Below are 1,095,000 nucleotides of genomic sequence, written 5' to 3' on the forward strand. Positions count from 1 at the left end.
TTGCAGTGTAGAAGTGCTTTGGACAAATGGGCAAAAAGACTCACTTACAACATATTTTCCAACCTTTTTATAGTCACAATAAGAAAAAAACAAAAAAAAACTCCAGACAAGGCATTTTAGGTTTAGGGTTTAAAGGGTTAAAGTTCACACACAAAAAACCCCTCGGTCTTTTGAGGTTATTTGTTATAAACCAAACATGTTCCACAGGTTGCACATATCAGATCATGTACTCAGGTCTGCTCATGAAACACTTGTGCATTTAATTAGACTTTTTCCTACTTTTAATGTAGTCCAGTGAGTGAGTGAGTGAGTTCCTTGTGGAATAAAACAGTGCATGACCGGATCACACCGGCTCCTTTGCCTCCATCCCCACTAGGAAACATGATGTTATGTGATGGGATCACGCGGGAGTCAGAAAATCCTGGTAGTCATGCGCTAATCCGGTATTTAAGGCGGATGGTTCACTGGTTTGGGGGGAAAAAAGAGAGAGGGGCGCATGGGAGGGGGAGTTTAGGACCCACTCAGTTGTCAGAGAAAGTCATTACTAGTATGTATGTGTTCTCCGTGGGTGTTTGAGTCCATAGTGGAAGCTGGGGTGTTTATTTCCACGCACAGCAGTTGAACTCATCCGTGCGTAATAGTTGCCACCGGCCGGACAACCATGCGGCGGTGCGTCCTGGTTCTGCTGGGGGCCGTGGTGGTGAGCGCGCAGTTCCCACGGGAGTGCGTGACTCCAGAGGGGCTCCGGAGTGGACAGTGCTGTCCTTCACCCTCCGGACTCGACAATGACGCGTGCGGCTCCAGCTCAGGCCGCGGACAGTGCGTGTTTCTGTCCGTGGACGCGCGCCCGCACGGACCCCAGTACCCGCACGACGGACGGGATGACCGGGAGAGGTGGCCCATCCGGTACTTCAACCGAACCTGTCAGTGCAACGGGAACTTCAGCGGGTACAACTGTGGACGATGCAGACACGGGTGGACTGGAGCCAACTGTGACCAGCGGGTTTCTGTGGGTAAGTGTGGACTGAGTGGGGTTTTGCGCATGAAAATACAATATAGAAGGTCAGGAGAAGCAATTTAACCCTGAAAGCATCTGATGATAAAGAATAGTACGGTGGCCCAGAGGGGCAACAGCCCCACAAAGTATCCACTAGACCCAAAAAGTATCCACTGTAAGAAAAAAGAGAGGACAGCCCCACAAAGTATCCACTATAAGAAAAAAAAGAGAACAGCCCCAAAAAGTATCCACTATAAGAAAAAAAAAAGAGAACAGACCCAAAAAGTATCCACTGTAAGAAAAAAGAGAGGACAGCCCCACAAAGTATCCACTATAAGAAAAAAAAGAGAACAGCCCCAAAAAGTATCCACTATAAGAAAAAAAAAAGAGAACAGACCCAAAAAGTATCCACTGTAAGAAAAAAGAGAGGACAGCCCCACAAAGTATCCACTATAAGAAAAAAAAGAGGACAGCCCCAAAAAGTATCCACTATAAGAAAAAAAAAGAGAACAGACCCAAAAAGTATCCACTGTAAGAAAAAAGAGAGGACAGCCCCACAAAGTATCCACTATAAGAAAAAAAAGAGAACAGCCCCAAAAAGTATCCACTATAAGAAAAAAAAAGAGAACAGACCCAAAAAGTATCCACTATAAGAAAAAAAAAGAGAACAGACCCAAAAAGTATCCACTATAAGAAAAAAGAGAGGACAGCCCCACAAAGTATCCACTATAAGAAAAAAAAGAGAACAGCCCCAAAAAGTATCCACTATAAGAAAAAAAAAAGAGAACAGACCCAAAAAGTATCCACTATAAGAAAAAAGAGAGGACAGCCCCACAAAGTATCCACTATAAGAAAAAAAAGAACAGCCCCCAAAAAGTATCCACTATAAGAAAAAAAAGAGAACAGCCCCAAAAATTATCCACTATAAGAAAAAAAGAGAACAGCCCCCAAAAAGTATCCACTATAAGAAAAAAAAGAGAACAGCCCCAAAAAGTATCCACTATAAGAAAAAAAAAAGAGAACAGACCCAAAAAGTATCCACTGTAAGAAAAAAGAGAGGACAGCCCCAAAAAGTATCCACTATAAGAAAAAAAGAGAACAGCCCAAAAAGTATCCACTATAAGAAAAAAAGAGAACAGCCCCAAAAAGTATCCACTATAAGAAAAAAGAGAACAGCCCCAAAAAGTATCCACTATAAGAAAAAAAGAGAACAGCCCCAAAAAGTATCCACTATAAGAAAAAAAAGACAACAGTCCCCAAAAAGTATCCACTATAAGAAAAAAAAGACAAGAGCCCAAAAAAGTATCCACTAGCCCAAAAAATGATCCACTATAAGAAAAAAAAGAGAACAGCCCAAAAAAGTATCCACTAGCCCATAAAATGATCCACTATAAGAAAAAAAAGAGAACAGCCCAAAAAGTACCCACTATAAGAAAAAAAGAGAACAGCCCCAAAAAGTATCCACTATAAGAAAAAAAGAGAACAGCCCCAAAAAGTATCCACTATAAGAAAAAAAGAGAACAGCCCCAAAAAGTATCCACTATAAGAAAAAAAAGAGAACAGCCCAAAAAATGATCCACGATAAGAATACAAAGAGAACAGTCCCCCAAAATGTTCTACTATAAGAAAAAAAGAAAACAGCCAAACATTTCCACAATAAGAAAAAAACAGAACAGCCCAAAAAATGTTCTACTATAAGAAAAAAAGAGAACAGCCCAAAAAATGTTCTACTATAAGAAAAAAAGAGAACAGCCCCCCAAAATTTTCTACTATAAGAAAAAAAGAGAACAGCCCAAAAAATGATCCACTTTAAGAAAAAAAGAGAACAGCCCAAAAAATGTTCTACTATAAGAAAAAAAGAGAACAGCCCCCCAAAATTTTCTACAATAAGAAAAAGAGAACAGCCCAAAAAATGATCCACGATAAGAATACAAAGAGAACAGTCCCCCAAAATGTTCTACTATAAGAAAAAAAGAGAACAGCCCAAAAAATGTTCTACTATAAAGAAAAAAAGAGAACAGCCCCCCAAAATTTTCTACAATAAGAAAAAAAGAGAACAGCCCAAAAAATGATCCACTATAAGAAAAAAAGAGAACAGCCTCCAAAAAATTTCCACAATAAGAAAAAGAGAACAGCCCCAAAAATTATCCACTATAAGAAAAAAAGAGAACAGCCCAAAACATTTTCCACTATAAGAAAAAAAGAGAACAACCCAAAAAATTAGCCACTAGCCCAAAAAATTATCTTAAAATTTTTCAGCCTATGCTTTAATTTTTGTGGTCACCTTAATTTTAAAGCAAGAGACCTTTCGGGTAAACAGTGCCCCCTTAATTGAAAAGGTTGATGATGTTTTTTTTTTCTTATACTGGAAACTTTTTTGGGCTGTTCTCTTTTTTTCTTATATTAGATGATTTTTTTGTGTTGTTCTCTCTCTTTTTTTTTTTAAAGTGAATAATTTTTGGGCTGATGGATAATTTTTGGGGCTGTTCTCTTTTTTGTCTTATATTAGATAATTTTTTGGGCTGTTCTCTTCTATTTCTTGTAGTGGATAATTTTTTGGGCTTTTCTCTTTTTTTTCTTATATTAGATAATTTTTTGGGCTGTTCTCTTCTATTTCTTGTAGTGGATAATTTTTTGGGCTGTTCTCATCTATTTCTTGTAGTGGATACGTTTTTGAGCTGTTGCACCTCAGGGCCACTGCAGAATACAGTTAAAAAGTTTAAGTAAAATGCACTTTCTCAGCTTTTCACTGGAATTTAATGCATCTGATGTGGAAGCACCATCATCCTCTGCAACTTTGACTCAACAATAAAACAATCAAAAAAGTCACATTTTTCTTTTTTTTTTCAATTTTGATATAATTACCCTTTAATTTACTCTGATTTGTTCTGACCATCTACATAATCAGTAAATTAAATATAGAAAAGTTCCTGATGTTCACTGAAAAATGCTAAATTCAGAGGATAATATGATAATAAATGCTAAACAAACATAGTTTTTCCATATATTTTCATAGTTTTTCAGCATTAATGTTCATTTATTGTGTAATAAGAGATGATTCCAGCACTTACTTGGATTTAAAGCCATAGCTGATGTAAAAAAGCTACATGATTAGAAAATACTCATTATTAGTTTTGACATGTATTGAATGTTTGTGTTTCCATCTATGTAAAAATGACACATTTATCCTCTTAGAGCAGTTATGTTGTTATAATAAGTATATTTTCATATCTATGTATGTGATAGGGTATGCTAGTTATTTCACATATGTCACATGACTTGTATCATTGTATTTCCAGATGATATCTATCTGCTACATATATACCAAGTGGTGCCAGGCACAACAAAACCCCGCCCCTCACATGTATTTCGCTCATTACAAGTAAATGGGAAGATTTTCAAAATTCATAAAAACTTTTACCAAAATGTAACCACATCTATTCTGCATTACTGGCAATCTATAAACCTAATTTGGTATGAATTCAACGAATAGTTTTTCTGCTGCAGACACATGAAATTTTGGCCATTATAAGTAAATGGGGAAAAAAAAAAGATTTAAAAAAATTCATAAAAATTTTAAAGTTTGACCTACTTTTCCCAAAATGTAATGACATCTATTCTGGGTCACTGGTAATCTAAAATCCCAATTTGGTATGAATTCAACCCATAGTTTTGCTGCTACACACATTTGGAATTTCGCCCATTACAAGTCAATGGGAAAAAAAAAAAAAAAAATCATAAAAACATTTAACTTTGACCTACTGTTCCCAAAATGTAACCAGATCTATTCTGGGTCACTGGCAATCTATAAACCCAATTTGCTTTGAATTCAACTAACGGTTTTGCTGCTACATAAATTTGAAATTTCACCTTTTATAAGTAAATGGGAAAAAAAGATTTTTAAAAAATTCATAAAAAATTTGAACTTTGACCTGCTGTTCCCAAAATGTAATCAGATCTATTCTGGGTCACTGGCAATCTATACACCCAATATGGTATAAATTCAACCAATAGTTTAGCTGCTACAGACATTTGAAATTTGGCCCATTATAAGTAAATGGGGAAAAAACTGGTTTAAAAATTCCTAAAAAAAATTTAACTTTGACCTTCTGCTCCTAAAATGTAATGACATCTATTCTGGGTCACTGGCAATCTAAAATCCCAATATGGTATGAATTTAACCAATAGTTTTGCTGCTACAGACGTTTGAAATTTCACCCATTATAAGTCAATGGGGAAAATAAAAAAAAATACAAAAATTCATTAGAAATTTTAACTTTGACATACTGTTCCCAAAATGTAACCAGATATATTATGGGTCACTGGCAATCTGTAAACCCAATCTGGTATGAATTCAACCAGTACTGTGGCTGCTACAGACATGTGAAATTTTGGACATTAGAAGTAAATGGGAGAAAAGAAAAGATTTAAAAAATTCATAAAAATTTTTTTAATTTGGACCTACTGTTCCCACAATGTAATCAGATCTATTTTGGGTCACTTGCAATGGATAAACCCAATTTGGTATAAATTCAACCAATAGTTTTGCTGCTACAGACATTTGAAATTTTGCCCATTATAAGTCAATGGGGAAAAAAAAAAGAATTCATAAAAAATTTGAACTTTGACCTCCTGTTCCCAAAATGTAATGACATCTGGGTCACTGGCAATCTAAAAACCCAATTTGGTATGAATTCAACTAATAGCTTTGCTGCTACAGATGTTTGAAATTTCATCCATTATAAGTGAATGGGGAAAATAAAATAAAAAAAAAAAAAAAATCCTAAAAAATTTGAACTTTGACCTCCTGTTCCCAAAATGTAACGACATCTTTTCTGGGTCACTGGTAATCTAAAATCCCAATATGGTATGAATTTAACCAATAGTTTCGCTGCTACAGATGTTTGAAATTTCACCCATTATAAGTCAATGGGGAAAATAAAAAAAAATACAAAAATTCATAAAAAATTTTAACTTTGACATACTGTTCCCAAAATGTAACCAGATATATTATGGGTCACTGGCAATCTGTAAACCCAATCTGGTATGAATTCAACCAGTACTGTGGCTGCTACAGACATGTGAAATTTTGGACATTAGAAGTAAATGGGAGAGAAGAAAAGATTTAAAAAATTCATAAAATTTTTTTTAACTTGGACCTACTGTTCCCAAAATGTAATCAGATCTATTTTGGGTCACTGGCAATGGATAAACCCAATTTGGTATAAATTCAACCAATAGTTTTGCTGTGAAAGTGTTAAAAAAACAAAAACAAAGAAACAAACTGAACCATAACACAGTACCCCTTGCCTCCTCTTCGGGGGTCGGGGTACTAAAAGTAACAGTATAATAATAAGTAACACCACTTACATATGACATGTTACCACTAATAAAGTCTCAAACCTCTTGCTAAGGCAGTCATTAAAACCTGATCCCCAATTAACCCCTAATGACGCTTTAATCCACTTTCCCCTTCTAATCCCTCAGTGAGAAGAAACGTGATGCAGCTCAGCGCCGATGAGAAGCGTGCATTCGTCAACGCATTGGACCAGGCTAAACGTACGGTGCATCCTGACCTGGTGATCGCCACGCGGCGCTACCAGGAGATCCTGGGGCCCGACGGGAACACGGTGCAGTTCGAGAACATCACCATCTACAACTACTTCGTCTGGACGCACTATTACTCAGTCAGTAAGACGTTTCTGGGCGTGGGTCAGGCCAGTTTCGGAGGGGTGGACTTCTCACATGAGGGGCCCGGGTTCCTGACCTGGCACCGGTACCATTTACTGCAGCTGGAGAGGGACATGCAGGTGAGATGAGGTTCTTGAACCATCACAGATCACCTGTTTGTCTTATGGAGAGGAAAAAAAAAAACAGATATTAAACAATTTCATGTCTTAATGAGCTAATAAGCGAGCAGAAGTTGATTTGGAGGGTGTTTTATGGAGCAAATGGATCCGTTCTGGAGGATATGTGAACAGTCAACACCACTGTGCACATTATGTTTAACACTCGGGTATCCGGGTGCACGTTTTAGGCACACTTTGCACTTCATGTTAAAAAATTTCATATTATTTTTCACAATTTAAATAAGGTTAGAATTCAAAAGTTGTTACTTTTTTTGCTTAAAACACAGGTGTCAAACATGCGGCCCAGGGGCCAAATCCGGCCCGCCAAAGGGTCCAATCTGGCCCCTGGGATGAATTTGTGAAATGCAAAAATTACACTCAAGATAATAACAGTCAATTGTTTTACTTTAGGGCCCATATAAAGCCCTACTTTAGACGAAAGTGGGTCAGATCAGTAAAATATAAAAACATACAAATAATGACAATTCCAATTTTTTCCTCTGTTTTAGTGTAAAAAAAGTGAAATTACATGAAAACGTATAAATTTACAAACTAGTCTTTCACAAAACATATGAAAAACTAGAAATGTGTTAAGAGAAGTTAGTGTAATTTAACTAACATTCCGCCAGTTACTAAAATATTTTGTAAATTTGCAGATCCATTGTGATCTGTAAGTTGTAATGCACATTTACAAATGATAAACAGAGGCAGAACAGAGTTAAAATTGCACTTATTTTTCTTAATAAATTTCAGTTTTTTCAGGGTTGTTCATGTTATACACATGTTTAAAAGGACAGTTTATAGATGTAAATGTTTCCATAATGTCATTTTACTTTTTTCACTATAAACCACATTAAAATGTTTGGAGTTGGTATTATTTATATATTATTATGTTATTAACCCTCCGGTATCCGGGTGCGCCTTTTAGGCACACTTTGCACTTCATCTTAAAAAATGTCATATTATTTTTCACAATTTAAATAAGGTTAGAATTCAAAAGTTGTTCATTTTTGCATGATCTTTAAAATTCTGGCCACCAATTAAAATTTGCACATTGTAAACAAAAGAAAATTACCAGACTAGCATCTGTCTGCCAAGTGTGCCTAAAACGCACTATTTCTTCCATTTGATATGTATGATTAGGGCTGACCTGGATTTACAAATATAAAATCAAATTAGAGCAGAAAAATAAATCAATATATAATATTTAATAGTTTGATTTATAGGTGTGCATTTTACGCACACTTGGTGACAGATGCTAGTATTTTTGTACATTTGACCTAGCACCAAAAATAATCATGCAAATAAATCAATGTTGGAGTTAATCATTGACATATGCCAGGATGAAAAAATCAAATAATATGTGATCAAATTTTTATGTAGTATATTGAAAAAAAAAATATATATTTTTTTTACATCCAAAAAAATGGTTTGTTTACATTACAAACACGGCATTTAAAGGGCTAAAAAATGTGACAATTATTGAGTATTGGGTATTTTTATTTACGGCTCAAGTTGATGAAATAGAAAAAAGTGTAAAAGAATTAAAAACAAACTTGATAAACATTTTTTTTGACATTATTCCAAAAGTGTACGAAAAAGGCACACTTGGTGCTTAGTAAGGGCCTTGGTGGACGGGATACCGGAGGGTTAAGTGTGAAAGTAGTTCAACAATCTGACTCTAAATCAGTGGTTCTTAACCTTGTTGGAGGTACTGAACCCCACCAGTTTCATATGCACATTCACCAAACCCTTCTTTAGTAAAAAATAAAATATGATTTTTTTCAAATTCAACACACAGGCATATGTTTTACTGGTGCACAAAATGAACCGTGCATTAACATCACTGTGTTCAAAGACCAAAAACCAATACAGTGCATGAACTTACAACAAATTACATACCTTTTCACAAAGAAATGACCTTTTTTAATACTACCACACTGAAATGGTTTTAATTTGTAACCTTATGTGATCCAATAATGAACTTATTGTATTTATGCTATTTATCATTTTTAACATTTTAACACACACCCATCACCTAATTTCCATCAGGCTACAATAATAATGAATATTTACTGCAAATCAGTGTGACATCTGCTGTTGTCGAGTGTGTGTCTTGACCTCCGCCGAACCCCAGAGACTGACTCACCGAACCCCTAGGGTTCGATCGAACCCAGGTTAAGAACCACTGCACTAAATTCACCAGCAGATGTAAAAGCTGGAGGGTTTTCTATTAGGTACTTTACAAATTACAGTCAATAATGCAAATAGACTTAGACTTAATTCGTCCCAGATGGGAGGTTTGTTTCCACGTGACTGCACATGGAATTGTCACACAAACACACACATTAGTTGCTTTTCCATTGGACATCTGCGCAAAACTTTACCGATATTTACTAAGAAGCATTCATTAACCCATAAAGACCCAGAGCTAATTTCGTGGCAGTTCCCAAATCCATTTTTCTCTCTATGTAACCTCTCTTTAGTGTAGGGGTGTCAAACTCATGTTAGTTCAGGGGCCACATTAAGCCAAATTTGATCTGCAGTGGGCCGGACCAGTGAAATAATAACATAATAATATATAAATAATGTCAGCTCCAAATTTTCTTCTATGTTTTAGAGTGAAAAAAGTAAAATTATGTGATGAAAATGTTTACATCCACCAACAACTATCCTTTAAAACAATGTGAATAACATGAACAAACTGAAGTTTCTTAAGAAAATGAAGTGCAAATTTAACAATATTATGTCTCAGTTTCTTTATTTACACATGTAAATTACAACTTACAGATCACAGTTAATGAACAAATCCACAAAACATTTAATACAGGGGAAGAATATTGGTAAACTTGTACTTCAGACATTTCAAATTTTTCATATTTGTTCAGGTTATTTGTGTTTTGTTTTTTTTTGTGAAACGATAGTTTGTTTTAGTGTAAATACAGTAAAATGACATGAAAATGTTTATGTTTACAAAGACAAAAATTCGGAGTTGTGAGTATTTATAGGTTATGATGGTATTTTACTGATTCGACCCACTTGAGATTAAATTGGTCGGTATGTGGTACCTGAACTAAAATGATTCATATCTTCAGTGTAATTTTTTGCATTTCACAAATTCATCCCCCGGGCCAGACTGGACCCTTTGGTGGGCCGGATTTGGCCCCCGGACCGCATGTTTGACACCTCTGCTTTAGTGGTTTATCACCATTTATCATAATGTTATCCTCTCCATTTTGCATTTTTTCAGTGAAAATCAGGCATTTTCTTATATTTATTCACTGATCATGTACTTTAATCGTTATGCTGTGATAACATTTGAAGGTTATTATAACAAAAATAGAGAAAACTTGAGAAAAAAGTGACTTTTTCAGTTAAATCTATCATTAACTGAACATAAACCAAGTGTTTCCATTCACTGTCAGTAGTCGCTTTTCCATTGGACATCTGCGCAAAACTTTACCGAAATTTACTAAATGTTGAAAAAACATACGTGCGTAATGTTGGTTTTTCCATTAAATCACAAATACGATGATTTGTTTATTTATTATCGCGAGATGACATGAGAAGTCATCCCATAAACATGGCGACAAACATAAATATGGTGTGGATTTACAGATATATTCATTATTATTATATATTATCATTATTATTATCATTATTATTATTATTATTATTATTATTATAGATTGAGGAGTTAAATCTTGTACTAAATTAAAAAATGACTGGGTTTCCTGGTGTGTCCGCACATACCACGACATGTTTCTTCTTCTTCTTTGCTTGTTGTAACAGATTCAGATTCAGATTTATTATTTGTCATTCAAAAAAAACACCCCAGATGCTGTTAAAGAACGAAATAGCAAAATGCACAGCACGAAATAAAAACACAGAAAAAGAATCCTAAAAACACCGACTAAAAACAACCCATACATAAGATAAAATATTAAAAACTGCACTAAAATAAATAAATAGTTATTAAAGATAAAAAAAAAGAAATATTGCACAATGGAGGGGTCACTATTACACCTATTATTGCACATTCCATTATTTTACTTCACCCCCTCAACTTTTGTTTAGCGGTCTTATTGCTGTTGGAACGTACGTCAACATCCGTTTTTTTAATTCACATGACTCTAGTTGCGAAAAAAGGTCTTTCCATTGCAGTTTTGCGTGATATACCATTTGCGCTTCGCTTGAAAAACCACCTCTCGCCAGCGCAAAAACTTAGACTTTTGGCAAAATTGTCGTTTTTCCATTTGGTAAATTTTTATGCGCAACTTATATTTGCGCAATTTGAGGGTCAATGGAAAAGCGACTATTGACATGAAATAGAAAAAAAACATACTGAAAAGGTAGACATATCACAAATACACTTAGTTAATAATAAGTCATATTTTATTATCAGCATGTGTTCTGGCCCTGCTTGTACACATATTCAGTAGCTATTAAAGAACCTACTTTCATGTGTTGCAAATGTATTTATGCAGCGATATTTGTTTAATCAGATTGTGTTAAAATGCGAGTCAGTTTACAGATTTATTCAACCATCACTGAATAAAGTTGAGGATTTTTCTTCCGTTGCTTCAGGCGGTAAAACACATTTTTGGCTTGTGGCTGCTGGAAAAACAGTAAAATAAAGACAAATTGCTTCCCTTTCGAATTCCAGTTCACAAAGACTAAAGCAATGCACACACCTTATAAATGAATACAATACAATACAATGAACTATGATGCAAATTAGTGACATCAGACATAATCGTCATGAGAGTAATTGAACAAATCCACCCAACAAACAAAACAAAAATGAACCAAAAATCAGTAGAATGTCATGAAGTTAATAAAACTGTTGCAGAAACAGGGCGTTGAACATCAGGGATCATAACCAGGTAATATATGTATATTTACAAAGAGTATTAAACAGCACCTCATTAGAAAAACTGTGGAAGATTGAGGGGAATTCACGTCTACAAGGGGTTAAGGAGTTAAATTTATCACTGAAAGCTGATTTAGATGAGCTCATAGACAGACAGACAGACTTTATTGAGCCCAAACTGGGAAATTGTAGTAATGTAATAGAACTGAATAGGCTTACAGGTGATCTCTGCCAGTGACACGATAAGATCCAGACATACAGTATATAAAAAAAGTATAAAATAGTGTGCAATCGAAATATATATGCAAATTAGAGAGAAAGGGTAACATTTTAAAGATATAAAAAGTAATATGAAAATGTGCAAATGTAGTAGTAGTGGTAGTAGCGTAAACAGTGTAAACAAAACACACATGTAACAGTTTTTGAATGTGGTGACATAGGCAAATGTGTCCCAAATCCGATTTTTTTTTGCCCATAGGTGACTTGTATCCGATGTGTTAAAGACAGTTTGAACAGCACAAATCCGATTTTTTCAAATCCGACAGAGGCCACTTTCATTTGTGGTCCTGAATCGGATATGTATCCAATATTTTACAATGTGACTTCAGTTTGTTTGTTTGTTTTTTTCTCTTTTTTGCAATTTTTATTTTTTTCATATTTATTTATTTATTTGTATTTGAATGTTTTTGTTATTTTTAGAAAAATGTTCTAATTTATTTTTTATTTTTATGTTTTTATTTTAGTCATTTTATTTATTTGTCATTTTTAATTTTTTGATTAAGTTTTTTTTTTTTTTTTTTTTAAATAGTATACGACTTCAGTTTAAACGGCTAGGTTGCATTTATCCAACCTTTACGTCATTGAAATGCAAAAAATGTCACAATTTTGCGTAACAGGAGAAGAAGTGGCGGGAAAAACATACTTCTGTAAACACAGTGCGTACAAACGTGGTCATGTATTAGTCAGGACCTCTTTTGTGCATGCGGGCCACTTCAGGGTTGCATTCAGTTCATACTCAAAACTGATAGAAGTCGCATTTAATGTGTAACATGAATGAGCACACAAAAAAAATCGGATTTCACCAAAAAATCCAAATTGTGCATTAAGACCTGCTGTCTGAACATAGCCATATTCTATAGGTACCTGTTCATTCAGTTCCCTTAGATCTTTATACGCTGCAGAAACTAGCGGTCACTACCTGAATGTGTCGTTTTTTTGCCCAACCAGGACATGCTGCAGGACCCGACTTTCGCCCTCCCCTACTGGAACTTCGCCATCGGTGGCAACACATGTGACATTTGTACCGACGACCTGATGGGAGCCAGGAGCACCTTCGACGCCAGCGCCCTGAGCACCAACTCCATCTTTTCCCAGTGGAGAGTCGTCTGCGAGAGCGTAGAAGACTACGACACTCTGGGAACCATCTGCAACAGTACGACCACTGTTCTGTGTTTATTCGGTGCAGGGTAATCGCTGGTGTGTCTTATCTGGTGGTCGTTAACCCATAAAGACCCAAATATACACCAGTGACCAAACGCATCTACTGATCTGAAATGTTTAATAACCTTAGAGCCATTTATCCTATCAATCCATGTAAATAATTGGCTTAAAATACTGTTTTTCATCTTCTCATGGTCATCAGATATGACCTATTTGGACGTTCAGAGGCTCCGTAGTGAATGTGGAAACACTGTCATCTTCTACAACATTGATTCACCAATAAAACCCATGGAGTTTGATCACTAGTTGCTTTTCCATTGACCCTCAAATTGCATAAATATAAGTTGCACATAAAAATTTACCTAACGGAAAAACGACAATTTCACCAAAAGTCTCATTTTTCGATTAAAAGTCTTGGCGCTGGCAAGAGGTGTTTTTTTGGCCATAGCACAAATGGTTTATCACGCAAAACTGCAGTGGAAAGACCTTTTTTCGCAACTAGAGTCACTTGAATTAAAAAAGCGGATGTTGACGTAAGTTACAACAAGCGAAGAAGAAGAAGAAGAAACATGTCGCGGTATGTGTGGACACACCAGGAAACCCAATCATTTTTTAATATAGTACGAGACAGAGGGGTAATATATAATAATAATGAATATATCTGGAAATCAACACCATATTTACGTTCGTCACCATGTTTATGGAATGACTTCTCGTGTCATCTCGCACTAGTAAATAAACAAATCATCGCATTTATGATTTAATGGAAAAACCGACATTACGCACTTGTGTTTTTTCGATATTTAGTAAATATCGGCCGGATGAAGCAGAAGATAATGGATGGATGGATAGTAAATATCGGTAAAGTTTGCGCAGATGTCCAATGGAAAAGTGACTAGTGACAGTGAATGGAAACATTTGGTTTGTGTTCAGTTAATGATAGATTTAGACGTATATTTTACTTATTTTAAATTAGCCTTAGTTTTAGTCGATTTTAATGTATTCATTTATTTATTAGTTATTTATTTTATTGATTTGGCAAATACAGGTCCTCGGAAACCAGTTTTGTTCTCGTCTTTGTGATGGAATGACAAATAAACTCCTTTGAATCCTTTGAATTTAACTGAAAAAGTCACTTTCCTCAAGTTTTCTTTGTTTTTGTTATAATAACCTTCAAATGTTATCGCAGCATGATTGAAGTACATGATCAGTAAATAAATACCAGAAAATACCTGATTTTCACTGAAAAAATGCAAAATGGAGAGGATAATATTATGACAAATGGTGATGAATCACTGAAGAAAGGTTACATAGAGAGAAAAATGGATTTGGGAACTGCCATAAAAGTAGCTCTGGGTCTTTATGGGTTAATTAATGCTTCTTCGGCGGTTGTTTTTTTTTTTTTTTTTTTTTAGGTACTGAGACCTCTCCCATCAGAAGGAACCCAGCAGGAAACGTGAACAGGCCGATGGTCCAGCGTCTCCCAGAGCCCCAGGACGTGGCAGACTGTCTGCAGGTCAACACTTTCGACACCCCCCCCTATTATTCCACCTCCTCCGAAAGCTTCAGAAACACGATTGAAGGTGAGTGTGTGTTTGGGGTCAAATGTGTGCTGAAGATTTAGCTCTCCGCTGCACACAAACACATTTTTCTTACACCTTTTTGTGTTTTTTTTTTTTTTGGCAGGTTACAGCGCCCCCCAGGGCAACTATGACCCTGTGGTGAGGAGCCTCCATAACCTGGCCCATCTGTTCCTGAACGGGACAGGAGGACAGACCCACCTCTCACCCAACGACCCCATCTTTGTCCTATTACACACCTTCACAGACGCCATCTTTGACGAATGGTTGAGGAGGCACAGTCCAGGTCTTTGAACATCCACGTGTTCTTATTGATTTTACACATTATTTCTAGACATGTTCGCATAATAAACTCATGTAGGATGATAAGTGAACCCTTCCACCAAATTCCCAGCATTGGAATCAAATCATGCAGCCATACTGAGTTCACGCATTCTGTAAAGTGGTCGAAAAATTCAGTGCAACTTCGTTTTAATTCAGTTTTTTTTCTCATCATGATACTGATAAGTTAAATCAGACATCTTTAATATTAGCATAAGCAAATTTTTTTAGTCTCGAGTTTTGTGAAGTTCAATAACACAAAGAAATCAGCAACTATTTTAAATGTAAAACCAGATCTGAGGTTATGTTATCTTCTTCTCTGCAATGGAGTAGAGTTGTAGCACCCCCTATAGGTATGGAGGTTGTTTGGTCATTTAGTTTTGCTGCTACAGACATTCGAAATTTGGCCCATTTTAAGTAAATGGGGAAAAAAACTGGTTTAAAAATTCATCAAAAATTTGAACTTTGACCTACTTTTCCCAAAAAGTAATGACATCTATTCTGGGTCACTGGCAATCTATAAACCCAATTTGGGATGAATTCAACCAATAATTTTGCTGCTACAGACATTTGAAATTTTGCCCATAATAAGTAAATGGGAGAAGAAAAAATAATTTAAAAATTCATAAAAAAATTTGAACTTCGACATACTTTTCCCGACATGTAATGACATCTATTCTGGGTCACTGGCAATGCATAGACCAAATTTCGGAGGAATTTAACCAATGATTTTGCTGCTACAGACATTTGAAGTTTCACTCTTTAAAAGTAAATGGGAAAAAAAAATGTTTTTAAAAATTCATCAAAAATTTGAACTTTGACCTACTTTCCCCAAAATGTAATCAGATCTATTCTGGGTCACTGGCAATCTACAAACCCAACTTGGGATGAATTCAACCAATAATTTTGCTGTGGCATTTGCATTTTCGCCCATTATAAGTAATTAAGGGAAAAAATGTTTTTAAAAATTCATCAAAAATTTGAACTTTGACCTACTTTTCCCAAAAAGTAATGACATCTATTCTGGGTCACTGGCAATCTATAAACCCAATTTGGGATGAATTCAACCAATAATTTTGCTGCTACAGACATTTGAAATTTTGCCCATAATAAGTAAATGGGGGAAGAAAAAATAATTTAAAAATTCATAAAAAAAATTTGAACTTCGACATACTTTTCCCGACATGTAATGACATCTATTCTGGGTCACTGGCAATGCATAGACCAAATTTCGGAGGAATTTAACCAATGATTTTGCTGCTACAGACATTTGAAGTTTCACTCTTTAAAAGTAAATGGGAAAAAAAAATGTTTTTAAAAATTCATCAAAAATTTGAACTTTGACCTACTTTCCCCAAAATGTAATCAGATCTATTCTGGGTCACTGGCAATCTATAAACCCAACTTGGGATGAATTCAACCAATAATTTTGCTGTGGCATTTGCATTTTCGCCCATTATAAGTAATTAAGGGAAAAAATGTTTTTAAAAATTCATCAAAAATTTGAACTTTGACCTACTTTTCCCAAATAGTAATGACATCTATTCTGGGTCACTGGCAATCTATAAACCCAATTTGGGATGAATTCAACCAATAATTTTGCTGCTACAGTCATTTGAAATTTTGCCCATAATAAGTAAATGGGGGAAGAAAAAATAATTTAAAAATTCATAAAAAAAATTTGAACTTCGACATACTTTTCCCGACATGTAATGACATCTATTCTGGGTCACTGGCAATGCATAGACCAAATTTCGGAGGAATTTGCCCAATGATTTTGCTGCTACAGACATTTGAAGTTTCACTCTTTAAAAGTAAATGGGAAAAAAAAATGTTTTTAAAAATTCATCAAAAATTTGAACTTTGACCTACTTTCCCCAAAATGTAATCAGATCTATTCTGGGTCACTGGCAATCTATAAACCCAACTTGGGATGAATTCAACCAATAATTTTGCTGTGGCATTTGCATTTTCGCCCATTATAAGTAATTAAGGGAAAAAATGTTTTTAAAAATTCATCAAAAATTTGAACTTTGACCTACTTTTCCCAAAAAGTAATGACATCTATTCTGGGTCACTGGCAATCTATAAACCCAATTTAGGATGAATTCAACCAATAATTTTGCCGCTACAGACATTTGCATTTTTGCCCATTATAAGTAATTGGGGGAATAAAAATGTTTTTAAAAATTCATCAAAAATTTTATCTTTGACCTACTTTTCCCAAAAAGTAATGACATCTATTCTGGGTCACTGGCAATCTATAAACCCAGTTTGGGATGAATTCAACCAACAGTTTTGCTGCTAGAGTGTAAACAAACAAACAAACTGAACCAAAAACAATACCCCTTGCCTCCCCTTCAGGGGGCAGGGTAATAAAAAAAGAACAAAAACCAAACAGGAAAGTCATTGTAGTCCTGTGAGATGCTGAGATTTTTAAAGAAAAACTATTAGATTTTTAAGTCTTTTAAGTTTTTTTGTTAATACATGAATATATGTCCAGATTCTGCTGTTTATCCTGAAGAGAACGCCCCCATTGGTCACAACCGAGGCTACAACATGGTGCCCTTCTGGCCCCCGGTGACCAACGCTGAGATGTTTGTGACCGCCCCCGACAACCTGGGATACACTTATGAAGCCGAATGGCCAGGTAGGCGCTCTGGATCACCTCTAGTGCTGCTGGATATTCTTCCTAAGTTTTCCTCTGACAAGGCTAATCAATCACACGCTCGTGCCTTTCTAGGTCAGGCCTTCACTCTGACTGAAATCATCACCATGGCGATCGTGGCTGCCCTTGTGGTGGTCGCAGTCATTTTTGCAGCCACGACATGCGCCGTGCGAGCCAGGTCTTACAAGATGGAGGGTCTTCAGCCGCTGCTCGGGGATCAGTACCAGAGATACGACGACGGCAAAAGCCAATCTGTGGTTTAAGACCACAGCTTCTTCTAACGTCATCCACGCAGTTTGGTCACATTTGTCCCTTCCCAGATAGCAACTATTTTGGCAGCATTATTGCATACATTTGACATTTTTGGCTTTCTTTTGGCATTATGAAAACCTTTAGGCTTAACTGTGGTATAATTAACCCTTTCATGCACACTGGTCACTACAGTGGACGGCTGTTCAAAAGTGTTCTCTTGTATATTTATGGATTTTGTTGTTTTAGTTCCATATCAGCCAACACAGTGGATGCTTATGCTTCATCCCATACACTGCAATTCATACCATTACTGTAACTTTGCTGGTCTAGATAAACCTGATCTGCAGTCAGATGTTTGAGGGTAAAAAAAACTGCTAATTGTTATTAGACTGTAATTAACAGGTTTTTTTTTTTTTTTTTTTTTTTTTTTTTTGCATATTATCTCCATGCAGGTATGTTAAAATGTGAGAAAACATCAGATTAGCAGCATTAAAAATGTTTTTATTTCATAGTTTTCACACAGTATATCAGTAAATACATATTTCTTTGGTTCTAAAACTAAATGCATGGTGTCCAGCTGAGTGGACATTTTTGTAACTCCATAAAAATAGGCTAACAAAAATCAATAGAATTATTATTTTTATGCCTAAAGAGGGACAAAAACACTCAGGAAAAAAATCATGATTAAGGTTCTCATAAGTCATGCATGAAAGGGTTAAGGTTATCCATAATAGATATGGAGGCACCAGCAATATATGGCAGAGTTCTGGCATATGTGTGGTTAACCAAAAGACTGGGCAAACAGAGGGATCAAGTATAAGGATGGTATGGCATGTTTATGGCAAACCAGAAGATTGACTAAAGAGTGGCAACATCTTATTCCATATATGGATGTGTTTTGGTTGTTTTTTGGCATATTTCTGTAAAGCCAAAACACTGCGCAAAGAGCAGGAATTTCTACCCAAAAGAAAACCCCACTTCATTTTAAAAGCATGATCAGCACAAATTTGGGGTGAATTTTGGCCTCCTTTTGGGTCAGTTTTGGCTACTTTTTGGCAGCATTATGGGGATTTGGGGCTTTTCTGGGACAATTATGGCTATATTTTGGAAGTACGCAATTAGTTTTAGGTAAATTTTGGCTTCCTTCTGGTTTGATTTTGGCTTGCCTATTTAGGGCCCATTCATCCGCCAAGAACTTTGCCAAATGGCATGCCAGTTTTGGGCCAGATTTAACCTTCCTCTCGTGTTAGGGACGGCACCGACCCATTTGAGGTTTTAAATGCATAAAAGAACCACATCAAATTTGTGTATTGCATTAAGGCTTTTTGACTTTGTCAGTAACCTCTATTTCAACAAAATAATACAAAAACATTTTTTTCCACTAAATTATGAAATGCTCTGGTTGAAATTATGACCTTTGTGTTGTTAGGGTTGGTTTCCAACCAGTTATAAAAATAAGATTATAAAGCAATATTTAGAACCAAAACTGAAATCATCAGCCGACACACTGACAGCCAGCTCCTCTCCCAATCAGGTGAGCTTTAGGGCACAGATGTCAAACATGCAGCCCGGGGGCCAAATCCGGCCCGCCAAAGGGTTCAATCTGGCCCTTGGGATGAATTTGTGAAATGCAGAATTTACACTGAAGATATTAACAATCAAGCATGTCAATTCAATCTAAAGTGGGTCAGACCAGTAAAATACTACCATAATAACCTATAAATCACAGGTGTAAAACATGCGGCCCGGGGGCCAAAACCGGCCCGCCAAAGGGTCTAATCCGGCCCGTGAGATGAATTTGTGAAATGCAAAAATTACGCTCAAGATATTAACAGTCAGTTGTTTTACTTTAGGGCCCATACTTAAAGCCCTATTTTAGTCTCAAGTGGGTCAGATCAGTAAAATACGACCACGAAAACCTACAAATAATGACAATTCCAAATTTTTCCTCTGTTTCAGTGTCTAAAAAAAAGTGAAATTACATGAAAATATGTAAATTTACAAACTAGCCTTTCACAAAAAATATGAAAAATTAGAAATGTGTGAAGACACAGGTGTCAAACATGTGGATCGGGGGCCAGAACTGACCCGCTAAAGGGTCCAATCCGGCCTGTGAGATGAATTTGTGAAATGCAGAAATTACGTTCAAGATATTAACAGTCAGTTGTTTTACTTTAGGGCCCATACTTCAAGCCCTATTTTAGTCTCAAGTGGGTCAGATCAGTAAAATACGACCATAAAAACCTACAAATAATGACAATTCCAAATTTTTCCTCTGTTTTAGTGTTAAAAAAAAGTGAATTAAACATGAAAATATGTAAATTTACAAGCTAGCCTTTCACAAAAAAATATGAAAAACTAGAAATGTATTAAGACACAGGTGTCAAACATGCGGCCCGGGGGCCAAAACCGGCCCGCCAAAGGGTCCAGTCCGGCCCGTGGGATGAATTTGCAAAGAGCAAGTTAGAGCATCAAACTCAAAAATAATATCATAATAACCTATAAATCATGACAACACCAATTTTTTTCTCTATGATTTAGTGCAAAAAACATTATATTATGAAAATGTTTCCATTAACAAACTATCCTTTAACAATAGCATGTGAATAAGTTGAACAAAATGAAGAAATGAAGAAAATTAAGTGAAATTTTAACAATTTTCTGCCTGTTACTAAATGTTTTTTGTGCATATGTATAAATGAAAAGTCGAGGCATAATATTGATAAAATTGCACTTATATTTCTTAACAAATTCCGTTTTTTTCAGGTTATGCGCATCCTTTTTGTTTGGATAGTTTGTAAATGTAAGTATTGGCATAACTGAACGTTAATTTTTGCACGAAAACAGTTTGGAGTTGTCATTATTTATTGGTTATTATGCTATTATTTTACTGGTCCGGCCCACTGCAGATTAAATTGGACTGAATGTGGCCCCCGGAAGAAAATGAGTTTGACACCCCTGCTATAAATAAAGAAAACCACAAATTTCTCTCTTTGTTTTACTGTAAAAAAGGTCAAATTACACAAATATTTACATTTACAGACTAACCTTCTACAAAAAAATGTGAACCTGAAATTTTTTAAGAGAATTACATTGAGTTTTACCAACAATCTGCCTTTTACTAAATGTTTTGTGTATTTGTTGATCCACTGTGGTCTGTAAGCTGTGATGTACATGTATAAATGATAAACTATGGCGTGATGTTCTTAAAATCGCGCTTATTTTTCTTAAGAATTTTCAGGTTGTTCGTATTTGTTCGTGATATGTTCGAGTACAGTTCATAGATGTAAACATTTGACTTTTTTCACTCAAAAATATAAGAAAAAACATTAGAGTTGATATTAATTATAAGTTCTTATCCTATTATTTGGATTATTTTACTGGTCCGGCCCACTTTAGATCATATTTGTCTGTATGTGGCCCCTGAACTAAAATGAGTTTGACACCCCTGCTTTAGGGGATTCTCATTTTGCCTTGTTATCCAGTTTACCTGCACAAAAACAAAACAAGCAAAGACGGGCATGTCCACATATATGAGGTCAATTCAGTATTGAGTTGGTAACATGCAGAGTGCACATTGAGGGGTATGCTGACAAAAAACAGGCCCGGAGGCTCGCACCAAAAATATTAAAACCAATATTTTCATGGATAAGGAAGCCTAACAAAGTAAACAGGAGATGAGAAACAAATTGGACACTAGATAAGAGTTTTTAGTGTATTTTACAGGTGATTTAAAACATGGGTCAAAACCGACCTGTTAACATAAGAGATGGTAACAGAAAGCTAACACAAGAGGAAGGTTAAGCCGTAGTAATTTTGCTATCTGGGTTGTTTCTCAAAGCTGCGAGATGATAGGTGGAGTTATTGCTGCATTCATGTCCCACTGTCAGAGCTTTTATCTAACAGACCAGTTTACTTGACATGTTCCCTGTAGATCCCAAACCACTCACTCATCTTTGCCATTTCCAGATTATGAGGAAAAGTTTGAGTGTTTGACCACCAGATGGTGCTGTAATCAGATCCTGACCAGGCCTTGAACAGAGTAATATCCAGGGAATGCCTTCTGTAGCAAAGTATGTAGGGTTTTCCTTTATTCACACTCATGAACACAGTCTAATTTAAGGATAACCAATATTTGGCTGATATTTGGTGAAGAGATACACAGCAGTGACTATAAAATGCACTGTGTGTGTCTGGGAGCCATAACGCCCACATGGGGGTGCTATATTTCAACTTCTGAAGCTGTGGAGCTCATTTAAAACAGACGTATAGCCTCCTGAGTGTTTTGTTTGGCCTGTTTTTCCACTGTCCTAATAATGTATTTAGGTGAATGAAATGTATAGTAGATCAATTAAGACACCTAAGTGAACTGTATATTCTCACGTTGCAGCTTTTTTACATGTTTCTATCTGTTTCTTTCCATCGTTCTGCTTCTTCTCTTCAGTCTCTTCACTCTTCTGTTTTTACATTTATATATTTGCAGTAACATTTTTGATCTGGGTGCACGCCAAATATTTTGTTTGATTAAATGTTATGCTTATATACAGAGGTTTTTGTTGATTTTTATGCACGGATTAAATGTGATTAAATACACTTTTTTTTTTTAATAATAATAATAATGAATTTTATTGCAGACACAAGTACATATAACACAAGCCTACAACAGACAGGATAAACTGAATAACAAGGAGATACAGAATTAATAATAACAATAGTAATAATTTCACCCATAAAAACCCAGTGTGACATTTGTTGCAGTTTCCTCTATATTCAACCATCCTTTTTTTTTTTTTTTTTTTTTTTAATATTTTTATTGACGTGTATGCAAGAAAATGAAAGGTACATGCCAACACCATGGCACACTGATGTCAACATTAACCAGGTTTGTAAACACCATTACTTTCAGATTTACATATTTTTTTAGGAACAACTAATGAAACCAGACAAACAATATAATGAAAAGAATACTAAGACATAGTCTGAATAAAATAATTAAACTGGTGACATAAACATAAGAAAATAAATACGTAAGTAATAAATAAATTTTTTTTAAAAAAGGGAGGGGGAAGGGAATTACATTGTCTCAAAAAAATCCATAAACGGTTGCCATTTATTGTAAAATTTGTTCAAGTTTCCTCGTTTTGAATATCTAATTTTATATTCAACCATCCTTAAGTGGTTTATCACCACTTATTATAATATCATCTTCTGTATTTTGTGTTTTTTTTCTGTGAAAATCAGGTATTTTCCAACATTTAATGTACTAAACATGTAGATGTTCATAAAAGCTCAGAATAAAGTTGAGGATTATTATATCACAAATAAAGAAAACTGAATAAAAAGTTCCTTTTTTAACAAAATCTATCACTAATTGAAAATAAATCAAGTTTTTCCATCCACTGTCATTGATCCAACTCCATGGGTTTTACTGGTGAATCAGTATTGTAGAAGATGACAGTGTTTCCATGGTAACTACGGAGCCTCTGAACGTCCAAATGGGTCATATCTGATGACCATGAAAAGATGATAAACTGTATTTTACACCAATTATTTACATGTATTGATATTAATAGTGGATCGACAGGTAAAACAGTTTAGATCAGTAGATGGTGGATGTTTGGGTCTTTATGGGTTAATAAAGAAAAACATAATCTGTATCCTGTGTATTTTTCACACCAGATGACACTACTTTTTTGTGTTTATTTACTAATTCTATGCCTGTATTATTGATATATTGTTTATGATTATCCATTTGGAATATGCTCAGTTCTCTTAATGCACAGGTGTCAAACATGTGGCCCGGGGGCCAAATCTGGCCCGCCAAAGGGTCCAGTCTGCCCCCTGGGATGAATTTGTGAAATGCAAAAATTATACTGTAGATATTAATCATTATAGTTCAGGTTCCACAAACAGACCAATTTAATCTCCAGTGGGTCAGATCAGTAAAATACTATCATAATAACCTATAAATACTCACAACTCCACATTTTTCCCTTTGTACATATAAACATTTTCAGGCCATTTTACTGTATTTACACTAAAACAAACTAACATTTCACAAAAACACGAATAACCTGAACAAATATGAACATTTTGAAATGTCTGAAGTGTAATTTTAACAATATTCTGCCTGTTATTAAATGTTTTGTGTATTTGTAGATCCACTGTGATCTGTACGTTGTAATGTAAATGTCACAATGATAAAATGACATAATATTGTTAAAATTACACTTAGTTTTCTTAAGAACTTTCAGTTTGTTCATGTTATTCACATTGTTTTAAAGGATAGTTGGTAAATGTAATTGTTTTCATTATATAATTTTACTTTTTTTGCTTAAAAACACAGGTGTCAAACATGCGGCCCAGGGGCCAAATCCGGCCCGCCAAAGGGTCCAATCTGGCCCCTGGGATGAATTTGTGAAATGTAAAAAATTACGCTCAAGATAATAACAGTCAATTGTTTTACTTTAGGGCCCATATAAAGCCCTACTTTAGTCTAAAGTGGGTCAGATCAGTAAAACACTACCATAAAAACCTACAAATAATGACAATTCCAAATTTTTCCTCTGTTTTAGTGTAAAAAAGTGAAATTACATGAAAATGTATAAATTTACAAACTAGCCTTTCACAACAAATATGAAAAACTAGAAATGTGTGAAGAGAAGTTAGTGTAATTTTACTAATATTTTGCCAGTTACTAAAATATTTTGTAAATTTGCAGATCCATTGTGATCTGTAAGTTGTAATGCACATTTACAAATGATAAACAGGCAGAATAGAGTTAAAATTGCACTTATTTTTCTTAATAAATTTCAGTTTTTTCAGGGTTGTTCATGTTATTCACATTTTTAAAAGGACAGTTTATAGATGTAAATGTTTCCATAATGTAATTTTACTTTTTTCACTATAAACCACATTAAAATGTTTGGAGTTGGTATTATTTATATATTATTATGTTATTAACCCTCCGGTATCTGGGTGCGCCTTTTAGGCACACTTTGCATTTCGTTTTAAAAAACCTTATATTATTTTTCGCAATTTAAATAAGGTTAGAATTCAAAAGTTGTTCATTTTTTCATGATCTTTAAAATTCTGGCCACCAACTAAAATGTGCACATTGTAAACAAAAGAAAATTACCAGACTAGCATCTGTCTGCCAAGTGTGCCTAAAACGCACTATTTCTTCCATTTGATATGTATGATTAGGGCTGACCTGGATTTACAAAAATAAAATCAAATTAGAACAGAAAAATAAATCAATATATAACATTTAATAGTTTGATTTATAGGTGTGCATTTTACGCACACTTGATGACAGATGCTAGTATTTTTGAACATTTGACTGGGCGCCAAAAATAATACTGCAAATTAACCAGTGTTGCTGTTAATCATTGACATATGCCAGGATGCAAAAATCAAATAATATATGATCCACTTTTTATGTAGTATATTGAAAAAAAAAATTATTTTTTTGTTTTTTGCATGCAAAAAAATGGTTTGTTTACATTACAAACACAGCATTTAAAGGGTTAAAAAATGTGACAATTATTGAGTGTTTGGTATTTTTATTTACGGCTCAAGTTGATGAAATAATAAAAAAAAAAAATAATAAAAAAAGAGAAAAAGAATTAAAAACAAACTGTATGAATTTTTTTTTGGACATTATTCCACAAGTGTGCCAAAAGGGCACCCTTGGTGCTTAGTAAGGGCCTTGCTGGACAGGATACCGGAGGGTTAATTCACTGGTTTGACCCACTGCAAATCATAGTGGGAGGATGTGGCCCCTGAACGAAAATGAATTTGACACCCCTGCTCTAAAACATAGAGGAAAGTTTGGAGTTGCTATCTATCTATCTATCTATCTATCTATCTATCTATCTATCTATCTATCTATCTATCTATCTATCTATCTATCTATCTATCTATCTATCTATCCATCCATCCATCCATCCATCCATCCATCCATCCATCCATCCATCCATCCATTATTTCACTGGTCCGGCCCACTGCAGATCAAATTTGGTTTCATGTGGCCCCTGAACTAAAATGAGTTTGACACCCCTGCTCTAAAACATAGAGGAAAGTTTGGAGTTGTCATTTATTTATTTATTTGTTTGTTTGTTTGTTTGTTATTATTATTATTATTTCACTGGTCCGGCCCATTGCAGATCAAATTTGGCTTAACGTGGCCCCTGAACTAAAATGAGTTTGACACCCCTGCTCTAAAACATAGAGGAAAGTTTGGAGTTGTCATGTATATATGTATGTATGTATGTATGTATTTATTTATTTATTATTATTATTATTTTTTTTTTCACTGGTCCGGCCCACTGCAGATCAAATTTGGCTTAATGAACTAAACTGAACTAAAATGAGTTTGACACCCTTGGTGTAAAACATAGAGGAAAGTTTGGAGTTGTCATGTCTGTCTGTCTGTATGTATGTGTTTATTTATTTATTTTATTTATTAATTATTATTTCAGTGGTCTGGCCCACTGTAGATCACATTTGGCTTCATGTGGCCCCTGAACTAAAATGCCTTTGACACCCTTGTCCTGATGTGTATCCCTTTTAAAGTGTATAATACTAGTGTGCAGGAAAACACAAAAACAAAAATCCTTCTCCCAGTGGTGCGTCCTCACCTGTCCGGTGTCTGGTTTCAGAGGACGCTCCCTAGTGGGAGGGTCCACGGGGAGCACGTTGCGTTATAACTGTCTCACTACTGGTGGGACGCTCCAGTGGGAGGTGTGCGCACCGCGACAAAGTAGACCCACGGCGGAGTAGTTGTAGTTGAACACTTTGTCCTATGAGCCAACTGAATGAAACTACAAGCACAACCGATTTTCTACACCTTTTCCAACTGCATTTCCTCGGACTGAGACCAACCGTTTGCGCGCACAACCTTTTACGCATCTCCCCTTGACGCATGACCGGGAGCGTTTTCCTTCTAATTTCCTTTTTGCGCTCGTTCCAAATCCTAGAACCATGGACGAGGACAACAACGTCTTACCCGATTTGAAGGATTTAGAAACAAAGTTGGGTCGCAAAGTTCCGGATAGTCTCATTCGCTCACTTGTTGGAGGAAAACATCACGACAAACATGACAAGTCTGAGAAGAAGCCCCATTTGGTCAACTGCTCCTTTTGTGGCAACTCCACAGACTTGAAAAGACTGGAGAGCAAAATGCTATTTTTAAAACAAGAAATGGTGAGTAATCCTCTTCTTCTTGTATGCTCTAATTATCTTTGTGAACGTTAGGGAAAGACTCATAAATGAAACCATATGGCAGCTGAAGAATTGCTGTTGTCGCCTATTTGACGCACTCAGTCATTTTGTGTTTTCATAATAACTAGGCGTTGCTTCATTACTTTATTTTTCTGCAGCTCCTCTATTTAATAAACCCTTCTTTAATCCACTGCCAAACCGTCCCTGGTACACAGGAAATGCCTATTCCCTGATGGAAAACAGGTCTACGCATCAACATGTGGTTGTTAAATGCATCAGAATAAGCTGTGGTGTTTGCTCAGTGTCAGGAGGTGACACCACTTCACACCTGCGCACTTCAGACTTTTACGCACGAGTATTCTTCACTGCTTCTCTATTGTCATTGAAATAACTCCACTGGTGTCTGTGGAATGACTCTCACATGGCTCCTTTAAACACTTTCTATACCTGTTGGAGCTTTTGAGGCAGTGTTTGACCCAGAATCACCACAAAACCCCTTCCGTTCCAGAAGGTCAGCAGAGGTATTAGGATGCATGAACAGATGGTCAGGTTGACCGAGTTTCTGCAACTGTAGGAAGGTGGCACACAACACCAGAGGGTGGATGTGTGACTGGATGAATAATGGGTCAATAATGTAAAGGGCTTTTGGTGTCTTCAAAAGCCTATAGAAATCCAATTCATTATTATTATTATTATTATTATTATTATTATTAGTTATTATCATCATCATTATTATTACCTCCACCAAGGAGGTTATGTTTTTGCCAGGGTTTGTTTGTTTGTTTGATTGTTTGTCTGTCTGTTAGTGTGCAACATAACTCAAAAAGTTATGGACAGATTTTGATGAAATTTTCAGGGTTTGTTGGAAATGGGATAAACAAGAAATTACTAAATTTTGGTGGTGATCGGGGGTGGGGGGGCCCACGGGGGGGCCCATTTCCAACAAACCCTGAAAATTTCATCAAAATCTGTCCATAACTTTTTGAGTTACGTTGCACACTAACGGACAGACAAACAGACAGACAGACAAACAAACAAACAAACAAACAAACCCTGGCAAAAACATAACCTCCTTGACGTGGGGGGGCCCACGGGGGGGGGCACTGATCAGCCTTGGCGGAGGTCTGCGCTCTCCGAGTGCTTCTAGTTATTATTATTATTATTATTATTATTATTATTATTATTACCTCAAAAAGTTATGGACAGATTTTGATGAAATTTTCAGGGTTTGTTGGAAATGGGATAAGGAAGAAATGATTAAATTTTGGTGGTGATCGGGGGTGGGGGGGCCCACGGGGGGGCGCAGACCAGAAAATTTCATCAAAATCTGTCCATAACTTTTTGAGTTATGTTGCACACTAACGGACAGACAAACAGACAAACAAACAAACCCTGGCAAAAACATAACCTCCTTGGCGTGGGGGGGCCCACAGGGGGGGCCACTGATCAGCCTTGGCAGAGGTCTGCGCTCTCCGAGTGCTTCTAGTTATTATTATTATCATTGTTGTTATTGTTATTATTATTATTATTATTATTATTATTATTATTATTATTAACAGAACAAACAGTGGTTTTGGTATTTGTAGTTTTATATTCATATGTAAACTTGTGTCTGCTGCATATTATCTTTGTAAAAGCTTTTACAAAGATAAAAGGATTCTGTTTGGTTTCTGTAAATTGGCTTAGAGCACAGGTGTCAAACATGCGGCCCGGGGGCCAAAACCGGCTCACCAAAGGTTCCAATCCAGCCCACAGGATGAATTTGCAAAGTGCAAGTTCGGGCATCGAACTCAAAAATAATATCATAATAACCTATAAATAATGACAACACCATTTTTTTTGTCTTTGATTTAGTGCGAAAAAACATTAAATTATGAAAATATTTACATTAAGAAACTACCCTTTAACAATATAATGTGAATAACCTGAACAAATATGAACCTGAAATGTCTCAAGAAAATTAAGCGCAATTTTAACTATTTTCTGCCTGTTACTAAATGTTTTGTGCCTTTGTAGATCTCATATATAATACACATGTATAAATGATAAGTCGAGGCATAATATTGATAAAATTGCACTTATAGTTCTTAACAAATTTCATTTTTTTCAGGTTATTCACATCCTTTTTGTCTGGATAGTTTGTAAATGTAAAAATTGGCATAACTGAATGTTTTTTTTTGCACTCAAACCATTTGGAGTTGTCATTATTTATTGGCTATCATACTATTATTTTACAGGTCCGGCTCACTTCAGGTTAAATTGGACTGAATGTGGCCCCGAAGAAAATGAGTTTGACACCCCTGGCTTAGAGTCTGGTTTTGACCAACTCTATATATAAAGTGTCATGAGATAAATTTTTTGTTGTGATCTGGCGCTATATAAATAAAATCTGATTGATTGAGTGATTTGATTGGTTTTCCCCTGTAAGTTGCTTTGGAAAAAAAGCGTCTGCCAAATGCATAAACATAAAAGCACCAAGATGGTTGATTCTAATCGAGCTTTTCTCACATTTTAGAGCAGGGTCGCCTGAAATTTCTAGTAATTGATAAAAAAGATGGTGCACAGGTTTGGTAGGTGCTGTGTGCCCTCCATAAAAGCCATCTAAACCAGGGGTGTCAAACTCATTTTAGTTCAGGGGTCCACATTCAGCTAAATTTGATCTGAAGTGGGCCGGACCAGTAAAATAATAACCGAATAATATATAAATAATAGGGATGTCCGATATTGGTTTTTTTGCCAAAAACCGATATGCCGATATTGTCCAACGCTTAATTTCCGATTCCGATATCTACCGATACCGCTGCCGATATATGTGGGATATTAACCCTTTCATGCATGAATTATGAGAACCTTAGTCAAGATTTTTTTTTCTGGAGTATTTTTATTCCTCTTAAGGCATGAAAAAACAAAGCGATTGAAATTTTTTATGAACCTATTTTTCCTGGAATTACAAAAAGGTCCACTCAGCTGGACACCAAGCGTTTGATTTTTGATGCAAAGATCATCAGAAAGTGATACACTATGTGAAAACTATGAAATAAAAAAGTTTTCATTCAACTTATCTGATATTTTCTCACATTTTAACACATACTAATACTAGTTATTACTAACTTCATGGAGATAATATGCAAAAAAAAAAAAAAAAAAACTTAAGAAAAGTTATCAATTGATTTAAAACATGTTACTGCAGATCAGGTTTATCCAGAACAGCAAAGTTACAGTAATGGTATGAATTACAGTGAATGGGATGGTGCATAAGTGTCCACTGTGGTGGCTAATATGCAACTAAAACAACAAAACCCATGAATATGCAAAAGGACAGTTGTAGAATAGATGTCCACTGTAGTGACCACTATGCATGAAAGGGTTAAACTAATTTTAGGTAACATCACATATCTCCTGTCATGGAATTAACACATCATGCCTAATTTTATTGTGATGCCCCATTGGATGCATTCTCAAATGCAACAAGGCTTTCAAAATGTAAACGCTGTCTGTGCAAAGAATACATACTTCAACTTAAGTTGTAGAAAAAATGCCATATTTATTTATTTTCTCTCCCTCCCTCCATGAGTCTATTACAGTGTGGCAACTCTACTGTACAATTTTAATAAACTGCACATTTCTTTCAGCTACAAACAATGCTTCATTTACGCGTCAATAAATGCCGGCGAAATCAAGGCATTATTTTATCGGTTTTAATGATAGGCAAACAAACCGATAACGAAATTCACCGATATTACATTTTTACGCCAATATCGGGCCGATAATATCAGTGGGCCAATATTATAGGACATCCCTAATAAATAATGTCAACTCCAAACTTTTCTCTATGTTTTAGAGCGAAAAAAGTAAATTTACAATATGAAAAGGTTTACATCTACAAACTATCTTTTCAAAAGATGTGAATAACATGAACAAACTGAAAAAATAAGTGTAATTTTAACAATAGTTTGCTTCAGTTTATCATTTACACATGTACATTATAACTTACAGATCACAGTGGATCTACTAATACACAAAACATTTAATAACAGGCAGAATATTGTTAAAATTGTTCTTATGTCTCTTAAGACATTTCAGGTTATTCACATTTTTTATTTTTTGCAAAATTATACTTTGTTTTAGTGTAAATACATGAAGATATTTACATTTACAAAGAGAAACATTTGGAGTTGTCATTATTTTTATTTATATGTTATTATGATAGTATTTGACTGGTCTGGCCCACTTGAGATTGAATTGGTCTGAATGTGGAACGTGAACTAAAAGGATCGTTAACATCTTCAGTATAATTTTTGCATTTCACAAATTCATCCCAAGGGCCAAACTGGACCCTTTGGTAGGCCGGATTTGGCCCCCGAGCCACATGTTTGACACCTGTGATCTAAACGATCTCCACCAGGCTGGTTTTTAGTATTTTATGTGTCAACAATACTAATTTTGTGAACAAGAAACATTGGATGAAGGAAAGCCAAGCCTGTGACCATCAGTAGATCGTCCTCACTGTGTTGTTCTGTATGTTTTTATGATATTTTGCGTTTTTGTCAACTGTATTTCCTGTCACCTGCCTAGGGACTACAGATGGAAATTAGCACTGCTGCGACAATCTGGCATAATTACAGCTGCAATTGTTGTAGATATTCATGAATATACACTGTTGCTAATAAATAAATAAATAAACTTACTAATAAAAATTATATGTTGAGTTGAGAGACAATCCCAATCCATAAAAGACATGACAAACTGAGCCTGACACTGAAGCACTGTGGTTCTGTTTATCTGTCAAATGTTCATTGTGGTCGGTTTCAGATGCTGCAGCTCTTTCATAATTCATAGTTTGAGTTCTTGTTTGTTCAGTATTAATTGTCAGCCTTGTAAATCCAAGCTGGACTGACTGTACATATCCTGACCAAGGAAAATCAAATTCTCACTTCGTGCGGTAATCTACACCTGGCTTTTCTGCCTCCGTCCATAATAATATACATTATATAGCCTAAATGTCATCTAAAATGTATTAGCAATCTATTATGGGATCAAAAACAAATTAATTTTAGCAAAAAATTCTGGAGTCAGAAGGAAATTTGTGATGTCAAAATGGGGTCACGAGCCAAAAAAGGTTGGGAACCACTAATTTAGAGCCATATAATATGAAAAACACATCCATCCTGGGAACTAGTTTGGATTATTAGCCTGTTATTGTCAGGTTTAGTCATCTCTGTTGGGGTTATTTCAGGCTTGTCTGTTTTTGCGGATGCCTTCACAGCTTAATCACTAATCCAATCAGACTGCTATGTTTTGGTCTGGACTAGTCTGTTGCACACACACTTGAAAGTATTGCATTATTTTGTTATTGATCTATTCCAGAGGCTATCCAGTGATGCAGAAACAGAACAGCTCATGCACCGACCCATTCGTCTGCAAAACAAAGCATGTCATGATACGTTCCAGCTCAGAAAATGACGCGCTAATTTTGTTTCCTAAATTCATTTTGTGATACCGACCCGCTGGTGCCGTCTCAGTAACACGAGGTAGCTGTTTGGACTAATACGCCTCCGTGACTGCATGTGCTCTGCGTCCATGTGTGCATAAAGCAGGCGGTGATACTGGCAAAACAAACACACCGGCAGCAGTGTGTGAGCTAAATGAGGCCTGGCTGCAAATCCACTCCGAAGCACAGACTGTTTGGTCGAGCCAGCTGTCTGGAACACTGTGTCATCCCCGTCCACCTTCATCAGTCTGTCATGCATTCTGACAAGCTGATCGCAGCTGTCCGCGTCCCATTTTCACCCACTTTCTTGATGCGGGGGAATCCCTCTTGAATGACCCCACATCCACAGTCAATAGCACGGTTGTTGAAGGGAGTTCAATCAATGGCTGCACTGTGTATTATTGCAGACGTATCATTCAAAATCCTGGATGCAAACTGTTTCCTGACTGCACTGCTGCAAGAATAATACAACTTCCTGTTCCAGTGCCCCATACTGTAATTAAGTCCACAAGAAAGCCTTATAGTCAGCACAGAATGACCCATAGTCTTCTGGGCTAGAGTAAAAAAAAAGTGCTGACAGTTGTCGAGGAATAAGCTCTGTAAAGTATCTGATACTTGGAATCATGTCGTATTATCTTCATCCAGTTCTAGAAATATAATATGCAGTATTTGTAGGATAATCCAAAAATGACTGTGCATATGTTATATATTCTACTTTGATTATATGAGTTCTGTATATGGGTGCTTCTATGAAACTGGGTTTATTTTGGTATCTCGCACTTTCCAGCTTTTTAGACCAAATAATAAAAGAGAAATTTACACATATTTACCCCCAAGATGTACCTAATGATGACCTGAGATAAATAAAAAAAAAAAATTCTACTCTAGCTCTGAGCCATCCCAAAATGAATGAATTTTTAATAAAATATTGGAGCCAAAAATAGGACATGAAAAGCTACCCAAGTGTCAGTGCATTAGATCTGGAAAACATGACTGTAAATGGTCTTATATACCGCTATAAATAAAGACACTGTGTTAAATTGGTCGATCCTACTGGTTTTTCCAATCCAGACATGTGGGTTTTTCATGAATAGGCAGTCTCATTCAAGGTTTTGCATGTAACCCATCGTGTCCACACGCGTTACATGCAGAACCAGCCCATTTAAACACAAATAAATTGCAAGTGATTTTGCAACAGCGGTCATTTTTGTGCAACACTCTGCCTTGCATAATTAGTTTGATTCCTAAAACGTACCTGTGAGTGAATAAAAAGATATTTTTGTGTCCTTCTTTTTTTTTTTTTTTTACCGTGTTACATGCGGATTCTTATTAAAAAAAAAAAAAAAACAATATAAAAATGTGTTTAATCTGAAAAATAGTTTCTCTTTTATATCGGCAAATATTTATTTTTAAAATACACCCAAAATGCTTCCAAAGTTGCTTCATACCATTAGTATACATCTGGTTTGAGTTTATAGCCCCTCTGTCCTGTTTTTAGGGACCGTTTTCTGTTTTCCTGTTCAGTTAGAAGCTTATTTCATTGACTGTTAAAGGAAAAACATGAATTATTATGGATTAGTGGGTGTAAATCATATAGGAACAAACTCACACTTAGTAACACAGCTGTATTTTGGCCACAGTACGTACTTTATATTTATATTTATACTATTCATTTGCCATTTTACAACACAGTGCTCCAGAAAAGAGCAAAATGTTGATATATTTCAGAATTAATCCGATTTACCATAATGTATAACCATTAGGGACTAAACTAGCATAGCATCCACCATTTGTTAAGTCATCCCAGCTATTTGTTTGTTTTTAACTTTACATTTACATTATAAAATTATATTTACATACAGTGACTTCTTCATTTCATCTGTAGTGATGGTGAAAACAACAACTCCCATGATTCCACACTGCTTCACAATATCATCATGCTTTACAGATCAGAAGTCCCCTCCTGTCCAGTTGTGCCCCATGTGTCTATTTTATAGAAAAAAAATAAAAAGAATCTATCAGTAAATGGCAAAAGACAAGTTGTTTTTTGCTTTGCTTTATAAAAAAAAAAAAAAAAAAATCCTGTTTGTATTATGCATCATTTACGCAAATGTGTGTCAGTTTACATGTCTAGAAAGTCAGAGATGGATGTAAATCTAACCCTAATCTTAATACCTGAAGGTCTTTACAGCTTCACCTTAATCAGACATGTATATTTTCAATTGTTTCGATACTTTTTCACCTTAATCTTAAAGTTTCAGCTGAAATATACCAATGTAGCCACCATTTTGGAATTGGTATTGTGTATAATAAATGCAGTCCATTGAGTTGTTTAACACAAAACCACATTATTTTTTTACTGGGTATCCCACAAACAGTGACTTTACTGGGTCATAAAGTTATTTTTTATATTGACAGAGATCATGGGTGTAAATGGTGACACAATGGTGATTCAAATGTCATGAAAAATGGTCTCTTTCCATTAACTGCTGTCCATATTTTTCTGGTGTTATGTCCAATGTGGCGCAGTGGAAGGGGCGGGACATGGGCTTTTTATTGTTTTAATTTATGGCGATATTAATTGCGTATTGTCTTTTTATTAAAGGGGTCATATTTTGCTAAACCCACTTTTATTAGTCTTTGGTTCATTTATTTGTGTATTTGTTGATTGTAATAGTTCATAAAGTTTGAATTTGAACCCTCCAGGTGCTGCAAAGCTATCTTTATATTCATTTTGGCAAAAATCGAATGGATTTCTACAACCTGTTTTAATTCCTGCTTAATTTGTTTCGTCTTTAACTAGTTATGTCTCGACATTTGCACATGTAAGGTCAAGACTTCTGATGAACATTTCCTCGAGTACGTAGCAGTGGTTGTAGTAAAAACTGAAAATATGTCCAAACTTTGAGCCGATTACCTAAATGATACCTAAATGCAGCAAAGCCCACAACCTGGAGGGGATGGGGCCTGAAGTGGCTCATTTGCATTTAAAGGGCCAGCGCTCAAAACCACCTTTCTGGTGTCATTACTCAGAAATAGTGTTGAAGATGGACCTGTGGAGTTGAATTAATGAAGAATTCAGACCCAAGCAGAGCATTTACAGTTTAAGTAGACCACAGGGAAATGTTTTAAAATGCATAATTCCATTTAAAAAAAAGCAGAATATCACTCCTTTAACCCTCTGGTATCCGGGTGCGCCTTTTATGCACACTTTGCACTTCGTTTTAAAAAACTTCATATTATTTTTCACAATTTAAATAAGGTTAGAATTCAAAAGTTGTTCATTTTTGCATGATCTTTAAAATTCTGGCCACCAACTAAAATGTGCACATTGTAAACAAAAGAAAATTTCCAGACTAGCATCTGTCTCCCAAGTGTGCCTAAAACGCACTATTTCTTCTATTTGATATGTATGATTAGGGCTGAGCTTGATTTACAAAACAAAATCAAATTAGAGCAAAAAAATAAATCAATATATAATATTTAATAGTTTGATTTATAAGTGTGCATTTTACACACACTTGGTGACAGATGCTAGTATTTTTGAACATTTGACCTAGCGCCAAAAATAATAATACAAATTAACCAATGCTGGAGTTAATCATTGACATATGCCAGGATGAAAAAATTAAATAATATGTGATCCACTTTTTATGTAGTATATTGAAAAAAAAAAAAACAACATATTTTTTTTGTTTTTTGCATCCAAAAAATGGTTTGTTTACATTACAAACACAGGTTAAAAAATGTGACAATTATTGAGTATTTGGTATTTTTATTTATGGCTCAAGTTGATGAAATAGAAAAAAAAAGTGTAAAAGAATTAAAAACAAACTGTTTGATTTTTTTTTTTTTTTTGACATTATTCATTATTAGTGTGCGAAAAAGGCACACTTGGTGCTTAGTAAGGGCCTTGCTGGATGGGATACCAGAGGGTTAAAGATTGTTTTCAGGTCAAGAGCTAGCTCTGAATGCTAGCACTAGCTTACTCCAATCAGTTGTTCTTTCCTCATCCATTCAGACACAGAAGATGCTTCTGCTTTTGTTCTCTGCTTCCTTTCATTCTACATATGACTGGCAGCTGCATTCACTGCTGGAGTCCTATGATCTAACCTGTATGCTTTTTTTTTTTTTAACTCCCAGGCACATCTGCGAGCCATTGATGTGAAGCTGATGCAGCAGCTCATGTCAATCAATGAAGGCATTGAGTCCATCCGCTGGATGATAGAGGACAAAGGAGGCGTTGCGAGCCAAGAGGGCAGTCTGTCAGGCAGCCTGTACAGCCTGTCCGACAGCCAGGACGGTAACTCACTGAGAGGCAGCTTCAACAGCTTGAATGACGGTAACAGCGACGGGCTGGACGGTCTGTCTGTGGGCAGTTACCTGGACACGCTAGCGGAGGACATCCCCGATGACCCGTCGCCCACGGACCTCGACTGTTTTGTGGATAAAACTGTAATCGACAGCGACAGATTTAGCAAATCCCCGCTGAAACTCAGGGTGGAATCAGACGAGTACTACTGCTTTGGATAATGTCAATGAGCCCAAAAAAACGGTGGTTACAGAGACTACTGAGATTAGTGAAGAAAGATTTCAAATGTCACGTTTTCACCACATGCTTTACATTTTCCACTTTTTTTTTTTTTTTTTTCCAGTTACAGTCCAGTGGCTGATGAGACCCATGAAACGGCATGGGTTTGCATTTGACCTTGAAACTGCAATGTTGTGGATTTTATGGCTTTAATACACGTCACTGAACCAACACTTAATGTTCCACTCAACCAAAGTGAAAACTAATAATCCTATGTCTTAAATTTTTGTCCTGCAGGTTAATTCAGCTATAAAAGGCTTGTTATACATAAGTTCTGTATTTATTATGAAGTCTTTAGCCGCTTAAATACCTCAGCAACTTTTTTTTTTTTTTTTTTTTCCACAGCCTTGAGTTATTGAAGGGGGTGAATGAAAAGCTCCTGCTGAGGTGCAGAGCAGCTTTTCCTTCTTTATCTGTGGAAAATTCAGCTTGGACTTTGTATCAGGTCAACCACAATCAGCTGATCTAAGTAAAAGAGTAGATTAGGGTTTAGAAGCCATTTGGAAAATTGGACTTTTTCATGCTGAGTGATTGAAGAGGTTTTAAAGTGGTTTGTGTAAGTGTTATAACAAGTGCAATTTGCTTCCATGCCAAATTTTCAGCACCACCTACTGCTAAATGTTATCCTTTTATAATGATTTTTTATCTAGATACTTTGACTGATGGACGTTCGTGAGCTCGGCCCCACTCACGAACGGTAGAATTTCATAGTCTTACAAACAAGAGATTAGTTGCACATTGAAAGTACAGACGCTTGACTAAAACGAAAGCAGTTTGATTGTCTAATACAGGGGTGTCAAACTCATTTTAGTTCAGGGGCCATATTCAGCTAAATTTGATCTGCAGTGGGCCGGACCAGAAAAATAATAACAGAATAACCTATAAATAATGACAACTCCAAATTTTTGTCTTTGTTTTAGTGTAAAAAAAAAACCCCATTAAATTATGAAAATACTTACTTGTATAAACTATCCAAAAAAAAAAAAAACTGAAAAAAATGAAATTTAAATTAAAAAACGTAAGAAAATTTAGTGCAATTTTAACAATATTATTCCTCAGCTTATCATTTCTACATGTGCATTATGGATCAGATCTACAAAGACACTAAACACTGAGGAAAAGGCAGAAAAACTGTTAAAATTGTGCTTAATTTTCTTTAGACATTTCAGGTTCATATTTTTTCAGGTTATTCACATTTTAGTGTTACAGAATAGTTTTTAAATATAAATATTTTCATAATTTAATGTTATTTTTTGCACTAAAACAAAGAAATTTTTTTTTGTCAATTTTAGAATATGGATATTTTAGATTTATTTAGAATATGGAATTTTCTAGAATATTATTCTAGAAAATGGCTTCATTGAAGATTTTTTTGGTTAATTGAAGATTTTTTTTGGCTTAATTCAAGATTTCTTTTTTTACTTAATTGAAGATTTTTTTGACTTCATTCAAGATTTTTTGCTAAATTTGAGAATTTTTTTTTGCTTAATTCAAGATTTTTTTTTGCTTATTTGAAGATATTTTTTGGCTTAATTCAAGATTTATTTATGTACCTGAAGATTTTTTTTGGGCTTAATTCAAGCAAATTTTTTTTTGCTTAATTCAATTCAAGACTGGAATTTTTGCACTTGGCAAAAACATCCCAGGGGCCGAACTGGACCCTTTGGCGGGCCGCATTTGGCCCCTGGGCCGCATGTTTGACACCCCTGATATAATAGATAATATTGGCCTGAGGCAAAAACCCGTTAATAGCAGATGGGAGATTTGTCGATGGCGGGCGTATGTGAAACATATGTCTGCTTCGTGGGCACATTGAAAAGCTAATTCTGTTTTCACAAAGCTTTAATGAGCGCTATACATTGATGTGTGTAAATGTGTTGTTTTAGCTTTATTCTTAATTCAGTTTGTATGATATTTGTATTTTTCAATGCCTGCTTTTGTAAAAAACAAAAAAACTGTTTGATTGCTGGTAATTTTGTTGTGGAAATGAAATAATATATGTTGATCATTTTGTCGCTCGAATTGTGTCTTTTATGCCGTCTCAAATTTTTAGTTAATTTTAGAATTGGAAAAAGTGTTGCCAACGTCTTCAGTGAAGTTTAATGAGATGGAAAGCGTCCATGATAGTCTTTTCCATTTCTGACAAATTGAAGTAAAGTAAAGAATAATGTCTTCATAATGAAGTAGGACTTTGTGGTTCCCAGTTAAATGTGGCATAGGCAGTTGCTGTTACGTTCTCTGCATGCCACATTTCTTTGAGAAAACACAAAAGCAGGAGGATTTAGCAAATCAACACGTTATCTGGCCATATGGGGTTTTATTTGGCTTATCTTAGTTTTAACACTGATGAGGATTTATGGCACCAAGTATCTGTCATTAACTTCATTTGTAAATAACACCAGTTAACCCATAAAGACCCAAACAACCTCCACCAACCAAAACCATCTACTTATCAAATACTTATCATATACTTATCAACTAATTCTATCAATCCATGTAAATAACTGGTGAAAATACAGTTTGTCATCTTTTCATGGTCATCAGATATGACCCATTTGGACGTTCAGAGGCTCTGTAGTTACCGTGGAAACAACTACAACATCGATTCACCAGTAAAACCCATGGAGTTTGATCAATGACAGCTGGTGGACATACTGGGTTTATGTTCAGTTAAAGGGCTCATATTTTGCTAAACCCACTTTTATTAGTCTTTGGTTCATTTATTTGTGTATTTGGACCCTAATAGTTCAATAAGTTTGAATTTGAACCCTGCAGGTGCTGCAAAGCTATCTTTATATTCATTTTGGCAAAAATCGAGTGGATTTCTACAACCTGTTTTAATTCCTTTTTAACCCTTTCATGCACAGTGGTCACTACAGTGGACAGCTATTCTCCAGCTGTTCTCTTGTATATTCATGGATTTTGTTGTTTTAGTTCCATATCAGCCGACACATTGGGCGCTCATGCATTATCCCATACACTGCAATTGATACCATTACTGTAACTTTGCTATTCTTGATAAAATTGATCTGCAGTAACATGTTTGAGTGTAAAGTTGCTTATTATTTTTATTAGACTGTAATTAACAACAAAAAGTTTTTGTTTGTTTTTTGTTTTTTTTCACATTATCTCCATGAAGTGGGTAATGACCGGTATAAGGGTATGTTAAAATGTGACAAAACATCAGATTAGCAGCATGAAAAATGTTTGTATTTCATAGTTTTCACACAGCATATTAGTAAATACATGTTTCTTTGCTTCAAAAATTGAACGCATGGTGTCCAGCTGAGTGGACTTTTTTGCAACTCCATGAAAAATAGATCCATAAAAGAAAATTTCAAACGCATTGGTTTTTTTTTGTTTTTTTTAATCCAATCCAATCCAACTTTATTTGGAAAGCACAGTGGATTAAAGTACTGTAGAGAAAAATAAATAAAAACCAAAATAACAGAGTAAAATACAAGAATAGATTAAAAGACATAGAACAACTGTAAATCAAATAAAATAAAATAAACTAGATAAAAATACAGAAGAATAGATAAAACCTACATAAAAGAATAAAACACAAGAATAGATTAAAAACATAAAAAAAGCAGTCAAATTAATGCCAAATTTAAGAGGAACAAAAACACTCAGTATAAAAAAAATCTTGATTAAGGTTCTCATAATTCATGCATGAAAGGGTTCATTTGTTACATTTTATAACTAGTTACATCACGACATTTGCACATATATAGCAGCAGTGGTTGTAGTCCGCACTGAAAATATGTCCAAACTTCGAGCCAATTAACTAAAATGTTCAGTTGTTGGTTGTATTAATGAACACAAGTCACTGAATGGGACAGAGAAGCACGATCAACAACCTGGGGGGGTGTGGCGTGAAGTGGTTCATTTGCATTTAAAGGGCCAGCGCTCAAAACCACCTTTCTGGTGTCATTACTCAGAAATAGGGTTGAAGATGGACCTGTGGAGTTGAATTAATGAAGAATTCAGACCCAAGTATAGCATTTACAGTTTATGTAGACCACAGGGAAATGTTTTAAAATGCATAATTCTATTTAAAAAAGCAGAATATCACTCCTTTGATGACTTATTTTGGTGAAAAAGTCACTTTTTCTTCAGTTTTCTCTGTTTCTGATATAGTAACCCTCAACTTTCATCTGAGCTTTAACAAACATCTACATGATCAGTGAATTAAATCTAGGTAAATACAGGATGTACACTGAAAAAACGTAAAAGACAGAGAATAATATTATCATAAACAGGGTGGTCCAATAATTTGAGAAAAAAATAAATTCAATGAAAGAAGTCTAGGCACCTTCCCAAATTGTTCCAAATGTCACTTTATTTTGTTTTGCAAGTTTTAGGTTGATATATTCAGTGAATGGCAGTGCTCAAGATAGGTCAACCTCACAATGTATTTTCGATATTGTCATATTTTGATTTAAAAAAAATCACAATTTTAGAGAACTTCTTTTCTCTCAGATGATTAACTAAGAGCGTCAATCTGACTCAAACTACATTAAATAACCATTTGCTAAGTTGTATTATCCAAAACAAAAAAGGAAACAATTAAAATGACAGGCATGTCGGATGGATTTGCTCTCCTTCAAATGGTGGTGGAAACGCTGCAATACTTGCTTTACAGTTGGTAATTGTTTGTATCTTGTAATAGTCTCTCTGTCAGCATAGCCAATCAAATAAATTTCATTAGTTTGTTGTGTGGATGCCATAGTGAATGATCTAAAGACAAGAACTGTGGAGAAGATGAGGTAGGATGGTGAGAGGAAAGATGACATCTTGAGCACTGCCTTCTTTTCACCCTATCACTTAGAAATTTTGCATAGATACACATTTCGCTGAAACAAACAAATTGAGAAGGTGCCTTGGTTACTACAATGAAGTTGGATTTTCTGAACCACACTAATAATAAATGGTCATAAATCACTTCAGAAAGGTTAAATAGAGAGAAATTCAATTGGGAACTGCCTCAAAAGTCACACTGGGTCTTTATGGATTAAAAAATAGTAGTGGAAGTGAAATGCCAAAGCGTTCAGAATAGTCTGTTGTAGGGCTGTGCAATTAATCGAAATTCAATTACGATTTTGATTATTATACGCAACGATTACAAAAATTATGTAATCAAGAAAAAACAATTATTAATTTTGAGTTGTTTAATTCACGCGCACGCAAGCTACCATGAGCTGCCCTGCCCCGCCCCCCTCGAAGCTACCGCTGCCTGCTAGCCGGCAGGTCCACCCCAAGAGGAAAGTTGTACCTAGCGGTCTGGAAAAATGGCAAGAGAATCACAGCAGAAGTGCTTGGTAAACAAAAAAGGCAAGTCAAATTCAATTGTATGGAATCACTTTGGGTTTGATGAAGAAGACGAAGAGCAAAAACACATCATGTGCAAAAAGTGTTTCGTAGTTGTGTCCGCACCGACCGCTAACACAACAAACCTTTTTAACCATCTAAAGTTTAACCACCGCCACCTTTATCATAATCTTATGAAAAACTAAAACACAAAAACAACTTCGTCCACAATGCAATCTTCAGTTTCCGAATCTCTTTACACTGCAACTCCCATAATAACCTAACCCGAACCCGTATAACCCTAACGTGCGTATTCTGTAGATGGCTGATGTATACAGAAGGCCTGAACTGAAACCTCACGGCACGCCACTGAATTTACTATGTTTCATACTACATTGAACATACTTGAATTTATAATTTGCACTTTACGTGAGTTTTTTTTTATTGCTACAGTTCTATGGCAAGTCTATAGCAGTTTAATTCCAGTGCACTATTTGTTTACAAAAGGAAACATACTTGAATTTACAGTACACTTATTTGCATTCAAAGATTTTTTTTGTTTCGTACAAAAGTGAACATACTTTGTTTTAGTGGTTAAAAGCTTTATTTATGTTTAAGGAGTATATTTACATTGTTTTGCAAGAAAAAAATAAACAACTTTAAGGTTAACAAATAATCGTTTTTAATAATCGTGATTTCAATTATTGCTAAAATAATTGTGATTATTTTTTTTTCTATAATCGAGCAGCCCTAGTCTGTTGTTATTTTAATGTTTATACATCTCACTGGCTTCTTATCTTTCATGTGATAATTGAAGTTCCAGACGGAGTATACAGGGAAAGTCAATTACAGGAAAGATGAGAAGCGTGGCCTCTTTGGTTTGCAAATGAAATGTCCAGCCATGGGGCACAGGACTTCAGACCATCATACACACCCAGTCCATGACTCTGGAAAGGCTGCCATTTCACATTAGCCTTAAATATTTCACTTTGTTTATCGAGCCGTCTCTCCTTAGCTTGTCTTATTATGTCAAACTAGACCCGATGTGATCACGGAAGAAGAATTTTCTGGTTTGTCTGGTTGTTTGAGCCTTTTATTTAATCAACTGAAATGCACAAAGTAAGATGATCGGACACAAATGACACTCTTTGAATTACATTAGTTCTAGACAGATATAATCACTTTATCCAGCCGCGTTAAGCATGCTCCAAACTTTGTCTCACTCAAAGTGCAAAGCAGCTTTATTTGGTTTATGCTGCTTTTCCTTATCTGTACCTCCCAGAGGCTTTAGCCAGCTTAAGCTCTCTGTCAAGCTGAACCAGACTGAGGCCACTAAAGCAAAGAGGAGGAAATGTCAGCGTGACCGTTGTGTCAGCAATTCAATTAAAACACAACAAAAACTTCACTGAGATTCGCCCAAAAAATTCATGTTGGAACAAATGTAACCGTGTCACGACTGACTGATGATCCCCGGAGGGATATTGTTGAGACTGGAGCTGGTCGCCTTGAAGTAATTGGACATAGAGAACAGGTTGTGCAAGTTTATGTTGTAATGAGTCAAAATTCCTCAGAGTTACATGGTACACTACGCATGAACAGAAGTTGCCTTTTGGGCCTTTCTCTTGCCTAATAAGTGTTCTAGGGCTGCAACTAATGACTATTTTGAGTCATCAACTACTGTAACAACCTGTCAAGTGTTTAGATTATGAACTACATACAAAAAAAAAAACTAAACCTCTTATTTATGTTTATTGCTGCATTAAAATACATCTTTCCTTTAATAAGAACACTTGGAATACAACAATTAAACTGCATCACAATGAATGATAAAGAAATATTCAATATTCAACAAATATTGCCCCCCCTCAACAAAATAAACAAAAGTGCGTTTTGTGCATAACAATTACAGTCTCAAATAAAGACTGCTAAACAACTAAAGAGCCACAAGTTGCAATCAGCAATATATGTATTGGCTAAAATTTGCTTAGAGGTCTTATTTATGTCTTTGTGCATAAGGAACTTTGTGTTGGTAAATGTAAGTAATGCAAATTTACAGGATTTCAGTTCTGTTGCAACATGTTGATGGTCATATGAACTATGTTTTCAGCTCAAAAATGTCGTATTTCATCACAATTAATGCTATATTTTCATGTCACAAATGGCCAAGTTATATTTGAACTGAATTTACCTGAAAAATAAATATTCTATTCTTTTAGATTCCCCAATTTTTCTTTCAAGATTCTATCCTACATATCACGTTTTATTTTTACAGGTTGCAATATGGAGTATGGTGCTGATCCATCCTGCTTATATTACGCCAATACATACATGAAGAATGTCACACGTCACATTTTAAATCAAGTTTTCTAATAATAAGCATTTTTATAAAGAAATAACAATTCTATATTGTTATTTACTCTTTAGTCTGATGATAAACTATACAATAAATAATTCTGATCCTAGTTTTTGCACAGGGATCATTTGTGGAAACGGTGACATGGCTGCCGAGCATCAGTATGATGGGATCTGTAACAACCATGTCACATCCGTCCACTGCCACATTTTGTGTTTTTGTGTCAGCTGTTATTGTTTTAGATCCACAACACTAACATTTATGAATAAGAGGAGAATTAGCAATAATAAGTATATAAGTTTATTACTAATAAAGTACTGGTACTGACCAGATCATCATGGGTAATGTCACGTCTGTCCACCAGCAAAAGTTTTCACATACACGTCCTATTCAAAATCCAATATTTCTGAAAATATAGCTTCCACTGTGAAATATCAGTAGTCTGTGCACAAATGGATTAGCATTATTTCAACACAGTTCTATGCATTTCTTACAACTTTTTTTTTGACAAAAATGGCCACTCATTTGACCCTCTAAGTAAATTTTAGCCAATATATAAATAAACATTTTTCCTTAACCCATAAAGACCCAAACAGCCACTCCTGACAAAAACCATCTACTGATCTAAACTGTTTAATATCTGTTGATCCACAAATCCTATCAATCCATGTAAATAATTGGTGTAAAATACAGTTTGTCATCTTTTCATGGTCATCAGATATGACCCATTTGGACGTTCAGAGGCTCTGTAGTGAACATGGAAACACCGTCATCTTCTACAACATTGATTCACACTGATGTCTATAGCATAATACAATGTACATCACTGTGATAAAAAGTGAAAAAAAAAAAAATCATGAGCATATGTATTCCTGTAGATATGTATTTTACCCCAGCGATAAGGAAAACTTTGAAAATGACTCTGAGAAGCGTCTGAGAAGTGCTTGAATTTGACCTTGAAAAATGTGTATAAGTAGAGAACAGGTTCTGCAAGTTTATGATGTAATCAATCTAAATTCCTGGGCGTTACATGGTAGACTGCACTTGAACAGAAGTTGCCTTTTGGGCCTTTGTCTTGCCTTTTAAGTGTACATTTCTACATGAAAGAGGGAGTCAGTTGACAGAGTCTTTGTGGTGAAGACAAGTGCTGTCTTTCTCATCCGAACAACTGGTCGGAGCTAATTTTGCGGTAGCTGCGAGCTTAAATATTTTCCCTCTTTCCATGTATATTATTACAATTATGCAATTGTTCCCTTTGAGACTGAGAGAGAAAGGCAGTATCAGTATACATCGGAGTCATCAAAGTTTGTCAGAAGTCTTTGTCAGCAGTTACAGTCACCCTGTTCTTAGGGTGAATGACACCCAGGCTTTGTGGAAAGTAAACAAAGGGAGACTCTGCTGCAACCCTCTGAGTTTGGGAACAGGGTGCAAAACAATGATTTATTCATTCTTTTAGTTAGTCCTCAGTTACTTCACTTGAGCACAAATAATTACACTCCTTTACAGTTTGAGACAGCAGCTTCCAGCGGGGATCCATTAACAAATTAGCCGAAGGGAAACAAGATGAAGGGAAACCAATACCGTCTGGTATCTGGGAAACTGTCACCGTGCGAGTAAATGAGGATACAGGATATGGGTGCGTGGAGTAGGTTTGCTGGGGTTGATCAAAAGAGCCAGACACAGCAGAGCCCTCATCCATGAAGGCACTGAGTAAACACACACTGTTGTTGGTTCCTTCTTTCCTTGTTTAATTAGGGTTCGTCTCTCTTCCATCAACTTTACACAGACTACACCGGCGCGCTAGTCTTATACAAAACCTGACAGAGAATGGTTTGCGACGGTCTCGACTCTGTGCCGTGCAGTCTTGGTAATATTTGTGATGGATGTAGCACATTAGATCCACTGTGTCAGCCTTATTACATTTCCAGACATGCTGAGCTCCATGTCGGGAGATTTATGAAGCTGTGGAAAACTTAATAAGGCCAGTCCCATAGCATGAATATCTTGTTTCGTCTAGGAAAAATGCTTAATGAATGTCAAGGTTAACCGCAATCCTAATGCTGTGTGCTGTTTGAGATTCTCTACACTGGCGATGCGATGATAGTGTTCAGCTTCAGTCCTGTATCTTATAGTGATTGGATTATGACACAAGGAGACATCCTCTTTATAGATCAGGATATTATTCCTTTTCGGGACTTAAATAAATGAGTGCATCCGCACCAAGGTTATTATTGTTAACGAAAACTAACGAAATGACAAAAACTTGGATTGTAAAAACATTTTTAACTGAAATAAATAAAAACTATAATTAACCCTGTCATGCACGAATTATCAGAACCTTAATCAAAAATTTTTCCTGAGTGTTTTTATTCCTTATTATTTTATTTTTATTTTTATTCATGACAAAAACTATGCGATTGAAAAAACATTCTTCTGAAAAATAAATAAAAATTTAAAAAAAAATAAAATAAAAATAATTAAAAAAAATAAAAAATATATCAAAAAAAAATACTGAAAGAAATTTTTTTCTTATGAACCTATTTTTCATTAAGTTGCAAAAATATCCACTCAGCTGGACACCACACGTTTAATTTTTGATGCACAGAAACATGAATTTAGTGATAAATTGTATGAAAACTATGGGGAGGGCTTATGATTCTGGGGGTTTATGCTCAGGAGAGATCTAAATAATGTTGCCAGTTCATGTCAGAAAAGATATGTAGTGTCTTAAAACTCTAATAAAGATATGTGTATAAAAAAAAAAAAAAAAAAAAAAAGAACAACAAAATCCATGAATATACAAGAGAACAGCTGTAGAATAGCTGTCCACTGTAGTAACCAGTATGCATGAAAGGGTTAAAAGAAAAAAACGACAACTAACGGAAACTGTATTGTGCGTTTACAAAACTAACTAAAACGTATAAAAACTAGAAGCACTCGGAGAGCGCAGACCCCGCCAAGGCTGATCAGTGCCCCCCCCCCCCCCCGTGGGCCCCCCCACCCCCGATCACCACCAAATCATTTCTTCCTTATCCCATTTCCAACAAACCCTGAAAATTTCATCCAAATCTGTCCATAACTTTTTGAGTTATGTTGCACACTAACGGACAGACAAACAAACAAACAAACAAACAAACAGACAGACAAAAAAACAAACCCTGGCAAAAACATAACCTCCTTGGCGGAGGTAATTATAGACAAAATTCCCTTCATTTTCGTCTTTGTCAATGTCAGATTGATATGAAATCAATTTATTTCCCCCAAGCAATTTTAGCTAGTGGCACCATATGATATTTAACGGTCCGTCATTTCTCGTTTAGAGTCATCTTCTGGTCCCCACTTTACCTGGAAACATGGAGACTAAAGTTGGGAGAAAGCAGCAGAATCCTGTATGGGGTTTATTTGAATTTGACAGAGAAGAAAATAAGATATAAAAAAAAACTACACAAAACTAAGCATTTAGAAAATAAAAACTAATAAAAACTAGCAAACCTGCTCTAAAAACTAAAACTAACTGAATTAGAGAAAAAAAAAGTCAAAACTAAATAAAACTAAACTATAATATAAAATCCAAAACTATTAGAACCTTGGTCCACACAGCTGTAAAAACCCTTGTAAAACTTTACTGATCTTGGGAACCAATGTAACCGGCAGAAAGGATGTGACTCTACTTAGACATCAGTGCAAATATTAGTTTCCTCTGTGGAGATTTGGAGAATCGGCCTTTGGAAGAAAACAGTGCATATAAAAACGTGAGAAACCCAAATACAGCGAGTGGGCAGCCTGAGAACGAATTACCCTCCAGACAAGTCAGACTACATTCCATTCATAGTTCATGGAGTTATTTTCAATCACCATAAACACAGGGAGAACGTAATCATTTATCAGATGTAGCCTGGGCCAAAACCATTACAAATCACCCCTTGAGACTTAATTTAGGACCATTAAATGACTTCAAAGAATGGAATACATTACAAATTGTTATGTCATTAGTATTTTTGTACTGGCTAGATAAGCATTTGTCATAATCTAGATATTCTCATGCCCTTTCCTCATCTCAAAATATCATGATAGTTTAGTGCTAAACCCTTTAGCAGGTGCTAGCACCAGTAATTTACTTGATACATTTTAACTTGGAGTCAAATTTATAGACATTTTCATTAAATGTTATTGTAAGTGCTGTTTTTCTAACTCTATAAACCTACTTGTTTATGTTCTAGTACAATTTTCTCACTTCACACTGCCATGACAGTTAGCTCTTGCTCTAGCCTTGATGCTAAAATAGCTACTTTTACTTTTGGTTAAATTGTTTAAATACACCATTCCAGCTATAAGACATTGTCACTATTATTTATTCTGGTTCTATAACCTATTTGTTTATATTCTAGTACCATTTAAATTTTTCTTACTTCAAATTAATGTGACAGTCTACCAGCTAGCTCAGTGTTAGATATATAGCTAAAACAGCTAATCAGCTAGGCTAATTTTTTTTTTTACTGGCTAGATAAGCATTTGTTATAATCTAGATATTCTCATGCCCTTTCCTTATCTCAAAATATCATGATAGTTTAGTGTTAAACCCTTTAGCGGGTGCTAGCACCAGCTATATTGCTAAAATAGGTAATTTACTTGATACATTTTGAAGTCAAATTTGTAGACATTTTGTTCAAATGTTATGGTAAGTGCTGTTTTTCTGGCTCTATAAACCTACTTGTTTATGTTCTAGTACCATTTTCTCACTTCACATTACCATGACAGTTAGCTCTCGCTCTAGCCTTGATGCTAAAATAGCTACTTTTACTTTTGGTTAAACTGTTTAAATACACCATTCCAGCTATTAGACATTGTCATTACATTGTCACTATTATTTATTCTGGTTCTATAACCGGTTTATATTCTAGTACCATTTTAATGTTTCTTACTTTAAATTAATGTGACAATCTACCAGGTAGCTCTAGGTTAGATATATAGCTAACATAGCTAATCAGCTAGGCTAATTTTTGACATTTGGTCAAATTTCTAAATCTGAACATTGTAGTATTAGACATCATCATTAATACTATTGTTTCTGGTTCTATAAACCTATTATTTACTGATGTTTTAATACAGTTTTCTTGCCCTAAATTTATTTGATCGTTTTTGAACCAGCTATCTAGCAGGTGGTTTTAGCTACATTGCTAATATAGCTAACTCACTCGGCTAAGTTTTTACTTTTGGTAAGACATTTGAATAAGAATGAAACAGACTATTATTATCATTACTTGTTGCTGTTTGTTGTTTAGCTCATTATAGTTTATTTATAAAGCGTTAAATGCGCTTGGACAGATAGTAATTAATTTGTCATAGTTTCATGTCTAGAATTACTATGCTAACTTTGTTTTAGCTCAAGGTTAGCCTGATTCACACACAACATAGCCAAACTTTGTAAAATGTACAAATCGTAGTTAGAAACTTGTAAAGCTATATTTATATCACACAAACACAATCTAATATGACACAATGACATGTTGTAAAATCTACATTTTATTTTCAATATTTACAGATAAAAAATATTACAGATATTTACAGAAAAAAAAATGGTGGGAAAAGACCTTCATCATGCAATAACTGTCAAATAAAGTGACTCATGTCATTATAAATGTACTCAAAATGTTCTATTGAAAACTAAACCTGTGAATCCAGTTCTACTCTGTGACCACTGCTAATGTCAACACAGCGCTTCCTATCTATTATGATGTATTTCTATGAGGTTCTCTGCTAACCCTTTGTCCAAGGTTCTAAGAGTTGCCCAACTAGTCACCATTAGTCACATGTTCGGTCCACTTCCTGGTGCCAGAGGTTCAGACATCCCATAGTTTTACCATTTTAATTATGTCTCAAATTATTCAGAGTGAGAGCGCTACATTTGTAATAATTAATCAGATTGTTTTAGTATCATGCTAAGACTATCTTTCAACAAAAAAACAGATGTTCTGAATGTGGTTTGAAGTCCATAAGACACAAATCAGATCCATATACCTGTTTTTTCCATATCCGTCAGTACCATCAGTCACTTCTCGATTTCTTTCTCTTTTTATCTTCAGTATTTATTAGGTCATTCTGTGACATCCCCACCGTTTTTGATGTATTTATGGATGGTGTACTTCTATTCCTGACCGGACCACTCGCACAGACAGTGAACCAGCTGAGATTAAACAGTAGTCTACATCAGCCAGGAACCCCCACCAGTTCCAGAGGAGAGAACAAAACAAACCTCTATCCTATTTGATCCCTCGTTTTTTTCACTCCCTTTTTCCCCGTGTCTCCGGGTCAGGAAGCCTATCCGTGCCTATATTAGGAATCAAAGCGTCTTCTACAGAAGCCACTGACCCTGACTGGACGATTGAAGCTTTGATTCTGCCTCCAGCCAATGTATGAATCATGAGATGGATAAAGATATCATGGTTGTATTGGAAGTTCGCTCAAACTGTGGTCATTCATCTATCTGTTATACTTAACTTCGAATACTCCAATTGAGGTTGGAAGATTGGATTTATGTGAAAAAATAGTAGATGTGGATTTCATCAATGTTGAAACCTTTTACTCAGTTCTTGTTCTAGTTATTGTTACCAGTATAATTTTTACTTTGGTTGTTATTGTTAGTTACCTCCACCCAGGACATTATGTTTTTATCTGGGTTTGTCTGTTTATTTGTTTGTCTGTTAGCAAGATAACTAAAAAAATAATGGACCAATTTTGATGAAATTTTCAGGAAATGGTGATACTGGCACAAGGAACCAATGATTAAATATTGGTGGTGATGGGGGGGGGGGGTTGTTTGTTTGTTTGTTTGTCTGTTAGCAAGATAACAAAAAAAATTATGGACCAATTTTGATGAAATTTTCAGGAAATATTGATACTGGCACAAGGAACAAATGATTAAATATTGGTGGTGATCAGGGGATGGGGGGGATTTTTTGTTTGTCTGTTAGCAAGATAACTAAAAAAATATGGACCAACTTTGATGAAATTTTCAGGAAATGTTGACACTGGCACAAGGAACAGATGATTAAATATTGGTGTGTGGGGGGGGGGGGGTCGTTTGTCTGTTAGCAAGATAATAAAAAAAAAAAAGGACCAATGTTGATGAAATTTTCAGGAAATATTGATACCGGCACAAGGAACAAATGATTAAATATTGGTGGTGATCAGGGGACGGGGGGGGGCGGGGATTTTTGTTTTGTCTGTCTGTAAACAAGATAACTCAAAAAGGTATGGACAAATTTTGATGAAATTTTCAGGTAATATTGATACTGGCACAAGGAATAAATGATTAAATTTTGATGGTGATCAGGGGGGTGGTCACTGATCTGCCTTGGCGGTGGTCTGCGCTCTCCGAGTGTTTTTCTAGTATTGTTGATATTTTCTTGTGAGGGTCTTCACCACCTTCTTCCTTTTTCTCCCCCTTCACTCTTTCCTTCTCTTCACCTCCCCCCGTTCCTTCATGTCAGGTCCAGCATCGAAATGTGGTTCAACCAAACTCCAAATAAAGACAGAAGAACATCAAGGGCAGCCTCATATACTTTATGAAGTTTCCCTCGGCAAAGCAAATTTGTTCAGCCCCGAAAGGCAGCCAGACCACCATCCTGCTGTTATGACGCTGGACAAGACGAGTTAAGATGAAGAAAAAAAAAAAAAAAAAAAAAAAAAGATTTCATCAATGTTGAAACCTCCCAGCAACAGGCCAAATGGAGCCAAATGGAGCCAAAAGGTCAAAAAGCTTTGTGTTTCCTGGCAACACGATGACTCTGTCACATTAAGGGAACAGAGCTGAGGCTGCCATTTGGTTTGCAAACACGCGGCCTGACCAAAATGTTTCCCTGCGGACAATCGCTTTTGTGACTCCCTGGACGCTCATTCAGGTCAAACGGGGGCAGCTTGGGGTCAACGAGAAAGCAACACAATCGACTGACCCATAGAGGTCAAGAACAGTCAATCTGATGACTTTGTAGTGAAGCTGTTTCGAGAAAGTGACATTTTATCTTTTTTTTTGTACGCTGCTTCAAGGTGTTTTATTATCTTTTCTATTGCACATGTTCATTTATTTACACATGTGCTGGCTTTGCCTCAGTTCCAAATAGTAGATAATGTTCCAACTCCGCATATTTTTTCCTCCTTTTTCTGCCAAAACTCATTCAGTAATTCAGTTACTGTAGCCTCAAGCACAGGTTGTATTTTCTGCTTGCACAAATTTACTCTTCGCATATTATCTGAGACGTCTAACAGCTTTCTTATCAATGTGAAATTCCATTTTCCCCGACCGTTCTGTCCACACTCCCTCATAAACTGTCATCCTTTAGGGGAATGAGATGTGATCCTCTTGGGAAAATGTGTCCACTCCCCCATCACTGTCCCGCAAAGAAAGAAAAAAAGAAAGAAAGAAAGACAGACCCTCCCATGGGCCCCTCTGGCACAGTAGTCCACACTGCTGACACATGCATACAACATATTAGTGAGAGTAAACTAAAATCCAAGGATATTCCATTTTTATGTTGATTTTTAGAATTGCTGTAGCTGTTTCTGAACCAAACGTCACTTTTGTTTGATAGACTGATTACTGTTGCAGTTGCTTTTATTTTACAATTTAACACAGTAGTTGCTTTTCCATTGGACATCTGCGCAAAACTTTACTGATATTTAATAAATGTCAATAAATGTCAAAAAACAGAAGAACGTAATGTCGGTTTTTCCGTTAAATTACAAATGCGATGATTTGTTTATTTATTATCGCGAGATGACACAAGAAGTCATTCCATAACCATGACGATGAATTTAAATATGGCGTTTATTTACAAATATATTCATTATTATTATATATTACCCCTTTATCTCGTACTAAATTAAAAAATGATTGGGTTTCCTGGTGTATCCACACATGCCGTGACATGTTTCTTCTTCTTCTTCTTCGCTTGTTATAACGTACGTCAACATCCGTTTTTTTAATTCACCTGACTCTAGTTGCGAAAAAAGGTCTTTCCATTGCAGTTTTGCATGATATACCATTTGCGCTACGCCCGAAAAACCACCTCTTGCCAGCGCAAAAACTTTTAATCAAAAAATGAGACTTTTGGCGAAATTGTTGTTTTTCCATTAGGTAAATTTTTATGCGCAAGTTATATTTGCGCAATTTGAGGGTCAATGGAAAAGCGACTACTCTTGTCTCTCCTTTGACTCAAGGATTTTCGGTTCAGTTCTGATGTCAACCCACTATAAAATCCTCTTCTTCTGTCAGGTGGATTTAACTGATAAAAAAAAACAGCCTTCGAGGTGATCGGAGTTCAAATCTCAAAAGTCGCCACTCAGATCCCCTTTGCATCTTAAAACTAGTGTGAGAAGACCCCGAAGATTTCATTCAAGTGCCTCGGTTTAAGAGGAAAAGATTCAATATCTGGGGAGGGATTAGGATGCAAAACCGGCAACGTTTCCTTGGCACCCTCTTAAAGCCCCTTCGTTCACATCCACAGCTTCAGTGAAAACACAATGATTTCTACTCGTGTGGGGGTTGGATGGTCTCCGCTAATTTTAGAAGGTTTGAGTTACTGTCAGGTCTAATCTGCCTGAAGGTCTGCACGCAACGGAAAAGCAGAGGCTGAGTTAGTCTGTAATTTTGGACTTCTGAGGTTTAGTTTAGTTTAATTTAGTTAATATAAGTTAGTGGAAGTGTCATTTGGTGCTTTGAAGTATAATGAAATTCCTGTTACAGACGCATCATACTGTACATTACAAACAGCTTTTTACACACAGTCACTGTTTGCTTTAAGTTCAGTTAAAGATTAAACCAATGCAAGTACAGCCTGCAAATATTAACACCGACATGTTACAAAGCATTATGAATGATTATTATACAGCCTTGAGTGTGCATTCTACTTATGTTCATACACTCAGGTCCATATGTATTATGATTTTGCCTCTGTACATCAGTGTTTGTTAGAATTCCTATATGGTCAGTACAATATTTTTTGACTTGATTACTTCATTTCAGATCCAGTCATGACTGTCCAAATACTTATGGACCTGACTGTACATTCTTACTTATTATAGACATGGGCTTCATAGAAAACAATACTGAATGGTGTCTTTGTGGCTGCAGTTTACTTAAAACTAATAAGTGGGGAAAAAAAGCATGTGTATTCTGTGTGATGTAACCGTATTCTTAACAGTGATCCAAAACTCATAAGTTATTTATAGGCACTGATAAATAACTTAAAACACTACGAAGACTGCTTATGTAATCTGAATGGCATATCCTCCTGAGACCCAGCAATGCACTTTTCAAGAGTTTCATAGCTTTACTTAAAAAAAAAAACAAAAACAAAGTTCTGTCCACTGCAAAGGACATTCCATAAAAAAAATAAAATTAAAATAGAAACTGTATCTGAAAAAGTGTAGTATTATGGTTTTTCCAATCAACACAATTATTTAATGTAAAAAAAAAAAAGCCAAAACATTTACTTTCCTGGAGGATATAATATTGTTAATAATCATTTTATACATTATAGGGCAGTGTTTTTTAATTTTGGGGTTGGGAGCCCATATGGGGTCATCTGGAATTTCTAGTAACTGATAAAAATAAAAACTTAGTAATAAAAAAATATATGGTGAGTTGAGAGAGACAATCCCAATACAGAAAAGACATGACAAACTGTGAGTCTGAAACTGAAGCACTGTGGTTCTGTTTATCTTTCAAATGTTCATTGTGGTCAGTTTCAGATGCTGCAGCTCTTTCATAATTCATAGTTTGAGTTCTTGTTTGTTCAGTATTGTCAGCCTTGTAAATCCAAGCTGGACTGACTGTACATATCCTGACCAAGGAAAATCAAATTCTCACTTTGTGCAGTAATCTACACCTGGATTTTCTGCCTCCGTCCATAATAAAATACATTATATAGACTAAATGTCATCTAAAATTAATGTTTATTTGCAACATAGTATGGCAAACTATTACATGGTCAAAAACAAATTAATTTTAGCACAAAAAAAAATGTCTACGTTTTGAATATTTGGGGTCACCAAAAATGTTGTTTATTAAAATGGGGTCACAGGCCAAAAAAGTTTGTGGACCACTGTTATAGGGGCCTTGGCTGTAATACTGATGTTTGACACTGTATGTATACTGAACAACAAAAGAAACCCAAGTATGTTTCAGTATTGGTTTATATGGGAGTTTTATTATGAATATTGGTTTCATATGAGATATTTGTATTCAGCTGTGAAATTTACAGTGGGTCTCTCTTGCTGTCCTTGTAGCACTGAGTTGACGGTCATGGAGATGGGCCAAGCGAATATGGCGATCCTGATTACGGGTGGTCACATGTGGTCTTCCAGATCTTGGTCTGTCCCCAGTGGTCCCTGTGTCACGGAATCGTGTCCTCAGCCTACTGATGGTGGACTCGTGCACTCGCAGACGTCTGGCAACATTGCGAGCCGTTAAACCAGCATCAAGCATACCGATGGCGCGTTCTCTCAGATTATCGTTAAGGCGAGGCATCGTGGTAATGCAGTAACTTTTGAATCTTACCATTTCTTTTTATAGCCCCCGGATAAACAAAGGGAATTGCCACTCCCATCTGTTGCTCCCACTACCATATCACTCAAAACGTACCGCACCTCCGATACTTTGTACACGTGCTCAACACCACTCGTGGTCGTGTTTGCCTGCAAACACACGCTCCAATGGTTACAACTCACTTATTGTAATGTGTATCTCAGTTGACAACTCAACAGGACAGCTGAACTCTGGCCTAAATTAACGACCAAAACTTGCGTTTCTTTTGTTGTTCAGTATATTATTAAAATCTAATACTTTCAACCTTCGTCATCACCAGATTTTGAGGCGCACTGAACACACACTTCCTATTTTTCTCTGGTCGCTGTGCCGTTCCTCCCTCACAAACATTTAACCCAGACGTTCAACAGTTGGAAACCCACACCGCTGAAATAACACCACGCTTTTGTCTCGACTTGTCTCTGATTACTCCAGCGTTCAGCCTCCCAGCCCCCACATACATACCCTGTGGGGATAGCCACCTGTCTCGGCTGACTCTTGGGATGCCTCGGCAGGCTAACAGACAGCTCTTTGTGCTGGGGGGGGTGGGTTTTGGGGGTAGGGGGTGGGTGGGTAAAGCCTCTTAGCAGGCCGTTACTGATAGGACTCTGGAGACTTCTGCTGCTGTCAGAGCACTGTACTGTAGTGACGTGGTTCCATGTGCGCTGTCTTTTTTCATCAATCGACAACCTCTGTTAACCTTTACGATCAATAATGCCGTTCAGGCTGCAGTCGAAGTGACATCAGCCTTTACAGCGCACGCTATATCTATTACCTTCAGTCTGTTCTGGCTGATGGGTGACCTTACAGTGTTGGGTCTGTTCACAGTTTGCATTAATGATTGCCTCTGTGTAGAACCAACCGTGTGCTCAGCTTATCTGCTTATGTAGATGGATGGCTAGACTTCCACCCCTACCTTCAACCACTCCTGAAACCATGTAGGTGAGGATGTTCCGCTTTGCTAACACTCTAATGAAGATAAATGATCACTGAAGAGATAGGTATATTTCTCTGTTGCTGACTTTTAGCAACACTTCCTTGAACCTTTACCTATACGCTGAAAAGATTCCAAATGTAATTTATGAGTGCAACCTTGCAGTATTATACTTATACTTAATCCTCTCTTATTCTACTAAGGAGACAAATTGACCACATTAATCCATAAAGACCCAAACAGCCACTGGTGACCACATTCATCTACTGATGTAACTGTTTAATACCTGTTGATCCACTAATCCTACCAATACATGTAAATAAATGGTGTAAAATACAGTTTGTCGTCTTTTCCTGTCCAAATGTGCCACTATAACTCAGTGGTGGCTGCTCGTCTTTCAGACAGGGGAAGCTCATTGTTGGCTTACATCAAAAAAAAAAAAAAATTGTCAAGTTATTTAAACATAAATTCGGCCCTCCGTTTCTTTTTAAGAAAATGGTCAGTGACCTTATCGTACCAACTAAACAAGACAACGTTGAAATTATGTTAAATTGAAACAAGGAAGTACAATGACTATGTTTTATTTACAGTGCAAGAAATGAACAAGTAATTTCGTAGTGGTTTCTCTCTCGATTTCACAGCAGAATCTGCGACGGTATTACACTGAACTCTGTCAAGTGAAGGAGTAGCTCTCAAAACAGCTGTCAATCAAATGGGATTCAGCCTTTCGACTGATCCTCCAATCAGCACGTGGAATCAGGCGTCCAGCCCGGCCGAGCTCCGCCCATAGCTCCATTCACCCCCAGAGACACCGAGCGTCTGGGTGCGGGATGACATCGTGGCATTTATCCAATTACCGTCCAGTTTTGAGGCAATGAAAAAAACTGTTCAATAAAGTCCCATTGAAGTGTCGAGCGTCTACGGGCAAATGCACTGACCATAGATCGTATGAGAAAACAGCGCAACGGGAATGTATAAGAAGTGAACAACATCGAGTCCGTTAATTTGTGATAAAGCTGATTCTGAACGAAGTCGTCTTTGAGATGAACGTGTTCTAACAGATTTGTAGTCAATGAAATGTCAACACAACCGTACATATTTGACCATTTAATTTTCGTAATTTTAGGGGAAGTCGGGCTTCCCTTGCAGTCTTTGAGAAATCACCTCTGCTACGACTGAGCTAAAACATAAAATATAATACAATAAAAATAATAGGCAATTCAGAAAAATTATGAAACCATACAAATAATAATCACAGTCATTAAAATCCAAAATAAATGAATCATCTAAAACATGAGCAACTCAAGCAAAATCCAAATTGAAAATACCCTTAGGATAAATTTATGAGTTTAAAGCTTTTTGCAGTTTGTTGCATGTTGTAACTAATCTGATTTTCCAATCAGCTGGCATCTACAACACCATACTATAATTTTACCATATTTAATAAGACTCCACATTAAGGCCTTGTCTATACAAAGAAGGTTTTAGTCGTATCTACAAATGTTTTGTATCGGATAGACCTTTCGACGTTTTCAGTTACTGAAACCGCAACTTTTTGAAACCGGGTCCCAGAGTGGATACATTTGAAAAAGCCTGTTTCATGTCTTTGTCTGTACGACCAAACTGCAACTTTTCTGAAACAATTATGTCATAGCCCCACCTCTCTAACCTTTCACCCCAGAAACAAGACGCCACTTCACAACAACAACATCAGCGGACTACAGAGTAGTGTTCGTGCTACAATGGCTATTGAGCAAAATCTTCAGCTACTCTTTCATTACGATGAGCTAACAATATCCACTACATTCTCTTGGATCTACTGTGGAAAGTTGTTCTTCTTCTGTAGTCTATGGTTCATATACAGTGTTCAAGCTTTATGCACATGCTCCACGTCTTCTTCTCTGTTTTCTGCAAGAGTAATGCAACGCCACATACAGGCCTAGCATTTGTACTACATCATTTTCAGGCGTTTTCAGTGGTTTCATACGAACGCAGATATTTCCCAAAACAATACTATGTTTTTGAAAACGACAAAGAAAAAGATCAGATAGGAAAAGATGTGGTATCGTGTGGACGTGGCCTAAAAGACAATAGTGTAGAGATATTTTGGGGAAAGAAAACCAGTAAGAGCTACTAGCGCTTCATTTTCTAAAGTGTTTAAATTCATGGGAAATCTTTGGATGTTGACAAGCGATGCGGCATAGCAGGGATTCCACTCCAGCCCACTTCTGAAAACAGTGGGAGGATAGATGCAGGGCTTCAAGGCTGTTCAAAAGACTTTGTTTTCTGTCATTTAATCTTCAGATGATAACACTTTGTAGAGCTATCAGGGTTTGGAGACTGTGAAGATAAGTTTACAGACACAAAGTAGAACGCACTTGTAGGGTTGTTGAATGTTACTGTGAATACATTTTATGGAGATTACCATGTGAGAACAAACAAGAAGTTTATTTAACTACAAGCATTTGCTGAAATTTGTAAAAAAAAAAAAAAAAAAAAGTTGCACTTGAGAGCTAAATAAAAGGCGTGTTCTGAATGTTGATAGAGTTGGAGTTACATTCACTAGTAGACTTGTCCCTGGGCATGTTTGGATGTCGGTGTCATGGATCCTGTTCACATGGCTCAGCACACTCTGTTCTATCAGATCAAGCTTTCAGAACATGTATACATGCTCAAAGGAGGCTTGTCAAGTCATGTGAGGCAGTCATACGAATGATGTAATGTGCAAATATGGCCTGAAGTCGTGACTGTTGGCAGTTCATTCACCATATCTGTCAACAAACACAAATGTGCTGACCTTATTACTTTCACTCACAAAGTAAAGCCAAGTCAATAACTCGAACTGTCTCTGAAGCCATTAAATAAATTGACTTATCGATGTTGCCCAACAGCCAAACCGAATCAGATTTTATTGTCGTAAATGATGATGAACTGTGACACCTCTGTCTTCAGATTGTCCGGTAGGAAATCAAGTACATCAACACGGAGGCACGTAAGGATTGCATAATTAGTTTGCATGGTTGCAAATGACAGGTTCACACAAGTCAGACTGAAGGGTTTTATTTGAATACCCAACAGCTTCGGCGTGATGAATGCCCCGCAGGTTACTGACAATCGTGTGCTCTATTTTTCAACTTCTGACACTTTTCTCAGGAATTCGGCGACTGAATCCGTTCCCAATCAAATAGCTCTAGGTGCTTGTGAAGTAACTGAAGCGCCATTATTGTAAATTAAAAATGTTCAATCTTGTCTCGGAGCATTCAAAGACAGAGACAAAAAAAACCAAACAAAAAAAAAACATTACACACCTAGTGGAATCTATTTAATTTTGTGGCACATGTCAGAAATTCCATTTGGTGCCATTTCGTTCCCACTTGTTGTTGTTCTTGTGAAACATACCTGCATAACAAACCAGACACAACCATGCATTCTTATCTTTGCCCCACATGCAACACTGTAGCTCAGTGGTATTTCTGTCTTTATTACAATTGTGACAGTTGAACAAATGTCTCTGATAGCCATCAATGGAATCCTGTCTGAGAGGCTGTAACTAGAATGTCTGTAGTATTTCCAACAGTTGGCAGCAGAGCAGACAGAAGCTCATGCAGGAAAAATCTTTTTTTTTTTTTTTTTTTTACCTCTATTTATTCAAGTTTTATGACAACTTTACAAACAGTAAACAAACAAACAAAAAAATAGTCAGTAAATATTTCAATTACAATGATGCTACAAGACTGGTTTATGTAATATATGCTTGTGCAACATCACTAGCACACTGAGGTAGTACATAATGTTTGCACAACAGCTCATATCGTATAGTAAAATAAAACACAGAAGTGCGTGAATCAAAAATGTTATTTCTTTACAATCAAAGTAAAAAGGAAGACAAGCAGAGAATGCAAAACAAAAAGTGATAAATATCCATCATGCTATGTATTTAAGTCCAAATTATACTGCACTCCCAAAAGTTCCAGTAGCTTCCTCCATTTCTGCAGGAAAATATGAGTCCTTTTATTAATATAGTGTTTAGGGATAGGGATTTCCACAAAGGAATGGAAGGGGGTTCTTCTCCAACCCATTTGACCTTTATGGAAAAATCCCATTTTTAATATTCTAGATATGACATAGAATAGAATAGAATAAAATAGAATAGAATAGAATAGAACAGACCTTTATTGTCATTGTGTAGTGAAATTAGGAGTGCAACTTCAGCCAGTGCAGCAATATTAACAAAACACCAGTGCTACAAAGATAAGAAAAGAGCGAAAACAAGTAACATAAGAATAGAGCTTAGTAGAATAAAAAATAAAACTGGATAAAATAGGAATCGAAACGATTTACAGTATTAACAGTATTAATAGTATGTTTTAAAGGGGTCATATTTTGCTAAACCCACTTTTATTAGTCTTTGATACATTTATTTTCGTATTTGGACCCTAATAGTTCATAAAGTTAGAATTTGAACCCTCCAGGTGTTGCAAAGCTATCTTTATATTCATTCCAGCAAAAATTTAGTGGATTTCTACAACCTGCTTTAATTCCTGCTCAATTTTCTTACGTATATAACTAGTTACGTCACGACATTTGTACATATAAGGTCAAGACTTCCAACGAACATTTCTCCAAGTACGACATAATTGTTTATCAGCGGTTGTAGTCCATACTGAAAATATGTCCTCACTTCGAGATGATTACCTAAAATGTTCAGTTGTTAGTTGAACGGGACAGAGCAACACAGTCAACAACCTGGAGGGGGTGGGGCGTGCAGTGGCTCATTTGCATTTAAAGGGCCAGCATTCAAAACAACCTTTCTGGTGTCATTACTCAGAAATAGGGTTGAAAATCGACCTGTGGAGTTGAATTAATGAAGAATTCAGACCCAAGCAGAGCATTTACAGTTTATGTGGACCACAGGGAAATGTTTTAAAAGGCATAATTCCATTTAAAAAAGCCAAATATCACTCCTTTAATTCACATGCCAGAGTATATTTTATTCTCTGTCACATGCTGGAAATTCCACTCATTGCTGTTCCTTCCCCTCCTTGTGTTGTTTTCGTGAACCTTCCCCCTTAGGTGCATTTGCATAATGAACCAGACATACCCATGCGTTCTTATCTTTACCCTACATGCAACATTGTCACTCAGTGGTATTTCTTTCTTTATTACAATTGAGACAGGTGAAGAAACGTCTCTGATAGTCATCAATGGAATCCAATCTAAGAGGTTGTGTCTCCAACAGCCGGCAGCCGAGCAGAGAAAGCCTTGTTTTTTACTGATTTTACGATGACTAGAGGACACGGTTCCACCTGTTTTAAAGCTTGGAATCCACTCATTTAGTAAAAGCGAGTCCGCCAGCAGAGCTACATGGCATCTGAGATTATCTGGAACAGCAAACGTTTTACCAGCAGCATTACTAAAGCAGACGTAAACCAAGGGGGAGACGTTCACCTGGTGAGGGACATGTAAAACATGTTTTAAAACACTGCTGAGGCTTGCGTTCAGCCTGTTGTGGTCTCGTTTAGAGGCAAGAAGGAGTCCTCACCGCCTCACCCTGCAGGGCATCCTCATAAATCAAGCAGCTCAGCCAGAGTGCAGCACATTTACGCTACGTCAAATAAGCACGGTGCTATGCAAAGACCAGAATACAACTTAATTTATTGGTGCTGCTGGACACCGTATATGTCTGCTACCAAAGAGAGCCAATGCTAAATCTAGTAGACTCAGGTAATTGTTATATCCTGCGGTGCGTTTAGGGTCTCCTTTGGCTGTGGGAACCGGTCTGCTGCAGATTCTTTCTTGCTTTTTATGAGTCTGTCTGAGAAGTTTGCAAGAACGCCCTCCAAGTCCCAAAGTTCCGCCTCAATGGTATTGTTTGGCAGCGACAAAATGATCACCAGAGCGCCGCTCAACAGATATAAATATACCTTCCAAACTTTAGGTGATGAGTCATTAAGTAACACCATAGAAGCTGTCTTTTATGACCCTATTAAGGCCTTTGTTAAAGTATGAGAGTGATTAGAGGTTGAAGTTAGAATATAATTACTTGATCCACATACCTTGGAGAATGTTTAATGACAAAGAAAGTGAGAACCGTCATCTAACATTTAACCCATAAACACCCAGTGCTACTTTTGTGGTACTTTCAAAATGATTTTTCTCTCGATTTAACCATTCTTAAAGGTAGGGTAGGAGATGTTTTCCTGGAGCATTTGTTACTATATTGCTTAAAATCCCCTTCACAGCCCGATTGCAACCAACTAATTAAATGCTCTAACACAAAAATAAAAAATTTGAGTCACCTGTGGAATGGACAGGACTGTAAAAACACCATCCAATCCATAGAAATTATTGAATAGTGATATGTCAATCAAACTCAACTGCCATTTGTCCCTCCCCCCACTGCACATACCAGTCTTCGTTAGGGATGGGAATCGATAAGAATTTAACGATTCCGATTCCATTATCGATTTTGCTTTTCGATCCGATTCCTTATCGATTCTCTTTTTCTTTTTTTTCCTTTTTTTTTTTGGGTGGGGGGGGTGTGCGTACAGTGAAAGTGAAACTAAAGACGCTTTACTAATTCCTCTATTGCCGCATTTCTAATACGTGGAACCGGTTCGGCTCGTCTCCCGTTGTTGTGCACCTCATTTCCTTTCCCCTCCTTTCATATTTGAATTACGACGTTTGTTGCCCGCACCAGAACCGGAACTGGGCCCGGATGACGTCATGGTGTTCACTCTGCCGCTAGATTCACAAGCGTCACTAAGTAGCAAATCAAATGAATCCCATGCTGTGGACAAATGTTTGAACATATTGGAGGGATTCCATCCTTGTTACAAGTGTTACAAGTGGACCTGGTGTCGTCTTTTTGGACCGTTTCTGCCTCAACGTCATGTTGGCTACGTTCTGACCAATACAATGCAGTGTACGCGCGACGTCATCACGCATGCGCAACGAAGGCGGAATCGATAGGCAGAATCATTAAGAAGGCAGGCAAACGATTCCAAGGAATCGAGTTACTGGGATCCAGTTCTCAAAAAGAACCGGTTCTCGATTCCCATCCCTAGTCTTCGTGCACGAATTGTGTGTTCTCAGAGGCTTGGAGCCAGAGCCAGAGCTTGGCTATATTAGCTAAATTAGGATATAAAGTTCACTGGCAAGCTGTTTTGTCACTAACATAAATCACTAGGGAATGTAACGTTAGCCAGATAGGTATGAACTGGGGCTGTTCTACCGACAAACATAATAGTGAAATGCACAGATTACAGTGTTCAAAGTTAACTTTGGTGGGCTGCTAGCCTGACATCAGCTGTTCTTACTAGCCTGAGATTACTTACAACACGTATCAAAATAACAAATGAAAAGTCCAACTTCTAACCTATTATAATGATGAACAGGCACAGACCGGGGGGGGGGGGGGGTGAGGACAAGCACTGTACATTCCGGTACTCTGGAGGTGTGGCTTCGGGGGAAGTCTGAAGAAAGGGGTTTGGACTTTTGAACTGTGTATTTACAATACGTAGCTTGCTTGAACCATTTTTCCAGGATCTCCTACCCTACCTTTAAGTAATTTATCACCATTTATTGTAATATTATCCTCTATACTTTATGGGTTTTTTAGTGTAAATCATGAGTTTTCCAATATTCACTTTACTGATCATGTAGATGTTCATAAAAACTCATATTAAAGTTGAGTGTTATTGTACCAAAAACAGGAAAAACAGAAGAAAAAGTGACTTTTTCAGCAAATATATCAATAAGTGAACATAAACCCAGTGTGTCCATCCACTGTCATTGATCCAACTCCATGGGTTTTACTGGTGAATCAATTTTGTAGAAGATGACTGTGTTTCCATGGTAACTACAGAGCCTCTGAAGGTCCAAATGGGTCATATCTGATGACCATGAAAAGACAAAAGCCTGGATTTTACACCAATTATGTCCCTGTTTTAATAGGATTAGTAGTTCAACAGTTATTAAACATTATAGATGAGTAGGTGGTTTTGGTCACCAGTGGCTGTTTGGGTCTTTATGGGTTAAGTAAGTAATTAGTTATTTAAGCAGCACCTTCCAAACTTGGATTACAAAGTGCTTTACAAAAGGAACAATAATATAAGGAAGGGAAAAAATATTATTACAGAAGGAGGCAAAGCACAGTAGAAACAGAACGTAATAAGCCCAGAACAGGCTTGACAGCTCAACATTTTTCATTTTTGCACCGTACTTTAAAAGTCAATGCAATTGTAACCCAGTCTTGAATAGGGGATAATGACGAGGTTGTAATTCTTGGCTCTTAAAGTGTCATCTGCACACATGATGGCATGAATCAAAAGTTGAAGTCCAAGCCTGAGCGAGTACCACTTTCAGCAAAGGTTATTTATCTGACACCTGTTTGGATGAGGCCATACAGATTTTCTGATTGAAGATGGAAAACAGGCTCCGATCGCAGCAAAGGCCGGAGGCTCGTACACGCTTTTATGACTGGTTCAATTTTCCATCCTCCTTAAAAATCAATAGGGTGACTTTATTTTTAAAGCAGTGGTGTAGAGAGATGACAGTCAATAACACAGGCCATTAACGAACACAAAGTAGAACAAACGCATTGGTTTTTTTTTTAGGTGTTTGGTATGATTCAATCGAGGGGCAGCAGCATGGAAACTGAAGTGAGGGCAGAGGTGTGTTACCAATAATGGCCGGTAGATACTGGCACCAAAACAACCCAGGCTGCATTTTACACTGATGCAAAAAATGGCAACTTTTTACAGCCGTCATTATGGTCCCATTCACTTTATTTGGTGTGCTGATGGTTCTTTTGTAAATTATTGCTACATTAATTTGATTTTAGCTCTAACAGAAGGTTTTGATTTGATTATTATTATTATTATTATTATTATTACTATTACCTCCACCAGGAGGTATTGTGATCACTTTGCTTTGTGTGTTTACGTGTTTGCATGCATGCGTGTTTGTTTGTTAGCAAGATAATTCAAAAAGTTATGGATGGATTTTCATGAAATTTTCAGGTAATGTTGATACTGGCACAAGGAAGAAATGATTACATTTTGGTGGTGATCGGGGTGGGTGGGTGGGTGGGGGGGCAGATCTGTCTTGGTGGAGGTCTGCGCTCTCCAAGTGCTTTTCTTGTTGTTATTTTTATTATTATTATTATTATTATTATTATTACTTCTGCCAGGAGGTATTATGATCACTTTGTGTGTTTGTTTGTTTGTTTGCAAGATAACTCAAAAAGTTATGGATGGATTTTCATGAAATTTTCAGGAAACGTTGATACTGGCACAAGGAACAAATGATTACATTTTGGTGGTGATCGGGGGGAGCAGATCTGTCTTGGTGGAGGTCTGCACTCTCCGAGTGCTTTTCTTGTATTATTATTATTATTTACATACTTATATTACTTGTGTATCGTTGTTATGACTACTATTACTATTGTCACTTTATAACTTTATTATAACTTTTATTCTGTGATTAAACTATTATGTATTTATTGTGCATACTATAGTATTAGATGATAACATAGTAAGCGACATTGCATTGCATTTTTTCCCACTACTGTTTTTTCATTGCTTTTTTATTACTTTTTCATTGTGGTATTTCATGTGTATACATCCGGTGTTGTGCTGCTTTGGAACCGCAATTTCCTGAGGGTTCTGCTCAAAGGATCAATAAAGTTCAATCTAATCTAATGTAATCTAATCTAATTTAAATAACTACTAAAGTTGGACATTCAGAGCTTCTGTTTATTGAATAAGACATTTTTACCAGCTGTAACTGTAGTTCAAAAGTTACAAGACTATCACATATTTTATAAAGTTTACCTTAACATAATTTAAATACCTGTCAAATTAGCGTTACATGGCTACATTAGCTAGTGTTAGCTATTATATATCAGTTGTTTAGGTCTGCTAGCTTACTGTGATTACACAGTGGTGGAAAATCTCAAATATTATCATGAAATAATAATGATAATAATCTTTTTGTGTTTCAAAAGGTGTGGCTGCATCAGACAGACACAAACCAATGCATTTTTTTGGTTTATTGCTAACAAGAAAAATGTACAAAACTACATTACAGACAGTCTGTGTAGGTTCTCATGTGCACAGGTCATCATTCTTCTTGGTAGTTCTTCTCGGTTCAACTGGACTGGTTTAGCTCTTTTGAAAATATTTTGTCTCTCATCAAAGAAATTTCTCCAGTTCTGAAGTCGGAACTGACCTGAACTGAAGAAGTCTCTTGGATGAGAGATAAAACGTTTTCAAAAGAGCTAAACCAGTCCAGCTGAACCAAGAAGAACTACCAAGAAAACTACATTAGACAGTTTCAACATGTCATATCATGGATGTTTTTCATTATCTGCATTTTAATATTGGCTGGTCAGTGTCTGAGTGTAAAAAAACAAAACAAAACAAAAAAAAGACATCACTAATGTTTGCATCACTCCTGTAAATGGTGTCACAGTAGTGCTGCAAACGTTAACTTCATTAATCCAGTCGGGAAAATTCAACTGACATAAAACACAGTTCAAAATAAATTACAGTAAAATTAAAAGTTTTCAATTCACTGTTTAGCTACAAGAAAAACATCGGCAGTAAATCAGGATCATAAAGTTAAATACACAGAAATGGATGATGAACTGATGTGTTTTCAGATCCTTTCATTCCTCTGTTTCTAATTATCTTTTTAATTATGGTCTGTCATGGCACATTTCAGCACATCCTTTTTTAATGCTTTGGTCACTTCTAACCCCAATTTATCATCAGAACCCAATAAATTGGTTTTAGCTCCCTTGGTTAAGATCTGCAGAAACTGCCAAGTTAAAGAACGTGGCCATATGACTTGACAGTTTTCCATATGGGAGAGCCCGCTGTGAACACACCTCAGCGTCTATGAGTCTGTGAGCGTGGACACTGGATTGGGCCGTGGCTTCATAATGGTTATCCATCAACCGGTATGTGGCGTCACTGTGGCTACCTGGTTGTAAAAGCATGTTTCTATGTTCATTTAATGATATATTTTGCTGGGAAGACTCACTTTCTCTGTTTTGATATTATAACTTTTGAATTTGCTCTATGAATATCTACATGATCAGTAGATTAGATATAGGAAAATAGCTGATTTTCGCTGAAAAAATGGAAAATGCAAAGGATAATGTTCTGATAAATGATAATAAATCACTGAGGAAAGGTTAAATGTGGAGAAAAAGTGATTGTGAAAATGCTTCTTGTCTCTGTCAAATCCTTCTGATATTAACCCAGTTCAATGAAACCTTCACATTTCCACCTCTCTGTCCTTGTTTGCCTTTTGAAATTAAAAAAATAAAGGAAGGTCCGCACAACCAGTGAGCTCCCAAACCATTTAATAGTGACGTTTCGGGCCGAGGCCCTTCATCAGACTGAGGACAGAAACTTTCACAGGTGTTTTATATGTGGCGTCTAATCACAACACGTGACCAGCGTTATACGTCATAACAGAAAAAATACTAAAACTTTTCAAACATATGATCAATTGTAAATGATCAAGAGTCACACATTTCAAAGTATCCACAAATACAAAATACACAGGTGTTTTATATGCAGTGTCTGACCAAAATAGCACGTGACATGCAATATACGTCATCTTAGAAGATCAGAAAATAACTTGTAAAGCCTAATCATACGTACAATCAATCATAAATCATAAAGTGTTACAAATGTCTACAAATATACATGATTTTTAATGATCAAATTGCTTTGCACTCATATTTGTAAACAGATATTAATCAAATTTCTACAGGTCCATGTAGTTATACTGTCCATCTGAATGTGGTGACAAACACCACAGCATGTGTGCACGGTTCTTATTAACAAAAATACAAGAACAGATTTACAAGAGCAAAAACAAAAGAAAAAAACAAAAGAAGAATTGTTTTTAAGAAGTTTATTTTGGGCAACGTTGAGATACATCCAAATAGAAATCTAAACTGCAGTGTTGGAGTGAGGATATATATTCTACATACACTGGAGTGAAGTGGTCTATGTGAAGATTAATTTTAGGAACGTATGAGAAGTTGTGAAGAGTCTATAAAAATGGTCTAAGATCAAATTCTTCATTGAGGCCTTTGGGGTTAAGTGTATCTAAAGTGTAAATCCAAAAAGCCTCCCGTTGGAGTAACAAGCGGTTGATATCACCCCCTCGGCTGGGCACACTGACTTTTTCTATGCCCAAGTACTTTAACATGCTGACATTGTGTTGTGCTTGTGTGAAATGTATGGCCACTGGGCTTTTTGTGTCTTTATTACGTATGTTTGATCTGTGTTCTGAGATCCTGGTTTTCAAATGCCTACTAGTTTTACCAATGTAGGCTAGTCCACATGGACATTTTAACATGTAAACTAGAAGCACTCGGAGAGCGCAGACCTCCGCCAAGGCTGATCAGTGGCCCCCCCTGTGGCCCCCCCACCCCCGATCACCACCAAAATTTAATCATTTCTTCCTTATCCCATTTCCAACAAACCCTGAAAATTTCATCCAAATCTGTCCATAACTTTTTGAGTTATGTTGCACACTAACGGACAGACAGACAAACAAACAAACAAACAGACAGACAGACAGAAAAACAAACAAACCCTGGCAAAAACATAACCTGCTTGGCGGAGGTAATTAGGTTTCTTGTGTTACAGGTTATTGTTCCTTTGATTTTGTAGGATTTGCCAGACCTAGGATGAGTAAAGGTCTGTGTTTTATGTGTAAAATTACACTGAGTGCAGTGGCCGCATCTATAGTTACCATGTGGTATATTTTGTAAAAAATGTGGCTGAGTCAAGGGAGGTAAATGAGCCCGAACCAGCATGTTACTCAAATTTGGTGGTCTTTTGAATACAACTCGTGGTGGTGCAGAAAAGTCTTTTAGGTTCGGATCTGATTGTATTATGTGCCAGTGTTTGTTGATAATCTGTATAAAGTCACAAAAAAATCACAAACGGACAAATCTGGCGATCTAGGGGGCCAGGGAACGTTACCGAATCTTGAGATCACACGGTTACCGAACAATTCTCGCACAGCCGCCAATGGTTACTATGGTCAAAAAAACGGGAGTTTTTGAAGTGCGTATTGGCAGACATGAGCAAGTGGCAGCACTGCGAGACAGTGACCTTGAGTGGGTAAACACACCCCCATTTTAGTAACCACTGGCGGCTGTGCGAGAATTGTTCGGTAACCGTGTGATCTCAAGATTCGGTAACGTTCCCTGGTCCCCTAGATCGCCAGATTTGTCCGTTTGTGATTTTTTCTTGTGGGGCTATCTCAAGAGTAAAGTGTACACGACTCGACCAAGAACTGTGGATGAGTTAAAACAGAGAATTCAGGATGAAATTCACAGTATCCCAGCTGAGATGTCGCAGAGGTCAATGAAAAATCTCAACAGCAGATTTCAAGAATGCATTCGTACAGGAGGACGCCATCTACAGGAAGTAATTTTTAATAAATGAAAATTCCATCATTGTTTCTTAAATGGCATGGTTTAAGGTTTCAATTACTATGAATAAAATATTTTTCTTCCATCACTCTTGGTTTTATTGTTAAAAAGTTCCTGTTTTTTTGTGTCACCCTGTATAAGAGAACAGCTGTACAATAGCTGTCCACTGTAGTGACCTGCATACATGAAAGGGTTAAATGTGTCTGTATGTGAGCCCTGAACTAAAACGACTCGGACACCTCTGCTGTTAATGCTGCCTCTCTCTTTGTGCTCTGGTTGAAACTCCGTCCTTCCACAAGGTCAAAAGCGTCCCCTCCTCAGGTGCAAACACAAGTGATCCCTCCACCCTCGGCTCTGCAAACATTTCCCCGAGGCTGTGTCACCACATTATTTGACACACAGCTCATAAAGCAATGATTACACACTCGGCTTTATCAGGCCTCCGAAGCGGTGATGTAATTTCAAGCTGTAACCGAAATGCAAATATTCCACGAGAAACACGCAAGGTGTGTGTAGGAAGCCAGCGGTGGCCTGACGCTGAAGTGGCTTCCTGTAGTCGGACTGTGTGAGGCGGGTCATTAAAAACCGTCTGAGCCCCCATGGATGTTTGTGTTGCCAGCATGTAATAACCCATGTTAAGGGTTTGAAGGTTTAATGTCAGTGTTTGGCGCAGGTGTTGTGTCGTCGCTGTAAACACTGCCCTCAGACTGGTCTTTGTGCGAACACACTGAAGGTGAGCAGGAAATCTAATCCTGGATGATGTCATGGTAGCTCTGGTTCACTCCCAGCTTTATTCTGTCGTCGCGAGGAGGAAAACCTCACTGTAAATCATGACGGCGTTCAGTTTGTAAAGTGCGAGTCGGGCATAATTCGGGGTTTGTGGAAAAGAAGCAAAGTATGTGTTTGTTTGTTTGTTTGTGAGAAAAATATGTTTTCCATCTAAATTAAGAAGGATGTATTTTTGTCTGATGCTAAAACACGACGCCACAGCCAGATATGTAAAACTAGAGTAAACAAACACTGGGAAAAATCTAATCTTACCAAGTGTGTTTTTGTCATTTCATAGTCCAAATATTTCATCACACTTAAAATGAGACATAATCACCTAAAGAGTAACTTTTCAGTGAGATATAAGACCTTATTTTGAGACAATAGATCTGGAAAATCTTATTTCAAGAAATCTTAGCAAGATAATTTTCACTTGTTCCATTGGCAGATTTTTTTTTTGTTAATTTAAGATTTTAAATCTTTATTTATTTATTTTTGCTTATTTCAAGATTTTTGGCTTAATTCAAGTTTTTTTTTGTTTTGCTTAATTCAAGATTTTTTGCTTAATTCAAGATTCTTTGGCTTAATTCATGATTTTTTTGTTTATTTCAAGATTTTTTGCTTAATTCAAGATTTTTTTTTTGCTTAACTCAATATTTTTTAGCTTAAATCAAGGTTGTTGTTTTTTTTGGCTTAATTCAAGATTTTTTTTTTCAAGATTTTTTTTTGCATAATTCAGGATTTTTTTTGCTTAATTCAAGATTTTTTTTCTGAATTCAAGATTTTTTTTTGCTTATTTCAAGATTTTTTTCTTGGCTCAATTCAAGATTTTTATTTATTTATTTTTTGCTTAATTTAAAATTTTCTTTTGCTTAATTAACAATTTTTTTTGCTGAATTCAAGATTTTTTTGCTTATTTCAAGATTTTTTTTTGCTTAATTCAAGAATTTTTTCTTGCTTAATTCAAGATTTTCTTTTGCTTAATTAAATTTTTTCTTTTGCTGAATTCAAGATATTTTTTTGCTTATTTCAAGATTTGCTTTGGTTTAATTCAAGATTTTTTTTGCTTGCTTCAACTTTTTTTTTTCTTAATTCAACTTTTTTTGTTTAATTAAAGTTTTTTTTTTTTTTTTGCTTAATTATAGCAAAAAAAAAAAAAAAAAAGAAAAAAAAATCTGCCAATGGAACAAGACCAAATTATTTTGGTAAGTTTTCTTGAAATAAGATTTTCAAGATCTATTATCTAAGAATAAGGTCTTAAACCTCACTGAAAAGTTACTGTTTAGGTGATTACGTCTTATTTTAAGTATGAGATATTTTGACTAGAAATGAGAAAAACACACTTGGTAAGATTTAGATTTTTTCCAGTGAACAGAAACACCACATAAGCAGTACTATAAAAAAAAAACAAAAAAAAACAAAAAAAAAGGCTTTAGTCAGTTCATTCCATCGGTTCTGCTGCTGAAATCTGACTCCTTTGGTTTTGTTTGTGCTTGTCATTAGTCATTACTTCACACTTAATCATCGTTTGATTCTAATCGTACCAAAACAACACAGTCATAATGAGCGGCTTCGCCACATTCCGATTCTTATTAGACTTTAAAGACATGATTTGCGACGCATCGATGGAAGATAGAAATGTTGATGGAGATAAATGGTGTTGACACATTCGTCCCCAGTGGATTGTGTTGTCACCAACCAACACCCAGAATGTCTACAGTTACACCATTGTGTTTACAGGGAGACTGTTAATGCACGGCAGGTCAAACTATGTGTCAAGTGTTGATCTTTCTGACAGCGAAGTAAAGACTTAAGGTGCAGGAAGCTTAAAGGATCGCATCAGAAAGCTTCTGGAAAAAACTCTTCCTTCACGTCTGGTCAAAGGAAGGAATTGTCCTCGTCGTGGTGTTGCGTAGTGCTTCAGTTGTACCCACAGCAGCGGTGGAAACTTCATTATGTTTGTGTTTATGCACGAGTGGCTCATTGTGGATGACCTTGTACGACCTCATTCTGAAGAGGGGGACGCGTCAATTCAGAAGATTTTCCATGACACTGAAGGCTTTAGAGGGCTGTATAAATATTTCAGACCAAAAAAAAGTGTATTTACTTAACAAAATAATGCTTATGTACACTTAAGTGCACACAAATATTTGTTCTATATGTAATCTTTACATCCAGATTTACTCAGGGTGGGCAGTTACTGTACGCTTTCTTCTTCTGAGGTTTTGTTTTGTCTTTATAGTCTTATCTTGTGTCATGTTTTGGGTTTTTTTTGGTCTTTTTTCTGATGTTCTCTGGGAGCAATGTTTTTGGGTTTTTTTTAAATCTTGTTTTGTATTTGTCTTGTTTGTTTTTTCCTGATGTCTTTTTTAAGCTGAAGTTTTTACAACTTTTTTCTTGTTACATCCTTTATGTTGTTTATGTCTTAAATGTTTTTGCTTGTATTTTGTTGCATCTTTTGCTACGTTTTTGTCTAATTTTGCATTTGAGTTCGTTCCTGTTTTGTTTGACGTTTCCGGTCATTTCAGCAAAAAAAATCTGGAAATAAGCAGAAAGTATTGAATTAAGCCAAAAAATCTTGAATTAAGCAAAAAATAAAATAAATAAATAAATAAATAAAAATAAAAAATCTTGAATTAAGCAAAAAATAAAATAAATAAATAAATAAAAATAAAAAATCTTGAATTAAGCAAAAAAATAAAAAATAAAAATAAATATATAAAAATATAAAATCTTGAATTACGCAAAAAAAAACAAATAAATAAAAAAAAAAAAAAAAAAATCTTGAATTAAGCAAAAAAATAAAAAATAAAAATAAATATATAAAAATATAAAATCTTGAATTAAGCAAAAAAACAAATAAATAAATAAAAAATTTAAAAAAATCTGCCAATGGAACAAGAGAAAATTATTTTGGTAAGATTTCTTGAAATAAGATTTTCAAGATCTATTGTCTAAAAATAACTTCTTAAATCTCACTGAAAACTTCGTTATGTTTGTGTTTATGCAAGAGTGGCTCATTGTGGATGACCTTGTACGACCTCATTCTGAAGAGGGGGACGCGTCAATTCAGAAGATTTTCCATGACACTGAAGGCTTTAGAGGGCTGTATAAATATTTCAGACCAAAAAAAAAGTGTATTTACTTAACAAAATAATGCTTATGTAAACTTAAGTGCACACAAATATTTGTTCTATATGTAATCTGTACATCCAGATTTACTCAGGGTGGGCAGTTACTGGACGCTTTCTTCTTCTGAGGTTTTGTTTTGTCTTTATAATCTTATCTTGTGTCATATTTTTATTGTTTTTGTCTTTTTCCCGTTTTGTTTTGTTTTTTCTGATGTTTTCTGGGGCAATGTTTTTTTTTTTAATCTCGTTTGTTTTTTTTGCAGTTTTTTTTTTTTTTTTGCTAAAATTTTTGCAACTTTAGGGAAATGTTTTTTTCTTAAATGATTTTGTTTGTATTTTCTTGCATCTTTTACTACCTTTTTGTCTAGTTTTGCATTTGAGTTCATACCTGTCTTGTTTGATGTTTCCAGTCACTTCTGGGTTTATGGGTTTTTTCGTATCTTTTACAATTTTTTTTCTCATTTAATATTTCATGTATTTGTCTAATTTCTTTTTTTTCTCTTTTTTTATTGCTCCTTTTATGACATATTTGTCTTGTATCTTTTTGTTGGTAATTCATTTATTAGACAGGTGTAGCTGTTTGTTTACCTGCTTTACTAGTTTCAGCTATGTCCTGTAGCCTTCGTCAGAAGAGTCACATGATGTTGCTGTAACGTGTCTTATAGGCTGTCTTGTATCTTTTTCTCCTGTTTGTGTTTTGTATATACAACCTTTATGTGTTACTTCTTACATTTTCATCTTATTTCCCTTTTTTCTGTCATATACTAGGATACTTTTGCAAGCCAAAGAGTATGCAAAAAGTGTATAAGTAGCATCTACCAGTGGTGATTTCTCATAGACTGCAAGGGAAGCCCGGCTTCCCCTAAAATTACTCAAATTAAATGGTTAAATATGTACAGTTGTGTTGACATTTTATTGACTACAAATGTGTTAGAACACGTTCATCTCCAAGATGAGTTCGTTCAGAATCAGCTTTATCACAAATCAACGGACGCAATGTTGTTCACTTGTCATCCATTCCTGTTGCGCTGTTTTCTCATTCGATCTCTGCTCAGTGCATTTGTCTGTAGACTGTGGGCGTCTATGGGCTTCAATGGGACTGAGTGGAACAGTTTTTTTCATTGCCTTAAACTGGACGGTAATTGGATAAATGCCACGATGTTGTCCTGCCCCCGGACGCCAGGCGTCTCTGGGGGTGAATGGAGCTGTGGGCGGAGCTCAGCTGGGCTGGACGCCAGAATCCCATGTGCTGATTGGAGGATCAGTCGAAAGGCTGAATCCTGTTTGACTGACAGCTGTTTTCAGATCTCCTCCTTCACTGACAGTTCAGTTTAATACCGTCGCGCATTCTGCTGTGAAATCAAGAGAGAAACCACTACGAAATTACTCGTTCATTTCTTGCACTGTAAATAAAACCCACTCATTGTACTTCCTTGTTTCAATTTAACATAATTTCAGCGTTTTCTTGTTTCAGTTAGATAATTTAATCATTTATTGTTTGAGTTTAATATCGTTTTGTAGATAGTTAAATCAATCATACTGTCGGCTAGGTCGGAGTGAAAGGAGCTTCTCTAGTTTAAAAAGGCCGAAGACTTACACTCGCAACACAATGGGCCAAGGCCGTCTAAGCAGCCCAGCTCTGCTGGACATTCAGAGGACACTGGTCCAGTCCCTGGAAAAAACGCCTACTTGGTACGATAAGGGCACCGACCATTTTCTTAAAAAGGAACGGAGGGCCGAATTTATGTTTAAATAACTTGACAATTTTTTTTGATGTAAATCGGCAATGAGCTTCCCCTGTCTGAAAGACGAGCAGCTGCCACTGGTATCTAAGTGTATGTTTTATTACACAATGGCCTATAATCTAATAATATAGCATTATTTAGATTAGCGCAGTTGTGGTTGTAGTACAAAGTAGGGGAAAATAGCTTTGTATTTGAGGTTTACTCCTCTGAAACTTAAAGTGAAAATTACTTAATCAGCTCAAATTGGGTCCATTTATGTCCATCAAGAATAGATTAGATTAGATAAAACTTTATTGATCCCTTGGGCTGGTTAATTAAGGAGGTAGCAAGCATACAAATATACTACTAGTACAATGATATTTTCTGCTTTCTACTTTAAGAACTCTTGGATGATATACCTGAACATTACTGAACAGAATGAGCCACTGTGAAACTCTTGCCCCTACAGAGGACAAAAAATGCATTGCTGGGTCTGTATTAATGATCTTCTTTGTCGACTGTTTGTTCAGAGCCGTACAGGGAAGCTTAAGGAAAAACACATCCTGGTTCGAAAATGAAAATACTCACTTTCCTCATACCTTCGGGTGAGAACGTGACCTGATGAAACTCGATGCTTTAATGAAGAAAAATGCACTTGCCTCGTCGTCAGAAACACAATGACATAAATTCCACAGTCATGCAGTTTATTTCAGTTTGTTTCTGCTCCACTTTCATCATTTCAAGACTTTTCAACACATCTGTGTCAGAGGAATATGACCTGTCAACATTTAAAGTCATCTTTTGATGCGTATTTAAAGGAGTGATATTTTGCTTTTTTTTAAAATGGAATTCTGCATTTTAAAACATTTCCCTGTGGTCTACATAAACTGTAAATGCTCTGCTTGGGTCTGAATTCTTCATTAATTCAACTCCACAGGTCCACCTTCAACCCTATTTCTGAGTAATGACACCAGAAAGGTCATTTTGAGCGCTGGCCCTTTAAATGCACATGACCCCGCCCCCTCCAGGTTGTTGACTGTGCTGCTCCGTCCTGTTCAACCAATAACTGAACATTTTAGGTAACTGGCTCAAAGTTTGGACATATTTTCAGTTTTTACTACAATCACTGCTGCTGATAAACGATTATAGCGTACTCGAAGAAATGTTTGTCGGAAGTCTTGACCTTATATGTGCAAATTTTGTGACGTAACTAGTTATAAAACGTAACAAATTAAGCAAGAATTCAAACAGGCTGTAGAAATCCACTCGATTTTTGCCAAAATTAATATAAAAATAGCTGTGCAGCACCCGGAGGGTTCAATTTCAAACTTTTGGAACTATTAGGGTCCAACTCCACAAATAAATGAACCAAAGACTAATAAAAGTGGGTTTAGCAAAATATGACCCCTTTAACTCTTAAATAACTGAACTGCCAATGGCAGCCAAAATCATTCACTGACCTAAACTGTTTAACCCTTTCATGCATGAATTATGAGAACCTTAGTCGAGATTTTTTTCCTGAGTGTTTTTATTCCTCTTTAGGCATGAAAAAACAAGGCAATTGATTTTTTTTTTTTTTTAATAAACCTGTTTTTTATGAAGGTAGATTTGTTTCTTTATTGTTTTAACTAAAAAAAAAAAAAATCAATAAAAAAAAGCGTTAGAATGCAAAAAAAAAAAAAAAAAAGATCCAAAAAGTTGCATTCGAACACTTTTTTCTTTGAAGTAATTTTTTTTTAAAAATTGATTATTATTATTTTTTTAAATGAAAATATTTTTTTTGGGTTAAAGCAATAAAGACACAAATCTACATTAATAATTTTTTGTGGAGTTCAAAAAATGTCCACTCCGCTGGACACCATGTGTTTAATTTTTGGATATCAGAAAGTGATATACAAAATCAAAACATTTTTAATGCAGCTAATCTGATGTTTTCTCACATTTTATCATATGCACAATTTTTATTAGCAATTGATTTAGACTCAAATATGTTCGTGCAGATCAGGTTTATCAAGAACAGCAAAGTTATAGTAATGGTATGAATGTCAGTGTATGGGATGGTGCAAAAGTGTCCACTGTGTTAACTCATATCAAACTAAAACAACAAAACCCATGAATATATTAGAGAACAGATGTGGAATAGCTGTCCACTGTAGTCACCAATATGCATGAAAGGGTTAATACAGGGGTCTCAAACATGTGGCCCGGGGGCCAAAGGTTCCAATGCGGTTCTAATGGGATGAATTTGCAAAGTGTAAAAATTCCACAGTCAAGGATGTCAAACTTATTTCAGTTCAGGTTCCACATACAAACCAATATGATCTACAACAAAATAATAGTATAATAACCTACAAAAAATAATGACTCCATATTTTCTTCTCGGTTTGATGTGAAAAAAATATAACGTTATGTCTGTAAATAATGACAACTTCAAATTTTTGTCTTTGTTTTAGTGCAAAAATAACATTAAATGACGAAAATATTTACATTTACAAACTACACTATAACAATAAAATGTGAATAACCTGAACAAATATGAACAACCTGAAATGTCTCAAGAAAATTAAGCACAATTTTAACCATTTTCTGCCTGTTACTAAGTGTTGAGTGTCTTTGTAGATTCGATCTATAATGTACATGTAGAAATGATAAGCTGAGGCATAATATTGTTAAAACTGCACTTATTTTTCTTAAGAAATTTCAGTTTTTTCAGGTTATTCACATCTTTTTTTTTGTTTGAATAGTTTACAAAAGTGTTTTCATAATTTAATGAGATTTTTTTTGCACAAAAACAAAGACAAAAAATTTGGAGTTGTCATTATTTATACGTTATGATGCTATTATTTTACTAGTCCCACCTGGCCCACTTTAGATCAAATCGGACTGGATGTGGCCCCTGAAAGAAAATGAGTTTGAGGCCCCTGGTTTAATACCTGTTGATTCACTAATCCTATCAATACATGTAAATTATTGGTATAAAATGCAGTTTGTCATCTTTTCATGGTCATCAGATATGACCCATTTGGATGTTCAGAAGCTCCAGAGTTACCATGGAAACACTGTCATCTTCTACAACATTGATTCACCGGTAAAAACGTTCGATAAATGACAGTTAAATTCCTGTGACATTGACAATCCCTTCAATGAAACCTTCAAACCCACACGTTTCCACCTCTTTGTCCCTGTTTGCTTTTTGATATTAAAACGTAACAATAGCACTTCCTGTGAGCAGCCAGATCGGAACGGCGGTGTCCCATCAAGCAAGTTTGTTGAGTCATCAGCCATAACCTTCTGTTTGTTTTACCTTTTTGTTCCTAGAATGACGCGCATATGAGTCACGGTGCTTCTGTTATGTTTGAGCAGGCGGCAACAGGCTTATTTTACCAGCAGCATGTACCGCTACAGGTTCAAGCGTATTAGCTGTGCACGTTAACATTTTTTGTGCACCCAGATGTAAAATTATTCTATGTTTTGTTTTATGAGATCTAGTAAAACGTGATGTTCATGGGAAAATCCCATCATAGACTCCTGATTGACATGTTGATAATTCAGTCCTTTTAAGTGATTTCGCACTGGCGCCATTGTCGTGGAAATGCAACACCATTTGCCCGCATTGAAGCCAAGCGTGACGCGGTGGCAACATCTGATCTCACATCTGAAAGGCTAGTGCAGACAAGCCTTGTGTAAACCAACCAGCGTTTCCTGAACCTGGAAGGAGGCCTGCTAACCTCTCAACCCCACTGGGGCTATTAAACAACAGGTGCTTCGGAAAGTTCAGCTGCTGGGTGCAGGCGTCGCTGTCATGCCATTTAGCTAGCAGCAGCTGAAGGTAACCGCAAGTGTTGACCTTCGTACACAAGTGGCAACGCTATAACAGTCCTCCAAACCACCCAGTGAATCAGAACCTCAGACTAGGAATGGGAATGAATAAGAATTTAATAAGTCTGGTTCCATTATCGATATGGGTGCTTCTATGAAACTGGGTTCAATTTGGAACCAGCTTTTTACAACCAATAACACTGGGTTACAAACAAATGTTTTTTGAAAGTTGTCTAGATTTTTTCAACTGAATTAGGACCATTTTGCACCGCTAAATCCAAAAATGACATCTGTTTTTCTCAATCAGGTCAGGTTTTTTTGCTCATTTGATTTTGAAAAATTTGATCTTCTCACAAAATTGATTACATTTTTGTGACTTTATCAGTTGATTTTTTATATAGTTCTCACCCAAAATAGGTTTTAAGAGAAAAAAAATCCTTTTCTAACAGGATTCCTGTTAGGTACAATGGTGTATTCACCGCAGATGTAGCAGAATACGTCAGGCTTATTTTTGCAAGATCTTCTAGCCGAAGCCATTTCATTCACCTGTAATATTAAAAAAAACCATTCATCATAAATTGGCAAAAGTAAAATCTTCAGAACTCGTTTATTGCAAGAAATATGAAAGAATTTTGTATCATATGATGTGAAAATGCCCATAAATGTAAGCAAAAATGTTAAAAAGCCAATATGTAGCATAGTTCAGAAAGTTGACCTGATTGAGCAAAATTAATGTGATTTTTGGATTCAGCACACCAAAATTATCCTAAATCAGCTCAGAAAGCTTAAACAATAAATTTGTTGTTGACCAGTGTAATAAAAGAGAAATTTAGTCATATTTCCCCCCAGGATGTACCTAATGATGACCTCAGATAAATGCAATAAAATTACACTCTTGCTCTCAGCTATTCCAAAATTAATGAATTTTTAATAAAATATTGGGGCCAAAAATAGGACCAAAATTGGGACATTAAAGCTACCTAGGTGTAGCATTTGATCTGGAAAACATGGCTGTAAACGGTCTTATATACTGCTATAAGTAAAGACACTGTGTTAAATTTGACGATCCTAAGTGGTTTTTCTAATCAAAACATGTGGGTTTTTTATGAATCGCCAGCTTCATTCCAGGTTTCGTGTGTAACCCATCGTGTCCACTTGTGCTCCTCGCAGAACCTGCCCATTTAAACACAGATAAATTGTGAATGATTTTACAACAGCGGTCATTTTTGTGAAACACTCTGCCTTGCATAATTAGTTCGATTCCCAAAATGTACCAGTGAGAGAATAAAAAGATATTTGAAAAAATAGTAGTGCGTAATTTTTGTGTCCTTTTTTCCGTGTTACATGCAGATTTTTGTATAGAAAATAATATCAAAATATGTTTTATCTGAAAAAATGTTTCTCTTTTATCTCAGCTAATATTTTTTTTTTTTCAAATAAACCCAAATTGCATCCAAACTTGCTTCATAACATTAGTCTACTCCTATTTTCAATTTTTCGCCCTATGTCCTTTTTTTCGGGACCAGTTTCACAGAAGCATCCGTATGACTTTGGTGGAATAGGGACTAAACTATAGTACAAGTGGCTTTGTTTGCGTTCACTCCTTAATGTCAAATATGAATGTTTTGCATTTGATTGGAACAAACCTCGTAAAAGGTTCTAAAGATGTAGTTAAAGGAGTGTTCGATCTACGTGCTGCAGCCTCATCACCATCTAAATGCAATTCTAGAACATGGAGATTATTCATAAATAGTGAAAACAGGTTGACAGTGAAACGGTGCTAACATTGAGGAGTTTAATGTTAGCAGATGCAACAGAGGACGCCTTATTGTACGATTTGCTTCCAGAGTCCCCGCCCCCTTTTGCTAATCAGCCAATCAGAGACATTCCGTTGGTGCAGTCTAATTGGATGCTGTGGTTAAATGTTAAATACATGTTGGAGGTATTTCCCTAATAAATGTAAAAGCCCCTAGTGTCATGTTTACTGGTGAAATACAACCATAGTTTAGAGCGCTTCTGAACCAAAATATAGAAATCCAATCCACTTTACTTATATAGCGCATTTAAACAACAAGAACATCTGCAATGTGCTGCACATCGTAAAAACAAAACAATTTGAAGAAATACACGAAAACAATAAATAAGTATATAAAACTACAACAATCCTATAAATAAAACAATAAAATCAAATGTACTAATGACGTTGTAGAACCAATAAGTGGAAGCATTAGCAAACAAACAAACTATTTTAAGTTATTATTTGTTTTTATTATTTTTAATGCCTGTAAGCTTTTGCATTATGTTAATTTATTTGTTTTGCCTTGATATTTGTTCAAAAATGTCAATGTTTTGTATGCATTTATAATTCATATATTTATTCTTTTTTGTTTTCTTTTGTTTTGTATGCATTTATATCTTCAATAAAGATTTAAAAAGGAAAAAAAAAAAAAAAAGCAAACAGACTAATAATGATTCCAAGGAACTGAGCTCTACTGGGAAGCGGTTCTCCCTCAGACCTCCTTAACCAGACCTCAGATGTCCTTCTTGAATAGATGAACGTCCCGGTGTTCCCTGTACCTCAGAAGCGGTCTTCGTACGTTGGCCTCCGTGCTAACCATGTGACAGACTGTGCGGCAGCTGTGCTTGTCAGCGAACAGACAGATGGGATGCCATATTTTATGAAGAGCTCTGTCTCTCTGTATCCGGGTTTTTATTAAGTCTCGAGTGACAACAGAGAGTCTATTCACAGTAAAGCAGCAGCGCTCTTCCGCACGGCCTTATTATCCAATATCTATAAATCTTCAACATGTTCATTTCATTTTGGATTGTATGAAGCTTTGACTGTGATCCAGTTGAGTTTTATTTAACTATGGCCTCCGGCAACTGTAAATTGCTTTTATCTCACAGCTCGTAAATGTATCCTGTATATGACGTATGGCAGATGTGACATATGTTGTAGCATAAGCCATCGGTGAAGAGAACTCAGCTGTACGACAAGCTTCTCCTCCACTTGTCGTCATAAAATACAGTATACTTAAATGTTTTCATGCAAGTCTAATCTGAAGTTTTACGACCAAGTCATGGATTAATTTAGTTGAGTAATTTGAGGTTTTTTTTTTGTGATTTATTGTATTTTTTTTTTTTTTGTGAAAATCAGGTACAGGGTGACACAAAAAAACGGGAACTTTTTAACAATCCAATAAAACCAAGAGTGATGGAAGAAAAATATTTTATTCATAGTAATTGAAACCTTAAACCATGCCATTTAAGAAACAATGATGGAATTTTCATTTTTTAAAAATTACTTCCTGTAGATGGCGTCCTCCTGTACGAATGCATTCTTGAAATCTGCTGTTGAGATTCCTCATTGACCGCTGCGACATCTCAGCTGGGATACTGTGAATTTCATCCGGAATTCTCTGTTTTAACTCATCCAGAGTTCTTGGTCGAGTCGTGTACACTTTACTCTTGAGATAGCCCCACAAGAAAAAATCACAAACGGACAAATCTGGCGATCTAGGGGGCCAGGGAACGTTACCGAATCTTGAGATCACACGTTTAGCGAACAATTCTCGCACAGCTGCCAATGGTTACTAAAATGGGGGTGTGTTTACTTGCTCAAGGTCACTGTCTCGCAGTGCTGCCACTTGCTCATGTCTGCCAATACGCACTTCAAAAATTCCCGTTTTTTTGGGTCACCCTGTATTTTCCTATGTTTAATTCACTGATCTCATGAAATCGCGTTGTATATCACGCCAGTTCTTATGGCATTTGGTGTGCTATACGTACAGATTTTCATCCTTTTGCATGCTATTCAGCACCATTTGATCGCGTGTCAATTTACGGCAAGATCTCCGGTTTACATATCCGCAACCGTTAACGCTAACTGCTAATCGCGTGGTATTTGACGCAGCGCAAACATACACACGGAACGTTTTTAATGCATACAGATAATACGCCAATTAAAAGTGGCGTGTATATTTACGCAGTTCATGATATCATGTTATCAGGTAGATGTTCACAAAAGCTCAGAATAAAATTGAGGGTTATTATATCAGAAACAGAAAAAACTCAAGAAAAAGTGTTTTTTTCGGCAAAGATATCAAATACTGAACATAAAAGCAAATGTCTCCATCCACTGTCATTGATCCAACTCCATGGGTTGTACTGGTGAATCAATGTTGTAGAAGATGACGGTGTTTCCATGCTAACTATGGAGCCTCTACACATCCAAAAAGATGACAAACTGCATTTTACACCAATTATTTATGTATTAACGGGATTAAACATACGGCCCATGGGCCAAATCCAGCTCGCCAAACGTTCCAATCTGCCCCGCACGATAAATTTGTACAAAAAAATGATACTGAAGATATTAATAGTCAAGTATGTCATGGGTGTCATTTTCCAAATTCCGACAATATTGTGTCTGTTACTAAATGTTTTGTAGCTTTGTAGATCCACTGTGATCTACATAAAATCCACATATATAAATGATAAATTGAGCCATAATATTGCACTTATTTTTCTTCATAAATTTCAGGCTTTTTCAGGTTATTCACATTTTTGTTAAAGGATAGTTTGTAAATGTAAAGTTTCATAATTTAACCCATAAAGACCCAGTGCTACCTTTGTGTTAGTTCCCAAATGAATTTACCTCTCCATTTAAACTTTCTTTACGTGATTTATCACAATTCATCATAATATTATACGATGTATTTTGTATTTTTCAGTGAAAATCAGGTATTTTCCTGAATTTAATTTACTGATCATGTAGATGTTCATAAAAGCTCAACATAAAGTTGAGGGCTGTTATATTAGAAACAGAGAAAACTGAAGAAAAAGTGACTTTTCCGGCAAATATATCAAAAACGGAACATCTCCATCCACTGTCATATATCAAACGTCATGGGTTTTCCTGGTGAATCAATGTTGAAGAAGATGACGGTGTTTCCACGGTAACTATGGAGCCTCTGAACGTCCAAATGGGTCATATCTGATGACCATGTAAAGATGATAAACTGCAGTTTACACCAATTATTTACATGTATTAGCACGATTAGTGGTTTGACAGTTATTAAACATTTTAGATAATTAATACCTTAACTCTTCCCTATGTACAAATCATTTTGTATGTTTATTTGTGCTCCTGGACACTGATCAGGACACTCTTGTACTCTATATAAGGTTAAATAAAGGTTAAAAAAAAAACAAATAAATAGAAATTAACAGGAGTATCAGGTAGTCGGACAGTTTGGTTAAATTTTCAGAAAAATGGCAGATTTTGATTAACCCTTTAACCCCTGACATGTCTGTGGGGAGCGTTTTGAATGTATGATTGATTTTAAATATTCATAAAAATTCAACCATTTGGTCAATAGGAAAAATTTCAACCCATGCTGATAAAATAGACCTTATTCTTTCCATAGACATCTGAGCATGCTCAGTGCACCCCCTGCTACCTGTGTAATGGGAGCAGTGAGTGAGACCGCCTTGCTATTGAGGACGTGCAGCTAACGTCACTGGTCATGTGACTGTTGTTTACACCGCCGTATTGGTAGGCACGCTATCTGGATCCAGACAGTCAGAACTGTTGCTTTACATCATGTTTTTCTTTGGACTCGCGTTTGCGTGTTTTGTTATTTGCAAGTATGTCTGCTTGTGATAAAGGCACCATAGATGAGTTTCAATGTTTACTAACAACAGTGATGCACGCGCAACTCGGAGGCAAAAACAGGAGTACCAGCTACCAGCCGGCTCACATCAGCCGCGTACACCTCCAGGCTCTGCCCCGGAACTCGTGAAGGACTCGATATGTTATCTCTAAAACGGTCCATTAACTGTCTTTGTCCCAAAGCCGATTCTATATTCTCTTTCACGGCCACATAATTTGACTTGACCGCGTCGGGATGGCCGTCCCATAGTAGAAAAGCAGACTTGCACAGACGGGTGGGGAGTATTGTCACCAGCTCCAGCTGAACTCACCGGTGTCGCCTGCCGTAGCTCCGACTGCCACTTCCAAACTTATTAAGATATGAACAATTCATGACAATAAATTCGTTTCCAATTCCAAATAAACAATATAACTACGTATTCAAAGCGATCCCTAATGGTATTGTCTTATTTATGAAAAATCATCTTAGTTATCTAACATCACAGACAAATAAACCTTGTTTATTGGTTAATGGCATTAACCCTTTCATGCATGAATTGTGAGAACCTTAGTCAAGATTTTTTTCTTCAGTGTTTTTATTCCTCCTTAGGCATGAAAAAATTAATGCGATTGAGTTTTTTTTTTGTTTTGTGGAGCTACAAAAATATCCATGCATTTAATTTTTGAAGTAAAGAAATGTGTTTAAAACCCAGTATCAGAGAGGGATATGAAAACAATGAAATAAAAACATGTTTAATGCTGCTAATCTGATGTCATCTCACATTTTAACATATTCTAATGCTAGTAATTCCTCACTTCGAGATAATGTGCAAAAAAAAAAAAAACCTTCTTGTCTAACAAATAACAATTGATTTACACTCAAACATGTCACTGCAGATCAGGTTTATCAAGAACAGCAAAGTTACAGTAATGGTATGAATATCAGGATATGAGATGATGTGTAAGTGTCCACTGTGTTGGCTGATATGGAACTAAAACAACTAAACCCATTAATATACAAGGGAACAGCTGGAGAAGAACTGTCCACTGTAGTGACCACTATGCATGAAAGGGTTAATATTTTTAGTTTGAGCTGTAATAACAGACATATACAAAATGCACTGAATGAAAAGAGGAAAATTTCCCCCAGAGGTAAAGCAGTATGGAATTCAACTTTTTCTAAAATTGAGTGGTCAAAAGCATTGACATTACCGTATAAATACTGTATTACAAACAAAATTAGAATTTTACATCTCCAAATTTTACATAACATATATCCCTCCAACGCTATTTTGTGCCGATTTTATGATGCCGAAGAAATATGCAACTTTTGTCAATCTGAAACTGAAACTACTCTACACTTATTCTTTTTATGTGAACATTCTTCTAATTTTTGGTCCAAAATTGAAAATTATATAATATCTAAAAGTAACAATCAAAGAAATATAACATCCCAAAATGTAATTACTTATTTTAAACATGATACTAACAACCTAGAATTTATTGTAAATTTGTTCATATTATTTGGAAAATTTCATATACATAAAAACAAATATACTAAAACACTCCCAAATTTTAAAATCTTCCTATTAGAATTTGGAAATTGTATTAAATCTTTAGAATTCATTTATAATAATATATATATAAAAAAAAAAAAAGCACTAACACCTTGGCTATTTATAAACAATTTTTTAATACTGACTGAACTCTCTGTTGCATTTATTTATTTATATTTGTAGAATTATTATTTTTTATTTCTTTACTTTTTTTTTTTTTTTTTACTATTATTTATATATTATGCTTTGTATTTTTAAATCTATCCATTATTTTCTTAAACTTACATGTTCAAATGCTTTTTTCCCTTTTAACATCTTGTTTGTTTAAAATGTTGTACTGTACACCCAAATGTTGTTAATAAAGTTGAAAAAAAAAAAAAGTGCCTCACCTAGCTGAGGAAACTCTGGCTGCCATCGCCGGCAAAGGGAGCAGGTAGATCCACAATCACTCTCTTTCTCTTCTATGGGGTGATAGTCCAGGGGAAGTCCTCCTGGTAGGTTTAGAGGGGTCTTCAACACCGTAACACATGATGACAGTTAAGCCGCTAAGCGCAACAGGCTAACAGGCTAACTATACTGAGAAGCTAGGCTAACCGCGGTAATAACTCTAAACAGCGGTCGGCAGAACAGAACCACCGCTGCCACCAGTGGAACCGAGCGGTCTTTCTGCTTAACTTATACTTGGTAAAAGCTAAGGAATAAACGGCACACAGGAGGTTAGCAGGTCCATCATTTAGCAGCAGGTTGTACGATCTGAGGAAAGCTTGCCTACCAATATGGCGTCGTAAACAGAAAACCACGTGATCATATGACGTATGTGCAAAACCTCAGTAAGACGGTCCGGGCTTTTTTTTTTTTTTTTTTTTTTTACACTGATTTCCTTCAGTTTTTTGTTTTACTGTTGTTTCCAGTATTGTGATGATTTTTCCTTTTTTTTTTTTTTTAACACTGATTTCCTTCAGTTTTTTGTTTTTACTGTTGTTTCCAGTATTATGGTAATTTTTCCTTTTTTTTTTTTTACACTGATTTCCTTCAGTTTTTTTGTTTTTACTGTTGTTTCCAGTGTTGTGGTGATTTTTCCTTTTTTTTTTTTTTTTACACTGATTTCCGTCAGTTTTTTGTTTTTACTGTTGTTTCCAGTATTATGGTGATTTTTCCTTTTTTTTTTTTTTTTTTACACTGATTTCCGTCAGTTTTTTGTTTTTACTGTTGTTTCCAGTATTATGGTAATTTTTCCTTTTTTTTTTTTTTTTTACACTGATTTCCTTCAGTTTTTTTGTTTTTACTATTGTTTCCAGTGTTGTGGTGATTTTTCCTTTTTTTTTTTACACTGATTTCCGTCAGTTTTTTTTGTTTTTACAGTTATTTCCAGTATTATGGTGAGTTTTCCTTTTTTTTTTACACTGATTTCCGTCAGTTTTTTTTTTTTGTTTTTTTTTGTTTTTGTTTTTACTGTTTTTTCCAGTATTGTGGTGATTTTTCCTTTTTTTTTTTTTTAACACTGATTTCCTTCAGTTTTTTTTTTTTGTTTTGTTTTACTGTTTTTTCCAGTATTATGGTGATTTTTCCTTTTTTTTTTTGTCTTTTTTTTTTTTACTGTGTTTTGACCGTGTAACTGCTTTTTGGATTTCAACCAGGTGCCAAAAAACAGCTGGTCTGATTTAGAGAGAAAAAAAAAAAAAAAGAGTCCCAAAACAAAAACTACGACTAAATGGGCTTTATGCACAGCCTCACTACTTCCTGAACTTAAAGCAGCTCCTTCATTTCCTGTCTTTCATTGCACTGGGTTACAAAAAAATGTTTTTTGCAAGTTGTCTAGGTTTTTTCAACTGAATTAGAACCATTTTGCACCGCTAAATCCAAAAATGACATCTGTTTTTCTCAATCAGGTCAGGTTTTTTTGCTAATTTGATTTTGAAAAATTTCATCTTCTCACTAAATTGATTACATTTTTCAAACATTCAAATGTGGTTTTTCTGAAGTTATATGTAGCAGCATCAACATCAGGATGTAAGAAAATGAAACTAGTAGATATTAGTTAGTGAAAATGAAACAAGTTCTTTATATTTAGTAGATTGATTTCAGTAACGACTACTAAAATAAATGAAAAGTAAGCCTTAGAATATACATAACACTGATTAAATATAGCTGTGATGGTCAAATTTAAATATTTCATTACTAAAGTAAGTATTCGGAGTCTAGCATTAAGAAAAGACAAGGTCCCATGCAAGATTATTAATGTTAACGAAAAGTAACGAAATGATGAAAAATAGAATTGAAAAGACATTTTCGTTAACTAAATTAAATAAAAACTATAACACTGGGTTACAAAAAAACTGTTTTTTGCAAGTTGTCTAGGTTTTTTCAACTGAATTAGGACCATTTTGCACCGCTAAATCCAAAAATGACATCTGTTTTTCTCAATCAGGTCAGGTTTTTTTGCTGATTTAATTTTGAAAAATTTGATCTTCTCACAAAATATAATAATTCATACCAAAATAAGATTGGTAAGCACACTTAATGAAACTTGTGACTTGATTCCTGTTAGGTACTATGGTGTGTTCACCGCAGATGTAGCAGAATACGTCAGGCTTATTTTTGCAAGATCTTCTAGTCGAAGCCGTTTCATTCACCTGTAACATTAAAAAAAACAATCATAAATTGGCAAAAGTAAAATCTTCAGAACTCGTTTATTGCGAGAAATATGAAAGAATTTTGTATCATATGATGTGAAAATGCCCATAAATGTAAGCAAAAAGGTTAAAAAGCCAATATGTAGCATAGTTCAGAAAGTTGCCCTGACTGAGCAAAATGAATGTGATTTTTGGATTCAGCACACCAAAATGATCCTAAATCAGCTCAAAAAACTTAAACAACAAACTTGTTGTTGACCAGTGTTATTGGACACACTGATTAATCCAGGTGTTCTGACCACAGTAGTCACAAGAAGAAGAAGAAGCAGACACACCTGGATTCATCAGTGTGTTCAATAATGAAAGACAGGAAATAAAGGAGCAATTTAAAGTTCAGGAAGTAATACGGCTGTGCATAGAGCCCATTCAATGACTTGTTGTTGTTCAGTGTGTTCCAGTTCAGAGTTCATGTTCAACATCCTACATTCTGAGTGTCTTATTTAGTAAAAACCTGTCAACCTTCTGTTCCTCTCTGTTTTTTTTTCTGTCATTCCAACCCCAGGCCATTTCATTGAAATAATGTCTTAAGGGTTAAATATACTAGTCAACATTTGCTAGGGATCAGTTTTATATTTGCACAATAATTGATGTTGTATAATATGTTGGGTGACTTCATATATTATGTGTGTACTTTGGCTAGTCATGTAAAGAAAAATGGACCAAAAGGTAAAAAAAAAACAAATTTTTATTGCACTTTCTGGCAAAAGGGTGATACACAGGGTTCCTACAGGTATCTGCAAGCTAAATTTAAGACTTTTTAAGACCATTTTAAGACAAAAATTTAATGCCCATTTCATAGCTGTTCCCCTTCACTCATTTCAACCAGGTCAAGGGTGATCTTTTCTCCATCCAACCATTATTAAATTTGCACTTTCCAATGCTTACTTTTCACTTGTGAGCCATCCCTTAAAGTTCCCAAACTCAGCTTTCTTGGGCGATGTGCACGGCTAACGGCTACACGTGTTGGGCTGAACATTCTGTGATTATTTCTCACCGGGGGCTGCAAAGTTAGTGATAACTGGTTCCTAATTTCAATATAAATCGTCGGGTTGGAGCAGGTGGAACTGAGCGAACTAACGTTTCTTCTTTAAAACTTGGACGTTTCCCAGACACATGTTTCCCAACAAGTTGATGGTAACATAACTTAAGACAGACCATATCAAACTGAATACCTTTTAAAGACTTTTTTAAGGTATTAAATGCAGATTTGTAAATTTAAGACTTTTTAAGACCCTGTCGGAACCCTGGATACAACCCTAGAAATTAGAGTTCACAACAATTACTCTTCCAATTTTGTTTTCACTGAAACCACTCAGAATGTTCTGAAACATACGATGTGATGTCAATAATGTGTGTGGCCACCATCCGCAGGCTGTACTCCACTGGGAAAGAAAATTTTCAAGTTTCTAGAATTACACCCCCGAATATAGCAAAGTCATAGTCCTGATCCCTAGCAAATGTTGACTAGTGTATATACAGGAAAAAAGTACATTATAAGTAATCATCTAAAACAGGGGTGTCAAACTCATTTCCTTTCAGGGGCCACATTCAGCCCAATTTGATTTCCAGTGGGCCGGACCAGTAAAATAATAACAGTGAAAAAAGTAAAATAATATTATGATCAGGTTTACGTCTCCAAAGTTTCCTTAAAAATCTGAATAACATGAACAACTTCTTTCACTCCCAAATGATCTTTTTTTTTTTTGATATCTCCAAGCTCGTAATTTTGTTCGTACTTTGATCCCAGGTTTTCCTGCCCTTCCTAATGATTCAGATTTAGATATCTTTTTGGAGCCTCTGTCATCTCTGAAAGGAGCAATTTCTGTCATCCATTCTAAAATTCATAATCTTCGATCAGGCTCCTCTAGTGCCCTTAGAAATATATGGGAGGTAGATTTGGGAGAGACGATTTCAGATGGTATGTGGGACGAGATCCTAAGAAGGGTGCACAGGTCATCAATTTGTGCTAAACATGGGTTCACTCAATGTAGGATTTTGCATCGTGCTCATTACACCAAAGCTCGGCTGGCAAAAATATATAGTACAGTGTCTCCTTTATGGGATAGATGTCAACAGGCTACAGCAGATTATACTCATATGTTCTGGGGTTGCTCATCTTTAAATACATTCTGGTCGGAAATTTTTGATGTTTTGTCAACGGTAACAGGAAAGAAAATTGTTCCTAATGTTTTTACTGTTTTGTTTGGTGTTGTACCTACTCAGTTTAAATTTACCTCTGCTAACAAAAGACATGATTGCATTTACATCTTTATTGGCCAGGAGGCTTATATTGCTAAAGTGGAAATCCTCATCTCCTCCAGCCTTCTCAAAATGGATCAAGGAAGTACTTTATTTTCTCAAACTGGAAAAAATTCGTTTGACATTAGCTGGTGCCTCCAACACTTTTGAAAAGACACAGACTCCTTTTCTGACCTATGTGAATAGTGCAAACTGTCATGTTTCTCTTGACTGAGTATCTTGATGTACTTTTTTTTTTTTCTCTCTTTTTTTCCCTGTAATATTTAAAGTGGAAATTTTGTACTTCTATTTTGTATTTTATTTACTGTTTATTTATTTGTTTATTTTTATTTTTCCTGTGATTTGAGGGGACGTGTGCCAGGGGAGGGGGGGATTTGTTCCGCTTGTTGTTTGTCTGTAATGGACTTATGTATCATAGGTCGGGACTATGTTCTTTTTTTTTATGTAAAAAAAATAACAAAAACCAATAAACAGATGGTTAAAAAAAAAATAATTAAAAAAAACATGAACAACTTCAACTGTTGTAAGAAAAACAAGTGCAATTTAAACATTTTAAAAATATTCTGCCTCGTTTTATCAGTTTATCATTTACACATGTGCAATACAATCGCACAAAACATTTAGTAACAGGCAGAATATTGGTAAAATTGCACTTTTCTAATGACATTTCCGTTTGTTCATATTTGTTCAGGTTATTCACGTTTTTATAAAAGTATAGTTTGGTAATGTAAACATTTTCATATAACTTTGTTTTTTTCACCAAAAAAACAAAGAGAAAATTTGGGGTTGTCATTATTTATAGGTTATTATGATAATATTTTACTGGTCTGACCCACTTGAAATCTAATTGGACTGTACGTGTCTGTATGTGGAACCTGAATTAACCCTTTCATGCATGAATTATGAGAACCTTAGTCAAGATTTTTTTCTTCAGTGTTTAGCCATGAAAAAAACAATGCGATCGAGGTTTTTTTTTTCCTATGGAGTTACAAAAATATCCATGCATTTAATTTCTGAAGTAAAGAAACATGTGTTTAAAAGCCAATATCAGAAAGTGATGTGAAAACAATGAAATAAAAACATTTTTAATGCTGCTAATCTGATGTCTTCTCACATTTTAACATATTCTAATGCTAGTAATTACTCACTTCATGGAGATAATATGCAAAAAAAAAAAAAAAAACTTGTCTAACAAATAACAATTGATTTACACTTAAACATGTTAGTGCAGATCAGCTTTATCAAGAACAGTAAAGTGACAGTAATGATCTGAATTACAGTGTATGGGATGGTGCATAAGTGTCCACTGTGTTGGCTGATATGGAACTAAAACAACAAAACCCATGAATATACAAGAGAACAGCTGGAGAAGAACTGTCCATTGGAGTGGACAGTGCATGAAAGGGTTAAAATGATTTTGACACCACTGATTGTTAATATCTTCAGTGTAATTTTTGCATTTCACAAATTCATCCCGCGGGCCGGATTAGACCCTTTGGCGGGCCGAATTTGGCCCCCGGGCCGCAGGTTTGACACCTGTGATCTAAAACATCCAATCAGCAGATAAATGAGACATTTCACAAAATCTAGATTCAGTCCATGAGGTGAGTGGTTTTCCATGTCAGGGCTTTTCCACAGCAGACTTCTTGGCTTGTAAAAGACAAAGCACAGGTGTTACTGGTGACACTGATGATCCTGCTATAGGGTTTTGTCACCTGAGGAGGTCGTTCCACTGAACCAGATACACCTGGATGGGATGGGGTAATGTTTAATGACTCCAATTACTCCTGTGTGTTTTCTGCTTGAACAAGTTAGAAGGTCTGCTGTGGAAAAAAAAAAAGAGAATAGAACCAGAACCAGCACTTCTTTCCTCCCAGTAAGTCCAGAGTTCATCCATACTGAGTCATCTTTGTATTAGTTCTAGTTAGAAGTGGAAAAAACAAGAGAGAATTAAAGTGGAACACAGTGAAAAGGTTGAATGCAAAGGTCACTTTTATTTAATTCAGTGTGTGAATAAAATAAATACTGTCCATTTGACAGTCCTAGAGCCGCATAGGAACATTCTCCGAAGCTAAAAGCGTGCAACGATTACCTAATGACCTCAGAAACTACACACAGGATGACTTTGTTTTGAAAGCTTTAAGGTCAGCATGAGCTCAGGTCTGTTGTATAATCTGTTCAACACTTGTCCGTTCTAACCTAGAAGGAAAATACTTCAGTTTCCGGTGCACTTTCATGAAGTGAATGTTAAAAAAAAAAAACAAAAAAAAAAAAAAAACAAAGAAAGAAATACTGTGACATATCCAGAGGTGGCAAAAGTACTCACATTCTGTACTTAAGTAGAAGTACAGCTACTTGTGTGGAAAAAATACTCTCGTAAAAGTAGAAGTACTGATTCAACTCCTTTACTTAAGTAAAAGTAAAAAAGTACAACTTCTCAATTGTAATAAAGTACAAAAGTAAAAAGTAAAACTGCATTTTTTGCCATGAATTAAATAATACTTATTGAACCAGACAAAATCATGAAAGCTTTTGTTTTCTAATTCCACAGTGAATGGTAATGAGCAGAGTCCTGCACCGGGTCTGAGAAGAAGAAAAAAATTATAAGAATTTTCACGGGCACGGGTAAAATTTAACAAAATACGGGCGGGTGGTAAAACGAAAGAAGATTCATGGATAAAAATAATTTTTAGGACATTTAACCCTTTCATGCATGAATTAGGAGTGACTTAATCAAGATTTTTTTTTTTCCTGAGTGTTTTTATTCCTCTTTAGGCATGAAAAACAAACAAACAATGTGATTGAATTTTTTTTAGGAACCTATTTTTCATGGAGTCACAAAAATATCCACTCAGCTGGACACTCAGCGTTTAATTTTAGAAGCAAAGAAAGATGTATTTACTGACATACTGTGTGAAAACTATGAAATAAAAACATTTTTAATGCTGCTAATCTGATGTTTTCTCCCATTTTAACATACAGGGGTTGGACAAAATAATGGAAACACCTTAAAAAATCAACAAAATATAATTTAATATGGTGTAGGTTCGCCTTTTGCGGCAATTACAGCCTCAATTCTCCGAGGTATTGATTCATACAACTTGTGAATTGTTTCCAAAGGAATTTTAAGCCATTCTTCAGTTAGAATACCTTCCAACTCTTTTAGAGACGATGGCGGTGGAAATCGACGTCTTACTTGAATCTCTAAAACTGACCATAAATGCTCAATAATGTTGAGGTCTGGGGACTGTGCCGGCCATACGAGATGCTCAACTTCATTAGAATGTTCCTCATGCCATTCTTTAACAATTCTAGCTGTATGGTTTGGGGCATTATCATCCTGAGGTGAAGGTGTTTCCATTATTTTGTCCAACCCCTGTACTATATTACTAGTTATTACTCACTTCATGGAGATAATAGGCAAAAAAACCAACTTTTTGTTTAAAAAAATAAATAAATAAAAAATAAAAAACCCTGTTAATTACAATCTAATAATTAGCATTTTTTACACTCAAACATGAGAGTAGATCAGCTTTATCTAGAACAGCAAAGTTACAGTAATGGTATGAATAACAGTGTATATGGGATGGTGCATAATAGTCCACTGTGTTGGCTGATATGGAACTAAAACAACAAAATCCATGAATATACAAGAGAACACCGTTGAACAGCTGTCTACTGTAGTGACCACTATGCATGAAAGGGTTAATGACAATGATCATGTAATTTGACCGTGGCTGATCCACAGCCTGTTAGTTTTATTTTGAACTGAACTTCATCTGTTTGTATCTGGTTAAAGATATCATTGAGCATACTAGAGACTACGCAGCTTATCATGCGTACAGATAACACGCCGATTAAAAGTGACTTCTATATTCACGCAGTTCATGACATCACGTTGTCATGTAGATGTTCATAAAACCTCAGATTAACCCAAAAAGACCCAGTACTACTTTTGTGATACTCCCCAAATGATTTTTTTCTCTATATTTAACCTATCTGAAGTGATTTATAACCATTAATTGTAATAATATATTCTGTGTTTTGCATTTTTTTTGTGAAAACCTGGTATTTTCCTGTATTGAATTCACTGATCATGCAGATGTTCATGAAAACTCACAGTAAAATTGAGGGTTATTGAATCAAAAACAGAGAAAACTGAAGAAAAAGGTACTTTAAAAGCAAAATCTATCATTTACTGAACATAATTCAAGTGTCTCTATCCACTGTCATTGATCCAACTCCATGGGTTTTACTGGTGAATCAATGTTGTAGAAGATGATGACGTTTCCATGGTAACTACAGAGCCTCTGACCATCCAAATGCGTCATATCTGATGACCATGAAAAGATGACAAACCGTATTTTGCACCAATTATTTACATGTATTGATAGGATTAGTGGATCAATAGGTGTTAAACAGTTTATATCAGTAGATGGTTTGTGTCACCGGTGGCTGTTTGGGTCTTTATGGGTTAAAGTTGAGAGTTATATCAGAAGCAGAGAAAACTGAAGAAAAAGTGGCTTTTTTTGGCAAAGATATCAAAAACTGAATGTAAAAACAAGTGTCTCCATCCACTGTCATTGATCCAGCTCCATGGGTTTTACTGGTGAATCAATGTTGTAGAAGATAATGGTGTTTCTATGGTAACTATGGAGCCTCTGAACATCTAAAAAGATGACAAACTGCATTTTACTCCAATGATTTATGTACTAACAGGAATTGATGAGTCATTTTCCAAATTCCAACAATATTGTGTCTGTTACTAAATGTTTTGTACCTTTGTAGATCCACTGTGATCTACATAAAATCCACATATATAAATGATAAATTGAGGCATAATATTGCACTTTTTTTTTTTTTTTTAAATAAATTTCAGGTTTTTCAGGTTATTCCCATTTTTGTTAAAGGATAGTTTGTAAATGTAAAAACTTTCATAATTTAACCCATAAAGACCCAGTGCTACAGTTCCCAAAGAATTTTTCTCACCATTTACCGTTCTTCACGTGATTTATCGCAATTCATTATAATATTATATGGTGTATTTAGTTTTTTTTTTTCACTGAAAATCAGGTATTTTCTTGTAGTTAATTCACTGATCATGTAGATGTTCATTACAGCTCAGAATAAAGTTGAGGGTTATTACATCAGAAACAGAGAAAACTGAAGAAAAAGTGGCTTTTTCGGCAAATATATAAAAAACGGAACTTAAACATGTCATTGAGCATACTAGAGATTTATTGATGGTGTGTGTTTTAGCCAAAAATAAAGCCCTTAACAGTGAGTTACTGTGAAGACAATGGGTTTAACCACGGGTCGGGTCTCAGTACTCAGCTTTGCAGGTATGAGCGGAAAAGTTTGGAAAAAGGGGACCCGTGCAGGACTCTGGTACTGACCCTGTTCAGGACTCTGGTACTGACCCCGTGCAGGACTCTGGTACTGACCCTGTTCAGAAGTCTGGTACTGACCCTGTGCAGGACTCTGGTACTGACCCTGTTCAGAAGTCTGGTACTGACCCCGTTCAGGAGTCTGGTACTGACCCCGTGCAGGACTCTGGTACTGACCCTGTTCAGAAGTCTGGTACTGACCCTGTGCAGGACTCTGGTACTGACCCTGTGCAGGACTCTGGTACTGACCCTGTTCAGAAGTCTGGTACTGACCCCGTTCAGGACTCTGGTACTGACCCCGTTCAGGACTCTGGTACTGACCCTGTGCAGGACTCTGGTACTGACCCTGTTCAGAAGTCTGGTACTGACCCCGTTCAGGAGTCTGGTACTGACCCCGTTCAGGACTCTGGTACTGACCCCGTTCAGGAGTCTGGTACTGACCCTGTGCAGGAGTCTGGTACTGACCCTGTGCAGGACTCTGGTACTGACCCCGTTCAGGAGTCTGGTACTGACCCCGTTCAGGAGTCTGGTACTGACCCCGTTCAGGACTCTGGTACTGACCCCGTTCAGGAGTCTGGTACTGACCCTGTGCAGGAGTCTGGTACTGACCCTGTGCAGGACTCTGGTACTGACCCCGTTCAGAAGTCTGGTACTGACCCCGTTCAGGAGTCTGGTACTGACCCCGTTCAGGAGTCTGGTACTGACCCCGTGCAGGACTCTGGTACTGGCCCTGTTCAGAAGTCTGGTACTGACCCTGTTCAGGACTCTGGTACTGACCCTGTGCAGGACTCTGGTACTGACCCTGTTCAGAAGTCTGGTACTGGCCCTGTGCAGGACTCTGGTACTGGCCCTGTTCAGAAGTCTGGTACTGACCCTGTTCAGGACTCTGGTACTGACCCTGTTCAGAAGTCTGGTACTGACCCTGTTCAGGACTCTGGTACTGACCCTGGTCACAGCCTGTGCTCCTCTCACTGACGTTCCCTCTGAAGCGACATATTTTCCGAACTGTCACATCCATTTAGTTTGAAAAAGTAACGAGTCTACTCTGAGAATGTAAGGAGTATAAAGTACAGACGTTTATGCTAAAATGTAGGGAGTAAAAGTAAAAAGTTGCCAGAAAAATAAATACTCAAGTAAAGTACAGATACCTAAAAAATCTACTTAAGTACAATACCAAAATACTTGTACTTCATTACTTCCCACCTCTGGACATACCTTCCCCATGGGCTTTAGCAGCACTATATTTCAGTGAGTTGGTGGGACACTACCGTCCTCCTCTAGCTGAGTGTGCAGTCAAAGCACACTTGAAGGGTTTCACATGGTTCCCTTTAAAACAGTGCCAACTCCACTGCATATTTACAGCATCACACCTCTAACCTTCAGCGCTTTCAAACACTCTTTGCCACTTTTGGTAAAACACCAGTGACACCATGTTAAGTTGATTAACACCACTTACAGCAGCATTAGCCTTTCAGGAAAATAAAAGTAGGATGAAAAGCCAGCAGCAGTGCAGTGCAACTCAAAAAAAAAAAAAAAATGCTGTTTCCAGCTAATACAGCCATTTACTAAATCCTGCTGACCTGTTAATTGCCTCACGGGTATTTTTCACGCTGTGGATTTTATAGAGGTGTCCGCTTTAAGTATCCCTCAGACTGCTATAAACCTTAAAAATAAGCCTCGGCTCTGCAGGAGTATTTCAAAAGAGTAGGCTGATCTTTTAAGCAGTTCATTTCAATTAAAAAAAAAAACAGAAAATACTCATGGAAGCAATGTTTGTACGACTATTTACAACAGATTCACCTACTCGATATGCTATCTATACTGCAAAAAAGCTTAAATTCTATTTTAATGGAAGTGTGGGCTTTATTACATGGTTTGATTCTACAGTGTTCAAAGCTACAATGAGCCAAATGTTGCTTCATCTTTATCAGTGTATGTGTGTTCATTCAGTGTGTTCACAGATCAGTTGGGAAATATTCAACAGGTAAAGGAAGAGCTGTGTTGTAAAGTAGCGCGACGTAATACTGTGCATGTTTGTGACTCATTTGCATATCTACATTTCTACGATAGCACAGTGAGCGTGACGGTTCCTTTGGTCCTTTTCAGGATGCCGACGGCCTCTTCGTGAGTGACGCCTTCCAGACTCTGCCCGTTGACCGCCATTATCTGATCCCCTCGCTTCAGACGCCCGTCCTCCGCGGCTGCACCCTGCACGTAAACCATGGTTAGTTTATGACAGTCTCTGTAGATTATGTTAATGTACAGTATGCATGGGTACACACATAGACCTGTGCATGTTTTACTTTACAAAAACAGAACTTACAGGATGAAAATGAGCAGTTGCGGCTTGTTGGAATGTGCATTTTTTTCAGTTTTTCACTTCAGTCAGTGAACTCAGTTTTCGGAAATTTCAAACGGCTGTAATATCGTCAATATTTATCCGATCGTACCAAAATTTAACATGCAACATCTCTGTGCAAGTCCCTCCTCAAATGCCGAATTTTGCAACTCTAGGCTGCGTGGCTTCCAGTTGCTATGGTAACGTATATAGCAGGGGTGTTGAGCCGCATTATGTAATAATGCACAAAAATTACACTTAAGATCTTTACAATCAAGGATGTCGAACTCGTTTTAGTTCGGGTTCTGCATACAGAACAATGTGATCTCAACTAAAATAAAAGCATAATAACCTATAAATAATGAATAATATAATATTACATTTCACCTCTAAATAATGACAACGCCAAATTTTTCTCTTGGTTTTAGTGTAGAAACTTACATTAAATTATGAAAATATTAACATTTACAAACTATCCTGAATGTGAAAAATCTGAAACCTGAAAAGTGAAATTTTAACATTATTCTTCCCATTATTAAATATTTTGCGCCTTTGTTGATCCAATCCGTAATATCCATGTATAAGTGGTAAGTTGAGGTGGAATATTGTTAAAATTGCACTTATTTTTTTCAAGAAATTTCAGTTTTTTTCAGGTTATTGACATCATTTTTATTTTGATAGTTTGTAAATGGACATATTTTCCTAATTTAATTTTGATTGCACTAAAACAAAGAGAAAAATTTGGAGTTGTCATTATTTACAGGTTATTATGCTATTGTTTTACTGGAGATCAATTTGGGCTGAATGTGGCCCCTGAACTAAAATGAGTGCGACACCCCTTGTTGAGCCGCATTATGTAATAAATTCCCATTATGTAATAAAAGTTCAAAATGTAATAAGAATGTCACGTCATCTTGTAATAAAGCCGCATTATTGTAATAAACTGACGCATTTTGTAATGAACTACCTCAATGCATTATGTTGTAAATTTTTCCACATTACGTAGTAAGTTATTACAATTTGAGAAATGTATTACAAAATGCACTTGACACATTTTTATTTTCAGGAAAATGTAATGTGCTAAATTAATCTTTAAACTGTGTGGTTAAAGTTCAGATTACATTACCTGTAGCTCCTGTGACTAATTTCTTCTAAATTGCTCTGAAATTACATTAATTTGGATTGTTATTACATAATGAACCATGTTATTACATTTTTTTTTTTAAATTTTGTAATAAATTTCTCAAATTGTAATAACTTACTAGATAAGGTGAAAAAATTTCCTATATAATGCTTTGACGTAGTTTATTACAAAATGCGTCAGTTTATTACAATAATGCGGCTTTATTACAAGATGACGTGACATTCTTATTACATTTTGAACTTTTATTACATAATGGGAATTTATTACATAATGCGGCTCAACAAGGGGTGTCAAACTCATTTTAGTTCAGGGGCCACATTCAGCCCAAATTGATCTCCAGTGGGCCGGACCAGTAAAACAATAGCATAATAACCTGTAAATAATGACGACTCCAAATTTTTCTCTTTGTTTTAGTGCAATCAAAATGAAATTATGAAAACATGTCCATTTACAAACTATCAAAACGAAAATGATGTGAATAACCTGAAAAAAAATGAAATTTCTTGAAAAAAAAAAAAAAAAAATTCCATCTCAACTTACCACTTATACATGCATGTTACGGATTGGATCAACAAAGGCACAAAATATTTAATAACAGGAAGAATAATGTTAAAATTTCACTTTTCAGGTTTCAGATTTTTCACATTCTGGATAGTTTGTAAATGTTAATATTTTCATAATTTAATGTAAGTTTTTACGCTAAAACGAGAAAAATTTGGCGTCATTATTTAGAGGTTATTATTATGCTTTTATTTTAGTTGAGATCACATTGTTCTGTATGCAGAACCTAAACTAAAACGAGTTCGACATCCTTGATTGTGAATATCTTAAGTGTAATTTTTGCGCTTTACAAATTCATCCCGCGGGCGAGACTGGAACCGTTGGCGGGCGGTTTTGGCATGTTTGACACTCCTGGTATATGGAATTTGTTTGTCGTTACTAACTTCTGTTCTGTTCGTCATAGCGATTTCAATTCACTAATGACTGGAAATTCAATTCTCTATCCATTACTAACCTCATTTGTCATGCACGTACATATAGATTTTGAGTTATTGGCATCTAAAATGACAGGGCTCATGCGCCTAATTTGCATTTTCACAAAACGACTTCTATCTTGAAAACTAAGACAGATATCAACTAACTTTATATTATCAACTTATAGGAAGTCAGATGTGGTCTTTCATTTGGTACCAATCTTGTTGACCTTTAATGAGTTTGAAAGGTCAACCTCAAGGTCATGATTTTCAAAATACCCAATTTTTGACTCCGTAACTCCCTCAATTTTGCAGAAAAGCGACTAGTATCAGGTTATAAAGTGTGAAAATGCAGGCCAAAGTTCTACGCACTACCTATGGCAGTTTCATTCTAATATGCTTTTGTTTGACCTTTGTGGTATTTGAGGGATTCTGGTATTTGTGTATTATGTGTTGTACAGGGTGGGGAAGCAACATTTACAATATTTTGAGGCAGGGATTGAAAGACAGTGTATGACCAATTAGTTTATTGAAAGTCATGAGAATTTATTTGCCACAAGAAAATGTACATAATAGAAAATGTTTTTATTCTATGTGTCCTCCTTCTTTCTCAATAACTGCCTTCACACGCTTCCTGAAACTTGCGCAAGTGTTCCTCAAATATTCGGGTGACAACTTCTCCCATTCTTCTTTAATAGTATCTTTAAGAAAGTGGACATTGCTGTGTGATGTTCTATTGGTAGCATGTTCTAAAACGCCCCAAATAGCAGAATCCAGAGGGTTTAGATCTGGGCTAGAAGGCGGACATAAACATGATTCCCAAAAATTGCTAAAGTTGGATTTGTTGCTGTTGTCAACAAGTGTTTTGGTGTTCTTGTGTAAGATTTGAACTTCAAATCATATTTTACTGCATCTCTAACGGTCTTGTTGTCTACCTCAAGTTCAACTGCCATTGTTCTCATGGATTTGGTTGGATCCTTTAGGATTTTGGATTTGAGAGCTTTAATAAAAGCTTTGGTACGTTTTTTGTTGCTTCCTCCACTTCCAGACTTTCTCGTAACAGTTTTGCTCATAGTCATTCTCTTCTTTCCATTATAAACAGTCTTTATGGACACTCCAACTATTTTTGAAATCTCCTTTGGTGTGACGAGTGCATTCAGCAAATCACACACTCTTTGACGTTTGCTTTCCTGATTACTCATATGGGCAAAAGTTTCTGAAAAGGTATGGATAATAGTGTTAGGTATGATTATGACATCAATATATGTTTGGTTTCAAAACAATTGACGTAGTGCCTGCTGAGAAAAAACAACTAAATGTTCATTGTAAATTTTGCTTCCCCACCCTGTATATTATGAGAATAGTTATAAAGGGTTTAAAAAGTACGAACTGTAAAACTATTAGGCACCTGAAGTACTAATGGCCCTACTTAGTAACTTATTATTAGCATTGGGTAACAGTGGGTAACTATAATGGACTCAATCAGTTGGGCTTTATTTTTAAAAGACCTCAGTATGTTATCCAGAATCATGGAAATGAAAATCCACATCATCCTTCACGTCTGTCTGTATTCCTTGGTGGGATTTGCAGCGGTTTCATATGAAACTGCCTTTTCAGTCAATGTTGATTCACTTCATTATGGGAACAATTAATTTGGAAGTACTGCGGTGACATCTGTTCCATACTTGTGAGACTTGAGTAAAATCACTTCCAGAAGCTCCTCAGCGCTGATTACCGTAAATCTTCGATCAACTGCGCACACCAAACACAAAGGCAGCTCTTTGCAGTGCAGTAAATATGGGTTGTGTTTGTCTGAAGTGTGCGCTGTCATCACATCACATGTTTGACAGCGGCGTCCTTTTGTTCTTCTTCGGTAAATGTGGTTTCATTTAACGCTCTATGAACAGTTTGTAAAAAATGATCTCATCCTTTTTATGGCCATGAAAAATAACAACTTCAGTTTTGATATACATTTAACCCTCCGGTATCCGGGTGTGCTTTTTAGGCACACTTTGCACTTTGTGTTAAAAAACTTGATATTATTTTTCAAAATTTAAATAAGGTTAGAATTCAAAAGTTGTTCATTTTTGCATGATCTTTAAAATTTTGGCCACCTACTAAAATTTGCACATTGTAAACAAAAGGAAATTACCAGACTAGCATCTGTCTGCCAAATGTGCCTAAAACGCACTATTTCTTCTATTACAACCACTGTTTTTGAACTGAAAGCCATTAAGGCATAAATCCTGCTTTTACTGATATCTGGGCTTCATTTGAGAGGTGAGGGTCTAAATTAATTTATTAACATTGTTAATGTTGCTGTTCATCATTGACATATGCCAGGCTGCAAAAATCAAATATGTAATCCAATTTTTATGTAGTATTTTGAAAAAAAAAAAACAACAAAAAAACATATTTTGTGTTTTTTGCATCAAAAATGTAGTGACATCATGATGAAAAGAGATCGTTTAAGGTTTTAAAAAAATCTAAAATGAATGATTATTTGATATGTATGATTAGGGCTGACCTTGATTTACGAAAATAAAATCAAATTACAGCAGAAAAATAAATCAATATATAATATTTAATAGTTTGATTTATAGGTGTGCATTTTACGCACACTTGGTGACAGATGCTAGTATTTTTGAACATTTGACCTAGCGCCAAAAATAATCATGCAAATTAACCAATGTTGCTGTTAATCATTGACATATGCCAGGCTGCAAAAATCAAATAATATTTGATCCACTTTTTACATAGTATATTGAAAAAAATTATTTTGTGCTTTTTGCATCCAAAAAAATGGTTTGTTTACATTACAAACACAGCATTTAAAGGGTTAAAAAATGTGACAATTATTGAGTGTTTGGTATTTTTATTTGCCTCACGATGGTGAAATAGAAAAAAGTGTAAAAGAATTAAAAACAAACTGTATGAAAAATTTTTTGACATTATTCCACAAGTGTGCCAAAAAGGCACACTTGGTGCTTAGTAAGGGCTTAGCTGGACAGGATACCGGAGGGTTAAAGTGAAATCAAATTTTAAAAAACCCAGTTTCTAAAACTAAATTCAATCACTAATACATATATTCTCTACAGGCCAAAATAATGAGAATGACTGACTTTTTATATTTAGATGACATTAGATAGAACTTTAATGATCATTTGGGCAGAGCCAGAAATACCACAAGAAAATAGCAATACAATAACTAAAAAAAAAAAAAAAAAATACAAGTGAATAATTGCAATTGTACTAGTCGAAGCAGTAGCAAAGTAATGCTAATAAAGTAGTAACAATAATAAATAGCTTATGTTATAATTTACACCACATTGTTATACATTTTTTTCTCCACGAAGATGCATTAAATTAGTCTTCTTTTTTATTTCATATCTTTTCTCTTCATTAATTTATTTTGGTAGTGAATATGTTTGTCCAATCACATTTCAGCATCGTGTGTTGCCGGGTAAAAGAAATCTGCCTTGAGGCTACGAATCAAGAGGACAGCCTCTGTGACTTACACTACATGGAAATTAATCTGTTTAATTAATCTCAATGGCATCGGACAGTACTTGAATATATATCCCTGGACTATTTAACCTGTCTGTTACACAGCAAAGATGAAGTGTTCCATAAAACTTGGAACCCCTTTATGTCATATATTGGTCTGGACATTTCAGCCCTTTTCCATAGAGGAATAATGTGAACTCATATTGCTGTCATAGTTTTTTTTTTTTTTGAAATTGAGTTTTCCACCTCCTTCTGATTTGTGCCGGAATGTTCTGTTCTGTTTGTTGTCTCTTTCTTTTCTATAAACAAAAAAAACAATAAATATATTTTGGAAGAGAAAAAAAAGTGTTTAATTAATAATTCAGATTTCTTTTTGGCCAAGTATCTCGAATAACATCAGCATTTTCGCGTCATTTTATTGGACTAGTCAAAGAGCGGACTAGTCAGAAAAAGCTCAGCTACAAACCACATCTGTAGCGACTTGCGTAAAATAAAAAAAACAAAAAAAAAAAAAAAAATGGCTGACGGAGGACAGGAAATGGATTTGGTTGCAGACATATCAAAATATAAGTGGTAGTTTTGATATTTTCTGAACATTTGTATGTTTTTGCCATTTTATTCAGTAGTTATTGATGATTCTTGTTCATTGCGTTTCTTGTTTTAGTAAAGGCGTTCATTCTAGCTACGTGAGATACCGGTCCGATGCATTATTTTGTATATTATAAGGTGGATTAGGTATGAAATTCACAGCCCGACGCTAACATCCACAGTCCCGTGTGACTCACCTTTCCAAAAACAGTTTTCACATAGATGGGCAGGTCTCCATGTGGGCTGCCGTAGCCTCCGACTATACTGAAACCAAGTCCGTCTGGTCCTCGTTCCAGAGTGATCGTTTTATACTGAGGAGGGCTGATGGGTAAACAGAGATGAACATATACTCACATTAAACAGATGAATAAGATGGAGGTGAATATTCTGCAGGGTTCATACACATTTTTTAAGGTCAAATTCAAGCACTTTTAATAGTAAATTTTTTCCAGCACAGCATCTTAAAAAATTCATATCTACAGGAACACATGTACTGTTTATTTTTTTTTTTTCAATTTTTATCACAATGATGTATTTTGTATTGTGCTATAAACATCTAAAATTATATTTCATAACAGCAAAAAGTTTAGAAATTAAAGGAGAACACAAAGTTTTATCCAAAAAGATAAAAATTTACCTGAATTCAACCTGAGAGCTCCCGCTAATTTTCTTTGTTGGCATGAAGTTTAATTTTTACCCCGCCCACCAAAGAGGAGGCAAGGGTAGTGTTTTTGGTTCGGTTTGTTTGATTGTTAACACTCTAGCAGCAAAACTATTGGGTGTATTCAAACCAAATTTGGTTTATAGATTGCTAGTGACCAAGAATGGATCTCATTACATTTTGGGAAAAGTAGGTCAAAGGTCAAATTTTTTATGAATTTTTATAATCTTTTTTTTCCCCCCATTTACTTACAATGAGCAAAATTTCACATGTCTGTAGCGGCAAAACTATTGGTTGAATTCACACCAAATTGGATTTATAGACTGACAGTGACCCAGAATGGATCTCATTACATTTTGGGAAAAGTAGGTCAAAGGTCAAATTTTTTATGAATTTTTATAATCTTTTTTCCCCCCCCATTTACTTACAATGAGCAAAATTTCACGTGTCTGTATCGGCAAAACTATTGGTTGAATTCACACCAAATTGGATTTATAGACTGACAGTGACCCAGAATGGATCTCATTACATTTTGGGAAAAGTAGGTCAAAGGTCAAATTTTTTATGAATTTTTATAATCTTTTTTTTTCCCCCATTTACTTACAATGAGAAAAATTTCACATGTCTGTAGCGGCAAAACTGTTAGTTGAATTCACACCAAATTGGGTTTATAGACTGCCAGTGACCCAGAATGGATCTCATTACATTTTGGGAAAAGCAGGTCAAAGGTCAAATTTTTATGAATTTTTTTAATCTTTTTTTTTTCCCATTTACTTACAATGAGCAAAATTTCACATGTCTGTATCGGCAAAACTGTTAGTTGAATTCACACCAAATTGGGTTTATAGACTGCCAGTGACCCAGAATGGATCTCATTACATTTTGGGAAAATTAGGTCAAAGTTTCAAATTTTTATGAATTTTTATTTTTACTTAACATTGAAATTCAATCATTTTCAACTATTTCAAGCACCCGTACGAGCCCTGATTCTTAAATGTAATGAGTTTATCGTACCCTAAGTCGTCCTGGAAGATGCAGCTTGGTGTGAGGCCCCCAGCAGCCTGGTCCTGAGTGGGGCCCGTCACTGTGGTGTCACCGCCCGCTACCACCTGCAGATATGACCGCACAGTCAAGGTGCAGTAGACGAGATACTCAGGGGCAATAAACACTGATAACATTGTGGCGGTGCAGGATGAGGGATGTTTTATTGCACTTGAAAAGCTCCCACTTCTGAGGTGAAAACCCTGATAAAGAACACAGCGCATGTTCAGCTGGGCTTTATCTGAGGGTCTTGTGTTTATCTAATTGGAACAGCTGTGTGGTGTGATTTGTGACCTGCAGTTGTATGGTGCCCATGGCGTTCTTCAGCAGACTGACAGCCTGCGAGTGGCTCATGCCTTCAGCGGAGGTTCCACAAATACTGACAATCCGGTCCCCGATCTGGAAAAAAGACAGTTCGCAGCTGTCACATCCTGCACGGATGCTGGATTTGAACACTATACAGGGTGTCCCATAAGTCTCCATACATAGGAAAAATAAACGTTTCTTGACATAAACCATTTTTATTTATATAATATGCTCTATATGACTGCCATTTTGTCGGGAACACATTTCAATGCGTGTCCTCCACTGCTGAAGAACTAGAAAGAAGAAATATAAAGAAATACATGTTAGAACCATATGTGTTATGTCTCCTATGTATAGAGACTTATGGGACACTCTGTAGTTTCTCCTGCTGGAAAAAGACAAAAATTCAGGCACTCATTTGGTTGGAAAAGCCTTTATTTCATGAGGGCATGTACATGGTGGGGAAGCAAAATTTACAATATTTTGAGGCAGGGATTGAAAGACAGTGTATGACCAATTAGTTTATTGAAAGTCATGAGAATTTATTTGCCACAAGAAAATTTACATAATAGAAAATGTTTTTATTCTATGTGTCCTTCTTCTTTCTCAATAACTGCCTTCACACGCTTCCTGAAACTTGCGCAAGTGTTCCTCAAATATTCGGGTGACAACTTCTCCCATTCTTCTTTAACTCTTTCGGTGCCAGACAGTTAAGGGGCTAATAAGCCTTAAAAGTGCCACAGAATTTGGCCGTTCTTCAGTATTCCGCGTCGTTTTTATAATTGAAGTCTGAATCGTCATCAGAACTCATTTTCTAGCAGATGGGACTGTTTTGACAGATCACTGTGTTTACGATATTACTACAAAATGGCCATCTAATTTGCATATGATTTCATTCATAAATTCATTCATAAAATTTCCCAAGCAGAAAACGAAACGCGAGCTCTTCCTTGGTCAAAAACCGCTCGGTAACATCCGACCGATTGCTACTTAGATTCAAAACGCACCGGACGCAGCCGATTCATTATTGATCGTAATTTGCAAGAAGATTTGAAAGAACGTCATCGAAATGTGAGAAAGAAATGGGGGTGGATGGTTTGTTTGTACACAAATATGGCGTGTTCTCCAAAGCCGATCTGATCGGCCCGTGGCACTTTAAAGGTTGTATTCGTAAAGCCGATTTAATCGGCCCATGGCACTGAAAGAGTTAATAGTATCTTCCAGACTTTCTGGTAATAGTTTTGCTCATAGTCATTCTCTTCTTTCCATTCTAAACAGTCTTTATGGACACTCCAACTATTTTTGAAATCTCCTTTGGTGTGACGAGTGCATTCAGCAAATCACACACTCTTTGACGTTTGCTTTCCTGATTACTCATATGGGCAAAAGTTTCTGAAAAGGTATGGATAATAGTGTTAGGTATGATTATGACATCAGTATATGTTTGGTTTCAAAACAATTGACGTAGTGCCTGCTGAGAAAAAACAACTAAATGTTCATTGTAAATTTTGCTTCCCCACCCTGTATATCACACACTGAACCTTTTAAAATGACATAAAATTACTTGTATATAACTTTTTTCCAAAATTAACACTCAAACTTTTTCTTTTCTGACCATAAATCTGTGGTTTTAACACAGTTTTCTTCACAAAGTTGGCAGAACTATATGAGATAATAGGATGTAAATGATTAGCTTTGACTATTTGGAAATTTCATCCGCTACGTCATTCTCGCGTTCAGCTGAGTAATTTCATTATGTTATGTTCCGCAAAGATAAAGCAGCGTGAATATACTATTCAGCATTCCGTCGATTCATTTCAATGAGCGCCTCTGTAAAGCTGAGCGCTCTGAATGCAGGAGTGGGAGATTTATTATCCACACTGGCAAAGGCTCTTTTCCTCCTCCAGTGCGTGTCACACAGAGCTGCAATTGTCAGTTTGTCTTTTTAATGACGAAGGTCGCCGCTATAGTCTGTGGGCTCTTGACCTTTGGGAGGATTTGGGACCAAGAGACTGGGTCAAGTGAGTGGGAATGAAATGGCTGTAAATAATTGGGTCATTCCATATCCACTCACTGAGACCTCCCAGTTTTATGGAGAAAAAAAAAAAGCATGAGAAAACGTCTATCAAGTTCATGGGACTACGGTTAAAATAGTTTTGGATTCTTCATTATAGTTTAGTTTTTAGTTTTGACTTTTTTTAATCTAATTCAGTTCGTTTTGATTAGTTTTTAGAGCACGTTTGCTAGTTTTTATTCATTTTCGTTTTTTTCCTAAATGCTCAGTTTGAGTTTTTCCATATGTTTTACGAAATCCCATACAAGACTCGGCTGCTTCCTCCCAACTTTAGTTTCCACGTTGCCAGGTAGAGTGGGGACGAGAAGACGACTCTAAACGACAAATGACGACGACTGACGGACCGTGAAGTGAAAATATAGACCGTCGAGCAAAATAAATCAAATTCATATCAATCCGACATTGACAAAAACAAAGGGAATTTTATCCATAATTTTTACACGTTTTAGTTTTGTAAGCACACAATACAGTTTCAGTTAGTTATCGTTTTTTCTTTTAATTACACTGGTCAACAACAAATTTATTGTTTAAGTTTTTTGAGCTGATTTAGGATCATTTTGGTGTGCTGAATCCAAAAATCACATTAATTTTGCTCAGTCAGGGCAACTTTCTGAACTATGCTACATATTGGCTTTTTAACCTTTTTGCTTACATTTATGGGCATTTTCACATCATATGATACAAAATTCTTTCATATTTCTTGCAATAAACGAGTTCTGAAGATTTTACTTTTGCCAATTTATGATTTTTTTTTTAATATTACAGGTGAATGAAACTGCTTCAACTAGAAGATCTTGCAAAAATAAGCCTGACGTATTCTGCTACATCTGCGGTGAACACACCATAGTACCTAACAGGAATCAAGTCACAAGTTTCATAAAGTGTGCTTACCAATCTTATTTTGGTATTAATTATTATATTTTTTGAGAAGATCAAATTTTTCAAAATTAAATTAGCAAAAAAACCTGACCTGATTGAGAAAAACAGATGTCATTTTTGGATTTAGCGGTGCAAAATGGTCCTAATTCCGTTGAAAAAACCTAGACAACTTGCAAAAAACATTTTTTTGGTAACCCAGTGTTATAGTTTTTATTTAATTTAGTTAACGAAAATGTCTTTTCAGTTCTATTTTTCATCATTTCGTTACTTTTCGTTAACATTAATAATCTTGCATGGGACCTTGTCTTTTCTTAATGCTAGACTCCGAATACTTACTTTAGTAATGAAATATTTAAATTTGACCATCACAGCTATATTTAATCAGTGTTATGTATATTCTAAGGCTTACTTTTCATTTATTTTAGTAGTCGTTACTGAAATCAATCTACTAAATATAAAGAACTTGTTTCATTTTCACTAACTAATATCTACTAGTTTCATTTTCTTACATCCTGATGTTGATGCTGCTACATATAACTTCAGAAAACCCACATTTGAATGTTTTTCAAAGGATTAGTTGAATTTCTGTGAAACAGTTTTATACTAATCTGAGTCTGAGGATACATATACCACTCATTAACCCTTTCATGCATAGTGGTCACTACAGTGGACAGTTACTCTACAGCTTTAATATTGTATATTCATGGGTTTTGTTGTTTTAGTTCCATATCAGCCAACACAGTGGACACTTATGCATCATCTCATAAACTGCAATTCATACCATTATTGTAACTTTGCTGTTCTTGGTTGGTTCTTGAGTGGAAATCAATTGTTAATATTTACTATTTGCATTTTATCTCCATGAAGTGAGTGCTAACTAGTATTAGAATATGTTAAAATGTGAGAAAACATCAGATTAGCTGCATTAAACATGGTTTCATTTCACTGTTTTCATATCACTTTATGATATTGGGTTTTAAATACATGTTTCTTTGCTTCAAGAATAAAATTCATGGTGTAGCTGAGTGGACATTTTTGTAACTCCATGAAAAATCGGTTGATTTAAAAAAAAAAAAAAAAAAAAATTGAATCACATTGTTTTTTTTTTTTTTTTTCATGCCTAAAGAGGAATAAAAACACTCAAGAAAAAAAATCTTGATTAAGGTTCTCATAATTCATGAATGAAAGGGTTAAATACTAATAATAAAATAGCTAATTTACTGGCTGCGATTTGAGATTCAGTGGTTTTATTTGATCGATGTTTGTACTTGTTGAATTTAAGGTTTTCTATCCTGGTTGAGTCTGTTTTTTTCACTGACTTCCAGGAATTTGCCATTTAAAGCTCATAATGGACTTTTAGGACTGTTTAGAGTTTGGAATATTAACCCTTTCATGCACGAATTATGAGAACCTTAATCAAAATTTTTTCCTAAGTGTTTTTATTCCTCTCTAGGCATGAAAATAACAATGCGATTGAAAATTTTCTTCTGACAAATAAATTAAAAAAAAATAAATAAATAAAAATACTAAAAAAAAAAAAAAAATTATGAAAAAAAAAAATTATGAACCTATTTTTCATGAAGTTGCAAAAATGTCCTCTTAGCTGGACACCACATGTTTAATTGCTGATGCACGGAAATGTGTATTTATTGATAAATTGTGTGAAAATTATGGGGAGGGCTTGTGATTCTGGGGGTTTATGCTCAGGAGAGATCTACATAATGTTACCAATTCATGTCAGAAAAGATATGTAGTGTCTTAAAACTTTAATAAAGATATGTGTAAAAGAAAAACAAAAAGAACAACAAAATCTATGAATATACAAGAGAACAGCTGGAGAATAGCTGTCCACTGGAGTGACCAGTATGCATGAAAGGGTTAATACTACATAGAACTACTTTAACACATCCCAATAAAAAGTTTCAAGGAAATTTCTTGGAAAATATGCCGTCAAAATGCAAGTTATTCAAGTGAGTTGGTTTGGAATGCCCCTGTTACAATTCACATTAAATCTCTTGACATCCCACACAAGAATATCTGCTTTGCAAATTTTTGACATTCCCCACGAGCCAAAGGAAGTTAACTGAGAAGGAGATGCTGTGTTTGTACCTTGAGCTTTTGCGTCTGAGCAGCGAGGCCGACGGGATTCATCATGGCGATGAAGATGGGTATGTCGCCCAGAGGACTGCCCACTCCTCCTGCTATGCTGATGCCCAGGGAGTCACTGGGACCTTTGGTGAACTCCACGGTTCTGATGTCCGGGTGCTCTGAAGCTGTCACCAGCCAAATAAGAAGCACATTTAAACATCTCAATAAGCTGTCACAGTCATATTTATAGTGTGGATTTCTATAAAAGGACTGAACCGGGAGATCCTTACACTCCTGACTTTTACTTAGTTTGTCGGTGTCGGAGGGGAGGGGTCCGGGGTCTGAACAGGACTGAGGGCCCACCTTGGAGCTGCCTGGTTCACTCATCTGAAACACATGAACCCACTATTCCTGCTGCTGTTGCTCTTTTTCAGGCCTGAATATCAGTCATTCTTCCACTGAAACTATATGTAAAATATGCATAAACTCACCTGACTGCTCTGAGACAGCCTCCTTTCAGAGTGGAAGGGGCCAGCTTTGAACCTCCCCACTTCCATATTTATAGGCCCCACGCAGCACTGCAACGCAAAGTAGAACATAGTGAACACGCACGGATTCTGAAAACAGTTCCCACGTTGATATGGAGCAGATTTATCGGAACTAATAACACTGGTCAACGACAAATTTCCATTACATAAAGTGCTTTTCACCAGTCTTGAAGTTGTGGTTAATCTGGTTGTAGCCTCCTTCGGAACTGACAAATGGTGGACTTTAACTTTAATATTCTTTTTAATTTCGCCACGTTACTTTCACCGCAAAACACCGGTCGATATTGTGTCACTGCGACATACAAAAGTTAGTCTGACATTTTCCGCTCAACACAATACAAGTAGGGTCGGTGTGTGAGTTTAATTATTTGTTTATAATAGCTTGAATATAATAACTTAGATTCACTTTGGAAATTTGCTGATAACATCTCTGGTTTTCCTCAGTTGGTTTTTCGCGGCTGCATCTTATATTACTCTTATAAAATGTCTGTCATGTCGCTGTCATGTAGTTTGTGATGTTTTCCGGTGGATATTATATATGTCGCGGCATGTTGGACCTGTAACAGTTAGTCACTCAGTTGTCACCCACAGATATTACTTTTCAGTGACAGTGTGAAACCAAACAACACAAGTTGAATGATGAGCTGTTGGCGTGTTACCTGTTTACGAGTCAGGGAGGGAGCATCCTCGGGTTTGTTTACACAACTGAACTTAGCCAATAAAAAAGCATCTACTGTGTGTCCCCTTCACGGCTATTGTTTTGTCACCTGGGCCTCACTTTTAGAGTAGCAGCTTTTATAGAACCTGATATTTTCAATCAATTAATCAATTTATTACAAAATTATTGCAAACATTAAAGATCAACAATTCATGCACAAGATACGTTTTTTAACAGGACACCCCAGAAGCAGTCCTCAGCTTATAAACATGTGATAAGACACACAATTTACATTACACTGGTCAACAACAAATCTATTGTTTAAGTTTTTTGAGCTGATTTAGGATCATTTTGGTGTGCTGAGTCCAAAAATCACATTAATTTTGCTCACTCAGGTCAACTTTCTGAACTATGCTACATATTGGCTTTTTAACATTTTTGCTTACATTTATGGGCATTTTCACATCATATGATACAAAATTCTTTCATATTTCTTGCAATAAACGAGTTCTGAAGATTTTACTTTTGCCAATTTATGATTTTTTTTTTAATATTACAGGTGAATGAAACTGCTTCGACTAGAAGATCTTGCAAAAATAAGCCTGACGTATTCTGCTACATCTGCGGTGAATACACCATTGTACCTAACAGGAATCAAGTCACAAGTTTCATAAAGTGTGCTTACCAATCTTATTTTGGTATGAATTATTATATTTTGTGAGAAGATCAAATTTTTCAAAATCAAATTAGCAAAAAAAACCTGACCTGATTGAGAAAAACAGATGTCATTTTTGGATTTAGCGGTGCAAAATGGTCCGAATTCAGTTGAAAAAACCTAGACAACTTGCAAAAAACATTTTTTTGTAACCCAGTGTTAGCAGAACCAAAAGCAAAATCACATCAAATCTACATTTTGTTTTCTTTTTTCCCCCAATTTGTTCTGGTTGATTTTTTTTTTTTTTTCCCCCAGTTCTCCCAAAATCTAACTAACCAATGCAGGCTCTGCTCAGTAAACGATGCCCTCAGCCAGTCCTTCTTCCTCTCTTTCTTCAACCAAAATACTGTTGAAGTCAAATGAATGGATTGTACCTAACAGGAATCCTGTTAGAAAATAATTTTTTTCTCTTAAAATCTATTTTGGGTGAGAACTATATAAAAAAAATCAACTGATAAAGTCACAAAAATGTAATCAATTTTGTGAGAAGATCAAATTTTCATTCATTCATTTTCTGAACCCGCTTTATCCTCACTAGGGTCACGGGGGTCGCTTGGAGCCTATCCCAGCTACATAGGGGCGAAGGCGGGGTACACCCTGGACAAGTCGCCAGTTCATCGCAGGGCTGACATATAGAGACAAACAATCACTCTCACATTCACACCTATGGGCAATTTAGATTAACCAATTAACCTATCAGTGCATGTCTTTGGATGGTGGGAGGAAGCCGGAGTACCCGGAGAGAACCCACGCAGACACGGGGAGAACATGCAAACATGCAAAGATCAAATTTTTTAAAATCAAATTAGCAAAAAAAACCTGACCTGATTGAGAAAAACAGATGTCATTTTTGGATTTAGCGGTGCAAAATGGTCCTAATTCAGTTGAAAAAACCTAGACAACTTGCAAAAAAACATTTTTTATATAACCCAGTGTAATTTATCGGTAGAATTACCTTTAGCAGCGCAGCCACCGCCTCCTGAGTGGCCGAGCGGACGTCCTCCCCGTTGACCGACAGGATCTGGTCTCCCTGCATCAGTCGGCCATCAGAGTCCACCAATCCTCCTTTCACGATGTCGGACACGAACACTCCAGTGTCATTCCTGGTAGTAACGATGAAAACACTCGTCAGTTTGTATTTTTCATCTACAATATTGACCCATCCGCCAGATATGACCTCATATGTTTTCTATGTTCAGGGTTTCTGCAGATATCAGCAAATCTAAGTTAATGCTTTTTAATGCCCATGTCCAACTGCAAATACAGTTTTATATGTATTTTTATATATACAAATGGTTCACCATCGACAGGCTGTAACCAGGTTTTGGATGCATGGATGAATGGACTACAAAAAGTTAAGGATATTTCTTTTTTTTTTTGTTGTCATTTTTGAAATTTGTAAATAAAACTGTCTGGTCATTAAAAAAATGTTTCAATTCACACACAAAAAAGTAAAAAGCACTGTGCAAGAATCCCAACTGAAAAAACTAGCCCAAAAATTAAAAATATCCTTAACTTTTTGTTTGTAGTATAGATAGATAGATAGATAGATAGATAGATAGATAGATAGATAGATAGATAATATTAATCCCCAAGGTGAAATTCAAAATACAGTCACCGCTCCACAAAAACAATCATACCACATCAACAATAAATAAATAAATACAGAGTGCAAATAGCTAAAAAGTAAGTTAGATTAAAAAGACAACAGAATTAAAAGACAAAGTGTGTATTCTACCTAACACATTAAATAGTTCCTCCTCCAATCACTTCTGCTGAAACTTGCATTTTCCCATTTTTCCCACATTTGCTAATATTCCCTCCACTCTTGAGCCACAGCATGAGCTCGCTCACAGCACATTGCGTACCAAGCATCCGGTATTGTGACTTATTGTAATAAACGATAGCCAGTTGAAGGGTTCCGCCTGTCAATCATCACACAATACTTCTGATCAAAATTATTTAATGTTTATATAATCAAAATAAATTGTTAATAGATGCTTTTTTTTTCATCAAGTGTATTTAATTTTTGGATTCTTCTGGACATCGAATTTAATACCATTTAAGGCCTTCATTTTCACAAAATCTATTTAATATTTAAGCATCTTTGAGTGTCCAAAAAAGCGCTAAACACGTGTGATGTATTATTATTATTATTATTATTATTATTATTATTATTATTAATGACTTTTAATGCTTTTTAATGACCTGCAGAAACCCTGATGTTTCTATAGCGTACTGTGAATATGTTGCAAATGGAACCAGAATCAGAAGTTTTAGATTATTAGGAAAATACTTGGCAACAGCTGCAAAGTAATGGTTTAAAAAAAAAAAAAAAAAAAGTAATTATATGAAAGCCAGTCTCTCACTATACCCAGGTTTTACGATCACCCCATTAACAAAGGACTTGCAGATCACTGGTGATTTAGAAATGAACACTGATGTCTGTGTTTGATGCAGCACATGAACCCAGGATCAGCAAAGTCTGTTTCTGACTTGAACTTAGTGACATTAATCCCCGGTTGTAACGTCAAGGACAGGTTCACCGCTTACAGATAAGTCCTCACTGTAGCTGCTCTTCATGTTATCCACCTCATCATTTTTTGATGTCTCTATGACACCGTATAAATGATGTAAGTTTGCTTTTGCAGCGAATATACATGCCGGATCGCAGAACACTTCTAAAACTTTCATTTCTCATCACCAGTGCAGCCTCCGTAGTCCTTGCCCACGAAGCCAGCTGAATAAATGTGCGAGGGAAACAAAAAATACTGCAGATACAACCCAATTGCAGAGATGTTGACTTATATTATCACACGGCCTCTGGGGTCGGTAATTACAGGTGGAATTTTCACCGAACATATTCCAGACATGGGCAGTATGTGTGATATTAACGTCGCAGACAACCTCTGCACTTGATACAAAATACCTGAGGTTCACAGGTAACACTAGTCCCATGTGAATAGAGCTCATGGGGGTTGGATTTTGATCCTTTACTACACCTGATCTGATCCAGTATCAGTACCTGATGCCAATACTGATGTCACAGATGCATCTGCCAACTTGTGTTCTACAGGGTGAGTCAGAAAAAACGCTCTTTCCATTTAAAGAAATTGTACTGCTAACACGGAAACACTGATTTTTCTTTTGACCATACAGTCATATTGATGTGGTTATTGAGCATGTCTGGTGATGTAGTCATAGATTTATTGCATTGCATAAGAGAGAGAAGGTCCATTGTTTATTGGGCACTGAAATACCTGCCAACACAATGTATGCCACAGTGAACAAACTTGAAATTGACAACAATTACAGGAGTCGGGGCTTTGCTTTCACACTCAGGACATAGGCCTACATGACAGTGCCCAGGGAGTTTTCATCATGGCAAGACCACAGCGATTGCAGGTATTATTTCCTCATCGAGTTGTCTGTTTGGGTCAGGAGAGAGAGTGGCCACCTAGATCCCCGGACTTGACCCCCCTTGATTTTTTCTTGTGGGGGTATCTTAAAAACCGTGTGTATCAGACTGTTCCACAAACTCTTCAGGAACTCCGAAATCGCATCACGGCTGAAATCCAAGCCCTACGGCGAACACGAATGGCGAGAAGAGCTGTGTTAGAGATGCGACAACGAGCACAGATTTGCATCAATCTGAATGGTAGCCAGGTTGAAGGTCGTGCCGGACGACTTCGTTGAGACAAAACATTTTGATGGCGAGTAAACATGCTGTAATGGTTGACAATTTCAATTTCATTCACGGTGGCATAAACTGTGTTGGCAGATATTTCGGTGCACAATAAACAATGGACATTCCCTCTGTTATGCTAAGCCATAAATCAATGATTCAATCGCCAGACATGCTCAATAACCACAGCAATATGACTGTATAATCAAAAGAAAAATAAGCATTTCCATTTCAGTGGTACAATTTCTTTAAATGAAAAGAGCGTTTTTTCTGACTCACCCTGTATAGCCTGATGTTTTTATGGATTGGAAATGTGTACTGATTCAACTTTACTCTTGCAGCCACTTTAATGAAAACATTTAAAATTAAACAGTATTCAGTGTTTTCCTGAGTTCGATGAAAAAACATAAAACTGTCCAAATGTAACATGAGACCATCTATGACTGTGTGACCTGGTAACTGTTGGAACTCCACAAATGTCCTTTGTTACCCCAGGGCAAAGGGTATTGTTTTTGGTTAGGTTTGTTCGTTTGCTGCTTTAATACTCTAGCAGCACAACTATTGATTGAATTCATACCAAATTTGGTTCGTAGATTGCCGGTGATGCAGAATAGATGTCATTACATTTTGAGAAAAATAGGTCGAAGTTTCAATTTGTTATGAATTTTTTAAATCTTTTTTTTTTTCCCCCATTTACTTAACCCTTCATGCATGAATTATGAGAACCTTAGTCGAGATTTTTTCCTCAGTGTTTTTATTCATCTTTAGGCATAAAAAAAAAAACAATGCAATTGATTTTTTTTTTTTTTTTTTATGAACCTGTTTTTCATGGAGTTAGAAAAACATCAGACGAACACCATGCATTTAATTTTTGAAGCAAAGAAACATGTATTTAAAGCCCATCATCAGAAAGTCATATATTGTGTGAAAACTATTCATTCATTCATTCATTCATTCATTCATTGTTTGTTTGTTTATTTCGAACATTTACAGAATACATGCAAATTCTAAATTCCAAAATCATTCATCAACACTCGAAAAGGAGTGGGAAGAAGTACAGGGTGTCCCATAAGTCTCCATACATAGGAGACATAATACATATGGTTCTAACATGTATTTCTTTATATTTCTTCTTTCTAGTTCTTCAGCAGTGGAGGACACGCATTGAAATGTGTTCCCGACAAAATGGCAGTCATATAGAGCATATTATATAAATAAAAATGGTTTATGTCAAGAAACGTTTATTTTTCCTATGTATGGAGACTTATGGGACACCCTGTATAAACTATGAAACAAAAAAATTTTTCAAGCAGCTAATCTGATGTTTTCTCACATTTTAACATACTCTAATACTAGTTTTTACTAACTTCATGGAGATAATATGCAAAAAAAAAAAAAAGACTTTTTGATTAAGAAAACTGCTAATTACAGTCTAATAACAATTAGCAATCGATTCAAAACATGTTACTGCATATCAGGTTTATCAAGAACAGCAAAGTTACAGTAATGGTATGAATTGCAGTGTATGGGATGGTGCATAAGTGTCCGCTGTGTTGGCTGATATGGAACTAAAACAAAAAAAAACCCATGAATATACAAGAGAACAGCTGTAGAATAACTGTCCACTGTAGTAACTAGTATGCATGAAAGGGTTAAAATGGGGGAAATTTCAAATGTTTGTAACAGCAAAAGTATTGGTTGAATTCATACCAAGTTTGGTTTATAGATTACCAGTGACCCAGAATAGATCTCATTTCATTTTGGGAACAGTAGGTCAAAGTTCAGATTTTTAAGAATTTTTAAAATCTTTTTTCTTCTCCCATTTAATTACAATGGGTGAAATTTGACATACCTATAAAAACATCAATTTTCTTTCAATTTACTTCAAACTTGGTACATATGTTTATGTTTATGTTTATGCATTTGGCAGACGCTTTTTTCCAAAGCGACTTACAGGGGAAAACCAATTAAATCACTCAATCAATCAAATTTTATTTATATAACGCCAGATCACAAAAAAGTTATCTCATGACACTTTATATATATAGAGTTGGTCAAAAACCAGACTCTTGTTACTGCTGTCTTAAATTTCATTATATGTGTCTGTGGAGGTGTATGAGAATATATTTGCAGCTGTGTAGGGGGAAAAGAAATTAATTGAACTGTATAATTGAATGTATAATTGTACTGTACTGAAAAAAAAGAGAAAATTTAATAAAAATTAAGTTAAAAAAAAAAAAAAAAACAGACTCTAAGCCAATTTACAGAAACCCAACAGAATCCTCCAGGAGCAAACACTTGTGACTGGTGACAGTGGTGAGGAAAAACTTCCCTTAAACAGGCAGAAATATATATATATATATATATATATATATAGAGGCAATTGATATGCTCACATCAGCACACGCATAGACATGATGACATCAGCTGGATTGATGCCAAAATAAGCTACAATACATGTGAGGGTTGGGGTTTCTTGTGCCTCGTACCAATTTTCTGCAGATATTTTTGGGTCAGAACAGCATGTCAAGTGTGTAAAGCCAAACCTCTAAGTTCTGCAGCGTCATGCAATATGACAAGTTCAATTAAGCAATTGCAAAAGTATCATATTTAATCCAAATTGGGATATTAGAATTCCACTGAAACTTCAAAAAAAAAAAAAAAGAAGGCAGTGATAAAACCTATGCTTCAAACATCTCTTCAGAAACCAGTTGTCAGGGGGAATAGATCAGTATCCGTCTGCACTCTGTGTTTAACATACTTATGTGTGCTCACTCCAAGCAAACGCCTCTGAAAATATAACTTTGTTCAAAATGAATAGATAACTTATCTTGAGCTCTGACCTTCCTGCCAACACACATTTCTCTTGGGGGACGCTCATCCTGGGTGCCAATCTCCACGTGGATAAAAACTCGCACAAGTAGAAGCTGTGATCCAACTCCACTGTCGGTGCCAGAGATACTTGGCTGTCACACCTCCTCACCACTAACTGCTAGCTTGCACTTTCCATTTTTGCAACGGATTTTAGGTTCTGTGTTATGTTACGGTCTTTTCCGTCTTTTTGAGCATTGCAGTTGTTTTTTCCACTTGTGCAGCGAAACCACTGTGACAGAAGTAGACGTTAACGACTACATTAAAACCTGATCTTCCTAGTCCAAACAGTTCAACCTTCAAAACCCAACTCTGGCCTTTTACCCTCTGAGCTGACTCTAATGCATGGATCCATTCCTGTGGTTTATCCCAGGGGTCTCATCACTCAGTTCCCTCCACATGCTTGACACCAATGTATGTGTTTCAACCTGTGTGTGAATCCTCTACAACAATAGAAGCCTGAGCCTGTCAATAATTTTCTGTCCATATGTTTCTTGTAAATCTCCCTCTGTGGCTTCAGTGAAAACATTTGCAGTTGCAGCAGAAAGTGAAGCAATGGTAGCTGCTGATGCCAAGTATCTAATGAAAAGCAATGCTCTTAACTGCTAAAAAGCACGTTTTAATGATGATTTACCTGTGTGCCCGCGATCTGCATTAAAAAAAGGAAAGTGATTCCAGTCAGTACTTTCCACTTAACAGACACTGCTACTTACTCCTACTTTGTTAAACTATGTTGATTTTTGACATTTTTGTGCATTAGGCAGCGTTACTAAAAAATTCATCTCTCTTACCTCCTTCCTACTATGCTCAGGCCCAGACCCTGGCCCGGTTTCTTGTGGAGCTCCACAGAGAAGGAGTCCCACAGGTCCTCCTCCTTGTACTGGGCTTCGTCCCTGTAGACAGTCAGACGGACTCTCTGCGGCGTCTGGCGAAGCACGTTAATGGCTTCGTCGTGGCTGGCGGCTCGCAGGTCAATGCCGTTCACCTTCAGCAAGAAGAAACGAGAGATTTGGATGTGAGTACATCAGGGTTCGCACACGTTTTCCTAGGTCAAATTCAACCACTTTTAGGGGACATTTTCAAAATTTGTCCAGCATAGCACCTTATCGCTGGGATAAAATACATATCAAAAGGAAAACACACAGTGGCGGAAAAAAATTATTAGACCATCAAAAAGTCATCAAAGAAATGCTTTTGTTTGTGTCTGTCTGGTGCAGCCACACCTTTTGAAACACAAAAAAGACTTTTATGCAGTTATTTCATGACAATATTTAAGATTTTCCACTACTGTATAATCACAATAAGCTAGCTGACCTTATAAACATACAGTCACGAAAAAAAATGATTAGACCATCAAAGGTCATCAAAAACAATGGTGATGCAATCCAGTACTAACTCCTGTGTGTATCATGTGACGAAAACAGACAGAAAAGAAAACATGGAATGCCTAAAAGCACTGTTTTTGTCAGTACAATGCCATAGATATTGATGTAAGAACTGAAGTGATTTTGGTTATTATCAAGAAAACCATGGAAAATGGGTCGATATCAGCTCTAAAATTAAATTCTTATGAGCTATTTTTGTTATTATATTTGTCCAAACACTGTATGAGTGAGTAAAAATATATGAGTTACTCAAGGTTTGGAGAAAATACCAAAAAGTGCTACTCCTTAAGGAAAGTGCAAATATTTAGCATGCCAAATTTTTTTTTAATATATGAGAGTACATTATATCCAAAAATGAAACTGATAACATTTTAATGGAGTGAGGTGTTTGTTCGGTGTGATGCACCAGAATAATAATCAAAGATTTTATGAAGATACTGATAAAATTATCAGTCTTTGGCCACATATGTTTCATTACTATATTTAATACACATCTGTCTGGTGTTTTTTATGATAAATAACATTCAAAATCATTATAGTATGTGATTATTATGAAATATAAGATTAGACACAGTCATATATTTTGTTACACATTGCTATTTACATTCTGAATTTCAGCTGTATACGTTCATTTACAACCTCTACTGTTCTTAATTTACACTGTATTCTCATATATTTTCTTATATATCCAGTTGTAATTCAGGTACAGATGAAATAAACACAGTTTTAGAAACTAGAGATTATGTCTTTCATGCTGAGTAATCAAAAATATTGTTTTAGAGAAAAAAGAAATTGACCCTGACTTTTGCTTGGCCAGGCCCTTGTACACAAACTAGAGCAGTGCTTCCCAAACATTTTTGGCTCGTGACCCCATTTTAACATCACACATTTCTGGCAACCCCTGACATTCAAAACAGACACTTGTTTTTTTTGCTAAAATTAATTTGTTTTTTGATCATGTCATAGTTTGCTTTACTATGTTGCAAATAAACAATTTTAGACGACATTTAGGCTATATAATGTATATTATTATGGACGGAAGCAGAAAAGCCAGGTTGAGATTAATGCACAAAGTGAGAATTTTACAAACTAGAGATTTGTCTTTCATGCTGAGTGATCAAAAAAATTGTTTTAGGGAAAAAAGAAATTGACCATGATATTGACTTTCACTTGACCAGGCCCTGTAGATAACGTACGATCACACTAAATCCATGTTAAAATGTGAAAATAAAACGCTGTCGGAGGCCCCGACTGCTGTGATATCTGGTCTTTGGATCATGACATGGAAATGATAGGGTGACGTTAGAACACTTAGATTTAACTAGAGAGAAAGTCTACTTCCCACAGAAATTTGTGAGCGTCAGTGGTCGTTTTTGAGGATCTGCGTCTAGTTTTAGACCACATTAAAGAAAGGGAAATGCCCCATTAGCTTTAGCCGTGGACATGTGAAGCAGCTAATGTAGTGGTGAGTGGGAAAAGCGCTCTTTTCACTTTTCCTCCCTGACCCCTTTTTCTAAACACAGTAGTTTGGCTTGGGGACAGAAACGAATAGCAGAGGGTAATTAAGTCATAAGGGTGTGTATGTGTGTGTGCATGCATGCGTGCCTTTCAATTCAGGTCTACTGACTGAGCTACCATAACTAAACCCCTGCGCTCCGCCCCTGCCCTCCCTCTGCAGGGTCACATGGAGGGCAAATCCAAGTTGAGCACCAATACTTAACCTGTCACTGGTCATAATACTTAGATGATTCACAGTGGCGCTGATTTTTCTCATGCATCTCACCAAATCCCGTCAGTGCACCGTCTTAATGTCAGGCTGTTATCTTCTTCATTTCGAGCATCTCTTACAGTTGAGATATGCATCAATTTATCGCTTTGTTGTGTAGTATCAAATGATTCGATTGTGGGCCGAACTTATAAACCCAAGCTATCGTATTTAACATCCTCAGGCGTCCCCCAGATACCGAAACGCGTTCAGCCTCTTTCTATCTAGGTCAAACGTAATGCTCATTATTCTGCACCGCACCTCTAGGATTTGGTCTCCTGCCCACAGTCTGCCATCTTTCGAGGCGGCCCCTTCCTCATAAACCTCGTGGATAATGATGGCCCCCTGGAGAAACACAAAACAGAGGGTGAATGAAGAGGAGAAGAATGAGAGGAGAAACAGGTGACTGTAAGTAAAGGATAAAAGTTTATTGGCGAGGAAATGAGGTGGGGGAGGTTGAATTATTTTCATTTTCAAGTTGTTTTTTTTGATCATAGGTCATTACTTTCTTTGGGTATTCACTCATAAACCAAAGAACTGGGCAAATTAAGTAGGAACTGCTTATGGTTCTGTCATTTTCACATTAACTGGGATTATTTGCTCCTCTTAGCCTGAATTGTCAGTGTATACATTTGTGACTTCCAGTAGAACCCTGGTCCTGGAGAGCCACTATCCCAGGGGTCACCAATCCTGGTCCTCGTGGGCCGGTATCCTGCTTGTTTTAGATGTATCCCTCTTCCAACACACCTGATTCAAACCATAAGCCTATCATCAAGCTCTGCAGAAGCCTGATAACGACTGTCAGGTGTGCGGGAAGAGGGACATATCTAAAACATGCAGGATACCGGCCCTCGAGGACCAGGATTGGTGACCCCCTGCACTATCCTCTGTTTTAGATGTATCCCTCTTCCAACACACCTGATTCAAATAAGCCTATCATCAAGCTCTGCAGGAGCCTGATAATGACCGCCAGGTGTGCTGGAAGAGGGAAACATCTAAAACATGAAGGATAGTGGCTCTCCAGGACCAGGGTTAAGGACCAGGACAGTAGAGGAAAAGTTAACTTGAGGAAAATGACACTGCAGATAGAGGAAAAAGGATACGAACATGGAAAAATAAAGTACATTGTAGGAAAGTTTAAATTACATGAGGTAAAAACATACACAAAAAATATTAGGCAAAGTAGAACTTGGAGCTAAATGCTAACGTTTCCATGCTAACATGTTAGCTCTAGCGGGTTTCCCATGTTCATTAACTGCTACTGCTAACAAGAAGAGCACTCGGAGAGCGCAGACCTCCGCCAAGACAGATCAGTGAGCCTCCGTGGCCCCCCCACCCCCAATCACCACCAAAATTTAATCATTTCTTCATTGTGCCAGTATCAACATTTCCTGAAAATTTCACGAAAATCCGTCCTTAACTTTTTGAGTTATCCTGCTAACAACCAAACACGCACGCACACTAACGCACAAAGCAAAGCGATCACAGTACCTCCTGGCGGCGGTATTTAGCACTAAACAAGTTATTGCTGAGGATACTTTTCCAGGTATTTAAATGAAACGGCAAAAATTGCTTAAAATTTCAAAACAACTTGAAGCTAAATGTTAGCATCATCATCATGCTAATATGCTACCAGCGACAAAGTTGGCATGCTAACTGTATACCATGTTTATTATTGTTAATTAGTGCTAAACACAAGTGATAGCTTAGGATACTTTTTCAGGTATTTATATGTACATTAATATATAAATAATGACAAATAAATTAGGATCTGCTTATTTCAGTTGATGCTCACATTAATCTATGTCTCCTTCAGGCAAGTATTTAGCTATATTAGTGTATTTTTCATTTTGTTTAGGGGTAGAAATGGCAGCGTAAATAGAGTAAAAAATGACTAAAACTTAAAATAAAATGCCATGTGGGAATGCTTAAACTAAATTGGCAAAGAGACAAACAGGCTAAATGTTAGCATCACCTTGTTACCAGGGAAGTTAGCATGCTAACTGTATACCATGTACATTACTGCTAATTAGCACTAAACACAAGTGATAGCTTAGGATACTTTTTTCAGGTATTTATATGTACAATAATATATAAATAATGACAAATAAATTAGGAGCTGCTTATTTCAGTTGATGTTCACATGAACCTATGTCTCCTTTAGGCAAGTATTCAGCTATATTTGTGTATTTTTCATTTTGTGTAGGGGGTGGAAATGACTAAAACTTAAAATAAAATGCCATGTGGGAATTGCTTAAATTATATTAGCAAAGAGACAAATAGATTAAATGTTAGCATCACCATGCTACCAGTGACAAAGTTAGCATGCTAACTATTTACCATGTTAATTATTGCTAATTAGCACAAGTATTTATCTATATTTGTGTATTTTTAATTTTGTTTAGGGGGTCGAAATGACTGCACAAATAGTGCAAAAATGACTAAAACTTAAAATAAAATGCCACGTAGGAATCCTTAAATTATATTAGCAAAGAGACAAACAGGCTAAATGTTAGCATCACCATGCTACCAGTGACAAAGCTAGCATGTTAAGATGTTCCTTACTGCTTATTAGAATTAGACACAAATTATTGCAGAGGATAAAAATGCCATTAGTTTTACCTGTTTTTAGTCAAACCCAGAAACTACTGTAATAAAAGCATGCATTAGTGTATTTGACCATTTCTTCTTTTAGTATGTTGCACAGCCTAAGTGTCAGGTTAGTATGTGGGTAACTAATACTAGATAAGTGTTACATTTCTGACTTCCAGTGTTTGTCTTGGTGTATTTCAGTGTGAGTGTCATTTGGGGTTCAGAGGTTACATTCCAGAGCGGGATATTGTCTGCTGTGGCTGAGGCCAGACAAAGAGCTGTTCCCCCAAGCCTGACTGAGCAGACAGAATGGATGGGCTGAGGAGGAGGAGGAGGAAGACTCTGACAACATCATTTCCTACATTCCTAAGCTTCCACGGCTATTTCAAACCTATGTTACACCACCACCAAAGAAGCAAAGTGGGTGGCATCGTGAGTGGCAACTTGTAATGTGAAGCAACTGTATTATTAGTCATGCATGACAGTAAATTATTGCAAATTTACAGCATATTTTTAAATGCCATGAAAACAAGGTAGTAATGAAGTCTGGGAGTGTTTTGAAGCTTACTGACAGTAACAGCAGAGTGGCTCTTTGGTGAAGTGATACAGGCTCATTAGCAGATCTGTATTCATTTGTTTTGTTTCCTACCAGGAGGGTGTCGCAGCCCCCCACAATGCTGAGGCCCAGGCCAGTGCGGCCCTTGGAGATGTCGATGGTGGTCTCACAGCCGGGGATGATGGGACAGGTCGCCGGGTCACAGGTCAATGTGGAAGGGGTGGATGAGCGACTCAGACCTCAAAGAAAGAAAGCAAAGAGTGAGGTACAGTTTAATACTATGTAACATCTATTCTACAGTGTTTGAAAGCAGTAAATGGGGTTGTGGGATCAGTGGTGTACTGTGATGGATCAGCCTAGAATTAACCCAAAAAGAGTATTTTTGTCAGAACTTCCAAATGATTTTTTTTTTGGTCTTTTCCAAAGCATTTATCACCATTTATTATAATATAAAAGCTTTAAAAGAGCCAATTCAAAAGTTATTAAATCAAGTCAGAAAAACACAGGAAAAGACTACATTTTTCAACAAAACATATCCTTGACTGAACATTAAAACATGTCTCTGTCTTTTACCAAACTCTATGGGTTGTACTGGTGAATCAATGTAGAAGTTGGTGTTTCCACATTCATTGCGGAGCCTCTGAACATCCAAATCGGTCATATGTGATGACCATGAAAATATGATAAACAGTATTTTACCTCAGTTATTTATATGTATTGATTGGATTAGTGGTTTGTCACTTAATAAGCATTTTAGGTCAGTAGATGGTTTTGGTTGTCAGTGGATGTTTTGGTCTTTTAGGTCTTTGATCAGTGAACAGGTTTGTCTTGTCTTTCTATCTTCTAACATCTAAAACTGCAATGTTATGATTGTAAAGGATAAAAAGCTGCAGAATTTTATAGTCGGATACCAACAAAAAGTCTGATAAAACCCTGTGAGATGAAGAAATCCAGGTAGTGGATTGGAAATCTACCATCATCATGTGACCTTTTGTCCAGATCACCCAGCCCTCATAGATGAAATGTACAAACTAGTGGCATCTTAATGGTTTATATGTGATCACTATAGGGGGAAAATGACTTTTCAGCAAAATATATCATTGACTGAACATAAAAAAGGGTCTCCAACTGCTGTCACTTATCAAATTCCATGAGTTTTATTGGTGAACCAATGTTGTAGAAGATGACGGTGTTTCCATGGTAACTACAGAGCCTCTGAATGTCCAAATGGGTCATATCTGATGGCCATGAAATGATAACAAACTGCATTTTACACCAATTATTGACATGTATTGATAGGATTAGTGGATCAACAGGTATAAAATATTTCAGATCAGCAGATTTTTTTTGGTTGGCAGTGGATGTTTGGATCTTTATGGGTTAAAGCAATAAAGCTGATGGACCTAAGATGACTCACTTGTGACTACTTCCGCCTCTGGTTGACTCAAAGTAGATAAGATGCTGGTAGAAATGCTGGGTAGACTGGTGTGGACTCCGTCTGAGCTACATCTGTCTTGGTTGGTTGACTGCAGAGAGGAGAGGGAAGGGGTCTCTGTTGTAGAGTAGGTTAGCTTCACTGGACCTTTGGTATTTCTCAGAAGAGAACTGACCTAAAAGACATCAGAATTACTAATGAGACTCCAACGTCACATTGAAGCCACAGCTGTTTTCTACGCGGTACTACTGCTCGCAAGTAGTTGCATTTTCACTTTGAAGCCTACATGAGCAAGCGACTACAATAAATATCTTGAAGCATACTTTTTCCACAGAGTATCCCAGGACTGATTCACCATTCACTGCTAACAGTTTGTCACCTGCTTTCATGCAGCCCTCCTGTAAGGAACACATTGAAATCAAATGTATAATACTGCAGAGCTAGAACACTTAATTCTCTACCTAGTGTATATCAATCAATCAATAAATCAATCAAATTTGATTTATATAGCACCAAATCATAACAAAAGTTATCTCATGACTCAGTATGGACTACAACCACTGCTGCTGACAAACAATTATGGTGTATTTGGAGAAATGTTCATTGGAAGTCTTGACCTTATATGTGCAAATGTCGTGATGTGACTAGTTATAAAATGTAACAAATTAAGCAAGAATTAAAACGGGTTATAGAAATCCACTCGATTTTTGCCAAAATGAATGTAAAGATAGCTTTGCAGCACCTGGAGGGTTCAAATTCAAACTTTTTTAACTGTTAGGGTCCAAATACACAAATAAATGTACCAAAGACTAATAAAAGTGGGTTTAGCAAAATATGACCCCTTTAAGCCAATTTACAGAAACCCAATAGAATCCACCAGGAGCAAACACTTGGTGACAGTGGTGAGGGAAAAGTTCCTCATAACAGGCAGAAACCTCAGGCAGACCCCTACTCCTGGAGGATGGATGTCTGCTTTTACCAGTTGGGGTTAAAGGAAGAGAAAGAGAGAGAAGGGGGGAGATAGGGGGAGACACATGGATGCACAGCAGACTGAACTAGAACAGGGTTCCCACAGGTTTCTACAAGTTAAATTTAAGACTTTTTCAGACCTTTTTAAGACGACTTAGAACAGAATTTAATGCCTATTTCAGGGCCATACTGGCAAAAATTTGGGACTCCTAGAATTTAGGAAAATGTATTTATTTACTCCAATGCCTTGATTCCCACTGTTCAGAGTCATTACTCACGCGGGGTGGCAAAGTTAGCGATAACTGGTTCCTAATTTCACTGGGTGGAACTGAGTAGAATGTTAAATGTTACTGTCTTTGCAGATTGGACTTTTAATAGACACTTTTTTTTAAGGTATTAAATGCAGATTTGTAAATCCAAGACTTTTAAGACCCACAGGAACCCTGTAGAACTCTTAAAAACGAGAACAGTTGGTGCTAGTACAATTACCGATAGCTAGAACAAATGTCCATAACTGTTAATTCTATTACTACAAATACAAGTACTAACAGTGGATATACTACTACTGTAACTATTAGTACAAAAAATAGAAACCTTTACCATCTATGTCAAGGTTGTCAAACTCATTTTAGTTCAGGGGCCACATCCAGACTAATATGAACAAATATGAACAACCCGAAAATTCTTGAGAAAAATAAGTGCAATTTTAGCAATATTACACTTTAGTTTATAGTTTACAGGGCGGGGAAGCAAAATTTACAATATTTTGAGGCAGGGATTGAAAGACAGTGTATGACCAATTAGTTTATTGAAAGTCATGAGAATTTATTTGCCACAAGAAAATTTCCGTAATAGAAAATGTTTTTATTCTATGTGACCTCCTTCTTTCTCAATAACTGCTTTCACACGCTTCCTGAAAATTGCGCAAGTGTCCCTCAGATATTCGGGTGACAACTTTTCCCATTCTTCTTTAATAGTATCTTCCAGACTTTCTGGTAATAGTTTTGCTCATAGTCATTCTCTTCTTTCCATTATAAACAATCTTTATGGACACTCCAACTAGTTTTGAAATCTCCTTTGGTGTGACGAGTGCATTCAGCAAATCACACACTCTTTGACGTTTGCTTTCCTGATTACTCATATGGGCAAAAGTTTCTGAAAAGGTATGGATAATAGTGTTAGGTATGATTATGACATCAGTATATGTTTGGTTTCAAAATAATTGACGTAGTGCCTGCTGAGAAAAAACAACTAAATGTTCATTGTAAATTTTGCTTCCCCACCCTGTATGTCAAGGTTGTCAAACTCATTTTAGTTCAGGGGCCACATACAGACTAATATGAACAAAAATGAAGAACCCGAAAATTCTTAAGAAAAATAAGTGCAATTTTAGCAATATTACACTTTAGTTTATCATTTATACATGTGCATCATAACTTACAGATCACAGTGGATCTACAAATACACACAACATGTAGTAACAGGCAGAATATTGGTAAAATTCTACATATTTCTCTTAAGACATTCCAGGTTATTGAAATATTTTGTAAAAGGCCAGTCTGTAAATGTACGTGTTGTGTAATTTTACCTTTTTTACACTAAAACAAAGAGAGAAATTTGTGGTTTTCTTTATTTCTAAGTTATTATGATAGTGTTTTACTGGTCTGACCCATTTTAGATTGAATTGACCTAAAATGATTTTAACATCATTGATTGTTAATATCTTCAGTGTAATTTTTGCATTTCATAAATTCATCCCAGGGGCCGGATTGGACCCTTTGGCGGGCCAGATTTGGCCCCCGGGCCGCATGTTTGACACCTGTGATCTATATAACTATATAATAAACACTATCACAACTATATGGATAAATGAATAATGATGATGGAGGCAGGAGAGAAGAAGGACCACAGCAGCAGGATACCATCTACCTTTCCAGTGTGTCCTTTCACTTCAGATATACTTTCAATCTCCAATCCGCTCTCAGTGTTGCCCTCTACAAAGGTGATGCCAGGTCCGCCGTCATCCTGTTAAAGAATAATAATTAGCTCCGGCTTCACCTCTCGTCCTTTCCATTTCTCATTTGGATGTGTTGAGAGGCCTTCTGGGTTTGTGTGTTTGCTTTAATGAGCAACACAGATGCTGCTGTATTTAAACTGTCATCCCATGTTGCCTCACATACCATATGGATAGTCCCAACTGGGGTTCCTATCCCGGTACTTGAGCTTTAAAGTAAAGGCTGTTCATCAGTTTTTCGTCATCTTTCCGACTAGTTTTGTCTCGCGCTCTATATTTCTCTTTAAAAGTATCAGTTCACCTAAATCACAAAGACCTCTTGCAGCAGCTGAGGAGTTTCAGTTTTATTTGCTGTGGTTTTAAGCTGTAAACCTGTCAGACTACTGCTGCTGCCTCAGTACAATGGCGTGAGCTTCGGTGAACTATTTTCTGGGCTCGGAGAATAGTTAAATAGCTGAGATCTCAAAGCTCTGACAAATATCTGCATGTCTAGGCAGCAGACAAAATAGGGAGTAGAAGTTTGTTTTTTTTTGGTTTTTTTTCTGGATTGGGTAAACTGAGCCTTTACATCCCTCTGGAGCACTTCCTCTTCCTTTCACTCACTGTTTTGTTTGCATCATTCTTTTTTTTTTTTTTTTTTTTTACAATTTCCTGTCTTCTTTCTTTGTCTTGTCAGCTTGTCACACTTGACTGCTCCACTGTCTCCTGTTCTTCCTCCGTCATACCCCATCGACCGTCTCTTCATTATTATGGCCTACAATGGCTCAAAATAACATAATTGTCCTGAGTGCATGCGCAGGAGGGTTCAGTGTGTCTCACCTTTGCGATGTGATGGACATGTTGTAATACATCAGCGTCACCGTTGGCAGTAGTTGGTTCCTGCTGTAAGGAAACAGGCTGCAGTCAGTATGGAGTAAATAACTGGATGTTTTTTTGTGTGGATGCCTGATGGGAGTACAGTAGTGTGTGTCTGCACCGCTGTTTGTGGTTTTTGAGTGTCTGGGGAGTTACACACAAGCATGGGAGCCTGAAAATACCCTGACCACATAAAAGATTTTTAGCGGCAAACTTGCACGACGAGATACAGAATAGAAACCTAATGATATAAGGTTGAATGGTTAGAGGTAGGTGTAATTATGTTGCTATACACAAGTAATGAATAATGTCTTGTTGAGTCATTTGTTTCCAGCCAATCATTTCACTAAAACACAAAACAATAGATTAGCTAAGCGCCTAAGTTTCATTCATATAAAACCAAGTTATGATCAGAAAACGGCAAAGTTAAGACAAAATTTGTAATCATCATGTCATAATGCGACCTTTTATTTTTGCTTCTTCTTTGTCTTGATCAGTGAGTTTTATTGGTAGAGAAATAATCCTTGTACTGTTGGATGTGCTTAGTGTTAGCTTAGCGCCGCAAAATCTGTCTCATTGGTCTGTTGTTTTATGAAATTATTCGTGACATACACTGGTCTCAGACTGCTTTACTTTATATACAGTCGCGGAAAAAAATATTAGACCGCCCTTGTTTTCTTGAATTTCTTGTTCATTTTAATGCCTGGTACAACTAAAGGTACATTTGTTTGGACAAATATAATGATACCAACAAAAATAGCTCATAAGAGTTTAATTTCAGAGCTGATATCTATCCATTTTCCATGTTTTCTTGATAATAACCAAAATCACTTCAGTTCTTACATCAATATCTATGGCATTGTACTGACAAAAACAGTGCTTTTAGGCATTCCATGTTTTCTTTTCTGTCTGTTTTAGTCACATGATACACACAGGAGTTACAGGGTGGGGAAGGAAAATTTACAATATTTTGAGGGAGGGATTGAAAGACAGTGTATGACCAGTTAGTTTATTGAAAGTCATGAGAATTTATTTGCCACAAGAAAATTGACATAATAGAAAATGTTTTTATTCTATGTGTCCTCCTTCTTTCTCAATAACTGCCTTCACACGCTTCCTGAAACTTGCGCAAGTGTTCCTCAAATATTCGGGTGACGACTTCCCCCATTCTTCTTTAATAGTATCTTCCAGACTTTCTGGTAATAGTTTTGCTCATAGTCATTCTCTTCTTTCCATTATAAACAGTCTTTATGGACACTCCAGCTATTTTTGAAATCTCCTTTGGTGTGACGAGTGCATTCAGCAAATCACACACTCTTTGACGTTTGCTTTCCTGATTACTCATATGGGCAAAAGTTTCTGAAAAGGTATGGATAATAGTGTTAGGTATGATTATGACATCAATATATGTTTGGTTTCAAAACAACTGACGTAGTGCCTGCTGAGAAAAAACAACTAAATATTTATTGTAAATTTTGCTTCCCCACCCTGTAGTACTTGATTGTTACCTCTGCCAGCAGGTTTTGTGATCGCTTTGCTTTGTGTGTTTGCGTGTTTGTTTGTTAGCAGGATAACTCAAAAAGTTATGGACTGATTTTTATGAAATTTTCAGGAAATGTTGATACTGGCACAAGGAACAAATGATTAAATTTTGGTAATGATCAGGGGGGCGACAGATCTGTCTTGGTGGAGGTCTGGGCTCTCCGAGTGCTTTTCTTGTATAATATAACCATTGTTTTTGATGACTTTTGATGGTCTAATAATTTTTTCCAGTAATTTGCTGATTTACATGCCTGTTTGGATTGTCTTTTGTTGTCAGACAGTTGATTTTGTTTACATTTTAACTAATGTTATTTGGTTACATGGATGTGTAGCATGTGTCTATTATTACAAGTGTTGCATAGAATTACCATGGCAACGGAATGGACCTGTAGCTGGCCCCAGTACTGGCATAAGAGGCTGCCACAGCTGGAGATTCACTCTCTGCCATTTGCATCATGTTTGTCTGCTGAAGCGCTTGTGCATGCGTGGAGTGTGTGTGTTGTGTGTGTGTGTGTGGCCATCAGAGTTGTTGTACCTCAGCGTGGGGCTCCACCGTGTCTCCCTCGTGTTCTCTCACCGGTCCCACAGCCATCTGGTTCAGCGCCTCGGTGTTCCTGTTCCACAGAGTCATAACTCACGTAAATCATTGCTCTGCTGTCCCAAAGTAAGATTTACGCGCGCTGATCACAGTGTTTATTCAGGGGGTCAGGAAAGGGATGCAAGTTAAGTAGAAGGTTAAGTACGATTCTGACGGAGACGGTTTGGAGACGTTTAAACATGTCTGATGGGAACATGATAAAGGGTTAATCTAGTGTGTTAGAGTCAAATGTCCACCTCAGCTTCAGTAAATAACAAAGATAGTGTTTCATTTTTATGTTTTAAATCCGTGAAGTTGAGTAAATTTAACAAATACATTACTATGAATCTAAGTATCTAAGTATTTAACCTGCTAAGCCCTGGGCCATTTGTTTCCAGTTCATTTCAGTGTAACACAAAATGTAGTAATAGTAGTAGTTGTGATCAGAAAACAGCAATGTAAGACTAAATTTGCAATGATTCCTTCATAATGCACCAATTTATTTAGCAATTCAGTGAGTTTTAGTGTTGGATTAACTCTTTCAATGCCACGGGCCGATCAGATCGGCTTTGGAGAACACGCCATATTTGTGTACAAACAAACCATCCACCCCCATTTCTTTCTCACATTTCGATGACGTTCTTTCAAATCTTCCTGCAAATTACGATCAATAATGAATCGGCTGCGTCCGGTGCGTTTTGAATCTAAGTAGCAATCGGTCGGATGTTACCGAGCGGTTTTTGACCAAGGAAGAGCTCGCGTTTCGTTTTCTGCTTGGGAAATTTTATGAATGAATTTATGAATGAAATCATATGCAAATTAGATGGCCATTTTGTAGTAATATCGTAAACACAGCGATCTGTCAAAACAGTCCCATCTGCTAGAAAATGAGTTCTGATGACGATTCAGACTTCGATTATAAAAACGACGCGAAATACTGAAAAACAGCCAAATTCTGTGGCACTTTTAAGGCTTATTAGCCCCTTAACTGTCTGGCACCGAAAGAGTTAATAATCCTTATACTGTTGGATGTGCTTAGTGTTAGCTTAGCACTGCAAAGTTTGTCTCATTGGTCTGTTTTTGTTTTTTTCTTATATACACACATACACTTGTACATATGTCGGTCAAAACACGGTATTCGAAATCTCTCTGACAGGATATTTTAGAGACAATTTCATTCATTAGTGTTGCTAAATGACCCACATTTTTACTTGTAAATTAACCCTTTCATGCATGAATTATGAGAACCTTAATCACAATTTTTTTCCTGAGCGTTTTTATCCCTCTTTAGGCGTAAAAATAATAATTCTATTGATTTTTGTTAGCCTGTTTTTATGGAGTAACAAAAAATGTCCACTCAGCTGGACACCATGCATTTAGTTTTAGAACCAAAGAGACATGTATTTACTGATATACTGTGTCAAAACTACAAAATAAAAACATTTTTAATGCTGCTAATCTGATGTTTTCTCACATTTTAACATACCTGCATGGAGATAATATGCAAAAAAAACTTGTTGATTACAGTCTAATAACAATTACCAGTTGTTTTACTCTCAAACATCTTACTGCAGATCAGGTTTATCTAGACCAGCAAAGTTACAGTAATGGTATGATTATCAGTGTATGGGATGATGCATAAGTGTCTACTGTGTTGGCTGATATGGAACTAAAACAACCAAATCCATGAATATACAAGAGAACACTTTTGAACAGCTGTCCACTGTAGTGACCAGTGTGCATGAAAGGGTTAATTTTTGCTTTAGTTGGACCATAAGGGATTATCCAAAACAAGGAGCTACTTTATATTGAAATAAATATCGGAACGGCAATCAATTAAAGTTCGCTCTCTGATGGGACATTACAGTGTTTTGACCCATACACACAAATTATAGCAAGTATGTAAACCTGTTGTAAACAAAAACAGAAATTACAAATAAACAATACACATACACACCACAAACTTTTCAGCCATAAACATTTAAGCACAATTCAATGCCCAGTTACAATTACGGGTATTTGAACTCATTAACGCTGTTAGAAGGTTTACACAACTGAATGTTTATTCCTCTTCGTTGTCACTTGCTTAATCAATACTTTTATGGTGTGTTGTTTTGTGACACTATTCATGACATACACTGGTGTCAGACTGTTACCTTGGTTTAGATATTTGCTTATTTGGTTGTGCTCTGTTTTCCATTTTATTGAGCCTTTAGCTGATGAACTTCTGGCTGCATGGATGTACAGGGTGGGGAAGCAAAATTTACAATGAACATTTAATTGTTTTTTCTCAGCAGGCACTACATCAATTATTCTGAAACCAAACATATATTGATGTCATAATCATACCTAACACTATTATCCATACCTTTTCAGAAACTTTTGCCCATATGAGTAATCAGGAAAGCAAACGTCAAAGAGTGTGTGATTTGCTGAATGCACTCGTCACACCAAAGGAGATTTCAAAAATAGTTGGAGTGTCCATAAAGACTGTTTATAATGGAAAGAAGAGAATGACTATGAGCAAAACTATTAAGAGGAAGTCTGGAAGTGGAGGAAGCAACAAAAAACGTGCCAAAGCTTTTATTAAAGCTCTCAAATCCAAAATCCTAAAGGATCCAACCAAATCCATGAGAAAAATGGCAACTGAACTTGAGGTAGACAACAAGACCGTTAGAAATGCAGTAAAATATGATTTGAAGGTAAAATCTTACACAAGAACACCAAAACACTTGTTGACAACAGCAACAAATCCAACTTTAGCAATTTTTGGGAATCATGTTTATGGCCGCCTTCTAGCCCAGATCTAAACCCTCTGGATTCTGCTATTTGGGGCGTTTTAGAACATGCTACCAGTAGAACATCACACAGCAATGTCCACTTTCTGAAAGATACTATTAAAGAAGAATGGGAGAAGTTGTCACCCGAATATTTGAGGAACACTCGCGCAAGTTTCAGGAAGTGTGTGAAGGCAGTTATTGAGAAAGAAGGAGGACACATAGAATAAAAACATTTTCTATTATGTCAATTTTCTTGTGGCAAATAAATTCTCATGACTTTCAATAAACTAATTGGTCATACACTGTCTTTCAATCCCTGCCTCAAAATATTGTAAATTTTGCTTCCCCACCCTGTATAGAATGTATGTATAGCTACAAGTGTCGCACAGTATTGTCATGACAACGCAGATAGACCTGTGGGCAACTGGGTATAAGTGGGTCTACTGGAGTCTGTAACTACAACATCTGAATTACAATAGCTCCCTCTGTTGGATTCTGAAATGCATTACGCTCTTGTACTTTTCTAGGTCAGAGTTCTTTCAGCAAAGACATCTCAAAGTTGCCGTGTGTGCTCTTGTGTATTTTTTTTACCTGATAAAGATGATTTTGACTTTGGATGGAGAGCTCTTTATGATGGAGGATGCGTTCTGGTGACTATGCCCGTAAAGGACCTGCCCATTGATCTGAAAGGACATAAAAGTCGAGTTATTACAGTGCATAATCTAGCATGTAGGTGCTGATTAAATATTCATTCCACTCTGGTTGGATGTTAACTTTTCTTATTGGATAATCAATACTTATACCTCAAGCAGCTCATCCCCAACAACCATGCGTCCGTCCCGACCGGCCGCCCCGCTGGGGTCTATTCCCACCACGAACACACTCATGCGTGAGCGGTCCCTGTTCCCCGCCAGACTGAGACCCAGGCCCGTCTTGCCTTTCTCCAGCTCGATCATGTGCAGAACACCTGGGAGGCTGCCATAGCGCTGGATTATGTTCTCTAAAAGAGGCAGGTGAAGTCATGGCAGACAGATGTAAGCTGACAATACTGCTCAGCCGTGCCAGGTTGTGTCTTAAATCTGGTTCTATCTCCGTTCATGTTACGCTGCTCAAAATAGACTCAGGGGTTTGGAATTTTTTTTTTTTTTTTTTTTTAAAGATGCATGAGCACGAACAGGAAATGGTAAAACTTTCAAAATGTCAAACTGCTGAATTTGTTCAACGTTTACCTTTTCGTCTCTTTGTCTCAGTCTCGTCTCTATTATTATCCTTTCCCTTTCTCACTCCAGCTTTTTGTCTTTCTCTCTGCACCTCTGCTGTCTCTGGTGTGTTAGATAGCTGCTGTTCAGACCAATGGGCTCCTGTTGTTCTGGGCTCCCTGCCACTGTTGAACCATCAGTCCTGTACTAATCTCCACAACTCACCTCCCCAGGCCCAACCTCATCAATCTTATCCCCGCAGGATGGGCACACTCTCCAACACACACACACACACAAACTCAACACAGTCCCAGTTGTGCGTAGGTTGGAAATCTGTCCTTTATGCTGGTTGCCTGAGTTGAATGTGACTGAATGTGACCCGTTCTCCTTGAAGCTGTGAGTGTATCCGACAGTTCGCATTACTCCGCCTGCAGGCTGCTAATAGATTAATTGGGACATTGAGTCCTTCAGGTTTTGCTGAGGTGCAACCACCTAAAGAATGTGAATTACTAGTCTTTTATATTACAGACCTAAGATAGATTCATGGGCAAAGCAGGGCTAATGTGTAACTTGGACAACCTCTAGTGGCAGTTTAGTGATAATGCATGACTCAATTGATTTTTTATTTAACTTTATATGTTGCAAAACCTTGAATTTCTTATGTAAGCACTCACGATAGGTTCATTAAGTCTTAAAATGAGCCTCGGTTAATAAATGACAACCATAAGAGGCCAACATAACCTTTTTACCTCTTTACTGTAGTTAACAAAATGTGATCACGCCCTTACACGGAGAGAAACGAAACTCACTCCAGTTGTATCCAAACTCATCCTCTTCTTCTTCCTCCTCCTCCTCCTCCTCCTTCTCCTCCTCTGCCTCGGTAGGTCTGCCAGGAATCTCTGTCAGTGTGTCTGTATCAGTCTCTCCCACATGGGGCACCACTGGCAGGGGGAGGACAGCGCTGGTGGGAGATGCCTTCGCCGCTTCACGCTTCGCCGGCTGTCACGCCACAGATGGAGTCGGAAAATTGTCATTAGCGGAAGGTAAAGAGAACGATTCTGCATTAAAGTCGGAATCAACTTTGAAGGCGTACAGGGATAGGAGGGCCCTTAAGAGCTGTTGGTGGAATCAACAGAAGCCATTTGCTCAGTTCACATCACCAGCCCCGCTAGATTTTTGCAGAATATGTTAGTTCTAAGACGAGAAATAAATTAATAACATAAAATTTGATGAATGGCTCTACGTGGATGCCAAAGACTCCAACTGATTCGTTTTAATCAGCCCTTTTAAGCCGCAAACTGAAATTATGCTGGAATATTTCAGAGTTAGGTGCATTTACACTTACCTGCTAACCACACATTAATGCTGTTAATTACGGCGTTTTGATACGAAGCAGTCTACAGATTTCATCCCAAGCGAAAGAGCTTTCATCCAACAACGGAATGAATTCTGACTCTGATCATGTTTTAAAGTAAGACACAAATCAGAGGACGTAGAACAGAAAAGAAGACAAAACATACCGATTCCACAAAATGCAAGAGGTCGTCGAGACGGAGGGAGGTGTTATGACACGTATATGTGTATGCATGTGCAGAATATTCCGATAAAAACACTGTATGAGCAGTCTCATACATACCTGTACATGCACACACATAAAAGGAAAGTGAAAAGCACAACACAGAGACCCACAAACCTTAAACGGGGTAGGAGTGAAAGGGTTAGTTGGGGAGAGGCGGAGGAAAAGTCTACTGTGACTGTCACCCTCCTACAGGGAAGAGACAAACGGCAACAACTTTAGAAGACAACACATTTCCGACAGAAAACTAGATCTATTGACATCACTTTGACATATACCGGTGTTACCCTGACAATACATTCATTCAGCAGTACATGGCCTCTAAAAAACCCCCATTGTTTGCAGTGCATCTTGGTTTGAAATATCCTTGCCTTTCAAACATGGTTCCTATTGAGGGAGGTGACCCTTTGAATGTGAAACTACAAATATAAAACGTTAATACAAGCTGTCAGAGGAGGATAATTGAAAAGACCAACCTTGTCCTTGTTGTCCCTTGTTGCAGCTGCAGCTCGCTCCTCGCTGGAGTCTGTTATCGATGACTGTTGTATAAGACAGACACCAAAGTAAATAACTCTACGACGGATCAGATGCTTACAATAAGGAATTTCACATTAATTTATGTCATGTAAGAAGAGGAAAGGCATAATATTTACAACCAGAGTCAGCAGATGATGAAGGATAGTGTATCATAATGGAACATAATGCAGGGATAGTCACCCCAGAAATATTAACAAGTTAAAACAAAGTGTTCTGAATGACTAAAACCACTCTCCTGCACCATATGTTGCCATAAGATGCCATCTGTTTAACACATTCATTTTCAAGCTTAAGAGAGATCTGATTTTCCCTCAATGAAAAACTTTTTGTTTACAAGTTTTGCGAGCTTATATATGGTGAGTCTCAGCCACATCAGACTAAGAACTAAAACAGATGCACTGGCACTGAGTGAAAAAGCCTCTCCAGCACTACATGTCTATCCAAGACTTGACCGTCTCTATCCAATGATTGAGCTTCAAATGTTTTGCCAGAAAGCCTTCCATTGTGAGAAAGTATACTGCACTTTATGGTTGTTCACATAATGGCATTTGTCAAGCTGACTTCAGTGTGAAAGTTGTAGCGATATTTCAGGGATAATTGGGGGGAAAATGGGTCTTCATAGCTGGCAACAGGAGGAAGACAAAATGCACTTGAGAGTAAAAGCTACTACTCTAGATTTAGATTTTTTTTCTTGCAGCGAGGGACACGGGAGTGATATAAATAAAGGCAACATATGCTAACAGAGGTGGGGAAAGTGTAGACTCAGACTGGGGATTCATTTACATTAAAGTGCACACATATACAGGAGCGAAAATAGAACCTAGTTTAGGATAATAAATTCATGTGGCATCCGGCTGCAGAGGTTTACCACAGTGGGGTTGTTATTCCATGCAATTGAGGAAAATCTTAGCTATAACTGCAAATAAGACAAATTCTGCTTTGTTAATCAATTAGTCATGACTTGAAAAGCGGAAAAAATCTGCAAAGTATCATCATTTCAGGGTTCGTACACATTTTTCAAGGTCAAAATCAAGCACTTTTAAGGGTCGCTTTCAAATTTTTCCAGTACAGCACCTTATCACTGGGGTAAAACATATATCTACAGGAATACATATACTCATGATTATTTTTGTCACTTTTTATCACAATGATATACATTGTATTATGCTATAAACATCTAAAAAGATGTTTCATAATCGCAAAAACTTTAAAAAATAAAGGAGAACACAGTTGGGAAGCCACTTGGCATTCCTCAGACACATTTGCACCGAGTCAAAGATTAAGATAAAAATGTACCTGGAGTCGACCTGAGAGCGCCCGCTAATTTTCTTTTTTGACATAGTTTTATTTTTTAAAATGCATCATCTCTCTGTAAGTAGCTTTGGCTTGGCGTCTAACCTGGCAGAGTTAACCCATAAAGACCCAGTGCCACTTTTGTCAGTACCTAAATAAAAGTCTCTAAATTTAACCTTTCTTAGGTGATTTATCAGCATTTATTAAAAATATTGTCCTCTGTCTTTTGCTTTTTATCACTACAAATGAGGTATTTTTCTGTTTTTAATTTACTGATCATAAAAATGTTCATAAAAACAGATTAAAGTTGAGGGTTTTATATCAAAAAAGGTGATTTTTTTTTTTTTCAGTAAAATCTATCATTAATTGAACATAAACCAAGCCTCTCCATCCACTGTTATTGATCCAACTCCACGGTTTTTACTGGTGAATAAATGCTGTAGAAGATGACGGTGTTTCCATGGTAACTACGGAGCCTCTGAACGTCCAAATGGGTCATATCTGATGACCATGAAAAGATGACAAACTGTATTTTACAGCAATTATTTACATGTATTAATGGGTTTAGCGGTTCAGAAGTTATTAAACATTTTAGATCAGTGGATGGTTTTGGTCACCAGTGGCTGTTTCCATCACCAAACAAAACCATCTACTGATGTAAACTGTTTAATAACTTCTGAACCGCTAAACCCATTAATACATGTCAACAATTGCTGTAAAATACAGTTTGTCATCTTTTCATGGTCATCAGATATGACCCATTTGGATGTTCAGAGGCTCCGTAGTGAACGTGAAAACACCGTCATCTTCTACAACATCGACTCACCAGTAAAACCCATGGAGTTGGATCAATGACAGTGGATGGACACACTTGGTTTATGTTCAGTTAATGATAGATCTTACTGAAAAAGTCAATTTTTTCTTCAGTTTTCTCTTTTTTTTTATGTAACCCTCAACTTTACTGTGAGCTTTAATGAACATCTACATGATCAGTGAATTAAAAATAGGAAAATACATCATTTCCACTGAAAAAAACACAAAATACAAAGGATATTATTCTAATAAATGGTGATAAATCACTTAAAGGTTAAATACAGGGTGGGGAAGCAAAATTTACAATGAACATTTAGTTGTTTTTTCTCAGCAGGCACTACGTCAATTGTTTTGAAACTAAACATATATTGATGTCATAATCATACCTAACACTATTATCCATACCTTTTCAGAAACTTTTGCCCATATGAGTAATCAGGAAAGCAAACGTCAAAGAGTGTGTGATTTGCTGAATGCACTCGTCACACCAAAGGAGATTTCAAAAATAGTTGGAGTGTCCATAAAGACTGTTTATAATGGAAAGAAGAGAATGACTATGAGCAAAACTATTACCAGAAAGTCTGGAAGATACTATTAAAGAAGAATGGGAGAAGTTGTCACCCCAATATTTGAGGAACACTTGCGCAAGTTTCAGGAAGCGTGTGAAGGCAGTTATTGAGAAAGAAGGAGGACACATAGAATAAAAACATTTTCTATTATGTCAATTTTCTTGTGGCAAATAAATTCTCATGACTTTCAATAAACTAATTGGTCATACACTGTCTTTCAATCCCTGCCTCAAAATATTGTAAATTTTGCTTCCCCACCCTGTATAGAGAAAAATGAATTTGGGAACTGACATAAAAGTATCACTGGGTGTTTATGGATTTAAATAAATAAATAAATTTTTCAAACACTTTAACAAAAATTAAACCTCTTTTCAAACATTGAAATTCAAGCATTTTCAAGGATTTCAAGCACCTGTACGAACCCTGTCATTGGCTATATTCTGAGATGTCCCAGTGTGGTAAACGTGAACACAAACTTACCTAAAAGTCTTAACTAAGTCTGCACACACATACAAACACACACTTGCAGCCTCTCGTTCACCCCCCCTCCCCCCAAGTCATGCAGTGCAGCACATTGTTAAAACATTTTGCACAAGTCAGAAGAGTACAGGTCAAGTGAAAGGCAACGGCGGGCCGACACAGACAGAGGGTAGCTTTCTAACCTGAGGGAGGGCGGGTGCTAAGTAGGTTTGATTAGTGCAGCAAAGGCGTGACCCACGGTGGCTATTTAGCTGCAGAAAGGGCAGGGGCGGCTTCTAAAAGCAACACACAGCACCAACAAGCTGACAACATGACGAATATTTAATACGACAGCTGAGCCTTTCTGACAAAATTGAATCAGAGGCCATCTGGGAGGAGGAGGAGGAGGGGAACAAAAAAAAAAAAAAAAAAAAAATGAGGAGTGTATGGAGGACAGAAACACCTCCGGTTTTTATTTAAATGAGTAACCATTAAAGAAAGCGGTTTCCTTGAGGACAGCCGTTTCCTCCACAGCCACGAAAAAAAAAAAAATCAGAGCAAAGCCTCTTTCTCTGAAATAGTTTAACAAAATGTTTCAAAGATTCCTCGGGGCTACTTTCAGATTATTCACTGCTTACAAGAGACGGATTTGAAACTTAAAGGAGAGCAGCATGGATATACTATTATTAAACTCTCTGGGTGGCTACCAGTGGCTGCATTAAAAACACTACTGACCTGCCTGTAGCACCAAGACATATCAAAGTGACTGATCAGCCTATTTGTGTGAATTTCATGTAAAATGGAAAGATGCCTTCGCAATTCGTACTATTTCTTTTTATTTATTGCGATTGTGAATGATTTCCTCTTTTGCTTTTCCACTGTGTAGCTGATGATTGGTACCTTTTAGAAAAAAAAAAATCAGTGAAATTTGCAAACCAATAGTTAAACTGACATAGGATATAATTTCGACACCCGCAGCATAGAGGCTTTCTGACAAAAACCGACGTTCCTACTTGTTGACCCATTTGATTAAAAACAACACAGCGGGTTGCGTTATTATAACCATTATTTTAAACTGCGACTGAACGCAGAACGAGATGTCTGAATGTAAAACAACCACTTTTTTTCCCTCCCAGACGGAACCTCCGATTCCAGTTTGTCTTTATTTCAAAGTCAAAAATGCACTTTAAAAGAAGATATAAAGGGAGAAGAGGCGGGAGGGAGATAATGCAGAAAAGATTAAGCGTGATGGATAGCTGATGCAACAGAAATAAGAGACAAAAAGGGAAAGACAGATTACCTGACATGTGGGATGTGGCATGCATGTGAAAGCGGTGAAGTGTTTTTCTACTGCAGACGATGGAGCTGGGCTATATATTGACTCAGGCTGAGAAAGCAGTGTGGAGGAACAGAGATATTTGAAGTAGCTGTTGCTAAAAATGAAGAACTATCAAAGTAGTGGAAACCCATTTTCTCAACTGATAAAGAAAATGGACTACAAATAATGACACAGCCTCTTAAAATAGTGACAAGAAATACTGATATATCTCAAAATAACGATTTTCTTTGTCAAAATAATCAATTATTTCTCAAATAAGCAACTAATGAAGTGTAACTGTAGTTGAAAAAAAAAAGGAATATTTTATAACCCATTTATGTTATTAATGTAAAGAATTCAAATGATTTGTAATGTTTAATGTTGAAAACTGAGGCTAAAGGAACTTAAATCTCTAAGGCCAACACAGTATTTCATTACAGGGTGTCCCATAAGTCTCCATACATAGGAAAAATAAACGTTTCTTGACATAAATCATTTTTATTTATATAATATGCTCTATATGACTGCCATTTTGTCGGGAACACATTTCAATGCGTGTCCTCCACTGCTGAAGAACTATAAAGAAGAAATATAAAGAAATACATGTTAGGACCATATGTATTATGTCTCCTATGTATGGAGACTTATGGGACACCCTGTAGATGTTTGTTTGCTGTTATGCTAACATGCTAAGCTAACTGCACTGTTTGCATACTGGGTCCGATCAAGCGGTAATACGTGGACACATTTGGTGTTCAACAGTCGACGTACATACATATTTGAGTAGGTATTTATCGGCACTTTAACATTATGTGGAACAAAATTTGTGTCAAATGTCAAAATACTGTTCGGTAACACATGGACTTGAAACGGACATCAATATTTTAAGCTTTACGCAAACATTCAAAACATGCGGTTCTTGACAGAAATTGATATCGAATAGGACAAAACTTTTTAGATGTTATGTTCAACTATGCTGAAAATAAATTTTGGAGGAAAATATTGAAAAGTCTCATGAGAATGACAAACAAGCCAGATATAATCACATTGTTTTATTTAATGTATTTAATACTAACAGTGTTATTTACAACCTGTGCTGGTCCATACTGATATAGGTAAATTGCAAATAGAGTTGTTTCTCGGTAACAGTTCACAGATAGTCTTTTAAATGTGACCAGTGTATGAATTCACAAATTTCATTATTCAGAATTTTAATTTCTCAAAGTAATCGACAGTCTTTGACATGTGTTGTAGTTAATTTAATGCAGCCCAGCAGAAGGTTCAGAACTTCTCCTGTACTGTGTAAGTGGTATTTTAAAAAGGATAATAGTTCCATAAAATACAGATCTTTAGCTAAAAAATGAGCCCACTTAATAAATGATGTGCACAAATTAACTTTTTGCTTTGATGTTCACTTTCTTTTGACATGAAGGATTTAAGTGGTTAACATGTTACAGAGCGGTGTCATGATGATGAAAATGCTACAGCATATGAGAAATAACCAATACCAACCAATACCTAAGGCATAAAAAAACTGACCCCAACCTGTGTATGTTTTTGTTGTGGAAAAAAAGAGCTATTATTTAGCATCTCCAAAGACTTATTTTGTATTTTAAATGGTCCGTATTGTGACAAATGAGGTCGTCGCATCTAAAATAAATATCTTCAAACTATCTTAACACTGAAAGTTCCACATCCTGGTTTAATATAGCTGAAATGAGACTTTTGGATTTTCTGTATTTATATTATCACAATCCTGGCAAAACCATCCTGGCACCTTTCGGATGTCTGTATGTGATGGTATCCATGGCGACACATGATAGTTTTTCAGGCTGTGACATAGAACATGTGATTTACAACTGTAATTATTGTAAATCACTGTTAAGATTTGAACATAGAACTCGGGGAAAAATGGCTTCTCATTTCCACAGCGATTGTAAAACATGTCGGGTCATAGTCCTAGTTTTTTGGGCAGGATAGAGCTGCAGGAGGAAGGTGTGTATTTTAATAATGTGGCATTTTTTAGCATGCTTTTAGATGTAAAATACCCTCATTAACTTGTTAAAAAATGGGAACAATATGCCCCCCTGTAAAATAATGAGACACTTCCTCCAAATTATGACTTCATATCTCAAAATAATTACTCATTACCTGAAAATTAGACATTAATTTGCAAGACTGTGTCATTATATTTATATATTTAGCCATTATTTTGGATATTTTTTCATCAGACTGACAAATGGGTTTCCATTGTACATGCATTTTTGGCAATAATTGAGTTTGCTTTTCCTCTATGATGAGCAGTTTAATAAGAAACCAGATTTTTTAGCGGATAACTTGTGGGAATATGTCGTCGGTAACAATGCGTGAAGAGTGAGTGACGATCAGAGATGTGAAACTGGAGCCACGCCAGTAAGAGCCCCAGCTGGAAACTACTTAGTCATGCCTTAAAAAAGCCTGAGGGCACTTTCCGACAACAAACGGTGTTGTTGACGCGGTGATTTTCAATGAGTATCACACTTAGAAGATAAAAATTGCAAATATATTTAATATGCCGTGCAGGGTTTGTTGTTGCTCTCATAAAAGATTTCAAGATGTAAAACAGGGTTTGTGTATTGTACATTTTTAGTTTTGAAAGTGCCCTCATCAGCCTGTGGATAAGCGTTAAACTTTAAACGGAGGAGAACAAAATGTCGAGAGAAGAAACGGAGCTTTAGATGAGATAGAGATACTAGCGATGCTGATTTACCCTGGGTCTGTGGATGATACTCTGGACCAAGAAGGAGACGGGGTTTCCGGCCCTGCGTATGGCCTCGACTGCCTCCTCATGACTAGCATCTCTCAGATCCACTCCATCCACCTGAAAATGACACATATTTTAAAAAAAAACAAAACAACTACAACAAAGACTGCTCCTAGTTTGAACCCTTCAACCCCTGAGACATTGTTCATTGTTCAGTGGTTTTGTTTCACTGCGTGTTTTAGGGTCAAAACAGGGTGGAATAACAGAAAAAGACAAACAGAGGAATGGAAGTTTGACAGATTTCTACTAAATAAGGCACTCAGAATGTACAGCAATAAGAGATTTAGGACGCTGAACATGAACTGTGAACAGGAACACACTGAACAGCAATAAGTATTTGAATTTGGGCCCAGTAGTTTTTGTTTTGGAGCTCTTTCTTTTCTAAATCAAATTTTTTCCAAAGCTTTTTGACACCTGGTTGAACTCCAAAAAGCACTTAAAAAGTCAAAACTCAGTAAAAACACAGTAAAAAAAGAAAAGAATAATAACTAGAAGCACTCGGAGAGCGCAGACCTCCGCCAAGGCTGATCAGTGGCCCCCCCCATGGGCCCCCCCACCCTCGATCACCACCAAAATTTAATCATTTCTTCCTTATCCCATTTCCAACAAACCCTGAAAATTTCATCAAAATCTGTCCATAACTTTTTGAGTTATGTTGCACACTAACGGACAGAAAAACAGACAAACAAACCCTGGCAAAAACATAACCTCCTTGGCGGAGGTAATAAAAAAATAAAAAAATCACTACAACACTGGAAGCAACAGTAAAAACAAAAAATGGATAACAAAAAAAAACGTTTATTTTTATAGTGAGTCAGTTTCACTCGCTGCTTTGTCTTTTGAGTAAATGGTTGAATTTTTATGAATATTTAAAATAAATCCTACATTCAAACGCTCACCACAGACACATCAGGGGTTAAAGTGTTACCATCTACCAACGAATAAGATGTGGATGTATTGATCGTGTGTCTCGGCTCTGTGATCTGAACTGAACCCTTACCTCCACAATCCTGTCTCCGGTTTTCAGGGTCCCGTTTTGTCCAGCAGGACTGTCCTCCAGGATGTGTTTGATAAAAATGCCTCTCATCACCTCTCCATTGCTCAGCCGGCTGCCCATCCCTCGGCCACCGACGATACTAATCCCCAGGGACTTGCCCGGCTCTCTGAAAAGCTCCACTCTGGCAAAGGTACAAATGTCAGCATGTGGGATTTTTACCTTTTTTTTTTGCCCCCACTGCTGAGCTACGACTGTGTCACAGCCCGATTCACAAATTCACATTAGAATTGTACATACAGGAAGTACTCACTTTCTAGGTTGGTTCCAGTTGCTGTATGCAGAACTTTCCTCCCCTTCTCCATCTTCTCGCTCTGGGAGGTTTGGAATATCTCTAAAGAGGAAACGGTGCAGTAACTGTCACTGACTCACATTAACACTCTAGTGAGGAAAAAATGTTTAGTTGGACATAAAAGGGTCAGTTAACATTTGTAATGGGTTGTATGAGCCATTTATCCATAGTCAGTGTATTATTATATGACAATGGCTACTGCCACAGTACTGTGGCACCAAATATGAGTTTGTCTATTACCACAGAGCCAATCAAATGTTAGCATTTGTACTAGAACCAATCATGGATACTGTTAGATGAACTCATTAGCCTCTTGTTGCCACAGTACTGTGCAAGGTTATAATAGTTTTGGATTTTTCATTATAGTTTAGTTTTATTTAGTTCTGACTTGTTTTTTCTCTTTTTCAGCTAGTTTTAATTAGTTTTTAGAGCAGGTTTGCTACTTTTTATTAGTTTTCGTTTTTTTCTATATGCTTATTTTTCGTATTAGTTTTAGTTTTTTCATATCTTTTCTCTTCTTCGCCATCGTATTCACATAAATCCCAGACAGGACTCTGCTGCTTTAGTCTCCATGTTTCCAGGTAGAGTTGGGACCAGAAGACAACTCTAAACCAAGTGACGGACCGTGAAGTGTCGTATGGTGCCAACAGCTAAAATTGCTGGAGTGAAATAAATCGATTTCATATCAATCTGACATTGACAAAAACGAAAACGAAGGGAATTTTATCCATAATTTTTATACGTTTTAGTTAGTTTTATAAGTACACAATACAGTTTCAGTTATCATTTTTTTCTTTTAATTATAGTTTTTATTTATTTCAGTTAACGAAAATGTTTTTTCAATTCTAGTTTTCGTCATTTCGTTAGTTTTTGTTAACGATAATAACCTCGGTACTGTGGTGACATATGGCGTATACTTCAGTGCATTCTTTTGTGCGTTTTGCTGCCACAGTACTGTGGAAACTGATGGAAGAAACGACAAATTAGTGATAGTATATAGGCTAGAATAGGAATTATTGTTTTAAATATTCCATATGTTGTTTTATGGTGTTCTTTGCTCTGTGCAGTCAGTGAGATTGAGGCTGGAGAAAGTGGGCGGAGCTACATGTTAGATACGGCAGTGTGCTGTGTGACTTGTCAGTTCTGTGTCAGTTGTGTATTGAGTGCTGTGGTCCGAATTCTGCACTCTGAACATTGTCCCAGTGGCTGATTTATATCCATGCTGGATTTTACCTACCGGCACCCCTGGCACTGAAACGTGCATTTTCCCATTTTTCCGACATTTGCTAATATTCCCTCTGCTCTTCAGCCACGGCATGAGCACGCTCACAGCACGGTGCATTCCAAGCATGCGGTGTTGTGACTTCATGTAAAAAACAATAGCCAATTAAAGGGTTCCGCCTGTCAATCACACTATACTTCTGATCAAAATTATTAAATATTTATATAGTCAAAATAAATCATGAATAAATGCTTTTTTCCCCCCATCAACTGTATTTAATTTTCTAATGCCTTGGACATCAAATTTAATGCTTTTTAATGGCATTTAAGGCCTTAATTTTCACAAAATCTATTTAATGACTTTTAATACTTTTTAATGACCCGCAGAAACCCTGTTACAACTATGACTATTCTGCAAAAACATTCTGGTTGCATTTTTTTTTTTGTATGAAAAGACAATCAAATTAACTCTTTCGGTGCCAGACAGTTAAGGGGCTAATAAGCCTTAAAAGTGCCACAGATTTTGGCTGTTTTTCAGTATTCCGCGTCGTTTTTATAATATTTGAAGAATCCTGCAGGAAACCGCTCGGTAACATCCGACGATTGCTGATTAGATTCAAAACGCACTGGACGCAGCCGATTCATTATTGATCGTAATTTGCATAATTTATAATAATAACAATAATAATAATAATAATAATCTTTATTTATATAGCACTTTTCATACATTAAAAACTGTAGCACAAAGTGCTTTACATATCAGTTTAAAAATCAGTACTGCCCCCCACCCACACCCACTCACTCACCCGCACACACACACACACACACACACACACACACACACATATACATGCAAACCCACAAGCTCACACATACTTAAGAAGACTGACTGAGCACGGGTAGACCAGAACAAAAATGTACAAGTAAAAGTAAAACATCAGCTTAGGAGGCGCTGTCTCAGGGAGCCATCCGCACCAGGAGGCAGCCGCCGACCCCGGCGACCAGGCACCAGCAACACAGCGCCGCATCCCAACTAGTGGGAGAGGGCCAACTGGGACCCCCACCCACCAGAAAGGAGCGGACCCCAGTGAGAAAAGGCGCCACAGCCCCCGGAGTCCACAGCCGCCCCCCGGCATGGAGGGCTCCCTCTGATGAAACACCGGAGAATAAGAAACATTAAAAAGATATAAAAATATTATTCGGTCGCGTGACCTCAAATTCCCGTCTGATTGGTCTCAAAAGGGGGACACAGAAAGAACGTCATCGAAATGTGAGAAAGAGATGGGGGTGGATGGTTTGTTTGTACACAAATATAGCGTGTTCTCCAAGCCGATCTGATCGGCCCGTGGCACTTTAAAGGTTGTATTCGTAAAGCCGATGTAATCGGCCCATGGCACTGAAAGAGTTAAATAAACTTCATTTTCAACCGAGATTTTAAAAATTGCTGTTTTTGTCAAAGCAGTCCTGTGGCTTTGAACAGCAGCTCAGGGTTTTAGTTCATCATCAAAAATCTAAAGTAAAGCTGTGTTTAAAACACATTACCCTCAGTACAGTACAGTACCGTACATTGCTCCGCTTCCATGCGTGTCTTTCCGTTAGCTCCTCCAAAGTGCTGACTGCAGGTAATAACACACTGACTGTGGATAAGTACCTCATACAGGCTGAGCTGCCCCTGGTTGTGAGTGGGACTGCATTACAAGGCTTATAAAGACGTACTTTGAAGGTGGAGCTGGGACCCGAGCCTCTTCAGAGAAGACATCATCTTTAACTTGCTCTCGGCTGGCTTTGTATTCCTCTAAATATTCTGCTGGGACATATGTAATGCTGAAAAAAGACACACAGATTCAAATGAGTTTCAAACCAATTAATTTGGCATTCACTTTTTTGCCCCAGTGGCATTATATCCCCTTCCGCGATAACTTCTTAAGCAATTTGCCAAATATAGAGAGAAGCTGGCATTCATCTTATGGAACAATATGAAAACATTTAGACTACCATCGTTTTCATGGACTTCCTAAGCTGCTCATTTACAATCAGGGAAAAAATTATTAGACCACCAAAAGTCATCAGAAACAATGGTTATGCAATCGAGTACTAACTCCTGTGTGTATCATGTGACTAAAACAGACAGAAAAGAAAACATGGAATGTCTAAAAGCACTGTTTTTGGCAGTACAGTGCCATAGATACTGATGTAAGAACTGAAGGTCGAGGTCAAGGGCGTCACAGATGGACAGCCCACTACTTTTGGATTCATAACTTTTGAACCAGACAGGTTTAAGACAAATTACACATAATTGCAAAGGTTTAAATGCCATCTTAAACATACTCAAAGGGCAAAATTTTGTTTCAAATATTTTTAAATGAAAAATATCAAAAACTACTGCATCACAGATGGACAAAAAAATTACGTCTATTTTTTGCAAGAATTACAAAGTTGTCAAAAGTGAAGTTCCTATGACATTTTCATCCTAAAATGTATTCAGTGTATACCTTAAACCCTGTATTTTACAACCTAATAATTGGTTAGAGGGAAAAAAAATATTTGATCATAACTAAATAGAAAGAGTTTTGACAAATAGCAGTGTCACAGATGGACAACAAAACTAAATATCAAATTAAACCTGTTTTATTTCAATTATCAGTATTGTATACATTTTTTTTTCCTACAATATGAACAACATACAAATAAGATTAACATTATATTAAAATGTATTTTGCATAGATATATGCACTTATTCATTTTAAACACTGTATGTTTAGAATATGGCATAAATGATATAATAGTCAAATATCAATGTATTTGGAATAAATTTAGTTTATTTATGAGAATTTATAAAATGAACCCAGAATGATGGCAGAAAACTTGTTCATTTTCCAAACATTCACACTCATAAAAATCCTCAAACTTTTTTTCACGAATTTTTTCTCATTTCACAATAAATTTTCCTGAAAATATAAGTAATTACCTACCCAAAAATATACGTTTGGTGTAGATTATTGTAACTAGCGGCATTGTCATAGTATGATAGCGCCCTCCCGTCGTGCAACAACGGCATGGCACCCGTACGCCCTCCCATGCTGCAACATCGGGACATCGATCGGACATGCGTTGGACACAGAACGTCCATTATAGTAGGATTTAATTTAATTTTTTTGATGTCAGAACTGAAGTGATTTTGGTTATTATCAAGAAAACCATGGAAAATGGCCAGATATCAGCTCTTAAATTAAACTCTTATGAGCTATTTTTGTTGTTATCATTATATTTGTCCAAACAAATGTACCTTTAGTTGTACCAGGCATTAAAATGAACAAGAAATTGAAGAAAACAAGGGGTGGTCTAATAAGTTTTTCCGCGACTGTACATTCAGGACCTTGTTTTATTTCCTCTCCATCTACTTCAATAGTTACTCTAATTCCTCAAGGAAATGGATTCGACAGCACAAGATTGAGATCGAAATGAACAGTTGTAGAGATGTATTTACCTTAATCATAATTCTCAGGCTTAATTTCATCAACTGTCAACCGTGCATGTGACACATCCATTGTTAATTAATATTTCACTAATTCGCTTTTCGAACGGGACCGAAAACTAGCTGACGGCTTCCTGACATCCACTCAGAGACCCATTTTCTGAGCAATTCACAGTGAAGCTGATTGTGAAGGGCACATTATCACAAGGGAGTGAGGCTGACAGATCTCCAACAGATGGGTTGATTTGGTTTAGAAGCATGATGGCATGTGGACAGAGAAGAAAATGAATCCCAGTGAAAGAATAGAACAGATGAGTCAGTCCATGAAGAGCATCACAACATGCAGCGAGTGACACAGCACAGCTTAAAAACTGCTGATATTAATATAAAACATGAGTGTGTTATGGTTACGACACAAAACATTCAGAAAATAAGTTCCATGCCAGACACGTTAGTAGAAGAAATTAAGCGAGGTGATGCAGTCAGTTAGGGTTTATCCAGATCGTTTCTCTAACAATGCATGTTAGGATGTTTGCTAATACATTTTTTTTTAGATATGACAGTTAATACTAGAATGTAATATCGCTTCACAGAACAATGTCGATATAAAAAAAAAAAGTGCGTCCTTGTTTAATCTCCGTTGATTTTCAGTTGTTTTTTTTTAACTAGTATCAACAGCACCAAAATTTCGCTGCCAAAGCCCGCTTTTTTTTTTCCCACTCTTGCTCTGGATAAAACTTTTTCTAACAGACTGCAAGAAGCCCAGCAGCAGATGGAGAGAATGAGAGGGAGGAAACCAAGAACCAAGATGGCAGCTCCGTGCCAGATCACCACCAGCGTGGAAGTTAGTCATACTCACACATAAAATGGGCACAGATCGTCCTCAGGTGTACAAGCAGATCTAGAATGTGAAGAGTTGGCTTTTATGCACCGAAGCTAACAAACTGCCCAGTTTAGTTCACAGCAAGCACAACTTTAAAAACACCACATTCAGTTTACTTTAAGGATAATTCCCTCTTCTGCACTGGAGTATTAAATGTGTGTGTTTGATGACACTTGTTGAGTTATAGAATTCTAAAGTTTTTTTTTTTTTTTTGCTTTTAAAAGAATAAAATAGCTCAATTTTCAGTATTTTCCTGTAATGATTTTACCTGTTACAAGTTTTACATCTTTTTTAAAGCTTATACATAACTATTTCGGATACACCTGAGCGTAGACCTTGAGACTCAAAATATTCGGACTCACAAAAGCCCTAGAAGTTCTGCAGTTCTACGATAGGGAGAAGTACAAAATATCTCTGCCTTTTATTTTTCTAATACAATCATAAGACCTTGGGTATAGTATTAAGAATGCTGTTTTTTTTATACTATCATACAAAGAATCTAAAATTCTCAACTTGCTATTTCTTTTCCAGCTCACCTAGGCCTCCTGGTTCATGTCATGTATTTTCTTAAAAAAAAAAAAAAAAAAACTTTAGAAAGTGAAAACTGGTGGAGGGGACTTTAACAAATTACTTTTTTTTTTTTTTTACTGTTTTCAGAAACATCTCTTTACATGGATACATGTTGTAAATTATTATTATAAACTTTCTTAGAGGTTCAATGCAGATGTCAGCTCAAACCTATAAAAACTAATAAAAATACTAAATATTGTGTTTGTAACATTTGTCAGAAACAGCCACTGGTGACCAAAACCATGTACTGATCGAAACTTTTATAACTTCTGAACCCCTAGATTTATTACTACGTTGAAATAATTGGTGTAAAATGTAGTTTGTCATCTTTTCATGGTCATCAGATATGACCCATTTGGATGTTCAAAGGCTTTGTAGTTACCATGGAAACACTGTCATCTTTTACAATGTTGTTTCACTGGTAAAACCCATGGAGTTTGATAAACGACGGTGTTTGGAGACGCTTATTTTATGTTAATTTAATGATAAATTTTACTTTAAAAGTCACTTTTTCTTCAGTTGTGTGTGCGTCATACATCATAACATTCATTCATTCATTTTCTGAACCCGCTTTATCCTCACTAGGGTCACGGGGGTCGCTTGGAGCCTATCCCAGCTACATAGGGGCGAAGGCAGGGTACACCCTGGACAAGTCGCCAGTTCATCGCAGGGCTGCACACATCATACATCATAACAATCAACTTTAATCTGAGCTTTTATGAATATCTACATGATCGGTAAATTAAATGTCAGAAAATATCAGATTTACACTGAAAAATCACAAAATACAGAAGATAATATTAAAATAAATGGTGATAAATCACTTAGGAAAAGTTAAATATAGAGAAAAATTCATTTTGGGTATACCAAAAGTAGCAGTGGGTCTTTATGGGTTAATGTTCAAGTAAAGTTGTTGATCATTAATGTCACAAAATGGCATAACATGGCATAACATCGATCATTTTAAATAAATACAACTTCTAAATGTGTAAAATTTTTCTTACTATTTATATTAAAGGGCTCATATTTTGTTAAACCCACTTTTATTAGTCTTTGGTACATTTATTTGTGTATTTGGACCCTAATAGTTCAAAAAGTTGGAATTTGAACCCTCCAGGTGCTACAAAGCTATCTTTATATTCATTCCGGGAAAAATCGAGTGGATTTATACAACCCGTTTTAATTCCTGCTTAATTTTTTATGTTTTATAACTAGTTACGTCACAACATTTGCACATATAAGGTCAAGACTTTGGACAAACATTTCTCCGAGTATGCCATAAGTGTTTGTCAGCAGCAGCGGTTGTAGTCCATTCTGAAAATATGTCCAAAGTTTGAGCCGATTTCAAATGTTCAGTTGTTGGTCGAACAGGACAGAGCAGCACAGCCAACAACCTGGAGGGGGTGGGGCATGAAGTGGCTGATTTGCATTTAAAGGGCCAGTGCTCAAAATGACCTTTCTAGTGTCATTACTCAGAAATAGGGTTGAAGATGGACCTGTGGAGTTGAATGAATGAAGAATTCAGACCCAAGCAGAGCATTTACAGTTTATGTAGACCACAGGGAAATGTTTTAAAATGCATAATTCCATTTTTTTTAAAAAAAGCAAAATATCACTCCTTTAATACTATTACTTTTTATCCTATAATTAATACTACTCTTGATGTGGTTTGTATAATCTAAACGTGTACTGCAATTTTGTACATCACAGGTTCAATCACTGATAAGATTTACGTAAAGGACGCAGCTATATATCCTCCATCCTCCATCCTCCGCGCTGAGATTAATTTCCAGGTCACAATCAGGGAGTCAAGAAGGTGAAAAATAGGAATAAAAGCCTATAGTTATGAGGAAATTTGACTGCGAAACAACAGGAAACACTCAAAACAATGTGGACTAGTGTTAGAATCTTACAAGGTCCTGTGAACTGACTATTTTTACATAATTTTGAAGAAAAACCATGACATGAACTGGGAATGCTAGAAAGGCTGACATGGAATTAACCTATTTCATATCAAAGCTATCACCCGAAGAAGATGGTATGCAAATATAATGTTGACTGGAACAAAAATCAACAAGTATGAAGATGCAGAGGCGGCAGAATAATCACAACACAATTCTGAAAAAAACACTAAGAATATTAATCATAGAGGAATTTGTAAACACTGATTTTTTTTTTTTTTTTGTCTCGGTGAATTATTACAGTTAGTCCTCACACTGCCACTGGTATCACATGAATGCACTTCCTGTATAATCATCTACTCTATCTGCAGATAAGGAGTCATTTGGCTGGTCTCTGCTGCCTCTTACCCCAGGTCTGGTCCGATGAGGGAGTGTCTCCGGAGCATGGCGCGGGCCTGAGCGTTGGTCAGGTTGGCCGTGGGTTCGCCGTTGATGGCCAAGATCAGATCGCCAACCCCTAGACGTCCATCGCGGCTAATGGATCCACCGTGGATTATGCTGCGGACCAGCATCCCTAAACCGTCCTTCATGGCGCTCACTGTCATCCCTTTAAGGTACATCACACAATGCTGTCAAACCGTAAGTTATCTGGGTCATTCCACCTTAATTCAACGGGTTTAGAAAAAAACATTCCTGCTCGACCATCTTGGATTTGCTTCAAATTTTTACCATGTGAAGTTCAACCGTGAAAACTAGCCCAGCCAAAATTTTAGACCGATATATCAAATGTATCCAAAGAAAAAACATTCTTGAAGGTACCCCCCTCCTTGCCGTTTTTGGCGCATTTCGCGATCGTCTTAAAATGCAGCAAAGTTTAAAATGCAATATCTCAGTAAGTTTTCTAGCTAAATGCATGAAATTTTCAGTAAAGGAAGACTACCACATATAGATTGCATATGTCTATTCTCAAAATCATTTTCTTTATTGGGACTGTGGTATGACCTTGAGAAATCTGGAAAATAAACTTGAAACTTTTACGAACCCCTATATTTATTGACCAATTAAACACAAACCAAATATGATATATTGCAAATAATTACACATCCTTTTACATAAGTATATAGAGTAATCAGATCAGCATTTATTAATGGGTATGATCCTTTTTTGTTAGTTTTGTCATAATAAAATCGCAAAATAACATTTTTCATTCATTTTCACTTTCAAATACCACAGATATGACAAGGAGTACCAACCAAAAGAACTTATTTTCTGAAAGACCATCACATATGCTTTATAAAATGTAAAATTTCATGATGGTTCTAGGACTCCAACCTAGAACCATCGTGAGTCCTAGAACCATCATGAATTTTTTTTTTTTTTCGTGAGTCCTAGAACCATCATGAAATTTGACATTTTGTAAGCATATGTGATGGTCTTTCAGAAAATAAGTTCTTTTGGTTGGTACTCCTTGTCATACCTGTGGTATTTGAAAGTAAAAATGAATGAAAAATGTTATTTTGCGATTTTATTATGACAAAAACAATAACAAAAAAGGATCATACCCATTAATAAATGCTGATCTGATTACTCTATATACTTATGTAAAAGGATGTGTAATTACTTGCAATATACCATATTTGGTTTGTGTTTAATTGGTCAATAAATATAGAGGTTTGTAGAAGTTTCAAGTTTATTTTCCAGATTTCACAAGGTCATACCACAGTCCCAACAAAGACAACATTATTGAGAATAGACATATGCAATCTATATGTGGTAGTCTTCCTTTACTGAAAATTTCATGCATTTAGCTAGAAAACTTACAGAGATATTGCATTTTAAACTTTGCTACATTTTAAGATGATTGCGAAATGCACCAAATTCGGCAAGGAGGGGGGTACCTTCAAGAATGTTTTTTCAATCTGAAATTTTGGCTGAGGTGTTTTTTAGTGTTGAACTTTATATGGTAAAAATTTCAAGCAAATCTAAGATGGTCAAGCAGGAGGCACTTGTTGAATTGAGGTGGAATGACCCATCTGCAAAAACAACTCCAGAAGTAACAACACTGTGCCATATGTTCTGTAATTTCAAACCCTCTTATGTAACAGCACTGGGAGTTACTTATACTGATAAAATGGCATACAGGCACTCTGTTTAGTAGAGAATTTTACATTATGATGAGGTCAAATGAACTGTGAAAAAGACATAACAGGGCAGCGGTTTCCAGAGACGAACAAATGCAATATTACTAAAAAGCAAAAAGAGATACTATTTGCAATGTGGCACTGAGGATTTTAAACGGTGCCCTTATAATGCCTATTTGTTTTAGAAGTTAAAACTTAGTATTCGCAGAGCCAGTAGCAGCCCCTTGGGCAGGTTTTGAAATGCAAATGCCCCGTGCAGCGATGGAATTACCCTTTCAGAGTGGAAAACAGCCAAAAATTCTTTTCTATCATTTCGCTTCAAATCTGGCATTCATAAAACATGACACAGAAGTAAAAGGCCAGCATTCCTTTCAGTCCCGCAAACCCACTAACACTTCTATGAGAACGGAGGTAAAATAAATGAAAGAACAAATAAAAGCACGCGAAGAAATTAACACAAACCCAGGCTGGAATTGCCCTTGACAACTGTGATCGTCCTTTCAAAACTGCTCCCGGAGGTCAGTACTTCCTTGTCTTCATCTTCTGCCGATTCTTTCACGCCAGCCTCTTCGTCCTTGAGGGTGATAATTCAACACAGTTATTCATGAAAGCAAAAGAGAACGTATAAGGCCGAATTCCAAACAAAGCCGCGGTCTCGAGAGAGGGAGGAAGAGAGAGAGAGGGAGGGAGAGAGGCTAGGTGTAACGAATTGGCTGTGGAAATGAATTTAAAACAAATAAGCTTAGAAGTTTGTTTATCTAATATATGAAAAGAGCCTCATGTCTTTGTGGGGAGGAGGTTAGATGTTAGCTTAAGAAATGAGACTCAAAGGAAGATCATGGCTGATTATTTTGTTTTGCTTTTGTGGATGTTAAAAGCACCGGGACATTTTACTGATGTTCAAAGGGTAAGAATACTTATTCACTAGAACCTGCTGCATGTTTATTTAATATTACATCGTATTAGGTTTAGCTTCTATCATTTTACATTTTACATCCCACACAAACTGTATTTACCTTCATCAAAATCTGTATATCTTCAATATCCCCAAAAGGAATGGGGGCCTCTTTGGGAAAATGAAGCGACTCCACAGGTTCCTCCAGAATATCACTTCTGGTTCCCATTTCACCGAACGGGCTGTATGAGTTTGAGCGATTCCCTGGTTCTTCGTTGGTGGAGTGTTGCGCCAGGTACTGACCGGAGCTGCTCAGTATGGTGTTAAACGCCAGAACGTGACCTCTCAAACTTGGAGAAGGGAAAGAGGCCGACTTCTCCAGGCAGAACGGCGTCACGTTATCTGCGAGGCCCGTCGGCGGCGCAAAGCAAGGATGCTCATCCAGTACGTCCAGGCGAGCCGTCAGCTAGGGTAATACAAAGCATAACAGCTGAATGAGCGCTACACTCTGTTAGACAATTACCCAACAGGGGGAATCCATCTTTCCCAGTAGTCTTTCTGCCCTTCTTGTAATGAGCCATAGAAATGCCATCAGTGGCCAATAGAGAACAGCACATATTACCAGTCATCTTTAATGTGCAACGCCCAGAGTGTGGTTTTTATTCTAGCAGTATTTAAGACTTGAATGGACTTGTAAAGGGCTGGTGATGAATTTTCGCAAAACAGAAGACCTTGTATGAATTTAAGGTCGGACTGATATGTAAAATCAGAATCCCTGTCTCGCAGTTATAAGACAAAGACAAAGAATTTTCTGATTCCAGGGGGACATTGTTGTGTGTTACTACTGCTCCGTGCCATTATAATAAAAGTATCAAGAAAGAAATTACACTGGGTTACAAAAAAAAAAAAAAAAATGTTTTTTGCAAGTTGTCTAGGTCATTTCAACTGAATTAGGACCATTTTGCACCGCTAAATCCAAAAATGACATCTGTTTTTCTCAATCGGGTCAGGGTTTTTTTGCTCATTTGATTTTGAAAAATTTGATCTTCTCACAAAATATTATAATTAATACCAAAATAACATTGGTAAGCACACTTTATGAAACTTGTGACTTGATTCCTGTTAGGTACAATGGTGTATTCACCGCAGATGTAGCAGAATACATCAGGCTTATTTTTGCAAGATCTTCTAGCCGAAGCCATTTCATTCACCTGTAATATTAAAAAAAAACATTAATCATAAATTGGCAAAAGTAAAATCTTCAGAACTCGTTTATTGCAAGAAATAGGAAAGAATTTTTTATCATATGATGTGAAAATGCCCAGAAATGTAAGTAAAAATGTTAAAAAGTCAATATGTAGCATAGTTCAGAAAGTCGACCTGATGGAGCAAAATTAATGTGATTTTTGGATTCAGCACACCAAAATGATCCTAAATCAGCTCAAAAAACTTGAACAATAAATTTGTTGTTGACCAGTGTTATCAATACGATGTTGAGCCGCATTATGTAATAAATTCCCATTATGTAATAAAGTTCAAAATGTAATAAGAATGTCACGTCATCTTGTAATAAAGCCGCATTATGTAATAAACTGACGCATTTTGTAATAAACTACGTCAACGCATTATATAGTAAATTTTTTAGATTGTTAAAGACACTTTCCCGAGTATTTTTTTTTTCACCTGCCATAGACACTTTATATTGATTGAAATATATTCAGCAAAATACATTTTAGTTGCAAGTTAGCCACCAAAGATGTGACGGTTTAGCTCTTTTTTTATATCCAGAAATGTTGTTTACATTGTTCTCTTTTGAAACTCTGCACTGCAACTCTTACTTTAATATGTGTGTGTTTTTATTTATTGATTTATTGATTTATTTATATATTTTTTTGATTTTATGTGTTGTTTTCTTACTTGCTGTTTTTAATCACTTTTTACATGTTTCTTTTATAATGTTTTAAATGTGTTTCTTTTTCCCTGTCGTTGTATTTCAATGTCCTATGTGAAGCACCTTGAATTGCCTTGTTGCTGAAATGTGCTATACAAATAAACTTGCCTTGCCTAGAGTTGTGAAAACAGTCATTGACATTAGCCACTTTTACACAGAGATTCTGGAAAAAAGGTGAGATGGTGATCCCGCCTTTTTTTCCACCACTGACCGATCTCCACAGACAAACCAAAGGAGCAACAGAGGTGAGACAGGCTGGACTTTAAAACAGCGGACCTGTGTTCTGGAATCAAATGGGCGGTGACGCAGCGTAGAGTATGACGTACAACTTCCGTGTCGGAAATACCCCGAGCTTAGCGGTGTTGCTAACCTCTCTAGAGTCGGCCCATCTTTCACTGTTCCACAAATATTAGCATGGATAGAGTCCTCCACCCAAAGTGACAATAGCTCACGGATCTCAGCATCTCCCCAGTTCAACATCTTTCTGGTAGTGTTGGTATGTTTGTTTATTGTACATGGCCCACGATCATTTTTACATGCAATACATCATGCAATACGACATAAAAACGTCACACCTTGGTTGCGGAATGAGAGGTGTTCCTTTTACATAGCGTTCCGGAATCATGATTCCACCTTTATCGTGGCTCTGTTACTACCTCCAGAGGCGTTACAAAGCTCTGATAAAGGTAGGACCAAATTATTTTGTTTACGCAGACGTTCCGGAATAAAGGCGAAATATTCCCGCGACAGAAGTGCTGTGTAGAAGGGGTTAATAACTTGCAGACTGACGGTGACCTTTGTGTTTGACTGTCAACAGGTACAGGTATACCAGGAGGCGTCCACGTTGCTCCATAAAACATCATCTTAGCTAATGTCAACAAATCTGCAAAGCTGGTCCACTGGTTACTGTCACTGAGGCGGATCTCAGATTTATAAACAGACTTCAAGCCTCTGCTCTGAGCTCTAAGAGACACTCGTCTGTCTTCAGAAGACGACTGAGCTGTCTGACCTCATTCTAACATGTGAAGTCCTCCAGTATTATCAAAGACCCCAAGTTGTCTTGGCCCAAGTTTGTCCCACTAATAGTGCCCTTTTAATAGTCTCATTTCTTAGGATGGTCATGCAAAGAAGGGTAGCTGTGACCTTTGGGAAAAATGGAAACAAAGAAATACCCCTTAGGAAAACAGTTTGCGTGGCCATTGCTCTTTGTTTATTGTTCTTAAAATGTAATATCTATTTGGGGAGTTGCTGTTCTTAGGCAGCGGGGGCAACAGAAGCAGCCACAGCCACAGTCCTCACAGAACAACAAAGTCACTAATGTTATTACAGGCTTAAAAACATTCCTCATGACATTTTGGCTCTCAACAACAAAAATCAAAACATAATGACTACACAGTGTAGAGTTCACTGTGACAAAGGGCAGTTATTGTTGCACTGTAGCGTTTAATGAAATGGGGGAATAATTTGAAGCTGTGTTTCTATTTCTAGTTTTCGTCTGAGGCCTTACAACAGTGTTGTTGCCTACCTTAGGTGTGGATGAGTGCATGTAGTCCTGGTCCGCGCTGCAGCTGCTACCATGAAGAGCAATCATGGATGCTTGGAAAGTATCGTCCTCTATTCCAGAGAAAGTACGCTCTAAAATCTTTTCATCAGTCAGGTCTGCTTCACTAGTATCAATCTGCAAGAACAGATGCAAACATTATAGAACCAACTAGAAGAAGGATTCTAATTACTTCACGAAAATAAGTCAAACCACACATAGCTACGATGACTATACTACTCATAGGCCTTTAGGTTATTTATTGCTAGCCTCAAAGCATAACTGCCTAAACCATACACTATATGGACAAAAGTATTGGGACACGCTGGATTCAGGTCTTTTCTAACAGGTCTGGGATACAAAACAATAAAGACAAATGTCATAATATAGTTTTAAATTGTGATGAATATCATTGCATTGGTTTGTTTGGTTTAAATTGTTATCTTTGCTTCCATAATGCCTCAGAGATGGTTTTTACTTAATTTCTCTCAACATTGATTTTGACATTTGTCATTATTGTTTTGTATCCCAGAGCCCTGTTCGAAAAGGAACACCTGAATTCAATCCCAATACTTTTGTCCATTTGTGTATGACTTAGGCAATTATGCTCCGAGGCTAATGATATTTTTACCATTTCTTATGCCATAATGTCTCTACTTTTAACTATAACAAACAAACCAGTCATTATAAAAATAATAGATTAGCAGAACCAAAAGCAAAATCACATCAAATCTACATGTTTTCTTTTTTCCCCCAATTTGTTCTGGTTGATTTTTTTTTTTTTTTTTTTCCAGTTCTCCCAAAATCTAACTAACCAATGCAGGCTCTGCTCGGTAAACGATGCCCTCAGCCAGTCCTTCTTCCTCTCCTTCTTCAACCAAAATACTGTTGAAGTCAAATGAATGGATGGTGGATGATGAAGTTATTTCCTGCTCACCATATGGGTGTGGAGAGTGGGAATATCCACATATTCCCTAGGAAAGTGGAGAAATTCTTTCAGTGTCTCCAGCTTTTTGAGTGTTTTGATTTGCTTGTGACCAAATCAAGGACACAGAAATTAGTATGGGGGTGGAAAGTGTTAGAAACTGATTTAAATAACGATGTGAAATAGCGCACTACAAGGAAAACCTCTTCAAGGCTTTAACATGTTTTCTTAATAAAGAGCTCTTGATATCGATTTTGTGTAGCATGCAGCCCAGAAAAATATAGGGAAAGCAAGAAGGCATATTGGAGGATTGCACTTGTCAGACCCAATTTTGAAAGGCGATATAACAAAATACCCCTTAGAAGTACATTCCACGTCCTGCAGGAATGTTGGATAACTCCGCAGAGGGCTTCCTACAGCTCTGTAATCCAGCTAACCTTGGCAGCCCAGAGGTCTCACAGTGTAATCCAACAACAGATTCAATACAAGAGAAACGCTGCACTAAAGCTGAAAGAATTCGAGCAGTTTCGCAGAGAGAAACATCCTGTGCAAAGACTACAGGAGCCTGAAGCAGCGAACGTGCGGTTGGACAGACCTAATGTTTTGACAAGTGCCCCGATGTGTTTAAATGTACAAAAAGGTCTGCGCTCTTTGAAAATTCAATAACATAATCATATGAAACAAAAGGGCATAGAGCATTTCGGGCTGCTCTCTGGCTGTACACGAAAAGCGCGAGGAATGCTAAACCACGCAAGCAACATCCACTCCTTTTCCCCTGCATGAAAAATTCAAGCCCCGTAAGCTGAAACCTCGTGACTGGATACTAAGTCGCATGATTTAAAAGACATTCTGACACGCAAGGCTCACACAGAAGCACTGATAAAGCCACAACACACTCAGCATGTTTTCTAAAGCAGTGAGAAGTAGAAAGTATTTGAGTCGAAGCCAGCACAGGCATGCTTACACTCCCCATTCCACCAAACATCCAATACTATGAATTTACCAGAGTTTGAAGATTAGAAATGCACCCTGAAATATTAACACTATTCTACTACAGCACTACTCAAGCTTGGTTTAATACTGTGACTGTTACTTACAGGTAGTGGTTTGGCGACTCCTATCTGGACCTGGCCAAGCTTGGCCCCCTTCAGGGCCTGGACAGCATCCTCCAGACTGGCGTTCTCCAGGTTAGTGGTGTTAACATACATGAGTCGGTCTCCTGGCAACAGCCTGCCATCCTGCTCAGCCACACCATTAGGAACGAGAGAGCGGATCACAATTACTGTCTTAGCCGAGTCCAGTGGGTCCTGTGATGGGGAGAAACAAAATCAATAACAAGAGTTCAGCAGTTGATATAGTACAGCATTTCTACAGTTCTATGTTAAAGTCTGAAGTCAAAATTTGGTTCGTTGGTTTAGTAGAGTTCTAATGACCACACATATGCATCTATCGGCCTCTGTATTTAGATCCAATCTAGATATACAGGGTGGGGAAGCAAAATTTACAATATTTTGAGGCAGGGATTGAAAGACAGTGTATGACCAATTAGTTTATTGAAAGTCATGAGAATTTATTTGCCACAAAAAAATTGACATAATAGAAAATGTTTTTATTCTATGTGTCCTTCTTTCTCAATAACTGCCTTCACACGCTTCCTGAAACTTGCGCAAGTGTTCCTCAAATATTCGGGTGACAACTTCTCCCATTCTTCTTTAATAGTATCTTCCAGACTTTCTGGTAATAGTTTTGCTCATAGTCATTCTCTTCTTTCCATTATAAACAGTCTTTATGGACACTCCAACTATTTTTGAAATCTCCTTTGGTGTGATGAGTGCATTCAGCAAATCACACACTCTTTGACGTTTGCTTTCCTGATTACTCATATGGGCAAAAGTTTCTGAAAAGGTATGGATAATAGTGTTAGGTATGATTATGACATCAATATATGTTTGGTTTCAAAATAATTGACGTAGTGCCTGCTGAGAAAAAACAATTAAATGTTCATTGTAAATTTTGCTTCCCCACCCTGTACAGTTGCGGAAAAAATTATTAGACCATCAAAAGTCATTAAAAACAATGATAATGCAATCAAGCACTAACTTCTATGTGTATCATGTGACTAAAACAGACAGAAAAGAAAACATGGAATGCCTAAAAGCACTGTTTTTGTCAGTACAATGCCGTAGATATTGATGTAAGAACTGAAGTGATTTTGGTTATTATCAAGAAAACCATGGAAAATGCTCTTAAATTAAACTCCTATGAGCTATTTTTGTTGTTATCATTATATTTGTCCAAACAAATGTACCTTCAGTTGTAACAGGAATTAAAATGAACAAGAAATTGTAGAAAACAAGGGGTGGTCTAATATATATATATTTTTTGCAACTGTTTTTGATGTATAGCAGGAAAAACAAAAAGTTCCAAGCTTCTATAAACCAAAGCGGTAGTATTTAGTTCTTTACATGTCATTAACCCTTTTTGTTCAGACAATATGAGATTTACTGAACAGAAAAACAAAAAACAAGAAAATGGATAAAAATGGACGAATTAATCATAAAATTAACAACCGATTAGTAAAAAACGACTAAAATAATAAACAAAAAGAGCAAAATAACCGACAGATTTAACAAAAAATAATCAAAAACTTGAACCAAAATGAACAAAATAAAAAGAATTTAACACAATAAATTGAATTAAAATAAACCAAATCGAGCAAAAATAATCAGGTTTCATTCAACAGCTTCTATAAACCAAAGTGGTCATATTTAGTTCTTTACATGTCATTAACCCTTTTTGCTCAGACAATATGAGATTTATTGAACAGAAAAAAAAAACAACAAAATGGACAAAAATGGACGAATTACTCATAAAATTAACAATCGTTTAGTAAAAATTAGTGAAAACGACCAAAATAATTAACAAAAAGAGCAAAATAACCGACAGATTTAACAAAAAATAATCAAAAACTTGAACCAAAATGAACAAAATAAAAAGAATTTAACACAATAAATTGAATTAAAATAAACCAAATCAAGCAAAAAATAATCAGGTTTCATTCAACAGCTTCTATAAACCAAAGTGGTCGTATTTAGTGTGACCTCCCTTCGCACTGAACCCTGGGTCTTTAACCTCATTATTAGATTTATTGCATTAATTTCCTGCTGTGTTGTACCAGGTTTCATTCAACACGTCAGATGTTTCTAATCCTTTGTGTTGCTTCTTGTCATGGGGTCAGAGGTTGTAATAAATAGTGACTTTACAGCCCATTCAGTTCAGTTTGTTGAGTGTCTTTTAAGGCTGTGCACATATTTCCTGTTTTTTCTTTTATTTGAAGAACAGACAATGAGAAATAATAAATATGTAACCACATTTCCCAAAGGTGGACTAAGACTTTTGCACAGAACTATACACTCTAAATTCTACATTTCCCTGATATTAAGATAATGCTAAAAACAAAATCATCATTAGGTAGATAGGCAAATATTTTAAAATATGTTTATAGTTATTTAGAACATTTGAATTTATTAAAGATTATAACACTGGGTTACAAAAAAATGTTTTTTGCAAGATGTCTAGGTTTTTTCAACTGAATTAGGACCATTTTGCACCGCTAAATCCAAAAACGACATGTGTTTTTCTCTATCAGGTCAGGTTTTTTTGCTAATTTGATTTTGAAAAATTTGATCGTCTCACAAAATTGATTACATTTTTGTGACTTTATCAGTTGATTTTTTTATATAGTTCTCACCCAAAATAGGTTTTAAGAGAAAAAAAATCATTTTCTAACAGGATTCCTGTTAGGTACAATGGTGTGTTCACCGCAGATGTAGCAGAATACGTCAGACTTATTTTTGCAAGATCTTCTAGTTGAAGCCATTTCATTCACCTGTAATATTTAAAAAAAAACATTAATTATAAATTGGCAAAAGTAAAATCTTCAGAACTCGTTTATTGCGAGAAATAGGAAAGAATTTTGTATCATATGATGTGAAAATGCCCATAAATGTAAGCAAAAATGTTAAAAAGCCAATATGTAGCATAGTTCAGAAAGTTGACCTGATTGAGCAAAATTAATGTGATTTTTGGACTCAGCACACCAAAATGATCCTAAATCAGCTCAAAAAACTTCAACAATAAATTTGTTGTTGACCAGTGTAATGTACATTGTGTCTCTTATCACATGTTTATAGGCTGAGGACTGCTTCCTATTACAAAACATATCTTGTACATGAATTATTGATCTTTAATGTTTGCAATAATTTTGTAATAAATTGATTAATTGATTGAAAATATCAGGTTCTATAAAAGCTGCTACTCTAAAAGTGAGGCCCAGGTGATAAAACAATAGCCGTGAAGGGGACACACAGTAGATGCTTTTTTATTGGCTAAGTTCAGTTGTGTAAACAAACCCGAGGATGCTCCCTCCCTGACTCGTAAACAGGTAACACGCCAACAGCTCATCATTCAACTTGTGTTGTTTGGTTTCACACTGTCACTGAAAAGTAATATCTGTGGGTGACAACTGAGTGACTAACTGTTACAGGTCCAACATGCTGCGACATATATAATATCCACCGGAAAACATCACAAACTACATGACAGCGACATGACAGACATTTTATAAGAGTAATATAAGATGCAGCCGCGAAAAACCAACTGAGGAAAACCAGAGATGTTATCAGCAAATTTCCTAAGTGAATCTAAGTTATTATATTCAAGCTATTATAAACAAATAATTAAACTCACACACCGACCCTACTTGTATTGTGTTGAGCGGAAAATGTCAGACTAACTTTTGTATGTCGCAGTGACACAATATCGACCGGTGTTTTGCGGTGAAAGTAACGTGGCGAAATTAAAAAGAATATTAAAGTTAAAGTCCACCATTTGTCAGTTCCGAAGGAGGCTACAACCAGATTAACCACAACTTCAAGACTGGTGAAAAGCACTTTATGTAATGGAGAAACTGTCCTTTTCATTCAAAGTAAAGCAGGATAAATTTCTGGAAATGTGGTCAAAATGGATTGTATATGTCGCCCCATTGAGGCCAGATTTAATTTAACTGGAAATGACGAGTTATATTTGTGCTGGTTGAATGTAATGGAGTTGAAACTTGTGTGGATTTTGAAATAAGGATAGTGAAAATAAGGGGGAAAATGTGACCTCTTTTTGTTCTAATGTATGTTATTTAACCCTTTCATGCATAGTGGTCACTACAGTAGACAGTTACTCGACAGCTGTTCTCTTGTATATTCGTGGGTTTTGTTGTTTTAGTTCCATATCAACCAACACAGCGGACACTTATGCATCATCTCATAAACTGCAATTCATACCATTATTGTAACTTTGCTGTTCTTGATTGGTTCTTGAGTGGAAATCAATTAATATTTATTTTTTGCATCTTATCTCCATGAAGTGAATAATAACTAGAATTAGAATATGTTAAAATGTGAGAAAACATCAGATTAGCTGCAATAAACATGGTTTCATTTCACTGTTTTCATATCACTGTATGATATTGGGTTTTAAATACATGTTTCTTTGCTTCAAGATTAAAACTCATGGTGTAGCTGAGTAGACATTTTTGTAACTCCATGAAAAACAGGTTGATTTAACTCTTTCAGTGCCACGGGCCGATCAGATCGGCTTTGGAGAACACGCCATATTTGTGTACAAACAAACCATCCACCCCCATTTCTTTCTCACATTTCGATGACGTTCTTTCAAATCTTCTTGCAAATTACGATCAATAATGAATCGGCTGCGTCCGGTGTGTTTTGAATCTAAGTAGCAATCGGTCGGATGTTACCGAGCGGTTTTTGACCAAGGAAGAGCTCGCGTTTCGTTTTCTGCTTGGGAAATTTTATGAATGAATTTATGAATGAAATCATATGCAAATTAGATGGCCATTTTGTAGTAATATTGTAAACACAGCGATCTGTCAAAACAGTCCCATCTGCTAGAAAATGAGTTCTGATGACGATTCAGACTTCAATTATAAAAACGACGCGAAATACTGAAAAACGGCCAAATTCTGTGGCACTTTTAAGGCTTATTAGCCCCTTAACTGTCTGGCACCGAAAGAGTTAAAAAAAAAAAAAAAAAAAATTCAATCACATTGTTTTTTTTCATGCCTTAAGACGAATAAAAACACTCAGGAAAAAAAAAAAATCTTGTTTAAGGTTCTCATAATTCATGCATGAAAGGGTTAAACTATAACAAAAAACAGGAAAAAACAGGGGGAAGACAGACAACTTATATGGAATGTGTTTATGTTAAATTTCATGTTTTACCATTATTGATTTTTCAGACATGAGATACAAATGTGCTAAGTTGTGTTTTTTTTGTTTTACTCTTTTGTAAAGTATTTTCCCAAATGAAAAAACAAAATTATAAAAGAAAAAAAATTAATTAGTAAGGACCCCAAGTTTTTTTTTGCTGGGACTGCTACTTGGAGATGTATTGGAAAAAGAAGACAAATACCTCTTTAAAATTCATATAATTTCTTCCAAAAAGGAACTGATGCCCCCCGTGAGGATGAGTGGCTATAATAGAGGAAATCTACTCCATGGGAAGACTGAATTATTACCTACAGCTCAAGGAGCATATAAACATAACATAACTATAAACAAAACAATGCATAATTACTACTGTCTGTCATTTAAATATTTTGTGTTCAACCAGGGACCCATAGTTTGTGTGTTGTATTGTCTGTTGATAAAACAAATAAAAATAAAGTCTAAAAAAATTTTTAGTCCCCTTATTTTCTCTCTGGTTTTGTTATAAACAGGTAGTTAAAAATTTTAACCCACAAAGACCCAAACAGCCACTGACGAAAACCATCTACCGATCTAAAATGTTTAATACCTGTCGATCCACTAATCCGATCAATACATGTAAATAATTGGAGTAAAATGCAGTTTGTCGTGTTTTCATGGTCATCAGATATGACCCATTTGGACGTTCGGAGGCTCTGTAGTTACCATGGAAACACAGTCATCTTCCACAACATTGGTCCACCAGTAAAACCCATGGAGTTGGCTCAACGACAGTGGACAGAGACACTTGGTTTATGATCAGTTAATGATATATTTTGTTGAAAAAGTCACATTTTCTTCATTTTTCTCTGTTTCTGATATTATGACAGTCAACTTCAATCTGAGCTTTTATGAACACCTGCATGATCAGTGAATGAAATATGGAAAAAATACCTGATTTTCATTGAAAAAAAAAGCAAAATACAGAAGATAATATTACAATAAATGGTGATAAATAACATATAAAAGGCCACAAAAGTAACACTGGGTTAAAAAATAATGGCTAATGAATGACAATTGTGTTTCTTTTTCACTAGCTTGAGCTAACACTAATACATTTGCGACACATACACGGTCAGTATTCCCACCTGGTAGTCCAGAATGCTGAATCCCAGTCCCCCTTCTCCTTTCTCCAGCTCAATATTCTGGATTTCCAGTTCCCACATGGCCAAAGCAGATCCTATTGCCTCCTCTGTCACATTATCCTGTGTCGCCGCTGCTGTGTTCACTTCTGGGTCTTCAGCAACCAGCACATTGCTCAGATCAATTTGTTTCTGCAGAGGAAAAGTCCCAAATTTCTATGTAGTGTATGCCTTTCTCACTTTTACTCACAAGCCATAGGCTGGTACCCTGTAGTCAAGTTTCTGGCTCAGGTTTCTGGCAGCAGATAAAAGGGAAATACCTTTGGGATGGTAGAGCTTTAGTACAGTATCACAGATAAAGCTGAAGAGATGAAACCCCTTTTCCAAAGGGAAGCTGCTTTTGATGTCTCATATCTCTAGAAAATATTGTTGGATACTTCTGCGGTATTAGGAGAAGCGGTCTTAATAAACTTTCAGCCTCCTCGCCTATCGCTAGGTCTTAATCCATCATGGCTGACAATGTTGAAAGCCAATGGAGCGATGGACAGGCAGGCCTGAGCTAATAATGGTTGATGGGTTATAAAGACCGTTTCCATCCAATCATATTCAGTTGCTTATATGCAAGGTGGGGAAATCTTTTACATGATGCATTACTGAATGTCACAGAGATGCATGGCGTTTCCTTCTGTACTTATATACATTATCTGCTGCAATATTCATGAGTTAAAATGCCTCTATGTTTTAGCTTTGACAGTCGATGCTCCAGTGACTTTTACAGATTCCCTCTCGGTCACGCCGCGCTGGCATTATAAATGACATTTTCTGGAGTACGGCAGTGCAAATGCAGTACCTTTAATTTAGATGCAGTGGACAGAGCCTCTGTTTCTGGAATGACAGCGTCCATGTCAGGCTGCAGAAGAGGAGCGGGCCTACAACATGTCATATAAACATAGACTGGCAGCTCCTTCAGGATCCGGACTACTTCCTTGTGGGTCTCGCCGATCAGGGATATACCATTAACCTGCGAGAGAAACGACATAAAAGTAAGCATGATCAAACTTTTACTTCTGGCAAGGAGATGTGTTTTGTTTCAATGGATTGAAGATAAACCTCCATCTGTAACACAGTGGTACAGGGAAATATTTAAGGTCTTTCCTATGGAGCGCCGCAGTGCTACATTAACCCTTTCATGCATACTGGCCATTCCAGTGGACAGCTATTCTCCAGCTGTTCTCTTATATTTTCATGGGTTTTGTTGTTTTAGTTCCATATCAGCCAACACAGTGGACACTTACGCATATGTGACTTTGCTGATCTTGATAAACCTGATCTGCAGTAACATGTTTGAGTGTAAATCAATTGTTATTAGACTGTAATTATCATTTTTTCTTTAACAAAATGCTTTTTTTTTTGTATATTATCTCCATGAAGTGAGTAATTACTAGTATTAGAGTATGTTTAAATATGAGAAAACATCAGATCAGCAGCATTAAAAGTGTTTATATTTCATAGTTTTCTCTGTATATCAGTAAATACATGTTTCTTTGCTTCAAAAATTAAACGCATCATATCCATTTGAGTGGACATTTTTGCAGCTCCAAGAAAAATAGGTTCATAAAAAGCTGTCAATTGCATTTTTTTTTCATGCCTAAGAGGAATAAGAACAGTGGGGGGAAAACATCACGATTAAAGTTCTCATAATTCATGTATGAAAGGGTTAAAGGGCAATGACGACTTGTTTTATAATGTCCGGCATCCCTTCCTGAATTACCTTCCCGACGATACCGCTGACTTGTTGAAGAAAGGGCAGCCGCATTTTGTCTTCACTAATAAGTCATAGAATATTTTTATTCTCTTTATCGCCTCCTTTGTATAGCCCCAATGTAAATTTATATAAGCTATATGTGCAGTTTATGGATGTGAATCGTTGTTTTCTTTTGTGGTTTGGCTGTATCTGTGCTGTGTTGTTCATTGTTTGTTGTTTGTGAAATCAAAATATATTCCAAAAAAAAAAAAAAAAAAAAGTAAGCATGATAAGCAAATGCAATGTGAAAAAGTGTAGTCTTAGACACTATACCTCAAGCAGTTCATCTCCACTGAACAGCTTTCCACAGCGTCCAACCGGTCCCTCCGGTAGGACAGATCGGATGTAATGATGCCCACTATTGGCTTCGAGACTGATGCCCAGCCCACTGCTCTCACTGAACTTCTCCACCTGAGCCACCTGTCAAGAAACCAGGGAATCACAAGGTCAAGTTTATTTATATAGCACATTTAAAACAAAACAAGCTGTCCAACGTGCTGTACAGAGATAGAAGTAAAATACATGATGTAGTAATTAGTAAGAATAAGAATAAACTGTACTAGAACAGATAAAAACAAGTGGTGCCAGGCACAACAAACCCCGCCCCTCGCACGTATTGTATCTTATTTTGGCATTGATCCAGCTGATGTCATCATGTCTAATGCGTGTGCTGATGTCAGCGTATCAATTGCCTCTATATATGTGCCAAGTTTGACGTAAATTGAAACAAAATTGATGGGGTTTTTTTTATAGACATTTGAAATTTTAAATGGGATAAAAAAAATTTAAAAATTCATAAAAAATGTCAACTTTGACCTACGCTTCCCAAAATGTAATCACATCTATTCTGGGTCACTGGCAATCTATAAACCCAATTTGGTATGAATTCAACCAATATGTTTTGCTGCTAGAGTGTTAAAAAAAAAAAAAAAAAAAAACAACGAACCAAAAACAATACCCCTTGCTTCCCCTTCGGGTAATAAATAAGAAAAATAGGGTGGAACATTTAAAACAAAACCAGTAGATGAATAAATAAGTTCCACACATGTATTAAATCACATTAAATCACATCTCATTCATTTGTGTTGGTGAACTGTGTTGGTATCTACTTCTCCAAAACCTGCACAATGACCAGTGGTGTTCCCCAAGAATATATATCAGGGCCACTTTTTTTTTTTTTTTTTTTTTTTTTTTGCGGGGGGGGGGGGGGGGGTTCAGACACACTGTTCTTTTTTTCCTATTTATACACATCAGTAATCACCTTTTACCAGGTTCAATGGCAATCATTTCATAAGAGGTACACACATGTTATTCCAACTTTATGGGTGAAAGTGTAAGTGTGACCCTTCAGTGAGTTGGTTTATCATGATACTTTTAACTTTTCCTAGTTAGATGGAACAGTTTGATTTGATTTATTTATTTCGAACATGCAAAGAAACAAAACAAAACAAAACGAAGCAAATTAAGACAAAAACAAAATAACATTCAAATGAACAGAATCTATCTTCAAGCAAATACAAGTCTGAATATTGCATGGTTGGAAAGGAGTAAGACGTATAAACTTATTTAATCCTACCCCTCAGTACTTTTACACCTTTATCACTAACTTAATACAAAAATCAAACAATACTATTTTCCTAATTTTAACACTGAACCACAACAAATATATAGTGCAGTGTCTGAATTATACACAACATAATGTTCATGGCAGTACAGTTATACAGACTCAACAATTCAACCATTTTCTTCAATAATTACAGCATATTTATCAGTACAACATCATCCATAAACAAACAGGCCTCACTGTCATTAAATACTGTACCTCTCAAGAATCAATTCTTTATATCTTTTTTAAACTGAATTATGTTTGATATTTGTTTTATCTCCATTCATACAGTTCATGCAGTAACACTGTCGTCACTGGTTAACACTGCTGATGCTTGAGTTATTGATTTAACAGCTGATAGTTCAAGTGTTTTAATAAAAACCCAGCATCCTGTTCCCCAAAACATACCACTTTTGTGGACTGTACATAAAAACTAACCACTTTGTCAAATCCTTCATCTGACATTTATTTCTGCAGCGCTTTGTACATGGTGAAGTTTTCATGCTGTTTTCTATCTAATATAATGTTTATTGTTTTTTGTGAATAAATAGTTATTTACTTTGTACTTGTTCACACTTATGTTTTATTGATGCACCAACTTCAGTACCTTACCCAAGTTTATAACTTTTTTTTTTTTTTTTTTGCAATATTCTAAGGTGTTTTCAAATATTTCAGCATTTCCATGATGGTTTTTTAATGCGCAAATTTAAAATGCGAATACAACCACCTGAATGGAATCGCATCTTGTGTTTCCTGATGACACAGGATCAAGGATTCTCTTTTAAAATATATTTTAGATATTAATGTCGGGGCTTCTCAAAACCTTTACCGCTCGAGCATGATGAAAAATTTTAGTCGTAGGATCTAAAGCTCAGGGAGAGAAATGGCTTGCGAAATTAAATTCCCTTGGACTTTCTCAGAGCCAACAAGCAAGAACCCTCGGTGTGGTCTTTGACTCAGATCTGAACTTTAAGGCTCATGTGGGGTTTGTCTCCAAATCTGCCTTTTATCACCTCAGAAATATTTCTCTCCAAGTCACGGAGGAACTGGTGCAGTGCAAGCAGGGTCAACCTCTGTGATGTTCTGCTAACTAGTGGACTAAAAATACAGCATAAATGAGACGCATTTGTTGATTTAACATGTAAAAGCACCATATTTAACTATAAATTAGGGATGTCACGATACCAAAAAGTCAGTAGTTGATACCGATATCACTAAAATCACATGATTCTTGATACCAAAGTTGATACCATGGTAAAAAAAAAACAAAAAAAAAAGAATCAAAAGAACTCATAAACTTAAACAAGAAATACTTTAAGTATTTACATATAAATCAATTTTGCTATTGCCTCTAACTCTGTCATCCGTCTGCACTGTCAGTCACAGTTTACTGCTTTGAATGCACAGATGTGACTGGCTGAGTGGTATCATGTGGGATAACTCTACATGTACAGGGTGGGGAAGCAAAATTTACAATATTTTGAAGCAGCGATTGAAAGACAGTGTATGACCAATTAGTTTATTGAAAGTCATGAGAATTTATTTGCCACAAGAAAATTTCCATAATAGAAAATGTTTTTATTCTATGTGTCCTCCTTCTTTCTCAATAACTGCCTTCACACGCTTCCTGAAACTTGCGCAAGTGTTCCTCAAATATTCGGGTGACAACTTCTCCCATTCTTCTTTAATAGTATCTTTCAGAAAGTCCACATTGCTGTGTGATGTTCTATTGGTAGCATGTTCTAAAACGCCCCAAATAGCAGAATCCAGAGGGTTTAGATCTGGGCTAGAAGGCGGCCATAAACATGATTCCCAAAAATTGCTAAAGTTGGATTTGTTGCTGTTGTCAACAAGTGTTTTGGTGTTCTTGTGTAAGATTTAACTTCAAATCATATTTTACTGCATTTCTAACGGTCTTGTTGTCTACCTCAAGTTCAGTTGCCATTTTTCTCATGGATTTGGTTGGATCCTTTAGGATTTTGGATTTGAGAGCTTTAATAAAAGCTTTGGTACATTTTTTGTTGCTTCCTCCACCTCCAGACTTTCTCGTAATAGTTTTGCTCATAGTCATTCTCTTCTTTACCAAATTGAGTTTATAGATTGACAGTGACCCAGAATAGATGTGATTTTATTTTGGGAAAAGTAGGTCAAAGTCAAAAATTTTTATGAATTTTTAAAATTTTCCCATTTACTTATAATGGGTGAAATATGTGCGAGGGGTGGGGTTTGTTGTGCCTGGTACCACTTATTACAGGTTATACAGGGTGGGGAAGCAAAATTTACAATATTTTGAGGCAGGGATTGAAAGACAGTGTATGACCAATTAGTTTATTGAAAGTCATGAGAATTTATTTGCCACAAGAAAATTGACATAATAGAAAATGTTTTTATTCTATGTGTCCTCCTTCTTTCTCAATAACTGCCTTCACACACTTCCTGAAACTTGCGCAAGTGTTCCTCAAATATTCGGGTGACAACTTCTCCCATTCTTCTTTAATAGTATCTTCCAGACTTTCTGGTAATAGTTTTGCTCATAGTCATTCTCTTCTTTACATTATAAACAGTCTTTATGGACACTCCAACTATTTTTGAAATCTCCTTTGGTGTGATGAGTGCATTCAGCAAATCACACACTCTTTGACGTTTGCTTTCCTGATTACTCATATGGGCAAAAGTTTCTGAAAAGGTATGGATAATAGTGTTAGGTATGATTATGACATCAATATATGTTTGGTTTCAAAACAATTGACGTAGTGCCTGCAGAGAAAAAACAACTAAATGTTCATTGTAAATTTTGCTTCCCCACCCTGTATGCAATTGGTCTGTAAGCGGCGCTGGTTAAAATAAAAGTGCTCCACCACCGGCTGTAGGTCCAGGTCTGTATGGAATGAGTTTCTGGGTCCAGACCAGTGCCAATGTGGAGCCCTGATGATTTATTTATTTATTCGTTTGTTTATTTAGCAGGGACAGCACACATTAATGAACATTTCTGTGGTAGTATTAGCAAAAGAGCTATTTTTCCACTGCTGTCCCTTGGTAAGATGTAAAGTACCAGCATTCATAAAATTAGAAACATTTTAAAAATTAAGGCTGCACCCACACAGTACATATCATTAGTTCACATCTGCAGTATACACTGTTAACCTTTAAGTATTAGTAAAACACTTGGACAGATCTGGGTACCTGTGAAGAAGGTGCTTTGCTAGGTTTGTGGTGTTCCCCCCCCTTCGTTTGAATTCCACGGTGTCAGTGTTTACACAGTGGCTAATTTGTGTCAATAACCACGTTGTAGTCATCTACCTGAAATGCTAAATATTTCAACACATGACTTTTGGTCCTTTTTTGTCCATCAGACAAGGCGGAGCTTCTGCTGCAGCTGTTGCCAGTCTTTCACGAGTTCCTGTACCTGTTGCATGTGTACAATTTTCAATTTCACAAATTCAAACAGTTAGTTTTTCTAAAAGGTTGAGAATTTTCATATTTACCCAAGAATAACTGAGCTATTTCCCATTCTACAGTGACATCATCTAGACCACAGGTGTCAAACATGCGGCCCGGGGGCCAAATCCGGCCCGCCAAAGGGTCCAATCTGGCCCGCAAGATGATTTTACGAAGTGCAAAATGCAAAAATTACCCTGAAAATAGTAACAGTCAAGGGCATCAAACTCAAAAATAACAGCATAATAACCTCGAAATAATGACTCCAAATTTTCTCCTTGGTTTAATGTGAGAAACATAATGATATTTTGCCTCTAAATAATGGCAACACCAATTTTTTTCTCTTTGATTTATTGCAAAGAACATTAAATTCTGATATCCTTTAACAATAAAATGTGAATAACCTGAACAAATATGAACAACCTGGAATGTCTAAAGAAAAACAAGTGCAGTTTGAACGATATTCTGCTTGTTTAGTGTCTTTGTAAATCTGATCTGTAATGTACATGTAGAAATCATAAGTTGAGGCATAATATTGATAAAATTGCACTTCTTTTTCTTCAGAAATTTCAGTTTTTTTCCAGTTATTCACATCTTTTTTGTTTTGGATAGAAATACAGGGTGGGGAAGCAAAATTTACAATGAACATTTAGTTGTTTTTTCTCAGCAGGCACTACGTCAATTGTTTTGAAACCAAACATATATTGATGTCATAATCATACCTAACACTATTATCCATACCTTTTCAGAAACTTTTGCCCATATGAGTAATCAGGAAAGCAAACGTCAAAGAGTGTGTGATTTGCTGAATGCACTCGTCACACCAAAGGAGATTTCAAAAATAGTTGGAGTGTCCATAAAGACTGTTTATAATGTAAAGAAGAGAATGACTATGAGCAAAACTATTACCAGAAAGTCTGGAAGTGGAGGAAGCAACAAAAAACGTACCAAAGCTTTTATTAAAGCTCTCAAATCCAAAATCCTAAAGGATCCAACCAAATCCATGAGAAAAATGGCAACTGAACTTGAGGTAGACAACAAGACCGTTAGAAATGCAGTAAAATATGATTTGAAGTTCAAATCTTACACAAGAACACCAAAACACTTGTTGACAACAGCAACAAATCCAACTTTAGCAATTTTTGGGAATCATGTTTATGGCCGCCTTCTAGCCCAGATCTAAACCCTCTGGATTCTGCTATTCGGGGCGTTTTAGAACATGCTACCAATAGAACATCACACAGCAATGTCCACTTTCTTAAAGATACTATTAAAGAAGAATGGGAGAAGTTGTCACCCGAATATCTGAGGAACACTTGCGCAAGTTTCAGGAAGCGTGTGAAGGCAGTTATTGAGAAAGAAGGAGGACACATAGAATAAAAACATTTTCTATTATGGAAATTTTCTTGTGGCAAATAAATTCTCATGACTTTCAATAAACTAATTGGTCATACACTGTCTTTCAATCCCTGCCTCAAAATATTGTAAATTTTGCTTCCCCACCCTGTAGTTTTATCATTTAATGTTATTTTTTGCTCTAAAAAATCGTAGTTGTCATTATTTATAGGTTATTATGCTGTTATTTTACTGGTCCGGCCCGCTGGAAATCAAATTGGGCTGAATGTGGCCCCTGAAAGAAAATGAGTTTGACACCCCTGATGAAGACGGTTTGTTTTTCTTTTGTTTGTTGTGGAGCTGTTTCTGTTTTTTGGTTCTGTTTATTTATTCTTTTTTTGTTCTGTTGTTGTTGTTGTTAGTATTATTACTGTTATTGTAATTGTTTTGTATTGTGTGCTGTTGTTGATTTTTGTTTTTTGTGTCGTGTTGAGTGTATGTACATCCTGTTTTTTGAGTGAGTTATGGGAAATTGTGGTGCTTTGTTTTTATGTTGTTAATGACCCCAGGAAGAGTAGCTGTTGTGGTGTGCAGCAGCTAATGGGGATCAAGCAAACTAATAAACTTTCGGCGTGTACTGCCCCCATCGATTCCGGAAGAGTAGTAGCCTATTGATGGTACCGATTCTTATGCAGGCATCGTTTTTTCCGTTTCTTAAAAAAATTAGTATTGACAGGTTTTTTTTTCCAATATAGTATCGAATGGTATCGTGAGTATCGGTTCTCATGCCATCCATACCACAGATATCCATTTGCTTACTGCTCATCGGACCAGTTTACAGCTGCGAAACATCATGAAGCAGCACAATCTGAGTATAATCTGACGCTTGAGAAAAGACCAAAAAAACTTACAACAACTTCATTGCTCAGTCCCAGAATCTCCAGCCACTTCTTCATTAGTTCTTCTTCTTCAAACAGTGTAAGCTTCATCCCTTGAAAAACACAATAGAAACACTTGCATCAATATAACAAACGACACAAAAATGAAATGAATGCAAATTTGTGATAAACAATTCACAGTCAGGAACTCGGCATTAATTCATAACTATCTGCTAAGTACTTAGGCGGTGTAGAGGAGCGGACCAGCATCAAACAGACTTTTATCTGGCCCTATTAAAAATGAAAGTGTCGCTCTATCTGTAAACCTAAGCATCTGAGGGTCTCCTGTATATTCTGGTGGACAAATTACATTGGTCGCCAGTGTGGTCCTGACAGCAGTACCCTCTTATCTGTCACATGTGTGCCCGGTATCTCGGCCCAGGCTCCTACCATGATTGTCTTCCGTTAGCTGATCCGTGGCTCCGCCGACATCAGATCCTTCACTCTTTGTCTGCAGCTGCTTTTCATCTGCGGCGACTGCAAACACACAATGAGCGCTAAGATAGACAGAAGCAGGCATCGGCAAAGGCAGCTGACAAACGCACAAAGCCGCCGGGAAAAAGACAGCTTCCCTCGGCCGACAAACAAAAAACTCAAAGCTGCTTCCTTTCAGAGGCAGGTGTCATTATATTTAATTTATATACATATCTCAAGACTTCAGTTCTTAAATTATAGATGAGATAAAAACTGAGGTATTTTCACAGCCTCTTCCTGACCCTGCCAGCGTATCCTAAATGTCTGTTTTCTCCTTTGTGTTGTCTGTTATCCATCTCAAACTCCTGTCTTTACTTTAAATATTGCTCCATACCCTCACTGCAATTTCCTGACAGGGTTCACTGTCTGGCAACCGCCGGCCGGCTGGCTGGGTTTTCGTTTTGGACCTTTCTGTTGGCAACACACATTATGCCAAATCTTATTTGCATAGCGTTTTCAGTTCAATCAATCACTACTGACACGAAATAACCGAGGAATGTTGCTTTTTTATTGTGATCGCCTGGAGGTCCTGTCAGTGCAGATGAAGACGAGAATCTGCAGCTTTAATGGTTTTACAGCCACTTGTAATTCATCGGTATTTAGTTATTCTTCTGTTACATACTCCTCTATATTATGTACTTACTAATCATTAGTTATGCTTATTTTACTTTATGTGTATTTAATTTCGAAGTGGCTATTATTTACTTGTTATGTTAGTTCTCATATATTATTATTAGATATATGACAACGTACTGTAACCCTTTCATGCATAGTGGTCACTACAGTGGACAGCTTTTATACAGCTGTTCTCATGTATATTCATGGGTTTCAACTTATACCATTACTGTAACTGTACTGTTCTTGTTAAACCTGATCTGCACTAACATGTTTGAGTGTAAATCAGTTACTAATTGTTATAAGACTGTAATTAACAGTTTTCTTACACAAAAAGTTGTTGTTTTTTTTTTGCGTATAATCGCCATAAAAACAATAGTAACTAGTATTAGAGTATGATAGAATGTGAGAAAACATCAGATTAGCTGCATTAAAAAATGTTTTATTTCATAGTTTTCACACAGTATATCACTTTCTGATGATGGTTTTAAATACATGTTTGTTTGCTTTAAAAATTAAACACATGGTGTCCGGTTGAGTGGACATTTTTGTAACTCCATGAAAAATCGGTTCATTAAAATTGATTGATTTTTTTCATGCCTAAAGAGGAATAAAAACACTCAGGACAAAAATCTTAACTAAGGCTCTCATAACTCATGCATGAAAGGGTTAATGTAATGGATGCATTCATTTCTGTAATCGTATTTTTTTCAGTACATGATTATGCATTCATCATACGTTGTTATATATTTAGTTGTATTCTCTTCTGTGTTATTCTTTAGTCATTATTTAGTTATTGCGTGTTAATTGTTGTGTAGGTTAATTTGTACTCATTAATTATTCATTATTATTAGGTTATTGTGTTTATAAATGAGTAGTTTAAGGCCATGGATGCCCTAATTTGCATTTCCTTTATTTCAGTTCTTGTATTAGTTACTATTCATTATGTTACTTGTTATTTGTTTTTAATTATTTAATTATATTAGCTCCCAAATCATTCCATGGTTATTATTCTCACGTGCTAGTACTTGTCTAAGTTTTGCTTAATTAGTTCTTATTGTTGTATTTGTTAATCGTACTTAAATGGTACTGAAGACTGAGACATTAATGGCAAAATACAGTATTATTCAGTGACATTTAAGATAAGATATACTTTATTGATCCTCAAGGGGGAAATTCAAGTGTGTACAGCAGCACAACACAGTATGCGCCAAATACAATAGAAACATTAGAAAATATATCAGCTAAAATTTATTTAGGGGGTCAAATGAGTGGCCATTTTTGTCAAAAAAAAAAAAAAAAAGTTGTAAGAAATGCATAGAACTGTGCTGAAATAATGCTAATACATTTGTGCACAGACTACTGATATTATTTGACAGTGGAAGCTATATTTTCAGAAATATTGGATTTTGAATAGCACGTGTATGTGAAAACTTTTGCTGGTGGACGGATGTGACATTACCCATGATGATCTGGTCAGTACCAGTACTTTATTAGTAATAAACTTATATACTTACTATTGCTAATTCTCCTCTTATTCATAAATGTATTGTGGATCTAAAACAATAACAGCTGACACAAAAACACAAAATGTGGCAGTGGACGATGTGACATGGTTGTTACAGATCCCATCATACTGATGCTCGGCAGCCATGTCACCGTTTCCACAAATGATCCCTGTGCAAAAACTAGGATCAGAATTATTTATTGTATAGTTTATCATCATACTAAAGAGTAAATAACATAGAATTGTTATTTCTTTATAAAAATGTTTATTATTAGAAAGCTGTTGATTTAAAAAGTGGCTTAATGTATGTATTGGTGTAACATAAGCAGGATGGATCAGCACCATACTCCATATTGCAACCTGTAAAAATAAAGCATGTGATATGTAGGATAGAATCTTGTAAGAAAAACTGGGGAATCTAAAAGAATAGAATATTGGTTTTTCAGGTAAATTCAGTTCAAATATAACTTGGCCATTTGTGACATGAAAATATAGCATTAATTGTGATGAAATTGGACATTTTTGACCTGAAAACATAGTTCATATGACCATCAACATGTTGCAACAGAAATGAAATCCTGTAAATTTGCAGAACTTGCATTTACCAACACAAAGTTCCTTTGGGGATTCACTTAGATTGATTTCTTATGCACAAAGACAGAAATAAGACCTCTAAGCAAATTTTAGCCGATATATATATATATATATATATATATATATATATATATATATATATATATATATAAAAACAAGTTCATTAAAGTGACAAAAATAATAGCAATAGTAATGATAAAGTAGCAAGTTGTTACTCTGTTATCCCTGTGTGCGACTGAATATGTTGTATGGTTTGCACACTTGAGATGAATTCAACTGTTACTGTATAAAAGAGCAAAAAATAACAAGAGGAGATACAGTTTGTAGTATTATAAGACATCCTGCACTCTACATGCACACTTCTGCAGTCGTTTTGACAGCCTCTGTGGTAATGATATCCAGTCAAATGTTATGCATCAATGCTCATTTATCTGTTGCTAAATGAATTATTTATTACACTGGACTGGACTGTATATCACAACCCATTCTTTAGTTGGAAGGGAGTCGAACTTTATTTTCATGTTTTGAGAAAATAGTTGCGACCCTCTGGCCTTACTGAGCATCTCATCGCAGTTTCCTCTCTTAATAAGAATAACAGTGCATTTACCCTGCAGTTATCATTAACAGGCAAGAACACGGCATTTTAATCAGCAGTTACCAGTTTGAAATGTTAAAGGTGTAAAACCATGAATTTTAAAGCAGCTGTCGATATTAAAGTTGTGATCACAATGTTAATAGAATTTACAACATCTTCATATAACACAAAGGATGCTACATTTATACATTAACTGGCACCATCTTTAACTGGATGTGCCCTCGTGTTCGAATCGCAAACTGATTTAAAATGACGTAACAGCAAGTGTAACTGCAATGAGTGTTCAGACTTATGAATAAATATAAGCATAATTTTCAGTAATATTGTCATCATATTTGGTATGCATTTGGTGCAGGAAGAGATTTTCAAAGAGAAGATCTTGCGTTGGAAAAAAAAATGTTTGGTGGAAAAGCGCACAAGATCAACCAATCAGATGTGGCATCTTTTGACACCTGGTTATAAATAGTTGTATATAGTTTTCTGAGTTGTAAAAGTGGTTCATTGAACATGTTTGTTGCACCATATTGTTTTGTCAATAGTTGTACATAGTTTTACTAAAACAACACCTTAGATATTGCCTACATTTTAATGTAATTCACAGGTGTCAAACATGCGGCCCGGGGGCCAAATCCGGCCCACCAAAGGGTCCAATCCAGCCCACGGGATGAAATTTGTGAAATGCAAAAATTACACTGAAGATATTAACAATCAATGGTGTGAAAATCATTTTAAATCAGGTTCCAGATACAGTCCAATTAGATTTCAAATGGGTCAGACCGGTAAAACAGTATCATAATAACCTATAAATAATGACAACCCCAAATTCTCTCTTTGTTTTTTTAGTGTAGAAAAGTAAAATTACATGAAAATGTTTACATTACCAAACTATACTTTTACAAAAAATGTGAAAAACCTGAACAAATATGAACAAACGGAAATGTCTTAAGAAAAGAAAATGCAATTTTACCAATATTCTGCCTGTTACTAAATGTTTTGTGCGATTGTAACGCACATGTGTAAATGATAAACTGATAAATCAAGGCATAATATTGTTAAAATTGCACTTTTTTTTCTTAAGACAATTCAAGTTGTTCATGTTATTCAGATTTTTACTGGAACTTTGTTGATGTAAACCTGATCATAATATAATTCTACTTTTTTCTCTGTCATTATTTTACTGGTCCGGCCCACTTGAGATGAAATTTAGCTGAAAGTGGCCCCTGAACTAAAATGAGTTTGACACCCCTGATGTAAATGGTCATATATAACTTCATTTGCTAAATTGGTAAGATAAGATATGACTTTACTGATCCCACCATTTGGGAAATTTCACTTTTAACAGCAGCAAAATACAAAAATGAAATGTAAAGACTAAAAGATGAAACATGCTATTTCTATGAATATTTATTTAAACTTAGATTTAAATATTATTTACATACTTAACAATATAGTTGCCCATGGTGTGATATGGGATGGTGACTGCGAACTGTTATATATTCTGATGACTGTGGGAAGGATATTGTAGTTATAATTTGGAAGTTTTCCATTACCATGTTCATTCTAAGTTATGAAAGTGATTTGTGAACAAGTTTTTGGTAAAGAATCTAACTTTTTCCTACATTGTTATGTTTTTTGTGGGATTTTTAGGGTCAGTGGTTTAAAACCCCTTTAGCCCCAATCAGCCCGCCCGCGGGCCGAAAAAATTATATTTATATTCATCTACTATAAAAATATAATAAATCAGGACAATGGATGTTTTTTTCAACTTTTGCTCAAAGTTTAGAACCTAAAGTTAATAAAAGTACATCAAAAGTGTGTTTTAGTGCAAACTTTAATGTTCAAACATGATTTTTAATCTTTGTGGGGTGAAATATACGCTATTAAAAATCTCCGACACGAACAATTAATTTATGCATATCATCGTCAATCCAGCCGAAAAACAACAGGCGAGGATAAAAAAAATTCTAATTTCTCTTTTAGTTTGTTACAGTTTACTCAGGCATAGTAATAGATACCATATTTTAGACAATGGGAATAGATTCTGTGAGGTCTCTAAATGTCCACAGACACCAAGAACATCCATATGAACCTTATCATTAAAAGTATTATAAGTAATTCTTCATTTACTTTGGGTATGTCTTTTTAGGCGTTTTTCCCCTGAAAATATGGTCAGGGTTAAACAGGTTAATAGAGCACGTCAAATATAAAATAAAAAAATTTAAAAAAAAATGACTGTAAAATCACACAGGTGTGGTTGTGCTGAATAAATTATACCAAACAAGTGGTGTCAGGTACAGCAAACCCTGCCCCTTGCCTGCATTGTAACTTATTTTGGCAATCCAGCTGATGTCATCATGTCTGTGTGTGTGCTGATGTCATCATATCAGCTGCCTTTATATATGTGCCAAGTTTGAAGTAAATTGAAACAAAATTACTGTTTTTATAGACATTTCAAAATTTGGCCCATTACAAGTAAATGGGAGAAAAACAAAAAAAAAATTCATTAAAAAATTGAACTTTGACCTACTGTTCCCAAAATGTAATCAGATCTATTGTGGGTCACTGGCAATCTGTAAACCCAATTTGGTATGAATTTAACTAATAGTTTTGCCGCTAGAGTGTTAACAAACAAACAAACAGAACCAAAAACAGTACCCCTTGTCTCCCCTTAGGGGCAGGCAAGAAATAGAAAAGCAAAGAAAGTCCTAACTTTCTTTGAATTACTTCCTTCCTTTTCTTGCAATTAATGGACCCCCTCCCCCCCTTTTTTTTTTTTTTTTTTTTGTGAGTGTGTGTGTGGGTGTGTCTAGCTTTTTGTTTTGTTTGGTTTTTGGTTTTTGGTATTTATATATATGTATATATTCCTTGCATGGAGCCTATCCCAACTGCAGGTTCAGAAAATTAATAAATAAATCAACACATCCGTTTTACAGAATTTTCTTTCTTGACTTTTAATGACTTAAGTATAATTTTAGCACTTTCCAAATTCAAACTGTGGGACAAATTAGAACCTTTGGTTGGGTGGTTTTGGCCCACGGACTGTATGTTTTCCACCCTTGCTATAACGCGTCTATGGGGGTACGTTCTGTGCTGTACGCACCTCACAATGAGTACGCACAGACCATATGACTGTAGAAAGTGAAACTTAAGATGCTTTTCTAATTCCTCTAATTCCCCTACATTTGTGGAGCTCATTTTCCTTTTCCCTACTTACAGAAACTTTAATTTGAGGGGGAAAGATGTTTCTTTAACCCTTTCATGCATACTGGTCACTACAGTGGACAGCTATTCTGCAGCTCTTCTCTTGTACAGTACAGGCCAAAAGTTTGGACACACCTTCTCATTCTTCGCATTTTCTTTATTTTCATGACTATGTACTTTGTAGATTCTCACTGAAGGCATCAAAACTATGAATGAACACATGTGGAATTATGTACTTAACAAAAAAGTGTGAAATAACTGAAAACATATCTTATATTCTAGTTTCTTCAAAGTAGCCACCCTTAGCTCTGATGACTGCCTTGCACACCCTTGGCATTCTCTTGATGAGCATCAAGAGGTAGTCACCTGAAATGGTTTTCACTTCATAGCTGTGCCTTGTCAGGGTTACTTAGTGGAATTTCTTGCCTTATTGATGGGGTTGGGACCATCAGTTGTGTTGTGCAGAAGTCAGGTTGATGCACAGCTGACAGCCCTACTGGACAACTGTTAGAATGCATATTATGGCGAGAACCAATCAGCTAAGTAAAGACAAACGAGTGGCCATCATTACTTTAAGAAATGAAGGTCAGTCAGTCTAGAAAATTTCAAAAACTTTGAATGTGTCCCCAAGTGCAGTCGCAAAAACCATCAAGCGCTCCAACGAAACTGGCTCACATGAGGACCGCCCCAGGAAAGGAAGACCAAGAGTCACCTCTGATGCTGAAGATAAGTTCATCTGAGTCATCAGCCTCAGAAATCGCAAATTAACAGCAGCTCAGATTAGAGACCAGATGAATACCACACAGAGCTCTAGCAGCAGACACATCTCTACAACAACTGTTAAGAGGAGACTGCGTGAATCAGGCCTTCATGGTCAAATAGCTGCTAGGAAACCACTGCTCAGGAGAGGCAACAAACAGAAGAGATTTATTTGGGCCAAGAAACCCAAGGAATGGACATTAGACCAGTGGAAATCTGTGCTTTGGTCTGATGAGTCCAAATTTGAGATCTTTGGATCCAACCGCCGTGTCTTTGTGCGACGCAGAAAAGGTGAACGGATGGATGCTACATGCCTGGTTCCCACCGTGAAGCATGGAGGGGGAGGTGTGATGGTGTGGGGGTGCTTTGCTGGTGACGCTGTTGGGGATTTATTCAAGACTGAAGGCAACCTGAATCAGCATGGCTACCACAGCATCCTGAAGTGACATGCCATTCCATCCGGTTTGCGTTTAGTTAGACCATCATTTATGTTTCAACAGGACAATGACCCCAAACACACCTCCAGGCTGTGTGAGGGATATTTGACCAAGAAGGAGAGTGATGGAGTGCTGCACCAGATGACCTGGCCTCCACAGTCACCGGACCTGAACCCAATCGAGATGGTTTGGGGTGAGCTGGACCGCAGAATGAAGGCAAAAGGGCCAACAAGTGCTAAGCATCTCTGGGAACTTCTTCAAGACTGTTAGGAAACCATTTCAGGTGACTACCTCTGGAAGCTCATCAAGAGAATGCCAAGAGTGTGCAAAGCAGTCATCAGAGCTAAGGGTGGCTACTTTGAAGAAACTAGAATATAAGAGATGTTTTCAGTTATTTCACACTTTTTTGTTACGTACATAATTCCACATGTGTTCATTCATAGTTTTGATGCCTTCAGTGAGAATCTACAAAGTAAATAGTCATGAAAATAAAGAAAATGCAAAGAATGAGAAGGTGTGTCCAAACTTTTGGCCTGTACTGTATATGTGATTTTACTTTTGGTTTTCAGGGTATAAAAAAAGTTATTATTTTTTTTTTTTTTTATTCTTTTTTTCATTGTGGGTTTGGTTCTTGCACACCTTGTTCAAAAAAAAAAAGACAAATGCTAAGTGTGGCTCTGAATTCAGGGGTTTTTTTTTTCTTTTGTTGGACAGTGACTATTATATTTTTCTGTCAGACTTGTATTGCCTGAATTGTTGAGTTTGTCTTTGTTGTGCCATACTTTTCACTAAAAATATAAAAAAAAAAAAAAAAAAAGAAATATAAAAGCAAAATCAAGAATTTTCCAAAATGGCCAAAATACACTCCAAAGAGCTCCCACAACTACAGTGGATTTGTTTCCTCTAACTCATTACATTCCGTTCTCCTTATGACTCCTACCTTGACTGGCCTCCTCTGCCTTCTTCCCCTCCAGCTCCATCTCCAGCTCCCTCATGACGGTGGCGGTGGTGGGGATGGTGGCGGACGGGGACAGGATGGTGGCGCTGGTGTCCACTGCGGGGGGGATCTCCTCAGGCCTGAAGCCCCGGCGGATGAGCTTCAGGTGGACCGTCTGACCCGTGTGTCTGAGGACCTCCACTGCCTGCTGATTGGTGTATCCCTGGATGTTGATGCCGTCCACCTGCAGAGGGCGACCGCCGGTGAGCACACGGATTAAAGGGGTCATATTTTGCTAAACCCACGTTTATTAGTCTTTGGTACATTTATTCGTGTATTTGGACCCTAATAGTACCAGAAATTTGAATTTGAACCCTCCAGGTGCTGCAAAACTATCTTTATATTCATTTGGGCAAAAATCGAGTGGATTTCTACAACCTGTTTTAATGCTGCGTTCCAGGCCTGTTTTTGAGCAAGTAAGACATGACTTCAAACCACAACTCACGACTTTGTAACGTTCCAGGCAAGTCACGCCAAACTGCTGAAGCACAAGGAAATGTGGTAGCTAGATGTAAACAAACCAGCATGGTGGACCGTACGTTATGCTCATTTATAATCATCTCTATTCCAGAGGTAACTGTTCCTTGCTTATTTGAGGGAAACAGAAGAATAAAAACAGCGCATAAGGCAAGAGAAGTTGTTCTACCTTTTACGTTACGTCATATGTATATTTGGATATGTTTTTGGTATAAATTTATTCTTGCACTCAATGGACTGAAAACGAGCTAACGCTAGAGTAGCAGCTGATTACACTGGGTTACAAAAAAATGTTTTTTGCAAGTTGTGTAGGTTTTTTTCAACTGAATTAGGACCATTTTGCACCGCTAAATCCAAAAATGACATCTGTTTTTCTCAATCACGTCAGGTTTTTTTGCTAATTTGATTTTGAAAAATTTGATCTTCTCACAAAACTGATTACATTTTTGTGACTTTATCAGTTGATTTTTTATATAGTTCTCACCCGAAATAGGTTTTAAGAGAAAAAAAATCATTTTCTAACAGGATTCCTGTTAGGTACAATGGTGTATTCACCACAGATGTAGCAGAATACATCAGGCTTATGTTTGCAAGATCTTCTAGTCGAAGCCATTTCATTCACCTGTAATATTAAAAAAAAACATTAATCACGTTGGCAAAAGTAAAATCTTCAGAACTTGTTTATTGCAAGAAATAGGAAAGAATTTTGTATCATATGATGTGAAAATGCCCATAAATATAAGCAAAAATGTTAAAAAGCCAATATGTAGCATAGTTCAGAAAGTTGACCTGATTGAGCAAAATGAATGTGATTTTTGGATTCAGCACACCAAAATGATCCTAAATCAGCTAAAAAAACGTAAACAATAAATTTGTTGTTGACTAGTGTTATGTATAACATTTGCGGATAAATAACATCAGAGTTAGGGGTGTAAGAAAATATCGTTTCTGCAATATATCGCGATATTTCATTTCATGATACTGTATTGATATTAAAAAGTACTGTATTGATATTTTTAGGTATTTATTATTTATTATTATTTAACACTGTGAGTAAATAATGTTCGTTCCTTTGTTGGGATTGCACAAAAATAATGTTCTGATGTTAGTTCCGAACTAATAGAATATGAACATTTGAGCAGGATCTTAAACTCTAATGTCTGTAAAACATCATTTAAGTTTGAACACAGGAACATTTTTTGATATAGTATTAGATTCTGTTGGGATCAAATAAAAACGTGTTCAGTATTTGTGCAGATTTCTAGTGTAATTCAATTCTTCCAGGAAATAATCATTTTAAAGAAAGAAAAAACAAAAAAAATTGCCTTTTTAGCAGTATCATGACATATCGCGATCCTAGTGTTGTGATTTGTTTCATATTGCCAGATTCTTGCCAATACACACCCCTAATCAGAACAATACCTTGTTTTAATAAACAATTTGCATAAACACAGCATCCATGGGGGCCGCCATTGTTGTTTCACAGGCGACATAACATCAGAGCTCAGAAGTGGGAGTACATCGATCTAGTACGAGTTCACAGGTGGGAAGTCACGGGTTTGACTGCCATTCCAGTGCATTTTCACCAGTAGAAGGTTGGAAAAAATACAAGTTACGGGTTGCCTGGAACGCAGCATAATTCCTGCTTAATTTGTTGCGCTTATAACTAGTTACGTCACGACATTTGCACATATAAGGTCAAGACTTCTGAAAAACATTTCTCCGAGTACGACATAATTGTTTGTCAGCAGCAGCGGTTGTAGTCCATACTGAAAATACGTCCAAACTTTGAGCCGATTACACTGGTCTACAATTTTTTTTAGAAATTATCTGCCTCAGAGATTAAATAGGCTAAATGTTATGCATTTTCATAGGATTACTTGGGAAAAAACTAACCGAAGTGCTGGTTTGCTGATGTTTTCCAGGTATATGATAAAGTGTAATAACACATATATACTGGTTTATGTACATTTATATAATAGATTTATAAGTCTTCCTCTAGATCAGGGGTGTCAAACTCATGTTAGTTCAGGTGCCACATTAAGCCAAATTTGATCTGCAGAGGGCCCGACCAGTAAAATAATAACATAATAATATACAAATAATGTCAACTCCAAACTTTCCTCTATGTTTTAGAGCAAAAAAAGTTAAATTATGCCATCAAAATGTTTATATCTGTCAACTATCCTTTAAAATAATGTGAATATCGTGAAGAAACTGAAATTTCTTAAGAAAACTAAGTGCAATTTTAACGATATTATGTCTCTGTTTATCATTTACACATATAAATTACAACTTACAGATCACAGTTTGTCGTAGTAGTTTGTTTTAGTGTAAATACAGTAAAATGACATGAAAATTTTTACATTTACAAAAACAAAAATTTGGTGTTGTGAGTATTTATAGGTTATTATGATAGTATTTTACTGATCCGACCCATTTGAGATTAAATGTGGAACCTGAACTAAAATGATTAATATCTGTGTAATTTTTGCATTTCATAAATTCATACCAGGGGCCGGACTGGACCCTTTAGCGGGCCAGATTTGGCCCCCGGGCCACATGTTTGACACCTGTGCTCTAGATAGAACCAGTAAAGTGAATGTATTGTCATGTGCAGACGGTGTTTTGAAGTAGATCTTGTAGCTCTGAGACTAATATTCCTTTGGAGTCAAACCCATTCTCTCGTTTATTCTCGAATTCCATATTTTGACCCCAGACTGTATCTTGGAAACTTCAGCCAATCAGCATTTAGGACTTGATTTTTCTTTATCAGTGGCTCACATGTGGTAAAATTTCAAGATTTTTATTCTGGAAGCATTTGACTTGTAGACCAGTGTTACCTAAAATGTTCAGTTGTTGTATGTACAGACCTGATCAAAATCTTAAGACCAGTTGAAAAATAGCTAGAATTTACCTTTTGCACATTTGGATCTTAATGAGGTTTTAAGTAGAGCTACAATATACAAAAGCAAGAAGGGGGAGTGAGACAAAAAGCACTTTGAAAAAGTAATTTATTGAAAACAAGTAAACTGAAATAGGCTGTTTATCAGCTGATCAAAAGTTTAACACCGCAGGCTATAAAAGCCAAAATCTGCTCAAAATTCTCATTTTCTGTCGGGCATTCACACGGTCATGCCCACCTGATGGCTAAAGCTAAGAAGCTTTCTCTTCTTGAACGTGGTCGGATCGTCGAGCTGCATAAGCGAGGCCTCTCGCAGCGTGCCATTGCTGCTGAGGTTGGACGCAGTAAGACAGTCATTCTGAATTTTTGGACAGATCCTGAGCATTATGGAACAAAAAAGTCAAGTGGTAGACCCAAAAAAACAACACCTGCGCTGAGCCGGAGGATCCGATTGACTGTCCGTCAAGACACAGGGCGGTCCTCGACCCAAATTAAGGCCCTTACTGGTGCTGACTGCAGCGCAATAACCATCAGACGGCATCTGCAGGAAAAGGGTTTCAAAAACAAAAAACGAATTCAAAGACCTCGTCTCCTACAACGCCACAAAACTGCCCGTTTAGACTTTGCCAGGGAGCATCAAACATGGGACACTGAAAGGTGGAAAAAAGTTTTATTCTCTGATGAGAAAAAATTGAACCTTGACGGTCCAGATGGCTTCCAACGTTACTGGCATGACAAGGAGATCCCACCTGAGATGTTTTCTACCCGGCACAGTGGAGGGGGGTCCATCATGATCTGGGGTGCTTTTTCATTCAGTGGAACACTGGAGCTTCAGGTGGTGCAGGGTCGTCAAACGGCGGCTGGTTACGTGCAGATGTTGCAGCGGGCATCCCTCATGACTGAGGGCCCTTGTCTGTGTGGTAACAGCTGGGTTTAAAAACAGGACAACGCTGCAGTTCACAGTGCTCGCTTGACGAAGGACTTCTTCAGGGAGAATAACATCACTCTTTTGGACCATCCCGCATGTTCCCCTGATTTAAATCCCATAGAGAACATTTGGGGATGGATGGCAAGGGAAGTTTATAAAAATGGCCATCAGTTCCAGACAGTCGATGCCCTTCGTGAAGCCATCTTCACCACTTGGACCAATGTTCCCACCAGCCTCCTGGAAACACTCGCATCAAGCATGCCCGAACGAATTTTTGAAGTGATTAACAAAAACGATGGAGCTACTCATTACTGAGTCCTACTGAGAAAATTTTTTGTTCTGGTTTGGAGAGTTTTTTGTAATTTTTTGAGCGATGGTCTTAAACTTTTGATCAGCTGATAAACAGCTTATTTCAGTTTACTTGTTGTTTTCAATAAATTACTTTTTCAAAGTGCTTTTTGTCTCACTCCCCCTTCTTGCTTTTGTATATTGTAGCTCTAATTAAAACCTCATTAAGATCCAAACGTGCAAAAGGTAAATTCTAGCTATTTTTCAACTGGTCTTAAGATTTTGATCAGGTCTGTATTAATGAACACAAGTGGATGAACCGGACAGAAAGCACAGTGAACAACCTGGAGGGGGTGGGGTCATGTGCATTTAAAGGGCCGGCGCTCAAAACCACCTTTCTGGTGTCATTACTCAGAAATAGGGTTGAAGATGGACCTGTGGAGTTGAACTAATGAAGAATTCAGACTCAAGCATAGCATTTACAGTTTATATAGACCACAGGGAAATGTTTGAAAATGCATAATTCCATTTAAAAAAAAGCAAAATATCACTCCTTTAAACCACGGCGCAAAACAGCTTGTGTTTGCTGGATCGCCATCTGTATTCTACATTTGACAGAAGCAAAACTGGGAACAAAGCGATTACAAACACTAACATATATCTGGCTTGATTTATTTATTTATTTATTTATTTATTTATTTATTTCTAGAACTCGACACAAGTCAAAAGTGCATACGTTTAAATAATTAACAAAACCTATTAAGCGGTACATTTTTAAGTCCCGAAGCCCACCATCACTTACACTTCAACATAAAATTTAATCAACCACACGCAGTTAAATGAGAACAAAACAAGTAAGAAAACACAAGGCAACATTAACTCATGTTTCAATGATGCAAGAAATTACACGCAGTTTAACTTCGTTGTTAATGTCCCGTCGTAATGAAATAAAAACTTAATTACTCACAGTGTTAATTCAACCCCCTTTTATATTCAGTCGCAAGTAAAACACTTCCATGAACTATCTGTTAATAGTGAATAATTCAAAGTTACGCATCTTTTAATTTCCCTCTACTGAATGAATGACTAAATGTGATCATTACAACAGATAATATGAAACACTCGCTGCATATTTTACCTCGTGCCACACAAGACAGAGAAATTGGTAACAGCTACAAAGAGCATAATTGAAGTACTTACAGCGATAATCTGGTCTCCCACATGAATGCGTCCATCTTGATCTACGGCGCTGTCTTTCGTTATGCTCTTAACAAAAATACCCGAGGGCTCTGGGGAGTTGGAACAAGTCAGAAATTAAAGAGTAGAGAAAGAAGACCGGATACATGACATTAAGAAAGAGCAAATAGAAGATTCAGTCTGATGTAGGAAGTCAATGATGAGATAAAAGCCTGATTGAAAGACCTGATAAATCTCAACAATGAAAACCTCCAATAGTGGCCGTCTATTGTATTGTATCTAATGCTACATTATGGGAAAAAGCAATGGGATTTAATGCTTAAAGCTGCACTCATTTATTTCTGCAGGCACCTGCAGTCGTGGAAACAATTATTAGACCACCCCTTGTTTTCTTCAATTTCTTGTTTATTTTAATGCCTGGTACAACTAAAGGTACATTTGTTTGGACAAATATAATGATAAGAACAAAAATAGCTCATAAGAGTTTAATTTCAGAGCTGATATCTATCCATTTTCCATGGTTTTCTTGATTATTTTGTTCTTTTTGTTTATTATTTTGGTCGTTTTTACTAAATTTTACTAGTCGTTTTGTTGATTTTGTGATTAATTTGTCCATTTTTGTCCATTTTGTTGTTTTTTTCTGTTCAATAAATCTCATACTGTCGAACAAAAAGGGTTAAAGACATGTAAAGAACTAAATACTAGTACTTTGGTTTATAGAAGCTTGGCCCTTTTTGTTTTTCCTGCTGTACATCACATACAGTCGCAGAAAAAAGTATTAGACCACCCCTTGTTTTCTTCAATTTCTTGTTTATTTTAATGCCTGGTACAACTAAAGGTACATTTGTTTGGACAAATATAATGATACCAACAAAAATAGCTCAGAAGAGTTTAATTTCAGAGCTGATGTCTAGACATTTTCCATGTTTTCTTGATAATAACCAAAATTACTTCAGTTCTCACATCAGTATCTATGGCATTGTACTGATAAAAACAGTGCTTTTAGGCATTCCGTGTTTTGTTTTCTGTCTGTTTTAGTCACATGATACACACAGGAGTTAGACCCAGGGTTCAGTGCAAAGGGAGGTCACACTAAACACAACCACTTTGGTTTATAGAAGCTGCTGAATGAGACCTGTATATTTTGTTTGATTTTGTTCATTTTAATTAAATTTATTGTGTTAAATTCTTTTTTTTTTGGTTCATTTTGGTTGAAGTTGTTGATTATTTTGTTAAATCTGTCGATTATTGTCTTCTTTTTGTTTATTATTTTGGTCGTTTTTACCAAATTTTACAAGTCGTTTTGTTAATTTTGTGATTAATTTGTCCATTTTTGTCCATTTTGTTGTTTTTCTCTGTTCAATAAATCTCATATTGTCTGAACAAAAAGGGTTAAAGACATGTAAAGTAATAAATACTACCACTTTGGTTCGTAGAAGCTGTTGAATGAGACCTGTATATTTTGTTGGATTTTGTTCATTTTAATTAAATTTATTGTGTTAATTCCTTTTTTTGTTCATTTTGGTTCAAGTTGTTGATTATTTTGTTAAATCTGTCGATTATTTTTCTTCTATTTGTGTATTATTTTGGTCGTTTTTACCAAATTCTACTAGCCATTTTGTTAATTTTGTGATTAATTTGTCCATTTTGTTGTTTTTTTCTGTTCAATAAATCTCATATTGTCTGAACAAAAAGGGTTAAAGACATGTAAAGTAATAAATACTACCACTTTGGTTTATAGAGGCTTGGCCCTTTTTGTTTTTCCTGCTGTACATCACATACAGTCACGGAAAAAATTATTAGACCACCCCTTGTTTTCTTCAATTTCTTGTTCATTTTAATGCCTGGTACAACTAAAGGTTCATTTGTTTGGACAAATATAATGATAACAACAAAAATAGCTCATAAGAGTTTAATTTCAGAGCTGATATCTATCCATTTTCCATGGTTCTCTTGCTAATAACCAAAATCATTTCAGTTCTTAAATCAATAGCTATGGCATGTTTTCTTTTCTGTCTGTTTTCGTCACATGGTACACACAGAAGTTAGTACTTGAATGCATATACAAGTGTTTTTGATGACATTTGATGGTTTAATAATTTTTTTCCGCGACTGTAAATACAACAGTGAACTTTTAAAACCTAGTTTGAACCCTGTTATTATTCCAGTTTTAAGATGTATTCACACTTCTAATTCAGACCCTTGTTTATGCTCAGCTACAGATAAAAATCCTCTCTAGAACTGACGGATGCTCCTGCACAAAATCCACTTCTCTGTCGAGGAGGAGAAACACGCCGACTTTATGAAAAAGCACATATCAAGAGTTGACCTTTTCAAGATGGAGTCTTTAGGAACCAAACGGGGGGGGGGGGGGGCTTTATTCAAATGGTGGAAAAGTATGAAACAGAGTGTGCATGACTGCATTTAAACAGGCGTATTAGTCATATATGAGTTTTTCTTAGCCATGAAAACGGCTGATTCAGATGTCAGGGTAAGGGTAGAAACCAGAATGTTTTGTGCATGTAAACGGAGTCAGTAAATCCACACGCAAACATCAAATATAATGATCAGTGCAGGTTTAAACCACAAACTTAATTCACTGTCATTATTACCTGAATTTTTGTCTCCAACATAGCCCGCGATGGTAATGCCTAGTCCCTGGGTGTTCTTAGTAAGGCTCACATCAAAAGCTTCTGCCTCCTCTTCCTCATAGCCCTGTGACAAGATGAAATAAACATTATGAAAGGTTAACACCAACTGATATTCAACAAACGCTGAGGGATGATTCATACGACAACAGCGGAAAATCAAGTTAAGGCACTTTAGTCATCAGTACGGTCACCGAAACACTATAACGAGCATGCTGAAAAGAGGATACGATGATTCAAAAGTGACTCACTGATTCATTTGTTAAATCAGGCCTGATTATTATTCGCTGTTGTCGGTGCAATTTCTAAGAAGGAGGAAAAAACGAACGGCGTGAACCGTGAGTCACAGATACTTCAACCCTCAGTTTTCTTTACCGGTTTGTAGTCGAAACAGACAAGAAAAGATTTGAGACATCAAAGCTAAAGCTGCGTTTCCCAATTGTAGGATCTGGAAATAAAATGGGTCACGGAATCTTTTTTATGTCACCAAATAGTACATGTATTAACACTATTATCCTTTATATCACAGGTGTCAAACATGCGACCCATGGGCAAGAACCAGCCCACCAAAGGGTCCAATCCAACCCATGGGATGAATTTGTGAAGAGAAAAAAATGACACTGAAGATATTAACAGTCAGTGGTGTCAAAATCATTTTAGTTCAGCTTCCACATACAGACCAATATGATCTGCCAGTAAAATACTATCGTAATAACCTAGAAATAATGAAAACTGCAAATTTTGTCTTTGTTTTAATGTAAAAAAAAAAAAAAAAAAGGAAAATTACATGAAAATATTTACATTTGCAAACTATCCAGTTACAATAAATGTGAATACCCTGAACAAATATGAACAACCTGAAGAGAAATATGTGCAATTTTACCAATATTCTGCCTTCTATTACATTTTTTGTGCATTTGTAGATCCATGATGATCTGTAAGTTGTAATGCACATGTGTAAATGATAAACTGAGGTACAATATCGGTAAAATTGCACAAATTTTTCTTAAGACATTTCAGGTTGTTGATGTTAATCAGATTTTTAAGGAAACTTTTTAAATATAAACATTTTCATAATATAATTTGACTTTTTTTCACTGTTATTTTACCTACTTGTGATCATATTGGGCTCCATTTAGCCCCTTGAACTAAAATTAGTTCGACACCCCTGCTTTAGATGATGTAAGGAGCGACTTAAACTCCACTATAATTACTTAACACCTACTCTTTACATGAAGTAACAAATGATACACTAGTGTATACTGTATACTGTGTGCAGTATTATACTACTAATATGTTCACTTGTAAATAAATGATCTGAAATAGTATTAAAATGCTCTTATTTGTGCTTACAAATGGGTGCTTGTATGAAACTGGTTCCTAAAAACAGGACATGGGGGGCTAAAAATTCCAATTGTTATGAAGCAAGTTTGGAAAAACTTTGGGTCTATTTTAAAAATAAATATTTACTGAGATAAAAGAGAAACTATTTTTCAGATAAAACACATTTTTATATGATTTTTATACAAAAATTTGCATGTAACATGGTAGAAAGGACACAAAAATTATGTGTTCATATTTTTTTGAATGTCTTTTTTTTCTCACACAGGTACATTCTGGGAATCAAACTAATTATGCAAGGCAGAGTGTTTCACAAAAATGACCGCTAATGCAAAATCACTCACGATTTATATATGTTTAAATGGGCAGGTTCCACATGTAACACAAGTGGACACGATGGGTGACACACGAAACCTGGAATGAGATTCATGAAAAACCTGCACGTCTGGATTAGAAAAACCACTAGGATCCTCAAGTTTAACACAGTGTCTTTATTTATAGCGGTATATATGACCATTTCAAACCATGTTTTCCAGATCAAATGCACTGACATATATGTAGCTTTTCCTGTCCTATTTTTGGCCCCAGTATTTTATTAAAAAAATCATTAATTCTGGGATGGCTCAGAGCAAGAGTATAATTTTTTCTTCATTTATCTGAGGTCATCATCAGGTACATCCTGGGGGGAAATATGTCTAAATTTCTCTTTTATTATTGTGTTTACAAAAGCTGGCAAAGTTCCAGATACCAAAATGAACCCAGTTTCATAGAAGCACACATATACCAAAGGGGGAAAACAAAGCACACAAAAAAGAAAAATGAAAAAAGGAAGGTAATTTCACTTGCATACAAATTAGTGAAACAATCCATCTAATCTGACTGGAAGAATATAATAGCATTTTTAAACCTGTAGCAAATTCTACTTTTTCAGTCACGCCAGTTCATGTTAGAGTTCCTGTGGAGAGGAAAAGGCTAATAATTATCATTATGTTGCTCAGTACTCCAAAACTATTGGGGAAAAAACTGTAATGTAGAAATCCATTTACGTTTTAAGACATTGTATTTGAGTTTGACACCTGATACAGTTAAAGTTGTGGAGAATAAGTACATATTTAGTATACAGTCGCGGAAAAAATTATTAGACCATAAAAGTCATAGAAACAATGGTTATGCAATCAAGTACTAACTCGTGTGTGTATCATGTGACTAAAACAGAAAAGAAAAGAAAACATGGAATTCCTAAAAGCACTGTTTTTGTCAGTACAATGCCATAGATATTGATGTAAGAACGGAAGTGATTTTGGTTATTATCAAGAAAACCATGGATCAGTGTGAGTCGGGATATTTTATTTTATTGTGATGAATAAACTAACATTTATTCAAAGACTGGAATGAGAAGAGTGTGAAATGAGCTGGAAACATTGAATATGTATGAGTTAAACTAAACATGTATATTAAAAAAAATACCATTAGTTGTTCACTTTGTTTACTATTTAGCTTTTTTATTTATGGCTTTTAACCTCAAACCTTTGACTTCTTTTACAGTTTTACCTGTTTGTTCATTTGGTTCTTACTTGTATTATTTGCAAGTAATATGGAAGTAACAAAAATACTTATTCCGTTAGTATCATCAATGTATTTTGAGTATATCAAATATCGATATCAATATCAATATCGGTGAATATCGTTATCGGTTTTTTTGCCTATCATTAAAACCGATAAAATAATGCCTTGATTGCACCGGCATTTACCGATGCGTAAATGAAGCATTGTTTGCAGCTGAAAGAAATGTGCAGTTTTCAAAATTGTACAGTAGAGTTGCCACACTGTAATAGACTCATGGAGGGAGGGAGAGAAAATAAATAAATATGGCATTTTTTCTACAACTTAAGCTGAAGTATGTATTTTTTGCACAGACAGTGTTTACATTTTGAAAGCCTTGTTGCATTTGACAATGCATCCAATGGGGCATCACAATAAAATTAGGCATGATATGTTAATTCCATGACAGGAGATATGGGATGTTACCTAAAATTAGTTTAATATCCCACATATATCGGCAGCGGTATCGGTAAATATCGGAATCAGAAATTAAGCGTTGGACAATATCGGCATATCGGTTTTTGGCAAAAAAGCCAATATCGGACATCCCTAATTATTATACATTATGAGGTCTTGTACTTCCAGGTCTTGGCGAGACAATTTTCTGTTGCGTCTGTGTCTGAGTGTATAATTCTTGTCCTATCAAATCCTTTTATACTTTTTATAGTTACCTCCGCCAAGGAGGTTATGTTTTTGCCAGGGTTTGTTTGTTTGTCTGTCTGTTTGTCTGTCTGTCCGTTAGTGTGCAACATAACTCAAAAAGTTATGGACAGATTTGGATGAAATTTTCAGGGTTTGTTGGAAATGGGATAAGGAAGAAAAGATTAAATTTTGGTGGTGATCGGGGGTGGGGGGGCCCACGGGGGGGGGCGCAGACCAGAAAATTTCATCAAAATCTGTCCATAACTTTTTGAGTTATGTTGCACACTAACGGACAGACAAACAAACCCTGGCAAAAACATAACCTCCTTGGCGTGGGGGGGCCCACGGGGGGGGGGGGGGGGCACTGATCAGCCTTGGCGGAGGTCTGCGCTCTCCGAGTGCTTCTAGTTTTTATTGCTTTTATCTTGCTTGGATTTTTCATTAATGAGCTTGTACTATGTCGCCTTTATTCCTGTGTACTTTTTTTTTGTGTGTGAAAAGTGCTGCATGAATACATTTTAATTAGTTACACATTAAAGCATGCTTGCTACTTGGACTCATCTGTAAATACCTGTTGTTCGTTGACAGTGGGGAGTACGACCGGCATGACTGCAGAGACAGAGGGGGTTTCGTCCACCGGGCCTCTAGTTACGACCAGCTTCACACGGTTTCCACACTGCCGGAGGACCTGGGCCACCTGCTCACTGCCCATACCGTACAGGTCAGTGTCTCCGATTCTCAGGATGTGATCCCCACTGCGCAGGCGGCCATCCTGACAGACAAAGGTTTTCAAAGATTACTTTTGTTTGGCTTCAGAAAACAAACCCATACGGATTCTGTCAGTGAGGGTAAAAACGTGTTGGCATGAAAGTTAATAATTATAACTGCAAGAGCGCTCTGTCCAAATGAAAAGACTAAAAATAAATATACACTCCCTCCGAGAAAACAAGTGATTAGTTTCAGTTCTTTAACTTTTTAACTGATACAGTAGAGTGGCTTCTCATGAGGTGAACAACCAGTTTGCAGAAAGTATAAAGATCGGACTGTGTTTCAGTGGAAAAGGGTCATGTGGTCTAATGAGTCCAGACTGACCCTGTTCCAGAGTGATGGAGCAATTACCCATCATGCATAGTGCCTACAGTACAAGCCTGTGGGGGCAGTGTTACAATCTGGGGTTGTCGTGAGGCTAAATATTAGAGCATAGGACTATTTTTAATTTTTTTGGCCAGGTTTATAGTAGGGATGTCCCAATCCAATCTAAAGATCGGTATCGGCTGCTGATCTGGAATTTTTTAGAAGATCTGATCGGATTTAGTCACAAGATCGGGCTGATCTGGGCCCGGTTATCGGGGGGGCAAGAGGGGCCCTTAACCCTTACATGCACAAATTAGGAGAACCTTAATCAAGAATTTTTTCCTGAGTGTTTTTATTCCTCTTTAGGCATGAAAAAACCCAATGCGATTGAAAATTTTCTTATGAAAAATAAATAAAATACATCTACAAAAAAAAAAAGTAAAAAAAAAACAAAACATTTTAACCCTTTCATGCATGAATTATGAGAACCTTAATCATGATTTTTTTCCCCCTGTTTTTATCCCTCTTCAGGCATGAAAAAAAAATGCAATTGACAGCTTTTTATGAACCTATTTTTCATGGAGCCGCAAAAATGTCCACTCAAATGGATACGATGCATTTAATTTTTGAAGCAAAGAAACATGTATTTACTGATATACAGTGAAAACTATGAAATATAAACACTTTTAATGCTGCTAATCTGATGTTTTCTCATATTTAAACATACTCTAATACTAGTAATTACTCACTTCATGGAGATAATATACAAAAAACCCATTTTGTTAAAGAAAAAATGATAATTACAGTCTAATAACAATTGATTTGCACTCAAACATATTACTGCAAATCAGGTTTATCAAGAACAGCAAAGTTACATATGCGTAAGTGTCCACTGTGTTGGCTGATATGGAACTAAAACAACAAAACCCATGAATATATAAGAGAACAGCTGTAGAATAGCTGTCCACTGTAGTGACCACTATTCATGAAAGGGTTAAAAAAAATAGTAATAATAATAATAAAAAAAAAAAAAATTCTTATGAACCTTTTTTTCATGAAGTTGCAAAAATGTCCACTCAGCTGGACACCATGCATTTAATTTTTGAAGCAAAGAAACATGTATTTACTGATAAATTGCGTGAAAACTATAACTATTACGTTAAGGGGAGATCTACACAATGTTACCAATTCATGTCAGAAAACATATGTAATGTGTTAAAACTTTAATAACGATAGGTGCAAAAAAACAAAAACAACAAAATCCATGAACATACAGTACAGGCCAAAAGTTTGGACACACCTTCTCATTCTTTGCATTTTCTTTATTTTCATGACTATTTACTTTGTAGATTCTCACTGAAGGCATCAAAACTATGAATGAACACATGTGGAATTATGTACTTAACAAAAAAGTGTGAAATAACTGAAAACATCTCTTATATTCTAGTTTCTTCAAAGTAGCCACCCTTAGCTCTGATGACTGCTTTGCACACTCTTGCCATTCTCTTGATGAGCATCAAGAGGTAGTCACCTGAAATGGTTTCCTAACAGTCTTGAAGAAGTTCCCAGAGATGCTTAGCACTTGTTGGCCCTTTTGCCTTCACTCTGCGGTCCAGCTCACCCCAAACCATCTCGATTGGGTTCAGGTCCGGTGACTGTGGAGGCCAGGTCATCTGGTGCAGCACTCCATCACTCTCCTTCTTGGTCAGATATCCCTCACACAGCCTGGAGGTGTGTTTGGGGTCATTGTCCTGTTGAAACATAAATGATGGTCCAACTAAACGCAAACCGGATGGAATGGCATGTCACTTCAGGATGCTGTGGTAGCCATGCTGATTCAGGTTGCCTTCAGTCTTGAATAAATCCCCAACAGCATCACCAGCAAAGCACCCCCACACCATCACACCTCCCCCTCCATGCTTCACGGTGGGAACCAGGCATGTAGCATCCATCCGTTCACCTTTTCTGCGTCGCACAAAGACACGGCGGTTGGATCCAAAGATCTCAAATTTGGACTCATCAGACCAAAGCACAGATTTCCACTGGTCTAAGGTCCATTCCTTGGGTTTCTTGGCCCAAATAAATCTCTTCTGTTTGTTGCCTCTCCTTAGCAGTGGTTTCCTAGCAGCTATTTGACCATGAAGGCCTGATTCACGCAGTCTCCTCTTAACAGTTGTTGTAGAGATGTGTCTGCTGCTAGAGCTCTGTGTGGTATTCATCTGGTCTCTAATCTGAGCTGCTGTTAATTTGCGATTTCTGAGGCTGATGACTCAGATGAACTTATCTTCAGCATCAGAGGTGACTCTTGGTCTTCCTTTCCTGGGGCGGTCCTCATGTGAGCCAGTTTCGTTGGAGCGCTTGATGGTTTTTGCGACTGCACTTGGGGACACATTCAAAGTTTTTGAAATTTTCTAGACTGACTGACCTTCATTTCTTAAAGTAATGATGGCCACTCGTTTGTCTTTACTTAGCTGATTGGTTCTCGCCATAATATGTATTCTAACAGTTGTCCAATAGGGCTGTCAGCTGTGCATCAACCTGACTTCTGCACAACACAACTGATGGTCCCAACCCCATCAATAAGGCAAGAAATTCCACTAAGTAACCCTGACAAGGCACAGCTATGAAGTGGAAACCATTTCAGGTGACTACCTCTTGATGCTCATCAAGAGAATGCCAAGGGTGTGCAAGGCAGTCATCAGAGCTAAGGGTGGCTACTTTGAAGAAACTAGAATATAAGAGATGTTTTCAGTTATTTCACACTTTTTTGTTAAGTACATAATTCCACATGTGTTCATTCATAGTTTTGATGCCTTCAGTGAGAAGCTACAAAGTACATAGTCATGAAAATAAAGAAAATGCGAAGAATGAGAAGGTGTGTCCAAACTTTTGGCCTGTACTGTACAAGAGAAGAGCTGCAGAATAGCTGTCCACTGTAGTGACCAGTATGCATGAAAGGGTTAAAGAAACATCTTTCCCCCTCAAATTAAAGTTTCTGTAAGTAGGGAAAAGGAAAATGAGCTCCACAAATGTAGGGGAATTAGAGGAATTAGAAAAGCATCTTAAGTTTGACTTTCTACAGTCATATGGTCTGTGCGTACTCATTGTGAGGTGCGTACAGCACAGAACGCACCCCCATAGACGCGTTATAGCAAGGGTGGAAAACATACAGTCCGTGGGCCAAAACCACCCAGCCAAAGGTTCTAATTTTTCCCACAGTTTGAATTTGGAAAGTGCTAAAATTATACTTAAGTCATTAAAAGTCAAAGGTGTCACAAATGTTTTAGTTCAGGTTCCACATTCAGCCCAATTGCGATCAAGTAAAATAATAGCATGATAACCTATAACGCAGGTGTCAAACATGCGGCCTGGGGGCCAAACCAGGCCCGCCAAAGGGTCCAATTTGGCCCCTGGGATGAATTTATGAAATGCAGAAATTACACTGAAGATATTAACAGTCGAGGATGTTAAAATCATTTTAGGTCAATTCAGTCTAAAGTGGGTCAGACCAGTAAAATACTATCATAAAAACCTATAAATAATGAAAACTACAATTTTTTCTAGTGTAAAAAAAAAAAGTAAAATTACACAAAAATGTTTACATTTACAAACTAGCCTTTTACAAAAAATGTGAATAACCTGAAATTTCTGAATAGCAGTCTTTGGAATTATACCAATATTCTGCCTCTTACTAAATGTTTTGTGTATTTGTAGATCCACTGTGATCTGTAAGTTGTGATGCATATGTATAAATTATAAACTAAGGCAGAATATTAATAAAATTGCACTTTTTTTTTTTTTTAAAGAATTTTCAGGTTGTTCATATTTGTTCGTGATATGTTCAAGTACAGTTCATAGATGTAAACATTTTTATTATGAAATTTGACTTTTTTCACTCAAAAACATAGAAAAATCTTTGGAGTTGACATTATTTATCAGGTTTTATCCTATTATTTATATTATTTAACTGGTCCGGCCCACTTTAAATCAATTAGGCTGAATATGGCCCCTGAACTAAAATGAGTTTGACACCCCTGACCTATAAATAATGACTCCAAATTGAAATCAAAATTTCATAGCAAAAAGTGTCGGTATCAGATCGGTATCGGCAAAACTACTCATTAAAAAAATCAGATCAGAAGCAAAAAGAAAAAAAAAAATCCAGATCGGAGCATCACTAGTTTATAAGTTGCCTGATGCTGTTATGGAAACTGGAGCCATTTTTCCAAGCTTGGATGATTTAGTGCAATAGAATCCCATCCAGGTCAGCTGTCAATCACATCTTTAACCCACTATTTGTCTGAAAATGCTTGTGAGCAGACGATTTCTGCATCATGAGGTCGATTTTCTACGCCTGAAAACACAGCAAGGAGTAGATGAGAAGTCCTCAGACCACTTGAATTACAATATCCTGGAAGGTAATTATAGCATTTTTGCCCAAACACTGCAGCTTTAAATCATATTTCCACCACAATTATAGGCCTAAGCTTTTTAAACAGACACTTCTTCAACAGTCTGGAACAGTCAGGTGGAAGAAATCATCCACATTTCATCATTTGTGTGGCATCAACAAACAATGAGGGATTTGGCCAAAAATCACATTTTTGATGTTTTTAATCACAATTCATAAATTTAATTGCAATCTGTTATCTCAATTTGGATAAAACAGCTGTTCTCTTAGTGTTTGTTTGTTTGTTTTTTAATCTTGTTCTTGCATAATTTTTGAGTATATGGAAATAATGTTCACTCAATGATGCATACTGATTAAAACTGAACTGAAATTAGACTGAAAACAGAGAATTTCTAGCTATTACTACTGGGGTTTATTAGACAATCTAAATATATAGTTAATAAACAGCTGTAATTAGCAGTGAATTGTAATTTAATCAAACAACGACACAATTTAAAGTAAAAATCCCATCCCACTATGCACTTTTCACATTCTGGCGCTTAATCAGACACTTGCCCAGCAGTCTTTTGTTGACACTGAGAATTAAGGCAGGGAATGATAGGATTGGGAAAATATTTGGGGACTGGCAAAAATCTACAGTCTACAGTCTGCCGTTTGCTTGCGTTTTCCATGGCAGTCGTACTTTGTTGACTTCTCGAACGCCTCACTCGGATAAAAATGTCTTGGTTTTATAAGCAGGTCTGCGTCCACCACTCTGATGTCTACATGTTGTATTTTACTGTTATTTATATGTACATCAAATAAGGGAGGGAAGAGACAGGAAGTAATTTGTCTGATCAGTGGAGCTGTACATTTAGCTACGCAGCTCCGTTTGATTGTTGACATAGCGTGGATTCACTTTACTAAACGCCATCTGAATAATCATAAGTTTGGAGACAGTAAGACCACGTGAGCCACAGCAATTGTCAGATAGACCACCTCTAGCATCCAAAACAGTTCCAAAGAGCGTTTACCTGGTCAGCTATTCCTCCTGGAAGGATTGTTTTGACAATAACCCCGGTGGTCTTTCCTCCAACAATCCCAAAGCCCAGGCCGGTGCCGTCATTGACCAGCTCAATGGTCTCCAGATGCTGCCACTGGATGACAAGAAATAACAAACAAAATCATAATCATTGTTTTTTTTTTTGTTTTTTTTTTAACCCTTTCATGCATAGTGGTCACTACAGTGGACAGTTATTCCACAGCTGTTCTGTTGTTTATTCATGGGTTTTGTTGTTTTAGTTCCATATCAGCCAACACAGTAGACTCTTATGCATTATCCCATAAACTGCAATTCATACAATTACTGTAACTTTGCTGTTCTGGATAAACCTGATCTGCAGTAACATGTTTTAGTGTAAATCAATTGCTAATTGTTATTAGCCTGTAATGAACAAACTTTTTTTTTCCTTTTTTTTTTGCATATCCTCCTGAGACCCAGCAATGCATTTTGTCCTCTGTAGGGGACAAAAGTTTGACAGTTTTACTTTAAAAATGCTGTGCATTGCAAAGGATATTCCATTAAAAAAATCAATTAATAAATAAAAATAATTTTAAAAATGTATCTGAAAAAACTGTTGCATTATGCAATTTCCAAACAAGATAATTTTTTTAATGTAAAAAAGCTAAAACTGTCAATTTCCTGGGTCTCAGGAGGATTTTATCTCCATGAAATGAGTAATAACTAATATTAGAGTGTGATAAAATGTGAGAAAACAGTAGCAATTTAGCAATTAGCAGCATTAAAAATGTTTTTATTTCATAGTTTTCACACAGTGAATCACTTTCTGATGATGATTTTTAAATAAATATTTCTTTGCTTCAAAACTTAAATGCATGGTGTCCAGCTAAGTGGACATTTTTGTAACTCCACGAAAAATAGGTTCATAAAAAATTTTTGTAAAAAAATCAATTGCATTATTTTTTTCATGCCTGAAGACGAACAAAAACACTCAAGAAAAAAATATGGTCAAAGGTTCTCATAATTCATGCATGAAAGGGTTAAATAATTTTTGCATCGTTAACACATGGTAGTTTTCATCTTCGGTTTCAAACGGGAACACACACTAGGCCTTTGTCAGCTGTGGTGTCGTATTATTATAATAGAGCTGCGTCTGTGTTTGTATGTGATTAGAATGTCTGCACGCTGTAGACTGTGCACACAGCAAAACAAAATGTCAAAATGTGAGCGTTTCTGCACTGTTGGCACATTTCTTGTTAATAATACCGCGCTGGAGTTGGCAGACAGTGTACTGGCGGCAGAGGGTGTGCGGGATACCACAGGACTGGCCAGTTGAGGTATTGGTCCTCTTGCCACTATGAGCTGCACCCTCTCTGAAGCGCTCTGCAGGATGCCTATTGCCTGCTGGTGGGTGACAGTCTGGTCCAGGGCCTGGCCGTTAATAGCCAAGATCTGGTCGGCTTCTTTGAGCTTGCCATCGCTGCAGGACGAAGAAGCAGAACAGAGAAAGACGCAGCAACTCGGTTATTCAATTAGTTCTGAAGTCTGTCTCCTGGGCAATCTTTAAACGACGGCGTCTTGACTCGTACCAGTGGGCCACGCTTCCTGGCTGAATCTCCTGGATAAAAATGCCGAGCTCTCCGCGGTTCTCGCTCTTCAGGCCCACCACGCTGAACCCGAGACCTCCTGACACCGGCTTCTGTAGCTCCACATGCGTCACGTAGCGCCCCTGTGTCACACACACACACATACTTTCTTTTTTTTTTTTTCCACTTTGCCCCCACGCTGCTACAGCAACGCATCAAAGCTACAGGCAAACTTTAGAAGTCTATTTGAAGTGCCTCAAGAGAAAACATCACCGTGTGCGGTCGGTAGTTCTGTAGTTCTCACTCTTGAGATATTTGTTTAAATTAAGCAAGATCTATTCCAGGTGATCTCAGTAGTACACTTCAGACAGGCAATATTAGCAAGGGTTATTATGTTGATATTTTAACTCCAAAGAGACAGGTTTTCAGGTGATTATACCTGTGCCATGGTGTGAAGAATGTGCTCAAAATCTTCTGATGTCTTGCCATTGACGTGTGCAGCAGCTGAGATATCGGAGTAGGAATGATGGCTGCCATTGGGCTTGACTGCAATGCCGTGATCGCTGAGGTCACTCCCTCGAGACGACGGGACGTTCCCCTAGAGCCGCAATGAAAAAGAATTCATCAGCAAATGAAACAGATGTTCCACCGAGAGATAAAAACAAGTGTCATGTCATAGATGTAATAAGCAATCAGACTACATTCGCACTGGCACTGAACGTCCATGAAATGAGGTGTAATGCCGACTGTTAGGATTCCAGTTTGCAGCGTGTCATAATGGTGCACAGAGCAGCAGTCAGTGGCCTAGATCCAAGCCAAATTTATACGTTTAAACAAAACACAGTATGCCTCATTCCTAAAACCAATGTAAACATTAGATTTTATTCACCCAAAAGCTGAAGTCTGGGTATCTAAAGCCTCTGGGATGCCCAGCAGTGTGTTATCCCACCATGATTAGCTGGATCTATGGCAGCCTAATCCTTCAGGAGATAATGGCTTTTAGCTGATGTTCCAACAATAACTAGGCTCCAAATACAATATTTCTATCTTGGTGGGGGAAAAGCATCACTGGCCATCTGGATGCCTTAATGTGCTCCGGTTTTAATTACTGCAATGACTTTACTTGTGTGGCAGATGAATTACATGAACGTGACAACTACATAAAACAGTTTTTCCGATTTCATTAGCCAAAGGGTGTAATGTTTATGACTGACTGAATTGCATTCAAAAGGACAGACCTAATGCACTGCTATAATTCTATAAACACTCCATACAGCATATGGCATTGCTTAAGCTGTCCTTGTGAACTTGCATTAGGAAGTTGACGGAGTAACTTTCAGAGCTTAGAGAAGCACAGTCTGTGAATTACGCCTGCTTTAAATACATTTTCAGATTAGTCCTCAGACGCCAAACTGCATTGGACAGGACACATTAGTGCTGCACACTGCAAACAAAACCCTACGGGTCGAGCTAAGTTAGCGTAGCATGCTGCTAAGTTGCTGTCCTCATGCATGAGCTTTGTTAGCTGGGGCCCGGCTAAGAGGATTAAAGTTCCAGTTTGGTTCTTGCACATTTAAGAAATTGTTTCTGCCCCACTTCACACAGCCGAAGTGGCCTCTTTCTCATTGGAGAGTAGGCCTCGTCACCATAGCGACACAGGCTGAGCAAGGCCTAACTAGCAGAGCCAGAAGACAGACAGTGTGTCTGTTTATGTGTCTGGCTCTCGTCTCACAACAGAACACAAAACACAGCCTCTCTCCAAATTGGTTGTGCTTAAGGGGGGGGGGGGGGGGGGGGCAGTTGAGTTTGGAAGCTTTATAAAAACACAGCAGAGACTCATATCTGTTGCATTTACTAATATACAGCTCTTTACTGTTATTACAATGTGCAGTAGGTGCCTTTAAAAAACGGAGGAATTCACAATGATTTTTCTTGCTAAAACAAACACGCATGCACCAGCACATGGACTCAGAAGAATGCACGTCTTTGAAATTACCTAAATCGCCAGCACACAAAAAAACGCAGGTCTTTTATAATCTAAATTCCTCAAGGGGTAAAGGGCTCTAGCATCCCTGCCTCCCACGGCATAGCTCACATATTTTCATCTCAATTTCTTAAGCGCTTACGCCGGCCCCTTTCCACAGTGACTTCAGCGCTCCTTCCTTCGACTCAGTGTGCTCTTCTCACAAGGGGGAGAATCAGTCCGAGGAAAGAGTTCCTGACACAGACCAACCATCTCTGCTCATGTAGTGACATTACATCTGGCTGGTGTGAACCCTGACAGCAATTTGGCCATAGCAGTAACACGTCTGGGGATAGGGATTGAAACTGTGGGCGCAAGTGTGTCTTGACACAAGCCAAAAACAGAATCAGTGAGGTCACCCAGAGAACAAGAAAAAAAAAAAAGAAAGAAGAAAAAAAAAACAGGCAATCTTATGACAGAATGTAGAAAATATCCTATTACATTATGGATTAAAGAAATGCCTGATATTAGTCAGTGGGACATTAATACCTCCATTTTTATTACTATTCTGCTTTTTTTTTTTTTATTCCTGGTAGTCTGCAATCTCTAAAAAAGCTGAACTTTAAATGTCTACAAGACTAGAGCAGCACAATTAATCAACTCACAATGTCAGCCTGTGCAATTATATAATCACAAGAGGCTGCAATTAAAAGGTCCAGTGTGCGTCTGGTGGCGAATAGGACTCAGACTTATGTAAAACATTTATGAAAATAAAAAAAATGAACATCGCACTTCTTGATTGATGACCAACACAACAACAAACACAACGAAATCATGAAGCTCAAACTAAAACCTCTCTCCGCTTAACTTTCAGCCTGATTTTCAGTAGTGCTTTAGCATCTTGGGAACTAAATATGGCTTATTTGTACTAAGCACTGTGAAGTAGGGATGCATATTAGCACATATTTGCATATAATGCGTACAACGATACAGAGGTTACAAGTCAATGTATGTGAAAAAGTGTGCGTCAAAGTGTGTGTTAGTTTTGACCATTAAATTAGATTTTCATTATCAGTGCTCTATGGAAATGCACGTTAAACCCTTCTCAAAAAGCCAAATATGGAGTTTTATTTACATGTATCATGCATTCCAAGCGTCACAATGTTGAACCATAGTTATGCTGATACAAGACAATACACCACCATATACATGAAAAATTAACTTTTACACAACAAAAATTGCCACAAATCTCTGAATTGTAAACTATTTATTAAAAGTCAATGGTGTTATTTAGAATCAGTACAGTATTTCAACTTAATATCACAGTACTCGAGTATCTTTATATTCATACAACCCTACAATTCTATTAACTCATAAAGACCCTGTGCTACTTTTGTTTCAGTTCTCAAATGAATTTTCTTTATATTTAACCTTTCTTATGTGATTAATCACCATTTATTGTAATATCCTCTTTATTTAGTGTTTTTTTCCAGTGAAAATCTGGTATTTTCTTATATTTAATTCGCTGATCATGTAGATGTTTACAAAACCTCAGATAAAAGTTGAGGGTTATTATACTAGAAATAGAGAAAATTGAAAAAAAAGTTCAACTAAAATTCAAGCACTTCTCAGACCTTTAAAACACAACACTGAAATTGAAGTATTTTCAAGGATTTCAAGCATCCGTATGAACCCTGAATAAAATAACATAAAATTAATTAATTCTCAACCCATGAAGACCCAGTGCTACTTTTGCGGCAATCACAAAAATGAATATTTCTCTCTATTTAACCTTTAAGTGTTTTATCACCATTTATTATAATATTATCCTCTGCATTTTTAAAGTGAAATTTTGGTATTTTCCTATATTTAATTCATTGATCATGTAGATGTTCGTAAAAGCTCAGATTGAAGTTGAGGGTTACTATATCAGAAATGGAGTAAACTAAAGAAAAAGTGACTTTATCAGCAAAATATATCATTAGCTGAACATAAAACAGGTGTCTCCATCCACTGTTATTGATCAAACTTTATGGGTTTTACTGGTGAATCAATGGTGTCGAAGATGACTGCGTTTCCAGGGTAACTACGGAGCCTCTGAACGTCCAAATGGGTCATATCTGATGACCATGAAAAGATGACAAACTGTATTTTACACCAATTATTTACATGTACTGATAGAATTAGTGGATCAGCAGGTATTAAACAGTTTAGGTCAGTAGATGGTTTTGGTCGACACTGGACATTTGGGTCTTTATGGGTTAATGCTCCTTTGTTTACACTGTATACTAGGGGTGTTAGAAAATATCGGTTTTGCAATATATCGCGTATTTCATATTTCATTTCACAATACTGTATCGATATTGAAAAGTACTGTATCGATATTTTTAGGTATTTATTCAAATGCAGATATGGCGGAGGTTAATTGTTGTTTTTTAGTTTTCTTTGTTTATATCTTATTTATTATTATTTAACACTGTTTTATTAAGTAGTTGTTATTTGAAGAATCCTAAAAGCACTTTTTACTGTCTGAGAGGCAGATTTTAGTTCCTTTGGAAACCAGAAGAATTAGAAAAATGTTGTGATATAGCATTAGATCCTGTTCTGATCAAATAAAAATGTGTTTAGTATTTGTGCAGATTTCTGGTGTCATTCAATTCTTCCAGGAAATCATCATTTAAAAAAAGAAACAAACAAAAAATTGCCTTTTTAACAGTATCATGATATATCATGATATATTGTATCATGATCCTAGTACAGGGTGACCCAAAAAAACGGGAATTTTTGAAGTGCGTATTGGCGGACATGAGCAAGTGGCAGCACTGCGAGAACGTGACCTTGAGCAAGTAAACACACCCCCATTTTAGTAACCATTGATCATCGGACCTTATTTTTCTGAAAATGAACAGGGGATCTCAGTCACTGTCACTGCGAATCGTTACGTGGAGATGTTACAATCCTTCGTTACACCTGAATTGAACAATTTTCCACACGTTCAATAAACCTGGTTTCAACAGGATGGAGCGACATCACACACTGCACGGCAATCGAGAATTGTTCGGTAACCGTGTGATCTCAAGATTCGGTAACGTTCCCTGGCCCCCTAGATCGCCAGATTTGTCCGTTTGTGATTTTTTCTTGCGGGGCTATCTCAAGAGTAAAGTGTACACGACTCGACCAAGAACTGTGGATGAGTTAAAACAGAGAATTCAGGATGAAATTCACAGTATCCCAGCTGAGATGTCGCAGCGGTCAATGAGGAATCTCAACAGCAGATTTCAAGAATGCATTCGTACAGGAGGACGCCATCTACAGGAAGTCATTTTTAAAAAATGAAAATTCCATCATTGTTTCTTAAATGGCATGGTTTAAGGTTTCAGTTACTATGAATAAAATATTTTTCTTCCATCACTCTTGGTTTTATTGGATTGTTAAAAAGTTCCCGTTTTTTTGTGTCACCCTGTATTATGATTTGTATCGTATCGCCAGATTCTTGCCGATATACAGCCCTACTGTACACTATCCACTTTTAACTGCATCAGTATAGAAATCTGAGCCTGCATGAGTCGTCCATAACATTAACCCTTTCATGCATAGTGGTCACCACAGTGGACAGTTATTCTCCAGCTGTTCTCTTGTATATTCATGGGTTTTTGTTGTTTTAGTTCCATATCAGCCAACACAGTGGACACTTACATCTCATATCCTGACATTCATACCATTACTGTAACTTTGGTGTTGTAGATAAACCTGATCTGCACTAACATGTTTGAGTGTAAATCAATTATTTGTAAGACAAAAAGTTTTTTTTTTTTTTTTTTAGCATATTATCTACATGAAGTGAGTAATAACTAGCATTAGATTATGTTAAAATGTGAGAAAACATCAGATTAGCAGGATTAAAATGTTTTTATTTCATTGTTTTTATCTCACTTTCTGATAGTGGGTTTTAAACACGCTTCTTTACTTAAAAAATTAAATGCATGGACATTTTTGTAACTACATGAAAAAAGAAAAAAACTCAAGTGCATTTTTTTTTTTTTTCATGTCTAAGGAGGAATAAAATCTTGACAAAGGTTCTCATAATTCATGCATGAAAGGGTTAAATATCCATATCCAGAAAGACTTGTAAATCTTTTCAGGAGAGATAAAAGTGGTAGCATTGCAGCTGAACATGTGAAATGTTTTTATTAACGTTATCAGTGGTTTTTGGGGTTTACCTGGTCTTTGAGGTGCTGGACAGTCTTCTGCAGGGCCAATATCTGGTGGAAGAGGGGGCTCTGGAGCACTGATTTGAGCAGGCTGAGCTTCTCCTCAGTGGGCACCTCCCCCCGCTCCTTGAGTTTGGCCTGGAGACGCTCCACCGCCTGCAAGGCACGCTGTGTATCTGTAAGCCGTCACATATTTCAGTGACGGTAAGATTGAAGGAGTGGATGCAGGCAGAGCAGAGGAGGAGTGGGAGATAGAGGTGGAGAGGTGATGAGGACAGATGCATATCCACTCAAAGGCAGGAACAGTCAGACATTTATTCATTCCAGTAGCTTATTTTGAATTGAGAACATGCCTTTGCCGTGTTCTATAGTTAATACGCTACATGCTTTGTGTTTTGTTGTGTTTAACAATGATATGTAAATGACACATAAGGGAAGTGTGGAGCGAGCCAGACATTACAACCTGTAGGCTTAGCTAAGGCTGACTGGTGCCCAACAGACCTTACGATATCGAAATCACATAGCTTCAGGTTTTTCACCACAAGTAGAAAAAACTCCATTTTCAACGCACCGTTTGTTTTCGGAATAGCAATGTTTCCTTTTTTTTTTTGCCTTTTTTTTTTTTTTTTTGCCTTTAGGGTCAGTGGTGGGTCGCACAGGAGTGTAGAATGGGTATCAGGAGGAAAAAGATAAAAGAGTCGGGCCCACTCCGACTTGCTTGCTGGACCCTGCATAAGCCCCACAATCGAGCAACTCCAGAGTGGCTTGTTAGTGAGGATGGGCCAGCCCAGCATCATCTGGACAAAAATGAAGCAATTTCCAAAGCTCACCAACTGTGACTAACACCTAATATGGCGTGCACAAGGTCCAAAGCATTTTTTGCACTGACAAGCGTTGTTTGAACAAAGGTTGTAAACAAGCCAATAACATTTGAGCCCAAGCAGATTCTTTTTTTTTTTCCTAGTCGCCACTGCTTCTAGGCAGTTATTTCTATCATTTCCCACCAACTACTACATATATATGTTCGAGTTAGGAGACCGATAACCAGGATTTGGAGCCATATGTTTGCAGTATCATGCCCTGTCCACACTAACATGGATATTTTCTTTCTCTGTCCACACAATCTTCATTTTACCAAATATCTCCGGAGACAGTTTTGCATCGGGGTGTGGACAAACTGGTCCGGTCAGACAAACCATAGTTGTGTGTCGTAGTGTGGATAATACTAGATGTAGCAGACGCAGAGGCTTGAATCTGTCATGAAGCAGCAATAATAAGTGCGGGTTGAGGTTGTGGAAGCGTATCTGTTACATCACAGGTGTCAAACATGCGGCACGGGGGCCAAATCCGGCCCGCCAAAGGGTCCAGTCCGGCCCTTGGGATGAATTTGTGAAATGTAAAAATCACACAATCAACAATCCCTTTAATTCAGGTTCCACATACAGACCAATTCAATCTCAGGTGGGCAGGACCAGTCAAATACTATCATAATAACATATAAATAATGACAACTCCAAATTTTTCTCTTTGTAAATGTAAATATTTTCATGTATTTACACTAAAACAAAGTATAATTTCATAAAAAATGTGAATAACCTCAACAAATATGAACAACCTGAAATGTCTTAAGAGAAGTACGTACAATTTTAACAATATTCTGCCTGTTACTAAATGTTTTGTGTATTTGTAGATCCACTATGATCCGTAGGTTATGATGTACATGTGTAAATGATAAACTGAGACCTAATATTGTTACAATTACAAGTTTGTTCATGTTAATCACGATATTTGAAAGGATAGTTTGTAAATGTAAACCTTTTCATAATGTAAATGTACTTTTTTCACTCAAAAATAGAGAAAAGTTTTGAGTTGACATTATTTCTATATTATTATGTTATTATTTTACTGGTTCGGCCCACTGCAGATCAAATTTAACTGAATGTGGCCCCTGAACTAAAATGAGTTTGACACCCCTGCTTTACATGATGTGGATGTAAAGTAAAATGTATCTGTGCTGCCACTGATCTCCTGCAGGTCATATACTGATTTATCCACCTGGATTTGATGTTTCAGGTGCAGCTTCATTACACAAAGTAATAGAAACAAGTGGTGCCAGGCACAACAAACCCCGCCCCTCGCTCATATTGTAGCTTATTTTGGCATCGATCCAGCTGATGTCATCATGTATATGCGTGTGCTGATGTCAGCATATCAACAGCCTCTACATATGTGCCAAGTTTGAAGTAAATTGAAACCAAATTGATGTTTTATAGACATTTGACATTTTGCCCATTATAAGTAAATGGGAGAAAAAAAGATTTTAAAAAATCATAAGAAATCTGAACTTTGACCTACTTTTCCCAAAATGTAATCACATCTATTCCGGGTCACTGGCAATCTATAAACCCAATTTGGCATGAATTCAACCAATAGTTTTGCTGCTACAGACATTTGAAATTTTGCCAATTATAAGTAAATGGGAAAATTAAGATTACAAAAATTCATTAAACATTTACACTTTGACCTATTTTTCCCAAAATGTAATCACATCTATTCTGTATCAGTGGCAGTCTACAAACCAAATGTGTTATGAATTCAACCAACAGTTTTGCTGCTACAGACATTTTACATTTCACCCATTATAAGAAAATGGGGGAAAAAAAAGATTTTAAAAATTAAATAAAAAATTTGAACTTTGACGTATTTTTCCCAAAATGTAATGACATGTATTCTGGGTCACTGGCAATCTATAAACCCAATTTGGCATGAATTCAACCAATAGTTTTGCTGGTAGAGTGTTAACAAACAAACAAACAAACAAACCAAACCAAAAACAACACCCCTGGCCTCCCCTTCGGGGGGGGCAGGGTAATAAACATATTGCAGTACGACATCACCATTTTCTAATCAAATCTACACTTAGAAATCTCAGATTTTGCCACCCTGAACGTTTACATGTGGACAAGAGGCCAAAATGTAGAGAAAAACACCCATTTTGCAAAACATCCACATGAGTGTGGATGGGGCAAAAGTACCCTTTTGAGTATTAAGCGGTTCAGAAAATGGATGAATGAACCTGATTCACAATTATAGTACTGAACATTTCCCCTTGATCAACAACAACTGTAACTTCAATAATGCAATCACTGTCCTTGAATCGGCACCATCTCGTGTAACAGCCTACCTACTGAGTTTCAGATCAATCTGACTTGAAATAGCTGAGAAAATTGATTTATAACACAATGGGGACTAATGAATGGACCAGAAAAAAGTGTTCCCAGCAGCCTTTCTTATAAAGCTTATAACGCTCTGATAAATAAATGAACAGAACAGCTCCCCTACATTTAAGTAAAACATAGTTAAACTTCATTCTGCGCCTTGATTAGTAGTCCTAATTCATCGGCAACTGATTAAGGTGCAGGAAGCAGCATTGCTCAACGTGACACGGGCAGAGAAGGGCAGTTGCCTCTGAGCCAAAGCAATAAAACAATCCAGATCATCGTAAAAACGCTGGATATTGGATCCAGTAGTCAGCCAGGCTCATAATTAGTTGATTCGCAATGTGTATGTGTTTATTTTAAGAGATTTGCTGGTTTTGGAGGAGATTTAAAAGATGGCATGGTTGAGATTATCAACTTTTCTCTGTTACTTTATGTACAAACTTCCAAAATCGTATTAAATATTAGATGAAAAGTGAATTTGAGCCTCAACCCACTGCACCACGGCGACCCACCAGCTCAACATGCCAGTCTTGAGAGTGACCACAGATTGCGGTTTTAAAGACAGAAGCCAGAAGCACCAATTTGGCTCCTTGCTTGACAGTTGGACAAATAAGAGCTCTACAGGGACAAACAAACAATCAAATATATGGCAATATTATCAGATATGGCAACACTGGCAGCCTGAGAGCCTTGAACCTAATCCAGGGCCTCTTACACTGGTTGGAAAAATAAATAAATAAAAAATTAAAAAAAAAATCACAGCAAGAGCCAAATGTGGGTGCAGAGCCAGTGGAGATGGATATCTGACTGACAAGACAAAACAACTGAGCCAAAAAAAAAAAAAAAAAAAAAGATTGGAAAATGAAAATTAAGAGGAAAGAGGTAAATGTATTATCAGCCCAGTTACCGTGGCAACACCAGGACTTAAATCTGGTCAAGTGTGGAATAAAAGCAGTTTATCGATCCAAACCTATCCATTAGACACCAAGACAATTACTTACCTATTGTTTCAATCATTGTCAGAGTGAATGTGATCTCCTCCCATTAACTAGTCTCCAGCTCTTCCCTTTTTTTTTTTTTTTTTTTTTTTTTCAAGGCCTGCAAAGAAACACAAAAGAATGTGTTATGTCTTTCCGTAAAGGGTCGGAGAGCCGAACAGCGGAAAAAGGAGAAGCTCAGTCCCCTCTGAACCCGGCTTCTTAAACGTTCTTTATTCAAAAGGTCAAGACGGAAGGAAAAATATATTTATTTCCCCTTCCGTCAGGTCCAGATTTATCTCCTGAGAATGTGTTACAATAACATCACAGAGCAACCATTGTGCTGAAGCACTGCAGGCAATTTACTGAGTCCCTGAACCGCTGTGCTTGAACCCCATTTACTAGAGGCTGGTAGCTACTTTATACTTAACAAACACTCCCATTTTTTACATTTACACCTGTTTATTTATTTTTTTCTCCAAAGATTTTTTATTGAATTTTTATAAAGTAACAACCATAAGTGTACAATTAAATGTACTTAATATATTAGAACATAGTTATCTAACCCTACTCCCAACTAGGGGTGTGTATTGATAAGAATCTGGCGATACAATACAAATCACAATACTAGGATCACGATAAAATATATTGCGATATATCACAACACTATTAACAATACAACATTTTTTTTGTTTGTTTTTTGTCTTGTTTGTAGAAGATTATTTCCTGGAAAAGTTTAATTACACCAGAAATATGCACAACTACAAAACAATTTTTTTATAGGATCAGAACAGGAACTAATGCAGTATCACAAAACAATCCTGTGTATAAACCTAAAGTGTAGGATTTGGATAAATAACGTTTTATCATCTGGCTTTACCAGTACAGAAAACACACACAATGAATAAATAAATAAATAAAATTATGTTTTTCAGACATTACAGTTTAAAATCCTGCTCAAATGTTCATATGCTATTGTTAAAAGAAGTAGTTTACATTCCTTCATGCTTGAAAAAACAATTTTAACAAAAGTGTGTTAACAATTTAAACAAAACTACATGCATGACCTGCAATATCACAATACTACTTTTTTAGTATATAAACAACAGACAAAATATCCATGTGAAAACTATAAAAATATCAATACAGCACTTTTTAATATCAGTACACTATTGTGAAATGAAATATCGCGATATATTGCGGAAACAATATTTTCTTACTTTTTACTCCCAACCCTGCTGCACCTCATACTCCAATCAAAATATATAAACTCATACATCCAAAATAAATATATAAATATGTCATATAAACTGGATTTATACACATTTTTCAAGGTCAAATTCAAGCACTTATAAGGGTCATTTTCAAATTTGTCCAGCCCAGCACCTTATCACTGGAGTAAAATACAAATATACAAGAATACATGTACTCATGATTATTTTTTTTTTCACTTTTTATCACTATTATGTACATTGTATTATGCTATAGACATCTAAAATGTGTGTATATATATATATATATATATATATATATATATATATATATATATATATATAAATAACTATGTTTCATAATAGCAAAAAGTTTAGAAATGAAAGGAGAACACTTCAGGAACACTCGCACCGAGACAAAGATTAAGATAAAAATGTGCCTGGAGTCGACCTGAGAGCACACACTAATGTTCTTTTTTGACATAGTTTTATTTTTCAAACTGTATCACCTGTCTGTAAATAGCTGTGGCTTCACATCTAACCTGGCAGAGTTACTATGAAAAATAAAGAAATAAATAAATCACATCATAGAGTTAGAATTATAAGCACTTTCAAGCACTTCAACTAAAATTGAAGCACTTTTCAGATTTTGAAAACACAACATTGAAATTCAAGCATTTTCAAGGATTTCAAGCACCCGTACAAACTCTAAAGGAAATAAAATAAAATTAATTCATTTTTAACCCATGAAGACCCAGTGCTACTTTTGTGGCAATCGTAAAAATGAATATTTCTCTCTATTTAACCTTTCTTAAGTGTTTTATCACCATTTATTATAATATTATCCTCTGCATTTTGCGTTTTCAAAGCGAAAATCTGGTGTTTTCCTATATTTAATTCACTGATCGTGTAGATGTTTGTAAAAGCCCAGATTGAAGTTGAGGGTTACTATATCAGAAATGGAGTAAACTAAAGAAAAAGTGACTTTATCAGCAAAATATATCCTTAACTGAACATAAAACAGGTGTGTCCTTCCACTGTCATTGATCAAACTCTATGGGTTTTACTGGTGAATCAATGTTGTAGAAGATGATGAGGTTTCCATGGTAACTACAGAACCTCTGAATGTCCACATGGGTCATATCTGATGACCATGAAAAGATGACAAACTGTATTTTACACCAATTATTTACATGTATTGATAGGATTAGTGGATCAACAGGTATTAAACGTTTTAGATCAGTAGATGTTTTTGGTTGCCATTGGCTTTATAGGTTAAAAAAATTATCCTTAGTTACAATGATAAGTTGTTTGTGTCCATCTTTTCAATATATGATAAAACAGGCTGCCACATTGTATAGAATTTGGCTGCACTGCCTCTTGTGGCATATCTTATTTTCTCTAAAGCCAGATAGTTCATAAGGTCTTAAAGGAGTGATATTTTGCCTTTCTAAATCGAATTATGCATTTTAAAACTTTTCCCTGTGGTCTACGTAAACTGTAAATGCTCTGCTTGGGTCTGAATTCTTCATTAATTCAACTCCACAGGTCCATCTTCAACCCTATTTCTGAGTAATGACACCAGAAAGGTGGTTTTGAGCTCTGGCCCTTTAAATGCAAATGAACCACTTCATGCCACACCCCCTCCAGGTTGTTGGCTGTGCTGCTCTGTCCCGTTCAACCAAAAACTGAACATTTTAGGTAATCGGCTCAAAGTTTGGACATATTTTCAGTATGGACTACAACCGCTGCTGCTGACAAACAATTATGGCGTATTCTGAGAAATGTTCGCCAGAAGACTTGACCTTATATGGGCAAATATCGTGATGTAACTAGTTACAAAACGTAACAAATTAAGCAGGAATTAAAACGGGTTGTAGAAATCCACTCGATTTTTGCCAGAATGTTGTTTCAGATATTTTTATTGCGAAGCTTTATCATAGTACAAATTTGAGATCCCCTGATTGGTACAATATGCTTCATTTTTAATATCAACACAACAAACAAACGCACATTCAAAAATAGAAAGACAAGAAAACAGCATTGATAGAGTGAGAAAAAACGACGGAAGAAGAAAGAAAAAAAAAAAGCACACACAATTAACATCTCACTCATATTCATTGTCAAAATTAATATAATGATAGCTTTGCATTACCTGGTTCAAATTCAAACTTTTTTGAACTATTAGGGTCCACAAATACATAAATAAATGAACCAAAGACTAATAAAAGTGGGTTTAGCAAAATATGACTGCCTTAAATCCCCGAGGCTGAATGTCGGTGGATTTCTAGCTTTCCACTTAAGTAGAATGATCCGACGAGCTATTAAAGTTGTGAAGTCAATAATGTTCTTAAAATTCTTGTTGAGGTGTTTAATCTGTGGAATCACTCCAGATATCGCAGTGAGTCCATGACATTCTATTTCAAAGATAGATGTCGGAAAAGAATTTAACCCTTTCATGCATGAATTGTGAGAACCTTAGTCAAGATTTTTTTCTTCAGTGTTTTTATTCCTCCTTAGGCATGAAAAGAAACAATGTGATCGAGTTTTTTTTTTTTCTATGGAGTTACAAAAATATCCATGCATTTAATTTTTGAAGAAAAGAAATGTGTTTGAAATCCAGTATCAGAAAGTGATATGAAAACAATGAAATAAAAACATTTTTAATGCTGCTAATCTGATGTTTTCTCACATTTTAACATATTCTAAGGCTAGTAATTACTCACTTCATGGAGATAATATGCAAAAAAAAACCTTCTTGTCTAACAAATAACAATTGATTTACACTAAAACATGTTAGTGCAGATCAGGTTTATCAAGAACAGCAAAGTTACAGTAATGGTCTGAATGTCAGGGTATGAGATGTAAGTGTCCACTGTGTTGGCTGATATGGAACTAAAACAACAAAACCCATGAATATACAAGAGAACAGCTGGAGAAGAACTGTCCACTGTAGTGACCTATGCATGAAAGGGTTACCGTAAATTCCAGACTATAGACCGCACCTGAATATAAGCCACAGACCCTAATTTTAGAAAGAAAATCAATTTTGTACACGTATAAGCCGCGCCAGTTTATAAGCCGTGGGTGTCCACCAGTGGCGATTTCTCATAGGCTGCAAGAAAATTAAATGGTTAAATATGTTCGTTTGTGTTGACATTTCATTGACTACACATGTGTTAAAACACGTTCATCTCACAGACGAGTTGGTTCAGAATCAGCTTTATCACAAATCATCAGACTCGATATTGTTCACTTCTCATACATTCCCGTTGGGCTGTTTCCTCATACGATCTATGGTCAGTACATTTCACCGTTGAAGCCTGGCTTCTATGGGAGTCTATGGGACCGAGTGGAACCTTTTTTTTTTTTTCATTGCGTCAAAACTGGACGGTAATTGGATAAAGGTTTTCTTTGAGTTCAAATGAAATTCTTCCCTGTATGTAAATGGGTATTATATGTGAGCTTGCTGTCATATCTATAGGTTGATTCGTTGTTAATATGATGATTAAAAAACAAAAAACAAAAAACGAGGCGATAAATGGATAGTAATACAAGCACATTTTCTCTTTCTTTTTTTTTTGTCGGTGGACTTATCAGGGTTTCCTTTGGATTCGTGCCGATACGGGATTGACTTGCTTTTGTGTCGGCTGTGGATTCACGGACTTAAAATGACTTGAAAGACACTTGAAAGTGAACAAATTTTTGTTTTTCGTTAAAGTAGGACTTTTAATTTACAGGGTGGGGAAGCAAAATTTACAATGAACATTTAGTTGTTTTTTCTCAGCAGGCACTACGTCAATTGTTTTGAAACCAAACATATATTGATGTCATAATCATACCTAACACTATTATCCATACCTTTTCAGAAACTTTTGCCCATATGAGTAATCAGGAAAGCAAACGTCAAAGAGTGTGTGATTTGCTGAATGCACTCGTCACACCAAAGGAGATTTCAAAAATAGTTGGAGTGTCCATAAAGACTGTTTATAATGGAAAGAAGAGAATGACTATGAGCAAAACTATTACCAGAAAGTCTGGAAGATACTATTAAAGAAGAATGGGAGAAGTTGTCACCCGAATATTTGAGGAACACTTGCGCAAGTTTCAGGAAGCGTGTGAAGGCAGTTATTGAGAAAGGAGGACACATAGAATAAAAACATTTTCTATTATGTCAATTTTCTTGTGGCAAATAAATTCTCATGACTTTCAATAAACTAATTGGTCATACACTGTCTTTCAATCCCTGCCTCAAAATATTGTAAATTTTGCTTCCCCATCCTGTATTTTTAAAACATGAAGATTAAAAACAAGTAATTACGTCTGTTGTAATATCATTTTCATTTAACATTACACACGACGTGTGCATTAATTCTGAGATGCTTTAAATTTATGACAGTCTCTGGAGAGCTTTATTGGGTGTTTTCATTCAGAGTTTTGTTTTGTATATTTGTGAAACAATATTAACATTTGAAGGTTTACTATTTTTCCTTAAAAGTTCCCCTTTTGTGTGTGTTAATATTAACTTTATAAAGGTTAAGTTGTTAATGTTATCCATTCCTGCATACCTGGTAACAATAGACAGATTCTTCCCTGGGGGTGTGGCAGGCAATAAGGGAAAATCGTCGTATAAGCCGCGTCGGAGTATAAGCCGCAGTGTTTAAAGCGTGGGAAAAAAGTAGCGGCTTATAGTTCGGAATTTACGGTAAATATTGGTTGCCAAAAATTGCTCAATCTGGTGCAGAGACAAAACATGTGAAAGCTTATATCTGTCACATAGTTTATTTCATTTCGGGACATATACACTCATGTCTGCAGCTGGCGTTGAATCCGATCATCCGTCTTCATGTAACACAATAGCACAGTCCTGTTTCTTTCAATAACAGCCTCTGATGATCAGTCTTGTTGCACCTGTAATGTAAACTCAGACTGGTCTTTCAATCCTCATACGATATATTTAGACCCACAGAAGTGTCACCGCCTTGATGCAACGCGTCCTTAAAGCTTAAAACATAAAAATGCATGAATCTGTTTACGTCTTTAATGATTATTAACGCGGTGAAGGCTGTCAGCTCCCATCTCTGGACTGTCATATTTAGCTTTAGAAGTGGCTTTGTCAGAGGCATGGCATGACTCAGGGAGACATTACACGACTTAAAGGAGATTGGAAAGATAATTAAAAGCCCTGTATAGGCTCTTAGAATAGCTTCAGTGCAGTAGCAGGAAGAGGACATCATTTGTCTGTTCATATTTATATTTCCTCCTCATGTCTTGCATGTAGGTCACTTTTTAAAGCACTTAACCCAATCATGTGACCACCTGAATTATTATGTGGCATCTACTGTATATATATTTCTTAATTTTTAAGATGGATCTTTTGTTATTATAATGTTTGGGATGGTTATAGAACATTACAGCCATTTCTACCAATATTAAATGTAACGCAGACAAACAAAAGCATAATATCTACTTGTATTTACTTTAATTTTTGCTTTGGGTGTTATGTTATTATGATATCTGGGTTAGTATCTGGTAAGTTTAAAGCACTTAAACCCAATCATGTGACCACCTGAATTATTATGTGGCATCTACTGTATATATATTTCTTAATTTTTAAGATGGATCTTTTGTTATTATAATGTTTGGGATGGTTATAGAACATTACAGCCATTTCTACCAATATTAAATGTAACGCAGACACACAAAAGCATAATATCTACTTGTATTTACTTAAATTTTTGCTTTGGTTGTTATTACGATATCTGGGTTAGTTATAGAACCTTAACAGTATACTGCCTTTTTTAACTTGGTTCTTAAATAATTATAGGGTAGCAATATAAAATGTAATGCAGACATACAAAAGCATATCTACTTGTATTTCTAACTTTATTTTTAACTTAGTTCTTGTGTTGTAACAAGATCATGAATGGTTATAAAGACACACAAGCACAAAATCTACTTATATTTACTGCATTTTTTTTTTTTTTTTTTTTTTTTACTTGCTTCTGATATTATCGCAATGTTTCTTATCTTATCACTCTTTTTTGAATGGTTATGGACCATTAGAAGCATTTCTAGCAATATAAAATGCAACGCAGACACACAAAAGCATATCTACTTATATTTTTAACTTGGTTCTTATGTTATTACAATATCTTGAATCGTTAGCTATAGAACATTAGAGGTATGTTGAACTGTGTCAAATGTAACGCAGACACACAAAGGCACAAAATCTGCTAAAAACTGCTTTTTTTAAGATTGATTCCTATGTTATTACAATATCTGGCACAGTTATAGAACATCAGACCCATGTCTATTTATATTTACTGCATTTCTTTACTTGGGTCTTATATTATTACAGTGTTTTTTAATGGTTATAGAACATTAGGAGTATGTTGAACAGTGTCAAATGTCATAAAGACACAAAAAAGCATAAAACTACTTACATTTACTTCATTTTTTTCCACTTGGTTCTGATATTATCACAATGTTTCTTATCTTATCACTCTTTTTTGAATGGTTATGGAGCATTAGAAGTATGTATAACAATATAAAATGGAATGCAGACACACAAAAGCAAAAAATCTACTTATATTTATTACTTTTTAAATTGGTTCCTATGTTATTACAACATCTGGCATAGTTATAGAACATCAGACCCATGTCTACTTATGTTTACTGCATTTTTTAACTTGATTCTTATATTATTACAATGTTTTTGGATGGTTATAGAACATTGAAGTATGCTGTTCAGTGTCAAATGTAATAAAGACACTACTTATATGTAGGCCTACTACTTTTTTACTAGTTCTTATCTTATTACGGTGTTTAGGATGGTATGGAAAAGCAGACGTTTACTTATTGTTACATATCCACTGCATCCTTAACCCATAAAAACCTAAACAGCAACTGGCAACCAAAACCATCTACTGATCGAAAATATTTAATCCCTGTTGATCCATTAATCCTATCAATACGTGTAAATAATAGGTGTAAAATACAGTTTGTCATCTTTTCACGGTCATCAGATATGACCCATTTGGATGTTCAGAGGCTCCGTAGTTACCATAGAAACACTGTCATCTTCTACAGCACTGAATCACCAGTAAAACCCATGGAATTTAACAAATGACACTGGATGGAGACACTTTTTTTTTATGTTCAGTTATTTACATCTTTGCCAAAATACTCACTTTTTCTGTACTTTTCTCTATTTCTGATATAATTCCCCTCAACTTTAATCTAAGCTTCTATGAACATCCACATGATCAGTAAATTAAACACAGGAAAATACATTATTTTTTAGTGGAAAAAACACAAAATACAGAGGATAATATTATTAAAAAAAAAAAAAAAGGTGAATCTAGAGAAAAGTGTATTTGGGACCTGACACAAAAGTAACACTGGGTCTTTATGGGTTAAAAATGGCTTATTTTTCATGGACACATCGACAATCATTTGTACATGTAGATAAATGTGTGTGTGTGTTAAAGTAAATGTAAATATGTTTGTTTACATATAGAATCTTTATTACTTTTTGTGTTATTGTTCTACAAAAGTAGCATGGCCATGAAAAGCATTGATTTTTTCACGAACTACTCCTCTGTTTTGTATTGCACTGGATAGTCTATATTTATATGACGATATTCATGCAACAAAGATTCACAAGTTACCTTTTAGTTGTTTTTTTTTTTCTCTCTTTCTTTCTGTGAGCAATACTGACACCCTTTTTTCTTAAAAAAAAAAAAAAAAACAAAGAGAGAGAGAGAACAGTGTACTTTGTGTCAATGATGTCCTTTGTAGTGTTGTGAGACTGTTTTAACCCTTTCATGCATTGTGGTCACTACAGTGGACAGTTATTCTACAGCTGTTCTCTTGTATATTCATGGGTTTTGTTGTTTTAGTTCCATCTCAGCCAACACAGTGGACTCTTACGCATCATCTCAAACACTGCAATTCATACAATTATTGTAACTTTGCTGCTCTTGATAAACCTGATCTGCAGTAACATGTCTGACTGTAAATCAATTGCTAATTGTTATTAGACTGTAATTAACAATTTTCTGAAACAAAAAGTTTTTTTTTGTTGTTTTTTTTTGTTTTTTTCTTTTGCATATCCTCCTGAGACCCAGCAATGCATTTTGTCCTCTATAGGGGAAAAAAGTTTAACAGTTTAACTAAAATGCCATCCATTACAAAGGACATTCCATTAAAAAATCAGTAAATAAATAAAAATGATTTTAAAATGTATCTGAAAAAACTGTTGCGTTATGCAGTTTCCAAACACAACAATTTTTTAGTGTAAAAAGCTAAAATTGTCAGTTTCCTGGTTCTCAGGAGGATATTATCTTCATGAAATGAGTAATAACTACAGGGTGTCCCATAAGTCTCCATACATAGGAGACATAATACATTTCATACATATATGATCCTAACATGTTTTTCTTTATATTTCTTTTTTATAGTTCTTCAGCAGTGGAGGACACGCACTGAAATGTGTTCCCGACAAAATGGCAGTCCTATAGAGCATATTATATAAATTAAAATGGTTTATGTCAAGAAACGTTTATTTTTCCTATGTATGGAGACTTATGGGACACCCTGTAGTATTTGAGTAGGATAAAATGTGAGAAAACATCAGAATAGCAGCATTAAAAATGTTTTCATTTCATAGTTTTCACACAGTTTATCACTTTCTGATGATGAGTTTTAAATACATGTGTCTTTGTTTCAAAAATTAAACACATGGTGTCCAGCTAAGTGGACATTTTTGTAACTCCATGAAAAAAAGGTTCATAAAAAAAATTTCAATTGCATTGCTGTTTTCAAGCCTAAAGACCAATTTCACCAATTTTAAATCTCTTACCCATCATTGTCTGCTTTATGATCATGTAAGGATGGTCTTCCTGGTCGGCTCGCAGACTGAGTCATTGGCGTATTTTAATTAATATGTCTATTCTAGGTCTGCTCCCATCCTACCTTCAGACCTACATCAGTCGGAGAACCACAGACGCTTATAATCTGCGTTCTCAGGATCTTTTTTCGTTGTCTGTTCCTAAAGTTAGACCTGAACAGGGGAAAAAGGCCTTCAGGTATATGGCCCCATTCACCTGGAATGAACTACAAAAAGACCTGAAACTGAAGGACCTGGCTTCGTTGGACACTTTTAAGAGGATGTTGTATGACTTAGAGAGGGAGACATCTGGCTGCAGATGTTTTACCTGACGCACTTTTGTCTACATTTCATGAGCACATTTTGCAAAGTTGACTTTGGAAGGTTTGACTTGTCTATGTGCTTTTTGTGTATTCGTTTTATGTATGGAAGTCTGTCTGTAACTATTTAACTCTTTCATGCACGAATTATGAGAACCTTAATCAAAATTTTTTCCTGAGTGTTTTTATTCTTCTTCAGGCATGAAAAAAACAATGCGATTGAAAATTTTCTTCTGAAAAATAAATAAAATAAATAAAAATACAAATAATTTAAAAAATGTAAAAAAAAAAAAACATACAAAAATAATAAAAATTAAAAAAAAAAAAACTTCTTATGGACCTATTTTTCATGAAGTTGCAAAAATGTCCATTCAGCTGGACACCACATGTTTAATTTTTGACGCACAGAAACATGTATTTACTGATAAATTGTGTGAAAACTATGTGGAGGGCTTTGTGATTCTGGGGGTTTATGCTCAGAAGACATCTACATAATGTTACCAATTCATGTCAGAAAAGATATGTAGTGTCTTAAAACTTTAATAAAGATATGTGTGAAAAAAAAACCCAACGAAAACAACAAAATCCATGAATATAGAAGAGAAAAGCTGTAGAATAGCTGTCCACTTTAGTGACCAGTATGCATGAAAGGGTTCATGTACTGCTGTCCGTCTTGGCCAGGACACTCTTGAAAAAGAGATTCTTAATCTCAATGAGGTTTTCCTGGTTAAATAAAGGTAAAATTGTTTTGGTCATGTCCATCTTTGTATAGTTTCTGGTCATCAATTTTCCAATCACTTTCAGCAATACCTGGCAAAACACTGCAGCCTGACCCTTTGATAGGCATCTTCGGTGTAGTTAGTGATGATCTAAACTTGTCCCATCTCCACAAAAATGCAATTGCCTTTGCATCGTTGCATGCCCGTCGTCTGATATTACTGAACTGGAAGGGGAAGAACCCTCCTGCCTATGTTCATTGGATTACAGAGGTGATGTTGGGATCGGACCTGGAAAAAATTAGGTATACACTCTGCGGGTTGGAGGATAAATATGATAAAACTTGGTCACAGTTTATAATTCATATCAAGAACCTGCCTTTTTTCCTGATTTCTTGTTTTTATTTCATGCATTTTTCTTTCTTCCTCACTCTTCTACTGCCATCCTAGTCTTCTCAGTGCCCACAGTCTGACTGCTGGGACTTTTTTTTTTTTTTTTTCCTTATGCAAGAGCTCCAGAATGTTGACGATATGACCGAAATGATCAACATAAATTGGTTTGAGTCTTTTTTTTTTTTTGTTCTGTTTGTCTGTGCGTTTATATGGATGTCACCTAGATGGGGGGGGGGGTCAAGTTGAAGAATTGCATAAGATGTGCTTCAAAGATGTAATTGTAATGGAAAAATGATAAATAAAGTTGTTTAAAAAAAAATAATAAAAATAAAAAAAATAAATAAAAGAGGAATAAAAATACTCAAGAAAAAAATATTGACTAAGGTTCTCATAATTCATGCATGAAAGGGTTAAAAATTGAATTTAAGAAAAAAAAAAAAAAAAAAAAAAAGACGTATTAGTAGATGAATAGACTTCATGTGCCTCTGCAAATAAATGCTAGTGAAGTTATGTTCGACCACAAACAGCCATGATAACAGGTTCTCATCCATAATACTGCCCTAAACGTCTCCTTCTCCTTTATTATTCCACCATCTGTCCATACAGTGTATGTTACGGTGGTGCATTTAGGTTCACTATAGCTCGTTTTGGTTTTGTTTTGAAGACAGTCGCCTCGACACTTGGGACAAATCCGCTTTTCTCAACTCCTCCTCCTCCTCCTACATCTCATCCATGTCGCAAGAAAGCAACAGGCTTCCGACGACGAAGAAGTTTAGTCGAATAAACACTTTTAAGACCGAAAAGGCTACTTTGTGATGCGTTTACGGCACATAGAAAAAGAGGTTTGAAGCTTGAAAAGAAACGCGCAGAACAATTAAAATCCCGTTTTTTTTTAAAGGCTGGTGCTGAAGTAACGCGATAACAGCTCTTTTCCTCTCATTAGCAACATTTTCTCGAACAAAAGCCACTCCTGTCCAAACTGAAACATTTGTCCTCCTCATGTTAGCTGTGAAATGACTCTATGTGGTGTTCAAGTGTCCAGACGGTTACTTACATGTGTGTGGAGGCTGTTCCGGGCTGTTCCAGGCTGCTGTCCTGCTGTTGTCCTGCGGCTAACGGAGCTCTGACCGGGGCTTAAAGATGGGGCGGTGTGTAACTGGATCCTCTATGGACATGTTCAGCGGGAGAGGAGCCGTGCCGTGCTGTGCCGAGCCGGGACTGAAGCGCCGCTTGCTGGTTGACCTGACACCTAGGCCTGGCCTGGTCTGCCCCCCCCTCCCCCTCCCATGGGTCTGAGAATGCGCACACACACACACACACACACACACAGTTAGGTCCAGCCCAGTATGGAAAGTATACACACATTTAGACTGAGTTAGGAGGTAGAAGGCCTATTAGGGCCACATAAGAACAAAACAAAAAAAACCGCTTGTCACCACGAGAAGAAAGTCGTTAATTAATGAGAATAAAGTCGTAGTTTTAAAAAAGTCATTATTTAACGAGAACAAAGTCGCTAATTAATGGGAATAAAGTCGTTAATTAATGAGAATAAAGTCGTTAATGAGAATAAAGTCGTAGTTTTTAAAAAGTCATTATTTAACGAGAATAAAGTCGCTAATTAATGAGAATAAAGTCGTTAATGAGAATAAAGTCGTTAATTAATGAGAATAAAGTCGTAGTTTTAAAAAAGTCATTATTTAACGAGAATAAAGTCCCTAATTAATGAGAATAAAGTCGTTAATTAATGAGAATAAAGTCGTTAATTAATGAGAATGAAGTCGTAGTTTTAAAAAAGTCATTATTTAACGAGAATAAAGTCGCTAATTAATGAGAATATAGTCGTTAATTAATGAGAACAAAGTCGTAGTATTAAAAAAGTCATTATTTAACGAGAATAAAGTCGTTAATGAGAATAAAGTCGTACTTTTTTTAAAAAAAAAGTCATTATTTAACGAGAATAAAGTCGTTAATGAGAATAAAGTCGAAGTTTTAAAAAAGTCATTATTTAACGAGAATAAAGTCGCTAATTAATGAGAATAAAGTCGTTAATTAATGAGAATAAAGTCGTTAATTAATGAGAATGAAGTCGTAGTTTTAAAAAAGTCATTATTTAACGAGATAAAGTCGTAGTTTTAAAAAAGTCATTATTTAACGAGAATAATGTCGTTAATGGGAATAAAGTCGAAGTTTTAAAAAGTCATTAGTTAACGAGAATAAAGTCGCTAATTAATGAGAATAAAGTCATTAATTGATGAGAACAAAGTCGTAGTATTAAAAAAAGTCATTATTTAACGAGAATAAAGTCGTTAATTAATGAGAATAAAGTCGTACTTTTTAAAAAGTCATTTAGCGAGAATAAAGTCGCTAATTAATGAGAATAAAGTCGTAGTTTTAAAAAAGTCATTATTTAACGAGAAAAAAGTCGCTAATTAATGAGAATAAAGTCATTAATTAATGAGAATAAAGTTGTAGTTTTTAAAAAGTCATTATTTAACGAGAATAAAGTCGCTAATTAATGAGAATAAAGTCGTACTTTTCAAAAAAAAAGTCATTATTTAACGAGAATAAAGTTGTAGTTTTAAAAAAGTCATTATTTAACGAGAATAAAGTCGTTAATGAGAATAAAGTCGAAGTTTTAAAAAGTCATTATTTAACGAGAATAAAGTCGCTAATTAATGAGAATAAAGTCATTAATTAATGAGAACAAAGTCGTAGTATTAAAAAAAGTCATTATTTAACGAGAATAAAATCGTTAATGAGAATAAAGTCGTACTTTTTTTTAAAAAGTCATTATTTAACGAGAATAAAGTTGTAGTTTTAAAAAAGTCATTATTTAACGAGAATAAAGTCATTAATGAGAATAAAGTCGAAGTTTTAAAAAGTCATTATTTAACGAGAATAAAGTCGCTAATTAATGAGAATAAAGTCATTAATTAATGAGAACAAAGTCGTAGTATTAAAAAAAGTCATTATTTAACGAGAATAAAGTCGTTAATTAATGAGAATAAAGTCGTACTTTTTTTAAAAAGTCATTATTTAACGAGAATAAAGTTGTAGTTTTAAAAAAGTCATTATTTAACGAGAATAAAGTCATTAATGAGAATAAAGTCGAAGTTTTAAAAAGTCATTATTTAACGAGAATAAAGTCGCTAATTAATGAGAATAAAGTCATTAATTAATGAGAACAAAGTCGTAATATTAAAAAAAGTCATTACTTAACGAGAATAAAGTCGTTAATTAATGAGAATAAAGTCGTACTTTTTAAAAAGTCATTATTTAACGAGAATAAAGTCGCTAATTAATGAGAATAAAGTCGTAGTTTTAAAAAAGTCATTATTTAACGAGAATAAAGTCGTTAATTAATGAGAATAAAGTCGCTAATTAATGAGAATAAAGTCGTTAATTAATGAGAACAAAGTCATAGTGTTAAAAAAAAGTCATTATTTCACGGGAATAAAGTCGTTAATTAATGAGAATAAAGTCGTACTTTTTAAAAAGTCATTATTTGACGAGAATAAAGTCGCTAATTAATGAGAATAAAGTTGTAGTTTTTTTAAAAAGTCATTTAACGAGAATAAAGTCGTAGTTTTAAAAAAGTCATTATTTAACGAGAATAAAGTCGTTAATTAATGAGAATAAAGTCATTATTTAACGAGAATAAAGTTGTTAATTAACGAGAATAAAGTCGAAGTTTTAAAAAAGTCATTATTTAATGAGAACAAAGTCGCTAATTAATGAGAATAAAGTCAGTTTTAAAAAAGTCATTATTTAACGAGAAGAAAGTCGCTAATTAATGAGAATAAAGTCATAGTTTTAAAAAAGTCATTATTTAACAAGAATAAAGTCGTTAATTAATGAGAATAAAGTCGTACTTTTACAAAAGTCATTATTTAACGTGAATAAATTCGCTAATTAATGAGAATAACGGCGTAGTTTTAAAAAAGTCATAATTTAACGAGAATAAAGTCGTAGTTTTTAAAAAGTCATTATTTAACGAGAACAGTCGCTAATTAATGAGAATAAAGTCATTAATTAATGAGAATAAAGTTGTAGTTTTAAAAAAGTCATTTAACGAGGATAAAGTCGCTAATTAATGAGGTTAAAGTCATTAATTAATGAGGTGCAACAGCCCAGAAAATTTTCCATATAAGAAAAAAAAAGAGAACAGCCCAAAAAATGATCCATTCTAAGAAAAAAGAAGAGAACAGCTCCCCTCTCTTTCATTAAACAGTTTTTGAATGTTTTTCAGTAGCAGCTTATTCCATGCTTTGTGTAGTAATCGAGCTGTTTTGTGTTCCACCAAGTCAAAAAATTTTAGTTTTGGATTTTTAAAAAGAAGTCATTCGTGTGAACCCAAAAATCAGCATTATGAATGATTCTGATTGCTCTTTTCTTGCAGAGCAATCAGAATCCAGATGAACTTACAAGATCCAATTGTATGTTCTGAATCTGATAAGAATACTCAGATTTATTGTAATAGAACATACTAGATACAAAAACAATCTAATTCCCCACTAGTCACATGACCATGGAGGCTAGTGTACGTAGGCAGCTGCAAAAGCTAATATATCAGTACACCCACAGAAGGAAAACAGCACATTCCCACACAAATACATGTAAAATCGAATGCGTGTTAGCTTAATGAGTCTATAAGTGCACTAAGCATGATTGTTTTTTTAATACAAGTGGAAAATAAAACGCTCTCGGCCTCAGAAAACCCTTGAAAAAGGACACGTCGTACTGTTAATGCTTGTCGTCTTTGTGTCCTGTTTATACATTTTTCACCCCATTTAAGGCAACAATATGCCGCGCTTATCAAATTAGATATGAGCTGTTGCCCACTGGGATGGACTACGTCACTGTTCGCTTGGGGTTTGCATCTAAGGGTACGAAAATAGCCACAGCACAGTTGTTTTTACCTAATATAATTTTTTTTTTTTGGCTTCCGATCACTTCCTTCCCCTCGGTCGTCGTCCCACCAGACCTTTTCATAGACCGTGGAGGAGTCGGGTCACTGAGAGAGAAGTCGTTTCAACATACAAAAGGATACAAGCTGCTTTCAGGAGCTGATACTGACTAAATCCTTTCACCATTTATATCTTTACCGCTCCCTGTGTCTCTCTTATCCACCCAGTAACTCCCTTCTTACTTCGACAATAAGCCACTTTTATGTGGGAGGTCTGACTCAGCCGAAAGCTGAAAGACACTGGAACGAGAAGGAAGAGAAGAGAAAGCATTTCAGTTCGATTCTAGGTAGTTTCAGAATTTTAGATTTCAGTGCCTGCCACAGTCCTTGTGTGGTAGTCATTGTTGAGACCACTTGTACTGAACACATGAAGCCAAATCTCCGGTGTAACTGGATTCAAACCTTCAGTTTCTTTTCTTTTCTGTGGTTTTATTCTCTCGTTTGCTTACGCTGTGGGTGAGGAATTTCATTTCATGCACCCTTTTCAATCCATTCTTTTAAAAAGGACCTGTATTTTATGCGGGTCTTCTTGCTGTTTAGCTTTGTTTAGCTACTTTCCATCACAGCCTCTAACTTGTACAATGGACCGAAAAAAAAAAAAAGAAAAAAATTTTTTAACCCCTAACGACCCAGAGCTATTTTTGTGGCAGTTCCCAAATGAATTTTTCTCTAGATTGAACTTTTCTTAAGCGGTTTATCACCATTTTTTTATGTTTTCCTTGGCATTTTTCAGTGAAAATCATGCATTTTCCTGTATTTAATTTACTGATAATGTACATGCTCATAAAAGCTCAGATTAAAGTTGAAGGTTATTCTGTCAAAAACAGAGAAAAGTGACTATTTCAGCAAAGATATCAATAACTGAACGAAAACCAAGTGTCTCCATCCACTGTCATTGATCCAGCTCCATGGGTTTTACTTGTGAATCAATGTTATAGAACAGGGGTGTCAAACTCATTTTAGTTCAGGAGCCACATTCGGCTAAATTTGATCTGCAGTGGGCCGAACCAGTAAAATAATAACATAATAATATATAAATAATGTCAACTCCAAATTTTTCTCTATGTTTTAGAGTAAAAAAAAAAGTAAAATTAAACAATGAAAATGTTTACATCTACAAACTATCCTTTCAAACAATGTGAATAACATGAACAAACTGAAACAATAAGTGTAATTTTAACAATGTTATGCTTCAGTTTATCATTTCCACATGTTCATTATAATTTACAGATCACAGCGGGTCTACAAATGCACAAAACATTTAATGTCAGGCAGAATATTGTTAACATTGTACGTACTTCTCTTAAAACATTTCAGGTTATTCACATTTTTTGTGAAATTACACTTTATTTTAGTGTAAATACATGGAAATATTTACATTTACTAAGAGAAAAAAAATTGGAGTTGTGAGAATTTATAGATTACACTGGTCAACAACAAATTTATTGTTTAAGTTTTTTGAGCTGATTTAGGATCATTTTGGTGTGCTGAATCCAAAAATCACATTCATTTTGCTCAATCAGGTCAACTTTCTGAACTATGCTACATTTTGGCTTTTGAACATTTTTGCTTACATTTATGGGCATTTTCACATCATATGATACAAAATTCTTTCCTATTTCTTGCAGTAAACGAGTTCTGAAGATTTTACTTTTGCCAATTTATGATTAATGTTTTTTTTAATATTACAGGTGAATGAAATGGCTTCGACTAGAAGATCTTGTAAAAATAAGCCTGACGTATTCTGCTACATCTGCGGTGAATACACCATTGTACCTAACAGGAATCAAGTCACAAGTTTCATAAAGTGTGCTTACCAATGTTATTTTGGTATTAACCCTTTCATGCATAGTGGTCACTCCAGTGGACAGCTATTCTACAGCTGTTCTCTTGTATATTCATGGGTTTTGTTGTTTTATTTTTATATCAGTCAACACAGTGGACGCTTATACATCATCCCATGAACTGCAATTCATCCCATTACTGTAACTTTGTTGTTCTTGATAAACCTGATCTGCAGTAACATGTTTCAGTGTAAATCAATTGTTATTTGTTAGACAAAAAGGTTTTTTTTTTTTTTTTTTTTTTAATTTTGCATATTACCTCCATGAAGTGAGTAATAACTAACAGTAGAATATGTTAAAATGTGAGAAAATATCAGATTAGTAGGATTAAAATCTTTTCATTTGTTTTTATCTCATTTTCTGATATTGGGTTTTAAACACGTTTCTTTACTTCAAAAATTAAACGCATGGACATTTTTGTAACTTCATTAAAAAAAACTAAATTGCTTTTTTTTTCATGCCTAAGGGGGGATAAAAACAAGAAGAAAGAAAAAAATCTTGACTATGGTTGTCATAATTCGTGCATGAAAGGGTTAATTACTATATTTTGTGAGAAGATCAAATTTTTCAAAATCAAATTAGAAAAAAAAAAAACTGACCTGATTGAGAAAAACAGATGTCATTTTTGGATTTAGCGGTGCAAAATGGTCCTAATTCAGTTGAAAAAACCTAGACAACTTGCAAAAAACATTTTTTTGTAACCCAGTGTTATTATGATAGTATTTTACTGGTTTGACCCACTTGAGATTGAATTGGTCTGAATGTGGAACCTGAACTAAAAGGATTGTTAATATTTTAGTGAAATTTTTGCATTTCACTAATTCATCTGAAGGGCCAGACTGGACCCTTTAGCGGGCCGGACTTGGTCCCTGGGCCGCATGTTTGACACCTGTGTTGTAGACAGGGCCAGATTAACACTTCATCGTACCCAGGGCAACAATATTCAAGGGCCCCATCATCACAACCCCAGGATCCCTATAATTTGGCAAAATACAGAATAAGTTCCAGGAATATATGTGAATATACCCCATACTTCAGTATCTAACTATCATCAAATGCATTTTGATGTACAAATGTGTAAATGCTCGTGGAACTACAAGTGCACCACTATAGCCTCTTGTCAAGGCCACTCACTTGCAAATGATGATATGAAAACAAAACACATTAGCATCAGTATAATCTAAAATTGATCCACTATATTAGAAAGAGAGGGAAGTGTCCTCCATTTTCACAAAAAATGAATAAACTATTTCCAAAGTATCCAGTATTTATTTAAGAACACTTTTTGCGGACAGTTTCATTTATAAGCAAAAGATAACCAGATATTTTCGTTATGCCCGAGCTACCCAGGGCCCTTCAGAGGTCACGGGACCCTGGGCAATTGCCCAGTTGCCCATATGGTTAATCCGGGCTTGGTTGTAGAAGATGACGGTGTTCCCATGTTCACTATGCAGCCTCTGAACGTCCAAATGGTTCATAATCTGATGACCATGAAAAGATGACAAACACCTGTTATTTACATGTATTAATATGTTTAGCAGTTGAGAAGTTATTAAACATTTAACATCAGTAGAGGATTTTGGTCGCCACTGGCTGTTTGGGTCTTTATAGGTTAATGTGATTGAACCAAAAGAACTAAATGTGATTCCCACAGATGACATCAATAGCAAGGAAGTCTGCTGTGATGCATTAGTTTGTATCTGTGCATTTTTGACATTCAGTTTAACCCTTTCATGCATGAATTATGAGAACCTCAATCAAGATTTTTTTTTCCTGAGTGTTTTTATTCCTCTTTAGACATGGAAAAAAAAAAAAAAAAAAAAGTTACAAAAATGTCCACTCAGCTACACCATGAATTTTATTCTTGAAGCAAAGAAACATGTATTTAAAACCCAATATCATACAGTGATATGAAAACAGTGAAATGAAAACATGTTTAATGCAGCTAATCTGATGTTTTCTCACATTTTAACATATTCTAATACTAGTTATTACTCACTTCATGGAGATAAAATGCAAAAAATAAATATCAACAATTGATTTCCACTCAAGAACCAATCAAGAACAGCAAAGTTACAATAATGTTATGAATTGCAGTTTATGAGATGACGCGTAAGTGTCCACTGTGTTGGCTGATATGGAACTAAAACAACAAAACCCATGAATATACAAGAGTAAAGCTGTAGAGTAACTGTCCACTGTAGTGACCACTATGCATGAAAGGGTTAAATATCAATAGTGGAAGCGATTGTTTAATGTCATAATGATTTAGCAATGAAAAAAAAAACTCTGCCATAAAATGACAGCTGCACGAAGACCAGACATTTTACTTGGCTTCACTCAGTTTTGAAATATCATACTTTATTGAATAGCGTCCTGGTGTATAAAGTCATATGGTGTAATAACGACATGCCCTGAAGGAATCACAGATTCAGCGACTGAACCATATTGTGGAAATGAAAGCTGGCAATGTCTGCTGTCTGGATTTATTGCCAATAAATCCATCACTGTTCACACAGTCTGTGAAACTATGGCATCCTAAAAGGTGCAGAAAGACATGCAGAAAGAGTCGGATATTATAATCAAGTACTTGCCATTTGTGCAAGCTTCGTCAGGTCGATCAGCTGTGCGTCGACCGCTTTTAAGCTAATCAGCGGCAATTATGTACCCAAAGCGCTGAAGATAATATCAGCGTTGAAAGCAACATCCTACAAATGAGTAATACAGAAGAAAGACTGAGACGCATAGATGAAAAATGATTCAACCCCGAGTCCATGCAAGTTGGGACACTGTGAAATATAAATAAAAGCAGAAATTGCAAATCTCATAAGCCTATATTTTATTGATACAGTAAACGTATCAAAAGTTTAGAACAAAAAAATGTACTATTTTACGAAAAACGAAGGTAATTTTGGATTTCATGGCAGCAACATGCATCCAAAAGGTTGACAGAGTGTTAACAGAAGACTGTAAAAGTAAGTTATGCTAAAAAGAAACATTTTGCAACTACTTAAGTTAACCCATAAAGAAGCTTCTTTTGTGGCAGTTGCCAAATTGTTCTCTCTATTCAACCTTTCTTAAGCAATTTATCACTATTTATTTTAACCCTTTTGTGCATGAATTATGAGAACGTTCATCAAAATTTTTTTCTTTATTCCTCTTTAGGTATTTAAAAAACAATGAGATTATTATCATCATTTTTTTTTTTAATGAAGCTATTTTTCATGGAGTTGCAAAAATGTGCGTTTAATTTTTAAAGCAACGAAACATGTATTTATTGGTAAAAACTATGAAATAAAAACAGTAAATGCTGCTAATTTGATGTTTTCTCACATTTTAACATACACTACAAACAAAAAGTTGTGGATATTTTAAATTTTTGGGGCTATTTTTTTCAGTTTCGATTTTTGCACAACGCTTTTTACTTTTTTTTGTGTGTGAATTGAATTGAAACACGTTTTTTAATGACCAGACATAGTTTTAATTACAAATGGCAAAAAAAAAAAGCCAAAAAACAAAAAAAAGAAATATCCTTAACTTTTTGTTTGTAGTGAACTCCAATACTAGTCACTTCATGGAGATAATATGCCAAAAAAAAAAACAAACAAAAAAAACTTTTGTTGTTAATTACAGTCTAATAACGATAACAAGAAATTGATTTACACTCATACATGTTAGATTTGGTTTATCAAGAACAGCCAAGTTACAGTAATGTTATCATTTGCAGTGTATTGTGTATTGTGTTGACTGATATGAAACTAAAATAACAAAATCCATGAATATACAAGAGAACAGCTGTAGAATAACTGTCCACTGTAGTGACCACTATGCATGAAAGGGTTAATATTATGCTTTGTATTTTGGATTTTTTTTAAGAGAGTGATATTTAGCTTTTTTTAAATGGAATTATCCATTTTAAAACATTTCCCTGTGGTCTACATAAACTGTAAATGCTCTGCTTGGGTCTGAATTCTTCATTAATTCAACTCCACAGGTCCATCTTCAACCCGATTTCTGAGTAATGACACCAGAAAGGTGGTTTTGAGCGCTGGCCCTTTAAATGCAAATGAACCACTTCATGCCCCACCCCCTCCAGGTTGTTGACTGTGCTGCTATACATTTGGTATCTGGTCTATAAATTATTATTAATAAAATGTGTTCATGGGATTTGCAAATCATTATATTCAAATTTGATTTACATTTTTACAGCATCCCAACTTTTTTGGAGGTTGTACTTCACCAATACCGATACAGACATAGAAGTTATTTTTACAGATAGATGGGTGTCTGTGGGTAACACCCCTTATGCAAAGAAAATATATTTCTCTATATATTGACAGTCAATATATTACTGACTGAAAAATATATTACTGTATAATATAGATTTATATTTAAAATATACTGAATAATATATTGTGTCAATATATTTTGTATTATATTACAATATATTGAAAAATACATAAGGAATTGCCGCTTTCCATATATTGAAACATATATGACAATATCTTTACTTATATATGTAAATATGTCATTATATATTTAGTAATACACTTCATAATGTATGTATGCATATATAAATACATATATTGTCTCGTGTAATATATGTAATTATATATTTATATTTATATATTTAGTAATACACTTCAAAATATATGCATGTATACATGTACATCTTTTTCATCCTATGTTGCCAAAATGACTAAGAAGGCATCTTATTGAGCTTTTTTTTTTTTCAGTTAACACTTTTTTATGTATATCTCGATGCATATTTTCATGAAATATGTTATTATGCATACCAAGTAATGTAAGTGTTGATAAATATCTGCTTTATGTAAACTTTTTGAATTTGAGTTTCAATAGAACTATATGTAAAAATATAGGGCAGTTTTTGTCTTCATTGCTGTATATGTTTTATATGTATCAATATATGATTAAAGCATATATTACAGTATACTGGAAAATATATGCACTACTTTCCCATATATGGAAATGTATTTTTTAATATAATGCATTATATTTTTCAGTATATTGCCATATATTTTTGTTTCATAAGGGACTACACATACTGTTATTTCCCGCTGTTATTTTCATACCATGGCCCAGATTCTGCGGATAACAAAGGGGTTCCGGATGATGTTATCCTGATGCTGGTCGTGTCGGGAGCTTGTATCGGTGTTTTTTCAGGGTCAGAAGTCATTGGCTCATTTAAAACCTGAAAGTTAAGGCTTGTTAGTGGGGCCTGTAAGAGCCAGGGTCATAGCTAATCAATAGATATCTTCCTGTCAGGAATATAAATGTGCAGATGAAATTCATGGCTGCCACTTGGAGATATTCCGAAGACTTAAGGAGGTTATGTTGGTGTTACTTAAATGTGGTGCCAGAGGACGGGTCATCAGAATTGTCAGAATTGACCTCATTTTGCCTCTTGGGAGCGTAATAAAGTGTTGCATCAATAATTATGTGAAAAACAGATCAATTATACAGACTACGACAGCCACAAAGCTGTAATTTTCACTTTTGTAAAGTATGATTAAGCCCTTAAACGGCTGTCTTGTTTAACCCATACAGATCCCGGGCTACTTTTGTGGCATTTCCAAATTGAATTTTTCTCTCTATTTTAACCTTTCTTAAGTAATTTATCACCCTTTATGATTTATTTTAGTTTTTTGTTTTTTTTTTTCAGTTAAAATCAGGTATTCTCCTATATTTAATTCATTGATGTAGATATTCATTAACCCTTTCATGCATACTGGTCACTCCAGTGGACAGCTATTCTACAGCTGTTCTCTTGTATATTCATGGACTTTGTTGTTCTTTTTCTTTTTTTTTTTACACATATCTTTATTAAAGTTTTAAGACACTACATATGTTTTTTCTGGCATGAATTGGTAACATTATGTAACTCTTTCCTGAGCATAAACCCCCAGAATCAAAAGCCCTCCCCATAGTTTTCACACAATTTATCAGTAAATACATGTTTCTGTGCATCAGAAATTAAACATGTGGTGTCCAGCTGGGTGGACATTTTTGCAACTTCACGAAAAATACACTCATTATTATTTTTTTTATTTTATTTGTTTTTTGTTTTTGTTTTTTTATTACTGTTATTTTTATTTTATTTATTTACTTTTTTTTTTTTTTTTTTTCAGAAGAAAATTTTCAATCGCATTGTCTTTTTTCATGCCTAAAGAGGAATAAAAACACTCAGGAAAAAAATTTGATTAAGGTTCTCATAATTCGTGCATGAAAGAGTTAAAGCCCCGAGTAAATTCAAAAGTTATTATATCTAAACAACAAAAACTGAAGAAAAAAGTGAGTTTTTCAGCAAAATCTATCATTAACTGAACATAAAACAGGTGTCTCCATCCACTGTCATTGATCCAACTCCATGGGTTTTACTGGTGAATCAATGTTGTAGAAGATGGTGATGTTTCCACAGAAACTACGAAGCCTCTGAACGCCCAAATGGGTCCTATCTGATGACCATGAAAAGATGACAAACTGCATTTTACACCAATTATTTACATGTATTGATTGGATTAGTGGATCAACAGGTATTAAACATTTTCGATTTGTACATGCTTTTGGTCGATGGCGGTTGTTTTGGTCTTTAATGGGTTAATAAGCATGAGCTGGTTTTATTAAAGGAGTGATATTTTGCTTTTTTAAATGGAATTATGCATTTTAAAACATTTCCCTGTGGTCTACATAAACTGTAAATGCTATGCTTGGGTCGGAATTCTTCATTAATTCAACTCCACAGGTCCATCTTCAACCCTATTTCTGAGTAATGACACCAGAAAGGTTGTTTTGAGCGCTGGCCCTTTAAATGCAAATGAGCCACTTCACGCCCCACCCCCTCCAGGTTGTTGACTGTGCTGCTCTGTCCCGTTCAACCAACAACTGAACATTTTAGGTAATCGGCTCGAAGTTTGGACATATTTTAAAATAATATAAAGAAGAATTATAAAGAATTGATTCTAAATAGGTATAGGGAACATGAAGGATGAAAATAGTATTGTTGCAAAGTTCAGGTGTGGTTTCTTGGAATTAAGAGCGAGTAATTCGAATTTCAGAGATTCTGATATGTGTGACTGGATTAGAGTGGGGGCAGATGTGAAGTCTAAGTGAATTGGGATTGTGGGTGTGAAATTATGGAATGGACCTTATGATGCATTTAAGTTATCCACTCCTTTGGCGAAGTTTAAACAAAAAAAAAGTACTTTAAGTTTAAATTATTCAGAAATATTGAATTGAGATGGTAGATGTGTTTTTGTTGTTGACTTTTTTTTTTTTTTTTTTTTGTTATTATTATGGTGTAAATGCTCGATACTGTACACATTTAAATTGACGTAAGCAGTGTATTAGTTGAAAAAGATAGGCAAAAAAATAAGCTTTTGCTTCTAGCCTATTCCTTTTTTGGTTTTTATGTTTATTACAGTTGATGTACTGAGTACAATGACTGATGTAAAACCAAAAAGAAATTTATTAATTCATATTATTCATTCATATTTTCAGTATGGACTGTAACCGCTGCTGCTGACAAACAGTTATGGTATATTCTGAGAAATGTTCACCAGAAGACTTGACCTTATATGTGCAAATATCGTGATGTAACTAATTATAAAATGTAACAAATTAAGCAGGAATTAAAACGGGTTGTAGAAATCCACCTGATTTTTTCCGGAATGTTGTTTCAGATATTTTTATTGCGAAGCTTTATAATAATAATAATAATAATAATAATAATAACTTTATTTATATAGCACCTTTTAAAACAAAGTTTACAAAGTGCTTTGACAAACAAATAAAGGGCACAACAGCAGGATACAAGATGTAAATAAAAACACTAAAATAGAAGCAACATAATAGGAGAGATGTGTACAACAACGCAGAAACAAGACACTTCAAATAGATTAAATGAATCGGAATAAGGAGTGCAGGGGTAACATGATGCTGTTAAATCAATGCAAAAATAGAGGCGTGAGATAAAACAACATCATGTATGAGAATATAAACCAACAATCAAACAGGATAAGATTCAAATAAAAAAAAAAAAAAAAAAAATTAAAAGGGACAAACATCACACAAAAGCAAGTCTATAAAAGTGTGTTTTAAGAAGTGACTTAAAAGATGCCACTGATTCCGCAAGCCTTATTTCCTCGGGCAGGCCGTTCCAAAGTCGAGGGGCCCTGATGGAAAAGGCCCGGTCACCCTTAGATTTAAGCCTCGACTTTGGAACAGCCAGGAGCCCTCTGCCCGAGGATCTAAGGCTACGTGCTAGCTCGTAGGTAGCTAACATGTCAAATTCATAGTACAAATTTGAGATCCCCTGATTGGTACATTATGCCTCATTTTTCATATCAACACAACAAACAAACGCACATTCAGAAATAAAAAGACAAGAAAACAGCATTGACAGAGTGAGAAAAGAAGACGGAAGAAGCAAAAAAGAAAACAAAACAAAGCAGACGCAATTTAACATCTCATCTGGACTACAACCGCTGCTGCTGATAAACAATTATGTCGTACTCAGAGAAATGTTCGTCGGAAGTCTTGACATTATATGTGCAAATGTCGTCGCCTAACTAGTTGTAAATGTAACAAATTAAGAAGGAATTCAAACAGGTTGTAGAAATCCACTTCATTTTTTGCCAAAATGAATATAAAGATAGCTTTGCAGCACCTGGAGGGTTCAAATTCAAACTTTTGGAACTATTAGGGTCCAAATACACAAATGAATGAACCAAAGACTAATAAAAGTGGGTTTAGCAAAATATGACCCCTTTAACCCTTTCATGCATAGTGGTCACTCCAGTGGACAGTTATTCTGCAGCTGTTCTCTTGTATATTCATGGGTTTTGTTATCTTAGTTCCATATCATATAGACCATATAGATGGTCCAGAATGCAGCAGCGCGTCTGGTCTTCAATCAGCCTAAAAGGGCACATGTCACCCCCTTACTCATTGAGTTACACTGGCTACCCATAGCTGCCCGCATCAAATTCAAATCTTTAATCCTAGCCTACAAAATTCTCCGTGGGTCTGCTCCTGTCTACTTAGGTGCACTAATAAAAGCTTATGTCGCCCCACGACCACTCCGCTCGTCTGGGGAACGTAGTCTGGTGGTCCCCAGACCTTGTACAAGACAATCCAGGCTCTTTTCATGGGTCGTTCCACGTTGGTGGAACGCTCTACCAAGTGCTACAAGAACAGAGTCATCCCTGCCTATCTTCAAGAAGCTCCTGAAGACCCAGCTCTTCCGAGAGCACCTCCTGTCCTAGCACTTTCAAACATTCCATTTTAAATATTCTAATAAGGTTTTTCCCAGGACAACCACAGATTCTTTCACGATTATCTCTGGACCTGCTGCGGTGGTCCGGCCTCTTCCCTGCCCTCATCATCACCACTCACTTATCCTCAACCGCCTCCATGTGTCTCCCCCTACTCCCCCCTTCTCCCCCTCTCCCCCAGTCCCTATCTCTATCGCTCTCTCTTTTTCCCCTTCTCTACTCTCTCTCTTTAACCCCAACTGGTCAAGGCAGACGTCCATCCTCCAGGAGTCTGGGTCTGCTCGAGGTTTCTGTTGTTAAAGGGAAGTTTTTCCTCGCCACTGTCACCAGTCACAAGTGTTTGCTCCAGGAGGATTCTGTTGGGTTTCTGTAGAATTGACTTAGAGTCTGGTTTTGACCAACTCTATATATAAAATGTCAAGAGATAACTTTTTTGTGATCTGGCGCTATATAAATAAAATTTGATTGATTGAGTGATTTAATTGGTTTTCCCCTGTAAGTCGCTTTGGAAAAAAGCGTCTGCCAAATGCGTAAATATAAACATAAACATAAACATATCAGCCAACACAGTAGACACTTATGCGCCATCCCATACACTGACATTCATACCATTACCATAACTTTGCTTCACATGATAAACCCGATCTACAGTGACATGTTTGAGCGTAAATCAATTGCTAATAAAAACTGGGAATATGATAAAATGTGAGAAAACATCAGATTAGCTGCATTAAAAATGTTTTGATTTGATAGTTTTCACACAGTATATCACTTTCTGATATTTGCATTCTTTCCTTCAAAAATTAAACACATTAAATAAACACAAAAAATTATGAAGGTAGATTTGTTTCTTTATTGCTTTAACCAAAAAAATTTTTTTATAAAAAAAAAAAAAAAATCACTTAAATCAAAGAAAAAAAGTGTTCAAATGCAAGTTTTTGGGTCTTTTTTTTTTTTCATTCACTTTTTTTTTTTTTTGTCAAAATTTTTTTTTGTTAAAGCAATAAAGAAACAAATCTACCATCATAAAAAAACAGGTTTATTAAAAAAAATTCAGTTGCATTGTTTTTTTTTACGCCTAAAGAGGAATAAAAACACGGAGGAAAAGAATCGCGAGTACGGTTCTCATAATTCATGCATGAAAGGGTGAAAGTAGCCAGGAGCAGCTTTCATATGCATCTGTTTTTTCACATTTTTGTAAAGAAAATATAAAATGTCGTTGCTTATTGTACTAGTGCGGTTTGTCATTTGACATTAACCCATAAAGACCCAGTGCAACGTTTATGTCACTTCCTAAATTATGTTGTTCTCCACTAACCTTTCTTAAGTGACTTATCACCATATATTATTATATTATCCTCTGCATCCTCTGTTTTTTCCCACAAAAATCTGGTATTTCCCTGTATTTAATTTGATGATAATGTGGATGTTCATAAAAGCTCAGATTAAAGTTGAGGGTTATTATATCAGAAACAGAGAAAACTGATGAAAATGTGTCTTTTTAAGCAAAGATATCAATGACCGAATGCAAAAACAAGTGTCTACAACCACTGCCATTTATCAAACTCTGTGGATTTTCCTGGTGTATCAGTGTTGTAGAAGATGATTTTGCATTTTTAAGTGTAAATCATTTTCCTATATTTAATGTACTGAATATGTAGATGTCCATAAAAGCTCAGATCAAAATTGAGGGTTATTGTTATTATCAAAAACAGACAAAAATGAAGAAAAGGGGACTTTTTCAGTTAAATATATCATTAACTGAACATAAACCAAGTGTGTTCATCCTCTGTCACTGATCCAACTGAATGGGTTTTACTGGTGCATCAATGTTGTAGAAGATGAGGGTGTTTCCACGTTCATTACAGAGCCTCTGAATGTCCAAATGGGTCATATATGATGACAATGAAAAGATGACAAACTGTATTTTACACCAATTAATTACACGTATTGAAGTTATTAACCCATAAAGACCCAGAGCTACTTTCGTGCCAGTTCCCATATCATTTTTTCACTATTTCTACTTTTCTTAATTGATTTATCACCAATTTTTTTCATTATATTATCCACTGTATTTTGCATTTTTTGGTGTAAATCATGTATTTTCCTGTATTTCATTCACAGACTATGTAGATGTTCATGAAAATTCACAGTAAATTCAAAGTTAATTATATCAAAACAAAGAAAAATGGCAAAAAGGGACTTTTTCAGCAAAGATATCACTAACTCAACATGACCCCACTGTGTCCATCCATTGTCAGTGATCCAACTTCATGGGTTTTACTGGTGAATCAATGCTGTAGAAGATGACAGTGTTTCCACGGTAACTACGGAGCCTCTGAACTTCCAGATGGGTCATATCTGATGACCATGAAAAGATGAATAACTGTATTTTACACCAATTATTTACATGTATTGATAGGATTAGTAGATCAACAGTTATTAAACAGTTTAGATCAGTAGATGGTTTTGGTCATCGGTGGCTGTTTGGGTCTTTATGGGTTAAAACAATGCAAACACAACTCATAGACTGTTTTCCCCTTCTAATGCTTTCTCGAATACAACATGTGTGAAACAAATAGAAGTAGCTGGGTTTAATAATGTCATATAAATGTAAATTTGGGTTTTGAACTTTTAAAGTTTGAGAAGGAGGTGGTGTTGTGTGAGAGACTGTGATTAGAGTCAATTGCATTTAATGAGAGGGAGTTGGCAGCTCTGCCGTTGCCTGTTATAGGTCGCTGATTGCCAACCTGGTGTGGCGGCTTATTACCGACAATTTATTGCCTCCATTTTCCTTTCAAGTTCTCGTAATGTTACTCTGTGATGAAATTACAGCCCTGCATCACTTGAAAGAGCTTTGAGAACAGTTAACCTACCCATGTCTCCGCTACCTGACCTCGGTACACCTGACAGTTAAAATGAGTGCCCTAATGGTAACATTCACCGGCGCGGACCGCTCTCGTTTCATTTTGCAGCACTCTGAACGTTCTAATGTGTCAAGGGCTCTTTGAATGCACCTTGATTCACAGCAGGTTCCAGCAGAAATACAGATAATAGCAGCACTTGATTGGCCGCTGTAGTTTTAATGTAATTTCTTGATTTCTTACCCCCGCTTGTATGTGCCTGCGTACCGCGCTGTTTTTCACGTCAATGCGCGCTAATTAGGATCTTCTTTCACCGTATTTGTTTACTGCTTTTTACAGTTTTAATTAAGTCAGACCTTTCTGAAAGTAAGTTTTTGGTTTTTCCCATAAATTAGAAAAAAGAAAATGAAGAAGAGGTAAAAATCAGCAATATGTACAGGGTGGGGAAGCAAAATTTACAATATATGATAACAACAAAAATACCTCATAGTAGTTTAATTTCAGAGCTGATATCTAGTCATTTTCCATGTTTTCTTGATAATAAACAAAATCTCTTCAGTTCTTACATCTATAGCTATGGCATTGTACTGACAAAAACAGTGCTTTTATGCATTCCATGTTTTCTTTTCTGTCCGTTTTAGTCACATGATACACACAGGAGTTAGTACTAGATTGCATAACCATTGTTTTTGATGACTTTTGATGGTCTAATAATTTTTTCCACGACTGTACAGGGTGGGGAAGCAAAATTTACAATGAACATGTAGTTGTTTTTTCTCAGCAGGCACTACGTCAATTGTTTTGAAACCAAACATATATTGATGTCATAATCATACTTAACACTATTATCCATACCTTTTCAGAAACTTTTGCCCATATGAGGAATCAGGAAAGCAAACGTCAAAGAGTGTGTGATTTGCTGAATGCACTCGTCACACCAAAGGAGATTTCAAAAATAGTTGGAGTGTCCATAAAGACTGTTTAGAATGGAAAGAAGAGAATGACTATGAGCAAAACTATTACCAGAAAGTCTGGAAGTGGAAGAAGCAACAAAAAACGTACCAAAGCTTTTATTAAAGCTCTCAAATCCAAAATCCTAAAGGATCCAACCAAATCCATGAGAAAAATGGCAACTGAACTTGAGGTAGACAACAAGACCGTTAGAAATGCAGTAAAATATGATTTGAAGTTCAAATCTTACACAAGAACACCAAAACACTTGTTGACAACAGCAACAAATCCAGCTTTAGCAATTTTTGGGAATCATGTTTATGGCCGCCTTCTAGCCCAGATCTAAACCCTCTGGATTCTGCTATTTGGGGCGTTTTAGAACATGCTACCAATAGAACATCACACAGCAATGTTCACTTTCTTAAAGATACTATTAAAGAAGAATGGGAGAAGTTGTCACCCGAATATTTGAGGAACACTTGCGCAAGTTTCAGGAAGCGTGTGAAGGCAGTTATTGAGAAAGAAGGAGGACACATAGAATAAAAACATTTTCTATTATGTACATTTTCTTGTGGCAAATAAATTCTCATGACTTTCAATAAACTAATTAGTCATACACTGTCTTTCAATCCCTGCCTCAAAATATTGTAAGTTTTGCTTCCCCACCCTGTATATTTTATTTATTTATTTATTTATTTATTTATTTATTTTTCATAAGAAAATATTCAATTGCATTGTTTTTTTCATGCCTAAAGAGGAATAAAAACACTCAGGAAAAAAAAATCTTGATTAAGGTTCTCATAATTCGTGCATGAAAGGGTTAAGCCACCGTCTAATACTGTCTGAACCTGCGCATATCACAAAGAGCCTCTGTTTTCTTTTTTTTTTTTTTTTTTTTTAATCTTATGTGCTTCCGGATAGACACCAAGGACAGATTAGACTCCATATTAATGCAAAGTGGCCGAATTTCCTGCAATATTCATCCATCATATTCCCAAATTCTTTAATCTTTCAACATTTCCATACATGATGAAAGCAGGGTTTAAATTTTAATGTTGATGTGTTCAGAACTGAATCATCCATGAAACAGTAAAATATTTTTCAATTAACTATTAAGATTGTTTTGCTGCATTCGGTTGATTTCAGCTTCTTCTGACAGCGTTTTCACACCCAACGTTAAATGCGACTGTAGCGGATGCCTGTCACGGGGATAAATAATATTATGCCGTTTGTGGAAAAAATGCTTTTAATTGGTGAACAAGTGACTGCCATGTTGTATGTGTAACAGGGTGGAAAAAAAAAAGTGTGTGTTGTCATGATATTTTCCACTCCGATTGTCTGCCGTGTTGACTGCTTTAATGTTTTTAACAAACAAGCATGACACCTCCACATGATAAATTCATGCAACGATGTCCCGAGCCATGAAATGATTTATACATTTGATTTTGACGCTTTTGGAGTGAATGCAAATTGTTCGCTTGTTCACAGACTGCATATTTTCTATTTCCAAGCTTTATTATTGTAGTCTTACAGCGTTCTGTGTTTGTGTGTATGCACTTAGAGCCTTTAAGTGACAAGATGTATTAAATAAAAAGACTCACTACAGTCTATTCCGAGCACTTTTATTACCAAAACCTACAAAAGAAAGTAAAGTGAAATCCATATTAAGACTCAGACTCTATCAATGGTACACAATAGAATGAAATGTAAATACCCAGGTCTTGGTTTTAGCATAAAAGATAAAGAATAAAATCTAAAATAGAATATATACAGTAAGTCGGGTAGAAAAAAACTACCATGATAAAATATGCAAAGAAAAAAAAATCAAATTTTAACTCTTTCATGCGTAGTGGTCCAAAGCTGTTCTCTTGTATATTCACGGGTTTGGTTGTTTTAGTTCCATATTAGCCAACACAGTGGACACTTGTGCATTATCCTATACACTGACACCTAATGGCCCGATGTGGGAAGTGCACTTTTTTAAAACTCATAACCAAGATGGCTGACAGGAAGTCAGAAATGCTTAACATCCAAGGTGTATCTTGTAAATCCCTCTATATCAGGACACCCCTGCAGGTAGAAAAAATATGCAGCATCAAGTAACATCTAAGAATTAACATCACTGGTCAAAATTCCAGATATTTATTTTATATTTTATATCGGAAGAAATTTGCAATTAATCCCATGTCCGCTGAATTGGACACCATGCATCATTGGCTGTATGAAGTGTAAATCAATTGCTAATCATCCAGTTGAGTGGACATTTTTCAAACTCCATGAAAAATAGGTTCATTAAAAAATTTCATGCCTAAAATTAATTCTAACTCTAATTAAACTCTAAAAGCACTTTTAGAGTCGTTTCTTTAGCAATTGTCTCTTAGAGTGTATATACTAACCTTTTTGTCAACCTGGTACTAACCCACTTCTGTGTTGTGTGTTGTATGTAAGCTGCTGAATACTTGAATTTCCCCCCGGGCATCAATAAAGTATTATCTATCTATCTATCTATCTATCTATCTATCTATCTATCTATCTATCTATCTATCTATCTATCTATCTATCTATCTATCTATCTATCTATCTATCTATCTATCTATCTATCTATCTATCTATCTGTGGCGATTTCTCATAGACTGCGAGGCTTATTTTTGCAAGATCTTCTAGTCGAAGCCATTTCATTCACCTGTAATATTAAAAAAAAACATTAATCATAAATTGGCAAAAGTAAAATCTTCAGAACTCGTTTATTGCAAGAAATAGGAAAGAATTTTGCATCATATGATGTGAAAATGCTCATAAACGTAAGCAAAAATGTTAAAAAGCCAATATGTAGCATAGTTCAGAAAGTTGACCTGATTGAGCAAAATGAATGTGATTTTTGGATTCAGCACACCAAAATGATCCTAAATCAGCTCAAAAAACTTAAACAATAAATTTGTTGTTGACCAGTGTAATCAACATGGGCACCATTTTGCCCATCAGTGTCAGAATGTTATGGCTAACACATACAGTCATGGAAAAAAATATTAGACCATCAAACATCATCAAAAACAATGGTTATGCAATCAAGTACTAACGCCTGTGTGTATCATGTGACTAAAACAGACAGAAATGAAAACATGGAATGCCTAAAAGCACTGTTTTTGTCAGTACAATGCCATAGATATTGATGGAAGAACTGAAGTGATTTTGGTTATTATCAAGAAAAACATGGAAAATGGATAGACATCAGCTCTGACATTAAACTCCTATGAGCTATTTTTGTTGTTATTATTATATTTGTCCAAACAAATGTACCTTTAGTTGTACCAGGCATTAAAAGCAACAAGAAATTGAAGAAAATAAGGGGTGGTCTAATAATTTTCTCCGTGACTGTAGCAGTTTTGCAGGAACATAAAATGGCAACAGCTTTTGTGGTGATGGTGTTGCTCAGCGTCTGTCTTGGCAAAACAACGTCTATACGCGTTCAGTTCTCTGTGGTGCCTTCACTTACACGTTGCATGTGGTCGAATGTGCAGAATAACCAACAACGCTGTTCAAATCCAAAGCAATGAGCTGAAAGATGCTCTGAGTCTCTGTAGAGCGGAGCAGGACCTGTATAATTGTGCATTAACCTTTGTCAAGGCCTATAGTCTGTATTTGAACAAACACTGGGTGAATGTTTGCAGCTGATTCGAACACTGTGCTCTCAGAACCAGAGTTACATCTATAAAGTGTTATATTCAGCCTGTGACGACTATTACATGACATTTTATTACATTCGATTTTCATTGGTTAGTTTTCCAAAACCTTGATAATCATCTCTAATCACTTCTGTAAAAAAAAAAAAAAAAAAAAAAGAAAAAGAAGAAGTATTAAATTAAAAAAACAATTAGTCTTCCCATGTTATGACAATATTTCAGTACCTGGATTTGAAAATTAAACTTCCATCACATCTATCAGTTATATTTTACAATTAATTTTCATTTCTATTTGCATATTACTTCACCTTGTTTGCCCATAGTAGATGGTTCATTTTGATTTTCTACCTTAGTTGAACATGAGTAATTGATTTTGTACATTAATTTATGTTCAGTTTTTACTAATAATGATAGCAGAGGCATAAAGTTAACCCTTAAAGACCTAGAGCTATTTTTTATGACGACTTCTTGATTATTTTTCCTCTATATTTAGCCTTTCCTAAGTGATTTATTGCCATTTATTGTAATATTATCCCCTGTATTTTGCATTTTTCTGTGAAAACCACAAATTTTCCTGTATTTAATTGACTGATCTTATTCATTTATTCTTTTATTTGTTTGAAGCAGAAGAAAAAACAAAACTTTTATGTGTACGAGCAACTAATGCAGCTCAAACACATTAATAAAGACAATATAGCAATTGCCATGTACATTAGTAATATCAAAATAAACTCAATACATATTGCTCGAAAAGGAGTGGGAAGACGAAAACTTATTAAATCCCACTCCTACGTCCCACATCCTGGAGATTCAGAGTAAATTCAAAGCTTATTTCAACCAAATGGAGAAAAAGGAAGAGAAAGTGAGTTTTTCAGCAAAAAATAAATAATTAACTGAATTTAAAAACGGGCAACTACAAATAATACACAGGTTTTATCGGTGAATCAATGTTGCACTACAGAGCTTTTGAACATCTAAATGTGTCATATCTGATGACCATGAAAAGTTGAGAAGCTACATTTTGGCTGAATTATTAAGCATGTTGATAGAAGTAGGAGTTCGAACTTTTTATATCATTTTAGATTTCATTTTTTTTTTTTTTTTATTTTAGATCAGTAGATGCTTTTGGTGGCTGTTAAGGTCCTTGAAGGTTGTAAAAGATAATGTTTGTTGCAATTATTTATAGAGTCGCAGAAAAAATTATTCGACCACCCTTGTTTTCGTCAATTTCCTGTTTATTTTAATACCTGATACAACTAAAGGTGCATTTGTTTGGACAAATATAATGATAACAACAAAAATCGCTCATAAGAGTTTAATTTCAGAGCTGATATCTACACATTTTCCATGTTTTCTTGATGATAACCAAAATCACTTCAGTTTTTACATCAATATATATGGCATTGTACTGACAAAAACAGTGCTTTGAGGCATTCCATGTTTTCATTTCTGTCTGTTTTAGTCACATGATACACACAGGAGTTAGTACTTGATTGCATAACCATTGTTTTTGACTTTTGATTGACTGTATGACAAATAATAATACATCTAAACCACCATCAAAACCACCTTACAAGTGTTTAATAAGAGGGAAACTAACTGACCAGTACCTTCAAGGCTTTAGATAAGGTCTGAAAATAATACTAAGGTTAAATATATGCTACTGCAGATTAATTGTAAATGATCAACTACGTGTATTGTAGCCGTAGCAGGATTGAAGTTAGTTGAAGGTTTTACATTCTAGCACAGGATGGAAGTGCAATTTAACCCTTTCATGCATAGTGGTCACTACAGTGGACACTTACAGGGGTTGGACAAAATAATGGAAACACCTTCACCTCAAGATGATAATGCCCCAATCCATACAGCTAGAATTGTTAAAGAATGTCATGAGGAACATTCTAATGAAGCTGAGCATCTCGTATGGCCGGCACAGTCCCCAGACCTCAACATTATTGAGCATTTATGGTCAGTTTTAGAGATTCAAGTAAGACGTCGATTTCCACCGCCATCGTCTCTAAAAGAGTTGGAGGGTATTCTAACTGAAGAATGGCTTAAAATTCCTTTGGAAACAATTCACAAGTTGTATGAATCAATACCTCGGAGAATTGAGGCTTTAATTGCTGCAAAAGGCGGACCTACACCATATTAAATTATATTTTGTTGATTTTTTAATGTGTTTCCATTATTTTATCCAACCCCTGTATTCTCCAGCTGTTCTCTTCTTTGTTCATGGGTTTAGTTCCATGTCCTCCTGAGACCCAGCTATGCATTTTTGTCCTCTGTAGGGGACAAAAGTTTGCCAGTTTTACAAAAAAAAAAAAAAAAAAAAAATGCTGTTCGTTGCAAAGGACATTCCATTAAAAAAATGAATAAATGATTTGAAAAATTTATCTGAAAAAACTGTTGCATCATGCTGTTTCTAATCAAGATGACTATTTAATGTAAAAAAAAGCTAAAAATTTTCACTTTCCTAGGTCTCAGAAGGATATCAGCCAACACAGTGATGCTCATGCATCATCTACACCAGGGGTCTCAAACTCATTTTCCTTCAGGGGCCACAGTCAGTCCGATTTGGTCTGAAGTGGGCCCGGACCAGTAAAATAATAACATAATAACCTATAAATAATGACAACTCCAAATTTTTGTCTTTGTTTTAGTGCAAAAAAATACACCATTAAATTATGAAAATACTTATGTTTATAAACTATGTGAATAACCTGAAAAAACTGAAATTTCTTAAGAAAAATAAGTGCAATTTTAACAATATTAGCCTCAACTTATCATTTCTACAGTTGCACAGGCAGAAAATTGTTAAAATTGTGATGAATTTTCTTTACATATTTCAGGTGGTTCATATTTGTTCAGGTTATTCACATTTAATTGATACAGGATAGTTTGTAAATGTACGTGTTTTCATAACTTAATGTTATTTTTTGCACTAAAAGAAAAAAAAATTAAGTTGTTAATTCAAGATTTTTTGTTTCATTCAAGATTTTTTGCTTAATTTGAGATTTTTTTTGGCTCAATTCAAGATTTTTTTTTACTTAATTGAAGATTTTTTTTTGCTTAATTCAACATTTTTTCATTAAATCAATTCAAGACTGTGGAATCTTTGCACTTGACATCCCACAGGCCGGATTGGAACCTTTGGTGGGCCGCATTTGGCCCCCGGGCCGCATGTTTGAGACCCCTGATCTACACTGATATTCAGACCATTACTTTAACTTTGCTGTTCTGATAAGCCTGATCTGCACTAACTTGTTTGAGTGTAAATCAACAGCTAATTTTCTTAAACAAAAAGTTTGTTTTTTTTGTTTTTTTTATGTATTATCTCCATGAAATGAGTAAAAACTAGTATTAGTAGTAGTAGTAGTAGTAGTAGTAGTAGTAGTAGTTTATTCAGTCCTGACAACACCAAATATTGTACACAGTATTGACATTTCATGAAAAAGAAGGAAAAAAACAACACAGAATCACAAAATCAAGAATAATGTGTTGAATAATGACTGAAAAGGTATAGGCAGAAGCAGACTGCTTATCAAAGCCTATCCTATATTACAACTTTTTAGGCTACCAACCTCCAAAGAAACAATAACAACAGATAATTAATCGCATTTATAAGCTTCAAAAATAGCTTTACAAACCATTTTCTTAAAAACCAAAAAAGAATTACATGTTTTTAAATTTATGTTGGCATCATTCCAAAACTTAACTCCAATAATGGACACACATCTCCTTTTCATACCTTTTTTAGCTTTTTGTACAGTAAATTTGCAAACACCTCTGAGATTATATGGAATGTCCTGAACTGAAAAGAACCTCTGTATTGGGTCAGGGAGCATTTTTGATTTTGCTCTGAACATAATTTGCATTATTTTATAATAAAAGAGATCAAAAAATTTCATCACATAAGAATTTAGAAAAAGTGGCTCCGTGTGTGCATAATAATCAGCCTTATTGATAATATGTATAGCTCATTTTTGCAGTTTTATTATTGAATTTATGGTGGTTTTGAAGGTGGATCCCCACAATTCCACACAGTAAGTTATATAGGGAACAATCAATGAGTAATAGATTAAATGCAAGGCCTTGGAATTCAATACATTTCTAAATTTATACAAGATTACAAGTGATTTTGAGATTTTCCCTTTAATGTATTCAATGTGTTGTTTCCATGTTAGCTTTTGATCAACGACAACTCCAAGGAATTTAGTCTCAGAAACTCTTTCAATATCAACATTACAAATTTTTAATTTAACATTACAATCACTTGCATTTAGATTCCCAAAAACCATAAATTTTGTTTATGGTTTAGAGTATGATAAAATTTTAGAGTATGATAAAAAATTTTCTTTCTTTTTTTTTTTCATGCCTAAAGTAGATTAAAAACACTCTGGACAAAAATCTTGATTAAGGTTCTCATAATTCATGCATGAAAGGGTTAATTATGTCGATGAAGACCAGATGTGGGAGTGGGTTATAAGAGTGGGTTGTTGAAGCTTTTTAGTTGGACAAACTGTTTTATGACCATATTATCCTGCAATTAAAGCTACAGTCGTCCTCAAAATTATTCATACCCCTGCCATTTTTTGTAACTTTTTGTTTTTGTGATGAAATGAATGAGTTTTGTCAAGTTTGTTTGTGACTTATATGTGATACACAAGTGAGGAAATAAGAACAAATGATACTTGGAGAAATACTCTATTTCAGGAGTATTTTATCAGAGGATTTCTAAAAAACGCCATGTTCAAAATTATTCATACCCTAGGTTTATTAAGTCCAAAGTCTTTTCTTAATAGTCAGTAGAGTAGCCTTTTTTCTTGATGATGGTTCCTGTAAGTGTTCATAAGTTCTCTTCTGTCTCCTGTGGGGTTTTGGTCCACTCTTCCTGGACCAAAGCCTCCAGCTAGGTCCGGTTGGATGGTCTCCTACCCATCACTCTGGTCTTTAGCTCCCTCCACAGATCCTCTAAATGATTTAGGTTAGGACTTTGATTTAGGTTAGGACTTTGACTGGGTCATGTCCTTGAACCACTACTGCACTACCTTGGTGGTATGCTTGGGGTCAGTGTCCTGCTGGGACATCCAATCAGGACCAGTCAAAGCTCTGACCTAAATCATATAGAGAATCTGTGGAGGGAGCCAAAGACTAGCGTGATGGGTAGGAGACCATCCAACTGGACCCAGCTAGAGGCTGTGGTCCTGGAAGAGTGGACCAAAACCCCACAGGAGACAGAAGAAACCTGCGGACACTTACAGGAACCATTATCAAGAAAAAAGGCTACTCTATTGACTATTAAGAAAAGACTTGGGACTTAATAAACCAAGGGTACGGATAATTTTGAACATGGCGTTTTTTAGAAATCCTCTAATGAAATACTCCTGAAATAAAGTATTTCTCCAAGTATCATTTGTTCTCATTTCCTCACTTGTGTATCACATATAAGTCACAAACAAACTTGACAAAACTCATTCATTTCATCACAAAAACAAAAAGTTACAAAAAATGGCAGGGGTATGAATAATTTTGAGGACGACTGTATGTCACTGGGATAGTCTGGTGTTTGTAGAACGTGTTAAAACTGTATGTGGGTGTTTTATGTGATCGCATATGGGGCCATGTTGTGGTTAGTCATGCATGTACTCTACCTCCCAAATTTTAGTGGTTAATTTGGATTTGTAGATGTTTCATATTTTTTGCGTAACTGCCCACAGATGGAAATAGGTTGGTAGCTAAATGTACTGCAACAGAGATTTTTTTTTTTCTCTTTGAGATTGTTTTGAAAGTAAACAAAGGATGATCTAAAACTGTCATTTCCAGATTTTAACTTGTGTGGAAATGTTATCAATGTCACAGATGAAATCAAATATCTTGGACATTATCTTACGCGTGACCTCACCGATGACAGAGATGTTTTCAGGCAGTGATGTAAACCGTATGGGCAGGCAAACATGCTCGCCCGTAGGGTCCATATGCGCTCTGCTCATGTAAAAACGGCTCTTTTCAGAACCTTCTACTCTCCTCTGTACACTGCACACTTGTGGTGCACCTACAAAAACAGATCCACGCACTAACTGGTGGCTGCTTATAATAACTCGATGAGGATAATCCAAGACATTATAGTGCCTTTCAGATGTTTGTGGATTGTGGTTTTCGATGCAAGGTTATTATCGTTAATGAAAACTAACGAAATGACCAAAACTAGAATTGTAAAAACATTTTCGTTAACTGAAATAAATAAAAACTATAATTAAAAGAAAAAAAACATAACTAACTGAAACTGTGTTGTGCGTTTACAAAACTAACTGAAATGGATAAAAATTATGGATCAAATTCCCTTCGTTTTCGTCTTTGTCAATGTCGGATTGAAATTGATTTATTTCCATCGAGCAATTTTATCTGCTGTCACCATACGACACCTGACGGTCCGTCATTTGTGGTCACTTGTGGTTTCCAGTCGTCTTCTCGTCCCCACTTTACCTGGAAATATAGAGACTAAAGTTGGGAGAAAGCAGCATAGTCCTGTCTGGGATTTATTTGAATATGATGAAGAAGAGAAAAGATACGACAAAACTAAAAGTAATACTAAAACTAAGCACTTAGAAAAAATTAAAACTACTAAAAACTAGCAAACTTACTCTAAAAACAAATTAAAACTGACTGAATTAGAGAAAAAAAAGTCAAAACTAAATAAAACTAAACTAGAATGAAAAATCCAAAACTATTAGAACCTTGGTTTGATGCTGTGCGGCTGCTATACAGCATTTTATTTATTCATTCATGTGCAGTTACAAAATTATCAAACTCAATTATACAAGCCCTGGTCCGTCACAAGATTAGTTCTGTAAGGTTTACACCTAAAATATGGTCTCACTGGCGATTGAGCCTTTATGTGTACATAACATATGGAGTTATGCTATGGATGCACCAATACTGATACCAGTATCGGGCATCAGGTCCGATACTCAGCATGTGTACTTGTATTCGTACTCCGATACAACCGCACCGATACCACTTACGGCAGCGTGACATTCGTTGTTAAGTGCAGTAGGTACGCAGCGGAGGAGTAATGTCAGCAGTGTGGAGATTGTTCAAAGTAAACGACGATGACAAATGGGATGGGAATCGAGAACCGGTTCTTTTTGAGAACTGGATAATAACAATAATAATAATAATAATAATAATAATAATAATAATACAGGGTGTCCCATAAGTCTCCATACATAGGAGACATAATACATATGGTTCTAACATGTATTTCTTTATATTTCTTCTTTTTAGTTCTTCAGCAGTGGAGGACACGCATTGAAATGTGTTCCCGACAAAATGGCAGTCATATAGAGCATATTATATAAATAAAAATGGTTTATGTCAAGAAACGTTTATTTTTCCTATGTATGGAGACTTATGGGACACCCTGTAATTTTTTTGTAAAGTGCTTTCAATCCAAGTGCTGTACAGATATAAAATCAATCACAATAAAACATAAAAACTAAAAACATTAACACAGTAAAAACAAATCAAGACTTATAACACAGAGTAAACAAGTGGGTCTTGAGCTTTGCTTTAAAAACATCCACAGAGCATGCCTGCCTTATGTCCAGAGGAAGACTGTTCCAAAGTGTTGGCGCACGGAAAGAAAAGGCTCGCTCACCGACAGTCTTTTTCCTGACTTTAGGCACAGTCAGGAGGCCAGATCCTTGTGAGCGAAGGGCACGAGAAGGTGCATACAGTCTAACCAGCTCTGTTAAGTAAGAAGGTGCCGCTCCATTTAAAATTTTATAAGTCAATAAAAGCACCTTAAAATCAGCACGAACCTGACATGGAAGCCAGTGAAGAGAGGCCAACACCGGGGTAATGTGATCATATTTCCCAGCTCCAGTCAGAACCCGAGCTGCAGCATTTTGCACCATCTGCAGGACTCGGAAACTTTTTTTGGGTAATCCTGAGAGAAGAGCGTTACAATAGTCCAAACAAGATGTTATGAGAGCGTGAATGAGGACTTCAGCATCTTTGTCACTAAGGATTGGCCTGATCTTAGCAATCCTTCGAAGATGAAAAAATGATGAAATCCCAGTAGCTCGACTCCTTGGAATCGTTTGCCTGCCTGCTTAACGATTCTGCTTATCGATTCCACCTTCGTTGTGCATGCGCGACAACGTCACACGTACGCTGCATTGTTTTGGTCAGAACGTAGCCAACATGGCGTTGAGGCAGAAACGGTCTAAAAAGACGACACCAGGTCCACTGGAACACTGTCAAAGCTTCCATTTCTTCTAAAGGGTGGAATCCCTCCAATCTGCTCAAACATTTGTCCACAGCATGTGATTCATTTACAGGAATGTCATGTATTTGATATGCTACATAGCAGCACTTGTGAATGTAGCGGCAGAGTAAACGCTGGGCCCAGTTCCGGTTGTGGTGCGGGCAACAAACGTCGTACTCCCTCAAATACAAGTTTCTGAAGGTAGGGGAAAGGAAATGAGGTGCACAACAACGGGAGACGAGCCGAGTCAAACCGGTTCCACATAGTGGACATGCGGCAATAGAAGAATTAGTAAAGGGTCTTTAGTTTCACTTTCACTGCATGCCCCCCTCCCCCGAACTGGGCCCAGCGTCATCTGTTATTACTATTTGTACATACTGTATATGTTATATTTTCTGTGCAGAGATGAAAATATCAAAGACAGTTAATGCAAACACACCTGTTTGTACTATTTTATTCCCTCACCCAATGAGAATCGATAAGAGAATCGATAAGGAATCGGATCGATAAGCAAAATCGATAATGGAATCGGAATCATTAAATTCTTATCGGTTCCCATCCCTAGTGACAAAAGTAACGCTGACTGCAAGTAACGTTAAAGGCACTGACTGATACAGACAGAGAGTTCTGTCTGTCCTCTGCGTACGTATTTGTTTCCATTTTCTAGGTGCTCGTGGATGCGTACCCAGATAGAGAATACCACCAGGAACCGTGGAGGTAGAAGATCTGTTCAAAGAGCGACTGTGTGAGTTAGTGAAAAACAACTGACAGATTTATGACAACTACTCTCATCAATATCAACATCAGTATCCACATTAGTGTTACCTCGTCATCTCCATGTTTATTATTACTATTACTATTATTCTTCTCAAAAAATGCTACTTTTCTCCCTGGTATTTGTCCAGTATGGTTAATTAAGAGCGGCGCCCAATGGTGGATTGATTGAGAAACGCTCATTCCAACACATTAAATGTCGGTAGCAGCACTTTGTTACAGTCAGACTAATGACAACGACAATAAAGCACATTTACAACAGTAACTAAGAACTGTAAAGGTATTATAAAGTACTCATATCGGTGCTCGGTATCGGCAAGTACTCAAATGTAAGTACTTGTACTCTGGGAAAAAGTATTGGTGCATCCCTAATTTATACTATTTCTTTTCTATTTTATTGTGCATGTTTTTTATCTAATCCCATGGACCTAGTTTTTGTGTCATTAATAAAGCTTGAATGATGATGATAAATTACAGTAAACCACCAATTTCCAGAACAAACCTACTGTATGTTCGTGCTACGTTGCATTGGATTGCGTTACAGACCAACTCATTGGAGTATTTTTTCCCTCGGTAGAACGCCTGCGTCTATCTGTCTAAATCGACTGGATGTGAATATAAAATGAGATGTTTTGAAATAAGAAAACCTATTTTTCATGTAGGAAGAGCCTAAGTACTATTGTCAGATGATTATGTATGGTTCCTGCAGACCTACAGTACTGTGCAGTAGCCTTGGTCCACATCTACCTTTGTTATTTTTCCAGGGTTGAAATGAGCATACATATTTATTTTCCATTCTCTTTTCTTCAGATACAGAAATAAAATACAGGAAAAAAAGACACGCAAAAAATGTAACTAAATCAGTTCCGAAGGTTTAAGTCACTATTTAGTTCGAACCCTGACCCAATGACAAGAAGCAGCACAAACATTTAGAAACATCTGACATGTGTTGAATGAAACCTGGTATAAAACATCAGGAAATGAATGCCATAAATGTAAAACTGTCTGAACGAAAAGGGGTTAAAGGCATGTTCATTGCAAAAGAAGGTCACAGTAAGTACTAGGACTTTGGTTTATAGAAGCTGTTTTACCCTGAAACAGTTTTTAATGCTCTTCATACTTCACATGCACTCAGACTGGATTTTAATAGACTGAGAAATACATTTGTGTCGTCATTAGAACTTCATTAAACCAACAAACCTAATGTTGAGTGAAATCTTTTACACAGAAAATAAGCAATGTTTAGAAAACTATAAAACCATCTGACATGCATGTTTTGATTTTGATTTGATTTAGTGATTTATTCTGAACATGCAAAGAAATGTGCCATATGTGTGAACAAGTCAAACATAAATAATACAAAAATCAACAATCAAGACAACCTTAGACAGAAGAACAGCACAATAGTTTAATTTACATGTCCGACAAGGGGTGGGAAGAAGTGCTACTTATTTAGTCCCACCCCTTCTTCATAAAATATTAAGGATGGATGGATGGATGAATAGATAGATAGATAGATAGATAGATAGATAGATAGATAGATAGATAGATAGATAGATAGATAGATAGATAGATAGATAGATAGATAGATAGATAGATAGATAGATAGTAGAGCTGCAACCGATTAATCGACTAGGTGCTTGAAGTCAATGCAAAAAGTCCCGATTCGATTAATCGACTTGATTGATTGAAGGGAGATATTCTATTGTAGTTTTCCTGAATTGAAGCTTCTTTGTGCGTCACAATAAGCGTCTGTGTGAAACACAACAGTGGAACCAATGTTTAACAGCAGAGAAATGAAGGAAACAAAGCTTTAATTCAGGAGAATTTTGGTTGAATGATTTTTTTGGATCACTTTGAGTCAATTAATCGATTGCAGCTCTAATAGATAGATAGATAGATATTTTATTAATCCGAAGGGAAATTCAAGTATTTAGCAGCTTTGCATACAGCACAAGAAGACGAAAAACAGAACAAAAAAGGCAGGTTAGTAACCAGGTTGACATTAAGGTTAGTATATACAGAGTGGGGAAGCAAAATTTACAATATTTTGAGGCAGGGATTGAAAGACAGTGTATGACCAATTAGTTTATTGAAAGTCATGAGAATTTATTTGCCACAAGAAAATGTACATAATAGAAAATGTTTTTATTCTATGTGTCCTCCTTCTTTCTCAATAACTGCCTTCACACACTTCCTGAAACTTGCGCAAGTGTTCCTCAAATATTCGGGTGACAACTTCTCCCATTCTTCTTTAATAGTATCTTTAAGAAAGTGGACATTGCTGTGTGATGTTCTATTGGTAGCATGTTCTAAAACGCCCCAAATAGCAGAATCCAGAGGGTTTAGATCTGGGCTAGAAGGTGGCCATAAACATGATTCCAAAAAATTGCTAAAGTTGGATTTGTTGCTGTTGTCAACAAGTGTTTTGGTGTTCTTGTGTAAGATTTGAACTTCAAATCATATTTTACTGCATTTCTAACGGTCTTGTTGTCTACCTCAAGTTCAGTTGCCATTTTTCTCATGGATTTGGTTGGATCCTTTAGGATTTTGGAGATTTTGAGAGCTTTAATAAAAGCTTTGGTACGTTTTTTGTTGCTTCCTCCACTTCCAGACTTTCTGGTAATAGTTTTGCTCATAGTCATTCTCTTCTTTCCATTATAAACAGTCTTTATGGACACTCCAACTATTTTTGAAATCTCCTTTGGTGTGACGAGTGCATTCAGCAAATCACACACTCTTTGACGTTTGCTTTCCTGATTACTCATATGGGCAAAAGTTTCTGAAAAGGTATGGATAATAGTGTTAGGTATGATTATGACATCAATATATGTTTGGTTTCAAAACAATTGACGTAGTGCCTGCTGAGAAAAAACAACTACATGTTCATTGTAAATTTTGCTTCCCCACCCTGTATAAGCGCATGAATCTGTGGACTCACAGGCGCCATCTATCATGAGGCAGGGGTACTGTTTGCCTCCCCTAGTGACTTTTTCACTGCGGTTTTATGATTAATCTGCAATCTTAAACACGTTACAGAAATACATTCCATACGTTATGCAGATTATGGAAGGATAGAGCATGTAATCAGAGTGTTTGAAAGCATTTTAACTGCGATATACAGAGGGACAGCGACACAATATTTTCATGGGGTACCAGCAGAGTTCATGAGGGGAGGAGACAGTTCTCCGGGAGGCACAGCACAGCGCTGCCTCACGGCCCATCTCCTCCCTGTATTTGAACGGAGCATGCGGAAATTCTGCTATTCTAATTGACAAAAAAAAAAAGTAATAATAACAATATTGGATTTGAATGGAAAATAAGTTATAGGACATACCAGCTGACAACTATCAACATTTATTCTATTTTATAGTCAAGTTTTTTTTCTTTTCAAGATTGACAAGGGAAGCTCTGACTGACTGCACATCACTGATCACGCTACCAATCAAACCGTCAAAACCTCGCAGGACTACAGAGCCTTGGCGGAGGAATACTGTCCAGTTCATGATGCATTCTGCAGCTCTAATGACCCTTTACTGTTTCAGGAAAGTCACATGATCCTCTGTTCCGTATCGATTAGCGTAGCTTTAATAGGTTACCGCATTGACTGTTCTCAAGCTTCAGTTCATTAAATGGATATGACTGTATTTCTGCCCTTTTCTATTTAGGCGCTTCCTGATTCCATTCCCACACTTGTTTCCTCCATGCTCCTGGCGCTCTAAAGGTAATCAGCGCGTCTCGACATTGTAGAATTCACTAATAATAGAAAGTATTTAATGTCTTTGTACAGTCCTAAGATGCTCTGGATAACGTATCAGAGCGGCAGAAACCGTAGTAGCGCCGATTCTTTTGCTTTCCAGTGATCTTATTTCAAAGCCCAAATGTCTGGAAATCCATCCGACCAATGCAAAGCGTGACACAGAAGAAGTAGGACGTGCATTGTTCTTTGTATTTGTGTGAATTTCCGATGATTTGATCCACCTCCTAAGTTGCCTACACCTTTAAATAACATGAAAAAACAGTAGTGGCGCCGTTAAGAGAACTTTTTCAAAATAAACTTTTTAACAAGTGTGCAAATTTTGCATGTTGTGCAAAAAAAAAAAACCTCAAAACTGTTCTGAAACATTGAAATGTGGGTTGAGGAAGTCTCTTTTTAGCACAGAGCTCCAGCCCCCCCCCCCCTCCACCACCACCGCTGCCGCCACCACCTCCTCTTTGTGCTGTCTTTGTATATGTGCCGCTGTGTTGTTTTGCTGCAGCGATTTTTTTTTTTTTTTTTTTTTTTTTTTCCAGCCGCGTGGAGGTTTAAACACAGCAAAGGTCAAACCCAACTCTGAAGGAATACAGATAGACACAGTAAGTTTGTAGTTGTGATTATTAATAGAAACCATATATTTAACTTCGCCCAACAAATCTTAACCCTTTCATGCATGAATTATGAGAACCTTAGTTGAGATGTTTTTCCTGAATGTTTTTAGTCCTGTTTAGACATAAAAAAAAAAAAAAAACATGCAATTGATTTTTTTTTTTTTTTTTGTTATTTTTATCTTTATGAACTGGTTTTTCGTGGAGTTATAAAAACATCCACTCAGCTGGATACCATGAATTAAATTTTTGAAGCTAAGAAACATGTATTTAACCCTTTCATGCACGAATTATGAGAACCTTAATCAAGATTTTTTTCCTCAGTGTTTTTATTCCTCTTTAGGCATGAAAAAAACAATGTGATTGAATTTTTTTTTTTTTTTTTTATGAACCTATTTTTCATGGAGTTACAAAAATCTCCACTCAGCTGGACACCATGCGTTTAATTTTTGAAGCAAAGAAACATGTATTTAAAACTCATCATCAGAAAGTGATATACTGTGTGAAAACTATGGAATCAAAAATTTTTTAATGACGCTAATTGCTAAATTGCTAATTTTTTCTCACCTTTTTATCATACTCTAATATTAGTTATTACTCATTTCATGGAGATAATATCCTCCTGAGACCCAGGAATTTGACAGTTTTAACTTTTTTACATTAAAAGGGAGGGAGTTAATTATGTTCTTAATAAAACCACATTTAAAACAAACAAACAAACAAAAATTCTAAATGCATTTCAACTTTCACCTAATTTGGAGAAATAAAATCAGTCTAAAAAAAAATCTAGATACTTTTTTTCCTAGTTCGTGCGTGAAAGGGTTAATCAAGATTTTTTTTCCTCAATGTTTTTATTCCTCTTTAGACATGAAAAAAACAATGTGATTGAATTTTTTTTTTTTTTTTTATGAACCTATTTTTCATGGAGTTACAAAAATCTCCACTCAGCTGGACACCATGCGTTTAATTTTTGAAGCAAAGAAACATGTATTTAAAACTCATCATCAGAAAGTGATATACTGTGTGAAAACTATGGAATCAAAAATTTTTTTAATGACGCTAATTGCTAAATTGCTAATGTTTTCTCACCTTTTTATCATACTCTAATATTAGTTATTACTCATTTCATGGAGATAATATCCTCCTGAGACCCAGGAATTTGACAGTTTTAACTTTTTTACATTAAAAGGGAGGGAGTTAATTATGTTCTTAATAAAACCACATTTAAAACAAACAAACAAACAAAAATTCTAAATGCATTTCAACTTTCACCTAATTTGGAGACATAAAATCAGTCTAAAAAAAAAATCTAGATACTTTTTTTCCTAGTTCGTGCGTGAAAGGGTTAATCAAGATTTTTTTTCCTCAATGTTTTTATTCCTCTTTAGGCATGAAAAAAACAATGTGATTGAATTTTTTTTTTTTTTTTATGAACCTATTTTTCATGGAGTTACAAAAATCTCCACTCAGCTGGACACCATGCGTTTAATTTTTGAAGCAAAGAAACATGTATTTAAAACTCATCATCAGAAAGTGATATACTGTGTGAAAACTATGGAATCAAAAATTTTTTTAATGACGCTAATTGCTAAATTGCTAATGTTTTCTCACCTTTTTATCATACTCTAATATTAGTTATTACTCATTTCATGGAGATAATATCCTCCTGAGACCCAGGAATTTGACAGTTTTAACTTTTTTACATTAAAAGGGAGGGAGTTAAATATGTTCTTAATAAAACCACATTTAAAACAAACAAACAAACAAAAATTCTAAATGCATTTCAACTTTCGCCTAATTTGGAGAAATAAAATCAGTCTTAAAAAAAAATCTAGATACTTTTTTTCCTAGTTCGTGCATGAAAGGGTTAATCAAGAGTTTTTTCCTCAGTGTTTTTATTCCTCTATAGGCATGAAAAAAACAATGTGATTGAATTTTTTTTTTATGAACCTGTTTTTCATGGAGTTACAAAAATGTCCACTCAGCTGGACACCATGCGTTTAATTTTTGAAGCAAAGAAACATGTATTTAAAACTCATCATCAGAAAGTGATATACTGTGTGAAAACTATGGAATAAAATTTTTTTTAATGACGCTAATTGCTAAATTGCTAATGTTTTCTCACCTTTTTATCATACTCTAATATTAGTTATTACTCATTTCATGGAGATAATATCCTCCTGAGACCCAGGAATTTGACAGTTTTAACTTTTTTACATTAAAAGGGAGGGAGTTAAATATGTTCTTAATAAAACCACATTTAAAACAAACAAACAAACAAAAATTCTAAATGCATTTCAACTTTCACCTAATTTGGAGACATAAAATCAGTCTAAAAAAAAAATCTAGATACTTTTTTTCCTAGTTCGTGCATGAAAGGGTTAATTAAGATTTTTTTCCTCAGTGTTTTTATTCCTCTTTAGGCATGAAAAAGACAATGTGATTTTTTTTTATGAACTTATTTTTCATGGAGTTACAAAAATGTCCACTCAGCTGGACACCATGTGTTTAATTTTTGAAGCACAGAAACATGTATTTACTGTCATACTGTGTGAAAACTATGAAATAAATGTTTTTTTAATGTTGCTAATCTGATGTTTCCTCACATTTTAACATACTATAATAGCAGTTATTACTCACTCAAATAATATGCAAAAAACAACAAAACACAACAACTTAAAAAAACAAACAAACAAACTGTTAATTACAGTCTAATAACAACTAACAATTGATTTACACTCAAATATGTTGCCGTGGATCAGGTTTATCAAGAACAGGAACGTTACAGTAATGGTATGAATTGCAGTGTATTATGGGATGGTGCATAAGTCTCCACTGTGTTGGTTGATATGCAAATAAAACAACAAAATCCATGAATATACAAGAGAACAGCTGTAGAAGAACTGTCCATTGGAGTGACCACTATGCATGAAAGGGTTAAAGCCCATCATAAGAAAGTCATATACTGTGTGAAAACTATTCATTCATTCATTCATTCATTTTTTGTTTATTTCTAGCATTTACAGAATACGTGCAAATTCAAAATTCCAAAATCATTCATCTACACTTGAAAATAAGTGGGAAGAAGAAAAACTATGAAACAAAAAGATTTTTCATGCAGCTAATCGGATGTTTTCTCACATTTTAACATAGCCTAATACTAGTTATTACTAACTTCATGGACATAATATGCAAAAAAAAAAAAAAAAACACTTTTTGATTCACCCTTTCATGCATATTGGTCACTCCAGTGGACAGTTCTTCTCCTGCTGTTCTCTTGTATATTCATGGGTTTTGTTGTTTTAGTTCCATATCAGCCAACACAGTGGATGCTTATGCACCATCCCATACACTGACATTCAGACCATTACTGTAACTTTGCTGTTCTTGATAAACCTGATCTGCAGTAAACATGTCTGAGTGTAAATCAATTGCTAATAAAAATTGGAAATATGATAAAATATGAAAAAAAAAAAAAAAAAAACATCAGATGAGCTGCATTAAAAGTGTTTTGATTTTGTATATCACTTTCTGATATTCAAAAATTAAACACATGGTGGACATTTTTGGAACTCCACAAAAAAATTATGAAGGTAGATTTGTTTCTTTATTGCTTTAACAAAAAAAAAAAAAAAAAAAAAAAATCGTAAAAAACAAACAAAAAAACAACAACAACAACAACAAAAAAACACTTTAATGAAGGAAAAAAAAGTGTTCAAATGCAATTTTCTGGATCTTTTTTTTTTTTTTTTTCATTCAAACACTTTTTTTTGTAATTTTTTTTGTTGTTGTTGTTAAAGCAAAAAAGAAACAAATCTACCTTCATAAAAAATCAGGTTGATTAACCCTTTCATGCACGAATTATGAGAACCTTAATCAAAAAATTTTTTCCTGAGTGTTTTTATTCCTCTTTAGGCATGAATAAAAACAATGTGATTGAAAAATTCCTTCTGAAAAATACATAAAAAAAAAAAAATTAAATAAATGAATAAAATAATAATAATAATAATAATAATAATAATAATAATAATAATAATAATAATAATGATGCAAAAAAAATTCTTATGAACTTATTTTTCATGAAGTTGCAAAAATGTCCACTCAGCTAGACACCACACGTTTAATTTTTGATGCACAGAAACATGTATTTACTGATAAATTGTGTGAAAACTATGGGGAGGGCTTGTGATTCTGGGGGTTTATGCTCAGGAGAGATCTACATAATGTTACCAATTCATGTCAGAAAAGATATGTAAAAAAAAAAAAAAAAAATCCATGAATATACAAGAGAACAGCTGTAGAATAGCCGTCCACTGTAGTGACCACTATGCATGAAAGGGTTAAAAAAAAAAAAAAAAAAAAAAAAAATCAATTGCATTGTTTTTTCATGCCTAAAGAGGAACAAAAACACTCAGGAAAAAAATCTCGACTAACGTTCTCATAACTCGTGCATGAAAGGGTTAAGAAAACTGTTAATTACAGTCTAATAACAATTAGCAATTGATTTAAAGCATGTTACTGCAGATCAGGTTTATTGAGAACAACAAAATTACAGTAACAGCATGAATGTCAGTGGATGGGATGATGCATAAGTGTCCACTGTGTTGGCTGATATGGAACTAAAACAACAAAACCCATGAATATACAAGAGAACAGCTGGAGAATAGCTGTCCACTGTGCATGAAAGGGTTAATGATGCGGTTACTGATGTCTTGAAACGGTGGCACAGATTCTGTAAATTACAGGAAAATATGATGAGTTGTTGGTAATAAGAGTAAAAATACAGGTGTGTGTTTAACCCTCCGGTATCCGGGTGCGCCTTTTAGGCACACTTTGCACTTCGTCTTAAAAAACTTCATATTATTTTTCACAATTTAAATAAGGTTAGAATTCAAAAGTTGCTCATTTTTGCATGATCTTTAAAATTCTGGCCACCAACTAAAATGTGCACATTGTAAACAAAAGAAAATTACCAGACTAGCATCTGTCTGCCAAATGTGCCTAAAACGCACTATTTCTTCCATTTGATATGTATGATTAGGGCTGAGCTTGATTTACAAAAATAAAATCAAATTAGAGCAGAAAAATAAATCAATACATAATATTTAATAGTTTGATTTATAGGTGTGCATTTTTCGCACACTTTTTGACAGATGCTAGTATTTTTGAACATTTGACCTAGCGCCAAAAATAATGATGCAAATTAACCAGTGTTGCTGTTAATCACTGACATATGCCAGGATGCAAAAATCAAATAATATGTGATCCACTTTCTATGTAGTATATTGAAAAAAAAATTTTTTGTGTGTTTTTTGCATCCAAAAAAAATGGTTTGTTTACATTACAAACACGGCATTTAAAGGGTTAAAAAATGTGACAATTATTGAGTATTTGGTATTTTTTATTTACAGCTCAAGTTGGTGAAATAGAAAAAAGGGTAAAAGAATTAAAAACAAACTGTATGAAATTTTTTTTTTGACATATTTCCACAAGTGTGCCAAAAACGCACACTTGGTGCTTAGTAAGGGCCTTGCTGGATGGGATATCGGAGGGTTAAAAATATATAATCCACATGAGAAGACACAGCACCAGTGGAAGGTAGAGCTCTTTTAATACCTTTTCTTGCCTCTTTTTTAACACACATGCACAACTTTTCCATTTGTAGATATGTGTGTGTGTGTGTGTGTGTGTGTGTAACCTCAGTCCTACGCACTCTGACTGCAGACACACACAGACACACTCCTGCTCATCCAACACAAGAGAGCGAGTCATCGATCCAGCTTTTAATTTCACTACATTGAATTATGCGCCCTTTTTTTTTTGGAGTTTGCGTCGAAATCATTATACCCTGATTCATTAGGACGCAAATTAATCTCAAGTGGACGGCAGCCGATATTCCGAAAAGGAGAATTGTTGTCGGCCGTTAAATAATTTAAAACACCTCTATTAGGGCTGACTCCGGTACGTCTTACTCAGCGATCTGATCAGTGATTTACAAGAGGAGCTTTTACCTTGTGCCCGAAACCAGGCGCCCACCCACATTCACGACTCGCTTTCTCACGTGACCCCGGTAGGTTGAAACGCAAAAACCGATCCCACAAACATGACTTTATAAATTGATTTAGATTGATGTAGTTGAAGTTGCGTGCTTAAAAATCCCTTTGTTGGATGTTAATGCTGCAGTGGGTGAGAGAAATGTAGGTGTTGTTGCTGCTGATGTAACGTGGCACGGAGGCGAAGCGTGTCATGCCCACTGACTGTGGGTAGTCGTGTGCTTTCGAGCTCTGAAGTCGAACACAAGCAAGTGTTAGACAAATATTTGGTAAAAGGGTTAATACTGCAAAGCAGGGGCGTCAAACATGCGGCCCGGGGGCCAAATCCGGCCCGCCAAAGGGTCCAATCCGGCCCGTGGAATGAATTTGTGAAATACAAAAATGACACTGAAGATATTAACAATCAAGGATGTTACAATAATTTTAGGTCAGTTAATTCTAAAGTGGATCAGAACAGTAAAATACTATCATAATAAACTATAAATAATGAAAACTGCAAAATTTGTCTGTTTTCGTGTAAAAAATGTAAAATTACACAAAAATGTTCACATTTACAGACTAGTCTTTTACAAAAAAAAAAAAAAAGTGAGTATCTAAAATGTCTTAAAAGAAGTATGTGGAATTTTAATAATTTTCTCCCTGTTATTTAATGTTCGGTGTATTTGTAGATCCACTGTGATCTGTCGGTCGTGATTCACGTGTATAAATGATAAACTGAGGCGTAATATTGTTAACATTGCACTTATTTTACTAAAGAATTTTCAGGTTGTTCATATTTGTTCACGTTACGTTCAAGTATAATTTGTAGATGTAAACATTTTAATTATGGAATTTTAAGTGTATTTTTGCGTGTATTGTACAATTTTTGAGCATAATTAAGTGCATTTTTGCGTGTATTGTAGGATATTTAAGCATATTTAAGTGTATTTTTGCGTGTATTGTACAATTTTTGAGCATAATTAAGTGCATTTTTGCGTGTATTGTAGGATATTTAAGCATATTTAAGTGTATTTTTGCGTGTATTGTAGGATTTTTGAGCATAATTAAGTGTATTTTTGCGTGTATTGTAGGATATTTAAGCATATTTAAGTGCATTTTTGCGTGTATTGTAGGATATTTAAGCATATTTAAGTGTATTTTTGTGTGTATTGTAAGATATTTAAGCATATTTAAGTGTATTTTTGCGTGTATTGTACAATTTTTGAGCATAATTAAGTGCATTTTTGCGTGTATTGTAGGATATTTAAGCATATTTAAGTGTATTTTTGCGTGTATTGTAGGATATTTAAGCATATTTAAGTGTATTTTTGCGTGTATTGTACAATTTTTGAGCATAATTAAGTGCATTTTTGCGTGTATTGTAGGATATTTAAGCATATTTAAGTGTATTTTTGCGTATATTGTACAATTTTTGAGCATAATTAAGTGCATTTTTGCGTGTATTGTAGGATATTTAAGCATATTTAAGTGTATTTTTGCGTGTATTGTAGGATTTTTGAGCATAATTAAGTGTATTTTTGCGTGTATTGTAGGCTATTTAAGCATATTTAAGTGCATTTTTGCTTGTATTGTAGGATATTTAAGCATATTTAAGTGTATTTTTGCTTGTATTGTAGGATATTTAAGCATATTTAAGTGCATTTTTGCTTGTATTGTAGGATATTTAAGCATATTTAAGTGTATTTTTGTGTGTATTGTAGGATATTTAAGCATATTTAAGTGTATTTTTGTGTGTATTGTAGGATTTTTTAGCATAACTAAGTGTATTTTTGCGTGTATTGTAGGATATTTAAGCATATTTAAGTGTATTTTTTATTTTATAGAATTTACTTTTTTCACTCAAAAGTTCTTATCCTATTATTTATATTACTTTACTGGTCCGGCCCACTTTATATCATATTAGGCTGGATGTGGCCCCTGAACCAACATGAGTTTGACACCCCTGCTGCAAAGCAATACTGTGTGATTATGTCACATTCTTCTCTCAAGGACATGAACCGCACTCCCAAACAAACTTATCTGAGTTTCAAGATGCTGAGTTTGATGTTACCTTTATTACTTTTGTGGAATTTTTCTAAATGTTTTACTATGTAGAACAGGGGTGTCAAATTTATTTTCTTTCAGGGGCCACATACAGCTCAATTTGATCTAAAGTGGGCTGGACCAGTAAAATAATAATATAATAACCCACAGGTGTCAAACATGCGGCCCGGGGGCCAAATCCGGCCCGCCAAAGGGTCCAATCTGGCCCGTGGAATGAATTTGTGAAAAACTGCAAAAATGACACTGAAGAGATTAACAATCATTAGGGTCAAAATCATTTTAATTCAGGTTCCACATACAGACACATACAGTCCAATTAGATTTCAAGTTTGTCAGACCAGTAAAATATTATCATAATAACCTATAAATAATGACAACCCCACATTTTCTTTGTTTTTTGGTGTAAAAAAAAAAAAAAGTAAAATTACATGAAAATGTTTACATTACCAAACTATACGCTTACAAAAAATGTGAATAACCTGAAGAAATATGAACAAACGGAAATGCCTTAAGAAAAGTAAATGCAATTTTACCAATATTCTGCCTGTTACTAAATGTTTTGTGCGATTGTAATGCACGTGTGTAAACGATAAACTGATAAACCGAGGCAGAATATTGTTAAAATTGCGCTTGTTTTTCTTAAGACAACTCAAGTTGTTCATGTTATTCAGATTTTTAAGGAAACTTTGTAGACTTAAACCTGATCATAATAGAACTTTACTTTTTTTTTTTTACTGTTGTTATTTTACTGGTCTGGCCCACTGGAGATCATGTAAATTCATGTAAATTGAAACAAAATGAATGTTTTTATAGACATTTGACATTTTGACCATTATGAATAAATGGAAAAAAAGGTTTTCAAAATTCATAAAAAATTTGAACTTTGACCTGCTGTTCCCAAAAATATAATGACATCTATTCTGGGTCACTGGTAATTTATAAACCCAGTCTGGTATGAATTCAACCAATAGTTTTGCTGCTAGAGTGTTAACAAACAAACAAACAAACAAACAAACAAACAAACAAACCAAAAACAATACCCCTTGCCTCCCCTTCAGAGGGTGGGGTAATTATATTTATGTTTATGTTTATGCCTTTGGCAGACGCTTTTTTCCAAAGCGACTTACAGGGGAAAACCAATCAAATCACTCAGTCAATCAGATTTTATTTATATAGCGCCAGATCACAACAAAAAAGTTATCTCATGACACTTTATATACTGAACAACAAAAGAAACGCAAGTTTTGGTCGTTAATTTAGGCCAGAGTTCAGCTGTCCTGTTGAGTTGTCAATTGAGATACACATTACAATAAGTGAGTTGTAACCATTGGAGCGTGTGTTTGCAGGCAAACACGACCACGAGTGGTGTTGAGCACGTGTACAAAGTATCGGAGGTGCGGTACGTTTTGAGTGATATGGTAGTGGGAGCAACAGATGGGAGTGGCAATTCCCTTTGTTTATCCGGGGGCTATAAAAAGAAATGGTAAGATTCAAAAGTTACTGCATTACCACGATGCCTCGCGTTAACGATAATCTGAGAGAACGCGCCATCGGTATGCTTGATGCTGGTTTAACGGCTCGCAACGTTGCCAGACGTCTGCGAGTGCACGAGTCCACCATCAGTAGGCTGAGGGCACGATTCCGTGACACAGGGACCACTGGGGACAGACCAAGATCCGGAAGACCACGTGTGACCACCCGTAATCAGGATCGCCATATTCGCTTGGCCCATCTCCGTGACCGTCAACTCAGTGCTACAAGGACAGCAAGAGAGACCCACTGTAAATTTCACAGCTGGATACAAATATCTCATATGAAACCAATATTCATAATAAAACTCCCATATAAGCCAATACCGAAACATACTTGCGTTTATTTTGTTGTTCAGTATATATAGAGTTGGTCCAAACCAGACTCGAAGCCAATTTACAGAAACCCAACAGAATCCTACAGGAGCAAACACTTGTGACTGGTGACAGTGGTGAGGAAAAACTTCCCTTTAACAACAGAAACCTGGAGCAGACCCAGACTCCTGGAGGATGGACGTCTGCCTGGACCAGTTGGGGTTAAAGAGAGAGAGTAAAGAAAGAGAAAAAGAGAGAGCGATAGAGATAGGGACTGGGGGAGTAGGGGGGAGTAGGGGGAGACACATGGAGGCAGTTGAGGATAAGTGAGTGATGATAATGAAGGCAGGAGAGAGGCAGGACCACCGCAGCAGGTCCAGAGATGATCCTGGGAAAATCTATGATAATCCTGGGAAAAACCTTATTAAACTAGAAAAGCACTCGGAGAGAGCAGACCTCCGCCAAGCGCAAAAATTCCCCACATAATCGGTGATACAAATCCTACATTTATTTTTTAAAATAAAATCTGCCTTCTGGATCAGATCCGGATCAGCCTTTGAAATGTGATAGAGGACCCCATTGTCAATTCCTGAGTTAAATTTCATGAGTTTTGGTCAATAATCAAGCGAGATATTGGGAAACGAAAATTTTGACCCCATTTACCACAATGTTAACGAAAATTTCAAAGTGATCCAGAATCCAGGATTTCTTCCGGATCACCCCCAAAAGTTAATCATTTCTTCCTTATCTCATTTCCAACAAACCCTGAAAATTTCATCAAAATCTGTCCATAACTTTTTGAGTTATGTTGCACACTAACGGACAGACAAACAAACCCTGGCAAAAACATAACCTCCTTGGCGGAGGTAAATATTGAAAATGGAATGTCTGACAGTGCTAGGACAAGATGTGCTCTCGGAAGAGCTGGGTCTACAGGAGCTTCTTGAAGATAGGCAGGGACGCCTCTGTTCTCGTAGTGCTCGGTAGAACGTTCCACCAACGTGGAACGACCCATGAAAAGAGTAATTAATAAAAAATCTAAGAAGTATACATAGAAAATATAATGTAAGAAGAAAAACACCATGTATTTTAGAACAGTAGAACGTGACTTTTAGAACATTAGACCAACATAAGTGCTGATCCAGACCCCTGTCCACATCCACATGATCCCAGTGAACATCATTCCTTACATTAGTACCATTACTTCATGGTACCTCACAAAGCAGATACAGTCTCTGTTCATGCAGAGGTGGACCTTACAGACCCTGGAGACCACATTGGAACTGAGATTGTTGACTCACTGTCCTCACTGGAACTGTTGCTGTCACCGTCTTGTAACGTGAGCAGAAATGACCAAATATAGTCACTTGCCTGCTAAAGAATTAACATTACCAAACCTCAGCCAGAACATAAGTCACTGAAAAATGTCAGTTCTTGAGGGAGGCACTGGCAGACCGATGTATTTTGTCTTTTTAATTTGTCACTTCCTTGATTGGAAACAGTGTAATGGCTCGGTTTCACACTCTGATGACTTTGTGCTGGAATTTTTCAACATATGTGATTTTCAGTGACGGTTTGAAGGTCAGAGCAGATGAGTACGACAGGGAAAAAAAAACAAAAAAAAAACTGGCATATAATGGCGTATCAGTAGTGTATAGACTGCACAGTAACACTCATCTATATGCAGCACATCCTCAGCTGTAGCGTCATATCAGTCGAACAGAGCCAATATCATGTCAGTCAACGCAGAGACACAATAGAGACAAATGAAGACAGGCTGACCCATCACATTATAAGGCTTATGCACGTGTAAAATAAAGCAGAAAGAATCACAACTAAGGCTACGTTCAGACAGCAGGTCTTAATGCACAATTTGGATTTTTTTGGGGAAATCTGTTTTTTTTTTTGTTTTTTTTTGCGCTTGTTCATATTACTCATTAAAGGCAAGCTAAGTTTATTTGTATAGCACATTTCAGCAGCAAGGCAATTCAAGGGGCTTCACGCAGGACATTGAAATACAACGATAAAACACACGTTAAAGTCAGAGTTGCAGTGCAGAGTTTCGAAAGAGAATAAAAAGCTTTTTAGTCAAAGGCAGCAGTGAACAGGTGAGTCTTTAACCTGGACTTAAAAGAACTCAGACTCTCAGCAGACCTGATATTGTCTGGTAGTTTGTTCCAGATATACGGAGCATAGAAACTGAACGCTGATTCTCCATGTTTAGTTCTGACTTTGGGAACACAGAGCAGACGTGCACCAAATGACCTGAGTGGTCTGGATCAGGGGTGTCAAACATGTGACCCGGGGGCTAAAGGTTCCAGTTCGGCCCCTGGGATGTTTTTGCCAAGTGCAAAAATTCCAGTCTTGAATTGAAATAAGCAAAAAAAAAAAAAAAATTCAATTAAGTTAAAAAAAATCTTGAATTAAGCCAAAAAAAATTAAAGAATAAAAAAAATCTTCAATTAAGGAAAACATCTTGAATTAAGCCCCCCCAAAAAATCTTCAATTAAGTAAAAAAAATCTTGAATTAAGACAAAAAATAAAAAAAAAATCTTCAATTAAATAAAAAAAAAAATCTTGAGATAAGCCCCCCCAAAAAATCTTCAATTAAGCCAAAAAAATCTCAAATTTAGCAAAAAATCTTGAATTAAGCCCAAAAAAATCTTCAATTAAGTTAAAAAAAAATCTTGAATTAAGCCACAAAAAAAAAAAAAAAATCTTCAATTAAGGAAAAAAAATCTTGAATTAGGCCCAAAAAAATCTTAAATTAAGTAAAATAAAAATCTTGAATTAAGCCAAAAAAAAAAAAAAAAAATCTTCAATTAAGGAAAAAAAATCTTGAATTAGGCCCAAAAAAATCTTCAATTAAGTTAAAAAAAAAAATCTTGAATTAAGCCAAAAAAAAAAAAAATCTTCAATTAAGTTAAAAAAAAAAAAAATCTTGAATTAAGCCAAAATAAATAAATAAATAAATCTTCAATTAAGGAAAAAATCTTCAATTAAGCCCCAAAAAATCTTCAATTAAGTAAAAAAAATTTTGAATTAAGCCAAAAAAAAATAAAAAATAAAATAAATCTTCAATTAAAAAAAAAAAAAAATCTTGAGATAAGCCAAAAAAAAAAATCTTTAATTAAGCCAAAAAAATCTCAAATTTAGCAAAAAATCTTGAATTAAGCCAAAAAAAAAATAAAAAAAAAATCTTCAATTAAGTAAAAAAAATCTTGAATTAAGCCAAAAAAAAAAAAATCTTGAATTGTCTTTAACAGGTCGGATACAGGTCACATATGGGCAAAAAAATCGGATTCGGGCCACATTTGCCTGCAGTCTGAAGCGTCCCGAGTGAATTTCCTGGTCAAGTTTTTTGCTTAAAAGCATTTTAGATGGTGTTCATTCATCAGCTGCTCATATCTTGTGCACATATAGTTAAAGGTTATTATCGTTAACGAAACTAACGAAATGACAAAACTAGAATTGAAAAAACATCTTCGTTAACTGAAATAAATAAAAACTATAATTAAGAGAAAAAAGATAACTAATTGAAAGTGTTTTGTGTGCTTACAAAACTAACTAAAACGGATAAAAATTACAGATAAAATTCCCTTCGTTTTAATTTTTGTCAATGTTGGATTGATACGAAATCGATTTCTTTCCCTCGAGCAGTTTTAGCTAGCGGCACCATACAACATGTCACAGTCCATCACTTCTCATCACTTGTCGTTTAGAGTCGTCTTCTCGTCCCCACTCTACCTAGAAACATGGAGACTAAAGTTGGGAGAAAACAGAGTCCTGTCTGGGATTTATTTGAACACGACGGTGAAGATAAAAGATACGAGAAAACTAAAATACAAAAACTAAGCATTTAGAAAAAAATGAAAACTAATAAAAACTAGTCAACCTGGTCTAAAAACGAATTAAAACTAATTGAATTAGAGAAAAAAAAAGGCAAAACTAAAAACTAAACTATAATGAAAAATCCAAAACAATTATAACCTTGATACAGTCAGGTCCGTGAGTATTTAAACAGTGACAAATATGTTGTAATTTTGCATTTGTACGACATCACAGCGAATCTGAAATAAAGGAATCAACATGGAATTGAAATGAGGAACTCAGTGGGTTTTAACACAATATTGCGTCATCATTTATAGGAATTACAACCATCTTAAACATAGTCCGTCTTTTTTCAGAGGCTCAAAAGTATTTGGATGAACCAAAATCATTTTAAATACGAGTGAGTTTTTTTTTTTTTTTTTTTCCCACTCAAAGACCTTCTGAAGTCTGGAACCCATGGGCATTGCCAAATTCTGAGTTTCCTCCTGGAGATGCATTGCTAGACTTTTACAACAGTTGCCTTCAGTTGCTGCATGTTTGTGGGTCCAATTACTCTAGAGCACAGGTGTCAAACATGCGGCCCGGGGGCCAAAACCAGCCCGCCAAAGGGTCTAATCCGGCCCCTCAGATGAATTTGTGAAATGCAAAAATTATAATGAAGATGTTAACAATCAAGGATGTGAAAATCATTTTAGGTCAGTTTAATCTGAAGTGGGTCAGACCAGTACAATACAATCATAACAACCTGTAAATAATGAAAAATGCTAATTTTTGTCTTTGTTTTAGTGTAAAAAAAGTAGAATTATACAAAAATGTTTATATTTACAGACTATACTTTTACAAAAAATGTGAATAACCTGAACAAATATGAACAATATGAAATGTCTTAAGAGACGCATGCAGAATTTTACCAATATTCTGCCTGTTACCAAATATTTTGTGTATTTGTAAATCCACTGTGATCTGTAAGTTGTGATGCACATATATAAATGATAAACTAAGGCACAGGTGTCAAACATAAGGCCCGGGGGCCAAATCCGGCCCGCCAAAGGGTTGAAACTGGCCCGTAGGATGAATTACACTGAAGATATTAACAATCAATGGTGTAAAAATCATTTTCATTCAGGTTCCACATACAGATCAATTAATCTCAATTGGGTCAGACCAGTAAAATATTATCATAATAACCTATAAATAATGAAAACTGCAGATTTTATCTTTGTTTTAGTGTAAAAAAAGTAAAATTACATGAAAATGTTTATATTAGCAAACTGGCTTACAAAAAAATGTGAATAACCTGAAATGTCTTAAGTACATGCAATTTTACCAATACTCTGTTATTAAATGTTTTGTGCATTTGTAGTTGTAATGTACATGTGTAAATGATAAACTGATAAACTGAGGCAGAATATTGATAAAATTGCACTTGTTTTAAAACATTTCAGGTTGTTCATGTTATTCAGATTTTTAAGGAAACTTTGTAGATGTAAATGTCGAGGCCCAAAACGGAATCTGGCCCGATTCAGAATCGGGCCGGCCCAGAATGGAATTCTATTCTAGGCCGGCCTAGAATGGAATCCTGCTGCTATAATGTTATTTTTATACCATGTTTAATGCAAATGATCTAAATTATTACAAAAATCAATACATGGAATTTGCAAATATGTGAAAAAAAATGAAACAAACAACATTTTACTTGTAAACTATAATACACTTTATTTACAAATAGAACCTAGTGGTACTCCCCACCAATATATGGTACAGTGAAATCGACTGAAATTAACAATAGTTACTCAAGGTATGTAAGACTGAAAATGTAAAATTATGACAAATTATGGAATTATGGATCATTTGCATTAAACATGGTATAAAAATAATATTATAGCAGCAGGAATCCATTCTAGGCCGGCCTAGAATAGAATTCCATTCTGGGCCAGCCCGACTCTGAATCGGGCCAGATTCCGTTTTGGGCCTCGACATAAACATTATCATAATGTAATTTTACTTTTTTCGATGTTGTTATTTCACTGGTCCGGCCCACTTGAGGTCATATTGGGCTGAATGTGGCCCCTGAACCAAAATGAGTTTGACACCCCTGAACTAAGGCGTAATATTGTTAAAATTGCACTTATTTTTCTTAAGAATTTGCAGGTTCGTACAGGGTGACCCAAAAAAACGGGAATTTTTGAAGTGCGTATTGGCAGACATGAGCAAGTGGCAGCACTGCGAGACAGTGCCCTTGAGCAAGTAAACACACCCCCATTTTAGTAACCATGGATCAGTGGAACGGGCAACAGCGTGCGTTAGCCATAAAATGTTTTATAAAAACGGTGATAGTTTGACAGCTGCGCAGAGGGAGTTCCGACGTTTTTACAACTTAGGACGTCATGGTGCTGTTCCATCAAAACACGCGATAAAATGTTGGATTAATAACTTTGAAGAAACTGGATCTGCCCTAAAGAAGAAACCAACAGGACAACCAAGAGGTGCTCATACTCCTGGCCCCCTAGATCGCCAGATTTGTCCGTTAGTGATCTTTTCTTGTGGGGCTATCTCAATAGTAAAGTGTACACGACTCGACCAAGAACTGTGGATGAGTTAAAACAGAGAATTCAGGATGAAATTCACAGTATCCCAGCTGAGATGTTGCAGCGGTCAATGAGGAATCTCAACAGCAGATTTCAAGAATGCATTTGTACAGGAGGAAGTAATTTTAAAAAAATGAAAATTCCATCATTGTTTCTTAAATGGCATGTTTTAAGGTTTCAATTACTAGGAATACAATATTTTTGGTAACACTTTACTTGAAGGTCTAGTTTATAATGCATTAAGCGCACATTCATAAGACATTATAATGCATTTATAATGCATTTTAAAAGTCATTACAACAGTTTATGATCATGTAAAACAACTTATACCAAGGTTAATAAAGCATTATAAGTGTAGGCATAATGTATTATAAATTCAGCTTTCATAATGTTTTATACATCCATACCAAAGTGACAACAGTGTTTGTAGGAAGAATCTCAAGTCCTGGGTTACAGAACACATTAGCAATTGTATGATATAACACAAGTATGATGATGTATGAGCAGTATCTGCTGGCTCTAAGTAAAGTGTAAGTCAAAAATTATACATCAAAGTGTTCTGAATAACTCTTTATTTTGCAAAAACAAAATATTAAAAGAACAGAGACAGTAAATAGAAGTGTTACATGTTGCTTTATACATAAATAAAAAATAATGTGGCAGCTCTAAATCTTTAATTCAAACACATACTTTTTTTTTTTTTTTAATAAATATGAAATCCCTAAAATTGATGGATATAGGAACCAGTGACAAAACCTAACAAAAGTTCCTCACCTAAAAGTATAAATTCATTCACACTGCTTTGGTATGGATGTATAAAACATTATGAAAGCTGAATTTATAATACATTATGCCTACACTTATAATACTTTATTAACCTTAGTATAAGTTGTTTTACATGATCATAAACTGTTGTAATGACTTTTATAATGCATTATAATGTCTTATGAATGTGCGCTTAATGCATTATAAACTAGACCTTCAAGTAAAGTGTTACCATATTGTTCTTCCATCACTCTTGGTTTTATTGGATTGTTAAAAAGCTCCAGTTTTTTTGTGTCACCCTGTATTTGTTCATGTTATGTTCAAGTACAGTTCATAGATGTAAAAATTTTCATTTGGGAATTTAGCTTTTTTCACTCAAAAACATAGAGAAAACTTTGGTGTTGACATTATTTATAAGCTGTTAACCTATTATTTATATTATTTTACTGCTCCGGCCCACTTCAGATCATATTAGGCTGAATGTGGCCCCTGAACTAAAATGAGTTTGACACCCCTGCTCTAGAGCCTCTGATAATGGATGGATTACTATTAAAATGGTTGTACTTCCTAAATAATCAATGCTTTTTTTTTTTTTTTTTTTTTTTTTTTTAAATCCTTTAAATTAAAGCTTCAAGTCTACACTTCAGTCACATCTTGGTTGCTTCATTTCTCATCTACTGTGTTAGTGTACAGAGGCAAAGTTATAAAATATGTCATTGTTTAAATACTTCAAATACTGGGCTTGATATATAATAAAATATTCCAAGATAATGTGCAGTTATTAGTATTTTTTGATCTGAAGGGTATGAAATTTTCTTGACCCTCAATCAAACCAAACACAAGTCTTGGAAAAATTCTTCAACCCAAATGGCCCAAGTGTTTCCAGGGCTAGTCGGTTCTTCTTGTGAGCCTTTTAAGAACAGATTAATCAATAAAGTCTTATCTTATGAAGTTATAATTTTCCAAACAATGCTGGTGTGTAAATGTCAAATTTGTGGTCGATTTAATAAGATACTGTAGATTATAGTTCTTCAAAATGCATATTCAGAGATGTGTCGTTCCTTGAGCTGACTCATTAGGAGCTAGCGAGACAGTTGAAAAATTAGTGAAGGAGATGTAACATTAACTCCAGTAGCATTAAAGCAAAAGTTAATAAATCAACTTCAGATTTTTTGCTTCACGTCCTTGTTTTCAGTGTGTACAAAGTTCACAGTTGTTCACGTTCAACCGAGGTGTCTAGGTTTCTTCATGTTTTCTTTGCAAGTGTCAGAAAATGTTTTTTTATTTTTTTATTTTTTTTTTTTAACCCTTTCATGCATACTGGTCACTCCAGTGGACAGTTCTTCTGCAGCTGTTCTCTTGTATATTCATGGGTTTTGTTGTTTTAGTTCCATATCAGCCAACACAGTGGACACTTATGCACCATCCCATAATAATACACTGACATTCATACAATTACTGTAACTTTGCTATTTTTGATAAACCTGATCTGCACTAACATGTTTTAGTGTAAATAAATTGCTATTTGTTATTAGACTGTAATCAACAGTTTTCTGGGAAAAAAAAAGGTGTTTTTTTTTTTTTTTTTTTTTTTTTGCATCTCCACCTGAAATCCAGCAAATGCATTTTGTCCTCCGTAAGGGACAAAAGTTTGACAGTTTTACTTTAAAAATGCTGTGCATTGCAAAGGACATACCATTAAAAAAATCAATCAATAAATAAAAATAATTTTAAAAAATGTATCTGAAATAACTGTTGCATTATGCAGTTTCAAATCAAGACAATTTTTTAAATGTAAAAAAGTTAAAACTGTCAAATTCCTGGGTCTCAGGAGGATATTATCTCCATGAAATGAGTTATAACTAATATTAGAGTATGATAAAAAAGGTGAGAAAACATTAGCAATTTAGCAATTAGCGTCATTAAAAATGTTTTTATTCCATAGTTTTCACACAGTATATCACTTTCTGATGATGAGTTTTAAATACATGTTTCTTTGCTTCAAAAATTAAATGCATGGTGTCCAGCTGAGTGGACATTTTTGTAACTGCATGAAAAATAGGTTTATTAAAAAAAAAAAAAAAATTCAGTTGCACTGTTTTTTTCATGCCTAAAGAGAGAAAAAAACACTCAAGAAAAAAATATTGACTAATGTTCTCATAATTCATGCATGAAAGGGTTAAAAAAAAAAAAAAAAAGCCAAAACTTGTCCTTTCCTGGGTCTCAGGGAGTTAAATATGTTCTTAATAAAACCACATTTAAAACAAACAAACAAACAAAAATTCTAAATGCATTTCAACTTTCGCCTAATTTGGAGACATAAAATCAGTCTAAAAAAAAAATCTAGGTACTTTTTTTCCTAATTCGTGCATGAAAGGGTTAATCAAGATTTTTTTCCTCAGTGTTTTTATTCCTCTATAGGCATGAAAAAAACAATGTGATTTTTAAAAAAAAAATTTTATGAACCTATTTTTCATGGAGTTACAAAAATGTCCACTCAACTGGACACCATGTGTTTAATTTTTGAAGCAAAGAAACAGGTATTTAAACCATGAAATAAAGTTGCTAATCTGATGTTTCCTCACATTTTAACATACTATAATAGCAGTTATTACTCACTCAAATAATATGCAAAAAACAACAAAACACAACAACTTCAAAAAAACAAACAAACAAACTGTTAATTACAGTCTAATAAGAACTAGCAATTGATTTACACTCAAATATGTTGCTGTGGATCAGGTTTATCAAGAACAGGAACGTTACAGTAATGGTATGAATTGCAGTGTATTATGGGATGGTGCATAAGTCTCCACTGTGTTGGTTGATATGCAAGTAAAACAACAAAATCCATGAATATACAAGAGAACAGCTGTAGAAGAACTGTCCATTGGAGTGACCACTATGCATGAAAGGGTTAAGGTTCTCATAATTCATGCATGAAAGGGTTAATGTTTTTTTTTAATATTACAGGTGAATGAAATGGCTTCGACGAGAAGATCTTGTAAAAATAAGCCTGACATATTCTGCTACATCTGCGCTGAATACACCATTGTACCTAACAGGAATCAAGTCACAAGTTTCATAAAGTGTGCTTACCAGTCATATTTTGGTATTAAACTTGGTGACCAAGATAAAGTTTGGGCGCAGATTGTGAGAAGATGAAATTTTTCAAAATCAAATTAGCAAAAAAAACCTGACCTGATTGAGAAAAACAGATGTCATTTTTGGATTTAGAGATGCAAAACGGTCCTAATTCAGTTGAAAAAACCTAGACAACTTGCAGAAAACATTTTTTTGTAACCCAGTGTTATCTGTGCATCAACTGCATCCATGTGTCTCCCCCTACTTCCCCTCTTCTCCCCCTCTCCCCCAGTCTCTCTCTATCTCTATCGCTCTCTCTTTCTCTCCTCCTTTACTCTCTCTCTTTAACCCCAACTGGTCAAGGCAGACGTCCATCCTCCAGGAGTCTGGGTCTGCTCCAGGTTTCTGCTGTTAGAGGGAAAATTTTCCTCACCACTGTCACCAGTCACAAGTGTTTGCTCCTGGAGGATTCTGTTGGGTTTCTGTAAATAGGCTCAGAGTCTGGTTTGGACCAACTCGATATGTAAAGCGTCATGAGATAACTTTTGTTATGATTTGGCGCTATACAAATAAAATTTGATTTTGATTTGATTTATTTTGACTATAAAAATGTGAGAAGATATGCTGAGAGTGAGTCCATGTGCCCATTTTTCCAGAGCACATAGAACTTTGAAAATCTAGCAGTCATTTACAATTTGCTGCATGTTATAATTCTGCTAAAACAGCTTCTTCTCCAGCTTCTAGTGCAGGCAGGAGTGAAATTACCGTAATGACCCAATAAAACCTATAAAGTGCAACGTCTCAGGTTTCAGAAACCATTGGGATTTTTCCAAATGCATAAACAGTGAGACAGTTACAGTCATCCAAACTGCATATGTGCAGGGTGTGTCAGCCATGACAAGTCAGGTTTTAACCCTTTCATGCACGAATTATGAGAACATTAGTCAAGATTTTTTTCTTCAGTGTTTAGCCATGAAAAAAACAATGCGATCGAGTTTTTTTTTTTTTCTGTGGAGTTACACAAATATCCATGCATTTAATTTTTGAAGTAAAGAAACGTGTTTAAAACCAAATATCAGAAAGTGATATGAAAACAATGAAATAAAAACATTTTTAATGCTGCTAATCTGATGTCTTCTCACATTTTAACATATTCTAATGCTAGTAATTACTCACTTCATGGAGATAATATGCAAAAAAAACCAAAAAACATCTTGTCTAACAAATAACAATTGATTTACACTCAAACATGTTAGTGCAGATCAGGTTTATCAAGAACAGCAAAGTTACAGTAATGATCTGAATTAGAGTGTATGGGATGGTGCATAAGTGTCCACTGTGTTGGCTGATATGGAACTAAAACAACAAAACCCATGAATATACAAGAGAACAGCTGGAGAAGAACTGTCCACTGGAGTGGACAGTGCATGAAAGGGTTAAAGAGTTACTGACAATCTTGTAGTGTCACCGGAAAGGCCTCAGGTGAACGAATTCCTACCACCTGGTGGAAAATCCGTGTATTGCATGTATCTAATTGTATACATCAGGTTGTTTGAGAAAAAAATATCACACTGATCATGCACAGGGTGGGGAAGCAAAATTTACAATATTTTGAGGCAGGGATTGAAAGACAGTGTATGACCAATTAGTTTATTGAAAGTCATGAGAATTTATTTGCCACAAGAAAATGTACATAATAGAAAATGTTTTTATTCTATGTGTCCTCCTTCTTTCTCAATAACTGCCTTCACACGCTTCCTGAAACTTGCGCAAGTGTTCCTCAAATATTCGGGTGACAACTTCTCCCATTCTTCTTTAATAGTATCTTTAAGAAAGTGGACATTGCTGTGTGATGTTCTATTGGTAGCATGTTCTAAAACGCCCCAAATAGCAGAATCCAGAGGGTTTAGATCTGGGCTAGAAGGCGGCCATAAACATGATTCCCAAAAATTGCTAAAGTTGGATTTGTTGCTGTTGTGAACAAGTGTTTTGGTGTTCTTGTGTAAGATTTGAACTTCAAATCATATTTTACTGCATTTCTAACGGTCTTGTTGTCTACCTCAAGTTCAGTTGCCATTTTTCCCATGGATTCGGTTGGATCCTTTAGGATTTTGGATTTGAGAGCTTTAATAAAAGCTTTGGTACGTTTTTTGTTGCTTCCTCCACTTCCAGACTTTCTCGTAACAGTTTTGCTCATAGTCATTCTCTTGTTTCCATTATAAACAGTCTTTATGGACACTCCAACTATTTTTGAAATCTCCTTTGGTGTGACGAGTGCATTCAGCAAATCACACACTCTTTGACGTTTGCTTTCCTGATTACTCATATGGGCAAAAGTTTCTGAAAAGGTATGGATAATAGTGTTAGGTATGATTATGACATCAATATATGTTTGGTTTCAAAACAATTGACGTAGTGCCTGCTGAGAAAAAACAACTAAATGTTTATTGTAAATTTTGCTTCCCCACCCTGCAGAGGACTTCAAAACTCATGTATCAAATATGATACATTTGGCGTTATAGGGTTAACACACATTTCTCGGTGAAATAAGTTTGACAGAACATTTATAAAGTGACAAATTCACACAAAGAGCTCCATACCTATAGTACATGTACGACATAGAACACAGTGACCCAAAAACAGTCTTTCCTCATCCTCCTATATCATAAACTTAAGTGCTGTACATGCATGTTAACTTATTCTTAGTCCTAACATTGCAAAACACTTACCTTTAGTAAATGAAGCGTACATACACACATTTCCTCACAAACAGCAGAAGAAGAGGGTCTCGTTGTCTAAGCACATTAAGCACTGCTGCATATGTAAGTGTCAGCAGTGTGGAGATGATAATTCCGAGGCTTGCTAGCATGGATAAAGAGGGAAAATAGCTCCTACATTATTGGATTCACTTTGCACAACAACTGTCCCCTTAAGCCTTAATTTTCCTCAACAGCTTTATATTTGGCAGGGCTTTTCTTACAGCAGCATGGTGAGTAGCCGTACAGAGGTTTTTAGTGCCGTGCATCACTTTATGGGGTTCAATTATAACTGTGTCTCAGGTGCTTAACTCTCAGTATTTAGTAAATCCATTGTTGGCAGCTGGAAATTTCACATTCACATGTTGCACCTTGAATTATACCAAACATACGACTCTGCAGAACTCAAATGGACGTGTTTACACAGAAATGCAGAAAAACAGAGCCCATCATTATACAAATGATTTGGCTCTCAATCTCAAACTGTGTTTATTGTGCTTTTTTCCAGAATTTCCCTCTATATTTGTTTATCCATTAACATTTCACAGTGTGTAGCTCGTGGCATGTTTAACTCATAAAGACCCAAGCACCCCCCAGCGACCAAAACCATCTACACTGGAAAAAAATCCAAATCTTTACCAAGTGTATTTTTCTCATTTCTAGTCAAAAGATCTCATCACACTTAAAATAACACATAACCACCTAAAGAGTGAGTTTTCAGCGAGATATAAGAACTTATTTTTAGACTACAGATCTTGAAAATCTTATTTCAAGAAATTTTACCAAGATAATTTTCACTTGTTCCACTGGCAGATTATTTTTGCTTGAATTAAGCAAAAAAAAAAAAAAAAAAAAATCGTAAATTAAGCAAAAGATTTTGAATTAAGCAAAAAATCTTGAATTAAGCAAAAAAAAAAAAAAAAATCTTGAATTAAGCAAAAAATCTTGAATTCAGCAAAAAGAATATAAAATTAAGCAAAAAAAAAAAAAAAAAAGTTTAATCAAACGAAAAAAAATTCTTGAATTACATTTACATTTATGCATTTGGCAGACGCTTTTTTCCAAAGCGACTTACAGGGGAAAAACCAATCATTTTAATCAATCAATCAATCAAATTTTATTTATATACCGCCAAATCATAACAAAAGTTATCTCATGACACTTTACATATCGAATTGGTCAAAACCAGACTCTAAGCCAATTTACAGAAACCCAACAGAATCCTCCAGGAATTAAGCAAAAAATCTTGAATTAAGCAAAAAAAAAAAAAAAGTCTTGAATTTAGCAAAAAAAACTTGAAATAAGCAAAAAAAAATCTACAAATAGGCCAAAAAAAAAAATAAAAATCTTGAATTAAGCAAAAAAAATTTGAATTAAGCAAAACATCTTGAATTCAGCAAAAATAATACTGAATTAAGCAAAAAAAAAAGTTGAATTAAGCAAAAAAAAAAAAAAAAAGTTGAATCAAACGAAAAAAAATTCTTGAATTACATTTACATTTATGCATTTGGCAGACGCTTTTTTCCAAAGCGACTTACAGGGGTAAAACCAATCATTTTAATCAATCAATAAATCAATCAATCAAATTTTATTTATATACCGCCAAATCATAACAAAAGTTATCTCATGACACTTTACATATCGAATTGGTCAAAACCAGACTCTAAGCCAATTTACAGAAACCCAACAGAATCCTCCAGGAATTAAGCAAAAAATCTTGAATTAAGCAAAAAAAAAAAAAAAGTCTTGAATTTAGCAAAAAAAAAACTTGAAATAAGCAAAAAAAAAATCTACAAATAGGCCAAAAAAAAAATAAAAATCTTGAATTAAGCAAAAAAATTTTGAATTAAGCAAAACATCTTGAATTCAGCAAAAATAATACTGAATTAAGCAAAAAAAAAAGTTGAATTAAGCAAAAAAAAAAAAAAAAAAGTTGAATCAAACGAAAAAAAATTCTTGAATTACATTTACATTTATGCATTTGGCAGATGCTTTTTTCCAAAGCGATTTACAGGGGAAAAACCAGTCAAATCAATCAATAAATCAATCAGTCAAATTTTATTTATATACCGCCAAATCATAACAAAAGTTATCTCATGACACTTTACATATCGAATTGGTCAAAACCAGACTCTAAGCCAATTTACAGAAACCCAACAGAATCCTCCAGGAATTAAGCAAAAAATCTTGAATTAAGCAAAAAAAAAAAAAAAGTCTTGAATTTAGCAAAAAAAAAACTTGAAATAAGCAAAAAAAAATCTACAAATAGGCCAAAAAAAAAATAAAAATCTTGAATTAAGCAAAAAAATTTTGAATTAAGCAAAACATCTTGAATTCAGCAAAAATAATACTGAATTAAGCAAAAAAAAAAGTTGAATTAAGCAAAAAAAAAAAAAAAAAGTTGAATCAAACGAAAAAAAATTCTTGAATTACATTTACATTTATGCATTTGGCAGACGCTTTTTTCCAAAGCGACTTACAGGGGAAAAACCAATCAAATCAATCAATAAATCAATCAATCAAATTTTATTCATATAACGCCAAATCATAACAAAATTTATCTCATGACACTTTACATATAGAGTTTGTCAAAACCAGACTCTAAATAAATAAATAAATAAATAAATCTTGAAATAAGCAAAAAAAAAAAAAAAAAAAAATCTACAAATAAGCAAAAAAAAATAAAAAATCTTGAATTAAGCAAAAAAAAAAAAAATTCTTGAATTAAGCAAAAAATGTTGAATTGTGCAAAAAAAAAAAAAATCTGCCAATGGAACAAGTGAAAATTATCTTGCTAAGATTTCTTGAAATAAGATTTTCACGATCTGTTGTCTAAAAATCAGTTCTTACATCTCACTGAAAAGTTCCTCTTTAGATGATTGTCCTATTTTAAGTGTGATGAGATATTTTGACTAGAAATGAGAAAAATACACTTGGTACGATTTGGATTTTTGCAGTGTACTCATCTAAATTCTTTAATACCTGTCAGTCCACTAAACCTATCATTTCATGTAAATAATTGGTGTAAAATACAGTTTGTCATCTTTTCATGGTCATCAGATATGACCCATATGGACATTCAGAGGCTCCGTAGTTACCATGGAAACACCGTCATCTTCTTCAACACTGATTCACCAGTAAAACCCATGGAGTTGGATCAATGACAGTGGATGGACACACTGTTTTTTACATTCAGCTAATGATATATTTACTGAAAAAGTCACTGTTTCTTCAGTTTTCTCGTTTTCTGATATTATGACTCGCAGCTGTAACCTGAGCTTTTATTAACATCTACACGATCAGTGAATTAAATCTAATAAAATACCGGATTTTCGCTGAAAAACCACAAAATACAGAAGATAATATTACAATAAATGGTGATAAATCACTTAAGGAAGGCTAAATGTAGAGAAAAATTAACCCTTTCATGCATAGTGGTCACTCCAGTGGACAGTTATTCTACAGCTGTTCTCTTGTTTATTCATGGATTTTGTTGTTTTAGTTTCATATCAGCCAAAACAATACACAATACACTGACACTGATAACATTACTGTAACTTGGCTGTTCTTGATAAACCAAATCTAACATGTTTGAGTGTAAATCAATTCCTTGTTATCGTTATTAGACTTTAATTAACAACAAAAGTGTTTATTTATTTATTTATTTATTTATTTATTTATCTATTTATTTATTTTGGCATATTATCTCCATGAAGTGACTAGAAAAAGAAAAAGTTAAGGATATTTCTCTTTTTTTTTTTTTTTTTTGTCATTTTTGCCATTTCTAAATAAAACTATGTCTGGTCATTAAAAAAATGTGTTTCAATTCAATTCACACACACACACAAAAAAGTAAAAAGCGTTGCGTAAAAAGTCTCAACTGAAAAAAAAATAGCCCAAAAATTTTAAATATCCATAACTTTTTGTTTGTAGTGTACGTTAAAATGTGAGAAAACATCAAATGAGCAGCATTTAACATTTTTATTTCATAGTTTTCACACAGTGTATCAGTAAATATACGTTTCGTCGCTTTAAAAATTAAACGCGCATTTTTGCAACTCTGTTAAAAATTTGTTTCATGAAAAAAAAAAAAGTGTTTCAATTCAATTCACACACACACACACAAAAAGTAAAAAGCGTTGCATAAAAAATCTCAACTGAAAAAAACAATAGCCCAAAAATTTAAAATATCCATAACTTTTTGTTTGTAGTGTACGTTAAAATGTGAGAAAACATCAAATGAGCAGCATTTAACATTTTTATTTCATAGTTTTCACACAATGTATCAGTAAATATACGTTTCGTCGCTTTAAAAATTAAACGCGCATTTTTGCAACTCTGTTAAAAATTTGTTTCATGAAAAAAAAAAAAAAGTGTTTCAATTCAATTCACACACAAAAAAAGTAAAAAGCGTTGCGTAAAAAATCTCAACTGAAAAAAACAATAGCCCAAAAATTTTAAATATCCATAACTTTTTGTTTGTAGTATATGTTAAAATGTGAGAAAACATCAAATTAGCAGCATTTAACATTTTTATTTCATAGTTTTCACACAGTGTATCAGTAAATATACGTTTCGTCGCTTTAGAAATTAAACGCACATTTTTGCAACTCTTTTAAAAATTTGTTTCATGAAAAAAAATTTTAAAAAAATGTTTCAATTCAATTCACACACACACACACAAAAAAAGTAAAAAGCGTTGCGTAAAAAATCTCAACTGAAAAAAAAATAGCCCAAAAATTTTAAATATCCATAACTTTTTGTTTGTAGTGTACGTTAAAATGTGAGAAAACATCAAATGAGCAGCATTTAACATTTTTATTTCATAGTTTTCACACAGTGTATCAGTAAATATACGTTTCGTTGCTTTAAAAATTAAACACACATTTTTGCAACTCTGTTAAAAATTTGTTTCATGAAAAAAAAAATAAAAAAAAGTGTTTCAATTCAATTCACACACACACACAAAAAAAAGTAAAAAGCGTTGCGTAAAAAGTCTCAACTGAAAAAAAAATAGCCCAAAAATTTTAAATATCCATAACTTTTTGTTTGTAGTGTACGTTAAAATGTGAGAAAACATCAAATGAGCAGCATTTAACATTTTTATTTCATAGTTTTCACACAGTGTATCAGTAAATATACGTTTCGTCACTTTAAAAATTAAACGCGCATTTTTGCAACTCTGTTAAAAATTTGTTTCATGAAAAAAAAAAAGTGTTTCAATTCAATTCACACACACACACACACAAAAAGTAAAAAGCGTTGCATAAAAAATCTCAACTGAAAAAAACAATAGCCCAAAAATTTTAAATATCCATAACTTTTTGTTTGTAGTGTACGTTAAAATGTGAGAAAACATCAAATGAGCAGCATTTAACATTTTTATTTCATAGTTTTCACAGTATATCAGTAAATATACGTTTTGTTGCTTTAAAAATTAAACGCACATTTTTGCAACTCTGTTAAAAATTTGTTTCATGAAAAAAAATTTTTTAAAAAGTGTTTCAATTCAATTCACACACACACACAAAAAGTAAAAAGCGTTGCGTAAAAAATCTCAACTGAAAAAAAAATAGCCCAAAAATTTTAAATATCCATAACTTTTTGTTTGTAGTGTACGTTAAAATGTGAGAAAACATCAAATGAGCAGCATTTAACATTTTTATTTCATAGTTTTCACAGTATATCAGTAAATATACGTTTTGTTGCTTTAAAAATTAAACACACATTTTTGCAACTCTGTTAAAAATTTGTTTCATGAAAAAAAAAAAAAAAAGTGTTTCAATTCAATTCACACACACACAAAAAAAAGTAAAAAGCGTTGCATAAAAAATCTCAACTGAAAAAAATAGCCCAAAAATTTTAAATATCCATAACTTTTTGTTTGTAGTGTACGTTAAAATGTGAGAAAACATCAAATTAGCAGCATTTAACATTTTTATTTCATAGTTTTCACAGTATATCAGTAAATATACGTTTTGTTGCTTTAAAAATTAAACGCACATTTTTGCAACTCTGTTAAAAATTTGTTTCATGAAAAAATTTTTTTAAAAAAGTGTTTCAATTCAATTCACACACACACACAAAAAGTAAAAAGCGTTGCGTAAAAAATCTCAACTGAAAAAAAAAATAGCCCAAAAATTTTAAATATCCATAACTTTTTGTTTGTAGTGTACGTTAAAATGTGAGAAAACATCAAATGAGCAGCATTTAACATTTTTATTTCATAGTTTTCACACAGTGTATCAGTAAATATACGTTTCGTTGCTTTAAAAATTAAATGCACATTTTTGCAACTCTGTTAAAAATTTGTTTCATGAAAAAATTTTTTTAAAAAGTGTTTCAATTCAATTCACACACACAAAAAAGTAAAAAGCGTTGCGTAAAAAGTCTCAACTGAAAAAAAAATAACCCAAAAATTTTAAATATCCATAACTTTTTGTTTGTAGTGTACGTTAAAATGTGAGAAAACATCAAATGAGCAGCATTTAACATTTTTATTTCATAGTTTTCACAGTATATCAGTAAATATACGTTTCGTTGCTTTAAAAATTAAACGCACATTTTTGCAACTCTTTTAAAAATTTGTTTCATGAAAAAAAATTTTTAAAAAATGTTTCAGTTCAATTCACACACACACACACACAAAAAAGTAAAAAGCGTTGCGTAAAAAATCTCAACTGAAAAAAAATAGCCCAAAAATTTTAAATATCCATAACTTCTTGTTTGTAGTGTACGTTAAAATGTGAGAAAACATCAAATGAGCAGCATTTAACATTTTTATTTCATAGTTTTCACACAGTATATCAGTAAATATACGTTTCGTTGCTTTAAAAATTAAACACACATTTTTGCAACTCTGTTAAAAATTTGTTTCATGAAAAAAAAAATAAAAAAAGTGTTTCAATTCAATTCACACACACACACACACAAAAAGTAAAAAGCCTTGCGTAAAAAATCTCAACTGAAAAAAACAATAGCCCAAAAATTTTAAATATCCATAACTTTTTGTTTGTAGTGTACGTTAAAATGTGAGAAAACATCAAATTAGCAGCATTTAACATTTTTATTTTATAGTTTTCACAGTATATCAGTAAATATACGTTTTGTTGCTTTAAAAATTAAACGCACATTTTTGCAACTTTGTTAAAAATTTGTTTCATGAAAAAAATTTTAAAAAAGTGTTTCAATTCAATTCACACACACACACAAAAAAGTAAAAAGCGTTGCGTAAAAAGTCTCAACTGAAAAAAAATAGCCCAAAAATTTTAAATATCCATAACTTTTTGTTTGTAGTGTACGTTAAAATGTGAGAAAACATCAAATGAGCAGCATTTAACATTTTTATTTCATAGTTTTCACACAGTATATCAGTAAATATACATTTTGTTGCTTTAAAAATTAAACGCACATTTTTGCAACTCTGTTAAAAATTTGTTTCATGAAAAAAAAAAAAAAGTGTTTCAATTCAATTCACACACACACACAAAAAAGTAAAAAGCGTTGCGTAAAAAATCTCAACTGAAAAAAAATAGCCCCAAAAATTTTAAATATCCATAACTTTTTGTTTGTAGTGTACGTTAAAATGTGAGAAAACATCAAATGAGCAGCATTTAACATTTTTATTTCATAGTTTTCACACAGTGTATCAGTAAATATACGTTTCGTTGCTTTAAAAATTAAACACACATTTTTGCAACTCTGTTAAAAATTTGTTTCATGAAAAAAAAAAAAAAAAAAATCTCATTGTTTTTTTTTTTAAATGCCTAAAGAAGAATAAATTTAAAAAAATCTTGATTAATGTTCTCATAATTCATGCATGAAAGGGTTAATTTGGGAACTGACACAAAAGTAACACTGGGTACTTATGGATTAAACGGAATGACAGAAATAAAACAAAAAAAGGGCAGAATACATCCAGCTTGTCTTGACTTTCCCCTCGACTTGAAAAGCAAAATCCATTCTGTCAGATGCAGTGTAGTTCCTCATATGCTTCGTTTAAGGATGGCCTTCACAACATTAAGTGCTTTCGCAGACATATACAAGACTGAAGTCTGATTTTGGTGACCTTAAACTTCACCAGACAAATGCAATAATTATTGGTACATGCTGCTAGACAGTGATGATACTGAAATCAATATTTAACAAACAGCACGTACAGTTTTCGCATTAAATCGATAATTTATCCCCGAGTTTATGACACGACTTAATTGGAAATAAGTTTACTGTATGGAAAAAGCCACGGTTTTAACACTGTGAATCAGTTCAGAATCTACTAAGATCTAACGGGAAGCGTTTCCACAGGTCTCACACCATCTGTTTCGTATAAATAAATATATGTAATTGTAATAAATTACCGATGATGGTTGATCACGGCGAGCATGTGTGGGCGCTGAATTTGATTTAGCCGTTTCATGCATGAATTATGAGAACCTTATTTGAGGGTTGTTTTTTTTTTCTTTTTACCTCCGCTAAGGAGGTTATGTTTTTGCCAGGGTTTGTTTGTTTGTTTGTTTGTCTGTCCGTTAGTGTGCAACATAACTCAAAAAGTTATGGACAGATTTGGATGAAATTTTCAGGGTTTGTTGGAAATGGGATAAGGAAGAAATGATTAAATTTTGGTGGTGATCGGGGGTGGGGGGGCCCACGGGAGGGGGGCACAGACCACAAAATTTCATCCAAATCTGTCCATAACTTTTTGAGTTATGTTGCACACTAACGGACAGACAGACAAACAAACAAACAAACCCTGGCAAAAACCGAACCTCCTTGGCGTGGGGGGGCCACTGATCAGCCTTGGCGGAGGTCTGCGCTCTCCGAGTGCTTCTAGTTTAAATTTTTTTCCCACTGTTGATGGAGACGTACCAAATGAATAAACCAAAATTTTCATTTGGGTTATGTAGGATTAGAAGAAGTGGAGGGACAATATAAGATTGTATTCTTCCTATTCCCTTTTGTACATGCAGTACAGTGGACAGACTCAATACATTGAGTTGAATGTGAGTTCTTCTAATAAAACATGTTTGCTTATGAAGGTACAGAAAGTCCTAGTTCATACAACAGTAAAGACAAAAGTTTCAAGATAAAAACAGCTTCTATAAACGGAAGTGGTCATATTTAATGCGACCTTCCTTTGCACTCAACATGTCTTTAATCCTTTAAACCCTAAGCCTAAAATAGTCCACCTGGACTTTTTTTCTTATTTTGACAAACTAAAAGGTCACAAAATATGCTGTGAGTGAGTCTGTTTGCCCATTTTTCCAGAACAGTTTTTTTCCCCCAGATTTTTCAAACTCTAGCAGTTGTTCACAATTTATTGCATGTTATAATACTGGTAAAACGGCTTCTTCTCCAGCTTCTAGTACAGGCGTGAGTGAAATTACCATAATGACCCAATAAAACCTGTATATAATATATATTATATCTATAAGCGCAACGTCTCAGGTTTCAGAAACTGTTAATAAGTTACAGCCATCCAAACTGCATATGCGCAGGGTGTGTCAGCGATGACACGTCAGGTTTTAAGGAGTTAACCCTGTTCATGAAAATAATGACATTCATTTTATATTTTATGCCAGGTTTGATTCAACACATCAACACATGTCAGATGTTTTTAACTGTTTGTGCTGCTTCTTGTCATGGGGTCAGAGTTCACACTAAACAGCAACTTTAACCTTTACAATACATTTAGTTCAGTTTTTCGTGTGTCTGTTAAGGCTGCGTACATATTTCCTGCATTTTCTTGTTTTTGACTGTTTTTATTCCTCCTCAGACATGAAAAAAAAACAAAAAAAACAATGAGATTGAGTTTTGTTTTGTTTTTTTACATAGATGTACAAAAATGTCCACTCAGCTACACCATGAATTTTATTCTTGAAGCAAAGAAACATGTATTTAAAACCCAATATCATACAGTGATATGAAAACAGTGAAATGAAACCATGTTTAATGCAGCTAATCTGCTGTTTTCTTACATTTTAACATATTCTAATACTAGTTATAACTCACTTCATGGAGATAATATGCAAAAAATAACAATTAACAATTGATTTCCACTCAAGAACCAATCAAGAACAGCAAAGTTACAATAATGGTATGAATTGCAGTTCATGAGATGATGCATAAGTGTCCGCTGTGTTGGCTGATATGGAACTAAAACAACTAAACCCATGAATATACAAGATTAAAGCTGTAGAGTAACTGTCCACTGTAGTGACCACTATGCATGAAAGGGTTAGTAAAAATCCTTCACCTAAAATGTTGAACCCAATCTAATTTTGTTATGAAAATGAATGTAATCTTTTCCACATTCCTGGAAGGATAAATCACAGTTTTTGTCTGGCATCAGTAACATTATCTCAAGGACAAGAAATCTCTTCAAAAATTAATAAACGAACCCATGAACCCATGTTCTTGTTGCATCTGCTCTAAAAGAAAGTATAGATGATAGAGATGTTACACTTCCAACATGATATCATGAATTGCGTAAATATACACGCCACTTTTGAAAGGGTCATATTTTGCAAAACCCACTTTTATTAGTCTTTGGTTCATTTATTTGTGTATTTGGACCCTGATAGTTCCATAAGTTTGAATTTGAACCCTCCAGGTGCTGCGAAGCTATCTTTATATTCATTCAGGCAAAAATCGAGTGGATTTCTACAACCTGTTTTAATTTCTGCTTAATTTGTTACGTTTTGCAGGGTGGGGAAGCAAAATTTACAATGAACATTTAGTTGTTTTTTCTCAGCAGGCACTACGTCAGTTGTTTTGAAACCAAACATATACTGATGTCATAATCATACCTAACACTATTATCCATACCTTTTCAGAAACTTTTGCCCATATGAGTAATCAGGAAAGCAAACGTCAAAGAGTGTGTGATTTGCTGAATGCACTCGTCACACCAAAGGAGATTTCAAAAAATAGTTGGAGTGTCCATAAAGACTGTTTATAATGGAAAGAAGAGAATGACTATGAGCAAAACTATTACCAGAAAGTCTGGAAGTGGAGGAAGCAACAAAAAACGTACCAAAGCTTTTATTAAAGCTCTCAAATCCAAAATCCTAAAGGATCCAACCAAATCCATGAGAAAAACGGCAATTGAACTTGAGGTAGACAACAAGACCGTTAGAAATGCAGTAAAATATGATTTGAAGTTCAAATCTTACACAAGAACACCAAAACACTTGTTGACAACAGCAACAAATCCAACTTTAGCAATTTTTGGGAATCATGTTTATGGCCGCCTTCTAGCCCAGATCTAAACCCTCTGGATTCTGCTATTTGGGGTGTTTTAGAACATGATACCAATAGAACATCACACAGCAATGTCCACTTTCTTAAAGATACTATTAAAGAAGAATGGGAGAAGTTGTCACCCGAATATTTGAGGAACACTTGCGCAAGTTTCAGGAAGCGTGTGAAGGCAGTTATTGAGAAAGAAGGAGGACACATAGAATAAAAACATTTTCTATTATGTCAATTTTCTTGTGGCAAATAAATTCTCATGACTTTTAATAAACTAATTGGTCATACACTGTCTTTCAATCCCTGCCTCAAAATATTGTAAATTTTGCTTCCCCACCCTGTATTTACATAAGAAGTAGAATTGCAGGTTATTCTTCACGTTGCCTCCTCACTTATCAAACAGAACCCGCTATACTATATTCTCACCGCTTCCCATCACTTTCATTATTTTCCTTTCTCTGCCGTGAATCTGGAGTTTAAGTCGACTTCATTTTCATGTTTTTCTTCCACTTCTTTTGTGTTTTGCCGGAGAAAGCGCAAAGCTGTTTCTCCTTAATCACGATGAGTTATTTGCGAGAGAGTTAAAAAAAAAAAGAAAAAAAGGAGCTGATCTGAATGCTTTTCTAATCGTGTGGAGACATCTCAGTCTCCAGTGCTGCACCTCTGTTCATGTTCCAGCTAATGTTGAGACTGTTATTTTGGTCGTTCTTGTATATTTCATGTCGTCAAAGTGGCAGCAGTGTATTGCATGGCACTTAAAGGCGTTGCTTTGAAGCTACCTGGTTTTTATGCAAGTGTAATGGCAGCCGGCTTTGGTCAGCGCTCTACCTGGAGAAATCCATTAGCATCGGGGCTGCATGGAAAGCAGTGCCAGGGAGAGATAACGCTGCATCTTTTCAAACGCAGGCACTCGGCTATTTTTCATCGGGCCGTTCAGGAGTTCAAGGTGTTTTTCAGACAGGAGCCAAGTGCAGAACTGTGCTTTACCTGGTCTGTGTTTACATGGACTCATTAGCAGAGCACCGGGTGAGTGATTGGAATATTACTTATTATTGATTGATTCTAATTAGGATTATTACGGTGATTAATTATGTATAGAATAATTTAGGTTCAACGCCGGCTGCCTGGCTTCATCTGTAGATGTAGATGTGCAGCTGCTACAGCATCCAAAGGTCACCAGAACATTAAACTTTAAATGATTCCCTATCATTAGGCGGTTACATCTCACTCATTAGCTGAAATATTAGTTGCGTTTTCAGCCAAAACATAAGTAGAAATTATCGGGATTGTGGAGTAGATGGACAGATAGAAGACACATCAGTAGAAATATTTAAAAAGAAAATAAAAATCGATGAATGTAATATGAAGTCTTATATTTGATGAGTAATCTGAGCTCTTAAAGACCCAGCGCTACTTTTGTGTCAGTTCCAGGTTGATTTTTTCGCTATATTTGACCTTTTTTTAAGTGACTTATAAACAATTCTTACAATATTGGCCTTTGTTTTTTTTGTTGTTGTTGTTGTTTTTTGCATCTTTTCACTGAAAATCAGGTATTTTCTGATATTGAACTGACTAATTATGTAGATCATTTCAGGTCAGGGGCCAAATTCAGCCCAATTTGTTCTCAAGTGGGCCAGACCAGTAAAATAATAGCATAATAACCTATAAATAATGACAACTCCAAATTTGTTTAACCTCTATTTAACCTTTTTTAAGTGATTTATTAACAATTCTTACAATATTGGCCTTTGTTTTTTTTTGTTGTTTTTTTTGCATCTTTTCACTGAAAATCAGGTATTTTCTGATATTGAATTTACTAATTATGTAGATCATTTCAGGTCAGGGGCCAAATTCAGCCCAATTTGATCTCAAGTGGGCCAGACCAGTAAAATAATAGCGTAATAACCTATAAATAATGACAACTCCAAATTTGTTTCTATGTTTTAGTGCAAAAAAAACCCAATTAAATTATGAAAATACTTACTTTTATAAACTATCCAAACAAAAAAGATGTGAATAAGCTGAAAAAAATTACATTTCTTAAGAAAAATAGGTGCAATTTTTACCATATTTTGTCTCAACTTTATCATTTCTACATGTGCGTTATGGATCGGATCTACAAAGACACTAAACACTTAGTAACAGGCAGAAAATAGTTAAAATTGTGCTTAATTTTCTTTCGACATTTCAGGTTGTTCATATTTGTTCAGGTTATTCACATTTTATTGTTACAGGATAGTTTGTAAATGTAAAGATTTTCGTAATTTAATGTTATTTTTTGCTCTAAAACAACGACAAAAATTAGAAGTTGTCATTATTTATAGGCATAATGTTTTTGTTTTTTTTCACATCAAACAGAGAAGAAAATCTGGAGTCATTATTTTTTGTCGATTATTCTGCTGTTATTATTTGATTGTAGATCATATTTTTCTGTATGTGGAACCTGAACTAAAATGAGTTCCACAGCCTTGACTGTGGAATTTTTGCACTTTGCAAATTCATCCCACGGGCCGGACTTGAACCTTTGGCCGGCTGGATTTGGCCCCCGGGCCGCATGTTTGACACCTGTGATGTAGATGTTCTTAAATGCTCAGATTTAAGTTGAGGGTTATTAGGTTTAGGTTTAGGTTTAGGTTTAGGTTAGTTTATTTCAGACACAGACATAATACAAAACATGAAACAAAAATAATAATAATAATAATAATAATAATAATAATAATAATAATAATAATAATAATAATAATAATAAATAATACACAAATTAAAAAAATCAAACAATAGAAAAATAATAATAATAATAATAATAATAATAATGATAAACAATACACAAAAAATTAAATAATAGAAAAAAAAGAACAACTGTTGTGCCTGAAAGAAAGCCTATGACACACTTAATCACTCAATTTTAATCAATAAATTGGAAAGGTATGGCATTAGGGGCGTGGCCTTGAATTGGCTCAAAAGCTATTTGACGGGGAGACAGCAGTATGTGAGGATGGGTGAGCACACATCTGGATATCTGGACATTGCTTGTGGGGTGGTTATTATATCAGAAAATAAACAAAATGAATTAATAATAATAATAATAATAATAATAATAATAATAATAAATAAATTGCATTTATAAAGCACTTTTCATTCAGCAGAATCTCAAAGTGCCACAGAAAAGACAGTCCAACAGTAAATAAAATACTATATCAGGAATAAAAGACTTAGGCGAATAAAAACAGATAGATATCAATCACTGAATGTAAAAAATACAGTTGTGGAAAAAATTATTAGACCATCAAAAGTCATGAAAACAATGGTTATGCAATCAAGTACTAACTCCTGTGTGTATCATGTGACTAAAACAGACAGAAAACAAAACATGGAATGTCTAAAAGCACTGTTTTTGTCAGTACAATGCCATAGATACTGATGTAAGAACTGAAGTGATTTTGGTTTTTATCAAGAAAACATGGAAAATGGTTAGATATCAGCTCTGAAATTAAACTGTTATGAGCTATTTGTGTTATCATTATATTTGTTACCAAAACTTTTTTCTTTTTTTTTTTTTTTTTTTTACTCTTAAGAAAACTCAGCTGTTTGTTTGTTTGTTTATTTATTTATTATATATTTTTACACAAAGCTTGCATTATCAACTAAAATCCTCAACATACTGTATATTGATTTGATTAAAAAACAAACAAACAAACAAAAAAAAACAAAAACAGGATATTATCGATGTACAGTTTTTTTGTTTTTTTTTTTACATGCTGCATGTTCAAGAAGCGTTGAACCTTTTCACAGAGCCAGTGGATTTGGCATAAATATTGCACAACCTGAAATGTCTTAACAAACGTATGCGGATTTGTACTAATATTCTTGAATGAATTGCAGTATATCAGATAGTACAAACAGAAAAGTAGTCCAAGTAGCTGCAACATCCTCCAGGAGACTGATTTTTTCACATAAAAAAAAGCTTTTCTTTTCTTTTCCTCTCAAGAAAACTCAGCTGTTTATTTATTTACTTATTTACCTATTTAATTTTTTAAAAATATATTTTGACATAAAGCTTGCATTATCTATTAAAATCCTCAACATACTGTATATTGAATTGATAAAAAAAAAAAAAAAAAAAAAAAGGATATTATCGATGTACAATTCTTCTTCTTATTATTATTATTTTTTTTACAGGCTGCATTTTCAAGAAGCGTTGAACCTTTTCACAGAGCCAGTGGATTTGGCATAAATATTGCACAACCTGAAATGTCTTACCAAAAGTATGCAGAATTATACTAATATTCTTGAATGAATTGCAGTATATCAGATAGTACAGACAGAAAAGTAGTCCAAGTAGTTGCAACATCCTCCAGGAGACTGATTTTTTCACATAAAAAAAAAGCTTTTTCTTTTCTTTTCTTTTCCTCTCAAGAAAACTCAGCTGTTTATTTATTTTTAAATATATTTTGACATAAAGCTTGCATTATCTATTAAAATCCTCAACATACTGTATACTGAATTGATTAAAAAAAAACAAAACGAAAACAAAACAAAACAAAAAAAAAACAAAGACAGGATATTATGGATGTACAGTTTTTTTTTTTTTTTTTTTTTTTTTTTTACATGCTGCATTTTCAAGAAGCGTTGAACCTTTTCACAGAGCCAGTGGATTTGGCATAAATATTGCAGTCGCTGGCGCACAGACGGAATGTAATATAACATAGGTCTCCTTGCCAGCCTCCGGCAAGATATAGTGTAGGTAGAAGGGCTTTTTTTTTTTTTTTTTTTTTTTTGTGCATGTTATCTCGTATTTGCTGCTAGGTGGAGCCCGAGTATACGGCGTGAACGGCAATCCACATCCGAGTTTTAGCTCTCACCTTTCACAGCCTCGGTCTCCACACTGAATTCCTCCCTTCCAGCCTGTGCGCACATACTGGCTTGTCATAGTCGCGGATAGAGCTCAGTTTTGGACCCACAGAACTTAGACTCTTCCCCTGCTACTCTGCGGAGCTTTTTCTCACCCCCTTTTCCTCCTTGAAAATTCTTTTTGGATATTCTTTTTTTTTTCTTTTTCCATTTTTTTTTTTTGGTGCGTTTTTTTTTTTTGGTGGTGCGCCTTTTTCAGCTTTATGGGACGTGATGTAAACCCCCGCACAGAAGGACGGACACGGACGCCTGTGCCATAAAGGGATGTAAGGGACAAGTGCCGTGGATACAACCCGTGTTTGTGTGTGTTCTCCCTCCCCCCCCCCCCGGTGACACATCACCAGGACGCGGATTCTTGCAGATCAAGATAAAAGAAGCGATTTTTGACGCGGATATTGAACGGACGCAACTATTTGGATGCGTTGTCCCCCTCGACTCTTTTTTTTTTTTTTTTTTTTTTTTTTTCCTTCTTTAAGTCTCATTCTTCAGCCACACACGGACATTCGAGAAATAATCACAAACACTTTGGATGGAAAGACCCGAGCTTGATCCATCTTCTCACCAGTAATTTCCAAATACGCGGTAAGTGTGACGTTCAATGTCCAAAAAAAAAAAAAAAAAAATGCGCACATCCAACACATCCACCTTTTTCTTCTTCTTTTTTTTTTTTTTTTTTTTTTTTAAATTTATTTATCTGCAGATTCAGCTCCAGTGCAGCAGTAGTATTCATGTTGCTCTGTAATGTCAGTCTTGGCATGCACTCCACTCTTAATTACTTTAACCGGGCTATTGATGCGTTCAGGTGTAATCAGCGCCCGATCAACGCGCAACATATTGATAACCAATATGAAAATTTCAATTTCCTGTTGGACTAATTAATCCGTTCACTTAGACGGTTGGATAGTGATCTAATGCACCTGAAGAAGAGGAGGAGGAGGAGGAGGAGGGGGGTCGTTAAGGACAGCACCCCCCCCCCCCTCCCCCCCACCATCTACCTCCTTTCAGTTCACTTCAAACAGCATGATCTTAACATGTCTTTTTGCGCAGAAGTTGCGTTTTAGATGCGCATCGACTAAAGTTTTTCACGCCAAAAACACATCCTCCGGTTCTTCTCATTCAAAATTCAAACAGAATACTTGTGAATATACCATGTAAATCTGGGGGGAATCTACCAGTGCAGGCCTGGTAGTTGGAAAAGGCTGGAACGTGAGGATGGATGCGGTGTTGTGCGCAAAAACCTACCCTTTTGCGCAAAGAAGAGCGTAAATGTCTGAAAAAAAAAATGCAAATGTGGTGTTTATTTTACTACAGATAGTTGACTTGAGAGCAGTTTTGGTTCTGCATTTTTTTTTTTTTTTTTTTTTTAATAACATAGGAAATTCAGGGATTTTACGCGCACAGATACAAAAGATGATGATGATGATGATGGAGGAAGATGCATATTGATTGGTACCTAATGCTTTCATGTGAGGACAACACACTGTCTGTCAGCATGAGAATCAAAGAGGAAAAGCTTTGAATTGGAGCTGAAGTTGTCTCATGACTGCACAAAAACACTCCATTTCCAATACATTCTGTTTTTTCATTTATTTATTTATTTATTTTTTACATTTAACAGTATCACATTTCCCTTTTTGCGTGCACCGGATCCTTTGTTTTTCCGTTGACTTGGAGGTAAACCGATCCAACCGGTGGTAGTTTCTTAACCCATGAGGACCCAATGTGACATTTATGGCAGTTCTCAAATTAATTTTTGTCTAAATTTAACCATCCTTAAGTGGTTTATCACCATTTATTGTAATATTACCTTCCATATTTTGTCTTTTTTTCAGTGAAAATCAAGTATTTTACATCATTTAATTTACTAATCATGTAGATAATTATAAAAGCTCCGAGTAAAAGCTGAGGATTATTACATCAAACATAGAGAAAATTGAAGAAAAAGGGACTTTTTCAGCTAAATCTATCTTGAACTGAGCAAAAACCAAGCCTTTCCACCCACTGTCATTGGTCCAACTCCATGGGTTTTACTGGTGAATCAGTGTTGTAGAAGATGACGGTGTTTCCACGGTAACTACGGAGCCTCTGAACGTCCACATGGGTCATATCTGATGACCATGAAAAGATGACAAACTACATTTTACACCGATTATGCACGTGTGTTGATAGAATTGGCAGATCAAAAGGTATTAAACAGTTGGAATCAGTAGATGATTTTGGTCGGTGATGGATGTTTGGGTCTTTATGGGTTAACCCAGGCCGTTTGTATTATCGTGACTCTTCTTTTCCTTGTTATCGTGGCTTGTGTTTTGACAATTACACTCATTAGATCCAGGACTGTCATCTAATCTGCTTCTGTACAAGTGCCCTCAAGCACATGACACACAGTTTTCAAGCACTAACAGTCACAAAAAAAAAAAAAAAAATCTTGTTCTAAACTCAGGGGGACATTTAATGCTTTCTGACAAAACACTCATGTCAACCAGTGCTTGCTTTCTGTCTTTGTTTTCATACGTTTTATCCATTCCAGCTCCTCGTGGAATACAATCTGGGTTATATTTATTAAAGTTTTTTTTTTGTTTTGTTTTGTTTTTTTTTGAACCGGCATCTGGACTGATACCTGATGGGGCCCGGCACCTGGCACCGTGTGAAAATAAAATAATTGTTTCTTTTTTTTGCCTTTTGTGCCGCTGCTGTTATCTGTGCAGGACACTGTAGGTAGATAGTGTGCTGAAAATGAGCCACCGCGCTGCATATTGATTGAATTGGTTATCTCGGCTGAAGAAAAAAAAAAAAAGAGATGACGGTGAGGAGAGGGAGATGCTGCACTCGCCACTCACTTCTTCTGAAATTGAAATTTTTTTCCCTTTTAAATGTACTTAACCTTAAGAAAGGCTTTCATCTGATTCAGCCTAAGCCTTATGGTTGTTACTCAAGCTCCTACGGTGACTCATTCTATCGACTCCCTCCACGTCCAAGTCCAGATGATGGTGTCAGTGCATGTTTTCTCCCACTGTTTGAAATTACACTCGGATTTCTACCAATGGGAGGTGTGTGTTTTTTTTTTTATCTTCTGTCGTATTATTCGCAGACATAACCTCATTCCTGTCACGTTGACCTTTCACCCCGCTGATGCAGTGTGTAGTCGACATTCATTCCATTCGTTTCATCTGATTTTTTTTTTTTTTTTTTTGTGTCCGTGGACATGATTAGACACCATCATTGTGAACTGTTCATAAAATAGCTTTTATAGTCAGAATTTTTTATAGTGTATGACTCAAAATGAGGATTAAATGTATTTTGATTTTATTTCTATGTATATGTATATTTTGTTAAAAAAAATTTCTTTGATGTTTTTTTTATGAGTCTTTCACGATGTTTTTAATTTGTCTTATGTTTTTGTCATTTTTTTCAGTTTTTTTGCTTTTTTTTTTTACAAGTTTTTTTTCTCGCTACATACTTTATATTGCTTTTGTGTTAACTTTTTTCTATTTTGTTGTCTTTTGCATATTTTTAATCTAGTTTTGCATTCCAGTTCTTGCTTTGTTTCCAGTTGTTTCTGTTTTTTTGCATCTTTTACATTTTTTCTACCAATGGGAGGTGTGTGTTTTTTTTTTATCTTCTGTCGTATTATTCGCAGACATAACCTCATTCCTGTCACGTTGACCTTTCACCCCGCTGATGCAGTGTGTAGTCGACGTTCATTCCATTCGTTTCATCTGATTTTTTTTTTTTTTTTTTTTTTTTTGTGTCCGTGGACATGATTAGACACCATCATTGTGAACTGTTCATAAAATAGCTTTTATAGTCAGAATTTTTTATAGTGTATGACTCAAAATGAGGATTAAATGTATTTTGATTTTATTTCTATGTATATGTATATTTTGTTAAAAAAAATTTCTTTGATGTTTTTTTTTTTATGAGTCTTTCACGATGTTTTTAATTTGTCTTATGTTTTTGTCATTTTTTTCAGTTTTTTTGCTTTTTTTTTTACAAGTTTTTTTTCTCGCTACATACTTTATATTGCTTTTGTGTTAACTTTTTTCTATTTTGTTGTCTTTTGCATTTTTTTTAATCTAGTTTTGCATTCCAGTTCTTGCTTTGTTTCCAGTTGTTTCTGGTTTTTTTTGCATCTTTTACATTTTTTCTACCAATGGGAGGTGTGTGTTTTTTTTTTATCTTCTGTCGTATTATTCGCAGACATAACCTCATTCCTGTCACGTTGACCTTTCACCCCGCTGATGCAGTGTGTAGTCGACATTCATTCCACTCGTTTCATCTGATTTTTTTTTTTTTTTTGTGTCCGTGGACATGATTAGACACCATCATTGTGAACTGTTCATAAAATAGCTTTTATAGTCAGAATTTTTTATAGTGTATGACTCAAAATGAGGATTAAATGTATTTTGATTTTATTTCTATGTATATGTATATTTTGTAAAAAAAATTTTCTTTGATGTTTTTTTTATGAGTCTTTCACGATGTTTTTAATTTGTCTTATGTTTTTGTCATTTTTTTCAGTTTTTTTGCTTTTTTTTTTTTTACAAGTTTTTTTCTTGCTACATACTTTATATTGCTTTTGTGTTAACTTTTTTCTATTTTGTTGTCATTTGCATTTTTTTTTAATCTAGTTTTGCATTCCAGTTCTTGCTTTGTTTCCAGTTGTTTCTGGTTTTTTTTTGCATCTTTTGCATTTTTTCTACAATTGGGAGGTGTGTGTTTTTATCTTCTGTCGTATTATTCGCAGACATAACCTCATTCCTGTCACGTTGACCTTTCACCCCGTTGATGCAGTGTGTAGTTGACGTTCATTCCACTCATTTCATCTGATTTTTTTTTTTGTGTTTTTTTTGTGTCCGTGGACATGATTAGACACCATCATTGTGGATTGTTCATAAAATAGCTTTTATAATCAGAATTTTTTATAGTGTATGACTCAAAATGAGGATTAAATGTATTTTGATTTTATTTCTATGTATATGTATACATGCTGATGAGAATATTTACCTGGTGTGAGTGAGTTTGTGTTGTTTTGATTCGCATACGTTATGTATATTATTATTTATTTTGTTTTCCTTTCATTATAAAACTTCAATATCAATAAAAATATTCAGAAAAAAGGGGATTAAATGCTAAAAATTTGCATCATGTAGCATTGAAAAGTAATTTTTGGCAGTTAAATGATAACATATCGTGATAATCTTATTTAAAATCAAGTTTTTTCCTTGATTTTACTCGTATATTATGACCAGAATTGTTTTTAATGTTCTGCTGTTAGTGGTAGTTCACTAAACATCTTGCGAAATAAGAACAGATTTTTGTTTTTATTGAAGTTTTGACTAAATGAACTTAAAATGTAGTAATTCAGAAAGTCAGGAATATTTTTTTTTTTCTTGTTAATGTAATTTTTACCCTGCAACTATTCCGATATTTTCGCTTAGTTACGTGTTTTTGCGATTTAAAAAAAAAATTGTTTCATGCTTTTTTTGTTTGTATTTGCGTCTTTCATGATGTTTTTAATTTGTCTTATGTTTTTGTCATTTTTTCAGTTTTTTTTTTTGCGTTTTTACAAGTTTTTGTTCTTGCTACATACTTTATATTGCTCTTGTGTTAACTTTTTTCTATTTTGTTGTCTTTTGCATTTTTTTAAATCTAGTTTTGCGTTCCAGTTCTTGCTTTGTTTCCAGTTGTTTCTGGTTTTTTTTGCATCTTTTACATTTTTTCTACGAATGGGAGGTGTGTGTTTTTTTAATCTTCTGTCGTATTATTCGCAGACATAACCTCATTCCTGTCACGTTGACCTTTCACCCCGTTGATGCAGTGTGTAGTTGATGTTCATCTGATTTTTTTTTAATCTTCGTGGACATGATTAGACACCAGGAGTCTTCCGGTGAATGACACAGCCTCTTAGATTTTCTTCATTAGGTTTGCTAACATGGGGCACACCTTCATTTATCAGGCTTTTACTGGTGATATCACTGTGGATTGTTCATAAAATAGCTTTTACAGTCAGAATTTTTTATAGTGTATGACTCAAAATGGGAATCAAATGTATTTTGATTTTATTTCTATGTATGTGTATAGATGCTCATGAGAATATATCTCATTTGGTGCAAGTTTACCTGCTCTGAATGAGTTTGTGTTGTTTTAATTCATGTGCTTTATGCATATTATTATTTATTTTGTTTACCTTTCATTATAAAACTTCAATATCAATAAAAATATTGAAAAAAACGGGGGATTAAATGCTTCAAATTTGCATCATGTCGCACTGAAAAGTAATTTTTGGCAGTTAAATGATAACATATTATGATAATTTTTATTTATTTATGAATCACCTCGTTCTCAGTTTTGTTGTTTTCCTTCATTTTACTCGTATATTATGACCAGAATTGTTTTTAATGTTATTTTAAAAAAAAAAAAAATATTTTTTTTTATTTGCATCTTTCATGATGTTTTTAATTTGTCTTATGTTTTTGTCATTTTTTCAGGTGTTTTTTTTTTTTTTTTTTTTTTTTGCTTTTTTACAAGTTTTTGTACTTGCTACATACTTTATATTGCTTTTGTGTTAATTTTTTTCTATTTTTTTGTCTTTTGCATATTTTCAACCTAGTTTTGCATTCCAGTTCTTGCTTTGTTTCCAGTCGTTTGTTTTTTTGCATCTTTTACATTTTTTCTACAACTGGGAGGTGTGTGTTTTTTGTTTTCTGTCGTATTATTCACAGACATAACCTCATTCCTGTCATGTTGACCTTTCACCCCGTTGATGCAGTGTGTAGTTGACGTTCATTCCACTCGTTTCATCTGATTTTTTTTTTTTTTTTTTAATCTTCGTGGACATGATTAGACACCAGGAGTCTTCCGGTGAATGACACAGCCTCTTAGATTTTCTTCATTAGGTTTGCTAACATGGGGCACACCTTCATTTATCAGGCTTTTACTGGTGATATCACTGTGGATTGTTCATAAAATAGCTTTTACAGTCAGAATTTTTTATAGTGTATGACTCAAAATGGGAATCAAATGTATTTTGATGTTATTTCTATGTATGTGTATAGATGCTCATGAGAATATATCTCATTTGGTGCAAGTTTACCTGCTCTGAATGAGTTATGTTGTTTTGATTCATGTGCTTTATGCATATTATTATTTATTTTGTTTACCTTTCATTATAAAACTTCAATATCAATAAAAATTTTCAGAAAAAAGGGGATTAAATGCTTCAAATTTGCATCATGTAGCACTGAAAAGTAATTTTTGGCAGTGAAATGATAACATTTCATGATAATCTTATTTAAAATCAAGTTTTTTTCCTCGAATTTACTCGTATATTATGACCAGAAGTGTTTTTAATGTTCTGCTGTTCGTGGTAGTTCACTAAACATCTTGCGAAATAAAAACAGATTTTAGTTTTTATTGAAGTTTTGACTAAATGAACTTAAAAGGTAGTAGTTCAGAAAGTCAGGAATGTATTTTTTTTCTTAATTTTTACGCTGCGACTATTCCGATATTTTTGTTTAGTGACGTCTTTTTGCAATTTTTAAAAAAATTTGTTTCATGTTTTTGTTTTTTTTTTTATTTGCGTCTTTCACGATGTTATTAATTTGTCTTATGTTTTTGTCATTTTTTCAGGTGTTTTTTTTTTTTTGCGTTTTTACAAGTTTTTTTCTTGCCACATACTACTTTTGTGTTATTTTTTTTTCTATTTTATCGCCTTTTGCATTTTTTAAATCTAGTTTTGCATTCCAGTTCTTGCTTTTTTTTTTCCAGTCGTTTGTGGTTTTTTTTTTTTTGCATCTTTTACATTTTTTCTTCAGATATTGTCTACTTTTTGTCTCTTTGGTTTGATTACATCTTTTGATGTATTTGTCTTGTTTGTGTTTTTTACATATTTTATAATATTTATGTCTTGTTTCGTATTTTTTCTTATTTCGCTTTTTTCTATCCTTTTCATTTTATTGTCTCATTCAATGTTTTGTGTGTTTTATGTGTTTACGTAAAGTTAAAAACCACAAATAATATTTACTGCCATAACATATTTGGCGATATTTCCCAGCCCTAATCTAAAGTGTGAAACATCTTTCAAACCAACATTTAACAACTTGAATCATCTTCAAGTATAAAAAAATCCCCGAGTGAATAAATCCAGTTACATGTTTACGTACTCGCTCAAGGTCAGGTCTATTTAAATCTCTATTATTTTACGTTGTGTTTTCCTTTTTCTCTCTTCATGTACAGTCGTCGCTCTTGACGTCGAGAGCTGTCGACTTCAGAGTCAGGATCAGAATAAGATATCGACATCACATTAACCATTCGGCATCACGTTTGACAGGGAGACGGTATTCACACATGCCTCAGGAATAAAAGGGACTGTATTCGGTCATATTAAGAGGAGAATTCATAGATGCCTCGAGACAGGATTCAGGATTATTTACACGACTGGCACTAGAGATTTGACTGCAGATAGTTGGAGAAAACAGTCCCTGTTGTTGTGCATCACTTGTTTCCTCTTCTCGTCTTTTTCATTCGAAGTTAAAATGAGCAAAGTCTCAAGTTTTAACATCGATTTTTGGCTTTTTAGGGATTAACTCCACGTTGAAACTGCTGATAATCACTTGTCTTTTAACCCTTTCATGCACGAATTATCAGAACCTTAGTCAAGATTTTTTTCCTGAGTGTTTTTATTCTTCTTTAGACATAAAAAAAAACAACAACAGCAGGATTGAAATTTTTTTATGAAGGTATTTTTCATGGAGTTACAAAAACATCCACTCAGCTGGACAGTATGCGTTTAATTTATGAAGCAAAGAAATGTGTATTTAAAAGGCATTATCAGAAAGTGATATACTGTGTGAAAACTGTGAAATAAAAACATTTTTAATGCTGCTAATCTGATGTTTTCTAACATTCTAACATACTTTAACCCTTTCATGCACAGTGGTCACTCCAGTGGACAGCTACTCTACAGCTGTTCTCTTGTATATTCATGCGTTTTGTTGGTTTAGTTCCATATTACCCAACACAATGGGCGCTTATGGACCGCCTCATACACTAACATTCATACCAGTACTGTGACTTTGCAGTTCTTGATAAACCTGATTTGCAGTAACATATTTAAGTGTAAATCAATTGCTAATTTTGATTGATTGATTGAAACCTTTATTTCGAACATGTAGACAGTGAAATCAAAACAAAAATCAACCAACAAAATATACGTACTGGTACATAAAAGGTTGATAAGTAAACAAAAGAAAAAAAAAATTAATAATAGAAAAAAACTATATATATACAGGGCGGGGAAGCAAAATTTACAATGAACATTTAGTTGTTTTTTCTCAGCAGGCACTACGTCAATTGTTTTGAAACCAAACATATATTGATGTCATAATCATACCTAACACTATTATCCATACCTTTTCAGAAACTTTTGCCCATATGAGTAATCAGGAAAGCAAACGTCAAAGAGTGTGTGATTTGCTGAATGCACTCGTCACACCAAAGGAGATTTCAAAAATAGTTGGAGTGTCCATAAAGACTGTTTATAATGGAAAGAAGAGAATGACTATGAGCAAAACTGTTACCAGAAAGTCTGGAAGATACTATTAAAGAAGAATGGGAGAAGTTGTCACCCGAATATTTGAGGAACACTTGCACAAGTTTCAGGAAGCGTGTGAAGGCAGTTATTGAGAAAGAAGGAGGACACATAGAATAAAAACATTTTCTATTATGTACATTTTCTTGTGACAAATAAATTCTCATGACTTTCAATAAACTAATTGGTCATACACTGTCTTTCAATCCCTGCCTCAAAATATTGTAAATTTTGCTTCCCCACCCTGTATATATGAAATAAATGAAATAAAATTATACATGCTTGAAAAGGAGTAGGAAAAAGTAAAAACTTACATACTCTTACCCTCAATGTCTCTCTAATTATTATCAGAGTGTAATTTAAAGGTTTTCTGAATCAAAAAGGTTGTTCTTTTTGAATATTAACCCTTTCATGCACGAATTATGAGAACCTTAATCAAAATTTTTTCCTGAGTGTTTTTATTCCTCTTTAGGCATGAAAAAAACAATGCGACTGAACATTTTCTTGTGAAAAATAAATTAAAAAAAAATAATAAAAATAAAAATAATTGAAAAAATAAAAATAAAAAATACATTTAAAAAATAATAATGAAAAAAAAAAAAAAAAATCCTATGAACCTATTTTTCATGAAGTTGCAAAAATGTCCACTCAGCTGGACACCACACATTTAATTTTTGATGCACAGAAACATGTATTTACTGATAAATTGTGTGAAAACTGTGCGGAGGGGTTGTGATTCAGGGGGTTTATGCTCAGGAGAGATCTACATAATGTTACCAATTCATGTCAGAAAAGATATGTAGTGTCTTAAAACTTTAATAAAGATATGTTAAAAAATAAATAAATAAATAAATAAATAATTCATGAATATACAAGAGAACAGCTGTAGAATAGCTGTCCACTGTAGTGACCAGTATGCATGAACGGGTTAAGCATTGCAGACATATAGAGAAATCCTATTAAAAGTAAAACAAACAGCAAACATAGGCTTAATTTTGTAACATTTTGGTTGCACGTGGAATAAAGCGGGTCTCTTACTGCGCTGTTTTTACATTCCTGAGTTAAATCTCATCCACCGCTGCACAAGGGCCCTCAGTGTTTTTTTAAGGTCCCAAAGACAGGGCTCTTCACATTGTTACGAGCGAGGAGGGTCAGTCTGTCGGAGCCCTTTTCTATGGCAGGAACGTCACAAAAGAAGAAAAAAGTAAAAAGGTGGAAAAAAGTCAAAGCTGGAAAGAAAAAAAAAAAAAAATCCAAAACTGCCTCAAAAGGTCTTGGAGGTTGGCGTCTCTCAACGCTTTAGCTGTCCTATCTTATAAAGAGCTTGCACACAAAGGTTTTGACACAAGCTTTCACAACCCCCTGAACACTAAATTGCAGGAAATGGGGTTACAGTTGAGAAGGAGACTTCAGCCGGAGCTTGATGGAAGGATCAGACAATGAGTTTGTTGATTCTGTGGAGCTCTGTAAAGACTGACCCCAACGTTTTTGCAGTATTTCAAGTGTAAAAGTCAGAAAACGGTGTCTGATACAAAATGTAATCAAGTGTGATATTGGATATATGATAAGGTCACGTGGTTCAATTATAGCTTTTTTTTTTTTTTTTTTTTGAACTTTTTATTTAGATTTTTGCACAATATAAAACATCTGGGACAAGACATAAATAATAAAAAAAAAAAAATAAAATAAATAAATTACACCACATAGTATTATTATTGTTACAGATATTATACTTCATCTATAAATACATTGCCAAATATCGAAACATTCATACATTTGTATACATATGCACACATCTATATAAATACAAAACACCTCATGTCAGGGCTTATAAGAGCAATTCTCGTCAACAACCCAAAAAGTTTCATTATACAAATAGTCTTCCACCATGTGCCATCTCCGCTTAAAAAGATCCATTTTCATTTGTAATGATGCATTTGTCATTCTTTCCATAGTGTACACTTGTTTCAGTCTTTGTTTCCATTCTGTTACCGTTGGTGATTTGACACTCTTCCAATTTACTGTTACTATTTTTTTTTTAGCAATCAATAGAAAAGGTTTGTTATTAGTTGAAGATTTTTCAACCGGGACCCAATGGGAGAAGAGATTTTACATCTCAGAGGGACATTTATGGAAAAATGAAGGATAAATAAAAATAAAATAAGATTAAAAAAATTTTTTTTTGTTTTTTGAACTTTTTATTTAGATTTTTGCATAATATAAAACAGAACAAAACATCTGGGACAAGACCTAAATAATAAAAAAAAATAAAATAAAATAAATAAATTACACCACACAGTATTATTATTGTTACAGATATTATACTTCATCTATAAATACATTGCCAAATATCGAAACATTCATACATTTGTATACATATGCACACATCTATATAAATACAAAACACCTCATGTCAGGGCTTATAAGAGCAATTCTCGTCAACAACCCAAAAAGTTTCATTATACAAATAATCTTCCACCATGTGCCATCTCCGCTTAAAAAGATCCATTTTCATTTGTAGTGATGCGGTCATTCTTTCCATAGTGTACACTTGTTTCAGTCTTTGTTTCCATTCTACAGGATGTCCCATAAGTCTCCATACATAGGAAAAATAAACATTTCTTGACATAAACCATTTTTATTTATATAATATGCTCTATATGACTGCCATTTTGTCGGGAACACATTTCAATGTGTGTCTGCTGAAGAACTATAAAGAAGAAATATAAAGAAACACATGTTAGAACCATATATGTATGGAATGTATTATGTCTCCTATGTATGGAGACTTATGGGACACCCTGTATTACCGTTGGTGATTTGACACTCTTCCAATTTACTGTTACTATTTTTTTAGCAATCAATAGTAAAATATGTCAAATATATCTGTGCTCTGCATTAAAATCATTGGCCGGTATGACTCCAAGTAAATACAGGGTGAAAAAACAAAGATACCAAACATGTATATAAAGACAAAATCAAAAGGACTGAAAAACAGACAAAATAGGCTCAGACCACTAAGGGTTAATATTTGAATGTTTCTGCCAACAGAAAGTACATTGTGCCAATTATTTTATTTTATTTATTTATTTATTTTTAAATACAACTTGGTTCAATTATTTCAGTGTGTGTATTAGTACTTTTTGAACATTTTGAGCACAATTTCAACAATACCGCGATAATAATAATAATACTAACTGTGATAATTTTGGTCACAATAACCGTGATATGACATTTTCATATCGTTACATCCCTATTTGCAACCAAACAGTTTGGAGGAGATTGAGGAAGGGTGTTGACGACTGACGATTTTTTTTTTTTTTTTTTTTTAATTATTAATGGATTTGTGGGTTTTTTCTAGCAGTCCAGTGAGTCTGTGGTGTTTTGATGATGGTTTTAGGGTAGGGTCATGGACATACAGGGGTTGGACAAAATAATGGAAACACCTTCACCTCAAGATGATAATGCCCCAATCCATACAGCTAGAATTGTTAAAGAATGGCATGAGGAACATTCTAATGAAGTTGAGCATCTCGTATGGCCGGCACAGTCCCCAGACCTCAACATTATTGAGCATTTATGGTCAGTTTTAGAGATTCAAGTAAGACGTCGATTTCCACCGCCATCGTCTCTAAAAGAGTTGGAGGGTATTCTAACTGAAGAATGGCTTAAAATTCCTTTGGAAACAATTCACAAGTTGTATGAATCAATACCTTGGAGAATTGAGGCTGTAATTGCCGCAAAAGGCGGACCTACACCATATTAAATTATATTTTGTTGATTTTTTAAGGTGTTTCCATTATTTTGTCCAACCCCTGTATTTTAGCAGTGACCCACTGGGCTTGTAATCCTGACAATGAAAAGACAAATACAGGGTGACACAAAAAAACAGGAACTTTTTAACAATCCAATAAAACCAAGAGTGATGGAAGAAAAATATTTTATTCCTAGTAATTGAAACCTTAAACCATGCCATTTAAGAAACAATGATGGAATTTTCATTTTTTAAAAATGACTTCCTGTAGATGACGTCCTCCTTTACGAATGCATTCTTGAAATCTTTTTGTATTCAGAAAATTTTTAAGTTAAGAGAAGGACATTATAATTTAAGAGGGATGTTTGTGTTTAAAAAATGTAAAGTAAGAACAAATGTTAAATATCACAGTGTTTCAGTTATTGGTGTCAAGTTATGGAACGAACTGAAGGATGAAGTGAAATTGTGTAGCTCACTGTTGAGTTTCAAAAAGAATTTAGTTGGTCAAATTATGAAGGGCTATGAAAGTAATATGTTTACAAAATAACTTATTACACTGAATGTAGTATAATTTAAGTTTAAGTATTTATCTGCTGCAACTTAAGGTGTGGACATGGACTAAGGATGTGAATAGGAGAAGCAGAAATAAGCCTCCGGCTTCAGCTTCTTCCTTTTTCAGTTACAAAATGTGTTAATTTTATGTTTGTTTGTTTGTTTTTTAATATGCAGGTGTTTTGTTTTGTTGTTGTTTTTTTTAATATGTATGTGTTTTGTATTTTGTATTTAACTGAAATAAACATTCATTCATTCATTCATTCATTCAAATCTGCTGTTGAGATTCCTCATTGACCGCTGCGACATCTCAGCTGGAATCCTGTGAATTTCATCCTGAATTCTCTGTTTTAACTCATCCACAGTTCTTGGTCGAGTCGTGTACACTTTACTCTTAAGATAGCCCCGCAAGAAAAAATCACAAACGGACAAATTTGGCGATCTAGGGGGCCAGGGAACGTTACCGAATCTTGAGATCAAACGGTTAGCGAACAATTCTCGCACAGCCGCCAATGGTTACTAAAATGGGGGTGTGTTTACTTGCTCAAGGTCACTGTCTCGCAGTGCTGCCACTTGCTCATGTCTGCCGATACGCACTTGAAAAATTCCCATTTTTTTGGGTCACCCTGTAATTAAAAAAAAAAAAAAAGAAAATTCCATCATTGTTTCTTAAATGGCATGTTTTAACGTTTCAATTACTATGAATAAAATATTTTTCTTCCATCACTCTTGGTTTTATTGGATTGTTAAAAAGTTCCCGTTTTTTTGTGTCACCCTGTACTTGTAGATTTAGGCTAAGGTGTTACATAGTGTAGACGGTTGGCTGTGAAAATCCGTTTTTCTGGAGGTCTTCAGTGTCAGTGCATGAGCCGCTGTCACATCCAGACTGTTTTGACTTCAGCTGCCACGTCACTTTAATTCATGCGTTCGGTTTTAATTAAAGGCCTGCGAGGCTGGTGCTTCATCAGGCTCGAGTGTTTACGTAACCATGACCGGTGACAGTTTGCTTCAGAAATTCTTATGTTTGAGACTGCGCTTTTAATAATCTGCAAGCCATCCTTCCATCCTGAATTTGACACTCAGTTAAAGTTGTCCCTAGGGGGGTCAAAACACTTGGCAGGCGCATGTTATACTTAACAACTTCTGGAGGCAGAAACACAAAGACTGCAGCAGGGACGCGAACGCAGCATTCAAAATGGTTAAATGCACGGCGCCTGCAGGTGGAAACGCCGCATTGTTGGAATTTCTTGCAGAAAACCCTGTTAAAGGTCTGTTATAGAGATCAAATCAGTTCTCCTTTATGAACATGATGAAATCCACAGCTGGGTTCACGGAAGTTGTATCTGTAAAGCAAAAACTATGTAATTTTAACAACCTCAGCTTGAAATTACAGTCGATGTGTAAGTATTTTAAAGTATTAATAGCACTTTTTGCTGCTAGATACTGGCTCCAATTGACTTTTAATCAAAAATGCTTCCCCACAAAATGCTACAGCAATTATTTTCCTGGAGTTATTTTATTCTTTCACTGTATTTTCACCATCTAATGAATGTAGTTGGTCTTTTTTTTTTTTTTTAGAAATTATGGCTCAGATCATAGGATTGTAGGGCTAATAGAGAACTTTGATTTCGACACTGTGTGTGGACTGAGTTGAGTTTTTATTTATTAGTAAAAAAAAAAAAAAAAAAAAAAAAAAAAAATCCCTGACAGACAGCGCTAATGTGGTTTTACTTAAAATGTTACACTAACAAGACCAATCCTGTTTGTATAACATAGCTAGATTAGTTAATGTTAGTATTGATTTGCCGTAGATACGACTGTGTCCTGTGTAATCCGTGAATCATTCGTTCTTTTCATATTCAATTGAGAATCCACAATCGGAAAACGAAAAAATTAGTTATTTCATTATTCATGTACAAATCAAACCTAAATAAACGAATTGTTTTTCATTGTTTCGATCGTACGCACAAATTAATAATTGGAAATAAGCAAATGGACCTGTCGGAAAATGTCGGGTTTCGTGTTGACATTTTTGATATCCGATTTGGTTACTGACTTCTTCGTGTTTTGCGCAAAGTGGCTTCTACTTAGATTAGCTACCATGGCTGCACTGTATTAGACAAAACAATTTTTCAGTTGTCATGTCATTCTCCTTGAGAGTAACGCGTTTGCTGCCTCTGAATAACATGAAATTCTCCATTACCGCAGAATGCATTAGGCAGAATACTAGCAAACCCACGATTTTCCAGCTCAACGCACGAAGAAGTCGGTAACTTCCGGGTCATACCAAATCGGACATCAAAAATGTCGATATGAAACCCGACATTTGGTCCATTTGCTTATTTCCAATTTTTGATTTGTGCGTACAATCGAAAGAATGAAAAACAACGAATTTTTGAGTTTTGATTTGGACATGAATAATGAAATAAGTAATTTTTTTTCTAATTGTGGATTTTCAATTGAATATGAAAAGAACAAATGATACACCGATAACATGTGACCTTGCTTGGGAAAATGGTGAAAGTGATTTTTATTTATACTTTATTTTATATATACTTCATATATTTTAGTAAATATATATAAGATTACAAGTCCAGAAAGTTGCTGTTTGTTGTAAAACTGTTGAAGTATTGGACTGTGTGAATGCGTACATAGACTTACAGATGGGACATTGTTGTAATCGTCTATCCCCACGATCTCCTCAGAGTCGCTAAAGATGTTTCAGCAGCTTCAACATGACCACACTTGTCTTGAGTTTTGCATCTTTTAATAGTTTTCGCTTTGCTGTCAAAGAAAAAGGTGAAATACATCGAGCTAATGACTCTTTTGGTGTTGGTGATGTATATCGCATTTGACCGGAGATGCAGTCCATTGAGCTGTTGAACACAAAACTGGATGGTAATTTATAACAAACTGTGATTTTCTCTTAAAAATCATCAATTTTTGTGTGTGGATTGATAGGTATGATTGACAACTATGGCTTAGCTCCAACCTGACCTGTTAGCATAATTTAGCTATATTTGCTGCTATGTCAATGTAGCATTGTGGTTATAAAAGACAAATACATATGCTAACACTTTGTACGTGGCTACAGGTACTTGACTGTGTTTCCTATTTAACCCTTTCACGCATGAATTATGAGAACCTTAATCAAGATGTTTTTCCCCAAGTGATTTTTGTTCCTCTTTGGGCATGAAAAACAAAAAAAAAAAAGTGAGATTGAATTTTTTTATGAACCTATTTTTCATGGAGTTACAAAAATGTCCACTCAGCCGGACACCATGCGTTTAATTTTAGCAACAACGAAAACTACATGTATTTACTGATATACGGTGTGAAAACGATGAAATGAAAACATGTTTAATGCAGCTAATCTGATGTTTTCTCACATTTTATCATATGCTAATACTAATTATTACTCATTTCATGGAGATAATATGAAAAAGAAATAAAAAATTTGGTTAAAAAAAGCAAAAAAAAAAAAAAAAAAATCCTGTTAATTACAGTCTAAAAACAATTAGCTTTTTTTTTTTTTTTTTTTTTTTTTTTTTTAACACTCAAACGTTGTTACTGCAGATTAGGTTTATCTAGAACAGCAAAGTTCCAGTAATGGTGTGAAATGCAACGTATAGGATGATGCATACAGGGTGGGGAAGCAAAATTTACAATATTTTGAGGCAGGGATTGAAAGACAGTGTATGACCAATTAGTTTATTGAAAGTCATGAGAATTTATTTGCCACAAGAAAATGTACATAATAGAAAATGTTTTTATTCTATGTGTCCTCCTTCTTTCTCAATAACTGCCTTCACACGCTTCCTGAAACTTGTGCAAGTGTTCCTCAAATATTCAGGTGACAACTTCTCCCATTCTTCTTAAATAGTATCTTCCAGACTTTCTGGTAATAGTTTTGCTCATAGTCATTCTCTTCTTTCCATTATAAACAGTCTTTATGGACACTCCAACTATTTTTGAAATCTCCTTTGGTGTGACGAGTGCATTCAGCAAATCACACACTCTTTGACGTTTGCTTTCCTGATTACTCATATGGGCAAAAGTTTCTGAAAAGGTATGGATAATAGTGTTAGGTATGATTATGACATCAATATATGTTTGGTTTCAAAACAATTGACGTAGTGCCTGCTGAGAAAAAACAACTAAATGTTCATTGTAAATTTTGCTTCCCCACCCTGTAAAACCACAAAATCCATGAATATACAAGAGAACACCTTTGAACAGCTGTCCATTGGTGTGACCACTATGCATGAAAGGGTATATACAGGGTGGGGAAGCAAAATTTACAATGAACATTTAGTTGTTTTTTCTCAGCAGGCACTACGTCAATTGTTTTGAAACCAAACATATACTGATGTCATAATCATACCTAACACTATTATCCATACCTTTTCAGAAACTTTTGCCCATATGAGTAATCAGGAAAGCAAACGTCAAAGAGAATGACTATGAGCAAAACTATAACGAGAAAGTCTGGAAGATACTATTAAAGAAGAATGGGAGAAGTTGTCACCCCAATATTTGAGGAACACTTGCGCAAGTTTCAGGAAGCGTGTGAAGGCAGTTATTGAGAAAGAAGGAGGACACATAGAATAAAAACATTTTCTATTATGGAAATTTTCTTGTGGCAAATAAATTCTCATGACTTTCAATAAACTAATTGGTCATACACTGTCTTTCAATCCCTGCCTCAAAATATTGTAAATTTTGCTTCCCCACCCTGTATTGTGGCTGAGGTTTTTACAACTTTAGCAGCTTTAGCATTAGCTGTGCAACATTCATGCTTCTCTCTGGCCCCAAAAACACTAGGCCAAACGCCGGTCGTCCACAACTCAGTCGGTGACGTCGTAGCGTCTACAGTACGTCCACCTCTGTAAAACAGTTTTTAACCCTTGCCCCATTTAGGAGAACTGGCCTAAAGAAAACTGACTGGCTAAGAGTGTAAAGGGCACTCTGTCGTCTGGAGTGCAGATATGGGCCCAAAAATGTCAACTTAGCATTTAAAGCAATCCAAGCCGCTCTAACAGCCCTGTTGGTGGTGTTAAAAGGTATCCAAAAGCTATCAAACTGACAAACCCTGACAGAAGCGTATTACATCAACCGCTTTACTACTCTGTAAAATCTGATACATTTGTCTACGTGCGTTTTACAGTATGACACCAAGTTTTTTCGCAACGTTATTGATGGCTTTTCTTTGTTCTGTGGATTTTTTTTTTTTTCCCTGTGAACTTTAGACCAGCGAAGAGGATTCAACAAAGATGCAATGCTTCTCTGAGACTGAAGCTCTAAAAGAAGTTAATTTATGGCCTGTTTGGGAGGCAGGTTTGGGCCTGAATACATAATCAGATGGTGCACCTGCAGCCGCATACAAATGAATGGAAATGACGGTTAGTATTTACGCCTCTCTAAACCATTGGGACCTCCTGATCTGACCACTAATTGGCCAGCAAAGAGAAATGAAGATAGCCTCCTTGTTCACAAGCTGCTGCATCTGCAAATATCAGGTGCAGATTTGCACATAGCAACTTTCCACCACCAATCACCAGCTGTCAGAGAAGTGCCCCAGTGAAGCAACGAAAAAGATTTACTCATTTCACGCGTTCGCTCTTACAAATAAGCTCGCGAGATGGTTTCTAGGCCAAGCGATCGGTGTAGCTTTTGAATATACTTGAATAATTCCAAGTTCCTAGACCTCAAAACTGCCCTTCCTTTCAAACAATTCTCTGCAGAGTTTGACTTAGAGGGAGCCTTCATAACTTCAGCATCGTCAAAACACACCAAGCCAGTCCAGCAAAGCCTGTAAAGTTCAATAATGTGTCATTATTCTGTTTGGATAAAAATTCCATTATGACATTTTCTCTTTCTGAAAGGCTCTATTTTGAAGCCTTTCAGTTCAAAAGAGCTTGTAATAGAACACAAAGCATGAATGCCTGGCAGAAATGTTGATTACAATATACTACTGAACGTTTTTAAATTGAAATGCCATTTTTCCATTCAGACGCGATAAGATTTGCGGAGGGTAGAAGCTTTTTGCGTGCTCATAATTGAAGCCTTTTCAAATGAGTGGATAGGTCCACAGTGATGGACTTATGCTTGCACCATGTAAGGTCATTTTTTTTTTTTTTTTTATATTAATAGAAGACATATTTTCCACTTGTGACTTGAAAATATATTGCAGCATTTCAGCATCTCCCTGTGTGCTTGTGACTTAAATTGATTCCTCTAATCGATAGCGTACAATTGGAGGTTTATGGGAGTGTGGGAGTGGGAATGGGGGTTGGAATATGGCACTTCTGACTGCCTCAGCCTACAAGAGCCTTAAAAATCAGCCCGTTGTTTCCGTCTGAAATGTCCGCGTACAGGAAATGGTGCATTTTAAATCTGCTGCTGTGTACACTGCTCCTCTGCTTCATCTCAGGTTAGTATAACGACAGCAGAACAGTGAATCCACTGGCAAATATAAACTTCCCTGCCAGCCCTTTGTCACCTCTGGAATGGAGATGACTGAATTGATGCACCGCCCCAGTGGAGCAAAACCGTTTAAATGACAACACATTTTTGTCTCACCTTGAACTTAATTGACTGCCTGAAAGCTGGTATTTGAAAAGTGCTGACAGAATGACTTCTCTTGTTGTTTGGAAACAGTAGCTTATTGACAGAACCTCTTCTGTTTTGTTTTCCATACCGCTGTCACACCTGCATACATCTGTATATCACCTTCAGAAGGATGCATCACATACGAACACCTGGAGAATACTATATTACACATTAGTCCTAATAGGTGATGCATTAGCATGTAGCACAGTCCTGCAGGGACTTGAAAGTGCATGTGTGCTCCTTACTATTCAAGGGTGAAGTGAAATACATGGATATTTTGACACGTTTCTTTTGGGAAAATGAAATTTACGTTCCCGCCGGGGACAGAAAGTCATATATAGTTCCATTTTGCACTCAGTATCGCTGCTAATTATAGACACAGCCTGGAAATTTGCATGAGGACAACACAAACAAACAGAGCAGATTGAATCCTGAACTTGAGGGGGGGACTAGAATTAGCCAAGAATAAACAAAGGCCTACTCCTGTCACACGAAAGTGAAAAGTCTGAAACCGAGCAGAAAACCAGAGTTTGAAAATGACGCCGCAGACTCAAACACCATGAACCTCTTTTAACACCTACACCACAATCATACCACAGTACCAGCACTGTGCTATTAACCTTTTTATGTTTTATGCATGAATATTTTATATTTGTGCTTGATTGAATTTGGACAAAGGTTAAAAAAAGGAAAATAATCAACTGCGCAATCACCTATTTATATAAGCAAGTAATTGAATTTATACAAATATGTGCTTTTTAGCGGCTCTACTTCTTGCATAGCACTAGAGCAGGGGTCTCAAACATGCGGCCCAGGGGACCAAATCTGGCCCACCAAAGGTTCCAATCTGGCCCGTGGGATGAATTTGTAAAGTGCAAAAATTCCACTGTCAAGGCTGTGGAACTCATTTTAGTTCAGGTTCCACATTCAGACCAATATGATCTACAGTAAAATAATCGCATAATAATCTACAAAAAGTAATGACTCCATATTTTCTTCTCAGTGAGATGTGAAAATAATATTACACATGCCTATAAATAATGACAACTTAGTTTTTTGTCTTTGTTTTAGTGCAAAAAATGACATTAAATTGTGAAATATTTACATTTACAAACTATCCTGTAACGATAAAATGTGAATAACCTGAACAAATATGAACAACCTGAAACATCTTAAGAGAAGTACATGCAATTTTACCAATACTCTGCCTGTTACTAAATGTTTTGTGTATTTGTAATAATAATGTATGTTGTAATAGACATGTGTAAATGATAAACCGATAAACAGAGGCAGAATATTGGTAAAACTGCACTGGTTTTTCTTAAGACATTTCAGGTTGTTCATGTTATTCCGATTTTTAAGGAAACGTTGTAGATGTAAACATTTTCATAATGTAATTTTACTTTTTTCACTGTTATTATTTTACTGGTCCGGCCCACTTCAGATCATATTGGGTTGAATGTGGCCCCTGAGCTAAAATGAGTTTGACACCCCTGGTTTAGTGTCTTTGTAGATCCGATCCATAATACAAATGTATAAATGATAAGTTGAGGCATAATATTGTTAACCTGTTCTTATTTTTCTTAAGAAATTTCAGTGTATTCAGGTTATTCACATCTTTTTTTTTTTTGGATAGTTTATAAAAGTAAGTATTTTCATAATTTAATGTTTTTTATTTAACTAAAACAAAGAAAAATTTGGAGTGGTCATTATTTATAGGTTAGTATGCTATTATTTTACTGGTCCGGCCCACTTGAGATCAAATCGGGCTGAATGTAGCCCCTGAAAGAAAATGAGTTGGAGACCCCTGCACTAGAGCTTCTCCCGTTTCAGTTGTGTGGTTTGAGGAAGTTGTTAAAAGGCACCTGATGACAAGTGTGTTGATGACCCAGGTGTTCGCTAACGTCTATCTGTCAGTGTCAGTCATGACAGCCTGAAGACTGGGTAGCAGTTAACGGCGTTACAGGAAAAGACCAGAACTATCCTCCCCTCCGCTCTCTCAGAGTCACTCCAACGCTGGTCTTGCCTGTGATGCTGAGCCGCCACGGCGCAATAGTGGCAACTCTGGGATTTCTTAGAGGGGAGCCACAAGACTGTAATCAGTCATTATGTCAGAAGCCAGCCCCGTGAGCACCGCTCCAGCTCATTCAGCCAAATAATAAGCAGCAGATAACGGCGCTGGCGTGCAAGGCAGGAACGGAGTACCCGCGGGCGAGGAGCCGGAAAACGGGGGGCCTTCGACTCTCGTCTGCCTACGCCGGGACCTCACCTTGGTTCAAGGGCTGCGTCGAGCTTTTCATACAGACTACAAAATAATTCAGCTGTTGTTTATTGCCCTCCCTGCGGTTCGCGGCGCACACACCTTGACGTACGAAAAGGCGACGTGTGGGATCGGTTCAGACAAAGTAAGGCTGGCTATGGACGCTTAAAAGCCAAATGCTGTGCTTTTGTGGTGAAGCACAGGCACGCTTTGTAATTTTCAAACATCCTTTCAGGTTCTAATCATTGACACACCATTGCAGGACTGCTGACTGTGTGATACAGGGTGACACAAAAAAATGGGAACTGTTTAACAATCCAATAAAACATAGAGTGATGGAAGAAAAATATTTTATTCATAGTAATTGAAACGTTAAAACATGCCATTTAAGAAACAATGATGGAGTTTTCTTTTTTTTTTTTTAATTACAGGGTGACCCAAAAAAACGGGAATTTTTGAAGTGCGTATCGGCAGACATGAGCATGTGGCAGCGCTGCGAGACAGTGACCTTGAGCAAGTGAACACACCCCCATTTTAGTAACCACTGGCGGCTGTGCGAGAATTGTTCGCTAACCGTTTGATCTCAAGATTCGGTAACGTTCCCTGGCCCCCTAGATCGCCAGATTTGTCCGTTTGTGATTTTTTTCTTGCGGGGCTATCTCAAGAGTAAAGTGTACACGACTCGACCAAGAACTGTGGATGAGTTAAAACAGAGAATTCAGGATGAAATTCACAGTATCCCAGCTGAGATGTCGCAGCGGTCAATGAGGAATCTCAACAGCAGATTTCAAGAATGCATTCGTACAGGAGGACGCCATCTACAGGAAGTAATTTTTAAAAAATGAAAATTCCATCATCGTTTCTTAAATGGCATGGTTTAAGGTTTCAATTACTATGAATAAAATATTTTTCTTCCATCACTCTTGGTTTTATTGGATTGTTAAAAAGTTCCCGTTTTTTTGTGTCACCATGTATTCAATAAAAAACAACCCCCCCCATCCCCATCCCCATCCCCTCCCCCTCTTAAATCCCCTTCCTCTCCCCACCACCCTCGTAGAGTTTTGTCGTTCCATAACAAGGGTCACAGTCTCCCATTGTCTCGCTATAGCAGTCCTCGCTGTGCTAGTATCGACTGGTTCTGCTGGGTGAGCTGTGCCATATAACATCCATATATCACCGGCAACAGAATGACAGACAGTGGGAGTTGAGATGTCAGATCGTCCTCTCCAGGCGACTGACATCCACTCCCTTCCTCTTCTCCACAGCGACACTCTATCTTCTGACAGAGGGTGCATTGATAATCGCCGACCCCTTCCAGCCGTAACTATTCACCTGACATCCTCGTAATATACATTTTCTCAGGGCAAAAATGGTCGAACAGTTTTACCTAAAATGTTACAGGCAGTGCTTTTTTTTTTTTTTTTTTTTTTTCTCAAAGCACAATGTAGCTGCAGTGTGGCATTAAAGTGTACAGAGGCTGAACAGTAAGGCTAGAGCTTTACCTTTTCTGATTTCACAAGGAAAATATTGATATCGATTTATCCGCCGCTGATTCGTGTCCCTGCTACCCACCTTGGCGTGGCCGGCCGCTCACAGCCAGGCACGGCACGGCAGACTCTGGTTGCTTAGAGCGGTTCACATTGATTTGATGGGAAGATGAGACGCAGCGGTAATTCATACGAGGAAATCAATCAAAAATGGCCGAATACGACAGATTAATGGAAACACAGAGACATAAGGTAATTTATTTAGATTCACATTAAGATTCAGAATACTTGAGCTCTAAGTATACACATATAGTTGTAATGCATATATATATATATACATATTAAAACACTATTGGAACAAGCAGTGTGTACATTAGGTACTTGACAAGCATTATCAGTATATAAATAATAGAAATATACATGATGCGTTTTAAATGAATTTTTAAAAATATATTCATCTTTTTATTTTTTCTCACTTGTTAAACTACTTTTCTTGCTGCACAGTTGCATTGCCCCTTAAATTTTTCCCTAGTGTTTTCTAAATGACGTGGTTTTAATGCATTTTATTATAATAATGAGCTTTTTTACCCCTTACCCATTTATTGTCAGTAACTGTAATACAGGGGTGTCAAACTCATTTTAGTTCAGGGGCCATATTCAGCTAAATTTGATCTGAAGTGGGCCAGACCAGTAAAATAATAACATAATAACCTAGAAATAATGATAACTCCAAATTTTGTCTGTATTTTAGTGCAAAAAAAACCCCATTAAATTATGAAAACACTTACTTTTATAAACTTGGCAAAAAAAAAAAAAAAAGAAAAAAAAAAAAAGAAATTTAAATTTAAAAAAACATAAGAAAATTTAGTGCAATTTTAACAATATTATTCCTCCACTTCTCATTTCTACATGTGCATTATGGATCAGATCTACAAAGACACTAAACACTTAGTAACAGGCAGAAAAATAGTTCAAATTGTGCTGAATTTTGTTTAGACATTTCAGGTTGTTCATATTTGTTCAGGTTATTCACATTTTAGTGTTACAGGATAGTTTGGAAATGGAAATATTGTCATAATTTAATGTTATTTTTTTGCACTAAAACAAAGGAAAAAAAAGTAAGTTATTAATTCTAGATTTTTTTGGCTTAATTCAAGATTTTTATACTTAATTGAAGATTTTTTTTGGCTTAATTCAAGATTTTTTGCAAAATTTGAGATTTTTTTTGGCTTAGTTGAAGATTTTTTTTACTTACTTGAAGATTTTTTTTACTTAGTTGAATTTTTTGGCATAATTCAAAATTTTTTGCTAAATTTGAGATTTTTTTTGGCTTAGTTGAAGATTTTTTTTTTACTTAATTGAAGATTTTTTTTTACTTAGTTGAAGATTTTTTTTTGGCTTAATTCAAGATTTTTTTGCTAAATTTGAGATTTTTTTTATTGGCTTAGTTGAAGATTTTTTTTACTTGATTGAAGATTGTTTTTTACTTAGTTGAAGATTTTTTGTTTTTGCTTAATTCAAGATTTTTTGCTAAATTTGAGATTTTTTTTGGCTTAGTTGAAGAGTTTTTTTTCCACTTAACTGAAGATTTTTTTTTTACTTAGTTGAGGATTTTTTTTTTTGGCTTAATTCAAGATTTTTTGCAAAATTTGAGATTTTTTTTGGCTTAGTTGAAGATTTTTTTTACTTACTTGAAGATTTTTTTTACTTAGTTGAATTTTTTGGCATAATTCAAAATTTTTTGCTAAATTTGAGATTTTTTTTGGCTTAGTTGAAGATTTTTTTTTTTACTTAATTGAAGATTTTTTTTTACTTAGTTGAAGATTTTTTTTTGGCTTAATTCAAGATTTTTTTGCTAAATTTGAGATTTTTTTTATTGGCTTAGTTGAAGATTTTTTTTACTTGATTGAAGATTGTTTTTTACTTAGTTGAAGATTTTTTGTTTTTGCTTAATTCAAGATTTTTTGCTAAATTTGAGATTTTTTTTGGCTTAGTTGAAGAGTTTTTTTTCCACTTAACTGAAGATTTTTTTTTTTACTTAGTTGAAGATTTTTTTTTTTGGCTTAATTCAAGATTTTTTGCAAAATTTGAGATTTTTTTTTTTTTTTGGCTTAGTTGAAGATCTTTTTTTACTTAATTGAAGATTGTTTTTTACTTAGTTGAAGATTTTTTTTTGGCTTAATTCAAGATTTTTTGCTAAATTTGAGATTGTTTTTTGGCTTAGTTGAAATTTTTTTCACTTAATTGAAGATTTTTTTCTTACTCATTTGAAGATTTTTTTTGGGCTTACTTCAATATTTTTTCCTTAATTCAAGCAAAAATTTTTTTTTTGCTTAATTCAATTCAAGACTGTGGAATTTTTGCACTTGGCAAAAACATCCCAGGGGCCAAACTGGACCCTTTGGGGGGCCGCATTTGGCCCCCAGGCCACATGTTTGATACCCCTAAAGGATTACAATTTTATATATATTTTAATTATGTCATAAGCATTACTTGTAAATAGTTAGCCCGGACACAGGGCATGATCAAACTGTTCATAAAAGCTTCATAAGCAGCACCTCCAAACATAGATTAAAAACATTCTTTGTTCTTAACTGCTTCAGTAGAATAGGTTAACTCCTGTATGCACGCAAATATTGATAGCTAGATTAATCTCATGAAAATGTTAAGCTTTTATGATCGTCTCATGAACCCCTTTTACCCTCTCATACATAATAAATGTAGCTAAAAGTCAGGCTGACAAAGACTGAACAGCTTAACAGAGTAGTATGGGAGTTGCCACGTAGAAAATATGAAACTGCAGCATGCTGCGAGACGATGAGCTCATTGGGGTCAACGGAGGTCAACCCTTTATGGAATTCCTGCCTATAATGATTAATAAGGTAGGTGTAGTTATTGCCTTGCAAGTCATCAGTGGAATGCAGGAGTTAAGCAGTTATCTGTAATCCAGTTTCATTACACATGTGCCCATGGGTTCTCTTTATTAATGCATTGTTCCTTTTTTTTCTCTTCAATCCATGAGCTGTACAGTCTCTACTAATGAACAGCCCCATATTGATTGGCATAGACAACAGGGATGGCTTTGTTTCGTTATTCCTTATCTGCGCAGCCTCAACGGATGAGCGTTGCTGCAGAGAGACAGTCCACTAATTTTAGCAGCTCCACACCAAAAGGTCTATTTAGAAGGGCTTCTGTTGTCACTCATGAGTGCTCTGAAAGGTTAGGCTCCTGTAATCTTGTTTATGTTTTTGGTCAGTGGTAAACTTCCCTAAGCTAGCTTTGTGTCAAACACAGCTGGAGAGCCCTTTAGAAACGCAGCAGAGCAGAAATAACTGGTCCAGTAGCTCTGATGCAGCCATGACTTGCAGGTAATTTGCTAATTTTTGTCTCTCAGCTGGTGTTATCAGTGTGGAATGGCGCGTTTTCAGAAAAAAAAAGTGTGTATGCTGTTTCAGAAGAAATATTGTCATACACAGAGAAATGTTAAGTAACACCAGTCCCTTTGGTGATTTGCTTTTAATGGATTAGTTGCATGTATTTCTGCAAAAATAAAAAATAAATGCATATGCTGTAGCACAGTGTTTTTCAACCTTGGGGTCACCTGAAATTCAAAAATTTCTAGTAATTGATAAAAAAAAAAAAAAAAAAGTAAAATATATGGTGAGCTGAAAGAAACAATCCCAATCCATAAAAGACATGACAAACTGAGTCTGAAACTGAAGCACTGTGGTTCTGTTTATCTGTCAAATGTTCATTGTGGTCAGTTTCAGATGCTGCAGCTCTTTCAGAATTCATAGTTTGAGTTCTTGTTTGTTCAGTATTAATTGTCAGCCTTGGAAATCCAAGCTGGACTGACTGTACATATCCTGACCAAGGAAAATAAAAGGGTCAAGTCACGCGCCTATTGACTTTGAATCAAAAAATTAGAATTGAGATAATGATTTCAAACTTATCGTAGTTCAATAGTATAACATCTTAAGTTTCGAAATCCATTAAAATTTTGGCAAAAAAAGGATTTTCAAGAAGATTATGCAACTTTTTATATGAACTAAATTCAGTCCCTCGGAAAGTTCTCTAAGAATGAATAATAACATTAAATATCATTGTTATAATTTAAAATCTCAATCATATTTTTGTATTTTCAATATAGTTTTATGACCTTTTACACATCCTTTTATCACTCTAAAAATCATTTTGTCTGAAAAATTTGTGTGAATTGCTTTTTTAACCATTTTAATATCAGATGGTGCTGGTTATGTAGGGAATTTCACTTTTCTCAAAAAACATTTTTTTTTTAATCACTAATTAGTAGGGATGCACCGATACCACTTTTTTCCAGACTGAGTTTGAGTACAAGTACTTACATTTGAGTACTTGCCGATACCAAGTACCGATACGAGTACTTAATAATCCCATTCCAGTTGTTAGATCCTTTTGTAAATGTGCTTTATTGTCGTTGTCATTAGTCTGACTGGAACAAAGTGCTGCCACTGACATTTAATGTGTTGGAATGAGCGTTTCTCAATTAATCCACCAGGGGGTGCCTCTCTTAATTAACCAGACTGGACAAATACCACGAAGAAGAGTAAAGTTTTTTGAGAAGAAGAAGAAGAAAGTCAGTAATAACAAACATGGAGATGACAGAGGCAACACTAATGTGATACTAATATTGCAGCGTTTTCTCTGGTAAGGTTTAAAAGTTTAGCTTCAGCAGGAAGAGAGGACGGACAGAACGCTGCGTCCGTATCTGTCTGTGTCTTTAACGTTACTGTCAGTCAGCGTTATTTTTATCACAGTCAGTTATTTTAAAAAATCTCCACACTCTTCACACTCCCCACACATTATTCCACCTGCTGCACTGAAATGGGAATGTCACACGGCTGTAAGTGGTATCAGTGCATTTGTATCGGATTACTTTTACGAGTACACACACTGAATATTGGAGCCGATGCCGATACTGGTATCGGTATCGGAGCATCCCTACTAATTAGTCAAATGAGCTAAACCAATGGAAATCTCTGAAAGAAAGCATTTAACCTTCTGCTTAAGCATGGCTTCACTGGAATTTAACTCACTTTGTGCAGTAATCTACACCTGACTTTTCTGCCTCCATCCATAATAATATACATTATACAGACTAAATGTCATTGAAAATTAACCTGTATTTGCAACATAGTATAGCAAATTCATTCATTCAACTCATTAAGAAAGCGAGCTCCATCATTGGGACTGGACTGGAAACAGTTCAGCAAGTGGCTGGGGTGAGAATGCTCAGGAAACTGGACTCTATTTTGAAGAACGCATCTCACCCATTGCACCATCTTGAGGTGTTCAGAGAGAGCACCTTCAGCCACAGACTGATCCCCCCTCGGTCCAAGACTGAACGCAGTAGGAGGTCCTTCCTGCCTGCTGCTGTTAGACTTTTTAATATCGCTGTGCGATAAATTATTATTGTATGCTGTGCATACTTAGGTGTGTTAGGTGTTTTAGGTTATTGTATTATATACATTACTTGTATTGTACATATATATATAGATAGATATAGATATATAGATATATATATCTTTTATTCTGTTTATTATTTATTATTTGTTCCATTGATGGCTGTTTGTGGGATGTTCATGCGATGGGTCAGAGTGTTTTTTTTTCTTCTTGTACTGCTGCTGTTGTAACAAAGCAATTTCCTGCAAAGGATCAATAAAGTATCTATCTATCTATCTATCTATCTATCTATCTATCTATCTATCTATCTATCTATCTATCTATCTATCTATCTATCTATCTATCTATCTATCTATCTATCTATCTATCTATCTATCTATCTATCTATCTATCTATCTATCTATCTATCTATCTATCTAAATTATTACATGATCAAAAACAAATTAATTTTAGCAAAAAAATAAAATCTCTGTTTTGAATGTCTGGGGTCGCCAGAAATGTGTGATGTTAAAATGGAGTCATGAGCCATAAAAGGTTGGGAACCACTGCTTTAGCCAGCGATTGCCACCATGTAACGGTCAGCATCCTGATTTTCCAAGCAATCAACACAGGTCCTGCATGTGATGTCCATAACAATTCCAAGAGAGGCCTTTTCCTTAAATGTAGTGCTGATGACTTTGAACAGGCCACCTCCAGCTGAGGGGGAAATTCGGATTGGATAGTCCGTAGAAGCCACTTTTAATTATACCGGCGGTAAAGGATGAAATTGAGCAGGAATGAAGTGCTTTTTGTGCATCGATTTTTCTCTGCATGTGTGGATGCACTAGAGGGAGGGAGAGACAGTTGTAACCTTCTCTATCGCTGCACTGCAGGCAAATGGGGGGGGTGGGGGTTGGGGGGCGGGGGGGATCGGTGCATTGCTTTCTTTTTAATACAATGAGAGCATGTACATCTACTTATCCTTCACATCCAATTAGGAAATGCCATTGAAGTGAATAGGAAGTCGGGCAGGTCTGGACAGAGGCCACACAAGCACTCTACCTCAATGGGGTTTTGATGGTTTGCGTGATCTGTTTTGACATCTGACAAACTTTAGCCGAGCTTCGGTGTGGATTTTTGTGACCGGGATGACAAGGTGCGGCCGGGGCTCGTCTCGTGGATGGATTCCTCAGGTTCTTTCTGTCCGCAGCTTCCCCAGAGGACTTATACCCATCTCAGGTGCTGTTTCTACCGGTAGTTCCACTGATCCTAAGCCTTTGTTTTGGCAAGATGTCACCTCACCTAGGTATCGGAGAAAAGTGACTGCCACTCTAGTCACCCAGGTCCCAGCAGGGTTCCTGACCGCTCCTGCAGACGACTCCGGACTATAAAAAGAACGGTTACTTTGGAAAACAGGCGACGGCTTCGGCCTTTGTTTGCTTATTTTCACATGACATTTCCTCCTGTTTTCTTGAGAACTTCCCCTGACCGCTAGCTTTGCACAGTCACACCAGCAGATGCGACGATTCGTCATGCATAAGAAACCCCACTCTGGCAGCCATCTGTCTCCTTGTGTCTGTTACCGTGCACCGGCAGTTTGTTTTCGTAGACCCATATACAATTTTAATGGCATGCAAAATATGCTGAACCAATCTCATAACCCCCCGAACCTATTCTAAAATCCCATTCCCGACCTATGCGTGACCTACGTAACAGAAACCACAAAATACGCCGACTGCCAACATATATAATGTACTTCCTATGACTTGTGAAAAGGTTAGCCATTTGTGTCCCCCTATACGGTTTCCTTCACTAGATAGGTGGAATGAATTATTATGCCTGGTTAAAATGAAATTTGACTCATGTGACCCGATTCCTAGAAGAACGAACAAAAACAGCATGCCAAACTGTAACTGGTAAAAAGCAAGGAGGTCAGACGGATCACGTTGACTTCTCTGGGAACTGATACCAAATTCAGATGCTGTTTTTTTTTTTTTTTTTTAATTTTATTTACATTCAATTGCAGTGCATATTATAAAGAACAGGAAATACAGTGGAACAATGAGGATGATTAACCCTTAATAGGTAACCTGGGGTCCCAGCAGACCCCACGTTTTTAATTTTTTTATGTTTTCATGCAGTAAAGGAGAATTTATTTGGAAAATAAAGCACAATTTTTTTCGTTTCATTGCTATCCTTTCATACTATAAGCAATAAAGTATTGTAACTGACTAAAAAATAACATTTTTAGATGGTTACCTATTAAGGGTTAATGACTGACTGCAGCTCTTATTGTACTCACAGAGTTCTTGATTGGGCTTTCATTGATCAGTATTAGTAGTAGGCCTGTAACAGTACACAAAATTTTCGGTTCGGTACGTTTTCGGTTTTCAAAGCCACGGTTCGTTTTTTTTCGGTTTGTTACGGAAAGAAAGAAAACCCCTCAAAATGTCTATTAATGCATTTATGAATTTTTCAACATTTTTCCCCCAATTTTTGGAGACAATAGAATATAGAAAAACAGGAATAATATAATTCTGCTGCTACAAATCAAATAGAAAATAAGATAAATTATTAATATTACTAAATGTATTTGAAACATTAGTGTTGCACTTTTCCCTGAAAGGTAGTTTTGAACAAACAAGAAAAATGTAATCACAGTTCTGTCAGTTCACATTCTGCAGAAAAATAAAAAAATTCCACATGAAGTGTAACATTAACAAGAGGGTAAACTGGTATTCTGTTTAAACAAACTGAAGAGAAACTTTGACAACACAATGAACCAAATTATTTATTTTAGGACAGAGAACAAACTTTTTACGACACTGTGTGTATTTGTGTGTGCTTGTGTGCACGGGGGATTTTTTTTTTTTTTTTTTTTTTTGTCGGAGCCGGGGGGTGGGGGTGGGGGGTTATATACCTGGGGGTGCGGTCCATAACTAATGTAACGAACGCTGTCGTGAAACGAAAGTGAAACTTTACATACTTTCAACGTTCTATTTATTCCTCTATTATATAGCATGTGCGATAGACAGACAGACAGACAGAGCTAGTGTAAGTGTTTTAGAACTACCGTAGTTCCTAGGGGCCAAACAACGTCCGTCTTATTATCGTCTCTTTCCTCGTTGTTGTCTTTCACCTGAACCTGAACTGATCCAAACTGGACTGGACTGATGGTGGAGGGTCTTCAGTCTCTTCCTTCCAGGTTCACATCATATTTGTTGTTTTTTTTAACCTTATATCAGCTGCTATTTCATATTTTGGGTCAATGTGTGCTCCTTTATTAAGTCCGTGTGAAACTTGCGCGGATTTAAAGTTCCGCATCGAACGACGTGTTTCATTCCTTTTTTTTTCTCATCATACTGTGCTGTTTCGGTACAGCTGTGTACCCAACCGAACAGGTGTGTACTGAAACGGTTCGGTTCGGTACGTGTACCGTTACAGGCCTAATTAGTAGTATTAGTATGTTGGTTTTCGTGAACACACAAATCCACTATTTTTCCATTCCAAAACTTTAAAACTCATTGACCTTGTGGAATTCAAAACTATTCAAATAATGTACAAAGCAAAGAATAACTTACTGCCGGGCAATATTCGACAAATGTTTAGTGAAAGAGAGGGAGGCTATGATTTAAGGGGGAAGTTAAATTTAAAGATTCATAAAGTACGTTAAAAAGTTTCTGTATCACCATCTGCGGAGTAAAATTGCGGAACGAATTGTGTGTGGAGATAAAACAAATATCTAACATAATTCAGTTTAAAAAAAAGATATAAAAAAAATGATTGTTGAGAGGTACAATATTAAATAATGACAATAAGGATGTTTGTTTATGGATGATGTTGAACTGATAAATTCTGCTGTAATTTTTGAAGAAAATGGTGGAATTGTTGAGTCTGTTTGTATGACTGTACTGCCATGATCATATTGTTGGGTGTGATTCAGTTACTGCATTATCTATTTGTCGTGGTTTGATGTTAAAATTAGGAAAATATTATTGTTTGACTATTGTATCAAGTTAGCGATACAGGTGTAAAATAAGATTAAAAAATAGGATTAAATAAGTTCATACTTCTTCCTACTCCTTTTCGACCATGCAAAATTCAGACATGTATGTGCTTGGAGATAGATTCTGTCCATTTGAATGTCTTTTTTTTTTTTTTTTTGCATGTTCGAAATAAATAAATAAATCAAATCAAATCAAATTAGTAACTGCAGTTCACCACTATGAATGATGTGTTTCAACAGAAATGTCAAGATTGCAACTAAGACGGAAAAAAAAGGGAATTTGGAGCGTTCCCATTAACTTGTTCGCATTGAGTAAAGTTGGCAGTGTAATTTTGGCAGAAAGTGGTGATGTTGTTAAGGTTAGAGAGTCAGTAAAGACAGAGGAATCATATGGGTTCCTTGTTACTACCTAAGGGGTGTCAAACTCATTTTAGTTCAGTTCCACATTCAGACTCAGTTTGATCTCAAGTGGGCCGGGCTAGTAAAATAATAACAGTGAAAAAAGTAAAATTATATTCTGATCAGGTTTACATCAACAAATTTTCCTTAAAAATCTAAATAACATGAACAACTTGAACTGTCTTAAGAAAAACAAGTGCAATTTTACCAATATTCTTCCTCGGTTTATCAGTTTATCATTTACACATGTGCATTACAATCGCACAAAACATTTAGTAACAGGCAGAATATTGGTAAAACTGCATTTACTTTTCTGAAGACATTTCCGTTTGTTCATATTTGTTCAGGTTATTCACATTTTTTGTAAATGTATAGTTGGGTAATGTCAATATTTTCATGTAGTTTAACTTTTTTACACCAAAAAACAAAGAGAAAATGTGGGGTTGTCATTATTTATAGGTTATTATGATAATATTTTACTGGTCTGACCCACTTAAATTCTAATTGGACTGTATGTGTCTGTATGTGAAACCTGAATTCAAATGATTGTGACACCACTGATTGTTAACATCATAAGTATAATTTTTGCATTTCACAAATTCATCCCGCGGGTCGGATTGGACCCTTTGGCCCCCAGGCCACATGTTTGACACATGTGGTCTAGACCATGGATCTGCAGGCTTTACAATCTAAAGAGTCATTTTTGACTTGAAAAAGGAGAAAAAACGTGACCAGAGCTATCAAATTTTTTTTACCATGAGGCGGCTGTTCTTCTGTGGCCTATTTGTGATTAGTTTGTCATTTAACTTTGTATTTCCACTATAATAATGCAATGTTTGGTGCATTTATGAAATTATACAAGTACAATAAAGAAAACATTCAAGATTTGTACAATTTTTTAATGATGTACACTATTTCCAAAGCAAAATTACATTGTGTAATGAATAAAAAGCTCAACTTTCATGTATGTGGGCTGACTTTTAAACAGCCAAACTACTAACAAATGTGAATTTAGTATCTTGTATTAAATTTGGCAAGAAAATAATGTAGTATGATATAGATTTTGGTTTATTTACTGTGAAAAAATTATTTTTTTCTGTGTATAGTCTGCACATTTTTGCAGATGGACAATGTTAGAATTGATTTAGGCCTATAACAATGTTAACAAATAATGGTTCATTCACTTCATTTCAAAATGCTCCTTATGTTTTTGACGAGGGGAGCCATACAGGGTGGGGAAGCAAAATTTACAATATTTTGAGGCAGGGATTGAAAGACATTGTTTGACCAATTAGTTTATTGAAAGTCATGAGAATTTATTTGCCACAAGAAAATGTACATAATAGAAAATGTTTTTATTCTATGTGTCCTCCTTCTTTCTCAATAACTGCCTTCACACGCTTCCTGAAACTTGCGCAAGTGTTCCTCAAATATTCGGGTGACGACTTCTCCCATTCTTCTTTAATAGTATCTTCCAGACTTTTTGCTCATAGTCATTCTCTTCTTTCCATTATAAACAGTCTTTATGGACACTCCAACTATTTTTGAAATCTCCTTTGGTGTGACGAGTGCATTCAGCAAATCACACACTCTTTGACGTTTGCTTTCCTGATTACTCATATGGGCAAAAGTTTCTGAAAAGGTATGGATAATAGTGTTAGGTATGATTATGACATCAATATATGTTTGGTTTCAAAACAATTGATGTAGTGCCTGCTGAGAAAAAACAACTAAATGTTCATTGTAAATTTTGCTTCCCCACCCTGTAAAGAGAGGCTAAAGGGCCACATTTGGCCCAGGAGCCATAGGTTGCAGACCCCTGGTCTAAACAATGCATGGAGTTATGACTGATCAAAGTTTTGCTTTCTGAAAATAGTAAAAATACACTGGGTTACAAAAAAATGTTTTTTGCAAGTTGTCTAGGTTTTTTCAACTGAATTAGGACCATTTTGCACCGCTAAATCCAAAAATGACATCTGTTTTTCTCCATCAGGTCAGGTTTTTTTTGCTAATTTGATTTTGAAAAATTTGATCTTCTCACAAAATTGATAACATTTTTGTGACTTTATCAGTTGATTTTTTATATAGTTCTCACTCAAAATAGGTTTTAAGAGAAAAAAAAAATCATTTTCACAAGCACACTTTATGAAACTTGTGACTTGATTCCTGTTAGGTACAATGGTGTATTCACCGCAGATGTAGCAGAATACGTCAGGCTTATTTTTGCAAGATCTTCTAGTCGAAGCCATTTCATTCATCTGTAATATAAAAAAAAAACATTAATCATAAATTGGCAAAAGTAAAATCTTCAGAACTCGTTTATTGCAAGAAATATGAAAGAATTTTGTATCATATGATGTGAAAATGCCCATAAATGTAAGCAAAAATGCTAATATGTCGCATAGTTCAGAAAGTTGACCTGACTGAGCAAAATTAATGTGATTTTTGGATTCAGCACACCAAAATGATCCTAAATCAGCTCAAAAAACTTAAATGATAAATTTGTTGTTGACCAGTGATATCAATCACAAAATCAAGATTATTCCCCTGGAGACCTTTCTTGCTCAACAAATAAATTTAAATGCAGCCTATTTGGGTCTTAGATTACTTCTGAATGTGTTCCTCCGGTTAGAAATGCCATGTATTTTTATTAGAGTATCACATTTGCCTTCAGTTCATGTAGCTAGTAAAAGAAATTGTAAATTGTCTGTAACTGAACCCCATTTATACCAGAGGAGGACATGGTGGTGATGCAACTGAACAAATAATGCTGCCGTGTCTTAAATGTGTGTATGAATAATTGTTTCATTTTCACATGTTTGGGAAGGGGTTAATCTCCGAATAACGGCTTAAGCAACGCAATGTCAGACTGTTGTGGTGCAGTAGTGCTTTGTGGGAGTTCAGTAGATGTAGGTTTATGATATGATCTGTAATAGGCTAGCATAATGATTAGAACTAAATACAATACTACTACTACTACTACTACTAATAATAATAATAATAATAATAATAATAATAGCAATTGCTGATAGGTTAATTGGTTAATCTAAATTGCCCATAGGTGTGAATGTGAGAGTGGTTGTTTGTCTCTATATGTCAGCCCTGCAGTGAACTGGTGACATGTCCAGGGTGTACCCCGCCTTCACCCATAAGTAGCTGGGATAGGCTCCTGCGGCCCCCATGACCCTAGTGAGGATAAAGTGGGTTCAGAAAACGAATGAATGAATGAATAATAGCAATAAGATCAAGTATGCTAAAACATAAATCTAATCCAGGCATCATAACACCACTGCTAGTCCTTGAAATGTTTACATGTTTTATAGAAACCAGTTTTTCTTGGCTCCAAGTAGGACCTGCTATTAGTCATAAGTTTGTTTCATCAGAAATTCTTTGGAAAAGGTGTTTAGTTAATTTTCTTTTCAGCCAAAATCCACCCGAAGTGAGTCAATTTTATGACTCTTCTCTGGCAATAACTGTGACCAGAACTCGTATGTTTTCAGGTTCCTTATGATGAATTGATGTCAAACTGCAATAAAACACATTTTTTTGCCATATTGTAAGAATTCATCACACTGCGAAAAATTTCACACCAACGTGTAAAAATGATGGCTATTCAATTTAGGTCAAATATGAATGTGATACTATGATGTTCTGTTTAAAAAAAGAAAATAAAGTATGTTCATTATTTAGCACAGCCTGAACTTTCACTAGAAGTTTGATTTCACCGTAAAATAAGTCTTGTAGGGGTGTGAGAAAATATCAGTACTGCAATATATCGCGATATTTCATTTCACGGTACTGTACTGATATTAAAAAGTACTGTATTGATATTTTTAGGTATTTATTCAAATGCAGATATGGTGGAGGTTGATGTTTGTTTTTCTTTTTTCTTTATATTTTATGTATTATTATTTAACACTGTTTTATTAAATAATGGTTATTTGAAGCATCCTAAAAGCACTTTTTACTGTCTGAGAATGGCAGATTTTAGCTCATTTGGAAACTAGAAGAATTAGAAAAATGATGTGATATAGCATTAGATCCTGTTCTGATCAAATAAAAATGTGTTTAGTAGGGGCGTTAGAAAATATCGGTTCTGCAATATATCGCGATATTTCACTTCACAATACTGTATCGATGTTAAAAAGTACTGTATCGATATTTTTAAGTATTTATTCAAATGCAAATACTGTGGAGGTTCAATTTTGTTTTTTGTTTGTCTTTATTGTTTATATCTTACTTATTATTATTTAACAGTCTTTTATCAAATAATGTTAATTCCTTTGTTGGGATTGAACAAAAATAATGTTATGATATTAGTTCTGAACTAATAGAATATGAACATTTGAACAGGATGTTAAACTGTATTGTCTGTAAAACATAATTTAAGTTTAAACACAGGAACATTTTGTGATATAGCATTAGATCCTGTCGTGATCAAATATAATTTGTTTAGTATTTGTGCAGATTTCTGGTGTAATTCAATTCTTCAAGGAAATAATCAGTTTAAAAAAAAAGAAACGAACCAAAAAACATCCTTTTTAACAGAATTGTGATATATCGTGATATATCGTATTGTCATCCTAGTATTGTGATTTATATCATATCGCCAGATTCTTGCCAATACACAGCCCTAGTGTTTAGTATTTGTACATATTTCTGGTGCAATTCAGTTCTTCCAGGAAATAATCTTTAAAAGAAAAAAATAAAAAGAAGCAAAAAATTGCTTTTTTTAACAGAATCATGATATATCGTATTGTGATTGTACCATATCACCAGATTCTTGCCAATACACAGCCGTAGTGTTTAGTATTTGTACATATTTCTGGTGCAATTCAGTTCTTCCAGGAAATAATCTTTAAAAAAAAAAAAAGAAAAAATTGCTTTTTTTAACAGTATCATGATATATCGTATTGTGATTGTATCATATCACCAGATTCTTGCCAATACACACCCGTAGTGTTTAGTATTTGTACATATTTCTGGTGCAATCCAATTCTTCCAGGAAATAATCTTAAAAAAAAAAAAAAAAAAAGAAACAAATAAAAAATTGCTTTTTTAACAGTATCATGATATATTGTATTGTGATTGTATCATATCACCAGATTCTTGCCAATACACACCCGTAGTGTTTAGTATTTGTACATATTTCTGGTGCAATTCAGTTCTTCCAGGAAATAATCATTTAAAAAAAGAAACAAACCAAAAAATATCCTTTTTAACAGTATTGTGATAAATTGTGATATATCGTATTGTCATCCTAGTATTGTGATTCGTATCATATCCCCAGATTCTTGCCAATACACACCCGTAGTGTTTAGTATTTGTACATATTTCTGGTGCAATTCAGTTCTTCCAGGAAATAATCATTAAAAAAAAGAAACAAACCAAAAAATATCCTTTTTAACAGTATTGTGATATGTCGTGATATATCGTATTGTCATCCTAGTATCGTGATTTGTGTCGCATTGCCAGATTCTTGCTAATACACACCCCTAGTGTTTAGTATTTGTTCATGTTTCTGGTGCAATTCAATTCTTCCAGGAAGAAATTTTTTTTTTTTTTTTTTTTTTTTTAAAGAAACAAACAAAAAATTGCTTTTTTTAACAGTATCATGACATATTGTATTGTGATTGCATTGTATCACCAGATTCTTGCCAATACACACCCCTAGTGTTCAGTATTTGTACATATTTCCGGTGCAATTCAATTCTTCCAGGAAGTAATCTTTTTTAAAAAAACAAAGAAACAAACAAAAATTGCCTTTTTTAACAGTATCATGACATATCGTATTGTGATCGTATCGTATCACCAGATTCTTGCCAATACACACCCCTAGTGTTTAGTATTTGTACATATTTCCGGTGCAATTCAATTCTTCCAGGAAGTAATCTTTTTTTTAAAAAAGAAACAAACAAAAAATTGCCTTCTTTAACAGTATCATGACATATCGTATTGTGATCGTATCGTATCACCAGATTCTTGCCGATACACACCCCTAGTCTTTTGTGTGAGCTTTTGTTTGCCGGTTTCCATTGCACAGCTTTAAATGTGTATAGAAATCCACTGGAAACAGGGGTATCATTTCAGATTTCTTCCCATTCTACCAAAGGCTTTGTGTTCGCAAAACCACCAAGACCACCTTTTTTCCTCCCGTTTTAGCTTCGCATTAGCAAGACGAGCCACTGTGTCTTTGCCACCCCATTCACCGCACTTGCATTCGCTCAGTGCAGGTGACCTGATGAGAACAAGGCCCTTATCTCTCTCTGCTCCCAAGAAGAATTGAGCACGTCTCCTCCGCCCATATTGTAACATTAAAGCAGTCGATTGCCCCATGCTATCACATCAGCCACTAGTGTAGAATAATGCAGTCCGGGCTTTCAGTGATAGAAAGATGCCTATCATTCTTTGCTGAGCTTTTGCTCTCCTTGCAGGGCTGCGTGTTTAATATGACTCTACAAATGTGATTTAGTGGGCAGATAGCCTTGGGACTCAGAGGTCTGTGCTGCAGAGACCTGTGGTGTGTAGAATACAGCACCGACGTATGTAGGTTAAGGTTATCTCTCTGATGGATATGTTGTAGGACTGGATGTAGGGGAGGAATTCTCGCAGAAAAAGGTGGATGGATTTGGTTGAGAGGACGCAGCATTGTGCTTTAGCATACAGAGCCACGAGATAACACAACACACAATTTAGATTATTCACAGTTTTAAGCTTCTTCGCTGAGAATTTGTCGGTTATCCCCTTAAGCCACGGAGCAGACTCGTCCTTGTTGCATCTTTTCAGAAAGTGTTCTCTATGGAAGTAAATCGGTCTCATCAGATTTTGAATTATAAAAGCTATTGAATTTCTAGCACTGATTTTTTTTTTTTTGCACTGAAATTAAATATCTGAATTTTTTTTTGCACTGACATTAAGTATCTGATTTTTGTTTTGTTTTTTTTGCACTGAAATTAATTAACAAAATTTTGTTTTTTTTGTACTGAAATTAAGTATCTGAATTTTTTTTGCACTGACATTAAGTATCTGATTTTTTTTTTTTTTTGCACTAAAATTAATTAACACATTTTTTTTTTGCACTGAAATTAAGTATTTGAATTTTTTTTTTTGCACTGAAATTAATTAACAAAATTTTGTTTTTTTTTTTGCACTGAAATTAAGTACCTGATTTTTTTTTTTGCACTGACATTAAGTATCTGATTTTTTTTTTTTTTTTTTTGCACTGAAATTAATTAACAATTTTTTTTTTTTGCACTGAAATTAAGTATCTGAATTTTTTTTTTTTTTGCACTGAAATTAAATATCTGAATTTTTTTTTGCACTGACATTAAGTATCTGATTTTTTTTTTGTTTTTTTTGCACTGAAATTAATTAGCAAAATTTTGTTTTTTTTGTACTGAAATTAAGTATCTGAATTTTTTTTACACTGACATTAAGTATCTGATTTTTTTTTTTTTTTTGCACTAAAATTAATTAACACATTTTTTTTTTGCACTGAAATTAAGTATTTGAATTTTTTTTTTTGCACTGAAATTAATTAACAAAATTTTGTTTTTTTTTTGCACTGAAATTAAGTACCTGATTTTTTTTTTTGCACTGACATTAAGTATCTGATTTTTTTTGTTTTTTTTTTTGCACTGAAATTAATTAACATTTTTTTTTTTTTTGCACTGAAATTAAGTATCTGAATTTTTTTTTTTTTGCACTGAAATTAAATATCTGAATTTTTTTTTGCACTGACATTAAGTATCTGATTTTTGTTTTGTTTTTTTGCACTGAAATTAATTAACAAAATTTTGTTTTTTTTTGTACTGAAATTAAGTATCTGAATTTTTTTTGCACTGACATTAAGTATCTGATTTTTTTTTTTTTTGCACTAAAATTAATTAACACATTTTTTTTTTGCACTGAAATTAAGTATTTGAATTTTTTTTTTTTTGCACTGAAATTAATTAACAAAATTTTGTTTTTTTTTGCACTGAAATTAAGTACCTGATTTTTTTTTGCACTGACATTAAGTATCTGATTTTTTTTTTTTTGCACTGAAATTAATTAACAATTTTTTTTTTGCACTGAAATTAAGTATCTGAATTTTTTTTTTTTTGCACTGAAATTAAATATCTGAATTTTTTTTTGCACTGACATTAAGTATCTGATTTTTTTTTTGTTTTTTTTGCACTGAAATTAATTAACAAAATTTTGTTTTTTTTTGTACTGAAATTAAGTATCTGAATTTTTTTTGCACTGACATTAAGTCTCTGATTTTTTTTTTTTTTTGCACTAAAATTAATTAACACATTTTTTTTTTTGCACTGAAATTAAGTATTTGAATTTTTTTTTTTTGCACTGAAATTAATTAACAAAATTTTTTTTTTTTTTTTGCACTGAAATTAAGTACCTGATTTTTTTTTTGCACTGACATTAAGTATCTGATTTTTTTTTTTTTTTTTTTTTTTGCACTGAAATTAATTAACAATTTTTTTTTTTGCACTGAAATTAAGTATCTGAATTTTTTTTTTTTTGCACTGAAATTAAATATCTGAATTTTTTTTTGCACTGACATTAAGTATCTGATTTTTTTTTTGTTTTTTTTGCACTGAAATTAATTAACAAAATTTTGTTTTTTTTTGTACTGAAATTAAGTATCTGAATTTTTTTTTGCACTGACATTAAGTATCTGATTTTTTTTTTTTTTTTTTTGCACTAAAATTAATTAACACATTTTTTTTTTTGCACTGAAATTAAGTATTTGAAATTTTTTTTTTTGCACTGAAATTAATTAACAAAATTTTTTTTTTTTTTTTTGCACTGAAATTAAGTACCTGATTTTTTTTTTTGCACTGACATTAAGTATCTGATTTTTTATTTTTTTTTGCACTGAAATTAATTAACAATTTTTTTTTTTTGCACTGAAATTAAGTATCTGAATTTTTTTTTTTTTTGCACTGAAATTAAGTAACTGAATTTTTTTTTTTACACTTAAATTAAGTATGTGAATTTTTTGTCTCTGAATTCAACTATGTTCCTAAATTTAGAATAAAAAAAATTCAAATACAAAAAAAATTCAGATGCAAAAAATTCAAAAGCAAAAAATTCAGATGCAAAAAAGTCAGATCACACATCCGGGCTGACCGTCTTCCTTCATTGGTGTCACATGACCAACCTAATGTAACTTGATTGGCTGGCTGTCGGTTTGACTTGAGATAGAATCGATTGCTTTTCCTTGGTGTTCCGGATGTGTGAGCTGAATTTTTTGTGTCTGAATTTTTTGCGTCAGAATTTTTTGCATCTGATTTTTTGGCGTCTGAATTTTTTGCATCGGAATTTTTTTAACTTCTAAATTTATGAACGCAGTAGAATTCAGAGACAAAAAAATTCAGTGCAAAAAAATTCAGCGCAAGAAATGAAATGGCTTTTATAATTCAAAACCTGATGAGACAGATTTACTTCTGTAGTTCTCCCTCAGAGCCGATTCCTACGACATGTTTTCCTTCAATTCTCATCCCACCTTGTCTATATTCATCCTCGATTCAATTACTTTTTTAGTTTCAGCACAGACTCCTCTCCGTCTATACTACACTGCTCTCCGAAGCGTGTTGCTACCCACAGATTTATGTCGGAGCTGAAGGATGGCTGTCCAATTTTCTGCATGGGTAGCAGTGCTGGTGGCATTGTGTGTTTTAAAAGCTCTTGTCAGATGTGCGTTAAGGATGTATAGACCACACAGCCATGTAATTCTTCCAGACACTGGCCGTTTCTGTCACATCCTGCCATTAGCTTGTGTATCGCAGCGATTTGTCATGTGAGTTCTTTTGGTCGAACTGAGATTGTCTGTATATGTGGGAGCATTGGTATGCATTGCACTACGTGTGAATCATCAGTCACTTGCAAACTGCAAGTCTTTCCACTCAAATGACTCAAATTGCAAGAGCAGAAATCCTTTTTTTTTTTTTTTTTTTTTTTTTTTTTTTTTTGTATTTTTGACTGGATATTAATTTCAGTGGAGAAAATGACCATCTGAATGGTCACATCCCTCATGGTTGAAGGTGAGGAGTGAATATCAATTATATTTTCAACTTTTTAATATTGACAGCTCTGAAATTGGTTTTGCAGCTTTCAAAAGGTGGATTTCTTAATTCATTTGGCCTTCTATCCCTTATTTTCATCGATTTTTAAAGGTTCAATGTGTGATGTATAGTCACATCTAGTGGTGAAGTTGCAGATTTCACTGCTCTGCCCTCATGTGAACCTGATGTATAGTAGCCACTTCGATGTAGTTAAAGGGGTCATGTTTTGCAAAACCCACTTTTATTAGTCTTTTGTACATTTATGTGTATTTGGACCCTAATAGTTCAGAAAGTTTGTATTTGAACCCTCTAGATCAGGGGTGTCAAACTCATTTTGGTTCAGGGGCCATATTTAGCCCAGTTTGATCTCAAGCGGGCCAGACCAGTGAAATAATAACTTAATAACCTATAAATAATCACAAATCCGAGTTTTTCTTTTTGTTTTAGTACAAAAAAAAAACAATTAAATTTTGAAAATATTCACATTTTACAAAAAAAGATGTCAATAACCTGAAAAAACTGAAATTTAATTTGAAAAGTTAGTGCAATTTTAACAATATTATGCCTCGACTTATTATTTATACATGTACGTTACACAGAATGTTACACAAACATTTGATAACAGGCAGAATATTGTTAAAATTTTTGAGTTTGGAACTAAAATTTGAACAATTTCTACAATATTCCGTCTCTTGTTATTAACACAACTCCAGATCACAGTGGATCCATAAATGCACAAAATATTTAGTAACAGGCAGAATATTGTTAAAATTGTACATTTCAGGTTGTTCATCTTTGTTTTTATTTATGTATTTCTTTTGCATTTTATTGTGAAAGAATAGTTTTGTAAATGTAAATATTTTCACAGTGTAATGTTATTTTTTTCACTTAAATGTTTTCCAAATAATTTTTCACAAAGAAATTTTGTCGTTGTCATTATTTATGGGTTATTGTGTTGTTATGTTTACTGTAGATCACATTGGTCTGTATGTGGAACCTGAACCAAAATGATTTGGATAACTTTGACTGTTCAGGTTAATTTTTGCACTTTCATCCTGCAGAGGGCCGGAATGGAACCTTTGGTGGGCCAGATTTGGCCCCCGGGCCACATGTTTGACACCTGTGCTCTAGGTGCTGCAAAGCTATCTTTATATTCATTCCGCCAAAAATCGAATAGATTTCTACAACCCGTGTCAATTCCGTCTTAATTTGTTAAGCTTTTTAAGTAGTTATGTCACGACATTTGTACATATAAGGTCAAGACTTCCGACAAACATTTCTCTGAGTACCCTGTAATACAGGGGTGTCAAACTCATTTTCTTCCGGGGGCCACATTCAGCCCAATTTAATCTGAAGTGGACTGGACCAGTAAAATAATAGCATGATAGCCAATAAATAATGACAACCCCAAATTGTTTTAGTGCAAAAAATGACATTCACTTATGCCAGTATTTACATTTACAAACTATCCAAACAAAAAGGATGTGAATGACCTGAAAAAAATGAAATTTGTAAAGAAATATAAGTGCAATTTTATCAATATTATGCCTCAACTTATCATTTATTCATATGCATTACAGATCAGATCTACAAAGGCACAAAACATTTAGTAGCAGGCAGAATATTGTTAAAATTACACTTAATTTTCTTTAGACATCTCAGGTTGTTCATATTTGTTCAGGTTATTCACATTTTATTGTTAAAGAATAGTTTGTTAAAGTAAACATTTTCATAATTTAATGTTTTTTGCACTAAATCAAAGAGAAAAAAAAGAGTGTTGTCATTATTTATAAGTTATTATGATATTATTTTTGAGTTTGATGCCCTAACTTTCACTTTGCAAATTCATCCCGTGGGCTGGATTGGAATCTTTGGCCGGCCGGTTTTGGCCCCTGGGCCGCATGTTTGACACCTGTGCCATAATTGTTTGTCAGCAGCAGTGGTCGTAATAAAAACTAAAAATATGTCCAAACTTGGAGCCGATTACCTAAAATGTTCAGTTGTTGGTTGTATTAATGAACTCAAGGGGCTGAACAGGACAGAGCAGCACAGCCAATAACCTGGAGGGGGGTGGGGTCATGTGCATTTAAAGGGCCAGTGCTCAAAATGACCTTTCTGGTGTCATTACTCAGAAATAGGGTTGAAGATGGATCTGTGGAGTTGAATTAATGAAGAATTCAGACCCAGGCATAGCATTTACAGGTTATGTAGACCACAGGGAAATGTTTTAAAATGCAGAAATCCATTTAAAAAAAAGCAAAATATCACTCCTTTAAAGGAATACGAACTTCATTCATTACTCAAACATTGTAGGTATCATTAATGCACTTCAACTCTGAATGGCAGTGGACGTAAAATAAAAGGAAGTTCAGAACCGTGGCAGCCGAAGATGGTGGAGAACAAAAACAGAAAAACAGAACCATTCATATTTTCAATCACAGACTTATAAATATTCAAATCCATTTGAAGGTGATGGATAATGAAATTTCTAATATAACCAGCAACAGACACACACACACACACACACACACACACACACACACACACACAGTTTTTTGTCAGTTCACATTCACTATCAGCTCCATCAGCCCCCCCACCCCCCCTCCAACTTATTTCAATAAAGAAATCCCCATAATCGCTTATTAGAAGAAAACATCCATCTGAAAAACGTTTTTTGTCTTCCTTCTCCCATTAATCATGTTCTGATCCTTGGCGTCCCTGGATATAAAACTGGATATGAAGTAGTTTAAAGTAACTCTAATATGATGCTAAATGCTAATAATGATGCTTCACTTTTGATAATATCATATAATGGCATATCCTACTGTGACACAGGAAAGTAAAACTTTTGTTTTTTTTTTACATTAAATGATTGCCTTGATTGGAAACAGTGTGATGCAACAGTTTTTTTCCAGATACATTTAGTTTTTCTTTTATTTATTTATGTATTTATTTATTTATTTGAAGTAAAACTGTGAAACTCTTGTGCCCTACAGATGATAGAAATACACAGCTGGGTTTCAGGGAGATATAATAATATATCATTAACAGTATTTTCACTGCATTTTGCAACTAAATTTTGCTTAATTTTACTGAATGAGGTTTTTCTTGTAATAGAGTATAATATATAATATAAAAGAGTCTGGTTTATTCTTCTAGAGTTGGACAATATGACCAAAAAATTCAATCCTTGAGTTTTGATTTCCGATTTTAATTGATTCCTCTCTGACTGTATGAACTCAAGGATAATCCTAACTGACAAATTGTTTCACTGAAACTATAAATCATATATCCTCCTGAGACCCAGCAATGCATTTTTTCCTCTGTAGGGTTCAAGAGTTTCACCACCATCATCCAAATACTTGCACTAGTTGGTTAACTGGTTTAGCTAAATTACCCATAGGTGTGAATGTGTAAGTGGTTGGTTGTTTGTCTCTATACAGTTACGGAAAAAAATATTAGACCACCCTTGTTTTCTTGAATTTCTTGTTCATTTTAATGCCTGGTACAACTAAAGGTATATTTGTTTGGAGAAATATAATAATAACAACAAAAATAACTCATAAGAGTTTAACCCTTTCATGCATAAATTATGAAAACCTTAGTCAAAATTTTTTTCTTAAGTGTTTTTATTCCTCCTTAGGCATGAAAAAAACAATGTGATCGAGGTTTTTTTTTTCTTTTCATAGAGTTACATAATGTCCATGCATTTAATTTTTGAAGTAAAGAAACGTGTCTACAACACAATATCAGAAATTAAATGAAAACAATGAAATAAAAACATTTTAATGCTGCTAATCTGATGTTTTCTCACATTTTAACATATTCTAATGCTAGTTATTATTCATTTCATGGAGATAATATGCAAAAAAAAACAACCTTTTTGTCTAACAAATAATTGATTTTTTTTTTTTTTTTTAAATTCAAATTTATATGACTGTTTTTACGTGTATGTGTATGTTTCATGCTGCTGATAACACTGTGAATTTCCCCATTGTGGGATCAATATATGAATATCTTATCTTATTTACAGTAAAACATGTCACTGCAGATCAGGTTTATCAAGAACAGCAAAGTTACAGTGATGATCTGAATTGCAGTGTATGGGATGGTGCACAAGTGTCCACTGTGTTGGCTGATATGCAACTAAAACAGCAAAATCCATGAATATACAAGAGAACAGCTGGAGAATAACTGTCCACTGTAGTGACCGCTATGCATGAAAGGGTTAATTTCAGAGCTGATATCCATGTTTTCTTGATAATAACCAAAATCACTTCAGTTCTTACATCAATATCTACAGCATTGTACTGACAAAAACAGTGCTTTTAGGCCTGCCATGTTATTTCTGTCTGTTTTAGTCACATGATACACACAGGAGATAGTACTTGATTGAATAACCATTGTTTTTGATGACTTTTGATGGTTTAATAATTTTTTTCCGCAAATGTATGTCCAGGTAATTATTGAAAATGAGAATCAGTTCTCAACTGCACTCAAAAAAATAATTAAGCCAAAAATGTTTACTTTATGTATTTCAATTACATGTAAATTTTCCATGTAATTTTATGACATAAGTTTAATGTAAAGAGTTGCATTTAATACAATGTTTTCTCTATCATATTGAGTCAATATGAATAAATGAAATACCTTCAGTCCGATTTGCTTTAGTTAATGCAAATTTTTACATAAACTGTGTTTGACTGTGATGCTCAGTGTGATCTAGTTAAGAAAGTTTACTTTATTGGTTTAGATTCACTTTATACTAAGCATATTCACATTATGTTTGACTTTTTCGGATAAATAAACTTTAAATTTCATATATTTCAGTTACATTTTACTTTAAAATATTACTTCATGTTTATTAGAGCCAAGAATAATTTTTTTGAGTGTGTGTTACCTGGTTAAAGGTTAAATAAATAAATCATGCTATTTCCAATCACGGCAATTGTTTAATGAAAAAAAGCTAAACTTTCACAGGTTTTGATAAAAAAAAAAGTACATTTACAATTACAGGTCGCAAGAAATGCCTTCAGAAGAATCATTTTGATTTTGTGATTAGGCGTTTTTCATGATTTTCAGAAAGAAAAACCTCTTCATTTCAGTTTGATACACTTCCCAGACTTAACTTCTTTTACAACTGATCACTGTCCATCTGAAGCGAAAACTTAAATGACATACTGGTGAGCAGTTTTCACCCATGGGGGGATGGGGAGGGGGGGTCACACAGCCTGTTTCTATGTGGATGCAGTCATAGTTATGTCTTTCTTTGTAGTCACTCTGAAAGGTTGACATGCTCCCATATGACCGGCCCCCCTCCTCACAGGGGTCCTGCGATATCTCGGTTGTCTCCTTCCAGGCCTGAATGGGCACATTGTGCTGCCGCCCGCCGCTGCTCCGCAGACCTCTTGGCCCTCCACACACACCTGTCAAACCATGTCCTTGGCGCCTTGGGTGCTGAGACACTCCAGAGCCCCCCTGCTGCACACATGGTCATTGAACCCCGACGCACATACGCACACGGCGAAAAAGCAATCACATGCGAACAAATAAACACATGCGGTCAGGCGGGCGTATGTACGGACACATGCATGTATACAAAGAGGCACACACAATTGAATTCCATCTGAACACAGCATACATGCGTGCATTCATACACACCAGTGCAGACCAAGCACACACTAAAAGACTTGAGTTTATTGGAAACACACTTCGCTCCCCTCCCCTTTGCCAAGGTTATATTCAGTGTTCAGAAAGGGTCAAGTTCCATATTTGTCGGGTTGGGGAGGGCACAGAAGGTTGTTTGGGGTGCACATGGAAACAGGACTGAGAAGTAAACTACCTGTAACTCGATCCACGACTTCAATCAGTTGCAGGTTTTCTGTTGGACTGAGAGGGCCTTATTTCAGGGGCTGAGTTGGAGTTCCTTAATGTTACGGAGGAAACTTTTGCAGAACATCGAGGTTTTACTTTATTTATTTTTTTTTAATATATTAAACTAAGTCCTTTTTAATCTGTTTGATTTGGCTCAACAAGTTCATAGGCGTATACAGGGTGGAGAAGCAAAATTTACAATATTTTGAGGTAGGGATTGAAAGACAGTGTATGACCAATTAGTTTATTGAAAGTCATGAGAATTTATTTGCCACGAGAAAATGGACATAATAGAAAATGTTTTTATTCTATGTGTCCTCCTTCTTTCTCAATAACTGCCTTCACACACTTCCTGAAACTTGCGCAAGTGTTCCTCAAATATTCGGGTGACAACTTCTCCCATTCTTCTTTAATAGTATCTTTAAGAAAGTGGACATTGCTGTGTGATGTTCTATTGGTAGCATGTTCTAAAACGCCCCAAATAGCAGAATCCAGAGGGTTTAGATCTGGGCTAGAAGGCGGGCATAAACATGATTCCCAAAAATTGCTAAAGTTGGATTTGTTGCTGTTGTCAACAAGTGTTTTGGTGTTCTTGTGTAAGATTTGAACTTCAAATCATATTTTACTGCATTTCTAACGGTCTTGTCGTCTACCTCAAGTTCAGTTGCCATTTTTCTCATGGATTTGGTTGGATCCTTTAGGATTTTGGATTTGAGAGCTTTAATAAAAGCTTTGGTACGTTTTTTGTTGCTTCCTCCACTTCCAGACTTTCTGGTAATAGTTTTGCTCATAGTCATTCTCTTCTTTCCATTATAAACAGTCTTTATGGACACTCCAACTGTTTTTGAAATCTCCTTTGGTGTGACGAGTGCATTCAGCAAATCACACACTCTTTGACGTTTGCTTTCCTGATTACTCATATGGGCAAAAGTTTCTGAAAAGGTATGGATAATAGTGTTAGGTATGATTATGACATCAGTATATGTTTGGTTTCAAAACAATTGACGTAGTGCCTGCTGAGAAAAAACAACTAAATGTTCATTGTAAATTTTGCTTCCCCACCCTGTACATGGTTAATTAAATATGGGAAATGACCTGATTTTTACTGAAAATCCAAGGTTAAATGTGGAGAAACTGCATAGGAAATCCCTATAAAAATAAGTAATAAGTAAAAACACTTCAGATCAATCATGAAACATTGTTCTGGGACTCAACTACAAACACACTTTCAATCAGTGTTTACCAAAGTACACTCAGGACTACGGATAAGAAAGCTGCCAGTCATTTTCTTGGCCTAAATATTTCACTTCGCGACACTCAACGTGCTTTGGTCATCAGCTCGCGAACTAAATGTTCATTGTAAATTTTGCTTCCCCACCCTGTATACGTGAACATTTGTGTATGCGTGACCCCTTTTCCCTTCTCTATGACTCCACTTGAGGTTTCCTAGTTTTCCAGGGAGTTTCTCAATATTCAAAGTAGGACCAGGTAGTAGAATATATATTCCTAATGATGATATTCTTATATATAGATAGATCAGGCTCTCTCGCTAAAGTGCCACATGTGGGTAGAGCTCCTGTTTGACCAATAAATCTCAGAGGGCTATTAGGCAAACTGACAGCTGTAATCGTGTCATAAAAAGGCTCCTCGTTTACAGGTTTCATGCTAATGCCTGACATGTCAGACTTTGATACACATACAAGAACAGGGATTTCATGGTGCATTCGGCGGCACGTCGTAAAGTTTGAAATCTACATTGCATGGTATGGAAAAAGACATGGACAGATTTCATGATGCGTTCAAGCACACGTCATAAATTCAGAAATCTGTGCTCAAATGGCCACAAACGGTGGAATATTCTTCCAATAGGCAGCGACCTGGATTTAACCATCTGATAATTACTGTAATCTTTGACACAATCCAGTCCATTGTGTCCCCTGCTGTCCCTGCTGCCCCTGTGCTCTGTAAAGCTGACAGCAATGACTTCCTAAACTTCTTCACAGACAAGATCAGGGATATTAAACACAATATCCCACCACCCTCTGGCCGTCTGACCCTATCTGATCCCCCTCTGCAAACCTGGTCCTCTTTCGACCCTGTGACACTGGAGGACATCTCAGCACTTTTATCCAAAACGAAACCCTCCTCCAACTCTGCAGACATCCTCCCCCATAAGCTCCTTGTCGGTGTCTTTGACACTATTGGACCATGGGTCATAAAGTTTTTTAACCTGTCGCTCACAACTGGTTTGTTTCCCAGCTCCTTCAAACAGGCCATCATAGAACCTAAACTAAAGAAAACCACACTGGACCCCACAGACTTCAAAAGCTACAGGCCCATTTCAAAGCTCCCCCTATTGGCCAAAATCCTTGAGAAAGCAGTGTCTAAACAACTTACAGCTTTTCTGGAGACACACCAGATCTATGACACTTTTCAGTCTGGGTTTAGACAACGCCACTCAACAGAAACCGCACTATTAAAAGTGTCTAGTGACATCCTGATGGCAGCTGACTCCGGGAAATCCACGGTCTTGGTCCTGCTAGATCTCTCCTCGGCCTTTGACACAGTGGACCATACCATAATGATTGAGAGACTGAGGGACCTGGTAGGGATGTCAGGTCATGTGCTAGACTGGTTCTCCTCTTACCTGACCGGCAGAAGCTTCACTGTGTCAATAAACAACTTCCAATCTGACTCAGCGGATCTACTGTGTGGTGTGCCCCAAGGCTCTGTCCTGGGACCAGTCCTATTCTTACTCTATGTCCTCCCACTTGGCCACATTATCCGACAGTACAGTGATGTCTCCTATCATCTATTCGCGGATGACATCCAGATATACTGCTCCTTTAACTCCTCTGAGCCCCACAAACTGAGTTCCTTAATCAACTGCTTGTCAGAGCTGAAGCAGTGGCTGAATGATAACAGCCTCCAGCTGAACTCCAGCAAAACTGAGACCCTCATCATTGCCCCGGATAGTGCAATCCCAGGGATCAAACATCACCTTGGAGACCTGAGTTCCTCGGTAAAGACAAAACTGAGGAATCTGGGTGTCATCTTTGACCAGGACATGTCTTTAGAATTCTACTCCAAACACCTAGTCAAAAACTGTTTCTTCCACCTACGCAACATCTCCAAACTCAGATCTATGGTGTCCACAAATGAGCTCGAGATGATCGTTCACGCTTTCGTATCTTCTCGCTTAGACTACTGCAACAGCCTGTTTACATGCTTAAACAAGAAGGAGCTGGCCCGTCTACAGTTTGTCCAGAACTCTGCTGCCAGGCTTTTGACCCGCACAAACAGGAGAGCCCACATCACTCCCATCCTTAAATCTCTCCACTGGCTCCCTGTTCTATATCGTCTTCATTTCAAAATTCTTGTGCTAACTTTCCGGGCCCTACATGGCCAGGCCCCTGCATACATTGCTTCCCTGATCCAGCCCTACAGCTCGACTCGTAGCTTGAGGTCTTCAGGACAGCACCTGCTGATGGTTCCACGCACCTGTTTTAGCACACGCGGTGACAGGTCTTTTAAAGCTGTGGCACCACGTCTATGGAATGACCTGCCTCTACACCTACGGTCCATGGACTCTGTAGAGAGCTTTAAGAAACACCTCAAAACCCTCCTGTTCAAAAAGGCTTTTTAGTCTCCCACCTGACCCAGGACCACCACAGACTGATTACACTCTATGTATTCATCATAACGTACTCCATGTGTCACCCCCCCCCCCAGTCTCTCTATATCTCTATCGCTCTCTCTTTTCTCCTCCTTTACTCTCTCTCTCTCTCTTTAACCCCAACTGGTCAAGGCAGACAGCCATCCTTCAGGAGTCTGGGTCTGCTCGAGGTTTCTGCTGTTAAAGGGAAGTTTTTCCTCGCCACTGTCACCAATCACAAGTGTTTGCCCCTGAAGGACTCTGTTGGGTCTCTGTAAACTTAATTTGATTCTGATTTGAATTGATAAAGCACTTTGTGACTCTGTCTGTGAAAAGTGCTCTATAAATAAAATTTACTTTACTTTACTTACTTTACTGTAGTGATTATTTAACCCTTTAACTGATGCACTGAGTAGCTTCTTATTTCTGACACATCCATAAATTTTCCAGAGAACGTAAAGATTGGACAATTCCAGGATTGACTGGGCTCATTGGGTTTTATTTATTTAACCCTTATTTAACCGGGTAAATTAGTTGGGAACTGGTTCTCATTTCCAATAACGACCTGGTGGTCAGTAGAGCGGTTCAAGGACTATGAGACATCATTTTCAGAGTCCAGACCTGAACCCCATTGAGAATCTTTGGGATGTTCAGGAGAAGACTTTATGCGGTGGCTCCCAGCATCAATACAAGACCATGGCAAAAAATGAATGCAGCTATGAACAGAGGTCAATGTTGTGAAATTTGCTGCGACACTGCATAAATATTTCATGGCATAAATGATGCCATTGTTGATGTTTCTGCAATCCAAGCTAAAGGAGGCCTAACATAATATTGTGCAGGATTTTTTTTTTTGGCCAGGTACCCAGCCAGCATGTCCATGTGGGCCCCAGAAGGGTTACATTTGGGCTGCATACAAGGGTCCCATGTGGGTTTGTCCGTAGTTTCCATGGTGGCCCCACATGTGTTTGCCCATATCAGAATCAGAATCAGAGATCTGAATATCTCATATTATTTATTCTTTACACTATTTTATCCCACTATATTTATCTTTCATGTTATTTGCACAACTTAAATTTTATGTTTTACAAATATCTTAGTTTGCAATACTTTTTTTTTTTTTTTTAATGTAAATAACGGTGCCTTTTACTGATATTTGTTGTTGTTTTACTGATATTTTTTTTGTCTGTCTGTAAATTCTTGCACTGAAATGGAGAGCTTTACCTCAGTTTCGCTGTACATGGTACAATGACAATAAAGAGATTATTATTCTAATTTTGATTCTGATTCTGATATGGGTAAACACATGTGGGGCCACCATGGAAACTGTGGACAAACCCTGTTGAGCCGCATTATGTAATAAATTCCCATTATGTAATAAAAGTTCAAAATGTAATAAGAATGTCACATCATCTTGTAATATTAGCCGCATTATGTAATAAACTGACGCATTTTGTAATAAACTACCTCAATGCATTATATAGTAAATTTTTCGCATTATGTAGTAAGTTATTACAATTTGAGAAATGTATTACAAAATGCACTTGACACATTTTTATTTTCAGGAAAATGTAATGTGCTAAATTAATCTTTAAACTGTGTGGTTAAAGTTCAGATTACATTACCTGTAGCTCCTGTGACTAATTTCTTCTAATTTGCTCTGAAATTATATTAATTTGGATTGTTATTACATAATGAACCATGTTATAACTTTTTTTTTTTTAATAAAAATGTGTCAAGTGCATTTTTTAATAAACTTCTCAAATTGTAATAACTTACTACATAATGTGAAAAAATGTACTATATAATGCGTTGACGTAGTTTATTATAAAATGTGTCAGTTTATTACATAATGCGCCTTTATTACAAGATGATGTGACATTCTTATTACATTTGGAACTTTTATTACATAATGGGAATTTATTACATAATGCGGCTCAACAATGCATTATATAGTAAATGTTTTCACATTATGTAGTAAATTTTTTCATATTATGTAGTAAGTTATTACAATTTGAGAATTTATTACAAAATGCACTTGACACATTTCTATAAAAAAAAAAAGTATTATTAAAAAAAAAAAAAAAGTAATAACATGGGTCATCATGTAATAACAATCCAAATTAATATAATTTCAGAGCAATTTAGAAGAAATTAGTCACAGGAGCTACAGGTAATGGAATCTGAACTTTAACCACAGTTTAAAGATTAATTTAGTACATTACATTTTCCTGAAAATAAAAATATGTCAAGTGCATTTTGTAATACATTTCTCAAATTGTAATAACTTACTACATAATGAGAAAAAATGTACTACATAAAAGTTTATTACAAAATGCGTCAGTTTATTACATAATGCGGCTTTATTACAAGATGACGTGACATTCTTATTACATTTGGAACTTTTATTACATAATGGGAATTTATTACATAATGCGGCTCAACAAACCCACATGGGACCTTTATATGCAGCCCAGTTGTAACCCTTCTGGGGCCCACATGGACATGCTGGCTAGGGTAGTGTATGTATGATTAAACATTTATGTGGATCAGTTTGGAATATATGTGGTCCTGTTTATTGTCGTATCATCCAGCTCTAGGGTGTTGTGTATCGTGCAGATCAAAACCAGTGTCAGGCAAATTTTTGATTTACAATATAGGTCTTTTAACGCGTTTTATAAAAGTAAGTTTGATATATCAGATTCAGATTCAGAAAACTTTATGGATCCCAGAGGGCAATTTATTCCCAGCGTTTCTCAAAGCAGTTCTCACACAAACACATACAGTTGACAAGTAGAACTCCTCTACTTTACCCAACCGACAATACAAAACAATGTATTATGATTCAAATACTTCAGAATACGCCACCTACTGAATTTAATAATTTGATAGCAGAGGGCACAAAAAAATTGGAAAAGCGGTTTGTTTTCCGTACCGGCGCCTAAAAACGACACCCTGAAGGCACCATGACAAGGAGAGTGAGTACTAGATACTGTAGATTGAATTCGCCGCAGAAAGAGTTTACATTAAATCGGTCTCAATAAGGACATTATTTTTAGCACGATGACACATTTAGTGAGCGAAATGTAACTCACAACCCACCGAAGGTACCGGTAATCCTCCTTTCTGGTGTCTTGCAGCACTCATCTGGAGTACACCCTCTGTCTCTAAGAGAGGCCTTGGCCGTTAACCCTCCGTGGAACCGATGCCGCTCTCAACGTAGCGTTATCATCAAAGACAAAAATGCTAAATGGCTGATTGCACATGCATGCGATGTGCACCCTCATGAAGGACCTATGGTGTCAAGTCCCACTAGTGTCACCCATACAATTTTCCCCGCTATTGACTTTTATGTTCTGCTGCAAGGTTGGTCATCACGGTGGGAATATGTATGTAATCCAAATAAAGACAAGCGTGATTATCATAATGATATGCTCCTGCTAAGGTAAACAACTTCCTGGCCCCAGCAGATGGGAAAACCACTGTGGTGTTTTGACAGCCTATTTTTGACGATCTATTTCATGCATTTAGCATTGGGCACGGTCGACATGAAGCCTTTTAAGAAGCAGCTCTGCATTGGGATTTCTGGTGAGATCGTCTGATAGGAGAAATCTCGGGTTTTTTTTGGCTTTGGAAGCAATCTAGGGCCGCAGGACTACAAAAACAGGATATTTACATAAATATTCAAACACTTGAGCTCACATACACCCACGTATAAAAATTTAAAGCGCTGTTGCTGTGTAACACTTCAGCTGAACCCATTCTTCTTCAGGCTATGTGCATTCAACCGCAATTTGTTTCCTCAGACACAAAGAACACCACACAATTGCATTAACGCATACAGAGCAACCTAAAGACTCATATCCCAAGGATCATCCCTTTCCAATTAGGGCCAATTAGGGCCCTTGGAAAAGGAAGTCTACCAGGAAAACACGGTCCTCTTTGGTGTTATGTATCCCTTTTCAGCTCTTCTCATTGGTGTGCCAGGCCAGAGTCAGGGAGAGGAAATAGGGACTTGAGGGAAAAGATAGAAAACTATAAAGGACAGAAGTATAGATCAGGATCGTAGCTGGTATTTAATGTGCATTTTGAGGTATCGCATTAGGACACGTTGATGGAAAAACTTCCTGAATTTCCAGTGGTTATTACCCTTGCTCGAGGCGGGTTTTGCTTTTATCAAAAAAGTGCTAACGTGCATAATGGGTGATGGAAAGGCATTTCCTGAATAAGGTCTGATTTAGCAAACATTTAACTCGGGGGTGTCCAAACTTTTTTTAAAGAGGGCCAGATCTGATAATGTGGAGATTGACAGGGGCCAGTGGTCCCTTCGGACGTTTTTTAAACAGTAAAAATTACATATAAAAGCAATAATTTTAAAAACAACTTTATTTTCATTGTCAAAATATCATTTTTTTAAATGGCAATGTAACCAAATCTAAGCCACTCAGGTGTGAACAAATTAAAAAAAAAAACAATTCTGCCTTCCTTTCACATCTGGAGTCAGATAACATAGAACAAACCGTGTGGAGTATCTTAAACGTCCAAGAAGTTGATAAAAATCTTAACCCCACATTCATTTTAAACATGACTTATATGAGTAATCATTACTCATATATTACTCAGTAATGCAAAGTCTGTTAACGTTTAAGATGAAAACATATGACTCTTACTCTTGTCTTTCACAAAATCATTCAGAAAGTAATATTTGTGTCACATGTACAAGTACATAACACCAGCAGTTATAGGCAACTAACCTGGCAACTTGGTATCCTGCCTTGGTGGTGAATTCACTGAACTCACAGGTTCACATGAAGAGTCACTGTTGTGAGTTTAAAGCAGCTTGAATTTGCTTCACTTTTTCGGAACGCTCACTCCCTGCTAGCTTGTCGTATGCGTTAGCATGTTTTGTCTGCTAGTGTCCCTTTACGTTGAATTCCTTAAACAAGGCAACAGTCTGTTGACAAATTAGGCAAACAATCACCTCGATTTTCAGTGAAAAAAAATTGTAATTCCCATCTCTCCTGGAAGCGGCGGCCCTCACTGTCAACTTTCGTTTTTTTATTTACAGGCGCTGTGGTTAGAAATTAGCGAAAAGGGTTCACGGCAAAGTCACAGAGCCAGATCGAGTTAGAGTGGTGCTGCCACCATGAGGTGAACGGAGAAACTGCATTTGGAACCTTTTATGATTCATGTACTCGGTTCAACAGTCCAAGCGGGCCATAAAGAATACATTATAAAACCCAAGCTGTGGGCTGTATAAAATCTGACCGCGGGCCGTGATTGGCCCCCGGGCCGGACTTTGGACATGCCTGTTTTAACTCATCAGCTGCTTCGGAAAAAATAAGCAGTTTCAGTTTTTCGTACCAAAAAAACAGATCGTCCTGCAAAAGCTGATGGTATCATCCAGTTTACATACGACTACACCTGCAATGACAGATATATTAATGCCAGTAGTAACAGCAAAAATAAGTATTTGCATGATTGTCTGCAATGCTTTAGTATTGCTGGTATGTCTAACACCTTTGTTGAGTATATTTATAAATGACTGACAATTATCCTCATGACTCTGCATTCTCATCTTTATTTTTTCTTTAGCAGTTGATGAAAATGCGCCTAATTAACATTTCCTTTTTCTTCTCTGTGGCAAATGAAAAGGTCACTTCAGGTTAAACTAAACAGACACAGTTTATGACAGAGGACTTGTCGTTTTCTTATTGTTTTTTTTTTACTACCAGTGCATACTGAGAAAACAAATTGAAGTGAGACTGAAGAATAAGAAAGCAGGCACATAAGTATACATAATCTTCCTGCAGTTGCCAACAACCTGAGTCAATTGTTATCAGCTTCCTTGAATTTAATGTGACCCTTGGGGGTAGGGAGGCTGCCCATGCATTATAAATGCTGCCCATTGACTCCTGTTAGTAATCTTGTGCCTTTTCCGTCTTTGGTATGAACAATCCCTGGCTGGCTGTGATTACTTAAGTGGTAATAGCTGCGCAGTATAATCCCCGTTTGACAAATGCGAGGGTTTGTTTGTTATTCACACTTTGATGTAGTGATGCGCTGCTCCTGTTTACCTTCATCTTTTCACACTGTCAGTTTGAGTTAGAATGTATGGAGGCTGCTCCTTCCTATAATAAGAGACGCATAATAGTTATATTTGGTGAAAGTCATGGTATGTTATACTGGAAGTACAGTTTACCTCAAGGGGAAAAGAAAAATCTTTATTATGAATCCTGTTTTTAGCTGATTAGTATTAGTTGTCTTCCGTTGTCTGTCTGTAAACAATTTTTCAAGAATCTTCTTCTCCGAAACTGTCAATCAGAATGACTTCATACTTGTCGTGGAACATCTTTGGGGTAAGGTCTGCCAAGTTTGGTCAAAGAATTGGGAAATAGACTTTTTTTTTTGGCCAAAATGTTTTTATTTAAATTTTTATCATTTTAACAAACATACAACAAACAACAAACAGTGCATATATCAGATCCATGCAACCTGTTGACTACTATCACAAACATTATTATGTTTACCAAAAAAAAAAATTATGCAAAATACAGAAATCTGAGCATCCACCTTTAGAAGCTACAGTGGTAACTTTTTCAGTGGTTTGCATTGTCCTCCAATAAATTTAGATTCTTAGCATACACAATGAAAGGATTCCAAACATGTTCAAATGACTCCTGTTGGCCCTTAAGAATATAGGAAATTTTTACTAGTGGAAGGGTTGAAAGCATCTGCCGTATCCACTGACTAACAGTTGGTTCATGAGTTCTTTTCCAAAATAATGAAAAGCATTTTTTTAGCACAATGAAATATTGACTTTTCAATTTTTTTTTATGAATTTTTTTTTAATTTTTACAAATTCCCTTTGGTTTATTAAATTCAAAGTGCTTTAATTTTTTTTTTTTTTTTCATTCATTCATTTATTTGTTTTGAGCAGAAGAAAAAATCTAACATCTTTTGAGTACAAGGAACTAATGGCAGAGCAAATACATTAATAAACAAACAAAGGTGATCAAGACAAAATAACAATTGTACACTAGCAATAACAAAATAAATTCAATATGTACTGCTCAAAAAGGAGTGGGAAGAAGAAAACATATTAAATCCCACCCCCATCTCACATTTATACAACAAAACACTACTTTTGCTTCCTTAACACTGTAACACTGTAAGCCCAGACTATGTTTTTACTAAAATGCTTTAATTACAATGTACTTAAATGATTTCAGTTTTATTACATTACTATAAAATGTTAAGTGTATTCTACTAATTTGTAGACATAGTTGAAAGTACGAAAAAGTTTAAGTTGAATGGATTTAAATCACTAAGTTTTAGTCTTGACCACACCTTTTTATCTCCGCATTGCATTGTGGGTATTGGGTATGTTGTTGAAAATGTATTATTTTTCTGTGCAGGGGTTCAGCGGGGTTGTGGTGTTAGTGTTAATTTGGACTTAATGTGCGTATGGAAATGTTTATTGGCCTTTTTATGTTTGTTTTTATATTTTTGTAGAGCTGCACCATGAGTCAGAGCCATAGGAAGAACAATGGTTTTACTTTTCAGCTTAAATTGGTCTTACACTGTGTAAATCTTTATGCCTTGCCAAATAAAAAACAAATTACATTGAGCTAAATTCCTGCCTAACTTCCATCCACGTTAAAATATGTGAAGTTGAATAATTATACAAAACAATTTATATTGCGAAACATTTTAATTTAAATCTACTTGGAATTGAGTACAATGAACTGATGATGTTAAGTCTAATGATTACACAAAACAATAGACATTGCAACAAATTTTAGGTTAAATTAACTTGGCATTTAGTGTGTTGTACTTAAAATAGCAATTCCATTCAAATGAAGCATTTAAGTTTAATACACTCAAGTTTTCATTACTCATTACTTAAATGTTTTAAGGCAACCGGTTTACTCAAATTTTTTTAAAGTAAACTCAACTTATCCGGTCTTACAGTGTAACTTCAAAACAGTTGAAGATATTGATATAATTACTATTGGCAATACAGGGTGGGGAAGCAAAATTTACAATGAACATTTAGTTGTTTTTTCTCAGCAGGCACTACGTCAGTTGTTTTGAAACCAAACATATATTGATGTCATAATCATACCTAACACTATTATCCATACCTTTTCAGAAACTTTTGCCCATATGAGTAATCAGGAAAGCAAACGTCAAAGAGTGTGTGATTTGCTGAATGCACTCGTCACACCAAAGGAGATTTCAAAAATAGTTGGAGTGTCCATAAAGACTGTTTATAATGGAAAGAAGAGAATGACTATGAGCAGAACTATTACCAGAAAGTCTGGAAGATACTACAGTCTACTCTCGTTAAACCGCCCGCCGTTATACCGCCATTTTCGCTCACCGCCGACCAAAACCATTGCACAAAAATCCTCAATGCATTATTCCATTAGCTACCGCCATTTCCGCCTATCGCCATCCGCCAGCCCAGTTCCATGCACAAACAACACTTATACCATTGATTTCTCGACTGTTATACCGCCAGCGTGATTGCCATCGAGTACACATAAATTTTAACAATGCACTGAAACAAACGCGCCAGACGCTGATCTCGACAAGCTACGAGTAGGTCTACGGAACGGCCACCGTTCATTTATCGCAGAACACTCAGTAGGTCAGGATGTCGGGAAGAGGACGTGGGATTAAGCCAAAGCCTCAAGATGATGGGGTGTCATTTCCCGACACGGTATAATAATGCTTAAAATGTTTCCCCACTTTAAATGATCCCTTACAACATAACAGAATCAAGATTTATTTAGAAACGCAATTAGAACGGGTTAACGGAGGCAGCATAGACATCATATAGTAAAGACATGCACATTATGGACGCAACCTGTTGTAACGCCATTTTCGCTATACCGCCAATTTGGCTGTGAACGGAAGTTGGTGGTATAATGAGAGTAGACTGTATTAAAGAAGAATGGGAGAAGTTGTCACCCGAATATTTGAGGAACACTTGCGCAAGTTTCAGGAAGCGTGTGAAGGCAGTTATTGAGAAAGAAGGAGGACACATAGAATAAAAACATTTTCGATTATGTCAATTTTCTTGTGGCAAATAAATTCTCATGACTTTCAATAAACTAATTGGTCATACACTGTCTTTCAATCCCTGCCTCAAAATATTGTAAATTTTGCTTCCCCACTCTGTAGACAGGAAGTCACTCATGGACTTTCATTTGGTACCACGACCTTTGACAATGAGTGACCTTGAAAGCTCAAACGAATGTCGATTAATGTCTTTAAATACGTTATTATGTTGGACTACAGGACCTTGCTCCTATTTTTTTTTTTCTGTCCCTGAAAGCAGCTCATTTGAAAGTCTGTATTATCTGTAAAAATAGCCGCAAGATTGTAAGTAGTCGAATTACGCTGCATACTTCACACAGAAGCGGCGGATATAGGTTGGCTCCGCTTGTGAAAAGATGCCACCATTTCCGAACATTTTCTGTTCATTAGCCATATCTCTTTTGCCTTTGGCCTCGGCATGCACGGGCCGACTTGTCAGTTACAGTGTCACAACCACGGGGTCATTTAATTTAGGGCCCTGCTCTGCCGATTAGGGCCTTTGTTGTGAGCGGCCGTGACTACTGTAACGCGGGTGTTTGGGTCAGCGACGGCCACAATAGCTTAGTTACTCTCGCTGACTTCCTCACTATTGCCGCTCCCTCTCTTTCTCAGCACATTTTCCACTTGGCTGATAAAATAAGCCACTCTTTGATGAGCTTTCGGCAGGCCACGGCGCTGTGCCTCAGTAAATGCTTTTATAGACACACCACAGGCTGTCGACTTGGATCAGTCATACAGCGGCTGCATGCGTCCACTTCTTTCTCATATGTTCTTTTGTCTCCTCGTAGAACACTTTTTACACGTGCGATGATTAACTGGTGCCGGAGCAGGTTATTATTCTTCGAGAATGCCTTAAAACGACAAAAATCCATCTTTTCGCCCTGAGGCAGGAGGTTATTGTTAGTTCTGTCCTGCTTTCCTTCACTCAGTCAAATTTGCGCCCCAGTACTTTTCATCTTGATTAGTTGTCTACCTTGAATCAGCATGGAGCTCCAGGCTGAGGCAACCAACAGCTGCAAAGCCAACGCAGGCTTTGGAGAAGCAGATGGTGAGTGCAGCCAATTCCAAAAAAATAGGAAAAAAAAAAAAACTATTTGGAAGATCGTAGTGTTTATATATGTCATGTTTGGCCTTGCAGTTTTTTTTGCCTACTGCTTTTGTAGTCAACTTGGCAGGCAGTTTATTCCAAACCCTTTTTGCTCAGGTGTGTAATTGATCGTTCAGGTTGCAACATCATCTCAACCAACTTCTTTAGCAATCTGTCTCCCAGGCCTACACCTATTTGTCAAAAGAAACTGAAACTTTGCACTACAGCGCCCCCTACAAATTTTTTTTTAAATTTTTTTATTAAAATTTCTTCAGTTCGAACATACGAACACTGATTTGGCTCAAATTTGACTCAGATGTCTATCGCCCAGACCTACACCCATTTATCAGAAAAATTTTACATTTGGTGCTATAGCGCCCCCTACAACTTTACCTTTACGATAATTGCTTCAGTTTGGACATACGAACACCAATTTGACTCAAATTTGAATCAGTTGTCAATCTCCCAGGCCTACACCCATTTATCAAAAGAAAATACCATTTCGCGATACAGCGCCCCCTACAAATTTACCTTCACGAAAATTTCATCAGCTCGGACATACGAACACCGATTTGGCTCAAATTTGACTCAGTGGTACATCTCGCAGGCCTACACCCATTCAATGGAACAAACTGAACTTGGGCTCCATAGCGCCCCCTACAGATTTATTTATACAAAAATTTATTCAGTTCGGACATACGAACACTGATTTGTCTCAAATTTGAGTCAATTGTCAATCTCCCAGGCCTACAGCCATTCATCAGAAGACACAAAATTTGGGGCTAGAGCGCCACCTGCTGAACGATGGACATACTTCTACTGGACGTGCCCGTGGCGAGGGCCTTTAGATGCCGCTTACGGCTTTAATTGATCATTCAGGTTGCAACATCATCTCGACCAACTTCTTTAGCAAACTGAGACAGAGAGGTCAACTTTGAAGGCAAGCTTGTCAACCGCTGGGTGGTAAATACAAAAGACAGCTGCTTTTCTTTTCTGCTGTTTTCATCCAGTTTCACCGCGTTTCTTTCCTTCAAGTAAGAACCCCCCCCCCCCCCAAAAAAAAAAAAAAAAAAAAAAAGACAGCGTGATTCTGATCAGGTGTGGTCGGAAATGTGGTCTGTCATGCTTGTGATCACACTCAACATTCACATCAAGCACACTGCACTGTAATGAAGCACTTCAAGGGTGTGAAATCAAATTTGGGTGCAAGTTCACAGTAGGAAGACCAGGATAGCCGGCCTTTGTTATTTGGGAAACAATCCTTTCACCATGGGAACTGTGTAACTCTGTGCAGGAGTTAATATGAAGAGGAAAAAGAGCCAAAGGGAATCAGCTCCTTCTAAAAAGTCTTTCAGTTCACATGTTGCATTTTTGTGTACCTTAGTGCATATTAGGCCTGTAACGGTACACGTTCTGTACCGAACCGTTTCGGTACGTACCAGTTCGGTTCGGTACACAGCTGTACCGAAACGACACAGTATGATGAGAAAAAGAAAAAGGAATGAAAGAAGTTGTTCGATGCGGAAATTTAAATCCGCGCAAGTTCCACACGGACATATGGAACTAGCGCATAATGACTCGAAATATGAAATAGCTGCTGCCATTAGGTTAAAAAAAAAACAACAAATATGATGTCAACCTGAAGGGAAGAGACAAAAGACCCTCCACCATCATTACAGTCCAGTTTGGGATCACTACGGGTTCAGGTGAAAGACAACAATGAGGAAAGAGAAGACAAACGTTGCTTGCCGCCTGTGAACTACGGTAGTTCTAAAACACTGACACTAGCTCTGTCTCTCTCTCTCTCACACACACACGCCGTATAATAGAGGAATAGAACTCGGGAGTTGGAAGTTGGAAAGGAGATGAAAGGATGTAAAGTTTCACTTTCGTTTCACGCCAGCGTTAGTTATATTAGTTATTGACCGAACCTGCACATATCCCCCCCCCCCCCCCCCCCCCCCCCCCCCCCCCCCCCCCCCCCCCCCCCCCCCCCCCCCCCCCCCCCCCCCCCCCCCCCCCCCCCCCCCCGCGTGCCTCCAACAAAAAAAAAAAAAAAAAAAACCCTCTGTGTTTTTGACAAGTCGCACCCTGCACACACGCACACACACAAGTACACAAAGTGGCCTAAACAGTTTTTTTGCTGTCCTAAAATAAATAATTAGGTTAATTTATTTCAGTGCTTCTCTTCAGTTTGTTAAAAGAGAATACCAGTTTGCCCTCTTGTTAATGTTGCACTTCATATGGAATTTTTTTGTTGTTATTTTTCTGCAGAATGTGAACTGACAGAACTGTGATTTGATTTTTGTTGTTCGTTCAAAACTCCCTTTCAGGGAAAAGTGCAATACTAAAGTTCAAAATACATTTAGTAATATTTTATTTTCTATTTGATTTGTAGCAGCAGAATTATATTATTCCTGTTTTTCTATATTCTATTGTCTCCAAAAATTTGTGGAAGAATGTTCAAAAATTCATAAATGCATTAAAGACATTTTGAGGGGTTTTCTTTCTTCCCGTACCGAACTGAAAAAAACCGAACCGTGGCTTTGAAGACCAAAAACGTACCGAACCAAAAATTTTGTGTGCCGTTACAGGCCTAGTGCATATGTTCATTTTGTGTTGGAATCTGTTCTGTGTTGAGACTCTTTTAAGTCAGGAGTAAAATTACAGTTACCGTACTTTCCGGACTATAAGCCGCACTCACCCCATCTCCAACGTCTCACCATCGCTTCATTGAAAAAACAAAAAACAACAAAATCCATGAATATACAAGAGAACAGCTGTAGAATAGCTGTCCACTGTAGTGACCAGTATACATGAAAGGGTTAAACCAGCAAATAAGCAAAGATAACAAATAATGACTAAATAAAGTTGCAATAATTCCACTTGAAAAAAGACTTGGCTTGTAAAGACATGTTCAAGCTAACTGTGATCTCACATAGTGAACGTCATGACAGCTCATAAAATCGTCCGTTTTCACTGTTTCTGCTTTAATGCGTGTTGTTAAGTTAAGAGTTGTGAACTTTTACTTCTGTCATATCTCAGACTTGTATTTCAGTCCCATTTCATTGTCAGTGCTTGTAAATCCATATTTACCTCAGTCTGGGTTATATATCTTGCCGAGGAACCCTTTTAAAGCACGAAAAGCAATTACATACTTATTTCGTTTAAACTGCACTCTTCAGGATTGGAAGACATGGGTCATGACCTAACTTGAATGTAAGTGCTCATGTCAGATATTCTGTGAAAATCCTTATGCTTTCTTCGTGTTCTTTCGTGCCACTTTTCTGTTCTCCTACTACTCCGACCTGAACTGACTTCAACATGAATTCACATAAACACACTAGCATCCACATATTTTACACATTGAACCATTAACCCTCCGGTATCCGGGGGCGCCTTTTTGGCACGCATTGCACTTCATTTTAAAAAACTTCATATTATTTTTCACAATTTAAATAAGGTTAGAATTCAAAAGTTGTTCATTTTTGCATGATCTTTAAAATTCTGCCCACCAACTAAAATTTACACATTGTAAACAAAAGAAAATTACAAGTCTAGCATCTGTATGATTAGGGCTGAGCTTGATTTACAAAAATAAAATCAAATTAGAGCAGAAAAATAAATCAATATATAGTATTTAACCCTTTCATGTATAGTGGTCACTACAGTGGACAGCTATTCTACAGCTGTTCTCTTGTATATTCATGGATTTTGTTGTTCTTTTCATTGTTGTTGTTGTTTTTTTTTTTTTTTTTAACACATATCTTTATTAAAGTTTTAAGACACTGCATATCTTTTCTGACTTGAATTGGTAACATTATGTAGATCTCTCCTGAGCATAAACCCTCAGAATCGCAAGCCCTCCCCATAGTTTTCACACAGTTAATCAGTAAATACATGTTTCTGTGCGTCAAAAATCAAATGTGTGGTGTCCAGCTGAGTGGACATTTTTGCAACTTCATGAAAAATAGGTTCATAAGATTTTTTTTTTTTTCATTATTATTATTATTGTTATTATTATTATTATTATTTATTTATTTTTTTTTAATTTTTTAAAAATTATTTTTGTTTTATTATTTTATTTATTTATTTATTATTTATTTTTTCCCAGAAGAAAATTTTCAATTGCATTGTTTTGTTCATGCCTAAAGAGGAATAAAAACACTCAGGAAAAAATTTTTGATTAAGGTTACTCATAATTCGTGCATGAAAGGGTTAATAGTTTGATTTATAGGTGTGCATTTTTTGCACACTTAGTGACAGATGCTAGTATTTTTGAACATTTGACCTAGCGCCAAAAATAATAATGCAAATTAACCGATGTTGCTGTTAATCATTGACATATGCCAGGATGAAAAAAATCAAATAATATGTGATCCACATTTTATGCAGTGTATTAAAAAAAAAAAAGTTTTTGTGTTTTTTGTATCAAAAAAAAAAGGTTTGTTTACATTACAAACACAGCATTTAAAGGGTTAAAAAATGTGTCAATTATTGAGTATTTGGTATTTTTATTTACGGCTCAAGTTGATGAAATAGAAAAAAGTGTAAAAGAATTAAAAACACTGTCTCCCAAGTTTGCCTAAAACGCACTATTTCTTCCATTTGATATGTATGATTAGGGCTGAGCTTGATTTATTAAAATTGAATCAAATTAGAGCAGAAAAATAAATCAATATATAATATTTAACCCTTTCATGTATAGTGGTCACTACAGTGGACAGCTATCCTACAGCTGTTCTCTTCTATATTCATGGATTTTGTTGTTCTTTTCATTGTTGTTGTTGTTGTTTTTTTTTTTTTAACACATATCTTTATTAAAGTTTTAAGACACTGCATATCTTTTCTGACTTGAATTGGTAACATTATGTAGATCTCTCCTGAGCATAAACCCTCAGAATCACAAGCCCTCCCCATAGTTTTCACACAGTTAATCAGTAAATACATGTTTCTGTGCATCAAAAATCAAACGCGTGGTGTCCAGCTGAGTGGACATTTTTGCAACTTCATGAAAATAGGTTCATAAGATTTTTTTTTTTTTTTTTCATCATTATTATTATTATTTTTTATTTTTTTTTTTAAATTTTTTAAAAATTATTTTTGTTTTATTATTTTTATTTATTTATTTATTATTTATTTATTCCCAGAAGAAAATTTTCAATCGCATTGTTTTTTTCATGCCTAAAGAGGAATAAAAACACTCAGGAAAAAAAATTTGATTAAGGTTCTCATAATTCGCGCATGAAAGGGTTAATAGTTTGATTTATAGGTGTGCATTTTTTGCACACTTAGTGACAGATGCTAGTATTTTTGAACATTTGACCTAGCGCCAAAAATAATAATGCAAATTAACCAGTGTTGCTGTTAATCACTGACATATGCCAGGCTGCAGAAATCAAATATGTGATCCACTTTTTATGTAGCGTACTGAAAAAAAAGAATTATTTGTGTTTTTTTGCATCCAAAAAAATGGTTTGTTTACATTACAAACACGGCATTTAAAGGGTTAAAAAAATGTGACAATTATTGAGTATTTGGTATTTTTTATTTACGGCTCAAGTTGATGAAATAGATAAAAGTGTAAAAGAATTTAAAACAACCTGTATGAAAATTTTTTTGACATTATTCTACTAGCGTGCAAAAAAGGCACACTTGGTGCTTTGTAAGGGCCTTGCAGGACGGGATACTCGAGGGTTAAATAATGTCTAAAAGGTTTTTTTTTTCTCCACATACTGGTAACATATGACACTGGTGGTCCATCAGCAAAGAAAATCAGCTCATTCTTTGCTCATGATGGCAACAACACAAACATAAAACAGTCCTACACAGATATGCTTTTATTATTAACATAAATAAGTCGCATTCTCACAGGATATTATGATGGGGCGTCTCTGTTCAGCGCTAAAGTAGAACAGCATATCTTTGGAATGAACGTCCGAGTCGTAATGGTACATGATTGCCTTGAGTGCTTGGAACAGCCTGGTGTAAATTTTGCTGGTCCAAACCCCTTTGAAGATATTTTGGAAGCTTCAGTTTCCGAATACTGCCAGCACTTTAACATGAGTGATTATAAGAGCAGGTTTGGATTTGGCTCTGCTAGTGTCTGTTCAGTGAGGAAGACCAGGGGAAGGAGAAATGCTGCTTACGGAGTATCTTTAAAGATTTGTGCAGCTGCTTTAATGACAATAAATAACATCTGAATACAGAAAAAAAAAAAATGCTCCAGCGTAAGCAGCTGATAGAAGCCAGCTACAGCCCATTAAACTGTCTGCGATGTAATTTTTATTTTCTGTTATTTTCTATGAACCCGGGCCCTTTCCTTTTTTCGTGCAACAGTTTGCGGTCACGATTGTTGAAATATGGTGTGATTGTGTTGCTTTCCAAACACTTCCAGGCCTGCTAAATGACTGGCAGATGCTCCGTTGACTGAACCAGCTCAGAAGTTCATATGAATTGACCTATGGCATCTGCTTTCTCAGCCAAAAGTCTCAGATTTGATCAAACATGATGAACAGCAGATTTGACGAAGCACGGCCTTAGCTCTTGTTCGGAAGCCAGTTTCAAGCAGCTATTGTGCCCAGACATTCTGAAGTTTTGGCATTACATTTGAGATTGTTTTCTTCTTTTGGTAGTGTCTCTGCACAAAAATACGGAACTGTTTTACTCATCTTGATCAGTGATGCATATGCGCAGTATCAAAACTGATGATAATTGCGACAATTTTCTTCCTCAGCCGGGTCTGTTCTTGACCCAACAGTTAATTTTCCAAGAATGCACCAGCCCTTCCTAAATATGTTTTGACATGTGACAGAAACCTAAATGCAATGCCTTCAGGCACAAAAACACAACCCGAACAGGTTGTATTTTTAAGTCTTCAGCTCTGTCTAAGGCAGTATCTGCCTAATTTGCATAGTAAACACAGCGCTAATGAATCCTTTTTCATTTCGGCTTATTATTCAACACCCTAACCTGCTATAGACATCTCATTTTCCAAAGCTTTGGTGCTCATCACTTTTATGATTGCAGGTGAGATTTAATTAGAAATCATGTAAGGATAGTTTACATCACAATAATGGAGCATTGAAAAAGGGAATAAGGTGACAGCTTTCTCCAAGACTGAAGGTGAAAAAGAGTCTCTGAATACAATTTAGATTTACCTCTGAGAAACTGTTTACGTGGCTCATTAATTCAGCCGTAATTAAACCCAACCACTTCGCTTGTGTACAGTGATATCGACTGAGCAGAGGTTTTACACTCGGTAATTTGGGAAAAATATCACGAGACGAGTGACGCGAGAGCCGAACGAGACAGCGGCAGATGTAGGAGACGGATTGACGGCGAAGGCGAAGAGGCAGAGGGACGAGAGCGAATGTGCATGAGAGGAAAACGAGACCGTGTTAAAGGTGACTGGGGGAGGCAGTCATCAAAATGCTAATGTTGTATGGGATATTTACTGCAGAGTGTTAATGCAGTTTAAAACAGGCTCTTTGTCCTGCGGCCCATCACCAAGCCCCTGTTGGGCCTTAATAAATCAGCCATTAAAAGCTGATGTGACCTGAATAGCGCTTCATACAGCGCCTCTATCACCAGTGTGGAACTAGACAACAGCTGAAAAATTTATGAAGATGCCTCTTAATAGTGGCCAACGCAGAAGAGAGTCGGTCCCAGAAGTTTGCGTGTAATGGGACAATAAGAAACTAATGCATCTTGAATTGAAAAGCAGCTATTTTCAATTTATAGATCCTCTAGCACAGGGGTCTCAAACTCATTTTCCTTCAGGAGCCACAGTCAGTCCGATTTGATCTGAAGCCAGCCTGACCAGTAAAATAATAACACATAAATAATGACAACTCCAAATTTTTGTCTTTGTTTTAGTGCAAAAAATACACCATTAAATTATGAAAATACTTACTTTTATAAACTATGTGAATAACCTGAAAAAACTGGAATTTCTTAAGAAAAATAAGTGCAATTTTAACAATATTAGCCTCAACTTATTATTTCTACATGTGCACAGGCAGAAAATTGTTAAAATTTTCATCAATTTTCTTTAGATATTTCAGGTTGTTTCATATTTGTTCAGGTTATTCACATTTAATTGACACAGGATAGTTTGCAAACGTATGTGTTTTCATAACTCAATGTTATTTTTTGCTCTAAAAGAAAAAAAAAATTAAGTTGTTAATTCAAGATTTTTTGCTTCATTCAAGATTTTTTGCTGAATTTGAGATTTTTTTTGGCTCAATTCAAGATTTTTTTACTTAATTGAAGATGTTTTTTTGCTTAATTCAACATTTTTTCATTAATTCAATTCAAGACTGTGGAATTTTTGACTTTGCAAAAACATCCCAGGGGCCAGGTTGGAACCTTTGGCGGGCCGCATTTGGCCCCCGGGCCGCATGTTTGAGACCCCTGCTCTAGCATATTGGTAGACATTAAATGGGATGTTATGATGTTTTCGGAAAGTGAAATCAACTTACTTTCCAAATGCGGAGTAAGTCGTCTAAAGGCCTTCACGCACCTGAAAGTACAAAGCAAGGTTCATGTTTTTGTTGCATTGTTTGCATTCAGACCAGTTTTGGTTTCAATGGATATAATGTTGGGAGAACACAAAAGAGCGCTGCATTACATCCCGACATCCCGACATCATAATTTCGTGAGCCGTCTTGTCTGGTTTTTAGACATTTGTGCCTTTCACATCCATTTCAATGGAACTAATTCATTCATTATTTTTTCAGACATTTTTACCGGATTAAAGCTCCTCCTTTTCATCAGACCAAGATTTAGCCGACTCAGATAAAAGTTTCCACTGTCAATACCAAAAAAAGCTGTTGTAAAGTAAGTTACAAAATAAGCAGATTAAATAAGCAACGTATTTACTGAAAAATGAATTTGCCATCCGTATTGGTCTATGTGAGGACTTTAAAGGTACAATGTAATTTGTGTATGTGAATTTTGGTGTTTTGTTGGCATTTGCTAGTTCTGCTTTGAAGCTAAAATTAGAGCAAACAAGAAGGTATGGAAGAACTTGAGAGCAAGCTTAAGGATTTCTGCAAAAAAAAAAAAAAAAGGAAAAAAAGTCCTCTGGAAATAAAAACAAAAACAGTTGTTATCTTAGAAATTACATCAGCTAATGTCTGTTTTCCACTGTTATGGGAGCAGCACACTGTTATTGGTAAATTTATTGTCTTCTTAAAATAATGGCCCGAGTAATAATTTTCAGATTTTTCAGAACAACAAAAAAAATATCATACATATATAATTGGTTTCGTTTTTTCTGTTTTCTGACTTAGGGCATTATTTTAACCCTTTCATGCATGAATTATGACAGCCTTAATCAAATTTTTTTCCTGAGTGTTTTTATTCCTTTTTAGGCATGAAAAAAACAATGCGATTGAAAATTTTCCTCTGAAAAATAAATAAAAAAATAAAATAAATAAAGTAAAAATAATAATAATAAAAAAAAAAAAACATAAAAAAAAGATAATAAAAAAAATTCTTATGACCGTATTTTTCATGAAGTTGCAAAAAGGTCCACCCAGCTGGACACCATACGTTAAATTTTTGATGCACAGAAACATGTATTTACTGATAAATTGTGTGAAAACTATGGGGAGGGCTTGTGATTCTGGGGGTTTATCCTCAGGAGAGATCTACATAATGTTACCAATTCATGTCAGAAAAGATATGTAGTGTCTTAAAACTTTAATAAAGATATGTGTAAAAAAACAAACAAAAAAAAAAAAAGAAAAGAAAAGAACAACAAAATCCATGGATATACAAGAGAACAGCTGTGGAATAGCTGTCCACTGGAGTGACCACGATGCATGAAAGGGTTAAAGAGGTGACAATATTGAGCCATTAAATGTCACATAAGCATCATCAAGTGGAAGTATTTTACTGCAGTTTCTTTACAGCAGAGCCTCTAGATCAGGGGTGTCAAACATGCGGCCCGGGGGCCAAATCCGGCCCGCCAAAGGGTCCAATCCGGCCCGCGGGATGAATTTGTGAAATGCAAAAATTACACTGACAATATTAACAATCAATGGTGTCAAAATCATTTTAATTCAGGTTCCACATACAGACATATACAGTCTAATTAGATTTCAAGTTTGTCAGACCAGTAAAATATTATCATGATAACCTATAAATAATGGCATCCCCAAATTTTCCCTTTGTTTTTTTGGTGTAAAGAAGTAAAATTACATGAAAATGTTTACATTACCAAACTATACTTTTACAAAAAATGTGAATAACCTGAACAAATATGAACAAACAGAAATGTCTTAAGAAAAGTAAATGGAATTTTACCAATATTCTTCCTGTTACTAAACCTTTTGTGTGATTGTAATGCACATGTGTGAATGACAAACTGATAAACCGAGGCAGAATATTGTTAAAATTGCACTTGTTTTTCTTAAGACAATTCAAGTTGTTCATGTTATTCAGATTTTTAAGGAAACTTTAGAGATGTAAACCTGATCAGAATATAATTTTACTTTTTTCACTGTTATTATCTTACTAGTCCGGCCCACTTAAGATCAAATTGGGCTAAATGTGGCCCCTAAACTGAAATGAGTTTGACACCCCTGCTCTAGAAACAGTTTTGCGCTCATGTCTTTGAACCTAACCAATCAAAACAGACTGTGCTTTTCATCAGGATGACCTTAACCTGTTTAACCCTGACCATATTTTCAGGGGAAAAATGCCTAAAAAGACATTCCCAAAGTAAATGAAGAATTACTTCACAATAATAAGGTTCATATGGATGTTCTTGGTGTCTGTGGACATTTAGAGACCTCACAGAATCTATTCCCATTGTCTAAAATATTGTATGTATTACTATGCCTGAGTAAACTGGAACAAACTAAAAGAGAAATTAGAATTTTTTATCCTCGCCTGTTTTTTTTTCGGCTGGATTGACGATGATATGCATAAATTAATTGTTCGTGTCAGAGATTTTTAATAGCGTATATTTCACCCTGCAAAGATTAAAAATCATGTTTGAAGATTAAAGTTTGCACTAAAATACACTTTTGATGTACTTTTATTAACATTAGGGTCTAAACCAGGGGTGTCAAACTCATTTTAGTTCAGGGGCCAGATTCAGCTAAATTTGATCCGAAGTGGGCCGAACCAGTAAAATAATAACATAATATAGAAATGATGTCAACTCCAAACTTTTCTGTGTTTTAGAGCGAAAGAAGTAAATATATATTATGAAAAGGTTTACATCTACAAACCGTCCCTTCAAAAGATGTGAATAACATGAACAAACTGAAAAAATAAGTGTAATTTTAACAATATTCTGCCTCAGTTTATCATTTACACATGTACATTATAACTTAGAAATACACAAAACATTTAGTAACAGGCAGAATATGATTAAAATTACACTTACAGTGATCCCTTGCCAATTCGCGCTTTAAGTTCCGCGGTTTTAGTTATTCGCGGATTTTTCAGAAATATTCCTCAAAAAATAAAAAATCAAGAAAAAATCGCGGAAATTCCGCAAAAATCCACCCCACAGCAGACAAGAGGCCGCAGCTGCCAGAGAGAGAGAGAGAGAGAGAGAGAGAGAGAGAGAGAGAGAGAGAGAGAGAGAGAGAGAGAGACAGAGAGACAGAGAGAGAGAGAGAGAGAGAGAGAGAATGTAGAAATGTCAGTTCATGCATGTACGTGTGTTTGTGTGTGTTGATGCTCGAGACCAAAGAGAGAGAGAGAGAGAGAGAGAGAGAGAGAGAGAGAGAGAGAGAACTGATTCGTTTCTTGTGCGTATGAGAGGAAAAGAGAGCTGGGAGTAGATGTGCGTGTGTGCGTGTGTGCGTGTGTTCGTGTGTACGTATACGATGGATAAGCGTCACGAATGAAGAGAGGAGAGAGTACGTATCAGCTGTTAGTACGTATGCACGTGTGTGTGTTTTGTTTACTTTCTACATTCTTTTCTTTCAGATGTTTTACAGTACGTACATGTACATGTATCCGATCTATATATATGCATGTATACATGTACTAATCATTGTTTTCTTTTATATATATATATATATATATATATATATATATATATATATATATATATCATTTATTTCATAATTATTACATTTGCAGTACTTATATACTATTTACAGATACATACATACATGTACCTAGGTCTAGGATAGGCTCGGGGGCTCCGGCACCAGTTCGCGGATTTTCGATTTTCGCGGGGGGCGCCGGTCCCCATTAACCGCGAAAAATAAGGGATCACTGTATTTCTCTTAAGAAATTTCAGGTTGTTCATATTTGTTCAGGTTATGGACATTTTTTGCAAAATTATACTTTGTTTTAGTGTAAATACATGAAAATATTTACATTTACAAAGAGAAAAGTTTGGAGTTGTCATTATTTCTATGTTATTATGATAGTATTTGACTGGTCCTGCCTACTGGAGGTTGAATTGGTCTGAATGTGGAACCTGAACTAAAAGGATTGTTAATATCATAGTGTAATTTTTGCATTTCATAAATTCATCCCAAGGGCCGGACTGGACCCTTTGTCGGGCCGGATTTGGCCCCCGGGCCACATGTTTGACACCTGTGGTCTAAACTTTGAGCAGAAGTTGAAAAAAACATTCATTGTCCTGATTTATTATGTTTTTATTATTTTATTTTTTCGGCCTGCGGGCGGGCTGATAGGGCTAAAGGGGTTAAATAACACCGCCGCTAAAACCACCTGCCTTCCAAAGTCTAAGTTCCTAACCGGTGTTATGTCTTTGTTTTCTTCCAGGACAGAACATGGTTACACTTTCTGGAATGTGATACGCAGGATTTCTCGGCAGATCATTCACAAAAGCGCATTCCGTCTCCCGCCCAGGTACTGTACACACTGTTTCCTCACCATTTCTGAAGACATCAGACTTGACAAACCAAGCTGAAAATGTCTCATTACAAGTCATGAATAGGCAATAGATCCCAGATTAAGAGCACCGGCGCTTCACCCTAACACGGCGCAGTAATGAAGAGCATCCACGTGGGCCAATTGGGCTTGTTCTTTATGTGCGAGGGGATGTTTATGAAAATGATTCATGATAGGTACTCGTCGTCATATGCAAATCTGCGGGACATCAGTGGTAGGCCTTTAATTTCTGCCACCAGCGACAAGGAGTGCTTTTTGGTTGGTATACATATCTATCCAGCGTGTTTGGATTTCATTCCCTGATGCAAATGATGTTTTCACTGTAATCATGCAAAAACGCAGCTGGCTTCCATTTCTTCAACGCCTGGAGTCATTGTACATCCGCCCCCTCCGCCGCCAAAAACCTTCACGCTCCGAGCTCGTCCTCCTCTCCCTGTCTGTTTGTCATTGTTGTCTTCTACGACGCCGTGTTTGCTCTCCGCTTCTCGCACTTATCTTCTTTTTTTCCCTCTCCTCGCTCACTTTGTCATGCCAGCTAAGGCTAAAGTCCTCGTCGACGCGCGCATAAACACACCAGCCAAACCTCCGCCAACGTTCCGGAATCGCTAGACCCGACGCCTCCCGCCACGAGCTTGGATTGAATTCAATTAGGGAGATTGTTTGCCCTTCAGAGTTTACCGGCGGGCTCGGTGGCTTCGCCTGCCGCCATCCCCTTTTCCCGCGTTTACAAACACATGCTGCTACATCCATCTCCCCAGTTTCCCCTCCATCCTGCCCCTCCTTTCCTCTTCTCCTAACAACATCCTTACGGCGGAGCCTATTTTTCAATGCGTACATTGTTTACATTGCTTCCCAAGCCCCCCCCCCCCCCCCCCCCCCCCCAGCTGGTGTTTTCACATTATTTTACGACATCATATTCAACAAGAACAAGACAGAAAAATACAAGAGAATGCATCATGTCACCTTTTTTGATGAGGCCACAAATTCTCCATATGACTATCTCCCTTATTTCAGAGGATAACAACATTTACGATCAGTCTCAGAGAAATCCATCTCAGGGTAATCCAGATTGTCTGAATTAATTCGTATCCAGTACTAAAGAAAGGACAGTAAAGGTTGCTGACATAGGCGTAATGGTCACGTTAGTTGCAAGGTGAAAATAGAATCTTGCCATTATTTGAATAACACTGGGAGCAGCGGGTGGTGGTTATTCGCAGTACTTGCTTTTGCTTTTTCTGATACGAAGCGTAAATGCGGCGCAGACAGAACAGCTTCGACCTCTGTTCTGTTTAAGAACACACAGCCACGACCGGTCCTGCGACCTGCTGCTTTTCCTCCAGATGTCACGCTGTGTGACCGTGGACTGGAGCTTCTCAGGAGTCACGTAGTGAATGAGTGCTGAAAGATGTCAAATGAATTAAAAGCTTGGGATCGCGCCGATGATAAATATCCTAATGCCCCCCGACATGGAATTACGCCCTTCATTTGATGCACCTTCTTTTGCCTAATTTGTGGTCACTTTGGATTAAGTCTAATTTAGGTCAGCGAGATCTTTTTTTTTTGTGTGTGTGGGGGGGGGGGGGGGCTAAGGAGGGAAGAGGCTTGATTTATGGTTATTAAACCTAACTGGTCACACATAGTCTACTTACAGACTATTTATGACACTTTAAGAGCTTATTAATTGAGATTCAACATCTGTTATAGATGAATTGTGTTATGATGTGCCAAATGCAAAACTCTTGGCCAGTACTGATACCAACACCAATGTTACTTTAAGTTTCTGTACATTGGGTTTGTTATTTATTCCCCTTTAACAAAAAAAAAAAAAATCTTCATCGTAGATATAAACATAGCTGCTATTTCATTCATATATCATATTATCATTATTGATTATTTTTTAAAATTTATTTATTTAATTTTCACATAGTTATAAAGATACACATAATAGATGTTGGTTAAAAATTGGGATGGATGGTTACCAAAAACTGTCAAGGAGCTTTAACAAGTGGCAACCTCCAGATTTCAAAAATTATTTACTACTGTAATTAAAAAGATAAACATATTTGCTATTTCATTCATATATCATACTATCATTATTGATTATTTTTAAAATTTATTTATTTAATTTTCACGTAGTAAAAAAACATACACATTATACATGTTGGTTAAAAATTGGGATGGATGGTTTCCAAAAACCCTCAAGGGGCTTAACAAGTGGCAACCTCCAGATTTCAAAGGTTATTTACAACTGCAATAAAAAATATAAACATAGTTGCTATTTCATTCAAATATCATATCATCATTATTGATTATTTTTTCATTTATTTATTGAATTTTCACATAGTGAAAAAGCATACACATAATATATGTTGGTTAAAAATTGGGATGGATGGTTTCCAAAAACTGTCAAGGGGCTTAACAAGTGGCAACCTCCAGATTTCAAAGATTATTACCTCCGCCAAGGAGGTTATGTTTTTGCCAGGGTTTGTTTGTCTGTCTGTTTGTTTGTTTGTCTGTCCGTTAGTGTGCAACATAACTCAAAAAGTTATGGACAGATTTTGATGAAATTTTCAGGGTTTGTTGGAAATGGGATAAGGAAGAAATGATTAACTTTTGGGGGTGATCTGGAAGAAATCCTGGATTCTGGATCACTTTGAAATTTTCGTTAACATTGTGGTAAATGGGGCCAAAATTTTCGTTTCCCAATATCTCGCTTAATTATTGACCAAAACTCATGAAATTTAACTCAGGAATTGACAATGGGGTCCTCTATCACATTTCAAAGGCTGATCCGGATCTGATCCAGAAGGCGGATTTTATTTTAAAAAATAAATGTAGGATTTGTATCACCGATTATGTGGGGAATTTTTGTGCTTGGCGGAGGTCTGCGCTCTCCGAGTGCTTTTCTAGTTTACAACTGCAATTAAAAATATAAACATAGTTGCTGTTTCATTCATATATCATATTATCATTATTGATTATTTTTTCATTTATTTATTGAATTTTCACATAGTAAAAAAACATACACATAATACATGTTGGTTAAAAATTGGGATGGATGGTTTCCAAAAACCCTCAAGGGGCTTAACAAGTGGCAACCTCCAGATTTCGAAGATTATTTACAACTGCAATAAAAAATATAAACATAGTTGCTATTTCATTCATATATCATATTATCATTATTGATTATTTTTTCATTTGTCCTACTATAATGGACGTTTCTGTGTCCGACGCACGTTTGTCCGATGCATGTGTCCAATCGATGTCCCAATGTTGCAGCATGGGAGGGCATGCGGGTGCAATGCCACTGCTGCACCATGGGAGGGCGCTATCATACAATGACACCACGGGTACAATGCCGCTAGTTTATTTAATTTGGTTGGTTTGATGTTGGTTAAAAATTGTGATGGATGGTTCCCAAAAAACCCTCAAGGGGCTTACACAAGTGGCAACCTCCAGATTTCAAAGATTTACAACTGCATTTAAAAATCTAAAAAAATATTTGCAAGCTGCACAAAAGTACATTTTCAACCAAAAAAAATTCCACGATATACCAAGCTTAGAAATGTATCCCATGTGGAAAATTACAATCATTCATCAATTATCAATCACTGAATGAATACATATTCAAGCATACAAATATAAGAAAAAACCTTCAGTATAACATCACTGGTAAATATCTGCCACTGTCACTGGTGAAAAGACAGCTTATATTTTAATACTGATATTGGCAGATATCAACAAATATCATTCTGTATTAATATCTGGCTTGTGTATCAGTATATCCCTATAATTGTCACATATATAACATAGAACAGTGTTTCCTCGGCCCACTTGTAAAAATGCCAAGCTATCACAACCCAACTGGGAACGTCATTGTAATCTACATCTGATAAAATCCCACCTGAGTTTTATGCGCATCTTACTGATATTATTGATTATAAAAGACTGAAATAAGGCCTAATACAGGAGCTACACTGTCATGTGGATTTACTCCTGTTACATTGATCATCTGGCGCTCAGCGAGATCAGCCTCTGTGAAGACGTCCATGTTTTATAGATAATCTGTTAAACATCACTGACTTTTTAACCCTTTCATGCATGAATTATGAGAAAAACCAATTGTGTAAAGATTGTTTTTATTATTTAAAACTGTGCTGTCATTGAAATCCATTTTTATGTAGGTTTTTTTTTTTTTTTTTTTTTTCCCAAATCCAGCTTTTAATTATTTAAAATATGTATTAACCCATAAAGACCCAAACAACCACTAGCAACCAAAACCATCTACTGATATAAAATGTTTAATACCTATTGATCCACTAATTCTATCAGTACATGTAAATAACTGGTGTAAAATGCAGTTTGTCATCTTTTCATGGTTATCAGATATGACCCATTTGGGTGTTCAGAGGCTCTGTAGTTGCCATGGAAACATCTTCATCTTCTACAAAATTGATTCACCAGTAAAACCCATGGAGTTTGATAAATGACAGTGGATGGAGACACTTGTTTTATGTTCAATTACTAGTATCTTTGTTGAAAAAGTCAGTTTTTCTTAAGTTTTCTTCATCTCTAAAATAATAACTCTCAACTTTAATCTGAGTTTTTTTTTTTTTTTTTTTTTTTTAATTTAAGGAAAAATGGAATTTAAGGAAAAGTGGAACAACTGGGAAACTTCAACTGTAACTATTAAAACAAATTTGACCTGTGAGTGGCTCTAGTGTTAAAGATATAGTAACGATAAGTTGGACGTTTAAATAGTTGAAAATCGATTATTTGCTGATATCATCACCTCCCCTTCCTAAAAAAATGTGTTTCTATGAGGGTAAAAGTGACCCCACATGGCTTTTATAGTTATAAATATCCATATTTTAATCTGGGTTGATGGTGAATATATTTAACCCTCCGGTATCCGGGTGCACCTTTTAGGCACACTTTGCATTTCGTGTTAAAAAACTTCATATTATTTTTCATAGTTTAAATAAGCTTAGAATTCAAAAGTTGTTCATTTTCGTATGATCTTTAAAATTCTGGCCACCAACTAAAACAGGGGTCTCAAACTCATTTTCCTTCAGGGGCCACAGTCAGTCCGATTTGATCTGAAGTGGGCCGGACCAGTAAAATAATAACCTATAAATAATGACAACTCCAAATTTTTGTCTTTGTTTTAGTGCAAAAAACACACCATTAAATTATGAAAATACTTACTTTTAAAAACTACGTGAATAACCTGAAAAAACTGGAATTTCTTAAGAAAAATAAGTGCAATTTTAACAATATTAGCCTCAACTTATTATTTCTACATGTGCACAGGCAGAAAATTGTTAAAATTTTCATCAATTTTCTTTAGATATTTCAGGTTGTTCATATTTGTTCAGGTTATTCACATTTAATTGATACAGGATAGTTTGCAAATGTACGTGTTTTCATAACTCAGTTATTTTTTCCTCTAAAAGAAAAAAAAATTAAGTTAATTCAAGATTTTTTGCTTCATTCAAGATTTTTTGCTTAATTTGAGATTTTTTTTTGCTCAATTCAAGATTTTTTTTTACGTAATTGAAGATTTTTTTTGCTTAATTCAACATTTTTTCATTAATTCAATTCAAGACTGTGGAATTTTTGACTTTGCAAAAACATCCCAGGGGCCGGGTTGGAACCTTTGGCGGGCTGCATTTGGCCCCTGGGCCGCATGTTTGAGACCCCTGAACTAAAATTTTCACATTGTAAACAAAAGAAAATTACAAGACTTGCATCTGTCTCCCGAGTGTGCCTTAAATGCACTGTTTATTCCATCTGATATGTATGATTAGAGCTGAGCTTGATTTACAAAATAAAATCAAATTAGCGCAGAAAAATAAATCAATATATAATATTTGATAGTTTTATTTACAGGTGTGCCTTTTTGGCACACTTAGTGACAGATGCTAGTATTTTTGAACATTTGACCTAGCACCAAAAATGATAATGCAAATTAACCGATGTTGCTGTTAATCACTGACATATGCCAGGATGAAAAAATCAAATAATATGTGATCCACTTTTTATGTAGTATATTGAAAAGAAAATTATTTTTTTGTGTTTTTTGCATCCAAAAAATGGTTTGTTTACATTACAAACATGGCATTTAAAGGGTTAAAAAATGTGACAATTATTGAGTATTTGGTATTTTTCATTTACGGCTCAAGTTGGTGAAATAGAAAAAAGGGTAAAAGAATTAAAAACAAACTGTATGAAATTTTTTTTGACATTATTCTACAAGTGTGCCAAAAAGGCACACTTGGTGCTTAGTAAGGGCCTTGCTGGACGGGATACTGGAGGATTAATAATAGACAAGGAAACAACAAACACTGGGGAGCTTGATTATTTTACTAAAACGATAATGCACAAGTGAAAAATAACTGATCCATTGGTGGTTTTAGTGCCAGCGGCTGATATAATAACAATATTTTGGAGTTTGAAAAAGCTGTAAATGATTAATTGGGGATCTTCTGCTGAACATTTAAGTAAAAGTATTCAATCAATAAATGTGGAATTGAACTAGAGTCAGACGGTAATAATGTAGGTCAGACCAGTTTTTGCCTCTGTGAGCTATTATTGAGGATTTCCTCTTCAGAAGCTTTACAACTCATTGCAACTTTAAATCCTCTGCCAACTGTAGGCAGACTATAACATAATACCTAATTTTTTAATAATTCTTCAGATGAAAGGTTCAGTAAAAACAACAGAATTAAGAAAATCCCTACCCTTGCTATCTAAACACCAGTTAAATACACAGACGTTTTGGGCTTTGTCAGAGATTATGAAGCCACACACCCTCCTGCAATACTTTGCATACCCTGTGTGGTTGCCCATAGCGTCAGCCATTCAAGTGTGTCTGACCATAATGACGAGTGATGACATTCGCCCTGCCAGGGTTTGGTTCTGTTATCTTAAAGCCCCGCCGTTTGTTTTCATAGTGTGAACCTGGCCGGACAAATCAAGATGATGCAAAGCAGGTCATTTGAATGTGAAGGGTAGTTAAGTCCTTTTGGTCGATGTCAGCAATGTTCCCGGGTTCGGACTCTCTCCAGAGGTAGTCGACTTTGCAGGTCTTTGTTGTCGGGCCCTGTTACTTGGGCAACAACAGTCAGCATTGAAGCAGGCAGCCTCGAGGATACCAGGCAGAGCATCAAAACCCTCTAAATGACCAAATTATTTAAAAGGCACACATTGGTTTATGTAGTGCACCGCTGATAATGACAAATTTGTTGACCCTCCCTGCAAATTGCCGTTGTCTTGACAACAGCAACCTGCTGGAAATACATTTGTTAGACATGTTTGTGGTCATTTAGTCCCAATTGGCACTTCTGCAGCTGCATGAAAATGTCACTTAGTCATCTCATCATTACACGGAGAGGACGTTAAAGGTGCAGAAATACGGTGTACAGGTAGTTTGTGGCTCTGACTTTCATGAGATTTGATTGAAAGATTGAATATGGACATTTTTGAGCATAAAAAGGGACACATACTGGAAGTTTTATCTTTTTTTTCTCCTATATTTTGTAAGATAGGCCACTTGACTGAATGATTGTAGAGTGTAGTCTTGTAGTTGTTCCTTTTGGTAGGTTTTATTTTGCACATGAAGGTAGATTAATCACAATTAAGGGCTTTATTCTTGTTTAAACCAATGCAAAATGCAAAATACAAAGGAAGTATATACAAGTACTACTGATTAATTCTTTTTTTTTCTTTTTTTTTTTTACTGTTACACAGATTACATCTTTGAACTACAGATTTCTAGCAAAACCATGAAACCATCAAAACTGACTTCAGCTCAATTGGCATATTTATTATATAATTCAATAGAAATAATAAAAAACAAACATCTGGGCTGCATGTGAAGTGACTTTTTAATTCCAAAACCACCAAGGTTATTGAAATTAATTAAATTAAGAAAGAGCAAGCAGAAATTCTCCTGATAGTTCAGTATTTTGAATCTTTCTGACTCCACAAAAACAGTTTTCTCTTTTACATTCAGCCACTTAGGAAGACACAAATAGAAGGGTAGTCTGTGCCGTAAACCGTCTAACCAATAAAAATGCCAAATATTTTAGGACTTCACATCCACACATTTGTTTCCTGTCGTCTGTGCAAGTGCAAGACAGCTGTAAACGTAATTATTCACAGAACTTGTTGTTGTATTTATCTCTGTGTGGTGGTCATGCATGATCAGCATGTGTGTCCGTTTAAGCTGCAGTGCACACGCTGTCATTTTGCTTAATTTGGTGTTTGCTGACATATTTCTGGACATGTCCACCCCCTCGTCCGCAGACTATTCATGTCTTCAGTGGTCCTGTGTTGCTTCCATAAGCTGCATTATTATTATTATTATAAGGCATTGTCCATACACCCACACTATAAAATGTCACGTGTTGTTTCAACATAAAAATATGAGTGAAAGGGCTACCTTCAATTTTTGCGTTTTCATTTCCTCATAGATCACTATCTCTAGCTAAACCAAGACATTATTGAAAGTGTAGTAGTAGTAATAGTGATAATATAATAGTAATAGCTGTTAATAATAATAATAATAATAATAATAATAATAATAATAATAATAATAATAATAATAATCAAAGTCATCTTTATTGTCAGTTCTGCCATGTACATTGTATACAGAGAGAGCCGAAATTACTGGACTCTAAGGCACCACAGTGCAAGTGAACATAGAGTGCAAATAACAGAAAAATGCAAATAACATAGAAGAGTGTAAAAGGTAAACGTAAAATAATAGTAATAATAATAATAATAATAATAATAATAATAATAATAATAATAATAATAATAATAATAATAATAATAATAATAATAACAGTTCAACTGTAGCAATTTCAATTCAAAAAATACAAAGTTCCAAGTATTTTTTGCTTCCATAATTTCAAACAATGACAATTCATACAGTTGAGGCACTCTCTTCAAAAAAAAAAGCGTAATGTGTGTAACAAAATGTGTTCCCAGTTTCGAAGCAAGGCGCAAAAGAGCAACGATAAGTTCGTGACTGGAAAAGGCACCTGCATATTGTCCATGACGAATTTGGATGTTACGTCACCAAAATGTGACGACGCAGGTCTTAACTCCTCCCACTCTCCTAAACTGTCACTGAAGTTAAGTAAAACTGAATTTAGTAAGTTAAGCGGGGTACACACATAGGATTTTCTACATATGAAGAGATTTATATGATATGTTAGACTCCACACATGAAGATAAAAAAAGTCAGGCATTGAACAGTTTTGATTGTACTGTGTGTGTCCCACCACCGATCTAGTATCTAGTCCTCCATGCCAGAAATCATGATCTAACAATCGTGATCAAACGTGATCTAACAAAAACCGAAGAAGAAATAACATTGCAACAACTGGAAAACACAACACGCAACACGTCCTTTCGGTTGTAGCACGACTTGACGGAGACACCGAATAGACATTTTCGGTCTTCCCACAGCTCCACAAACTGGTCCTCCATTTCTGAGATCCACCGAACTTTATGCTTCAGGTCGGCCATGTTTGTTTTTATTTACGCCTGCTTCCTTGTTCCTCAGTCAGCACGCTTCTTGATTAGCCAAGTTATGACTTGATTGCAATCATAACTTGGGAGTCTTCGGCTTTCCCCACACATGACAATTTTTGGTTGTAAATATTGAACAAGTTTAATATTTACGATTGTCAGCCTGACCCATTTCGGAGCTGATTATTTGGACAAACTCCCTTTTAACACACCTCAGACCATAGGATAATCGTATCTTTTATACGACATAAAATAATCTGGTGTTTGTCGTCCTTGGTCGGGAAGGGGGAAAATCGGGACAAAAACACCCCGATTATCTTTGTGTGTGTACCCTGCTTTAGTTAGACAAGGATTTTCAAGTCAAGTACTCAGTTGTTATTCTAACACAGAATAATACAGGGTGGGGACGCAAAATTTACAATATTTTGAGGCATGGATTGAAAGACAGTGTATGACCAATTAGTTTATTGAAAGTCATGAGAATTTATTTGCCACAAGAAAATGTACATAATAGAAAATGTTTTTATTCTATGTGTCCTCCTTCTTTCTCAATAACTGCCTTCACACGCTTCCTGAAACTTGCGCAAGTGTTCCTCAAATATTCGGGTGACAACTTCTCCCATTCTTCTTTAATAGTATCTTTAAGAAAGTGGACATTGCTGTGTGATGTTCTATTGGTAGCATGTTCTAAAACGCCCCAAATAGCAGAATCCAGAGGGTTTAGATCTGGGCTAGAAGGCGGCCATAAACATGATTCCCAAAAATTGCTAAAGTTGGATTTGTTGCTGTTGTCAACAAGTGTTTTGGTGTTCTTGTGTAAGATTTTAACTTCAAATCATATTTTACTGCATTTCTAACGGTCTTGTTGTCTACCTCAAGTTCAATTGCCATTTTTCTCATGGATTTGGTTGGATCCTTTAGGATTTTGGATTTGAGAGCTTTAATAAAAGCTTTGGTACATTTCTTGTTGCTTCCTCCACTTCCAGACTTTCTGGTAATAGTTTTGCTCATAGTCATTCTCTTCTTTCCATTATAAACAGTCTTTATGGACACTCCAACTATTTTTGAAATCTCCTTTGGTGTGACGAGTGCATTCAGCAAATCACACACTCTTTGACGTTTGCTTTCCTGATTACTCATATGGGCAAAAGTTTCTGAAAAGGTATGGATAATAGTGTTAGGTATGATTATGACATCAGTATATGTTTGGTTTCAAAACAATTGACGTAGTGCCTGCTGAGAAAAAACAACTAAATGTTCATTGTAAATTTTGCTTCCCCACCCTGTATGTTAACACAGCTGTTGTATTTTACAGTGCATTCTGATACAGTATTGTCGGTTAGCTTGTTAATGTTGACGTTGTAAGATTTTTGTTTGGTTTTTTACTGATATCATGCTTGTACCATGCCAAGAAATGGAGTTAGCCATCATTCCTGCACGAAATAAACTCCAACACAGACTTCACAAAAGCACCCGAGACTGAGCAATTTTTTTTTACATACTGACCCTTTAACTTTACCTCTACTTTTTTGCTTTTGTAAGTATTTGCAGTCTTCCTTTCTACCAGTCTTCGTGACACAATAACACACTGTCAGTTGCTGTCAAGAGCTACCTCGGCCGTCCCAGAAGGCACTGCAGGTGAACGTTTCACCTGGCTTGATTGCTAGATATAAGAGTCTTTTTGACAACACCGGCCCCCGAGTCTGACAGAGAGAACGGTAAATTTGGATGAGGCTATTTTAGTGCGAGAAGGGGTTACTATAGTGGGATGTTAGCACAAGTGTGTTGTCGCTCTCCTGATACCTGCCCTGACAATTCTGGTGTCTTAATAAAACAACACCCCTGACAGTGAACTCACACTCGGTGGCTCTCTAGATCATCCCGTCGCCACTCCCACATCTCTCTCCTGGCCGTGACCATTTATGTTAATGAAAATGAACGGGGTGATCTGTTGATGACAATTAGTTTCAAGCACTGCCTCCACCTCTGGGGCTACGCTGATATCATCTGACACGACAGAAGTCTCCAAAGCAGCAATGACTGTAATATGAAAGACACTGATGTTATTGGAGCTTCAAGGAGGCCCTGGGTTAAAGAATAATCTGATAGAGAAGTCAGTACATGCTGGTGTAGTGGAAGCTACAGCTGGGTAATAAGATAATGGCAATCATATTATATTTATTGCAATATACAGTTGGCTTTTGTCTTTTGGGTTTATTCTATTTACATTCTCAGCTAAAACACAACATTTTTGTTTGTTTTTTTACTTAACCCTGTCAGGCACTAATTATGTGAAATTTAGTCAAGATATTTTTCTGCAGTGTTTTTATTCCTCTTTAGACATAAAAAAAAAAAACCCAATGTGATCGATTTAAAAAAAAAAAAAAGTTACAAAAATTTCCACTCAGCTGGACACCATGTACAGGGTGGGGAAGCAAAATTTACAATATTTTGAGGCAGGGATTGAAAGACAGTGTATGACCAATTAGTTTATTGAAAGTCATGAGAATTTATTTGCCACAAGAAAATTGACATAATAGAAAATGTTTTTATTCTATGTGTCCTCCTTCTTTCTCAATAACTGCCTTCACACGCTTCCTGAAACTTGCGCAAGTGTTCCTCAAATATTCGGGTGACAACTTCTCCCATTCTTCTTTAATAGTATCTTCCAGACTTTCTCGTAATAGTTTTGCTCATAGTCATTCTCTTCTTTCCATTATAAACAGTCTTTATGGACACTCCAACTATTTTTGAAATCTCCTTTGGTGTGACGAGTGCATTCAGCAAATCACACACTCTTTGACGTTTGCTTTCCTGATTACTCATATGGGCAAAAGTTCCTGAAAAGGTATGGATAATAGTGTTAGGTATGATTATGACATCAATATATGTTTGGTTTCAAAACAATTGATGTAGTGCCTGCTGAGAAAAAAACTAAATATTCATTGTAAATTTTGCTTCCCCACCCTGTATTGTCCTGTTTCAGTCTATGTCAGGTCATTCAGATATATTCTCACGTTGCGTCACATTATGTCCACATGTGCGGAATACTTCCTCTGTGACATCACTTTGCAAACATTGAGATAGCATAGAATGGGTGAAAACTCCACCTTTTAGCTGTGCATCACTTTGGACTGCACTGAAATTGAATGTAGTGAATTAAAACACTAGCATGTTGTGCTGCTAATGATGTATTAGTCAAAAAAATCCTGATGTGATAGAGCAATTCTGATTTCCAATATGTAATAACTGTACCTGATTTGGCTAAAATCTGTTATTTTTAACTTGATAACAAAATCATTAACCTGTGAAATCATCATTAGGGCCAAAAATGATCATTTGACCTGTGAAGAAGTAATTATTTAACATTGATCATGACTGAATGACCGACTGATAGGAAGATTGTTTTTTTTGTTTTTTTAATCATGATACCAAATCGAATACTATTGGAAGCTGTTTACACCATTTTCATGCAAATGTACAGAAAAGATAGATAGATAGATAGATAGATAGATAGATAGATAGATAGATAGATAGATAGATAGATAGATAGATAGATAGATAGATAGATAGATAGATAGATAGATAGATAGTAGGGATGTAACGATTACCGGTATAACGATAAACTGTGGTAAAATTGCAGACGGTTAGTATTACCGTTTAAATTCTAATTATCATGGTAACTGTGTTTGATTACCGCACTTTTAGGGGAAAAACCCTATGTAAAGATCTGCTTTTATGTCAAATATTTGAGTATAGTTTTAATTTATTACAATTTTGATTTTCTATACCTAATATTTGGAACCAATATTCACTTTTAAAGTCTTTGAAAAGGTTCGTTAAGCATTTTTGTGTTATTTATGCAATAAATTATATACATTTTTCAAATCGGATTTTATATCTTTTTAGTGTTTTCTGGCTTTTTATGTTTTTATAGTAGGTTAAAATGTAAAAAATAATAGGCAGATGAGATAGATGAAGTTGTGCTGAAAAAAAAAACCATGGGTATAGTAAACATTTCTTTATATAGTATATAAAGGCAAAATCAAAAGTACTGAAAAACGGCCAAAATAGGCTCAAACCCCTACGGTTAATACTTTAATGTTTCTGCCAACAGAAAGTACATTATGCCTATTATTATTATTATGTTGTTTTTTGTTTTTTTTTCCCAAAATACAACTTGGTTAAATTATTTCAGGTTGTGTATTAGTACTTTCTGAACATTATGAGCACAATTTCAACAATACTGCGATAATAATGATAACCGTGATAATTTTGGTCCCAATAACCGTGATATGAAATTTTCATATCATTACATCCTAGATAGATAGATAGATAGATAGATAGATAGAAATTGTCATTGTAGTGCAGCGTAACAAACAGCAAAAATAGAATATAACATGAACAATTGAATACAACAGTAAACACACTGTAGGCCTACATAAAAAATTAGAAGTATAAAAAACAGAAATGGTAGAAAAACAGTAATGTGCAAAGTAAAATAGAGCTGTTCAGTAATAAGGACAGTACACTGTAAGCCCGGAATTTGTATTTACTAAAATGCTTTAATTACAATGCACTTAAATGATTTAAGTTTTATGTTGTTACTATAAAATGTTAAGTATGTTCTACTAATTTGTAGACATAGTTGAAAGGACGAAAAAGTTTAAGCTGAATGGAATTGAATCACTAAGTTTTAGTCACGACCACAGCTTTTTATCTTCGCATTGCATTGTGGGTATTGGGCATGTTGTTGAAAATGTGTTATTTGTATGTGCAGGGGTTCAGCGGGGTTGTGGTGTTAGTGTTAATTTGGATTTAATGTGTGTATGGCAGTGTTTATTGGCCTTTTTGTGTTTGTTTTAGTATTTTTGTACAGCTGCACCATGAGTCAGAGCCATAGGAAGAACAATGGCTTTCCTGTTCATCTGAGACTGTTATTGTACTACGGAAATTTTAATGTTTTGCCAAAAAAAAAAGCACTTCCTATACTGACAAATGACATTAAGCTAACTTCCATTCATGCTACAATATATTAAGTAAAATACTTTCATAGCTATTTTGGTCAGGAATAAGATTTTGAGTTTGATTAACTTAAAAAAAAGTTGTTTAATCAATGATAAATTAATCTGGCTGCAATTGAGAAAATTAGTCAGTGTAAGCTAAAATGCTGAGTTGAATGGTTGGACAGTGGGGTTGATTTTACAACAGATTTAAAGTACAAATAACTTGTCTTTTAGTGTTTTCTACTTAATAGTTTAAGTTCAGTACTTTTAGCATTAAAGTTGAACCTACTTAAACCAATTGACTAGTCGATCATTACTCAAATCATTTAAGTGCAATCACTTGCCTCAAATTTTTTGAGTAAACTCTACTTATCCGGGCTTACAGTGTAAACTGCATCATGGAAATATAATAAAATCCATGTATTTAACTTGATTTCACTTATATTTTCTGTGTTTTAGCCACATGCTAAACACAGAAAACTTGTACCCCCTTACCCTTAAATGGGTCGACTAAAGCGTAAATGTTCCCAAGTCCAGAGAGATATCCACTGAACTTGAACAGTTTTTGTAACATTGAGCCTCCCTTGAACTTGTGCTGCTCCCTGTCCAAAGCTCCAGCTCGGCTAAGGTGTGCGACTCTAATCAGCTCTGTTTGATGTGGAGGCGGCGGTCTTTACGGACCAGCCAGGATCTCTCAGGACATTAAGGGGAAAGGAGAGCGAGAAGAGGAAGAGATTACCGCCGGTCTTTTTATAGAGGATCACTCCATCTTGTCCTTTTTAGCTCACTCATTAGTTTTCACTTTCGCCCCAAGAGGGTGATTCTGGCGTTTTGTCTCTCACCAGGACCCAGGCCACTTTCTTCCCTTTGGCTGTGAAACCTGTCTGGCTGTCAGTTTACCAAAATATAATTCCCCAGCCTTTCTGTCATTATCAAGTCACATTCAAAAGGCGCTTGTGTGGTCAGAGCTACTCCCGTTTTGGCAGGTATGGAAAAAGGACAGAAAAAAAAAAGAAAAAAAAAAAAAGAAAGAAAGCCCGGGGAGAGGAAAGTGAGACAGATGAATAATGATTGCACACGCTTTCCTTTGTTGGCAGCCGAGCAGATGACATGCCTTTTCTTCATTTTCTTTCCCCAATTCCCTCCATTTCCTGCCTCCCTTTGGCGAGTACCTGTGAAATCAGACGTCCCTCTGTGCCCGTCAAAAAATAACCAACACTCTGCCAATCTGCGGCCGACTGTCAGGGGAGTTCAGCGCCTGACAACCGGCGTACACGCTAAGGTAATCAGAAGTTGTCAAATGTGAAGTGTCCTCTGCTGTGACTGAGCGCGCTCAGTTCGCCCCGGCCAACGTCAGAGCTTTGGCTGCAGTGTAGGTGTACTAATGGGCTCTTTATCAACAGGGATCATTAAATAATGTCCTGCAGCTGTGTATTTGCCAACAAAATTGTTATTTAGCGGAGAAAAATGGAGACACAGATGGATAATAGGAGCTCGTCGCCTCTGCCAGCCTACTAGCTAACCCGCTCACATGATATGACGGAGCACTTTCATAGACTTCCATGTCGTTTTTTACTTCCGCCAGGAGGTATTGTGATCGCTTTGCTTTGTGTGTGTGCGTGAGTGCGTGTTTGTTTGTTTGTTTGTTTGTTAGCAAGATAACTCAAAAAGTTGTGGACGGATTTTCATGACATTTTCTGGAGATGTTGATACTGGCACAAGGAAGAAATGATTAAATTTTGGTGGTGATCGGGGGCGTGGGGGGTGGGGGTGGGCGCACTGATCTGCCTTGGTGGAGGTCTGCGTTCTCTGAGTGCTTGTCTTGTTTGTTTGTTTGTTTGTTTGTTTGTTAGCAAGATAACTCAAAAAGTTATGGATGGATTTTCATGAAATTTTCTGGAGATGGTGATACTGGCACAAGGAAGAAATTATTAAATTTTGGTGGTGATCGGGAGGGGGGGGGGGTGCGCACTGATCTGCCTTGGTGGAGGTCTGCGTTCTCCAAGTGCTTGTCTTGTTTGTTTGTTTGTTTGTTTGTTTGTTTGTTAGCAAGATAACTCAAAAAGTTATGGATGGATTTTCATGACATTTTCAGGAAATGTTGATACTGGCACAAGGAAGAAATGATTAAATTTTGGTGGTGATCGGGGGGGGGGGGGGGGGGGGGACGGACGACTGATCTGCCTTGGTGGAGGTCTGTGCTTTTCTTGTTTGTTTGTTTGTTAGCAAGATAACTCAAAAAGTTATGGATGGATTTTCATGAAATTTTCAGGAAATGTTGATACTGGCACAAGCAAGAAATTATTAAATTTGGTGGTGATCGGGGGGGTGTGCACTGATCTGCCTTGGTGGAGGTCTGCACTCTCCGAGTGCTTTTCTTGTTTGTTTGTTAGCAAGATAACTCAAAAAGTTGTGGACGGATTTTCATGAAATTTTCTGGAGATGGTGATACTGGCACAAGCAAGAAATGATTAAATTTTGGTGGTGATCGGCGGGGTGGGGGGCACTGATCTGCCTTGGCGGAGGTCTGTGCTCGCCGAGTTCTTTTCTTGTTTGTTTGTTTGTTTGTTTGTTAGCAAGATAACTCAAAAAGTTATGGATGGATTTTCATGAAATTTTCAGGAAATGTTGATACTGGCACAAGCAAGAAATGATTAAATTTTGGTGGTGATCGGGGGGTGCGCACTGATCTGCCTTGGTGGAGGTCTGTGCTCTCCGAGTGCTTTTCTTGTTTGTTTGTTTGTTTGTTAGCAAGATAACTCAAAAAGTTATGAGCGGATTTTCATGAAATTTTCTGGAAATGTTGATACTGCCACAAGGAACACACTGATTAAATTTTGGTGGTGATCGGGGGGGCAGATCTGTCTTGGCAGAGGTCGGCGCTCTCTGAGTGCTTTTCTAGTTTTGTTTTGTCTTAGATTCCCATGCGGTGTTTCATGGGAATTGAATTTACATATTTGTCCTCCATATGCATCGCTCACTCCACGGCCTGTCGCATAAAAAACGCAACCGGGGATATTATTGATTTGCATCTGTTTATCCGGGATGAGAGAGAGCACCTCGAGCATCCCGAAGGTGCCATCACATCCGTCTGTCCTTTTTTACGGTCGCTTTAAACCAGAGACAGGGGCTGCAATCTGTCCCCCGCCCCCCTCCCTTGAGTTTTATTTACAGCCCCCGCCTTGCAATAAAGGCCAAAATTTATGACTTACTTTTTAATTAGAAATAATGTCTTGTAGCGTTTAAGTGATGGATGGTTTAATCAATATATAGACTGCGGCAGGGCCTATGATGAACGTCGCTATTGACAGCGTGCAGAGTAGCCTAACTTAACACTTTGTCTTTCAAAGAAATATGTAGTGTTTTGTTTGGTATGGAAACTGTACACGGGGCCTTTCATTCTTTCTCCTTCTATTTTACTGTCTCCTCCTACTCTGTCAACACTTCTCTCAATAGGTAATGTTTTTTTCCAGAATGAATCAACCTCCTTTGTCACACTGTATTAGGTAATTATTTTACCCCGCTGAAACCCTATTGTGTTATGTGCCACATTTGCTGGGCTTTAAATAAAATAAATGCTGAAGGTAGGTTCTGGTGAATGGGAACCGACAAAACCAGGGGCACCGCATTTCTCGAAAAGGTAGAGATTTTTTTTTTTTTTTTAATGGGTAAAGGGATTTATTTCTCTTTTTTTTCTCAGGTTGAGTGGGGGGGAAGACAGCGGAAAGGATTTTCAAGTAGAATAATTAAATCGGAATCAAGTCAATGGGATTTGTTTCCTGGCGCTGTGGATGATTGCGTAATATACAACAGGAATGGAATTATGGCACTCGACAACTGAAGTTCAATTTTGTCACTTGTGGCTTTTTGTGAAGTACTTGCACAGCGTCGTGCTTTTCATTTACCGTACAAAGGGAAACAGCGATACCGACTGTCATGAAAAAGAACAACATATTCAGTAGAGGGTTTTAAAGTTGCAATAGCAGGTTGTGCAGTGTTTTAAGAAGTGTAGGGCTGCTACTTGGCACTTTTTGCAACTTAGAAAATGACGTAAGCCTTCTAAGATGGCCATGATAACAGGCCACCTATGTGTCTTCATGTTTTCTTTGCGATAGAAGTGTCAGAAAATGTATTTTTTGCCAATTCTTTTACACCTTTGTTTTTAGGAAGAACTTAACTTTCAATATTTGGCCGTTAATTATCATTAGTATAAATAAGAAATGCTTAGAACAGTGTTTTTTAGTAAAAAAGAAAAAAACTGACTTGAAGTTTTTAGCATATTTATGATCAGAAACAACTGTAAATGTCTATAACGAGTATAAACTTTCAAGTATTTTACATCTGCTCAAACCTACTTTTTGGTCTTAAACATTCAGTATCCATATTATGGCTTCATTTTTTTTTTCTTTCCAGGTGTTTTTTAGCCTGTGTGGAAGTCCCACATTGCTGCCGTAAAGTGTTATATAGTGTCGGAAAGCTCGGGATCTTAGCTTTCCAATACCATTTGAATTTTGTGAATAGCGCAAACAGTTCAAGAGTTGGAGTAATTGGAATGCTGTAAAGTCCAAAATGCAGAGCTGGAGAGATTGCTGTTGTTAACCTCTAACATGTAACTTACCTAATGTCCAAATTTGACTTACCCAAGTGTTTTAGTCTTTATAAAGCACTTTAAGAACAACCACGGGTGAAACAAAGTGTCGTACATCAATGATAAACTTGCGTATTTGGTTTCACTAAATAATTCTAACAGTGATCAAATTCAATGAAATCTGTAGCTCTATTCAGTGTATTTTATTGCTTGGTAATTGTGACATTTTGCTAACATTACTTGTAGCTATTTTATCACAAGGAATTACATAGCATTAATATACATCTCTAAATATAATTTAAATTCAGCTTGTCGGAAAATATGATTTCATGTCAAATAGAGATTCCTTAGCAATTGGGGTTAAAAACTGAAAAATTGATTTCAGGCTCCACAGTCATCTACGATACTTAAAGTGTTTCCAAATAATAATACAGATAATGGCGCACTGGCATTTTTACTCTTAAAATGAGCCGACGATATTACGGCAACCCCAGTTTCGATTATCCATGTTGCTAATGATGTAAAATTAAGTTTGAGATGGACGTGTTGCAAACTGTTAACATTGCAATGCACTGTAAAGAAAATGAAACTAATCCAATATAAGCACATAAACGTGTACACACAAGACACACATCCAACCCTGAACTAGACGTCTCTGAAACCATGAGTATAAATTAGCATTGGTCAGTATTGAGTTTTACTGTAAACCACCAGCAAACAACTTACATAAACGTTATTTCCACAAATCTGACACCAAATAATCAGCAATTAAGTTTGAAGCCGACAGGTGCTCTGTGAGTCTGTGTGTTTATTACAGTGGCAGTAACTCATCTGTTTGTACTCTGATTCTTCTCAGATTCTCTGTTAGTTCTTACATCAAAAATCCAGTTTCTCAGGGGATGAAAATATCCTCAGGACTGATAACGTGGCTTAATGAAAAGCCAACTTTTACGAAGAATAATACATCCATAAGATGAAACAGAGCATTAAAACAATACATGGAGGCAGAAGTGAAAGTCAGTTACCATGGCAACAGGGATGCGCTCTAAAAATAATAAATAATATATATTACTTGCATAGTATATATATATTTTTTGTAATAACATACAAACAACAAACAGATTGGAAATGTGCTATGGTCTCCTATCTAATCATCTAAGTCAGTAAAAAAGAATGAGTGTAGGTTAAAGTAATGGTTGATAATATTCCACCATAAGAAAAAAAATAATACCAGAATTCAGATTATGTATACATGAATAGGCTTATTGTACAACAGCAAATGTACACATTTTAGAAGATTCTGCTTTTTTCCTGAAGGCCTGACTTTAAGCAATTAATCAAATGTGATTGAATTGATGAATCAATTATTATTATTGTCCACACATTATCCTGTCAATTAATCTTCTTAGCATTTCAACTTTCCAGTCAATACACATCTACCGTGAAGACATTTTTAATACCCTCGTGTATTTAAAAAAAGTCAACGGTTAACTACAGGTAATTTAACAATAGATGTGGTCGATTGCGGTATTTCAAGGAGAAATGAACTGAAAGCAGCATGAGGATCCCTACTTTGAAATATCTGATTTTATAAATGCTATTCTTATACCATCAGGGCTGTACACAGAATGAAAATAATTTGAAATATTCCTTTTACTCTTCAAATACCTGTGGTTGGATTAGTTGGAACGCACACCACTTCAATTCAATTATTCCATTGTGATGCTTTTATTCCAGTTATGATGCTTTTATTCCATTTTATTTATTACGACGCTTATTTATTATTGATATTGATTCTGCACTGTAGTGACAGATTGAGAAACGAAATGTCATTCTCTTGCGTATGTAAGTGCACAGTGGAAATGACAATAAAAAATCCTTGATCCATGATTTCTATTCAGTTCTGTTTCATTTATAGAGCCCAATATCACAACAAAGTCACCTCACAGGGCTTTACAGAAATTGTTGAATGAATTAAAGACTGATCGCACAGGTTTAATTCAAATTTATAAAAACTGTAAGTTATAAAGATTGCAAGGACATATTTTTGTCGGTTTGAAGGACTTGCTGCTTCTATCCGGACCACCTACCTTAAAGAAAGCACTAATAGAGAGGATAACCTTATCCACGCAGACACAAACATAATATCACCTGTCCTCTAAGTCTAACCACAATGCCCTTCTTTCTTATTGATTAGTGTTGCATTCACTGCCCAGGGCAGATAGAGGCCCTAATAATGATGACTTTATGCTTTGTATTCATGGTCTTTGGAACAGAATCACCGTGAATGACACGGATCCCATGCTCCGAGTCCCTCTCGTCAATGGTTAACTGTTCTGCGGCAACTCAAAGCATCCAGGTTCTGTTGCAACTGACCGCACTCCTGTAGGTCTTGACCTGGCTATGTTTTCTTCAACACCCCCACCTGTTCACCCTAACCCCCCCCCCCCCCCGTCCTCCTCCTCCTTTTCCAAAAACCCCCCAGTTCCACTCTTTTCTCCATTCCTGCCTTCCACTGGCATGTCTTAGCTTATCTCCCTTCTTTGTGCAACATAAGCTTGTAGATAAGCAGTATATTGGGCCGGGTTACTCATGTCTGTCTTGTTCATTCATCAGAATCCTCTAATTCCCCCCAGAAACCTATTTCCCAGACTGCAGGTGGCCCGTGTTGTAACACAGAGGGCACGCCTGATCTCTCCTGAGCAAACATAGACATTTAGTCACTGCCGCTGCTTTTGTGTTGCTTGCGAGTGTCAGTAATGCCCCAATATGTATGTGCATTTGCAAGTGTGCACATGACTAATCTGTTCGACAGCGTAGGAACATGCCAATGATAGGTACGCAGCTTCAGTGGAGATTAGCCATGAAGTCTGGGATTATTCATTTGTTGTATTTGCCCCCTCTTTGATGGATAGGTGGCATGTACAGAATACACAGAATCCCAGTGGGATTTTAAGGGTGTTTACCCAACAATAAGCCCTAAAGTCCACAGGTGTTTCCAGTTGTTCCATGCCTGGAAAATGCCTCCAGCAAGCCTTGGGTTGTCCTCCTCAAAGAATGACCCATTTCTTCTCATTCCAAACACACAGTACAGTGACTATGTAAGAGGGGGGTTTATGGGAAATGAGCGGTTCCAAACTGGAGTAAAAGTAATGCCCTGAGATTCTAACTGGTCTTGTTCAGCGGTCAGGGTCAGCGCCGACCATGATCTCTGTTCTGGTCAGTTAATTAGGAATTAGAACATGGCACGACCCTCAGGATGTTCTTCATGGGTAGAATAATGAACACCTGGAAATGGCGAGGAGCGAGTAGTGCAAGGGGGGGGGGGGGGGTGGTCATTTGGCCGGTGCACAAGTCGTTCCATTAAGGTTTGGTGAACTCCTTCAGCCTTTATAATTATGCACCAGCATTTTTCCCCCCCATTTAATACGGCACGTGAAAGTACAATTTCTTAAATTCACTTTGAATGATTTAAAGGCAGAGGGGAGCGTTGGATAAATTGGATTCCCATTTGACTCGTGATCTATGGTATAATACAATAAAAGATACAGTGAAATGTATTGGGCACTGATTAAATTTAATGCAAATCTTTGAAATCCTGTGCAAATTAATTTAACTGGCTTCATTTTTTTCATTAATTAGGTTGATGTAATTCATAAAAAATGTAATGATTCCTTAAGGTTTGCCTGATTGTTTAACTGTTCTATTAAGAAGTTTATCAAATAACTATTGAAAAAAGTGCACAGCCAGTGGTATTTATTGTTTTTATCCCTTGACCAACTGTGGGCCGAAGAGGTGTTGAATTGTTTTTTCGTCTGTCCGTCTGTCTGTTCATTCAACAATGTAATCGCATTATCTGAAGAATGCTTTGAGATATCTGCACCAAATTTCTACTGCTGATGCATCTTGGCATGGAGCAGAAGCCTATTGAAAATAGGTAACATTGCCCTACTTTTTCGAGGTCAAAAGGCGACATGTCCTTTCAATGACGTAATCGCATTATCTGAAGAATGCATTGAGATTTCTGCACTAAATTTACACAAAGAAAGTCTAATCTAAATTATAGGGCAGTAACTTTCAACAGAATCATCCACTATATTTGGCCGAGGGCTATTAAAATTGCGCAGCACGTTATGTTTAGTAAACTGTAGACCTTTTTTCCCCCCATTCATCACACTGTTCTTTCACTTATCTGCCTGTAATAGAAGTAAAGTCAATGTAAAATAACATTCTAGAAAAGTATGACTGAAGATAATCAAGTAAAGGGAAAGAAAATATGTTTTGCAGAAATGCACCTCCATTGTTTATGTTTTTTGGGGAGTTTTAAGCATAGCTAAGCTGTAAATCTTGGTGATTTCTGTGTTGCCTGGTTATATCTTGTATTCTATTTGTACCGTCAACACAAAAACAGGCTGTGCTGCTTGTGTATTCAGAGAGGATTGCAGTAAAGTTGGAGCGTAGGTTTCGACGGGTAAAAATACAGACCCTAAAAATTGCATATACATACTCTTATGAAAAAAAATCCAATTTTGCCTATAATTCTCATATTGCTTTTCTGGGACAGCTGGTTTGTTCATGCAGGGTGACAGCGATTTGAACATTCTGCCTGTGTATAAACCCGGTTATGCTCCCAGTCTGCCATATCATAATCATTTGGCCCACTGCCTTCATTCAAATTGGTGAATTGTTGCATAGTATGATACATCTGCTCACAAGCCACATTATTTTATCGAATGCATTTGCAGGTCGCAGTACGGTGTATAAGGTGGTATGTTTTCCCCTCCCTCCGCCTGTGCTGGCAGTGAATACGCCCCAGTACACACAGTCCCTAGATGCAGTCTGGCAGGCCTAGTGAATCATCTTCCCATCACAGGTGGGGGAAATACAACAGCGGGACTGGCAGTCCAAAGGTGGTGTCTGGCCCGCCGTTGAGTGAGGTGTTTGCCTGGTTTCCGTTGGAAATTGAGGACATGTCATATTGACTCATGGAAGAGAGGGAAAGTAGGCATGCCAGTTTCTCTCTTTCTTTCCCAGAGATAGTCACCTGTCAAATTTAAGGTGTTTTTTGTTATATTTCTGCTTTAAAACATTTAAAAATGACCTGAAATCATCAGAAGCGTGAAGAAGTGACAGTGGATGGCTTGTCATTGTTTTAACATGCTAATTTGCTAGCCATGCTACACCCGTTTTTTCAAGACATAAGTAAGTAATATGTTATTTATGTAACTTTTTTTAAAAAACACAAAGTAATAACACTGTGATTTGGGTTATTGTCAAATAATTAATCTGTGGTTGTTACTATTTTGGATCTGCTTGAATGAAGTCATTGGCTGCTAGTACAGTTGTACAGGTAGCATGCTACTAGCTAGCAATGCTACATCCTGTTTTTCAAGATAAGTGTATTACTTTATTTATATATCACTTAAGAAAAACAAAAACATGTATATAGAAGTAACATGGCAAGTAGCATGTTACTAGCTAGCAATGCTACATCCTGTTTTTCAAGATAAATGTATTACTTTATTTATGTATCACTTAAGAAAAACAAAAACATGTATATAGAAGTAACATGGCAAGTAGCATGTTACTAGCTAGCAATGCTACATCCTGTTTTTCAAGATAAGTGTGTTACTTTATTTATATATCACTTAAGAAAAACAAAAACATGTATATAGAAGTAACATGGCAAGTAGCATGTTACTAGCTAGCAATGCTACATCCTATTTTTCAAGATAAATGTATTACTTTATTTATGTATCACTTAAGAAAAACAAAAACATGTATATAGAAGTAACATGGCAAGTAGCATGTTACTAGCTAGCAATGCTACATCCTATTTTTCAAGATAAATGTATTACTTTATTTATATATCACTTAAGAGAAACAAAAACATGGATATAGAAGTAACATGGCAAGTAGCATGTTACTAGCTAGCAATGCTACATCCTGTTTTTCAAGATAAATGTATTACTTTATTTATATATCACTTAAGAGAAACAAAAACATGGATATAGAAGTAACATGGCAAGTAGCATGTTACTAGCTAGCAATGCTACATCCTGTTTTTCAAGATAAATGTATTACTTTATTTATATATCACTTAAGAGAAACAAAAACATGGATATAGAAGTAACATGGCAAGTAGCATGTTACTAGCTAGCAATGCTACATCCTGTTTTTCAAGACAGAAGTAATACTTTATTTGCCATACTTTCCAGACTATAAGCTGCACCTGACTATAAGCCACTCTCACCCCGTCTCCAACGTCTCGCCATCACTTCATTGATGCCAAACTTACGTGCAGCAGCTCTATGTCCTTCTTCGTCAGCCAGATCGATCGTTAGCCCCGAAAACATAAATTAGCCGCATCATTTTAGAGCCACGGGTTCACAGTGTGTGGAATAAAGTAGCGGCTTATAGACCAGAAATTATGGTATATCTAACTTTTTTTTTTGTAAAACACATGTATATAGAAGTAGTATCGCTGTGGTTTGGGTTATTATCAGACTGTATCTGCTTTAATAAACTAATTAGCTGGTACTACAGTTATATATACAGTATGCTAATACACTAACCATGGTTCAAACTGTAAAAATATAAATGAAAGCAATTGTGTTATTGATTGAAATTAGGCATGTTTCTCTTTTCCATGCCTCCAAACTCACTTGATGTAAACAGTAATTTAACCACACAGAACATTTCAGATGCTAGTTTACTGCTACTTGAGTTTGTGGGTTTGTCATATTTCTACTTTAAAACATTTAAAATGACCTAAAATCATCAGAAGTGTGAAGAAGTGACGGTGGATGGCTTGTCATTGTTTTGCGGCAGCAGTTAACATGCTAATTTGGTAGCCATGCTACACCCGGTTTTTCAAGACATAAGTAAGTAATATGTTATTTATACAGCTTTAAAAAAACCAAAAAAACAAAAAAAAAACCACAAAGTAATAACGCTGTGGTTTGGGTTATTTTCAAATAATTAATCTGTGGTTGTTGCTATTTTGGATCTGCTTGAATGAAGTCATTGGCTGCTAGTACAGTTGTACAGGTAGCATGTTACTAGCTAGCAATGCTACATCCTGTTTTTCAAGATAGATGTATTACTTTATTTATATATCATTTAAAAAAAACTAAAACATGTATATAGAAGTAGTATCGCTGTGGTTTGGGTTTTTTTCAAATAATTAATCTGTGGTTGTTGCTATTTTGGATCTGCTTGAATGAAGTCATTGGCTGCTAGTACAGTTGTACATGTAGCATGTTACTAGCTAGCAATGCTACATCCTGTTTTTTAAGACAGATGTATTACTTTATTTATATATCACTTAAAAAAAATAAAACATGTATAGAAGTAGTATCGCTGTGGTTTGGGTTATTGCCAGATTGGATCTACTTTACTGAACTCATTAGTTGCTACTACAGCTACATATCATGCTAATACACTAACCATGGTTCAGAGTCTGGTTTTGACCAACTTGATATGTAAAGTGTCATGAGATAACTTTTGTTATGATTTGGCGCTATATAAATAAAATTTAATTTATTGATGATTGATTGATTGATGAAAATGTAAAAATACAAATGAAAGCCATGGTGTCATCGATTGAAACTAGGCATATTTCTCTTTTCCGTGCTTCCAAACTCACTTGATGAAAACAGTAATTTAACCACGCAGAACTTTAGAGATGCTAGTTTACCGCGACTTGAGTTTGTGGGTTTGTTTATAAGCTTGAATCCAAAATGACACAATAATACAACCAAATTAATGGTTCATCAAATGCCATCTTATATGAGGTAAAATTACTGTTTTTTTGCAAAGGAGTCTGGTGGATTGAACAGAGATTTTTTTTTTTTTAATTTATCTTTTTATGAGCAATGTAACAGAACATACAAAGGAGCAGAATTACAATACATTCATTATACATTGCCTTTTTATATCATTTTTCCCCATTCCCAATCCAACCCCAAGGCCCTCAGAGAAGGGGCAACAGCAGAAACAAGAACATCACAACAGTCTCTGAGCAGTAGAAAATCAAATAAGTACAAGCAGTATCAAATCTGTGGTGTACAAGAATATTAACTGAGCTAATGGAAACAAAAGAAAATAAAAATAAATAAATAAAAAAAGTCATAGCTTGTAGATACCTGTGTTTACTTTTAAATATTAGACATTACCTAGATGTATAGAATGTGACAATAATTGGTAGACAGAACAAATTACAACAAAAAAACAATAATACCTAAACAATAATAAAATAGAGTAGGGTGGAGGTGTGAGAGATCAATCTGAAGGCAGTGTTTGTAAAGACTGAACGTAATCTAAAAAAAGATTGCCATTTATTAAAGAATTTAGTTGAGGAGCGGATTGAACAGAGATCTGATGCTTCTGTTTTACCAGAAAGTGCTGCCAAACATATAATTTTGTTCATATGTTGGACATTTTCAGCATTTTGGTAGTAGATACTAATATCATAACCTTCTGGTAAAACGTCGCCCTTGGTGATGTTTATTTTTTAGTCCTAACCTTATAAATTACACCTTTACATCCTCCATGACTTATATTCCAGTTTACATTCACACGGCATCTGCTGCTCGTCCGTATATGTCTTAGTGTGAATCTTTGCTGGTGTGGTGGTCCTTGTATTTTTCTCAGTGTGGGTGTGCATTTCTTGCGTACTGTATGTGTCTGAGAGGCTGTTTCATCTGAGCTCTTGTAGGAAGGTGGTTGTGAGGGCCGCTGATCAAAGCCAGAATCCTCAGGGCCAACAAGGGCCCGGTGCGAGCAGCAGATGTTTCCCATCTCTGTTAGTGCCTCAGTTAGAACCATCCTTATTTAACCGGCTCCGGCTAATGGCCCTCGCTGGTGTCGGATAAGCCGGATCGCTTTTCTTCTCCTTTGTGTGCGAAACATGGGACAGAACGCGAAACGCCAGGGATATCTTGTTCCTGTGTGACACTCTCATTGTCCTCCTCTGTGAATTTCTGCCCGGAAAAAAAATCTTTTCACAGTAATTGGGTGTGAATGAAACACTTGCGCCTCGCTATTGTCTACAGTACAGTCTTGCATTCAGGCCAGTGGTTAAACAAGGAAGGAGAAGGGACAGAAATGGGCTGAGAGAAAGTGTGTATAGAGGGACGTAGCCAAAAGGAGCAATACCAGCACGTAAAAATATTTAGCTACAGGCAAAACCAGTGTCCAGATGTAGCATAAGCAAACGTACAGAACTCTTACATCAAGATAATTTTGTGGGGTTTCATTTGAATCAGCCTTTTTATTGAAAAGTTACACATTTCTGAACAATAAGCTTTTTTACATATCTTTGTTCGATTGATTAGATAGTTTCTGTGTGGTATAGTGATAAAGGGATGGGATTAAATAAGTGTTTAACCTCTTCCCACTCCTTTTCAGATGTGTAAACAACACTAAAATTTGAATGAATGAACGTATAATAGTATTATTTTGGTTGTCTTATGTCGTTAATTTGCTTCAGGCATTTGCTTTTTTATTTGTTCATTCATTCAACATGCGTGTACACAAACATAGACTTCCAGGCATAACGCAGACAATAACAGGGATAAAGAAAAATTTGCAGAAAAAGAAAAAAGTCCGTCACTGTCGCCAAGCTCTCAAAGGTTAAATCAGTCTACCACAATAGAATTTTCTGCTTCATAGCTAATGTGGGAGATACTATCAAGCCGCACTTTGTAGCGCTACTTTTACCAATTCTGGAATGTGTTGCAATACTTCCTGCGAGAATGTTGATTTTCTCATGTTTCAAGCAATTACATAATATCTGTTAGCATCCCTCTACTAGAACAGCCTGAGGGAGACGCTTTTCTGAAGGAAATGCCAAAAAGTCAGAGGGCTCGGTTTCTAGTCTGACCCTTTAAATCAGATATAGGTAAAGTACTAAAGTAGACCTGTACTGTGAGAGTCTGGAAGGGGGGGGTGAATTCTTTGACTATTTTGCACTTGTTAGTAGATATTTTGATAGTTTTAGTAGAAGTTTGAGGTTTGATATGACCTACCGCTTGACCACTGAAACAAAATAGATTCAACATTAAACCCTCTTGGGCGTCTTCACCTGTAAACATACATCATTTATTCTTACATCTGTATTTTATGTTACTAATATTTCTGCAAAATAGCTTGTAATTAAACAATGGCTTCAGGGCTTTAGGTGCAATTAAGGAAAAATATTTTCATGAGCTTTATTAAAGTGGTAAATTCATGAGGAATAACTAGATTAAAGTGGTAAATTTACAAGAAAGAACTCACAAATTTATGATGAGAAAAGCCACCAACAGTGTAATGTTTACCTCTGAGATGTAGTGGCAGCTAAGTATGAAGATGCACAAAATGGAGATGGTCGAATAAAGCACAAATACCTCAATATTTTTGCTCAATAAGTGAAGTGTTTGCATTCCACCACAGTGCACAGAGGGGATATTAACAAAAAGAAGCAGCACTTTCCAGGAACATTAGGGCAACAAATGTGAAAATAAAGATAATGTGCAAATTATAGTGTTAATATCAAAAGACAGTTAAAAAAGTTGACAGGAACATTGTTTCGGGAGACGCTGCTATCTGAAGTCCAGGTTCCTCGTATGGCACGCAGGAGATTGATTGAGAGATTCAGCAGGCCTAATTGTGCTGTACCATCTGCCCAAGTTACAGAACCTGCCAGGCATGTGACAGTTTCCAACAGGCTCGCTGATGAGCAGATGTGTGCAGGAGTGTGTGTGAGCGCTCACGTATGTGTGTTTAAGCATGTCAGTCTCTCTTTACTTTGCGATCACATCTTTTTTCAGCGAATTAAGACGAGAATTTTGCCGGTGGAATCGCAGAGAGCTGTCAAATGTGAATGCAAATGCGATTTTTTTAATTTATTTTTTTTTAACATAATTAAATGTCCCTTTGTCTCGCTGCTGCAGCACTTTGTTGTGTTCTTTATTATTTGTTGGATCTATCCAAGATGTGGTCATTGCTGCTGTCAGCATTGCTGTTGATATAACAGCCTGACAAATATCATAGGCGCAGAATACATTTGCATAAATCAATCGCCTCCTTTCCCTCCTCGCTTCAATAATGGGACAGATCGCCAGTGGAATTAAACAAAGGAAACAAACTAAATGCAATGCACAAAGCTTAGCAATTCAGTAAATTAATTTGGCATTCAGCTGGATGGCCAATGAGGGGATCACAAGTATTAGCAAGACAAGACACAAGATGTAAAAACTCACAGCTGATTCAATCAATTACTTCTTTTTTTTGTCGTAAAAGTATGTCGCCTCGGTACGCGTACGAACTTGTTCATTCCCAAATGAACGATAGCCACAGAACAGATGAGATGCACAATAAAATCATCTCCTACAGGAAAAATCTGACCACAAACAAGCATTTTAATCAGGCACAGTGCAACAATAAATAATCAAACACAGGCCTGAATATTTATGGCGCTCAAAAGTAATGCGAGTAAGTCCGAAATCTCCCCACAATCAGACACTTGAGTGCACACAACAAGAAACGGGACGCTGTTTTCTTAATGAAGTCATGCTGTTCTTTACTTACAAGCCTAAAAAAAAAAGCCAAAAAAAAAAAAAAAAAAAAAGCGATCACCTGGAATTGGATACCTTTTTGTCTTTGGAACATCAGATTAGTAAGTAAGCAAAGTGCATTTGCGAATCATCAAGAACTCTCCGTCTGCTGCTTCGTCCATGCCAGCAGTTTGATTTGGCTTCCAACCACTTCCTGCCCGACTTGCAGACATTTGAGCTTTTATCATTACCATTATTACTACACTTGATCATTTTATAAAGGAATTCATCAAAAACATGATAAAAACGGATATATCCCAATGTCGATTTAATTAGAGCAGATGCTTAGTAGTCCCTACATGACTATTAAAAAAAAATAGAATATCCCAGATTTTCCATTCACGGTTACTTATAAATCCCACTGAACTCTGTTGTCCCCCAGTTTAACAGCCTTATTCATTGAGTTATCAAGCCACAGTATCTGCAGCAAAATAAAATTTACATGGAACCCTTGTAAATGTCTAACAGCGATCCAAGCCACTAAACATGACAATAAAGTAATGGATGGTTAATTTACATGCAAGGCTAGAGACTTCATTGATGCCGATAGTGCAGATGACGTTAAAAATATGACAATTAGAGCAAGTAAAATGGGGAAAAAGCAGTCTTTGGAGGATTTTAGAATCTGTCCACTGCTCCAGATTAGTGTCTTTCATTATGTCTGCAACTTTTTTTTTTTTTTTTGGCCACAGACGACAGGGGGACATTGGCATGTGTTTCATATTCCGCATACTCATATCCCTAAGTCCCTCTTGTAATTATTATTCAGTAGATGCACTGTTTGGCACAAGGACAAAAGTTTGCATAATTTATGCAAGGCCGTCATCAATTTTTTGAAAAATGGCCCAGGCCTTTTCTTGTGCTTTTAACTAAATAGATGCACTTCAGCCCGGACATAAAACGACCGCAAGGAACAGAGAAAACTTTATTTATATCTTTACCTAAACTTTGAACCGGTGCACACTTTAGAGAGTATATTAGAGCTTGGTGTGTCCAGCTCAGATAAATTGTTTTACTTGTGCTACTCTTGAGCTTGTCCGACTCTCCCGTTGGGATGTGATGCTTTGTAAGGCAGCGTTTCTTTCTCCCTCCAGAAGAACTCGTACCTCTCAGATAAAGTATTTGGAGATGAGCCGCTCACGTACAATGCTCTTCCACCGGATGTGTCCCCGAGGGCTGTCACCTGAGGAGTTATTTCCAGCACAGCGCTCAAAAGAAAGAAATCCTCTGAGAGAACCAAGAGGGACTTTGTTACTCCACATCCCAGGAGAAAGTGCTCTATATTTACTTTAATGAAGAGGATGGGAGATGTAAATAAACCCCTTTTTTTTTGTTGCAGACGCCTTCCCCGTTTTTGTCCATATGTCCAACTTTCCCCTCACTCTCCCCCTAATCCTGGTTGTAAATGTTTTTCCACTGCATTGTCCACTGGTGTGGATTTCAGTAATCTATGGCTTGGACATTGTAATCCATTTGCGTTGCCAAAACAGTGAAAAGGACTTGGATGTACTCTTTTTAGTGTGTTTCTTTGTTTAGTCTAAAGATGGAAAATTGGCATATTTTATTTTAATTTCTCAATGTTTTATGTTTAGCGTAAAGGAGTTATTATCTAGAATCCTGGCGGTGGATTTGTAGAATGGCAGGACTGAATAATGAATAATGCTCTTGTTTTTGGCTCGGTTGCCTGTTTTTTTAGTGTTTGTTGCTGGAATATAAAAAGAACATGCACATTTCCTTGCTCTAATCCCTACATGAAATTCCCTGCTACATACAATCTTTCTTTTCTTTTTTCACAGGGAATGTTGTTGCTACACAGTCATTCTGGTAATGATTTAAAAACATGTTAAATGGGCTCTGTTTCCATTCGGAGCGAGCTCATCAGATCATATTACTTTCCCTCCATGCGGACTTAGCATTTCCATTTAAACCTGCTGTTTGCATCTGTGGAACCAATCAATAACCCAGCAGAGTGTGTTATTTGCATGGTAACTGCTGCAGAAATGACAAATAAAGTACCGGCTATAGGAGGAAGTTGCTTTACCATACTCTTTATGAGGTTGTTTGAGAGCAGTTTTTGAGTTTGACCTTACAGAAATCTGTTTGGTGAGGCAGTAACCGCTCGACTGTTCTTGCCCAGTCTCTATTTTTTGTTATAAGGAAAGTAGATCCATGTGCTTCACTTGTTTAAGGGACCCTCGGGATATATTACTTCTCCGCAAAGCAGCACCAAAAGCCAGGAATTTTGCCAAATGTTTCAGGATGCCAGACAAATACATCACACGCATCTCACTTTATAATCTGACCTCCAGAGCTGTGGAATTTGAATACATCCATATTAACACACAATAATATTTATTCATGGACTTGCTTGTCTGATATCCTACTTACGCTACGCCATCTATTGCGTTGTCAGATTTCAGCCCCAACATTTATAAGAACCGGAGCGCGGACAGTGATGGAGGACCCTGAATACTCAAGTGTGCTTCTTAGCGAGTTCCTCCTAAAGACGAACAATAATAAGTAGCCTCAGCTTCAGGCGATGCCGGTAACCTTATCTGAGGTCTTCTTTTGAGGGAGAGACAACGGGAGGATACATTTCTGACCAGTCTTGTCTTTTCTCACTTGCCAGATGCAGCTACAGTGGCAGCTTGAGTTTATCTTTTTGTCCATCAGTTTACAGACAACATTGCCGAAAGTGGTTACGAAGCCATATGGCGCCCTGGAACCCTACAAACTCCAGTCGTCTAAGTGTTAAGTGCTTCATTTTTCACACTAGCATGAGGTCCATTGTATTTATAAATGATTAGCAGAAGGGCAAGCCTCATTCGCTAGACAGGACATTATATGCATATTTAAACGATTTAACACCCACAAATTGCATTGCCTTCATCTCTGCTAACACACTGCAACCATTTTATTTTTGTTCTTGCTGTTTGAAGATGTGACCCAGGATATGTTGCCCTATTAGAAAGCAATAACGATAAATTGCTTTGCAGATGTATAATAAAGGAGCGCTGTGAAAGACTGCGGGCACTAAATAATTTCATTTCCAATCATTCAAATATGACACATTATTAAAGTTTAAAGGCCCATGTTTTTTCTGTTTTTTTTCCTTCTCTCCTACCTGCAGGGTGTTTTGTCTTTTTTCTTTTTTCATAGGCATATCTGAGTTGTATCTTCGACTTTGTGTCAATCAGCGCATTTGTTCTGAGTCGAGGTATGCGCTTCACACTTGCTTCCTGACATGCACAGGTTCTATACGAACACAGATGTGCATTCAGTCCTCTCACACTCAATTTAGCACGAAACGTGAGCCGAGTTGCAGACCTTGACTTAATAACTGTGCGCTGGTGTTAAATGCGCGGGTCATGCCATCGATGAGGTGTGTGTACATATACGCCGTGTGAATGAAGACATACTTTGACTTCGGTATGCATGCCAAGTGTGTTTTGATTCCAGCTGCACGCTCTGAAGGACTTATATTGCTTTAGGAAAATTCAGATGCTCAAAACCCATATGTAGTAGAAGGAAAAATTACCAAACTTATCCAGACGTTATTGCATTTAACTCCCAATTCACCGCTCTCTATTGGCTTTGCATTGTGTGAAGGCTACTGTTCTGTATTTCCGTCTACTAGTAAAAGGTTGAAACATGCCTGAAACGAACTTTGGTGGGATGCGATTGCAATAAGGTAGAGAAATGCAAGTACGTTTTTATCAGTTGTCAAGCCAAAGGAGAAGATGTGAGGAAGAATGGGAAAATGTTTGAGATCCTAGCACTCTGTATGGCAGGTTTAATATCCAAATATTCACAGTTGCCTAAAAGAACATAACCATGACCAAAATACAAAACCTCCTATCTGAAAAAGAAAAAAACATGGATCCTGGAGGATTCTGTTGGGTTTCTGTAAATTGGCTTAGGGTCTGGTTTTGACCAACTCTATATATAAAGTGTCATGAGTTAACTTTTGTTATGATTTGGTGCTATATAAATAAAATTTGATTGATTGATTGATGGTTTAGTTTTATTATAGTATGGTCTTTGTTGTTGTTGTCAGGTGACCTTCATGTCATAAGAAAGGGCGGGATTATCTTGCAGATAGACTGAAAATGTGGAGTCATCCTTGTTCTCACCATTTAATTTGAAAACTCAAAATCTAAAAATTTGCAGATAGGAGTTTTTTTTTTTTTTTTTTTTTTTGCCATCGATAAGAATTTACTGAAGTTGTACCCCTCCAGAAAAACTCCTGTCTATAACAACCTATTGATAACTACTAGGTTGCTGAAATAATTGAGGAAGCATTTCATTGCAATTTTTTGTATTCCTCAGAGTATCGCAACCTCTAAAATACTCTTAAGAATACCCACAAAATTACTTTATTGTTATAGTTATGCTGTGGGTTATATACTGGAGGATGTGACATTTAGCACAATTGTCAAAACATCAAATTTAACGTCCTGGGTCGGGTTGGACCCCTATGTTTGGCTGTCGGAATACTTGTTACACAGGTAGACATTGGACTTCCAGTTGTAATATTGGTGCATCTTGTTCTATATAATATATCTTTATTAAAATGGATGGATCGTGTTCAGCCCAGCAGTTCCTTTCACATGGGCCTCTTCTCAATTTGTTATTTTTTCGTCACCCCTCATCCTCAACTCCTCGATGGTTGATTATAACCTAAGTGTCGAGGCAGAGACTCGAAGAGCTACAACTGGTGAACTGAGAGGAGGGGCGGGTGTCATTAGCATCATCGTAGCTATGCTAGTGAGTCTCTTTAAGCCTGTTTGTGGTGATTCTACAAGAGTTTGGTTCGTTCACGTTAACCCACAAGACTTTGTGTTAGAGCTGCACAGTATATCATATGAGCATTGTCATCGCGATTTACATGTAATAGTTACATCGCAGGTCCTGCAATGTAGGAGGCAAATGAACTCAACGTGTTCTCATCAAATTTCAATCCAGGTACCTGAACACACACTGTACATAGCGATCCACCAATCACAAGCATTCTTATTCAGTTTGCAGACCCCGCCCCCTGCACATGGAGGGAATCGCTGGTAGCAACATTGAAAATTGAGCAATGAACAAGCGAAAATTACTGAAAACAAAGACTTGGTGCCAAAAAGAAAAGCATTGTCAGTTTTCTGGAATGATTTCGGCTACAAGAAGGATGATACTGAAACACGTGTTCTGTGTCGATAGTGCCTTCCACCTGTTGCCACAACAAGAGGAAACACAACTAATTTGTTTGACCGTTTACGTCAGCACCACACAGCTATTATATACTCCTCAGTATTTTTTCATACCGCACTATATATTGCAGGGTTAAAAACATTGCAATGTCAGTTTTTTCCAATATCGTGCAGCCCTAGTTTGTGTAAGGTGTTTCCAGGCTGTTCATGTATCAGTAATGAACATTAATGAAACTCACTTTACCACATACTAGGGCTGCACGATTAATCGATTTTAAATCGAAATCGGATTTTTTTAATAAGGACGATTTTTAAAAACGGGAAATCGTCAAATCGATTTCATCTTACTTGCTAAATTTTTCATTCACAAATGTATGTTCTGGAACACAAAACCAAATATTATTTATTTTTTAAAAGATGTTGAACCTTATTTAAAGCTGTTAGATAAATCTGGAAACAAAAAGGCTATAAAAACCATCAGTATTTGCTCTGATGACATTTTATTGTAGTGTATTCAAGTTATTTTCTTGTTGTATACATTGTTTGTATACTGTACTTCATTCACTATAGATTTAATGAAGAAAAAAAAAAAAAAACTTCCGTGGGTTCATTACGTGATACCATCACAGATTTGAGGTCGGAGCAGTGGCTTGCATTGCGGGCTCCTTACAAAAACGACATGCTGACCTCTGTTGTCTTTTGTAGTTTTACCCAAAAATCGAAAATCGAGTTTTTAGGGGAAAAAAATCGGGATTTTATTTTTTGCCAAAATCGTGCAGCCCTACCACATACTGTTGCTCTCTATTCTGCTTTATCATCTCTACCTTTAACTTTACCATGTATTGTGTTATGTAAATGTATGTTGAGTCGTTTACTACAGTGCTGGCTACTTTCCAGTTGACATGCAACCTTTTTTATGTCACCATAGTTGAATTATAAGTCAGAAAGCAGTGCAGAAATTGTCTTTACAAGCTAAGCTAACTACGGATCTAACTGCTAACTAAATGGCACTGCAATTTCCACCTTCATTTTGAACTGTTTTGGCCATAATAAACAATACACAAAACATAATTACTGTAAAACGCTCCCTTTCTTTCACTCTGTAAGGAAGAAAGAGGCAGATAGGAAGGGTGAATCATAGTCTTTCCACAATAGAAACACAATTTTTAAATGATGTTGACTCAGTTTGCTAAAATGGTCTGAAATCTTTTAGCAAAATACAGGTATTTCATTAGCTTTTGAGCCTTTGTTTCACAGTATGTTGCCAATTGTTTTCCCCTCAAGTGGTCATGGTTCTTAGAGTATGACATGTCATGTTTCATCTGTCTACAAATTCTATCCAGGTTGTGCATGTTTTATCCTATCTTTATTTTTCAGGCTGCAATTACATGATATCTGGGCTTTCCTGGCATGGATTCAGGTGTACATGCCGCATTGCAACTCTCTTTAACATGATAAGAAACGTTTACATAATACTAAACATCATACAGCATTAATTGGTCTGTCAAGATACCTGAAGCACAAAACCAGTAGCAATAAATTTACACAAATTTTAATAAAAACTGCCATAAAATCATAATCATTTTAGTCCACTAAATGTGAATGAATGCTTACAATGCACATTTATGCATGGCCTGTCTCTAGCTTGCCTCATTCCCACGCTCACACACTGCTTTCATCTCGCACAAGTCATTTGAATTTTTAAGGCATCGTCAAAGAAACTGTCAGCCTCAGCGCGCACGGAGGAAATCGCTCAAATGCACTGAGTTATTGATGCCATTTGCGGTGGGCATTAGTGCATGGATACGGGCTTGGATCACTGAGGTGTGCTTCTATCTGAATAATGATTTGCAGAGTCAGACTGTACAGGGGACATTTCTTTGTGTTACTCCACTTAACATGTGCCCTTTCCATAGTGACGACAGGTCCCGGCATTTGACGGAATTTCTGCGGGGAAAGGTGCAGAAATATCTCGTGCGCTGTTGTTCTTCGCAAAAGTACATCGAATCCGCTTTTGGATTTAAGACCTGAACAGCCACTGGCGACCAAAAGTATCCTCTGTCGAAATGTTTAATATTTTCTGAACCACTAATTAATTCGGGTAAAATACAGTTTGTCGTCTTTTCATGGTCATCAGATATGATGTACTTGGACGTTCAGTGGGTCCGTAGGGAAGGCAGACGCACCATCATCTTCTGCAGCATTGCTTCACCTTTAAAACCGTTATTGTTTAATTAATGGCAGTGGTTGAAGATGCTTGTTTTTACTCTGTTTTCAATTAATGATGCATTTTGCAGAAAAGTATCACTTTTTTCTTCAGTTGTCTCTGTTTCTGATATAATGACCTTTTTAAATGTACTCTGAATTTTTTTTCATTATCATCTACGTGATCAGTGAATTAAATATAGAGAAAGACCTGACTTTCACTCAAAAATGCAGAGGATAATATGATAAATGGTGACAAATCACATAGGAAAGGTCAAATATACAGAACAATTAATTGGGTGTCCTCACAAAATGACTAATGTGAGGTATTTATACTTTCAAATATGTAAAAAATCATTAGAATAAAGAGCTATGAAGTTAGTTAGCTATGAAGATACGAATGATTTGAACTAATGTATTTACACCAACGGGCCAGTGGATTTATGGGGCCACTAGAGGGAGTAGTGAATCATGCTGTTGGTCTCCCATGGTGAAAAATTCCACAGGACCACGAGTCAAAGAAAGTGATAAAAGCTAGAAGTACTGTTGTTTTCACCACTGGACTAAATGAAAAGAATGGAGTTTGATGCTAAAATGGCAGCGTTTCTGCTACACGGGTGAGTTCAAGGCATAGAGTTATTATCTCACATTATTATCTTTGCTAAGTTGGCATTTGTTGATCGACTGTACTGACAAAACTGTGACTATTGGACTGTTTTGACCATGTGTGGACTATGGTAAACAGAAAACTATCGGCAATTTGTGTTTTTACCATGGCTGTTTTCTGTCTAAAACCAGAGCTAAGCTAACAGAGCTATAATGTAAACTATCAGCTGATGCAGCACATGAAGATTATAAGACACCGTGTTATTTTGAGCACCTGAGTTTTAGTTTGAAGAGCAAAACTCGATACCTTAGGACAGACATGTGCAACAAATGAGTTTCATACTGTTTTTGTTGAATGATACAGTCTGTGGATACATAGTGTTGATTTGTTGGTGGTTTTGGTGTGTTCTGGTATGAGATTTCCTCCTGATGCTCACAGTTTGAGATATCAGTAAGACATATAACCCCTTCAAGGGATAAAAAGTAGCAAAAGTAAAATAGGAAAAAAATTAAAAAAAAGCAGTGCCACTGGCTCAATATCCTGGTTATCGTCATGAAAGGACAGTGAAATGGAGTTTTTTGTGAAACCCCAAGTGTTAATATAGTCAGAATCAAGCACTGACAATCACCTGTACATACCGCTTGACTCCGTCGTCTGACATTACCCTCGGTTTACTGTATTATTTTTATTGCAAAAGTCCTTCTAATTATCTTCACTGCCTCATTTTCAATATCCAATTTGTGCAAGTGTTATTATCACAGAACTGCATTAGCCTTTTTGAACCTTATTTTCCATTATGATGATTCAGACAAATTATTGTAAGGCAGAAAGGCACAGTGTTTGTGTACAGGACGACTGCACATGTATGGGGAATGGGTTTGCGCTGATGTCTGCTTCAGCTCTCGGCAGCCTGTGAGGTCAAAGCCGATGCTGGCTGTATGCAGATGAGGTTGCGATGATTGGAACAGAAATGATTGGAATTCATGCTCCCGGGCTTTCTTCACACCGTGTGGAGACGACACAAAACAAGAGCACAGCAGTACATGTCACCGTCATCAATCACCCAAGAGCCTCAGTCAGTTGTGATGTGTCTAAGGATGAAAGCCATGATTCTCAATGATAGGGCTGTTAAAATTCACACTCCTGAGTGGATGTCATCAGGATATGTTGGCAACGGAGGTAACATCAGAACTGAAGCCGCTGGGAAAACCCATCTTGCAGAGCCACTGATTTCCTGTGTTTACATGCACATAGAAAAATGGCTTATTAAGAGAAACCAGCCATGAAACAGGAAGTTAGAAAACACATTGTCAGTAATCACATTTGAATCCAAGCTGGAAAACATTTCTTGCAGAGATGACTTCCATTTGGAGGAAAAAAAGCTTCTTCTTGAGTATTTGGATTGGTGGCACAGTGACTGTTTTCCCTAAATATACTTCTGAGTAGGGAAGTGAATCGATGAGTTTTTATGGAAACGAGTGCCGTTATCGATTCTGCTCATCGTTCCAATTTCCTCTCAATTCCTGGACTGATCCCTGATCAGTTTTCAGTGTGCAAAAAAGTAGGCCTTCACTACTGTCAGTGCCAGCTGTAGCAACAGTTTATCTGTCATCACCTAGAATGGATGAAATGAGAGAATACATGTGCAGCGTTCATTTTCATCAGCTTTTCTTTGGTGAAGTAAACCTCTGCTAAGCCTGCCTGTGTGATATTTACCCTCTGAAACAGACATGCTGCTTAGTCAGGAAGCAGCGGCATTTGTTTGTAGAGTGTTGTATCATGCCAGTACGTGGCATCCCTGGAATTTAAGCCCATGTTGTGTAAAGAGATGTTTCTGCATATTGTTTTACTTGAACTGATCATTTCAAGCGTTGACATCCTTCTTCCTTTTAAAACAGAAAAAACGTCATATTTCATTGTCTGTTGTCTGTTTAGCATCTCTATGTTGTGTTCCACAATAATGCCTCTACCAGCTCAGAGCTGACTGCAAATAACGTCTACAGATGCTACCAATGCGAGCCCAATAAAAAAAAAAACAGGCAGGTGCACTGAGTGAGGAGACTGCTCTGGAGTCACCAAACATTTAATACCACTAGCGTCAGCAACTTTTCAGAAGGAAAAAAGCCTTAAGCCTTATTGGCACTGGAGTGCTCCAAACTGGAGTGTTACAATGAAGTCACTCTGTATATCGTTTGTTCCTCTCTGCCTGCCCTTGACTCCTTGTTGTAGCAAGTTTCCAACAGCGTAGAGGCAGGAGTTTTACATCACTGTTTTGCAATGTGCAACTGTCAGAAAAAAACATCAATCTAGCATAAACAGAAAGAACTAATGGACTGATGCCAGACCTCATCTGGAACCAGTTCTTTATTCCCGTCCCTGCTTCTGAAAAATGTGTTTAATTGTGTTTCTCTTCCTATTCTAAAACATTTTACTGCTCCCAAAATTTGTCAGGAATATATTATTGTGTCACGAAAGTAAAAGTAATATGTAATCAATAGTACCTTGGCATTGCAGTTGTTGGTAATGATTTCTCAAACAAGATGCTCTGGATTGTGTAAAAGACCTCTAATACAGCTATTTTACCATTAATAAGAAACGTGCCGTCAATTGCAGTCATCTGGTTTTCATTATCAGATTTCAATTGCACAGGAAATATGGAAACTCATGCCTTTTTTTTTCAGAGAAAATGTGTTATAAACATGCTTATACTCTATATCCATGTATAAACACTGACTGTGATTAAACTAAAATGTATTTTGAATGCATGATAGACACATATTTGGTTTCCCCGCCATTCAGCTTCTTGGCATTGAAAGTTCTCTTGGCTCTTAATACATTAATTACCCTTCAAATGAATATTTGCAGTGAATCACACAAAATGGCATAGAATGAAACAAAATGAAATCTCTTTAAATGAACCCAGTGATATATAGTCTGAAATCCCATTTAAGTTTCTAAATTGGTATGAGTCAGGTCTACCATTCACATAATTCTCACATCCCTTGATGATTTGATCACATTACTCACTTTTCAATTTCTGTTTGGATATATCCATCAAATTTGATGGCGCCTCTCAAACGCAAGATGGTAACAGATTTTTAGAGGGAAGGCAGGCCCTGTTCTGGGAGTTGTAAGTCATCTGTTAATCAGAGGGAACCAAAATTACACTAGTTGCAAGGCATTACTCTCATTTTTCAATTTGTATGTCGTGCATTGCCAAGAGTTGCCTAACTATATCCATTCTAAAATTCTTGACATGATCATTGTGGTGTCAGCTGCTGGCATAATATCTCAACCCCTCCCTATGGACATATTGGGAAATAAATATGAAATCCACCAGTAATGTCTTGCACAGATGATGTTGTTAGACTTGCCAGCCTGAGGCATCAGCTGTGTGTGTTGGACGCCTGTCAGAATGCAGTCCTCCCCTCCCCCCATTCCAGACTCCCCACTGTGCCGAAACCAACTGGTCCAGGGATTGCATGCCAGACTCGTGGAGAGTCCCAGAGACCCCTCTCTACTCCGAGTCCAAGTAAAAAGAAAGACTCTGGCATTGAAATAGACTCCTCCAGCTTGTGATATAGAAGCAAAAAAAAAAAAAAAAAAATCTCCTTTGCCGTGGCCAGATTCAATTGGAAGTCACGAAGGGGTAGACTGTGAAAGGGTCGTGGGTAGGATAGAATTTCAGAGTTTTCTTTAAAGGTGGTCCCCCCCAACACACTTCTGATGGCCTGTTGTGCAGCTTGAATAACATTCCAGTGTCGGATTGATACAAAAATGAAATGAGGGGAATGAGAGGAGAAAGGACGGAGGGGTGGAAAGTCCCCTTCAGCTAAGCTATGGACACCCTGCTGTAGGTATGGAATAGAAGTGACAGACACAATTCACAAGAAACAGAGTTAATATTATTCAGTCAGACTGGAGGTTGGGTTTTGAGGAGTCTTGTTTTAATGTGATTTTTTTGAGAGACTGCATTATACTATAAAGCTCATTATTTACGCACATCTGTATTACAGTATCATCAAGTTTTCTTCAAACTAAAACTCATAGACAGTTATTACATGCCGCATCAACTGATAGTATAGATGATAGCTCTGGTTTTAGACAGACAAGGTAAAACTACAAATCACCTCCATTTTCTGTACGGTTTGTGTCAGTATCTGCACTAAAGGTCTGTTTGGAATCATCCAAACAAGGTCAGAGCTGTCACAGTTTAGTCTGAACTGTGGATCAACAAACAGAAACTTAGCACAGATAATAACATAACATGATAACTTTATACCCTCATAAACCTCATAATCCAACTCACCCATGGAGAAGAAAGACTGCAGTACAACAACAGTGATTCTAGCTTTTATCACTGTTTGAGTCATATAGTGACATAAAGCCCCCAGACCATCTATATGAATAAACTCAGTTCACATCTCTACAATCCAATATATTGGCATCTTTGGCAGAACTTCAGAGCCCTTTATTATACATTGTAGTGATAACTGTAGGTCTTTTTTTTTAATATTTGAAGGTATAAATACTACATATTCTTCCTTTAATACAGTGACTGAATGGGTGTTTCATGCATTAGACATTTCCTCAAGGTGTAAAAAACTACATGTGGACAGACAAGGAGTAAAAAACAAACATTATTTTGTTGTAAAATGTCAACAAGATGCTTTACTTCTTCCACTATAATGACTTTTCCACTTGCAAAAAAGTTGACTGGAACACATCTAATTCCCCCTTTTTTTTTTTTTTTTTTTTGAGGGGAATGAGCGGTGGGCACTTTTCAAAAGTTTGATTCTAATTCACTAGACAGTTATATGGAAACACAGCTACAGATGCAAACAGATTGACTGTAAGACTGGCAAAAGTTTCACAATTATTTTACATTGATGATATAACCCTATATTTTAGCAAACTGATTCCACAAAACGTAATGTGTTCTGGCATTATGTCATTATATTATCATTATACATACATACCGTTATATTACATCTGTTTGTTGTGTTTGGATTGTGCTGTCGTGCCAGTTTGCATGGTTGTTTGCAGCGTTGGCTTGAAAACATATCACTGTATTGACTTCATCATAGAAAAATCGTTCATTTTAACCCAATGATCTCATATGTCTTTATGGTTTAAGAATCTAGGTGAAAGGCGACACGACTTTAAAACAGTGCAGGCCAGTGTCTTTTTTTGCCAAATTAAATATAGGTTTCTCTCCCAGACCTCCCACCATTGATACGCTCAATATTGACTGGGAAAAGGCCAACGCCATCAACCACGAGTCTTCTGTTATTCTATCTGCATAAACAGGAGGCAATCTCATTAAAAAAGTGAGCTCCAGTTGGGTCTGTGAAATTTCCACGTATTTGGGGCGCAGTACTCAGGAAAAGTCAAAAGCAATTACTGACTTCCTCGCTTTCATCTGCTGTGTGGAGAGGACAGAATGGTGTTTGTGGCTGTAGTGCAAGTGGATGAATAACATTACACCAGAGTGCAATTAGAACTTGGACCTGGGTTGTATGTCCTGATGATTCTACACTATGTCAATTAAAGAGCGTTTTAAAGAGACAAGATAAAGAACAAAAGAGCAGGAGGGGGTTTGGGGATGTGACAGGATTCAAAGCAATGATTGGAAATTATAACAATGTGTACGTACACGGCGTGTCTTCCACAGCAAACACACAATGTTACGTTTTCCACAAAGGATCTGGGTGCAAAAGCTGTTATTATGCTTTCTAGTCCAATCACACAGCAATTGTTAAGCCTTCCAGGTCGATTTATCCAAAGCCATTTATTTGAATCCATATTATGCGTTTTTAATTCTTGGACAGAAGGCCGGTAGCAGACTGCCCAGTGTAACAGTCGGTAGCAGCGATGTGTTTGTGTGAGCATAAATGTGTGCGAGCCCCAATCACAGCACTGTAAAAAAAAAAGAAAAAAAAGAAAAAAAAAAACAAAAAACATGGCTTCCAATGTGCTGCCGGACTTTGACATTCACTAACTATCCCTGACCGTTGTGTGGCTGCCTCACCCCGGGAGACCTCCGCTTTTAGATTTAGAAAGGTTGCCCGCTGAGTCCAACCCAAACACATTCTACTGCTCAGCCAAGAGACACAGGGGCAAGGTCATGTGGAATGTGTGTGCATGTTTTCACGCCACTTCCCAAAGTGTGCCTGAGCGCATTTAAAAAAAAAACAAAACAAAACAAAAAAAACAGACGCACACAGGTTATGCCGTATCCTGTCCTCAGCGGCGAACAGCAGGTGCTCTTCCATTGTGTTCTTGATTGCACGCGTAAAACATCTAAACGTCTAACTCTTTGGGCTCATGGATAAAACAACCGTCGATACCTTTAGCGCTGGTGTCACTGCGATCCTTTTGTGGTCCTTAATTCACTTCATTAAATCCCTTGTGTTTGCAGATTTGTGCTTCACACCAAGTCTTTAATGACTTAATTAGAATTAGTCAGCATCTAGTGAAATTAAACCAGAACATCCTAAATGACTTTTTTGAAAGTAGCACAGCATGAAAGTCCATGCTGCTGAGTCTATTACCCAAGTACTAAATTAGCTGGTATCCTAGTTTATGTAATGCTGTTAAAAATCAATGTTATGTCTTCCTTCTTCTTTTTTTTTTTTTTTTTTTTTTTTTTTTTACGTTGGATTAAATATAACCTACTTACCAGCATGCCATCTTTGCTATTATTAAGAAAAGAAGTATATGAGGAGGAAGATAGGGAGAAAAGGGTTGCTTGGAATTCAGTAGACATTTAGATGGAGACTGATATAACCCCAGGCGCCCTAGCTATCTCATCAAGTTTTAGAATTCGTGGTAAGACTCGGCACCTTGAGACCAGCTGTGATTTGTCAAACCTGAGAGCATTTGCCTCGACAAGAGAGGGAGCGTATTGCTCTCTTTGTCCAGATACATACCCCTTGAGGATGTTTGCCCAGACCAATCAGACTTTCATCAGACTGCTTTCTATACTGGTCTGAGGACTGAGCGACCCAACGGCCCTGCTAGCCACCTACACTTATTCCACCTCTTCCCCTCGGCTCAGAAAAACAAAATGCCCAATTACAGATAATAATCTCTGAGCATTTTCTTATGAGGTGGATTCAGGGAAAGACAAGAGGAAGGGCTGGCAGCATGGCGGCCTTATCGAGGGGCACTTGAACCATAACCATTCGGAAATGGTTCATAAGATCTTGGCTGAGCTGCCAGCTGTTACCAGCAGACTGTAGTGTGTTTGTATTCGTAGTGGTCTGTAGCGGTCTGTCAAGTTCACCAAAAAGCAAAAGCAGTATAAAGTAAAAAATAATTTTCCCCCCCTTCAAATACCTTCCACCTTCTCCTTTTGAATTTTTCAATTTTAAGTCCAGAAGTCAGTCCTTGAGCTTTCAACTAGGCGTTCACGAGTTTATTCTTGCCCGCTAATCGATCACTCTAAAGCCGGGTCATCGAGGTCCTGACAAGAGGAGTTCTCTCGCATTACAGCCGCCGTTTTGGAAAGGCTGCTAGACAACACGAATGGAGCCGGCAAAGCAATTCACCATGGTGACCTTTGACCTCTGTGTCAACAGTGTTTGGGTGATTATTTACCTTTAAGCAGAATAAGAAGGGCTGATTCAACCAGGAAACAGACTATTGTTGACTGTAGGGAACAAGTCATAGCACAGACTAGGTCAAGTGTTAGCTCTGTTTTTATTCATGTGTAGTTCAGAGACACATTTGAACATTATTTTAACAGTTTTCTCCAGTATTCAGCTCATAGCCACTTCTGAAACAGCTCTGTAACTCTGACAAACACTGGCGAGAGTATTGTATGGTATTCTATTATCTTTCAACTCATGATGAATGTTGGTAACAAAGGTTAGGTCACTGTAAAAATCGGAGCTGTACAAGAAACTGTTATGTGCCAAGCACTACAAGACGGTCTGAATCTATAATACTTCTAGGATTAAATGAAGAAGCCAGCTAAAATGTCAGTATTGTCTTCCAAGAGAGCAAAAATCAAACAGAAATGAGATTCTCTTTCGTTTACTAGACAGCCAGAATAAAAAGTCGGACAAAGAAAGGATACAGCTGTGCCTCGCAATCGCAAAATAATCTATCTCAATATTGGTGCCAGCGAATCAATAATTCCTTGCAAGGAAACACATCACAGTATATAGCCAGATCGATTATTTGTTCACACTTTTATATTGTTTGCACATTCAGGAACATTGCTGGAACCAGGACATTTTGCACAATAACAAGCAAAGTGGGTTTTAACAAAAGATGTTTTCACTGAAATGTCAACAGTTAAGCCTCAATAAAAGGGCCTTGAAGTGTGCGCCGCAAAGCAGCCCCTTCATAAATTATATTGTCACTTTCTGTCTCATAAGGAGGAGACATAATATTAAGATAGTGTTTTGAAATATGCTGCAGTTGAAATGTTATTTTAAGGTAAAATTGTCTCAGTGGGACAAATCCACATTCATGAATACTGGAATGCAGGATGTGGTTAAAAATTCCGCAAAGGAAAAGGACCTTTTGGCCTGTTTGCCCGTGTATTTTCTGTGATAAATTATTAAACTTCCCGGTGAAAGAAGTGACAAAGTCTTGAATGATCTCTTTTGCCTCGGAGGTTTTCAGAGTTCATGGCGCCCCTCCCAGCCTCTCCTCGGTCCACTTTTCCCCCAGCCTTTCATTTATATGTATAAAGTGAACATTTAATGGACATTGATGGACATGTATGCAAATCCACACCACCTTCCTCCTTCTCAAACCCTTCAGTCTTTGGTTTTTTGTCTGTATCCTACCTCCCCTCTGTTCGCACCCCCTCAACCCACCCTTTTCTGCCTCTAATTGAGCTGTGAGTGGAGTCCAGGTGGAAACCATTTGAGTTCCCTGTGGTCGTGACCACTGCGGTTGCCTGTGACACAGTCATACCTCTCATTTCCAGACCATTTACAACATATTCTAGCCATTGGTAACACTCACGACGCAATCATTATGCCACCTAGACACACCGTAGTAATTTGCGGTCAAAACGCTAATGCAGACATACCACACCAGTTGGAAGGTAGAATTAACATGATAATCAAGCCTATATTGAGTGACTGTCGCGCGATACATAATGTATTTGAATATATGCATCACATTTTTCCATCAAGGATGCGATGCAATTCATGTTTTAAGATTTCATTATATTCTGTGCTCTTGGCTCAGCATCAGATAATGATATTGAAATGCATGCGCCATTGGGATCAGTGTTATTGACATTGGAATTTGTTGTACCCCTGATTCAGAGGCTGAGCCGAAATTACTGTTGTTGTTTGTGTGTATGTGTGTATGTGTATATGTGTGAGTGTGTCTGTCTGGGATTTTTTTTTTTTTTCCTCCCTCTCTTTCTAAAATCTGGCAGGGAATGAAGTGTCTATTGGAAAATTATGCAAATGCAGCTAGATGGAGGACAAAATGGAGGGAAATTGAGACCTGAAAAAGTCAAATACAAATAAAAAGGGGGTAGATGGGGGGTGTTTTCAGAGCAGATGCCCTCCAAACATGGTTCAGCAATGATCAGGCTGTGCTGAAAAATGATATCAGTAATTAGAACAATGGCTGGTTCAGCTCTGTTTTAGGTGTAGAATGGTGTTGTCTGGATTGTGTTTCCTTTTCAGCTCGGGAGCTCATAGATAAAGTGCTTTATGTGGTTTACAATCGACTAGAGTTGTTAGTTTTTAAACTTTCATTAACCTAATTAGCATTGGTTAGCCTTTCAGTCTGGGGTTTATTCCATTTCAACTTAGTTTCTATTACCTTAAGTGACTAGATTTAGTTTAGTGTTAGTTTTACAGCTTTGATTTGTAGATAAAAGTTAGGCTTGTCGTCAAATGGGATTTACAAAACCAGACTATTATAGGTCCTGTGTTCTGAAAAAACATTTTATCTGCACTTGAAATGAAATCTAATCTGATTTTACCTGCAGTTGTATCTCGTTTCAGATTGTGTTGCGTTGTTCATTGTCGTTTTCAGATGCATCCACACATCTCGATAACAATATTTGCCCCCATTTTTATTAAAACACCATCTCTCAGGAATGGCTTAATTGAACTTCTTCTCATTCAGACTGAAAAGATTTTGTCAAGGTCACTGTCACCATCCAAAACACTACTTTGTTCAAGCGTTAAAAAGAATACCGGACACACCTGATGGAACTGAAGGGTAACGCAATTAATTTGTTGCTCGTTTTCCTTTACTCCTAAGCTTAATTTACTCTAACAACCCTGCAAGTGACTGCTGACCATATGCCGTCCTTGGTTTCTTCCAAACGTTCAGATGCATCATCAGAGTGTAGAATGGTGTGGGCTGTATTGTGTTTCTTTGTCAGCTTTGGAGCTCATAGTTAGTGGTTTATGTGGTTTTTACCACTGACCATATGCTGTCCATCTTGAAAGCAGTTAAATGTAGGGCTACACATTACTGGAAAAAAAAACAAACAATTCAACCATATTTTCATTGGCTATGTATATTGCGATAGAATCACATGACCAGAATCAGATGACTTCTAGAGTGACTGAGCATATCTGCACAGAAAATACACTATATAGATAAAAGTATTGGGACACATTGAATTCAGGTGTTAACTCTTTCATGCATTAATTATGAGAACCTTAGTTGAGTTGTTTTTTTTTATTTTGAGTGTTTTTATTCCTCCTTAGCATGAAAAAAACAATGAGATTGAGGTTTTTTTTTTCATAGATTTACAAAAATGTCCACTCAGCTACACTATGAACTTTATTCTTGAAGCAAAGAAACATATTTAAAACCCAATATCATAAAGTGATATGAAAACAGTGAAATGAAACCATGTTTAATACAGCTAATCTGATGTTTTCTCACATTTTAACGTATTCTAGGCAAGGCAAGGCAGTTTATTTGTATAGCAAATTTCAGCAACAAGGCAATTCAAGGTGCTTCACACAGGACATTGAAATAAAAGAAACAAAAAGAAACACATTTCAAACATTATAAAAGAAACATGTAAAAGGTGATTAAAAACAGCGAGTAATAAAACAACACATAAAATAAAATTTAAAAAAAAATAGAATAAAATAAAATAAAAATAAAAACACACACATATTAAAGTAAGAGTTGCAGTGCAGAGTTTCAAAGAGAATATAAAGTTTAAAAAGTCAAAATCCTTTTAGTCAAAGGCAGCAGTGAACGGGTGAGTCTTTAACCTTGACTTAAAAGAACTCAGACTCAGCAGACCTGATATTTTCTGGTAGTTTGTTCCAGATATACGGAGCATAGAAACTGAACGCTGATTCTCCATGTTTAGTTCTGACTTTGGGAACACAGAGCAGACCTGCACCAGATGACCTGAGTGGTCTGGATGGTTCATACTGGACTAGAAGGTCTCTGATGTATTTTGGGCCTGAACTAGTAGAACTTCTAGTACTAGTTATTACTCACTTCATGGAAATAATATGCAAAAAATAACAATTAACAATTGATTTCCACTCAAGAACCAATCAAGAACAGCAAAGTAAACAGTAGTGGTATGAATTGCACTTTATGAGATGATGCATAAACGTCCACTGTGTTGGTTGATATGGAACTAAAACAACTAAACCCATGAACATACAAGAGAACAGCTGTAGAATAGCTGTCCACTGTAGTGACCACTATGCATGAAAGGGTTAAAAGTGGGATGGGCTCCAAAACAATTGTGACAAATGACATAATCTGTTTTTATATTGCATTAACTATTGCTATAAATGATTTTGATTTTGTCTAAATTCTCATCTATAACACAAAATTTGTAATTTTACACAAGTTTGCTTGAATTTTTCTCATTACAATTGTTTAAAGTGTTCAACATCATTTTCAGAACATAAATGATCATTTTAAGTTACCATCTGTTTTCTTGAACTTTCACTCAGGAAGAAAAAAATAGGTCAAACTGATGTGATCTTTATCTTGATAATTATTGAATGAACATTTTATGTCACACCAAACATGCCAGTGTATTAGATTATAGAGATATGAACTGAATTTATTTACACTGACTGGCTGGGGATTTATGTGGCCACTAGAGGGAATAGTGAGTCAACTAGCATTGTAGGGCCTTTGACCAAAGCATCAAAAAGTGACCAGATTGGATAAGAACCACCAAGAAACAACTTTTTAGTCAAAGAAAGTGACAAAATGATACAGGCTAGAAACAGTGTTGTTTCACTACTGGACACAGCTGGGCGCTTCAATGAAACTCGTCCCTAAAATCAGGACATGGGGGCTAAAAATTCAAACCTAGATGTAGACTAATATTATGAAGCAAGTTTGGAAGCACTGTGGGTCTATTTGAAATATAATTTTTACTGAGATAAAAGACAAACTATTTTTCCAGTAAAAAGGACATGAAAATTATGCGCTACTATTTTTTTGAATATCTTTTTATTGTCTTACAGATACATTTTGGGAATCAAACTAATTATGCAAGGGAGAGTGTTTCACAAAAATGACCGCTGTTGCAAAATCACTCACAGTTTATTTGTGTTTAAATGGGCAGGTTCTGCATGTAACACGGACACGATGGGTTACACACGAAACCTGGAATAAGACTGATATTATATGTCTGGATTAGAAAAACCACTAGGATCATCAAATTTAAAACAGTGTCTTTATTTATAGTGGTATATAAGACCATTTCAAGCCATATTTTCTAGATCAAATGCAAAGACACCTAAGTAGCTTTTCCTGTCCCAATTTGGTCCTATTTTTGGCCCCAATATTATATTACAAAATTATTAATTTTGCAATGGCTCAGAGCAGGAGTATATATATATATATATATTTTTTTTGCATTTATCTGGGGTCATCATTAAGTACATCCTGGGGTAAAATATGTCTAAATTTCTCTTTTATTAATGGGCCTAAAAAGCTGGCAAGTGCCAGATACCAAAATAAACCCAGTTTCATAGAAGCACCCAGGTCTAAATGAAAAGAAATGATTTGCCTGTATTGTCAGCCTGTTCAAATCTACTCCATGATGCAGATTTCTGGTTAATCACACCAGTTTTTACACCTTACCAATTGCTGATTAGATTCCACCAGATGCAACCTGGATGTAATTTCAACTACTCTGTGTCTCAACATGGGAGCTCAGTCATGTGGCGTCACTCTTATGTAACAGCAGACTTAGGTTTGGACCAAGAGGAGACAGCTGCAGAAGGATGGAGTGTAGTTTTTTTCCTATGATTTCAGCTCAGATAGGGTATTCAACATTTAAAATAATATCCATGACAGTTTTATTCCATTTATTGTGTGAATGAATTTGCTTTACCGGTGCACATTATGGTGCAAAAATGCCATATTGTGCAGTTGTATTTCAGAAAAAAACCATCATAAAGCTGCTTTGCCATTGGCCGCTGAATGAAATCAATTTCTTTTTCAAACTACATCCATCATACCTATAACACTGCCAATACTATCAAACAACAGCATATATGTAAAATTGCTTTTGTCAGCATAAAACATTGGGAATATATTGACTCTGCTGTCTGAAAAGGAGTCAATATACCCCCCGTAGGGTCTCTGTGTTTAAAATCTATATGCCGTATCTATCTTTTCTTAAATGCGACCATAAAAACTGAAGTATTTATGAATGATTCACTTTTACTCCCCTGCAGTCATGTAATGCACCGCCTTTCAGCTCACATCCAAAATCAAGCCAGGGCACATAATGACTTCCAGTGTTTGTAGGTGCCGCATGCCAATTGTTCCCAGTAGGTGATTAATGGCCAACAGGTAAGGTTGTCATGGTAACCTGCCCACCTGAGCCACTATAGCAACAGCAGCTGAAAGTGGAGGCTGTACGTAGGCTCCTCAAACTGCGAGTCATGACCTTCAAATATCAGCGTATATCCTTCTTTCTTTTGCATCTTCATCTCCGTCTTTCTTTTTCTTTTTTTTTTTTTTTCTCTTTCATTCATCAGCGAGTCTGATTCGTCCATCTCCCGGTTCTCTCACCGATCATACCTTCTTCTCCACGTCCTCCCTCCCTCCCTCCTTCCCGCCCCCTTCATCCACCGTCCCTCCATCCTTTACATTCCTCCCTTCGCTTCTTGATAGTCCATCCCTCTCTCTTCCCTGTCCTGCCTATTACCCCGCCTCTTGCTCTGTCTTTCTTTGTCTGAGATCCATTTGTGCTGCGTTAAAGAAGATATGCTGAGAGAGGGAAGATAGAAAGAGGGAAGACGTGGAAAATGGATTGGCCTGAGCTTTGCATTATAATGGAGAACTGTCTAAAGTTAGATTTGCCCTGCTTTTATATGATGCATCTATCTACATTTATTCACCCAACTGTCCACCTATCTGGCCTATGTACTTTTATTTCTCTCCCATGTGACAACATAACCACCCCCTTTTGTATACATGTGTACTGCTGAATATTTGTAATTTGTTGCATTTGTTTCACGGCTACAGTAGGTGCAAGTGATTTCTTCTAATGGATTGTGTTGCTATTGTCTCGTAGTTGGGGAAGTGTTTTGTGTGTCAGGAGGGGTTGCAATTCCTTTGTGTGATTGGAGAGGAGGAGGGACGGTCCTATTATTTAACCCAAGCCATCAGTCACACTCAACAAGCCTATCATATAGGGCCATTCAGAGACTGTGCAGGCTAAAGTTAGCGCTATTATCTGCCTGTCACTGGCTAGCTGTGTTGGGGTCCCTTGTGGAAAGCCAATTGTATGAGTGAATGCCTTGCTGCTCACGTTGTCAAGCTCCAGGGATGCGCGCATCGCCTTGAAAGAGCACTCTCCATTTACCTTCGGTTTTTCACACCTTTCAACTTGCATTAGAGAAGCGCGATTTTGACATTCCAGCTGTGTTTAGTATTATAAAATTGACCGCTCAATTTTAAGCCATCAGCAAGGTTTAGAAGCTCAACTGAGTGGAAAAAAATAATCTTTAACTCTAGGAGGAAAGGATCTTCTCGGTTTTAATCATCTGAGCTCATCTCCTAAGATTTCCGAGTGAGCGCTCATCAATCAAACTGTATGCAGACAGCGTGCTTGATTAATATTCATTTTATATGAGTCACTTCATTTGCATGAACACACTGTCTGTCTCATAAAAATTACCGAGCCCTCCCCGCCGGTGTGATAAGCATCTGGACATGAAACAGTTGAAAATGGGAGACGTAGTACTTAACCCGGCAACACGATCCCACTTCATTACACTGTGTTACGTGGGAGGGCTCTAAGCAGGCGTGACTAGTAACATCATACTTACTATGCACCCATCAGATAACATTGTGGATCAAGTTGCACTTTGTTGAAGTACAGTTGTATGGAACGTCTCCGAATTAATGGAAATCATCTTCAGTTTCTTCGGGTCAGGAAGTGACAGATGGAGAAATGCCCTCAGGTGGCGTTGTGCGTCGCTGTGTTGGCGGCGTGATCTCTCCATAGATATTACGGTTATGGAGATGAGAGCGCTGTATGTGGAATAAACCACTACAAAAGGAGTCGCTCTCATGGAAAAGATTACCAAAGTCTAGCATTATGCATGTTTAATTGTATAATATAATAGCTCTAGTAATGGCTTTCAGACAAAGCCTTCACAATAGGGCTTTTTTTTTTGTCCCTTCTGTTTGTTTTCAGAGGTGTTTTTGATGTGAACCTGTTGACCTCTGAAGGGATACATTAGTAATGTGCAATGAAAGAAGGCTGCCATTTAGGTCAGGAACACAATAATAGGATGATACATTACTCTTTCTTAGAATAGTGTAGCTTTTATACTGCAACATCTAGCTTATTTGCTGTTTATTTCAGCCATTGTTACAAATCAAAAGGCTTCACTTTTCTATGAGAATATTGGATTAGTGAAACTGTGACATTTAATGTAACTCTTAAAGCGTATCTGTTTTTCTTCATTGGCTTTTCAGTTGTGTTATAGATAGATATTGCATAAATCTTAGTAAAACTACACGTGTTGTAGTTTAACCTGATGTTCTCCCAGTCTGGTCCAGTTAATAGCAAGTAAATACAGCATTAGAATGCACATTATAATGAGGGTATAAAAAGTACATCCTGTTTATCATAGACTTCATGTTTTAAATCCACCATTGGTTTTTTTTTTTAATCTCTTAATGTTTTTTTTTAACCCTTTTATGCACAGTGGTCACTACAATGGACAGCTGATCAAAGGTGTTTTCTTGTATATTTATGGATTTGTTGTTTTGTGTATCATCCTATACGCTGCAATTCATACCATTACTGTAACTTTGCTATTTTAGATAAACCTGATCTGCAGTAACATGTTTGAGTGTGAAAAATTGCTAATTGTTACTAGACTGTAATAAACAGTTTTTGTTTTTTGTTTTTTTAACCCTTTCATGCACGAATTATGAGAACCTTTATCAAAATTTTTTCCTGACTGTTTTTATTCCTCTTTAGGCATGAAAAAAAACATTGCGATTGAAAATTTTCTTCTGAAAAATAAATAAAAATAAATAAATAAAATAAAAATAATTTAAAAAATTTTAAAAAATACATACAAATAACAATAATTAAAAAAAAAAAAAAATCTTATGAACCTATTTTTCATGGAGTTACAAAAATGTCCACTCAGCTGGACACCACACGTTTAATTTTTGATGCACAGAAACATATATTTACTGATAAATTGTGTGAAAACTATGGGGAGGGCTTGTGATTCTGGTGGTTTATGATCAGGAGAGATCTACATAATGTTACCAGTTCATGTCAGAAAAGATATGTAGTGTCTTAAAACTTTAATAAAGATATGTGTAAAAAACAAACAAACAAACAAAAAAACAAAACAAAAAGAACAACAAAATCCATGAATATACAAGAGAACAGCTGTAGAATAGCTGTCCACTGTAGTGACCAGTATGCATGAAAGGGTTAAACACAAAGTTTTTTTTTTTTTTTTTTTGCATATTATCTCCATGCAGGTATGTTAAAATGTGAGAAAACATCAGATTAGCAGCATTAAGAATGTTTTTATTTTCATAGTTTTCACATAGTATATCAGTAAATACGTGTTTTTTTGCTTCTAAAATTAAACGCATGGTGTCCAGCTGAGTGGATCTTTTAGTAATTCCATGAAAAATAGGTTCATAATAAATCAATTGCATTGTGTTTTTTTCATGCCTAAAGAGGAATAAAAACACTCCAGAAAAAAAAAAAAATCTTGATTAAGGTTCTCATAATTCATGCATGAAAGGGTTAAACGCATTTCCTCTTGTTCTGTGTGAGACAGAGCAGAATCAAGTGGCTCAAATGTAGTAGAAACGCAGTGACTCAGATGTAAATTTGTAGTTGTGTATTTAAATATGAAAAGTATATGCAAAAATATACGCAAACCAATCAGAGTAGGGAATTTTGTCTTTGTCCGAGTGGAGCTCGCAGTAGAGAAAGACCAGGAAACGCTCAAAGACGTTTGTGTTTTCTCTCAGATTATTATTTCAAGCGCTGTCAATGATGACGCATCGTTAAATCAGAGTGTGTAATTGCAGCATAACACATCTGACTCTCCCCTGGTGTCATATTTAAAAGAGTGGAAGACTGTTATCGAGGTCAATGTAGCAACGAGCTGTTTGGTAAATCTGCAGATTAAAACATCTGCTTTTGTTTCTTTTGACCCTGAAATCTTGATTTAACGCCGATAATTTTTTAACACCTTTTCAGATAGGTGTTATTGCTGTTGTCAGAAGCAACCGATATTTATTAGTATTTTTTTTTTTTTTGTCTCTCTCCTTCCATCACTCATTCGACAATACACTCATTCCCCCACTACTTTTGCTCTTCCTGTCTATTGCCCCGGCTCCTTTTTTTTCGCTACATAGAAAAGTCAATTAATTAAGATTGTCGGGTTTCATCTGGGCCCCCGTTGGCTCGCGCAGGCTTTTTAAAATAACAAAAACAACACTGCTGATTGAGAGAAGCTCCACGGTAAAAGTGAGGTAGTAATGGAGTCTCCTTGATGTGGTGGAGAACAGACGCTGCAGTTGCTTCTAGACCTTCTAAATGTTGGCCAGCTTATCTAAGAGAGTTATCCTAAATCCCCCTCAGAACAAGTACCCTTGAAACGTCAGCACCATAATGTATCATAAGGCTCCTTCTGGAATACAAGACGAGTTGGCAACACTGGACCGCCGCTCTGTCTTTTCCTTTCTTTTTTTTTTTTGCATTGAACTAGGGCCAACCCCTTCTCATAAATATGTATTTTATAATGTGTTCTTTTGGCGGTTGGTGGCACTTCCTTTACCTAAGCCCACTTCTTTTTTTTTTTTTTTTTAGAGGAATGGGGGTTTCGAGCAAATTAGCAGCTCTGATTGTAAAATGTTTTTCATTGTACGTGATAATTTCTAAGCAACACCTGTGCAAGTGGCTCCAGCGTTATCGGGCGAGCCGTGAGAAATGACGGATTTGAGCATGGGAATTGATTCTCACTCTCTTTTGGCGCTAAACCTTTTCATTGTCCTCAACCGTACAAACAGAGCTCAATTTCCAGTTGGTTTTTCCTTGTATTTTTTTGGTGAAACTTGGTGGTGTGAAGCCTGCAGACAAAAAGCCAACAATCCTAGCATAGAATGCGGTGACAGGTTGTCTTGTCGGGTATTTATTTTCAATATGCCGCCATGCCTGTTCTTCCATTTCCCTCCATATTCCTGCTACTGACTCAGAAATCGGCCTACAGTGCAGGCTTCAGGATCAATTTGCCACTTGGACAGTGTATTTGAATGTGATTATTTCTGGAATAATGTATTTTTTTGTCATGGGAGTCACTGTATCGGATTTGATGTCATATTTAATTTCGCTCTCCGGCAGCTGTCACGCCGTTTTATTAAAAGCGCTGTTTACTCACAAGGATATTGCTTTGATCAAATATAGTCTTTCACATTACTGTTTTAATGTCTTAAAGTCTCACCGTCATACAGAATCCAAGGAGTGGAGTCAACAGTAGATGTGGATCAGAACATTTATTCATGGTTGAGTTTCTCCTTCGTTGGTGTCCGGTTGATTTGTTGATTTTTAGGCTCATGATAGACCTGCTGTCCTTCTCTTAAACCCATTAATATCTGCTCCAAAATATCAGATTACAGTAATCTATCAAATCTGATTAGGATTAAAGGGGAGATTATGAACTGCAGAAATTTGTCTGTGACCCAGGTGCGATTTGCCGGAGGGGGGGTCGGTCTTTGTAATGATTAATACTACTATTCATATAAAATATCTCAGATAAAACTGATTCAATGTTGAGCACTACATCATGACAACAGTCGAGACCAGGGATATTCAAATCCAGTCCTCGAGGTCTGGTATCCTGCATGTTTTAGATATTTCCTTCTTCCATCACACCTGGAGGCCATTATATTGTTATCAGGCTTCTGCAGAGCATGATGATGAGTTGATCATTAATTGAACCAGCTGTGTTGGAAGAGGGAAATATCTAAAACATGCAGCATACCAAACCTCGACGACCAGATTTGAATACCCCTGGACTGGAAGGTAAGCAGTGTTGAAATCAGAAACTGACTTTGACTTTTAGACCTTTTTCATGAAATTAGCTTTTGTTTTTGTGCATTTCCTGTTGAGGGTTCTTACAATCTCAGTGTCATCAAGCTAATTATGGGCAATAAATGCAATTAGTTTAATTAATCCAGGTTTTTGTTTCTGAAAATCATGAAAAATGTCTGAATTGCTAAATCAAGATTACTCAGAAAATATTCATAGTTTAAAAAAAAAACTGTAAAAACTCTCAGAGTAGCTGGAAAATACAGTTTCATCAAGCAGAAAAGCTGTTTTTAAGGCCAAGACAAGTTAATGATTTATAAATTTGTAGTTCTCACATAACGGCATATGATAATATTATAGAAAATAATGCATTGCTATAGATCAGGGCTGAACCATATATCAAATAAATGTGATAGTTTTTGTGGTTTTGCTTTCTGAAGATCATGAAAAATGCCTCAATCACACACTTGATAGCATTCTGGAGACATTTATTGCTTAGCAGAACTTAAAAATCCAACCGTTTGCTTCTAGTAATATACTTGTCATATTTTTTCCCTGGTTATATATTCCAGACAGTTTTCAAAAAGACAGTATTTTTTTAAAAATTATGTTTATGTATTAGTATGAGTTCAGCTCATGTAGCCATAAAACATTCAATAAAAATCAAATTGCCCATAACATTGAGAAATAAAACATCAGAATTTAATATTTGGGTGGTGTTCACTAGTTTTTATCAAAAACATTGTAATTAAAGATGCAGCAGATTGTGATGTAGTAAATTTTTCTGTCCACCCCACTTTTTATTATCTCTTCATGATTTTTTTTTTTTTTTTTTTTTTTTTTTAGCTTGTGTATTATTTCTGCACTGAATTGAAACCAGCTGTGGCGAACTTTTTTTGGTTTTGTTGGAAAACCACAACACCAGTTTCTCAGACTTCTCTGTTGTTGTTGTTGTCGTCTTCTCCATAATCTCTTTCCCACAAATACAACACACCCACAGTCCGGCATTCGGAGGAACTGAATGAACTGAGAGCCTAATATTTTTCTCATCCCAGCTGAGAGCCAACTAAAAAAGGTTCCGAACCAGCTGGTTTTTGGTTGCAAAATTAGTTGCACAAACTGAAACTGTACCCAATCTTGGTGGAAAAGGGGACACGCCAACAGATGTTTCAGTATGAAAACTAATGCTTGCCAAAATGAAAGGGAAACATATTCAGGTTGTATTTTACAGGATTCTTATTAAAAAACAAAACAAAAAAACCCCTCAGATTTTACAATGGAGACTAGAAAAGGCTTTGCTCCACACAAAGTCAGTCAGGTCAGTGTAGAGTTTGAGATCTGAGATTTAAGACCACATACTTAAGGGAGGCTCCATATGGCATGTTGTCATCATTTTCTATTAAATATTAAGTTCATAAATAAGGGTTTTGACATGCCTGACCAGGGCTGCTGAAACAGATTTAAATGTGGTGTAAATTCAGTAGATAAATGAAGTCGCAATGAGCGGAATGTCCTTGAGGTTATTTATCGCAATCTGTCGGCTCATGCATATGGGTCAGATGAGTGTACAGAGATGAGTTGCACAGACAAAAGACAAAGCAGTTAAGTCAAACACGGCATTTATAGAGCAATCATATGACCTGGCTTTCCCGCTGCAGATTAACAGAAGACATGAAGTCTGGCACAGTTGTCCCTGGTATTATTTAGACGGCCTTACCGGGTACAGTGTGTCCCTGTCCCGGGTAGGGTATCTAAAACATCCACAATGTAGTACAAATTGAGTTTTCACCAGATGAAAACAAACGCAAAAACAGATAAGTGGAAGCAGGGCAAGCTCATTTTAGATGCAGGTTTTAACCCCTTACTGCCTATATTTATTGATTATTATTCTATATATTATCATTATTGTTATAGAAAAAAATATTATCTTATGTATGGTAACTACGAAAACGATGATGCACATTAGTGATACATTAAACAATATTAGAATAATTGTAGAAAAACAAATTTTCCAGTCTCCGGCAACTAGGTTATTTTATTAATGCTAGTGTAAATCAGTTATTCTGGTCAACAATCCAAACAAAACAAAAATGATCCAGAAATCAGTAGAATGTCATGAAATTAATAATAGCGTTATAGAAACGGGGTGTTGAAATTGATCCATGAATGTCAGAGATCATAGAAGAGTGGTGAGCAGACGCTGCAGTTGCAAAGACAGTGAAATGCTGAGGCGAATTCGTGACAATCTACAATGTGTTCAGGTGAAAAATATATCAGAACTGACACCGGTGAAGAAGTGGTGGGTTAAATTTGCAGTAAAACTTTAATTTGTTGTGTCCTCATGAGGAAAAGTCAAGGCCCGAGTGTGAAAATATCCTGCTACATGATTGATTAAAATGTAAAAAAAATGGACTCTGATGTTCTGTTTTCGAAGTTGGTTTATTAAAATTTTTTAATTATTCTGTAAATGTTACCCCAGCAACTATGAGAAACAACTTCAAAGGCTTCATAATCTGTATCGGCCCACTGTGATTTGTGATTTATTTTCACAAATAAAAGCATTTCGGAAACATCCCCCCTCTGATTTTTGGTTTTCACAAATTGTACCCATATATTCAGAAGGAAACTGATTGTTGTGGAAAGTCTGATAAAAGCACAGAGGTGCATTTAAGATGTAGAGATTTTGATATCAGTCAATTCCCCAACTTTCTCATCCTTCCATTCTGTGTTCACGTTCTGACTTTTTATAACCTGATTTTCTGGTCCAACAATGGAATTATCTCTATGCAATATTAAATGCAGTATGGACTACGTAATGTGCAGGGATAATACTTATGTAGAGCATGGCAGCGTTGTGTGGGCTCTTCAGATTGTAGCATTCTGCAGAGATTAGATTTCTGCAGCAGATCATGGCTGATAGTAGATTATAGCGGAGCTTCTGAGGCCTAATCACCAAAGCTGACTTAACCTTAATAACATGATATGGGTTTTAATAGGGATAATCTCATCAAAATATACTCTAGACGCTCCCCAACAGTGTTTTTTTTATATTCATATACCATTTATAGGACATGGGTTGCAAATTTTCACGCACCATATTTTCAATAGTGCTTCATTTAACACTCATCAAGTGTTAATCTCACAGCAGTCCCAAGCCAGTACCATGTAAATCACATTTGATCTTGGCTATTCATGTGATATGAACTAGCGGTAGCTGAGAGATGATGTCATCCGGTGTCAGTAGTTCAACGGTGACGGCGTTCTCACAAGTGTAGAGGTCGCAAGTAGTAGTTCTGGCTCATCCAGCTCTTGGAGTGTTTCTGGTTAGCCATTTCGGAAATTTTGGAACAAAGCCCGTGAGCGCAGTAGTCATTTTTTAGGTCGCGCAAGTACATTCACAGGTGCTAGAACTCAAACTGTGAAGTTATGGCTGGTGCCCACAGGAAAAGGAACACCACGGCGATTCTTCTGTCAGTTACCGTCAGACCTCAAACGAGTACACATAAGGTTGGGAGGACGTTTACAGACATACACATAGCTGTCAGCCATAGCACATAGCAGTAAGCCTCCTCACTTACTACTCGTCTCACTGTGGGAGTGATTTGCGGGAAAGGTGGGGGGAGTTAACACTTAGATGAGCGAACAACAACAGAATAACCAAAAATACATTTTGTGGTTTGCGCCGTCTTAGTGTTCAGCTGATCACACCCAGTATGAGGCTCGGCCGACTGGAGATTGAGCAACTTGCATGGTGTCACTTGATGACAACTTGCAACCCACAATGCCATAAGGACTGTGCATAAGGATGATAAAGCCACGGTGCATCCATCTGTTGTGTCTCTTACTGGAAAATATGCACTATTGTTCCTGTAAAAGAATGAATCACTGTGGGAAAAAAAAACAAACAAAACAAAAACCTAAACAACTTCTCCAGTAAAATATTCCCTTCAACTGACATGTTTTTGTGTTTCTCATTTGTCATTATAGATTTGTGACGGCATCTGGCATCGGAGCAACGCCGCTTGTGGTCTTGTGGGAAGAGCGGTGCAAGTGGAAGGAAGCGTGCCATAAAGGAAGTACCCGATCGAAGCGTTTGCCAGCACAGGGCTGCGTTCTGAACCCTACTGGGACCTTGAGCAGCGGGCGGTAAGAGGAGGAGGAGGCCATGTGGACCGCACGCCTGCTAGTCCTCGCCAGCCTCTTCGCACCAGCCGCTCTGGGTGAGTCTGGCTCATTAGACCGGCTCATTGTTGTTCTCTGTGTGGACCTGCAGATGTGGCCACAAAACATCCCCTCGCCTTTTCTGACGGCCATGGTTTGAAGCCATATCAGAACTTTGTATTTAAGTGCCACATTCTGTCAGTCTGCTGCGATGAAAGCCTCCAAATTTGTCTGTCTAGTTTCCGCCATCTATCTAACATCTCTCGCTAATTAGCAGGGTTTTTTTTTAACTCTCTAAACTCCTGAAAACTTTTTCTATGCGTTTCTTCTTTGCTTTCTGTCAGTTTCCCTGATTTTTTTTTTTTCTTTCTATTTTTAGATCTGTCCCTCTTTCTCCTGGCTCCGTCTCTTGCTCTCCTGGCAATAAACACTGAACTGAAATTACATTCAAAGAATCATTAACACAGCGTTGGCTTTGCTTTCGAACGCCGATATTTGCAGCAGGAAGAATTAAAAAAGGACTTCTTATCGTTTCACGCGTAGAGATCTTAAGATTAATTTGTGAGGTCTTCCTTCGTTCACATCTCGGTAAACGGAAACTACTGTAGTTTTGCAGCGATTCCTCGAGAATGTTTCAGAGGCAAAGCAAATGAAGTCATTTAAATTCAGATTAAAAGAAGTCTTTGGTGGTTGGATGGTTTGTGTATGTGTAGTGATGTTGGCAGCGGTGGTGGTGGTTGGGGGGATGGGGTTTGGTTGGTTGGTTACAATCGGCCAGGGTTTAGATGCAGGGAGTGTTTTGGATGCGGGGCAATGGCCCATAAAAATGTTAATTTGATATGGCTAAAACCATTAATGGGAGATTTGAAGCTAATTGAATTGTTTGTGTGCTGTGATATCTAGGTAGAACAGTGGTGACAGGGTTCACCATTCAGTGCTAATGGAAGTACACTTCTCCACCGTAGTTAGTTTTACCTTAAAGCTCAATAGAAACAGGTCAGGGGACGAGGATATATCATCTCCTTTTGTTGCGCAGAGGAACTGGAGACATTATCAGAGTTTATTTTAAATTAGCGAAGCAAAAAAAAAAAAAATAGAATATGACTACAATAGGGTTATGAGCTGTTCACTCACTGATGTGTACATTTTGAAGGCTTAAGTTTGGGATTTTGGCAGAGTCTTGAAGCACAAGTTGTGATGGGTGAAACTCTCTGATGCCGCGTTTCCACTACCTGGAACCAGCTTGACTCGGTATTCCTGGAGAGCGTTTCCATTACAGATACTACAGACTTTACAGTACCTGGTCGTCATAGCGATGTGGCGCGTTACTTCCGTGTTGTCTGTTCAGAGAGTCGCTGATGAACTCGCTTGTTGCGTGTTATCTCATCTGAATTTTTATGTCGGCCACCTAAGACTGAATCTCCTCGACCGACCATGGTGTAGTTTTGGGCTGTTATCATGTGGATTAATGTATCGCTATATTTACTGTCCACTTCCGCATCTGTTTTTTGTAAAACGGCGGGTCACAGAGAAAACTGTCCGACCAATCAGTGGTCTGCAGTGTTTATACGTCATGTTTTAGTATCTGGTCCCCAGTCCTAGAAACTTGGCGGAGGTGATACCAAAAAAGTAGTACCGGGTACCAGATTCCAGGTCCTTTTCGTAATGGAAACGCAAAAAAAAGGCCGAGCCGAATCGAGTCGAGCCGATACCATGTAGTGGAAACGGGGCATAAGCTAATGCTAGTGCTAATTTATAGAAAATTCTAATCAACGAAATGTTATTTTAAACTCCACCAAGTATTTTCAGTTACTTGCTCAATATGAAGGCAAAGTTGTCTGTCTTAGTAGTAATGTTGTCTTTGTGTAATTGATAACACAAGCTAATTTGGGAGCCAGCTAGCATAGTTAGCATGCTAACAGACTATATAAGCAAGAAGGTACTGGGGAAAAAAATCTGAATCATGTTCAAGGGCAAGAGTGAATTTGTCGATTATGTTTACATTGCATCATCATTTGTACATATTATACACACACTTGTTATACGTATGTAGTTTGCCAACTAAAACCTAATTTCAGAAGAAAGTGTGTTGGGGCGGGACTTAAAGTTAGTGACATGGAACATTTGAGTAATAAAGTCTCTTTCCAGTCTTGTTAGAGCAACTTTTTCACTGCAAATACAGTCGAGTTGTCTGTCAGGGAGAAAAGAAATCCTTTTTATATGATATTCAGACGCTCTGTAAAACCGGCTCAGCAGGCAAGTGAGCTGTCAATCACACCTGTCAATCAGAGCCCACACAGCAGACACTAAAGCTGTTTAGTCTCCCAAAAATCTGATCATCACAGGAATAATTTAGAAAAATGACCAGCACTGCACTTACTAGAGGGTCCGGTTAAAGTGAAGGGCTTTTCACTGTTTGATTCTTGTATTGCAACCCACTCCCACAGTGGTTGTTACCTTTGTGGTTCACAAAAACGCACACCGTAAGCAGCGACACAGTCTCAAGCGTATAGTGTAATAGATACCAGAGCATGTGTGTGGTCAGTGTTATTGCTTCTCATTGTTTTAACCTTTTGACCTTGTATTTGATTAGTATTGACTTTGAAGCGCTGTCTAGAACGGACGTGTCAATCACACAGCGTACAAGCTTCCCCTTAGCTATTCATGTGAGCCCTTCTGTCTGTGTTTACCTCAGCCACTTCTTAACAGCATTTCCAGACATGATTTCTTTCATAAATAAGCATGCACGGTCTTCTAACGGGAAATCCATCGCCGACAAACAACGTAGGAGCAAAAAGCGTCAAAGCATGTCCGAGATTTCTGAGAGATGCATATCGACGGACCATTGGCTGGACAAACATTAGCTATAGGACAGGGGGGGGGGCTGAGCCAATTACAGACTGTCATGGGGGATGGATGTTAAGTGGTTAAAAGAAGACACACACCAGACACTCCACTGAGAAATGTGGTGGAGACGTGTCCACTGCAGACAACCTGCCACAGTCTGTTTATTTAAAGCAAGAAAGCTGTGTTTTGCATGTTTTAGCCCATTTACCACCAATCTCGTATATTTCACATTAGTGCAGTTCCACCGTAGTTTTCTGGATTGATGATTGTATTTTCCTCTCCTCCACGCTGCCTTTGCTTTAGTTTATGCCAATTCGGTGTGGAAAAACAGTGAGAAAAGCATTCATCAATCTAGAAACACAGTTCAAACCATTTGGAAAAGCCAGCAGCAGCAAGTGTATGATTCATAGTAAATGAGGCAAAACCTGTAAAACACCTGCAGTCTTAAAAATCAATCATTCTGCTAATAATCAATCACACATTGATCCCAGAGGAAAAAAAAAGGTGACACCAATCTCACAAGCAATTCAATTGTTATTGGTTTTTGTGCCGCGGTTAATGAATACAGGAGCCACAGTTGAACATTTACGCAGATTGCAAACACTAGGAAAAAAAAAAAAAAAAGTTGACATCCCAGGTAAATAATTTGGCAGTTTTATTAAGAAAAACCAATCATTTAACACCCACCCGGCTCTTGGTTCTAAAAGCAGACAAGGCCAGATGTTGCCGGTGAATTGTGTTGCAGCTGTGAAGCTTTAGTGTTGAAGTGGGAATATTCAGCACGATGTCATTGTGCATGTTTCTCCCTGAGAGCGTTGGAAACAGATACTCCAGGGGATGCTGGCCTACTTCAGAATGGTAATCTATAGTCCCTGTTGTCTGTATACAGTCAGGCAGAGGCTTGTACACACAATGTGCACGGACGAACGGAGGTAAACGGAGACTTGTGCTGCTCGCGCTGACACAGATGCGGAGTTTAACATGCAGAACAACAAACAGGCATAAAAATGCGCGTACATGTACGAACTGTGTTAGCATCACACCGCCCTGCCCTTTCTTGTCTTTATTCGTATGTCAACAAACACCCGAGTGTCTGACACTTTGCACTTGTCTGAAGAAATTGAGGAATGTGTCTGGACAAGTGTCACCGCAATGAGATTTATGTATAAAAAAAAAAAAGCCTACTCGTGTTGGGGAAAGTACTCGGAGAGCGCAGTGAGCTAAGCTAAAGCTACTCTACAGTGACACTTCAGTGCACTAAAGCAGAGGAGGAGAGTTTTTCAGAAATCCTGTGGGTCCTGGGATTCCTGTGGGATTCCTGTTGGATTGGACTCAATTTTGCGATTCATCGTGTATCACTGGATGGAGCAGGAAAAAAGTCTGTCCGCAGATGCAGGTGTGGGAACTGTAGTAACAATACAGTGCACTGATTTTCTCTGTATTGATAATCTGTATCACTATGCAATATGCAGTGAGGAATCTTTTTTTTTTTTTTTTTTTTTTTTTTTAAACTTATCATGTCCAGCATCATAACAGCAGAATAGTGCTATGACTGCCTTGTTGTGCTGAACAAATTTGCTTTGCCAAGGGGAACTTGGGGAATAAAGTATATAAGGCTCCCATTGATATTCCACTGTTTTTATTATGGGTTTTGTTGAACCACATTTCGATGCTGGACCTGGCAGGGAAAAACAGGGGGAAAGAGAGGAAAGGGAGAAGAAAGAAGGAGAGAGCGAAGGGGGGAGAAGAAGAGAGAAAAAAAAGGTGGCAGAGACCCTCACGCGAGACAAAATCAACCATAATAGTGCCAAAAACAACAATAACAATAATGACAATTGTAATAATACAATAGAAATTATTTTTGACATTCATTTTCAAACTAAATACATCAATCAATTAATCAATCAATGTAATAATAACAATAACCAACAATAATCTGCAACACCCACAGGAACTGAGTAAATGGAATAAAAACATGAACAAAACATCATAAGAGTGAGGAATAATTTTAAATTCAGCTGAAAATCACCTCTTTTTTGAACTCTAAGGTGTTGGAGGTGTCAGTAAAAACACTATAAAGCCTATTAATAAAGTACAACACAATATGGAAAGGGGATAGGGTTGGTATGGAATGGAAATGTCCTCGTTGTTCCATCATGGGATTTGGAATGGGACAAGAGTAAAAATGCAATCCACATTGAGAAACATTGCAAGCTAATCGAAATGAATTCATGAATAAACTGAACCCATAAAGACTCATAAAGCAACCAGTGACCAAAATCACCTACTGATGTAAACAGTTTAATACCTGTTGATCCACTAAACCTATCAATACATGTAAATAATTGGTGTAAAATGCAGTTTGTTATCTTTTCATGGTCATCAGATACACTCAGAGGCTCCGTAGTAAACATGGAAACACCATCATCTTGGATGGAGACATTTGGTTTATCTTCAATTTATTGATATCTTTGTTTTGATATAATAACCTTTGAGATTACATGAGTTTTCATCAACATCCAAGTTAAATATAGAAAAATATATGATTTGTCGTGAAAAATGTCAAATTCAGAGGATAGTATTACAATAAATGGTGATAAATGACTTAACCTGTTTAACCCTGACCATATTTTCAGGGGAAAAACACCTAAAAAGACATACCCAAAGTAAATGAAGAATTTTTTCACAATAATAAGGTTCATATGGATGTTCTTGGTGTCTGTGGACATTTAGAGACCTCACAGAATCTATTCCTATTGTCTAAAATATTGTATCTATTACTATGCCACTATATAACAAACTAAAAGAGAAATTGGAATTTTATCCTCGCCTGTTTTTTTTCGGCTGGATTGACGATGATATGCATAAATTAATTGTTTGTGTCGGAGATTTTTAATAGCGTATATTTCACCCCACAAAGATTAAAAACCATGTTTGAACATTAAAGTTTGCACTAAAATACACTTTTGATGTACTTTTATTAACATTAGGGTGTAAAACTTTGAGCAAAAGTTGAAAAAAACATTCATTGTCCTGATTTATTATATTTTTATAGTAGATGAATATTAATATAATTTTTTCGGCCCGCGGGTGGGCTGATAGGGCTAAAGGGGTTAAGAAAGGTTAAATAGAGGGGAAAAAAATGATTTGGGAACTGCAGCACAGGTACCACTGGCTCTTTATGGGTTAAAGTCAAACCCAGCGCGGTCTCTGATTAATAAAACCTTCAGTCAAATAGATACACAGGAAAAAACATGTGGTTTTACTGTTATCAGACATAATCTCCACTCTCTCCTCCTACAACAATTTGGCATCAAATAGTCTTTGTGCCCCCATTTCCCTGCATCTCTTTACTGCTATATAAACTGCATTTGTGTCTGTTTTGCATTCACACCCACCTGCATATTGTCAGTGGAGAAAGATGCAACTACTTAGTTTAGCTTTTGGCAAGTTGCTATTGATTAGCTTAGTTTGTGATGGCGGCGGCAGGTGATTTAGCTGAAGGTGTGTTCTTAAATTAGTGTTGGATGTCTTGGAAGCTGCACCTGTTTCTCGGGGGCCATCATTTTTCAGTGCTCCAGTTGTTACAGTTTCAGTCATGTATTTCATCTTCTGGGTCAGTTCAGTATTACAGGTTCCCTCCATCATCCCTCCACATCAGTTTGTGGTCTTACGTCTATATCAACTACACATATGCACAGCTTCACATAGGCTACGTTCAGACTGCAGGCAAATGTGGCCCAAATCTGATTTTTTTGCCCGTATGTGACCTGTGTCCGATCTGTTGAAGACAGTTTGAAAAGCAAGAATCCGATTTTTTTTCCAAATCTGACCCATGCCACTTTCATATGTGGTCCTAAATCCGATACATGTCCGATATTTTGCAATGTGACTTCTGTCTGAACAGCCAGGTCGCATTTATCCGACCTTTACCATCATGTGCTTATGAGTAAACTTTTTTCAAGCTTGTTTTTTAATTGCACTTTTTTTAAAAAATTGTTTTGCTTTACTCTATTTTAATTTGATTGTTAATTTTAATGTATGATTGTAATATAATTAATGTTTTTCTTTTATTCTGTGTATGCATTTTAAAATCATGTTTTATCTCTGATGATTTTAATGTCTTTTTTTCCCTTTTAATGTAATTTCAATGTCTTGCTTTTGCTTTTGTCATAATTTTGTATGCTTATGTAAAGCACTTTGAGTTACTCTGAGTATGAATAGTGCTATACAAATACAAACCTGCTTTCGCTTGGTTGATATGTTTGTTGTTGCTGTGGCTGCGGCTGCGTGGAACTCCACTTGCCACATTCATGTTGCGACAAATTTCAGAAAATGCCCAAGTGACCTACCAGCTCTGTTTGTAAACACATGGATTGTTTATGGTGGAGTACACTTCAAAATTGTTCACCGTGAGGGAAGAGATTCAGGTTCGTAATCACAGAAAGACTTACGGATTCCTGATACTAAAGCTACGACTCGGGTTTTACAGATTTGATGAAAAATCGTGACAAAAGTCATACGCAACTTTAAAGACGGTTTGAACAGCACAAATCCGATTTTTTTCAAATCTAACCCAGGCCACTTTCATATGTAGTCCTAAATCTGGTAAGTATCCGATATTTTGCAAATATGACTTCAGTCGGAATGGCCAGGTCGCATTTATCCGACCTTTACGTCATTGAAATGCGACAAACGTCACCATTCTGCATCCCAGGTGCGTTTCTTCCATGAACACAGTACATGCCTGGACCTCTTTTGCATATGCGGGTCACTTCAGGGTTGCATTCAGTTCATATTCAGAACTGATAGAAGTCGCATTTAATGTGTAATATGAACGAACACACAAAAAAAAACGGAATTCACCCAAAAATCTGTATTGTGCATTAAGACCTGCTGTCTGAACACAGATAAAAAATCAGAATCTTACCAAGTGTAATTTTCTCATTTCTAGTCAAAATATCTCATCACACTTCAAATAAGACATAATCACCTTAAGAGTAACTTTTCAGTGAGACAATAGATCTAGAAAATCTTATTGCAAGAAATTTTACCAAGATAAATTTCATTTGTTCCATTAACAGATTTTTTTGCTTGAATTAAGCAAAAAAAAAAAAAATCTTGAACTGAGCAAAAAAATAAAATCTGCTAATGGAACAAATGAAATTTATCTTGGTAAGATTTTTTGCAGTAAGATTGTCTAGATCTATTGTCTAAAAATAAGTTCTTATATTTCACTGAAAACTCACTCTTTAGGTGATTATGTCTTATTTTAAATGTGATGAGATATTTTGACTAGAAATGAGAAAAATAAACTTGGTAAGATTTAGATCAGGGGTCTCAAACATGCGGCCCGGAAGCCAAATGTGGCCCGCCAAAGGTTCCAATCCGGCCCCTGGGATGAATTTGCAAAATGCAAAAATTCCAGTCAAGGCTGTGGAACTCATTTTAGTTCAGGTTCCTCATACAGACCAATATGATCTACAGTCAAATAACAGCGTAATAACCTACAAGAAATAATGACTCCATATTTTCTTCTTGGTTTGATGTGAAAAATTTATGACATTATGCCGATAAACTTCTGATTTTTGTCTGTTTTAGTGCAAAAAAATAACATTAAATTATAAAAATATTGACATTTACAAACTATCCTGTAACAATAAAATGTGAATAACCTGAACAAATATGAACAACCTGAAATGTCTAAAGAAAATTAAGTCCAATTTTAACCATTTTCGGCCTTTTACTAAGTGTTTAGTGTCTTTGTAGGTCGGATCCATAATGCACATGCAGAAATGATAAGTTGAGGCAGAATATTGTTAAAATTGCACTTATTTTTCTTAAGAAATTTCAGTTTTTTCAGGGTATTCACATCTTTTTTGTTTGGATAGTTTATAAAAGTAAGTATTTTCATACTTTAATGGGGTTTTTTTGCATTAAAACACACAAAAATTTTGGGATGTCATTATTTATAGGTTATTCTGTTATTATTTTCCTGGTCCGGCCCACTGGAGATCAAATCGGGCTGAATGTGGCCCCTGAAAGAAAATGACTTTGAGACCCCTGATTTAGATTTTCGCAGTGAATGTAGCCATATTCATCCTTGTTTTTATTGCAGTAGTAAACTCCGCTGTGTTTGATCTCCCGAAACATGCAGGAAAATGAAGCTTATGTGGACGCTTGATGGTCAATAAAAGAACTTCAACACAGAAATGTAGTAAGAATTGCGAGCGAACGCAACATAAGGAGTGATGAGAATGTGTTGCAGTGAGTGGGCGGACTCTTGTTTGCGAGTCTGCTTATGTGTGAGGCTTTTTATTTTTGCATCCCTATGAGTAAAACTACAAAGTCTTAGTGAGATAAGAAAGAAGTTCCAGATGCTGTCAGTGGGTCGAAAAAAAAAAAAAAAAAAGCGCCCTGCTTGTCATTGTTTTGGTAATGGTGAATAACAATGGAAATGAAATGCCCCGAACACTACGGCCATGCCTGAGCAGCACATTAATCATGCGTTTCTGTGCATGTAAAAAGCTCCAGGAAGGATTTTATATTCATTCCACTTAATACCACCCCATGGAATCAGAGACATAGCTGCTATAATGGATGACGGCGTGCGGACCAATCCATGAGAGGAAAGCGCGAATTCTGACACGTATTTTTCATGGTCAGATACGAGTGCATACATCAAGCCTGCAAGCAGACACAGTCCTGCCGGAGGGAGGTGGCACGTAATGAGGGATGGATGAGGCATGTGTGTGTCTGATGCATCTGTTGAGCATATGTGTGCTTCTAGGGTTTTGGAGCTCATAGCAAAGCAATCACCGGAGTACAATATTGTCATTGTATGTTTCTGCAAATTATAGATGCGTACAATCACAGTGTAATTTGTCACCGGAGTAGAGCTCCTGGTTTACGACTGAATTAATGGACGACGACTCGGATTCAGTTTGAGATGTGTTTTAAGGAGAAGAAGCTTAGATCCTCTGACTGCAGCTGCTTAGACGTGAATATTTTATGGTTTCTTTTCTCTGACAGTATCCCCGGGGTATTTGAGGACATCGTCACTGGCTCTGGGAAACACTTTTTCACCACTTTCTGACACTTTTTAGACCACAGGTGTCAAACATGCGGCCCGGGGGCCCAATCCGGCCCGCCAAAGGATCCAGTCTGGCCCTTTGGATGAATTTGTGAAATGCAAAAATTACACTAAGATATTAACAATCCTTTTAGTTCAGGTTCCACATTCAGACCAATTCAATCTTAAATGAACAGGACCAGTCAAATACTATCATAATAACTTATAAATAATGACAACTCCAATTTTTTTCTCTTAGTAAATGTAAATATTTTCATGTATTTACACTAAAACAAAGTATAATTTCACAAAAAATGTAAATAACCTGAACAAATATGAAAAACCTGAAATGTCTTAAGGGAAGTGGGAAGTAAGTCCAATGTTAACAATATTCTGCCTGTTTTTGTGTATTTGTAAGTTATAATGAACATGTGGAAATGATAAAGTGAAGCATAATATTGTTAAAATTACAATTATTGTTTCAGTTTGTTCATGTTATTTACATTGTTTGAAAGGATAGTTTGTAGATGTAAACATTTTCATTGCTTAATTTGACTTTTTTCACTCTAAAACATGGAGAAAATTTTGGAGTTGACATTATTTCTATATTATTATGTTATTATTTGACTGGTTCGGCCCACTTCCGATCAAATTTAGCTGAATGTGGCCCCTGAACTAAAATGAGTTTGACAGCCCTGTTTTAGACCAAAACATGAATTCGAAAACATAATGAGTGCACTACTCAGAAACTCAGAAACCCAGAAACGCTTCACTTTCCGCTTTAATTCAATAGGTTGGAAGTTGTTAGGATGGAAGGTGGATGTACAGAGTCTGCCAGAGTAGAGTTTACATCCCCACTCGTGTATGTTTTGAGGATCTGGCATAAAAAAGTATTTGATTAAATGCAGAATTCCAGTTAATTATTGATCACTTTAGTCAAAGAAATAAAGAATCAGAGGCATAAGCTGATGAGCCACAGCAGGTAACGCTTTGGTTCAGATAGTAATAATTACATTGAGAACATTTTTAATCGCGTTTGAAGACGTATTTTTCTGTTTTACATTAATATCTTTCTCCAATTTAACAAGCGCCTACATTAACCCCCCACCCTCACCCCCTAAAAATTCCAAATTGAGCTGATGGTTGTTCTGGCAGCAAAGACGATATCTTTTTTTGTAAGCATTTAACACTTACGATCTGAATTTATCTCTCATATCAGGATTTTTAATTAAGTGAACATATGAACAAATGCTAATTTTCCAATCTTGTGCCAGTGCCTTTTATTATGTTTTCACAATCTGAGGATAAGATGTGATACATTGGTCAAGAGGACTTCTGGATATGAACATGAAGCCTAATGCAGAATAATTCTGTGTCAGAACCCATCATATTGGATCAGAATGGGTCATGAATGTCCCAGACACTGATTCTTGTTCATCATATCAGGGTGAAATTTTTCATAATGTCCATTTTCCAACCCATCCCATATACTTCAGAGTTAGGGGCCCGTTTGTTCACCTACAAGATGTTGGGGCACAAATAAATCCTAAGCTGATGAGTATATAGAGCTGAACCTTGAGTAGACAGAATCACAAACTACATTACTTTAGATCGCATTAAATTTTGTTCTTAAGCATTGTAAATATCTGTTGCCATCAGGCAGACGATAAAAAGCAATAAAGACAAGGACTAACAGATTCAAGAACAGTTTTTACCCGACAGCAGTCACCACACTCAGCACTGATAAACACATCTAATGTACAGGATGTTTTATAAGGGATCGGTGCAACAACAGAATTTATGCTCATGTGTGAGTGATGGGTTTCTGCTTATTTTAGCTACTTTTATTTGTATGTTTATAGTAGATTTTATATATGATGTACAGATTAGATAGCACTTTAAATTTCATTGTACTTGACAATAAAGTGGTGCTGTCAAATTATTAAAATTTGTTGTCAGATTAATCACAGGGTCGCTGGGGATTAATTTTGATTAATCACAATTAAATATTTATTTTTAATCTATGTTAATCAGGTTTTATTTTGCATGAGCAAACAGACTCAAGTAAGAAGGGAATATACATGCACTTAACATGTTTGTTGCAAGCTGGGCGATGCGTTAGCTGAAGTGCTAGCAGAATCCCCGACTAACTTGTGCTTCGCATTAATATGGTAGTGCTTTGGTGAAAAGAAAACTCCTTCCTGCAGAGTGTGTATCATACTTTATGTCAGCTGACTGTTCCATCTTGGATTTTTTTGTCCTCATATTTCCATCCAGAGGGCCAGTGTGCTGTTTAGCGTCTTCCGTCTTCATGGGTTGGTTCTGCTGCCTGTCACTACCAGATCAACTGCCCATTTGTTCATGCACGATGGTAACGCTACTTGGACAAACTGCCCCAAATGCGTTAGCAGACGTTCAGAGTCATTCTGTGCTGCAGATGGGTTAATTGCATTAAAATTTTTAATCGGATTAATCATGATGATGGATTAATCCACATTAAGGTGTTAATTTTGACAGGTCTACAATAAAGATGTTCTATTCTATTCTATTCTATTCTATCAATGAATCAAATTTTATTTATATTGCGGCAAATCATAACAAAAGTTATCTCATGACACTTTACATGTCGAGCCAGTCGAAACCAGAGTCTCTATTCTATTCTATTCTATTCTATTCTATTCTATTCTATTCTATTCTATTCTATTCTATTCTATTCTATATTTCTGATGTGATATTCTGTTGCTGAGTTCAGTCTACTGGATGTAGGTGAAATCAGTTATTTTTGTCCAAGTAGCAAACTCATAGTTGACCAGCGTAACCAACTTTGTAAATTGAACATAATACTATTATGTTTATAACAAAACCTGCTGAATTGAATGTATTTTCTCAGCGACAGGAGTCAGTGTTGTATCTATTTGTCCAAAAGGCCAGAACACTACGCTGCTGATACACACACTAGTTTGGGTTCAGAAATGCTAAGAATGTACACAGAAATGAACAATAGCACTGTTTGTTTTCAGCGTACGAGCTGCTCAACACCAGGTAAAAGATTCATAGAGGAGACTCGACAACACGGCGGAACACGGTCTGTTTCAGTCGGTCGTATGAGTGATAGCTTCCTGCATAGCTTCCACCAAGTTGAATGTCAGCCAACGTGCTCCTTTACAGACACCTTCTGTTGTTCAGGTTCAGGTATCCGGCTCTGATATATTAAGGTTTGCTGTATCCAACCAAACAGGGGCAGCAAACACTACCATCAGTCTCTGTGTTCCCGCACCCGATCCACTTAATTAATCTCCTTGTGCCAGGGCACTGACTTCATCCGCCAAGGCATCCGTGGATTTGCCTAATTTGCTTAATTAATTAAACAAATGATTTATTTGAGCTCATATTTCAAAGCGGGAGAAAGTTCTTTGTAGAGCCTACTGAGGCATGTACTGTTTTGTTGTGACAGTGAGATGCCTCTTGAAGCGTTGAAAATAAGTAGGCTTTGGAGTGGGTGTGTGTCAATCATTCATTTACAGTGCCATAATATAGGGGCATGCATTTGCAGATATAAGTCCTTGAGCGCTGGCTAAATTATGTATGCGGCGCTTTTAACAACATATTAAGAAAATTACCCTGAGCCGTGTCGGTGGATTATTTAGCGAGTCACATGATGATTTAGGTGACAATTCATTTGAAATGTGTGGACGTTTTAGTTCAGACTTCACCCCAGCAGCTTCTATTGAGAAGCACAGTCCTTTGTACTGTAGTTTTTTATCTCAGAGGACTTATTTTGACTTTTCTATAGGACCTTTTCATCTCCATCCTCCTTTATTCCGTACATCGTCGCTGTCGGGCGGAAACCACTCATGTTATTTTTCAGGAAACGGAAAAACGATGTTCAGGGTGGGGAAGCAAAATTTACAATGAGCATTTAGTTGTTTTTTCTCAGCAGGCACTACGTCAATTGTTTTGAAACCAAACATATATTGATGTTATAATCATACCTAACACTATTATCCATACCTTTTCAGAAACTTTTGCCCATATGAGTAATCAGGAAAGCAAACGTCAAAGAGTGTGTGATTTGCTGAATGCACTCGTCACACCAAAGGAGATTTCAAAAATAGTTGGAGTGTCCATAAAGACTGTTTATGATGGAAAGAAGAGAATGACTATGAGCAAAACTATTACCAGAAAGTCTGGAAGATACTATTAAAGAAGAAGGGGAGAAGTTGTCACCCCAATATTTGAGGAACACTTGCGCAAGTTTCAGGAGGCGTGTGAAGGCAGTTATTGAGAAAGAAGGAGGACACATAGAATAAAAACATTTTCTATGATGTCAATTTTCTTGTGGCAAATAAATTCTCATGACTTTCAATAAACTAATTGGTCATACACTGTCTTTCAATCCCTGTCTCAAAATATTGTAAATTTTGCTTCCCCACCCTGTATATTCTAAATAACAGAGAGGAGTTAAGAGATGTAGCCACAAGCCGTTTTCAACACTTTTCATTGGTTAAATATTTCTAAAAACACCAGAATCGTTTTATGACCAAAAAACAAAAGACCAACAAGTGGTGCGAGGCACAACAAACCCCGCCCCTTGCACGTATTGTTGCTTATTTTGGCATGGATCCAGCTGACGTCATCATGTTTATGCATGTGGTGATGTCAGCATATCAATTGCCTCTATATATGTGGCAAATCTGAAGTAAATTGAAACAAAATTGATGTTTTCATAGACATTTTAAATTCCGCCCATTGTAAGTAAATGGGAGAAAATAAAAGACTTTAAAAAATTTGAACTTTGACCTACTTTTCCCAAAATGTAAGCACATCTATTCAGGGTCACTGGCAATCTATAAACCCAATTTGGTATGAATTCAACCAATAGTTTTGCTGCTACAGACGTGAAATTTCGCCCATTATAAGTAAATGGGGAAAGAAAGGATTTTAAAAATTCATAAAAAAATTGAACTTTGACCTACTTTTCCCAAAATGTAATGATATCTATTTTGGGTCACTGGCAATCTATAAACCCAATTTGGTATGAATTCAACCAACAGTTTTGCTGCTAAAGTGTTTACAAACAAACAAACTGAGCCATAAACAATACCCCTTGCCTCCCCCCTTGGGGGGCGGGGGGTAAAAATGGACTTACGAGGTTTCCGCCCGACAGTGACGATATCTTTCTACAGAGTAATGCATTTCTATGTCTAAGAGTTTGGCTTTGCACCATTATTCATACTAATATCATTACCCATGTTTTGCATATTCTCATTTCGTGCTTCATATTGCAGATTTCACATGGCGTCTGATTCATCTTATTAAAGGAGTGAGATGAACTGTCACTTTACATGTTCGAAACACATCAGATTAACAAACCTTACACACTAGCGCTAAGACAAACTGCACTTAATACTCATTTGTCTGATTTTTATGATTATTAATGCTCATTTTCAGATTTGTCGTATATAAACTTGCATTTTCAGACCCTGCTTTGTTTTTGGAGAGTCACTGCTGGACCCTTCAGTCAGACTTGTGAGTGTTGGCTTAAAAATGTGTTCAACATCCCTCAAAGTGCAGCTCGGAATGTGGAATAGACTGTACGTTCTAGCACAATAAACGTCAAGGCAAGGCCACAAAACTACTAAACAGGCACAGGAAGGAAAACATCAGGTTGTAGCCCACTGACATTAGTTCGTCCCCGGCGCACGGTCACTGCACTTTATCCACACTGTCGTAAAAAATCCACGACCATACAGGGATAATAAACACATTTTTATTTAGTTCAGAGTGGAAATAGTGATAAAAGAGAGAGGGGTTAGAATTAAAATGCAAGAAAATGAATAGGCGTAGCGAGTCAATGTAATGAAAGTGCCATTTATTACCGACAAAAGGTGTAGTTTTAAAAATGTTTTACTTGAATTTCACATAAAAGTTTGATGGTTTCAAAAATGGATTTGATGATTTTCCTTCAAAACGCCTTAGGTTTAATGCCGTAGCAGTTTTTTTTATTCGCCACTCTTTTCACCAGTAATGGATTATTCTTTACTCCCTAAGCTTTTTCCTGAAAATAGATAATAGCGTTGCAGTTATGGAAAAAAATGACTTTACTTTTATACCTAGCCTAAGGGTGGCCTCCACAGCTGTCATTTGGATGCCAGCTCATTCCAAAGCTCTTTTCTGAATGCTAATTTTTTTTTTTTTTTTTTTTTTTGCGCTTACAGTCAGGAAATACGACCTCTTGTAAGAATAATTAAATTCTAGTTTAAAATAAATATATTGCTCTTACAATCTGTTTTTTTTTTTTTGTATTAATGTTTGTCATGATGTAGCCAGAAACATTTTTGTGTGGCGTTTGGCACCGAGCTCAGAAATCCCTTTCTCTTTTTATGTTCTTCTGTAATGAGTGAAAAATCAATAGCTGCTTGATATGGGGGAATAAAAAAAATGGCCTTTGCTGCCCATTGCATCTGTAGTCAATGCCTGACATTGCCAAATTGCTGTCAGATCTTGCAACCTTAGAGAAATGAATGACAGCAACATTAAGAATGGCAGGGTGGGGTTAAATACCTCTGCATGTTTTATAGGTGTCCGCTCTGGGACCTGCGTATATCTTCCAAATAAATAAATTAGAATCCACCACTCAGCCCCAGCTTGCACAGGCATAATTTGGTAAACACTGAATGATGCCATTTAAAGTGGACTTGAAGCCGGCCGAATGGTGTTTAATGAGGACAGATATTGACAGCAAGGTCAAGTGGCAGTGGCTGCTGGTTTACATTAGGCTGCGTAATGCGCGCGCGAGTGCCCGAGTGCATGCATGTGCTCGCGGTGGCGTCTGGGAGGCCTGCAGAGACTCAAAGAATTTCCAAGTAACCGCACTGACCAACTCGCCGGGCTGAAATAGTAGGCGTGCAATACCACAGGGTTTCCCACACTGCAAAACAGCAGGGGTCGGACAGTAATTTGGGGTGTGGGCGGAATGTGAGGAGCAGGAAGGGCGAACAGAAACCACGCAGGGAGACGATACTCTGACCCAGGTTTTTTTTTTTTTTTTTTTTTTTTTTTTACCCGGTTTGAGAAATTAATTATTTTTGTGTGAAATCTACACACACAACATCCGCCTTTTATCCCTGTAAAATAAATCCAACGTGTCCGCGTAACCAGTCGCGTACGTGTCATATTTGCATTCTGATGACACAGAAGGTACAGTGATGGAGGTAATGCAAGACGCCCATGTATATGCAAATCTATCATCTTCCAAGGATTGGCCCCCTAAGCTCTGTTTCCACCATAAGGCTTTTACAATCATCTGTGAGGGTATAACGGCGGCGTGGGTGAAGCGTGGTGAGGCTGTTTGTACCCCACCAACCCACCCACCCACATGATGAATTGTCACTGCAGCGGCACATGATTACAATACAACCTTGAGGCCATATTGTAGGCATTTTGCTAATTATTCAAATTACAATCCCCTGGTTTAAAGCACAAATAGCGTGCAATGATGCTTAGATTTTTTTTTTTTTTTTAATGTGCATGTTCATAATAGGGGTCCAGAGAGCTATCTGTTTAATTATCTGTAGTATACAACAGCCCCCTCCACCTCCACCACCCACCCCACCTCACAAGCAGTTGAAATGCATCTAGATACACCATCCATACCCATAGACTGGTTCATGACCCATCACAGGAGGTTTTATCCGGGTCATCAAATACATGCATTTCATTTAAGATCATTTATCACATAATGGGGTTAATACAAAAAAAAAAAAAAAAAAGCTACCACTAATCTGCATAAAAGAAAAATGTGTTTGTAAAAAACAAAACAAAACTACGAAACATTAAATCGAGTAATTTTAACCCTTTCATGCATGAATTATGAGAACCTTAGTCAATATTTTTTTCTTGAGTGTTTTTATTCCTCTTTAGGCATGAAAAAAAGCAATGCAATTGAAATTTTTTTATGAACCTATTTTTCATGGAGTTACAAAAATGTCCACTTAGCTGGACACAATGAGTTTAATTTTTGAAGCAAAGAAATGTATTTGAAACTCATCATCAGAGAGTGATATACTGTGTGAAAACTATGAAATAAAAACATTTTTAATGACACTAATCTGATGTTTTCTCCCATTTTATCCTACTCAAATACTAGTTAATAATCATTTCATGAAGATAATATCCTCTGAGACCCAGGAAATTGACAATTTTATCTTTTTTACACAAAAAAATTGTCTTGATTGGAAACTGCATAATGCAACAGTTTTTTCAGATACATTTTAAAAATTATTTTTATTGATTGATTGATTTTTTTTAATGGAATGTCCTTTGCAATGGACAGTATTTTTTAAGCTTAACTGTCAAACTTTTGTCCCCTACAGAGGACAAAATGTATTGCTGGGTCTCAGGAGGATATGCAAAAAAAAAAAAAAAAATGTTTCAGAAGACTGTTAATGACAGTCTAATTAGTCTATTTACACTGAAACATGTTAGTGCAGATCAGGTTTATCAAGAGCAGTAAAGTTACAATAATTGTATGAATTGCAGTGTTTGAGATGATGCGTAAGAGTCCTATATATTGGTTGATATGGAACTAAAACAACAAAACCCATGAATATATAAGAGAACAGCTGTAGAAAAACTGTCCACTGTAGTGACCATTATGCATGAAAGGGTTAATGTTTTTTGATTAAGATGAATTCACCGTTGCCTTAAAGTGTGATGTGGTGCAAGTGTGATGATTCATTTAAATATTTTGTGAATACAGTCTCATTTCTGCTCCACAAGGTCACAGATAACTCTCTAAGATTTACTTAACAGATTTTCCCGTTAAATTGCACGCAGGTGATAAAAAGTGATTAAAAGGAATAAAGAATGTGAATAAATCTGAATGTCAAATAAAATCAAATAGCTTTACAGTGGGTGAATAGATGTTTTCTTAACAGTCGTCATGGTCGTGCCACCACATAATTGGAAACTTGCATAACCAAAAAAAAAAAAATTACAAATGGATTTTGAAAATTTTGAATATTATGTTTTTATTTATTTTTAACTAAAAAAAAAACTAGGTATATTAACCCTCAAGAACCTTAACAACCACTGGTGACCAAAAGCATCTACTGATCTAAAATATGTAATATGTGTTGAACCACTAATCCTATCAATACATGTAAATAATTCAGGTAAAATGTCATCATGGCCATCAGGTATGACCCATAGTTACCATGGAAACGCCGTCATCTTCTGCAACATTGATTCACCAGTAAAACCCACGGAGCTGGATCAATGAAGTGGTTGTAGATGCTTGTTTAACATTCAGTTCGTAGCATATTTTGCTGGAAAAGTCACTTTTTCTTCTGATATAATAACCTTTGAATTTAGTCTGAGCTTTTATGAACATCTACATGATCTGTAAAATAAATGTAGGGAAGGTGTGATCATAAATGGTTATAAATCACTTTAGAAAAGGTTATATGTCAAGAAAAATTCTTTTGGAAGTTGCTGCAAAAATAGTTCTATTTTAAAGTTGTGGTTTATCAACATATATTTAACTTAACCTTTGGAATAAAATCTGTCTTCTTCTTCTTCTTGTATATACACCAGTTTGCTCTTCTTGTAAATTTTAGATAAATTCAAATGTGGGTAAGTTCATTTTTGTAAGAATTGTTGGAGTTGGACAGCAGTAAATACATTAAAAAACAACACTTCAGATATAGCCTGGCCAGCCACCAGTCTTTCTCAATGAGAAATCCGTCTGGAACCGCAGGGCTTGAATCCAAATATGAAGGCGGGACTAACAGGCACCGAGTAAACCAATCACAGATAAGACGGAGAGAAACTTGAGAATACAGGGTGTAATCTGTAATTCAATCCTTATTTTTGAATCAAGTAAACAACCGACAACAGTTGTAAAGAGATTTGACAACTTGGAACTTGACTTGCGACAAAAAGAAGTCAAAAAGAAGCCCCCCCCAGACTTGTGATCGTGGATATTTCACAGCGATTGACTGTTTTCTCAGTATCAAATACACTAAGACAGGGGTGTCAAACTCATTTTAGTTCAGGGGCCGCATTCAGTTAAATTTGATCTGAAGTGGGCCGAACCAGTAAAATAATAATTTAACATAATGTATAAATAATGTCAACTCCAAACTTTTCTCTGTTTTACAGCAAAAAAAAAAAAAAAGAAGTAAATTTATATTCTGAAAAGGTTTACATCTACAAACTATCCTTTCAGATGTGAATAACATGAACAAACTGAAAAAATAAGTGTAATTTTAACAATATTCTGCCTCAGTTTATCATTTCCACATGTACATTGTAACTTACAGATCACAGTGGATCTACAAGCACACAAAACATTTAATAACAGGCAGAATCTTGTTAAAATTGTACTTAAGACATTTCAGGTGGTTCATATTTGTTCAGGTTATTCACATTTTTGCGAAATTCTACTTTGTTTTAGTGTAAATACATGAAAATATTTACTTTTACAAAGAGAAAAAATTGGAATTGTCATTATTTCTATGTTATTATGATAGTATTTTACTGGCCCTGCCCACTTGAGATTGAATTAGTCTGAATGTGGAACCTGAACTCAAAGGATTGTTAATATCTTCAGTGTAATTTTTGCATTTCACAAATTCATCCCGCGGGCCAGACTGGACCCTTTGGCGGGCCACATTTGGCCCCCGGGCCACATGTTTGACACTTGTGCACTAAGAAAACCGGATGGCTGGCCAGGCTACGGCAGCTATATCATAAATTGTGAATGATTTGATTATGATGATTATAATAATACGTAATACTCGTATTTTTTAGATAGTAAATGTAACTATAATTAACTAAGTATAAAGGAAAAACGAACTCTAACCGTCCTTGACCATGTGTCTTTGTCTGTGACAATAGCCGGACTATCGATCAGGTTGTAGTGTTTCCTGCTTTGTTTGGTGACAATGACACATCCAGATCCTGTTTCAGAGGACGCTCTCTGGTCGCCTGTGAATGCCCACTTCAGCTTACATAACATGTTGCTCGATGGGCGCACAAGAGCCAATGGTGAAGTGCTTTTCCAGACCTGTTGATACAAAAAAAATCTGTATAATGTCACTGGGAGTCTTCACAACCCCATTTAGAACTGCCCTGCTTCTACTTGTGTATCACCCGTAGATCTACACTGGCCGCGGGGCATTTGAGTGCATTGGAAGGAAAATAAAGGTGTGTTTCTCCACGTAAGGTGAAGAAGCAATGTCTGCTTTATTTGACCAACAAAGGGAATAATTGAAAAACAAACGGGGTAAAGGATTAATTAGTTATTGCTCCTTCTGATCTCTGTTTCCCCCCTTTGCTTTCTCTTGCAGCGCCCGAGCTATGACTTTGCATTTTAATGTATTTGCTCACAAAGGGAGAATACTAAAGGTCTAATTCCATGCAGACACTGCGGGCCAATTACGGGCAGGATGGTCCACGACACCCCCCCCCCCCCCCCCCCATACCCCACCCCAGCCCGCTCTATCTGGCCTCGGCTTTGTCACTGAATAAACCAAGCGTGGACAGTAACTGGCGATATCTCGCCTCCGTGAATCAATATCAAGTATTGTAAAGTCTGCATTTGGAGCAAACGGGGTGGGAGGGGGGATCAAATGTTACTGTGGCACAGATTAGCCCATGAGACCTGAGGATAAGAGCGAGGGGGTGAGCGATAGAGCGGCGGCGGTGGCAGGGCGATACAGGAGATGGCCTTCAATATGGCCCAGTGGCCTTGTAGGGGAATTCAATACAGCCATTGACAAAAGAAAGGCTTCTATTGTGAAAGGACCAGCTCCCTTTGGGATGCTGTTCCATTTCCTTATTAATTGTGCTCTCATTAAAATAAAAGGAAGGAGCGAAGGGAATGGATAGCGTAAGAGTAATGGTAGCTCTTGAGCGTGGCCTCCTTGTTTGGAAGGGAGCCAGGGTCAAGCACTTTACAGTTCTGCACAGGATGGGAAATCCACTGTAGTTTATGTATTTTATGTACTGCACGTATAGTACTCTCACATATATATATACACACACACACACTGCCTCCCTTTATCTTCCCTCTCTGCAAGCCCTCCACCACATAAGACACACAAATCTTCCATACGGGCCCCTGCTGAATTATACAGATGTGCAGTATCGCGACTCTAAGAGGTCGCGGCTTGGCCTCGGTCTCGTATCGCAGCTGCGAGCCGCGGGAGTTGAGGAGGTGTCAGTTTAGACCATGGATCACCGCTCATATCCTGGCCAAAATATACTCCCTAACACAACCCGCGGACCCACTGTGTAAAGAATTATTCTGCTTTATTACAATACGGGTCATGTTTTTGTGGACTTTTCAGTAAATATGGCGGGAAACGGTGACAAAGTAGAAGTGGAAACGGAGCCGTCAGGTGATTTCGCATGATTCTTGAGCCGTTTCGGAGCAAAAATATGATCCCAACTGTAACTCAAATAACAGATGGGGTAGTAAAGCACAAAAATAAATGTGCAGGGGGTAAGTTTTGCTGCAACAGGGTCTCGCAATTAAAATAATAAAAGAGGTGGTAGTAGGTGTGAATTAGTGTGCGGTCGTGGGAGTTGTTTTCACGCCCTCTGGCAGAAGTCATATTTACAGATGAGTTAGTGTATGAAAGTTTTATTCACATTACATTCGGGGACATTGTAGTGACACTTTGACATGTAACGTTAAAATATTAAAGTTGGTGAAAAGAACAACTTGAAATGAACTGATATTTTACAGTAGGAATGTTTCATATAACACCTTAACCCTTTCATGCATAGTAGTCACCACAGTGGACAGTTATTCTCCAGCTGTTCTCTTGTATTTTCATGGATTTAATTGTTTTAGTTCCATATCAACCAACACAGTGGACACTTATGCACCATCTCATAAACTGCAATTCATACCATTACTGTAACTTTGCTGTTCTTGATTGGTTCTTGAGTGGAAATCAATTGTTAATTGTTATTTTTTTGCATATTATCTCCATGAACTGAGTAATAACTAGTATTAGAATGTGTTAAAAATGTGAGAAAACATCAGATTAGCTGCATTAAACATGATTTCATTTCACTGTTTTCATATCACTTTATGATATTGGGTTTTAAATACATGTTTCTTTGCTTCAAGAATAAAATTCATGGTGTAGCTGAGTGGACATTTTTGTAAATCTATGAAAAAAAAAACAAAAAACAACTCAATCTCATTGTTTTTTTCATGCCTAAGGAGGAATAAAAACACTCAAAAAAAAAAAAAAAAAAACTCAACTAAGATTCTCATAATTCATGCATGAAAGGGTTAAATCGCAGACAGCAAAAAAAAAATTACCCTGTCCTTTCCTGCTTATAAATCTTTAATGATTCTGTTTGACTTTTGTACATTATTTGCAAGCATTTATTTTCCTTTCCTGCTGCTTTTTCTTTTCCCATATGGATGTGCAGCTTGTTAAAAGATTACATCTGATAGCAAAAATCTGTGCGTACGTATAGTTTCTTGTCAGCCAGACTGCTTGGTCATCTGTTAAATATGTCACCCCCCCCCATTCAGGGAATATGGTAGTGAAGATGTCTTGTACGGAGGGGTGAGGAGAGAGGGGAGGGGGTTGAGCAGAAGCCATAACTTCCACAGACATCTCCCTGTGCCTTAGACCCTACAAAAGACCAACTGTGTCAAATGAGAAAAATTGCAGGTGCACATTCCCCAGTAGTGCACTCCCGTTAGCCTCCCACTCTCCACACACATATTAACACATGCAGGCATACACGCAATGCCTCCGTGATCACTGCCCCTCATTTAGAAGCAGGAGGAGGTGGAGGAGGAGGAGGGAGGGAGGGTGCTTAGAAGGAGATCTTTTTTCACTCCGATAATACACTCCTTTCTCCTCGGCGAGATGGACTGAGGAACGGCTTGAAACCGGAGAAGCAGAGTGAGCGATGTCATTCCACAGCAGGCAGCGGCGTCAAACAATACGCCATGCCATTTTTATGGGCCCACTGCAGATGTTTCTCAGCTGCGCGTTATCACTGCGCATATAACGCAGGATATTTTGGATTTGATGAAGCTCACGGGGGAATGCTCTTCACCTGGGCGGTCGAAAATTACTGTCCTAGTGCCCAACTAATGCCTTTTCAATTAAAAAGTCATTTTCTTCAAAGTCATAAACTATGAATCTGGAAAAAAGAGAAAAATAAAATCGGTTTATGTATCTTCTCCTGTAAATCACGCCAACCAATCGACCAATTCAGGCCAGTTCAGCAATATTATACAGCACTGTAGGTTAGCATGTGAGCAAACAGAAGTGTTTCAGTAAGTTATAGTTAACATTACAGGGTGGGGAAGCAAAATTTACAATGAACATTTAGTTGTTTTTTTCTCAGCAGGCACTACGTCAATTGTTTTGAAACCAAACATATATTGATGTCATAATCATACCTAACACTATTATCCATACCTTTTCAGAAACTTTTGCCCATATGAGTAATCAGGAAAGCAAACGTCAAAGAGTGTGTGATTTGCTGAATGCACTCGTCACACCGAAGGAGATTTCAAAAATAGTTGGAGTGTCCATAAAGACTGTTTATAATGGAAAGAAGAGAATGACTATGAGCAAAACTATTACCAGAAAGTCTGGAAGTGGAGGAAGCAACAAAAAACGTACCAAAGCTTTTATTAAAGCTCTCAAATCCAAAATCCTAAAGGATCCAACCAAATCCATGAGAAAAATGGCAATTGAACTTGAGGTAGACAACAAGACCGTTAGAAATGCAGTAAAATATGATTTGAAGTTAAAATCTTACACAGGAACACCAAAACACTTGTTGACAACAGCAACAAATCCAACTTTAGCAATTTTTGGGAATCATGTTTATGGCCGCCTTCTAGCCCAGATCTAAACCCTCTGGATTCTGCTGTTTGGGGCATTTTAGAACATGCTACCAATAGAACATCACACAGCAATGTGGACTTTCTTAAAGATACTATTAAAGAAGAATGGGAGAAGTTGTCACCTGAATATTTGAGGAACACTTGCGCAAGTTTCAGGAAGCATGTGAAGGCAGTTATTGAGAAAGAAGGAGGACGCATAGAATAAAAACATTTTCTATTATGTCAATTTTCTTGTGGCAAATAAATTCTCATGACTTTCAATAAACTAATTGGTCATAGCTGTCTTTCAATCCCTGCCTCAAAATATTGTAAATTTTGCTTCCCCACCCTGTATATTACCCACAACTAAGAATGTGACGACATGAAAATTTCATATCACAGTTATTGTGACTGAAATTATCACGGTTATCCTTATTATCGCGGTATTGTTAAAATGTGCTCAAAATGTTCAAAAAAATACTAATACACACACTGAAATAATTTAACCAAGTTGTATTGAACTTTTTCATGCATTAATTTTGAGAACCTGAGTCAAGATTTATTTTTTGAGTGTTTTTATTCCTCCTTAGCCATGAAAAAAACAGTGTGATCGAGTTTTTTTTTTCTGTGCAGTTACAAAAATATCCATGCATTTAATTTTTGAAGTAAAGAAACGTGTTTAAAACCAAATATCAGAAAATGATATGAAAACAATGAAATAAAAACATTTTTAATGCTGCTAATCTGATGTCTTCTCACATTTTAACATATTCTAATGCTAGTAATTACTCACTTCATGGAGATAATATGCAAAAAAAAAACTTTTTGTCTAACAAATAGCAATTGATTTACACCCAAACATGTTACTGCAGATCAGGTTTATCAAGAACAGCAAAGTTACAGTAATGGTATGAATGTCAGGATATGGGATGATGCATAAGTGTCCACTGTGTTGGCTGATATGGAACTAAAACAACAAAACCCATGAATATACAAGAGAACAGCTGTAGAAGAACTGTCCACTGGAGTGACCTATGCATGAAAGGGTTAAAAAAAAACAAACAAACAAATAAAATAATAGGCACAATGTACTTTCAGTTGAAGAAACATTCAAATATTAACATGTAAACATCAAACATACAAATGTGCATTAAAGATGGCACCTTATGACCAGAGTTTGACCATTTTCCATATCAAGTTTGAGTTGTTTTAGTTTCTTTTTCAGAGATAGATAAATAGTCTCTCTCTCTCTCTCTCTCTCTTTCAAAGTGTGGTCATCAAACATGGTTATCATGATAATTAGAATTTAAACGGTAATACTAACCGTCGTGAATTTTACCGCGTTTTATCATGATACTGGTAATCGTCACATCCCTACCCACAACTACTAGTTTTTCCCATGAAGGTTGCGTTTACAGCATTCATTTCTCACATGAAATCACACGTTTGTAGAATAATATCACATTGTTATGGGTGGGGCAGTGACATCGTGGTTAGTGCTTCCGTTTCCTTCAGGTCATCATTTGGTTTGACTCTCCTGTCAGCGCCCTTGACCAACTTACTGATGAACATCTGGAGTTGCTAATGCTGACTGCTAAAGCTAACGCTATGTTTTTGTTAGGATGGGTAAAATACAGGCTGAATTTCCCCACAGGGATAACGAAGCGAGTTAACCTTCAACTTTTTTTTTTGTTGTTCTTTCGTTATGACATGTCATCTTTGCATCCTCCATGGACCACTGATGCTTCACTTTCATACTCAAAGTGAACCTATGTTTTGCTCTTTAGAGAAACTAGAAGCTACGGTAGCTTTTTTTTGTAAATAGTGTCACAATAGTGTAGTTGACTTAATAATACTACTAAAAATCTTTCTTCCAGCTCCTGATATAAAGCTAAGATTTGATATTTATTTCCTTCTGGGTCATTCCACCTCAATTCAACGGGTTTAGAAAAAAATTCCTGCTCGACCATCTTGGATTTGCTTCAAATTTTTACCATGTGAAGTTCAACCATGAAAACTAGCCCAGCCAAAATTTCAGACTGATATATCAAATGTATCCAAAGAAAAAAATTCTTCAAGGTACCCCCCCCACCCCCCCTTGCCGTTTTTGGTGCATTTCGCGATCGTCTTACAATTCAGCAAAGTTTAAAGTGCAATATCTCAGTAAGTTTTCTAGCTAAATGCATGAAATTTTCAGTAAAGGAAGACTACCACATATAGATTGCATATGTGTATTCTCAATAACATTGTCTTAATTGGGACTGTGGTATGACCTTGTGAAATCTGAAAAATAAACTTGAAACTTTTACGAACCCCTATATTTATTGACCAATTAAACACAAACCAAATGTGATATATTGAAATTTTACATTTTGTAAGCATATGTGATGGTCTTTCAGAAAATAAGTTCTTTTGGTTGGTACTCCTTGTCATACCTGTGGTATTTGAAAGTAAAAATTAACGAAAAATGTTATTTTGCGATTTTATTATGACAAAAACAATAACAAAAAAGGATCATACCCATTAATAAATGCTGATCTGATTACTCTATATACTTATGTAAAAGGATGTGTAATTATTTGCAATATACAGGGGTTGGACAAAATAATGGAAACACCTTAAAAAATCAACAAAATATAATTTAATATGGTGTAGGTCCGCCTTTTGTGGCAATTACAGCCTCAATTCTCCGAGGTATTGATTCATACAACTTGTGAATTGTTTCCAAAGGAATTTTAAGCCATTCTTCAGTTAGAATACCCTCCAACTCTTTTAGAGACGATGGCGGTGGAAATCGACGTCTTACTTGAATCTCTAAAACTGACCATAAATGCTCAATAATGTTGAGGTCTGGGGACTGTGCCGGCCATACGAGATGCTCAACTTCATTAGAATGTTCCTCATGCCATTCTTTAACAATTCTAGCTGTATGGATTGGGGCATTATCATCTTGAGGTGAAGGTGTTTCCATTATTTTGTCCAACCCCTGTATCATATTTAGTTTGTGTTTAATAGGTCAATAAATATAGGGGTTCGTAAAAGTTTCAAGTTTATTTTCCAGATTTCACAAGGTCATATCACAGTCCCAATAAAGACAATGTTATTGATAATATACATATGCAATCTATATGTGGTAGTCATTCTTTGCTGAAAATTTCATGCATTTAGCTAGAAAACTTACTGAGATATTGCACTCTAAAATTTGCTACATTTTAAGACAATCGCGAAATGCACCAAAAACAGCAAGAGGGGTATCCTGTTCATGAACTTTTTTCTTCAAATGTATTTGATAGATCAATCTGAAATTTTGGCTGAGGTGTTTTTTAGTGTTGAACTTTATATGGTAAAAATTTCAAGAAAATCTAAGATGGTCGAGCAGGAGGCACTTGTTGAATTGAAGTGGAATGACCCTTCTTTGTTTTTCTTTTGGCCTGGCAAACTTGAGGAAGAGTCAACAATACTCATATGATTGTATATGTAATTTACTATCACAGTTATGGTAGACTAGTGATTTTGATATAAATTACAGAATGGTAATGCAGTGGTGTAGTAGTTAGTATTTTCACCTCATAGCACCATTGTTGGGTTCAAACCCAGGAGTTTGTTCTCCCCATGTCTGTGGGTTCTCTGCAGGTTCTCCGGCTTCTTCCCAACAACCGAATACATGCGTTTAATAGATGTGTCTGTGTGAAAGTCAAAGTGCAATGAACTGAACATGTCCAGGGTGTACCCCGCTGTCGCTTGATGGTAGCTGGGATAGGATCCAGATCCCATGACTGGAAAGAGGGTTAGGTGGTTATGAAAGAATGATTTAAGAAATGGAACAGACTATACTTAAATGCATTTAATTTACACAACAGTTGTTCCAGTCAGTGTCATGTTCACTGTCGTCCATGTTTGTTTATGTTGCCTCAAGAGTCCAAAGTGTCCAACTGAAAAAAAATATTGCAGTTCATGATATAAATTATGTGGCTTAAAATGTAATGGCATGCATTTGTCTATTTGTCACACAATACCTATCACATCACAGTTCAACATTAACCCTTTCATGCATAGTGGTCACTACAGTGGACAGCTATTCTGCAGTTGTTCTCTTTTATATTCATGAATTTTGTTGTTCTTTTCGGTTTTTTTTTGTTTTGTTTGTTTGTTTGTTTGTTTTTTACACATATCTTTATTAAAGTTTTAAGACACTACATATCTTTTCTGACATGAATTGGTAACATTATGTAGATCTCTCCTCATCATAAACCCCCAGAATCACAAGCCCTCCCCATAGTTTTCACACAACTTATCAGTAAATACATGTTTCTGTGCGTCAAAAAGTAAACGTATAGTGTCCAGCTGAGTGGACATTTTTGCAACTTCATGAAAAATAGGTTCATAAGAATTTTTTTTTTCATTATTATCTTTTTTTTTTTTTTTTATTTATTTATTTATTTTTACTTATTTTTCAGAAGAAAATTTTCAGTTGCATTGTTTTTTTCATGCCTAAAGAGGAATAAAAACACTCAGGAAAAAAAATTTTTATTCAGGTTCTCATAATTTGTGCATGAAAGGGTTAAATTCGGCCTCTGAACCAGCTCTGGAACTGCCTTTGCAATAATGTGGTATTAGATCAATGATTGGCATACATGTTTACAAGAAAGTACATCTACAGCTGGGATTTGCAGCAGTTTAGGCATTCAGAGAGTGTAATAACTAATATGCACCTGCCAAAGATTCACTGTTTGCCAGTTGCCAGTTTGCCAAATGAATTGGTTGTTTTTTTTTTTGAAGAGCAAGCCTGCCTCACTGTTAAATTATATCATGCATCAACAGCTTTACACCTGCGCATGCAAAACCATGTGTGGCATGTTTTTCCTTAAAATCTTGCTTTTCGTTTCATTTCATGCTTCTTCTGCTCGTTGTCAAATTGCAATATGAAGCCAGATGATTTGATGCGTGAGCACCGTGAGCACATGTTGCTTCATACATATTCAGCAGTGATTATCTCGGCACAATAACCCTATGTCTGATACCTGTCTTTTTGAGTGCAGAAGAAAACGCGATCAAAGGCGATCATCATAGCGGTGTGTCTCGGATGCAACGTAGTCACCCAAGCTAATTTCAGCAGCACTGCCTTGATTACATACATTTGGAACAGGATTACATCTCCCTGTGTGGCCGGTTAAGGAATCACTATTTTTCACACTTTAGCCTCCATCTAAAACACTAAGATTTTTTTTTTTTTTTTTTGCCAGTTTGTTTGTCTCATATCCTTTTCATCTCACTTTTCCCCAGTTAAAAAGTCTTTCTTCTTCAGAGCACATTCCCTCTCCTGTTTTTTTTGCATTTTTATTTTTTTATTTATTTATTTGTTTTTTTTGCTTCTTGACTGGCAGCCTGTCTTTTGCAATCACCTGCAGGCATAGCTTCAGGCTCCTCAGCCACTCTAACCCCGCTGAAAGAGATTCATCTTTTAGTAGAGATGCGCCGTATGATGCCAGTGATGTAACTCCTACCATCCTGTAGGACGGGTCGAAGCATCGGAAGAGAGAGTGGAGAGTGAATCAGTGCTCGCCGCAGTATTATCAGGGGAAACCGAAAACAGAACACGAAAGGGGTTGTTATTTAATACTGTCCACCTTGACTGTACGCAGAATATAGCACAATTCCCCAGAGAGCAACCCCCCCTGCCTATCAATATGTATGTTATGCACACAACAACATCATGTCAGACTGAACAAATCACAAGCAGGGGTAACAAAGAAGCAGGTTGCAGTTGACGGCAGATACAGGCAGCCTTTAATCTGCTGATGCCACCAGGACATCACATTGCACCACCTCCCTTTGAGTTCTTACAATATACGGTGCAAATCCCCACTTCCACAGCCTTTCTCTTTTCATCTTATCTACATTTCACATTCGTTAGAATTACACATCCCAGGAATTGAATGTGTGCCTATAGTTTTGTCTTCAACCAAGTGGAAAAATATGCAATAACACTCAAATTAAAGACAATTGCAGGCTATATATGTACGTGTGTGTGTGTGTGTGTGTGTGTGTGTGTGTGGGGGGGGTATTTCTTTGTATTTTTGGACAGTGTTTCATATAATAAATGTGGATCCACTGGCGCACATAATTCAAAAAATATGAACTAATGTCTTTATTAACCTAAAAACACAACAAATGCATATGCATGAAATCACATATTAATTTTCTCATTACAGTAATTTCTTGTTCTTCATTATGTAAGTAAACAATACAGCACTGAGCTTCAGTTGGCATTAATTCATGCCTTTTGCCCCTCGGATATTACACTGCAGCCGAAATTACATCCACGGGAGAAGGGACCTGACTGGACTGGTTGTTTCCAGAATGTGCTCTTCTGCTGAAAACAAATCACTACAGCGCGATTCATAGAGTTCAGGCCTTGTGCGAGGATACTCCTGATAAGAACAAATGCAAACAAGTTCATACAAGGACGTGATCAAGGCGAGCTTCCAATTTCCTTTTGTTTTTGTCCTCGTATGGCAAAAAAAAAAAAAAAAAAAAAAATTCGAAAAACACTTATCCTTTCCCACCAAGTTTCACAAACGAGGCCGAATGTTTCATACAGCCTTCAACAAAAACACAAAAAGAGATATCCTGTTAAGATTGCAGCAATAACCAGGTACAGTTTTATGTAGATGTTGGTATTATTTGTCCTGATATTCTCCTTTTTTTCCAAGTTCGCAACTATATTTGATCTTTATCAACGTGAGATTCCTTTATCGGTGCAGAGTGTACTTGATTTGTGTTTATTGACATCTTTTTTACCGCATCCATGGTCAAAACATGCATCACAGGCTTTTATCACTTTGATTTGAGATGTTCGACGCTGTACTAACCCGTATCTCACTGCTCTTGTATTCACTGTCGCACTATTAATACAACTATAATGAGAGGAGTCGCACAGATCCATTCACAGAACATCAGCCCCTGGTTTCTTAGCCATTCCTAAAGAATGCTTTTTCTTGGTTTTCTGTTATCAGTTTGTGCAGCATCTCGCCGTAGTAGTAGATGTTTTACAATAATGCAGGTTGCTATGGCGATGAATAAAGTGCACTGAAGTGTTGAAAAGAATACTGCTCCTCAAAGTTAAGAATACATCAGACGGTGATGTTGGTGTCACCTGCGAGACAGGTGTATTGTTGGGATGCAGAAGTGATGGAAAAAAAAGAAAAAGAAATCCTTGCACTTAAAAAACAACAAAGGAAAACTGTCAAAAAGGCCTTAGTGTAATGAAGCACAAACAGAACTTAATTACAGTTCTCAAAAGTTTTCAAGTACAGTTTTGAGAGAAAGAAATCATTGTTTTTGCAATGGTCTAATTGATGCTGTAATTATGAGACTACCTGTTAACGTTATGACAAAATAATGGGATGATTCAGCTTTACTTAGTTCATTTTAGAGGATGATATTTTTTTTGCGTCTGCTGTTCCCAGGGTGCGATTTGTTGGGGGGGATGGGGGAGATCAACCCCCCCCCCCCCCCCTCAGTTTTTACATCCCTATCCCTACATTGGCTGAATGAATTTTATCCTTTGGGAGGGGGGGGGGGGGGGGGCAGCCCCGTCAATGATTAAAAACAAATTGAAACAAGAAAAGTTTTTTTTGGTTTGATTTTTTTTTTTTTTTCCTTTTTTTAACTGAAAATCAGGTGTTTTCTGATATTGAACTTACTAATCACATAGATGTTCTTAAACGCTCAGATTTAAGTTGAAGGTTATTATATCAGAAAATAAAGTGAATACAGGGTGGGGAAGCAAAATTTACAATATTTTGAGGCAGGGATTGAAAGACAGTGTATGACCAATTAGTTTATTGAAAGTCATGAGAATTTATTTGCCACAAGAAAATTGACATCATAGAAAATGTTTTTATTCTATGTGTCCTCCTTCTTTCTCAATAACTGCCTTCACACACTTCCTGAAACTTGCGCAAGTGTTCCTCAAATATTCGGGTGACAACTTCTCCCATTCTTCTTTAATAGTATCTTCCAGACTTTCTGGTAACAGTTTTGCTCATAGTCATTCTCTTCTTTCCATTATAAACAGTCTTTATGGACACTCCAACTATTTTTGAAATCTCCTTTGGTGTGACGAGTGCATTCAGCAAATCACACACTCTTTGACGTTTGCTTTCCTGATTACTCATATGGGCAAAAGTTTCTGAAAAGGTATGGATAATAGTGTTAGGTATGATTATGACATCAATATATGTTTGGTTTCAAAACAATTGACGTAGTGCCTGCTGAGAAAAAACAACTAAATGTTCATTGTAAATTTTGCTTCCCCACCCTGTAAATAATAATAATAATAATAATAATAATAATAATAATAATAACTACAAAAGCATTTGGAGACCGCAGACCTCCGCCAAGGCAGATCAGTGACTCCCCCCCCGATCACCACCAAAATTTAATCATTTCTTCCTTTTGCCAGTATCAACATTTCCTAAAAATTTAATGCAAATCCGTCCATAACTTTTTGAGTTATCCTGCTAACAAACAAACAAACACGCAAACAAACACACAAAGCAAAGCGATCACAATAACAACAGGTAGGTTGGGACTGAGTTTTCATCCACGTACAGCTTACATAGCTGGCACTAACTTTCACCTGTCGGCAGTCTCGGAATTTGTGAATGTCCCCATGCACATCAACACATTGTATACCCGGCCTATCTCTCTCTGTATGAACATGCTGTACTGAAAGAGAAAGTTAAGATGCTTATAAGACAGGGGGATCAATAAATTGTAAGGGGGGCTGGGGGGAAATGTGTAAAATGGGGGAATAATATGACTAAAATGCAAGAGCGGGGGGAGAGTTCTCGATAATAAGTACCTCCGTCTCTGTCTTAAAGATGAATGTCCAACTAGATATCAAACTGGAAGAAAAATCCAAGGCACTTCTACGCGTTTCAGCTTCAAGCCTTCATCAGGTAGTCGAAGCCGAAACATGTAAAAGTGTTTTTTGGGTCTAGATATGACCGTGTTAATAAAGGCATTTTAATGTTTACAGAGAGTGCCTTGGATTTTTCTTCCAGTTTGATATCTACTTTATGAATCCCTTTTTCCAAAGAGCACCTCAAACCAACTCTTTTTTTAGGTCCGAGGAGCATTCCTTCCCATTTATTTTTATGAACGTCCAACTGTTTGACATGTAACAGGGCGTACCGTTAACTTAAAAAAAGAATTAGGCCTGTTTCATGATTAAAAGAAAAAAAACATCCTCCCCTGTTTTTTTGACAAATCGCAACCTGGCTGTTCCTAAATATAATGGAAAAAAAATGCTTTAAATGCTTTATTACATACATTTTCCTATATTTTGTAGTAATTTACATAAAAGAATTGTACAGGAAGGTGTTAAACGTTGTTATTTTACTCAGCTGAAGCCCCCAATAAAAAGACGCAAGCCGTATTTTCCCTCTCTGAACAATGAATAACCTCCATTTCCTGAGAAGTTCAGATTAGCGAGGTTACGCTGCAGTTTGTCTCCGCTCACAATGCTAAACTTAGCCATGCTCTTGCCTCCAGTGTGCTGTTAGGCAATTCCATCTGATGATGTGCAATAGAAAGAAGAGGGAGGAAAAGACCTCATTCCTCTCGCGCAAGCCAAAATCAGCCTGTTGTTTCTTTTCTTTGACCTCAATTACTATCAGGGCGTGTGTTACTATAGGGGCATGTTGAGTCATGCCTGCTCTGGGAGCGGTGTGTGTTTCTGCACCGTGCATGTGTGACAGATATTGTGTTCATTTTGGCCCTAGGAGGCGCCGTACAGTAGGTGGGGGCCAAGGTGCATCAGTCTTGGCTGAGATGTTCCCTTGAGTGATGTCGGCAAATGTGGGTGGGTTACAGGAAGGAGGGAAAACCACGAGCAGGAGGAGGGAGAAGCAGCGAAAAGAAAGGAAACAGCAAAACCGTGTCAGACTTTGACGGCAGCCGAACAAAGCCCAGCTCGCTGTCAGGAGCCGCTGCCAGCTCCGCGGACTCACCTCCGGCTTAGACCATCTGACGAACGCCGCCACGCTGACGAGAAACAGGACACGCCACCGCTCTGTTTACACTCAGCAAAGGAAAATTGGGAAATGACCAAAAAATGTGCTCATAAGTAGCATTATCGCTGCTGTCGACTGTTTGAAATGACACCAAAAGTTCCATTTAAATTTGATGAATTCCCAAACAGTCCAGATAATCTCATTAGAAATATAAACTGCTCGAACAACACAAAGGGAAATACCGCTTTCTCTTGTGCAGGCGTAGATTTGACCTAAGAAACTAATGTTGTAATTTGCACACCGAAGTGGTTTTTAACACAAGACCTTGATGGGAGACTTGCTTCCCATTTCTGATTTTTTCCTCGCCACGGCTCTGCACTTAATGAATTGGAGTAGTGATTAATTAAATGAAAGTGCTTGCTTCACCCCTGTGTTCAGAGTATGTGAATCAAGCTTTTATGAAGTGATGGCAAGGTACTTGTATTTGTTACTTGTATGTATCCAAACATGAGGCTGCAGTCGACTGGAACTGTATCACAAGAGGGAAGGGAAAGTTGCTGTGCTCTGCAGATTTCCCTCCATCTTGGAACCAATTTATTAACTTTCACAGTTATTAACTTTTACTGTTGTCACAGTAGGAAGGAAAAAAAAGCTGCCACAGTATCCTGACTGCTCCAATATCTTGTGGATTTCATCATACAGTAGGTGGATGTTTCATGTAGCTTGACTCTCTCATAAAAAACAGATCAAATACGCTCCATGTGACGAGGTCAGGCCAATGAGGTGCGGTGCTTTATTGCACTGTATCTGGTCCTCCATCAGAGTTAATTTGTTAACACTGAAGAGCTAATTTCCCTCCAGGCATCATGGGCAGTTTGACTGACAGTTTGAAACCCGTATTTGCACGTTGCAGCCCTGCAAAAAACACCATCAGTCTTTCCCCTCTGCTGGAATTTGCAAGCGCGTGGTGTGTTGCCAATTAATGCGCTCCAATGTGTGTCAGTGAATGCAAGTAGAAGCAAAACAAATGGCTGGTTCATTTGCAGTGTAGAATGGATATCTGGGTCCTGTCACAATGAGTAATGCTAATTGCGCTTAGCGGCATCATTGGTCAAAGTGTCAAAAGCCATCAAGTCGATTTGAGAAGTTTGTTACGATCATTTCCACGGTCGCCTCATGAATTCATCATTACCGAACTGCTACCTGCCATCCCGATGCAATCAAATGAGGTATATTCAGTCTGACTTTTAAAGTTATAAAAAAAAGTTCCGCGACCACCTTTAGCTTCGTAAACAACAGTGATCGCACAAGTTCTAGGTCATGAAAGACTCAAGGATTCAAGGAACTTTTTTGAATCTTCATCATGCGGCAGAAACCTTGTTTTATCGACGCTGCTCAGTGAAACGCTCGATCTGCTCTTTGACAGTTCCACTCCTGGATAATTTCGCTCTCTGTGTAAAAAGCCTTTGAGATTTCACTCGCCTCAGGCCATATGTAAACGTAATTTACTTGGGAGAACAATTTGCCTGAACTGTTTCTCACTTGAAGATAAATAATCCCTCATGCATTATTGAAAATGCGATACTTTTTCAAAGATTTCTGCCCCTCCTTTGCGAAAGGGGTCTCGCGAGTGGCTTATTTTATTATTTTCATCCGCCTAGAAAATGTCATTTGTTGCAGACGAGGAAGTGGGTGTGACAGGCTCCCATTGGTCTAATCAAATAACAGTATCTAGATTCATGCGCTAATTAATCACTAGCTCAGGGGGTTGGACCCATCCAGCGATTCTCGGTGGAAAAAGAGACATTTGATCTGTTGAATCAGCTCTCTCGCCATCTCCTCCCCTCGCTTCCATCTATCTTACATTAATTCAATGAAGTCAGAGTTCGTTTAAATGCAGCCCCCTCCTATCGCAGACACACACCGGGTTTTTAGCCCCTTTCCAGAGAATGAAAAACTGCACATATTGATGGTTTGGACATTTTTTTTTTTTACCTCCTTTACTGGGAACATATTTGGCTCTTACCCAGACTTTCGGACCGCCTAATTGTGGATAGAATATTTATTGGAAAATTATCTCCTGCCTGAGTCCGTGCACTGCAGATGAAGCCTGGAAACGCTCCGAATCTCTTGTCGAGAGCCGTCACATGTTCCCGGCATCTGTTTATCCCACTGATGTTGGCTCATTTAGCCGGGCTCATTGTAATTATGCGTGGTGTTTGACCTTAACTCCTTCTCTCTGACACATTTTCTTGGGAGATGAAATGAAATACAAGCCCCCGCCTCCCCACCTCCTACCCCAAGGCCCCTGTTTTGTTACTAATGATGACTTTTAAATGTCATTGTTCCTTTGCTCCGTGTGCACTTTGGCGCCTACTGATTCAGAGAAGTTAACGGGTCTGGGCTTCGTGTCGGCGCTTTGTTACGTCTCCTTAAAATAGCCCAAATTTCTCCCCCTTCTTGTTCAGTATCACTATTAACACAATCAAAACTCCAAAGCATTTTGCTCTCGGAGTGATTTTTAAAAGCTCTGCGGGGGAGCGACATTTTCCAAATGACCATTTTTCTCTCTGACCTTTCCGCTGCCCTTTTTGGTGAGTAATTGCATTTTTTGAAATATTCATTTGTAAGTTATGTCATTTGTGTGTGGCTATGAGCATCATGATTAAAAACACTGCTCTGTGGTGAGAAAAGCTATGGAAGTATCCAGTGTGACCCCTAGAGTTGTACCAAGCGAGTTTATTTTCCCCAACTATTACTTCTTTTTTGTGTGTATGTGTGTGTGTGTGTGTGTTTTCCATATTCAGCAGTGCACTTGTCAGAGGAATTATCCAGGGAGGATCTGCAGCCGAGAAAAAAGAGAGATGCACTGCATATAAATACTTCTCTAAAGCATAAACTGAAGGGAAGGAAAAGATGAAGTGAATAGAACGTGAAAACTCAGATAAGAGAATGGACTTTGAGCACTACTGTTTCGATTTGCGATACCTCTGTCAATAAAGCGTTCAGGTAGACGGCGATACATGTGAGCGGGGTTGGATGCTGGCTCTGGCAAGGGGAGGAATATGAGCCCTATCAATCACCGCCTCTGGGCACAAATGTAATTACACTAGTTGTTGACTAGCCGGGTAATCCGAGACATCACTGGCATGCGTTTACTCGCTTACATTAGAGGATTGCTGGTGCTCGCTACTAGTGCTCGCCATTCTCTGCTGTTTTTTTAATGCTCCTTCTGAGGACGGTGACCTGAATTGAGCCCCTGCTTTTACAGTTTTGCAAGACTTAAATAATATGGCGCTAACCTTTTCATTTCATAGCATACCAGAGTGAATAAATACAAATGGTTGCGTAATAGATTCCATCTTTTTGTCCCTTTTCTGTCTCTTCTGTTCTCTCTCTCTCTCTCTCTCTCTCTCTCTCTCTCTCTCTCTCTCTCTCTCTCTCGCAGCGCTGAATGAAAAGTATCCGCAAACAGAAGCATCAGGACCAATAAACAAAGCATGATTGATCTTTCACATTCAGGGTCGATTACGCCTTTGTAATTTATCTAAATACACCTGCCTAAGTTGGCGTATTTTATCCCTTTCCTCTGCTTTTGTCAGTTTCAAAGAAGTTTGGTGTGATCCAAAGCACTACTTTACAGGGGGTGGAATAAATCTTCCCATTAAGAGGAAGATAATTGATGGCTTTCATCACTAAATTGAATACAATTATTCCAATCGGTGATGTTTCAATGGCAAGTGCACTTTACCGCGTTGGAGTTTGAATGATTTGTGAGACAAAATGACATGACACATAAATAAGGGGTTTCTTTTGTTGTTTCACCTCGCTGTGTCTTTGTGTTTTCACTTTTTATCTGGGAAGGATGAGAAGTTGTACCTGATGTGTGAAAGTATTTGAAAATGTCACATTTCACAGAAAAAACAACGTTGAAATATGAAAAATGACCTGAACTTGAATTCATATTACAACTCAAACTGCTATTTTCTGAATCTGAATTTTATGAATCACATCTAAAAACTGTTTTGCATATAAGTCTACACACTAGACCAAATTATCCTGCTCACAAAATGTGAAACAGTAGCTGTACATTGTTTGATTTGCAAAATAAGATGATAAATGTACAGAAATCAGCTGTAATTCTGGAAATTTCAGTTGTCACATTTAGTTAATTTGTAATGGATGCCTTTAATTTAAGTATAGCTGATGGTAAACTCATAATATATTCTCTTACTTAGATCTGCAAAATATCAACCCAAAATATTCAAAGTAAACAGGCTTTTTTGTTCATTATTTGTCATTCTTTTTATAATATTTTATTTTGCAGTTTTCAATTATGTAAAACATGCACACACCCAAAAAAAAAAACACAAAAAGGAAACAAAACACAAAGGCTCAGATGTGTGTAACAACTGATCAATTAATTAACTAGTCAGTCCTTGTTCACAGAAAGAAAGACAGAGGAGCAGAGGCTGCAGACAGTCACTGGTACACATACAGGGGTTGGACAAAATAATGGAAACACCTTCACCTCAAGATGATAATGCCCCAATACATACAGCTAGAATTGTTAAAGAATGGCATGAGGAACATTCTAATGAAGTTGAGCATCTCGTATGGCCGGCACAGTCCCCAGACCTCAACATTGTTGAGCATTTATGGTCAGTTTTAGAGATTCAAGTAAGACGTCGATTTCCACCGCCATCGTCTCTAAAAGAGTTGGAGGGTATTCTAACTGAAGAATGGCTTAAAATTCCTTTGGAAACAATTCACAAGTTGTATGAATCAATACCTCGGAGAATTGAGGCTGTAATTGCCGCAAAAGGCGGACCTACACCATATTAAATTATATTTTGTTGATTTTTTAAGGTGTTTCCATTATTTTGTCCAACCCCTGTACATACACCCTAGTCCAATTTAACTTCCTCCAAGTATGCGAGAAACAGAGTCCATGTATTTGAAAAAGTGTTCACATAACAGATCCTCAAAGACCTGAGCTTTTCCATCCGTATTAATGACAACATGTTATTGGATATTTGTCATTCTTAATATGAATTTAGGTTTCCTTAATGTGTTCAGGGTCTTGGTTTATCATTTAGTTGATGATTGGATCTGATCTGAGACTGTTTAGTAAAGCTACAGGTAAATATGCTTTTAACTTTTAAAAAGATGCTTGTGTAAAAACTTGTAAAGGTTAATGGTCACAGTAATAACTAGAAAAGCACTCTGAGAGCGCAGACCTCCGTCAAGGCAGATCAGTGCCCCCCCCCCCCCCGATCACCACCAAAATTTAATCATTTGTTCCTTGTGCCAGTATCAATATTTCTTGAAATTTTCATCCAAATCTGTCCATAACTTTTTGAAAGATCCGGATCAGTCTTTGCCATTTGATAGAACACCCCATTGTAAATCCCTGAGTCAAATTGCATGAGATTTGCACAATTCCCCCATATTGTGATTTCCACCATAAATATTAGTCCCATATTTATTTTACCTATATTTTAAGACTCCTTGACCATGAAAACATACCATTAGCAACTGAATTCATAATTATATCCTTATTAGTTTAGTAGTTATTCACGAAAATCACATTTCTCTTAATGGCGGTTTTCTTCTGGATCTAGCTCCTTAAGTATTAAAGCTACATGAAATCCGGTGGCATACTCCCGATGCGGAACTGACTGAGCTACATGATGGCGCTTGTCAGAAATTTCTACCTTTAATATTAAAGGCACAGTAGGCCAAAAAGTAAGGGCACCCCCATTTTTTATATAAATTGAGATAAAATCCACCTTCTGGATCAGATCCGGATCAGCCTTTGAAATGTGATAGAGGACCCCATTGTCAATTCCTGAATTAAATTTCATGAGTTTTGGTCAATAATTAAGCGAGATATTGGGAAACAAAAATTTTGGCCCCATTTACCACAATGTTAACGAAAATTTCAAAGTGATCCAGAATCCAGGATTTCTTTCGGATCACCCCCAAAAGTCAATCATTTCTTCCTTATCCCATTTCCAACAAACCCTGAAAATTTCATCAAAATCTGTCCATAACTTTTTGAGTTATGTTGCACACTAACGGACAGACAAACAGACAAACAAACAAACCCTGGCAAAAACATAACCTCCTTGGCGGAGGTAACAAGGGTTTGTACTTCGGAAGCTGCTGGTGTCAGATCTGTGTTTTCCACTGTTTGTTGTCATTTTTGTTTTCTGTCTCTCCTCAGAGCACACTTTTTTGTCAGTTTTAATTATCAAAATGACTTATTTTGTTCAGAAATTTTGCAAGCCGGTAAAATCAGGCAATCACAGGCCTAGACTGACTGTCATCAATTATCATACATGTGGTATGATTGATTGTGCATCATCCACAAAGGAACGCCAAATGATAATTACTGTGCATCATGCACTGGTAGTCCTGTGTGGCGGCTAATTTCCTGATGCTACGCCCAAACGCTGGGCAAAAAAAAAAAATCACATCGAGCCAAAGCGATAACCAATCACTGTCAATAACAGCTGAGTTTCAGTTTCTCCACCCAGCAGCTTTAACCCTTAAATACCCACTACTATCTTTGTCGCAAATTCCAAGTCTTTTTTTTTTTTTTTTTTTTTTTTGCCTTTCCCAAATGATTTATCACCATTTATTTGAATATTATGTTCTGCATTTTGTGATTTTCAGTGAAAATGTTATATTTTCTTTAATTTAATTAATTAATTAATTAATTTTTTAATTTAATTTACTGATCATGTCGATGCTCATAAAACATCAGAGTAAATGGAAGGATTTACTGTGAACTGTTGTACAGCCATCAGACTATACAACTATCAGTTTACCAGTTATCATGTGCAATTATAATTTAAATGTGTAAATAATATGTATGTATATGTATAGCTGTGGAAAAAAATTATTAGACCACCCTTGTTTTCTTCAATTTCTTGTTCATTTTAATGTTTAGTACAACTAAATATGCATTTGTTTGGACAAATATAATGCTAACAACAAAAATAGCGCATAAGAGTTTAATGTCAGAGCTGATATCTATCCATTTTCCATGTTTTTCTTGATAATAACCAAAATTACTTCAGTTCTTACATCAAGATCTATGGCATTGTACTGACAAAAACAGTGCTTTTAGGCATTCCACGTTTTCTTTTCTGTCTGTTTTAGTCACATGATACACACAGGAGTTAGGACTTCATTGCATAAACATTGTTTTGGATGACTTTTGATGATCTTATAATTTTTTTCTGTATTTATGGAAAAAAAAAAGTAATTTAAATGGCAGATACTCGTTTATATGTCAATATTTCACTGTTAAATGTTCTGCCTGTGTTTCCACTAATTTTGATGGGATCACTCATGTCATATCTTAGACTTCAAAGTTTTTAATATGAAAACAGAGCATGTACTAAAGCTAATTTTCATCATTTTCATCAGTGTCAAAAGAATGCAGTAATAGCGGTCTGGATTTCTATAGACATCAAATCAGAAAAAAATGAGGAAAAAGTCACTGTTGCAACAAAATATTGTCAACTGAACATAAAAACAAGCATCTGCAACCACTGTCATTGATCCAACTCCATACTGGTGAATCAATGTTGTAGAACACAGGTGTCAAACATGCAGCCTGGGGGCCACAACCAGCCCACCAAAGGGTCCAATCTGGCCCCTAGGATGAATTTGTGAAATGCAAAAATTACACTGAAGATATTAATAATCAAGGATGTTGAAATAATTTTAGGTCAATTCAATCTAAAGTGGATCAGGCTAGTAAAACTCGCGACTTGTTAAACAAAAAATGTTTGCTTATGTTGTACTGTTCACTTGTAATGCCATATGTCATACTGTGTGGAAATATGGGGCAATGTGTATAAAACTAATTTAGACCCGATAATTAAACTCCAAAAAAAAAAGCTATTAGAGTCATAAACAAAGCTGGTTATCTCCAATCAAGTAATCCACTTTTTGTAGAATCTGGTTTACTAAAATTTTTTGATATTGTATATTTAAAAACAATGGAATTTATGTTTCGCGTTAAAAGTAAAAACCTTCCTTTTTGTATTCAGAAAATTTTTAAGTTAAGAGAAGGACATTATAATTTAAGAGGGATGTTTGTGTTTGAAAAATGTAAAGTAAGAACAAATGTTAAATATCACAGTGTTTCAGTTATTGGTGTCAAGCTATGGAACGAACTGAAGGATGAAGTGAAATTGTGTAGCTCACTGTTGAGTTTCAAAAAGAATTTAATTTGTCAAATTCTGAAGGGCTATGAAAGTAATATGATTACAAAATGATTTATAACACTGAATGTAGTATAATTTGTGTTTAAGTATTTACCTGCTGCAAGTACAGGTGTAGACGTGAATTAAGGATGTGAATAGGAGAAGCAGAAATAAGCCTCCGGCTTCAGCTTCTTCCTTTTTCAGTTACAAAATGTGTTAATTTTATGTTTGTTTGTTTTTTAATATGTAAGTGTTTTGTTTTGTTGTTTTTTAAAAAAATATGTATATGTTTTGTATTTTGTATTTAACTGAAATAAACATTCATTCATTCAATATTATCGTAACCTATAAATAATGAAAACTGCAAATTTTCCTCTTTGTTTTAGAAAAAAAAAAAAAAAGTAAAAGTAAAAAAAGTAAAATTAGAAAAAAGATACATTTACAGACTAGCCTTTTTACCAAAAATATGAGTAACCTGAACAAATATGAACAATCGGAAATGTCTTAAGAGAAGTATGTGGAATTTTAACAATATTTTGCCTGTTACTAAATCTTTACGTTGTGATGCACATGTATAAATGATCAACTAAGGCCTAATATTGTTAACGCTGCACTTTTTTTCTGAAGAATTTTCAGGTTGTTCATATTTGATCATGTTATGTTCAAGTACGGTTCGTAGATGTAAACATTTTCATCACGGAATTTTACTTTTTTCACTCATAAACATAGAGAATCCTTTGGAGTTGACATTATTTATCAGTTCTTATCCTATTATTTATATTATTTTACTGGTCCGGTCCACTTTAGGTCATATTAGGCTGTATGTGGCCCCTGAACTAAAATGAGTTTGACACCCCTGTTGTAGAAGATGACGGTGTTTCCTATGTTCACTACGAAGCCAAATGGGTCATATCTGATGACAAAGTGCATTTTATACCAATTATTTCCATGTATTAACAGGATTAATGGATCAATGAGTATACAGTATTATAGATCAGTAGATGAGTTTGGTCGATGGTGAATGTTTGGGTTTTTATGGGTTCAGCATCATTACCCATGAGTGCTTGGTCTACCTCAGATTGAGAATGAAAAAGAAAACCAAAAAACCGCTGGTTAATGTTTATACTGTTGGAACGGGGTCAACATTACAATTCTGAGAGGAAACATGAAACATCTGTCACGCTATACCAGTTTTCTTTCTAACGCCACACTGTCGTTACGTTAAAAAAAAACGGAACTATTGTAATGATAAGAGTTCGATTAGAGCGTAAAGAAGAGATATTGTTACCACGGTAAATCCGATCGTTAATCACGGCATTGATTTGTGCTCGTATGCTGCGGTCCTTTTTTTTTTTGTTCCGTGTTCGTTCTCTGGTTGCGTCTGTCGTCCTTGATGAATGCCTCCGCCGTGTCGTCCAGCGGTGACTCGTGCAGCTCAGCCACTTGTCTGAAAGGATGTTTATAAAAATCTATAACTGCCACAGTCCTCCTACAGTCACTCAGGCCACTGTTTATGTTTCTGGCTCATTTTTTATTCTGGCTATAAACACCACACGCCTCCAGTCTGCTGTTCACGTGGCCGTCGGTGGGCGTGCATGCGTGTGCGCGTTATAAAACGGCAACCTCTGGCCCGCCGCCGCTCCGTCCCGCCAGAACCTCCGTCCCGTTTGGCTCGGAGGTAAACAGCACATTTTAGCCAAACAGACTCTGGGCTTCGGCTCGAGGCCTTCACGTAGCCCGACCAGAGCGCATCCCATCACCTCAAAGTACAAACAAAGAAGGTCTTATGATTTATAGGCGCTAATCTGGTGGGATATTATAACTATTTACCTCTGACACGCCGCTCTGTTTTCTTTGTCTCTGCGTTTCGGTCTAATTTCTCAGTCGAATGCCCGTGTAATGAATGTTTATTTCCTCACAGCCAAATCCAAACACCGTGTCTATTTCCTTATGTTTGATCTGTGTCAATCTCCCACTCTCTCTTTCCACAACTCCTGGCCTCTCTAAGGCCCTTGTGGTTTTGCTCATCCTCCCACTCCAAACAACCAGCGTTCTGTCCGCCCACAAAAAAACACACCAGCGTGGACAGCCTCTTCTCATATGTCTACGGGTCAAACCTTTTGATTGCGGGTCCTCCAATCTGTTTTAGTATTTTCCTGCAGGAATATATATGTATTTTCACTCAGTTCTCAGCTTGCCCTAACTTGGGACTGAAGGTGCAATAATCTTCTGTTCTGCAATAACAATGGAATATTTATCAAAAATAAATGCACTATTTTTATATAGACCGGGTTCATGGGTATACATACTGTTTTTACATATACACGTACTGTTTTTATGGGAAATGCATACTATTAATAGAGATAGACACTGTTATTCATGGGTAATACATACTGTTAATATTGTTCATATATATGCATACTGTCACATACTGTTAATACTGTAAATTGCACCTATTCATATTTTATCCAGTTTTGTTTTTTATTCTAAGCTCTATTCTTATGTTACTTTGTTAAATTGTAAATTTTTATCATATTTTCTTATCTTATTTTAGCTTTTGTAATTTTATATTCGCTCTATTCCTATTTCTGTAGCACTGGTGTTTGTAAACATTGCTGCATTGGCTGGAGTGTCACTCCTAATTTCATAGTACACACAATGACATATTCTATTCTATTCTATTCTACTGTTCTATTCTATTCTATTCTATTCTATTCTATTCTACTGTTCTATTCTATTCTATTCTGCTCTGCTCTATTTTATTCTATTCTATTCTATTCTATTCTACTCTATTCTTTTCTACTCTACTCTACTCTGCTCTGCTCTGCTCTGCTCTATTCTATTCTATTCTATTCTATTCTATTCTATTCTATTCTATTCTATTCTATTCTATTCTATCCTACTCTACTCTACCCTGTTCTATTCTATTCTATTCTATTCTATTCATACATTTTTCCCCACACATTTTCATAACAATATCAAACTCATAGTGTTGTTTTTTGTTGGTTTTCCTGTGTTTGTGTGCAGCTTTCAGTCGAGCGCCCATACCCATGGCGGTGGTGAGGAGGGAGCTATCATGCGAGAGCTACCCCATAGAGCTGCGCTGCCCGGGCACCGACGTCATCATGATCGAAAGCGCCAACTACGGCCGCACCGATGACAAAATCTGCGACGCAGACCCGGCGCAAATGGAGAACACTCGGTGTTACCTCCCAGACGCGTACAAGATCATGTCTCAAAGGTAAGGTTTGCTTGAAATTGAAATACTCACTAGTCACTTTTCCATTGACCCTCAAATTGCACGAATACAACTTGCGCATAAAAATTCACCTAATGGAAAAACTCTTGTTTTTCAATGAGTGGTTTTTTTGGGCATAGCAAAATTGGTATATCATGCAAAACTGTAATGGAAAGACCTTTTTGCACAACAAAAGTCACATGAACAAAAAAAATGGATGTTGATGGACGTTGCAACAAGAGAAGAAGAGTTTTAAAACAAACATGACGCGGTATGTGTTGACACACCATTAAACCAAATCATTTTTGAATTTACGGAATAGAAGGGTAACAAGCATTCTAGATTTAAAACAACAGATATTTATGTTTGTCGCCATGTTCATGGAATGACTTCTCCTGACATCTCGTGATAATAAATAAACAAATCATCTAATTTGTGATTTAATGGAAAAATCGACATTACACACTTCTGTTTTTTAACATTTAGTAAATATCAGTAAATGTTTGCGCATATGTCCAATGGAAAAGCGACTACTCTTCATTTATACACCCAGTATTTTTCTGGCAGACTGCTGTTCCTTTCTAATTTAAAATGATAGAAACATGATAGTAGTAACAAGGAGGCTTTTAATTTAGCAAATTAAGAATATTTGCATGCATGAATATGTACACGTACAGCCAGAAAAAATTTGTTTTATCATTTTAAGTAATTAAATCAAGTAGATGCGGTTGCAAACAAAAAAAAAAAACTGAAAAAGGAAAAAAACATAGCCAGCAAATCTTAAGTTAATGAGAGATGCTGTAATACACACCTGTGGTCTGCCAGAATGAAATTAAGTACAGTCCCTCATGAGACATGTTTTCCCTGCACACTGATTAAGATATGCCTAATTTTGTTGACCTTTATTTAATTTCTGGAGGATGAAAATGCAATTTCAAGTGTAATAAATATGCAAGGATTCATAAAAAAGGTAGAAATCACAAGGTCAGGCTCAAAAAGCTGCCGATGGTTTTGAGAAACAATACAATCTTTGCAGAAGTGCACTTTAGCAAAATGTTATGGATTAATTGCTTTGAGAATCCAAATGAACCGTGAACACGTCTCAGATGTACACCTTAGCATACCTGGCTGCTGATCAATATGAGCCGTGAATTCGCCCCTCGCACAAATCAATGTTCGCTGGAAATAATTTAAATACATTAACAGGTATTATATTTGCCAGACTGTGAGCTGCCTGGCTCCCATCTGTGAGTTTTGTTTCCAGAGTTATGACCCTGTTGTGCTGAAACCGGGACGTGGAGACCTATTTGTCAGGCCAGACAGAGTGTAGTCTTACTCTGCTTTGGCTTTTGGTGGGTAATAGATGGCTAACATTAAAGTATATACACAAGTTTTTCGGGTCTCAAACCAAATAGTCTGGATTCAAGAAAATGTAGGGCTGTACAGAGAATATGTGTACAGTCCATTTGAGCTCTTTTGTTGACTTATTGCAGCACTTACAGTAAAATGAAGACTGCTCTCTGGGATATCACTCTAAGCACAGTTACTCCTGCCTTTAAGGTCAAAACACCCTTGAGCATCAGAGGGGATGGACTTTATCTAAATTGCTAGCACCCGTTAACGTTTGTCTACCTTCTACTATTTCCAAAGCTTTATGTATGTCCACTTCTTTGGTAACCTGATTGGACCGGGGCCTTTGAGAATACTAATGGACCTTTGGGCCTTTATCAAACAATAGCAGTTGGCTCTTTAGTTTGGTACCACAGAGTTCAGATAATCAGCAGCTGATGGTAAAAAAGAGGTAGTTGTCAGATAATTGATGCACCCTGTAGCTCCCTTGTTCTCCAGCCGCCCACTCAGACTAAAAATCCCAGCAGGAATGTATCAACGGGTCCTGCTACTGTCAAGAAGACAAAACTAGCATAAAGTACCAAGGAGATAAAAAAAAAAAAAGCATGTCTTTTTAGCATCTTGTGACTACCGGGGGCGTTTCAATGATGCTAAAAGGTAACTACAACCCAATTCGGAGCCAGAACACATTGTCTTGGGAGAGGAAGTTGCTAAGTGGATGAAAGGTGTGGGCGGTGTGCATTGAAAATGGAGAGGTGGAAGGGAAGGGGGAGGGGGGGGGGGCACCAAAGAATGCATCGGGTGAGAGGATTCAGTGATATTTGTGGCTGTAGCGACAATCATTAGCATGCGGAGGTTAGCACAACAAACGAACAACGCCCCCGACCATGTCATTGTTGAGCTGTCAGAGCGGTTGCTAGGCACCTGCGACTAAGCTCATTAGGGCTGTAGAGGCAACGAGAACCAAACAGAAACAACAAATTTGAGCAGGATCTTCATACACTTCGGATAAAGCTGAGGTTAAACCCAGGCCATGAGGATTTACTTAAAACATATGGTTCTTCATGTTGAGGATCTACATCGGAATAAATTCACAGTGTACGTTTCGGTAATAAAATTAACTCACTTTGATCATAATCCAGTATTAGCAAGGTTTGTGCAATTGCTAAATGTATCTCCAACGGATAATTGTATTTTCCTCGTCGGCTCATCCGCTTTGTAATCGCAAATAGATATCAGCAAAGATCTACACGCTCCTCCAGTTATTTTTATTTTTTATTTTTTTTTGGTGAAATTCCATTGTGTTGCACTTCCACATCTTTCTCCCCTTGTATTCATTACGCGGTATGTTTACATGCACGTCGTAAACCATCACTGGAAACAACCCAAGCAATGTATTAGTGTGATTATAGCATTTACATGGTTCAGTGTAACCTGATTTCCTCAGTAATCGTGGTTTTCATGAGTTGTTTGATTATGGGCTAATGCTGGAGGGATGTGTTGCAGCCTACAGAAACAACAAAAAGGAGGCAGAAAATGGAAGGATTTCATTGATGTGGCTTGTTCTGTGCACTAATTTATTTACATAAATACCCCACCACTTTCACTTTTTGCTGCCTCATATGGAGTCTAGACTTTTTTTTTTTTTTTTAGGCCAATATAGATATCACACTTTCACATTTATAGTCGCTGCAAAATTTATCACCATCTCATCCACTGTTTATTTAGACTGGATCAAATCAGATAATTACATTAACAGGTAATAAAATTGTCTGTGTACATTGGTGGATGAACTGTATCTCACCTTAACAAATTAACAACTGGTGTTTACGCTGTACAAATGTGATCATCAGTTACTTTATAGCTGTAATGTAACGGAATAAACTGAAAATTTGTAAAGATTCATTAAAATGCATTGTTTTTACAGAATATTATACAAGATTGATTTAAGTTTGCTTTAGTCCCTGGATGTTTTTTAAAGCTTTGGGTCAAACTTGTTTACTTTCTTGCTGTTTGTTTAATTACACTTAACTCAATAATATCACATGTTCAGTGAAATATTTACATAAAATACGTAGTATGAAAAGTCAGTGATGCAGTTAAGTGTGTTAGACTTTGTGGTTAATATAGTATCAATAGAAAAGAGTAGAATGCCTTTATTGTCATTATACATGTACAACAAAATAAAAAATAAATTAATTAATTAAAAAAAAGAAGATGACAAGGCAGTCAGGTGTAGCCTAGGGAAAACATTATGTACAAAGTCCAAAATGTGGTGGAAAATCAAAGTCATTCAAATGGATTTAGTTAAAATTAATTAAATACATCCAATTCTCTCTTTTCTACAGTTAGCATATTCATTCAAAATAAAACCTGGAGTTAATTCCGAGCTAAGTCTGTAATATTAGCCACCCCAAATTTCGACACGAACAATATAATGGATAATCAGGTGACATCTGAGGATTTGTCATATAATTTTCACTTCTACATGAGTAATTGAAGGCATTCACGACTAAAATCCAGCTTTTTCAATACTTGTCGATCTCTCACCTGAAGTGTTATTTTCTCAGTCACTGCAGGTGTGTGTCTTCCTGTTTGAGCAAAAGTGACATTTGTAGAAATCAAGGGTTTTTTTTGTCCTCCGAAACATTGTAGGTGTTTTAATTTGATTAGGAATGTGTTGTCGAAAAGTATTTAGCAGTACTCTTAACATTGCCGACGTTGACAGATGAAAATAAGAACAATGTTGTGTATTTAATGTGACCATGACTACTCAAGGCCTGACTCTAACACAAAACTCATCCAAATAAAGGCCTGATACCTTCTTTAGCAGTATGGATATTTTGCAGAATTCTCCATTTGAGCTTCTCCTCCACACATAAATGGCATTACAGTTCACTAAAATCACATATATTTATAAAAAAGTGAAGATTTTTGTGTGTCTATGTTGAAAATGAAGAGATTACCAACTAATGTCATCACATCCCAGTTTGTCTGTTGCCGTTTTGTATGATGAATTTGCACCTGAAACATCAAATATAGGTCATATAGGTGTATAAATCAGTGTATGAGTTACAGTTCTATGTGTCTTCAAGGTACCTGTGCTGACCTCAGTCTACTGGGTTATGAAGAGGGTAATGAAAAACTGTAATTGACTTGTTGCTGCTCAGCTTCATAATGGACTAAAGTATTATCTGAATAACATCCACAGTGTCCAGGGTTTATAATCCACTCTATGGTTTATGTTAGGGTTCGTATTGTTTTTGTGTGAACACATGCTATAACACTGAAGTACTGCGGCAAGATTTTTTTCAGTGGAGGGGGAAATAATAGGTTTTTCAACTAAAATTCAATAAATAAACAACCTGATATTTGTCAAAGATGTTTTACTGTATTTTTTTTTTATTTGTTTATTTGAAGTAAAAAAAAGGAACTAAAAATAAATAAATAAATAAATAAATAAATAAAAGCAAGACGTCAATTACATATGCACCCATCAATGATCATAAATCACAGCAAAAGTAGTGAAATACAATAAATTTAACATAAATGTACATATGAATCATGAATCAGTTAGCATTTTTCAAAACATTTTTCCACGCCAGTCACAGTTTATACAGTGTATATGAATTACACTGCAAAAAATTAACTTGAAGCAAGAACAATAATCCCTAAAATGAGGTTAAAATCATGTATGTCAAGCCCAACAATCTGCCAGTGGGTTAAGCATTTTTTCTTGGTACGAATCCTCAAAATTAGCATGACATTCTTAAAACTAGGCCAGCTTTGAACTCAAAATAAGACCATATAGCTTATATTCGAAAAGTGTTAAGAAGTCCGATTATTTTTACTAATTTGATTCTTTCGGTTCACTCATCTGTTGCGAATCGATTCATTTTATTCACATTCTTTCGTTCATTTTTGTCATGTTTTAAGCCTGTAAATAACAATAAATTGTTACATAAAAAAAAGTTAGTTGCTGTCATTTCTTAAGATTCTTAAATTGACAAGTTGTGCACGTGGTTTCAGTCTTAAAATAAGGAAAACAAACTTGACCCTTTGCATAATATTGCCATACCTTGGTCCTAGTAAAACTGGCTTGATATTGGCTGAAAAATCTAATTAAGAAAAAATTAGTATTTAGTGTTATTCATTTATTTATTTGATTTACTATTTCTATTTACCTAGAAAATCCTCAATTTTATGGCAGTTTCTTTCAGGTATGTATTTTCTGTATGTGTGGATTTGTATTTGTATTTTTCTGCCATAATTGGGGTAATGTTATTTCTTTGTTCATTTGCTAAAGAAAAACAAAAGGGGAGAAAAAAAGTTACACATATTTTTTAAAATAAGAATATTTTTTGAGTGTAAAAAATTCTTCGCAAGCTTTTTTTCTATTTAGATGAAAAATAAGACAAATGATCTAGAAATACGGCTTTATCACTTTATTAATCATTTTTTGCAGTGTACTTTTATGTTTTACGACACTCACCACCAAATACTTTACCCAGTTTGACTTTTAACTGACTTAAATTCATCTCATCCATTAAAAATGACCACCCACCCTAAGGAGGTCATCACCTGCGTCCTAATTTCCACACATGCATATTTATTCTAAGCATGTATTTTGGAATAAGCGGTGATTTCCCTGTACATGTATACATAGTCAGCTGCAGATGCACCGTATTGTTTCATAGTCGTCTTCTTCACAGCATATGACAGAAAAGGCACAGGTGTAAATAATGAAATTAATGATGTGGGAATTCCATTTCGCTGGTGTGGTGTTTTTCTCGCTCACTGTCACACTGTCACGCCTTACCGGGACACTTATTGGAACGGTGCCTCCGTTAATGTTATTATTAACACCTGTGCTTTTCTTATTATGATAAGTCACAGTGTGTGCTATGAAAAAGACCTGTGAACAGAGGAAATGGAGGCACAAGCAGAAGCTTAAGAAGTAAAAACTGTGGTAAAAGAACATGTGGAAAATATTGGTCAACAAGTAGTAAATACAGTGAATTAAAAAAACAAAACAAAACATAGGAGCAGATCTGTACATTTTAAACCTTTTCTATGTGATTTATTACCATTTATTATCATAGTATCCTCTGCATTTTTGCATTTTTCAGTGAAAATCAGTTATTTAATTTGGTGTAGATGTTCATTAAAGCTTAGAGCAATGTCAGAGGTTATATGAAAACAGAGATGGATGGATGGATGGATGGATGGATGGATGGATGGATGGATGGATGGATGGATGGAATCAGGCCTTTTCCTACATTTTATTCTCTGATCATGTAGGTGTTCATAAAACCTCTGTTTTATTCAACAAAACAGAGAAAAGTGAAGACAATTGTTTTTTCTGGCAAAAATATATCATTACCTGAATGTAAAAACAAGCATCTGCAGACACTGTCATTTGTCAAACTACATGGATTTTATGAATAAATCAGTGTTGCAGAAGTTGATGGTGTTTCCACATTCACTATGGAGTTTCTGAATGTCCAAATGGTTCCAATCTGATGACCATGAATAGATTTTCCCTCAGTTATTTACATGTATTGATAGAATTAGTGGATCAAAAGTTCTTAAAGGTTTTAGGTCAGTAGATGCTTTTGGTCTTTGAGGGTTAAATGTATAAACCAGTAATTAGACCAGTCAAAACACTGTATTGTCAGTTGTGCATTGAACTCATTACAAAGTAAAGTCGGACACAATGAGATGTCTTGTAAACAAAGTCAGTAAAATGGCAGAAATGTGGAAACACTGATAAAATAGATCATGTATATATCACTCAGCTGCTTTTATATTTAAGAATGGAGACAATCATCTCCATGACAACAGGCCCAGATATGATGATATATATACTCTGATGACTGAAAAATTGTGTACTGTTTAATGTGGTCTATTGCCCCCCCACCCCTGAAGGGGAGGCAAGGGGTATTGTTTTTGGTTCACTTTGTTTTTTTAACACTCTAGCAGCAAAACTATTGATTGAATTCATACTGAATTGGAGTTAACGATTGCCAGTGACCCAGAATAGATCTGATTACATTTTGGGAATTGTAGGTCAAAGGTCAAAATTTTTTATGAATTTTTAAAAAGCTTTTTTTCCTCCATTTACTTATAATGGGCGAAATTTCAAATGTCTATTAAAACCCCTTTAGCCCTATCAGCCCACCCGCGGGCCGAAAAAATTGTATTAATATTCATCTACTATAAAAATATAATAAATCAGGACAATGAATGTTTTTTTTTTCAACTATTGCTCAAAGTTTAGACCCTAATGTTAATAAAAGTACAACAAAAGTGTATTTTAGTGCAAACTTTAATGTTCAAACATGATTTTTAATCTTTGTGGGGTGAAATATACGCTACTAAAAATCTTCGACACAAACAGTTAATTTATGCATATCGTCATCAATCCAGCCGAAAAAAAAAAAAACAGGCGAGGATAAAAAATTCTAATTTCTCTTTTAGTTTGTTACAGTTTACTCAGGCATAGTAATAGATACTATATTTTAGACAATGGGAATAGATTCTGTGAGGTCTCTAAATGTCCACAAACACAAGAACATCCATATGAACCATATTATTAAAAGTATTATAAGTAATTCTTCATTTACTTTGGGTATGTCTTTTTAGGCGTTTTCCCCTGAAAATATGGTCAGGGTTAAACAGGTTAAACCATCAATTTTGTTTCAATTTCCTTCAAACTTGGCACATATATAGAGGCAATTGATATACTGACATCGCCACACACATAGACATGATGACATCAGCTGGATCGATGCCAAAATAAGCTACAATATGTGCGAGGGGTGGAGTTTTTTCAGCCTGGTACCACTTGTTTATATTGAGTCAATTGAAGGATGCATGATGCATATTTCAGCAAAATATATCGTTCGTTATTCTTTTCCTCTTAATGTCCAAATAGGTCCTATCTGACGACCATGAAAAGATGACAACCTGCCTAATTATTTCAAAGTTTTGATGAGATTAGTGGTTCAAAGGTTATTAAATATTTTAGATCAGTAGATGTGTTTGGGTGTCAGTGGCTCTGTAGGTCTTTGAGGGTTAAAAAAAAAATCTGTTGATCAAGAAGTCTAATTCATACTTGACTGTGTGAAAGAAAGTCAAACTCCAGCTCAAATAAAAGTTAACTCCTCTTACACTTTGCCTGGCGGTAACCCATCTGCTGCCTGAGGCTTGTGCTGCCTTCACATTCACATGATGGTTGGAAACAGAAAGGCGTTTTGCCGTTCCTCAGGCTACCACGCGTTGTCTGCAGTTCACTTTACAGACACGTTAAAAATGTAGAAATGCACTGACACCACCGCCAAGATGTGGCTCAGTGGCCCATTTTCACCACTGACACAACTGTTTTTACAAACCCAGCATAGATAATACTGAAGCAGACGGCTTTGTTTTAGATATAAAACTGCACCGCATTATGGTGTATTTGAATTATACACAGTACAATCATTTAAAGCACAGGTGACAAACATGCGGCCCGGGGGCCAAATCCGGCCCGCCAAAGGGTTGAATCCGGCCTACTGGATGAATTAGTGAAATGCAAAAATTACACTGAAGATATGAACAATCAATGGTGTGAAAATCATTTTAATTCAGGTTCCACATACAGACACATACAGTCTAATTAGATTTCAAGTGGGTCAGACCAGTAAAATATTATCATAATAATCTCTATATAATGACAACAACAACTTTTCTTCTTTTTTTGGTGAAAAAAAGTAAAATTACATGAAAATGTTTACATTACCAAACTATACTTTTATAAAAATGTGAATAACCTGAACAAATATGAACAAACGGAAATGTCTCTAGAAAAGTAAATGCAGTTTTACCAATATTCTGCCTGTTACTAAATGTTTTGTGCGATTGTAATGCACATGTGTAAATGATAAACTGATAAACCGAGGCAGAATATTGTTAAAATTGCACTTGTTTTTCTTAAGACAGTTCAACGTGTTCATGTTATTCAGATTTTTAAGGAAACTTTGTAGACGTAAACCTGATCATAATTGAATTTTATTTTTTTTCACTGTTATTACTTTACTGGTCCAGCCCACTTGAGATCAAATTGGGCTGAATGTGGAACTGAACTAAAATGAGTTTGACACCCCTGATTTAAAGTGTCAATGTGTAATATTTAGTGACAGTGGCGAAGAAGTTGCAGTATGTAACCTCCTAATATGGACACAAAAATACATCCTATCGATAATTAAAAGCGCAATTAACCCATAAAGACCCAGTGGAAATTTTGCAGCAGTTCCCAGATGATTTTTTTTCTCTTGATCTAATCTTTCTTAAATGATTTATCACCATTTATTACGATATTATCCTCTGTATTTTGCATTTTTTATAGTGAAAATCATGTATTTTCCTGTGTTTAATTCACTGATCATGTAGATGTTCATTAAAGTTGAGGGTTATTATATCAAAAACAGAAAAGGGGACTTTTTCACTATAATCTATTATTAACTGAACATAAACTCATAAAACTCAGGTTACAGTTGAAGGTTGTTACATCAAAAACGGAGAAAAATGACTTTTTCAGCAACAATATTCGTAAATGAATGTAAAAACAAGCATCTCCATCCACTGTCATTGATCCAACTCCATGGGTTTACTGCTGAGTCAATGTTCTAGAAGATGACGGTGTTTCCATGGTGACTACGGAGCCTCTGATTGTCCGAATGGGTCATATCTGATGACCGTGAAAAGATGACAAACTACATTTTACACCAATTATTTCCATGTATTGATAGGATTAGTGGATCACCAGGTATTAAACATTTTACATCAGTAGATTATTTTGGTCGCTGGTGGCTGTTTGGGTCTTTATGGGTTAACTCTAGTCCACAGTAGATACAATATAATACTGGATGCAACCTGTAAACTGAGTTAAATTCATACCAGTAATAAGAAATGTTCCTCCATTTTCTCAACAAAATTAGACGATTAGACAAAAATATTTGGATGCATCCTTGTACAACTTGTAGGACTCGTGGAAGGATTCCTGTTTCCCACTTATGGACCTTTAATCGATGCGTTCAACCAGTGTTACTTCATTCCCATCACATATGAAGAATGCAAATAGAGGAGGTGCTCCAGGAAGTATACGGTGCCTGTATCTGAATTACAAAAACATCTCTTCCCATAGGACTTCCCATTCCCATTGATTTGGTATATTGTCATTCTAAAACTGTTCATGTCAGTTGTTGTCGATCGTGATAAATGTCAAATCTGTATAATTTTTCCATTTAGAGGTTGTTTGTGAAAGAACCAGGGAGTTAGTCATGGGTTAAAATAATTATTTAGGTTTAGAATGTGAACAATATTGCAGAATAATACAGGGAATTTAATTTAAAACCATTACAGTAACTGAGAAAAAAAAAAAAAAAGATTAAGTATAAACGTTGAATGTAAATTTCATATTATTGTATGTGTAATTTGACATATTTTTTGGTGGGTTTATCTGAATTTTGGGGTTTACATAATATACCCTGCATAGTTTAGTTTCTATTTGTTTGTTTTTCATCAGATTAGTAGCATTAAACATGTCTGGTAAAGGTTCATACTGCCTTCCACATATAATTATTGTAGATAATTCATCTATCTATCTATCTATCTATCTATCTATCTATCTATCTATCTATCTATCTATCTATCTATCTATCTATCTATCTATCTATCTATCTATCTATCTATCTATCTATCTATCTATCTATCTATCTATCTATATTTTATATTTATAACCATTTGCACTACATCATATCGAACAATATTTGCACTCTCCTTCTAAACACCTTTTTATTCAAATTATATGACGGTTTGTTTTTATGTGTATGTGTATGTCTATGTATGTTTTTATGCTGCTGACAACACTGTGAATTTCCCCATTGTGGGATCAATAAAGGAATATCTTATCTCATCAGACAAAATAGTAAAGCAGGTAAACAAACAACTATCCCTGTCTGATAAATGAATTACCTACAATAAGCATTAAAAATGTTTTTATTTCATAGTTTCCACACAATATATCAGTAAATACATGTTTCTTTGCTTCAAAAATTAAACATATGATGTCCAGCTGAGTGGACATTTTTGCAGCTCCATGAAAAATAAGAAAAATTTCTTTAGGCATATTTTTTTTCATGCCTAAAGAGGAATAAAAACACTCAGGAAAAAAAAATCTTGATTAACGGTCTCATAATTCATGTATGAAAGGGTTAATTTATACTGTACAGTTATTTAATCATCATTTATAACAGTTGCATATGGTGACACTGTCTATTTCATCACATTACACTGGTCAACAACAAATTTATTGTTTAAGTGTTTTTGAGCTGATTTAGGATCATTTTGGTGTGCTGAATCCAAAAATCACATTCATTTTGCTCAATCAGGTCAACTTTCTGAACTATGCTACATATTGGCTTTTAACATTTTTGCTTACATTTATGGGCATTTTCACATCATATGATAATAAATTCTTTCCTATTTCTTGCAATAAACGAGTTCTGAAGATTTTACTTTTGCCAATTTATGATTAATGTTTTTTTTAATATTACAGGTGAATGAAATGGCTTCGACTAGAAGATCTTGCAAAAATAAGCCTGACATATTCTGCTACATCTGCAGTGAATACACCATTGTACCTAACAGGAATCAAGTCACAAGTTTCATAAAGTGTGCTTACCAATCTTATTTTGGTATTAATTATTATATTTTATGAGAAGATCAAATTTTTCAAAATCAATTAGCAAAAAAACCTGACCTGATTGAGAAAAACAGATGTCATTTTTGGATTTAGAGGTGCAAAATGGTCCTAATTCAGTTGAAAAAACCTAGACAACTTGCAAAAAAACATTTATTTGTAACCCAGTGTTATATGCAGGTAATACAGACACAAATATCAAATAACTACAGGGTGGGGAAGCAAAATTTACAATGAACATTTAGTTGTTTTTTCTCAGCAGGCACTATGTCAATTGTTTTGAAACCAAACATATATTGATGTCATAATCATACCTAACACTATTATCCATACCTTTTCAGAAACTTTTGCCCATATGAGTAATCAGGAAAGCAAACGTCAAAGAGTGTGTGATTTGCTGAATGCACTCGTCACACCAAAGGAGATTTCAAAAATAGTTGGAGTGTCCATAAAGACTGTTTATAATGGAAAGAAGAGAATGACTATGAGCAAAACTATTACCAGAAAGTCTGGAAGATACTATTAAAGAAGAATGGGAGAAGTTGTCACGCGAATATTTGAGGAACACTTGCGCAAGTTTCAGGAAGCGTGTGAAGGCAGTTATTGAGAAAGAAGGAGGACACATAGAATAAAAACATTTTCTATTATGTCTATTTTCTTGCGGCAAATAAATTCTCATGACTTTCAATAAACTAATTCAGGGGTGTCCAAACTTTTTTTCAAGAGGGCCAGATCTGCTAATGTGGACATTGCCAGGGGCCAGTGGTCCCTTCAGACATTTTTTAAACAGTAAAAATTACATATAAATGCACTGTTCTACAACAATTTTATTTTCATTGTCACAATATCATTTTTTTAAATGGCAATGTAACCAAATCTAAGCCACTCAGGTGTGAACAAATTAAAAACAAAAAAAACAAAACAAAACAAAACAATTTTGCCTTTCTTTCACATCTGGAGTCAGATAACATAGAACAAACTGTGTGGAGTATCTTAAACGTCCAAGAAGTTGATCAAAATCTTAACCCCACATTCATTTTAAACATGACTTATATGAGTAATCATTACTCATGTATTACTCAGTAACGCAAAGTCTGTTAACATTTAAGATGAAAACATATGACTCTTACTCTTGTCTTTCACAAAATCATTCAGAAAGTAATATTTGTGTCACATCTACAAGTACATAACACCAGCAGTTAGAGGCAACTAACCTGGCAACTTGGTAGCCTGCCTTGGTGGCGAATTCATTGAACTCACAGGTTCACATGAAGAGTCACTGTTGAGTTTAAAGCAGCTTGAATTTGCTTCACTTTTTCGGAGCGCTCACTCCCTGCTAGCTTGTCGTATGCGTTAGCATGTTTTGTCTGCTCGTGTCTCTTTACATTGAATTCCTTAAACAAGGCAACAGTCTCTTGACAAATTAGGCAAACATAATTGCCTCGATTTTCAGTGAAAAAAATTGTAATTCCCATAATTGGTCATACACTGTCTTTCAATCCCTGCCTCAAAATATTGTAAATTTTGCCCCCCCCCCCCCCCCCCCCCCCCCGTATACATAGGTAATCTGATTGTTTAATACATGAAAATATTCTTTATTAAACATTAAAAAGTCCAAAAAAAAATTTCAAAATCTCATATAAAGTTAGGGCAAAAAACTGTATTTTAATTATGGAAAATTACCGTATTTTTATGAGATGGTTATTTTACGTTATTTAACAGTATTTTTTCAGCACCCCTGCTGCCGGAATATTATTTTTTTAAACCTTTTTTTTTTTTTTTTACAGTGTAACTTATGTCTATGCGTATTTTTTTAATGGAGATATTCTACTTCTAGGGCTTGAAGTCTGTGAAATTGGGATCTTGTCTTTCTGCTTGTTTTCCAATCCACTTCCACTTCCACAGTTATTGGGAAAGAAGGAGGACACATAGAATAAAAACATTTTCTATTATGTCAATTTTCTTGCGGCAAATAAATTCTCATGACTTTCAATAAACTAATTGGTCATACACTGTCTTTCAATCCCTGCCTCAAAATATTGTAAATTTTGCTTCCCCACCCTGTATATGCATCATCTGAAAACAACTTTTTTTCTATAAACTTTGTACATAGCCAGTGGCACTCTCTGTCACTTTTTTGGTGGAGAATTGCGGCACAGCACGCGCAAGTAATCCGATCTGAGTATGTTTACCAGGCTTTCAGTGTTAATTTAACAGAGATAAAGTAGTGCAGGTGTAACATTCAGAGCATTGCCTCAATCAGGTTAGAGTGTAATTAGCCGAGTCCATTTGCGTCCTTTGGGTCCCTTTCCTGCCCTCTAGCCCCCCGCGAACCACCTGCCTCTCCCGCTCATGCTGGTTTAGCCCCGGTGACTGGCAACTGCGTTAGTTAGCATTCACGTCTCGACTGAAGACGAGCCAGGCTGCTGCCGGCGTAGTCTGTGTGCCAAGCTCGCATCCATCACCACCGAACGCCCAGCCATGTCACCGGCCTTCGTGAGCTGTCAATACGCATTTAGGCGCCTCAACACCCCCACCCCCCCACCTCCCGGTAAGAGCACCCCATTGATATTCAGCGATCCAACCCAAGCTCTACCTGTTCCAGTTTAGTCCACTTATATAGGTGTATAGTGGTCTACTCAGGCATTGGTCTTTTAAGTGAGGTCTAATAGCACCCGTATCTGAGTGATAGCTTACCGCTGAGCTTGTGAGTGCTGTAATGCATCTCAAAATGAACACTGTCTCACACCATGCTGTGACAGGACCAAATGAATGGGTCTCTTTCATTAGCCATTCCTCCCTCTGTACTGCAAACGCCACGGCTCTGCACAATCCGACGCTTTTAGATAAACATCTCACCCATAGGCGGTGCAGGGTTGATGGCTACGATGCAAGGAGGCCAACTGAGACCCTCCTTACCGCCTAAATTTATTTGCAATTATATTAAAAGTATATGTTATTTCCAGTAGATGCTAAATTAATTGCACTTTATCATTTCACCCCAGGTTGTTCATCTCCCTTGTAATCTCACCTCTTCAGATCATCATTTGAAAACTGACTGCCTGTTCCACCTCATCCACCCTCATCCGCCTTCTCTCATGTGTTTTCTTTTCTGTATCTGTCTCTACCTTTTTGCTTGAGTGTTTGTTCTTTGTTTGCCCTTTTGTATTAACCCGAATCTGTTTTTACCCCGTTTGTTGTGTGTTTGTCCCTTGGCTGCTTATTGTAAAGCATCTTTGAATACTTAGAAAAGCACTATATAAAACTGATGCATTATTATTATTATTATTATTATTATTATTATTATCATCATAGCTGTGTATTGGCAAGATACAATATAAATCACAATACAAGGATCACAACACGATGTATCACGATATATCATGATACTATTAAAAAGGCATTTTTTTGTTTCTTTTTAAAAAATTATTTCCTTGAAGAATTGAATTACACAAAACAAAAGTGAACCTCCACAATATCTGCATTTGAATAAATACCTAAAAATATCGATACAGTACTTTTTAATATCGATACAGTATTGTGAGATGAAATATCGCGATATATTGCAGAATTGATATTTTCAAACACCCCTAATAATAATAATAATAATAATAATAATAATAATAATAATAATAATAATAATAATTATTATTATTATTATTATTATTATTATTATTATTATTATTATTATTATCATTATAGCTGTGTATAGGCAAGATACAATATAAATCATAATACAAGGATCACAATACGATATATCACGATATATCATGATATTGTTAAAAAGGCAATTTTTTGTTTGTTTCTTTTTTTTGTTTTTATTATTTCCCTGAAGAATTGAATTACACCACAAATCTGCACAAATACTAAACACATTTTATTTGATCACAACAGGATCTAATGCTAAATCACAAAATGTTCCTGTGTTCAAACTGAAATTCTGTTTTACAGACATTACAGTTTAAGATCCTGTTCAAATGTTCATATTCTATTAGTTCAGAACTAACATCAGAACATTATTTTAGTTCAATCTCAACAAGGGAACTACCATCTGCCTCTCAGACAGTAAAAAGTGCTTTTAGGATGCTTCAAATAACCATGATTTAATGAAACAGTGTTGAATAATAATAAAGATATAAACAATAAACAAAAACGAAAAAAAAGTGAACCTCCACAATATCTGCATTTGAATAAATACCTAAAAATATCGATACAGTACTTTTTAATATTGATACAGTATTGTGAGATGAAATATCGCGATATATTGCAGAACCGATATTTTCAAACACCTCTAATAATAATAATAATAATAATAATAATAATAATAATTATTATTATTATTATTATTTGATTAGCCTTCTGAGACCCAGCTCCTCTGTAGTGGATAAGAGTTCCACAGCTAAAAATCCAATCAAAGCAATTACCTAATGTCAAAAAGGCCAAAACTTCATCCATATCTATTATTATTTGTTTCTGTGAGTTATATCTTGATTAATGTCTTGGCATATGTATGAGTGTATGTTTAAATTTCTTGTCTGCAACGACAGACATATTGATTTGCACCTGCTTCCCAATAAAAAAAAAAAATCATATTTATTAAAAAAAAAAAAAAAAAAAAACTTTACCTTTACTGTTACTAGCACATACAATAGCTATGACATAAATTGGTGACATTAGGCATAATTGTCATAATAGTAATTTGCAAATTCTTCAGTCTCAAGTATGTAGATTACTTTATTAATGCTGCTATTTATCTGTTATTCCAGTCAAGAATTCAGCAAAACAAAAATGATCCAAAAATCAGTTGAATATCAGGAAATTAACCCATAACGACCCAAACAGCCACTGGTGACCAAAACCATCTACTGATCAAAAATGTCCAGTAACTGTTCTTCAATGAATTCTATCAATCTATGTAAATAATTGGTGTAAAATGCAGTTTGTCATCTTTTCATGGTCATCAGATATGATCCATTTGGACGTTCAGAGGCTCTGTAGTTACCGCGGAAACACCATCATCTTCTACAACATTGATTCACTGGTAAAACCCATGGAGTTGGATCAATGACAGCGGCTGGAGATGCTTGTTTTTACATTCATTTACGAATATGTTTACTGAAAAAGTCATTTTTCTCAACTTTAATCTGAGTTTTAATGAACATCTACATGATCAGTGAATTAAATACTTGAAAATACCTGATATACACTTTAAAAAATGCAAAATACAGAGGATAATATTATCATAAATGGTGATAAATGACTTAAGAAAGGTTAAATAAAGAGAAAAATTCATGTGGGAACTGACACAAAAGTAGCACTGGGTCTTTAAGGGTTAATACTAGAGTTAAGCACTATTGGGGTGAATTTGCAACAATAGTCTACAAGGGGTTGACATCATTTGGAGCTGTTTGAATGGTCCGTGTAGACAGTTTCTATTTCCCTGTAGGATGTGTTTGGAGCTCGTCACAGGGAATATTCTTCATGACACATGTATAGATCTAGCGCCACATCCCATAGCGTGAAATCTGTGGAAAGGCCGACCACTTGTGCTATCAAACACCACTGACCCTTTTCTCATCAGAGCCCCAGTATCTCTCTCCTCCCTTTTCTGTGCTCCCCTTTCTCTTTCCCCCAAGGCGCTGTGGCCTTCACGGCCAGTAATTACAGGCTATATCAAAGCTATATATCACCTTATATCTCAGTAGACCTCGGCAGGCACCTTAAGGGACAGCTGATAGCATTGTGGCTGGTTTGTGCATGACCCCTAAAGGAGAAAAGCAGGTCAGGAGAGTGCAAACCCCTCCCCACAAACACATCCTCACCCTAACCAACACATATACAGTCATATTCCTACCTGTCCAGACTTTTTCTATCACTTTATTTCCAGTCTTGCTGATACTAGAACAAAAAAAAAAAGCATAAAAATTACTCAGATATAAACTCCTATCATGTCCAATTTGAAATGCACCAACAGACTAGAAACTGAAGATGGAATTCTGCATTTGCATGAATAAAACACAATATGTCCGCTATTGTTCAGTATTAAAATATTAAAATAATGAATACCTTGTTTTGTTTTTTTTTTTGGGATAATCCAGAGAGTTGAGAGAGCATCTCCCGTTAATTACCTAGTCTGTGGCAGCCTGCCATCGTCTAATTTGTCCTGCCACAGTTTCATAATGAGCTGGAAATATTTTTTTAACACACCTCATAATAGCATAAAAGACATCCAACATTGTCTCTGGAAAAGCATCCGTGTAAAGCAACCACCACTAGCTGTATTCTATCTGAACTCTACTTTTCTGAACTCTACTTTTCTCAGAGGCTAAAAAAACAAACTCCTGCAGGAAGGGGCGGCCGTGGCTCAGGAGGTAGAGCGGGCCGTCCAATAACCGAAGGGCTGGCGCTGCCAACTTGGCAGTTCTGGTCATGTGCTGTTGTGTCCTTGGGCAAGACACTTCACCCTCCTTACCTCCAGTGTTGCTACTCACACTGGTGTATGAATGTGTATATGAATGTTTGGTGGTGGTCAGAGGCGCGAATTGGCAGCCACGCCTCCATCAGGGGCAGCTGTGGCTACATATATAGTTTAACACCACCAGAGTATGAATGTGTGAGTGAATGAATAATGGATCCACTGTGAATGAACGAATAAAATCTTTATTTCGAACATGTAAACAGTGAAATAAAAGTAACTAGAAGCACTCGGAGAGCGCAGACCTCCGCCAAGGCTGATCAGTGGGCCCCCCCGTGGGCCCCCCCGCCCCCGAATACCACCAAAATTTAATCATTTCTTCCTTATCCCACTTCCAACAAACCCTGAAAATTTCATCCAAATCTGTCCATAACTTTTTGAGTTATGTTGCACACTAACGGACAGACAAACAAACAAACAAACAAACCCTGGCAAAAACATAACCTCCTTGGCGGAGGTAAAAATCAACCAGCAAAATACAGGGTGGGGAAGCAAAATTTACAATGAACATTTAGGGTACATTTATGTTTATGTTTATGTTTATGTTTACGCATTTGGCAGACGCTTTTTTCCAAAGCGACTTACAGGGGAAAACCAATTAAATCACTCAATCAATCAAATTTTATTTATATAGCGCCAGATCACAAAAAAGTTATCTCTTGACATTTTATATATAGAGTTGGTCAAAACCAGACTCTAAGTCAATTCTACAGAAACCCAACAGAATCCTCCTGGAGCAAACACTTGTGACTGGTGACAGTGGCGAGGAAAAACTTCCCTTTAACAGCAGAAACCTCGAGCAGACCCAGACTCCTGGAGGATGGCTGTCTGCCTTGACCAGTTGGGGTTAAAGAGAGAGAGTAGAGAAGGGGAAAAAGAGAGAGCGATAGAGATAGGGACTGGGGGAGAGGGGGAGAAGGGGGGAGTAGGGGGAGACACATGGAGGCGGTTGAGGATAAGTGAGTGGTGATGATGAGGGCAGGGAAGAGGCCGGACCACCGCAGCAGGTCCAGAGATAATCGTGAAAGAATCTGTGGTTGTCCTGGGAAAAACCTTATTAGAATATTTAAAATGGAATGTTTGAAAGTGCTAGGACAGGAGGTGCTCTCGGAAGAGCTGGGTCTTCAGGAGCTTCTTGAAGATAGGCAGGGATGACTCTGTTCTTGTAGCACTTGGTAGAGCGTTCCACCAACGTGGAACGACCCATGAAAAGAGCCTGGATTGTCTTGTACAAGGTCTGGGGACCACCAGACTACGTTCCCCAGACGAGCGGAGTGGTCGTGGGGCGACATAAGCTTTTATTAGTGCACCTAAGTAGACAGGAGCAGACCCACGGAGAATTTTGTAGGCTAGGATTAAAGATTTGAATTTTATGCGGGCAGCTATGGGTAGCCAGTGTAACTCAATGAGTAAGGGGGTGACATGTGCCCTTTTAGGCTGATTGAAGACCAGACGCGCTGCTGCATTCTGGACCATCTGTAGTGGTTTGAGAACACAAGCTGGGAGGCCCGTTAGAAGAGCATTGCAGTAGTCAAGACGGGAGATAACCATAGTCTGCACCAGGAGCTGGGTGGCCTGTTCGGTTAGGTATGGCCTGATCTTTCTTAGGTTGAACAGAGTGAAACGGCATGATCGGGTGACAGAGGCAACGTGATCCGTGAAGGTCAACTGATTATCAATCATGACTCCCAAGTTACGTACTACACTGGTAGGAGCCAGAGGTATGGAGTCAAAAGTGATGGAGATGTCCAGCTGTATGGTTGGCTTAGCTGGGAAGACCAGCAGTTCAGTTTTGGACAGGTTCAGCTGAAGGTGATGGGCTTTCATCCATGCAGATATGTCAGAGAGACAATCTGAGATCCGCACTGAGACTGTGGAGTCATCAGGTGGGCATGAGTGTTTACACGGCAACACTCCGCAAAGATTTCTCCTTTGCGCTATGATAACGATCTGCGTTAACATGAGTCCGCGAGGACGGCTGAATACGCTGTAGTGGCCATGCCAGACCAGTGGCTGGTGATGTAGAGCTGTAGTGAAAAAGGGGCGGTAAAACATGCGCCTGCGCACAAACGATTTCCGGTTTAGACAGCCTTTAAATGAGGAGAAGAAGAAGAAGAAGAAGAGGCGGACAACACTATTTACAAACAACAATGGCGAGTGGTTGTACAAAGACGCAGGACTTCTTTGTCTGGACAGACGAGCTGAGCACAGTTAGCAGCACGTATGTTGTTCTGAAACCGGCCATTGTTGTTGTGGTTGTTCCTTCTTTTTCTGCAGCTTTATTGTGTCATAGAGGCTGGCAAACCAGCTTGGAGGCGCATTACCTCCACCAACTGGCCTGGAGTGGGTTAACTGGCGGTTCTTGGCTGCGCGCGCATGCGGTGACGTCATATTTTACCCCGGAACGTTCCGATTCGCGTTAACGCGGAGCTGAAATGCGGAGCGTATTGATAACATTCCACCCTGAACCCTGGTATCAAAAGTTTCCGGATTCAGGCACTCTAGGCACCGTTTCCATGTTAACAGAAGGCTAATCCGCAATGAAATCTTCCCGGAGTCGACTGAATCCTACGCCGTGTAAACGGCCCCTTAGTTGTTTTTTCTCAGCAGGCACGACATCAATCAAGTTTTGAAACCAAACATATATTGATGTCATAATCATACCTAACACTATTATCCATACCTTTTCAGAAACTTTTGCCCATATGAGTAATCAGGAAAGCAAACGTCAAAGAGTGTGTGATTTGCTGAATGCACTCGTCACACCAAAGGAGATTTCAAAAATAGTTGGAGTGTCCATAAAGACTGTTTATAATGGAAAGAAGAGAATGACTATGAGCAAAACTATTACCAGAAAGTCTGGAAGTGGAGGAAGCAACAAAAAAACGTACCAAAGCTTTTATTAAAGCTCTCAAATCCAAAATCCTAAAGGATCCAACCAAATCCATGAGAAAAATGGCAATTGAACTTGAGGTAGACAACAAGACCGTTAGAAATGCAGTAAAATATGATTTGAAGATTTAAATTCTCATGACTTTCAATAAACTAACTGGTCATGCACTGTCTTTCAATCCCTGCCTCAAAATATTGTAAATTTTGCTTCCCCACCCTGTATAAGTACTGGTACATAAATGATTGATAAGCAAACAAACCACAAAAATACTAAATAAATAATAATAGTAATACTAAATAACAACAACAACAATAATAATAATAATAATAATAATAATAATAATAATAATAATAATAATAATAATAATAATAATAATAATAATATAAAATAAATGAAATAGAATTATACATGCTTGAAAAGGAGTAGGAAGAAGTAAAAACTTATGTACTTATGTACTATAGAGCTGCAACCGATTAGTTGAATCAAAGTGATCCAAAAAAATCATTCAACCACAATTCTCCTGAATCAAAGCTTTGTTTCCTTCATTTCTCTGCTGTTAAACATTGGTTCCACTGTTGTGTTTCACATGGACGCTTATTGTGACGCACAAAGAAGCTTCAATTCAGGAAAACTGCAATAGAATATTTCCCTTCAATCAATTTGAGTCGATTAATCGAATCGTGAATTTTTGCATTTGCTTCAAGCTCCTAATCGATTAATCAGTTCCAGTTCTACTCCACTGTACGCACTTTGAGTATGCATTCGTAGAAAAGTGCTATATAAATGTAATCCATTATTATTATTATTATGAACCGATGCTTTACAACAAATGTAAGGCAGTGCAGGATGAACCACCTCCTGTCTCCCACTGGATGTGGTCACATGGGCAGGGAATGTCATGTGGGTGGAAGGAAATTGATTAATTAAAGATTAATAGATGTAGATCTGGTATTGACAGAATAATATCTTACTGGTAGATGCTGGTGTTAGTGTTATCTCTGACTGTCTAAAAAATGCTGGGATGTGTGGTTTGTAAAACTGGATTTGACATTAATTTGTGTGTTTTTTGTTTTTTGGGGTTGAAAGAATTGGTCGTATGTCGCACTTATATCAGATTTCGTTATTGGAGAAACTTGCCAGAAGCTCAGAATCACTCTAAATGGACGTAAAGTCTCAGTGCACAATCATTTTTCTCATATCACTGGTCAAAAAAAACTACCTTCCAACATGTTGTAATTGGTGTTCATGTGCCACTGTTTTCCACTGACCTTGGAAATCCAGTTTTACTCATTTTGTAGCGGAAAACCATAAGTTTGAGGGCAGCTAAAAATGTTTAATTTCTCTAGTTTTACTAATACTTGTGCTTGTTTTAGCTCAAACATTTCAATTTTTTTTTCATTTAAATCGTTCTGTTTATTTTTCTTCTATAGTTAGCTTTTGCTTTTAGTACCAACTGCGTATGTTTTGAGTGCGATTCCTTTAAAATTTTCTATCACAAATGAGGCCTCCACTGATATATTCAGTACATTTCAAGATAAAAATACAGTTCTAGCTCACTGAACTGGTTCAACAGACCCTGCCACCATCCACTTTTTGGCAACCTTTAACTATTTTTGAAAAAAAGTTGTAACAGTAATTAAGTTTGTATGGAGCTGGTTCAATATTTGTTCGTGCATTTGAGTAATACCAGTCTATTTATTTTGTTTCGTGCTGCTTTCTAGGATTTCCTTAAACTCAGCAGATGATTTAATCACCACCAAGCACTGGGCTCAGTCAACAGTTACTGTTTTTAATCTTTTTTTTCCATCACTTTATCAGACTTCTGCATCGTTTTCATTATCTACGTCCTCTGTTTCTATCTGTTGAATTAGTTACACCCAAAACAGACTGTAATTCATGGCAAAACCTAGTATTTTTTAGCTCGAGGATTAATTTGCTTTTGGTCGAAATGATCCAAATGGTAAAAATTAGGCACTGATTGCATTGTGATGGATAGGACTGGTGCACCTCCTCTTGATTTTGTTTACACGCTGTAGAAAATCTACCCAAGATGCGAGATTTTTCCCGTATTTTCAGACAGATAGGGTAGTTAATGAAAGTCGGAATCAACATGGCAGTTCTTATTTATTTATTTAACAACCTAATATATAAAAAGCAGATAATACACCAAATTAAGAACATCCTCGATTTAAGATCATGACATAGCCCTGTTCTATACGACACCAGTGATGAGTGTGTCAAGGTTAATAAATATCGCTGCTTGATGAGTCTCCCGAGGACGCCGAAAAACACCTGCGATCGGAACTTCCTGGCCTCGCAGCAGCTGACATTTGACAGCCTTCCTATTAATAATGTTTATGTGGAAACAAATGTGCCCGTATCATTATTTACTCCACCACGCTTACTTTGGGAAGCATATGACAGATGAGTCGTCCACCGTCGGATGAAGCCGTGGGCTGACGGGACGACAGGAATGATTGAGGGATAAGGAGGGGGGGAAGCAGATGGGAGGATCCTTTCTCCTTAGCCGATGATCTTCCCCATACGTTGCCGTTCTCATTATCCTTGGCTTCTGACCTTATTTCAGAGTTGAAGGATTTGATGAGATATTTGTTTTAGCAGGAGAGTAGGATTAACTGAAGAATCCCCTTCGGTTCTTTTTACCCATCTTCATTTAAATCCTCTCATTTCAAGCAGAATGTCATGGGGTGCAGGTTTTTATGAAGAGACATATTCTGCGGTTTATGCATTGCCTAATTGTGCAAGAATCGAAAAGTATGGAGACTAAGTGGAAGTTACAGCGCAATCCAGTGTCTACCAAAGCAGAAATACCCGTTTCCTGTTTAATTTGCTTATTTGGTCACGTAAAACATTATTTTCACCGGAACAAAGGGGAAATATTTGAGTCTAGTGAGGACAAAAGGCGAAAATCATTTATATTTTCTATGCAAATCTACTACGTTTGCAATGTTATATATCAATATAGAGCATAGGTGTCAAACATGCGGCCTGGGGCCCAAAACCGGCCCGCCAAAGGGTCCAATGTGGCCCGTGGGATGAATTTGTGAAATGCAAAATTTACACTGAAGTTATTAACGATCAATGATGTTAAAGTCATTTTAGGTCAATTCAATCTAAAGTGGGTCAGACCAGTAAAATACTATCATGATAACCTATAAATAAAGAAAACCACAAATTTCTCTCTTTGTTTTAGTGTAAAAAAGGTAAAATTACACAAATATTTACATTTACAGACTAAGCTTTAATAAAAAAATGTGAATAACCTGAAATGTCTTGAGAGAAGTATGAGAAATTTTAACAACATTTTGCCTTTTACAAAATGCTTTGTGTATTTGTAGACCCACTGTGATCTGTAAGCTGTGATGTACATGTGTAAATGATAAACAACGGTGTTATATTCTTAAAAATTGCACTTATTTTTCTTAAGAATTTTCAGGTTGTTCATATTTGTTTGTGTTGTGTTCGAGTGCAGTTCGTAATGTAAACATTTTCAATACGGAATTTGACTTTTTTCACTCAAAAATATAAGAAAAAACTTTGGAGTTGATATTATTTCTAAGTTCTTATCCTATTATTTATATTATTTTACCGGTGCGGCCCACTTTATATCATATTAGTCTGTATGTGGCCCCTGAACTAAAATGAGTTTGACACCCCTGATATAGAGCAATTGTGCTGTGATTCCACGAAATCTTCTTCCATATGAACAATTCCTGCTCAGAATTATCCTGCTCTTTGTCTCATTCTTGCTATTCCGTGTTTGTTTTGATACGATATGATCCAGTATACTTGAGGGAAATTTGTTGTGGGCTCAAGTGCTGCACTCCACAGTTGCACAAACAAAAATATACACAAAAGTGGCCATCGCATCAATACATAAATAGAACACACATCGAGTAAATGTCTTTCTATACAAGGTTCTCGTCCGTTCAGTTGAGATAATATACACGATGGAACATAAACAGTGAACAGTACATTTTTCTATGATCCCACTATATCGTCATATCTAGACTTGTTGTAACTACTTGAGATAATTATTATTTTTATTAATTCTAACAATTGTCTCGATTCATGTGCATATCAATAGTTGGGTGAAACATATTTTATCAGTGATTCCACATAATTGTCATTTGAGTTGCACTCTTAATAACATCTAATTGCGTTCCATTCTTCTTCTGCAATGAGTTCAGCACACAACTGACCAAACGGCTTGTAATTTGGTCCAATATTGCAGTAATGGTTTAATTATTTAACCCTCAAAGACCTAAAAAGCCGGTAGCAACCAAAAGTTTCTAATGATCTAAAACAGAGGTCTCAAACATGCGGCCCGGGGACCAAATCTGGCCCACCAAAGGGTCCAGTCTGGCCCGTGGGATGAATTTGTCAAATGCAAAAATTACACTGACGATATTAATCATTTTCGTTCAGGTTCCACATTCAGACCAATTTAATCTCAAGTGGGTCAGATCAGTAAAATACTATCATCATAACCTATAAATACTCACAACTTCACATTTTTCTCTTTGTAAATGTAAACATTTTCATGTCATTTTACTGTATTTACACTAAAACAAACTATCACTTCACAAAAAACATGAATAACCTGAACAAATATGAACATTCTGAAATGTCTGAAGTGCAACTTTACCAATATTCTGCCTGTTATTAAATGTTTTGTGTGTTTGTAGATCCACTGTGATCTGTAAGATGTAATTTACATGATAAACTGAGACATAATATTGTTAAAATTGCACTTAGTTTTCCTTCAGTTTCTTCATGTTACTCACATTGTGTTAAAGGATAGTTGGTAGATGTAAGCATTTTCATCGCATAATTTTCATATTTTTGTTCTAAAACACATTATTTATATATTATTATGTTATTATTTCACTGGTCCGGCCTACTTCAGATCAAATTTGGCTTAATGTGGCCTCTGAACTAAACTGAGTTTGACAGCCTTGATCTAAAATGTTTAATTACTTCTGATCATGACCATGAAAAGACGACAAACTGCATTTTTCACCAGTTATTTACATGGATTTATAGGATTAGTGAATCAGAAGTTATTAAAACATTTTGGATCAGTAGATGGTTTTGGTCATCGGTGGCTGTTTGGGTCTTTATGGGTTAGAGACAAAGCGTCCATCGTCTCTGTACAGGCCCTATGACCTGTTTCAATCCACTGTCCACACTAACATACTCTGCCCATTGTTGAAGTGCATTGACATAAATATATATAAAACTCTTGCACGATATATACCATCAAATCTGGACAAACTAACTCCACGTTCATATCTGTCCTCACTTGCCCTCGGCTCAGATTATGTAGATGTGTGTATGAGTGACCATCTACTTCATACTCCACTTTATCCCTTGTCTTATTTTGTTCATCATTTGGCTAAAATATACCATTTGTTTGTGGTTTATTGTAGAAGCTGGGTTGAAAATGGAAGAATAAATATTTGTTTTTTGGATACGCACAGTGTTTAATCCGTAATGAACTTGTCACTTCACGAGTATTTAACGATGTTAAAAAAAATAAAAATAAAAAAAATGATTGAGGATAGCTGTCAACCACAGCATTTTTCAGTCCATTATTCTAACATCTCCATCATTTAAAACTATTTTCCATTTGTTTGCAGCCCTAATGCATCTGTTTGTTTGTGAAAACCAAACGAATTCCTATTGTTGTCTTCAATATTTAATACAGTCCCCCACATTAACTAACAGGCGGCTGCCGATGACATTAAAAGAGAGCTTATCATGCTGAGCAGATGTGAGAGTAATACCAGCATTGTTCATGCATGACCCCCCAGTCCTACCACAAGTGGCCTCTCTGTTTAAAGTCAAGGTTTGCATAAACATTTAACTCCCCAAACAGCAAGATGTCAGATGAATTTATGCATTACTTAAATGTTGGAAGTGCAAATATCACGCCGGTGCTGCTTTATATTAAAGATTAATCTAGAAACATTGTAATGAAAAAACCCCTTTGCAATTGTTTATCATGAAGAACGATCCACTTACATTGGATTAGATTCCTACTGGGTCACCAAATAGTAGAACACACTTTGTTTAAAGTGTGCACTCAGCTGCATATGTTAGATTAAGTTCCATATTTTGCAGGTAGCAGAGCGACTGCGAGGCGTTTTTCTCCCAGCCTTTCTCTGTTTATGCAGGAGTCGTTCGTTTGTCTTGCTTACTCTTGGTTGGAGGCTGTTTTTCCATGATACAATTATGTGTTGAGCACCTGACAATTACAGAACAAAAACATGACCGATGCACGCAGCAGGGGACAACTGCCTGTTGTAATACAAATGTGAACAAATAGAGAATGGTGGGTGGTTTTGCAGCCGGCATTAATATGTAAAGGATATTAATGAAAGCTCTGACGGGAAGAGAAGATAAAGACTCTGTTTTGCTATAAAGTAAAGATTCAAATGATAAATGCATTCAGAAGTTTGTTTTTTTTTCTGGATTATTGTTGGAATTTAATCTGCCTTTCCATCTGTGCATGTTTGTTCCCTGCTCTTGCATAACCCTCTTTCCATAAAGACCGGTGAAATCAAAAGGGTTTATTTCTTCCTTTTTTTTTTTCCCCCATTCTTTCCCTCCATTACGTGACATCACCTGACATTCATTATCTTGTCTCATTTTTCAGCCCCTCTGCCTCCAACCCTCCTCCATTCCTCTTCGATAAGAACCCGACGCATTCAATTTTAGCCAATTAGCTGCTGTAAATTTCAAGCTGCCAGCGTTCGGGTAGCCCGGGGTCTATAGACGTTGGCCGTACAAGACTCTACGGTGATTAGACTGAGGAAGGAAGTCTGGGTTGGCAAAGAGAAAGCGTTTAAGTACATCTCCCCATGCGACAGGGATTGGTACATCTCGGGATCCCAAAAAAAAAAAAAAAGAAGCAGTTTGACTCCAGCCAAGCCAGCGGTTTGAGTCGACCATAACGCTGTCCGATTTTGGAGTCTGAGTTCAATGCCCCATAGACTTTATTACGCCTTTGCCAGTGGAGCCAAAGAATGTAAAAGTTCAGGGAATTTGCAGAGATGTTTTTATCCCAGACACCCAGTATATTACCCCCAGGAAACCTCAAACCGGTCTTTTGGTGTCAGATTAATAGCCAAGACTCTGGTGGCTCACTAAACATGGGTTTTTATAATGTGTTAAAAAATGGAAGTAGGAGGCTTCAGTCCATTTGTCAGCTCAGGGAGTGAGTTTCACTTGGTTGAGTCCAAACAGTAAAGAAAGGGCTAATTCAGACAGGAGCAGGTGCTTAGTCAGAGCGCAGGGAGCCGACTAGGCTTTTTCCCTTTCCTCCATTTGATATTTACCCTTCTCTGTGCTCCATAGTCTTTCATCCTTGTTCTTCTGCTTTCTTGCTTCTTCTCTCTCTTTTTTTTTTTTTTTTTTTTTTTTTTAATTGGCAGGTGGGAGTAGCTGTACACATTTGATGTCTTCTGCTTCGTCTCTTCCTTCTTCCCTGCAGTGCGGGATCCATTTTTTTTTCCTCAAACATAGAGGGGGGCATACAACTTCTTCTGACCTTTAATAACTTTTCTGGCTGTTCATCCTCTCTCCCCCAAGATATAAAAAAATAACATCCTTTCATGCTGATTCATGGCCTTTTTTTTTTTTTTTTTTTTCTTGGAACCAGTTCCAAAACTTTTTTTGGTTCTTTTATCCCCTCAGTCCACTATTTAGCCTTAAAAAAAAACAAAAAAAAAACATCCCCCCTCTGATGGCATTCCTTGAGATTAACATCTGCAGTTGTCAGGGTGGAATATAAATGGAGGGGATGACTGGAAGAAAAAAACATGGTTGTGTTGATTAATGGTTCGAAAATTACCTACCGAGTGAAAAAATGTTTCTTTAAGCGACTTAGAACATCTTATCTTAATGAGATAAAAGTTATTTGAGTGAAAAAATAACAGTGGGAACAGAACATGTTAGCATTTCTCTGCTATTATTTTTTCAGTGCTTGTCTTGTTAACACATACAGCTCAAAGGCCACTCAGGCTGATTTCAGGAATAAATGAGCATGTTGCATTTTGCACAATTGGTAAATGAGACTTTCTTAAACACTGAGGAATAAATTTAACAATTTAGTTGAATTTAATGAGGTTTAGTTTGTTTTGAATGTGATGATTCAGACATTCGGAGCAGGAACTAAACTTTTTTTTTACAGTATGAATGATTCAGAGATCTTTTAGGTCAAGAATTAAGCCAAATTTTGCTAAATAAGACCGTCTTTAAAAGATTTGATATATTCTTGTTGGATAAATGTGAAATAACTGTTGCCGCTTTTCTTTAATCTCTAACATAACATAGTAAAGTGGATGCACAGATGATTATTCTTTAAAAAAAAATAAAAGTAACTCTGAATACTCAGGTTGATTTCAGGAAAAAAAGACCATGTTGCATTTTGTACAAATCGTAAAAGCGACTTTCTTAAACACCAAAGAGGAAATTTAACAACCAAATAGAGTTTAATGTGGTTTAGCTTGTTTTGAATGTGATGATTCAGATGTTTGTAGCAAGAAGTGACCTTTTTTTTTTTTGCTGTATGAATGATTCAGAGATCTTTCAGGTCAAGAATTAAGCTGAATTGTGATAAATAAGACCGTCTTTAAAAGATTGGATATATTCTTGTTGGATAAATGTGAAATAAACTGTAGCCACTTTCCTTTAAACTATAACATAACATAGTAAAATGGATGTAAAGATGATTATTCTTTTAGAAAAATAAAAGTAACTCTGAATACTCATACTGTAAAATAATATTTTTATAGAGATGTATGGGATTGTGTAAGTAGAATAGAAAAATGGCCGCAGTGTCAGATTTGGCAGAAAGACTGTTAGTGTTGCATATCAAACATTTGACACTGAATTCCAAATTAAGTGAAACGGACTCAAACATCAAAAGCGATAATACATTTTCCATTTCACTTTGCATCTATCCTGCAGATCACTGGATGATTGATTGAATGGATAAAAAAAAAAAAAAAAAAAAAAATCAGTGTACTGTTCAAAGGTTATATTTGCGCAGATGAAGATCCAGATGTTTCCAATCTCAACCCTTTGGTCATAACTGTAATTTTTTCTTCTTGAAGATGAGAGTCTGCACTTTGCTCTTCACCAAAAGACCCGTTTTTGTCAATCAATGTTGTGTTTGGAGGAGCTGTTTAAAATGTATGAGACCGGTAATGCGACCGGCTAAGAAGATGATGATAAATTACCACACCCCTCTTCTCATTTCCACTGCATTTAGCTCTTAGATGCACCTTGCCGGCACTATATTTACGAGTATAGCACCTTCCCACGGACACCTTTTTATTGCACATGACCTAGCACTAGTTGCTTTGATTGCTTTTGGATTGCACCTTTCTTATTGAAAGTGTGTTGCTTTTTCTTGTCGCCTTTTGCGGTAAAACTGCATTAGCTTTTTTAAATGACTGTGTCAGACGGTGTCATTTCAGACTGAAGCTATTCACACCAGTGTGGAAGACGGTTTGGATGCTAATGGACTTTGGGAAACGAGTGTGTTTTTTTTTTTTTTTTTTCACTTTGAAGTGATTCTGTTCTGATCAGTTGTTTGGTTGATCGGTTTACATATGGTTTAAAGTGTGCTGTCTCAGGAATGAATAGATGGATGGATGGATGGATGGATGGATGGATGGATGGATGGATGGATGGATGGATGGATGGATGGATGGATGGATGGATGGATAGATAGATAGATAGATAGATAGATAGATAGATAGATAGATAGATAGATAGATAGATAGATAGATAGATAGATAGATAGATAGATAGATAGATAGATAGATAGATAGATAGATAGACACTTTATTAATCCCAAGGGAAATTCAAGAATGACAATAGAGTATCTTAAAATTTATCACAAATATACACTTGGACTTCAAGATGAACTCATGATGTTATGGTGGCCCGAAGACCAAAGTCGTGGCTCCTGTAAAAAAAGTTATTTTTTCTATATCATTGAATCATCTCACCCATTAGTCCTGTAGGCCTTGTGTCAGTCGTGTTTCTTATGCTGGAAACTTGTTTTTTTATTGTGGTTTTGATCATCTCTTCATATGCTGGCACTCTGAAGCGGTCTTTAGCTCTTGCTAAAAACAGCCTCTGTGCCTGCAGAAGTCAAATGTCTCTTTGGTCCCACGATAAGACACCACTTGTATGTTTTCTACCCGTAGTAGAGCATCGGTTATGTCTATAAAAGTATTGTTTATTTGTCCATGTGAAGGATGCCGGTTGGCTCAATGTAAAATTTACCCAACACTCGACCAGTATACCAGGCTTTACCTGCAGGTGCAGTCCAAAAGTCTTATTCCCATTTTATCTTTGCTGTTTTTGCAGTGTTGGAATGATCATACACATTTCTCATACTCTTTTTTTTTTTCAGATACAACAAGAAAATGCAGGAAATATGTGTACAGCCTTAAAAGACACATGAAAAACTGAAGTAAATGGGTTGTAAAAGTTAGAGTCACTATTTAATGTGACCTCTGACCCCATGAAAAGAAGCAGCACAAACAATTACAAACATCTGACAATGTGCTGACTAAAACCTGGTATAAAACATCAGGAACTTCATGCAATAAATCTCACATTATCGTAACAAACAGGTTAAAGGCCACGCTAAATACTATCACTTTGGTTTATACAAGCAGTTTTGTCCCAGAAACTTGTGTTTTTACTGTACATGCTTCCCATATATCCAGATTGGATCTTAATACAGAGACTTAGAAATGCATATGTGGTCATTAGAGGTTTAGTAAACCAACAAGCTTAATGTTGGATGAGGACTTTTGTACAGTACTGTAGGTCTGGGGCAGTAAATGGAATTAATTCACTTAATTTGGATTCGATTTTACTGTCTGAAAAGTAAATGGCAAAACCTAGATAATTCCTCTGGAGACATTTCGTGCAACCTGTTTGCTTCTTGTTATATATAAACTGTGACTGTGTTCCTCCAGTCTTATCTGGTGTGGAGTTTTAGAGAGGAAAGAGTACTTTTTTAATTATGTTTTGTCAAGACGATTGCTTAAAATTGTAAACTGTCTACCACTAGGTGTTACACTTTGACACAGGTGAAGGGAAGAAATGAGACTACTAAAGCCCATCGTGATAGAGATTAGGAGATCTAGTTCACTAGGGGGGCGATAGTGAACCTCCAACCTATGAAACACTTATGTCGCATTTCTACTACGTGGTACCGGCTCGACTCGGCCTTTTTGCGTTTCCATTACGTAAAAGAATCTGGAATCTGGTACCAGGTACAATTTTTTTAGTATTTGCTCAGCCGAGGTTCCAAAATGGGTGAAGAAATGTGACGTGTAAACACTGCGGAACACTGATTGGTCAGAGAGGTGTCTCTGCGTCATGGCGTCATCAATGTGCGACACAACATTATAGAAAAAAAACAGATTCGGAAGTTTACAGTAAATATACCGGCAGGCTAATCCGTGATGACAGCCCACAAAACAACAGTGGTCGTTGGAGGAGGTTCAAACATTTCTGTCCTTGGTGGCCGATGAAAAGATTCAGCGTGGATTCTGTTGGGTTTCTGTAAATTGGCTTAGAGTCTGGTTTTGACCAACTCTACATGTAAAGTGTTACGAGGTAATTTTTGTTATGATTTGGCGCAATATTAATAAATTTGATTGATTGATTGATTTATTGATTGATTGCTTGAGCTTGACGGGGCAACACGCAACAAGCAAGTTTATAAGCAACTCTCAGAGCAGACGTCACAGATGGTAGTATCCCCTAATGGAAACGATCTCCAGGAATATTACTTGGTACCCAAGTTGAGGCAAGTCGGTTCCAAGTAGTGGAAATGCAGCATAAATAAAACTAAGTAAAACATTAGCATCTTAAGCTCTGTCGAGATAGAACAGGTTACGTCAGACTAAAGCAGCACCATAATCAGATTTACAATGACGCTTTTCCTGCTTTACTTGTTTTTTTTTTACCCAATTCTTTTGTCTTTTTTGTTTTTCTGGAACTATGTAGTAAACAATCATCAACTCCTCCATCTACTGAAATATGAACTTCTATGTTTTCTGCCTCAGGTTAGCATTAGGCATTAAATCACTTAAGGTTCATCCAACATTAATGACTTATTAAATCTGTTTAGAACAATGTTATATGTAATGAGATAACACTGGGTTACAAAAAAATGTTTTTTTGCAAGTTGTCTAGGTTTTTTCAACTGAATTAGGACCATTTTGCACCGCTAAATCCAAAAATGACATCTGTTTTTCTCAATCAGGTCAGGTTTTTTTTTTTTTGCTAATTTGATTTTGAAAAATTTGATCTTCTCATAAAATTGATTACATTTTTGTGACTTTATCAGTTGATTTTTTTTACATAGTTCTCACCCAAAATAGGTTTTAAGAGAAAAAAAATCATTTGATCACTTGATTCCTGTTAGGTACAATGGTGTATCCACTGCAGATGTAGCAGAATACGACAGGCAAGATATTCTAGTCGAAGCCATTTCATTCACCTGTAATATTAAAAAAAACATTAATCATAAATTGGCAAAAGTAGAATCTTCAGAACTCATTTATTGCAAAAAATATGAAAGAATTTTGTATCATATGATGTGAAAATGCCCATAAATGTAAGCAAAAATGTTAAAAAGCCAATATGTAGCATAGTTCAGAAATTTGACCTGATTGAGCAAAATGAATGTGATTTTTGGATTCAGCACACCAAAATGATCCTAAATCAGCTCAAAAACACTTAAACAATAAATTTGTTGTTGACCAGTGTAACATGCCATCTTATTGCTCTTTTTCTGATGCAGAACAGGTTGGTTTGAAGGCAGTGACGCCTTTAAATTTAGCACGAAAGGTCATAAAGATAAATGTTGGTTCATCTGGTTTAAGCAAATAAAACCAGTTTAAGCTCCTAGATCGGATCAGAACAGCCAAACTGGAAATCCACCCAACTCTATTCGACAGTGGGTGAAGGTTAGACTCTGCACTCTGATTAGACAGAAACAAAGGACACCTCGAAATGTTCGGCTTAGAAAGTCACCGGTCGCGCTCGTCCCAGCATTTCAAGGTACTTTCAACTCCTCCTAAGCCTTGTATCTTACCCCGTCTCCTTCCCCGTTCTCTCAATTAGTATTTGACTCTGAAACCCTTCACCCTCCTGCACACTCTCCTACTGTCTGGGTTTCTTTTGACTTTACTTTAATGTTTCTTCTTCTCTTTGTTTCGTTGTCACATCACCTTTCCCCTAATGGGCTTAAGCTAGGCATGAATGAGTAGCTCCAATCCAAATTCTCCGAGTGCTGTACTCGAGAGGGCAGCGGAAAGGAAGTGGGATCTGCATTTACGCCATATGCCCTCTTACCTCGGTGAGACGAAACGGTTTCACCTTGTTTCCTTTGTGCCTCTCTGAAGGCTGCACACTGTTAGCGCATCACAAAGAAGCTGTTTTATGAGTCTGGTTTCTTTAACCTGCAGTCACTGATCTCATCTTCCTTTTATTTCCATTTGGCAAAGAGCATATTCACAACTAAAACTTTTAAGATATCGCAGATACAAGTGTCTGAAGTTATTTTTCTTTATCTAAAGGCTTTAAAACTGTCTTCGTGCTTCATCTTAGAATAGATCTTAAGTGATATTTTTACTTTTTTCTTGCTTTTTTTTTTTTTTTTTGTACTTCGAAACGTAAATCCAGTAATTATCCCTCTGTTTGATGTTTCCAATGCCGGACTCAGAAAAATGCGACATAATGTACGAACCGTTTAAGTGCAAAACTGATGACACTCAGTTGCGATGAGTGTTTCATGGTATAGTTGCATAATTCACTTTGATGCAAACCAATCAGCTGAACATTCACAGTTTGTACCTCTTGAACTCTCTACATACGCAGTAATTCATGCAGGTATTCTCAGCATCGAGAGTGAATTCAGAAGGATTCTGTCGTACAGAGCCGTGCGTGTCTCCCTGTAGCGTTAATGATAATGGATGAATTTAATTCGACATCCTTCATCTCTTAGAATATTGTGATAATTGCTTTGAAGGATTTTTCTTTACTTGTCGTCTGATTAAATTAGCACAGCTGACACCTTCATTTAATGGCATTCAGAGATGACCTTTCACTCCGGTCGTAACCTTAAGGTGCATGCTTTGATTTTCTCACAATGAAGGGCTTTTCATTAGCAGCGGCTCTTGATACAGGGTGGGGAAGCAAAATTTACAATGAACATTTAGTTGTTTTTTCTCAGCAGGCACAACATCAGTTGTTTTGAAACCAAACATATATTGATGTCATAATCATACCTAACACTATTATCCATACCTTTTCAGAAACTTTTGCCCATATGAGTAATCAGGAAAGCAAACGTCAAAGAGTGTGTGATTTGCTGAATGCACTCGTCACACCAAAGGAGATTTCAAAAATAGTTGGTGTCCATAAAGACTGTTTAGAATGGAAAGAAGAGAATGACTATGAGCAAAACTATTACCAGAAAGTCTGGAAGATACTATTAAAGAAGAATGGGAGAAGTTGTCACCCCAATATTTGAGGAACACTTGCGCAAGTTTCAGGAAGCGTGTGAAGGCAGTTATTGAGAAAGAAGGAGGACACATAGAATAAAAACATTTTCTATTATGTCAATTTTCTTGTGGCAAATAAATTCTCATGACTTGCAATAAACTAATTGGTCATACACTGTCTTTCAATCCCTGCCTCAAAATATTGTAAATTTTGCTTCCCCACCCTGTATATTCCAGATGGAGCTTTAACATCTCAGTTGGTTCATCCAGATTTTAGATTTTTCAGTTTGAGCTGACCTGTGGTCTGTCAAAAAGTTGTGGTATCGAAGCGAACTGAACCATGGTTTAGTTTTTCTTCCGAAAGCACTTTTTGATTGGTTTTGACGTTCAAAACAGGAAGTAACAGCAGGATAATGCGAGTCATTAAATAAAGAAGAAAAAAATGAGTCATAGTCACACGTGGCAAACTTTGTAAGAGAAACCATGTAATAGGTTTTATGGCATTTGGTGAATTCAAGCCAATCTTAAGCATTTATTTGAGAAATTGAACAGTGATATTATTGTCTTTTCTGGAAATTTTTAAGTCTGACTGTAGTGAAATCTAATAATTAGTTATAGGAATTTTAATTACTTTGTGAAGTCACATTGTTGGACCAGATTATGTCAAATATGCAACATGGTTAACATATGGCCTCCAATCCAAGGTTATTATCGTTAACGAAAACTAACGAAATGACGAAAACTCGAATTGAAGAAACATTTTCCTTAACTGAAATAAATAAAAACTACAATTAAAAGAAAAAACAATAACTAACTGAAACTGTATTGTGTCCTTACAAAACTAACTAGAACGTATAAAAATTACAGGTTAAATTCCCTTCGTTTTCGTCTGCCAATGTCGGATTGATACGAAAGCGATTTATTTCGCTCAAGCAATTTTAGCCAGCGGCACCATAGGGTAGTTCACGGTCCGTTACTTTGTCACTTATTGTTTAGAGTCCTCTTCTGGTTCCCACTCTACCTGGAAACATGGAGACAAAAGTTGGGAGAAAGCAGCAGAGTCCTGTCTGGGATTTATTTAAATACGATGGAGAAGAAGATAAAAGATACGACAAAACTAAAATTAACCCTTTCATGCATAGTGGTCACTACAGTGGACAGCTATTCTACAGCTGTTCTCTTGTATATTCATGGATTTTGTTGTTCTTTTTATTGTTTTTTTGTTTTTGTTTTTTTACACATATCTTTATTACAGTTTTAAGACACTACATATCTTTTCTGACATGAATTGGTAACATTATGTAGATCTCTCCTGAGGATAAACCCCCAGAATCACAAGCCCTCCCCACAGTTTTCACACAATTTATCAGTAAATACATGTTTCTGTGTGTCACAAATTAAACATGTGGTGTCCAGCTGAGTGGATATGTTTGCAACTTCATGAAAAATAGGTTAATAAGAATTTTTTTGTCATTGTTACTTTTTTAATGTATTTTTATTTTTATTTTTTTTATTTATTAATTTTTTCTTTATTTTTCAGAAGAAAATTTTCTATCACATTGTTTTTTTTCATGCCTAAAGAGTAATAAAAACACTCAGGAAAAAAATTTTGATTGAGGTTCTCATAATTCGTGCATGAAAGGGTTAATACTAAAAGTAAACTAAAACTAAGCATTTGGAAAAAAAAAAAAGAAAACTAATAAAAACTAGCAAACCTACTCTGAAAACTAATTAAAACTGAGTTAGAGAAAAAAAATTCAAAACTAAATAAAATTAAACTATAATGAAAAATCCAAAACTATTATAACCTTGCTCCAAACCTAATTAGTAATTAGTTTAAGACTCCTGCCACCCACTGAATTTCCTTTGTAAGGATAAAGAAAGTTGAAAGTTGAAAGTAATCACAACAAGATGAAGATGACAAAGAACTGGAATGCACTCCACATAAAGAATTGCCAAGTGCAGTTACCGCTGGGACTAATTGGCTCAGTATTTATGCACTTTCCTACTAATAATAGTCTAATTATACGGACTATATTAGTTAATATAATTCTACTTCCTCTCCATTAAAGTACGGTGATACAGATATCAGATTTTCTCATAAATAACTTCCAGGCAAATAGTGAAAAATAATGTGGAAATTACAAAATAGGCTATTTCTGTTACTTTCATCAAACCGATTTTACGCAGATGAAAGCTGATGATCAGGAGTGTCATGGTTAACTCAAATAATTATAAGATGATTATGCAATACTTGTGACAGGCCTGATATAGCTGATATTTGGTATCCATGCTGCTGATTGTAATGCTATTTGAAATATACTCGTCAACATTTGCTAGGGATCAATTTTATTTTTGCACAATAATTGATGTGTAATATTTTGGGTGACTTCATATATTATGTGTGTACTTTGGCTAGTCATGTAAAGAAAAATGGACCAAAAGGTAAAAAAACATAAATTTTTATTGCACTTTCAGACAAAAGGGTGATACAACCCTAGAAATTAGAGTTCACAACAATTACTCTTCCAATTTTGTTTTCACTGAAACCACTCAGAATGTTCTGAAACAAATACGGTGTGATGTCAGTAATGTGTGTGGCCACCATCCGCATCCGCAGGCTGTACTCCACTGGGAAAATAAACTGTCAAGTTTCCAGAATTACACCCCCGAATATAGCAAAGTATAGTCCTGATCCCTAGCAAATGTTGACTAGTGTATATATACAGGGTGGGGAAGCAAAATTTACAATGAGCATTTAGTTGTTTTTTCTCAGCAGGCACTACGTCAATTGTTTTGAAACCAAACATATATTGATGTCATAATCATACCTAACACTATTATCCATACCTTTTCAGAAACTTTTGCCCATATGAGTAATCAGGAAAGCAAACGTCAAAGAGTGTGTGATTTGCTGAATGCACTCGTCACACCAAAGGAGATTTCAAAAATAGTTGGAGTGTCCATAAAGACTGTTTATAATGAAAAGAAGAGAATGACTATGAGCAAAACTGTTACCAGAAAGTCTGGAAGATACTATTAAAGAAGAATGGGAGAAGTTGTCACCCGAATATTTGAGGAACACTTGCGCAAGTTTCAGGAAGCGTGTGAAGGCAGTTATTGAGAAAGAAGGAGGACACATAGAATAAAAACATTTTCGATTATGTCAATTTTCTTGTGGCAAATAAATTCTCATGACTTTCAATAAACTAACTGGTCATACACTGTCTTTCAATCCCTGCCTCAAAATATTGTAAATTTTGCTTCCCCACCCTGTAATAAATTCCCATTATGTAATAAAAGTTCAAAATGTAATAAGAATGTCATGTCATCTTGTAATAAAGCCGCATTATGTAATAAACTGACACATTTTGTAATAAACTACCTCAATGCATTATATAGTAAATTTTTTCGCGTTATGTAGTAAGTTATTACAATTTGAGAAATGTATTACAAAATGCACTTGACACATTTTTATTTTCAGGAAAATGTAATGTGCTAAATTAATCTTTAAACTGTGTGGTTAAAGTTCTGATTACATTACCTGTAGACACAGAGAATAAAAACATTTTCTATTATGTCAGTTTTCTTGTGGCAAATAAATTCTCATGACTTTCAATAAACTAATTGGTCATACACTGTCTTTCAATCCCTGCCTCAAAATATTGTAAATTTTGCTTCCCCACCCTGTATATACTATATACTATAATATTTGTGTCGTCTTGAATATTGTTCAGTTATTTGGGCTCCTGCACCTAAGTCTGAACTTACAAAATCACAAACAGCTCAAAATAGGGCAGCTAGACTTACTCTTGATTGTTCTTGTAGATCTAGTGTTGACCAAATGCGTTCTTGTCTTAGATGGCTGAATGTCATTCATAAGTTATCGACCAGTTTATTGTTATTTATTGGCAACATTATTTAAGTATCCTGCAGCTCTTGCTAATCAAATTGAACATAATTCTGATGTTTATCACTACGGTACCAGAGCCTCAACCAGAGCAAAAACTAATTCAATCAAAAGCTATTTCTTTATGGAACAATCTTCATTTAAATATTAGAAACATTTGAAGTATGAAAGCATTTCAAAAACATTAAAAGTCACTATTCAGACTTGAGAGTTACTCGTCTTTTTATGTTACCATTTTAGGAATTTTTTTCTCTCTCTTTCTTCTTCTTTCTTTTTTTTTTTTTTTACTGTATCTAGATCTGTGTATGTATTATAACCGTATCTGTGTATAGTGATTTTGCATCCCTTTTTTTTTTCTTTTCAAAGAGGACCTCAGGAAGACTATCCTGGCGTTTGTCGTCGGCTAATGGGGATCCTCAATAAAGAATAAATGAATAAACAAAACAAATATAGTAATAAAATGAACCTGTTATTACAAATTAACAAAACAGACTTCAAACACATGTCTACGAATGGACTTGGCGCAAATACACTATATCAGGGGTGTCAAACTCATTTTCTTCTGGGGGCCACATTCAGCCCAATTTAATCTGAAGTGGGCTGGACCAGTAAACTAATAGCATGATAGCCAGTAAATAATGACAACTCCAAACTGTTTTAGTGTAAAAAAAATAACATTCAACTATGCCAATATTTACATTTACACACTATCCAAACAAAAAGGATGTAAATAACCTGAAAAAAATTACATTTGTTGAGAAATATAAGGACAATTTTATCCATATTATGCCTCGACTTATCATTTTTTATACATACGCGTTACAGATCAGATCTACAAAGGCACAAAACATTTAATAACAGGCAGAATATTGTTAAAATTGCATTTAATTTTCTTTTGACATTTCACATTGTTCATATTTGTTCAGGTTATTCACATTTTATTGTTACAGGATAGTTAGTTAATGTAAACATTTTCATAATTTAATGTTTTTTGCACTAAATCAAAGAGAAAAAAAATTGGTGTTGTCATTATTTATAGGTTATTATGATATTATTTTTGAGTTTGATACCCTAACTTGCATTTTGCAAATTCATCCCACGGGCCGGATTGGAACCTTTAGCGGGCCAGTTTTGGCCCCCAGGCCGCGTGTTTGACACCTGTACACTTTATCAAAGACATTTCTTAAGAATAGTTGGGGAAAATTCCAGTGTGGAACCAAAACACAAGCCTTTGCCCTGACTTTGTGATCTTAAAAGACCCAAAGTTGTTTAACCCAAACATATAAACTGAAAGTGATACAGTTTATATTTATATCTGCAGAGTTTAGTTCAGTGGTTCCCAACCTTTTCTGGCTCTTGACCCCATTTTAACATTGCAAATTTCTGGCGACCCCAGACATTCAAAATGAATACTTTTTTTTTGCAAAAATTAATTTGTTTTTGATTATGCAATAGTTTGCCATACTATGTTGCACATAAACATTCATTTTAGATGACATTTAGTCTATATAATGCATATAATTATTGACGAGGCAGAAAAGTCAGGTGTAGATTACTACACAAAGTGAGAATTTGATTTTCCTTGGTCAGGATATGTACAGTCAGTCCAGCTCGGATTTCCAAGGCTGACAATTAATACTGAACAAACAAGAACTTAAACTATGAATTATGAAAGAGCTGCAGCATCTGAAACCGACCACAATGAACATTTGACAGATAAACAGAACCACAGTGCTTCAGTTTCAGACTCACAGTTTGTCATGTCTTTTATGGATTGTGATTGTCTCTCTCAATTCACCATATATTTTTTTATTAGTAAAGTTTTTTTTTTTTTTTAATCAATTACTACAAATTTCAGGTGACCCCATGTGAATTCCAGGCGACCCCATGTGGGGTCCTGACCCCAAGGTTGAAAAACACTGATTTATTTTCAAGTAGGTGGATGTTTATTGGTTGATGGCTTTGGAAAAGTATAGTTTTAACCTTGATATAGCAGCTGACCAGGACTAATGCATAAATATTTAACGTATGTGATTCTTTCTTTTATATTCTGTCAGGCCAAACCCTGAAACAATCTTTTCTTTTTTTTTTTTTTTTAATCTTGAAAGAATCCAAGTTATTTTAACATGTGAACAGGTCCAAGTATCTCTGCAGCTCTGCCCACCATATGGACGTGGTGGCTTCCAAATGTTTTTCCTGTCCTTACTTTGGAAAATTAAAAGCGAATTCCATGTCAGATGTCTAAAGGTAATCTTTTGTGGTCACTCTCTAATTAAATCTCTTCCAGCGACCAGTGTTTTTCTGGGTTTTTTTTTTTGTTTAAGGATCAACATTTTGGTGCAGAGACTGTAGTCTGAAGTCCATGCTATTTCCAGCCTCTTTAGCTTTTGATCGTACGTGTAAACAGCGGACACGAAGCCATCTGCATCGTGCTTCTCCCGCCCCCATTTCCTGTGCCAAGTTGGACAAATTCTGCAGTAAACTGGCCTGACAGAGGATCCGTCTCTTCATCGACTCTCGCTGATTGTCCCTCCAGTTTTCTCAAATGTAGCCTCGTGCACGTTTCTGTCGAGGGTTTCATCAGTGTCTAGAGTGGCCTCTCCTGCTGGCCCGGCGCTTGCTTGTGAAAGCTAATTATGCCGGGCTATTTTCTGACCAGGGAGCATGTCAATATTACACAGTGGGAGAGCCCTTATACGCCCTGTGCCGCATTCTTATTCATGAGCCTTAATTCCATCAATGGCCTCCTCAGCCGCCGGACTATAGCTGTTCCTGACTATGGTGTGATGTTAAAGGAGGCGCTTGTAGCTGTCACGTAGAAATGCAGCACCATAAAGAGCGTAACGTGTAGCCCCACCCAGGCTCCGGCTGCTTTTGACGATGTGAAGAATTGTTGTGTGTTAAGCACAGGAGGGCCTTTGTGGGTGTCAACATTGACCTGATGTATATGCTCACTGGGGGTGGGGTACAAACTGTGGGCATTGAATAGATGTGGAGGCGTATGTGGCCAACTCTGCTATGGAAAAAATGCTAAACTTGTGCTTGCTCAGACTACTGTACTATTATAGTCGTTGTTATAGGGCTGCGCGATTAATTAATTTTAAATAGAAATCGGCTAAAATTTACTTAGGGGGTCAAATGAGTGGCCATTTTTGTCAAAAAAAAAAAAAAAGTTGTAAGAAATGCATAGAACTGTGTTGAAATAATGCTAATACATTTGTGCACAGACTACTGATATTATTTGACAGTGGAAGCTCTATTTTCAGAAATATTAGATTTTGAATAGCACGTGTATGTGAAAACTTTTGCTGGTGGACAGACGTGACATTACACATGATGATCTGGTCAGTACCAGTACTTTGATTGATTAATTTGATTTGATTTGTTTATTTCGAGCATTCACAGAATATATACAAATTCAAAATTAAAAAAAAAAAAAAAATCAATCATTTATACTCGAAAAGGAGTGGGAAGAAGAAAAACTTATTTAATCCCACCCCTATTCTCATCTTCAAATAACTGAATAAAATAACTTTTAAATACTCACTCCTGTCCTTTGACTTCGAGCCAGAACAATGAACAAAATGGAACAAAATAGGCCTAAACCAAATTAGAATAAACTCATTTGACAGCATTTACATTGCATAACCAAAATGTGTGTAAAAAAAAAAGAAATAAAATAAAAACAAAGTACTCTTTATTAGTAATAAACTTATATACTTACTATTGCTAATTCTCCTCTTATTCCTAAATGTTAGTATTGTGGATCTAAAACAATAACAGCTGACACAAAAACACAAAATGTGGCAGTGGACGGATGTGACATGGTTGTTACAGATCCCATCATACTGATGCTCGGCAGCCATGTCACCGTTTCCACAAATGATCCCTGTGCAAAAACTAGGATCAGAATTATTTATTGTATAGTTTATCATCATACTAAAGAGGAAATAACAATATAGAATTGTTATTTCTTCATAAAAACGCTTATTATTAGAAAACTGCTGATTTAAAAAGTGACGTGTGACATTCTTAATGTATGTATTGGCGTAACATAAGCAGGATGGATCAGCACCATACTCCATATTGCAACCTGTAAAAATAAAATGTGATATGTAGGATAGAATCTTGTAAGAAAAATTGGGGAATCTAAAAGAATAGAAGATTTGTTTTTCAGGTAAATTCAGTTCAAATATAACTTGGCCATCTGTGACATGAAAATATAGCATTAATTGTGATGAAATTGGACATTTTTGAGCTGAAAACATAGTTCATATGACCATCAACATGTTGCAACAGAACTGAAATCCTGTAAATTTGCAGAACTTGCATTTACCAACACAAAGTTCCTTTGGGGATTCACTTATATTGATTTCTTATGCACAAAGACATAAATAAGACCTCTAAGCAAATTTTAGCCAAAATCAGATTTTTTAATTAGGACAATTTTTAAAAAAGGGAAATCATTAAATGGATTTCATCTCACTTGTGTCTTCGGGCTACTGTAGGCTCCTCCTCCTAACTGTGAGAGCGGTCTTTCACTGACATCCATGTAATGTCAGCCATGTATCGCGTATTATATCATATCGCATCGTATCGTGAAGTATCCTGAGATTCCCAGCCCTACTAGTAATGTTGTGAAGAATAAAAAACTAAGCAAAGAATTTATCTCCGAAGTTAATGGGTTAATTTTTTGTGTGTCTCCAACTTGTTTTTGCGTATTCTTACTGACAAATACACAAATGCAGGTGAAAACATAACCATCTCAGTGGACATAATCAAAATAGCAACAGAACAGAAATGAGGATAAATTTAGCCGCTCAAAAGAAACCCCAAAGTGATGCCCGTTTAGTGTGATTTCAGTCAACTGATTATATGTGACCTCTCTTTAATCAGGTAATTTCCACTGGGATTAAAGTCTAATTTTCAAGGGAGACCCAGGCACAGAAAAGTGATTTTAATTTAAGATTTAATTTAATCAAGTCATTCAGATTAGAAGTGTTTGATGCAGTTTGAAGCTGCCCTTTTGTTCAGGTGAAGGGCAAAAAAATCTGGTGCAGGGAAAAAGAAAAAACAGCACAGTAATGAGAATGAGTAAGAAAAACGTGAAAAAAAACAAAGTCAAAAATGTTAGCGTGCTTTTTTTTTTTTTACATGGAGCTCGCTGGAATTAAAAAAATTTTGCATTAATATCAGTGCTCACCAAGTCTTGATTATGTGGGTGTTGTTCACTTGGATTTACCGTTTTGATTAGGATGCAATATTTTGTTTTTGCTCGGCACACACACTGGATCTACAAATGCACAAAACAGGAATAATATTGTTAAAATTACACTGACTTCTCTTAAGACGTTTCAGTTGTTCATATTTGTTCAGATTATTAAATTTTTTTATGAAAGAATAGTTCGTAAATGTAAACCTTTTCATATAATTTTCCTTCTTTTAATACTAAAACAAGGAGAAAAATTTGGAATCGTCATTATTTATATGTTATTATGATATTATTTTACTGGTCCGATCCACTTGAGATCTAATTGGTCTGTATGTGGAACCTGAACTGAAATGGTTTAGACATCCTTGATTGTTGATATCTTCAGTGGAATTTTTGTATTTCACAAATTCATCCCGTGGGCCAGAATGGAAATGGTATGTTTGACACCAATTACACTGGTCAACAACAAATTTATCATTTAAGTTTTTTGAGCTGATTTAGGATCATTTTGGTGTGCTGAATCCAAAAATCACATTCATTTTGCTCAATCAGGTCAACTTTCTGAACTATGCTACATATTGGCTTTTTAACATTTTTGCTTACATTTATGGGCATTTTCACATCATATGATACAAAATTCTTTCATATTTCTTGCAATAAACGAGTTCTGAAGATTTTACTTTTGCCAATTTATGATTAATGTTTTTTTTTAATATTACAGGTGAATGAAATGGCTTCGACTAGAAGATCTTGCAAAAATAAGCCTGACATATTCTGCTACATCTGTGGTGAATACATAATAAATAATAAATACATCCTTTTAGAAAATGATTTTTTTTTTTTTCTCTTAAAACCTATTTTGGGTGAGAAATATATAAAAAATCAACTGATAAAGTCACAAAAATGTAATCAATTTTGTGAGAAGATCAAATTTTTCAAAATCAAATGAGCAAAAAAAACCTGACCTGATTGAGAAAAACAGATGTCCTTTTTGGATTTAGCGGTGCAAAATGGTCCTAATTCAGTTGAAAAAACCTAGACAACTTGCAAAAAACTTTTTATTGTAACCCAGTGTTATCTTATTACATATAATATTGTTCTATACAGATTTAATAAATCATTAATGTTGGATGAACCTTAAGTGATTTAATGCCTACTGCTAACCTGAGGCAGAAAACATAAAAGTTCATATTTCAGTAGATGGAGGAGTTGATGATTGTTTACTACATAGTTCCAGAAAAACAAAGTTCTGAAGATTTTACTTTTGCCAATTTATGATGAATGTTTTTTTTAATATTACAGGTGAATGAAATGGCTTCGACTAGAAGATCTCGGAAAAATAAGCCTGACGTATTCTGCTACATTTGCGGTGAATACACCATTGTACCTAACAGGAATCAAGTCACAAGTTTCATAAAGTGTGCTTTCCAATCTTATTTTGGTATTAAACTTGGTGACCAAGATAAAGTTTACAAAAATGTAATCAATTTTGTGAGAAGATCAAATTTTTCAAAATCAAATGAGCAAAAAAACCTGACCTGATTGAGAAAAACATGTCATTTTTGGATTTAGCGGTGCATAATGGTCCTAATTCAGTTGAAAAAACCTAGACAACTTGCAAAAAATATTTTTTTGTTACCCAGTGATATATACATGTACTGATAGGATTAGTGGATCAACAGGTATTAAACAGTTCAGATCAGCAGGTATTACATGGTGAAAGTGTTTTTTTTTTTTTCTGAAGAAAAGCCTGGGGTTTAAGGCGTTATCTGCCTTTTGTAATCAGTGTTTCACATACAAATATGTGGGCTGGTGTTTGTTGGTCCGTGCTGTGTGTTGGAGCTAAAAGATGGTAGAGGAGAATACACAGAGGAGGTGTGGATGGAAGGAGTGAGCAGTATTCATAGTTTGGGAATGACTTGGAGGAATGCAGCAGAGATGAAAGCTGTTCATCTCAAACACCGCTGCACTCTTACCTTTTTTTTTGTCCGCTGATACCGTCGCAATCAAGTTTGTGTCACCTTGAAAAGTTGATGGAATCGACTTTAACGTCCACAGCTCCCTGATACTGTTGTTTACGGTGCTACTGCGGTGTCGAAACCTGGACATCGGATGGTGTTCGATTAGCTACGAAATCAGAATTGGAATTTGTCTTTCAAGTATCACACACACACGCGCACACACATCTATTTAAGAAAAGTTCAAGCCTCAGTTGTTTATTATTTCATGTGATGCCTTTTTTTTTTATGACGCAAGTTCACTAGAAACAGGAAGAGATGGTAGAAAGGAGCATATTTAATAAAAGATATCATGAAGCAGTGTATTCCTGTTGGGAAATTAGGTTGCTGCAGCAGCATAAATAATACAGTTCAACAAGGTAAAATACATAGAATATAAGCTCCATATAATATAAAAAATGCAGAGAAGGAGTTTTAAAGCGTAGATGTAGGAGATGATTGTTTCAAAGTGTAATCAGGGCTTGTGCGATTTTCTATTCAGGTCATTTCATATTCGTGTTATGGGGTGGAAGTATCAGTCACTGTCAGGAGTACTGGGAGGAACTAGAACTATGTTTTTTACTCAAACTAAGAACTAGTTAATCAGTGGTTCAAAGTAAAAGGTTTAATTTTTATTTATTTCCAACGTGCAAAGAAACAAAATAAAACAAAACAAAGCAAAATGAGACAAAAACAGAAGAACATTTAAAGGTACAGAATCTATCTTCAAGTACATACAGTCTGAATTTTGCATGGTTGAAAAGGAGTAGGAAGAAGTATAAACTTATTAGGGATGCACCGATGCTGATACCAGTATTGGACATCAGAAATTCAACAATTTTCTTCAGTAGTTACCACACAGGGCCAGATTAACACTTCATTGTACCCTGGGCAACAATATTCAAGGGCCCCATCATCACAACCCCAGGATGTCCCTCTACTTTTTTAATTTTCGTTTGGTGCTCCCACTTAGCTGCTTCTCCATGTTTGCAATGTTTTGATTCGCGTACGTCGCGTAGTTCTTGACGTCTCACATCCCGCTCAGTGCACGCACGTTGATTTGCGTCACCGCTGATTCGCTTTTTGGACTGACCAATGAGGAGAGGGTCTCAGCTCACAGTCACAGACAGCAGGAGCAGGGTTTCTGTGCAGTGCAATGGCTCCGGGCAGCAGACAGTTTCATTTATAAGCAAAAGATAACCAGATATTTTCGTTATGCCTGAGCTACCCAGGGCCCTTCAGAGGTCGCGGGCCCCTGGGCAATTGCCCAGTTGCCCATATGGTTAATCCGGGCTTGTTACCACGTATTTATCAGTTCAACATTATCCATAAACAAACAGCCCTAAATACTGTACCTCACATGGTTGACTGTACTATTTTTATCTTTACTACCATCCTGTAGTCGGAGCAGAAGTGAAAAGATGGTGATTTTCTCCGTATTTGACTGAATATTACTCATTTATTCCTGTTTTTATCTACTTTTCATGGTGTTTTTTTTAATTCAGTCTCTTTAGTTGACTCCTCCATATTTGTTTCTCATTTATGTCCTGGTTAATAAAGCCTGAAGACCTTTCTAACAAGTTTTCTCGTGCGATTTCTATAATTTCAATTATGCTGCTTTTTTAAAAATTATTTTTCTGTTAACCCTTAAAGATCTAGAACCATTTTCTTCTAAATTTAACCTTTATTTAGTAATTTATCACCATTTATATAATATTATCCGCTACATTTTGTGTTTTTCAGAGAAAACAGTTATTTTCTTCTATCTGATTTACTGATTGTGTAGATGTTCATGAAAGCTTAGAATAGGTTCAAAGGTTATCATTTCAGAAAACTGAAGAAAAAAAAAAAAGACTTTTTAACCCTTTCACAACGGCAGTCTCTCTGGTGTGGCATTCCGCACTTTACAGCATTCACATGACTGTAACTCCTGAATCGTTTGCTCTATCCACAAAATTCAAACAGCATCGGAAAGCTGAGATCCTGAGCTTTCTGACACTAAATAACACTTTACATCAGCAGTGTGGGACTCTGTTACAAGTAGAAAGGAACTGTTTCAGAGACTTCCACATAGGCTGAAAAATGAATAGAAATAGCAAAAAATACGAAGCCATAATAAGGATACTGAATGTTCAAGACCAAAAAGCATGCTTGAGCAGATGTAAAACAGTTGAAAGTTTATTTCTGAAATCTCAAAAAGTTTCATTATGAACATTTACAGTTGTTTCTGATAACACATATCGATGGCCAGAATACAAAACCTACAATCTTAAAAAAAAAATCACTTTTTTCAGGAAACAAAAAAAATGTCTAGTTTCATTATAGTATGGTCTTTGTTAAATATATCCAAGCATATTCTACTGTTCTCAGACTCTCTTTCTATATTATGTGTTAACATATCATCCTTGTTCTCACCATTTAATGTGAAAACTCAAAATCTAAAAATTTGCAGATAGGAGGTTTTGTTTTTTGGCCATCGATATGCTAAAAACATACAGTTTTAAGCATTTATTATTAAAATAAGGATAATTAATAGCCAGATATTAAAAGCTAAATTCTTCCTGAAATCAAAAGTGTGAACAAATTGGCAAAAAAAAGACATTTTGTGACACTTCTACTGCAAAGAAAACATGAATACACCTTGGCAGCCTTTTATAATGGCAGTCTTAAAAGGGTTAAGCCAAATATATCATGAACTGAACACAAAAACCAAGCACCTACAACTGCTGTTATTTGTCAAACTCCATGGGTTTTACTGGTGAATCAATGTTGTAGAAGATGACTGTGTTTCTACGTTCACTACAGAGCCTCTGAACGTCCAAATGGGTCATATCTGATAACCATGAAAAGATGATAAACTGCATTTTATCTGAATTATTTACATGTATTGATACAGATAGCGGTTCAGAGGTTCAGACCATTTTCGATCAGTAAATGTCTAGTTTTATTATAGTATGGTCTTTGTTAAAGATATCCAAGCATATTCTACTGTTCTCAGACTCTCTTTCTATATTATGTGTTAACATATCATCCTTGTTCTCACCATTTAATGTGAAAACTCAAAATCTAAACATTTGCAGATAGGAGGTTTTGTTTTTTTGGCCATCGATATGCTAAAAACATACAGTTTTAAGCATTTATTATTAAAATAAGGATAATTAATCGCCAGATATTAAAAGCTAAGTTCTTCCTGAAATCAAAAGTGTGAACAAATTGGCAAAAAAAAGACATTTTGTGACACTTCTACTGCAAAGAAAACATGAATACACCTTGGTGGCCTTTTATAATGGCAATCGTACAAGGGTTAAGCCAAATATATCATGAACTGAACACAAAAACAAGCACCTACAACTGCTGTTATTTGTCAAACTCCATGGGTTTTACTGGTGAATCAATGTTGTAGAAGATGACTGTGTTTCTACGTTCACTACAGAGCCTCTGAATGTCCAAATGGGTCATATCTGATAACCATGAAAAGATGATAAACTGCATTTTATCTGAATTATTTACATGTATTGATACAGATAGCGGTTCAGAGGTTCAGACCATTTTCGATCAGTAGATGTTTTTGGTCGCCTGTGGCTGTTTAGGTCTTTGACGGTTAAAGTGGATATCAGTACCTAAAAATAAAGTAACTCGACTTGAAAAACTCCTCTTAATGGTTGTGCTCAAGCATTGGAAACCATGTAAACAGAACTTGGTTGGAAGGAGACGTCTTTACAACAAACAGTGATGGATAAGTCCATAGTTACTCAACTCACCACTAATCCTTCCCTGTAAGACACGCCTCAGGTCATAACAGATCGAGGATAACATATTTCATGTGCGTACCACCAAACAAAGTGTCCTGCTGAACATAGCCATTTCTCTAAGTTTTTTTTTTTTTTTTTTTTTGCAATAAATCCGTTCCAAACAGATGTTGACACCAAATGCACACTGCAGTTGGGAAACAAGCCAAGCAGAAAGAAGCAGACAGGATGACACACTCTAGACTTTGTTTTCCACCAGAATGTGACTCCCCTCCTCCTCAGGCTGTATCTCTGGAGACCTGTTGGTATGGAAGAGAAGTTAAAAGACAGCTAAATGTCTCGGCTTCCCTTGACAAATTCAGTGGGACAGTAGTGCTGCGTGGGGTGAAATACAAGGAACGCCTTGTCGCCTCAACCGGTACAGGAAAGAGCCAGAACTATATCAGTCTTTGTACTTCTTGCTCTCTTTCTTGTTCACCTTAGTTGCACTTGTGGTGTGACACCTGAAGACTCTGCATAAATATGACAGCAACTCTTTGTAAACTAAAACAGAATTACATCTTAAGTGAAGGATGTTACAGGTAAGATGCAGTACAGGGTGGGGAAGCAAAATTTACAATATTTTGAGGCAGGGATTGAAAGACAGTGTATGACCAATTAGTTTATTGAAAGTCATGAGAATTTATTTGCCACAAGAAAATTTCCATAATAGAAAATGTTTTTATTCTATGTGTCCTCCTCCTTTCTCAATAACTGCCTTCACACGCTTCCTGAAACTTGCGCAAGTGTTCCTCAAATATTCGGGTGACAACTTCTCCCATTCTTCTTTAATAGTATCTTTCAGAAAGTCGACATTGCTGTGTGATGTTCTATTGGTAGCATGTTCTAAAACGCCCCAAATAGCAGAATCCAGAGGGTTTAGATCTGGGCTAGAAGGCGGCCATAAACATGATTCCCAAAAATTGCTAAAGTTGGATTTGTTGCTGTTGTCAACAAGTGTTTTGGTGTTCTTGTGTAAGATTTGAACTTCAAATCATATTTTACTGCATTTCTAACGGTCTTGTTGTCTACCTCAAGTTCAATTGCCATTTTACTCATGGATTTGGTTGGATCCTTTAGGATTTTGGATTTGAGAGCTTTAATAAAAGCTTTGGTACGTTTTTTGTTGCTTCCTCCACTTCCAGACTTTCTGGTAATAGTTTTGCTCTTAGTCATTCTCTTCTTTACATTATAAACAGTCTTTATGGACACTCCAACTATTTTTGAAATCTCCTTCGGTGTGACGAGTGCATTCAGCAAATCACACACTCTTTGACGTTTGCTTTCCTGATTACTCATATGGGCAAAAGTTTCTGAAAAGGTATGGATAATAGTGTTAGGTATGATTATGACATCAATATATGTTTGGCTTCAAAACAATTGACGTAGTGCCTGCTGAGAAAAAACAACTAAATGTTCATTGTAAATTTTGCTTCCCCACCCTGTAGAAATGTTTCCTATGCTTAACCAACAGTAGTCGATTTAGTCACAGTTGTCATTTAGTCAAATAACTGAGGCCGTATTTTCCATTTTCCTGCCATGAATTTGTTATTCTGCAGCGTCAGAACCAGACACATCTGCCCGATTAGTCTGGCACTGGTCCCATTCAGACTGATTTCACTGAGCTGAACTGGGAGCCAATCATGACCATTTGTCTGATATCGGGCAGGTCAGATGTGGTTTGATACAATAACAAGCTGCTGCCTGTCCAGGACTGAATTTAGTTTCTGACTGTTGCTCTGATTTATTGGAAGTCTGTCCAGTTTGATCAAAAGACATTTTGGCCTGAGTTTGAGAGACCCCAGACTAATTCACATTTAAGAATTAATCTGAAAGAGTAGGTCTAGCATTGTCAGGCTAGTTATTCTGTAGATTAACCCATGAAGACCTAGTGCTACTTTTGTGGCAGTTCCCACATGAATTTTTCTTTCTATTTTAACCCTTCTTAAGTGATTTATCACCATTTATTAGAATATTGTGCTGTCTATTTTATGTTTTTTTCAGTTGAAATTATGTATTTTCCTAGATTTAATTCACTGATCATGCAGATCAGGGGTGTCAAACTCATTTTAGTTCAGGGGCCACATACAGCCTAATACGATATAAAGTGGGCCGGACCAGTGAAATAATATAAATAATAGGATAACTTCTGAGTGAAAGAAGGAAAATTCTGTAATGAAATTTTACATCTACTAATTGTACTTGAACATAACATGAACAAATATGAACAACCTGTAAATATTAAGAAAAATAAGTGCAATGTTAACAATATTCCACGTTAGTTTATCATTTATACACGTGAATCACAACTTAGAGATCTCAGTGGATCTACAAATACACAAAACATTTAATAACAGGGAGAATATTATTAAAATTCCACACACTTCTCTTGAGAGATTTCAGATATTCACATTTTTTGTAAAAGGCTAGACTGTAAATGTAAATATTCTTGTGTAATGTAACTTTTTTTTACACTAAAACAAAGAGAAAAATTTGCAGTTTTCATTATTAATAGGTTATTATGATAGTATTTTACTGGTCTGATCATTTTTAGACTGAATTGACCTTAAATGATTTTAACATCCTTGATTGTTCATAACTTCAGTGTCATTTTTGCATTTCAAAAATTCATCCAAGGGGCCGGAATGGAACCTTTAGCGGGCCAAATTTGGCCCCCGGGCCACATGTTTGACACTTGTGATGTAGATGTTCATAAAAACTCAGAGTAAATTCAAAGGTCATTATATCAAAACAATGAAAATTGAAGAAAAAAGTGATTTATTCAGCAAAATATATCATTAAATTGGCATAAACCCAGTATCTCCATCCACTGTCATTAATCCAACTATATGGGTTTTACTGTGGTGAATCAATGCTGTAGAAGATGACGGTGTTTCCACATTAACTACAGAGCCTCTGAACGTCCAAATGGGTCATATCTGATGACCATGAAAAGATGACCAACTGCCCTTTACATCAATTATTTACATGCATTGAGAGGATTAGTGGATCAATATTAAACATTTTAGATCAGTAGATGCTTTTGGTTAGCGGTGGTTGGTTGGGTCTTTATGGCTAAACACTTAGCATGGGTTGCGCCTAATGAGATATTTTCAGTCTGAAGACCTATTTGCACAGAACTAGTGTAACCTATGGAGCCATGGTGATTCAGAAATTATCCCATGGTACCTGAGTTTCATGCGTGGCATTCCCACAGAATAGTCTGTTTTTCATGTGAATTTGCTGACATCATTCTGTAGTTCCGATGTTAAGGGCAGGTTTTCCACTTACAGATACCTGTTGAAATGCAGACAAATGTTCTTGCTGTAGCGGCCATGTTTATCATCCATCTCATCATGTTTTGAGTTTTTTATTGTAGTTTTTGATTGATTGAAAGTAAAGAACAAATACAAGCAGAAGCCAAAACTTAAAGACGTCATTTCAGACTGGTTAGTATGAGTCTTTGTGATTATGCATTTTAAGGTGTTTTTTGACTAATTTAGGGATGAACTATGATTTTTGTTGATGTGTTATGATGAATTATTATATAGATACAGGGTGGGGAAGCAAAATTTACAATATTTTGAGGCAGGGATTGAAAGACAGTGTATGACCAATTAGTTTATTGAAAGTCATGAGAATTTATTTGCCACAAGAAAATTGACATAATAGAAAATGTTTTTATTCTATGTGTCCTCCTTCTTTCTCAATAACTGCCTTCACACGCTTCCTGAAACTTGCGCAAGTGTTCCTCAAATATTCGGGTGACAACTTCTCCCATTCTTCTTTAACAGTGTCTTCCAGACTTTCTGGTAATAGTTTTGCTCATAGTCATTCTCTTCTTTCCATTATAAACAGTCTTTATGGACACTCCAACTATTTTTGAAATCTCCTTTGGTGTGACGAGTGCATTCAGCAAATCACACACTCTTTGACGTTTGCTTTCCTGATTACTCATATGGGCAAAAGTTTCTAAAAAGGTATGGATAATAGTGTTAGGTATGATTATGACATCAATATATGTTTGGTTTCAAATCAATTGAGGTAGTGCCTGCTGAGAAAAAACAACTAAATGTTCATTGTAAATGTTGCTTCCCCACCCTGTATATTATGTTAGATGTGTTCTTGTAGATTAGGGTTGTCAAACATATGGCCCGCAGGCCAAAACAGGCCTTCCAAAGGGTTCAATCTTGCAAAATTGAATTGATCATAAAGTTAAATTCTGTATTTTTCATTCCCAGATCCCTAAATGTTTGTGTATTTGTAGATCCACTGTGATATCTAAGTTTTAATGTACATGTGTAAATGATAAGCTGAGGCATAATACTGATAAAATTGCACTTTTTTTTGTTTTTTTTATAAATTTCAAGTTGTTCATGAAAGTTCAGATTATTCACATTTTTAAACTGTCATTTAATTTTACATTAAAACAAAGTGAAAACATTGGAGTTGTCATTATTTCTAAATTATTATACTATTATTGTACTGGTGCAGCCCAGCAGAGCTCATATTGGGCTGAACGTGGCCACTGAACTAAAATGAGTTTGTAGATGAAAGCTGAAACACAACATAATCTGTACTTTGCCGCTGCGGATCTCCTCTCACTATCATATAATAGTTAATCACACTCTGGTTTTACTGCTTTGTGTTTTCACGGACCAGTAAATTACTTTCCTGTCAGGCTCAAGTTGCAGGGAGTGACTGACAGTACCTTGGGCATATTGACACAGGAGACAGGAGAGTTCAGTCAAGCCCGAGCTTTTAATCCCATCTACGCATCCTTCAGGACGATTCCTTAAGACCTGTGGTGATTTCCAGCATGCCAATGGAAGCCTGGACACTCGCCAAGTTATCGACGCTTGACCCCTCCTGTATCGAGCACCGAGGTTACTCATAACCCCTGCTCGTCTTTCATTATTGAGATGTGAATGAGGAAGGTCAAGAGGTGGCTCTCATCGATCGGTCAACACAGGAATATTTGATTGTTGCTCGGCAGCTCTGCCAACACGCTTAGCTTTGCGGGGGCGAAGGTGGCCATTTTGAATCTAAAGAAGGGGATAGGTGAAGCTTTGGGACGCCCGCTTAACCCATAAAGACCCAGGACGACTTTCAGATCAGTTCGCGAATGAATTTTTCTCTCTTTTTAACCTTTCCTAAGTGATTTATCACCATTTACTATAAAATTATCCTCTGAACTGTGCATGTTTCACTGTAAATCATGTATTTTCCTATATTTAATTTAGACGTTCACGAAAACTCAGAGTAAATTCAAAGGTTAGTTTATCAAAATGAAGAAAACTGAATTAAAAAAAAGTGACTTTTTCAGTCAAATCTATCATTAACTGAACAGAAACCCAGTGTCTCCGTCCACTGTCATTAGCTGGGTTTCTATTACAGTTTTCCACAAAATAAAAGCGATATTTCTACAATTTCAACAAAGTATAATTGCTACTTGTAGGTGTTTCTATTGAAGAGTGTTTGGCTTCTGATGCGTGATTCTAGTCAAGTCCCGTCTACCCGCCTTGCGATATGTTGTAGTTCTTGCAGAGAGATGGGTGGGGGTCAGTGTGTATCTCACAATTTTACTCCGCAGATGCGCTTGATCCTTATTTAAAGTCCTTATTTATGGCAGCAGCCACGTATAATGGATTTCTGGGAGAGAATTGTACAGAATTCACCAACGACTTGTGGATCCAGAATTTCCGAATGACCCGGGCCACATTAAATGAACTGTCATCTTATTGAACCTCTCGTGGCACCAGACTTGTCATGCCTGTGACTAGTGAAAATGCGTAAAATGGGTTTCCATTACCCTTTTGCGAAATTCTTCTATATCGAAACGTCTCAAAAACTGCCTCATGATAGTGTAAGTTGCGATCTTTGACAGTTTTTTCAACGTTTCAGTGTTTCCATTCCCAGTTTTCTATTGCGCAATTTACAGTTTGCGCGTTTCTGAGGGTAATGGAAACCCAGCTAATGATCCAACTCCATGGGTTTTACTGGTGAATCAATGTTATAGAAGATGACGGCGTTTTCACGTTCACTACGAAGCCTCTGAACGTCTGAATGGCTCATATCAGATGACCATGAAAAGATGACAAACTAAATTTTATCTGAATTATTTACATGTATTGATACGGATAGTGATTCCGAAGTTCTGACCATTTCTGATCGGTAGATGCTTTTGGCCACCTGTGGATGTTTAGGTCTTTGACCGTTAACCCTTTCATGCATACTGGTCACTACAGTGGACAGCTATTCTACAGAAGTTCTCTTGTTTATTTATGGATTTTGTTGTTTTAGTTCCATATCAGTCAACACATTGGACGCTCACGCATCATCTCACACTCTGCAATTCATACCATTACTGTAACTTTGCTGTTCTTGATAAACCTGATCTGCAGTAACATGTTTAAGTGTAAATCAAATGCTTGTTATTAGACTGTAATTAATGTGATTTTTTTTAAAACAAAAATTGTTGTTTTTTTGTATATTATCTCCATGAAGTGAGTATTGACTAGTATTAGAGTATGATAAAATGTGAGAAAACATCAGATTAACAGCATTACAAATGTTTTTATTTCACAGATTTCACACAGTATATCAGTAAATACGTGTTTCTTTGCTTCAAAAATTAAACGCCTAGTGTCCAGGTGTAACTCCATGAAACACAGGTTCATTTTTTTTTTTTCAATCGCATTGTTTTTTTAATGCCTAAAGAGGATTAAAAACACTAAGGACAATTCTCGTAATTCATGCATGCATCAGTACCTAAAAATAAAGTAACTCGACTTGAAAAACTCCTCTTAATGGTCCTGCTCAAGCATTGGAAACCATGTAAACAGAACTTGGTTTGAAGGAGACATCTTTACAACAAACAGTGATGGATAAGTCCATAGTTACTCAACTTACCACTAATCCTTACCACAAATTGCATTTTACACCAATTATTTACATGTGTTGATAGGATTAGTGGATCAACAGGTATTCGACAGTTTACATCAGTAGATGGTTTTGTTCACCAGTGGATGTTTGGGTCTTTAAGGGTTAAACAACCTGCAACTACAGATTATTATTGTGCCTCAAGGATGATCGAACAGCTGTTGTAAAAAGAGGTTTATTTATGATGAAAGTCTTGTCTATGATGAAATGCCTTTGTCAAGTGAGGGAATTAGCAGCTAAACAACCTGCAAGAAGCAAAGCACTGTGGGTAACTATTAGTGAGGCAATGCGGTTTTAGGCTTTGAAAAGGAAAGAGCTGGAAGCACATACTGGCTCAAGTCGGACATTGGAAGTTACCATGGTGACAGCGACTGGAAATGAAAAATCTGTGCTTAAAGGCAGGCCTTGGTGTGTGTGTTTGGAAAGAGAGCGAGATGGCGAGGGGGGACCAGCGATACAGTGTGTAGATTATAAATACAGCAAACGGTGCGCTATTGGATTGTCGGTGTGAGCAGTTTTGTATTCTTTGTTCAGACAAGCTTTTCAGAATTTCTTCCAATTTTCCAAAATAGAGATTGAATAACAGTCCGAGGAAAGGATTAGAATCTTTTTGTTGTGGATGTGCGGTGCATGCAGCCACATAAGCTCCCTAAAGCACTCCTTTGACTCAAACCAGCAGCAGACGATGCTCTTTGTTCGTAACAAACGGGACTCAATGCCTGGAGAAGTCGAGCCAGTGGCATTTGTGCCGCTCTCTTTCTGTTCCCTATGCATTTCTGTGAAGGGCCGCGCAGCAGTGTCACCACCGGGTATCTGGCTGAAGAATCTGATGCCTGCAAAGATGCTCTCGAGATGGATTTAGCATCTCAGCAGGAGCGGTTGAAAAGGCTAACCCTCATCAGCATTCATTTGGGCCTGTCACCGGAATATTCCAGGATGGAGTCCTTTTATATTGAAGGTAGAATCTAGCGAGAATGTGCATGTCGGTGCATGTTCGCATGTGCACTAGGCCGCTGTACTCATACAGTTTTTCAATTTCGACACAGACTCAGACGTGTGCGCGCAGATTCACACAACCGTCCGAAATCTTCCTTTACACCTTGTCAAATTATCGTTTTTCTTCAGTATGTGACACATTAATATTCATATGACTGTGGTTGCATAAAAATATGGCCCAATCCTCACTTTTACACGTTTCCCCCGCCGCGGAATGAGGCTTAGCCTAAAATGGGCCTACAGGCTGAATGTCCCAGGGGCCTCTGCCGGAAGATAAATCAAGCGTCACGAGGAAGATAGGGAGCAGCATCATTTGTTGGCAAGAAGAGAAAAAAAAAAATTCATCCTGGAAATCGTAAATCATTAGACGGGCAGGCCCCTGTGAATACGCCTCACCCACCAAACAAATCGATTCGTGAAGTTATTGCACATTTCAATCCTCCCTCCTGCTTCCGTACAGGCACCTGGAGAGACACTGTGGGCGTTATGATTTGCACGGACAGGCACGGGAAGATTTAAGGTTTCTTGGTTTTTGACGGGTATCACAGATATTTAATTATCACGTTTTCTTTTATTTATTTATCTGCTTTAAACAGAGGGGATTTAGTTTGACAAAATGCGCTATTAGACTTCTGTGGTGCAAATCAGTGTCGGCAGGTTAGAGTCATGATGTGGGTGAGTGGTGTGGGAGTGAAAGCCCTCGACCAATCAATTCCTCTCAGGGCAACAGATTTCAAATCATCTTAATAAACTATTGTGCTGAAGGAAATAACTTCTCTTTTACCCATTTTGACTTGGTAATGATGCATCTGTGAATATTGCCTGAGCTGACCTCCTGCTTTGTAACAATATTCACAATTGTATCAGTTTCCAGGAGGAATTACCGAGGCCGATAATGCGAAGCTCTGTGAGAAATTGCACTTACTGATCAGAACGGAGGCGGAGAAACAGCCGTGGGAAATGTTCGGCCAGTCAAGTAAATGTTATCTTACGAGCCGCCACAAATTGTATTGTTGAGTCGTCATTGTTCGTTACGTAAATCCCCACTGACTGGAGTCGGGGGATGAATTGACAGGAGCGTGAACCGCTGCTTTAATTAGTCACGTCATCACCGTTGTACATATGAATTAAATATACATATCAACATGTATGATGACATGATTTACACAGAACTCAGCTTAATAGGCCTTTCTGTACGTGTAACCGGAGGGTAAAGCAGTGATGACGACAATGAGGATCATTTGGATGCAACATGACTCCACAGCGCTTTAGTGAACATCCTCTTCATTCACATTTTAGAAGAAAGGAAATGCAGATCTAATATTTATTTGCCTTTCAATACCGTCTGCAGTCTGAGAAAGAAAAAGAACAAAACTAAACTCACAACGAAGCTTAAACAGAACATTCAATTGCATATTCTTTCTCAAATTCTTTTTTTTTTTTTTTTTTTAACTTTTTCTGTATTTTCCCTTATCCTCTGAGGAGTATGTGGCTGAGTTTATCTTTGCCCTTTAGAGTTGCAACTCAGACATTCATGTCTGGGCTCAGAAGACCTTGTGCAGTTAGCCTTAACAGCGAAAATAAACTGTACAGTAAATGAAAGAGTCAACAAATAGCTGTAAAAGTAAGCCTCTATATAAGCTATTGTGTTCCAAAGCATAAAAAAAACCCACTGAACTGCAGTATATGAACTCTAACACTCATCGAAATTAATAACCATACAAGGCCAAACTTTTATTGTATAATTTAAACAATACACTGGCATTATAAACTGTGACTACTTATAAAAGTATTTTACTGGATCAGTATCTTGTTTTTATTTTTTCTAATGTTGGATTTGGAACAGACTGGCTTCCCTCAGCCATCACCAGCATGTGCCAAATTCATACTTTAATGGAATTTCACTGCGCACAGCCAGAAAGATGTCGACAGCATGTGCAGAATCATGGATTGACCTTTCAGGTGGAGAGAGAAATTGCATCACCTAATACCTGTTGTGGCACCAAAATAGATGGATTAATTTCAAAGAGGCTAGCTGAGCAAGTTTGATCTGTCTGCAGCTGGATTACGCCTCCTTCAAAATAACAAGAGCAGGAGCCTCAGTCTGAAACTGCATTGGTTCTCCTCTAAGACACCCATCTATTTATTATCTGCCTACATATAGAAGTATATTCTAGCACATTTGGTGTCGTAAATTCAGCTTTTGTTTATGCAGAGTTAAACACAGTGTATACGCTACACATTCTGCACACTTTGATTTGTAATTTCTTTGCCTGCATTAGCTGGATGTTTCTCCGTGCACTACTGAGGTGAACAAAAGGTGAAGGTAAACATCTACTGATGATGTTAATGCGAAGAATTACTAGTATTTGATCATCATAATAAAATAATTCTTAACAGTACCACACTTTTCACACTCAGTCACCCCATATTTCTGTGCACAATATGGCATATAGTGGAAACTGCTTTGGTACTGCAATCATCAAAAAGTCAAGGACATCAGTCTTTGCAGAATGTTTGCTTGCAGTATGAAAGCAATTATAGTATTCATATGTTGGTCTTTTCATACCTGAGTTCTGCAGCTGAAAAACATGGAAATATTTTTTTTCCCTCCTTGAAAATGGTCAGATGTTTTTGCCACATATTCAGTCTATTCAGTAATGACTCAATCAACCAGAACTGGGTCACAATGTATTCATATGTTAAAAGAGTGATATTTTGCTTTTTTTTAAAAAAAAAAAAATAGAATTATGCATTTTAAAACATTTCCCTGTGGTCTACATAAACTGTAAATGCTATACTTAGGTCTGAATTCTTCATTAATTCAACTCCACAGGTCCATCTTCAACCCTATTTCTGAGTAATGACACCAGAAAGGTCGTTTTGAGCGCTGGCCCTTTAAAGGCACATGACCCCACCCCCTCCAGGTTGTTCGTTGTGCTGTTCTGTCCCATTCAACCAACAACTGAACATTTTAGGTAATCGGCTCAAAGTTTGGACATATTTTCAGTATGGACTACAACCACTGCTGCTGACAAACAATTATGTCGTACTTGGAGAAATGTTCATCAGAAGTCTTGACCTTATATGTGCAAATGTCGTGATGTAACTAGTTATAGATGTAACAAATTAAGCAGGAATTAAAATGGGTTGTAGAAATCCACTCGATTTTATGTTTCAATATCAGATTATACAAGGTGTCCCATAAGTCTCCATACATAGGAGACATAATACATATGGTTCTAACATGTATTTCTTTATATTTCTTCTTTATAGTTCTTCAGCAGTTGAACACATTGAAATGTGTTCCCGACAAAATGGCAGTCATATAGAGTATATTATATAAATAAAAATGGTTTATGTCAAGAAACGTTTATTTTTCCTTTGTATGGAGACTTATGGGACATCCTGTAGATATTATTGAACCTTTTGTGGCTCATTTTGCTGTGTTTATTGTTCCATGTTCTATTTTACCAACTTTTCTTGTTGCTTTATGGAAGTAAATCTGTCTCATCAGATTTTGAATTATAAAAGCTATAGCACTGAATTTTTTTTGCACTGAAATTAAGTATCTGATTTTTTTTTTTTTTTTGGCACTGAAATTAAGTGTCTGAATTTTTTTTTGTCTCTGAATTCAACTATGTTCATAAATTTAGAATTACAAAAATTCCGACGCAAAAAATTCAGATCACACATCCGCGCTGACCGTCTTCCTGCATCTGTGTCACATGACCAACCTAACGTAACTCGATTGGCTGGCTGTCGGTTCGACTTGAGATAGAATCATTGCTTATCCTTGGTGTCCCGGATGTGTGATCTGAATTTTTTGCGTCGGAATTTTTTGCATCAGAATGTTTTTTTATTCTAAATTTATGAAGATAGTAAAATTGAGAGACAAAAAATTCAGATACTTAATTTCAGTGCAAAAAAAAAAAAAAAAATCAGATACTTAATTTCAGTGCAAAAACAATTCAGTGCTAGAAATTCAGTGGCTTTTATAATTCAGAATCTGATGAGACAGATTTACTTCCATATTGCTTTATCGAGTTATGTGTTATGTAAATGTACATGCACTCTGCAGCGCTGTTATTTTCCACCCAGGCTCTAGTTTTCAGCTAGTTTTTGAGAAACAAGCCTTTTCAGGATGGTGGAATTAAAGCAGTATATGAACCTGCGAACGTCACAGGTCTTGTTTTTTTTATATGTTCTTTAGTTGGTGACTCCACTGCTGTTGTGGTACATCTCAAGTGGTCTACCATTAAAACTGTTATTTTCTAATAATAATAACAAAATCAGGTCTTGATCAGCTCTTTCACTGTCAGACATGTGGCTAACGTCATCCAATGTTCAGCCTTTACACTCCCATACATGGTTGCACAGGTACTTACAGTGAGTCAAGAACATATATTACCACTTCTAAACCATGACGAAAATATTTATGACTATGGTTTCAGCTGATGAAATGACACAGACAATATTAAAATGATTGCTGAATAGCACCCAGCAATTATCAAGTACAGTTTATATTAAATTCCAGCAACACAAACGAAAAAAATGACATAGAGTTGGGGAAAAAATTATTAGACCACCCTTGTTTTCTTCAGTTTCTTGTTCATTTTAATGCCTGGTACAACTAAAGGTACATTTGTTTGGACAAATATAATGATAACAACAAAAATAGCTCATAAGGGTTTAATTTCAGAGCTGATATCTATCCATTTTCCATGGTTTTCTTGATAATAACCAAAATCACTTCGGTTCTTACATCAGTATCTATGGCACTGCACTGACAAAAACAGTGCCTTTTGCTTTCCATGTTTTCTTTTCTGTCTGTTTAAGTCACATGATACACACAGGAGTTAGTACTTGATTGCATAACTATTGTTTTTCATGACTTTTGATGGTCTAATATTTTTCCCGCGACTGTATAGGAATGGAAGGGTGACATCATTCGTGTGGGTTTTAGCCAGGCGTTTCTCAACAATATAAAACAGGTGACGCAACAGGGCGTGACATGGCAACACAAACCAAGAACGTGTTAATAGAGGAAGTAAAGATTTTCAGTAAAATAGCTGATGTAAATGTAATAGGACAAATACATAATCTATAGATGTATTAAAATGACACAACAGTAAAGATGTTCATAAACGTGTGCATATCTGACAGAGAGCCTCGGGTTAATTCAGAATTTTTAGGCTATTGTTATTTAACACAACACCAGCTTTACAAGAGAAATTCTCCTGTTATTCTTACAAAATGTTTACCACAGCCTTCATGGTGTGAGTTAAAAATGCTCTGCTGTCATGAAACTCCTCATGGTTGAGATACCGCTGGGACCAGCAGCCAACCTGACGTAAATACATTCCACCTCGTCATGGGCGTTCATCCCCCGAGGCGAAGACCTTTGTCTCCTCTGACCTCAAATCCACATGTTGTCTGAAAAAGTAGAAGACCAGAAAAACCACTATGATACTACAGATTATAGACGGTTATTGAGAAAATCACACAACTGTAGGATCAAAAGAACAGATGAAAAGTTACTAAACAAACATATACAGTGTAGTGGAGTCCCACAGGGATCTGTAATTGGTCCAGAACTCTTTATAAATATATTAATGCTATTTATGACTGATTTTTTAGAAATTATTTTTGCAGATGATGTACATTTGTTTCGCTCTGGGAGGGATGTAAATGAACTTTTTGTGTTATTGAAATGGAGTTGGAAATACTTAAAAGTAAACTGTGTTTTAATATTAATGATTTAGAATTAGAAATCAATTTGGACTTTAACCCTTTCATGCACAAATTATGAGAACGTTAATCAAAAATTTTTCCTGAGTGTTTTTATTCCTCTTTAGGCATGAAAAAAACTGCGATTGAAAATTTTCTTCTGAAAAATAAAAAATAAATCAATAAATAAAATAAAAATAATTTACAAAAAATTAAAACATGCATAAAAAAAATAATAATGAAAAAAAAAAAAAATCTTCTGAACCTATTTTTCATGAAGTTGCAAAAATATCCACTCAGCTGGACACCACACGTTTAATTTTTGATGCACAGAAACATGTATTTACTGATAAACTGTGTGGAAACTATGGGGAGGGCTTGTGATTCTGGGGGTTTATGCTCAGGAGAGATCTATATAATGTTACCAATTCATGTCAGAAAAGATATGTAGTGTCTTAAAACTGTAATAAAGATATGCGTAAAAAAAAAAAAAAAAAAAAAAAAAGAAAACAACAACAAAACCCATGAATATACAAGAGAACAGCTCTAGAATAGCTGTCCACTGTAGTGACCAGTATGCATGAAAGGGTTAAATTAAAAAAAAGATGCAATGATGATTTTTGAGGTGGAAGTTCCTTGAGGATATGATTGATTATAAACTATTTGTTAATGTGATTACACTTTCTACAGTATATCAAGTTATTTTTAAGCTACAGTACTATGAAACTTACAATAATACAAGTAATATTCAGATAAAAAAATAAAAAAAAATAAATCAAAGCTGCACCAAAACTGTGAGTAGAACTTTTCAATTTAGAAGAGAAATTATAAGTAAAGTTATTTTTTGTACAAAAAAAAGGATAAAAAGTTTATTGCTATTGTTGGGGTTAAATTATGGAACAATAACAATTTATATAAACACGTGTAATGTCTTTGTATCTATTTTATTCAGAACCATTACAAGTAGAGCTGCAGTGATTATTTGACAACTATTACATTAATCTGTGTCTATTTTTCGAATCAAGCACCAGTTTTTTGTTATTTTTTTACGAAGAAAAATCCACCTCCTTAAATGTATATATTTTCTTCTTAAACTTTTAATTTAATCTTTGCATTTTTAGCCAAAACCAGACTTTTAAGGCCCCAGTGTTGGGCTTTGGGAACACTTTCCACCTTAAATAATCAACAACACAAATAAAAATGGTTAGTTTCAGCCCCAGTTACACATGTGACTGCCTGATAATGCAAATTAATCATGGTGCACACAGCTATATATAATTATTTAGATTATCTTAGCGAGTTCAGTCACTATATAATAAACAGACGATGGATTTTGTTCAGATTGTTTTACGTGCAATGATCGAACGCAAGGAAATTCTTTCATTCTGATGAAATTACAAGTATTATGAAGGATTTTTCAGGGTTTTCAGCATGAAATATACTTCAACCCTTACTCTTTTAAAGTATACGTATGGCCGTAGTTACATCACTCAAGGACCAAACAATAATAATAATAATGTGAACTCCCCATGACCTCCGCCGCAAACATTCATCTCTCCCCTGTTTTCATATATTTGACATTGTTGCTGAGTACGTATTATTTAATACACAATTGGCTGGAGGTCAAATATGCTTAAGCCTCTGAATCTGTTTCTTTCCACACTATGTTATTCTAAAGTAACTCCGATGTAAAGTAAGAAGAATGATGAGCGCTAACATCCTCTGTAGGCTTCAGTAACAGGAGTAAATGTACAAACAGAACAAATCAGAGACGGAAAATGTTGTGACCGTTGTTTATATCCGTCTCATCCATCACCATGAGTCATAAACAAGCCCAATCTCTCTTGTCGGTTCCAGAATATAATTTTAGCCATCACCTCTGCGAAAGTACCCACTCGTCCAAACACACATCGCAGCTATAAAAGCATGTGTTGATCACCGTATAAACGAAGCCCCGGAAATAGTAATCCACACACATATATATCGAACTATCTCTGAGGCTAAAACTCCCAAAATGTGTCGTCTTCTTGGAGGAATTTGCACCAGTGTGTGTTTTCTTTTTTCAGCTCGTTGTTCCATTTGGATGAACTGAGGCTTATCTTCCAAATACAATATTAGAGAGAGAGAGAGAGAGAGAGAGAACTGTGTGATGTAAAAATCTTATGAAAGCCACTAATCTGTGTGAATGGCTAAGAGGGATTATGCTTGTCATGAGGGGAAAAAATAAGATCAAGATGCTCTTTTTTTTATTATTATTATTATTATTATTATTATTATTGAGAAATAGCAGTGAATTTATGTAAGCATTGGAAGGAGCTCATGACGGATGATCAATCCCGACCTTTGTTTGACCGTCCGCAGTAAAAACCCTAATTTTCCGTACGTTAAAGATCATTCATGTGGCCGCTTCGTTCATTTCTGCTTAGTTCCACTCATTTAATCCTATTTAAAAAAAAAAGCAATACGGTTGATGTTTTCACCCAATAGCGTTTGTGCGAACAGTCCAACAGCGATGATGTTTTTCTCAGATTTTGAGGCGCGTTGCAAAAGTGCCACCCACTAAGCAGGCGATGCCGGAATGGTTTAATGTGGGCTGCAGTTGTCTCTCTATTATCTGCGACGATTCCCACCTTACGGTCATCTGTTGAATACGTAGGCACATGCATGCAGATGTTCAGCCGTTTTTTTATGCGCCGCGATGCGAGCTTAAGCACTCGAGAACAGCGGAACCCCTTCAGCACTGCACTTTAAATCCTCCACACCCACACTTGGCTATTGTATTTTTGCTGTATATATTCATTCCCCAATCTTTTTTGTCCCCCCCCTCTTCTGCATTGAGCAGCTCTCTCTGTGTTTGGGAAACAAATTGAGTCAAAAAAGGCGACAATCACAGAATTTCACAGGTAGATTCAGCGGCGTTCTTCTGGATAATTGGTTTAACTTGTACATAGGTGGAGGTATAGCGTTCTGTGCCAGTGCGTAGCTTATGTCCGTAGGTTGTTAAAATATGTATGTCATCACTCAGCTGCACAAAAGGTTATTTTTTTTATTCCAAGTGGTTAAGTTTTAAAGCCGCAAACCAAAAGAAAAATCCATAGTGAAAGTTCATCATGGACTATATGCTGTAAATCCAAGTTCACCTTCACCGTTTCTACTCGTATCTGCTGAGATAGTGGGTCAGCAGCCAGAATCACAGTATGTACTCTTTACTATTTGATGCATTAGGCTGGAGTTACTATTTATCAACAAGCAAGCACATTCTCAGAGAAATGCCACATGAAAATGCATTCCTTTTAGGGTAAATATTAACCCTTTCATGCATGAATTATAAGAACCTTTGTCAATATTTTTTTCTTGAGTGTTTTTATTCCTCTTTAGGCATGAAAAAAACAATGCAATTGAATTCTTATTTTTTTTTATGACCCTATTTTTCGTGGAGTTACAAAAATGTCCACTCAGCTGGACACCATGCATTTAATTTTTGAAGCAAAGAAACGTGCATTTAAAACTCATCATCAGAAAGTGATAAACTGTGTGAAAACTATGACATAAAAACATTTTTAAGGAGTAAGTAAGTAAGTAAAGCTTTATTTATATAGCACTTTTTAAAACAATATGTTACAAAGTGCTTCACATAAAGGGGAGATAAATCAAATTAAATCAAAATTTTAAGCCAATTTACAGAAACCCAACAGAATCCTCCAGGAGCAAACGCTTATGACTGGTGACAGTGGCGAGGAAAAACTTCCCTTTAACAGCAGAAACCTCGAGCAGACCCAGACTCCTGAAGGATGGACGTCTGCCTTGGCCAGTTGGGGTTAGAGTGAGAAAGTAAAGGAGGAGAAAAGAGAGAGCGATAGAGATAGAGAGAGACTGGGGGAGAGGGTGGAGGTAGGTGGAGACACATGCACAGATAACCGAACTAGAACATGTATAGAACAGTATAATAAACACTGTCGTAATTATATGGATAAGTGAGTAATGATGATAAAGGTGGAGAGAGGCAGGACCACAGCAGCAGGTCTAGAGATGATCTTAGGAAAACCTGTGAAGATCCAGGGAAAAACCGGTGATGATCCTGGGAAAACCTGTGAGGTGATAAAGCACAGAGACTCCAGGGAAGAAGTCAAGTCAGTAACATGAATTCACTGGGGCGTAAAACAGAAGAGATTTAATGAAATGCTTGTTTATAAAAGTGAGTTTTTAAGAGTCGCTTGAAGGTGTCTGTAGAATCTGATGATCTGATGTGATGGGGAGTGCTAATCATATGTTTTCTCACATTTTTTTCATACTCTAATACTAGTTATTACTCATTTCATGGAGATAATATCCTCCTGAGACCCAGGAAATTGACAATTTTAGCTTTTTTACATTAAGAAATTGTCTTGATTGGAAACTGCATAATGTAACAGTTTTTTCAGATACATTTTAAAAATTATTTTTATTTATTTATTGATTTTTTTCAACAGAATGTCCTTTGCAATGGACAATTTTTTTTTAACTTTATTTATAGAAATTTTCAACATTTATAAAACTTTTCATTTCACAAGTATGACATTTATAATTTCAAGCAATGTATTTGTAATACAAAGATTGACACTAGACATAATAAACAAACAGAACCCAAGGCAAAACAAAACAAAACAAAAGAAAAAAAGAAAAAAAAGGGCAATACAAACAAGACACACATAAAGATAGTCAAGACAGTGCATTCTGATACCATTAAAGGAGGAGAGAAAATAAATAAACAAAACAGGTCAATAACAATATAAACACCTAAAATGTTTTTAAAGTTCCAGGCCAGGCAACATATTCACACAGTGTAAAAGAGGCTCCCATATTTTGTCAAATTTATTGATAGAGTTATTTAGGGTGCACCTAATTTTTTCTAACTTTATATTAAGCATGATGTCTCTAATCCATTGATCGTGTGTTGGTGGTGATGAGTCCTTCCATTTGAAGAGAATGGTACGTCTAGCTAGTAAAGATGCAAAGGCCACAACTTTTTGTAGGTTAACTGAAGGTACTGAGTCATCCGTGCATGAATGGACTATATTTTTTAAGTTAAACTGTCAAACTTTTGTCCCCTACAGAGGACAAAATGCATTGCTGGGTCTCAGGAGGATACGCAAAACAAAAACAAAACTTTTTGTTTTAGAAAACTGTTAATTACAGTCTAATAACAATTAGCAATTGATTTACACTAAAACATGTTACTGCAGATCAGGTTTATCATGAGCAGCAAAGTTACAATAATTGTATGAATTGCAGTGTTTGAGATGATGCATAAGCTCCACTATGTTGGCTGATATGGAACTAAAACAACAAAACCCATGAATAAACAATAGAACAGCTGTAGAATAACTATTCATTGTAATGACCACGGTGCATGAAAGGTTTAAGATTATATATATGTGGAACCGTTCGAAACAAACATTTACAAAGTGCTTCGGCAAAGACAGGGATGATCAAGTTAAAAACAAAAGGATGAAAAGAGGCACATGACACAGCAGATGATGCTAGCACAAAGAGCAAGATAACACTTAAGTAAATATTGAGAGAAAACGAGCGCGGTAAAGCCATCATGAAACGGATAAATAAAAACAGACGGAAGAAAAACAACAGGAATAAAAATTTTGATTTAAATAAATACCAACGAGACAATAACACATACTTACAGTGAAGCGATTAGAATTAACTTCGGTAATTCCCTTGCTATTACTAGTTCTCTAGTTTTTTCATTATTTGTTATTATATATATATATATATATATATATATATATATATATATATATATATATATATATATATTTATATATAATTTGTTATCATTAGTACCATTCAACACATGCACAAATGTAATGTTGCTGCGTTTTACCCATAGGAGTCTAGACACTTACCTGTGCATTACTGATGAAAATGTTTCAAAACGTAATCAATATAACCCTCAAAAACCAAATACCCACCACTGACTACAATCCTGTACTGATCTAAAATATCTAATAACTTTTCAACCTCTAATCCTTTCAATACATGTAAATATTTAAGGTGAAATACTGTTCATCGTCTATTCATGGTTATCAGATATGACCCATTTGGACGTTTCGAGGCTCTTTGGTCATCTTCGGTAACACTGATTTATTTCTAAAACCCATGTACTTTGATAAATGACAGTGGTTGGAGACAGTTTTTATGTTCAGTTAACCCATAGAGACCGAGTGCTTCTTCTGTGGCAGTTTTCAAATGATTTTTCTATCTATTTAATCATTCTTATTTGATTTGTCACCATTTATTGTAGTACTGGCCTCAGGATTTTGTGTTTTTTTTCAGTATAAATCAGGTATTTCTCTGTATTTAATTTAGTGATCGTGAAGATTTTCATCTCAATTCTAAGCAAAAGAATCGTGCTTCACGTTTTTGCCAGAATCGTGCAGCCCTACTGCAATTTGACTTTTTTCACTGTTATTACTTTACTGGTCCGCTCCACCTCAGGTTGTATCGGGCTGAATGTGACCCAAAACGACCTGTTTTATAGCTTGTAGACACTGAAAACATGCATCATCATGTAGGTTTAATTGACCTCAGCTGTCAGATGCACAGAGGCTGCACATTTAGGTTACATTTCTCTTTTTGATTTTATATAAACTGTGTTACCAAACAGTTTTAATCCCACTCACCCAGTCCTCCACAGCGTAGATGTTAGAGTTTTCTCCCTAATCCCAACCTTGGGATTTCTTTTAAGGAACACCAAGCAATTGAAACATAAAAGCTACATCACTCTATAGCAGCCATACAACAGAAAATGTGATACATGTGGTGCTTAACAAGCTTTCTGTGTGAACAATAAGCTTCCACTGGGGGCTTTAAGTGCTTCTAACTAATTCTGTCTGTAAGTGTAAAGAAAGCTCTGCAGTTATTACTGATTCGACTCAGGAGTAACATGTACAGCGCTCAAGGCCACTGCTTCTCTGCATCTTTACAAGTTTTCTTCAGGTTTTCACGGAAGCTTTAAGGGCTGTTTTTTTTTTTTTTTTTTCGTGCAGTGCCAGAAACAGGCTGAATGAGAAAAGATGGATGCTGCCGCGTGTAGCAGGGAAAGATAATGAATGAAGTCGACCGTGGGTGGTGAAGACCATCACTAAAGCGTAATGGGTCCCAACAGAGGGAAGAGGATATTGACCCGTCCGTCACTTTTTCTCCTTTTCCTTTCGAACAAATACGATCTCTCACAAGTGTGTACACAGTCGCTCACATATGCACAGTGCAAAGTATACAAGCCCAATGTGCACTTTGGCTTTGCACTATCGTCTTCCAGCGGCTTTGTGCTTTTTTTCCTACTCCTTAACCCTTTATGTACAAACTAGAACACTGAGGTCATCAAACGCAGGGTTACTAGCGACTCCCAGAAATATTACAAAGAAAATGGGGGACGCAGCCTTTACTAACTACGCACCAAAGTTATGGAATACAATTCCAAAAGACATTAGAGAAGCCAGTTCACTGAATATATTTAAAACCAAATTAAAAACATTTTTATTCTCATTAGCCTTTGAAAGGAGATAAAAATGGGGTCACAATTCAGGAACCCAGGAATGTGCGGTTTTTATTTTTATTTTATTTTATTGTATTTTTGTTTTTATTTTTTATTTTATTGTATTTCAAATTTCATCTTATTTCTTGCACTTCAAAAATTCTATGCATAATCAAATATTTTAATGTGCGCTGCTTTTATTTTTATTTTTATTTTATTGTATTTCTCTCAAATTTCATCTTATTTCTAGCACTTCAAAAATTCTATGCATAATCAAATATTTTAATGTGCGCTGTTTTTATATTTATTTTTATTTTATTATATTTCTAATCAAATCTTAATGTATTTTAATATTGTATTTTTTCAATCAATGTGAAGCACTTTGGGCTACAATTTCTGCATGAAAGGTGCTATACAAATAAAGTTTATTATTATTATTATTATTATTATTATTATTATTATTATTATTATTATTATTATTATTATTATTATTTATAGGGCACTCACAGAAGTACTCTGAGATTAATATTTTAACCTTAGTGTGTTATTAGAGGACATAAGACTTTATTACTTTTGTGACATTTTCAAACTGTGTTATTGGCATGTGAAAATCAAGGTCAGTGAAGTTACCATATTTGGTTCCTTACCCGTAATTGGCAAAAAAAAAAAGTGGTGTGACGTCAGCATATGAATTGCCTCTATATATATGTGCCAAGTTTGAATAAAATTGAGACAAAATTGATGTTTTTATAGACATTTGAAATTTCAACCATTATAAGTAAATGGGAGAAGACAGAAGATTTTAAAAATTCATAAAAAATTTGAACTTTGACCTACTGTTCCCAAAATGTAACCACATCTATTTGTGGTCACTGGCATTCTACACACTAAATTTGGTATGAATTCAACCAACAGTGTTGCTGCTACAGACATGTGAAGTTTTGCCCATTATAATCAAATGAGGGGACAAAAAGATTTTTAAAAATTCATATAAAATTGCAACTTTGACCTACTTTTCCCAAAATGTAATAACATGTTTTTTGGATGACTGGCAATCTATGAACCAAATTTAGTATGAATTTAACCAATAGTTTTACTGCTACAGACATTTGTAATTTCGGCCATTGTAAGTAAAAGCAGAAAAAAAACGGTTTTAAAAATTCATAAAAAATTTGAACCTTGACTTACTTTTCCCAAAATGTAATCAGATCTATTCTGGGTCACTGGCAATGTATAAACCCAATTTGGTATGAATTCAACCAATAGCTTTGCTGATAGACTGTTAAAAATCAAGCTAAGAAACAAACAAACCGAACCAAAAACAATACCCCTTGCCTTCCCTCCGAGGGGCGGGGTAAAAATACAAGAAAAACACATGTAAGGTGAAAGGAACATGTATTTTAGAACATTAGAACATCGCTTTTAGAGCATTCCAACAACATAAGTGCTGATCCAGACACCTGTCCACATCCATATTATCCCTTTGAACATCATTCCTTACATTAGTACCGTTACTTCAAAGCAGTTACACTCACTGTTAATGCAGAGGTGGACCTTACAGACCCTATAGACCATTACTGTTTCACAATGTACTCAGAAATGACCAAAAATAGTCACTTGCCTGATAAAGGGTTAAAACTCTAACTTCAGTATGTGTGAATTTCAAGGTGGAGAAGGAGCTTCAGATGTGTTTGCTCTTTTTAACACAAAACAAATGGAGAATTTGCGCACCGTGACAGGGATTGTTTCATCAGACGTACATATACAAACTCTGGAGACGTTTGTTCAATATGGAGCAGCTCCGGCTTCATTAGGCTGACTTCAGGCCATCCGTGATATGGATTCGATGAAAAAACCATGCCACGTCTTTGAAACAAACTCAACCTAGACAATAGTCATGTTCCCATCAGTGTGATTTTATTTATGTTTGAAAAGATCGTATCTTTGATGGAAATGCCAAAATTTGACACTGCAACACATCCTCAGACATAAAAAAAGTTACTACAGTGATTTTTAAGCCTGACACCATTTCTGCTTTTTAATCTTCATCAGCTTTTTACGCTTCTTATTTGAATAATTTTTTCATACTTTTTTTTTCTGTCAAGTTTCACTTTTATTACACGAAATTGTGATGTTCGATACCACGGATTTCCTTTCTGGTCTAAAACCGAGTAAAATTCAGGCTGGTATCGGCAATACCGAGCCACTACTGATACTTTGTACAAAAATACAATATACAGCACAGGTGTCAAACATGCGGCCCGGGGGCCAAGTCTGGCCCGCCAAAGGTTCCATTCCGGCCCGCAAGATGAAAGTGCAAAAATGAACCTGAACAGTCCAGGTTGTCCAAATCATTTTGGTTCAGATTCCACATACAGACCAATGTGATCTCCAGTAAAAATAACAACACAATAACCCATAAATAATGACAACTACAAATTTTCTTTGTGAAAAATTATGTGGGAAAAAATTTAAGCGAAAAAAAATAACATTACACTGTGAAAATATTTACATTTACAAAACTATTCTTTCACAATAAAATGCAAATAAATACATAAATAAAACAATGATGAACAACCTAAAATGTGCAATTTTAACAATATTCTGCCCTTTTATTAAATGTTTTGTGCATTTATGGATCCACTGTGATCTGGAGTTGTGTTAATAACAAGATGTAATATTGTAGAAATTGTTCAAATTTTAGTTCCAAACTCCAAAATTTTAACAATATTATACCTGTTACCAAATGTTTAAGTAACATGGTGTGTAATGTACATGTATAAATAATAAGTAATATTGTTAAAATTGCACTATTTTTTTAAATGAAATTTCTGTATTTTCAGGTTCTTCACATCTTTTTTGGAAAGTGTAAATATTTTCACAATTAAATTGGGTTTTTTTTTGTACTAAAACAAAAAGAAAAACTTGAATTTGTCATTATTTATAGGTTATTAAGTCATTATTTTACTGGTCTGGCCCGCTTGAGATAAAATTGGGCTAAATATGGCCCCAGAACCAACATGAGTTTGACACCCCTGATATATAGTATTGTAATATAATAATATAACAATATGCAAAATCCCCCCCCCCCCCCCCCCCCCAAAAAAAAATAGTGTATTTCAAATCATAACTTCATAAAGAATACAAGAAATGAGAGTAATTATTATTTAATTATTAAGAACTTTTATAAAAATTAAAATTTGCTCATTAATTCATGTAACATGTTAACATGAAAATACTGAACATGTAACATTTCAACAAAAGCACTTTCCCTCATTCACAAGTTCTTGTTAAGGAACAAATAGCATATTTCCTGTTTTCCCCTTTAGTCTGATCTGTTTTTTGCTCAGTACAGGCTGAGGGACGCAGTACTCACTTACCCCGGCGGAAGAAGAAGTAGTTCCCCCCAGTTACGTATCATGTGGACAAGATCCCAATAGTTAAGCTACTTTCCACTGTGTTCCTGATGTACATTAGCTCAAATGACCGAAGTATCAAAAGTATCAATATTTTGATTTGTGAATCGATTCTGGAGTGTAAAGATCTGGTATCGGAAATATCGATATTTTAGTATCGATCCGCACATCCCTAACACAAACACAGACAAAGAACATAGGGTCAAGCTTCCACTACAGTTCATTATATCGATGCTGTTGGGCAGAAACCTCGTAAGTCCATTTTTGGTCCCTTTTTTTGTATATATATGATCAATAAAAAGTGTTGAAATCAGCTCATGACTACATCTCTTAACTCATTCATTTCTTTAGAATTTACATAGTTTTTCCAGTTTCCTGAAAAATAACCATTGTGGACATAAGAGGTTTCCACCTGACAACGATGATATGAGACTTTTCCATTATTATTGTACCATTGGAAACAAACCAATTATATAAAAAAAAGACCAAATATAAAAAACCCTATTCAGTGTCACTGTCCAAATAATAATGGACCCTCAGAAATGACTTCAAATTATAGAAAGGAGAATAACTTGTCTATTTTAAATTTTAGATTCCCTACAGTTTTGGAACAGAGGGTTTGGATATGTGTATTTGAACTGTGCTCCAGACGTTATTTTTGTTCTGTACAACACCACAGTGGATCTGAAATGAAGCAATCAAGAAGTGATTGAAGTGTGGGCGTTCAGCTTTAATTCACAGCGCAACAGGATGTTCTTCAACCCAGTACAGCAGCTTTTCAGTCACTGAAGACTAAACTGAGGGCGAAAAGACCCAAAAACAAGCAGCACCTGAAGGCACTTCTTGTAAAGGCCCGGAAATTACATCTTTAGCATTTGGTGACACCCGTAGGTTCAGATTTCAGTCATTTTTCATCCAAAAATTAAACCAATCCTCATATTTTTTACTATTTTAGTTTGTCTAATGACTCCTGAGGCTCTGAAAATGGAGGGACTTTGATTAAAATTGCTGTGATTCCTAATAATTCATAAATCCAATATTTCAAAAATATTGTTAAACCCCTTGATTTGAAGCTGAAAGTCCACACTTTAATCACGATTGTTTAATTTCCAATCCACTGTGGTGGTACACAAAGAAAAAACGACAAAAGTCAATATGCTAGTTTGATTTTATAACTGTGTTTCACAAAAGGGACTGATCCTAAATTTGCTTCCGTTTGAAATCTTATATAGCTAGTGTATTTTCAGTCATATATGCATTTCTAAACAACAGAAGAAGAGAGAAAATATACAATTTAACTGAAAAAGGCTCAGGCAGAAGCAAAGCTTATTAATGCCCGCCTACTTTACAGCTTAAGCTACACAATACATGGTGTCAAGTAGAAAGAGAAAAAAAAACCCACATATTTATATATTTTTTCCCTTCAGTTACAGCCATAACTCTCAAATATAGATGCATATGATCCTTTTTTTTTTTTTTTTTAACATAACAAAGGAAGTTCATTGCTTACTTTTTTAAATGTGCACTACTCCACAGCTGAACCCTTTTAAATGAAATACATCATCTTTTAACTTTTTTTGTAACATAAATTTGCACCCATTTACTTTCAGACACTGTAAAAAAAAAAAACCTTTTGCACACAATCTAGTAGTGTTTTGTTTTTTGCTATAAACACGATTTGCATTGTACACATCATTAGTCTCACAGTGTAACTGCAAAGTCATATTTTTAGCCATATTTTGCATCATTGGCTGTGGCCTGGAAAAACTATGACTCAGGCTATTAAGCTATGAGGCTAATGATATGATAAGATCCAATAAACTGAAATCGGCTAAAATTTACTTAGGGGGTCAAATGAGTGGCCATTTTTGTCAAAAAAAAAAAAGTTGTAAGAAATGCATAGAACTGTGATGAAATAATGCTAATACATTTGTGCACAGACTACTGATATTATTTGACAGTGGAAGCTATATTTTCAGAAATTTTGGATTTTGAATAGCACGTGTACAGGGGTTGGACAAAATAATGGAAACACCTTAAAAAATCAACAAAATATAATATAATATGGTGTAGGTTCGCCTTTTGCGGCAATTACAGCCTCAATTCTCCGAGGTATTGATTCATACAACTTGTGAATTGTTTCCAAAGGAATTTTAAGCCATTCTTCAGTTAGAATACCCTCCAACTCTTTTAGACACGATGGCGGGGGAAATCGACGTCTTACTTGAATCTCTAAAACTGACCATAAATGCTCAATAATGTTGAGGTCTGGGGACTGTGCCGGCCATACGAGATGCTCAACTTCATTAGAATGTTCCTCATGCCATTCTTTAACAATTCTAGCTGTATGGATTGGGGCATTATCATCTTGAGGTGAAGGTGTTTCCATTATTTTGTCCAACCCCTGTATGTGAAAACTTTTGCTGGTGGACGGACGTGACATTACCCATGATGATCTGGTCAGTCCCAGTACTTTATTAGTAATAAACTTATATACTTACTATTGATAATTCTCCTCTTATTCATAAATGTTAGTATTGTGGATCTAAAACACAAAATGTGGCAGTGGACGGATGTGACATGGTTGTTCCAGATCCCATCATACTGATGCTCGGCAGCCATGTCACCGTTTCCACAAATGATCCCTGTGCAAAAACTAGGATCAGAATTATTTATTGTATAGTTTATCATCATACTAAAGAGTAAATAACAATATAGAATTGTTATTTCTAAATACTCACTCCTGTCCTTTGACTTCGAGCCAGAACAATGAACAAAAATGGAACAAAATAGGCCTAAACCAAATTAGAATAAACTCATTTGACAGTATTTACATTGCATAACCAAAATGTGGGTAAAAAAAAAAGAAAAGAAACAAAGTACACTTTATTAGTAATAAACTTATATACTTACTATTGCTAATTCTCCTCTTATTCCTAAATGTTAGTATTGTGGATCTAAAACAATACCAGCTGACACAAAAACACAAAATGTGGCAGTGGACGGATGTGACATGGTTGTTACAGATCCCATCATACTGATGCTCGGCAGCCATGTCACCGTTTACACAAATGATCCCTGTGCAAAAACTAGGATCAGAATTATTTATTGTATAGTTTATCATTATACTAAAGAGTAAATAACAATATAGAATTGTTATTTCTTTATAAAAATGCTTATTATTAGAAAACTGTAGATTTAAAAAGTGACATGTGACATTCTTCATGTATGTATTGGCGTAACATAAGCAGGATGGATCAGCACCATACTCCATATTGCAACCTGTAAAAATAAAACGTGATATGTAGGATAGAATCTGGTAAGAAAAACTGTGGAATCTAAAACAAGAGAATATTTGTTTTTCAGGTAAATTCAGTTCAAATACTAGAAGCACTCGGAGAGCGCAGACCTCCGCCAAGGCTGTTCAGTGCACCCCCCCCCCACACACCGTGGGCCCCCCCACCCCCCGATCACCACCAAAATTTAATCATTTCTTCCTTATCCCATTTCCAACAAACCCTGAAAATTTCATCAAAATCTGTCCATAACTTTTTGAGTTATGTTGCACACTAACGGACAGACAAACAAACAAACAGACAAACAAACCCTGGCAAAAACATAACCTCCTTGGCAGAGGTAATAACTTGGCCATTTGTGACATGAAAATATAGCATTAATTGTGATGAAATTGGACATTTTTGAGCTGAAAACATAGTTCATATGACCATCAACATGTTGCAACAGAACTGAAATCCTGTAAATTTGCAGAACTTGCATTTACCAACACAAAGTTCCTTTGGGGATTCACTTATATTAATTTCTTACGCACAAAGACATACATAAGACCTCTAAGCAAATTTTAGCCGAAATAAAATCGAAATAGATACCTGTTTATAACCATTTATTACCTGCTTTCTGACCAAACTATACAACCTTCATTATTTGCTGCAAACCAACAGGAAAAGCATCTGATTCACTTCTTTTTCTTTTGGGAAAATTTCAGAAATTCGCCTCCATTTCTGCTTGACGGGAGTGTTTTCTTTCCACGTGAACTTTTAAAAGCTGCAACCCTTTCCGTCCATATCCTCTTTGTATTTTCCCCATGATTCACATCACTTAAACTCAGAAAGCGTACGTCGACACACACCAGTTCTCTTTCATTACTTTCCAGCGTGAACAAATCTTCGGAGCTTTGACGGCGGCTGCTCTCTGCTTTTTCTTTTTTTTTTTTTTTTTTGTAACTTACCAGCACTTTCTTTGCCTTATAATTGATTTATGTATTTACCCAAACGTCCGTCTGTTTTGTGGAGCTTTATTTTTCGTCATGTGTCAGTGGTCAGTGGACTATGAGGGGGACTCAACCCACTTACTGTCATCAGAGGCAACAGCAGGATCAGCCAGCGATTATAGTGATTACAGTTTGTGCTTACATAGGGCTCTGGCGCTTTGTGCCACATCTCCCCTCGTCAGCTGGCAGTCTGAGCTCTAATCTGCCAGTTATAACAAACAGCAGACGAGGGAACAGGAGGGGGGAAAGGGAGACGGGAGGCAAAACTGGAATGTGGGTAGAAAAAGGGGACGGTTGGTGGCCAAATTGCAGAATTGCATGTGTGTCCGTTTTCATAATCTCCGCTCTGACAGAGGTTTGAATCCAGATGATCATGTGTCGTTTATAGCGACTTTTCAACTCTTATTATTAGTTTTGTTGTTGTTGCACTACATTTTTCCGCAGACTATGCAACACAACAGACTCCATCGAATATTTACCCATTTCAAAATTCAAGAATGTTTATTGTCATCATGTGCACATAATGACATTTTTTTAGAGGTAATTCTCAGCTAGATAAAAAAAAAAGAAAAATATAAAAACGCACAAGAATATGTACACCAATATAAAAACACTAAAGAATATGTATATCAAGACTATGTACATTATGTATAGAAAGAAATGTAAAACACCGCATGTACAGTCCAGTCCATTTTTGGTCCTTTTATTTATTTTTTTGTCATAAAACGATTCAGGTGGTCAGTCTTCATGTTGGCCTAACAGATAGATAGATAGATAGATAGATAGATAGATAGATAGATAGATAGATAGATAGATAGATAGATAGATAGATAGATAGATAGATAGATAGATAGATAGATAGATAGATAGATAGATAGATAGATAGATAGATACTTTATTAATCCCAAGGGACATTCAAGTATTCAGCAGCTTTGCACTTAGAACAAGAAAACAAAAAACAGAACAAAAACATGCAAGATTAGTAACCAGGTTGACATTAAGGTTAATTATGTACTCTAAAAAACTTGCTTAAAGAACTTACTCTAAATAAAATTAAATTAAAAAAACAACTCCTGTACAATACTGTAAACCAGCAGGAAAACCAATGAAAAGTGTTGTGTAAAAACACGTAGACTCAAGGATCTCAGGAAGAGACTGTTGTTCCAAAAATTTTTTTTATTTGTTCCACCAAAAGGGTACCTTCGCGAAATTAGGAAACGTCTACGTGATGCAAAGGACAAAACAGTGTCTCTTTATCTGTCCAGGAGCCCAATAGAATCTACAGAGCTAGGGTAAAAACCCCAACTGCTGGGAATGGGGGGTGCACTACATTTTAAAAAGGACTTACCACTTGAAGTCGGTGTCGGGGGAACACAACAGGAGAATGAAGAAAAATTCACCAAGAGAAGGGCTGAGTGTTAAAAAAGCTTTGTCCAGAATCTGGTTTATTCAGAACAGCAAAAGTTTACAAAAATCAAAACTTGTGAATTATCAGAGAAGGCAGTTTACCACTAGTTTCTCTATAAAACACACACTTGTCAAAAAACAAGGAAAAAGGAGGACCGGCCTCTCTTCTCAATAAGTTTCCTTTGTTACTTTTAATAGTCTTTAGTGACTGTTGGAGACTCCCATTATTCAATGACGTTATGCGTCGTAGGCTTATTATTGGTTAATCATAGTTACTGGGCAGAACATGTCAGTCACTCCATAAGCTAATTCTAAGAAAATCACATGCTTTTGCATGTGCACTGCTTTTGCTTAGCACCTGCACTGTTAGGCTAGCATGTCTAGAGCACAAAAATCCCCTAGTTCGTATTCTGTTTTTTCTGCTCTACGCTGTCTTTACCACAACTACTTTCTAAAGCTGTAAAAATAGATCTTTTAGGTAGAATAGGACCTCTGCTCTGAGTTCATCCCAGGCAGGTGTTAGTTCAATCAAAACCACACACACACGAATCAAACCTGACTGTTCAGTACCTCTTAAAATAAAAATACAAGATACAGTTGGAAAATATAACTCAGAATATAACTTAAGACTTGCAAGAATAAAAAGACTCTTCAAGCAAAACAACTTTGTAATGTAAAGATTAAGCAGACAACTAAAGATGTTACTTTTCCTCTCCTCCATTTTGGTTCGTGATGCATGATTTATGATATTCACCTGACATTGTAAAATTTAAAGTCACATTCAACTACCATTCAAACGATCCATTTAACAGTTGAAAACTCCATTCATTTATTTAGAATTTTCCATAGTTTTTCCAGTTTCCTAAAAATTTTAGGCAGCCCCGCTTGTCTAAAATGTAGTGCACTATGGGATTTTGGCCATTTTTTCCCTCTATATTCAAGTTTTGTTCCATAAATGGCACACTATGTTTGGGCCAAACAGGGCTGCTGTGGCCACCAGGAGCAGAATGTAAACCTAGGTTTAAAAGTCTGGCCCAGCATCCAAAGCCTCAGCCATGCTCCTCTGTGTTTTTCTCTGTTACACTACACAGCGTGCGGGCATGCCTCAATACTAACATGCTCAAAACCCAACGAATCGACTGCCGAAATCCTTGCCAACTCTTTAAAAAATCAATTTGGATCGATTTACTCAATTTGTTGTTGCAGCACTAGTTTTCATCTTGTCATCTTTTCTATCACTTTTATCAGGTCTTTGTCTCGAACTTTCTTTTCTTTAGTTTCAACTTTTCTATCTTTTACTTCCTTTAGTCTTGTTATGTCTTGTAAGTTGTTTTTTTGGCATTTTTATTTTGTTTAGTAAGAACTTAAATTGCATGAGTTTTGCTTATGTTGATTTAACCCTGAAAGTCCTAAACAGCCACCAGCTATCAAATGCAACTACTGATTTGATACGTTCAATAACTAACCGCTAATCCTGTCAATACATGTCAATAATTTGAGTAAAATCCATTTTCTGAGCTTTTCATGGTCATCAGATATAACCTGTTTGGACTTTCAGAGGCTCCATAGTGAATGTGAAAACACTGTCGTTTTCTCCGACATTGATTTGTTCATAAAACCCATGTATTTTGGCAAATGACAGTGGATGTAGAGACTTGTTTTAATGTTCAGTTAATGATACATTTTGCTGAAAAAGTCATGTTTTCTTCAGTTTCCTCGGTTTTGATATAATAATCTTCTAATTTACTCTGACCTTTTATAAAAATCTCAGTGGAAAGATTAAATGAATAGAAAGTTTTTAGTTCTAGGTCTTTCAGGGTTAATAGAGGCACCGGCTCTTGCAACATTAAATCGAAAAATAAAATGAGCAAAGTAAGCAAGTCATTAAATCAGAAACTGGCGTGTATTTTCATCTTCTACTGGTAGTAGTTTCATATTTTTTCCTCTAAATTTAACCTTTCAAAAGTGATTTATCACAGTTTATTATAGTATTATCCTTTGTATTTTGTTTTTTTCATTGAAAATAATGTATGTGCCTGTATTTAACTTACTTATCATATAGATGTTTATTACAGCTCAGAATAAAGTTGAGGATTATTTTATCAAAAACAGAGAAAACTGAAGAAAGTCATTTTTTTCAGCAAATCTTTCAGTAATTGAACTTAAAGCAAGTATGTCCATCCACTGTCATTGATCAAACCCCATTGGTTTTACTGGTGAATCAATGTTGTAGAAGATGACGGTGTTTCCACGTTCACAACGGAGCCTCTGAACGTCCAAATGGGTCATATCTGATGACCATGAAAAGATGACAAACTGCATTTTACACCAATTATTTACATGTATTAATAGGTTTAGTGGTTCAGAAGTGATTAAACATTTTAGATCAGTAGATGCTTTTGGTTTCCAGTAGCTGTTTGGGTCTTTATGTGTTAATATAAGGACTAAAGCACGGGTCTCAAACATGCGGCTTGGGGGCCAAAACCGGCCCGCCAAAAGGTCTAATCTGGCCCACTGGATGAATTTACAAAGTGCAAAACTTAGACTGAAGATATTAACAATCAAGGGTGTCAGACTCATTTTTGTTCTGGTTCCACATGCAGACCAATTTGATTTAAAATAAAATAATAGCATAATAACCCATTTTTCTAGGTTCAACTGGACTAGTTTTGCTCTTTTGAAGCAACAGTAGTCCAGTCGAGCCTCGAAGAACAACAAGAAGAATGATAACCTGGGCAAATGAGAAACTGAATGAGAAATTGTTCTTATTTTAGTTCCAAACTCCAAATTTTTAACAATATTATGCTTGTTACCAAATGTTTGTGTAACATTGTGTGTAATGCACATGTATACAGGGTGGGGAAGCAAAATTTACAATATTTTGAGGCAGGGATTGAAAGACAGTGTATGACTAATTAGTTTATTGAAAGTCATGAGAATTTATTTGCCACAAGAAAATTTACATAATAGAAAATGTTTTTATTCTGTGTCCTCCTTCTTTCTCAATAACTGCCTTCACACGCTTCCTGAAACTTGTGCAAATGTTCCTCAAATATTAGGGTGACAACTTCTCCCATTCTTTTTTAATAGTATCTTTAAGAAAGTGGACATTGCTGTGTGATGTTCTATTGGTAGCATGTTCTAAAACGCCCCAAATAGCAGAATCCAGAGGGTTTAGATCTGGGCTAGAAGGCGGCCATAAACATGATTCCCAAAAATTGCTAAAGTTGGATTTGTTGCTGTTGTCAACAAGTGTTTTGGTGTTCCTGTGTAAGATTTTAACTTCATATCCTATTTTACTGCATTTCTAACGGTCTTGTTGTCTACCTCAAGTTCAATTGCCATTTTTCTCATGGATTTGGTTGGATCCTTTAGGATTTTGGATTTGAGAGCTTTAATAAAAGCTTTGGTACGTTTTTTGTTGCTTCCTCCACTTCCAGACTTTCTGGTAATAGTTTTGCTCATAGTCATTCTCTTCTTTCCATTATAAACAGTCTTTATGGACACTCCAACTATTTTTTGAAATCTCCTTTGGTGTGACGAGTGCATTCAGCAAATCACACACTCTTTGACGTTTGCTTTCCTGATTCCTCATATGGGCAAAAGTTTCTGAAAAGGTATGGATAATAGTGTTAGGTATGATTATGACATCAATATATGTTTGGTTTCAAAACAATTGATGTAGTCCCTGCTGAGAAAAAACAACTACATGTTCATTGTAAATTTTGCTTCCCCACCCTGTAAATGATAAGTTGAGACGTAATATTGTTAAAACTGCACTTATTTTTTTTTATAACTTTCAGTTTTTTCAGGTTATTCACGTGTTTTTTGTTAAAGGGAAGAGAAAAAGTTGTCATTATTTATAGGTTATGATACTATTACTTTACTGGTCCGGCCCACTTGAGATCCAATTAGGCTGAATGTGGCCCCTGGAAGAAATGAGTTTGACACCGCTGGACTAAAGAGTTCAAATAATTGAGTTACAACTAAAGCACAGATACATAAGAACTGTACAGTAATCCAATATCTGTACTTAGTCACTTCCCAGCTCTGGATTTCATCTTCAGTGGGTTCCTCTGTGGAACCGAGGCTTCCTCCAAGCTGCCAATTAGACCTTTCATCCTGCCGTAGCTGCTCCCCACCTGCTGTCTTCTTTCCACCCATGGAGCGTATGTAAACCATCAACCCGTTTACATATGTGAATATGTCAGTCAAAGCTGAGCCCTTTCCCATCTCCCCCTGCTAGTTCAAAGGCCTCCGCCAGAGCAGAGTGTCTGATGAAACCCCGATTACGTCCCTAATTGGTAATTGTGAAGTTGTTGTGGCAGGTGGTGTGGGCCGCTTCTCCATATATCGATTCCCTCCTACTCCGTCATTGATTTCCACTTAATACATTTAATTGTAATTATTTCTCCACCTTTTTTTTTTTTTCCTCATTCGGTTTCAAAATGCCTTCAGGACACTATAGGAAAACTGATCAGAGGTTATTTGTGGCTGTGTGCAGAGGTAGAAATGCACAGCAGTGATAAAAGGGATTTTAGAATGTGGGTCAAGATTGATGTTAAGGCTCGGATTAAGTTTGCAATCCACGTTAAATACACATTATGATGTTTAATCCCTCAAGTTATTAAAAAACCCTGATTGCCGCTCCAGATTTGGTACTAGCTTAACTTTTGTGGCAGAGTTGTCGAATATAAAAATGCTTGAATTTTAGTGTTTTTGCAAAAATCTAACACTGGCTATTGTCCTGCACTGTATGTTGGGGAACATGGAGAAGGTGGTGCATATTTTTTTTTACTGTTGTATAAATACATATGCATAAAAAACAGCAGAAATGCACTGAAGTTTAAAAGAAAAATCCTTCAAATGACAGTATTTTCTATATAAAGCTATCTAAAGAGAATGCAATATTGCGGTCAATAACAAAATCAGTTGACGCCCCCTTGTCCTTCATTTGTTTTGTTATGTCATGTTCTGTGTGATATGTACGGCAGGCCAATATGGCCAAAAATCTACTCATGATCAATAAAGGCTAATGGTTATCTAGCTTTATTATTCCACACAGAAATTCAGCCTCCGCATTTTCACCCATCATAATACCGACACTGTACCTAGCATTAGCATTAGCATTAGCAATATTATGATAATAAGCAGCAAATGATTATGTCTTTAAAGTTTGGTGGGTGATTATTGGGCCTGATTAAAATTTGAAAAACTGATTGCTATTTGTAGCTTGTAAATTATTCAAAAAATATGCATATAAAAGAGAAAATGGTTATAAAGAGACAAAAACATACCCATAATCTGTGATTTAATGATGTCATGCTTCTTTTTCCATGAGTGCTATCAGAGTTCTTATTCAGCAAGACAAAGCTGACATGAAATATGGTTCTCTTGTGGTTTTAAGCGATGTGAAGGAGGTAAAACATCAATAGTGTTGGGGGGGGGGGATTGTTTTCTTAGTGATAACATGGCAGATATATTAATAACTAGTGCGTTGATCTGTGGAAATCCAGGGGTTCTAGAAGCAGTAGAGTTGATAAAATGGGGAGATGGGCTAAGGTTACTGGTGTAACACACAGATTAGGATAGTGTTTCCCAACCTTTTTGAGCCATGGTACATATTTTACATTAGAAAAATCACAAGGCACACAACCAAACAAAAATGTCCCAAAAAGTTTATTTATTGAAATATAATGCAAATCTAGTCTCAGTTTACTTAGTGTGAAACCTGGGCCTGTTTACTTGAACACAAAGCTGATGTTCTTGCAGGAATTGAAGAAAGACACATATGAATCTTCCTCAACAGCTCTGAGTCTCTCTGTTTTTTTGTTTTTATATCAGTCATGCTTTAAAAGCTCAACTCGCATAGATACAGTAGGTTGTGGAGAAAGGGAACAGAACTGAAGTAGCTTTGTTTTCTGGGGGGGCGGTGTTTGAGGTCCGTTGTATAATAGTATGGGAGGTATATCCCCCACTCCAACCCATACCTGGGGTTCGCAGGTAACCAGCTAATTTGCACATCACTAGTGAGGGGGGTTTTATTAATAGAGCGCACCACATCGGGGCCGGTTCACTTTCACTTTCATTTTCCAAAGGGAACCAGGAGATTGTTGTTGTAGAGTGGATCATCGGTGTGTGCAGGCGTATGTATCTACAGGGTGTCGCATAAGTCTCCATGCATTGGAAAAATAAACGTTTCTTGACATAAACTATTTTTATTTATATAATATGCTCTATATGACTGCCATTTTGTCGGGAACACATTTCAATGCATGTTTGCTGAAGAACTATAAAGAAGAAATATAAAGAAATACATGTTAGAACCATATATGTATGGAATGTATTATGTCTCCTATGTATGGAGACTTATGGGACACCCTGTATATCATGCTGCTGCTGACATAACCAATCAGGTAAAATTGGATAATCTTCCACGGCACACCTGATGATTTCTCATGGTACACTTATGTGCCATGGCACACTGGTTGAGAAACACTGGATTTGGAAGAAAAAGAACGGCCCTCATTTTGTTTCGTATCAACACCGACGGGGACCAGAAACTTTTACACAGGACTGAACATGACGGTATATTGCGACCCACTGCCATCCTGTGTCCGGATCTGCTTAACTCTGGTCCGTGTGATCGGAGTCTGCGCAGAACGGTTTGTCACCGTGTTACAGCAAGAGGGGGTTCAGAGGGGGACGTTAACGAGCGGGGTCTGATTGGGGATGAGTGGAACCGGGCCACAGTAAGAACCAGACCGACCTTGTTTGTGTGTGATCACAGCAGGACCCAGTTCTCCCATCGCGTCCAGTGGATCCATTGATCTGCTGCAAATATCGTGACACAACTAGTGACAAAACATACCAAATACAGAAGGAATTAAAACAGGTTGTAGAAATCCACTTGAGTTTTGCCGGAATTAATAGAAAGATAGCTTGGCAGCACCTGGAGAGTTCAAATTCAAACTTTTTGCACTGTTACGGTCCCCAAATACAAAAATAAATGAACCAAAGACTAATAAAAATGGGTTTAGGAAAATATAACCCCTTGTAGGTTAAAAAAAAAAAGTTGTCAGTAAACTCAAACAGAAACATTCATGCTTGACTCTGTCGGTGTCTCCAGAGAGCGACCTCTCTTATCCATCTTGTGTTTAATTCAAAGTGACACTTAATCTTAACTTGTGCTCTTACCCACTGATTACAAAACTCCCCTCGGCTCTAAATAGAATAAACCGGAGGAAAGGTGTGGAGATGGGAAGACTGCCTCTGTAATTGTTTCTGCGTTTCATAGGCTTGACCCCTTATTTATTTGACTGGCATTTACTGCTTGGGGATTAACTCTTCACAGGCTGCAGACAGTTGACTGGGGTGAGTGAGTGAGTGGCGGTGGCGGCGGCAGCAGCGGTGGGTGGATGTTTGACAGGCGGATGGGTTCATGAACCCATAAAACTTGGATGGGAGCGACGCAGCAGACCATATCTCATTACCGGGTTGGCTTGAAATGAGATGGGCCCCTTTTTGCTTGTCCCTCACTGGTTCGATTGATTAGTCAGCAACTAATCAATGTTAATTAAGGTGTAGAGAATCCTTTAATTGTGGCGTATGAATCATTGTGTCAGACCCCGCCTTGACCTTCACGAGACGTACACCGTGAACGGCCGCGCTGGGGGAATAAATACCTTTAATATATTGCGAGATAATAGTGGTCAGTAAATGCATATAGATGTGATAGATGGTCATTCTGTATCTACTGTAGCTTTCAGACCTCATGAAGATCACGCACACGCAAAAGGGTGATCAAATAGAAACCGAACTGACCTTTGTATCCCGGTTCTCATTTATTTTGCAACCAGATGTGGCGCACTGGCAGATCAATACTTGTCAAAACGCTTAAGAGTTAATGTTGTGAGATAAGTGTTGGTATTATGTGCAGTGAGAGGCTCTCCGTGCATATGAAGTGGGCCTTTGATTGATGACTGCCAAAAACAAAATGGCACACGAGAACACCACCGGCACCATAATTGTGTTTTTTAATGAAGACTCACATTTCACGTTGGAGCTGATTTGGCACTCAGTTGATTGTGTCTAACCCCTCCTCTGCCGCCGCCATCCATCATGCTGTAATAACAACGTAACCTGTGCGTGCTTTGGAGCCGGGTTGTATGACTGTTGAGACTGAGATGAATTGAAGTGGAAGCCATCGCCTGAAATCGAGATGAAACTGATCAGAGTAATGAAAACTAAAAATGGTTCATCCCAAAAAAGATCTTATGTATTTGGGTAGATACGAAATCTATCTTTCAATTTGGTTTTAATTTGATTTTTTCAAGTATCTGCACTTTATTTAGTCAAATATTTATTTTTCTGGCTACTTTTTACGATGTTTACATCCATTTTAACATGATTAAAAAAACTGTTCTGTTTGTACATTAATCAAATTATATATATTGAAGTGGTATTGTCATTGTATCAATATCTGCACTGTGTGAAGCCAACCACTCAAAAGAAAGTTATATTTCTTTCTTTCTTTTTTTTCATTTTAATATTGAAAAAGATGACAAAATATCTCTGTTTACACTCATACAGATGTTATCTATTGGAGCTCTTTTCGTATTTCCTATTTTATACATACAAGGGTGTAAAAAACAAACAAAAAAACAAACACATGAACTGGGTCCTTACAGTTTCGATATTTCTCACTTAAAAACAATCATAGCGTTACTATACCTCTGGGTTCTGTAAACATGATAAAGAAAAAATATATATACATATATACACAAACACATGTTTATGCTGAAAAACATAAAATAAACAATAAAAGGCGATTACAAAAATAGGACATTTTTAGAGGAGTGATAGAATGTCTGGGCAGCTAGAGGATACAAGAAAGTTATATTTCGATGCCATTGCAGCAATATTTATTTTTAGTGCAACTCTGAACTCTGGAGGGTTAAATAAATCCAAAAACTCTGAAGACCACCTCATCAGGTGAAGAGCTGTCATATAGACCTGTCAATCAAAGCCCAACACAGAAGACGTCAAAGCTTCTGTTTGTCCTGAGTTCTGATTAACGGAGGAAAAACTGAAAGATGGACCACGTCACATGTTAGGAGACCAGAACGACTCCTGGAAACAGTCATTTTTAGACAGAAGTTCAATGTAAGTCTATGTTCCAGGGCATTTGTCACCAACAACTTGAAGACACTTCACTTTGAGGCTAACAGAAAAAGATCGGTCTCTTTCATGAAATGTTCTCGACTTTAGAGAATAATATCTAGATGATGATGTGGGAGGCAGCAGTTTAGCAGAAAGAGTCGGTAGAAATGTAGATGTTTTTACTTTTACATTTTGAAGACATTTCCCAGCTTTTAGTTAGTATTTGATGAAGCTGAGTCAGAACTTCTACTTTTACTAGAGTACTTTTCATACAGAATTATCTGAACTTCTTATTAACCCTTTCATGCATGAATTATTAGAACCTTAATCAAGATTTTTTTTCCTGAGTGTTTTTATTCCTCTTTAGGCATGAAAAAAAACAAACAATGTGATTGATTTTTTTTTTTTTTTTTTAAATCAACCTGTTTTTCATGGAGTTACAAAAATGTCCACTCAGCTACACCATGAATTTTATTCTTGAAGAAAGGAAAAATGTATTTAAAACCCAATATCATAAAGTGATATGAAAACAGTGAAATGAAACCATGTTTAATGCAGCTAATCTGATGTTTTCTCACATTTTAACATATTCTAATACTAGTTATTACTCACTTCATGGAGATAATATGCAAAAAAAAAAAAATATTAACAACTGATTTCCACTCAAGAACCAACCAAGAACAGCAAAGTTACAATAATGGTATGAATTGTAGTTTATGAGATGATGCATAAGTGTCCACTGTGTTGGTTGATATGGAACTAAAACACCAAAACCCATGAATATACAAGATTAAAGCTGTAGAGTAACTGTCCACTGTAGTGACCACTATGCATGAAAGGGTTAAGGATGTGTGTACTTTTGCCAAATCTGACATACTGTCACAGAAAAAATCATTAAACCACCCCTTGTTTTCTTCAATTTCTTGATCATTTTAATGCCTGGTACAACTAAAGGTACATTTGTTTGGACAAATATAATGATAACAACAAAAATAGCTCATAAGAGTTTAATTTCAGAGCTGATATCTACCCATTTTCCATGGTTTTCTTGATAATAACCAAAATCACTTCAGTTCCTACATCAATATGTATGAAATTGTGCTGACAAAAACGATGCTTTTAGGTATTCCGTGTTTTCTTTTCTGTCTGTTTTAGTCACAATACACACAGATGTTAGTACTTGATTGCATAACCATTGTTTTTGATAACTTTGGATGGTCTAAATTTTTTCCACGATTGCACAGTGTAATACTCTACAGAATATTAGACGTTTCCTTTGACATTGATCACACACTGAATCTTATCAATGAGCATTAAACAATTCAGTTTTGCTTTGTCTGCAGATGAATTGTCATGCGTATTATACAGATAATCTGTTTAACGTCGCTGACCTTTTTCATTTTTTCATGCATGAGTCTTTAGAAAATGCCATCTGTACTTTTGCAGTTTCAGCACAACATTAAATAATGAATCCAGAAGTCAGAAGAAAGATGAAAGTAAGAGCCTTATAATGGAAGTGACAAAATATATGAAACATTTGTCAGAGGGAATGACGAAGTCAAATATTTACATAAGACGACTATCCTAAGATGATGGCTGACACATCTTTTATAGTTGTCTTCTAAAATGGTTCAAGTCTTTATTATGTAATGCATCGTATTGTCAAAAAAGTACGACTGACGTTTACCGAAACTACTATAAGCTCAGGTTTTTCATAAAATAAACACTCGACTAACACATTTACTTTAAAAAGTAACTGAAGCTAAAGTTGAAAAAGCCAAAATGACATAAAATAAAAAGGAGCAAAAAGTAGAAAACGATTAAAACCATACATCCAGTCATCCATCTAAGTTTTTAACATTTGCTTTGAGAACAAACTTAATCCACCAAGTCGCACCAAAATGGCTTAAATTATTTCCTAAACCCTCTGTGACCTTTCTTACAGAAGACTTTCAGACGTCTCCCTTTTCTAACAGTAATTTCTTGAAATTTCCCGAGAGAGAGGATGACTCATTTTCATACGCCGAAGAAAGATTTCCTCTTCTCTGCCACAGAATTAAAAACTTTTAAAGACTTGCTGAATATCTCAGTAATTCCCTGCATTGTGGAGGATAAGATAAGTCATGCTGTGTTGCATTTTTGTGGAATTAACATATTTATTTTCTGTGTTTTTTCAGATGTAATAACCGGACCCAGTGCGCCGTCGTGGCTGGACCGGATGTATTCCCCGATCCTTGCCCTGGAACCTACAAATACCTGGAAGTCCAATACGAATGCGTTCCCTACAGTACGTATCCCTGTTTCTGTGGCCGTCTAATGCTCTAACCCATTCTCATTTCCTCTTAACAGCAGTGAATCACAGGCAGCTCCGTCGACATGTGCACTGGAAATGATTCTAGATATTAAAAACCCCATATCCTCAGTGTCTCATGCATGGTGTCACTTCTCATCCATAACACCCTGTAGGAGACGTGGCATGTTATTGACGGTGCTGTGTGAAAAATGACACAGTGTATGAGTGTGAAGAATCATGTACCCAAGCTAACCGCATGATGTTACCTCTTTTAAGGCAAACATTTCAACCCCACCCACTGCTTGATTCTAAAAGCTGGTGTAAAGTTGAAAAAAGGCTTGAATTAGTAGTTGAATGTCTGGACATGAGTAGTTCAGGGACATCAGGCCTTTACATACTGGGGGCATTAACCCTTAGGAGCTGTGACCGAATCACATGACACTTTCAACATGTCGTAGCGTTGGAAAGGGACAATTGCATTCGAAAGTGCGAACTTGAAACACTCTCCCATTTTTTATTTGATGTTGATGCAGCAAATACAACCGGAGATTTTGAAAGGTTTTGAAACCGGAGCAAAAAAACGTGAATAAAAGTATGAAAATGAGGTGGGGCGGGTGTTAAATTTCTTAGCATATCTCCGTCGTTTTTTTGTCATTTTTCAAAACAGAAAAACTGGCTGAATCTTTGTTGCAATTTTGATTTTATAAACCTAACATTTGGAACCAATATTCACTTTTAAAGTCTTTGAAAAGGTCCGTTAAGCATCTTTGTGTTATTTATTCAATAAATTATATTAATTTTTTAAATCAGATTTTATATTTTTTTGTGTGTTTTTTGGCCTTTTGTGTTGCTATAGTTGGTTAAAGTGGAATAATAATAGGTAAATGAGATAGATTAAGTTCTGCTGAAAAAAAGATACCAAACATGGGTATAATAAAAAAAAAATGTTATATACTATATAAAGGCAAAATCAAAAGTACTCAAAAATGGCCAAAATAGGCTCAGACCCCTAAGGGTTTATAGCAGTGGTTCTCAATCTTTTTCTGTGGGCCCCCCCTTTGGAGCATGAAAAATCTCCAAGCCCCCCTCAACCCCAGCAACATTGTACCTGTGGTGCAATTATTACTTTTATTGAAAGAAACATCAATATGGTAAGAAGACTTGTTGCTTTTCTTTGAATAATTTATTGTGCAAATTAAAAATAACGTAGATTTTTGATTGATCAATACAAATGAACTCAACAAGACTGCTCCCTGAGACATTATTTTTCAAAATAAAAATAGGAAATGTGTAATTGTCTTACAACTATAACAATAAGGTACTTTTTTTTTTTAGAAAAACAAACACATTTTGGTAACAAAGATGAACATTTTAACAATATCAGAGGCTGCAATGAGCCCGTTTACGTTGCACATCTGAGAACATCAAAGTGCAAACTGTACAAACTGTGCAAAAACAGAAACATTGCACATTTTTCTTTTCCAGTCCAATCCTTGTCCACTCTCCAAACCTAAACTCTTTGTCTAGTCTAGTGACAGATCACCATGGCAGTAGCTTTGTTTGTTGTTCGTCCCTAAATTGAGTCCAGGGAGCTCCAACGTTGAAACATTAGTTCCACCTGCTACATGTTCGAACCTGAAGAAAAAATAAACACCTAGGAATGATCCTGCGCCCCCCCCGGAGGGGTCCGCCCCACTTTTTGAGAAACGCTGGTTTATAGCAATATTCATGTTTTCCTATTAGAGCTGCAACCGATTAATCAACTCAAAGTGATCCATAAAAATCATTCAACCTCAATTCTCCTGAATCAAAGCTTTGTTTCCTTCGTTTCTCTGCTGTTAAACATTGGTTCCACTGTTGTGTTTCACACGGACGCTTATTGTGACGCACAAAGACGCTTCAATTCAGGAAAACTGCAATAGAATATCTCCCTTCAATCAACTCGAGTCGATTAATCGAATTGGGAATTTTTGCATTGGCTTCAAGCACCTAATCGATTAATCGGTTGCAGCTCTATTTCCTATAATTCCATTCCGAGCTCAAATAGCTTGATTTAATGCTTAGTACAGGGTGGGGAAGCAAAATTTACAATGAACATTTTGTTGTTTTTTCTCAGCAGGCACTACATCAATTGTTTTGAAACCAAACATATATTGATGTCATAATCATACCTAACACTATTATCCATACCTTTTCAGAAACTTTTGCCCATATGAGTAATCAGGAAAGCAAACGTCAAAAAGTGTGTGATTTGCTGAATGCACTCGTCACACCAAAGGAGATTTCAAAAATAGTTGGAGTGTCCATAAAGACTGTTTAGAATGTAAAGAAGAGAATGACTATGAGCAAAACTATTACCAGAAAGTCTGGAAGTGGAGGAAGCAACAAAAAACGTACCAAAGCTTTTATTAAAGCTCTCAAATCCAAAATCCTAAAGGATCCAACCAAATCCATGAGAAAAATGGCAACTGAACTTGAGGTAGACAACAAGACCGTTAGAAATGCAGTAAAATATGATTTGAAGTTCAAATCTTACACAAGAACACCAAAACACTTGTTGACAACAGCAACAAATCCAACTTTAGCAATTTTTGGGAATCATGTTTATGGCCGCCTTCTAGCCCAGATCTAAACCCTCTGGATTCTGCTATTTGGGGCGTTTTAGAACATGCTACCAATAGAACATCACACAGTAATGTCCACTTTCTTAAAGATACTATTAAAGAAGAATGGGAGAAGTTGTCACCCGAATATTTGAGGAACACTTGCGCAAGTTTCAGGAAGTGTGTGAAGGCAGTTATTGAGAAAGAAGGAGGACACATAGAATAAAAACATTTTCTATTATGTCAATTTTCTTGTGGCAAATAAATTCTCATGACTTTCAATAAACTAATTGGTCATACACTGTCTTTCAATCCCTGCCTCAAAATATTGTAAATTTTGCTTCCCCACCCTGTATCTCCCCAAAATGCTAGAACTGTATCAGAATTCCATTGTCAACGGTATGTTTATAACTAAAAGCATATTTCTGTTAATGTACTCAGTTGGTGACGGTGTTTGATTTTAAGCTTGTCACAGCTTCCCATCAGCTCCCCCAGTTCAGAGCACTTAAGTATCTTTGATGAATCCCGTACAGTCATGTGGTGTCTGTTAGTACGGCACCGACAAAGGCCTCTTGACTCCACCATACCCCATGTTTTCGGTTCACTCCAGCTCAGCGGCTGCCTGTTAATATTCAGACTACTGAGGTATCTCTAAAGAGTAAATAAAAAGAATTTAATTAGTGCAGCTGGTGGAAAGAGCGCTGCCGGGCTTCGCGTAATTTGAGCGGAAACATTTGGGCAGGGAATGGAAGAATCAGCATGTGGTGAAAGGATGAACCAGCAGAGAGGAAGTCCAGGTGAGGCCAGAGGAAATGGCATGGACATTGCCATATGACCCGGCGTATTGTGTTGGAATGACCTTTGAAGTGTGAAACAAAAGTCATAACAAGGCCTGCCAAAATCTGAACAGACTGTGCTCAGAAATGATATTAAACTGGAAATGTTCCGTCATGGACATTTATCAGTGCAATCTGCAGCCGCTGCTGAGTTCAAACCCCCTCTAATAATTCGCATTCAAATCAAAACCACCTTTTTTTTTTTTTTTTTTGCATTTTATGTCTTTACAGAGCGCCCTCAGTAGTCTGCCTGACAGGAGCTTTCATGTTGTGAAGTAAAAATCATTTCTACCTGTGATCCAGAGCTGGCAGATGGTTCTTTCATACTCGGAATCTCTGCAGCGTGCACATTTTCCCTATCTCAGCCACCCAGTGTTACTTTCTTTTCCTACTTGGTGTCCGTGTAAAACATTCACCCAATCAAACGCAGACGACTGATCGGGACACATCAATCCTCCAGTTTACTGTCGGTATTTAAAGACATCACTTTGAGCGCAAACGCAATTTGAATGCGTTCCATTAAGCTCATTTAAGCAACATGCATTTCAATGTGTGCCAGGCATTTTAACCTGAAAGATGTACACTCGATGATTAAAATGTTTGGCAGTGATACGTTGTGAGAAAACTGTAAAACATGTAGAAGAAAACAAGAGTAATAATTAGGGAAATGTGAGGACATGAAAGGATGAAGCCAATAGGAATGTGTGCATTTTTCGTAGACATATTACACTGGTCAACAACAAATTTATTGTTTCAGTTTTTTGAGCTGATTTAGGATCATTTTGGTGTGCAGAATCCAAAAATCACATTCATTTTGCTCAATCAGGTCAACTTTCTGAACTATGCTACATATTGGCTTTTTAACATTTTTGCTTACGTTTATGGGCATTTTCACATCATATGATACAAAATTCTTTCATATTTCTTGCAATAAACGAGTTCTGAAGATTTTACTTTTGCCAATTTATGATTAATGTTTTTTTTTAATATTACAGGTGAATGAAACGGCTTCAACTAGAAGATCTTGCAAAAATAAGCCTGACGTATTCTGCTACAGTTTGTAACACTTATTAAATACATCCTGTTAGAAAATGATTTTTTTTTCTCTTAAAACCTATTTTGGGTGAGACGTATATAAAAAATCAACTGATAAAGTCACAAAAATGTAATCAATTTTGTGAGAAGATCAAATTTTTCAAAACCAAATTAGCAAAAAAACCTGACCTGATTGAGAAAAACAGATGTCATTTTTTGATTTAGCGGAGCAAAATGGTCCTAATTCAGTTGAAAAAACCTACACAACTTGCAAAAAACATTTTTTTGTAACCCAGTGTTATCAGATTACAGGGAAAACTCTGAGAGTAAAATGACAATACACAATTATATATGATCTACCTTATTGCCCCCTTAGGGAAACTTGTCTTGGACTCAAAATGCTATCCTCTACATTTATTTTCCCACAAAATATACACAAGAACCACTCCACTTGCACAAGTCATATCAGTAGATTATACATAAATGTAGTGAAGAGCAAATATATACACCACCCAGCCAGAAAACCATTTAGTTCAGTCCAGGGTTGAATCAATTCTTGTCCAAGATCTTGTATTGATGATAGTGGAGTCAGACCGCTCTGCATGGTCTTCTCCATCACATCCCAAAGATTCCCAATGGGGTTCAGGTCTGGACTCTTTGGCGTTCAGTCCATGTGTAAATCCTGCTGTTATCTTGAAACATGTCATCAGTGAAGAAAAAAAAAAATCACTGATGTTCAGACCTGTTGACCTCAGTTTATGCACCTGACCAGCTGAAGCAACCCCACATCATAACACTGCCCCCCCAGTGTAGGCACTGGGCATGATGGGTAATCACTCCATCCACCTCTCTTCTCACCCTGATGTGCCCATCATTCTGGATCAGGGTCAGTCTGGACTCATCAGACCACATGACCTTAAAATCCAGTTTTTACCCTCGGCCCAAACCGTAGGGCAGTGTTCTTCAACCTTGGGGTTGGAACCCCACGTGGGGTCGCCTGGAATTCCAATGGGGTCACCTGAAGTTTCTAGTAATTGATAAAAATAAAAAATTACTGAGTTGAGAGAGACAATCACAGTACATAAATACATGTATAATATATATACATAAATAAGCTGAAACTGAAGCACTGTGGTTCTGTTTATCTGTCAAATGTTCATTGTGGTCAGTTTCAGATGCTGCAGCTCTTTCATAATTCATAGTTTGAGTTCTTGTTTGTTCAGTATTAATTGTCAGCCTTGTAAATCCAAGCTGGACTGACTGTACATATCCTTACCAAGGAAAATCAAATTCTCACTTTGTGCAGTAATCTACACCTGGCTTTTCTGCCTCTGTCCATAAAAACATACATTATATAGCCTAAATGTCTAACATTAACATTTATTTGCAACATAGTACGGCAAACTAGGCAAATTTGGATCAAAACAAGTTAATTTTAGCAAAAAAAAAAAAAAAAAAACAAGTTTCTGTTTTGAATGTCTGGGGTCACCAGAAATTTGTGATATTAAAATGGGGTCATGAGCCAATCAAGGTTGGGAACCACTGCCGTAGAGTATTGTCATCAGTTGGTCGTCCATCCGTATGTGCAGAAACTTTGGCATGCACCAGTGGTTCTGACAGCTTTATCAACACATCCTCCACAGACTGGAGACTTGCGTATTTAGGTCCGGATTGAAGCCCCCTCCCCCCATTGTAAATTTGTTTTCAGGGGGCTCATATTCACTTTCTCACAGCTTTATCTACAGCGCTATATAACCCACCACGTCCTCCACATACAGGTCGGGCATGGGGGGCGTGGGGGGGCGTCAGTAGGCTAATGATGCTGGTAGTGGGAGGCCCTGACATGGACTGAACTCTAAGGGTTTTCAAGTGTGGGCATGTTATGTTTCTGCCCGCTATCAAACTGATGGATGTTTAAGAAACGAGAAGTTACTCACTATCAAATAAAAAGCTTTTGCCAGTTTTAGTTAAATTCAGGTCTGGGTAGTGTATTTCCAGACCATATGAATTCCCAACTTTTATAAAAAACCTCAGCAACTGAATTAAAACCTGTGAAGCTTTAATAAACTGTGCATTGTCGTGAAAATCCCATATAGACCCATTAACATAAATACAAGTGAACACAACCTCATTTGAACTCACCATAATCCTCTGTCATATAGTCATCATTACGACTAGACTGTGACTAATTTGCGAATTTACCCAATTACCAATTACCCAATTACTTGACCCAATCCTGTTTTAATCCCTCTATCCCATAGTCTTCCATGGCTTATTCCCATTCCCATTCTGTCCTGACGCATACCACTTACGTCGGTGTACTATATTTGATGCATAGCAAGAGCTTCTTTGTCCCAGTTCCCTCGACAGAGTGGATTAAGTCATGTTCAAAACGATGCTGTTAAATTGGACGTTTCCCCCTCGAGAACCCCAAAAAACTGCATTGAGGCTATTTGGAAGCAGCAGTTTGGGTCGACGAGGGAAACTACAGTGTAATGAGACATTAGCTCCCATGAAAACATGATCAGTGTAATTTTGTGGGGTCTAAAATTTTAATAATGTGCTATTTTTGCCACGCATTTCTGTTTTTTTGCATCACGGGTCATGTTTAAAGTTGAGTAACAGTACACTATTTGATTGATTTAATTGAATCTTCCATCTTTTCTGGTCAGATACAGCATATCTGACATTTCTAAAGATCACGATTTTATGTCTTACACTTCTAAAACAGAAAGCCAAGTGAGCCTCTTTCCCTCTTTTATGGCTTTCGTATTATTCATATGGTTTTATTAAGAATAAATAAAAGCTAAATCAAGTGTTGTAAGTTTCTTCTGGCCACAGATACAGGAGAAAGTCTAGTTTTTTTGAAAGTGCTGGTGTAGTTTGCAAGCTGCAGGGGGGATGTAATAAAACTTTGATCCAACAGAACTACAAAGTGTGCAAAGTTGGTTTGAGCTAATCAGCTCCCATAGCCAGTTGCACTTTGTAGACGGACATCAATAGTTGTTAAAAACCAGTAGCAGAAAGACTCAAGGTCTGACCGGATCAAGGTTCCTTGTGTTCTTGGTATATGGTCAGATTTGTGAACATATTCCACCCCAGACGCTTATTACTTACCTCATTACATCCCAGTTCTTACCAGTTCCATCTCCTGTCCTCTTTTTAATAAAATACTATTTCTTAAGAAAACCAAATCCAAGCCCAGAACATTCGGCGTGTTTCGTCTTGGAAAAGTTGCGCTGGCACCATTGGTTGCGTAGCATCGAGGCCACCTATTAGGGGTACACTAGGGAGGAAAACGGGGGCACCTTGTCTGCTGATATTATGGATTGCGCCCAGAACTGTCGTTGAAAAATTCTGCTGGCAATGCATAAATATCGCAGAAGTAATGTAGGCGTTTATTTGTATACTGAGCGAGGACGGCAAGTGTAATCACAGTCGGTCACTGGAGATGGGTTTTGAGAGGCGTTTTATAGCAGGGTGTGAATGCAATTCATCAGCGACAGCCAAGTGGACTGTTCATACCAAACGAAACAACAAAGACACTTTTTGCCAGAAAGAGCTTCCATTTAGAGACCGGTCTTTGTATCTGGCTAAAATTCTTAATTATAGATCCCTGTTATGCAGACCTACTAATTTACAAGAAAATGAAGTGTCGAACAAACATAAAAAGCCAGTGTCTCTTTGTCAGAGGGGTACATCTGTGGAATAATCCGGAGCAAAACTTAAAAATGTCTTCTTCAGTTTGTGCATTTAACCCTTTCATGCATAGTGGTCACTACAGTGGACAGTTATTCAACAGCTGTTCTCTTATATATTCATGGATTTTGTTGTTTTAGTTTCATATCAGCCAACATATTGGACGCTTATGCACCATCCCATACACTACAATTAATAACATTACTGTAACTTTGCTGTTCTTGATAAACCTGATCTAACATGTTTGAGTGTAAATCAGTTCCTTGTTATTGTTGTTAGACTGTAATTAACAAAAAAGCTTTTTTTTTTTTTTTTTTTGCATATTATCTCCATTAAGTGAATAATGACTAATATTAGAGTATGTTAAAATGCTAGAATACATCAGATTAGCAGCATTAAAATGTTTTTATTTCATAGTTTTCACACAGTATATCAGTAAATACATGCTTTTTTGCTTCAAAAATTAAACACATGGTGTCCAGCTTAGTGGACATTTTTTCAACTCCATGAAAAATAGCTTTAAAAAAAAATATCGCATTGATTTTTTTAATGCCTAAAGAGGAATAAAATAACTCAAAAAAAAAAAAAAAAAAATCTTGATTAAGGTTCTTGTAATTCATGCATGAAAGGGTTAAAAGGATGTATAAATCCACTCTAATAACAAAATATAGAACATTATAGAAGTACACATAAAATAAAATATTATTGTAGTTAATTGGTTATCATGATAATAAGATACTATCATATTTACTGATCATTGTATTTGGAGTAAATATCTAAAGTGCATATAAATATTATAATTTCTATTAAAAGTGGTTGATTATGCAAATCTGATTGTGTATGAGGTGACCAAAAAAAGTGTATATGAATGGTTTGTACGGATGTTTTGTGTAATTGTAAAAAAAAATATATACAGAGGAAAATGTGTGTTAATAAAGCAAAGGAAGCGGATCTAGTATGATTACACTGGTCAACAACAAATCTATTGTTTAAGTTTTTTGAGCTGATTTAGGATCATTTTGGTGTGCTGAATCCAAAAATCACATTCATTTTGCTCAATCAGGTCAACTTTCTGAACTATGCTACATATTGGCTTTTTAACATTTTTGCTTACATTTATGGGCATTTTCACATCATATGATACAAAATTCTTTCATATTTCTTGCAATAAACGAGTTCTGAAGATTTTACTTTTGCCAATTTATGATTAATGTTTTTTTTTAATATTACAGGTGAATGAAATGGCTTCGACTACACTGTAAGACCGGATAAGTTGAGTTTACTTAAAAAAAATTGAGTAAACCGGTTACCTTAAAAAATTGAAGTAATGAGTAATGAAAACTTGAGTGTATTAAACTTAAATGCTTGATTTGAATGGAATTGCTATTTTAAGTACAACACACTAAATGCCAAGTTAATTTAACTCAAAATTTGTTGCACTGTCAGTTGCTTCGGATAATCACTAACTTAATATCATCAGTGCATTGGACTCATTCTGAGCTGATTTAAATTAAAATCTTTTGCAATATAAATTGCTTTATAAAATTATTCAACTTAATATATTACAGTGTGGATGGAAGTTAAGCAGGAAGATAGCACAGTGTAATTTCCCAGTACAGGAAGTGCTATTATTTTGGTATAAAGATTTTAAATGATCAAGAGCTATCATAGATGAACAGTAAATCCATTGTTCTTCCTATGGCTCTGACTCATGGTGCAGCTCTACAAAAATACAAAAACAAACACAAAAAGGCCAATAAACACTGCCATACCCACATTAAATCCAAATTAACACTAACACCACAACCCCGCTGAACCCCTGCACATAAAAATAACACATTTTCAACAACATGCCCAATACCCACAATGCAATGCGGAGATAAAAAGGTGTTGTCATGACTAAAACTTAGTGATTTAAATCCATTCAGCTTAAACTTTTTCGTACTTTCGACTATGTCTACAAATTAGTAGAACACACTTAACATTTTATAGTAATGGAATAAAACTTAAATCATTTAAGTACATTGTAATTAAAGCATTTTAGTAAATACAAAGTTCGGGCTTACAGTGTAGAAGATCTTGCAAAAAATAACCCTGACGTATTCTGCTACATCTGTGGTGAATACATAATAAATAATAAATACATCCTGTTAGAAAATTTTTTTTTTTTTTTTCTCTTAAAACCTATTTTGGGTGAGAACTATATAAAAAAATCAACTGATAAAGTCACAAAAATGTAATCAATTTTGTGAGAAGATCAAATTTTTCTAAATCAAATTAGCAAAAAAATCTGACCTGATTGAGAAAAACAGATGTCATTTTTGGATCTAGCGGTGCAAAATGGTCGTAATTCAGTTGAAAAAAGCTAGACAACTTGCGAAAAACAATTTTTTGTAACCCAGTGTTATTAGTTTGTAAAAAGGGGGTGGGAGTCAATAAGTTATACTTCTTCCCACTCCTTTTCGAGCGCAAATTTTTTTTAAATTTATTTATTTGTTTTGACCATGTTGTATGATTCTTTATCTGATGATTCTATGTGCTCGAAATAAAACTACTACTACTACCTACTAATAGCAGCTGATGTTGAAACACCAAAAATAGGCCAGTTTTACCTGGTAATCACTGATAAATAATTATTAGGTACTTATATTAGTGATGGGTTTGATGAATAGCGGCTTTACTATGGATGGGCTTTTAGCGCAAGTCACTTGACCGAGTTCCTAAGACAGACTGAAGGATTTGAGAGTCTAATAAAAGAAGCAGCCACCCATGACTCCCACCTCTCCTTCAGCGCTGGAGTCCTGACTCTGTATTCCACTGACAAGCTCAACCTCACAGTCCTAATACTCCTTTTCTTCCAAGTCTCCCTCACTTTCACTCACATTTCGTCCTTTAAGTGCACTCACTGATTTTTTTTCTTCCCCCTATATCCCTTTATTTGCTCCCCCTCTCCCTCTTTCTCTCTCTCTCTCTGCCGCCGCCGCCCTGCCTCTCCTCTGTACCACCTTCACCCACTCTTTTTATCTGTATTCTGCTTGGGGAGCTTCTTTTCTTTTAGGATAAATTACCGCTCTCTTCTCCATATCTTTACAAGCGGGCCAGATCGTTAAATCAGATCCACCGTTAATAATGGCAGAGGAGTATGCTAAATCGATGGACACGTGCCGCAGATACTATATTGATTTTATTAATTTGCGATTTGATCCGCTCCATCAATTGTAATGGGAGAAAAAAAAAAAAAATGTTACAACACTTGCCGCCGAGAGTGTGTATCTTTGCTACGCTGTCACAGTGCAAAGCAATCCATCATATATTAATTTGAGCTTCTGTCTGGATAATTATTTGATATGAGCTGTGTGTTTCTTCGGCGAGGAAATGGCAGTGTATCGAGCGACGAGGGAGGGGAACGCGATCTGAAAGAAAGGTGAAACGGTAATAAAGAAATAGATACAAATGGAAAGAAGTACTTAATTCTGCGCATAAACAAGATTTGTCATTAATCTAAGTCATAACGGTGTCACAGGAACATCCGAGCAAGTAATTTTTCATCTCCCAGAGGCCTTTTTTTTTTTTTTTTTTTTTTCATGCACTAGTGCGGTTCCTGCATGCTCCCCCATGCACTTTACAGATTAGTAAGGCTACCCTCAGGCAGAAGTGGTGTGCTGACCCTTTATGATCACTCATAAACATGACTGAGCTCCAATGGCTGACATCTGTCTCTGCCCCGCCCTCTCACCTTGACTTTCCACAGTTCAGCCAGAGGTACAGACACAGATATATCCATGGCTATTCTCTTAGTGCCTTATTAAAACCTCTCTCCCTGTTTTTTGCGCTGGATTTCTCTCTGTGTAACTTTGGCCGTAACAGCTCCTCCCAAAGGTCGAGCACAGAAGAGGTCAATGCAACTGTGCCCCCCACCACCACCACCACCACCACCATCACAGCGTCCTTCCTCAGCAGTAATGAAACACTTACACACCCTCAGCGACCTCAAACTCTCACACTTGTCACATGAGGAAGTCAACTCAAACCTGTGCTTTACTGTTGATAGAACAGCTTTTTCTCTTATTGTTGACACTTTGCATATTTTAACAAAAATGACTTTTTTTTTTTTTGCCTACAGGGTGGGGAAGCAAAATTTACAATATTTTGAGGCAGGGATTGAAATACAGTGTATGACCAATTAGTTTATTGAAAGTCATGAGAATTTATTTGCCACAAGAAAATGTACATAATAGAAAATGTTTTTATTCTATGTGTCCTCCTTCTTTCTCAATAACTGCCTTCACACGCTTCCTGAAACTTGCGCAAGTGTTCCTCAAATATTGGGGTGACAACTTCTCCCATTCTTCTTTAATAGTATCTTCCAGACTTTCTCATAATAGTTTTGCTCATAGTCATTCTCTTCTTTCCATTATAAACACTCTTTATGGACACTCCAACTATTTTTGAAATCTCCTTTGGTGTGACGAGTGCATTCAGCAAATCACACACTCTTTGACGTTTGCTTTCCTGATTAGTCATATGGGCAAAAGTTTCTGAAAAGGTATGGATAATAGTGTTAGGTATGATTATGACATCAATATATGTTTGGTTTCAAAACAATTGACGTAGTGCCTGCTGAGAAAAAACAACTAAATGTTCATTGTAAATTTTGCTTCCCCACCCTGTAAATCATCAAATAATCCATTTCTGGTTAAGTTTTTTGTGTTTCCTGAAAAATCTGGGGGAAAAAATGACTTGGGAGATTATTTTAGGAAGTTGACAATATCACTGGGTGACAAAAAAATGTTTTTTGCAAGTTGTCTAGGTTTTTTCAACTGAATTAGGACCATTTTGCACCGCTAAATCCAAAAATGACATCTGTTTTTCTCAATCAGGTCAGTTTTTTTTTGCTAATTTGATTTAGAAAAATTTGATCTTCTCACAAAATTGATTACATTTTTGTGACTTTATCAGCTGATTTTTTTATATAGTTCTCACCCAAAATAGGTTTTAAGAGAAAAAAAAATCATTTTCTAACAGGATGTATTTATTATTTATTATGTATTCACCGCAGATGTAGCAGAATACGTCAGGCTTATTTTTGCAAGATCTTCTAGTTAAAGCCATTTCATTCACCTGTAATATTAAAAAAAACATTAATCATAAATTGGCAAAAGTAAAATCTTCAGAACTCGTTTATTGCAAGAAATATGAAAGAATTTTGTATCATATGATGTGAAAATGCCCATAAATGTAAGCAAAAATGTTCAAAAGCCAATATGTAGCATAGTTCAGAAAGTTTACCTGATTGAGCAAAATGAATGTGATTTTTGGATTCAGCACACCAAAATGATCCTAAATCAGCTCAAAAAACTTAAACAATAAATTTGTTGTTGACCAGTGTATTCATTCATTCATTCATTTATTTGTTTTGAGCAGAAGAAACAAAATTAACATTTTTTGTGTACAAGGAGCTAATATCCAAGCAAATAAATTAATAAATAAAGATGATCAAGACAAAATAGCAATTGCCATGTCCACTAGTAATAACAAAATAAATTCAATATGTACTGCTCAAAAAAGGAGTGGGAAGAAGAAAACTTATTAAATCCCACCCCCATCCCACATTTATACAACATAATAGATTACTTTTGTTTCCTTAATGATATATTAAGATTGTATAAAATTAATGTGACTATTTGAGATTCTTTTAAACCAATGTAACTTACTGGATTACATTTGATCCCTTTTCTAATTACACCTCAAGTCCTAAAAACATCACTTTAAAGCTTTTTTGGTTGAGACCAAAGATTCAAAGTGACACAAACCGCTCAATATTTTAGGATAAAGTCGCTGCAGTGAGAATTGACCCCCTTTGACTCCAGCTGACTGATGGTGTGGCTTCTCTCAATAATTAGAACTGCATCAAGAATAGAATTCTCATCTTATGTTTGTTTGTTTTTTTTAATTGGTTCTATGTAGTATTGGTTTTGCAAACTCTCAGAAACAGGGGAAAGCTTCAAAGCAGAACACACTGAGGACCAAAACCACCAATGAATCACTGCTACAAGTGTAAAGCTCATTGTTTACATATTGTATTGTATTATGTATTATGTATACATTGTATTATGGTATCATCAAGTTTTTTTCTTCAGACCAAAACTCATAGTCGCTTATTTTGACAGTCGATCAAAATAACAGTGATTGATTGGATTTAATCTTCCATCTTTTATGGTCAGAAACAGCAGATCTGACATTTCTAAAGACCATTGTGACGTAGCCTGGCCGTTTAGCGGTTGGAGGTCAGTGAAGCGAGAAAGGAGATGAGGCAGAGGCAGGAGATGGCATGGTCCACAATTTTTTAAATATTTTCAATAATCCTTTTTCCAGACAAAAGTGCAGGTGCTAACAAAGTGCGAATGCTAAAAAAGTGAAAATGCCACAAAAAAGTGCAAGTGCATATGGAGGTTGGAGTAGCAGTGTCTTCTCCAGCAGCAGAACCTCAAGTGATGAAAATGGGCGCCTTTTATACTGTTCTACTAACTGGATAAAACCACTACAACTCCACAGGGGAGTTACAAATCTACATTAATCGCTAAAACTAATCTAAAACCTCCATAACTAAAACCCACAACCATAACCTATCTAAAACCCAAGCTATATACCTAAAAACTCTAAATCTAGACACCAAAGATAAATAAAAACCCATAAATCAATAAAATACACCTCCTGGCTCCCCCACACATTTCCCTGCCTTGGTCCAGGCCGGAACCTTCTTAAGGGCTGTTGTTCATGCGGGGACTCTTTTCGCTGACGGACTCAACAGTGACAAACAGCTGTTTGTCACAACCGTGATTTTACGGTATGTCGTACACTTTTAAAACATAAAGTCAAGTGAGCCTTTTTCCCTCTTTTATGGATTTCTTAGTCTATATTTTTCACTTGCTGCATCGGCTGATAGTTTACATCATGGGTATCTAAATCCGGTCTTTGAGGTCCGGTATCCTGTTTTAGATATTTCCCTCTTCCATCACACCTGGAAGCCATTACATTGTTATTAGGCTTCTGCAGAGCTTGATAATGAGCTGATCTTTAATTGAACCAGGTGTGTTGGAAGAGGAAAAGATTTAAAACATGCAGGATACTGGACCTCAAGGACCGGATTTGAATACCCCTGGTTTACATTATAGCTCTGTTAGCTTAGCTTTTAGCTCTGAAACCTCTTTTTTCTGTTCGGTTTGTGTTGTCAATAGCTGCACTAAAGATCTGTTTATCTGGAATCGAATAATAAATAAAGGTCGGAACCGTTACAGTTTAGTCTGAACCATGGATCAACAAACAGCAACTTAGCAAAGATAATAACATCCCATAATAACTTTATACCTTCATAAGCCTCAGACTGAAACTCATCCGTGTAAAAGAAACTCTGCTATTTTAGCATCAAACTCCTTTTTTTTTTTTTTTTTTTATTTACAGCTGTGTCCAGCGGTGAAAACAACAACAGTGCTTCTAACTTTTATCACAGAGTCACTTTCATCATCTCCGAAAGTTGTTTCTTAATGGTTCTCATCCCATCTGGTCACTTTGTTGTACAGTTTTCACAGTTGTCAAGTCGTTAGCTTGTCTCATCATAAATTTTCAGTCTGAATGGGACAACATATTGTCAAAAAATCTCATCTGATGTAACGCGCAGATGAAAGCAAGAAGCGAGAACCAATCAAAATCAGTGCTTCGACTGTAAGCACGTAGCGCCAAATGAATGCAGTCTGTCTAACTGTAGAGACAGCTCTTTGTAAGCCATTCGAACATTGACTGTGTTGGATTCACAATGTCCCAACAGGCTTTGCTGACGTGTGCCCAGAAACATGCTGGGAAAGATGTTAAGCAGCATGTTAAACTATACATAACTGGCAGATTTTTTTTTTTTTTTTGCTTGATAACCGTAAGATAATAACACGCAGAAAATGGCTTATATAGACAAGGTGAGTGATCAACCGTTTTGAACAAAAAGCCCAAAAATGTAGATGGATATAGGGGGATAATAAGTCATTCTTTCAGCAATTATGTTTGTTCAGTTCACTTTTCAGAGCTGACACTCATCTGCAAAGCTCAAGAGGAAGCGAGGGAGTGAGAGACGAAAAATTGAGAGATGAGAACAGACTGAGAGAACAAAGGAAGAAAACCTGCTGGCAGTCTGTAGCTATACATAATCCACTAGTTCCCCCCACTGTTTGTAGCTAATAAGGACAATGTAAAATCCTGCCTTGCTCAGTGGGATCCAGCTCAGCCCTGTCAGATATGGCTCACAATTTAGAAGCTAAGCCAGGGCATATAATCACTGAATCACCTCCAATTTGAGCAGAGTAATCCTGAGCTCATACCTCATAGCAACTTGCCATGTAGTGCTTTTATTTCCAACTTACCTAATTGGTTTTTAATTCACTTTGCTAATAATAACACACCTAGCGGGTCCAGGGGGGCCCTAATCGAATAATGGACTAGATAGTTTTGGCGAGTTTTACCCAACACCTGCTACCCATCTCTAGGTTTCCGTGTTGGCGGCTGAAACCATGAAATTAATGCTCTGCACATGGCTATCACTTACAATGCAGCTTGGGGATAATGTGTCATTACAGGGCCCATTATGCAGTGGTCACACCTAAAGCAAACACCACCTGTGTGACCAGGATGGAAGTTAATGGCTGTAGCGTAGATGCTGCGATTGGTTATGCACCTCAAGTTTTGTCTCATGAGTGCAGCTTGTATCTGAAGTTCTTTACACATGGAGGGTTTTTAGGTTATTAATGAAAATAGATCTACTCACAGGTGTGGATTTGTTTGATTAGAGCCAAACGGGCCAACATGTGCCTCTCACAGATACACCTGGATCAATATGTGTGTCCCAATGTTAGCCAAGTTGGAAAAAAATAGCACCAAAATCTTGTTCATTTCCCTAAATCGGAAGTATTTTTTGCATCCATAGGTAGAGAAAGCTGCAGCAAAGTGGCTAGTATTGTCAAATTTGGACATTTTTATTAGCCTTGTTTTGTGCCAACGGAATCTTTAAATTGATTCATATTTTGTTGTATCTATTCTTAAAACCACACATGATCACAAATAACTGCATTTTTGTTATATATATATATATATATATATATATATATATATATATATGTCTGGATGCCACCTTTTTAGACCCAATCATAAAAGAGAAATTTAGACATATTTCCCCTTAGGATGTACCAAATGATGACCTCAGATAAATGCAAAACATATATACTCTTGCTCTGAGCCATCCTATTTTTAATAAAATATTGGGGCCAAAAATAGGACCAGAATTGGGACATGAAAAGCTACCTAGATGTCAGTGCATTTGATCTGGAAAACATTAATGGCTGTAGCGTAGATGCTGCGATTGGTTATGCACCTCAAGTTTTGCCTCATGAGTGCAGCTTGTATCTGAAGTTCTTTACATATGGAGGGTTTTTAGGTTATTAATGAAAATAGATCTACTCACAGGTGTGGATTTGTTTGATTAGAGCCAAACGGGCCAACATGTGCCTCTCACAGATACACCTGGATCAATATGTGTCCCAATGTTAGCCCAGTTGGAAAAAAATAGCACCAAAATCATGTTTATTTCCCTAAATCGGAAGTATTTTTTGCATCCATAGGTATGCAGTATCAGCAGACAGTACTTAAAGCTAATCCAGGTAACATGTCAGATCTACTACTTGATGTTTTGTTTTTAATTTTCCACCATGACATGAAAAAGCTGCATCTTTTCCATCCTTTTATACCATTAAAAACAGAAAGGAGAAAGCTGCAGCAAAGTGGCTAGTATTGTCAAATTCGGACATTTTTATTAGCCTTGTTTTGTGCCAACGGAATCTTTAAATTGATTCATATTTTGTTGTATCTATCCTTAAAACCACACATAATCACAAGTAACCACGTTTTTGTTATATATATGTCTGGGTGCTTCTATGAAACTGGGTTAATTTTGGTACCTAGCGCTTTGCCACCTTTTTAGACCCACTAATAAAAGAGAAATTTAGACATATTTCCCCCCAGGATGTACCTAATGATGACCTCAGATAAATGCAAAAAAAAATTATACTCTTGCTCTGAGCCATCCTATTTTTAATAAAATATTGGGGCCAAAAATAGGACCAAAATTGGGACAGGAAAAGCTACCTAGGTGTCAGTGCATGTGATCTGGAAAACATGGCTTGAAAATAGTTTTATATACCGCTATAAATAAAGACACTGTGTTAAATTTGTTGATCCTAGTGGTTTTTCTAATCCAGACATGTGGGTTTTTCATTAATCTGTCTTATTCCAGGTGTCGTGCATAACCCATTGTATCCACTTGTTACATGCGGAACCTGCCCATTTAAACACAAATAAATCGTGAGTGATTTTGCAATAGCAGTCATTTTTGTGAAACACTCTACCTTGCCTATTTAGTTTGATTCCCAAAATGTACGTGTGAGAGAATAAAAAGATATTTGAAAAAATAGTAGCACCATTTCATTTTCGTGTCCTTTTTACTGTGTTACATGCAGATTTTTGTATAAAAATGTGTTATATCAGAAAAATAGTTTATCTTTTATCTCAGGAAATATTTATTTTTAAAGTAGACCCAAAGTGCTTCTAAATGTGCTTCATAACATTAGTCTACATCCGGTTTGAATTTTTTGCCCCCATGTCCTGTTTTTAGGACCAGTTTCATCGAAGCACCCATATATAAATGAAATTCATATTATTTTGGAACATTTTCATGGTGTATTGTTGGAAGAAAATGTAATCCACACGTGAGCCACAATTTGAGGAATTTTTTTGACTTTGTTTTATATGTTCCGTATGTGCATCATTTGGGATTTTTCTTAAGACTAATTGTTTCACAACACTGATCTACTACCAGAATGCTTCTAAAATAAATGTAATAAAACTTTGTCAAATTTGGGCCACCAGTAAAGAAATATTCATTCAGAAGTGCTTGTTGGTTGTAGTTTTCAAGATACAGTAGTGGGTCAAAATGTGAATGATTGGTATAAGATTTATAAATATATTATAAGTAAGTATAAGTATCTAACATTTAGCATATTCTATCTCCGAAGCAGATCATTTCCAAAGTTTAGAGCACTAAGGTTAGAGTGATTCATATTAGAAAGTTAATATACAAGAAATAATTGAAGAACAACCCATGTAGACCTCCCAGGTCATGTCACAGATTTCTAAAATAATAAAAAAGAATGTGAAAACTAAAGCTTTACTCTAAATACTTTCATCTTAATTCAGTTTAATCCAATTATATTCATATAATGCCAATCTCCATACAGCATTATCTCAAGGCACTTTGCAAATGACGGTCAAGACTTTATAATATTATAAAGTGAAAAAAAACCCATTAAATCCCCAGTAAGGAAGAAACATTTCCTTTAGTTATGGTTTTCCAAAGTTGGCCCTCTGAGCTAAATTCCATCATTAGAATTAAGAGCTTTGGAAATAATTATTGGACCACCGTGACAAAGTAAATGAAGTCAACACTTGGCTTTTTATGTGACTTGTGAAGGCATTAGGGCTTTGAGACTGAATGTGGTAAAACACATATACAATGTTTTTTTCTTCACAAATTTACTTAAAGGAATAGACTGTATTCATACTAATGACAACAAAAGCCAATTTATCAATAACAAGCAACACATAGAATCCATGAACAGAATATCAAAAGGTCATTTGTGAATCTATTTTATTGAATTTCCATATAAATCACATCAAAGTTGGCATATCCTATCTATATGTAATTGTTTTATTTTATACTAGTCATTCAGTCACCTCTGAAGGTAACCTACAACTTGTATTCATGTAAATATTTCTTGTTGTGATCAAACTGATTACAGTAGATATAGATTAATAATTTATAATAAGAACAAGCAACCTGGTTTTGTCAAAAATTAACAAACTGACTTGTTTTTACTGGCTTAAAACCCATTTTTGATTCGTATCTACAAGTTGCTCATTCCTTTGCGTGTATGTTTGCTACAGGGTGGGGAAGCAAAATTTACAATATTTTGAGGCAGGGATTGAAAGACAGTGTATGACCAATTAGTTTATTGAAAGTCATGAGAATTTATTTGCCACAAGAAAATTGACATAATAGAAAATGTTTTTATTCTATGTGTCCTTCTTTTTCAATAACTGCCTTCACATGCTTCCTGAAACTTGCGCAAGTGTTCCTCAAATATTCAGGTGACAACTTCTCCCATTCTTCTTTAATAGTATCTTCCAGACTTTCTTGTAATAGTTTTGCTCATAGTCATTCTCTTCTTTCCATTATAAACAGTCTTTATGGACACTCCAACTATTTTTGAAATCTCCTTTGGTGTGACGAGTGCATTCAGCAAATCACACACTCTTTGACGTTTGCTTTCCCGATTACTCATATGGGCAAAAGTTTCTGAAAAGGTATGGATAATAGTGTTAGGTATGATTATGACATCAATATATGTTTGGTTTCAAAACAATTGACGTAGTGCCTGCTGAGAAAAAACAACTAAATGTTCATTGTAAATTTTGCTTCCCCACCCTGTACATATTTTGGTAAATGATTAGATTAGATTAGATTAGATTAGATTAGATTAGATTAGATTAGATTAGATTAGATTAGATTAGATTAGATTAGATAGAACTTCATTGATCACTTAGGCAGAACTGTCAGGAAATTGAGGTTCTGAAAACAGCAGAACACCGAGAATACACCCAAGAAACCCCACAAGAAAAAAAAAAAAGACAATTTAAAAGCAATACAATAACATAACTATAAAAAACTGTAGTGGAAAAAAAAATACCATTGCATATTGGAAAGTGCTAGCAGTAACAAGTGGCAAAGTAGTAGTGATGATAATAATAGTAATAATAATAATAATAATAATAATAATATCTTATCATGTGGCATTGAACTTGAAAAACCCTTATTTAGAAACTCTTCTGTGCAAATCTTAAATATGTTACTGGCATCAGCCCTGTAAATCCATTACTGGTTGGGGGTTACCGGTTCAAATCAGCTGGAGTCAGCGTTCTGCTCACAAACACCTGGCCGGTTCATTTTGGATAATCTCGCTGGAACTTATAAGCTTCTTGAAGCTGTGATCACTGCGTTTGATGCTATCAGTAAATCTCCTAAGCAGATCGTATGGAAGTTCAGTGGCTTGCTGCCCTTGAGCTCCTCCGATCCGTGTTCATCAGGACTAGTGTGGGAGTCGACACCGTGACAGCAGATACATCACACAACCACACCCTCCTCGCTCCCCGCTGAAATGCCACTGAGCATTAGCTAGCTTGTTCAGACAGCTTTTTTTTTTTTCCTCTTTTCTTTGCCTCCCTCTCTTCGCACCTGAGCGACCAGCTTGGCTTCTTCCCATGTGTGAAGGGAAACTGTAATGTCATCTCATCACTCAGTGACAGCTGACCACTCCCCAACCCACACCACAAGCTCTGATGACTATGACTTTCTGTCACATATCTCACACGACACATTCACACCGGCGTCACGGCCTGGATTTGCAGAGATTGATCTTGTCTCCACACATTGGCTTTTGACTGTTTTGTGCCTGCAGGAACATTTTGATCTCAAACTCTAATAAACGATTAATCATGTTGTTCACTTAATGTCGGGGGGGAAAAGATAATATGTCATACTGGATGTATCAGAAGGTTACAGGGTTGGTGTTGGAGTGGATGATTGACATGTTAGCTGGCAGCTTAATCTGGACAGGAAAAATTAAACAAACTTCACCTATAGTATGTTTAGATTACAAGTTAGGAAATGTAGTGGTATTTAAGGACATCTAGTGTTTACCGTGAAGAATGGAACCATCCAGACACTTGGAAACACTCCTACAGTGGCCACAAAAACTGCAGTTCTTTAAAAGAAGTTGATCTAAATCTGGGGGAAACTGAGCAGTGGAGGGTAATTGCGGTTATATGTCAATAATGCAATTTTTGTATTTATTTATTTTTTTTAGCAATGTAACAGTACATACAGATGAGTGGAATTTTTGTGCATTCATTATACATTGCCTTTTATATAATCCCACCCCGTGCCCAACAATGATGCGATCTTTGCAAGGTTGCCGTAGTGAGTCGTTTGTCCTAGCGAGGTTGCCGTAGCGAGTCATTTTTGCTAGCGAGGCTGCCGTAGCGAGTCGTTTGTGCTAGCGAGGTTGCCGTAGCGAGTCGTTTGTGCTAGCGAGGTTGCCGTAGCGAGTTGTTTGTCTTAGCAAGGTTGCCGTAGCGAGTTGTTTGTCCTAGTGAGGTTGCCGTAGCGAGTCGTTTGCCGTAGCAAGCCATTTGTCCTCGCGAGGTTACCATAGCGAGTTGTTTGTCCTAGTGAGGTTGCCGTAGCGAGTCATTTGTCCTAGCGAGGCTGCTGTAGCGAGTTGTTTGTCCTAGCGAGGTTGCCATAGAAAGTCGTTTGTTCTAGTGAGGTTGCCGTAGCAAATTGTTTGTCCTAGCGAGGTTGCCGTAGTGAGTCGTTTGTCCTCATGTGTCCTAGCGAGGTTGCCGTAGCAAGTCGTTTGTCCTAGCGAGGTTGCCGTAGCGAGTCATTTGTCCTAGCAAGGTTGCCATAGAGAGTAATCTGTCCTAGCGAGGTTGCCGTAGCGAGTCGTCTGTCCTAGCGAGGTTGCCGTAGCAAGTCGTTTGTCCTAGCGAGGTTGCCGTAGTGAGTCGTTTGTCCTAGCGATGCTGCGGTAGCGAATTGTTTGTCCTAGCGAGGTTGCCGTAGCTAGTTGTTTGTCCTAGCGAGGTTACCGTAGAGAGTCGTTTGTCCTAGCGATGCTGCCGTAGTGAGTCATCTGTCCTAGCGAGGTTGCCATAGCGAGTTGTCTGTCCTAGCGAGGTTGCCGTAGCGAGTCGTCTGTCCTAGCGAGGTTGCTGTAGCGAGTCGTCTGTCCTAGCGATGCTGCCGTAGCAAATTGTTTGTCCTAGCGAGGTTGCTGTAGCGAGTCGTTTGCCCTAGCGAGGTTGCCATAGTGAGTCGTTTGTCCTAGCGATGCTGCCGTAGCAAATTGTTTGTCCTAGCAAGGTTGCCATAGCGACTCGTTTGTCCTAGCGAGGTTGCCGTAGAGAGTCGTTTGTCCTAGCGATGCTGCCGTAGCAAATTGTTTGTCCTAGCAAGGTTGCCGTAGCGACTCGTTTGTCCTAGCGAGGTTGCCGTAGAGAGTCGTTTGTCCTAGCGAGGCTGCCGTAGCGAGTCGTTTGTCCTAGCGAGGTTGCCGTAGTGAGTCGTTTGTCCTAGCGAGGTTGCCGTAGTGAGTTGTAAACGATGGCCAACAGAGATAAATGCTTCTGTGCATGTGCAACTCACATCGTCCAGAGACTCAAATCGTCCCTAGAAAGTGGTAACATCAGTAGCACGCTCATGCTAATAACAATTAGTATCTCATTTTGATGGATCTAAGCTTGTTCAGTCACCTGGAGCTTGTCTGTCACATACACCCATCATATGCCACATTCTACCAAACATGCACTCAAATATGGCTGCCTATTGAAGCTGGGAGTATTTTCTGCCGCTGTCAGACCTTTAAGCACCCTCCACCACCCTGTAATCCACCTGCAGGCTCCAGGGGGAGGATATTTATTTATCACTCCCTTGTATCTATACGTTCACACATCTATGAGGAGAGATGAGCTCAGAGCATCTGCGCTGAATGCTGAAAATATTCTGCCGCTGTAGTAAAACATTTGAAATATGAATTGTCTGACTGAACTATGACATGTATTGAAGAAGCAGTGCAGAAGTCGAGTTTCAGGAGGAGATGGCTGTTGATTGGCTGGGACAGTTTAATGGATGCTAAAGCCTAGACGTAGGGAGTTAAAATTGCATATTTAACCTTTAAGACCGCACTAGATTAGAACTTCATCAGTTTTTGTAAACAACACAGAACAATTCCCTATATTTAACTGTAAGTAGGCGACTGTTAGCACTTTATTATCATTTTCAGAGAATAAATGTGACTGGAAATAAGTTATGGGTATAATTTTGATGAAATATGTAATTGCTCTGTAAAAGATTTATATGTTTATGTCAAAAACGATTGCACTTTCTTGAAATTTTTCATGAAATTATGTAGATTTTACTTCAGTGCATCATTTCCTGATATTAATGTATCATTTATCATATGTTGCAAATTTTAAAAAATCTATTAAAAAAGCTTATTTTACTGTTCCAATCGTGAAATGAGTGTGAAATGTTCGTTATTCAATAAGGTAACATGATAAATTTTGCATATTTTTTGTAGTATTTCTAACAATTATTGCAATCATCAAGTCAAACCAAGATCTCAACATAAATTAAAATCACAAATAATAATAATAATGATAATACGTAATAAAATGTTCACAAACGATGCATACAGAACAGTCCACATATTTAGCATCTTTGCAAAGTGAGGTAAAATACAAGAAAAATCTGCACGTCAACATCCCTGTACATTTACACATGAAAAAGCACTGAGAAAATGAATACGTCATATATACACATAATGTAACCTTCAAATGAAATGAATAGAAGACACTTTCAGAGAAGACAAGCTTTATATCTAGGCAACAACCTCGCCAACAGCCAATGATTTATTATGAATAAAAGCCCACTTGAAAATACGTTACTACCTTATGAGATGGGGCATTTTATTACAGTATTGGTAGAGTTAATGCGTGATTGTTTTTTTATTGCATTTTTTGGTGAGGGTATGGGTCAAATTATATTTTCAGGGAATGATTACATTATTGGACGCTAGAGGATAGGATGCCAGATGATATACAGACTGATATAAATATAATTTTTACCTGGAGATGCTTAAGGAGAGTTTCCATCGTTACATGCTCGGGGAAGAAGATGCAAATAGTGTTTAATATATGAGAAAATATGGCAGATTGTGAGTGGGAATCAGAGCAGTTTTCCAAAGTATTATTTTCCCCAGCGGTGAGGGTGAGGTAATTACACAGGGAAGCTGCGATTACCACTGTGGATAAATGGAGATGTGGAAGGTCTGAACGCGGACCTGTGGAAACCTCAGTAATAGCAGAATAATCCCATGTAATCTGTCAGGTTGTTGTTTTGCCGTGACCCCCTTTGTGTGCTCAGTGTAATGCGTTCTTGGCTTTATAGAGAAACGTACGCAAACCTACGAAAATAAACGCTCGTAAACATTTTTCTCCACCTCACACACATATCTGAAAGATGTGTTGAGTTGCAAAGTGTCGAGGATATAACACTAATTAGACATTGGTCTCTTCAGGGGGTCTCTCCTTTTAATGATCACCCTACTAATCAAAGCTCCTTTTTCTCTTTTCCTTGTCTTTTTTGTTCCACCAAGTCCAGCCCCACACACCAGACTAAACACCCTCTCTTTCCCCCGTTCGTCTGTTCTCCCCCGTAATTTCAAGGTCCTCAGATATCAAGACATATTTTAAGAGGTGCAATTGGGTTATTTCTGCTCCAGTTGCCGCTATGTTCCACAAAAATGTATTTAATTTTGTTTTGCCTAGCCTGCACTTGTCTTTTCTCCCTCTGTTGGTCGGTCCCACGTGGGTAGCGGGTTGGGCGAACGCCAAGTCCTTGCACCTGTCCCTCAAAGAGAGACAAACACAAGCATGCACACACAGCATCCTGCATTGTCAAGGTTATAAGATAGCATAGCGGCTTCCCAGTAGGAGGGAAGAGAGAAAGCGACGGAGGCAGAAAGGAGACGCTAGGGAGGAGATTGAATAAGTACGAGAAGGCAGCACAAAGAGAGCAGACAAGTGGTTGAAAGAAAAAGAGGGCTGTTGAGAAATGGAACCTGTAATGATGGTATGGGAGACACATGAGCGCCAACTGAGGAAATGATGGAGAGGGGGGTGGGTGTGTGTGTGGGGGGGGGGTGACTGAACGAGATGAACAGAGAATCCAGAGAAAGAGAGATGGTAGTCTTCGCGTCCTCCCCCGTCCTTAGGCACATGCTATTCAAAGCCCCGTAATTTGTGCCATTAATTAAAAAGCTGATGGGATGGAGTTAAGGGGTTTGCACTCTGCAGTTCCTTGGTGGAGAGAGAAAGTGTGGGAGAGTGGTGGTGGTGGTGGTGGGGGGGGGGTAGGAAAAAGCAAGGAGGGTTAGGGGAGATGGTGGTGGTGTTGGGGAGGGAGGGGATATTGCAAAAAATATTGCTGCCACTCCACCATGAATCTCTATTAGCGGCTAATGATACCATTCTGATACCTCTCAACCATTAGTGTGAAATTGGGAAGCGTTAATTATTCAAATGAAAATCCATACAGCTGCCGTTCACATGACAGGGCTGCTGCTCTCAGCCGCCAAAGGTCCACATTGTTAGCTACTCAGCATGTGTCTTAAGCAGGAAGTAGAGTGCAATAAGTATGCAGAGTGACTTCTGAGGGCGAAATTCTGTCTGAAATTATGTATCATTTGAGCAAAAACAGTGTGAACTCTTTTATGTGGCGGCAGTATAATGAAATTTTACAGGTCACGGTATCAGGAAACAGCTGGGTGCTTTATCACTGACTGCTTATATCATCTAAAATGTCCTCCATGCTCGTAGCAAAGCATTTACCGTTTCTGCATTCAATGGCTACACGCTTTCTTTACCATTAAAAAAGCAAAGCCATAGGTTGCCTGTTCGGCTTATTAAATGTAGCACGACAGCTTGACCAATTAGGTGAGCTGCAGAACCAGCAATGTTGCCGTTTCCAACTTTATGTGTTTGGCAGGACAAACCACACAAACCACAGCCAAACTGTTACAAGCTGGATGCACACGGTTCACTGAGTTATTGTTTAGCCTCAAACTATTGCCAGGTTTATTCCATTTGCAGAGAGTGAATGCATTCACTTAAACCCTTGTGCAGCGGATTATTTATCTGAGTGGCACAAACCATAAACTGGCTCCAATGATTGATTAATATAAAAGAAAAAAAAAAAAAAAAAGTGCACACGCAACATTTCAGTCCTGCAGCCTGTGGGGACGGCGGGGTTTTCTTCCTGGATCGTTTCCGAGATTAATCTGAATTTGGAAGTGTTTTAGAACAAGGCACCCCAAACTGCTCCGGTGGAGCTACTCAGTCGCCAAAAGATAAGGCTGCTTGCATTGGGCTACCTCCAAGTGTCCTCCGAGTATCTGAAGCATTGGTTCGAAGGAGCATCTGTCCATGGCAAATCTATCCTGGATAACTGATGTGCAATTGTGAACCCTTGTCAAATAGTAAACCCCAGGAGATCAGTCCTCTTTTTTTTTTTTGAGTTTTTCGGCCTAGTTCGTGATTGAATTCCTTCTTTTGTTCAGCCTTGTTACCAAGAGAGGAAAATGACTGCTTTTTCTGTGAAAGTTGTGAGATTTCTGGATCTTGGCTTTGAAATTTGAAACAAAAACACAAAAGATAACAGATGTAGATTTCCATTAAGCAACCCATTCTGTGTCTAGTTGCCAATCCTAGTCCTTTATTTCCTTTTTTTTTATCACATTGGTGTAATTTAGTGTCAAATTAGAAGCCTAGCAATGCCAGACGTACTGTACCTCTAGGGTTGAAGTAGATGAAGGCTAAAGAAGCTACTGAAGCCAACAGTCCCAGACACCACAATTCCATTAATTGCTCAAAACTGACAGATGTCTAAGATTTAACGCCAGTCGTCCTTCACCATATCTCACTTAAATAATGACTTAAAGCTGCGGGAGATTAAATTCTACAATTTCTACAGCTCTGTTTTCTCGGTCCAGTTGATGGCATTTCATGCTGTTGAACTGAATCCACTTTTCCACACTTGTGCATTAATACACAAAATAGACCTGAATACAAGTTCCCTCAAACAGTCTAATCAATGGTCAGTAATTACAGCTGTCAATCACATATTTAACCCCCTACATATCTGAAAATATTTTGTAATTGTCCAGAAACCTGCATCGTAGGATAGATTTTCTACACAGGAGATGGAATAAATACTGAAGTCTTGTGTTCTCTTTCAGACCACTTTAATTATAACATGCTCAAAGATAATTATGAAAGCATGGGAAGTCTGGCAAAATATCAAGTGCCGCAGCTTTAGCTTGTTGTTTAGTAAGGACTGCGTTGAGTTTTGGTCCAAGCATTTCCATATGCTATAGAAAAGCAGGATATAACCAAAGATGAAAACACACTAAAAAGGTCAATGAAAGATTCACTAAATGTCTGGTCTTCATCAGATGTTTTTGTCAAGAAGTTACACAGGATTGAGATAAAGATACAACACCAAATTTCACGAAACTTGCTTGTAAAGGTCGGGCTAGGGCATGGGTATCCCTTTTAGTTCTTGTCATGTGTAGAAGAATATAACAGTTATTATTTTCTGCTGAGACAAGAGTGAGAGTAGGTTTTTTTTTTTTTTCCCCCCCTTAAAAATAATCCTTATTTTTGTATCTTTTTTGTGATATTTTCAGTCCTCTCAGACATCATAAAGAATAAGATGGAAGAGGGAGAGGAATGGATGAGATGTAAGAGATGAAGGGATGAGAGAGCTAAGTGCTTTTTAGTGACTTAGTGACAGCCGTGTCCAAAATCGTATTAAGGTCACAATGGGGGTGGTCGGGTGGAGTGAAGAAGCTTTTGAAATGAATCAATTCTCCTTCTCGCTGTGCTTTGGCCCACTCCTTTTTCTGTCGGAGACACACTACATGTGGACACGCATGGCTTTGTACCACAGGTATATTCCATTCACCACTGTATTTGGAGAGAAACATGAGTGGAAGTGACGTGAAGGAATTGGTTTGACTGATCTTAGGGGTGACCTTCCTGCTTCAAGCGGCGCCTTCTGGTCAAGCGACATATCCACATATAGTAGCTGTTGCCCTGGGAGTGGCGTATTTCCTTGTCAGGGACTTCAACCACATCCTTTTACTCCCTTCTCACACCATCTCCCCCGGCGATTGCGTCGTATACCACTTCTCACATCCCCACCTCTAATGCCTTTTTTTATAGATCATTACCCCCCTCTTCCCTCGCCACTGTTAGCAATCGCTCAATCAGAAACGCCAGCCGCCCCGTGGTCCCTGTTGTGTGGCCGTTGCTCACGGGAGGTGAAGAGGCTTCGATCGAGGACGTTCAGCTGTTTACTTTGATTTGATCTATGGGGCCGCACATGCACTTCTAAGTTATTGGCAAATTTGAGTCGCCGGTAATGGTGATTCAGACCTAGCCCAGAGCTATTGTTGCCGTGGTTTGCTATGGACTTATCACGTTTCAGTGACAGCTCGAGTGTTTGCCGTTGATGAGGTGCTTTGCTGTAACAGTGTACAATTTTATGATCTGACAAACACAGATGACTTGTTGAAAGGCTCTCCCCTCCCTATTATTTTCCCCTCTTTTTTGCTCTTTTCCCGTGCCTCGTACAGCGCCGCCTCATTCCCCCTTTTTCATTGGCTCACTGCCTTGCATTAATATTGTTCTCCTCTAATAACTTTGCCATCTTTCAAACTTCACCCCTCCTGCCACCACCCACTGACCTCCATACCTCTGTCTCCATTTGAAGGAGAGGGCTCTTGTAAGCCCTGGTAACAGAGGTTAATCCTCTCTTATTAGAACTGGGATTACTGAAGGGAAAGGGACAGGAGCTGGCACACTTGGTGGATGCTAACCCCTCTACTACAAATGAAAAAGACCAGAAAAAATGCCTTGACTGACATAAAATGCTTTTCCACATGAGGTGGTGATAGATATAGTGCGTACAAAGTTCACGAGTAAAAGCCTTAGTAGTTTCCCCAACAGACTTTATAGGTAAAACTGTTTTATTTTTCTAAAATATATCTATGTTACAAGCATCTTGGGACATCAGTTTCATTTAAAACAAATCAAAAGACTGTCACATGAAAGCGACTGCATTTGAGCGTCTTTTGTTTCACTGCGATTGAGTTGACTCGTTTTTTTCAAGGAACAAAAACCTCCCATAAACTAGCTTTATATTCCCTGTCCAAAGCTAAACATTAAACAGATTGAGTGTATTATTTAACAGCTAACGACACAGACATTGTCCTTCTGAAGTGTAAATTTCAGCCCAGACTGAGCCAGCATCAAGAATATTTTCCAGTATATCTTTTTAATAACGGCTTCATATAACAATTTACAATTACTTGTACTTTTATCTGTGTGTTGGAGTTACATCGAAGTGGAAGTTGGAACATCTTTATCTTTAGTTGTATTAATTATTTCTGAGTGAAAACTGTGAGGTTTTAATGTAAGATTCTAGTCATTGAGCTGCTAGCTGCTGGCTGTTAGCTTCTACCCACAGCTGTCTGAGTCGCTGTTGGAAGATAAAGATAAAATTAACAAATAAATATGTTCACTTAAGCATTTTTTGGACCACTTTTTTAGACCTGTTATTGCAGCTAAAATGCCGCTTTGCAACTTTAGCCACTGTTGCTGGTCGGCTCATTTTGATAGCTGCTTGCTGTTAGCTCTTTTAGCTGCTGCTACATGGAAAAAAGAGTAAAAATGAATAAAGAAATACATTCCCTGAAACATCTGTTAAAATGTAAGGAAGGTTTTTAAAAGCTGAAAAAACATTTTCGTTAGGCGTTGGTTTATAAGTTTAGCATAGGGTACTAGTTGATACATTTTGTTAGCTGCTAGCCGTTAGCTTCTATCCACATCTCTTTTCGCTGCTGTTAAATCACAACAGAAATAAGGCTAAAATGTATAAATAAACGCATTCATTAAACAAATGAAAGGAAGGGTTTTGTAGCAGAAATATCTCTGTATTTGACGCTCCTTTCCAACTTTAGCTACTGTTGCTACCTGGCACATTTTGTCAGCTGTTAGCATTGGCTTGTTACCTATAACTGCATTTGATTGCAGCGTTTACAACCACCGGAGATTGACAGATGAGTTAGATAATATTTTTGCATTTTCTAAATGAGAAAATGAAAGGATTTTGATAAAAACAAATTTAAAAAAAAACCCTGAATTCTATATAAAGACACATTTATCATTCTGCAAGAGATGGAAAAACAATTAGCGCAGAATAAGACAATTACATCTTTTCTGTTTTTTAGTATTCTATGACTTGAAGGCTGTAAAGTACATTTTTCTCCATACGTTGTTGATGTGACTTGTAATATTTCCTCAAGCAGCCATGTGTTTGAGTGTTTGTATGAATGTGGAAAATGAAGTGTACATGTGATGTAAACACGTCTTTTTATGTTGTTGAAGACCTGCTTAATCTGTTGTTTCTTCCTACAGGCTCATGTTTGACACAGAGTTTTCTTCTCCATTCCTGGAAGCCTATAATGAAATATTTTGTACATCTTTTCCACTAACCCCACTCTCTTCTTGTACTGTTGTGTGAATGTAATAAAAGCCTTTTTTTTTCCCCAGTTATCACATAATTAATCTATTCTTTATTTTTTCTGTCTTTCTCTCCCCTTCATGCCTAAAAATAGAAGTGGAACAAAAAGGTAACTAAATACCGACAACTTTCCTTTATCACCTCCATTTTCATTTTGGGATAAGCTACCGAACATTGTACATTTGCTTTGCATTTTTATTTATTTTTATTTTTTTTTTTACATTTTTTGGTGACGGGTTGCTGCAGCAGGATTCTGACCTTTTATAGCTTTATGATCATCGTGTGGTTCATTGCCGTGGTTGAGCATGTCGTTCATGGGGAAAATGAAATTGTCAAGGGAAATGGTGTGGGGAATATTCCTAAACTTACTGAATAAATAGTTTAGCTTTAATGCATATAAAAACAGGGATTGCCGCCTTCATTCAATTTTTTATCAACCAACTGATATATCCTTTGACATTGACATGCAGTAATTCCTAAGGTGATTACTGAGCTGTTCTCCTGAACCCCCTCCACCCACCCACCACCACCACCACCACCACCAACCCTGGGATGTTTTTCATTCCTTGTAATAACCAAAGATTATTCCAGCTCTGCTTTATCAGCGCCATAATATTAAAGCAGAGGGCTATACAGAGTGATCAATAGCTTGTCCAATAAGCTGTCAGCATTTTTGATTATAGCTCTAACATGTTGATGGCTATAACCTTCAGGGACTCACTAGTCAATATTGTAGACAGTTCATAGCAGTCATATTCTTACCTTATCAGCAGTGCATGATTCTGCACAACACCAGCTAAAGCTTCACTTCTGCCTCCAGAGCAGTGTGTTTGTAGCCTTACCTTCTCACATCAGCAGGAAATGTGTCGTTACGTGTGTTGTCAAACCGTAAATCTGGAAGTCATAGATGAAAATAAAATAATTAAATGAAGTTTAATAGCCAAGCGATATTTTTTTAAGCCTTATAGTCTTTAATTAACGACATGTCAGTGGGATGTGGTAACGTGAATGAGCAGCGAGGGTGAAAAGGGAGTTATTTTCAGAGATGACTCTACTGCTGCGGAAACAATTTTTGGTGAAATTCCCCATGAAAGCCATGATTGCTTTTGTATCACTTCTTTAATGTCTTTCATTTGCTCCTTCATCTTTGTGCTTCCATTCATAGCGAGCTTTTTTTTTTTTTTCTTTCTTTCTTTTTGACATCCTCCTCAGAGAACAGTGTGCTGTCAGTACAAAGCTCACCTTCTGTGACCTCGCACCCTAGAACGTCTTGTCTTTTCCAACCGTAGAAACAGCCCCTGTTAGCATTTAGCAGAGCAACCGCTGAGATGTGTGCGGAGGCGCTGTGTCGACGGGACACATCTCCACACATTTTTCACCTGCAGGTAGAACAACATGTTTAATCTGAGGAGATTACAAGGGAGAGGAACCTCTGTTTTCACTGTCTCTTCCTCCTCCTCCTCCTCCTCCTCCTCCTCTTCGGAGTGCATTGCTTTTACCTCTCGACGGATCAGCAGCTACAACCTGTCAGCGCAGTGTCAGGACTCCTGGCCCGTTACTGTCAAAGGAACCTTCATATACGCTCTGTTTTTATTTGTGATGTACTTTAAGCTCAAACCTGTGGAAAAAGAAAAATGCTTGAACAACTGAACGCTTTCTTCACTGAGGCACTTACTTTTTTCCTGCTTTTATCCTTCTTTTTTGTCTACAATATTTCCCTTAAATACATCTATAGGGTCTTTTCCATTGACAATCAAATTACGTGAATATAACATGTGCATAAAAATTTACCTAACGGAAAAATGACAATTTCGCCAAAGCTAATATTTTGATGAAAAGTTTTGCGCTGGGAAGAGGTGGTTTTTCGGGCATAGTGAAATTGGCATATCTTGCAAAACTGCAATGGAAAGACCTTTTTTCTGCAACTAGAGTCACATGAACAAAAAAAATGTGTTACAACAAGCAAAGACGAAGAGGAAACCAAATCATGTTTTGATTTAGTACGGGATAGAGGAATAATGTATGATAATGAATACATCTGTAAATCAACATGATATTTATGTTCATCGCTATGTTTATGGAATGACATCTCGTGTCATTTTGCGATAATAAATAAACAAATCATCGCATTTGTAATTTAATGGAAAAACGGACATTATTCACTTGTGTTTTTTCAACATTTAGTAAATAGAGTCACGTGAACCAAAAAAACGGATGTTAGAACAAGCGAAGAGGAAGAGGAAACCAAATCATATTTTTATTTAGTACGGGACAGAGGAATAATATATAACAATGAATATATCTGTAAATCAATGTGATATTTATGTTCATCGCTATGTTTATGGAATGACTTCTCATGTCATTTTGCGATAATAAATAAATCATCGCATTTCTGATTTAATGGAAAAACCAGCATTACGCACTTCTGTTTTTTCCACATTTAGTAAATATCGGTAAAGTTTTGAGCATATGTCTAATGGAAAAACAACAATTTTGCCAAAACTCATTTTTTGATGAAAAGTTTTGCGCTGGGAAGAGGTGGTTTTTCAGGCATAGTGAAATTGGTATATCTTGCAAAACTGCAATGGAAAGACCTTTTTCCGCAACTAGAGCCACATGAACAAAAAAAACATACGTTACAACAAGCGAAGAAGAAGAGGGAACCAAATCATGTTTTGATTTAGTACAGGATAGAGGAATAATATATAAAAATCATGAATGTATCTGTAAATCAACATGATATTTATGTTCATCGCTATGTTTATGGAATGACTTCTCATGTCATTTTGCGATAATAAATAAACAAATCATCGCATTTTTGATTTAATGGAAAAACCAGCATTACGCACTTCTGTTTTTTCCACATTTAGTAAATATCGGTAAAGTTTTGCGCATATGTCTAATGGAAAAACAACTACTGATATATTTTACTCAATCAGGAGTTGTTGACCGGACTTTAATTTTGTAGCTGCTCTTCAGATCTTTAACCTCACGCAAAAAAAAAAACGCCATTGAGTTACCTTCATTCTCCACTTCAGAAAAACAAAACACTTCAATTACCTCAATCCAGGGTTATTGGTAATAAACTAAAATAAGCGTCTGTCCAGTATTGACCTGCTTCAGCTGTGCTTCGTCTGGTTCTTTATCAGATTTGTGCACAAACCAGTTCACACATAATTAGCTTACTGTGTGTGGTAATGTAAATTATCCCACAAATTTATAATGTCATGGGGATAAAATAATGGACTGACAATCATTATATAGAAAACCTAATTGCTGTATTTGTTCTTCCCCTTTTCTTTCTGCCAAAGAAGTGATGCAGCCAGTAATTACATCATAATTACAGTCTCAAATTAGGGTCACCAAGATTTTGAGCTTGTAATGTTCATAAAGAATTATAATAATACAATCTGTTCCTACAGCGGAATTGGTGCAATATGATTGGAGAATGAGTCAACCCATTCACGGGGTGGATGGTTCCATTGTCTACATGTCTGCTACAGCTCCTGATTTGTTGACAATGTATGAAATAATGGGAAACTATGAATTTACTGTTGTTGGGTGTTTCTTTTCTTGTACTTTAACCTCCTGCCTACACTGAACATGTACATATGTTTCATCATTTCATACACAATTGTTTTTGTCTATAAATGGATCCTAAAGTGTCTATAGTTTTTATTTCCACCACTGATTTTGCAAGCAAAGATTATCTTAACGCCACGGCTCATTTTACTCTCTCTCTTGACATTTATCCTGTTCGTACTATCTTGAAAATGTAACTACATCCTCGATAACCACACATTATTCACAGCTCCTCTTACAGCCTATAGTTTATAAATGCTACCCAGCCACATTACACGTATTCTGACAAAAACTGAAGTTTCTCAGCGCTGCACTGGGTTTAAAAGCTGAAAACTCAATCTCGGAGGATCATTGTGCTTTTCGTTTGTGACCTACACATCCAAACACCGCAGATGTAGCCTGTAAAAAAAAAACAAAAAAAAAAACACATTCCACTGTAACATCCACCTTTATCACATGTTCAGTGTCGCTAGGAAGGAATACGGTAAGAAAGAGGAATTCAACTCATCGCCATAGAAAGAAACAGTATAGTTCAACTGCAATATTGACATGATTTGGTGAAATAACAGCTAATAATAATGTCTTTTCTATTTAATATATGTTAATTCAATCTAGGTAAATAACAAAAATGTTTTTTGCAAGTTGTCTAGGTTTTTTCAACTGAATTAGGACCATTTTGCACCGCTAAATCCAAAAATGACATCTGTTTTTTCTCAATCAGGTCAGGGTTTTTTGCTAATTTGATTTTGAAAAATTTGATCTTCTCACAAAATCGATTAGATTTTTGTGACTTTATCAGTTGATTTTTTTAATATATTTCTCACCCAAAATAGGTTTTAAGAGAAAAAAAATCATTTTCTAACAGGATGTATTTATTATTTTTTATGTATTCACCACAGATGGAGCAGAATAAGTCAGGCTTATTTTTGCAAGATCTTCTAGTCGAAGTCATTTCATTCACCTGTAATATTAAAAAAAAACATTAATCATAAATTGGCAAAAGTAAAATCTTCAGAACTCGTTTATTGCAAGAAATATGAAAGAATTTTGTATCATATGATGTGAAAATGCCCATAAATGTAAGCAAAAATGTTCAAAAGCCAATATGTAGCATAGTTCAGAAAGTTGACCTGATTGAGCAAAATGAATGTGATTTTTGGATTCAGCACACCAAAATTATCCTAAATCAGCTCAAAAAACTTCAACAATAAATTTGTTGTTGACCAGTGTAATAGACACCCTTAAAGTTTCATTTTTATGTTCTTTTTTTTTTAAGTATAAATTTGGAGAAGTGTGTCACGGTAGAGCTGCTGTTAACCCCACAAATGTCATAACTCCCCACAAACGTAATACAAATTTGCAGCTTTTAATGTAATAATCCCATAAATGTAATGCCTCATTTCCCACAGTGTGCTCCTACCCTCTCCACTGTTAACATAATCATATCCAGACATTTTATTTACATGGTTCAAACAAACACTGGAAAAAATCTAAATCTTACCAAGTGTATTTTTCTCATTTTTAGTCAAAATATCACATCACATCACAAATCACATCACACTTAAAATAAGACATAATCACCTAAACAGTAACTTTTCAGTGAGATATAAGAACTTATTTTTAGACAACATATCTTGAAAATCTTGTCCCATTGGCAGATTTTTTGCTTGAATTAAGCAAAAAAAAAATCTGCCGATGGAACAATCCATAAAGTGTAGCTCTCGTGGAAACTGATGCTGTATTTTGATTAATCTGGGTCTTAATGACATTGTTTTGATGAGTCTTGAGGGAACTACGACCTTACAATAGTTCCTCACTCAGATTTATAATATCTGTTTTGAGTGGCTCTCCTTCATCAAAACAATGTTGACTGTGAATGTTGATGACAGCTCAAAAGATAACCTCAGCAATCACTTCCAACACAGATAAGTAATGTTAAAAAGGGCTGCAACACACATTCATTCATTTCATTCATTTTCAGAATTTTTTCTTGTGCTTGTTTATATATTCTTTCACAGAACACTCTTCTATTATAATTAGGACCATAAATTCAGATATCACACTATTGTCTCTGTATCGTACTTTGCTAATTAGAATTAGCGACCCAATTCAGAAAAATACGTGTTCCATTATTTTCACAGCATCAGTAAATATGATTAAACCTAGATCACTGTTGTTCTTCATGAAAATCTAGTATAATGTTCAGCAGGGGTGTCAAACTCATTTTAGTTCAGGGGCCACACACAGCCTAATATGATATAAAGTGGGCCGGACCAGTCAAATAATAGAACTCATAGTATAAGAACTTAGAAATAATGTCAACTCTAAAGTTTTCTCTATGTTTTTAAGTGAAAAAAGTCAAATTCCATAATGAAAATGTTTACATCTATGAACTGTAACATGAACAAATATGAACAACCTGAAAATTATTTTTTTTAAAAACATGCAATTTTAACAATGTTGCACCTAGTTTATCATTTATACATCATAACTTACAGATCACGGTGGATCTACAAATACACAAAATATTTAATAACAGGCAGAATATTGTTAAAATTAGACATACTACTCTTAAAACATTTCAGGATGTTCATATTTGTTCAGGTTATTCCAGCCTTTTCTAAAAGGCTAGTCTGTAAATGTAAACATTTTTGTGTAATCTGACTTTTTTAAAACTAAAACAAAGACAAAAATTTGCAGTTTTCATTTTTTCTAGGTTATTATGATAGTATTTTAGTGGTCTGACACACTTTAGATTAAACTGACCAATAAATGATTTTAACATCCTTGATTGTTAAAATCTTCAGTGTAATTTTTGCATTTCATGAATTCATCCCACGGGCCAGATTGGACACTTTGGCGGGCCAGATTTCGCCCCCGGGCCGCATGTTTGACACCTGTGATGTTCAGGATCTGCAGCGACATTGAAGGCAACAGAACATTCTGCTTTCTGACTTGACTCTTCATATTGCCAATAGTCCAATCAGATCAAGAAACTTTAAGTTCTATATGAAATCATCCACAAAACCCAAATGTTATGACTTTGTGTAAATTTGCAAACTTTGATTTTCAGCTGCAATCTTTCGAATTATTTGTGAAAATGACTTTTGACCCTGATTTGAGGTTGTACTTACAGAAGAAACCTTTAATAAATTAAAGTTTTATTTCTTCTGTTAAAATATTTCCTTTGACATGTTAAAAGAAACTGAATACAAACAAGTGGTACCAGGCACAACAAACCCCGCCCCTTGCACATATTGTATCTTATTTTGGCATCGATCTAACCGATGTCAGCATATCAATTGCCTCTATATATGTGCCAAGTTTGAAGTAAATTGACACAAAATTGATGTTTTTATAGACGTGTGAAATTTTGCCCATTATAAGGAAATCGGAGAAGAAAAAATATTTTAAAAATTTTTTAAAAATAAAAAATTTTGACCTACTTCTCCCAAAATGTAATGACATCTATTTTGGGTCACTGGCAATCTATAAACCCAATTTGGTATGAATTCAACCAATAGTTTTGCTGCTAGTGTTAACAAATAGGCAAGGAAACAAAGCGAAACAAAAACAATACCCCTTGCCTCCCCTTCGAGGGGCAGGGTAATAAAATGGAATGTGGAAATGTATGTGGTAAGTATTAACCACTGCTTCTTTCTTTGTGCTGCCCAACAAGTCCACTTTACCTCATTTATGGCCTTCACTTCATCTATTCACCCTGCTGTACAAAGTCCATGTCTGTTCATTCAGTCATTGTGGAGGTTCTTTGGCTTTGGGGTCAGAGTTTAACTGAATTAAAAGAATATAACAGGGTTCCTGCAGGGTCTTAAAAAGTCCTAACAGTCTTGAATTTACAAATCTGCATTTAATACCTTTAAAAAAGTCTTTTAAAAGTATTCAGTTTGATATGGTAGGTCTTAAGTTATGTTGATATAAACTTGTTTGCTGGATTGTGTTTAAATGTGTCTGGGAAATGTCTGAGTTGCAAAGGAAGTAACGTTAGTCGGCTTCCACCCGTTCCAACCCCACAATTTATACTGAAATTAGGAACCAATTATCACTACCTTTGCAGCCCCCGGTGAGAAATGACTCGGAACGGTGGGAATCAATGCGTTGGAATACATTTTCTTAAATTCTAGGAGTCACAAATTTTTGCCAGTGAAATGGGCATCGGAGTAGTCTTAGAAAGGTCTTAAATTTAATTTGTAGAAACCTGTAGGAACTCTGATCTAAACTATAGTAAGTAACTAATACCAGCTGAATACATGTCATTTGTGGGCTTTCTTTTATATTGATACAGTTCTTTTTCATTTCTATGCCCTTGTAAGAACATATGTAATCTATCATCTTCTTTGACCATTGAATGAACTTTATTATGTATTTGTGCAAAATTAATCATCTTCTGAGCTTCCACGAGTGATGAAGACTGTGCGACTCTTGGTCCTTCACAGTGCCACAGAATGAGCCGCTGAGTGTTAAGTGGTGTTTCATTTAGTAGCCGGTTTAATTGTCACTTTAATCTTACCTGCCAATGTAACTCTGTACTTGTCTTTCCCCCATTTTGGCTCCTCAGTATTCCTGTGCCCAGGGCTTCTACGCAGGGTCTACCAGAGCGAGCACCTGTTCGAGTCGGACCACCAGTCCGGAGCCTGGTGCAAAGACCCTCTCCAAGCCACCGATAAGATCTACTACATGCCGTGGACGCCCTACCGCACCGACACGTTGACCGAATACTCATCCAAAGAAGATTTCATAGCAGGAAGGCCGACAACAACCTACAAACTCCCACATCGCGTCGACGGAACCGGCTTCGTGGTCTATGACGGGGCGCTCTTCTTCAACAAGGAGCGCACTCGTAACATCGTCAAGTTTGACCTGCGGACTCGTATCAAGAGCGGTGAGGCCATCATTGCCAACGCCAACTACCATGACACCTCGCCGTACCGCTGGGGAGGCAAGTCAGACATCGACTTAGCCGTAGATGAAAACGGTCTTTGGGTGATCTATGCCACCGAACAGAACAACGGTCGGATTGTCATCAGCCAGTTAAATCCCTACACATTGCGGGTTGAAGGGACCTGGGACACGGCTTACGACAAGCGCTCGGCATCCAACGCGTTCATGATCTGTGGAATTCTCTACGTGGTGAAGTCGGTGTATGAGGACGACGACAACGAAGCAACAGGAAACAAGATCGACTACATCTACAACACCGAGCTGAGTAAAGATGGCTATCTGGACATCCCTTTCCCCAACTCCTATCAGTACATAGCTGCTGTGGATTACAATCCCAGGGACAATCTGCTGTACGTTTGGAACAATTACCATGTGGTGAAGTACTCGCTGGACTTCGGCGCACTGGACAACAGACTCGGTAAGACCAACTTTACTATTCCTTTCCCTTATTCAGAGGTGGCCTGAGGCAGAAGCAGGATAAGTGGCTGCTTAGGGCCCCAAGAGTCAGCGAAATATCCCCCAAGAGAGCTTGAGGGGTGTATTTTTTGTTATATATTAAGTCAGTGGTAATCATTTAGAAGTGCAATGTAACGCTAATGGACTGGCTAGGTTATACTCCTGTGTTTATCACTGTAGACTGTTTTCTGTCTGCTGTAGGGATGCACAGGTTGTGAAATTCTGGGCAAATTCAAATGTTTATTGATGCTGTATGCGATCCTTGTTTTTGTCAAGAAAACAAGAAATCATTACACAAAAGCTGGGGTGTGTAATAGGGAGGTAAACATGACAAATTAACCCTTTCATGCACGAATTATGAGAACCTTAGTCAAGATTTTTTTCTTCAGTGTTTAGCCATGAAAAAAACAATGCGATCGAGTTTTTTTTCTGTGGAGTTACAAAAATATCCATGCTTTTAATTTTTGAAGTAAAGAAACATGTGTTTGAAACCCAATATCAGAGAGTGATATGAAAACAATGAAATAAAAACATTTTTAATGCTGCTAATCTGATATCTTCTCACATTTTAACATATTCTAATGCTAGTAATTACTCACTTCATGGAGACAATATGCAAAAAAAAACCTTCTTGTCTAACAAATAACAATTGATTTACACTCAAACATGTTAGTGCAGATCAGATTTATCTAGAGCAGCAAAGTTACAGTAATGATCAGAATTACAGTGTATGGGATGGTGCATAAGCGTCCACTGTGTTGGCTGATATGGAACTAAAACAACAAAACCCATTAATATACAAGAGAACAGCTGGAGAAGAACTGTCCACTGGAGTGGACAGTGCATGAAAGGGTTAAAGAGGCCTAGCTTTTCCAGGGGGCCCAGTGGATATAGGTTACAAGTTGTGAAAGTTTCATGTAAGCTCCGGAGTAAAGAGAGGTGTAGAAGCTGGGAGTCGGACGTCCAAAGTTAACTTTCAGTTTCGGTTGTAAAGGCACATATGAAACGCGCCCCTATAACTCCAGTCCCTACACAACGTACATACCCCCACCCCCCACCCTCCCACTCTAAGGACAAATTTAAAGATAATTTCTTTTATTTTTATGTTTTTATTCCTTAATTTGTACACCATTGGTTCATGGGGTCACAGACTTCTTGTAAACGGAACAAACAAAATCAATCAGACTTGACTTGAGAATAAGGACAATGTTTGTCTGTGCCGTTTGTCTAAACTTATGAAGCTGTATCTCCGTCAGGAAAGTGATTTTCCAGTGTTTAAAATTCCCAATATTTCAGAAGACGTTTTTCAGGCCATCATACAGGTTTTCGACTAAGGTTGCAGCACTAAGAGAATAACTCCTGATCTTAGTGCCGACCTCTTAACCTTAACAACACCAGGTCCGCAACCATTTCCTACGAGTCAACATCTAATTGCCTGTTTACCATCACATTTTTCAGACCACATTCATAGTCCACTGAGGATTGCAAACTTTTTTTGATGCTCTTACCTAAGCTTTAATTTGACATACGATTCCATTTTCATACGTACAACTTTAATAACAGCACAATTGCCAGCAAGTTTTTTGTAATGGCCAACACTTACTATGCCAAGTGACTTTAAAGCAAAAACACACCTTGTCACATGGCTGGTCTTGCTTTTTCTTGGTGGTGTAGAAGAAGATCATATATTTCTTTCGTGGTTTGAAATATAACACGTTGAGACAATGTAGGCGTGTGTTAATTGGCTATATGGAGCTCATCATCATGTGTTAATTCATTCCTACTTGATCGCTGAACTAAAAAAACAGAAGCATAGACGAACCTAAAAGTTCGCACACACACACACACACACACATACACACAGACATAAAAAAAAAAAAACACTGTTAGTATTTCGCTTTAATCTCAAATCTCTTATGATATTTAGGATGTCTAACAAGGTTTTTTTTTTTTAATATTTTGTGTTAGAGCCACAAGCTAAAATCTTTTACTCACTGTAGCTGTTGCCTTTTCAAAGGAGAGAAAAAAAAAAAGAAAGGTGACAGCTTGCATTAAACCTCCAAAACTTCTTTTGAAAAGTCTAATTTCTCCACTCTATTGTTCTTTTTATAAATTGGCACTCGTTGGGAAGCATGAAACGGAAAAAAAAGAACCTGTTTTGACACACCAAGGTAATTCTTTGCGCTATCTCATCAACAGCTCTAGTCAAAAATGTCACAAGTTATTTGACTGTGAAGTTCCTACCTCTGCTTTCTACTCTGGAGCTTTTTCTACCTGCCGCTTGCCAGTTTAATTTATTTTCCTTAGCTGGCTGCTACACTATCCCAATCTTTTTTATACAGTGAGACCTGCTTCAGCAAAGCCTGTAATATATTCATTCATTCAGTGACCATCCTTACGGTGTATTTGATGATACACAGCTACTCACAATATAATTTGCTCTAGTTAAGGAGAGTGAGGAGGTTTTGTTGTGCGCTTTTTGTATTAAATGATTAGCTGTCAGTTTATTGAAGTGATATACAGTAAAAACATCCTGTCGCATGTAGAAAGAAATTGACATGCAAATGAAAACTCTCAGTACAAGACGTGCCAGGGAGATGTTGACTGTGTTTGGTTGCTGTTGTACAGAATAGGCTGCCCTCCAAAGAGTAGGCAAGGAGTCTGCTGCTCGAATATAGATAGTAAAACGCTACATTAAGTGGATGGATGGAGTCAAAGAACAAATAAAAATGTCAGATAAACAGACTGATAAGAAATGAAAGAGTGATTGAATGGACTGTGGAGCAATAAAGCATTTACTTTGATCAACTCCAAACAGACTGAGAGGATGCAGACGTATTCCCCAGCTCGAGTGTTGTTAGCCGCTTGCATTTTCCACGCAATTGTCTCACAAGGAGCTTAATTTTTTAGATGGTTGAATCTGTACGAGAAAGTTGTTTGAATCAGGATCACTTTCAACCACTTCCCTTTGCATAAATTAGTCTTTGTTGGCTGCTGTGTTGGGTTGTTTTTCACATTCAAGTCCTATGCCGGTGAGGGAGTCAAACAGCACTGCCAGAAATCCAGGTGACAAAATATTCTGGAAATAGGACTGTTTACATACTGTTTTTGACCGCTGAAATGTTGATGTCTGGGATTTTGTTTTTGTTTTTTTTGTATACTGTTCTATGATTCACTCAAACCGTATCGGAGACTGTTAAATGGAATCTATCTATCAATCTATCTATCTATCTATTGAATTAAGGCTTTAAATATCCTTAAAATTAATAATTAATCCTTAAATATAAATATACTCTGATACTCAAAGATCTTAAAACTTACACAGACACAATAAATGATATTGCTGTATTTGCTTTGGGAATGTTTGTACTGAATTTGTCAATTGAGGGGTTGAGGCTCAACATCAGTAATAGAAACTAGGGCTGCACGATTAATCAATTTTAAATTGAAATCAGATTTTTTAATAAGGACGATTTTTAAAAACGGGAAATCGTCAAATCGATTTCATCTTACTTGCTAAATTTTTCATTCACAAATGTACGTTCTGGAACACAAAACCAAATATTTATTTTTTAAAAGATGCTGAACTTTATTCAAAGCTGTTAGATAAATCTGGAAACAAAAAGGCTATAAAAAACCATTAGTATTTGCTCTGATGACATTTTATTGTAGTGTATTCCCCCTGGCAAACTTATGTTATTTTCTTGTTGTATACATTGTTTGTATATTCTACTTCATTCAATATAGATTTAATGAAGAAAAAAAAAAAACTTCTGTGGGTTCATCATGTGATACCATCATAGATTTGAGGTCAGAGCAGTGGCTTGCATTGTGGGCTACTCACAAAAACAACATGCTGACTTCTGTTGTCTTTTGTAGTTTTACCCAAAAATCGAAAATTGAAAATCAAGTTTTTAGGAGAAAAAATCAGGATTTTATTTTTTGCCAAAATCGTGCAGCCCTAATAGAAACATTAGTCATGGACAAATGGTAATATAATGATAGCTGGATTGAAACATGGTTAAGACCGGTTCATCACAATAGCTGAGGCCTGTTGGACTGTTATTTATGGGAATGGAAAAATGCTTGAAAAATATCAGAAAGTCATAAATTTAGCTTCCCTTAAAACCTGTCGATACCCTGAAATATGGACATTTGTGCTCAATAATAATAGATATTACAACACAAGAAGAAACAAACCTGATATGGATGTGATATAGAGTATGAAAATTGTGTTTTTCTTTAACTGGGATCATTAGCTAATTCTATACTGTGACAAATATCAATACTAATCAATGTTGTGATCATTATTGTAATAATATTGCCCAACCTTAAAGATAATTATTGTATTTCCAAAGCAGTAACTTTGTCCTCTGTACGACGTATGATAAACAATGTCAAATGTGTGATAATGACACTTGGTTACATATTAGAATTACTTCAAGACTAGACTAGTAAAATATATTGCAATGATGACATATGAGTTCATTTTCCTTATTAAAACAGAATAAGAGTGTTCTTTAGAGGAGTTTATAAATGTTGACATCAGCAAAGCCAAGCGAAGTAAAAAAAAGGAGGGATTAGATATGACCAAAGATGGTGCAACAGTACAGAAAAAAAAAAGTCAAATGGCAAAAATTCTGTAAAAGATTGAAATTATATAAAGATAGAACAAGATAAAACAATGTTAAAGACAAAATAAGATGAAAATGATTTAAAAGACAAAAGATTAAAACAATATAAGATGTGGAGCACAATTAAAATGATAAAAAATACTGCGGAAGACATTAGATGAAAATAAAGTAAAAGATGTAACAAGATAAAAATAACACAGAATACATAAGATAAAAAAAAAGGTTTAAAACAAAAAAGCTTCAAAGACATAACACAAATTATGTTAAAAAATAAAAATTATAGACACTATTAGAGACATTTAGTGGGTCAGTACATACGTAGATCTATAGTTAATTATGCCAGATTTTTTTAATTTTAGTCCCGAGGAAACACCAAATTTCTCTTCTGCTTTTCAAGCTAAAAAAATCTGAAAATTTATTGTATTTAATTTATTTGTTTATTTCAAGCCTTTACAGAATACATGCAAGTTCAACATTCCAAAAATATTCATTTACACTCGAAAAGGAGTGGGAAGAAGAACAACGTATTTAATCCCAACCCCATTCTCATCATCAAATAACTTAACACACATTTGAAATAATGAACAAAATAGGCCAATACCAAAAATAAATGGTCTAATGTTATTCATTTTGTGACGGAGGCATGACACTGAAATGGAAATATGTTTGTTTTTATACATCTCTTCTCACATGATGTCTTTGTGGCCAATCATCCTGGATCTCCAGGACATAAATAAATCCTCTTTATTCATCAGAAATGTAGCTGTTTTTACACTGAATATAGTATGTCATAATTTGTTGCTATTTCTGCTTTCATACTTTAACTTTGCCCCTAAACAAGGTTCAACTCCAGACATTGCTTTCATAAAAACAGAACAATAACATCTGACATTCTAGTATCACCAACAGGCCAGCGTTAACAAGCTTCAGTACTTTGCAGAACCCAAGGGTCAAGCCGGTGAAATGTTTGTACTGCAGCCACAGTGTGACGTTCCCAGATTTGTTCCAGCGCCACTGCCCTGCTTTCAGTCATGATCGAACATGTTAAAAACCCCGACAGGTGTCATTGTTTTCCAGCTCTGACACGGGCCCGTCTCCCCATCGCGCTTCCACCTCCGTGAGCATACATGACCTGCCGTTCCAGCGGAGCATGGGATATGAGCAATGGAGCAGCAGTGACAGGGCCAGACCCACAGCTGGGGCCCGGAGCCCTATGCTGAACCTCATGGCTCAAAGCAAAAGCACATGTAATGGAGTGTTAGCTTGGATTTTCACAGAAGGAAGAAGAAAACACAGCAGTAATTGGACATTTAACTATCAGTCATATGTCTTCTGTCTGTCATTAGAAGCCTCCAAAGCCCCCAAGTGCCCACAGTTCTATCTGTGTTGCCGTGGTAACGATATTCAATGTTTGTTGCAGTATACACATTTTATACATTCACGTAACCAAAAGAACATCAGCTAAATTAGGAGTGTCAAACATAAGGCCCGTGGGCCAAAAGTGGCCGCCAAAGCATCCAGTCCGGCCCCTGGGATAAATTTGCAAAATGCAAAAATTACACTGAAGATTCGAACATTCATTTTAGTTCAGGTTCCGCATTCAGACCAATATGATCTAAAGTGGGTCAGTCAGTAAAATACTATCATAATAACCTATAAATACTGACTCCAAATCTTTCTCTTTGTTTTTGTGTAAAAAAAAAAAAAAAAAAAAAAAAAAGATGTAAAATAACAAGAAAAGGTTTACATTTAGAAACGATCCTTTCACAAAAATTTGAATAACCTGAACAAATACGAACAACCTGACATGTTTTAAAGGGGTCATATTTTTGCTAAACCCACTTTTATTAGTCTTTGGGACATTTATTTATGTATTTGGGGACCCTAAAAGTTTGAATTTAAACTCTCCAGGTGCTGCAAAGCTATCTTTATATTCATTCCAGCAAAAATCAAGAGGATTTCTACAACCTGTTTTAATTCCTTATTAATTTATTATGTTTTATAACTAGTTATGTCACGACATTTGCACATATAAGGTAAAGATTTCTGACGAACATTTCTCAGAGTACGACATAATTGTTTGTCAGCAGCAGCGGTTGTAGTAAAAACTGAAAATATGTGCAAACTTTCAGCTGATTACCTAAAATGTTCAGTTGTTGGTTGTATTAACGAACACAAGTGGCTGAACGGGACAGAAAGCACAGTCAACAACCCAGAGGGGGCGGGGCGTGAAGTGGTTCATTTGCATTTAAAGGGCCAGCGCTCAAACCAACCTTTCTGGTGTCATTACTCAGAAATAGGGTTGAAGATGGACCTGTAGAGCCTTGGACCCAAGCATAGCATTTCCAGTTTATGTAGACCACAGGGAAATGTTTTAAAATGCATAATTCCATTTTTTAAAAAAAGCAAAATATCAGTCCTTTAAGAGAAGTGTAATTTTACCAATATTCTGCCTGTTACTAAACGTTTTGTGTAGTTTGCAACTATTCTGTAAAAAAAATCAGTTTGTTCATAGTTGTTTATGTTTTTCACATTACAAGATAGTTTGTAGATGTAAACATTTTCATCATCTAATTTTACTTTTTTCACTCTAAAACATAGACAAAAGTTTGGATTTGACCTTTCTATATTATCTTGTTGTTGTTTTACTGGTCCGGCCCACTTCAGATCCTGTTGGGCTGAATGTGGCCCCTGAACTAAAATGAGTTTGACACCCCTGAGCTAAATGCTCAACAAAACCAATACTTAGACAACAGAACACAACCAAACAAGTAGCACTTAAATGAGAAAATACCTAAAACAAGCTAACAGTCTGAGACAAGCGTACGCCATGAATCATTTTTTCATAAAACAACTGAACGAGACAAACTTTGCAGCACTAAGCTAACACTAAGCACATCCAGCAGTGCAAGGATTATTTATCCACTGCTAAAACTCTATGAAGAGCAAAAATAAAGGTCGCATTATAACGCCATCATTATGAATCTTGCCTCCCCATCGTAACTTCATTTTATATGAATGAAACTTTGGCGATTAGCAACTTCCATTGTTTTGTGTTGTGTTGGAATGTTTCCAACTGGAAACAAATGGCTCACAGTTTAACAGGTTTTAACTATCAGTCATATGTCTTTTGTTTGTCGTTGTTAATTTCTTTGATGGATTTTCTCGGGGGTTCTTGGAAACGGCAGATAGCTTCCTCCCTTCAGCGATCCTGTGCTAATATGTGCAGCTGTTGTAGACTCTTTTAACACAGAGGGCAATATTTTCTCTCCAAGGACAGCTGATCTATGCCCAAGAGTGCTTCCATGACAACTCCATTGATAATGAAATTCACTGAATTGGTGGTAAATATTATGCAGAGGAAACTGCTGTTAGGGCATATGGAAGTCCTCTTGCAAGTAGCCTCTTTTTTATGATCAGATTCCAGTGCAAAATAGGCAAAGACGACTGAAATACACTGCTTTATGGTACAAAAAAAATACACAAACAGAAAATACTGCATCCAGCACAGGTGTACAATTCTCAAATAGTAGCGAATGCAAGAAGCAAGAAGCCCATTTTCTGACAATATGAGCTTTGTCACATCTGTTAATGAGAATTATGCAAACAAATTTACACAGTCTGCATGCCCTCTGGAGGGTCTTCTTCTGATAGGTGTTGAATGTCAATGTCGCCCGGTTCTCCGTGACCCACTTGTGCGGATCAGCCAATGGGAACGTTCTTACTTCTGTCATCGTCGTGAGGCTCGGTTCCTTCCACGAGGGATGAACTTGAGTAATTTTTTCACAGGACAAAGAGGAGAAAGAGCAGAAGCATATTTCAGTCAAAGCACTGCATCAACATCGCTGTTCGTACGAGGCCGGCCCGTAAAAAGGATTCCATAATCGACGGTCAATTAAAGCCAGTACAATTATTCGCAATTAGCGGGATAATCGTCTCCATTCACCTGTAAAGGTCAAACAAATAGAACAAACGTTTATCATGTTTTCATTATTTCCACATTGTTTGACTGGGACTCTTTTGATAATGGTTTTGCTCTGTTTTTCTGAGTTAATGCACAACAAGCAACAAACATCCTCCATTTACAAAGACCTTGCAGAAAAAATATGAACGCTAGTCAATGGCGAAAGACATAAATCTTCATTGTATGTAATTGGACCACTATTTACACACATGATGTTTGTCAATATATAAGAAAAAGTCCAGAAAGTTGCAGTTTGTGGTAGGGATGTAAACAGTTAATGTAAACCATTATGTCAGAGATGCAAAGTCAGAAATGCCCATTTCTTCTAAACTGCCCCTCTTCAGATCCATTTAATTCACAGGTGTCAAACATGTGACCCAGGGGCCAAAACCAGCCCGCCAAAGGGTCCAATCTGGCCCGCGAGATGAATTTACAAAGTGCAAAATGCAAAAATTACCCTGAAGATATTAACAGTCTAGGGCATCAAATCAAACTCAAAAATAACAGCATAATAACCTAGAAATAATGACTCCAAATGTTCTTCTTGGTTTAATGTGAGTAAAATAATATGACGTTATGCCTATAAATAATGGCAGCACCCATTTTTTCTCTTTGATTTATTGCAAGAAACATTAAATTCTGATATCCTTTAACAATAAAATATCAATAACCTGAACAAATATGAACAACCTAGAATGTCTGAAGAAAAATAAGTGCAATTTTAACAATATTCTGCCTGTTTTGTGTCTTGGTAGATCTGATCTGTAATGCACATGTAGAAATCCTAAGTTGAGGCAGAATATTGATAAAATTGCACTTATTTTTCTTCAGAAATTTCAGTTTTTTCCAGTTATTCACATCTTTTTTGTTTTGGATAGAAATAGTTTCATCATTTAATGTTATTTTTTGCAGTAAAAAATTTGGAGTTGTCATTATTTATACGTTATTATGCTATTATTTTACTGTGTCTGGCCCGCTGGAGATCAAATTGAGCTGAATATAGACCCTGAAAGAAAATGAGTTTGACACCCCTGATTTAATTTACTGAATTTCTCAGCAGAATTTATTTTTTCCTACTCCATAAATGTCATTGTCTGTACTGTATCCAATGGTACAATAAATAAATCAGTAAGGAATATGACAGGCTTTTTTCATGAAGTATACAGATATATTTATAAATAATATTTAGCTTTCATTCTTATAGACCCTATTGAAAGAGAAATTCAGGTTCTCAGGAAAAATCGCCGCTTATCAGTTGATCATTAATCGATCGATAAGGTCAACCAACTAATGATTAATGGATTAATCAGTAATTTGCATCCCTAGTTTGGGGTAAAGATGGTAAAGGAATATCTAGTGTTTTGTTAAACAGCTGCATGGACTGCATCTCTCGTCACCAAAATGGCTCAAGCCTTGGCACATTTTACCTCAATCTTTGACATTAGTGTGAAAAAGTATGAATAAAGGTGGAAATCATTACAAGTCTGGTCATGTTGAATCTGGAGAGACAGATACAGCAACTGTGAAATAATCACAGAGTGAGAAAGTTACCGTGATTTCACATCTGGGTCCGATCAAGCGGTAACACGTGGACACATTTCATGTTCAACAGTCTCTGTCATGTAAGCAGAGGAACTTATATGTATGTATTAGACATATTTGAGTAGGTATTTATAAGCACTGTAACATTATGTATAACAAAATTTGAGGAGATAAAATTTTTAGGTGAAAAATGTCAAATTACTGCTCAGTAACACAGGGACTTGAAACAGACATCAGTTTTTTAAGCTTTACGCAAACATTCAAAACATGCGGTTCTCGACAGAAATTGATATTGAGTAGGACTAAACTGTTTAGATATTATGTTCAATTATGCTGAAAATAAATTTAAGGGTAAAATATTGAAAAGTCTCTGTTTTACTGACATGAGAATGTGGTAACATGTAGACAGGTTGCCATAGTAACACGTGGGTGACTCTTTACCATTGTATGCATCACCCAAAATGTTGACTTATTTTTTAAAACAAGCCAGATACAATCCCAATGCTTTATTTAATGTATTTAATACTAACACAGTGTTATTTACAACTTGTGGTAGACCATACTGATATAGGTAAATTACAAATGAAGAGTAATTTCTTGGTAAAATTTCACAGATAGTCTTTTAAAATTTTATAGATATGTTTTTTTGCATCATATTTGAACTATATTTTTATGTCTGAGGCAAGGCTATGGTCATCTGGCGATAATATATGTAAACAAATCATCGCATTTGTGATTTAATGGAAAAACCAACATTACGCACTTCTGTTTTTTTTGACATTTAGTATATATCAATAAAGTTTTGCGCATGTGTCCAATGGAAAAGTGACTACTGTCATCTTCTACAACATTGATTTCACCAGTAAAACCCATGGAGTCGGATCAATGAGAGTGAATGGAAACACTTGTTTTATGTTAAATTATTGATATCTTTGCTTACAAAAAGGTCAGTTTTCTCTGTTTCAGATATAAGAACCTTCAACTTTAATCTGAGCTTTGATGAACATCTGTATGATCAGTAAATTAAATACAAGAAAAAACCTGGTTTTCACTGAAAAAAATGCAAAGTACAGAGGATAATATTACAATAAATGGTGATAAATCACTTAAGAAGGGTTAAATAAAGAGGAAAAATTCATTTGAGAACTGCCACAAAGGTAGTACTGGGTCTTTATGGGTTAAACTATTACACTGGTCAACAACAAATTTATTGTTTAAGTTTTTTGAGCTGATTTAGGATCATTTTGGTGTGCTGAATCCAAAAATCACATTCATTTTGCTCAATCAGGTCAACTTTCTGAACTATGCTACATATTGGCTTTTGAACATTTTTGCTTACATTTATGGGCATTTTCACATCATATGATACAAAATTCTTTTATATTTCTTGCAATAAACGAGTTCTGAAGATTTTACTTTTGCCAATTTATGATTAATGTTTTTTTTAATATTACAGGTGAATGAAATGGCTTCGACTAGAAGATCTTGCAAAAATAAGCCTGACATATTCTGCTACATCTGCGGTGAATACACCATTGTACCTAACAGGAATCAAGTCACAAGTTTCATAAAGTGTGCTTGTGAAAATGATTTTTTTTTCTCTTAAAACCTATTTTGGGTGAGAAGTATATAAAAAAAATCAACTGATAAAGTCACAAAAATGTAATCAATTTTGTGAGAAGGTCAAATTTTTCAAATCAAATTAGCAAAACAACCTGACCTGATTGAGAAAAACAGATGTCATTTTTGGATTTAGCGGTGCAAAATGGTCCTAATTCAGTTGAAAAAACCTAGACAACTTGCAAAAAAACATTTTTTTGTAACCCAGTGTTATTAGACTGATATTACAAGTGTGGGAAAAAGATTAGACGATAATATTGTTTATTGTAACTATGCGTCAATGAATTGTCAACTCAAGTTTCAAAATGGTCAAAGCCTTGATTAACGTTGAACCAACCTCTTAATGCACAGGTGTCAAACATGCGGCCCGGGGGCCAAATCCGGCCCGCCAAAGGGTCCAATCCGATCTGTAGGATGAATTAGTGAAATGCAAAAATTACACTGAAGATATTAACAATCAGTGGTGTAAAAATTCATTTTAATTCAGGTTCTACGCACAGATACATACAGACCAATTAGATCTCAGTTGGGTCAAACCAGTAAAATACTATCATAATAACCTTTAAATAATGACAAGTGCAGATTTTATATTTGTTTTAGTGTAAAAAAGTAAAATTACGCAAAAAATGTTTACATTAACAAACTACCCTTTTACAAAAAATGTAAATAACCTGAACAAATATGAACAACCTGAAATGTCTTAAAAGACGTAAATGCAATTTTACCAATATTCTGCCTCTTAATGAATGTTTTATGTATTTGTAAGTGTAATGTAAGTTGTAATGCACATGTGTAAATGATAAACTGAGGCAGAATATTGATAAAATTGCACTTAAGTCATTTCAAGCTGTTGATGTTATTCAGATTTTTAAGGAAACGTTGTAGATGTAAACATGATCGTAATGTAATTTGACTTTTTTTCCACTGTTATTATTTTACTGGTCCGGCCCACTTCAGATCATATTGGGGTGAATGTGGCCCCTGAATTAAAATGAGTTTGACACCCCTGTCTTAATGAGTCAAAACCAACCCATCCATTATCCAGAACACTTATCCTGTTCGAATTACAGACGAACATCTCCTAGAATAATTCCGCTCCTCTCCATCTACCACTAAACCCTGCAGAATGTTGTTGCTCTGCAGTGAAATCACCTTGCGGGCCTGTCTCTGCTGCATCATATCTTTCAAACTCGACTGAAGAAATTACTCACGGTCTCACCTCTCGCAGAGTTCTTTTCCGTTCTGTCGGTCTGCCACAGTGAGCATAAGGTAGCGGCTGCGTTGAGGCCACAGGACTGAAGACGAGGGCAGCCGTGTGAGAAAATTAGCCTCGTCCTCGCACACCTGCTGACGCCGCCGTCTGAAGCATTAGTATGTTTTCAGAAATCGAGACTATTTAAACAGCTCGCCTGGGTTACACACAGACTTCTATATTCAGCCCAACATTATTGTGCGCTATAGACTGGATTTCACAATAATGTGTCTTGTATATTGATTTACTTAAAGATTATTATCTGCAGCTTCAATATGGAACAGACACTGAGTAGATATTTTTTGCTTTTTTAATTATGCAGAATTATGCATTTTAAAACATTTCCCTGTGGTCTACATAAACCGTAAATCAGGGGTGTCAAATTCATTTTCTTTCAGGGGCCACATTCAGCCTGATTTGATCTCCAGTGGGCCGGACCAGTAAAATAATAACATAATAACCTATAAATAATGACAACTCCAAATTTTTGTCTTTTTTTTTTAGTGCAAAAAAACCCCATGAAATTATGAAAATACTTACTTTTATAAACTATCCAAACAAAAAAGATGTGAATAACCTGAAAAAAACTGAAATTTCTTAAGAAAAACAAGTGCAATTTTAACAATATTATACCTCAACTTATCATTTCTACATGTGCATTATGGATCAGATCTACAAAGACGCTAAACACTGAGGAACAGGCAGAAAATAGTTAAAATTATGCTTAATTTTCTTTCGACATTTCAGGTTGTTCATATTTGTTCAGGTTATTCACATTTTATTGTTACAGGATGGTTTGTAAATGTACATATTTTCATAATTTAATGTTATTTTTTGCACTAAAACAAAGACAAACATTTGAAGTTGTCATTATTTACAGACATAATGTAATACTTTTTTCTCACATCAAATTAATAATAATAATAATAATAATAATAATAATAATAATAATAATAATAGCTTTATTTATATAGCACCTTTTGAAAACAAAGTTTACAAAGTGCTTTGACAAACAAGTAAAGGGCACAACAGCAGGATACAAGATGTAAGTAAAAACACTAAAATTGAGAAGAAAATATGGAGTCATTCTTTTTTGTTGGTTATTATGCTGTTATTATTTTACTTGAGATCTTATTGGTCTATATGTGGAACCTGAACTAAAATTAGTTTGACAGCACTTTGCAAATTCATCCCACGGGCCGGATTAGAACGTTTGGCGGGCCACATTTGGCCCCCGGGCCGCATGTTTGAGACCCCTGGTGTAAATGCTCTGCTTGGGTCTGAATTCTTCATTAATTCAACTCCACAGGTCCATCTTCAGCACTATTTCTGAGTAATGACACCAGAAAGGTCGTTTTGAGCGCTGGCCCTTTAAATGCAAATGAGCCACTTCACGCCCCACCCCCTCCAGGTTGTTGACCATGCTTTCTGTCCTGTTCAACCCCTTGTGTTCGTTAATACAACCAACAACTGAACATTTTAGGTAATCGGCTCAAAGTTTGCACATATTTTCAGTACGGACTACAACCGCGGCTGCTGACAAACAATTATGTCGTACTCTGAGAAGTGTTCGTCAGAAGTCTTGACCTTATATGTGCAAATGTCGTGACGCAACTAGTTATAGACGTAAAGAATTAAAACAGGTTGTAGAAATCCACTCGATTTTTTTCCAAAATGAATATAAAGATAGCTTTGCAGCACCTGGAGGGTTCAAATTCAAACTTTTGGAACTGTTAAGGTCCAAATACACAAATAAATGAACCAAAGACTAATTAAAGTGGGTTTAACAAAATACAACCCCTTTAAGAAATGTGTAAATCATACAACACTCTAAGGCCCTGAGCTAGAACTATCCAAAAATTAAGCAAAATTTGACCCAAAATAAACCATAAATGTCCAAATGGATTAATTAAATAAGTAATAAACATTAGAAAAACGACTATTCAAGCTTTAACATGGAGTATTTTGAAACCTGCAATAAACATCTACACATATACACTACACAGTTAAGCTTAAATTTCTATTCCACTCTACAGTAGCTCTGAAATAGTCTCCAGTCTTATAAATACACTGATATACAGTTCTGTGCATAAGTCTTAGTCCACCTATACCAGGGTTTAAATGATCGCACACCTTTATTTCTCATTCTCTTTTCTTCACATATAACAAGCAAATATTGGAAATACATGAATAGCCTTAAAAGACATACAAAAAACTGAATTAAATGTGTTGTAAAGGTTAAAGTCACTATTTATTTTCTGTCCCCACAAACAGTGTTGAATGAAACCTGGTATAAAACATCAGGAAATGAATGCAATCAGTCTCATATTGTCTGAACATAAGGGTTGAAGACATGTTAAGTGCAAAGGGACCACACTGGTTTATAGAAGCTTTATATTCTATGAAACTTTAGTTTCTAGTGCTGTACATACTTATACATACATATATCTAGATTGTATATTAATACAGAGTAGGAATGTAACGATTACCAGTATAATGATAAACCGCGGTAAAATTGCCGACACTTAGTATTACCGTTTAAATTGTAATTATCATGATAACCGTGTTTGATTACCGCACTTTTAGGGGGAAAAAAACCCTATGTAAAGATCTGCTTTTATGTCAAATATTTGAGTATACTACAATTATGATTTTATATACCTAATATTTGGAAGCAATATTCACTTTTAAAGTCCTTGAAAATGTTTGTTAAGCATCTTTTTGTTATTTATGCAATAATGTATATACATTTTTCAAATCGGATTTTATATATTTTTATGTGTTTTCTGGCCTTTTATTTTAATATAGTAGGTTAAAGTGAAAAAATAATAGGCAGATGATATAGATGAAGTTGTGCTGAAAAAAAAGATACCAAATATGGGTATAATAAACATTTCTTTATGTAATATATAAAGGCAAAATCAGAAGTACTGAAAAACGGCCAAAATAGGCTCAGACCACTAAGGGTTAATATTTGAATGTTTTTGTCAATAGAAGGTAGATTGTGCCTATTATTTTATTATTATTATTATTATTATTATTATTATTATTATTATTATTATTATTATTATCATCAATACAACTTGGTTAAATTATTTCAGTGTGTGTATTTTGAATATTTTGAGCACAATTTCAACTAGCAAAGCACTCGGAGAGCGCAGACCTCCGCCAAGGCAGATCTGCCCCCCCACACCAAAATTAAAATCATCTGTTCCTTGTGCCAGTGTCAACATTTCCTGAAAATTTTATGAAAATCCGTCCATAACTTTTTGACTTATCTTGCTAACTAACCAACAAACAAACAAACAAACCCTGGCAAACACATAACCTCCTCGGCGGAGGTAATAATACTGCAATAATAATGATAACCGTGATCATTTTGGTCACAATAACCGTGATATGAAATTTTCATATCGTTACATCCCTAATACAGAGACTGACAAATGCATATGTGTGGACATTAGAACTGTACTAAACCAACAAACCTAATGTTTACACTGCACTGGACTGTATAAAGTAACCACAGTAGTATTTTAGTTAAAGGGATCCAACACCATTACTCTCCTTTTCAACATAAATCAGTGTTTTCCGAACTATGTCTAGGGATTAACTTGACAAACTATTGTGGCACGATTTATAGACCTCATGTATAAATCATGAGAAGAGCGAATCTGTAGATAAATGAAAGCTTTTGTTCATTTTTACTCCTATTTCCAAATACCTCATGTTATCGTCACTTGTTTTTTGCATGTTATTGAAAGTATATCTGTGTTAAGTACTTAAGGACACCAAAAAAATGCACCTACAGACTGTTAATAAGCTCTCCTTTGTTATTTTTGTCCTAAACAAAATCCCCGGTGGCCGTGTTTGGGACGAGGCAAATAGGCCAGGTCGTTTCCAGATATTTTAATACGTTACATAGTGTGTGTTTAGATCAGAGGTCTTTAACTAATTTTCTTTCAGGGGCCACATGCAGCCCGATTTGATCTAAAGTGGGCCGGACCAGTGAAATAATAACATAATAACCTATAAATAATGACAACTCCAAATTTTTGTCTGTGTTTTAGTGCAAAAAAACCCCATTAAATTATGAAAATACTTGCTTTTATAAACTTATCAAACAAAAAAAGATGTGAATAACCTGAAAAAACTGAAATTTCTTAAGAAAAACAAGTGCAGTTTTAACAATATTCTGCCTCAGCTTATCATTTCTACATGTGCATTATGGATCGGATCTACAAAGACACTAAACACTTAGTAACAGGCAGAAAATAGTTAAAATTGTGCTTAATTTTCTTTAGATGTTTCAGGTTGTTCATATTTGTTCAGGTTACTCACATTTTATTGTTACAGGATGGTTTGTAAATGTACATATTTTCATAATTTAATGTTATTTTTTGCACTAAAACAAAGACAAAAATTACAAGTTGTCATTATTTACAGACGACATGTAATATTTTTTTTACATCAAACTGAGAAGAAAATATAGTCATTATTTTTTGTAGGCTATTATTTTACTGTGGATCAAAAAGATGTGAATAACCTGAAAAAAACTGAAATTTCTTAAGAAAAATAAGTGCAGTTTTAACAATATTATGCTTCAGCTTATTTCTACATGTACATTATGGATAGGATCTACAAAGACACTAAACACTTAGTAACAAGCAGAAAACAGTTAAAATTGTGCTTAATTTTCTTTAGACATTTCAGGTTGTTCATATTTGTTCAGGTTATTCACATTTTATTGTTACAGGATGGTTTGTAAATGTACATATTTTCATAATTTAATGTTATTTTTTGCACTAAAACAAAGACAAAAATTACAAGTTGTCATTATTTACAGACGACATGTAATATTTTTTTACATCAAACCGAGAAGAAAATATAGTCATTATTTTTTGTAGGCTGTTATTTTACTGTGGATCATATCGCTCTGTATGTGGAACCGGAACTAAAATGAGTTCGACAGCCTTTACTGTGGAATTTTTACACTTTGCAAATTCATCCCCTGGGCCGCATTGGAACCTTTTTCGGGCCACATTTGACCCCCGGGACCGCATGTTTGAGACCCCTGGTTTAGATTAACATTAGCAATCCTAGCGTGTCTAGGACTGTTAATGGAATAAAGTAATCTGCTCACACTTTATTCTGCCTGTGAAGTATCATGTTTCTGTTAGACGTCCTCTGATGCATGACCGGCCCGCTGAGCGATTCCTCTGTCAGCTCATTGCTCGTACATGCGGCTCCGTCTGTGTCACGGATACATCCACTGTCTGCCATTTCGGTTATTTTGCCACATGTTGCCATCTGGACGGGGCGCCGTGCCAACCGGGCTGGCACCGGAGGAAGCCCGCCTGCAGACGTGCCGCCCCGACCTCCATCCCGAAGCGGCCTGGGGTTTTTTTGGACTCGTCTCGGAAGTGACACACGCTAAATTGATTAAGAATTTCTAAGCAGTAAATGCAGACTGGCAGAGTCGGCGCAGATAATCTGAGTGTGACGCAGTCTCTTAAAGACACAATCGGTTCTATTGCTTATTCATCGTCTCCGTGTCGTACTTTGACTGCTTTTATACCAAGTCAATAACCTGCTGTTGTCACATGTCATCAGGGAGGATTTTGCTTGATTGCACATCGTCAAAGTCTTGCTCAGTAATTCAAAGCAAACGCCTGTGTTCCACAAAAGCCAGTCTTCTACATGCTGCATGAAGCTCTTTTTGATGTTGAGGCTTAAGAATGTAGGCTACATGCTTATTTGCAGGCTACGCTCTTATCACATGCCTAGTGCACCTCTCGCAGAGGGCAATTTTCTTCGAGGGAAAGTGCAAGGATTATAGTTTAGAATGATTTTGCCAATGTGTGCGCACACACAGACACACACATACGCTCAGTCTCCTCGCAAACCCTTTTAATGCCGCAACACAATGGGGCTCTGTTAGTAATGCAGCTTTAGATTTTTTAGCACGGAAACACTGGGGTGCTTTGTTGGTGCTTCAGAGGCTCTTTGAATGTTTCAGGGCCATATTCCCTCATGTAAGGATAATTTTTGTAATGCATTATAAGATGTTACACTGTTGGTGCGTGCGTTACAGCTGATCCGAACAGAAGTCTGATGTATTTCTGATGTAGACTTTAAAATTCTCTTGCTAGCATATAAAGCACTGAATGGTTTAGGCCCAAAATCCGTCAGAGACCTTCTAGTCCAGTATGAACCATCCAGACCACTCAGGTCATCTGGTGCAGGTCTGCTCTGTGTTCCCAAAGTCAGAACTAAACATGAAGAATCAGCGTTCAGTTTCTATGCTTCGTATATCTGGAACAAACTACCAGAAAATATCAGGTCTGCTGAGAGTCTGAGTTCTTTTAAGTCAAGGTTAAAGACTCACCTGTTCACTGCTGCCTTTGACTAAAAGGATTTTGACTTTTTACATTTTATATTCTCTTTGAAACTCTGCACTGCAACTCTTACTTTAATATGTGTGTTTTTATTTTTATTTTATGTTTTTTGATTTTATGTGTTGTTTTCTTACTTGCTGTTTTTAATCACCTTTTACATGTTTCTTTTATAATGTTTTACATGTGTTTCTTTTTGTTTCTTTTATTTCAATGTCCTGTGTGAAGCACCTTGAATTGCCTTGTTGCCGAAATGTGCTATACAAATAAACTTGCCTTGCCTTGCCTTGCCTTGATGTAGATTCTAAACGAAGCTTTTTGTCACTTTCAGCGCGCTTGCTCATGCTTCAAGTATTTCAGAGTGCGTCCCTGTTATATATCATATCGCGGTGTCTTATATTTCGCATGATTTTGTCTGGCATCCACTACGGACCGGCCATCCATCATGATGCTTGGCAGCTGTACCTTGATCCAGAAATCATACACAGATCACCTGTGTAGTGAGAGGGGTGGCAGGCAATCCCTCAATTAAGGCCAACGCGCTATCCATCAGCTCTGACACGTACGTGGAAGTAAAAGAAGTCAAAGAAAGAAGGATGAAGAAATGCATTCAAACACCAAGGCTTCTGTCTGTTGAGGATGTTTTGATGGTTTTTAAATGGAACTAGCACTTGTTTTTTCTCACTTACAAATGTGTAAATGCACAGTGAGTAGGAAGAAATATCCTAAAATGTGGGTGTTTTGGCCATACCTGTGTATAATCGCCTCTTTAGGCACTTCATCTAACCTGATACCCCATGTGTTGCGTATTAAAATGTGCAGAACATTCTCATCTATCTGTACTGGAACACTGGGCTGAAAATGTTGGGTCCTGAACAAGGTTATTACTGTTAACGAAAACTAACGAAATGACGAAAATTAGAATTGTAAAAACATTTTCGTTAACTGAAATAAATAAAAACTGTAATTAAAAGAAAAATACGATAACTAACTGAAACTATATTGTGTGCTTACAAAACTCACTAAAACATATAAAAATTATGGATAAAATTCCCTTCGTTTTCGTCTTTGTCAATGTTGGATTGATAGGAAATCCATTTATTTCCCTCGAGCAATTTTAGCTGCCGGCACCATATGATATTTAACGGTCCGTCACTTCTCGTCACTTGTCGTTTACAGTCGTCTTCTGGTCCCCACTCTACCTGGAAACATGGAGACTAAAGTTGGGAGAAAGCAGCAGAGTCCTGTCTGGGATTTATTTGAATATGACAGCAAAGAAGATAAAAGATATGAAAAAACTAAAACTAAACTGAAACTAAGCATCTAGAAAATAACAAGAACTACAAGATTTGTTTGTTAATTGACAAATATCTTGTGTAAATATGGGAGGTTTCACAACAAAAATGTTGAATAAATGTATTTTTGTGAATGTATAACGTATAAGCACTGATAAACTGTCAAAATACAGTTTTTATCAGTGGACTGGACAACTTGGTCTCATTGAAAATTATATATATACAGGGTGGGGAAGGAAAATTTACAATATTTTGAGGCAGGGATTGAAAGACAGTGTATGAGCAATTAGTTTATTGAAAGTCAGGAGAATATTTTTGCCACAAGAAAATTGACATCATAGAAAATGTTTTTATTCTATGTGTCCTCCTTCTTTCTCAATAACTGCCTTGACACGCTTCCTGAAACTTGTGCAAGTGTTCCTCAAATATTCAGGTGACAACTTCTCCCATTCTTCTTTAATAGTATCTTCCAGACTTTCTGGTAATAGTTTTGCTCATAGTCATTCTCTTCTTTCCATTATAAACAGTCTTTATGGACACTCCAACTATTTTTGAAATCTCCTTTGGTGTGACGAGTGCATTCAGCAAATCACACACTCTTTGACGTTTGCTTTCCTGATTACTCATATGGGCAAAAGTTTCTGAAAAGGTATGGATAATAGTGTTAGGTATGATTATGACATCAATATATGTTTGGTTTCAAAACAATTGACGTAGTGCCTGCTGAGAAAAAACAACTAAATGTTCATTGTAAATTTTGCTTCCCCACCCTGTACATATATATATATATATATATATATATATATATATATATATATATATATATATATATATATATATATATGTATATATATGTATATGTATATATATATGTATATATATGTATATATATGTATATGTATATATATGTGTATATATATATATATGTATATGTATATATATGTATATGTATATATATGTGTGTGTGTATATATATATATATATATATATATATATATATATATATATATATATGTGTGTGTGTGTGTGTGTATACATACATATATATATATAGATAGATAGATAGATAGATAGATAGATAGATAGATAGATAGATAGATAGATAGATAGATAGATAGATAGATAGATAGATAGATAATCTGATTGTTTAATACATGAAAATATTCTTTATTAAACATTAAAAAGTAAAAAAAAAAAAATCAAAATCTCATGTAAAGTTAGGGCAAAAAACTGTATTTTAATTATGGAAAATTACCATATTTTTATGAGATGGTTATTTTCCGTTATTTAACAGTATTTTTTCCGCACCCCTGCTGCCGGAATATTACCCTTTTTTTTTACTTTTTTTTTTTTTTATAGTGTAACTTATGCCTATGCATATTTTTTTAATGGAGATATTCTACTTCTAGGGCTTGAAGTCTGTGAAATTGGGATCTTGTCTTTCTGCTTGTTTTCCAATCCACTTCCACTCATGTCCATTGGCTTTAGAAAAATCCCAAAATGGCCACGTTTAATTAAATAGGCTCGGTGGCGCAAAACCATGAGGTGATTCGTTTTGAACAATCAGCCAAGTCTGACTAGAGGCCTCTGAAGCATCTTTAACTCTGTTTATCACCAGTGTCAGAGTTGCTATGTGCAGTTCAGTCTGATCCATTTGGCCCTTTCTGCTGTTGCTTGACAGTTTTTTGAAAAGCCTTATTTGAGGTTTTATTTGTTTAGGGGCTGAAATTGGAGGAGTGTGCCTTTCATCGTAGTCCGTCTCCGCTCGTGTGTTCCCACTCGGCTTTTCTTCCATTCACTTCCCCCGGTACATTTGATGGTGTTTGGCCTTGTCAGTCGACTGAGACTCTCAAGATTTGGCTTGGAGATTAAAAACTGCATTCAACATTCTGTTTAGCATTCTGTTCATTCACTTTCTGCTCTGAAAAGATCTGGCCAAATATGTATTCCAGCAAACTGTGTTTATAATGGACACCACTGCAGTATTCTGTGTAGTATGATACTATCAGTGCATCAGGATGGACTGTGGAAAGTTAGAAAGCACAGTGAACTCAAAGTATCTGCAATAACTTATTCTGGCAACTTTTTTACTTTTATCCTGCGCCACTGAATCATCCACTTAGACCAGTTCCAGACTAAGTTGATGTGACTAAAACATAAAAAGATGAGTCATTACTGTGTGTGTATTATGCATCACAAACATCTGATAATTAAAATGGTGCAAAAAGTCCAACAAGGCAAAACTTGAAAACTTGAAATACGGACTAGAACACAGAAAAGGTATCCTGATGTCTTGGGTTTTATTCATGACATGAAAACTGACTTGTTAAATTCATCTATAGTATATACTTAATAAGTCTTTGCTTTATATCACAGGTGTCAAACATGCGGCCTGGGGGCCAAAACCGGCCCGCCAAAGGGTCCAGTCTGGCCCACGGGATGAATTTGCAAAGTGGAAAAATTACACTTAAGATATTAACAATCAAGGATGTCGAAGTCATTTTAGTTCAGGTTCCACATACAGACCAATGTGATCTCAACTAAAATAGTAGCATAATAACCTATAAATAATGACTCCAAATGTTCTTAGTTTAATGTGAAATCATAGTATTACATTACATCTATAAATAAGTAATGACAACTCCAAATTTTTCTCTTTGTTTTAGTGTAAAAACTTACAGTAAATGATGAAAATATTAACATTTACAAACTATTCTTTAACAATAAAATGCGAAAAACCTGAAATTTTGAAAGTGAAATTTTAACATTATTCTTCCTGTTATGAAATATTTTGTGCCTTTGTTGATCCAATCCGTAATATGCATGTATAAATGGTAAGTTGAGGTGTAATATTGTTAAAATTGCACTTATTTTTCTCAAGAAATTTCTGTTTTTTTTTTTTCAGGTTAGTCACATCATTTTTGTTTGGATAGTTTGCAAATGTACATATTTTTATAATTTAATTTTGATTGCACTTAAACAAAGAGAAAAATTTGGAGTCGTCATTATTTACAGGTTATTATGCTATTATTTTACTGGTCCGGCCCACTGGAGATTAATTTGGGCTTAATGTGGCCCCTGGACTAAAACGAGTTTGACACCCCTGCTTTATATTAAGGTGAACAGAAATGGATTTTGTTTCATACTATATTATATAAAACTGAAGTACTTTTAACCCATAAAGACCCAAACATCCACCATCAAACAAAACCACCGACTGATTTAAACTGTTTAATATCTTTTCATCCATTAATCCTATCAATCCATGTAAATAATTGGTGTAAAATGTAGTTTGTCGTCTTTTCATGGTCATCAGATAAGACCCATTTGGACGTTCAGAGGCTCCGTAGTTACCATGGAAACATCGTCATCTTCTACAACATTGATTCACCAGTAAAACCCACTGAGTTAGATCAATGACAGTGGATGGAAACACTTGGTTTATGTCCAGTTAATAAGAGATTTTACCGAAAAAGTCACCTTTTCTTCAGTTTTCTCTGTTTTTGATTTAATAACTCTGAACTTTAATCTGAGCTTTTATAAACATCTACATGATCAGTGAATTAGATATAGGAAAACGCCTGATTCACACTGAAAAATGCAAAATACAGACGATAATATTACAATAAATGGAGAAAAATCCTTTAAGGAAGGTCAAATAAAGAGAAAAATTCACGTGGTGCTTGGCCTCTAGGGGTTCATTCCACCTTTCTTTCTTTACATAAGCGTACGTACTTCAACTTTAATGAAGAATATCTTTCCCTGCCTTTGAATCTGATGTTCAATGTGTATTTTCTTTCATTTTTTATCGCATATCCAATAAAATAAATTAGAAATATACTACTTCATCATCAAGCTGTGGTATGTTGTGAAAATGTTCCTGTCCGTGTGAAATCACCAGAGACCTCCTTACTGACCAAGTCCAATTTGCTTCATATTTCCAATATTAACTGGAAATACTGAAGCAAATTGATTATTCTCAATCTCAAGTGGAAGGTTATATTGGCTGCTAGTTGGTGTAAATGGGACATCAGTAATCTTCAAGATACGTTTATGAAGGAATTACAATAGAACTAATCAATACACTCATAAATAGTTCAATTTCATATTTTGAGCATATATCAATGTGGCGATATAACTGGTTTTATCTTAGACCTTGTCATACTGGACCAATGTGCATCAAAATGTCAGTGTAATTCATATTTTTTGCTGGCTTTTGATGCCTCATGAATCATAGAGATGAGAATTAAATACCTAAAATTGGAGGATCTGATGTCCTTCAAAGTAGAGATACAGTACATTGAGTTATTTTCCTTTTCTGTACCACTCATTATTACATTTTGTCAGACCAAATTCTCCAAAACGCATGAAAATATGAGATTGTAATTTTGTCTGATGTTTAATCTCACATTTACTGAATCTTATTTTGACATGGATCCAGCTGATGTCATCATGTCTATGCATGTGCTGATATCAGCATATCAGTTACCTCTATACAGGGTTCTCACTAGGATTGTTTCACAGCGGAGGGGCACCATGTATGCGGCGCCCGTTTTGTAGGGGGGTCCGGGAGCGTAAGGCAAGTGATGTTGTTGGGCGGGTGTTAGACAATACCAAGGCACACAAAGGGGTGTTGATTATATTGTTCTCATTTCCTGTCTGCAGCACTTTGCGCCAAAACCAAGGAATATATTTTTTCAAAGTCAAATCTCATTATAATTATGCTGGACGATCACACACACGCAAAAAAAACAAACAAACGCTACACTGGTTGAAAGACAGTGTCGCGGGTCAAATCTCAGCGTCGGGGCCCCCAGGGACAGTGTCAGGGGCCCCAACATTCAATGATGCTAGCGAGAACCCTGCTATATATGTACCAAGTTTGAAGTAAATTGAAACAAAATTGATGTTTTTATAGACGTTTGAGATTTCACCCATTATAAGTAAATGGGAGAAAAAAAAAGTTGTAAAAATTCATTAAAATTTTGAATTTTGACCTACTTTTCCCAAAATGTAATTGCATCTATTCTGGGTCACTGGCAATCTATGAACCCAATTTGGTATCAATTCAACCAATAGTTTTGTTGCTACAGACATTTGAAATTTCTGCCCATTATAAGTAAATGGGGAAAAAAAAAGATTTAAAAAATTCATAAAAAATGTGAACTTTGACCAACTTTTCCCAAAATGTAATGAGCTCTATTCTGGGTTACTGACAATCTATAAACCCAATTTAGAATAAATCCAACCAATAGTTTTGTTGCTACAGACATTTGAAATTTTTGCCCATTATAAGTAAATGGGAAAAAAAAAAGATTTAAAAAATTAATAAAAAATGTGAACTTTGACCTACTTTTCCCAAAATGTAATTGCATCTATTCTGGGTCACTGGCAATCTATAAACCCAATTTGGTATAAATTCAACCAATAGTTTTGTTGCTACAGACATTTGAAATTTTTGCCCATTATAAGTAAATGGGAAAAAAAAAAGATTTAAAAAATTAATAAAAAATGTGAACTTTGACCTACTTTTCCCAAAATGTAATTGCATCTATTCTGGGTCACTGGCAATCTATAAACCCAATTTGGTATAAATTTAACCAATAGTTTTGTTGCTACAGACATTTGAAATTTTTGCCCATTATAAGTAAATGGGAAAAAAAAAAGATTTAAAAAATTAATAAAAAATGTGAACTTTGACCTACTTTTCCCAAAATGTAATTGCATCTATTCTGGGCTACTGACAATCTATAAACCCAATTTGGTATAAATCCAACCAATTGTTTTGTTGCTACAGACATTTGAAATTTTTGCCCATTATAAGTAAATGGGAAAAAAAAGATCTTTATAATCCATAAAAATGTGAACTTTGACCTTCTTTTCCAAAAATGTAATGAGCTCTATTCTGGGTCACTGGCAATCTATAAACCCAATTTGGTTTGAATTCAACCAATAGTATTGTTGCTACAGACATTTGAAAAATTTTTTCCCATTATAGGTAAATGGAAAAAAAAAAAAAAGATTTTAAAAATTCATTAAAAAATGTGAACTTTGACCTACTTTTCCCAAAATGTAATTACATCTATTCTGGGTCACTGGCAATCTATAAACCCTATTTGGTATGAATTCACCCAATAGTTTTGCTGCTAGAGTGATAACAAAGAAACTAACTGAACCAAAAACAGTACCCCTTGCCTCCCCCTTTGGTGGGCAGGGTAAAAATATCCCACAAACTACACAACTACAAAATATTAAATATATACATATTTCTAAAATATACAAACAGCTAACTCTATACTACAGATAACAGATATGTACAACATGTAAGGACATAAACAGTTGATAAAGGGTATATACAAGGTGAAATGAAAAACAAAGTGCATGGATTGTTATTATCTGACAAATGGGATAATGATCGGATGTTTTAGAGCGCATGTAAACGGGCTCAGTGTTATCCCTGGAAAACGGGAAAAAAAAAAAAAAAAACAGTAGACGTACTTAATGATGATGTGAGTGATTTGCATAAATATTTTTAGGTCAGTTACAATACATTTATCTCTTTCTTTTGCACGTGCAGATGAATAAATCTGCATTGGTTTGAGGCTGGAGACAGGCCTGTTTTGGTCTTTGCATGCATTAACTGTACATCTGTGCGGCGGATTCTCTCGGCGCTTCTCGGTGAATATGCGAGGAGGCTTCGCTCACGTCTCCTCTGTCATTTAAGTCAAACACGCCGCTGCCTCTCGGGCCCGTGTCCATGTGTGCATATATATCAGCCCGGTGCATACTCGTCTCCCAGCGCCGTGTGACCTCCACAGATGCCCTCTCAAGTCTCAGGAAGAGAGCTCGGGAATGAGAAATTAATTGCCAAACAATGCATAGCTCCCATCCATTACGGTTCTCATCATGTCAGATGATATCCAAGCATTACCGGATGTCTGGCCGCATAATTTACCGCACCCCCCTCCTCGCCTCCCGCCTCCCGCCTCCTCTGCATCCCAGTTGCACTCTCTGATGGATTTGTGGGTCTGCCACAAAAGGCTCCATTAAACGACAGGGCTTTTATCATCATTTTATTTTCCGACCATTCCGCTGGGCGTACGAGGACACGTGTACCGTTTTGGAGCGATCAGATGACATAAACATTAGGGACTTGATAAGCTGAGGAGTAGATGAGTGAATCACGCCATTACGAGACAGGTATTGATTCGACGAGAAGGCTTCGAATAGTCTTTGCAGGTATGAATACAAGTTTTTCTCAAATGGGAGCTTGTTAATGAGTTATTAATATGTTCCGGGGTGAAAATGTGAATGCGTTGAAGCTCAGTCCAGTTTCACTCAAGGCCTTTTTTCTTTCATTTTGCTTAGTTTATGTAGATATAGTACAAAATAAAACCTTTGATTAGAGTATGCCATTATAAAAACAAGAAATACGTTTATTTATCGCATCTTTTTCCTCACACATTCACCCATTAATTCTCGCAGGAGTCCAGGTAATTGTATCTGGCAGCTGGTGATTTCACTTTTTATCTTAACTTGCCATTATCACATTATGTGAAGTAATTCCTTGGAGCTTGACGGATGAGTCAGTCCTTCAGCCCTTTTCTGCAGGAAATGCATTAAGAAAAGCCTTCAACTCATTCTCAGCTTTTCTCAAAAACATCATTAAGGTTGTAAAGATCACCTAAATCAAGAGCGAGTCATGATCAAGACACAAGTAACGAGAAACGCACTAAACTAAGACTTTGAAGAGTTATGTTATGTTTGTGTTTATGTTTATGCATTTGGCAGACGCTTTTTTCCAAAGTGACTTACAGGGGAAAACCAATCACATCACTCAATCAATCAAATTTTATTTATATAGCGCTGGATCACGCCAAAAAAGTTATCTCATGACACTTTATATATAGAGTTGGTCAAAACCAGACTCTAAGCCAATTTACAGAAACCCAACAGAGTTGAGTCCAAGACCTGGAGAAACTGGTCCCAATAACTGGGAGTAATCAGATATCGGTAATAATCAGCACATTAACACATGCAAACATCAAAGAAAAATAAATCAGATTAACAGGCATACATGCATGAAGACTTATTTATTACCCCACCCCCTTAAGGGAAGGCAAGGGGTATTGTTTTTGGTTCGGTTTGTTTCTTTGTTTATTAACACTCTAGCAGCAAAACTATTGGGCGAGTCATACCAAATTTGGTGTATAGATTGCCAGTGACCCAGAACAGATGTCTTTACATTTTGGGGAAAGTGGGTCAGAGTTTGAATTTTTTAATTAATTTTTTAGATCTTTTTTTTTCCCCATTTATGTATAGCGGGTGAAATTTCAAATGTCTGTAGCAACAAAACTATTAGTTGAATTCATACCAAATTTGGTGTATCGATTGCCAGTGACCCAGAATAGATGTCTTTACATTTTGGGAAAAGTGGGTCAGAGTTTGAATTTTTAATAAATTTTTTAGATCTTTTTTTTTTTTTTACCCCGTTTATGTATAGCGGGTGAAATTTCAAACGTCTGTAGCAGCAAAACTATTGGTTAAATTCATAGCAAATTTGGTTTATAGATTGCCAGTAACCCAGGATAGATGTCTTTACATTTTGGGAAAAGTAGGTCAGAGTTTGAATTTTTTAATAAATTTTTTAGATCTTTTTTTTCCCCCATTTATGTATAGCGGGTGAAATTTCAAACATCTGTAGCAGCAAAACTATTGGTTGAATTCATAGCAAATTTGGTTTGTACATTGCCAATGACCCAGAATAGATGTGATTACATTTTGAGAAAAGTAGGTCAAACATTTTTTCTGAATTTTTTAAATGTTTTTTTCTCTCCCATTTACTTATAATGGGTAAAATGTCAAATGTCTATAAAAACAATAATTTTGTTTCAATTTACTGCAAACTTGACACATATATAGAGGCTATTGATATGGTGACATCAGCACACGCATATACATGATGACATCAGCTGGATCGATGCCAAAATAAGCTACAATACGTGTGAGGGGCGGGGTTTGTTGTGCCTAGCACCACTTGTTTATTAGTTTTTCGGTAGGGACAGTGCACATTAATGAACATCTGTATTAAACAGCAGTAGATATAAAAGTGCTGGATTATAGTGAAAATGCTAAGGTGGGTAACAGAAAACCTCACAGTTAAAAATAGAAATAGAACAACAAAAGTACAACACATCAAGGTTCTAATAGTTTTAGATTTTTCATTAGAGTTTTCTTTAGTTTTGACTTTTTTTCGTCTAATTCAGTTAGTTTTAATTAGTTTTTAGAGCAGGTTTGTAAGTTCTTATTCGTTCTCGTTATTTTCTAAATGCTTAGTTTTAGTTTAGTTTTAGTTTTTTTTTATGTCTTTTCTCTTCTTCACCATTGTATTCAAATAAATCCCAGACAGGACTCTGCTGCTTTCTCCCAACTTCAGTCTCCATGTTTCCGGGTAGAGTGGAGACCAGAAGACGACTGGAAATCACATGTGACCACAAGTGACGGACCGTTAAATATCATATGGTGCCAGCAGCTGAAATTGCTTGAGGGAAATAAATTGATTTTGTATCAATCCGACACTGACAAAGACAAAAACGAAGGGAATTTTATCCAGAATTTTTATCCGTTTTAGTTAGTTTTGTAAGCACACAATACAGTTTCAGTTAGTTATGTTTTTTTTTTTCTTTTAATTATAGTTTTTATTTCAGTTAACAAAAATGTTTTTAAAATTGTCGTTTTCATCATTTTGTTAGTTTTTGTTAATGATAATAACCTTACAACACATTAAAAATGATCACAAGACTGGTTTACTTTTAGCTGCTGTTTGAGTTAAGTTTTAAAAGTGCGATATTTGGAGCGTTCTCTAATTGAGAGCAGTGAATGTTCCAGTTTTATTTTGGCCTAATCTGTTTAAAAATCTGCAGGTAAAATTCCAGTGTTTTTGATACTTAATGTTGAATCCAATGTCGCATCAGGAGACTTAGACTATGTTCAGACAGCTGGTCTTAGTGCACAATTCGGATTTTTTTTGTGTGCTTGTTCATACTACACTTCTATCAGCTTTGAGTATGAACTGAGGTGACCCGCATGTGCAAAAAGAGGTCCTGATGTAATACATGACCACGCAGGCACGCACTGTGTTTACAGGAGTAACACACCTGGGATGCAGAATTGTGACGTTTGTCACATTTCAATGACGTAAAGTTCAGATAAATGTGACCTGAAATGTGACCAGACTGAAGTTGCATTGCAAAATATCGGATAGCTACATATCGGATTTAGGACCACGTATGAAAGTGGCCTGGGTTGGATTTGAAAAAATCGGATTTGTGCATTTCGGACTGTTTTTTAACAGATCGGATATCGGCAAAAAAAATCAGATTCGGGCCACAGGTGCCTGCCGAACATAGCCTGAAAGTCCTTCACAGTGTCCACTTCCTGTCCTGTCATAAAGACACCACAGTGTTTTGTGTCCATCGGTTGTTTTGTTAACATCATACAAACAGTTTTTCATCAGAGTATTGGTGTGAATCTGATTTGTCGTGATCAGATTACTGCTGTGATCTGGTAAATTATCAGATTTTGCTGTTTACATGATCACTTGAATAACCCGAGAACTCCAGGAATGGGATAAGGATGTGATTTTTAGTGTGCATGTACATAAACTCAGTGTTTATGTGATGTATAGGATCCATGAGGTCTAGGTTGGTTTTTGTAGCAATGAGGCAAACAAATCTTTTTTTTTTTTTTTTTCCGACGGAGGCACATTCTGCTGCGACTGCAGTTCGTAGTCTGGTAAACACAGTGGAGGAAACCTGCTAGCCTGGCTATATAGACTACAAACAACCCACAATGTTTTTCCCTGAGTGATTGTTGAATACATAAATTCCCATTTCTCAAAGCTTCTCAAACACCCCATATTTTTTTGAATGGAAAAACCCAGGCAGATGTTGTTGTGAAAACACCAGTAAGAACGTACCCAAGCCAACCGGCAAACACATAGAACGGTACTTATGGATGATAATATAAGAAAATCAGTGGAGATGTGGTGGAGAAATAACAGTTGCAGTTGTGGTTGAACTTCCTGCGGTTCAAAACTTGATTAAGTGACAGAAATGTTCGGAGACACGGTGTTCTAGTCTGTTTAGTCGTAGAGGAGGGGGGGGTGCTGAACCACCGGAGTGAACAAGCAGTTATAACCGGGTAATAACCTTCTGTCCTGCAATAACAATGCAGTATTTATTCAGTATTTATCAAAAATAGATGCACTGTTTTATATAGACCTGGTTCATAGGTATATATACTGTTTTTCACAGATATACATACTGTTTTTTTTTATTTTTTTATAGGAAATACATACTGTTAATATATATACACATACTGTTTTCATAGGAAATACATACAGTTAATACTGTAAATACTGTTTCATAGATATACACACTGTTTTTATAGAAAATTCATACTATTAATACTGTTAAATATATATGAAAAATAAATATTAAACATTAAATACATATACATACTGTTAACGGATGTACATTCATAGTAATACATACGGCTAATATTGTTCATAGATATACATAAATTACACCTATTCATATTTTATCCAGTTTTATGTTTTATTCTAGTAGCCTAAGCTCTATTGTTATGTTATTTTGTTAAATTATTGTTACTAGCGGCATTGTACCCGTGGTGCTATTGTGCGACAGCATGAGAGGCTAAAACGCCCTCCCGTGCTGCAACATCGATCGGCCAACGTGCATTATATAGTAGGATTATATATAGTATTATTATTTATCTTATTTTTAAGCTTTTGCAATTTTATATTCACTCTGTTCTTATTCTGTGGCACTGGTGTTTGTACACACAATGATAATAAAGGCTATTCTATTCTAATTTATATAAGTGTTAGAGCCAAAATATGACGATAAGCAAGAATTATTATTTACAAGTTTATTTTGAATAGCAGTAGAAATTAGTTGTTTAAAGTTTATGTTATACAGTTAATTTAACATTTATTCCTGTAAAGTTTTGTTACTCAGTGCACCTTATTAGAGAGTGTGTCATGTGACTTTTCAGCTTCCTGAGCTTGTGAGCATATAGTAAATAAATTAAGTTTTTTTTATTTTATTCAGTTTTGGACCAGTCATTCACGTCAGAATCTCAACGTCTACAACTCATTCTGGGTTTTCGGACACATAGAAGGAAGACCATTACAGTAGGGTTGTATTTTTTATTTTTTTATTTTTTTATTATAAAGACCTGCTTAACAGCCCTGATCGGGGATTTGGTTTTCAAGTAGGCTCCAGTCTAAAAATACACGTATGAGCGCTCAGAAGTCCCATTTCTCAGCCTTTAAGCAGGCCGGTGCGAAAGTTAATGGGCGACATCACACACAAGGACCGGTCTGTATTTCCTAAAATCTGTGAAAGTACCGAGTGAAGATGTAACCACGCTTAAAGGTTCCAACGCTGAAATTAGGAGGTAATTGGGTTCAGCACAAGGCAAGGAAGAGTCACTTCACCGCCTGATGCTCATTTCATTCCTGCCCCTGAAAACCCTTTCCACCTCTTTTGATCTCGACTCTGCAGAAGTTTCTCCGAGCTGGAGAGTCGCTCTCGGTGCGGAAATGGCAAGTCACATAAACCGGATTCATTTCATAATAGCAAAGCAGGTTTTTTTTTTTTTTTTTCCTGGAGAGAAGTAGAGCGGTCTTATCTAATTGTAGAAGCCACGAGCCCTGGGATACAGACAGAGACGCTAATTAGTTAGAAATGAATGCTTTGAAATGAAGCACAAAGCTCTGTGTGTGGCGGTGGAAACGGGGCTCACGCGTTTGGCGAGAGGGGTTTTGTGCAACAGAAGCCGAGCGTAAATGATGACGGGAGTCGTGCTTCGATGACAGGAAGTTGGGGCGTCGACAGAAGTTTGGGAAATGGAAAGGTCTGTCGGAGTTGGGCCTAGTGCTGGACGACGAATTTGGGTTTATCGCGTCAGCATTCTGAATTAAAATGCATCCAAAAAGTTTCTGTTATCAGTTGTGTTTCATGATATTTTAGATCTTCAAGAGCTGCTGTAATATTAAATATACAAAAATGGAATTAAATTAAATAATAAATGAATTGTATCATATATATATATATATATATATATATATATATATATATATATATATATATATATATATATATATATATATATTAACCCTCCGGTATCCAGGTGCGCCTTTTAGGCACACTTTGCACTTCTTGTTAAAAAACTTCATATTATTTTTCACAATTTAAATAAGGTTAGAATTCAAAAGTTGTTCATTTTTGCATGATCTTTAAAATTCTGGCTACCAACTAAAATGTGCACATTGTAAACAAAAGAAAATTACAAGACTAGCATCTGTCTCTCAAGTGTGCCTAAAACGCACTATTTCTTCCATTTGATATGTATGATTAGGGCTGACCTGGATTTACAAAAATAAAATCAAATTAGAGCAGAAAAATAAATCAATATATAATATTTAATAGTTTGGTTTATAGGTGTGCATTTTTCGTACACTTGGACAGATGCTAGTATTTTTGTACATTTGACCTAGTGCCAAAAATGATAATGCAAATTAACCAGTGTTGGAGTTAATCATCGACATATGCCAGGATGAAAAAAATCAAATAATATGTAATCCACTTTTTATTCAGTATATTGAAATTTTTTTTTTGTTTGTTTTTTGCATTCAAAAAATTATTTGTTTACATTACAAACAAGTCATTTAAAGGGTTAAAAAATGTGACAATTATTGAGTATTTGGTATTTTTATTTACGGCTCAAGTTGATGAAATAGAAAAAAAGTGTAAAAGAATTAAAAACAAACTGTATGAAATTTTTTTTTTGACATTATTCCACAGTTGTGCCAAAAAGGCACACCTGGTGCTTAGTAAGGGCCTTGCTGGACAGGATACCGGAGGGTTAATAAATAATAAATAATTTTGTATTAAAACACAAAAAAGCAACTATTGGGTGGTGTTACATGTTTTCCATCACTATTGTTGCAAGTTTTACTTCATATTTATCTTGTCTTTTTTTTTTTTTTTTTACCTGATTTTCATCTTATATCTTATCCTCAACTTTCTTCTCATTGTGTCTTACTTCATTTCAGTCTTGTTAAATCCAACATTTTTGTCTTGTTGGGTCTTTTAGATTGTTTTTGCCATGTGTGATTTACATCATTTATGTTTCATTGCAACTCTTACATGGATTCTGTCTTTTAGAATCGAATCGAATCAAATAGAGTAGAATCTTTATTTTGTCAGTAGGGGTTCACACATGTAAACATGCACCACACACCAAAATTTGTCTTCTGCCTTTAACTCGTCATTAGATCATGCATCACACACACTGCATGCTAGCAGCAGAGGCCTCGCCATATTAGGCACCCAGGGAGCAGGGTCAGCAGGTCTTTTATGTCATTTTCGTATCATCTCATTTACAGCGCTTTAATCTCATTGCTTCTTTTACCTCATTTTTGTCTTTCTTTTCCTATTTTCATCTTGTAAATTTTAGGAACATTAGCCAAATAGTTTCCAAACATCAGCCTTTGAACTGGAAATAACATATATTTGACATATACTGCAATAATTACTAATGTTGATCATGATTACATTACAAGTTTAATCCCAATAATTGACTCCATTTATTTTTCCTCTACAAAGATTTTTAATTGAATTTTTATGTTGTAACAATCATAACTGTGCAATTGAATGTACATAAAATATAACAACATACTTATGTACCCCCAACCCTGATGCACCTCATACTCTAACAAAAATATATAAACACACACATCCAAAATGAATACATAAAACTTTAGGAATTTTAGGAATATTAGCCAAATAGTTTCCAAACATCAGCCTTTGAACTGGAAATAACATGTTTTTTGACATATACTGCAATAATTACTAATGTTGATCATGATAACATTACAAGTTTAATCACAATAATTGAGTCCATTTATTTTTCTTCTACAAAGTTTTTTAATTGAATTTTTATATTGTAACGATCATAACTGTGCTATTGTATGTACATAAAATATAACAACATACTTATTTTGGCTGAAAGATATATCGTTACCATATCTATATCTAGTTATGAACATTCAAGATATTAATATCAAAAAAGCAAAGATATAAATGATATCGATATCCCCCGCACTCGCCCTGCATGTACAGCTCTGGAAGTCACAACAAATTTCATTTTTACGATTGCCCTTGAATGCACCGCTAAGGCCAGCCAACCACAAACCTTATTTCAAGCTTGCTGTGGATCGACAGCTGAAGCCGACCAATGACAAACATATGAGGGCAGGAGTGAGGGCCATTCCGAAACTCTATAATGAGTGTAAAATAAATGTTGAATCCGTATCGGTATCGTATTGATATCGAGATATCTGGTATGAATATTGAGATATGAAATTTTGTCCATATCGTTCAGCCCTAATACTTATGCACCTCCAACCCTGATGCACCTCATACTCCAACTAAAATATATAAACACACACATCCAAAATGAATGCATAAAACTTTAGGAATTTTAGGAATATTAGCCAAATAGTTTCCAAACATCAGCCTTTGAACTGGAAATAACATATATTTTTACATATACTGCAATAATTACTAATGTTGTTCATAATTACATTACAAGTTTAATCCCAATAATTGAGTCCATTTATTTTTTTTCTACAAAGTTTTTTAATTGAATTTTTATATTGTAACGATCATAACTGTGCAATTGTATGTACATAAAATATAACAACATACTTATGTACCCCCAACTCTGATACACCTCATACTCCAACACAATATAAACACACACATCCAAAGTGAATACATAAGATTAAACTAATAAAATAAAAAAAGTCCATTTATTTAATTAAATTCCTAATCTTTTCCCTGTATTATTTTTGCTTTATGCACACACATAAAAGGTAATTCCTCCTAAAATCCCTGTAAGTGGTTGTTCTTTCTGAAAAATGAAATTCCTGTCCAGACTAAAAAGGTCAAACCTTCTTAGAGTTCTTCAGTTGTGTTGTTGTTTTTTATAACCTTGGCTCAAGGTAAAAGTTACAACCTAAAGTGCTTCGGACATTCATATCGTCCTGTAAGGTCACTTCGGAGTCCCTCGGAGCATACCAAAATGTTGTTCAATGGTGCTCTTGAACTCCGTTTGCTTTCTCCCTTCATCCCTTTGGATAGATTGGGAAAGCTGGCAAAGCAAAACAAAATGTCCTTGTGTTGTCTCCAAGGCGATAGTGCCCGCAGACTGTGGCTGCTGTCTGCTACCGGCTTTATTTTTTAAATTTTTTTCTTGCTCATAGCATGGAAAAATATACAAGTTTGCTCAAGGACACTTTTTTTCCCCTCTTCCTGAGCTCCGTCTTGTGTCTTTGCAGGTGTATTTAATGCACCGTGTGTAGACAGAACATTCAGAAAAATAATTTTACAACAGACTCAGTGGGATCATCTGGAAATATGGGCTTACATTCCAGACACTGGCTGCTGGTGACTTTGCATTAACCTCATGCTGTGATGGGGATTTCTTCAATCCACATTTCACTGCACCTTCTGTATTACCTCCATCAGTAAGGAATGTCATAGGACGCCTTTTATAATTACAAAAAAATGTCTGTAAACTCATTCAGGGACGGTGGTAGCTGCGTATTTGACTTGTCCTAATCATGAAATTTAACCCATAAAGACCCAAACAGCCACTGGCAACCAAAAGTATTAACTGATATAAAATGTTTAATAATCCTATCAACACATGTAAATAATTGGTGTAAAATACAGTTGGTCGTTTTTTTCATGGTCATCAGGTATGACCCATTTGGACGTATTGAATGTGGAAACACCATCATCTTCTACAGCAGGGGTGTCAAACTCATTTTGGTTCAGGGGCCAGATTTAGCCCAATTTGATCTCAAGCGGGCCAGACCAGTAAAATAATGACTTAATAACCTATAAATAATGACAAATCCAAGTTTTTCATTTTGTTTTAGTACAAAAAAAACCCAATTAAATTATGAAAATATTTACATTTTACAAAAAAGATGTGAATAACCTGAAAAAACAGAAATTTCATTTGAAAAAGTAGTGCAATTTTAACAATATTTTGCCTCATTTTATTATTTATACATATACATTTACACACAGTGTTCCATAAACATTTGGTAACAGACAGAATATTGTTAAAATTTTGGATTTTGGAACTAAAATTTGAACAATTTCTACAATATTACATCTGTTATTATGAACACAACTACAGATCACAGTGGATCCATAAATGCACGAAACATTTAGTAACAGGCAGAATATTGTTAAAATTGCACATTTCTGGTTGTTAATCTTTGTTTTTATTATTGTATTTATTTGCATTTTATTGTGAAAGAATAGTTTTGGAAATGTAAATATTTTCACAGTGTAATGTTATCTTTTTTCACTTCAATTTTTTCCACGTAATTTTTCACAAAGAAAATCTGTAGTTGTCATTATTTATGGGTTATTGTGTTGTTATTTTTACTGTAGATCACATTGGTCTGTATGTGGAACTTGAACCTAAATGATTTTGACAACCTTGACTCTTCAGGTTAATTTTTGCACTTTCATCCCGCGGGCCGGAATGGAACCTTTGGTGGGCCAGATTTGGCCCCTGGGCCGCATGTTTGACCCCTGTGTTCTACAGCATCGATTCACCAAACCTATGGAATTAGATCAATGACAGTGGGTGGAATCACTTTTTTTCAGCTCAGTTATTGATTTCTTTGAAAAAGTTGATTTTTCTTCAGCTTTCTGTTTTTTGTATAATAACCCTCAACTTTAATCTGAGCTTTTAATAAACATCTACATAATCAGTGAATTAAATACAGGAAAATACGTGATTTACATTGAAAAATACACAAAATACAGAAGAAATTGTGGTAACACTTTATTTGAAGGTCTAGTTTCTAATGCATTAAGCGCACATTCATAAGACATTATAATGCATTATAAAAGCCACTGCAACAGTTTAGGATCATGTACAACAACTTATACCAAGGTTAATAAAGTATTATAAGTGTAGGCATAATGTATTATAAATTCAGCTTTCATAATGTTTTATACATTCATACCAAAGTGACAGTGTAATTAGTTACAGGAGGACTTTAAAAGCTTTTAGTAAAGTGACAATTGTAGCAATTAGCATTTGTATGATATTGTAACACACGTGTGATGGCGTATGAGCAGTATCTGCTGGCTCTAAGTAAAGTGTAAGTCAAAAATTATACATCCAAGTGTTCTTAATAACTCTTTATTTTGCAAAAACAAAGCATTAAAAGAACAGAGACAGTAAATAGAAGTGTTACATGTTGCTTTATTCATAGATAAAAAATAATGTGGCAGCTCTAAATCTTTGTTAAATCAAACACATACTTTTTTTTTTTTTTTTAAATAAAAATTAAATCTCTAAAATAGATGGGTATAGAGACCAGTGACAAAACCTAATAAAAGCTCCCCACCTAAAAAACTAAATTCCTTCACACTGCTTCTGTGCCAGAATCCAAATCTCCCAAATCTCTTATCTGATAACTTTAAACTTAAAACCAAGCATCTGAGAAACTAAACAATGCACTTTCAAGAACAAACCATAAGCTTAATTTACATGTAATGAGCAATGGTTAATTGTTATGATGGTTATCATGTGTTATGTAACCCAGGACTTGAGATTCTTCCTACAAACACTGTTGTCACTTTGGTATGGATGTATAAAACATTATGAAAGCTGAATTTATAAAACAATATGCCTACACTTATAATACTTTATTAACATTGGTATAAGTTGTTTTACATGATCATAAACTGTTGTAATGACTTTTATAATGCATTACAATCTCTTATGAATGTGCGCTTAATGCATTATAAACTAGACCTTCAAATAAAGTGTTACCGAAATTGTTATAACAAATGGTGATAAATCACGTTAGAAAGGTTAAATCTAGAGAAAAATTCCCTTGGGAGCTGCCACTAAAGTAGCCCCGGGTCTTTATTGGTTAAAGTGAAGCAGTACAGGCTGAAGATTTATCTGTCTTATTTTGGTTTTGGTTTTTTTACTTAGAAATAAAGAAGTTGGCATCAGGGAGTGTAAAACCACATTTCTAAATTCAGAGCACTCTGGAGTTCTGTCCTACATCTTTCATGACCAGTAGCTTATGATGGTTAGTGGGGAAAGTTAAGATATTTATTGCAGAAATTGAGTTTGTTGACCTCAAGACTTATAAGTTATTTAACCCACTAGAATATTGATTGGGTTTTTTTTTTTTGCTTGTTTTGTTTCGTTACCTCAGGGAAAACATAACACAGGACTGAGTTAATCAAATTTGTTAGCTGTTTGGACACAGTTGCTTAATTAGTCTAATACAAATATACAGCAGCAGAACAAAAGCATCAGTTTGGAGCTGTGTTCACAAATAACTAATTCATACACTTCAAGTCCAATATTCAGTCTCTTTCTGTGCTGCAAAAGGCTTGAAAACATGTAGTTCCACAAGCTAGTGTTAACTTTGCCTGCTATGTGTTAAATAATAAATACACAGGTGTATTTTTTAACCTATTTGTCTGTTTCTTCAGTTTTATGTCTGCTGTTTGAATCAACCGTGGTGGTAGGAGTCAAACTATATGTGGGCAGATTTGGGAAGCTAACGCTAATGCAAGTGCTAACTTAACAAAACTACAATAACACTACTAACAAGGGGAAATTATGCAAAATACTGCCAAGTTACTTCAACTACTTGTTTGGCTGGGTGATATAGAATTATAGAATATAGAAAATAGAATAGAATATAGAATAGTGTATAGAATTAACTCAATTAAATGAGGTTTTGCTTTGACATGTCTCAACAAAAACTCAAAATGCAAACTGTGTTATTCTAGTAAATTAACCGTGGAGGTATTTCTCGTGGCATTTATGATATGCATTCTTGGTATAGTTTGAAATCAGGTTTTGTCTTTGGTTAATAAAATAAATAAATCAAAAGTACTGGTAAAAAGATTTTTTGGGCTATATCACTCAGCTGTAGCTACTTGCTAAATGTTCATGTTAACACTTGTGTTTGATTACAGTAATGTGCAGTATAAACAAGCTAAACCGCAGCTAATGTTTTTTTATTTACCATGCTAACATCAGCTAATGTAAATGCAGCACACTTAGAGGCTAGGTTGTTATTAAAAAATTGCAAATAGTGTCGTGTAACTTCTTAACCACATGCACAGTGGAGGTATTTGTCAGGAAATATTATTTTAGTTCAATGGCTAAAGGCTCATTAAATATGCTAACATCAGTTAACACAGTGGCAGTATGCTAACAGGTAGGCTGAAATTAAGAAGTGTTAAACTGAAATGAAATGTATGCATATATAGACTGATTTGATGGTTTTATTGGTGTAATGTTTTGAACACAACTACAGTATAGGTATGTGTCACGGAATATCGTTTTAGTTAAATGAATGTTTATAAAGGTCCATTACCTGTGCTAATGTGACAATGCTAACGTGACTACAATATGCTAACAGGCAAGGTTCTAATTAAGAAGGGGTAAACTGAAATTTACTGTTTTCCTATGAAAGCTCAACAATTAATTTTTTTGCTATTGTACGATTAACCTATTTATTTATTCTTTTTTTCTTTTCTCTTCGTCTTTCATATCCTATTTTTATTCTAGGAAATGTTATTGCACTTTTAGAATAAGCCCATTTTAACCGTTCAGCCTGAGCATATTTTCCTGTATCTGTCATTGTCTAATGGTTTTCTTCCAGTATATTAGTACTTCATCATCCATGTGATGCTTTATTATGTTGTTCGTTTGTCCAGGACAACAGATGGAAATTAGCTTCTCTGCTAAATCTGGTGCATACATCTTGTTCTTTGCAACTAATGCCAATACAGACTGTCCTGTAACTACATAAATAAATACTAAACTGGTAATGTCTGAAAAATTGTTATAAAGAAAGACTATGCCACGCTATGCTATCATCAGCTAAAGCAGCATGCTAACAGGCTTCTGAGTATCAAAACTCTTAGTGTAACATCCTAGCCACAACTACAGTGGAGGTAAACTGCATAATGCAACAGCTTTTTTTTTCCAGATACATTTTTTTAAATCATTATTTTTTTGTTTATTAATGGAATGTTCTTTGTAATGGACAGCATTTTTTTTTTTTTTTTTTTTTTTTATGTAAAACTGTCAAACTTTTGTCCCCTCCAGAGGACAAAAATGCATTGCTGGGTTAACAGGAAATTCATCAACATGTAGTGCCAGCAACAGAAGATACTTCTGCTTTAGCATCACTGTGGAGCCATTTGCTTGTGCCACTTGGTTTTATCTGCATTTTCTGGAGGTGAAGCAAGCTACACTCAGCAAAAATGCCAGTTTGAATCACTCCTGTATCAGCCACCCTTAGCAGGACGATAATTCCTTATCCTCAACAGCCCGTCTGCACACCTTTTCAGCCACTGGCTTATCTAAGTCTGAGCATGCACTGTGACCTCTGCTGACCCCAATATGAGCAGTGAATTTCCATTATTATATTTCCATGAGGTGCTTTAATGGGCTCCTTAGTATATCCAGTTTGAGCCCCGCTGGCTGATTTCAATTAGCTCAGGACTGAAACTGATGCGCCTTCTTTTTAGACATGTTTAAGGTTATCTCAGTCTTCGGATGCAGAAATGAGTCTTTAATAAATAACCTAATAAACACCGTCGCCCTTGACGATATTTCTCCCTCCTGTTTTCATGATCATTACAGCTAAAGGATGCTGCTGCTGCTGTGGCTCAGATTGATGATGGTGACTATTAGTGGTTGTAGAATGTAAATGGTGATGTCTCGGTGGCTGCTGGAAATGTTAAATACCCATTTGAGTATTGGTGTGATGTTTTTTAAGGCCTGTTGATGGGTGGTAGTGTCAGTTTAGCGTTGGTTGATGTGTGTGTCTCTGTAGCTTATTCAAGTGTTAATGTGAGCGCATCTTTTCATGTTGATGTGTTGTTTTTTCTGCCTGGGAAACATTTACAAGTTATACATCCTGAATCGCTGAATAGTTTAAAGTAAATACATAAATAAATGAATGAATGAATAAAAGCTGTATGTCTTCAATTCAGATTACCATTCAATGAGGTTCTTGTTTATAGTTCCACTTTTGGACTCCACAGGGGAGTCCAAGACACCTGTGGATCTTTAAAAGAAAAAAAAAAAAACACAAGAAACTCTTTTGTTAGTAAGAGAAAACAAATACTCAATCAGCCAGGGACTCTTGCTGCGGCGGCAACCTATTTAATCAACCCGGCCTGTCGTTGAATGTTGTTATACTTTAAATCTGTTCACTTTGGTTTTGTTTCAGCTCCACTTAAAGCAGCGACTCAAACAGAACATCCTCCACTGTATTTCTGTAATAATGATAAGATTGGATATGCGTGTCCGGGTAACACCAGCATATTTGTGTCGGTTGTCATGGCAACAGAATAGGCATCAGTAGCTATTAAGCTAAAATGGTGATTTGGCTTCCCAAAGCAGAAGCACGAAAAAATAGAGGTCGAAACTAGCCATTAAGTTGCTCCTAGATAATTTATTTCGGCATCTATCCACCGACTGCTGTTCTCTTCTAGTAGCTACATAGATTCTACTCGGCGATTCTGTCAATCTGGATTTGAAGTATCATCGTGCGTGGCGGGCGGTCCAGAGGAGGGTAGTACTTTTATGTATAGACCAGGTAATAAGGATCAAATAATGGTTGTGATGACAAAGCGGAAAATAGAACTGAAACACATCGACAGAGGCTTCATAATTAGATATTTTCCAGCGCAAGAGGTGATTTACGGTCAATAAAATGAGAAAACTTTTAAACATCTCTATGTCTCAATTGTCTGTATTCAATCCACTTTAATAGAACTGTAATATTAACCTGCATGTTAATGTACACAACTCTGCAGATCACTTACCAGACATATTGCATTATTTTATATATATAGGCTCTCACATAATGAGCGTGTGATGATTTTTATTTAGATTTTAATGGAGCAGGGACAAATGCATTAGATGTTATTTAAAATAAAATACAATAGAGATGATATTCATATGAGTTCCTAGCCAAGGTTAATTTGCAACCCAAGAGCAGGGTTAAAGGGGTCACATTTTGCTGAACCCACTTTTATTAGTCTTTGGTACATTTATTTTTCTACTTGGATCCTAATAGTTCCAAAAGTTTCAATTTGAACCCTCCAGGTGCTGCGAAGCTATCTTTATATGCATTCCGGCAAAAATCGAGTGGATTTCTACAACCCGTTTTAATGCCTGCTTAATTTTTAATGTTTTATAAGTAGTTACATCACGACATTTGCACATATAAGGTCAAGACTTCCGATGAACATTTCTCCGAGTACGACATCATTTTTTGTCAGCAGCAGCGGTTGTAGTAAAAACTGAAAATATGTCCAAACTTCGAGCCGATTTCCTAAAATGTTCAGTTGTTGGTTGTATTAACGAACACAAGTGGTTGAATGGGACAGAGCAGCACAGCCAACAACCTGGAGGGGGCGGGGCATGAAGTGGCTCATTTCCATTTAAAGGGCCAGCACTCAAAACGACCTTTCTTGTGTCGTTACTCAGAAATAGAGTTGAAGATAGACCTGTGGAGTTGAATTAATGAAGAATTCAGACCCAAGCAGAGCATTTACAGTTTATGTAGACCACAGGGAAATGTTTGAAAATGCGTAATTCTATTTTAAAAACCATAATATCACCCCTTTAAAGCTGTACAAAAACATTGAAAGTGCAAATCATGTAAAAATTACAATAAAATATTGACAAAAACATCAAACAGCAACACAAGACCGATATGGACAGAAGAATACCAGTCCAATAAGATGTAAAAGTCAATGTTCACAGGTTTGTTTGTGTGTTAAAAACCATGAGCTCTTATTTTAGTGGCGTATTCCTTTGTGAAAATAGTCGACTCCAGAGAAGTTTGTGGCATACTTGGACGAAAAATGTCTCTTGATGTTACTTTATTTGGACGTTGTGATTCTGTCTCAGTGTATCAAACCAGCTGCCTTTGAACCGAATGTGTTGTTTTTTTTTTCGATTTTCTTTTGTGGTCTGGGCTTTGATGCATTTATAGAAATTCAGTTGAAGTTGCATTATAATCAGCTTGGATCTAATTTGCAAAAAAAAAAAAAAAACAAACAAAACATGCTGTTATTAGCCATCCCATCCAGATTTTCTCAAACCAATGTGGATGCAGTGTGATACGGCCAAAAAATTAGGTTTATTCCAGCGGTCTGAACAAGACATCGGGTTAAAGATTGTGTCATTATCATCCCTGGGGGTCTTTGCAATTCCGAAAGAGCGACACAAAATGTATTCTTTCACATTTAGCATACAGATAGGTTGTCCGGTTGCAAATTGAAACTCAGTGAACTGGTTTTCACCGGTGCTGTCTGTTATCTATGCTCTCCTGATGCGTGACGTCTATTACACTTGCCAACCTGAAATCGACCCTCATTAAATTTTGTTTTGCTCTCCTTTCATACAGAGATTAGGACCATTTGTCACTTCTGTCATTCTGATTCTATCTCTGCATTAGGCAGAAACAACGCCTACTCCAAATTGCATTTTTCAGAAGCCCAGACGGTGGGTTTGAGAGTCGGTGCTTCTTCATAACAACTTATTTAAAGGGTCTACAGCAAACACATACTGTAACAAGACCATGACTTATAGAAATGTCAGTGAAAAATAACACAAATGTAGAATTAAAGCGGGGTTGCAGGGGTATGCTGCACAGTTAAAGTAAGAAATAGTTGGAGAATTTAGTTTTTATTGCACAGAGAAGGGAAGTAGAGCGATGGAATGACACGCTGCTCAAAACAGACACTTATCTGTTACCGTGTACATTTCCTTATCTACTGGACTGAAAAAGTGCTGCCAGATGGAGAATCTCATTTGCATATCTCCTTTCATCCTCAATTGCCATCATCGACTTGCACAACATACACTCCTTCTAATTTCTTTGGTACAAATGGCAGGCATAAACTCAACGGCCACTTTATTAGGTACATCCAATTCATTTCATCCATTTTTATTCATTCGTTTATTTGATTCGAGCAGAAGAAAAAAACAAAACATTTATGTGGACATGGAAATAATAGCAGAGCAAATGCATTAATAAATAGAGGTGATCAAGACAATATAGCAATTGCCATGTACACTAGTAATAATAAAATAAACTCAATTCGTATACGGGTTTCATTCAGATTTTTAACAGGCCAGTCACATGACAGTAACTCTGCACTTTTAGGCCTGTAGACATGGTTGAGATGATCTGCTGAAGTTCAACTAGGCATCATAATAAACTAGAAGCACTCGGAGAGCGCAGACCTCCGCCAAGGCTGATCAGTGGCCCCCCATGTGGGCCCCCCCACGCCAAGGAGGTTATGTTTTTGCCAGGGTTTGTTTGTTTGTTTGTCTGTCTGTTTGTCTGTCCATTAGTGTGCAACATAACTCAAAAAGTTATGGACAGATTTTGATGAAATTTTCAGGGTTTGTTGGAAATGGGCCCCCCCGTGGGCCCCCCCACCCCCGATCACCCCCAAAATTTTATCATTTCTTCCTTATCCCATTTCCAACAAACCCTGAAAATTTCATCAAAATCTGTCCATAACTTTTTGAGTTATGTTGCACACTAATGGACAGACAAACAGACAGACAAACAAACAAACCAACCCTGGCAAAAACATAACCTCCTTGGCGGAGGTAATGAGAGAGGTGGGGACTGGGATTTTCACCCACGAACATCTCTAGAATTTTTACAGAACAGTCTAAAAACAAGAAAATATCCAGTTCTCCGGGCAAAAATGCTTGTTGACACCAGAGAACAGCCAGACTAGTTTAAAGTCATAGAAAGGCAACTGTAACTCAGATAGCCACTGGTTACAACTGATGTCTGCAGAAGATCATCTATGAATGTGCAGCATGTCAAACCTCACTGGCCACTTTATTAGGTACAGTGACACTAGCAAGGCATAGATAATAAGATGTCTGGTGAGTGTACAGCTTTCTGATTTGTATTTTTATTTCTTTTTCAAAATGTAGAGTTTGTATGCTCAGGCATTCTCCTAGCATTATAAATAATATAAAATCTGTGTGGAGAGCATCAAAACCAACTAAGTTACTTTTCTCATATCTGATGGTTGCACTCGGTATCCAGTAGATTTTCTCAGTATTTTTTTATTGTTTTCAAGCTTTTCCAAATCCTTTTACACAGATATAATAGTAATAACAGCTGGATTACTTATTAGAAGTATGTTCTTCCACAGATATAGTAATAATAATGGTCAAAAATTATGTGCAGTATATTTTTTATTTGAAAAATATAACATTTTCCTGCCCCATTTTTCAAGTCTTCAACAAACTGGAGGAAAATGCTGGAACCTAGGAAGGGTTCTGACAACTTGGATACATACATTTAAGATAATTGTAATTAAAATAAAGCTTTTTACACTGCAAATTATTTGGTTCTTACCAAGATAAAAAACAACAACAACATTGATTTAGAAGTGTTTGATAATTTATCTAGTTTTAAGAGTTAATTCCTTATTTTAAGTGTTCATACATCCGTAGACATGCTTATTTCTAGATTTAACAATCTGAATTCAAGAATCTTGTTAAGTGAAATTCTCTTGCTGCATGGGGACAGATAATTTTACTTGTCTTGAGTACCTTTTTCCTCAGATTTAGTGTTTTTATCTTGTTTTTAGAAACCCCTTTTTTGCAGTGTGATAATGAAAACCTGGAAACTTCTTTCCGTCAGGATGCAAACTCATTGGAACTGATGATGCTAATACTATGTTACTGTGATATTGTCTTACACAGTAATCACCAGTGTGAGTTCAAATCAGAAAATACAGAGCTAATATCATCGTGCAGCACGTATTTCTATAGAAAAAGCCTGACTTTGGTTCCACTTCTGCAGATTTATTATGAAGTACAACCTCTGTGACCCTTTGAGCCTTAAGTGAGCCCAGACGTTCATAAAACGCCTGTAGTTAAATTAATTTGGGCCGACACAATCGATGGCAGACGGAAAAAGAAATAAAGGAGGTGGATATGATGACTGATGAGAGGGGAGGCAAGGAGGCATATGAGGGGGAAGTTGGGGGGGGGGTTGAGAAAGTGTTTGGGTATATCACGCCATGTGTGTGTTCTGATAGCCCTTGTCCCTCAAGAAAACAGCGTCATTAGCAAACACCTCCTGGAGTGTAACCACAGGGAGACTCTCATCCAGGAAATAGGTATTCCACTTTGTCCTGGCTGACACAGAAATAGCATGTCGCTACAAAACCCAGCTATTGACTTGCAGAAATATGCCCCCGTCAACAGCTACATTTAGACCGCGCAGCTGGAAGTGTGTGTATGCGGAGTGTGTGTGTTAGCTTAGCCGGCGGGGGTCCCAAACTAGACACCATGCATGCCAATGCGAGTCACACCTGCCAGTTCCAATTGATCCTCTTTGAACTAACTCCTCTTAAACTGACACGTGGAAAAGAGGGAAAAATAGAACCCCCCTTGTGTGCGAGGTGTCTTTTCTCCACAAGCGTTGGAATAAATTCCCCCCGTCAAACACAAATAAAGTGTAACTGAAAAAAAAAAGACAGACATTCGCTCTCAATCTTCATTTTCCAACTTTTCCTCCCAGAATCCCTCAGTTGACTTTTCTTTTTTTTTTTTTTTTCTCCACCAACGAACAGAGTCGTCCTCGTCTGTGATGGTGTACATGGACGCCACCACCACCACCACCAGGACCACAACCCGTCCCACCACTGTTACCTTGACGACGACGACACCCAGGATGACCACGGCGAAGGGTCCCAGCTCGACGACGCCGTTCGCCCCGTGGCCGCGGACCACGACGACGGTGGCGGCTCCGGTGCACACAGTGGTGGAAGGTTTGGATCCGGAAGATGGCAACAGATCGCCGTCCTCATCCAAGCTCCCCAACGTCAGGGTGGAATACTGCAATCCTCTGGTGATGATGGACATCTCATGGCCGAAGACGAAGCAGGGCCTGGTGGCGAAGATGGCCTGTCCAGCTGGAACTATAGGTACAGTCGTTTTTATTCAAGCAAAACATTGAAAGTTGTAGCATTTCAGCTTATTTTTCATTTATTGGTACATCTATTAACATATACAGCCCATTCACCTGCCATTGTATGTTTCTGCACACACACATCTATGAATAATACAATAATGCAATATTTTAACTGTGTTTTTTGTATTTACATAAATGTGGTGATGCTCAGAAATGATGTTAATACATAACCACATTGCAACTGAAAATAGATTTTATAATAAACCCCCTGCATTACATTTTATTAGTGCAAAATAATTCAATGTTAATTTATTTCCAAGCTGCACATTCTGTTTGTTTCACACCAAACAAACCCCAATTTGGGTTTTCCATATCAGCTGGTTGTTAATGACAGCATTATTGAGGTTTTTTTTTTCCCCTATTATTTTATTTTTTTATTTATATGGCGTTGTTTTGCTACTGGCTGAAAAAATGACAATAGATGACAGTTTTTAAGACAGACCAGTGTTCTGTGGTTTCATTTTCTTTAGTCTTGCTTTTTTATGTTTTACAGGTGAATAAGTCTTTTTATTTAGTGGCATTGATCACCTTTAGTTTAGGTTTTATTTATGATTATAGTTTTGGGGTATGACGAGGAAAGCCTTGAGTTTATAGAAGCTGAAGGATGCTGGATGAAAGACTCCAACATCAGATACTTTATGAATCACAAAGTCATTGTTTATTAAAGTCCTTTCCTCTATAGAGCGAGGCCATTTTATTATTCTGTTTTCATCTCATTATCGGAACAAAGCTGCAACAAGCGGCAGTGAAATGAATACAGTTTTTTCTTGTAATTCTGTTCTATTTTGAAGTACCGTAGGACTACTTTCTCATTTGTCTATTACCTCAGAGCCAATCAGCGCCCTCGTTATATCATGGGTAGACTGGTAACCTGTCACCCTGCTAATAAGCATCGCACGTGCCACATGCTATCGGTTACAGGAAAAGGCTAGGGTACCAGCTGTTTTTTGCGCCTATTCACACTTTCAGTTTCAGCATGCAGGCAAACAACATGAAACGTGCTGACTGTTTTGTCTAGTTTGAGGAACTTTCCCCGGTTTTCGATGAATATAAATCAGCCACTGGGACAACGTTCAGAGTGCAGAATTTGGATCATTTGATTGGCTCTGTGGTAATAAACAAACTGATATTTCATGCTACAGTAGCCATCACCATTTTATTTTAGTTTGAGTTTTTAGTTTCAACTGTTTTTGTCTCAGTGCCAAAATAAGTCTTTACTGTAATGTTTCAGTTTTAGCATAAAGTTTATGAACTGTAATAAGCATGAATCTATACTCCAACTATAATTGTTTCCCAAGTCTGTAACTATTGTACTTGGACTGGGTTTACTGGGCTGGGTTTACGGGGATCTCCAATGGTGTTTTAAAGGCCGTTTAGTTAAAACAAAAGGTTATAAGCTGAAGGAGGCAGGTGATATTTCAAGGAAAAGGCTCTGAATTTTCTGATTAAACTTACAAATTTTGCAAGAAAAGAACCCAGATATTCTCAGAGATGAAGTGTTATGAATTTGCAGGGAAATTTTAAAAGAAGAAGTGCCATCTTATCTAAGATTATAGTCATAAATTTGCAAGAAAAAAAACAAACTGTCAGTAATTCTCTAAACTAGCAAGAAAAAAATTTAATTTTCTCAAAGATTTCAGAAAAATCTCCCTATTTTTTATCCCCCTGGTGCCCTAAGGTAACATGTTGTTTTCTAGTCCTAATACACTGTCATGTTATGATCCTTCTTACCCAAAGAGTCTTTCTGAGACAGTGATTTTCCATTTGTGTTCACTGTAACAAATTTTACCGTTAAATAACAGTAAAATCTGGCAGCTAGAGTTGCCAGCATGCTACTGTTATTCTACAGTATCTCTGCTGTAATCTACAACTACAGTTTCTTGCTGTAAAAAGTATTACAGTACTGGGCTGTACATAATGTACCTTTTACAGTAAAATACTGTTAGCCACAGTTGCTGCATTTTACAGTAACTACCGTATTCCAAGAAACAATATATTACTGTCAAACGTATTTAATCTAATATTTACCGTATAACACAGCGAAAAGCTAGGATTTTCACATTTGAAATTACATTTTAAAATACAAAATCATGAACATTGCTAGAAAAAGCTCAAACAAGAGATGACATTATTATATATAACCATTAAATTGACACGCTGTTTAGTTTAACGGTGTCAACTTCGCAGCTAGCTAGTATGCTTCAACTTAAATTAGCTGCATGTTTACTACATACAGCTAACACCCCGAAATACTAACAGTATTATCACGCGGGTTATACCATGCAAGTTGCATCTGGTGTGAATGCAGTTTATGGAGGCAATTTAATGTTTAATGAACCCAAAATGCCACAGTTACGTTGATAAAATCACAGTTACCTTTATAAATGAACAACTGGAGCAGGATGGAGTTCTGGCAGTGTTGGTAGAAGCATCAGGTGACCTCCGTTCCATTCTGTATGGGGTTAAGTCCAGGAGAAAACAGCCATCCTCAGTTATTTTCTGTTTTTATTTTTTCCTTCTGCTTCGAAAAAGAACCACTTACCTTTGATGCAGCAAGTCTAGAGTTAACATTCGTTGGATTGAATCTTTCCTAAATGAGTTGGTGGGATTTGATGCCAGATGACTTTGTTCAGACCAGTTCTGGGTGGACAGAAGTGGAGGAACTGAAGAAAGTACTGTAGAATACTGTAATTTTGCAGTAGCTTACTGTTTTAAATTTCCTCCTTAAAGACCTCATTGTTTACAGCATTATACTGTATTTACAAATAACAGCATGATACTGTACAAAATTTACTGTTTTTTTTTTTTTACAGTAATTTTTTACAGTGTTGCTAGTAGTTGGATAGAAGTGACCAGCTGATATTTAGTCCAAATCAAAGTCTTGATCAGGCAGTAAAGAGCATGAATTTAACATTTTAAAGAAAAAAAAAAAAAAAGGTAGGCGTGAATTTTTGCAGGTTTGCTTTCCCTTTTGTGTACGGAGCTGTAAAAGTTTGGGAACTCTTGGTCTAAACTTGTAAACCAAAGATAGACAGAATGTGTTGACATAGTCCCAGATTTTCTGCTCTCTCCATCCATCCCAGTCACCTCCAGTCTCTTGAGGAAAAGTAACTTCTGTGACAAATTGCATCAAGATTACATGTAGCTGTTGTTGCAGAAACACAAAATAGCAACCTGTTCTGGTGACCGGTATATGGAGCGTCAATAGAACGGAACCACATGTGATATTACAGTCACGTGCAGTTAACCCTTTAACCCCTGAGACATTATTCCACGTCTGTTTCAGTGTCATAAAAGCTGCTGTGAGTAGGTGTTTGTGTTCCTTTTCTTCAGTGGTTTTGCTTTATTGTGTGTTTTAGGGTCAAAACAGGGTGGAATAACAGAAAAAGACAAAGGGAAGAATTGAAGTTTGACAGGTTTTTACTAAATAAGGCTCTCAGAATGTACATCAGTAAGAGATTTAGGATGTTGAACATGAACTGGGAACTGGAAGTATTTGAATTGGGGCCCAGTAGTTTATGTTTTCGGGCTCTTTTCTTTTTTTCTAAATCAGTTAAGCTGTTTTTTGGCACGTGGTTGAACTCCAAAAAACAGATACTAGGGGTGTTAGAAAATATCGGTTCTGCAATATACCAAGATATTTCATTTCACAATACTGTATCGATATTAAAAAGTACTGTATTGATATTTTTAGGTATTTATTCAAATGCAGTTATTGTGGAGGTTCATTTTAGTTTTTTGCTTTTCTTTTATTTATTATTTAGCACTTTTTTTTATTAAATAATGTTAGTTCCTTTGTTGGGATTGCACAAAAATAATGTTACGATGTTAGTTATGAACCAATAGAACATGAACATTTGAGCAGGATCTTAAACTGTAATGTCTGTAAAACATAATTTCAGTTTGAACACAGGAACATTTTGTGATATAGCATTAGATCCTGTTGTGATCAAATAAAAATGTGTTTAGTATTTGTGAATATTTCTGGTGTAATTCAATTCTTCAGGGAAATAATCATTTAACGAAAAAGAAACAAACAAAAAAAAATGGCCTTTTTAACAGTATCATGATATATCGTGATATATCGTATCGTGATCCTAGTATTATGATTTGTATTGTATCACCAGATTCTTGCCAATACACAGCCCTAACAGATACATGGTCAAAACTCGGTAAAATCATAGAAAAGCAAAATAAAAGAAAATCACCACAACGCTACAAACAACAGTAAAAACCAAAAAACATAAAGAAAACGGTGGGCAAAAAAAAAATTTATTTTTTATATCAACTCGGACTCACTCATTGCTCTGTTTGGGCCCCCTTTCCACAGATGGTGGGGGGCGCACTGAGCATTCTCAGATGTGTGTGAAAAGAACAAGATCCATTCTATTAGCATATTTTGAAATGTATCTTACTGAGCAAACGGTTGAATTTTTAGGAATATTTAAAATAAAACCTACAGTCAGAATGCTCACCACAGACACATCAGGGGCTAAAGGGTTAACCTGGTTAATCATCCAAGACCTTTGATGCTTTTGTAAATATTCTGTTACTCTTTGGAGATATTCTGGTTTGGAGAAGCCGTCTATTGTGAGGCTGTTCTCACTGACACGGTCGCTGGAGTGTGTTCAGTTTGTTTACACTCCACTTGCAGCATCTCCCCGTCCTCACTTTATCCCTGACTCACCCACAGAAGCCTAAACATAGCTTTTGCATTGAATCCATATGGAAACAAGCAACTAGCGTGTCACACACTCATATTTACAGGGTTCGTACGGGTGCTTGAAATCCTTGAAAATGCTTGAATTTCAATGGGTGTTCTCAAGATCTGAAAAGTGCTTGAATTTTCGTTTAAGTGCTTGAAAGTACTTGTAATTATAACTCTGTGATGTGAGCTATTTATTTATTTTTAATATGTTACTCTGCCAGGTTAGACGCCAAGCCAAAACTACTTAGAGAGGCGATACATTTGGAAAAATGAAACTTTATGTCAAAAAAGAAAATTACCAAGTGCTCTGAGGTCGACTCCAGGTACATTTTTATGGTTTTTTTTCACTTAAGTTTTTATTGAAATTTTTTTAACACATTATCAGCAAAAACAACAAAAAGCAAACAAACCTTGCTTGGGTACGGAATCAGTCCATTTACTCCATTTTTTGTCCATTTGCGCTTCTTGTAGTCACAGTTTGTGAGTCATTTTTTCTATTGTATATATTCCTTCAATAATTGTGATCCATTGGTCTTTTGTTGGTTGGTTTGTTGGTTCTGTCTTTCCCAGTTCCCAGGTACATTTTTATCTTAATCTTTCAAGTGCCTGAAGAACACCAATTGGCTTCTGTTTTTTTTGTTTTTGTTTTTGTTTTTTTTTAATAAAACTTTGTGTTCTCTTATATTTTCTAAAGTTTTTCCTATTATGAAACATAATTTTAGATGTTTATAGCATAATACAATGTACATGATTGTGATAAAAAGTGTAAAAAAAAAAAAAAATCATACCAGTGGCGGCTGCTCATCTTTCAGACAGGGGAAGCTCATTGTCGGCTTACATCAAAAAAAAAAAAAAAAAAAAAAAATTGTCAACTTATTTAAACATACATTCGGCCCTCTGTTCCTTTTAAAGAAAATGGTCAGTGACCTTATCGTACCAAGTAGGCGTCTTTTCCAGGGACTGGACAAGTGTCCAATGTCCAGCAGAGCTGGGCTGCTTAGACTGCCTTGGCCCATTGTGTTGTGGGTGTAAGACTTTTTAAACAACAGATGCTCCTTTCACTGCGACCTAGCCGACAGTTTGATTGATTTAACTATCTACAAAACGATATTAAACTCGAACAAGAAATGATTAAATTATGTAACTGAAACAAGAAAACGCTGAAATTATGTTAAATTGAAACAAGGAAGTACAATGAGTGTGTTTTATTTACAGTGCAAGAAATGAACGAGTAATTTCGTAGTGGTTTCTCTCTCGACTTCACATCAGAATGCGCAACGGTATTAAACTGAACTGTGTCAGTGAAGGAGTAGATCTGAAAACAGCTGTCAATCAAACGGGATTCAGCCTTTCGACTGATCCTCCAATCAGCACGTGGGATTCTGGCGTCCAGCCCGGCCGAGCTCCGCCCACAGCTCCATTCAGCCCTAGAGACACCCGGCGTCTGGGGGCAGGACAACATCGTGGCATTTATCCAATTACCGTCCAGTTTTGAGGCAATGAAAAAAACTGTTCCACTCAGTCCCATTGAAGCCCAGAGACGCCCGCAGTCTACGGACAAATGCACTGAGCAGAGATGGATGAGAAAACAGCGCAACGGGAATGTATGAGAAGTGAACAACATCGAGTCCGTTGATTTGTGATAAAGCTGATTCTGAACGAACTCATCTTGGAGATGAACGTGTTCTAACGCATTTGTAGTCAATGAAATGTCAGCACAACCGAACATATTTAACCATTTAATTTTCATAATTTTAGGGGAAGCCGGGCTTCCCTTGCAGTCTGTGAGAAATCACCACTGAATCATAAGTATATGTATTCCTGTAGATAAGGTGCTGTGTTGAAAAACTTTGAAAATGACCCTTAAAAGTGCTTGAATTTAACCTTGAAAAATGTGTACGAACCCTGTATTTATTCCCTCGTCACGGTTGCTGTAATTAATCGGTGGCTGAACATATTTGTGCCGGTAGTTTTCATAGAGTAGCTCAGTCCATTTGTTTGTGTGTATGTTATTCCAGCTTAGTCACTGTATCAATACTAAGAGAATAAAGTCGAATGTGCTTTAAGATAAAATCAATATTGGCTGCTTTAGATATAAAAGCTTTACCTCGGATTGTAATAATATCTAAGTGCAGGAGCAGCTCATACTGCACAGACCTGGCCACTGAGAATAGACCGTACATTTTTTAAGTAAAAGCTCTGATGGTATAAAGATCAGAATCAGGCTGCATTCTTTAAAAATAGAATATAAGGAGCAGCGAGGAATTAAAGTTTAACTTGACTTGACGATAACCTGGAAGCTTTAATATTGTGGGTTTCTGCTGTGGGGTGTATTGTTGCATTAATGCATGGCATCACCGTGATAGTGATACATTATCCAAAAGGAGAGGAGATGGAAATTAAATGTGTTAAAACTGTAAAATATTGTTTTGTTTGGGGATTTTTCAGAAACTTTTTGGAATCTGGAATGACGTCACACGCTGAAATATGGCACAAAGAAGCACACCATCATCAGCACATACACACATTCGCGCTTCATTAATGGGCAACACCAGCACCCGCCGAGACCTCACTAACAGCCGTCATATGGCGAGATAAGAGGAGCGCGTACCCCACCTCCTCTCGGCGCTCTCTTCAAAGTCACCGCTCTTCAGACGACGCTGCCGAGCCGAGCGAAGGCTGCATGAGTTTCCTCCGCCGGTCTTTGAAAGTTCCTCGAGCTCCCCCTTCTATCTCCCTGGCTGTCATCCTTCCTCTTCAGGCTCCCTCTCTTTTCTCCTTCTCCCTTCTCCTGCCTCGCAATAAGGGGGGGGGGGTGCAGAGTCCCTTATCTTATAAACCCATCAAACATAAGGCTGTCCAAGGTGGACAGGGGAAGGAAATTATATGTCAATCAAAATTTATATCTGTTAATGTTGGTCGCCTCACCCTCCGAGACCCCCCCGCCCCCCGCCTTTCTCCGTTTAAGTACAAGCAAGGGCAATTTAATGTCAGTGTGTAGCCTTGCTGATGTCAGCTCTGGACACGTACATGTAAGTCATTCGAGGTAAACTGAAGTACAAACAGTAGATGTTAAAAAGTCATTTTGAAGGGCCACAAACTTATGAAATGACTTATATTTACATCAAACATCTAGGTCATGGCTGTCAAACATATGGACTGTGGGCCAAAACTGGCCTGCCAAAGGGTACAGTACGGCCCGTGGGATAAATCTGTGAAATGCAAAAATTACACTGAACATATTAACCCATAAAGACCCAAACAACTACAGACGATGAAAAACATCAACTGATCTAAACTGTTTAATACCTGTTGATCCACTACACCTATCAATACATGTAAATAATTGGGGTAAAATGCAGTTTGTCATCTTTTCATGGTCATCAGATATGACCCATTTGGACGTTCAGAGGCTCCGTAGTGAATATAGAAACACCGTCATCTTCTACAACATTGATTCACCAGTAAAACCAATGGAGTTGGATCAATGACAGTGGATGGAGACACTTGGTTTATGTTCAGTTAATGATAGATTTTGCTGAAAAAGTCACTTTTTTTCAGTTTTCTCTGTTTTTTTGTATAATAACCCACAACTTTCATTTGAGCTTTTCACAGTCATCTACATGACCAGTAACTTGAATATAGTACAATACCTGATTTTCCCTGAAAAACAGCAAAATACAGAGGATAATATCAGAATAAATGGTGATAAATGGCTTCAGAAAGGTTAAAATAGTGAGAAAATTAATAATACACTTAGGAACTGCCACCAAAGTAGCACTGGGTCTTTATGGGTTTATCATTTTAGTTCATTTTCCACTTTCAGCCCAAATCAATCTCAAGTGGGTCCTACTAGTAAAATACTATCATAATAACTATAAATAATGACCACTCCAAATTCTCTTTGTTTTAGTGTAAAAAATGCAAAATTACTTGAAAATGTTTACATTTACAAACTGTCTTTTCACAAAAACTGCAAAAAAAAACTGAAATGTATTAAGAAAAGTGTAATATTTAATGTGCATTTGTAGATCCACTGTGATCTGGAAGTTGTAATGCACATGTGTAAATGAAAAACTGAGGCAGAATATTGTTAACATTGCACTTCATTTTCTTAAAAAATCTGTTTTTTTCATGGTTGTTCATATTATTCACATTTTTTTAGAGGATTATTTGTAGATGTAAACATTTTCATCACGAAATTTTACTTTTTTCACACTAAAACCAGAGAAAATGTAGGAATTGACTTTATTTAAATAATATTGTGTTAATATTTTACTGGTAATATTTTGTTAAAAAAGTCACTTTTCCCCAGTTTTCTCTGTTCTGATATAATCTTCTTTGAATTTACTGAGTTTTATGAACATCTACATCATCAGTGAATTAGATACAGAGCGATAACATTTTTTCACTGATAAATGCATAAGATAAAAAAAATTAATGGTTTGAAGTCACTGAAGAGAGTTTAGATGTAGAGCAGGGATGTCAAACTCATTTTCTTTCAGGGGCCACATTTAGCCCGATTTAATCTCCAGTGGGCCGGACCAGTAAAATAATAGCATAATAACCTATAAATTATGACAACTCCAAATTTTTGTCTTTGTTTTAGTGCAAAAAACCCCCATGAAATTATGAAAATACCTGAAAATACTGACATTTCTTAAGAAAAACAAGTGCAATTTTAACAATATTATACCTCAACATCATTTCTACATGTGCATTATGGATCGGATCTACAAAGACGCTAAACACTGAGGAACAGGCAGAAAATATTTCAAATTGTGCTTAATTTTCTTTAGACATTTCAAGTTGTTCATATTTGTTCAGGTTATTCACATTTTATTGTTACAGGATAGTTTGTAAAGGTTATATTTTCATAATTTAATGTTATTTTTTGCACTAAAACAAAGACAAACATTTGAAGTTGTCATTATTTACAGACATAATGTAATATGTTTTTTTTTTTTTCCACATCAAATTGAGAAGAAAATATGGAGTCATTCTTTTTTGTAGGTTATTATGCTGTTATTATTTTACTTGAGACCTTATTGGTCTATATGTGGAACCTGAACTAAAATTAGTTTGACAGCACTTTGCAAATTCATCCCACGGGCCGGATTGGAACGTTTGGCGGGCCGCATTTGGCCCCCGGGCCGCGTGTTTGAGACCCCTGATGTAGAGTAAACTACAATATATGAGAGGGGCGGGGTTTATTGTGCCTGGTACCACTTGTTTTACTTGACATCACATTCAAATTCATCCCATTGGCTGGTTTTGGGCTATGTTTGACACCTCTGCAGTAGATCCACGTTTCATACATTGTATTGGTTTTTATTGTTTGGCAGCAGACATGCAGAAACTAACAGCGGTGTAATGTAAGGAGGTACTTTTACACACGTACCTAAGTGCAAAGTGGAGATATTGGACTTACTGTATATACTCCAGTGTTTCTCACAGGCAAATATTGTGCTTTTAACTCCATTGTCTGACAGCTTTATGGGATTTTTCCACTGCACCGTGCCAGCTCAGCTCCACTTGATAATACTCACTTTTAGTTTCTGATTCCATAGATATACAGGGTTTTCCGTAGGTTTACACGGGGCTTCGGCGTTATCAGGGTTCAAGCATTTTCCCTCAGGCTGCGGAAGACTAAAGTGCACATATCTGGGGCTTCCGGAAGTAGGAATATTTTGTGTTTTTGAATAAAAAGTATAGACAATACTTTGCAAAAGACATAGGTTCGTTGTTTTATTAAGTTACACTTCAAGTTCAAGAAATCTCCAGACAAATTTGAGACCTCGTCGTGTTAAGGTGAAGGAAATTCTGCAATTTTACTGCACGTTCTACACTTTTTTTTTTTTTTTTTTTTGCAGTCAGTTTCTAAAGGACAACGACTGAACTGCAAATAAAAGCAGCTGACCTTACATACCAATGGTATTTCTCAGTCTCTAGATCAAGATACAATCAGAAAATATAGGAGGAGAAAAAGAAAAAAAAAAAGTTTCTATACAACCAAGGTGTCAAGTATTCAGTGCGACCTCCGCTTGCACTTTATCATGTTTGTGCAGAGAATGTAACAATCACTGCACTAATCTTTAGCAGCTTTCATTCAGCACCTTATACGTTTCTTATTGTTGAATCTTCAGACTTTTCCGCCGTTGAAGCCTTTTATTTCTGTTCAAAATGTGTCTGTTTTGCACATATTGCGTCCATTTTCTTGTTACCAAATAGAATAGCAAATACAATTGAGTAAACTTTGTCATTACACAACAATGTGCAATGAAATCGGGGTGCTCAGTGTGCAATTATATAAAACAGAATTAATGGTAAAAAAAAAAAAAAATCACAGTATAAAGAAACTGGATAAATATATAGAGTCGGAAAAAATAGAACAAATTAATATACAGAATCTAAATGATAAAATAAATGCGTATTTTACTTGAGGCCACCTAGGTGTCTGCATGTTTTCTTTGCAATAAAATGTCTTTTTTTTGTCAATTCTTTTGCACCTTTGTTTTCAGGAAGAACTTAACTTCCAATATCGGGCCATTATTTATCATTGTTATAAATAAAAATGCATAAAACAGTGTTTTTTCGTAAAAAAGAAAAAAAACGGACTTGAAGTTTTTAGCATTTATTATCAGAAACAACTGTAAATATCCAATAACAAAACTCTTTGGGTTTGTGAAAATAAACTTTCAACTATTTTACATCTGCTCAAACATGCTTTTTGGTCTTGAACATTCAGAATCCATATTATGGCTTCATATTTTTTGTTATTTCTAGGCATTTTTTAACCTGTGGAAGTCTCTGAAACAGTTTCTTTCTACTTGTAATACCACTCTGCTGCCATAAAGTGTTATATAGTGTCGGAAAGCTCAAGATTTCAGCTTTCCGATGCTGTTTGAATTTTGCAGATAGCACAAATGGTTCGGGAGTTACAGTCTTGTGAATCCTGTAAAGTGCAAAATTCAATGAGATTGCCGTTGCTAAAGGGTTAAGTGGTAAATAAATATATTCATAATTTACAACCCTGCTAAAAGTGTCCAGAGATTTTTACACAGAACTGTAATTTGACATAATTTTGGACCAGTATAATTACCATATCTGTGTACTAAAGTTTTAGCAGATAAACAACACCTAAAACACTTTAAAACAAAACTTGCCAAAAGCTTCCACTGGGAACAACTACAACTAAAATCAGTGAAAGTTGGATTAGTTTGGAAACAACCACACTGACTTTATATTAATTTGACTGCAATGGTATCCAAGAAGACTTTGGACCTTGAAACTGTAGGGAAAACTGCGGATACAAATGGGAAATATTCTGTCACAATCATACAGGAAACAACTGCAGACTGAATCCTGTATAAACAAGCTGCCAGATTTTTCCATTCAAAAAGAAAATAATGAGACTATCAACAGCTTTGACTGAACTTAAATGAAGATTAATGAGTCAACATAACATTAATTGTAAAGTAATCACCAAATATTCATGTCTGACTATTAATTCATACTAAAAATGTCCAACTTGGTTAATTTACTTCCCTGGGTTTGTTTTAGGAGCAACCATTCAGACTTATTCCAACTAAAATGGTCCCATTTCCTGTTTTTCTTCAGTATTCTGTAGCGTTTCCATGTCACCTTTTAGTATCGCTTCACCTCACTTGGAACTGTGATGAAGGTGATACTAAAAACGGTACCAGATCTGGCAGTTGCCCAGTGGAAAACCAAAGCATGAAAGCAGAGTGGAGCCGGTGCCGTACAGCGGAAAAGGCCGGATTGTTCTCGTTTCATACCTCTCCTTTTCCAACCACGTATCTCCAAATGGTTTGATGTTGGACTGAAAACAATCTCCTACTTCTAAAACAGACACTCTTCTCTTGTATCGTCACATTGGCTTTTTTCCTGAGCTCAAATTAGACTTTTTTGTAGAAACATTTGCTTCTGAAAAGACAGTAACAAACATGATGATCTTATAGAATGACTCATTGTTGGATCCAGCGTTGTATAAAGTTGAACAAACAACCTCAACTTTAACCTTGAACCAACCCGAACCCTAACAATCAACTCAAACAGAACAACTGTAAGTCTCTGTACAGTAATGAGACTTAATTTTACAGTTAGTTTCTACAGTTTTAAGACATATCTTACAATACATATCTTTTCTGACTTGAATTGGTAACATTATGTGGATCTCTCCTTAGCATAAACCCCCAGAATCACAAACCCTCCCCATAGTTTTCACACAATTTATCAGTAAATACATGTTTCTGTGCGTCAAAAATTAAACGTGTGGTGTCCAGCTGAGTGGACATTTTTGCAACTTCATGAAAAATAGGTTCATGATAATTTATTTTTTTCATTATTATTATTTTTTTTATGTATTTTTAAATTTTTTTTCCAATTATTTTTATTATTATTATTATTTTTTATTTATTTATCAGAAGAAAATTTTCAATCGCATTGTTTTTTTTCCTGCCTAAAGAAGAATAAAAACATTCAGGAAAAAAATTTTGATTAAGGTTCTCATAATTCATGCATGAAAGGGTTAATATGAGAATAAAATGTAAATTACTTTAACCGTGAAAGACCTCAACAGCTGTGGGTGACAAAAAGCATCTATTGATCTAAAATGTTTAATGTGTTTTTAACCACTTATCCAATCAATACAGTTGAATAATTCAGGCAAAATGCAGTTTTTCAGCATTTCACTGGCATTAGATGTGTTTTATTTGGACGTTCAGGGGCTTCACAGTGAATGTAGAAACACTGTCATCTGTAACACTGATTCACCAGTAAAACCCATGTAATTTGATAAATGACAGTGGTTGTAGGTGCTTATTTTTCCATTCAGTTAATGATATATTTTGTTGAAAAAAACACCTTTGGCACAGTTTCTCAGCTCTGATATGATCATAGATAGATAGATAGATAGATAGATAGATAGATAGATAGATAGATAGATAGATAGATAGATAGATAGATAGATAGATAGATAGATAGATAGATAGATAGATAGATAGATAGATAGATAGATAGATAGATAGATAGATAGATAGATAGATAGATTGTCTGTTCCAACTAAAAATACAAATTAATCTTTTGTCACAGCTGAGCTTTTATGAATATCTACATGATCAGTGAGTTGAATATAGGAAAATACATGATTTTGAGTGAAAAATGCAAAATGCAGAGGATTGCATTGGAATCAATAGTGATTAATCAGTAACGAAAGGTGAATTATAGAGGAAAATTAATTTGAAAGTCACCACAAAAAATAGTTCTGGGTCTTTAAGGGTTGATTCTGCACACGGTGTATAATCTGTAATATCTGAAATAAAAGTGCCTTCCCATGATGCCCTTGTGTATCTCGTCTGGTCTCGATACATGATCAGAGAATTAAACATGGAGTAATACCACATTTTCACCGACAAATGTAGAAGATAAAATATTATAAATTTTTTAATATGAATAAAATAATAGTGCTAAGTCAATCCGTGCATTTACATGACAACTTTTATTCCTGGGTTAATCTGATTAAAGGTTAGATCCTATTTCAGATGCCCATGTAAACACTTTATTCCAGTTGAAAATAGAAAAATTGGGATTAAATTTAAACCCGATTAAAGTCACTGGTTTAATCCACTTTTGAATCCAGGCTAAATTATTCCTCGGACATGTAAACCCTGTCGCGATGACGCACCCATTCTGCGCTGGTGGAAGAATATGCAGTGCAGTCTAGTCTTACCAAACCGTTCCAGTGGGCTATTCTGATGGGATCTACCAGCCTGGAAAACCCTGAAGGAAGAGTTCACCACTTGTTTTTTATTCATTCATTTGTCATGTACTAATGATTTCGATAAATTGGCAAGTCAGTTTGCACTGCAGTGCACCGATTGCCTTGTTCTCACAGCCCTTCTGTTAGCTTAGCTTATCTTAGCTTAGCCTGGTTTAGCATAATCACTTCATTCCTATGGTCAGACGTAGCCAGGCTTTTATAGGTGATTTGTAGTATTTTATGAGTGATTTTGTGAAATTCAGTTCTCCCTAATCATTACAAAAAACAGTATATAACATAAATCTAATACAACAGTCGTATCAATTAAAAAAACAACAACAAAAAAACACTATATAACATAAGTCTAATACAACAGCCGTATTAATAATAAAAAAAAAACACTATATAACATAAGTCTAATACAACAGTCGTATCAATTTAAAAAAACAAAAACAAAACACTATATAATATAAGTCTAATACAACAGCTGTATTAATTAAAAAAAAAAAAAAACACTATATAACATAAGTCTAATACAACAGTCGTATCAATTTTTAAAAAAAACAACAAAAAACACTATATAACATAAGTCTAATACAACAGTCGTATCAATTAAAAAAAAAACAAAAACAAACACTGTATAACATAAGTCTAATACTCGGGTCAGGTTTTCAGTGTAGTCCAATGAGTAAACCAGTGATATGTAAGTTCAGTCATTAATTATCAAGTGTCATTACACAGACGTAAACCCATAGTACAGTGGGTAAACCAGCGATATATCCATTTATTAAAAGTGATCAAGGTCAGAGCCTGTTGTTTAACGCTCAGTGTGCATGTGCAGGGTTGTTTATTCCGAGGCCCAGATGGAGCGTTTTCATGTTCTCCGTCTCCAAACCACATCCCCGTCAGTAGAGACACCTTCCTCCTTCCCGCTTAATTGACCTTTTGTGATGAATTCAACTATGGCGGCTTTAATTGGCACCCATTTCTTGCTGTATTTTGTTTCTCATGCTGAAGTCGAACTTGTCTCACACACACACGAAGACGCTGTGTGACTTTTAATGACTAAATACAGACGGTGTGTCGGCGAGCTCGGCCGACCTCGAGTGAAGCAACTTCATTTCAGTCGCTTTACGATAAAAAAAACCATCCAATTATATTTATTTTTGGCAACATACATTAATTTAATCACTCACAAATTGCATTTTCTTGGGACACTGCATTTTTATTTGGATATGTTAAGAAAAACGCATTATTATTATTTTTTTTTTTTTATTGAAGAGCTTGAAAGCATTCCTGTTTGTGTTATTCTGTAAGGAGAAAATGTAATAAGAAAAATGGGTGATTGAGGTTATTTAACCCTAAGGAGTCTCTAATATAAATGTACCTGCTTATAATCACCTTTTCAGGCACGTTATATAACCTGATACCACATGTGTTGCATATCAAAATTTGCAGGATATTCCCAGCTATCAGTAGAATAAAGACTCATCTGTACTGGGACACTGGGATGAAAATGTTGGGCCCTGAAGGTGAAAAATTAGAAAGTAAAATAACTTGTGAAAACACACTTTTACTATGTGTAAATGGAAGTACGGAGATTACAGATTGATTTAGTAATTTGTTTTGTTCACAGAAGTAGTGTAACATATGAAAAATAGCCAAATATCTAGATTAATAATAATAATAATAATAATAATAATAATAATAATAATAATAATAATAATAATAATAATAATATCGCCCCTATGTAGCTGGGATAGGCTCCAAGCGACCCCCGTGACCCTAGTGAGGATAAAGTGGGTTCAGAAAATGAATGAATGAATAATAATAATAATAATAATAATAATAATAATAATAATAATAATAATAATAATATCGCCCCTATGTAGCTGGGATAGGCTCCAAGCGACCCCCGTGACCCTAGTGAGGATAAAGTGGGTTCAGAAAATGAATGAATGAATAATAATAATAATAATAATAATAATAATAATAATAATAATAATAATAATAATAATAATAATGACGATAATAATAATAAAAATATTGCCCCTATGTAGCTGGGATAGGCTCCAAGTGACCCCCGTGACCCGAGTGAGGATAAAGCGGGTTCAGAAAATGAATGAATTAATAATAATAATAATAATAATAATAATAATAATAATAATAATAAATTGAGTATAATGTATATTTTGTATTTCAGTTTCAATACATGTAAAACCGACATGAAATGACAATGAATACTGGTCTTTCAGTCAAACACACAAACAACAAGTAGTGCCAGTCAGCCAGCTGATGTCAGTATATCAATTGCCTGTATATTTGTGGCGAGTCTGAAGTAAATTGAAACAAAATTGATGTTTTTATAGACGTGAAATTTCACCCATTATAAGTAAATGGTAGAAGAAAAAAGATTTTAAAAATTCATAAAAAATGTGAAGTTTGACCTACTTTTCCCAAATTGTAATCACATCTATTTTGGGTCACTGGCAATCTATAAACCCAATTTGGTATGAATTGAGCCAATCATTTTGCTGCTAGAGTGTTAAGAAACAAACAAATCGAACCAAAAACAATACCCCTTGCCTCCCCTTCAGAGGGCAGAGTAAAAATTCGTAAAAAAAAAAAACAAAAAAACATAATAATAATAATAATAATAATAATAAAAGGTAGAAGAAGTGCATGATTGTTGCATGACTTTTTTCTACAAACTAAACACTGACTGACTGAACATTGTGAACCGGTATGGAATAAAAAAAAACAAAAAAAACAAAAAAAAAAACATCTATCTGCTGAGCAAGGTTATAATAGTTTTAGATTTTTCATTATGGTTTAGTTTTATTTAGTTTTAACTTTTTTTCCTCTAATTCAGTTAGTTTTAATTAGTTTTTAGAGCAGGTTTGCTAGTTTTTATTAGTTTCTGTTTTTTTTTTCTAAATGCTTAGTTTTAGTATTAGTTGTACTTTTTTTTTTTTAATATCTTTTATCTTTTTTGCCGTCGTATTAACATAAATCCCATACAGGACTCTGTTTTCTCCCAACTTTAGTCTCCATGTTGACGAAAAGACGACTAAACAAGTGACGGACCGTGAAGTGTCGTATGGTGCCGCTAGCTAAAATTACTCGAGCGAAATAAATCAATTTCATATCAGTCCGACATTGACAAAGATGAAAACGAAGGGAATTTTATGTATAATTTTTTATCTGTTTAGTTAGTTTTGTAAGCTCACAATACAGTTTCAGTTAGTTATCGTTTTTTCTTTTAACCCTTTCATGCATGAATTATGAGAACCTTAATCAAGATTTTTTTTTTCCTGAGTGTTTTTATTCCTCTTTAGGCATGAATAAAAAACAATGTGATTGAATTTTTTATTTTTTTTTTTAAATCAACCTGTTTTTCATGGAGTTACAAAAATGTCCACTCAGCTACACCATGAATTTTATTCTTGAAGCAAAGAAACATGTATTTAAAACCCAATATCATACAGTGATATGAAAACAGTGAAATGAAACCATGTTTAATGCTGCTAATCTGATGTTTTCTCACATTTTAACATATTCTAATACGAGTTATTACTCACTTCATGGTGATAATATGCAAAAAATAAATATTAACGATTGATTTCCACTCAATAACCAATCAAGAACAGCAAAGTTTACAATAATGGTATGAATTGCAGTTTATGAGATGAGGTATAAGCGTCCACTGTGTTGGTTGATATGGAACTAAAACAACAAAACCCATGAACATACAAGAGTAAAGCTGTAGAGTAACTGTCTACTGTAGTGACCACTATGCATGAAAGGGTTAATTCGAGTTTTTATTTATTTCAGTTAACGAAAACGTTTTTTCAATTCTAGTTTTCGTCATTTCGTTAGTTTTCGTTAACGATAATAACCTTGCTGCTGAGTCCACCAGTTAAGTCTTAAAGAAAACTTTAACCAATGGACATGCTGCCTTCAGGGACCAACCAGAGACTGTACATCTTAAAACTCACCACAGATGAAACATATGTCGTCCACACAAAACAACAATATGAATTATTTATATCTTTTTTTGGGGAGATATGATCAGAAATGCGAGCGTCGACTTCTACGAGTTAATTCCCCGGGGGTTTCTCTAAAAGCCCCCACACAGCGAGCGATATGATAACCACAGCTGCTCTTTCTTTCCTCACACCATTCTAGTATTTAATTGCATCGTCCCATCTGTGTTCCCTCCCCAGGTGTGGCCTCCTACACATGCGTGGGTCCCGAGGGCTACTGGGACCCCCAGGGGCCCGACTTTGGCAACTGCACCTCCCCCTGGGTCAACATCATCAGCCAGAAGGTAAGCACCGTACTCCAAATAACCCGGTTTGGTGTGAAAACTGTGCTGTGTTTGAGAATAATCAAAAATGTCTCTTTTGGATACAACTGTTAAATGAAATAAAGATAGCCTAAAGGATTTGGCACTGATGTTGAACTCTATTTTAATGTGTAAATGTGTTCAAGGAAGTTTAATTGAACTAAAATGTGGCCTTTTAGCTTTTACTTACAACATTCTCCACGGCAAATAACGCAAGTTTTGACGTCACGGGAGTTTTTGTGGGTTCGGTCTTTTTGTTCTGTGTCTCCTCTTAATTGGTTAGTTAATATCATTGATTAGCCAGAGGCATTACTCAATAGAAGGGCAATACTCATGTGTGTGTGTGTGTGTTTACTGTGGGTGTTGGAATGGCTTGCTGAGTGAAAACCAATAGCGCAACACCATACTGGAACAGACTCGTGGGTACAGGCTAATCCAGACCCTATACGACATGACACAGCAGTTACTCGCATTTCCGTAATTCTCAAGCGCAAACGACTCGGTATCTCCTCTGCAGGCGAGTTATTATGCAAAGCCTCATATACAGTAAAGCTGCCTAAGTTTAAACCTGTAATAGAATCGAGTCAAAAGAGGAAACGCTAACTGCAAAAGTGTGGATCGGGAGGTTCCAGGTTATGAATCGCGGGCGGTGCTGAAAATGTTCTCCTTTAAACTCATAGGAGCCCGAGGCGTGCGTGTTTAAACACTTACGATGTACTCGACGGCACCGAGCTCGGCCCATTAAACAAATGGCAGTTGGCGGATATCGATGGCGAATGGCTGTTGAGGAACAAAATAGAAGTAGGGACAAATTACCAGGTGCATTTCTTCTGCCATTTGAGCAGTGTAATAAAGCTCACCTACAGGCTGTTGTTTGGAGAAATTAACTACGCGCAAGTTGTTGTTGAACTCATCGCAGAGCAGGGGTGTCGTGTTCGTTCAGAAACAGTAAAATACTGTCAGAATAACCCCATAAAGCATAACAACTCCAAACGTTTATCTGTGTTTTAGAGTGGAAAAAGTACAATTACGTGATGAGAGTGTTTACATCTACAAACTGTCCTTTGAGAAAATGTGAATAGCATCAACACTCTGAAATTTCTTCAGAAAAATAGGGCAATTTTAACCATATTATGCCTCAGTTTATTCTTTACCAATGTGCAGTACAACTTAGAGATCACAGTGGATCTACAAATACACAAAACATTTAGTAATAGGAATGATACTGTTAAAATTGTACTTATTTCTCTATTTGTTGAGGTTATTCACATTTTTGTGAAAGGATACAGATATATAAATATAGACACAAATACAGATATAGATACAGAAACAGATATAGATACAGTTATATAGATCCAGATACAAATACAGATATAGATACATACACAGATATAAATACAGATACATATATACAGTTATAGATACAGAAACAGATATAGATACAAATACAAATACAGATATAGATACATACACAGCTATAAATACAGATATAGATATAGATACAGATATAGATACAGAAACAGATATGGATACAGATATATATATAGATACAGATACAAATACAGATATAGATACAGAAACATATATATATATATATATATATATATATACAGATAGATAGATAGATAGATAGATAGATAGATAGATAGATAGATAGATAGATAGATAGATAGATAGATAGATAGATAGATAGATAGATAGATAGATAGATAGATAGATAGATAGATAGATAGATAGATAGATAGATACAAATACAGATATCAATACAGATATAGATACATACACAGCTATAAATACAGATACATATATGGATATAGATACAGAGACAGATACAGATATATAGATACAGATACAAATATAGATACAAATGCAGATATATATACAGATATATAGATGCAGATACAAATACAGATATAGATATAGATACAAATACAGATATAGATACAGCTATAGATAAATACACAGCTATAAATACAGATACATATATAGATACAGAAACAGATATAGATATAGATACAGATACAAATATAGATATAGATATAGGTACATACACAGATATAGATACAGATACAAATACAAATACAGATATATAGATATAGATACAGATACATATATAGATAGATACAGATATAAATATAGATATGTACAGATATAGATACAGATATAGAAACATATATAGATAGATGCAGATATAAATATAGATATAGATACAGTATAGACATATAGATATGGATAGACTTTATTTTGAACAAAAGTAGGCAAAAGAAAGGATAGTTTGTAAATGTAAACATTTTCACATAATTTTACTTTTTTACACTGAAACGAACAGAAACAGCTGGAGTTGTCATTATTTATAGGTTATTATGATGAGATCATATTGGTTTGTATGTGGCCCCTGAACTAAAATGATACTGACACCTGTGATTGTAAATATATAATATAATTTATTGCATTTCAGACATTGATCCCAGGGGCCGGTTTTAGCCCACAGGCCGTATGTTTGTCACCCCTGCCATAGAAGCTGTTCTGCTTTTACTAAGTTGCCGCATGAATCCAACATCAGTGTTCTTGTTAAAATGTAGAAACCAGGCCGATGAAAGCAGGAGAAAAATTGAATAAATGTATTTTTAACATAAGTGTTATTAATCTTTTTTCAAGCAAATCATACTTGAGCGGTGAGGCTGACACGGTGGAGACAGGAAGGCTTTAATGAAGATCAACCTGCCAGTGATGTGGAAAGCCCATCTGGCACTTCGTTAGTTTATATCTAGAGCCATTGTCCTGTACGTACGTGGCACTGCTCATTACCAGATGGTTTGGTAGACAAAATGAGAAAGGAAGACAGAGAAAATAAAAGACAATGAAATGACATCATGTAGCCCAAATAAAAAAAGAGAGGGGGAAAAAAAAAAAAAGAAAACAGGGTGATTTGCCTCCAAACCACAGCTCTACTCATTAGGAAATGAGAGCATAGAGGGAAAAGAGAAAAACATCTTCCAAAGTCATGTTTCCCAGCATACACCTCTGTGAAGACCAATTTAAGCAGCGTAATTGGCTTCACTAATAAACTCAGAGGCAATGATAGCAGGTGATGCCAGAGTAAATCATGATGGGTCTATTTTAGATGATGCCACAGATGTTTGGAGGCTCATATGCACCTCTTATGCACCTTTCCATTAGTCCACACTGGCAAGGTAACTTACCTTTGAACTGCACCGACTGCACCAGTTACACAAGAGGTCGGGATGTTTATTAAAGTTATGTGACGATAAAGATAGTAAGTATGTCATAATAATAATAATTATAGATCAGGGGTGTCAAACTCATTTTAGTTCAGGGGCCACATTCAACCTAATATGATCTGAAGTGGGCCGGACCAGTAAAATAATATAAATAATAGGATAAGAACTGATAAATAATGTCAACTCCAAAGTTTTGTCTATGTTTTTGACGGAAAAAAAGTAAAATGTTGTAATGAAACTGTTTACATCTATGAACTGTACAGGAACATAATATGAACAAATATGAACAACCTGAAAATTCTTAAGAAAAATAAACAGTATTACACCTCAGTTTATCATTTATACATGTTCATTCTAACGTACAGATCACAGTGGATCTACAAATGCACAAAACATTTCGTAACAGGCAGAATATTGTTAAAATTCCACCTACTTCTCTTAAGACATTTCAGGTTATTCACATTATTGTAAAAGGCTAGTCTGTAAATGTAAACATTTTTGTGTTTTTTTTTTGTTTTTTTTTACTCTAAAACAAAGAGGAAAATTTATGGTTTTCATTAGTTATAGGTTATTTTGATAGTATTTTACTGGTCTGACCTAAAATGATTTGAACATCCTTAACTGTTAATATCTTCAGTGTAATTTTTGCATTTCACAAATTCATCTCACGGGCCAGATTGGACCCTTTGGCGGGCCGGATTTGGCCCCTGGGCCACATGTTTGACACCTGTGTTATAGATAGATGTAGAATCCATTAGTAGCATATTATATTAAGGTATGCATTAGTTAGTTAGTGACTTACTAGTACACCTGGTGAAAAAAAAAACAAAAACACACATATTTTACAAAGCAAGAAATAAATTACTTCCAAGTAACACACAAACAAGTGCCCCTCGCACATATTGTATCTTATTTTGGCATCAATCCAGCTGATGTCATCATGCGTGTGGTGATGTCAGCATATCAATAGCCTCTATGTATGCGGCAAGTTTGAAGTAAATTGAAACAAAATTGATGTTTTTATAGACATTTTTATAAATAAATGGGAAAAGAAAAACGATTTTAAAAATTCATACAAAACTTGAACTTTGACCTACTTTTCCCAAAATGTAACCACATCTATTCTGAGTCACTGGCAATCTATTAACCCAATTTGTTATGAATTCAACCAATAGTTTTGCTGCTACAGACATGTGAAGTTTTGCCCATTACAAGTAAATGGGGAAAAAAAAAAATATTTTAAAAAATTCATAAAAAATTAAAACTTTTCCTGCTTTTACCAAAATGTAATCCAAACTATTTTGGGTCACTGGCAATCTATAAATAAATATATCAGGTCAGGTTTTTTTGCTAATTTGATTTTGAAAAATTTGATCTTCTCACAAAATTGATAACATTTTTGTGACTTTATCAGTTGATTTTTTTTATATAGTTCTCACCCAAAATAGGTTTTAAGAGAAAAAAAATTATTTTCTAACAGGATTCCTGTTAGGTGCAATGGTGTATTCACCACAGATGTAACAGAATACGTCAGGCTTATTTTTGCAAGATCTTCTAGTTGAAGCCATTTCATTCACCTGTAATATTAAAAAAAAAACATTAATCATAAATTGGCAAAAGTAGAATCTTCAGAACTCGTTTATTGCAAGAAATAGGAAAGAATTTTGTATCATATGATGTGAAAATGCCCATAAATGTAAGCAAAAATGTAACAAAGCCACTATGTAGCATAGTTCAGAAAGTTGACCTGATTGAGCAAAATGAATGTGATTTTTGGATTCAGCACACCAAAATTATCCTAAATCAGCTCAAAAAACTTAAACAATAAATTTGTTGTTGACCAGTGTAATCACTCAGATAGGATACAGATCGATTTAATTGCCAAGAACTCGCTAAGTAGTCAAACCAACATCAGGCTGGTTGAAAATGAACCTTTTAACAAATAAACTAACCTAATCCTAATATAACCCGGTAGATTAGATATTTATGATGCTAACAGTTTAAAAGCTAACGTTGTCATTGCTGCTAAAAGTGTTGCGTTCTGATGCTTTAAAACGAGACTCACAAACAATCGATGATATTTTTCACCGAGGAAAAATCCACATTTGCTTTCAAACACCAGAAAAACTAAATGCCCAATATAATCTACCCTCTGTGTACAACATATAAAATGCCTTGCTCCAGGCTGTGGCGCTCCCCATTATTTTCATAAAGGTGTAAAGCTGCCTGGGGAAATTCACTCAATTGTTGATTTCATAATTGCTTCCGGATACAATATTGGCCTCAGCGTACAGTTCGCTTCACTGTGTTAATTGTGTGCGATACGGGAGCACTTGGGGGAAATGTATAGGCTACACTGGAGTCATTTTTGGGGCACGTGTTTGTTGTATACTGCAATTTGTCATTTCTAGTGTGTAGGTGGTGAATAGATGTTGTTACAGTAAGAAGCAGAAGCTTATTTTGGGATTTCTTTAGTTTGTTAAAGAAAATACCTAACCCAGATGGATTTTTTAAATGTGTTTTTTCGCAGATAAAAGCTGGTGAGACGGCTGCCGTTATTGCTAGAGAGCTAGCAGAGCAAACTAAAAGTAATCTCCAGGCAGGAGACATCACCTACACAGTCAAGGCCATGGTTCAGCTGGTGGATCTCCTGGACGTGCAGCTGAGAAACCTCACCCCAGGTGGCAAGGATAGTGCAGCCCGAAGCCTCAACAAGGTAAGAAATAGTTGAAACCGAAAGATAAAAAGTGCCCCTAAATTCACATATGCCTCACGGAATTTTAGGTGAAAGATTATGCCACTTGTGGAAGTTAATAAAATCCTCAAAACCTTCTAAAAACCTTCTTGAAATGAAACGTACCTACCTGAAGACTTGAAATCAGTCAAACCTGAACAGTGGGTATTCTTTTAATGATCTGCTACTGGCCCGGTGCTGTCAGATAAAATGATACACACCATTTTTATGTGTTCTAGTGCATACTAAAAAAAAAAAAAAGTAGACATTTCCATTTTGAGTGGATGTTACGGCCTCATTTCTAACTGTAGTATCATGTAGTGTGCGATCACTTTTTTTATTTCACTTTGATGTAGTTTAAAACAGGGGTGTCAAACTCATTTTAGTTCAAATTTGATCTGAAGTGGGCCGAACCAGTAAAATAATAACATAATTACATATAAATAATGTCAACTCCAAACTTTTCTCTATGTTTTAGAGCAAAAAAAGTAAATTTACATGATGAAAAGGTTTACATCTACAAACTGTCCTTTCAAACAATGTGAATAACATGAAGAAACTGAAAAAATGAGTGTAATTTTAACAATATTCAGCCTCAGTTTATCATTTACACATGTACATTATAACTTACAGATCACAGTGGATCTACAAATACCGGTACATAAAATATTTAATATGAGGCAGAATCTTGTTAAAATTGTTCTTACTTCTCTTAAAACATTTCAGGTTGTTCATATTTGTTCAGGTTATTCACATTTGTGTGGAATTAAACTTTTTTTTTTAGTGTAAATACATGAAAATATTTACATTTACAAAGAGAACCATTTGGAGTTGTCATTATTTGTATGTTATTATGATAGTATTTTACTGGTCCTGCTCACATGAGATTAAATTGCTCTGAATGTGGAACCTGAACTAAAACGATTGTTAACCCTTTCATGCACGAATTATGAAAACCTTAGTCAAGATTTTTTTCTTCAGTGTTTAGCCATGAAAAAAACAATGAAATTGAGTTTTTTTTTTTTTCGATGGAGTTACAAAAATATCCATGCATTTAATTTTTGAAGTAAAGAAACAAGTGTTTAAAACCCAATATCAGAAAGTGATATGAAAACAATGAAATAAAAACATTTTTAATGCTGCTAATCTGATGTCTTCTCACATTTTAACATATTCTAATGCTAGTAATTACTCACTTCATGGAGATAATATGCAAAAAAAAACCTTCTTGTCTAACAAATAATTGATTTACACTCGAACATGTTAGTGCAGATCAGGATTATCAAGAACAGCAAAGTTACAGTAATGATCTGAATTACAGTGTATGGGATGGTGCATAAGCGTCCACTGTGTTGGCTGATATGGAACTAAAACAACAAAACCCATTAATATACAAGAAAACAGCTGTAGAATAACTGTCCACTGGAGTGGACAGTGCATGAAAGGGTTAATATCTTAGTGTAATTTTTGCATTTCTCAAATTCATCCCAAGGGCCAAACTGGACCCTTTGGCGGGCCGGATTTGGCCACCGGGCCACATGTTTGACACCTGTGGTTTAAAACATGTTATCCACGTGCTATGATCGTCAAAAGCACTACATTTTGTATCACTTGATTTTTACTAATGGGACAGGGTAAGATTCCAGTGGGCCGGATCTAAGCTGTAGGAGCATGGATTTTTTTTTTTTTTTTTTTTTTTTTAAATATATATTTTTGCTGAACCTGAAGCTAATGCATTTATTCCCCAATTCACAGTAGAGCACAGCAAGGGGCACTCAGGCAAAGCAAGCTAAAATAATACTTTGTGTGTGCGGAGCAGCCAGCAGAAAAGCAAACATCAGTGAAATTCAAAATGTCAGTTGTTAATTTGTTGGAGCAGCTTCACTTGTAGAGGAACACGAACACCTGTTCTCAAATAGCTTTCTCTGACGTTTTTTATTTCATTGCCGCAACACACACAGATGTCCCCATTGAGATTTTAGTGCCAGTTTTCTCCAATGGAGTGGGAGGCAGTAAAGATGGCCAAAAGGCCTCAGAAGGCAATGTGATGAGCAAATTCACATCAAGGAGCGACTCCAGTTTATAATACCTCTTGAAAAAAGAAAGGATTCTCATAAAACGCAACACTCAAGGCAACTGCTGAAGTCTTCAGTTTTGCTTTTAATCAGGGTTTCTGCAGATCACTACCAAGTCTTAAAAGGCACTGAATTCATTATTTAATAGAATAAGTCCTCAACTGAAATTACAATGTCTTTATAATATAGTTTGTATTAAAAATGATAATACATGGGATTATTTTTATGCATTTTAGACAACTTGTACTTTTTAAGAAAGAATATAGGACAAAGCACTGTAATAATAATATAATAAAGTTGATTTATATTCGCACTTTTTGCAGAAATATATCACAAAGTGCTTTATAATAAAATCAGAAGTAAAATATGCAAAAAAAAAAACACAGCTACATACAGACACATATGCATGATCTATTCTGTATCGAACCAATCGCAACTCTGGAGGGCGGGTGTTTTGCAGTGCGTCAGACTTCTTTTTGTCGTGAGTCAAAGTCAGTTCCAGGTTTGCGAATCTCCTTACAACTGTTGTCAGTTGTTTACTAGATTCAAACATAAGGATTGAGTTACAGATTGCACTCTGTATTCTTAAATTTCTCTGACAAAAGTCTCACTTGTCTGTGATTGGTTTACTCGTTGCCTGTTAGTCCCGCCTTCATATGTGGATTCAAGCCCCATGATTCCAGACGGATTTCTCATTTAGAAAGACAGATGGTTGGCCAGGCTAATAAAAGATATTAGACATGTAATATGAATTGATAACTATGAAGATTGAGGTTTAGGATAACTCACTTTAGTGTAAGTTATCTGGATTTTACTATCCTAATACATACACTGTACCTGGAATTAGCATTAGCAATTAGCATTAGCACACATTAGGAGCAGTGAGTGGCCATTGAAGATGCTCAGGGAATAACTCCAGATATTCATCAGTTCCTTGGTCATGAGAATTAAACTATATATACCTTTGTTGCAATGTTATTTATCATTTATAATGATGTAAAAAAGGGGTGTCAAACTCATTGTAGTTCAGGGGCCACATACAGCCTGATATGACATAAAGTGGGCCGGACCTGTAAAATAATAACATAATAACCTATAAATAATGACAACTCCAAATTTTTGTCTTTGTTTTACTGCAAAAAAACAAAACAAAACATTAAATTATGAAATACTTACTTAAATAATAGGATAATAATAACTTTTGATTGAAAAAATTAAAATTCCGTAATGAATATGAATTGTACTCGGACATAACATGAACAAATATTGAACAACCTGAAAATTCTTTAGTAAAATAAGTGCAATGTTAAGAATATTATGCCTTAGTTTATCATTTACACATGTGAATCACAACGTAGAGATCACAGCGGATCTACAAATACACAAAACATTAAATAACAGGGAGAATATTGTTAAAATTCCACATACTTCTCTTAAGACATTTTAGATATTGACATTTTTTGTAAAAGGCTAGTCTGTAAATGTAAATATTCTTGTGTAATTTTACTTTTTTACACAAAAACAAAGAGAAAAATTTACAGTTTTCATTATTTATAGGTTATTATGATAGTATTTTACTGGTCTGATCATTTTTAGATTGAATTGACCTAAAATGATTTTAACATCCTTGGTTGTTAACATCTTCAGTGTAATTTTTGCATTTCACAAATTCATCCCAAGAGCCGGATTGAACCATTTGCCGGGCCAGATTTGGCCCCCGGACCACATGTTTGACACCTATGATGTAAAATAATAGCCCCTGGGTTTGATCCCAGTGCTGTGTGGAGTTTGTAAGTTCTCTCCGTGTATCTCCAGAAAACATGTACTTTAATAGTTACCAAGTCAGTCTTATAAATCGCCTGTAAATGTGAATGTTCAGGTTTATGGTACTTTATTTATACCTGCAGGTAGATTCGGTTTGCAGCCAGTTGATCATGTTTATCAAAGCATGTAATATGAAACCAAGACATGAGTTGGCTGTGGACACGACACAATAAAAACACTTGTAGTTCTACCAACCGGGACATAAAAAGTAAGAGAGAGACGGGTCAAGGAAAGAATGTGAGAGTAAATGGTTGTTAGTCTGCATATGTCAAATGAAATGCTGACAGTGTTTACAAAATAGACAGAAGAAAGCTATGGATTGTGATGATGATGTGATGAATTATCATGATGGTATCGCTCAGATTTGCTAAGAAAGACATTTATTTTTCAGTGAGTATTACATTTCATTCTTGTTGCTGTTTGAAGAAGTCTTAAATCTAAGTTGCCTGAAGGTGTAGGAAACTTGCTAATGATGAGAACTTGGTGCAAAGGCAAAAGGAGAGCTGACATGAGGGCAATGAAAAAGCCTCTAAAACCAGAATACACCCCCGAATGTATGACGTCCTTTAGCGGTGGAAGCTCCTCCAACAACACCTTCTCCCCCTCAGCTGATGTTTACCTCCCGAGTTCAATCATTCTGACACAATCTGCAAAGAACTAAGCGAATTAAAGATTTTTATTTTGATAGCGAAATACAACGCCTTCCACTAGCGAACAATGAAAGGAGTGAACTGGCAAAAGGCGAGATCAGTGTCGTCCTCATGATCAAAGGCGGATCTGGCTAAAGGGATGGTTTCCAGAAGGAGGAGGCTCCATTTTATTTATTTTTTTCGGGGGTGTTTGAGCTAATCTGTATGGTTAAACTACACTCGTATCAAAAATCAGCTAAAATAATCCACTTCCACAGCATTTCTATTAGCCTGAGTTCCTGTTATTTCCCAGGTATTCTGAATAGTTTTTTAGCATTAACTCCTCCCTGGTTGGTAATGGTTTAGGGCAGTGGTTTGCAAACTTTTTACAGTGGAGTACCCCCTGAGATAGATATTTTTTTAGCCGAGTACCCCTCCCATCTCTCACTTCAGCCTTTTTGATTGAAAAAATGTTGTTTTTTATTTTCCAAAAACAAACATATATTTAACTTTACCCTTTATAGTTTACTCATAGAAATACTCTGAAATTCAACATTTCAACCTTAATGTGTTATTGGAGGAAACTTTTATTGGAAACAAGACTTAATTACTTTTGTGAAAAATTTTCCAAAAAAAATTATTATGTAGCAAATGAAGATCAGTGAAGTGAAGAGGGATAGGATAAAATAAGTTCATACTTCTTCCTACTCCTTTTCAACCATGCAATATTCAGACTTGTATGTGCTTGAAGATAGATTCCGTCCATTTAAATGTTATTTTGTTTTTGTGTTAATTTGCTTTGTTTTGCTTTATTTTGTTTCTTTGCATGTTCGAAATAAATAAATAAATAAATAAAAATAAAATAAAATAAAGTTGCCTTATTTGGTTCCTTCCTGTATGTAGCAAAAAAAAAAACAAAAAAAAAGCGAAAAGCAAATATAAAAAATGCAAGAAAAACACATGGAGGTGCCTCATATCACATGTTTAAGGGCCTCCATTTATAAGCTGAGGATTGCTTCTGGGGTGTCTTATTACAGAATGTATATTGTAAATAATTGTCCATTTTAATAGTTTATAATAATTTTGTAATAAAATTGATTGAAGGTGAAAGGAACATGTATTTTTCGAAGTTTAGAACATCATAAGTGCTGATCCAGACCCCTGTCCACATCCACATTATCCCTGTGAACATCATTCCTTACATTAGTACCATTACTTCATGGTACCTAACAAAGCAGGTACACTCACTGTTCATGCAGAGGTGGACCTTACAGACCCAGTAGACCACATTAGACCTGATATTGTGGACTCACTGTCCTCACCGAAACTGTCACTGTCTTGTAATGTGTGTGGAAATGACCCTAAATAGTTACTTGCCCAATAAATTGTTAAAAATAACAACTCTCTATGTAAAATATGAACTGAAAAATGCCCTCTTTCATTGATAAGAAAAATAAATGAACTGGTCTTTAATGAATAAATGAACCTTTCAACAAAAAAATAATCACTTAATTACTCAAGTAAACTCATCTTGAATAATATAAAACAGAGATGTCTTTAAAATATTACCAAAGCTTGCTGAGTTTTTTAAAAATATTGAAATTAAATAACATCAAGAGTGTCAATTTTATTGCATTAATGTATTTATTGTTTTACATGTCAGCATGAATTCCCACTATTTAATTTGTATTCAGTACACGATGATTTATTTAATGTATTTTTCCCTAAAAATTCCAAATTCCACGTACCCCTATTTGAGAAAAACTGGTTTAGGGGATATGTAGCTCTCCTGAGTACTCGCAGGGATTTCTTAAGTGAAAAAAATACGAATCGAACACTGATAACCTTGAAATCAAACATGAAGACCTGCAGTGTGTCAAAGGCATATTCCCACTCGTCTTAAATGTCTAATTTCAAAGCTAATTAACACTAGAGCCGCTGCTGCTGCTCCCAGATAGGGTGTAATTAATGTATATGCTGCATTGTTGCACGTTTCTTGTAAAGTGAACATTTAACTCATGAGACCGTGGTGATTCTTTTTCCCGTCGTCATAAAAACACTTCAGCTGAAAGGTTTTTTTTTTTTTTTTCAGGTTGTAACGCCGGAGTTTCTGACCTTTACTAACTCTTACTTTTTCTCCTGGTTGCAGCTGCAGAAAAGAGAACGCTCTTGCCGGTTTTATGTTCAGGTACTTGGATCACATTTTCCTTATACATACTCCCCATTCGCTCATTGTGGCAACTTTGCCTTTTTTTTTTTTTTTTTTTTAACCATATCATTTGAAGTTTGACCTTTTGAAGTGGAAGAAGAAACAAAAAGCCAAAGCCGCAAAGTCAATATCTGTGTAACATGCAGCAAATTGTATTTCTGGAAAAAAAAAAAAAAAAAAAAAATGAGGCCAAATCAAAGGGTCAGATTTCATTCGTATCATTTATGTTACATCCATCTAAATGCCATCAGAAAATCCAACCTACCATTTTGTGACTCATACTACACTCATCATATATTCCCTTGCATGCGACATGTATGCTTCCCTCCCTAAACCGCCAAAGTTTCTGTGTTTTAAAATGCTATGTCGTCCTCTGTGCTTTTCTCAAGTGTCTCAATTGTCTCCAAGACTATCACATCAGCACTACTTTCCAGCGAAATAACCCACATAAGTTGAGTGCATCAGTCAAAATTAGACCTCTCAAGCATGTAACACACTCCTTCATTTCTCAGCAACCGAGCCAAGGAAGTGACCTCATTATAGCAGCGAGTCAACTTTTAACTACTAAGTCAGCCAAAGTCATGGCATGTTATGGTACTCCCTGATGCATAATACATATGTGTCCCAATTTAGGGGGTCTCTCCTTCTCCACTCAGCTGTTTTTTTCAAGCCGCTGAGTGATTCCGTCTTCCCCGTGGTGATATTTAAGCTGTCGTCAGGAACACGTACACCTTGAAAAAGACAATTATAGGATGAGCTGACATGCCTTTCTTCCATGCAGATGTCTTCAATAAACCACCAAGTTAGATCCAGATGTTGTTTAGAAATGGGTGCTTCTAGAAAACCATGCATGGGGCTGTAAACAGATTTTGACAGTACTATTGGGGGGGGGGGGGGGGGGGGGCAGATTATGAGTACAGGTGTGCTGAAAGAGAGAAAAGTACCACTTCTGTGCTTGATGTCTTACTTTGACTGATGGCTTTAATCTTGTTTAACCCATAAAGACCCAAACATCTACCAACAATCAAACTCATTGACTGATACAAAATGTTTAATACCTGTTGATCCACTAATTCTATCAATACATGTAGATCAGGGGTGTCAAACTCATTTTAGTCCAGGGGCCACATTAAGCCCAAATTGATCTCCAGTGGGTCGGACCAGTAAAATAATAGCATAATAACCTGTAAATAATGACGACTCCAATTTTTTCTCTTTGTTTAAGTGCAATCAAAATTAAATTATAAAAATATGTACATTTGCAAACTATCCGAACAAAAATGATGTGACTAACCTGAAAAAAAAAACAGAAATTTCTTGAGGAAAATAAGTGCAATTTTAACAATATTACACCTCAACTTACCATTTATACATGCATATTACGGACTGGATCTACAAAGGTACAAAATATTTCATAACAGGAAGAATAATGTTACAATTTTACTTTCAAAATTTCAGGTTTTTCGCATTTTATTGTTAAAGAATAGTTTGTAAATGTTAATATTTTCATCATTTACTGTAAGATTTTACACTAAAACAAAGAGAAAAAATTTGGAGTTGTCATTACTTATTTATAGATGTAATGTAATACTATGATTTCACATTAAACTAAGAACATTGGGAGTCATTATTTATAGGTAATTACGCTGTTATTTTAGTTGAGATCACATTGGTCTGTATGTGGAACCTGAACCAAAATGACTTCGACATCCTTGATTGTTAATATCTTAAGTGTAATTTTTCCACTTTGCAAATTCATCCTGCGGGCCAGACTGGACCCTTTGGCGGGCCGGTTTTGGCCCCCAGGCCGCATGTTTGACACCTGTGATATAGTAGGTTAAAGTGAAAAAAAATAATCGGCAGATGAGATAGATGAAGTGCTGAAAAAAAAGATACCAAACATGGGTATAATAAACATTTCTTTATAAAGTATATAAAGGCAAAATCAAAAGTTCTCAAAAATGGCCAAAATAGGCTCGGACCCCTAAGGGTTAAGCACAAATCGTGAGTGATTTTGCAACAGTGGTCATTTTTGTGAAACACACTCCCTTGCATGATTAGTTCGATTCCCCAAATGTACCTGTGACAGAATAAAAAGAAAAAAATAGTAGCATGTAATTTTCGTGTCCTTTTTTTACTGTGTTACATGCGGATTTTTGTATGAAAATGATATAAAAATATGTCATATCTGAAAAATAATTTCTCTTTTATCTCAGTAAATATTTATTTTTAAAATAGACTCAAAGTGCTTCCAAACTTGCTTCATAACATTAGTCTACAACTGGTTGGAATTTTTAGCCCCCATGTCCTGTTTTTAGGGACCAGTTTCATAGAAGCACCCAGATACAGTATGGGATGGTATGTACGTGTGTGCGCTGGGTAACATGAATTGTACACACTCCTCTGTGGCATGTCAGAAGGGACTTTTCGACGTACAGTCATGTGTTTGTGCAAATGACAGCTGAATGGAATATGTGTTTGTATGTGATGGAGTGTGCTCACATGAACAGATGGGACTGCACGTGTGAGATACTTATGGGGTAAAGCTGAGGATTTTCAATATTTTTACCTATTGTCAGCAAATGAAATGAAAAGCACCAGTCAGGATCAGCAATACAAACACACACACACACACACACACACACACATACACAATATATCTGCTATTGCCTTTGTGGTGTTTTTTTTTTTTTTTTTAGAGATGTGGAAAATATTTCACTCCAGGTGTATTAAAAAGAAAATCAGTGCGGCACAACAGTGAATTATACGACCTGGACACTGTGAATTTTAGAGTGAAAACACCCACATACATCCCAAAAGAGTCAGTTATGGCTTTAAATGTGTGTTTCTGTTTGAGGAACTATCTTTAAGGACTGATATTAACAGTTGGAATGGATCACATACAGACTGCAGGTGGTAAATTGAGATAAACAATACTCAATGTAGAAAGTTTAAGAATAATTAGTGCAAATAATTCATTAAAATGGAAACGCACTTAAAAGAAATTACCTCATTATTGAGCAATATAGAGAAAAAAAAAAATCTACCTCAGTATATTTGGCATAAATGATGACTCCATATGTCTTAAATATTTTCCATGCAAAGTGTTTAATGTTCAGGTGTAAAGTCTAGATCAGGGGTGTCAAACATACGGCCTGTGGGCCAAAACCGGCCCGCCAAAGGTTTCAGTCTGACCCACAGGATGACTTTGGAATATTATTTATGCCTGTTACTGAATGTTTTGTGCCCTTGTAGATCCACTGTGATCTGTAATGCATATATAAATGATAAGATGAGGCATAATATTGTTAAAATTGCACTTATTTTTCTTGAGAAACTTCAGGGTTTTTAGGTTATTTACAGCTTTTATAAAAGGATTGTTTGTAAATATACACTTTCATAATTTAATTTAGGTTTTTGCACTGAAACACAAAGACAAATATTTGGAGTTCTCATTAGAAAGCACTAACTCCGGCAGGTGAAAGTGGGATAATGGAACGCTTTTAAGCCGTTTCACGCCTCCAAGACTGTGTATTTTATTTTGCAGCTCGTTGCTGCATTGTGTAATCCTCATGTTGATGTGCTGTGTCCTTCAGACAGGCCTGCAACTGATGTTTCCTAGTTATTATTTCAGCTCATTTAGCTCATTTTTCCATTTAGTTGTTCTTCCATTTTTGTTGTTCAGTCTTTGTTGCTCAGTCTGAAAGTCTGAATCAACCCCAGCGTTTTCTTACTGTAAATGAAATGAACCATGGTTCACTTGGCTCTGGACCACAGTCTTAACCCATAAAGACCCAAACAGCCACTGGTGACCAAAAGCATCTACTGATCTAAACTGTTTAATACCTGATGATCCACTAATCCTATCAATACATGTAAATATTTGGTGTAAAATATAGTTTGTCATCTTTTCATGGTCACCAGATATGACTCATTTGGACGTTCAGAGGCTCCGTAGATACCGTGGAAACACCGTCATCTTCTACAACATTGATTCACCAGTAAAACCCATGGATTTTGATCAATGACAGTGGATGGACACACTTGTTTTATGTTCAGTTAATGATATATTTGCTGATAAAAGTCACTTTTTCTTCAGTTTTTTCTTTTTTCTGCTATAATAACCCTCAACTTTAATCTGAGCTTTTATGAACATATACATGATCGGTGTGGGGTAGGTAGGAAGAATACCCTTTGACTGGCCATGGCTGGTTTCATCCTTGGGCTGTGGTTGTGCTGCTGGGGGTTGTGTAGAGGGTTGATGGTGTCCTCCCCTCTTTGGACTCTGTGTGCTGGGCTCCACCCCCCCACCCCCCATAACCATATTAATTTAAATTGATTCATTTCAACTCAAAACAGATAGTAACTGATGCAAATACATTGTTACAAATATTCAATGAGTTAACTGGTAGTATTGTGACTGCCTCCGCCGCTACCACTGCCACAATAATTCTAGCAAATTAGGCTACTGGTATTATTAAATATTTTTGTGTTATTACAACAATTATTATTTTCCCCCTCACTCCCCCCTCTCTCTTTCTCACTTTCATTTACACCTCCCTCTTCCCCTTTTTCCTATCACCCCTAACCAAGCTATATGGTTTAGTTGCTATTTACATTTATGATCTTTTTCTTTGTAATATGACATTGTTGTTGTTGTTGTTTGTCAATACTCTGTCATTGTTGTTGTTTTTTGTTTGTTTGTTTGTTTGTTTATTTGTTTGAGTTTTCCTTTTTTTATGTGTTGTTGTTTTTCTGTCCACATTGTCTTGTTAATTATCACTAATAAAAACTAAAAAAACATTTAAAAAAAAAAAACCCAAAAAAAACCATACATGATCAGTAAATTAAATAAAGGAAAATACCTGATTTTCACAGAAAAATGCAAAATACAGAGGATAATATTATAACAAATGGTGACAAAAGACTTGAGAGAGGTTAAATAAGTTTTTGTAATTGCAATAACAGTAGCACTTGGTCTTTATGGGTAAATTTTATATATGACACTGAATTTTTACATTGTGGTCATTTTTACATCCCACTTAAAACATCTATAGTCGCGGAAAAAAATTATTAGACCATCAAAAATCATCAAAAACAATGGTTATGCAATCAAGTACTAACTCCTGTGTGTATCATGTGACTAAAACAGACAGAAAAGAAAACATGGAATGCCTAAAAGCACTGTTTTTGTCAGTACGACGCCATAGATATTGATATAAGAACTGAAGTGATTTTGGTTATTATCAAGAAAACATGGAAAATGCATAGATATCAGCTCTGAAATTAAACTCTTATGAGCTATTTTTGTTGTTATCGTTATATTTGTCCAAACAAATGTACCTTTAGTTGTACCAGGCATTAAAATGAACAAGAAACTGAAGAAAACAAGGGGTGGTCGAATAAATTTTTTCGCAACGATTAAATGTGATATGTCACCCATCCCTAATCTCAAGGACATACAAACACAACAAAACATGTAAACAACATTTTTGCCGTCCAGATGGCACCTTCATTAAAAAAAAAAAAAATCTACAGATGAAAAAAGATCTACAGATGGTGACAAATTAAAGGAAAAACACATGTAAATCATCTCAGTAGAACAGCTTCCATCGTCCTTGACACTGTTTCTACAAGTCTTTAATGTCTTTTTGAGGATTGAATACTATTCCTAAGATATTTTCATGATGGAGATTGACAACTTTAACATATTGTTTTGAAATCTCCCATAGGTGTTCAGTTCTAATGCCCCAGTAATCTGAATTTTAGACCTTAGGAAGTCTTGCATACCATTTTGACACGTCTTAAAAACTGATTACATAACATTGTGCTGATGACACAAAAACAAGTCGACATGGAATCTGTACAAACTAATGTGAAAAAGTGCAGCCTGGGTAGAATTCACACTCAGCTGCAGTTGCATTAACTTAGTAATAAAGTAGCATCTCTTCTCATTAAAAAACCAACAGCTACTTCTAGGAGTTCACATTTCCTTCATCTAACATGGACAATGTTCAGAGACTGACTGAAAGCAGTTTTTTTAAAGACAGATATACAGTAATAATAAGACTGACCGGGGCAAAAAAGTAATTTGCTGATATCATCTTGAAACAAATTTTCCACTTTTACATTTCAATATATTTGACCTTTTTTTCTTTTTCTTTTTTAGAAACTAGGCAACTGCTGAAATTGATGTTTAAGTAAAAGTAATAAAGTGATGAATCAATACACTATAATGAAAAATCTTGCTCATTCCAGTTATGATTTAAATTATTTTAGCTAGTATTTAATTTCCATACTAGCCTTTGGTCATCATTAGTGCCGAGTTCTGGTTTATTGACTGTTTATAAGACATCAGACTCAGCTTTATTGTCATTCAGTCAATGGTACATGATAGAATGAAATGTAGTTACCCAGGTCTTGGTTTTGTAGCATAGAAGATAAAAGGATAAAATATATAAACAAGTGGTGCCAGACACAACAAACCCCGCCCCTCGCATGTATTCGAGCTTATTTTTGCATCGATCCAGCTAATGTCATCATGTCTATGCATGTGGTGATGTCAGCATATCAATTACCTCTATATACTGTATGTGCCAAGTCTGAAGTAAATTGAAACAAAATTTCTGTTTTTATAGATGTGAAATTTCACCCATTATAAGTCAATGGGGGAAAAAAAGACTTTCAGAAATTCAAAAAAAAATTGAACTTTGACCTACTTTTCCCAAAATGCAACTACATCTATTCTGGGTCCCTGGCAATCTGTAAACCTAATTTGGTATGAATTCAACCAACAGTTTTGCTGCTACAGACATGTGAAATTTCACCCATTATAAGTCAATGGGGGAAAAAAAGATTTAAAAATTCATAAAAAAAATTTGAATTTTGACCTACTTTTCCCAAAATGCAACTACATCTATTCTGGGTCACTGGCAATCTATAAACCTAATTTGGTATGAATTCAACCAACAGTTTTGCTGCTAGAGTGTTACCAACAAACAATGAAACAAACAAACCGAAACAAAAACAATACCCCTTGCCTCCCCTTCAGGGGGTGGGGTAATAAAATATATAAAAGGTAAATAGGGATAGAGAAATAGAATAAAAACTACCATAAAATATGCCAAAAAAAAAAACAAAAAAAAACTTCTTAACCCTTTCATGCATGAATTATGAGAACCTTAGTCAATATTTTTTTCTTGAGTGTTTTTTTTTTCCTCTTTAGGCATTAAAAAAATAATGCAATTGAATTTTTTTTTTTTTTTTTTATGAACCTATTTTTCGTGGAGTTACAAAAATGCCCACTCAGCATGTGTTTAATTTTTGAAGCAAAGAAACATGTATTTAAAACTCATCATCAGAAAGTGATATACTGTGTGAAAACTATGAAATATAAACATTTTTAATGCAGCTAATCTGATGATTTCTCACATTTTTATCATACTCTAATGCTAGTAATTACTCATTTCATGGAGACAATATGCAAAAAAACCCAAAACATTTTGTTTCAGAAAACTGTTAAATACAGTCTAATAACAATTACCAACTGAATTACACTAAAACATGTTAGTGCAGATCAGGTTTATCAAGAACAGCAACGTTACAATAATTTTCCGAATTGTACAGGGTGTCCCATATGTCTCCATACATAGGAAAAATAAACGTTTCTTGACATAAACCATTTTTATTTATATAATATGCTCTATATGACTGCCATTTTGTCAGGAACAAATTGATCCAAAACACTTCCTGTTTTTTTGAACTTGACAGTAAGTTTTGCCACAGTGTCGTGTGTGATACTCGTCCCATGTTTTCTGTTAAATGCACTTGCAACCATACGACTGCTTGCTGAGCCGGCCATCAGGATGATTTCAATTCATTGCTCTTTATTCAAATGCATTCTTTGGGTTATCTGAAATATAAAGAAATACATGTTAGAACCATATATGTATGGAATGTATTATGTCTCCTATGTATGGAGACTTATGGGACACCCTGTAGTGTGTGGGATGATGCATAAGCTCCACTGTGTTGGTTGATGTGGAACTAAAACAACAAAACCCATGAATAAACAATAGAACAACTGGAGAATAACTGTCCACTGGAGTGACCGCTGTGCATGAAAGGGTTAATATGTATAACATTTCACAGTATGCAGCAACAGTACAGTTAAGGTTATGGTGCAGGTAGGAGCAGCATCAGCAACAATGAAATACAGAAACATCCCTATCAGCTCTGAATACAGGGTGGGGAAGCAAAATGTACAATATTTTGAGGCAGGGATTGAAAGACAGTGTATGACCAATTAGTTTATTGAAAGTCATGAGAATTTATTTGCCACAAGAAAATTGACATAATAGAAAATGTTTTTATTCTATGTGTCCTCCTTCTTTCTCAATAAATGCCTTAACACGCTTCCTGAAACTTGCGCAAGTGTTCCTCAAATATTCGGGTGACAACTTCTCCCATTCTTCTTTAATAGTATCTTCCAGACTTTCTGGTAATAGTTTTGCTCATAGTCATTCTCTTCTTTACATTATAAATAGTGGTGGGCAGCGATTAACATTTTTAATCGTGATTAATCGCATGGCTTTCTGCGATTAATCGCATAGTTGTTGGGGGGGGGGGGGACACATCAACAGCATGTTTTGCCTTTCAGTGATATTCCAGACTGGAAGTACTCCGTTGATAAAAATAATTGCACGTCAGTGCTTCCAAACAACTGTGTCCTTCTCAACCCCACCATCTGAAGACATTTAAAATGAAAATGTCCATGTAAAAAATCACTACTTTTACACATGTTTATGTCCCCACCAGTGTATTTACAGTTGTGAGTGATTGACAGGAGTCTTAAGCCCCCTAATCAGTACTAATACTAATAAGCCCATTAATATGTGATGTTCAGTTGTTCAAAGCGAGCAAAAGGGACCCTGAAGTGGTCAGAATAAGTTGCACTAACATATGTTTTGTCCTTTCCGTGTTACCGTAGTTAGTTCGGACATAGAACTAACAGACATGTTTCTTTCACTCTGTTTGTATGGCCCCAAAAACGTTTGCCTGTGAGTATTTTATGTTCAGTTGTTGTAAGAATGAATAGTATCAAATATCTCTGATGTGAGCCTTTGTTGCTGAATAAAAAGACGTTGTAAATCTTTAATTAACCTGTAAATGCTAATCGTTAGCGTGTCTATGGATTTTTCCCATTCAAGTTAGCATCGAGATAAAATGACTGCTAATATAACATTCACATCGTAAATGAGTAAAGGTTAGTTCAAAGGCTGACATATTAGACCTAAACACAACCAATGAATTTACATAAACTTAGCATGAGCCTGCATAAAGAATTAGCAACCCATCTCCGACTGCTAGCATAAACAAATTAGCTTAAACATCAGCATTACTTGTAAAGTTCGCCGGTTTTCTCCTCTCAGCTGCACATACACACAGCACCGGTGTGTGGACCGGCAAAATAAAAGCATGAGTTTCAAAATAAGAGTCCGTATGTATAAATCAACTAAGACTTGCTTGAAAGGCAGAACAATAATAAAACGGTGTTAACGTGAGATAAAAAAAATTGTTGGCGTTATTTAATGAATGCGTTAACGTGGTAATAACACGTTAACTTGCCCACCCCTAATTATAAACAGTCTTTATGGACACTCCAACTATTTTTGAAATCTCCTTTGGTGTGACGAGTGCATTCAGCAAATCACACACTCTTTCACGTTTGCTTTCCTGATTACTCATATGGGCAAAAGTTTCTGAAAAGGTATGGATAATAGTGTTAGGTATGATTATGACATCAATATATGTTTGGTTTCAAAACAATTGACGTAGTGCCTGCTGAGAAAAAACAACTAAATGTTCATTGTAAATTTTGCTTCCCCACCCTGTAATCAGACAGAATTAGGTCTTTAGTTGAATTCATAATGGCATGTAAATAGTCTTAAATGTACCCTGTTGAAACTAGCATAAACCCTTGAGGTTTTTGTTGCGAAGGAAACTCAAACCATTCAGTGGGTGTGTTGTTATCCTGGAACAGACCCCACTCCCACATAAACACACACATCTGCTTTTTCCTGGCGTCCAGATGCTTTTCCTCCATCTCATACTTTTACAGTACAGTGTATATACTTGGAGGGATTATTGTCCTCTATTGCATATGATGGTGCACACCTGCTCAGCCACGCTGCTCTACTTCATTTCTGTCCCTTCGCTGGGTCGACAAAATCAAACAACGCTGAAGTACTTTCACTTGACGAACCAGAATAATGGAGCAACATCTGTGGCCTTAGGTAAACACAGGCATCGACTGCACACGCCGCCAGCCTTTGAGGGACTTTCATTGATTAGGGAAATTGGGAGATGTTTTCTCCAACGGGGCCCTGGTGGTTGACATAAGTGGGATTACCTGAGGAATACAAAGCAAATGAGAAGCACACCTGCCTCTGCCGTCCCTCTGCTCGGAGACCATGCATGGGGCTGTAAACAGATTTTGACAGTACTATTGGGGGGGGGGGGCAGATTATGAGTACAGGTGTGCTGAAAGAGAGAAAAGTACCACTTCTGTGCTTGATGTCTTACTTTGACTGATGGCTTTAATCTTGTTTAACCCATAAAGACCCAAACATCTACCAACAATCAAACTCATTGACTGATATAAAATGTTTAATACCTGTTGATCCACTAATCCTATCAATATATGTAGTACAGGGGTGTCAAACTCATTTTAGTTCAGGGGCCACATTCAGCCCAAATTGATCTCCAGTGGGTCGGACCAGTAAAATAATAGCATAATAACCTGTAAATAATGACGACTCCAAATTTTTCTCTTTAAGTGCAATCAAAATTAAATGATAAAAATATGTACATTTGCAAACTATCCAAAAAAAAATGATGTGACTAACCTGAAAAAAACAGACATTTCTTGAGAAAAATAATGCAATTTTAACAATATTGCACCTCAACTTACCATTTATACATGCATATTACGGACTGGATCAACAAAGGCACAAAATATTTCATAACAGGAAGAATAATGTTACAATTTTACTTTCAAAATTTCAGGTTTTTCGCATTTTATTGTTAAAGAATAGTTTGTAAATGTTAATATTTTCATCATTTACTGTAAGTTTTTACACTAAAACAAAGAGAAAAATTTGGAGTTGTCATTACTTATTTATAGATGTAATGTAATACTATGTTTTCACATTAAACTAAGAACATTTGGAGTCATTATTTATAGGTTATTATGCTACTATTTTAGTTGAGATCACATTGGTCTGTATGTGGAACCTGAACTAAAAGGACTTCGACATCCTTGATTGTTAATATCTTGAGTATAATTTTTCCACTTTGCAAATTCATCCCGTGGGCCAGACTGGACCCTTTGGCGGGCCAGTTTTGGCCCCCGGGCCGCATGTTTGACACCTGTGATGTAGATAATTGGTGTAAAATGCAGTTTATCATCTTTTCATGGTCATCAGATATGACCCATTTGGACGTTCAGAGGCTCTGGAGTGAACGTGGAAACACAGTCATCTTCTATAACATTGATTCAGCAGTAAAACCCATAGAGTTGGATCAATGACAGTGGACGACACACTTGTTTTATGTTTAGTTAATGATTGATTTTGCAGAAAAGTTTATCATCTTCTTCAATTTTCTCTATTTTGGATATAATAATCCTTGTTAACCCCACAAATGTAGTAACTCCCACAAACGTAATAAACATTTACAGCTGTTAACGTAATAATCCCACAAATGTAATACCTCATTTTCCCACAGTGAGCTCCTACCCTCTCCATTGTTTTCATAATCACATCCACACATTTTATTTACATGCGCTGTAAGACCGGATAAATTGAGTTTACTTAAAAAAATTTGAGTAAACCGGTTACCTTAAAAAATTTAAGTAGTGAATAATGAAAACTTGAGTGTATTAAACTTAAATACTTGATTTGAATGGAATTGCTATTTTAACTACAACACACTAAATGCCAAGTTAATTTAATGTAAAATTTGTCGCAATGTCAATTGCTTTGTATAATCATTAGACTTAATATCATCAGTTCAATGTACTCAATTTCAAGTTGATTTAAATTAAAATCTTTTGCAATATATAAGTACTTTGTGTAATAATTAAACTTGACATATTATAGCATGGATGAAAGTTAGCTCAGTGTCATTTACCAGTACGGGAAGTGCTTTTAATTTGACAAGACATTAAGTTTTCTAATATTCAGGAACAATCTTAGATGAACAGGAAACCTGTTGTTCTTCCTATGGCTCATGGTGCAGCTCTACAAAAATACAAAAACAAACACAAAAAGGCCAATAAACATTGCCATACACACATTAAATCCAAATTAACACTAACACCACAACCCCACTGAACCCCTGCACATAAAAATAACACATTTTCAACAACATGCCCAATACCCACAATGCAATGCGAAGATAAAAAGGTGTGGTCATGACTAAAACTTAGTGATTTAAATCCATTCAGCTTAAACTTTTTCGTACTTTCAACCACGTCTACACATTAATAGAATATACTTAACATTGTATAGTAATGTCATAAAACTTAAATCATTTAAGTACATTGTAATTAAAGCATTGTAGTAAATACAACTTCTGGGCTTACAGTGAGGTTAAAACATAGGCTTCTATTATACGTAACAAAAATAAATAATATCCAGTTCCTACTGAAGCTTTTATAATAAAACCTTTACTACATTTTTGCCCATTCTGTTTTGTTCCTCCACTTGTATTTGTAATTAAAAACCTATTAATCTGGAATTAGTACCATGTGATGTACCTGCAACATTTGATCATTCTGAAAAGGCAAATATCCAAAGGAACAGAATAAATAGGAAGAAAAAGAAAGATGAATGAATATTCATGCATGCATTATTCAAATGTATGTGAGGTACTAATTGATTACATTTGTGGGAAGTTATTACAATTTTGGAAACTGAAGATTTTTACCATCCCAAAAAAAGTAATAAATCTCCACACAAGTAATAATTATTTTGTTTGTGAGAAATGAGGTAGTACATTTGTGGTAGGCAACTGTAATAGCGTTTGTGGGAAAGTTATTACATCTGTGGGATTATTACATTAAAAGCTGCAAGCTGCATTACGTTTGCGGTTTATTATGTTTTTGTGGTTAATAACCCTCAACTTTAATCTGAGCTTTCATGAACATCTCTATAATCCGTAAATTAAATATAGGAAAATACCATGTTTTCACTTAAAAATGTAAAATACAGAGGATAATATTAGAATAAATGGTAATAAATCACTTAAGAACGGTTAAAAATAGAGGAAAAAACATTCATCTGGGAACCACCACAAAACCAGCACTGGGTCTTTATGGGTTCAAGTGAGAAAAAACAGCGGATTGTACCTCAGTGTTACTTTATCACCAGAGGATCGTAACTGGAAAAGCTTTATTCCAGCACATATTCACAAATCTGTAGTTTCCCTGACTCAGTTGATCCCAGGCTGATGAAATTATTAATTACGACTTCTTCTGAATGTTTTGGCGGTTGCTCATAAACAGTGATATCTGCTACGCGTCATAGCCAGTTAAATCAAATGAAAGAGAATTGGCCTTGATCAAGCTACAAAGCATATAATGATCAACTCCCTATGTTCTGCAATTTCCCCTCCAGGAATGTTTCTCTGTTGCGCTCTTTGACTTTGAACAAACATGATAAAAAAAAATGGCAATCTGGCTTTTTTTTTGCCTTTTGGTCATATTCAAGGCAACAAGTTTATAAGCAGTGACATATTGGTTGTCCAATTACTGTGATTACGTCCACCCATGTTGCACGAAGCTAAAGACGAACATGCTAGCTTCGACTGACCCTCCTCCTTTTGTCTTTAAATAAATTGAAACTTGTCTCATTTTCCTGCTCTAACGTGTGAGCCAACCCTGCATATAAAAGATCCAAATAAAATCTTGTGGCTTTGTAGGAGCCAAGCTATTGAATTCACAAGATACAGGGAGGATATTCAGCTCATTAAAATGACACCTTTGCATGCCAAGATGACTAGGGGGAGTGTCGGAGCACACCATGACCTTAGAGCAAGCGGAACGGAGGGAGGCTCCTCATGCAGGAGTGTAACAAGATGATAAAATTTCCCTGGTAGTCAATTTGTTGAAAGATGAAGATAACCACATCCTCATAAACAGAGACCTCCTCATCTGGCCTGCAGTGCAGAGTTCTGCCTGAATAATCTGTTACAGCTATTAAAGCCCACAGCAGGGACGGTGGAAGTATTTTACAAACACACAGGCACGTTTTCCATCATCGTGTTTTATTTTTGCAGGATTTACTTTCAAAATCCCATATTAGTGTATTCATTCTAAAGCCCTCTGTGGAACCTTCAGTGTATTAATATCCACTTTTATTTGTCTCCGTTACCACTCTGGTAAATGCAATACACTATATCTGATTGTACCAAACCTATCGAAACTTGGCCATGGATTACAAAAGGTAGCAATTCAGAAACAAAGACAAAAAAGAAGAACTGTACAAGGCTAGTACATGTGAAAAAAAATCAGTTTTGCTAATGGAATACATTAACCAGGTCGTAGACACTAAATACCTTTGATAAGATGTTGTGGTATAATACAGGAAACCTTAGAAAGGACCGTTTTAAGCACAATGGCTAGAAATTATAGTTGTGACCTTCAGAGGGAAGAGCACCACCTGTTGCTTGCCATTTTGAAGTCACTAGATAGCATTTATTCGTCACAATAGTGGGTTTTTGCAGCTGGATGTAACCACATTGGGATAAAAGGGGCGGGGCCACAGGAGCGCAAAGTGTCATGGAGTTGTTAATGCTAAACGCTAGCTTGTTAATGTTGTAAAACTGTTACTCTAATGCCGTGTGCCTCAACTTGACTCAGCCTTTTTGCATTTCCATTACGAAAAAGGACCTTGAATCTAGTACCCGGTTCTAGTTTTTTGGTATCACCTCCGCCGAGGTTCCAAGCGATGCTAAACCGTGACGTATAACACTACAGACCACTGATTGGTCAGACAGTTTTCTCTGTGACCCACCGTTTTACAAAAAACAGATGCAGAAGTGGACAGTAAATATAGCGGTACATTAATCCACATGACGACAGCCCAAAACTACACCATGGTCGGTCGAGGAGATTCAGTCTTTGGTGGCTGACGTAAAAATTCAGACGAGACAACACGCAACGAGTGAGCAGACAACACGGAAATAACGCGCCGCATCACTATGACATCCAGGTACTGTAAAGTCAGTAGTATCCTGTAATGGAGACGGTCTCCAGGAATACCGAGTCGAGTCGAGCTGATTCCATGTAGTGGAAATGCGGCATTACACATTAACTTTCTGTCATGAAGAAAATAATGTTTTATTCAATAAACAGAAGTGATAGTCCAACTTGGACTGTCATACACATTTCTCAAAAACTATACCCCTAGGTAACACTTAAAGACGTACCACCAGAGTAGTTGTTCCAGGGTCAAAATATTTCAAGAGTTATACTTTTTTTTTGAGAGAGAATTTCAATGCAGGCCTTTTTAAAGCAGCATCTAGTGGCTGTCCATGGTATTACACAAAACAAACTTATGCATTGGCTTTTTTTTGGAGCTGAGGTCTGCACTTCTTGGCTTCAACAGTTCTTTATGCTACCTCCAAGCATGTTGAGTATGAAAGATTTATGTGGTAAATCTGTGTTGGGCTCAGAGCTGGTTATTTGTCCATTTCTAAACGACTTTCTCGGTTGTCTGCATTCCTAGACAGACTGATTTCTATGTTGAGGACTTTGTTGTTGTTGTTTTTTTTTTGTACCAAAATCCTTCTGCTTCTCTACAGTGAACATAAAAATGTACAAACTTCTAGTCATTAGCTTAGAAATAGAGTCTGCCAATGTCAAAAAACAGCAAGTTCCTGGTCTCTAGCACACATTTTACAGCTTGTGCTATTCTTCCATACTGAAATATTAAGACGCTGCTGTTTTAAAGCCTAACATGGCGACTGTAAACAGATCTATGTTTGGTCCATGGAGTTCTTAAGGTTCATGCTCCCTCTGAAAATGTCATTTAGAAAGCTAGAAGAGATGAAGGAACTCTAAATTGAGCGTAGCATAGCAAAAATTGTCGGGATTCGCTAGCATGGCTAATGACTAGCCTCCAAATATTGTATTCAATCCAAAATCCATTTGTCCCTGTCTGTTGTAGAACTTTTTTTTAAAATTATTATACTAGTTTGACTCCTTTTACTTTCACTGTGTGTAGAAGCAACTGTGGGAAACTTGTATTGTTGCCATGGCATCCCCTTAAACTCCCTAATATGGCAAAAAACAACCTTGAGTAAACTTCTGCTTTTAAACAATGCTGAATGACTGCCAATTAAAGTAATTTTAAGTCGTTGGAAGGCATTTAGCATGAAATATCAGCACAGGAAATATTGACTTAATACTGACTGGAAGAAAAAAAAGTTAATTGGCAGCAATTGGAAATAATGATGACAATGGAATTCCTCTCAAATTTAAGCCAGGTCTTTTCCTCAGTCGATTAAAGGCCTTGGAAACGATCCGGATGTACATTATGTAGATCATCAGACCAAACGCGGAAAGGTAATTCCTCTTAACTCCGTTGAACAGACACAACCACCCACTTACTAGACAGAGAAGAGTTTCATGAAATATTTAACAACGGGGTTGCAGTGATTCTCACAGACGGCAGATGATTTGGCTCGCAGGTGAAATCAAAGCGGCGAAAGAAAAGGCAGCGTTGATGCAACAGCTTCACCTGTACCATGAGACATCCAGTCAGATAGAAGAGGACAGAGAGAACAAGATATCCCACCTTGTTTGTGTTCTCTCTCTCCTCCCTATTTTGAGATCAGCTTTCAATGTCAGCGAGAAAAAAACACAAGCGAGAGGAACCAAGAAAAAGGAAGGAGTAGATAGAAATAAGAGGAGGGAGGCTGAGAGCAACGAAAAACCCCACCAATGAGCGACTTAGAACCCAGAAATATTTGATTTGATACAACTTCAACAAGAAAATAATTTTGTTTACATGAAGATTGCAGCTGGATGCAATAACTTACCCCTGTCACACATGAATTATTAATAAACTAGTGGTATTTTTGACATAAAACATATTCAATCAGATTACTTCAATATCTTATTTCTTGAACACCCAGCTATTCATCATAGTGGATTCCATGCATTAACATTTAAATATGCAGTGGTGGTGGTATAAACACATCCATAAAGCTCTTTCCATAAAGAGAATAGATCGCTTATTTAACAATCCGTTTTTGTCTTCTGTAGTGGGCAAGAGTTTCACTGCTTTATTTGAAAGGAGAAGAAGGAAAAAAAAAAAAAGGTCATTTCATAGAAAATATAAGAATAATACTTTGAAAATAACTGTTGCTTTATGCTGTTTCCAATTCAAGCTATGAATTATGAAAGAGCTGCAGCATCTTAAACCGGCCACAATGAACATTTGAAAGATGAGCAGTACCACAGTGCTTCAGTTTCAGCTTCACAGTTTGTCATGTCTTTTATGTACCGGGACCCCACATGGAGTACCGACCCCAAGGTTGAACAACACTGGTTTAGTTGCATAGAAAAAAGATAAAATATATTTAAGAAATATGGAGTGAGTAACTAGATTGTGTGTGAAAACTAACCCATGTCCTTTTAGAAATGGATGTAGGCAAGCAGTTTATCTCTATTTCATTCATGGGACAGAAGATGCATAAAAAGAAAATCTGCATTTAAGTGACTAAACATGACAAAAAATAAAATAAAATACAGCAACAAGGATGCAGTAGGTGTGTGAGTGACTTTAGGCCACAGGTGTCAAACATATGGCTCCGGGGGCCAAATCTGACCCGCCAAAGGGTTCAGTCCGGCCCCTGGGATGAATTTGTGAAATGTAAAAATTACGCTGAAGATATTAACAATCAAGGATGTTAAAATCATTTTAGGTTATTTCAGTCTAAAGTGGATCAGACTAGTCAAATACTACCATAATAACCTAGAAATAATGAAAACTGTAAATTTGTCTCTTTGATTTAGTGTAAAAAAAAAAGTAAAATTACACAAAAATGTTTACATTTACAGACTAGCCTTTTACAAAAAATGTGAATATGTGAACTATCTTAAGAGAAATATGTGGAATTTTAATAATCTTCTCCCTGTTATTTAATGTTTTGTGTATTTGTCGATGCACTGTGATTTTTAAGTTGTAATTCACATGTGTAAATGATAAAATAAGGCATAATATTGTTAACATTGCATTTATTTTACTAAAGAATTTTCAGGTTGTTCACATTTGTTCATGTTATGGTCAAGTACAGTTCATAGATGTAAACATTTTCATTACGGAATTTACTTATTTCACTCAAAAGTTCTTATTATTACTATTATTTCTATTATTTTACTGGTCTGGCCCCCTTTATATCATATCAGGCTGTATGTGGCCCCTGAACTAAAACGAGTTTGACACCCTTGCTTTCGGCCGAGCTGCTTTTATACAGTCTGATGGCAGTTGGAACAAAGGAGCATCTGAAACACTCAGTCCTGCACCTGGGTGGGATAATCCACTGAAAAATTAGCAGTACCTAAGTATGTAGCTGTTGTTCCTCATGGCTTGTTTTTGCCTCGTATACAGTGTAACGTGAAGATGCTTCTACACACAGTGAGGACATAGACACACCCCGTTTAGAGTAAGTTAATGTAAATAAACGACCAAGACAAAACACACTCCAGCGCCAACATAATGTAAGATCTCAGGAACGATGAACAGGAAAGAGAAAGGAGACGAGGGAAGCTGAGTGCACAGAGAAAGCCGAGCCAGAAAAGGGAAGAGGGAGATCAGCCTCAGCCAGAATCAATTTCCCAGACCCCGAGTTCATTTCATCAATCAGCACACAGATAGAAGCACACACCACGGTTGGCTTGGACCGGGGCCAAGCACACACTAATGTCCACCTCTCCCTTCCTTCCTTCTGCATTAGTATAAATGGCCTGTGCGTCGCAGCTTTTCACGCCCAGTCATCATCCTTGTTCCAAGTGGAACATTCCAACAGAGAGTCAAGTTAACGATTAGCATTTCCTCGGGTACCAAGGAAGTACAGTGTCGTTTTTGCTGCTGGGTTGCTTTTTTTTTTTTTTTTTTTTTTTCCCTCAGCACAGGAAAAGTAGCTAAAAAATGGTTAGGAGTTTGTAGCGGCAGAGTGAGCCGGTACATTTGACAGATGGAGTGGCAGTGTGCTAATAGCAGTAAAATAGCAGCGAGTCGCCATCGCATCTCGCCGACTCAACTGCACAGACTATGATGATGGTGATGCTTGGTTGCTTCTCTCACTGAGGCTGGAAATGATGCTGTTCTCACACTGATCTCATACAAATTTGCACATTTCCGAAATGCAAATAAGCCCGTCTTTGTGTGGCACAGGATGGAAGCGAGAATCCTCATATAGACTGCATAGATTAAATGCACATATAGAACAAACAGCTACTTTCGATGCATCTTGCATGGTTATAGCCTCGTGTAATAGCCCTGTAGGTGCATATTTAAACTCGAAGCTGTTAGTTATTTAACCAAAATCTTAATGCACTCACCTGCCCTAACATAACCAAGGTTTTTATGTGTGATATAAAAGTTTATTTATATCGCACATTTCATGCCAGGTGGAAGCACAATGGGAGGTTTAAAGTTGCAGCCAAAATGTGGATAGTGTAGGATATAAAGATAAGTACATAAAGCTAACAATGTAAATTAAAAAAGTGGTAGTAAAATGAAATGCAAACCAGCAACTGAGCATATGACTAAAACGAATTTAATCTGTTAATAGAAAGAATTAAACAGGATGGAATAAAATAGTAATAACAAAGACAAACACTAGACTAATGACGATACAAAGAAATGGAGGTTAAAAGTTTGAAAAGTTAAAAAAAAAAGAAGGAATTGAAGAATACTGAGAGTGAAGCGTACACACATTCCTGTGGTATCTGTCACTGTTTGGACTGTTACAGTATATGCCAGAGTTCACCTGGTCCTCAGTCACATAAAAAGGCTTTTTAGATGTGTGTGTCGCTCCTGTATCAAGCGAAAACCTATCCATTAACCTTCCAGGTATCACAAAGTGCTTTTAATACCTTTTTTAGTGTCAGCTTTGATGTCTTTTTCCGTTAAACTGCAGTTTGGTCGGCAGAACAGGGAAGGATTTATTTAAGAGCTGCGTACGAGTCAGGATAAAGCAACTTTATTGTACGAATTTTTGTTAAGTTCTAACAAACCACGAAAAGGATCTTTCAAAGAAGGATTGCGTTTTTATCCTGAATCGCAGGCCTTTTGACCCCATTATAAAAATGTTTGATTTGATACTTCACAGACAAAATGACTCTGTTTACTTGAAGACTGGGCTGGATGCAATGACTTCAAAACCACCATCAGAGTTTTTGTAAAGGGCTGACTATATTGATGCTTAAAGTTTGAATATATAAGATTTGTTTGCGCTTACATAAAGTTTGTATTGGAGCTTTGACTCTGAGACAGTCGTTTGTTGACATCAGACGATTCATTTCTAATCTAAGACTAATTCAGTGTTGTTACATAGAAGAGGTATAGAAGAAATCTGGAGTGAGCTAAAGGTTTTATATGTGAAATTGACTCAAGTGCTTTTTAGAAATCAGCAAAAAGGTTGTATCATGGATGTAGGTAACCAATAGAAAGACACAAAATTAAATTTGTTTTTACATGACAGCAAATTGACCACAATATGAATGAAAAGGAGCAGAAAGAAGAGCAATCTTATGTTTTCTACCCACTATCTAGCATATAGAGTGTATCACCGCTAGTTATTTTTTGTCTATGTGCATGCCTGGAAGCAGAATTACATAAAAAATAATAATAAAAATACATACTTGATGGATGGATGTAGCTTTGAGAGGGAAAAACACTTGTGGTCACTATGATTTGCATGGATTTTGAAGAAATTTGATGGAGGGATGTCATGAGTAAAACTCCCTCAAATTTTAATCACGATCTGAGTCCACGCCCCCTTGATGCTGATTGGTCTACAGTGTTTACGCAGATTGCGGCTTGATCCCTGGAAACCACGGAGAAAAGTTTTGGTCGTTCAGGACTGCATAAAACAATGGTCAAAAAGTTTCATCGGCGTTGCTAGCATAAAGACTGCAGCACTAATGTATCTGTCGTTAGCCTCATAGCATAATTTCCTAAGTCATGTGATATCTGCTGAACTTCACTCTCTGAAACTGCTGCTTCATTTTGCATCATTGACTATGACCTGAAAAAATATAACTATGATGCTATGAGGCTAATGCTATGTAGAAATGTGGGAACATAGACAAACTCCTTTATAGAGAAGCTAACGTAGACAAAACAGCCCCAACTTCATGTACGATTTCAGAAACACTTGAAAATCACATATATTCAATCCTTAAAGCTGCGTATGGCTTTGGTCACCAATTTTTCGTCAAATTAAACCTGAGTCATAGTAGAATCTCTTCCCTGAACAATTTCAAAGTGTACTCCACCATAAACAATCCACTTGCATTTTTGGAAATTTGTCACGAAGTGCATTGTGGGAAGTGGAGCTCCAAGCAGCTGCAGTAGCAAGGGGCGATGAAGCCGTTTCTGTGTTTGTTGCCGCTGCGACCATAATGCGGCTGCGTGGAGCTCTGCTTCCCACAATGCATGTTGCGGCAAATTTCCGAAAATGCCTGAGTGACCTACCGGCTGTGTTTGTAAACAAATGGTTTGTTTATGGTAATCACAGTGTGTAATCAGGGAAAGATTTACGGATGTGTGATACTTAGGCTATGACTCTGGTTTTACAGATTTGATGAAAAATTGGTGACGAAAGACATAAACAGCTTTAATGTGAAGAGAAATGGCTGTCTTAAAATAAATAAATAAATAAATAAATAAATTAATTAAATAAGGTGGGGAGGTTTTATGAATCGGCGAAAACTTACTTAGGGGGTCAAATGAGTGGCCATTTTTGTCAAAAAAAAGTTGTAAGAAATGCATAGAACTGTGTTGAAATAATGCTAATACATTTGTGCACAGACTACTGATATTATTTAACAGTGGAAGCTATATTTTCAGAAATATTGGATTTTGAATAGCACGTGTATGTGAAAACTTTTGCTGGTGGACGGACGTGACATTACCCATGATGATCTGGTCAGTACCAGTACTTTATTAGTAATAAACTTATATACTTACTATTGCTAATTCTCCTCTTATTTATAAATGTTAGTATTGTGGATCTAAAACAATACCAGCTGACACAAAAACACAAAATGTGGCAGTGGACGGATGTGACATGGTTGTTACAGATCCCATCATACTGATGCTCAGCAGCCATGTCACCGTTTACACTAATGATCCCTGTGCAAAAACTAGGATCAGAATTATTTATTGTGTAGTTTATCATCATACTAAAGAGTAAATAACAATATAGAATTGTTATTTCTTTATAAAAATGCTTATTATTAGAAAACTGTTGATTTAAAAAGTGACATGTGACATTCTTAATGTATGTATTGGCGTAACATAAGCAGGATGAATCAGCACCATACTCCATATTGCAACCTGTAAAAATAAAACGTGATATGTAGGATAGAATCTTGTAAGAAAAATCGGGGAATCTAAAAGAATAGAATATTTGTTTTTCAGGTAAATTCAGTTCAAATATAACTTGGCCATTTGTGACATGAAAATATAGCATTAATTGTGATGAAATTGGATATTTTTGACCTGAAAACAAAGTTCATATGACCATCAACATGTTGCAACAGAACTGAAATCCTGTAAATTTGCAGAACTTGCATTTACCAACACAGAGTTCCTTTGGGGATTCACTTATACGGATTTCTTATGCACAAAGACATAAATAAGACCTCTAAGCAAATTTTAGCCGGTATGCATGTTAGCATGCTAATGTTAGCATGTAGCTGTTGTTCCCCATACTCTAATATTTAGCAACACAGTGATTTGTTAATGCACCCAGTTCCAAATCCAGATGATGCAACATTGTGGAATATCAGCTGTACTGCTCTGTCAGTCCTGAAAGGCCACCTAAAAAACCGGACTTTTACTCTAGTATGAATTTCTGATCCATATTGTGTACCTCGCCCTTGTTTTATTCACTCCTGCTTATCCATTATCCATTGCGTATTCCCTTCGCATCATGTTTTTGACCTCGGGCTTTGCAGTAGTTATTCTTTGGCGTTGTTCTTTCATAAGGTTCTTCTGCATGTGAAAAAGCCAGACTGCCTCCTCTGCAAGTCCATCAATCCTCTCCCAGAAGAACTATTATTTCAGTGTTTTAAGAAGTGGTGGAAAAATCTGGCTGCGGTGAACAAAGAAAAAAGATGTCAGCGCCTGAAGAAAAAGCTCCTTAATTGAGAGCGAATCAACCTCTGCCTCCAGCTGAATGTCAAAAGGTGTGATTGGAGATTGGCTGCAGATAATAAATAATTACATCAAAGTTGCTGCGCATGTGTGGATTAACCGCACGTGCAGGCGCGTACAGTTTGTGCGAGCGCAGTCGGTTGGCAGGTGCAGAGGTGTGTGTTCGCTGTTGCGTCAGCCCGTGCGTGTGTGGTTGCGGCGGAGTGTGGGCGCCTTAATGTGTGCAGGTTATGCTCTGAATGAGGAAAAGCCAGCTGGTGCTATTTGGAATTCTCAACCAGCTTCAGTGGCTTGAATGTAATCAGTTCTTAGTTTTCTGTTTCTACTACACTGATTCAAAATAAACATACAACTTAACATGAATTAATTGGAGGGCTCATTACACTTTGTGACTTTAAAAGCTGTCCCAGTTTTTTTTTTTTTTTTTTGATCCGGAATTCACTTGATACTCGAGAGCACATGATTTCTCTTTACCGCCTTTGGCTTTATCCTCACGCTGTTTTGGAGTCATTCTAACACTCTTATTCCCTTTCATAATCCATTGATCAAAAAGAGACTCCAACCGCAGTCAAATGATTTTTTTTTTTTTTTTTTTTTTTTTTTTACAGGAAGTTCTGTGATGTGACACCCTCGTATTCAACATACAGTAAATCACAGGAGTCGTCTTCGGGGTGTCAGAGCTCTAAGTGCAAATGAATTATAGATGAAGGTGCCACTATTCTGTGTTTTTGCACTGAAACCAATAAATTATAGTCAGTACATCAGGTTGGCGATTACATTTTACATGTGTAATCCAGCTATTCCTATGTAATCCCCATCTTCTTCACTAGCCTTCAGGATACTAACAGAGAAAACAAGAGAATATCCATATTTTGATAGAAAAAAAAGGCTTTAAAACTAGATAAAAGAGTATTTGGTCCTGTATTATTGATTATGTTTACAAAATATCCAAGTCTTTGCCTTTATTCAGAATAAGGCAATATTTTTAATAAACTGTTTACAAGGCGACTGAAAGTGAACATATCAGCTACTATTGATAATGTTCTGACTTTTCATTTATCATGTCAAAAGATGGAAAAGTGTCTGGACTCCTTTTGTGCAATTTTTTAAGTCAAGTAGGAATTTGGTTACAGATTTGCTCAACCCTGTAATTACAATTGCAGTAATCAAAAATCTACTCATATCTAAGTCTGTAGTAATGTTTATAAGTAGGTGTATCTCTCCTTCCAACCGAAAACTTTCCGCTTCCATCTGTACCCAAGTCTGTAAATCTGTTGGCTAATTGGTTTGTGTACAACAGGCAAAGAGTTGTTGTAAAATTAAGTAAAAGCCCAAATTGAGATGGAAGAATTGGACTGTATACGTGCCCAAAGAATGTTCCTAAAAACAAAACGATATTAGCATAAACCATACATCTTAATTGGAACATTCTCTGTTTGTAATAAGGCTTTAGTCTGAGTAAAGCTTTATTTCCTCCAATAATAGTGGGACTCAAAAAGACAAAAACAACTCTTTAAGAGGCTGCTACTGGTATTCAGCAAACCAAAGGTGCTCCTGGAGAGGACATGAACAACTGGAAATAGACAAAAATCCAGGCAATCACTTGGTTAGATTAGTTAGAAAATTTGAAAAGCCTTTATTTCGTGAGGGCCTGTAGATCGATTCATAGGAGCTGGAGTAAAAATAAATAAATAAATAAAAAAACCGCCAATGTGTGTTGACATGAGCCTTCTTCTGTGGGACTCAGTTACAGTCTTGGCCTCTAAAGATAATATATTTGCTTTGAGTTTCACGTGAACAAATAAATAATAAAATAAGTAAAATATATACGGTACATATATTGATAAACGTCTGGTACTTGTCATGGAATGTGTTGCCAGTTAAGGACAATGTTCACTCCTACAACTTACATTCAACAATATAACGCAGCTGTTTTCAACACTTTCTACATCACTCATGTAAAGTGTTATTATCTCGACCACTGCTGTTTTATGTCTTCTTCAGTGACACTATCCTTTGTAGAAACTTACTAGTACAACAGGAAGATGACTTTTAGACTGAAATGCTCGAGGACTTTCATTCTGCAGTAGTTTTTGGTTCGGTTTGTTTATTTGTTTGTTTGTTAACACTCTAGCAGCAAAACTGTTGCTTGAATTCATACCAAATTGGGTTTACAGATTGCCAGTGACCCAGAATAGATTGATTACATTTTGGGAAAAATAGGTAAAAGTTCCAGTTTTTAATTAATTTTTTTTTATTTTTATTTTTTCTCCTATTTACTTGTAATGGGTGAAAATTAAAATGTCTGTAGCTGCAAAACTATTTGTTGAATTCATACCAAATTGGGTTTATAGATTGCCATCAACCCAGAATAAATGTGATTACATTTTGGGAAAAGTAGGTCAAAGTTAAAATTTTTAATGAATTTTTAAAATATTTTTTCTTCTCCCATTTGCTTATAGTGGGCGAAATTTCACATGTCTATAAAAGCATTAATTTTGTTTCGATTTACTTCAAACTTGACACATATATAGAGACAATTGATATGATGACATCAGCACAAGCATAGACATGATGACATCAGCTGGATTGATGCCAAAATAAACTACATACAGTACGTGCAAGGGTTTGTTGTGACTGGCACCACTTGTTCAGATAGTGGTGCATTTGTAGGAACACGCATAGCCGTACATTAAACATTGCAAATATGAAAAGATCAGAATGAGGTTTTGGACTAAATACAACCATTTCTACTAACTGAACAGAGGAAATTGGAAATTAAGGCAACAAATAAAGGCCTGGTACCTTCAGCAGCTGAGAGGAATAAAGTAGTCGAACACTGTTTGAGGGGATATTGTGTGCTATTTTTAAGAATGTCAGTATACAGGGTGGGGAAGCAAAATTTACAATGCATATTTAGTTGTTTTTTCTCAGCAGGCACTACGCCAATTGTTTTGAAACCAAACATATATTGATGTCATAATCATACCTAACACTATTATCCATACCTTTTCAGAAACTTTTGCCCATATGAGTAATCAGGAAAGCAAACGTCAAAGAGTGTGTGATTTGCTGAATGCACTCGTCACACCAAAGGAGATTTCAAAAATAGTTGGAGTGTCCATAAAGACTGTTTATAATGTAAAGAAGAGAATGACTATGAGCAAAACTATTACGAGAAAGTCTGGAAGTGGAGGAAGCAACAAAAAAATGTACCAAAGCTTTTATTAAAGCTCTCAAAATCTCCAAAATCCTAAAGGATCCAACCAAATCCATGAGAAAAATGGCAATTGAACTTGAGGTAGACAACAAGACCGTTAGAAATGCAGTAAAATATGATTTGAAGATTTAAATTCTCATGACTTTCAATAAACTAATTGGTCATACACTGTCTTTCAATCCCTGCCTCAAAATATTGTAAATTTTGCTTCCCCACCCTGTAAACATACTGATACTCTTACTGATGATAATTCCAGATAATAAAATGCCCCAAAATGTGCAAAAACAATCAGTATTAGAGCTATCATGGCAGGGTTCCACCTCTAGACTGCAGCCTTCTAATCTACAGTCAGCCTCTGGGAAAAGCAGGGGTCATCAGTTAAGTGATGTTCAGCAGAGTCCACTGGTAATTGTACCTCCATTAGTTCTGCAAGGATACTAATAACCTTCTCCTACAACTCGAACCCACTGGACACTCCCCTAGAACAGAAAAGGATGTTGGTCAGGTACTCTAATTCATATGTAATTCTCAAAGTTCATTATGTTTTGTCATTCAAATGTAATACATGCTGATGATTTTAGCTCCTTCAAAGCATCAACTAATATCATCCCAAATTATTGCTGATGCATCAGGAATGAAAGCTTCCTGTTCTGAACCGTCATTCCTGATGTGGACGTGTTTCTAAGAGTTGAATTTACTGTAGATACGACATATCCTCGTGGCTTCGGAGAACTAGGAATCCAACTTGGCCTTTTAAACCTGACCTTCAGGGAACACCGAAGGCTTTACAAACGCTAAGGTGAAGGCGCCACAATTCTTCACAATCTAAAATAATTACTATGGAGCGTGAAATTGCTTCTAAAATTAGAAATGCAGGAAATGTCTGAAAATGAGGCCTTTGACCACCTGCTGTAGTGTATTAGCTCAGGCTATGTTTTTTTTTTTTTTTTTTTTCCTTCTAGGGGCAGCTGGTTGGTCTTTGAAACCACGGTGCAGGGAATGGATTGCTTCACTTGACCAATTAGTATTCCATTCATAAATCTTGCCATTGGCATTTTTAAATCTTTAATGGCTCTTAATTTTTCATCTTGTCTTGAGAATGTTCTCATTTCTTCCTTGCTTACTTGCTTCAGCATTGTTGTGGAGAGATTAAGAAAGACGTAATAGCCAGACGCTGCAATTAATATGCAGACTAGAGTGGTTGTAGATAGTTGCTACCAGCAAATACCAATTACATGTATTGGTTAGGACTTGAAAGTATCATTGCTTTGTTTTGTTTTTTTTCCGTGGTTTTGTGTATTGGGATTGTCTGTATGGTAGAACATTTATCACACCAATTAAAGACTCTGGCCTGAAGTCATGTACGAATTGGCCTCTAGTCTTGTAATCCTTGGCTCTGATTCATTTACATGATTAATTCATCCTGTAGATAAAAAGAACCAACAACAAAAGCAAACTAACAATGCATTCAGTGTCATTACACATTCAGGTGTTGTCACTGCTGGTACACAATTCATGTCCAAATGCATAACTTAGAGATGAATTGGGAAAAGTGTCATGAAATTGCTCAGTAGAAGGAGGGAATGTTTTTATGGAAATAGAAGAAAAAAAATAAAAATAGGCTGGAAAAAGCTTCATGCTTTTTTCCGCTGCACAATCCCACCGGATCGTCTGAATTGTTGTTCTCTTTTTTCCAGCCCTGAATGCTCTTTGATCATTCGTTCACTCATTCCATTTACCAAATAACCATGTCAAACGACCGCGGTCCCAAACCAGCTTAACTTCTTTTCACTAAATCGATCATTTGGACTCCCTAGGCTATGGTGGAGACGGTCAACAATCTGCTGCAGCCCCAGGCCCAGGTGGCGTGGAGGGAGCTGAGCACCGGCGAGCAGCTGAGGGCCGCCACCATGCTACTGGACACAGTGGAACAGGGCGCCTTCGTCCTGGCCGACAACCTGCTCAAGACCGACATCGTACAAGAAAACACAGACAACATCCGTGAGTAGAACGCACTTATTATAACTGTGTATTTTCACATGCGGAGGTGAACATTTTTACCTGTTGTGTTTAATTTGTCTTTATCGACTTGAATAAACCAGTCTGGACACACTTAACCCCTAGGAATTGGCACATTTCTGTTATTAATTCCACCAAAAACAAAAATAATTTAGAAATAATTTATATTTCAGTTTACATTGCTGTTTTGTGAAGACGTCTGTTTTATCTGTGGTGAGTTATGAGATTCACAGAGCCTCTGGTCGATCCCTGAATGCAGCATGTACTCCTTTCTCTGAATCTATATTGGTTAAAGTTTTCTATGTGATTTATTCATTATTCATTGTTGTTTCGTGTCACTTTTACATTTCTTGAGAGTGAAGTAAAAAAAAACAAAAAAACAACCATTTTACTCCAAAACATTAGTATTTTTTATTTTTATTTTAGGCATTGTATATCTATTTATTCATTTATTTTTTATATATTACACGACTTTTGTGAACAAAGCATATAGCTAAATCAATGTGTAATCTCCAAATTTTCACATAGTAAAGGTGTATGTTTTGCAAATTATTTCACTTTTTTTCTTTTTAAATCAGAATTGTAATTTTTCAGCTTCAGAGCTCACCATTTTCAAGGTCTTGCGTCAGTGTTTTCCAGACACACTTAACAAACACATTAGTCCTTATACAGTCGCGGAAAAAATGATTAGACCATCAAAAGTCATCAAAAATTAGTTATGCAATCAATTACTAACTCCTGTGTTTATCATGTGACTAAAACAGACTGAAAAGAAAACATGGAATGTCTAAAAGCACTGTTTTTGTCAGTACAATTCTATAGCTATTGATGTAAGAACTGAAGTGATTTTAGTTATTGTCAAGAAAAACATGGAAAATGGAGCAGCTCTGAAATTAAACTATTATGAGCTATTTTTGTTGTTCTCATTACATTTGTCCAAACAAATGTACCTTTAGTTGTACCAGGCATTAAATGAACGAGAAATGGAAGAAAACAAGGGGTGGTCTAATAATTTTTTCGGTGATTGTATGTATATATATATATATATATATATATATATATATATATATATATATATATATATATATATATATATGTATGTATATATATATATATATAGTCGCGAGATTTCATTAGCGCAAAACACTTGATAAATTCTACCTTCATTAAAGAAAAAATAAAGGTTGAATACTCCTGACATTAAAATGAGCAGATTTTCAATGTTTTCTTCTGCTTGAGGAGACACTTACCTTTCATATCATGTGCATTTCTGACTATTTCAAGTCTTTTTTCCGAGGATTTGAGCGCATTTGTCATTGAGCTGCAGGTTTTCTACTCAGCTTGAAGCCTCAGTCTGATCAATTATGACACTTTGAGAATTAAAGGCTAAAGAGATGACCGTTTGTGTTCTTTTTCGGTTCTATTTTCCAACCGGAGCTTCTTTCACGCGTCTTAAATGTTCCATCTACCACTGGTACCGACCGTTCTGCGGGGGTTGCAAAGTTCACCATGCAACTATTGATCCGATGTGCTCTCATATTGACGGCAGAGCTCTGGAGGCCGAGGAACAAGTGTGAAGGTCACTGGATTAATGCTTTCTCACTCGCAGGAGGTTAAGTTTAGCGGGACTCCTTATACTTGGTACCAGTCAGCTGTGAATTGACAATTATCTTAAATGATTGTGTTTGTTTTCGTATCAATTATTAGCCGGAATTAACCACTAGTCGTGCAGATCAGGGATCAGGGCTCATTATTCAGTGTATAAATAGAGAATGAGCACAGATAATGGAAAATACTGCCATCGACATTCTCCCTAGTGGTGCTCTTCAAAATTAGACACATCAATTATTAAAATTAAGAATGTATTAGTTTACATTGAGCGCAAAACAAGATTGAAAATGAACTTTTTAAGCTCCTAGGGTGAGGGGAATTACAGAGGAGGAAAAAAAAATAACATTATGATGTATTGGCCTCTCCTTTGAACGGATAGTGTTTTTTTTTTTTTTTTTTAAGATTCTGCTGCCATGGCAACCTAAAAATATAGGTCTACTGACTTAAAAGGAAGCAAGCGAAAGGAGAATTAATAAAATGGATTTTATTGTATCTGGCACACAATTCATCTGGGTATTAAGGAGATTCTGGGCTCGTTTGGAAGGGGGAATGAGACGATGCCTGCGCAACTGGAGTGAGATTTTATTGCTCATAGTGGTAGTCTGGTTAATTATGTGCTGGTGACATGTTTACTAGGCCTTATCTCTCTGTTTGCTCGGCTTATTTTTTGCAGCCAGTTGGCTTTGTCGGCTCCTGCAATCCCTCATGCCATGCAGGGCAGTTAAATGAGGACAAGGAGGCCCATTAAACATTGGTAATCACTGCAGCAGCTAATAATTGATCTCTCGCGCTGGAAGACGTGCAGAAGGAAAGGGATCGGTGCAGGTGAGCATGCGGAGAAACCACGTCGACTCTTTTTTAAAGTGAAATTTTGAGCCGTCAGATCGCCTCGTTCCAATTTGATCCTCAAGCCGATAATGAGATCTATTTTTCCTTCGCTTTCAAAGACGGAGAACATTTCCTCACCCATTGTGTCTGTGTTTGTGTTTGTACACGTCATAGCGCCGGCTCTTTGTCTGCACGAGTCGGCCTCACCCTCCGCATGATAATCTGATGAACAGATTTCTGCCGATTAGCGCGCTATTTAAACCGGCTTTGAAGGTATAGCCGTTGGGTCTGACAACTACTATGGCATCAAAGAAATTCCCTAAAGCCCGTCGTAAGCTCTTTTACACAACCGCACGGGGGAAAGAGAAAGAGAGAGAGAGAAGAAAAATGCTTCCTTTATTCAAGAGGCAGCTTTGGAATCCAGGGAATCGCGCGCTATCTGGGGTATTGTCTTAACTAAGTTGAATAGGAATGTATCACCAAAACCCTGTGGCCTTTGGAAAAGCACAAGAGAATGTTAATACAAAAGCTTTTTTTTTTTAGGAAATAGAAAAAAAAAGTATGGGAAGGTTTAGTAGGAGAGCAGATACAAAGGGGGGATTAACTGTGGCCTCTCATTGACGCTAACCTTTATCAAAGTCAGAGGTGTCATAGTCCACCGGCATCACATCATCAGCCGAATGTGTTATCGGGCTTAATGAAGTTTCTCCTCCATACTCTTGATGTAATTGTGTCTCAAGTTGAATTCTCCACAGTGGAAGGTTTATCTGTGGCAGTAGCAGAGGCCGATGCTTCGCCTTTTACATCCATTTGGGTCAACCCAGTATAAATGTAAACGACCACATTGATAGGTTAAAAGAGTTGGGTACCATGTTGAGCTGCGTTTGTGGTGGGAACACGATCCAACATGAAGACAAGCTGAAGTCGACAAGTTCTACCCATATATACCGTACTTTCTGGGCTATAAGTTGCACCTGACTATAAGCCGCAGGTGTCCACGTTGTGACATGAGATATTTACACAGAAAGATGGTAAACAGAAAGATTATTTCAATATTTATTTCCATACCTTAACTGCTTTTTTCCAAACAGTGCCTGTAACACGGCAGTAAAACGGCAGGAACACAGCTGGTTAAAAAACCTAGAAAAGTCATTGATCTGTATCTTCATCTTCCTTCTGCACATTGAAACCACTGAAGTCGTCTTCTTCAGTGTCGGAGTTGAACAGCCTCAGAAAGGCTCCGTCACACACCTTCTACATCTCTCCTCCGTTGTTGCTCAATGACACTTCCTTCTCTATGTCCTTCTTAGACAGACACATCAATTGCTTTTAACTTGAAAGCTGCAAAATATTAAATATTTCTTTGTGTGTTTTCCATGATGAGGATTTGTGCATGACACGCAAAATGACTGTTAAAAGTTAAGATTAAAACTTCTTTTCGTATCACCTCTTCCACCTGTCTGTCTCACTTTTGCGCTTCCTGCTAGAGCGCCCCCTGGTGGCTGTTAGCTCGTATAAATCTATACTCGAGCTGCAACGCTGTATAAGCCGCAGGGTTCAAAACGAGAAAAAAGTAGCGACTTATAGTCTGGAAAGTACGGTATATACAGGGTAGGGAAGCAAAATTTACAATGAACATTTAGTTGTTTTTTCTCAGCAGGCACTACGTCAATTGTTTTGAAACCAAACATATATTGATGTCATAATCATACCTAACACTATTATCCATACCTTTTCAGAAACTTTTGCCCATATGAGTAATCAGGAAAGCAAACGTCAAAGAGTGTGTGATTTGCTGAATGCACTCGTCACACCAAAGGAGATTTCAAAAATAGTTGGAGTGTCCATAAAGACTGTTTATAATGGAAAGAAGAGAATGACTATGAGCAAAACTATTACCAGAAAGTCTAGAAGATACTATTAAAGAAGAATGGGAGAAGTTGTCACCCGAATATTTGAGGAACACTTGCGCAAGTTTCAGGAAGCGTGTGAAGGCAGTTATTGAGAAAGAAGGAGGACACATAGAATAAAAACATTTTCTATTATGTACATTTTCTCGTGGCAAATAAATTCTCATGACTTTCAATAAACTAATTGGTCATACACTGTCTTTCAATCCCTGCCTCAAAATATTGTAAATTTTGCTTCCCTACCCTGTATATATTTTTTTCACTGAAGTTTTTATTGAAATTTTGTAAATACATAATCAGCAAAAACAACAAAAAGCAAACACTACACGACCTTACATTCACATTATTCAGTCCTTCCTGTAATCAGTCCATTTATTCCATTTTTTTGTCTATTTATGCTTCTTGTAGTCGTAGTTTGTGAGTTTTTTCCATTGTATATAGTATTCCTTCAATAATTGTGATCTATTGGTCCTTTGTTGGTGGTTCTGTCTTTCCCCAGTTCATTGTAATAATTTTTTTGGAAGCCACGAAAAGTACCTTAACCAAATATATGTCGTTTCCCACTACATTTCCATCAGACAAGTTACACAAATACAGTACATCCCAGCACATTGGACACTCATACCCTACTATTTGTTGTATTACTCCAGTTCTACCCATATTTACAAGATGAAGCAGCGCCCTATTAGTACAATACCAGACTACTTCTTATATTTACTTTCTTTCTCCCACATCTGACCAGTAAGAGGTTGTCTGAGTGAGTCCGTATTCTCTTGTTGTTTTGGTTCTCTTGCATTTTTTTCTGTCTCAAAAAGCAGTTGAATGAAAGCAGAAAAACAACAAATCAACTGACTCAGACAAGAGAAAACAAACTCTACTGGCCTCAAAACACAGCTCCTATGATGTTGAATGTGTATCATCACGTTTAATGCTTTAGCGTTCTGAAAAACATAAAAATGAGCACAACCACAGCCTGTTAATGGGTATTACTTTACATTATACGTTGTCTATAAAATGGTAGCAATATGATACTGAAGGCACAGTAATTAATTTCTAATTAATTTATACTTACTAAAATTAATAAGAGGTAAATGTTAGTATTAACACTGGGTATATCTGGGTAATATTAAATGGTAAAAATGGTAAATGGACTGCACTTATATAGCACATTTTATATACCTTCATGGTGCCCAAAGCACTTTATAAGGCCTCACATTCATCCATTCACACACACTCATACACCAGTATATTAGTAGTATAGTATATAGCAGGGGTGTCCAAACTTTTTTTCAAGAGGGCCAGATCTGATAATGTGGACATTGCCAAGGGCCAGTGGTCCCTTCAGACATTTTTTAAACAGTAAAAATTACAAATAAATGCACTGTTCTACAACAATTTTATTTTCATTGTCACAATATCATTTTTTTTAAATGGCAGTGTAACCAAATCTAAGCCACTCAGGTGTGAACAAATTAAAAAAAAAAAAAAAAAAAAAACAATTCTGTCTTCCTTTCACATCTGGAGTCAGAGAACATAGAACAAACTGTATAGAGTATCTTAAACTTCCAAGTTGATAAAAATCTTAACCCCACATTCATTTTAAACATGATTTATATGAGTAATCATTACTCATATATTACTCAGTAATGCAAAGTCTGTTAACGTTTAAGATGAAAACATATGACTCTTACTCTTGTCTTTCACAAAATCATTCAGAAAGTAATATTTTGTGTCACATCTACAAGTACATAACACCAGCAGTTATAGGCAACTAACCTGGCAACTTGGTAACCTGCCTTGGTGGTGAATTCACTGAACTCACAGGTTCACATGAAGAGTCACTGTTGTGAGTTTAAAGCAGCTTGAATTTGCTTCACTTTTTCGGAATGCTCACTCCCTGCTAGCTTGTCGTATGCGTTAGCATGTTTTGTCTGCTCGTGTCTCTTTACATTGAATTCCTTAAACAAGGCAACAGTCTGTTGACAAATTAGGCAAACACAATTGCCTCAATTTTCAGTGAAAAAAAATTGTAATTCCCATCTCTCCTGGAAGTGGCAGCCCTCACTGTCAATTTTCTTTTTTTTATTTACAGGCGCCATGGTTAGAAATTAGCGAAAAGGGTTCACGGCAAAGTCACAGAGCCTGATAGAGTTAGAGTGGTGCTGCCACCATGAGGTGGAAGGAGAAACTGCATTTTGAACCTTTTATGATTCATGTACTCGGTTCAACAGTCCAAGTGGGCCATAAATAATATAATATAAAACCCAAGCTGTGGGCTGTATAAAATCTGACCGCGGGCCGTGATTGGCCCCCGGGCCGGACTATGGACATGCCTGGTATATAGTATCTTAGTATATAGTAGAGTATATAGCATATTTGATTGTCCAAAAAAGCGCAGTATAAGTGTAATGTATTATTATTATTATTATTATTATTATTATTATTATTATTATTATTATTATCAATAATAATAATAATAATAATAATAATAATAATAATAATAATAGTATATAGTATAGTATATTAGATGAAAACAAGAGTTAAAGTTATGGAAAATACTGTGTAAAGGCTTTAAATGGTAGCTATTTCATAATATTTTGGTTTAAGAATTGGTAATGTGAAAATATTAACAAGTACTAATAAGGTGTTTTCACAATATGGTCTACTATCAGCATAATACACTTAAAGTCTTGTCAAAAACAGTAATTATATTATGAAACCAACTGTTCGAGGACAAAACTGGATGTAACAGTAACAATAAACAAATGGTAATTTAATGCTACACATAATGTTCCATAGAAGACATTTCGCAGCCAATTACTATTTACCACTGGGGGCAGCGGTGGGTTAAAAATGCTGGAGAATCAATTTGGGACTGTAGGGCTGCCGTTTCAATTCCCCGGTGCTGATGTGCCTTTAAGCAAAGCACCCAACTCCCTCCACGGCATGTTCAGCTGCATGTCCACATGTAAAATACAAACTGGAAATAAACATTCTCTTATAATTTCATTGCATTAAACATCAAGTCACAAGAAGCAGTTGGAACTTATAAAAATAGCTCTTTATTATTATTTAAAAAAAAAACACATTTAACCACTTGTGGGTATAAACTAGGGCTGCTCAATATTGGCAAAAACTGACATTGAGATTTTTTTAAACCCTGCGATATATGTTGAAATATGAAAAAAATACTCAGGAGTATATGATAGCTGTGTGGCAAAGTTACAATAGTTTTGGATTTTTCATTCTAGTTTAGTTTTATTTAGTTTTGACTTTTTTTTCTCTAATTCACTTAGTTTTAATTAGTTTTTAGAGCAGGTTTGCTAGTTTTTATTAGTTTTTGTTATTTTCTAAATGCTTAGTTTTAGTTCCTTCATATCTTTTCTTTTCTTCTCCGTCGTATTCAAATAAATCCCAGACAGGACTCTGCTGCTTTCTCCCAACTTTAGTCTCCATGTTTCCAGGTAGAGTGGGGACCAGAAGACGACTAAACGACAAGTGACAAGAAGTGACGGACCGTTAAATATCATACGGTGCCACCAGCTAAAATTGCTTGAGGGAAATAAATCAATTTTATATCAATCCGACATCGACAAAGACAAAAACAAAGGGAATTTTATCCAGAATTTTTATACGTTTTAGTTAGTTTTGTAAGCACACAATACAGTTTTAGTTAGTTATAATTTTTTTCCATTTAATTATAGTTTTTATTTATTTTAGTTAACGAAAATGTTTTTACAATTCTAGTTTTGGTCATTTCATTAGTTTTCGTTAACGATAATAACCTTGCTGTGTGGTGCTGACTTAAATGGTCAAACATATTAGTTGCGTCACCCTTCGTTGTGTCAACAAATAACACGTGTTTCAATATCATCCTTCTTGTAGCTGAAATAATTCCAGATAACTGACATCGCTTTTCTTTTCGGCACCAAGTCTTCGTTTTCGGTGATTTTCTCTCGTTCGTCGCTTCTTTTTCAATGTCGTTACCAGCGACTCCCTCCGTGTGCAGGGGGCGTGGTCTGCTTCAGCAAATTGATAAAGAACGATTGTGATTGGTGGATCTCTGCTTGCTGTGTGTGTCAAGGTTATTATCATTAACGAAAACTAATGAAATGACGAAAACTAGAATTGTAAAAACATTTTCGTTAACTGAAATAAATAAAAACTGTAATTAAAAAGAAAAAAACAATAGCTAACTGAAACTGTATTGTGAGCTTACAAAACTAACTAAAACGTATAAAAATTACGAACAAAATTCCCTTCGTTTTTGTCTTTGCCAATGTCGGATTGGTATGAAATTGATTTATTTCCCTCGAGTAATTTTAGCTGCTGGCACCATATGACACTTAATGTTCCGTCACTTCTCGTCACTTGTGGTTTAAAGTCGTCTTCTGCTCCCCACTCTACCTGGAAACATGGAGAAACGAGAGAAAATCACCGAAAACGAAGACTTGGTGCCAAAAAGAAAAGCGATGTCAGTTATCTGGAATTATTTCAGCTACAAGAAGGATGATATCGAAACACGTGTTATTTGTCGACTCAACGAGGGGTAACGCAACTAATATGTTTGACCATTTACGTCGGCACCACACAGCAAGGTTATTATCGTTAACGAAAACTAACGAAATGACCAAAACTAGAATTGTAAAAAGATTTTCGTTCACTAAAATAAATAAAAACTATAATTAAAAGAAAAAAAGGATAACTAACTAAAACTGTATTGCGTGCTTACAAAACTAACTAAAACGTATAACAATTCTGGATAAAATTCCCTTCGTTTTGGTCTTTGTCGATGTCGGATTGATATAAAATCAATTTATTTCCCTCAAGCAATTTTAGCTGGTGGCACCACGGTCCGTCAATTCTTGTCACATGTCGTTTAGTCGTCGTCTGGTCCCCACTCTACCTGGAAACATGGAGACTAAAGTTGGGAGAAAGCAGCAGAGTCCTGTTTGGGATTTATTTGAATACGACGGCAAAGAAGATAAAAGATATGAAAAAACTAAAACTAAACTAAAACGAAGCATTTAGTAAGTAACGAAAATGAATAAAAACTAGCAAACCTGCTCTAAAAATTAATTAAAACTAACTGAATTAGAGTAAAAAAAAAAGTCAAAACTAAATAAAACTAAACTATAATGAAAAATCCAAAACTATTATAACCTCAGTGTGTGTCAGGTACCCTTGAAATTAGATGAGAACACGTTGAGTTCCATTGCCTCCTACATTGTGTCGTGCAAAATTTACGACCGTAAGTGGGAGACATCTCTGGTCTCTTTGACGCTCCTCTCCAGTTGTATTTATGTCCGTACTCCCATCTATGTAGTGGAACTTTGTCGACTAACAGTCACACAGAGCCAAAGACAAACTCAGAGATCGAGCAGAATTCGAGCCGCACAAAGTGTTTATTCATCCACAAAATAAACACTGAGCTGACATCTGCAGAAACAACTGACTTTTTCGCTCTGGGAGACCACTTTTATACCATCAAAAGTAGGTTGGGTTTAGCTACAAACCAGACCCATTTTTATCATATGTTCAACATTAATCTAGTCACGTCGGAAACCCCCCTTTCAGCTTGTCCCCGATAGGGTGAGGTTTCTTTGGTGTCGGTCAAGATTGGTCAAACATATATGAATATGTAACTTTTTCCCGGAAAATGTGAGGTACTTCCCAGAATGTTCAAAAATTTCTACTCACGTGTACTTCTTTTGCACACCACGTTTTCCGGAACTTTCCATGAGCTCACATGTTCATTCTGCCCGCCCCATTTTGTAACTTTGCATAAATTCACGTGTTCCTTCAATGACTGCACATTTTCGTTCTTTTTGTGGGTCTCCTGGGAAAAAAGTCAACCACTCTGTTACAACCGTCACATTGTACTGAGATTTAACTTATGGCATGCAAATGAATACTTTTGATTATAAAATGAATACTTTGATTATAAAATGAATACTTTTGATTATAAAATGAATACTTTTGATTATAAAATGAATACTTTGATTATAAAATGAATACTTTTGATTATAAAATGAATACTTTGATTATAAAATGAATACTTTTGATTATAAAATGAATACTTTTGATTATAAAATGAATACTTTTGAATATAAAATGAATACTTTGATTATAAAATGAATACTTTTGATTATAAAATGAATACTTTTGAATATAAAATTAATACTTTGATTATAAAATGAACACTTTTGAATAGGGCTGTGCAATTAATCGAAATTCAATTACGATTTCGATTATTACACGCAACGATTACAAAAATTATGTAATCGAGAAAAAACGATTATTAATTTTGAGTTGTTTAATTCACGCGCCCCTCTAAGCTACAGCTGCCAGCTAGCCGGCAGGTCCACCCCAAGAGGAAAGTTGTACCTAGTGGTCTGGAAAAATAGCAGGAGAATCGCAGCAGAAGTGCTTGGTAAACAAAAAAGGCAAGTCAAATTCAGTTGTATGGAATCACTTTGGGTTTGATGAAGAAGACGAAGAGCAAAAACCCATTACGTGCAAAAAGTGTTTCGTAGTTGCGTCCGCACCGACCGGTAACACAGCAAACCTTTTTAACCATCTAAAGTTTAACCACCGCTACCTTTATCATAATCTTATGAAAAACCAAAACACATAAAAAAACTCCGTCTACAACTTCGTCCGCAATTCAATCTTCAGTCTCTGAATCTCTTTACGCTGAAACTCCTGTATTAACCTAACTGAAACCTCATGGCACGCCACTGAATTTACTATGTTTCATACTACATTGAACATACTTGAATTTATAATTTGCACTTTACGTGAGTTGTTTTTTTTTTTATTGCTCCAGTTCTATGGCAAGTCTATAGCAGTTTAATTACAGTGCACTATTTGTTTACAAAAGGAAACATACTTGAATTTACAGTACACTTATTTGCATTCAAAGATTTTTTTGTTTCGTACAAAAGTGAACATACTTTGTTTTAATAGTTAAAAGCTTTATTTATATTTAAAGAGTATATCTTACATTGTTTTGCAAGAAAAAAATAAACAACTTTAAGGTTAACAAATAATCGTTTTTAATAATCGTGATTTCAATTATTGCTAAAATAATCGTGATTTTTTTTTTTTTCTATAATCGAGCAGCCCTACTTTTGAATATAAAATGAATACTTTGATTAAAATGCTGGTTTTTTGACACCACAATTGCAGGACCTGCGATGTGACTATCGCGCACACATACGTACATCGCGATGACGATATATTTTGCGGCTCGAGTAAAAACTGTGCTCGAGTCCGAAACCAAATCAGTGAACGCAGCTTGTTTCCTTGTGGTCGCCGTCTCCTTCTGGAATTTGACATTTGTGCGACTGCGTCAGTGTATTTCAACCTTGGCAGCGAATCAGTGGATTCAAGTCAGCGCTTTGGGAGTTAATATGACATTTAGGAATGCCTCGACTTGACACTGGGCACCGGTACTAGAGATCTGAGCACACTCCACTGCTTTATTAAACTGAATTGTATCATACCATAATAACTTTGATGGAATGAGCTTTTTATTTGAGCCGAGCTCCTATCAGCGGCTCATTTTCCTCTGCTGTATGACGCCGGAGTCTTTGAACCATAAATTAGGAGCTGGCTTCAGACACAACAGCTGTTGAGCTGCGGCAGAAGCGAGCTCGTCTTCCCTCGCTGGTCTTTATCTCCTCCTTGTATCGCTTGCTCTCTCTGCTCTCGTACAGAAAAGAAGAAGAAGAAGAAGAAAAAAAAAAAAACAGATTCCTTGAAATGACTGCATCTATTTTGTCAAAAGCCCGCGTGTTTGAGCTCAAAAGGGAAACGCTGACACCTGAGCGTTTGATTAAGGAGGCTATAGCGAGATGCTAACCTCGACCACTCAAATGCAGTTGAGAGGGAAGTGCTCTTTTAAAGTCGCATAAATCAAGAAAACACGTTGCACTTAGAGCGTCGGAAGTGCCGCGATTGATAGTCATTTCCCACAGGAGAATGGCCTGATGGCAGCCCCAACTAGTATTTATTATTCCTCAAGTTGCCCGATATAGGCGGTTCAAGAGCCACCGAAGATCTATCACTGGTAAATATTATGTCAATGTCCTGTCAAATAAGCAAATTTAATAAAAAAATATATAATTATGAACATTCATGTAGTATGACAGCTTAGACTAGGTAATGCTTTCCCATATTTTCTGGTTAATTTCCTCATAATTTCCAGTAAATTAGAGGATATTTAACAGTGATCTCATCCCCTGCTGTAATTCTATATAATAGTATCTTTAATATCATGCGGCGTGTTCTGTTTATTGATTATCACTACTCACTGGTGCCTTTCTAATTATTAACCCTTTCATGCACAAATTATGAGAACCTTAATCAAAAATTTTTTTCCGGAGTGTTTTTATTCCTCTTTAGGCGTGAAAAAAAAAATGTGATAGAAAATTTTCTTCTGAAAAATAAATAAATAAAATAAAAATAATTTTAAAAAAATAAATAAAATACATTTAGAAAAGTATAAATGACAAAAAAAAAATCTTATGAACCTATTTTTCATGAAGTTGCAAAAATATTCGCTCAGCTGGACACATGTTTAATTTCTGACACAGAAACATGTTTTTACTGATAAACTGTGTGAAAACTGTGGGGAAGGCTTGTGATTCTGGGGGTTTATCCTCAGGAGAGATCTACATAATGTTACCAATTCATGTCAGAAAATACATGTAGTGTCTTAAAACTTTAATAAAGATATGTGTAAAAACAAAAAAAACAATGAAAAGAACAACACAATCCATGAATATACAAGAGAACAGCTGTAGAATAGCTGTCCACTGTAGTGACCACTATGCATGAAAGGGTTAAATATTATAGTATATGATCAGTTTTGTCATTTTTGGGATTTTACCGTTTGTATCTTTGTCCTGTTGTTTCGAAAGACGCAAGAGGAGTTATTATACCAAGTAAACAAATGAAATCCATATTTCTTGAATTAAAACCTTATTGATTGACCAATTAGATCTATAATGGCTGTTGAAAATTACTCCTTTTTTCAGACCGTTGGATTCAGACACTAATTGAATTTTAACTCCTATCTCACTTAAACACATAATAATCACTCTACTTATTATCACTATTATCATCATAACAACTGTTTTACATTTCTTAATTTCTCAATGAGCGTAAATTTTTATTAAGGTTTTTAGTTTAGTCTTTATTTAACCAGGCAAGACAGATTCAGAAAACATGCCTGGCAATCAAGCATTGTTTATTTAAGACTGTTTTGTTGACTTCTTTACCTATGTTTCAGTAAATGTCCTGTTAAATTCGGATACATTTCTTATTTTATTTAATGTGAACAGCATGTCAATGGCACCGTATCCCCTTTATGAAAAGTTATATTTATTTATATTTCATTACACTTGAATGACATAAAATGAATATACACCATTAATAACCAACAACTATCCCATAATCCCATGTTACTGTGACTTCATTAGCCAGTTTTCCAGTGACCCTCAAACTGCGTGAATATAACGTGTGCATAAAAATTTGTCTAATGGAAAAACAACAATTTTGCCAGAACTCTTGTTTTTGCGCTGGCAGAAGGTGGTTTTTCAAGCGTAGCGCAACTGGTATATCACACAAAACTGCAACGGAAAGACTTTTTTCTGCAACTACAGTCACGTGAATTTAAAAAAACGGATGTTGACGGACGTTACAACAAGCGAAGAAGAACAGTTTTTGTGGATACACCAGGAAACCGAATCATTTTTTAATTTAGTACGGGATAGAAGGGTAATTTATATTAATAATGAATATATCTGTAAATTAACACGATATTTATGTTCGTCACCATGTTTATGGCATGACTTCTCGTGTCATCTTGCGATATATATATATTTTTTAATGCTTTATTTAAACATTCAGTTTACAAAATGGCACAAACATTGCACAACCACATATTCGTTGTCCGTATAGGCACAGATAGTGCGCAAACACCAATTGAAGGGTACAAAAAAAAAGACAGACATATGCTCTCAACAGTCGAATAAATAACGAAAAGACATAAATCAACATGAAAAATAAATTAATAAAGAAATTCCAATTAAGTAAAAATAACATTAACTCCCTTCCTCTTTAAACCACGTATCGTATAGCTTGACAGTTTTTATGCTCTTCATTGAATCTAAATATCTCAATGCTTTGATGTAGTCCTTAAATTCACAATTAAAACGAATAAAACGGGGTTGTTTTGGACACTCTACTTTTGTGAATGTGAAATTTCCCAAACAAAATTAATAAATTTTTAAAAATTCAATTTTGTCATTGTCATCTTGCGATAATAAATGAACAAATCATCGCATTTGTGACTTAATGGAAAAACGGCTATTACGCACTTCTGTTTTTTCGACATGTAATAAATATCAGTAAAGTTTTGCGCATGTGTCCAATACAAAAGTGACTATTTAGAGATTCCTAATACTAAAAATTTCATTATCTCATTTCTCATTTATTTAGTAACAACAGTAGCTAAATAGTTCCTCTGTTTTGTTTGTATTTGGTATCAGATTGTACCATTTTAACTTGACTTATGTAAAAATACATTTTGCATAAGCCATACAGGACCGGGAAAACTATCTATGGTATTTATGATGGGATATGTGGTGGTAAGTTCCCACTGCTGCTAAGTTTTTGGGTGAGGATAGAAAAAACATCCAGCATTTTTTGGTTCCTTCCTATTGATGTGACCCTCGCACCTTTAGCTGATGTATTGTTCATTTCTGTAACGTGCTGTTTGCAGCAGCAGCATTTTGTGTGTCTATTTGCTTGTGTATCATAGCCAAACGTATTGATTCCAAAATGTTTGGGTTTGTTCTGTGCGTCTGTGTGCAGAGCTGGAGGTAGCAAGAATGAGCACAGATGGGAATTTGCCTGATCTGAAGTTCCCACAAACAGGAGGACAGGGCAACGCAATCCACCTCTCTGCCAACACGCTGAAGCAACATGGACGAAACGGTGAGTCGGCAACACTTAGGATGCACTTTTTTTTTATATATATATGTATTGCATTTAAAGTTTTTAAGTATAACAGCATTGAACATACTCCAACACGAACACCTTTAGATATGTGCAGAATAATAAAATAACACAAAATAAACTAAACTAAAAAAAAACAAAACACATAACCACATATGTATTATGAAATAAAATAATAAGAAAATAAACTTTGGATGCACTTTTTTATATACAGTTGCAGAAAAAATTATTATACCACCCCTTGTTTTCTTCAATTTCTTGTTCATCTTAATGCCTGGTACAACTAAAGGTACATTTGTTTGGACAAATATAATGATAACAACAAAAATAGCTCAAAATAGTTTAATTTCAGAGCTGATATCTATCCATTTTCCATGTTTTCTTGATAATAACCAAAATCACTTCAGTTCTTACATCAATATCTATGGCATTGTACTGACAAAAACAGTGCTTTTAGACATTCCATGTTTTCTTTTCTGTCTGTTTTAGTCACATGATACACACAGGAGTTAGTACTTGATTGCGTAACCGTTGCTTTTGTTAACTTTTGATGGTCTTACAATTCTTTCCGTGATTGTATATATTTTATTGAAGGTTTTTCAGTATAACAACATTGAACATACTCCACTAACACCTTTAGATATGTGCAGAATAATAAAATAACACAAAATAAACTAAACTAAACTAAAAAAAAAACATAACCACATATGTATTATGAAATAAAATAAATAATAAGTAAATAAACTTTGGATGCACTTTTTTATATACAGTCGCAGAAAAACTTATTATACCACCCTTGTTTTCTTCATTTTCTTGTTCATTTTAATGCCTGGTACCACTAAAGGTACATTTGTTTGGACAAATATAATGATAACAACAAAAATAGTTCAAAATAGTTTAATTTCAGAGCTGATATCTATCCATTTTCCATGTTTTCTTGATAATAACCAACATCAATTCAGTTCTTACATCAATAGCTATGGCATTGTACTGACAAAAACAGTGCTTTTAGACATCCCATGTTTTCTTTTCTGTCTGTTTTAGTCACATGATACACACAGGAGTTAGTACTTGATTGCGTAACCATTGCTTTTGTTAACTTTTGATGGTCTAACAATTTTTTCCATGACTGTATATATTTTATTGAAGGTTTTTCAGTATAACAACATTGAACACCAATACTAACACTTTCACACACAGGTGTCAAACATGCGGCCTGGGGGCCAAATCTGGCCCGCCGAAGGTTCCAGTCCGGCCCTTGGGATGAATTTGTGAAATGCAAAAATTACACTAAGATATTAACAATCCTTTTAGTTCAGGTTCCACATTCAGAGCAATTTAATCTCAAGTGGGCAGGATTCAGTAAAATACTATCACAATAACATAGAAATAATGACAACTCCAAATTTTTCTCTTTGTAAATGTAAATATTTTCATGTATTTACACTAAAACAAAGTATAATTTTGCAAAAAAAATGTGAATAAACTGAACAAATATGAGCAACCTGAAATGTCTTAAGAGAAGTACAATTTTAACAAGATTCTGTCTGTTACTAAATGTTTTGTGTATTTGTAAGTTATAACGTACATGTATAAATGATAAACTGTGGCAGAATATTGTGAAAATTACACTTATTTTTCTCAGTTTGCTCATGTTATTCACATTGTTTGAAAGGATAGTTTGTAGATGTGAACTTTTTCATATTGTAAATTTAGTTTTTTCGCTCTGAAACATAGAGAAAAGATTGGAGTTGACATTATTTATATGTTATTATGTTATATTGTTATATATGTTATGTTATTTTACTGGTCTGGCCCGCTTCAGATCAAAATTAGCTGAATATGGCCCCTGAACTAAAAGGAGTTTGACACCCCTGCCTTCACATATATACACAAAAATAAAATAACACAAAATTAACTAAAATAAGAAAAAAACATTCACCCACATAACCACATATGTATTATAAAATAAAATCAAATAATAAGCAAATAAACTGGATGCACTTTTAATGGTGCGTTCATGTCTTATGTAGAGATTCGGTTGCTTCTTTTTTTTTAAATAAAACACTGCAGAAACTCTCCAAACCGAATGCAATAACACGCTGTTGTATTTGTTGAAACATATTTGGCCATAATCTTATGTAATTAATCAGTAGAACTCCATTTGTCGATTTCACATTTCAAGCCGCGGCATTTGTTTTCTTATATTTTTAGAGTTTCATTACAGAAGCTTTTGAATAACTTTCAATTTGCTGTCCAGATCTTTTGTGAGGCTGCACATAAAGCACCCTGATCTTTGTGCCGTCCTCAAATAGAACCCAGGCAGAAGAATTAGTTACATTCAAGAACCGGCTCTAAACTGTAAATGAGGCCGTTAGACACAATGCAAAGCTATCTTCAGCAGCGACGCCAGCCCATTTTTAGACTTTATTATCAGCTCATGCAAATCAGCATCGACTCAAGCTGCGCCCAGCGCCTCTCAGCTGGATGACTAAGTCCATGTCCAGCCGTGCCCAGGCGGATCGTTATAGCAGGGTGGCGGATATTTCCCCATCATCCACTGCTGTAGCACCCAGATTGTTTTCTTTTCATCTGAGTGAGTGATCTCGGTCTCGGCGGGAGGGAACTTTCTTTCATATCACTGCTCAAAAGTGAGGCGGCAGGAGGCCGAAGGAATGCATATGAGACGGAACGAGAGAAAGAAATTATTACCGAGAAAAATTCTAGCCTTTGTCAAAGCCAATAGGAGAATCGTAACTGTAGTTCTGGAGTCTAAATTGAAATAGCTGTTTATTTAAGGGCAATTCTCCTTTCTCTCTTTTTCTTAAGGAGAGGGTTTTTTGTTTGTTTTATATTCACACATTCCTGATTGAGACAAAAAACAAGAAAAACAACTGTATTTACCAGTACACGAGCAGAGTAGTTGTATATGTCATATCCTGAAAACACTGGTTTTATACTGCTTTGTGTTTCCAGTCCTTTATATTTAAATTAGAAATATTGTACTTTTTAATTCACTTGTGGAGTTTTCCACAATGTGGTCCAACTAAAGGATCCAAGTAATTCTTCCGCAAACGTTTAGGCAACAAAAATAACAATGTACTTTTAAAGGAGTGATATTTAGCTTTTTAAAATGGAATTATGCATTTTCAAACATTTCCCTGTGGTCTACATTAACTGTAAATGCTATGCTTGGGTCTGAATTCTTCATTAAATCAACTCCACAGGTCCAAACACCTACTGGTGACCAAAATCATTTACTGATATAAAAAGTTAAATACATGTTCATCTACTAATCCTATCAATACATGTAAATAATTGCTGTAAAATACAGTTTGTCATCTTTTCATGCTCATCAAATATGACCCATTTGGACATTCAGAGGCTCTGTAGTTACCGTGGAAACACTGTCATCTTCTACAACATTGATTCACCAGTAAAAGCCATGGAGTTGGATCAATGACAGTGGATGGACACACTTGGTTTATGCTGTTATCAGTATCTTTACTGAAAAAGTCGCTTTTCTCCCATTTTCTCTGTTTTTGATATAATAACTCTTAACTTTAATCTGAGCTTTAAAGAACATCTACATGATGAGTAAATTATAGGAAACACCTGATTTTCACTGAAAAACTGCAAAATACAGAAGATAATATAATAATAAATTGTGATAAATCACTCAAGATAAGTTAAATGTATTAAAAAAAAAAAATCTTTGGAACTTTCACAAAAGTAGCACTGGGTCTTTATGGGGTATTTACCAGTACTCAAGTAGAGTAGTTGTACATGTCATGTCCTGAAAACACTGGTTTTATACTGCTTTGTGTTTGTACTCCATTATATTTAAATTACAAATATTGTACTTTTTAATTTACTTGTGGAGTTTTCCACAATGTGGTCCAACTAAAGGATCCAACAAACATTTAGGCAACAAAAATGACAAACAATATATCTTTAAAGGAGTGATATTTTGCTTTTTTTTTTTTTTTTTTTAGTATAAGTTAGAATCATCCAGTCTTTAACCAAAAAAATCAAAGCTTAATAACCGAAAACAGATTTGTGTATCAGAACCTTGGATTTTCCTCTTAGTATCCCATGAGTTCTCAGATTTATCTTGTGTCTGAGTTTACATTAAAGGAGTGATATTTTGCTTTTTTAAATGGAATTACACATTTTAAAACATTTCCCTGTGGTCTACATAAACTGTAAATGCTCTGCTTGGGTCTGAATTCTTCATTAATTCAACTCCACAGGTCCATCTTCAACCCTATTTCTGAGTAATGACACCAGAAAGGTTGTTTTGAGCGCTGGCCCTTTAAATGCACATGAGCCACTTTATGCCCCACCCCCTCTAGGTTGTTGGCTGTGCTGCTCTGTCTCGTTCAACCACGTGTTTTTGTTAATACAACCAATAACTGAACATTTAGGGAATCAGCTCAAAGTTTGGACTTATTTTCAGTTTTTACTACAACCGCTGCTGCTGATAAACAATTATGGCGTATTCGGAGAAATGTTCTTCAGAAGTCTTGACCTTATATGTGCAAATGTCATGACATAACTAGTTATAGACGTAACAAATTAAGTAGGAATTAAAACAGGTTGTCGAAATCCACTCGATTTTTGCCAAAATGAATAGCACCTGGACGGTTCCAATTCAAACTTTTGGAACTGTTAGGGTCCAAATACACAAATAAATGTACCAAAGACTAATAGAAGTGGGTTTAGCCAAATATGACCCCTTTAAAGAGTCAGAGGTCTCTTAAAGTAGCATCAAACCGCCACATGTTTGGAATGAGGTGTTTATAGGTATCATTTCTGGGCGTCTACATACTGTCATCTGGCTTTGAGTTTTAACTCATGAAAACACTCATTTTGTCTGAATGTCTTGTTGCAGGTGAAATTCGGATAGCGTTTGTCTTGTACAAACACATCGGGGTGTACCTTTCAACGGAGAACGCCAGCATGAAGTTGGGCAGCGAAGCAATGGCGACCAATTACTCCGTCATCGTCAACTCCCCGGTCATCACCGCCGCCATAAACAAGGACTCTAACAAAGTCTACCTCTCTGACCCGGTGATTTACACCATCAGACACCTACAGGTACTTCTATGTCTGTGTGCTTTACATGCATTGGGCTTCTTTTGCACGACATACAGGGTGGGGAAGCAAAATTTACAATATTTTGAGGCAGGGATTGAAAGACAGTGTATGAGCAATTAGTTTATTGAAAGTCATGAGAATTTATTTGCCACGAGAAAATTGACATAATAGAAAATGTTTTTATTTTATGTGTCCTCCTTCTTTCTCAATAACTGCCTTCACACACTTCCTGAAACTTGCGCAAGTGTTCCTCAAATATTCAGGTGATAACTTCTCCCATTCTTCTTTAATAGTATCTTCCAGACTTTCTGGTAACAGTTTTGCTCATAGTCATTCTCTTCTTTCCATTATAAACAGTCTTTATGGACACTCCAACTATTTTTTAAATGTCCTTTGGTGTGACGAGTGCATTCAGCAAATCACACACTCTTTGACGTTTGCTTTCCTGATTACTCATATGGGCAAAAGTTTCTGAAAAGGTATGGATAATAGTGTTAGGTATGATTATGACATCAATATATGTTTGGTTTCAAAACAATTGACGTAGTGCCTGCTGAGAAAAAAACAACTAAATGTTCATTGTAAATTTTGCTTCCCCACCCTGTAAACCACCAAAACTAAGATGGTAAAGTAAGAAAATTAACCTCCTAAGCCCCAGCTATGGGTTTTCTGTCCAGAAACGAAAACTGTCCACCACAAAGGACATTCCATAAAAATTTTAAAACTGCATCTGAAAAAACCATTGCATCATGATGTTTCCGATATAGGCACTTATTTAATAAAAAACAAAAAAAAGCTTGTACTTTGCTGACATTTCCTGGGAGGTTAAGTTGATAGAAGAAGTTTTATTCAAGTACAGGTGAGGAAAATTTGACTCTGAAAAAGCAATTTCTCACAAGGTGATGACAAGAATTTGTGTGTGGGTTTTTTTTTTTATTACTCTCAACAAATACCACAGTGATCTCCTGAACAAATATAAGTCATATTGAGACTCACAGGAGCCTGCTTAGTCATTGTGGGGAGTCGCGACTTCTCCCTCTTGACTCCATTATCTTCTCCACACTCCGCTACCCTCAAAATATCCTTGTTTTGTCACCGAACAGCGCCTTTAGCGATTATCAGGGATGTTGAACAACCCTAGGAGAATTACAACGCATCTCGGGAGTAGGACGGACCTGGAAGGAAGTAGCACCGGTGCAGAAATAGAGCTCAGTGGGATGGGAAGGGAAAGGACGATAGCTTATGGATGTCAAAATTAAATGGTGGGAAAATGTCAGAGAGCAATGTCAGCACCGTTATTGCTGTGACTCACCTGCCTTAAGAGTAATTTGTAATTTGGATTGTAGAGTCAGTGGTTTTACTGTTGGTCTAATGTGCTGTTTTTATACCCTTTTCGTGTTCAGATCAAGTCGCTTCAATAAAACACTGTCCTTTCACAAAAGTACGGACTCCGACACCCAGGAGAGATGCAGCTTTAGTGTTGCCTTCATCGTATTTAAGCGCTGTAAACAGACAGATATGAACACATCACAGACATGCCGTGCACAATTAATCGTATAATAATCGTGTTTACAATTTTGTCTTCCTCAATTAATTAAACTTGATTGGATGGAATATTCACGTTCAGAGTGTTTGGCTGCGGTGCATCAAATAGAAAGCTCCCTATTCTCTGGTAAACTGGTAAACCAATCAGAGCGGCTGTTAAGATTAACTGGTCTGTTGCTGCAGGCCACACTGTTTTTATTGTATTTTCTGGAGGGATACCTTTTTAATTTAGTTCCATTTTATTGGGGCGTAATCATTATTTTTATTAAAGCCTGTGTGATTTATACTTGAATTAGCTGCATGTGTATGAAGTGCATATTACGCTTCCAGATCGAATTAACGGTAATATTTATCTTTCTCAAGTGTAGCTCTGGAAAATCATGGAGAGGCTGCTGGTTTTTCTATTAAATATACCACTTTTCCTCCAGTAGTGGCCCAAGCCTTTATGCATCTCAGTTACCCTGCCCCCAGAAGAGGAGGCATTGTGTAGTAAAGGGGTAATTTATTTTATTTATAATTACCTTAGTTTTATAATTAGAAATGGTTATATTTAAGACAAAACATCATTTTGATCCACTTCTGTTTACAATGTTAAAAGTCCCACAATAGCCTTTTCTACAAACACATATTAGTTTTACTGATCTAAAATGTTTTAGTTACATGGACGAATAATTGAAGGTATTTAACCTATTTCCAAATGTCTTCTATTTCTATGTCATCATTCAGGTAAAACAATGATAATAATAATTTTATTTATTTATTTATTTATTTAACCCTTTCATGCACTGTCCACTGGAGTGGACAGTTATTCTCCAGCTGTTCTCTTGTGTATTAATGGGTTTTGTTGTTTTAGTTCCATATCAGCCAACACAGTGGACGCTTATGCACCATCCCATACACTGTCATTCAGATCATTATTGTAACTTTACTGTTCTTGATAAACCTGATCTGCACTAACATGTTTGAGTGTAAATCAATTGTTATTTGTTAGACAAGAAGGTTTTTTTTTTGCATATTATCTCCATGAAGTGAGTAATTACTAGCATTAGAATATGTTAAAATGTGAGAAGACATCAGATTAGCAGCATTAAAAATGTTTTTATTTCATTGTTTTCATATCACTTTCTGATATTGGGTTTTAAACACATGTTTCTTTACTTCAAAAATTAAATGCATGGATATTTTTGTGACTCCATAGAAAAAAAAAACCTCGATCGCATTGTTTTTTTTCATGGCTAAACACTGAAGAAAAAAATCTTGACTAAGGTTCTCATAATTCGTGCTTGAAAGGGTTAATTGTTATTATTTCATATTATTATTATTTTTTTTTTTTTTATGGCCGGATGTACTAAAGGTTTGCATGTATAAGAAGATGTGCAAACAGATTTACTAACAGTGCGCACAAAGGGATGCGTCTTTCAAAGGTGCAAAATAATGCAACAAATGTGTAATATGGGGCATTTACACGCAATTGTGCATGTGCGGCAAGAAGAAAATGTAAATATATTAACTTAGCACACGCAAAGTGATTTATAAAACTCGAAAGCAATTTTGCTCATAGAAACTGTGTCTATATTTAACACGTGTCAAAGGGAGGCGCAAACGGTTTGTAGGCATAATTGCACACACATAGCTGCAGTTATTATCACAAGAGGGATAAACTAAATGGAAAAACTAAATGTATTGTCAATAGACAATACATACATCGAAACGATGAAACAAGATGCAGAGAACACATTTTTGACCCTTGTGTGAATATTTTTGGACTGAATGAGGAAACACTCATTAAAACATATGGCCTCTCCAGCCTTGTCATTTTGGAGCTGTTTTGCAGATTTGGAACCAGTCACCTGCACCTGCTCCTCAGTGCTGGTCAGAGGCATCTCATCCACTGTGCCCCCACCTGTTTTATTTGCAGACGTTCTAAAATATGCCAATTTTTCTTTTTTTCTTTTTTTTTTTGTCATTTACATTTTCACTCTTAGTAAATCACCCACAAACCACAGTTCAATCCCACACGCAAAATTCTAGATTGCACACACAAATTAGTACACAAATTGGGATCTTAGTAGATTTAGTCCTATATCAGGCTAATTTTCCTTGAAGACCAACAGCTATAACCATAAAACACAAACAATTGTACTCATATTTTAACAGTGAATATTGAACATTGAAGTGTTTAGACGTGTTTTGGTTATTAAAAGGCTAAGGACCCGGAATTCCAGAAGAATTATCCACATTAACTGATATGGAATTTTTGCATGCTGGTAAGCTTTTTTGCCATATTATCCACTTGTAATTCAGAGCATGCATTTAAAGGGGTCATATTTTGCTAAACCCACTTTTATTAGTCTTTGGTACATTTATTTGTGTATTTGGACCCTAATAGTTCATTAAGTTTGAATTGGAACCCTCCAGGTGCTGCAAAGCTATCTTTATATTTATTTTGGCAAAAATTGAGTGGATTTCTACAACCCGCTATAATTTGTTACGTCTATAACTAGTTACGTCACGACATTTGCGCATATAAGGTCAAGACTTCTGACAAACATTTCTCAGAGTACGCCATAATTGTTTGTCTCATGTCATTACTCAGAAATAGAGTTGAAGATGGAGCTGTGGAGTTGAATTAATGAAGAATTCAGACCCAAGCAGAGCATTTACAGGGAAATGTTTAAACATGCATAATTCCATTTAAAAAAGCAAAATATCACTCTTTTAAAGATACATTGTTTGTTATTTTTGTTGCCTAAACATTTGCGGAAGAATTACTTGGATCCTTTAGTTGGACCACATTATGGAAAACTCTGAGAGTAAATTTAAAAGTACACTATTTGTAATTTAAATATAATGGAGTAGAAACACAAAGCAGTATAAAATGAATGTTTTCAGGACATGACATGTACAACTACTCTACTTGAGTACTGCTAAATACCCCATAAAGACCCCGTGCTACTTTTGTTACAATTCCAATTTTTTTTTTTTTGTCTATATTTAATATTTCTTAAGTGATTTTTCACAATTTATTATTATATTATCCTCTGTATTTTGCAGTTTTTCTGTGGAAATCAGCTACTTTCCTATATTTCATTTCATAAAAGCTCAGATTAAAGTTGAGGGTTATTATATAAAAAACAGAAAATGGGAGAAAAAGGGACTTTTGCGGTAAATATATCAATAACAGCATAAACCAAGTGGAAAAAACAAGGGAAATGTTTAAAAATGCATAATTCCATTTAAAAAAGCAAAATATCACCCTTTTAAAGATACATTGTTTGTTATTTTTGTTGCCTAAACATTTGCGGAAGAATTACTTGGATCCTTTAGTTGGACCACATTATGGAAAACTCTGCGAGTAAATTTAAAAGTACACTATTTGTAATTTAAATATAATGGAGTAGAAACACAAAGCAGTATAAAATGAATGTTTTCAGGACATGACATGTACAACTATTCTACTGGAATACTGGTAAATACTCCATAAAGACCCAGTGCTATATTTTTTTTCTATATTTAAGATTTCTTAAGTGATTTTTCACAATTTATTATTATATTATCCTCTGTATTTTGCAGTTTTTCTGTGGAAATCAGCTATTTTCCTATATTTCATTTCATAAAAGCTCAGATTAAAGTTGTGGGTTATTATATAAGAAACAGAAAATGGGAGAAAAAGGGACTTTTGCGGTAAATATATCAATAACAGCATAAACCAAGTGGAAAAAACTAGGGAAATGTTTAAAAATGCATAATTCCATTGAAAAAAAAAGCAAAATATCACTCCTTTAAAAGAATGACACAAGACTAATGCTTTAACTGAAACAGAGTTCATTTTCAGCCACATCTTTCTTATATCATGATACCAGTCTTTCACGTTTTGTTTTTGCTACTTTAATCCACTCCTGCTGCAATCAGCTTGGATTTGTTTGTTTATTGGATGGCTTGCGATCATCCATTTTCCTCATCATCATCCTTCGTTGGAGGGGTGTCTTCATTTTCCAGAGCTGTTTGCCAATTGTTCTTCTGCTTCCCAGTGAAGGTTCCTGTTTTAATGTCTTCCCCCAGTTAAGCCCCCCTCTCAACCATGAGGTTTTGGATCAGCGTTCTGCAGGAAGATGATGTGTCCTCTAGTTATTGTTTCGCTTCCTTGCCTCACCACTTAATGGCACCAATTAAAGTCATTAATGGGACACGGGGTCGTCCTGTCTTCTTTGCTGTGGCACATTTTACACAAGGTTTGGTGTGTGAAGGGGAAACTCAATCAGCAGCAAATTTACATTCACAGAGGATAAACCTTATTAGACTAATTACCCTACACAAAGTACCAAACTATGAAAACCACAGCTCCTCACCATTTAACATGTTTATAGTAAGAAAGCAGATAACCTTGGAAGACGTGAGTCACAAAAGCAAAAGGATGGTGAATGTTCCTGCCTTTGTTTTTCAAGCCACAAAGTAATTGGGCTCAAGAGAAAAGGCAGTTGATGTGTATATTTATCAGCCGTTATGCGTTTGCTGTTGTTGCGCCGCTGTGCTCCGCAGCCCTCGGTTATCGTCGTGGATCACTTTTATAAAAATGGCAGTCGAGATGGCGGGGAGGTGCTTGTTGTTGGGGCCAGAGCCTGGCGAAGGCGGAGGTGGTACACATTAAACAGTAGGGCAGTCCATTGTCACACAGTGAAAGTTAAAGAGAAAGGTCAAAAAACACAATGAAATACAGGCATGGGGCCGCTTGATGTGGCATCGCTGTATATCCACCTGCTGTTCTACAGAATGGAAACAGACTGGAGCACAGAAAAAATAGCTGAGAAAAGTAGAAACCGAGCAGTTTAATCTGTAGTTAATTCCATGTTCACTCGCTATGGTGACCATCTACAGTTGTGGAAAAAATTATCACACCATCCAAAGTCATCAAAAATAATGGTTATGCAATCAAGTACTAACTCCTGTGTGTATCATGTGACTAAAACAGACAAAAGAAAACATAAAAACACTGTTTTTGTCAGTACAATGCCGTTGATATTGACGGAAGAACTGAAGTGATTTTGGTTATTATCAAGAAAACCATGGATGGAGACACTTTTTTTATGTTCAGTTCATGATATATTTGCTGATAAGTCAGTTTTTCTTCAGTTTTCTCTTTTTCTGCTATAATATCCCTCAACTTTAATCTGAGCTTTTATGAACATGTACATGATCAGTAAATTAAATACAGGAACATGACTGATTTTCTCTGATTTTCATATAATAATTGTTGACAAAAGACTTTAGAAAGGTTAAATAGAGAGAAAAATGTGTTTTTGTAATTGCGATAAAAGTAGCACTGGGTCTTTATGTGTTAATCTTATATATGATACTGAATTTTCGAACTATTCTAATTTTTACATCCCACTTAAAACATATACAGTCATGGAAAAAAATATTAAACCATCAAAAGTCACCAAAAACAATGTTTATGCAATCAAGTACTAACTCCTGTGTGTATCATGTGACTAAAACAGACAGAAAAGAAAACATGGAATGTCTAAAAGCACTGTTTTTGTCAGTACAATGCCGTAGATATTGACGTAAGAACTGAAGTGATTTTGGTTATTATCAAGAAAACATGGAAAATGACTAGATATCAGCTCTGAAATTAAAGTCTTATGAGCTATTTTTGTTGTTATCATTATATTTGTCCAAACAAATGTACCTTTAGTTGTACCGGGCATTAAAATGAACAAGAAATTGAAGAAAACAAGGGTGGTATAATAAGTTTTTCCTCGACTGTATATCATAGGAGTCAAACTGATTTTAGTTCGATACACTCTTATGTCGGTCAGACCAGTTTAATACTAGTATAATAATGACAGCTCCAAATTATTCTCTTTGTTTTAGTACAAAAAAAGTAAAATTACATTGTAGAAATGTTTACATTTACAAATTGTCCTTTTGTTTAAACGTGATTCATGGGAACAATTATGAACAGCCCGAAATTTCTTCAGAAAAATGAGAATTTTAACAATATTATACCTCAGCTTGTCATTTCCACATGTGCATCAAAACTTACAAATCACCATAGATCTATAAAAGCACAAAACATTTGGTAACAGGCACCTGGAACTGAAAAATATGATTTCAAATATATTCTGTGTAATTTTTCAACCCATGGGCAGATCTGACCCTTTGGTGGGCTGGTTTTATTTATTATTATTATTATTATTATTATTATTATTATTATTATTATTATTATTATTATTATTATTATTATTATTATATCTATTTATTTATTTATTTACACATGCAAGGTACACAAATAAAACAGTAACAATGACATTCCTCCCTCACTGCATTTTTTTTATGATACTCTTAAAGCATTAATAGATGTGACTGTTTTTAGTTTAATAACTTTTTGGAGATTATTCCATGTCCTTGATGCATGGTAGGAAAAAGCAGCTTTGCCAAAACACCCCTGATCTATGTCCTTTGGAACTGCATTAAATCTGTCGCGTCTGGTTCTTCTCATTACCTCTAACAGCAGTCAGAGGAGAACTTCAACCCCAACTGTTCATTCTGGAGCTACTCCAAGCGAACCATGACGGGTTACTGGTCGACGCAGGACTGCCGCTTACTGGGCACCAACCGGACGCACACCACATGTTCCTGTACCCATCTCACCAATTTTGCCGTCCTCATGGCCCACGTAGATGTCAAGGTAAGGGTTTGGTCCGAATGCAGATGAAAGAAGTGAAAATGATTCAATCTGTGCATCAACAAATCCTGTCCAAGATGATGTGTTTGACAGAAAAGCAGTAGTTCTAAGCTCTGAGGCAGAAGAAAGCTGTCATTTCTGTTGATGTGCGTTTTGTTTTTGCTTTTAATTCAGAAGGTAAAATAGATTAACCGCTTTTAACCCTTTCATGCATAGTGGTCACTAGAGTGCACAGCTATTCTACAGCGGTTCTTTTATATATTCATGGGTTTTGTTGTTTTACTTCCATATCAGCCAGCACAGCGGATGTTTGTACACTGCAATTCATATCATTTCTGTAACTTTGCTGTTCTCGATGAACCTAATCTGCAGTAACATGTTTGAATGTAAATCAATTGCTAATTGTTATTATTAGACTGTGATTAACAGGTTTTTGTTTAGTTTTTTTTTTTTTTGCATGTTATCTACATGAAGTGAGTAATAACTAGTATTAGAGTATGTTAAAATGTGAGAAAATATCAGATTATCTGCATTAAAAATATTTTTATGTCATAGTTTTCACACAGAGTATCAGTAAATACATGTTTCTTTGCTTCAAAAATCAAATGCGTGATGTCCAGCTGGGTGGACATTTTTGCAACTCTATGAAAAATAGGTTCATAAAATAATTTCAATTGTATTTTTTTTTTTTTTTTTTCATGCCTAAAGAGGAATAAAAACACTCAGAAAAAAAATCTTGATAAGGTTCTCATAATTCATGCATGAAAGGGTTAATTTCACATTTAACATAAACTTTGGCACTGCAGTATAAAAGTGATTTTAGGTGTTATTTCATGAAATTTGGGATTGCATGTCAGTATATTATTTTGGTAAATTGGTATATATACTTTATTAGCACAAATGTTGAGTAAATAATGTCACTAAAGGGCACTCGCTCTAGCATGGGAAGTTGAGCTGGAGATTAGCTTAGCCTAGCATGAAGTTAGCCTCGTGTACACAAAAGCTAAAAAAAAAAGTCTTCGTACTTGTTCAACTTGTTAATAACACTATCATTTTGGTTTATATACAATGGCTGAAAGTACTAGATTAACCTAAATCTCTTATCTTAATCTTAAACTTACCCAATATGCACCAGAAATATTATTTGTTCCAGTCTTATGCATGTGCTAGAATACTACTTCCTGTCCCTCATACTTTAAAGTCAAATGTGGTTTTGTGTAGATTCTGTTGTATCACAATTGGTGAAATATAAGATTTAGATTACTTACTTTTAGGTTTTTAAAATGAATTAAATTTATTTTGTAAATTTCCCTCAAGTCTGACTAAACTAGCCAAGTGTTGTTAGCATGCTAGCAAACATTAGAGGCTTTTACCTCACAAGCTAATGATAACTCTAGGGAAAGAATATGTGAATATGTTAGATTAAAAACTTGTCTTACATGAAGTAACTACTCAAATCAAAGGGAACACAGTTCTGTTACTATTCTTTAAATCCCACAAACTGCCATAAATTACTAAGAAGTGTAGAGATGAATGTGATGATTAGCCTAGCTCTCTTCAAAGTAGCTCTGCAGATCATTAAACACCATCCTTTTAGTATTATATTTATTTAGTATATTATTAAGACACATTTCTTTTTTTTCTCCATTCTACCTTGTTTAACCCTTTCATGCATGAATTATGAGAACCTTAATCATGATTTTTACCCCGTTTTAATTCCTCTTTAGGCATGAAAAAAAAACAAAAAAAAAAAACAATGCGATTGACAGCTTTTTATGAACCTATTTTTCATGGAGTTGCAAAAATGTCCACTCAAATGGATATGATGCGTTTAATTTTTGAAGCCAAGAAATGTGTATTTACTGGTATACTGTGAAAACTATTAAATAAAAACACTTTTAATGCTGCTAATCTGATGTTTTCTCATATTTAAACATACTGTCATACTAGTTATTACTCACTTCATGGGGATAATATGCAAAAATACCCATTTTGTTAAAGAAAAAATGATAATTACAATCTAATAACAACTGATTTACACTCAAACGTGTTACTGCAGATCAGGTTTATCAAGAACAATGAAGTTACATGATGCATAAGTGTCCACTGTGTAGGCTGGTTATGGAACTAAAACAGCAAAACCCATGAATATATAAGAGAACAGCTGTAGAATAGCTGTCCACTGTAGTGACCACTATGCATAAAAGGGTTAATAAGGATCACAAATCGGAGGATAACATTCTTCTCTGACATTTATTTAAAAGACTAAATCATTTGTCGATGTTTTCAGACATCAAACTATTCCTTTATGATATTCACTTTTTCTTTTTCTTTTCTTCACTAAACATAAATGCTTTTCTAATGTGACTGGGACAGATCCTGATTTGGATTTGTAGCACTGAATCCAAAGTATAATATCGAGATTTCAGTTACTTTGAGCCATTCAAAACCAAAGATAGGGAAAAGAAAACATTTACAGTGTATCACCACTTTGCAGCTTCCACTCAGTGCATTATCTCAGGTTGTTTAGGCAGAAACAAAGTCTGTAAGAGTGCGCAGAGTAGAAAAAAACATTTAATAATGGGATACGGATGGGATGTGCAGGGTGGGGAAGCAAAATTTACAATGAACATTTAGTTGTTTTTTCTCAGCAGGCACTACGTCAATTGTTTTGAAACCAAACATATATTGATGTCATAATCATACCTAACACTATTATCCATACCTTTTCAGAAACTTTTGCCCATATGAGTAATCAGGAAAGCAAACGTCAAAGAGTGTGTGATTTGCTGAATGCACTCGTCACACCAAAGGAGATTTCAAAAATAGTTGGAATGTCCATAAAGACTGTTTATAATGGAAAGAAGAGAATGACTATGAGCAAAATTATTTCCAGAAAGTCTGGAAGATACTATTAACCCTTTCATGCACGAATTATGACAACCATAGTCAAGATTTTTTTTTTTCTTCTTGTATTTATCCCCCCTTAGGCATGAAAAAAAAAAAAAAAAAAGAGTTGTTTTTTTTTTTTTTCTTATGAAGTTACAAAAATATCCATGCATTTAATTTTTGAAGTAAAGAAACGTGTTTAAAACCCAATATCAGAAAGTCAGATAAAAACAAATGAAAAGATTTTAATCCTACTAATCTGATGTTTTCTCACATTTTAACATATTCTGCTGCTAGATATTACTCACTTCATGGAGGTAATATGCAAAAAAAAAAAGAAAACTTTTTGTCTAACAAATAACAATTGATTTACACTAAAACATGTTAGTGCAGATCAGGTTTATCAAGAACAGCAAAGTTACAGTAATGGGATGAACTGCAGTTTAAGGGATGATGTATAAGTGTCCACTGTGTTGCTGATATGGAACTAAAACAACAAAACCCATGAATATACAAGAGAACAGCTGGAGAAGAACTGTCCACTGTAGTGACCACTCTGCATGAAAGGGTTAAAGAAGAATGGGAGAAGTTGTCACCCGAATATTTGAGGAACACTTGCGCAAGTGGAAGCGTGTGAAGGCAGTTATTGAGAAAGGAGGACACATAGAATAAAAACATTTTCTGTTATTTACCCATATGAGTAATCAGGAAAGCAAACGTCAAGGAGTGTGTGATTTGCTGAATTCACTCGTCACACCAAAGGAGATTTCAAAAATAGTTGGAGTGTCCATAAAGACTGTTTATAATATAAAGAAGAGAATGACTATGAGCAAAACTATTACGACAAAGTCTGGAAGATACTATTAAAGAAGAATGGGAGAAGTTGTCACCCGAATATTTGAGGAACACTTGCGCAAGTTTCAGGAAGCGTGTGAAGGCAGTTATTGAGAAAGGAGGACACATAGAATAAAAACATTTTCTATTATGTCAATTTTCTTGTCGCAAATAAATTCTCATGACTTTCAATAAACTAATTGGTCATACACTGTCTTTCAATCCCTGCCTCAAAATATTGTAAATTTTGCTTCCCCACCCTGTATACACACAACATGCTCTTAAGGAGAAGGAATCACATCTGGCTGTTAGATTTCTTTACTCTCTTGAAGGTGAAAAAAGTGAAAAAGGAAGTGGGTAGAGAAGATGTTAGAAATGAAAAAAGCAACAAAAAAAAAAAAAAAACTGAGCAAGCTGAAGAGGAGCATAGAAACCCTGGACGAGAAGTTTATCGTTGTGATGGTGACAGACGGCTTAATTATTTCTGTCCCGAGTTTGAAGAGCTTGGTGCTGACAGAGCAGAGTACTTCTCTGTATCTGCTGTGGCATCTGTCTCTCCAGAGCCTCTTCTTAGGAATCGGTTGGAGAAAAAAAAAAAAATCAGTGTGAGCGCCGTCCCAGTTGGACAGTGTCCATGAAACCACTAGACCTTCCTGCACCTCTATTTCCCAGTCCCACTCTTTTTGCCTGTCACACACAGACTCCATGCATAAATCATATTGCACAAACATGCACACAATCAGCTGCGAAATTTCACATTCTGTACGTTGTTCCACTCCACATGCATGCCTCCAGAGGGCGGGGGGGTTGGGATGGTGTGGTTTACTTCTAGCCTGAGAGAGCCACTGTTTGTCACTCAGCAGCATGACTTTTGGCCCCACTAAGCTCTGCAGGGCCCGAGCCCAGTCTGGAATAGAGAAGAATGGAAGCCTTCACGCAATGAAAGCCAAGTGGCAGGAAAAAAAAAAAAAACTAAAAAAAAAAAAGAAAGAAAGAAAGGAAGCAGTAAAAGGAATGCTTTCAGTCACACCAATCCTTAACATTATGGAACGCTTTTCTTCCTTGTGGCTCTGATTTACCAAAAGTGGACAGTAGTTACACCCAGTTCTGAGCGATGGTGGGTTTTTTTCCATCTTCTTTTCCTCTTGGATTGTTATAAAAGGCTCAGAAGGTGCCACTGAATGGGAGATTCAGAGGCTTTTTATTTGACAAACTGTCACCATGTTGTATGTGAGAACACAGTGAATGGAGAAAAAGTGTGTGTGTGTGTGAGAGAGAGAGAGAGAGAGAGAGAGAGAGAGGGAGAAAGTCAGGGAAAGAAATTTCATAAATTGAACAGACTGTTCTGTTTTTGTATCCATGGCAACAGAGCATACCACTGCTCATCTCTGCATTGTTATTACTCATTACCCTCAGAGCAACAGATTATATTCTAACCTTGTTTATTTCTCAGTTGCATCTTAGGAAAAAAAACAAAAAAAAAAGACGGGCGAGCTGTAATTACAATTTTTCACTTGGAGGACAGAGGCTCGATACAGTATCACCATCATCTTTCATCTCGTTGTATTTTTGGCCGATGGATCGTATGTGCACCAGTTGGGAATAATGATGGTGTTATATTCAGAGATCTTTATGTTCATCTTAATAAGCTTCCGTCTGATTCACGCTTTCAGTCTTACATTTTTAGCACTGTGCTGTGACTGTGTTCAAAGTGCCATATACTTCACGCAAATTAAAAGTGACAAAATATTCCTGCTTGTCTATGCGGCCTTACCGACGCCGTCATTTTGTCCTTGACGCTGATTTGGAGTCAAAGCACGCATTTTGGACTCTTAAAGGGGTCATATTTTACTAAACCCACTTTTATTATTTATTCTTCGGTACATGTATTTGTGTATTTGGACCCTAATAGTTCCAAAAGTTTGAATTTGAACCCTCCAAGTGCTGCAAAGCTATCTTTATATTCATTCACTGGAAATAAATCTTACCAAGTGTATTTTTCTCATTTCTAATCAAAATGTCTAATCACGGTTAAAATAAGACATAATCACCTAAAGAGTAACTTTTCAGTGAGATATAAGAACTTATTTTTCAACAATAGATCTTGAAAATCTTATTTCAAGAAATCTTACCGAGATAATTTTCACTTGTTCCATCGGCAGATTTTTTTTTTTGCTTAATTTACGATTTTTTTTTTTTTTGCTTCATTCAAGTAAAAGATTAGATTAGATTGGTAAGATTTAGATTTTTTCCAGTGTGCCGGCAAAAATCGAGTGGATTCCTACAACCCATTTTAATTCCTTCTTAAGTTGTTACGTTTTATAACAAGTTATGTCACGACATTTACACATATAAGGTCAAGACTTCTGACGAACATTTCTCGGAGTACGACATAATTGTTTGTCAGCAGCAGCGGTTGTTGTAAAAACAGAATATATGTCCAAACTTGGAGCTGATCACCTAAAATGTTCAGTTGTTGGTTGTATTAACGAACACAAGTGGCTGAACAGGACAGAGCAGCACAGCCAACAACCTGGAGGGGGCGGGGCATGAAGTGGCTCATTTGCATTTAAAGGGCCTGCGCTCAAAATGACCTTTCTGGTGTCATTAGTCAGAAATAGGGTTGAAGATGGACCTGTGGAGTTGAATTAATGAAGAATTCAGACCTAAGTATAGCATTTACAGTTTATGTAGACCACAGAGAAATGTTTTAAAATGCATAGTTCCATTTAGAAAGGCAAAATATCACTCCTTTAAATCAAGTATGTATCCAAATCGTTGAAAAAGAAGCTCGAAAAAAGGTGCATTTAAGACTGATTTTGTCTGCAGGAGTGTAATGCATTGTTGTATGAAAACAGAAATCGGTATACATTTATACAATTATTACCTGACGCGCTCTACACTCTTTGCTCGGTTCTGTGTGACAAACTCCAACGCTTCCAAACTTTAAATCCTCCAAGACCAAACATCTTTTACATGCACACAAATCCACTCTTTAACAATAAGCATCTGTGATCGCACTGGCGCTGACATTGATTGTGAGTGTGGGCAAGGTAAAAACATGCCCACACTCACCCGTATTCATGTTGTGGAGAAACCTTTGAACTGAAGCGTACTCTGTGCGAGTCCATTAGACAGCCTGAACGGAGAAACTCCAAGGATGTGTCTCATCGGGATTAATTATTTTTGATTCAGTTAGTTCCTCGGAATAATTTCTTCTTCACATAAAGCGGATACTTCAATGTTATTAAAATCTGTGAACAAATAGCTGCGGATGTTTAGAGCTTTGTTGCTTCCTGATCTAATGTCCTCCGTCAAATTGCTAAATGCAGGAAGTCTTTTTTTTTTTTTTTCTTTTTCCTCCATCAAGTTGCTGAGTGAAAAGAAGTCATCAAAGTCATAAAAACAAGTCTCCCACAGCTCAGGAGCTCACCCACTCGTGCTGTATCTGTCAAAAACAGCAGCTCAGGTAACCGCCGATGAAACAATCACAAGGGCATCAAGTGCTGTCACCGCTGCCTGTGTTTCCACTCATGGCCTTTGTTTGCTAATTCTGAGCTATCAAGACAGAGGGCTGATGCCTTTAGACACACCCCGCCATCCGAGCGCTGACGAGAAGCGCCGTCGGCCGCGTAAACAAATTAAAACTGCACTCGCAGACAGCAGCTGCATGTGAGAGATTATACGTGTCTTTTGTATCTTCGGAGAATAACTGCAAACAGCGGGGCAGGGGGAGTGACGCGAGTGGGTGTACTTTGATGTGACTTTGCTTAGAACCCTGATAACCCTAACCTCAGGATGTCCTGTTACCGAGCCCTGAGACGCTCTGAGATTAAGGATGCTTAAGGTGCATCGGAAAGGAATGTATTCCACGGAGTTAAATACTGAAAAGGTGGGGTTTTGCACTTGTCAAGATTTGAAGAGTTGGCGTAGAACGACACGAACTTTCACATTCAGTAATTTGACCTCCGTATCGGTGATGAAATAACCTGGGAAGAGATGAAAATAGCAAAAAAATACACTGAATAAAATGCAAAAACTAAGAAAATAAAGATGTGGAAGAGTGCATCTACCAAAGCCCTGCGTAATACATGGCATCTGAGAAAATACAACACATAATTGAATAGATTTCGCATGCGTACATGATATTTTAAGCTACATATACTTTTTTTTTGCAGAAGAAACATTATTTTTCAAATGTTTAACTCATCAGCTGTTTGCCACATTTCCAGAGAATTCAACAATGTGAAAATGTGTGTTGAATAAAATATATCGCAGCCATTTTAGAAAAAACAGAACAAGACATATGTAACGTTACCTACAGCGCCACCTGCTGCCAATGCTGTGCAGTCTCGATTATTTACTCCAGACTAGAGATGAAATGATTAATCGACTCAAGTTGCTTAAAAATAATTATTCGATTCCGATCTTTCTGAATCAAAAAAACGTTGGTTCGACTGTTGTGAGGCTAATGACGCTAGGATCGACACTAAGTACAACGTTTGTTACACTTTTTTGTTTTTTGTAAGTGGGATACAATCTGAGATTAAGGATGCCAAAGGTGCATCGGACAGGAATGTATTCCACGAAGTTAAATACTGAAAAGGTGGGGTTTTGCACTTGTCAAGATTTGAAGAGTTGGCGTAGAACGACACGAACTTTCACATTCAGTAATTTGACCTCCGTATCGGTGATGAAATAACCTGGGAAGAGATGAAAATAGCAAAAAAATACACTGAATAAAATGCAAAAACTAAGAAAATAAAGATGTGGAAGAGTGCATCTACCAAAGCCCTGCGTAATACATGGCATCTGAGAAAATACAACACATAATTGAATAGATTTCGCATGCGTACACGATATTTTAAGCTACATCTACTTTTTTTGGCAGAAGAAACGTTATTTTTCAAATGTTTAACTCATCAGCTGTTTGCCACATTTCCAGAGAATTCAACAATGTGAAATTGCGTGCAGCCATTTTGGAAAAAACAGAACAAGACATATGTAACATTACCTACAGCGCCACCTGCTGCCAATGCTGTGCAGTCTCGATTATTTACTCCAGACTAGAGATGAAATGATTAATCGACTCAAGTTGCTTAAAAATAATTATTCAATTCCGATCTTTCTGAATTGAAAAAACGTTGGATCAGCTGTTGTGAGGCTGATGACGCTAGGATCGACACTAAGTACTACATTTGTTACATTTTGTTTGTAAGTGGGATACAAATTGTGTTAAAGACTACAGTGCACATATTGTTTGTAGATTTCATCTGACTTATTTTATTGTTTATATAAATTCTCCATAGATCCAGCAATGCATTTGTGTCCTCCATAGTGGACAAGAGTTTCACTGCTTTACTTAAACAAAATAAAATAAAATAGTCCAATGCAAAATACATTCCATTCCAAAAAAAAAAAGAAAACGGCTCTGAAAACACTGTTGCATTATGGTGTTTCCAATAATAGCAATTATTTAGTGTTAAAAAAAAAAAAAAGCCAAAACTCACTTTCCTGGGTCTCAGGAGGATCTAGATGTTGTTATTTCTATATATTTACAGATATTTGTGTATACACTTCTATACTATTTTTATTGTTGTTGTTATTTCTACATAGCTATTTTTTATGTATCCTTTCACTTTTATACTTTTTGTGTTGTTTGTCACTTTCGGGCATATATTTTTTTACATTTTTACTATTTTTTTTTCTCTTTTTCAAATAATTGTTTAATTGAATTGAAGAAAATAATTGATAGATTAATTAGTTAGAAAAATAATCAATAGCTGCAGCTCTACTCCAGACATATTTATGGAAACAGAATAAAAAAAAAAAAAAGGAGAACAATTTCACAAACCGTATTATGCTCAAGTGTTTTCTTTCTTTTTTTTTCAGTTATTTACAGAGGAATATAGTGCAAAGAGGAAATGAAAACCTAATTTTTCAAGTAAATCTTGGTGTAGAAAACATATAACTTGATTGATCAGGTGTTTGATGTGTCCTCAGATACTCTGTTCAACATCACAGACATTTTAGAGGGAAAACGTCACCAGAGTAATACTTATTCTACCGTTTAGGCTCATGTATAATATAACATATAGCGCCACCTGCTAATGACACAATGCAGCCTATATCATTGTCACCAAAACAGGTTATAGAAACGCTTGAAATTTCCAACAGCTGGCTTCAAATGCATGCAACATTGACTAAAAACACAGCTGCTGTCCACAAATTCACTGAGCTGAGAAAAAAAAAACAAAAAAAAACTGTTGAATTGTCGTTTTACGGCAAGAAGGCCCTGGGTTCTATCCCAGCGTTGGCCATTTTTGCATGTTCTATCCAGGTCTGTGTGGGTTCTCGCCACCATCCAAACATGCATTTAAATAGGTAATCGCTCTAAACGGCCCATAGGTGTGAATGAACGGTTGTTGTTTGAACATGTCGCCCTGTGTTGAACTGGAAACACGGCCAGGGTGAACACCCGCTGGTAACTGGGAGGGTCTCCAGCATCCCAGAGACCCTCCAGAGGATTAACCAAATCAGAAAATGCATGAATGAATGTGAAAAAAAAAAACAAGCGTATGCCAATCTCCTGTTGCAGACAGCAGACAAGAACATGGACAGTGTTTTCTGTATTTTTTTCAGTACACAACACAGCCAAAAACACGGGGAAAAAAAAATAAGGAAAGCAGTAGTCGCTTCATTTGGACAGAAAACAAAGCATAAAATCTAAATGCACATAAAGGGAAGCATAAAAAACAAAAGGGCAAAAAAGGAACCACTGTAAAATATTGATTATCAGTGTTCATGAGGAGGGCATCACACTGACTCAGGCCAGTTTTTCACTGATACTTACTGTTAGAATATTGATGATTAATTAATTTTTTTTTTTTTTTTTTTTTTTTTACATCCCCTTAGAGCACAGGTGTCAAACATGTGGCCCAGGGGCCAAATTAGGCCTGCCAAAGGATCCAATCTGGCCGGCGAGATGAATTTACAAAGTGCAAAATGCAAAAATTACCCTGAAGATATTAACAGTCAAGGGCATCAAACTCAGAAATAACAGCATAATAACCTGGAAATAATGACATCAAATTTTCTTCTTGGTTTAATGTGAGAAAAATCATATGATATTATGCTTCTAAATAATGGCAACACAAATGTTTTCTCTTTGATTTATCGCAAAGAACATTAAATTCTGATGTCCTTTAACAATAAAATGTCAATAACCTGAACAAATATGAACAACCTGAAACGTCTAAAGAAAAATAAGTGATATTTTAACAATATTCTGCCTGTTTAGTGCCTTGGTAGATCTGAATCATAATGCACATGTAGAAATCGTAAGTTGAGGCATAATATTGTTCAAATTGTACTTACTTTTCTTCAGAAATTTCATTTTTCCAGTTATTCACATCTTTTTTGTTTTGGATAGAAGTAGTTTCATCATTTCATGTTATTTTTTGCACTAAATATTTTGGAGTTGTCATTATTTATAGGCTATTATGCTATTATTTTATTGGTCCGGCTCACTGGCGATCAAATTGGGCTGAATGTGGCCCTTGAACTAAAATGAGTTTGACACCCCTGCCTTAGAGTTTTATAGCCAAATACTTCTCTTTCACTGGTCATATTGAAACCTGAGCTGAATGACCATGAACTGAGAGATACCCAAGCTAAAGTAGTCTGGGCATGTCTTTTCCAGTTGTGCATTTTGTACATTTACACAACATTTATCAACTACACAGCAATATATAAATTTATTCGAATGTAGGGTCAAAACAGTCATGTCCCATCAGAGAGCGAACTTGAATTGATTGGTATTCCAACATTTATTTCAGTATAAAGCAGCTCCTTGTTTTGGATAATCCCTTATGGTCCAACTAAAGTAAAAATGTGGGTCTTTTATCAACACTAATCTGTCAAATTGTCTTTAAAATGTCCCATCAGAGAGATTTGGAATAAGCCAGATACAATAATTTACTTTATCGGCTGTAATTTGGAAGGACTTAGATGAGTTTCTTAATACAATATCATTACTGAATTTGCAGGTAAATTAATCCTTTAAGTAAAAAAAAAATCCACATTGATCTGCAGTTCAGTCAGTTTATAGCAAAGTCAGTCTCATTTCGATGATTTTAGCTGAACTCAGTTTGCATATCATCATTTCATTCTTCTGAAAAAACAAGAAATCTAAGAATTCCTTCAGTTTGTACTCATTAGAATTATACCCAGATGCCCCCCCCCCCACACACACACACACACACACTATGTCTGAATGTGTTCATGAGGTTCAGTTTAACAGAGAACACAGCGAGCGCCTAAGCTAACGCTGGCGCTATTTCACTGGGGTTGCACTTCACATATTTTTTAGGATCTCCTAATGACTCGTGCCTATTTGAGCTCCTAAGGCCCTTTATTGAGCCATTTCCTTTTAATTTAAGCCAACCATTTGTGAAGATAGCTGGTGGGCACTGAGATAAAAAAAAAAAAAAAAAAAAAAGCCTTTAAATATGGGCTTAAGCGCAAGCACAGCTGAAGAAATATAGACCTGCTCGGGATCCGCCTACAGGCCATTATTTACGTAGTAGATGCGAGCGCTACGATAGGCCCCCGGGAGGCATTGAGCTACTGGTAAGTGGCACTATCCCCAGCAGACCAGTAAGTATAAATCAATGGCACATCCCACTAGATGATGGAAGGGGTGATATTTGGGTAACATTCATCACTGTCCTTAAAGAACATCGGCGCTCTGACACCATCAGATGTTAACGGTGACGAGAAAGGACAGTCAAGGTTGGTTTTGTAGTTTTCGAAAACAAGGACTATTTCTGTTTTCCGAGCACACACCCAGGCCACATTAACTGCCATGGCAACCCGACGTCGACATTATATCATAAGTTATTGTAGCGCGGAACACAGTGTGACATTAGGTGCATGTGCTGAATGTCATCTCCCGCAGTACAAGCTGGAATCTTTCTCCCAGCCCTTTTAAATGTGACGAATTTGCCAGGACCCCTGATTCATACGCCCTCTCTGCAACTGTTCCTCATCCCTGTGCAGATCATAAATCCTTGGTCATAGTGTAGGTGAACTTGTCACATGACTCCCTGCAGTGGGCCACTACCCCTTAGCGCAACTGTCTGCCCTCCCTGACCGTATTTCATGAGTCAAAGCCCGGCTCTGGAGGCATATAGCGAGATTTATGCATTTTAATTGGATTGGCTTCACGGCCCCATGCTGAGAGCGGTTCTTTGAGGTATAAAGGATTGACGTTGTGTTCTCTTCACCACTTTTACCCTCTTGTGTATTTCAGAGAGCCAGTTCAGGAGGTCTTGGTTTTGGACTTTATGGTAATAAGGTGCCCATGATGTGATATTAGGTTCAGATCGCTTGACTGGAATGACCAGTTTTGGATGCAGGGGGCTCTTCCTCGTCACTCCGCTCCAGCGCCCAGAAGCCATATATTGTGTTTCGTGTGAGCAGATCAGGGGCAAAGCCAATCTCCTCAGGCATCCATCTGGAATGAAAAATATGTGTGCTTAAGAAATAAGAGAAAATATAGGAGGGAAAGATTGGAAGACAAATCGAATCGCCCGGGTAAGTAACATGGATGCTGTACGACTTGGCTGCCCTTGCGACACAGCAAGTGAATTTCAGAGCAAATTACGTCTGCCTACTTTAGAGACCCCTACACGGATTCCCATCATGGAGGCTTGTCAGTGCGAGGTGAGGTGCAGAGGCTCTGCAGATCACATCATTTGCCATCCTGCCTGGGCAAAGCCCCCAGTTAAAGGAAGCTTTTTAGTGCAGACATTGTGGCGGGCGACGTCTCAGCCATCATCCACCTCCCCGAACAAAGAAATCATCACACAGTAAATCCATCACCCAGTTGTAGATGCACTCCCTGCCCTTCTCTCTGTTTCCATAGCTTTGTCTCTTTTTTTTTTTTTCTTCTCTCTCTTTCTTCTTCTGTCGCCTTGTCTTTCTCTCTCTGACCGAGCCCTCCCCGAATGGAGGATTGTGATGGATAGAGCCTGCATCCGCTGCACAGCCCGCCAGCCCAAGAGACCTTAGGGTCCCCTCACAGCGAGTACCACCCACCGCATCAATACCTCTGTCATGCAGCGAATAGAAAACAGACTCACATGCAGCACACACCTACAGAGCATGCAGGCACAAACATCAACATCTGTTGCCGCCGCACACTTCTAAAGTAAAGGGAATGAAATCAGCCGTACTGTCATACTGACACACATACACACACACACACAGACGTCTGCTCTATATAACATCTTGCCAACCCCCCCCCTCCCCCCAACATATACACAACGGCTCATCAGGCAAGAAAATCAAAAGAACGCTCTCCCCAGACTCAAGGAGCACTGCGGCTGTTATTGTACCAGAGCCCCTTAATGATCAGCATCTGTTCCCCTCTCTGCTAGCGTTAGCTGAGCTGCCACTAAACAAGGCTTTTGTGCCATACTTCATCCCCCAAGTTTCCTCACTTTAAGTTGACTGGAAGGAGGGGAAGAAAAAGAAAAACCACCCGTGGATGTTGATGGTCCCCCTCGCTCTCTCTTTTTTCCCCGAACCCCCGCAGAAAATCCTGCTGACTCTGGGCAAAATATGATTTAAAGAGGTGCTTGTTTGAGAGACATATTAGACATATAGTACGCTTTTGCGAGGTTATTTCTCAACGTAAGCAAATATTTTCTTGGGTTTGTCCTACACTGTAGCTCCGAGTCATACATTATTTGCTGGAGGCCAAGACTGTGTGCATGGGCTGGAATGTCCAGAGGCAGAACTGGTGGTTAATATACAGTACCAGTGCTCCATGTAATGTATGTAGACCTAAAGGGGAAGTTTAGCTTAGCTTCTACCTGAGCTGGTTTTTAACTAGCTGTCAGTGCTAATTAGCCACCTACCTTTTAAATATTTGTAACTTTCCTCAGCGCTGGAATGTTGTTTCTCTGATTCTTATTAGTATTCAAGTAAAGCTGTCAAAACTCAAAAAGTTCCACGCCAGATAATCCCAGCAGGGATGACAGTGTTTGGCGATGTTCTCCCCACTTTTTTTTATTTATTTTTTATTTCCTTAAATCAATGCCCAGGAGGGTGGAAAACAGGACAATCCCTTTGGGAAATCAGGAAGTCTCAAAGCTGACCGACAGTGTTGGAATGCAGTAATTATGTTTAGTTAATAAACCAGGATGACACTCTCTGATGCATGTCCTCACGTTTTACTTAGAACAGACTGTTTTTAATGCACGTGTCATATTTTGGGTAGGTGTTTTTTTGTTACTGTGGGTTGTATGATATAGACAGTGAAGGTCCTGAAAGTAGATGTAAGTTGCGCTGGGAGTTTGCCATCTGTTTTGATGACATACAGGGTGGGGAAGCAAAATTTACAATATTTTGAGGCAGGGATTGAAAGACAGTGTATGACCAATTAGTTTATTGAAAGTCATGAGAATTTATTTGCCACAAGAAAATGTACATAATAGAAAATGTTTTTATTCTATGTGTCCTCCTTCTTTCTCAATAACTGCCTTCACACGCTTCCTGAAACTTGCGCAAGTGTTCCTCAAATATTCGGGTGACAACTTCTCCCATTCTTCTTTAATAGTATCTTCCAGACTTTCTGGTAATAGTTTTGCTCATAGTCATTCTCTTCTTTCCATTATAAACAGTCTTTATGGACACTCCAACTATTTTTGAAATCTCCTTTGGTGTGACGAGTGCATTCAGCAAATCACACACTCTTTGACGTTTGCTTTCCTGATTACTCATATGGGCAAAAGTTTCTGAAAAGGTATGGATAATAGTGTTAGGTATGATTATGACATCAATATGTGTTTGGTTTCAAAACAATTGATGTAGTGCCTGCTGAGAAAAAACAACTAAATGTTCATTGTAAATTTTGCTTCCCCACCCTGTATACTGGTACAACTTTTGTGTTTTTGAACTTTTCCATGGAGCTGTTTCATCATAGTTGCATGTAGATATACACCGTTCAGCCATAACATTAGGACCTGTCAGTGGGATAATTTAGGCAGCTCTATCTTATACCTGTATGTTTACTTTGGTTTTAAGCCAAATAATTATTCTTTTTCTTTTTTCCCCAAAGCATGCACAAATTTCACAAACTAAGCCAGTGGCACCATTCCAATGAACAAATTCCTCTGATTCGCCTCAAATTTTAAGCCTTTTGCAATAACAACCTATCAAAATGGTGAGTTTTCGTCCAATTATTTCAATGGCTTCCTATATATTTTCACAAAATCTGAAGCTCCAGATTGGGTACATATGTTTATCACATTCAACACACAACAGGAACTTAAATGAACCTTGAACCTTGATACAGTTTTGGTTTTAAATATGCCTTTTTTTTTTTTTTTTTTTGCCATTTTCCTTGTGCTGCTGCTATAACATTACATGTTTGCACTGTGACCCGATAATTGCTACTTGCAGCTTTAATTAATGTGATTTATCCCTGTCAGTTATTACACTGGTCAACAACAAATTAATTGTTTAAGTTTTTTGAGCTGATTTAAGATAATTTTGGTGTGCTGAATCCAAAAATCACATTAATTTTGCTCAATCAGGTCAAATTTCTGAACTATGCTACATATTGGCTTTTTAACATTTTTGCTTACATTTATGGGCATTTTCACATCATATGATACAAAATTCTTTCATATTTCTTGCAATAAACGAGTTCTGAAGATTTTACTTTTGCCAATTTATGATTAATGGTTTTTTAATATTACAGGTGAATGAAATGGCTTCGGCTAGAAGATCTTGCAAAAATAAGCCTGACGTATTCTGCTACATCTGTGGTGAATACACCATTGTACCTAACAGGAATCAAGTCACAAGTTTCATAAAGTGTGCTCACCAATCTTATTTTGGTATTAAACTTGGTGACCAAGATAAAGTTTGATCGCAGATTGTGAGAAGATCAAATTTTTCAAAAATTAAAGTAGCAAAAAAAAAAAACCTGACCTGATTGAGAAAAACATATGTCATTTTTGGATTTAGCGGTGCAAAAACTGTCCTAATTCAGTTGAAAAAACCTAGACATCTTGCAAAAAAAAACATTTTTTCTAACCCAGTGTTATTTATTCATTCAGTTTCTTTTGTTTTTTTTTTGCTTATGTGCATGTTATTATGGTAAAAATCATGAATAAAAATGGCGCCTCCTCTTCTACAGCTCAGTAAAAATATACCCGACAACAAAGATCCATAAATCCTTCCACATGTTCTTAATCAATCCCTTTCTTCTTCTTCTTCTTTTTTTATCTTTGACTGGTTCTGAATCTGCTCTTAAACAACTATTGGTTTTACACAGACTATACAGGTCAGTCTTTCTGCACATTCAGCTGTTTTCGGGTGCCTTACCTCTTCCCGCTTTAGTCCCTTCTTGCACTTGGCTTTTATGGACTGATGTAAATTTTCTTTCATGGCTGCGGCGGAATCACTGTTGATCCTTATCTTCCCCTCGTAAAGCCGTGAATTTATTGTCAGCAAAAGGCTTTTTAGTGCCCAAAACTGGCTGTGGTGGCAAATTAGTGTTTGAAAAGAGAAAATTATCTAAAAGCAACAGTGAAAGTTATTGACCATGTTGGGGTGTGATTGTATTCCTGTTGAGCCGGTCTTAGACACCTGCGGCCCTTTGGACTGCTCATTCTGGATCCTTTTGTTGGCCGAGCAGAACGGAACAACAGGGGGGCATTTTAGATTGATTCACACTGACTAATTTATGATTCATATCGGCCACCTGTGGCTCTGTGTGCGGTTTATTGGGGAGTTGAGAGAATGCACTTTGACCAAAGAAAGAAAAAAAAATATAATGAAAATGAAAAGCTATTGGGATGCTGCTGGGTTAAAACTGTAATTTTGTTTCATGGTCATGTTTTCAGTTATTCGTATTGAATGGTTTCCTCTTTTCTTCTTCTACAGTTCTCAACAAATGGCTTTGTCCCTGCATTTTCCAGTGATAAAGACCCAAAAACATCTACTGATGTAAAATGTTCAATAACTGCTGGACCATGAATCCTATCAAATACATGTGAATAATCGGTGTAAAATACAGGTTGTCATCTTTTCATGGTCATCAAATATGACCCGTTTGGACGTTCAGAGGCTCCGTAGTGAATATAGAAACACCGTCATCCTTTACAACATTGATTCACCTGTAAAACCCACAGAGTTTGACAAATGAAAGTGGATGGAGAGACTTGTTTATGTTCATATTTTACTGAAAAAGTTATGTTTTCTTCAGTTTTCTCTATTGACATAATAACCCTCAACTTTAATCTGAAATTTTATGAACATCTACCTGCATGATCAGTAAATTAAATACAGGAAAATGCGCGATTTCCACTGAAAACAAGGCAAAATACAGAAGATAATATAATAAATGGTGATAAATCTACAAATCAAATTGTATTTATATACTGCCAAATCGTAACAAAAGTTATCTCATGACATCAAAAACAGACTCTGAAATGTCCTTTGAGCAGACAGAAACCTCGAGCAGACCCCGACCCCAAAAGTAGCACTGGTTCTTTACAGGTTGAGAAAATATGGCTGATTATCAATACATGTAAATAATCGGTGTAAAATGCAGTTTGTCATGTTTTCATGGTCATCAGATATGGCCCGTTTGGACGTTCAGAGGCTCTGTAGTGAATATAGAAACACCGTCATCCTTTACAACATTGATTCACCTGTAAAACCCACAGAGTTTGACAAATGAAAGTGGATGGAGAGACTTGTTTATGTTCATATTTTACTGAAAAAGTTATGTTTTCTTCAGTTTTCTCTGTTGATATAATAACCCTCAACTTTAATCTAAAGTTTTATGAACATCTACCTGCATGATCAGTAAATTAAATACAAGAAAAACATGTGATTTCCACTGAAAACAAGGCAAAATACAGAAGATAATATAATAAATGGTGATAAATCTACAAATCAGCTTGTATTTATATACTGCCGAATCGTAACAAAAGTTATTTCATGACATCGAAAGTGGACTCTTAAACGTCCTTTTAACAGACAGAAACCTTGAGCAGACCCCGACCCCAAAAGTAGCACTGAGTCTTTACAGGTTGAGAAAATATGGCTGATTACACTGGGTTACAAAAAAATGTTTTTTGCAAGTTGTCTAGGTTTTTTCAACTGAATTAGGACCATTTTGCACCGCTAAATCCAAAAATGACATCTGTTTTTCTCAATCAGGTCAGGGTTTTTTTTGCTAATTTGATTTAGAAAAATTTGATCTTCTCACAAAATTGATTACATTTTTGTGACTTTATCAGTTGATTTTTTTATATAGTTCTAACCCAAAATAGGTTTTAAGAGAAAAAAATAATTTTCTAACAGGATGTATTTATTAAGTGTTACAAACTGTAGCAGAATACGTCAGGCTTATTTTTGCAAGGTCTTCTAGTCGAAGCCATTTCATTCACCTGTAATATTAAAAAAAACATTAATGATAAATTGGCTAAAGTAAAATCTTCAGAACTCGTTTATTGCAAGAAATATGAAAGAATTTCGTATCATATGATGTGAAAATGCCCATAAACGTAAGCAAAAATGTTAAAAAGCCAAGATGTAGCATAGTTCAGAAAGTTGACCTGATTGAGCAAAATTAATGTGATTTTTGGATTCAGCACACCAAAATCAGCTCAAAAAACTTAAACAATAGATTTGTTGTTGACCAGTGTAATTAATACATGTAAATAATTGGTGTACAATGGAATTTGTCATCTTTTCATGGTCATCAGTTAGGACCCGTTTGGACGTTCAGAGGCTCCTTAGTGAATATAGAAACACCGTCATCTACAACATTGATTCACCTGTAAAACCCATAGTTTGACAAATAAAAGTGAATGCAGAGACTTGTTTATGTTCATATTTTGCTAAAAAAAATGATGTTTTCTTCAGTTTTCTCTGTTTTGATATAATGCCCTTTGGATTTACAAAGCTTTATGAGCACCTAATGGTTAATTAAATGTGGGAAAGTACTGTATTTTCACTGGAAAAAGCAAAAGGTAATATTGTAATAAAGGGCAATAAATCACTTGGTAATGGTTAACCCATAAAGACCTGGTGCTACTTTTGTGGCAGTTTCTAAATGGTGTTTTCTCTATTTTTAACTGATTTATCACCATTTATTCTAATATTATGTTTCGTATTTTGCATTCTTAAGTCAAAATCAGGTGTTTTCTTATTTTTAATTTACTGATCATGTCGATGTTAATAAAAACTCAAATTCATGTTGAGGGTTATTATATGAAACATGGAGAAAATGGGAGAAAAAAAAATGACTTTTTCAGTTAAATCTATCAAACAAAGTGTCTCCATTCACTTTTATTGATCCAACTCAATGGGTTTTACTGGCGAATCAATGTTGTAGAACAGGGGTGTCAAACTCATTTTAATTCAGGGTCAGCTAAATTTGATCTGCAGTGGGCCGAACCAGTAAAATAATAACATAATAATATATAAATAATGTCAACTCCAAACTTTTCTCTATGTTTTAGAGCAACAAAAGTAAATTTACATTATGAAAGGGTTTACATCTACAAACTATCCTTTCAAACAATGTGAGTAACATGAACAAACTGAACGAATAAGTGTAATTTTAACAATATTCAGCCTCAGTTTATCATTTCCACATGTTCATTATAACTTACAGATCACAGTGGATCTACAAATACACAAAACATTTATAACAGACAGAATCTTAAAATTGTACGCACTTCTCTTAAGACACTTCAGGTTGTTCATATTTCTTCAGGTTATTCGCATTTTTTGCGAAATTAAACTGTTTTAGTGTAAATACATGAAAATATTTACATTTACAAAGAGAAAAAATTGAAGTTGTCATTATTTATATGTTATTATGATCGTATTTGACTGAATCCTGCCAGATTGAATTGGTCTGAATGTGGAACCTGAACTAAAAGGATCGTTAATATCTTAGTGTAATTTTTGCATTTCACAAATTCATCCCAAGGGCTGGACTGGACCCTTTGGTGGGCCGGATTTGGCCCCCGGGCCGCATGTTTGACACCTGTGATGTAGAAGATGACAGTGTTTCCACGTGCACTAAGGAGCCTCTGAACGTCCAAATGGGTCATATCTGAGGACCATGAAGAGATGACAAACTGTATTTTACACCAAGTATTTAGATGGATTAATAAGATTGTAGTTATTTAACTTTTATATCAGTAAATGGTTTTGGTCGCCAGTGGATGTTTGGGTCTTTATGGGTTAAACATCCAGTGGTCTTACTGTGTGGATCTTTCCTGACTGTTTCTTCTGTGATTTCTTGCCTTGCAGAACAAAGACCCGGTCCACGACATGCTCCTGGACGTCATCACCTGGGTGGGCATCCTCCTGTCTCTGGTCTGCCTCCTCATCAGCCTCTTCACTTTCTGCTTTTTCCGCGGCCTCCAGAGCGATCGCAACACCATCCATAAGAACCTGTGCATCAGCCTGTTCATCGCAGAATCCCTGTTCCTGGTGGGGATCAACCGAGGCGACCAGCCGGTGAGATTATTACTGATGCCCTACAAGCACATTTAGGAAGTGGATGCATTTTTAGACGGCACAAATTGGATTGAAAACCATTTGAGAGGCATCTATTGTAACTTTGGAAGTAAGAAAACTGTAAAACTGATGAAAAAAAATCAAGTACTTAATAGTCGAGGGAGTTTTATCCATGTTTTGGTCACTCGTATAATGCTGTTTGCTCCACTATTGTCTGCACCAACTGGAGCTATTCATTTCATTCCACAGCTTTGTTGAATTCTGTTCTGATCCATTTGGTCCATTATTTATGTTGTTCGGGTCAATGTTTCCCAATTTTCCAGTTGGGACCCAAAATGGGAAGCTGAGCTGTTTTTATTAAATCATCTATTTTCTGAGGAAAATATGCAGCTATATAATAAGATATTATTTTATTATATAGCTGCATATTTAAGAAAAGTGATTTATGCATAATATGTAAGGTCATTTAGCTGATTAAATGCAATGCAAAGATGATGCACAGAGATTCAAGTGCTTCAGAAATGAATAGATTTAAAAAAAAAAAAAAAAAAAAAAAAAAGATTCATTTGAAATTAAATGATTCCATTCTTTCCTTAATTCATTTAAGTGATGTAAAGAGATTAAAACATTAAAAAAGATTCACAGACATAACATCACACAAAAAGAGGCTTAAACAGAAAGTAAAATGAAGTGGATTATTAAATGTGGTGGAAGCAATGAATTGATTTTCAAATGGCTGAAATAATTTTTATATCAATATTAATTGGCCAAAATAGTTTCCTTTCTTTGAGAACAAATTTAAAAAAGTCCTTCATTCATTTCATTTATTTATTTGTTTCAATCAGAATAAAAACACAAAACTTCCATTTGTACAAGGAACTAATAGTAGAGCAAATAAATAAATAGAGTTCAAAACAATATAGAAATTGCCATATACACTAGTAATAATGAAAATAAATTCAACATGCATTGCTCTAAAAGGAGTGGGAAGAAGAAAACATATTAAATCCCACCCCCACCTCTCATTTATAAAACATAACACATGACTTTTTCTTCCTTAACCCTTTCATGCACAGTGGTCACTCCAGTGGACAGTTCTTCTCCAGCCGTTCTCTTGTAGCTTCATGGGTTTAGTTGTTTTAGTTCCATATCAGCCAACACAGTGGATACTTATGCATCATCCCATACACTGTAATTCATACCGTTACTGTAACTTTGCTGTTCTTGATTGGTTCTTGAGTGGAAATCAATTGTTAATTGTTATTTTTTGCATATTATCTCCATGAAGTGAGTAATAACTAGTATTAGAATATGTTAAAATGTGAGGAAACATCAGATTAGCTGCATTAAACATGGTTTCATTTCACTGTTTTCATATCACCATCATACTGGGTTTTAAATACATGTTACTTTGCTTCAAGAATAAAATTCATGGTGTAGCTGAGTGGACATTTTTGTAAATCTATGAAAAAAAAACTCAATCTCATTGTTTTTTTCATGCCTAAGGAGGAATAAAAACACTCTCAAAAAAAAAAAAAAAAAAAAAAAAACCTCAACTATAAGGTTCTCATAATTCATGCATGAAAGGGTTAATGATAAAGTTCCATCTGTTTAGAGTCCTAATAATGTAAATAACAGATAGTACACAGATTAGGTAGAATTAGGGAGCTTGTCATAAATCGTTTTAAGGTTGACTAAGGCCACTTTTGCACCACCTTTACACCTTAATCCAAACCAGATTTACAGATATGAAACCTCCCCTAAACTACATGCAGACTTATTTAGAAAGGTGCAGCAGACGCTCATTAACCCATAAAGACCCAGTGCTACTTCTGTGTCAGTTCCCAAATGATTTTTTCTCTATATTAATATTTCTTAAACAATTTATTAAAATTTATTTTAAAAAAAATTATACTCTAGATTTTTTATTTTTATTTTTTTAAGTGTTAATTGGGTATTTTCCTATATTTAATTCACTGATCATTTAGATGTTCATAATAGCTCAGAGTAAATTCAAAGGTTATTATATCAACACAGAGAAGAGCGAAGAAAAACGGACTTTTTCTTTAAAATCTCTCATTAATTGAACATAAACCCGGTGTGTCCATCCAAAATCATTGATCCAACTCCATGGGTTTTACGGGTGAATCAATGTTGTAGAAGATGATGGTGTTTCCATGGTAACTGTGGAGCCTCTGAATGTCCAAATGGGTCATATGTGATGACCATGAAAAGATGACAAACTGCATTTTACACCAACTATTGACTTGGATTGATAGGATTAGTCAATCAACAGGGATTAGACAGGTTAGATCAGTAGATGGTTTTGGTCACCAGTGGCTCTTTGGGTCTTTATGGGTTAAACTGCTGTGTGTGAGTGAAACTAAACCACATGTATATAAAGTAAGAGATTCATAGTCTTTGGTTGAACTTTCAGTTGTGAAAACAACCGAAGTCCTGCATCAGTATTGTACAGTCATGAACAACTCGCATTGAAGGTCATGTCATATACGACGTGTGTAATCGGAAAAATATCTCGGGACAATTATTGAGTCACAATTGAATTTCGGAGCAAATTGTGAAACCATGTGCAAAAACAACAGCCGCGGCATTTGTTTTGCTTTGAAAAAACTGCCCTTTTACCACCTCGACAAAACCACACTGACCTTAATCTATTTATTTTCGTTGGTGTCATGGTTTGGAAAGCGATCTTTAAAGAAGAGAAACTGAGTCAAATGGGTAAATGGTCCAGTTGACTGATTGTAACCCAGCATCACTTTATACAAGACATTTACAGAATGGAACAGTCTGAAAAACTGGACTAAAATAGATTTGTTCCAGCAGCCAGAAGAACAGACCATAGCCGTATTCTACACATACTGGTTGTTTATTAATTAAATAACCAGTGTGTAGAGTTTTTAAGTGTCATTTTAATTGATTTTATTGGAGAGTTTTAGGATAAGGCAGTCTTTTATTAGTCCCACAGTGGGAGGAACGTAAACAGATATAGTAATAAATGAATTAATGCAAAAGGAAAGAGCAGCAACACACATAGTAAACTGTTTAGTAGTACTAGTAGTAGTTTTATTTCGAGCACATAGAATCATCAGATAACAAAGAATCATACAACATGGTCAAAAAAATAAATAAATAACAATTTTCTGCTTGAAGAGGAGTAGGAAGAAGTACAACTCATTGACTCCCACCCCCTTTTTACAAACTAATAATCAAACTAGATCTGCTTCCTTTGCTTTAACACACATTTTCCTCTGTATATTTTTACAATAACACAAAACATCCACACAAACCATTCATACACACTTTTTTAGTCACCTCACACACAATCAGATTTGCGTAATCAACCGTTTTTAATATAAACGCTAATATTTATATGCACTTTAAATATTTACTCCAAATACAATGATCAATAAATGTGATATCTTCTTTTCATGATAACCAATTAACTACAATAATATCTTATTTTATGTGTACTTCTGTAATGTTCTATATTTTGTTATTGCAGTGGATTTATATATTCTTTTAAATGCACAAATTGAAGAAGACATTTTTAAGTTTTGCTCCAGATTATTCCACAGATGTACCCCTCTGACAGAGATACACTGGCTTTTTATGTTTGTTCTGCACTTAATTTTCTTGTAGATTTCAGTTCCCCTTAAATTCTAATTACTTTGCCAGTTTCTTCATAACACTGGTCAACAACAAATTTATTGTTTAAGTTTTTGGAGCTGATTTCGGGTAATTTTGGTGTGCTGAATCCAAAAATCACATTAATTTTGCTCAATTAGGTCAACTTTCTGAACTATGCTACATATTGGCTTTTTAACATTTTTGCTTACATTTATGGGCATTTTCACATCATATGATACAAAATTCTTTCACATTTCTTGCAATAAACGAGTTCTGAAGATTTTACTTTTGCCAATTTAGGATTTATGGTTTTTTTAATATTACAGGTGAATGAAATGGCTTCGACTAGAAGATCTTGCAAAAATAAGCCTGACGTATTCTGCTACATCTGCGGTGAATACACCGCTTGTGACTTGATACCTAACAGGAATCAAGTCACAAGTTTCATAAAATGTGCTTACCAATCTTATTTTGGTATGAATTATTATATTTTGTGAGAAGATCAAATTTTTCACAATCAAATTAGCAAAAAAAAAAAAAAGACCTGATTGAGAAAAACAGATGTCATTTTTTGATTTAGCGGTGCAAAATGGTCCTAATTCAGTTGAAAAAATCTAGACAACTTGCAAAAAACATTTTTTTGTAACCCAGTGTAATAATACATAACAGAGTACAAACAGAAATACATAAATGATAGCAATAACAATACTGTGCAAATATAGTGTTTTTTACTAGTGAACATGAAAAAAAAACATACGAATGAAAACAAGAAAATGCATTTTTAAGATGTAACCCCAGCGCCCTACCATTTTATATATATATATAGTACACACCTGAAAGCCGTGGATGTGACATTATAACCATCTCATACCACGTTCTATTCAGAGTCTAAGGCTATTTCTGCCGCTTCGACATGACCAGGTTGTTGTGATTTTCACCCCTTTTAATCCAGTTTTCACCTCGCTCTTGAGGAACCAGGTGAATTATGCTTCCAACAAGCGACAACTTTCTTAGGTGTTAAAATGATCTGTTAACCTCTGCAATTCTGTCAGTGTTGCCATGGTAACGCTACATATTGCTTGTAGTAGTATCCACATGATATACATCCATGTAACCAGAAGAACATCAGCTAAAAGCTCACCAACATTAATTTTCAGAAAACGGAACACAGTCAAACAAAAAACACTTAAGTGGGTAAAAATCGTAAACAAGCTAACAGTCTGAGACAAACTAAGCTAACACTGAGAAGATCCAACAATACAAGTGTTATTTCTCTACCAATAAAACTCACTTAACGAGACAAAGACGAGCAAAAATAAAGGTCACTGTTAGTGCAAATTTTGTCCTCCTTTTGCCGTTTTTGATCCTAACTTGGTTTTATATGAATGGAGTTTCTGCTCTCCGCTAATCCATTGTTTTGCGTTACATTAAAATGTTTCAGACTAGAAACAAATGCACCAAAGTTTGACACATTCATTCGACAAACATCATATGTGTAAATATGACGTGGACAAATTCCAGCAGCAAAAAAACTATCTCTGTCCCAATTGAGCACTGTTTTTTTTTTTTTTTATTATTATGCGGAACTTGTCGCATGATGCAGGACTTCAGCTCTTCATACAACAAACCCATCCCTTGGCTGAAAAAAAACGTAAACATGTCCACCAAAACTCCTCCCAAAACTGGCATCTGTTTTAATATTCATCTGAATGAACGTCTTCCTTAAGTAGAACATGCTTACTTCATTGCTTGTTTTCAAAACGTAGTTAGTTTCATTCCTCCTGTACTTGTTGCAGTTATGATATATAGGCAGACTAATAAAGCACAGTACAGTCAGCTTTGCACTTTCAGGAAAAAAAAGAAGTCGCAATGAGGTCAAACACTGAAAGACATACTTCTGCTAGTACTTCCTATTAGCACGTTGATTTCATACATCCTCAAACAGACATCACATTATTGTCTTTAACCCATAAAGAGCCAGTGCTACTTTTGTGCTAGTTCCCAAATACATTTCTCTCCAGATTTGACCTTCTTTAAAGTGATTTATCACCATTTATTATAATATTATCCTCTGTATTTTGCGTTTTTTTCAGTGAAAATCTGGTATTTCCCTATATTTAATTCACTGATCATGTAGATGTTCATTAAAACACTGACTGAAGTTGAGGAAACAGAGAAAACTGAAGAAAAAGTGATTTTCTTCAGCTAATATATCATTAACTGAACATAAAACAAGTGTCCATCCACTGTCATTGAACCAACTCCATGGGTTTTACTGGTGAATCAATGTTGTAGAAGATGACGGTGTTTCCATGGCAACTACGGAGCCTCTGAACGTCCAAATGGGTCATATCTGATGACCATGAAAAGATGACAAACTCAATTTTACACCAATTATTTACATGTATGATAGGATTAGTGGATCAACAAGTATTAAATATTTTCATTGCAGGTGGATGTTTGGGTCTTAATGGGTTAAAGGAGTGATATTTTACTTTTTTTTTTAATGGAATTATGTATTTTAAAGCATTTCGCTGTAGTCTACATAAACTGTAAATGCTATACTTGGGTCTGAATTCTTCATTAATTCAACTCCACAGGTCCATCTTCAACCCTATTTCTAAGTAATGACACCAGAAAGGTCATTTTGAGCGCTGGCCCTTTAAATGCAAATGAGCCACTTCACACCCCGCCCCCTCCAGGTTACCGACTGTGCTTCCTGTCCCATTCAACCACTTGTGTTCGTTAATACAACCAACAACTGAACATTTTAGGTAATCAGCTCAAAGTTTGGACATATTTTCAGTTTCTACTACAACCGCTGCTGCTGACAAACAGTTATGGCGAACTCTGAGAAATGTTCGTCGGAAGTCTTCACCTTATATGTGCAAATGTCGTGACGTAACTAGTTTTAGACGTAACAAACTAAGAAGGAATTAAAACAGGTTGTAGAAATCCACTCGATTTTTGCCAAAATGTATATAAAGATAGCTTTGCAGCACCTGGAGGGTTCCAATTTAAACTTTTGGAACTATTACGGTCCCCAAACACGCAAATAAATGTAGCAAAGACTAATAAAAGTGGGTTTAGCAAAAATATAACCCCTTTAAAGCAGATTCTTTTACAATAACTGAATTTCACTCTGGTGTCTGAACGTTGGACTGTCGTTATGCAAAGCTCTGACCCTGTGAAGTTCAAGAAGATAACGCCCTGGCCCTACACCTTTCCCTTCCATAACATTTTATGAGAGTGATTCACAGCCCAGCTCTGAGATCACTCTCCTGAACTGCAATTAATGTCCACTCAACCTTTTAGTTATTTAATTGAATCCATTTCAGTGACAAAATACGCCAGTTATGTTCAACTGTGCCAATAATTAGATCAATCCATGTAAGTAATGTAAGTTATTATTGTAAGAAAGTGCAGGTGCATACATGTGAACGCCAGTCTGCTGGATAGAGCGTCTCCTCTGTCACCTCTAAAAGTGTGTAATTACTAGGCACTGGCACCTGGCCGCCGTAGAAAATGCAATGAGCAGCTCTTGGACTGTTGACTTCACATCTTCATATCTGTGTTTGATCTGTGCCAGCGACAGCAAACAAGAGCACATGGACTCGGTGGCTGCAGCGAACGTCTGCCAGTCGCTACAGGCAAACATCCAGTCATTTCAGCCAAACAAAGCTTAGCGTTGCTAATTGTTGGAAGGCGGCAGACGTAGAGAGGTCAAAGAAACGCTGCCTGGCCACTCAGATGTCAAGCTTTGCCAGACGTATTATGCCATTTTAATCCCTCGTGATGTCAAAATCTCCAAAATGCTCATGTTTTCTTCTCTGTCACTGTCAAACCTTCCCAGATTGCCTGCGCCGTCTTCGCCGCCCTGCTCCACTTCTTCTTCCTGGCGGCGTTCACGTGGATGTTCCTGGAGGGCGTGCAGCTCTACATCATGCTGGTGGAGGTGTTCGAGAGCGAGCATTCGCGCAGACGGTACTTCTACCTGGTGGGATACGGAGTTCCTGCGCTTATTGTGGCTGTTTCGGCTGCGGTGGACTATCGCAGCTACGGGACCGACCGAATGTAAGTACACGTGGAGCACGTACCGCTGTGAATGAACCCATATATCAAACATCGGTGTCACATTGTTGAAAATCCCGCCTGATAACGGTCACAAAAGCCACCGTTAAGTTAGTTTTTAGGTCATAACAGAATCTGAATATTTTGTTAATCCCAGGGGAAATTGTTGTGTGTTACAGTTGGGCCGTCCAGGTCTAATAAAAAGTAGCAGGAAAGAAATTATCAAAACTAAAACAATAAATAAAATAAACACAAAAAATATATATACATTCACTGTATAGTACAGGGGTTGGACAAAATAATGGAAACACCTTCACCTCAAGATGATAATGCCCCAATCCATACAGCTAGAATTGTTAAAGAATGGCATGAGGAACATTCTAATGAAGTTGAGCATCTCGTATGGCCGGCACAGTCCCCAGACCTCAACATTATTGAGCATTTATGGTCAGTTTAAGAGATTCAAGTAAGACGTCGATTTCCACCACCATCGTCTCTAAAAGAGTTGGAGGGTATTCTAACTGAAGAATGGCTTAAAATTCCTTTGGAAACAATTCACAAGTTGTATGAATCAATACCTCGGAGAATTGAGGCTGTAATTGCCGCAAAAGGCGAACCTACACCATATTAAATTATGTTTTGTTGATTTTTTAAGGTGTTTCCATTATTTTGTCCAGCCCCTGTATATAGTATATTATATTCACCATATTCACTGTGTTCTACAGGGTGGGGAAGCAAAATTTACAATGAACATTTAGTTGTTTTTTCTCAGCAGGCACTATGTCAATTGTTTTGAAATCAAACATATATTGATGTCATAATCATACCTAACACTATTATCCATACCTTTTCAGAAACTTTTACCCATATGAGTAATCAGGAAAGCAAACGTCAAGGAGTGTGTGATTTGCTGAATTCACTCGTCACACCAAAGGAGATTTCAAAAATAGTTGGAGTGTCCATAAAGACTGTTTATAATATAAAGAAGAGAATGACTATGAGCAAAACTATTACGACAAAGTCTGGAAGATACTATTAAAAAAGAATGGGAGAAGTTGTCACCCGAATATTTGAGGAACACTTGTGCAAGTTTCAGGAAGCGTGTGAAGGCAGTTATTGAGAAAGAAGGAGGACACATAGAATAAAAACATTTTCTATTATGTCAATTTTCTTGTGGCAAATAAATTCTCATGACTTTCAATAAACTAATTGGTCATACACTGTCTTTCAATCCCTGCCTCAAAATATTGTAAATTTTGCTTCCCCACCCTGTATATCTATACACTCTATTAGAACAGCAATTTGTATAATATCATTAGCATCATAGCATAATTACCTAGGTCATATTTTTGGCCAAATTGTGAAGTCTGTAGAATATAAGTGGAATATTTATATCATTTTATTAATTTCTTTTTTTTTAACCAACACCTACAGTATTTACAGTATTTTGTTCGTCATGGCTGTATGATGGAATGACAAGAATCTTTGAATCTTTGAAACCACAACTAAAAAAGAACAAAAAAAAAAAAACAAGTGGTGCCAGGCACAACAAACCCCGCCCCTTAGATGTATTGTAGCTTATTTTGGCATGGATCCAGCTGATGTCATCATGTCTATCCACGTGCTGATGTCAGCATATCAACTGCCTCTATATATGTGCCAAGTTTGAAGGAAATTAAAACAGAATACATGTTTTTTATAGACATTTGAAATTTTGCTCATTATGAGTAAATGGGAGAAGAAAAAAAGATTTTAAAAATTCATAAAAAAATTTGAACTTTGACCTACTTTTCACAAAATGCACCCACATCTATTCTGGGTCACTGGCAATCTATAAACCAAATTCGGTATGAATTCAACCAATAGTTTTGCTGCTAGAGTGTTACCAAACAAAGAAACAAACACACCGAATCAAAAACAATACCCCTTGCCTCTCCTTTGGGGGGGTCTGGGGTAATAAATTCCAGGATCACAGAAGCTGTATTGATTCATCTGCACACAGAACAGAAGTATGCAGAAAACCTCTGGGATGTTAGTGTAATATAACACAAGATTATTTAAGAAAACTTCCAGACAGTCGACCCAAGAGACTTCACCATGAATGAGGTCGAGCTAAATACTAAATTTTACCTGTAGAAGGTTCAGTTCTAACATATTACCTGCATGTTCCTGTTGAATCTAAAAGAGAAATAAAGATGCTTTCTCCTTCCAAACCTACAAAAACAAAGCTAAAGCAGCAGAAGACTTGAGCACAGTCATGTAAAACTGTAATAAAGCACAGTGGAAGAGGCTTTAAAACAACACCGACTGATTTTTTTGACAGACTAATTCATAATAAACGGGTCAAAATAACTTAATTAATGTGAGACCATCGTGTTTTGGCTTGTGGACTTCATCCCTGTCATGATAAAACACATTAACCCATAAAGACCCAAACATCCGTGATCGTCCCCAACTATGTACTGATCTAAAATGTTGAATACCTTTTGATCCAGTAAGCCTATCACTACATGTAAATAATTGGTTTAAAATACAGTTTGTCATCTTTTCATGGTCATCATATATGACCCATTTGGATGTTCAGAGGCTCCGTAGTTACCGTGGAAACACCGTCATCTTCTACAACATTGATTCACCAGTAAAACCCATGGAGTTGGATCATTGACAGCGCATGGAGACACTTTGTTTTGTTCATTTAATGATAGATTTTGCTGAAAAAGTCACTTAATCTTCCATTTTCTCTTTTTCTGATACAATAACTTTTGAATTTACTCTGAGATTTTATGAACGTCTACACGATCAGTAAATTAAATATGGAAAAATACCTGATTTTTACTCAAGAAATGCTAAATAAAGAGGATAATATTACAATAAACGGTCATAAATCACTTAAGAAGGGGCAAATATAGAGAAAAATGTATTTGCCAACAGCCACAAAAGTGGTCTTTATGGGTTAATGACTGTATTTAAGGTATGTATAAAGAATAAAATACGGAAGGATAAATGCATGCAGCACTCAAACATGACATTACTGTGTATTTTTGGACAGAGATTGAAAACAGTGCATTATATATTTAGTCATACTTATTTTACAGATACTATCTACCTGAGTTCCTCGTTATTTGTTGTGAATAATATTATTAAGATGGTGGTGTGGGTGAAAATACAAAGGAAAAAAAAAAATGTTTCCACTTTTCATTTTTAAACAACAAAATACTTTGGTTTTAACTCAAGAAGAGTTCATCAGTGTGTGTTTGAGTGGAATAACCCTGATTTTCAATCCCAGTTTTCAGGCGTCTTGGCATGCGCTCCATAAAGTCTTTCACTTTGCTGTGGGCGCTCGATGCTGCTCCAGGGCCAAATATTCAGGCATCTGGGCTTTGTTTGATGACTACCAACCCTCCGCCTTCCGCTTCCTCAGGTTTTCAACATGGTTCAGGCTCTGAAATTCAGAATAGACTTTTAATTTATTCCAAAGCTCTGTAATACAGTTAAAGGTTGTCGTTCTGCCTCTTTTTTTTTTTTTTTATTCTTCTTCACCAAAGAAACAGTCCCTGTTGTTTAGTCTTTTCACAGTAACTGCAATATTGTTTCTGAAAAAGCAGTTATAGAAAAATATAACTCAACAAAACTAAGCTAAGACACAGATATAAAACAGTAAAAATGCATTAAATAAATAAAACATAATAAAATATGGTCATGTTTCTCATATCATTAGCCTCATTGTAGGATTAAATAGTATTTTTAATGACCGACCACATTTTCCTGTTGTTTTTTGTTGCATTTTTAATCACTGACAACAATTTCCTGTTGTTTTTTTGAAGTATTTTTATGAAGTACTACGTTTTCCTGTTGTTTTTTGTTGTATTTTTAATCACCAATAACATTTTTCTGTTGTTTTTTGGAGTATTTTTTATGACCTACCACATTTCCCTGTCATTTTTTGTGGTTATTTTAATCACCTACCACATTTTCCTGTTTTTTTTTTGTAGTATTTTAATGACCTACCATATTTTTCTGTTGTTTTTTGTAGTATTATGTTGTATTTTTACTCACTGACCACATTTTCCTCTTGGTTTTTTGTAGCATTACATATAATTACCATATTCTTGACCAAATTGCATTATCTGTGTAATTTTACTCTTTTAACACTGCTGATTCTTTTTTTTGTTTTTTTGCATTGGCTATGATCTGAAAACATAAATATGACTAAGGCAATTATACTATGAGGCTAACGAATCGAAAATACATGCAGGTCATTAAATACATACCTATTATGTCTTAATTTTCTAAAAGTTGCAGAATATCATTAAAATTTTCACTTTCAATGCAAATAACCAGGGTTTTTTTGTACGTCATCATGTTCCAGGTAAAAAACGTTGCAATATTATTCAATATTAGATATTTTTTTCTCCATATACAAGCACATCATATCCTCGCTCTAAGATTAATCAACTATAACTTGGCTCCAGAGAAGCTATTTATATATCCTAAGTAGATGTGAGAAAATTAACAGTAAGTGTTAAAGATTGACAAAGTAGTATTGAGTCTGGATGAAAAAAAAAAGACCAAAAAAAAAAAAAAACCCCAACAACCCCGACCGCATTTTCCTGTTGTTTTTTGTTGCATTTTTAATCACTGACAACAATTTCCTGTTGTTTTTTGAAGCATTTTTATGACCTACTACATTTTCCTGTTGTTTTTTGTTGTATTTTTAATCACCGACCGTGTTTTTTTGTAGTACTTTTAAGCACCAATAACGTTTTTCTGTTGTTTTTGGCATATTTTTTTATGACCTACCACGTTTCCCTGTCATTTTTTGTAGTTTTTTTTTAAATCACCTACCACATTTCCTGCTGTTTTTTGTAGTATTTTTAATTACCTACCATATTTTTCTGTTGTTTTTTGTAGTATTATGTAGTATTTTTAATGACCTACCATATTTTTCTGTTGTTTTTTGTAGTATTATGTTGTATTTTTACTCACTGACCACATTTTCCTGTTGGTTTTTTGTAGCATTACATATAATTACCATATTCTTGGTCAAATTGCATTATCTGTGTAATTTTACTCTTTTAACACTCTCTTTTACTCTTTTAAGTGTTAAAGATTGACAAAGTAGTATTGAGTCTGGATGGAAAAAAAAAAGACCAAAAAAAAAAACAAAAAACAATAACCCCACTGTTCGTTGTATATCTACTACCACAGAGATGCTGCTAACAACTTGACAGCTGTTTGTGTTGAATGGAAGGGGGCTTTAATAATCACCCAGTCGATGCTCCAATAGCTATCGCTCATCATCAACTTTTAATGAAGCAGAACCGTTACTCAGGCTGCACGCGTTTCCCTGCTGCTGATTTGACATTGTGTTGACAGTGAAAAATGCTAACTTCAGGAGATACTAGCGCTGGATGAATGTCAGGCTATTGTGGTTAATGTCTTAGCATTTTCAGATGAAGGGATTACAGTGTATGACGGAGGGGGGGGTTGAAAAAGAAGATGGAGGACAGATGAGACAAAAGAGGATGTTTTAGAGGCAGTGTTTCTGTGGTGTTACAGCAGGGGTTCCCAAAGTGGGGTACTTGGAAGAAGCCCAGGGGGTACTCAGTGTTGGGGAAGTTACTTTTCTTTGTTACTTCTTTAAAAAAAGTAATCCATTACTTTACTTAGTTGCCCTATAGGGACATAACAGGTATTTCTTTTGTGCTCTTTGTTCTAAAAAAATGCCAAACAGAGCAGTTGACAAGAAAACATTGGACTATTATAGGCTTCAACACCACCACTAAGAACTATCAAACAGTATGAAATAACAGCCTCCATACGTTTGATGGGCATATAGGTGAACACAAAATACAGAAGGGCTTATCGTTTTTTTAGTCCAACTCTTGTTTAGTTACCTGGTGAAACCAGGTGAAACGACAGCCTGTGACTGTTGTGCAGGTGCAGCTGTTTCACTACATCAAAAAGTATGCCTTTGCACATGCCCGACGGTTTGGAGCATGAACGTAATTCTTTTTTTGGGGAAAAAATTGAACGTGACACTTGTCAAATCTGTCCCTAAGAAAAGTAACGTTGTGTCTTCTACAAACTTAGAGAAAATACTGAGAACCTTCATATATACACGACTAGTCTAAAGTTTGGACTCACCTGGTTTGTCTTTATTTTCATGACTGTTCACATTGTGGATTCTCACTGAAGGCATCGAAACTATGAATGAACACATATGGAACAAGTGTTCAGAGAACGCAAACCTCCGCCAAGTACCCCGAACGGTGTGCATGTGTGGATCGACTATTTCTTTTTAAAATAAACAGTTTCAAGGTTGTTCCATACAGCAGAAAAAGTTGAAGCTTGGTACCAGTCATGTGGATGTCAAATTATGTCAAATTCCAATCAATATTTGTTGAGTTCTAATGAAAAATGTGTGGTAAATGGGATTTTCAATGTTAAATGTAAATGTCCACAGAGTCCACATTCCACAGTGGATGTGGACAATGTTGTGCCAGATACAAGATATTGTTATAGGCTACGGGTGGATCAAATTGGAGGCTAATGGGAGTCGTTTTGAATTTTTTTATGAATTTTCGAAAATTGCTCAATGATGACAGATAGGAAAATTGGAGATTTTGTGACCTTGCTTTGACCTTGAACTTTGGCCTACTTGGCCCAGAATTTAATGGGTTGGTCCCAGGGCCTAGGCCTATCTGTGGGTACAATTTGGGAAAGATGGTTGGAATAGTTTTCCCATACAAATGAACACACAAAGCACAGTGATCCCAGTACCCCCTGGCAGAGGTAATCATGTAGTTAAAAAAAGTGTGACATAACTCAAAGCATGTTTTATATTTTAGATTCTTCACAATAGCCACATTTTGCTTTTATTCCTGCTTTGTACATTCTTGGCATTCTCTCAGTGAGCTTCATGAGGTAGTCACCTGACATGTTTTCCAACAGTCTCGAAGGAGTTCCCAGTGATGCTGAGCACTTGCTGACCATCTGTGGTCCATCTCATGCCATTTCAATGAGAAGGTGTGTCCAAACTTTGGACTGGTAGTGTATGTGATGATAATACGGCCTTTTATAGGAAACATAAAGGTGATATCACTGTCTCTACAGGGGCATATACGCAGAGTTACACTTCAATACTGAATATTTTTATGTGGTAAAAAAACACACAAAAACAAACCATCTCATTTGCATTATTATCATGTCAGAACCGTTTTTGGATGTGTTATTTTGGAAAACATGAAGCCACCTCGGCGGCCTGTCTTACAAAGGGTTAATCTCAAACCCGTCTGAAAATAATGAAGACCAGCATCAGCAGTTTGCCTCTGCGATGTTTATCACACGTCCACCGCCGCACACACGCATGCGGCCGACGGTGCATTTGTAGATCGGCGGAGCCATAGTTCTGGGTGATGGATGAGGTGATAGCTGCCACCGCCTGAGCCTTGGCATCATGTGAATAATTAAAGCCTGCCACCGGTGGAACAATTATACGCAGCCATTGAAGGATGAGGGAAGGGACGAGGCGTGACACGCGGTGAATATCAGAAGGTGGGGAGGGCACGCAGTCTCGCCGAAAATTAATTTTGGGACCATGGTCGCGTTATCTTGGGTGGCCTCACTTTACAGCGGAAATATCCAACAAGCGGCGGTGGAAAGTGACCCCCGATGGAGTCGACGAGTGAATGTGGGTCGAGTGGCTCACATTAACTGAGCTCATGAAAAAGGTTTCAGCCGCCTGAAGGTCAGCGAGCCTGTGAAGTCGACTGTTCAAAGTCCGAATAGGAAGATCTGAAAGCAGGAGAGGAAAGGATTCAATTCACTTACTCCACTGATTACTCAGAATGTGCCCTTGAGCAAGGCACTTTGCTTCCGCGGAGTCCGGTGAGGATGTGAACGAGGACGAGACGCAGCAGAACTTCCCCGTCTTAATGAAAGTAATACATCAAACCACCTGTAAACTCCTGAGACAGAATCACCTTTTTGTTTAAGTCATTCTGTTGTTACTACACTTGTTCACTTAGTGTTTCTGTTTCATTCAATATGCAAAGTAATGGTGGATATTGTTTACGGCCCCCCATGGAGTTCGCCTGTGAGCAAACACAATTACATTTACATAAAGTGTTGCTCGCCACAACAAGTGTGTTGTTGTAACAAGCGACTGGAATGGATCCTTTCTTCCATCTATTAAGGAATGGGCTGCAGAGGAGCTTCAGAGACTGTGTTTAAGTGTGAGGCCGGTGGAACGTGATCAACAGGGAGGACAGTTAGCACCGACGCTAACAACACAGCATCCACAAACACAGGGTTTACTGCACCACTGGAACCACTGGAAACACTGGAACCCTGTTAAACAGAAACTGGAACAGGAAGACTGAGCTGAACCCACAGGCTGTTTCTGTCTGTCTGTACAGTTTGTCTTTATTTTCTTTCATCATATCTTTATCTTTGTGATCTCCTCCTTTCTTTGTCTTTCTTTTGTTTGTTTTTATACTGTTCCTTTCTTTAGGTTTGTTCTTTTTTCACTTCTTTCTTTCTTTCTTTTTAGTAGTAGTAGTAGTAGTAGTAGTAGTAGTAGTAGTAGTAGTAGTTTATTCAGTCATGACAACACCAAATATTGTACACAGTATTGACATTTCACGCAAAAGAAAGAAAAAAAAACACAGAATCACAAAATCAAGAATCATGTGTTGAATAATGTGTTGAATAATGACTGAAAAGGTATAGGCAGAAGCAGACTGCTTATCAAAGCCTATCCTATATTACAACTTTTTAGGCTACCAACCTCCAAAGAACAACAACAACAGATAATTAATCACATTTATAAGCTTCAAAAATAGCTTTACAAACCATTTTCTTAAAAACCAAAAAAGAATTACATGTTTTTAAATTTATGTTGGCATCATTCCAAAATTTAACTCCAATAATGGACACACATCTCCTTTTCATACCTTTTTTAGCTTTTTGTACAGTGAATTTGCAAACACCTCTGAGATTATATGGAATGTCCTGAACTGAAAAGAACCTCTGTATTGGGTCAGGGAGCATTTTTGATTTTGCTCTGAACATAATTTGCATTATTTTATAATAAAACAGATCATAAAATTTCATCACATAAGAATTTAGAAAAAGTGGCTCCGTGTGAGCATAATAATCAGCCTTATTGATAATACGTATAGCTCGTTTTTGCAGTTTTATTATTGAATTTATGGTGGTTTTGAAGGTGGATCCCCACAATTGTCTTTCTTTTCTTTCATCATATCTTTCTTTTTCTTTGTGATTTCCTTCTTTCTTCATTGTCTTTCATTTGTTTCTAATATTGTTCCTTTCTTTAAGTTTATTCTATTTTCACTTCTTTCTTTACATTTTGTCTATTTTCTTTCATAATTTCTTTCTGTCTTTGTCTTTTCCTCCTTTCTTCATTCTGTTTCCTTTGTTAATTTTTTTCTTTTTGCTGGTTCCTTCTTTAGGTTTCCTCTTTTTTCCTTTGTTCTCTTACTTTCTTTCTGTTTGTCTGTCTTTCTTTCTGTCCTTCTTTCTTTAAATTTTGTCTTTATTTTCTTTCTTTCTTTCTTTCTTTCTTTCTTTCTTTTTTCTTTCTCTTTTCCTCCTTTCTTCATTCTGTTTTTTCTTTACGTTGGTTCCTTTAGGTTTCTCTTTTAACATTCTTTGTTCTCTTTCTTTCTTTCTTTCTTTCTTTCTTTCTTTCTCTTTTTGTCTGTCTTTCTTTTTCTTTCTTTTTTGATCTGTCTTTCATTAAATTTTGTCTTTATTTTCTTTCATCATTTCTTTCTTTCTTTGTCTTTTCCTCCTTTCTTCATTCTGTTTTTTCTTAATGTTGGTTACTTTCTTTAGGTTTCTTCTTTTATCATTCTTTGTTTTCTTTCTTTCTTTCTGTCTGTCCCTATCTGATCCTTCTTTCTGTTTAAATTCTCATTTCCACCAGACTTCAGGTACATACAGATGTCATGAACACCGATAATAGAACCTGATGTAATCTTGTGACATCGTCTGACTTTTCCAACAGACTTCAGCTTCTTTCCACCAAACTCGACGCTGATTGCGGTGACCTATGTCGTCTTCATTATCTGATATCTGATGATCACGTTCTATCAGGGACACTGGTCTGTTCAGAAAATAATGAACATTCAATAGTAATTATTCTTTTGTCAAAGGTAAAGATAAATGAGTGACAGAATTAGGAAATAGACCAGTCTGGTGAACACATTTTACAGAATGCAGGGTTTCTTCTTTTCTGTTCTAGTGCATGAACCCCTCCCATGACCCTCACCTTCAGGGCATACCCCTTCCCCAAAACCAGCCTCCTAGTAGTTTTAGTTTTCTTCTGTCTTAACCTCTGACAGAGTATTGTTTTTGTCTCTTTAGAGTTTGATACCAACTGTAGAGCTGTAGTGTGTTCTGCAAGCTTTAAAGAACACCATAGACTAACTTTTAATGTAAAAATATATGGGGATTAGATAAAACATATTTATAGACAACCAAAATAGGCACTATGACTATTTCTAATGCAATCTGAGGTATTTTTAAGTATAATTATCAATAGAAACCATGCAATTGCACAGATTTGCAAACACATTGTGTGTCTTTATGTCTATGAACTATAACAACTGGATTTGACACATCTGAAGTAGTCCTAGTAGTAGTTCTATTGCGGTTTTCCACATTTCAGACTGAATTTTGTGGATATCTGAGGTTGAAAAATGGATATGTGTGAATAAAATCACTTGTTTTAGGACGAATGACATTGTGAATATGTGAAAACTTCATTGTAGTAACTAGGAAGAATTTAATTATGTTTATTGACAACACCGCTAAAACACTTTGTTGTTCTAGCAAAATTCAAATTGTCATATTTATGCATTTCTCTGTAAAACACAGGAAATATGCACAAACAAAACATTAAAAACAAAAATCACAGAAAAGAATTCCCAATATTACAGAGGCTGTATATCTATGGTCTGCACAGAGATGAGGGATAAAATGCAGCACAAGTCTAAGGAAAAACTTCTGAAGGAAGACTAAAATATACTACAAGATGAGTTACAGTACAGTACTGTATCCTTATGTAGTTTTTACTACAGCGACCAAAAACACCTACTGCAGTAACTAAAATAATCTCATTTGAAGTCATTAAAAATTAAGTATGTCTATGTTAAAAATGAGTAGAAAGTACAGATATTAAAACCGTTGATCCACTAATCCTATTAATACATGTCAATAATTGGTGTAAAATACAGTTTGTCATCTTTTCATGGTCATCAGATATGACCCAGTTGGACGTTCAGAGGCTCCGTAGTTACCGTGGAAACACCGTCATTTTCTACAACATTGATTCACCAGTAAAACCCATGGAGTTGGATCAATGACAGTAGTTTTATTTTTTTTATGTTCACTTAATATGTTTTGTTTAAAACATCACGTTTCCTTCAGTTTTCTCTGTTTTGATCTAATAACTTTGATCTGAGCTTTTATGAGCATCTACATGGTCAGTAAATTAAATATAAGAAAAGACCTGATTTTCACTGAAAAATGCAGAGAATAAAATTATAACAAATGGTGGTAAATCACTGTGGTAGTAAATAAGGTCATTGTGTTGGAAGTCGCCACAAAAATAAGGTCTAGACCATTGAGTTTTAAATTACAATTTCTGCCAATAAAATGTCATTGTTATGTCATTTCAACTAGTAAACAAACACTTCTGGCTAGAAGGAATGCTGCTATATGTTAAATGCAATTGCATAATTGTGTTTTGAGTGTACATTAACCCGTAAAGACCCAGTGCTACTTTTATGACAATTTCCAAAATAATTTTTCTCTGTATTTAACCTTTCTGAAGTGATTTATCAGCATTAATTATAATATTATCCTTTGCATTTAGCAGTGAAAGTCATGTATTTTCCTAAAATTCATTTATTGATCGTGTTAATGTTCATCAAAGCTCAGATTAAAGTTGAGGGTTATGATATCAAAAAGAGAGAAAACTGAAGAAAAAGAGACTTTTTCTCAAAACTGTACCATTAACTGAACACAAATCAAGTGTCTCCATCCACTGTCATTGATCCAGCTCAATGGGTTTTACTGATGAATCAGTGTTGTAGAAGATGACGGTGTTTCCACGGTAACTACGGAGCCTTTGAACGTCCAAGTGGGTCATATCTGATGACTATGAAAAGATGATAAATTGATTTTTCACCAATTATTTACATGTATTGATAGGATTAATGAGTCAACAAGTATTAAAGATTTTAGGTCAGTTGATGGTTTTGGTTGGCGGTGATTGTTTGGGTCTTTATGGGTCAAAAATATTTGCCATGCATGCTACAAACCCCAAGTAGAAGTACTGATTTCTTTCTTTTGCTCAAGTAAAAGTCCAAGCTCTGGTAAAACATATTTCTACATTTCTGTCTTCGTTCTTTGTACAAAGCTACTGAATCTCCCATCATCTGTATCAGCATTAGTTCTCTTGATGTCGGACATCTCTTTTCTCTCTGGTTAAGTCTTCCTCTCTTATCCGTTTTGTCTTGTTAGATCTGTTACATCACTACATCTGTCATGCGTGATATGCACAAAGGGACTGTCTTTTCTATGCATTAACGCTCCTGCTGTAAGACTGTAAGATTTTGGAGGTTTTATCAGTGTATCCACTTTAGAAATGTACTGAATCTCAGGCTGCGTAAATGGCATCAGTGCAGGTCGCTGCCTGTGCTGCTGTAGTTGGAAACAGTGATGCTAAGCTAATGATAGCATTGGTACAGTAGTGTTTTTATGTGCATGGATTAAATAAAAAAGTGTAGGGGAAGAATTTTGAAAAAAAAAAAAAAAAAAAAGCTTGTGGGAAATAGACGTAGACGCATTAACATCCTTATTGTGTCATTCCTGGTGTTTTCCTATTGGTTAGCATCACTTATAATGTGAGATCCACAAACTAAATTATTGCTTTCACAATTTCTTCTGGTTGTGTTTTTAGATGCTATTTATCTTATTACTGTGTATCTGTTTTTTATCTGTCTTAGTATATCTTGTATTTATTCTTATTTTACTAGTTTTAATATAAACTTGACCTTGCCCTTGAGCATGTAGAACCAAGACAAGGCAAGGTTGAGGTCTTCTCTAAATTCGACAAGGTTTTTTTTTTTTTTTTTTTTTTTTTTTACCAAAACTAAAGATAATATCACATTTCCTCATCTTTCATCTGGGAAAGTCTATCATCGCAGTGGATATCAGGCTTTATTGTTTCATTCATGTAGGTTGAAAGTGGTCTTGATGTTGGGAAGGCACGCTATGGTTCACATTAAAAGATAATCTCACTTGAAAGCATTAACAACAAAGTGTGACTGTTTTGAACGTGAGCAGAAAGTACAGATATTTGCATTATTAACCCTCAAAGATGTAACCAAAGTAACCAAAAGCACCTACTGATGTAACATATCTGATCACTTTTGATCCACTTATCTGATCAATACATGCAAGGAATTCAGATAAAATGCAGTTTTTCACCTTTTCATGGTCGTCAGATTTGACCCATTTGGACGTTCAGAGGGATAGAAATGAACGTGGAAACACCGTCATCTTCTACAACGTTGATTTACCAGTAAAACCCATGGAATTTCATCAATGACAGTGGCTGGAGACACTTGTTTTTATGTTAAATTAATCATATATTTCGCTGGAAAAAGTCACTTTTATATCAGTTTTCTGTTTTGATATAATAACCTTTGGATTTTCTGAGCTTTGTTAACACATACAGGGTGGGGAAGCAAAATTTACAATATTTTGAGGCAGGGATTGAAAGACAGTGTATGACCAATTAGTTTATTGAACGTCAAGAGAATTTATTTGCCACAAGAAAATTGACATAATAGAAAATGTTTTTATTCTATGTGTCCTCCTTCTTTCTCAGTAACTGCCTTCACACGCTTCCTGAAACTTGCGCAAGTATTCCTCAAATATTCGGGTGATAACTTTTTCCATTCTTCTTTAATAGTATCTTCCAGACTTTCTCGTAATAGTTTTGCTCATAGTCATTCTCTTCTTTCCATCATAAACAGTCTTTATGGACACTCCAACTGTTTTTGAAATCTCCTTTGGTGTGACGAGTGCATTCAGCAAATCACACACTCCTTGACGTTTGCTTTCCTGATTACTCATACGGGCAAAAGTTTCTGAAAAGGTATGGATAATAGTGTTAGGTATGATTATGACATCAATATATGTTTGGTTTCAAAACAATTGACGTAGTGCCTGCTGAGAAAAAACAACTAAATGTTCATTGTAAATTTTGCTTCCCCACCCTGTACATGGTTAATTAAATATGGGAAATGACCTGATTTTTACTGAAAATCCGAGGTTAATAATAAAATAAATGGTGGTAAATCACTTAGGAAAGGTTAAATGTGGAGAAACTGCATAGGAAATCCCTATAAAAATAAGTAATAAGTAAAAACACTTCAGATCGATCATGAAACATCGTTCTGGGACTCAACTACAAACACACTTTCAATCAGTGTTTACCAAAGTACACTCAGGACTACGGATAAGAAAGCTGCCAGTCATTTTCTTGGCCTAAATATTTCACTTTGCGACACTCAACGTGCTTTGGTCATCAGCTCGCGATCACGCCAATGAAGTGACGATCTGAGTTACACATTAATCTGCTTTGACAGCGTGTGGCAGCTTTCTGCGGTCGGTGGCGAGAACGGCGGAAAACTCAGCACAAGCTGTTGGCATGAGCGTGGCTTGTGTTTTGACTGGCACACAGTTTACACTGCTCGTACACTAAAGGGAAAGTGCAAAAAAAAAAGTAGCACAGGAGGAGGCTGGATGAAAGAGGAGTCTTCCAGAAGCCAAATACAACCATGACACAAGTAGATGGAGGGGTGTGTGGGGGGGCAAATGACAGCCTGCAGCTCCCACCGCCCACCATGTCTTTAAATCTTTCTATGATCTGAAGAAGGAGGCAAAAAAAACACACAAAAAAAACGAATAATAGAACCTTCAGCATAATTTCTAACGGCGCTGAACACAGTGTGCACTTTGATGAGCTGCCAGAGTTCTTTGCATGTTGTTCAGCTTTTGTTTGCGCTTGTTCGCTCCTTCACGTACCCATATGTGTGTTTTCTGTGTTGTCTCCATATCAGTGATGGGGGGGGGTATCAAGTCCCGGCAAAGGAACAGTCGATTTCTGTCCTGTCACTTCACGTGCAGTAGTCGCTCTCGTTTCCAACCATTGTTGTCGAGCTGTGTCGGAACAAACACCGAAACGTGAACGTGTGGATTTAAAGTATCAAGCTAGAAACTCCTAAGATGCCATGTTTCCTTTTTTCCCTCCGAGAGAAATGGACCAAAATAGCATTCATCATATCATGGCTCATTGTATCCTGCTTTGTTGGCTCTGAATGGGTACAAGCAGGAGCCGAAACTGAAATATTCACCACGCCATGCAGAAGAATGGCATTAAGTCGAAAAATAATCTTCTGTCCTGCAATAACAATGCAATATTTATTCAATATTTATCAACAATAAATGCACTCTTTTTATATATAATTGGTTCATAGGTGTTTATACTGATTACACAGATATGCATACTGTTTACATATATACATACTGTTTACATAGATATACTGTACATACTGTTTACATATATACATACTGTTTACATAGATATACTGTACATACTGTTTACATATATACATACTGTTTACATCGATACACATACTGTTTACATAGGTATACATACTGTTTATATATACACAGACACACACACACACATATACATACTGTTTACTTATATACATACTGTTTACATAGATATACTGTACATACTGTTTACATATGCATACATACTGTTTACATATGTATGCATACAGTTTATATATACACACAGACACACACACACACACACACATATACATACTGTTTACATAGATATACATAGGGTTAATATTGTTCATATATATGCATACTGTCACATAATGTTAATACTCTAAATTGTCTAAATTTTGCCTATTTATTATTTGCCCAGTTTTATTTTTATTCTACTATGCTCTATTCTTATGTTATTTTGTTATATTGTACAATTTTTATTAGATTTTCTCATCATTTTCATTTTTGTAATTTTATATTCGCTCTATTCTTATTTCTACAGCACTGGTGTTTTGTTAATATTGTTGCACTGACTGGAGTCGCACTCCTAATTTCACTGAACACACAGTGACAAGAAAAGCACTCGGAGAGCACAGACCTCCGCCAAGGCAGATCAGTGGGCCCCTGTGCCCCCCAAACCCCAATCACCACCAAAATTTAATCATTTCTTCCTTGCGCCAGTATCAACATTTCTAGAAAATGTCATGAAAATTCGTCCATAACTTTTTGAGTTATCTTGCTAACAAACAAACAAACAAACAAACAAATGTCATGCGTCGACGGTTATGTTGATTTTTTTAGGAGTTTTTGGTCTCTTCCTGTTTTATTTTGGTGATGGTGGTTGCTTTCCTGTTTTTTGTCTGCACACTGTCAGTCTTGTCTTTGGCTTCCCTTTCCCTTCATTGTTTGCACCTGGTGTTCCCCTCGTTATTGTCCACACCTGTTTTTGATCCCTGCCTCCCTTATATATTCTCCCTGCTCCCTTTGTCTCTTGTCAGTGCGTCCTTGTCTGTGATCTTGTGAAGAGCTTCATTTGATAAGTATCTGGAATCTTGAACCGCATGTTTTTCTACCTCAGATTTTTAGTTTGTAAAGAGTACGTTGTACTCCTCTTTTAGTTAACAGGGGTTTTTGAGCACGTTGTGCTTCACCTTTTGTTAATCCTTTTTTGTACTTGGAGAACTTTGTTTAATAAATCCTTATTTGACCACTGACCAACGTGTCTCGCTGCATTTGGGTCCACACCAAGAGTTGTGTTCTAACAACAAACAAACACGCACGCATGCATGCAAACACACAAAGCAAAGCGATCACAGTACCTCCTGGCAGAGGTAATAAAGGCTGTTCTATTCTATTGTGAATCAGCACATTTCTAAGTGTCTGTCGTCGTCCAGTATTTATTATTACAGTGGGTGTCTGTAGTCCAGTTGTGTGCCCCTTTAAACTGCCCCATACACTTTAATTTGCCTTAAAATGCTATTGAATTACAGCTAATTCTCTGCCACTTCCATTTTCCCTCGGTGTCAGCCTGAATGACAGGGCGCCTTCATAAACTGTAATTTTCCAGTGGCCAAAAATGGAGGCGTCTATCTGCGGCGGCGGAGATTAAAAGATTAATAATTCAACCACAGGTCATGAATCAAGTTTTTTTTTTTTTTCATTTTTCTTTTTCTTTTCGGCCTTTTCAAAGCAGCGCTGTCACCTTCCATCACCCCCGTTGTTCCAGGTCTGTACACGGACTTATTCAACAGCAGCTTTCTCTAATGTTTGCATATGAAGTCTGAGGTCAGAGCAGTGCGTTATTACATTATTGACTTAATAGTAGTTCACAGTTAATTTGGACATTGAAGACACTTTGCTGAAGAAGACCTCACCATGTCTGTCAGGGCAAAGGTCAATCCAATTCATTCAGTCTAATACAGTCCAGATTCCACTAATTGAATCGTCTTTAATGGAAATTTAATGCTTTAACCCATCACATCTCATCAGTAACAGTGTTTCTATAAAGGCTTCAGGGGAAAGGTGGAAGGGTAGCAAAAATAGAAATGCATCAGGGAGGAAATGAAGGAGAAAAGACGACACATGAACACCAACAAGCACCCCGGAATAATCAGATGAACACAAAGTTCAAATGTATTCGAGGTCGCAAATGGAAGTTAGTCAAAAGTCAATAAAATCAGCATTTATCTGAGATATACAAGTTGGAAAATGTCAGTAAAGAGACTCATAACAGACTTATGCAGATCCATATGAGGCTCTGAATTTGACATTTGTTCTGGTTTGACCGTCTAGTACAAATCAATATCTATGTTCACTGTACTTCAAATATTTGTGCATCTTTTTACATCATCATACCATCCTTTCCCACACAAAACTGAAGACGTGGGGCGTCTTAAAGTTATTCGACAAAATAAGCAACTCTACAGCCTTTGTTGTTGTGTCACGGTGGTGTTTTATGGTCATTTCAGATTCATTCCAATAAACAAATCAACTAAGGAATGCAGCTATTTTAGTGCAGCGGTTCTAAAAAGAGTGATTAAATGGTTTCAGTTTCAGCCGTTAGAAAATGAACAGGGTTTGTTAAACTAAAACTGGACTGAACGGGCTGACCGGAGATGTTAACTTTGATTTGTGTAGTGTAGAATCGTACTAAATGTATGTCTCGGCTTCACCAATAAGGTGTGAGGGCTGTGGAAATGGAAGGTTGAAACATTTTCACCGATCAAATGCAGATTTTTACATATTTGGATATTCACTTATGCATTTGATCACAATTAACTGGTATAATTGTGTGTTAATTGTATATTGTGTTTAGTATGACTTCAATGGGCTTCCATAACAGTATGTATTTGTATTGACTGTGTTGCTTCAATACATTTTCAAGCAACATTTCAACATTTTTTTTTGCTTGATGCAGTTAAACTATCATGTTCTACCAGTTCCTCTCCTCCCACACAGATGGACATGAGTCAAAACAATACCTTCAGTGTTCATGGTAATCAGCCATATTTTCTCAACCCATAAAGACCCAGTGCAACTTTTGGGGTCGGGGTCTGCTTGAGGTTGCTGTCTGTTAAAAGGGCGTTTAAGAGTCTGTTTTCAACCAGCTCTGTATGTTAAGTGTCATGAGGTAACTTTTGTTACAATTTGGTGCTATATAAATACAATTTGATTTATAGATTTAATCTTTCTTAAAGCTATACCGTATGATGTGGCATTTTTACACTTTTCTTTTGTCATCTTAAAATGCTCCTAATGAACTAAAATGTAAAATAAATCCACCAGGTTTTAAAACTAAAAAATCTTTACTAAGTTCTGTGAGACATGCCACACTGGTAGGTATGGCTTTATGTGATTTATCACCATTTATTATAGTATTATCTTCTATTTTGCCTTGTTTTCAGAGGAAATCATGCATTTTCCTGTATTTAATTTACTAATCATGCAGGTAGATGTTCATAAAAGTATAGATTAAAGTTGAGGGTTATTATATCAACAGAGAAAACTGAAGAAAAAGTACCTTTTACAGCAAAGATATCAATTACTGAATGTAAACAAAGTGTGTCCATCCACTGTACTCCATGGGTTTTACTGGTGAATCAATGTTGTAGAAAGTGATGATGTTTCCACGTTCACTACGGAGCCTCTGAACGTCCAAATGGGTCATATCTGATGACCATGAAAAGATGACAAACTGTATTTTACACCAATTATTTACATGTATTGATAGGATTAGTGGATTAGAAGATATTAAACATTTTAATTCAGTAGATGCTTGTGGTCAGCAGTGGTTATTTGGGTCTTTATGGGTTAAATGGGCTTCCATAACAGTATGTCTCATCATTATAAAGCTTGTATTTATGGCATTGCTTCCAGCGGCATTTCAACATGTTTTTGCTAGATGCAGTTAAACTATCATGTTCTAGAAGTTATTTTCCTCCCACACAGATGGACACGAGTCAAAACAATACCTTCAGTATTCATGCTAATCAGTCATATTTCTTTAGAGGGGTCATATTTTGCTAAACCCACTTTTACTATTAGTCTTTGGTTCATTTATTTGTGTATTTGGACCCTAATAGTTCAGAAAGTTTGAATTTGAACCCTCCAGGTGCTGCAAAGCTATCTTTGTATTCATTCTGGCAAAAATAGAACAGATTTCTACAACCTGTTTCAATTCCTGCTTAATTTGTTATGTCTATCACTAGTTCCGTCAGGACATTTGCACATATAAGGTCAAGACTTCTGATGAACATTTCTCAGAATACACCATAATTGTTAATCAGCAGCAGCGGTTGAAGTAAAAACTGAAAATATGTCCAAACTTTGAGCTGATTACCTAAAATGTTCAGTTGTTGGTTGAACGGGAACAGAGCAGCACAGTCAACAACCTGGAGGGGGTGGGGTGTGAAGTGGCTCATGTGCATTTAAAGGGCCAGCGCTCAAAATGACCTTTCTGGTGTCATTACTCAGAAATAGTGTTGAAGATGGACCTGTGGAGTTGAATTAATGAAGAATTCAGACCCGAGCATAGCATTTACAGCTTATGTAGACCACAGGGAAATGTTTTAAAATGCATAATTCCATTTAAAAAAAAGCCAAACATCACTGCTTGAAACAGGGTTTGATGTGAATAAAATAGGCTGAGAAAGGATGAAATAAACGCAGTCAAACATTCGCTCCCTTTATATCCATCAACTCAATAGTTTTTATCTATCGTTTCCATCTCCAGCTACTGTCAGCCTTTACAGTTCCAGCCGTTTCCCCTTCCCTTCTCCTACGGTACAGCTGTTTTGGCTATGAAAGGCCATTATTATTACTGTCATGGACACCTAAAGCTCCCTTTCCTCCAAAATCGTACTGATGGTCATAATTCTTTAAGCCCCTCGCGGCGATCTGTGTTCTGAAGCGCCTATTCCTCTGTGTCAGTCCGGTTTGATGTATATCGTCTGAGCAGGAGTATAAAGCCATAACCTCAAATCTTTCTTTCTCTCCCCCCCTCCTCACTTCCTCCACTCATATTCGCCATCATCTCCTTCCCTCGCTCCATATCCCTCTCTTTCTGCTCCACTCTGTCTCTCTCATTGCAGATGCTGGCTTCGCCTGGACACCTACTTCATTTGGAGTTTCATAGGACCAGCAACCTTGATAATTATGGTAAGCGTGCCCCCACCCCACCACACACACCACGCCCCCCCCCCCCCCCCCTTCTGCTCATTAACCCTACTTAGCCTGCGGGTCGCCGCTTAAATGGTCCACCGAGATCTCTTTTCCAGTTCCTATCCTCCCTCTTTTCTCTGCCCTGTTGAGCATATATGCCACCGCCGGGCACGAAGCCGTCCAGGAAAACGAATGAGGGCTGTGGAGAATATATTGCAGTTTGTCACCCCGCCGCAGTCACTGGCTGCGAAAAATTTTTTAGGGTGGAGTGGTAGTGGGGGTGGGGGTTGAGAGACACTGAGATAGAGAGAGAAAGGAGTGAGCTCTAGTCAGTATGCAGTGTCGGAGTAATCCGCACTGCGATTATGATTGATTTTGTTCCTGTTCCAACTCGTACTTTACTACCTTTTTTCCATCTCGTCGTCGCCGCACACACAGACATCTGCGAGTGCACACACACAGGCATTATGCAGCGAAGACACATACTCTCCCAACTAGGACAGGCCTAATTTTGTTATAAAGTGTCTAATTTATTGATCCAACTGCTTTAAATCTGATGTCAAAATGGTGCTCATTGCAGTATTTAAACCGTAAATATGTCTTTCCTGAGTTTCAAGACACCGGCGATGATAATAAATATCTAGAAACAGTAAATCCACTAATAAATATCCTCAACAACTTAAAGGGTGAGATTGTTTCGCTATGTTTATGACTTAACCGCATTATGGTTTAGTGGATTATTTACAGCTAAGAAACCTGAAAACTGTTTAATTCTACTGCCCAGCCTCGATACAGTTGCTAAATCCAAACATGCATAATGCACTTTCACGCTCCAGTTTAGAGTAATCATTTACAATGCAGTTTTGTGCGTCTCGTGATTCACTCTTTTCTCTCTTTTAGACGCACAAACAAGGATATCTGTATTGGAAAGAAGTCTAGGGCACAGATTTAATTCAACCCCCCAGAAAAGAGGCATTTTAAGCAGTTAAAAGAAGCTTTTTGGAGTTTTTTTTTTTTTTTTTTTTCACAGGTTGCATATTAGTTGAATGTCACCTGTAAACAACATTAAAAAGACATGGAAGTGTACTAATTGCTGTAATTTCTGAGGACTCGTTTTGAAAGGACTGCCGTACCGTGACCAGATTTGACACGTTTTCTGCTCCTGTGATTACAGACTCACAAAGAAACCAAATAATGACAGGCGACAGAGGGTGTCAGTTTAATGTGCATTTCCCCCTTATTTTACCGCAGTCGAGAGTTTTGATTTCATTTCACTAATTAGTGTTTTTGGCAAGTTTATCTCAATATTTCCTTTTTTTTTTTTCCTTCTTTTCTTTGCTTTATTTAATAGAAGCTACATTGAGAAAACACATTTGCAACAGGCGCATGTTTTTGACAACAAAAACCGTAAGATATCAAAGTAATAACAAAAGTGATAACCCATCCATTTAAGCCTGTTCTTGCTTGTAATGGAAAGAACACGACATCGTTCCTTTTTATGAAATTTCAACCCGTGAAGATGTTTTCCTTCTTTCTTTTTTTTTTTTTTTTTTTTTTGTAGATGTAGAAACTTGTAAAGAAAATGAATTCGGCAGCACTGGCAGTTATTCCCTGTGGTTGCCTCTAAGTGTGAATATGATGAGACAAGTGTAAATAAGTCAGATGGAAAAGGCTCCTTCATACAAGAATGCAGCTGTCTCCTCTCCCTGTTCCCTGTTTAGTCCAATGTACCACCATAGAGGTTTCATAGGATTTTGCGCTCTGTTTGGCAAAGTGGGAAACCAAGTCCGGTTGCAGCGTTCCAGCTTTGTGCAACAAAGTGCCCTGATTTAAAATGAATGGAAGTGAAACAAGAAAACACACAAGCCTCATTCCTGTCTCCTTTCCCTTCCCTTTCCCTTTCCCTTTCCCTTCCCCTCTCCTGTGAATCTCTGTCTCTTTCTCTTAGCTCAATGTGATCTTCCTGGGCATCGCTCTATACAAGATGTTCCATCACACGGCCATCTTGAAACCAGATTCCGGTTGCCTGGACAACATCAAGTAAGAGCACTCAGATCAACCAGATATCCATTAAAGTCCAGAAATAGCGCTGCCCGTGACATTTGGTTACAAATGGAAGGAATGTTTCAGGACGGGAGCGAAAAAGGCTCGCTTTCTCCAAACACACTGTGACAGCTTAATATGACCGGGTTTAACTCGTGACGTGTCTCGCACATATGCAGTTTGGATGGCTGCAACTATTTCACTGTTCCAACGGTTTCTGAAACCTGAGATGTTGCACTTTATTGTTTTTTTTTTTTTTGGGTCATTATGGTAATCAGGGTGTGATTTGTCAAAAAACAAAGGGGAGGCGGTTGTTTTTGTTTTTTGGTCAGAGCGGGGGGGCAGTTATATATGTGGGGGTGTGGTCCATAACTAACGTAACTAACGTTGGCATGAAACGAGAATGAAACTTTATATATTTTCAATGTCAAGCTCTCGGGTTCTGTTCCTCTATTGTAAAGCGGATCTTACACGAAATTTTCCCAACTCTATCCTGTATCAACTGGACCCCCTCTACTGCTCTATGGGCTCCATGAATTTGTCATGTTTACCCCCCCACCCCCACCCTCCCCCCTTTACGGTGCCCCAGTGCATGGGGACGTTTGCGACAATTTGGTTCAGGTGAATGTTAGTGCCAAAAATGTAGGATATAGGTGTAAGAAAACTGTCACAACCTGCCTGTTATTTCAGTTAGTTGGTTGTCACCCCCAAGGATGAAATTCACTGAGCAGAAGTAGGGATGTAAAAACCAAAGGGAGGGTTGACCCCCCCCCCCAACAAATTGCACCCTGACAGTAATTTCACTCATGCCTGTACTAGAAGAAGCCGTTGTCTCAGGATTGTAACATGCAATAAATTGTAAATAACTGCTAGATGTTGAAACATCTGGAAAAAAAAGTGCTCCAGAAAAATGGGCAAACAGACTTACTCACGGCATATTTTCTAACCTTTTAGGGTACTTTCACACGGCGTACCCGAGTCCATACCGTACTTGGATACGCTCACACCTTTCCTGCAGATGTTGCGTTCACAAGCACGTACAGCGGCCCGTGCCAAAGTACGAGTGGGTGTTACAAAACCGAAACAGTAGTTGGTGGTGTGGTAGGAGTTCTGTCGCTATCCAATGAACATGGAAGTCAGAAGAAGTTACATCATCAGCCGAGCGACTGTTCTGTTCATCTGTCTACAATGGCGGCAGTACTTGTCTATCTGTTAGCCTGGTTGAGGCAAAGTGAAGAAGAGCGACCTTCGTTGTCCCTGATGTATCATCGAGTGGTTCAGTCGATAAGGGGATCCGAGGCTTTTTCAGGAGACAACAGGAGCGTCAGCTATGGCCTCGTGGTGGTTAGGTCATTTCCGCTGTCGGAGTAGTGGTTAGGTCATTTCCCCTGTCGGAGTAGTGGTTAGGTCATTTCCGTTGTCGGAGTAGTGGTTAGGTCATTTCCGTTGTCAGAGTAGTGATTACGTCATTTCTGTTGTCGGAGTAGTGATTAGGTCATTTCCGTTGTCGGAGTAGTGGTTAGGTCATTTCCGTTGTCGGAGTAGTGGTTAGGTCATTTCCGTTGTCAGAGTAGTGATTACGTCATTTCTGTTGTCGGAGTAGTGATTAGGTCATTTCCGGATTACTTTCACACTGCAACGTAGCGTACTGGAGTCCACGCAGTCCGTACCCAGTACCACCTTCTCAGCTGGACTAGGGTATAGCACTCGAGCACGGAACGTTTGCATTCACATTGGTAAAATTAAGCGGACTTTGGGGTCAAACGTACTCGGCTAGGGACTCGGGTACGCAGTGTGAAAACGCCCTTAAACAAAGAGTCCAGGCGGAGCATTTTAGGCTTAGGGTTTAAAGGGTTACGTTTTCCTCCCGTTTAATGAATCAGTGGTTTTCGTGTGACGCTCTGTATTCAAGCCGGTGTTACTGAGCTGTTCACTTTGCCTCTTTTTCCCCTTTTGATATTTAGAAACCTCATTAAAAGCACTTAAGGTTGTGAACATCCAACCTTAGGGCCAGATATTTAAGCCTGCAAGGTAAGCACCTCCCATTACGCTGAAAGGTTGTGTCAGACAGGGTTAAAATCAAACAGGTATTCTGTTGGGTCTCCATCATTATCTGCGGAAGACGTCTGTGAGTGGGAAAAGGCCGGGAGACGATCTGAGAGACCTGACCCGGTGTTATCATGGTGTCAGCGCGGGACTGATGAATATTCATATTGCAGGTGTTCTGAGTGTGTTTCAGTCTGTTTATCAGCATTTGCCTGTCTGCTTAAGATAAAATGGCAGCTTTAGGGACAATTTAACTCAGATGGAAACTTGTTTTATTGGTTCTCTGGGGATAAAAAGTTGTAATATCTTGCTTCAAATTTGTGAACACAGCCTGTGTTTATTGGCTTGTGGACTTTGACTTTTGACAGTGTGGCCATTTTTTCAACATAGAAGTGACAACATTCGATGAATGAGGGACAGAAACCTAATTTGTTCTGTTCATTTCCAATAATACTACTTCTAATCACTCATATTTCTGGATAAAACATTTCCTACATTCCTTCATATACTGTCAAATTGAAGATCAGGGTTCAGATTACAGTTCAGATTACATTAATACACATTGTTCTTTTTTTAGTGTAAAAAAGAGTGGAGTTTTTTTTATACTTTATTTTTATTTGTTTTATCAACAGAGAACACAACAAAGAAACTAGGGGTCACTGGTTGAACCCAAAAATATTTAAATGACAGACAGTAGTAATTATGTTTTGTTTTGTTTATAGTCCAGCCATTTTCGTCAGCGCTTCATGAAGATACAGGATGGGGAAGCAAAATTTACAATGAACATTTAGTTGTTTTTTCTCAGCAGGCACTATGTGAATTATTTTGAAACCAAACATATATTGATGTCATAATCATACCTAACACTATTATCCATACCTTTTCAGAAACTTTTTGCCCATATGAGTAATCAGGAAAGCAAACATCAAAGAGTGTGTGATTTGCTGAATGCACTCGTCACACCAAAGGAGATTTCAAAAATAGTTGGAGTGTCCATAAAGACTGTTTAGAATGGAAAGAAGAGAATGACTATGAGCAAAACTATTATGAGAAAGTCTGGAAGATACTATTAAAGAAGAATGGGAGAAGTTGTCACCTGAATATTTGAGGAACACTTGCGCAAGTTTCAGGAAGTGTGTGAAGGCAGTTATTGAGAAAGAAGGAGGACACATAGAATAAAAACATTTTCTATTATGTCAATTTTCTTGTGGCGAATAAATTCTCATGACTTTCAATAAACTAATTGGTCATACAGTCTTTCAATCCCTGCCTCACAATATTGTAAATTTTGCTTCCCCACTCTGTATGTTCCTTGATCTGTAGGTAATAAGTCAATCATAAGAAAGATGTTTTAATTCAATAGAATGTCAGCTACGTTTGCATTATTCTTCTGATTCAGTTCAACTTTACTGTCACACAGTGCGTAGAACATTTATAAAAAAGTGTGAGTTTTATGGGATTCATTGAACTAGTGCATTAAAATCTGTTCTAAGTAGTCTTAAAAAGTCTTAAATTTAACTTGTAGAAACCTGTAGGAGCCCTGTAACAAATATTTATAGACATGCAGCTGTAAGTATTAATATTGTGGTCTTGTGCTGTTTGGGATTATTAACCCTTCATGCTTTCAACTATATTTGACTGGCAGAACAGTTTAGTTTCATCCCATAAAGTTGTTTTTGGGTGCATTGTGCTTCATATAGTGCCACCCATCTTTGACATCATCTCCAGCTGCCTGGTGTCAGAACAGCCTCGTTCCACACAGGCTGTAAAGTTGTTTTGCAGCGAAGGAGAAGGGTCTGTGCTATGTTTTTGCTGTCTCTCTGTCTGTTTTTTTTAGCCACTTTGGACACATTAGTCTAGCTCAGACCTGGGCAATGTAAGGCCCGTGGGCCACATGCGGCCCAATAGCTGACCCTGACTGGCCCGCATGAGGTCATTGGCAAATTAAAAGTCAATGCAAATATTGGTAATAATAATAATAATAATAATAATAATCATCATCATCATCATCTTTATTTATATAGCACTTTTCATACATTAAAACTGTAGCACAAAGTGCTTTACATATCAGTTTAAAAATCAGTACCGCCCCCCACCCACACACCCACTCACTCACCCGCACACACACACACACACACACACACACACACACACACACACACACACACACACACACACACACACACACATATATATACAAACCCACAAGCTCACACATACTTAAAAAGACTGACTGAGCACGGGTAGACCAGAACAAAAATGTAAAAGTAAAAGAGGAGGCGCTGTCTCAGGGAGCCATCCGCACCAGGGGGCAGCCGCCGACCCCGGCAACCAGGCACCAGCAACACAGCGCTGCATCCCAACCAGTGGGAGAGGGCCAACTGGGACCCCCACCCACCAGAAAGGAGCGGACCCCAGTGAGAGAAGGCGCCACAGCCCCTGGAGTCCGCAGCCGCCCCCCGGCATGGAGGGCTCCCTCTGATGAAACACCGGAGAATAAGAAACATTAAAAAGATATAAAAGAATTGATTAAAAGAAGCTAAATTTAAGACATATATGAAATAATAAAAATATTAAACATTAAAATGATAAAACAGAAGCACTGGTTAAAAGAATCTTAAGATATATATATATATACATATATATATATAAAATATAATTATAAAACCTTTGAGTAGATAAAACAGAAGCATTAGTTAAAAGCCAAATTAAAAAGATGCAATGAATACAACAGCACTGCTTTTATTTTGGAGGATCTGCTAAGTTAATGTACTTTCTGTATTTAGCATAAGGCTTATGCACTGATTGGTTTGTTGGTCAGTTTTAGCCCATGAAGATGTCAGCTAATGCCAAAATCAGAATGTATAGTTTTGAACTAAATATGGACCTCGAAATATTTCCTCACTGAAGTCAGAGGTAAAGAAAAAGAAAAAGGGACTGAGCTATGCAAACAAACAAAGCTGGACACAGTTATTTTGTCTCATGTAAAGTTAATGTGAAGCTGGTTTTGCACATTTTTGGAAAAAAAGTTCTCGTGAATATGCGATAGTTGTATTCTGTGCTCTATATTTTCATTACATCATTGTATTGTTTCATTTACTGTTTTTCTACAGGTATATATTGAGCAGAGCGGCAGGTGTATTGGTCCGGCCCTTAACAACTGTCAAAGTTTCTCATGTGGCCCCATAAGAAAATGAATTGCCCACCCCTGGTCTAGTTTATGGCCAATGTTCTGCTGTTTTTCTCCATCCCATCACTGGTTCTGTCTCAGAGCGGTGGCCTCTGTTTGCCCAGCTCTCCTCAGCACAGCGGTACACTCATACGGCCATGGTATAGTTTGCTTTTGCTGTGCCATGGCAGATGATGCCAATGTGTTCTTCCATCACGGCAGGATGTTTCTGAGTCGCCCTGTAGTTCTTAAGTGCAGCTTTTGAGCGAGGCCAAAGTGCAGCCTCTGCTCATGCCACATATGTCAGCTGAGGAAAGAAGCCAACACACGCTTTTCACTTACTTTTTGGCTCCGGTAAAACCTCTATCATTCTTCCAACTAATAGAAACACTCTCTCTTCTCCAGAGCTACATCTGGCAGTTTTACATTTCTGCAAATCACAGACACGTTCAATCTCAGTTATTTCGACTTTTTTTTTTTTTTTTTTACATGGACATCTGCAGTGAGTGCAGCAAATACATCCCATTATCCAGTTAGGTAGAGCAAAGTTATAGAACAGTCCATCAATCTACAGATATACTAATGTAAAAATACCCTAGGTACAGCTCGAGTGGCCTCTTTTCTGAAACTCGAGGGGTTGTAAAAACACATTGCTGAAAGAATGTAGATAAATTTCACAGTGAAAGACGTGTACCTCGACATTTCTACATATTCAATGTGGTAAAAACATTTCTGATAATATAAAACATCATACTCTTGACTATGTAAGTCTCAAATAAAACAAGTGTTCTTCTCATATAGAATTTTTTGTCATGATCAAGCCGACTCTCACCTTGACAAAGGTAGACTGGCAGATGGATGATTCTTCATTTAATACAACAGGTCTGATGGTGTGGTTTTTTTTATGTTTTAATTTCTATTCTATTTCTATTTCTTAATCTATGTAGGTTACATGCAAAAGACCTTAAACATGATGGAGTTACACCAAAACAAAAACACGCCCCACCCCTCGTACATATTGTAGCTTATTTTGGCATTGATCCAGCTGATGACATCATGTCTATGCATGTGGTGATGTCAGCATTTCAATTGTCTCTGTATATGTGCCAAGTCTGAAGTAAATTGAGACATGTGAAATTCTGCCCATTATAAGTAAATGGGGGATTAAAAATCTTTTAAAAAAATGAACTTTGACCTTCCTTTTCCCAATATATAATGACATCTATTCTGGGTCACTGGCAATCTATAAACCCAATTTGGTATGAATTCAACCAATAGTTTTGCTGCTAGAGTGTTAACAAACAAATAAACAAACCGAACCAAAAAACAAAGCAAATGACTTCAGAAACAAAGATGAGTGATTTTTTTTCTTTTCTTTTTTTTTTTCTTTTTTTTTGACATACAGAAAATAACATCAAAATAAAATGATATATTCAGATGCTAACGCACAGCACCATCCATTTCCCGTATTCACATAAATAAACTGTTTGTCCATTTTTCAATATATTAATCTTTTTCCAGTATAAACAGAAGAAATGTTTTTAACTTTTCTAGCTAATTATCCACTGAAGGTGGGTCAGTATGTTAAAATACTGTCCTTTTAGTTTGGTTTTTATTGTATAACCAGTCACCCATGGATGCTGGAGATTTTTATGTACAATTAGTAAAAGCATGTTGAATTATGGTTTGGTTTCAGTATTACTTTCTTGGGCTTTTATTTCTTTTTCTAACTCTTAGTTGCTTGTGTCTAAACCCAACTATAGGAACGATTTAATACACATCTGATTATAATGGTTGTTTATCATAGGTAAACAGGAAATGACTTGATATACTGTGTATTGATTGAATGAATGAACATCTCAGAATAACCATGAGGGGTTCAGATTCTGTATCCTCATTCATGTAGATCAGGGGTGTCAAACTCATTTTAGTTCAGGGGCCACATTGATCTAAAGTGGGCCGGACCAGTAAAATAATAACAGTGAAAAAAGTAAAAGGATATTATGATCAAGTTTACATCTACAAAGTTTCCTTAAAAATCTGAATAACATGAACAACTTGAATTGTCTTAAGAAAAACAAGTGCAATTTTAACAATATTCTGCCTCGGTTTATCAGTTTATCATTTACACATGTGCATTACAATCACAAAAAACATTTAGTAACAGACAGAATATTGGTAAAATTACATTAACTTTTCTTAAAACATTTCCGTTTGTTCATATTTGTTCAGATTATTCACATTTTTTGTAAAAGTGTAGTTTGGTAATGTGAACATTTTCATGTAATTGTACTTTTTTACACCAAAAAAAAGAAGATTTGGGGTTGTCGTTATTGACAGGTTATTATGATAATATTTTACTGGTCTGACCCACTTGAAATCTAATTGGACTGTATGTGAAACCTGAATTAAAATGATTTTGACACCATTGATTGTTAATATCTTCAGTGTAATTTTTGCGTTTCACAAATTCATCCCGTGGGCCGGATTGGACCCTTTGGCGGGCCGGATTTGGCCCCCGGGCTGCATGTTTGACACCTGTGATGTACATTAATAATTGGATGTGAAATTCTGGCGTCATAGTTCACATCTGTGATTTGCAGAAACATACGACTCCAACTTTTTCTTCTGTTAATTGTTTGTTTCGTTCTTGCTACAGCGAGGTCCCCTTCCGTTCAGTATTTATAATATGTTAATCCAAAATTAACACTTCCTGTAGTTGTTTCAAGGTAAAAGTAATTCAGCAGCAGCTCTTTTCTCCACTTTCTCAATGGAATCAGTGCAATAACAGGCTACGTGGTTTGATACTGATTCTGGTTTGTAACACAGTGAATGTGAATCAATAGTACGCACTTGGCAGCAGGGAAAGAAGTGGAATTGGGTTAAGGCTCCGAAGTCATGAAGCAGCTGCGAGAGGTGCTGACACAGCCATAAGGACTGAGCACCCACGACCTACTTGTTGCTCTTTAATAAACTGCCCGGACGGTTTGTAGGTTCATGTAATTCTCATTGTTTTCCTTTTTTTCGTCACTGGAACACGCTCCCACAATGCGACACACTCCTCTTCTATTGACAATACGAGGTGTGATTATGAGAAAAGATTAAACGGTTGATTCCCAAACACTTAATCAGACATATGTACACGCTTGGGGATCCGACATGGGCTTTGATTCCGGCACATGCCCGATACAGGTAGAGCTGCCGCCTCCACACAGACTGGAAATAGCTTCCATAGCTGAGCACTTTGATACAGCTCCAGACTATGGCTGGGCTACAGCAGCAGCAGGTACATCATTATGTTAAATCACTGATCCAAAATAACACATCTAAAAATGGTTCTGGCATGAAAATAATGTAAATGAGATGTTTTTTTTTTTTTAACCGCATAAAAATATTCAGTATTAAAGCATAACTCTGCGTATATGCCTCTGTAGAGAGAGTGACGTCGCCTTATATGTTTTCTATAAAAGGCCGTATTGTTATCACTTATATAATAGGGTTTTCAGTGTTTTCTCTAAGTTTGTAGAAGACTACATTTTGGATTCTATACCTTTTTTGGCTCTGTCCTTGTACAGTTGTGGAAAAAAATTATTAAACCATCAAAACTCATCAAAAACAATGGTTATGTAATCTAGTACTAACTCCTGTGTGTATCATGTGATGAAAACAGATAGAAAAGAAAACACAGGATGCTTAAAAGCGCTGTTTTTGTCAGTACAATGTCATAGATATTGATGTAAGAACTGAAGTGATTTTGATCATTATCAAGAAAACCATGGAAGATGCTCTTAAATTAAACTCTTATGAGCTGTTTTTGTTGTTATCATTATATTTGTCCAAATAAATGGACCTTTAGTTGTACCGGGCATTAAAATGAACAGGAAATTGAAGAAAACAAGGGTGGTCTAAGAATTTTTTCCGTAACTGTATGTTTCCTAGAAAAGGCCATTTTATTATCACTTATATATTAAGGTTTTCACTGTTTTCTCTAAGTTTGTAGAAAACTACATTTTGGATTCTATACCTTTTTTGGCTCTGTCCTTGTACAGTTGTGGAAAAAAATTATTAAACCATCAAAACTCATCAAAAACAATGGTTATGTAATCTAGTACTAACTCCTATGTGTATCATGTGATGAAAACAGACAGAAAAGAAAACATGGAATGCCTAAAAGCACTGTTTTTGACAGTATAATGCCATAGATATCGATGTAAGAACTGAAGTGATTTTGGTCATTATCAAGAAAACCATGGAAGATGCTCTTAAATTAAACTCTTATGAGCTGTTTTTGTTCTTATCATTATATTTGTCCAAATAAATGGACCTTTAGTTGTACCGGGCATTAAAATGAACAGGAAATTGAAGAAAACAAGGGTGGTCTAAGAATTTTTTCCACAACTGTATGTTTCCTAGAAAAGGCCATTTTATTATCACTTATATATTAAGGTTTTCAGTGTTTTCTCTAAGTTTGTAGAAGACTAAATCCTGCATTCTGTACTTTCTTTGGCTCTGTCTTCTGTAGGAAGTTAAGTTTAACTCCTGGTTTGGGCAGTTAACTTGTGCATCTACCACATATTAACCCTTTTAAGATTGCCTTTATAACATGTGTCTTCCTGTTTTCTTTGCAATAGAAGTGTCAGAAAATGTCTTTTTTTTTGCCAATTCTTTTGCACCTTTGTTTTCATGAAGAACTTAAGTTTCAATATCTGGCCATTAACCCTGTCATGCACAGTGGTCACTACAGTGGACAGTTCTTCTACAGCTGTTCTTTTGTATATTCATTAATGTTGCAGTTTTAGTTCCATATCAGCCAACACAGTGGACACTTAGGCATCATCCTATACAATGACATTCATACAGTTATTGTAAATTACTGTTCTTTATAAACCTAATCTGCAGTGATATGTTAAAGTGTCAAAAAATTGCTTGATATCATTATGTGACTGTAATTAACAGCTTTTTTTTAACTAAAAGGTGTTTTTTTTTTGCATATTATCTCCATGAAGTCGTAATAACTAGTATTAGAGTATGTTAAAATGTGACAAAACATCAGATTAGCTGCATTAAAAATGTTTTCACACAGTAGATCAGTAAATACATGTTTATTTGCTTCAAAAATTAAACACATGACATCCAGCTGAGTGGATATTTTTAAAAACTTCATAAAAAGTAGGTTCAGAATTTTTTTTTTTTTTTCCAATTGCATTGTTTTTTTAATGCCTAAAGAGGAATAAAAATACTCAGGGAAAAAAAAATCTTGATTAAAGTTCTCATAATTCATGCATGAAAGGGTTAATTATTATTATAAATAATACATAAAAGAGTCTGTTTTAGTAAATGGAAATGAGAAATCCTACAAACAGTAGGTGTGAACATTGTCAACATAGTGATATATATGGTTATATATCAAGTTGCCAAAGTTTTGATATATAGTATGTGTATTTTTTTTCTCCACACTGTATTTCATATATTGCTACATTCCTTTAAAAATCTAAGTAATTTTTTCAGAATTTTTCAGAAAACACAAAATACTTTACCAGACATTGAGTATTTGATGAGGGAAAAAGTCATTTCTGTCCAAATTTGTGACTAATTTAGGAAGCAGTTCAGAGTTGAGGACAGCAGGCTATTATTTTAGGAAGGTGACGATGTGTAAAATAGTGTCCACATTGCATTTGTATTTGGGTAAAATGATTTCAGCATGTAGAAGTTGCAGTGGTGGGCGGTTGTCCATTTCCCCGGGTCTCCACTCATGTATTATCCATCTTCAGAAGCGTTCAGATACATGACTTTGTTTGCTCTGGAGAGAAAATATCGACTGCAGCGGTTCACAGTGTGGTATGATTTATAAGGCTGGCCTCCTGTAACGTAGCGCCCCGCTGACCCCGCTGACCCCGCTGACCCCGCCGACCCCTCCGACTCCAGAACGGTCCGCTGCGTTTCAGAGAACGGTACGGAGCTGCACGCGTTTTGTCAGGCCTCATTCATCTGAGCCAGTATTTAAGGCCGGACCCATTACTCAACACACACTCCAAACACAAACACTTGGAGAACACGGGCTGGAGTTGCGTGCGGTGTTATCAGCCGACGGTTTTCCTCTCATTAGTGAAGCCACATGCTCTTTTTAGGATCTACTGTCTTCCAGACTTATTAAGGTGAATGCTATCGCGCTGCTTAATTTCGTCATTTGGCTCAGTTTAATGAGGTGTGCCTTCTTTTGTCTCATCCTCCTGCTATTTGCTTCCTCTTTATGGTTTGATGTCACGTTTTCAGTTCAGATTGCATCACGCTGACTTGTTTTAATATGAATGTTTCATCTCTTCGTTTTTACTCTAACCCCCCCTTTACTTTTTGCCTTTTTTCTTCTTTGATTAGCTCTGATCCTGCCTTTTTATCTTATGTCATGTTTATCTTTTAACATCTTTTCTGTTTTTTCATCTTCCATTTCTTCCTCTTTATTTTAGCTACCGTTATTATGATGGATGTGTTATTGTAGAGTGGCACTGGTAAGATGTAACATTACTCAGTAGAGAGTGTAGAATAGAATTGATATTGTGTTTGATGTGTTTTTCCCTCTCACCCCCATAACGGAGACGGTGATGACACTGTCCCATGATTCATGGATTAGAAGACACGATGGACCGAATCACAGATAAAACACTTTAAAAATGCTAACAAGGATGGTGTCAAAGACTAACCCATCAAAAAAACTTTGCTCCACTGGTGTTTTAACCAAGTTCAGGCGATTCGATTTTATACTACTGGTTAAATAATTAACACCGAGTTGGGCTGATCACAGCACTTCTTCTTCTTCTTTTCCCCCAGAAATAACCTATAAAATGATTTTAGGCAGATTTGAAACTGAATTGACCAATTGCAATCTCATACATAAATGATCTGTGACATTGCATTGAAAGGCACCTCGGCAAATTACGCCATTTTGCAGGAAATTGGAGGTAATTTGAAGCCACAGTCTGAAGTAGCTCTCCGCCTAAAATGGCTCATTTTTGGCTTTTCTGCTCGATGATTAGCACAATAAAGCTTTTCCACTTTTGTACCTCGAAAGCCTTGAAGTGCTCTGCTGCAGCCCCCGGGGACATACGGTATATTTCTATATATTTCACACGGATCTATGACACTCACTTGAGGGTTTCTCCTAGATTTACAGAAATTGCTCGGTCTAAAACAGAGATGTCAAACTCATTTTAGCTCAGGGGACAAATTCAGCCCAAAATGATCTGAAGTAAAATAATAACAGTGAAAAAAAGTATAATTTATGAAAATGTTTCCATCTACAAAGTTTCCTTAAAAATGTGAACAACCTGTAATATTATGTAAAGTTATTTTACGCAATTTGGCAGCCCTTTATATATTACTTTAATACAAAGTAAATACAGGCAGCCCCCCAGCCCCCTTTGTGTGTGTGTGTGTGTGTGTGTGTGCGTATGTGGGTGACATTGCATATATTTGATACTATACACAACTTTTTTTTTTATATTGTCATCATTGTTCTAATTTCAATAAAATAGTAAAAAAAAAAACAATAACAAAACATGTGACTAATATGAACAACCTGATGTGTCTACAGGAAAATAATTGCAATTTTAACAAAATTATGCCTCCGCTTATCATTTTACACATGCATTACAAATTCCATATCACAGCTGATCTACAAATACACAAAACATTTATTAACAGGCAGAATATTGTTAAAATTGCACTCACTTCTTTTAAGATATTTCAGGTTATTCACGTTTTTTGTTAACCCTTTCATGCATACTGGTCACTACAGTGGACAGCTATTCTACAGCTGTTCTCTTGTATATTCATGGATTTTTTTTTTTTTTTTTTTTTTTTTTTACACATATCTTTATTAAAGTTTTAAGACACTACATATCTTTTCTGACATAAATTGGTAACATTATGTAGATCTGTCCTGAGCATAAACCCCAAGAATCACAAGCCCTCCCCATAGTTTTCACACAATTTATCAGTAAACACATGTTTCTGTGCGTCAAAAATTAAACGTGTGGATATTTTGAGTTTTGAGCTGAGTGGATATTTTTGCAACTTCATGAAAAATAGGTTTATAAGAATTTTTTTTTTTTTTTCATTTTTAAAAAATGTTTATTTATTTATTTGTTTGTTTGTTTGTTTGTTTGTTTGTTTTTCAGAAATAAAATAATCAATCGCATTGTTGTTTTCATACCTAAAGAGGAATAAAAACACTCAGGGAAAAAAATTTGATTAAGGTTCTCATAATTCGTGCATGAAAGGGTTAAAGGACACAATGTAAACGTACAAATTTTTATGTAATTGTACATTTTTTGCACCACATCAAAGAGAAAAATTTGGAATTGTCAGAATTTAGAAGTTATTAAGATGGTATTTTACTGGTCCAATCCACTTGAGATCATATTGGTACAGTATGTACGTGGCCCCTGAGCTAAAATGATGTTAAAATCCTTGATTGTTAATATGTTCAGTGATTCAGTGCATTTTACAAATTCATCTCACAGGCTGGACTGGACCCTTTAGCGGGCCACTTTTGGCCCACGGGTCTTATGGTTGACACCTGTGGTCTGAAATGTGTTTAAAAGACACTTAAATTCCTGGTGCTGGAGGACTGGATGAAAATTGTTGATGAAATTCACAAAATGGAAAGATTAACATTTATGCTGGGGCTGCAAGATGAACTTTACATAATAAGATGGGCAAAAGGATTACTTTCTTTCAATACAATTAATGTGTGGTTTGTCTCATAGTCCTGTGAAATGTCATATAAACTGCTGCTCTAATAATGTAATTGTGTAACTTGATTGCTATTTCATACCTGTAACCTAAATTGCCTTTACTATTAGATTGCTGCCGATTGCTGTTTATGTTCAAAATGATAAATAACTAATAAAAACGAAGTGTAAAAAAAGACACTTAAATTAGGATATTACAGTTTACATTTTGATGCAAATGATGCCTGAAATATGAGTCGTAAACACTGATATTCTAATATGTTTTCAGGCAGGCATCCATCCAAGCAGGATAAAGATAAAAAAAAAAAAAACTCCTGAAATGCCCCCACTTCATTTGTAAGTGAGCTGTTATGCTCTTCATACGGTCTCAGAAGCTTCGCCACCACGAAGCCCTCAGATTCATACTCATATTTTTATCTGATAACTCCCGAAGAAGATAAGCCGCGGCCGATATGAGTTGCAGTCCCTTCATATCCTGTCCTCTCCGTTGCATTTCTTATGACCTCTTGCATCTCTATCAGCCGCTAGTTAAAGGACAATATTTCGCTTTATTTTTTTTTTTTTACATTTTTTTTTTTTGCTTGTGTTTCACTGTCCATTCCGGGGGCAATCGCCTTGATGAAGTACCTCTCCCACCAGGTCATTAAGACAGCCCTGGGAAAATGATGTTTAATGGTTGCCCCGGTGACTTCATAAATCATTTATTTTGCTGCACACCTGGCCCATTTATAACGGCGTAAATGCGAAGGTCTGCCAGCATTTATGAGGGGCGATAGATACTTCTGTACGCCCAGATAATTGTCGTTAGTACCTGTAAATCACTAACAAATCCCTTCCTGAAATGTCTGAATGCCTGGCTTTGATATTTGGATGCAGATGCTGTGAATGTACTCCACTCCCTGCCAAAATAAGCCGTCTTCCCTCTTGATGTTTTGTTTCCCTGTGTGCATTGTGTTCATAGCTGCACAGTTTGGATTCTGTTTGATTTGTTTCTGCTTGTTTTGTTGTTGTTTTTTTTTAATTGTGTTCCTGTCATATTGCTCAGCTATCAGGATTATGAGCCTGAGATCAAGTAAGACAAAATTAGAAAGGCCCCTTTTTCCCCTACCTGTAATACCATCTCTCATTTTTTACCCCCCATGAGGACAAATCAGGTCCCAAATCCATGTCGCTGCCCTTCGGAATCATTAAGATGATTTACTGCAGAGCTCTCAGTCAAGTCCGCATTAACGTGCACACACACTGCACTCTTAAATATACAGAACCTACACGTGTGAAACGTATTGCCTGCAGCTTTTTGATTTTTTTTTTTTTTTTAACCCATATACTACAGACATGTTAAGGCATGACTTTCATGACTGCAGGTGCAGAGTAAAAGTGTAGTTTAGTGCACTATGGGAAAAATGGAATGAAATGACACACACTGCAGCAGGAAAATCCGTGTATCATTTGTTCTTTTCATATCCAATTGAGAATCCACAATCGGAAAATGAAAAAAATAATTCATTCATTAATTCGTTTGTTTATTTCGAGCATTTACAGAATACATGCAAATTCAAAATTCCAAAAAAAAATCCTTCATCTATACTCGAAAAAGAGTGGGAAGAAGAAAAACTTATTTAATCCTACCCCCATTCTCATCATCAAATAACTTAACATAATAACATTTTAAATCCTCATTCCTGTCCTTTGACTTCAAGCCAGAACAATGAACAAAATAGGCCTATACCAAATGAGAATCAACTCATTTGACAGTATTTACATTATAGAACCAAAATGTGTGTAAAAAATAGAAACAAAGTACATTCCTGGTGGTATACCAGAAGGTAATGGACAACACATACCAACTAGATGAGGAACAACAAGCACATATTAACATATAAGACAGAATGTTGATGTAACAGTATTAAGACCCTCCATCTTTATACTGGGACCAGACCATATTTTTATGTAACAGTTTAAATCGGTGGATATTTTGGCATTGCTTGTGTTGGATGTCCAGACTGTTCCAATGACTCGTTATTTCATTATTCATGTACAAATCAAAAAACGAGTTCTTCATTCTTTTGATGTACGCACAAATTAGAAATTGGAAATAAGCAAATGGACCAAATGTCGGGTTTCATGTTGACATTTTTGATATCCAATTCGGTATGACCCAGAAAACTTCCTCATGTGCTGAGCTGGACAGTCGTGGGTTTGCTAGTATTCTGCCTAAAATATTCTGCGATAATGTAGAATTTCATCTTATTCAGAGGCAGCAAACGTATTACTCCCAAGGAAGACGACATGACAACTGAAAAAATTGTTTTGTCTAATACGGTGCAGCTATGGTAGCCAATCTAAGAGGAAGAAGCCACTTTGTGAAACACATGAAGAAGTCAGTAACTTCTGGGTCATACCAAAAATGTCAACATGAAACCTGACATTTGGTCCATTTGATTTTTGATTTGTACATGAATGATAAAAAAACGAGTAAATTTTTCTTTTTCGGATTGTGAATTCTCAGTTGAATATGAAAATGGCGAATGATACACAGATTCAGGAATCAAAGTCAATCGTAAAATCATGGGATTTGCACCTCTAAAAATAATAGATCTCAGTAATGCAATGAAATCAACCATAACAGATGTAACAGCCATGATTTTGACTGTAGTGCATCCTGTAGATGTTGATGCTGTAGGTTAACCCCGTATAAACACGGAAGTGAAAGTATTGGGTTATCATAGTGGTGCTCCAAACACAGCTAAAAAGTACCTTTAAACAACACAAATCAAACTGAAAAAAAAAAAAAAAGACGAAATAAAACTTGAAGATTATACTAAGTGTGTAGAGAACATGTCACCACCCACACATGTGGACCAGGGCCAGGGGTTCTGGCGCTGTTTACACAATATTTAATCAACGAATGCTCATCATCCTAGTGTGTAATTGAGCTTTGAAAACATGTGCCATTCATATCAGAGGAAGCAGGAGAAAAAAAAATATGTATGTATATATATATATATATATATATATATATATATATATATATATATATATCAAAGTCTGGATCCTCATGCACTAAAGCTGTGGATGATGACAGATGCTGGTGAAAATCAGAAATTAATCTTAACTCGCCTACTGTGAGTCAAAAAAAAAAAAGCAAAAGGATGCAGGTGAAAGAAAAATGTTGCCTTTCTATGCAGTACGCCTGGACTGAGATAGAGCCCTACATTCTTATTAGACTCTCAAGGGCATTTATCTCTGTTGGGCCTTTTAGCTTTAGTAAGAAGGTAAAATACACACTCCTCTAAGGCTCAGGCAACAGAAATCCACTATGTGATGTATGTGTCCCTTTAATGAAATGCCATAGAAACCTGTTCTACAGAGCTGCAGTCTTCAGATCATGTGAGGCTCATTAAAGCCACAATAGCATCACTTGAAAAACAATAACTAGTACCGTAGAACAGTTCCATTCACTGTACCCATCATGTCTTATCCTTTTGTTCTCATTGTTCATTCATTCTCCTTCACCAAATGAGTACTGAACTGATGTTTTCAATGATATACAGTTACTGATCTGCTAATATCCATGGGTGTTTTTTTTTTTTTTCTTTTTCTGTTTTTTTGTTAATGAGTGTGAGATGAGTTTGTTAAGCTCTTCCTGTGTTGTCAGATCGTGGGTGATCGGAGCCATCGCCTTGCTGTGTCTGCTGGGACTCACCTGGGCCTTTGGACTCATGTACGTCAACGAGAGCACGGTTGTCATGGCCTACCTGTTCACCATCTTCAACTCCCTGCAAGGAATGTTCATCTTCATCTTCCACTGTGTCCTGCAGAAGAAGGTATGGCTTCATTTATTGGACAACTTAGTCTGAATTTTACCTGATGAGTTCAAACTGATGCAGATTCAGGCTGTGAACGTTGGGAATACAAAGACGACTCCGCCTACAGTTGGATACATGACATTAATGTGTCATGTATTATCTCTACATGGGCTGCTCTGAGTGTGCAGCTTCAACATGACCACACATACACTTCTAGTGTTTTTGCGCTGACTTCATTCCCAAGTCTTTCTGTGATTACTCACCTGAATCTCTTCCCTCACGGTGAACAATTTCAAAGTGCCATCCACTATAAACAAATCATGTGTTTACAAACAGAGCCAGGAGGTTACTCGGGCATCTTCAGAATTTTGTCATGATGTGCATTGTGGGAAATAGAGGCTTGCGCAGTCGCGGAGCTCCAGCCGTTTCCGCGTCGTGTTTATTGCAGGTGCCGCTGCCAGGCAGAGCTCCACTTGCTCGGCTTCCGCGTCGTGTTTGTTTCATCCATATAATATCAAAGAACCTTTGCTTCCCACAATGCATGTCGCAACAAAATTCCAAAGACGCCCGAGTTCCCTCCCGGCTCTGTTTGTAAACAAATGATTTGTTTATGTTGGATGGCACCTCGAAATTGTTCACCGTGAGGGAAGAAATTCAGGTGAGTAATCACAGAAAGACTTACAGATTCGTGATACTTAGGCTATGACTGAGGTTTTACAGATCTGATGAAAAATTAGTGACAAAAATCTCCCACAGCTTCAACTGAACATAAACCCAGCGTCTCCATCCACTGTCATTGATCCAACTCCATGGGTTTTACTGAAGAATCAATGTTGTAGATGACGGTGTTTCCACTGGAACTACGGAGCCTCTGAACATCCAAATGGGTCATATCTGATGAGCATGAGAAGTTGACAAAGTGCATTTTACACCAATTATTGACATGGATTGATAGAATTAATGGATCAACAGGTATTAAACTGTTACATCATGGTTTTGGTCGACAGTGGGCGTTTGGGTCTTTATGGGTTAACTGTAAAAAAGTAAAACTACATGAAAATGTTTACATTTACAAACTGTCCTTTCACAGAAAAATGTGATTAACCTGAAACAATAGAAACAACTTAAGAGTCTTAAGAGAAATACGTGCAATTTGACCAATATTCTGCCTGTTACTAAATGTTTTGTGTATTTGTAGATCCACTGTGATTTTTAAGTTGTAATGCACATGTGTAAAGGATAACCTGAGGTATAATATTGTTAAAAGTGTACTTATTTTTCTTAAGATTCATGGTTATTTATGGTTGTTCATGTTATTCATATTTTTTTAAAGGATAGTTTGTAGATGTAAACATTTTCCTTATTGTATTTTTACTTTTTTTTACTCTAAAACATAGAGAAAATGTGGAGTTGTCATTATCTATAAGTTATTATTTTACTGGCCCGGCCCACTTGAGATCACATTGGGTTTGTATGTGGCTCCTGAACTAAAATGAGTTCGACACCCCTGCTCTAACTGCTTATGCTTCTTTCTGAGATGCACAAAATATGATGTTTAACATGTCATTTTAGTCTCAAATAGAACACATTTTTATCCTTTTTACCTGGACAATTACTTTAATCACAGTCTTTGGCTAAATGCAAGAAAATCACACCTCAGAGAAATAAAACTGCACAAGTTTGGCTAAACTAGATTCTACTCCTTCAAGACAGACACCACACACCAATCTTTATCTTTTTAATATCTAGCATTTATGTGAGACCTTATTTGCACATGTGCATTAAATACTATACACACACACACACACACACACACACACACACACACACATATACATACAGGGAATGGGTGGGACTAAATAACTGTTGACTTCCTCCCACTCCTGTGTGATATATTTCTGTTTTCCTTATTGATTGAATTCTCCTTCCTCCTACATGTTACACAAAAATTACTCAGAAACAAACAAACTCTAAGATAAATTTTCGCCCTTTCAGTGGTTAAGCTTATAGTAAAAGAACAGTAAGCACAAAATACTCATGGTTCCTACATAACCTTAACCATTAAATGGGTTGTCAGTTACCTTAAAAATGTTTAGAGGATAGAATCAACATTAAAGTTGCATAAGTGAGTTCACACATTACAGGTATTACTGTCTGCAAAGTTATTGGCTCCTACATGTGAACATAATCTTTATTTATAGAGTATGTTTCACACAAAGTGCTTTACAAAGAAATGCAAGTGCAAAGTACAAAAAAATGATAAAACAGTAAAAAATGTGAATAAAATGCAATAAAAATCAAATGAGTGGTGCCAGGCACAACAAACCCCGCCCCTCGCACGTATTGTAGTTTATTTTGGCGTCGAACCAGCTGATGTCATCATGTCTGTGTGTCTGGTGATGTCAGCATATTAAGTGCCTCTATATATGTGCCAGGTTTGAAGTAAATTGAAACAATATTGATGTTTTTATCGACATTTGAAATTCTGCCCATTAAAAGTAAATAGGAAAAATTCTTTTTAAAAAATTCATTAAAAATTGGAACTTTGACTTTTCCCACAATGTAGCCACATCTATTCTGGGTCACTGGCCATCTATAAATGTAATTTGGTTTGAATTCAACCAATAGTTTTGCTGGTACAGACATTTGAACTTTAGCCTATTATAAGTAAATGGGGGGAAAAAAAGATTTTAAAAATTCATAAAAAAAATTTGAACTTTGACGTACTGTTCCCAAAATGTAAAGAGATCTATTCTGGGTCACTGGCGATCTATGAACCCAATTTGGTATGAATTCAGCCAATAGTTTTGTTGCTAGTGTGTTAACAAACAAACAAACAAACAAATAAACCAAACCAAAAACAATACCCCTTTCCTCTCCTTCGGGGGACGGGGTAATAAATAAGCACCAGTTCTGATGACATGTATGTGCTTCCTTGAGGTCGTTTAAGAGCATTGGGTCTAAAACTGTGGCCGCTCGGATGGAAGACTACAGTTAAAATATAATCATGAATACTTTTAAAAGTAACCAATAAAATCTTCAAGTCACACCTAAAACAAACCCAGAGCCAGTGTAAAGACACCCAAACAGGTGTAATAGAGTGTACGTTTGTTTATTTTGTATTTTCAAGCTTCTAAATCAAAGAAATACACTTTCTCCTTCTGAAATACGGCACTTTTTGATGTATTTTTGGTGTTCTTGGTGTATTCTAATGTCTCCGTTCCATGCTCTGTGTGTTTATCTTCTCTCCAGGTGCGCAAGGAGTATGGGAAATGCCTGCGAACTCACTGCTGCAGCGGTAAAAGCGTGGACAGCTCCATCGGTTCTGGAAAAGGCACGGCCTCTCGGGCTCCGGGACGTTACTCCACAGGGTCACAGGTGGCACGACACTTTCCACATTTTAATTTATTTATTTTAGTTACTCTTTCCGTTCCTTTTGTTTTCTGGCTTTACCTGCTGAATTTGTACACGTCATCCTCAGTAAACCAGGACAAATTAATGCTCATTCACTTCTGGATTACTGCTGAATATTATCTAAAAATACAGCTTGTGCAGACTTTCACCCATCCAGTCTGCATAGCCGTAAGCAAGAGTTTCTAAATAAAGCAATGGGGAAATATTTTAAAGGTATTTATGATAGATTTCACAGAAGGAAAGCATCTGTCCTTGTTTGGAAGTGATAGCAGGGAAATGTTGTGCTTGTTGAGCAGAATATTTTTAAGTACATAAAATCAGCCTGCGATTTATTTCCACCGGAGCTGGTCTGCGCTGCACATTTGCACAGTGGCGCTGACTAAAGTACTGGCTACAGCTTTGTCAGGATTTTGTTCATGCTCGCAAATGCAGATTCGACTGTCTCTGCCAAAATATGTGAGATCTGCGCGCAAGTGGTAAGTCTGCTTGTAAAGTAAATTGCTAATGGATTCCTCCCACACTGACATGAAATATAGGATGAATTGCCATGATACACTATAATTGAACATCATATCCATATTCCAAAGAGTGCGATTTCCTTGCAGTGTTCAATTATAAATAGTCCTTAGAGTCGAGCGTGCAGTGGCAACCCACAACACAGGCTGCATTCTGCATACAGATCAAAGCGTTTAATTAAATCCAGTGCTTTGACGAGATGGCTTTAACCTCATACTCCAATTCTTTATGAGTCAGACAGGAACGGAAACACTAAGAAAGGCGTGATTATTACTTCTCAGACTTATGAATGAACGGTAAACCAGTGAGGTACCTGTGGCTGCCATTCAAGTTAATGAATTATCTGTGTAAACGCAGCTGGGGATTAAATGATACAAGCTAACGTTATTCACATGCGACGTGAGCCACGTGCCATCAGGGGTCAAGGGTGACTCTCCTTCTGAGAGTGAAGTATTGATCCTAACATCCCTTCACGGGAAACGTTGACACCGTTATGAATTAAGCATGTCCACGCGTATCGGACGTCTTCCTGAAATCCTCCACTGACGTCCTGCAGGGGAGGATTCCAGGATTTCAATGTCAGTCAAAACCATGACAATCTGTATCTTATAGTATCACATTGTTTTGTATTATATTAACCCTTTCATGCATACTGGTCACTATGGTAGACAGCTATTTTACAGCTGTTGTCTTGTATATTCATGGAGTTTGTTGTTTTAGTTCCATATCAGCCAAGACAGTGGACACTTATGCATCATCCTATGCACTGCAATTCATACCGTTATAGTACATTTGCTGTTCTATATAAACCTAATCTGCAGTGACATGTTTAAGGGTAAAGCAATTGTTATAGTTTTTGTTTTCTTTTTAACAAAAAGGTGTTTCTCTCTCTCCATGAATCGAGTCATAATTAGTATTAGAGCATGTTAAAATGTGACAAAACATCAGATTAGCAGCATTAAACATGTTTTTATTTATTATTATTATTATTATTAATAATAATAATAATAATAATAATAATAATAATAATAATAATAATAACAATAATACATTTTATTTATAAGCGCCTTTCAGGACACCCAAGGACACTGTACAACAAGATAAAACAAACAATCCATAAAATACAAAGAAATAAACAGATTAAAACAAATAATTACTATATATAGAAATGAAGTAGTAGAATGGAGATTAGAGTTTATGGGGGGTAGGCTATTCTGAAAAGGTGAGTTTTGAGTCTGGATTTCATAGTTTTCACACAGTATATCAGTAAATACATGTTTCTTTGCTTCAAAAATTAAATGTATGGTGTCCAGCTGAGTAGACATTTTTGCAACTCCATGAAGAAAAGGCTCATAATTTTTTTTTCATTTGCATTGTTTTTTTAATACCTAATGAGGAATGAAAATACTCAGGAAAAAAAAAAAAAAATCTTGATTAAAGTTCTCGTAATTCATGCATGAAAGGGTTAAAATGCATCTTAACATATCGCATTGTATCGCAACATACTGCAACGGCATATATCTTATTGTACTTTAACATATCACAAGGTATTATATTGTATAGTAAGGTGCATCACATTGAATCATATTACATTGTATTGCACCATATCGCATTTTATTGTATTGCAGCATACAATGCTGTGTACATATACAACATATCACGAGATTATTGCATCACATTGTATTGCTATATATTGTATCATATTGTATTGACTCATACTGTATTTCAACATTTCATATTGTTTTATATTGCACCATATCTTATACTGCATCATCATATTGCAATATACCATATTATATAGCAACATAACTTAAGGTATTGTATCGGCAACATATTACAATGTATCGCATTGTATCACGACATGTCATATCTTATTGCATCACACTATATTGTAGTGCAATATATTGTACCATAACATATGATATCATGCGATATTGTGTCACATCATATCATAGAAAATAAAGGTGACATCTGCCTCAGGGCCTATAAAATAATTTAATATAAATTAGAACATTAAAAAAAGCCGGAGTATTGTGTCCATTACCCCTACCCATGTAAATTTTGGACCAAAAGATGATACATTTTGGATTGACGAAATGAATCACAACCATATTTGTTATGAGTCACATCATCAAATTGTTGCTGCCATTTCTTACCTTGGTTTGTCGGATGGGTACATATTTTTTAAAGTAATAGCCTTCATCACCGTGATTTTCTGTTCTGTTTCGTTCAGCGCTTTCTGGCTATGAAAAATGAGCAATAAGTTCATTATTTTAAAGTTGAAGCACTTACTGAAAGTTGGCTTTAGACTGTTAAATGTTTTATTAGGACTGTGTCAGATCAATTATATGAAAAGGATAAATGCTGTCAGGTTGAGTCCAAACGCAACTTGAGTGAAACGACTTTTAAAAGTATCGTTAAAGTTGGAATGCATTTCCTTTTATTGCTGTGAAATATTCATCTTAAGTAATTAGGTTGAAAAGTTTAAGCTGACAAATAGATCCAGTCACATCTAAAAGTGTATTTTCTGAGTATGGTTATAAGGAAAATGCGTACGTTTAAATTTAAGTGTGAAATGTACTTTTCTGTGATACTTTGACAAGTTAGATTAAAAGAAACATCTAATTTATAAATTGAGCAAAGGCCCAGGCTGCTAAACTAAAGTGAGTCTGAATGACAGGCAGACCTACAACAGAAATCACAGTGAAATGTATTGAATAACACTGGAGAACGGAGCAAGAACAAAAGCTTGAATGCTATTCAGTTTTACTACCCTGGGGCTTTGGTTGAATATCCAGACCCTTCTCTTGTGCAGCGGCCCATGGGACTCATAATTAACCAGAGTGAACCCTCTTGGATTGAGCCTTTCCAACTCGACACACTGATTCCAAGAGCTTGACTGATGACTTTATTATTGACTTGGCCTATCCCAGTTCTCACACTCGTCTTTAATTGGAGGTTACTTATCCCCTCAGCTTACACCTTTCATGCTTTAAATGCAAGACTCAAAAGCTGATACTCTGCTCCAACTTTTACGTAAAGAAAATGAATAAATAAAGGAATGTGCTCTTCAGAAAAAATCTACATAAAAAAAGAGCATTTGGGCATTTGAGAAGTTTTTTTTTTTATAACCTCGGCCCCTGAAGGGGAGGCAAGGGGTATTGTTTTTGATTCAGTTTGTATGTTTCTTTGTTGGTTTGTTTCTTTGTTTGTTAACACTCTAGCAGCAAAACTACTGGCTGAATTCATACCAGATTTGGTTTATAGATTGTCAGTGACCCATAATAGAGCTCATTACATTTTGGGAACAGTAGGTCAAAGTTCACATTTTTTTAATGAATGTTTAAAATCTTTTTTTTCCTTCCATTTACTTATAATGGGTAAAATTTCAAATGTCTGTAGCAGACAAACTATTGGTTGAATTCACACCAAATTTGGTTCATAGATTGCCAGTGATCTTGAATAAATGTGATTACATTTTGGGAAAAATAGGTCAAAGTTAAATTTTTTAATGAATTTTTATTTTTTTTCCCCATTTACTTATAATGGGCAAAATTTCAAATGTCTATTAAAACATCAAATTTGTTTCTATTTATTTCAAACTAGCCACATATATAGTGGCAATTGATATGCTGACATCAGCACACGCATAGACATGATGACATCAGCTGGATTGATGCCAAAATAAGCTACAATACGTGCGAGGGGCGGGGTTTGTTGTGTCTGGCACCACTTGTTGTTTCTTACGTTGTTCTCATTGTCACTTGTTTCGATGTGTTTCTTTTTCTGCAGAGTCGCATCCGTCGAATGTGGAACGACACGGTCAGAAAACAGTCTGAGTCGTCTTTTATGACCGGTGACATCAACAGCTCTGCATCACTCAACCGAGGTACTTGTTCCCATAACAAATATTTCTTTGGTTGACTCCTCAGTACACTGACCTTCTGGCTAATGCAGCACATATAATCATCTTTTTTTTTTTTGTTTTTTTTTTTTGACAAAATCTTCACAAGTTTCCTTGAATTGCACTTATAATCATTCCCACACATTTGACACAAGCACTTCAGAATATAAATAGCCCTTTTTTACAAAAGGAAACTTTCAATCACAAACCTTGACCCAGCATTTGAAGTCAGGGCAAATCATGAATCATGAAAGCACCGAATGCCTCAGAGTCCCCTGACTCTTAAAAGTAAAAGAAACATCTTCTTTCTTGCTGTTAACACGACTAAATGTTGAAGTAAATTCTCATCTATTGGATGTGAAACAGCATCAAATCTGCCATTAGTAGTCGTGCAGCACTCAAACACTTTTGCCCGGGTGAAAGAGAGCAGGATTGTGAATACAAGGCTGAGATTGAATGGATAACATCCTTTTGCTGCTCCAAAAAATTGTTTATCAAATCTGTTATTTTGAGTCTCATAGAGATCAGTTTTGCCACTTGCAGGAGTATGCAATGAAATTGGATTTGAAACTTTTACTTGACAAAAAAATGCAAGCAAAGTACATTTCATAAAACTGTATTTTATTGTTCTGGATTTGATAGGCATCCAAAAACTACCTCTTTATTTTCTCCCCCTCTTTCAAACACAGCTGTAGCTTGGCATAGACTTGGGAAAAGTGCTGAATAACAATCTAAAATCAATTCAGTGGAGTTTTCTCTCAGAAACACAATAAAAAGTATTTTACTATAACGTTTTTGACAGCACAGTGAATAGAGTTAACTTCAGTGCCTCTCAGGTTGTACACCAAACAGATACCAGACTACAACTGACATCCAAGAGCAAATTGTGTCCTGGCTGGCATCCCTGCTGCTCTCCTCTCACTCATCGCACCTCGTGATGGAGGGCTCAAGTTCCACACTACTTGCTCGCTAAATTCGCTCTGGGCGCCTGCTTGCGTAGACACTAATGCATAGTTACAATGATGGATTAATGTTCGACACAGAGAGGAAGTGTCGGGATCTCAATAATTAGGCTCTTAGCTTTACCACCATCAACAGACACAGCTTTTAGCCCTTCTGCAGAGGCTGCAGTGGGCCAGTGGAGCCAAAACCTCCATGGATGTTCCATAAAGAAACACCAGAGACGATTTATTAACACAAACCTCTAACACCTGCATCTTACTAAGCTGCATCTGACAATAACGTATGCGGTCAGTACTGAAATATTAATAATATCCTGGGCAAACTAGTGCTATCAATATTTACAGTCGCGGAAAAAAATTATTATACCATCAAAAGTCATAAAAAACAATGGTTATGCAATCAAGTACTAACTCCTGTGTGTATTATGTGACTAAAACAGACAGAAAAGAAAACATGGAATGCCTAAAAACACTGTTTTTGTCAGTACAATGCCATAGATATTGATGTAAGAACTGAAGTGATTTTGATTATTATCAAGAAAACATGGAAAATGGATAGATATCAGCTCTGAAATTAAACTCTTATAAGCTGTTTTTGTTCTTATCATTATATTTGTCCAAACAAATGTACCTTTAATTGTACCAGGCATTAAATTGAACAAGAAATTGAAGAAAATACAGGTGGTCTAATAATTTTTTCCGTGACTGCATGTAACTCATTCTAACAGAGCTGACACTTCCAAATTCCCACTCTCTACTAGAATTCAGCCAAGTTTTCAACCAAATTACCGTATTTGAAGCCAACAAACACTGCCAACAGGATAAACAAATGTTGCTTGAATTGCTTGATTTCTTAAAGCTACCAAAACTCTAGTTAGAATGGACCAGAAAACTAGATAAAAGGCAAAAATTGTGCTTACATGTAAAGAAAAAACAGTTTGACAAACATGCTATTCTTAAATTGACAAGTTCTCACTCTTAAAATAAAACTAATCTTGTTCTTCTGCTGGGATTTTATGCACACAGTAGCTTGTTAAATCAACCTCTGTGTCTTTTTAAGTTAGCTATAGTGTCTTAAAATGACATTACTTAAAAAAAAAAAAAAAACAAGCTCCGCAATATTATTCTTCTTTTTTAAGGTTCGAAGTCCAGTTCATACCGAACCTTGCAGGTAGAGGTTGCAGCGTGAACTGGATCGACTCATCTCAGCTCAGACTGACTTACGGTGTCACCAGTGATTCAGTTTGTCAAATTGCCAGAGGCTGGTTCTAGAACATCCCACTAAATTCTGTATGTTTTTGTAAGAATCTACAGGCTTTTGCTTTCCAGTTAGCACAAAACACATCCTCACTGTCAGCTGTTTCCCAAATAAATCATCTCTCTCCTTATTAGACGTGACTCCAACTCCGAGAATACATGAAAATCAATACTAGAAATGCAGCTGTTGTTACTAATTCACACTCGCGTTCATATTTTAAGATGCTACGAAGAACATCCAGCAATAAAAAACATGAAAAGCAGAGACTTAGAATGAAAGGACTGAGCATTGTTACCGTTGGATCGATATACGCTCCTGTGCTGTTGCATTGGTTTGAACTGGCAGGTATCAGAAGCAACTGATATTTGGTCTGAACTGGGCTTGAGTTTCCACAAAGACAACGTCAGATGATCAGATTTGACAGAGATAAGCTAGCATCGTGTAAATCACTCACTGCTAGTTCCTTATTCTGAGTCTGAGCCAACCTGACATCAGCTGTAGAAGAAACGCTCTTATAATTTGTCTAATTTATAATTTAGTAAATATAGTAGCACCTCCACAGGGACACAATAATAGTTTTACAAATACAGGTGGTGCAGCTCTGCTAAAGGAAAAATCAAGGTTTACTGTCATCACTACAACATGAGGTGCAACGTAAGAAGATTTGACTTTTTTTTGTTGTTGTTGTAATTATCTTTTTATTATCTTAGCATTTTACATCATATATATAACTTCTATGTATGTAAAGAAAAACAAACAAAACAGAAAAACGTACTCAAACAGGGGAGCAATGACAGAAATAGCAAAAATATACACAGTAACCTAAAACAGAGTTAATGGGAAATAAGTAATTTTCCTAGTCCATTCTTTCCTTCCAGAAACCCTTTTCCCCTGCATAAACATTTAAAGTTTGTAGCATGAACCAAGGGTTTACAGGGTCTATATGCACGTTACTCTTATCAAGTAAAATCAGCTCTTTATAGTGTTAGAAGATTTTGCATTTTAATTATTATTATTTATTATCATAACCTTTGTTTAACCAGGAAAAAAAAGCTAATTGAGATTACAAATCTATTTTTCAAGAGTGTCCTGGCCAAGACAGCAGCAGAAGTTACACAAAATGGAAATCACAGTCATCCACACTAATATGCATAAACACAATGAAAGTCAGTACTAAAAACAAACTTAAAATTGATAAGAACATACATATAAAACATCACCATTATTTTAAAAGGTAGTAAAAGTATAACAACAATGTTTCTTAAAAGCATCTCAAAGCCGAACTCAATTCAATAAATTGGAAAAACATCTACATCCAAATTTATCCATTTCCTATTGATTTAAAATGACTTTGAATGTATTAATAGACCAGTTCTTTCAGTTTAATGCCTAAAGTTTAATTTTAAGCCTTTTAAGGTTAAATAATAGTTTACAGCCAACTGTGTTAGCTAATCCAAACAATTTTTTTTTTTTTTTTTGGTCATTTTAGTCATTTTTTTCTTCTTTACTGTGTAAGTTTCAATTTGCAAGATGTATTCTCACACATATATTAACCTATTCATGCATGAATTATGAGAACCTTAATCAAGATTTTTTTTCCTGAGTGTTTTTATTTCTCTTTAGGCATGAAAAAAAAAAAATGTGATTGAATTTTTTTTTTTTTCTTAAACAAAGTTTAAGAGTTACAAAAATGTCCACTCAGCTACACCATGAATTTTATTCTTGAAGCAAAGAAACATGTATTTAAAACCCAATATCATACAGTGATATGAAATCAGTGAAATGAAACCATGTTTAATGCAGCTAATCTGATGTTCTCTCACATTTTAACATATTCTAACACTAGTTATTACTCACTTCATGGAGATAATATGCAAAAAATAAATATTAACAATTGATTTCCACTCAAGAACCAATCAAGAACAGCAAAGTTACAATAATGGTATGAATTGCAGTTTATGAGATGATGCATAAGTGTCCACTGTGTTGGCTGATATGGAACTAAAACAACAAAACTCATAAATATACAAGAGAACAGCTGGAGAAGAACTGTCCACTGTAGTGACCACTATGCATGAAAGGGTTAAATATCTGTTGTAATGCATTTTGTGCTCAGAAGTGGCCCTTGCTACTTTTAAGCAAACGTTAGCCAATGTAGCGCACTGCTGCTGGTGCTGTAGAGGAGCATAAGCTGCACTGAAGAACTTCAAAACAACAGGATTCCTCTACATATACATCACTAGACAGACATTTAACATGGATGTAAATTATACTGTTAGTTTAGGAATGTAGTTATCTAATGTAAGGCTCCAACGAAACTAAACAGTGAAAGGAAAAAAAAAGCTGCTAGCATCAGTTCAATTGAGTGTAATCCATTCTAATTATTGATGCTTTAAAGTGTTCATCTGTAATGTTGCAGCTGTTAATGGTGGGGTTTATTTTAATTACTCTCTATCGTAAGAGTAGCCTAATCTATAATAATACATCATAATTAATTAGTTGATTTTTATTTTACACAAATCATGAAGCATTGCGAGGAAAAAAGCAACACCAGTATCAATATAATCCTAAGAATACCCTCCTCTATCTGATAGAGACAACACTGACAGGAGCTCAGCAGTGAGCCGGGAAGTGTGTTCCGCCGTCACAAGTATCATAAGGAACAGATGCAGATAGAATTGCCCTTATCTGAGGCTGCTCCTATGGTGTTATTAAGAAATTATGTGCTGATTTTGTCCTTTTCATTCTCGGCGCCCGGCTTCTCCCCTGCCGCTCGGGGAGTTGGAGCATGCAGCTGACACTCTAGCTGCGCTCTTCTCGAGAGCAGAGTCATGCAATCATCTTGATAGCGTTGCATGTTCAATTTATCCCAGCATTCAAGATTTACTGCTACACAATCAGTGTGGCTTTTGGAAAATGGCCAATTTATCAAACGCAGAAACAATAAGTGGAGGATCTGTCATTGGGAGAATTCAAAAGGAGGTTTGTGTTTATGGAATACACTGTAATTAGTGCAAGCAGCATCAGCAAATTACTGTTTTTAAAAACAAGATTTTCGATTTCCAAGCAAAATTACAGTCAATAAATGCCTAATTAATACTCAAATTGGCAAAAACTGTGTAACTCACAGTTATTTCTTAGGCTTCATTAAGGAGACTCAACGGTCTTGTCAGAAAGTAACATTTTGAGCAAAAAAATAAATAAATAGGAAGAGTCAAAAGGTAATCTAAAAAATTCTCCTCACCAGTGTGACAGATTCGGAGCATTAGAAAAGAACAATACACTGCACCGGAGAAAGTAATTGCTGTACAAGTAGCTCAGATAAAAGATGTTTACCTGCTCTGGCACAGCGCAAGCAAATGCCTGTGTGGCCTTCATAAGAGTTGAATTTATTTAAAAATTAACGCATCATATCATGTGGATGAGAGGGGGGAAGAAAACTTGTAAACAGGAAATAAATGCGAGCCACAAATATTCTCAGCATACTTGATGTCCCGGATAATGTATTCAAACACTTGAAAATAAATTATTTTTATCAGCAGCAAAGAAAAACAAACATCAGGGAATCTGCACCATTCGTGTTTAAGATTGCAGCCTTCAAATCTGCAGCTAATCACAGGGCTCGGGCTTTGAAGGTTGCTCCGGTTCGGTACTATGCAGTTTGGAACCTGATGAGTCATTCGGGCAAGATTCTGGCAGCGAGTGTCTGAGGACGAGCATCACATAAATAGAAAATGAGCTTCTGTTCGGTGCCGTTTGTGTAGGGAGGCAGTACAGTAATGATTGTCTACATTAAACAGAGGACGTGTTGTCATTCACAGGTTATTTCAGTGATAGCACACACACACACACACACACACACACACACACACACACACACACAGACACAGACAAATGTGAACTTTACTCTTTGGAGAAGACACCGTATTAGACCCCTTCAGCTCATACAACTGACAGCGATATAGACTGGAATATTTTTACACCTCTTCCTCTTTTATGACTCCAGCCTCAAAGAGCAAACAGTGTCCGGAGTGATTATTGTATTGTGTCCTGTCCTGCTTCTTGTAAATTTATGTCTGTTGACATGTGTATGCTGCCTGAATGTAGAGCAAAGGAGGAGAAAAAATGGGCTTAACACTAATGGCCGGCATTAACAATACAATTAACGCACTTCCCATCGGTCCCATTAGCCATGTCAGTTCAGCGCTGCCACTTCCATGTAGCAAAACCCCTCACATTAATGATCATGTGATCATTTGAATGTTAATGGCTGTCATTGCTCAGCTGCATCTGCCCAACTGATATGTATGTTCTCTCTCTTTCTCTGTCTGTATCTCTATTTATCTGCCCACCTACCTTTTCTGTCTGTTTTTTTCTGTCTCACTCTGTCTTTTTCTGGCTGCTCCAGGGGCTATGGCTAACCATCTTATACCTAATGCACTCCTACGTCCTCATGGCACTAACAATCCCTATAATACATTGCTTGGGGAATCGGCAGTCTATAACAACCCTCTGGGCATGTACAACACACAAGGTGTGCTAGCTTCTTTTCATTCTTTAACATTGTGGCTAGGGCAGTGTTTTTTCATGTCCGGTCCTGGATAAACCTCCACAATTGCGCATCTTTGTTCCTGCCCTGGAACAGAAAGCAACTTTAATGATCGGAGTTAAAATTAATGGACTTGCACTAAGCTGAAATGCCTGGCTTTAGCCTTGAGGGATTTTACAGGGCTTTAATTAAGAAACACTGCCCTAGTGTTGTGTGTTAGCATCAGAAAAACTGTAGCTCGATCACAAAAATCCTACAGGTTTGTGTTGCTGTGGGGTTTTTACTTGGAGGTGCATCTCGGCTCCTGTTGACGGCGTCCCATTGGGATCCACGAGTACGCTAAAGTCAACTCTCGCTTACCGCTATTTGGCCGATATCAAGACTGTAGAGAAAAGAGCAAATCACATGTAAACAGTGAGCGCCCAAAGGGAGCCTGATGCATCCCCACTCATTTATTTTAAATGTGCTCTAATGTCAGTGGAGCTTGTGTGCCACGTCTTCTGTCTCTGCTTCCAGTTGTTCTTTCTTTTTAATGCTGCTGTTGGATTGTCAATCTGAATTTTGCGGTACATGTCATAAAAACTAATCGGGTCTAATCTGTCTAACGTGGAAAGAGTTTATTCAAGGACGTATGCAGATGCATTTAGTGCTTCCTTTAGTGGAAAAAATCAAATAGATCACAATAGCTGCCATGCCAAAAAATTAATCAGTAACATTTTATGACATGAAACGTCTGTTATAACAAGATGTGTTTCCATTCAGGGTCTAAAAGTAGCACCTACCAAACTTGAAAATCAGGTAAATTTAGAGTTTGAGGGATGAAAACAATCAGAAATAAACTATAGTTTGTCATGATAATTGCAGGGTTCCTACAGGTTTCTCCAAGTTAAATTTAAAACTTTTTAAGACTACTTAGAACAGAATTTAATACCTATTTCACAAATTTGTGACTCCTAGAATTTAGAAAAATGTGTTTATTTACTCCAACACCTTGATTCCCATCATCCCGAGTCATTTCTCACCAGGGGCTGCAAAGTTATAGCGGTAAATGGTTCTTAATTTCAGTATAAATTGTCGGGTGGGTACAGGTGGAGCTAGGTAGACTACTTTCTTTGCAACCTGGACATTTAACAGACACAATTAAACACAACACAGCAAACAAGTTTATGGCAACATAACTTAAGACCTACCCTATCAAATTTAATACCTTTTAAAGACCTTTTTATGGTATTAAATGCAGATTTGTAAATTCAAGACTTTTAAGACTCTGTAATAGATTTTACTAATAATACGTACTGTATGTTATGAAAGAAAATATCTAAAATTATACATTAACATAGACCTATTTTACCTCTACTCTTGTATAATGTAATTCCAGACCTACTTTTCGTAAATAAAGTTTATAAAAACAAACAAACAAACAAACATAGACCTATTTTTTTAGGCTAATCTAAAATACATTGCAGACTGTGACACTGGCAAAGCAACAAAAAATCCACATATTTCCAACATTATGACCTATAACAACATTTTTTTTCCTCCTTTTAATTGGCTTAAGGTGAGTTTGCAGCAAAAAGTTAAAGGAGTTTTAGTCAAATTAATGCAGTTTCATGGTGACTTAAAACATATCATCTAATAGTGTGACAGTGTGATGCCTAAATATCTTGTTTTTGTGCAAAAGACAATTTTTTCCTCAAGTCATAAAGTGATACTGTTGTTTTTTGTTTTTCTGGCCTGGCAGCAAATCACATCACATTTTCATCTCCAGTTAATTTCTTTTCTATTTGTATTAGTCTTCAGACTTCATAGAGGACGATCCATCCGTGCAAACGTTACTTTACACTTTGTTCTATGATCAATCTGTCAGGATGCTGTTTTCTCCTGCTCTTTCATTCGAACGCTGCAGTCAGTGTGCGATGGCTGTAACTTTGTGAGTCTGTAAAACTGAGAAACTCACATAAAACTGAGATAAAAACTCACATAAGAGCTTTGATCAGCTGATAATTTATGTATGCAATACAAGTGCTGCATTTGAGCCCCTGACAGAGGGCCGTAATTCACTTACATTGCTGTAGATGTAAAAGAAATATCTGGGAGGATGAAAATGCAAATCCATGGCTAGATTTAGTGGCGCATGTTAGACTCAAGGACCTTTGCCACAGTGCAGAAATTTATAGCAAAACATTTTTTTTTTTGTTCTATATTCGTAACAGGTATGTTGTGGTTCTGTGGGTGCATGGTGACAAAAAGCAGTTGCATTACAAAACATTTTCATACTGTATGTGCACATTTCTCTTCTACCTGTCACTATTATGCTTATTGTGTTTTCTTCTTTCCTTTCCCTCATGCTGTCCCTAAAAGAGCCCTACAGAGAGACAAGTATGGGAGTCAAACTAAACATTGCTTATCAAATGTAATTGACTTTGGCTTTACTTTCTTTTCACTCTATGCTGACAAAGGGGTAATGAAAAAGTCATTCCCTTTGGAAGCAATCGCATTCTTTTATAACGAAGGCCCTCGCCATGTCAAATAAACCCGTAAAAATCAGCTTAAATCACAACCTGAATATCACCACTCACTGTACGAGATGTAAAAGAAACACTTCTGGGCTAATCCAATTACAGCTGGCGTTCAGACTCACCTCAACATTTATAAGGCACATCAATATAAATTGATCTGTATACCTTTCAGTAAATATTGAACAGCCGTGCCTTTGTTCTACGCATTTATTTATTTCTTTACTTTACGATTCACTTTGATCAAGCCGGCGCGCTTGGCGAAGGACTCAGAATTGTGTCTTGTCAAATCTGAAGAGGTCAATTCGTGGACTTGACACTTTTAACAAGCTGGATGGCCTTGTTTGAGGTACTTTAAATTATTGTCAAAAAAATCCACTTTGATGTCGACGCCGCGGCCTGGTTTGAGCTGTTAAAATATGAATCCGCACGTTCACGCAACAGAGAGAACATAAAGTCTCCTTCCTTTTAGAGCAGCGCCGTCAATTACACGTGGAGACGTGGTGGGATGTTTCTCTCACACAAATAGAGCGGATGCTAATATTTTCTTTGCCAGTGATACAGTATTTTATTGCTGTTCTCATATGCTCATATGGGACAATATGGTTGGGGTCCGAATCGACAGCTAGAGCTCTGGTTTGTGTCGATCTGTGAAGTATGACTAATGCATGGCTGTTTCTTTTTCTGTTCTTGTGTGTTTGTCTTCCTTTGCTGAAATCTCCTGCACCAGCACTGTGTTTTTGTGCTGTGGTTGTATTGTTCTTGTGTGTTGTGTATGTGTCGGTGTTTTTGTCATTACAGCTAAAGTTAAAGAATCAAATGTAGTCGGGTTAAGACTTCATATTGAGGTACACCTATTTAATCATTCACCAACTACTTATTATAAGCACTTACTCTGCAGTATTTACAGCTTTACCTCAATAACCTCCTAATTACGACTTATTGAGACATAGTATTGAAACTGTTACACACTATGGGCCTTATAAAGGTGGCAGAAACTCACTGATAGTTTACATTATAGCCATTAGCTTAGCTCTGTTTTTAGACCGAAAAAAAGCCGCAATAAAACCACCAATCACCTCAGTTTTTCGTACGGTTTTTCTTGTCAGTATCTGCACTGAAGGTCTGTTTGGAATTGAATAAACAAGGTCAGAACGGTGGATCAACAAACGACAGTTTAGCAAAAATAAAGATGAATTTATACCTTCATAAACGTCAAAGTCAACCGTGTAGAAGAAACGCTGCCATTTCAGTGTCAAACTCCATTTATTTTCATTTACAGCTGAGTCTAGTGGTGAAAACAACAACAGGGTTTTTAGATTTTATTACTCTGTCACTTTCTTTGACTTGAGAAGTTGTTTCTTAATGGTTCTCATCCCATCTGGTCACTTTCTGATGCTCATGGTGTTAGTTTTCGCCACCATGGGAGACCAGAACACTGACTCACTACTCCCTCTAGTGGTCACATAAATCCAGTTCATTTGCATCTTTGATAGGACTTCCCATCTCTTTACCATGAGCACACTAATGCTAATTTAGTCATTTTTAATATTTGAAAGTAGAAATACCACAAATAGCCTAGTAAAGAACATTGATTTGTCTTGTTGTGCAACCACCTTAAAACACCCATACTGTGCAAAACATTAAGACTGTAACTCATACACAGCAGCATCTTTACTTAGCCTAAATAAGCAGAAATTAGGAGGTTATTGAGGAGAAACTGTCCTCTCCATTAATTATCGACTAATAGGAGACAATATGTTAACAATATCTGAGCTCATAAGGAACTAGTTAATGGTGAATGTATGTATCTGGATATGAAGTGTTACCTGACAGAAAAGTGGGTCTAAATACTGAAATAGTCTTTTTGCACCAAGGTAAGTGTGTATGATGTTTATACTGACAGTTTATAGGCTTTTAATATAGAAAAAATGTAATGTGATAGGACTTATTTTCCACAAAGTGCACTTCAGAGAATCGTAGGTGACACCATGTGCTTCAAGTACTGGAGGGTTAAGGCATATTTGAGAATAAAAGGCCTACACGTATTCAACGGGTGTAATTTGTGTTTGTAAAAAAATGACTTTTAGCCGAGGCAGATCCATCCCATCACATTTCACTGTCCTCACTCTGCCTCCTTAACCCGACCCGTGTGTGTCTTTACAGAGGGAATCCTGAACAATGCCCGGGATACAAGTGTCATGGATACTCTACCACTGAATGGTAACCATGGCAACAGCTACAGCATCGCCAGCGCTGACTACATGAGTGACTGTGTCCAGATCATTGACCGGGGCTATAACCACAAGGAGACCACCCTGGAAAAGAAGATCCTGAAAGAGCTGACCTCCAATTATATCCCCTCCTACCTCAACAATTCCCACGAGCGCTCGACCGAGCAGAACCGGAACCTCATGAATAAGCTGGTGAATAACGTTAGCAACGGCGGCAAGGACAGCGGCTACGGGATGGGCTTGGGAGTAGGGATGGGCATGAATGTTGCTCTGGGCCTGGACGATCACTCCACCTTTGGTCCGCATCACGACGAAGGCCTGGGCCTGGAGCTGATCCGCGAGGAGTCCAACGCCCCGCTGCTGCCTCAAAGACCGCCGCCGTCCCTGCAGGCGGTGGACAACCTTCACAATCACCTCCACCAGCCGGTGCCGCCGCCCCTCCCGCTGCCCCACCACCCGTTTTCCTCCGCCACCACGTCCTCGTCGTCTCGGAGGCGGATCCCCCAGGAGAACAGCGAGAGTTTCTTTCCGTTACTTACTAACGAGCACACCGAGGATGAGGGCTCGTCGCCCAGCCACAACCACCAGAGAGACTCCCTTTACACCAGCATGCCCATGCTGCCCGGCCTGCCCGACGTGTCCGCAGAATCCGCCGACGGCTCCAAAGACGGCGGTGACGCCAAGAGCCCCGAGGCCAGTTCGGATGACGTTTACTACAAGAGCATGCCGAACCTGGGCTCTCGTAACCACCTCCATCAGCTGCACTCCTACTACCAGCTGGGGCGGGGCAGCAGCGACGGCTTCATCGTGCCCCCCAACAAAGAGGATCTAACCCCCGAGGAGGCGCATCAAGAGGCCTCACACCTGGTCACCAGCCTATAGGCCCCTCCAACCACCACACCACCTCCAACAACACCAACCCAGCAGCAGCGTCCCTTCTGTTACCGTAGTCCTCTTCTTCTCTTTCCCGTGTCCTCTTGTTCTATCAGTCGTTGGCAGTGGTAGCCTTTGTTTTTAATCTGTGTCCCGAAGACTGAGGCGGCGCTGATAAACTGAACCCCCTCCCCGCCAGAAACCGGATAGTAGTCACTACATACGGAGTTTGTACTTTAAGTCTGGTTCAACGCGTGGGAATCTGTGGACGTCGCTTTCCCTGCTCGAACTGTGTGTTGCTTTCAACGTGTGAAAACAGACTCACGTGGGAGTTTTAAGGAACTGCATCGGCCCAAACTGTACCAGTCTGAACCACAGACTCCAACCAGAATAAATGGGAAATTAAAAAAAAAAAAAAAAGACTATTTTATTACACTTCTGTATCGATATTGACTTTTTCAAAGATTTTCTTCCTCTTTGGTGAGTTGCAGCACATTTTTTTTGCTGAAGTGTCCCTTCAATGAAAAAAAAAAGACAAAAAAAAAAAAAAAACACACACTTTGAAAAATGACCATGAAGGAATTACTGATTGTATGCTTTCAAGCATAGCCGTTCATTTTTTTCCCTTTCATTTTACCGTAACTACAGTTGTTAAAAGAGGGAGAGAAAAAAACTAATAAGAGAATTATGAGATATTTCTATGTAATTGTACAGATAACTAGCATTGCACATAATAGTATGCTTTTTTTGTTCTGAGCAAACCCTTTTGTCTTTGTAAATGTAGTGGTTAGGAGCAATTTTGTTCTGTTGTGCTGGCCTCTCTGGGTTTCTGGTACCAGTCTTGTTTTTGTTTCCTCTTTTATCACTTTTTAAGAAATGACCATCTGAATAGGAACAAAATAACACAAAAAATAATCACAGCAAAAAAATTACCGTGCAGGCATTTTTGTGCTTTTGTTTCAGGTCTGTTTTTTTGTTCTGGTTTGATTTTACTTTTGTTGTTCTTCAGCTTTCTTTCTTTCTTTTCTTTATTTTTTTTACTGTGTAGATAGCAGAGTTCAGATCCAGTGATGGTTAAGGAGACTAAACCCGGTCGGAGTTAATCACGATGGTTCGTTCTGCATGTCTACTGGCATTCAGAAAACGCTTGTGCTTCTCAGAACGAGAACAAACTGAACATTGATGAGCACTAGGCACTTGTACAAAATTTAAAAAAAAGCTGTTTTACTTATTAAAGAAAGAGATTTTGGAGTGAGAAAAACTCGAAGTGTTTTTCTTTTTTCTTCCTTGCGGAGAAAATGTATTTATTTATTTGTTAAAATAAACAACGGTGAAATGGACGATAGAGGAAGGTTAGCCACACAGATTTTACGTTTTATTACTGGCAATGATTATGGCTTCTTATTTATTCTTTTTTGTATCGGTTTCCACGTTGAATGACCTCATAACTAATATTTGTTGTAACAGTGAGAACTTGTTTGCCAACAAATAAATTACTGATTAAGATTTATCACATAGCTGTGAAGAAAAAAGGTTCTGGTGTTTTGCCTGGGTCTTGGAACAGTCTGATACGGAAAATGGCGACGGACATGAAACCACAGAACCATTAATTGTCCTGTTTTTGTTCTGTTTTTTTTAATTATCAGTTAATATCTCTCATTAGCCCTCTGTCCATTCAGTGCCAAATACATTTTGGCCCAGAAGCAGTGGATGTGCTCTGTATACTCTGGTCTGCTTTACAATAGAAGCCGTGATTTCAGAAGCTGTAATAAATATTTCAATATCAGAGCTGGTGTAACCACTGGATTACTTACAGAGTGTTGTTGACAAAGGGTGGATGTGCGATCCTGGCATCGTGGACGTCATCGTGGAAGGAGACATGGCGTCGGGTAAGTATGTTTACAGTTCTGTAACGGAGATGTGTGGTATAAGGATGCATACAGAATAAACAACTTTCATCATTGACATTTAAAGTGAAACATGCAATAAATATACACAGAAACATTCAGTGAGAGACTGGATATAGTTTTATTTTTATTCAGCTTGTCCTGTTTTTGACTTTGATATTGTTTTCTTAAGTATTTTATTTAGATTTTGAACATTTCAGCCAGTTTTGTGTTGATTTATGGAGGCTAAAAAATGTGCATAATTTATAAAATAGTAGTTTGTTAAAGGTTGCACATTAAAGATATTTATATCATTGACATTTGGGGAAAAAACAAAAGCAAAAGTAATATTAACTAATTCTATTTAATTTTAGATTATATATCACATTGTGCAAAGGTGTAAACAAGCTATTAATAGCCAACAAAAATGAAGCTGACTTTATCTTCAGTTTCTTTACTTTTGTTCAGAAATCCTCATTTTTGTGCATAAAACTACTTGTCTAAGTTTTAGGTTTCATTAATGGTAACCCTGCTCTAACCAAAAGACATTAAACGCGGATTAATTAATGATATGAATGAATTAATCGTTTATGAAAGACATATGACAAAAAGGGTTACAGTTTTGTTTTTAGTTATTCTTTTAAGGAGTTTTGATTAGTTGTTTTTTGTTGGAATTTTTTTTCACTTTATTCAGATTGTAAAGACATTTTATTCACTTTTACAGCTACTTTTTCAAGCATTATGTTTAAAGTGTTGATTTTAAAAAGCTGAAAATGGTTTGTGCTCGATAAACATTAGTTCATTGAAAATCCAAATGATGAAATACAATATTTAACCATTATCATTTAAGCAAAAGTGATATAACAGTGAATTTATTTCATTTTTATATACTTTTCATTGTCCAAAGCCATTCTAAACCATTGAATTTATTTCTGTCTCAAATTGTTCTTTATTTTTATTGTTGTTTTTTTTTTTTTTTTTTTGAACTTTCACACATTTCTCCACTGCTAGTTTTAATTCCCATTAACTGTAAGAACCCTGCTTTAAGTAACCTTGAAGCAAATTTTGAGTGAAAGTGAAAGGTTTATTAAAAAAAAAATAAAAATAATAAAATAAAAAAAAATTTAAAAAATATTAAACGTACAGTAATGGTGAGTGAGATCGTGCCACTTTTATTTAGACTATTAATATGTTTTAGTTATTTTTTTCAGATATTATGCACAAAGTTTCGGTTTATAGAAGCTGACAAAGTTGTGTGATTTATTAAACATTAGCTTATTAAACTGCACCAACTATTCACAATGAAAAATAAAACTAAATGTAATTTGAACAACACATTTGTGCAAAGTCAGCTTATACTTATAAACCATGAACCATTAACATTTAGAGAAAACAAAACTGATTTAACCTTCAGTTTCTTTGTCCAATGCTGCGTATTGTTTTTGTTTTTTGGTTCCTCTGTTAGTTTTAGCTTTAGTTTTCATCTACTCTTATGACCCTTCTTTATAGACGAGAAATTAAAAACTAAATCTGCATCACAACACTGAGGAATTCAGAAGCACAGTTTGTAATGATGAGATTTACACATTAAAAACCCATTTTCTCATCATTGTGGAGCATTAAATCACACAAATGCTCTATTTTTTTTTTCAGAATCTTGCTGATAAATAAGAGAGAGACTCCAAAACAACTCCACAGCAGTGAGCAGACCATCCATTTTTTATACTACAGTTGTGTAGATCAGCATCTTGTTCCTCCAGCTGAGAAACATTGCATTAGAGTTTGGAGAAATGCATGAATTCACCGGCCGGTCAGTGAACCAAAACAACAAAATGTTCCTGTTTACTTAAGCCAGAGCTGCAGAGGTAGGTTTGATTCTGTTAACGGGGAAATATCGACGGATAAAAACAGGTTTTTAAAATTACTTGAAGGAAAAAAACAAAAAAAAAAACAACAACATTGGATTTATATTAAGACTGTGCAAATGAATGTGACTCAAGTCCATATTTCACTTTATTATCAATTTAATTGTCAGATTGTGGATTAAATTCACTCTAATAATAATAATAATAATATTCTGATATAAAACTGGCCTCTGCGTCAATTGGAAAAAGATCATTTATTCAAAAACCAGACTTAGATTTAGTTAAAAAAAACAAATCTTAGGCTACGTTCAGACAGCAGATCTTAATACACATTCCAGATTTTTGGGTGAAATCCGCTCGTTCATATTTACACATTAAATGCGACTTCTATCAGTTTTAAGTATGAACTGAATGTGACCCTGAAGTGACCCGCATGCACAAAAGAGATCCTGACGCACTGTGTTTACGGAAGTAACACTCCTGCGACGTAGAATTGTGATGTTTGTCGCATTTCAGTGACGTAAAGGTTGGATAAATGCGACCTGGCCATTCAGGCTGAAGTTGCATTGCAAAATATCGGATACAAATCAGATTTGGGACTGCATATGAAAGTGGCCTGGGTTGGATTTGAAAAAAAAAAAAAAAAAAAAAAATTGGATTTGTCTTTACCAGATTGGATACAGGTCACCTATGGGCAAAAAAATCGGATTTGAGTCACGTTTGTCTGTAGTCTGAATGTAGCCTAAGCCTAAGATTGAAAATAAACTACATCTGGAAGAAAAATGTACGGAGTAAAAAATACAATACTACTTTTGTGAGCTTGAGATATTTCGCATTCATACTTCAGCCAAGTCTTTAACCTCCGAAGACCCAGCAAATGTCAGCAAAGTACAAGCTTTTTTTTGTTTTTTATTAAACAAGTACCTATATTGGAAACATCATGATGCAACAGTTTTTTCAGATGCAGTTTTTGGAATTTTTATGGAATGTTCTTTGTGGTGGACACCTTTCTTTTTTTTTTTTTTTTTTTTTTTTTTTTGTACAAATTTGTGAAACCCTTGTCCACAAATGTGGACTGAAAACCCATAGCTGGGTCTTAGGAGGTTAAGTAAAAGGACGTGGTTATGTATCAACTGAATTACACTATGTTCTTAATATTATAAATGTTTCTGTAAAAGGATAAAGAACAAAAAACACTGGATTTATATTAAGACTGTGCAAACACTACAAGTAAGTACATAAGTTTAAGTATCTACGAGGTATTACTGTCTTCATTTATTCTACTTTAATTTATTCACCTTGACATTTGTTTTTGTTAATGCAACTCAAACTCTTCTCTGTCAAAGTCCACATTTCAGTTGATTATCTATCTTTCTTATCTATTTAATTGTCAAATTATGGATTGGATTAATTCTACTAATGCTATTCTGACATTAAATTGACCTCTGGAAGTATTTGTTCAGAAAGCAGACTTAGATTTAGTTACAAATCCACTCCTCAGACATAGTGAATTGTACATTGAAAAGAAACTACAGATGGAAAATCTCTAAAGTCCCGCTCCTCTACTAGGAACATTTTTCAGGGAATGTTTGGGACTGAGGAGTTGTTTATTCTGGTAATTTTGGTGGAAACACAAAAATCCTGGGTGGAAACGGAGCTAATGAGTACAATGTCAGTCTGATCATGTGCGTGTGTTGACATGTTGTAACCCTTGGATTTTAACGTTTCATTAAATAAATTGGAAAATAATAAGTAGACCCAATTTGCCAGACCTGAACCGAGGGTCTCCATTGGATACGGGTCAGCTGAGCAGGAAGTGGTCCAGCCTTCACCACTGCATCACTTCCACTTCATTCACACTGCAGGAAAAACAAAAAAAAAACAAAAAACATATATATGCCTGATGTTTTGTCTGATGTTATGTCTGACCTTTTCCATACGTGATCCGAAAACAATCTGACTTGTACTTCACTCTAGATGGAGATTCTTCCCAACTCTGCACAGGAGGAAGTCTGTCAGACACAATGAACAACACATGAGTTCCACCTTAAACATGCAGCAGGAAAATTAAGCTACAATATCACAATAGTCAAGCATGGACCTTCCATTACCCACAGTGATAATACTGGCATATGTTCACTTTAAAATGAGGTTTTAATTGTGCAGTTTTTACCAGAGGAGTATTTTCATTGTGTGTTTCAGTAATTTTACAGAAGGAAATGATCTGAAAACCTCAGTCTCCACTGTTTTTGTCCATCTGTCTCAGTTCAGGACTCACTGGTCGTTCAATGAGTTCATTTTTTTTTTAATACATTTTTGTTCATGTTAATTATTGTGTTGATTATTTAGCTTATTTTGTTGATTTTTATTGATTTTTGTTCATGGTGTTGATTATTTTTTTATTTTTTTATTTTTTGTTAATTTTGTTGATTATTTTGTTTATATTGTTGATTATTTTGTCCATTTTGTTCATTTTAATGTCTTTTTGTTTTTCTGTTGTGGATTTTGTTCCGTTTTCTTCATTTTATTGATTTTGCTCCTTTTTAAGTAATATTTTGTTCATTTTACTGATTTTTTAAATTGTTTTGTTGATTTTTTTTGCTCATTTTGTTTATATTGTTGATTATTTTGTCCATTTTTAAGTCTTTTTGTTTTTCTCTTAAGGATTTTGTTCAGTTTTCTTCATTTTATTGATTATTTTGTTACTTCTTAATGGATATTTTGTTCATTTTGTTAATTTTTTTAATTCATCTGTTTATTATTTTGTAGATTTTTTTGTTCATTTTGTTGATTATTTTGTTTATATTGTTAGTTATTTTGTCCATTTTGTTTTTTTTTTTTCAGTTTTCATAATTTTGTTGAGAATTTTATTTCTTTTTTCTTAATTTTTTCATTTTGTTCATTTGGTTTTTTTTCTTCTGTTGATTATTGTGTTCATTTTGTTGATTGTTTTGTTCTTTTTTTTTTTTTTCCTATTTTGTCCATTTTGTTCATGTTCGTGTTTTTTCCCCTCTTCTGTTGATTATTGGGTTCACTTTGTTGATTGTTTTGTTCTTTTTTTCCCCTATTTTGTTCATGTTAGTGTTTTTTTCCCCTCTTCTGTTGATTATTGGGTTCACTTTGTTGATTGTTTTGTTCTTTTTTTCCCCTATTTTGTCCATGTTAGTGTTTTTTTTCCCCTCTTCTGTTGATTATTGGGTTCACTTTGTTGATAGTTTTGTTCTTTTTTTTCCCTATTTTGTCCATGTTAGTGTTTTTTTTCCCCTCTTCTGTTGATTATTGTATTCATTTTGTTGATTCTTTTCTTGATAATAAACCTCTCCAGGCGTCTATGTGAACACACCCTGGGTGAACTGGGCCGAGTCTGTGAAATGCGCTGAGGAAGTGACTCGGGCCCGGATCGTCTTTATTAATGAGTTGATACGTGGGCTCCCGAGGCCCCTGGGGGCCCGACGCCCCCGGAGGAACGTGCTTACATGGCACAAAATGCCTGGATGAATAAGCAGCTCAGCCACTGGTTCAGAATACTAATGGTACAGTGACGCACACGTGTTTACAGACTGCACCACATTAGTATTATTACAGGATTTCACAGCCACGTGTTCCTCTGATTCACATGGACAGAACATTGTTTAGAATCTAAAAACAGTTCCAGTTACTCTATTTCAAAGCTTATCAGGAAATGCCTCACCTCTAGACAGTTTTCCCCCCCAGAGTTAATAGTTTTTATTTGATTTCACTTTATTCTCAACAGTTTATAAGTCGTTTTGCTGTTGTTTTTCAGATAAAGTGATTGGTAGAAGCTGAAAAAGACTGAATTAAAACAAAACAAGACGGAAATGGTTCATAAAACCATCATAAAATCTTACAAATCATTTAAGTCTTATACATCATGTTTCCCTTTTTTCCAGGAAGTGACTTGTAACTTACTTTTGTTATTTTTAGTGTCAGTTTTTGGGTGTTTATAAAGGAAATCTGCAGTTACTGAAGATCTAAAAGCTCAGTGTATTATATCAAACAACATTTTGCTTAGTAAATGTTTCATGTTTCAGATTTTTTGCATTGCATTTTGGTTTTATTTCAGTATATCTTTATTTTGTTCATGGTGTTATTTTTTCTGATTCTGTTCAGTCTTCTGTTTTTTTTTTTCCTGTGTATTTTGTTTATTTTGTAGGTTTTTTAATCACTTCTGTTCATTTTTTTAGTATTATTTTTGTCCAGCTTTTTGTTCATTTTGCAAGTTTTTCCCCTCACTTTGCTCATTTTGTTATTATAGTGGAATTTCTAAATGAACTTTGTTCACTTTGTTTATTATTAGGTACACTCACCCATTTCATTTTAATTTTTTGTAATTTTGGTGACTTTTATTCATCATTTTGTTCATTCTCTCTTTATCTGTACTAATTGTGTTCATTGTTTTGTACAACCCCCCCACTCTGTTCAGTGTTTTGTTAATTTGTTGATCATTTTGTTCATTTTATTGTTAATTCTGTTGTTTGTTTTATTGATCTTTTCAGTGTTTTTTTATGTTTTCATTTTTGTTATTTTGTTCACTTTGTTCATTATTTTGTACATTGTTTCCTTCTGTTAAGTGCTTTGATCATTTTGTTAATTTTTCTTGATTATTATTTGATTTTGTTCATTATTTTGTTAATTTTGTTTCTTGTTTGTTTTGGTGATCTTTTCAGTGATTTTTTTTTTTTTTTTCATTTTTGTTTATTTTGTTCACTTTGTTCATTATTTTGCGCATTGTTTCATTCTATTACCGTAACTGATTATTTTTTTTTACTTTTTCTAGATTATTATTTTATTTTGTTCATTATTTTGTTAAATTTGTTTCTTTTTTGCTCATTTTATGCATCTATTTGCTAATTCTTATTATTTTATTGTTTTTTGGTAATTTTACAAATTTTTCTTTAAAACTTGTGGTCATTTCATTCTTCTAACTCAAAAGCACACATTTTTAGAGAAACAGTGGTTTAATCCACAACATATCTTAAACTTTCATGATCACTATAAAAAGAAATTCAGATGAGACAGACGTGAAAGCGTGTAAAATACATCCGTTCCTGACTCTTTCGTTATAAACTCTAGTTTTATTTTGGGACTCTCCATGTATTTCAGTGGATAAAGTTGTTTTCTCAGTGCATGTTGGTCATAGTTTCGTTAACTCTGCTAACCTTGGTTCTGGCGTCCGCTGAGCCGTCATACAGCAGACGATCAGCTGCCTATAAGACGATGCGTTCAATGATCCGTGTGACTGCAGATATCCTTGGTGCTGACAGTTAAGGGTGATGTCCACTATCTCCACATCCCTCCTCCGGTGCTTTTCTCCAGCTCTGGACTGCAGTCCTTGACAGATTTATTTATAGTACAGTGAAACCTAAAGTTCTTCTCATCCCCAGTGTTTTCTCTTTGTAAATGGATGTTTTGTAAAGTGTTTCCTGAACCTAATTACACAGAGAAGAGGCTTTAGAACAGGAGGACACTCTGTGGACCTGCTGATAAGGACCAGAGTTAATTCACCAGCTGTCGGCTTCAGGACACCGTATTGGACGTATTGGACGTCTGACCTTCATGTCTGCACATGTGAAGTGTGTTCATGTATGTTATGACGACCAACACACATATATGTAACTATGAGCACCATAAAAACAAATATACATAAGAGCACAACTACTACACGGAGTTCTGAATAGATTAGAAGTTGTTAAAGATTCACTTGAGTGTATTTTTTAAGTTAAAGTCAATTAAAATATTTCAAATTATTCATATTATTGAGTACTTTGCTGATTGTGTAGATGATTTTCTTAACTTAATTGTTTTGTTGGTTGATTTAAGTGATTATTGTGCTGATTTATTGATACTGAGTGTTGTTTATGTTGCTTATTTAGTTGGATTTAGTTTCTAATTCAGTTTTTGATTAATTATATTTATTGTATTGTTTATTTGTGTTGATTAGACTATTTTCTTTATTTTTGTCCATTTTTCAATTCTTTTGTGTTTATTAGTTAGATTTAGTTCATAATTTGTTGATTGTTTTCATTATTTGAAATTTAATGTTTTGTTCATTATCTTGTTCAGTTATTTATTTCAATTTGTGTGGTTTTCGTCAATTATTTAGTTAGGTATAGTTCATTTAATTCATTTATTTTACTGTGTTGATTGTTCTGTTACTTTTAAGTTGTTTTGTTCTTTTCTCTTCATTGTGCTAAATATTTGGTTCAGTTTACTTATTTTTTATTAATATTTTGTCCATTTTCAAGATTGCTATCTTCAATTTCTTAATTTTGATAATTATTTTGTCTATTTGTTAATGAAATAATGCTTTTATGGTCACTTTCAGTTAAAAAAAAAGTGTAAATTCAAAAATACTGAAGTCATTGCCTTTAAAATTAGTAAAATGAACCTTTTTATTCCTTTACCATAATGTCCTTTATAAGATAAGATATTCCTTTATTAGCCCTACGAGGGGAAATTTGAAATTTACAGCAGCAAGTGTGGAGCACAAACAAAGCACAAAGAGCAAAAAAAAGTGATGCTGTGTGATGCTATAAATACTATTTACAGCTGTGCACATGCTGAATATACCACAGGTTGGATAGGAGACATATGGGAGATACTCATATATACACCAAATACACATATCTACACACATAATTACATATACAGACATTTTACAGATTATACATACGAATATGTAGTTATACATATTTTTTCCATTGAAATTGGTCCTAATATGATCATTAAATGTTTTATGTAAGTATGTAAAACATACCTTGGTTCATGTTCAAACTGCCTTTAGTCTATTTCATTTAGTAAAAGCACTGATGTATTAATTAACTGTGATTCACATCAGTCTTTTCCCTCTTTACCGGGTGAACAGCAGTGTATATGTGTTCACCAGCGGCTCAGATGTGATGCTGAAAATGACACATTTCATATCTGCCTCCCGGTAAAAAATCGATGTCCGAACGCGTGGCCGAATTCCAAATGAAAGGTGAATCAATGTCATCTCCAGCTTTGTGTATGGGAACAACCTGACAGCCTTTGCACAAAAAAGAAAATACCTCTCTGGCTTTTTTTAGTCAAGATAACAATGATTTAAGATAGCGGTGGATTTGGACAGCGTTTGGGGCCTGATGTGCTCCAAGACTTTGGATGCTACTTGAGATATTAAAACTTGGTCGTAACTTCATGGCACTGATAGAAAAAGGTCACAAAACTTGGTGGAACCTCACATTGTTGTCAAATAAAGGCCTGGTTATGTCAGTTTATGATCCTCCAAATAAATAAGAACGCTTTATTTTCATTCATTTCTCTGATTACAACTTTACTCAGACAGATTTTTAATATTTTCTGAGGCATTTTTCCCCCATGATTGTTTACTGAACTGTTATGAGTCACAAATACAAATGAAATCAGAAATATACCATTTCTGATTGCATTTCTCTGCCCACCCTCAGCCTGACCAAAAGTCTAATCAGTCACATTACACAAACCGACCAATAACCAGTGTAAGACAGCACTTATTATAACCCCCTGTTGTGCAGTTATTGAATTTACTTAAATTATGGCCACACTGAGGAAAAAAAATAATCAGGTATTTTTAAGATTAAAAAATGATAACATTAACACTGCATTTGTCATATTTATGGATAAAAATCATAGACCTACCATAATAAAATACTGAATTCCTAGAAAACAGTAATAATACCTTAATAAAGTCATAAAAGTCTGGAAATGTGTTGTTTTTGTGGAGAATGTTGTTACCAGACTATACTAATAAAAATTCAGTCAAAATATTATGAGAATAAAATCATATTTTGACAGAGAAAAGACATAACAAAGTCATAATATGTTAAGAAAAAAAGTCATTACCAGACCAACATTATGAAAATATTGTTATGCTATAACACAAACATACAAATGCATATTCTGGGAAAAAAAAATCCATCACATTACCAGAATAAAGGAAAAAAAAATAGGCAATGATATTACAAAAAACCCATAGCTTTTTAGTGATAACAGGGTTATGTTTAAGAGTTTTCAAAATGACCAGAGGCAGCAAACACAGCAGTATGAAGGCATATTGATAATAAAATGAATTTAGAAAAATTCCAATTTGTAAAGGATCAAGCCATAATATTTTGACAAAAGTTCCAACATTACTAGAATGTGCTACTGTCTTGAAGATTTTTTTTAAAGCAGCATTTTGATAAGAATAAAGAATACTAAACAATATTTTATTATATTATTGATGTTAAAATTATAAAATCATATTTAAAATTGTACTTATATTTCAGAAAATTAGTTTTTGTTAATTATTTTGTTCACTTCTTCATTTTCCCAATTTGGTTAACTTTTGGTACATTTATTGATTATTGTTTTTGTTTTTTTTCCTGAATAATGTACATTTCTTAAGTCATTATACTTCACATTTCGGCTAAAATTTACTTAGGGGGTCAAATGAGTGGAAGGTTGTAAGAAATGCATAGAACTGTGTTGAAATAATGCTAATACATTTGTGCACAGACTACTGATATTATTTAACAGTGGAAGCTATATTTTTAGAAATATTGGATTTTGAATAGCACATGTATGTGAAAACTTTTGCTGGTGGATGGACGTGACAGTGGACGGACGTGACATTACCCATGATGATCTGGTCAGTACCAGTACTTTATTAGTAATAAACTTATATACTTACTATTGTTAATTATCCTCTTATTCATAAATGTTAGTATTGTGGATCTAAAACAATAACAGCTGACACAAAAACACAAAATGTGGCAGTGGACGGATGTGACATGGTTGTTACAGATCCCATCATACTGATGCTCGGCAGCCATGTCACCGTTTACACTAATGATCCCTGTGCAAAAAGTAGTATTAGAATTATTTATTGTATAGTTTATCATCATACTAAAGAGTAAATAACAATATAGAATTGTTATTTCTTTATAAAAATGCTTATTATTAGAAAACTGTTGATTTAAAAAGTGACGTGTGACATTCTTAATGTATGTATTGGCGTAACATAAGCAGGATGGATCAGCACCATACTCCATATTGCAACCTGTAAAAATAAAACATGTGATATGTACTATATAATCTTGTAAGAAAAACTGGGGAATGTAAAATAATAGAATATTTGTCTTTCAGGTAAATTCAGTTAAAATATAACTTGGTCATTTGTGACATGAAAATATAGCATTAATTGTGATGAAATTGGACATTTTTGAGCTGAAAACATAGTTCATATGACCATCAACATGTTGCAACAGAACTGAAATCCTGTAAATTTGCATTACTTGCATTTACCAACACAAAGTTCCTTTGGGGATTCACTTATACTGATTTCTCAGCCCTGCGATGAACTGGCGAAATGTCCAGGGTGTACCCCGCCTTCACCCGAAAGTAGCTGGGATAGGCTCCAAGTGACCCCCGTGACCCTAGTGAGGATAAAGCGGATTCAGATAATGAATGAATGAATGAATGAATGAATGAATGAATGATTTCTTATGCACAAAGACATAAGTAAGACCTCTAAGCAAATTTTAGCTGATTTCCAATGGGCTCTGTGCACAGCTCCACTACTTCCTGAACTTCAGGTGGCTCCTTTGTTTCCTGTCTTTCATTATTGGACACTGATTAATCCAGGTGTTTCTGCTACCTCTTGTTGGGACAACTGATTAATTAGGCACACCTGAATTAATCAGTGTGTCCAATAATGAAAGACAGGAAATAAAGGAGGCGCCTGGTTCAGGAAGTAGTGGAGAAACAAAATCACAGATATATCAATACAAGTCCTAATAAAGGTTATTTTTTCCATTGTTAGAGTTGTCAAATTTCCCAGCTGACTCAAATGCAGCAGTCAAAGGTGAGCGTTAACTATTCACTCTGCTTTTTGACTCTAAATTATTTATTATAAGCCCATTTAATTGAAGTTATTCCATACAGATAAAATAGGAACTTAACTCTTGTAAAACATCAAATTTTCCCACAAAATAACAAGACTATTTTGAAATTACCAGCTAAAAACTAATATGGACGTGTCAGGTTTGTGTACTTCACTTACCTTCACCTGCTCTGCTGGATATAACACATCGATACAAGCACGTTTATCCAACAGTAGGGAGTTCATCTGGTCCTTTATGTGAGTACATCACTTTTCTTCCATGGAGGAGATGAATTCCAATCTGAAAACGGCGGCGGAGGACACATTTTGGGAGACCTCCTCTGTCAAGGTCATCGGTAAGGCTAATAGTTTGGCTAACAGCTAGCTAACAACCAGAAAACTTGTTCTGTTTGAAATGAAATGACTTCACATATATTTACTTTATCTGTCTCTCTGTTGTTTTTGGATTGTATTTGGAAGAGCAATGGTCGATTTTTCAGTGTAAAACATACCTGGAGTAGACTGGACTGGTGAGTTTAATCAGGTGCTAATCGAGTAGCTCAGCTAATTTGGCTAATTAGCCCGTTAATTAAATAATAGCTACTTATTTAAGATGTCTTGAAATTTGGAAAAAAGAAACGCATGTAGGCTTAAGATTAGACTGTTTAAGATGCTAAAAAATATTCTAGCGTTAATTTACAATTTTAATAGCGGGATAAATAGTAAATATGTCCAATTTAAAAAAAAAAAAAAAAGTAGATCCAAAACGCTGGCGGAGGAATACAGCCATTGTTCATTCAGTATTTTGCTCATTAATCTGTCATGACTTTACAAGTGATGGGGATCTATTTTATTTAATGGTTTTATTTTCGTTTTTAATGTTGCTTAACTGAATTGATATTACCTTTAGGTGTGACAATACCTGTAAATATGGGAAATATAAAGCTTGTCATACACTACATGCACTAAAAAAATCACGTTTTTTTTTGGGGGGGGGGGGTTTATTTTTATTTTTTTTTTTTTTGTGGGTTGTTCCTCAGAAATGACCAAGAATACCTGAATTCTCACGACATTTGCATTTTAGTGAACATAACTGTTAAAAAAAAAAAAATCCATGATAGATACAAGTAAAACAGTATTAGCATGAATAAATATGATTAAATCACCTTGTACACAGTAAAAACATCAACCTAAAATGTCCCTTTTAGTCATTAACATGAGCCCCTGAAATATTTAACTTAAAATTGAAAAATAATGCCTAAATCTAATCAAGATATGCAGATTACAAACCATGAAACAGGGTTTTTTTTTTATATTAACCACATTATCTTATAAAAATCAAGTTAGATTTCCAGGTGATATTACTTTTCTAAGGCTCATTTATCAGAAACAAGGTCGTTTTTACTCTCTTGAAATGAAATGTTTGTAGTGCATTTTTCTCTGTATCCTAATAAAAACAGCTTTATGTCCCATTTTGAGTCCTAACCTGCCTGTATATTTGGAAAAGGCAGCCTTAGGGTAACAATGTTTTGGCTTACAGAATGTTCTTTGCTGAAATAATCTCGGCTAGTACAGTTTTGGCAGCAGGGTCGTCAGTCTTCCTCTGTCGACATTTTACTATTTCTGAAGTCCTTCTCCCCGACATGACCACCTTCAAGCTGTAACAACACTCTGAAACTGAGAAGTTTTGACAAATACACTTTTTCTTTTTGTAGGAATTAAAGCTGCACAATTTGGGGAATTGTAATCAGACAGTGTAATTATATAATGTCAAAAGGCTGCTATTTAAAACTCCAGATTTAGGGCGATCTAATTACAGAAATCGAAGAAATTAAAACACAGGCTTTGCTGTACACTAATATTTGGGTGTCACTAACACTGAGCGGAGATGTACTGTATAATACATGCAAAATGAGAGTCACTAGTTTTTGTTTTAATTTCAGTATGCTAATTTGAAGATGCAGAAAGTAAAATAAATTGGAAAAGGGAGCTCCTTCCTTCTCCAGTTTTCTGTTTTTAGTTCATATCAAATCCCTTAAAGGTGACCTGACATGGTTTCATGTTGTTATGTAATGCAGAGGCCACTTTTTACAAGTGCCTGTTTCAAAACATGTAGAGCAGAAGAGTCACATCTAGGTCTCATCTGACAGAAAGTGATCTGCAAATGGTCATTGCAGCTGTCAGCTCCCCCTCCCCTGTATGAAAACACCCGTGATTTGCCAAAATCTGGACATCAAAAGCCCAAAAACATGTAAATACTGGCCTCTCAGACCACTTGAATCACAATATGGTGGAAGATAATAGTGGAATTTATGTCCAGTGATGCTAAAAAAAAAACAAGCCTTATCATCAAGCCCTAAGAGTGGATGTTTGAGCTTAAAAACACACATTTCTAAATGAGTAATCAGCATTTTGAACTGAACAAGCAGACTTAAATTGAAATCTCAATATTGCTCACAATAATCACCACATGACTTTTTCACCAAAGGATGGATTTAATCATTTTAGTATCATATTGTCTTTCTGTATACGCCACCAAAGAAGTAACCAAACAACCCAAATAACTTTATCTCCTATTCCAAAATGATCGTTGATGCATGCTGCCCTTTCTTTTGCTCTGGGACACCACTAACGAAGAGTGGAGCTCGGTCCGGTTTTGTCAGGCCACGATACCATTAAATGGCAGCGAGGATTAAATTGTCAAAAAAGTGTCGGAGGCCAAGCCATTTTGGCCCAAATAACAGCTATATTTGTCAATTCAAGTCTGAGGTAGTGTTATTTTCTCCAACCCCCTGAAGAAATGTGTAAAAATAATCCTAACCTTGCAGCAGTTTCATATAAATGTGGGTTTACACCTACTGCTAATAAAACACATCCTACTGTATTTAGAGCAGCCTTATTAGTGGTGTGAATTATTCACTTTGAAATTCTGCGTATGAAGTGTTATTTTGTGCCCCATGTAGCTCGGTATTTACATAAATCACATTTATGTCACTGCTGTGTTAGTCCCTGCTGCTTCAGTCTTAAATTCAGTCCCCGTTGCCCTTGTCACTTTTTGTCACTCATAAATACACTTCTGCGTGCACCATAGAGGACTTGTTTTATCACTGAAGGGATAAGCAGAAAAACCCCTTGTACCCCTTTAATGTCTCACTGTATCACAACACTTAATCACCGGGGAGAGGCAAACAGTTCTCCCTGTGCCATGGGCAAACAGGTTATGTGACATTCAGAAGAATCATCTGCGAGTTAATTTGGAAGATAATTTTCAGTGCATGGGCCACAGGAGAGGGAGCACGCCGGCTGGGAAGGCAGTAATGGCCGTCCAGGGAATATTGTATCTTACTGCAGTTCACAGAATAGAGCGCGCTATAGGCTACATAACTGCCACATTATATAGTTCACATGTTACTTCATGTTTTTCATGGTCTCAGAGCTCTTCTGTCACTGCGGCTTTAGCCTTGTTTACACAAAGAAAGGCCTTGATGTTACAACACGATGAAGGCATCACAGATAAAAAAGAAACTGCTATTATTTGTATGTATTTAACCCTCAAACACCCAAAAGCATCTACTGGTCCAGAATATTTAAAAACTTTTTCACCACTAATCCTGTCAATACAGTGACATAATTCAGGTAAAATGCAGAATGTGGAAATGCTGTCATCTTCTGCATCATTGATTCACCAGTAAAACTCATTGGCGAAGTCAAGGGAAGGTTAACATCTGGTCAAAAAAATTAAATTACAATAATCTTCACCAAACTTATATTTTTGGGTAGGTACTTATATTTTGAGGAAAATGTATTTTGAAATGACAAAGAAAAAAAATGTGTGAAAAAAAATTTGAGGGGTTTTATGAGTGTAAATGCTGGGTTCATTTTCTAAACTCTCATAAATAAACAAAATTTATTCCAAATACATTGATATTTGATTATTATATTTTTTATGTCATATTCTAAACACACAGTGTTTAAAATTAATAAATGCATATATCAATGCAAAATACATTTGAATATGATGTTAATATTATTTGTATGTTGTAAATATTGTAAATAAATGTATATGATATTGATAATTGAAATTAAAAATGTTTAATTTGATATTTACTTTTGTTGTCCATCCATGACGCTGCCAATTCTCAAAATTCTTGCTATTTAGGTATGATGGAATATTTTTTTCCTCTAAGCATTTATTAGGTTGGAAATTACAGGGTTTAAGGTATACACTGAATACATTTTAGGATGAAAATGTCATAAGAACGTCGCTATTGACAACTTCTACTTCAACTAGTTCTTGAAAAAAAATAGACATTAATTTTTTTGTCCATTCATGACGCAGTAGTTTTTGATATTTTTCATTTAAAAATATTTGAAACAAAATTTTTCCCTTTGAGTATGTTCAAGATGGCATTTAGACCTTTGCAGTTATGTGTAATATTTGTCTTAAACTTTTCTGGTTCAAAAGTTATGAATCAAAAAGAAGCGGACTGTCCATCTGTGGTGCCCTTGACCTTGCCCCCATATAGTTTGATAAAGGACAGTGGATGGAGTGGAGACACCTGTTTTTATGTTCAGTTAATGATGTATTTTGAAAAAAATGTCATTTTTTCTTCAATTTTCTGTGTTTCTATATAGTAACCTATGAATTTACTCTGAGCTTTAATAAACATCTACATGATCAGTGAATTAAATATAGGAAAATAGATGATTTACACTGAAAAATGCAAAATACAGAGGATAATATAATAAATGGAGATAAGTCACTTAGGAAAGACAAAAATCATTTGGAAATTGTGGCAAAAATAGTTGTGGGTCTTTAAAGGTTAATGTATAGACTTTTTAACTGAACGTGTCTTGTTTTTCTGTCATTTCTGCTGAACTTTTCTTGACTTTTATCCATCGACTGTGAAAACTAGTGCCTAGTCATGAGCAGGAATCATCTGTTATCAGTTGTATCTTGTTAATGCAGTGAAACCATCTACATTGTCAGTGAAGCAAATATACTCAGCTATCTGATTTTTACTGAAAAATGCAAAAGATAATATTATAATAATACTGATAAATCCCTTATGAAAGATTACATGAGAGAAAAATAATTTTGAGGTTGCCACAAAAAGTTGTCAGTGTTAAGTCATAAAACACTTGTGGATGTATACTTTTTTATGTATAATTAATGATATATATACAGTATGTATAAACTTTTAAATGAAATTAAATCAGTAGAGCATTGTCGTTACTTACACATTGTGCACAGTCCTGCTAATTAACGAATCATTTTCAAAACATGATTAATTAACAGATGAAATAGGAACCATATGTTCTTTTTTTCAGTCTGTGAATGGTTTTCCTGAAACCTCCGTTGCTCAGTGTTTATTGTATATGTGCCTTTGACTAATTGGTGTGTGATTGCATTTATTTCAGTGTCTTTGGAGCTGGATGGAGACAACGAAACAAGACAAGGACAGAGATTCAGTGAGGTAACTTGGCCTTCGTGCATTCATTATACTGCAGTTTATCAGTGATTCAACAAGGCGCTTGTGTTGTGTTAGTCAAACGGCAAATTAAAAAGGATAAACAACATAAACTGTCTTAGTAAGGTGCAGTGCTACTGAACAGTATTCTCCCAAAATATATTCCCTTGTTTCCATGCTTGACGATGGAGGTGGAAATGCTCATTTTGGTTGAGGTCTGCTGAATGAGAAGCCCAAAGCACACGATTTGCATCACATCTAAGGCTTCACAATATGACGATTCACATCATATATAATTTGACAACAGAAAAATGACTATGCTTTGTCATATTATTCAGTCTCAAATGACACTTGTTTATTCTGTTTCACATTCGGGTGCTTTCGGCTGTTCTGTATGGCAGGCAGGAAATTTGCATGAATGCAACAATAGACAAACATAGAGGAGAATGTGACACAGAACAGAAATCATCTGTATGGAAAAAGAAACAAAACACCCACCAAAAATCACAACAGGATTTTTAAGCCCTGCCATGACAGTATAGTGTTACCATGATTCAAGGTTACATATAACATTCATTACCCACTCTACAAAATTCAAAATCTTACTGAATGTATTTGTCTCATTTCTAGTGAAAATATCTCATTGCACTTAAAATAAGAAATAATCACCTAAAGAGTAACTTGTGAGATATAAGGACTTATTTTATTGAAAATCTTATTTTAAGAAATCTTACCAAGATAATTTCCACTTGTTTTATTGGAAGATTTTTTTTTTTTTTTTTTTGCTTGAATTAATAAAAAAAAAATAAATCTTGAGTTAAGCAATAAAATCTGCCAATGGAACAAGTTCAAATTATCTTGTTAAGATCTGTTGAAATAAGATTTTCAAGATCTATTGTCTAAAAATAAGTTCTTATATCTCACAAGTTACTCTTTAGGTGATTGTCTTATTTTAGTGTGAGATTTTGACTAGAAATGAGAAAAATACACTTGATAGGATTTTTATTTTTGCAGTGTATGGATAGAAGCATTGCAATCCACTAAGAGAACACTTACAATAACTAGTTCTGTTTTCCTTTAATTTGTCGTCCGTCTGTACTTCCGAGCAGTAGATGATGATCTGTTTCAAAGGGGTAGCTCCTGGCCTTCTTGTCCAAACATCTGGTTTTCCCTTTGCCCCTCTGCGCTCTGTTCAGTGCTTCTCTTCTCCTCTGGACTGCCGGCTGCCAGCCTTTTTTGGGGAGCTGTCATGCCTCTGCAGGATGCATATGCACTGGCATGACAGCTCCCCAAAAATGAGACCAAAAAAAAAAAAAAAAATTGAAACTTGATCTGATATGCAGTGAAGTTTTCTGTTAGTGCAGCACATGTTTTAAACATCAATATCACAGTCGATTACTTAATTGTGGGAAGCCAGGAGTGCAATTAATATTTGATTAATTGTATAGCACTAACGTGGAGTAATGCTTCAGGTGAGTTTGATCTGTGACAACTCACAGGTGACCTTAGAGTTAACTACCCTACCGAAGTTCAAGAGTAACCTGACCTCTGTTCTTTGGTCACATCCACACTGCAGGCAAAAGCAGCCCAAATATAGTTGCTTCTCCATTGGACATATATGCAAAACATTACTGATAATTGCTAAAAAAGAAGTGCGTAATGTTGGTTTTTCCATTAAATCACAAATGTGATGATTTGTTTATTTACTATCACAAGATGACACAAAGTCACTGCATAAACATGGCGATGAACGTGAACCGTGCTGATTTACAGATAAATTCATTATTATTATTTATTACCCTTCTATCCCATTCTAAATTAAAAAAAAAAAAGAAAATCAGTTTCCTTGCGTGTCCACACTTACCACGCCATGCTTCTTTTAAAACTCTTCTTCTTCATTTGTTGTAATTTCTGTCAAAATCTGTTTTTTTTTTTTTTCAATTCACATGACTCTCTCTTTCTCTGCCAGCGCAAAAACTTTTAATCGAAAAACAAGAGTTTTGGCGAAATTGTTGTTTTTCTATTAGGTAAATTTTTATGCACAAATTATATTTGCGCAACTTGAGGATCAATGGAAAAGCGATTTATGACTTTTTTTGCCCATATGTGACCCATATCTGATATTTTTTTCGCAGTCTGAACAGCACGATTCTTTTTTTTTTTTTCCCCACATCAGACCCGGGGCATATTCATATGTAGTTCTAAATTAGATACATACACTATATGGACAAAAGTACTTGGACATGTTGAATTCAAGTGTTTCTCCTCAAACGGGTCTGGGCTGCAGAGCAATAGTGACAAATGTCATAATACTGTGATAAATATCATTGTATTGCATTGGTTAGTTTTCTTTAAATTGTTATCTGTGCTTCCAAATGCCCACTTCCAGAGGACCCTGGGCCTTTTGTTTCGGGTTGGATTAATGCCAATGTAATACAAAGCAATGGATTAGCCGATAGCAGAAGCTTCATTCATATAAAAACAAGTTATGATTAGAAATAAGCAAAAGTAGGATTCATACTCATCTGTTCTTAATGCAACCTTTGTTTTTGCTCCTCTTTGTCTCATTCAGTGAGTTTTCATGGTAGAGAAATAATACTTATAGTGTTGGATCTGCTTCGTGTTAGCTTAGCGCTGCTGTTGTTTTATTAAATTATTTATATGACGTATGCTGGTCTCAGACTTTTAGCTTATTTTAGATATTTGCCTTGTAGGCGTATATTTTTAGCTTTAGCTGTCATTGGTTACATGGATGTATAGAATGTATATGTAGCTACAAGCATTGCATAGCATTACCATGGCAACATAGACCAAACGGGGGCTGTGTGACAGGCTAAGTTAATAATTTACAAATAATCAATAAATTGATTGGTTGTTGCAGCTCTAATTTTAAAAAACTACAAAGTTTTCTCCTGCTTAACATTTAGGATTACTGAGGCTCATTTTACATATAGTTTCTCAAAAATAAAATGTGAGAAAAGGATATTTAGTTAATTTTGTTCATATTTATTGGTGGATTTTAATAATGCTAAAAAAAACCCATAAAACATCATTTGAATTCTTGCTGTTAAATCTACTTAATTCACCGTGATAGCACATTTTTTTCTGAGCCGCTCCATCTGAAAACATTACGGGTGCTGTATTTTTATTTTTTGCGTCCTACATTTTGTATTCAACCCTGAAAGTGTATCGGCAGGAGATTAGGTTTGTTGTAGTGGCACACAAAGGTCATTTCGTCAGCTATACAAATTTAGTTGTAGCTAGATTGTGACAACCATAACGACGCTGTAATTATGCTCTCATACACCTCTAGATGAATGATAAAAACGCTGCGATAAAGGTAAAATAGTTTTGTCCCGGAGCCAGATGGCACGCGGTGATGATGTCTGGCCCGCAGTCAAGGTGGACTGCAGATGAGCCAGAATTCTGACAAGCCAATAGATTCCATAAACTCACCAATGCTCCCATCCATCCCACCTCTACGGCCAATCAACAGAGATAATCTTTTGAATTAAGAGAAAAAATCCAGGGTGAACACTCTGATGAGATAAGTACCCTTTGTCAGTGCAGGCAATGGTATTTTAATTAAATATATGAACACATGGTCCTGCCCCAGATGCTCAAGTCTAAACAAAGATAGCATCATCTAATCAAAGCCAGGCCCAGAGTGTTTCAAGGGCAGAATTATTTTCTATTAGGGCCCCTCTCCTCGGGGATTGAGCCAATTTTCTTTATTATGATAGAATCAGCATATTGTAGATTGAAGCAGGCGATAGTGTCACAACGGGGTGGGTGCACCGGTCCCAGACGCACCACCAGCATCTTAAAACCCTAAAACATGACAGTTGCAGCATGTCCGTCATACATGGATTTTCCTTTTTGGGTTCTGTGTTTGGAAAAACTAGCCTGTTCGTGTTGGTTCACATAATCAGTGTTAGTGTTTCAAACAATTTCACTGATCCATTAATCTCTTGACCTCGCTTGATTATAATCAGTCTTACTTCAAAATATGTTATTGAGAGCCAAGATAAGACCATTAACTGTAATAGGTCTGTGTTTTAACATGGTAGTTTGAGGTATGTGGGATGAGGAAACCAGAGGACATATTACATGTACAGATAATTGTTGTAAATAGACTGATTTGGCTTCTATAGTCATGTAAAAGTAGATAATTATCATCGTTTTTTACATTATGTTTTGATGTTTTGCCCTGTAGGTCAGCGACTGTTTTGACATTGTAACATATACTGATTTTCACAGCATTAAATTAATATAAATAAGAACAAAATAGGATCTTCAGTATCATATTCCTCGTTACTTCTTCATCCATTTCATCTTGTTAAATATTGTCATGTCGTTTACACAATTTCCATCTTGTTGCATGTTTGCTAGTAATTTAGCTAACAGATAAAATCCACTTTCTGGCTTCTTGAACTGTCACACAGGACCAAAAATTCGATTTTATAACTGAAATGAATGCCCATCTCTTATAAATGTTGTGGTTAAGGTAGTCAGTGCTGTACCTTTTGAGTATTTGTGATTATGATTGCACATAACTCAATAACAAATAGAGCTGAGATGAACAAACTCAGCAGTTATGTCAGTCATGATCAGTCCATTTCTGGCAATTATCTCAACCTAATTTAATTTTATATAAGTCAGCCTTTAAATCTATTTGTTTCTTTTACGTCATATACAACTTGTGTTTTGATGTGAAGTGCCTACTGTTACATCATAGTTTTAATTGGTTCAGCTTGATAAATAAACCAAACTCAAAAAATGTAATTAGTCACTCTTGGTCCAAGTTTATTAAAATAAATGAATCCAAATTGATTTAATTAAATAAACCTAAGTCTGTATTAAACAACAGGAGATCATTGTTACACTGTGCCATTATCCCATTCAGTTGAGTTTTAATATTTAGATTAGGGCTGCAACTAATGATAATTTTAACAGTTAATCTGTAGATTATTCTAATAACAATTCATAGGATAAACACAAAAGACTTAATTCTCAAAGATTGGTATTTAACCCTAAGCAATACAGGCTGCAGACAAGTCACTAAGGAATGGCTTTAGGTATGGTTAGTGAGCACACGCCCGCTACCTAGACTTATTATGGCTAGAGACTAGCAAGATATAGTCTTCAACCAGCTCCAGTTAGAGGCTATCAAACTAGTATTGTATGTATCGTACTTTCCGGACTATAAGCCACTACTTTTTTCTCACAATTTGAACCCTGCGGCTTATACAATGATGCAGCTCGAGTATAGATTTTTACGGGCTAACGGCCTCAAGGGGGCGCTCTAGCAGGAAGCGCAAAAGCGAGACAGACAGGTGGAAGAGGTGATGCAAAGAGAAGTTTTAAGCTTAACTTAATCATTTTGTATGTTATGCACAAACCCTCATCATGGAAAACACACGAAGAAATGCATATAATGCAGCTTTTAAGTTAATACCAATAGATCTGTCTGTCCAAGAAGGAAATAGAGCTGCTGCACATAAGTGCCATTGAGAGCAACATTGGAAGAGAGACTGAGAAGGTGTGTGACGGAGCCTTTCTGAGGCTGTTCAACTCCGACACTGAAGAAGACGACTTCAGTGGTTTCAATGCGCAGAAGGAAGATGAAGATAGCAATCAATGATTTTTCTGGGTTTTTTAACCAGCTGTGTTACTGCCGTTTTACTGCCGTGTTACAGGCACTGTTTGGAAAAAAGTAGTTAAGGTATGGAAATATTTAAATATTCTTTCTGCTTTCCATCTTTCTGTGTAAATATCTCATGTTACAATGTGGACACCTGCGGTGTATAGTCAGGTGCGGCCTATATGTACAAATATTTTTTTCTTTTGAAATTTGGTGGATGCGGCTTATATTCAGGTGTGGCTTATAGCCCAGAAAGTATGGTATTACTTCCAGTCAAAGATAGGTAACATTAGTCTGGTGGCCTGATAAATGGAGATGGATGAATAATAATAACAATAATAATAATAATAATAATAATAATAATAATAATAATAATAATAATACATCACACTTATATAGCGCTTTTTTGGACACTCAAAGACGCTTCACAAACAATCAAACAAAAAGAACAGAGAAAAGAAAGTGGCTCAAGAAAATGCAAGTTTGAACAGGTAAGTTTTCAGTAGTGATTTGAAGTTTTGTATTGAGTCTGAGTTCCTGATGTTTTGTGGTGAGTTCCATAGGGTGGGGGTGGCTGCAGCGAAGGCTCGGTCCCCCAAGGTCCGGTGCTTTGTCCTAGTGGTGGGAGTGAGGAAGTTAGTGTTGGCTGATCTGAGATGGCGGGTGGGGCAGTGCTGCTGAAGGAGATCAGTGAGATAGAGAGGGGCCAGGTTATGGAGGGACTTGTAGGTGAGGAGGAGGACGACCTTGTATTTGATGCAGTATGATACGGGGAGCCAGTGGAGTTGTTTGAGAATTGGGATGATGTGGCCTCTGGGGCGGGTGCGAGTGAGGAGGCGGGCAGCAGAATTTTGGATATATTGCAGTTTTTGGAGACTGAGGAGGGGAGACCATACAGGAGGCTATTGCAGTAATCGAGTCTGGAGGTGATGAATGCATGAATGAGGATTTCAGCAGCAGATTGTGAGAGGGAGGGGCGGAGACGGGCGATGTTTCGGAGGTGGAAAAAGGATGTTTTGGAGATATGACTTATGTGCGTTTTGAATGAGAGCGTGGAGTCCATGATAAAACCGAGGTTGCATACAGAAGGGGAGGGGGTAACTGTGTGACCATCGATGAAGAGGGAGATGCTCTGAGCTGAGGGGAGGGGAGCTTTGGGACCAGTGATGAGAAGTTCTGTTTTATTGCTGTTGAGTTTGAGGAAATTGTGATCCATCCAGGTTTTGATATCAGTCAGACAGTGTGTGATGGTGGAGACAATAACTGGGGACATGGATTTGGTGGAGATGTATACCTGGGTATTGTCGGCGTAGCAGTGGAAATGAAGTCCATGGTGACGGATGATTTGTCCGAGGGCTAACATGTAAATGATGAATAGGAGGGGCCCGAGCACCAAACCTTGGGGGACACCGGTTGTGACCAGGAAGGATGAAAACGTTATAATTACAGTGATAATGTCTAACTAGCTAGTGGGCTAAAGTAATCAATGCACATATACTATCTTAAGCTAATGTTTACATTATGTTCCTGGTGGCCACAGCAGCCCCGTTTGCCTGAAACGTAGTGCACCGTGGGATTTTGGCCTTTTTTTTTTCTCCATATTCAAGTTTTGTTACATAAAGGACACACTTCAGGCAGACGGGGCTGCCATGGCCACCACAAACATAATGTAAACCTAGCATTAAAAATCTGGCCTGGCATCTGAAGCCTCAGCCATGCTCCTTTGTGTTTTCCTCTGTTACACTACACAGCGTGAAGACATGCATCAATACGAACATGCTCATGACCCAACAAATCGATTGCCAAATTCCTTTCCAACTCTTTTAAGAATCGTTTTGGATTGATTTAATCGATTCGTTGTTGCGTCACTAATTTAGATGATGTGCAAGGATACAAAATAAACAATCACTGATTCCATTCATCTGTATTAAAACTAAAGTGACATGCTGTTGGAATAGGAACATATTTGTATAAAGTATACTTTCTTACTGTTGTGTTTTCTTTTCTTGGAGGAAATGTTGAAAATGTAAAGCCAATAATAGGTTGTGGTTTCCACACCTGCCAAGATAGTAAAAATCTGTTCCTTTGAATTCTCTGTGGGTTCTGTTGATTGGACACTGCTGCGATCCAGCAATTTAATGAGATCTCCTAAAGAGATGCACTCACTAATGTGTACACATCTGCTTTCATCACAGGGGCTGGATATGGCTGGATGCTAATGCCAACACTGGGTTATATCATGGATGCTAGCGCGTAGCATCACGCAGTTAGACAAATGATGAAGTTGTAAAATGCTATGTTTTTTAATTGGGTCACTGAGCAGATAGGGTTTTTTTTTTTTTCTTTTTTTGGAGGAACATGAATGCCCTCTGGAAATTAGACACTCCAGTTACCTCCTGAAACAGAAATGTTAGATCCCCTACAGTCATATGAGTTGACTTTTGATTCTATTAGGACTATTTGATAAGAAGGGGAAATAATTGCTTAAACTTAAATGCATTTCATTAACTTTATACAGTGCAAGGAACTCAATTTCCATGCTGCCATCACAGGAACAGGCATTTTAGTTTGCACTTTAGTTGTGTGTGCCACATGAGGTGCTGTTTTGTGGAAGTGTGAGGATTTGGGGAATGATTAAGTGGTTTGATTTCAGGCTTTAAACAAAGCATTCACATCACTAATTGCTTGGCTTTCCTTGTACATTCTTAAGTGGCTTAATTTTAATCAATTGGTCTTTGAAACAAGATGTTGAGTCAAATGGTGTAAACTTTAACTATCACCTTTTTTTTTTTTTTTTTTTAAACAAATAAATGTCAACTTCCATTATCCTTTTGTCCACCTATTTTGTACTATTCACTCAGTGTACTATATTGGCATACAACGCATATCAGACAATTCTGCAAGTTGTTAACAGATGCACTCTTTTGTAACTGTCCATTATCTGTCAAAATACACTACATTTCAAAAACTAACACATATTTTAACCTGGGATTTTGGGACTGTTTGACACCATTTTCTAAGAACCAAGCATCTCCCTAAGGGCTGGGGAAACATTTCAGGTGGATCTAATGAAATTCAGATGTTATATCATCAGCAAATCTTGTCATTTTAACACACTTCTCACTTTGTGGAAGAATCCAAGTGTAGTAGTGTAGTTTCTTTTGAAAGAAGCAGTGAGGATGCTGGAACACCTTCTGTCAGTGTTCTGTCTGTAGAAGAAGGACAATAGAAAATATTAACAATGGCTTTTTTCTCTATTACTATTTTGTTGTTGGAAGCAGTTCAGTTTGAGAGGGTCCATCTGTGGTCAGTGTTTTCCTGCAGTTTGTGAAAGAGTTAGACAAGAAAATATCATGTATATCAGTCATTTTTACATGACTTGGACCATTATTATTATTATTATTATTATTATTATTATTATTATTATTATTATTATTATTAAATTTGCCCTAACTCTGCAGTAGAAATAGTAGAGCAGATAATAGATTCACCTATATAATATAATAATAATAATAATATTTTTAGATCTTAAAATTTTAGAGCTAATATTAGAACTGGCAATAAGGGTTAAAGATAAGCAAACATCACTTAGTAAATAGCCCTACACCTTCCCTATAAAAGATCTAAAGGGGAAAAAATGACAAAGGTCTCACCTAAGGAGGAAGTACACAAAAACATTTAGATTTAGGTGTTGGATATTTTCAAGTGGTACTAGTACGGTTATTCCCTGTTCCCAATGTCAAAGGCAGGTTCACCACTTCCAGATAACTATGTAGAGATAGGCAAATGTTTGTTACTGTCATTCATGTCATCATCTTGTGATGCTTTTCTAAGGGATTTGTCTGCTCTCTGATTGACTATCCATGTTACATAGCAAGACGAGCCCCCTGAATTTACAGCCAAGATGCTTTAAAACTTTCATTTATCATCACCAACCAATGTCTACTGTCTACCTCTTGACCAGGAATAAATACAGTGAGGAAAAAAAACATGTTGCAGATTCCAGGACCTCTGTATTGGCTGAAATAGGGTGGATCATGGATGGATGGATGGATAGATTGACTTAACTGAACTCAAACTGAGAAATTGTAGTAAAAGTTTGCATTGTAATCCTTACTCTACAAATTATTGACATGACAGATTTGCTAAGGATTAAGATCACAGACAGACTCTGCAAGTATTTAGTCAAATTCACATAAATTCTATGAGGTCAACAGGTAATACTTGTCACAGACTAGAACGCATTTATAGTTGTCTTTACTATGACTGTAGGGCTGGGCGATAAAAGTATAACAGTATATTTTGTGAGACTTGCTCGATACAATTTCAATAGAATTCATGTGTCCATGTTTTGACAGACATAAGAACAGACAATCATAATTAAGTAGCATCGCACCAAACCAATCATGCTAGAGCCATGTCAAGTTAGGTTGATGCACACAGCACAGGCATAAGAGCAGCTGCAGCCCACATGCTAATGTTTGGGCTGCTGTGGGAAGTAATGAGTGTTCCCTTGGGAGAAAATGTGACTGAGAACTCGGGCGACCGGGTTCCTGAAAAGTAGGGTGCAAACGTTTCGGTTTGGGGTCGTCAGTACAATACAGAGGTGTATCGAACAAATACATGTAGCCAAATGAAGAACACTAACGCTCACCTTTCCTTAAGTTTCACTTTGGGTTTTACGACAGTTAAGGAGCACACCCCCACATATATACCCCTGGTATTGTTTGGTGAAGATGGTCTGTTTTGTTTGTGTTTTCTTTTAAAACTTGAAAGCTATTGCCTGCTGGTCAGATTTTTAGTTTACTATTAAATATATGTACCTGTTTTATTTATCTGAAACAGCTGTATAATGTTCTTCAGCACATCTGTCATGTTCAGGCTCTGACAGAAAAATCCTATTTGAATCAAAAATAACCTGATGTCTTCACAACTAACTTATGAGTAACAGAAAATATAAGCTTGACAAAAATAGTGATTTTATTTATAATGTGATACATATTGCTATCATCTGATAGGAAAAAAAAAATATTATGGTATGATTTTTTTTTTTTTCCATATCGCCCAGCCCTACCTATACAGTGATTATTACTTTGACAGACTTTGGAAATCTGCAGTTATGCACATGATGTACATAAATAAAAGCACAGTGGGGGCAAAGTGAAATCTCAGCGCAGTGTTAAATTTATATTCTTGTATCATAATGATTGATTGGCTTCTGAAGTTCAGTTTAATTACATGACCTTATAACGCATTAATGTAACACGAAATACCTAAGGTTTCAAGAGTTTCATTAATAATCCTGTCAATCAGTACTTGAGACAGGGCCCAATAATCTGACATAAATGGACACACCTTATTTGTAACAGCATCACAGTCTAGAGCTGATGTACAGGGGCCGGGCTCGGGCTTTGTACGTCCAGCTCATGGTTATTCAGAGACTAAACCTGGCTTTGTGTGCGTAGAACAAACACTTAGGAGGTCCTGGATTAAAACCAGGATGCCGTACAAGGAGCTGATGGTGCTGTTTAAGTTTTATAGTACTGTAGTGTGATTTCATGCAGCTTAATAACCTTTATGTTGGCTGAGCGATGCATGAGCGCTGATAGATCTGAGGAATCAGCAGTGTATCAGTGTAATATCTGTTGAAGGCTTCATTCTATAGGGGAGAGAGTATTGGAAATGAAACAAAACTCTGGATAAATCTTCAAACAGTACAGCCTATGTGATGTTGACTGCTGTATTTTTAAAGAAAAAGTACCATCTGTTATGTATTAAACTATAACCTTGCAATTCACATATCCTTATTTTATAGCTGATTTCCCTTGACAATTAAATATTCCATTATTAAATCTTCTCTACCTGCAGGCACGCATTTGTTTGTGTAACCCATCACCCTGAGACTTTAAATACCTGAAACTTTCACTTTATTAATCCATTTCTCTAAACACCACCTCTGCTTTTGTCGGTGTCACCGTGCCGTTACCAGTGCATGATAATACAACGTACATTTCCTGTTTAATAAAAGCTGAGACCTTAAGATGAGTGTCAATTCTGCATGGGGATTTTCATAGACTGGCTGGAGATCAATGGCACAAAACTAGGCAGATGAAATTAAATAGATTTGAAGGTGGGTGGAAAGACAGATCAGATTTCCCAAAGAAAAAAAAACAAAAAAACAGAATGCACCAGGTCCATCTTCATATGAACATGGAGCTGCTATTCATCATAGCCCGATTGGCTCAGTGATGAAACAAAAGGGAAGGAGTCAGACAAAGACATTTTTAAAAGACAAAGGGCAACAAACACAATCAGTTTATCTAAAATCTGCAGGACATTACTCTGGTATCAAAATGTCACGGGATTGGGAGTCAATAACTCGCTCTGAAAGACTGAAGCAGAAGTTGTGGTTTCCTTTAATGAAGCAAGAAAACAGTTTATCTGGCGAGATTGACCTTAGCCAATTACTTTAAGCACATTCCTCAATCAATAAAACTCTAGTTGTGTTGTGTGTGTGTGTGTGGTTCTGTGCATAGGTGGCAAATGGCTTCGTATTTTCCATCTTATGTGGTTGATATGTTGTTTTTTCATGTTTGATTCCTGACCGGGAGCTTTTGTGTCTCAGTTCTGTTTGTCCAGCAGTAACATGTTACTGCTTCTTTAAACATGTCTTATCTTATTCTAAATGTGCTGAGTTTAAGGCCTCTGCAGCTGTTTAAAGGCACTTTTACTTGGCTCGGCATCAAATTAATTCAATTAGTTCAGGTTTCACTTGTGAACAAAATGCAAAAATAGTAAAATTGAGAATAGTGCTAACTGTTCAACAGAAATTTCGGGTGCAATTGTTTGTTTGTTTGCTATATTGAACATTATATTAAAGGGGTTATATCAACAACAGGGGAATTCCAATGCACACACAGTAACCCAAACTAACAAATCAACCGTATATATCCTCAGATTCAGATTTATTAATTGTCATTCAATATAAACATCCCAGATGCTGTTACAGAACGAAATAGCAAAACGCACAGCATGAAATAAAAACACAGAAAAAAGATCCTAAAAACACCAACTGAAAATAACCCATTTATATGATAAAATATTAAAAATTGCACTAAAAATAAATAAATAAATAGTTAAATATAAAAAAGAGATATTGCACGATGGAGGGGCCCCTATTGCACCTATTATTGCACATTCTGTTTTTCACTTCACCCCCTCAACTTTTTTTTTTCTTTTTTTTTTTTTTTTATTGTCTCTCACTGAATATAGTATAAAAATCATTGTTTCCACACATCTGTATTATGGTGTCATCAAGTTTTCTTCTTCAAACTAAAACTCATAGACATTTATTTTGATAGTTGGTCAAAATAGCACTGTGTCATTATACAGTTGACCACCCTTGTTTTCTTCAATTTCTTTGTTCATTTTAATGCCTGGTACAACTAAAGGTGCATTTGTTTGGACAAATATAATGATAACAACAAAAATAACTCATAAGAGTTTAATTTCAGAGCTGATATCTAGCCATGTTCCATGTTTTCTTGATAATAACCAAAATGACTTAAGTTCCAACATCAATATCTATGGCATTGTACTGACAAAAACAGTGCTTTTAGGCATTCCATGATTTCTTTTCTGTCTTTTTTAGTCACATGATACACACAGGAGTTAGTACTTGATTGCATAACCATTGTTTTTGATGACTTTTGACGGCCTAGTAATTTTTTCTGCGACTGTACATTATAAATGTTTACGTGCTGCATCAGCTAATTTACATTCTAGCTCTTTTAGCTTAGCTCTGTTTTTTGACTGAAAACAGCCACAGTAAAACCACAAATCACCTCTGTTTTTTGGATGGTTTGTGTTTGAATCGCTGCATTAAAGATTTGTTTGGAATTGGTCACAGTTTAGTCTGAACCATGAAGCAACTTAGCAAAGATAATAACGTCATATAACAAATTTATCTCTTCATAAGCCTCATAATCAAATTCTCCCATAAAGATGAAACACTGCCATTTCAGCTGTGTCCCGTGGAGAAAACGACAACACTACTTCTATATTTTATCACTTGGTCACTTTCTTTGACTGTAAAAGTTGTTTCTTACTTTTTCTTCTCCTCAGTTCAGTCTTAGTGTGATTCACAACTTCCTCTAGTGGTTAGATACGGGGATTGGACAAAATAATGGAAACACCTTCACCTCAACATGATAATGCCCCAATCCATACAGCTAGAATTGTTAAAGAATGGCATGAGGAACATTCTAATGAAGTTGAGCATCTCGTATGGCAGTCCCCAGACCTCAACATTATTGAGCATTTATGGTCAGTTTTAGAGATTCAAGTAAGACATCGATTTCCACCGCCATCGTCTCTAAAAGAGTTGGAGGGTATTCTAACTGAAGAATGGCTTAAAATTCCTTTGGAAACAATTCACAAGTTGTATGAATCAATACCTCGGAGAATTGAGGCTGTAATTGCCGCAAAAGGCGGACCTACACCATATTAAATTATATTTTGTTGATTTTTTTAAGGTGTTTCCATTATTTTGTCCAACCCCTGTATATTCACACGTTGGCCCGTGGCTGTGATTAAATTCAGTTCATGTTTGACATAATGGAGCTTTTCATTCTAAACAATCTCATGGTGTCTTTGAGATAATTTTAAAAAAATATTTTGATGTAAAAAAATAGTATATATAGCACATTTTAAACAAGATGAATGTGTCTACAGTCATTCTCTACTAGAGGAGCTTGAATAATATATATATATTTTTTAAATAAATAGTTCAGTTTGAAACCTTTGCAAGTGCTGATGTTATTAATGTTACACATATCCGGTATAGACTTTTAATAAAGAAAGCAAATTGAACATTATGCAGAGAAAAACATTTGATTAAAACTGTAAATCATCCATGACACTGGGAAGAAACTCTAGATTATTGACCATATGACCCAGCATTATCTTCTACACAGCTAATAATAATAATGAAGTTTATGTATATAGCACATTTTGCAGAAAGATTTCACAAAGTACGTAGGCAAAAAATACAAATGATATAAATTATACGTGTTTACTTTTCTGTCTGAGGTAGAGGCAAAATAAATAAACTGAAATACATACAATTTTAAATTTACTACAATTTTTACCATGTATAGTGTTTACTACTCAGACTGTATCACTGCATTAATCTACTTCTGTTTTAACCTGTACCATTTTTTCGACAGATGGCATTTTATTGTTCTTGGCCTTTAGGTATTTAATATGTTTTCTCTAAGTGTTGCAGGTATCCACTTTGCCATCTCTGAGAGGCACCTGTCAAAACCAAATGTCCGCTGGCTCTTCTTAACAGAATACAGACGAAAGTGACCTGGTGTAAATAAGCTTTGTTCTGCTTGGGGGGGTGAAGTAGCACAAGGGTAAAATCTGAAATCACATTGCAGATGAATATCAGCACAGCGGCCCTTCCCTCTGTATGCCTGGATGACCTTGTAAGATCTAAATTCCAGATACAGTATAGAGAGGATGCAGCAAATTAAAGCTTTGCACAGGAAATTGAACTGTCAGACAGATGGAGAGGGAGTAAAAGACTGTTTGTAATATAGTTGATTTTTATGCTGAGGGTTGACTTGGACAAATGTCATACTTAATGGCCGCCGTTCTGAATGAAATACAGTATTTGGATGGGAGACTATACGTTTGTGCACCTAATAAGGAGATGGTGTACAGATGTAGCTCAGTGATAGGAACTGCAGTGGCATATACTTTTATTTAAGGGGAAAGTAGGCTAATTTGAGTAACTAATCATCAAATATATACTGTTGCAAATCAGTTTACGGCAAAAATGCTATTGAATTAGTCAGCAAGGCAGCAAAAGAAAATTTAATGGAGGCATGACTGATGTCAAGATGTTAAACTAATGTTGTTTTTTCGACATTTTTCTTAGATGCAATATTCATTCACCAGTCTGAGTTAGTAAAATATATATTATATATCTTACTCAGTTGTAGGTCTCTGGCTGTAGCTTTTAACCCATAAAGACCCAGTGGTAATTTTGTTTTTGTCTAGTTAACCTTTCTTAAGTGATTTGTCACCATTTATTATAATATTATCCTCTGCATTTTGCATTTTTCATTGTAAATCATATATTTTCCTGTATTTAATTTCCTATATTTAATGTAGGTTTCATGAAAACTCAATAAATTCAAAGGTTATTATATCAAAACAGAGAAAACTGGAGAAAAAGTTACTTTTTTTTTTTTTTAGCAAATTTATCAATAACTGCACTTAAACCAAGTGTCTCCATCCACTGTCTCCATGGGTTTTACAAGTGAATGTATGTTGTAGAAGATGACGGTGCTTCCATGTTCACTACAGAGCCTCTGAACGTCCAAATGGGTCATATCTGATGACCATGAAAAGATAAAAAAACTGTATTTTTATTTACATGTATTGATAGAATTAGTGGCTCAACAGGTATTAAACAGTTTGCTTACTGGTTGCTTTATGGGTCTTTTATGGGTTAATATCATTATTCAACATTCAACAGTCAGTCTGAGCTTTTTTCCCATTGAAATTCAAGTAATGCAGCCACTTCCATGATGGAATGTGGTTATTATATGCGACAGGACTACGTTAAAGCAAAAATTAGTTGATGGGAGCTAAAGTTGGAAAGTATGTACTAACCTGTGATTCGACAGTCACATACAGATGGAAATAAACATGTACTGTGTCGGTTTTGTGTTACTTCCATTGTTTTGTTGCTACCTACTGTGTCTGTTTCCGTGTGCAATCACACCTGCTCTGTTTTTCAACGCTGATAGTCTATGTTAAAACCAAGGGAGCATACTGAAAACAGCACACGTTTAGTTTTCACAGACTGTAATCAAACTCTATAGCCAACTGTCAGGGTTTGAAACAGTTGAGTATAACGCACAGCAGGTTACAGAGCAGGCAGTTTACCAGGCACTTATGGACATGATGTGAACATGTTTCCTCACAAGGCATCACAGGACTCTTGTATTTTGATGCATTGTCAATATTTAGACATTATTAAGTGAGCGCTTTGACAATAGAACGCATGTGATGATCCAGTATTTTTATACCCCTGACAGTGTCCCATAAGTCTCCATACATAGGAGACATAATACATTCCATACATATATGGTTATAACATGTATTTCTTTATATTTCAGATAACCCAAAGTAGGGCTGCTCGATTATAGAAAAAAAAAAAAAATCACGATTATTTTAGCAATAATTGAAATCACGATTATTAAAAACGATTATTTGTTAACCTTAAAGTTGTTTATTTTTTTCTAGCAAAAAAATGTAAAATATACTCTTTAAACATAAATAAAGCTTTTAACCACTAAAGCAAAGTATATTCACTTTTGTACGAAACAAAAAAATCTTTGAATGCAAATAAGTGTACTGTAAATTCAAGTATGTTTCCTTTTGTAAACAAATAGTGCACTGGAATTAAACTGCTATAGACTTGCCATAGAACTGTAGCAATTAAAAAAAAAAAAAAAAAAAACTCACGTAAAGTGCAAATTATAAATTCAAGTATGTTCAATGTTGTATGAAACATAATAAATTCAGTGGCGTGCTGTAAGGTTTCAGTTCAGGCCTTCTGTATACATCAGCCATCTAGAATACGCACGCTAGGGTTATACGGGTTAGGGTTAGGTTAATACAGGAGTTGCAGCGTAAAGAGTTTCGGAAACTGAAGATTGCATGGCGGACGAAGTTGTTTTTATGTGTTTTAGTTTTTCATAAGATTATGATAACGGTGGTGGTGGTTAAAGTTTAGATGGTTAAAAAGGTTTGTTGTGTTACTGGTCGGTGCGGACACAACTACGAAACACTTTTTGCACGTGATGTGTTTTTGCTCTTCGTCTTCTTCATCAAACCCAAAGTGATTCCATACAATTGAATTTGACTTGCCTTTTTTGTTTACCAAGTACTTCTGCTGTGATTCTCCAGCCATTTGTCCAGACCGCTAGGTACAACTGTCCTCTTGGGGTGGACCTGCCGGCTAGCTGGTAGCAGTAGCTTAGAGGGGGGCGGGGCGGAGCAGCTCATGGTAGCTTGCGTGCGCGTGAATGAAAACAACTCAAAATTAATAATCGTTTTTTCTCGATTACATAATTTTTGTAATCGTTGCGTCTAATAATCGAAATCGTAATTGAATTTCGATTAATTGCACAGCCCTAACCCAAAGAATGCATTTGAATAAAGAGCAACGAATTGAAATCCTCCTGATGGCCGGTTCAGCAAGCAGTCATATGGTTGCAAGCGCATTTAACAGAAAACATGGGACGAGTATCACACACGACACTGTGGCAAAACTTATTAAGTTCAAAAAAACAGGAAGTGTTTTGGATCAATTTGTTCCCGACAAAATGGCAGTCATATAGAGCATATTATAAAATTAAAAATGGTTTATGTCAAGAAACGTTTATTTTTCTTATGTATGGAGACTTATGGGACACCCTGTATATAGGTATACCAGGAAGTCTGTCTGTCCATCTTTCTCTCTGTCCATCTGTCTGAGATTTTTGTCCATCCCATTTCTCGGACACTATTCAATTCCGGTATTTAAATTTTTTGAGTCTTTACTTTTTTTTAACTTTCAACTTTGAAAATTTTTCCATCCCATTTGTCAGACACTATTCACCAGATGCCTTATCAAATTTCACACACATGTTCAGTACCACTAGGAGAGGTGCAGTGCACAGTTTCATTACTGACTTTCAATGTCTTTTTTTTTTTTTTTTTTTTAGAAATGTTTGAAAATTTCAACTTAGAAAATTTTGTCCAACCCATTTCTCATAAACTGTTCACCCGGTTCTTTTCAAATTTCACACACAAGTTCTTTACCAGCAGGAGAAGTGCACAATTTGATGGCTGAACTTCAATTTTTAGATTTTTTTTAAACAATTTTTTGAACAGCTTTTGATAAGATTGAAAAGTAAGACTCAAAATAAATCCCTAGGTAGGCAGGGTATCAGTGAGCAGGAGGGGCAAAGTGTTGTGCTAGTGGGCAGGGATATTAGTAATCTCTACTTACTTTTTTACCTATTTTAATTTAGACTGTATACTGTAGTCCTAGGATATGTGTCAGATTGTGAATGCATAAAGACATGTATAGTATGTATTACAGTAGTTCTAGGCTGTTCATTTTAGCTTTCAGTGCTTGGTATGGTTAGAGCTTGTCTTAGGAACATGTTTTCCTTTTTTCTTTTTTTAACAGAGAAAATGGCTTTCTTCATGGTCAGCTGAGACCTTTCCATTTCTAACATTTGTAGTGTTGCACCTCAGTTGATCTTACAGCCTTTCTCATGTTACTGTGGCATCTGTGCAACTGCCATGACCTTAAATTGTCTCTTGAGATACGAGCTCCAGTCAAAATCCTTTTTCTTCTATCTAACATAAAGTAATGGACCCTAAAGCTTTGTAAGACCAGTTTCAATTCAGAAGTGCTGCTGTTCGTTTATATCACATCACGTGGACAGTTGTGGTATTCTCCTCCCTGGAGAGTCTAACCAAGACAAGTCTCCCAAGCCTTTGACAACACACCATTCATAGTATACTTGAGTGAACCAAATGGCTTTGTCTAGGGAGCAATTTAAGACAAATGTCTGGACGCAAAGTCTACCTTAGCCTTTGTAGATATTTATAGTTTTTTTTCCACTAATAATAATCAATCAAGAATAATTCATGTTGTCACAATCGTTTCAGAAGAGAAAGGGAAGTGGTAAACATATTTTATTCCAATTTATGGGCACCAGTGTACAATATAGATATTTGGTTTCAGCTATTTTGAGTTGATAATTAATTGTCATACAAGTAACTACAATTAATGATGTTACTATCTATTTGGTTGACTTTATGCCTCCACTGTAGTATAAATCTGACATGAATAAGACATAAAATTTGGAGCATAAAAATGAATTAACCCATAAAAGACCCAAAAGCATTTTCTAATCTAAAATGGTTAATACCTGTTAATCCACTAATCCTATCAATACATGTCAATAATTGGTGTAAAATGCAATTGGTCATCTTTTCATGGTCGTCAGATATGACCCATTTGGACATTCAGAGTTCCGTAGTGAACATGGAAACACTGTCTTCTTCTACATTAATGCGCCAGCAAAAACCCATGGAGTCCAACAAATGACAGTGGATGGAGACACGTGTTTTTATGTTCAGTTAATGGTATATTTGCTGAAAAAGTCACTTTTTCTTCCAATTTTTTTTGTTTTTGCAATTATAACTCTTAACTTTAACAAAATGCAGACAATGCCATTATAATAAATGGTGATAAATCACTTAAGAAAGGTAAAATAGAAAAATAATTTAGGAACTGTCACAAAAGTAGCACCGGGTCTTTATGGGTTAAGATTCTAGTTGCTATTATTAAACCCCTGACAGATATGAAAATATTGACCTTTGTTGTGTCCAAAATATGATTTTAATTTCATAATGTTCATGAAACATGGGGACTGTTGCTCTGAAGTGAGTCCTACTGTTTTTTTTTTTTATCACTTTTAACTTTAATATTTCCTTAATTAGCAGGATAGGCCTTGTACATTATCACCACCACCATCAGTTTAACCAGAATCACATCTGACAATGATATTCAAGGAATTTGTATTTTTCAGAGAAGGAACATGATTGTATGATACTGATAAGGAAATAGACCGAGCTTGTTTTTTGCAGGAAAATGATCTAAAACTCGATTATGATGGCTCTGTTCTAGGGCGTATAGAGCATTAAGGATAAGGATATTTCATTTGTTTTACAGATATTTTAATGGCCAAATGAAAAGATGAAACCTCATAAATATGCCAAATGTTTTAATAATTTTGCCCACCACTGTGTCTTTAATGCAACAACTTTAATCCTCACCGGCCACTTTATTAGGTACATCAGTTCAAGTTGGCCAGTCACATGATATTTAGGCACATAGGCATAGTCAAGATCCGCTGAAGTTCAGACCAAGCATCACAATGGAGAAGAAAAGTGATTTAAGGGACTTTAAATGTGACATGGTTGAAATGCTCAGACAGGCTGGTCTGAGTATTTTAGAAACTTGTGATTTATTGTGATTTTCATGCAAAGGTGTCTCTAGGCTCTACAAAGAATGGTTCGGAAAAGAGAAAATATCCATCGAGCAGCAGTTCTCTGGATGAAAATCCCATGTTGAGGCTACAGATCAGATGTTGCCTGGTGTGATGAGGCTTGATTTCAGCATTGACATTCAAATGGTCAGGTCAGAATTTAGCATAATCATGAAATCAAGGATCTATCCTTCTTTGTATCAGCTGTTCAGACTGGTGGGGGTATAGTGATGTGCATAATATTATCTTGGGATGCTGCACATCCTTGAATACCAACTAAACACCAGAGCGTATCTAAGTGTCATTGCTCACTATGTCTGTCGCTTTTTACGATCTCAGTGTAGCATCTCAAATGGCCACATATAGTCATTCTACCTCACTTAGGATGCGAGAACGGGAGATTCACATCTTGGAATTGTAGCCAACATTCTGTATCTGCAGCAAAGATGTGATGTTGTCATGTCAATGTGGGCCAAAACCTCTGTGGAATGTTTCCAGGACCATGAATCCATGGACTTAAGAATTCAAACAATTCTGAAGATAAAACGGGGTCTGACTCAGTACAAGCACAGTTAATCAACTGTTGTGGCCAGTGACTGTAGAACGCTTATTACTGAAGTACTGGACTGAGGTATACTTTTACCCCGCCCCCTGAAGGGGAGGCAAGGGGTATTGTTTTTGGTTTGGTTTGTTTCTTTGCTTGTTTAAACTTTAGCAGCAAAACTATTGGTTGAATTCATACCAAATTGGGTTTGTAGATTGCCAGTGACCCAGAATAGATGCCATTACATTTTGGGAAATGGAAATGGAAATCTAAATCTTTTTTTTTCCCCCCATTTACTTATAATGGGGAAAATTTCACATGCCTGTAGCAGTAAAACTATTGGTTGAATTCATATCAAATTGGGTTTATTGATTGCTAGTGACCTAGAGTAGATGTGGTTACATTTTGGGAAAAGTAGGTCCCAAGTCAAATTTTTAAATGATTTTTACAATCTTTTTTCTTCTCCCATTTATTTATAATGGACAAAATTTCAAATGTCTATAAAAACATCAATTTTGTTTCAATTTACTTCAACCTTGGCACATATATAGAGGCAATTGATATGCTGACATCACCACATGATGACATTAGCTGGATCGATGCCAAAATAAGCTACAATATGTGCGAGGGGCGGGGTTTGTTGTGCCTGGCACCACTTGTTTTCAATTGAACGTGTTGCAGAAGAAGAATGAGATTAGAGGACCTGTCAAATCATAGTAAATGATATGGAAATAATGATAGAGTTGCACTATTTCTGTCAGTTCCACCCAGGTGTTTTAATACAGGTGAGGTCAATATTATGTAAAATAGTTGTGATTGCATCATAATTTGTACTAATAATGACAGGCCTGCATACACTATAAAATTATATTTGATTTCCATTGAAACTGCATTCATTGCACATTCTTCTTTACAAACAACTTTTATAGTTTTATATAAAAAAAGATGATTCTATTAAAGGTGTCAAGCTGTACTTTTCATGCAGCAGCCGTTCTGGCAATATGTGAGTGATGACTGAAATTAGTATCTAACTAAATCTGCAATAAGCTCCTGTATTAGGATAAAGCTCCCATAGGACAAATGATGGGGCTGCATTAAATTAAGTGAGCCTTCTGATTCCATCATATCACCCAAAGCATCTGTGTTTGTGTTCCCATAATTATGCATGTCCCAGTAAGACAGCTTTAAAGGCAATCTATGCCATCGCTTATTTAGTATTCCTGCACAAATAGTGTCAATTAAGTGCGGCTCCCAACAGGCCACCTAGACAGTAAGTAGATTGATTAAATTGTACATTTGACTGCATTTTTTTGATTGTTTGTTTTATGTAGCGGCAATGAAATTATACACCAGTGCTCTGGCAGACGGACACCTTTAAGAGACTGGGATGCAAAAAGAATTCTGTGTTTATTTCCTTGTAAATAGTTTCTTTTTGAAGTGTCAGACACATCAGTTGATCACATAGAGCATCACAGTTTATGGAGATGTAGAAAGAAAACGCTGTCTATTCTGTTTAAGTGTATTGTGGTCGTATTGCATCATTATTCCAACAACAAAAACTGTGTTTCTGCTTAAGTTGGTGGAAGCTGATGTGATGCGATGCTCAAAGTTAAATAACTACAGCTCAAGTATAATGCGGAGGTGTCAAAACAATTGAGAAATGTTTTTGCACTCCTGTCCTCATGGTGTATATTTTGTTGTTGCTTAGCCAAATGAATCTCAAGAACTGAGTCATTGAGTCAGTTGACATTTTCAAAGTTTTACCCTTTTCCTGAGGAATTTCCAACAAGAGCTGTCCGTTATGCACTATCGCATAATAAATAATTCATCGCTGTGGTGTTCTGGGTAATTTGTCTGTGAGTTCGGGGTGGCACTGCACAGACATTAAAAGGCAAGCATCCAGCTATAATAAGTACAACTTCATTGAATTCTAATTTGTCATTCTTCCACCAAACGCGACCATTAGAGGGAATGGATAGCTATTTAATTGTCTCGCTGTGGCTATACTTCAGTGCTTTCAATGACAGTAGTGTCTAAAACCTTTGTTGAATTACCTCTACCACCTTATTTTGATTTGAGATCCACATTAAATTCTTCACCTTTTTGTACCTCTACTTCTTAGCTCTCCCCCCCGCCCCCCTCCCCTCTCGCTTTCTCTCTCAGGATTATACAAAGGTATGATTCACAGTTGACGATTAATACTCTCCTTCAGGGACACTTCTCTTTGGTCAGCATGAAGGATTTAAGGTGAGCTGTCACTGGGATGATTACCCGAGGGAGACTTCCAACTTTTTTCCCATCACTTCACGTAGTTTTCAGACGCACATTTCTATAAGAAGGTGTGTCTGTAAATTGATCTTTCAGGCGGTCGGTTGGTCCTCATTACATTTATAACAGGATTCCTCAGGAACGGTTTCAGAGGATGTCGCAAAATTTAGCAAATGTTCACTCGGATTTAAGAATGAACTAAAAGGATTGTGTGAGTCAGACGTCAAGGGTGCTGCAACCTCTGTCCATTCTTACAATGTGGTATCTCAGAAGTGGTCTGGAAAAATAATGCAAATTTTGGTGCAAGGATGAACTGTAAAGGCTTCAGTGGCCAAAGGGTCAGAGGTCACCATCACCTCCGTCCATTCTAATGATTTCGATGCCACAGGAATGACTTATTTGACACATATCAGGTACTTGCTTTGATTCTTGTCCTTGCATCTTAGTCATCTTAGTTATGGTGAAGACCTGAGGAGAGAAACTGGAGAAAGAGGCATTTAACAAAATAATACATCCCTTCCTGGAAGCCAGGGGTGCCAAACATATGGCCCGTGGGCCAAAACCAGCCCCCCTATGGGTCTAATCTGGCTTGTGGGATGAATTTGTGAAATGCAAAAACTACACTGACAATTTTAATAATCACAGGTGTCAAACTCATTTTAGTTCAGATTCAGATCAATTCAGTCTCAAATGGGTCAGACTAGTAAAACACAATCATAACAACCTATAGATAATGACAACTGCAAATGTTTCATGTTGCTTTGGTGTAAAAAAGTAAGATGACATGAAAATGTTTATGTCTACACATTATCCTTTAACAAAAAATGTGTACAACCTGAACAAATATGAACAACATGAGATGTCTTAAGAGACGTAACATGATCTGTGAGTTGTAATGCACATGTGTAAATGTTAAATTGAGGCATAATATTGTTAAAATTGCAGTTATTTTTCTTAAGAAATTTCAAGTTCATGTTTTTCACATTTTTTAAAGGATAGTTAGTAAATGTAAACATTTTCATAATGTAATTTAATTTTTTTCCCCCAATGTTAGCCTATTATTTTACTGGTTTGGCCCTCTTGGGATCAGATTGGGCTGAATGTGGCCCCTGAGCTAAAATGAGTTGGACACCCCTGCTGTAAGCCATCATTTTGTTTAAAAACGCACCTGTATTTTATGATCTCTGTTCTGATCAGGGCTCATGTCAACTTATGAGCTTTTTATTCAATTCACAATGTGTCATAATGTGTCAGTATAGGATGTTGGGATGTCATACTTTTTTTTTTTTCTCCTTTTTAACACACATTTGATTGCTAATTTCAGAATTTTAATCATAATTACTACTTCAAATTATTATTTTTTTGACATGTATGACCATTTATTGTAGTATTGTCCTTTAAATTTTGCATTTTTCAGTGAAAATCAAGTATTCATGTAGACATCATATATGTTCATAAAAACTCAGAGTGAATTCAAAAGTCATGATATCAAAACAGAGAAAACTGATCAAAAACTGACTAATACAGCAAAATATTATCATTCACTGAACATAAAATCAAGCTGCAACCACTGCCATTTATCAAACTCCATGGGTTTTATTGGTGAATCAATGTTGTAGAAGATTGTGTTTCCATGTTCACTATGAAGCCTCTGAATGTCCAAATGGGTCATATCTGATAACCATGAGAGGATGAAAACCTGCATTATTGAAGTTTATTGATAGAATTAGTGGTTCAGAAGTATTAAATATTTTAGATCAATAGATACTTCTGGTCACTGTTGGCTGTTTAAGTCTTTGAGGACTAAGCAACAGGACTGGAGATAAAGGAAAACATTTATTTTTAATGTCCTGCTGCTGCTATGGTTTATGCAGTCCAGGCCTGTGTCTTACCTAATTTACATTTGATAGATTAGATCTCCAAAAAAGACTTTGTAGAGAGCCAAGTCCTCCAAACATTCTCCTTTGTTCTCCATCCTCAGTGTCATTTTATGAATTGAGACTTCCTTCTAGATGGTGCGCTGCGGCAGATTTCCAGGTCACAGTCGAGGGTGAAGGTGTTAAGAAGGTGAAATATAGGAAATAGAGAAGAGCCTTTGGTCTAAAAGATAAGATGATTGGATTTGATGGCCAAAGGTCAAGGGTTTTTTGACTTTATTAAACACATATTTGATCATAACTTCAACTAACACATAGGCCTAGTAGCAGGAATGAAAAATAGTGAATTCATCTAATTAAATGTATGGTTCTTGTTAGCTGTTGCTTTTTCTGTCTAATATCCAATATCTAGTCTCCATGGTGTCTGTGAGGTACAACGGATGCAATTATAAGCCAGCATGATCTTAATTATTAAAACTCCATATTCTTTATTAGCTTAATATTCCTGCTTTAGACCCGAGCACTCTGAACAAATGAAGGCAGTGAATAGTTCATCGAACTGACCGATCCGGTAAAGGAAACAGCGTTTAGCGGTGTGATTAATGGGGTCAATATGCTGCTAACGGGGGACACTAAAACATGTCATTTTAATCATGGCATTGCTTGTGGGAGAGGCAGGAGCAAATGATTTCATTACCATTTCCGAGCATCTTGCTGCTCTGCATTAAAAGCCCTCCCTGTGTCAGGAAGCCGGAGACGAAGAGTGTAAAGCAGCGGGCTCCAGAGAAAGAATGTCTGTCATTTCACATAGCTGTTCCCCCAGAGAGTGGAGGCATAATGGCAGAAAGTGTGCAGTGTTTTACTCTGGAAACAACATGCCGTCAGTGTCAGAGCTTGTGAACTTTGCATTTTTTATGGCCTGTCATGTTTTGTCAGCGAGTTGAGGGATGTAGCTTTGGTTATGTGTTGTTGTGTGCACCGAGTTTGTGCACAGGGCACTGATTAGGCGAGTCCATGGCTAATATAACTGCATTGGAAAAATGTTTTTGTTCACAGGCTGCCTGGCAGAAATGGCAGCTTGTCCAAGCACTGGTGTATTTGTCACATGTAATTAATTTTTCTCCCATAAAAACGCCCACTGGGATGATGGAAAAGGTGGGTTCATTAACCTTCCTCACCCAAGCTTCCTGTGGCACTTTACAATGTATTGGTTGCTGGTTTCTCCAATCGCCTGTAGCAGAAAAATGTGTTGGAATGAAACACCTTGCTTTCAAGATGGCTGTTTTGCTCAGGGACCTAAAAACTGTCTCAGTCCAAAATTTTCAGATGCTTTTAGGGTACATTCACACTCTCTACTTCCTGCACAGTGCACATCAGAAGACATTTTAGAAGCCCCGTCCCAGCCTTCCCAGTTCCCCCTATTCCCAGTTCTCTGTCGCTCTCTCTGCCTTCCTGTCCCTGCTGCAACGCTCGGATTTTAAATCGCTTTTTTCACAGTTTATTTCAAATTGACATTTCACGGAGTTTAATCTCTAGGGGGGAACAATGGGTACATTCCATCACACAGACTGATATGAAAAGCCCCAGACCTTGTGAATGGGACATAAGAGACAGAAAAAAATAAATAAATGAGAAGTGACCCAGAATACTGATGACAGAAACCACAGGAGCCGGCAACTTTGCATTTCAGCTCTGACACGTTCTTCTCCTTTCTGTGACTCCTTTCTCTTCTTCCTCTTCTTTATTGTCAGTCAAGGCCCTTGCAGTCTGCTTACAGGAATGTGCTAAAATATTCAGAAACATTATCCACAGGCTGATTGAAGCTTGTTAAAAGTAAAGGGAGGAGCATCTGCATGAATATCCTCCCATGGTGCAGGCATGTGGTTCATTTCTGGAGCAGGATCTTGATGCCTTAACTTGCTGTGTAGGGCGGGGGGAAAAAACAAAACAAAACAAAAAAACACAGTCGATTGTCCAGTGGGTAGTTTGATGTTGATCTGGGTGACTGTGGGCAGTAGAAGATGCTCCAGTTGAATCATTGACTTGTATTATACATTTGGAACCCAGTGGTCAGGAGAAATAAACAATTGCATTTATTCATTATACATTTCCAAAGTGTTTGCCTTTTAATGACATGACATCTCATATTATAACATAGAGACATAGAGCCTGGCTTCAGCATTGTAGATAAGCCCTGGGGACCCCCGCTCTGACAATCACGGACCGCTACCCCACCCCCCAGCTCTGAGAGATTGTTTCCATTGACTTTCTTGTAGCAAGGGCCCAACATGATTATGTTTCAGGGAGCCCAAAATTGGTAGCAGCACCCCAGTACGTTGCATAGGGAGTGCCCCCCTCACGACTGGAGGGGGTCGGACTTTACCAGCAAAGAGGGTGGGGGAGAGGGGTACCATGACATACCTTATTGTTGAGGACCTGAGGACCAGGGGGTGGTGGTGGTGGTGTGTCATGGAAATTTGGCATTGCAACTTGATAGCGATACTTATACAGACTAACGCCCCCATTTTTTTTTTTTTTTACGCCCCCATTTTGGTCTTAGCCCCCACCCCCCCCACCCCACCCCACAGTGTCCCAAGTAGGAACACTACTCTAGGGTAATAAACTGCTTTGGATGCATGTAGTTGATAGAAAAATGTAGCCATGGTTGAATTTAGTGGACAAGTTGATTTTCAGGCTTTTTCGGTTGACTTTCTTATACACATTGTCCCAAAGTAGCAAGAGAACTTATTTTTATCTTATTTTGTCATCCCAAGGGACAGTGTTACGAACAGCTGGGCCTCCAGTGTCATCTATATCTAATGACCTGTATAAAAGTTTGTGGAGGTGATAACAGCAGTTAGATTTGTAATATCTTCCTCTGTTAATGGGTGACTTGTTCCATTATCATTTTATTGTAATAATGCACTCTGTTTTATGAGATGAGGAAAAGAAAAAAAAAATGTCCCTGCAATGACACCAACAGGACCATTAAATGTGGGTATATTTTCTGTTCGGTGTGTACATTTTGGAAGTCTTTTTAACATATTTGCTGGTAAATATTTGTATCAAAATAATCATGGATTGAAAAAAAGTGATTCTGAGAGCTTGTACTCCTCTGTTTTGTCATTTGTAGATACACCACTTCTATCTTCTGTTTTCTGTGTTGGAGTCACAAATGGTGACATGGACTTCATGGTGCATTCAGGTACATCTCACTCTATAATCTATACTTGAATGGCAATGAAGGTTGTTAATAATATTTTTTTTGTTTTTTTCCTTTGCTAAAATGCAGGCCTCCTTCTGTCACTCCTTTCTTGTTCAGTCACTACAGTATTTTCAATAATGAAGCACTAACATCACAACCTCAGTCCTTAAAAATTCAAGGGAAAAAAAAAAATCTTCAAATTATCATCGGGAAGCTTCAAATTATTCTTAGGTAGCGCTGTTATAATTTCCAAATTGGTTTACAGTGGCATTTTTTAAATACTAAAACCATATCTAGTATCTATAATTTTTTTTTTTCCAGTTTTATATGCTTAAACTCAAGATTTTTTCCTCTTTGTCCCCTTGGTCGGTGAGAAATTGCATTTCAGATGTTGACACCATATGTTAAATTACAACTTGAGAGTAAATTTTTTGGGGGGTTTATGCATGATGTTAAACTGAAACACAAGCCTCTTCTTGAGCTTCAAGCATAAATGCAAAAATACAGTAAAAAGTTTTCAGCTGAGATCATAAAAATGCCAGTATTTCCTCAAACTGTGTCAGATTATGTCATATAGCAGAGGTGCTGATTGTATAAAATAGGACACACCCCCCACACACACACTGCAAACCACTGTGAACTGTAGAAATCCACTTTAAGCTTTGTGTTTTTTCTTAATTACATCTCAGTATTTTACTAATAATAAAATCACTCTTCTGCTACTGTAGTGAACATACATATACTGTTTATCTACTACTATCGGAATAGTGTCTACTACTATGTACTACACCTGCCACTCATCGACTTTAACAGTTCACAGTACATGAGTCACATTTTATGTCCACAACACTCGCCCTTTTATGCTGCAGCTACTTTAACACAAGACTTCTACAAATGAAAAAAAAAAATTTGGTGTGCTCATACTGTTTTTGTGTTTTCATGAAGGCTGCCATTCTTCGATGAAGACACATTTTCCAGACTTTTAGCTGCCGAGAGAAACACATAGTTCTCCAGTATCAAACTGTTTCAGGGTTCAGGCAGTTTTGGACTGTTGCAGGTCATTAGCGGACCCCTTCCCTCCTCCTTGTCTGCAGAACCATAACACAGTGTGGAGTTAATATGGGAGTTGCATGTTACTTTAGTTTGGTGTAGTTTTGTCAATAACGGACAATCACTCCTTGTTTTTCTGCTGTGTATTCACTAAAGCTGCTCACCTGTTCTACTCTTTTACTTTCATAACTAATTTTTCTTCTACTCCTTGTCTCTCCTGGGTCCCAGTGATGCAGGAGCTCAAAATGATTAGGTTGTGATCTGTCCTAAGTTTGTGTTTGTTTAGTTTAATTCCCTAAATTAACATGTCATACATACAGTATATTTCTTATGTGTGTTAGCTTGACTGACTCCCTTTTCTTATATTATGCTGCTTTCTTCATTTTTACAAGCTGAATTTTTTTTCTATCCACATACACATTTTAAGATCCAGTTCCTTGATCATTGTTGCCATGCAAGTAGCTTTTATTATCGATATTGCATAGACACCTCTAAAGCTGTAGATGTCTGCTTTTTTAACACTTAAAATGACACAGAATCACTGAAAAGCAAAATAAGCTGCATTGTACTTGTAATTTTGCTGATTTTTATAAGACATTCTCATTATATAGGAGTGATATTTTGCTTTTTTTTTTTTTTTTTTACTGGATTTATGCATTTTAAAACATTTCTCTGTGGTCTACAGGGTGGGGAAGCAAAATTTACAATATTTTGAGGCAGGGATTGAAAGACAGTGTATGACCAATTAGTTTATTGAAAGTCATGAGAATTTATTTGCCACAAGAAAATTGACATAATAGAAAATGTTTTTATTCTAAGTGTCCTCCTTCTTTTTCAATAACTGCCTTCACACGCTTCCTGAAACTTGCGCAAGTGTTCCTCAAATATTCGGGTGACAACTTCTCCCATTCTTCTTTAATAGTATCTTCCAGACTTTCTCGTAATAGTTTTGCTCATAGTCATTCTCTTCTTTCCATTATAAATAGTTTTTATGGACACTCCAACTATTTTTGAAATCTCCTTTGGTGTGACGAGTGCATTCAGCAAATCACACACTCTTTGACGTTTGCTTTCCTGATTACTCATATGGGCAAAAGTTTCTGAAAAGGTATGGATAATAGTGTTAGGTATGATTATGACATCAATATATGTTTGGTTTGAAAACAATTGATGTAGTGCCTGCTGAGAAAAAACAACTAAATGTTCATTGTAAATTTTGCTTCCCCACCCTGTACATAAACTGTAAATGCTATGCTTAGGTCTGAATTCTTCATTAATTCAACTCCACAGGTCCATCTTCAACCCTATTTCTGACTAATGACACCAGAAAGGTCGTTTTGACCCTTTAAATCTAAATGAGCCACTTCACACCCCACCCCTTCCAGGTTGTTGACCATGCTTTCTGTCCCGTTCAGCCACTTGTGTTCGTTAATACAACCAACAACAGAACACTTTAGGTAATTGGCTCAAAGTTTGGACATATTTTCAGTTTTTACTACAACTGCTGCTGCTGACAAACAATTATGGGGTACTCTGAGAAATGTTCGTAGGAAGTCTTGACCTTATATGTACAAATGTCGTGCTGTAACTACTTATAAAATGTAACAAATTAAGAAGGAATTGAAACAGGTTGTAGAAATCCACTCTTTTTTTGCCAGAATGAATATAAAGATAGCTTTGCAGCACCTGGAGGGTTCCAATTCAAATTTTTTGAACTATTAGGGTCCAAATACACAAATAAATGTACCAAAAACTAATTAAAGTGGGTTTAGCAAAATATGACCCCTTTAATTAAGTTTATTATACTAAAATTATAGTCATTATGCAGTTGACCCTGTGCTGAAGGCTTCATAACATTATGGAGTTTTGAAACAAAACCAGGAGGTAGATGGAATGATCTTGGCTCTCGGACTAGCAAGACATATCCGATGCTGCTGTATTAAGTCTTTATCAGGCTTGGCTCGACTAACAGTCATTCATCTTCACAGTCATCACTCACATCATTCACAGTCATGCCATCACCTCCAAACCCCAAAAGTACTGAGCGAGTCTCACAGTGAGAATGTGGACGCTTCAACAAGAAACACCACTGTCAGAGCCCAGTAATGGATTACCTCAATGTTCAGACTGTCACGGTCAATGTTTGCCCTGACATTTCATGTAAAATTCTTTTCCCTTGGTGAAATATCATATTGGAGCGACCAGACTGTGGTTTGTTTTGTCAAAGTGGTTGTCACTGTGTAGGGGGTATAATTCCCTACTCGTCTTCTCCTTACTTTTTGTACCCGTCAGTCCTCGCATCTCGCTTGTTTGGCTAAAAGGACTGCTATTTTTTTTCCCGTTTTTCTCAGTGGCAGCCTTGAAAGGAAAACAGTGTAGGCAGAAAATTGGGAAACAATTTCCGTTAAATGGAGAGTAATTGGAACAGAAATAGAAAGCTGTTTGTGCATGTTAAATATCATTTTCTTGTTTCATTAAAAATCTCAGAAATGTGTGCAGGTGTGCTAAGATGTTCAGGATGATTACCTCTGCTTGGGTTGAATTAAACGAGACCTGTGCTCGGAAATATACGACGGCACCAAACTTAGCCTACTGGTAACAGTAATAAACATGCTGCCAGACTGAAATTCACAAGACAGAATTGAATTGGGCGGCGTGTCTAACAGCAGGACTGATGGGAAATGGTGTGGGTAAGGTTGCAAATGCACTGTCTTTGTCCTTGAGTGCAGTGCAGCCAAGCCTAATGCTTATTTTAAGTTGCCATTCTCTTTTAGAAGAATATCTTCAAACAACTTGTGAACTGAATCTTGTTATTTTGCACGTTTAATAAGATCTGAGTAAAAATAAATGTAAGTGAATGTATCTAGCTTGTTTCGGTTTGATTATAATACCACAACATGCCAGTTAATGCCATTATTGCAGTGCTAGAGGTTATACCCTTTGCACTGTCCATGTATTTACCTTTCTTGATATTCTACTCATGGACAGCATCATCTCCTGGAAAGCTATTGTGCGGCTCATGGTACAGAAAATCACCACAGGCAAAATGAGTTTGACATTGGTCCATAGTACAGGCAATGGAGGGTGACATATCCAATATCGGGAGAGTGGCAGGGCTAAATATTTTTGTCAGGCCAGCGGCTTTACTGCGAAGAGATGTGGATGAAGGGTTCATTTGGGTCTGGGTTTGAACACTGCATTCTGGAAAGTGCGACTTCAGGTAAATGTTTCTCTTTGGTCTACCCTTGTTGGAGGCAGTCAGAGGACACTAGAGGACAAACGTGGAAGCTGCTTAGATCAGAAGACAAACCGTTACAGCACTTGTCAGTCACTTTGAGGTGTGTTTCCTGAATTGGGATAGAAAAATGTATGGTAGATTCAGCTACATCATTTAGAGGAAGGAAAATGTACATGGATTTTAATGTATTCGCACAAATTCCTTTTGACTTTGTGATGATACCTGCCATAAGTATCTTGATGTTGATTCTGAAATGATAGGACGGCCAAAACCTAAAAAAGTCAAATAGTAGATGAGAGAACATCTATTGGACCTTGTTGGGATTTATTCTAAAGAGTTTGATGGACGATGCAGATCACAAACTGCTTTTTGGGAGAGACTTTCTCTTTAATTGTAGTTTTTTATTAATCTTATTTGACTCGGTTGAGGTTGGGTGATTTGTCCAAAAGTTCATATTATCTTTTTTCTCACCTTTTATAAAACATAGGTGAGTTACAAGCAAACTACAACTTACTCTGTGGTTTTCTCTAGTTTCTGGAGGCTTAGGTTATGTGTGACGCTTTTTTACCTCTGCCAGGAGGTATTGTGATCACTTTGCTTTGTGTGCGTGCATGTTTGTTTGTTTGTTAGCAAGATAACTCAAAAAGTTATGGACGGATTTTCATGAAATTTTCAGGAAATGTTGATACTGGCACAAGGAAGAAATGATTAAATTTTGGTGGTGATCGGGGGGGGCATGGGGGCCCACTAATCTGCCTTGTCAGAGGTCTGCACTCTCCGAGTGCTTTTCTTGTGTTGTGCTGTGTTTGATTAAAATGCATCATTTTTGACACTAATTCACAGTTGTAGTTTCCGATAATTACATAGACGGTTGCAACCTGACTGATTACGCCAGAATTTTATAAGCAACCAAAAATTTTTGTAGACTCAACTTTTCCGTAAAGCATCCGTGTAAATCAGATTCAGTGCATATTGGAGGTCAGAGCACAGATCTGCAGGTGATGAACTTAAGATAATTCTTCTTCATTATTGTTTCAACACTCTGCAAATTAATTTGGTTTCAATCTGAAGTGTTTGTGTAAACAGAGCCTAAACTATCACAATAAATGGACTGAAATGAACTCCGTAGCCTTGTGACCTGTGATAGTAACATTAATGCTACAAAGCCAAAGGTTAGTGTAAAAACTCTGTAAAACATTGTAATTTTACCAGTGACTGGGCCTTTGAAAACAAGTAGGAGAGTGTGCAAAGCTCTTGACATAGTAGATCAGACACATAATTAGTTTCCTGCAGCTGAATCCAGAACAAAATATATGTATAGTCCAAAACAGAAACAAAAATGATTTTATGTTTCGCTTTACTTGATTTTTTATTGCTCATGATAGCTTTTATTTTGAAATTTAGGTTTTATTTTTGTTTTCATGAATAAAATAGACATTTTTATGGTTTGTTAATATTCATTGATAGCTTTGTGATGTATGGTAACTTATAAATGTAACTTAATACATACTTTTGGTGTTGTTCGGGGCTTTTTTTAAACTCTTAGTCCTCAAGGATGTTTACTTTTACCTCCATTACCTTTGCTGTTGAGTGGTCTTATCTTCAGGACATATCTTATTTTTTTTACTGTTAAAACAAGGTTGGGGAACGTGTTTTGGCACATTTAATAGTAGACAAAGATGGTCATGTTACTAAGCTGTTTTTTTTCTCCCCTAAACACTGAGGGAAGGGACTATGACAAGACAAATTTCAGGCTTTATAGATAAAGTGCAGTCCATATCCTGTGAGAGATAGGACAGCACCATTACTCACTGTTGGAAGCCCTTGTGTATACCGAGGCCATACTGCCACAGCAGATGTATTATCACTCAGGGACTGCTAAAGATGCACAGAGTGAGCACTGCTGGTATCTAAACAGTACATTCTTTAGTAGAGTTTCCTTTCTGTCTCCGGTTCGTCTCCCGGGTTTACGTCTTGGTCAGGGTCCAGTCCCTGTTTTAGTTCACCCATGCTTTGTAACGTGGTGATTTTAGGCTGCTCTTACACATAGCTGCAAGTCCGCTTCCTGCTGGGATAACAGCCCGGGGAGTGTGTCACAGTAGAGGAAATAACCCGGTCAAATCGATGGACTGTTTTTTGAAACGCCAATCAGACTTTGAACAGAGAGCAATTTGGATCAGTCTGCACCATCTGTGCTCTAAGGTGCAAGTCCAAGGTCAAACCTTTTTAGAAATCTATTGTCACCCCAGAGCCTTGGAGTTTGAGAGACAGGAGACAGATATGTCAAGAAACAAACTATGGAGGCGTCTAATAGAGGACGAGAATATGTTGTGTTGACCTTGTATTTTGTTCTTTATGGTCATTTACCAACCTGTCACTGCTTCAGTGTACCATCTGCTTTCATCTAGTAATATATTAATTGTGAATGTGTTTGTATCTCTCATATATTACACATAGTTTTAGTAAGGAAAGTACTTTAGAGCCAGGCTTTGTCCTGAGTTAATATACCCACAAAATAGGGAATTAAAAGTGGAAATAGTCTAATATAGATATATAATATATGTAATTGTTTTTCCACATTGTGCAGTCATTTGCTGAATATGATAACTTTAAATGGTGATTTTTTTTTTTTTTTTTCTCCAGGGGGGGTTAACATGTTAATACCACAGCTCATCTTGTCTTGTCATGAGTAGGTTCAGAAGCCATGACAGAAAAGGACAAGATCTAGTTCTGTTCCATTGTGGGCCCCATGAAAGCTAAACGTTGTGGACCCTTTATAAAATTCAATATCTTCTCGATTTATCGGAGCCAGGGTGTATCCACTTGATCCCCCCAGAAATGCTGGGCCCTTGTCACGTTTAAACACACACACCCCCCCCCTTTACAGCCCCCCATATCCAGGTTGAGGGTCAATAAAGTAATTTTCTTTTTCAACAACATGAATTTTGAGTTAAAACAAAAATATCATAATATACTAATACATTTACAGGCACCATAAATGTAAATTAAAAAGGCAACATAAAATAAACTGTACATACAAAGAGAACATTCAAATTAGATGTAGAAGTTATAAAGCTTTATACACTAATTAAGACATGAACTTCTGTACACACACACCCTAGAAGTCTCAGAAGATGTACTGTTGGTACACATCACAGTAATGCAGTTCATTAAATATATTAATATATTAATTTATTGTAACACAAATAAAACAAAATTAACCCAAGCAAACAGACAATACCATGGAACAGCAGAGGTTAAAGGTGAGAGCCACACATCGCACATTTGCAAGTTCCAAAACATTTGCAAGTGCCAAACAAATCCCCCCGTCCCAATGTGCATGCTGTAAATAAACACAATACACTGCGGTTACCAAACCTTTTTAGCTTGTGACTCAAAAAGCACCTGTTCATGTCTGTTTGTCATGATTTCCATAATCTCTTTATTTCTACTGCCTCTTGTGTTGCGAGAATGTTTATTTAACTCCTCTTTTGTCATGATACATTTTTTTGTCATTACCATGTTTTTTTCCCCAGTTACTGTTATTTAGTTTTTTCTAGATATGCCTTTTTTTTTTTTGCATCTTTTACAAAACTTTCATGTTTTTACAACTAATACAACAAAGCATTTCACCTGCCTTTATTTAGATCTTCTGTTGTAATGAAAATGAATGACATACATTATAGTATTGTCATAAATTCCCAACAGAAAGGAGAATTGGAAAAAATGCAAATATTTGGATTTGTAGTTTTTTATTTCTTTGTTTGTTTCTTTTTTACTGTCATTGTGCAAGTGAGTTAGAGTTGGTTCTTCTAACCAACTCAATGTCGAGATTGAGTCTAGATTTGTTAATGCTTCATTTATTATTTTTTCATTATGTATATTATTTATAAGATAGATACCATGGATGTGTATTGTTAAAATATTAGCTGGCTTAAACTAAAATTAGGGTAGTTATATGATTAAAAACAGTTATTATTGTTATTATTATAATTATTGTTATTATTTTATCAAAGTTAATCATCAAGTAGAATTCCATGATTGCGACTGCCCTACTTCCCTTTGGGGCACTGAATTAATTGTTCTTTTTATAACTCTCTAACCTTTGTGTCGACTTAACATTCACAGACGTCTCTTGTCCTTGTCAGAAATGACCTGCCTTCACTAAACCCTGAAACAAAGTGGCTTAATTGAATTCTAAACCTGGACTAATCTATTTTGGATGGTAAAAAACAACCTGTCAGTCATCACAAACCTTGTGAATATGTGGATTTTCTTTCCTTATTGACCACATTGAATCACTGCAGACAACTCCTGTTTTATTTACTACTATTTACTGTGGTTTTCTTTTTTGCTAAATGTAGTTCAGGTGTAAACACATTTTTTTTTCGCAAGAGATAGCAAATGCATTACCCTAGAACACAGCAGACATGTGCAGAAAGTAGTTTTTAATGAAACCAATTGTCTTGAACTTCCAACAGTGATATATTTGTGTATCCTGCACAGAAAGGAATTAGACGACAAAATATATTCCCCCATTTTATCTGAAATTGTTATTTATTTTGTCTGTGAACTTGAGTCGTGTGAGTTTCCTGAAGTCCAGATACTGCACATGGACTAGAAACTTTGTTTTGTTCGAGTTCAATCAGTTTCACACATGATCTCATTTTCTTTAGTGTTTATTCAGGATTTTTGTGGTGTGGAAAGTTGTGTTTCCTGGTGGTGCACAGTATTCATTTTTAATTATGTTTAATGTTGATGTAACTTCAGGAAAATATGTGTTTTTATGTGTCTGCTTTTAGATATTTTTACTATTTTTATCCTATTTCTTATGTTATTGGTGGGACCTGAGTACACATTTTGTTTTTTCATCTGCTACATTGAATGATTGACAGTAAATTAATGTTGAAAACTTAGCAAATTTCAGTTAAAATAAAATAACTTAGGGCAGAGCTATCAAACTAATTTTTTTAGTTCAGGTTCCACATTCAGCCCAATATGATCTGAAGTGGGTTGAACCAGTAAAATAATATCATAATAACCTGTAAATAATGTAAACTCCAAACTTTTCTTAGAGTGAAATAGCTAAAATTATATTATGAAAATGTTTACATCTACAAACTATCCAGTACAAAATGTGAATAAAATAAACAACCATGGAGAACTGAAATTTATTTAGAATTCTAAGTGCAGTTTTAACAATATTATGCCTCAGCTTCTCATTTGCACAACTTACAGATCACAGTGAATCTACAAACACACAAAACATTTAGTAACAGGCAGAATGTTATTAAAATTGCTTAAAACTTAGTTCTCTTAAGACATTTCAGGTTGATCATATGTATTCAAGTAACTTTTTTGTGAAAGTATAGTTTGTAAATGTAAACAATTTCATGTATTTTTACTTTTTTTTTTAAAACACAAAAACAAAGAGAAAAATTTGGAGATGTCATTATATATATTTTGTTATTTTATTATAATTATATTTTACAGATCCAACCCACTTGACATCGAACTGGAGCTTGAAATACAACCTTGATCTAAAATGTTTAATACCTGTTGATCCACAAATCCTATCAATACATGTAAATAATTGGTTTAAAATATAGTTTGTCATCTTTTCATGGTCATCAGATATGACCCATTTGGACATTCAGAGACTCTGTAGTTACCATGGAAACACCATCATCTTCTACAACATCGATTCACCAGTAAATCCCATGGAGTTGGATCAATGACAGTGGATGGAGACATGTGTTTTATGATGTGTTTTGCTGAAAAAGTCACTTTTTCTTCAGTCTCCTCTGTTTTTGATATAATAACCCTCAACTGTAATCTGAGTTTTTTTGAACATCCACATGATCAGTGAATTAAATATAGGAAAATACCTGATGTTCTTTGAAAAAAATGCAAAATACAGAGCATAATGTCATCATAAATGGCAATAAATAATCAGGAAAAAAAAATATCTTGGAGCTGCCACAAAAGTAGCACTGGGTTTTTATGGGTTAAGTGTAATTTTTGCATTTCACAAATTCATCCCGTGGGCCTGATTGGACCCTTTGGTGGGCCAGTTTTGGGCCATGGGCCGTATGTTTAACACCTGTGACTTAGGAGCATTGTCTGCTGTTAAACATAGGGGTGAGTCTCTTTTTTTTTTTTTTTTTTACACTGACATTATGTCACATGTGAATTCGTGCATTCTTCTTCCTCTCCTGCTGGTCGATAACAGATATTCCATATATTTTCACAACAGGGAAAGACTTATCTGTACTTTTGATGTCACTGCTTGAGTACCAGGGTACAGTGAAGTGTAGGGAAACCGCCACGCTCCAAACTGTATCCCAGTGTTGGTCTTTATTAAGAGACCGATGCAGCTCGTGTGAACGTCCTCCAGCTCGTTTATCCACCTTTTATCGACTCTTTTCCCTCATGCAGTGAGGTGAATCAGAGCAACCGCTTGTTCTCAAATACAGCATGAAAAGATGCAAGTCAATTTCCTGTATTCTCACTGAGAGCTCAAGGCTGTAACATCACACTGAGATCAATTTATAACATCTGTGTTTGTGTTGCCCTGACGGTGTTGTGTAAAGAACAGGTTAACATAGCGGATGTGGGGTTTTTTGTGACGAGCTAATAGTTTTTCGATGTGCAATTTTTTTTCTACATAGAGGATGTACAATGCTTATTTGTGATCTTTTGAATAATAAATGTAGAGGTCTACTTTGTTGAACTCACCACAGGATCAATTCTGGGAAGAAAAAAAAAAAAATCTGATTTGGAAAATGCGTTGGCTGAAAAGTGAGTGCTTTTCACAGAGGCTGGATAAAGGATAGTTTTATAGCTTTACTCTGTTTGACTTTATATTAAAAAAAAAAAAAGTTGCCATGTCTGAGGGAATCCTTCTTTTTAAAATTGGTTTACTATACTATTTTATGTCAATAATAATGATAAGCTTTGGACATTTTTAAAGGAAAGTTATTTTGCTTTTTTAAATGGAATTATGCATTTTAAAACTTTTTCCTGTGGTCTACATAAACTGTAAATGCTCTGCTTGGGTCTGAATTCTTCATTAATTCAACTCCACAGGTCCATCTTCAACCCTATTTCTGAGTAATGACACCAGAAAGGTTGTTTTGAGCGCTGGCCCTTTAAATGCAAATGAGCCACTTCATGCCCCACCCCCTCCAGGTTGTTGGCTGTCCTGCTCTGTCTCATTTAACCAATAACTGAACATTTTATGTAATCAGCTCAAAGTTTGGACATGTTTTCAGTTTTTACTACAGCCGCTGCTGCTGACAAACAATTATGTCGTACTCGGAGAAATGATCGTCAGAAGTCTTGACCTTATATGTGCAAATGTCGCGACATAACTAGTCATAGATGTAACAAATTAAGCAGGAATTCAAACAGGTTGTAGAAATCCACTCGATTTTTATTCAGAATGAATATAAAGATAGCTTTGCAGCACCTGGAGGGCTCAAATTCAAACTTTTGGAACTATTAGGGTCCAAATACACAAATAAATGTACCAAAGACTAATTAAAGTGGGTTTAGCAAAATATGAAACCTTCAAGACTCAGACCAATCAATCAATCCATCAATAAATCGATCATATTTTGTTTAGATAGCATCCCAATATAACAAAAGTTCAAAATGTAATGACACTTTACATTTTGAGCTGATCATACCAGCCTCTTAAGCTAGTTAGTATAACTAGCTAATAGTAATCAACTAATAGTATGGCTTCCACTAACGAGTACAAATACCCATAACTGTTAATAGTACCACTCCAAATACAAGTACTAATACTACTACTGCAGCTGTTAGTACCAATAATGGATTACATGTGTACCGTTACAGTCCTGCAGCTGAGTCAATAAGCTGGATGAGACAGTGATATTGGGGATTATTGTGTATATTTTTACAGTGTAAATGAAACTGTGTTAAGTGACACTGCTTTTTCAAAGTACTCTGATTACTATTCATCACAGAAACACAATGTTCAGCAACTTAAAAGTCACGTACATTCAACAGTAGTTTCCACCCTTTGCCTTGATGCATTTAGATTCCATCACATGTTGTTGCACTGGATATGTTCAGACCTGGATTCTTTTCATTATTTTATCGAGGACTCTAATTTTAACTAGTTTTTACTGGATCTTAGCAAAGTAAGGATTGTCAAACAGTTTTGGCATCACTGCAGTTACAGGCCGATGTACAGAACCACTTGAAAATTACTTAAAACACTTCAATTCTGATAAGAAATTGAATTATACCACCTTTGTTTCTGTTCCTCACCACATAGCGAATTAATGCAAAGCCGAGGAATCGTATTAATGTTGTTTCAGAAGTCCTCGGGCTGCCAGCAGATTGCACACGTCTGATAGTCTTTATCACATTACCTTTATCAAGGCTAAACCTAAAAGCTCCGCTAGCCTTCAGACAAATCAGACGACATCAACCAGAACTGCTGGGCTCTGTTTGGAAAGAAAACACCAACTATTATCTTGTGTAGGTCTTTGCTTTTCTCTTACATCTTGAAATAGACAGTTTTATTTGGTAAATTGTCAGTCATTTCCTTATGCAGAAGGAATTATAATTAACTTTCCTCCTTTTTATAGAATATGAGGTGGCTGTCTGTGAAGGTGGTACAAAATGTCTTTCATAAATACACCAGGTTTGCGCTGAGACTTAATATTCTTCCTCTACTGAAAACCCTGTCAGTTGGATGGCACATGGCAACAAATGCTGAATTAGTAATTAGGCAATGACGCATGACAGAGATGTTATTTTAGCAATCGTGTCTCCAAATCTCCTGTTGTAAAAATAGTTCTTTCACTCCAGGCTGTGACTGAATCTATATTATATGACACAACTTATTGTTTCGCTTTAGCTTTTCCTGCATCCTGCTGTGAGCAGGCAATGTGTCGAAGCCTAATATCTGGAAAAATAATCAGGCCAATGTTAATCATACTTTCCTCCTACATCATGAATAAATGGAAAACGCACCAAATGTTTTTAAACCACTTTACCCCCCCTTCCCCCGTTGGATTAAATTAAAGCATATGAAAGGTTTAAATAATACAGTAATAAAGAGCATTGTTCTATCTGTGCTTTGCTTCTGAAAAGTGTAAAGAAGGAGGTTAACAACTGATTTGACGCTTGTACTAATTGACATTAATACACGTTCATTTGTGTCCGAGTTGGTGGAGTGCTTACTCCGGGAACATGGCCTACCATTAGCACCCTGCCATTTCGTTTGACGTGAAACCATAAACAGCGGGCAAAGCACACTACTCACCAAATTAAAACACTAATTCACTTTGAAGGCTTTACAGTATGATAAACAATGTCTGTTTGGAAATCGTGTATAGGGAGTCAAGTGAGCCCCCAAATTGATTTTACCCTTAGAATTCATTCAGTCATCATCCAAGTAGCTGTACACGAATCGCCCTTTTGGTGGGTATTTCTGATGCTGAATAAGTATTTTTTTCCCCCCAAGTGTCAATAATCAGACAATCCCTTTTTCTCCCTTCCACACTGTGTCCCATCTTCCATGCCTCAGACACCTATTTTATCTGTTTTGGTAACATAATTAGATATTGAACCAAGGCACTCACACAATAGATGAAAATAAACTGGAAGAAAAAGAAAGATAGAAACTACAAATGAGTAGATTTGTGATGTGTCCCTCAGCAATAGATGTCTGAAATTCCATTACCTCCTTCTATTCCTCAGCGTAAACCCTTATTATTGATATTTGCGATATTAGAGAGCTTTGGTTTTGCCTCTCCATGGATATAACGCGTCTGTCTTCGCTGACCCGTGGCGGCTGCTGGCGGTATGTCAAAGGCTGCCGCTCATTGTCCAGGCGCGTTTTATGTGAACAAAATGTCATCGGCTGATCTGGTGTAATCATCACTCCGGTCATTCTTTGTCCAGGCCTCAGATATATGTGGCCATTCAACACAAATAATTACTTCACCAGGACAAGAATAGCTTTGTGTGTCGATGTGATGTGGAAAACTATTGTCCGATTCCCCCGTTAAGGCACGCCGCTGTGCATAACTAATGCCATTCACAGTTAGAATTCAGAAGAAACATCTAGAAAAGGTTATATTCCATGCACATTGCAGAGAGGTGAGGGACAGGATGGCTTTGTCTAAGATATAATCAGGTTTTATTTGTATTTTACCTGGGGTTAAAGTAGTTGCTGTCGTTTTCTTATTTTTGAGTAAACATACAGGTGGACATTCTATACATGGGTCATATGGGTATTCACTGTGAAGAAATAAATGCCTAAGTTTGAAATAAAATCACTAAATTCATATTACAAAAAGCAAAAGTAATGAAAAATCTATTTAAAAAAAAAAATCAAATAATGGAGTAATATAGTATATTTTCTTTTGTTCTTTTTTTTTTTTTTTTTTTTTTTTTTTACATATACCCAAAATATTAACTTTTTCCCCTTATAACATATTCATTGAGTCTCAATTCGTCTTGGCTGAAATGCACAGTTAAAAGTTCATTTCTGATTATATCTGCATGACTGATTTTCTGTCTTCTTTCATCTCAAAATATTTTTCATACAATGTGTCCAACAACTATCCCCGGTTTGAGGCACTACAGGTCATATTGTTGAAAAATGTAAACCATGGTTTCATATATACGTGTGTGTGTTTACACTGTTACATTTGCACATTTTTACACAACTTTTTTTTTTTTTTAACCCTTTCATACAGTGTATCTCTAATTTGCGCATATTTTGATATTATTGCACACTATTTAATATATTTTTTAAATACATGTCTGTATCTTATTGTGATTATTTAGATGTTAAGTGCACTGTCGCTGGTAGAGACCACCTGCAATTTTGTTTTACAACTGGTGTAATGACAATAAATTCTATTCTATTCTATTCTATTCTATTCTATTCTATTCTATTCTATTCTATTTGTTTAGAGGAACAATGACGATTAAAAAAAATAAATAAAAAAAATCACCCATTCAATCACCTACCTCAGTTCTTTAAGAGCTGGAACACAGAAAAAACAGAAACAAAGACAAGGAAAAATAAATTAAAGTATAAACATACAGGTGAAGAGGAAAAGTGGAAAAAAAATACATAACATATAAGTCATGATAACTATTGATTGAAGTGTTGAAGATAGAAAATGAATGCATGTCATGATGTGTTTTTTTGGTGTTATGGCCCCAAGTTTTTTTGGCAATTTCTTCTTAAAACCACTAAATGGAAAGTGTAACCTTTCCAGTATGAGGCAGATCATTACACTTTTACACTTGGATGCTGCATCTTCCCTCCTGTGATGTTCAGCTGCTGTTAAATGGAGTCAAATATGGTAGGAAACACATGTGAATAAGGGTACTATTCCTGTTTTTATCACAAATACAGGTGGTATCAGTCCAACCTTAGACAGTCAGTGAACTACCTTAAATTGTATCAGACAGGGTCTTGTGCAGAGTGAAGATTTATGTAATGAAGTGAGGATGAAATCGCGTTGGTCAGCTGGTACTGTGTGTTCGTCATGTCATAGATCATGTTCCCAGGCTGCAGATGCACAGGTCAGTACGGGTATTTTTTAAATTTTTTTTTTAATATGCATTTGTGTCTTTGGAAAGTAGCTCTAGTGGCAATGCATGTTGGTAACTGAAGTCTTTATTTAAATATATATATATATATATATATATATATATATATATATATATGTGTGTGTGTGTGTGTGTACAGGACCAAATAACACCTACATATGATAGAACTACAGTGTATTATAAAACTTAACAGAATCAAAATTTTGCTGCAAGAAAGTGAAAACCATTTTAGTAAAAATATGGACTCGGATTACACTTTAACGTTAATGTTTAATTATCTTTATTTTGATTTCAGCAACATTTACACGAACAGATACTCTGAATTCCACTTGGTTTCTTTGATGTTCAGCACAAATTATAACCAAATTGAGTGAAACATAAGGAATTGGTGCTTAGAAAATAACGTTGGATGGTAATAACTTCCACTAGCCAATAATAAAATAATCACAAACTACTTCACAGTGGTTATCGTAACATGTTTTTACTTGAAATTCCCTAATTTTTAATGCTGAAACACCTCCATAGTATTACACTTTTTGGTTTTATCTCATTTCACAAATCAACTACCCACAGTTGTGCTCATAAGTTTACATACCCTAGCAGAATTTGTGATTCTTTGGCCATTATTCAGAAAATATGAACGATAATACAAACATTTTTCTTTCACTTGTGACTCGTGGTTGGATGAAGCAATTTATTATCAAACAAATGTGTTTGTTCTTGTTAAGTCACATTGACAACAGAAACCATCCAAATGACCCTGATCTAAAGTTTCCATACCCTAGTTCTTAATCCTCTGTATTGGCCCCTTTAACATCAACGACAGCTGAACTCTTTTGTGATAGTTGTGGATGAGGCTCTTTACTTTCTCACATGGTAAAGCTGCCCATTCTTCTTGGCAAAACACCTTCAGTTCCTTTAAGATTTTGGGTTTTCTTGCATGAACTACATGTTTGAGACCTCCCCAAAGTGGCTCAGTGATATTAACGTCAGGAGACTGAGATGGCCACTCCTTCACCTTCACTCTTTTCTGCTGCAGCCAATGACAGGTCGACTTAGCCTGGTGCTTTCGGTCATTGTCATGTTGGAACATCCAAGACTGACCCATGTGCATTCTGTCAGGTTATGTTAACTTGTGAGCACAGCTGTATACATCACACACTTTACCCCCTTTAAAATGTTGTGAGCATTATGTAAACTACATAAACTGGCTCCATTTAGGAGTAGATTTTTGGTTTTTATCTTATCATATTAGTCACATTTGCATGCTGTTTTGGCATCGACAAATGAGGGATATTATTTGTGACTTTGCTTGATTTGATGAGAAAATGAAAAAAAAAAGCAACTTCTTAAATTTGACTGATTTAAGTAACAGTGGAAGTTCCAGATTTCAGTGTGAGCCTGTTCAGAACAGCACTGAGGACATCACACTGAAACATTTAGACAGTTTTTTCACTGATTAATGGAAAAAAAAAAAAAAAAATCATCTAAACAGGCAAAGTTTTTGTTGTCAAAATGCTTCTATCTTGTGTAGGAGAGCCAGATGTGTTCCAACTCATACCAGTCATGCACTTGAATAGTTTTACCAGATTGTGGACTTATTTGCCTGTCTACAAGCGTGTACCATTCACCTTTTCCAGCAAAAGATGCTAACATGTGGGTGAGTGGCAGATAAGCATAATAATGTTTTTCGTTATTTATTCTGTTGATGCCAAGCTGTTCTTGCCTATGATACATTCGCAATTTATACTCCTACCTTGACACATAATAAAAATGGAAGTTTTGAAGTTTTCAGACTCTACAGCTCAAATTAAACTTCGGACAACTAACTGCAGACTTCATTATTCATCAGATTTTCTGCATTCTGTTAGAAATGTCAAATTAGGGGGCAGGGAACTTGTGTCATCTTTCATTCAGGTTTGGATTTTAAGACTCAAGGGGATATTCAGTCTTGTTTTTATAAAAACTTATTCATTAAAAAGGATCTTCAAATGAGGTCTTTCTGACATGGGAAAAAAAAAAAATCATATTCCTTATATTAAATTTCAGTTTGAGTCTGTAACAACTTCACATTCACATCTGTTCATCCCCTGCTACTAGCTCAGAATGCACTCACAGAGACCAAATTATCTGTGTTAAACACATCACTGCTTTGAATTTAATTTGCTTTTTAACTTAATTTTTGGCATTTATCATTGATAAATGCAAACATCTATGCCTTTCATAAAACATCTGCGTGATCTCAGATTCAGTCTATGGCATATGACTCAGATTATTTTGCACCATTAAGGGTATCTATGTAGTATTGATATTCCAAACTCTCAAAATTAGGAGAAAATCAAATACCAGAACACGCTTGGGACTAAAACCATCAGTCACTGATCCACAGCCTGTGTCACTCACTGAATAAAGTATGAAGGTCACTGTTCAACTGTTTTATAGTGTCATTAATTTTCTACTTCAAACTAAAACTCAAATGATTATTTTACCAGTCTGTCAAAATAACACTTTGTCTTATGTTCATGGGCTGCATCAGCTGATAGTTGTAGCTCTGTTAGCTTAGCCCTGTTTTAAGATGGAAAACAGCCACAGTAAAATGACAAATCATGTCTGTTTTCTGTACGGTTTGTGTTGTCAATACTTGCATTAAAGATCTGTTTGGAATCCAACAAACATGGTCAGAACTGTAGCAGTTTAGTCTGAACCGTGGATCAACAAATGTCAACTTAGAAAAGATAATAACTTTATACCTCCATAAGCCTCAGAGTCAGACTCACCCATGTAGAAGACATGCTGCCATTCCGTCATCAAACTCCATTCTTTACATTTACAGCTGTGTCCAGTGGAGAAAACAACTGTGCTTCTTGCTTTAGTCATTTTCTTTGACTCTAAAAGCTGTTTCTTATTGATTCTCTGAGGGGCTGTAAAGGTGGGGGTAAACATGACAAATTCATGGGGCCCAGCATCCCCAGGGGGCCCAGTGGATATAGGTTAGAAGGTGTGAAAATTTTGTGTAAGCTCTGGAGTCAAAAAGAGGCATAGAAGATGGGAGTTGGACTTCCAAAGTTAAGTTTCACTTTCAGTTTCATGCCAGTTAGGACACTGATAGAGCACACCCCCACGTACCTCCTGCCATTACACCACGTAAATACACCCCCCCAACCCTCCCCTTTGCGGACGACAAATTTACAGATACTTAATTTTATGAAGGGCCCACAACGTTTACCTTTCATGGGGCCCACAACTGCTAGCGTCACCCCAGATGGTTCTAATCCCATCTGGTCACTTTCTGACGCTTCAATCAAATGCCTTGTGGAGTTTCTCAGAGTGACTCACTACTCCCTCTAGTGGTCACATAAATCCCCTGGTCCATCTATGTTCATAAATTCAGTTCATATTTCTACAATTCAACACATTGGCGTCTTTGGAATAAGAAGATGATTATTATTAATTTTTTGTATACCTGAAAGTGGAAAAACAACATAAAATCTCATTAACGGTAGAGCAGAAAAAGAACAATTACTTAATGTATGTGCAATAACCTCTGTTTACATTTGTTTCCATAAAAGGCCTTGCCACTTGACCAGAACAAACCCATTCCTACACTACACATTTATGGCTCAGGTCATTTGATTTGTACTCCGTTGGCCTGAGTCTATAAATGGAAGCAGATTTTTTTTTGGCTGTTTTTGTGCGGCCAAAGGCCTGATATCTTCCCTGGGGTAATGCAGGGCTTATTATTGGAAGCTCATTATGATTAACATTTCGAAGCAGAATGTGGGACAGAGAAAAACACACCAATGCAGACGTGAATCTGTCAGTGCTGAGTATAAAAAAAACACATCAGAGACACCCTCAAGCTGTTGGATAATTTTTAGTGAGGAGTTTAATAAAGTTAGTAGACTTTTTGTGAGTAATTATATGGAGATGGTGTTCTGCTTTTTGTGTAACCTTCCTGTGAATGTGATAGTAATGTTAAATATAGTAACATTTGTACATCAATATATGTGTGAGTAGTTTGAGTGGGTTGAAAGACATGTTTTGTTAATTTGAGTTTGATGAGTCATTTTCCAGACACTGATATTCCTTGTTGTTTATGTCATTTTTTTATTTTCTTCCCTGTTTGTTTACAATTATGAGGCTGAACACCACTGATAACACAGGTATACACTTCCACAGTGAATCATATGTTTGGGAGGTCTGTGAGGGATGGCGATATAACAGCAACCATTGTCATTAGTGCTTCTTTTATCTTCGTTGTAAATGTCGGACTCTTTTCTTTGCTTTGAACATGATAATGGTAAATATCTGTGATGTGATACTTGGTGGAAGTGCCTCTCTAGCTTAGATGATTGCATAAGTAGTATGTCTGTTTCAAAGTGTTCTTGAACATGCCTGTCTTTGCAAATTGCCTCAATTCCATCCTATTGTTGTGGACCAGCAGTGTGTTGAACAGAAATTGCATGCATGTTTCACGAAAGGGACCACACTGTGTGCATTTTGTTTCAGCCTAGAAGTGGAATGTTTGGTTTATTCTCAGGATTTGCATCTTCAGAACCAGTTGCAAATACATAACAGCCGCAGATATTGTCATCACAGACAACACTTAGCATTTCAATTCAATAAAAAACTTTACCACAAGTGAATGCTGGATCTGGCCTAACTGATGGAGCAGCACCAGCTCTCACAGATGATACCGGTTTGATGTTGGCTCCATCAGTATGCTGGCAAATGGCTGGGCTGGCACCGCTGTTCCCAGGGTTCTCCATGCCAGTGTTGCAGCAGGTGTCACACCTGGCTGTGGTCTGGCAAACTGGTAACTCATTGATCATGGTCTGTCCACATTAACAGTGGAGAGAAATCTAAGTGTTGCCAAAACACTGCATTACTTGTCATTGTTAACATGCCATGCAGGATGTCGACAGCCATGTGCTTCTGTTGATTCACAGCGAGTCACAAGCTCTACCCAGATACTGTAAAATGTCAGCATATTGGAAATGTCCTTATTCATCACAGTCCGCTCCATGTTATTTCAACAACTGAATTCTGATATTTGGGTATCAATCAGCAACGTTCACAGCTGATGCTTTGACTTCAGTGGTTCTGAAACGAAACTGCCTATACCACTTTTTTATTTCAACAAAAAGAAAATTTTAGAGTAGAACAGTAATGAATTTTTCAGCTCACTGCCACAAATAAACCTCATTAGTACAACCTGAGGCAGTCTCTTAACTGTTTAGCACTTAGCCCTTACTGTAATATTTGTAAAAGCCATTTATGTGTCTTCTATGTGCTGATAGTGATTTACTCCTAATTCATTGAAATTCAGTTTCAAATTTAACTGCATTATATCTGGAATGCAATAATGACAAATGTCTTGTACCCATAAGACTATGGTTTGACTATAGTTCAGATCAGCAAAAATGAATGAAATTAAATCATAGAATTAATGGAATTTATCAGCAGCTGAGATGATTTGATGTTACTTTTGAATATTTTTGAATATTTGATAAAAACAAATCATGATTAATAATACAACCATAGTCTTTTGTGTTTTTTCCAGAAAATGATTTGCTAAGGTGCCTATTTTGTATATGTTGCTCACAAGATGAGTAACACAGTTAGCAGCTGTATTTTTTCCATTCCCAACATGTGCAATGTCTGCATTTGGGCTAATCCCTTAATGTCGGACATTTAGTTGAATCTCTTGCACACAGTCATACTTGACTGGTAACTTCAGGTGTGGTCAGTAGCTGATGTAAAGGCAGCAAAGAAAATGTCGAAATACTTTTGCCAGCTCAAAATGCCACGACTTGTGATACAACAGAGAGAATGTGCCATTGGTATGTTAGGAGCAGGTCTGAGCTGTGGTGAAGTCGCTCGCCGTCTGCACTGTCATCGCAGTACAATCATTCATCTGAGTGCCAGGGAACATGAAACAGGCTGGGATCCCTCAGGACAGGATCAGTTCCATGCGTCGTCGCTACACTGCTTGTTTGGAAGCCAGAGGTGGTGGACACACCCGATATTGAATTATAACACTTTGGATTTCTGAGAACCTGGATTCAGTGACTGAATAAATGTGTTAAGCTGATCACAATTTGTCCACAATTTATTCTCTATATACGTACATACACACACACTAGTGTGTTGACCCTGGGGGAACCACAGGCTCTAGATGTGGTAGTTTTTATGCTTAGGAGAGCTGACTTTTGGGAAAAGATGTTAGTCTAGATTTGATAAGTACTGACTTCAAAATTGTTTGGTAAATCATTCTTTAAAATTTAAGCAACAGTTAATATGTTAATACCAATATTTAGGGACTGAAGTTAGTAAATGCGTCGTTCCTATTTTTAACTTCATTTCCTGTCATGCAGTGTGGTACTGCGACTGCAACTGTTATGGGCATAGCAACATGATTATACGGCTTTTATTCCAAAATTACTAATATCTCCCAAAATATTGGTCCTATCAACTTGCTAATGTCTTCTTAGGCTGTAAGTGCGTCGTTCCTGTATTTAACTTAATTTCCCATCATGAAAGGCTGACAGGACATGCAAGGCTTCTTCCTGTCCCTCCCCCTGGCAACTGCTTAGTAACATGAATTAAATCAGTCCCTGCTGACTTTAAAAAAGATAATTTTAAAGAAAAAAAGATATTTAATGTTGAGATTAGAGTATTCCTCAACTGTAGGTACCAAATTGGCCAGTTTAAAACATCACAGATACACACACATACAGACAGATGCTGTGAGACCTTTCAGTACTATAATACATATGATCCAGGTTAGTTAATGCTCGTGAACATATTAGATTATATAAACCAGTGTAAATAACTTGTAGTGGGTTTCTTGAGCGTCATCTGTTTTCAGGACTGCAGAGTTCAGGTAAAGCTGAATTTGAAGCTGAAAATGAAACTGTTTGCATCACCAAGTTTAGTTTTGATCTCTTCCACTGTCAGTCACTCAGTCATACATGCTGTATGTGCACACATGCATAATGAACTGTAATTTATATAATTTTATGCTGAACAGTCATCAATTAGTGATTGACGTGCACCATATTAACTTAATGTTAACCGTTAGCTACTTCTGAACCATGACAACTGATAATATATGGTAATTATTAACTCCCACCTCCCAGTATTTCAATAGTAATTCCTAGTTTTTTTTTATTTAAAAGCATATCGCTAATTTAAGTTACATTAATGGAGAAGGAAAGAACACCTGTCCTTCTCTGTTTGTTGACTTATCCATTGTGTGAATTACATCAGTATCAGCACTATTATTGGAATAGTAATAGTAATAGTCATCATATAATTGTTCATTATTATTATTATTTTGATGTATCTCAGTTGCCAGACTTTCTATTCCATGCTATGTGTGTGTTTATCTGCAGGGAAACAACCATTTATGGCTTTTTGTACAGATGTTTAACTCTTAACTGTACATTCATCCGATCCATACTGTGATTTCAGTGCAATACAGCCTGCTCATTCTGTCTTTCCTTTTGTTGTACTATTTCCACAACAGCACTTAGCGTAAATTCAACCTGAGTAGCATAGAGTTTGTTGTCCCACATGATAAAAAAAAAGGAGTAGTTGTTAAGAAAGGCTTTAATTCATCCACTCAATCACTAGTTTGAGTGTTTTGCTGTCCTCATTACAATGTCTAAAGGCGAGATTGGAAAGACTGTTAGTTGAGATGGACTTAGCTTTTTCTGTTTATTTTCCTGTCAAATTGCCGCTACTTGTTGGTTTGTTTGGCCAGTTAGAATATGATATCAGTCCCTCTGGTTATCAGTGTGTCAGCCTTCTGTTTTAAAAAAAAAAGAAAAAAAAAAAAAGCTTCATTTTTATGTTGCTTTTAATTTTGTGACTGAAAAACATTACCTCCTGGGCTGAAACTATTTTTGGTTGAAAAGTAACGCAGCAGTCGGTTCGGTCGATTCTAATGGCTGCAGTGTCCGGCTTTCAAGGTGTTGTTTTTCTCACACCATGTATTTTACCACAGCCCATACAGTGGTGATGTCAAAATAGATTACCCAAGTTTATAAAAAAAAAGTGTTGTTGCTGCCTCTGCACAGTCTGTGTGGGTTGTGTTGGCTAAAGTCTAAACAAACACAATTGTACCCATGGCCGGCAGTCAGGCAGAAGCAGCAGCATCTGTCGAGGAGGAGGCTGTTTATTTATTTTCCTCAACTTTTTCTAGTTTCTTTTCCCCAGGACAACTCTCCACCTGCTATGAGGGAGGCATAACACAGAAACAAAAGCCAGAAAGCCAGCTGTGACCATATGTAATGTTTATCCTTACCCAGTGTCTATCAGCTGTCCGGTCTGTGGGGATGAAGATGGCTAACAAACACCTGTGTGTTGACTCTTTTCATGAAATTATCAAGAGTCAGGTTAAACTCACAGCAGGAAGCCTGTGATATTGACTAGTTTTGCTGGGGTATTCATCTGTGATCATTCTTTATATATGATATTTCTCTTTTTTTCTTCTTTTTTTAAAAAAAAAAATTGATTGAAATAGAAGCAAGTAAGGCTCTGCTAGAATAAAAGTGAATACCAGGACTTTGAAGTACATAAAGTCTGAAGTTTCTGTATTTGAATACCCACGGGTAAGTTTAACCCTTATGCTTCCCTCTAATGTAATACTCTCTGGGGGCCCTCAAATCGACACTCTGCAAACATGCACAAATATGCTGGAAAACCATCATATATGAAGAATTTGTTCTGCTTTTTCCAGCATAAATGTATTAAAACACTTCAGCTCTGCTCAAAACTACCAAAAGTTCAATCATTTTCAGAATTTCAACCCTGGAAATCCACTACTGAGCCTGTTTACATGACCATACAAATCCAGCAACTGTGAGTAATCAGATAATTGTAATAATCAGATCTGATGTGTTTACATGCACTTCAAAAATGCAGTTATTAAAAAAATACCTGGTTTGGGAGTTTTAGTTTTGTCAGATTCCTTCCATAGTATATACAGGGTGGGGAAGCAAAATTTACAATGAACATGTAGTTGTTTTTTCTCAGCAGGCACTAGTCAATTGTTTTGAAACCAAACATATATTGATGTCATAATCATACCTAACACTATTATCCATACCTTTTCAGAAACTTTTGCCCATATGAGTAATCAGGAAAGCAAACGTCAAAGAGTGTGTGATTTGCTGAATGCACTCGTCACACCAAAGGAGATTTCAAAAATAGTTGGAGTGTCCATAAAGACTGTTTATAATGGAAAGAAGAGAATGACTATGAGCAAAACTATTACCAGAAAGTCTGGAAGTGGAGGAAGCAACAAAAAACGTACCAAAGCTTTTATTACAGCTGTCACATCCAAAATCCTAAAGGATCCAACCAAATCCATGAGAAAAATGGCAATTAAACTTGAGGTAGACAAGAAGACCGTTAGAAATGCAGTAAAATATGATTTGAAGTTAAAATCTTACACAGGAACACCAAAACACTTGTTGACAACAGCAACAAATCCAACTTTAGCAATTTTTGGGAATCATGTTTATGGCCACCTTCTAGCCCAGATCTAAACCCTCTGGATTCTGCTATTTGGGGCGTTTTAGAACATGCTACCAATAGAACATCACACAGCAATGTGGACTTTCTTAAAGATACTATTAAAGAAGAATGGGAGAAGTTGTCACTCGAATATTTGAGGAACACTTGCGCAAGTTTCAGGAAGCGTGTGAAGGCAGTTATTGAGAAAGGAGGAGGACACATAGAATAAAAACATTTTCTATTATGTCAATTTTCTTGTGGCAAATAAATTCTCATGACTTTCAATAAACTAATTGGTCATACACTGTCTTTCAATCCCTGCCTCAAAATATTGTAAATTTTGCTTCCCCACCCTGTACATACTTAGTGATGGTAGATTTGACTTCCCATTATCATCTTCTGCTCTGCATTTTTTTCTTTCTTTTTTTTTTTCTTTACACATAAGATAAGACTTTATTTATCCCACCATGGGGAAATTTCACAGTTAGCAGCAGCAACATACAACAAGCAATCACAGAGAGAAAAGGCGGGTAGAAAAACCACACGAGTGAAAAAATATAAAGAGAAAATTTTAAAATGTGGTATTTATATAAATATTTATATAAATAAAGAATCTGAATTAAATATAATTTACTCATCATCATAATCATCCTCATCATCATTCTCCTCCTCCTCCTGTGATATGGGAGATCACTGGGAACTGTTATAAAGTCTGATGGCTGTGGAGAGGAATGACCTGCAGAAGCGCTCCTTCTTTCACAGAGTGTGCCATGGTGATGTGCAGATGTAAAAGAATGAGATGAATCAGATTAACCTGCATACATGCGCAAAGACATCTGAGCATTAGGGAGAAATCCAGATGTGTTAATCCCATTTCTCATAATCAGATTACTGCTCTTTTTACTGTTGTATTTGATAAAACATATCATTAGCCTCATTGCATAATTGCAAAAGTCATATTTTTGGCCAAATTGTGACATCTGCAATAAAATTAAGCAGCAGGATTAGGGGTGTGAAGTTACACAGCTATCACAATTTGTCCAAAATTATGACTTAAGGCAAACAATATCTGATTATATTGTTTACATGATCACTTGAATAATCTGACTATAGAAATCAGATAATGATCAGAGAAGTAAACGTGCTCATTGTGAATTAGCATCCCCCATGTCTTCTTCTCTATTTTGGTGAATTTCTGTCCATTCATTCATCCATTCATTCATGTATTGATTTATTCATTCATTCCAGGAGTCTTTCTGGTCTATGAATGGTTTTTTATTTGTTGTTTTTTGGTTTTTTTTCCTCATTATTTCCTTAGTTGAATGATCTGGCCATCCATCTTTAAATTATTCCTCATTTTCTTTTTTTTCTTTTCTTTTTTTTTTTACCTAACAGAAGGCTTTGTTGTCTGCTGCATCAAACTTTCAGAGCTTTACTCGACTGTAATTGTGGCTAAGTTACACTAACAAGTCTCTCATATGGTCCTTAGCAGTTTTCCAAGTTCAGCTGGTCTGGTTTTGTTCTTGAACATATTTCATCTGTCATCCAAGAGACTTCATCAGTGCAAGATGGAATATGTTTAAGAACAAAGCTAGTCAGATTAAACTTCGAAAACTACTAAGGATCTACAATGACCTGGGCAAATGAGAATTTACACGGTCTCTCATATGATTTTGTTATGCATATATTTGGTGACGTTTTGTGTTGTGTAGCTCCACCCATTTGTTGAATTGTCGTCACGACGTAAACTACAGCCAAAGCATATACTACTGGCCTCAAAATAGCAGCTCAAAAGCCATGTATTTTATTATACCTGAAAGGAGCAAGTATAACACGAAAAATCCCCTTAGGATTAATAAAATACTCTACTGTTCTGATATGGCATGTATTTATACAGTCTATGCTTTATTTAGGTCAGTAACTCAGCAGGTGCTTCGACATCAGTGTTACTTTAAAACCTATAATATTGATGGATGTGCTAATCATAAATTGCAATTAATTTAACAGGAGAAACACTCGATCCAGTCTGCTTTTGTGCTCTATACCTTCTAAGTACTATCAGCTTTTTGCTCTTTAATACAACTTGACCATCATATCAAAGCAAGTAAATAATGACCTGATGTTCAGCTCCTCTGAGACTGAACAAACTACCGCCTTTATACATTCAGCTCCTCATTTCCTGGCCCTTAGCTCATTTCTTTTTGTCATGTTAAGTTTGTGTTCCCATTATCACTTGCTCCTTAAGGTATGTATGAAACAAATTACAAAGTGCTGCACCCAAAGCAAGAAAGCTTGTTTTTCATTAGCATGGGCAGACTAATACAGGGTTTACTGACCTGGGAAAAGCAGGTGCACTCCACTGTGCTGGCACCTTCGAGCGGCAGCACTTCATTAGTCAGAGCAATTACTTTTGGGCAGTGGAGGTTTCACCTGGGCTCCAAAAATGTGACGGTGTTTTAACTAATTAAGAATATGAACCTACACCACGTGAACATGCCACGGTGACCCTTGAGTGATTTTAGTAGAGGTCAGAAATGTCTTCTATTGTAGTTTGAAGGAGTGAGGAGAACAAGAAAGACTGGATATACTAATGTTGGGGGTTGTCTGTAGAGAGTCTGTGATCTGGTCATTCACAGAATCATCACATGTACAGTTTGGGATTTGTACTGCAAAGGGGTCTCTGGGTAAAACACAACAACAGAAATAAAGTTTGATGTTGTGGATTAGTGTTGGATCATGGGAGCTGCTTTTCTCACCTCTGCTGGAAATGAAAGTCTATCTGATATTACTTAAGCTAGTGTCACTAGGTTGCTAGCATAAGCCAATATTGGTGTAAGAACATATTCATACACTTTGATTTTACAATAGTAGATTTTGTGATTGAGTTGATCCTCAAAATGGATGTATTTATTTAATTAATCAACCTTTTATATGCAAAGATACCGAGCAATAAATATAATCTACCTTTAGACAGAATAAGCAGAGACAGGAAGTAGCACAACAGTGGCTAATGCTAATGAATGCACCAATGGCTGGAGTTTGACTGGCTCCCAAGATTCATTTTGGTATCTGTAATAAAAACGTAAACATAAATACTCTTGGAATTCCATGAATCAAAGAATATAACCATATTATCACATTATCTACAGCTAATAAAACTACACATGCTAGTGGTTCAGAAAATAGTTGACCCATTCTCTATGCATGGCGTGAGTTTCCCATTATAAAAACATGTACCTGTAGCCTAATTCTCCTGTCGGTGTCCCTGGCCACTGAACTAATGAGGATCTGGAGTTGGTCCCTGGGTGCCATCAATGGAAGCTCAGTGCCCCTAATGTGCATGTGCTAATGCTAATGATAATATTAAGTCTTATTCTTGTATATATTAGGATGGGTAAAATGCAGAGGCTGAATATCCCAAACAGGATAAGTTAACCTTTAACCTTTAATATTATTCCCGAACTATACTTTAAGATAGGGTTAGAGAGGGTAAAGCAAATGTTGATCAGTCTAATTCTTAATGATTAAGTCACACATTGGTAAAATTATCACTGAACTAAGTTCAGTTTTCTGTTTTTACAATATTGACCCTTGCAGGATGGTGATATGCTGCTTCCTGTGTTACGTCATTCCATTGGAGATGCTAACCTCCTGCCATTCAAAAACATCTGAGCATCAAACAAAATACTGTTCAATATTTTAACAAAACATAATCTCAGATCAGAATCACGTTTGTGTTTCTGAACATATTTATGTTGGTCGTGATCTTTAAAGTGATTAACATTATCTTTCATTTGTATTTACATGAATAACCTTTTAGTGTATGCAATAAAAACAAACAATACATATATTTTTTTTTATATTACAAATAAGTAAAATACAATTTTATGTAATAACAGACCAACATAAATAAGGTTCAAGAATGATTAATTTAAGGATTTTTTCCAGTAACAGTAGTTTCAGTAATTATCAGTAATAATGAATCTGCTGATCTGTTGTAGCTCTCTTTACTATTTAGGACCTTGTCTAATTTATCGCAGTTTGTCATGTGGAAAGCTCTGTGTCATGAGGCATATTGTGATATCCAGTTCTTACCAATACAATGAATCTATTGACCACTAGTCACCCATCATAATAAAATAGATGGGTATCACTACTTTGAATATTGAGATCTGGTTGTGGTTTGGGCTTTCCACGCTGGATTAAATTAGCGATTATGTTGTCTAGCTTTGTTGACAGAATTGCAAGTACAAGCCTGTACGCTAGTAATTAATCTGTGTATTTATTTTTTAAGTGTTTATCACACTCCCAGTAAAAGCAGAATAAAAAGGGATGTTATACTGAATAAATTACAGATGTCTCTACTTTTTAGTGTAATTGGAAACACTCGATATAATCAAAGTACAAAAGTTAATGTGTAAATGTTAGATATTATACAGTTTTAAGTAGTTCACATCCAAAACCAGTAATATTAATCACAATTTTAATGGTAAATGACTGAATTTATAACTGTCACCATGGTTTAACTTTGTGTTTTCAGTGAATTTTTTTTTTTTCCTAAAATAACAAATTCCATCCAGTCTGAGGCTTCTCTGTTTATTTTCTGTCTGTTTCCCCAGTAAACACCCATCTCATCTCCATAATTATATCTTCCCAGCGCACCTATGGTATTATTCTTTATCACCTGGCATAATAAACTCTTAGCCCCCTTGTTACCAAATTATATAGTTGCTATAAAACCTTACAGTCAACGCACTTAGCTGCTCCTCCCCATGTGACACATTCAGTTGATCATCAACAACATCATCAACATTTTAAGCAAAGCTCTGACTCACAGTAAATAAACACACATCCCATGCTTCCATTTGGTCTCTAACCTCTTTAATTGATGTGTCACATATTAAAAGAAGGAGATTAATTTTCAAATTAATTCATGAATAACTTGTGCTAAGACAACAGGTGACTGAATTTCAAAGATAATACGGCGACACCCTCTGAAGCAAACTGACACAGGCCGAACGTGTGAAAAAGAGGCCAGTGAAATGTAAGGCTTTGCTCCTGTCCGCCTTCCTCAACTCATGTGACATGAACACCAGTACCAGAAAGCAGACGTACTGTATGTGTTGTAACATACACCACCTGTGCGCCTCCTGACCGCGGTGTCACTGTGGCTACTGTCGCTACGATAGGCCCAGGAGAGGTCATTTGCATGCTTTATGACACTGGGTAAAAGGAAACAGAGTCAAACATAGTGTGAGAGAGAAACAGAAAGGGATGGAAAGAGCGTACGGCGGCAGTTAACAGTGGTCAGATTCATCTTTAGGCCATGAGATGTGCTGACGGCTGAGGAAAAAAACCAAACAGCTCGGAGGTGGGTTGTTTTTGACAGTTTGTTTTCTCTAACAGGACACATGTTTTGGAGCCAACCCTCCCGTGATGCCGTCTTTCTTCTTCTGTTGTTGTTGTAGTTTGCTCTCTACTCCCGAGGCTAACTCGGGCTCAGGACTGGGTATCTGTACACTTGTCTTTGTTTTTTCCCTGCCTGTTTTGTCTGTGCTAGATCAAATAGAGTGCTCTGAAAAATGCTTATGTGGTTTGAAAGCATTTAATAACCTGGTCTCTGGGCTTTGGTGCTTCTCAAATAGTTATAAAGTGGATGGATTTAAAGTAGCTGAAGGGTAATCATGTATTTGAATGGATGTATCTGTTATTATACAGGGAAACAGGAAAAATGCTTAGTTATAGTCCCTGAAATACCTAACCAGCCTGTTCACTGAGTCACACTGGGAAGGAGTGTGAACTTGAGCCCCTGTACAGTAACTTTCCTAGCTAATGATTTACACTGATCCTCAGAGAGGTACTGCTATATTCGTTACTTTGATTCTATGTACTATATTTGCAAAACGTCTTAATTTTGAATGACACGTCGTAATTATTCATTAACAAGCAACACTCTATCACTTTTTTTAAAAATCTGTTTCATTTGTTTTTAATGAATGAGGAATTAGCGGCTAAAAGTGATTGACAGGTTATGTGAGGAACCACACTTACCTGGGCCTTCGTATTACTAAATCTAAATTTAATTACCTGTAATGACTTACTTAATGTCAATGACAGCCTTCTGAGTACAGTGAGTGTGTGGCAGCTTTAAGTCACTGTGAGTAAAAGTGTAACACGAACCTACAGGATGAATCACTTACAGAAACAGTAACACACTCACTGTTAATGTAAGATTAGGTTATCTTTAGTTTAGTTGGATTAAGGTGGAGAGTTTGCGACACATCCCGGTGTTCGTCCTAAATGTATAAATGACACCGGCAGTAAAAAGTAAATGCCTAGTGACGATTAAGTAATGTAATTAAGAACAATAAAGAAATGTGTCAGAATGGACTCTTACAGCTGCATCCAAATGCTCCTTGCTGCAGGTGGAAAATGCACAGACTGACTAATTTATTTGTTATCCTCAGAGCCAATATCGGTGCAACAAGTGTCGGCTCTGCTAACAACAACGTGCAGCGGCATAATATTAACGCATCGTCGTCTCTAGCACGACATAATTCCTTTTCTCAAATAAGTAATTATGGGTCCATAACCCTGCCAATGTAACAAGTAAATAAGCGGGTATGCAAAAATACCATTTTCCAATATGCACAACAGTGAATCCGAAAAACAAATCTAAATCGATAATGAATATAACAACAGTGGCACTGTTTTGGCATGAGGGAATGTCATTTTGCCCCAAACATTTGGCTTCAACAAATATGTATGTCAGTGGTTGAAAGTGAGAAAAAATGTCTATATATGTGTGAGTGTGAGTGAAGAGGTTTATTACAGCTGCTAAATGGACCATGTGGCATTTTCAATGAAGAGGTACCATAATGGCCAATGTGTGCAATTAGGTAATATTTACTTGTTATGCAAAGTCATAGATCATTTAATCTGAAGTTAAACCCAGCATGGCATCTCTGACAGAATGTGAATGTTAGGTATGTGGTTAAGATACTATCTGAGAGGACAAAAACAATAATAAAAAAATAGATACAGATTTATTTTTATACTTTAAACCCTTATTTTTAATGAAGGGTGTGGCATTACAAGCATTTTTCCTTGTCATATATTTATATAGAGGGAGGATAATGATCCACAATACAAAATTAATCAGGATTTTGGTAGATTTAAATGCAGAAACACACCATATTAGTCCTAGTTATGGTGTTATTTGTGTGTGTATAATCACATAAAAATGATAACTGTTTTTGTATCATAGATTGAGCTGTCCAACAGCTTGAAGGCCGAATCCAACAGAACAAACACCAACACTGACAGGGGATTTGCTGTTGTTAGCAGCCGCTGTCGGCAGGGAGAGGATATATTCATGTGTTTGCAATCTGTAACCTCTAGTTCTGACTAAAGATCACACACTGGAGGTTTGTGGTGTGATGTATGTAGAGGTCAAAATTATTATTATTATTAAGAAGCAAAAAATGTCTAAAGCTCCCTTTTTCTTCATTGGAACCATCACTTCATTTAAACCTTTCACACAAACATTAAGAATATTTGGCTTTATTTGTTTTTTATTGTATGTTCGGTCCATCTGAAGTTGTTAGTAAATTGGATACAAATGTGTTGAAGACTGTAGTGCACATATTGTTTGTAGGTGTCATTTGACTTGTTTGTTGTTTATATATATTTTCTGTAATTATCTTTTTATTTGGAAAGCCAAATGTCCATCACATACATTAATTACAGCCACATGAATGCAGAAGGTTTGAGTGATTATATCCATCTTGCCCTTTCAGGATTTCCTTTTATGGACCACTAGTTTTCCAGTTGAAGCAATAACACAACAAAACAATACAGGGTGGGGAAGCAAAATTTACAATATTTTGAGGCAGGGATTGAAAGACAGTGTATGACCAATTAGTTTATTGAAAGTCATGAGAATTTATTTGCCACAAGAAAATTTACATAATAGAAAATGTTTTTATTCTATGTGTCCTCCTCCTTTCTCAATAACTGCCTTCACACGCTTCCTGAAACTTGTGCAAGTGTTCCTCAAATATTCGGGTGACAGCTTCTCCCATTCTTCTTTAATAGTATCTTCCAGACTTTCTCATAATAGTTTTGCTCATAGTCATTCTCTTCTTTCCATTATAAACAGTCTTTATGGACACTCCAACTATTTTTGAAATCTCCTTTGGTGTGATGAGTGCATTCAGCAAATCACACACTCTTTGACGTTTGCTTTCCTGATTACTCATATGGGCAAAAGTTTCTGAAAAGGTATGGATAATAGTGTTAGGTATGATTATGACATCAATATATGTTTGGTTTCAAAACAACTGACATAGTGCCTGCTGAGAAAAAACAACTAAATGTTCAATGTAAATTTTGCTTCCCCACCCTGTATATATAGATAATTTATATGTACTTGTATACTCTTGTTATTTCTATGTAGATACTTTTTATGTATCCTTTTACTTTTAGGCTTTTTGTGGTTGTTTCAGCTGGTTCTGGACTAAATGACAAGTTTGTCATTTTTAGACATATATTTTTCACATTTTTTCCCCCTATTCATCATTTAATTACATCAAAGAAAACAATAGATGTATTAATTGATTACAAAAATATGCTCTAAAATACTGTATTACTAAAATAAGTCACACCAACATGTTTTCACTTCCTTTTAGCTTACGAAGAAAGTTCATTGTCTTTTTTTCTGTCTTGAAACACCCTTGTTAATCTTCTGACTACATAAAAAAGCATTTACTGGTGTAACCTACTTTCATTATAGGGCACTGTGGTTTAAAAAAAAAAAAAAGGTACAAATAGATGAAGTTACATAATTTCATGGGTAGACAATGACAGACAATATATAATTAAACTGTAGTGGCCATGCTGTAAAATGCATTTATCACTGGTTGGTTTTACAGTCACCTTCTGTGTACTGAAAGAATTCGCACACAAAAAAAAGGTAGGTGTTCAAATGTAGACGTTAGAAAAATAAATCAATTTTCAGACATCTCGTAGTCCCAAGAATTGTGTATCTTCTGTACAAGGTCCAAGGAATCCGTATTGATATTTTGAGATTTCAGTGTCTAAACAATATCCAAAATCTAAAGCGGAGTGTTTATAAAGGCGCCAAAAGCATCCCCTTGAACCTCCGCTGCCTTGTGGGCCTGAAGCAGCGTGAGTTGTTGCTGCAGCGGGGTTGTAGAGGAGCTTATGACAGAGGCAGACCCAGAAAGAGGAGAAAAGACAAATTGAATGAAGGAGCACAGGGACCATTATACCCTTCAGAGGCCTATAGCAGCCCCCTTGTAACGGATGTTGAAGGTTTTCTTCGCCGTCCTCTGCTCTCACACTGTATGACAAATATCTGTTTACTCTTTCGATCATCCTAGGGGCTGAAATAATGCACTCTGTTGTCCCAAGTCCCCAAATGCCAGACATGCATCAGCACTTCTATCCTCTCAATACTCCTCTTTTCTTCATTGCTACAGTCTCTACTTTGCTTGCCGGTTTCTCTGGGCTTTTTTCTGCAACTAATGAAGCTTTGAAAAGCTGATGCCAGCTCTTGACAGCTAAGGTGTTGTGAAAAATAGTCCAAAAAGCGGCAAGAAGAGCTTGTTTCAATTATTCTGTGCTCCTAGTCACAGATTAAAATGATGATCTGGAAAACAATCTTCACACTGTATGGTTCTTGTTCTCTGGAGGACTCTATTCATTGTGATTTTTTAACACTCCAACTGCAATGCAAATCATAATACCCTCTGTTGTTACTTGTTATCTGTTCTTTAGATGTGGAATTGCAAAAGAGTCCTTGAGCCGGGCTTTTCCGCAGCACTCGCCCACACACACATAAACAATGCCGTACAGATGTATCTCTTCCCTCAGATATGGAATATGTTCTTAGAGATGTTGTTTACCCTTCATGCTTGACGTGATTTCAGAGTGGGGGTGGTATGCAGCCGTCCGTCTCGTGTGCATTACATGTTGGAAAAGACCAGGCTTGAAAGCTCTGCTTCCAAATGCAGCGCATACTCAATTATACAAGGTAGAGTTCATGTGTATACAAGGCCTCGATGTGGCGACCCAGGTTATTTTACCCTTGTAGAGTTCCCAAACTATCATCTCCGTGCACAAACTAAACCACAAACTGAATGCAAAAGCACGTAATTAGCCTTGTTTCCATTAGACCCGGTCAATAAAAGGACAAAAGTGTTTCAGTCACTATCAATAATTATGGAAATGCATGTTAAATAATTAGTTCTTTCAAGTTTAAGTGCTAATGTTTTTGTCTCGAGGCGTTTTGTGGTTAAAACCTGAACACTTGAGAAATGTGGATGTAGAACAATGAAAACAATTATAGTGATTCATGCTTTTGCTAAATGTGTGTTAAGTAAAAGGGTGTGTGAAGTATTTTAGCTGACAATGTAAACAAAATAGACCCTAACAGACAAAAAAAAAAAGTTTAATATCGTGGTATGAAATTAAATTATATGCTCTTGAGACCCACAAATGCATGTTTGTCCTCTGTAGGGGACAAGATTCATAGCTTTACTTAAAAAAAAAACAAAACAAGGGTATTCCATTAAAGGAATGAATAAATAAATAATGAATTTATCTGAAAAAAAAAACATTGCATTTTGATGTTTCTAATCAAGATCATTATTGTTAAAAAAGATTTTGAAAAAGCCAAAACCTTTACTTTATTGGGATATCAGTGTTTTTTAATTGCCTAGTCCTAGTTTCTATTGTATTTTGTGCTGTTGAAAGAGTTGAAGGAGCTGAAATCAGAGGAGAGCCACTTTTCCAAACTTCAGTTTCAAGCCACGGAGTAAAGCAGGAGAGTCAGATCTGACAGAATCTGAACAGCGACCTGTAATTACAGCTGTCCATCATCCTCTACCTGTCTGAAAACACCTTTGGGCACCCAGATCCTGCCGTCACGGTGTAAATATTCTACAGCCTTGAAACAGTCCAGAGGAAAGTTGGAGGATCAGTGTTTACTCTCATACCAGTCGAATGACAAAGTGCTGAGTGCTACTGGGAGATGGAAACATCCTTTAGGAGCACATTTAACACATTTAACTCATTTAACATGATCGATCGCCTGTTTGCGTAGCACTATCCTGGACCTGTCAACAGTTTGTATGGCTGGTTTTGTGTGTTTGTTTCTTCACCTTCATGGTTTTTTGATGGTTTGGATATAACTGGCTCTGTTTCCAGTTTCTGATGTTTTCTTCTGCTGCTTGTTTTATTAAAGTGTGCATCGGGACTTCTACTGTCCTCCTTTGATGACTTTGGCCATGTAGTTTTTTCTGCCTAACCAGTTGATGGAAACATATCTTTTTTTTTTTTTTTCCTTCTACTTAACCCATAAATACCCACTACGACTTTTGTGGCAGTTCCCAAATTAAAAAAAAAAAAAAAAAAAAAAAAAAGATTATTTATATTTAACTTATAAGTGTTTTATCATCATTTATCGCCATTTGTAATATTCTTCTTTTTATTTTGAGTTATTTTCAGTGTCAATCATGTATTTTCCTATATTTCAGTCACTGATCATGTAGGTGTTCACAAAAGCTCCGAGGAAATTCAAAGGTTGTTATATCAGAAACAGAGAAAACTTAATTAAAAATTGACTTTTTTTTAGTAAAATACATCATGAACTGAATATAAAAACAAGTGTGTCCATCCACTGTCATTTGTCAAACTCCATGGGTTTTACTGGTGAATCAATGTTGCAGAAGATGACAATGTTTCCACGTTCACTACGGAGCCTCTGAACGTCCAAATGAGTCATATCTGGTGACCATTAAAAGATGACAAACTGCATTTTACACCAATTATTTACTTGTATTAATAGGATTAGTGGATCAACAGGTATTAAACAGTTTACATTAGTAGATGGTCTTGGTTGCCAGTGGCTGTTTGGGTCTTTGTGGGTTAACCCAACTTGCACACTAAATTTTACCACTAGAAGTCACACTTCCACACTTGCACAGACTTTCTGAATGAGACTCTAGCAACTCCAGACCACTAAGTTGCAGTAATGCACGTCTAACATACCTTTAGCCTCGTAGCATAATTACCTAGCTCATACTTGTAGACAAATTGTGATATCTGTATAAAATGAAGCAGCAGTGTTTGGACAGTAAAGTTGCGCAAATATCACGATTTGGCCAAAAATATGAGTTGGGTAAATATGCTATGAGGCTAACAATTTGTTGACAACTGGGAATAGACTCAAATTAATAAAAATACTAGCACTGGCAGAGCTCCAATAAAGTGTGAAGATACATCACAATAAAGCAGTGCCTTGAGCAGTCGACTACATGATTCCTCATCTGTTTTCAGCTCATCTTTTCTCACTTCAAGTCTGACCTGATGTTGGTGTAGTTTTAGCTTCTATTTATGTTCATTTATGCTCAGCGTTAAATACATTTTCAGAGATCTTGCAGGTGCATATCCAAACAGCAGAACCATCAGAAACCATGGGGGGCAGTGTTGTAATTCAAAGTGAACAATTTCCAGAAATGACAGAACTTTTCAAAAGGCAATGTGTGAAGCTACCAACATATTCACGACAACTTATTGTTCTCAATATCAGCATTAGTAATACATCCTTTGCCACGTTTGTTATCATTGACTTGACAAAAAAAAACTCCACTGTTTTTCTTGGCATTTGGCCAATATGTTAATTCAGAGCGGCGCCCTCTCATTCCAGTGGACACAGAAGTATAAAGGCAGTGATATTTACACCATTGGAAATGAAAGCATCTGTTTTCATTACATAGAGCATGATTGAGCCTTAAAGCCACCACACTTCTTCTTATTGAAGCCCAAAAAGCATGTGGACATTCTAGTAAATGGATGGTTTGAAAAAATACAACCAGTTTAACCTCTAAAGTCCCATTCATGCTCGCTTTACGTACATAAATAGGTACGTCTGTTTCAAATGTTGTCAAGCATCAGTGCCCAATGTGTCCATTATGTTGGAATGAGTGGTTGTCAGTCAGTCCACCAGAGGGCACCACTCTTAAGTAACATACCACATTAATTAATACTATGAAGAAGAGTTAAGTTTTTTGAGAAGAAGAGGAAGAAGTTATTCTTCCCATCATTCCATCTGGCTCAGAAGCTTTGGTCATTTTTGCATCGAGTGATGTTCATTTCCTTAAGTTTGCTGTTGTGATGCTAAGCTAGCAACACTTTTGAACGTGCGTGCCTGTCACTCGCTCTCTGAAACACATCATTTACCCATCAGCCACCTTTTGTCACCTGTTTTATGAAAGGGTGCAGCAGAAGTAAACCGCTAATACAACAGGAAGGATTAATTCTCCATTATGCGTGAACTGAATCTAATATTTGTGTAGGAAACCCACTATGCATTTATCATGGTAATCCCAGTATTGCAAAATCCATATCATGGAAGCGTATGACATCAGTGACAGTGTAAAAACCAGTATACTGCCCACCAGTATCCCCCATCCATATACATATGCGTCTTTAACACAGAGCATAAATTGGCCTTAAAACTGGATTAGATCAGCCAAACCAGAAACTGGCCCTGTTGTTGTTTGTTTGACAGTTACATGGAATTAGAGCCAGTGTAAATGCAGTTTGACATCCATCCAACTGCAGTATTTGCTACTATTGTGAGCTGGCATCATTATGAATTCAGTGCAGGTGAAATTGGAACAAGCAGTTAAACAAAATATAACTGAGATATTTTTTCCATTTCACCTATGTTGTGACCTTAAGCACTTTAATGCAGTGCTCCGTTATGGTGCTTATATGGCTATTTGGAATTGAGGAATACTGAACTTTGCCCATGACAGTAAATAAAACATCCATGAAGAAGCAGTAAATAATGTAAACACACAGAGGGAAGATGGAACCTGTCCAGAAAGAGGAAATGGAGCGTTAAAAGGTGGCACATTTGTCAGGACTGCCCTGGGGCTAAAAAGCCCATCCCCACCTGCCCCACCTAGTGCACATCCTCTAATCTTGAGCCTCAGTGGACCAACTGTACAACATGTTTTAAACACAGCTTAGTAAAACAAGTTTTCAACACAAATACTGGTGGTGGTTGTGTTCTTTTACACTGCTGTGGTGGAATCACATCTAGCTAAAATGTAATGTATATTCAGTTTTTAGGAAAATTGAATCTTTTCTTCAAGTTTAAGAATAATTCATATCCTGCATTTGGCCTTAGGGTTCATTTCCATGGCTGAAACCATTATTTAGAGCCAGGACACTATTATTTTCCAATCTCCCATCTCTGAAATATATTGCAATGCCATTTTTAGCCTCTCATTTGTATAATTGGATTCTAAAATGTCTAAAAATCCTTCTAGGAATGAGCGGAAGCTGACGGAATGTGCGCTGTTGTCAAAGCACAGACTGTCAGTTCTGGAGTTTTTAACTAAAGGTCATATTTGATGTACAAGACAAAATGCCATGACAGATCTATTTGTTTAGTAGCTATAATCAGTGTTCAGTGGCTAGTAAAGCCAGCAATAAAACATTTACAACAATCTTAAGTCCGCACAAAAAGTAGCGCTATGAATACAGTTGCCCGTGTCGTTTATTTATTTTACTCACTAACATGACTGATGAATAAAATAAATTACCCTTGCGTATCCATAGAGTTTTTGCTCTGGTTAGTTGGACGTGTTTTAATAAATAAAACGGCTATGTGGTGTTGATTAAAGATTATTTTGCTTTAGATCTAAGCTGCATAACCTCCCCATGCTGAGACATAGCCCCGTCTCGTGTTTTGCTGAGTGTAGGTGATAATAATTCTTAGAACAGGTGCTGCACCATAAGCCCCAAGGCCTAGGGATGTGAATGATTAGTGGCACTCCCCCAAGATGCATTGCTCCTCTGTATTAAAACCAAACTCTGCCTTTTATTCCCTCCAGAGTTTATTAAGTGGGCCAGTTGCCATAGAGACGCTTTGGCAGGATATTGCCAGGATAAGCCGTAATGGGTCTCTTGACGCAGTTCACTCTGCTCCTGTGGAAGAACTTCACTCTCCGGAAGAGACAAAAGGTATGCCGGCGTTCACCAGCCCACTTTACAAATCAACGTATATATATCTGCTAAAATTGGTCAGCAATGGAAGGAAAATGAGGATATCGTCCCAGAGTGTTATCAAGGGCAAGTAAGTTATTCATGGGAGAGGAAGGTAATAGGAGGGATTTACTACAAAAATTGTCTCCTATAGATGTAAGCTGCCTTTAACTCTCCTGCTAGAGAACAAGAACAATCTTACCCTAATGCCGACCAATTCCAAGTGTCACCTTCAATTTTTGGAGATCTGTCTCTTGTGCACGTTATGTCACATTGCCAGTGTTTTAGTTCTAACAAAGCCAGTCTTCAGCCTAATGGAACAGGATAGGGAGTGACGAATGTTAAAGGCTTTGTTTGAAGGGCAAACACTTTTTTTTTTTTTCCCTGACTTTTCCTTCCAACTGACTGACTTTATTCAGCCAGGTTACGATTCAACAGAAATCAAGAGATACTGTTTCAACACATTATTGGAGTTTTTGCTGGATTAGGACCCATATAGTTCAACTAATGGACTTTGAATTTAAGCAATAATCTGCATTTTCCTCCGGTTTGTGGAAGATGTTTCACATTTTCAACTCTGTATTGACTCTAATAAACACTGATTCATATAACCTACTATAGTATGTAGATGTTAACTAGCCCATATTCCACAAAATTGGTTGAAAGTATCAAATTTTACAAGTTCAGTCGTGTCCTGAACCTGAAAACACAATACAATATCCAAAGATAAGTTCACTGTTTGACTTTTCCTTCCAACTGAGTTTTGACCTAATGTTCAACACATTATCTGTGTTTTTGGCTGACGGACATATAATTTAAGCAATAATCTGCATTTTCCTTGAGTTTTTGGACAATATTTCAGATTTTCAATTAAAAAATATGTCTCTTTGCATGACATGAACCATATATACGACTCACAATTTGGAAAAAAGTCAGTCTGATACTGCAGATTCTTCACTTTGTCACTGATATTTCTATTACTATCATGTTTTCTGTCACTTCCATCCTTTAAGAGCTGACTAGAGAGACAGAATGACAGGGGAAGTGTAAGAGTGAAAAAAGGATGAATGGTTTGAGGCTGTTGACCTAGTGTTAACTCTGATAGACACTGATTTTATCTTTCATTTAACTTACTATAGTCTGTAAATGCTAACTCACCCATACTCCACAAACCTGGTTAAAAATATGACATTTTACAAGCATGTTGCTGTCTAAAGTCATACACTTTATGGACAAAAGTATTCAGACATGTTGAATTTGTGTGTTTCTTTTCTAACAGGGGTCTGGGACACAAAACAATAATGACAAATGTCATAATATAGTTTTATATTGTGACAAATATCATTGCACCGCATTTTTTTGTTTAAATTGTTATCTTTGCTTTATATCTCAAATCAGCATGAACAGGACATTTTATAAGCTGTAACCATGATGTGTCCTAATATTTTTGTCCATATAGTTTATAAACATCAATATTTCTGTACAGTTTAATGGAAGATTTTCTTCCTAAGTGAGATGTGAAGAAAGTAGATGGTCAGTTGTGGTAGAAATTTATTATTTACACTCAGAGTATGAACAATATGCTTTGAAATTTAGAGGTAGAACATTTAAAACTATATTCATAAAAAAAAAAAAAAAAAAAAGATAAATTAAATAAAAACCATTTCTGAGGTATTTTGGAAGCAGAGATAACAACTTAAACAAAACTAACCAAAACAATGATATTTATCACAATATAAATCTATACTATGACATTTGTCATTATTGTTAAAGTACACAAATAACCTTAACTAGTAATTAATAATAATAAACAAATAAAATGCACAATACAGAGATGGAAAAACAGCACAAAAAACATCAGATCATTGACACTTCAATACACATGTAAAATTCAATGAATTCACAAGACAATATCACGTACACAACACACAGCATTCACGCTAGGGCTGTAGCTAATCCTTATTTTCAGTTGCTTTCTCAATAATCAATTCATGTTTGGTCTATAAAATGTCAGAATATGGTGAAAAAGTGTCACCCAAAGCCCAAGACGACATCCTCAAAGGTCTTATTTATTCATCAACCACCCAAAGACATTTAGTTTATTGACGTAAACAAGAAAAGGAACCAGAAAATAATGAATATTTAAGAAGCTGGAATTCAGTTGTTACTTTATTTCTTAAAATGACTAAAACAACTTGTCAATTATGAAAATAATTGCTATTTAACAACCAATTGATTAAATGCAGCAGCTGCAACTCACACACAACATGAATCAGTTATTAAATCTTAAAAGAGGAGGTTTTCATGGGATGTTTGATGGTAGATCAGTGTTGTTGCTGTTTTTGTTTTGTTTTTTTGTTTTTTTTTTTCAATTCAGTGCTTAGAGGTTGATGTGATGGTGGAACAGGTTAGTAAGATTATAGAGAGATTTAGGCTATTGGTGAGGAAGACAGGTTTTGTTCAGTCTGTAACATGAGGAATTGAATTGTTTATGTTTATGCATTTGGCAGACGCTTTTTTCCAAAGCGACTTACAGGGGAAAACCAATTAAATCACTCAATCAATCAAATTTTATTTATATAATGCCAGATCACAAAAAAAGTTATCTCATGACACTTTATATATAGAGTTGGTCAAAACCAGACCCTAAGCCAATTTACAGAAACCCAACAGAATTGTATAATAGAATACACTATAATATTGATAATTCTGTTTTCAATCGTGTATAATCAACCTGAATAAATACATTCTGTATATGTGTATCTACAGAGAAGTCCAAATGTAGGAGAGGCTTTTGCCTATTTATGGACCACCGTGGGGGACAGTGAGGAGCATTCCTTTGGTTTCATTCTGTAAATTCACCACCACAAGATGTCGTTAAATATCACGTTGAACCCTTTTATCACTCATTGTTGAAACAGCAAGAATAAAGTCAAACTTTAACATAACTTTTGCAAAAGTTTACATCTACTGGCGTCATATGTTAAAGCCCACATTATATTAAGCTGTTTAATATGCTGTCAAGGAATTTAGTTATTTATTTGGCATTTCCCTCCAAAAACATTTTGGCGCTTCAGCTGCTGGAAAACTACACATGAAACTGGCTAAATGCCTGGTTAGCGTTGGGCCAGTTGATGATTCCAGTGTCCATTGCCAAGGGCGAACAGTCATCACGATGTTGAATCCATCATCATCATCAGCTTATCAACAGCTTTTCTCTTCCTGTTTTTGCCTGGAGCTGCTTACCTCTCACACAACAAATAATAATGCATTCTGTTTTCCAAATGATGCTTGACATGCACCTCTCATGCATCCAGTGAGGCCGCTCTGACACATTAACATCAGCTTCATACCAGAACTGGACCAAAGATCAGGAAACAACCTTTAGAGGTAGAAACACCATCCACCATTCAGCTTTTAGCAGAGTTACAGCCACATTATGACCACTTCTCCTGTATTTTTCCTCTGGTTTCTGGAGGCTCGGGCTTTGTTTGATGGCATTTTATTGCTAAAGCTGAAGTAAACACCAGTCCACATTTTCTTGTACATACAGCTGCAGTATTTCCGTTAATTACCTCGACTTTGGCAGCCTAATTTGTCTCACTGGACTTTTATAATAGACTCAAATATTTTTACACTCTAACATCACTCTAAATAAATCTGTGTGAATCAGACTTGCTGCACGTCAAAGTTCAGAATCTGCACCCACTGTAAAGAAACTCAAGTGCAGAACCTACGAATACTTCCTCTTTTTCTGCTTTTCTCAGTCAGATCAGAGCTTTTTTGTGTTGAGTATACCTGTTCTCTCCTCGGGTTGCTCCGGTTTCTAACGCCATTAACTCATAAAGACCCAAACATCCCCCACCAATCAACATCATCGACTGATCTGAAATGTGTAATACCTGTTGATCCACCAATGCTATCAATACATGTAAAGAAATTGTATAAAATACAGTTTGTCGACTTTTCATGGTCATCAGATATGACCCATTTTGGACGTCATCTGCTACAACATTGATTCACCAGTAAAACCCATGGAGTTTGATAAATGAGAGTGGATTTTTGTTGAGTTAAGTATATATTTTACTGAAAAAGTCACTTTTTCTTCAGTTTTCTCTGTTTTTGATATAATAAACATCAACTTTAATCGGAGCTTTTATGATCAGTACATTAAATATCGGAAAATACCTGATTTTCACTGGAAAAATGCAAAATACAGAGGATTATTTTATGATGATGTGATTTATGTGTTAAATCACATAGTAAATGTTACTTATATGGAAACAGGCATTTGGGAACAGCCACAAAAGTAGCACTGGGTCTTTGTGGGTTAATAAATAAACAGGTTTATATGGGTTAATTCTCCTGTCAGTGCCTCTGACCATGGTCCTGATGAAGTTGATCCTAATGGATAATGCTAATGCTAGGTGCTGTTTGTATGTATTTTGATGGGTAAAATGCAGAGACCAAAGTTCCCTACCGGGACAGTTAAACAGGGTTCCTGTGTGGTCTTAAAAAGTCTTAAAAGTCTTGAATTTCCAAATCTGCAGTTAATACCTTGAAAAAAGTCTTTAAAATCTGTTAAATTTGATATGGTAAGTCTTTAGTTATGTTGTCATAAACTTTTTGGCTGTATTGTGTTTAAAAGTGTCTGAGAAATGTCCAAGCTGCGAAGAAGGTAACATTAGTCTACTCGGTTCCACCCATCCCAACCTGACAATTTATACTGAAATTTAGGAACCAATTTTGCAGCCCCCGGTGAGAAAGGATCACAGAACATTCAGCCCAACACAGTCCAAATTTATTACCACTATTACCATGAAATAGGCTGTGAAATGGGCATTAAATTCTGTTCAAAGTACTCTTAAAAAGTCTTATATTTAACTTGTAGAAACCTGAAGGAACCCTGAATAAAGCATGTTAACCTTTTTTAACCACGCCCACTTCAAATTTCTGACCAATCACACAATAGTTGTCGGACACCACATAAATAAAAAACATTCTGCTTAGTTGATGTGTCAAGAACAAAACTTTTTTTTTTTTTTTTTTTTTTTGCGACCCTGAGAAAACCAATTTTTCTTTTCTTGCGGAGTAAGTAACCTTATGTCTTTGTCTTTATTTCTTCAACAGCCACAAAATAGCATGTGACACAAATATGAACTAAACCAGAACACTTGAGTGACACTGAAGTTCACTAGAAACGGACTGAGATAAACTCATTGGCCTACTAACCTCTGCTAGAAACATGCTCTAAACCCATAAGTTAGTGCAATGCTCCCTGTAAAATACCATAATTACTTGGATGAACATGACGTCTAAAGCAATGTTAGTTGAGGAGGGAAGTTTAAACAGCGACACAATACGTATGACGTTTTTGAAATCTAGATCATGTGAGAAATGATGCTGTGTCATGATCTAAAACACAGGTGTCAAACATGCGGCCCGGGGGCCAAATCCGGCCCGCCAAAGGGTCTAGTCCAGCCCTTGGGATGAATTTGTGAAATGCAAAAATTACACTAAGATATTAATAATCCTTTTAGTTCAGGTTCCACATTCAGACCAATTCAATGTCCAGTGGGCAGGACCAGTCAAATACTATCATAATAACATATAAATAATGACAACTCCAACTTTTTCTCTTTGTAAATGTAAATATTTTCATGTATTTACACTAAAACAAAATATAATTTTGCAAAAAAGTGAATAACCTGAAATGTCTTAAGAGAAGTAAGTACAATGTTAACAATATTCTGTCTGTAATTAAATGTTTTGTGTATTTGTAGATCCACCGTGATGTGTAAGTTATAATGTACATGTGTAAATTATAAACTGAGGCAGAATATTGTTAAAATGACACTTATTTTTTTCAGTTTGTTCATGTTATTCACATCTTTTGAAAAGATAGTTTGTAGATGTAAACCTTTTCATAATGTGAATTTACTTTTTTTGCTCTAAAAGATAGGGGAAAGTTTGGAGTTGACATTATTTATATATTATTATGTTATTATTTTACTGGTTCGGCCCACTTCAGATCAAATTTAGCTCTTTCTGGCCCGTGAACTAAAATGAGTTTGACACCCCTGATCTAAAATAATGATTTGGTGAATTTGACAGAGTCTTCCTTGTGCCCTGGTCACTTCCTATAAGTCCAGTCATTACCTCCCCATTCCCGTCACAGACACTGGCCTGTACATGATAAACCAGTGATATACGATGGATATTAACCGCCTGTGATGTCACCTCCGCCAACCAACAGGCCACACGCTGCAAGACGATTATAGTTTCACCACGTTACACAACTGCGTCTCAGAGGTCAGCGCAAGTTGTCATGGATTCCTGTCAGGCTGAGGAGTCATTTTGGGGGCAGATGAGGATGTTACAAAGAGACGCTGTTTGTTCTTTGATTTATACCATTGCAGTGATGATAGAACTCACACCCACCCACTTGTTCTGTTAGGAATTCAAACACAGCAGCGCGCCTATATTTTCCAGACGAGAACAGAAGACAGATTCAGGGAGGAAAAAGAAAAAAAAAAATCTTTCATCAACTCTCTCAGAATAACTCAGGGCAAAGTCATTTGTAATTTTACAACTTCATATCAAGGAAACATTCCTCTTGTTAATTTTTATCTAAAAGAAAGAACGTAGGGATTATTCTGTTTCGGGAAACATGCAGTGTTTTTTCCCTGAAATATCTAAGCGCACAGTGCTGATTTTGTGCAAAGGATGTCGGATATTTGGCCAATGTCAACATGAAATATTGTTATTAGACAAAACCAGTGGGAGTTAGCAAGGACAATGGTGCTTCTGGAGGGCTTGTAGAGGTTAATGACCAATTATATGAATGCCTCACCAAGCATTTTAAGATTTTATAACAGGCATGAAACCGATTTTATGGTCCAGTATTTCACATAATTTCATAGGAGGAGATTATCTATTCACAAAGACGCTGCTGTCCGATGGCAAATGCCTGGGGAGCCAGACATTGAGAAAGTCCCCCTGATCTCTATGTTCCCGTTCCATGCCTTTTCGTTGGAATACATTATGATAATTCACCCTCTCAGGAGAACTACATCCTCTCTGACACACAGACTGCAGGGAATTAAAGAACTGAATTGGAAATTCTATTGAGTTTCTTTGAAATATGTTCAATGCGATTTTCTGTATTTTTTTTTTTTCCTCTGTAATTCATTGACAAGATTCTACATCTAAATATCTACAGTATGTGCTTATACCAACCACAGCGAGTCTTTACTTTGCTGCAGACAGCTACTTTAATAGGCTTATATGGTTGCCATGGTTGAGCATATTATGTTTTCCTCACCTCTATTTGTCCTCCAGTTTAATTCTGAAGACGATAAGGCCAAATATAGACATCTCATTTTATTATTTGTGCTAATGTGTGGCATAGGATGAAGTGTCTGCACATGTTATTAAGGCAGGGGATTGGCTTTTCAGCTGATGAATCTAAGCAGGTCACCCAACAAGAGGCAGTGGGAGGGATGAGCCACATCGGCAGACCAGGTTAGGTGAGGTTAGCCATGACGATTTGGGGGGGGTATGTGTGAGCGCAGAGCAATGGTATGCCGGGGTAAAAGCCCGAGTGCCAGAGGAGATGGATAGGGGTGAAGAGTCAAGGAAAGATGAACTACAGCATTGTAATGTCTCAATGGAAGCTGTCCTTTAAGAAAGCTGCAGTCACTGGGGATGAATTGCTTTTATGGGCTTTTGCAGATGCGTGTTACCTTGACTCATATGTATTAGAATCCACAATGCTTCAGTATTTGTGCCATGGCAGATGTTGAGGTACATAAAAAGAGCTGCTATGTCTCTACAGCAGCGATGTCAAGCTAATTTTTGTTCAGGGGACACATTCAATTCACAATGATCTGCACTGGGTCGGACCAGTAAAATAGTAGCCTACAAATTATGGCAACTCTATACGTTTATCTATGTTTTAGAGTGAAAAAAGTAAAATTACAATAAGGAAACGTCTACAAATTATCCTTTAAAAAAATGTGAATAACACAAACAGCCAAGAACAGAAATTTCTTGAGAAAAATAAGTGCAGTTTTATCAGTATTATGCCTCAGTTTATCATTTACACACATGCATTACCACTGACAGATCACAGTGGATCTACAAAGGCACAAAACATTTAGTAATAGGTAGAAAGAGAAAAGATTCTGTTATGTATGATTCGTAAGATTCGGTTCCATATGATACCTTTCCACTACCAATTTACTATTTTGACATAAAACAAAATTTCAGCTCAAAAAACATTAGCATTATTATTCAATGTCTATGGAATTTTTACATTTTTACATTGTCTACAAAAAAATATGTACCACGATGAGAAAGTTCAGAAAGTTGTTTCTCTTCTGCATTTTTAAGGAAAGAAAACAACTACATTGCAACAGCATTTAATCATTTAATAATAACATTTAATAATGAAAATAGCATTAATTATTGAGTCATGATACACTCAATGACAGTCATCTGTAATGCAGAATGACTCTAGATGTCTCTGGCAACACATCTCGGGCGATGCACCACAGCAAAACCTTACCAGCAGAAACACTGACTACAGTCTCTACTGTTTGGTCGCCCACTTTTACCAGAGTCTATGTAACATGGTGTTTTTCTGCTCAATAAATGGTCATGAAGATCTTTTTTTTTTTTTTTTTTGGGGGGGGGTTGTACCTGTACCTTCTGTAGGTACCGTAACGTGTTTATTAAAGCCAGAAAGTGTTGCTAGTCTTCATCCAGAAGAGGATTGAGTGTGGCAAGGAGAAGATAAGAGGAATAGTGTGATAGCTGTGCTTTCTCTGTCAGTCCTAAATGCCTGGAGTAATAGCTAGACTAACAGCAAAACACATGGGATGTTGCATGTGCAGCTCCACTTTTATGGACACACGGAGTCTTGCATATACAACACATGACCAGGGCAGTCAAATATTAACCAGCTCTGAGCTTCTCTCCACATGTTACTGAGCTGAATGATCATTATGTCAGTCATTATGAAAACAAAAAGCATTTAGAATTATCACACTGTTACTATTGTTCATCTTGGAACCTTTTGCATAAAAATATAATCCTTTGATTGTCCAGTGTTCACACAAGAGACTTCATTTGAAAAATTTGAACAAAAGTTGTGGAAATTATGCATACCATATCAGGTTTTAAATATGTATTTCCTAAGCCAGGAGTGTCAAACTCATTTTAGTTCAGGGGCCATATTCAGCCCAATATAATTTCAAGCAGTCGTACCAGTAAAATAATAGAAAAACAGCCTATAATTAATGACAACTCTGAAGTGTTCTCTTTGTTTTAGTGAAAAAAAGTAAAATTTAATAGTGGAAATCTTTACATTTACAAACTATCCTGTCTCAAAATTGTGAATAACCGGAACAACGTGGAATTTCTTAAGAAAAATAAGTCCAATTTTAACAATATTATGCCTCAGCTTATTATTTACACATGTAGGTTAAAATTTACAGATCACAGTGCATCTACAAAGGCACAAAACATTTAGTAACTTGCAGAATACTGTTAACATTTTTGACTTTGGAATTTAGAGTTATCATTATTTATAGGTTGTTCTGCTATTATTTCATCGGTCTGACCCACTTGAGATCCAGTCGTGCTAAAATGAGACTGACAGCCTTGGCTATAAACATCTTCAGTGTAATTTTTGGACCTTGCAATTCATCCCAAGGGCCAGAGTGGAACTTTTGTGCGGCCAGTTTTGGCATCTGTGTCCTAAGTCATGGGTGGGCAACCTGTCGCTCCAGGGCCACATTTAGCTCTTAGGCCCTTTTTGAGTAGCTCCACATGGTTCTTTTAAAAAAAAACATATGAAAATGAAAACACTTATTTATTTATTTTTAAACAAATGTTGCTATTATTATCAGAACCATAGTCATTCTGATGTTATGCAGTTGTAACAATACAGACTGCATTCCAAATGAATAAAAAATAGAAGTAGTAAAAGTAGACATTTACATTTATGACACTGAAGGTATTCATCTGTTTACTCCATTGCAAAGAAACCCTTGACATACCAGTCAGTTTTTGCTGCACAGCACAGTTATGACAAATGTCACAGTTTTCTTTAGTTCTGGATTTATATCACAGTTCTGTAAATGCAGAGAAACTTTCATTTATTCTCGACATAATCTGTACAAACTAATCCTAAAGAGCTTCTTAAACAGTCACCACTTTGAGGTAAAACATATAAGGGTCCAAACATTTTTTTTTTTTTTTTTTTTTCTTGTCCTAAAATGGCTCTTCAGATACAGGGTTCCTGAGGGGTCTGAAAAAGTCTTAAAAGGTATTAAATTTGATATGGTAGGTCTTAAGTTATGTTGCTATAAACTTCTTGGTCGTATTGTGTTTAAATGTGTCTCTTAAATGTCAGCGCTGCAAAGACAGTAACATTAGTCTACTCAGTTCCACCCATTCCAACCCCACAATTTATATTGAAATTAAGAACTAATTATCGCTAATTTTGCAGCCACCGGTGAGAAATGACTCATAATGGTGGGAATCAAGGCATTAGAGTAAATAAATAAATTTTCCTAAATTCTAGGAGTCACATGAAATGTGCATTAAATTCTGTTCTAAGTAGTCTTAATAAGGTCGTAAAAAGTCATAAATTGAACTTTTAGAAAAGTGTAGGAACTCTGTGGATAGCAAATGTTGCCGACCCATGCCCTAAGCCAGGGGTCACCAACCCTGTTCCTAGAGAGCTACTATCCTGTATGTTTTAGATGTTTCCCTCTTTCAGTACACCTGATGGTCATTATCAGGCTTCTGCTGAGTTGGATGATAGGCTTATCATTTGAATCAGGTGTGTTGGAAGAGGGATACATCTAAAACATGCAGGATAGTTGCTCTCGAGGACCAGGGTTGGTGACCCCTGCCCTAAGCAAATAGAAAGGATAATTTCCTTGTTTGTGCAGGTGCGGCTGGTTGTGGAAGTGGTATGGCCTCTGTTTCTGTTCATCATACTGGTGTGGGTGCGGGCCACCAATAAGCCAGATCACAAAGGTCAATGTAAGTGGAAGCCTAGTTGTGCAATGTTAATCTTCTTTTTTTTAATTTAAATTAAACTGTAAATATGTAGATATACTTTGTTTACTCTTGCCTTGATCATGCAGCTGGATAGATGACATCCTCTTTCCGCACTATTTCTCCAGGCCACTACCCAAATAAAGCCATGCCTTCGGCTGGTGTGTTGCCGTGGCTTCAAGGTATGATGTGCAACATCGACAATCCCTGTTTGAGCTCCCCGACGCCAGGGGAGACGCCGGGCCAAGTCAACAACTTCAACAACTCAGTGTAGGTCTCGTGATAATTCCTCTGTGTGTGTTTGGATAAAAGTCAAATGTGCTGGAAGGAAATGAACATGTACATTTTTTTTTCTATGAACCAGAATTGCTGGGGTGCTGATAGAGCTGCAGACCTTGGTGGTGGACAAATCGATTCTGAGTCGGGTGCAGATGCTGTCAGATGACATGGAGCTGTGGTCCTCAGTACTGTCAGATTCCAACCCTGGTAACGGTAAGAGAATTCAAATCTGACCCTTGTGAGTGACGTCTTATCGCTTATTTCCAGCTTTCCCGATAAACTAATCTGAAAACAGTAACTTCTCAACAGGGACTTTGTTTTTTGTAATATCATACACTAAGGGACGTTATCTCAACGGGGTCAAAGTGTCGTTTTCTCCCTCGTGTCGTATTGCTGCTGAGTCACGCTTCAGGAATAATTGTCCTCAGCCTTTGCAACAATCACTCTGCCATATCTTTGTTAAGAACTCTCCATCAAGGAAAGTATCCCCTTCATGTGGGTGACAAGTCGGAGGATTTGTTATCCTCCTTTATCCCTCAAAAACAATGGCGTGTGATTATTTATGATGCAATTTGCCATGCAGACTGACAGATCGTTTGTCTTGATAAGTTGCTGCTTTGCATTAGGCTCATTTAGCCTGATGATATTCAGATTTTCATACAGCACCTAATTTGCAAAAAGGCAAAGCTGGGGTGGGGGTAATGGTGATGTTGTGTGTGGGGAAAGGTGGAGGGGGGGGGGGTTGTTTGCTGTTGAAGAAAACTGATCATACTCCATTTGCATTTTGGGGTCGCTGGCTTGTAATATCTGAGATTAAATCCATCAAAGATCTAAGCCGGGGCGTAATTAATAGCATTCGCTGTCTGTGGCAAGAGCACAAAAGTTCATTAACAACAACAGGGAACGGAGCGCTATCAGCACACTCAGGTGGGAAAGGTGATTGTTTTGTCCTTTTTATGCTTTTTTACCAAGGGTTGATTAAAACAATAAGGTGGTCAGTTCAATCAGGAAGAAAACAGTGTTCATAAAAAGCCGTGAGCGTGTTCTCCTTGTCCGTAATCTAACCTTGTGCATGTCTCCTGGTGCTTTTGTATTCAATAGGGGTATGATAATAAGTGTTTGGATATCAGAAGGTTTGGGGAATTGGAGAAACATATCAGACTAGCATAATTAATTCCAGACAATGTGGAGTGATTGGTATTTTTTCCCAACATTTATCCTAATTACAGTGGATGACCTGGTATGAGTCACTTCCGTCTCTCATTCTGATAATTGACTGACTTGCATTCGTAAAAAGGCTAATCTAATTAAATTACGCAACACGTCCATCATCTCAACGGCACATGCGGAGTCCCAGAGAGCCGTGTTGAATACACCCAGCATGAGCACGAGCATGTTATGTTACATTGTTTATGTCGGCACAGAAGAAGAAGCGACAGTGAACAGTCGATTGGTTTTGAAGCCAGCTCTTCTAAATCCTGCCTATCTGTGGGCAGCTAATCAGGAGAAAATGGCTGGTTAACAGTCTGCTGCGTGTTTAGCAACAAATTGTCTGCTCTCACACACTGGTACAGCTCGAGTGTTCAAGCCCTACTTGCACCAGTGAAGGATTTAATTGCAGCAGTCATCCAGAAAGCATAATTTATACTGAAATTCATCCGGCTGCAATGCCACTCAAACTAACAAGAACAACAGCAGGAAATAACCGCTTGATGTTGCATTTATTATATTACTGAGCACCATAGGCCATGAACTATTGTGAAGGTGTCGTCTTTTCATTTCAAATTTGATATGTAACTTATTTGGGACAATGTCTACAAAGTTAGTTCACAGCTCTGAGGAATTTTTTAAACATTAAAAATGTGCCTTTACTTACAATGGGTCATATTTTGATGGCTTATAACACGGACATGGTTAGAGATATCAGTATAGTTACTATTGAACACTGATAGGAAGTCATATATGAACTTTCATGTGGGTCCATGACCTTTGACCTTGAGTGACTTTGAATGTTCAAACTCAAGGTCATCAATGTCTAGATCAGTGTTTCCCAACCTTTTTGAGCCACGGCACATATTTTACATTAAAAAAATCACAAGGCACCCCACCAAACAAAAATGTCACAAAAAGTATATTTATTGAAATATAATGCAAATCTAGTTTCAATATACTTCCTCAGTGTGAAACCTGGGCCTGTTCAGTCGAACACAAAGCTAGTATTCTTGCAGGAATTGAAGAAAGACACACGAATCTTCATCAACAGCTGAATCTCTCTATTTTTGTCTTTATATCAGTCATGCTTGAAAAGCCCACCTCACATAGATAGGTTGTGGAGAAAAAGAACAGAACTGAAATAACTTTATTTTCCAGAATGGGGAACTCCTTGGCTGCAGTCACCGGACACTCTCCTGGAGGGGGGTGGAGGGGTGGGGGGCACATCAGGGCTGCACGGGTGACATTGTCGAGGGATGTTTGGAACAAGAAAGCTGAGAGGGGTGTGTCAGCGACCCCACAGACGGACCCCTTGGAGGTCCATTGAGGTCCATTGTATAATAGTATGGGAGGCATATTTCCCCACCCCAACCCGATACCGGATTAGTGATGTTCACTAATCCGCACATCACTAGTGAGGGGGGCTTTATCAACAAAACACACACCACATCGGAGCCGGTTTACTTTCACTTTTATTTTGCAAGGCCAAACAGGAGACTGTTGTAGAGTGGATCATTGGTGCATGTAGTTGTATGTATCTATATCACACTGCTCGCTTACAGTACCAATCAGGTGAAATTGGATCATCTTCCGTGGCACACCTCGTGATTTCTCATGGCACACTTAGGTGCCCAGACACACTGATTGGGAAACACTGGTCTAGATTTCAACAATCTTCTTCTCCAAAACTACTGGTCAGATTCATTTAAATTATTTTATGATTCTTCCTTTGGACAATATCTGCATTGTTTCTTCACAGTTTTGAGAAATTTAGATTTTTTAAAAAGTTTTTAAATGTTAAAAATTTGCCTTTACTTATAATGGGCCATGTTAATATGACTTATAACATGGATATGGTCAGAGATTTGTGCTACACAATATCTCGTTTTACCATTGTCATCGCGATGTACATGTGCATAATAGTCCCATTGCAGGTCCTGCAACATAGAAGGCAAATTAACTCAGTGTGTTTCAACGGTACCTGACACACACAGTTTGCCGAAGCAGACCACGCCCCTGCACATGGAGTGAGTTGTTGGAAACAACATTAAAAAATGAGCAACAAACAAGAGAAATTCACCGAAAATGACTTGGTGCCAAAAAGAAAAGCAACGTCAGTTATCTGGAATTATTTTGGCTACATGAAGGATGATATTGAAATACATGTTCTGTATCGATAGTGCCTTGCACCTGTTGCCACAATGAGAGGAAACACAACTAATTTGTTTGATCATTTACGGTGGCACCGCACAGCTGTTTTATCCTCCTAAGTATTTTTTCATATCGCAATATATATCGCAGGGTTAAAAAGATTGCAATGTCAGTTTTTTCCACTATTGTGCAGCCCCATTAGAGATATCAATATAGTGTCAAAGACAAAGGCTGAAAATTTCTATGGACCAATAATTGTATTTCCATAAATGGCCTTGACCCCTTGGTAGAATGATCATGATATAAAATCATTCATCCTGTTTTTAGCTCACCTGCTGATGGACCATGAGCTATTGTGAATGCACTGTGTCCATAGGATTTTCATTGTTGCCGTTGTCTTTGTTAGCAATTTCTTCAAACTTCTCCAATGAAATTAGTGGTCAGATTACACATTTTTATGTCGCTTCCTTGGGAAAATATCTGCAAAGTTTTTCACAGCTTTGAGAATTAAAAAAAAAAAATTGATAAATTTTTAAATATTAAAAAATAGCCTTTACTTATATTGGGCTGTATTTTGATGGCTTATAACATGCAAATGGTCAGAGATATCAATATAGTTACTCTTGAGCACTGATAGGAAGTCAAATATGGACTTTCATTGAATGAATTCTCCTCCAGTGAAAGTACCACCCACTTCTGTTGGGAGATTGATCTCCTGCATGAAGACCACAGGACTCGAACATAATGGCAGAACCTGACAACCTCGCAAATTCAACTTATTGATTCTTGATAGAACATTCCGGTGAGCTACAGGTCCATTGGTTCTATTTTTATCAGAAAACAACAGCTGTGCACACTAACTATAGATTCAGTATTAATGCTTTACTTGGATCAATGTTTGATTTTAGGAGAAAGACTGTTTACTGTTAATTACAGCGTGATTTTACCTCTATCACAGCAAACGATTCAAGTTTCACATGCGTTTCTTACATGAACTGTTTACTGATGCACAGATGCACAGATTAACGTATGATAATGTGGAAACCAAGTACAATAAAACAAACAATGACGACAGAAGGAGGAAAAAATGAATAAAGCCAGGTTAAATATAGTATTATATTGTTAGGTTATATTGAATATTTGACAGTACTCAGTAACACCCCCCCGCCCCAAAATCACACCATGTGCATGTGCAACTATATTATAAATATGTATATAATATTCAAATGTATATAAATATTCATGTAAATAGCAGATGTTCTATTTTTTCTCTTTATATTTCATGTTTCACACTTGCACTTTTTTGTATTCGCTGCTGTCAACTGTGAAATTTCCTCATGGTGGGATCAATAAAGTCTTAAAACAAACTAAATTTTACTTTTAAATGCTAATACAGGGCCTCTTTATCTGTACTGGACCAGTGTGGTTTCAAGATTTTTCACTCTTTAAGGTCAACCAGTGATACTTGAGACGGTTCTACGAGATGATGAAACCTTCTCCACGTACCTGAGAGATGAACTGTCGCTTCCACCAGAAGTCATCGAAAGCATCATGACCGCACAGATCAATCCAGTGAGTATATATTATGATACCCTCCATCGAAATTACTTAAAATACTTCTGCAATGCCTTAAAGAGCACACATAACCCAAGTGTAGAGGGGCATTTTAGGTCAAGATCTACCTCTAGGACATTTTTCCCTGACAGCCATGATCACTCAAGTTTTGTTCTGTGTTTAGTTTGCAAAAAGAGGCATTAGAAGCTTCCTGCGAAACGTAATTTGGAATGACATGAACTTGCAACTGTGACAAGAATACAGAGTTCCTCTTTCTAAATGTTCCCCCGTTGATGCCCTGTTATGTCTCAAGCAATATCAGATAAGATGTAAGGAGGTAATTATGTTTCACTGACACTGACAAGGATGCTTAAATGCAATGAGGACGTATTAAAAGATCTCGACTGTCTTATGAGATGTTTCTATGGCTCTGCGGATGTAGAGTGAGGCTCACAGTACTGGGGGGGTATAAAGCAGTTTGCGCCAAAGTCTTGTATCACTGTGGGATTATCGTAATGGTATCAGCATGTACCATCGCAAATCAGAAAAGGGTTAAATCCAATTTCAGTACAGATATAAACAGGAAGCGGTCATTTCTAAATGTATCTGACGAATAATTCAGACGGTATTAAGACAAAATGATGACTTTTTTTTTATATAAATGTATTAAAAGTGTGGCAGGAATGGATGGATGTACAGGGTGTCCACGAAGTCTCTTTCCAATTTTCCAAAACATTTATTATGAAAGCAATTGATGAGATATGTTAATCAGATTTGTTCTACGTACTCGGTGGTTATTTTTAATCCTGTTGATGAAATAGGTTCTGTTAAATAAACCCTTCAATTACTCTAAATGTTTACCTTAACCTTTTGACTGAATATGTGGCACCACAACTGGATGACCTTCAACCAACCATAATTTTTCAGCAAGATGGATTGTTCACCAGATATCACTCACCTGGACTTCTTTCTATGGGATGTTGCGTCCCGGCCTAGGGGTTAACCAGGACGGACATAATGTGCTCCCTTTGTCCTCTTCCAACTCCCAAGCACAACGCCAGACCATACACTACAGTCCAAAATGTATTTATTTATAAATAACTCAAAAAGGGTTCAGGGAGGGCTCAGTGAAAAACAACAAATGATATCATCTTCAAAGTCAAACTAAATTTCCTACTCAAAAATAAATTCAGGAAATAAAAATACAATAAACTAACCTAAACTCCCTTAACCAAACAAAAAAAAAACAAAACAGGAGAAAAATGTTTAAACAAAGAGCCACCCTTCTCTACCAGAAATTCAGGCTGATTCAAAAATACTATATACATCTATTTCAAACACAAAACTAATAAACAGACACAAATGTGCAACACGATTGCTGACAACCAGGAACACACACAATCTCCATCGGGAGCTGGGAAGAGACCAATGAGAGACTGAGCTGATGCATCCAGAGTCATTTTTAAGGGTGGGTTAATCTAATACAACACTATATCAGAACACATATACACATAAATTATGACCCTGGGCCAAAACAGGGATTATGTGAAATATATCCTGTATCGAACACAGATACAGGACATCCGTGACCTGAAGCAAAAGATCACTGATGCCACTGAAACCATTGATGAGACCATGATACAGCCAACATGGAAAGAAATCCAGTAGAAAATAATGGTGCCCATATATAGGTGGATTAAACGAGGCAAAAAACTTCAATATCTACTTTTCATTTTGTAATAATTTCCACATATTTGCTTATTCATTTGCTTTTATAATAAATGTGTTAAATTGTAAATTGACTTTTTGAAAACACTATATATATATATATATATATATATATATATATATATATACACACACACACACACACACACACACATACATATATATATATATAAGAGCTAAATGTACATCTATTCCTGCCAAAAACAATAATAGTAACGAACATGTCAAATGACGATTACTTGTGAGGATAATTTTACAAACCTTTGTCAACCACTATAGTACATATTTTGAAACATAAACATCCAAAATGAAGAGCTGCATTTGAAGTAAAAAAAAACAAAAACAAAAAAAATGTGGGTTTTGTTTTATTCATGTTTCTATCCATTGCGATTGTGTGAATAACTGTTGGTTCTTTGTTTTCTTCTCCTTTCTCTTCTTTTTTCTCCTCCTCTTCGTAGTTTCTTCCGTTGTTTATTTTTGTTCATTATTATTTTTGTAGATGATGATGGCATTGACACATTAGTGATGGGATGGTGTAAATAAATGTCAGGATAAAAGTCAGTCTTGTCCTTCATCTTGTCCTTCATCCTTCTCTTCCTCTTCCTCTTTCTCCTGATTTATTTATATATATATATATATATATATATATAAAATATATAATGACAGTGGGATGCTGTAAATCGTTTAAAATCAGTGTTCTTCTTCCTCCTCCTCCTCCTCCTACTCTTCTTTGCCACTTAGATGTAATATTTCACACATTAACATCTTAATATATGAGATGCCTGGATTATTTCAGTGTCTGCATTTGTCCACAGACACAAACAGACCATTTTGCTAAATGTATTCCTCCTGCATGCATTTACTTTAAATCCACATCTCAAAAACAGTTTTTCACAGAATCTCAAGACTTTTCAGCCTTTCCACTGTGTTATTTTTATTGGCAAACTACACAACTTCATTGAAACACCAGTTTTTGTCCAGGAATACTGTCAAAATGTGTATTGCATAATGTCAAATCACATTATTACATTACCATATATTCAGTTTTAATGGTTTAAGTTTTACTCATTATAATAGTTGTAGAATTCCCATTTCCCAAGTTGGGGGATACATGCAGGGAGAGACAAATAAAATGAAATTGATAAGGCAAAACATTCATTATATCACCTTCGTGCTCATTTTTTTAAAATTTAGTGTTTTTAACTTTATTGCCAACTTTTTCTATAACAGGCAATTTACATCATTAATGAAAAGAGAGAGGAAAACAAAAGAAAAAAAAAAATCCTACTCGTATTTAATACAATAAACACGATTTTATGTACATTTGGGTCTGTATAATATGTCATCTGTCTGTTCTGGACCCTAAAGGTAAATAGGGTTACATGTAAAGTTGTCTTGTTTGTCAACTTCTACTAGAGTTGGTGTTATTTTTCAGATGATGCCAATCCCAAGGCCAAACAACCTGAGGAGCATCCTGTGCGAGGGGACAGATCTGGATGACTACGTCCAATTTAGCAGCCAAGCTGAAAAGGAGGCCTTTCAAAATGTCAGCTGCTCCCTCAGTCCACAGCAGCTGATTAACACCCAGCGAGTATTCCTGCAAAACCTCGACGTGAGAAAAGTGCTTTCCGAGGTGAGCTTCTTCTCACTTTCACCGACACAACAAGCTGTTCTCAAAACTTATCTGGCTTGAGTTTGATGAAACTTGGAGGAATTTGACTTTGAGACTTGAAAATACATCGAATTCTGGAAGAAATAACTTGCAGAAAGGATGCATTTAGGAGCATCCTTCCTAGTAATGTGGCGGACAGTGACCCTGCAGTGGCAGTAAATCCTCCTCCGCAAGGTCATCCACGTCCCGCATCCTCACAAATTACACTCCCTGAGCTCATGAATGCGGTATTAAAAATGTAAATGTGAGTGTCTCAGCCGCCAATGATGCAACCCAGGCATAAATTGAGATGATGCATTCAAGTCCTCATTAGGCATTTTAAAAGGGCTTCAGACGCGGTTAAAAATAAGCGGCTATAATAGGTACTTACCTTGAACTGATAGGAAAAACAAATACAAGTAGTTTTAATAAACACGGTTGCACAAAGGAATTTACAGCACGGATATTCTATCAATTATACTGTAAGATGAGACGGTTTCAGAGGATTAATACAACACTGGAGGCTCGTGGTGTGTTCGCAGTGTAATTCTCACAGGGTTTGCAGTAAATTAAATTCAAAGACAATGATTTTCAGCGCCAACCAATTGAGCAACCAATTTAAAAGTTAAATGTTAAACTTTTTCTGGCTCTGTGACTTAGAAAGATAAAGAGATATCCTTTAAAACTGAAATGTGCAAATGCATCTATTTCACATCCAAACGAAGCAGCAGTGTCATTATTACCGCACAGTTATCTCCGTGTATTTATATATATTTTTTTTACATTTTAAGCGAGAAATAATTTGCACCGGTTTCATGATTTTACTAGAATGCGTGCAATCAGGTGGGAATAATTTATTAGAACCAATGTTTTCTCGAATTCCCTTAAATCTCCCAGTTCCTTTGGGATGATGAAAGCCTGCACTTTTCTTTGAGTTTATCTGTGAGAGAAAATATATGGGACAGAGAATCCAATAAATAAGTGATAAGGCAGGAAGTTCGTAGGAGAGAGCATTTGAACAATTTAAGCCCACAGGCATTTCCAAACACAGAAAAAGAAAAGCCCAGACAAGATACGGCGGAGAAGCTGCTCAGCGCCTCAAGCAAATGGATGGGAAAAAACATCAAGCCTTCACACTTAAAGCTTGACGTCGCTGAATGATTGCGATAACGACGACAACAACAACATAAAAAAAAAGGACAAGGGACAAAGTCGGGGTTTATCTCAGAGGTAGTGAACGGCACAAGGTGATTTAGACGTAGGTTCCACAACTCTGTGTTCGGGGGGAAATCGTTCCAGTTCACAACACACAAAAACAGAAAGCATTTGGATATATGGGAGGTCGATGAAATTACACAGTGTTAATTTAACTGTATTCAATCAGCTCAGCCAATTTGATTGAATTTAACCCATAAAGACCTTACTATCCACCAGTGACCAAAATCATTTACTGATATAAAAAGGTAAATCACTGCTGATCCACTAATTCTATCAATACATGTAAATATTTTATGTAAAATGCAGTTTGTCAGCTTTTTATGGTCATCAGATGTGGTCCATTTGGACGTTCAGACGCTCTGTAGTGAACATGGAAACATTGATTCACCAGGTAAACCCATGGAATTTCATAAATGATAGTAGATGGAGACACTTGGTTTATGTTTAGTTAATATTATATTCATTTTTTCTTAAGTTTTCTCTGTTTTCGGTATAATAACTCTCAAATGTAATTTCAGCATGAAGCTTAAAGTGCATGGTCAGTAGATTAAATATCAGAAAATACCTGATTTTCACTGAAAAAAAGGCCGAATGGGGAGGATAATATGATAAATGGAGATAAATGACTAAAATATTTGATCTAGAGGAAACATTCATTCGGGAGCTGTCGCAAAATAGCACTTTTTGTTACGTTTTCAGTCACATTCTTCTCTTTATTCCTGTTTATACACATCAGTAATCACCTTTGACCAGGTGTAATTCAAAGTCAGTCAGCTTTTTTGTCAGTTTTGTCCTATGTACAGCACATACAAAAGACTGAAATTGCAAAACTCTAAGGCCCACGGTGCAACAATGAACATAGTAGAGGGGAGGAAAAAAAAAAAAAAAAAAAAAAAAAAAAAAAAAATATATATAGATAGATAGATAGATAGATAGATAGTGCTGTACAAATCTGCAGATACAAGTGCAAGATATAGTAAAACTAGTAAAATAAGAGTGCATATAAGATATACTAAAACTGATAAAAAGAAAAAAAAAATGGACACACAGTAATAGGATAAATAGCATTGAAAACAAAACCAGAAGATAAAACAAATAAGTCACACACTTGTATAAAAAGCCAGTGCAAATAGGTGTGTCTTTGAAAGACATTTAAAGTGCACAATGGAATGTTTACATATGATATGTTGGAACAAAGACTATAAACAGCAAAGCATTGATGATTAATGCAATATAATGATCAGTAACACTTTATCTGTCAAGAATAAATCACATTGTCGCAATAATTTCATAGCAAAAGGTAAGGATATTTTCTTCCAGTTTTACAGACAACAGTGTATGTACAGTATATCAGTATACTTGCTGTAGAGTTCTCATCTCCACTTTACCTCCCAATCCCTTACATACAGAGCAGCTGAAATGAGTTGAAATGAGATAAGTGCTGCCTCACTGGATCTGATCAGGGATGACTTTCTGAGGATTTACAGTGAGATTTGCTACTTGATGTTGTAGATGAATAAACGTGTTATAGACTCAATCAGCAGCCAGTATTGGGAGAGTTCCTTTCAAGGGTTAGTTAAAACACAGCGTAACCAAAAAGAAAATAATGTTCCCACCTGGGTTTAACATTAGAGGAGGGGTGTTCAGGTTCCACATAGCCCAATAGGATCTAAGTGGGTTGGACCACTAAAATAATAGTATAATAAACAATAAATAATGAAAATGTCAAATATTTTCCTTAAAGTTAAACTATAAGATGAAAATGTTGACATGAATAACATGAACAACCATGTACAACCAAAAAATAAGTAAATTTTAACAATATTACACCTCGTCTTATCATTTATACATATTATGTTCATATTTGTTCAGGTTATTCACATTTTTATTTTGAAAGGATAGTGTGTAAATGTATTTTCTTTAATGCACATTAAACAACGGGTAATATTTGGAGTTGTCATATTGGGCTGCATGTGACCCCTGAACAAAAAGGAGTTTGACATCCTTGACACTTGTAAATTCATCCCGCCGGCTGGATTGGACCCTCTGATGGGCTGGTTTTGGCCCAGGGGCCGTATGTTTGACACCCTTGCATTAGATAATTACAGCAGTGATTGATACATTTCAGCTGCAACAAGTTCTGTAACCTTGACCGATGCAGTGAGTAATTCTTCATTTCTTAAACAACCATCAGTTTGGGAGAGAGCATAAAGATTAGACAGTGCTAGAATTCATTGAGCTCATCAGGCTTTTTAAGGAGTTCAGGGAGCATGAGGTATAATTTTCACACATGGATTCGCCACCACAGAGTTCAGATCTAAAAACCACTGAGAATCTTTGAGATATGATGAGGAAGACTTTACACAGCGGTCCCACTCTCAATCATCAATACAAGGCCTTGGCTGAAAATTACATCTGCACAGAAATAAATATGATATTTATTGTGGTATTGCATAAACAGTGCCACAGGAAATTTGCTAAAGGCAGATTAAATAAAAACATTAGGTGTACACACCCTTCAATGCATGTTTTTATATATTATGTTGAGTATTTCATGTAAGTAACATGTGAAATAGTGCAAAAATATGTACTTCAACACTGTCTTATATTATTAGTACATGTAACAGTGAATTAATTGCTGTTTACGTGCACAAAATATCCCATTTTTTCTGTTAGCAAAAATTAAAACTCCTCCTATACTCATATCTACATTCAGTCATCGATACCTCTTGTGTTATTTCAGAGTTTTCCAGGTATTCTGACGTCTTTTGTTCCTTCCAACACCTTCTGTAAATCGTCATCTTTTTGATATTTGCTCATATCCTCTTTGGTGATGTTTAGCAGTAGGTGTGTTTCCTACTCCAACCTAAATAGTCGACTTGTTCTCTTTTTTTTCCACCAGAGGAGGTATATGTCTATAAACATAGGTAGGTAAGGTATAAACAGAGGCTTTTTTTTTTTTTTTTTTTTTTTTTTTTTTTTTTTGCATCTTGTGGCAGAATGTGCAAATTAGATTCTGGATGCACCTCATATATGTTTATCATGTGAGGATATTGCTGCATGCTTTTTTGCCAGTCGGTGGTGGTGAGTGTTGTCTGTGCAGTGGTCTGCTGGGGAGTTGGTATCAAACAAAAAGGACACAAGACAGCTGGACAAACGGTAGAGGAGGCTGGCTCGGTGTTTGAAGAGAAGCTGAACTCACTGGGGACTGTGGAGAGATGCACGCTGAATAATATGGACGACATATTTGACAATCCGAATCATCTTTTTCACTGTGTTCTGACCAACCAGGGACTGCATCAGCCTCTACAACACCCTAGTACTGGGTGTCCATAAAGCCTCTTTACAATGGATTATTATTATTATTAAGTAAGTAAGTAAGTAAATTTTATTTATAGAGCACTTTTCACAGACAGAGTCACAAAGTGCTTTATCAGTTCAAATCAGAATCAAATCAAGTTTATAGAGACCCAACAAAATCCTCCAGGAGCAAACACTTGTGATTGGTGACAGTGGCGAGGAAAAACTTCCCTTTAACAGCAGAAACCTCGAGCAGACCCAGACTCCTGAAGGATGGCCGTCTGCCTTGACCAGTTGGGGTTAAAGAGAGAGAGTAAAAAAGGAGAAAAGAGAGAGTGATAGAGATATAGAGGACACATGAAGTACTTTATGATGAATACATAGAGTGTAATCAGTTTGTAGTGGCCCTGGGTCAGGTGGGAGACTAAAAAACCTTTTTGAACAGGAGGGTTTTGAGGTGTTTTTAAAACTCTCTACAGAGTCCATGGACCGTAGGTGTAGAGGCAGGTCATTCCATAGGCGTGGTGCCACGGCTTTAAAAGACCTGTCACTGCGTGTGCTAAAACAGGTGTGTGGAACCATCAGCAGGTGCTGTCCTGAAGACCTCAAGCTACGAGTCGAGCTGTAGGGCTGGATCAGGGAAGCAATGTATGCAGGGGCCTGGCCATGTAGAGCCCGGAAAGTTAGCACCAGAATTTTGAAATGAAAACAATATAGAACAGGGAGCCAGTGGAGAGATTTAAGAATGGGAGTGATTATTATTATTATTATTGTTATTATTATTATTATTAGTAGTAGTAGTAGTAGTAGTATGAGTAGTTGTCGTTATCTGAGGTGCCATAAAGGGGGGGTAAACATGACAAATTCATGGGGCCCAGCATTTCTGGCAGTGGTGATTTCTCATAGACTGCAAGGGAAGCCCGGCTTCCCCTGAAATTCCAAAAATTAAATGCTTAAATATGTACGGTTGTGTTGACATTTCATTGACTACAAATGTGTTAAAACACGTTCATCTCAAGGACGAGTTCGTTCAGAATCAGCTTTATCACAAATCAACAGACTCGATGTTGTTCACTTCTCATACATTCCCGTTGCGCTGTTTTCTCATTCGATCTCTGCTCAGTGCATTTGCCCGTAGAAGCCCAGCGTCCATGCACTTCAATGGGACTGAGTGGAACAGCTTTTTTCAGTGCCTCAAAACTGGACGGTAATTGGATAAATGCCACAATGTTGTCCCGCCCCCGGACGCCAGGCTTCTCTGGGGGTGAATGGAGTTGTGGGCGTAGCTCAACCGGGCTGGACGCCAGGATTCCACATGCTGATTGGAGGATCAGTTGAAAGGCTGAATCCTGTTTGATTGACAGCTTGTTTGAGATCTACGCCTTCACTTGACAGAGTTCAGTTTAATACTGTCGTGCATTCTGCTGTGAAATCGAGAGAGAAACCACTACGAAATTACTCGTTCATTTCTTGCACTGTTAATAAAACACACTCATTGTACGACCTTATTTCAATTTAACATAATTTCAACGTTTTCTTGTTTACTTGGTATGATATGACCATTTTCTTAAAAAGGAATGGAGGGCCGAATTTATGCTTAAATAACTTGACTTTTTTTTTTGTATGTAAGCTGACAATGAGCTTCCCCTCTCTGAAAGACGAGCAGCCGCCACTGATTTCTGGAGGGCCCATAGAGCAGTGGAGGGGGTCCAGTGCAGGTTAGAAGTTGTGAAAATGTCATCTAAGGTCCACTGTAAAATAGAGGAGTAGAAGTGGGGAGTCGGACGTTGAAAGCATGTTAAGTTTCGCTTCACGCCAGCGTTAGTTACGGACCACACCCCCATGTATATAACTGCTGCCCCTACCCCACGTACATGACGTCGCACTGGGGGGACCCCGAGATCCGCAAGCTGCTGTCACTTCGGGCGGAGGACTCTATCCATGGTAGCATTTGTGGAAAGGTAAAAGCAACACCGCTATGCTCGGGGTATTTCCCACGTGTAAGTTATGCGTCACACTATACGCTGTGCTGTGTCACCGCTCCATTGATTCCGGAACACAGGTCCGCTGCGTAGAAGTCCAGCCTGTCTCAACTCTGTTACTCCCTTGGCTTGGCTGTGGAAAAAAGGTGGGGTCACCATCTCACCTTCTTTCCCCGAGATCTCTGTGTAGAATTGGCTAATGGCTGATTCCTAACTTACTCTACGTGGTTGTTTTCAGTTTCTTCCATTTGCCATTTTCACTCTCATAGTCAGGAAATTGAGCTTCTATTTCCACACAGAAGCACAATAATGCCGTCTTTTTGCTCTTCTCAGCCTTGGATGGCTCTTTCTTTAATTTTATCCTCCCAAAAGACAATGCAGACTTTTAATACAGCCTATATTTGACACTTGATGCATGAAAATGACGGTGGTTGAAAGGGCAAGTCATTTATTTCTCCTAATTGGACTCATACTCTGTACTCTCGGAGTGTCTCTACAGTACACGGTGATAATACCAATGCAAGGGATGATGACGTGAGGATACGATTCACCCGCCAAGATTCAGGAGATACTGTACAGTCAATAACACCTTAGTTTAAGTGAAACATTTTAATTAAAGAATGCTCTTTGGAAGTGAAAAGTGACAACCATATATTTCAGTTGTTTATTTTTCAGTGATTATTTCTGTGAACTTTTTTCTGTTTTTAGATGTCAGTTTTAGATCCAAACGCACTGGAGGAAACCACCTCAAACGCAGCAGGAGTGATTGAAGCGGTTAGTGGCAAAATTATACCTATACCTACGTTATATTTTTGTTTGTTTTTTATTTTATTTTATTTCTGACTTGTTCTTTTTCTTGTACAGATGTCAGCGCTGCAGAGGTCTGAAGCGCTGAAGACCGCACAGTCGTTGAATTTCCAAGAGGACATGACAGGCAGTATCAATATGCTATTTTGTGGAAAACAGTCAGACTTCAATTCCACCAATACCCGAAGGTCTTCCTTCAACAGACAGATGAATGACACCGCTAACAACGAATCAAACTCTACCAACAACAGCTCTGGTAAGTGCAGCTGCAACGACCTTATTGAAGCGAAGTGTTGGGATATTGTGCTTTTATTAAACATTCAACTTTCAGAATTAGGAACATGGAATATAATGTGAAATAGAAGCATGGAAGGATTGACTAACTTAAAGTCTATTTTCAGGCAAAAAAATAACTCGTATTCTATTGTATTTCATGATACTGTGAACAGCATAAATCACATTCGATGTCATCTCTTCTGTTCTGATTTGAGCTACTTCCAAATGCAATACAAATATGATTTTCTTTTTTTTTTTTTTTTTTTTTTGTATCACAGTAGTTATATCATTAGCCTCATTGCTCATTTACCCAAGTCATATTTTTGGCCAAATTGTGGTATCTGCATAAAATGAAGCAGCAGGGTTTGGAGAGTAAAGTTATGCAGACATCACAATTTGGCCAAAAATATGACTTAAATTATGGCAATATGAGACAAATATGTTATGAGGCCAACATTATGCTCTGTGAAAATGTGAAAATCACAAACGTTTACATACTTTCACTACATATCAACTTAATAAATCACTAAATATAGTGTGGCAAACTGGAATGAGGGTGAATATATTACATGTAGTGAATATATTACGTGTAGGGTCTGGATTGATTGATTAAAAAGTCTCTAAGAGCAACAGCACTGTTTTCTTTTTTAGGGGTTTAGTTATTTTAATTCCATGACATGCTTCCTCGTGGGCACATGTTCCACCAAAACAGCTACTATCATGACACCTGTTTAAAAATACACTGTCACAACATCTTGCACTGCACTCACCACAGCCCCAGAATTAGCCAAACAACCTAGAAAATGTTCAATCCTATTCCAGAACTATAGTGGACAGTGTCAGATCTATATGCAAATTGTGGAAATAACGTGTGAATACTGGCCACATCAGCCTCCATACTGTATTTACATCAGTCGATTGTGTTTTATTTTGTTTTGTTTTGTGAGTTCAAGAGCATGAGTGGTTATAAAATAATAGTCAATACTAAGTTTTATCTGTCTCCGGGTGTTGTCTCAGCTTTATGAAACACAAAAACAGAACAAGAAGTAAACAAAGAGCAGTGTTTCAGTGAATTCAGCAGGATCCAAACAGGGAGTGTGAATATATAGAGCAGGGCTGTCAAACTCATTTTAGTTCAGAGGCCACATTCATCACTAGGGATGCACCGATACCAGTATTGGGTATCGGGTCCGATACTCAGCGTGTGTACTTGTACTTGTACTCTTAAAAGTACTCCAATACAACCGCACCGATACCACTTACGGCAGTGTGACGTTCACAGTTAAGTGCAGCAGGAGGAGTAATGTCAGCACTGTGGAGATTTTTCAAAATAAATGACGTTGACAAAAGTAACACTGACTGCAAGTAACTTTAAAGACACAGACGGATATGCATGGAACGTTCTGTCCATCCTCTGCGTACGTTCCAGCCGTTTTCCAGGTGCTAGTGGATGTGTACCCAGACGGAGAATACCACCGGGAACCGTGGAGGTAGCGGAGCAACTGTGAAAAACTACTGATATATTTATGCGAAGTACCCTCATCAATATCAACATTAGTATCCACATTAGTGCTACCACTGTCGTCTCCATGTTTATTATTACTGACTTTCTTCTTCTAAAAAAACTTTACTTTTCTTCGTGGTATTCGGCCAGTATGCTTAATTAAGAGTGGCGCCCTCTGGTGGATTGATTGAGAAACGCTTATTCCAATGCATTAAATGTCAGTAGCAGCAGTTTGTTACAGTCAGACTAATGACAACGACAATAAAGCACATTGGTATTATTAAGTATTCATATTGGTACTCGGTATGGACAAGTACTCAAATGTAAGTACTTGTACTTGTACTCGATCTGGAAAAAAGTGGTATTGGTGCATCTCTATTCATCACATTGGAAAACACCAAATATGTATCTGATGTAGGACCACATGTGAAAGTGGCCTGGGTCTGATTTTGGGAAAAAAAAAAAAAAAAATCAAATTTGTGTTTTTCAGACTTATTAAAAAAATTAGATATGGGTCAGATTTGGACAAAAATAATCAGATTTGGGCAATTTTTACTTGTAGTGTGAACATGTGAGCAATAAATACAGATTGAGCCATGTGGATGTAGTCATATGGAAGTGCTGTTCACACTGAAAACTATTAATACATTTAAAGAGATTATAGTCACAAAAGACTGTGATATGGAAGAGTTGTGAAAAAGATGATCACTGGACCAGACCTCTGTGGCACAGCTGGCACCTGAACCAGAGCTGGAAGCCGGGTTTGATTAGGAATATATCCGATATATTATAAAGGTCTGGCATCCGTCCTGGCCAATCAGACCATCTCCTCTCACTCCCTTAAAAGTCTGCACTCCTCACCTTGACATAATGATGTTTTTCCAATAGAGAGGAAAGGGCAGACCTTCTTATCCTGAGTGGAAAATGATTTTTTATGAGCAGCGCCGAGTCAAAAGGCGCAAATATATGACATCCTTAATAGGAGCATATGGTATCACAAATATCCCGCCAAGAACAGATGGCGTCCCTAAAATGCTCTTTTGAGTTGTGAACTGGTATATTGTTCCATTTAGTGATGAAATATGACAAAGGCAGCCATATTTCCAGCCTTTGCGCCCAAATTCATCAGTGCTGTCATGATTTAGAATAACTGTCTAAGGTAGGAATGTTACTCCTGGCAGTATATGTACATCTACTATCTTATGATTATCCCCAGATCAACCCGTCTTCTTTTATTACTTTTACAAAGAATGTTAGTGGTGGAGTGTGACCGGTGCATCCTCAGCATGTCATCATCTTCCACTTTCCTGGAGATATTTATTGTATAAACATGGTGTTGTGGTGCAGAGTAGTCTGTGCAGCAGCCTGGCGGTTGTAAAATACTTATAAAACATTTATTCCAGGCGTCACATTGGAGGAGACTGGGACAAATTCACAAAGCTCTGGGAATCTGGACCACTCTGCCCACCTACCGCATGCTTATAGACAGTGATTCAAGTGGGTTTTCTAAGGACAGAGAGCCCTTGTTAACATTACTGTTAATGGCCACTGTCTGTCAAAGCATCTCTACTATGACTACGAAAAAAAAATACATCTGTACGGTTTATGATAAAATATGCAGTTAGAGCACAGGCGTCAAAAAATTGTGGAAAAATGACTTATTCTTCATATGATTTAGGACTTCCATTCCTCACGTGCATCACTGTTTTTAGAAACCATAACTACCCAAAAAATGTCTGTCTATCATGATGAAATGTCTCTGAATCAATGACCACAATTTAGCCAAATAACAGGAAAGCTGCCTTTTATCTACTCAGATTTCTTCTGCTTATTCTGCCCAAACATTAACTACCTCATCAAATGATCTGATCAGTCTGTGTTTGTTGCTAGTTTTATACTTTGCTTAAGGTTGGCTTCTTGTGCCACGTTTGTAATTTACAGTATTATTAAGTCACTAAGGCAACACACAGCAGAGAGTAAATCAGTACATGCTTGGAAAACTCAAAATAGAGCTTTCGGCAAATTTCCAGAGAGCAAAACGCTATGAATGAATGTTGAAGTGACATTTTTGTTGTTGTTGATCGTCATGCCCATTAATATTAATAGATTCTCATAACTTATAAAGCTTGTTAAAGTTAGATCAGGTCTAGAGTTTGCCTTAAATATCCTGTGGTTTTACCTGGTCTGCTTTGGTGTCGGAGCTAAAACTGTGCTGAATTATTAAAACCAACTGAATTGGCATTTGTCTTTATGACAGGGTGGGTTGAAGGAGTGACATTTTGCTCTTTTAAATGGAATTATGCATTTTAAAACATTTCCTGTGGTCAACATGAACTGTAAACGAAAATTATTTATCCTCCCCCTGCCTTGTGACCTTGTGTGTCTAAACTGTGATGAAACAAAGGACATTGTTTTTCAGTGATTTACTGAAAAAATAAAAATATTGTTAGAGGAAGTGCAAGAGAGAAAGTAATAGAGAAGAGAAAGTTGAGTTGGGAATCGTCCAGTTGAACATTGTAACTCCAGTTTGTCATGCTAATGAAGTGCTACACTGTGATATATGGGTATGTTTGCATTACTCTGTTATACATTTGTCATAATTATTTTTTATAGATAGATTATAGCTATAGACTGCATATCAAATATCTGAGTAGTAAACATAGAAACAGTGTGGGTAAATGCAAGTTACAACTACAAATTATTAGATCACTCCTTGTTTTCTTCAATTTCTTGTTCATTTTAATGCCTGCTACAACTAAAGGTACATTTGTTTGGACAAATATAATAACAAAAATAGCTCATAAGAGTTTAATTTCAGCGCTGATATCTAGACATTTTCTTGGTTTTCTTTATGATAACCAAAATTACTTAAGTACTTGCATCAATAGCTATGGCATTGTACTGCCAAAAACAGTCCTTTTAGGCATTCCATGTGTTCTTTTCTTTCTGTTTAAGTCACGTGATACACACAGGAGTTAGTACTTGATTGCATAACCATTGTTTCAGATGACTTTTGATGGTCTAATAATTTTTTCCGCAAGTGTGTTAGTGTATGATGTGATAACTTGACTCTGTAGCGGCTGAAAATGTCCAGGAAAATATTTTCAGGGAAGGAGTGGGAACCCTGACAACACTGTAATTTGTCAGATATGAAGTTGAAGGAGGTGAGCCGGAAAAACTGATTGTGGTGCCTGTATATCCAGTCCAATGGGAACTGTGTCACTGCGTTACTGTTTGGCTCAAATCAACAGAGAATTACTTTAGCGCCACCAAGTGGACTGGAGTCACTTCAGTCACATTCACAGCCTAATTTCTTCCACTCCATTGTATTCTGTGTAGTTTTGATCTGGAGCTTGGTCTCGTATCCAACCCCAGACCCACAGGCTTTTCAGTTTAATATGAGATTAAGACAGGGGTGTCAAACTCATTTTAGTTCAGGGGCCACATACAGCCTAATATGATATAAAGTGGGCTGGACCAGTAAAATAATATAAATAATAGGATAAGAACTGATAAATAATGTAGCTCCAAAGTTTTTTTTCTATGTTTTTGTGTGAAAAAAGTCAAATTCCATAATGAAAATATTTACATCTACCAACTTGAACATAACATAAGCAAATATGAAGTATGTGAAATTGTACCAATAGTCTGCCTCTTGCTAAATGTTTTGTGTATTTGTAGATCCACTGTGATCTGTAAGTTGTGATGCATATGTATAAATGGTAAACTAAGGCGTAATATTGTTCAAATTGCACTTATTTTCTTAAGAATTTTCAGGTTATTCACATTTTTTGTAAAAGGCTAGTCTGTAACTGTAAACATTTTTGTGTAATTTTACTTTTTTTTTACTCTACAACAAAGAAAAAACTGTAGTTTTCATTACTTCTAGGTTATTATGATAGTATTTTACTGGTTCTGACCCACTTGAGATTGAACTGACCTAAAGAGATTCTAACATCCTTGATTGTTAATATCGTCAGTGTAATTTCACAAATTTATCCCAGGGGCCAGATTGGACCCTTTGGCGGGCCGGTTTTGGCCCCTGGGCCGCATGTTTGACACCTTTGGATTAAGACATATAAGTAGTACATGATGATTTGTTATTTAAAGAGACTTAGCTCAGCTCCCACAGGATGAACTCGAAGCCCAACAATGACCATAAACTACTGTATAATAGTTCAGATGTCAGGTAAACAGATCCTGGATTTGGTTCAGAACACAGACTGTGTAATGGTGTTCCTCCTCGGCCAGGTGTTCGAAGCTACTAAGAGCAATTTGTGCAATACGTGACAGGTGAGAAAAGTACAGAGACACTGTGGAAATAGTCCAAGGGTTAAAATTGCTGTCTGGGATGTTCTCGATATGCACATTATTTGTTTTATCTTCCTATGTGCACCTTGTAGAGCCCCTGGGGGGTTATGGATTATCACCCGCCTGAATGGTTAAAAACAAGACCCGGCCATGTGTCTGATGTTGATGTATGGCCAGACTCTCTCTAAGTCTAAAGAACTTTTAATCATTTGCACCGGATTCTATTTTTAGTCATTTGAAGGAAAGGCTACATTCTCTACACAGGGATAAGCAAGTTTTCAAGACAAGTTTTCTACTGTTTGCAAATGTTTAGGTTTAAGTTTATTCAGTCATCTTCCATAATACAGAACATACAATCAATGAGGGTAATTTTAAGTCAACCGACTGTGAATTCTGTTGAGACTGAACAGGCTTAGGCAGAAGCTAAATGCTTATATACGCCTCACCTACATTCAAATCAAAATCAGTTTTAGGCTACTAATTAATACATCAAAAATCATTCTTGCTTGTATCCCTCAGATACCTTTACAAACCAGTGTTTTGATCTTAAATGTGTATTTGTCATTCCATAATTTAACTCCAATAATAGAACTACAACTTTGAATACATTCAACAGCTTTTTTTACCGTAAACATACATACCTGCTTTCCTGCATCAAAAAGAACTTTTGAACATGTTGAAGTTAAGGTATTAATTAAAGTATCAATTCTTAATCTTCCTGATTTATTTAAAGTTAATTTACAGTGTAATGGCTTAATATCAACTATTGTGCTATGACTGGGATGTGTATTGTAAATACTGAGTGAATATATAATCGAACAACATATTAAGAAAAGATATAGTGAAAAATCTTTCTCATCATAGATATGAAACATGAATTGATGAAAATAATAGTTGCTATTGAGGACTGCGTTTGAAAATTAAGACTAAGTATGGTTGTTCCATAGCATTGGCTCTAAATTAGATGAGTGTAACTTCATGTAGCACTGTGCTCATTAGAGACCATGCATTTCTGTTTCATTAACTGCCTGTTCTTTGGAGAAAAGTGCACAAAATTAGATTTTAATAAGAAGCCCCCTGTTCCCTGGGAATAAAGTTGCAGTGTAAAGTGGAATTGCATGCTAGTGCCAGCACAAATTAGCAAAAACATTGTGTCACCCATTCAAAATAAGCACTAACATCTCTGTTAGCATGCTAATGGCTGTTTGGGATTTCTAGTGGCATTTCATTGTGTTGGTCGGTGCACAGTTAAATGAATCTACAATATGTAGTGCTTCTGCATAATAGCCAATTACAAGTCCTTTGTAAGTGGAAAAGTACACTCAAAGGAATAGTAAAATGGCAATAATAAAGATGAACACACAAGTTTTTCAAAAATGTTGCCTTTCCAATTAATCCCAGACAGCAAAGGAAAACTTCTGAGTCATTACACGGAATATTGGGGTGCTAACTGGTCCTTCACAGTAAAAAAAACAACTTTATTTCACTTTTGCTGCTGCTACATGCATCACCACTACAGCTGTTACTGTTGCTGTAGACTATGTAATTTTGTACATATTAGAAGTTATTTTTATTATTTTTTCTTTTTTTTTTGCATATTTTATGGTAGTTTTTATTCTATTTAGCTTTTATATATTTATTTCATATTTTATCCTTTTATTTTTTCTCATGCTATAAACACTGAGACCTGGGTAACTATATTTTCTATGATCGTGTAATATTGGTTGTATGACAGTACAATCTGACTCTGAAAAACAAAACTGTATCTACATTCACATTGGCATATAAATGTATTTAAACATATATTACAAATGCATTTTCAGGGCAGAGGTTGCTTGAGATATTTTTACAACCATGTACGTCATAAAAATTCCATCATAACACATTCTTACCCGTTATTTCAAATTTAATTTTTAATGATGAGACAAATTTTAACGTTCAGAAACTTCTCAATGATGCAGCGGCTGTAGTTAGTGCTGGCTGATAAACGTTATCAGTATTACTTGCTTGTCCTTCATCCTCCACCGCATCAGTCCCTCTTTTTTCACTGTGTTTGTCAGTGCCATTACATTTACTGGGCTTTTTAAAATAACTAAGGAGACTCGGCTGTCTTGACATTTTGCGCTAGCAAAGTAGCATATAGTTTTGGCTAAAGTCCGCTAAACAATGAGACAAGACTTGACAATGACTGACAAATATGCACACTAGCCACCAACTGGACAGGGGGTCTACTACAGGTGAACTAACAGAGTAATTTGAAAGAAGTAACGGTGTTGTATTCAGCATAGTTGTGAAAGGTGGCTCTGTAGGGTTATACACGGGCGCTGTGGGGTTATACACGGGCGCTGTGGGGTTATATACGGGCGCTGTGGGGTTATATACGGGTGCTGTGGGGTTATATACGGGTGCTGTAGGTTATATACGGGTGCTGTAAGGTTTAAATACAGGCGCTGTAGGTTATTTATGGATGCTGTAGGTTGTATACGGGCACTGTAGGTCATATACGGGTGCTGTAGATTATATACAGGTGCTGTAGGGTCAGATATGGGAGCTTTAGGGTTATATACGGGTGCTGTAGAGTTATATACAGGCTCTGTAGGGTTATATACAGGTGCTGTAGGGTTATATACGGGCGCTGTAGGTTATGTACAGGTGCTGTAGGGTTATATATGGGCGCTGTAGGGTTATATACGGGCATTGCAGGGTTATATACAGGTGCTGTAGGGTTATATAGGGGTGCTGTAAGGTTATATATGGGCACTGTAGGGTTATATATGGGCATTGCAGGGTTATATACAGGTGCTGTAGGGTTATATACAGGTGCTGTAGGGTTATATACAGGTGCTGTAGGGTTATATACGGGTGCTGTAAGGTTATATACGGGTGCTGTAGGGTTATATATGGGCGCTGTAGGTTATATACAGGCGCTGTTGGGTTATATACGGGTGCTGTAGGGTTATATATGGGTGCTGTAGGTTATATACAGGCGATGTTGGGTTATATACAGGTGCTGTAGGGTTATATACAGGTGCTGTAGATTATATACAGGTAGGATACTGTTATGGACTGTTTGATGCCTTGTTTAGAGACAGGCAGACCAGTGATCCTGCCGGTTCTGTTCAGTGTTGTGTGTGAAAACTTTCTTTAGTAGATTTCTCTCAGTATTTTAATCTATCAAGATGACAGACAGCCTTCAGAATTTTCCATCATCTTTTAAAAAAAAATCTGTCAATGATGGAATATTTTCGGTTAATGCGACCTCTATTTCAGGGTTTTTTTGTTTTGTGTTTCAGTGAAGGTCCATTTTTCCTTTAGTCTACACAGAATCCAGAAAAAGTAAAAGCACTGAGGCTCTACTTGTGATTTGATAAAAGTTGTTTTGATTTATAGTTTTACTGTAGGTGCTGCTAAGTTCTAGGTTCAAACGAGTGTTTTGCACCTCGAGCAAACTTTTCACATTGAAGTATCATACGCTAATCTGTCAAAATAACCTTCTCTTTTTCATTTAATATTGACCTAATTTCACTGGGGTGTGTTTCCCTGACTTTCCTTGACTATCTGAGTATTTGCCTGTGGGTGTCTCTTTGAGTAATTAGTCTTTTGTAGCCTTTGTTTTAAGCTGGAAACGGGGCCTTTTAATGAACACTGGATCCGGTAAAGTGTTAAGAGGGAGAGGGGCTGGTCTACGAGGCTGGAGACTGACATCAGTGACATTTATTCAAGCTGATGCGACTTCCTGTTAGAATGCCTCGAGACAGCACTTGATTTGTACTGCCTATAAGAAACGAGAGCTGCTTGTTTGATGCATGTAGTGCTAGTATGTGTGTGTATGCCTCTCGAGTGTGCACATTCTTATCCGCCTCTTATTATAAATGACATAATTTAACAGAAACACAAACACAGCATTAAATTCTTCCCGGAGTGTGCGTATAAATGTCTGGACATGTGATTGCATGTGCTAGAAAATGTGCTCAGTAGTTGCATTTGCATCGACGGCGTTGTCTGACTGTGCTGCCGAGATGAGCCCATCTCCAGGGTGCAACTCAAATTGATTAAATCTGCCAGGTAAGTTGAGGGGCAGACTCGAGGCTCCGAGCAATTATATGACTGTGGCTAAAGCTGGTGTATAGAACACATTCGCTTGTTCTCGCTGACATTTGTGTAATAAAGTAAAGGTATGTTGTCAAAAAGAAGCTGCACAAATGGCATCTGTGGAGAATGTGTGAATGGGACGCTCCCTTTAGCAAACAAAAGATCAACATTTGTTATATGTTTCCCATGAAACAAAGGTAGTATTTTGTCACTAGCATGTACATCCATGTTTCATTCACATTAGTCAAACTATTGATTCTGCAGGGATTCCTCCTCCTCTGTAAAATTAGTTGTAATCTTTAAGGGCTAAGAGTGCTTAAAGGAAATATAAACTGTGACATTGTGTACATTGTGTTTATCTAGTAGGACATTAAATGACACACACATGAAATGTATGCAAGATATTTTGTACCTGAGCTGTATTTCAGGGTCAGCTTTTGTTTCGAGTTAGGTTTGGTCACTGACCTGAGACATGGCTTATTATTGACCCCAAGTTTTTACCCTTGGCCCTCGCTGCAGGGTGTTGTCATCAGTTCAACATTCGTCTGTCTGTCCATCTGTATGTGCAAAAACTTTGGCGTGGACTGAAGGCTGAGGGTTTTCAAGTGCAGGCACATTATGTTTATTTGAAGAAATACAATCAATTCTAAAATCTGTGGAAGAAAAAAAAACATGCTCTGGTATTAAGGATGTGCTGCAGTTTTTTCTCCAAATGTTGAATTTATCCAAAGGCAAATGATATGGAAATAATTTGCAATCATTTACTGACCCCAAATTATGCGCAGTCAGCCTGAAGCTTCTAGAGGCTATAAATCCATCATCTGTCAGCTTATTATTAGGGAGTTGCCAACACACTCGGCAGCAAGGTTTTTGCACCAGCCAAGATACTGTGTAATAATAACAAAAGTTATTAAATGTGTTGAACGTTGAATTAAAAAATATGCCTCTTGTGTGTCTGTCCTGCGGACAGTGCATTCAGTGCATTTATGGTGCTTTCAGATGTGATTTGTAAACCCTGCAGTAAACTCCTTTTTACCCTCAGCCACACTGGCTGCAGGGTACGGTCATCAGTTGGTCGTCCGTCCGTCTGTCCAAAAACTTTGGCATGCACTGATAAGGCAGGCCACTGGGTGGCAGTAGTGTGACTGATAAGTCAGACTGAGGGTTTTCAAGTGCAAGCATGATATGTTTTTATTTTGAAAGTCTCAGTGCTGCAGTATTTAAGAATAATTACTGGGAAAATGCAATTGAATGCACATTGTCCATTCGGCTCCAGATTTCCATCCTGCTTGAACTACATCTAGATGTCCATATTGAGTCTTTAGTCCTTTACATACCAGGGGTGTGATGAAAAAATACTGATATACATGAAAGTGCCGTTTGTAGGCGGACATTTTGCATTCTATGTTGCAACTATTCATACTGGCAGAGATGTGAGAACAGTTGCAACACTTGTTGAGTAAATGAATCAAATACATTGATGTCAGGTTATTTGACAGAAATAATTCTGCTTCACCTGCTTTTCCATCCATCAGAACCAGGATCCTCTGATCTGCTTGGTCCAGGGAAAATTCACTCATGGTGCAAACTGTACTTGATTCATTTGACTTTCATGTTACACAAACTCCTCACTATCCTGATAGTCAGGTTGTCCTTCATGTCCTTATTTTGATCATATTTGTCCGTCATACTATTAGGTGAAGAATTCCAAGCAGCTTTATTTCATTCTAATACATTCAGAGTCATTCTAAATCAATGGGAAAAGGAATTGGGTTCTGCTTTGAGATGCTTTTAAGGACCATTGCTTTTATACTTTCAGTATTTTTTAAATTGTTGATGGTGTTTTTATATGTATGTTCTTAGTTTGGTGATTTATGAATCGTTGATAACTGACTTGTTTGAAGTATATTTTAATATGAATGTATGGCTGTGACTATGTGTCTACTGTGTGTAACTTGTGCTGCTGCTGTCTTTGCCAGGACACTCTTGAAAGAGATGTTTAATCTCACTGCTCTTTTTTCCTGGTTAAATAAAGGTCAAATAAAAAAAATAAATATAGACCAGTGCGTTTTGGTTAATTGCTTTCTTCAAGGTCAGGGAAATACATAAAGTATGTACATCCTGTTCAAACACTGACCGACCAAAAGGGTAACTGCAAAGATGGGCGGGGCATTTCATAATAACCCACTGTGGGTTATTGTGACAGATGTTTATTACGATGTGGCTAGAACTAACCATGTCTATCACTATCATCTTAATGTCTGACACACACAAATAAATGCCTTTATTAGCACTGATAACTTGTGATAGAAAGTACTATATTAATGTGTTAAAAGGAAAAAAAAAGACAATTATGCAAATTTATTACACCAAATAAAAGACAAGTGTGTAAAGGCCTTTATTTACGGTACCACCGTCTGGCAAAAGGAAGTCTGTCTTATATAACACCATCCGGTTGACATTACATGTACATAGTGTGTTTTCTATGTGAAATATAGTGACCACAAGATATAATAATAACTGTGCAGACCTGAAGACCTTTAATTGTATGTGGAATGCATGAACATGTGCTTAGAGGTTATATTTATTTTATATATTTTCATTGGTAGGTGAGTGACAGTCAGACTGCTGTAAATGCAGGGTGGTTTCTTCTTGTTATCAGTGTCATAACTGAAAAAAAAAGACAAGGATCTTACAAATGTTTAAGTATCCTCCTTCAAGAGGCGCCTCACAATCTACCAAGCAGAGGTAGTGATCTGTGTGACACACATTTCAAGTGTTATGTTTGCAGGAGGTGGCATCTGTGCAGTCAGAGGAGGGAACAGCTGGTCAGACTCGGAGTAAGGGGTAGCCATTAGCTCTGTGCACACGAACCCCCCAGGACCACCTGAGGAAGATGGCCAGCAGGCTGAAAGGCTAACATTTAATTGCACTGAAAATGGCCCCTAAAACCTCCCTGACGGCGAGAAAATGGTTGCACTGCAAGATGAGAAAAAGTGGACTGAGGTTTGGTTATGGGCTGATGTGAGGTGTTTGTGAGTGGGGTTGGGGTGGGGGGGTGAACCACCGGTGATGTAATGTCAGAGAGGGATGGTGGTATTGACTGGCAGCTGACTCACTAAAACCTCACAGTGAGATCAATAGTCTGATGAACTACCACAATGTAAAGATCACATGTTATTAGTTAGAACAAACCTGGCACAATCTGCACTGCAAATTATTTGGTTCTTACCAAGATAAAAAAACAAAAAACAAAACAACAACTTAGATTTAGAAGTGTTTGATAATTTATCTTGTTTTAAGAGGTGATGTCTTGTTTTAAGGGTGAATCCCAATTCACCCCTTGGCCCTCCCCCTTACCCCTACCCCTCCATTTTGCACATACATGTGAAGGGGTAGTGTTGTCCCGATTCTCAATTCGCCTGAGAGGGCGGGCTGATTTTTCAGGACCACACTACAAACAGAGGAGTAGGAGAAATTTCCCATAATTCTGTTCGAATCATTGGCAAGATGGAGGTAAACACAGCCAGAAGTGCAGCAGTGTGATGAAAGAAACACACAAATGTACACATTTTCTTTGTAAACAACTAGGGATGTAACGATTACCGGTATAATGATAAACTGTGGTAAAATGGCGGACGGTTAGTATTACTGTTTAAATTCAAATTATCACAATAACCGTGTTTGATTACCACACTTTTCCAGAGAAAACGCCTATGTTAATCTATGCTTTTATGTCAAATATTTGAGTATAGTTTTAATTTATTACAATTGTAATTGTATATACCTAATATTTGGAACCAATATTCACTTTTAAAGTCTTTGAAAAGGTTAGTTTAGTATCTGTGTGTTATTTATGCAATGATCTTGTATTTTGGTTTCTTTATTTTGCAGGTCAGCTTCATTTCTCAGTAGTACAGTTTTGTTTGTTGTTTTGGCCAGAGCCCACCCCGAAGTTTCAGTTGCCTTTATGTCCAGTTTTCAATATCTTTATGTTGCACCTTGTAAATAAATCACTTTTTGTTAAACTTGCACAGCCTGTGTCCAGGGTTTCTCTCTGTGGCTTGGGAGTGAGGAAAGGTGACCACACTTTTCATGTTGCACCCGAGGGTCCCCTAGCCGGGGCGAAACAATTATATACATTTTTTCAAATTGGATTTTATATATTTTTTTGTGTTTTCTGGCCTTTTATGTTGATATAGTAGGTTAAAGTGAAAAAAATAATAGGCAGTTGTAAATGAAGTTGTGCTGAAATAAAAGATACCAAACATGGGTATAGTAACATTTCTTTTATGTAGTATATGAAGACAAAATCAAAAGTACTGAAAAACAGCCAAAATAGGCTCAGACCACTAAGGGTTAATACTTGAATGTTTCTGCCAAGAGCAAGTGCATTGTGCCAGTTATTTTATTTGAGATTTTTGTTGTTTTTTGGTTCCAAAATACAACGTGGTTAAATTATTTCAGTGTGTGTATAAGTACTTTTTGAACATTTTGAGCACAATTTCAACAATACTGCGATAATAATGATAATACGGTGTCCTTGAGTGCCAAGAAAGGCGCCTATAAATAAAATGTATTATTATTATTATTATTATTATTATTATTATTATTATTATTATAATCGTGATAATTTTGGTCACAGTAACCGTGATTTGAAAATTTCATATCGTTACATTGTTATCCATCATCCATCCATCGTCCATCAGTCCTGGTGCATCTATAGCCTGTCCGTCCATGGGAGTGGATCTCTCCTTCACTGTGGTTCTCCCCGAGGTTTCTCCCTTTTCCCACTGGGTTTTGAGTTTTTCCTTGCCGAGAAGGAGGGTCTAAGGACGGGGGATGCCCTGGACACTACTCATTTTCTTGCTGTTCATTTGACTGTTGTTTACTCTAACTGACTCTGTAAAGCCCTTTGAGATAACCTTGTTGTGATATTGGGCTATACAAATAAAGTTGAATTGAATTGAATTGAATTGAATTATCGTTACTTCTTCCTACTCCTTTTTGACCATGCAAAATTCAGACTTGTATGTGCTTGGAGATAGATTCTGTCCATTTGAATGTTTTATTTTGTTTTTATTTTGTTTTTGTTTTTTTTTTTTGTTTTTTTTGCACTTTAAAAATAAATAAATAAATCAAATCAAATCAAATTACATCCCTATAAACAACTTAATCATTTCATCTGACCGTTTAATACCATTTCAATGTGTTATAGACCATATTTCTGCGGATTATAGTTGATAGCCTCAAAAAGATGACTTTAGCTCATGTAACAGAGACGGTTACAGCTGCTGACGACATGATGAATACTTTGGGAAACAAAGTTGTTGCGTCTGTTAATAGCAGCATGAATGACTTAACAGGTCGTGAAGGGTTGTCCCATTTCACAGGGGAATGTTTCATCCCCTAACCCAGGGGTGTCAAACTCATTTTAGTTCAGGGGCCACATTCAGCTACATTTGATCTCCAGTGGGCCGGACCAGTAAAAAAATAACATAATATATAAATAATGACAACTCCAAATTTTTGTCTTTGTTTAGGGTAAAGAAAAAAAACATTGAATTATGAAAATACTCACTTTTATAAACTATCCAAACAAAAAAGATGTGAATAACCTGAAAAAACTGAAATTTCTTGAGAAAAATTTGTGGAATTTTAATAATCTGCCTCCACTTAATCATTTCTACGTGTGCATTATGGATCGGATCTACAAAGACACCAAACACTGAGGAACAGGCAGAAAATAGACAAAATTGTACTTAATTTTCTTTCGACATTTCATGTTGTTCATATTTGTTCAGGTTATTCACATTTTATTGTTACAGGATAGTTTGTAAATGTAAATATTTTCATAATTTAATGTTATTTTTTGCACTAAAACAAAGAAACAAGTTTGAAGTTGTTAATTCAAGATTTTTTGCTAAACTTAAGATTTTTTTTTTTTTTTAAATTGAAGATTTTTTTTTTTTTTTTTTTTGCTTAATTCAACATTTTTTCCTTAATTCAAGCTAGTGTTTTTTCTTTTTTTTTTTTCTTTTTTTTGCTTAATTCAATTCAAGACTGTGGAATTTTTGACTTTGCAAAAACCTCCCAAGGGCCGGACTGGACCCTTTGGCGGGCCGCATTTGGCCCCCGGGCCACATGTTTGACACCCCTGCCCTAACCCTTGCATCTCCGTTTCAAGGCGTATAGTGTCAAGTGCAAGGGCCAAGGAGTAAGGGTAAGGGGGAGGGCTAAGGGGTGAATTGGGATTGGGCCTAAGTGTTCATGCATCTGTAGACATGCTTACAGGAGTTGGACAAAATAATGGAAACACCTTAAAAAATCAACAAAATATAATTTAATATGATGTAGGTCCGCCTTTTGCGGCAATTACAGCCTCAATTCTCCGAGGTATTGATTCATACAACTTGTGAATTGTTTCCAAACGAATTTTAAGCCATTCTTCAGTTAGAATACCCTCCAACTCTTTTAGAGACGATGGCGGTGGAAATCGACGTCTTACTTGAATCTCTAAAACTGACCATAAATGCTCAATAATGTTGAGGTCTGGGGACTGTGCCGGCCATACGAGATGCTCAACTTCATTAGAATGTTCCTCATGCCATTCTTTAACAATTCTAGCTGTATGGATTGGGGCATTATCATGTTGAGGTGAAGGTGTTTCCATTATTTTGTCCAACCCCTGTATTTCTAGATTTAACTATCTTAATTCAAGAAATCTTATCAAGTGAAATTATCGTGCTACATGGGCAGATATTTCACTTGTTTTGAGTACCTTTTTCTTCAGATTTAGTGTTTTTAGAAACTTTTTTTTGCATTGTGAGCACAACAGTGAAACCTCCGCCCTACTTCAGTATCGGTTCCTTTCTGCGCAGGTCCTCATTTAACCTACCCGTGCTCTCCCAACCCCGCAATATTCACGTTGGCAGATTACTAAATTAGTAATGATCCTACTGCTCCTGAGTTCATTGAAGATTTTTTTTTTTTTTTTTCCCTGGTCCACAGACTTTTTTCTTCATACACTCCTGAGTTATTTTCTTTACTGTGACTGTGTGTTTGTAAAAGCAGCAATGTTATATATTTGTGTAACGACGGGACTTTCTTTATTATTTATAGATGGGAGATATGGCTTAGTATTAAACTTGAATGTAACTGACAATATTTGTTTTTCAGCCCACACCGGGTAGAGAAAACGTTATAATGCTAGCTACATATGAATTTCAAGTTTATGTGCAATATTTATCATGTTTGCTTCTTGGCTGCTGCAAATCCTCAGATTTTTATACAGATCAAACAACTTGGGTTTCCACTTTTCCTGCTGTCCCATGAAAGCGCATGTTTATGTATGCACACAGGATTGGGAAAAAATTTAGGAGTACATTCGGTGTTGCTTTGACTCTCTCCTCTGTGCCGCTTCTTCTCTAGATGCTTTTTGTCAGACTCTCGTCGACACCCTGGAGAGCACACCTGGTCTGCGCTACATTTGGAGCACCTTCAAGCCGTTACTGCAGGGGAAAGTCCTCTACACACCTGATACACCTGCTGCCCGCCTCATGGTGCAAGAAGTGAGTCTGGAGAGAAAAATGTAAACATAAAACGCACAAGCCTGCTAACATATTTACACTTAGTTTTCAGCTTTTTGCGAGCCGTGTAAGTACCACTTTGGGAACGCTACAAACAGAATGATCTACACATGCCTCTGCAACAGCTGTAGCTGCAGGCATCATGTTTTCAGGTTGTCCTTCCGGGATGTAAGATTCACTCAAGTTGTAACGATGGACTTCCACATGTGCTGTATCCACGCAAACCTTTAACAGACATTAAACATACAACTTTGGAAAAAATTTAAGAGACCACTGCTAAATTTTCACTTTCTCTGATTTTGCCACTTATAGGTATGTGTGAGTAAGAATCAAAACACAGTAACATCCCGTCAGAGAGTGAAACTTCCTTGATTGCAATTCCAATATTTATTTCAAAATAAAGTCACTCCTTGTTTTGGATAATCCCTTATGGTTCAACTAAAGCAAAAATGAATTTAAAAGTAAAAACGTGGGTCACTTAGTAACACTAATTTGTCAAATAGTTTTTAAAATCTCCCATCAGAGAGATTTTGAATACCGTGTTTTGATCTGTAAAATGAACATTTTTGTGTTACACTCTAAATTATTATTATTATTGTGACTTCAAATTTTTATTTATTTTTTATTTATTTGTTTTTAATTGTATGTTCTTACTCGGGTTTTTTATCCCGGATTGTTTTTATTGTTTTTATCTTTTCTGGTTTTTATTGTGTTTTATTGCATCTTGTTTTTATTTATTTGATCTTACCTCTTTTATTTACTTATCCATGCTGTTATACCGATGAATGGTGGAACACTGAGCACTTTTTGTTTTGCCCTGTCTGTAAGCGTGATCAAGTGCCTGTCTTGCATGTTTAATGTAAGTGTTGTTGTAATGCCAAGGCAATCACCTAGACTGCAAAACAAATCTACCTACGGGTATAAATAAAGTGACCTTGACCTTAAACTACCGACAACATTTCTCCCAAATTCCCAATAAAAATAGTTATTTAGAGCATGTATTTGCAGAACACGACATATGGTCAAAATAACAAAAAGATGCAGGTGTTTTCAGACTTCAAATAATGAAAAGAAAACAAATTCAGATTCATTTCTAAACGACACAATACTAATATGACCAAAAAACTATTTCACAGGGAGCTACTGGTATTAGACAAACCAGAGGTGCTCATGGAGAGGGCATGAACAACAGAAAAAAAAAAAAAAGACACAATCCAAGCACTCACTTGGTTGGAAAAGTTATAAAAAAAACCTCTATTTCATGAGGGCCTGTAGATTAATCTTTGGGGGCTGGAGTTAAAAACATACCATGCGCCTTCTTCAGGGTGTTATAAAGAAAGAGGAAGACACTAATTTATAGTCATGAACTGCAGGTGTGGCAGCCAGTGAGACAACAGCAAAAAGTTTTTCAGGCAATAAATGGGAGTAAGTAGCCACTCTCTTGTTGTTAGGACAGAATCTGTAGAATTGAGGAAAAAAAATAGAGAAAAAAAAACAAATAAAATAGAAAATGAAATAAAATTAATAAAATATAAATAAAATTTAAAAAATAAAATAATTACTAATGATAGTATTATTTATTTTTAACCCTTTCATGCATAGTGGTCACTACAGTGGACAGTTACTCCAGAGCTTTACTCTTGTATATTCATAGGTTTTGTTGTTTTAGTTCCATATCAACCAACACAGTGGACACTTATGCATCATCTCATAAACTGCAATTCATACCATTATTGTAACTTTGCTGTTCTTGGTTGGTTCTTGAGTGGAAATCAATTGTTAATATTTATTTTTTGCATATTATCTCCATAAAGTGAGTAATAACTAGTATTAGAATATGTTAAAATGTGAGAAAACATCAGATTAGCTGCATTAAACATGGTTTCATGTCACTGTTTTCATATCACTTTATGATATTGGGTTTTAAATACATGTTTCTTTGCTTCGAGAATAAAATCCATGGTGTAGCTGAGTGGACATTTTTGTAACTCCATGAAAAATCGGTTGATTGAAAAAAAAAATTAAATCATGTTTTTTTGTTTGTTTTTTCATGCCTAAAGAGGAATAAAAACATTCACGAAAAAAAAAAAAAATCTTGATTAAGGTTCTCATAATTCATGCATGAGAAGGTTAAAAAAAATGTATTGCATTATTTTATTATTCTTTTTTATTTCCTCATTTTTTTCCCCCTCATTTCTACATATTCTGTCCTCTTATTACAATAGAGTGGCTACTTACTCCCACTTAGTGTCTGAAAAACTTTTTGCTGTTGTCTCACTGGCTGCCACACCTGCAGTCCATGAGTATAAATTAGTGTCTTCCTCTTTCTTTGTAACACCCTGAAGAAGGTGCATGCCGACACGCGTTGGTGTGTTTTTAACTCCAGCCCCAAAGGATTAATCTTCAGGCCATCCTGAAATAAAGGCTTTTTACAATTTTTCCAACCAAGTGAGTGCCTGGATTTTTGTCTTTTTTTCTATTGTTCACATAATACTAATGTTGTAACGTGGGAAAAGTTCAGATATCAGTGTTTGGTGGAATAACCCTGATTTTCAGTGACAGCTTTCACGTGTCTTGGCTCTCCACTGTTGCTGTTGGATGACTTTATGCAGCTCCTGACAGAGAAATTCAAAAAGCTCAGCAATGTTCCATGGCTTATGACCATTCATCTTCCTCCAGAAGTTTTTAAAATGGGTTCAGGTCTGGACAGTGGGCTGGCCATGACAGGGTCTACATCTGGTGGTCTGTCATCCACACCTTTATTAAGTTATATTTTACTGTTTCATTTTTGAGATTTTACAAAACTAATATTTAGAATATAGTGTCAGTTGTCCTGTATGTTGTCCACTTTTTCCATCGATCTTCATGTGTTGCTTGCTGTAGACTTATGATATAAGGAAGTCTCTCCATGTTGTGAATTTCTTCCACAATGTCTCTCCAGTTATTTAGGGTAGAGGTCGTCTTTACACCATTTTTGTGTGACACTACCAAGATGATTTTAACCAAATATTTATCCTTACTTGGTATGTCTTTTCCTGTTAAATAACCCAAATATAGCACAGAACTTGTCCTTGGTAGTTCGTATCCCGATATTTTTTCAAATTCTTTGCTGATATTATTCCAATATTGGGATAATTTTGTGCATGGCCAAAAAACATGCGTATGACCCACATCCTGCTTACCGCACAACCTCTGACAGGGCTGAGGTAATGATGAAGTCCAGTAGTTTTCAATAGTTACTTTTTAATTCCAATTACTTTTGCAGCACTAGCACTGTTTTTGTCACCCAGCTCGTCCTATTGCAAGAAGATAATGATGGCCACAGTAGTGGTTTGTACTCCTCCCTCTTAAATAAGACATGGATCAGGTGTTTACCCAGTAGAATAAGGTGTGCTTGTGTTGGAATTCAACAGACACAGGAATGGAATGGCTGTCATACATGCACACATTCAGAGGAAACTGCAGTGGTCTCTTAATTTTTTCCAGAGCTGTATATTAAGAACAATAAAGAGAACGTAAAAGACGTGAAGTGAAACAAAATTATCGTCTACTGAGGAGCGTAGTATCTCTAAAACAGAATTTATTCATATGCGGCACAAACTACCAGTCAAGAATTAACTAATTATATTACGTATGTATATTTTGTATCACTTGTGCAAAATGTCATTGAAGTGAACACATTTTAAGCACTAGGCCAACAACATGAAAGGTCAATTGTTACATCAGTGGTCGGTTTTATTTTTCACTTATGCATGCATTATTTTTATTTTTATTTTTTTTTTTTACAGTGAGGGTATATTTATCACAACAGGTAGTATGTTAAAACCAGAACCGTATCATGTTGCGATTTCCTCGTCAATACATAAAGACATAGTATCAGCACTTGTTTGTAAAGTTACAGTATGCCTTAAAGGGGTCATATTTTGCTTTTTTTAATGGAATTATGCATTTTAACAATTGTGCTGTGGTCTACATAAACTGTAAATGCTCTGCTTGGGTCTGAATTCTTCATTAATTAAACTCCACAGGTCCATCTTCAACCCTATTTCTGAGTAATGATACGTGAACGTTCGTTTTGAGTGCTGGCCCTTTAAATGCAAATGACATTGCTCGCGTGTTCCTTAATACAACTAGGTGATCGGCTCGAAGTTTGGACATATTTTCAGTTTTTATTACAACTGCTGCTCCTGATAAACAGTTATGTCGTACTCTGAGAAATGTTCGTCGGAAGTTTTGACGTTATACAGGGTGGGGAAGCAAAATTTACAATATTTTGAGGCAGGGATTGAAAGACAGTGTATGACCAATTAGTTTATTGAAAGTCATGAGAATTTATTTGCCACAAGAAAATTTACATAATAGAAAATGTTTTTATTCTATGTGTCCTCCTTCTTTCTCAATAACTGCCTTCACACGCTTCCTGAAACTTGCGCAAGTGTTCCTCAAATATTCGGGTGACAACTTCTCCCATTCTTCTTTAATAGTATCTTCTAGACTTTCTCGTAATAGTTTTGCTCATAGTCATTCTCTTCTTTCCATTATAAACAGTCTTTATGGACACTCCAACTATTTTTGAAATCTCCTTTGGTGTGACGAGTGCATTCAGCAAATCACACACTCTTTGACGTTTGCTTTCCTGATTACTCATATGGGCAAAAGTTTCTGAAAAGGTATGGATAATAGTGTTAGGTATGATTATGACATCAGTATATGTTTGGTTTCAAAACAATTGACGTAGTGCCTGCTGAGAAAAAAACTAAATATTCATTGTAAATTTTGCTTCCCCACCCTGTATGTGCAAATGTTATAACGTAACTAGTTATAGATGTAACAAATTTAGAAGGAATTGAAATGGGTTGTAGAAATTCGCTTGATTTTTGCCAAAATTAATATAAAGATAGCTTTGCAGCACCTGGAGGGTTCAAATTCAAACTTTTGGAACTATTAGGGTCCAAATACACAAATAAATGTACCAAAGACTAATAATAAAAGTGGGTTTAGCAAAATATCACTGCTGTAACTTCAGTTGTTTGTGGAGGCGTAGTAGGATATCAGGCCTTTTTATACTGTATGTTCGCTCAACTAATCTGGTACCAACAGAGCAGGACCAGTTAAGGTGCCTCTAGCAGGTACTTGCAAAAATACTGCATAGACTTACCAGCAGTGAAGACAAAAGAAGGGATTAGTCATTCAGAGAGCCGACCCACCGGATATGAAAACGTAATATATTTTCATGACAAGACAATTCTCCCATATATTAGCATCATTTTGATGAGCGCGTAAGTAAAGCAAACAACAGGAAAGCAGCGAGAATACATAATGAGAGCGAGCAAAATCTGTCGGCTTCACAGCGAGTGGCTGCGTGTTGATGCAGGAGGCCCTCTTAACACCAGACATAGTCAGATTGTTTACAAGTCAGTGTTCAGGGGTAAATAACCCTATTTACATGTGTCACCATGGGAGGTAGCGGTGTTACATTGCGATGAGTTCCTCCAGGGATTAGCTCAAACGTGCACATGTGGAAGACTTTCATGTCTGAATTGGCTCAAAGCAAACAGAAGCGGCTCAGTGGGTAAGCGTTCAGGCAGGGGAAGGTGACACCAACGTTTTGTTAAATGTTGCTTTTTTTTTTTCCCACTGTTTCAGGCAAACAGCACATTCAATGCCTTGGCTATGTTGAAAGAGCTCGCTGATATGTGGGATGAGGTCGGCCCACGTGTCTGGGATTTCTTTCAGAACAGCACTCAAGTCAATGCATTACGGGTAAGAATCGGCACAAATCAGACATTTTTGGTTGTTTTTAGGTTAGTTTGAGCTTTTTTTAGTGTTTTTACTTTAACTTTAGTTTCAGATTAGATTTCAAGAATGTTTATTGTCATTATATGCACATTACCACATTTTGACAGGTGGTTCTCAGCTGTACTTAAATGCTCAGATAAAAGTATAAAACACACTAAAGAATATATACATCATGAGGCCTGTTGGACTGTTCTTTATGTGGATGGAACATCTGAAATTGCACCAAAGATGCCTTGAAAAACACCTTAAAATGTCATAAATTTAGCTTCATCAAACCTGCAGCTGTCCTGATCGTGTATTTAGTCTATTTTTTGTGGATTATAGTGCGTTTAAGTGTATATTTGTGAACCTTAATATATTTCGAAGTGCATTTTTGTGTATCTTAATGATTCATTTTGTGTGTTTTAGTGTATTTTAGCATTTTTTTGTCATTTTAATGTATTTTAGCATTTTTTGGCATGCTCCCGTTCACTTTTATTAGTGTTTTTTAGTGTATTTTTGCACATGTTGGTGTATAATAACTTCAACTATCATTCATGGGTGGAGGGGTTCAGGTATGAGCTTTATGTCAGTAAAAGAAACATGTGAATGTAATGTTAGCTGAACTGAAACATGGTTAAGACTGTTTCGACACAGTAACTATGAGGCCTGTTGGACTTCTCTTTATGTGGATGGAACATCTGAAATTTGACCAAAGATGCCTTGAAAAACGCCTTAAAATGTCATAAATTCAGCTTCATCAAACCTGCAGCTGTCCTGATTGTGTATGTAGTCTATTTGTTGTGTATTATAGTGCGTTTAAGTGCATATTTGCCAACCTTAATGTATTTCTTAGTGTATTTTTTGTGTATCTTAATGTTTCTTTTTGTGTGTTTTAGTGTATTTTAGCATTTTTTGTGCATTTTAGTGTATTGTAGCATTTTTTGGTATGCTTCAGTTCACTTCTATTAGTAGTTTTTAAGTGTATTTTTGTGCATATTGGTGTATAATAACTCCAACTATTATTAATGGGTGGAGGGGTTCCGGTATGAGCTTTATGGCAGTAAAAGAAACATGTAAATATAGTGTTAGCTGAATTGAAAGACTGTTTTCAACACAGTAAATATGAGGCCTGTTGGACTATTATTTATGTGAATATAACATCTGAAATTTGACCAAAGATGCCTTGAAAAACGCCTTAAAATGTCATAAATTCAGCTTCATCAAACCTGCAGCTGTCCTGATTGTGTATTTAGTCTATTTGTTGTGTATTATAGTGCGTTTAAGTGTATATTTGTGAACCTTAATGTATTTCTTAGTGTATTTTTTGTGCATCTTAATGTTTCTTTTTGTGTATTTTAGCATTTTTTGTGCATTTTAGTGTATTGTAGCATTTTTTGGTATACTTCAGTTCACTTCTATTAGTAGTTTTTGAGTGTATTTTTGTGCATGTTGGTGTATAATAACTCCAACTATTATTAATGGGTGGAGGGGTTCAGGTATGAGCTTTATGGCAGTAAAAGAAACATGTAAATATAGTGTTAGCCGAATTGAAACATGGTTAAGACTGTTGCGACACAGTAACTATGAGGCCTGTTGGACTGTTATTTATGTGAATAGAATATCTGAAATTGGACCAAAGTCGCCTTGAAAAATGCCTTAAAATGTCTGAAATTGAGCTTCATCAAACCTGCAGCTATCCTGTATGTGTATTTAGTCTATTTTTTTTGTATTGTAGTGCTTTTAAGTGTATATTTGTGAACCTTAATGAATTTCTTAGTGTATTTTTGTGTATCTTAATGTTTCTTTTTGTGTGTTTAAGTGTATTTTAGCAGATTTTGGTATACTCCCATTTACTTTTATTAGTGTTTTTTAGTGTATTTTTGCGCATGTTGGTGTACAATAACTCCAACTATCATTCATGGGTGGAGCGGTTCAGGTATGAGCTTTACGTCAGTAGCAGAAATATGGAAATGTAAATTGAAACATGGTTAAGACTGGTTCAACACAGTAACTATGAGGCCTGTTGGACTGTTTTTTTATGAATAGAACATCTGAAATTTGACCAAAGACGCCTTGAAATGTGTCTGAAAAAGTCATAAATTCGGCTTCTACAAACCTGCAGCTATCCTGACTGTGTATTTAGTCTATTGTTTGTGGATTGTAGTGCGTTTTAGTGTATGTTTATATATTTTAATGTATTTTTTTGTGTATTTTTGTGTATCTTAATGTTTTTTTTTATGTGTGTTTGTGTATTTCAGCATTTTTTTGTACATTTTAGTGCATTTTGGTATACAGTTCATTTTTATTAGTAGGTTTTTAATGTATTTTTGTGCATGATGGTGTATAATAACTCTTAACGTTAGTAGCAGAAACATGTAAATGTAATGTTAGCTGAACTGAAACATGGTTAAGACTGTTTCAACACAATAAGTATGAGGCCTATTGTACTGTTATTTATGTGAACAGAACATGTGAAATTTGACCAAAGATGCCTTGAAATATGTGTTAAAAAGTCATACATTTGGCTTCTACAAAACTGCACATACACTGGATAACAAAACATGCTTTTGAGACTGAATAAACCTCCCATTGTGGAGTCCTTAAAAACCACTAACATAATAATCTGTCATTGGTAACACTAACCAGGGCAAGGTTACACCAGCCCACAAATACCATGTTTGAAGATCACTCTGTTACGTTATCTCATGTTTTGCTGGAGGACAAAAAGATGACAAATAAGTTGACCTAATCCTGACTTTTGTCCTACATTCACGCAGCAAACCACTGAAGCTTAAAACTTCCTAATTACCCTTAAAAGTAATAATATTATGTATCTACTTCCCATAAAATACAGTTGTTGTTTTTTTTAAAAATAATAATAAAGGGCACTTTTTTTTTTTTAATATGCTCTTAATTTTCCTGCATTTTACACGCTGTGATCATGGTGACACAACCTCTTGTGTGATTTGCAACAGCAAAACATGACAAGTTTAAATGCGGAGGGACATCAAAACCTTATGAATAACACATTAGCTCCTTTCAGATTTGGGGTATTTACGAGCCAAAAAAAAAAAAAAAAGAAAAAATCAGCGCAAAATGCTCACTGTGACATTCTTCAATGCGTAAACTGCAGGTGAGAATGCACTGTGTACGTCCTGCATATTAATTTGTCGCACTTGGCGTTAGATATTGAAACCGAGGGAGGGAGGTAATTATGGATAAGTGCAGGATAATTTTCATCCTGGCAGAAAGGATTATCTATAGAAGTAGAGGACGTGGACACTTCGCCACCACTCCTCTCTCTCTCTCTCGCTGCCCTTCTCTCTCTCTTCGCCTCTTGCTGTATTTCCTTGACACTGACATTACTCCAGTGTCACTCCAAATGAGCTTATAGGCAGCTGGAGGGAAGCAGACATTGGGAGCTCCATATAGCCAGGGTATTCATTACCCTAGCCCTAACCTTTACACAAATGGGCCGCCAGTCCTCCTTTGTCTTCATTTTCTCCCAGCCTGCTTCTCCCTCTCTTCCTCTCTCTCTCTTTCTCTCGTCCTCCCCCATATCTCGCTATGAAGCTGCGGGCTTCAAAAAGGGTTGTCATCTTCAGAGGTCCTTCAAGGTCACAGACATGTTTTACGTTGATAGACCAATTACCGTCGGCACCACAAATACATCTGACATAGAAGATTTAACATGTAGTCGCTGGTAGAAGGACATATTGTACTGTAGCATTTTACTGGTTAAAATCTACAAGTAACGTTAGATCAAGCAGATGTATTTACACTGGACTGAAGGGACAAGCACATGTGCACTTCACATCCACAGTGGCCTCTGACTCACGCTCATCATATATCCACTACATACTCGAACATCGATTAGAGTCAGAGCTCACTGTTTTCCACTTTCCCTGGAAGATCCTCACATGACAGACACAACAAGGTCAAAGTGTTTATCTTTACTAAACATTAACCTTTTAACCCCTGAGACGTTATTCTAGGTAAACGTGCTGCTGTGAATTTGCGTCTGTTTCGGTGTCGTAAAAGCTGCTGTAAGTATGTGTTTGTGTTCTTTTCCTTCAGTGGTATTGCTTTAGTAGTTTCCATTGACTCTTAAATTGTGTGAATATAACGTACTTGTAAAAATCTGCCTAATGGAAAAAACGACAATTTCGCCAAAACTCTCATTTTTTAATTAAAAGTTTTTTGCGCTGGCAAGAAGTGGTTTTTCGGGCATAGTGCAATTGGTATATCACACAAAACTGCAATGGAAAGACCTTTTTGCACAACTAAAGTCAAGTGGAAAAAACAAACAAAAAAAAAATGTTGACAGACGTTACAGCAAGCAAAGAAGAGTTTTAAAAGAAACACGATGCGATATGTTTGGACACACCAGGAAACTGAATCATTGTTTAAATTTAGTACAGGATAGAGGGGTAACATATGATAATAATGAATATACCATACTTTCCGGACTATAAGCCGCTACTTTTTTCTCGTTTTGAACCCTGCGGCTTATACAACGATGCAGCTCGAATATAGATTTTTACGGGCTAACAGCCTCCAGGGGGCGCTCTAGCAGGAAGCGCAAAAGTGAGACAGACAGGTGGAAGAGGTGATGCAAAGAGGAGAAGTTTTAATCTTAACTTTTAAGAATCATTTTGCGTGTCATGCACAAACCCTCATCATGGAAAACACACGAAGAAATCCATATGATGCAGCTTTTAAGTTAAAACCAATCGATGTGTCTGTCTAAGAAGGAAATGGAGCTGCAGCACATAAGTGCCATTGAGAGCGACAACGGAAGAGAGACTGAGAAAGTGTGTGATGGAGTCTTTCTGAGGCTGTTCAACTCTGACACTGAAGAAGACGACTTCAGTGGTTTCAGTGCACAGAAGGAAGATGAAGATTGCGATCAATGACTTTTCTGGGTTTTTTAACCAGGTGTGTTACTGCCGTTTTACTGCCGTGTTACAGGCACTGTTTGGGAAAAAAAAGCAGTTAAGGTATGGAAATACATATTTAAATAATCTTTCTGTTTACCATCTTTCTTTGTAAATATTTCATGTTACATCGTGGACACCTGCGGCTTATAGTCAGGTGCGGCTTATAACCCGGAATTACGGTGTCTGTAAATCAACATGATTGTAGCTCTCGTCATGACAGACACGGATCGGTTCCTTTAAAACTGGCATTTATTTTGCACTCCTCTCCTCTTTCATGCCTTAAGACATGATTGACATACAGGGTGGGGAAACAAAATTTACAATATTTTGAGGCAGGGGTTGAAAGACAGTGTATGACCAATTAGTTTATTGAAAGTCATGAGAATTTATTTGCCACAAGAAAATTTCCATATTAGAAAATGTTTTTATTCTATGTGTCCTCCTTCTTTCTCAATAACTGCCTTCGCACGCTTCCTGAAACTTGCGCAAGTGTTCCTCAAATATTCGGGTGACAACTTCTCCCATTCTTCTTTAATAGTATCTTCCAGACTTTCTGGTAATAGTTTTGCTCATAGTCATTCTCTTCTTTACATTCTAAACAGTCTTTATGGACACTCCAACTATTTTTGAAATCTCCTTTGGTGTGACGAGTGCATTCAGCAAATCCCACACTCTTTGACGTTTGCTTTCCTGATTACTCATATGAGCAAAAGTTTCTGAAAAGGTATGGATAATAGTGTTAGGTATGATTATGACATCAATATATGTGTCACAGTAGAGATTGAAATCCAGTAGGATTCCTAATCCTACTAGTAGGATTCGTAATCCTACTAGGACAGATAGGAATTTTAGTTTGTCCTAGGACAAACTGAAATCCTACTAGGACAGATTGAAATTTTAGTTTGTCCTAGGACAAACTGAAATCCTACAAGACATTAGGATCAGAAGATTGGAATTCCAATCTGTCCTAGGAGAATTTGCAATCCTACTAGGACAGATTGTAATTCTATTTGGAAGTGGGATCTGAAGATTGGAATTTCAGTCTGTCCTACGGCAAAAAATATAAGAATTCTGTCAGGACAATCTCGAATTCTATTAGGAGAATGTCAGATTATATCAAAATGTATGGAAAATAGACTGAATCATTTCACAGCCAAAATTCCAGTCAATTTCAGCATAGGTAAGCATACAATTTCGCCATCACTATTCCAGCTGAATTATTTTCATATCTTAGATACAGTATATGTCCCTTAGGTTAATACACATTGTAACCAGGGTGCCAGCCGTTTGGTCCAGCTTTATTCAATGGCCGTATGTAAATGTCATTGGTATGTAAATGTACACATTTGCATAGGGCCATTATGAGTTAAATTCTCCTAGGACAGATTGGAATTCCAATCTTCAGATCCTAATGTCTTGTAGGATTTCAGTTTGTCCTAGGACAAACTAAAATTTCAATCTGTCCTAGTAGGATTTGTAATCCTATCCTATCCTATTTTAGTTTGTCCTAGGACAAACTATAATTCCTATCTGTCCTAGTAGGATTAGGAATCCTACTGGATTTCAATCTCTACTGTGACATATGTTTGGTTTCAAAACAATTGACGTAGTGCCTGCTGAGAAAAAACAACAAAATGTTCATTGTAAATTTTGCTTCCCCACCCTGTACATACAGCAACAGAAACACATATGCTTACATTAATAACTATACATGACATAGTTGGAAGCATAAACGTGGAAATATAAACAAAGTGAGTTGCAAATAAAAGAAAAAAATACCTCGTTGGCAGCTTGTCATGAGCGAGAGTTCTCCCATACCCCTTAGCCATGCTTTTCAAAGTAGCTGTACCATTCAATTCTGCCATAGCAGCGCAACGTAATAAACATTGGTTCCGGGCCGGGCACAGCACCAATATATTCACTATATAAACAGGATTATTGTGTTTCAATATAAACACATGCAATTACTTTTTAACATTTTTCTAAATTATTGGACAACATGAAATTATTAATTAGGATTAAAGGAATACAACATTTACAATGATATGTACATTCATTGGCATGTTTATGGAATGACTTCTTGTGTCATCTCGCGATAATAAATAAACAAATCATCGCATTTGTGATTTAATGGAAAAAACGACATTACGCACTTCTGTTTTTTTCGACATTTAGTAAATATCAGTAAAGTTTTGTGCATGTGTCCAATGGAAAAGCGACTACTGTGTGTTTTAGGGTCAAAACAGGGTGGAATAACAGAAAAAGACAGAGAGGAATTGAAGTGTTACAGGTTTTTACAAAATAAGCCACTCAGAATGTACATCAATAAGAGATTTAGGATGTTGAACATGTACTGTGAACTGGAACACACTGAACAACAAGTATTTAAATTTTGTCCCAGTAGTTTTTGTTTTCTAAATCAGTTCAGTTGCTTTTTTATCAACTAAAAAAAGCAGATACATGGTCAAAACTCAGTGAAAACACAGCACAAAAAATAATAATAATAATGGAAAATCACAACACTACGCACGACAGTAAAAACAAAACAAACAGAAAAAAGACAAACGTCAAAAAAAAAAAAAAGCCCAAACTGTCTATTTTTATAGTAAGTCGGTCTCACTCACTGCTCTGTTTTGCCCCCTATCCCCTATGCTCAGACGTCTATGGAGAGAACAAGGTCTATTCTATCAGCACCTTTTGAAATTTTAACTATTGAGCAAACGGTTGAATTTTTATGAAAATTTTAAATAAATCATACATTCTGAACGTTCACCACTGACACGTCAGGGGTTAAAGGGTTAACTAGTTCTCAGTACAGTTAAGTCTGATGTCACGGTACCATAAAACTCAACAGTCAACTACAGCAGAGCCTATGTGCTTGTTGAATTTAACTTCTCTATTTAATGAGGCTCCAGGTAAGATTTAGAAGGGGCCGAATTGTTCTGCTTAACTCAAATACAGTGATTAGTGTAGTTCTCCATAGTGTGAAACAGGCACAGCAGAATTACTGCTCAATAAAATGGACAGAACAGATAAGGGGTTGAAAAAAAAACAAAACACAAAGCATGATGGTGCAAAACACGTCATTTAAGCCATATTCCCAATCATAAACATCTGGTTTGGCAGATGAAATGAGAGTTAGCATTAGTTACCTAGCATGCTAATCTTTGGTAGCACCAAATTCAGTTTTTTTGTTTTTTTGTTTGTTTGTTTATTTAGTAATTGTAAGTTCACTTATTAACTTCATCCACTTCGTCTGATCTTAAACTTCACATGGAAAGCAGTAGAACAACAGCCCATTATGTTTTATGGACTTGCACCCCATTCACATTTTTCATTTTCATTAATTTGTTTATTTATTTCGAGCATTTACAGAATACATGCAAATTCAAAATTCCCAAAAAAATCATTAATCTATACTCGAAAAGGAGCGGGAAGAAGAAAAAGTTATTTAATCCCACCCCCATTCTCATCATCAAACAACTTAACATAATAACATTTTAAATACTCACTCCTGTCCTTTGACTTCAACCCAGAACAATGAACAAAATAGGCCTATACCAAATTAGAATGAACTCATGTGACAGCATTTACATTGTATAATCAAAATGTGTGTAAAAAATAGAAACAAAGTACATTCCTGGTGGTGTTACCACAGGTAACAGTTAACCCTCAACTTACATGATAATAATTTACATACCAACAATGGTAAAAACAAAAAAACTACAATGCCACAAGTGGTAAAGAACAGCAATAATTACAGGGGTTGGACAAAATAATGGAAACACCTTCACCTCAACATGATAATGCCCCAATCCATACAGCTAGAATTGTTTAAAGAATGGCATGAGGAACATTCTAATGAAGTTGAACATCTCGTATGGCCGGCACAGTCCCCAGACCTCAACATTATTGAGCATTTATGGTCAGTTTTAGAGATTCAAGTAAGACGTTGATTTCCACCGCCATCGTCTCTAAAAGAGTTGGAGGGTATTCTAACTGAAGAATGGCTTAAAATTCCTTTGGAAACAATTCACAAGTTGTATGAATCAATACCTCGGAGAACTGAGGCTGTAATTGCCGCAAAAGGCGGACCTACACCATATTAAATTATATTTTGTTGATTTTTTAAGGTGTTTCCATTATTTTGTCCAACCCCTGTACATACCAACAACGGTAAGAAAAAACAAAAAGCTACAATAGCACTAATGGTAAAGGGCAGCACATACCAGCAATGGTAAGAACAATACCAGAAGGTAATGGACAACACATACCAACTATATGAGGAACAACAAGCACACGTTAACTTTTAAGATAGAATACTGAGGTAACATCAGTATTAAGACCCTCCATCTGTATACTGGGACCAGTAGAACAGCTTAGCATGGCTTGTGTTGGATGTCCAGACTGTTCCAAAGTTTCACTCCACATGTTTACGAGTGGTTCGAAATTTGGGTAATGCAAAATCTTCAAAGCCTCTCAAATTATGAGTACTCTCCCAGATTGTGAAGTTTTTTTATGTATTACTTGGTAGTAATTTGTTGAATGCTTTAAATAAGATTATTGCTGTATAATATTTTACAGGATCATGGATTTTTGATAGTCATTAAAAATGGATTTTTAATAATAATTTTGAATAATCATTAATATGATTATTACACAAAACGGATATTTTTGTTTTGGCTTTTTGTCCACATGTAAACGGCATTTTAGGTCACAGAAATGTGACGATTTTTCAGAGAAAATGTAGAGATTGGAAACTGATGGCATCACACCTCCTTTTACTCATGTTTATCATTGCTTTGTGTAATAATGAAGCTGCACCTGAAACATCAAATCCAGACACACAGAACTGCAGCAGGTTGAATACTGTAATGAGCATAAATGGACCCGGAAACAGGAAGTGACATCACTACTTAACAAATGGACGTGAAGTTCAACATTCTAAATTAGTTTAATATTCATGGTCATTCTTACCAGGTTATTGTAGGTCTACAGCTGTTAGTCTACTGCTGGTATTGACATCATGTTTAATTACCATCTGTGTTCAGCCCCACAACATGAAGTCTTTATCATTTCACATCAGAATAGAATGACTCTGACCTGCTGCTTCTCTGAACATGACTGAGTCCAGCATTGTCTGGAGGTCTGAAATTATGCCCTTTTTATGAAAAACCAGCGCAGTGGTATATTCCCTTTTCATCGCTTTAATTGAAAAAAGTTTCTAAAAGCCATGCACAGGTTGATGTTTGAGGTGAGTCACGGGTTATCTCAGGTCGTGTTGTGTCAGTTCAGGTATAGAGGATTAAACTTGAAAGAGAAAGTAAATCTGGATTAAAAAAAAAAATAAAACACTGAATAATGTGATTTCTAGTGATTTCTTTACCAGTGAATTTGGTCTTAGTGACGCACGCACACGTTGACCTCTGTACATTCTTCAGTTCGCTGCTCTTACATTTTGTTTTATTATTAATATTTAACTCTTTGTTTTGTAATATTCCGTTTGATTTTTAGTTTTATTTTCATACTACAGCCCAAACATTGCCTGCTTTACTACTTTTCAGAGTGTTATTTTTCAAAACATTACATGATCATCTTACTCATGTTTTTTTTTTTTTTTTTTTTTTCTGGTGGGCAGTAAGTAAATAAATAAATATGTACTTATCAAAAGCCATAAGGACAGATCTGCTAAAGGTTTCCACATATAAAAACGAAACCGGTGCAAACTCGTTGCACAAGCTAAAACGTGTACAAACTGATTTACTAACAGCGTGCACTAAGGGTTACATCTTTCGAAGGTGCAAAATAGCCCATCGACATCCAGGTTGCTGCAATGAATATGCAATATGGGGCGTTTACGCACAATTATACGTGTGCTGGGAGAAGAAAATGTAGACATATCAATTTAGCACAGGCAAAGTGATTGATCAAACCCAAAAGCAATTTTGCTGATAGAAACTGTGTCTGTATTTAACACGTCAAAGGGAGGTGCAAACAGTCTGTATGCATAATTGCACACACGTGGCTGCAGTTATTGTCGCAAGAAGGAGACATCGAAACGTAGTTTTCATCCTCGTGTGAACATTTTTGTAATGACGGAGGAAAAAAAAAATTTAGACGTATTGCCCCCCCCCCCCCCCCGTTTATGGGACTCTTGTAGGCTACTTTTCCTCTTGATCTGATGATTGTGATTGAAAATACGCACCGTCATTAGGCTACAGTTTGACTACATTATGTGTCTGACAGTCATTAAATCCAACAGCCCCCCCCCCCCACCTCTAAAATGAATCCGGCACTGCTACCCAGCAATGCCATTTTAGAACTTCTAGATCACAGGTGTCAAACATGCGGCCTAGGGGCCAAATCTGGCCCGCCAAAAGGTCCAATCCAGCCCTTGGGATGAATTTCTGAAATGCAAAAATAGATATTAAGAAATTAACAATTATTTTCGTTCAGGTTCCACATTCAGACCAATTCAATCTGAAGTGGGTCAGACCAGTAAAATACTATCATAATTACATATAAATAATGACAACTCCAAATTTTGTGTAAATGTAAATATTTTCATGTATTTACACTAAAACAAAGTATCATTTTGCAAAAAAAAGTGAATAATCTGAACAAATATGAACAACCTGAAATGTCTTAAGAGAAGTAAATACAATTTTAACAATATTCTGCCTGTTATTAAATGTTTTGTGTGCTTGTAGATCCACTGTGATCTGTAAGTCAGTCCCTCCAGGATTTCACAGGATTTTTTTTTTGATTGTTGTGGCCTAAAATGTCTGATTTTGTGGCAGCTTTTCCAAAAAATTGCGGTGAAAGTTGCGATAATTTGAGGCTTCTTTTATTAAAGTCCCAGGAACATGGGCATTTGCAAATTACCTAGAACAGTCGTTTTTGAGTTTTTAGCCTTAAAAAGCACCAGGAAGCAATGATTTTAAACAAAACAGGCTTTATTTCATTCATTCATTTATTTGTTTTGAGCAGAAGAAAAATAAACATTTTTTGTGTACAAGGAACTAATATCAGAGCAAATACATTAATAAAGATGATCAAGACAAAATAACAATTGCCATGTACACTAGTAATAACAAAATAAAGTCAATATGTACTGCTCAAAAAGGAGTGGGAAGAAGAAACTGATTAAATCCACCCCATCTCACATTTATACAACACAACACAGGACTTTTGCTTCCTTAATGATATAGTAGAATATGTAGGGTTAGGGTTAGATGGGTTACATGCACACACACAGACGCGCGCACACACACACACACACAGACAGGCACACAGGTCAGCCAAACTTGGGTTGCTTTCTATCTAACACATAAGAGTAAACATTAATATTAACACCAAGTTTAATGACTATTTTCATTTGTGAGCTCGTTTTTTAACTCCACACACAGACTTGCACTCGCACTCCCTCACACACACACACGCACAATACACAGAAAGGAGAGCATGCCTCCACAGGTTCTTTCTTCTTCTCTTCTATTGCCTTATAGAGTAGATCTGCACTAACCTTGACCCTTTCAGCTCCTGCAGTTGTTCTGGATCCAACAGCCTCTGTCATTGGGACTTGTTTCGTCTTTCCTCTTCCAGTTTCAGTCGTTCTCTTTGGATGTTTTGTGGTTGAAAAATGTCTGTGGAGCAGCTACTTTCATTCGTGTTCCACCACAATACTGCAGGCAGTGCAGAACAGTATACTTCCGCTTTTGTACAACACATCTGGAAACTGACTTGCACGAACTTTGGCAGTGATATTTGTCAGTAAATATGAGCGTTTTGAATCACACGTCTTCATCTTCTCAACCGTCAACAAGGAAGTGAACGTGATGACGTACATGTAACGTAGACAGGGGTGGGCGACGGGGCTAAGGTGATTAGTCAAATTTGCGGAAAATTTGCGGTGATTGGACGAAATTGCAGCGCCGCGCAGAATTTGCGGTGATTAGTTGAATTTGCGTTAATAGTTGCGATCGCAATATTGCGAATTCATGGAGGGACTGGTAAGTTATAATGTACATGTGTAAATGATAAACTGAGGCAGAATATTGTTAAAGTTACTTATTTTTTCAGTTTGTTCATGTTTTTTTTTTTGACAATATATTTATTAACACCTTTTTTTTATATACACACATACACTTGTAAATATAAACACATGTAGACTTGTGCCTCACAAACAAAGGTACCTGCAACATTACAAGCATTACAAGTAAACACACATACACACAAAAAAACAAAAAATTACAAATAAACAATACACATGCACATCACAAACTTCTCAGTCATAAACATTTGTACATAATGTAATGCCCTGTTACAATTACGGGTATTTGAACTCATTAACGCTGTTGTAAGGTTTACGCAACTGAATATTTATTCCTCCTCATTGTCATTTGCTAAATCACCATTTTTAACAAATCAGTTTGTTCATGTTATTCACATTGTTTGAAAGGATGGTTTGTAGATGTAAACTTTTTCATAATGTAAATGAACTTTTTTCACTCTAAAACATTCATTCATTCATTATCTGAACCCGCTTTATCCTCACTAGGGTCACGGGGGTCGCTTGGAGCCTATCCCAGCTACTTAGGGGCGAAGACGGGGTACACCCTGGACATTTCGCCAGGTCATCACAGGGCTGATATATAGAGACAAACAATCACTCTCACATTCACACCTATGGGCAATTTAGATTAACCCATTAACCTATCAGTGCATGTCTTTGGATGGTGGGAGGAAGCCGGAGTACCTGGAGAGAACCCACGCAGACATGGGGAGAACATGCAAACTCCACACAGAAAGGTCCCACCCCCTGTCAACTGGCATTGGAATCAAACCCAGGACCTTCTTGCTGTGAGGCACGAGTGCTAACCACTGCGCCACCGTGTCGCCCTAAAACAGAAGTTTGGAGTTGACATTATTTATATACAGGGTGGGGAAGCAAAATTTACAATGAGCATTTAGTTATTTTTTCTCAGCAGGCACTACGTCGATTGTTTTTAAACCAAACATATATTGATGTCATAATCATACCTAACACTATTATCCATACCTTTTCAGAAACTTTTGCCCATATGAGTAATCAGGAAAGCAAACGTCAAAGAGTGTGTGATTTGCTGAATGCACTCGTCACACCAAAGGAGATTTCAAAAATAGTTGGAGTGTCCATAAAGACTGTTTATAATAATAACTAATAATAACTTTATTTGCATAGCAACTTTTAAAACAAAGTTTACTAAGTGCTTTGACAAACAAATAAAGGGCACAACAGCAGGATACAAGATGTAAATAAAAACACTAAAAACACTAAAATAGAAGCAACATAATAGGAGAGATGTGTACAACAACGCAGAAACAAGACACTTCAAATAGATTACATGAATCGGAATAAGGAGGGCAGGGGTAATGTAACATGATGCTGTTAAATCAATGCAAAAGTAGAGGCGTGAGATAAAACAACATGTATGAGAATATAAACCAACAATCAAACAGGATAAGATTCAAATTAAAAAATTAAAAAAATTAGAAATTAAAAGGGACAAACATCACATAAAAGCAAGTCTAAAAAAGTGTGTTTTAAGAAGTGACTTAAAAGATGCCACTGATTCCGCAAGCCTTATTTCCTCGGGATTATAATGTAAAGAAGAGAATGACTATGAGCAAAACTATTACGAGAAAGTCTGGAAGATACTATTAAAGAAGAATGGGAGAAGTTGTCACCCGAATATTTGAGGAACACTTGCGCAAGTTTCAGGAAGCGTGTGAAGGCAGTTATTGAGAAAGAAGGAGGACACATAGAATAAAAACATTTTCTATTATGTCAATTTTCTTGTGGCGAATAAATTCTCATGACTTTCAATAAACTAATTGGTCATACAGTCTTTCAATCCCTGCCTCAAAATATTGTAAATTTTGCTTCCCCACCCTGTATTATGTTATTATTTTACTAGTTCGGCCCATTTCACATCAGATTTAGCTGAATGTGGCCCTTGAACTAAAATGAGTTTGACAGCCCTGTTCTAGATGAACGAGGGGATGATTTGGGGCCAGTCACAAGGAGGAGTCATACAGTACCTTCTATGACAAAGCTCCTCGCTACCTTACATTTCTGTGCATCTGGATCATTCCAGCGCACTGTTTCCGTCAGTGCTGGTGTATCCCAGAGCAGTTTCTCCAGCATATTGTCTCCATGACGACAACCAGTAGCGCACGTAAAGTCCTCATTTAAATAGGGCGGTCTCCCAGACTTTTACACCTGTTGTCATTTACACGATCACTCTTAGTAAATCACCCACAAACTGCGGTTCAACCCCACCTGCAAAATTCCAGATTGTGCACACAAATTAGTACATGCAAATTGTGTGTTCTGCTGTCACGGTTCACATACTATCAGATTCCACGCAATCTCTCCCACATAATTACGTAAAGAAATCAGAGCTGCGTAAGAGCTGTAGAACAGTTTCACATCACAGTGTCTGTTTTTTCCTCGACTTAAAGGATAATGCACATGTATTGTCAAATGACGGGAGGTGTGAATAGCTTTGACTGTTCTGAAAAATGATCTCCGAGATACAAGAGGAGCCGGTTACGTTGGTGAAATTATTCTGAAAATAGCCTCAGGTTCATACGGTTCATTTGACACTTTGTTAAGGCAATTATCATCTCATGTGTTGAAAATGTCTGAATCTCAACACACGATTTCTTGCCTTTTTCACACTTGTATTATATAAAGTGCATTGGATTATTTGCCACAGTCCACTTATGCATTACAATAGGCGCTGCAACAGATGATCTAATTCTGTGTATGTGGCAGGTAAATGATCGCTCGTGTTAATTTTAGTCCGTGCAGTAAAACTATCATTACACTAACTCTGTCATATCATTACTTGGGTGTTAATTTCATAGCTGTGTAAAAACTGTGCACATACCGGGTGGGAGTAATGGGAGTAGTTGAGGTTACTAAATAGAGGGCAACACGTTTAAACCAACAAGTGGGAGTAAGATTATCTCATTATACAAGAGCTATTGTCTGAGGATGTTACAACCGTTTATTCCTTACACTGAAAATGCACGACATATACATAATCATTTATCTTTAATACAAAACCAAGGCTATATTTGCTCCCCTCCCACACCAGTACACCACCGTTAATTATTTAGCACAGATTTAAAGCAACTGCAGCTCCATCCATGGCCTTAGACGACTGGAAGAGGTGTCTCCTGTATGTGTCTTATCATGTCAGATAAAGCAGTAAGAGGTGTTTACTAGGTCTGTAACGGTACACGTACCGAACCGTTTCAGTATGTACCTGTTCGGTTGGGTACACAGCTGTACCGAAACGGCACAGTATGAGAAAAAGAAAAAGGAACGAAAGGCGTCGTTCAATGCGGAACTTTAAATCCGCGCAAGTTTCACATGGACATATTGAAGGACGCACACATTGACCCAAAATATGAAATAGCAGCTGATATAAGGTTGAAAAAACCAACAAATATGATGTGAACCTGGAAGGAAGAGACTGAAGACCCTCCACCATCAGTCCAGTCCAGTTTGGATCAGTTCAGGTTCAGGTGAAAGACAACAACAAGGAAAGAGACGTTAATAAGACGGACGTTGTTTGGCCCCTAGGAACTACGGTGGATCTAAAACACTTACACTAGCTCTGTCTGTCTGTCTGTCTGTCGCGCACGCTGTATAATAGAGGAATAAATAAAACGTTGAAAGTATGTAAAGTTTCACTTGCGTTTCACGACAGCGTTCGTTACGTTAGTTATGGACCGCACCTCCAGGTATATAACTACTCGCCCCCCCCCCCCCCCCCCCCCGGCTCCGACAAAAAAAAAAAAAATCCTCCATGCACACAGGCACACACAAATACACACAGTGTCCTAAACAGTTTGTTCTCTGTCCTAAAATAAATAATTTAGTTCATTGTGTTGTCAAAGTTTCTCTTCAGTTTGTTTAAACAGAATACCAGTTTAGCCTCTTGTTAATGTTACACTTCATGTGGAATTTTTTGGTTATTTTTCTGCAGAATGTGAACTGACAGAACTGTGATTACATTTTTCTTGTTTGTTCGAAACTACCTTTCAGGGAAAAATGCAATACTAATGTTTCAAATACATTTAGTAATATTAAGAATTTGTTTTATTTTCTATTTGATTTGTAGCAGCAAAATTATATTATTCCTTTTTTTCTATATTCTATTGTCTCCAAAAATTGGGGGAAAAATGTTTAAAAAATTCATAAATGCATTAATAGACATTTTGAGGGGTTTTCGTTCTTCCTGTACCAAACCGGAAAAAAAACGAACCGTGGCTTTGAAAACCGAAAATGTACCGAACAGAAAATTTTGTGTACTGTTACAGGCCTAGTGTTTACCAAGGTTATAATAGTTTTGGATTTTTCATTATAGTTTAGTTTTATTTAGTTGTGACTTTTTTTTTCTCTAATTGAGTTACTTTTAATTAGTTTTTAGAGCAGGTTTGCTAGTATTTATTAGTTTTTATTATTTTCCAAATGCTTTAGTTCTAGTTTAGTTTTTTCATATCTTTTATCTTCTTCGCCGTCATATTCAAATAAATCCCAGACAGGACTCTGCTGCTTTCTCCCAACTTTAGTCTTCATGTTTCCAGGTAGACTGGGGACCAGAAGACGACTGTAAACCACAAGTGATGGACCATATGGTGCCTCCAGCTAAAATTGTTAGAGCAAAATAAATCGCTTTCGTATAGATCTGACATTGACAAAGACGAAAAGGAAGGGAATTTTATCCATAATTTTTATACGTTTTAGTTAGCTTTGTAAGCACGCAATACAGTTTCAGTTAGTTATCATTTATTCTTTTAATTATAGTTTATTTCAGTTAACGAAAATGTTCCTACAATTTTTCTAGTTTTCGTCATTGCATTAGTTCTTGTTAACGATAATAACCGTGGTGTTTACATGCATCTGTGTAACTGTTGATCCAAAAAGAGCAGAGTTGGAATCAGATGCATTTCCTTTCACATTCTCCACCTGCGTGTATATATCAGGGATGTTAAACATAAAGTCCACATGCCAAAACCAGCCGAAGGGTCCAATGTGGTCCGTGGGATGGATATATGAAATGCAAAAATGAGACTGAAGATATTAACAGTTAAAAGTTTTAAATTATTTTAGTTCAGGTTCCACATACAGACAAATATGATCTCAAGTGGGCCAGACCATTAAAATATTATCATAATAACCTATAAATAATAACAACGTCAAAGTTTTCACTTTTTTGAGTAAAAAAAAAAAAAAAAAAGGAAATGTTTACATTTGCAAACTACGCTGTCACAAAAACATGTGAATAACCTGAAATGTCTTAATAGAAGTAAGTACATTTTTTTGTTGTAGATCCAGGTCCATGTGTAAATGAGGATAATAACTTTATTTATGTAGCACTTTTAAAAACAGAGTTTACAAAGTGCTTTGACAGACAAAGCAGAAGGGCACAACAGCAGAATATAATTGGGAAAAAAAGATGCAAACAAAGACACGAAAACATAGAAAACAACACAACACAATAAAAGAGATATGTACAGCAAATGCGAAAACATGACACTCCGAATAAATTTGAATGTATCGAAGTAGAGATAAACTGAGGCACAATATTGTTGAAACTGCACTTATTTTTCTTAAGAAATTTCAGCTGTTTCAGGCTATTCACATTTTTAAAGAAACTTTCTAGATAATTCATTTTTAAACATTTTCATATAATTCATATAATTTTATTTTTTTTTGCTGTCCTTATTTTACTGTTCCAGCCCACTTTAGATCATATTCGGCTGTATGTGGCCCCTGAACTGAACTGAGTTTGACACCCCTAGTCTGTATCATACATGTGTTGCATGTTAATCCCTTAATGTCCACGTTTATTTACAATTATATCCTCCTGAGACCTAGGAAAGTAAAAGTTTTGGCTTTTTTAAATTAAATAATTGTCTTGTTGTGAAACAGCATAATGGAACAGTTTTTTCAGATACAATTTTTTTTTTAGTTTATGGAATGTCCTTTGCAGTAGACAGGGTTTTTATTTTAAGTAAAGCTGTGAAATTATTGTCCCCTACAGTGGACAAAAAGGCATTACTTGGTCTCAAAAGGATACACACAAAATAAATTATTTGTGTTGTTGCTGCAGATGCTAAATGAAGTGGAGATTGTTAATGTGAATATAACAGGCAATAACTGTGATGCAAATTAGTGACATTAGGCACAGTTGGCATCATGGTAATTAAACCAAATTTTCAGTCTCAGTTATGTAGGTTATTTTATTGATGCTACTACTGATCAGTTCCCCCAGTCAGCAATACAAACAAAACAAAAATGAATCCCAAAATTAGTAGAATGTCATGAAATTAATGACACCGTTCTAGAAACAGGGTGTTGAAATTAATCCATGAACGTCAGTGAGATTTATAGATAACCAGGTAACATATACATTAAGAGTGTTGAACAGCACCTCTTTACAAAAACAGAGGAATATTGATGCAGATTTGTGGCAGTAGTCATGTGTGCTGTTTTGCTGCACATGGACACTTTGGTGGTTGATGTTTCCCAGAGCCTGAAGTACAACAGTGCCACCTATCTCATTGCATTTAATTAATACTGGAGGAATATTAATATCAGTGCTACCAAGATGCAAAGCCGTCCTCCTATGTTTTCTCTTAAATCAGTGTTTTTCAACCTCCACATGGGGTCACCTGAAATTTCTAGTAATTGATAAAAACAAAAAAATAAAAGCTTACTTCTGAAATGTATATGATGAGAGACAATCACAATATATAAAAGACATGACAAACTGTGAGTCTGAAACTGAAGCACTGTGGTTCTGTTTATCTTTCAAATGTTCATTGTGGTCGGTTTGAGATGCTGCAGCTCTTTCATAATTCACAGTTTGAGTTCTTGTTTGTTCAGTATTAATTGTCAGCCTTGTAAATCTAAGCTCGACTGACTGTACATATCCTGACCAAGGAAAATCAAATTCTCACTTTGTGCAGTAATCTAAACTGAGGCGTAATATTGTTAAATTGCGTTTTTTTTTTTTTTTTTTTTTTTCATTTCAGGTTGTTCATGTTATTCACTTTTTCAAAGGGTAATTTGTACATGTAAATGGCCTCATCATGTAATTTCACTCTAAACTCAAGGCAAAAGTTTGGAGTTGACAGTATTTTTAGGTTATTGTGTTATTATTTTACAGGTCTAACCCATTTGAGATCATTTTAGCCTGTATGTGGCCCCTGAACTAAATTCCACACCCCTTGTCTAAAGTATTTGCTCTTCATTTTGCATATAATGAAGCATATAATCCAGTGTTTTTCAACCGTGGGGTCGCCTGGAATTCAAATAGGGTCGCCTAAAATTTCTAGTAACTGATAAAAAACACTTACTAATAAAAAATATATGGTGAGTTGATATAGACAATCCCAATATATAAATGACATGACAAACTGTGAGTCTGAAACTGAAGCACTGTGGTACTGTTTATCTTTCAAATGTTCATTGTGGTCAGTTTCAGATGCTGCAGCTCTTTCATAATTCACAGTTTGAGTTCTTGTTTGTTCAGTATCAATTGTCAGCCTTGTAAATCCAAGATGGACTGACTGTACATATCCTGACCAAGGGAAATCAAATTCTCACTTTGTGCAGTAATCTACACCTGGCTTTTCTGCCTCCGTCCATAATAATAATACATTATATCACAGGTGTCAAACATGCAGCCCAGGGGCCAAATCCGGCCCGCCAAAGGGTCCAATCTGGCCCGTGGGATGAATTTGTGAAATGCAAAAATTACACTGAAGATATTAACAATTAATGGTGTCAAAATCATTTTAATTCAGGTTCCACGTACAGACACATACAGTCCAATTAGATTTCAAGTGGGTCAGACCAGTAAAATATTATCAGAATAACCTATAGATGACAACCCCAAATTTGCTCTTTATTTTTTTTGGTGTAAAAAAGTAAAATTACATGAAAATGTTTACATTACCAAAGTATACTTTAACAAAAAATGTGAATAACCTGAAAAAATATGAACAAATGGAAATGTCTTAAGAAAACTAAATGCAATTTTACCAGTATTCTGCCTGATACTAAATGTTTTTTGCGATCCTAATGCACATGTGTAAATGATAAACTGATAAACTGAGGCATAATATTATTAAAATTGCATTTGTTTTTCTTCAGACTATTCAAGTTGTTCATGTTATTTAGAATTTTTAAGGAAACTTTGTCGATGTAAACCTGATCATAATATAATTTTACTTTTTTCACAGTTATCATTTTACTGGTCCGGCCCACTTGAGATCAAACTGGGCTTAATGTGGCCCCTGAACTAAAATGAGTTTGACACCCCTGCATTATATAGACTAAATGTCATCTAAAATTAATGTGTATTTGCAACATAGTATAGCAAACTATTACATGATCAGAAACAAATTAATTTTAGCCAAAAATTCTCGGGTTGCCAGAAATTTGTGACATTAAAATGGGGTCACGAGCTAAAAAAAGTCTTAAATCATAGCCAGTCCAGGTGGAACGGAATTTGTACAATCTAACAGAGTCTTTTTTCTCCTTTAAAATCAGGCTTTGCTTGCAAACCCTGTGTTCACTGCAGCCCTCAACCAGCGTCTCAACGGCACAGGGTGGACCGCCGAGCTGCTGGCCAACTTCCTGTACAACGGTCCACCCGAGGAGCGACCGGCCGACATGCCGCCTACCGACTGGAGGGACGTCTACAGAGGAGTTACTCTAATCCTGAAGCTGCTGTCCAACTTCCTCGGGGTATGTCATTGTTTTGTCTCTGCTTTTATTAAATTACCATTACCGCACAAACCTGCCTCCCAGTAATGAATTAAAGTGATCGATGATATCATGCAAACTCCGTTCTGATTAAAAGCAGGATTTAAGATTCTGATGCGTCAGCTTTACTCCCTGGATTTGTTTCCTAAAATACGATCCAGATGAGCAAACGCAGGTCATTCAGAGCCAGTTCAGCAACATTATAGAGAAAAGTTAGACTAAAGATGGTGAACTATGAAAGAGCCTGTGTCCCTAACATGACTGCGCTTTAATAAACCCTGAAGTTTTTTATTTTTAGTTTTTTTCAATTCTCTTTTTATTAGGATTTTCCATGATTCACATGTTTATTCACATAACAATTCATCCATTCATCTAAAAATTACAACTGAATCACGTGACTTCACAAACAATACAGATAAGGATGATTAGTCCTCCCTCAACAATACCAAAGATGGAATTAATACAATACAAAATTAACAACTAAACTCCCTAGAACAGGAATGCTGGGGTGCACATTTGTGATATTAAAAAATTAAAAGGAAAAAAAACATCAATACAAAAGGGTTGAAAAGGAAAAAGGGGTTGAAACCTGAAATTTTTTAAAAACAGAAATAAATGTGTTCTGAGTTTGTCACACCACAGACAATTATGTTTATCTACCTTAAAATAAAAAAAAACTACTGTAAACAAAATTAAGTGAATATCATGAATAGGTGAGCAAATGTTTCTGTTGTAGGCAAGAAAAGTGAATCAAGTAGGTATTTTAACAGTTAAAAATCCATTTCTGATTAACTGTAGGCTGTATTTATGTTTTCACTACTTTCCAATGAAACTGCACCCACTGGACATTTGAGAAACAGTAAATCCATATAGAAGTACACAGAAAATGGTCTCAGATCTGTGCAAAGTGGTGTAAATATACAGGTACAAACATAAAGGCAGAGTGCTGCACCTGCGACTGACCTCTATGGGACCAAACTATAGAAAAAATATGGACGGTCAGTGGCAACAGATGGATGATTCCTTTAAACTGATTGTGCCACCATTTACATGTAGGATGTTTGTCAGTTTAATAGATAAGTACACAAGCCGAGGAAGTTGAAGTTTGTTGTCAAACTGTTGAAACATCAAACTGTAGAACTACGTAAAGTTGTTCTAATTTAGTTTTCAGACACGTTCCTGTTTTTATTCCTATTCATACACATCAGTAATCACCCATGTAACAGTCCCTGTCACACTTCATCTATCAATAATAAATCATATTGTCACAATCATTTCAAAAGAAGTTCAAGTATTTTATTCCAGCTTTACGGGCATTAGTGTCTAAAGACAACACACCTGAATGTCACCACGGTAACATCATTATAACCATCTCTGTCTATGATCCGTTCAGTGTCGCTGATTTATCTGCAGCTTTGACATGAAAATAGTAATTTTTCACCTCGTTCTTGAAGAACAAGGTGAAATATGCCGAGGTCGTGCTTATTTTGGTGTTGTGATGTGTGTCACGACTAAAGCGAGATATACAGTCCATTGAGTGGTTTAACACAAAACTAGATTTTCTTTACCGTCTTTAACACAAATTGTAACTTTATTGGCTTGTAAAATTTTATTTTAATCTGACAAGTATATGTGTAGATGATGCATGATTCAAACAACAACAATAATAATAATAACAACAACAACAACAACAACAACAACACTGGGTTACAAAAAAATGTTTTTTGTAAGTTGTCTAGGTTTTTTCAACTGAATTAGGACCATTTTGCACCGCTAAATCCAAAAATTACATCTGTTTTTCTCAATCAGGTCAGGTTTTTTTGCTAATTTAATTTTGAAAAATTTGATCTTCTCACAAAATATAATAATTAATACCAAAATAAGATTGGTAAGCACACTTTATGAAACTTGTGACTTGATTCCTGTTAGGTACAATGGTGTATTCACCGCAGATGTAGCAGAATACGTCAGGCTTATTTTTGCAAGATCTTTGAGTCGAAGCCATTTCATTCACCTGTAATATTAAAAAAAACAATTATAAATTGGCAAAAGTAAAATCTTCAGAACTCGTTTATTGCAAGAAATAGGAAAGAATTTTGTATCATATGATGTGAAAATGCCCATAAATGTAAGCAAAAATGTTGAAACGCAAATATGTAGCATAGTTCAAAAAGTTGACGTGATTGAGCAAAATTAATGTGATTTTTGGATTCAGCACACCAAAATGATCCTAAATCAGCTCAAAAAACTTAAACAATAAATTTGTTGTTGACCAGTGTAGTAGTAGTAGTAGTAGTAGTAGTAGTAATAATAATAATAATAATAATAATAATAATAATAATAATAATAATAATAATAATAATAATAACAATAGTTTATTGCTATTAATTGTATTGCAGGTTTTTTTCCTGAAATAACATCCCACTGGGCACAACCATAAGGGATGGTTTTGTTTTTTCCTTTAAGGCCCAGTTTACACGACAACGCTCTCGGGTGAAAACAACAAAATATTTTATCAGATGTGCCTTTTCTTTAGACAGCAACAGCATTTTTTGGGGTTGAAAATGCAAAAGAGTGAAACCACCTTCAAGAGTGGAAATCTTAAAAATGCTCCACTCTCGTATCACTGTCTAAAGGGTTGAAAACGCAAAACAGAGTTTTCTCATCAAGTAGAGTTTACATCACAGGCACGTGCCAGTACAGGGAAACATGTCGGATTATTTCCCTGAGACAGACCTTCAAGTTGCCCTAGCTGCTCCAATTTACATCCAGTTGTTTCAGCAATTGTCATTTTATGTTCTGTTTCCTGTTTTGTGTTTGTATTTCGCGCTAGGAGAGAAAGGTTCTGTGCAGGTGCTTGGTCTTGGTGCTGGTGATGCCATTTACCCATCTAGCGTACATACTACATCGATATGTAGGAAATTTCACACACTTTTGCGTGTCCATCTGCATGCAGATTTTTCCCCCAAAACGCACGTCTAAACGCAGAATTAAAAGTGAGAATGCAACGCCACTTTTGCGTTTTCGGTTCAGATTATTACCATCTTAACATAGTCTCAATATAATTATATACTCAGTGCCAATGAGAATGCAACACTTGAATGTGTTTTATTGTTCCTGAGCTGCATCAATATGTTTACGTTTCACCTGTGTAAGATAATCCCAGACAATTTCTTAACAGCCTGAGACGGGTTGAGCTATTGTCACACTTGAATGAACTTGTCTGCATTCATAAGACTTGTTTTTCTCATTGCTCAGCAATGAACTGCTCAACTTAAGGAATTGTGGTCATTTAAGGAGTGGTCATGTTCTGTATATAAAGGCAAGCTGAAAAGCATGAAAATCATTTGCAATAACTCAGCGATGCCTAGACTGACACGTGACCACAGATGCCATGCTATGGGGCTCCTGGGGGCTGGAATCTCTGCTCGGCAGGTGGCGCGCCGTTTTGGATGCAATGTGTCCACCGTAGTCAGGATGCAACAGAGGCACGAAGAAACTGGCTCAGCTGCAGACAGACCTCGCCCTGGGCGAGCACGTGTGACCACGCCACAGCAGGATCGCTACATTGAGCTGCAGCACCTCCAGGACCGCTTTGTGACTTTTGGTTTTGGGGGTCCTTGAGTTTCTTTCTTTATCCTTATTTTTTGTCAACAAATTTGGATGTGATTTTTTTTTTTTTTTTTACTGTATAGAAATGGTCTATGATTAATTCCAAAGAGTTTATGGAATAAAAATCCTCATCGATTTAATGAAATATAAGAATCTTCAAGTGTTGCGTTTTCATTGGCACTGAGTATACTAATGCAGGAGGGCTTGGGAAATTACCTCAGCAAACAGTTTAACTCCAGTTTAAGCATTTAAATCCAAACCTGGTTCAGTCCTTTCATGTTTTGTAACAAATGTCTTTACAAGCTAATTTATGCATTGACTTAACTGGGATTTATAAATATTTGAAGTGTAGATCATCGAAAGAGGATGTTATGACAATGCATTTGTAAAACAATGTTAGGAGAGTTGTTTTGGTGGAACATGTGCATAGGAGGAAATGACTAAATCCCCACTAAAGAAAACATCATGTTAAAAAAATGTGTCTATGTCAAAACTTTCCATTTTTGGGGTGTAGCTGCAGTTCAGAGGTTGTTTTTCTTTTTTCATGCTGTCAAGGACTTTCAAAACGATAACACACAGATAGCAGAAGGAAGGAAAATGACAAACCTGACCCTGCACAATGGAAATATTCACACTTATTCCAACAGGGTACTTCCAGAAGGCCAGATGAGTACAAAGCAGCGAATAATAATAATAATAATAATAATAATAATAATAATAATAATAAAAAACTGTATTTGTATTGCACGTATATATTACAGCCAAGTCAACACATAAAAACACATTAAAAATAGGCAACAGCAATAAAAATTAGACAAAAGGATTAGAAATAATAAATAAAACACCAGGGATAAAATAGAAAAACATGAATATAACACAGCTATTCAAGACTTGAGTGCAGCATCAAGAAAAAAAACAGAAGTATAGCTCTTTTATTTATTGTTCTCTGTCTTATTTTGATCATTTTTTTTTTAAATAAAATAGAAAAAAAGGCTCTTTTATTCATTAAACTTCAATGTCCTTGAGTTGCCGAGCTGTCGAATGCACACAGAGATCTGACGTTGCTTCCATAACAGTCGAGTAAAAGCATTGTTATGCGTCCGACTGAGGCGAATATCAAATGGCATCTGATGCACAGTGCAGTTTGTAAGAGGAAACGCACACACTTGACATTGTTGTATTGATCTGTGGCACAGTTTGCAGCAAATCCGCTCTTTCTCTACACTGTATGATCAAATGCACGGACAAAACCCACTCACCCTCTGCCTCATGTGATCTCACAGAGGAGAGGTGAATGTACGTGGAGGCTGAAATGTCTGTGGCTTATTGTTTTTTCAGCCTTAATGAACAATAGACTGGTTAGAATGGACCACTTCAAGTTTAGTCTTATTCTTACAATGTATTTGTTCATTCAGTCAATTATGTTTTTATGTATTTGGTTATTTGGTTGGTTAGTTAAGTAGTTAATTTATTAAAAATAAAGGCATGAAATCTCAAATTTACAGAAGAATAAGACCCTTCAGGTGCAGTGAATCACCATCATCAGATCATAGTGCTTTTACAGTATCAGTTTATTTATGCATTTGATTAGTTACATGTTTACACCACATTCTTTAACTATTTGAATAGTGACAGGGACTATGTTTGACATGGTTCTAATTCCAAAACATTTAATGTAATGTGTGTAAAACCTCTTATATTAAAGCTTAACCCTTAAATGCATAAGTGTGGTCAAAAATAACCTGGTGAGGTTGTTTTCTTGCAGTATCTTTGTAATGAAAAGTTATTTCATATTCTGGGTATTCTTCAAAAAACATGTTATTGACATCAGGCCATTTAATTTTTTTACTTTTTATAGATTTCATGATTTTTTAATTTTTTTTTTAATTACTACCCCAAGCTTCCATAGGTGTGTCAAAATGACCCGCATTCATTTCCAATGGAATTTCATTGAACCTTTGATTCATTCTTCAACAAGAAAAAGGATTCACTCACTCACAAAATGGATGTTGACATTGTTCTATTGCTGTAGTATACTATATATCAAAATTTTCAAAATAATAATTAAAAAAAAAAAAAAAAAAAAGTTTTAAAAATTCAAACGTTTTTTTTTTTTTTTTTTTAAATTTTAATAATTCTTTTGTGGACCAAAATATAATACAAATGATTATTTTTAACTTGACAAAATGACAAAAGTGGCATAAAATCACATCAGTTTTAACATGGGTCATTTGTGACCCATTTATGGAAGAGTGTGGGGTCCAGTCACTTTAAAGTGTACACTTATCACATTGTAATTACTTTCAGATCCACTGTGGTCATGTACAGAGGCAAAAATTCATAAATACATAAAATATAAATATTTATTGATCTGCCTGTATATGACTTAAGCATCATATAGGTTTGTAGTTCATTATAGTGGGTGGAGTGGATAAAATATAAAAATAATTTCATCATTTAGAGCTATAACTTTTTAGATGAAAATTGGTATACTAATAAAATGTAAATATGTACACAAGTTAATTTTTCTGTAAATGAAGACCAAAGCCAAGTGAAATGTAGTGGAGGGGCATTGGTTGTTAATGAAACGGATTTAAAATCATACAAATAAATGCAGTAGGTAAATGATTTTTATCATCTGAATGATAATACAGTAAAATAGAACCTTAAATAAATAGCTATTAGACATGTGGATATTGTTTGTTCAGAGATGCATCATGATACAGATACCATAACTGAACTGAATTATGAGCCCAGATAATCTTCACATCTTTTCTTGTAATTCATATTTAGTTTTTTAATGTGTGTCATATTTTGTTCTTTACATTTACTAAATAAAGTTCAGGTTCATCTGAATGTTTGTATTACCAGATAAGTCAGTCAATGTGCAGTAATACTGATAATTCAGGACAGAATACACTGAGAATCATTGTGCTTAAGAATTGTTGACTTGTCAATCGTAATAGAATGGAATTGTGAGCTCAGTGAAGATTCTCACCTCTGGGTATTTCAACAGTTTGCTCGTTGCTTGCTTGTCTGAACAAACCGTGACTATTTGTTGTGGGACCATGTCTTTGCAAAGGTGGATTATTTCTGTGTTTGTAATTTTGAAAGGAGGCTCAGTTGTGTGCCGTGGTACAGACTACAGTGCATCCAGAAAGTATTCACAGCTTTTTTTTTTTTTTTTTCCACATTTTCTTGTGTTACAGCATGATTCCAAAATAGATGAACTTAATTTCTACTGCAGAATTATACACATGATACCTTATACTGGCCAAGTAAAAAAAAAAAAAAAAATGTATGAAACCTTTACAAATGTATTAACTGATAAAGAGCGCTACTTTTGTGGCAGTTCGCCATTGAATTTTTCTCTCCATTTACCCTTTCCTAAGTGATTTATCGCTGTTTATTGTAATATTATCCTCTTTATTTATCTTCAGTAAAAAGATATTTTTCTATGTTTAATTCACTTATCACGTAGAGTAAATTCAAAGGTTATTATATCAAAAACAGAGAAAACTGAAGAAAATGTTACTTTTTCAGCAAAATATATCATTAACTGAACATAAACCCACTGTGTCCATCCACTGTCATTTATCAAACTCCATGGGTTTTACTGGTGAAACAATGTTGTGGAAGATGACAGTGTTTCCATGGTAACTACGGAGCCTCTGAACGTCCAAATGGGTCATATCTAATGACGATGAAAAGATGACAAACTGTATTTTACACCAGTTATTCACATGTATTGATAGGATTAATGGATCAGCAGTTTTGGTTGACAATAGATGTTTGTGTCTTTATGGGTTAAAAAAAAACATCTACATGAGTATTCACAGTGTTTGCTCAATACTTCGTTGACACACCTTTGGCAGAGATTAAAGCCTCAAGTCTGTTTGAGGATGATGCTAAAAGCTTGGTACATTGATTTTTGGGCAGTTTCTCCCATACTTATTTGCCGAACCTCTCAAGCTTCATCAGGTTGGATGGGGGAGTGTTGGTCCACAGCCATTTTCAGAATTCTACAGAGATTTTTAATTGGGGTCATGTCTGGGTTCTGGTTAGGCCATTCAAGTACATTCACAGAGTTGTCCCAAAGACACTTCTTTGTTATCTGGGTTGTGTGGTTAGGATTGTAGTCTAGTTGAAACGTGAATGTTCAGCCCAGTCTGTGGTCCAGAGCACTATGAAGCAAGTCATCATCAATGATGTCTTTGTATGTTGCTGTATTCAGCTTTTCCTCGACCCGGACTAGTCCTCCAGTTCCTGCTACCAAAACTACGCCCCACCACCACCACGCTTCAGTGTACGGGTGGTATTGTGCACAAGGGGTTTCCTTCAGACATGACGCTTGGCATTCAGGCCAAAGAGTTCAATCTTTGTTTCATCAGACCAGTGAATTTCCTTACAAAATGCACCTGAAGGAGTCTCAGACCATGACAAACTGCAGGTGGGCTGTCATGTGCCTTATACTGAGGAGGAGCATCCTCTGGACACTCTCCCATACAGGGTGATGATTATCCTTCAAGAAGGTTCTTGAGTTGAGTATAGACAGGTGTGTGTCTTTATAAATCATGTCATGGGGTTTTTCTAGAAAATATTAGTAAGAGGGCGCACTCAAAACAAAATGTACATACTTGAAATTTTCCTGGAACTCGGCCTTTTTCTCGTTTTGCTTTTCCACTGAGCACTTGGTGTCATCATCAGCGCAGGACATCTGGTCTTCGTTGGTCACAGATTCCCGAGTGCCGCCGTCACAGGGCTTGGTTAGCACGTCCTTCAAAGAGGCCCCCGAACCGGCTTCATCGACCGATCCCTTGATTGTCCCAATTTCACCGTCAGAAGCAGCTTTATCCGCTTTGTGACAGAAAAAAGAAGTCATCTTCATCTCCCCAGGCAGTCTTTAGCTTTCTTCCGTTTCGTGCTGCGGGATGACATATTTAAATGCCCAAGTATCAACAAAACAACTCTCAAACTTCTTGCGTCATTTAAGGTCATTTCAAGGTCATTTAGTCTCGAGAACTCTCGTTTGGTGTAACTGTGAGCTTTGGGGTAAAAAAAAAAAAAAAAAAAAAAAATTGGAATTTCGGTAAGGGGGCGCTAGCCGAAAGTATGAGGGTGCAGTGCCCCTGTTCCCCGGTTTAGAAAAACTCTGTTTTGTCCAATTAACTGAATTTACCACAGGTCGACTCCAATCAAGTTGTGGCAACATCTGAAGGATGAGTGGAAACAGGATGCACCTGAACTCAATTCTGAGTGTCATAGCAAACACTGAATACTTATGTACATGTTATGTTTTAGTATTTTTATTTTCATTTCATCGTTGTCAGTATGAGGTATTTTGTGTAAAATTTTGAGGTAAAACATTTGTTTAATCTTCTTTGTAATAAGGCTCTAACACATGAAAATCTAATAAATGTTTAGGGCTGTGAATACTTTCCGGATGCACTGTATTTTCCTGCATCCGTCTTCCCCTCTATCCCGACTAATCTCCTGGTCCCCGTCACAGTGAAACATCCCCACAGCATGATACTAAAACCACCGTGTTTGACTGTAGGGTTGGTATTAATGAGCTGAAGTGCCTGGTTTCCTCCACAGCCGCCGTTGGGAATTGTGGACAAATAGTTCAATCTTCGTTTCATCACACCAGAGGATTTTACTTCTCATGGTGTTAGAGTTGTTCAAGTGCCTTTTGGCTGATTCCCAGTGGGTGTCATGTGCCTCTTAATGTGGATTGGCTTCCATTTCTGTGCCGCATCGATTGTTGTCTCTCTGTAGGTTCTCCCATCTCCACAAAGGAGCTCTGGAGGATCTCATTCCTAGTAATCATTGAGTTTTTGGTTTCTGCTCTGACCAAGGCCCTTCATCCCCAATTACTCAGATCAAAACGACTGCTGATGGATCCGAGCTTCTTCCACTTGGGAACAATACAACTGTACTGTGTTCTTGTCTGATTGCAGAACTGGTCTGATATACACCATCAAATGTGAGACCTTGCATTAAAAACTATTCCTAGTTATTATTTAAAATGAACAAAATGAATTACATTGGGCACAGGTTGAGCCCAGTCGAATTGTAGAAACAGCTCAAGGGCCATTGATAAAAGTAGGATGTGCAATTGAAAACTATTAGTCGTATGAAAAGGTTTCAATACTTGAAAACTGCATTTGTCAGAGAGTCTTCTATTTAACTAAAAACAAAAAAACCTCAGTGGATTGTGTGCAAAAAGGAAGTGATTTGTCTCATTTCATTTTATTTACACAGGGAAATATCAGAAGTAACATTTGATACATATATGTATACATGTTCATAAGAATATCTATCTATCTATCTATCTATCTATCTATCTATCTATCTATCTATCTATCTATCTATCTATCTATCTATCTATCTATCTATCTATCTATCTATCTATCTATCTATCTATCTATCTATCTATCTATCTATCTGTTTTTTTAATCATGTTCTTTATGTATATTATTATTTACTCTTTATCTTTTATTATAAAACTTGAATACCAATAAAAATATTGTGAAAAAAGTAGTAACATTTAACCTGAACAAGATTGAATACAGACCCAACAACAATAGTACTGATATGAAAAAACTGACATAAACAACTTAAAAAAAAAAAAAAAATCATGCATCGATCTCATGTAGTAGAAAGCAATATAATGTAAAATAAGGCTGTAAAGCATGTGATTTACAACACAACAAAGTTAAAGTTGGAGCATAATTACTGCTGCCTCCACACTTTTTTATTGGCACATAATATATATACTGTCAGACTGCAGAGCTGTATTTCTATTCGTATATTTAATGAATGAATTTTAGCTTTGAATACACTGATCATACACTGATAAAAGACTATTTAACCTGATTTATGAGCATTATGGTTACTGTGAAGTAAATCCATTACTTCACATTTTTACCCTTGAAATAATAAGAATACAGATGAGTAAACTGCACACACTTCTGTCTGTTTGCACAATATGTCATCAGACAAAACTGTGCTGAACTTGAGGAAAAATCCGCCTTCTTTACACCACCTCTCTGACCTCCCGCTGTGAACTCCGCAACTTTTCTTACCCGCGTTGCAGTTGCACAGAGAAAGTGAAGGATGTCGTTGTTAAATAAAGCAAGATGAGTAACTTGGAGAAGCTAAAACCATGCCAGTCACTCAGTGAAGTGGGCAGACTTGTCGGTTTCAGAACGTAGCCGAGCTTGTCAGACACACCCCCTCCATTTCTGAAGACAGAAACGTGTGGAGGCAAACATTTTAGATGCAGTTTGATGATCTGACGCGCAGTTTGTTTGAAGCGTGTCTCTCAGACTCATTTAATTCGCACCACAGTTTATCCAACTCTAATATGACTCGCTGTCTGGCCACTAACGTACAAAATCATGTGTTTATATCGACATGGACATCGCACAGTAATCACGTCATGTGCACCCACACAGGATGATGCAAGCAGCAGCACAACTCCACGCTTTGTCCTGGATGTTCCTTTAAATTAGGCCAGGGCAGCTTTGGAAAAACATCAGTGAAGCCAGTTCCCAGTTGAGCTCCGGTCTGATTGTTGATAACTGTCAGTTAATCCTTAGCTGCCGGCTCAGTCGTTGGAGGCAAGAAATAACTTATATAAACAGTCTTGCTTTGTGAATGAAGCTGAAAGGCATGGCCCAGGATGGATATGAATGGTTTAAAGAAATGCAAGAAAGCTGAGGGTTTTTTTTTTTTTTTCTTTCGTTTTTTTTTTTACCCTTATTCTAAAATGATAGTGGATTTAGCCAGGTTTTTCTCTGTGTATATACAACAAGTCTGGCCTCAAAGACCTAAACAGCAACCTGTGGCCACAATCATCTACTGGTATAAAATGTTCAATAACTTTTGAATCATTAATCCGTTCAATACATGCAAATAATTGAGGTAAAATGCAGTTTTCTCAGCTTTTCATAGTCATCAGATTTGGATGTTCAGAGACTCCATAGTAAACATGGAAACATTGTCATCTTCTGCAACATTTATTCCCCAGTAAAACCCATGTAGGTTTGCTGAAAGTGTTTTTTTTTCCTAAGTTTTGATAAAACAGCCTTCGAATTTATTCTGAGCTTCTACAAACCTCTGTGTAGTCACTAAATGAAATACAGGAAAAGACCTGATTTAACCCCACCCACTCCAAAAAAAAAAAAAAAAAGTGAAAAGCAGATGATAAATAGTGATAGAATATTCAGGAAAGGGGACAAATAACGCAAATCACTATCATTTTATGGAGTTGTCCAGTGATTAAACCAGGGGTGTCAACTCATTTTCTTCCAGGGGCCACATTCAGCCCAATTTAATCAGAAGTGGGCCGGACCAGTAAAATAATAGCATGATAACCAATAAATAATGACAACTCCAAATTGTTTTAGTGCAAAAAATAACATTCAATTATGCCAATATTTACATTTACAAACTATTCAAACAAAAAGGATGTGAATAACCTGAAAAAAAAAAAGGAATTTGTTAAGAAATATAAGCACAATTTTATCAATATTCTGCCTCGACTTATCATTTATACATATGCATTAAAGATCAGATCTACAAAGGCACAAAACATTTAGTAACAGGCAGAATATTGTTCATTTCTTCATTTTGTTCAAGTTATTCATATTACTGTTAAAGGATAGTTTGTTAATGTAAACATTTTCATAATTTAATGTTTTCTGCACGAAATCAAAGAGAAAAAATTGGTGTTGTCATTATTTATAGGTTACTATGATATTATTTTTGAGTTTGATGCCTTAACTTGCACTTTGCAAATTCATCCCAAGGGCCGAATTGGAACCTTTGGCGGGCCAGTTTTGGCCCCCGGGCCGCATGTTTGCCCTCTGTGGATTAAACCATTCTGAGAGCAGCTAAATAACATCTTTACTGAAAAAATTCCTTTTAAATGTGAAGCCCTGTATTTAGGAGATATCTTGTGTGATAACTGGACTCTGAAAGGTTAAAAAAAACTGTTGTCAGTGCTTTTGGCAGCGGGCAAAAAGACCACCGCTAGAAAACGGTTAAAGCCTGAAGCACTCACAACTGAAGAATGGATCGATATTGTACAGAATATTTACGTTCTGGAGAAGTCGACATTTTCTTTTAAGGGTCAAAGGGAATCTTTTTTTTTTTTTTCACTATTTGGTCAAAATGGACAGACTATGTAAAACCTGTAATTGCTGTGAATTGAATATATCTGTTATGTGAAAGCATTTACATGATATACATTATACACACCTTAATGTGTTTTATCCTGCTGAAGAAGAAGCGGAGCAAGCCCTCTCTTCCCACCCACTTGGCATAATTGTTCTTTTATTCTACAAAAAAAAAAACTTGGATTAGCAACGATTACTCTCTGGTTCACAACTGAGGTGTGGATATTGAAATGTACCTGAAAGGAAAGTTGTGTATGATTGCTTTTCCAAATAAACAAAAAATGAAAAAAAAAAAACAACAAAAAAAAAACATTCAAGACAGGTAAGTGTTGAAAAAAAAAAAAAAATTGGAAGTTACCAAAAAATAGTTGTAAGTCTAAGGTTTAGATAAACTGACACTAACACCACTGCATAAAAACATGTCAGTTCTTTCATTTTTGCTTTTTTTGTAAACTCAAGAATACACAACGATCTGAACAACATATTTGTAATTAGACATTTTAATTACAATGGGGTCAAACTAATCACTATTAACACATACTTGTAGCAAAAAGTCCAATTCATCCACGATCTGTAACGGTTATAATCAGTTTTATTGGACTTAAACTGTTGATACTGGTTGTTTTTGGAGATGCTTGGGTTCCTGTTACATTTCACATGAGGCTGGTAAAAGTGTTAAATCTGGTTTAGAATTACAAGTAGCGCATGCTTTACCTACTCTGCTACTCGTAGTTCTAGTTCAAAGGATACGCCGTGAATGCAGCATTAACCAGATCGTTGCCTCCAGCTGCCTCCATGTGGTAGTTTCTTAAATATTGAACCCTATGGCAGTCTGGATGCAGTCCTCTGGCATCATTATAGGTCCATTTTACAGAAAGTTACATAGTTTGACTCAACTTGATTCAACTAAGTAGTTCAGATCCTTCCACTGATTTATTATTGCAGTGATTAATATGTTTCACTTCTTTAACCGATGAATGAGGAGCTTCTTATTTCTTAAAGGGGTCATTTTTTTCTAAACCCACTTTTATTAGTCTTTGGCACATTTATTTGTGTATTTGGACCCTAATAGTTCATAAAGTTTGAACTTGAACATTCCAGGTGCTGCAAAGCTAGCAAAAATCGAGTGGATTTGTACAACCCACTTTAACCCTTTCATGCATGAATTATGAGAACCTTAATCATGATTTTTTCCCCTGTTTTAATTCCTCTTAAGGCATGAAAAAAAAAAACAAAAACAATGCGATTGACAGCTTTTTATGAACCTATTTTGCATGGAGTTGCAAAAATGTCCAGTCAAATGGATATGATGCGTTTAATTTTTGAAGCCAAGAAATGTGTATTTACTGGTATACTGTGAAAACTATGAAATAAAAACACTTTTAATGCTGCTAATCTGATGTTTTCTCATATTTAAACATACTCTAATACTAGTTATTACTCACTTCATGGGGATAATATGCAAACATGCCCATTTTGTTAAAGAAAAAATGATAATTACAGTCTAATAACAAATGATTTACACTCAAACGTGTTACTGCAGATCAGGTTTATCAAGAACAGCAAAGTTACATGATGCATAAGTGTCCACTGCGTAGGCTGATATGGAACTAAAACAGCAAAATCCATGAATATACAAGAGAAGAGCAGTAGAATAGCGGTCCACTGTAGTGACCACTATGCATGAAAGGGTTAATTCCTGCTAATTTGTTACGTCTATAACTAGTTGCGTCACGATATTTACGCATATAAGGTCAAGACTTCCGACGAAGCCCCTGGAGGGGGTGGGGCTTGAAGTTGCTCATTTGCATTTAAAGGGCCAGCGCTCAAAACAACCTTTCTGGTGGTGTCATTACTCAGAAATAGAATTGAATATGGACCTGTGGAGTTGAATTAATGAAGAATTCAGACCCAAGCATAGCATTTACAGTTTATGTAGACCACAGGGACATGTTTTAAAATGCATAATTACATTTTAAAAAAGATAAATATCACTTGTTTAAATAATCATCAGTTTGTAGAGAGGATAAAGATTGGACTGTTTCAATAGGAAAAGGTCTAATGTGTCCCGATTTACCCTGTTTCAGAGTGATTACCCATTATGCCTAGTGCCTATAGTCCAAGCCTGTGGGGGCAGTGCTATGATCTGGGGTTGATCCAGAGAATGATGGAAATAAATGTGATGTTGTATTATCAAAATGTTGCCTTGGTGAATGCAAGTTGTAACCACAGATGGTAGCAGACTGTCAGAGAATGGGGCTTTCTTTCTTTTCTCTTCTTGGCTAAATGTTTCTAAAATTGTAGGGTAAGACCCCTAAGGTGATGAGATTTGCCAGGGGGTCACAAAATCACTCCTGGATGTTTTTTTGTTTTTTTTCTCTCTCCTTCAGGTTAGAACATACAGCAGGTAGAACTAATGTTTTGGCGTCAGAGCATCTTGAGCTCATTTTAGGAACGTACAAAAAACAAATCCACTGCCATGATGATCTGTCAAATGACTAGACAAAGAGTTTAGTTTTGGAGAATGGATAAGTATTTTTAAAAAAACATAGTTATCTTATTGTTCTGAAAATATGTGCAATGTGCAAAGTGCAAAAATATTTGTCTTTGTAAATGAAAATGTTTGTTCTAAAAAAAAAAAATTGTTAGAATTAGAAAAACATAATTGCACGTTTAAGCTTTTTTTTTTTTTATTGAGAAGTACTATCACAGGGAGCAATTTTGTTGAGTTAATTTGTATTGCTCCAGCCAACAATTAAGTTGTTTTTAATTTTCACAATAAATTATTCAAAGAAAAGCAAAAAGAATGGTTTTAATATTAATCTGTCTGTAAAATTATTCTTGATCCATTGATACAATTTTACTAAAAGACCAAAAATAAACAACGTATGTGAATTATTTGGAAATAATTTGTGCAGAAAACGGCTCTGTTTCTGCAGACATAATCACAACAATGAGTTTTCACTTCAATTTCCTCTACTTCTTTTACAATATTTCCTTTAAATGTAACAAAAACATGTAATTAAAGTAAGAAATATAAGATGAGATATGACTTTAGTGATCTCACTGTGGGGAAACTGCAGTGTTTACAGCAGCAAAAACGCAGAAAACAGTGCAGAACACAGGCAGAACATATAAGATTAAAACAGAGATGGAAAAGTGTCTGCAATTTAAATTACTTTTTTAAATATAAGGGGCTTGTATAACCTCATAATCATAAACTTCACCTACTTGGTCCTAGTCAGCCACATTTTCTGGCGTATTTCCTCTCCCTCAGTCATCACACTGTCTAAACTTGACAGGCATTAAATTAACAGTAGCTCACAACCGACTGGGCCATCGTCTCATTGGCCGACGGCACATCCATCCATCTGATAGGCCAGATGTTTTCAGGATGACTGTGACTGCATGAAACGTGTAAACACAGTGATTTCTCTCATTCGCAGCACAACAGGCTGTGTTTTTGTGATGTGTTTATTTCATATCGTATCACAGTGTCAATGAAATTCTGATTTATCTTTCAGCACCGCTGCCTACTGCCTTCTAAACGTGTCTATAAAAAGCACTTCTGTACTCCTAGTTAGCTGAAATAAACATCTTTTCTATGACATTATTTATTTCAAGGGGTCATATTTTGCTAAACCCACTTTTATTAGTCTTTGGTACATTTATTTGTGTATTTGGACCCTAATAGTTCATAAAGTTGGAATTTGAACCCCCCAGGTGCAGCAAAGCTATCTTTATATTCATTTTGGCAAAAATTGAGTGGATTCCTACAACCTGTTCTAATTCCTGCTTAATTTGTTACATCTATAACTAGTTACGTCATGACATTTGCACATATAAGTTTCATTCATTGAATTAAATTGTTGAAAATGTACTTTTGTGCAGCTTGCAAATATTTTTCAAATACAGGGTGACACAAAAAAAGGTAACTTTTTGACAATCCAATAAAACCAAGAGTGATGGAAGAAAAATATTTTATTCATAGTAATTGAAACCTTAAAACATGCCATTTAAGAAACAATGATGGAATTTTCATTTTTTAAAAATTACTTCCTGTAGATGGCGTCCTCCTGTACGAATGCATTCTTGAAATCTGCTGTTGAGATTCCTCATTGACCGCTGCGACATCTCAGCTGGGATACTGTGAATTTCATCCTGAATTCTCTGTTTTAACTCATCCAGAGTTCTTGGTCGAGTCGTGTACACTTTACTCTTGAGATAGCCCCACAAGAAAAAATCACAAACGGACAAATCTGGCGATCTAGGGGGCCAGGGAACATTACCGAATTTTGAGTTCATACAGTTACCGAACAATTCTCGCACAGCCGCCAATGGTTACTAAAATGGGGGTGTGTTCACTTGCTCAAGGTCACTGTCTCGCAGTGCTGCCACTTGCTCATGTCTGCCAATACGCACTTCAAAAATTCCCGTTTTTTGGGTCACCCTGTAATTTAAAAAAAAAAAGAAAATTCCATCATTGTTTCTTAAATGGCATGTTTTAAGGTTTCAATTACTATGAATAAAATATTTTTCTTCCATCACTCTTGGTTTTATTGGATTGTTAAAAAGTTCCCGTTTTTTTGTGTCACCCTGTATATATTTTAATTGCAGTTGTAAATAACCTTTGAAATCTGGAGGTTTCCACTTGTTAAGCCCCTTGTGGGTTTTTGGTAAGCATCCATCACAGTTTTTTACCAACATGTATTATGTGTAAGTTTATTACAACGTGAAAATTAAATAAATACTTTTTTTTTTTTTTAATTACCTCCGCCAAGGAGGTTATGTTTTTGTCAGGGTTTGTTTGTTTGTCTGTCTGTTTGTCTGTCCGATAGTGTGCAACATAACTCAAAAAGTTATGGACAGATTTTGATGAAATTTTCAGGGTTTGTTGGAAATGGGATAAGGAAGAAATTATTCAATTTTGGTGGTGATCGGGGGTGGGGGGGCCCACGGGGGGGCCCATTTCCAACAAACCCTGAAAATTTCATCAAAATCTGTCCATAACTTTTTGAGTTATGTTGCACACTAACGGACAGACAAACAGACAGACAAACAAACAAACAAACCCTGGCAAAAACATAACCTCCTTGGCGTGGGGGGGCCCACAGGGGGGGCCACTGATCAGCCTTGGCGGAGGTCTGCGCTCTCCGAGTGCTTCTAGTTAATGAAGAATTCAGACCCAAGCGTAGCATTTGCAGTTTACGTAGACCACAGGGAAATGTTTTAAAATACATTTTTCCATTTAAAAAAAGCTAAATAAATATCACTCCTTTAAGTTGTAAGTATGAAACTTCCATCACCTTGTATGTGAAGGAACATTTTATACTCAACACTAAGTCTGGGCTTATGTAACCGCTCCACTGCTGTGATACGCTCACCTGTCTGCACTGGGCAAATGCTGCCTCTGTGAGATTGAGGGTTTTTTTTCTCTCCAAAACCTGATAAAGAATACAGACTAGAGAGTCGGGGAATAGGAGAATATGACAAAACTGTTGCAGCACTGAGACGTGTGGACAGCTGTCAGGTGTGACTGCCTCCCAGGATGGTTCGCTCATTACCATCTCATGAAACAGGGGACGAGGCTACAGAGCAGGGAGGGCTGTATCTCATTTGCCCAAAACATTTCCCACCCCCTGGCAGCTCCAGATAATTTGGAACTATACTTGCAGTTCCATCAATAGCGCAGTGATACTTTTTGCTAAATATCCATCTGCCAGTCAGCCCCTGTTTCCATTTTAGTAGAACAGAACAGCACAAATATCCCTGTCTGGATATATTAACCCTTAGGAGTCTGTAATATAAATGGCTGTTTGCTTATAATCACCTTTGCAGGCGCTTCATATAACCTGATACCCCATGTGTTGCATATTAAAACGTGCAGCACATTCTCATCTATTAGTAGAATACTGACTCATCTGTACTGGAACACTGGGCTGAATATGTTGGGCCCTGAAGTGGAAACATTTGAATTCCAATTCTGGAAAAAAGAAGTGGAAACACAGCTTTACTTTGTGTATGGAATTATGGAGATTACATGTTTTGTTCACCAAAGTATGAAACATAAGAAAAATATCCAGATAAATAGATAAATAATGGCTAAAATGAAAAATAATTAAAATTATTTTGGAGTAATTTTTTTTTTTTTTTGCTTCACTTTCAAGAAATGCAAAACTGACATGAAATGACAATGAATAATGATCTCTCAATCAATAAGTTAATAAATCAATCAAACACACAATCAAAACAAGTGGTGCCAGGCACAAAAAAAAAAAAACACCCCTCACTAGGGGTGTAAAAAAATATCAGTTCTGCAATATATTGCGATATTTCATTTCACGATACTGTATCGATATTAAAAAGTACTGTATCAATATTTTTAGGTATTTATTCAAATGCAGATATGGCGGAAGTTCATTTTTGTTTTTTTTTCTTTGTTTATATTTTATTTGTTATTTATTATTGTTTACTAAATAATGGTTAGTTGAAGCATCCTAAAATCACTTTTTACTGGAGAGCGGCACATTTTAGTTCCTTTGGAAACTAGGAGAATTAGAAAAAAAATGTAATATAGCATTAGATCCTGTTCTGATCAAATAAAGATGTGTTTAATATTTGTACATATTTCTAGAGTAATTCAATTCTTCCAGGAAATAAGCTTTGAAAAAAAGAAACAAACAAAAAATTGCTTTTTTAACACTATCATGATATATCGTATTATGATCCTAGTATTGTGATTTGTATCGCATCGTCAGATTCTTGCCAATACACAGCCCTACCCCTCGCATGTATTGTTGCTTATTTTGGCATTGATCCAGCTGATGTCATCATGTCTATGCATGTGGTGATATTAGCGCATCAATCACCTCTATATATGTGACAAGTTTGAAGTAAATTATAATAAAGTTATGTTTTTATAGACATTTGAAATTTTGCCCATTATAAGTACATGGGAGAAAGAAAAAGATTTTAAAAATTTGTAAGAAATTATAACTTAAACCTACTTTTCCCAAAACGAAACCACATCTATTCTGGGTCACTGGCAATCTATAAACCAATTTGGTATGAATTCAACCAATAGTTCTGCTGCTTGAGCGTTAACAAAGAAACAAACAAACCGAACCAAAAATAATCCCCCTTGCCTCCCCTTTGGAGGGTGGGCAAAAAATAGAAACATGGAAAGTGCATGGAAATGATTACCGTTTTCATGCTGCCATCAGGGACCGACCAAAGGCTCTGTAAATTTCATAACTCACCTTATATAAAATAAACATCATCTGAATTGATATGCAAGTTATTTGTATGCATGTTTTTTTTTTTCGTTTTTTTTTTGTGTGATATTAATAAAAAAATGTGTGTGATTTCTAGCGGTTACTTGACTGTTTTTTCTTTGTGTTGACAGTGTCTGGACCTGGACAAGTTTGAGGCGGTCACAGATGAAAACATTTTGGTGAACAAAGCCCTGGACCTTCTGGACAATGATACGTACTGGGCCGGTATAGTCTTTGAAAACCTCCCTGCAAATTCCAGCGAACCACCCGCTTATGTCAAGTATAAAATCCGCATGGACATCGACGAGGTAGAGCGTACCAGCGAAGCAAAAGACAGGTATGTGACATGGTCAAACCAATAAAGGACACCACATTTACCAGACCAGCAACTAAAATTTACAGCTCATTTTAGCATTTCTTATATACATATGCTGAACATGAATCTAGAATGTTAGTCTAACCTCAGTAAAAGACTGCTGAAAGTTCACTTATGAGAAGAAATGAAACAGTAGAGAATTTAGGAAGTACTACGGTGACTGGAACAGTGTCTACCAGCCTTAGCAGTGTTTTAGGATCTGAACCAGTTTGTATAAAATAGTAGAAACTCCAAATTGACTTGGTAGCAAAAAAAAAAAACAACAAACCTTTCGATTAGGCTAAATATTATAAAATAATGAAATCTAAACTATAAGCATATGTCTGTTTATGTCCATTGTAAACACCTAAAATTCTCTTACTTTCACCATATGTGGCAGTGACTAGAGTACATTGGATTTTATTGGTGTTCAAGCTAAAGTGTATTGATTTTCTGTATTTCCTGAAATAAAAGCCTGGATTCATTGACAAACCAGGTTACTAATAATAGGTTTAGGTCAACAAATAAAGGTCAGTCCTCTAATTCAAATCAAGTCATATCAAATTGTATTTATTTAGCACCAAATCATAAAATTGGGACAGGAAAAGCTACCAAGGTGTCAGTGCATTTGATCTGGAACACATGGCTTCAGATGGTCTTATATACCGCTATAAATAAAGACACTGTTAAATTTGAGGATCCTAGTGATTTTTCTAATCCAGACGTATGGGTTTTTTATGAATTGGCTGTCTCATTCCAGGTTTTGCGTGTAACCCATCATGTCCACTTTTAAACACAAATCGTGAGTGATTTTGCAACAGCAGTTATTTTTGGGAAACACTCTCCCTTGCATAATTAGTTTGATTCCCAAAATGTACCTGTGAAAGAATAAAAAGATATTCAAAAAAATAGTAGCCTGTAATTTTTTTTTTTTTATCCTTTTTACCGTGTTACATGCAGATTTTTTTAAAATAAAAATAATAGAAAAATATATTAAAAACGTGTTTGATCTGAAAAATAGTTTCTCTTTTATCTCAGTAAATATTTATTTTTAAAAGAGACCCAAAGTGCTTCCAAACTTGGTTCATAATATTAGTCTACATCTGGTTTGAATTTTTAGCCCCCATGTCCTGGTTTTAGGGAATAGTTTCATAGAAGCACCCAAATATAATATGAAGTATAAGAAAATTAAAGCAAAAAGAAACTACATAAATATAAACTCTATATACGTTCGGCCACAGTATCAACTTCTGTGCAGTTATAGCAATTTTTGTGTGAAATTACGTCGAGTGCAGAAGAAAAACGGTGTTTTCACAATGAAAGCTCTACTAAGTAATGGTTATTTTCTATCCTCTGAAATGCTAGAAGGCTGAGAAAATGTCACAAATGGGAGGTATCACTCAAATTACCAACATTTCTGCTTATTAAACAGGAAATTAGCAATAAAGACGTATCTCTAATATTGATCTCCCTCAAATAAAGATGTGGTACCTTCTGCAAATGACTGAAAGTAAAGTCCCGGTCACTATTTGAAGATATCTGGTTTTTCCAGTCGCCGTAGCAACCCTTAAATCTGTCACTATTATCTGTAATATTTAGGGGTGTGCTGCTTAGTGAAGTGACACAGTCTAGACATTTATGCTATTCTTCCAGTCGTGTTAAACTATGCTAAGATTCATTCTAATGCATTGTCTTTGTTATGCAAACGTCACAATCGTATTAAACTTGTTACCTCCAATGGAAAGTAAATGATTATGTTTCCCAGTTGGCCAGACTATTCGTTTAAGGCTGCATATTAAATTCGCTGCTGAGCTTTATTGTCCTTTTTGTTATCCAGAGTAGCAGATATTTTATGATGTTTTAAAGTTTACTGTGTGAAAATATGACCTCAGAAAATAGTCATGATAGTCTGACAGTTTTTCTGACCAGTATGCCTGTAGTTTAGTTGCCCTTTGCTAAGACAGATCCCTGTGTGTCTGCTTTTAATAAGGTTATGGTCTCCCGGGGCCCGAGACAACCCCTTTAACGACCTGCGCTATATATGGGGAGGCTTCGCTTACCTGCAGGATATGATGGACCATGGCATTATACGAGCACACACGTCAAAAACCCAGCCCTTCGGGGTTTTTGCCCAGCAAATGCCATATCCATGCTTCGTGGATGACGCGTGAGTACGAAAAAAGTTCTAGATGACAGCCTTGTGATTAGGGCAAGAGGAAGGATGTATAACAGCAATAAAGTTCTGTTCACTCGGAGGATTTGCCATTCACTGACACAGTATAGACAAGTTATGGGCTTATCAGACACTTAAAGCGCCAGATTTTCCTGTGGAAGCTTAAGATTTGCCCTTGTATTTGTCTGTATTGAACATGTGTTTCTCCTCTGCTTGTTTCTTGTCATACCCCTGATCATCGATGATACATACACAGAGATAAGGAACGTCTCTAATAACGTCAATAGCACAAGTCAGTAGTAAAAATGGAACTTCCTTAAGGATGCATTTAATCATGGATTGAGAGTCAGCAAGAGAAACCAAAGGAAGAACCTATTGATTGTAGTCAAAACCACAGGAAATTCCTGAATTGCTGATGGATGCTAAATTATTTAAGCAACCGCCATGAGCTCCTTCCTCCCTTGTATTTTCAGGATTTCACTCTCAACAAAGTGAGCGAGCCATACCCACGTCTCATACAGCCCCATCATGTGCAAAGATTGATAACAGCTCTCCATCTGTGTTGCATTTGTATCCACTGACAGTACTGGCTTCTATCATGTTAGATCATTCACCTAGGGACACAGATGATGTGGTATCGCTCTGAATCTTCCGCAGACAAGATTTCCTCAGAGTCGGGGAAATTACTCCCTTCCACACAACATTATGATCTCCATTAATAAAGGAAAAGCCCAGCGATGCCATCAAGAGAACACATAATTACCAGAGAGATTTAAGTCCAACAACACAATACACTCCCCTCAGCAGACACAAAATATTTCCAGCCTTGGGGAGGGCTCAGTTCCAGAGACTGGGGATCTGATTTAAAAATATTATGTGCTTTGCATAGCACAGAATTTACAGTAAAGCAACCTACAGGGGCTGTTTGGATCGACTTATTTAAAGAGGCTGAAGCAAAAACAAGCATGAAAATATTGGCTTTACGTCAAACTAACAATCCTGTATGTGTTTTTTTTTTCTTAAAAGCCAAAGAGGAAAGGTGTTTAAATGTTTAAAGTGGTTTTAGGTTTTTTCGGTTAGTGTTTTTTATTGGTTCTCTATAAAGTGCTTATTCCTCCTAATTCGTATTCACAGCGGCTTGAAGATTAAATGCAGCTTGGCTAGTTTGCACTTTGTTTTGTAGCTGTTTCACTAAACCTGGCTTAAGATCCATATTTCATATGCTTTAACTACCAAAGAGGGTGCACTTAGCTCAGCACGGCAGGCAGTAGCATAGTTTCAGAAGTAGTAATTGGAAGGATGTTGAACTAAATACTGTACCCACTGGAGATATTCATCTGAGAGGGATGTTGGCATTTTGTATTTAGTAAAACCTCTGTCAGAGGATGGAAGTACTGGCTCACTGGTTCCTTTTTTTCTTTACAGTAACTATCCGAAGACAGCACAGGACTGCTCTAAATGCATGAGTACATATCACTTTCAAAGTTGGTGTGTTAAACATTCAGCATGGCACCCGAGAAAGCGGTTTTCACATGAAAGGCAGCCATTTCCTGCACCAACATTTACACCTCATTGTTGTGTTAATGATCTGTAATTAGGCAGTCATGGTACATCTTATTTCCTAATTCGGGCCCCGTTGCTTCAGCTTCATCTTGCTAAAACAAAGAATTAATAATTACAGATGATAAATGGGAGACATAAAGCACTGCAATACCCTCAGTCCCTCCACCATTTACTCTTTCAACTGCCTAGCCATTTGGGCATTTCTGTAAATTATTAACACTTGAAAACTGCTATTTCATTCATAAATAATTGAGAGTGAAATCACACAAAGGAAGATGCGTTAAAACACACAGAGGCATGATGGGAAAGAACCTCGATGGTAATTATTTCCATCTCGAACCGAGGAGTGTCGCCAGGCTTAAAGGAGGGAGACAACATTGTGCATTCACATGAACACGTCGGCTCTAATCGTTTCCTCAGTGGTTTAATCTCACTTTAAAATGTCATTAAAAAAAACCTCGGGGTTGAGGTTAGTTCAGGTCTGCAGTGAAGAATTTAAAAACATACTCAACTAGGAAATGCAAAATGAATAATATACATCTTTATAATATGAAAAGATTCAAACAAAACACCCCTTGGGCCACATAAACGGTACAGGGATGTAGCAGCTCTGTTTCCTGAAGCGGTTAAACAAAAAGTTCATTTATTTGGAAAGTGGTTAATCCTGAAATAGTGTCCCTTCAGAATTAGAAATGCCTTTATTATCATTAAACAAGCTGCACATTGAAATTAAGTTAGCTACAAACTGATCAGTGCCTGCTTATAAAAAAAAATACTCCCATATCCGGCGCATTCACTTAAGAACAGGATACAAATAAATCATAAAAGTACTTCATAGTTTGTGAAAACATTAACAGCATTCAGAGTTCTAGTGGCCCTGGGGAAGAAGCGGTTTTAGCTCTGCTTTTCATTCAGCAATGAAAAAAATTCAAATTGTGTGTAGCAACCAATAATTTAATATCTGCCAAAAACATAATCATTTTGGACATTTTAATGTAATAAAGCCAATATCATAATAACTTGTTAACAATGTCATAAAGTTTATTTGAACGTTTTTATAGGCCTGGCATTTAAAAACAAATATCCTTTCAAAATGTAATAATATATAAATAGGATTGCATTTCTTGGAACTAATTTTTATTTATTTATTTGCAGTTTTTATGCAGGTTTCTGATCAAAAATAGGTATAGTTTTCATAACACCAAATATCATAAAGACTTCAGTATCATTACGTCAGCCCTGCTGGAAGTTGTGTGGTAAGCAGGATGTGGGACATGTGCATGTTTTTTTGTCAGTTCACAAAATTATCCCAATATTGGAATAATATCATCGAAGAATTTGGAAAAATACTGATATACAAACTACCAAGGACATGGTCTGTGCTCTATTTGGGTCATTTAGCAGGAAATGACATACCAAGCAAGGATAAATATTTGATTAATATGTTCTTGGTAGCATCTAAAAAAGCCATGACACGAAAATGGTGTAAAGAAGACCCCCCCACACACACATCTTAAATAACTGGAGAGACATTGTGGAAGAAATTCACAACGTGGAGAGACTTATATCATAAGACTACAGCAAGCAACATGTGAAGATTGTTGGAAAAAGTAAACAATATGTAAGATGCCTACCAACACTGTGTTCTAAATGTTTGTTTTAAAATATTAAAAATGAAACAGTAAAACATGTATAAATAAATAAATAAATAAATAAATAAATAAAAAAAATAGGTATAGTGGACGGCATAGTTGTCATGTTCATTGATCATTAAACAACCAAATAATATTCGTCCATAAATGAAATTATGATTTTACATATCTGAGTAAATAAACAATATTTGAAACAATTCTCAAATTACTTCTTATAACTATAATTAAGGAGACTGAGAGTTAAATAGTGTGTATTGAGCAAAACTGCAAAAAAGGCATAAAACCTTTAAATTACAAAAAATGTTGTCCTATTTATGTTTTAATGTTATAAGTATTATTATCAGCTTGAGTTATTACATTTTATTTATTTATTTATTTATATTATTATTTAAAAAGGTATTTCAATGGTAGGCCAATAATGTAATAACCAGCCAAATTATTATGTTATTGGCTTTTACAATTTAATGGTTCATATTTTGATAGTTTATAACATGGAAATGATTCTGTGGTATGGATCGTGTTGAATGGAAGATGAATGTGTGACTGTGACTAGCTCTAAAATGTTGGATGGACATCATAAATCATACATCATGAACCAACATGGAGAAGAAGAGTAAATGTAATGTTATACGTTGTTTGCTTAATCTTTACATTACAAGGTGTTTTGCTTGAAGAGTCTTTATTTTTGCAAAGTCTAAGTTGTTACAGTCTGAGTTATATTTTCCAACTGTATCTTGTATTTTTATTTTTCTTATTTGTACTGAACAGTCAGTTAAAGGTTTGATTCGTGTGTGGTGTGTGGTTTTGATGAACTCATACCTGCCTGTGCTGAACTTGGAGAAAAGGTCAATTGCAACGAGAAAGATCTAATTTTACATCTTTAGAAAGTAATTGTGGTAAAGAGAGTCGAGCAGAAAAAACTGATTTTGAACCTGGGGAATCTCTGTGGTCAAGAAATGCTAGCCTAATTGCACAGGTTTTAAGCAAGAGCGTACTTACTGAAACTTTTTGTGGCTAAACTATGCAGTGTAAGTTGGATTTTTGGAGCAAATGCCAAATCAAGGTCTGATTGACAGGTGTCCAAGGCGCTTGTTAAACTCAAATGAACTTTCAGCATGTGCTTTTCTTAGAATTAGCTTATGGAGTGACTAACATGTTTTGCCTAGTAACTATTATTAACCAATAATAAGCGTACAACGAATGATGTCATTGAATAATGGGAGTCTCCAGAGTCACTTAAGACTATAAAAACATAATAATGGAAACTCTTTTTTGGGGGGGCTTTTTCTTTTTCTCTGTGACGAAATGTGTGTTTGATGCTAGATTCTTTTTGTAACTTTTTCTATTTTTGCCTGAAGCAATAAATCAAGCTATTTTTTTTTTATTTTTTAAAACCTCAAACCTTGTTTTTGGTGAGTTCTTCATTTCTCCTGGTTTGGTCCGTCCATCCGAAACATAACTGGTGAGTTAATTTAAATTACGCAACCCCCCTCTGGTAAGCAGCCTAAATGGAGTAGTCCAGAGCCACCGTTGGTCTAAACAATCTCTAGAACATGCAGGTTTTTTTCCAAGATAACCGGAGATTTTTTAAATTTAACGAAACTGGGGCAGTAGTTCATTAACTGAAATAAATTGTGGTTTTTGAGATTTACTGCTTGCTGCATGTTTACAGTTCGAAAGTTACCATTGAGCACTGATAGGAAGTCATATATGGACTTTAATTTGTTGAGTTCTCCTCCACTGAAAGTACCACCCACTCCACCCACCCTGCCTCCAGTGCCGCTACACACACTTGTGTTTGACTGCGTGTGAATGTTTGATGGTGGTCAGAGGGGCCACCACCTAACACTCAGGCTTCTGTCAGCCCTGATCCAGGGCAGGTGCTGATACAAACGTAGCTTACCACCATCACAGTGTGAATGTGTGAGTGATTGAATAATGGATCTAATGAGTATATGTTAATAGAGAAGCTCTATATAAATGTAATCCATTATTATTATTATTCTACTGGGAGATTGAGCTCCTGCATCCAGACCACAAGACTCTAACATAGCGGCGCAACCGGACAACTTTGTCAATTCAACCTGTTATTGATTCTTGATAGAACATGCAGAACATTATGTTGCTGTTGTCCCTGTTTCGTCCTCGCAGCTCTGGACTGGGACACACCCAGAGAACTATTGAACAACCACTGGTGGCATTTGGAAGTGGAGATTACCAAACTGCTTTAGTCTGCACCGTCTGTGCATCCACATACGTGAGATGACGGTGTGGGATAAAGCTTGGCCCCCTGCTTGACCTGATAGCACGTAAACCTCTTTTTTATCAGCGGCCTCTGTGCCATCTCACGCTCCGGAATCACAGGCATCTCTTGTTTGGCTCCCGAGGCTGTGTTTCACATCAATAGGTCTTTGGCATTCACATGGGCTTGATGTGAGATCTGAGGCCGTTTCCACCAGGACATAACTTAGTCGTGCAGTGGACGTGAGGAATATTTAGCTCAAAGATGTAAGAGAGAGAGAGAGAGAGACGCCGCTGTAAACGCACATAATTAACCTGATTAACATACTGCAACAGTGCACTGATGGGAAGTGTGAGAGAAGCAGCGGAGACTAATTGGGACATCTGACACTCGTAACAAATGAAAATCAGCTTTATAGAGCTGGTGTTGTGGTCAGAAGTATCATTCACATTTAATTATACCACAGTGGATTTATTATGATTTGATCATTCTATATTAAAACACCTTGTTGCTGCAGCATCTGGCTTTAGATACAAAAATTGCATACATGATAGGGATGCATTGATGTCGATAGCAGTATTGGTCCGATACTGAGTGTGTCAGAGGCGATTTCTCATAGACTTCCCCTAAAATTATGAAAACTAAATGGTCAAATATGTATGGTTGTGGTGACATTTCATTGACTACAAATGTGTTAGAACACGTTCATCTCAAAGGCGAGTTCGTTCAGAATCAGCTTTATCACAAACCAACAGACTCGATGTTGTTCACTTCTCATACATTCTCGTGTCGCTGTTTTCTCATTTGATCTCTGCTCAGTGCATTTGCTTGTAGGCGCCCGGCGTCCATGCACTTCAATGGGACTGAGTGGAACAGTTTTTTTCATTGCCTCAAAACTGGACGGTAATTGGATAAATGCCACGATGTTGTCCCGCCCCCGGATGCTTGGCGTCTCTAGGGGTGAATGGAGCTGTGGGCGGAGCTCGGCCGGGCTGGACGCCTGATTCCACATGCTGATTGGAGGATCAGTCGAAAGGCTGTATCCCGTTTGATTGACAGCTAGTTTGGGATCTACTCCTTCACTGACAGAGTTCAGTTTAATACCGTCGCACATTCCGCTGTGAAATGGAGAGAGAAACCACTACGAAGTTACTCGTTCATTTCTTGCACTGTAAATGAAACACACTCATTGTACTTCCTTGTTTCAATTTAACATAATTTCAACGTTTTCTTGTTGCAGTTACATAATTTAATCATTTCAAGTTCGAGTTGAATATCATTTTGTAGATAGTTAAATCAATCATACTGTCCGCTAGGTCGGAGTGAACTAGGTATCAGTTCCCTGGAAAAGACGCCTACTTGGTACGATGAGGTCACTGACCATTTTCTTAAAAAGGAACGGAGGTCCGAATTTATGTTTAAATAACTTGATAATTTTTTTGATGTAAGCCGACATGAACTTCCCCTTTCTGAAAGACGAGCAGCTGCCACTGGAGTGCGTGTACTTCTACTCGTACTCGTACAACTGCTCCGATACAAACACACTGATACCACTTTACAGCAGCGTGACGTTCATAGTTAAGTGCAGCAGGTACGCGGCGGAGGAGTAATGTCAACAGTGTGGAAATTTTTCAAAATAAACGACGGGGACAAAAGTAACGGTGACTGAAAGTTACGTTAAAGACACAGATGGATATGGATGGAGTGTTCTGTCCGTCCTCTGCCTACATTCTGTACATAATTCTGTCCGTTATCCGGGTGCTTGTGGATGCGTACCCAAAGGGAGAATACGGAGCAGTACCACCGGGAACTGTGGAGGTAGTGGATCTTTTCAAAGAGCGACTGTATGAGTTAAAGAAAAACTACTGACATATTTATGCCAACTACCCTCATCAATATCGATATTAGTATCCACATTAGTATGACCTCCTCTGTCGCACCATGTTTATTATTATTTACTTTCTTCTTCTTCTCAAAAAACTTTACTCTTCTTTGTGATATTTGGAAAGTATAGTTAATTAAGAGTGGCGCCCTCTAGTGGACTGATTGAGAAATGCTCATTCCAACGCATTAAATATCAGGAGATGCACTTTTACAAAAGGAACTAAGAACTGTAAGGGTATTATTAAGTATTCATATTGGTACTCGGTATCAGCAAGTAATCAAATGTAAGTACTTGTACTCGGTCTGGAAAAAAGTGGTATCAGTGCATCCCTAATATATGATAAAGGTTGAGTCTTATTAGGTATTAGTGGAAATGAACATCCAAAGAACAAAAATTTATGAATATTTCTGGGGAAATGTTGCAAAAAATTACATTTTTACGCTGACAAAACCACAGGAATTTTTTTGCTTTCATATTTGGAAAGTGTTTTTTGTTTGTCCTTATCAAAAGTCAAAAAGTTAAATCCCTTCGTTCTAATATTATCTTGGGTGTTTTTCAGCTTATTTATTTGCCAGAAACACTCGTTATCAGCTAAGCAACGTAAATGGACGCAACTAAGCAAATGCAAAACAAGGTGCATGGGCTGTGTCAATGTCAGATGTAATTTCATTAGTAAAGACTGATATTTATTTGTTGTTTTTAACTAAGGATTGAATTTGTATGATTTATATTTTTTTGTCATCAAAGTGTGATATAATGAACGGCTCAAAGACGTTAAAACAGTTAAAGGTAGGGTAGGAGATCCTGGAAAAACAGTTCAAGGGAGCTACATTTTGAAAATACACAGTTCAAAAGTCCAAACCCCTTTCTTCAGACTTCCTCCTGAAGCCACGCCTCCAGAGTACTGAAATGTCCAATGCTTGTTCCCGAATTCCCCCCAGTCTGCGGATCCATACGCACCTCTGAATTCAGGTCTGCAGGCATGCTTATTCATCGTTATATTAGATTAGAAGTTGGACTTTTCACTTGTTATTTTGATACGTGTTGTAAGTAATCTCGGGCTAGTAAGAACAGCTGATTGCAGTACGACAGATGTCAGGCTAGCAGCCCACTAAAGTTTGCTTTGAACGCTGTAATCTGTGTATTTCATTGTTATGTTTGTTGGTGGAACAGCCCCAATTCATATCTGTCTGGCTAACGTTACATTCCCTATAGGGATGTAAGGATATGAAAATTTCATATCACAGTTATTGGGACCAGAATTATCACGGTTAACATTATTATCGCGGTATTGTTGAAATTGTGCTCAAAATGTTCAAAAGTACTTAAACACACACTGAAATAATTTAATCAAGTAGTATTTTGAAAAAAAAAAAAAAATAGTAATTGGCAAAAATGCACGTTCTCTTGGCATAAACATTCAAGTAGTAACCTTTATGGGTCTGAGCCTTTTTTGGCTGTTTTTTCAGTACTTTTGATTTTGCCTTTATATACTATATAAACAAATGTTCACTTTATCCATGTTTGGTATCTTTTTTTTCAGCACAACTTCATTTATATCAACTTCCTATTATTTTTTTCACTTTAACCTACGATATTAAAATAAAAGGCCAGAAAACACAAAAAAATACATAAAATCCGATTTGAAAAATGTATATAATTTATAGCATAAATAACACAAAGATGCTTAATGAAAATTTTCAAAGACTTTAAAAGTGAATATTGGTTCCAAATATTAGGTATAGAAAATGAAAATTGGAATAAATTAAAAGTATACTCAAATATTTGACATAAAGCCGTATCTTTATACAGGCGTTTTCTCCGGAAAAGTGCGGTAATCAAACACAGTTATCATGATAATTAGAATTTAAACGGTAATACTAACAGTCTGCAATTTTACTGCGGTTTATCGTTATACTGGTAATCGTTACATCCCTAATTCCCTACTGATTTATGTTTGTGACAAAACAGTTTGCCTGTCAACTTTCCATCCTAATATTGCTAATATAACTAGCCAAGCTCTGGCTCCGGCTTCGTTTCCTGTACAAGTGCTCCAAGCCTCTGAGAACGCATGATTCGTGCACAAAGAGGGGTACACACAGAGAGGGGAGGGACAAATGGCAGTTGAGTTTGACAGACGTATCACCATTCAATCATTTTGATGGGCCGGTTAAAATGATTGGATGGTGTTTTTTCAGTCCTGTCCGTTCCACATGTGACTAACATTTTGTATATTTTTGTGTTAGAGCATTTAATTAATTGGTTGCAATCAGGGTGTGAATTTGTGAATTTGAATTTGTGATTTTATGCAAAATAGTAAAAAATGCTCCAGGAAAACATCTCCCACCCTACTTTTAAGTTAACCTAGTCAAATCTGTACATCAAGATGAATTTGTTTTCCGGTAACAAAGGGAGGATAAATAACATTGGCATCAACATCAGCTATTGACTTCAGTATGTGCAGAAGTTTGCATTTGGTGCATCCCACACTAAATGTGGAGAGCTGAAACTCTGCATAAATGACACCCAAGTGTGTTGCTAATAAACATGTTGTTGAGTGCTTGAGCTGAGTGTGTGATAATAGCCGTGCATTAATGAGTTTGTTTATGTATTTGTCGGCTCCTGTGTGACACTTGCGTAAGTAGACCTGGCTCTGCTGGGCCTCAGACCCAGACCCAGCGGCAGATGTCAGTGGTGTTTGGACCATCCAGATGCATATAAAGCGCCGCTGATGCCGTCCTCATGTAAAATCAGTTCACACAAATGTCTCTTCATGTCTCGTCATAAAAAGTTTTATGATTTGGATGAAGACACAGACGTCCGGACATTCTTACTTTATTTTGTACTCGCTTGACTCCCATCATCTTGGATAAACTCGAGAACATAAACTGTTACTTATTTAGAAAGTGTTTTGTCTCCTAGTGACTGTGAACTAAACAATGTCTTTGCACTTTACTTTAATCTATTATGTTACAGCTATTTACTCAAGAAATAGCATCTAGGTAAAGGAAATTATAGCTTTCAAAAGGGTTTGTAGGCAGTTCTCCATTTATAAAAAAAACAAAACAAAACCAAAGAAAAACACCAAGACATAAACGCAGCGATTAAGACTCACTTCTAAAAGTTCTGAAATCTTTTTCATGTCTGATTAAAAAGAAAACAAACTCTGACTTGTTTGTAAAATGTCACAGGTATGGCATATATCTATCCTAACAAATACCAGTAACCTTTAACATTTTTGTTGTAAATTGTGCTAAATGACACAGACACTGTCAGTGCAACATGATAATTACATATAGCATCACGCAAAGTAACTGCATTGTGCTAGAGGATCTGAAATTAAAATGGAATATCAAATATAAAACAACTTTCCCATTATGAGTCAGAAATGTGTACATTCTCCACAAGTTTATTCTTTCGGTATAAATATACTATAAAAAGGCTGATTTATTGTAATAGGACCCTGTTTCTCATTTGTTTAATGTTCTTAATACCAGTGGCGGCTGCTCGTCTTTCAGACAGGGGAAGCTCATTGTCGGCTTACATCAAAAAAAATTGTCAAGTTATTTAAACATAGATTCGTCCCTCCGTTCCTTTTTAAGAAAATGCTCAGTGACCTTATCGTACCAAGTAGACGTCTTTTCCAGGGACTGGACCAGTGTCCTCTGAATGTCCAGCAGAGCTAGGCTGCTTAGATGGCCTTGGCCCATTGTGTTGCGAGTGTAAGACTTCAGCCTTTTTAAACTACAGATGCTCCTTTCACTCTGACCTAGGCGACAGTTTGATTGATTTAACTATCTACAAAACGATATTCAACTCGAACAAGAAATGATTAAATTATGTAACTGAAACAAGAAAACGCTGAAATTATGTTAAATTGAAACAAGGAAGTACAATGAGTGTGTTTTATTTACAGTGCAAGAAATGAACGAGTAATTTCGTAGTGGTTTCTCTGATTTCACAGCAGAATGTGCGACGGTATTAAACTGAACTGTGTCAGTGAAGGAGGAGATCTGAAACTAGCTGTCAGTCAAACGGGATTCAGCCTTTCGACTGATCCTCCAATCAGCACGTGGGATTCTGGCGTCCAGTCCGGCTGAACTCCGCCCACAGCTCCATTCACCCCCTGAGACGCCCGGCGTCCGGGGGCGGGACAACATCGTGGCATTTATCCAATCACCGTCCAGTTTTGAGGCAATGAAAAAAACTGTTCCACTCAGTCCCATTGAAGCCCAGAGACGCCCACAGTCTACGGACAAATGCACTGAGCAGAGATGGATGAGAAAACAGCACAACGGGAATGTATGAGAAGTGAACAACATGGAGTCCGTTGATTTGTGATGAAGCTGATTCTGAACGAACTCATCTGTGAGATGAACGTGTTCTAACACATTTGTAGTCAATAAAATGTCAACACAACCGAACACATTTAACCATTTAATTTTTGTAATTTTAGGGGAAGCCGGGCTTCCCTTGCAGTCTATGAGAAATCACCACTGCTTAATACATTTTCATTTCTTCAGTGCAAGAAGGAGCAATACCACAGGTCACCCCCCCCCCCCCACACACACACACACACACACACACAGCCATCAGATTATACAACACTTCTTGGTAAACCCCCCTCCCCATATCCCACCGTGTGCATCTGCAACCACAATGTAAATATGTGGATTTTTTAAAAAAAAATTTAATAATGAAAATAATGTATTTATTAGGGCTGTGTATTGGCAAGAATCTGGCGAGACAATACAAATCACAATACTAGGATCCCAATACGATATATCACAATATATCATGGTACTGTTAAAAAGGCAGTTTTTTTGTTTGTTTCTTTTTTTTTTTAATGATTATTTCCTGGAAGAATGGAATTACACCAGAAATCTGCACAAATACTAAACACATTTTTATTTGATCACAACAGGATCTAGTGCAATATCACAAAATGTTCCTGTGTTCCAACTTAAATTATGTTTTACAGACATTACAGTTTAAGATCCTGTTCAAATCTTCATATTCTATTAGTTCAAAACTAACATCAGAACATTATTTTAGTTCAGTCCCAACAAAGGAACTAACATCTGCCTCAGACAGTAAAAAGTGGTTTTAGGATGCTTCAAATAACCATTAATTAATAAAACAGTGTTAAACAATAAAAAATAAGATATAAACAGTAAAGAAAAACAAAAAAAAAGAACCTCTGTCGTATCTGCATTTGAATAAATACCTAAAAATATCGATACAGTACTTTTTAATATCGATACAGTATTGTGAAATTGAATATTGCGATATATTGCAAAACCAATATTTTCTAACACCCCTAATATTTATATAATTACCAGATTTGTTGGTAATAACCTTTCAATCACTTTTTTCTTGTCTTTTTCTATATAAGTCTTATCAATAACTTGTTCATTGCAGTCTTCAACACTATTTGCTCAAAATACGACAGGAAGCTGTTTTTTCGTCTCTTTTTTTTCCCATATAGTACGCCATTCTCTAGGGAGGCCATGCTCTACTATCTCTCAATTTACGGAGGAATCTGTCTCGCGGCCTCCCTAAATTTAGGTCAGGCTGCCAGTGTAACCGGAGCCCTGTAATACAGACCCGCCTGGAGTTCTATTACTTAAGCACCTTTGATCGATCAGCGGATGTATAATTCAAGAGCATCTGGTTGCAAGGTTGTCAGTGTCAGACACGGTGTGCATGACTGATCTCAAGTCGCGAAAGGAGTTAACTCACCCAGACTGTCAGCTGGTGCAGAGATGTGAGGCTGGAATCAGGAGCAGACGATGCCAGAATGAGTTTTCAGCTTGATGCAATTGTTAGTGAAGTGAAGGCGTCTCACCTCTGTGGGAATGCCCCGATGTGTCACTTACTCTTATATGTTAATTTCCAGTTTCAAAGAGGCAATTTAATTTATGTAATCTTGTAAGAGATTTTAGTTTTTAGCTGGCTATGGGCCTAAACTTGAAGAAACATGTTCTTTCTTGTGGCGTTCAAGGCCTCCTTTGAAAGCGATCCATCCCGCGGGGCGAGAGAAGTGTCCTCGAAAAAAGAAGTCATTCAAGTTTTCATGTAACCCGAGTTCCACCGAGTCTCAGCGGCAATAACTTAATCTCTTTGTTGTGCGGGAAAGAGCGGCCGACGTTTTCATTATCTGTTAAATAACAAGCAACTTTTGTTTTTATTAGAAACGGACGATTAAACCTGAAATGAATCGGTTCTAACCCATAAAGAGGCAAACATCCATCTATGGCCACATGCAGCGACTGATGTAAATTGTTTAATACCTGTCGATCCACTAATCCTATCAATTCATGTAAATAATTGATTTAGTTTTCCAGAACTTTGAGGTGGAAATGCAAACTACACAGATTACCAATAATTATTTTACCCAAGTAAGCAAGTGATGCCAGGCACAACAAACCCCGCCCCTTGCACATATTGTAGCTTATTTTGGCATCCAGCTGATGTCATCATGTCTGTGCGTGTGCTGATGTCAGCATATCAGTTGCATCTATATGTGTGCCAAGTTTGAATTAGATTGAAACAAAATTAATGTTTTTATAGACATTTGAAATTTTGCCCATTATAAGTAAATGGGAGAAGAAAAGGATTTTAAAAATTCATAAAAATGTGAACTTTGACCTACTTTTCCCAAAATGTAATGAGATCTATTCTGGGTCACTGGCAATCTGTAAACCCAGTTTGGTATGAATTCAACCAATAGTTTTGCTGCTACAGATATGTGAAATTTTGCCCATTATAAGTAAATGGAAGAAAAAAAAAAGATATAAAAAATTCATAAAAAAAATTTAACTTAAACCCACTTTTCCCAAAATGTAATGAGATCTATTGTGAGTTACTGGCAATCTATAAACCCAATTTGGTATGAATTCAACCAATAGTTTTGCTGCTACAGATATGTGAAATTTTGCCCATTATAAGGAAATGGGGGGAAAAAAAAAAAAAAGATTTAAAAAATTCATTAAAAAAAATTAACTTAAACCTACTTTTCCCAAAATGTAATGAGATCTATTATGAGTTACTGGCAATCTATAACCCAATTTGGTATGAATTCAACCAATACTTTTGCTGCTACAGATATGTGAAATTTTGCCCATTATAAGTAAATGGGAGAAAAAAAAAAAAAAAGATTTAAAAAATTCATTTAAAAAAATTAACTTAAACCTACTTTTCCAAAAATGTAATGAGATCTATTATGGATTACTGGCAATCTATAAACCCAATTTGGTATGAATTCAACCAATAGTTTTGCTGCTAGAGTGTTAATCTTCAAACAAACTGAACCAAAAACAATAGGCCTACCCCTTGCCTCCCCTTCAGGGGCGGGATAATTAAAAAAAAAAAAAAAAAGAGCTGAATGTGGAACCTGAACTAAAATAAGTTTGACATCCCTGTTGTAGAATGATAAAAGTTAATCCCAGTTAACCTCGATATAGTCGAAAAAGGAGACTCAATACAGAACTGTAGTGTAATTAGTGTAGAATTAAATGCGATTTACAGGGCTCTGAAAACGAATTAAACAAAGAAAAGGCAACATAGAACTCAGTCGTTCAGAATTACCTTTTGAAAAGGAGCATCTACTTTCCTTAATTGCTGGTTAGCCTTGCATAAGTGCTCTGAGTGAGCCGGTCTTACTTGGCAGGGATTCAGTAAAGCCTTTTAAAAATAACTCGTTCAGAGTGTTACAGGAGAAATTCATTCCATGCAAATGTACTGAAAGTGTACTTTGATCAATTGTTCGGCCAATTACTGCATATTCTCTTCGTGCTCCATCTCCACATCCCACCTGCGCACTGCTTGGCTTGCATTATAGCATCGGTATTTACGGAATGCAAGCATAAGAGGTATGTGAAATCCATACTTTGTCAAAATCTATTCGGTGTCTCTCCTTCACTGTCTAATAAAAGCAAAGGAAGCACTTTGTTATATTGGCGCAGGAGACGGTATTGACATGGCATTTTGGTGGCATTATGAAGCCAGTTTAATATTGCGTTATTGTGTTGTAACTGCATCAAATCGTACATCATCTCTGGCACGAGGTGCAGCTCTAAATGGCTTGATTGAGCTGATGCACAAGGTTTATGAAGGTTAGCTCGGTGTAATACTAAAAGTACCTCAGGCGTTCAACTCAAAGACGCCCGTGTTTGCTTTTGCCGCAGAGGAACAAATGCAGGTGGAAAAGATTGTAAAATACAAGCTTTAAAGCAGGAACATTTTAGCTGAAATAGCAAGAGGTTCAACCAGTCGACCTTCTTCTCCGCTTGAAGTTCGAACAGTTACTGACTGATAGATACAGGTTCGTGGTTTTGGGCAGAGTAAAGAAGTCAGTCAGTAGTTTATGAGGAACATGTTCATGCTGCTTTCTTGGAAAATACACCTGAATGATTCTATATAATCGTCAAAAGGTAGGAAAGAAGAGAGGAGCGTTAAAACATCCCATAAAGACCCAATTATTCATCACTGACCACAAGCATCTACTGATCTAAAATATTTAATACCTGTTGATCCACTAATCCTGTCAATACATGTCAATAATTGGTGTAAAAAACAGTTTATCTTCTTTTCATGGTCATCAGATATAGATGTTCAGAGGCTCCGTAGTGAACAACATTGATTCACCAGTAAAACCCATGGAGTTGGATCAATGAAAGTGGTTGGAGAGACTTGTTTATGTTCATATTTTGCTAAAAAAAAAAAAAAAAAAAGTAATGTTTTCTTCAGTTTTCTGGTTTTGATAGAATAACCCTCAACTTTAATTTGACCTTTTTATCAAAATCGACATGATCCCTAAATTCATCAGAATAAGAAAATACCTGATTTTCACTGAAAAATCGCAAAATTCAGTGGATAATATTATAATAAATGGTGATAAATCACTTTAGAAAGGTTATATCTGGAGAAAAAAAATCATTTGGGAGCTGCCACATAAGTAGCACTGGATCTTTATGGGTTAAATTGATGGAAATGCTCAGTTTATGTTCAGTTAATGATATATTTTACTGAAAAAGTCACATTTTTCTGCAGTTTTCTCTGTTTTTGATGTAATAAACCTCAACTTTAATCTGAGCTTTTATGACCATTTACATGATCAGTAAATTAAATACAGGAAAATACCTGATTTATTGTGATTAATACAAAATATAGATGATAATTTTATATATGTAGGGTGATAAATTAAAAAAAAAAAGGAATGTCCCTTTTTCTTGAGTTTTGTGTTTGACGGAATAAACCTCAACTTTAATTCGACCTTTTTATGAAAATCTGCATGATCAGTAAATTCAACATCTGTGATTTTCACGGAAAAAATGCAAAACTCAGAGGATAATATTATAATAAATGGTGTCAAATCACTTAAGAAAGGTTATATCTAGAGAGAAAATTTATTTGGGAGCTGTCACAAAAGTAGTAATAGGTCGTTATGGGTTAAATTGATGGAAATGCTTCGTTTATGTTCAGTTAATGATATATTTTACTGAAAAAGTCACATTTTTCTGCAGTTTTCTCTGTTTTTGATGTAATAAACCTCAACTTTAATCTGAGCTTTTATGAATATTTGCATGATCAGCAAATTAAATACAGGAAAATAGCTGAATTATACTGATAAAATACAAAATATAGAGGATAATATTATCAACAAATGGTGATAAATAAAAAAAAGGAATGTCACATTTTTTTCAGTTTTCTCTGTTTAATAATAGAATAACCCTCAACTTTAATTCGAGCTTTTTATGAAAATCTACATGATCAGTAAATTCAACATCAGTGATTTTCACTGAAAAAATGCAAAACTCAGAGGATAATATTATAATATGTGGTGATAAATCACTTAAGAAAGGTTAAATCTAGAGAGAAAATTTATCTGGGAGCTACCACAAAAGTAGCACTGGGTCCTTATTGGTTAAATTGATGGAAATGCGAAGTTTATGTTCAGTTAATGGTATATTTTATTTAAAAAAAATCACTTCAGTTTTCTCTTGGGATGTCTGATAATATCGGCCCACCAATATTATCGGCCCGATATTGGCATAAAAATGTAATATCGGTGAATATCGTTATCGGTTTGTTTGCCTATCATTAAAACCGATAAAATAATGCCTTGATTTCGCCGACATTTACCGACGTGTAAATGAAGCATTGTTTGTAGCTGAAAGAAATGTGCAGTTTTCAAAATTGTACAGTAGAGTTGCCACACTGTAATAGACTCATGTAGGGAGGGAGAGAAAATAAATAAATATGGCATTTTTTCCACAACTTAAGTTGAAGTATGTATTCTTTGCACAGTGTTTACATTTTGAAAGCCTTGTTGCATTTGAGAATGCATCCGATGGGGCATCACAATAAAATTAGGCATGATGTGTTAATTCCATGACAGGAGATATGTGATGTTACCTAAAATTAGTTTAATATCCCACATATATCGGCAGCGGTATCGGTAGATATCGGAATCGGAAATTAAGTATTGGACAATATCGGCATATCGGTTTTTGGCAAAAAAGCCAATATCGGACATCCCTAGTTTTCTCTAGTTTTGATATAATATCCTTCAACTTTAATTTGAGCTTTTATGAACATCTACATGATCAGTGAATTAAATACAGGAAAATATCTGAATTATACTGATAAAATACAAAATATAGAGGATAATATTATAAACAAATGGTGATAAATCACTTAAAGGTTAAATAGAGAGAATATTTCATTTGGTAAGTGATATAAAAGTAGCGCTAGGCCTTTAGGGGTTAATGCCTAAATGCCTAAAACATTTGTAAAAGCTTCTGTTTTTAAGTCATTGTTTAGTAAATTCAGTTTGAAAGCACACTAAAGCTTCCCTTTGACAATATTCCATAGTTTTATGGATTCAAAGGAATATATTTACACTGCAGATCTAGAGATGGAGGATTTATTGTACTTTTTCATTCATCATTCATTTGCTGAACGTAGATACTTTATCTGACACAGGCCTTTCAACTTCATTTTCTTTGTCCTCGGATGGCTGCTTTTTTTTTTTTTTTTTTTTTTTTTAATTCTCTGAGTTTCCTCACGTTGCTTTGTAATAGTGTTTAATAGTTCCACTTTTGACAACTGCAACAGAGTCAGTGAGACTTACCAGCCTCAGAGATCTATGCAGGCATAATGAAATGTACTTAAATGTCAAGGAAAAGTTTGTAATTGTTGGTAATACAGTCTGTTTCTGTGTCTCTTTCCACTCATTTCTCTATGAGCATAATGTCGGTCGTGCAGTTGAAGTACGATAAAACAATGACATGGAACTCAGGACCTTTATTCATGAAGAATATTCAGAAAATGAAAACAGGGTGTTCGCACATTCTTAAAAAGCCTTAAAATTAAAACCTTCATTATCCGTAAAATTGACAATTAATCCTCAAATCTGTCACTCAAAGGTCTTAAAAATTCCCTGGTCATTGGCACACAAACATCAGCATACATTTTAGTGTAGTTTTTGTGTACTTTAGTGTATTCTAGCATATTTTTTTGTGTATTTTTGTGTATTTTAGCACACATTTTAGTGTAGTTTGTGTATTTTAGTATATTCTAGCACATTTCTTGTGCATTCTAGTGTATTTTAGCACACATTTTAGTGTATTTTTTGTGTATTTTAGTGTATTTTAGCATTTTTTGTGTGTGTATTTTAGGGTATTTTAGCACACATTTTAGAGCAGTTTGTGTATTTTAGTATATTCTAGCAAATTTCTTGTGTATTCTAGTATATTTTAGCATACATTTTAGTGTAGTTTGTGTGTGTGTGTATTCCAGCATATTTTTTTGTATAATTTAGTGTATTTTAGCACACATTTTAGTGCAGTTTGTGTATTTTAGTATATTCTAGCACATTTCTTGTGTATTCTAGTGTATTTTAGCGTACATTTTAGTGTAGTTTTTGTGTATTTTAGTGTATTTTAGCATATTTCTGTGTAATTTAGTGTATTTTAGCACACATTTTAGTGTAGTTTGTGTATTTTAGTATATTCTAGCACATTTCTTGTGTACTTTAGTGTATTTTAGCGTACATTTTAGTGTGTTTTTGTGTATTTGTGTATTTTAGCATATTTTGTGTAATTTAGTGTATTTTAGCACACATTTTAGTGTAGTTCTTGTGTATTTTAGTGTATTCTGGCATATTTTTTAATGTATTTCAGTGTATTGCAGCATATGTTTAAGTTCTTTTTAGTGTATTTAATGTACATTTTAGTGTTTTTTTGTTCATTTTTTTTCTGAATTTGAATGCATTTATTGAGTGTGTTGGTGTTTAATGCCTGAGGCCTGTTGGACTGTTATTTATGTGAATATAAGGTCTTAAATTTGCCCAAACACACCTTGATAAAGTCCTAAATTCTGCAGATACAGTAAAAACATGTTGTCACCCACATGGCAGTGTTGCCTTCGCTTACACCACCTTTGTCCCTGTTGAGTCCTGACTGCTCTGGTTGCTCTCCTCCACCACCAGCTTCGTCCAGAGCATTGGTGGCATCCTCCCCATGGTCCTGGTTCTGGCCTTCATTTACACTGTGTGCATGACCATCAAAACCCTGGTGCTGGAGAAGGAGCTGAGGCTCAAGGAAGTCCTCCGCATCGTCGGCGTCCAAAACGGCGCCCTTTGGTTTTCGAGGTTTACAGAAAACCTTGTACTCCTCATGATTCCCTGTGTGCTTATGAGTGTCATGTTGAAGGTCAGTAAAAAAAAAAAAACGTCCTCTGATGCAGAATACCAAAACCCAAAGCATGAACAGCAGAGTCAGTTTACAGTAGAAAAAAAAAATCACCAAACTGTGGAAATATCTACAAACCTGTACCTTGGAGATTTGTAACATCCTTGGTGCAGCTGTGCCTTAATGTGCTGAATAATTTTCAGTTCTGGATACACTCTAGGAATCATCTCTGCCAAAAATAAATAAATAAATAAATAAGAATATGGTGAAGCTTGTAGAGAAAATCAGCATCCGAACATCTCATGGGTCATTGAGGTAGGGCGAAGTGTTCATGCTGTGCGTTTTGGTATTTTAGCTCTTGTTAATCACGTCTAATGAAAGAACCCTGATTCAAATCATGACCCGTGATTTTTCAAATCAGCTTTCGGAGGCTAATTAACCAAGCATCCAACCAAAACTTCAATTAAGTCAAATTAAAATCCATGCCATTTGTACTCGACCTTTATTTCCTGTAATTGCGTCACCTCTCCTTCTCTTCTACACATAAAGAAGCTTCTGTTTTGCAATCGGAGCTTTGAATGTTTTTGTATAGCATGTTTGTGTCATTGGAATGTGTATAATGTTTGGCAGCTGGAACTCTATGTACTATTTTACATGTCAAATACAACATTTTATACGTAGAAAGAATAGTTTATAGTCCTGTAGTGGATATTTATCTCCGTCAGGAGGTATTGTGATCACTTTGCTTTGTGTGTTTGTTTGCGTGTTTGTTTGTTTGCTTGTTAGCAACTTTACGGGAAAACTATTACAACCATCTTTACCAAATTTTTATCCACAGATAGGTCTAGGCCCTGGGATGAACCCATTAAATTTTGGGCCAAGTAGGCCAAAGTTCAAGGTCACAGCAAGGTCACAAAATCTCAAATTTTCCTATCTGTCATCATTGAGCAATTTCCGAAAATTCATAAAAAATTATAAACGACTCCGGTTAGCCTCCAATTTGATCCACCCGTAGCTTATAACAATATATTGTATCTGGCACAACATTGTCCACATCCACTGTGGAATGTGGACTCTCTGGACATTTCAATTTAACACTGAAAATCTCATTTACGACACATTTTTCATTATAAGTCAACAAATATTGATTGGAATTTAATATAATTTGACATACACATGACTGGTACCAAGCTTCAACTTTTTCTGCTGTATGGAACAACCTTGAAACTGTTTAATTTTTTTTAAAAAATAGTCAACCCACACATGCACACCGTTCGGGGTACTTGGCGGAGGTTTGTATTCTCTGAACACTTAACACTGTATTTCAACAAGAGGTTAAATAAAGTTACATATTTTCATTTTTTCACACTTAGATCATCACATATGTCTGATCTGTTAACCATTTATTTGAATGATACAGGGAAAAAATGCATGTAAAATGACCAAATCCTCAGTTTTCCTTTTGTTTTTCCACTTATTTTTCAGTCAGTTCTGTCATTCTACAAAGTGTATCAGAAAAAAGTAGACTCAGAAAAAACTACATAAAACCAAAATGCAAAGACATGTTGAAAATCTGGTCATATGTGTTTATTGAACATGTAATTCTTTCTTGATTGACACCAGTGTCCTGGGTCAGTTTTCATGCTTCAGTGAAAACCGCTAAATTGAATTGTGCAAAATAAAAGGCTTTTGCACATGGAAATGTAAGGGTTAATGTGAGATCTGTCGCCGTAGATGACAAGTTCCATTGGTGTAGGAAAAAAATAATGACATGTTTACCCTCTACCATTGATACAAAGAGCTCACATTAATGACAGGTTTGAGTCTATCAAGCCAAACGCAAAGGGTTAATGCTGTTAGTGAGGTTTCTTGAAGCTTGTGTTGATCTTACATATAGGGATGTAACAATTACAGGTATAACGATAAACCGTGGTAAAATTCCCCACAGTTAGCATTACCGTTAAAATTCTAATTATCATGAAATCCGTGTTCGATTACCGCACTTGGAAAACTCATGGTGATGCTGTTCATTTCCTGAAGAAGCAGAGGTGCTCCAGGCGCGCATGCACAGTTTGCAATATTGAACCTCTGGAAACATGGCTGAAGGCAGACGCACGGATAGTGCACCGAATGTCCGGGGATAACTGGCTCCTGCACTGATACGGTCTGAGCGCACCTCCATACATCTCTCTCTCTCATTATGACATTGTGAATTATTTAATATGGAAGATGGTCAAACAAGCTCCACTATGGCCTGTCCAACTACCTTTTTTTCCACTCAAAAAACACTCAGGAATTGATGAGAAGATTGATAAGGAATTGGATTGGTAAGCAGAATCGACACTGGCATTGATATTGATAAAATACTTCCCGTTGCCACCCCTAGTGCAGATATCTCTTACGGCCATAAGGTGCCATTTTTAATGCACATTGATGTTTACATGTTATTGCAGTGGTTTTCAACCTTTTTTGGCTCGCGACCCCTTTTTAGCATCACAAATTTATGGCGACCCCAGATATTCAAAACAGAGACTTTTTTTTTTTTTTTTTCCTAAAATTAATTTGTTTTTGCTAATAAACGTTAATTTTAGACGACATTTAAGCTAAATAATGTATATTGTTATGGACAGAGGCAGAAAAGCCAGGTGTAGATTACTGCACAAAGTGAGAATTTTATTTTCCTTGGTCAGGATATGTACAGGCAGTCCAGCTTGGATTTACAAGGCTCCAAATTAATACTGAACAAACAATAAGTCAAACTATAAATTATGAAAGAGCTGCAGCATCTGAAACCGACCACAATGAACATTTGAAAGATAAACCGTATCACAGTGCTTCAGTTTCAGCGTCACAGTTTGTCTTTTTGTCTATGTATTGGGATCATCTCTATCAACTCACCATATATTAATTAATTAATTAATTAATTAATTAATTATTTCATCAGTTACTAGAAATTTCAGGCGACCCCATTTGAATTCCAGGCGACCCCATGTGGAGTCTTGACCCCAAAGTTGAAAAACACTGTGTTAATATTTTAATGTTTCTGCCAACAGAAAGTACATTGTGCATATTATTTTATTGTTTTTTTTCCCAGAATACAACTAGGTTAAATTATTTCAGTGTGTGTATAAGTACTTTGTGAACATTTTGAGCACATTTCAACAATACTGCGACGATAATGATAACCGTGATAATTTTGGTCACAATAACTGTAATATGAAATTTTCATATCGTTACATCTCTACATATGTAATTTATTGCATAATCACAGCTGAAGTGGAACTCCAGAGGCAGGACAGGGGCATGATTAGGCGTGCCGTCGCAGATATGTTGAGGAGGGCGCACATTTGCATGGCAAGGAATGGGGCCCACGTGGAAGACTAAACGTACTGGAATCCTTTGACTAACAGAAGTGTGTGCCTTCAATTAAAATCCTGAAATGTAAAACCCAAATCTTGACTCACTGAGGAAATTTTGCTATTAATATTCAGTTTCTCACCGATGGTAGGGGGTTAACGTAATTATTTTTTTCCTGTTTTATGTATGCAAGTAAAAGACCAATGGAACTTGTCATCCATGGCGACAGATCTCATATTCACCCTTACACTTCTATGTTCAAAAGCCTTTCATTTGGCACAATTCAATTTAGCGTTGTTCACTAAAGCATGAAAACTGACCCAGGACATTGGTGTCAATCAAGTGAGAATTACATAATCAACAAACACATAAATCATAGACCAGATTTTCAAAATGTCTTCGTGTTTTGGTTTTATATTGTTTTTTTCTGAGTCTATTTTTTTCTGACACACCTTGTATAGGTCTAACAGCGACATTCACTGCATTAACAGTGGCTGAAAAGGTACTGAGGAACTGAAAGTATTTCTAGGAACAAGGACAGTTTTAATATGCAATGTCTATATGCATTATATGTTTGAATGCTGTTCGAGTTTATAGATAGATTTGTGCGGTGATTCACAGATGCAGTCCGATGCAGGGATGGGAAGCTTAAAGATCGATCAGGAAAGAGGCCGTTAGCACATGGACGCTTTGAGCTCCGAGGTTGTGATACTTTATTATTTAGCACCAGCTCCAACTCCTTGTTTTGTAGGCGTTAATGAAATCAAAAAAAGGATGGTTATTTTAGATCGCGCTAATCAATTTTTGCAGTTTAATTGGAAAATGCTGCTGGCAAATAAAAACTGATATTTGAACAGCTGGGTGAAATGTAATTTCCCATCAGCCTAATGTGTTTGCAAGCCATCAACAATTTGTAAACATTAATAACAATAAATTGAGTTAGCTGAGTGCCTTGAGGAGCGACTCTAAGCACAGTGTGTATTCAGATCACAGGCCCAGTCTAAATGATAATTTCACAGCCATTTTCAGCACATTAATAATAATAGCAAATCAAATGGTAATTATCATAAGGCTGTATCTGGATTAGGTGTGACAACAATCGGTTTTGTCATCTGCACCTGAGTCCTCTGTCATTTTACACTTGTTTTCCCCTCCATTATAGAGGAGGTAATGCATTTATTATTTGGCATCAGGAGTGATATATTTGCACTGTTCCCACACTACGTGCCCCACCTCAAACCACCTGAATTCTGATTTTTTTTCATGTTTGACAAAGCTCACCCGTGAGAAGGAACTCAGCTCGGTTTCCTCACCAAACACTCTGGCCTTGTTTGACAAAACCTTTCAAAAGTTTTGCTGTTTTTTTTTTTTTTTTTTTTTTTTTCCGGATCATTAAAATGTGATTAATTGGACATGCAAAACAACAGTGGAAAAAACAAAACAAAGGACAACAGTAGAGACCACCTTCACAGTTGGATGACAGCTTATTGACGTCTCATCAATCACATATTAACGTAGGACTAAAAAATAAAGTAGCAGCTTTTTGCACCAGAACAGGTCAGTGACTACACACTGTAGAAATACAGTATGTTAGATTTTTAGAGTCGACACAATTTAGACTTTTTTGTCAGTTATTTTCTATTGTTTTCTACATTGTTGCAGATTATCTTTTAAATCCTGGAAAATGCCTGATTATTGGCCAATAAAAAGAGAAAGTTCCATCTAGAACCATTTACTGCCTAAAGTATTCCAAATAGAAGATTAGATTAGATTAGATTAAATTATATTACATTAGATTCAATTGGATTAGATTACATTAGATTAAATTAGATTATAATAGATTGAAATTAGATTAGATTATATTAAATTAGATTACCTTACATTACATTAGATTTACATTAGATTAGATTATGTTAGATTAGATTGAATTAGATTAGATCACATTAAATTACATTAGATAAAATGTAATTAGATTACATTAAATTAGATTAAATCAAATTAAATTTACTTAGATGGAGCTTTATTGATCCGTTGGGCAGAACCCTCAGGAAATTGAGGTTCCAACAGCAGCACAACACTGAATACACACATATCTGTATCATAATACTGGAGGGTCTCAGAACGTGTGTGTGTGTGTATGTGTATGTGTGCATTTGTGTTTGTGTGTCGGTACGATTCAGACAAATTGAGACATTTTTAACTGGCCAATTTGGTACCTACGTTGAAGAACAGTCCCATCACCGCATTAAATATGTCGGCAAGTTGATAGGACCAATATTTTGGGCGATATTAGTCATTTTGGAACACAATAGCTTTACAATCACGTAGCTTGGTTGGTCGGAAGCGCAGTACCACGCTGCATGATGGGAAATGAAGTTAAAAACAGGAACGACGCATTTCCTAGTTTCAGTCCCTAAATATCGGTATTAACATAACCTGCGGTTCCCCATGAGTGAATGGGCTAGTAAGAAATATAACAAGATGATAGTAATAACAATAATTATAAAAAAACAGTTAAGAATAAAACCAGGCAATTGCACACTGGAAAATACTAGTAGAAACAACAAATAATAAAGTCATAATATTATAAATAATGAATTATATTATAATATGTACAATATGGACAAACAGAGGATAACAGTTACAATAAAGTGATAACAGTAATAGTTGTAAATTAATAAGTAATATAAGTACTTGTAATAATAGCACACTGGATAAGATAAGATACTACATAATACCTTTTGACCCTAAAGGGTTCGAAGTAAAAGTGCTTCATGTTTCTACAAACAGGTGTATGATGATGTAAACATGTAAAGGTAGATTAGCGTCTAATTAGAACAGCTGATCACCTGAGCTCGAACATAAACCTCCTCATCTGAAGACTCACAGCTAGGCTTGAGCAACAAAGCAAATGTACAAATAATAAATCCTACACCTACGTAGAGGTAAGGGCTGTGAATCCAGGCATAATAAAGTGAGAAGTGTTCCGTCCTTCAGCAGTTTCCACTGTTGGAGTCCAACCTCAAACTGCAGCCGTTTGTGAAGGCTGTCCTTGGTCAAATGACCACTGTAAAAAGGCTGGGGGTTGAGTTGTGCAGAATAGTGTTTAAAATACATTTTAACCACTCTTCCACCTTTGGAAGTGCAAATAAACACATTTTCTCCTCAATAGAGAAAAAAAACCCCATCCTTTAATACACAGCAAAATATTTTTTGTGGTCTTTGCTTTGCTTTGGAAAAGCATAGTCTTATATTTTACATGCTTTTTGTTACATTCATTGTTTTACTCTTGTCGTCTGTGTTGTTTTGGTTCAGTTCCATCTTTTACGTCTTTTTCACTCTTTTTTTTCTCCTCTTTTTTTTTAAATTTAGTGCTAGAAAAACAATGTGACAGGGCTAACAAAAAATACAAGACAGCACATCTGGCATACTAATTGATAGACTTGAAGGCATACAAGTTCATAGACACCAGACAAGACAGAAGAGTTCAGAGACATTAAGCAAAATAAGGACGGGTGAAAACAGAGGGCTATTTACAGGTGTGTGTGTGTGTGTGATTATTATTTTGTACAGGTTGTGCATATTTAGGTGGAGACAGAAGAGGGAATGAAAACAAAACTGACAGTCTATTAAGTAAAAGGGCCAAAAGATGTGAGTATACAAAAACGAGAAATCAGGAAAGGGTTTTAAATAACTGTATAGAAAGAAGATTAAGGGGAAAAAAAGAAGCAAAGGCAATAATACCAAATACAAAAATAGTGACAGCCTTTTTTTGCTCTCTCGCCTCCCTCTCTCTTCCCGTCACCTTCCCTTCCCTTCTTCCTTCCTCATTCCTTTTGTTAAAATCATATATTTATGTGAATTTTGAATATTTTTCACAGTACATACATACAAAGTGAACACAGACATACAATAATAATAATAATAATAATAATAATAATAATAATAATAATAATAATAATAATACATTTTATTTATAGGCACCTTTCAGGACACTCAAGGTCACCGTACAAAGTTATAAAAATATTATAGTACACGCTATAGTAATCCCAGGCCCAACCCCCCAAACCACACATCTCATCTATTAAGGTTTCCAAAGAGAAGAAAGTAAATGCATAAATAAATAAAAATAAAGAACATAAATATACACAAAGTTGCAAAATTAAATGTATAGTGCAATACCGTTAACATGTATCCAGACAGCAGATCGACACTACTCAAGGGATTGTAGAGCCAATGTAGAACATGGCATACAAGTATTATCGCAATACACCCAATGGCAGATACATTCATAGCACAAAAAGTTAATCAAATTAACACTTAGTGCCCTTACAGAATGTGTTAAGAGGTAGTTACAGGTTCAAGGGTATGTTTCAGATCAGTGTTTTCGAGAAACTTTTAAATTTATCCCTCCTTTTTTACTCTTTTTGCCTTTTATAGCATTTATTTCCCGTTGCATCTTTAGTGTCATGTCCGCCATGTGTCACGTTTATCTTCTTCAGAAACTTATGTAATTCAAATCTATGTCTTTTAAAAATGTTTTTATTTGACTGCGTCCTTTACACCTGTTTTTTTCACATTACATCTTTTCCACCTGAAGCCTCTTCCGTATTTCACACAGCTTTGGTGAGCTCAAAATTCATAAATGCTTCCAGAGAACACATATTATCTGTTTTAATGTTTCTAAATAAGGAACGTAAATTCACATCATGTTATTGTTTTACTCCCAAGAAGTATCTAATAAATGGAAACTCTTGCAGTTCAACTTCAATTGTCAACCCCACAGCAGGCGTTGGCCTGAAATCTTAATAATTACATTAAAGCACATTTATTAATCAGTCCAAACAAAGGAAATAAGACCAGAACAAGTGCAGAATAAAAATGTTGAGTTATGCTGTTATCCACTGCATTGAACACATATTTAATCATATTTTATATATATTTATAAATTCAAAATATATAACAATTATTTGTGTCAATTATGATGCCATACTTGATGACAACTTGTGATTATTTTACTTAAAATCAGACAACACAATAAATTGTTCTGTAAAAATGACAGATTAAAATATTACATTTAAGTGATAATTCATCTATGTTTTGACTACTGTTAAAATATTAGATGAAGTGTCATCTTCTGCTACTATACTTTGAAAAGATTGATTTTACATTGTGTTTTATTCATATTGTTATTTTACTTTTGCTGTCACTTTCAACCCAATTAATAATAAAATACAGTATCTACTGTTTTCAACACCAAAGGGAAGTCAGTAAATGTTATATTTATAATTATAAGTATAATAATTCAGGCTGTGTTGAGTTCATTAATGGGACATTATTCAGTGTGTGTGCAAAATCAGCTCCTCGCAACCAAAAAAAGCCCAGCATTGAAGCATTTAAGTGTGCAGATATTGGAGATATCAGTAACCTGGATATGATGAAGCTTTTTAATATCAGTGCCCAAACCTGCCTCTGTCTCTGTGTTGACCTCTGTGGCTTTGCATCAAATTATTTTAGTCCAGAATATTCAGCTAGTAGATAATGTTGAGCCTATTTTAATAACATTAGTCAGCTCATGAGTAGTTCAGCATAGCTCTGAACAGTTGGATACACAAATAACAGCCAAAAATAGGGAGCTCATTTGGAGAAAATAAGTGTTTTAGTTGCACAGGGCGGCCTTGGCTCAGGTGGTAGAGTGGGTCGTCCAATAACCGAAGGGTTGGCGGTTCGAATCCCGCTCCATGCTAGTCAGTCCGTTGTGTCCTTGGGCAAGACACTTCACCCTCCTTGCCTCCAGTGCCACTCACACTGGTGTATGAATACGTATGAATGTTTGGTGGTGTGAACTGGCAGCCACGCTTCTGTCAGTCTGCCCCAGGGCAACTGTGGCTACAGATGTAGTTTACCACCACCAGAGGGGGAATGTGAGAGCGAATGAATAATGGATCAATAATGTAAAGCGCTTTGGATGTCTAGAAAAGTGCTATATAAAATCTAATCCATTATTATTATTACCTCCGCCAAGGAGGTTATGTTTTTGCCAGGGTTTGTTTGTTTGTTTGTCTGTCTGTCTGTTTGTTTGTCTGTCCGTTAGTGTGCAACATAACTCAAAAAGTTATGGACAGATTTGGATGAAATTTTCAGGGTTTGTTGGAAATGAGATGAGGAAGAAATGATAAAATTTTGGTGGTGATCGGGGGTGGGGGGGCCCACGGGGGGGGCCACTGATCGTTAGTGTGCAACATAACTCAAAAAGTTATGGACAGATTTGGATGAAATTTTCAGGGTTTGTTGGAAATGGGATGAGGAAGAAATGATAAAATTTTGGTGGTGATCGGGGGTGGGGGGGCCCACGAGGGGGGGCCACTGATCGTTAGTGTGCAACATAACTCAAAAAGTTATGGACAGATTTGGATGAAATTTTCAGGGTTTGTTGGAAATGGGATAAGGAAGAAATGATTACATTTTGGTGGTGATCGGGGGTGGCCACGGGGGGGGCCACTGATCAGCCTTGGCGGAGGTCTGCGCTCTCCGAGTGCTTCTAGTTATTATAATGTTCTACACTGATTTTCAAAGAGGTGTAGATAAAGTAGGTGAGGGTCCATAAACGTACATGTTATGGAAAAAGTAACTGTATTTTTCACTATAGAGCAGTGGTTCTCAACCTTTTTTGAACAAATGACCCCCCTACATCATCATGAGCCTCCTGCCCCCCCCCCCCCCCCCCCCCCCCCCCAAAAAAAAAGAAAAGATTTGGCGTAAAAAAATGTTTTGCCGACCTCATCATTATCCTCTCCTCCCATTATCGACCACCCCTCTGAAACAAGTTGTTGAGCGGGAAGTGTGTGTGTGTGGGGATTTTGAGGAGCTCAATGCACAGAGTGGTCTCATGAAACGGTATTGTATGTCACGCCAGTTCTTATGGCATTTGGCGTGCTATATGTATGCATTTTCATCCTTTTGCGTGTTATTCTATGCCATTTGATTGCATGTCAATGTACGCCAAGACTACGAGGGCTGTTCAATAAGTTCATGGCCTCACCCAGAAATACTGGTTGTTATAATACAGGATGTTACATTCTTTCGTGATGGGATAGTGATGCTTGAACATCGATGGACCAAGTGCATTGCTGTAAATGGAGATTATGTTGAAAAATAAAATATAAATTATCAGTCTGTGTTGTTCTGTTCTGGGTGAGGCCATGAACTTATTGAACGGCCCTCATAGCCCTAACCTTAACTCCTAACCGCTAATCGAGTGGTGTTTGACATACAATTGATGACCTCATTCCAGAATCTTGGTATCTTTGGACATTCCCACAGACAGCGAATAAGAGTTCCTTTAATATCTTGGTATTTCATTCATAACATCATTACTTGTTTTTATTTTCAGTGTAATTTTTGTGTTTCACACATTCATCCCACTGGCCTGTTTGGACCATTTGACGGGTCGGTTTTGGCTTGTGAGTCATATGTTTGAAACCCCAGGGTTAAAGACATGTTCAGTGCAAAGGGAGGTCACTCAAAATTCGACCACTTTGGTTTATAGAAGCTGTTTTTTTTTTTTTTTACCTGAAACTATTTCCTGCTGTACATACTTGACATATATCGACTGGGTCTTAATATAGAGACTGACAAACGCGTATGGTCATTAGAACTTTACTAAACCAACAAACCTAGTGTTAGAACAGGACTTTCGCACAATACTCTACATTAAGCTTAATGTTATCTCAGTTATTAACAAGGATAATAAAACAGTCTTACCATTTGAGATTTTCGTGGAATGGCACTGATGCATACAAGGTGTAAAAGCAATCGCGTTGAAAAAAATAATTAGACCATCAAAAAACAATGGTTATGCAATCATGTATTAACTCCTGTGTGTATCATGTGACTAAAACAGACAGAAAAGAAAACATGGAATGCCTAAAAGCACTGTTTTTATCAGTACAATGCCATAGATATTGATGTAAGAACTGAAGTGATTTTGGTTATTATCAAGAAAACATGGAAAATGGATAGATATCAGCTCTGAAATTAAACTCTTAAGAGCCATTTTTGTTGTTATCATTATATTTGTCCAAATGTACCTTTAGTTGTACCAGGCATTAAAATGAACAAGAAAGGGTGGCCGAAATTTTTTTCCGCGACTGTATTATCCAATGATATATGCAGACACCGGTTTCATTTTAACTCCTGTTATATGTGGGTGATGGTTTTGTCTTGTCCGGTCTGGTCTGCCCCCTCCACCCTCCAGGTTCCTCCGGTCTCTGGCCCGCTCCCTCCCATTATACATGACGTTAGCTTGGATCTACTCTGTGGCCATGATCGTTAAGGGCATTGTCGCCGAGAAGGAGGCCAGGCTTAAGGAGACAGTGAGGATCATGGGTCTGAGGGGTGCCATCTACTGGCTGAGCTGGGCCGTGTCCAGCGTTGTGCCTCTGGCCCTCAGCGCTCTGTTTCTAACGCTTATACTCAAGGTGATTTCACAATGATTCCAGTGATTGAAGGAGGACCCAGCGCTGCATTTACAGAGCACTGACCCCTGTGTCTGATGCACTAATGAGACGATTGTTTAACCCATAAAGACCCAAACATCCACTGGTGACCAGAAGCATCTACTGAACTAAAACGTTTAACACCTGTTGATCCATTAATTCTATAAATACATGTAAATAATTGGTGTAAAATACAGTTTGTCATTTTTTCGTAGTCATCAGATATGACCCATTTGGACATGCAGAGGCTTTGTAGTTAAGATGGAAACACCGTCATCTTCTACAACATTGATTCACCAGTAAAACCCATGGAGTTGGATCAGTGAAAGTGGTTGAAGAGTCTTGTTTATGTTCATATTTTGCAAAAAAAAAAAAAAAAAGTCATGTTTTCTTCAGTTTTCTCAGTTTTTTGATAGAATAACCCTCAACTTTAATTTGACCTTTATATGAAAATCTACATAATCGGTAAATTCAACATAGGAAAATACCTGATTTTCACTGAAAAAATGCAGAATTCTGAGGATAATATTGTAATAAATAGTGATAAATCACTTAAGAAAGGTTAAATCTAGAGAAAAAAAAATAATTTGGGTGCCACCACAAAAGTAGCACTGGGTCTTTATGGGTTAAAATAATAAAGCTAATGTGTGAAACCTACATATTAAAACAGTCATACTAACATACTCTAGAGTTGTGTTTAATCAGGGCACGTTTATTTCTTTAATGTGCATTTTCCATTTCTCTGTAACAGTGTAATGCCAGTAATTACAACAGTCACATTAGCGCTGTTTTAATAACAGTAATATCTGAATACGGCTCTGAAATGACACCAGCGCCACAGATGTAGAAATTGCTCTTTGAAAGTAGAGTTGGGTTCTTCTTACAGCCAGCAGAGTAAAAAGGGCGAAATGTCAGATTCAATAGGGGTCATCCAGTTTTCAGGTGTGTGTGTAATGTTTTCACACATTTCCAGCCCTTTTTACTCAACCTGCTGCGTTTTACAAATCAGTAATGATAATCGTATTTGTGAATGTCTGTCTGTATGAAAAGTAGTCTGTGTTTGAGCCACGAACTGCTGCAACTGTTTCCACTTTTTGACACATTACCCATTTTCCTGTAGTATCCTCTGTCACAGTGATTTGAGCAGTTTGTGTAGTGATGATTCTGTGTAACTATGATGTTAGTAATTGCAATACTTACCCACCAGGAGCGGCTATGCTGTGTTATGACTCCGATGTGGTTTAATTCCGCACTAGGAGCATTTCAGAAGCTGAGTGTTGTCTGTTTGACTTCATTCACAGCATGATTTTGTCATTTTTACTTGATTTCTGTGTTTCGGCTTCTGGTTATGCAGTTATGCTGTTCAGTGATGTATAAGTTAATACAGTTAAGTCTAGTTATTAGTCAACAGGGATGGAATATTTACCCCGCCCCCCAAAGGGGAGGCAACGGGTATTGTTTTTTACTCAGTTTGTTTGTTTGTTTGTTAACACTGTAGTAGCAAAACTATTGGGTGAATTCATACCAAATTTGGTTTATAGATTGCCAGTGACCCAGAATAGATTTCTTTACATTTTGGGAACAGTTGGTCAAAGTTCAAATTTTTTATGAATTTTTAAAATATTTTTCCGTCTCGCATTTACTTATTGACAGCGAAATTTCAAATGTCTATTAAAACATCTATTTTGTTTCTATTACCTCAAACTTGGCCAAAAACAAACAAAAGACAATACAAAACAATACACATTATAGACAGAACTTGATTCAGAGAGTAACGCCATGTACACAGTGGAGATCCAGAATAGAATAGAGTATCGTATCGTATCGTATCGTATCGTATTCATATCATATCATATATCATATCATATCATGTCATGTCTATTTATAATCCCCTTAAGGACTTTACAGCTGGCCAAAGTGCCGTACACGAAACATAAAACAAGGGATTAAATAAGTAAGTAAAAACAGTGATAACACAACAAAGAACAACAAATACAACCATCATAAAAACAAAGACAAATTAAAATCTGATAAAAACAGCTTAAAAAAAAATAAAAAACAAAAGAAAAACGTCACTCATTGATTAAAAGCCAGTGAGAAAAAGTGCGTTTTTAGACATGATTTAAAGACAGGCAGCGACTGAGCCTGTCTAACATCTAAGGGCAAGTGGTTCCACAGCTTTGGGGCAACAACAGAAAAGGCACGGTCCCCACGAAGCTTCTTTTTAGATTTTGGCACAACAAACATATACAGAATACAATAGCATAGAGTTTTCCATTTCCACAGGTACATTGTGGTACAGAAGCATTAGAATTCAGAAGTCAAGTTAAAAAGAACAGTTGCAAGAAATATAAAAATGGGCATAAATAATAAAATTCTAATAATAAAGTGTACATTATAGACGTAAAACTTGACTCGGACATTAACAACATTTCGTACACAGTGGCGCGCCATCTTCCTGAATTCCTGAAAACATGAGTATGATTATGTAGAGCTGCCACAAAGCATGTCCAAACACAACACAGCCGTCCCTGGTGGAACCCGGAGTCACAGAGGCTCCATTATCTTTATTATAAAGCCTTGAATACCTGTTGGAGGAAACATCGGCATCTTGTTGCCATGGGCGACGACAGACTGTAAAAGCAGAAATATTAAAACTTTGACCTACTTTTCCCAAAATGTAATGACATCTATTCTGGGTCACTGGCAATCTATAAACCCAATTTGGTATGAATTCAACCAGTAGTTTTGCTGCTAAAGTGTTAACAAACAAACAAATGGAACAAACTGAACCAAAAACCAGGGTAAAAATTGCAGGATAATTATTCTGCAGCATAACTTTTTCTCCTGAAACTTTTTTTTTTTTTAACATTGAATAACATCCTCACATTTGACTTTCTTTCCCTTTGTTTCCTGTGGAGCAGTACGGGCAAGTGCTGCAGTACAGCGACCCCTCCGTAATCTTCGTCTTCCTGCTGGTGTTCTGCTTCACCACCATCACTCAGTGCTTCTTCATTAGCGTCTTCTTCTCTAAGGCCAACTTAGCAGCTGCGTGCGGCGGCCTCATCTACTTCGTCCTCTACCTGCCGCACATCCTCTGCTACGCCTGGAGGGACGTCATGGGTTTCCGGGCCAAGGTTGGCGTGGTAAGTCCGTCTTTAGCACCGACGTGGTTTTTAATATCCTCCACCTGCTAGTATCATACAGTACATGAGCGCTTGACCAGGTTTTGGCTTGATTTTTTTATTTTTTTATTTTTTTTACCCCATTTCATTCCTAAGATTTGTCTGCTCCTTATCTGTTTCATGTTTTAAATCCAAACAGTCTTGCGTCTCATTTGACTAGAGCTGGTTATTATTAAAGGAAATACATTCACCCCCAGTGCTAATATTATCTACAGGAGTTTCTTGTTACAGAGACCAGTTCCCCTGATAATGAGGTGTGACGTTTGTGGCTCCAGGATGAATTGAAGGTTTCAATGACATTAAAACTGCACCAAAACAGCATGTAGAAATCATTATGTCTGTAGTTATAATATTAGAATACCTAAAGTGTCTTTGCTTTGCTTTTAATCACTGGGATCTCCTTTGTTGTGACATATTCTGGCACTTACTTGAATCATTTTTGGCAGAACTGGACATAACCAAGTGACAAGAACATGAAACATTTACATAAAAGAAGAGACTAGACAGAAGCAGCGAGGAAGTGGAGGATTTTCCCTCCATCCTTTAAGGCAAGGATGTCAAGCTTATTTTCTTTCAGGGGCCACATTCAGCCTAATATGATGTCAAACAAGCCGGACCAGTAAAATAATAACATAATAACCTAGAAATGATGTAAACTCCAAACTTTTCTCTGTACTGTAGAGTGAAAAAAGTAAAAATTACATTGTGAAAATGTTTCCGTCTGCAAACTATCCTTAAAAAATGGGAATAACACAAACAACCATGAACAACCTGAACTTCATGATGCTTCAGTTTATCATTTATACGTGTGCATTACAGATCGGATCTACAAAGACACAAAACATTTAGTAACAGGCAGAATGTTGTTAAAATTGCACTTAATTTTCTTTAGACATTTCAGCTTATTCACATTTTATTGTTAAAGGATAGTTTGTTCATATACATATTTCCATAATTTAACCATTAAAGAGCCAAACACTCACTGGCAACCAAAATCATTTTGTGATATACAAGTTTAATACCTGTTGATCCACTAATCCTATCAATACATGTAAATAATTGGTGTAAAATGCAGTTAATCATCTTTTCATGGTCATCAGATATGACCCATTTGGACGTTCAGAGGCTCCGTCGTTACCATGGAAACACCATCATCTTCTACAACATTGATTCACCAGTAAAACCCATGGAGTTGGATCAATGACAGTGGATGGAGACAGTTGGTTTATGTTCAGTTAATGATAGATTTTACTGAAAAAGTCACTTTTCCTCCGTTTTGTCCGTTTTTGATTTAATAACCCTCAACTTTAATCTGAGCTTTTACGGGCATCAATCATGATCAGTAAATTAAAAAAGTAGGACGATACCTGATTTTTATTTAAGAATGCAAAATACTGACCATAATATTAGAATAAATGGTGATAAATCACTTAAAAATAGAGAAAATATCATTGACGAACTGACACAAAAGTAACCCTTATCTTTATGGGTTAATGTTTTGTTTTTTTTGTTTTTTTTGCATTAAAGGGGTTGTAATTTTTTCTAAACTCACTTTTATTAGTCTTTGGTACATTTATTTGTGTATTTGGGGACCCTAATAGTTCATAAAGTTTGTATTTGAACCCTCCAGGTGCTGCAAAGTTATCTTTATATTCATTTTGGCAAAAATCGAGTGGATTTCTACAACCTATTTTAATTCCTTCTTAATTTGTTACGTCTATAACTAGTTACATCACGACATTTGCATATGTAAGGTCAAGACTTCCGACGAACATTTCTCAGAGTATGGAGAAACAGCATAGAGCAGCATGGTCAACAATCTGGAGGGGGTGGAGTGTGAAGTGGCTCATGTGCATTTAAAGGGCCAATGCTCAAAACAACCTTTCTGGTGTCATTACTCAGAAATAGGGTTGAAGATGGACCTGTGGAGTTGAATTAATGAAGAATTCAGACCCAACCATAGCATTTACACTTTATGTAGACCACAGGGAAATGTTTTAAAAGACATAATTAAATTAAAAAAAAAAAAACAAAATATGACCCCTTTAAAAGAAAGACAAAAATTCGGAGTCATTAGTTTTAGGTTATTATGCTATTATTTGACCTGAGATCACAACTGGACTGAATGTGGAACCTGAACTAAAACAAGTTTGACACCAGTGACTGTTAATATCTTAGTGAATTTGTCCCGCGGGTCGGATTGGAACCTTTTGTGGGCCGGTTTTGGCCCACGGGTTGCATGTTTGACACCGCCTGCTCTAAGGGATACAGATAAACAGTATCCCATTGCTCAACTTTCAGTGTAGCCTTTCTGTGTGACCTTTATGGCAGCGGCGCTATCGTTTGTCCTCAAGCTGTCCTTTCTACAGACAAAGACACAAACCAATCTCCAATCTCCGTTGCCTTGAACCACAGCGCATCTTCCTGGAATTTCAATTGGGTCTTTTGGGTGTTTTGTTAGTCAGTTTCAACAGCGCAGCATCAGGTGAGCTCGTCCAAGGTAAACTGTTGTGTTCCGTAGTTATCACACTGAAATATTAGTACTGTGTAACAACAACAACTGACGTCCTTCTTCGCTAACAAATAACCTACCCTGCATGGAGCACATGGACTGAAAGCATCCCCATCTTTCAATTACACAAGTAAAAAGTTAGATTTGTATCTTTTCTAAAATAAACATATCATCATGCAGTTCCCACAATCGACTGATTACACTTTGCTGCGTATATCGGTTATGATTTGACTGTTTTTCCACAGCTGTCAAAAACAAGTATTAAAAAAAAGGTGACACATGTTGGACCGTCCTTTGAGAGAAAACACACACAATACAATTTAATAAAGAGGATAAAGAAGAAGTTACAATTGCTGTTGTGTTCCATTATAAATACACAATAGGCCTGTTGGAAACGCAGGACGGTCCTGCATGATTATACGTTAAAAACAGTAATCGCTACTTGTATTCAGCAGACGTATCATTAATACAAAACCACAGTTTGTTTTGTATCAGCCTGTGGATATTTTTCAGTATTTCACTTTTGATCGATGTGAATACTCCACCAAAACAGGCAGCACAAGCAAATTTAATATTTCCTGATGTAACACTATTTTCTGTTAAATGATCTGTTATGTATCGGGCTGTGGAAGAATGTAATTTACTCCCATATTTTACAATTACACCGACAGCTTTTGAAGAACAAAGTTGAACTGTGTTAAGGATTCATGTGAGAATAAGTGTGCACACATACCTATTCAGAAACAGGTTTATTTATTTTATTTTATTTTATTTTATTGTGCTTCAGAGCACAAGGGGTTTGTCCTGGTGTGTAGGTGCAAACAATAAATAAAGAACAGCATAAGAATGAGAAATAAACACAGAAGCACTATTCGATAAAAGCATGAGAAGCTGAATATAAAAAGGATAGAAATAAGCTGAATGTAAAATATACAATAGAGAATATAGGTCATTGGAAAATAAGAGTGCAAATGTTGATTTTAGTGCAGGTGTTTTTATATTTAATATATTTTTTTAGTTAAATTGTATTGGAATCATATTTATTATAGTATTTAGAGTATGTTAACCAACACTGTTTTGATCATCTGAAAAAAAAAGTTAATTATTACATTGTCAGGAGTTTCTCTTGTGTGTGTACACTGTTGTATGTGATGTAGGAGGGGTTTTTTTTGTTTGTTTTATTTTGTTTTGGACAACAGGAAGAATAGCTGCTGCATCACTGTATTATGTTATAATAACATTTCCACACCTGTGTTGTAGCAATATACATATGGTATACGTCCATGTAAGCAGAAGAACATCAGCTAAAGGCTAAAAAACTGAGCACAATACAAACAAGCACTAAGTAAACCAGTCCGACAGTCTGAGACCAGCGTATGTCATGAATAATTTACTAAAACAGATCAATGAGACACACTTTTTAGCGCTAAGCTAACACTAAGCAGATCCAACAGTGAAACTTTTAAATCTCTACTGATAAAACTCACTGAACAAGACAAAGCCCAGCAAAAATAAAAGTCACATTACGAAGCGATGATGATGTATTTTGTCTTACCTTTGCTGTTTTCTGATCATAACTTGGTTTTATACGAATGAATGAAGCTCCTGTTATTGACTAAACCATTATGTTGTGTTACACTGAAATGATCCTGACTAGAAACAAATGACCCACAGTTTAAAACTAAACTGATTTCTCAGATTCTATCAAGCTTGGCAAAGGTAATATGAAGGATGCACATGCAGTTATGTCAGTATTATGGTCATATATAAAACAAATATAGTGAATGGGTGGATAAATCGGGCTGTATTCAGAGTTAGAGAGAAACATATTACCTGTGTTGCCTTTTAAAATCTAAGTAATAATGGTTTTCTCTGGCTCTGAATGAAACACAAGCATTAAACAAGTGGTGCCACGCACAACAAACCCCAACTCTTGCACGTTTGTAGCTTATTTTGGCATCGACCCAGCTAGTGTCATCACGTCTATGCGTGTGCTGATGTCAGCATAGACATAGACAGCAACAAGTAAATGGGGAAAAAATATTTTTAATTCATTAAGAATGTTAACTTTGACCTACTTTTCTCAAAATGTGGTCACATCTATTCTGGGTCACTGGCAATCTATAGACCCAACTAGTTTTGCTGCTAAAGCGTTAAGAAATAAACAAACCGAGCCAAACACAGTACCCCTTGCCTCTCCTTTGGGGGGCGTGGTAATAAAAAAAGAAAAATCCAACATATAATTCTAAGATTTGCTATATACATCTTGACATACAGCAACAACATGCCTAAATATTTAGTATATATTGTCAGAATGGTGCATATGTCAAATATTAAATTACTACTCTGTACTGATCTGCAGTACTATAAACTATTTTTGATGTAGGCCTATTCTTGTGTTTTGTTTAGGGTTTTTTTTCCAGGAAGTTACTATGACTTATAAAAATGTTATTCTTTCTTGAAGAAACTTTGCACCTCATTTACTTCTACCATCTGCATGCAGGTTACACAGGCGTTTTACATATAAAACACTGCAAACCTTATTTAATCTCTACACAGAGTGCCATTGCCAGGTTTTCCCCTGGCACTTAGATTTTTTTTCCCTGTGCTCCGACTAGATGGATAGCCCTCTAGCCCTCTAATTAGCATGAGCAATGTTCCTCTGACCAAACCACTATCCACTTCATCCCTACACTTTATCAGAGATGTGTGTGCAGAGGTTTCTCTCCCTCTCCCCCAGCTCACTGTGGACTACTTGTTCGGAGGCATACAAAGTCTCCCTCACATTGTCCTTGATAATGATGTCTTTAATCCGACCGGAATTTCAAAAGATCACCTGAATTAATATGAACAGGTTCTGATTGTCACTGTGTGCCAAAGGAAGAGCTGAAGGCAGTTCATCAGAGTGACATGCCGCTTCCAGAATCCATCTACCTGCTGCATCTGCACAACTGGTTTCCTGTGTTTTCTCAGTCAAATGTTAATTTGAAACTCAGCACAAGCCTGAGACATCCCATAGTTCTTTTATGTCCCGAGAACACGCTCGATTAATTTTTAATTTCTGGAAAAATTGTGAAAAAGTCCTGCAAATTTCAGAGATGACTGAATTCATTTATGCTTCTGCTAAGCCTGGATGGTAGAGTAACTTCCTAGGATTCAATATCTCACTAAGTTTACCAATGCACTATAGAGTTAAGCATGATCTGGACTGGATTTGTTTTTGTTTGTTTTTTTCAGTCAAAAATGGACTGGATTTGCTTTACATGGGCACATGGGGTAATACCACTTTATCACAGGACGTTGGTAATATTAATGGCCAATTTGCACGGGATAAGAAATTTCAGTAAAACTACCACAAGTGGGAGGGGTAAATCCATTCACACACTGCCGTCCCCTCCTGTCATTGTGCTTATGGCATCGCTTCCTGTTGTCATAACATCATGATTAGAATATTAATATTGTCCATCAACCCGATGATTAAGCAACTAACATTTTTTTGTTAGCTACATAACCCTGCCACGTTGCTTAGTTTACCTAAAGCAATCAGAAGTCCCAAGTCACAAGTGCCTTTAAAGCCCTATTCGGACAGAATTAGTTTTACATAAGTACGTGGGGTAAAGTAATAATTGCCACAGATTTTAGTCCTGTCCAAATGTGCTACATCAGTAATTATTACCGCCAGTGTCAATAAAGATTACCGCAACTTTTACCTTCTGTAAAAGGGTCAGAGAAAACTACCCCAGGTAATAGTCCAGTAGTTAATAAGTGTGTAGATATTCCGCCATATCCTGTTTACAAATAGTTTTTCGCAGATTTTTTAACCTATTACTACAGTGCTTATGTCACCTAACATGAGGTTTTGAGTAAAATCTAACATGTAACTCACTTTATAGAAAAGACAAACATAGAACTGGGCAATGCAGCCAAAACATTAAACATTTTACAATTTTCAATCAATGAATTTCTGACTACTTGAACTAAAGTCAAAAAACAGGCAAAAAACAAACTTTTTCTACTAAAACTATGTGTTATATCTGACTGGAGAAACTCTTACACTGATCATATTAAACTCAAACAGGTTGCATTGTGAATTTGTCGAGCAAAAAGTATTTCCAGAGGCTAAATTTTTAATTTAACCAATTTCACAGTTTGAAAGAAGCAAAACCTCGATTCACTGAATGAATTTAACATACATTGCATTGTATAACATTCATCATTCTAAATCCAGTCCATTCGAACCGCCTTTAACTGCTGCAACATTACATTTACATTTATGCATTTGGGAGATGCTTTTTTCCAAAGCGACTTACAGGGGAAAAAAACCAAAAATAAAAGAAAAATACAAGAATAGATTAAACATAAAACAGCTGTACAATTAAAAGTGTCATATAGATGAATAAAAAGCAAAATGATAGACTAAAATACAAGAATAGATTAAAAAGACAGAAAAGCAGCAGTATAATTAGAAACAGTGAAATAAAAATACCAAGTAAAACAACAGAATAAACATAATACATTTAAAATGGAATGTTTGAAAGTGCTGGGACAGGAGGTGCTCTCTGAAGAGCTGGGCCTTCAAGAGCTTCTTGAAGATAGGCAGACATGTGACTTTAGTTCACAGCTTTTTGCAGTATGGAAATCTTTGACATTTTCTTGTGAACAGTACGGTCTGAACTTTATTTTCAGTGTAATTCCCTTTAAGAGTTGCTTCTTACAACAGTTTTCTTTTCTGACATTTTTATATAAAATTTTGACCCTCTATTTTGTTGCTGTTGCTTGTTGAACATATTCCGGAAAAAATGACTAGAACAAGCATGAACCCTGATTACTCCCCCTCTTAACAATGTTCTTTGTGAGCAGCCGGCTGTATCTGTGCTGTTGACATGTGTTCAATACAGCCGGCTTGTTTTGTCTGCCTCCCAATTCGTGGCCTTTTCTCTAAAGCCAGAGGAGTGTTTCCTGCCATTCTGTCAGCCTTTCATACAGGGGTCAAGGATGGGTGCCCAGTAGCCCCGCCGTCACCCCTCATCTACTGACTGACTGCAGATTGCTTGGCAGTCGACAGGCAGCACAGGACAACGCAGGAAGTTGCCAGAAGTGTTAGCAGCCTGGCTCGGGGTTTGGCTTTTTCAGACACTCAGTTGGTTAATGTAACGACGACAGCACAGTATCTATGATGGTTCATCTCTGAAGCTTCAGCAAATGCTTCTGCTCGAGTTAAAACGCTGCGAGCAAATGAGGCGTGATGAAACAGCTGGCAGGCAACATGGCAACGCAGACTGATAGGCCCTGGCAGATGATGTCTCCTGGGCAAAGCATCATTTGTGATTTCCTACTGTATAAAAGATCCAGCAGATCTCAGTTTGCAGAATATAGTACAGTGTTTTTTGTTCTTTTTTTCCTCAATTTAAAGTCCCCAGAGACACAGGAGTAACAAACCTGAACGCAATCACTCGATTTATGTCAGAATTATGCTTTAGTCTCCTTTGAAATAATAGATAGATGAACATTTTACTCTAAATACTCTCGACTAGATGTTCAAACACTGGACTACTAAGAATATGAATATAATTACAGTAATAACTGGAATTTGTAGATAATGATAGTAATAACAAGTGGTGCCAGGCACAACAAACCCGCCCCTTGCATGTATTGTAGCTTATTTTGGCATCGATCTAGCTGATGTCATCATGTCTATGCGTGTGGGGATGTCAGCATATCAATTGCCTCTATATATGGGCCAAGTTTGAAGTAAATAGAAACAAAATTAATGTTTTTGTAGACATTTGAAATTTCGCCCATTATAAGTAAATGGGAGACAAAAAAAAAAAAAAAATCATAAAAAAAATTTACTTTGTCTTTTCCCAAATATAATGAGATCTATCCTGGGTCACTGGCAATCTGTAAACCCAATTTGGTATGAATTCAACCATTGTTTTGCTGGTACAGACATTTGAATTTTCGCCCATTATGACTAAATGGGGAAAAAAAAAAGGTTTGAAAAATTCATAAAAAATTTTAGCTTTAACCTACTGTTCCCAAAATGTAATGAGATCTATTCTGGGTCAGTGGCCATATATAAACCCAATTTGGTATGAATTCAACCAATAGTTTTGCTGCTAGAGTGTTAACAAACAAAGAAACTGAACCAAAAACAATCCCCTTTGCCTTCCCTTCAGGGGGGTGGGGTAATAAGACGAAGGCGATGACAAAGAGGACGATGAAAAAGACATAGATGAAGAGGAGGGTGAAGAAGACGACAATGATGAAGACGATAAAGAACACAATGAAGAAGATGATTCAATTCAAAAAGAAGACGACGGAAAAGAAAAGGACAAGGAAATCAACAACAGAGAACACAATGAATAAGTACACATAGAAGAAGATGAAAAAGACAAAGAAAATTTTATCAGCATTTAACGAAAGAGAAACCGGAACACTGTGTTAAATACAAAGCTGAAATTGTGTTTCCCAAGAGACCACTGATGGAATTAAGTGGAAAATTAAGAGCGATTAAAGCAGCGATAATTGGGACAGTATAGGTATGTAGATGCGTTCAGGTTGTGTCCCGAACCTGAACCTCTCAAAAATTTGAGAGGGTCGGATATCATATGGTGGTGTTATTATGGCCTCTTGTTTCGCTGCAAAAGCTTAAAATTTACTGCATTGTTATAACAACTGTCTCAATATTGATGTGGAGGTATCTGATGAAGCATGTGGAATTTAGAGTAGATTGGAAAATATACCAGTTAGAAGTTGTATTTTGTTTGTTGTTTAAGTTTTGCGTAGTGTTTTAATAAATTTGGCTGGCAAAGCCTGGAGATAATACTGACCAAATTTGAAGGTGACTGAATAAAGCATACGAGGAGATAGATAAAAAATAATGTGAGTAAATTAGAGAAAAAATGCTGTAAAATCCAAAATGGTGATCTTGTTAGTTTTGGGGTGATAGATATGTACCAGGTTTTGTAAATGCACACAAAACTTGATTGAATATGTGTTTGTAGACTGAGCTCATGTATGTTTTTACTCCAAAATTGTACAGTTTTGAGCAAATATTCCTCTGGTTTCTACGAACTCATTTACGCTGTGGTAGATTTATAGATTGAACTATACTTCAATAATACAGAAGGATGTATTGTGTTAAGCGCAGACAGATTCTTTATAAATATATATATATATATACAGGGTGGGGAAGCAAAATTTACAATATTTTGAGGCAGGGATTGAAAGACAGTGTATGACCAATTAGTTTATTGAAAGTCATGAGAATTTATTTGCCACAAGAAAATTGACATAATAGAGAATGTTTTTATTCTGTGTCTTCCTTCTTTCTCAATAACTGCCTTCACACGCTTCCTGAAACTTGCGCAAGTGTTCCTCAAATATTCGGGTGACAACTTCTCCCATTCTTCTTTAATAGTATCTTTCAGAAAGTCGACATTGCTGTGTGATGTTCTATTGGTAGCATGTTCTAAAATGCCCCAAATAGCAGAATCCAGAGGGTTTAGATCTGGGCTAGAAGGCGGGCATAAACATGATTCCCAAAAATTGCTAAAGTTGGATTTGTTGCTGTTGTCAACAAGTGTTTTGGTGTTCTTGTGTAAGATTTTAACTTCAAATCATATTTTACTGCATCTCTAACGGTCTTGTTGTCTACCTCAAGTTCAACTGCCATTTTTCTCATGGATTTGGTTGGATCCTTTAGGATTTTGGATTTGAGAGCTTTAATAAAAGCTTCGGTACGTTTTTTGTTGCTTCCTCCACTTCCAGACTTTCTCGTAATAGTTTTGCTCATAGTCATTCTCTTCTTTCCATTATAAACAGTCTTTATGGACACTCCAACTATTTTTGAAATCTCCTTTGGTGTGACGAGTGCGTTCAGCAAATCACACACTCTGACGTTTGCTTTCCTGATTACTCATATGGGCAAAAGTTTCTGAAAAGGTATGGATAATAGTGTTAAGTATGATTATGACATCAATATATGTTTGGTTTCAAAACAATTGACGTAGTGCCTGCTGAGAAAAAACAACTAAATGTGCATTGTAAATTTTGCTTCCCCACCCTGTATATTTTGTGTCCAGTTAGAGAAAAGCCTTCACAGAAATGTGTTACAAAGCAGTGACCACTAACATCACATGAATAGCTGAAAATTGAATGGAATAAATGAACTGAAGCGACAGACTCTGAAGACAAGTGAATCTGTGTGTATATGTGACCTTTGTGTAAGCACTGAAAATAAAGTTAAAAAAAAAAAAACATTCAAAGCGCTTAAATGCTCACAAAGGCAGTGCAGGTTTCAACCGTCTGAAAGCAGCACTACCCCAGTTGCCTTTTGCAGTAGATTATTGATCAGTTGTGGTGTGACCTTGATGCTAACAGTATTGTATCTCCAAAGAAAACCCACTTGAGTAATCAAAGGAAATTGCGCAGCAGTTTGAACAATTATGTGACTGAGTGTTCCTGGAGTCTGTACATTATACGTTTCTCATTAATAACACTTGTTGTTTTTTTTTCTATTTCTAGAGCTTATTGTCGTGTGTGGCCTTTGGCTACGGCTGTGAGAACTTTTCCAAGTACGAGGAGCAAGGAATCGGGATTCAGTGGCACAACATCGGCAAGAGTCCAGAGGAAGGAGAACGCTACACTTTCATCGTGTCCATTATCATGATGCTGTTTGATGCAGCTTTGTACTGGGTGCTCACCTGGTACGTCGAGAATGTCTTCCCAGGTATGCGTTTCTGTTTATTTGATTTATTTAGTTACAGTAGGTGTGGAAATTGCTTAGATTTTATCAATATGGATGCCATTGTCAATTCTCGGGTTTGGGTTCAGGTTACTTTATTCATTCCCAGGTCAGTGGTTTGCAAACTTTTTACAGTGGAGTACCCCCTGAAATATACTTTTTTAGCTAAGTACCCCTAACTGTCGCTTCAGCATTTTTGATTGAAAAAAAAAAATAGACAAAATTTGTTCCTATACCAAAGGTGTCTGTTTATATTTTCAAAACTCTGTGAACAAACAACATATTTAACTGTAATATATTAAAAATAACAAATCTTTATATTTTGCGCACAAAATTTACTTATAAACTAAAGTTTCCTCTTTCAGTGATAAGAAAAATAAATGAATTGGTCATTAATGAATAAATTAACCTTCCATCAACAAAAAATAATAACTTAATTACTCAAACAAATTTATCTTGAATAATATCAAATACAAATGTTCTTAAAATGTTAAAGTGCCAGTTGTACTATATGAATGTTTTTATTGTGTTTTATATTTCAGCATTAATTTTCATTATTTATTTTGGATTCAGTACATGATGACTTATTTAATGTCTTTTTCAACAAAAATTTCAAGTACCTGCTGGGCTTCTTCCAAGTACCCCGGGGGTACACTTACCTCTATTTGAGTGACTGCCCTCGGTAGATTTGTTCTGCAGTTAGATAATGACATCTTTTTGATAATTCTCCAACCATGAACACATGCAACATGAAATCAAGACAAGTTGACTACAGGCATGAAACAAGTTCCACCAATCAGGTTGTAAAAGGGTTGATAAAACAATGACTGTGATAAAAGATGAAAAATAAACCTCTCAAACCTAAATTGTACTCATCAGTCTGATTGTTTATCAATTCCCTGCTCATGATTAATTTTGTGATTTGCTCTTTTAACAAAAATGGAAATTAATGGAAGCACTGTCGCCTCACAGCAAGAAGGTCCTGGCTTCGATTCCAACCAGGGACCTTTCTGTGTGCATGTTCTCCCCGTGTCTGTGTGGGTTCTCTCCGGGTACTCTGGCTTCCTCCCACCATCCAAAGACATGCACTGATAGGTTGATTGGTCAACCTAACATTTCCCATAGGTGTAAATCTGTACATTTACATGACAACTTTTATTCCTGGTTTAAACTGATTAAAGGTTAGATCCTATTTCAGATGCCCATGTAAACACCTTATTCCAGTTGAAAAAGAAAAGTTTGGATTAAATTTAAACCCGATTAAAGTCACTGGTTTAATCCACTTTTGAATCCAGGCTAAATTATTCCTCGGACATGTAAACCCTTCATTCCGTTTGGACTTTATTCCTGCCATTCTGCACATGCTCGTTGTCTTGTCCTGTCGTGTTGACGCACACATTCTGTGCTGACGGAAGAATATGCAATGCAGTCTAGTCAACCCAAACTGTTCCAGTGGGCTATTCTGATGGGATCTACCAGCCTCTAAAACCCTGAAGGAAGAGTTCACCACTTGTTTTTTATTCATTCATTTGTCATGCACTAATGAGTTCGATAAGTGGGCAAATCAGTTTGCACTGCAGTGCACAGATTGCCTTGTTCTTGCAGCCCTTCCGTTAGCTTAGCTTAGCCTAGCTTAGCATAATCACTTTATTCCTATGGCCAGACGTAGCCAGGCTTTTATAGGTGATTTGTAGGATTTTATGAGTGATTTTGTGAAATTCAGTTCTCCCTAATCGTTACTTTAGTCCGGTGGGGTCAATATGATCACAAATTGAGGCTCAAATCATGGCGATGTGACTTACTGCACTAATAAAATCTTGGGAAATAAAAACTAATGTAAAGCTAAAATGGTAAAGCAAAGCTAATTTAGCGCATGCATCCTTTTCAACAAAAAGATTTTCCAACTTCCGTCAACACAACAGTCCCAAGATTGTATGAGTGCAGTAAGTCGTGTATCTAAAGAAATAATTAGGGAGAATCGGATTTCAGAAAATCACTTACAAAAGACTACAAATCACCTTTAAAAAAACTGGCTACGTGTGACCATGGAAATGCAGTGACTATGCTAAGCTAAGCTAAGCTAACAGAAGGGCTGTAAGAACTGAATAAACATTTCTCATGTAAACCTTTATTCGGGTTGAACATTTCCATGTAAACAGAAGAGAAAGTACTTTAGTTCCAGATTAATTTCTTCTGGAAAAATAAATCGGATTTAACATCATGTAACCGTACCCACTGTGAGAGTGATTGGTTGTTCGTCTCTATATGTCAGCCGTGCAATAAACTGGTGACTCGTCCAGGGTGTACCCCACCTTCGCCCATAAGTAGCTGGGATAGGCTCCAGCACCCCCCATGACCCAAGTGAGGATAAAGCGGGTTCAGAAGATGGGGGAATGGAATCAATTTTCATTCATCTGCCATCCATCAAATGCTAGTGAGGTGGTGCGGTGGCATAGTGGTTAGCACTTAGCAGCAAAAAGGTTGTGGGTTCAACTCTCAGTCAGACCGGAGCCTCTCTGTGTGGAGTTGACCTGTTCTCTAATGTTCTCTCCACGCCACATGGGTTTTCTCTGAGTCCTCTGGTTATCCCTGCCATTAAAAACCAGTGCATATAGGTTAATTCCCCTGTCAGTGCCCTTGACCACGGTGCTGATGAAGATCTAGAGTCGGTCCCCAAACGCCTTCAATGGCAGCTCACTGCTCCTAATGTGTGAAATATGCTAATGCTAATGCTAGGTATTGTATATGTATTACAGTGGGTAAAATGCAGAGACTGAATTTCCCTACGGGGATAATAAAACAAGTTAACCTTTAATTCCTGGAATTTAAGCCCATGCAGCATATAATAATGCATCTGAAATCATCATTTAAGCCAGGGGTGTCAAACATGCGGCCCAGGGGCCAAATCCGGCCCGCCAAAGTGTTCAGTCTGGCCCAAGAGATGAATGTGTGAAATGCAAAAATGACACTGAACATATTAACAATCATTTTAGTTCAGGTTCCACATTCAGACCAAATCAATCTCAAGTGGGTGAGATCAGTAAAATACTATCATAATTACATCTACAGGGTGGGGAAGCAAAATTTACAATGAACATTTAGTTGTTTTTTCTCAGCAGGCACTATGTCAATTGTTTTGAAACCAAACATATATTGATGTCATAATCATACCTAACACTATTATCCATACCTTTTCAGAAACTTTTGCCCATATGAGTAATCAGGAAAGCAAACGTCAAAGAGTGTGTGATTTGCTGAATGCACTCGTCACACCAAAGGAGATTTCAACTAGAAGCCCTCGGAGAGCGCAGACCTCCGCCAAGGCTGATCAGTGGCACCCCCCGTGGGCCCCCCCACCCCCGATCACCACCAAAATTTAATCATTTCTTCCTTATCCCATTTCCAACAAACCCTGAAAATTTCATCCAAATCTGTCCATAACTTTTTGAGTTATGTTGCACACTAACGGACAGACAAACAAACAAACCCTGGCAAAAACATAACCTCCTTGGCGGAGGTAAAAATAGTTGGAGTGTCCATAAAGACTGTTTATAATGTAAAGAAGAGAATGACTATGAGCAAAACTATTAGGAGAAAGTCTGGAAGATAATATTAAAGAAGAATGGGAGAAGTTGTCACCCGAATATTTGAGGAACACTTGCGCAAGTTTCAGGAAGCATGTGAAGGCAGTTATTGAGAAAGGAGGAGGACACATAGAATAAAAACATTTTCTATTATGTACATTTTCTTGTGGCAAATAAATTCTCATGACGTTCAATAAACTAATTGGTCATACACTGTCTTTCAATGCCTGCCTCAAAATATTGTAAATTTTGCTTCCCCACCCTGTAAAAAATTGAAAACTCAAACATTTTCTCTTTGTAAATGCAAATATTTTCATGTAATTTTATATCATTTCACAAAAAATGTGAATAACCTGAACAAATGTAAACAACCTGAAATGTCTTAAGAGAAGTAAGTGCAATTTTAACAATATTCTGTCTGTTACTAAATGTTTTGTGTATTTGCAGATCCACTGTGATCTGTAAGTTGTAATGCACATGTGAAAATGACAAACTGAAGCATAATATTTGTTAGAATTGGACTTGTTTTTCTTAAGAAATTTGAGTTTGTTTATGTTATTCACATTGTTTTAAAGGATAATTTGTAGATGCAAACATAATAATTTAATTATATACATACATATATACATATACATATTTTTTTTTTCGCTCTAAAACATAGAGAAACGTTTGGAGTTGACATTATTTATATATTATTATGTTATTATTTTACTGGTCCAGCCCACTGCAGATCAAATTGGGCTGAATGTGGCCCGTGAACTAAAATGAGTTTGACACCTCTGATTTAAGCATTCCAGTCTTTCTTTTTGAAGTGAAGCCACGCTTGGGGCTGTTTCTTTTTCCAAATTTCCCAGAGTGGATAAGATGTTGCACTGGAATTTGTCGTTGGCCATCACCGTAACTCTCAGGGCCTTAAAAAGTTTGAGTATGCTTACATGTACTCTATAATTCAACTGGTTTTCTGACTATATTCTGAATGTGATAGGTATTGTGCAAACATCACATTCCTGGAACATTTTTCGATTAAGATGTGGGATAGGCTAATATTATTTTAGCGTTACAAGGATTGTTCGGACATGTTTGCACCACATTAGGGAAATGAACCCAATTTGCAGGTTGTAACACACGGCTCCTGTTTTCAGTCAGCTGGAGTCGAGACAAACAGCCAAAGAAACTTTAGCATTTCAGGTCAGAAGTAGAAACATAACCACTGTTCAGAGGATATCAACAGGTTTTTGGTTATGAACAAATATTGAAAAGTTGACATTTCCCAGGAGGTTCAGTTCACACAGTGGAATGTCTGCCCTCTGTGGAAAGTACTATTTTAAGCACAGCTGAAAGTAAACAGGAATATAAGTCCAATAGTTATTTATTGCTTATTATTTATTGCTAGTCATGTAAGGGCAAAAACTCTATGCAATATAAATAAATATTACCTTTTCCTTTCATTTTTTGTGATGATGAGAAATAAATGTTATAATAATAGTAATTCATATACAGCAGAAACTTGGAGATTTTAAATTTACAAGGGCGTCGAGAGAAAAGGTGAACAAACCCACTGCTTACCCGGTCACTTTTCATGTCCACAACGCCACATGAAGCAGATAAATGGTTGTTTTTCGTCTGCAGTGACAGCACACACCTCTAAAACACCAGGGTCATTGTGCATAAACTTATCATTCAACAGAATTATTATGAATATTATTGTTAGCGTCTTTGTGTCAGACATAATTTCTCATGGCCACTAGAATTACCCGCATCACTTCACAGAACTCTCGAATATGTCAAAGTGAATGACGACCTTCGGAATTTTCTATCACCGCGACTGAAAATGTCCGATTAATTCAACCTCTGGCGTAAACACATGAGTTGGAGGTCATTATTGTGCAGCTCTTAACTGTCAGAAAAACATGCAGGCATTGATGAAATGAATTAATAACATGATTCTGAAGCTGCAATGGGATTATAATTCCCCTCCCTGGTTATGAATTTTGTTCATGTTATCAGAGGATTACTTTTGTTATACCATATCTAAAAATATTTTCTCCATGACGTCAATTCATCTGGCCTCGGTTAAGCCAATAGTAACCTCTGTTGTCATGACAGGCCAATCTAATGCCGTTCTCATTAACTCTAATTAAAAGAAGGCAGGATTTGTGCCACGCTGTCCAGAGGAAACACTGTAAAGCACCGCATTCACTCAAGCCAAACGGTTATTAAAATGTGAATAATGTTCTCTGTGCTTGATCCCAGGTCAATATGGAATCCCTAAGCCATGGTACTTCCCTTTCACGGCGTCTTATTGGTGTGGGACGGCCGCGGTTGCCGCCGGTGACCCCGATCTGCTGAAGGTCTCCGAAGAACACAATGGTAAAATGACTTGTAATATTCAGTTCTCATCTCGCAAACCGGTTATGTTTTCGAGCTTGGGTGTCAAACTCATTTTAGTTCAGGAGCCACATTTAGACCAATATGATCTCAAGTGGGTTGGAGCAGTAATAAGATATTAACCTATAAATAACGTCAACTCCAACACCTTTCTCTGTGTTTTAGAGTGAAAAAGTAAAATTACATTGTCAGAATGTTTCTATCTCTAATCTACAAACTATCCTTTAAAAAATGTGAGTAACATTCCCCCTTTTTTCTTTTTCTTTGTATATGTGTGTGTATACATGTGGGTGCAGGTGTAATGTTCTTGTTTCGACATCTAATATACTGGATGCTGTATATGACTTTTTTTATATTGTCATCATTGTTCTAATTTCAGTAATTGTTCTAATTTCAATATTGTGATGTGTTGTTTTCTATGTTTTATTGTCTTAGCTTGCATCTCATTTACTGCTGTTGTGCCCTTCTGCTTTGTCTGTCAAAGCCCTTTGTAAACTCAGTTTTCAAAGGTGCTATATAAATAAAAATTATTATTGTTATAATAAAAAGAGTCTTTAAAAAAACACAGAAAATAATAGTGAATAACATGAACAACCTGAATATCTTTAGAAAGAAGTGAAAGTGAGAAGTGAAATTTTAACAATATTATGCATCAGTTTATCATTTACACATGTACATTAGAAATTATAGATCACAGTAGATCTACAAATACACAAAACATTAATAACAGGCAGAATACTGGTAAAATTGCACTTGCTTATCTTAAGACATGTCATGTTTTTCAGATTACTTCAGGTTATTCATATTTTTTGTTAGAGGATAGTTTGTAAATGCAAACATTTTTGTGTAATTTTACTTTATTTACACTAAAAATACTGTCACAGGTTGTCATGATAGTATTTTACTGGTTCAGTCCGCTTGAGATCATATTGGTCTGTATATGGTCCTTGAAGAAAAATCATGTTAACATCCTTAATTGTTGATATCTTCAGTGAATGCATTTTCACAAATTCATCCCACAAGACAGATTGGACCTTTTGGCGGGCCGGTTTTGGCCCGCTGGCTGTATGTTTGACACCCTTGTTTTAGAATATTCAACATAGTAGAAGGAACATAGTTCTCATAAAATGTGGGAGTTAATTGGGATGAGTCGCAAACAAACATTAGCACCTTATTTGTTGCATTGGGTGATAATAGTGCTTGACACTTTGAGAGAAAACAGGGTGAACTTCTAGTCTGGAACTCACCAAGAACCAAACATATTTCCAATTCCAGTTCATTTTCAAGGAACTGAGCTAAGAAAGTAGTGTTTTAAAGCTTATGTTGGACATGTTTTTGAAAAAAGCATAACTAATCTTAACAATGTTTATGCATTTGTGCGTTTTGCTAAAGAGTATCTTGAGAAACCGCCCCCCAATATGAAGGTGGGGGTGTCCGTCTGCAATCTGGTCAAAATCTACAAGAACGGAAAGAAGCTGGCAGTGGATGGACTGAGCGTGGACTTCTACGAGAATCAGATCACATCTTTCCTCGGCCACAACGGAGCAGGAAAAACAACCACAATGTAAGTCAAATATCTACCTTCTATCGTGCATCGCCGATCAGGCTCAGCGTTCATATAATCTCACAGGGTGCAACTAATCTAAGTCGTACACAACGCCGACTCTACTGTAACTACATTCATTCAGAGGTCACCGGTTTCAAACAGTGACGTCTTTTGAGAGGACATTTATCACATGGACTCAGCTGTTGAGTCGGCAGTGGGAGTTGTCTAATCGGCACTTACAAAAAAAGAAAAAAAAAACAGGAAAAAAGTGTAAAGGTTTAAAGGGTGCTGGATGACAGGAAATTAATGAAACCCACTGGCCCAGATAGAATGAACGCGAAAGGCAAGTGATGCAAGACTCTGGGCTGAAAGGAAGACGTCTGCTCTGAGAGACTGAGACAAAACATAACAGACCACAATAACAGAGGAAGGACTTTATCACACCCTGGAGAAGTGGGGATGCTTTACTCAGACACAGTATCTATGTGCATCTTTTCTTCCTGGACAGAAATGATGGCACTTAACCCTTTAATAACTCTGCAATCTCACCGGTGCTGCATTTTGCACTTTACCGCATTCATATTACTGTAACTCCCAAAATGTTTGCGCTATCCACAAAATTCAAAAAGCATCGGAAAGCTGAGATCCTGAGCTTTCCAACACTATATAACACTTTACTGCTGCAATGTGGGGCTTACAAGTAAAAAGACTTCTACACAGGCTGAAAAAAACCCAGGAAATAACAAAAAATATGAAGTCATAATATGGATACTGAATGTTCAAGACTAAAAAGCACGTTTAAACAGATGTCAAGTAGTTTAAAGTTTCGTTATGGACATTTACAGTTGTTTTTGATAATAAATATACTAAAAACTTCAATTCTGTATTTTTCTTTTTTACAAAAACACACTGTTTTAAGCATTTATTATTTATAATAATGATAATTAATGACCAGATATTGAAAGTTAAGTTCTTCATGAAAACAAAGGTGCGAAAATGAGATAGCTAGATAGAGAGATAGAGAGATAGGTCTTTATTGTCATTGCACAATCATACAAAGTATAATAATACAATAATACTAATATAATAATTTGGTGCAGAGCAGAATACAAAGACAATAATCAAAATCAAATTTACACAGGACAATTAAAAAAAAAAAAAAAAAAGGCAAAAAAGAAATTTTCTGACTTTTTTATTGCAAAGAAAACATGAAGACACCTAGGTGGCCTGTTATAATGGCAGGAATTAAAACCTGAAGCACTGAATTTACAATTAGAGTTAGAAATATAAGCGTATTATGTTGCAAAAACACCACTAGCGCTCAGTTTTGAACAGTCAAATACTGTTAGCTTTCCTTTCTGCCTGTTTTTGTTTAACATAGACAGAAGCATTAGTTGATAGCAGGATTTATTTTGTTTGTGAGGACATTAAATTTGTTGTAGAACTAGGCAACGTGACAGTCTTACAGAGTGGATGATCTGTTATGTTCTACTCTTCAGAGGAATTGTACAGATTGCAGTATTACATAGACAAATATGAACACAACACAACTAATTATCTACTATTTGGAAAACAAATGTCAAAGGAAAATGCTGTTCTCAAGTGTGTGCTCCAAACTGTTCAACATTTTTATGAAAGTAAGTTTCTTTAGTGCAGTTAATTCATACCAGACCAATGTTAGGGTCTAACCAAGGTTTTCAGAAGGTTTAGGTGCTGTCATGGTCAAAGCACTTCCCATCCTAGCGGT

At 36.2% G+C, this 1,095,000-nt stretch overlaps 5 protein-coding genes and 1 long non-coding RNA gene across 32 annotated transcripts in view; 4 read left to right on the forward strand and 2 right to left on the reverse strand.

The window, feature by feature from the left end:
- Nucleotides 1-468: 468 nt before the first annotated feature.
- LOC115438759 (5,6-dihydroxyindole-2-carboxylic acid oxidase) lies at nt 469-22,579 on the forward strand. Of its 5 annotated transcripts, none has more exons than XM_030162555.1 (8): nt 469-1,013; nt 6,485-6,807; nt 12,947-13,151; nt 14,575-14,742; nt 14,846-15,019; nt 17,558-17,710; nt 17,804-18,032; nt 21,807-22,579. In XM_030162555.1, exons 1-7 carry the CDS (start codon nt 662-664, stop codon nt 17,989-17,991), a joined length of 1,563 nt encoding a protein of 520 aa, XP_030018415.1. In that variant the 5' UTR covers nt 469-661; the 3' UTR covers nt 17,992-18,032; nt 21,807-22,579. The 5 variants fall into 5 exon arrangements, 4 of the variants coding, with proteins under 4 accessions (XP_030018415.1, XP_030018413.1, XP_030018412.1 ...); XR_003938152.1 differs by having other exon boundaries at nt 470-1,013; nt 14,846-15,025; nt 17,564-17,710; nt 17,804-18,041; nt 21,809-22,579; XM_030162553.1 differs by having other exon boundaries at nt 470-1,013; nt 14,846-15,025; nt 17,564-17,710; nt 17,804-18,038; nt 21,809-22,579.
- Nucleotides 22,580-26,663: 4,084 nt separating this feature from the next.
- On the forward strand, nt 26,664-37,483 carry lurap1l (leucine rich adaptor protein 1 like). Its single transcript, XM_030162718.1, has 2 exons — nt 26,664-27,187; nt 36,840-37,483. Exons 1-2 carry the CDS (start codon nt 26,966-26,968, stop codon nt 37,227-37,229), a joined length of 612 nt encoding a protein of 203 aa, XP_030018578.1. The 5' UTR covers nt 26,664-26,965; the 3' UTR covers nt 37,230-37,483.
- A 62,299-nt stretch (nt 37,484-99,782) lies between these two features.
- mpdz (multiple PDZ domain crumbs cell polarity complex component) lies at nt 99,783-234,818 on the reverse strand. 4 transcript variants are annotated; one of them, XM_030161757.1, is made up of 50 exons: nt 234,655-234,818; nt 222,092-222,188; nt 217,879-218,045; nt 212,135-212,293; nt 211,699-211,838; nt 211,376-211,589; nt 210,123-210,245; nt 204,196-204,396; nt 200,004-200,106; nt 197,395-197,483; nt 191,540-191,780; nt 182,808-182,894; nt 182,391-182,470; nt 175,374-175,520; nt 174,147-174,317; nt 173,303-173,488; nt 166,992-167,201; nt 165,785-165,943; nt 164,955-165,107; nt 161,600-161,944; nt 161,046-161,157; nt 158,851-159,049; nt 155,948-155,989; nt 153,330-153,437; nt 150,354-150,434; nt 150,047-150,224; nt 148,993-149,103; nt 146,226-146,312; nt 141,731-141,793; nt 141,372-141,443; nt 140,488-140,677; nt 139,283-139,479; nt 139,071-139,162; nt 135,658-135,736; nt 133,545-133,604; nt 132,641-132,736; nt 130,066-130,140; nt 129,725-129,917; nt 128,401-128,546; nt 125,421-125,504; nt 122,801-122,994; nt 122,644-122,658; nt 116,409-116,556; nt 114,024-114,110; nt 113,823-113,919; nt 113,554-113,717; nt 108,480-108,584; nt 108,159-108,253; nt 106,681-106,804; nt 99,783-100,140 (listed from the first exon to the last, which is right to left on the reverse strand). In XM_030161757.1, the coding sequence occupies exons 2-50, from the start codon at nt 222,105-222,107 to the stop codon at nt 99,994-99,996; spliced, it is 6,432 nt and encodes a 2,143-aa protein (XP_030017617.1). In that variant the 5' UTR covers nt 222,108-222,188; nt 234,655-234,818; the 3' UTR covers nt 99,783-99,993. The 4 variants fall into 4 exon arrangements, with proteins under 4 accessions (XP_030017617.1, XP_030017616.1, XP_030017618.1 ...); XM_030161756.1 differs by having other exon boundaries at nt 133,545-133,607; XM_030161758.1 differs by lacking the exon at nt 155,948-155,989 and having other exon boundaries at nt 132,641-132,738; nt 133,541-133,607.
- Nucleotides 234,819-309,697: 74,879 nt separating this feature from the next.
- LOC115438263 (adhesion G protein-coupled receptor L3) lies at nt 309,698-857,415 on the forward strand. Of its 20 annotated transcripts, none has more exons than XM_030161717.1 (27): nt 309,698-310,313; nt 386,374-386,460; nt 448,768-449,000; nt 495,016-495,229; nt 587,818-587,927; nt 619,560-619,574; nt 627,615-628,424; nt 676,971-677,324; nt 696,087-696,190; nt 701,981-702,166; nt 708,862-708,900; nt 737,418-737,601; nt 752,853-752,975; nt 757,891-758,096; nt 766,156-766,332; nt 787,408-787,617; nt 795,119-795,339; nt 816,096-816,162; nt 818,114-818,205; nt 829,888-829,929; nt 833,219-833,245; nt 835,832-836,000; nt 839,235-839,360; nt 843,705-843,801; nt 850,445-850,570; nt 852,947-852,964; nt 855,268-857,415. In XM_030161717.1, exons 3-27 carry the CDS (start codon nt 448,946-448,948, stop codon nt 856,215-856,217), a joined length of 4,722 nt encoding a protein of 1,573 aa, XP_030017577.1. In that variant the 5' UTR covers nt 309,698-310,313; nt 386,374-386,460; nt 448,768-448,945; the 3' UTR covers nt 856,218-857,415. The 20 variants fall into 20 exon arrangements, with proteins under 20 accessions (XP_030017577.1, XP_030017579.1, XP_030017586.1 ...); XM_030161719.1 differs by having other exon boundaries at nt 627,624-628,424; XM_030161726.1 differs by having other exon boundaries at nt 852,947-852,998; nt 855,268-855,449.
- Nucleotides 857,416-944,423: 87,008 nt separating this feature from the next.
- LOC115438332 (phospholipid-transporting ATPase ABCA1) overlaps nt 944,424-1,095,000 on the forward strand; it is a 419,337-nt gene continuing 268,760 nt past the window's right edge. Inside the window, exons 1-19 of the mRNA XM_030161907.1 lie at nt 944,424-944,489; nt 955,475-955,568; nt 955,712-955,853; nt 955,948-956,075; nt 960,676-960,797; nt 963,943-964,140; nt 968,795-968,812; nt 971,367-971,432; nt 971,523-971,721; nt 989,080-989,219; nt 994,884-995,000; nt 1,016,580-1,016,777; nt 1,036,998-1,037,203; nt 1,039,212-1,039,388; nt 1,059,233-1,059,455; nt 1,074,214-1,074,435; nt 1,085,516-1,085,720; nt 1,091,573-1,091,689; nt 1,093,100-1,093,271. Coding sequence (XP_030017767.1) covers nt 944,424-944,489; nt 955,475-955,568; nt 955,712-955,853; nt 955,948-956,075; nt 960,676-960,797; nt 963,943-964,140; nt 968,795-968,812; nt 971,367-971,432; nt 971,523-971,721; nt 989,080-989,219; nt 994,884-995,000; nt 1,016,580-1,016,777; nt 1,036,998-1,037,203; nt 1,039,212-1,039,388; nt 1,059,233-1,059,455; nt 1,074,214-1,074,435; nt 1,085,516-1,085,720; nt 1,091,573-1,091,689; nt 1,093,100-1,093,271 — 2,810 coding nt within the window. The remainder of the gene's footprint in view (nt 944,490-955,474; nt 955,569-955,711; nt 955,854-955,947; nt 956,076-960,675; nt 960,798-963,942; nt 964,141-968,794; nt 968,813-971,366; nt 971,433-971,522; nt 971,722-989,079; nt 989,220-994,883; nt 995,001-1,016,579; nt 1,016,778-1,036,997; nt 1,037,204-1,039,211; nt 1,039,389-1,059,232; nt 1,059,456-1,074,213; nt 1,074,436-1,085,515; nt 1,085,721-1,091,572; nt 1,091,690-1,093,099; nt 1,093,272-1,095,000) is intronic.
- LOC115438265 (uncharacterized) lies at nt 998,995-1,002,205 on the reverse strand. Its single transcript, XR_003938056.1, has 3 exons — nt 1,002,179-1,002,205; nt 1,000,509-1,000,511; nt 998,995-999,103 (listed from the first exon to the last, which is right to left on the reverse strand). It is a non-coding gene; the product is annotated as an uncharacterized LOC115438265 (long non-coding RNA).

Source organism: Sphaeramia orbicularis, chromosome 18 (assembly GCF_902148855.1).
Source record: "Sphaeramia orbicularis chromosome 18, fSphaOr1.1, whole genome shotgun sequence".
In the NCBI taxonomy this organism is placed as follows: Eukaryota; Metazoa; Chordata; class Actinopteri; order Kurtiformes; family Apogonidae; genus Sphaeramia; species Sphaeramia orbicularis.

Excerpts from the sequence above, each read along its gene's own strand:
- lurap1l (XM_030162718.1), top strand. The coding sequence starts at position 26,966 with ATGGACGAGGACAACAACGTCTTACCCGATTTGAAGGATTTAGAAACA. Across the intron at positions 27,188-36,839 it reads TATTTTTAAAACAAGAAATG|GCACATCTGCGAGCCATTGA; the intron begins GTGAGTAATCCT and ends TTTAACTCCCAG.
- LOC115438263 (XM_030161717.1), top strand. The coding sequence starts at position 448,946 with ATGTGGACCGCACGCCTGCTAGTCCTCGCCAGCCTCTTCGCACCAGCC. Across the intron at positions 737,602-752,852 it reads AGAAAACACAGACAACATCC|AGCTGGAGGTAGCAAGAATG; the intron begins GTGAGTAGAACG and ends GTCTGTGTGCAG. Across the intron at positions 818,206-829,887 it reads GGTTGCCTGGACAACATCAA|CTACCGTTATTATGATGGAT; the intron begins GTAAGAGCACTC and ends TCTTTATTTTAG.
- mpdz (XM_030161756.1), bottom strand. Across the intron at positions 204,397-210,122 it reads CAGGAGGAATAGCTGACCAG|GATGGCCGCCTGCGCAGTGG; the intron begins GTAAACGCTCTT and ends TTTGTCTGTCAG. Across the intron at positions 139,163-139,282 it reads TTGGGGATGAGCTGCTTGAG|ATCAATGGGCAGGTCCTTTA; the intron begins GTATAAGTATTG and ends ATGTCCTTTCAG.
- LOC115438759 (XM_030162555.1), top strand. The coding sequence starts at position 662 with ATGCGGCGGTGCGTCCTGGTTCTGCTGGGGGCCGTGGTGGTGAGCGCG. Across the intron at positions 6,808-12,946 it reads AGCTGGAGAGGGACATGCAG|GACATGCTGCAGGACCCGAC; the intron begins GTGAGATGAGGT and ends TTGCCCAACCAG. Across the intron at positions 15,020-17,557 it reads CGAATGGTTGAGGAGGCACA|GTCCAGATTCTGCTGTTTAT; the intron begins GTCCAGGTCTTT and ends ACATGAATATAT.